Below are 1,027,662 nucleotides of genomic sequence, written 5' to 3'. Positions count from 1 at the left end.
GTTTATTTTTTAGTTAGGCCCGTCTTCTTCACTTCAAACTAATTTTCATTATGAGAAAATAATTGTTCTTTCACTAAAAAAGACATCGATACATCAAGCCTGTAGCTAGATCGCTCTTCAGCGCTCTTGTGTAGGTTCTCGTTAGAATATTAACCAATTAAACTCAAAAAAATATTCTGTAAATATGTTCTTGAAACAAATGGCGGAGTCTGTGGGTTGTAAGATTTCTGAAAAAATGTACAGTTTCAAAGTTACACTGCCTCAAAGATGTGTACGTAAATCTTAGAGCCGATTGACTTGTGCTTCTGATGTCATTCGCATTTTCAGTAGGTACTGATAAATATGCCCTAATCGGATCGTACTTTTTACAAAAACTATGTATTTATTTCATGAAGTTTAGCTCTCATCATCATCGTCATGATCAACCCATCGCCGACTCACAGACCATGGGTCTGGGAGCCGGCCGGTCTGTGGCCAACTACAGAGCATGGGTTTCCTCTCAGAATGAGAAGGGTATAGTCTAACACGCTGGCCAATGCGGATTGGCAGACTTCACACACCTTTGACAACATTATGGAGAACTCTCAGGCATGCAGGTTTCCTCACGATGTTTTCCTTCACCGTTAAAGCAAGTGGAAAGCCCGGGATCGAACCCTCGGCCGAACCCAGGAGGCGGACGTCCTAACCACTATATCACAGCTTCTCAATTAGCTTCATAATTAGCTCTAGATGGTGGAAAAGGGTTCTTACAAAGCTAAGTTTAATATATACTCGTTGAAGCGAGGATCCGAAGGCTGTGAGCTAGACATACGTGAATGGTATAGTTATGTGAAATAGAGTAGGTAAGAACGAAATAGAGCTACTTAAGTAGTTACGTAGTTAACACGCATAATTATATAGCACTGCATCGCTTAGCTCGCGCTGCGCATCTTACTCGCATAGCTACCTCGTGCAAAGCACATCTTACCCGTTCTGCTTTACGACTCAGCTTTGCTAGAAATCCACTTAGCTACCTCCCATCTGTAGTTTTGGCTAGTTACCACCGTGCGGCGTGCCGCCAAGCGATTAAGCGTTCCGGTACGATGCCATGTAGAAACCAAAGGAAGTATGGGTTTACTGAAAAACTGCCATACCCCTTCCAGGTTAGCCCGCTTCCATCTTAGACTGCATCGTCACTTACCACCACGTGAGTTTGCAGTCAAGGGCTAATTTGTATCTGAATAAAAATAAATAAAAAGTACCTACTGCAAACGTAACGTGCAAAGTAACCTTTAAGTAAAGCGTAGCTTAGCTTTCGGTCTGAACCCACATTGTTTTGCTCAAGCAGCTTTGAATTAGCTCGAAAAACCAATAGTCGTTTAATTGTTGGGGTGTCAAGGTGCTGGAAACGCTTTGCTTAGCTCGCATTACATAAGCTAACCTAAACTAAGTGTAGTTCGCGGTGTGGCTTGCACTTATAGGAGGCGCGTGAAAGGCGCTCGGCGTCAAATGGCGGACAGGTTAGCTTGGCCTTGAGGAGAAATGCCTGCGCCCGCGCCGCCGCGCCGCCCGGCGAAAGTGCTCACTGACCACCGCACCGCCACCGCCACTGTCTAAACCTGCCACACTGATATTTGACGTTTTTTTCTGTACGCCATAATTTATTAAGGTGACTTCTTACAATTTGTTTTTGGAGTCATATCCAAAATTCCTGACTTTAAATTCCAGTTCAAAATATTTTTATTAAATTAGACTTTTACAAGTACTTTTGCATCGTGAGCATCTACCTCTGGTTCGAAATTCCTTTCCTACTGAGAAGAACCAACAAGAAACTCGGCGGTTGCTCTTTTCAAAGATTTAATATACAATATTATGCCATGTATAAATGTAATTGAAGTCAATAAGACAAAATAGAAGACAATCTACTAAAACAAAGAATAGTTTTGAAAAAATACTTATGTAGGTACTTAATTTATATATTATTATCACTACCCATAACATTGTACATGCGAAAGTATGTTAGTTTGGTGGTTTGTCCTTCAATCACGCAGTAACAGACCTGATTTTTCACATGGATATAGCTGAAGCGTGGTCGTTCGTATTACCCTGGAAAATCATGAGTTCCCACGGTATTTTAAGAACCTTAATCTACGCGGACGAAGACATTTAGGACATTCGTTACAAAGAATTTTTCATTCTAGCAAGGAACATTATTTGCATTGTATTAGTGTAAAAAAGCATTATTTGCAACGTATTTTTATGCTAATATGAACGTTATGTTACACTAAAATAAAAGAAAAAAGAAAAATTAGAAGCTGTTTACAAGTAGGTACTCACATAAGATTGAAGAATAAATAAATAAAAAAAATACATTTGATTACAATGTATTTTTATTCTAATACACTACGTTACATAAAATATTTTTATAGGTAGGTACATTAGAAGCATTTTTTATTCGACCTTTTTAAATAACCCTAAACAGCCACATAAAACTTTAACTAACCGATATGAATAGAAAACGTGTGACAGTCATAAATAATAATAATTAATCTACCCAGCCCGTAGCCATGGCGAAAATGTCTAACTTTCTAATGACTGACTTGATTTCGAACATTCACCAATTTTGTGAAAAACCTTATTATGCACCAATGCCTAAAATATTACTAGAGCTCGTAACTTCGTCCCACGGGTGAAACTTGTTTTTATATCCTGCGGGAACTCTTTGATTTTCCGCGATAAAAAGTAGCGTCCGTCTTCGGGATCCAAGCGTAGCTCATAGCTATCTCTGTACTTGCCAAAATTTTTGAAAACGTTAGTCAGAAATCAAAAGATATACAGACAGACACAGTTTCGCATTATTAATATTATATTAGTAGCTATGGATAGCCAGGTTATTGCTATTTTTAAGTTCGTTCATAGGAAAATTCTTCGATAAGTAAGTGTAGGTCTAGGTATGTGTGAAGTTCTAGGTAGCTAGTTCATACTTGTTTTGGAATTTTATGATAAAACTAGCCGCGGCTAGCCCCACTCGCAATGCACTTATTCTAAGTTTTTCTCCGGTCGATCGGAGGCAGCAACTCGACGATTAGAAACCGGTTCCTGCGCCGTGCATGGGACGTTGCACTCTACAACTCCTTGCTAGCCTTACGCTGTTCACGGACGAGCCAATTTTATCCGTATTAAGTAAGCAGTATGTTAGAGTCTAGCCAACGAAAGTAGAAACTGGAAAAGTGCGGCAAATTCAAAAAATATCAGAATGGCAGCGCAGAAATTAGTATATCAGGTAAATAAGGAATTCTAAAGCATTTAAGTAAATCTAATAAATAAGTATATTTGATGATGGTGTATTGAATTAACAGTAGAGGTGGTTGTTCATTCGATGGAGTTTGATTTCAGGATTGACATATTCTTTAGACATAAACTAAAACTTAATAAGAATGGCCCAGAAATCAAACTGATTTGGAGTTTTAGGCCATGTTTTGGTCAACCAAAGTACTCAAGTCATTACTCAAGTAATGACGGTAGAGTTTTATTTGTTGGTAAATTTTGACTAAGGGGTTTGGATAGGGGCTCGAAATTGGGTACAACCAAAATGGTAAGTAGTAATTGTTTCTACTAACAGTATTGTACCTAAGAACTACGAGTTGTTTTATGGTCGGTCGGCTGATTGGCGCCAACCAAGTCGGGTCGTCTGTCAACAGCAATGTAGCTACACGTTTCTCCTCACATCCCATAGGATAACCTAAGCAACTTGAACGCAAACGCGCGCGTTAACACAACCCGTTTCTACAGTCTTACCAGTTAGGTTAAACACATTGACTACAGGAAAAATAGACGGAGCTATCATGATAACAGACGGACAGACAGACAACGAAGTAATCTTGTAAGGGTTTTCCCTTTTGGGGTGCGGAACCCTAATATTTTTTAGAAGAATAGCCAGTTAAGAGTTGTAGGATTTCCCTCATAGTTTTCCAATGAATAGACAATAGACTCTTAGACAATGCAATATTTAAGTCTTTCTGTCCGTTTATTTGGTACAAATTTTTCAATTGACTTTAGTCTAATTTCCGTTAGATCGTTGAAAAGACGCCCGGCTTTGGAATGATGGAAGTAAGGAGCTCTCTATTTAAGTATGAATGAAAATACCAAACTTCATTCAACAAACAAAATATGGAAAAGTAGCTGCAATTCAAACAGTTTCTTCGGACTGGCTTCTGGCGTCGTTAACCGTCCATATTATTTCTATAATCTAAGATTGTTTACCTTGGAAGTTTGTTAGAATTGAACTTAAAGGTGGTGGGTTTAAAAAAGAGTTTTGCGTGTATATTTTTTAAAGTATTCCCAGTAGAAGGCTTGGGTACGCGGTTAGCGATAAAATAGGTGGGTTTCATTGACATCGGTCTCGAAGTTCATGTTACTTAGACTGGATTAGGCCTGGCTAGGCTTTAACTAGTAATTCATACTTACATAGAAGCTTGGGACCATATATTAATATAAAGTACTCAAGTTTTTTTATCACATACAAGTTAGCTCTTGACTGCAATCTCACCTGGTGGTGGTAAGTGATGATGCCGTCTTAGATGGAAGCGGGCTAACCTGTTAGGGGTATGGTAGTTTTTATAAAATCTATACCCCTTTGTTTCCGCCATATCTTAGCAGATAATATAATATTTTGTTTCAATGTTCCATCTATTAGTTCTCACGGGGTTTTTGAAAACCTAAATCCACGCGGAAATCGCATTATCGATCTATCTAGACATTTTTTACCCAACTGCGGCAAAGCTAAAAGGAAGGGTTATGATTTTAGCAATCTATGTATGTATGTATGTTTGTATCCAGATTCTGTGTATTCCACCGTAGCGCCTAGACTACAGGGCCGATTTTGATGAATGAGGGGTCAACCGATTCGTCGTAAAGGTCCGAGTGACATAGGCTACATTTTATACGAAAAAAATTGACGTAACGGATGTTAAATGTACCTACTACAACATTAAAATATACCAAGTGACAGAAAAATAATTTTACTATACTTAATATTTAGAGCGTTTATTAAGACGATCGCAGTCGGGTTTCAGTTTTCAACTTTATCTTGTTCTAGTAATAAAATAGAAAAGATCATTATTCTAAACTGACCTAACCTAACCGACATCTGCTAAGCTAAACATAGAATGAAGTAGGTATTTTTTCCTAGTGTGCTCTTTAACACTGTTTCTATGCACGCCACGGTCGAGAGGCGAGGGTCATGAAAGGTCACTGAAGGCTGGAACGCTGACATTTGCGCTCCAAGTACCTAATTCGATTAATTGACGCCTGAACTTTACGAATCATTAACAGGGCTCTCTCCGTCACTCGTTTCATACAATCGTAGTTCCAATTTCATTTGAATATTAAGCAACCAAAGTCCATGAAATTTTGCAGACATATTCTAGAAACTAATATCTGTGTCTGTGATGTTTTAGATTTTTCTAAAAAATATGTAGTTTTAAAATTACAGGGGCTCAAAGATTTGTATGAAAATTTTTAAGAACGCGTAACTTTGAAACCGAATATTTTAACAGAAATCTGGAAAACCACAGACATAGATATTAGTTTCTTGAATATGTCTGCAAAATTTCATGGACTTTGGTTGCTTAATATTCAAATGAAATTGGAACAACGATTGTATGAAACGAGTAACGGAGAGAGCCCTCTTAGTGAAATACGTTAGACATCAATGTAAATGTAGCACATTTACCTAATATGCACCGTAAGTATTTTTTGTTAAACTTTAAAACTCTTTGTCAGCTATGCACGATATTGTTAAAAAAAACTTAAAGAGCCATTAATTAAATACGTTAGACATCAATGTAAATATGGCACAGTTACCTAATACTAGATGATGCCCGCGACTTCATCCATGTGCATTTAGGTTTTTAAAAATCCCGTTGGAACTCTATGATTTTCCGAAATAAAAATTTGCATATGTCAGTTTCCGGGATGAAAGTTACCTCTGTACCAAATCACATCACATCACACTAATATTATAAAGGCGAAAGTTTGTATGTGTGTGTGTGTGTGTGTGTGTGTGTGTGTGTGTGTGTGTGTGTGTGTGTGTGTGTGTGTGTGTGTGTGTGTGTGTATGTTTGTTACTTCTTCACGCAAAAACTACTGGACGGATTTGGCTGAAATTGGATTGGATTGAAATGGATTAGCACATAGGCTACTTTTTATCCCGGAAAATCAAAGAGTTCCCACGGGATTTCAAAAAACCTAAATCCACGCGGGCGAAGTCGCGGGCATCGGCTAGTTTCATATAAATAGGTTAAACGGATCGGTCTTTAAGAATCCCGTGTGAATTCTTTTATTTTTTGGGATAAAAAGTAGCCTATGTCCTTCCCCGGGATTTAAGCTAACTCTGTACCTTTCATCAAAATCGGTTAAACTGTTAGGCCGTGAAAAGCTAGTAGACAAACAGACAGACACATTTATGATATTGGTATAGCGTGTGGATTTATGTTTTTCAGATCCTGTAGGAATTATTCAAAATCCTTGCTTGGTTCGAGTCACAGTATATTTTTATAATGTACCTACTAGCTGATATTTAGTATTTATTTAACCGCTTTATAGCATTCCATCTGTATGTCTAAAATATGAAACACACGATTTTGATCTTTATTTTAACATAACAGAATGTATTTTCACGTACCTATATAAATTGGATTATTATCATGATACAAAGACATAATTGGATGAATAATATGTATTTTATTAAATTAAACGATGTATATTGCGTCAGTTACTCAGTTTATGGTGACAACGGCGGGCGGGGATAGGGCAAAAAATAAAACCAGCAAAAAACACAAGTTCAGTAAACCTGGATAGACTCCTTATTTGTAAACATTGGTAGCATCCATATTTAGGACGGTACCCAGTCAAAGATAAGCTAAACATAAGCGTTACTATATAGAATGAAGACCTCTTGGTCGTTAGATCAACAGTTAGGTACCTAGATTTAATATTATATTTTACGAGCTCAAAATTATTATCTAAGCAGCTTAAGTACGTAGTCTGAAATATTATACGAACTTTGAATATTAGAAAATTGTTTATGGTAAAGAATAAATTAAAACGATAAAACGAACAGACTTTTACTTAAAAGAAGGGAAAAGGACGCAAAGTTAAAAGAAAGTAATAAATAAATACGCATTCATAATAGAAAACCATGCCGAGGAGGGATATTACTTTCGGAATAGGATAATCGAGATAATCTTTTATAATTATGATAGTTAGGGTAAACCCAAATATTTATATCTGGATTCACGATCATAAGAGGGCTCTCTCCGTCACTCGTTTCATACAATCGTAGTTCCAATTTCATTTGAATATTAAGCAACCAAAGTCCATGAAATTTTGCAGACATATTCTAGAAACTAATATCTATGTCTGTGGTTTTCCAGATTTCTGTTAAAATATTCGGTTTCAAAGTTACGCGGTCTTAAAAATTTTCATACAAATCTTTGAGTCCCTGTAATTTTAAAACTACATATTTTTAGAAAAATCTAAAACACCACAGACACAGATATTAGTTTCTAGAATATGTCTGCAAAATTTCATGGACTTTGGTTGCTTAATATTCAAATGAAATTGGAACTACGATTGTATGAAACGAGTGACGGAGAGAGCCCTGTTAAGGATCGATTATAACACATACATAATTAATCAGCAGTTAATTTAATAGCGCTGGGTAAGTTAGCTACATTTGTAGATCTTCTTGGCATGGGAGTGGAGGCCCTGAAATCTTCGCTTTAAGAACAACATAGACTTTAATAATGCACTATTTCTGCACATCTTGTTCTCTCATCTTATGTTCCCTATCGCATCCGCAGCTAGTTTTTAGAGATCCTTACGCAACTAGTCCAACCAACCATTCTCGGTAAGCTAATTAAATAAATACAAGGGGCTGATCAACAAATCCTGAAAACCGGCAATGCGTTGACGGTTCCTCTGGTGCTGCAAATGTTCATGGGCAGTGGTGATCACTTAATACCTGGCGATTCACCTGTTCGTTTTCTCGCTATTTACATTTACAAAAAATAAAACGACTCAATTTTACAAAAGCTAAAAGTTGTGTAAAAAATTGTAAGCGAATATGTTTACACTAACCTTATTGGAACTACTTTAAAATTAAACAAAAATGTTTCTGTAAAAAGTCTACAAAATTAAATTTTTACATGTCCGTATTTTAAAGCAATGTATTTATATTTTGCACGGTATTCGATCTCGTATGAAATATAAAATATTGTAATATTTATGGTTAAACTTTATCTCAAAAGTATAATATCATCATTTGTAAATGAGAAATTACATCTGTATGTCTGTGTGTTATATTTTTGGCTTAAATCGCTGTCCGCTGAACCGATCGAAAAAATTTAAATTAGAATTTATAAAAGTGCAAGTCGTTTTGCTTGCTCTCCTCGATATGAAAGACATCATTGCAATCTTTTCCGGACTTTGCAAAGGTTTATTTATATAATTGAATATCTAATTGAAAAGAGCAACCGCCGAATTTCTGTCCTGTTCTTCTTTAAGTATCTCTAGGGAAGAACCGGTGACGATCTATAAGCTCGTAAAAGTTTATTTGAAAAAATATATTTCTATTTATTTTTGTAAATTCTCATGTTTATAGCTTTTGTTTTTATACTTAATGGGCTACGGTTATAGGATACTTTAACTGCGGACCAATAAAGTTCCGAGAGAAAATAAAAATTGTTCGTAAAGTCGCTGGCAATAGCGAATAAGCAAATAAGCGTAAAGTAAAGCGCAGAACCCTGCAAACCGCAGATAGATTAGAATTCTTATTAGGTTAAAGAACCCCGTAGGTGCATTTTTCTATTTGCGCCAACTGCCGACCGCGCGACCGGTTGTAACGAATCGTGTGAAAATCCCACTGCAAGACCACTTAACTTATGTCAGAACATTTTTACTCCATTACAAATGAAATAATGACTAAGTAATAAGTAATAATGACGCTTCAAAAATTTTATTATTTACGCTCCCTTTGCCGCAAATTAATAATACTTAATGAGCTTTTTAATTTGTTTTATTGTATAATAAATGTATACTAATACCTAAGTGAACTAGAATGAGATAGATTCCCGAAGCCCAAGCCCTCACCGATTGGATTTTTGACGTGACAACGTCTTATAATTCGATAGAGCCGGCTGCACGCACGAAAAAACATGACTCATGCGGCGTTACCGCGCTCTGAGGCGTTCCATGTAAGGCTTGAAGTGCAAGCGAGAGCGCGGAACGAGCGACAAAGAAGGACAATCGGCCTTTGTTGTCACGTTCAACTATCGTCAGTAAACCGACTTTACAGACAACCAATTTTTTTTACGGAGTGTTTGACGATCGCACTAAAATAAGTAACTACCTACATATTAAGTGACGTTTTCTCTAGCAGTCAAACAGAACGGACTTTTTCTCCTGATTGTTTGATCACGCGAAGAGACGGCGCTTGCCAGACCTTTGTTATTTTATAAAAGCTGAAAGTTTCTCTGCGTATTGTCCCCAACACAGGGAGGAACTTACAAAACCGATGTTTGAAAAAAGTTCAAACCCAAGATCAAACTGAAAACCTTTATCCAACGTAGCACTTATTGAAAATATTCACGTTTCTTGGTGCGAAAACTAATAAATGATTAGGTAGTTAAAAATAGGTAGCATTGTAAACTTTTTGACAGTCAGTTGTTGAATTTGTATAATATTTTCTTTTATTGTATGTACCTAATGGTGATAATAATAACTTCTTGTTTTTGAAAGTTATTGGACTTCCATCGGTTGGTAATAAAATAAAACAAAATCTTTCGTTTTAAATGGTTTATTACATCAAATGCATTGCATTGTGATCTTTGAAACAATAAATAGATTGGTGTGATATTATTATATTATTAATATGTATTGTATAGTTAGTTACCTTGTATAATATCGATTTAACTTAGCAGTTAAAACATTTATACCTTAAGTTTAATATTAAACATATACATAATTGAATGCTATAAGATCGTTGCTATTAAAGAAATATTAATTAATATTTCTGTTAAATATGTCAAACTTATTTTTTGTCAGGATTATAACAATACTTATACTTATTTTAGGGCAAATGTAAACATACAGTCATATTATGACTGTTCACATTTGCAATAAAACAATAATAATTGGTTAAAAACGGTCAATTTCTTTTAGGTGTTACTCAAGGTTGTATTTCATCCCCTAACTATTTTACATATACATCGATGAGAAAATAATAAAACACCTTGTTTGTGTTATTTGTTATTGTGTTATTTATAAATGTGACGTCCTGATGATATTTTATTTTAAGATAACAGTTGCAATTTACTATTATTTAGCAACAATTATGTATATGTTTGATATTTTACATAGTTTTTTGATATAGTAATCATCTTAAAACATTTATTCTGATATATTAATTGTAATATATTAAAGAATAAATAAAAATAGTTCGACCTATACTTTTCATCAAAAACACTTGTATAATAAGAAGTATTACGCTAAAAGGAATGAACAAGGCTTTAAAATCAAAATATAAAAATTAAATGAAAAAGTAAAACAAATAAAAAAGAATATCTTTGGTTAAATACTGGTATTAAGATTTCGTAAAGGAAAGAATAAAAATTGTACTTTACAGGTGACAAAAGAAAGTAGAAAATTAAATATAAGTACATACACAAATTATTAAGTTTTCATGTATGTAGACGTACAACAAAGTATAATTCCAAATTCAAATCGTTAGTGCACTTTTTACCGCGTCACTCATTATTTCAACCAATCATAATACAAAAACTTACACTTTTTTAAATAGCACCAATATTTAATATTAGCACACCGGATAAACGATGACACTGATGTTAATTAAAAATCATTTTAACAACTAGCAACACAGACTACGACGCAAAATAAAATGTCATTAGAAAAAAGCAAAATGCATTTGACATTTAATGCTACTATTCAGTTAGACATGTTAGTATACAGATATGATTTAATTACATTTCATTTATTTATGCACCCTATTTTAATCACACATACCTATAATAAAATATACAATATAGTTGATAATGTGAACAGATATGTTTTAAAGTATACGTTAACTTAATTATTTAACATGGTAACATTTTATTATGGAATCATAGATTAAAATAGAAGTATATTTTTATTATTATAGCAAGGTATTCTGGTGTCAGAAGACGAATTTCACTTAGGTATAAACAACTACAAAAAACGTCTGAAAATTTCTTTCTCTCGAATTTCCATGGACACGAATATATTTTTAGATGTAGGCCTTAGCTTTACACAAGAACTCATATTAACAATCAATACAGGTTAACGTATGTTAAAATTTACAAAACTACAACTTAACTAACAAAATTGTCGCCAACTACAATAATAATAATTATACAAACGTACCTAATTTTATTTGGTCTCATTTTAGTAACGGTCATTTTAACAGAAGATAAAACTATTTTACACTAAACATTAAAGAGATTCGAATAGATATCATGATATTTTTTTTTTTAATTGTCTATGACAGTGAGCAGGATTTTGAGATTATATTCCCTATAGACGTCAAAAAGTACAGTACGAAGTACGATATAACTTGAAGTTACTAAAGAACGAACTTAAATCGAATAACCAATGGCAACCGCTCTTTTTCGCCTCACTGCACTGACGCTTTTCCACATAGCCAATTTCAACAAGAGGTCTGAGATAATTTTACAATTTATTGCATACGCGCATAGATCATTTTCGATTACATTCATTGCAGTAATAATAAACAAAAGAGTTAGTCCAGAAGTGATAATTTTTGCGAATTATGCCGACGCAACTTCTAAGTTGACTCGTACTGTAAACTTAGTTTTAGTTTCCAGTTTGGGATCAGCTTGAGATTACAGATGATGTTCCACAGATTACACATACTCGTACCATTGGAGTGTATTGCATTATGAGCTGCCAAATTACGAATTTCCGCAATGTTTAAGGAGAAAAGACTCTCAGACTTCTGAGCAATGTAGCCAACACATTGGCCAGGCATTCAGCTCTCAGTGCCAATTGTCCTTCTAGTGTTGAGTTGGTGTCCTGGCCTTGTCCTTGGCCGCCTTTGGTGTTGTGTTCGTGGATAATATGCGCCATTTCAGCTCCTGCAAGGTCTTTGAACGCTGCGGTGACGTCATGAACTCGGAGGACTAAGTTTCTGGTTTGTAATGGTGCTGACGTGTGTCTCCCAAGTGCCTATAAAACAAAATTGTGATTTAAATCTTTGTAGAGATGGCGTGAGTTGCAGGGAGCCGTTGTCGGATACGGGCGCCTTCAAAGCCGCAAAAGCGCGGAGCTTTGTTAATCCATATAAATAAGAATTGATGAATCGATGATCCGACAAAGCAAATTTGACCCCACCCTTTGACCCAATATGGCACCCTACAAGCGGCATAAGACCAAGGTTTGAGGAAGTTCTTACAAGAGACCTATGTCTAGCAGTGGACATCAATCGGTTGACGGATGACGAGATATTTTGGGAAAATGAATGGTCAGGCGTGAAGCTACAATCATAACTAGGTTGCTTTAGGAAAGTTGTACCTTACAACTTTTCTGGTATCATTCAGAAGGAAGAACTTGCCTGAAGAAAGTAATTTTAACATTTGAACTTAATAGTGGACAGTCAACAGAAACGGAGCTATATAAGCTGTCAATTCTGGCAACGGATCTAGCTAATGAGGTGCCACGTTTGTTTCACCTTCTTACATTTAGGTCTTCGTTCCGGGAGCTTGACTTGGAAAAGAAGGTCCGGCAACATTACTAACCTGAAGAAGGTCCGCTAGTCGTCGCAGAGGTATCACGTAGTAACCTAGAGCAGCGGGGGCTGAAGGACTGGGAGCTGAAGCCGGGGATGCCCCGCGAGCACCAACTAACGTATGTGACAAACCCACTAGGGACACTGTGGGTTACTGACCTGAGCAAGGTCTGCGAGTCGTCGCAGAGGCGTCAGGCAGTCGGCTAGTGCAGCGGGTGCGGAAGGAGCGGGGGGCGCGGCCGGGGACGCCCCGAGAGCGCCCACCAGCGTGCGCGACGCACCCACTAGCGACACTGCACAGGATGTCAACTCGTTGCGAGCTCGCTACGGGACATCACAAGAAATCATTTTTTATTTTATTTAAATTTTATTTTTAATTCAATTTTATTTTATTCATTAACGTCTTAGGCCAATTTGTGAATCTTATGAGAAGTCAAGACTCCCGTGGGTTCGGAAAGTAGATTCTGTGAAGAAACTCAGCAATTACTCAAATTATTAGGTAAGAAAATAAAGGTTTGAAACGTTTAATCAACGTTTAATGAGAAAATTTGAAATGGCAAAGAATTTCAACCCGAAAAATCGAAGAGTCACGCTCAGTTACGAGTATCTAAAATCTGAATAGTTAATATTAGATATGGTTGAATTATTTTACTAGCGGATTTACGTCAATCCTCAATAGCCTTAAAGACTTGGTAAAAAGAACAGACATAAGGACTAAGCTATTAGTTTCTACAGAATCCGAAAGAACCTACTTGAAATTTGACTTCATCGATATCCTCGCCACCGCCGTGAGCATGTTGATGCGAACACTTTTGAGCAACTTGATGCAACCTCTGAAGCAACCCATCCACTGCTACCTCCGTCTTGCACAACAAATTCTCTATAGACACATGCCCATTATTCCCCGCTTGGAAATCGGGAAACTTGACCGTAGGAGGCGATGGAGGAGTCGGAATATCGTCAATCACGTCCTCCTTAAACCTTACATGGTTCTGAACCTTGCCAGTGGAACTAGCACTGTCCCTTCTTACAGCTTTCCTCTCAGATAATGGAGGACTGAACATACGCGGGTCACCTACTGGTGCTCCATTTAAAATATCAGGTCTGTTGCTGAAACGCCTGTTCATCTGAGGAGAACATAGCGACAGAGCTGTGGACATCTCTTTGTTTTTCAATATCGTATTCTTCGTCTCCGAATTTGACCGAACGTGTCGATTCTGCAACGTCATGGAACTGTAGTTTTGTGTGGACCTTATGCTTTGAGATTCGTCGTCGGTTAATCGGTTTTCATTTTCGAGATTCCTATACGTGCTGAGATTTCTTTGGAAGTGTGGTGAACCTATGCTGGCTAGTCTTTCAGTGGCACGCACTGGAGACGATTTTTGGGCATTTTTTATACGTAAAACTTCAATGCTCGGTACTGGAGGTAGTGGTGGTTTTTTTGGGGGTAGTAACAAAGGTGGAGGTGGTGAAAGGATTCTGTTCTCCGGTCGGGGTGGTAATTGAGGAGGGATTTGTGGGCCTTCGTTTAATTCACACACAACTTTATAGTTCAGTTTCCTATTATTCATGGTACCGAAATGATTAGTCGTGATTTCGACAGCACTCAATTCGTTATTTGGACATGTGAATGAATTCGATCTCGGTCGGGGAGCGGGAGTTGGTGGTGTTTTTGGGGGGCGTTCTGGCGGTTTACGAATTTCACTACTTTTTCTTCTAGGAGGGGGCCTTATCTCGCAAACATCAGGCATTGAATCAGAATTTTGTATTTGACCCTCGACTTTTTCAGTTTCAGTTTCACTATTCTCTTCACTCTTATTTTTATCTTTGCTGCAACAAGAAAACATACCCTTTCTTTCAACTGTCGGGTATTCTATTATGTGCGTAATTCCATTTGATTGTTTATCTCCCGTAATACTTTTTCTTTTACATTTCGGTGAATCGGACTTTGTTTGAGATTTGTTTTTATCTTTTAATAACAAACTATTTCTAGCATCACTTAAGCCTTTTGCATTGAACATGCTTCTAATTTCACTAACGCTAAGAACTCCTCTTGTTACATCACCGTTGGATGTTTTCACATCGTTACAAGAGTTCTGTTCATTTTTAGTTTCACACAATTCATCTTGATTTACGTATCTCGCTTGATCTCTATCTAACGTCGATGAGTTAGATCCCGGTGGCGGTGGAATGATATATGACATAATTTCTTCGGGAGTAAGCTCTATTGCTGGAGTTATTCTAACTGTAGGTGGCTGTATAGTAACATTGGCTATAAATTCTTCTAGTTCATTACTTTTTGGTATATTGTCTTGTTCCGTGTCCTTATCGTCAGCGAATGATGGTGGAACTATGGGTAAAATTTGAGGCACTTGTGTTGAACAGTCTAACTCATCAGGAGTTTGCGGTGGAGGTATTAACGTTAAATCTATAAGCTCGGCGTCGTTGTCTACTATACTTTCCTGATAAAAAAATGGAAATTCAGATGCGTTTTCTTCCCTATTACTTTTCTCTCTTAGTTGTTTTAAGTATTCTTTCAAATTAGATTCTTTAGCATCTAATGTAGCGTCTGGACTGTGCAAACCAAAACTAGTTCTGACTGCTTTATTAGAAGCTTTAGTTTGATGTTTTCTTATAGGACTACTTGTAGGAGTATATGAAGAATCATTATCACTTTCAGAATAAACAACATCATTATTTAGAGCTAATAAAGCATCAGTGAGTCCACAATTGTTAAGTATTGCACTAAGACCTTGTGATTGCCTTTTTGTGAGATCACTACCATTAAACTCTTTTTCAGTTTCAGCTGCAGTCAAACCACTCAAACCTTGATTAATCGTTTCAGTCAGAAGTAATAAGGAATCACTATGTTTTAATATCCCTGGCGCATCATCAGCGGCCGACATTCTACTATTAACAGATTCCGTATCACTCTCTAAATGATCTACGCAAGTCTCTTTACCAACTAATTCGTCTCTTAAAATACCATCATAACCAATATCATTGTAAAGATCACAATTTTCAGTCAGATATTGTTCGGAATTTTCTACTAGTTTTTGCATTTCTGCTACTCTTCTTAACACCTCTTCGTTTTTGGCTTCTACTAGACGAGGATTATTCACGTTTTCTAATAGTTCCATAGACAATACGCTTTGTAGATCAAAGCCCATACCATCGTCTAGATAACAAGTGTCATTTGGATCAAAAAGTCTGAAATCTTCAGTTCGTTTACATTTTTCGAAATGAATGTCGTGACCTAGAATGCTTGGTTTTGTTCCGTAGCCAACTAATGGGCTGGAGGTGTTGCTATGGTTACGATTGGCTATGCTAGTGTTCATGTTGGTGTCCAGGCTAGATTTGGTCTGGTCCGGTGTGGAATGATATGGAGGCGGCATACTGAAGATGGCGAAATGCTTTTTGCCGAGGATCATGGGGTCATCGTAATACAAGTAGCTCCATTTTGCCGGTACTACACTGTGCTGCGACAAGTAAGGTGGTGCTGAAAAAAATAATTTAAAATAACTTTATGTGTATATGGTTAAATTCAAGTGCTACTTAGGTTACGTCAAGACTCAACCACCGATTCGGATAGAAATTCACTGAGAACAGTAGATTTTATCAGATAAACATTTCTTTGAGATGACATTAACTGAAGAATGAATTTAATCCTAATCATAATAATCATTATCATATTCTTTATTTGCTGAGTACAGGTAAAAAAGGTGGTACAAAGAGCATACAATGAGAATGAAGATTTAAATGAAGATTATATAATATTATAATAAACTAAAGTAAGTATATTTTAACGTACCTATGTCTTCAGTCATAGGCTCTCTTTCTAGCTCAATATTCAACTCTCGGCCTGTGGCGAGCCTGTAATATCTGAAAACGAAAAAATAACCTATTAATAAACAATTGGCAAGCTGAAGTGGCGGTGGGCAGGCCTGTCGTAAAGGCGATGGCTGTTGGATCCGGAAAGCCCTTGAGTGGAGCAAGCGTAATGTGAGGACAGGGTGTGGTGGCGCTCTTTAGGGAAGGCCTATGTCCAACAGTGGATGTCCATGGGCTGGTGATGATGATCATGAAACAATTGTGTAGTGACACTCATTTACACAATGTTCAGCACTAGCCGACAATAGGCTGATAATTGTGATGACACAGTTAAAACCCCAAACAAACAGAAAGCGCAGCGTTGGAAGACTCACTGGAAGTGCACTGGTTAAAATGGACTCACCCAGCTATAACAAGAGGCATCTCCGTTGCATCCTTCTCTTCCATGAGCAACGCGAGAACTCGGTCCCTCTGCAGGAAGATAGCGACGTCCGCGCTTCCGGAACATTCGCTCTTCACGCGGACGCCTTCCACTTCTTCCAGAGAGGCGATGGATTGGGGCTGGAATAAAAAAAACACGATTTTTGTTTGGAGTACTGATTCTGTTGGAAAAAACAAGAAAAAAGAAAAGAGACTTGGGGTCGTCCTCATTTATGTCTTGCATAGACTTAAATGCTAAGTTAAACAAGTCGAATAATAAATAATTGAAGTAGGGCAATAGAGAAACTTTACCATTATAACGTTACAATTTTAACATTATAATTTTTGTTGACAGTGCTATAGAAAATGCACCTAAAAATGGTTAATCCCAGACGTATTCGCCATTATACCTACTTTAATATGATATGTACAATGACCTTCTGATATGTATATTATATTGTTATTTTTAAGGCTGTATTGTTGTTTAACTTTTGTGTGCGTGCGTGTGTGTGTTTGTGTGTTTTATACGATGGGACTGACAGTATCCTGATATTGAAGGAAGGAGATAGGAAAAAAATGCTGTATAGTTGTTTAACTTTCATTATTACTCATCCGTCTTTTGAAAGATTCCGTATCTTTTGCAACCTACAACATCTGGACAGGGCTTAGTTACCCGAAGTTGAAAGAGGCGGCTTTAAATAGAGAAGCTTTTCGGATGATGATCGCCAAACTTCGTTTCGAAGAAGGCACGCGATGATGATGATGAACATCTGGTCAGTACTCACCACAGAGTTATTTCTGCCCACGATTTGACTGAGTCCAAAGCGCGGTGAAACCAATAGAACACGTTCAGGTCGACTGCAGCTGAAGCACTTCGCGCCGTAACTTGGAAGACTACCCACTATGTCCAAGTAATGAAGTTTTGCCTGACAAAGAAATAAATTATTATCTCAGTCTGATTTGGGTTTCTGATGGCTTTTATGACTCCGTACCCAAAGGTTTCTATTACTAAGCTTCCGCTGTCTGTCTGTACATCCCTCCGTCTGTCTGCCAGCGGGTTATATCTCATGAACCGTACATAGAATGCTACGGCTATTCTCACGTATTAAGTCGATGCAAGCCTGACTAGTTTCGAACCCATCCGGGGTTACATCGACTAAATACGTGAGTCTAGCCGTTACATTCTATACATAAAATGGAATGGATGGGATGGAAATCACTCACGATAGGTTTAACATTAAAATAAGGTGTAGACAGTTAAAATTTTCACTGAGTGTATTCGCGCCATATCCATACTAATATTATAAATGCGAAAGTGTGTCTGTCTGTCTGTCTATCTGCTACCTTTTCACGGCCCAACAGTTTAACCGATTCTGACGAAATTTGGTACAGGGTTAGCTTATATTTCGGGGACAGACATAGGCTACTTTTCATCCCGGAAAATCATAAGTTCCCACGGGATTCCTAAAAACCCATCAGCTTAACCGATTTGTATGAAAGGTACCGAGGTAGCTTGCGTCCCTGTAATTGACATAGGCATTTTATCAAGGAAAATCAAACAGTTCCCACGGGATCTTTAAATACCTAAAGCCACGCGGCCGAAGTCGCGGGCATCCTCTAGTTTTTTTTTATATTTCATAGATTTATAGTAGTGCGGGTCTTCTCCGTTTGGTCGGAACGGCCAAGCGGGGGTACGGGCCTCGAGGCATGGCCTCCTTACCCGGGTGAGGCGCAGGGCAACATTGTACCCTGGTGGAGATCTTTTAGCCGGGATTTCACCGGCTAGGGCCCGCCATCTTGGCTTACGGCCCTAGTGGGCTTCTTTGTATATCCGGTGTTGTTAGTCCGGGATTGGTCATAGATCATAGATTTATTGATAGTGCAATGGGATCAAACCTGCAACTGCGTTAGATGTCGCTGACTGCCCGTCATCTGCGCGTTGAGCTTGAGGAAGTGCGCTACCAGACGCCGAAGCTCTTTGCGTTTCATACTCTCTAACAGGCTGCTTGGCACGAACCTCTCGAAGCCGAACTCTCGCCTGGAAATAAATAAAACACGTGTTATAAATTGCAGCTACTTTCCTGAAGTAAGTGAAGTTGAGAAGTGTTTTCTGGGTTCCACCTCTTAACCTGTAAGAATTCCCTCCGACGTTAGCAAATAATATCTTGAAACCAATAATTATCTTCTACCGTATCGTTTCTGTGGCGTGATTGGTGTTGATAGGGTACCTCCTACATCTACGTCTATGTAATGAAAACCAAAATAATGAAAAACACACGTCTCAAGTCTCAAGTGTCGACAGAATTATATTCTGTCGTCAATAAAGTGAAGTAACACCATGTTCCTTGTTATAAATACCTCTTTCTCTTTTTATTTTACCTTCATAAATCACTAGTAGAGTTTAAAAGAAAGAAAGAAAAATATTTGGATTGGTTTAGTAGGTATGATACAGAAAAGTTTCGTTCTCATTGTACCCTCCTGAAGTTATCTGCTTCATTGAAGTGGTCTGATATCTTGGCAGTTTTACATTATTCTCAACTCTATAGCAGCGCTACGTTTGTCAGTCAGCAACAAAATTGGTATATAATATTAGTTACTTACTCAACAGCTTTGACAGTAATCTTAGCAGGCGGCAGGTTATGCGCCAGCGCATGTTGATGTATGTGCAAGGCAGCGAGCCTCAGCGCCACGTCGGGTTGCAGCTCTGGCGCAAATCGATCCTGTGCCACGTCGTTACAGCATTGCATGTACAGATAATCCAACGCTGCGAGGTCTCGTTGAGCCAGTTCAGCCGCTGATGATGGCATGAAGACGACTCGGAATAGGCAACGCATTTTATGAGATCCTGGTCGTGCGGCGATCTGGAATTTAGGTGAAAGATCACTCAAAATTGTATTAATAACTAAGTTATCTCACTAATTGTATATGCTTACAGTTCACTTTGTTGTAGGTACTTAGGATTGTAGGTATTTAATAAAATGTAAATTTAATTGTACTTAGTTATTAATCTTTTGTGGAAATAAATTATTTGTGTAAAAAAAAATATTTGGATTTGTATTTGTATAAAGATATTAGTGATCATTAGATGGAAAACTTATTAGGTATTGTGCTTAGTTACAGCTCGCTCACTATAACTGTCCCCTGCCATCATGTTTAAACCCTTGCTTTGTTTGCTTCATTCCTTAGAACGTAAGGTTTATTATTGTGTGATTTGCAATAGTGCCAATATAACTTTAGGGAACAAGTTACAGTGGACGGTCTGTAACAAAACAAGAGACGTCACAAAACATAAGTACGTATACAACAGTATTGGCTGCACTTGATACGGCCATACTGATGATTTGGGGACAATTTAATTTTCACAGCAATGTCAATAAGTTTAGTACTTTAAAATTTATACTTAGCTATATGTAATAGAATAAGAAACAAAACCTTATCAATAGGTCGCGATAAGTTTATGTTACTTCGAGCAAAAAAAACTACAAAATTAATCTTACCCTTGCCAAAGATTCTTTCGGGTCTAACAAGGTAAGCTTGTTCCTCCTCAAACTTTTTACATGTTCGACCACCAAGCTGAAGTGTTCCTCCGCAGTGATGCACAGTTTGTCCTTGAGGCTGGTGACGACGTCTGCCACGGTGGTGGTGGCGTCGTACTTGAAGGACTTCGTCTGACCGTTCTCAAGAAATACTTTGAGGACATTCGCCATCGGTGGTAGACAGAGATCGCCGAGGGAGAATGCCGAGGGCTGAAATATAAAATAATACACATGAGTTAAGATCTCTGCGTGTAGGTATAATGTCTGTTTGTACAATCGAAATGCTCTAACAATCTATAGGCTCTAACACAATGGACCTATTTGAATGCAGTTTTTTTAACTTGAAAGCTCGTTTTGTTGCGATGGTTTACAGGCGGTTTAAAGTAATATGCTTGGCAGGGAAATTGTTACAGGAAGGTCAGGGCTCAGGCCTATTAAACATTGTTCTTGATTTTTATTAAGTACTTAAAATTACAATCTTCCTGCTTCATTAGAAAATAACAATGACTATATTTGTTCTTGCTTTTGTAATCATAATGATTACAAAATTAATCTTACCCTTGTCAAAGATTCTTTCGGGTCCAACAAGTCGAATGATTCTGTCAGAAGAGACTGAGTGGAGAGCATGGAAACTTACAGGGTACATCGGAGCCCCATTCAGCTGAACTGAGTCAGCGAACCTGACCCTGGGAGGCCTCGCCCTCAGTCTCGCTCGCTTGGCAGCGGACAAGAAGGCGGACCTCCTGGTCAGGTTGCCGCTCCGTGCCGGTTGACATACTCGCAGCGTGACCTTCTCTGAGCAAGCTCGCACTGCTGATATGACGTGCTCTCGCGCGGCTGTGCTGACGTCTTCACCGTTGACGCAGAGGATTTGATCGCCTGGTTCCAGCTGGAAGGTTTACAATTTTTTTATGGGTTAGTGAATAGGACCTTATGTAGTTACTTTAATAAATAAAGTAAATAATTAGAATAACATAGCTACTTAGTTGTTCCTTTTAAATATCATTCTCTCATTTATTTATTTTTCCCATTTTATCCTATTCTTAAACAATAAACAATAAAATACAACAGAACAACAGAAAAAATAACAGAAACACAGAAAAAATAACAGAAACACAGAAAAAAATAACAGAAACAACAGAAAAAATAACAGAAACAACAGAAAAAATAACAGAAACAACATAAAATAAAATAACATCAACAACAAAATCAATAAATAACAGAAACAAAAGAGAAATAAAATAACATAAACAACAAAAAACTAAAGTAACGGAAAAAAAACATTGAATAAAAATATGATAAAATGGATCCACTGGCAACAGGGTGGGTTGGACCCAAGCCGCCAGTGGTCAGGGCTCCAGAGTGAGGAACCTCCTCACAATGCGTGCCGTCTCAAGAACCACTGCCTTCTGTATCTTACCCTTGATCCAACAGTTAAGCGACAGTTTCTTAAGATGTTGGTCGAAACTGTTCGCAATAAGACCGTGGACTGATACAACTATCGATTATTAAATAGATTATTAGAATGCTGTAAATAATAAGTCTATTCACAATAACCAAAACTATGATTGAAAAATACAGCTGAAACAGAACTCTGTGGATACTTGGTGATACCAGTGCAAAGCTGAGGTAGAGTTGACAGTTGGTACAAATAAAGGAACTCACTTTCCCAACGCTCGGCGAGTTGTCCGTGACAAAGCGCACCAGCACAGGCTTCTCAGATCCAGCCACGAAGCCGAAGCCGAGTTCAGGGTCCCTCTCCAGCACCACGTCCCGCGGCGCGGGCGGGGACTCGCACGAGAAGCCTTCTGGAGCCACGTATGTCGTGGTTTTGTTGACATGGCTGGAAAGTAACAGTAGGCGATTTTAGTTTGGTTGAATTAGACAGTGCTCTGGTGCCACGTAAGTGTTTAATGTGTTGAAATGGCTGGAACAGGGGAGATTTTAGTATAGTCAGAGTGAATTAGAGTGAGGAAGCTTTCAAATTGATCCTCTATCGACATCTGTTAAACATTAGGTTAGGGGAGTCGTGAAATCCAAGATATCTAGTCGTTTCATAGCCTTTATATAGCCTCGACGTTTTGTTACGTAGTTATAACAGAAAGTCACTGTCAGTTGATTTATGAAAAAGGTAGACGTAGAGGTAGGTAGATTAGGTTAAAAAAATTAATTGGACATTTATTTTTTATATTTACAAGCTCGTCGTCGATATGGTAGCTAGAGCTTCATCTTTAAATTAATTGCTTGTATTTTTTAAACTGCTTATATTTGTGCATGTTTTGTTTGGTAAAACTTGCCTGGCGTACTTTGGAATTAATAACATCAAGCCGATATGGGAGAGGTTTTAGTCCTTGAGAGTCGAAGATCAGTCAGTTCCCTGAAGCAAATTGTAGGTGCATACTATGTACATAATTTGTCCTGTGAGAAATTAACAGTAGGTATAACCTATGTAACTTACTTGATATAATAAGGCTTCCCTCGGCTATCCAATGCCTGTTCCCAGCCATACGGCAGCTCTTCATCGCCGCTGTCACAGTCCCCGGAAGGCCAGCTCTCCACCGGGGGAAGCCAGCTGGCTGTCCGCGTGATGTGACTGGGAAGAGAGAGAAAAACTAATATTAATAAACGACATTAACTTTGTTTTTGTGCAAATGCAGCTGCTTTTCAGGTAAGTACTTAATTTACATTAACTGTAAACACTGAAAATATAGTGAATAAAGGTATATTCCTCGTCTTAGCCAAACGAAAACTTTTCAAATATATCTTAGGTAGAATTAAACTAGGATTTGCTAGATTTATCACCAAAAGACGTCATTTAACATTTCAAAAGAGGCTTGTTAAGCCTACATCAAGGCCTACATGAATAAAGCCTGATTTGCATTTGAATATTTAGCTTCAACGAGACGCATTGTCTATCGCACCTGCCGTGAAGCAGGGGTACTTTATATAATGACAAGTTTACACAGGTGTGGAAGAGATTGACCCAAAAAGCCGAGCAGATTTTCGGGGCTCTAACTTGAGTAGGGTTATCACAACATTACTCGGAATAGGCATTATATTTTCATGCTTTTCCTCGATCTCCCAGATTCAATTCTCAGTTTTCATATATAACAATTCATCATCATCATCATCATCAGGATGTGGACGTCCACTGTTGGACATAGGCCTTCCCTAAAGAGCGCCACCACACCCGGTCCTCAGCCTTCCTCATCCAGCCACTTCCCGCCAGCCGCTTTATATCGTCGGTCCATCGTGTTGGAGGGCGTCCTACACTACGCTTGTTTAAACGCGGTCTCCACTATATTATATAACAATTACTGGATTAGTATTACTAAGCACAGGTCTCCTTTCTAAATGAGAATTGTTGTTTAGGTAACGCTCCACGCTAAGTGTGGATTGGCAGATTTCACACACCTTTGGCTCTATCACACAATCTGAGGCCCTTTTATGACGCTATCATCGAATGTGAATTTTTTTATTTAGTTTGTTGTTTGGCAAGGCATTCTTTTCCTCATCTGGTGACAAAAAGGCTGGCTCATTTTTCGCGGAACGGATCAGCCTGGATGGCCAGCGCGGAAATGCAGCCAGTATTCTTGGCACCATTCCACGCGGGCATGATTTGTATAGTAATTAGATAAGGTTAGCTCTAAGTTCTATTTAATAAAAAAGACTTCTTCGTATTTCTAAATATTTTTAACCGATTTCAAAAAGGAGGAGATTCTCAATATGTCGGAATCTTAATTAATAATAATGACGATTTGATTCTCGGTTTACTCTCCGATAACCACGCAACGATACTAGGTACATACCTAGTTATATCTAGAACTTAACTTGTAAGTTTAGTTGTAGGTTTAAGATCAATCAAAGAGTTAAGGAAACGGTATAAAGTTAAGTACAGATTCCGATAGGATTATATTCACACACCCTTCCGAAGAAACCATAAAAGCCAATAACAAAATTTCCAACAAGCTTTTCCAGAATATTCCGCGTCCTTGAAAGGGTTTTTAATATTACACACATCTACTACCCTCGGGGACAACAGCACTAGTAAACGAATTTGCACTCTAAAAGTAGAAAAGCAAAGTTTGAATTCCATTGGAAAATATCGTGAAGATTTTCGCTATAATTCCACATCCTCTTCCAATATGGAAGCAATATGTCGGGAATGCAATGCGGTCTCCACCATTTATTACCATTTGGAGGTATTTCGTTAAAATGGATAAAGGTCCTTATTTAGTGACTAGTTCATCGGCCCGGCTTTGCACGGGCTAGCATACACGCACTACACACTGGTACGTGCACTTGGCTAGCGTGGTGGACTATGTCCAACACCTTCTCATTCCGAAAGGAGACCCGTGCTCAGTAGTGAGCCAGTGATGGGCATGATGATGATGACATACCTCAATTCGTAAGTGTAGATATGGAAAAATAATATAGTTAGAATAGAATAGAATTAAATTTATTCATTGGATCAACATACAGGTAATACAAAACACGCTTAAAATATAAAACTTAAAAAAAAAAAACTTAAAATAAAAAATATAAAACTTAAAAACTAACTTAACTTAAACATAGTGTTGTGGTACTACTATATGTTGTGCCAGTTAGTTTGAACTAAAGTTAGGAGAACAAGCAAGTAGGTAAGTAAACGGATTTGGAAGAATAGTAAAGTTAGTTGGAACTATAAAGTTATGAGAAAAAGTAATTAGATAGTAAACGGATTTGAAAAAACAATAAAGTTAGTTGGGACTAAAGTTAGGAGAAAAAGTAAGTGGGTAAGTAAACGGATTTGGAAAAATATTAACTTAGTTCGAACTAAAGTTAAAAAAAAAAGTAATAAGTACTACCTAAGTAGGAATTTAAGCTGACTAACTTATGCCTTAATATTTTGTGCCTAGATACAATTGTTGCGATGGTTTGTAGAAGTCCACACTATATCACAAGGGATGTCGTCTGCAGACTGTATTCCGTCCTAGTTCAGATTCAGAGCGATAAAATATGTCCTCTGGTTATGCTAATTCAATTGGCCGTGCGGTCAGGGTGGCCAGGTATTTGACTTTTACCGGACAGTTTGACCGGACCGGTCAAGTGGTCCCATGAAGACGCCTATATTATAGTTGTGTGCGACAGGTTGTGACATCTATACTAATATTATAAAAAGGAAACCTTTGTATTTTTGTATGTTTGTATTGAATAGGCTCAAAAACTACTGGACCGATTTCAAAATTTCTTTTACCATTACTTAGAGGGATTCTTCCGAATCCGTATAGGCTATTTTTTATCCCGGAAAATCAAAGAGTTCCCACGGGATTTTTAAAAAACCTTTATCCACGCGAACGAAGTCGCGGGCATCAGCTAGTATTTAATATGCTGCATCGTATTGTATGCAATCTCTACATAGTACCTATAAAACAAAGTCGCTTCCCGCCCTCTGTCCACTTGTAAGCTTAGATCTTTTAAACTACGCAACGGAGATTCAAGAGGAAGGGTTATATGCATGGTTTAAAATAATTTTGTGTTATTTGTTCAAATATGACGATATAATTGTTCAAGATGTCGGAAGAAATCAAGCGCATTCCGAGCCTTCATCGAAAATGCTGTCTTATTCTTTTGAAATGTAACATAGTAAATTATTAATCACTCCACTTTGACACCACAATTAGTATTCAATTAGTAGGTATTCGTTTTCGTAAAGAAACGATTCAAAGTGGCCGCCATACAAAACGCACGTACGCGTGTGCACACATTCGTATTTTTACCACTGGTATTTGATGGATTTTTACGAAAATGAATACGAATGAGTGCACAAACGCCCTTAGTAAGGACATAGCTCAGAGTCCGGATTTTGTATTTCAGGGCCTGGCAACCCTACGCACGGTGGCCGAACTTTAAAAGCCCTAATGAGATTTCCCAATCCAATTTATGTGAGACTCTGCTTTTCATTTTGAAATGACGTTTTGAATTTTCTCACTTTAAAAATCTACAAATCCACTTAATTATCTTCTTTTTAAAGTGGTGATAGACTAGGGGTTAAACTTCGGCCTTATATTCGATCCCGGGCACGCACCTCTAAAGTTCACACGCACGCACTGCACCCAATCCGAATCCGACAATCCGGTGTTTGACAACTAGTCAAATCAGTATCTTTTTATCAAACGTCAACACACGCGCTTAGTATGCGAGCTTCTATGAAATACTGGCATGTGACGTCACAATGATTTAACGTGCTTTTTTAGTTTAATCGATAATTTAAAATGGTAATTACACTTACAACTAACAAAGAACGTGGATTTTACGTATATTGGAAGACCCTCTATATAATAACCGTACCTACTTGGCCAGTGGCCTAAACCCTTCTGAAAGGAGACCAAAGGGCCGGCTATTAGATTGATGATGAACATCGAATTCTCCAAATTTTTCTAGCTGGGAATCGAACCCATGACCTTCCCAATCATAAGCCCACAGCTTACCACTGCACCATGAAGGTCAAAGCTTCAAACGATGCCATAAAGCTGTAGCGATCATCCAAGTTCCCGACGTGTATTGAATGTCTTCAGTTATTGCAGGGACTTACTGCCTTAGGCCGCGCTCGCAAAGCTGCCCTTTTACATTTATAACCATATTTAAAACATTTTATATATATAAAACTATTATTTCAAATTAATATTGCAACTGGCCCAATTGTTGAATTTAAAAAAAAAATGGTAGATATTTCTAAAGTCTACTACAGTCATGTGTATTTTTGCAGATTAAATTTTATATTTTGGCTTTTGGTTTCCGATTCAAAAAGGGTCAAAATGGCTTCTATATTTATAATACCTATTTTGATTTAGTTGACCCTATGTAAATATTTGCTTGTGCAGTCTATGGATATTTTGCTTGAAACAAAAAAATTGTTTATTTATTAGATGACTATCTGATGCCCGCAGCTTCGCCCGCATGGACTGGTCAGATCCCCTGCAGCATCAGGATTGAGGAATTGGAATCCAAATTTTGTATGAAACAATGTCGCAAAGTTCCTCTATCGATTAAAAAAGAAATGACGCAAATCGGTTCAGAAATTTCGGAGATTTCGGTGTACATAGGTACAAAAACACAACTCCCTTCTTGAAAGTCGGTTAAAAAAGTAGCCTATGTTACACCCTGGTCAATCCTCTACTTGTATGTGAAAATCCCGTTAAAATCGGTTCAGCCGTTCCGAAGATTAGCCTTTTCAAACAGACAGACAGACAGACAGACAGACAGACAGACAAAAATTTTAAAAACGTGTGATTCAGTTATGGTATCGTTCAAATAACCATATGACCTTAATATGTGGTAGTTATTTCGAAATTACAGACAGACACTCCAATTTTATTTATTAGTATAGATACCCGCGACTACGTATACGTGGATATAGGTTTTTTAATCCCTCGGAAGCTATTTGATTTTCCGGGATAAAAAGTAACCTATGTTAATACTTTTATCCCAAAAATCAAATAGCTGTCTTCATTCTAAATTTCAGCCAAATCTGTCCGCATGGACAAGCATGGACGAGTAAAACACACAGACATACATACATCGATAGTTACCACCCTACTGACAAAGTTGTACACCTGTATCTCCAAGTTATTTAGAATGCGCATCACTTACTACCATTCTATGCTACTAGCATTATACAACGATTTAGTTTATTAGGTAAAAAAAATTGAATGCTTCCATTATGCATATACCTTTAGTATTCCATGTTAGGGAATTGGATTAGGCGGGAAAGGCTGTAAGAAGGTATTACGGGCGGACGGACGGCAATGCGATTATTACATACAATCGACAAGATTATCGACGGTAGATTGTTTTATAAAAAGGTCCACGGTTCGATTCCCCGTTGGAGCAATTTGGGAAATCATATTTTCTAAATTGGCTCAGTTTTCCTCCTGAAAAAACAGGCCAGAGAGAAGGTTTTGCTGCCTAACTTTTGCGTTGTATGTGTAGACTAAATGATGCTCGCGGCTTTGTCCGCTTGCATTTAGGTTTTTTTGAATCCCAAATTAAAAAATTTAATTTTCCAAAATAAAAAGTAACATAGGTATCATCCATTTCCAGGATACAATTTATCTACGTATCAAACAGATCATGCGGCGAATTTATTCGCGTGGGTTTAGGTTTTTTTTAATCACATGGGAATTCTCTGATTTTCCGGTACAGGAAGTAGCTGATATCTGTCTTCGGTATGCAAGCTATCTCTGTGACAATTTTGGTCAGAATCAGTTAAAAGGATGAGTCGTGAAAAGGTCGCTACAACAGCCACCTTAGGTTGTATGACTTGAAAACGGGTGTTCTTCTGTTCACCCCGGACTTGAAAACACAATATACAAATTCGGTATACTAAGCCTTTATGTTTCTTTGTGACATTTTACTGGAATCGCTTGGTTGATTGGTAATTAGTCGCGGCCGAAGGCTTCTACTCGTACTAGACGAGAAAAAGAATACCCGACTCAGTTTGTTGTAGGCTCTTCTCAGACTTGGGCGCGTTTGGAACCCTCGTAGCTTTAGTTTTAATCACCACTATATCATTGTTTGACAATCAGAAATTGTAAAATAGTACCCAATTTGAATAAATGACTTTGACTTTGACTTAGATCAAAGAAAAATTAGTTTATTAAATTTCCTATAATTGGTCCTGATAGGAATCAACCCGGAACGTCCCATTTATAACACTAGCGCACCAGAACCTCCCGTTTATGAAAACGGCTCGCACCATTGCTCTTAAATAATAATAATAATGATAATAATTTTTATTTCAGGCAATATAAGTCACAAGACAACCCATAACAAACAAAAAGAAAAAACACAAAATAATAAACGGCATAATGTAGATATAGTAAAAACTCATCTAAATAAAGCTCTCTCTAAATTAAATCTCTGAAAGTATATTGCTGGCTCTTCTCAATAGAATTTTCTTTCCAAATCAGTGGTAGAGTCCTGATATAGCATAAATGGCATAAGTTTTCCTACACGAAGTTATACATACAAATTTGTCCTTGCCGTCATGTTGGCATCATTGCAGACTACACGATAATAAACCCTAAGCTCTAAAGAATAAAGCAAGCAAAGCAATGGTGCCAACTTCACAAGATAGTGAACGGTCTGTACCTATCGTTCTATTTCATTCCATTCTTTTTCTTTTCCATTTCATTTCAGAAGCCGCTTAAATGCTAACATTGTTTTGACAAAGGTCTGGACTTTTTGTTATTCCTAATTATAAAACTTATCAACAATTCCGAATTTCCTTGAAATAATGATAAATGGATGTGTCGGTCTGGCGAACAATAACAAGATTTTTGCGACGGAATATTTTAATCATTATTCAGAGTACCGAAATATTTTTCCACTTTTTCAGTTGGGTTAAAGGTTTTATTTTCATATCCTAATGTAGAGTCCAAAAGAAAATGGGGACCCATAACTTATCTTGAATTACGGCGTTCATTTTCTTTTGAACTTTTGTTCTTTTTAGTCAGATTGTTTATTTTTAAATAAAATAGATAAAATCTACTCTACATTTAAAAACGGGCCAAGTGCGAGTCCCACACCGAGGGTTCCCCGTACTCGGGTATTTTTTTACATTTTGCATGATAAATCAATAACTTTTAGATTGTACAGGTAAAGCCCTTTCATATGATGCCCTACTTGGTATAGTTATCTAACTTTGAAAATTGAAACACATTTTAATTTTTTTTTTGTATGATGTAACCATAAATTCTCTGTTTTCGTATTTTTCCTTTACTTGTGCTATAAGACCGACCTACCTAAAACATTTCATGATTCTAGGACAATGAGAAGTACCTTACAGGTTTTCTTTACAGACACGCCAGACGGATGGACGGACGGACGGACAGACGGACAAACAGACAGACAAACAACAAAGTAATCTTATAAAGGTTCCGTTATCCTTTCGAAGTACGGAACCTTAAAAAGTTGCCTTCTAAAATGAATATGTACCACCTCTTTAGTAAGATTCTATTTCAAGCACCTTTTCTTTTCCAGTGTACTTTCCCTCGCATTTCACAGAATTAAATCAAAACTCATTTCCAAAATCGATTCACGAACTCGTCACATTTCCTTGGAAAAGCCTTCTTTATTATTTTTCAAATCAAAACAGATCGTGTTAAGAGTAATGGGGTAAAGCTTCAAAACGATAGGTATATTGGGTCTTTTAAACAAATTGCAAATTTTCCACAGCCTGCAAATCCCTGCCTGCAAAGAGCAAATTTGCCCGCGACTTTGTCCGCGTTGATTTAGATTGTATTATTTGAAAATCCTGTGTAAACTATTTGTTATCCGTAATAATAAAACCGGTCAAGCACGATTCGGGTTCGCCCACGAAGAGTTCCGTATACATGGTTTTAATTATTTTTAGCGGCCATTTTGAAATTTCTTATTAATTGTTGTTATAGTAGCAATAAAAATACATAATCTGTGAAAATTCCAACTTTCTACGGAAGGGAAGGGCATAACAGATAACAATGTTATTCTGTTGCAGGTTTTTTTGTTTCGGTATTTATCTTTGGTAATCAGTCTTTGATAATAATCAATACGTATTAGGAACTGGTATTTAATAATTAAATTTAAAAAAAATTTAATATGCATAAAGACCGATCCCCCATCTTGCCCCCTGAGTAGGGTAGGATGGGATACTTTGAATGGGCTTGTGAGCAGATGGAGCTTTATGTTTATTGTGAGAATTTTACGAGTAGTAACAGGGTCCCTAAAAACCCTAAAAAGTACCCTAGTAATCCTAAAAAGTAACCTATTTCATTCTCCATCAATGCCATCACGTCAAAACGTGGCTCCGTTACGGTTACAGCAAAAAAACACTTTTGCATTTATAATATATACGAGTATAAGCCGGATTTGTATTTTGTAGAGCCTGTTGTGTTTTTAATTAAATCGCCCTTGATTATGGTAATTTGTTGGAAACTCAAATGTTTTCTTCTTTATGGAGCTTACATCCTTTGGCAAGCTTTTGCTTAGTCAAATATTGTCCACAGTATATTCTTTGGTAGCTTTTGCCCACGACTTCGTCCGTGTGAAGTTAGGTTTATAAAAATTCCGTGGGAGCTTTTTCAATATCCGGAATAAAAAGTATCCTATATCCGTCTCCGAGGTGCAAGTTATCCCTGTATGCACCAAATAAGTAGACGATACCCGCTTATCCACATGGATTATTATACCTACTTCATCCACATGGATTTATTTAACTCTTTAATTTTTCTTTAACTTCGTGAGCTTTTGGCTTCGCGCTTTACAAAAACACAGACGACACGACAGACAATAGACAGAGTACGACAGACAAGACTGCGTGGAATCGTGGTGCTCAGATTTCGTTATGGGCCTTATTTGACCCTTATGCATTATTAGATGACAGGCAGACAAACATACCTACCTAACATACCTGGAGACATTTTTCCTATTGATGTTAGGGGATTGTACAGAAAGCCTAGGTAAATTTTGAAATAAAAAATATTTTATACATTGCCTGAATGTTTTAGGTATTCTGTAGAATGCCAGGCTACACAGATTGAGGGCAACATATACAAGGAAACTAGGCATTGTATATTTCCGGTAACATCAAAAATGCGTAAAAACTAGCCCATATCCATTAGCAACGTGTGCGCGTAGCAATGACCCAAAAACCGTTTCCTACATTAAGGTAGTGTTTTCGTATTGTAGTCGTAGCAAAAGACTGGAAATGTAAGCTGCAGCTACAATGTATTGTGAATAGGCGCAAAATGTCCATTATTTATATTTTCATCCATTCTTACAGACTTTGTGAAAGTGACCTAAAAACTCCAGCCTAGGACAGTTGTCCAACCGCCGACGATTAGCGAGAAACGAGTTAAACTAAAAACTAGAATAATTAGGTGTAGTTCGTGACAGGTCGACATGGCAATCGGGGTATAAGGCGGGGAGACGCCTTATAATGCGCGGGCGCAGCGCTGAGCTGGGCGTCCCCCCGCCTTAAACCCCGATTGCTATGTTAACCTGTCGCGAACTATTATAGGTCGTGAAAGGACGAAATAAGCCTAAAATCAATTGGAACGAGTTGGCGAGCAACGAGTAGCAAATGAGTGATTGATATATTATTTTGACGATTCAAAAGCACTTGTAAAAGTTTACTTTAATATAAAGTTAAAAACTAAAACCCGACTGCGATCGTCTTAATGAACGCTGAAATATTAGAGGAAAATTGTTTTTCTGTCGCTTGGTATATTAAAATGCTGTTTTACATTTTTAACCCCCGACCCAAAAAGAGGGGTGTTATAAGTTTGACGTGTGTATCTGTGTATCTATGTGTCTGTGTATCTGTGTATCTGTCTGTGGCATCGTAGCGCCTAAACGAATGAACCGATTTTAATTTAGTTTTTTTTGTTTGAAAGGTGGCTTGATCGAGAGTGTTCTTAGCTATAATCCAAAAAAATTGGTTCAGCCGTTTAAGAGTTATCAGCTCTTTTCTAGTTTTCTTGTAGAAAAGAAGGTTAGATAACCGTTAGGTTCATAATATTATGTCAATTGACAAATGTCAAGCTGTCAAGATGGACGTTGCATAGATACATAATTATAATTATTTATTTGAAAATGATGTTTTGGAAAACTCGGATGCTCGGATCATCGATGTATACTTTGGATCGTAGGCGCGTAATAGTCCAAGAAAATCGGTTCAGCCGTTTGAAAGTTATCAGGTCTTTTCGGTCTTTTCTAGTTACTGTAACCTTCACTTGTCGGGGGTGTTATAAATTTTTAATTTACACTTGTTATATATTCATGAGCTCAGAATTTTCTCCTCTTTCATTTGACATCCCACTCGATAAAATAGCAAAAAAAATTTTTTCGGAGACCTCCACTTTTTTTGATGTAACATCCGTCAATTTTTTTCGTATAAAATACAGCCTATGTCACCTGAACCTTTACAACGAATCAATTGACACCTCAATCATCAAAATCAGCCCAATAGTTTAGGCACTACGGTGGAACACAAAGAATTTGGATACAAACATACATACACACATACATACATATATTATAGACTGCTAAAATCATAACACTTTTGGCTTTGCCGCAGTCGGATAAAAAATATATTCTATCTATTCTACAGTTTTGTCGCTGGGCTATCAGCAGTAGCGTGAGTATTATCTTAGAATTATTTAATACACAAATAATACCAATAATAAAGCTACCTGATGAGAAAAACATTTTGACTGTCGATCCAGAAACAGTTTTTTTCACAAGTTCCAGATATTCTAGATCTAGAGCTTTAATTAAAGTTTGCGTTGGCGTAGCAGTGACCTAAATCCCTGGGAATAAAGTTCACCCAGTCAGAGACAATAGTATAAAGTAATCCTAGGAGAGATAGGAACAATGCTGCTAATCCGCTATTGTTGCGACTGCGTGCTGCCTTGAAAGGGAGAGCTGCAGGTTATTTTAAAATCTTTTAGAGTTTCGCTACTTTTCCAAACTGCCTCTGCCAGGTTCGAAACTGCAAGACCCATTAGACCTGCTGGACATAGGTCTCTTGTGGGGACTTCCACACGCCAAGGTCTTCCGCCGCACGAATCCAGCGGCTCCCTACGAATCGTTTGATGTCATCTGTTCATTTAATGAGGGGGTCTTCCAACGCTACGCTGCGCAACAATGTCGCCCATCTTAGGAGCCCAACGTCTAATGGTTTTTTGAACTATGTGCACTGCCCATTGCCACTTCAGCGTTGCAACCTTTTGAGCTATGTCGGTTACTCTGAATCTCCTAACTTCTTATTTGATCTCGTAGAGAAACTCCAAGCATAGCTCTCTCCATCACCCGCTGAGTGACTATGCTTTCGTATGAGGCCCATAGATAGCTACGCTCATAATATTATGAGTCTATACAAGTCTTAGTAACAATGAATATACTACAGGTTTATTCTCTTTCCTATCGAGGTTTAGAAAGTTATTCAAAGTCAAAGTCAAAATCATTTATTCAAAGTAGGTACTATTGTGCTCCTTTTGATGGTCGAAATTGTTAAATTTGTAAAATACAGTGGTGATAATTAATTACGTAACTTAAAACTAAAGCTACGAGGGTTCCAATATTCCTATCAAGAAGTAACATAGAGCTTAGCAGTGGGTTTTATTGGAATTACATCTCGATTTAAACATTATCACGGAACCATGGGAATCAAATGGCAGTCGCACAGTAACTCAACAAGGGTAGGAAAGGATTCGGGATCGTTCCCCGGGGCGAGTTTAATTCGATCACCTGCTGAATTGTGGGTAGGTGCCCCGGGATACAGGACTGCTTTATGTGACATTTCTAACGCTTTATTATAGACATACTGATAATAATGTTTATAAGAAAGTTTTATTTGTTCACTACTAGCTGACACCCGTCCGCGTGGATTTGGGATTTTCAAAATCCCGTAGGAATTCATTGATTTTCCGGGATAAAATATAGCCTATGTGTTAATCCAGGGTATAATCTATCTCTATTCCGAATTTCAACCATATCCGTTCAGTAGTTTTTGCGTGAAAGAACAAACATACACACAAACATATACACAGACATACACACAAACTTACGCCTTTATCTATATCTATACTAATAAATAAAATTGGAGTGTCTGTCTGTAATTTCGAAATAACTACCTCATATTAAGCTCATATGGATATTTGAACGATACCATAACTGAATCACACGTTTTTAAAATTTTTGTCTGTCTGTCTGTCTGTCTGTCTGTCTGTCTGTCTGTTTGAAAAGGCTAATCTTTGGAACGGCTGAACCGATTTTGACGGGACTTTCACAGGCAAGTAGAGGATTGACCAGGGCGTAAAATAGGCTACTTTTTTAACCGACTTTTAAAAAGGGAGTTGTGTTTTTCTACCTATGTACACCGAAATCTCCGAGATTTCTGAACCGATTTGCGCCATTTCTTTTTTAATCGATAGAGGAACTTTGCGACATTGTTTCATAAAAAATTTGGAGTCCAACTCCTCAATCCTGATGCTGCAGGGGATCTGACCAATCCACGCGGGCGAAGCTGCGGGCATCAGCTAGTAGTAAATATAATTAATTATAATCGCCTAAGTCCTTCTTATTCTGAGAGGAGATCCATTCTCAGTAGTGGGCCAGCGGCGGGTTGAGATAATGATAATGAAATTAGAAAGATTATCATAAAAGTTTTAGTTAGGTATAATGTTTTCTGCGCAAAAGAACAGCAAAATTTTTATATTAATATTTTGATAGAAACTCTCTAAAGATCTGTCCAAAATTAATTTATTCGAGAAAATAAAATACAAATCAGTGTTTTAGGTAAATATTTTTCAACCCTTTTCCGATTGAAGTCTCCTTTTTCTAGGGTTCCGCACCCGGAGTGTGCTAACAGGATCCTATACTAAGCCTTCGCTGTCCGTTGTCTGTCTGGCTGTATACTGACAGATTGATGTCAGCGGGCTGTATCTCATGAACTGTAATAGTAGAGAGATGAAAGGGATTTGAATATTTTACTATGGAGCCTAGCCTGCCTTCTCTAAATATAAATAGTCCAACATTTTCTTTTTTTTTTTCAAAATCGCGGCCACATTATAAAACTTGTAAGTATTAATCAATACAATTTTACGAGTTTTATACATGGCCGCTGTTTTGGAAACAAATGAAAATAGCAATACGGTAGGCCAAATTCTTCAAATCCCTTTTCACAGAGTGTTTTGTTTTCTATTGCCGCTAAGTTTAACAACAAATAATAAAAGTTCAAACAATTTAAAAAGATATAATCTTGTACGTTTGTACGGAACTCAACGTGTGCGCATTCAACTCGCACTTGGCCGATTTTATTTAATTATGATTTGCAGCCATGATATCTGGGGACGCCTACGTTTTAATTAATTATCGTCTACGCTCGAACCAGTCATCCGATATTTATTTTTAACAAATTGATTACATGATTAATTAATTTTTTTTTAGCTAACAAAAAAGAGAAAATTGGATTCATTAATTGCAGGGGTTGCTGTGTAAAACGATTTAACACCCTAGTGGTTAAGACTTCGGTCTCCTATTCGGAAGTCCGGGGTTCGATTCCGGGCACGGATCTCTAATTAGGTAGTTACTTTAACGGTGAAGAAAAGTCGTCAGGGAACCCGCATGCTTGGGTCTCAAAGGTGTGTGTACTGTGAAGTCTGCCACTCCGCACTAGGCCAGCGTGGTGGACTAAGACCTAAACTCTTCTTATTCTGCTCGTAAACAATTACGTAACAATTATAATCCAACGGGCAGGGTTGGCATTGTTCTAAACAAATGTTCAAAACAGGAGCTTTAAAGATGTTTAAAATTTAAAAGAAAAAAAACATGAACATATTTTGATCCTGTTTTAAAAATAATGTTTTAACTGTTTTTTTCTAACCCTATCATCGCATTAATTACTTAATGATTATTGAAATTGCGACCTTTCGGATTCAACCGTTAAGTTACCGAGGTAGATGCTTTTGACGATTCAAAAGTACTTGTAAAAGTCTAATTGAATAAAAGTATTTTGATTTTTTTATTGAATTTTGAATGTTCCAAAGAGCTTTCATAAAAAAAGAGAGAGTTTCAACTAATTCCTTCAAATTATGTGAAAAACATTTGTTGAACATAAAAAATGCTGAAACGTTGTTTTCAGGGCGTGCTAATGGATTTCCGATGTCCTCCATTAGTGTAGTGAGTTTAACTCAGTCCGGACACTCGGTTTATCTGTTCTGATAGCTACTGGTAATTTTAAAAGAGCTCTGTAGGACATCGAGGAACCCTTATAGTTTCATCCAGTCTGCCTGTCCATCTATCCGTCAGTCAATCCAGTCCGTTTCCGTCCGTCCGCCCAATTCATCTATCCGTTGTCCGTCTGTCTGTCTATCCTTCTGTCAGTCCAGTCCGTCATCTGTCCAGCTGTCTGTGTTTCACAGCTATTCTAAAAATAAACTAAGTATAAGAGCTTTAAAGTTTAAAAGTACAGTTACAGCCTCAGACGCGAAGGGTTCCATACCATACTGCAAGAAATAACACTTTTTTGGTGGCCATATCAAATTTTTTATTATTTGTTCTTATATAGCGGCAATAGAAATACCTACACATTTTTTGAAAATTTCAATTCTCTACATACCTATTACGGTTCATGAGATACAGCCCGCAAAACTGACGGACGGACAGTGGGGTAGTAGGGTCCCGTTGGCACCCTTCGGATACGGAACCCTAAAAAAGTGAAAACAAGCAGATTCTGATTTATTCCAGAAATATTATGGTGCTTCAATAAAGAAGGAACATCTCTTTCAAAAATGTACTATCCAAAACGAATTAGTGCTAACTTTCTGTATCACATTCGTCCCCAACTCAGTAATTAGAGGCCGAACTTAATTACGTGGCCATCTCGAGGCCATGCCTCGGAAATTGAATATGAACCTAAACACCCAAGGGATACGCCATAAAGTCGCTTGACAGTGTATCATACACGTACGAGTATATTGTACACAAAGTTTAGTGGTCCGAATCTGTGTCAGATGAGGCCAGGGATACCATGTAACCAAAACATTAGGAAAGACACCTAAAAATGTGCAAGGATAGATTGAATTGTGTGTGTATGTGTGTGTAAGTGTATCCGTGTGTGTGGGTGAGTGTTGATGTATTTCTGTGAGGAATATGAGTGTGATAAACAACCAATGGAATCAATTCAATTTTATATCTTAAGCTTTGTTCATTAATTTTATTACTAAGCTCTTTTTTATGCCTCAAAAATAACTCCACTAAATTCAACGTCAATAATTAAGTTTAGTAAATTGGATGAACTGGGAGAACAACAGAGGCAAAATCATCCAGGAAAAGTGTAAATTAAAATTTATAGACCCCCGACAAGTGAAGGTAAATAGAAAAGCGCTGATAACTTTCAAACGGCTGAACCAATTTTTTTGGATTATAGCTAAGAGCTAAGAAATAGCGGTTCATTAGTTTAGGAGCTACGATGCCACAGATATACAGATACACACGTCAAACTTATAGCACCCCTTTTTTTGGGTCGAGGGTTAAAAAGCAATATGCTCCCACAGCAACAAAAACGCATAATATAATAAAATCTTTGGAAAAATCAGGAAAGAAAACTACTCTGTGAAAATGAGGATGAATGGCAAACTTAGTGTGAAATAAATACCGCTCCGGCAAGTGGTTTTATGGCAAAGGTTTCGGGCAAAATGATCTGCAGTTTTGTTGTTTCGCGGTAATGTGATACGCTTGGACGAGCTCTCCCTCTTTTCTGTTTTGATTTTATTTACTCTTTGTTTATCCACGCTTTTTCAATTTTTATATAATTTTGTTACTAGAATGTATGTCACTTTCTTTAATTTTCACTCCATAACAAGTATAAAGTCTTCAATTCGTCGATTCCCCAAAGCCTTGTCTAGCCTAAGTATAGCAGGGCAGTCGTGTTTTAAATTTTGTTTTAATTATTATTTACTAGAGGATGCCCGCGACTTCGTCCGCGTGGATTTAGGTTTTTAAAGATCCCGTGGGAACTGTTTGATTTTCCGGGATAAAAAGTAGCCTATGTCAATTACAGGGACGTAAGCTACCTCGGCACCAAATTTCATACAAATCGGTTAAGAGGATTTTTGGGAATCCCGTGGGAACTCTTTGACTTTCCGGGTTAAAAAGTAGCCTATGCCCGTCCCCGGGATATAAGCTAACCCTGTACCAAATTTCGTCAGAATCGGTTAAACTGTTGGGCCGTGAAAAGGTAGCAGACAGACAGACACACTTTCGCATTTATAATATTAGTATGGATGTATGAGGGACAATATTATTCGTATGAATATATCCGTATACAAGCTAGTGGTAGCATGCGACTGAGAGATGTATGTTTATTATTTCCGATTCGATTCCGATTCGAGGGAATTTCATACATGTTTGAAATTGCAACTAGTAGACCGATAGATGGAATTCATACATTGATTCATATTGCAGTGCCTTAGACGGGTCAATATACCTAATACGGAATAATTTCTAACTTAAAGTTTAAGGTTCTTTATGGTCAATGAATTCATATCAACCTAAATGCACCCTTTCTTTTATTAATTGAAAATGTTACGATAAAACTTAAAACTTTTGTTCTAATTAATGATTCCATTTTGTTCATAACATGATTAAAAAAACTGACAGCGAGCGCATTTTTAATATCTTACCCGACATGTTGACGACTTGCTAAACTTAAAGCTTCCAATTTACTCAAATCAAGTTGAAACTTCCGGCTGAACCAATCTCCTTCACATCAAAGTGTAGCAAGCAATAAAATCCAGATGAAACTGGCTCGAACCGCCTCGAACAAGCAAAAGCTAGTTCAAACTGGATTTGATGAAGTGGTGTGCTTCGCTTCAGCGTTTTTCAATTACATTTCAGGAACGAGCATGATTTGTATGCGCATATGCTTCCCACCGATATGCTCGTATGCTAATGCAATTGAAGATGGAACTAATAAAAACATTCCTGTATCGCTTGGACTAGTTAAGACTTTGGCCTCCTATTCTGGGGTTGGATCCCCCACCTCGAACATTTTGGAGTTACGTGCGCTTTAAGCAATTAATATACTTTAACAATGAAGGAAAACATGGTAAGGAAATCTGCATGTCTGAGAGATCTACATAATGCTTTGATGATGTACAAATGATGTATAAAGTTAAAGTTAATGATGTATAAAGTCTGTGGTGGAATATGATGAGCTAAACGTTTCTTATTCTGGGAGGAGGCCGTACTTAGCAGTGCATATTAGCATATTTTTATTCATCAGTTTGACAAATGCCAAACGACAAATGCATATATTTTTATTCATCAGTTTGGCAATTAAAAGGGCCGTTTTTTCAATCGGAAAATAACTTTTATCTGAGGAATTTTGACGTATTGACAGATTTCCTATACAAAAATTGTCAAACCCTTAAAATCTTGTATAAAAGTTATTTGACGATTGAAAACTATTTCTATCCTGTACGCTGAATTAGCTTTTGAGGCATGGCCAATCCCTAGTTTGTTTGATGTTTGTTTGCAAGTAAAACATAATAACTCAAGAACTACAAAAGATTTTTTCATGAAATTTGAGATTCTAAACATTCAAATAGATCTTAATAGATATGCGAAATTAAAAAAGTGTAGGTATAATAGTTTCTGAGTTATGGGGAGGTCAAAAGTAGCTTGAGATGGTTCGTGTAAAATAACACACTGGCCGTCTGTCGCCGTTCTTATAAGATTCTTATTTGAACTTGGCAACGACACACGACCGTGTGTCTTGATTTACAAAACAATTTTTTAAAAAGCTACTTTCGTGAATCTCAACCAAGCTTTGTGCTTGTGTCGACCTGCTGTAACAATGCATGTTGCAGCTTAATTCCATTTAGGAATGTGGAATAATTCCATGAAATGTGGAATATTAGGTCGCGGTGCATTTAGTGGAAGCGGAATTTTACTCCATACTATACAGCTCATGCTCCTATGACTTTGTGCCTTTGATGTGGCATGACAAAGAAAAAGGGCTGCTTTGGGGTTCTATTAGTAATTAGGTACATTTCTATTACCATTATCACCTCCATTGAACTAAATTAGTATACCTATAGCATGGCTATTTCTACACAAGTGTAAATTAAAAATGTACAACACCCCCGACAAGTGAAGTTTACAGTAACTAGAAAAGAGCTGATAACTTTCAAACGGCTGAACCGATTTTCTTAGATTATAGCTAAGAACACTGTCGATCAAGCCACCTTTCAAACAAAAATAACTAAATTAAAATCGGTTCATTAGTTTAGGAGCTACGATGCCACAGACAGATACACAGATACACACGTCAAACTTATAACACCCCTCTTTTTGGGTCGGGGGTTAAAAAGGAAAAGCTGACTGACTGACTCATCAACGCATAGCTCAAACTACTGGACGGATCGGTCTGGGCATACAAATAAAATTATTGTGATGATGTAGACATCCGCTAAGAAAGGATTTTTAAAAATTTAACCCCTAGGGGGGTAAAAGCGTCTTTGACCACTAGGCCACGGTTCACTTAATCTGTTCTGTCTTTTTTGGGCAGTCGTATAAAAAATCCAAAACATTTTAATTTATCTTACGATTAAATAGATGAAGAGAAAATACAATCATTTAGAAAAGTCTTAAGTTTCACAAGGGATTCGGATTTGTAATAAGAGTGCTTCTCCCCGGGAAACGTCTCAGATTGCCTCCTCAGTCCTCAGCACTCTTCGGAACAAGTTGAATGATAGAGGGAAAATTAAAGTTTGCTCAGAATCTAGTTCCGGTTGGTCTCATGTAAATTGGAGTAGATAATCTACTGCGATGAGAAATTGCAGAATTCTATTTTATGTCTTATTTTTACCCGACTACGGCAAAGCCGAAAGGAAGGGTTATGATTTTAGCAGTCTATGTATGTATGTATATAATTGTATGTATGTGTGTATGTATAGATGTGTGTGCGTATGTCTATTTGTATCCAGATTCTGTGTGTTCCACCGTAGCGGCTAAACTACTGGGCCGATTTTGTTGAATGAGGAGTCAATCGATTCGTTGTAAAGGTCCGGGGGACATAGGCTATATTTTATACGAAAAAAATCGGCCAGACGGATGTTACATCAAAAAAAAGTGAGTGTCTTAAAAAAAATTATAACCAAGGTTTTATATCGCTAGTTAGCTACCTCATAGTAATAGCACAGTTTTACGATGTTTAAACCTGTGGTAATAGTAAAATGATTATGGCGTTTAAGGAGGACGCGGGCAAACCTAGAATGGCCTTATAATAGGCTAATATACGCCAAGAACTCTAATTTTCCGGGATAAAGAGACCCTATGTCATTCTCCGGGATGCAAGTTGCTTTGTATCTTTCGTCAAAATTGCTTTAACGGATGGGCCGTAAAAATAAGCAGACAGACACACTTTCTCCAATAATTTTACTTAGAATGGATGGACATCATTACAGAACAGATTAAGGGTATGGGTTTAACAAGCGTAAATTAAAAATTTATAACACCCCCGACAAATGAAGGTTACAGTAACTAGAAAAGAGCTGATAACTTTCAAACGGCTGAACCGATTTTCTTGGATTATTGCTAAGAACACTCTCGATCAAGCCACCTTTCAAACAAAAAAAAAAACTAAATTAAAATCGGTTCATTAGTTTAGGAGCTACGATGCCACAGACAGATACCTACACAGATACACACGTCAAACTTATAACACCCCTCTTTTTGGGTCAGGGGTTAATAAAAACTGCTTCCATCTTAGACTGCATCGTTACTTACCACCAGGTGTAATCACAGTTGAATGCTAACTTTTGATTATTATTTTTTTAAATACCAATATTATATTGTACAAAACATTTATCTTCTAGGTACAACCTCCCGGCTCACGGGTCAAAGTGGTAAACTGGTGTAACCCAGTTAACTTCGGAGGTAGGAGATAAATAAACAGACACCGGCACCCCACAACGCTTGTGAATAAACATTTTGAAATTGCTATCGCTTTTCACTGAACAAGTATTGTGTCGACAAAGCCGTTTTCACAGTCTGAAAATGATACACTTCAATTGAATATGCGAATAAGTAAATTAAAGATAACCAAAATTCAATTACAATTAATGTAAAGCCCATTTTAGGGACTTTGTCTGTGTTAGTGTTGGCTGGCGGGCGTGCTCTGCCTTATTGGAGTTTTTTTTTTTTGTTAAAACTGACTGGAAAGCGCTCTAAGGGGGTGCCGTGCGTGTGTCGGCGAGCGCCGGCACAGACGGGGTCCATAATTGTATAGTTTAACTAACTTGTTAAAAATAACTACAAACTTGACATTGGCTAATCTTTGCAAAGCCAGACGAGAGAAAAAAAAAAGCCCATTTTATGTTAGGGGTGAAAAATACAAACCACAGAATATTAAATAGGTGCTAGATTTAGAATGATGTCCGCAACATCAACCACACGGATTTAGGTTTTTTGAATAATTCCGTGGGAGATCTTTGTTTTCCGGGACAGAAAGCAGTTTATGTCCTTTCCCGGGATGCAAGCTACTCGTACCTCTGTATCTTTGTCAAAATCGGCTTAACGAATGGGCTGTGAAACCAGCGGCTAAACGAATAGGCTGTGAAATCAGACAGATTTAATTTGCAAGGTTCGCCGTACTACGTCCGGGCTCACGGGGTGAAATGGTAAACTGGTATAACCCAGTTAATATCGTAGGTAAAGGATAAATATACAGACGACGGCACTCCACAATGTCGACGCCTGTCTTGTGAATAAACATTTTGGAATTGTTATCGCTTTTCATTATGTTGTGTCGACACCGTTTTCACAGTTTGTAATTTGATACACTTTAATTTAATGTGTGAATAAGTCAGTTAAGATAACCAAAATTTATTCAAGCACCAACCAAAATTTAGCTTTTAACACTTTTTTTGTCATGGCAGCCATTTTTACCCGACTACGGCAAAGCCGAAAGGAAGGGTTATGATTTTAGACTCTGTGAACAACTCTCTAACTACATATTACGATTATTCTACCTAATAATATGGTTCACAAGATACAGCCCGCTGACAGACAGACAGACAGACGACCGGACGGATAGCGGAGACTTACGTAATAGGGTACCGTTGGCACCCATGAGTACGGAACTGTCATGATTTTCCAAATAATAGTATGTTGTTATGATTTTAAAATTGAGGGTGTGTGATTTGGCTTAAATAATTTATTGTTTTGGTCAAATCACATACTTTTTTACAATTACTTGTAGCTTGGAGAGAATCTCATTGGACGGATTTTTAAAACGATCTCATTGGTCAATTCATTGTTTCGGTATTATTTTAATATTGAGGTTGTGATTTGACTAAATAATTTATTGTTTGAGTCAAATCAGATACTTTTTATAAAATTGCAGGAATCTCATTGGATAGAATTTTAAGAGGATCTCATTGGTCAATTCAGTATTTCGTTAGAATTAGAAAAATGAGAGTGTGTGATTTGACGTAAATAATTTGTTGTTTCAGTCAAATCACATACTTGTTTTGACAACTGCAGTGAATTTTAGAAAGAATCTCATTGGATGGAATTTTAAAAGGTTCCCATTGGTCAATTCAGTTTAAGTTCAGTCCAATCACAGACTCTTCTCAGTTCAGTAATTTAATGAATGGAAAATAGGATATTAAGGCCGGAGGCTGACTACTTTTAGTTAGTTCTTGTCGAGCATTCAAACAGAAAAATTGTGAAGAAGTGTATTCCTTAAGTAACAAACAAGCTGTATGTAAATCAAGTAATGTAATATATAATTAATATTGATTCAAGGAAGAAGTTTTATTATAGAACCCTAATAAGTGAAACAAACACAACACCTCGCTAATAAAATGGGTGACGTTAACTCGTGGGTAATGTGACAGGTACCACTACCCCGTGTTCCAAGTTACATGAGGACAGAGATTTGTTACAATGACATATTATAATGTATGACATATGTAATGTAAGTAATAAGTATACTGTGACCTGTTATTTGTAATGAAATAGGGAGAGAAAGAAATAGAAAAGTTGTATATCCAAACAAGCATTTACAAAGTGCTTTTGAATCACCATATATATATATACTAGCATCAGTGGTACCGCCGATGCGGTGCCGGTCTTTCAGGAATGTCCATCCGTCCGTCCGTCTGTCCGTCCGTCCGTCCCGTCTGTAAAGAAAACCTATAGGGTACTTCCCGTTGACCTAGAATCATGAAATTTGGCAGGTAGGTAGGTCTTATAGCACAAGTACAGGAATAAACCTGAAAACCGCGAATTTGCGGTTACATCATAAAAAAAATTAAAATGTGTTTCAATTTTCAAAGTAAGATAACTATACCAAGTGGGGTATCATATGAAAGGTCTTTACCTGTACATTCTAAAAAAGATTTTTATTTATTTTTAAGCATGATGGTTTTTGATTTATCGTGCAAAATGTGGGAAAAATACCCGAGTACGGAACCCTCGGTGAGCGAGTCTGACTCGCACTTGGCCGGTTTTTTTATTGATGTGTCCCCGGATCGAACCCTCGACTCCCCTAGAAGCCTGATGTCTTAAGCACGAAACTATCACCGTTTTAATTAGACTTTAATAATAACTAAGTTATTCCCGCTAGAGTATGTGACATGGGTGACGGGTCTCGGAGGGATCCAAAGCTCGCATGTCATCAAATTGACATTTAATTTCCGAGCTGACTGTACTGAGACATGTCGCTCGCGGGCCACGCGCTGAAATTGGCTTGTTTTTCTTTTATCTTTTATCTTTTGCATGGAACGTGTTATATTATCTTTATGCATAATATTAGGTACTTATATTAAATTTTAAAGATCCCAATGGAATTTCCCAAAATGTTTTCTTAGTAGGGAGTCGTTATAGAGAGAATCAGTATGACAAGATGGTCGTGTTTTGACTTACAATAATATTTTTTTTTCATGAATTCTAGGCATGACCCATCTTAGGCTGTATTAGGTATCACTTGTCAGCAGATCTGGTTGCGGATTGGAGTCCATACTTCAATTAAAAGAAAATAGTTTTTTTTCGTTCCATTTAGCCTTGGACTGCAATCTCACTTGGTGGCAAGTGATGATGCAGTCTATAATGGAAGAGACCTTCAATCTTTTGTAGTAGGTACCTACTTTGAAATTTGTTTTTTTTCATTTAACATATAAGTATTTACTAATAACTCAGAAGCACTAGTACACACATTTACAGCAATTATACACCAACTAAAAGTTGCAGTTTTCCACATATTAGGCAGTAGGCTTCAAACGAACTAATAAGTGAAGTATTTTAATATTTTGCAATGAATTTCGTTCATGCATACAACTTGACATAGTTTATTAACTTTGGCGCTGCGTTTGCGTTTTATTAAAATACTTTTCGTGATAAAAATGCTTTGACGAGCACAGCGAAATAATTTCAACCAAATACTTTTACGGCGTACCCACGTAGTTAGTTGTTATACACACGTACCTACTAATAATTAATTAATAATTAATTATTATTTATTTTAATCATAGGCCTCGCAAAAAGAATAGTAGAGTAGTACACTAGAGTGGAGTCATAGCTCACTCTTGTAGAGGAGATGCGAATCGAAGCTCTTTTTTACCACAGATCATAAAACTGCTCGATTGCGGTAGAATGACAGCTACAATGTCACGGTTGTAGTCATCTCTGATTGGTTGATGCTCGTTCACTATTGGCTACAATGTATTTGTTGCAACAAGAATACCATAAATTCAGCCAATCACAATGATTGCGATTATAATAATGATTAATGCAGTTTTCCTGCAATCGAGCAACAGATAGCTCAAAGAAAAAGTCAAATCATTTACATATTCTTAGAAATATACCATTGCACAATTGACAATCAAAAAGTGATTGTCAATTGTTGGATTCGTAAGATAATTATGATGATAATAATTAATTACGTAAACTTAAAACTTGCACGAGGATTGCAAACGCGCCCTCTTCTTACTAGCATCCTTTCACAAAACCACTTAAACTTATTCTATACTTTGAAAGACGTTTAATTAAATGTCTAATTACTTACCTCGTAACTTCGCAACTTCCTAATTTCTAATCTGTCAAGGTATTAATTATGGAAGATATTATTAATTTGTCACATAAATGATGTCTTCAATACTCCGAACTTTTTGTTAGGGTGCTGTTACACTGTCTAAACTGTTTGCGTAAAACGCGTGTAGCGATTGTACGTTACTAGAGCGAGAAAATAGTCGATAGCTAGTCGTTTCCTCACGGCGGGGCGGTGGAACAAGTCCCTAAATGGCAGATTTATCGCGCTTCGGTGTCAACTGTCACGTTTTAACTTCTGTTGAAATATAATATCGATTTTTTAACCCCCGACCCAAAAAGATGGGTGTTATAAGGTTTGACGTGTGTATCTGTGAATCTGTCTGTGGCATCGTAGCTCCTAGGGGGTGTTAAAATTTTTTAATTTACACTTGTGTTTAAAAAAAATGCTAGGGTCATTCGGGATGATGTAAGGATTCTTATGATACTATCCAAATGTGTTCAGGCATTTAGAAGTTATGGTGGAATAAAGAAGCTCACAAAAACTAATGTTTTTCATTGTTTTCACTTCTATTTTAGGCAGTCGTGTAAAGTCTGTTCACGAACATAGAGTCGCTACCTAACTTGTGTTCATTACTTAAATATTTTGTATTTTATACAATACAATAATCATACGAATAATATAGTATTCTATTTTATTCTTAGACTAGGAAACATTTATTTAACAAACATAGTAAAAATTAATCAAATAAAAGCAAAACAATAAGTGCGTTTGCAGGTGTAGCGACACTATGTTAGCGAACAGACTTTAAAGAAACGGTTATTTACAAGTGAATTAGCTCCTTTATTCTTTAATTCTGAGGAAAAATAATGTCTGTCAAGTATGCGGGGTGAATTGCGTAGTTGAGGCGATATCCATCACTGGCGCCGCTTCATCAGAACTTGGGTATTGAGTTGGTTTGATTAATGGATTGCCCGCTTTATAAATAACTCCCATCTCCTTGTAGGGTGCAAGTAAATTGGAGATCTATAAAGATATAAAATATATAACTATCGATTTATATTAAGGTACTTTTTATTAGGGTTCCGTAGTAATAGAAGGGACCTTTGTTTGATGAAATATTAAACTTGTTTGTTGGATTTAAATGATGGAGAGAGCGTTGTAGGTGACGTCTTTATTCAGTGGAGGCTTATGATCGACTCGTTAAACGAACTAACAGTAATTATAATAAAATCTTAGAAGCTATTGTCTTAAAGATATTTCTTAATCTAACCTAAATAATTTTGTATCACCTTTTGTTTACCACATATTACACTGAAGGGTATATATGCAATTAAATATCACTAGCTTTAACGGCGAAGAAAAACATCGTGAGGAAACCTGCATGCCTGGGAGTTCTCCATAATGCTCACAAAGATGTGTGATGTCTGCCAACCACACTTCAACCCGTTAAGCTATGTCGGATACTCTGGTTCTCCTATGGATCACGGATTTCACGTAGAGAAACGACAAGCATAGTTCTCTCCATCGCGCGCCTGTTGGGTGACTCTGAGCTTTCTTATACCATTTCTATTCCCTTAATTATAAATTCAGTGTCCACAAGCCCTACACGGCACTGAGGTGTGATGTATGGAGTGACTTAATGGCATCTTAAACCGTCTCTAGTCTCGCCAGCCACTTTAATAGCTCCCGCGTAACTTACCTACATCTTAACACCTCCGGGTATAATAAACCTTTGGGGTGAGTCAGTCGGGTTACTTACCTGAAAAAGATATAGTTTTTTATTAGATATTTTATTACTTACAGTTTTTAAGTTCTCTTAGTTGTTCAATTGTAGCGATCTACAGTTTCAGCATATACCTACTTAATAGAATAGTTTTTTTTTTAAATTCAAGTAAACTTTTACAAGTTCCTTGAAGTGAATCGTCAGAAGATCCTACGTGCGTACGAAGAAGTGCGGATTGGTACACTTCACCTTTGAGAATATTATGAACGACTCTAGGCATGCAAGTTTCCTCACGACGTTTTCCTTCGCCGTTGAAGTAAAAACGCACTTATAGGCACTTGTCCTTGTCATATTTCACAAGCGTTACTTATTACATATTTCTACCATAACAAAATCAGTGAAATACGCAAATACTATAAAAGACCTTTTATTCAAAAATATCGATTATAGGTACCAAACCACCATATTTTTTGCTAAAACTACATCTTGAAATCACCTTCGATTTCGTCTCGAAATGATACTTCCTTTGCGAAAAAGAAATCGACAAAATTTACACACCTATTAGGTAAAAGAAAATGCTATAATTTACACAATTGAATAAAGAAATCCCTTTCTACTTTCTGGCCCAAACTTTTTCCTCGTACCTTACTCGCAAAAGGTTTATTGAATTGAGTGAATTACCAAAACGCTGCAAGGTGCTGGGGTAATTTGAACCCTCGGTGAATTATAAACGATGGCCCCTAATTTTATTATTAACACCGGATGAGAGTCGGTAGATTAACTCCACTTCTTTTATTAGCTTTGAGCCTCAAATTTTCAAAGGAATTAAACTTTTGCGTAAAAATATTTACTGGATTTGATGGGAAAATATTTATGTTGGAGTCGATTATGATGTCTTTCTCTAAATTGAAATCTGTGTCTTGTTATTTTTAACCCCCGACCCAAAAAGAGGGGTGTTATAAGTTTGACGTGTGTATCTGTGAATCTGTCTGTGGCATCATAGCTCCTAAACTAATGAACCGGTTTTAATTTAGTTTTTTTTTTTTGTTTGAAAGGTGGCTTGATCGAGAGTGTTCTTAGCAATAATCCAAGAAAATCGGTTTGAAAGTAATCAGGTCTTTTCTAGTTACTGTAACCTTCACTTGTCGGGGGTGTTATAAATTTTTAATTTACACTTGTTAGTACTTCTTTTACAATCCATTATCATCACCCCTCAAAGACAGATGGACAGACGAACTAACATACAGATGGTTAGACTGACATACGTACAGGCAGACAAAGCCAAGAATGCGTTGCAGGTTGCAACTTGCAATCAAAGCACTGAAACTGGCACCATGAAGTTTAACAAAGGACTTTTTCAGTAGTCGCTTTAAATATAGAACTCGTATATTTTCAGAAACGGCAACAATTAAAACGAAACTGGCATCAAAGGAACATTCATTTAACAATAGGTTCAATGTGAATGGATATTCACTATTTTGATGCTGATTGCGATCGAAATTATAATGAATGCAATTTGCAGCGAGCGGAAAATGGCCGCTGAATAAGGCTGCAAGAAACAGAACGCGTGGCGGTGGAATATCCAAAGCGGTCTATAGAAGTTACAAAACCCGCTCTACATTAGCTCCATCGCAACAATAGAAATCCGTACTAAATTTATAAATGCATAATTGTGTCTGTCTGTCTGCTAGCTTTTCATGGTCCAACTGCTTAACCGATTTTGACGAAATTCAGAACAGATATTCGTAACTTGCATCCCGAGGATGGACAGACTAATTCGAGTCCTGGAAAATCATAAAGTTCTCACGGAATGTTCAAAAAACCTTAATCCACATAGATGACTTCGAGGGTATCATCTATTTGATACGGAAATAGATTGCATTGCGGAAATGGATTTAGGCTACTTTTGTCCCGGAAAATCGAAGACCTCCCACGGGGGTTTTAAAAACGTAAGCCCACTTGGACAAAGTTGCAAGTATCATTTAGTAACAAATAATTAATAATATATACACATTTATTTTGTGCTTCAGTCGATGACAATGTATAAATTAGTAGACAATTAAACTATTTTATGGACTAGTTCATCATTTGTCAACGGCGATAAACAGCCTCGTTTCTTCACTCATCAAAACGGCAATGACTCACTACTATTCTTTGAATTACCAGATCAAAATTTATGCGCTTAATATTACAGTCCGCACGGCTGTAAAAGAATACCGTGCAAACCGCAATCGGTTTATTTATTTGTTTATTTCTAGAGCCGCACTGAAGACGTTGACGACGCGCGTTTTATTTGTTCCAACCTTTAAATGGGCTGAATTGAGTTACCTCGCATCCGAGTGCAATACAGAAGGCGAATAATAATTGGTTTGCTTTTAACCATTCACAGAGCTGAGGGGAGCGTTGCAAAAGTTTAATTAACAGCGGTTCAGTAAAAGAGCTGATTTAATTACCTACTAATTGAAAACAGATACATGGTACCCATGGTACTTATTTATTAGGTTGTGTTTTGACAGAGCCTAAATCAAAGGCTTTTACAAATATAGAAACAAAGAAGCACGAGGGTGATAATACCTCCCTGAGGAGGGACGACGTCCCTAGCGCAGTTGTGAGCACCGTGGACTTTTAAATGGGAGGTACTGGATGGTCCTGGATTCGAAATTCTAAGTTGTCCTGGTGTAGTCTGGTTAGTTACCACCCTACCGATAAAGTCGGATCAACAAGCTTATTGCGTTCGCTTCAAAAAAAAGCATTTTACAGACGATTTCTACAGTAGAATTTTAAAAAGAATAAGACGTAATATTTTCCGCGTATTCACCTACACACGGAGTCACCTTTTTCAGCTACTAAATATAGAATTTTACATTTAAAAACTCCTAAACAAGTCTCTGAATAAAATTCACGCCACAAATTGACATAAACATATGCGCATACAAATCACACCCTCGCATTTGAAACTAAATTGAAAAAAGCTGTTCAAGCGCCTCAACAACTTGATTCAATCCGGTTCAAAGTGGCCTCTCGCCTGCTAAAAGCGGTTCTAACCAGTTATATCCGGATTAAGCGTACGAAAAAGATTTTAGAACGCGAAACTTTGGCGCGAAGTAGATTTGTTCTTTACTTGGGTAACAAATTTAGCAGTTTAGAAACTCGAAGGCTGTAGAAACTTTATTAACCAATGTGGAGACATTTACTAACTTACTAACTTGGAGATATAAATTATTGTAAGTAGACTTAATTACCTAGTAGTGTTTGAATAAGACTCTTCCTTTTCAAATATGAGACAGTTTTAACTTTTGAAGTAGATCCTACCTTTTAAAATTCTTTAAGAAATATTTTTCAGTTTTTTGGATTTTGTGGATTTTCATTATGAACGCGTGTAGCACCATGAAAATTTCATGGTGCTACACCATGAAACTACTACATGAAACTATATATGGATCGATAAACTGAACTTGATAAAATTTAAGAGTACCTACCTAGAGGTGAATATGGGCTAGGTACCATTGTCTATGCAAAAAATATCTTAGTTTCACTAGAAAAGAGAATTGACTCAATCGCGTGTAAAATAATCAATGATATTATCATAGATATGTGGTACATACCTACTCCCTAAACCAAATGGACAGATCTTAATATAATCCTTTCCAAAATGTTTTCACCGGAAATAGATTAATCACTTTTGTATTATAGAAACAGGTCTACATCTCCTGAGGATGCTCCGGTGTCGGGGCGAAACGCGCGTCGAGTGGTGTTGGAATTTGTGGTGCTGCGTACCATACAGATTTCGTTAGTTTGACGGATTATAGCTTTTTATCATCCTTGTATAATTATTTTTGGACCTGTTAATTTAGTTTAGAAATTGCGTTCAACCAATAAAGCACAATTTTTTTAAATCACTTATTTAATCTGTCAATATCTCAATACCCTGTAGTGCCTGTATTACGTACTCCTGATGAAAATGCAACAGAAAAATATGGAATCCCCGCAAACACTCGATCCTATCCGATTGGATCGGGCCCGTCGGTTGAAAGCCGTTTTAACCTGTTATATCTGGTTCAGTTAGCGTAAAAAGAATTTATTGAGTGCTAAACTTTAGCGCGCACTAAACTTTACAGAGGTAGGGTACTTTATATGGAGCTAAAGTTAGAAACTTGAACGACGAACGCGGCGTCGTTGAAATCTTAGGGTGGATTGCCATGGAGTGCAAAATCGCAAGCCATCAGCACAATCAACATTTGTTAACTCAGAATATGCTTTACAAATCTAACACGCATGGCATCACAATTGTGAAATGACTTTAATTTAGATGGTACGAATTTGTGTTGCCGTCTACAAGATGTGAAAGGACCCTAAAGGTCGTAGCTCATTATTTACACGACACCGTTCTCTCACAACACACGCACGGCTCCGCCTCAAATCGAATTGACAGCTAGTTGTTCACGCACCAACAGAGAAAGCTGGATGTCCACGCGATAACAGCTAGCAGTACGGCCGTCTCCATACTGCGCACATTACAACTTGCTTGAGTGGCCCGCACGCTGTAGATGGCCGCTCGCTTTAAGCGCGTGGTAAGCGAGACGTCAACCATCGAGAGGCTATGTTGCGGCAAGCTCGCTTGCTACGCTTTATTTGCAATTTTATTTTGTCACTGTAAAATGTATCTACGGAGTACGACTTCCAGACCCATATTTCAATGTTTATTCTTTTACCGTGCAGGAGCGGTGTCGTGTAAGTGAGCTACGACCATAAACATCAAAATCAAAATTCATTTATTTCATGTAGGACAATAAATCACCTAGTGTCTCTTAGTTTACGTCTTTGATATTACCAACTTACGGTTTGTTACCTTCTAGTTCAGTAAAAGATTAAATCCGTCTTTAGCTCTTTATACACCGTGAGAGACCTCCTTAATGCTTCAGCGCGTAGAGCTTTATAGTAACAACTTGTTGGTTAGGTTTCCTTTTCTAGGAAATTTACAATATTGAGCAAAATACATCAAAATAATATTATTATAAAGCTCTATGTCTATTAATTTTATAGAGTATATCAAATTTTATAGTTTTATATCAAAATATAGCCTCAAATATTCAAAACAAGTCGAAATGGAAAAATTAAAAAGATGACTGTGCTACCAAAAATGGAACTAAAAATTATAAAAAATTATATTTGAATTATGGCATCATACAGTTCCATATACAATTTTTAACCCCCGACCCAAAAAGAGGGGTGTTATAAGTTTGGCGTGTGTATCTGCCTGAGGCATCGTAGCTCTTAAACTAATGAACCGATTTGAATTAAGTTTGTTTTTGTTTGAAAGGTGGCTTGATCGAGAGTGTTCTTAGCTATAATCCAAGAAAATCGGTTCAGCCGTTTGAAAGTTATCAGCTCTTTTCTAGTTACTGTAACGTTCACTTGTCGGGGGTGTTATAAATTTTTAATTTACTCTTGTTTTCAAAAAATGTATAGGCAGTGTCATTTGGGATGATGTAAGGATTCTCGCTACACATTCAAGTCTGTTCAGACATTTAGAAGTTATGATGGACGATGGAATAAAGAAACTTACATACATGAACCCTGAAAACAACTTACAGCTACGGTATAGTAGGATTAGTAGGTATTTACTTATAAGCGTATTTTTGTCCTAAGAAATAATGTCTTAGGACAAAATTCACGCCGCTGGATCATTTCACTTGTGTACGTATATATGTACGTTATAAAAAATCTCCTTCATTTTGGTTCTATCTTGTAGTAATGTAGCAGAACAAACAAGTACATACATTATGTAAATGTAAAATAATAAATCACGCCTACTCTACTCTCACAATACGGATACCTACCTACTCGTAAGATCTGAGTAATGGTATAGCTTCACTATCGAAATTCGGCAAATGATTCGAGTTCGGGCATACGATAGTTTGGCAATCGGCAAATCAACTGGCCACACTATTCGGAATACGAAAAATGCTTTGTGTTAGCAAAGTTCTTATTCGTGACCTTATTTCATGTTATATGGCATAAGATGTCTTCTTCTTCTACTCCCTTCTATCATCCATCATCGTATCATCTACCTCTTTTATCAGTATATCACGCAATCCATCCACCTTTTTTTGGACGTCCTCTCCTCTTTTTTCTTCCACATGCATATTTAATATTCTTCTAGTGATATGTCTTTTTCCCTCCGCATTAGACGCGACATTCTGTGACAGCGAATAGCCCCTCCTGTGGTGTATTAAATTCTTTTGTCCCGGAAAAATTCCCGCGGGACTATTAAAAAGACTATATTCTCGCCAACCATTCGGGTTAGTGTGGAAATGCGGAATGATACAATTTTCACCGGCCACACAATTCGCAATACCTCCAGTCATTTGCCGATTTCCGATAGTGGAACCAAACCATAATAAATGGAGAAAATTCGGGAAATTCGTACATTCCGTAGCGATGTAGCGATTGTCAGGTGCGGACGGGGCAATAAATCACTTAGCGATCTTAGCGATTTGGTTTGACAGCATTATCAGTGTTAGAGAATAATTTACATGTATTATTATATTATGTTAATAAGGTAGAAAGAATATTAAATTATTAAACGCTTGGCGACACGGTTTTGCCGGTAGGGTGGTAACTAGCCACGCCCGAAGCCTCCCAGAAGACCAAAAAATTTTATGTGAATTTTTTTAAATTGAAAATATTATAATGAAACTTAAAGCTATAGCCTTATCTATTTACTGTACAAATTATGCCCGCGTGGAATGGTGCCAAGAATACTGGTTGTATTTCAATACAGCCAGGCTAATCCGTGGCGCAAAAAATAAGCCAGCCCTTCTGTCACCAGATGAGCCGTGACATGTAAAAATCTTGATTTATTATTTAAATTTCCTATCTAACAGGGAATCTAAAGAATAAATCAAGATCATTTTACACTCATTGTAAATGATAGGGCCTATTACTTAAAATGAGTGTAAACAGCAGTGAGAGGGGATGAATAATGTTTAGGTAGGTATACCGAAGTGAGCTGACCCCCTCTCCGAACGGCACTGACTTGGGCGGCTGATTAATTATTGTTTTACATTCAATCTTCTCCGTGGAACACTCAGGGGAAGTGGAAACTGTTTGCCCGGGACGATGTAAAACTCGCACTACTAAGGGTCACTGATAGAAATCCCTTTAGAGATAAATGCTTCCTAGCCCACTTTTACTCTCTCTTTCTCTTTCTTGTTACAACTTTCTGGTACAAATAAAAAAAAAAGTGTAGTAAGTATTGTCTGATTTTTTTTATTTTAAGCTTTTGCACAAGGAACAACAAGCAATCCGCCAAAACAGATAGATGTGTATGGTACATACAACGTGCAGCGTGCAATATGCACCGCCGACCCTTCTACTACTAAGGATGCAGGAAAAGCAAGCAATAGCATCAAAAACACCACACGAATCTTCCCGAACACATCAACCCATCACTGGCCTACTACTGAGTACGGGTCACCTCTCAGAACAGTGAATGGCCATGAATAATGTTAAGGTAGGTGTACCGAAGTGAGCTGCCCCCTGCCCAAACGACACTGACGGAGGCGGCTGATTTATTGTTTTACATTCAATCTTCTCCGGGGAACACTCGGGGTAAGTGAAAACTGTTGATTTTTTCCGGGACAATGTAAAAATTTATTTTTTATTTTTATTCAGACACAAGTTAGCCCTTGCCTGCAATCTCACCTGGTGGTAAGTGATGATGCAGTCTAAGATCGAGGGCTAGCCTGGAAGGGATAGACAGTTTTTAATAAAACCCTTTGGTTTCTACACGGCCGGTATCGTGCCGGAACGGTAAATCGCTTGGTGACACGGCTTCGCCGGTAGCGTGGTAACTAGCCACGGCCAAAGCCTCCCACCAGACAAAATATAGGTAAGTAAAGAACTTTTTAAATTTAAACCTTTGGGCAAAAGCTTTTGATTGAGTTCTCGATTTCTCAGTAGCATAGCTACTTAGACTTAGAACCATGTAGTATCTAGATAGGTAGATAGCTGTACATAATTTAATTGATTCAGATCATAAAAATAAGTTTCCAGAACTTCTAATATTCGTACTTACCTGCATACGATTCACTTACTTTTAGACCTAGATGTAAATAAGATTATGGGCCATTAACTTTTCACACAGACCACCTGACTTTTCAGAAGACTGGGCTGTATTCTGTTTGAAACCCTTATAGGTAAATTTTTTGATATTTTTCATGCTCAAAACACAAGTTTTTGGTTTTTGATTTGATTAGTAACAAGTGTAAATTAAAAATTTATAACACCCCCGACAAGTGAAGGTAACAGTAACTAGAAATAAGCTGAAAACTTTCAAACGGCTGAACCGATTTTCTTGGATTATAGCTAAGAACACTCTCGATCAAGACACCTTTCAAACAAAAAAAAACTAAATTAAAATCGGTTCATTCGTTTAGGCGCTACGATGCCACAGACAGATACACAGACACACAGATACACACGTCAAACTTATAACACCCCTCTTTTTGGGTCGGGGGCTAAAAAACAAAAAGAGGTATTGCAACTACTAATACTTACAGTTTCTTATTAAATGCTACTTTACTGATTTAAGATACTGTACTAACTGCAAATATTCGCAGTCAGTATCTCAATCGAAAGAAAGATAAGCAAAATGACATGTTAAAATTACCTACCGCAATACTATGTGATATGACCTTCCATAATTTCTGGTAAATTGCCCATTAAACCTTTGTTATACCATCGGTGCATGGCTATGGCATGGCATGCACTATGGCGCAATGCGGTCGGTATCGATTGCTGAGGCATGGCATGCGACGCCGGGGTGGAGGCACTAACTGCGCTCGGGCACGCGATATGCATTCTGTGTCGTGATATTGCTATTATTTGCCCGTTTATCTTGGCGATATATAATTATACAGGGTGTCCCTCGATAAAGTTCAACCCCTAAAGGGGGTAAAACTAGACCATAAATCATCATCATCATCATCAGCCTATGGATGTCCACTGCTGGTCACCACCACAGCCGGTCCTCAGCCTTCCTCATCCAGCCACTTCCCGCCAGCCGCTTTATTTCGTCGGTCCATCGTGCTGCAGGGCGTCCCACACTACGCTTGCATATACGCGGTCTCCACTCAAAGACTTTCCAGCCCCAACGGCTATCGCCTCTACGACAGGCATAAATAAACGACTAAAAATAGAAAAATAGAAGAAATAGAAAACGTTCACGAGACGCAACCCGCTGACAGACGGACGGACAGCTCGAAGGCTAAGGAATCCTGTTGGCACTCTTCGGGTACGAAGCCCTAAACACAAAAAGAAAGCTTTAAGCTCCTATGCGGGGTAAACTGCCTCAGACAGCCCTTGAGAAATTTATGTCCAATACTGTACCTAGTAGAAAACAGAAAACTAATATATAGCTTTTGAACGAAGTGTTGTTGAAGTAGACGCGGGAACCCTCAACAAATAAAAACACTAGTGCGGAAAACTGGCTGCCATCGAAGCGAGGATGAAAATGGAAATGCCCGTAAACAAACCGCTTCCATCTGACTTATTTGTTTCACTTTTTCATTCTCTTACTTTTTCTTTTCAGTATCTTTTTCTTGTTGGATGTCGCTTTTTATTGCCTGACTCATAATCTTAATTGTAAACAAGTTTATTTTGCCGATTTGTAAGCATTTTAACAGCTGTATCCGTGTTATAAATGTACAAAAATAAAATAAAATGACTACAGTTGCTGCAGCTACATTAAGGTTAACGTCAATGCCCAACAACGGCATAATTATCACGGTAATCAACGCGTTAAACTGAGTGGCCACATTTGAACGGTCTAATATCAATTAAATTGGGATTAAACTCGTCTAACGCCAAACGGCAATGTGAATGCCGTTGTGCGTTGATTATGGTTACATCTACGTTAAACGGGAAACGCCGTTGAGCATCGCGTTGTTGACCCTTAGTGTGGCCGGGGTTTCACAGAGAATAGTCTCATAGAGGTTTAAAGCCTCAATAGCTCAACGGTTGAGGAGCGGACTGAATTCCTAAAGGTCGGCGGTTCAACCCCCACCCGTTGCACTATTGTCGTACCCACTCCTAGCACAAGTTTTACGCTTAATTGGAGGGGAAAGAGGAGTATTAGTCATGATTAGCATGGCTAATATTCTTCTTATTTTTTAAATATTTTGAAACGCCGTTGAACATCGCGTTGTTGTTATTATTCTTCGAAATTCTGCAGGAAGAAAATTTCTCGTCTTTTGAAGTCGGCTAAAAATACCTAAAAAGCATACAAGAGAGAGAAGACTACAAGTTGGTGCCTACAATGTGTTAAGCTCAGACGCTTTAGTCCTTTGTTCGAGCTTCATAGAGACCTAGAAGTTGCAGAGCCTGTAATTAAGAGCGTGCGACATGTAATGTGAGGTAGGACTACGTAATACGTCTTTACATGTGTATAAGCCACCTACAGGCGATGTCTCGTTTTCAACTTATTTTAACAGTTTAAACTGTGGTTGTTCTGTACCTAGCTATCCTACTGTTATTATTGTCAATGTGTAGGTATATTGTGTGTTTATTTACCTAATGGTTTGTCTTTCAACCAACAACTAACCGCAACGTAGCAACGAATCAAGTGATTTTTGTATGGATAGGAACGACCTGAAAAGTGGCATAGGTTACTCTGAAGAGTTAAGTGAGAGTAGAGTAAGGGATAAATCCCGGGAAATCAAAAATTCCCACCGGTTTTTTTAATCTAAATCCACGTGGATCTCGCAGATCTCGAGAACTAAAACAGCAACGCAAAACAAAATGTTGATAGGAATTGGGATATTAGAAGATATTATAAACTCTTTCTTTTATGATGATAATTTTGTCAGAACCTACTCAAGACCTACTTATGGATGATTTTTGCTACACCGTGCCGGGTTGAGCCGAGCCACGTTCAAGCCACATCCGACGCGCAGACGATCCACGGATTGCAATTTTGTATGAAGAAAGGCAACACGGACGAGACTCGGCAGACTCGGGCACGGTACGGTCTGATGTGACCTCATACAATTTCCGATTTGTGTATCTCGGGCGTGACACGGTTCAAGCCCGGCACGGTCTAGCATAAATCATTCTTTAGTCGGGTCTAGAGCACAATATTATGTTGTTTTAGATTACTTTTACTTTAGGCAGAATGGTAATTGATCGATTCTGTTATTGTAGTTCGGGCAGAGGTTATTCTTTAGACGAGAACAATATAAATAAACAACAAAATAACAATCATGATGAACGAGCCAACAACAAAAGCAAGTAGGTGTTATTATAATTCCCTGGTTTTCATTAAAGATTTCTACACGTAAACCAGGTTGAAAATGAGTAAATACACATATTTTGTGATATTTAAAAAAGAAAAAGTAGCAGTTAATACGGCTTTCTATTCAGGGGGTCTGCGGTTCGATGCCGGTCAGGCATTTCGTAACTTTTCGGAGTAATTTACGGTTTTCGTTCGTTCCCAGACTTTAACCTTTAGTTATTTTGCGTTTTATATAAGTTTTTATTTCGATGTCAATTTTCAAATTTACCTGCGGGAAATCAAACCTGAAACGTCTCATTTTGCTCATGCAAAGTGCTTATCACTGCGCCAGGGAGGTCAAAAAAGGTTATTTCGTTCAATAGTGTAAGGTTATTTTTAAAAATTGATTTGAGTTGTCAAAAAATAATATTAAATTATTAGTTTACCTAATGCAGGTAGTTTGATAAAATCGATATTTGGCTCATTCGATGTCATACAATCTGTTGCTAGGAGGCCAACAAGATTGAACTTGCATAAATACGGGTGTTTCGAAGGTTTTAGTTCAGTCTCCTTCCGAGATTCGGGGCGATATCGCATATTTTCGGTATTTGGGTTGTGAACTGGATAATTAGATGTTGTGATAGCAATCACGCTCTAATTAAATTATTTATTTTGGCATTAGTTTGTTTAGATTAAAACTCTCGGATAACCTTGCACATTAAACCTGGTGTTTTTTGTGTTGGTAATGAGAGGACATTCCAATAATTCGATAAAAATATTTAAATAATACCTGCTTTTCTGAGTGACGCCAATAATTCAGAAGCGGGACGTGTCTCACGTTGTCTTAATTTCGCTTTGGTATCTTTTTGTAAACAACCCACATTTGATTAAAAATTTTATTGAGTTTGATTTGGTGATTAAAATTTTTAGTTTTTTTTTTAAGAATTTAGTCTTTTGTGAAGTGGAAAGTAATTTGCAATAAGTGGTTCAGATTTTGTATACATCGAATGAGAAGTTAGTCGTTTGGATTTATTGTTGACTTGATATTAAAACTGAGAGTTCGGCAGTTCAGGGGTAGGTTTTAATGATTTGACGGAGGGCAGGATAGCCCATGATTTGGATTTGACTTAGGGCAAGGAAGCCCGCGACTGACATGACAAGATTGATTAGAAACACGAGGACGTGTTAAATTCAGGACGGCCGAACTGTAAGGTTATTTTTAAAAATTGATTTGAGTTGTCAAAAATAATATAAAATTATTAATTTATCTAATGCAGGTAGTTTGATAAAATCGATATTTCGCTCATTCGATGTCATACAATCTGTTGCTAGGAGGCCAACAAGATTGAACTTGCATAAATACGGGTGTTTCGAAGGTTTTAGTTGAGTCTCCTTCTGAGATTCGGAGCGATATCGCATATTTTCGGTATTTGGATTGTGAACTGGATAATTAGATGTTGTGATAGCAATCACGCTCTAATTAAATTACTTATTTTGGCATTAGTTTGTTTAGATTAAATCTCTCAGATAACCTTACACATTGAACTTGTGTTTTTTTGTGTTGGTTTTGGAGAGGACATTCCAATAATTCGATAAAAATATTTAAATTATACCTGCTTTTCTGAGTGACGCCAATACTTCTAATAAACTTATGTGAGAAATGTTGAATCAACTTAAGGGCACACTTTTTACGCGCTTCTCCACACAAACGTATTACGCCTGTTATCCTATTCCTTGTTGTTGATCTACAACTAAGCCACGTATCGATTTATCTCTCTATTTTATCTATGCCCTAAAGCAATTAATATAGCAAAATTGTGTTTATTTTAAAAGTTATGGCCGTTTAAAATCACTATTTTGAGAAAGAGAAGGGGTTTAGCCGTAGTCTAACACGCTGGCCAAGTGGGGATTAGCAAAAACTTTATCTACTTTTGAGAACATTATGGAAACCTCCCAGTTTTCCTGTGATGTTTTCCTTCACCGTTAAAGCAAGTGATCGAACCCGCGACCCCTGAAGGCGGACGTCCTAACTCCTAACCACTAGGCTATCACAGCCTGTTCTGAATTCATAATAATAAGTAGGTGGGTAGTAATTAAGTAATCCTGTTCTCACAATGGTTCTCACTCTATTATTTTTATCTTCTCTATTACATGTAATAGGAATAAGAACTGAAGTGTAATATAACATTGTAGTGGCCCATTGGCGCTTCATTGTCGACCATTAAGATAAGTCGAGTGTTTAAGGAGACTGTTCACGAACATCTGCTTTGGCCGATTTTGTTCTCACGAAGTAGCAACTAGACTTCGTAAGGTATGCCTTTTTGACACGACTGTCTAAAAAAACCAGCCAGACTCTCGCGCGTATTTTTTTTTCTATATTTTGCACGATAAATCAAAAACTATTATGCATAAAAAGGTAAAGCCCTTTCATATAATACCCCACTTGGTATAGCTATCTTACTTTGAAAATTAAAAATATCTAATAAGTAATTATTTGTCCATGAACACATTTTAATTTTAAGAAAAACACAACTTCTCTATTTTTGAAAGTTTCTCTGTCTGTATGTCTGTCTGTCTGCTAGCTTTTCACAGCCCAACAGTTTAACCAATTTCGATGATATTTCGTACAGAGTTAGCTTTCCCGGGGAAGGACATAGGCTACTTTTTATCCCGGAAAATCGAAGAGTTCTTATGGGATTTTCAAAAGATAAATCCACGCGGACGAAGTCGTAGCCATCATCTTGTCTAGTAAATACCTACATATGTGTAGATAGAAGATGTGTCTTTATATGCTGACGCTCCTCACCACAGCTCTGCCAGCCACAGCAGTTAGCACATCTGCATAAACTTATAATGGCGGCGCGGAGTTTCGCGAGCGATTTGTTTCCAGTCATCTTTATGTAAATCACAGTATTAAAGTTTAAATTTAAAAGCGAACTTTGAAAACTTTCACCTGTAAAGTTTATACACCGTCTACAACACTTGTAGCTTCAGACTATTAATAAATTCTGAACTAAATGAAAACTACCTATCGATCGATACTAATAATAATAATTATTATTATCAAAAAAATCAAATTTTTGGGGTTCAGTACCTGAAAATTGCCAACGGGACCCTATTACTAAATCTTCGCTGTCCGTCCATCCAGCAGTCTTTTTTTTATTATTCAGATACAATTTAGCCCTTGACTGCAATCTCACCTGGTGGTAAGTGATGATGCGGTCTAAGATGGAAGCGGGCTAACTTAGTAGGAGTATGGCAATTTTCATCAAACCCATACTCGTTTGGTTTCTACACGCCATCGTACCGGAACGCTAACTGTGTCTGTCTGTCTGCGGGTTGTACCTATCTCGTGAACCGTAATAGACATAGAAGTGAAATTTTCACAGAATGTGTATTTCTATTTCTAGCGCCGCTATAAGAACAAATAACAAGTTTAAAATAGCCGCCATGAAAATTAAAAAAAAAAAAGGTCTTTTTAACCCCCGACCCAAAAAGAGGGGTATTATAAGTTTGACGTGTGTATCTGTGTATCTGTCTGTGGAATTGTAGCTCCTAAACTAATGAACCGAATGAATGAATGAATTTTAATTTAGTTTTTTTTTTGTTTGAAAGGTGGTTTGATCGAGAGTGTTCTTAGCTATAATCCAAGAAAATCGGTTCACGCGTTAGAAAGTTATCAGCTCTTTTCTAGTTACTGTAACCTTCACTTGTCGGGGGTGTTATAATTTTTTAATTTAAGTACACTTGTTCTTATAAGTACTGAACCCTTCGTAAGTGAGTCTGAATCGCACTTGGCCGATTTTTTTAAACTTCCATGAAGTCGCGACAAGTACATCTTAAATCCCGAGTAAATGTTCATACATGATACAAACCTAGATGATCACCTAGTCGTCTGTAAGTATCTAGATGGTACCTACCTAGGTATAAAAGACTCGTATGTCTTCTCTGGCTGTTCGCCAGGCACGGTCGGCGATATCGTCTAACTTATTCACTTTACGGTTTGCTTTGTACGCCAGGCTGCATTCATCTAAATATGTATTTACTTTTAAAATAGAGTATGAGTACGATAAGCTTAGAAAGAGCTTAGATTTGCTGAAAGAAGTCGCCGCGTACTGGATTATTTTATTAAGGTTAGGCAAGCATTATTTTTAACCCCCGACCCAAAACGAGGAGTGTTATAAGTTTGACGTGTGCATCTATGTATCTGTGTAATTTGTCTGTGGCATCGTAGCTCTTAAACTAATGAACCGATTTTAATTTAGTTTTTTTTGTTTGAAAGTTGGCTTGATGGAGAGTGTTCTTAGCTATAATCCAAGATAATCGGTTCAGCTCTTTTCTAGTTACTGTAACCTTCACTTGTCGGGGGTGTTATAAATTTTTAATTTACACTTGTAAACTTTTCAAATAGCATTAGTAAGTACCAGTAGGTACTAGGTAGGTACTTACAGAAATAAGCAGCTAGCTGACACGGACGGATTTGTCGCACGGTAAAGTTCATATTTTAGTTATTTTACCAGTATGGTAGGTAACCCTGAAAATAGCTATTCAGTTAAATGGACTGGGCGGTACTGGTGTTCCTTTTTAGGGCTCCGTACCTCAAAAAGAAAAAAGGATCCCTTATAGGATCACTTCGTTGTCCGTTTGTCTATCTGTCGGTAATCTATTCAACCATTTAGAAGTTATAGTGGAATATCGTAACTCACATAAGTACCTAAATATCTACGTACTGCCCTGAAAAATTACATTCCTTTACTGGGCAGTTCTGTTAAAAGTAGCAAAATCGTGTTGTACAAGCAACATGTTGAACAAGTAGCATATTGAACATTAAGGAGTGCTGGCAATAAAGTACCCAATGCCCGTACGTGTCTGGCTATCAGCCAGAGCTACCTTCGACCTCTGGCGTTGTGTTTGTGCCCGTTACATTTGCATTTGGTGTGTCGGCACTAACCATTAGGGTTCTGTTGGTTTTTGATTTTATGTGCTATTCGGAGATAAGGGATTTGTTTTATGTTATCTTTTTTGGACTACTAGCTGATACCCGCGACTTCGTTCGCGTGGATGTAGGTTTTTTAGAATTCCCGTGGGAACTCTTTGATTTTCCGGGATAAAAAGTAGTCTATGTGCTAATCCAGGGTATAATCTATCTCCATTCTAAATTACAGCCCAATCCGTCCAGTAGTTTTTGTGTGAAGGAGTAACAAACACACACACACACATACAAACTTTCTCCTTTATAATATTAGTGTGATTATTTTATTTACTTATATTTACTACCTAGTTTTTTTTAAATCCTCTTTGTTTTCATGTATCCTAATGTCCCTTTTCAGGACGCAAGCTATTTATAAGCCAAATAGATCATGCTTGCGTCTTCATCCACGCGGATTTCGATTTTTTTAGAATCCCATGGGAACTCCCCGATCTCCATCCCTGGGATGCAAACGATTGCTTTAGGAAACGTCAAAATCTGTTAAACAAATCGGCCGTGAAAAGCTAGCAGACATACAAACACACTTTCGCATTTATGTGGATTAAGCTTCTTGTTCCTTGGTCTTAGGAAGGAAATAATAGTCATGTTTAATATACTTAAGTATTTTTTATTCTGTCTTTATTTGCATTCATGTCTTACATCATAAAAAAATATTATAATATTACAACATGAAGCCCCGTCAGGATGTTGCAAAGTATAACATTAAAGCCACTGATTAAAGCTAATATTACAATTCTAGTGGTAACAATTTTGAAAATTATGTAACGTAAATAACAATTATGAATTAATTAAATGGTAATTAATTAAAAATAAAATGTCACATATACATAAATGTTATTTAAGATGTCAAATTATTATTTACTAATGCCCTATTATTATACGAGTATCAAACAGACCACAGTATTTCAGGCCATAGAATCACCCCGAAGCTACAAACTTCAGTTTTTAAACTAACCTTGTTACCCTCTAAACATGTCAACAAACAGTGACAAGAAAGATAAGCAGTGAACAAAGTAACTTGGCAATCTGCCAGACCACCAAGCAGTTTGCCAAGCATTCGCCAAGTTTCCTAATTAGTTTTTACTCATTTACCAACTTGGCACCAACGGCCTTGCATGCTCTTTGTGGATGCTTGACATAAGCCAAATAACAGCTTTTACAATGTAAGGGTCCATTCAGATCGACCGGCTCGAACAGCGATGTAAATGTAACACTAGATGGGGCTCTTCATATTAACAATAACAATATGCTGTTCCAACGACCATCAGGGTCTTCTCTCCTGCAAACGTAATCAACTTTAGATGCAAACGTTTGTAAAAATTCATAAGCCTCGATAGCTCAACGGTTGAGGAGCGGACTGAATTCCGAAAGGTCGGCGATTCAAATCCCACCCGTTGCACTATTGTCGTACCCACTCCTGGCACAAGCTTTACGTTTAATTGGAGGGGAAAAAGGAGTAGTAGCCATGATTAGCATGGCTAATATTAAAAAAAAAAATTAATTGCGCGATAACAGTAAATTATTATTTTTATTTATATACTAGAGGATGCCCGCGACTTCGTCCGCGTGGATTTAGGTTTTTAAAGATCCCGTGGGAACTGTTTGATTTTGCGGGATAAAATGCCTATGTCAATTACAGGGACGCAAGCTACCTCGGCACCAAATTTCATACAAATCGGTAAAGCGGATGTGTTTTAGGAATCCCGGGGGAACTCTTTGATTTTCCGGGATAAAAAGTAGCCTATGTCCGTCCCCGGGATATAAGCTTAGGTTTAGGTGAAAGGTGAAATATCGCGTGTGAAATTACTGTAATGAAAAATAATAATTTCACCGAAGTGCAAATGATTTAAGCATGCCAGTTACTTACAGTACACCAACGCGAACGAGGTAGTCACGCATTAGGTAATTTAATTGTAGCAACAGATCTCTGGTATAAATATCATCATCAATCTAGCTAGAACGGGACGTGGGACGGATTACCTCCATTACTGTAGGAGCAACTTCCACTTAAGATAAACTGCTACGATTCCCCCTAGCCCCTTTTATACCTATCCTCTTGGTCTTCAGTCTACACCGAGCGTTATACTAACTACAGATTAGTACATATAGCTATGTTAATATGTTCGGAGAGTGTGCCATGGTTCTATGTTTTTTTTTTAAATTCAGTATAGGCAAGCGCTTGAACACAATCACACCTGATGGAGAGAGATGACGTGGCCTAAGATGGGACGCGTTTACCTAGAAGATGCCTGTTCACTCTTGTTTTAAAGATGCCCGGATTGTAATTGACAAGAAACAGAGATCGCATGATTGATAATACATAGACTGTAAAATCTATCATGTTTCTCTGTCATCATGATCAACCCTGAGTCATCCTTACCGAGTATGGATCTCCTCTCAGAATGAGAGGTTTAGGCCATAGTCTATCACGCTGGCTAAATGTGGATTGGCAGACTTCACACACCTTTGAGAACATTATGGAGAACTCGTAGGCATGCAGATTTCCTCACGATATTTTCCTTCATCGTTAAAGCAAGTGATAGGTATTTAACGCACATAACTCCGAAAAATTAGAGGGGCGTGCCCGGAATCGAACCCAAGACCTTCCGAATGGAAAGGCGACGTTTTAACCACTAGGCTATTGCCGCTTTGATATCTAATATGCTTAACAGTAAAAAACAGTGGTTAATTTAACTTTAATCATACAATTATCTCGACTTAAGCTGGCAACACAAAGTTAAAACTAAACCAATTAGTTAGTATCGCGAACAGGACTCACAATTAGTTGGCAACCCTCCAGCCAGTGTTGCTGGATGGAAAAACTTTCAAACTGAACAAACTGGATAAGTAACTTGGCGGGATACAATTGGTAGTTTTGCTTGTTCAATTGTTTTGATCATTTACACCAGCTTATTTCCACGACTTTTTTAGGGTTACGTTTCTCTAGAGAAAAAACTGGTCAAGTGCGAGTCGGACACGCATACGAAGGGTTCCGTAATGTAACCACAGATTCACGGTTTTTGGATTTTTTCCTATAGTTGTGCTATTAGACCTACCTTTCTTCCAATCTTATATGTATATTAAAATCAATGTTTGTATGTTTGTGTTCTATAGGCGTTCTTGGTAGGTTGTTCTGAGGGCGCCCGAGATGGTTCCTGCATCAAAAAAACTATATATATGTATAAAAAAATCATGTTTGTTTACGGCATGCAACGCATGCCGGGTACAGCTAGTATTAAATAAACGTCAAATCAAACGTAATTAGCTGAAATTACAAAATTAATAGGTAGGCTTTTTACAAATATACGTTGCCGTAGCTTTAGTTACGTTAGCGTTTGTAAATAAATTAATTGATCAAAAGTCGTAATAATCCAATTACATGCGCCAAGAATTCAGGTGAAAATGCTAATGAAGGCTCGTACCGCAGCACAGCAGCAACCCTGTATGGTTAGGGTTGCCGAAATTCACAAATTTTCGTAGAAAAGTTTACCTATTTTATTTATTATTTAGTCGATTACAAGTTAGTCCTTGACTGCCATATCACCTGGTGATAAGTGATGATGTAATCTAAGATGGAAGCGGGCTAACTTGGAAAGGGGTATTGCATTGCAGTTTTTTTTACTAAGCCCATAGACGACCCCTTATCGATTGATACATGGCATCTTACCGTATTTTTATACTAATTTCGTCAAAAAGGTTAAATAGCAACAGAAGCAGTTGAAAAGTGCCACATAAACATACACACTTTGGTATGGAATAGGTAAATTTCAACATCGCATTATAATGATAATTTTACTTGATTAAAGTTGATTAATGATTAAAATTGATTCAATGATAAAAATGAAAATAATATGTTCATAATAGTTTTTCAAAGCTGTAGCAACCCTGTGCGGGTGCTAAAACTCGTCAAACTATAATTAATTAAATTTGCAGGCTCCTCGACTATGTCGGTCGGTCTTTGATAATAATATGATGTTATTGTAGGTACCTACTTCGTTTGGAGATATAACATGATATGGGTACCCAAAGTAATGATAAACTAACTTTTACCCGCCTATCTATGATGCCCAGACGGACGAACTGAATTCATAGAATAGGGCTATCTTATAAAGGTAGGCTATATACATATAGAAGACTAGGTTACCCGCCGTGGCTTCCCTCGAGTGGAATTTTTGAAAATCGGTGAGGAAGTGGGATTTCCAAAAATCTTGAAACACGTATGTCATATATTTATAACTAGAAGCCCAAATACCAATTCACACAGATATAACTCAAAAAATTACGGATTTTCACACTTGACTTGACTTACCCCGTATTTTATTTTCGCAATTAGGGGTTTCTGTGTTATTATACGCTAAAATACGGGGTAGCCATCTGGCAATCCTTGTCGCACCCGTGGCATAAAACAAGCTGTTCGCGCCGCCGCGGTGCGCCGCCAAATTCAATTAATCCGCACTCGTCACGAAAATTAGTTAGGGGGCTTAAAACTCGATTTGCTGGTTAAGGTACAAGAGGTAGCGATTTAATTAACTTTCCAATCCACTGGCGGAAAAATATAAGGTCGTAGAGATAGAAGTGTTAAAAAAGATAGCAGGTTGTTGTTGAACCTACGGGGGGGTAACATAGTCATCTTAGACTAAACCCCCACCAAAAAAAAAAAGAAAAAAAAATTCTTTGTACCTTCTGGCGCAGTTGGGTAAAAAAGACGTCTATTTGCATTACGTTCCAATTTAATTTACTTTGCTTCGAATGCTAGGAAAAAAAGAGATGTAATTATTTATGTATGTGTTAGCTAAAAATCGGCGACACGTTCGTTGGTCTGAAATTAAAGAACGGTACTTACTCTCTTCATTCTATTATTTAGTACTAGTTGATGCCTGCGACTTCGTTCGCGCGGATGTAAGATGATAAAAAGTCGCCTGTGATCTAATCCAGGGTATAATCTATCTCCATTCTAAATTTCAGGCAAATCCCTCCAGTATTTTTTGCGTGAAGGAGTAACAAACACACATACCTACATACACACAAACTTTTGCCTTTATCATATTAGTGTGACAAATATTTTAACTACTGGCTACAAATTAACTGTATGTATTTTGAGAGAGGCATGTATTGGAATATTTATTTATTTATTTCATTGCTGTCATGTACTAATAACTATATAACTTAAAGCTAAATAAGTATAGTTACATGACGCCCTGTCAGGGCATCGCAATTTACAATCATTAAATTATTATCTACGACAATTATAATCATTATAAATTAAGATTAATTTTAATGTTACATTATTATTAAATTATTAAATACCATAATATAAGTACCTATTGTATTTCAATGTACTTTTTTTCTATCCATGTTTCTTCAACCTTTTCAACGAGTGCGTATACTTTTTTCATGATTCTACACTACGTGACAATTACATTTAGTTCAGAGGTCGCCAATTTTCAGAAACGATTTTAGATTGCTTAGAACAGTAACAATTTCAGCTATTGAACATTTCCGCCTTTCTAAACCATCACCAAGAAAACTAGATTATTCATCCATTTCTTGTGATAAATTATTAAAATCGCTAAATCCTCTACCTTTCACCAACTAGAACTCAATAACTTCATCTGGATACACAGGGAATGTTTGCTGAAAATCTTTGACGGCTTAACACATTCACTTACAGGCTGAGGTAGCGACATACAAACTTCGTTACTTTACTCAACATATTATATAAACTGATTGAAACACTCATGCATGTAGAGTAAACAAAGGAAACTTTTCTTTTAGATCTTATGCCATTTCACGCCTGATTTCCGAAACTTAGATTTATGTTATTTCCGTTAACAGCCAACAACGTGTTTTTTAACGGCGTTTTCCATTAAACGTAGATGTAGCCAGTAGCCACGACCAACGTACAACGGCATTTAAATGCCGTTTGGCGTTAGACGATTTTAATCCCAATTTAATTGGCACTAAACCTAAGCGTTAACCGTTCAAGTATGGTCACTCAGTTAACGCGTTGTTTATCGCGATAGTTATGACGTTGTTGGGCATTGACGTTAACCTTAATGTGCATTACTTGACTTCGCCAAAATGGAAGAACGGACACTAGTGCGCTCTCCAGCGTTTTTCAGTGAATTCCACTCAAGTGACTTAGCTAGTAAATTCATAACAATATTTTAAAAGTATTAAATAGGTGGGTACCTATATAACATCAAATTAGAAAGAGAAATTCCACTGAAGCGAACAATCTTATTAATGTTAAAAGCCTTGAAACTTTGTTATGCTACTGAAATGTAGCGACATTTCTTTAAACTCGGGTTATTGGGGGGGGGGGGGGGGGGGGGAGAGGGGGAGATAGGGTCATGTTAGAAAGAAGGGGTGCTCGCTAAATACACAGGGCTGACCCCTCCATGGTGCTTTTACCAAAAGCTCAGTATTAGGCCTTGGCCAAAACGGTCTTCATTTTACCATCTCGTAGCAAGTGTTGATTTACATTAATTGCTAGCGGCAATAGTAATACATACTTACTCTATGAAAATTACCTACTTATTACATCCATGGCGCTCTTGCCAAAAGCGCAACATTCGGCCTAGGCCAAAACAAGCCTTCACTTTCATTATCATCATTATGATCAGACCATTGCCGGCTTATAACTGAGCAAGGGTCTCTCTCAGAATGAGAAGGATTAGATCATAGTCTACCACGTGAACAAGTGCCTTTGATTAATTGAAGAATCTAATGTTAGTGCGCGCTGCTTTACACAATAGGCTCGCGAGTCGCGACTGGCACCTTAAGTCACCGTATTGACAGGTCTAAACTAAATTAGGTTTTTCTGTCCTTTTCCTATTACATTGGTAAGAAGGGGATGCAAATGTTCTAAAGCTTGATTACCACCGAATCAGTACCAGTAGTCTTTTCAAAATAAATATATTTGAGCTTGCAGTTCTTTAGAGCCGTGTGTCTCGTTATCATTCGTGTGGTATCGGACTATTGGTCGGCCGGCTAATGAATACAAACCGCCCGTCTGTAGCGGCTGAGCCTATCTATGTCTAAATTCCAATATCTCTATCCAACTATTCCTGTAAATAGCTTTATCTAAGGCTTGTACGATTTAGGGAATGGATTGAAATGGTCCGTTCTATTGTCGTCTCTTAATCTAACACAAGTTATCGTTTCCTCGGAAGGAAGCAAAAAAGACAACATATTATTTTCTCTATATTATCGTCGTATTATTGAGTTGTAACCAATGGTTGTAACAAATAATAATGCTTGTACCTACTGAACTATGAGTACATAAAATGATTATTGTATGTATTGAATTAACGATTGGAAATGAAGGCTTTATTTATTTATATTAGTATCATCACTTCGTTATCTTTTGTGTCTGTCAAGAAACCTATAGGGTACTTCGCGTTAACCTAGAATCATGAAAGGCACAGGTAAAGGAATAAATCACATAAAGGTTCCATCACAAAAAAAAAACATTCATTTCATGAATAAATAATAATTAGTATTTTCAAATTTCAATGTAAGATAACTATACCAAGTGATGGTTATGATATTAAAACGTGTACATTCTAAAACAGATTTTTATGCATAAATAGTTTTTGATTTATCGAGCAAAATGTCGAAAAAAGTACCCGAGTGCGGAACCCTCGGTGCGCAAGTCTGACTCGCACTTGGCCGGTTTTTTTTATTCAAATAAACTTCTAGAAGTACTTGAGAAGATCGTCAAACGCACGGTCTACAACTGGTTCAGAATGCTTTTCCTGCCGAGAAGAACCAGCAAGAAACCAAAACTTAATAGGTACTCGAGGTGCAGCTGGGATGCAGCTGGTTTTCATTGTTTCAAATGATTATTTCTACTCTTCACGAGCAGTTTAGTGTTAGTGAAACATTATTTCGGCGCTGCGGTCGTGGTGCTAAGTTAAAATCAGCTCAGCCGACCACAGACCGCCGCTTATCTAAACAATTGCATTCAGTTCGCAGCCGAAACTATGTGCGAAAACAGCGTCTATGAAAGAACATTGAACTAGCATTTAGGGTTCCATTGCCTTTATCTGTTTGAGCTTTAGAGAATGGATTAGAGAAAATCACACTAATTTATAAAGACGAAAGTTTGTCTGTGAGTGTGTGTATGTTTGTTACACTTTCACGCAAAACCTACTGGACAGATTTGGGTATTTGGAATGGAGATAGATTATACCCTGGATTAACACATAGGTTATTTTTTTTATTCCTGAAATCAAAGAGTTTCCATTTGACAGTTTCCACAGCTAATGAAGATTATGCTTTTGGCACCTAAAATATTATTTTACCGTCAAAAATTTCTCAAATTCACGCTCTTTTATCATTGAAATAATCTTCGATGGTTCCATAACCCATAAAAGGACTATGACCCTCAGCAATTAGAAAAGCAAAAAGGCGATTAACAAATTGGCTCAAAGAGTAACTAGGTAACAGATAGGAATGTAGTTTTAAAATAGAAATTCAGTTCAACGGTTTTAACGGAAACTTTTGGCCTTTAGCCTTTTACTAAAAACAGTGCATGCTAACATTTACGTATCCAACTTTGTTGAACTGTTTCATTTTACCATTTATTTCACTAGGTAGTAACCTTTTATACAGCCACACACCCGATATTTTATCCTGTGTCGAAATCACAGATATTATGACTTTTTTAAGGTTCCGTACGTGAAAAGGAAAAAAGGAGCCCTGATAGGATCACTTCGATATCTGTCCGTCTGTCTGTCCCGTTGACCTAGAATCACGTTTGGTAGATAGGTATAGGTCTTATAGCACATGTAACGGGCAAAATCCGAAAACCGTAAATTTGCGATTACATCACAAAAAAAAAAAAAATATTAAATATTATTTTTCATATTTTTTTTACGGCCGTACGTACGTGATAATTCGTAGAATCACACACCGTGGGGAGCCAGTATAAAACGTAATATCCCCTTTACCATTCGTGGGTCCGACGGCGCTCGAGTTAGACGTGCCGTGTCGATTACTGTAGACGCCCACTATTTTACTTACAACCGGTCCGCTCGCGCGCGTGTGTGTGCGGGCGGCCAGCGCAGTCTATGTGGGGTGCACGCGATACCATACTCTAAGTCATATTTAGTATGGAGCGTTCTGCCGACTCCGCGGAGGAAAATACCGGTGAGAATATAAACGTAAGCACTGACGAACCAATGAATGCAACTAATGATGCTGAACAACCGACTCCTAATACTTCTTACGGAGCCAACTCGAAGAGGACGCGACAAGTAGATGAGGAAGAAATTTGGCATGAAGTAACCAGATCGCGTAAGCGTTATGCCCGTACTAATAATGGAGACGGAAGAATTCCTGAAGAGAAAATCGAGATTAGCGTCACATCTAAAGAGCCGTTACCTAAACAATTCGCTTTTGCTCATCTATTAACAACCTACAAGATTCCAAATATCCTCAGAGTGCGATATCTTAATGCCTATAAATTACATATCCAATTTCAGACGGAAGCAGATCTGCAAAAATTATTAGAATGCGAAAATATTAGAAATCGAGGTTGGAATTTTCAAAGAACTTTAGAAGTCGGAGTATCGTACGCCATACTTAGAAACGTAGAATTGGACTTAACAGAAAGCGATATTTTAGACAGCATCACAAGCACTGCAGAACTTATAGCAGTTAAGAGGCTCAATCGGAGAGGTGACGATGGTTTAGGATGGGTGGTAAGTGAAACCGTACGTCTATGTTTCAAAGGTTCATCTGTTCCTGCTTACGTCTATGTACACGGAGTGCGAACTAGAATAGATACCTACACTTTCCCAGTGACTCAATGTACAAACTGCTGGAAATATGGTCACCCCAAGAAAGTCTGCCCTAAAAAGAAGAGAGTTTGTCCTAAGTGCACTGAGAACCATGAAAATTGCGAAGCCACCAAATTTTATTGTGTGAACTGTAAAGGTAACCACATGTCCTTGAATAAAGAATGCCCTATATATGCCAAAGAAAAAAGAATCAGGGAAATCATGGCAGAATTTAACTGCACGTACAAAAGAGCCCTAACTATATATGTCCCGCCTTCCCCACCTCCCGAAGAACACTATTCTGAGCATACCACTCAAGAAGAAAAGGACATTCCCATGCAAGAAAATGCGGACACTGTACCTCCAAGAATGTCACGCTCTTACGCATCTGCAGCTGCTTCTCATCCAACTGGTAGTGGTAAAAGTAAATCCGGAAGCAAGGATGGACCGAAGAAATCTAGTAATAAAAAGCAGAAGCAGAAAGATGATGATATTAATTGGGACGAAGAGATGAACTACGGATCAGAAGCAGAATCAGCAGAAGAAAATACATCAATGAATATGAATTATAAAAGATCTACACGAAAAGAAACCGAACATTTTACAATCTACGAATTATTAAAGAGACTAAAGAATATCATTCTAAATACAAATAATACAACTTTTGAGAAAATTACCGAAATTACCATGATTATTTTTAAATGGATAACCAACATGTTTAGAAGCTATATTCCTGATATGAATTTTATAAAAAATATATTTAATAGTTTATGGACCAGAGACCAATAAAACAGAAGGTTAATATTATCCAATGGAATTGTCAAAGCTTAAAAAACAAGGCAATAACGTTAGAACAGTTGTTAACACTAGAAAAAGTACATATAGCGGCATTAAATGAAACATGGCTGGATCCTAATTCAGACTTAAGATTTAACGGGTACAACGTATTTCGAAGAGATAGAGATAATGGATATGGAGGAGTAGCGGTGATCACTCATCGTTCTATTAAAGCCGTAGTTCAAGAGATGACGAATCGCAATCCCGGTATCGAACTAATTCATGTCAAAATACTAAATTCTGAATATTTGGATAACATAGTTTCGATCTATTGTCCTCCCTCCGTCACTACTGATCAACAAGATTGGGATGAGCTTTTTTCTATGTTCACCAAAAAAACATTGTTACTAGGAGACTTCAATGGCCATCATTGCAGTTGGTCTTACAAGACAGATCCCAGAGGTAACCAAATCTTTGACTCTTTACTGAACTCCAATTTTGTTATATTAAATGATGGCCGGCCCACTCGGATTAAGTCAGTCAACGGTACACTCCAGCAGTCATCACCCGACATTACCATTGTGTCTTCTGACGTGGCAATTGATTATGATTGGACCACTTTAAATGAAACGTTAGGGAGCGACCATTTTATAATAAAGATATCGACTAGTGCAAATCACCAAACGTCGTTTATCAGAAAAAGGAATTTGAAGAAAGCTGATTGGGATTCATACCATAAAACTCTAGAAGAAAAATTTTCGAGCTATACACTGTCTGAGGATCTACAAGAGTCATACAATTCATTTGTTGGTGAGTTAAATAAAGCCGCAGATGAGTTTATCCCTTTTATCAAAATCAGCCAAGACCCGTGCTCCAAATTTATACCGAGACCTATTGGAATACCAGATTATCGAAGGCTGTAGCTGAACGTCGCTTGGCACTAGGAGTCTTCAGACGCAATCCCACTCCGGACAATTTGTCTATTCTTCAAGGAAAAATAAGTGAAGCGCAAAGAGTTAGCCGAATTGCTAAAAGTGAAGGGTGGCAAAAGTTTTGTTCATCGTTAAATGAAGTTACGTCTACTAGTGAAATGTGGATGCGTATAAAATGGATGAAGGGGCGCAAAGCTGAAAAACTGCATGTGGATAAAAATCGCTCATATAATTTATTACGTGATTTATGTCCAGATTATGTAATCGCTAAACAGCCAGAATTCAACTCTTGTAATTCACAGTTAGAATCGCCAATATCTTTACATGAGATGGAGCAGTGTATAAAGCTCTCTGATACGGCACCAGGATGTGATGACATATCGTTCTCCATGATCAAAAAAATGCCTAAAAATGGTAAGAACATTTTAGTTTCTCTATATAATTCATTTCTAGCGAAGGGTTTTGTTCCTATCCAGTGGAGAGACATCCGCATCTGCCCGATCCCTAAACCTGGTCGTGTTCCCAACTCTTCTCCGTCCCTCCGACCTATTGCCCTCATATCATGTCTATGCAAAATCTTTCATTCAATTATAAACAAGCGCCTGGAATGGTATTTCGAAAAGAATGATATGTTGTCACAAAATATGATAGGCTTCAGGAAGTGTCGATCTTGTTTAGACGGACTGTCACATTTGGTAACGAAAATTCAAACAGGTTTCTCTAATGGTCTTGTCACACTAGGTTGTTTTATTGATATCAACAATGCCTACAACAACATCGACATTAATGCCCTATTGTCTATTTTAGATAACCTCGGAGCAGGTTCAAAAATCTGTACATATTTGTGGAACTTTTTAAGAGAAAGACGTCTTAACATTCTTGCAGATAAGTCAGTAGTTTGTCGCAATACAGGTCGAGGTCTAGCTCAAGGAGATCCTCATTCTCCACTTCTGTTTAACGTAGCGACAATAAATATTTGTAAGAATTTTAACGACCGAATTTTCATATCCCAATATGCAGACGACTTTGCTTTGAGCGTGACTTGTAAAGATAGTAACAAAGCTGTGTTAGAATTACAACCTGCGCTAGATTCTGTGGCTAAGTTATTGGATGAGTTAGGTTTAGATATTTCTCCGTTCAAGAGCAAGATATGTTTATTTACTAGAAGTCGAAATGTTCCTAATAATATTATCCTTAAAATTAATAATACCAACTTACCTTTGGTGGGCAGTATCAAATACCTTGGGCTGTGGCTGGATCGTTCTTTGCGATGGGGGAAGCACATCAATGAGACAAATCAAAAAGTCTTAAAATTCCTTAATGTCTTTAAAGTTTTATCTGGTTCTGGCTGGGGCATACATCCCAAACTTCTCAGACGGTTATATTTGTCTTGTGGTAGGCACTTTAAAACGTGCGGTATTCGACCACCGTTGCTATGGCACCCAGCTACGGTTGCTAAGGCGCATAGCAACCGTAGTTCTTCCGAGCGCACGCGAACACATCCGAGAGGCGCACGGCAGCCCGTCGCCGCCCGCGCCCCTAGTTAGTCTAACTCGCGCCTACCTTTGACCTGTACGCGTCCCGCGATTGTCAGGGGCATTGTTTTTACATAATATAGTTTGTCTCGTGAATCCTAAATGTGTTTTCTTACAAAGAACCTGGTTACACTGGCGTCCCAACTAGTGGCCCGAGAAACTATATAGTAGTGTATGTACTTACTGTGTGGTCTGTGGTGACGTAATCGCGTCGTACTCGTAACCGGCATTTTTTGAAAATGCCTCGCGGTACACCGGCTGCTAGTGAGACTCGAAACGAAGGAATCGAGGAACGTATCGCGTCATTGTTGGCCTCTTTTGCGCACGCTCAAGCTGAAGCCAACAGAGAGTTGGTGGAGTCTTTTTTGGGCTCGCGCGCCAACCAGACGGATGTACCTACGTTCCCATCACCTACCCTGTCTGCGAATGTACAACCTGCCGGTAACTTTGCTAAGTGCCTAGCAAGGTTTAATGGAGCAGGATGTTCGGAGAACCCGGAGATCCTGGAGGCATTCATTGACTCGGTGAAGGTATTTAAGGAGTGCGTCAACATATCGGATGATCACGCACTGAAGGGGTTGCCGATGCTCCTTGAAGGAGAAGCAGCTCTGTGGTTCAGAGGCGTCAAATCGACGATTACGTCATGGGATGACGCAATTTCTAAACTTCGTGGAATGTATGGCGTTCCCCGGCCCCCGCATAAGATATTCCGAGAAATCTTCGCGGCAGAGCAAAGGGAAGAACGAGCAGAGGTTTTCATTGCCCGCTTACGCGCGAAATTCGCGAGATTGCCATATGCCGTGGACGAACGGATGCAACTTGACATGATTTATGGTCTTCTTCGTAGAAATATACGTGAACGCGTAGCGCGGGATAAATTTACTAGTGTCGATGAACTCTATGAAAAGGCTAGAATCGTAGAGGAATCCTTATCCGAAGTCGTACAAAGTATGCCTACAAAAACCGTTCTGCAAAGTGCTACGCATACGAATAACGTCGACGAAGCCGCGCGCGAAGCTAGTTTAACGCCGTCGCAGGGCGTGGCGCGCGGGAACTCGTGCGTGACGGTGCGCCCGACCGATCGACTCGGCGGGGCAAGCGGCGCAGGCGGCGGGAGTCGGGGCTCTGACGTCACCGCCAGGCCGCCGTCAACTTTTACACAAGGGCCTATGGACTCACGTACGGTAAACGTTACTACCAATACGAAAGGTAAATTGTTTTGTGTTTATTGTAAGCGTGGGGGTCACGGGGTCGATTCTTGTTTACGTTTAAAACATAAGAGTGAATCGGGGACTCCGGCTAATAATAACAATAGTCCGTTGTTGTGTTACAAGTGTAAACAAAGGGGTTTCATTCGATCGGACTGTGAGCGGTGTAACTCTTTTAGTTCGTGCGATGTTTACAGTGATAATCATGACAATGATCGTAATAATGATAAAACGTGCGATGTGTTTAGCCCTAAGGAAAATTTGTCTACTCTGCTTAGACCTAAGAAAATTTTTCCTACTCGTGGTCATAGATCAATAATGTCAAAGAATAACAAAATTTTATGTGACAACGAATGTTTGTCTCTCAGAGACAATGCGTCTGACAATGATTGCCTAACTAATAGTCATAGAGCAATAATGTCACAGAGTAAGGATAATATAGATTATCCTGCCTACGAAAATTTGTCTCTCAGAGACAATATTTCGGAAAATGTTTATGTAACTGATAGTGTGCAGTCGGACTTGGTAGCTGCGTCTACCATTTCAGCCTCGAGTGGGGAGGCGACGGGCAGCGGTGATCGTCCGATTCTCGATATTGTGATTAATGGTTGCCATGGTACCGGTCTGATTGACACAGCCGCAAAGCGTAGCATTGCTGGCTTTAGGCTTTACGATTGGTTGCGAAATACACATCACTCGTTCCGGAATAGTGAAATGACAGTAAGGCTCGCGGATGGGGTCGTGCGTACCCTTGAGGTCAAACTCGCGGACGTACAGGTTAAATTAGCCCAGACTGACGTAACGGTGCCTATTACGTTTATCGTTTTCACTCATTCGCGTACCAATGATACACTTCTAGGTATAGATTTCATACGTAAAGCGCGATTGGTAATTAACATAGATTCGAACAGCTGGTTCACGGCCGATCGTCCTCACGCGGTTTATCCGTTGCGGTGTGAGTCCTCGCGTAACTTCGTGGGATGTGCCTCCGCGAATGTGCTTAGAGTGGACGAGGGCCCTAAGCTGTCACCTGCTGAGCGTACTGAACTCGCATGCCTGATTGACCAGTACAACGACGTCTTCGAAGAAGGTAAGGGACCAACTCCGTTTGCTGAACATGCCATTGACACCGGTGACCACTCACCAGTTGCCGTGCCGCCCTATCGCCTCACTCCTGCCAAGAGAGCCGTCATGGAGAAGGAACTCGATAAGATGTTGAACGACGGAATTATTGAGGAGTGCGAGTCCGCGTGGGCTGCTCCGGCCCTATTAGTACCAAAGAAAGATGGTTCGTATAGGTTTTGCGTGGATTATCGTAAGTTAAATGCCATCACCAAAAGTGATTCCTATCCCTTACCTGTAATTGACGATCTACTACAGTATACTGGGAAAAGTTGCTTCATGAGTACCATCGACCTTCGGGCTGGGTACTGGCAAGTATGTGTTCGGAAGGAGGACCAAGATAAGACGGCTTTTGTCACTCCGTTCGGGGTTCATCGATTTAAGCGCATGCCGTTCGGGTTGCGGAACGCTCCCGCCACTTTTCAGCGGCTTCTTGACAGGTTCAAGTCTGGCGCTTCCCTTAAAGATGTCACTCTTCTGGGATACATTGATGACCTGATCGTGATCTCTGACAGCTTCACTAAGCATCTTCAGGATCTTCGTGCTGTCTTTGAGCGTCTTCGTGTCTTCAGCCTCCAAGCTAACCGCGACAAATGTGTATTCGCGCGGGAAAGCGTTAAGTACCTTGGACACGTTATTTCATCAGAAGGTATTGCGCCGGATCCAGATAAGGTACGTGCCATTCAAGATATGAACCAACCAACGTCGGTGAAGCATATCAAGAGCTTCTTACAGACTTGTTCGTGGTTCCGTAAGTTCGTTCCAGGGTTTGCAAAAATCGCACAACCACTAACGATGCTTACTAAGAAGGATCAAGCTTGGATTTGGGGAGAAGTCCAAGATCAGGCTTTCAAAGAACTTAAGCGGTTACTTACCTCCACTCCAATTCTTATCCAACCGGATTACAGCCAACCCTTCGTTCTGAGGACAGATGCTAGCAGCTACGCACTCGGCGCTGCTTTACTCCAGGGGGAGTCAGCTCACGAGGAACGTCCCATCGCATATGCCAGTCGCCTTCTCACGGCAGCTGAGCGCAACTACTCGACCACAGAGAGGGAAGCCCTTGCGGTGGTGTGGGCCTGCGAGAAGTTCCGGGGCTACATTGATGGACACCCGGTACGCGTTGGTAGCGATCACCAGCCGTTGAGGTGGCTTCTTACCCTTAAGTCACCCACAGGTAGGTTAGTTCGCTGGGCGATGCGGTTGCAAGCTTTTGATCTTCAAGTGGAGTATACACCCGGAAAGCTAAACGTCCTCGCTGATACGCTCAGCCGACCGCCTTGTGACGGACAGACGCGGGAGGCTTGCGATGTCTGCACGGTAATTGTAGAGACGCCTCATTGGAATGCAACGTCCGTACGAGAGTCTCAGTTAGCCGATCCGGAAGTGGCTAAAATCATTCAAGGATTGGAAGGTAAGGAAGAAGTTGCAATCAGCACCTAGACAGGAAAAGGATACCATATGTGCGGAGGAGTTCTGTACCGCTATACGGACGATGATACCGAAGAGCCCCAGCTCGTCGTGCCTGAGGATTTGAAGAAGCAGGTTATGGTGGAATGTCACGACTCTGCCACTTCGGGTCATGGAGGTATAGAAAGAACTCTCCATCGTATCTCCCAACGATTTTACTTCCCAGGTATGCGACGCTATGTGACCGAGTACCTTAAGACTTGCATAGAGTGTCAGCGTTATAAGCCTAGCAACCAGAAGCCAGCCGGCTTGTTGCAAACACCTGTGCCGTCTCAGCGGTTTGAGGTGTTAGCCGTGGATCTCTTCGGACCATTGCCCAAGGGGCCAAACGGTGAGAGATGGATACTAATCGTAGAGGATACAGCTAGTAGGTGGGTGGAGCTCTTCGCTCTCATGGATGCTACTGCCGAAGCTTGTGCTAAGGTGCTCATTGAAGAAGTGTTTCTCCGATTTGGCCTGCCGCGCAAGCTAATCTCAGACAATGGGGTCCAGTTTGTTGCGGATCTAATGCAGCAGGCCATGTTCGTCCTAGGAATTAAGCAGAGCCTAGTCCCACTTTACCATCCAGAAGCAAACCCGGTGGAACGAAAGAACCGGGATTTGAAAGGTCAGTTAGCCATCCTTGTAGGGAATGAGCATCGACAATGGGCTGAGGCTTTACCGTTCATTCGGTTCATTCGGTTCGCCTCCATATGTAAGTCCACTAAGCATACGCCGGCTTATCTCACTTTTGGCCGAGAGCTGCGGTCGCCAATCACCGCCCAAAGTGATCTTCGTGCGATAATTGAGGCCGAGAACTTCGTGCCGCAAATTACGCCCTACTTGCGGAAAATGGCCCAAACTTTGTGCTCGACGAAAGAGGCCATCGAGCGGGAACAGGATAGCAGCAAAGCGAGTAAGGACCAAACTCGACGACTCTCGGAGGACTATGTGCCAGGGGATCTGGTCCTCTTACGCAGTCATGTGCTGAGTGATGCCCGGAAAGGTGTCACCTCCAAGCTCGCTCCTAAACGTGATGGACCCTACGTCATAAGCAAGAAAATAAGTCCTACGACGTATCTACTGGCCCACTGTGGGAAAACTGAGGACGTACTGGGTAAGTACCACACCGTAGATCTGCGACGTTACCACGCGCGCGACGACGATCGGCCGGAACCACTCCGTCCCCGAAGACAACGGGGTAGACCGCGGAAATTTCCTGCCTAACCTTTTTTTTTTGTTGGTTTCACCTGTTGTGAGGGCACAAAAGGCCAGGTGAAAAGGGGGAGCCTGTGGTAGGCACTTTAAAACGTGCGGTATTCGACCACCGTTGCTATGGCACCCAGCTACGGTTGCTAAGGCGCATAGCAACCGTAGTTCTTCCGAGCGCACGCGAACACATCCGAGAGGCGCACGGCAGCCCGTCGCCGCCCGCGCCCCTAGTTAGTCTAACTCGCGCCTACCTTTGACATGTACGCGTCCCGCGATTGTCAGGGGCATTGTTTTTACATAATATAGTTTGTCTCGTGAATCCTAAATGTGTTTTCTTACAAAGAACCTGGTTACAGTCTATAATTCGAAGTAGACTAGACTACGGTAGCATCCTATATGATAATAGTTGTAAGTCGCACTTATATAAACTCGATAAAGTCCAGAACCAAGCTATGAGAGTGATAGGTGGGTTTATCAAAACAACTCCTATACATGTGATGGAATCCGAACTTTGTCTCCAACCACTACACATCCGTAGATACTATTTAGCTGGAAAATATTTGTTAAAAATCAAGTCATTTCAAGATAACCGTATTATACCACTATTGGAGGAATTCAATGTGTCCCATATTCATAGTCGATTCTGGCAACAAAAGAAAAAGCCCTTGCTTGTCCTGCTTTACGCCGATTTAAAAGACATACCATTACATTCAACACGGCATTTGGAAATGTTCTCTTTCGACACGTGGATTTCAAACATAGATCTTTCTAACAACATTAAATTTATGAAATTAGTATCTAAAGCTAAGCGACAGAACAACGTATTAGAATTAAAAGCAATCTGTACGGAGGTGATGAAGGAGTATGAGACATACTACAAAATTTTTACAGATGGGTCTAAAGATGAGAATGATCTGGGTGCTGCTGTTTTTGACCAACAATTAGGATATGGATTTAAATTTAAAATTAATGCTAAAATATCAATAATGAATGTAGAACTTTTCGCAATAGGTGAAGCTTTATCGTACGCAGAAACAATACCCAACAATAAGATCGTAATCTTCACAGATTCGAAAAGTTCGTTACAGCATCTGGCTCGGTGTACTTCGACATTTCGAGGAACACCGACAGCCTACAATATTATAAATTCATTATTGCAGCTTAATTCAAGATCAAAATCTATAGTCTTGCAATGGGTTCCATCACATGTAGGAATTGGTGGCAATGAAATGGCTGACCGACTCGCGAAAGAAGCATGTAGCGAAGGAATTGATGTGTCTTTGCTCCCTTTTTATTCTGACTGCATTTATCTAATTAAGAAGACCAGTCATGAATCTTGGAAAGAGTATTTCGATGAAAGATCAAAGGAGAAGGGTATATGGTATAAAACTATCCAGCCACAGCCACCTACTTTGTCGTGGATTGACAATAGTTCCTTAAATAGACAGGATATGACTCTCATGATGCGTCTTCGTTCGGGGCACATTCCATTGAATAAATTTGCATATCTAATGAAAAAAGTTAACTCGCCTAATTGTAGTGTTTGCAATATACCAGAAGATGTTGTCCATATTTCAATGGAATGTGCCCGAAATGAGGTACATAGAAGAAGACTTTTTAGATATACCGCCACCAATTCTGTCGGCTTTATTAATACTGCGTTGGCCTACCCGCTCTCGGCGGAGGCCATGCAATTGTTACGGTTGGTTAGGACTGGCATCGAGAAAAGACAACAATAATTACTTCTGTCTTTTCTCTCGATGCCAATCCTATTCCTTCTTTCATATATTGGAGCTATATAGAGAGGCATATTCGCCCAGCGAATAATCTCGTAAAATAAAGATTTAATAAAATAAAAAAAAATCCCCTTTAAACTTCTGTTGGCGACGCTCGTACAACACCGTCTTGTTCGCCAGCTCCTCGATTGATCTAAGGTTAAAATCCATAGAGCGCACTTTGACTTTGCTTAGACTTAAGCTTCAGTTAAAACGAGACAGTTTTATGCCAGCGGTATAACGCTGTCTCGTTTTAATTGTATCTTAAGTCTGAGCAAAGTTAAAGTGCGCTCTATAGATCTCATCCTAAGATCTGATAGCATCCTGTAAATATATGTAGGTGTGCGTCCCCTTTCCGAGCGCGCCAGAGCGCGTCCGAACGGATTTATTTAATTTTATACAACTAAACGGCTTTCTTACAATAAAATCAATATTTATAAACCAATCTGCAATATTAATATGATAACATAATTCATTTATCTACTGTAAGTGTGCTGATAAATCACTCATGATAGTTTAAACGTTTTACATTATATTATTTAGAGACTAGCCATTTCCCGCTACTTCGTTCGCGTGACCTGCGATGAAAACTATGGATGAAAACTTCATCCATATCCATACTAATATTATAAATGCGAAAATGTGTCTGTCTATATGTCTGTCTTTCTATCTGTTCGTCTGTCTGTCTGTCTGTCTGCTAGCTTTTCACGTCCCAACAGTTCAACCGATTTTGATGAAATTTGGTACAGAGGCAGCTTGAATCCCGGAAATTGACATAGGCTACTTAAAATCAAAGAGTTCCCATGGGATTATAAAAAAACCTGAATAAACGCGGACGAAGTCGCGGGCATCATCTAGTGGAGAATGAAGAACAATACAATATCACTGAAGGTTCAATTGTGAGGCCGGGATCTCACGAACATTTCTACATCCAGTTAAGTAATATTAAGACACGACTAAGTTCGCTCTCAACTCCTTGATTGCGGCAATTGTTCCCGAGAGTGGCGATTGTCTGCGGACCAAAGCTATCCCTACAAAGCGCTTAGCTATCCCATCCCAATGCCTGAACCTCTCAGCTTGAGCGGCTGGACAAAAACACAAAGGTCGGATCGATTACCTCTAGATTCAAGCGGGTGAAGTTACGGGCATTTAGTAGCTACTGATTTTTTGACTCACTAACTGACTGTATGATACCAATGTACAACTCAAGATGGGACTAGAAAGTTGAGATTTTAAGGTTCTCTCTCGTAGGTAGAATCGTAAAATACACTATGTACTTACTTTAGTTTTATTTTCATTTGCATGGCGACCATTTTGCAATTCGACATCTTGGTTTTTTATTATTTTAATAAAAATACTGCTTTTACGGTTCGTGAGATACGCCCGCTGACTGACAGACAGACGGACGGACAGGCACCCTTTGGGTAGGGAACCGTAAAAAGTCAGGTAGCTAGGGTATTCATAGTTTTGATACAACTAATATTATTTAACTACATAAAAGAAAGTGTACTAGGTTCTTCTGCATTCGTTCTTAGATACTAAAAGATATGCCATTTTGGAGCACAGCAAAACTCGGTTTAAATGCAAATTGTCGGTTAAAGTAGACGGTACTGATAAGATAACGCCTTTCAACGAACACCAGTCGGAACTGTCTGTTACTTGAAAACTAGACCACAGGAATACTTAGACACCTACGTAGTTACGTACCTATTAATACCTACTTTTTTATATACAAAAGGGGGTGGGGGTCCCCCCACCCCAATTGCCAACGTATATCGTCTACCCCTTTAGGGATTAAATACATTTTCAAAAACCTTTCTAAGCGGATGTCTATACATCATAACAGCTATCTGCATGCCAAATTTCATCTTATTCATCCAGTAGTTGAGCAGGCTATGTATGTTTGTATCTATTTCTATTCCACGTAATACCTAAGTATGAAGTGTCAACTGATTCGTTGTTTTATATTTAGATGAAGATGATTTAAATGATTAAATTTCACAATGTAATTAAGTAATGTTGATAAACAAAGGGAATATAACGTTGCGTCAGGCGGTTGCGTGGAACCGACCCACATCTTCCGTGTCAAGTAGGTGCCCATTGTCGGACGACACGACATACGCTTTATTTTTAAGGTGGATGCGACGGGTCTGCCTAGAAATTAGCAAGAAATTAGCTCTAGTATCGACTAATTAGGTTATAGTCGATACTAGAGCTAATTTCTTAAACTGGACCCTTTCAAGTAAAGATTTTTATATAAACCTGTGAGGATGATACTGCCATTGGCGCAATAAAATGCCATAAGCCTACGCTGTCGTATTAGTTAACATATGCGAAAAACCAAATTAAATTTGAATTTCGCGGGCAGACCCGTCGCTTGCCCCTTAACTCTATATACGCCTTTGCTGGGTTGATCGTTGATACCACTCGAATGGTTGATACTGTCTGACGATGTATGACGTGACTTCTAATACAATTCCAAAAAAAAGCATTTGAAAAATTACACTTTATACATTGACGAAAGTAAAAAGTAATTTTGTACACTTTTGTTGCCTGCCAAAGCCACGAATTTCAACGTCGCTGATCGTTCCTACCTGTGTCGGGGCCAATGCGTAGATAAACTTTCAGCTTTTATAAAATAACGAAGGTCTAGCCCTCACCGCTCTTAGTCCATAATGTTAATAAATAAACAAAGGGTTAGTGTAGCTGTTAGTGTTGCGTGGAACCGACCCACATCTTCCGTGTCAAGTAGGTGCCCATTGTCGGACGACACGACTTCTGCTTTATTTTTAACACAATACGCCTTTGCGGGCTTGATCGTTGACATTTACGATGGGCGCACGGTATCATATATTTTTGCGTCGTAGTTGTAGTGTATTCAACTTTGCATTCATTAAATTCACTAGCTTATGCCCGCAAGACCGTCAGCGTGGACTACACAAATTTGCAAACCCCTATTTTACCCCCTTAGAGGTTGAATTTTCAAAAATCCTTTCTTAGTGAATGTCTACGTCATAACAGTCAATTTATGCCAAACAACCCGACCCGTCCAGTAGTTTGAATTGTGTGTTAACACATTCGTGGACAGTACTGCCTGTGGGCGTCAATCGCGTCAAAAGTAATACGACAGTACGCCTGTTGACGTCGAAATTTTTACTCACATAAAAACAGTACGCTTGTAGACGTATTATTTTAGAGGCTTTCACAGGGAAGGGCAACATGTACTGTCACCGCAGACATTCTTTGGACTTTGTACTGTCACCACACAATATTTAAAAAAATGTTCAAAGAAGGTACCTACACACACACATTCCCATTTTTTTGGTTCCCTTCTTACACACACTACGCCCATAGCCGCCGTGTTTTCATACAAACTGTCCAGTACTGCGCAGTTGCGGGGCGCCGACAGGTCGCTATGTGTTTTCGCGCGCAATCATTATTGCAAAAGTAAGTATTGCTTGATTTCACCGTAATTTTGTTATTTTATAAATACTAAATACTATTATTAGTGTAGTTACATATCTAAATTATTTATTTATGAGGCTAAAGTATGTTTATAACGTGTTTTAGTTGAGCTAAACTCGAAACAAATAATTTTCAGATGGCATTTCGCGATTCATACGAAAAAGAGCAAAAGCGGCTCCAGGATCTATTTGATGCAGTGTCTTCTCCTGAATCATGTGAAGACCCCTTTGCTGATGATGGAGGCTTTGGATCTGACGTAGACTATGAACCATCGGGTGAAGGATGTTCGAGTTCCGAGGACGAAGCTCAGGCTTCACAAATTAGACAAGTAAGACGTAACAGAGCAAGAGTGTCCTCTGGTGACTCTAATTCCACCTCCTCTAGTGATACAGATGACTCTGAAGAACGTAACCAAAGGGATATAGTAACTTCTGACATCCGCGTAAGTCATGAACATACTCAACTATTACCATCTGATGTGCATGTAAATGAGAGTACTAATTTACCAAACCCTGATACTGCTACTTATAGTCAAAGGTCCTCCGATATAACTGAACCTCTTACAGAAGAATCGTGGTCTTCCACTATTGCTGATATACCAGATTTCAATTTTGATAGCTCTCAGTGTGGTATTACCGTAAATATTGATGGCATTAGCCAAGTTCTTGATTTTTTTCACCTTGTTTTTCCATCAAGCTATATAGAATACCTGGTAAACTGTACTAACAATTATGGAAAAACTTTATGCAACAGTAATAGGCCTCATACTAGACACAGCCGCAAAATTACGTATCGTGAAGTTACACCTGAAGAAATGTTGAAATTTCTCGGACTTACACTCCTCAAAGGTCTCATAAAATGTCCTAAACAACGACACGTATTTTCATTATCTGATCCACTTTATTATCATCCCATATTTAGCTTCGTGATGTCAGGACGGAGATATGAGCAAATTTTACGCTGTATTTACGTATCAGAATTGGATGCAAAGGGCGAAAATAAAATTGTAAAATTTATTGATATGATGACACTAAACTTTCGACAAGTATATAATGCTGATAAAGAACTTTCATTGGATGAATCGCTCCTTTTGTTTCGGGGTCGCTTGCACTTTCGTCAATATATCAAGTCTAAAAAAGCCCGCTATGGCATCAAGTTTTACGAACTGACCACTCACGATGGCTATGTGCTAAATATAAAAATGTACTCTGGTAAAGAAGCAATAGAAGAAAACACGAGTGAAACTGAATCTAAGACTGAAAAACTAGTTTTGAGATTAATGCGCCCCTATTTGCTACGTGGTCATCATATTTTTATGGATAATTTCTATAATTCAGTAAATTTATCAAGGAAATTACTCGATCTGAAAACCCATTCCACTGGAACCTTGCGTACAAATCGGAAAGGAAATCCTGCATATATTGTAAAGAAAAAGCTAAAGAAAGGTGAGCATGTATGGGCCAGGAAGGATAAAATTTACGTTTCAAATTGGAAAGATAAACGTCCAGTAGTGATGATTACCACGGCCCAACACCCTTTGATTGTTGAAGTAAGAAATAGATTTGGCAAGACAAGACCAAAACCTGCAGAAGTGGAGCTTTATAATAGAAATATGTCAGGTATAGACAGGTCCGATCAAATGATCTCATATTATTCGTGCCCTCGAAAAACCATCAGATGGTATAAAAAGGTATTCTTCCATATCCTGGATATTGCGGTGTGGAATGCTTACTTTCTTTTCAAAAAATATAGAAAAAACAATGCCCCCACATACAATTATATAAACTACCGAGAAGAATTGATTAAAGTGATGATTGGGATCAGTGGAAGAAATATTAAGCCAAAAGACATGATCAGTCAAAGGAGTATACATGATAACAGACGATTTCGCCCAAGTACGAGTACATTATCTACTCCGTCAGCCAATATTCCTGTTGCTGAAAATGTTACAACTGGCCATTGGCCTGAACAAATGTTATCTCGGCCTGGTACCTCGAAAAAGTTTGCCTTCCTTAAATGCAAAGTTTGCTCAAAAAATAACATTAGAAAGGAAACGAGCTATCGTTGTAAGGGATGTCCAGATAAGCCCCCACTGTGTCCATCATGTTTTGAGGCTTACCATGGTCATAATTAATATTGTACCCAATTAAAATATAAAGTTGATTATGATAAATGTAAATTTATCAGACTGATTATTAATTTTCTAATTACAATAATTATAAGACTGATTGTTATATTTTAATTGAGTTGATTTTTGAGAAGATTTAATTTAGTTTATAAATATCGTTTGTTTTTGTAATCAATACAGAAAAATAAATGTAACTGTGATTTTTCTTTGTATTTTTGAATAAAAATACCTGAAATTTACCGACAAACATTTTGTTTTATTAAATTACCTTCACACAAACATAGACGTCGAAAGGCGTATGTGTCACTATGCTTATTGTCCACGGCATAAAATATGACACTACGGATATTGGCGTTTACGCCTCAAGACGTACTGCCAACTATATACTGTATAAATATTAACTATGTGACAGTACGCCTTATGACGTTTACGTCTATATCCGTACTGTCATATCGTATGATAAAAAAAAGTTCAGTTATGACACTACGCCTATGGGCAATGTATGAAAAATAGTACTGTCTTAGTACCCACATCTTAAAGGAAAGTACTGTCCATGAACGTGTTAAGACATCACACTAATATTATAAAGGCGAAAGTTTGTATGTGTGTGTGTGTGTGTGTGTGTGTGTATGTTTGTTACTCCTTCACGTAAAAACTACGGGACGGATTTGACTGAAATTTGGAATGGAGATAGATATTATCCTGGATTAGCACATAGGCTACTTTTTATCCCGGAAAATCAAAGAGTTCCCACGGGATTTCGAAAAACCTAAATCCACGCGGGCGAAGTCGCGGGCATCGGCTAGTCAGTCATAAATCTCTGAATAGCACTCTCTAGCACTAATAAGTTAATAACGTTTATAAATTTATGTACCTAAATAATAGTATAATGAAAACGCGCACACCTACTTGTGTTGCGTTTTGATTTATTATCTACTTACTTGTAATTTATGCCTTTTGAGATTTTCTATAATCTACGGATATACAACTTCATATCAACAATTGTAGACTTGCCTACTAAAACTAAATGTTCCGTTACTCAGCAAAATCGGTCAAGTATGAGCCAAAATACCCACTGGAAGGGTGGGTGTCCGACCATCGTATAAGATTATGTACTTACTTTTTAATTCTTTTAATTATTTGTTGTTAGATATAAAGTTATGGTAGAATAACTCACATACATACATTAACCCATTGGCCCAAAAAGTAGTGTAATGTATCAACATTACACTACTTTTTGAGCCAATCGTGTAAAAAAACTATATATTATACAATATACATAATATATTGCATATTATATATTATAACATTATATGTACTAAGCTTTTTTCATAATTCCTTTCTATCTTTGCTGTACCTATTCTACTCCCTACAACCTCTCGCACTGCCAAGGGTCACTGGTAGAGATCTCTTATAGAGATAAGTGCTTCCCTGTCCACTTTTTCTTTCTTTTTATTTTTATTGTTACAACTTTCTGGTACAAATAAAAAATAAATGAATAAAATAAAACTCGAGTAATTTTTTTGAAAAAGCAACTGTTTCTAAGCATTTTTTTAAAAAACTTTTTCTGTGAACTCACCTGCCTAACTTTAACTTTTGAAAGGGACGAACAGAGCGATAATACGCCAAAGCGGTCACGACTCTCGATTGAATCGACAACTGAAAGTGAATATAAATCGCCGGTGGAAACTTTCTCAGAGCTCGTGAAACTACAATTTGGTTCGAGATGTTCGTGGATCCACTTGAAATTCGCGACGCGTCGCCAATTTACCCTTTTATCCTTTCGTACTTGAATGTTTCTCACGAAATACATTCTGGGAACGTCTGTATTTTGTAAGGAACATGCTCTCTTCAATTTTACGTTTCGACTGGAATTTCATCATCATCATCATCAGTCTGCGGACGTCCACAGCTGGACATAGGCCTTCCCTAAAGAACGCCACCACACTCAGCCTTCCTCATCCAGCCACTTCCCGCCAGCCGCTTTATATCGTCGGTTCATCATGCTGGATGGCGTCCCTACGCTTGTTTAAACTCGGTCTCCACTCAAGGACTTTCCGGCCATCGCCTCTACGACAGGTATGGCCTGCTCACTGCTACTTCAGCTTGCTAATAGTTTAGACTATGTCAGTGACCTTGGTTCTCCTGCGGATCTCCTCATTTCGGATCTTATCGACTGGAATTTAACAGAACGAAATCTTATGCAAAAATTCGTTACAATAAAATATAATATTCTGAACTAAAAAAAACCGGCCAAGTGAGAGTCAGACTCGCGCACAGAAACCCCGTATTCGGCTATTTTTTCCGACATTTTGCACGATAGATCAAAAACTATTATGCATAAAAATGAATAGACATCTGTTTTAGAATGTATAGGTAAAAAACTTTCATATGATACCCCACTTGGTATAGTTATCTTACTTTGAAAATTGAAACACATTTAAATTTTTTTGAATGATGTAACTGTAAATTCACGGTTTTCGGATTTATTCCTTTACTTGTGCTATAAGACCAACCTACCTGCCTTTTATGACTCTAGGTCAACGAGTAGTACCCTATAGGTTTCTTGACAGACACGACGAATGGACGGACAGACAGACAGACAACAAAGTAATCCTATAAGGATTCCGTTTTTCTTATTGAGGAACCAGATAAAATGATTAAATTACTGAGGTCATTGAGCACTGTACCATGAACATGAGTTATATACTAAAAAGTAATGCTCTCACAAATGTTTTTAATTACGCAATCGTCATAATAAACGTTTGTTTAGTTCCTGCACACGTGCCCGCGGACCGCTCTGCGCGCTGCACACCACACGCCGCGCTGGAGCCTTCACAAAGGACGCTTGTGATCGCGGCTTAGCGCTTCAGCCGGCGTAATGAAGGCGGCGTGATATACTCCAGGATATTACCACGGTATAGCAACCATACAGTAAGGCAACACCTTCAAAACACCTTATAATAAAATTCCACAGTCAATTTTAGACTTGCCTTTACAAAAGTTTAAAAAATCCATTAAAAGTATGCTCCTGGCAAAAGCATATTACACAATCGAAGATTATGTAAATGATAAAAAAACATGGATTTGACTCGCTCCAGCAATGCGCGGGGCTGCAATTGCTTGTATAGTATGGAATATTATAGTAAATTGAACAATTGAAAAGAGTAACCGCCGAGTTTCTTGCTGGTTCTTCTCGGTAGGAACGGCATTCCGAACCAGTGGTAAATTATTTGAAGCGTCATTGTCTACTCTGAGCTTTGATGCGATATCATAGATCATAGATGCATACCTCTTTTTTGTTGACATCCTTTTTTTTGTGATAAGATCTTTGCTCTATCACCAAAAGAAGTTTCTAGAATGTGAACTGAGAGCCTGCCATTTCGTGAGACTGTTATGAGAGTATGGTATTTGGTGCCTTACTATATGATTGTTAAACAGTGACATTACAAACAACAAAAGCGATTCATTTCGACGAAACGCTCCGGGTTTTTCTGTTTTTTATTTTTTTTGTGTGTGAAGTTTATGCAAATTGTTACGGCTTTTCTAAAATTTTCCATCATTTCGATGGCAACAGCGTTAATGTGTTTTTAATATACATTTTATTTGTACTATAACAAGATACCTATGTAAATAACTATGATAATAATTATAATGTTTATCAACGTTGAAGTGATAGAGAAGATAACCTAGAATCAAAAAATTGTAAGCGTTGGACCACTTCTTGGATGTATGACCTGGATGGATACTAAGCTCAAAATGCGTGTCAATCTTTTAATGATCTTTTGCTTATATGTCATTTTGACACTGTGTGCACTATCTAGTTTTGGGACGACGAATTTGGGTATATCGATACTACTAATTGGGTTGGACTACTATGAATATTGTACATTTTCAGATTCGAATGATAGCCATCTTACTATGTACACATATCCTCAGCTGATTAGGGGAAAATAGCCGGCAGATGACCACCTGGCCGAAAAAGAAGATCGTGGCTCAAGAATTTAGGTACGCCAAGCAATGTTACGGAAGAGTACCCGATCTCTTTTCAGGCGTCCCAGGTGCAGATAGCCCTATAGCACCTACCCAGTGGGTGTCCATGAGGATTTCCCCTGCTGTATAAGAAAAAAAAAAAAAAAAAAAAAAAACCTCCGGCATGAGACGGCACTTCAACAAGATAAAGTTGAAAACTAAAACCCGACTGCGATCGTTTTAATAAACGCTGAAATATTGTAGTGAAATTGGTTTTCCGTCACTTGGTATATTTACTATATTCGTTGTTGTACATTTATATTCATGAACTCAGAATTTTCTCCTCTTTCATTAGACATCCCACTCGATACAATAGCAAAAAAAAAAAAATTTAGAGACCTCCACTTCTTTTGATGTAACATCCGCTAGGTCAATTTTTTCGTATAAAATATAGCCTATGTCACCAGGACCTTTACAACGAATCAATTGACACCTCATTCATCTAAATCGGCCCAGTAGTTTAGGCGCTACGGTGGAACACACAGAATCTGGATACAAATATAGGTACATACATACAAATAGACTCCTAAAATCATAACCCTTCTTTTTGGCTTTGCCGCAGTCGGGTGAAAAGAAGAAGAATATACATTGTACAGTGTATAAATTAGTTTACATTTGTATTATTCTATCAGTCTACTACCACAATATAAAGTATCCTTACTCTGGTCTACGACATATCAGTTACCGTCCACATAAATTTAACACGAGACACTGAAGATCTTTGTCACGGAGTACGAGCGTGTGGAGTGCACCAATATATTCCTGTCACACAAACCGTGACGCGTGTCACGAGTCTCAAGTATATTCACGAGATACATCTATTCAGCGGTTTCTCGGTACAAAATATTACCTGCTTTACAGCTATAGTTGTGGTTTCATGGGCCTTTTACTTTCGAAAGTTCCCAAATTGAAAATTTAGGTGAATTTTATCACCCTTTTTAAAAGTTAAAGTTTTTTAACCGACTTCGAAAAAAGGAGGCGGTTCTCAATTCGTCGGAATCTTTTTTTTTAATTTTAAATCTGCAATGATTTAGTTTAGTACTTAAATGAATATGATTTTTCAGTTTGTATTTCACGATAACTGCTAGGCATTGCTGTCTTCCAAGAAAATGGTTTTGCAGTGCATATTTCCTGCAAGTTGGTTGACATCGTCCACCCAGTGATGGTTATCAGAGTCGCTTCTATTTTAGGCTGCATCATCACTTATCACCAGGTGAGATCGCAATCAAGGACTGACAAATAAAAACATAAAAATACATTTTTTCGGCTCCTTTTTCATGTATGGGAGGCTCCCCTGAAAAATAATTGAATTGAATTTCTAATTCAATATTTTGGTTTCGGGTCAGCGTTCTACAACCAAATACCAAAATTTCAGGTTTGTAACTAATTTCGACTACGAGCTAGAAACCTGTGACACGCAACCAGACAGACAGCAAAACACATTAATAGTGCGCCGTTTTTACCTTTTGGGGAAGGAACCCTAAAAATCTTCTAGCTGCAGGGAACTGTTTGTGATATATCACAAAAGTTCCGCATGAACGCAGGCAGCGGACAACCCCCCGGTCCCCGCTACAATCATTTACAGATTGACTCCAGGGCTGCCACCGCCATCAATAAATATTTAAAAAAGATTAGTTTTCAGTTTGACATTTAATTTTTTTTATAGTTTAGTAAGTTGACAATATAGAACATGCTGGAGGTGACAACTCGGTGGCACAGCAGCCCGAAGAATAGAACACCTGATATAATTAACAAAAAAACGAAAACGCGACTGCTCTGCCAAAAAACTAACTAAAATGTTAAAAAAAACATTCACATTTGAAAATTACGCCATACAGCTGCCATACTGAATTTGAAAAAAAATATTCTAGCCAGTGTCACTTGGAATTACGTACAATCCCATACATCCAAAGTTCAGATATTTAAAATGGAATAAAGAAACTCACATACATAAACCCTAGGAACAGTAAGTAAAGTCCTTTTTCGGACAGGTGTGTAATGGATGAATGAGTTATTAATCAGAAGGATACCAACCTACTTTTTATCCCGGAAAAACAAAGTTTCCACGGTATTAAAAAAAAATTAAATCCACGCGGAAGACATCGTGGGCATATAATCTTCTTATAGTATATAACTAGTAGCATATAAAAATCAATGTTTGTATGTTTGTGTTCCATAGGTGGCTAAACCGCTGATCAGATTGTTATGAAACTTTGGTAGGGTGTTCTGAGGGCGCCGGAGATGGTTCCTGCATCAAAAAAACTATATACCTATATATGAATTTAAAAAAAAACATGTTTGTTTACGGCATTGCAAAGCATGCCGGGTACAGGTAGTATTGAATAAAAAGCCTGCATAGTGGCAGCCCTACGAGTACGTTGGAAGTGACGGAAGCGTCACTGAAGTCGGCTTCATTAGATGATGGAATGGAGACAATGCTCGGAATCCGCTTATAAATTATCCGCAGATCGTCCTCGCTATGCTGCTGCAGTCATGAACTAATAATAATAATAAGCCAGCTGTCCGTCGGCGCTACGATCAAGTTACGATGCTCGGTTTTGCATCGCGCTATAAATGTGAAATAGAATATCTTTCTGTTATGTACATCGTTATGTTGATTTCGTTGTGTTCTTACAGCCTGACCATAAATACAAAAAACTTGCTCTAGGGCCGCCACTGGGACGCAAGCTACCTCGTTACCAAACGAATCGGTTAAGCAGACGGGTTTTTGAGAATCCCGTGGGAACTCTTTGATTTTCCGGGATAAAAAAATAGCCTATATCCGTCCCCGGGATATGAGCTAACCCTGTACCAAATGTCAGAATCGGTTAAACTTTTGGGGCGTGAAAAGGTAGCAGACAGACAGATAGACTTTCGCATTTATAAAATTAGTATGGATACTGTATTATTTTTAAGTGTTTTGTGAACATGCTGGTGTACCGTAAAAAAATAAATAAATACATATTCTGTATATCCTAACGTTCCTAACTGAACTAGTTGGCAAGGACAATAGTCAAATGGCAATTCGATCGAACTACCGACTTCCTTCCAAGCAAACACGATAAACGGCAACCCATTCCGCCTGCATTGCCCACTTCCTCTGGACACGCCTGTCGTGTATTGTTGCCGTGCCGGACAAAGGTCACTGACATTCGCCGCACCTATTGAAAGGTAATTACTGCCAACAAGTAGCCAATACAACGGTTAATTTACTGCGCTAATGGATATTGCCACTTGAACGTACAATAATATTACAATTACTACTCTGTCAAGCTAAGTTTGCACCTCGCATCGATTACGTCACACTGACGTTTAGGTACGGTATGCGAACCGTACTGACGCGACAAGACGACCGCGGGGAGGTGAGCGGGGAAGTGGGAGAGGCGCCCATTTATTCAAAGTAGGTACAATTGTACTTCTTTTGATGGTCGAAATTGTTCAATTTATACGATATAGTGGTGATAATTAATTACGTAACTTAAAACTAAAGCTCCGAGGATTCCAAACGCGTCCCAAGTCTGAGAAGAGCCCACAACAAACTCAGCCGGGTATTCTTTTTTTTTTTTGAGCGCGGCCGAGTTATAATTGAAAGTTTGCTTGTTATTCCTTCACACCACAAACACTGACCCGAAACTAACATAATACGACGTAGACTAATTTTTATACCGAAAAGTTGGAGAGGTTCTGCGGGAGTTTTAACTGATTTCTTTATTTTTTGATAAATAAATGGAATGGAAATTTTTCTAACATTTTCCATTCGATTTAAATACCAAAAATAAAATAAAACTTGTCTATTCTATTATTTAAGCATTACGAGCCAACGAGTCGTGGCTCTAATACACGATTTTTACGCTTCAGAAATAAAATTTTTACCGTCCATTAAATTGTGAAATGATACTTTTTATGTGCGAGGTGTAAACATTCCTATCAGCAACGATACGAAATTACATACAATATGGTTTTTATGGTCACCAAAAAACTCACAATAAAGATAAAAATAAATATACACACCAACGATTTAGACAATTCCTATCTTCAACACGTTTCAGTTCAGTTTGTGTGTGTGTGTGTGTGTGTGTGTGTGTGTGTGTGTGCGTTGTAATAGTTATTCTTTGCTAATATTGACAGTTTCATAAAACGTAATTTTTGTTTGAAATAGCCCTTTAGTTCCTCATTTAGTTCAAAGGTGACCACTTACTTGCAATAATAAAGTCTGCCATCCCTCCCAGTGTGGACCGTCCATCCTTCTTTTAGCTCCGTTTGTAGCCTCTCCAACGCGACCTCGTCCTCCAAAGCACCTTTTCCTTCGAACCTTGGACTCCCGCTTCCCATTCTGGGACTCCCACTCCCCATTCTAGGGCTCCCATACTTCGGACTGGCGCCCAACTTGGGACTGTTAGTGCCCAATCTGGGGCTATTTGAACTTGATGCTCCATCGCTTAGACTGGGGCTGCCGGTGAGTCGGGTGGTGAAGTTGGGGCTGATGTTGGGTCGGTTGGGGGTTAGCTTGGGGCTGGCTGTGCCGCTGGGACCGGGTGACGACGTCTGCTGAAGCAGCATCGCTTTCACGTCATTGTACCATTTTAGTTATCTGAAAAAAAGCAAATGTTTTTATGAGAAACTTGCTACTACCCGGCATGCAGTGGGACTCCCGTGCTACCTGTTGTATGATATTACATCTTCACCTAAGTGCCAACAACAACTGAACAAAGTGCAAATTCAATGGGATGAACGATGCGCAAACGCATAGGTAATGAACAAAGATACTATTTCGAACCGTTGGGATATGAAATCCCCTTCCCATCGGCATCAGTTTTCCCGTCCAATTTTAATATCAAGGCCAGAGAAAATATATGCATCTTCTAGACAAGCGCGCTTCATCTTAGGCTGCGTCATCACTTGCCAGCAGGTCTGATTGCAGTCAAGTGCTAGTCTGTAAATTAAAAACAAACCGTGCCGCTAAACTATGTATAATAAATAACTAAGTGAACCCTTGGCAAGTCAGGGGAGAACTGGTCATCGATTAAAAAATAAACTAAAATTGTTTTCATCAATATTTAAGTGGAAAGCACCCCCTTCCAAACTTCGAAATTAAAACAACAACGCCTACGCGACGTACAACCCTTGTGGGTTGTTGGCAATGCTTGTGGGTGTAGATTGTGTGGGTGTCAAACACCCAAAGAGAGGAGCTCAATATTATCATCGTCAAAATATCTCATTTCTCTACCGAATACTCAATAGAATTGAAAATCTTACGGACTAAGAGCCCGCGAGGGCCAGACCTTCGTTAATTTATAAAAGCTGAAAGTTTCTCTGCGTATTGTCCCCAACACAGGGAGGAACGATCTGTGACTATGAAGTTTGGATCATGGTGGCTTTGGCACATAGGGTGTGGCAGTGGGTTGCCACGATAATGTGTCTGGCCATGCATGACGTGATTTCTAATAATATTCCGAAGAAAATACAAAAAATTATAATTTGTACTTTGACGTAAGATTTTTTAAGACCTTTGTTAGCTCATATTATCTCCCAAAGCCACAATGATCATAGTTGCTGATCGTTCCTCCCTGTTGGGGACAATACGCAGAGAAAGTGCCAGTTTTTATTAAATAAAGAAAGTCTGGTACTCACAGGCTCTCTCTATTATCAAATTGTTAGATTATGCTTTTCAAGAAAAGGCAATCTTGCCGCACCCCTGAAACCTATTGTCTTGAAAATCAATGAGAGCCACAGTAGCTTCATTACTATCAAAGGCAGACTTTATTAAAAATAAAATATTTCCTATAAATTTTTAAATTTGCATGATAGCCGTTTTAAAATTTTATTACCTTTTGTGATGGACGCAATAGAAACACTTAAACACTTCGTGAAATATAAACTCTCTACCTGTTACAGTTCTAGAGATACTTCAGTTATGCGCTATAGCGCATACCTGAAGCGCAGGTATACCTGTATTAGGCATTATAATAGCAGTTTCATTTAGTACTTATGACTTATTTCATGTTAACAAAACTATATGTAACTTGCAATCCGATACAACAGAAAATGGAGGCAAATCGCACTCAATATTTAAAATGGCACATAGATTAAAGCCAACCACAAAAACTGGAACATGCTATCTTAATTGCTGGAAAAAACATGGCTCCCGTACCAACTGTAATCGCTGAAACGAGACTGAAAATATGGATGAAAATGGCTGCTATTTTGAGGTGACATTTTGTACGTGGCACCTTCACACTTCAAATCACAAACCATATCGCTTCAAATAAGCCTACTGAATGTTGTATATGTGTTGCGTAGGTTGTAGGTAAAGGAAGGAAAATCTGTCATAAGGATTTTCGTGGGGAAAATTTTCGAAAGGAAAATTCGTCATGGATACCACCCGCCACGCACAGTGGTTATGTCGGACTCCTACCGACTAAAAACCTCACGAAGTTCCATCCTACCGCTGACGATGGAGCACAAAGGACCGACAACACCTCGTTACTCCGTCAGCGGATGTCCACAGCAGCAGACCCAACACTGGGACACTATGTGCCCCCAAACACCGTTAGAGGAATGCCGGAACCACAGCACGCCAACCATCCCGAGGACCACACTGTGAACGACGGACCACCGTGTGTCCATCACCCACAGGTCGAGGGCTAGGCTTCGTGGGGAGGGCAATTCCCTTACCACGTTCCCCATCCTCAACATCTCCCTCGCCTATCCCAAAACTGGACAGGCGAGAAACCAGAGGGGGAAGTCAGTGATTGGGTGGGTGATGAAACACTCATCACCAACCACTCAACACAGCCACACCCTCCGCTCCTGGGGTGATGCCCCATGGGTGCGTCTACTGCGCCTTTTGCTCGGGACACTCATAGGGACGCGCAGACAACCCTCCTTCCTGCCAGGTGAATTAGCCATGGCCATTGGCCAACAATATCAAATGAAGAGAAATTGTTAACCATGTTACCAGGGTACACCGGCCGAAGCGCTGCTGCTACCCGCAACACTCAGGCACACGGGGAGGTTACCTGGCTGGTACCCCAGGTTGTATAGCCTGGCTACTTTTTACCCCGGAAAATCAAAGAATTTCCGTGGGATTTAAAAATCAATATCCATAACAAGAACAACAAGAAGACCGGTAACACAGAATAATGGATTATTCGTGTACTTTCATCCCAACTTTATTTACGTAATGGTAAAGTAAAGAAAAGAGACCTTTTGTGGCGACATTTACAAGGTATCTTGTGATGAAATCGGAGGTAGGGTGACCAACTTAAGACTTTTTTTTGTTTTATTTTTGTACGTAGACAAAAGTTAACCCTCGAATCATTTATTCCAACTGGGTACCATTGTACGTTTTGATTGTCAATTGTGAAATTTGTAAAATAATGATTTAGGTGATAATTAATTACGTTAACTTACAACTAAAGCCGCGAGGGTCCTAAACGTGCCCAGGTCTGAGAAGAGCCCAAAACAAAATCAGCTTCCTAGAAGATCGCGGTCTAATTTGAAATGGGTATGACAGTTTTATCATAGGATCTCCAACTCAATTCTACACGGCACCGCACTGGAACGCTAAATCAAAGCCGAAGTCTATCAGACCATGGGAGGCTATTCGCTAATCATTTTGTGAACCAAAAACGCGACCTGTAGAGGCATGCAGCCTCTTTTAAGACCGGCAGCTGCGAAGAAAGCAACACACTTTGCAGCTGTCACTTAGAGAACACAATTTGAATTCGGAACGATTCAAAATATCTTGCTGGCCTGGACGAACCCCGGGCAGCGCATTCAACGAATTCACTTCAGATCATCAAGACCGCAACACCTCGGTCTAGCATCAAGCTCCGGCCCTCGTTTTCCTACCACAGTTTTAATTATAACCAAGGCATATATTGTAAATAATAATTGTTCATGTAATACAACGTAATAATTGTAGCGGCATTTCATTTATCAGTTATCATACGCTGCACGGCTGCTACAGACCATCCTCGAAATCTTCGATATAAGGCTACCCTACTCGGAAGCCACGATGGATGGAAACGGTTCCCTACTAATTATCTGAAAGACAGCAAGATTGGTATTGATCTGTCTGTGTGCCATTCGAGCAGTCGTCGCAAAAGGCAACTTTGCCAGTTTACTGATAGATAGGTACTTCAAGAGACAAAGGTAACGAGCTAAAGGAAGTTAAAAGGTACTATGTAAATAAACGTGAAAACTTTGAAGAAAATATGATATATACACATAATACATATATCTATATAAACATATAATTATTATTATTATGTACCTACTAGTTATATTTCGTGAACAAATCGCAAAGACCTTCTTGAAAAACGCGTAAGCGATAGCACTTGAACTTTAAAATTCCGGTTTTGGCGTAACTCCGGAGCTTCAGAAGATTACAGCATCGTTTGTAAAACCGAAGTTACAGTCTTCATAAATTGTGCATATGAAATTAGGTAAAAGTTATCCAATTTTATCGCTGGAAAACAGAAAAAAAAAATAAAGAATTTAACTAATTAATTTTACCAGGTCGTAGCATAAAGTTTCCTATTCATTTTTGTAACCGATTTGTTTTATGTTTCATACTTACCAGACTTGAATATTCATTTGAGCGTGTTAGATTTTTGGTTACAGAGTGGGCTTAAATATTGATGACTAATAAAAGTTATCATCTATCTTTTAGTTAAACTTGTAGGTAGCTATGATTTTGTCAGGTAAAGCCTAAATATTAAATCATTTAACAGTTAAAATCAAGCAAAGCAACTATTGTATTATTTTGAAAAGTAAGAATCCTAGTCTGGTTTCTAAAATAGAATAAATTAATAACCTAACCTATACTTTCACTTCAATAGATAAAAGTAATTGATTATAAAAAGAGGGTAGGTAGTAAATACATAAGTAAAACAAACCAAGCTGAATAATAATAATTAATCGTTTATTCAAAGATCTTTCATATTTTAATCTTTATAGATCTATCTGTATTTTATTGTATTGTTCAGTATAGATCCATTTATTTAAAGATGACTCTACCGCCCGTTTCGCAAAGGTGTTTAGTCGTGTAGAAGAAAGGGCAAAGAAACTCCACGACACACGTCTTTTAAAAACCATTACTACATACAATAAATAGTACATATTTGTTAATTATACTAATTATAATAAAATATAAGAATACTTAACTTTGGTATAGCCTGCCGCCCTTGTTTGCTCTGAAGTGAAGGAATTCACCGTTTGAATTATAATACAAGACTGAAGTCTTTTCTATTTGAATTACAACCCAAGAATATGTTCACTGTTTTCATCACAATACAAGACTGTCCCCCTCTGTCGAGGTAGGGTACTTTTATAAACACTGTCATCGCAAACAAGGTGGAAGTCGGCAGTCACGTGATCTTAATATTTATTTGAAGGTTGGTACATGTACCAACTACCAACCTAACAGTATGTTGACAATATTTAATTAACATTAATAATATCACTAGTTACATTGTATTTACGGATTACATATTATTAATTTGACAACAATAATTAATGACATAATAAATGGAAGGTTTACATATTATTTCACACAATAACTTGACAACTATATATTACATCCGGCAGTATAATGTCGATCTTAGTATATTGACAGTATTTAATTTACAACTAATAATTAGTGACATGTATTGATAATTTGCATCATAATATTTTACATATTGTCTTATTCCTAAATACTATATTAAACTGCAGTAAATAATATACGATATGTTTTATAATATCATAACAGTGACTACATTGACACCGTATAGGAATAACGATTCCGTTGAAAACAATTCTATGAATATTTATTTGAGACTCAAAGTTTATAATTGGGTCAATTCATATAAACATAATATCTTATATATGACACGGCCATACTGACAAGTACTTCGCTCTCGAAGTACATAGGGGAAAGAAAGGAAAAGAAAAGAAAAATGCCTAGCTAAAAGCTAAAAAAAAAAAAAAATATATCTGTAAGCTACCAAAAAAAAAAATATCTGTAGGCTACAAAAAAAAAAATATCTGTAAGCTACAAAAAAAAAAATCTGTAAGCTAATAGCTAACCTATTAGTTAGAGATCCCCCTCTCAGTCCTCTCACCTGCTGTGCGTGAAGATCTAGACCGAGTGGGTCAGTAACTCAGCAGACTACTGCCTCCGGCCTTTATTGCAAAATACCTATTCCCGCTGAGTGGAACATAACGGTAGAGCAACAGGGCGGTCATCAGCAGCCTAAATAAACTACCTAACTATCTGCTCCCCATAAATATTATGGGCTTGTACCAGAAACAATTACTAGATCACAGTACTAGCATTTGTCAGGTTCAAGACGTCTAACATTATCAAACCAAAAACTTCTTTTAAAAAAAAAGAAATGTTAAGAGAAGTTAAGAATTAGTACTGATAATGATTAGTACAAGCAGAACTAACTAACACCTACCTAACAATCTGCCCCCCATAAAAATATGGGCTTGTACCAGAGACAATTACTAGATCACAGTACTAGCATTTGTCAAGTTCAAGACGTCTAACATTACCAGACTAAAAACTTCAAAAAAAAAATATTAATAGAAGTTAAGAATTAGTACTGACAATGATTAGTACAAGCAGAACTAACACCTACCTACCTAATGATCTGCCCCCCATAAAGATATGGGCTTGTACCAAAGACAATTACTAGATCACAGTACTAGTATTTGTCAAGTTCAAGACGTCTAACATTACCAGACTAAAAACCTCTTAAAAAAAAGTATTAATAGAAGTTAAGAATTAGTACTGGCAATGATTAGTACAAGCAGAACTAACACCTACCTACCTAACGATCTGCCCCCCATAAAGATATGGGCTTGTTCCAGAGACAAGTACTAGATCACAGTACTAGTATTTGTCAAGTTCAAGACGTCTAACATTACCAGACTAAAAACCTCTTAAAAAAAAGTATTAATAGAAGTTAAGAATTAGTACTGGCAATGATTAGTACAAGCAGAACTAACACCTACCTACCTAACGATCTGCCCCCCATAAAGATATGGGCTTGTACCAGAGACAAGTACTAGATCACAGTACTAGTATTTGTCAAGTTCAAGACGTCTAACATTACCAGACTAAAAACCTCTTAAAAAAAAGTATTAATAGAAGTTAAGAATTAGTACTGGCAATGATTAGTACAAGCAGAACTAACACCTACCTACCTAACGATCTGCCCCCCATAAAGATATGGGCTTGTACCAGAGACAAGTACTAGATCACAGTACTAGTATTTGTCAAGTTCAAGACGTCTAACATTACCAGACTAAAAACTTCTTAAAAAAAAGTATTAATAGAAGTTAAGAATTAGTACTGGTAATGATTAGTACAAGCAGAACTAACTAACCTAATTTTCTATATGTCCTTGTCTCATTTGGGATTATTAACCTTTTGACCGTTTGACCATTTGACACTAAAAGATTTTTTTTTTTTGTTTTTCTTCTTTCTGTCATTTAAAGTATAAATTATTAGCATATTATATCTCTTATTCGGCCATTCTGAAAAGTACTTCGCTCTCGAAGTACATAGGAAAATAGAACATTGTAGCCAGTGAAAGTAAATCAACTGCGGTAGCAAAATACTGACATGAAAAAAAAAAATATATATAATGGTGTCATTCGTAACAAAGTACCGACGTATATAAAATAGATTATATATAAATACGATTGTGTTATTCGTAACACAATTAATATTCAAAGATTCAATGTCAATGTTACTGCCATGAAAACTAAGATAGCTAGACGTCAGACCGAAATTGGATTATTATAGAATTTGTTTTATTTGTTGTTATAAAACATTGTGCCTATCTTTTGCTATGTGAATAAACATCGTCTTTATTTTATGTTATTGTATGTGATTTCTTCCTTCCTTCCTCTTTCAAAACAACTCGAGAAAACAAAAATTATAAAATGTTATAATGTAGTTGTTCCTAGAATAAAATGGATGTATTACTATTAGTAGGAAGACTTATTAAAATTAGGTATCTATATTCTATATACTTGATTGGTTTGCTAAATATAGAAACAGTAAGGATATTTTATTAGTAAGATTAAAAATCAAACTATATTTAAAGGAAATAATTTTTAAGCAAAGTTGTTTGAAAAGAGACAAATGAAAATACTCGAGTGACAAAAAAATACGTAAATTGTTTTAAGAGAGAAAAGAAAGTGAAGATAAAATAGTTCTTTTTTAATGCTTAGGTTATGTAAATCATAATTTAGAAAATACACACAGCCTTCAGACTTTTAGCTGAAGTAAATGGATATGATAATATTCTTGAAAGCAAATCTATTGTTTTGTTGTTATTTTTGCTTTGATAGAGTATTATAATTTTGTGATTATTTCACAAATACATTTTATATAAATCGCTCGGCCAATCTGACGCCTAACTAGATTTACCATTATCTAAATAAAATTATCTTAATCTAGATTTGTCTTATTAACTAAAATTATTGTAACCACCCTCACTAAAAAAAAATAAACACTAGAACTTAGCTGTAGCATTGAATTTCACCAATGGAGAAACGTTTTAACTAGCGGTGCCAAACTAGCATCAAGGCCACTGACGACAGGGTTGTCCATCGCTCTCTGGCTTTCGGATTACCAGCACCAAGTGCCGTTGACGACTGGCAGAAGCCTGTCGCTTCGAGGAGAGGCCGCATCCACGATTACTGAAAGCATTTGAAAAGTATTAGTATTAAGACAAGATCTTATCGAATCCCACTTCTGATGTTAGATTTCTGGTTACAGAGTGGGCTTAAATATTGATGACTAATAAAAGTTATCATCTATCTTTTAGTTAAACTTGTAGGTAGCTATGATTTTGTCAGGTAAAGCCTAAATATTAAATCATTTAACAGTTAAAATCAAGCAAAGCAACTATTGTATTATTTTGAAAAGTAAGAATCCTAGTCTGGTTTCTAAAATAGAATAAATTAATAACCTAACCTATACTTTCACTTCAATAGATAAAAGTAATTGATTATAAAAAGAGGGTAGGTAGTAAATACATAAGTAAAACAAACCAAGCTGAATAATAATAATTAATCGTTTATTCAAAGATCTTTCATATTTTAATCTTTATAGATCTATCTGTATTTTATTGTATTGTTCAGTATAGATCCATTTATTTAAAGATGACTCTACCGCCCGTTTCGCAAAGGTGTTTAGTCGTGTAGAAGAAAGGGCAAAGAAACTCCACGACACACGTCTTTTAAAAACCATTACTACATACAATAAATAGTACATATTTGTTAATTATACTAATTATAATAAAATATAAGAATACTTAACTTTGGTATAGCCTGCCGCCCTTGTTTGCTCTGAAGTGAAGGAATTCACCGTTTGAATTATAATACAAGACTGAAGTCTTTTCTATTTGAATTACAACCCAAGAATATGTTCACTGTTTTCATCACAATACAAGACTGTCCCCCTCTGTCGAGGTAGGGTACTTTTATAAACACTGTCATCGCAAACAAGGTGGAAGTCGGCAGTCACGTGATCTTAATATTTATTTGAAGGTTGATACATGTACCAACTACCAACCTAACAGTATGTTGACAATATTTAATTAACATTAATAATATCACTAGTTACATTGTATTTACGGATTACATATTATTAATTTGACAACAATAATTAATGACATAATAAATGGAAGGTTTACATATTATTTCACACAATAACTTGACAACTATATATTACATCCGGCAGTATAATGTCGATCTTAGTATATTGACAGTATTTAATTTACAACTAATAATTAGTGACATGTATTGATAATTTGCATCATAATATTTTACATATTGTCTTATTCCTAAATACTATATTAAACTGCAGTAAATAATATACGATATGTTTTATAATAGTAGTGTTGAATTGGGGATCCTGTATCAAAATCCATGGGGATTTTGGATCACTCTCGCTAACGCTCGTTCGCTACGCTCACCGTGATACAAAATCCCCATGAATTTTGATACAGGATCCCCAATGTAGGCTACTGTCCACAACAACACATTAAATAAATGGAGTATTCCTAAATCCAAGCAACAATTAATCACTATCAACAGTGAGACAAAATCCTCAATGACTAGTTATTGCGGATCCTATATCATACGCCCGCACCGCACAGTGGATGATATAATACGATGAGTTCGACGAGACTGCGGCATTCATAAGAAATGCGAACGAGCCCATATGCATGATAATTTTACGTCTAAAAGTTTGCTCTCGCATAGTTAACCATTTGATTTGTTGCGCTCAAATTATTTTTGTATATTGATCGTGTTTCTGCTTGATCCGGCATTGCTGTATTCATTAGTATGAATTTCGATCGATTGATTCGAGGCTTGCGCATACTTATAATAGGTTGGATAAAGGTAGACTCTTTAAATGTTTATAGCTCATCAGAAATATATTCGTATTACATTAACGATTGCTTTTCCACATATCGGACATAACATTTTATCCAACGATAAAGCACATTTAGTACACGTTATAGCATGACCACATGGTATATAACACGCAGCTACTTCTTCTACAAGACAAATTTTGCAGCAAAGTGTTTCTTTAATATTTTCAACACATAATATGTTTCTGTCTGCAAAAGAACTTATTATATTGTTATTTACAAATTGTTCAGATACTTTTGATGCACCACAAACATCTTTGCTATCACTTTGTAGGTATGTTTCACCCTTCACAAGTAAAACATAGGGACAGGACGGAAACCAGCGTGCGTGCTCCGACCATGGATGATCTTCGATGCCCCAGTCTTTGAGCCTGCCATCACAAAAGTAACAAATCACGCGATCACTATCTCCTGTATAAAAAAAACCAGCATCAGCCATTTCTTGAGGTTTTTGATTTAAATCTTGAGGCCAGGTATCAAAACTTCGCAATCTTGCGATTTGAGTTGCATAGCGAGGATATTTAGGATATATTAACTCCATTCTGATCTACAAACAATGAATTTTGGATAAAGATTTATTAGTAAAAATATATTATAGCAGATTTCTAGTAAGGTGTGCAAGCTTATCATACATTATTATTTATCGAAAATTAATTCTTTAATGATGAATTTAGACACATTTCCCGCTATTTAAATATATTTCGATTGTTATAAATACTTTGATAAATAGAGATTAATGGACGAAAAAAATACGTACAATGCGTACTAATATAATAAATTCACTGATGCCCCCACGACTTCATCTGCATGGATTTAGGTTTTTAAATCCTGCGGGAACTCTATGATTTTCCGAGATAAAAAGTTGTCTATATCTCTCCAGTTCTTTTACTATACCCACGAAAAATCATGTCGATTCGTTGCTCCGTTGCGACGTGATTGAAGGACGAACCAATAAACAAACAAACAGACACACTTTAGCATTTATAATAAGTATGATTAGTGATGCAAAAAGGCGTCTGTCTAAACTAAAGACTAACGGCTGAATCTTGCCGAAATTTGATACACAGACAATTCACATCTTGGAGACGGATCCAGGATATTTTTTGACGTCGAAAATTAAAGGATTTCCACTCAAGTTTTAAATCAAATTCGCAAGGAAGAAGATTGAAGCATCAAATAGGAGCAAATATTATTAGACCTTTCACAAATTTTATACCTACCTATGGAAAGTAGTAAAATGTATAACCTTTTAACATTTTAACTATCGCGAGTCCGACGCATACCATTCCTTTTACGGTTAGATCTCAATTCACTGCGTAACTATAAACAACAGCGTCTTCCATGCTTCAAAATCGAACACCTATAGCTGATGCGGCAATAATTTATACGTAAGACAGTGTTCATACGAATGTATAAATCTAGTCTGATTACTTTCGCAAATATAAGTTTTATGTTGTGATGATTTAGTGTTTAAAGTTACATGCGCAAATGTTTAAATCTAATTTATTTCAATCCATTTCGTTTATTATGAAAGAGGTTTTAGAATTCGAGCGTATAAATAGGTCGATCCTAAGCGTCACCATTCCTTTCTTTCCGAGTTTTGGATACGACGACAACAACAGTCGAAATAAAGTATGTAAGTATTTTTATTTTATATGTTTATTTTTGAATTAAGCAACTAGGTACCTATTGAATTTTTATTTGGAGTTTTCATGTTGATAGTTACTTAAATTGTTTTTCAGGGCCTCTTCATCTTTCATCAATCCATTTGACGAAGACGAAGACCCCATCGCTTTGGTGCAGCCCCCATCAACATCGAAGTCTCTTAAGAAGAAACGTGAGGTGAAGCGGAAGAAGACGATCAAGAAAAAGGAGGTGACTTCTTCTGCTCCGAAGAATCCGTTCGAATCGAGCGGATCGGAATCTGAACCCGAAACGTCTCCAAATACACCTACGAGTCCATCTGTTAAGCGGAGGAGGTTTATTACCGAATCTGAGGTGAGTTGTCTTATTTATATTTTATTGGATTAAAGCTTTTAAAAGACTTCCCAATAAGAATGTTGTTAGGCAATTGGTCTGTATATAAATTTATGAATATAGTTTGTTAAAGTTATTATTTTGTTAGGGATCATATCCGAAGGGTACCAGTGGGATCCTATTACTAAGCTACCGCTGTCCGCCCGGACGTCTGTCTGTCAGCGGGCTTTATCTCATGAACCATAATAGGTAGAGAGTTGAAATTATCGCAGATGATACTAAATTGAATATTTTTCAATTTCAGGATGAATCTACTAGCAAGCCAGTGCGCGCTGCGAAATTGAGAAGTTTTCTCAGTCGGCGCGTTGCGTCGGGGTATACATCCCAATCAGACCCATCGAAGAAAGGCAGCTACTACTTCGAGCTGCGCGTCTACAACTCTGAAGAAGTGGAGAAACTCGCGAACAATGAGCGTTGGAAGCATGCCATCTGCACACTAAAACTTGCAACTGATTTAAATTCGGTGGTATGGAAGTCCCTCACCAAATTAATTGATGATAGTAAGGCTGAACTAAAAAATATTCAGCCCATTTTATACCCTGCAAATGAAAATAATTTCTAAGATAAATTTTGTAAATTAAATTTTGTAAATCTTAGAAATTATTTTCATAAATAAATTCAAAAAATATTTCATCTGCAACATATTGTATATAATAAGTATGACAATTAAATTACTATCTTTATGTTTGTGCCTGTAAATATTTTTTAACGTGTTTTTTTTACAGAAATTACAAAGCCTAAACCATACAAAGCCTAGACCATACAAAGCCTAGATCATACAAAGCCTAGACCATACAAAACCTAGACCATACAAAGCCTAGACCATATGAAACTAGAAATATAAAAACTAGAACCATATGAAACTAGAACCATATAAAATTAAATTAACGTGTTTTTTTTACAGAAATTACAAAGCCTAAACCATACAAAGCCTAGACCATACAAAGCCTAGATCATACAAAGCCTAGACCATACAAAACCTAGACCATACAAAGCCTAGACCATATGAAACTAGAAACATAAAAACTAGAACCATATGAAACTAGAACCATATAAAATTAAATAAAAATGTCTAAATGTTCATATCGAAAGATTTGAAGTTGGGATATTAATAACGTGATACTTACAGCCCTTATACTCTTACTAAGTCTGCACATTGTCTGAAAATAACTAGATTACTTTATTTTAATACAGTCATCTCATAACTATCCAAAATTTAAAATCTAGAACTGAGAAACTAGAACCATACAAACTAGATACTTGACATGTTTGAATGTTGATATCGAAACATCGCATTACTTCCATTCTATTAATAACTGTTTACTGTTTATTAGCCAATAGCTTGATTTATTATTTAGCTGTATTTCCTTACCGATTTTTTATACGCAGAATATTAAAACCAGAACTGAGAAACTAGATACTAAATAGATAAACAAGATAAGCAATTCTATGAAATTGAAAATGTTTTTCTGCAAAGAGTGTAACCTTTATGTTAAAACATCTATATCGTCACATAACAGAACAAATACTCATAAATCTAATAGTTTATTTCAATCTAGATATGAGAATGTGCAAATTATAAAAACGGCTTTTAGAAACAGAATAGTCAGTTACAAAGTAAATCCGACCTCTACAACTTTAGTTCCAGAGAGTTTTTTTTCACAAATATTTAAAACCACACGCGAGATCATAAATATATCTCTAAAGAAACACACTGCCATTAAAGTAAATTTTGAGTTATTTGTTTCGTATATTTTACCAAAAAATTTTGAAAAGTCTATTAAATCTTTCAGTACTAAATATGGTATTATAGTCCAAAGTACTGATATTGATAATTTTTTATTACAATGTGCTCAAAAGTTAACTTGCAAATGCGCAGAATTCGAACAGTCAGAATCTGGTTGGACAATTGATTCTATCAGTCATTTGGAGATAAATATTAATAAATATAATCCTCTGAAAGGTGGATCATATTTGGCATTACCATCACATATAAGAAATACAAAATCATGTCTAAATATTCATAATTTCGATGATTGTTGCTTTTTATGGTGCATTGCTGCTAAAATGTATCCTACAAAACTTAATTCCAATAGAGTTTCATCATATCCTCATTATTCATTGCTTTTTGACATAAGAAATATGACATTTCCTCCGGGAATTGAAGATATTAAAACCTTTGAGAAGAACAATCCAACTATTAGTGTAAATGTTTATGGGTTAGAAGCCAATAATACAGTTACAGGTCCTTTGTATGTGACTTTAGCTCGAAAACTTACCCATGTTAATTTATTATATATTACTAAAAATGACAAAGCCCATTACTGTTTGATTAAAGACTTTGGCCGACTTGTGCGAAGGCAATTAACAAAACACAAGTCTAAAATATTTTTATGTGATGAATGTTTTTTATATTTCGCAAATGAACAAAAACTACACAATCACGATTGTGCTAAAAGACAAACTGTACTTCCAGAAGATGGTAGTAAGTTGCATTTTTCAAACTATGAGAGAACTCAAAGAATTCCTATCGTGATATATGGCGATTTTGAGAGCTTGCTTTGTAAATATTCAAACGAAAATAAATCTCTTTATACTGAAGATATACAAACACATGAACCATCTTGTTTCGCTTATTACATATGTTGCCATTCTAAACCTGAGCTTAATGACTTTGTAAGCTATCGCGGACCAAACTGTGGTAAAAAATTTGTTGAAAGCATTACGCGAGATGTAAAAAGATTGCACGGTATTTTAAATACAAATAATCCAATGTTTCCTCTTACTACCGAAGAGTTGACTTCATATAATGAAGCAAAAATTTGCTGCATCTGTAAAACAATGTTTAAAAAATATGATATAATAGTAAAGGATCATGACCATTTTACAGGTAAATACCGAGGCCCTGCTCACAACACTTGTAACATAAATGCAAAAAAATGTACGTTTATACCGATCATTTTTCATAACTTGAGTGGTTATGATTGCCACTTATTTATTAAAGAATTATCAGAAATTACCGGAAAAACGAGCTTGATACCAAAATCTAAAGAAAAATATATATCATTCACAAAATTTTTACCTATTGATAAAACAAATGCTGCTCAACTGAAGTTTATCGATTCATTTAATTTTTTGAGTTCGGGTTTGGATAAACTGGCAAAGAGTCTTCATCCGAATGATTTTCAGCATATGCGTGTATTTATTAAGGATGAACACTTATTAAATTTGGCCTGTAAAAAGGGTGTCTATTGTTATGATTATATGGATGCATGGGAGAAATATAATGAAACAAAGTTACCAAAACATTCGATTTTTTTTAATAAACTCACAGGTGAAAATATTTCCATTGAGGATTACGAACACGCTTTAAAAATATGGAAAACTTTTGGTATAAAAAACTTAGGAGAGTATACAGATTTATACTTACAATGCGATGTCTTATTACTATGCGACGTTTTTGAAAAGTTCAGAAATATGAGTTTAGACTATTATAATTTAGACCCCTGCTATTATGTATCATCTCCATCTTTAAGTTGGGACGCAATGTTGTTATATACTAAAGTTGAGCTTGATTTGATTTCTGATGTGGATATGTATCAGATGTTAGAAAAAGGTATTCGAGGTGGTTTAGCCCAGTGTTCATTGAGATATGCTGAAGCAAACAATAAATATTTACCATCCTACAATAAAAATGAGTCAAGTACGTACTTAATTTATTTAGACTGTGTCAACCTTTACGGTTTTGCTATGATGCAAAAAATGCCAATGCGTGACTTTAAATTTTTAAATGAAAATGAAATTAAAAATTTTGATGTAAGGAACATTTCTAAAAAAAGTCAGTGTGGATATATTCTCGAGGTAGATTTATGTTATCCGGATAATATTCATGATGCTCATTCAGACCTACCATTTGCTGCGGAAAAATATTCTCCTGCTCAAAATCAAAGCAAAAAATTGGTGGCAAATTTATATAATAAACATCGTTTTGTTATTCATTATATGCACTTGCAAGAATGCTTAAAGAATGGTTTATTGCTTTTAAAAATATACAGAGTGCTATCTTTTTATCAGGACAACTTTTTAGAGCCTTATATTTTTTTAAACACAAGTCTCAGACAAAATGCCAAGTCTGATTTTGAGAAAGACTTTTTTAAAAAGCAGAATAATTCTATTTTTGGAAAAACGATAGAAAACAAAAGGAAGCAGGTTGACGTAAAACTAGTAAACGTTTGGAGAGATACTACAAATAATACTAATAAATTGAATGGAGCGGAAAAATATATTAGTGCACCGCATTTTCACAGTTTATCAATTTTTTCTGAAAACTTAGTAGCTATTCAATTGAAAAAAACAAAAATTGTCTTAGATCGACCAATATATATTGGATTCACGATTCTTGAACTGTCGAAAACGCATTTGTATCATTTTCATTATTCGGTCATAAAAAGAATCTATGGAAATAATGTTCAGTTATGTTATACGGATACTGATAGTTTACTATATCTTGTAAAAACTGATGATTTTTATGAAGATATGAAAGATAACATTCATTATTTTGATACTAGCAATTTTGAAGATGATAATATTTTTAATATGCCGAAAGCTAATATGAAAATACCTGGATATTTTAAAGACGAAATGGGAGGAGAAATCATTTCTAAATTTGTTGGTTTACGCGCAAAATTATATTGTTTACTTTCTGAGAAAAAAACTATCAGTAATGCAAAGGGTATCACGAAGCCTGTGACAAAAAAATTAAACTTTGAGAAATATAAGAAAGCCTTATTTTGCAATGAAAATATAAGAGATGATATGTTTGTCATACGATCAAAAAATCATCAGGTTTTTACTCAGAAAATTAATAAATTAGTATTAAATAGTGATGATAATAAAAGGCAAATAATGGAAAATGATTTTAAAACTTTGCCTTGGGGGCATTACAGCACGATTCTTTAGTAAAAATATTATGCTAAGTACCTATGTATTTTACAAATTTTTATGTGTCTAATTTTAATATTAGTTTTAATGGTAATTTAGCATTTAATAAATTTGATTAAGTTTACCACAGTGTTTTATTTCAAATAAAATCACAACATATTTTATATTCCCTTTATTAATTCAACCAATTATTTACATTACTTCATAAACTTAGTACTTAACATAAGATTAACGTATTATAAAAACTTACTACTTAATGGAAAATATTCGGACTACAACTTACTTGCATGATATGAAAATATAAAATATACTTTATACTTTAATTAGAACTCATTTATGCTTTTTATTTTTACAATCGCAAAATAACAATAAAATAATATTAAATTTAACTATTCAGGCACACTTAGCTTTTGTATAATCCTATTAATTAAATCTTCTGTAGCATCCATCATATTGTCATAATTATCACTCACTATGTACTGTACACTCAAATTAGTCTTTGCACTGTTCTCCTGTTCTTTACTATCAATTTCAAGTATTTCAATTTTTATAATGTGGCTTCCCTTTGCTTTATTTTTCCGTATAACAAAAGATGAATCTGGAGCTGGTGAAATCACATGATCTATTTTTGGAAGCTTCTTTTTTAAAGACAATTTATTTTTCTTTTTTATGGTTTTCAAACTGGTGTTATTTTCAAGTGTTTCATTATTTTTTTGCTCACGTAAAGCTTTCAATCTATTCTCTTCTTCTCTTTCTAAAATAGCATCCAAGTCTTGAGCTCCATAAAATGGATTATTCATACTTGTGTTTCTTTCGTCATCCGTGAAATAAAAGTCCGACATGATGCTGTAACAAAATACAAAATTTTATAAATATAACAATAAAACAACATTTATAAAAATATCAATAAACAAATTCTAAAATAGAAAAGAATACAGTCAAAATATTATATAAGTAATTTTTTTCACTAACCAGAAGCGAGTGAGTTCCTTGCGTGAGAAGATCTGGGAATGAAAATTGTTTAGTAACAAATCTATGGAGTCAAGTTTTCAAAACAATTGTATATACTTGTATGACATTCGTCCGCATTATGCAATCTCTAGCGACATGTTAGAACCTGTTTAATATTAAGTTCTTACGAATTTCAATTTCATACTATTATCACAAGGTTTAAATTAAAATGTATACCTACATTTTAATATAATCATCGACAAATAATAGTGCGCTAGACAAGTGCGAAGTGAAACACGAATGTGATACCTACAAGCAATACCTTAAAATTTAAATCAACTAGCAATAATATGAAGTTATTTAATAAGTTGCATTTTTAAAATTATCATCAATCAGTAATATGAAGTTGATAAAACAGGCTGAATCATTAAAAATAAATTATATAGATGTTGAAACACCACCACCATGCTTTAGCCGACATAGTAAACTTCTACCAAACACAATTCGATGCATAATTTGCGGACCCTCCAACTGTGGGAAAACAAATATTATGATAAACTTATTATTGCACGAAAATGGACTTAAATTCCAAAATGTTTATATTTACTCAAAGTCCACTTTTCAATCTAAATATTGTTTCCTACAAAAAGTTTTTCAAAATACTCCAGATGTTAAATTTATTATGTTCAAAAATAGTGAAGAAGTTATTTCGCCAACTGAAGCCTTAAGAAATTCTATTTTCATTTTTGACGACGTGACTTGTGAAAATCAAGTTAATATTCGAAATTATTTTTCGATGGGCAGACACAAACAAATTGATTGCTTTTACTTGACCCAAACATATTCAAAAATTCCTAAGCAATTAATACGTGACAATGTTAACTTTTTAATTATTTTCAAGCAAGATGATATAAACTTAAAACATATATATAAGGAACATGTTAATTCTGATATGAGCTGGCATGTCTTTAAACAATTGTGTGCAAGTATTTGGAAAGATCCGTTTATGTTTTTATCAATCAACAAAGATTGCGAACTAAATAACGGTCGGTACAGAAAAACATTTGACATATTCGTGAAATTCGACTAACAATTTTACAATTATATACCACATACGAGACACAAATTTAGTCAGTCAAATGAGAGCACTGGTAAGAATACCTACCCATATTTAATTTAAAAATGGAAGCCGTTGTAAAGAAACAATTAATTAAATCAATTGAAACCATCAAAAAGAAAGCAAAACAAATGCGTGAAGAAGAAGATGATTTAGAACTAAAAAGGCGCAAACTTTTTAAATCCATAACGGATCCATTAGAATCCATAGTATTGCAAAAAAAAGAAAATAAAAACAATAGTCACCATGATTTACCAGATACATGTTCACCTTCAACTTCTGATAAAATTAAAAACATAGAAAATGATGATAAAAATTATGTAACACCAAAACCAATAACTTCTACCCAAAATTTTGAAGAAATCGAAGAATTCTATACTCCATCTCCAACGCCTGAAAAAAGCAATGAAATCTATAATTTGAATGTACCTTTTGGTGTACGTAATGAAAATAGTAATTTAATGATTGGAAATACAAAAGTAACATTTTCAGATGGTGATGCTCATAGCAAAAATATGATGGCTAAAATAGGAAATAGATCCTATGAAGTAACCCCAGGTTTGGCAGAATTATTATTTCAGAGTAAACCAGATGTAAAGATTGTATCTGATCAAGATAAATTAGTATATAAAGATATTTTATGCAATACTAGTGCACATAGGAGAGATTATAACCCTACGAATCAGATTAAAGGCGATAAAGGGACAAAATATACTAAAATTGTGAAACCTCTCTTTACTGATAGTGAATTAAAAGAAAAAAAACAAGGTGGTTTTATGCCAACTCTTAAAACTTTGAAAAAAAATACAGATTTCATATACTGGGATGATCCGAATGAGTTAGTAGATAGATTGAAAATTTTAATTGCTTCAAAAGATGCTGGCAACACTAGTCATGACAATGAGATTATATCAATAATTGAAGAACTTAAAGAAGCTGGTATAATAAAATAAGTATATAAAAATAAAACCTGGTTACATTTTTGCTTAGTTCTATAAACACTGTTGAACATGAATGTCAACAAGTTTGGTCATCATGTACACAAGAAACTGAAAATGGATAGCTCTGCCTTAGAAAATATCTTTGATGCTCAACATAAAATCATCAAACATGTTGGTACACCCATTGACCCAAACGACTGTGCTACTAAACTATATGTTGACAAATTCTTAGATGGGCTCTATATACGATTAAAAACAGTAGAGGAAACATTGTTGCAGTTAAAATCAGAAATAAATAGTCTAAAAAGGAATATAGAAGGTGTAAGTCGTAAATTCAAAAAATGAGCAAAGATAGTGTAGTAAATGAAATACATAAAAATGTTAGGAAAAATTTTCCTCGAAGACATGTTATACTTAAAGACATTGATGATGTATGGCAGGCCGATTTAGTTGATATGCAATCATTCTCAAAAGATAATTCACAATATAAATATATTTTAACAGTCATCGATGCTTTTTCAAAGTATGCATGGGCATATCCGCTTAAACTTAAAAATAAAGAAACTGTGACTGAAGCATTTAGTAAGTTACTAGAAAAAGGTCGTGTTCCCAAAAATCTACAAACTGATTTAGGAACAGAATTTTATAATAGTTGTTTCAAAAAATTATTACAAAAATACGGTATAAATCATTATTCCACTTATTCCACTAAAAAGGCGTCAATAGTAGAAAGATTTATAAGAACGTTGAAAACTAAAATGTACAAGCAATTTAGCTTGCAAGGGAATTACAAATGGAATGATGGAACCCTCGAGCACATCATGAAAAAATATAACTCCACATTTCACAGAACAATTGGTACAGCTCCAGATAAAGTTAATGAAAAGAATAAACAAAATATACTAAAAAGATACAGACTACTACAATTATCAGCACCATCGCAGAAACGTTCAAAATTCAAAATTGGAGATTATGTAAGAATAAGCAAATACAAAGGAACTTTTGACAAAGGATATACTCCCAACTGGTCAACTGAAATTTTTAATATAGCTCAAGTTCAAAACACTCATCCAATTACTTACCTTCTAAAAGATGCAAGACAGCGACCTATTTTAGGATCATTCTATACTGAAGAATTACAAAAAACAAAACATCCTGATATATATCTTATTGAAAAGGTTTTAAAAACAAAAGGAAATAAATTATATGTCAAATGGTTAGGTCTGCCGCCTAGTGAAAACAGTTGGATAGATAAACTAAATCTTTTATAAACACATTTTATGTTAACAACTTTCAGTCTCTTATTATCTACGATACTGAGCAGAGTTCTCTTTTATTAAAAATGGAGAAACAACCATCCAAGCGTAAAATGACTTTGAGAAGAAAATCTAACAATTTGAAAACAAGTAATTCTGGTGCTGGTTTTAAGAAAAGCTTTAAGGATATTGTATCTCGCGCGAAAAAACATATCCATAAATTGAAACCTAAATGCAAAAAAGCTGCAATCGAATTAGCTCTTGCTGCTGCTAAGGAATTAGCAGCGACATCTTCAGTTAATGTACCGCGTATAATACCCATACCAAAGACAGGTGGGGTTTTGCCACTAGTCCCCATATTTGCAGGATTGTCTGCCGCGGGCAGCTTAGCGGGTGGTACTGCTAGTATAGTGAAAGCAGTCAATGCTATTAATTTAATGAAAAAAAAATTTCAAGAACTAAAGAGACATAACGAGAAGATGGAAACATTGTGTATCGGAAAAGGATTATTTATAAAGCCCTATGGTAATGGTTTGGGAATATACACAGCAAAGGAAAAAAACTGATTCGGCGGCTACCTAATCGTGCTCTAAGTAACTTGGATATTCTAAAAATTTCAAAAAATATTCCTTATTTCAGAGGTGTATTTATGAGAAATGAACTTCCAAAATATCCTTTTAAAAAAGAGTGTGGTATCATCAACTTAGATAGCTCTGAAAATCCTGGAACTCATTGGGTAGCCTATGCAAAAATAAATAATTACATTGAATACTTTGATAGTTATGGTAATTTGAAACCGCCTAAAGAATTTGTAAAATATGTGGGAGCGAATATTAATTATAATTATGACAATTATCAAGGATCTAATTCTTATAACTGTGGCCATCTATGTATCAAATTTCTTATTAATTTTTGGAATAAAAATTGAAAATAAATAGATGATACAAAAATATGTAAGCTCATTTAACCATCATGTCTATTACACTCACGATCGTGGGTGAAAAATCTATTCTAGAATCATTTTACGCCCCTCCTCTTATTTTGGAAGACGAATATGAGTGTGGCTTAGTATATTTTTCTGCATTTAATTCAATTCCAAATGTAGACTATAATAATAATGTGTTTGAATATGGAGAAGAGAAAAAAAGAATTCTTATTCAACCAGGTGCTTACGATTTACAAGATTTGTATGAATACCTAAAAGAAAGAGTTGAAAATTGTGAATTACAAATAAAATCTAACATCAATACAATGACATGCTCTTTGTACTGTACTGAAACTATAAACTTTAATTCAGAAAATAGTATTGGACCTATGCTAGGTTTTTCTAACGAAAAACTAAAAGCAAATAAATGGCATGAATCTACAGAATCCGTTAACATTCTACCACTGTCTGTCATAAGGATCGAATGTGATCTTGTACAGAGTTCGTACACTAACGGTTCTCCTTCACATATTATTTATGAGTTTGTGCCAAACATTCCTCCAGGTCATAGATTTATAGAATCTCCAAGTAATGTGATATATTTTCCGGTCAAAAGAAAGATAATTTCATCAATAACAATAAAAATTTTGGATTTGGAAGGCAATAATATAAATTTTAAGGGCGAAACTATTGTTTTGTGTCTTCATTTGAAAAAGTCAAAATGATCGTATTTAACAAAAGTAATTATTATAAAGAGTATAACCCAACTATTAAGAAAGTTATTACCAAGGAAAGTGTAAAACAAAGAAGACGTGTTAGAGTATATAAAAAAATTCATCAGAGTAATAAACAATTTCTTAAAGCCCTCGGCTTCAAAGTATGAGCCTCCTTCAGATCAACGAATTACCTGAATTCGATAACTCTATCGAGAGTTATGAGGTTCATACATATAATCCATACAATAACAGTTTCAATGAAAATGATGAAATTCGGATACCTATTCACCAGCAAGATATTTACGTGTTACCATCAGCCAGTTCCATTTACATTGAAGGAAAAGTTTCGGTGACTCATAAAGATCAAGCTGGCAAAGTTCAAAAGAAAAGTGTTGACTTCAGTAATAATGCAATTGCATTTCTTTTTCAAGATATCCGATACGAAATGAATGGTGTTGAAATCGATCGTATTAGAAATGCTGGAATAACTACAACCATAAAATCTTTCATTTCAATGAATAGCGGTGACAGTAAAGCGGCTGCTGCTTGGGGTTGGAATATAGACGGATTTAAAAATCAAAATGGAAATTTTAATGCTTTGATACCCTTAAATAAGATTTTAGGTTTTGCTGAAGACTACAATAAAATAATAATAAACTGTAAACATGAACTCATACTTAACAGAGGTAGTACTAACATAAATAGTGTTGTCATGGGTAGCGATGATATTGTAGACATTGATATACAGAGAATCCAATGGTGAGTACCACATATTAAAGTATCAGATCAGCAAAGATTAATACTTTTAAGGAAATTAGAAAAAGATAATCCCGTACAAATAGCATTTAGAAATTGGGATTTGTATGAATATCCATTATTGCCAAAAACTACCAAACATTCATGGGCGTTAAAGACTGCTTCTCAATTAGAAAAACCTCGATATGTTATATTTGGTTTGCAAACTAATAGAAAAAACGTTAAAAACAGAGACAGCACAATATTCGATCATTGTACATTAACCAATGTCACATTATTCCTGAATTCCCACTATTATCCGTATGATGCTTTAAATCTCAAGTTTGAGGAAAATAAATACAGTATATTATACGACATGTACACCAAGTTTCGTCAGTCGTTTTACAACCTTCCTATTGATCCACTGCTTGATCTTCATACATTTAAAGAAATAGCGCCTTTATTTGTCATAGATTGTTCCAGACAAAATGAAAATTTAAAAACTGGTCCAGTTGATGTTCGTCTGGAAATAGAAACGTCTCAGGAAATTCCAAGCAATACCAGCGCTTACTGTTTAATCATAAACGATCGTCTTGTGGAGTATAGGCCGCTGAGTAACATTGTTCGAAAACTATCATGAAAATTATTGTGGACGTTCAAGGTTTTAAAAATGATCAAAATTACTTTCTGCCTAAAGAGATTGCTATAGTGTATAGTGATCGAGTTCAAGTTTTGTTAATAAAACCGCCATATCCCTATGAATGGCTAACAGACACAGAAAAGAAACAAGTTAAATGGATTGAAAAGAATAGAAAAATATTATGGAGCGAGGGAATCGCGCCTTACGAGACCTATAAATACCATCTAATAGATATTTTAAAAAATAATGATATTTATTGTAAAGGCCTTGAAAAGCAGTTATGGTTAAAAGATATATTAAGTAATCCTAACGTACATAATTTAGAAGATAAAGGATGTCCTCGTTTATTAACATTGTATGAGTTGTATAATTCACATTCTGACATATATAGTTGTGTTTATCATCCGACCATCTGTGCGCTGAAAAATGTAACTTGTTTAAAAAAGTGGTGTATGAATAATAAAGTTTTAGATGATTAAATATGCTTGTTTAACTTCCATATACCTGCTTCTTTTGTTTAATTTACTGATTATACTCGTATTGAAAACACAATATTTGGTGTAGGTTGTTATAGCCAAATAGTTGTTTTTCATGTTGTAAAAATATTACATTTGAAGAGTAATTTTAAAATTCAAGGTTTCTTAGTACCTATCTAGTTTTATCACCATATTTGCTCGTGCAAATAGAATGAATATTTCGTTCTTAAACCATGTGAATAGTTTGTTCAAAATACGGATAGTTGATTAATTTTTGCTTGGATTTAGCTACACTCCATTTATTTAATGTGTTGTTGAGGACAGTAGTTTAGAATTGGGGAATTCTGTATCAAAATTGGTGGCGATTTTGGATCACGGCGAGCGAAGCGAGCGAGCGTAGCGAGAGTGATCCAAAATCCCCACCAATTTTGATACAGAATCCCCAATTCAACACTACTTATAATATCATAACAGTGACTACATTGACACCGTATAGGAATAACGATTCCGTTGAAAACAATTCTATGAATATTTATTTGAGACTCAAAGTTTATAATTGGGTCAATTCATATAAACATAATATCTTATATATGACAAGCGCAATAAATATTCAAATTGAACACATTATTTAATCACATAATTTTTTTTTTATGAAGCTTCGAGATCCCGGAACTCCGGACTTGGAGCGATCAATACCCGACTCCGGAGCTGAAAAATAATTCGATTTTCATGCCCTAGTACGCGACCCGACTTGCCCGGCGCTTTTAGGTTTTTCACTCGGGTAACAAGGTCGTATGGACCGCATCTAGTGTGCCTCTCATTCATTTCAAAGGAAAACTAAAGTGTACGAGCTCACATCACTCAGGAGTTCAGGAGTAGGTATTCGAAAGCAAATGTAATGTTATGTCACGCTTATCGGAATAGCGCCGCCGCACGTTCGGCAAGGTTCCGCAATTTCCGGCAATTTTTCAAAGGATGTTCATTCACCCGTTCCAAGATTTATGCCTTCACTCGCATATCTTTATAAATAACTAATATAATAAATATCTATAATAATAATACGCGACTTCGTCCGCGTGGATTTAGGTTCTTAAAAATCCCGTGGCACCTCTGTGATTTTCCGAGATAAAAAGTAGTAGAACTATTTACAATAGAGATGGTGCTTACTAGGTCAAATTTTTTATAACTTTTTATATGACGTCATAATAACGCTTAGCAAGTGGAGCTTGTATAAAATACATAGATATGACGTCATAAATACCTATTTGACGTAATTAGACGTACTTTTTTAGTTAACTCGGTAATTTAAAATAGTTAGCAAACTTAAAACTAACAGCGGAGGTGGATTATACGAATTTTGAAAGAAATTTAGTAGGTAATTACTTATTTACTAAGTTTATTCATAGGCACCGTCCCAATCATACGTTATGTAATCTTAGCTAACTAATTCGCTAAAATTGAAACAATGACACAGTAGGCAGTAAGTAGAATTAGAATCAGCTTGCGTTACCAATCATTTGTCAGTGCTGAAAAGAGACGTATGATACAAATCCTTATAAGTAAGAGCAGTACACAGATTAGCTTAGCTTGACGTACAAGGAGGTTCCTGGTTGTTGAACTCTCTATTGTCTTATGGCGGGATTTTGGCGATGACTTGTATGGATGAAGCAATTAAAAAGTTACGAGTTTGACTACTCACAGTAACTACTTTATTCATCAATGCCGAAAAACTACCTTATCTGCTACGGAACCCTAAAAAAGTGTCACACTTCTCCTTTCTTAGGAATTAGGGCATTATCTGAGTGTCCATAACAGTGTATGCCTGAGAGTTTCCCATAATGTTCGCAGACTTGTATAGTCTGCCAAACGGCGCACTTAGCCAGCATAATGGACTGTAGCCTAAACCCAGTCTCATTTTAAAACCCCGTGCTCAGTAATGGGCCGGTGATAGAATAGAATAGATTTTTATTCAAATAGACTTTTACAAGTCTTTTGAATCGTCAAATAATTTACCACTGGTTCGGAATGCCGTTCCTACCGAGAAGAACCAGCAAGAAACTCGGCGGTTGCTCTTTTCAATTCTTCAATTTACAATAATATTCCATACTATACAAGCAATTGCAGCCCCGCGCATTGCTGGAGCGAGTCAAATCCATGGTTTTTTATCATTAACATATTCTTCAATTGGTGATGGGTTGAGATGATGTTGAAAGCTTTATGAAAAGGCCTAGAGAATTTGCTTTCAATCTATCGCAGACTATTGAGAGGTAGAATATGATAATGATTACTGTCCATTGCCATTGTATTAAAACCGCTTTTTTAAATTAAAAAATAGCGAGCAATCGCGCAGGCGGGTCACCTGATGTTAAGTGATTACCGCCGCCAATGAACCTTTGCAGCACCAGAGGTACCGCCGATGCGTTGCCGGCCTTTCAGGAATTTGTTGGTCCGCCTCTTGCATAACCCTATGTTGTAATCTAGTGGGAACACCGCCGATGGGAGTTGATTCCACAGTTAAGTATAGTAGCAAAAATATTATGTAAGTTTCTACCTACCCAGTATGATCCAGTACCATAGATTTTTTTCACGGAATGACGATAAAATAGTAAACAGAAACAGTTCGAGAGTCATAAAGAGTTGTCATGGTTCTTGCACAAATTTTGGGCAATTTATGCTACTGCGCAGGAAAATTAAACAAAATGAATCATCGTTACGTAGCTAGTTATTATAACCATAGGTTGGTACGTAATAGATTAAATAATTCCGCAGCCAGACACAAATTGTAATTGCGCCAGTTTTAGCCACTCGAGCGCGAGCGTGATCTGTGGAAGACTTATTTGCGTCAAAATTGCGCATAAAATCAACGGCCTCTCTGCCAGTGCACACACACGATTTTTTTATTCATCCCACAAAACTGACTACAATTGTAAAAATAGCAGGTAGTGTATGTGCAAAAATCTTGGTCGTCAATTGAGTCTACTGGATGTGGACGTTTGCCAGCATGTTTCCCTTTCTTTCTCTCTTTCTCTGTGCAAAATATTAAATATATATAAAAAATAGTTTTCTTGAGATAATAATTGTTAGATATTATACACGCTTTACAATATTCAACTGTACTTAAAAATCTAACAATGTGTTATGTGAAGTACAACAACTTAAGACCGTCATCCATATTGTAGCAAACTACGAGTAGCGCAGTCCTTGGTTTGTCCTTCAATTAGGCCGCAACGGAGCAAAAGATAGATGTGATTTTTTTGCATGCAGACCTTGGAGAATAACATAAGTTACTTTTCATCTCTATCCATTAGATAACTAGTAGATTTGTTGCCGGTATTTCCTACTGGAAAATACCAGGACAGGTAACAAATCCCAGGAATCCCGGGAAATTTTTAAAACCTAAATCTGGTAAGACATAAAGTTTATTCTACGCGACAGTCTTGTGTGTGCGCTACCCCGAATGTATATTTATTTATGCTAAATGCGATGAGTCAAATGTGCGTAGGCTAAGGTTAACAAGTATGTCGCGTGTTTACATGGAGTTGTATGTTGTATGTTGGTACTACATATATGTGTATAAGTACTATATAGCGCAACGTAGGGCGTACGGCGTGATTCGTGAGTGTACATATTACGAGTATGTGGCAGAGTTATTAAGAACTTTGAAGATTCAAAGGCGCAAAATACAGTGTCGCTTTCGACAAAGTGTAGCATCGAAACTCCTTTTGAAGTTATACTTTATTATCGACAAAAATACAGAAAAAAATATTAAAAATAATTCTATTTATTCTGACCCGCCCGCTAATCGTTAAGTTAAGATCTGGTGCTTATACCGATTTCTGATTTGATCACGTAGAGAAACTCCGAGCATAATTCTCTCTATCACCCGCTGAGCACCTAACCTTAGCTTTCTCAATATGAGGCTCAAGTTATAGCGACCATTCTTAGATCCATTGTCATCATGGCAACGAATGCTTTGAAGACGGAATTTTAGACCAGAAGACATCTCGAAGCTTTCTGAACGCTAACTAGCCGGGTTAGTTTCGGCGGCTAACTTCTTTCTCGAAATTAGACCTGCCTAGCTGGAGTGTGTACGATACATACTCGTCCACAGTTTAACTAACTTGTTAAAATAACTACAAACTTGACATTGGCTAATGTTTGTAAAGTCAGACGAGAGAGAAAAAAAAGCTCTCAACAATTACTGGATGGAAGGAACTCAGGAATTTGCACAAGAAGACAATAATGTTTATTTACTGCATCATGGGAGCTGATTCAGTAGGTGTAGATTGCGCCTAACATCCGTCAGCTAATTTACAAAAGTCGCCAAGATGACGACATAACTTCAGTGAAGTAATTTCACAAGCAGAGGCGTTTGGGCGAAAATTGACAAACTTGAAACATGACCGCTTTGTTGGGCGGGAATTTGGCAAGTCGGTAAAGACGGTTCGATTCTTGGAATAGTTTACAAAGTTTGTTCAAAATCCTTGCTTGTTCAATGTTGAGCAAATTCTTCGTTGCTAATTTTGTCGAAAAGCGCAGTTAACGCATTCAGCAAAAAATTTCAGACAAAAACTCATTTTGTCAACGCGCTAGACTCTGTGACACGCGGATAGACACAGACGGACAGACAGACACAGCAGAGTGACTTTTTTTCATTCTATTACAACTACACCAGTTAGCCCTTGACTGCGATCTCACCTGGTGGTAAGTGATGATGCAGTTAAGATGGAAGCGGGCTAACTTGGGAGGGGTATAACAGTTTTTATTACACCATACCTTTTATCGGTTTCTACACGGCATCGTACCGGATCTCTAAATCAGCTTTGGTAACTAGCCACTGCCGTAGCCTCCCAACAGACCAGACCTGAGACAATTTAGACATAATAAATTCCCAAATTGCCCCTACCCGGAATCTAACCCGGGACCTCACGTTTATAAGACTACAGCGCTCACCACTGCGCCAGAGAGGTCGTCGTAATTAAAAGAGATCATTTTGGCTCCGATTATTTCCCTTTAAGTACGAAACCCTAAAAACAGTTTTGCACGTCATTGGACAAAAATAATTACGGGCAGTTTGATACCTAGCCTATCTATTACAGCCTCGATAGCTCAACGGTTGAGGAGCGGACTGAATTCCGAAAGGTCGGCAGTTCAAACCCCACCCGTTGCACTATTGTCGTACCCACTCCTGGCACAAGCTTTACGCTTGATTGGAGGGGAAAGGGGAGTATTAGTCATGTAAGCATGGCTAATATTCTATATAAAAAAAACCTTCGTCCACTTCAGGTGTATCTATCGCATATAATTTTGAAAATACACTATTCCGACCCATATTATAAATGCAAAATTGTCTCAGTCTGTCTTGATTAAAATAAGCTTGCTGTTTAAATTTCACAAGTGATTTTGCAAAACCAGTCCCTCTACTCTTTTGTCGATAGATAGAAGTAGCTAAGTCATAAACACTAAATTTAAGTTGAGTGAACCGAACCGCTCAGACCACTTTCAGTTTTCTACTAGACCGGCTAGGATACTTTCTATTGTAAAATTACTTCTATACATAATATGTAATTATTACGTATTTATTACGTAATAGTTATATTTATTCTAGTTTTATTTTAGGTTAATTTTAACACTTTTTTACGATTATTACCACTTACCAGCCAACCAACCCGTCTTGTCAAGATTTTGAAAGCGAAGAAATTTATAACATTTTTGCATTATAGACTCTTAAATAGATCTATTATCTATCTTAAATAGAGCGGCAAAGATACGAGGTGGCAAAATAAAAATTCAGAAAGAGCACGTCGAAATCCATGTATAAAACCACCAATTTTCAAAACTCCCGGAAAACTTTCCATCTAAAACTACCAAATGACTGGACTATTGCATGCCGTAAGGCTAAATTTTGTTTTACTTATTATAAGCTTAGATTAAGACCAATGTATATAACCCAAATTTGCAATAAATTGATTGATTGATTGACTATATTATGGTAAATCTCAGATAGTATCTACGGTTCTCATTTCGTATTAAAAATATTAAAACCATTGTTATATTTATAAATAACTTAACAACTGTTTTGGCTGTAAAAACGACCGCGCACTCAGGATCGCATCATGTAAAATATGCTTTTATATCGCTCGTAAAATCCCTTATGATTTATGATATGACTTAATTTCGCCACATTTTATGCGAAAGCGGGGGATATCTCACAATCGAAGCGGCACTTCGTTTTATTACAATGGCTCTCGTCTCGGGTCATTTCTTTTTCCGCTCCTTAGGAGTACAATATGTATCTTCAGTTTGTCATATTATAATAGACTAGATGATGCCCGCGACTTCGTCCGCGTGGATTTAGGTTTTTAAAGATCCCGTGGGAACTGTTTGATTTTTCGGGATAAAATGCCTATGTCAATTATAGGGACGCAAGCTACCTCGGTACCTCATACAAATCGGCTAAGCGGATGGGTTTTTAGGAATCCAGTGGGAGCGACGATCAATCAAAATTCATAATAGATGACGCGAAGAAATTATCACGTCATCTTTTTAAAATCTTACCCTTCCATACATATAGACTACTAGAGGATGCCCGCGACTTCGTTGATTTTCCGGGATAAAAATAGCCTATGTACGTCCTCGGGATATAAGCTAACCCTGTCTCAAATTTCGTCAGAATCGGTCAAACTGCTGGGCCGTGAAAAGGTAGCAGACAGACAGACAGACACACTTTCGCACTTATAATATTAGTATGGATGATACCCGCAACTTCGTCCGCGTGGATTTAGATTTTTTTAAATCCCGTTTTCGTTGTAGATTTTCCAGTAATCGGTTTAGCGGTGGCGCGTCCACGCTTCTCCAATTAGCCAGTCGTTTGACCGTTTTGATTGACAAACCAATAGCGCGGCGACGTTGTAAATACTGTACAGTGAACCGATAAGTCTACACAATCGTGCTAGTTACTGATACTAGCACGATTGTGCAGACTTATTGGTCCCATCCAAAAGACCTTTCGTGAGTTTACCTGGTGTTTAGTTGATGGCCAATTCAATCCATACTTATATACTTATACTTATTTACTTATTACTTATTACTTATATACTTATATACTTATTATACTTATAATATTATAAATGCGAAAGTGTGTCTGTCTGTCTGTCCGTCTGTCTGTCTGTCTGTCTGTCTGCTACGCTTTCACGGTTCAACCACTGGACCGATTTTAGTGAAAGGTACAGACTTGGGATACATCACGGGGAAGGACATAGGCTACTTTTATCCCGAAAAATTGAAGAGTTCCTACGGGATTTAAAAAACCGAAATCCATGCGGGTGAAGCCGCGGGTTCAAAATATTTTTATTCAATTAAACTTTTACAAGTAGGCTTTTGAATCGTCAAGTGCATGTACCACTGGTTTGGAATACCTATCCTACCGAGAAGAACCAGCAAGAAACTCGACGGTTGCCCTTTACTTGCGGTATCAAGTTTTCAAGTTTAGTTCTGTTTATATTTCGCCTCAATCAACCTGTCCGCAACGGTTTTCGTTGTAGATTTGCCGGTAATCGGCTTAGCGGTGGCGCGTCCACGCTACTCCAATTAGCCAGTCGTTTGACCGCCGCGGTGAGGCTTCTCCTCTCGCCGGATTATGGCCTACGCGTGTAAGCGTGCAACCACCCACCCACGACTTAGCGGTGAGGTGAGCGGAGCGGCGAGCGACGAATAATATAATGAGCGTAATGGACACGGACAACTGGTGGACAAAGAGAGTAACGAGCTGGTCAGGCCCAAAAGGCACACGTGGTAGAGGAAGGCCGCATTATCGCTGGGACGATGACATAAAAAAAGTGGCGGGACCAAACTGCCAAAGCCAAAAGAGCAAAATGGATTTCTCTGGAGGAGGCCTTGACCTGAAAAGGGTTCTTTATAAAAATATTACCTACTAAATTTAAGCTACTTAAATATTAACTTTAATCACCTAGTATTTTAAGTTATAATTATGTAAAATTAGGGAAGAAATAAAAGGCTTTTTTATTTTTATTTATTTATTTATTAATGGGCACAAAATCTAAGCCCCATACTCATATTATAAATGCGAAAGTGTGTCTATCTGTCTGTCTATTAGCTTTTCTGTTTAACCTATTTTGATGAAAGATAGATACAGAGGCTTGCAACCTAGGCAAGCCAGTCAGCTATCGAATGGTGGGGTTAACATTTTCACCTCAACAAGTTTTTCAAGTTTAATTCTGTTAATATTTCTTGTTGATGAACCTGTCTGCATCGGTTTTTGTTGTATATTTGCCGGTAATCGGCAACAGCTAGGGCAACGCGAAAAAATGCGAATACAGTAGCGTTATATGCTTCATATAATTTATCAGTTATCTCTACCGCTCGTCCTGCCGCGCCTTTCTATAATAGCCTTAAGGTGCGTACGCACTAGAGAATTGAACTGCAGCTGTACTGCACGAGACTGCACTACGCGGCACATCGCGTCAGAATATTATTTCTATCATTTTGTATGAAGCATATCGCACTAGAGCGGCGCTGCACAGCGCTTCAGCGCCCGTTGCAGCGCGTCGAGGCTGGAGAGAATGTGGGCAGCGCGCCTGCCGCGACGCGCAGTGCCGCTGCAGTTCAGTTCGAGTGCGTTGGCGCCTTAAACTTAAACTACTGTTGTAGCGGAAAACTCTTGGGGTAGCCGTTAACCTTTTGGATAGGTCCTGATTCCGCAATTATTTATATGTATTTAAAATTATTTAGCTCTGCAGTGTAGGTAAAACACTATCATAAAAAATTATAAACCTGTGCAAACAGTTCGTGATCTCTCGGCTTACAAGCAATTTCATTATTCAGGTCGCGGACGGAAAATTAATAATTATATTTCATTATTGACTGTGTTGATTGTCTACAATGTGATTATAATTAAACTCGCACAATGGTGACTGGCCCGTGCGGTTGTTAGGCTTCGGTAGATATACTATAATATTATGTTTTCTCAATCATTCTAGTAGCAATTTCTTTAATAAGGAATTTTTTTTTAAAAAGAATATTAGCCATGCTAATCATGACTAATACTCCCATTTCCCCTCCAATTAAGCGTAAAGCTTGTGCCAGGAGTGGGTACGACAATAGTGTGGGGTGACAACGGGTGGGGTTTGAACCGGCGATCTTTCAGAATTCAGTCCGCTCCTCAACCGTTGAGCTATCGAGGCTCAAATTTTAAATTAGACGCACCATTTAGGCTAACAAGTCGTAGTGAAAAAAATCGGTTAAGTGCGATTTGGACTCGCATACGAAGGGTTCCGTACCATGGTACAAGATATACATACTTGATACTTTTTTTCATGGCTGCTATCAAAAATTTTTGTTCAAAGATCTTCCGAAACTCGGAAAATCCATGTCCGCTGGTAACCATTTAAAATTATCGATTTAACTAAAAAAAGTACTTTAAATTGCATCTAATGTGTATGACGTCACATCTATGTATTTCATACAAGCTCCCTTACTAAGCGAGCGTTTTGAGGTTTGTTAAAAAGTCGCTGATTTGACTAGTAGTCATCTTCCCTCTTAAAGTTAAAAAATCATTAGTTGAGAGCGACTTGTAATTAATAAGTATCTTCTTATCTCTACTATCCTCTTACAAGAGATTAGGGGAAGCGCTTTGTAGTACCTACAAATAACTCTACAGCCGGTAACTAATTTCCCTCAGGACCAAACTTCTCGAGATGGTGAATGCCCGTGCTAACACATAATGGCAAAGTTTTTGTCTTATAAATACTCTAAGAGCAAGTAGATAAATTTTCTATCACCATTAGTAAACAGTTTAAACATAAAGAAAATAATATAATAAAAAATGAAATTCCAGACCACATAAAAACAATAACTCATTCAAAAGTAGTCCTAAAATATAGCTTATAGCTTTTTTTAAAATCAGCAACTTTTTAAAAAAAGGTTAATTAATACAGCGCGCGTTTCTCTAGTAACTCAAAAATTGCCATTCTGCAATTTTGGCCATTCTGAAATTCCCCATCTTAGTTTTTATTATTTGTTAATGTGAAAATTTCGACTCTCTGCCTTAAACAATTCATGAGATACAGCCCGCTGAATAACAAACGAACGGACAACGGAGGCTTAGTAATAGAGTTCGTTTTCCAAAAAATTTTAAAAATCATTATGAACTAGATGATGATGCCCGCGACTTCGTCCGCGTGGATTTAAGTTTTTTGAAATCCCGTGAGAACTCTTTGATTTTCCGGAATAAAAAGTAGCCTATGTGCTAATCCTGGATATTATCTATCTCCATTCCAAATTTCACTCAAATCCGTCCAGCAGTTTTTACGTGAAGGAGTAACAAACATACACACGCACACACACACACACACACACACACATACAAACTTTCACCTTTATAATATTAGTGTGATAATATTGGAATACAAAATAAATAAATATGAATGTGAAAATTTTTCGTTTTGTTTTTTACATTTGGTTTTAAAATAAATGACTCCACCTCAGGTATTCAAAATGTGTTTCATAAACATTTCTAGATTTAAATGTGATTTTTAATTCCCTAATTTACTAAATCATTTTCTAGATTACCGAATTCGTGGAGCGAATATTTAACACGACGTTAAAGAACAGTTAAAGTTTGACGTTGCTAATTAAACTGGAGTGTACCTAATAAAATTTTACTGCGTCTAGGAGACGCGTGATAGGTCCTTGTCCGAAATACTTTAAGTTTTAATATGTTTATGAACTTGTTTATTTGGGGAGAGTCTGGGGTTCGATGTCGCAAAAGGTAAAGGTGAGTAACTACCTACCTACTTTTTTTTTTAAATCTCTTCTTAACTCTTACTTTTTGGAGTTATATGCGTTTGAAACAAATATCTAAAAGTATAGCTAAGTAGTGTCTAAAACAGCGTTTTGAGGCGTGATTATAAGGAATTGGAAAGTCTTACGTAAGGAAGGAGGGCAAGGAATAATCAGGACGGTGTCATTGTTACCTCCAGTTTCTAGGAAAGGAGGACGCTCTTTTGATATCTTGCGGTTTGAAAAATTATTGTTTGAAATGAAATTGTGTACAAGTCTGTAATTAGAATAATTCATAACATAACAAGTGTAAATTAAAAATTTATAACACCCCCAACCCCACAACAAGTGAAGGTTACAGTAACTAGAAGAAACTAAAACTAAAGAGCTGATAACTTTCAAACGGCTGAACCGATTAGCTAAGAACACTCTCGATCAAGTCACCTTTCAAACAAAAAAAAACTAAATTAAAATCGGTTCATTAGTTTAGGAGCTACGATGCCACAGACAGATACACAGATACACACGTCAAACTTATAACACCTCTATTTTTGGGTCGGGGGTTAAAAATGTCATTCAAGAAGGTCGGCTAAAACCGAAATCACGAAGTTCACGTAGTGAACCGAAGATGGGTTGATGATATAAATGTAACAAACGTGTCGATTATCACTTAAACTCCATCTGCCCCCTCTTAAACCCCCCCCCCCCCCCCCCCCCTTAGCCCAAAGTAACTATATACACAGCTATATAGCTAGCGTGACGTAACCACACCGAAGACGTGTCGCCTAAGTGACGAGTCGTTCGCTGGAAGCGAGGCTAATTACAAGGGGACAGGCCATTAGGAATGTCGTTACATGAATTAAACAATGAACTTAAGCGGCCAGCGACTTTTGTACTGACCTATTTAATCCCCATGGATACGGGCTAACCTGGAAGGGCTATATTGGCTGCTTTTATTAAACCCATATCCTTTGGGTTTTTGCGGAATCGTACTGGAACGTTAAATCGCTTAGCGGTACGGCTTTGCCGATAGGGTTGTAACTAGCCACGGCTGAAGTCTCCCAGTCCATCTGCTGTCTGTCTGTCAGCGGGCTGTATCTCATGAGCATGGGTAGAGTTGAAATTTTTAGTTATCCCGTATCCATCTTAGACTGCGTCATCACTTACCACCAGGTGAGATTGCAGTCAAGGGCTAACTTGTATCTGAATATAATAAAAAAACTCGGTCTTAAATACATAATTCTCTACCACAGTTTGTACCCAATCTAGAATCTAAAGAGCAATTTAAGTAGTTTACTTAGCTGAAAGTAAAAACGGAACAGCTGAACTTTCGAATTGAGAATTGCAGTTTTTACTAGGGTTGACACTAATACCTAGATATACCATTTCCTGAATTTTTCATAACAGTAGGTGTTCTTAAAGCCTCCTGCGAAAACTTATTATCTTATTAATGTCACAGCTAGCTAAGCTGATGTCTGCCTGGGTCTTGGTTTTTTAAAATCCCGTGGGTATTCATTGTTTTTCCGAGATAAAAAGTAACCTATGTCACTCTTTTCTCAGGTCTCTTGACAAAGGTTTCTATCTTTAGGTACCCATGCGAAAAAATCACGTCAATCCTTTGCAGGACTAACAAACAAACCAATAAACCAACAATCATTGTGAGGTATAGACCTGGAGAGTGGCATAGGGTACTCTTTATTCCGGAAAATCAAAAAGTGTCTACGGGATTTTTAAAAATCTAAATTGACGTGAAAATCCATCCATACAAATATTATACTTAAATGCGAAAGTGTGTTTGTCTGTCTGTCTGCTACCTTTTCACGGCCCAACAGTTTAACCGATTTTGACGAAATTTGGTACGGGTTAGCTTATATCCCGGGGACGGCTACTTTTTATCCCGGAAAATCAAAGAGTTCCCACGGGATTCCCAAAAACCCATCCGCTTAACCGATTTGTATGAAAGGTACCGAAGTAGCTTGCGTCCCTGTAGTCGACATAGGCAACTTTTTATCCCGGAAAAGCAGAGTTCCCACGGGATTTTTAAAAAGCCCAAATCCACGCGGACGAAGTCGCGGGCATCCTCTAGTAATAAATAAAAATAAAAAAGCAAAAATACTCTCAAAAGTCAAAACCAATCAGAACAGTCGTGACTTCACTATAGCAATGTGATAATCACTCCTTTCGTTCGGACTATTTTACCGACAGTATGTAATGTCAACCCTAGCTTAGCGATTTTAGCGAAGTTATTTCTAGAAACATATTTGTGAAAACAAACGTGGAGTGAGCTCTAGCTCTCTATGATTTCATTCCCAAGGCCCCTTCAGAAGAGGCCTTTGCCTTTGTGCCGTGGTTAAATAGGCTTTTACTAAGAGCAATGCCACCTTAGCAGGGAGAAGCTATATGTAGCGTTACCTATCACCTCTGCCAAAGTATATGACCACTGGGTCTTGAACCAAATGGTAAGTTTATTGGTTTGCGAAGTTCAGGAAGTTCTCGGCAACCTGGGCGGTCTAATCGGCTTCTGGAGCTAACTTGGATGGCTGGAGTGAAGACTTCGGCGGGGAAAGGCAATACACGCACAATAGACGGAAACGTTTAAGTGCCTAGGAAGAAGAACTAGATCACAACATGGGGTTATTCAAGGGGCGACCCAACAAATTCCTGAAAGGCCGGTAACGCATCGGCGCGGCGGCGGTTCCTCTGGTGCTGCAAATGTTCATAGGCGGCGGTAATCACTTAACATCAGGTGACCCGCCAGTTTGTTTGCTCGCTATCTTTTACAAAAAAAAAAGTAGAGACCAATAAGATACCTTCTCCACGTCTCCTCCTAGACGTGTGGCTAAACAGGCTTGCTTTGACACTCGCGCAGAGCCCGCGGCATCGAGGATTCCTAATGAAGTGGCTTCCTGTCTCGTATACGAGATATACGGGACTCATTCAACTTCTGCGACTTTTCCGGATGAGGATATTCAACTTTCCCCGGTTGGCTGAAGGCTTTATTTTATTGTCTTCGCTTGAGTGGAAACTTTGATTATTTTAAAGTAAGGTCTCACGGGTCTTGTATTATGAATGAGAAGGGTTTAAGCCATGAATTTGTTGTGGGCTCTTCTCAAATCTGGGCGCGTTTGGAACCCTTGTAGCTTTAGTTTTAAGTTTACGTAATTAATTATCACCACTATATCATCTTACAAAATCTAACAATTCTGACCATCAAAATGTGTACAATAGCATCTACTTTGAATAAATGATTTTGAATTTGAATTTTGAGCCCATCACGTTGTCCAAGTACGGATTGGCAGACTTTACAAACCTTTGAGAACATTACGGAGAACTCTCAGGCATGTCACGATATTTACCGTCACCCTTAAAGCATGGAAGTTGGAACGCACTAATTCAGAAAATTAGAAGTGCGTGCCCGGCATTGAACCCGGACTACGCATAGCAGCGCCGTTTTAACCACTAAACTATTCAAGAAACGCAATATTCTAAAATCTACATCATTCAAAAAGTTATTAATGATTTTAAGCTTATTTTGTAGTTGAACGACATTTTATATTATTTATCAATAGTTGCATGAGTCGTGGTCCCGTCGTAACCACGACTAATGCAACTGAGTCTAAATATCGTCAATTAAAAATCGGCAAAACAAATTAATCGTGGTATGTACCCGTTATTTATAATATACAAGTGTAAATTAAAAATTTATAACACCCCCGACAAGTGAAGGATACAGTAACTAGAAAAGAGCTGATAACTTTCAAACGGCTAAACCGATTTTCTTGGATTATAGCTAAGAACACTCTCGATCAAGCCACCTTTCAAACAAAAAAAAACTAAATTAAAATCGGTTCATTAGTTTAGGCGCTACGGTGCCACAGACAGATACACAGATACACAGACACACAAATACACAGATACACACGTCAAACTTATAACACCCCTCTTTTTGGGTCGGGGGTTAAAAATGTCATTCAAGAAGGTCGGCTAAAACCGAAATCAAATAAAACGTTCCGGGAATCATTAAAATCGGATTTGATTGCTAATGAAAATGAAACCGAAATGTCAAAGGCAGTACATTTTCCCCGGAATTCATTATCTTGGAGTTTATTGGTCTTGGACTCGCAGCAAACAATACGTCAGCTGCTTTCAGAACCAATAAAGAGCTGAGTAAGCTCTTGAAGAAAATTCTGTACAACTTCCGGATTTTCTTAATAATAATTAAGCCAACTTTTCAAAAAGCGATGAAAGCCTCTTGGTTGAGAGGTCGTTCTCCTATTCGAGGCGTCGGGTGGTCGATCCCGGGCACGATTAAAAAGTTCAATTCTACGTACATCGCCATGAATTTCATGATCAACCCATCGCACCGGCTCACTACTGAGCACGAGTCTCTTCTCAGAATGAGAAGGGTTTATTAGTCCACCATGCTGGCCAAGTGCGAATTGCCACACTTCACACGACTGAGAATTTTGATGGAGAACTCTCAGGCATTCAGGTTTTCTCACAATGTTTTCCTTCACAGCAAGTGATATTTTGCTTAAAACGCACGATACGAGTATACCTAACTCCGAAAAGTTAAAAGTGCGTGCGCGGGTCGAACCCCCAACCCCCGAACAGGGAGCCGACGTCTCAACCACTGGGCTATCACCGCTTTTTCCTCGTATTTGCAAAAAAATGTATATTGAAATTCCATGTACGCCAGCAAATGGCCAGTAATTTCGCACGCATTTTGTGGAGTGTATAATCTATGGAAAAAGGCGACCCTAAAAGGGTCCAAATCACTGATGTAGAAACGAGACAATATTACATCGGAACCAATGAAAAAAATTGTTCGAATGGCAAATTATTAAAACCAATCTTTTCTTCAATTTCGACATTCTTTCTTGAAGAATACATAAATTAAGTACTTAGCTAGAATTCGAATAATATTGGAGCAGAGAAACTTTTATACTATATCCCTTTTTTCACAATAACTTCTTCATGAAATAATTAGATTTACATCATTAGATAATTTGGCAAGTATGAATGAACAAAAGCACGTAATATACTCAGACTGACAAACACATATAATCCTATAGTCGGGTAAAGGATGATTTATGCTAGACCGCGCCGGGCCCAAGCCGTGCCGCATCCGAGACACACAGATCGGAAAATGTATGAGGTCACATAAGACCGTGCCATGTCCGAATCTTCCGAGCCTCGTCCGTGTTACGTTTCTTCATACAAAATTGCAATCCGTGGATCGTCGGCGCGTCGGACGTGCCTCGAACGTGGCACGGCTCATTCCCGGCACGGTCTAGCATAAATCATCCCTAAAAATATAGGTTTACTCAATCTAAACATGAACCCTGTACTCCAAATCTGTCAATTACGAGTGACAAAGGCTATTTATTATCCCCCGACGCTTGAAGGGAGGATGTAGAAGGGTGTACTGAATTATAATGGTAAACTACCCGCACCTTCGGGTTTAGGGAGAAATTAATAATCTTGTTGTTGGTTATCCGTTGAGCCAAGATGACAAATGCCTGGCATAGCACTGAATACTTAATGGATTTTGAAGCATTTTCCTATACCTATTAATAGAAATAACCTCAACTCCTAGGGACAAACTTTATTCCATCTTATAAGCGTCACTCAGAAAAGCAGGTATTATTTAAATAATTTTAACGAGTTATTGGAATGTCCTCCCAAAACCTACGCGAAGGAACACAGATCAACGCGTAGAGGTTATCCGAGAGTTTTAATCTAAAAAAAAAACTAATGGCAAAATATTTAATAATCGCTAAATTCAACTTTAGGCAAAGGCAAAGTCGTAAGTACAAAATGAGTAAGGTATATTATAATATAGACGTTATTTTGCGGTACGTAGTCCATGACACATAAAGAATAGCATGCTTTCTGCGACCATGGAGACCTCTTTTTACTTAGCAGTGGTCAATGTAAAGAGTAGAGACAGGCGGTTAATCTTCCAAATTTTCATCAAGGGTCCATTAATCTATGACAAGATAAACTCCTTAAAGCGACACCTATAAAGTTTTCGCTAATCCAACTTCCAACTAAGTTGTCGGGAAGGACGACATTCGGGTTCTAAGCCGGGATTAGATATTTAGGACGGGTCTTTCTGGGAACTTTACCTAATGGCTATTCTCGGCCATATCTTTCAAATTCGAGCTTTATTTTATTACTTTATTTAGTTTCATCTAATAGTAAAAAGCGGTGATAGTCGTGATAGCCCAATGGCAGTAGCGTGCAGATCATAGATGCGTAAAAGCAATGCTTACCCTTATTGAAATGGCACAATGCTCATTTTTGATCAATGGAATATGAAGAAAAAGATCGTGAGAAAACTACACGCCTGAGAGTTCCCATAATGTTCTCCAAGATATTTGAAGTCTACCAATCCGCACTTAGTCAACGCGAGCGGGTGATCTATGGCCTAAAACCCTAAAACTTTCTCATTTAAAAAGTAGACCCGTAAAAAAAGCAAATCTGCTCATTCTCGTCACACAGAGCAAGGGAATGTAAAAAAGCCATGTCAGCTGTCAAAAGTCTCCGACCATCATGTTGGAGGGAAAAATAAAGGACACACAAAAAACTGGTCAGCGACGGCGATGGGTTTGTGTCCTTCAGATTGATTTCTGGGTCAATTATTTTTTGCAATTTCGTCGTAGGTACCTAAGTTGCATTTTGCAATCACCTCCATTTGCACCTCCACTATTGGCAACTTGCAACATAGTAGTTGCAGTTTCCGCAACTCGAGGCGTGCGGTTTGGCCGCGGCTTTTCGCGCTCGCATTACCATAAACACAATGGCAAGCGATACGCCTCACCGACTCACTCGGCTCGCATTTCGCGAAGCCCGACAAACCACTAACTTTGCGATATGAATTACACAAACGGCACAAACTTTCGTGCTGTGTTGGTCTCTGGAGAACACTTCAGATACAGACTTCAGATTCTATATCTTAAGTACCAGTTTGTACATACAACGTTGACATTCTTCGAGTATCGTAGCATAAAGTGCACCGGATCTAGTTAGTTTTGTTCTACTTGTTGTTGACTGGTCGTTCAAACATTTTCATTCTATTCCATTCCATCAGAATGTATGCGTCCACTGCTGGACCTGGATAGCCCTTTCTAAGAGCGCGCCACCAAACACGGTCCTCCGCCTTCCTTAAGGTCTCGGCACACATATGGGATCGTCACCGTATCGCCTCGAGCCGTTCAGAATGATTTGTATTAAACTCCCTACTGCAACGCACACTAATCGGAATCATAACGTAATCGCCTCGCCTCGGAACAGGCTCCGAACTTGCAATTCCCGCGCTTACGGCTCATCGTCCCCGCGCTTACGGCTCATCGTCCCCGCGCTTACGGCTCATCGTCCCCGCGCTTACGTCTCTCTGTACCCGAGCTCACATCTCTTCGTTTTTTCTTGCTATTTTCTTTTTGCTCTTCATCAAGTGCTATGGCTATCATAGCCAACTCACGTGTTGTAAACCAAGACATAACCGTGCGCTACACTTAACGTTTGGATTCAAACTGATCTGGTGCCAACCAGGTCAGCCAGCGGGCGGCGAGGCGTAAGCGCGGTGTCGCCTAGCCGTAGCCGAGTTGACGTACAGGCGCTGCTGATACGCTTTCGTTACGTGCATACGGTAGGTTGACGCCTGGTTGACAGCGAGGCGAAAGGCGTTACGGTTACGATCCCTTTCCGATCCCATATGTGTGCCGAGACCTTAATCCACCCGATCCCCGCCTCCTTCTTCAGGTCATCGGTCCAGCGCGCTGGATATAAACATTTAAGTAAGTAAGTATGTTCAAAACGAAAAGTCCCAAGCTTCTTTTTTTTTCTGCCCAACCAACTTTCAAGCGAAAACTGTTGCGAAATAAAAATCGGTAGTATACTGAATGTAAGAAAATAACTTTTTTAAGACCTCTAAACCGCTGTTCTGTTTGGCGACCATTTTAAAAACGGACGGAAAAACGCGAACATTACTTCCGTCCCAAGAAAGATTATTATCTACTATCAAGTCGCGCCTAGAAAAGTTTTGGTTCAGTAAAAAAAGTAGGTACATATATTATGTTCGAAATCTTTCATCGTTGTTGAGATGACTGCAAGCTGGTACTAAGGGTACAGAGTTGGGGAGCTGATGAAGTTATTTGTCTGCAACTGCCAACTGTCGCACTTTAAGTTTAGTGTATGAGTTGTGGATATTGATGAAAAGGAATGCAAATATTAAGCTCGAAGCGTGAAATATTGGGAAGAACTAAGAAGGCACATCGGATGGCTGTCAAAAATACTTTTTGTTAGATATTGTGTGTGTTAGTGATCATTAGTATAATCTCTGACGATTTTTTTTGTTTTACGTTAGTCCGACTGAAGGGAAACAGAAAGATTTAAAAAACTATGTCCAGCAGTGGACGCATACAGGCTAATGGATTGCATTGGATTGGACTGTGAACTTTTTTTTTTAAGTAAAGATTGAGGCTGCCTGAGGCACATCGACCGTCCGTTGCGCCAAAATCCGCCAGATCCTTTTTTCTATGCACATGCAAACTGCGGAATCAACTCCCATTGGCGGTGTTAACAGGGGGTTATGCAAGGGGCGGACCAACAAATTCCTGAAAGGCCGGCAACGCATCGGGGCTATCTCTGATGCTGCTAATGTTCATGGGCGGCGGTAATCACTCAACATCAGGTGACCCGCCTGCTCGTTTGCTTGCTATTATAATAAAAAACCGGCCAAGTGCGAGTCAGATTCGCGCACTGAGGGTTCCGTACTCGGGTATTTTTTCCGACATTTTGTACGATAAATTAAAAATTATTATGCATAAAAATAAATAAAAATCTGTTTTGAAATGTATACGTAAAGCCCTTTCATATGATACCCCACTTGGTATAGTTATCTTACTTTGAAAATATAAACACATTTTAATTTTTTTTAATGATGTAACTTTAATGTTTACTTCTGCTTTAAGATCTACCTACCTGCCAAATTTCATGATTCTAGGTCAACGGGAAGTACCCTGTAGTTTTTCTTGACAGACACGACGGACGGACGGACGGACGGACAGATAGACAACAAAGTGATCCTATAAGGGTTCCGTTTTTCCATTTGAGGTATGGAACCCTAAAAATTGAGATTAGCAGATATAATAACAAAGTTGTAATTAACCACGTCCAACTTTCCCCGCAACCCTTGTTTTGTGTGATCATTCAGTCGGACTACGTCAGGACCACGACACCGGGTCACTGAGCCGTGAAATGGCAAACGAGCTTAGTGAAGAGTGAACTGTTTATGTACTTATCACTACCCATTATTATAAACATGAAAGTGTGTTTGTTTGTTTGTCCTTTAATCGCGTCGCATCGGAAAACGAATCGACGTGTTTTTTGCATAGGTATAGCTAAAGGCCTGAAAAGTATCAATAAAATCAAAGTGTTCCCGCGGGATTTTAAAAACCTAAATCCACGCGGACGAATTTGCGGGCATTAGCTTGTTATTTATGTACTAGAGCAAATTCTTTGCACATATACATAATTATCGTAGGTATGTTAATTTATTAATTAAATTAATAAATTAAGTTACATTGGTTAACACATTGGTATCATTACAAGTTACCTCGCTTACCTCTAAACAGAGAATTACCATTAAAAAATTTAACGGTCTTTTTTAACATTTCATAGTAAAGTACCCATGCCATTTACTAAGGTAGGTACCTACTTACTAAAACTTAGAATCAGAGCTGTAGCGAACCGTATGTATTCGTTACTGAGTAACGGGTGCGCCATCTAGTACCGAGTACCGAAACGTTACTCACAAATGCATCTCGTTACTCGCACTTTTCGTCGTATGGCCGTTCCTACACTGTTTCGGTTCACGCAAGTACCGTAGATACGTGTATTGAAATGTTTGTTAACCGTATGTTTTACGCGCAGACGCGCTCATTCGGTGAATTTAAAAACGTACGATTCTGTTATGGTATCGTTCAAATAACCATATGAGCTTAATAATGAGACAGTTATTTCGAAATTGTAGACAGACACTCTAATTTTATTTATTAGTATAGATATTTAACTTAAGCTCAAGCTCAAGGTATTTTTTTTTAATATTTTAGTAGATTCCGTCAACCGTCAACAGTTCACTTGTAGTTTTACACTTATTAAATCAAACTAAATCACACTAATATTATAAAGGCGAAAGTTTGTATGTGTGTGTGTGTGTGTGTGTGTGTATGTTTGTTACTCCTTCACGCAAAAACTACTGGACGGATTGGGTTGAAATTTAGAATGCAGATAGATTATACTCTGGATTAGCACATAGGCTACTTTTTATCCCGGAAAATCAAAGAGTTCAAGGGATTTCAAAAAACCTAAATTCACGCGGGCGAAGTCGCGGGCATCGGCTAGTTGAGAATAACTTAAACACACGTCTGGTTCAAAATACGGAAAAGTGAGAAAATGCACCTTATGCAGCTTTGTATGTAATGTAGACCTAAGTATGTTTTCTACAAATTACGAATGTTGCGATGCGGACGCCGCGACATCATACTGTCGTACGCAATACGACTCGATTCGTTCATCTTACGTGGTATAAAAAGTAACGAGTAACGATACGAAAGTAACGAGTACTAATTGTTATAGTAACGAATGCATACGGGTACGCTCGTTTTCGTTACTTTTACACCTCTACTTAGAATTCTATCATAGTAAGTATCATTCAGATTCAACAAGGTATCTCCACTTTACATAGAAATCGTTGGGTACGTACCTACTCTACGTCACTATATTCCTCATCATAATGTTATTTCTTAACACATAATATGAATGTTCCGGTATTCAAAACGTACCTACATTTTAACGAAACATTCATAAATGTCGATTCCAAGTCGAACCTTTTACTCAAATGTTTTGTCAAAGAGTATGTACCTATATCGGAAATGCTCCGCGCTTCTCATTTCGCGTTTCCTCTTGATTGCGCTCGGCTCATTGTCTGCGTCACTGTTGTTCAGCCTTTATTATCGAGAAACTTTTAACAGGAAATACGTCACACTCCCCAACCCTTTTCCTCTTATAAAAAGAGTAGAAAGAGACTTTCAAATTTCAAAGTAGAAAGGAAGCAAAAAAATTTTAACTACTAATACTTAGTACCTACAAGAAGAATTATTTTATGGTACGAGTACATCCTTAGTAGGTAGTTATTACTAGTAATATAATCGTAAAGTTTAAGCTAAACCAAAGTATGTACCTACGCTCTAATTGGCTAAAAAAAGACTCTAAACAACTAGATAGACTGTAGAAGGACTATTAATTTGCGAAGATGCTTTCAGGAGTATTTTAACCTCTCCAGTTCTTAAAAATTTCCATAAAACCCTTTAACTATCGTTTATCACTCGATAAAGTGCAGATCTTGCATCTTTCACCAAACACTCTAATCTTAAGCAGACGCTACGTTGACTGGAATTCTTTAAGCTTTATATTTCATATTTAGAATCCCAATAAATTCGTCTATGAATAGACACGCACTAATAGAGCATAGAGCATAAAATCCCCCATTCACGTCTGAATTTCTACGTCTTCGAACGACAACCGCGTTTCAAAAAAGGAACGTGACCTGATTACTGACGGAAGCTGTCAGTGTCTATGGTACCTAAAAGGTCACAGGTGTGCTGCACTTATGTATTGGAAACTCGACCTTATACTGAAATAGAAATAAGTTTCTTTGAGAAAATTTCCTCCTCTATTAGATACTAGCTGATGCCCGCAGCTTCGCCCGCGTGGATTTAGGGTCTGAAATCCCGTGGGAAAGTTGTCACAAAGTTCCTCTATCGATTAAAAAAAAAAATTACGCAAATCGGTTCAGAAATCTCGGAGATTTCGGTGTACATAGGAAGAAAAACACAACTCCCTTTTTGAAAGTCGGTTAAAAAAGTAGCCTATTTTACTCCCTGATCAATCCTCTACTTGTCTGTGAAAACCCCGTCAAAATCGGTCCAGCCGTTCCGAAGATTAGCCTTTTCAAACAGACAGACAGACAGACAGACAGACAGACAGACAGACAGACAGACAGACAGACAGACAGACAAAAATTTTAAAAACGTGTGATTCAGTGTTGGTATCGTTCAAATAACCATTTGAGCTTAATATGAGGTAGTTATTTCGAAATTACAGTCAGACACTCCAATTTTATTTATTAGTATAGATTTGCGAGAGTATTGTTCAACTTGAGGGCGCCACTGGCACCGCATCACTTCTGCAGAAGAAGTATTGTTTTCACAACAAAAACGCAAACAAATTGTTTAATGAGTTCACTGGTCACGTCTATAGGTAGGTACTAGTTCGTAATATTTTTATGGTTTATATACACTTTAATAATATCTCAAATTATATTTAAAAAAAACTTTTTATTTAAAAAAGTCAGGGCTTATAAAGTATGCTAGAACGTTAAAACCAGAATATGAGAATAAATACCTAAGTACGAACCTACTCTACCATATAATAGGTACTCCCTTTTTCTTATTAAAACTACTTAGACTTTTAAAATAATATGACCTTTGGGATCGAGAATGATTATTTTTATTAGAATATCAATCATCATAGAAAATCACAAAATTCTGCCAACTGCGGTTTTGTTAAGAAACCAACATTCTTATTTAATTGCTTAAAACGCACTCCGAAATATTAGAGATACGTACTCGGGCTGGAACCCTGGTCTCCATGAATAGGAATAGGAAGGTCCTAATCACAAGTTTTCACCGCTTTTTTATATTTTTTCTGAATTCTAAGACTAAGTTCTTCTCATTTTTCTTATAAAAGCTATCCTTCACCGCAATTCGTGTAGGCAACACTACCTAATGAATTATGTACGAGGAAATGTCTTCAGGGAAAACTCAGAGGGTCCCGCCTGGGACTTGAGTTCCACAGCCTTGACTGGGTGAATGCCTTACCTTGAAGATGCTAGAATGGCAACCCTGGACCAAAAAGCCCAGGGTTACACATTTAATGTAATTTGACCATAGACTTATTATATTAGTACTTTTTTACTTAAATCGATAATTTCAAATGGTTAGCAAACTTAAAACTAGCATCGAATGTGGCTTTTACGAATTTCGGAAGACACTTTATTTAATAACTAGCAGTACCCGGCAGGCGTTGCAATGCCACATAAAGTGTTCCGTTGTAAGTATATTTTATTTATTGAAGTGCTTTTTTTTTACATAATATTTTTGGTATTTCCGCCTGGTGCGTACATGAATAAGGAGTGTGCCGACGCATGAGCAAGCCACATAAAAGTTGTCCATGTGAGAAGCATGGATTTTCTAAACTTAGAGAGAATAAAATTTTTGACATAGGCATCATCACCATTAGCCACGAATACCAAAATACCTATGTCCAACAGTAGGTACGTGTATCGGTTGAGAGTTGAGACTCCTAACTAGGCCATCAACACGTCATAACATTGCCACACATTGCATACAACCTTGTATGAACCTAACAATAACCTGCGGTTAGATCGCACCATTTCCTTTCTACATCATTTATCATAGGCCTTCCATTGCATTTTAAGTTAAAAAACTAAAATCATGTAGAAAATTGTTAGCATAATACAATATGGTGATAGTTAAAGTGAAATAATCGGACCTTAAGGGGCATGAGACGGGCCTGCCCGCGAAATTCAAATTTAATTTGGTTTTTCGTAATTTGTAAACTAATACGACAACGTAGGCTTATGGTATTTTACTTGCGACAATGGCAGTATCATCCTCACAGGTTTATATAAAAATCTTTACTTGAAAGGGTCCAGTTTAAGAAATTAATTCTAGTATTAGTAATTAGTTTACAAATTGCGAAAAACCAAAATAAATTTGAATTTCGCGGGCAGGCCCGTCGCTTCCACCTTAAGAGCTTTCTAAATATATACTCTAGATATGATTTATATTTATTTACAGTCATAATTGCAGAACAACAACTTCACTTAGATGTAATATAATATTACATATAAGTGTGAACAGTGACATTTCAAAGTATAATATAATAAATATACAGTATAAACTCTATATAACGACACCGAAGGGACTGTGCATTTTATGGCGTTATAGAGAGTTGTCGTTAAATGGAGAGAAGAAACATCAGAATTAGAAAAAGAAAAAGTTTATTTATGTGCATAAAAAAGAATGTTATTTGAACGCTAGAAAGTTTGTGAGCAACTAAGAATATGATAAGGTATAGATAATCCATGACTCCTACTTATGAGTCATGGTCAACAACAGTGTACACGTACAAGCAATCCCAATTTGTAAACAAAAGAACAAATTTCTTAGAATGTTCGTATGCATGATGCCGACAGTCGAGTTTATTGCGGGCTAGGATAATAAAGCGACAATAGATCGTACACAGCTGCGCAGTTTTTACTAATTTTAGCAACTTAAAAGGTACTTTTTATTACTCAATTGTTGTCGTTATTGAGAGTGGGTGTAATGCTATGTAGAGTGAAACATGGTATGAAAGACAAGCTAAACCAACCGAAGCCAATTGATTTCGACGCTTAAGGGAGTTTGTCGTTAAATAGAGTGACGTTACATGGAGTTTACACTGTATTATATTATATTTCCGTAGTTTGAAGGCAACTTTACGCTATTAGGTACTATATTTACATCGAATGCGAGTCGCGAAAGCTCAAAACGCAACAAGGACGAAAAGTACAAAGGATGGTCCCAAACTCCGAAATAACGACAATCGATTGTTATATTGTGCGACGCGCCGGACGATATCAATATTTCAATAGCCAGGGTTAACCGTTTCATCAATTCACCTTTTCAATTTGGGACTGCTCGAATTCACAATACTTTAGCAATGAAAATGAAAAAATGAACTGCTCTAAATCACAATATTTTAGCAATGAAACTGAAAAAATCGAACTGCTTGAAATGACAATAGGTATTTAAGCAATGAAAATGGAAAAAGGGAGCCGCTTGAAATCGCAATATTATCTTAGCAATGAAAGTGGAAAAAACTTTTGCAGCAAACTTAGAAGTTGCTCTTTTCAAATCATAAAAGTTCTTATAATATTATCAATGTAACAATTCACTGCATCATCTTGATTCTTGTGTGTAACGAAAGCTCCGCCGGTCGTTTCTAGGCTTAATAAGTGTCTTTAAGGAATTCATACCCTCGTAACTTTAGTTTTAAGTTTACGTAATTAATATCACCGCTAAGTATATCCTCTTACAAACCTAACAATTCTGACTATCAAAAAGAGTACAATAGTACATATTTTTAACCCCCGACCCAAAAAGAGGGGTGTTATAAGTTTGACGTGTGTATCTGTGTATCTGTGTGTCTGTGTATCTGTGTGTCTGTGTATCTGTGTATCTGTGTAGCTGTGTATCTGTCTGTGGCATCGTAGCGCCTAAACGAATGAACCGATTTTAATTTAGTTTTTTTTGTTTGAAAGGTGGCTTGATCGAGAGTGTTCTTAGCTATAATCTAAAAAAATTGGTTCAGCCGTTTAAGAGTTATCAGCTCTTTTCTAGTTTTCTTGTAGAAAAGAAGGATAGATAACCGTTAGGTTCATAATATTATGTCAATAGACAAATGTCAAGCTGTCAAGATGGACGTTGCCTAAATACATAATTATTTATTTCAAAATGATGTTTTGGAAAACTCAGATACTTTGGATCGTCGGGGGTGTTATAAATTTTTAATTTACACTTGTGAATAAATGATTTGACTTTTATCTTTTGACATCAATTGTAATATCGATAAGTTCGACTCAATAAGTGTGTTTTTAACTGAAAAGCAAATACTCAGCCCCGAAAGGATTTCTGAATTTCACGACATAGCGGCGTTACCAGTTTAATGGTAGTTTAGAAATAATTCGATTTCATCAAATAACCATTGACTCTATGTACATTGGCATACATATACCACTTAGATGGATAAGTATCATTTACGTAGAGCACCATCATAAAATATACAAAAACATACATAAACGAACAATATTATAAATACAAGCATCATCATGTAAATATCATCAAATACTCATCGGCTCATACAACGATCTATGAAGTGATTTACAAAAGAGATTAAACTGTACATCGATAAAAACAATTCGCAAACTGTAAGAGATACCGTTGGCAAAAAAACCGATGCTCTAACAAGCTAAGCTAACTGCTGCTATTTGTTGCAATACGGTCATCTGTGGACTGTAACGGACGCAAATTATGTAAAAAACCTCGCGTGAGTTATGTAGGCTGATGTCGATATGTACCTAGTTCTTTGAGAGAACTGTGTACCTACTTTTCTTATTTGTAAGTATGTAGCTGTTGGTCAAGCTGTTGGTATGCTTATTTCGTTAGGCTGTGATGAAATTCTTGGATAGTAGTCAAATCAGTGACTTTTTATCAATCGTCAAAACGCTCGCTTAGGAAGGGAGCTTGTATGAAATCCACAGATGTGACGTCATAAACATTTGACATAATTTGTATCGTACTTTTGACATGATATTTGACAAATCGACGCGTGAGAACTCATTTTTTACGCATTATAGGTATTTTGTAGGCTGCCGATTGCAAAGCTTACCGTTTCCATGCAACCTTGTCTTAGTTAATGATTTTAAGCTTATTTTCGTGGTTTAGCGACATAATATATTATAACTTGTCTTAGTTTCATTCTAGTATATTACCTACCTAGTGAGAAATTTTTTAAACGGAAGTTCTACAGAAATAGAAGTATTACATTACATATTTGCCTAGATTAATTGACAAAATCGAGAGGCTAGGTTTGATTTTCGCTCGAGAGGTCGACGAAACTACGAAAAAGCAATTTTTATTTATGAGACTTTAGTGTTGATTTGCGCCCATACATTTATCAACGCACAGAAATACAATTTCGTCGGTCGCCGACGTCGTCCTTTCACCCTGATGGGAAATAACAAATCGCTGCTTGCTTTGAACGGGCGCCATGACAGTTTTCCGTTAGGGCTGCCGTGAAAAACATGTTTTCTATGAATAGCCGATTTTAGATGATTTAATGTGTTTTGACAGTTTCAGGGCTGCCCATCCATATTATGGTGTATATTTAGGTTATGGTAATAGTAGTGTTGAATTGGGGATCCTGTATCAAAATCCATGGGGATTTTGGATCACTCTCGCTAACGCTCGTTCGCTACGCTCACCGTGATACAAAATCCCCATGAATTTTGATACAGGATCCCCAATGTAGGCTACTGTCCACAACAACACATTAAATAAATGGAGTATTCCTAAATCCAAGCAACAATTAATCACTATCAACAGTGAGACAAAATCCTCAATGACTAGTTATTGCGGATCCTATATCATACGCCCGCACCGCACAGTGGATGATATAATACGATGAGTTCGACGAGACTGCGGCATTCATAAGAAATGCGAACGAGCCCATATGCATGATAATTTTACGTCTAAAAGTTTGCTCTCGCATAGTTAACCATTTGATTTGTTGCGCTCAAATTATTTTTGTATATTGATCGTGTTTCTGCTTGATCCGGCATTGCTGTATTCATTAGTATGAATTTCGATCGATTGATTCGAGGCTTGCGCATACTTATAATAGGTTGGATAAAGGTAGACTCTTTAAATGTTTATAGCTCATCAGAAATATATTCGTATTACATTAACGATTGCTTTTCCACATATCGGACATAACATTTTATCCAACGATAAAGCACATTTAGTACACGTTATAGCATGACCACATGGTATATAACACGCAGCTACTTCTTCTACAAGACAAATTTTGCAGCAAAGTGTTTCTTTAATATTTTCAACACATAATATGTTTCTGTCTGCAAAAGAACTTATTATATTGTTATTTACAAATTGTTCAGATACTTTTGATGCACCACAAACATCTTTGCTATCACTTTGTAGGTATGTTTCACCCTTCACAAGTAAAACATAGGGACAGGACGGAAACCAGCGTGCGTGCTCCGACCATGGATGATCTTCGATGCCCCAGTCTTTGAGCCTGCCATCACAAAAGTAACAAATCACGCGATCACTATCTCCTGTATAAAAAAAACCAGCATCAGCCATTTCTTGAGGTTTTTGATTTAAATCTTGAGGCCAGGTATCAAAACTTCGCAATCTTGCGATTTGAGTTGCATAGCGAGGATATTTAGGATATATTAACTCCATTCTGATCTACAAACAATGAATTTTGGATAAAGATTTATTAGTAAAAATATATTATAGCAGATTTCTAGTAAGGTGTGCAAGCTTATCATACATTATTATTTATCGAAAATTAATTCTTTAATGATGAATTTAGACACATTTCCCGCTATTTAAATATATTTCGATTGTTATAAATACTTTGATAAATAGAGATTAATGGACGAAAAAAATACGTACAATGCGTACTAATATAATAAATTCACTGATGCCCCCACGACTTCATCTGCATGGATTTAGGTTTTTAAATCCTGCGGGAACTCTATGATTTTCCGAGATAAAAAGTTGTCTATATCTCTCCAGTTCTTTTACTATACCCACGAAAAATCATGTCGATTCGTTGCTCCGTTGCGACGTGATTGAAGGACGAACCAATAAACAAACAAACAGACACACTTTAGCATTTATAATAAGTATGATTAGTGATGCAAAAAGGCGTCTGTCTAAACTAAAGACTAACGGCTGAATCTTGCCGAAATTTGATACACAGACAATTCACATCTTGGAGACGGATCCAGGATATTTTTTGACGTCGAAAATTAAAGGATTTCCACTCAAGTTTTAAATCAAATTCGCAAGGAAGAAGATTGAAGCATCAAATAGGAGCAAATATTATTAGACCTTTCACAAATTTTATACCTACCTATGGAAAGTAGTAAAATGTATAACCTTTTAACATTTTAACTATCGCGAGTCCGACGCATACCATTCCTTTTACGGTTAGATCTCAATTCACTGCGTAACTATAAACAACAGCGTCTTCCATGCTTCAAAATCGAACACCTATAGCTGATGCGGCAATAATTTATACGTAAGACAGTGTTCATACGAATGTATAAATCTAGTCTGATTACTTTCGCAAATATAAGTTTTATGTTGTGATGATTTAGTGTTTAAAGTTACATGCGCAAATGTTTAAATCTAATTTATTTCAATCCATTTCGTTTATTATGAAAGAGGTTTTAGAATTCGAGCGTATAAATAGGTCGATCCTAAGCGTCACCATTCCTTTCTTTCCGAGTTTTGGATACGACGACAACAACAGTCGAAATAAAGTATGTAAGTATTTTTATTTTATATGTTTATTTTTGAATTAAGCAACTAGGTACCTATTGAATTTTTATTTGGAGTTTTCATGTTGATAGTTACTTAAATTGTTTTTCAGGGCCTCTTCATCTTTCATCAATCCATTTGACGAAGACGAAGACCCCATCGCTTTGGTGCAGCCCCCATCAACATCGAAGTCTCTTAAGAAGAAACGTGAGGTGAAGCGGAAGAAGACGATCAAGAAAAAGGAGGTGACTTCTTCTGCTCCGAAGAATCCGTTCGAATCGAGCGGATCGGAATCTGAACCCGAAACGTCTCCAAATACACCTACGAGTCCATCTGTTAAGCGGAGGAGGTTTATTACCGAATCTGAGGTGAGTTGTCTTATTTATATTTTATTGGATTAAAGCTTTTAAAAGACTTCCCAATAAGAATGTTGTTAGGCAATTGGTCTGTATATAAATTTATGAATATAGTTTGTTAAAGTTATTATTTTGTTAGGGATCATATCCGAAGGGTACCAGTGGGATCCTATTACTAAGCTACCGCTGTCCGCCCGGACGTCTGTCTGTCAGCGGGCTTTATCTCATGAACCATAATAGGTAGAGAGTTGAAATTATCGCAGATGATACTAAATTGAATATTTTTCAATTTCAGGATGAATCTACTAGCAAGCCAGTGCGCGCTGCGAAATTGAGAAGTTTTCTCAGTCGGCGCGTTGCGTCGGGGTATACATCCCAATCAGACCCATCGAAGAAAGGCAGCTACTACTTCGAGCTGCGCGTCTACAACTCTGAAGAAGTGGAGAAACTCGCGAACAATGAGCGTTGGAAGCATGCCATCTGCACACTAAAACTTGCAACTGATTTAAATTCGGTGGTATGGAAGTCCCTCACCAAATTAATTGATGATAGTAAGGCTGAACTAAAAAATATTCAGCCCATTTTATACCCTGCAAATGAAAATAATTTCTAAGATAAATTTTGTAAATTAAATTTTGTAAATCTTAGAAATTATTTTCATAAATAAATTCAAAAAATATTTCATCTGCAACATATTGTATATAATAAGTATGACAATTAAATTACTATCTTTATGTTTGTGCCTGTAAATATTTTTTAACGTGTTTTTTTTACAGAAATTACAAAGCCTAAACCATACAAAGCCTAGACCATACAAAGCCTAGATCATACAAAGCCTAGACCATACAAAACCTAGACCATACAAAGCCTAGACCATATGAAACTAGAAATATAAAAACTAGAACCATATGAAACTAGAACCATATAAAATTAAATTAACGTGTTTTTTTTACAGAAATTACAAAGCCTAAACCATACAAAGCCTAGACCATACAAAGCCTAGATCATACAAAGCCTAGACCATACAAAGCCTAGACCATATGAAACTAGAAACATAAAAACTAGAACCATATGAAACTAGAACCATATAAAATTAAATAAAAATGTCTAAATGTTCATATCGAAAGATTTGAAGTTGGGATATTAATAACGTGATACTTACAGCCCTTATACTCTTACTAAGTCTGCACATTGTCTGAAAATAACTAGATTACTTTATTTTAATACAGTCATCTCATAACTATCCAAAATTTAAAATCTAGAACTGAGAAACTAGAACCATACAAACTAGATACTTGACATGTTTGAATGTTGATATCGAAACATCGCATTACTTCCATTCTATTAATAACTGTTTACTGTTTATTAGCCAATAGCTTGATTTATTATTTAGCTGTATTTCCTTACCGATTTTTTATACGCAGAATATTAAAACCAGAACTGAGAAACTAGATACTAAATAGATAAACAAGATAAGCAATTCTATGAAATTGAAAATGTTTTTCTGCAAAGAGTGTAACCTTTATGTTAAAACATCTATATCGTCACATAACAGAACAAATACTCATAAATCTAATAGTTTATTTCAATCTAGATATGAGAATGTGCAAATTATAAAAACGGCTTTTAGAAACAGAATAATCAGTTACAAAGTAAATCCGACCTCTACAACTTTAGTTCCAGAGAGTTTTTTTTCACAAATATTTAAAACCACACGCGAGATCATAAATATATCTCTAAAGAAACACACTGCCATTAAAGTAAATTTCGAGTTATTTGTTTCGTATATTTTACCAAAAAATTTTGAAAAGTCTATTAAATCTTTCAGTACTAAATATGGTATTATAGTCCAAAGTACTGATATTGATAATTTTTTATTACAATGTGCTCAAAAGTTAACTTGCAAATGCGCAGAATTCGAACAGTCAGAATCTGGTTGGACAATTGATTCTATCAGTCATTTGGAGATAAATATTAATAAATATAATCCTCTGAAAGGTGGATCATATTTGGCATTACCATCACATATAAGAAATACAAAATCATGTCTAAATATTCATAATTTCGATGATTGTTGCTTTTTATGGTGCATTGCTGCTAAAATGTATCCTACAAAACTTAATTCCAATAGAGTTTCATCATATCCTCATTATTCATTGCTTTTTGACATAAGAAATATGACATTTCCTCCGGGAATTGAAGATATTAAAACCTTTGAGAAGAACAATCCAACTATTAGTGTAAATGTTTATGGGTTAGAAGCCAATAATACAGTTACAGGTCCTTTGTATGTGACTTTAGCTCGAAAACTTACCCATGTTAATTTATTATATATTACTAAAAATGACAAAGCCCATTACTGTTTGATTAAAGACTTTGGCCGACTTGTGCGAAGGCAATTAACAAAACACAAGTCTAAAATATTTTTATGTGATGAATGTTTTTTATATTTCGCAAATGAACAAAAACTACACAATCACGATTGTGCTAAAAGACAAACTGTACTTCCAGAAGATGGTAGTAAGTTGCATTTTTCAAACTATGAGAGAACTCAAAGAATTCCTATCGTGATATATGGCGATTTTGAGAGCTTGCTTTGTAAATATTCAAACGAAAATAAATCTCTTTATACTGAAGATATACAAACACATGAACCATCTTGTTTCGCTTATTACATATGTTGCCATTCTAAACCTGAGCTTAATGACTTTGTAAGCTATCGCGGACCAAACTGTGGTAAAAAATTTGTTGAAAGCATTACGCGAGATGTAAAAAGATTGCACGGTATTTTAAATACAAATAATCCAATGTTTCCTCTTACTACCGAAGAGTTGACTTCATATAATGAAGCAAAAATTTGCTGCATCTGTAAAACAATGTTTAAAAAATATGATATAATAGTAAAGGATCATGACCATTTTACAGGTAAATACCGAGGCCCTGCTCACAACACTTGTAACATAAATGCAAAAAAATGTACGTTTATACCGATCATTTTTCATAACTTGAGTGGTTATGATTGCCACTTATTTATTAAAGAATTATCAGAAATTACCGGAAAAACGAGCTTGATACCAAAATCTAAAGAAAAATATATATCATTCACAAAATTTTTACCTATTGATAAAACAAATGCTGCTCAACTGAAGTTTATCGATTCATTTAATTTTTTGAGTTCGGGTTTGGATAAACTGGCAAAGAGTCTTCATCCGAATGATTTTCAGCATATGCGTGTATTTATTAAGGATGAACACTTATTAAATTTGGCCTGTAAAAAGGGTGTCTATTGTTATGATTATATGGATGCATGGGAGAAATATAATGAAACAAAGTTACCAAAACATTCGATTTTTTTTAATAAACTCACAGGTGAAAATATTTCCATTGAGGATTACGAACACGCTTTAAAAATATGGAAAACTTTTGGTATAAAAAACTTAGGAGAGTATACAGATTTATACTTACAATGCGATGTCTTATTACTATGCGACGTTTTTGAAAAGTTCAGAAATATGAGTTTAGACTATTATAATTTAGACCCCTGCTATTATGTATCATCTCCATCTTTAAGTTGGGACGCAATGTTGTTATATACTAAAGTTGAGCTTGATTTGATTTCTGATGTGGATATGTATCAGATGTTAGAAAAAGGTATTCGAGGTGGTTTAGCCCAGTGTTCATTGAGATATGCTGAAGCAAACAATAAATATTTACCATCCTACAATAAAAATGAGTCAAGTACGTACTTAATTTATTTAGACTGTGTCAACCTTTACGGTTTTGCTATGATGCAAAAAATGCCAATGCGTGACTTTAAATTTTTAAATGAAAATGAAATTAAAAATTTTGATGTAAGGAACATTTCTAAAAAAAGTCAGTGTGGATATATTCTCGAGGTAGATTTATGTTATCCGGATAATATTCATGATGCTCATTCAGACCTACCATTTGCTGCGGAAAAATATTCTCCTGCTCAAAATCAAAGCAAAAAATTGGTGGCAAATTTATATAATAAACATCGTTTTGTTATTCATTATATGCACTTGCAAGAATGCTTAAAGAATGGTTTATTGCTTTTAAAAATATACAGAGTGCTATCTTTTTATCAGGACAACTTTTTAGAGCCTTATATTTTTTTAAACACAAGTCTCAGACAAAATGCCAAGTCTGATTTTGAGAAAGACTTTTTTAAAAAGCAGAATAATTCTATTTTTGGAAAAACGATAGAAAACAAAAGGAAGCAGGTTGACGTAAAACTAGTAAACGTTTGGAGAGATACTACAAATAATACTAATAAATTGAATGGAGCGGAAAAATATATTAGTGCACCACATTTTCACAGTTTATCAATTTTTTCTGAAAACTTAGTAGCTATTCAATTGAAAAAAACAAAAATTGTCTTAGATCGACCAATATATATTGGATTCACGATTCTTGAACTGTCGAAAACGCATTTGTATCATTTTCATTATTCGGTCATAAAAAGAATCTATGGAAATAATGTTCAGTTATGTTATACGGATACTGATAGTTTACTATATCTTGTAAAAACTGATGATTTTTATGAAGATATGAAAGATAACATTCATTATTTTGATACTAGCAATTTTGAAGATGATAATATTTTTAATATGCCGAAAGCTAATATGAAAATACCTGGATATTTTAAAGACGAAATGGGAGGAGAAATCATTTCTAAATTTGTTGGTTTACGCGCAAAATTATATTGTTTACTTTCTGAGAAAAAAACTATCAGTAAAGCAAAGGGTATCACGAAGCCTGTGACAAAAAAATTAAACTTTGAGAAATATAAGAAAGCCTTATTTTGCAATGAAAATATAAGAGATGATATGTTTGTCATACGATCAAAAAATCATCAGGTTTTTACTCAGAAAATTAATAAATTAGTATTAAATAGTGATGATAATAAAAGGCAAATAATGGAAAATGATTTTAAAACTTTGCCTTGGGGGCATTACAGCACGATTCTTTAGTAAAAATATTATGCTAAGTACCTATGTATTTTACAAATTTTTATGTGTCTAATTTTAATATTAGTTTTAATGGTAATTTAGCATTTAATAAATTTGATTAAGTTTACCACAGTGTTTTATTTCAAATAAAATCACAACATATTTTATATTCCCTTTATTAATTCAACCAATTATTTACATTACTTCATAAACTTAGTACTTAACATAAGATTAACGTATTATAAAAACTTACTACTTAATGGAAAATATTCGGACTACAACTTACTTGCATGATATGAAAATATAAAATATACTTTATACTTTAATTAGAACTCATTTATGCTTTTTATTTTTACAATCGCAAAATAACAATAAAATAATATTAAATTTAACTATTCAGGCACACTTAGCTTTTGTATAATCCTATTAATTAAATCTTCTGTAGCATCCATCATATTGTCATAATTATCACTCACTATGTACTGTACACTCAAATTAGTCTTTGCACTGTTCTCCTGTTCTTTACTATCAATTTCAAGTATTTCAATTTTTATAATGTGGCTTCCCTTTGCTTTATTTTTCCGTATAACAAAAGATGAATCTGGAGCTGGTGAAATCACATGATCTATTTTTGGAAGCTTCTTTTTTAAAGACAATTTATTTTTCTTTTTTATGGTTTTCAAACTGGTGTTATTTTCAAGTGTTTCATTATTTTTTTGCTCACGTAAAGCTTTCAATCTATTCTCTTCTTCTCTTTCTAAAATAGCATCCAAGTCTTGAGCTCCATAAAATGGATTATTCATACTTGTGTTTCTTTCGTCATCCGTGAAATAAAAGTCCGACATGATGCTGTAACAAAATACAAAATTTTATAAATATAACAATAAAACAACATTTATAAAAATATCAATAAACAAATTCTAAAATAGAAAAGAATACAGTCAAAATATTATATAAGTAATTTTTTTCACTAACCAGAAGCGAGTGAGTTCCTTGCGTGAGAAGATCTGGGAATGAAAATTGTTTAGTAACAAATCTATGGAGTCAAGTTTTCAAAACAATTGTATATACTTGTATGACATTCGTCCGCATTATGCAATCTCTAGCGACATGTTAGAACCTGTTTAGTATTAAGTTCTTACGAATTTCAATTTCATACTATTATCACAAGGTTTAAATTAAAATGTATACCTACATTTTAATATAATCATCGACAAATAATAGTGCGCTAGACAAGTGCGAAGTGAAACACGAATGTGATACCTACAAGCAATACCTTAAAATTTAAATCAACTAGCAATAATATGAAGTTATTTAATAAGTTGCATTTTTAAAATTATCATCAATCAGTAATATGAAGTTGATAAAACAGGCTGAATCATTAAAAATAAATTATATAGATGTTGAAACACCACCACTATGCTTTAGCCGACATAGTAAACTTCTACCAAACATAATTCGATGCATAATTTGCGGACCCTCCAACTGTGGGAAAACAAATATTATGATAAACTTATTATTGCACGAAAATGGACTTAAATTCCAAAATGTTTATATTTACTCAAAGTCCACTTTTCAATCTAAATATTGTTTCCTACAAAAAGTTTTTCAAAATACTCCAGATGTTAAATTTATTATGTTCAAAAATAGTGAAGAAGTTATTTCGCCAACTGAAGCCTTAAGAAATTCTATTTTCATTTTTGACGACGTGACTTGTGAAAATCAAGTTAATATTCGAAATTATTTTTCGATGGGCAGACACAAACAAATTGATTGCTTTTACTTGACCCAAACATATTCAAAAATTCCTAAGCAATTAATACGTGACAATGTTAACTTTTTAATTATTTTCAAGCAAGATGATATAAACTTAAAACATATATATAAGGAACATGTTAATTCTGATATGAGCTGGCATGTCTTTAAACAATTGTGTGCAAGTATTTGGAAAGATCCGTTTATGTTTTTATCAATCAACAAAGATTGCGAACTAAATAACGGTCGGTACAGAAAAACATTTGACATATTCGTGAAATTCGACTAACAATTTTACAATTATATACCACATACGAGACACAAATTTAGTCAGTCAAATGAGAGCACTGGTAAGAATACCTACCCATATTTAATTTAAAAATGGAAGCCGTTGTAAAGAAACAATTAATTAAATCAATTGAAACCATCAAAAAGAAAGCAAAACAAATGCGTGAAGAAGAAGATGATTTAGAACTAAAAAGGCGCAAACTTTTTAAATCCATAACGGATCCATTAGAATCCATAGTATTGCAAAAAAAAGAAAATAAAAACAATAGTCACCATGATTTACCAGATACATGTTCACCTTCAACTTCTGATAAAATTAAAAACATAGAAAATGATGATAAAAATTATGTAACACCAAAACCAATAACTTCTACCCAAAATTTTGAAGAAATCGAAGAATTCTATACTCCATCTCCAACGCCTGAAAAAAGCAATGAAATCTATAATTTGAATGTACCTTTTGGTGTACGTAATGAAAATAGTAATTTAATGATTGGAAATACAAAAGTAACATTTTCAGATGGTGATGCTCATAGCAAAAATATGATGGCTAAAATAGGAAATAGATCCTATGAAGTAACCCCAGGTTTGGCAGAATTATTATTTCAGAGTAAACCAGATGTAAAGATTGTATCTGATCAAGATAAATTAGTATATAAAGATATTTTATGCAATACTAGTGCACATAGGAGAGATTATAACCCTACGAATCAGATTAAAGGCGATAAAGGGACAAAATATACTAAAATTGTGAAACCTCTCTTTACTGATAGTGAATTAAAAGAAAAAAAACAAGGTGGTTTTATGCCAACTCTTAAAACTTTGAAAAAAAATACAGATTTCATATACTGGGATGATCCGAATGAGTTAGTAGATAGATTGAAAATTTTAATTGCTTCAAAAGATGCTGGCAACACTAGTCATGACAATGAGATTATATCAATAATTGAAGAACTTAAAGAAGCTGGTATAATAAAATAAGTATATAAAAATAAAACCTGGTTACATTTTTGCTTAGTTCTATAAACACTGTTGAACATGAATGTCAACAAGTTTGGTCATCATGTACACAAGAAACTGAAAATGGATAGCTCTGCCTTAGAAAATATCTTTGATGCTCAACATAAAATCATCAAACATGTTGGTACACCCATTGACCCAAACGACTGTGCTACTAAACTATATGTTGACAAATTCTTAGATGGGCTCTATATACGATTAAAAACAGTAGAGGAAACATTGTTGCAGTTAAAATCAGAAATAAATAGTCTAAAAAGGAATATAGAAGGTGTAAGTCGTAAATTCAAAAAATGAGCAAAGATAGTGTAGTAAATGAAATACATAAAAATGTTAGGAAAAATTTTCCTCGAAGACATGTTATACTTAAAGACATTGATGATGTATGGCAGGCCGATTTAGTTGATATGCAATCATTCTCAAAAGATAATTCACAATATAAATATATTTTAACAGTCATCGATGCTTTTTCAAAGTATGCATGGGCATATCCGCTTAAACTTAAAAATAAAGAAACTGTGACTGAAGCATTTAGTAAGTTACTAGAAAAAGGTCGTGTTCCCAAAAATCTACAAACTGATTTAGGAACAGAATTTTATAATAGTTGTTTCAAAAAATTATTACAAAAATACGGTATAAATCATTATTCCACTTATTCCACTAAAAAGGCGTCAATAGTAGAAAGATTTATAAGAACGTTGAAAACTAAAATGTACAAGCAATTTAGCTTGCAAGGGAATTACAAATGGAATGATGGAACCCTCGAGCACATCATGAAAAAATATAACTCCACATTTCACAGAACAATTGGTACAGCTCCAGATAAAGTTAATGAAAAGAATAAACAAAATATACTAAAAAGATACAGACTACTACAATTATCAGCACCATCGCAGAAACGTTCAAAATTCAAAATTGGAGATTATGTAAGAATAAGCAAATACAAAGGAACTTTTGACAAAGGATATACTCCCAACTGGTCAACTGAAATTTTTAATATAGCTCAAGTTCAAAACACTCATCCAATTACTTACCTTCTAAAAGATGCAAGACAGCGACCTATTTTAGGATCATTCTATACTGAAGAATTACAAAAAACAAAACATCCTGATATATATCTTATTGAAAAGGTTTTAAAAACAAAAGGAAATAAATTATATGTCAAATGGTTAGGTCTGCCGCCTAGTGAAAACAGTTGGATAGATAAACTAAATCTTTTATAAACACATTTTATGTTAACAACTTTCAGTCTCTTATTATCTACGATACTGAGCAGAGTTCTCTTTTATTAAAAATGGAGAAACAACCATCCAAGCGTAAAATGACTTTGAGAAGAAAATCTAACAATTTGAAAACAAGTAATTCTGGTGCTGGTTTTAAGAAAAGCTTTAAGGATATTGTATCTCGCGCGAAAAAACATATCCATAAATTGAAACCTAAATGCAAAAAAGCTGCAATCGAATTAGCTCTTGCTGCTGCTAAGGAATTAGCAGCGACATCTTCAGTTAATGTACCGCGTATAATACCCATACCAAAGACAGGTGGGGTTTTGCCACTAGTCCCCATATTTGCAGGATTGTCTGCCGCGGGCAGCTTAGCGGGTGGTACTGCTAGTATAGTGAAAGCAGTCAATGCTATTAATTTAATGAAAAAAAAATTTCAAGAACTAAAGAGACATAACGAGAAGATGGAAACATTGTGTATCGGAAAAGGATTATTTATAAAGCCCTATGGTAATGGTTTGGGAATATACACAGCAAAGGAAAAAAACTGATTCGGCGGCTACCTAATCGTGCTCTAAGTAACTTGGATATTCTAAAAATTTCAAAAAATATTCCTTATTTCAGAGGTGTATTTATGAGAAATGAACTTCCAAAATATCCTTTTAAAAAAGAGTGTGGTATCATCAACTTAGATAGCTCTCAAAATCCTGGAACTCATTGGGTAGCCTATGCAAAAATAAATAATTACATTGAATACTTTGATAGTTATGGTAATTTGAAACCGCCTAAAGAATTTGTAAAATATGTGGGAGCGAATATTAATTATAATTATGACAATTATCAAGGATCTAATTCTTATAACTGTGGCCATCTATGTATCAAATTTCTTATTAATTTTTGGAATAAAAATTGAAAATAAATAGATGATACAAAAATATGTAAGCTCATTTAACCATCATGTCTATTACACTCACGATCGTGGGTGAAAAATCTATTCTAGAATCATTTTACGCCCCTCCTCTTATTTTGGAAGACGAATATGAGTGTGGCTTAGTATATTTTTCTGCATTTAATTCAATTCCAAATGTAGACTATAATAATAATGTGTTTGAATATGGAGAAGAGAAAAAAAGAATTCTTATTCAACCAGGTGCTTACGATTTACAAGATTTGTATGAATACCTAAAAGAAAGAGTTGAAAATTGTGAATTACAAATAAAATCTAACATCAATACAATGACATGCTCTTTGTACTGTACTGAAACTATAAACTTTAATTCAGAAAATAGTATTGGACCTATGCTAGGTTTTTCTAACGAAAAACTAAAAGCAAATAAATGGCATGAATCTACAGAATCCGTTAACATTCTACCACTGTCTGTCATAAGGATCGAATGTGATCTTGTACAGAGTTCGTACACTAACGGTTCTCCTTCACATATTATTTATGAGTTTGTGCCAAACATTCCTCCAGGTCATAGATTTATAGAATCTCCAAGTAATGTGATATATTTTCCGGTCAAAAGAAAGATAATTTCATCAATAACAATAAAAATTTTGGATTTGGAAGGCAATAATATAAATTTTAAGGGCGAAACTATTGTTTTGTGTCTTCATTTGAAAAAGTCAAAATGATCGTATTTAACAAAAGTAATTATTATAAAGAGTATAACCCAACTATTAAGAAAGTTATTACCAAGGAAAGTGTAAAACAAAGAAGACGTGTTAGAGTATATAAAAAAATTCATCAGAGTAATAAACAATTTCTTAAAGCCCTCGGCTTCAAAGTATGAGCCTCCTTCAGATCAACGAATTACCTGAATTCGATAACTCTATCGAGAGTTATGAGGTTCATACATATAATCCATACAATAACAGTTTCAATGAAAATGATGAAATTCGGATACCTATTCACCAGCAAGATATTTACGTGTTACCATCAGCCAGTTCCATTTACATTGAAGGAAAAGTTTCGGTGACTCATAAAGATCAAGCTGGCAAAGTTCAAAAGAAAAGTGTTGACTTCAGTAATAATGCAATTGCATTTCTTTTTCAAGATATCCGATACGAAATGAATGGTGTTGAAATCGATCGTATTAGAAATGCTGGAATAACTACAACCATAAAATCTTTCATTTCAATGAATAGCGGTGACAGTAAAGCGGCTGCTGCTTGGGGTTGGAATATAGACGGATTTAAAAATCAAAATGGAAATTTTAATGCTTTGATACCCTTAAATAAGATTTTAGGTTTTGCTGAAGACTACAATAAAATAATAATAAACTGTAAACATGAACTCATACTTAACAGAGGTAGTACTAACATAAATAGTGTTGTCATGGGTAGCGATGATATTGTAGACATTGATATACAGAGAATCCAATGGCGAGTACCACATATTAAAGTATCAGATCAGCAAAGATTAATACTTTTAAGGAAATTAGAAAAAGATAATCCCGTACAAATAGCATTTAGAAATTGGGATTTGTATGAATATCCATTATTGCCAAAAACTACCAAACATTCATGGGCGTTAAAGACTGCTTCTCAATTAGAAAAACCTCGATATGTTATATTTGGTTTGCAAACTAATAGAAAAAATGTTAAAAACAGAGACAGCACAATATTCGATCATTGTACATTAACCAATGTCACATTATTCCTGAATTCCCACTATTATCCGTATGATGCTTTAAATCTCAAGTTTGAGGAAAATAAATACAGTATATTATACGACATGTACACCAAGTTTCGTCAGTCGTTTTACAACCTTCCTATTGATCCACTGCTTGATCTTCATACATTTAAAGAAATAGCGCCTTTATTTGTCATAGATTGTTCCAGACAAAATGAAAATTTAAAAACTGGTCCAGTTGATGTTCGTCTGGAAATAGAAACGTCTCAGGAAATTCCAAGCAATACCAGCGCTTACTGTTTAATCATAAACGATCGTCTTGTGGAGTATAGGCCGCTGAGTAACATTGTTCGAAAACTATCATGAAAATTATTGTGGACGTTCAAGGTTTTAAAAATGATCAAAATTACTTTCTGCCTAAAGAGATTGCTATAGTGTATAGTGATCGAGTTCAAGTTTTGTTAATAAAACCACCATATCCCTATGAATGGCTAACAGACACAGAAAAGAAACAAGTTAAATGGATTGAAAAGAATAGAAAAATATTATGGAGCGAGGGAATCGTGCCTTACGAGACCTATAAATACCATCTAATAGATATTTTAAAAAATAATGATATTTATTGTAAAGGCCTTGAAAAGCAGTTATGGTTAAAAGATATATTAAGTAATCCTAACGTACATAATTTAGAAGATAAAGGATGTCCTCGTTTATTAACATTGTATGAGTTGTATAATTCACATTCTGACATATATAGTTGTGTTTATCATCCGACCATCTGTGCGCTGAAAAATGTAACTTGTTTAAAAAAGTGGTGTATGAATAATAAAGTTTTAGATGATTAAATATGCTTGTTTAATTTCCATATACCTGCTTCTTTTATTTAATTTACTGATTATACTCGTATTGAAAACACAATATTTGGTGTAGGTTGTTATAGCCAAATAGTTGTTTTTCATGTTGTAAAAATATTACATTTGAAGAGTAATTTTAAAATTCAAGGTTTCTTAGTACCTATCTAGTTTTATCAACATATTTGCTCGTGCAAATAGAATGAATATTTCGTTCTTAAACCATGTGAATAGTTTGTTCAAAATACGGATAGTTGATTAATTTTTGCTTGGATTTAGCTACACTCCATTTATTTAATGTGTTGTTGAGGACAGTAGTTTAGAATTGGGGAATTCTGTATCAAAATTGGTGGCGATTTTGGATCACGGCGAGCGAAGCGAGCGAGCGTAGCGAGAGTGATCCAAAATCCCCACCAATTTTGATACAGAATCCCCAATTCAACACTACTACTGGTAATATCTTCATTATGGTGTATGTCAAAGTCAAAGTCATTTATTTATTCAAATTGGTTAGATTAGTTAAATTGATTTTGAATCAACCTTACCCCTGAGAGTACACTATTCCCACCCCCCTCTCTTTCTCTGACTTTGTCGTACTCCTCATTGCTGACGGGCAACATAATTATCAACCCATCGCTGACTAGCTACTACTAAGACCAAAGTCCATCACGCTGACCAAGTGTCGATTGGCAGACTTTACACACCTTTGAGAACATTATGGAGAACTCTCAGGTATGCAGGTTTTCTTACGATGTCTTCCTACCTACCGTTAAAGCAAGTGATAAAGTGCAGAAGAGCAGAAACGCACGAAATTTTTTTTTAATAGTTACGAGGTGCGTGCCCGGAATTGAACTCCGAACCCGGACGTCTTAACCACTACCACCCACTAGGCTATAACCGCTCATAATACAGCTAAGTAAAATGGTGGACTTGTTGACAACCCTATGTTTTCCTCCCTATACGTTTTTCTGGTCGGGCTGATTTATAGCGTATACAGCCTCGCTATTGGCTACGCCTCAACGTTCCTGCTCTCTGCAGACCGCAACAGATGTTCACTGTACTCACTTCACTCGGTGCTTTAGTATCTACTTTATAGCCAACATACAGCTGTGTCGATACAAGGTCTTTAGGAAGCTTTCCAAAATATGTGCCGACTAGGTTGCTGGCTGCTGCATTTAGATTTTAGTTTGCATTTGGCTCCTGTTTCCTCGATACATGCTACAAATGTACCTAATCTATTTATAGAATGACTAGCGGCTCACCCCGGTTTCGTACGGGTAACTTATTACAATTTTCGTAGGGATCTCTAATTTTTTTTGAAAATAAAAAATAGCCTGTCTAGCGAAGCTCGTTTCATGCGTACTGTACTGTAAAGTAACTTTTAAAAACTAAATTAAAATCGGTTCACTCGTTTAGGCGCTACGAGGCCACAGACAGATACACAGATACACCGATACACAGATACACAGATACACAGATACACAGATACACAGATACACAGATACACAGATACACAGATACACAGATACACAGATACACAGATACACACGTCAAACTTATAACACCCCTCTTTTTGGGTCGGGGGTTAAAAATTGATTTGAATTGTCAACAATAATATAAAATTATTAATTTATCTAATGCAGGTAGTTTGATAAAATCGATATTTGGCTCATTCGATGTCATACAATCTGTTGCTAGGAGGCCAACAAGTTTGAACTTGCATAAATACGGGTGTTTTGATGGTTTTAGTTTAAGTAGTCTCCTTCTGAGATTCGGAGCGATATCGCATATTTTCGGTTTTTGGATTGTGAACTGGATAATTAGATGTTGTGATAGCAATCACGCTCTAATTAAATGATTTATTTTGGCATTAGTTTTTTTAGATTAAAACTCTCGGATAACCTGTACACATTGAACTTTTGTTTTTTGTGTTGGTTATGGGAGGACATTCCAATAATTCGATAAAAATATTTAAATAATACCTGCTTTTCTGAGTGACGCCAATAATACGCACTAGAACTATCTATCTGTTCGGTTACAGTTACAGTTCGCTTAATGAGTAAGGCTTTAGTATTCCTTGTTTTATTAGTACAGATTACGGAACCCCAAAAACTACAATGTTAACGCAATTAGTGAAACAAACGAGTGAAAACCTATTTCATTTTATCAGTTAAAAATGTGACAAAACACAGCTTCGGTAGGGCTTTTAACAGTCTATTTTTGTAGAGAGAGGCGGAGAGATAAAATTTTTACCGCTCCATATTTATAGCACACGGAAACTCGCCCTGTTATCATTTTTAGGCAACTTTTAATAGCTATTACTAGTTTCCTGAAATAGGTAGCTTACCTCTACTTCTGTATATGTATATTTTTTATTAATTATAAGCACACGCTTGACACCTGATGGTAAGTGATGATGTGGCCTAACATGGAAAACTTGTAAAAGATGCTTATTCACTCTTGTTTCAAAAATATCCGGATTATAATTGGTAGAAAACGCAAATCGCGGAAAAGTATTCCAAACCTTAGCCATGAGTTCGAGGAATGACGACGCAAATCGTGCAGATGGAATGTCGACGACATAAGGATGGAAACTCGCCCGACGTCTTGCGATTCGGACCATAAAACTACTATCCATTTTATAAATGCGAAAGTGTGTCTGTTTGTTGGTTTATTGGTTTGGTAATCATGTCGGAACGGAACAACGGATCAACGATTTTCATGGGTATAGTTAACGGTTTTGGGAGTGCGATAGGCTACTTTTTATCCCGGAAAATCAAAGAGTTCCCAGGGGATTTTTAAAATCCACGCTTAGAAGACTTTGGCCATAGTCTATCACGATGGCTAAGTCCAGATTGGCAGATTTCGCACACTTTTGAGAACATTGTGAACAACTCTTAGGCATACAGATTTTCTCAGGTGATTTTCTTTACCATTAAAACAGGTTCAAACGCATAGAGCAACGATTTGATTAGCGGATTTTAACTTACTCCCAAAACAATTAAAGAGTTCAAGCTCTAAAACATTTATTCCATTCACCAAGATTAGATAAGTGCTTTATATTATGCAAAGAAGACGAGTTAAGATGAATTGGGCTCGTCTCGTAATAGCCTGTTTCATAATAAAATTATCTCAGGCGTAATTTGAAATTTGAATTGCAAATGGCTGCAGCTATAACACGTTAAAATGAATTCCGAGCTCAACGCTGCTTTAATTTGATAACTTCGCAGATTCTAAGAGTTATGTAAGGGTTGAATAAGAAACTCTTAGACAAGTTGTAACTATTGATATATAGCTACCTAACTGTACGTGATACGTAGGAAAGATAGGTACCTACATACACTACTTACCTACTTAGATATTGACAAGGTTAAGGTCTGGTGAGGCTTTCCTTAAAAAAAAATTGAAAAAAAAAATTGTTCAATAATTGTTCAATTGGTTGATTGGTTAAAAAAATAACCATCCCATATCCTGAACGAACCCTTTTATTTTTCGTCATAAAAAGGACCTATACTAGCGGCACGCTATGATGGCCGGTTTGACACATTACAATAGTGATGTGGAATGTCAATTTATTCTCGAACAAAAAACAATTAAGTTTTGTTTTTGTACCTGATTAAATAGGTTTAATAAAACAAAAATGTATATGTTTATTTAATTTATTTGAACGAACTGAATATTTGAACGAAAATGAATATACATACTTTATATGCACACAAGAAACATATGAATACAAAAGATACCAAAAAAGGTGCCTTTTTGTTTTGCATTGAGCATTGACGCGAGTTTGCCGGAGGTAGTAGTTGTGCTAGCCAGCGATCCTATGTGACGATCGTATTAGATTCCATTTTTAAAAATTTATTGATATTTTTTTGCGATTTCAGAGGTTTGTCCACATAGTGAAAATTGTTCATATTCACAAGTACATTCACCCCTTAAATGGTGCAAACTGATTTTTCTACACTTGTATACATTTAAGAAATCAATTTAATAAATAAATTTTGAGTCCTAAACCTAAAACTACATTCGATAAAATTTATGAATCTCTGCACATCACTATCGTCAATAAAGTAATACAATTATTTCCTTCAAAGTCGTTATCAATTAATACGGAACTTCATGAGCGGACAAACGTCAAACCGGCCATCATAGCGTGCCGCTAGTTTAGGTACCTAATTAGGTATTAAAAAAAAATGTTTTTGTTTTTAATTTCGTTAAAATGTGTCTATGTTCAAACAGAAACATTAATTACAAAGCCAGGAGTTTTTGACGAAATTATATTTCATTTTGGTCCGGAAGTTGTAAAAAAGTTTCTCCCTCCATTCTGTAGTTGTTTGCGAAAGTTTCCGCTGTTATGTTGTATTGGATAATTTCAAATTCAGAACGCTGCGAACAAGCTAACTTGAACAGTAAAAAAAGTTTTCATTTCAAAATAAGTACCTACTTCATTTAAATTTTGTGAGTTTGCTTTGGTCTGGTGGGAGGCTTCGGCCGTGGCTATTTACCACCCTACTGGCAAAGCCGTGCCGCAAAGAGATTTAGCGTTCCGGTACGATGCCGTATAGAAAACGAAGGGGTATGGGTTTAATAAAAACTGCCATACCCCTTAACAAGTAAGCCCGCTTCCATCTTAGACTGCATCATCACTTACCACCAGGTGAGATTGCAGTCAAGGGCTAACTTGTATATCTGAATAAATAAATAGAAAAGAAGAGAAAGTCTTCATAACCTTCTTAGTCTCAATCCACTATCCTACCCCATAACTGAGCATGGGGAAGGGGTTAGGCCATAGTCCAGCCTGCTGGTCAAGTGTGGATTGACCGACTTTACAAACCTTTGAGAACATTATGGAGAACTCTGAGGCTTTCAGATTTCCTCACAATGTTTCGCTTCACCGTAACAACAGGTGGTATTTAAGTGCATTAAAGTTAAAGCATTCCTAGCCCCGATAAATTAAAGGTGCGTGCCAAGAATCGCATCTAGGTCCTCTCCGAGTGGAGACCGATGCGCGACATCTTACCTGCTACGCTATCACATCGCATTTTAGGGTTCCGTACTCGAACAGTGCCAACGGGACCCTATTACTGACTCCGCTGTCCGTCCGACGTTCATCTGTCTGTCAGCGGGCTATATCTCGTGAATCGTAATAGGTAGTGCGTTTAAAGCACAGAATTGTATTTCTATTGCCGCTATAACGACAAAGAATAAAAATTTCAAAATGGCCGCCATGAAAATTAAATAATATAAAAACTCTCATTACTAGTACGATGGTAAAGAACCCTTCGTGTGCGAATCCGACTCGCACTTGCCCAATTTTACCGAAGAAAAGGTAATCAAGTAGTTTCTCGCTGAAATGCGTAAGTGCACTATAGCGGCGCATACGACCTTGTTAGTTGTTACCGCCAGCGTCTAAAGCGCCGGGCAAAATCGCGTTCCTCAGGTGCCTACGCGTTTCTCTGATGAAGTTTCTGCGATTTAAGCAAACTATCAAAATCAACTATACCTAAGTACGTAACATAATACATATGAAGGTAATGTAAGTGAATGAAACAATACGTCTATAATTAATCTATTACGATGTACATGTAAGTTACAGCAGCTGTTACTTCATCGGAATTGAACTAAGTACAGCAATTATACACCTACTTCCTTATAAAACTTACTCGAAATAATTGGCCGCATTGGCCTTACTTATAATTAATTTCACTTACTTCTTGCTATCGTTTGTTTTTGCTCTACCTCACTTCACTCTACCCATTTTTAGAGTTCCGGTGCCGAATACTTGATGGTACCTACCTTTAAGTACAGAAGGTTAACTTCGCAAATATTCCCGTTCAAATAAATAGCGACTCTTGTCCTGACACAATAAAGAGCAATTATTCAGCTCCCACAGCGCTGCGGATCAATCTAAACTAATATTACAACAAATGTAAATTAAAAATTTATAACACCCCCGACAAGTGAAGGTTACAAGTAACTAGAAAAGAGCTGATAACTTTCAAACGGCTGAACCGATTTTCTTGGATTCTAGCTAAGAACACTCGATCAAGCTACCAAACAAAAAAAACTAAATTAAAATCGGTTCATTAGTTTAGGCGCTACAATGCCATAGACAGATACACATCAGATACACACGTCAACCTTATAACACCCCTCTTTTTGGGTCGGGGGTTAAAAAGGAAAGATTTGTTTGTTTTTTTTTTTAATCTTTAATCGATAAACTCGCAAAAACTATTGAACCGATTTTAAAAATTCTTTCACCTGAATAAAGCTACATTATCAACGAGTAGCAATATTTTATTTTCAAAAAATTAGAGATCCCTACGAAACCTGTAATATAATGTGAATTAAGTCGGGTAAAATCGCCTCATCCGAGAGTTTCCGTGGCTTGCGCTGCTTAAACGGTTAAAGTCTCATTAAATCAACGTATGGTGGAAAAGTTTCTCTTAAATATCGTGCGACCGGGAATTGTGCCCGGCCTAGTTATAAATTACAATTAAAGGTCTAGTAAAAAGTCTTGGCCGAGTCGCTATTCACAGTTCAATCGTCTTTGCGGAGTGGCCCTTCTTTACATGTAAGCTACTGTTAAGTATTCTATGCTGTAACATAGCTCACTGTACGGTGCATTCACAGTCAAAGGCAGGCCGGGAAATAATAAAAGAACCTACGCCTATTATATCACACATTAAAATTCCTATCACCCTATTTCGTAGAAGCGCGACAGTAAAAAGTCATTCCACGCCTCCGTCGAATTAGGGTTAGTGCATATGAAATTTGACGCTCCAACACAAATAAACAAAGGCACCGAATAATGAGACGAGCATAAAAATTCCTTATATCCGTTACAACTTCCTGAGAACGCAACATATGGGGTAACCCTACGATAACACGTTGAAATCCAAACTTCATTGTTAGGCTGTTAAAGTGCATTTTTGTCTGCGTTGTTTGGTGTTAATAACACTGTTCTCGCTCTCTGTAATGCTGCGTAAACATAAGAGGGGTTATCCATTACCCGACTAGCCGCCGGCGATTGCCGCTATCGTTTCAGTTGCGTCGTCTACACGGTCAGGATATTGGAAAGCTTTGAACTGTTTTGTTTGAAAATAGGCTCGTGCCTTGCCGGGTTTGTTTGTTGGTACAACAGTAACGGTACTCGCTTCGGCAGTACATATACTTAAATGGAGATGGACTGGACACATGCTTCGAGAGAAGTCAAAGAAATGGACCCAAGCCATAGCTTGGGTTCCCATTCTGTCATAACAGAATGGGAAGTTAGGGATGGCTCGAAGCGGAAAAAGGGAAGACAAAGAAAGCGGTGGGCCGATGATATAAAGAAGACGGCTGGGTCATTGTGGACGAGGCAAGCACGGGATAGACTCGTTTGGAAATGTCTGGAGGAGGCCTATGCGTCGGAGGACGCGCTGATTGCAAAATAACCAAAGTGCGAGACTTAAGTTAATTATTGTAAATTTATTCAGCAATAAAGGCTTTATTTATTTATTTATTTATTTATTTACAACAGTAACTACCTACCTTCGAGTGTACCAAGCGTATTGTCGTGCAGGGCAAATTGGAGAGTATTAGAGAGTCAGGAAGATCGATCAGGCGATGAATCGATCAAATTAAGACTGCTGTGGGCACTCCCTTGCAAGAGTGAAGACTGCTAGTCAGCAGGGAGAAACGGCAAATGCTCATGTGGTGAATAACTTCTTCGTGTGTTGGCCACGACGCTCTACCAAGAAGTTTCGAAGAAGAACTATCTACCTTAAAGCAAAATTGCTAGTAAATCTAACACTAGAAAAATAGTGTTGGGTTTGAAATATTAATCTAGCAAGTTTAGTCTATCCGTTTTTTCTCACTAACTCGCAAGGTCCATGTCTGTAAAGCGTATAGGAACATGGAAAGCACAAGTGTCAGCGCTGTATGCTCTTGTGTATACATACAGCATAAAGCCGAGCTGAAATTTTTTTTCGGGTAGTGTCACACTTGATCCAGTTTATTCCGGCGCTACTTCTTGCTTGAGGCTTGTTGATTTAATGCTCAAATGCAGGAAGCGACGGGATGACCAATTTTAATTATATAAACGTTTTTCATTCCTTTCTAAGTATCTTAGTGGCTTTCTTTCTACTTTCTGCAGCTTGTTCATAAACTGTTACGTGTTAATGCGATTTATGGTTCAGTGAACAGTCGCCTTAAGCGATTACGCGTGCGTGGCCTAAATTTAAATGGTGGCAAGACTTACTAGGATTTATATCAGTTTTCGGGCGCGGGTATTTTCAGCTTCTATAAACAATTAAGCGTTGCACATAATTGAAACAATAGCTATTACGGTTAACTGTGTTGGGAATAATAGAGTTTAAATAGTAACAACAAATAGATTAGACTAAAGGGTAAATCCATCTACTCTCTAACTTTATTATTGGATGATTCTGACGTGCTGACTACTGATGGATTGGATGAAGGTATTTAGTAGAAACATACATACTTCACTTTTGAGGATATATAGTAGGTACTCAGTAATCCAAACTTCTCATCATGATCAACCCATCATCGGCCCACTACTGATGACAGGTCTCCTCTCATAATGAGAAGAATTTAGACCACAGTCCACCACGTTAAGAGCGGATTTATGGCGAACTTGGGGAACTCTCAGGCTTTCAGGTTTCTTTAAAATATTTCCCTTTTCCAATAGAGCAAGTGATATTTAATTTCTTAAACTTCGGAAGGTTAGAGGTGCGTGTCCGGAATCGAATCCTCAGGGATTCAGGGATCCTATTTGGAGGGGGTCAGCCCCCCCAAATAGGAGGGTATCGTCTTTAGTCTTTACCACTAGACTTGCTCCGCTCTTTACTTAACTTCTGTTTAATTGAAAGGAAATTGCAAATTCCTACAGCAAACTCAGGTTCATATTGCATCAGTTAAGTAATACGAATTACGCAGAAGGTCTCCAGCTAAGTAACTTTGCCTCAATTTAGGTAGGTAACTTTATCAGAATGAGTGATCGAATTTTGGTGCCAATAATTTCGCTGTTCACCTTCCCTAGAAAGTCACGGTTATCTAACATCTGATCAAGACACATTACCGCAAAATATTTTATAAAGTAAAAAGTCAATACTGATCAAGTGTTTGTCAGAAGTCAGAACACTGCTAATAACTTTGACCAAAAACTGTCTAAGAAAAATGACTTTAAAAATATGCTTATTTAAAGATATATCACTAGTAAAATATTTTTGCACTCACTTTAACGAGTAAGTAGGAAAAAAATCATGTTTAAAATTAAAAGTGCTCAATCAAACATTTACAGCTCTTATATTTTAAAATGGCTGTAATGAATAACAGTAACACACAGACAGACGGACTGAACGGAACTATAAGGGTTCCTTTTTTCTACTAAGGAACCTAAAAAATGACGCAAACAACCGGTATTTAATATTATACATCCAGTCATACAGTATTAATTAAATCGATTTATACATGCATTTGAATGTCAAGGGATCGACGATACAACGACCTTTGCATAAAAGATAGGTTATAGGTAGGTAAGTATAGATCGATGAGTGGACTAGACAGGTGTGATGATTTAATAATACGGGTGTCATAACCGCTGTTTAGATCCTTTGTCACACAATGTACAGTCCACATAATATTCTATCTCTATTGTTGTGGCTACACACAGTGGCTACATTAATGTTAACGTCAATGCCCAGCAACGCCATAAAGGTGCCCACGCACTCGAACTGAACTGCGCGTCGCGTCAGCGCCTCGCATGATATTCTCTCCAGCCGCGACGCGCGTACCGCGTAGCGCGTCACTGCCGCGCGTTGCGGCTGGAGAGAATATCGTGAGGGGCGCTGCCGCGACGCGCAGTTCAGCTGCAGTTCAGTTCGAGTGCGTGGCCAACTTAATTATCGCGATAATCAACGGTTAAACTGAGCGGCCACCTTTGAACGGTTAACGTCTTATGCCAATTGAATTGGAATTAAAATCAGCTAACGCCAAACGGCATTGTGAATACCGTTGTAGGTTGATCGTGGCTACATCTACGTTTAACGGAAACGCCGTTGAACATCACGTTGTTGGCCGTTAATGTGGCCAGTCCGTTTCAATTCCGACACAGTTCGATACGATTAGATAGACAAGTACCTACCTAAAGTCCTAAGCAAACAAATATGTATACACCTAAGCAAACACACTGCATTTATAGTTTTACCCTTAGTGGCATTTTTAGGGTTCCGTGCCTCAAAAGGAAAAACGGAACCCTTATAGGATCACTTTGCTGTGTCTGTCTGTCAAGAAACCTATAGGATACTTCCCGTTGACCTAGAATCGTTAAAAGTAGGTAGGTAGGTCTTATAGCACAAGTACAGGAATAAATCTGAAAACCGCGAATTTGTGGTTACATCATTAAAAAAAAAATCAAATTAAAGTTTCAATTTTCAAAGTAAGACAACTATACCAAGTGGGGTATCATATGAAAGGGCTTTACCTGTACATTCTAAAACAGATTTTTATTTATTTTTATGTATAATAGTTTTTGATTTATCGTGTTGGAAAAAATACCCAAGTACAGAACCCTCAGTGCGCAAGTCTGACTCGCACTTGGCCGGTTTTTTTAATCCGGTCGTCTGTTTTTTTAATCCAGCCTAAACTTCTCATCTTTCAATTTAAATTTGATGCAAAAGCGGTATAGAATAAATGTAGGCCAAAAAAGTTGTAAGAACAAATCCATTGTTACAACATACTTAGTCCATTTTATTTGCAACGGAATATTCACACGCGTAATAACCATTTTCCCACCAATTTGCCCCGCTACTGACCCGTAGGTCGTTACATAGCCGTGGCGTTTATACTTTGCATAATAATTGTTCTTACTTTTTGATAAAAAATCAATTACAATAAAAGTAGGTATACCTATAACGTGGTTCATACTACCTACCTATGCTACTACCTAGGAGCCGAGCTGATTACTCCTCGTCACTCATTATAACCAAGCCTATAGTTATCACCAAAACCACTCGTATTTTCAGTTAAACCACTGTATACACTATGTTCATTGCCAATATAATTAAAATCACGATACTATTAACAGAGAAATAATGGACTGCAAAATACCTACATGACTATAAATTTTAAATGAAATCCACAAATTAGGTCCCAAATCCCAATGCAAACAAATAAGTAATTAAATACAGCGCTCACCAACATATTTATTGGCAATAAATAAATAAATAGGATATCCGTTCATAAAACATTTCGATAATTTTGATTACTTTAGTGTCGAAACCGGCGATAAGGCTGCGTTCATTCCAAGCCTTAAACAAACCTTAGGTCGTGGCTATGTGTCCAGTTTTTTAGAAGATATTAGCTATCATTATTAATATTAGGATAAAATATAAGTAGATCATAGAGATATTGATCCATGGTATAGATTTACACAAAGTATAATTGAGGGTCATCGTTATCATCATGATCAACCCATCGCCAGCGCACTACTGAGCACGGGTCTCGTCTCAGAATGAAAAGGATTTGGCCACAGTCCACCACGCTGTTCAAGAGCGGATTGGCATACACACTTTTGAAAACAGTATGGTAAATTGAGGGTACCTGAGTATTTTGACATAGCTCAAAGGATTAGCAAGCTGAAGTGGCAGTGGGCAGGTCATATCTGTCGTAGAACCGACGGCCGATGGAGTGGAGACCGCGTACCTGTAAGCGCAGTATGGGATGATCTCCAGCCCGCTGGACCGTTGACCTTAAGGTGGCCGGGAGCGGGTGGATGAGGAAGGTGGAGGACCGTGTTTGGTGGCGCGCTCTTGGAAAGGCCTATGTCCAGCAGTGGACGCATAGTGGACGAGTACTTTCTAATGTCAAAGGTTAGTTTTAACAAACTCATTAAACAGCGTCAAAGTTCACTTCCTTCATTACCGCGGCAGTTAGGCAAATCGTTAGAAACGAGTAACGCAGGAACATAACGTTTCCTAAACCAATTAACGGGACGTAAGCCAACGTAGAGTTATCAACACGATCTTGTCGTGGCCAAGTATTAAAGATGCAGTCTGTTACACCGAACTGTAATCTAACTGCCCTGTTTTTGAAGAGTAATGTTCTCAGAGTTCATGTATATTAATATATGTATTGGAACTGTGGATAGTGTCTATACACGGCCTAACGCTCTCTGACTTTTTCCAAAAGTTTGAACTTTGGGTGACTCTCTGGTTCTCTGACAATGGCGATAGGTACTATAAAATATGTGAGAAGTTAAATAAAAGTAACATAGATAGTCTAGATAGATGGCCTGTACTCTAAAAATCTGAGTTTATTCCACCATAACTTCTAAATGCGTGAATAGATTGTCAGAATCCTCAAATCATCCCGACAGTAATATGGCGTCATTTTCAAATGTAAGTCTTTTTAGTTCATTTTGTTTCTGTTTTTCTTTGTAAAGGTTCCTATAGTCAATTTTTTTCAACCTATTCCCGTTGCCTTACGAAGTTACGATTAAATAAAACACTCGATAGATTTTATCTTTCTTTGGTAGTAGTTGTGATTTGGTGTGATAGACGCCTCCCTAAACGGCTAACTGCCAGTGCCGGCGATATTATGGCCACTGAACGGAGGAAGGGCGATTTCTAATGTTATGGACTATTTCTTTAGCCATTGCCTAATTCGCGCAACAGATTAGTTCACACGTTGAATAATTTGCGTGCTTACTTATCGACACTATGTATTTTGCAACTACAAAAGAATTATCACACTAATATTATAAAGGAGAAAGTTTGTATGTGTGTGTGTGTGTGTGTGTGTGTGTATGTTTGTTACTCCTTCACGCAAAAACTACTGGACGGATTGGGCTGAAATTCAGAATGGAGATTGATTATACCCTGGATTAGCACATAGGCTACTTTTTATCCCGGAAAATAAAAGAGTTCCCACGGGAATTTTAAAAAACCTACATACACGCGAACGAAGTCGCGGGTATCAGCTAGTTTATTTCATAACTAGCCGATGCCCGCGACTTCGCCCGCGTGAATTTAGGTTTTTTGAAATCCCGTGGGAACTCTTTGATTTTCCGGGATAAAAAGTAGCCTATGTGCTAATCCAGGATATTATCTATCTCCATTCTGAATTTCAGCCACATCCGTCCAGTGGTTTTTGCGTGAAGGAGTAACAAACATACACACACACACACACACACACACACACATACAAACTTTCGCCTTTATAATAAGTATTAGTGTGATTCATCGAACTCCCAACTAGTGTTGCGATATCTGGATAGATATCTGCCATATTATCTACCTACTTAACATAAATTAGTTACGATTATATTATTTTGAACTCAATTTTTTTTAAATATGTAATTTTATTAGTGTTTAACCTACACTGAAAGTTAATCAAATGTTTTTACGCGATGGGCGCACAAAAAACCTAATACATAAATGTTTTATAATAGTAGAGAAGATAAAAAATATTAACGTATGAAGAAAAATTAAATACGCAATGTACGCAATATTTGTAGATAGCGACTATGATTTACGATATCCAAAAAGCCAGAACGCCTGGAAGCTGAAGTTGGCAAGCAATTAACAGGGCTCTCTCCGTCACTCGTTTCATACAATCGTAGTTCCAATTTCATTTGAATATTAAGCAACCAAAGTCCATGAAATTTTGCAGACATATTCTAGAAAACTAATATCTGTGTCTGTGGTGTTTTAGATTTTTCTAAAAATATGTAGTTTTAAAATTACAGGGGCTCAAAGATTTGTATGTAAACTTTTAAGACCGCGTAACTTTGTAACCGAATATTTTAACAGAAATCTGGAAAACCACAGACATAGATATTAGTTTCTAGAATATGTCTGCAAAATTTCATGGACTTTGGTTGCTTAATCACATCACACTTATATTATAAAGGCGAAAGTTTGTATGTGTGTGTGTGTGTGTGTGTGTGTATGTTTGTTACTCCTTCACGCAAAAACTACTGAACGGATTTGGCTGAAATTTGAAATGGAGATAGATAATATCCTGGATTAGCACATAGGCTACTTTTTATCCCGGAAAATCAAAGAGTTCCCACGGGATTTAAAAAAACTAAATCCACGCGGGCGAAGTCGCGGGAATCGGCTAGTATTTAAATGAAATTGGAACTACGTTTGTATGAAACGATTGACGGAGAGAGCCCTCTTAAGGCGATAAAAATATACCAATTTACTCATATCCTGAATCATCTTACGGAATTATTTACCTATTTATTTCATAAGACCTTTGAATTTGTGCTCGTACAGACCTACTTACTTCTGTCACTATTTATTTTGGATGTCGTACGACTATCGTGAGGATTGTTGTAAGGTAGGTAAAATTATGCAAACCAGGACAGCGTCGTACGACATCCAAAGTTGATAGTGATGTTGTGAGTGTATTATATATCCACTATTAAGGTAACTCCATGAGATTTGTCGAGCTTAGGCGCTCAGAGGAAATGCAAGTAGCATTCTTGGTACCATTCCACGCGGGCATGACTTGTATAATAATTAGATCGAGTCTGATTAAGATTTAGCTGGAGGTCTATGAAGGGCTTAATAATTATTATGGGACCATAGACCTATAATATGGGACGTAGACGTTTGGTTTGAGCCCGAGAAAAAGATTATGATTTCCTTTGCGAAGAAACTGAAATTTTACCAGAGAGAAGTTCCGTACCCGATGGGTGCTAAGCCAACCGGACCCAATTACTAAGTTTCCGCTGTCTGTCCGTCCGTCTTTCATCTATCAACGAGCTGTATCTCATTAACGGTAATAGATAGAGTTGAAATTTTCACAAGTGTATTTCTATTGCCGTTATAGCAAAAAATTAAAAATTACAAAATGGCCGCCATGAAAATCAAAAAAAAAAGTTTCATTTCTTGTAGGTACGAAGTTACGAAACCTACGAGTTGTGCGAGTGCGACTCGCCCTTGACCGCTTTTTTATAATTCGTAATGATTGACGACTAAACAGTTCTATTTTTTTTTTAATTAAGAATACCTACCTAAATGTTTTTTTTTTCTGTGTTGTGTTCCTTTACATGTGTCTTTGTGTGCAATAGTGTTCTATCTATCTATCTATCTAAGTCTGCAAGAGGCGATGAAATGATGAATGTCTGTGACCAAGGACACTGTTCACGACAGTTAGGGAACTTCAAACAAACCGTCGAGGCTTTGACGTCTCTGGCAGACGTCAAATGCTAGCACATTTGCCGCAGGTAGATCTATTTTTCTATAATTTCACGACATATCTCACTCCAGTTCACTCTACCAAGGAGGCAAAATAAAAACTTACACGATATGATAGGAATTAATCGCAGTGTCACGGGTCAAATGTGACTGGCTGACCCGTTGAGTCATCAATGGTAGGTTCATTACTTTTGACTGTTCAGAGCTTGTAAAAAGACTTGAATAGTCTTATAATTTTATTATGATTTGAAATGTTCGCTTAGAAGCATCTAAGATTTTGACGACCTCCCTGGCGCAGTGGTTGAGGTGTGGTCTTACAAGTGGGAGGTTCCAGGTTCGATTCCCGGCGGGGCAATTTGGGAATTCATCAATCAATTAGCCTGTTGCGTCCAATGTTGGACATAGACCTTCCCGAGAGCGCACCACCACGTACGATCCTCCGCCTTCCTCATCCACCCACTTCCCGCTATCCTCATAAGGTCGTCAGTCCAGCGGGTCGGAGGTCGTCCCACACTGCGCTTGCTGATACGCGGTCTTCACTCCAGAACACGTATACCCCAGCGGCCATCAGTTCTACGGCAGACGTAGCCTGCCCACTGCCACTTCAGTTGGCTAATTCGTTGAGCTATGTCGGTCACTCTGGTTCTCCTACGGATTTTCCCATTACGAATTTTGTCACTCAAAGAAATCCCCGACATAGCCCGCTCCATAGCACGTTGAGCGACTTTGAACTTACGACTTGAAATACCTGAAGGACCATTAAGAAACTCGGCAGATGCTCTTTTCAGATTCGATTTACAATATTATACCATGTATAAAGTAGGTGATTGCAGACCCACGCATTAAGATAATAGAATTAACAGAATTTGGATGATAATGTAGATTTTGCCTGTGGTAATGATTCGGCTTTCTATGGTAATGATACCGACAAGGCAAATAAAAAATAGATGAGAAGGTTGTACACTATGTACCTAGTAGTACCTACTACCTACTTATTTTATGTATTTATTTATGGACGCTCATACGAATTAACACTATCAAAGGATCTGCCAAAGTGTCGCCTGTAAGAAATTAATCTTGATCATCAATGATTGTTATTCATTGGACGTGGGTAGGTGTGGGGCTTAGAATATACCTTATCTAAGGTTAAGGATACGTAGGTTCCTAGTATTTTGTTTAAGAAAAATAGCGAGCAAACGAGCAGGTGGTTTATCTGATGTTAAGTGATTACCGCCGCCCATGAACATTTGCAACATCAGAGGAACTGCCGATATGGCTGCCCGGCCTTATGTTATAGATACGTTATTAATTAGGGAATTTTATGAACAAGACCCTAATATAATTGCCATTGACATACATAAATTAACAAAGGACATCAATAAAATAAACTTTCAATTGCAAATAATTAGTAGAAATTATTCCACCTCCCATAAAAGTCAAGGGAGAAATGATTGGTGGGCCTGATTCGAATTTCGAATCGACAGTAATGACGAACCTGACGAACATTATTTCGTTTATGGCGAGTTCAAATGGCGACGTTGAAAATCTTACACGTATTTCAATACCAATAGAATGTAATGCCTCTATGGCTATGTGGTTTACTTTTAAGGAATGCCACAAACGCTTAAGGAATAGCGATTGCGAAAGTCCAGTTACTGGCGACTGGCTAACGACTAGTGACCGTGTGTAACTCACTCGCAATTCGCCGAAACAGAAAAAGGCTTTATCGCCGTAAGCGAGTTAACATTCAGGAAAGTAAACACTAAGTAACAACGTACCTTTTACGAAGCGCACGCCTTCATAATCGAGTTATAATAAATCCATTCACAATACACGGATACAAAAACAAAACCCACTCAAGCACTGAACACAAAAATATAAATGAACAAAACGCGGCTACGTCGAGACATGAGGGACGTAAAACGTACACATTTTGAGCTGAGGTTTTTTGGGGTACAGTATAAAAACAACTTGCACAATATTTGAACAGATGGGGGATTTTATTTTCGTTCACGCGCGACGTAAAATCGTTTCGTGGTTACCACGCTACACTACGATTCACGAGGAAGGAATCACGGTACTGAATCATTTGTTTGGTACATCTATTCACCAGATTCTGTGTGTTGCCGTCTCTTTTTAGCTGTTCAATTCACCGCGAGACACCTAGTGTGGAACTGTTGAACGGATTGGAGGACCTCACCTCATATTTTCTCAGCCTCGGCCCCTAGCAAGCGACTACAGACGTTGCGTCAAGATGGCGTTGTACACTAATTTACGTGGAACTTTCCCAAAAGAACCACAAACCCACAATCACTCCAAAAAATACGAAGATTTTGGAAAACTCGAGCAGCCCTCAACAATAAAAAAAATCCTGTAAACAACCCTGAGACTCCGAATGGGACCTCCCAATAGAATTAATTGGCAACGGCAGGCCTACGCAAAAGTCAGACACATTAGATTTCTCAAGATTTCAAAGCTTGAAAATGTTTAAAATACACGCGCGATGTCCATAGAATTCAACTCAGGAATTCTCTGAAGGTCAACTTTCTTGATTATACGAATCACTCCCTTTTTGACACAATTAGGTATTTCTAAAGATTTTCAACGCTTGAAAGTGCTGAAAATGCATGCGCGGTGCCCATAGAACTTATCTCAGGAATTTTTTGACGATCAATTACTTTCTTGAAAGAATCATCCACTTTTTTGGTATATTAGGAATTTCTAAAGACTTTCAACGCTTGAAAATGCTGTCATTGCGTGAGCGATGTCCGTACATCATCTCAGTTTTTGAATTCAACTTTCTTGAACGAATCATCAACTTGTTGGTACATTAGAGATTTCTCAAGATTTTCAAAGCTTGAAAATGCTGTAAATGAATGCGCGATGTTAACAGAACCCAAAACTCCAAACGTGATTCTACAAATGACGCCATGTTTGGAAACAATCACGATTATTAATAAAATATTCAATCATGTTACATATCTAAAATAACAGCTAATGATTTTAAAAATAATCTTAAAATGGTTGATTTCCCGAGAAATGGAACAAAAATAAATAAAATAACGAAAGTAGATCAAAATAATTTTGGAATTTATTCACAAAAATATCGCGAATTTAATATTTAACTAGACTAACGTAATGATACTTTACATGATAATTCTGTATCAGTCAATTCTGAAACCACCCGCACGATGTTACTGTTGGTCAAAACGTTCGTCGGTTCATAGCCGGACAACATCCACGAATCTAGTACATCTGTACTCGGTAGTAACGTCCTAAGGGAATTTCTGATATAGATGTATGCCTGTGGAGAGTACTTATAAATACTTAGTGCGAAATTCTTTAGATCGTCTGTATGTCTTGTGGGCATAGCTAGAACCAATCCATTTGTGTCTTCTTTTATCTTATCTTGCAGAGATAATAAAATTCTCGTCCTTTTCTTACGCCTCTGCACTAGTAAATTCTTTTTTATATCTATTTGATCCTTTAGTCGAGCTAAGGTCCTTTTTTGACGTTTATTGATTCTCAAGCCGTTTCTCAATTTTACTTTTAAACCTATCGCTTGCCTTTGCATCACTTGGACTTCTGTAAATAATTTCAGCAATTCAAGATTTTCCTGTTCTTTAATTTTTTCCTGTTGTTTGATTTTTTCCTGTTCTTTAATTTTTTCCTGTTCTTTTATCTTTTCCTGTTCTTTAATTTTTTCAAGTTCTTTGATTTTTTCTTGTTCTTTGACTCTTTGCTGTTCTCTCATTTTATTTGATTGTTCAACTTTCTTGTCAATTGTGTAGGAAGTGCTTGGTTTCTCAGTTGCGTAATTGGGTGTGCCATTCGTTAAACGTCTAATATTAGGGACATCTTTCTGAACATAATTAGAAATATTTTGTTGTTGTTGTAGTTGATTTTGTTGTTGTTGTAGTTGATTTTGTTGTTGTTGTAGCTGATTTTGTTGTTGGTGTTGTAGTAGGTTTTGTTGTGGCTTTTGATGTTGATATTTATGTTGTTGCGGATAATTATTGTATTCATCACTAAAACTATCTTCATCAAGATGTTCCTCATGTAAATGTTCTTCATTTTCTACTCCATGTTTCATCTCATAATCTTCATCTTCTTCTTCATCATCATAATCCTCGTCATATTCATTGTCAAGTGATTCTTCATCAATATATTCTACCTACAAAAAAGGTTTTTAAGAGTATTAAGGATAGAGTTTTACAAAAGGGTAAGGGTAGAGTTTTACAAAAGGGTAAGGATGTATTCATTAATCATCATCACATTTTTATCTTACACATAAAAATGTTTGTCTATCTGTTTGTTCATTGCCTAAGTAACTTATAGTTATGATTTATTTGCAATTTAGAAGCTTTCATGAGCCTAAGGGACTTAGAGCTAAAGTACCTATTTGATATTAATTCCACATCAGTACTCCGCACATTCCTCAGAAAAAATGTCTTGAACTTGATGATGATGAACGTGTTGCTCGGTCCTGCTCTGTCTTAGAACAGCGAGGTTATCACGTACACTCGTATTTGCTACCCACTACTAATATTTCTCACAGGTTGGAGTTTGTGTCAAGATATTTTTTCCCCCCAAAAAAAGTGCCTAGTTATCCAAAACAAGTGTAGTTGATAGTTCTGCTTAACTTAAAGTTGTGGTACAAGTTTGTAATGAAATTAATATACATGTTGTAACATTTTCCTTTTTTAACAAGTTTTTATTGTGATTCCTCATTCTACTCATTGAGCTAGCAATCTACTTAAGTTATATAAAAATAGTACCTCTAAAACATGTTTAGGCAACTTCAAGGAAGGAACAGCCTTGCTATTGAGCACCACAGCGTTATGTGCATTACACTCAAAGCAGTCCACGGAAAAATGTTGAACACAAATGTAGGAATAGTCTGTGGGAGTCCAATTGTTCCTACCAGTGAGGTCTGTCCATATTTGTCTATAGCTAGGGTCCTCAGGAAACCTGAAAGTTTTTGTTGCTTTATTCTTTGCCCCTATCAAATATTATACAAGTAGCATCTTTCTATTGAGTTAAGGGTTTCCTCTCAGAATAAGAAGCCTGGTGGTTCAGACTCTTGTCTCCTATTCAGAGGATCTGGGGTTTGATCCTGGGCCTTACCTCAAATATTTCTGAATATTCGATTCTAATCAAAGTTATGTTTACAAGCAATAATTATATTTCACTGGCTTTAATGATGAAGGAAAATAGCACAAAAAAAATTGCATGCTTGAGAGTTCTCCATAGTGTCCTCACAGGTGTGTCAAGTGTGCCAATTTGCATTTGACCAACATGGTGGACTAGCCTAAGTCCTTCTCATTCTGAGAAGACATGCTCAGTATTGAGCTGTTGATGTTTTGATAATAATTAATTTAAGTATTTCTAAACAACACTATTTTAAAATTTTGTGCAATAAATATATCAAATTCTATAAAAAGAATACTGTCTTCAATACTCATATCATTCCTCAGGCCTTTAGTATATTCGTGAACAAATCACGTCAATCAGTTGCCTTGTTTGTGGCGTGATTGAAGGAGAAACCAACAAACACACTCACATTTATATATGAATAGTGTCAGTAGGGATGTTTACATACCTGAAGAATGAATCTGAATTGAAATTTTTAGATTCGTCGCATCCTAAAACCGCACAAGCTTTTGTTATCTCTGTATCCTCAGTGTTCTGTTTCACTTCTGGCGCCACCATGGCTAAAAAACAATAGTAAAATAACCTCCACAACACACGTAAAAATAGCAAAATATTAGGTAAGTTGTATACCGATAGGCGTCGATTTAGCTCGGATTTCTTCATTCTCCTTAATTTTAGCGAGTGCTTGGCTGAAACTCATGTTTTTCGTAACGAGACTACGGTGGCACGACACTTAACTAAATAACCAAGAGAACTTTCACTGCTGTAATTTTAACAAATGCCATAGCATGATTAATTTCAACGTCCACTTATTTAAATCTTGTGAATGTGATTACCTACCTATTTAATAGTTTTGAAAATAAACTCTACTAATAATGCAAAAGTAATGCCGCCAGACGCTAGGTTTTTGAAATGTCACTTGTCAATCCCCTTTTATTTTAGGTTACCTTTAATAACGCGAAACGCTAAATCTTCTAATTTAAAATAAATTAACGAATGCATCAATATAAATAATGTGTATATTTATTTAAACAATAATTTAACTTTGGTTTAAACCTTTTTTTTTACTAGAAATTGTAAAATAATTTCTGTATGGGAACCTGGGAACCACAGATAATAATAATGGCCAAAGAGTATGTAATAACTACGAATGGCTTTGATAAGGAGCTGGCAACCACAGATTGTGGCGCTGGCATAGTATAGTGCGTTTCACGGATAGTACCTATGGCGTTATGTTGGCTCCCCTGTCTGTTGGGTGGTCGTTGGCACCATATTGGCATGAGAAGACGCAGATTTTGTTTATTTTCATTTGATTTTCATTTCATTCATTCAGGAAAATCGAATGAAAATAAACAAAATCTGCGTATTCTTACGCAAATATCGTGCCAATGACTAGGACAGACAGGGGAGCCAACATAACGCTATAGGTACTATTTGATGAATACGCACTTTATAATTCTGTGGGGATTTCATCTGTGTTGGGTTGGTGTTAGCTGGCGGGCGGGCTCTGCCTTTTTGGAGTGTTTTTTTTTTTATTACAAATAACTACAAACTTGACATTGGCTAATCTTTGTAAAGCCAGACGAGAGAGAAAAAAAGTATTCTGTGAGTCATATATGTTATTCGTCTGTGGTCATCATTCTCAAATAATCTCATCCTTTCATCTCTTCTCTCATTCTATTAAATTTATTCAATACGCAAAACGCAAAATAAATTGACGAAATCTTTGTTTGTTCCTTATTGTATGTTAAGAAAATGGTTGACCCAATATTCGATTATCAATTTAGGCTTATCCTAATTGGAGATAGCACAGTGGGCAAAAGTTCCTTGCTAAAATACTTCACGGAAGGGAAATTCGCGGAGGTAAGTATTTACCTTTGTTATTGTTGTTGTATAACATGTTCTCAGAATATGAGACATAATTACGCATAAATTTTTTGGTTAATTACGTTTCTGCTACTTAGATTCTATATTTACTTCATTGCTGCCTTATAATGTAAGGCTGCCTATTTTGTTGTGTTCCATACTTGAAAGTAAGAAAGAACGGAGGTTTTGTTTTTATGAAATCAACTCGGTATTATTCCGTCTGTCTATTTTATTCAGAAACTAATATAGATGTAAAGGTGAAATATGAAACTTGTTTAGGTACGTAACTATGAACAAAAGTTCGAATATCGTCCGACCTAATACCTAATAGTTAAGACGTCGGTCTCCTATTTTGGGGGTCGGGGGTTCGATCCCGGGCATACACCTTATTTGTTCTTATCATCATAATCAACCCATCGCCAGCTCACTACAGAGCACTGGTCTCCTGTCAGAGTGAGAAGGGCTACCACACTGGCCAAATGCGGATTTGCAGACTTAACACACCTTCGAAAACATTATATGAAGAACTCTCAGGCATGCAGGTTTCCACTTGATGTTTTCCTTCACTGTTAAAACAAGTAATATTTAATTACTTAAAATGTTCATAACTCTAAAGCTCTTATAGGTGTGTGAAATGTGCCAATCCACACTTGTCCCTTGAGTGGTGGACTAAGGCTTAAGCCCTTATTCTGAGAAGATACACATGCTTAGTATTGATAATGGTGATGATGACGATTTTTCAGCTCTCCGATCCCACAGTGGGAGTTGATTTTTTCGCAAGGATCATTGAAGTACAAGATGGTACAAGAATTAAGCTTCAACTGTGGGACACAGCTGGGCAGGAGCGTTTTCGATCCATCACAAAATCCTACTACAGAAACTCAGTTGGGGCTCTTCTAGTGTACGATGTGTGTAATCGTTCAAGCTTTGAGCATATACCTCTTTGGATGATGGAGGCTAAGAGGCATATTGAGCCACACAGGCCAGTCTTTGCTCTAGTTGGATGTAAAGTGGATCTAGTTGGAACTGATAATAAGAACGGAGCCTGGAGGGAAGTCTCATGTGAGGAAGCGAGAATGTTTGCTGAGGAAAATGGTAATTACTTTACTTTTTTATCCATACTTATATGTATACATAATAATATTATACTTAAATATGAAAGAGTCTGTATGAGAAATAGTCTATGCCACTCTCCAGGTATTCAATTATTCCCATGCAAATACGTTGATCCCTTGCAAGGACAAACAAACGCTTTTGCATTTATAATAATATGAGAAGTGATATATTGTCTTTCCTTGCTGAATCATTTGCCTGTTGAGTTATTTCTATTATCAGCATGTAACAGAACTTATTACTTAGCTGTTACATCAAGGGCATGTAACATGTCTCATTAGAGATGATTAATTATTGAGTTATGGACACATTTATAGCAATTGACATTTAATTACATAATATTATGTAACAGGTTTTATTCATATTGTAAAATATAACACTTGGTTATTCAATATCAATGAAAGTTGTGAAGTAGTTAAAAAGAAAGTTTATTTTATAGAGTAAATGCCATATCTCTTGTATAGGCAGTGCTTGCATGTATGTATGAAGTGCATGACACTAACGTCTGGTGTGGTGGGATGCTTCAGTCATGACTAGAAATTACCCTACCGGCAAAGCCCTGCACCAAGCGATGGTCTGGTATGATGCCGTGTAGAAACAAAAGGGTTTGGTTTTAGTAAAAGCTGCCATACCCCTACCCAGCGTCCAGGTTAGGCTTCTTGCCTCTCTTCATTTTAGACTGCATCATCACTTCCACCAGGTGAAATTGCAGTCAAGGCCTAGTTTGTAAGTTGTATCTGAAACCTAAATATCTTACAGGTTTACACCATGTAGAAACCTCGGCGAAAACAGGCTCCAACGTTGAACAGGCATTTATCCTTGTCGCTCAAGAAGTGTACAACCGTATACAGACGGGTGAGTACAAAGTGGAAGACGGATGGGACGGAATCAAGACGGGTTTCAACCGTCCCAACGGTATGGACTTTAACCTGCTCGAGGCAGAAACTGTACAGTCTACCTGTTGTTAGACACAAATATTTATTATTGTTTTAGTTTTTGGTTTAAACCTGCTAATTTAAACTAATTTTTAACTGGAACAGACTTTTTTTTTCAGTAATCTAGACATCACAAAAAAGGGGGACACTTAGACTGAAATTGCACTATTCCAGGCAAGCGCGATCTATTTTAGATTGCACATCACTTGCCGCCACATCTGACTGCAGCCAAGAGCTAGACTGTAAATTAAAAAAAAACCTATAGGACATACTTTGCTCATGATTTACGCTGCCGCTGTGGGAAATTAAATTCTATTTATTTTAGTTAGCAGGTTTAGACTTGAAGCATATGAAATGTAAATATTGACGCATATATTATAATATAGAATTAACGTATAACATTACATAAGTATAACTTTATTAAATGTGTAGGTATACAATTTGCACAAGGTTTTTTTTGATGTTGACGCCATACTTATGATAGATTTTCACAATAAAAATATAAGAATTAATACACTCTGCGCATCAAACATAAATACGTAAAACGCAAAATAAATAACAGTTAATCTATCTGCAATTTGTCCATAAGTTATTAATTAAAATACCATACAATTTTTGAAAAATAATGTTGTTAAAATATATTATAGTTAAGGTCATAACTCATTAGAGCCACCCGGCACCCAACCTGCACCGCCTCTACTCGCGCGGTTAGTATTCTTTATATGGACATATGCTCACTTTTTTTTCGAGAGGAAAATTCGTCATGGATACCACCCGCCACGGGGGAGCACAGTGGTTATGTCGGACTCCTACCGACTAAAAACCACACGAAGTTCCATTCCACCGCTGACAACAGAGCACAAGGGACCGACGACACCTCGTTACTCTGCCATAGAATGTCCGCTTCCACAGACCCACCACTGGGAAACTACGTGCCCCCAAACACTGTTAGAGGTACACCAGAACCACAGCGCGTCAACCAACCCGAAGACCACAATGTGAACGACGGACCGCCCCGTGTCCGTGTCCATCATCCACAGGATGGCCATACGCTCACTACATCAACCACGCCACGTTCGGAGTTGATATAATGAGCGCATGTCCATAGAAATCCATGTTATAAAGAATACTAACCACGCGAGTCGAGGCGGTGCAGGGTGGCTCTAATGAGCTGAGACCTTTATTTAGCAAATTTTTATCTGTCAAAAATTGTCTCTTAGACAAATAACAACGTTGCTAGTAACTTATGGACAGATTGCAGATACATTAATTTTAATAATAAATGATTTCAGCCAGTAGTGTGCAGAGTTGACAAACTAGATCAGTCTATTTGAACTCAAGTTCAATTTAAACTAAACTTCAATACTGATAACGGATTTTTTTAATATTTTTTTTTTAGGCGTTTCTATTCCTTCTAACTATGAACTAGTATGAACTTAAAGTACCTAATGTCTAGGCATACTATGATACTATTAATGTAAAAAATTATATGCGTAGTAAATGTCAAACAAACTAAAAAATAAAAAATAGGGATCTCTGTTGATAGTTATGATTCTAAAGATATCTTGCGGACGATTTTTCAATCGCTAAGTAATGTTTAAGGGTGCCAGTCTACTTGAGCACTAGAGATGTGCTCAGTAGTTTCAGATTATTGAGGTGTAATTTTTGTGTCACCTATGTGTATTAGTTTACTGAACACGTCCTCGCTCCCCTCCCCTTCAATGGACATGTACCTTAAAGACTAAAGATGTTTTGTTGTGACAGTTTTTGTACTGATAAATCTACCATAATAAATAGTCAGTTTTTTACTTAGCGATCGAAAAATCAGCCCATGAACTTTTGCATTAAAAGTTATATAAGAATCAATATAGTTGAACACAAAACTAAACTAATCTTACAATGACCTGTGTCGTATCTATTTAGTTTTAGTTTTGTGTAACGCGTACCAATAAAGAAAACGGCCTAAAAGGCTAGAAACACCCAGAGCCGTCAAAAAGAATGACGTTAATCATTTGACTCACTTGCACAGTATACCTATGTATAGTGTATGAGCAAGACAAATGATTAGAGTCGCTTCGTTTCGATTCGTTTCTTTATTGGCACGCGTTTAAATACCAAATCTGATAAAGGTGGGAACGCATTTACATTCTAACAAACGTATTTTCTAAGAATAGAACTATAACAGCCATGCGAGTGTGCTGCCATCTTTATCATTTCAATAGTGCCAATAATTTTATCCAAATTCTGCCAGCAAAGCTTAGTTTTATTTATCTGTAAATAAATACGAAAATTATTCAATAATTTTAAAAAGTAATCTCCAATAAGCATAGACAAGACAGACCAAAGAGTTTAAAACAGATTCATTGTTATTTCACAGTTAAAAAACAGAATGTTCAAAATGTTTTAATAGTTTTATTTTAACTATTTTTTTATTAACAACTAGCTAATGTCCGGCATGCTTGCAATGCGACTTGCATGCCTTCGATTGTGCGTTGGTGGTACTATGTCAGTAAGTGCCGACAACAACTGTAAAAATTTTCAACTCAATTGGTTGAACGATGCGTGAACGCATAGGTAACGGACAGACAGACGGACAAACGTTAGTTTTATGTATAAGATAATACTAACAACTGACTAAAAAAACTACATACTTTGTAGTAAGTAGTAAATAATTTTGTACCTGCGTTAAAAGTAATGTAAAGAATCCCACTGATTTGAATTCAATATAAAGATGTAGCTAATAATATGTTACTACATGTTGTTTGGTTTGTGACTGCAACCCTCTATAACTTCATATAACAACAGACAATACTTTACAAGCCCCAGAAATATAACGGTTTTTTCTTACCTTCCGTTTTAGCACGCTGACGCTTTTCCACCAAGTATGCCTTAGCGTCACAGACCAAAAAAATGATCAAGTGCGAGCCGGACTCGCATACGAAGGGGAACCCTTGTACCATCATTGTACCATTATTTCTTGTACCATCGTACAAGAAATAAAACTTGATCCCACACCTAGCCGACCGTACAATCGTGCGAGCTAATGACGTACAGCGCCATCTATTTGTGGTTTAGTAATTATATTTGTTTGCACACGTTTTTTTAAATAATGTACTTATTACAAACTCAAGGTTTCTGGATTTTTTCCTTGTGCTATAAGACAACCTGCCAAGCATGATTCTAAGTCAATGGGAACCCTACAGGTTTTAACTCCCTTTTCTTGACAGACAGACAAAGGAGTGATCCTATTAGAGTTCCTGTTTGCTTTTGAGGTACGGAACCCTAAAAACGCTATTTCGTTCGCTGGCGCGGTTAGTATATGCTTAAATAAGGGGTGGATCAACTGAACAGTCGGCAACGCATTGGCGGTTCCTCTGATGCTGCAAATGTTTATGGGTGGTGGTAACTGGTAATCACTTAACATCAGGTGGCCCACTCGCTATTTATTGAAGAAACAAATTTCTTCATTACTACTATTTTTTCACAGCAAAGATATTTTTTTAAAACATATGTTGCAGTCATACTACCAATCACTGAATATGATAAATAAAATTAAATATGTAGTTTAAGTATAAGTAATACTTATTATTATTTATTTATGTGTTTTCTGCTTGTAATTTTACATTGTCCAATGCAAAAAAATATAATATATTACGAGTATTTATACATATTATGTATGTATGTATGAGCATAGTCATGGAATCAATAAAATGTTTTATTTAAACAATTATTGCTTTTGCTCAGTAGTTATGCCGTCCGTGAACTATAAAAAAACATAGTCGAATTGAGAACCTCCTCCTTTTTTTGAAGTCGGTTAAAAAATTAAGGCCCATGTTAAGAGGAGTTGATTCGTGTCAAACTCAATGAAATTTTGGAGACACAATTAATATCTGTGTGCATAATTTTCCAGATTACTATAAAAATTCGTAGTTATAATGTCACACGGGTTCAAAAATTTGTGTGTAACTTTGAAACTACACATTTTTACGGAAATAAATGGCAAACCACAAACATTTGTTTTTTAGAACATGTCTACAAAATTTCATTGTGTTTTCAAATGAGAACAAACTACGTTTGTATGCAGTGTGGTGGGGAGCGCGCTAGGGAAACTTTTCTTAAATAAATAGAAAAAATATAGCTCGTTTTGAAGGAATGTTATCTTTAGGCATTACTTTGGACCCTTTATAGTTAACGGGCGGTACATAAGGTCGCTCCAAACTACTAGCATGCTCTGAACATTGAACGAATGGATCCTAAGTCTAGGTACCTACCTATACAAGAAAAGACCTGACTCACTGATATACTCGTCAAAGCCCAGCCTAAACTATTGGACCTAGAAAGCTAATTGGACAGAAATTCCCTTTAAAATGCAGGTATAAGGCCGGTCTTTGAATTCCCAAAGGAGCGAAGTCGCCGGCGATCGTTAGTATATTACAAACTTTATCTATTCCTACTTACCTCGAGTTTCTCTCAATTTGAACGAATTTTCAGAACGGACTAGAAATTTGGCGCGATCTTACGTTATAACTTAAACTTTAAAGAATAAAATATAAGTACATTTATGATTAATTCAATGTCTTTATAATATTTTGTGTTTGTTGTATTGTGCTTTAATCATAATAATTTTGGTATTTAGGGCAGTGACTGTGTGAAACAATACCGTCCAGTTACGGGCAAAACGATTAATTTTAAGTGACTCTTAAACGGGCTATAAAATTGCTGTAAAACTTGCTGGCTGCAGTGCTACACAAATGTATTACTAAAGTTGTCATTATTTAATTGAGATATCGGTGCTAATCAGGAATTTTATATGCTTATAGAGCTCCGCAACAGCTTTTTTCTAATCGCTGAAGCCGAAATTAAACCTGTAAGTTTTACTCACGTAAATAGTTTACGTAATTAATTGACATTAAATTACTATTTAAGGTAAATGAGAGTTTACATTAATAATAATTGACGATATCGCGGCTATACAATTGCATCTAGACATTGCCGAAATTTCGAAAACCTAGCCCGTTTATGAGCTTGTTTAGACTTAAAATGTATGTAATCGTTTGGAAATATTTTAGTAGCTGTTGCCTTCAATATAATAATTTATTCGTCACTTTGCCCTTGAAGTCGAGGCCATACAAAAACGACGTTTCGATAACAAATCAAATACCTACTTTTAAAAGGCTAAGACTTTGTTTACATTTGTGTTTTTAGGGTTCCGTACCCGAATGGTACCAACGTTACCATATTACTAGGCCTCCGCCGTCCGTCCATCCGACTATCTATCGGCGAGCTGTATCTCATGAACCGTAATAGGTAAAGTTGAAATTTTCACAGAATGTGTATTTCTGCTGCCGCTCCAACCACAAATAACAATAATTTCAAAATGGTCGCCATGAAAATTTAAAAAAAAATGAGTGATTTCTTTTAAATCGAAATATTTTTTTATTCAATGAAACTTTTACTGGTACTTTTAAGTGCAATGGTACGGAACCTTGCGTATGCGAGTCTGACTCGCACTTAACCGATTTTTATTGTACAATTAGCAGTCATGTGCCTCGTATTCAAATCGAACTTTTTTTTGCACATACACTATATTTACAGTAGCCGACAAGAAATATTGTACGTCGACCTTTAGAAAGCTTTCGGCTTCGTAGAGCGTTGTCTCTGTCACTCATTCTTACATGACGTTTTGTCTCTTTCTAAAGCCCGATGTACAATATTTCCTGCCGGGTACTATACCTACCTGTCTGTATACTGTATCTGACCTATATTGTGAATATTGGAGAATTTTTATTCATTGTAAAATTATTTATTTCATACAAGTATCTTTCCATAGCGCTGTTACAAATGCTTGATAAATACATAAAATAAAGTTTTTTGTTAATATTATGTCGTTTTATTTTAGTTAGATAATAGCAAATTTTGCAGAAATACAAAAGCAATTTTTAACCAGCTCCCAAAAAAGGAGGATGTTCTTAATTTCAAAGAAACGCAGGTACCTACCTACACTGATTTCTGACCATTTATTTTTACCCAATAAAGGCAGTATGTTTTTCGCAATTTGTAAATTAATACGACAAAGTAGGCTTATAGCATTCTAATTCCGACAATGGCAGTATCATCTTCACAGGGTTACATAAAAATCTTTACTTGAAAGTGTTTAGTTTAAGAAATTAGCAAAATAATGAGTTTGATATGAGTCACTCACAAATTAGTCGATACTATAGCTAACTTCTTAAACTGGACCCTTTCAAGTAAAGATTTTTATATAAACCTGTGAGCATGATACTGCCATTGGCGCAATTAAAGTGTCAAGCCTATACGTTGTCGTATAAGTTAACAAATTGCGAAAAACCAATTTAAAAAAAAAAGAATATTAGCCATGTTAAATGACTAATATTCCCCTTTCCTCTCCAACTAAGCGTCAGGCTTGTGCTAGGAGTAGGTACGACAATTATGCAACGGGCAGGGTTTGAACCGTCGACCTTTCGGTTTTCAGTCCACTCCTTTACCGGTTGAGCTATTGAGGCAAAAATTAAATTTGAATTTCGCGGGCAGACCCGTCTCATGCCCTTTAATGGCGCAAGAATAAATGAAATAAAACACAGTGTATTAAAAATAAAATATAAGTTTATTTCGATTAAGATTAAACCGTGGGCTTATATACTTATTCCGCAATACAATTGTCGCCTAAGAGTAATTCTAGATCGGTCTTGTCCGGCACTAATTGTTCAATAATTTTACTTAAAGCCTCAATTTTCTTATTGCCTCTCCTCACTTTCTGGTCGAGACATCTTTGTTGTTGAATAATTTTACGTAAAGCCGCAATTCTCTTCTCGCCTCTGTTCACTTTTTGGTTGAGAGTTCTAATTTTTCTACTTTGTTTCAATAATTTATCTGTAAGTTGTTTGATTTTTTCCAAATTTCGCTGATCCTAAAATTATGTAATTACAAAATGGCTATAACTTTTGGAGTTAGACATATTTTAAGTAAACTGGGAAAGCGCTTTACTTAAATGGGACTGGTCAGCCCCCTCAATTATGTAAGAAAAACGCATCATGGTTATCGTAATCGCTAACAATTTCTGCCCCTTGATTGGCTGTGAAAAAAGGTAAACAGCGAATCAACCAATCAAAGGGCAGAATTCGCCATCGATAAGGATAACGATGAATAATGTTTTTCTTACACAAACGGGGGCCAGGTCACGTTTGCCATGTACAAGATGACTTATGGGCAAAATCTGCTACTTTCTGGAATTCCCAGGATCATCAACGCCAGCGTGGCCAAACAGATTAACCGATTTTGATGGAATTTGGTGCAGCTTACATCTCTGGAAAGGACATAGGCTACTTTGTATCCCGGAAAATTAAAGAGTTCCCATGGATTCCTTTAAAACCCATACATTTAACTGATTTATGTACAAAATTTGGTACAGAGGCAGTTTGCGTCCCAGAAATTGACATAGGCACCTTTTTATCCTGGGAAATTAAATAGCTCCCACGGGATGTAAAAAATCTAAATCCGCGCTGACGAAGTCGCGGGCATCATCTAGTAATATTATAAGTGTGATTATTACCTCTGCCCTTTTATTGACGGCATCTTGAGTGGCATCTGGGTTAATGTTCTGTGACGGTGCACCGACAATGCAATAATTATGCAATTCTTGAACATTGTCCTTTACAATTAAAATATACGCGGATGAATTAGCCGTTCGCGTCTGTAAATAAAATATAAATATTTTTATGCAATTAAACATTTACATGGCTGCTGGGGCAGACATGTTCTGGAGTGGAGACCGCGTATCAGCAAGCGCAGTGCGGGACGACCTCCAACCCGCTGGACTGACGAACTTAAGATAGCGGGAAGTGGGTGGATGAGGAAGACGGATTATCTTGTGTAGTGGCGCGCTCTTGGGAAGGCCTATGTCCAGCAGACAGGCTGATTTATTAAAACATTTACAAGTATCGGTGTTCTACAGGATATACTTATACTTATACTCAATAATTGTTATACTGTTAGCTTTAATTTAACAGAGTGTCAAATAAAATTGTAAACGGGATATTGTAAATGCAAACTAGGTACCCACGATACAGGATTACCTAGTGTGGGTACCACCAGACACAGGGAAATTATTGTACAAGACTATATTTTGTTAATAAAACATTTTTCATTTTCATTTTTTCATACTTCGGAGAGTGTGCCCAATAACCAGCTTCCTCCTTCACCTTTCGACCATCGTACTGCAAGGTATCGTCAAGGTCTGCATCTATATGTAGCTGAAATTCCAGTTTAAAAAGGGTCATCCGTTACAAAGTTTTTACAAAATTTTGTACAGAGATACCTCGCATCCCGGGGATGGGCTATTACAGATACGCTACTTTTGTCCTGGAAAATCAAGTTCCCACTGGATTTTTAAAAACCCAAATCCACGCATGCGAAGCTGCCGGTATCGTCTTGTATTATAACAAAGAATTAGGTACCTCTGAACAATCCTCATCTTCTGACATATTCTGTGAATGTGGCAATGTTTTGCCAAACTCATGCAATTCTTGGTCATTGTCCTTTTCACTTAAATACGATGTGGTAGATAAACTGGATCTCTGTAAAAGACATATGTATTATGTTTGTAAATATGTTTGCCATTTTAAGAGTGCCCTAGCCCCTAACCCCAAAGGTGCCAACGGGACCCGGGACCCTATTACTAAACCTAATTAATACTCCGCCCATCTGTCTGTCAGCAGACTGTACTATCTAGTGAACGTAATAGGTAGAGATTTAAAATTTTCACAGAATTTGTATTTCTATTGCCCCTATAACAAAAAATAATAAAACATTCAAAATGGCCACCATGCAAATTAAAAAGTCTTATTTCTTGTGTGATGGTAGGGAACTCTTGACCCGTTTTTATTTGATTGGTAGATTACACTAGCTGATACCCGCAACTTCGTCCGCGTGGATTTAAGTTTTTAAAATCCCATGGGAACTCATTGATTCTCCATGATGTTCTTTCAACTATATCTCTTACTAAACATCGTAATTCGTGAGCTAGCCTGCATGCCTGAGGTTCAATGAGAGTTTTCCATATATGTATTCTCAAAGGTGTGTGAAGTCTGTCAATAGGTATACAGGTTGATGATGTTTTAATAGATAAGTAACTACTTAATAGGAAAATATTTTCAAATCACTACTCATATTATAAATACGAAAGTATGACTCTTTGAATATTTATTGGTTTATCCTTCAATCACGCCACAACAGAGCAACAGATTATGGTTTTTTTTTTTGTACAGATAAATATCTGGAGAGTGATACAGGCTATTTTTTATCATGCAAAATAAAAAGATCCCACAGAATTTTTAAAACCTTAATCCATGCAAATGAAGTCACAGCATATGTTACTAATTAAGAATAAGACTTCGATATTATTTACCTCCAAACAAAGTGAAGGCACTATATTATCTCGCAGTCTCATTACATTAAGAGTTTTGTTCAATTCACTTTCCTTAAAATGTCTTGAACAAACAGAACGATATTTATGTCGAGGATTTATATTTTGCACACCTATAGCATTTATCCATTTTTTCCTTAACTCTAGATTTGTCGGAAACCTGGAGAATAGATATGGTATTAGAATAAGACACAGGCCATAATTAGATATTCAATGAACAGTGACACACAGCTTCTTGAATTTTCCGAGGGGATGATAGGTAGCAATGCATTAGTACGCATAGGTATTTTAACAATAGCCTCTCAATATAATCCTACTAATATTATAAATGTGAAAGCGTGGATGTTTGGATGTTTGTTACTCAATCACTCAAAAACTACTGGACGGATTTGGCTGAAATTTAAAATGGAGATAGATTATACCCTGGATTAACACATAGGTTAATTTTTATCCCGGAAAATCAAAGAGTTCCCACGAGAAAATAAACCGAAATCCATTCCAAAAGAAACCTAAATCCACGCGAACAAACTCGCGGGCATCATCTAGTGTTATAATAAGTATGTACATACATACCTTGCCATGATAAAATAATGAAAACATTGACGGAAAAACAAGAAACATAACTTTTCCAACAAAAAATAGTCACTAACCTATGAAAAGTCAATCCAATTCCAGACGGATATTCTGAAGAAGATCCACACTGTATAATGCTACACCTGGGCATGATAGAATTATAATCCTATAAAAACAATAGATCTGATAATAATATTTAAAGCATCATTGCGTTAATCATCGATAGTAGATTACTATGAAAGCAGAAAATCGGAACCAATCGGAACTAACGCCGCCATCTTGTAAAATGTCACTGGTGTTACTTACTCTGTGACCTGTGAGTGTTACGGCTCTGTGGTCACATCTCTATGATGGTCACACTCTTTGTGGTCACGCTTACCCTCTTCTTTGTGGTGTTGCTAAGTAAAAAATCTGAATTTCCCTGTTTTTTTTCTTCTTCATGATAATATTATTCTGATTACACGTATCAGATAATCATATGGTCTACAATTTTTGTTTGACATAATATTTTATGACAAAACTTACCGTTTAGCTGGAAAATGCAAAACACTCATTTTTATGACATTTGACTTTGAATTACAGATTATGTGCTAATTGTGGGATCGATGGGGACTTTTCACAGTTCATTCATATTGGTATTTCCAACATTCATACTCATACCAATATTTAGCTCTAGATGCGAATTATTGTACCCTTGAATGTCTATTTTGAAAGTACTGCTTATATTCTCATAGTGTACAATGAGCTAAGGAGAGATATCCAGGGCCGTAAAATAAATTAAAAAAAAACCCCCCAAATACATGACCATCATTACATACTCTTTGATATATACCACCAAAGAGTATGTACTATGTACTAATACCACAATACAACAAGTGCTGTTTTATTATAGTGTAAAATATTTGCAATTTAAAAAAGCTACAAAAGATATCAATGTAAATAGTTTATCTATAATAATTTTAATGTAATTCAATAGCTATATCACTATCAAAACAATGTCGTCTAGTAGATCCAAAACATCAATACTGGACAAACCCCTAAGCAAAGGCAAAGGGGAGGTATCTTTGGCCCTCTACGCCCTATTATTTTCAGAAATCGTCCAGTACTCCCAGAGCCGATCGCATTCTATCCATGAGCTACAAACTAAGTAAGTATTCACTTGTTTTACTAACCAATATGGCATCTTTCAAATCAATGAATTTGATTAGACTGCTTTCTTTTTCTTATTAGAACATGGTATTTTTGGTAATACTATAAATGCGAAAGTGTGTCTGTCTGCTAGCTTTTGACGGGTATGTACCTACTGAGATAGCTTGCATCAACAAGATAGGCCGCTTTCCGCAGTCCCGGAAAAACAAAAACTCCCACAGAATTTTAAAAAAGCATATATCCACATGGGAGAAGTTGGGGGGCATTATCTACTTGATAACCTTCTTTTGTCCTCGTAAATCCAGTTTCCCCAGGATTTTTAAAAATCTTAAAGAACTAGCAAGAACTTAGGGTTTACTCTTAAAAAGATTCGATTTACATTATTATGTCTGTGTATAAAAGTAATTGCAATCTAGCACATTGTGGAATGAACTGAAATTTAAATCCACACTCTTATCATTTACAATCCACTATAATGTCATCAATAAAACTGTCCAGCCACCTGTTGATACCAGCTATTGATTAATACAGGTTTTATGAGTAGCCATTATTTTCCAAAAAAAAAAAAAACAGATTACTAGGTAGGCCTAAATCTTCAAAGCCCTGTACAAATTAGTAAGTGTTGGTTTGCAGATTGTCAGAAATGGGCTACGATGTTGGAACAAGAATCCTGGATTTATATTTTGTAAGAGAAAGAAACAGCAAGAGAGAGATCAAACTACTCAACATGTTGCTCTTTGTCAAGTCTACTCTGTGGAAGGTAATATTACAATAGTAATTTTTCAACCTACAATCATAAAATTTTTCAGGTGCCAATGTTTTTAGGGTTCCATACCTCAAAAGGAACCCTTATAGGACTACTTTGTCTATGTCAGAAGAAACTGGTCAAGTGCGAGTCTGACTTGCCTAATACTATATCCCAAAGTATGGATGCTCCTTTGGCATCAGTCAAAATGTAATAGATGTGCTTACATATGATATTATTTTTTCATTGTTATATTCCAGGTTTTATTTGGCAAAGAAGCAGACAAATTGGAACATGCAAATGATGATGAAAGAACTTATTACATTATTGAAAAAGATGCTTTGGTTAGTATTTGAAGGGAAATTGAATGATGCGTAGTAATTTTCTCTTTTGCTTATGAAAAGTACAAAAGCAACAATGTATGAATGGTCATACTCATAACCTAATGATTAAAATGTTAGTTTTCTATTTTGCGTGATACCAAGCACCAACCTGCAATTTTCAGAGTTAAGTTCCTTTTGAGCAATTAAATAAACATTTAGTGATGAAGGAATCGTGAGGAATTTGTTTGCCTGAGAATTCTCAATGCTATTCTCAAAGATAAGTGAGAAAAGTCTGCCAATCAGCACTTAACTCACAGATTATAGATTAAACCCTTCTCATTCTAAAGTTGGAATCTGTAGAGCACACTTTGACTTTGCTTAGACTTAAGTTTCAGTTAAAACGAGACAGATTTATGCCAGCGGTATAACGCTGTCTCGTTTTAACAGTGTCTGAAGTCTGAGCAAAGTCAAAGTGTGCTCTATAGATTTCAACCTAGGAGGAGACCATTCTCAGCAATGAGCTAGAGAAGTCTTGAAATGATCATGATGATGATTTCTGTTTGCAGGTGAACAAATTCATAAGTGTGCCCAAAGACAAAGGATCTCTCAACTGTGCCTCATTCAATGCTGGCATTATAGAGGCTGTGCTGACAAATGGGGGATTTGTAAGTTTACCTTTTTGCTAAAAATGTGTAAATTATGCACTAATATTATAAAGGTGATAGTTTGTGTGTATGTTTGTTACTCCTTCACGCAGAAACTACTGGACGGATTTGGCTGAAATTTAGAATGGAGATAGATGATATCCTGGATTAGCACATAGGCTACTTTTTATCCCGGAAAACCAAAGAGTTCCCATGGGATTTCGAAAAACCTAAATCCACGCGGACGAAGTCGCGGGCATCGGCTAGTTCTTTCTGAATAAACCAAAATTGGGGGCTACAATTCGTTTTTGCTTACAACTTGATTTTTGTTTGAAATAGCCTGTCTATGTATACCATTTGGTTCAATGGATTATTATTTATTTTTCAGCCAGCAAAAGTGACAGCACACTGGCACAAAGGGACAACATACATGGTCAAGTTTGAAGACTTTGTCATAGCGAGAGATAAATGTTTAGATGATCGATAAATATTAAAACTAATATATAACTATACTTAATAAAAAGAAAAGTACTGACTTACTGACTGCCCCATCAATGCCCGTCCAAACCCTTGGACCTAAAAAGCTTTAAGTTTGCACAGAGGTTCCCTTTTCAATGTAGACAAGGGCTGGATTTTTAGAAACTCCCACAAAAGCGGGATACAATACTTTTCAATGTAGTTTCAATAGTAAGTATTTCTGAATTGTCTCTGGTCTGATAGGAGGCTTTGGCTGTGGCTAAGGAGGCTTTGGCCGTGGCTAGTTACCACGCTAACAACAAAGCAGTATCGCAGCAATTTAGTGTACTGGTTTGTTGCTGTGTATTGTAGAAACCGTTAAGAGGTGAGAGCTTAATAAAACTGCCATACCTCTTCATAGTTAGACTGCATCATCATTTAAAGATAAGTCTTTACTAGTAGGTACTTAAAAGTTGTTAACTATATTTTTGACATGTTCAGGTTGGTTTCTTTGGAAATTACTATTACTATGCAGTACGCACTATAGCTTATAGGTACAAGCCACATGAAACATGGTAACTAGTATCAGCTTATGCCCACTAAACTATAACAATTGAAAAAACTCCTTATTTAGCTTGATAGGCAGAGAATCAAACGTGGAGTTTGGGATATTAAGTCACTCTGCTGCTTCAGCTCAAGTATTAAGCTCTGTTTATAGCTTTAAAATATATTGATTATTGTAAAAAGTAATATACCTAAACAATAAAAATAATATTATACTTTAAAAGAGGATTGGTGTTTTATTTTTTTAACCTGATTTTTAAGTTGTCAACTACAACATGGATAGGTACCTACCCGGCTATAAGGTGGCTATATGGAACGCTTGCGTACGCGTAATAATCCTACTAATACTATAAATGCGAAAGTTTGTATGTATTTATGTTGGTTACTCTTTCATGCAAAAAGTACTGGGATTTGGCTGAAATTTAGAATGGAGATAGATTATACCCTGGATTAACACATAGACTACTCTTTATCCCGGAATATCAAAGAGTTCCCACGGGATTTTGAAAAACGTAAATCCACGCGGGCATCAGCTAGTAATCAGTAATTCATTTTAAGTGAAAAGTCAAAGTATGCTCTAAAGATCTCGACTTTGTCCAAGATCTCTGCTGTGTTTTACCTAAGAACAAGTGTTTCGTGACACATTCACTTTGTAATGAATAATAGTATATTTAACAATAATAATTTCTATGCCAATTTATTAATTCTATCACGATATCGGATACGCCCTTCTGCACAGTCTTCCAAAAATGTGGTTCTCTGTTTCCACACTGCATACCCATAGACCACCATCGGCACCACTATAGTCATGAAACCAAATAAAGCAGTCCTCGGAGTTGCCTTGAAGTATTCATATTGACAGGTCTTCATTGAAAGCCACCTTTGGAGCGCTGGATCAAACTGAAATCATCATTCTAAACAATAACCCATCATTGGATCTACTGAACTCAGGCTCTCAGAATGAGAATGCAATATGCTGGCCAAGTGGGGATTGGCAGACTCACACACCTTTGAGAACATTATGGAGAACTCAGAGATATGCAGGTGCAAATGATATTTAAATGCATAAAATACACATAACTCTGAAAGGTTAGAGGTGCTTGCAACTACAGTTGAACCTATTCTTGGCCAATGATTTATGCTAAGATATACTTACAACGTGACCAGCTTCTTTGGAATGCATACAAGGATCAGTTCTTAGTTTCAAAAACTCTTTTCTATATTTGGCTCGCCTTTCTATTTGAGCCAAAATTATTTTACATTCAGTCTCAGAAAATCCACATTTCTGCATTTTTCAATGTTTTTTACAAGACGCACTTATACAATTACTATCTTGACAAATCATTCTGAATTTGTGTCAATGAAATTGTCAATATTCAATAACTAATTATTTTTTTTTAGTTTCAAGACCCTTATACTGGCTGGTAAAGTTTGCCTAAGGACAGTCAAGAAGAAAAGCCGTTTGAAATAATAAAATTAAATATATTCAATAAGCCCATGATCTATACACTTGCTAAGCACTTTTCTATCATTTTTCAACTATACATTAATTAAGAAAGTTTGAAAAGCCTGTCCCGGTACGGTACTTCTCCTGCTCTGATCTTCTGTTCACGACCGTTTCTCTCGTGCCAAATAAAGTATCCGTAAGTTACCATGGGCACAATAATCGTGAAAAATCCGAATAGACTTGTTCTCCGATTAGGTTGGAATCGGTCGAATTGGGTGACTTTCATTGATATAAATTTCTGGTGGGCCGGGTCGAACTAGAACCAGATGAAATTACCATTTTAGTTCATAGTTTGTTATGTTAAAATAAAAATAATTACGTAATTTAACTCACGACATATCCAGCTTCGGCTGCATGTTTCCAAGGGTTTGTCCGTTGTTTAAGAAACTCGCGTCTCATTTCAGCCCGCCTTTCGGCCTGCTTTTGTATAAGTTTGAAATCGCCATCTGATATTCCATACTTTTCTGCCATTTTCCCTAATGTTTTTAAAATATTAAAATTGGGATTTGGGACCCAACTAACTACTACAAGGTCTTCGCAGGTTATTTTCTGTCAAAAAACATAAGTAGACAGCTGACACCAGTGTCAACCACAAGTGACATATGACCTCAGACAAAATACATTATAGACAAAATAATTGGGAAATAGAAATAGGGAAAAATTGGCAACCCTAAAAAGGAGTGAATGAGTATAGACAAAGCATAGACTACAGACTGAAAATAGTTTTATAAAAATATAAACGAATGAGAATAGACCATTGAACGAAACTCCATCTTCCGGACGCCATATTTGATCTTTTTGATTTCCCTTGTTGTCGTTGTCAGGTCGGCAAATTTTTTAAGCCGCAACCATGGGTCGTATGCACGCACCTGGGTAATTTTTATTATTATTCATTTGTGAAAAAATGATTTACAAAACATGCTAAAAGATACAGTTACTTATATAGAAGAAAATAATTGCTTTAGTGATAAGATAACCTATACAAAGTGAACGTCAACCACATGGCCTACTTGAATGGTGTGTTATTTTGTGTTTCAGTAAGGGTATTTCACAATCGGCGCTGCCATACCGCCGAAGTGTACCCACTTGGCTAAAATCAACCGCGGATGATGTCAAGGAACAGATTTTCAAACTCGGCAAGAAGGGCCTCACTCCTTCTCAGATTGGTAAGAAGTCCTTGTTTTGTCATACCTTAGCGTATATTTCTAGAAATAAGTTCTAATTAACACTTCCCATAGCTTCTTAAAGACTAATATTTCTTAATTATTATGCTAAACAAAGATTTACTAGTTTCAACTGAATGGTTCTGTTTGTCAAATAAATTGGCATTTGAACTCTAATAATACATAGTTATCCAGCTCTAGCACGGTAAACAGATCTTGCTAAATACCACCTACTTAGCAGAGTCTGTTTAGGGTTCCAAACTTATTTGGGTATACAACAGTTTTTACACTGATGTCTGTCTTCCAAAACATGCTATGGATAAACATAAGTCAACTTACTATAACATAGAAGTAAAATGCCACCTATCTATAACCCAGCGACATTTCTCAGTATTAAGGGGACCCCCTCTTTCATAGGGGTTTTCTTGGAATTATAATGCAGTAGACTGTTACAGTCATGTACAGTACATGGATTAGGATAACTTAATGACCAGTTTAATTTATTTCCAGGTGTCATGCTCAGGGATTCTCATGGAGTTGCCCAAGTCAGATTCGTCACAGGCAAAAAGATCCTCCGTATCATGAAAGCCATGGGCCTCGCTCCTGATCTACCAGAGGATCTGTACTACCTTATCAAGAAAGCTGTCGCCATGAGGAAGCACTTAGAAAGGAACAGGAAAGACAAGGACAGCAAATTCAGGCTCATTCTTGTAGAGTCCAGAATCCACAGATTGGCGCGCTATTACAAGACAAAGAGTGTACTCCCTCCTAACTGGAAATATGAGTCGAGCACTGCTTCCGCTTTAGTGGCTTAAGTTTAAATAAACTATGTAAACTCCATTACATTTTTTTTATTTATACACTTGGATATTTCCTTTTTAAATGAAGCTTCAACAATAGTCCAATTAATACATTTAATAGATCTTCATACTAAAAGTATTAATATCAAGAGTAAATAGGCATCTTCTAAGCAAGCACACTCCTGTTAGGCTGCATCATCACTTTCCAGCAGCCATTGATTATAGCTAAGAGCTAGTCTAAATTTTAAAAAATTGGAATAGTGCTTCCCATTTCCATAAGCATTTCTATTCCTATTCATGGAATACTAAACCTATTCAAATGCCAATAGGTGCAGTATTGCGCTTTCTGCTAACTTCACTTAGTAGCTATGCAAAGTAGATTCATTTGACAATTGAAATAGAAATTAAATTGATAGATTTTTTATTCAAATACCTAAGTGCCCTACTAAATAGGTAATACTTTGAATTTAAAAAAAAAAATTGTATTAACTGTTCTGCCTGTGCATGTCAAGGCAGAACAGTTAATAAACTAAAACTACATTTAGTTCAGTGTGATGATGATCCATGGGACTAGGAATCAGTTCAGTGGACACAGCCATGTTCCATTGTCCAGCAGAAAGATTTGTGTGCCAAGGGAATGAATATTGAGGTCCTTTTGTTTTGTGTTCTTTAATTCCTTTGATGGGTTCTATTGGTCATAATAAAAATATTTGCACTATTTCAAACTTTTAATAACTTATGCAGGAGTATTTACATTTGCATTGGTAACAATTAAAGAAAAAACAAGATTTAAAGATGTTCAGGTTTCCCGCAAACGTTACATTTACACATTAAATTATTACCTAATCCTTTAATAGCTTACATATTATGTACAATTCATATAAGTGATACATAGATTTGAAAGTGATTATATTACATAGATTGAACACTTTATTAAAAACTTCTAATATGCAATTATTTTAACTTAGACATATGGATTCCAATTACTACCATCCTCAGGATGCAAATTATTAGTAATCAATAATACAACGTCAACTATCCACCAAATGCCCAACCCTCCTAACGTTAATAGCTTCCCAACTGCTGTACCAGTTTGGCCCAAACAAAACCTATCCATGCCTAAGAAGCCTAACAAAATACTGTAAATAAGTGTTGTAGTAAAGTAGTGTCCAGAATAACGCACACAAGGAAAACCATCTCTAAGAAAGCTGCGACTGCCGTGGCATTCTATCCCATCCAGTGCTTTACATTGCACTTTAGTTCTTTCAACATCTTCGTACCTCACGCCTCCAAATTTTACGCAGCCGTGTTTCACCGCTTTTTTTGCCGTTTCGTTACCTTTGTGGTCTACAGGCTCGTCACAGTCTAAGAAGTCGAGAGGCAGGAAACTGCATTTGACTAGAGGCCCGAGTGGACGGTACGGCTCTTTTGAGTATGGATCACTTTCAGAGAAGCTTAGCGGTAGTAAAGCTAGTATTGCAGCTACTGTATGAAATGGACACATTTTTCGGTGCAGTTATGACTTCCTTTTAATGTATAAAGTTGTTGAACATGATTCTTCCTTTTTCTTAGACTTTTCGGTTTCAGAGACAAGGCTACCTCTAGCTGTCTTCTTCCGTCTCTTGTGTCCTTGTGATTGATTTGATTGTTTACTATATAAACAGTTATCCAATTCAAAAGGAATTTCCTTTCCAGTTCGTGTTAAAAAATTGGAAAAATTTCAGTTTTCGCATTTTTGTCTTAATTTGTCAAGATTTTGTCATTGTCATTGTGTAAACATGTCCATAACATGTCAATGTCAAAAATCAATAGCTGTAATGCGTATTCTTTAATCTGTGGCTGTGATCAAGTCAAATAATTTTTGGACGAACTTTTGCTCGAAGTTGAGCACGAAAACGAAATAACTAGTTAGAAGTTTTCGAATACCTACAGTAGAAATGGGATAGGTACATTGATAAAGTGACGACGGTTTCATAACTTTCTTCTTATTTTTTTCTTGTTTGGGGGTTCCTTGAAGTGCCAGACCAGTATGCACTTTCCCAGTATGGCCAGTGGGGCCGCAAGTCAAGTTGTAGGTAGTTAGCGGAGATTGGTCGGTAAAATAATAATTTTCCGAATCGTTTTTGAACGTTAATGACGAACTTCGTAGTGTGTTAGCGTTAGCTGGCGCGTGTGTTGTGCCTTTTTGGAGAGTTTTTTTTTTTGTTAAAAGTGGCCGGGGTTTTTGTATATCACTGGTGTTTTTTGGTGCTGGAACATGTTGCAACTGACTGAGAAGCGCTCTAAAGGGGCGCCGCGCGTATGTTGGCGAGCGCTGGCACAGACAGGGTCTATACTTGTACAGTGTAACTAACTTGTTACAAATAACTACAAACTTGACATTGGCTAATCTTTGTAAAGCCAGACGAGAGAGAGAAAAAAAAGTTGATGACTGACATATCATTTCTGTCACTGTCAAAGTCAAATTCAACCCACAGAAATGTATTTTTTTGGCTGGTCCTTGTAATCTTTTTGTGATGGTTTTCATTCTTCTTATACCCTAACGTTATGCCTAAAACCTAAAAATGGAAGTATTCAACAAGTTCTATTCTTCCGTTAGCAATACAGTGTCGCAATTATCCGGAGTTCTACCGGGAAACCCTGTGACCAGAGAATTCGAGGCGACACAGTATATTGCAAGCGCAGGCCCCGGTAAGTTGATTATGTTTTCATTGAGTATTGACTCATGGACCTATAGAAGTAGAATCTCATTGTGATATACACTTGCTGAATAAACCAATAGTTTCTTGATATCTTAAAGAAACTAATGGTTTAGACTCCAAATGGCTCTTATAAAATAGCTTTATTATTCATATTATTGAACACTGCACGCAAAAAAGAATAGGTATTAGGTAGGGACCTAAACAATAAAGCTTAACCTAGTACTTGTTGCGTGGAAAGCATTCTATTTGGTTCTAGAACTCTTAAACATGAAAATGTATTACTTAATAAAACATTCCAATTTACTTGTTTCTAGGTTTGTTATGGAAAGTATACAAAGGATATAAAAAGTCAACAAAACAAGAGGCTTCAATATTCGTTTTTGAGAAAAAGCAACTGGACAGATGGTCAAAGGGAGACAAAGATATTATGATAGACATTCTAAAACGGGGCATCATACAGCTGACAAAGTTAAAACATCCTCAAATATTAACTGTCCAACACAGTTTAGAAGAGAGTCGGGAAAGTTTGGCGTTTGCAACAGAACCTGTATTTGCAAGCTTAGCAAATGTCCTCGGTAACACTGAGAACATGCCTCAACCAATACCGAGCAGTTTAGTTAACTATAAACTATATGATGTTGAAATTAAATATGGGTTGATGCAAATTGCTGAAGGATTAGCGTTTCTACATAATGATGTGAAGCTTCTACATCATAATATATGTCCTGAGTCTATTGTTGTGAACCAGCAGGGCGCTTGGAAGATATTTGGCTTCGACTTCTGTATTGCAAATCAGAGTACAACAGGTTCAGCTCCGTTCTGGCCATTTAACGAGTACTGTCAGGCTATGCATGCGTTAACTCAGCCTGCGTTAGATTATTTGGCACCAGAATATGTTCTATCAGCTACCCATTCCCCTGCAAGTGACATCTATTCCCTTGGAATGGTTATTTATGCATTGCATAGTACAGGTATGTATGTTTATAGTTAAATAGCTTAAGTTCTAACACCACATACCTACCTAACTTATTTTTGGTGGTTTCATATTTCGAAGCCTAAAGAACCAAAAGACATGTTCTTTCGCCAGTCAGAAACAAGAAAATGTCCAATAGAAACTCTTAAAGAAAAAAAGTAACTGCACAGTGTGCATAAAACCACCCAAATTTCTGGAAATAGTAAATTACTAGCTGTGCCCGCGACTTCGTTCGCGTGGAATAGTGACTTTTCGCGCTTTATATAGCCACGGACGCTCAGGCGCGAGGCGCCGTGATTCTTTAAATTGACATAACTTTTTTATTTATGAACCGATTGACATGAAATAAACACTAAATCCTAAGTGAAGCTTACTACAATATATTAGTGAAAACCGTATCTAAATCGAATAAGCCGTTTCTGAGATTAGCGTGCACAAACACACAGACAAACAGACAAACAGACAAACAGACAAAAAAAAAATTAATTACAATTTCGGGTTCGGCATCGATATAATAACAACCCCTGCTTCTTTTTTTTTATATATTTCTATTGTACAGACACCACTTTTCTACAATTTTTATTATATGTATATAGATTAGCTCTCCTGTAAAGTTGCTAATTTTGATTTACGTGGTGTTAGAACTAAGCAAAGAATTGCTATTATCTCAGGCTGACCTCTCCCCTATAGAATGTCTAGTTGCAGCAAACCCTATATCTATCCAATTTAAACATTTTCCATAGTAACCTCTCAGGCAAGATTGCAGTCAAGGGCTAACTTGTCACAAACAAAAAAATGAGTTATGTCAACTCCCTCTCTCTTTCTTTGACTCTTTATTTCTCTTTACCTTTCAATCTTGATATCTACTTTGTCTCTCCCTTTTTCTCTGCTATATGTTACAGTAAATTTTTATTTTTTCACAGGTCACCAAACTCTAGGTAACATAGGCAATGATTACACAAAGTTCAAGAGGTTTGCCAATGAAATGAGGAACCTGCCTCCGTCCAGACTGCTGTGTGTCAACGATGGGCTGAGAGAATATGTGAAGCTTATGTTGAATGCCACACCTGAGTTGAGACCTGATCCACATCAGTTTTTAAAGGTAAACAACCAAATATTTACATTAGGGTTCCATATCTCAAGAAAAATAAAGGAACCTTTATATGGTCACTTTGTTGTCTGTCTGTCAAGTCTGTCAAATCACTTCATTGTCTGGTGGTAAGGAATCCAATATTATATATTATAGGGTGCTTCATTGACCTAAAGTCATGAAATTTGGCCGGCAGCCCTGTCTTAAAGCACAAGCAGAGGGAAAATCGTAATATCGTGAATTTGTGGTTACATCACAAAAAACAATTAAAAAGTGTTAAGTGTTTATGGTACAGACTACAAAACCCTTCTTCTACTAGTCTAACTTGCACTTGGCTGGTTTTTTCTATTAGTAAGAATTATTTATTTATTACATAGCAAAAAAGTCTAGGTTATTATTAAAATTTTGTTAATATATTCAAAATTAATTTATTTATTTATTTAATATAAAAAACTGGAGTCTCTTATGCTACGTCTGAAATTCTACCACTAGTTCGGAAAGAAGATTCTACTGAGAAAAGCCACCAAAAAACTTAGCAGTTACTCTACAATACATAAAAATTTACAATATTATCAATGTAACAACGTATTACACCATCTTATGGGCAACTGTGAACTCAGCCAGTTGCTATCACACAATTTTGTTACTGAGGAATCCATCAATTGTATAATAAGTGTGCTTTTTAATTTTTACATATTCATTTTAAGTTAAATATCACAAATTGTTATTCCTTTAATTTTTTAGATTCCATATTTTGAGGACATTGGTGTAAAAACACTGAATTATTTGGATTCACTGTTCCAATGGGACAACTTACAAAAATCACAGTTTTACAAGGGCCTGCCACAGATCATTCAAAAAATGCCACACAGAATATGCATCTATCGAATCCTACCGTGCCTCACTAAAGAGTTTGTAAATCCACCCATGGTACCATTTGTTCTACCAAACGTCCTGTTAATAGCTGAGAACTCTTCAAAAGAAGAATACGTAAAATATATACTACCGGTACTAAAACCTGTAATGTTAATCCAAGATCCAATACAAATATTATTAATTTTCATGCAAAAAATGGAGCTTTTATTAAAATTGACACCCGGAGACGAAGTCAAAACTGATATTCTGCCAATGTTATACCGAGCATTGGAGTCAGATGCCCAACAAATTCAGGAACTCTGTTTGTCAGTATTACCAACGTTTGCCTCACTAATAGATTACCCGGCCATGAAAAATGCGTTGTTACCGCGTATAAAGAAGCTATGCCTGAGTACAAACTATATTTCTGTGCGGGTTAACTGTTTGCTGTGCTTGGGCAAACTGTTGGAACATTTGGACAAATGGTTGGTGTTGGACGAGATAATTCCGTTTTTGCCGCAGATTCCTTCGAGGGAGCCCGCTGTGCTTATGGGCATTTTAGGTAGGTTTATTTTCACTATAAATTTTCGACTTATGGTAATTAGAGTGTGAATAAATTGAGCGAATTTTATTTATTTTTTAATTTATTCATTCATTCTATTATATTGGGTGAAATCACATAAAATAAAAATGTTAACCTTGATCTTCTAAAGAACATTTTGATACTGCAAAGCTAAAATTGTTTTCCTTATTTTTCATGGAGCCTTAGTTTCATTGTAAACTCAGTATCGTAATTTCAGGCATCTACAAGCTAACACTGAGTCACAAAAAGCTCGGCATAACTAAAGAAGTGATGGCAACAAAGGTTCTCCCATTCCTCATTCCCCTGTGCGTCGAAAATGGCCTCACGCTGAACCAATTCAATGCGCTCATATCGCTCGTGAAGCAAATGATATCCAAAGTGGAGGCGGAGCATAGGACCAAACTGGAGCAGCTCAACTCTATACAGAATGAGTCTAAGTGAGTATATTTGTCACTCTCCCATGCATGAGAACGGGTCCTGGTGAACCAGTTCAACATGCTCATATTGCTTTGAAGCAAATGATATCCAAAGTGGATTCTATACAGAATGAGTCCAAGTGAATCCTTTTTGTTTATTGTATTTACTAGCCCTTGGTTCTTCTTGTTTTTTTTTATTTATTTACTGGCTAGTGTCCGCGGCTTCGTACGCGTGGATTTACGTTTTTAAAATCCTGTGGGAACTGTTTGACTTCCCGGGATGAAATAGCCTATATCAGTCCAGGTCCCCTACTAAACCCATGAAAAAGATCATGCGATTGTGCTAGAAGTAGGTAAGACAATAGTGTTGCACTGCGGTATGGTTTAAACCGCCGACCTTTCGGATTTCAGTCTACTTCTATAACCGTTTAGCAATTGAGGCTGTCTGGAGATACAAAACCCTTGAATTAAATTTAATACAATATTCTGTTTCCAGAGTTATGGAGCATGCACTTACATCATCAGACAACCTGGTCTCAGCTCCAACTCCTCAGAACGACATCGATAAAATGTTTTCGGGCCTCGGAGTAGATCCTTTCTCATTTAACAACAAGCCGGAGAAAGTCGAGCAACCCACACCCGTTGTTGAGAGCGGGTCTTTGACCATGGAAGATAAACAGAGGTGAGACAAAACCGCAGTTAACGATACTTGTAAGAAAACCTCGAGGCTCCACCCACTTTAGCCGCTCTCAAATGTAGGCTATGAAACGGATATACCCTAAAAGCCTTTAATTACTAGATTTTCATTTCAAGCTTTTTAAGAAATAACAAATGACATTTCTCTTTCAGGATCGCCCAACAGCAAGAAACCGCTCGAAAACTATCACGACAACCCCCTCCAAAAGCTATCCCCACCCCTTCAATACAACCGCCACCCCAACCTAAACCTGTAGACTTAACAAACTCATTATTCCAAACCAATCTCAGCCAACTCACAACAAAAATATACCCAACGGCCAACGTCACACAACCAACGTCCAAGCCAATGCCCAACTATAATTTAAACTTAGGGAATTCCCCAGCATATCAAAGTCCAATGCCTTTTGACAATCAGTTAGCCTTACCACCAAATACAGGCTGGACTAATCCTCCAACTGGAAATTTTTCAAGTCCAAGCGGGAATTTCACAAGTCCAACCGGGAATTTTTCAAGCCCAAGTGGGAATTTCACAAGTCCAACGGGGAATTTTTCGAGTCCAAGTGGGAATTTCACAAGTCCAACGGGGAATTTTACGAGTCCAACAGGGAATTTCACGAGTCCAAGCGGGAATTTCAACAACAAATGGGCAAACAATCAAACCAACCAGACGAAAATGAAACAAGACTGGTCGGCTTTTGAATCTCTCTTACCTACACCGGGTGAAAGTAATAATAATAATGAAGTTAAAAAGCTAAACGACAGTGAAATGATGGACTTGTTAAGTTAAATTAACTTTAACATACAAATTATCGATATTTCTCTTTGTCAGTTTGAAAACTGGGACATAAAATATGCTGCAGAATTAAATCATTTCTAAAGGTATTGACACATTGCTGTGTTGAAGTGTCTTCTGGCATGGCGGAAGTTGATCGTAGTCAAAGCATATTTAATAGTACCTTTCAGGTACAGAAGGATGACTCCGCAGACGTAATAAATAATGACTGTTGTTACGACACAAAGCGCAATGCAGCTCGCACAGCGCGGGCGACCTAAACAAACGCCTCTGTATCATAAACGTATATCACGTAAACTCATCTTTACTGAGTGTCTCTTGTGAAATAAGACTTACGCGAGAACCGTCAAATTGGCGCACTGTCGTAGATTTTCTCAGGCCATGCGACCAAGTGAGCCCGGCCAGGGTCATACTTACGAGTATATGAAGTCTGTGATCTGTCGATCAGTGCAGACGGATTGCATTACAACACGCTACAACATTGTAATGTGTTAATAGAACAGTTTCAATCATTGCCAGTCTTAAAATAATTTGAATAAATTAAACAGTTTAATTATTATTGGATATTGGATAGAATCAGGCGTTACTTTGCGGAAGTTCATGTTTAGCAAGAAACAGTTAAAAATTATTTTGCTATAATCCGCCAACAGATAAAATCTGTATGGTCAAACATGCAGTTACAAGCTAAGCGCCGCTTACCTCCCCAACCAAACAATAAATTATTATCAATTACTGGACTTTGGTCGGAAGAGAAGAATGAAAACTAAGAATATGTTAGGGGAATGAACTATTTTTGAAATGTTTTTGGATCTTTGTAAACGGCGTTGGCCACAAAGTCCGATGGGATGGAACCAAAAATAAACATGGTGGATTCTGAAATTTGGATTTAACAATCAAATCTATTTTAATAAATTATACTTAATTAAAAAAATGGTCTTATCTAAAATATATTATCTCACTGTAACAGGAAAATCTGAAAGTCTTTTGCTTATTTTAATATTTTGATAGTTTAGTTTTCCATCATTAATTTTATTCTTAGACGTATAGTTCCATTCTGATAATAATCGTGTGTTAATACATCCCAACTATCATTTCATTGAGTAAATAACGATTTAAAAAATCATATTTATTTGCTTCTTTTTAGGGAGAAATATCTTTCTCCGGAATATGCTACGAATGTTATAGAATATCTCCTTACCATAATACTCTGGATTTTTCAATCGCCAAATAAATTAACTAGACATTTTAACGAATTTTTAATACAAAAACCATTTTTGAATAGAAATCTAAAAACTGTCAAAATCATGGTTAACATTGTTTTGAACATTTGCCTAACATAAGACTTTTTAATTTTCTTGACATGTTCTTAATTACAAAAAAAATTATTCCAACGAATTAAGAACCTCCTCCTTTTTGAAGTCGGTTAAAAACAGTTTTAAACATGCTTTTAATCCTGTTTTGAACAAAAATGTTTAATTAAAAAACTGGGTTTTTGCCAACCCTGGTCAAAATGATTCCTCATTTACGTAATATTGTTTGGTGATTGAATAATCAGCCCTAAACAAAAAAAATCTGTAGGTATGTAGGTATTGATAAGTATTAAGTTTTGTGCTTGAGTTGAGTGATATTTTGAATGTGCTATAGAAATATTCGAACTGATTTTTTAAAATTCGAACATTCCTATTAGAATTATTTATATTAAGAATATAATTTATGAGGGTATAGTGCTGCACTCTCCTATAGAAAAATCTTATTTATAAGTACATAGGAAATAAAAAACTTTTGTTTTCAGTTTTATTTAATAAATAAATATTTTTATTTATAAAAAATGCATTTTGTTACAGTTAATTTACAATCTATTTTATTAAATACCTTTTTACTTAAATAACAGTTAGTGAATTATGAATAGTCCTCAAAAATGCTTTGAGAAAATATTAATGTCCATTGGTCCAACAGTAAAATAGGTACCATAATATTACTATATTCTAATTCATTATTTGCTTATAACTTACTCAAATTTTTAATTTATTAATATTAATTGAATAAATAAATAATAATTTGTCAAAATAATTGTCTATTTTCCTATTTAGAATTAATCCTTTAAATAGAATAGAGCAAAATGTCTATTTTAAAAATGAAATGAATAAATGAATAACTATATTTTTTCTCTTAATTAAAATTAATACTTGACAAAATACAATAATTAATTAATAGCAATTAAATATACAAAAATCTTATAAAAAAGGTAAGTAATTACATACGTACATAATAAGCACATACATTAATAATTGTAAACTTAATTTTTCTTTGTTTTCTAGTTGCAAAACGTACCTAGGTATTTCGTTTTACTTAATTGGCACAACCTTTTTTATTTTATTTGGTTAACAATGGTAACTTTACAACAATTCTAATACTATCGCTTATCACTTATCGCTTACAACGTCCAGAAATAGTGTACAAACCATAGACATACGAATTGGTACAAACTAAGAAACTTGACCTATTAAAACACGAAATAGCACTTTTGGTAGGATGAACTGAAGGATACGTATTTTAAGAGTAACCGAAATAAGATACAGAAGTATTTAATAGTACCTATTTTCCAGTGTAGAAGAAGGCGTGGAACTCCGGAAAGCCGTTTAAATAAATAGTACATTAAGAGTTAAGACGCAATAAAGTACATAAAGTTATTGTCTGCTGGGAGGCTTCGGCTGTTGCTAGTTACCACCCTACGGGTAAAACCAAGCGGTTAAGCCTTCCGGTACGATGCCGTGTTGAAACCAAAGGGGTATGAATTTAATAACTGTCATACCACTTCCCATTAGCCCGCTTCCATCTTAGACTGCATCATCACTTAACACCAGGTGATATTGCAGTCAAGGGCTAGCTTGTATCTGAATAAAAAAATTAAAAAATTAGGGTAGTCTATCTTCGGCGTCTGAAAGATGCTACTAAGAACACGCAAGCGGTGGCAGACTGCAACAGACTGGCGATGAAGAAACACGTCTTATACTCGTAGTTGTAGGCCACCGACCACACCATAATAATGGTCGCCACTATCACATTGGCTGTGGTCATGGTCGCGGTGGTGTCGAATTCGTTGAGAGCATTGTACAGGGGTTGTTGTAACACGCTGGAGGCAGCGGTGGCGAAGCTCGCGATCATACACCATACTACCAGGACACTCTTGTTTGCTGACAGGGTAATGCCTGGAATGGAGAGAAAATTATAGGCACTTAATATAAATACGAAATTGTTTTTGCAACTCTATCATCGGCTTAGATTACAAGAAAACTATTGAAACAAAGAAACTCTTACCATAAAACCCAACAGCGCCGCAAACGCAGATCGTTGCGTACAGCTTGGATTTTTCGTTGATGTTCTTTGGCATAGCGATGCAGAGCATTATGAAGCAAAGGGCAGCCGCGTGGGATATCGCTGTTACTGACGCTACCTGAAATTTAAAACACGGAACCCTAAAAACAAGTCAAGTGCGAGCCGGACTCGCACCGAAGGGCTCCGTACCATCGTACTTACAAAACATTTTAACATTTTTATGTGCATTACTGCAAGTTAATGACAACCAGCGCCATCTATCTATATGTGATTTTTAGTAAATTATTTTTTTTGTGAACACGTTTCAATTTTTTTGTAATGTACCACAAATTCACGGTTTTTGGACTTTTTCCTTTACTTGTGCTATAAGACCTACCTACTTGCCCATGATTCCAGGGTAACGGGAAATCCTATAGGTTTTCTTGAAAGACATGACAGACGCACAGACACAGAAAATAAAGTGCTCCTATAAGGGTTCAGGTTTTCCTTTTGAGACGCATCCCCTAGCTAGGGTTGCCAAACAATCAATTTATTCGAGAAAGTCTCGATTTTATAATGACTTAGTCATTCCACTCCAATCGTCTCAGAAATCCATTGGATTTGAAAGATCGTATCCATTTATTTATTAATTGGATCATATAAAAAGAAAAGAAAGAGTAAAAATCGAGAGAATCAAAAGTTATTATACCTAGAGACATGAATTTGTATATAATAATTGACTTACCGACCAAATGTTCATAGTTGGATTGAGCTCCCACAACATCGCCGGAAACACGAGTCCAAGAACAAGTACAGAGAAAGTCGTGCAAAGATGCAACAACGTGTACAAATAGAAGTTCAAATCCACCAGCATATTCATCACAGTTATAAAGTTCTTCTTCATAGACGCTGTTCTTCTAGCCGTCCCAGGCGTCACATCTGGTGTAAATATCAAGTTATTTGACGGAGCATTTACTGTAGTTTCTCTGTACAACGGTTGGGGGTTTTGACCATCTCTATCAATATTTTCCAGCTCTCGATACCCGTTTATTCGACTGTAACTTGTTATATCCAGCGTCCCAAAGTCTGAGGAGAAACGATTCGGTCTGTCGAACGCGCTGAAATCTGATGAGAATCGATTAGGTGTGTCGGTGCTGAAATCAGACGAGAATCTAGCATGCGTGCTGTTCTCTCTGTCCTGTACTTCAGGATCGAGGATTTCTCTTGCACCTTTCTTCGATTTGAACACGACAACGTCGTTTTCTTCATCCTGAGTGGAAACATTCTCCGTCGCAGCCCTTGACGCTATGGGATCTGTCCTCTCCTCGATTGTTACAATTCTTTGCGTGTTCTGGTTAGAGAATATAACTTCGTCGTCATCTTCAACCGCTCGGATCATGTTGTAGGTGGATCTCAAAACTTTTTCTATGTAAATTGGGCGCGTATAAGCAGCCAAGAATATGCAGTTCTGCATCAATATAGCGGCGTATATCATCACGACTAGGTCGCTTGTGTAAACGGTGCACAAGTAGCCCACTACGAGGCAGGTCACAGCGTTGCCAAAAGATGGTGCCATGCGGACGAGTCTTTGGGCAAGCGTGAGGTTTTCTCTGAAGTAGTGGGTGATGATCACATCGGTTTGTTGACCAGTCAATGCGCAGCCGGCTCCTAAAATTAGTGACCATAAAATATAAGTATGTAGGTAGTTAGTAGAAACAGATACTCAATTACAAGGTGCTTTCGAATAGGTCCGGAATGCTCTTCCTACCGAGAAGAACCCTCTAACTTGCCTGTAGGTACGAATAGGTAAGGTATTGATTGATGAGAACTTTACAATACCACGTCAGGACACTCGAATGTAATGTCCTACGTAGTTACGCATATTTTCAAATGTAACGTGTATTGTCATAATTAAAAGTAGGTACTTAATTGAATTTGTCCTGAGTGTTACGATTCTTTTGTCATCAATCATCAACATCATATAAGGGATGAGCTAAAGAAGGGATAAGCTTGGACGAATTAAACATGCTTATAACTTCATAAAGCATGTGCTCTGGATATAGCTATATTGTGGCTATAGGTATAATTGGATAAAGATAGGTAATCTGGTATTAACTACTTGGAAAATAATGTTAACGGGGCGGGCCCAAAGGCAAGATTAAAACTGTACTATACCCTATTATCTACTCGTAGGTAGCTATATCGATATAAGCAAGTCTTTACAGCATGACGTAAATTGTAAACAAATTATCACACCTTTGTAAAAAAGTCATAAAATTGTATACAGTCACATTTAGCTAATTGCAGGAAGATTAAAAACAAGTAGGCACAGTAGACACCTATAATATTAATAATGTCTTGTTTATGTAGATTGTAGCTATACTGTACGGCGCCATAAACATATAAGTAAGTGACCTTCATCTACAATGCTACACAATGGGCTATTAAAAACAATTTTATACATAAAACTCGGTGATGACTGTGAAAAAAATACTAGGTAGGTACCTACTTAGTACCTGGGTATATAAAACTACCTAGGTACATCGGCTTCCAGGACTCCACGCTCCAGCCATTCCCTTTTCCATTTGGTTTACGAGCGACCCTTGGGAATCGGAGGAGAGAGACAGTGAGGATGTAGCCCTAGACTGGTTTAACCAAATGCAGATTTGCAGACTTCCCCCACCTTTGAGTGTTCTCAATATGTTACGGAGAACTCTCAGGCATGCAGGTTTCCTCACGATGTTTTCTGTCGGAGGAAAGAGAACCCTCGGATGTAGCCCGAGATTTTGGTTTGAACAGATAAAAATGTCTTCTACCTGTAATGCCTTTCGTACTGCATCTAAGAAAAATGGAGCAATAGTGAAGGAATTGATATCTCGAGGGATCCACGAGCGTCAAAACTGAGGAATCGACGCGAGAAGATATGACTTTAACAGGGGGCTTTGCACTCCCAAACCGAGCCCAAATAGCTTGCTTGGTACCTACAGTACCAATTTACCATCAACAGTTCCTAAATCACCACGGCTTGAATGGTTTACCCTGCATTTTTAGGGGTGAAGAGTTGGGGCTTGGAGTTCAATCATATGGTCATTGTAGGTATATCTATAATACCAATTTACCATCAATAGTTACTGAATCTCCACGGTTTTAGAGCGGCACTAATGCGTTCTTAAGACATCTCGTAGCCTATCAAAATATATTATTTTAAAAATTGTACATACCGGCAAAGATTCCAGCGAATATGCTCACTATGTGGTCATTACTGTACACGTTCGTCGAATAACTGGATAGCAGGACCCCAGCTACGGATAAGCAAAGTCCAGCCAAAGCGGTGAATCTTGGCATGTTGAATATTTTCGCCACGGCTCTACACCATGAGTCTAGTAATAGTCGTATCACAATCATAATAACAGGGACCAAAGCAATATCAACGTCCCAAATCCTGAGTTTTTCTCCTTCAGCATGGTCAGCCTCGCGTACAGACTTTAAAATCACTAAACCGTATAAAATCAACACTGTAGGCACTGTTGTATGGTATATCGAGGCTGATATCACTATCATCCAGCCGTAACCTCCATCTGGAGGGCTAGGTCCGATTTCTGGGTGTGAAGCCACAACACGATCCAAGTGTAAATCTTCCACTCTGTTCTCACTCCGTTCCCTTTGGCTGGTTCTATTTTGAGGGATCTCCATTGTTTCAAAGGATAAACAATAACTTCATGACTAAATTGAGGTGCTCAATAAGTTGTGCACTTGATACGGCGCTGTTATCTTATCATTATCAATTCTTTGTACCTAATCTAATGCTCTATTTTTTCGAATTCACCGCCACTTGCTCGATCACCATCTGTTACAAAACAAATAGGTATTATTTAGGTAGGTTATTTTAGGTAGGTATTTTAATTTACATTGTCTTATTCTCTTTATAATTATCTATAATTAATTCTATTAAATAACGTTGGTTATTTAAAAGTTATTTTCACAATCACATCAATTTCCGAACTGTTTATTTGCTTTATGCTACTAAATTAAGAAGACAACAGATTGCTTTGTGAGAACGAGAACGCAGCATACGGTAAAGAGTAAGAAAAAAAGAGACAACGAACTTTGAATTTTAATGGTACTCAATATTTCTTAGTAGGATAATTCAATATGAAATCGTTTGGACAACACCTGTAAACGACGCTCTAATTAGAAAAATCCCATAAATATCAATAATGCAACGATAATTTACGTTGTCTGGTGCTAAAACATCGAAGATCAATATCCTAGCATTGTGCCACTTGTAGCAAGACTTCTCTACGTGCGAAATGAATTAAATTAGTGGATGGAATTCCGTAAAGTGGACGCATTTTAATTGCTCTAATTTCGTGATGCGATTTCATGGTGGATTATTGCGGGTTTATAGAGTTAAAGTGCTAATGGATAGTACGCGGGTGTCCGTTTTGATTATACTATAGCTGAACCATGGAGACGGAGTCAGTTCGATCGGAAATAAGCAGCCGGTCGAGGCGTAGTTCCCGTCATAGGCAGCACACTCACCGAAGTACAAGGTATGTTTATTTAAACAAAGTTCTAATTTTAGTTTATACGTTTATATCAGTCAGCACTTATAAATTTACCCTAGGGTATTAGTAAAACCAGATAACTAATATTGAAAGTCGAAAGCTACTTGATATTATATGTACTGGTTTAACAACAAGGTTTCAAGATAGAACTAGATTTTCTTTAAATTTACCATTTTTTTCCATGTATTTGGTCTTAAAACTAAGTCAACGCACTTTGATAAGTAAGAATCTCATCCTTTAAAGGTCATTACTTTGAATTCCAGTCACATAGTAAAACTCAATGATGTAAACACTACTTGAATAAATATTAGGTCTTTTGATACCTAATTTACATTATAACATTTCTCACTTACCAAAACAATATTTAATCCCAATGCATATCACTTCACATTCTGTATAAACTAAACAACTGTGTAAACTTTAATATTTGAAATCACTGTAGAACCAAATTATCTTGAGTTAATTATCTTAAGTCAATGAAGATTGTACTTGTAAGTCAAGAGTGAATAGGCATCTTCTAGGCAAGTGCAGTCGCATCTTAGGCTGCCTCACTTACCAGCAGGTCTGATAGCAGCCAAGTGCTATAAAACCTACACATACTATGCTATAGAAAATTTCCTGACTAGAACTATAGAACTGTCTAGATTAAGAAAGATTTTTCAGAAATTCCTCTTAAGTAAAGTCCTACCTGCATAGTACCTTGGCTATTTTACAATAAATTCCTCTTGCTACCTTGTTATTAAGGTCACATTGGCTTAGGAGTAATTATGCACAGAATCACGAAAATGGATATTCAAACTGTTCATTAAAAAATTAATAATTACACAACAGTTTCAACACTTTACTGAACAAAATAAAATTTGTATCAACTCAATTAAGTTATCAGTCATTTGCACCTCAGAAATTTATGTTATCAAGGTTTTTTAATTGGAAAATAATGTACAGTTTCTAACGAATTCTCAAAAACTGTGTTAATCTATTGTCAGAGATATTCAAACATTTCATTTTTGACTAATAGGATAATGCTACAGCAGAAATAGCTGAGAATAAAGGCTGCTTTGGATATTCTGTTCATGAATATCCACTGTCAGCTAAGAGATTACATTAGCAGAATTCAAGATCTGCGTTTTATCTCTCACTGTTTCTATTGAAAATGTTTTTTTTTTCGGGGTTTCGGGGTTGGGAGAGGCCTATGAAAAAAATTGGAAGCAAAAATCATTTCAATATTTTTATATCAATTTTAAATTGAAATAATATTAAATAAAATAATCATCATCAGCTGCACTTGAATTGGGGGATCATATGTCATCTACCCCTCCCTTAAAGTAGAAATGCATTCCATCAAGTGTGAAGATGGTTAAAATGTGTACCTATAATAATTAATAAAAAAAACATTGAAACATTTTATCTGTGCTATCAATCTTAGTGTTGTCTCTCTCTCAATATCCACTCTACCATTTAACTAATTGTCTCTCTCTCAATATCCACTCTACCATTTAACTAATTGTCTCTCTCTCAATATCCACTCTACCATTTAACTAATTGTCTCTCTCTCAATATCCACTCTACCATTTAACTAAATCTCTTTGATGGTCACAAGTTGGAAGAGTCACGCTTGGTTGTTAAGATCACCTTGAATATAAAAATAAATTATTTAGCTGGTTACAATTTAACTGAAGTTGAACCGATTTATCAGTTCAGTTCTTATTCAAATGGTAACTACATAATATCTGATTTTTTTGATTATTCCTGGTTTTTATAAAAATGAAGTATCTACTTAGCTAAGTGGACATGTAAACTTCAATAATATAAATTGTATATTATTGCTTCATGAATTGGTTTACTTAGACTAGCATAGATTAATATAACTAACAAAATGGATGTAATATCTGGAATAAAGATTATTATTATTATTATTATTAATATAAGAGTCCTAATTTTTTTCAAGTTTTGAGATGTAATAGTGCTTTACTTCATATACTTTGGATTATGTATAGATAAACTATGTAATTTTATAAGCAAAAATTTTACTTACCTATAAAATAAATTAAGATTTTCTTTTATATTTCAGGAGTACAAAATCTCAAAGAAAAGACTGCGGCGACAACATGGCACCGTTCCAGACTAGTGTAAATATTAATCCAGAGATCGGTAGAGATGGCCAAGAGGTCATTGAAGTCCAAATCCTTCCTCAAGATGAGAACTGGGGGGAAAATACCACAGCTGTGACAGGAAACACTTCGGAAGGCTCCCAATCCATGGAGGATGTTAGCAACTGGCCCATGGAATCAGATAGTGGCTTAGGATTCGTTTGTTCACGATATTTTGGAACAACAATAGCTTTAGGGTTAACTTTTGTATCCTTCGTCAGTCCTTTAGCAATGGTTGTGTTACCTAAATTGGGATTTTTCCCCGGGCTATCAGATAATATCGCTTTACAGCCGAGTCAAAGAATACAACTTCTGTCTTGTACGGCAGAATGTAAAGGAATTTTGCTGTCTTTAGCTTTCAAATTAGTTTTATTGGCTATAGGGATTTGGGCTGTATTTTTGCGCCCAAGAAATGCAGTTTTACCTAGATTATTTGTGTTCAGAGCTATGATGCTAGTAATATTAGCGGTATGTTCGTTTTCGTATTGGCTGTTTTACTTTGTGCAAATAACTGAGGCGACAAAGGCTTTAGCAGTTGGGGAAGAAGCAATGGACTATACTTCATTAGTTTCATATGTATCTAGTTTTGCTGATACGTTGCTCTTCATACATTATGTGACAGTGGTTTTAATGGAAATAAGGCATTTAGAACCTGTGTATTATATCAAGATTGTGCGGAGTCCAGATGGGGAGAGCAGATCATACACTATAGGCCAATTGAGTATACAGAGAGCTGCAGTTTGGGTGTTACAGAGATATTATACCGAGTTCCCCATATACAATCCATACTTGGAAAAGATTCCCATATCAAAGTCACAGAGGAAAGCACAAGCCAGTATAAAGTTTTACGAAGTGGATTCCAATACAAATACACAGTCAGGACAAACAAGGTAAGATACATTTCGAATCTATTTAATCTTAATAAGTTATTTATTATTATTTTTTGTACGATTTCAAAAATGTGTAATAATCTATTATGCCGCCTGCCACAATGTGGGCAAAAATCTTGCTTGCAGTGCTTAATGTAATGTTCTAAATATAAGCAGTTTAAACAAAGACTTATTTTTGAGATTCCTTTTGCTTCTTCAAAATTTGAATGTTCAAACTCTTTAGAAGAATTTTAGGTTTTTGAAAATCCTGTGGAAACTATTTTTACGACCTATGCCATTCTCCAAAATTCTAACTAGATCCATTTAAAAAATCGCATTGATCAATTGCGGCGCAATTTGCCTTGGGCAAACCAACATACTCACGCTTTTTTCACTTTACTCTTTTCATATTAGAAGGTGTAGGTTGTTATAATAATTAGAGATAAAAGTAAGCTTTTATGAATTACTAGCTTCTGCCAGAAACTTCGTTCACGTGATATAATTTATATATAACCTATAGCACTCAGGGATAGTATAGTCATCTGCCAGAGACAGAATTTTCAAAATTGGATCATTACTTCTGAAGATTACTTCCCTACATCCAAACTTTATCTCTTTATAATATTAGAGACTATAGCGCCACTACCACCTATAAGATTACTGTGACTAATGGTATATCCACATATGCCGTCGGGTTTGTGCGGTTGGATGTGTTTATCCACCGTTATGAAATTAACGATTGCTGTAGATCAACGGCGGGATCTTGCACGGGCAGCGCGGGGCGGCGACGCGACTCAGGCTCGGCGCACAACGAGCGCTACTATGAGGAGGCAGAGCGGGAGCGTCGCGTGCGCAAGCGCCGCGCGAGACTACTCACTGCGGCCGAGGACGCCTTCGCGCACGTGCGCCGCGTGCGCCTCTCCGCCGCCAACGGTGAGTGGGTGCACAGCTTTATTTTATTTATATTTATAAAGAAGCTGCAAAGCATCCCATGTGCTGTGGCTGCGAGCTGGAAAGCCAGTTTCCCACTCACTCACAAAATGGTTTAATACCTGTGGCCATTGGGTCCGTTAACCTGGAGACTACCGTTGCTGCATCATTCCTTAAATTCTTGAAAAGCTGGCAATGCATTGGCAGTTCCTCTGGAATCGCAAATGTTCATGGGCGGCGGTTATTACTTAACATCAGATGACACGCCTGCTCGTTGACTATTTAAAAAAAATACCGGGGTTAATGCTTAATCTAGCCCCATCGCCTATAGGCTGGCTTCTTTCTCACGCTGATCGTAGGTCTGGACAGGTCAATTATCATCATGATCAACCCATCACCGGTACACTACCGAGCACGAGTCTCCTCTCGGTAGGAGAAGGGTTTAGACTTTAGGCCTGGTTTGAGAATCCCACAATTAACTCTGCCGGGTTATAACGCAGGATCTTATGTTCAGTTAAGCTAGCCACTATACAAACAAGTCTTTTCTTTTGTCCCCAGGCGGTGCTTTGGGTCCCCGAGAAGCAGCGCAGGCTGTGTTCCCGTCGCTGGCGCGCGCGTTGCAGAAGTACCTGCGCGCCACTAGGCAGCAACCTAGGCATTCTGCTGACTCTGTTAGTTTCACAAGCTTAAATAGCACATACCTTTATTTTGACCCTTTAATTCCGAGACCACAATAGGCAAAATACAAGGACCTTAGTCTTGAGAGAAGTTACTTCAGAAACTAGAAATCTACCACTCTGCAACTGTCAATAACTAGGATCTATTTAGGCACGATAACTTATTCACTGCGTACCGGTAAGCGCAGTGTGGGACGACCTGCAGCCCGCTGGACCGATGACCTGAAGAAGGTGGCGGGGAGCGGGTGGATGAGGAAGGCGGAGGGCCGTGTTTGGTGGCGCGCTATTTGAAAGGCCCATATCCAGCAGTGGACGCTGGCTGACTTTGGCTGATGGAATGGGGAAAAACATATTCACACTAGTATTCAATTGATTGTTCCAGGTATTAGCCCATCTAGCTAGATGTTTATCTCAAGACGCGTCACCGAGAGCATTCTTGGAACCGTTTTTGGTAGAAGGGCCAGTGCTGGCCGCTGAGCAGGAAGCCCGGCCTGTGCAGAGATGGTCCTTGATATCTGATGACCTGCTAGCCAGGCCGCTGGCGGACGGCGTGGAATTTCAATTGAGACAAGGTATGAGCCCTCCCCCCATGGTTTTAGTTTTGGGGTATTTATGCCATATTTTTTTGGCTGAGTCTACTTAGGTAAATTTGTTTTTGTGCATATGTCCATATGTTAGAGCCCCATAACTTTGGAATTAATGCCCATAATTACTTGACTAATGTTACTTTAGCAGTAACATTAGTCAAGTGTCAAATAGCAATAAAATTAATACACCTAAGAGTCAAAATCTTGTTCTCCCAGTCAATTTGGGAGAAAATTCCTTAATGGAATGGGGAATATGGTGCATGGGAGAGAGGGGAATCAATTATAGTGACTTATTATACTATCTATTTAAGTTTACGTAATTAATTATCACGATTATCTTGTGAATCCAACAATTGACGATCCAAAAATGAACAAATTTTTTTTATAAAAGTTTTGACTTTTTCAACACTTGTGTTACAGGTGACGTCTCCCTCATCTGCTCTATAAAGCAGTTGCCCAAATTCAGTCTCTCGGAAGAGGTGGTGGACCCAAAGAGCAACCGCTTCATTTTGCGACTCAACTCTGAGACCTCCGTCTGACAAGAGGAATACCCACTCCGGGATTCACACCGGCTGGTATGACATTTAGACTTTATTTAATTTGAGATGGTGCGCCTGATTAGATATGTGTGCACTGTGCAGTACTGGCCACTTTTATGGCCGATTCATACCAATTGCGTATGCAGCATGTACACGTGACACGTGCGTAGTGACACGCGTGAACCCGTAAACCTAACTGCACGCATTACGTCTACGTGAACGTGGCACGCAAGCGGTATGTCATGTTTCATGCAGTTCCATACATTACAATGCAATGGTACGCGCTACGTCTACGCTTACGCAGCCTGTGTGAACGAGCTCTAATACTTTAAAAGTTGTATTGCGAAAATTCGTTTGCACACGTTTCGTTTTCGTTTTTAAAAAATTTTGCGCATAGCCAACAACCAATAGCGGATGGACAGGCGCTATTATTTGGCTGAGATAATATTTTCTCATTCAAAAATAAGATTTCTACATCGGCGTAACTTGTAAAAGTGGTAATCTGTGGATATATGAGAACGTGTTTTAAATATAATAGAAATGTTTTTTTATTCGAATAAACATTTCATGTCAATCATGAACTGAATCTGGTTCGTTTTGACGCACAACAACAAAAACTTTGCCATACTTAAGGTTTCTTAAATTTTAGAGGCTTCTTAAATTTTAAGGATCTCTTAAATTTTAAGATGTTCCTAAGCTTTTTTTTACTATCATAGCGATTATTATTGGTGAAATTAAACGATTTTCCTTCACAGGTGGTTTCGCTAGTGTTTTTTCATAGAACGTGATGTATTTTGCATTTCGGTTTTTGGCGTTGTGTGTCTAAAAGAATCTATTCACTGTAGAGCGTGAAAGTGTGAAGCAGTATTTATTTATTGAATGAAAAAATTGTGGACGAATTCTAAGTGATGCGCTTTACATTAAGCTTATGTGTTCTTACAAGCCTTCCAAGAAATAAAATGCAGTGAAAAAATTGTACAATTTTTACTAGATTTAAACCTATTACATTTTTTTTAAGTAAGTGCTTACCTAAATAAGAATTATAAAAAGATACAATTAAAAATATGTCACACTAAGGATTATAGAAGGAACTATTACTTTAGGAAATATACTATAGTAAAGGAAAAAATACGCAGGAATGCTTTTCTTTGCTTTACTACAGTACTCACTGTTTTCCTCTAGTACCAGTAATTTCTCATTTTCGCAGATTCACTTTTTTTTTTAATTCAAGAAAATGAGAAACTACAACGCACGTCGTTGTTCGGCGAAAGTTGCGAGTTTTGAGTAATAGTCCGGTCAATAGACATTTGAAATAACAAAAATTCCCACAGAGCCAAATATTGGTGGAGAGCTGGGGATTACAAATAAAGAAAAATCCAAAAACCTCAAATTTTGACCTTTGACCCCGAATAACATTTGTAGCACAGATAGGATCGATGGGGATTTTTAACACTTTATTTGTAATGGTAAACCCCAGCTCTCCACCAATATTTGGCTCTGTGGGAATTTTTGTTATTTGTCCACTATTTTCATGGCTAAACTAGCTGACGCCCGCGACTTCGTCCGCGTGGATTTGAGTTTTTCGAAATCCCGTGGGAACTCTTTAGTTTTCCATAGAGCTACAAAGTAGCCTATGTGCTAATGTAGGATATTATCTATCTCCATTTCAGCCAGATCCGTCTAGTAGTTTTTGCGTGAAGGAGTAACAAACACACACACACACACACACACATACAAACTTTCGCCTTTATAATATTAGTGTGATTGACCGGACTATATTTTTTTTGACATTTAGCAATTTATTGTTGCTAGTCGGTCGCAACCTGTCAACCCATACTCTTGTTGACAACAACTATTGCACAGTAGTCGCTTATTTTACACAATGAAGAAGTTTCATGATGTTGTTAATATCATGTATTTTAACGCGATGGAATTAAAATCTACATCAAAATTAGTAATAAAATGTGAGCTAAATAAAATAAAATGTGCAATCATGGACAAAATTGAATCTCATTTGTATTATTCTGAGCCATTATGTTATAGTAAAAAGACTTAAATTATGCATTTATTTATCGTATTAATTGTAAATTTGTGTCATAATGTTTTGGAATGATTTTAGGTTAAATAAATACATATTATTAGTTGTAGGAAAGTGTTTCGCACAAATTGCATGAATAAAAAATATTTTAATAAAATTTATAACCTATATTTAAGTAAAAAGATAAAAACACAGACTAAAATAAAGATGGATTACAACTTTTATGTTATAGTCTGTGATCCAAAGTCATAACTAGTAAAATAAAGAGCAAACCCTTGCAAAAATTTAATGATCAAATGAGTTAATGACTCGAAAACTATGTTAGGTACTATGTACATCATTAATTATGTAGTAAGCTTTCTAACGAAATTCACCTTAAAGCAATGAAAACAGCTATTAAAAATTCCAGTGTGAAAACAGTGCTTTATATATGTTAATACTCGAAAAACAGTTATTGCATTTATAACTGTATAAATACAATGTTATTATAAGTAGTCTAAGAACCATATCATAGTTTAGAATAAATATTTATTTGATAGATAAAAACAGTTTTTAATACTGATAATTATAAAAATAGTCTGATATTTTATATGCTTTTCGTGAAAATTTTTAAAATTGTAAGAAATTTCAAGTTTTAGATGTGGTTTTACTACATTTATGCATATTGACTATTATATGAGTATAGATTATAGAAGTACATAGACAATATCTTTTTATGAATCAAAGACATACTATATAAAAGATATGTTTATTCTATAATTCATATAAAAATGTAAATTGCATATGTCTTGCATAATTGAATCCCCTTATTGAAGTTCTATCAAATTATTATGGTACTTTTTAATTTTGATAGTCATTAGGAATATATAATCAATACTTTGTAATCAGAAAATCATTTTCTACAATCTTATAATCTTCATACTTGTACAATCTACCAAACCAGTAAAATGAACAAAATACTCAGCTAATGTACCTACATGTTCTCTTTTAAACAAAAATCACAAAGATGCTGATAAATAAGAAAATTTGTAAATATTTTAAAAGCTTGAAAAGGTTGTGCTTTAAACATAAATTAATATACACAGCGTGTAATGTACTCGATGTATTTGTAGCTGAATTGACCAAAGATTGCTTCAATCTTATGCTTTTTGTAACATATCGTCTCAAAAATACATCACTTATTGTAAGGTTTTTACATTTATATTTGCCAGAGTGTGAGTAGATCGAAATTCAAATACCTTCAAATACCTATGCAGACAAAAGTTTATGATATTTTCATGTAACACAGTAGGTGGCGCTGTTTACAATTACATCACGATAACGAAGTTTTTAACATCGAGCGCTAGCCACTATGTAAAGCAGCATCCACACTAATATTATAGTATAAGCGCAAAGTCAACCATGACGATTAATAATAATAACAATTACTATTACTGCCGTACGTGCATTCCAGAAAGGCAAAAGAGCACTGTCTACTGAAGGAGGTTGGCGAATTTTGACCCAGCATTTTCAAAAACCGTTTAGATTCAGAAATCATTTAATTTTAATAATATTTTTCTGTGTAAGCCTGATACTTTTAGATTGGGATCAAAAATATAATTATTCACAAGTACACATTATAAATAACCGTTACATGGCAATACAAGTGAATATCTTTTTTCTACCAACTTTATTTAATAGACTTTGATGAAGTTTTTTGTTAGACTGGTATACTAGAACAAGCATGAGAAGTTTGGTTCGTGAACGTGGGCTTGAGGGACACGGTTCTGTTAGTTTGGGTCAGAAACTCTATGGAATTCGCCAATCTCCTTTAAAATTACACTTTCCAGTTTACAGTAATATCTTTATCCAGTTTAATTATAGATGAAAAATATACATGCAGTATAGACTGAAAGAAACATATTGTGTCCCGTTGCTCAAATCGCAGCCTTTGTAAAACGCTTGTGCCTGCTTTAGATTATAAGGACAGAGCCTTTAGTGCGACTTCAAAACTTTTGACTTAGTCAACAGTTTGACAGTAAATGTCAATATAATAGTGGGATAAAATACTAAACTTAACCCAATTTCTGGTTTTTGACACTTAGCAATTCTAGTTGCTGTGTGTCATTACAGTTTTGTATAAGATGATCTATGAGTTTCAGTTAAGATGAGACAGCGTTATTGCTGAGGTATAACGCTGTCTCGTTTTAACAGTGTCTAAAGTCTGAGCAAGTCAAGGTGCGCTCTATGAATCCCAGCCTAAGGCAAGCAATTTCTAAATGTAGTAAAAGTTGTAAAAATAAGTTCCCTGGTTTGTCAAAGCCATCTATGAATTAAGACTATTTTTTTTAATTTACACTCGAGGCTCTGTAGATTTCGAGTTTTAATACTTAAGTAGGATAAATAAAAGTCAAATGGAATAGTGAAATTGACGAGGTTAGAGAACGTTTTGTTTCGATAAAAGTTATTTAAAAGGTCATCCCCTCAAGTTAAGGGGGTGTACTGACATCAGAAAGGGTTATTACTAGACTCCGTAATGTTATCGCATTTACAGGCGACAAAACAATGAGTACGTCGGTGGAGCTACTTTGAATAAATGATTTTGACTTTGACTTTGGTGTTTTGTAATAAAAAAACCGGCCAAGTGCGTGTCGGATTCGCACAGAAAGGGTCCGTTATCCGTACGATCATACAAGGTATACCTAACCCTTTTATGTAAAACGGCCAGCTAATAACGGACTGCGCCATCTATATGTGATTTAGTAAATTCAATTTTTTGTTTGATATAACCACAAACTCCCAGTTTTTGGATTTTTCCTTAACTATATAGGCCTCTTAAAAAAGCTCAGTCAGTCAACGGGCGATAGATAGAGCTATGCTTGGAGTTTCTCTACATGATCAAATCAGAAATGAGGAGGTCCGTAGGAGAACCAGAGTAACCGACCTAACCCAGCGTTCTCAGAGTCTCGTTTTGACGTCTGTGACCGCGACAAGATAACGAAGTCTAGTTATTACACTTTAAGCCGGGTCCAGACGAGCGTAACGTGTAATGTAACACGAATTCTACGTGTGGACGGCACTACGAACATTGCATGCAACGCTCGCGCCGGCGCTCGGGCTGATCCATCGGCTGTCGGTTTTTTGCGCGAACACAAAGGCGCTCGCAGTGCTCGTTTAGACTTTAATAATAATAGATTCGCGTACACAATAATTAACTTTGAGTTCGTGTGCCGTTCACACTGTTGACGCTAAATTACAAGTAATCTTACTTTAAACGTTACACTCGTCTGGACCCGGCTTTAGAATTCAGGCTTCGTTAATCTGTGGAAATGCATAGACTAGAATAATTATTTATTTTAATAGAAAATACAATTGGACTGAATCTCGCATCTTGTATCTGGATGTTAACGAAGCACAAATATAATAGCTTGTTATACAATTCGCAGCACAATACCGAGATGTAATCGTTGTAAGCAGTTTGTACACTTTTTGTATTTTATAAATATATCAAGTGAATTTTATCTACATATTTTCTTTTTTTTACACCTCAACCTACTAAAGATGTAGTAGTATAGTAGTACGCGACAGGTCGAGATGACAATCGGGGTGGAGACGCCCCGCACGGGGTTAGCGCGGGTGACGTGCGGGGCGTCCCCCCAGCTACATACCCTGATTACCATCGACCTGTCGCGAACTATATGTGTGCTCGATTGTCAACTGTCGTATCAAAAGTACGATTTGGATTTTAGTCATTAATGTAAGGGTATACTGTACTTTTGACATGACAGTTGATACAGCAAATATGGCGGATACTCTTAAAAATGAAGGCATTATGTAGTTTGACTGAGACGGCTCATGCGCATTCCGGGAGGGTGACAGTAGCCGTGAAAATCAAGGAATTCAACGTCTTTGTCTCCCTCCCGCAACCCATTCTGTCCCACGAGCCGTCTCAGTGGAATGGTACACCTTTATCACCTATATATAATGCTTTCAATTTCTTTGATGGACATTTCGACTGGGCATTTCGTTTAGTGCAATATTTTTTGACAAAATATCTTTTTCTTTTCGATGGAACTTTTGTGGGCTGCCCACACTGGAGAACGGGACGGCGGAGGATTTTAAATTTATCAATTAAATTTAAAATTTATCCAATCGAAATAAGGTTCAATCTTGCTAAGGTGATTAACCTCGGAGCATCGCAGCGCAGTTTTCTCTGGAGCACCGTACATTGAAATATATACTTTATTTCGATTGGAATAAATATTAAATTCAATTGATACATTCAAAATCTTCTGCCATCCCATGCTTCAGTGTGCGCAGGCCAATATGCTGAGATCTATTTAGGGATTTAAACTTAAAAACATCGAAGTGATCTCATAATGGATCTCTCATAGTGCTGGCTTGAACTGGCAAAATAGAGTATCCAGCACCAGAGTACATATGGGCAAGGTCACACCTGGTTTGCGACCTCGGCATGAACATGTACACCCACACCGCAAGCGAAGTGAGCAGCAAGCAGAAGGTTATAACGGATATCGTCACGACAATATGGCGGCTGGGACTTTTAATCGCACATGTGAAGAATTTTTCGTCGAGATCGAATATCCGACTGTTGTACAGTTGCTTTGGTGTGTAGCATCTGCAAAAAAGATGGTCATATCTTAGTGACGTGTGGTAGTTGTGACAGCACTACAGACAATTAAAAACCGGCCAAGTGTGAGTCACTCGCGCGAGACTCGCGCACCGAGGGTTCCGTACTCGGGTATTTTTCCGACATTTTGCACGATAAATCAAAAACTATTATGCATAAAAATCTGTTTTAGAATGTACAAATAAAGCCCTTTCATATATCCCACTTGGTATAGTTATCTTACTTTGAATATTGGAACACATTTTTTTTGTAATGTACCTAACCACAAATTCACGGTTTTCGGATTTTTTTTCTTTACTTGTGCTATAAGACCTACCTACCTGCTACTAGATTCAACGGAAAGTACCCTATAGGTTTTCTTGAAAGACACGACAGACAAACAGACAACAAAGTGATCCTATAAGGGTTCCTTTATTCCTCTCAAGGTACGGAACGAAAAAGTAACGTTGGATACGCACCTCAAGTGATCATAATCATCAGGATGTATTTGCAGTTTCTTTATCCACTTCAGCTTGCAGTCGCAATGCCAGAAGTTGCCTTGTAAATCCAATCTTATCAGTTGCCCAAACGGCACCTTCAGTTGCTCGTCCAAGGAAGTTAGCCTGGATCCTTTGAGGGATAGAGTTTCCAGCACAAAATCATCTGCATCTTCAAGTACTTCCTTCCCAAATGCCGTTGCACTGAAGTTGACTAAATTGTTGTTTCTTTCCAATTCCAAATTTGTAAGAGAGTGTAACGACGCAAATACGTATTCAGGAATGCGTTTAATCGGCAAATTATTTAGTTTCAATACTTTTAATGCGACTAGATCAAGAAAATCTTCTTCGGATATCTCACTAATAGGATTGTCTGAGATATCCAGATGTTCTAAAGTAAACGGAAACTCGAAAGTCTCAGTTAAACTATTGTTAGAAATAATCAGTCTTTTCAAGTCAAATGCGTCTACGAAGAAATTTTCATGGACGACTTCCAAGTTGATTCCGCTCATAGATAAAGACTGTATTTTATTAGTCAATCCGTAACCGTTGCGGTTGAATAGATTATTGTGTTCAAGACTCGGTCCTAACTTGTTATTGTCTAAAACTATTTCTTTCAAGTCTCCCAAGTGATGGAAAGTTATTTTCTCGAAAGTAGCGAATTTATTGTTCGCTAAGTTTAGATATTCTAGCTTATTTATATGATCGAATGTTCCTTTGTGGATGACTTGGAGTTCATTGTCACTTAGGTCCAGCCTTTTTAGATTTGATAGACGAAAAGCGTCAGGATATATTTCTGTTATTTGATTGCTATTCAATAATAACTCTGATAATGTATCAGATTTAAGTACAAGTGAAAATCGTATCTTAGTCAAGTTGTTTCTTGATAAATTCAGAGTATGCGCTGTTTCTGGTAAAGCAAAGTTTTTCTTTAACAAATTAGGATCGTACGAGCAGTCCACGATTTCGCCGAAAACTTCGCGATCACCTTTGTTATTGTGGTGGCACACACAAAATTCACTGTCACATATCAAAGAACTTTCAACTTTAATACTACACACCATAAAGATGAGAATCGCACAAAGTATCCTCATTTTGTCGATGTCGTGATTCGTCAAGTGCCCGGTACATTATGATAGTATGTTGCTATTGTTATCACTTATCAGTAACGTCCGTTAGTATTTATCAGTGATACTGATACCTATTTGATTATTGTACTAGAATACATTTCACTCATGTTTACCTTACAAAAGTAGGTGATGCTTATCGTCCATTTTGTTCTATTTACGAAAAATCTTATCTATTATTGAACTTATTAAAGTCTGTTGAACTGCCTAATTAGTTATTAAAGGTACACCAATTTAGCACATTCAATTATTGTTTAAAACTAGAAGCATTCTTCGTTACTGCCAGCGATAAAAACACGTACTATAAAACTAATAAGTAGTAATGGCAGAGTCACATTTGTCAGTTCAAATTCGTTTTACAACGGACGAGTGCAAATCAACGATGTCAAATATGCCTGTCTTTGACCATATTCGTCAAAGGGTAGGCACATGTGTTGCAACCATGTTGCAAAGCAATCTATCGCGATGTTCGACCAATCGGAGCGCGTCTCAAATGCGCCACGACAGACCACTGTACACATCATCCAATGAAATGTAGGTATGATACGCCTTATGTTGCATCATAACACAGGTGTCTAAGTAGCTCGATTTATTTTGGTGTCTGAGAAGTCAACTGCGAAGAGAGTGCGCGCGGGTATGGAATAAGTAAGTAAATATAATGTAAATGCAATGGAAAACAGGGACGGAACACATAATCAGTGACCTAAAATACGATATTGCAATATTAGCGTGAGCAGTTTCCTTGGCTCCGCATTGCGAGGTCTATAAAAAAAGACCCCAGATTTTTCTGCCGTCAGACATTTATACCTTATACGCATAGATATGTATATAGGTACTTATTACAACGTGATTTGTGGCTAACTTCTCAGCTGTCAATAAGTTTGAATGGCCTACTTGAACCGAATTCTAAGTTACAGTGGACCCCTGTCTAATCCGGCACCCCCTGTAATTCGACAAGTTTATTTTATTATTGAACTAGCTGATGCCCGCGAATTCGTTAGCGTGGATGTAGGTTTTTTAAAAATCCCGTGGGAACACTTTAATTTTCCGGGATAAAAAGTAGCCTATGGGCTAATCCAGGGGATAATCTATCTCCATTCTTAATTTCAGCCCAATCCGTTCAGTAGTTTTTGCGTGAAGGAGTAACAAACATATACACATACACACAAACTTTACCCTTTATAATATTAGTGTGATGTGATGTGGTTTACTTTTGACATATAGAATATTATCTTTGGATCTTTAATTTGTCGGATTACAAGGTACTCTTTAATAAAAAACGCCGGACTATAGAGGGTCTTAGGCAGTACTCTATAATCCGACAAATTCGATAGTCCGACACTGCCCTGCAAAACGTTTGTCGGATTATCGGGGATCCACTATACTAAGTAAATAAGCGTTGGGTGTCCAAATTTTTGTCAATATTTTGTACTTATCTGGATACTGTCGACGAATAAATGTGAATCAGCCGTAACGCTACGTAATTCATAATTATACAAAGTCAAGGTACTTTTGTCTAACTGACCTTGTAAAATGACATCATCAAAACACCTTGTGAGATGACGTATAATATTGACTCACGGGCGAACTAACAGCTCTCGTAATACGAATAGCTGTAGGATGGAGTTTAACATGTCTGTTTAATTGTATATTTTTCTGTTATATGTTCCAAGCTATTATTATACAGTAGGTATTTTTGATAAATAAAACGCGTAGTTGAAACTGTTATGATAATTTATTGACGAATACATAATGGAAATTTACATTGTAAAATAATAAGTAATCGTTGATTAATAAATATCGTAATACATATCTAAAAACGCCCGCGCGTCGTCTGACTGTTCCCTTTGGTGCTGGGATCTTCGTGAGCCTAGACATCGAAAAATAATATGTTTTTAATTTGCCAAAGTTAAATCGTACCTATCGTAATTTTTTACACCAACCAAACCAATAAAAACCGGACTCGCATATGAAAGGTTCCGTACCATCGTACAGGATATTTTAACATTTTTACGTGTAACGCTGCAAGTTAATGACAACAGCGCCATCTATATGTATGTCATGCTAAATTTCATGATTCTAGGTCAACGGCAAGAACCCTGTAGGTTTTTTTGACACGACAGACAGACAGACAACAAAATTATAGCCTCGATAGCTCAACGGTTGAGGAGCGGATTGAATTCCGAAAGGTCAGTGGTTCAAACCCCACCCGTTGCACTATTGTCGTACCCACTCCTGGCACAGGCTTTACGCTTAATTGGAGGGGAAAGGCGAGTGTTAGTCATGATTAATGTGGCTAATATTCTTAAAAAAAAGTGATCCTATAAGGGTTCCGTTTTTCCTTTTGAGGTACGGAGCCCTAAAAAGGGTAAAATACCCTATTAGCAGTTACCTTGATAACGATGGAGGTCCTGGGCCCCGTGTGCCACAGCTCGCCGTGCTCGTCCACGAAGGCGGCCTCCACTGCCACCGTGTACAGGCCGGGGGCGGACACGCTAACTAGCTGCTGGGCGGAGAAGAAGTCCCGTAGCGGCGCTACGGTCTGCACGGCGGTCAGTGATGGCGGTATGTTTGTTAACTCCACCGTCTGGAAGAGATAAAACTATGAGTGTGAGGGAATAGAATATTCACCCAAAAGTTGAACATGGCTAGAGCATAATGCAATGATCAGGTAACTATGAGAGTGAAGGAATAGAAGACTGAGAAATCAAATATGAAAACAATCCAAATATAACCTAAATTTTAGAAATCGATATAATTTTAATTTGTCTACCTTTTCGTTGGTGCGCGGGTGAGGAGTTGCGGTGACAGTAATTTGGACACCTTTCACTTGACGCTTTGGCTTGCGTTTGCTGAAATAAAATATTAAAATGAATAAATATATTTTAAACTAGCTGTGCCCGCGACTTCGTTCGCGTGGAATAGTGACTTTTCGCGCTTTATATAGCCACGGACGCTCAGGCGCGAGGCGCCGTGATTCTTTAAATTGACATAACTTTTTTATTTATGAACCGATTGACATGAAATAAACACTAAATCCTAAGTGAAGCTTACTACAATATATTAGTGAAAACCGTAGCTAAATCGAATAAGCCGTTTCTGAGATTAGCGTGCACAAACACACAGACAAAAAAAAAATTAATTACAATTTCGGGTTCGGCATCGATATAATAACAACCCCTGCTACTTTTTTTTATATGTTTCCATTATACAGACACCACTTTTCTACAATTTTATTATATGTATAGATTATTGGCGCACATATTTGTGTGTAATATATTTTACGTTGGCTAGTGTTCTTTGATGTTGAACGCCGTGGCTGAAATTCTGTTGGGAGAAACATTACCTTTTACGGTGGCGGCAGTATGACCCCCTCAAGCTTCAGCGCTAGTCGATGAGTAGTAGCGTAGCGGCGTGGTCCGCGGGCGGAGGGTGCTGGGTGGCACTGAAAGATGCGGTCAATATGTTCCAACTGATAGCGCTCGTAGTACATTACCTCGAGCATAGAGACAGAGACGACGCTCTAAGAACCAGCTATCTCTTTCTAAAGTTCGATGCGCAATATTCACTCCTGGGTAACTGTACTTCCATAGACAGCGTTCTTAGACAACCTAATTCTAAGTTTTATGCAACCTGTAGTACATTACCTTTCTGGTGGCGGCAGTATGACACCCTCAAGCTTGAGCGCTAGTCGATGGGTGAGTGGTAGCGTGGCGGCGTGGTCCGCGGGCGGAGGGCGGTGGGCGGGGCTCAAGGACACGCGGCAAAGCGCGCCGCTGCATCCGCCACTGCACACGTCTCGCGGCCAACACGTGCCTACTGATAAGGCGCGTACAGCCGCTAGAACTGCTTCTGCGTGCTAAATGCAAAAAAAAAAACAACATTTCCTTATTTTACCCCTAAAGACAGCTATAAATTGTAGGGATGAAACTGATTTTTATTGTTTTACTTTGGTCAACAAGTAATATTAAACTGTCATTAAAAACTATACAGACACCATTTAAGAATTCGGTGAACACCGCTCGCCGGTTATTTCTATCTCTTTTTGGCTGAGGCAGGCGCGCGCGGGTTTAGATTATGAGATATTATTTATAATCAAAAGGTGAGCTAGGATGATAGAAATAAAAAGCCGGCCAAATGCGAGTCAGGCTCGCGTATTGAGGGTTTTGTACTACAATCGTATTTTTTGACATTTTTCACGATAAATCAAAAACTACTATGTATGTTATAAAAATAAATAAGTCTGTATTAGAATGTACAGGTAAAGTCCTTTCATATAATACCCTACTTGGCATAGTTATCTTACTTTGAAAATTTAAAATACTACCTATTTGATCATGAACACATTTTAACTTTTTTTCTGTGATATTATCACAAATTCACGGTTTTCTGATTTTTTCCCTTTACTTGTGCTATCTACCTACTTGCCCAATTTCATGATTCTATGTCAACAGTAAGTAACCTACAGGTTTTCTTGACAGGCAACGGACAGACAGACAGACAACAAAGTGATCCTATAAGGTTCCGTTTTTACTTTTGAGGTACGGCATTCTAAAAAATTAACGTACTCTATGCGTGATCCCCGGGCTCGTAGTAGGGTTGTCAAACAGCTTGACAGAGATCTTCGCGAGCGATATAGACGGCGCCAAGGCTATGGTCTCCTCTAGACTGGTCGCCTTTATGTCTTTGGTGACCAACTCTGGTCTCTCCTGCTGGCTGGAGGTTATCCTGTCCAAAAATTGGGCTAGCGAAGCGTATGTGTGTTGCGAACTGGTTGGTAGGTTAAGGTAAATAAAAAAATCAATTCTTTTCTACCATAAAGCACCATTAAACAATGGCAGCTACTATCATCTAGCCAGCGTGTACAAGTAATATTATTTTAGTTTTACTTTTCATTAATTATTTATTTTTGTAGAAACAAATTTCTCCAAAGGTATAACAAATGAATACCAACATATCGATATATTATTTTATAAGTACTTAAGGTTTGCATCTGAAATCAGGAAAGGTGTCTAATCTAAGGTGTGTATTAGCAAAAGGATACATGCTGAGCTGTCGCAGCGTGGAGGGGTCGGCGTGGAAGGCGGTGCGCGCGATGGCCGCGTAGCGCTGAGCCACGCCCGCCAGCGCGCGCGACGCACGCCGCAGCGCGCCCGCGCACGCGCCAGCCTTGGCCGCGGGGTCGCGCGCCGCCTGCACCGACACAAAAATGTTCCCTGATCCTCCTTGAGATGACCAATCAACATTGAGCTATGACTGCGCTGTGCCCTGCTGAGCTAACTTTCAGCTTTTTTTACCGACTTCAGAAAAGGAGGAGGTACCCTATTCAACTGTTTTTTTTCTTTTTTTGATACTTTGAACCGATTTTGATATTTTTTTTGTTTGGTGGGTCATACTTCCGAGGTGGTCCCATTTTAGTTTCGTGAAGATCTGACGAGTCGCGACGCGCGACTTACGACGATAATTGCAGGCAGGCCGAATGTTTTTTTGTTGAACAGTAGGCTGTGCCGATAATGTAAATAGCAACTCTAAGCATCGCTCGCCACAAGCTGATGTGTAACGCGGATAGCACGGCTCGCTCTATTGTGGCGAGCAGAACCTCCTGCTGTTGCTCCCCGCTGTTGCTGAACGAGGCCTTATATCTGCAAGTCACCTGTGCGTGCGCTAGCGCTATCGCGGGCGGGGGCTGCGTGCACAGCGCGCGCGCCGCGGCCGCAGTGCTGGCGAGCGCGGCGAGCGCCTGCGCGCGCGCGGCGGCCCACGCCGGCGCGAGGGGCGAGCACGCGGCGCAGCCACTGCACCCGCTCGAGCAACTGCCCCCGCTGCTCACCCCGCCGTCGCTGAACGACTCCCAGCCCGCGCTCGCTTCCTCCAAGCCCGATATACCTGACATTGATTGGTAACTAAAATAAACTTTTTATTAACATCTGTCGAATTTTAGGGTTCCGTACCTCAAAAGGGAAAAAAGAACTCTTATAGGATCACTTTGTTGTCTGTCTGTCTGTCCGTCCGTCCGTCGTGTCTGTCAAGAAAACCTATAGGGCACTTTCCGTTGACCTAGAACTATGGAATTTGGGAGTAAGATAGCTCTTATAACACAAGTAAAGAAAAAATTCAAAAACCGTTTTGTGGCTATATCACAAAAAACATACTAAATTACTATTCTAAAGCTTGTATGATAGTACGGAACCCTTCGTGTGCGAGTCTGAGTCGTACTTGGCCGGTTTTTTGAACTACGTGCACACTCATTACCAAGTCAGCTTCGCAAATCGCAACCCATTGGTCTATATTGGTTACTCAAGATTCGCATAGCCTAACAGATGGTATCAGACAAAGGACAAAGTTGTGGGACCACTTACCGTCTTCCAACAACTTGGAGTCCGCAGCGGCAGCTCTGTACAAAGCGGTGATCCAGCGCTGGGCGGACTCACTGGGAGCTTCTTCAGATAACCTTTTAAGGATATCTGCTGCTAGGCTGTGGTGCCCGTACCTGAATATTTTACGGTTGGAATTAATCTATTGAGTTTCTTGCTCGTTCTTCTCGGTAGGAAAGGCATTCCGAACCAGTGGTAGATGCTTTTGACGACTCAATAGTACTTGTAAAAGTTGTAAAAGAATAAAAATATTTTGAATTTTTTTTCAATTTTTTGTATAGGAATCTAAAAAATAAAAAAATAAAAATAGGAATCTAGGTATTTTATGTAAAGGAAAAGCTGACTGACTGATCTATCAACGCACAGCTCAAAGTACTGGATGGATCGGGCTGAAATTTGGCAGCAGATAACTATTGTGAGGTAAACATATTATACCAAGACAGGATTCTTGAAAATTCTGCCCTTGAGGGGGTAAAATAGGGAATAAGCTAGTAAATAATGATCAATCTATCTGTACGATTAACTTATACTAGAGCGATTCTAGTATAAGTTAATCGGCTAATCGGCTTTGGCGTAGTCGGGTAAAAAACAATAGATCTTGATTTTTGCATCATTAAAATAGTGTTGATTTTAAGCTGAACGCGTGTCGATATGGTCTAGAATTCCATTAATGACGTGAAAAATGTTACCTCAAGCAAGCTCTAGCAACTCGATATCTGGTCCATCCATCAGCACCCTGGATGGCGTCCTTGATCTTCAGCTCCCAGGACCTGTTGATTCTGCGCGTTAGAGCGGCACCGGCTCTCTCTTGCAGCAGTACTGTGCATATTAGCACTAGAGTGGTTCCGTCGTAGGACGGGTCTTTGCAGGCTTCCCTGAAAATATATACGGTCAAAGGCCGTAAGTCGTTTACCTTAATGGTCATATTCGCGTGGCACGGTTATGCACATGTGCTAGGAGTAGGTACGACAATAGTGCAACGGGCGGGGTTTGAACCGTCGACCTTTCGGTTTTCAGTCCACTCCTTTACCGGTTGAGCTATTGAGGCTCTTTTTTTATTCTTTTTCAATTTTTGATGCAATAGTTTCGCGGAATTGCTACTCGAATTCTGAGGCCGACCGCACAAACTTTAATGGGGACGATGACTACTAGTCAATCAGCGACTTTTTATCAAACGTCAAAACGCTTGCTTAGTAATGGAGCTTGTATGAAATACACTGATGTGACGTCATAAGCGTTTGTCGTAATTTCACATACTTTTTAGTTTTTAGGGATCCGTACCTCAAAAGGAAAAACGGGACGACGAACGAATAATACAACGAAGTGATCCTATAAGGATAGGATCTTCGTTGTATGTCGGTTTTATTTAAATCGATAATTTAAAATGGTTAGCAAACTTAAAACTGGCAGCAGACCAGCGGACTAGATTTTATTTTATATATTTATATATTTAATAGTTTCTTAGAAATAATTTACTTTTGACATAGTCATCATCCCAATTTCTTGGGTCTAAAAAAGGCCAAAAAAGTTTTTGATGCATAAGATTTTATGGCGGTTGTTTACTAATTTAGGATTGCTGATTTTGAATCCATCAACAGATTTTTCACATCAGCTCGAGTTTTAAAGAATCAGCTAGCATTTAAAAATTAATTAGAATTAGACTAATTCAAAAACAATAAAAAGACACATGCTTCAAGTTTTTTTTTTTTTAATTTGATAAATGAGATTGACTAGACCTTGCATGTTGCAGCGCTGGTAGTAAATGTGGCAACGCAGGGGCCCCCAAGGCTCCGAGCGCGGCCAGGGCCTCCAATAGCGCCACTTGGCGTTGTTCCCCGGCTCCTATTTGGGCCCCCACCACAGCCGCCGTGCGTTGTGCGTACAGATCCGGCTGGGCTGTACTGAGTTGTACCTGATGAAATTGGTTACTAAAAGTTTTTTTAACAGTCTAGAGCTGACTACAATTTCGTTCAAATTTTACCCAGTTGCCACTGGGTACATAAATTAAAAAAAACAAAATGGCCGATTTTTTTCGCGAGCCAAAAAAGGTGCAATACAAATCAGATTCGGGTTCTGGATAACTTTTGTATTTGTTTAATTTTTGACTACTTACCAAGCAGCGCAAAGCGATCCGCAACGGTTTGATATTGTTCTGACCGTTGGGTATACCGGTAGCGATCACCAACGACTCTAGTGCCAGCATCAAATCCGCGCCTTCCACTGGTAAACTCTCCTCATAACTGCAAATATACATTTACATATAACAGTACACTAATAGTACACACGACGTAGTACATTTCTGTTGCATAGAAGCAGGCCTTATGGAACTCCATAATATATAATCTTAGGGTTCTGTATCTGCAGAGAAAAAAGGTACCCTTGTAGGATCACATTGTTGTCCGTCTGTCAAGATGCATCGGAGTACTTCCCGTTGACCTATAATCATGAAACTTGGCAGGTAGCAATGTCTTATAGCAAAAGCAAAGGGGAAAAACCGGAAAAACGTGAATTTCAAACACATCACAAAAAAAGTATTATTTCTTGTACAGAGATACGGAACCCTGTGTGTGCGAGTCCGACTCGCACTAGACCGGTTTTTTTAAGCATCATAACCAGCACGATGGACTGAGGATATAAAGTGGCTGGCGGGAAGTAACTGTATGAGGAAGGCTGAGAACCGGGTGTGGTGGCGCTCTTTAGGTAAGGCCTATGTCCAACAGTGGACTTCCACAGGCTGATGATGAGTGTTACCAGTGAACCACAATCCTGGTGAGGACGTCAGCAGCAATGGCGGCTTGCTGCATGTCAACGCTCAGAGCTGCGTCGCTGCAGAACTGGCGCAACGCGCTGGGAGAGGTGCCGATGGGGCTGCCCGCCGACGCGCACACGGCAGGACAACGAACGAGGATCTGGAGTTAGAGCTTTATGTATCACTCATTTTTCAAACACCATAAAAAATCAGCTTAGTTTGAATTCGATGCATAACACAATTTTTAGATATATAGTTTGTTGACTTGGAATATAAAGTGTTTTGAATTATTATTGTACAAAGTCACCTTACCTTTAAGGGGCATGAGACCGGCTTGCCCGCGAAATTAAAATTTAATTTGGTTTTTCGCAATTTGTAAACCAATACGACAACGTAGGCTTATGGCATTCTGATTCCGACAGTGGCAGTATCATCCTCACAGGTTTATATAAAAATCTTTACTTGAAAAGGTCCAGTTTAAGAAATTAATTAAAGTATCGACTAATTTGTGAGAATGGTTTTTAAAATTTAAAAGAATTTAAAAAACTAAATCAGCGCAGACGAAGTCACGGGCATCAGCTGGCTTATTCATATTTTCGCAAGCATGTAATATTCACTCACCTGCATAACCTGCAAGCATAACATGGTATGTTCAGGATCCTTAGTAGCAGTGGCCGCGTATACTAAATCCCGAATGCACTCAGCGGGCCATAGCGCTGCGTGTTCTGCTAACTTCTTCAGCCCTAGTAAAGCGGAGCGGCGCACTACAGAGCGAGCGTCGTTCATTGCTATGCTTAGGAGGAGCTCCACCTTAAAAAAATACGTTTTTTTAAATGATATGATACAAAACTGCGATTTCTCCTAGTGGTAAGTGATAATGCAGACTGCATTATCACTTACCACATGATGGGAACAGGCTAACTTGGAATGGGTATGGCCAGTTTCATTAGACCTACAACCTCTGATTGGTTTCTATGTACAATCGTACTGGAACACTAAATCGCTTGGTAGCAGTTTGCTGGTAGGTGGTAACTAACTATGGCTGGAGCTCCAAGACAGACAGACTTAAGTGTATAGATTTTATACTTAAAATGGAAATCACTCATGATACTTTAAACATTAAAAAAGACACAAGGGTGTTTGACTTTATCAAATTAACCTCATTAAATAGAACTTAAACAATAATTTAAAGAACTCGAAGCACAAGTAATATAGGAATACGCATAAGTTGAAAGATAGTTGAAGTAGTCTAAGATTTAACTAGATAATTGGAACTGCATATTTTTTTGCATTGTTAATATTGCAACTAAAAATGGCGGCCTCCAGCTGTTCCGTTTGGCGGCCATGTTGGCTTACCTGATCAGGCACATGCACCACAGTGTCTGCAGCAATAGCAGTGAGGGCAGTGATGGCTGCCCGCACTGAGCTTGATGAAGGAAACCTCTCCAGCAGAGATCTTAGAAGTTTCAAAACTCCTTGGGCTCGAACAGCTAAGAGAAAGTTTAAAAAAATAGTAATAGTTAAGATAGAGTTAAAGAAAGACTGGTTTATTTTCCTGACCTAACAACCGAAATTAATAATCAATCTATCCATAATCTGTTGATAATTACTTATCTATGTGATTGTCAAAAAAGACCTTACAATTTTTGACAAATAACAACATTGCTAAGTAACCTATCAACAGACAACACAGATAGAATTAATTATTAATTTGGGCAGTCAATCTGATTCTTTTAAACTCTAGGTAAAGTCTGAGCAAAGACAAAGTATCCTCTATAGATCTGAGCCCAAGAACATGCAGCAAACAGTACCTCCCCCATGAACAGTCCTCAAGGCCCTCACAAGCTTGGCCCTCCGCTCAGCACCAGTGCTCTCACACTCCACCATATCTGACAGCTTATTACACATTGCCACTGCAAAGGAGCTGAAACAAAATAGACAGCATTTTTTAGTCATCATGACATCAAATATTATTTTTAAAAGCATGTAAGTAATGTGTTTCAAGTTTCTGAACCAGTTTAAGCTGTACATTGATTGTCTGTCATTTTTAGAAGTTTTTAATAATTTACATAATCTTCAATTGAGTAATATTTTTTCAGGAACATATGTTTTAATCTTATAGCAGACAGATATTCTGTTAAAAGCAGGATGAACTAGGTTTTGTCTAGATAATAACAAACTTAACTGCAGTTTACAATTACTGAAAACTAAAACTGTCAGAAATAATTTAATTTATCAAAAAGGAATTACGTTTAATGGCATGTGAATGTATATGTTAAAGGATCGGGGAGTCCACCGCAATATTAATTTTTAAGTTTATGTAATTAATTATCACCACTATATCATCTTTCAAATCTAAGGGCAAACAAAAGGTGTACAATAGTACCTATTTTGAATAAATGATTTTGATTTCGAGTATTTTTTAAATTTTATCCTCCTCAAGGAGTTTTCTCACAGGCCACTTTGCATTTAAATGCTCAGCAATGAGATATTGCAGAGAGAAAAACATACAAACATACTGAAAAGGTATATTAGAGGCATGAAGCATAACCCTAGCAGTTTCTCATGTCAAAGAGGTAGATGTATCATGTAGGCATCAATTAGGTGTAGTCTGGTTTTGTGTGCAAATTAATTAGCATCGATTAGGCTTATGCTTACTTAGAATGAGCAGCAAATCTAGTAGTGGCATATATTGCAGCATCCACCTCAACATTGTCATGGCTCTCCAACCCCCTTCTGATTGCATGATGCACGTTTTGCCGCTCAGGTATTATCCCAGCCACCGCACCAAGAGTCCTCAGCGCCAATGCCCTCGCCACAGGATCATTTGAATGTAGTACACTGAAAACCCTTCTAAGAAACTCGTCGACGTTTAAAATCTTGTCTAAATGCTTCTCACTCTGTTGGCACACGCGTAATACCCATAAACGTAAGAAATTATTACCCATACGAAACACATCGGCTAGTTTTAAAAATGATGAGTTTATTAGTATAGGAAATGGGTATTTTTCGAATAAACGAGGAAATCGCACTATGGCTTCGCATTGCTCTCCGACTTTTCCCGATCTGAGACCTAAAATAATAGATATTTTTAGAAAATATTGATCAAAAGGAAGAAGTTAAGGATTATAACCGAGGTTATATTTTCATACCTTTGTCCAATTCGGTTAAAGCGGAGTTCGCGTCCTGTTCTGGCTCCCCCGAGCTATCGTTGAATGTGTTCATTCTGATTCCAATCATTACAAAATTAAAAGAAAAATTGAAATATAAATTATTCGAATTTGTTGTCAACACTTCGCCGCTTCTCCAACTGTCACTTGACAAATCAGTGTTTCCACCTACGAGTTTGGGTTTACCCTAGTTTCTGAAGGAATTCACCCTACAAAAATCGACATAACCTCATTTAGAGCACATAAAAATTATTTCAGTTTAACTATTTTAATGACATCATTTTATGTTTGATATTATTGGACGATCCTAAATCTTAATACCTACCTAATTCGTTATATCGTACAATTAATGAATACCTAGCTAAATAGTTACATAACTAACAGCTAGGCATTTTTGCCCTATTGTGAGTTTATCCCTCTTGATAATTTAATAATAACAAAATCAAAAAAAAAAGTTTGTGTGCGTGTTCTAAAAAATAGAGTAAGAGCCCGAAGTTCGATTTAACCCCAAACTACCCTAATTCCCTGTCAACATAAGAAACGGCCTAAGCTCTACCCTGTATTAGTTGTTTCGCCCTAAAATAGGGTGAAATCCGTAAAAGTGGAAACACTGTGATAAATTGACATTGACAATGACATTTGAGAAAAATTGACATTTTGTTTGCACAATGGCGTTCGGCAAATTAAAGTTAAAACTTTATTGTTTTTAAAATAGATAATTAATATTCCACAAAAAGCAATCATAATAATTATTTTTATACGCAAAGTGATATTTAAATATATTCTAAATTGAAAAAAATATTATCTAATATTGGTATATTGTGTAACCGGAATGCCACCTAGTGTAAATATTGCAAAAGTTTTACAAATGAAGTTAAGGGATGGTAGACAATAGATGGAGTTATTAATCTTTTTTTAACAACTTTTCTGTTTTCCGTGTTTTCCCGAAAGTGAATTTTCCTCTGGGAATGGCAGCCCATAAGTTTTTAGGCATAAATGCGAATGTGACGACAACATAATATAATAAGCCTATCCTAAAAAGATCTGTACCTAAACCTAATGGTAGGAATCTAAGACTTTTTGATGTAGATACTTACCTAGGTCAGACCAACGACTCTGAAAAACAGTTTGTATGTAGGTAGGTCCTAGGTATATACTACCTATGCTGAACTCTTGCTGAACTCTGGAATGTGACGCATAATACTTAGGTATCTACAGTTCGTTAACCGAGGTAGTTACAGATTTGACTTAGTACCTACTAGTAGTTTATCTAATATCTACCTACCAGTTAACCTAACACTCAAACAGTGTGCTAACAGCACCCCGATAATGTTACAGCTCAGCCCGAGCCCTGAAATTAGCGCTAAAGTCAGTCTAAACTCTAATCTTACCTCACAGAGGTGCGTAGTTGCTGCCACGAGGCTGCCACCTGTCCCCTGTGTTATCCGAGCCTGAGCGAGGTGTAGGTAGGTACTGTAGGTAGGTAGTTAGGTACCTACTACCTCAGAACACATTTATAGTGCAGAGGTACTACTTATTGGATTTATTATCTGTAAGCTCTTAGCCTGTGCTCTTCTAAGTCACGTTCGACCTATTCGAAATTCGAATGCATGTATTGATTTTAAGTATAAACGTATTAAAACGAAAAACTTATTCTCTCAAATTAAAAAAAAAGCTTCGTCGTTAGACTACACATTACGGAAACCTAGGAAACCTGAACTTCAACATAATATCACTCGCTTTATCGATGAAGGAAGACGTCGTGAGGAAACCTGCAACCCTGAGAGTTCCCCATAATGTTGTCAAAGGTGTTTCAAGTTGGTCAACAATATCTACGCACTTAGCCCGCATGGAAGACTATGACCAAATCTTTTACATTCTAAGAGGATGCGCTCAGGTGGAAGATTGAGCTGATGATGATTATTATTTTATTAATAATACATAGGTACGTATTATTAATAATACATACGTATTATTAATAAAATAATAGGTAAAATAATAGGTAGGTAGGTACGGCATTCCGAAACAGTGGTAAATTATTTGACGATTCAAAAGCACTTGTAAAAGTTTTTCTGAATAAAAATCTATTCTATTCTATTCTTACCCAGTTAAGTAAGATACTATCTTAAAATCTACGTACGTACCTACGTATTATTGTTCGTGACAGGTCGAGATGGCAATATTCTAGTGAGGAGTGACATAACATAGTTACCAGGTAATCGATATCAATGACAACAGCAACAAAATGAGAGTAAAATGATTACCACCTTATTTTAAAGTAATAATATGTTGCTCATCACAATCAAAATCAAATAGGTAGGTAAACAGCGCGGGTGTGCGGGACGTCCCCCCTGCATGGCTCACTTTATACCCCGATTGCCATCTCGATCTGTCGCGAACTAGAAGGTCAGGTCAGATAGTTAGGATAGGAACGAACAGAAAAGATGACAAACTAAGTTTTAGGCATGTTAAAGGTAGGTACCGTACCTACGTAAATTTTTGATACATCAACCAACATAGGTTAATACTTAGGTATGCCTCCCATAAGTTGTATTTATGCCTGCAGTCATTAAGGTTAATTTCCCCTTAGTCAAAACGCGTGAGAAAAAATCTATCAAAAGTAGACCCCAAAAAACCACAACAATGATATTGTGCAAGATCAAAAAGGTTCTAATGAATTTGAGTCATTACCGAAAGTCGTTGGTTAATCTGTGCAAGATCTCACTCTGTGGTCCTTCCGGATTTGAACAAAGAATGTTGTGACATTTTTTTATTTATTTTTAATCCGCCATTGTAAAATAGGCGCAAAGTAATAGATGCCGGATATTCCTATCCTATCCTCTAGGTTGGAAGGGACTAACCCAGTTTTCTACAAAGGAACTTTCGCAGAACATTTTCTCTGATACAACTTTACTTTACCGTGAAATAAAACTTAATGCACCTTTATTTTTACACGTTTACGCCTGAAAATCGCATAGCTTCGAGTTTTCTCAGTGTTTTCTAAGTTTGTCAGCTATAGCTCCTGGTTTTGGCGACAATAGCTCATTCAGTTGAATGGTTGAGCGGATTATCCTCTATTGCCAACGTTTCTGCTTTCTTTGGCAAAGGATTATGGGCCTAATGAGGATAAGATATACATTTATGAGTCAGTAGTTATTTTTTGTTATTTGTTGTAAAATGTACTAGTTAGATTATACCTAGGTACTATAGTTGTATACAAAACTTCTGTAAAACTTCATTTTGTTGTTCAGTAATAAAGGGCTTTATTATTATTATTATATTATTATTAGTTATTTTTTTGGTCACTTTCTACGAGACACTGTTATCGTTTTGTCGATAAAAATATTCTGTGTGAGTAGATAACTGTGTTAGTTCTGTAACATGGTCTAAGAAAAGGTGCTTATTAAAACAAATATCAATCTAGTTGATATTTTGGGTTTTGTAGTAACTAACAACTTACCAATAAAAGTGGCATATACATATACGTACTAAGTAGGTATGTAGAGTAGGATTGGAAGGTAAGTGTTACCAAAAATGAAGTAAAATTTTTCGCATTTGAAAATCACGAGTCGCCATATTTACTTAATTCAAAATAAAATTTGTCACTCGAGATCCTAGGGATGGTGTAAGGATTCTAACGATATCCCATATCTAGGTAGTTAGGCACTTAAGCACTTAGGTACATCAAAATCTGTTCAGGCATTCAGAAGTTATGGAAGAATAAAGAAACTTGGCACTCAAACTCACCTAGGTAGGTAGGTAGGTACCTACCTACATACATCCTGTAAACATTAGATACCTAGGTATTTAATACCATCGATGCCTAATACTTACCTACTCTATTTCTGGACAGAGTTGTGTAAAAAATAGTTAACGATAGTAGGTACGGTCTATAAGATATTGTTATCAAAATAAGAGATCTTATAATGGTCTTAGATTAGACTTAGAAACGTGATACATTAAAGTAAATCATAGGCATTAGAAAAGAGCTGGAAAAGAGAAAGGTGAATGCAATTATGACCAGAGTGAAGACGAATCGTTATGTACGAAAAATACCTCTACGACCTATAATACTTATATAGTAGGTACATATATACTTATACATATTACATAATACATACACTACATACCTACCTATCACTATGCACACACTACATCTGTAAGTACCTAAGTAGGTACCTACTTACCTACTATTAGGTAGGTAGTATTCTGAGAGTTACGTACAAGACAATTTTTTTTTGCGCCTGCAAAGTGCTTGTTGCTTACAATTTGATGACCAGATAGTTACTGTTAAAATGTTGATAGATAAGAGATGAACTGAGATGTTAGAATGTTGATCTGATGAGGTTATATGAAACTTTTGTTTGAAATAGCTCTTTCAATGTACAGGGCAATTCGATGGAAACTTATGCCGCGATAGAACTGAAGTACCTAAAGGAAGAAATCCGAAATCCGTGAATTTACATCATAAAAAAAATTAAAATGTATTCATGATACGAAAGGGCTTTATTTGTACATTCTAAAATAGATTTTCATTTATTTTTATGCATAATAGTTATTAATTTATCGTGCATAATGTCGGAAATAATACCGGAGTACGGAGCCCTCGGTGCGCAAGTCTGACTCGCACTTGGCCGGGTTTTTTTACGTATGTAATGTAAATAATATATTAATGTAAATATAATAATGTAAATAATGTAAATAATATACATGTACTTACCCATAGACCTAGGTATAATACTCGCATGTACCATATTCTAGCAAAATAAACATTTTTGATTGATTGATTGACTGATCCGATTAATGATGTGCATAAAAATACATCATTACATTACAGCAAAACGATGTCCCTGTATTTGCTGACATTATACCTACGCGACATAATAGGAGAGATCATGGACTGGCCCGATTATGATGAGCTTCCAAGTGTCCTACAAATATTTGTTCACGGCTCCTAACGACGGTTTCTAAATAATCCTCGTTGAAGGCTGGTTGAAGGAGACGCTGTGAAAAAATGTTATGCCAGAATCGAACTGCAAGTATTGGGTTCCGTAGGTTTTAGTTTTATCTTATGCGCAATGATTGAAATAAATGAATTATGAAACTATTATTATGAACATTATTTTATTTATTTATTTTAAGCACAGAATATTAATTAAGATACAATATAGTTATCTAATTGCGAAAACTAACTAGTATACCTAACTTCCTATTAAGTAGGTACCTACTAGGAATCTTTGTCCAAATTACAAGATTAAGAAATGCGAAAATACCTAATTGTCTTGGAAAATGTAATAGGTGAGTAAGTATACCTACCTAGGTAGCGACGTTTTTTTTGCAGATTGTGACTTGAGGGTCATATCTACTTGAGTTTTATTTTATCTTTATTATTATTCCAATGGTTCGCTAATATTTTTTGCATAAAATAATAATTGAGTTCCTGTTGTACCTAACGCTACAAGTGAATACCTAGTGTAAACCTACGAATAATGTTATTATTATTCATAAGTGTGAACTGTGGATAGCGTCACCATCGCTTATTTTATTAGGTACATGCAGATGGTTTTCACTTTTCTCCAAACAGCACATAACTCTAAAATATCATTATTTTCGCACATAATGCAAGCGACAATGACACGGTCACAATGCCATTCAGCCTAATCCCCACACTATTTATACACGAATAATACGTGCACAGATAATAATATCCACACAGATAATATTATATTATCCACAGATAATGAATAGTGGCAACTTTTTTTAAAGCTTCTGGTGGTGTGGTGTTAAAATTAACGCTTGGTTTCCATTGATGCTGGTAGGTAAGTATATTTATATGGGACTTATTTGGAATAGAATAAATGTTTTATTTATGGTTTTATTGTTCCCTTTTTACAACGAATTTAAACGATATTTAAATGATAACTAATAATTTTATTTGGATCAAGACATGATAAATATTAAAATATCGTTGGCCTACAATAATTACGGTATAGTAAGTAGATAGGTAAATAATCAACTCTACAAATTGTTATTAGGTAATTATTACTTGCATAAAAACCGTGATAGGGAGATCAAGGGTTCGATTCCGGGCACGCACTTCTTTACTTTTCGGGGTTATGGATCTTTTAAGCAATTAAAAATCCTGTCTTTATAATGTTCTCAAAAGTGTATGAAATCTGCTAATCCGCACTGAGCAGACGGCAGACTATGTCCTAAACCCTTCTCATTCTGAGAGGAGACCCACAAGTACCTACTCGGCGTTGGCTTGCGACGTCAATGTGATGATGATGATGATAGTAACGCGGACGAAGTCGCGGACAACTGCTAGTTTACATATAATTATGTAGATAATTATAAGTAATTTCCAAGTAGGTATATAAGATACGGTTTGATTGTTCGGAGCAAATATAAGATGCCTCTGTACCTAGGTATACCTATGCTCTAGTCCTAAGATAAATAAGTATCTAAGTAGATGCAATAGGTGCCAAACTTTTAAAAAATTGCAAGCTCAATTCTTTCATTTAGACTGTGTTTTGAATTTCGAATAGTTACACTTATATCTACCATATATGACAAAAGATTATTTTACGATGTTTTGATTATTAACCACCTTTAGTTACTTACCACGAACCACTAAGGTGTGATCTTTGACGATATTACCTGTCCATTTCACTTTTTGCACAAAAAATTGAATTTTAACTTTACTGCTATCAAAATAAAGGTGACAAATATTTTTTGTAGGTATAAAATAACTTTGTTCAGGTGTTTAGGGATGAAGAGATGAAGATAATGCGTATTTAGAGGTGACAGAGCGTGCATTAACGCCTCGGCACGTTCACAAGATGCTCTATCTATATCTATGGCTGATCTATGGGTTCATTTGATCAGAAGTGTTTAGATAAACATCATTGACTATTCTTGTTATTTGTGGATCATCTTGAGAAAAAGCATTCTCAGGTAGCTATAAGTATATAAGAGAAAAGTACGTACAAACGTGTACTTATTGAGTCTATTTTGGTGTTATAACTAAATAGGTAAACACGTACCTACCTAAAATAAAAATTGTGTCTTACTAAGTATTAATATATTATATGAACTGCCGTGATAGCCTAGTGGTTAAGTCTAGGGGTTCGATCCCGGGCACGCAACTCGAAGTTATCGAATGGAAACCTGCATGCCAAAGGTGTGTGAAGTCTCCCTTAAGTGGAGCATCTAGCAGACTACGGCCCAAACCCTTCTCATTCTGAGAAAAGATCCTGCTCATGTAGTAAGTCGGTGATAGGTTGATCATGATGATAAATATGTGTCATCATCGTTATCGACGCTTCAGCTCTTTGAGGACCCGGGTGTGCTCAAAAAAATTCCTCCATCGTTCTAGCTTTTTCAGCTAATGTAGTTCTTCTATCTATCAGAGAAATAATTTTAGAATCGGATCATTAGTTCCGGAGATTAGGTGCATCCAAACTTACAAACTTTACCTCTTTTTAATATTAGTGTAATTTGGTAAGATTGTTGTCAAGCGCAAAACTATGCCGGTAAATTAATTAGTAATAGAAAATCGGTCAAGTGCGAGTCAGACTTGCACACGAAGGTTTCCGTACCATCGTATAAGAAATATATTACTTACACTTTACACTTTGTATTTTATTTTGTAATGTCAAATTCAATTTTTTTGGATTTTTCCCTTTACTTGTGCTATACTATAAGACATTGCTACCTGCTAAATGTCATGATTCTACTCGTAGGCCAACGGGAAGTACCTTATGTATAGATTTTATTTTCTTTGCGGGTCTTCTTGACAGACAGACAACGAAGTGATCCCATAAGGGTTCCTTTTATTTTCTGGAGATACTTACGGATCCTTAAAAAGATGATGTAAATAAATGAAAATACTCTAATAGCGAAGTAATTATTTCAGGCTGTCCGCTTGTAATGAATACGTTATCAGATCGCGTTTTAATGAACAAATGTAAAATGTGCGCGATAATATTATAACCTAGTCGCTCCGTTTCCCAAGGTGGATTTACCTACAATGGCTTAGTTGTAAAGAAATTATATTTATTATACTTACGAGAAGCGATGGTGAAGAAACGGTACTATGTAACAGAGAAATATTACTTGAATTTTGAAAATTATAAACACTTAGCGAGAAAATGAGCACGCGAATCACGTGAACATTGGAGGAACCAGAGAAACTTGTGGCTTTTCAAGGCTTTGTGGCCATCTCTTGAATAACCCTAACATGCTCAAATTCGTAGGTATATTATCTATAAATAATATACCTACTTAGTATAGTAGATATACCTAAGTATAGTTATATGAAAAACTTACTTTTTTAATAATATCAGGTCTGCACTTAATAAGGAAATAGGTATTACCTAGGTAGCTACTGCTTTTTATGGAATTGTTTTAATGAATTTTAATTCTAAATTACATTTCTATTTTACCGCCTTAATAGGGTGGAATTGCTGAAAAATTAAAATCCTTTAAACGGTACATTTACACCCGTAAGTTAAGTCTCTATGTAAAAAAGAAAGTTTGTATGTAGAAGAGGCAAAATTTTGTATTGGGATTTAGTAGTACTCGTAGTTACCTATTGTTGATAAACCACCCTTAGTCACTAATAGTACTTAATATCCAAACTAGAGGAAGTTTGCGGCTTCTTGAATTGTTGAACTCTTTGATTTTCCGGGATAAAAAGTAACCTATGTCCTTCTTCACGATGTATCCCAAGTCTGTACCAAATTTCATTAAAATCGGTTTAGGGGTTGGACCGTGAACACATAGCAGCCAGACAGCAGACTTTTGCAGTTATACTTAATATGTATGTATGTAGTATGGATTCTTAGATACTTAGGTAGGTAATATTTTCTTTCTGCACCACTGTTATTTTAAAGCAACGGATCTCGAAGAGTCGAAGTGTAACAAAATATTAATAATTCGAGTATAATGGTCAGAGCAGATTACATCTGGCGGTCACGCGGCGGTGGGCTCCTTACAAACACTAATGTAAATATTGTACTGTTACCTACCACGGCTGTTCAGTGAAAAACCTGCGCAGTCACGCTGTACAAATTGCTTTGGTAAAAAATTCAAATATAAATTACTCAGAATATTTAGATGATACCTACAACATGGCTAACGTTTGCCACCTAAACCATTTCCGGGATTAGATTTTCAGTAAATTACATACTTAGGTTACTTACCTATCTGTTTCATGTAGGTAATTTACCTATAATGAAGAAATGTTCAGATATAGGTTAAGTATACCTAAAGCCCTTAATTTTAACTTAACAGATAGGTAATTTGTTAATTACCACTAAGGCAGAAAGGGCCAAGAGGCGCAAATATGAAAATATAGAAAATAATTTCATATTTGTGCCTTTTGGAGTGGAGACCATGGGTTCGTGGGGCGAGGATGCCAGATCCTTTTTTAAGGACCTGTCATCCCGTCTCGTGGAGTCCACGGGTGACCGGAAATCTGGCAGTTACCTTGGTCAGCATATTAGTCTGGCCATTCAACGAGGTAACACAGCCAGCGTTCTGGGCACCCTGCCTCGTTACAGTGATTTGGATGATATTTTTGTTTTAGAATTTTTATATTTAAGTATTTTTAACATTTGTGAAAATCTGTATTTGTTAATTTTAATAATAATTTTAATTGGATGTTAAAGTCGTGATAGCCTAGTTGTTAAGACGTCCGTGTCCTATTTGGGAGGGTTGACGGTGAAGGAAAACATTCGTGAGGGAACCGGCAATGCCTGAAAGTTTTCCTAAATGTTCTCAAAGATGTGTGACGTCTGCCAATCCGAACTTGGCTCGCGTGGCGAACTATGGTCAAAAATCTTTCTCATTCAGACAGGAGACCCGTTCTCAGTAGTGAGCCGGCGATAGGTTGATTCTGCTGATGACGGCGATTAGTCCGTTTAGAGTTATGACGCACATCGCCAAAAATGATAAATGCCAAATAAAACTAGAGGTACGAAGAAAAGAAACAAAATAAGAACATTTTTTGCATGACGGACTGCTTGCTATTCAAGGGATGTAAAACGGAGAGGAGCGTACTATACGGAGCGCTGTCCACACATACGATGTTTGATTCTTATTTGAATACCAATCAAACACAATAAAAGTAAATACGCTCTACAAATTAACCATAAGTACTAAATGATGCCCGTAACTTCGGCCTGGAAACCACTATAACCTATTTCCATTTCTACTTTTTGGTCTTTAAAGAAAAATAAAACTTGACTTTATCATTCACAAATATTTTGAACAGCAGTCGTAACACGTAGCATATTCGCCTCCTGCCGAGTCACTATAGCCGTGTCGACGACACCAGTCCCCATTGTACCAGTAATTATGTAGCCATTTAACGAGCATGCATGTCACACACAATCGTAAAAATCTGTCTTCACTTTTTTAAATACGAATGAACAAAAATACCAATTATGAGCTTAGTTTATGTAGAGTTTTACAAAATCTCTGCATTTATCATTGACACATTTTGAACAGCCATATTCGCCTCCCCACCGTGTCACTATACTGTGCCAGTAATTATGTAGCCATTCAACGAGCATGCATGTCATTCACACTCGGAAAACCCTGACTTCACTTTTTTAAATACGAATATAATATGGGCTTAGTTTATGTAGAGTTGTACAAAATCTCTGCATTTCTCATTGATACATTTTGAACAGCACTCGCAGCCATATTCGCCTCCCCGTCGTGTCTCCATAGCCGTGTCGGCGACACTAGTCCCCATTGTGCCAGTAATTATGTGCCTAGCTATGTGGCATTCATGGGGGAGCACAATGCGCCTAATGCTCATGTGATATTCACTCATGTAGTGAGCCCCGACACGCCCTGGCGTCGCTTTCCGTTTTTTAGATGGAGATGAAAGTATGTGACCACAAAATTCACTCCTTAGCTGCTTCTAATACAGCTATAAAAAAATAAAGTTTTTCTATATTTTCTCTCTTTGTATAGTTCGCGACAGGTCGACATGGCAATCGGGATGGGGAAACCCCGCGCACCAGCACAGCCGCCACGCTAACCCGGTGCGGGTGAGTGCGGGTGACGTGTGGGGTGTCCCTCCGCCTCATACCCCGATTACCATCTTGAACTGTCGCGAACTATAAGTAATTAGGTACTTACTTATTTTAAAAATTAAGAAAATGTGGCTGCAAATCAAAATATTTTTATTTCATACTGTAGGTCAACTTGTAGCTCTTGGTAAGTCACGATTGAACACTCTACCACGACTGGTTCAGAAAGCAGATTAATCTTTTTTTTTTTTTTTAATTATAAAGACTAGCGCTTGGCTGCAATCAGACCTGCTAGCAAGTGATGATGCAGCCTAAGATGGAGCGCGCTTGCCTAGAAGTTGCCTATTCACTCTTGACTTGAAGGTACCCATATTATAGGTAGAAGGGAAAACTGTAGTCGGAAGGGCGTTCCATATCCTAGCGGTTCGAATTAGGAAAGAGGAAGCAAATCGTTTCGTACGTGTTCGAGGAATTTCGACTACGTACGGATGCAGACCTTGGCGATGCCTGGCAGTACGATGATAGAAAGGTGAAGGAGGAACCAGGTCAAAGAGTTCTTGTGCACATTCTCCGAAATATATCCTGTAGAATACCGATAGACTGGCAACTTTACGCCGATGTTCTAAACTTTGGAGTTTAGTAATCAAATCAAAATAGGTAACTCTGCTCGATAAAAAAAAACTATTCGTTTTATTTTTAAAGAAAACGAATATTAATTTAGATTTAAGTAGGTACTTACGTAAAAAATAACCAAAGCAATAAAGAAATCTACGATTTCAGTACTGATATCTACCTATGTAAATAAGGCCGCTTTTGCATGTCATTAGATCTTAGTTTGTTAGTGACTAGTGTTTTCCGATTTTGTGTGCAATAAAGACTTCTTTGTATCGACCTATACCTACCTAGTGAAGTGAACAGTGAAGTCTGATGACTAAGAAAATGTTTGAGATAAATAATAATTTTACATACACAAATTAAATCACATCGCCATCCCCCTTGTAACTTGATGAGGGACAAATTTTTTAACGAGTTAATTTAGTTAAGCAATGTAAACCGACGCCGGGTGCTGGTTGCGGGTTGTGTGACGCGGTTATTCCGCTCAATTACTGCCCGATAGCGGATCATTCCGGATCCGACCGGATCGGGTTACCGGCCACCGTGTGTCATTTAACTATTTCGTACTCAGTTTAACCTATTTACTCATAAAACTTGTAAAATACATAGATCACTTTCGACGACCTCCCTGGCGCAATAGTAAGCGCTGTGGGAGGTCCCGGGTTCGATTCCGGAAAGGGGATTACAATTTCTAAATCTCTGGTCTGGTCTGGTGAGAGGCTTCGGCCGTGGCTAGTTACCACCCTACCAGCAAAGCCGTGCCGCCAAGTGATTTAGCGTTCCGGTCGGTACGATGCCGTGTAGAAACCAATGGGGCATGGGTTTAATAAAAACTGCCATTTCTGCTTCCATCTTAGACTGCATCATCACTTACCACTAGATGAGATAGCAGTCAAGGACTAACTTGTATCCGAATTCCCTTCCAGGTTAGCCCGCTTCCATTTTAGATGAGATTGCAGTAAAGGGATTTAAAAAAATAGATAGTAAGCACATAGGTATTTTTTGGATGAGGAGCAAATTTCAACTCTCTACTTAGCTATAATTGTTCACGAGATATTACAGCCTGCTGATAGACAGACGGCCGGACGGGTGTACCGGAGGATATTTATTGTATTTAATAGGGTCCCGTCGGCGTCCTTCGGGTACAGAACCCTAAAAAGCAATAATTTGGTCTAGGATGGAGCGCTTGCCTAGAAGACCTAGGTCTAAGTAGGTCACCTATTATTTATTTGGTGCCTATGATTTGACTAGGTTTTTAACTAGACCAATTATTTAGTGGATCGTGGAAGATGATATTCCAAATACCTACTTAATAAAAAATGACCACATTTCAAAAAGCTTTTTGCAATGGTTGTCGTATTAAATTATCAGAAGAGTAAAGTCTAAAAATGAAGGTATCAGGTATCAAGAATAGGTCGACCTTCGAATCGCTTAGGATCAATATAATGACAGTAAATGTTCTCACAATAGTCGTATCGGATTGCAAGGAATACCTACCTACCCACCTACCTACTAATACATCGTTTGTTGGATACCATATTCCAAACATTTTATCCATACCATCCATACTTTCATACTAATAAATAGGAAATTGTGTTTGTCTGTCTGTCTGTCTGCTAACTTTTCATCAGCTCAACAGTTGAACCAATTTTGATGAAATTTGGTACAGACTTAGCTTACATCCCGGGAACGGACATAAGCTACTTTATCCCGGAAAATCAAAGAGTTTCCACGGGATTTCAAAAAACCTAAATCCACTAGGACGAAGCCGCGGGCATCCTGTAGTATTCTTTAGTAATTGTTAGGGACATACCTACGTCTATTGTGGTCAAATAAATGGAACGCAAGTTTCGCGTTACGAAATTTGAGTCGTAGGATTCAGGACCAGCGAATTTTTAGGATTCCATTGTCAACAAGGAACCCTTAGTTATACTTATAGTTTCGCCATGAGACGTCACTTATAACTACTTAATTTATGTTACTTATCGCACGAATGACATAGTATGTCGCAATTATGATCCAGCGGAAAAAATGTCAAAGAAGATAATAAATCCATGCTTCCATATAAATACTTAATATTATAAATGCGAAAGTGTATCTGTCTGTCTGCTACCTTTTCACGGCCCAACAGTGTAACCGATTCTGACGTTTGGTACAGGATTAGCTTATATCCCGGGGCCGGACATATGCTATTTTTTATCCCGGAAAATCAAAGAATTCCCGCGGGATTCCTAAAGATCCATCCACTTAACCCATTTTTATGAAATTTGGTACCGAAGTAGCTTGCGTCCCTGTAGTCGAAATCAACAACTATTTATCCCGGAAAATCAAACAGTTCCCACGGGATCCATAAAAATCTAAATCCACGCGGACGAAGTCGCGGGCATCCTCTAGTAGGTACCTAATCTATAACTCCAATAAATACATAGGTAGTGGTCTCATACTTATCCCATTTGTTATACCTGCTAGGATGTGATTTATCAAACATGCTGTATAGTGTATACCTATTACATTATGTTAGGTAGGCACATAGTTACATTAACATTAGTTATTGTAATGGTAGCAAGTCGGGAAGGGACTTGGTTATTGTGCAGTAGCGTCTCGCTGGGAGCCTGGGGGACGAGCAGTAATAAATCAAATTACGAAAATGACATCCGTTACGCAGTGCCATGGCCGTGCCCACTGCGCCCGTGCTTTGACGAGTACGTGCTCTGGACTGAGTGGCGTTGAATTTAAGGTGCGCTACACGGGTCTGCCCGCGAAATTCCAATTTAATTTCGTTTTTCGCAATTTGTAAACTAATACGAAAAAAAGGCTTATGGCATTCTAATAGCGCCAATGGCAGTATTATCTCCACAGGTTTATATAAAAATATTTACTTGAGAGTGTTCAGTTCAAGAAATTCAATCAATTCAATTCAATCTTTAAAAACCTAAATCCACGCGGACGAAGTCGCGGGCATCCTCTAGTACTTATACATATATTGGTAGAACAGATATTGTATTTGGATCCACGTGGTCAACTGGTCACAATGGGTGTATGGGATATAATCGCGGATAGAATGGATCGATCGGTCGCGGAGGCGTCGGTCTGTGCGGATAATCCGCTTACAGGAATCGTTGCGGACGTGCGCTAGACGAGGCGCAAGCTGCAGCATGTAGCGGATCAACACCTAAGTAGATCACACTATTACACTAATACCTATTATAGAGGCGTAAGTTTGTGTGTATGTATGTGTGTATGTTTCTTACTCCTTAACGAAAAAACTACTGAATGGATTTGGCTGTTTGGAACGGAGATAGATTATATCCGGCTTAGCACATAAGCTACTTTTTATCCCGGAAAATCAAAGACTTCCTACGGGATAAATAATACAAATAATAAATATTACAAGCTGTTGAAACTTTCATTTCGATCAAAATAACGAATTTAGGACTCAATTGTATTAGCACAGTCTTAGTTTTCTGAAAGTGATGTAAGTAGGTAATGGTGATAAGTAATTACTTACGTAAACTTGAAACTAAAGTGACAAGAGTTAAAACGCGCCCTGGCCTGAGAAGAAGCCCACAAAAAATTCACCGGGTATTTTTTAATTATCATAATATTTAAAATGCTGCCCAACGCTCATACCTTGTGCCACACTAAATCTCATGGATGTATTCTTTTGAGAAAGTGTCAATGCAGCCTTTTAAGTGTAACCTGACAATGATCTGCTCTCATCGCGAGGTGTTAGTGTGGTGTTAGCTCCGACACGCTGGTCGCCTGTCGGCCGGTGGGTCATTAGCTTTATGTTCGCTAAACGCTCCGGTGATCTCGTTTAAATTGTACTTACTTATTTTAGGAAGATAATCCATCTTTGTTGATGTTCGGGGAAGTTGTGTGATATTTTGTTATGATAAACTAAATGCTAGTAGGTAGATGGTTGTGATTATTATACTTGCTTGAATTTATCTCGCAATGTCGTTGATTTTTATTTTTATTCAGTGGGCAAAAAAAAAAAAAATTAGCATAGACTTCTAATTAGGTAGGTACTTACCTTAGGTACAACATTTTGTTTGTCGTTCCTTTTTTATATGCTAAGTAGATACAAAACTATTACATTTTTGCTTGTTTCTGGTCTCTAAGACCTTGATACCTACGTAACTAAGTACTTACTGTTAGAAAATTAATATGGGCGTATGTGTTGATGATTAGTTTCCACAGTGTTTTGAAAAAACACTACTTTGGCATTAGCTGGGGTGTTTTAACACTATGAGTGCATGGGGTCACGAAAATCCCATAGGTTTATGGTTTAATTCCGACCCTACGGCAAATATAAGCTTCGGGTAAACATAAACATTATTTTAGTAAACCGATGAGCTTAGTATGAAAGCTCCCACAAGCGATTAGCTCTGCCCGTGCTTTACCCCATGTATTCTATGAAATCTGTTGTATATTTAACGCTAATTTGAACCTTAATTTCATAGTAATAAATGCTACGTTTAGCATATGTACAAATTATTGTCAATATCGTATTTAATTTGCGCTCCGCAAAATACTGTTCGTTGTTCAAAGGACTTTATTTCAAACTAATAGTGATCAATTTTGTGAATTCTACTTTTGTTAAACTGTAAATTTAACTTTGTCAAAATGTTTTTCCCTAGAAAATTACAAGGCTTTATTTTCATTCACACAAGGTTGGGTTTCGTATATTTTACTGTAGAATGTGATACTAGTAAATCCCCTTGCATCGGCCAAAATCCATTATTTGATGATTAATTTGTAAAGTTTGTGATAATGGGATGGGTAGGTACTGGGAAGTAAACCGTACTTACTTTTTTAACCGACTTCAAAAAAAGGAGGAGGTTCTCAATTCGTCGGAATCTTTTTTTTTTTTAAATGTATGTTCACCGATTACTCAAAGACACTCCCTGAACCGATTTGGAATTTTTTTTTTGTTTGAAAGGGTATACTGTGCAGGTGGTCTCATAAAGATTTGGTGAAGATCTGATGAATATCTTCGGAGATGGAGAACTCCTCAATGGATAACAGCAAATTGCTCGCGATCACTGTAATAGCTTAGTAAACAGTAGGGTTTTAAACTGGGCATAGCATATTATAGTACAGTGGGGCCACTAAAAATTGTGAAATAAAAATTTTCAAAAGAAAATTTTTGTTGAGGAGTTTTTTTTTAATTTACAGAATAGCGTTTTGATGATCTGCTAACAAGTGACGATGCAGCCTAGGGATGGAGCCCGCCTGCCTAGAAGATCATAGTCTGAAAAAGTTAATTCCTACCTTCCAAGGTTTTGCGGTAGTTATTTCTGTACTATTCTCATACTTACTTATTTATAGTAAAAAACAGTTCCCACGGGTTTGGTTAAATATAAATTTACGAAGTCAAAGCCTCGATAGCTTAACGGTTGAGGAGAGGACTGAATTCCGAAAGGTCGGCGGTTCAAACCCCACCCGTTGCACTATTATCGTACTCCTGGGACAAGTTTTACGCTTAATTGGAGGGGAAAAGGGAGTATTAGTCATGATTAGCATGGCTAATATTCTTTTTAAAAAAAGCCGCGGGCATTATCTTGACTCTCAAATCCCTCTATAAGGTATACTCGTAAGTAGGTTGAGCCATTAGACCACAGTAGAACCACTTTTTCAGTCAGTATAGTAGGTATGAAACACTGCAGAATAGGCCTTGAAAAATATTAAGAAGATCTTATTATGAAGAAACTGTCGGATTATGTACCTAATATTATGGGTCAACTGAATTCTTGCATGTAGGTTTAAGCAGGGTTTCTTCTTTAACGTGCAACCCCTCTAAGAAATTATTTTCAGCAATTCCGCCCCTAAAGCGATAATTTCATTTTCAGTTTTGAAATGAATTCTATAAAAAATTATTGTTGTAGGTAGTACCTACGTAGTAAATAGTAGTTAAATACTTATCTAGTAGAATCTACACGAATGAAGTTGTCGCCTAATGCTAAAGCTTTAAGAGGGCTCTCTCCGTCACTCGCTTCATACAATCGTAGTTCCTATTTCATTTGAATATTAAGCAACCAAAGTCCATGAAATTTTGCAGACATATTCTAGAAACTAATATCTATGTCTGTGGTTTTCCAGATTTCTGTTAAAATATTCGGTTTCAAAGTTACGCGGTCTTAATATTTACATACAAATCTTTGAGCCCCTGTTATTTTAAAAAAAATCTAAAACACCACAGACACAGATAGGTATTAGTTTTTAGAATATGTCTGCAAAATTTCGTGGACTTTGGCTGCTTAATATTCAAATGAAATTGGAACTACGATTGTATGAAGCGAGTGACGGAGAGAGTCCTGTTAAATTGTAGGTAGGTAGTAGAGAGTTTAGCTAGAGTTACAGCAAGTCGAAAACAAAACAAAAATACTTATGAGAAAATCGCTGCACCTATATTTACATCATCCGAAACTTTTGCTGTATGTATCCTTTTCTGACTAATTGGGAGGGAAAGGGATGTAAAATAAGGGTGAAACACAGGGAATAGGGTGAGCAAATCCGGCTGTTGAGTGACAGTTGACAGCTGACGGGTAACCACAGTTATTGTAGCCAAATTGTAGCCCGGTGACGTATCGCAGCAGTTATTATCATGATCAACCCATAGCCGGCGCACTACTGAGAACGGCTCTCCTCACAGAATGTGAAGGGCCACCACAAGCCATAGTCTGCCAGTCTGATTGGAGAACTCCCTATCTCTAGCTGTGGACGTCTGATGATGATGATATTTAAATCTAGTTCTAGTATAAGTAAGTACCTACTTTATTTGTGATTTGTCCAGCACGATGAACCGATGATATAAAGAGGCTGGCGGGAAGTGGCTGGATGAGGAAGGCTGAGGACCGGGTGTGGTGGCGCTCTTTAGAGAAGGCCTATGTCCAACAGTGGACATCCACAGGCTGATGATTATGATGATGATGATAAAGTAATTTGTAAGTGATGCACGCGAATGATCTTCCCAATCCACAGCCGGTAGCATAAATTTAGCGAAAAATCATAGGTCTATGGCCGGTAGCATGTAAACTTCATTTTCTATGTTGTCGGGATTACGTGTTATTGAATGCTAATACCATCTACCGAGCAGGGTTCGTCTCTTGGCGTTGTACGCGGCTCCGTTGTTACCAACGACACGATTTTTGGGTCGGAGCTTGATGATAAATACCTACTTGGTTGCCTAGCAGAGATCGCTTCAAAGTGATGAGGCCGCCAAATTGTACTACTTACTTACCGTTTTCTCGTGTTATGTTTATTTTTATGATGGTGTACAATAAAGCTTCAATTCAATTTTCCGTTTAGTGTTTTTTTTATATCTGATTAGTTTACTGTTAATGTATTTCCATTTTTTGACAGTTAAAAAGCGTAAGATACGTACTTACCTATTGTTTGCATTAGATAAGTTTGTAAAATTGTTTTTTATTATAAAACTTAAAATTAGTCTTGTCAAAGTATTGTACAAATCATGCCTACGTGGAATGTTGCTAAGAATAATACCTATCACTATTATAAATACAATATTATAAGTGCGAAAGTGTGTTTGTTCGTTGGTTTATTGGTTTGTCGTTCAATCACGTCACAACGGAGCAACGAATCAACACGATTTTTCTATGGGTAGGAGCTAAAGATCTGGAGAGTGACATAGGCTACTTTTATCCTGGAAAATTCAAAAGTTCCCACGGGATTTTTAAAAACTTACAGCACTGTAAAATTCTTTTGGAAAATCGATCGTTTGATAGGGACTTTTTTACTCAAAGTTACGGGGGCCGCTTTGAGCACACCTCCCCTACGGCACGGCAAATGCCGTGTAATTCTAATTGCTGCAATGGAAACAGTGTCCCGGGATTAACTCGTTCCGCGTCAAATAACGCGTGGTTTATTTACCACTGTTAATGCATTTAGCTAATGCCAGGGAATAATTTTACCCCACACTGAATTTGCATATTGTAGGTATTTATTTTGTCCATGATTGTAGCTCATTAAAATAAGCAATGAGATTTTGTTGATAATAATATGACTCCTAAAGTTCATGAACTAATCCATTTACCTACTATGGGAAACCTATCTGTCTGTCTGCCATCTTTCCACTGCCTAACAGTTAAATACTTTTTTTTTCTCGTCTGGCTTTACAAAGATTAGCCAATGTCACGTTTGTAGTTGTAACAAGTTAGTTAAACTATTCAAGTATGGACCCCGTCTGTGCCGGCGCTCGCCGACATACGCACGGTACCCCTTTAGAGCGCTTTTCAGTCAGTTTTAATAAAAAAAACACTCCAAAAAGGCAGAGCACGCCCGCCAGCTAACACCAACACAGACGAAGCCCAGTTAAATACCTAGATTTTGACGAAATTTGTTACTTACAGAGATAGCTTGCACCCACGGGGTAAAATATAGGCCACTTAGTGCAATGCTGAAGTAATTGCATTGTTTTTGTTTGAGTGGTGATGCGAGGTAGTGGTGCGTACTGCTTGTTTGGTGGCTGACTTTTTCTGCATGTTTAGCAGTGGAAGGGCGAGCGGTGCATATTATCGCATGCTGCATGTTGCACCCTACAGATTTGTCTATTTAAGCGGGTTATAGCAAATTAAGCTTTTGGTGTTCTTGTATATCTACTTACGTAATATTTTTTGTTGAATTATACCTATGCATTGAACTCTCAGGCCGTTCAGTCAGAGTGACGGACAGACAAGACAGGCCATTAGCACGCTCACAATGGCGGCCCATATCATAAACGACTAGCAGTGGTCGCCCGACGCGCGTCGCCCACCGCAACCGCGCAGTTACCGCATGATTCATGTGCGCATGCGCAGCCGGGCACTGCCTCGTACCGGAGCAAAGACTTAGTAACACGGTAGACATACCTCTTCATCATGATCAACCCATTACTGTCTCACTAACTAAGTACCCACGGCTCTCCTCTTAGAATAAGAAGGCCACAGTCCACCATACTAGCCAAGTGCCTGTAGACTTCATATTTGAGAACATACCTCTTGATGTCCTCATAATTTGTAGATGGCCACTGTTGTCTTACTATAAAAGGTCTGCAGGTGTTCAATTCCCAGTAGAAGTAATTCTGAATTAAGTATTTGGTGAAGTCGGGGACTTTTCGGGCAACAAATTTGACCAGGTAGGTATTATAATATGACCTAGAACAGCCACATACTGATACACACCCATGTGCTTAACCTCAGGTTCACGTTTTTCGGATTTTTCCCTTTACTTGTGCTATAAGACCAACTTCACATAATATAGCCTAACTACCTAAGATAGTAAGTACCTACCTGCCGTCCATGATTCTAAGCTTGAAATCTATAGAGCGCACTCTGACTTTGCTTAGACAGATTTATGCCAACAGTAAGTATAACGCTGTTTCGTTTTGACAGTGTCTTAAGTCTGAGCAAAGTCAAAGTCTGCTGTATAGATCTCAGCCTTAATCAACGGAAAGTACCCCTATAAGTCTAGATTCTCTTGATGGGTCTTGACAGACAGACATACAGACAACGAAGTGATCCTATGAGGTACTTATTACCTATGTCTCAAAATCCTAAAAATGTTACTGATCAACTTCCACCAATCGTTTTCTTTTACAGCCATGTCTATTTGGTGGCAGTGCTATGGCAAAACTTAGTTGTGTCAGTTGTGTGGCGCGTCACATAAACCAATCACAGAGTGATATACGTGACGTAGCTGCTCTGAGGATTGCGACTCCAAGCACCTTTTGTAAATGAGCCTGCAGCCACGACTGTATAACTAGGTCCTACGAATGTACCTATAGTACGCGACAGCTCGAGATGGCAATAGGGGTATGAGGCGAAGGGACGCCACGCATACCTGCACGTCACCCGCGTCGGGCTTTTGCGGGAAATAGCCTTGGATTTGTTATTCGGTGACAGATTTACGCTCCAATACCTACCTAAACTCTACGTAATCAAATCAAAAATGAGGAGGTCCGTAGAAGAACCAGAGTAACCGACATAGCTCAACGGGTTGCGAAGCTGAAGTGGCAGTGGGCAGAGTATACCTATAAAATTCAAAATTCAAATTATTTTTATTCAATTAGACTTTTACAAGTTCTTTTGAATCGTCAAAAGCATCTACCACTGGTTCGGAATGCCTTTGCTACCGAGAAGAACCAGCAAGAAACTCGGCGGTTGCTCTTTTCAAAGATTTGATATACAATATTATGCCATGTATAAAAGCAATTGAAGTCCTGCGCAGTGCTGGAGCGAATTGCAGGTCAAATCCACGCTTTTTTATCATTTACATAATCTTCGATAGTATAATATGCTTTTCTCAGGAGCATATTTTTAATAGATTTTTTGAACCTGTGTAAAGGCAAGTCCAAAATTGGCTGAGGAATTTTGTTATAAAAGATTATACCCATTCCCACAAATGACTTTTGGACCTTCCTGAGGCGGAGCGTTCCTACGAAGTGAATCGCGTGGTTTTAAGTTATAAATTGCGCGTATTGCCCTTTTTTGTAATACAAAAATTCTCCCAATATCTGCCGCTCTACCCCATATTAAGATTCCATAAGAAGACAGACATATAGTTATTATATAGTTCGAAAAACCGATAGATCAAGGTGCTAGATTCTAAAATGACGACCTCGGTGACCTGACGGTGTAGTAGGTGGACTGGCGACATCGAATAGTAGCAGTAGTAAGTAGCAGCTGGGTTAAGGCAAGGCGTGTGGAACTTTCTACGAGAGATCTATGTCCAGTAGACGTTTATCGACTGACGACGATGGCCCACTATGAGACAGCTTTTTACCACATTTAAGAGGGCTCTCTCCGTCACTCGTTTCATACAATCGTAGTTTCAATTTCATTTGAATACTAGCAACCAAAGTCCATGAAATGCAGACATCTTCTAGAAACTAATATCTATGTCTGTGGTTTTCCAGATTTCTGTTAAAATATTCGGTTTCAAAGTTACGCGGTCTTAAAAATTTTCACACAAATCTTTGAGCCCCTGTAATTTTAAAACTACATATTTTTAGAAAAATCTAAAACACCACAGACACAGATATATTAGTTTCTAGAATATGTCTGCAAAATTTCATGGACTTTGGTTGCTTAATATTCAAATGAAATTGGAACTACGATATTATGAAACGAGTGACGGAGAGAGCCCTGTTAAAAGCCGATTTAGCAAAACCTCTTCCTAAATTTTTCAGTCAAAAATTCTTTCAAGAACGTTTGAGGCAAGACGCATTAGCACAGAGGTCATTTTTTGTACCTACTATCCATGACAGATACAGATGACATACACAAGTGTCATAGTTACCTTGTATATTGTGAGGCTCAGACGCATCTCGTAAACTTATCAACGAATGATATACACGCGACGTCTTGTGATGGCTGCGGTGACGAAAGCACCTTTTGTGCGCCTCTCGCCTAACCAAAGTACTTATCTACCAAGCTTCTAAAGTGTAACTTGGAATTTTTTTCAAGGAAAGCAAAGGAACTTTTTTCACAGACAGAATCCCAAACATCTTTCCAGGGAAGCCAGATCAGCATTGTCACTTACCATCGGGAATGATCATAGGTACTTACTTACACAGAATTCTTCATCTCAGATCAGAAAACTATTTAGGTAGAGACGCCGCTATGTGCGACCCTAAAATAGCTCGTACCTAATATTAACTCTTTTGTTCTTCATAAGAAAAAGCTGGTTTTCTTGTTCATAACAAGAATAAAGTTCTAGGTATTTCAGTCGAAAAAAACCTCCCAATAAATCGAGACACCAAATAACATGGCAATAGAACTACCTACCACACCGATACCACTCAGTTTAACAACGATAACCTTTTACAAATCATTCGCACTTACCTCGTCAAACATCCAGAGATATCTGAAGGCACTAAAACGCAACTCTTGACGTACGAGGCATTGTTCAAAGCGCCATAATGCGCGAGCGCACGTAAAATGACCCTACAACCTACCTACCTACCTACTATCTTGGGTTTAGAAACGCATTTGCAACAACTGTGGACAAAGCAGACGCATACGTATGCAGATTACTATGTTGCAACAGTAGCCTCAAAGATTTTACTTTCAAAATCACAAATGTAAAATGGCGTATTGTATTTGGGTTTGGGAGCTGGTGAACATTTTTTGCAAAGCTTTTAAACAAAGGAAACTTAATTATTTCTATGTTTTGGCAAATTGGCATATTATGTTTCCTATATTTTACGAAGTTAGTAAGTTTATATCACCATTATAATTATGTGACAGAGATTACAAGATCAGTTACAATATCGACCTATCTTTCTATAGTACCTAAGATCTCTTACGTTGCTAAGTAATCGTAGAACATCGATGTGTTAGCTTAGAATGCTTTAAAGATTTATTTCTTGTAATATATTTCTCCTAGTGAATGTTGACTGCTATGTCATAATAAAATATACCTGTCTTAAGCGTTATATTATTATCAACATGTAAGTGACTTTAAACTAGAAGAATAAAATTATGAAACAAACATGAAACCTTCATCCAGACTAGATAAGTCGCGAATCTAAAATTTGTAGTAGCCACGTTGAGTCCCTATGTAAAAAAACCCCGGATGGGTTCGAAGTGGTTCGAAAATAGTCGGGCTTACATCGACTTAATACGTGAGTACAGCCGTAACAACAAAATAGTTATAATGTAAATCACTCACGGTAGTTTAAACGTTAAAATAGCTACGGAAAATATACATAAGAATGCTTTATTTATTGAGGGTTTATTTAATTCACCGTAGGTTCCACCGTCATAGAGGAGCGTCGTAGATGTTCTACGAATATTGGGTTAGTGATGATTTAAAACTTTGGAACATTGCAAAGTAGTCCACCATCTCTCGGTCTACTGTGGTAGCTTCTGCCGGCTTTTATTTCGCTCGACTGTTAGATTTGAACTCTTCATTCTCGGAAATGAGGAAATCTGAATAGGCTTTTGTTTGGGCGAGGAACTGTGACAGGCGACAGTATTGGAAAGAACTGCGACACCGAAATACTGTGAACCGTGAAACTTTCTATTCTTAGGTTTACATTGTCTCTGGCGCATCAGTGGCTGGTGTGAACCATAACGCATAGCATCATAGATGATAATATTTTTGTATCCAATGGGGATGATGCCTAGGCCAAAAATAAATTATTTCTTAGTTATTATTAAATAGAGGTTCTTACAAAATTCCTAAAATCCACATACGCTGCTAGTTTTAATTTTGTTAACCATTTTAAATTATCGATTTAACTAAAAAAGTACGTCAAATGTTATGACGTCACATCTGTGTATTTCGTATAAGCTCCCTTACTAAGCGAGCGTTTTGACGTTTGATAAAAAGTCGCTGATTTGATTAGTAGTAGACTTGCAACGAATATTCGGTTACTATTCGGTATTCGGCCTATTCGGCTGCTTTTATTATATTCGGCCGAATACCGAATATCTACATATTATTCGGCCGAATACCGAATACTTAAATAATATATTTTGTCGTAGATGGTAAGGTTCTCATTTCTTTTATAATCATTTATTAAGTAGTCATTGGTACATAAAACAGGTACATAATTGAATCATTTTCTGTATTAAACAAGTTAAGAATTTTTCTATGCATTTGAATTATTTTCATAAATCAAAATTTAGAAGGGGAAGGTTATGGTGCAGAAAAACTAACTTTTCTGCATTTTTAGGAAGTAGTTTACTTCTTTTTTTCTCGTAGACCATCCCAACTTCAGAGCGATGAGAACATTAGAACAAAACAAAGGAGCGCGAGACAATCACGTCTGTACAAGTTTTTGGCGCTAAAATCCGGCCGAATACTTTTGCCTAATATTCGGCTATTCGGTCAGGGGCCTCGCCGAATATTCGGTATTCGGTATACTGCCGAATATACTATTCGTTGCAAGTCTAATTAGTAGTCATCATCCCTATTATATGGTACTTGGTGACTGCTAACCACGCTGTAGATTTTCAGATTTTTAGATCCTGGAAAATGTTTAAGATAACCTGAAACAGCTTTACACCGAACACCAAGGTACTGGAATTGGTTCACAAAGAGAGAGAACTCACGTCCACCATCACGCGAAGAAAGCTCGCTTTTTTGCACATTTACAGAGAGGAGGACAATTCTCATTCCCAAGATTAGTGTTGGAAGGGAGGTAAAAGAGTTAGTCTTACAGTTCTGTAGGTTCATAAATGCGGGTTACCTGGCAGAGATCACTCTAGTGATAAGGTCGCCCTTTGTTTAATTATGTGTATCATATATTCTGTCTTTGTATTTTTGTAACAATAAAGTTGTTTAAATAAATAAATAAAAGAGCTCAAGGTCGCCAAAGACGCAAATGGTTGGGCGATAAGTCTACCTAAGGGGGTGGACATGGCTTAGTTAACCGGAAGTTACCTAAAAGAGGCGGCTTTAAATAGAGAAGTTTTTCGGACGATATTCGCCAACCTTGGTTTCGAAGAAGGCACGCGATGATGATGATCATGAGATCCTGCAGTTTTGGAGTTGATGCCTTCCTCTGGCCGTGAGGGAGGATGAATGAATAAGTCAATATGACTCAAAAGTCACGCAATGTTTACTCATCTGAATACGAGGGCGAGGAGGGCACAGTCCAAATAACTTTGATGTCCGCGATGTCCTATTGAAACGCATTTAGCGTTATTTCATGTACGATTACATTTAAAACTGCGGTCTGAGTGCATGAGGTTTGCTCGCTTGTTCATCGCTTACATTTTCCACTAAACTGATTCATTCTCACTTTTTTCTCTGTTGTAATATGTTAATTTACCTATTGAGGTGCAACAAAACAGATCTTGGAAATGCGATTTTTAAATAGAGCGCATTTTCATTAGTCGTTTATTTTTATTTTATTTATTTTATAAGGCAACTACTTATAAAACAGTAAGCAACAAGAACAAAAATAGCTCTAGTAACTGCTAAATAGTTGGTATTAAGTACCTATTCATTAAGAACTGGCCAAGAAAAACATAAGTACCTAGGTATTTTCAGTTTCAAAAGTAATATTTTAGCATCATAACGCCTTATAATATATATTATCAGGTAAGTCAGGTGATAAATTAAAATCTTAATCTGGTAGATACTTACCTCTTTAGGATATTTTAAACAACAGGATGCCCACGACTTCGTCTGCGTGGATTTAAATTTTTGGAAATCCCGTAGAAACTCTGCCTGGGACTATCTGGGATAAAAGTAGCCTATCTGTTTCCGGGATGCAAGCTGTCTCTTTACCTTTGTTCAAAATCGGTTTAACGGATGGGCCGTACAAAGGTAACAAACAGACAGATACATTTTTGCTTTTCTAATGTTAGTAGGGATGCTATTACAATGAAATCTTATAGCTTCTACTCTAACCGCAACTCTAACCAGTTAGGTCGAATGGACCGTTCGGTCGCTAACTAACCGTGCTCGAAGGGTTACAGTCTGTCATCATTCGGGTTTCATTTTTGGTATTCTTGTTACCCAGTCGGGCGGCTGATAGCCTTTTGATTGCAGCAGGATAGGGTTACATCGCTGCGGGTTAACTTTAAATGGAGCTAGCTTAACTATTTTAGGATGTACCTACCTAGTAAGTTAATTGTAACTTACGCTTTTTCGCTAAAGCAGGCAATTTGATGCAAAAAAATCTACCTCCTCCAATTGTCTTTTGATCAAATTTCGACCACGGCAGCCGATTTCACCCTCCTTAATGACGTGATGGCACCTACCTATATACTTAGGTAAAATTGATCTTTTTACCTACCAAAAAGATAGCCCAACTAAGTACTTAACTAAGTCTAAGACATCAGGCGCGCTTAGGTCAGGTACTTAGATATACAAATCGATAAAAGATAGCTGTACCCATGCTGTACCTACCTATATCTGTAAAGTCTAAAGTCAATGTTATTTATTTTACTAAAATGCTTCCTTATGATAGAAAAAGATTGAAATGTATATTATGGGGTGAGGGCAATACCTATATAGGTACCTACCTAAATCCAGAATTAAATAAATTCCCACCAAAAATGACGATGACATAATTAAATTCAAATTCAATTCAAATTCAAAATATTTTTATTCAATTAGACTTTTACAAGTTCTTTTGAATCGTCAAAAGCATCTACCACTGGTTCGGAATGCCTTTCCTACCGAGAAGAACCAGCAAGAAACTCGGCGGTTGCTCTTTTCAAAGATTTGATATACAATATTATGCCATGTATAAAAGCAATTGAAGTCCTGCACATTGTTGGAGCGAATTGCATTAATACCTACCCTATGCCCAATGACGTGTTAACCTTTAGGAATGCTTGAATAGGTTATTCCACAGTCCAGACAGGTAGACTAGGTATTCATATTGTAATATCATCAACGCCAGGTTCAGTCATGGCTCATAGTAATTCTGAGCTGAGCCATTGTATTGTAGTAGCAGAACACCCGCAAAGGGCATTTGACTCTCGATGGCAGGCCTTCCGCCGTTACGCAGTGAGTTGTTATCACTCCAATTTGGTGTACAAGTCATAAGCAGGTAGCGGGTTCGAGATATATCACGTTTCATTTTTATGGTTCCGTACCTCAAAAGGAAAAATGAAACTCTTATAGGATCACTTTGTTGTCTGTCTGTCTGTCCGTCCGTACGTCCGACGTGTCTGTCAAGAAAACCTATAGGGTACCCGTTGACCTAGAATCATGAAATTTGGCAGGTAGGTAGGTCTTATAGCACAAGTAAAGGAATAAATTCGAAACCTGTGAATTTGAACATCGCAGAATTTTTTTTAAAATGTGTTTAATTTTCAATGTAAGATAACTATACCAAGTGGGGTATCAAATGAAAGTGCTTTATCTGTACATTCTAAAACAGATTTTTATTTATTTTTATGCCTAATACTTAGTTTTTGATTTATCATGCAAAATGTCAAAAAAATAGCTGAGTAAGGAACCCTCGGTGCGCGAGCCCGACTCGCATTTGACCGGCTTTTTTGTTATAGCCTCAAGAATGAGGCATTGTAGCAGAAAACCCGCAAAGGGCGTTTGACTCTCGATGGCAGGCCTTCCTTCGTTACGCGCTGGGTTGTTATCACTCAAATCTGGTGTACAAGTCATAAGCGGTAGCGAGTTTGAGACATTTTATGCCCAACATGTTTCATTTTATTTCTCATAGCTTACAGTTCTTTTCATACAAGCTCGAGTATGAGGTACTTATAGTAGTATGACCGTAGTAGACCGGCTTTTTTATTATAGCCTCAAGAATGAGGCATTGTAGCAGAAAACCCGCAAAAGGCATTTGAGTCTCGATGGCAGACCTTCCGCCGTTACGCGCTGGGTTGTTACTATTCCGATCAGGCGTACAAGTCATGAGCGGCAGCGGGTTCTCATTATGTTTCATTTTGTTTGTCATGGCTCTCAGTCCCTTTCATACGAACTCGAGTATGAGCCATTGTAGCAGAACACCCGCAAAAGGCATTTGACTCTCAGTAGTAGACCTTCCGTCGTTACGCGCTGGGTTGATGTCACTCTCCAAGTCATGAGAAATAGCGGGGTGTGAAACATAATTTTTGAATCTTTGTAGCTAACTGAAGAGAAGACTATTGCACTATTAAGCCAGTTAAACATTGTACTATAACACCATTTGCATATTATGGTACTTGCATCATCAAACCGTTCGACTATTCATTTAGGTATAAACGTAGATAATAAGTGAACAAAGGACCAGTTGTTTTAGATTCCAACGTGGCAGATAATTCCTCTTACGTATTTAATACATGTGTTTAATCACAAGAGTCCAGTTTTTATCTTACTTATCTTGATCCGGCGTCTGAAGCTTCCATTCAATTAATCCTAAGAGTTATGTACCTACATACTTGAGAGGTACGCTTTGGTTTCTCTCAGATGATTGCATATTTAGATTTAGTGGCAAATGTGTATGCTTATGGCTTACACCACACGCCAACCCCATACAATTCCCATGGGCTTTGTTCGCAGCAGTTTAGCGAAAGCAATTTGGTGTTTTACAGCCGCGCAGATATGAACCGCGATAGCTAAATGGACAAGCAGCCATTTCAACACCGACTGTGAATTTAACCCTCAATAGCTCAACGGTTATAGGAGCGGACTGAAATCCGAAAGGTCGGAGGTTCAAACCCCACCCGTTGCACTATTGTCGTACCTATTCCTAGCACAAGCTTAACGCTTAGTTGGAGGGGAAAGGGGAATCTTAGTCATGATTAAAATGACTAATATTCTTTTTTTTTTAAAGAAAAAAAAATTATACTTAGTTACGAGGATTCTTCCAGCTATATTGTACCGACTACCTACTGGTAAAGTTGTATTCTATTCTTAGGCCCGGTATCCATCTAAGCGGAGCGGAGAGGAGATATTGTGTACAGTCAACCAATCAGATTTGCAAAAGATGACGTGATAATTTTTTTCACGTCATCTATTTGAATCGTCGATATTAGAATAGAAAATAATAGAATAGAATGGAATATATTTTTATTCAAGTAAGCTTTTACAAGTGCTTTTTAATCGTCAAGATAGGTAATTTACCACTGATTCGGAATGTATGTCGTTCCTACCAAAAAGAACCAGCAAGAAACTCGGCGCTTGATCTTTTCAAGTGTTCAGTTTAGGTACAATAATATGCCATACTTACTATACAAGCATTTGCAGCCATTGCTGGAGCGTGTCAAATCCATGCTTTATGAATCCGATTGGTCGACTGAACGCATGTCCTTTTCTTTCTGCTTAGGTGGATACCGGGCCTTATAGGCGCAGCAACATACACCTATAGTTATATCTAAACTGAAATTAAACTAAAAATATTTTATTCAAAACCTGCCCACTGATAATAAAAACAAGTGTAAGTAAAAAAAAAATTTATAACACCCCCGTGACGTGAAGGTTACAGTAACTAGTAAATAGCTGATAACTTTCAAACGGCTGAACCGATTTTCTTGGATTATAGCTAATAACACTCTCGATCGGCCTTTCAAACAAAAAAAAAAACTAAATTAAAATCAGTTCTTTAGTTTAGGAGCTACGATGCCACAGACAGATACACAGATACATACGTCAAACTGCCCTCTTTTTGGGTCGGGGGTTAAAAATATTTTATTAAAACCTGATGATAAAAAAAACAGTCGAGCACGAGTCAGACTCGCACGGGAAGGGTTCAGTACCATCGTACAAGAAATAACAGTTTTTTTTTAATTAGATGATGGCCATTTTGAAATTTTTATTTTTTATATTCACGAGATAGGTAGACCCAGGCGGACTGGGTTAGCGCGGAGGTTGTGTGTGTGTGCGGGACGTCCCCACCCCGATTGCCATCTCGAACTGTAGCTTACCTACGTGTTACCTACCTAATAGATATTTTTTTTTAATTCAGATACAAGTTAACCCTTAACTGCAATCTCACCTAATGGTAAGTGATGATGCAGTATAAGATGGAAGCGGGCTAACCTGGAAGGGGTATGGCAGTTTTTATTAAATCCATAGTTACATGCATACTTAGTAAGTACTACGTAGCGTACTTACGTATTAGCTACTTTGGGTTCTAAGTAGGTACTTCATCGTACCGGAACGCTAAATCGCTTTGCCGGTAGGATGGTAAGTAACTAGCTACGGCCGATGCCTCCCACCAAACCAGACCAGAGATTATAGGTCAAATTCCTAACCCCTACCGGTAGGTACTAACGTACCTCTACCTAACATTAAAGTAACATATACCTACTTAGCTTCAAACTCGGAGTATCCAAGTAGCTAACAGTATAACTGCGTATCCCGGGTGTGATGTGATCGCATCCAACCTGTTCCCGGGGGGGGGGCGCGGGTCGATACGGGGGGTATCTTTGTTTGCCTCATATCACATCTTTGGGGAAGGCGCTGTACCTACTTACCAGGGATTCTATTTTCTATTTCTATGATTTATAAAAGGGATAGAGACACCCTTACCTTGGTAGGTAAGTAGTTAGGTAGGTATCCTACTTAGTATAGCGATATAGGTATACCTACCTACTTAGTTTTTTTTTTAAATACCTAGGTTTTAGCCATGCTAACTATGACGAATACTCGCCTTTCCCCTCCAATTAAGCGTCAAGCTTGTGCCAGGAGTGGGTGCGACAATAACGGTGCAACGGGTGGAGTTTGAACCGCCGACCTTTCGGAATTCAGTCCGCACCTCAACCGTTGAGCTATCGAGGCTTCAAAAGTTTCAAAAGGTCGCGATACACCTGTAGCAATGCTTTGCTGGCCCGTGTACCTTTGCCCACCATTCTGTCCTAGTGTGTTCTGTGTTAACCTAGTGTGGCCACTCAGTTTAACGCGTTGATTATCGCGGTAATTATGGCGTTGTTGGGCATTGACGTTAACTTCAATGTAGCCGCAACATTAGTGTCGTAAAAGTAAGGATAGCCTAGTGGCTAAGACGTCGATTCGTGGTGTCCGGGGTTGGATCTCGGGCCTCTAAGTTTTCGAAGTTTTAACATTTAAGTACTTACCTACTTAAGTAAATATGTAGGTAGGTAAGTAAAGCAATTTAATAAGTGAGTACCTAAGTAGCACTTGCTTTAACGGTGAAGAATATCCTCATGACCTGCATGCTTGAGACATGCACGCATGCATGCATGGCATGCATTGGCAGACTTTACACTAGGTAGGTAGATAAGGCAAAGCATCACCAAAGTAACGCATAGGTACCTACTTACCTACTTACAAACTCGTTATATCCAAGTAAGTACTTAGCTCATAGATAAGTAGGTACCCCTGCATCCCGGGTGTGATGTGATCGCATCCAGTCTTCTGTTCCCGGGAGGGTGGGGGTCGATACGGGGGAGATCTTTGCTTGCCTCATATTATCTATCGCACCTTAGGGGGAAGGGTTGTACCTACTTACCTACCAGGGATTCTATTTTGCTATTTCTATGATTTATTATTATAGTACCTACTTAGGTAAGTAGGAATGTATAATGTTATATGTAGGTATATTGTATAATGTTATTGTATGTTATAGTTGTGCCCACCTAATCTTCTAAAGTTTAGGTAGATACCTACTTCCCACGGTGCGTGATAATTACGCATGGCCGACGACCACGGAAACAAGGCTCGGGCGACGACGACGACGTGTTATAACGTATCACGGATGATACCTACTTAATCTTCCCCTGGTGATTCGGTACGGGCTGGTCCGCGTCCGTCAGAAATATCACGCACCGTAGGAAGCCGGTATTATGTTGCAGGGTTACTCGACCCACCTAAGTAAAGAGTTCTAACAAAAGCTGGTTTTCTTTAGGTATCTATATTAAAATAAGCTGTAACTTTTTCATTACAACTTTGCCACCCCCCATTTCTTCCCACCGACTCTCGGCCAAGTTTTAAATCTATTCAAACCTTATGAATTAATGATGATCGCGATTGTTTGCGTGTTCGCTGTTTTCTGTCTAACTAGATTTTGGTTTCAAACCGGTGCACGGTAAGTAGTAGAACCTTGACATATTAACGACCATATCTAAGTACCTCTACCTACCTAAGTTGCATAGGTAGGTACCTACGTACTTAAATGCGAAAGTGTGTCTGTCTGTCTGTCTATCTGCTAGCTATTCACGGCTCAACAGTTTAACCTGTTTTGATGAAAGGTGCAGCATTAGCGTCACGATCCAAAATCAATCCAAAACAATATCTTTGGTGTATTAAATATGCCCCTCGCATCTATCTGCCCCACTTACCCCTAGAATCCTACTTACCTAACAGTTATCAATTTCGCAGAAGTCAATTATAAAAGCATCATTTTTGTAATCCATTGGCTCAACAATCAACTGGAATCCTAAACTTTACAAAAAAACATTTGCACAACACTGACGTAATCTGTACTGTAGCCTGTAGTAGCTCACTCACCCCCAGCGAGGGGGGCTGCGACCCACCGGGGCGGGGGTGAGTTACACGGGGTGTGGTTTGCCGTTCAATAACTTAATACTGTGGAAAGGCTTTCACGGTGAAATCTCGCCGCTCGCTGTAGCACGAACGTGACGCCGTGAAACTTGATATAAAACTGAAAAAGTTAGTTTTATTTATATTGCTAAATGTAGTTAAGTACCTATATCTAGTCACATTTTTGGGGTTCCGTATTCGAAGGGTGCCAACGGGACCCTACAAAGCTTCCGCTGTCCGTCCGTCCGTGTGTCTGTCAGCAGGTGGCATCTCGTGAACTGTACCTAATAGGTAGAGAGTTCTACACAGAATGTGTACCTACCTACTTCTATTGCTGCTAGGTAGGCATAACCACAAATAATAAAAAAATTCAAATTGCCCACCATGAAAATTAAAAAGTGTTAGGTTGGTAGATACCTACCTTCCTCCTTCTTATTCTTATAACTACTAGAAACCCTAGGGAACCCATCCTGTGCGAGTCAAACCCGCACTTGGCCAATTTTTTAAAGCTATTTAGGTACCTACCTCTGTTATGACAGCAATTAGGTTACCTACTTACCTAGGCATTATATTCAATACCTTCCTGCAAGGTTATTTCCTGTGTACCTACCTACTCATTGCCTATTGCCTACTGAGATTACCTAATCAACAATTTTCAATTTAATTTTAGAATGTTGAGAATCTCTTAGGCCTACTTAGGTAGGTACCTACTTAGGAACTTACGTATAGTAAGTAAAGGTTAGGTAAGCAAAGATCTTGAAATCCTGAAAACATCTCCCGGGCGTTAGCCATATCACTAAGGGAGTTGGCTAACTACCTAACGGCTTATGCCATTTCGCTGCGACATAAATACTAGCTAGATAGGTAGATACCTACCTACTTACATCTCAAATATTATGAAATACCTAACTTACTTATCTTCCTAACTACATAGGTAGGTAGATAGATAAGTAGGCAATAGATACCTCAGTACTTATCTAGAGGCTTTGCTAGATGCATAATTAAGTACCACAGTAATGTAGCGCATTTCACCCATCAGCTGGACGTTCATTAAATAGGCGGGAATGCAAAGAGGATTAACCGATAAGTTTACAGATTTATCGATCGGTCGCACTCGCAAACAAAAGCGCGTAATCCACCCGCTGACTGATGCAGGCTATTAATTGCTGGCTCATAGGAACCTTTTACACTTTGTCGGTTTACAATATCTCACAAAATCAACAGAATTAGGTACCTATCCCATTTAGGTACGATAACACAGTGACAGGATGACACTTTACTTTTCAGTAGGTGGGGTAAATGAATCGACAGGGGGTAATTGTGATCATAGGGTAATTATGGAAATTTTCATTGACTCTACCAAAACACTTAGACTTAACGATTATGATTATACTGACGCGACCGAGGACTCGGCTTCACTTCAAAGTTACGGAGGTTATAAAATTGTAAGTAGACTACATTATGCAGTGAAGTAAAGAAAAATAATTACTGAAAGTGTTGCCAAAGTACCTAACTGCTCTTATCAAAAAGATATTCAGTCTCCGGTACCAAGTGTAAATGAGCCCTCAGGTCTGGCAGGCGTGCGGTGTGAGGTGCGGGGCGCGGGGCCGCGGTGTGCGTGACGGATCATGGCGGCGCGGGGGGGCCGCGCCCCGCCGCCCGTTAAACGCGCCCGCCGGATACGCGCCACGGCGCGGTTGAAAGCTATCCGGCCCCCGGGCGGGAGGCGCGCGCGATTGGCCGCCGCGCCGCGCTCCGCGTAACCGATAGCCAATAGTCGGCGTGGCCCTCCACGCCCCCCCCGGGCTCGGGGCGCGCGGCCGCGGCCGGCTCAAACGCCGCGCGACTCCGGCGCGCACACTCGCACCGATGCGCGGCTCCTGGGACGAGTCCACGACGGCGGCGCTGCACGCGCGCATCCTGGAGGCGCACCGCGGGCCCGCCGCGCCCGAGCGCGCTGCCGAGCCCGCCTCGCCGCCGCCGCTGTCGCTGGGCGCGCTGGAGCTGGCCGCGCCCACGCCGCTGCTGCCGTTGCCCACGCTGTCGTTCAGCGCTGCGCAGGTGGCCACGGTCTGCGAAACGTTGGAGGAGAGTGGCGACGTGGAGCGCCTGGCGCGCTTCCTGTGGTCGCTGCCCGTGGCGCACCCCAACGTGGCCGAGCTGGAGCGCTGCGAGGCCGTCTTGCGAGCGCGTGCCGTGGTCGCCTTCCACGCGGGCCGTCACCGCGAGCTGTATGCCATCTTGGAGCGGCACCGATTCCAACGCACCAGCCATGCCAAGCTGCAGGCGCTGTGGCTGGAAGCGCACTATCAAGAGGCGGAACGCTTGCGCGGCCGCCCGCTCGGCCCCGTCGACAAGTACCGAGTGCGCAAGAAGTTCCCTCTACCGAGAACCATCTGGGACGGCGAGCAAAAGACGCACTGTTTCAAGGAACGAACGCGATCCCTTCTCCGAGAGTGGTACCTCCAAGATCCTTACCCAAACCCGACGAAAAAGAGGGAATTGGCGGCGGCGACGGGCTTAACGCCGACGCAAGTCGGCAACTGGTTCAAGAACCGACGGCAAAGAGATCGAGCGGCCGCCGCCAAGAACCGCTCCGCCGTGTTGGGAAGAGGATTCGCATCCTCATCGACGTACGACGAGGATTCGGCTGACTCGGAGATCAACGTCGATGAAGAGTAGCCCTCGACAGACTGATAGTGTAAATACGGTGATAAATTGACACGGCGTTGTCCGTCGGACGACTCAGTGATCGCGATACAGACCAGTCTTCTGAGTAGATTCATGGCTTCGTGATGTGATGTTGAGGTATTGTAAATGTAAAGTTCACTGGGTATTGTTGTCGTTGAGTGTTGAGCAGTGCTCGAAGTGAGGGGCATCTTCACAGGTATGTACCGATTTAGTGAATTGCCTTTCGATTTGTAAGTAAATTGTAATCGATTCTGTTGCTCGTTAGATCCGCTGAGAGGTATGACAGGGTTGATTTTAGGTTTTATTTTCGGTGGCATGTCCTCGACCACCTTGAAGGGTCAGTATATAGATTATTTATTAAATGTACCGTTTTATTTATCTTAGTTAAGATTCTATTTTATGCCTTCCCGAAGCATTTACCGAAATTTTTATGCTACCAATTTTTCCTACGAAAGAATTTATTTATCATATCAAATCTTTAGTTGTAACCTGTAATATATTAGAACTTGTAGATAATTATGTTTGTGGTATAGAATTTTATATTAGAAGGTTTGTACCTGACGTAAAACTTCGGTTAGTTGCCAGTTTAGATTTAACCGTCGTTTTGGTTTTTTATTTATAGTGCCTATCGGGGGTTTAATTACTTATATCTGATACATTTGACAAAAAGTGAAAAGTTATCGAAGTGAAATTAGGGATTCAAACAATTATTTCAATGCTTCATCAGCAAACATCAAAAGAGCATATTGGAATCCAAAGCTGTTCACTAGTTGGAACATGGAAACATGAGATCCTCAGGGCTATTGTCCTGTCACGCTTAATTGACGCTGAAGTGAAGGGTCGTGCTATTACAAAGCATTCCTCACCTTTTTTTATTAATCATAGTTGCCATGCAAAAGTTTTAGTTCCTAATTCAATAAAAAATATAGAATAGCGCTCTAAAATCAATCTTTAACAATAGGTACCTATTTAGAGACAGATTTACTTACCTAAGTTATGTTTTGGCTTTACCCAGTTCTGATTTCCCTTTCTGATTTAAAATGACCCACGTCTTATTTGTAGACAAAATTATTGTTATTTAAAAAGTTTTTTGTTTGTTTGAGTTTTACGAAAGAATAGAAATCATCTACAAGAAACCCAAAACATAAAAATAAATATCAAAAGATAAAATCAAAACTTAGTACAAATACTTAATAGGGTTAGATTAATGTATTTATTGTTACTTCCTTATTTTTTTCTATAACTAGATTTAACAAAATGACAAACATTAAGGTATAACGTTTAAAAATTCTAATGAAATCTTGTAAAATTCGTCTCATCCGTCATTAAAAACCATGCACCTATTTACTATTTTACCTGTGGGGTAAATACGAAAACCACTTGGGGTAAAGAACGTTTTTGCAAATTTACGCCAATTGATTTTGGGTTTTATTGTGCATTTTTAATTTACGTAACCGATTTTTATTGAGGCAATTAATGTGAATAATAATAATTTTACCCTCGTCTTATTTTTCTATCTCTTTTATTGTAGAATACAAAAGAACAGAAACAGAATGGAATATTTTAGTAGTATCAACTCGTACAATTCATGACTTTACGCTTAGACCCTGCTTGGCACTATAAGTAAAAGTACGGACTGATATTGATTTTGCTATTTTATAATAGATCTTCCTATGAGTCACAAAAATGCTGTAATATACCTAGATATAAATGAAATTATTACATGAATTATAATTTTATTAGATACTTTTACTAAGGTTATGTAAGTAACGTAAAAAAATTAAAAGTGTTAACCGAATGTTAAACCACATTTTTTTCAATTAAGTACCAACCTACTTCCCAATATTTACCAAATATTACTTATTTCATTTTCTGCCGACTGGTAGGTAGGTACACCACAATAATTGGAGAATAACTAGCTATAGTTGTTTCAAATGGCCTTGATATCGCAAATAGAGCAAAACCCTTAGAATAATTCGAAGGTAAAACAATTGAATTTTAAATAACCAGTATTGATGGAACGTTTTCTTGCACATAGCTCCCATCTTACCTACTTATTAAAATGTTTGTGTCTGTGTTTCTGTGTCACGGTCATAGGTAGTGAGGGGGTTTCCAAAATTCGTTTTTGAATTTTAATCAATATTTAAAAAAAAATTGCTGGTTCGCGATTTGTTTGTTATTCACTTCTATCTTGATGTCAAATTGGAAAGAGAAAATTGACTGGAAACCTCATTAAAAATTCCCATAAAAGGAATATTTTTCTCATGAAGGAATTTGGTAAAAAAATTGGCTCTGATAATTTTGACACATTAATATATTCTATTTAGAAATTAGATATTGAAAAATTTTTGATTGATAAAAATAAACTGGGGACTCACTTATTGAAAAAAATGTAATTTTTCTGACCTGGTTTCTGGTCAATTCTCAAACGATTTTTCGAACATTTTCTCAAAGAGTCAAAATAAAAGTGTGCCAGGAGAACGATAATGTGCCATGCCAAATCAAAGGTCTTTGGAGGTGGATCAGTTTTGTTCTAAGGAGGCATAACTACCCAGTATAATATTGTAGTCTTTGGCATAACTTAAGCACCCACGGCGATTATATTTTAACGTTCGTTTTAACAACGTTGCTAAGTAGGTAATAGGTAGGTATGTACCTAGTACCTACTAACTTATCGACCAATTACAGATAGATTGAATAATATTGAAAACCAACGTACCTAGGAGGTACTTCTGAAATAGCTACTCGATGAGCATGAGCTATGTGAAAAAGCATACTTGAACATTAATCTATAAAAAATTACAATTAGGTATGCAATTTAATTTTGCTACTCAATTTTTGAGGTCTACGAATTTTAATGCTCGCTAGTGTACCTATTCGTCTTGATTGGAAAGAGGATACAGTAAGTTATGAGCTGTCGTGTCATAATTTTTTTGTATTCAAATATCTTATTGAGAAAAAAGTTACGTTGGGTTATGCGACGCAGGGTAAATGTGCGCATAGAACATTTTTTTCAATACAGATGATACTTATTTTTAATTTAATTTATTTATTGAAGTAACGTTCAATTTTTTGAACGTTTTCTTACAGTTTAGTTATGTGTTTTTCCATTGAAAATGATCAGCTGTTTTAGGCTGCCAAGTATTTGTTGTGAAAATTATTGTTTTACACACATCTTTTCCACTTTGTGTAGGTTAGGTATGTACCTATGAATTGATAGGTTTTGAAACCATCATCAAACGATATAAATCCACTGCTGGAGATTGGATTCATGCATGGGATTCCACATGCCACGCTCTTGTGCCCATCTACGTCTCGTTTGAGCCACATTGTATGTCTAGGCAAGTCCAGTAGAGTCGTCTATCCACCTAGTAGACGGTCTTGCAACGCTGTGCTTTCCCGTGGGAGGTCGTCATTTTAGCAATTTGGGACGCCAAAGTTTATCGGTTTTTCGAACTAGGTATGTGCCCTGCCCGTTGCCACATCAGCTTCGCAACCCGTTCAGCTATGTCGGTTACTTTTTTCTCCTACGCGTCATCTCTTTTACCCGACTACGGTGGTTTGTATCTGTGTCTTCGATCATAGCTACTAAACTACTGAGCCGATTTTGTTAAATGAGGTGTCAATCGATTCGTTATTATAGTCCAGGTGATACAGGCTCTTTTACTCTGTAGAGTCGATGTAGAGTAATTTTCCTTAATTGTCGTTATCACCTCTACAGTTGATAATGATAACATATAATTGCTACAACTAGGTACAACGATAGTTTGATTACCGTTAATCAATGGTTATTACATCCTCAAGCTTGTTTTTACTTAGGTAGTTAAGTAATAAGTTTTTGCATTGTAACTTACAATTATCTATTCAAATGACTTCCGATTGAATAGGTATATAGACCTAGGTACATAGACTATAATATAGATTACCTACTCATATTATGTAGCATACTAGCTGATGCCCGCGACTTCGTTCGCGTGGATGTGGGATTTTTAAAATTCCCGTGGGAACTCTTTGATTTTCCGGGATAAAAAGTAGCCTATGTGCTAATCCAGGGTATATAATCTATCTCCATTCTAAATTTCAGCCCAATCCGTCCAGTAGTTTTTGCGTAAAAGAGTAGGTAACAAACATACACACACACTCACACACACACATACAAACTTTCTCCTTTATAATATTAGTGTGATTCTTGTAAATTTAAATAGGGATGGTTATTCATATGGAAAGAAATTGGTTATTGTGAGTAAATCTTGAAAGACAGCAATATTTTAACATCGAGAACTTTTTTAGATCTGTTTGAGAAGCACATTTCATCCATTATTTTTAGTCAAAACTACTTTTGATCAACGTTGTTCATCAAAACTTTGAATATTTATTTCTTAACTTATCTAAATAATAGGTAGATATATTATGTTCTAGGTGTACCTACCTATTAGGCGTCAAAATAAACCCATTTTGGGTTGTCCTTTATAACGAACGTTCTTAGTTATCATACTCATGCGAATAATTATACTTGAGAGGCCTCTCTCCGTCACTCGTTTCATACAATCGTAGTTCCAATTTCATTTGAATACTAAGCAACCAAAGTCCATGAAATTTTGCAGACATATTCTAGAAACTAATATCTATGTCTGTGGTTTTCCAGATTTCTGTTAAAATATTCGGTTTCAAAGTTACGCGGTCTTAAGAATTTTCATACAAATCTTTGAGCCCCTGTAATTTTAAAACTTCATATTTTTAGAAAAATCTAAAACACCACAGACATATTAGTTTCTAGAATATGTCTGCAAAATTTCATGGACTTTGGTTGCTTAATATTCAAATGACATTGGAACTACGATTGTATGAAACGAGTGACGGAGAGAGCCCTGTTAACATTTAAATTGATTTATTTCAAATAATTTAGATTAAAATTCACTAACAGATATTTATATAGGAATGGATAAATCATTATTAAGTAAAAATAAAGTCATTATTAAGGCACATAATAAATGTTAAATTACAAATTACTTTTAATTACCTAGGTAGGTAGGATCTCGTCACTCATACCTATCACATGTCAAATTGATTCTTATCACGCCATTTGACGCTCCTGATAATAAGTAGGTAGGTACATATTATAAATACCTACTACTTATCAACAATGAACTAGGTATTCATACATGTAGGTACCTAGGTACCGACTACCTACTGTTGTCACACTAATATTATAAAGGAGAAAGTTTGTATGTGTGTGTGTGTGTGTCTGTGTGTGTGTATGTTTGTTACTCCTTCACGCAAAAACTACTGGACGGATTGGGCTGAAATTTAGAATGGAGATAGATTATACCCTGGATTAGCACATAGGCTACTTTTATCCCGGAAAATCAAAGAGTTCCCACGGGAATTTTAAAAAACCTACATCCACGCGAACGAAGTCGCGGGCATCAGCTAGTTAAGTATATTTATACCTATTCTGTTACAAAATTAACGTTAATTAATAGGCAATAGGCATACCTACCTATAAAACATATCTAAATTCGGACGAATCCCAAGGAGCATTAATTGTCTACATTCGATTTTAGCATTAATTAAGTTTTAAGACAATATAAATACTTAGGTATTTCTTAAATGAATAGAGCTTAGGTTGTCGATTACTTATGTTTTCAATTGATTTTTTTTTGTAATTTATCTTCAATAATAATAAATTAATAACTCTCCAGCATAAAGTGACCTGTCATTTTAGGTGACGTCCTTTAAAACACCCTAGTAAGCCAGCTTATGTAAATTGTTCATTATTTTTGTTTATAAGTGGGCCGTGACAATAAGTCGGATATAGGTACCTACTTATAGGAATGTGTGAATCGCGATAGTCATTACCAGAGGCATTAATTATTACATTACAAACGACTTGTAATTTCTAACCTACTTCGTATCTCGTCACTCATATCACATGTCAGATTGATTCTTATCACGCTACCTGATGCTATTGATAATTATCAGGAATGCGTAGATCTCGGTCATGGATTTATAATACTCATCTCGGTTTTAAAGAGTTTATTTTCTCAACAAAAAAAAAACCGGCCAAGTGCGAGTCAGACTCGCGCACGGAGGGTTCCGTACCCGAGTACGGATTAAACTCGGGTCAAAAACTAATATGCACAAAAATAAATAAAAATCTGTTTTAGAATGTACCTACTTGTAAAGCCCTTTCATATTATGACACCCCACTTGATATAGTTATCTTACTTTGAAAATTTAAACACTACAACAAATTTTTTTTTTTTGTGATGTAGGTAACCACGGTTTTCGGATTTTTTCCTTTACTTGTGCTAGAAGACCTACCTGCCAAATTTCATGATTCTAGGTCAACGGAAATACCCTGTAGGTTTTCTTGACAGACACGACAGACGGACAGACAAAGTGATCCTATAAGGGTTCCATTTTTCCTTTTGAGGTACGGAACGGAACCTTAACTTAACGTTTATAAGTGCGGAGAGAAGAAAGAAAGAAAGAAGGAAACTTATAAATCTTGTGGGAACTGGTTTTCTGAGACAAAAAGTAGCCTATGCCCATCTCCAGGATACCTATAAGCTTTTCATCAAAACCGATTGAACGGATGGGGCTTAAAAAGCTAGCAGACCGACGGATAGACACACTTTCAAAAAAATTGAGGTCTAAAACAGCGTCATGGATGACTTGGAGGGTTACTATGCTACCCTCCAAATGTGCTGCTTCAGGCCGGTTTTGTCCTGAGGTCTATCCCAAAAATTACCTACTTATACAAAAACTGTAACTGTATAATTACAATCATACTCGTATCTTATAGTTAAACAACAAACACTAATTATGTGTCAGTTCTTTTGTGAAAATACTACTAATAGGTACACTCACAAAAAAGTAAAGAGTTCTTACAATAAATACTTATAAAACCTAAATCCACGAGGACGAAGTCTTAGGCAAACTAGGCCATAATTAATTATAATAAATTACACTGTGTATAACTAGGTTAGTAAGTGCCTACCTATCTACTGTTACTAACATTATCTATATAAAATAATTGTAAAACAATTACTACATCGTAAATTGTAATAAACTAGGACAGATGTTAAATAATTTATCGATTAACAATAATTATAATCACAAGGCAAAATTTTATAGCTTAAGACGCGTTGTGACAATATAAAATATGCAATGTGACTTAAAAGTAAATATTTATACAAAATAAATGATGTCAATTTGAATAAAATTACTCTAACAATAATCATAACTAGCAATTGTTGAATTGTTTTTATTAAAAGAACGGTCTGATAATGTATTTTATTAGTTAAATAATTAATTAATCACCGTTATAATTTGTCAATCATTTTTAATTATCAAATAGTTACTTAGGGTCACGCACCTCCGTGGCAGATATTTATTTAGGTATAGTATGGGTACCTATTTCGAAACGTTTAGCGGGTAATTTCATTTAAATATTAACAATTGAATCTTTAATCAATTTAGGTAAATTAAACACATAATTCACTTAATTATAATTCAATTTGTTTTTATAACAAAAGGTTGCATATTTTCATATTCTTGTAGGTATTTTATCATTTGAAACAATTGGTTGATTGAAAAATTGCAGTTTAGTCTTTGAAAGGCAATTAAATAGCTATTAGGTAGTTATGGCTTCGTATTAGTTACCCAAAGTTAGACATACCTAGCTATTAGGTTCGAAATTAATTTTGTTTAAAAGTCCTTTTTAAAGGACATTTTAAGAGGCCGTATGCAAAATTAATCTCAATAATTTTTTTACAAATTGAAATACCCTGTTAACATTTTTGAAAACTAATGATCATTGTTGTTTGGTTAACATGAGTAAGTATTTACTTTTAGGTACTAATTTGCGTTTGTTTATCTGTTCGTTCGGTACAAATTTTGCAATCGATATTAGGTAAACTTCTCGGTGAGCTTAGAGATTTACAATTTTAAACACAGCTATGGAAGACAATAAAATATAAAACACTTTCTTGTCTGTCTGTTTGTTAGTTTGTCTGTTCAGTACAAATTTTACAATTGATTTTAAAATAGTTCATAGAGAAAGTAGAAGAATGCAATGACAAGAATAAAATCAGAAAAAAACAAAAAATTTATAATGAAATAAATTAAAAAAAACCAGTAATATACCTACCTTTTAAAAATTCATGAGTGGAGTGTGGAGTGGGTTTAAAAATCCATGCTTTCTATGTTTTTAAAATAATTATAGCTTACATTGTAGATACTTACTAGAACAGTCAACCTTTATTCCGAAAATTCTTTTTTATATAAATAATTTAAGTATATTTAATTGTAAATTGCGTAGGTATATACCTACGATGTCGCGGTTTTAATAGAAATCATAGTAATGTAAAATTTAATAGGAAATACTTATACACACATACACTTTATGTCAATGTATCTATTTGTCCAATATTTATTATAATATCTTTGGTGATCATTTTTAAATTTTACTCAATATCATAATATGTAAATTGTAAATATTATCGAATATTGTTTTCTCGTAGCTAAATACAGGTGTGGTTTATTATCAACTAGAGGATGCCCGCGACTTCATCCGCGTGGATTTAGGTTTTTGAAGATCCCGTGGGAACTGTTTGATATTCCGGGACACAAAATGCCTATGTGAATTACAGGGACGCAAATTACCTCGGTACCAAAATTCATACAAATCGGTTAAGCGGATGGGTTTTTAGGAATCTCGTGGGAACTCTTTGATTTTCTGGGATAAAAAGTATGCCTAATGTAAAGCCTATGCCCGTCCCCGAGATATAACCTAACCCTGTACAAAATTTCGTCAAAATCGGTTAAACTGTTGGGCCGTGAAAAGGTAGCAGACAGACAGACAGACACACTTTCGCATTTATAATATTAAAGTATGGATCAAACTAGCTTATGCCCGCAACTTTGTCCGCGGGAACTACACTTTCGAACCCCCATTTTATCCTCTTAGGCGTTGAATTTTTTAAAATCCTTTTTTAACGGATACGTCATAATAGCTATCTACATGCCTTTAAGCCCGATCTGTCCAGTAGTTAGAGCTGTGCATTGATAGATCAGTCAGTCAGTCAGTCAGTCAATCAATCAGCTTTTCCTTTTATATATTTAGATAGTATGTAGGTAGAACATCGATAAATAATTGTTTATCGAAGAGGTAGAGACGTATCGCGTAAGTAGGGTAGGTGTACCTACATGCCTGACATGCCTACATCATATTTATTATTATTTTACACCTTTCTTCCTACACATAAATAAAAACAGCTATTATTTATATGCCATTGTTCGGCCCACATCTATTTTTTTTTTAAATATACGATCATGACATAATTATTTGATTGACATCCATATTTCATATTAATACCTACCTACCTGCCATACCACACAGTACATTACCACCATACCATATCTACCATAATAGGTACATATATTCATGTTAATATAAATTTGAAAGTGTGTCTGTTTGCTATGTTTGTCGTCCATTTAACTGATTTTGGTGATATTTAGTCAGAAAATCAAAGGGCTTTAAAAATATACCTATCTAGTTATTAAAATTGGTTTTTTAGAGTTCCGTGCCTCAATAGGAAAAAAGAAATCCTTATTGGATCACTTTGTTGTCTGTCTGTCGTGCCTGTTAAAAAACCTATGGGGTACTTCCCGTTGACCTAGAATCATGAAATTTGGCAGGTAGGTAGGTACTAGGTACAAGTAAAGAGCTAAATCCGAAAACGGTGAATTTGTGGTTACGTCACAGAAAAAATAAAAAATATTATCATTGTACAATGGTACGGAACCCTTCGTTTGCGAGTCCAACTCGCACTTGACTGGTTTTATTTATGACAAAAAACGGAAAACAATTTTGAAAGTAGGGACGACAGTTATAAATATACAGAACTAATATTTTAAAACAAAATTTAGGTTTTGTGACTTACCCGTATATGGATTATGTAGGTAGTACCTTTAACTATTTTACATTAAATTACTTATATTATTTATCTACTATTAAAATATTACTGTTCAAATTTTTAAAATCACACTAATATTATAAAGGAGAAAGTTTGTATGTGTGTGTGTATGTTTGTTACTCCTTCACGCAAAAACTACTGGACGGATTGGGCTGAAACTTAGAATGGAGATAGATTATACCCTGGATTAGTACATAGGCTACTTTTTATCCCGGAAATTCAAAGTTCCCACGGGAATTTTGAAAAACCTACATCCACGCGAACGAAGTCGCGGGCATCAGCTAGTAGTTCAATAACCTTAAAAACACAGCAAATAACTTCATGCAATTAAAAATCTCTTTAGAAACATAGGTAGGTAACCGAACAAACTTGCGTGCTTCCATGTTCCTTTACGTTGAAAATAAAACAAAAAGATTACATTGGTTTACGGGAGGCGGCAGTCTTTAACAAACGAGTAATTGAATTAGAAGATGATTTGCAATTACATACTTTATGATAAAACCGCTTAGCTGGAAAATGCAAAAATCCCATTTTTGAGATTTTTCAAGTTTAATATACCTATTATATTTTTTTGTAAATGTGGGATCGATGGAGACTTTTCACAATTCATTTATATCATTTATAGTGTTCTTAACATACGTATCAATATTTAGCTCTATGCGAATTATTGTAACCTTGAATGTCTATTTGCCCGGACTATAATAGGTATATCCCGTAGTGCGGGCGGCTGTGTAGGTACCTACTTTGTTATAGTTTCGTATAAGTTAGCCAATAATTAGATATACCTACCTAGCTGTTAGGTTCTAAATTAATTTTGTTTTAAAAGTCCTTTTTGAAGGACATTTTAAGATGCTGTATGAAAATTTTACTATTTAAATTTTTAAATTAGTTCCTAATAACCTTAACAACACAGTAAATAACTTCATGCAATTAAAAATCTCACTATAGACATAGGTAACCGAATAAACTTGCGTGATTCCATGTTGCCTTACAGTTTACAATGAAAATAAAACAAAAAGATCACATTGGTTTACGGGAGGCGGCACTCTTTAACGAACGAATAATTTAATTAAAAGATGATTTGCAATTAAAAATAAACACTAATACGGAACCGAACGTGGATTAATTGAATTACTAATTAGTGAGTGAAGCCGAGATGTCGTCATTATTATGTACCTTTTAAGGGACGTGGGGAGAGTGGGAAAAGATGAAAAGTTATTTTTTAATTAAATCTTTTTTGTTATTGAGAATGTATTATATAGGTACCTAAGCAGTGTTGAGCTCACGTATAAATAATTTGTGTTTAAATAGCTCTATATTTAATTCTATCAATTTTATTCACTTTAGAGATTGTGTGCCAACAAAGCCAGAATTTAAGCAAGTGGAGAATTATTATTTGTAGAGTTATTTTTTTTTTGGTTTAAAAATATTTTATATAATATTACGCATTATTTTCCCGTAAAGTTTATTAAAATTTATTTAACAGTCAAGTCATCATACATCATTTTATTACACACGATCTAAAATCATGTACTAATTAGATACATTTTAAGTTTTTTTTCTTGTAAAACTGATAGTGACGTCAGCAGATTAATAATTATAAAATTAATAGGTAGGTACCTACCACTCACGAAACTTTAAACTTTTAGACGAAATTAATTATTTTTAATTTACATTTAACTTGCCTAATAATTTGCTGATCCTAGCAAATGCAAATCGCTCTAAATATGCAGTTGAAACGTTTTTGGTTTATTTTTAATTAGTTCCTTTTGAGTAAGACTATGATCGGAAACCAGAAAACCTTGTCGATTATAGGATAGGCAAATTGATTCCATGTGTACCTAACTAATCATCAAGGCTAAATGTAATCAAGTATATAAAATACTAACAAAAATTCGTGGATATTTTGGTTAGCCTTGGATAGTCGAGAGACTCTAAAAGGATAGGTAGGTAGGTATATTATAGGCGTTTTATGATTGACCATTTCTAATATTTATATTGCTTACAAGTGGGCCGGCAAAGCTATCTCCAACTTATTGGCAAGGAGTTCATTTTATTTGGTCTATAATATTTTGATTAGTCTAGTATAGAGTAGGTAGGTACTTAGTAGCGCACATTCAAAAAAAAAAAAAATTCTGGTATTGTGGCTTTACAAAAGTACTTATTTAGGAATATTACAGCATTTTGGTAATTATTATTTATAAATACAATATACAAATTATGGCATATGGCAACATGTTTAACATAAGTTTAATAGAAAATTTCATTGTCACTAAATTATGTTATAGCAAATTTCAGCCTTTTAATAAATTATATTTTGTGCATAATGAAAACGGATCTAGAATAATGTATAGACTAGGTTTAGACTCGAGAGAGACTTGTAAAAATGTATAATATTATATATAAATGATCGTAAATTGTAAATATGATACAGTACAGTCATTAAAGTAAAATTGTTAATAAAATTATATTCATAAACAGTTGCTTTGTATTATTTCAGTGAAATCCATCCTTTTCAAAGCCATAAATTAAAGTTCTGAGGCACCATGTCTCCACCATGTAGGCACAGTAAATATGCCTATATAGTCCGTACAAAATGAAAACCCACTCGTCACTTTAAGAAGGGTCTCTCCGTCACTCGCTTCATACAAACGTACTTAGTTCCAATTTCATTTGAATATTAAGCAACCAAAGTCCATGAAATTTTGCAGACATATTCTAGAAACTAATACCCTATCTCTGTCTGTGGTTTTTCAGATTTCTGTTAAAATATTCGGTTTCAAAGTTACGTTCTTAAAAATTTACATACAAATCTTTGAGCCCCTGTAATTTTAAAACTACATATTTTTAGAAAAATCTAAAACACCACAGACACAGATATTAGTTTCTAGAATATGTCTGCAAAATTTCATGGACTTTGGTTGCTTAATATTCAAATGAAATTGGAACTACGATTGGATAAAGCGAGTGACGGAGAGAGCCCTGTTAACTCTGTGACAATTGTCATCTGTTCATATCTGAAATAACGACTAAAATCGTACTTTTGTACACACATAAAGTTAAAATGGAGAGTGGGTTCTCATTTTATTCGCATAATTGAGAATTTCATTAAAATATAATACAGTAGAGACTCGATTAACCGGACTAATTGTTGTAAGGCATCCGGATAATCGAAAATCCAGATAATTGAATGTATGAAGAAAAGTGATGTTATTAAAAGAATAAAGATACATTTTCGTACCAACCTACTTACACACCTATTATTTTCTTTAATTATTAAAATATTGCAAGCTTAATCATCGTAGTTTAATATTTGGTAATTGTTATTTTTGGCGTCAAGTAAACAATTGGTCGGTTTGTAATCCGGATTATCGCGAATCCGTATGACTGAGGTCCGGATAATCGAGTCTCTACTGTATTTTTGTTTGTTATTAAATTCAGAATCTAATGTTTTTTTACTACGGTCTTGGGTGCAAGTCCTTTAAAAAAGTCAGTGAATTAATGGCATTATAATACAGATAAAAATAATGTTACGTATATTAAAAATGAGGTAATCTATGCATAATTAATTACCTGGTATACGGCCTCATTTGTTAGGCAAAGGAGCTTTGGTCAAAAAATGCGGTCCGGCGGTCTTCAAGTGACTTCGCTTATAAGGACACCCTTCGAGTACTCCTAAATGAATAATGAGTTCTCTGTAATTGAACGCTTAAGGAAATCAGTGGTCTGTCCACTTAATAACTCATCTTATAGCTACCTATCAAGTATCTGGTATATACAGAGTGTTATCTGGGAATATAGGTATTTATCTGGGAATGTTTTGATGATAGGAATTGCTATGGGAAGGTACCTATTCAGTTACAGCCAGGGATATGTTTATGATAATATAATTGATCTACTTATATTAGATACAATATAATAATTTTATTATTCCTTCTATTTCGATTAAACCTTAGGTAGGTACTTTAAATGTTCCTAGGTATATGTAGTATGTATTTATTGACTCTACCACTAATAAAGAATACTTTGATATAGGTACTTTTTATAAAGTTATAATGTTTTTTGTAGGTCGTTGTTGTCACAAAAAGTTTAAGTACTTAACAATTTTTTTAGACAATATTTTTATTGGACATCTAGTTTATCAGAAGGAACTCTTTTTAAAAAGTAAACACTCTGTAGATAGCAATACCTATTACGCTGGGTTCCGTGAGAAAACTTTCAAAAAAAACGATTTATCTAAGAAAATGGTATTTGATAGTTTTTATTTTAAGGAAGCTGTAAGTATTTGGTTTGTATATCTGCTGGAGTATGAAGAAATCTTGAGTCAAAAAGGGTTAAGGCTGGGACACACCAAGCGCGTATGCAGCAAGTAAGCGTAGACGTAGCGCGTACCATGACGTTGTAATGTATGGAACTGTATGAGATATGGCATACCGCTTGCGTGACGTGAACGTTCGCGTAGACGTAATGCGTGCTGTCATGTCTATGGATTCACGCGCGTCACTACGCGCGTGGTCACGTGTACGTGCTGCATACGCGTTCGGTGTGTCCCAGCTCTTAAAGGAAAAACGTCCTTTGTCATCAATTTTGTATGCAAGTTGTTATAAAGAATTGTCCTTTTTATAGGACAGTACCGTTAGGTGTCATAAAAGCATTCAGGTGAGATAGAAGTCGGGGACTAACTTGTATCTGAATAAAAAAAGGTCTAAATTTTATTTCATAGTAGCTTTATTGAAGCTCTCATTCAACGTGAACTTTAATTTAACAGTGAACTAAGGCAGAGCACAGTCTGGGCCATGTCTAGACTTATTTATTCTTACCTACTTCAGATCTCAGAAGAACAATTCTAGTTGGCGAAGAAGATGGAAGCAGAAAAAAATCAACATGGCGGCTGTACTGCGCCATTTTCAAATGTGAAAAAAAATTTCTTTAGTTGTATCTGTTCATAAAATATGTCACAATGTAAGACATAAGATAGCAGTGCAAATTGCAGTCGAGTTTTTTAAAAACTTTTTATTAAATTAGGTAGGTAGGTACATTTTTTTTTCTCGTCTGGCTTTACACTGATTAGCCAATGTCAAGTTTGTAGTTATTTACAAGTTAGGAAACTATGTTATGTGTAAGTATGGACTTCGTCTGTGCCGGCGCCCACCGACATACACGCGGCGCTCCTTTAGAGCGCTTCCCAGTCAGTTCCACCACCAATAAACACCAGCAGAACACAAAAACCGGCCACTTCTAACAAAAAAACACTCCAAAAAGTCACAACACGCGCGCCAGCAAACGCCACCACAGACGAAGTCCGGTAGGTACATTAGTATATTAGGTAAATAATTAGGTACTAATAAACCTGATTGTTTAACCTTCCTATAACATGTAGATTGTAGGTACGTAATCCTCGTATGTAAACGATCTAGTTAGCTCGGAATCTCGGTAGCAATGTAAATGTGCGGTGTAAATCCACTCTGGTCACTGATCTATGTAAATCGGTTAATTAGAACCGAGTTGTTACATGCGTAATTGTGTTTTTACGCACGCTCCATTACTTGTATGTCGATTTAAATTAAATTAATTAGGGATTTACTTGAACGTCTATATGCATAGGCATACCTGCCTACCTAGATAGATAGATAGATAGAAACTCTTTATTGCACACAAAAACACATGTAAAGGATAACAACACAGTAAGAAGAAAACAGAAAAAAAAACAATTGTATGCAAAGGCGGCCTTATTGCTTGGAGCAATCTCTACCAGGCAACCTACCTAGATATTTCAGATTTATTATTTTTCTTTTAAATAGCTTTTTATAAGTCGATTTTGTTAAATTGATATACATACCTACTAGTAACTTACTTAATTCATAACTTCATTTAGATTTTGCTTTATCCTTTATACTTTTCTTTCTTTTCTTTTCATTTTTGTACCTACGCGCATTTTTTATACCCGATTATTTGATTTTGTTCAAGAATTGTTTAATGGATGTGAACGTTTCTTTGGAGCCAGTTGTGGTTTGTGTGTGTTATGTGTGTGTTGCCTGTTATTTTACTTTAGTACTGTGTATTTCCATAATATAAAAAAATTAAAGTTCTAATCCTCAGGTCACAGTTCAGACGTAATCAATATTAATTAAAAAAATTGCTAACTACTTAATCGTGTAGGTATAAACAATAGACAATCAAATTATTTTTTATCCGTAGGCCTATTGACTTATCAGGTTCCCGCCGTCGCTGTCATACTTTTTGACAGCTCTTAACCGTTTCATTCTTGTTTCAAACTTTAAAAAACCTGCCAAGTGCGAGTCAGACTCGCGCACTGAGGGTTCCGTCCTCGGGTATTTTTTCCAACATTTTGCACATAAACTATTATGAATAAAAATAAATAAAAATATGTTTTAGAATGTACAGGTAAAGCCCTTTCATACGACAGCCCATTTGGTATAGTTATCTTACTTTGAAAATTAAAACACATTTCAATTTTTTTTTGTGATGTCACCACACATTCACGGTTTTCGGATTTATTCCTTTACTTGTGCTATGAGACCTAACTACCTGCCAAATATGATTCTAAATCAACGGGAAGTAGGTACACCCTATAGATTTTCTTGACAGACACGACGGACGGACAGACAGAAAGACAGACAACAAAGTTATTCTATGAGGGTTCCGTTTTTCCTTTTGAGGTACGGAACCCTAAAAAAAGTTCTGTTCGATCTCTTTTGTTTTTATTGGTTGACAAACTCTTTAGAGATACACGATTAAATCTGTTAGACAGTTTAAATGTGGTTCAAATGTTTATTTTTACGTGCTGACGCCTGTCTGTTCCGATAGGCGCCTTATAGATTTCTAATGAATGCTTATAAAAAGTGTCGAGTGAGTTTGGGAGTGCTTTTTTTTTGTTTGAACTTTGACGAGTGTAAATTGAGCTTTGTTTTACTCATCCATACTTAATATTATAAATGCGAAAGTGTGTCTGTCTGTCTGTCTATCTGTCTGTCTGTCTGTCTGTCTGTCTGCTACGTTTTCACGGCGCAATCACTGACCCGTTTTTAAGAAATTTGGTACGGACTTGGAATACATCCCGGGGAAGGACATAGGCTACTTTTTATCCCGGAAAATCAAAGAGTTCCTACGGGATTTAAAAAATCGATATCCACGCGGGCGAAGCCGCGGGCATCCTCTAGTAAGTAATACTTAAGAGTACATACGAATAATGGTAATAGGTATTCACCATCGACCGACTATAAATAACATGAAATATTATAGTAACAATTTTTTGACATTTAAATAAGTATGCCTACATCTTAATGTAAATACAAGTGTAAATTAATTTATAACACCCCCGACAAGTGAAGGTTAGGTACAGTAACTAGACAAGAGCTGATAACTTTCAAACGGCTGAACCGATTTTCTTGGATTATAGCTAAGAACACTCTCGATCAAGCCACCTTCCAAACAAAAAAAAAAAAAAAAAAACTAAATTCAAATCGGTTCTAAAATAATTATCGAGCTAAGCTAGGGATTTTTTAAGGATTTCTCAGAGCTATTCGATTTTATTAAATAAACCTATTTCAAATCAAAACGCTCCCCACTGTTTGATTTTTGCTAATTTGTATACCTACCAGAAGTGTCGTCGATTAAGTATCTAAGTATTATAATTTATAAGCTTTGCAAAAGTAAGTACTTTTAAAGGGACATAGTTATTTTGCTGAACCTGACTAAAATAATTATGTCCTTTTAAAAGGACATGGTGATTTGGTCAACCACCCTCCAGAATAAAAGGTTTTTTTAAGGTAGGTAAATTAGTTTCCGGGTTGCCCCGGGCTTGAGGCGGTATGTAATGATTAATTGCACTATTTTGTTGTAAGTATATATTTGGTAATCCATCATGTCAGCCCTAACACGCGAAAATGTTATCTAATGTTGTACAAATGCTTGCGTTTGTTTGTATGTTGATTGTTGCGTAACGTTGGGACCAATTAAATATTACTAAGTATGCCTACCTAATAATAGGAACCTACCCTTAAATAGAAAAATTTCAAAAATATAATAAAAACCGACTTCAATAACCACCAGCACTAAAAAGTAAAAAATAATTTAATTTCGACTAAGTATATTATGTATAAACGAGATAACAGGGCTCTTTCCGTCTCCATACAATCGTAGCCCCAATTTCATTTGAATATTAAGCAACCAAAGTCAAAGCAGACATATTCTAGAAACTAATATCTGTGCCTGTGGTGTTTTAGATTTTTCTAAAAATATGTAGTTTTAAAATTACTGGGGCTCAAAGATTTGTATGTGAAATTTTAAGACCGCGTAACTTTGAAACCGAATATTTTAACAGAAATCTGGAAAACCACAGGCATAGATATTAGTTCCTGGAACGTTTCTACAAAATTCTATTGAGCATGATTGGTGTTCCAATGAGAGACGAATTACGTTTGTATGGAGCGAGTGACGGAGAGACCCCTCTTAATGTAGTTTCATATAGTAACCTTTTTTGGAGCCGGTGCCAATTAGCCGCATGAACTGTCTACTTTTCATACTTACATTTACCTATTGTTTGTGACTCCACATTGGATTGCCATCGCAGTGTGGATTCCAGACTTCACACACCTTTGAGAACATTGTGGAGAACTTCCAAGCATGCAGGTTTCCTCAATATGTTTTCCTTCACCTAGCTATTGTCAATAAAAGCTAATAAGTAGGTATAATTCGGAAACTCAGCCATAGGTCACCTTTCTAATGACCCGTTCATTAGACTCCCAGAACAAACATACCAGTATAGCGTCACTAATTGAAACCCTATCCAAAAATTGTTCACGAATTATCCAAATTGGTCTGCAATTTCGTAACACTACCCTCGCAACCCGACGATCCCTGTCCCTTGAGAGTTGTTTTATTAACAGAAAAATACGTTTAGGAGCTACGATGCCACAGACAGATACATAGACGCACGTCAAACTTATAACACCCCTCTTTTTGGGCCGGGGGTTAAAAATGTTAGAAAATGTATGGCAGGCGGGGGCAATATTTAGCCAACTACTCAGGACTACTAGCTTGCCCCCGCCTGCCATTCATTTTCTAACATTTTATGTTTATGATATTGATACAGACACATTTGTCTAGTGGGAGGCTTCGGCCGTGGCTAGTTACCACCCTACCGGCAAAGCCGTGCTGCCAAACGATTTAGCATTCCGGTACGATGCCGCGTATAAACCAAAGGGTGTAATAAAACTGCCATACCCCTTCCAGGTTAGCCCGCATCCATCTTAGACTGCATCATCACTTACCACCAAGTGAGATCGCGGTCAAGGGCTAACTTGTATCTGAACAAAAAATCTACCACGGACAAGTCAGGACTAAAAGACAGTCCCTGGAGAATCGTCCTATCAACTGGAAAAACACGAACCTTCTCTAGATGTTTTGACGCTCTTTGACAAATAACGGTTAATTGAAAACGGACTTCGCGTGGTGCAAGTCATGAGCGAAATTAACTACCAAGTGGGGCGTATTGGAAAAGATGGAAGTTTAAGTTTGCCATGTTCAAATAGGAATTTCTTTATTAGGGTATTTGAAAGAAAGAAAAAAAGAAAAACTGTTTATTTTTTGAAAGCTGTGCCCACACATTACCAGTTATACCAACCTACGGGTTAGGTTATCCTGGCGAATCTCATACTCGAGCATTGAAGTCAAAAGACCTCAAGCAGAAGAAGCGCCACAGAACACAACAGAGCAGAACAGAGTATTTGCCCGCATGTAAAATATAGGATCTATTGATGGCACCCGTAATTAATATGAATTTTGGAAACTAACTATTTAAGTAGTCAGTAAAGGAAAATAAACTGCTAATAACAGATGACGGACATCGTTTGTGTTGGTGTTAGCTGGCGGGCGTACTCTGCCTTTTTGGAGTGTTCAGTGTTTTTTTTGTTAAAACTGACTGGAAAGCGCTCTAGGGAGGTGCCGTGCGTGTGTCGGCGAGCGCCGGCACAGACGGGGTCCATACTTGTAAAGTTTAACTAACTTGTTACAAATAACTACAAACTAGACATTGGCTAATCTTTGTAAAGCCAGACGAGAGACAAAAAAAAACAGATGACTTTCTGGAACTAGCACTGTTCGCACCATAGACCGACCCTTTGACATTGAGTGACATTTAAGTGTATGACAAAAACGAAAGTAGTGATTATATTCTCTGTGGTAAAAAAATTTCATGAGTCAGTGCGTAGAAGAAACAAAATTCAAGTTAACTAGGCTTGGGTATCTAATTAAATGTTCCAATTAAAAAGAAGTGTAAAAAACTACAAGTAAAGTTTATTGTTGAACAATAATTGTGTGTGTGAATTTGCGAAACTATCAACCCGAACAAGCACTTATGTTATCCAAAAACATTGGTCAAACGAAAGTTAATCATAGAAAATTAATTAAAAACGCTTGTCTTCTTCATTCGATGTATTTTTGTTTTAAACCACAACACACCGCGCAGGGGTGCATCAAGGGGTCTCTAGTGTTGCTTTTCATAACAAGTTTACTGAGCCGCCACCCCTGCGACACCTACGACTTCTGTTACTAAACGCCCTTACCGCTACCTCTCTAAATATTTTCATAACACAGGGCTTATTGGAATTAGCTTTCTTGGCTAATACTTACTTAAAGTTTGACTGTTTTATGTACCTACCTAGTACCTAGGTAATATGGGTTTAGTTAAAACTGTCGTACCCCATTCAGGTTAGCCCCCTTCCATTTTTTTTAAAGAATATGAGCCAAGTTTATCATATGAGTAATAATCCCTTTTCCCCTCCAATTAAGCGTAAAGTTGTGCTAGGAGTAGGTACGACAATAGTGCAACGGGTGGGATTTGAACCGGCGACCTTTCGGATTTCAGTCCGCGCCTTTAACCGTTGAGCCATCGAGGCTATAAACTGCATCATCTGTCTGCATCGCTTTAGATTGCTTCATCACTTACCACCAGGTGAGATTGTAGTCAAGGGCTAACTTGTATCTGAGTAAAAGAAACAAACATTTTTGTTTCGTTCTGACCTCATAATTTGTTTAAGCAAACAAAGTGGGGGGTCCATGCACCGTAAGGTCCTGTGGTCAGTAAGTAGACAGATAGAAGTCTTTATTGCACACAAAAACACATGTAAAGGAACACAACACAGAAAGAAGAAAACAGAAAAAACAATTGTGTGCAAAGGTGGCCTTATTGCTTAGAGCAATCTCTACCAGGCAACCTTTGCTGAAAGGAGAAGCTAATGTTGGATAGTAGGTAGGTAATATTCGAAGTTTACACTGACTAAGCTGACCCAACCTGCAATTTCGGTTGCATATTCAAGCTGGGTTAAGCCGGAAGATGACGCTTACGAATTCCTTTAAAAACCTACGCTTGGATAAAGAGGTTAGTATTAGGAGCTTAGGAATAGATAATAATAATCCCCAATGCAATTTTGGTCATTATAATTTTATTTTCTAAGGTTAAAAGAACTTATTTTAAAATTTACTTTTTACGTAAAACGTATATAGATAGTTACTTACTAAGTAACTACCTACCTGTTATTATTTTGTTTAAGTAGTTTGTTTTTGCCTGGAAAATATAAATAAAATAGGTAAGACCTAAAGATCCTTTATTTATACTTACTATTTTCGTTCAATCGTGAAAATGCATGGATGGATGCTAACCTACCTGTGCGACAAGAGTTGGGACACCATTAGTTCCGCATGCCTGCATGGACCACGGTGACGGTGTCAGCGATGAAGATGTGCAGGAACTTTCAGGAGATGATCTAGAACATCTCTCCCCCACGAAAAAGGACCCCGGATTGATTCGAAACTATTCGGGCTTAGATACTTCTACTGATAATATGAGTCTAGTCGGTTATTAGTATATTCATAATGGATATCACTCACGCTAGTTTAAACCCTAAAATCGGACCTAATGCCCTACCTAGGTAAGTATCTTCTTACCTGGTCACTCCGCAATAGCTTCCGAACTGTCAATCGTTGGAACCTATTTAATTTACCACTCCCGACAATGCGTGGAAATAGCATCAAAAGTGCAAGCCTATGCATTGTGATTATGCCCAAATCATCTTGGGGCGCCCTCCAAAGGTCTAATAACACGTAGCCGCCGGGTATGGGCCACTGGGTGAGCCCTTGCTCTACATCCTACATCCCTGTTTAATATTATATTATGAATGACATAACCGCCGAAGCAATTCATATTGTTATGGGAAAGCCAAGGGAAAGCAGTCTTCTTAGTCTCAGGTGTAGAAACTACAAAGTTTTTTAAAAGACTGTTCCAATCTAGCTAAACTTTAGTTTGACACAAGTGTAAATTAAAAAATTTATAACACTCCCGACAAGTGAAGGTTACACTAATAACTAGAAAAGAGCTGATGAATTTCAAACGGCTGAACCGATTTTCTTGGATTATAGCTAAGAACACTCTCGATCAAGCCACCTTTCAAAGAAAAAAAAACTAAATTAAAATCGGTTCATTAGCTTAGGAGCTACGATGCCGCAAACAGATACACAGATATAAAGATACACACGACAAACTTATAACACCCCTCTTATTGGGTTGGGGGTTAAAAACAGGTGGAAGAGGTATCTCTTATCGGTTTCGTACAGGAACGCTAAATCGCTTAGCGGCACGGCTGTGACGCTAGGGTGGTACCTAGTCATGGCCGTAACCTCCCACCAGACTGCATACTAACTTGACTTAAAGTAAGTATATCAAAGTAAGTCATCATCAACCCATCGTCGGCTAACTACAGAGCACGGGTCTGCTCTCAGAGTGAGAAGGGCTTGGCCATAGTCTACCACGCTGTCCAAGTGCGGCTTGGCCGACTTCACACACATTTGAGAACATTATGGAGAACTCTCAGGCACGCAGGTTTCCTCAGGTTTTCCTTCACAGTTAAAGCAAGTGATATTTAATTACTTATTACTTACTTTTTTTTAAATATTAACAAATGAAAATATTACAATAAAACTTAAAGCTAGCCTTATCTAATTACTATACAAATCATGCCCGCGTGGAATGGTGCCAAGAATACTGGCTGCATTTCCACGCTGGACAGCCAGGCTGATCCGTTGCGCAAAAAATGAGCCAGCCCTTCTGTCATCCGATGAGGCTATTAAACGCGGTGAAATGTTACTTGAAAAAATTAAAATTACTTAGGTACTTGAAACTCCGAAAAGTCGACTCCCCGACCTCTAATTAGGAGGCGGACTTCCTAACCACTAGGCTATCATTGCTTAGTTAGGTAGCCTTAGTACAGTGGACCCCCGGTAATCCGGCCCCTGTCTAATCCGGCACTCCCTGTAATCCGACATGTCTATTATTATTGAATTTACTAAATTTGACATACATAGTGAAGTATGATTTGTACTTCAGAGTATGTATGACATATGGAATCTTATCATTGGATTTGTAATTTGTCGGATCACAAGGTACTCTTTTGTAAAAAAATCCGGACTATATGGGGTCTTAGGCAGTACTCTATTCGATAGTCCGACAATGTCCTGCAAAACGTTTGTCGGATTACCGGGGGTCCATTGTATTAAAGTACTGTTTAGTATTGTAATATATTCCAAAACGATAAAACAATACGAGAATGTTATGAAAAGCGTCAAAAATGAGCATAACCCTCGTCGACATCACAGTAAAGTGATTTGGGGAGCCCTCACTCGCAACTCAATCATCTCGATTGAGTCTGCGAGGGAGGGACCGCAACCTTCCCAATCTTGCTTTATACGTTTCAATCTAAGATTATATGACTTTCAAAACACCAACATTAATTGACTCTTTTTTTATTAATCTAAATAGACTAAGTAATATTGTTTCTCTTCGGTACCGTGTAATGTTCAGTCTTATAACTCCAAGTTATTTAAAGGAGGACTTAAAACTTGGCTTTAACAGACCAGATAGAGTTTTATGGTCTCTTGGTTATAACAAATTAGATAGAGTTTTATGTTTTATGGTCAGCAGGGTACAATAGTACCCTATTAATTTTAAAGTATTTTGAATAAATGATTTTGACTTTGACTTTGGCAGGGAAACTCATTCTAGCGGCATCTACACATCGGACGAAATACTTCAGTAATTCCTTGACGGTCAAGGCTATCAGTTTATGGAACGAGCATAAAGAACTGCTGGCAACTAATATGGTAAGCTTTAAAAGAGTAAAATTTCTAATTGCTATATTGCTATTATGCATTTTAAAACAATTTTTTTTTGTCTGGGATTTCGGGGGGAGAGGGGGGGGGGGGTTTGAGACCCGAGAAATACGACTAAGTACTAAAATTCCAAACACTAATAGGTAAGACCACAGCGCTTACCACTACGTTAGGGAGGTCGTCAGAAGTTGTACCTATCTATGCGGAAGGATTTGGGAAGCCTAAATCTGACTAAGGGAAAGACGTTATGAGTAGGACCCTCAGCAATGAGGAATACGACTGTAAAAAAAGGAAGACTGTTCATATCTTATGAACATAATATATATGATATCTTATAACATCTTGACAGCAATATATCGCTATCAGACACTATAGTATTAATAAGTATATCGCTTTCAGAAAATACCGCCCGCCCTACCGACATATTATATCTATTGACTCCTCAAACACTCCAAGAGATAGTCTTTCTGTTTGCTTGTGACATATTTACTCCGACCCTGTTCAGGATTGATTATTTCTGGAGTTCGGGGGACCTAATTGCGAATAATAAAGGGCCTCTTTGCCTAACTATACCTACTTATATACCTACTCCTACTAACCTTCTTGCAGATACTGGTTTTTTTTTTGTGATCGATTTACTATGTCCTCTTATGTGATAGTCAGAGTCCTTGGTATTTCTCTACTTATAGCATTTATTTAATAAAATAAAATTGAAAATTTTTTAATTTATTTATTTTTACTTTATTATCTATCGAGATGCTATCGAGTTGGTTATTTTATTACCTATATTATTTTTTCTACTTTCGGTCGTGAATGTGGTCCATTTCTTATTGACAAGAGGTTCATATTATCACCACTGCTCCAGAGAGATAGTCAGAATAAAATAAAATCAGTTAAGTGCGAGTTGGATTAACACGCGAAGGGTCCCGTAGTACAAGAAATATTTTTTGTTTTTTTTTTTTAAATTTTCATTTCGGCAATTTTGTTTAGCATTAGTATCTATTTTTTGTTATAGCGGCAATAGAAATACCTACACATTCTGCGTGAATTTCAGGTGTCTTGGTATCTATGGTTCACGAAGTACAGCCCGCTGACAGACGGACGGACGGAAGGATTATGCGGAGACTTAAAAGTCTCTGTTAAAACGAGATAGCGTTATATCACTGACATAAATCTATCCCGTTTTAACCGAAACTTAAGTCTAAGCAAAGTCAACGTAGGTAAGTAGGTACGCTGTATAGATCTCGGCCTTAGTAATAGGGTCCCGTTGGCAACCTTGGGTACGGAACCCTAAAAATACCTTCCAAACGTTATCGTGACGCTCATGACATTCAATTTGTTCTACCTACTCGTACTCGTGAATAAATCCAATACGGGAAATAAGTTTGCGTGGCGGAATACAGAAGTCGTTAAAAGGTTAACTTATGTTGGCAAAAACTTTATCTTTTATCTTTATTGTCATGCCAGTAAACAGTGAATATAGCTTTAGAACATTCCTTGCCTTTTGTTGCACTAAACAATTTCCCTATTTTAATATGAAATAGCTGTAAAAAGTATAGCTCATTATGCATACTTTGCAAGTTGCAACGTTTCCACTGTTTCATCCGATTCGTCATCTATATAAAACACGTCAATTCATGTCTTTTGTAATATAATAATATATATTTTTTTTAATTTAGTCAAAATTCAACATAAATATTGAATTTTATCAAATTTGGTAGGTATATTATAATTACCTAAAATAAGCGTGAAGAATCTGTCTAAGTATATGTCGCAGCGAAATGGCATAACCGAGAGCTGGTCTTATCCCTCAGGGATATGACTAACTCCCGGGAGATGTGAAAACGACAACTCAAGTAGACCATTTCCTCTTCTCTTCCTTTCTTTCCTTTTTCATTTAAACATTAGCAATGCCATTGTTGCAAGTTCTTCAACGTCCATTCTGCATGACTGTACTAGAAACACCAGTTGGTCGGCTAGTCTCCCAGTCTACTTGCTTTATCTGACTTGCCCGTCGAATGAGTTACCCGGCAACTAGACGACCGTGTGTAATGGCTTTTACTGCCTCCATAATATTGGATCGGATAAGTAACGTGGAAACGCTCTCTAGCAAAATAAGTGTTTCATTGTTTGTTGGCTACAATTATTAAAAATATAATATAAGTTTTAGCAGTTTATCAGCAGGTAAACTGATATTATCTAATACATTTTTAATAAATGCCATGTTTGTACGTGATAATATCAAGATTAATTAGAATTAGTAATTCAGTAGCATGCATGGGGTCTTGAACAATGCGAGTATAAAAAATAGTACTAGGTACTCTCTGAATGTTCGGAAGCTTGGTCAACGGTATAATCCGTCCATTGTATAGTCCCGGGCGCTGGAACTTCGGACTCGCGTCGTGGGACCAGAGCCCCACTCCAGCCTCACGCACATAGCCTTCATAGGGTTGGCCGGCAACCCTAGGAAGATGGCAGCTTTTTTTTTATCCAGATATAAATTAGCCCTTGACTGCAATCTCATCTGGTGGTAAGAGATGATGCAGTCTAAGATAGAAGCGGGCTAACCTGGAAGAGGCATGGTATTTTTCATTACACCCATACCCCTTTGGTTTCTACACGGCATCGTACCGGAACGCTAAATCGCTTGGTGGCACGACTTTGCCGGTAGGATAGTAATTAGCCACGGCCGAAACCAGACCAGACCAGAAATTACAAAATTCTAAATCCTTGCCGGGAATCGAACCCGGGACCTCCCACAGCGCTTACCACTGCGAGGGAGGCTGGCAAAAGCTTGCTGTGGTACAAGTTGTCAAGCCTACATTGCAAGGTCCATAGGTCCCCTGGCCTCTTGATGGCCGGAACTTGATGAGCCTCTAATGGTGCCCGTGAACTTAGCAGAGCATATGCCAGCAGATCAAAAATAAAAAGGAGTTCCCTTCGCATGCAGAAGAGTTCTATAGTTCCTGATACTTTTTAAAGATAGTTCTGGCGTTTTTGCTAAAAAAATCGCAGTTGAAATAATGCTCTGCTAACTTCCGGTAGCAGATCATTTTCGAGCAAAGCGAAAAAAAAAGAGTTCTCTGTACGCACGTATCTCAGTTCTATAGTTCCTCATACTTTATAATGATAGTTCTGGCATATAAACCTAAAAAAAGTCAAATGAAAAAATCAATAAATTTTCAAATTTAGTCATCATAAGTAATTTAAAAAAATTCTAGCAGCTAGAACTCAAATCTCAGAACCTAGAACTCTACGATTTCTTATAGCTCATTAACTAAGCTATAAAATAAAGCTATTAATTAGCCCAGAACTCACAAAGAAGTCCCAGCAGAGCATAGAAGAATAGTTATAAACAATAAATTTTCAAACTTCACACCAAAAGTTGTTAAAAAATTTCCAGCTGCTAGAACTCTCATCTCAGGGGCTAGAACTCCTCGATTTATTATAGATTATTAATATAGCTATAAAATAAAGCTATAAACTAGCCCAGAACTCTCAAAAACGTGCCAGCAGAGCATACCAGAAGAGTCATGATACACTAATTTTCAAACTTATTATCATAAGCCATGAAAAAAAATCCAGCCGATAGAACTCTGATCTCAGAGGCTAGAACTCCTCGATTTCGTTAATATTATTGATAAAGCTATAAAAGAAAGCCATTAACTTGCCCAGAACTCTCAAAAAAGTGCCAGCAGAGCATACAAGAAGAGTCATAAACGATAAATTTTCAAACTTAAAAATCACAAGTTACTAAAAAAATTCCAGCTGCTAGAACTCTCATCTCAGGGGCTAGAACTCCTCGATTTCTTTAAGATTATTAACATACCTATTAAACAAAGCCATTAACTAGACAAGAACTCTCAAAAAAGTGCCAGCAGAGCATACAAGAAGAGTCATGATGCACTAATTTTCAAACTTATTATCATACGCCATGAAAAAAATTCCAGCTGCTAGAACTCTGATGTCAGAGGCTAGAACTCCTCGATTTCTTAAATATTATTGACAAAGCTATAAAACAAAGCCATTAACTAGACCAGAACTCTCAAAAAAGTGCCAGCAGAGCATACAAGAAGAGTCATAAACGATAAATTTTCAAACTTAAAAATCACAAGTTACTAAAAAATTTCCAGCTGCTAGAACTCTCATCTCAGGGGCTAGAACTCCTCGATTTCTTTAAGATTATTAACATACCTATTGAACAAAGCCATTAACTAGACCAGAACTCTCAAAAAAGTGCCAGCAGAGCATACAAGAACTGTCATAAACGATAAATTTTCAAACTTAAAAATCACAAGTTACTAAAAAATTTCCAGCTGCTAGAACTCTCATCTCAGGGGCTAGAACTCCTCGATTTCTTAAAGATTATTAACATACCTATTGAACAAAGCCATTAACTAGACCAGAACTCTCAAAAAAGTGCCAGCAGAGCATACAAGAAGAGTCATGATGCACTAATTTTCAAACTTATTATCATACGCCATGAAAAAAATTCCAGCTGCTAGAACTCTGATGTCAGAGGCTAGAACTCCTCGATTTCTTAAATGTTATTGACAAAGCTATAAAACGAAGCCATCAACTAAACCAGAACTCTCAAAAAAGTGCCAGCAGAGCATACAAGAAGAGTCATAAACGATAAATTTTCAAACTTAAAAATCACAAGTTACTAAAAAATTTCCAGCTGCTAGAACTCTCATCTCAGGGGCTAGAACTCCTCGATTTCTTTAAGATTATTAACATACCTATTGAACAAAGCCATTAACTAGACCAGAACTTTCAAAAAAGTGCCAGCAGAGCATACAAGAACTGTCATAAACGATAAATTTTCAAACTTAAAAATCACAAGTTACTAAAAAAATTCCAGCTGCTAGAACTCTCATCTCAGGGGCTAGAACTCCTCGATTTCTTAAAGATTATTAACATATCTATTGAACAAAGCCATTAACTAGACCAGAACTCTCAAAAAAGTGCCAGCAGAGCATACAAGAAGAGTCATGATGCACTAATTTTCAAACTTATTGTCATACGCCATGAAAAAAATTCCAGCTGCTAGAACTCTGATGTCAGAGGCTAGAACTCCTCGATTTCTTAAATGTTATTGATAAAACCATAAAACGAAGCCATCAACTAAACCAGAACTCTCAAAAAAGTGCCAGCAGAGCATACAAGAAGAGTCATGATGCACTAATTTTCAAACTTATTATCATACGCCATGAAAAAAATTCCAGCTGCTAGAACTCTGATGTCAGAGGCTAGAACTCCTCGATTTCTTAAATGTTATTGACAAAGCTATAAAACGAAGCCATCAACTAAACCAGAACTCTCAAAAAAGTGCCAGCAGAGCATACAAGAAGAGTCATAAACGATAAATTTTCAAACTTAAAAATCACAAGTTACTAAAAAATTTCCAGCTGCTAGAACTCTCATCTCAGGGGCTAGAACTCCTCGATTTCTTTAAGATTATTAACATACCTATTGAACAAAGCCATTAACTAGACCAGAACTTTCAAAAAAGTGCCAGCAGAGCATACAAGAACTGTCATAAACGATAAATTTTCAAACTTAAAAATCACAAGTTACTAAAAAAATTCCAGCTGCTAGAACTCTCATCTCAGGGGCTAGAACTCCTCGATTTCTTTAAGATTATTAACATACCTATTGAACAAAGCCATTAACTAGACCAGAACTCTCAAAAAAGTGCCAGCAGAGCATACAAGAACTGTCATAAACGATAAATTTTCAAACTTAAAAATCACAAGTTACTAAAAAATTTCCAGCTGCTAGAACTCTCATCTCAGGGGCTAGAACTCCTCGATTTCTTAAAGATTATTAACATACCTATTGAACAAAGCCATTAACTAGACCAGAACTCTCAAAAAAGTGCCAGCAGAGCATACAAGAAGAGTCATGATGCACTAATTTTCAAACTTATTATCATACGCCATGAAAAAAATTCCAGCTGCTAGAACTCTGATGTCAGAGGCTAGAACTCCTCGATTTCTTAAATGTTATTGACAAAGCTATAAAACGAAGCCATCAACTAAACCAGAACTCTCAAAAAAGTGCCAGCAGAGCATACAAGAAGAGTCATAAACGATAAATTTTCAAACTTAAAAATCACAAGTTACTAAAAAAATTCCAGCTGCTAGAACTCTCATCTCAGGGGCTAGAACTCCTCGATTTCTTTAAGATTATTAACATACCTATTGAACAAAGCCATTAACTAGACATGAACTTTCAAAAAAGTGCCAGCAGAGCATACAAGAACTGTCATAAACGATAAATTTTCAAACTTAAAAATCACAAGTTACTAAAAAAATTCCAGCTGCTAGAACTCTCATCTCAGGGGCTAGAACTCCTCGATTTCTTAAAGATTATTAACATATCTATTGAACAAAGCCATTAACTAGACCAGAACTCTCAAAAAAGTGCCAGCAGAGCATACAAGAAGAGTCATGATGCACTAATTTTCAAACTTATTGTCATACGCCATGAAAAAAATTCCAGCTGCTAGAACTCTGATGTCAGAGGCTAGAACTCCTCGATTTCTTAAATGTTATTGATAAAACCATAAAACGAAGCCATCAACTAAACCAGAACTCTCAAAAAAGTGCCAGCAGAGCATACAAGAAGAGTCATAAACGATAAATTTTCAAACTTAAAAATCACAAGTTACTAAAAAATTTCCAGCTGCTAGAACTCTCATCTCAGGGGCTAGAACTCCTCGATTTCTTTAAGATTATTAACATACCTATTGAACAAAGCCATTAACTAGACCAGAACTCTCAAAAAAGTGCCAGCAGAGCATACAAGAACTGTCATAAACGATAAATTTTCAAACTTAAAAATCACAAGTTACTAAAAAAATTCCAGCTGCTAGAACTCTCATCTCAGGGGCTAGAACTCCTCGATTTCTTTAAGATTATTAACATACCTATTGAACAAAGCCATTAACTAGACCAGAACTCTCAAAAAAGTGCCAGCAGAGCATACAAGAACTGTCATAAACGATAAATTTTCAAACTTAAAAATCACAAGTTACTAAAAAATTTCCAGCTGCTAGAACTCTCATCTCAGGGGCTAGAACTCCTCGATTTCTTAAAGATTATTAACATACCTATTAAACAAAGCCATTAACTAGAAAAGAACTCTCAAAAAAGTGCCAGCAGAGCATACAAGAAGAGTCATGATGCACTAATTTTCAAACTTATTATCATACGCGATGAAAAAAATTTCAGCTGCTAGAACTCTGATGTCAGAGGCTAGAACTCCTCGATTTCTTAAATATTATTGACAAAGCTATAAAACGAAGCCATCAACTAAACCAGAACTCTCAAAAAAGTGCCAGCAGAGCATACAAGAAGAGTCATAAACGATAAATTTTCAAACTTAAAAATCACAAGTTACTAAAAAATTTCCAGCTGCTAGACTCTTCTTGTATGCTCTGCTGGCACTTTTTTGAGAGTTCTGGTTTAGTTGATGGCTTCGTTTTATAGCTTTGTCAATAACATTTAAGAAATCGAGGAGTTCTAGCCTCTGACATCAGAGTTCTAGCAGCTGGAATTTTTTTCATGGCGTATGATAATAAGTTTGAAAATTAGTGCATCATGACTCTTCTTGTATGCTCTGCTGGCACTTTTTTGAGAGTTCTGGTCTAGTTAATGGCTTTGTTCAATAGGTATGTTAATAATCTTTAAGAAATCGAGGAGTTCTAGCCCCTGAGATGAGAGTTCTAGCAGCTGGAAATTTTTTAGTAACTTGTGATTTTTAAGTTTGAAAATTTATCGTTTATGACAGTTCTTGTATGCTCTGCTGGCACTTTTTTGAGAGTTCTGGTCTAGTTAATGGCTTTGTTCAATAGGTATGTTAATAATCTTAAAGAAATCGAGGAGTTCTAGCCCCTGAGATGAGAGTTCTAGCAGCTGGAATTTTTTTAGTAACTTGTGATTTTTAAGTTTGAAAATTTATCGTTTATGACAGTTCTTGTATGCTCTGCTGGCACTTTTTTGAAAGTTCTGGTCTAGTTAATGGCTTTGTTCAATAGGTATGTTAACAATCTTAAAGAAATCGAGGAGTTCTAGCCCCTGAGATGAGAGTTCTAGCAGCTGGAAATTTTTTAGTAACTTGTGATTTTTAAGTTTGAAAATTTATCGTTTATGACTCTTCTTGTATGCTCTGCTGGCACTTTTTTGAGAGTTCTGGTTTAGTTGATGGCTTCGTTTTATAGCTTTGTCAATAACATTTAAGAAATCGAGGAGTTCTAGCCTCTGACATCAGAGTTCTAGCAGCTGGAATTTTTTTCATGGCGTATGATAATAAGTTTGAAAATTAGTGCATCATGACTCTTCTTGTATGCTCTGCTGGCACTTTTTTGAGAGTTCTGGTCTAGTTAATGGCTTTGTTCAATAGGTATGTTAATAATCTTTAAGAAATCGAGGAGTTTTAGCCCCTGAGATGAGAGTTCTAGCAGCTGGAAATTTTTTAGTAACTTGTGATTTTTAAGTTTGAAAATTTATCGTTTATGACAGTTCTTGTATGCTCTGCTGGCACTTTTTTGAGAGTTCTGGTTTAGTTGATGGCTTCGTTTTATAGCTTTGTCAATAACATTTAAGAAATCGAGGAGTTCTAGCCTCTGACATCAGAGTTCTAGCAGCTGGAATTTTTTTCATGGCGTATGATAATAAGTTTGAAAATTAGTGCATCATGACTCTTCTTGTATGCTCTGCTGGCACTTTTTTGAGAGTTCTTGTCTAGTTAATGGCTTTGTTCAATAGGTATGTTAATAATCTTAAAGAAATCGAGGAGTTCTAGCCCCTGAGATGAGAGTTCTAGCAGCTGGAAATTTTTTAGTAACTTGTGATTTTTAAGTTTGAAAATTTATCGTTTATGACTCTTCTTGTATGCTCTGCTGGCACTTTTTTGAGAGTTCTGGTTTAGTTGATGGCTTCGTTTTATGGTTTTATCAATAACATTTAAGAAATCGAGGAGTTCTAGCCTCTGACATCAGAGTTCTAGCAGCTGGAATTTTTTTCATGGCGTATGACAATAAGTTTGAAAATTAGTGCATCATGACTCTTCTTGTATGCTCTGCTGGCACTTTTTTGAGAGTTCTGGTCTAGTTAATGGCTTTGTTCAATAGATATGTTAATAATCTTTAAGAAATCGAGGAGTTCTAGCCCCTGAGATGAGAGTTCTAGCAGCTGGAATTTTTTTAGTAACTTGTGATTTTTAAGTTTGAAAATTTATCGTTTATGACAGTTCTTGTATGCTCTGCTGGCACTTTTTTGAAAGTTCTGGTCTAGTTAATGGCTTTGTTCAATAGGTATGTTAATAATCTTAAAGAAATCGAGGAGTTCTAGCCCCTGAGATGAGAGTTCTAGCAGCTGGAAATTTTTTAGTAACTTGTGATTTTTAAGTTTGAAAATTTATCGTTTATGACTCTTCTTGTATGCTCTGCTGGTACTTTTTTGAGAGTTCTGGTTTAGTTGATGGCTTCGTTTTATAGCTTTGTCAATAACATTTAAGAAATCGAGGAGTTCTAGCCTCTGACATCAGAGTTCTAGCAGCTGGAATTTTTTTCATGGCGTATGATAATAAGTTTGAAAATTAGTGCGTCATGACTCTTCTTGTATGCTCTGCTGGCACTTTTTTGAGAGTTCTGGTCTAGTTAATGGCTTTGTTCAATAGGTATGTTAATAATCTTTAAGAAATCGAGGAGTTCTAGCCTCTGAGATGAGAGTTCTAGCAGCTGGAAATTTTTTAGTAACTTGTGATTTTTAAGTTTGAAAATTTATCGTTTATGACAGTTCTTGTATGCTCTGCTGGCACTTTTTTGAGAGTTCTGGTCTAGTTAATGGCTTTGTTCAATAGGTATGTTAATAATCTTAAAGAAATCGAGGAGTTCTAGCCCCTGAGATGAGAGTTCTAGCAGCTGGAAATTTTTTAGTAACTTGTGATTTTTAAGTTTGAAAATTTATCGTTTATGACTCTTCTTGTATGCTCTGCTGGCACTTTTTTGAGAGTTCTGGTCTAGTTAATGGCTTTGTTTTATAGCTTTGTCAATAATATTTAAGAAATCGAGGAGTTCTAGCCTCTGACATCAGAGTTCTAGCAGCTGGAATTTTTTTCATGGCGTATGATAATAAGTTTGAAAATTAGTGCATCATGACTCTTCTTGTATGCTCTGCTGGCACTTTTTTGAGAGTTCTTGTCTAGTTAATGGCTTTGTTTAATAGGTATGTTAATAATCTTAAAGAAATCGAGGAGTTCTAGCCCCTGAGATGAGAGTTCTAGCAGCTGGAATTTTTTTAGTAACTTGTGATTTTTAAGTTTGAAAATTTATCGTTTATGACTCTTCTTGTATGCTCTGCTGGCACTTTTTTGAGAGTTCTGGGCAAGTTAATGGCTTTCTTTTATAGCTTTATCAATAATATTAATGAAATCGAGGAGTTCTAGCCTCTGAGATCAGAGTTCTATCGGCTGGATTTTTTTTCATGGCTTATGATAATAAGTTTGAAAATTAGTGTATCATGACTCTTCTGGTATGCTCTGCTGGCACGTTTTTGAGAGTTCTGGGCTAGTTTATAGCTTTATTTTATAGCTATATTAATAATCTATAATAAATCGAGGAGTTCTAGCCCCTGAGATGAGAGTTCTAGCAGCTGGAAATTTTTTAACAACTTTTGGTGTGAAGTTTGAAAATTTATTGTTTATAACTATTCTTCTATGCTCTGCTGGGACTTCTTTGTGAGTTCTGGGCTAATTAATAGCTTTATTTTATAGCTTAGTTAATGAGCTATAAGAAATCGTAGAGTTCTAGGTTCTGAGATTTGAGTTCTAGCTGCTAGAATTTTTTTAAATTACTTATGATGACTAAATTTGAAAATTTATTGATTTTTTCATTTGACTTTTTTTAGGTTTATATGCCAGAACTATCATTATAAAGTATGAGGAACTATAGAACTGAGATACGTGCGTACAGAGAACTCTTTTTTTTTCGCTTTGCTCGAAAATGATCTGCTACCGGAAGTTAGCAGAGCATTATTTCAACTGCGATTTTTTTAGCAAAAACGCCAGAACTATCTTTAAAAAGTATCAGGAACTATAGAACTCTTCTGCATGCGAAGGGAACTCCTTTTTATTTTTGATCTGCTGGCATATGCTCTGCTAAGTTCACGGGCACCCTCTAATGGGCGTAGTACAAGACAGGCAGCGGAGCCTCTTAATATGCGCTGAGGATGGTATATGAGGTGATTTTTTTAATAAAGAATATTAGCCATGCTAATCATGACTAATAGTCCCCTTTCCCCTCCAATTAAGCGTAAAGCTTGTGCCAGGAATGAGTACCACAACAGTGCAACGGGTGGGGTTTGAACCGCCGACCTTTCGGAATGCAGTCCGCTCCTCAACCGTTGAGCTATCGAGGCTCTAAGAGGTTTTATTGAGTAGGAACCCCGTATAACCCGATCTCTTCCCAAAGAGATCGCGATGGTTTCCTATAGGTAGGTAGGTATTCAGTGTTTTCAATAGGTACTTAAGTTCCTAAGTTGGTAGTAGGTAGGTACTGTAGCAGATTGCAATTTATTTCCATACTCGAGAGCACATCTGCTTGAAATTAAGTAATTAGGTATTTTAATAAACTAATTTTTGTATTTTGTTCATATAAAATTGCATAATAAACCTGGTCCCGAGCGAAATTTTTAATTTATGTGCATTTTAACACGCGGCCGAAGCGATGTAACTTCATGTAAACTTGTAAAGGGTAATGCGGCTAATTATGAAACGTAGTTAAATCCATTAAAAACTTGTAAAAAAAACCGGTTGAATTTCACGCCTCGTTGGCCCAGTCCTGAATGTCTTATTAGGATCGAAAGGTGCTAGATTATATTTACAATTGACAGGTTTTTTAACCCCCGACCCAAAAAGAGGGGTGTTATAAGTTTGACGTGTGTATCTGTGTATCTGTGTGTCTGTGTATCTGTGTATCTGTGTATCTGTCTGTGGCATCGTAGCGCCTAAACGAATGAACCGATTTTAATTTAGTTTTTTTTGTTTGAAAGGTGGCTTGATCGAGAGTGTTCTTAGCTATAATCTAAAAAATTGGTTCAGCCGTTTAAGAGTTATGAGCTCTTTTCTAGTTTACTTGTAGAAAAGAAGGTTAGATAACCGTTAGGTTCATAATATTATGTCAATAGACAAATGTCAAGCTGTCAAGATGGACGTTGCCTAAATACATAATTATTTATTTGAAAATGATGTTTTGGAAAACTCAAATACTTGGGATCGTCGGGGGTGTTATAAATTTTTAATTTACACTTGTTCGAGTAGGAACCTACTATGCCTATAAGGAATTTAACTTCTAAATTGTCTCTGGTCTGTTAAGAGACTTCGGGTGTGGCTAGTTAAGCAAGCTTTGTAGAAACCAATCGGGGGTATGGGTTCAATGAAACTTTCATACCTCTTCCAAGTTACCCCAATTCCATCTTCATCACTTACCACCAGGTGAGATCATAGTCAAGGGCTATTAACCTCAATCGGAGTAAAAAAGTTTTCGTTTTTGGATTATAATGCAGTGGGTTTCCTTTCGTATAATGTTTTGCTTAAAAAATATTTATTTTGGTACTAAGGTACCGAACTGTGTTATCAATATGAGAAAATCTCTTAAAATATCTATGTAGGTAAGTTAGTGTGAGTAATCTTACAAACGGTTTTATTAACATTATCAATTGGTCATGTCATGTATAAAAAACGTAATAAATTGGTCATACAGTAGGTATATGTATAAAAAAAATGAAAACTCTGTCGATTCACTGTTATGTGTTACGTAGCTTGACATTTATTATAATTATACAAAAATATTATCGTTTCATCCATATATCCTGTCCCGGCTAGTATTAAGTCATAAGCAAGATGATAAAAACCTTATTAAATTCAATGAGGTCCAGGTTATAAGAGTCATGTTACACTTATCCGCATACGGTGCAATTCTTTTATCGGTGGCCGTCTGACCAGTAGGTACAATTCAACCGCCGCGCCTCGCGCCCGGTCGAGAGAGTTTTCTTACCTATCTGTAATCCCTCCATTAAAATGCCTAAGTATAGGTAGTCGTTTTGTTTTGTAAAAGTTCAAATTCAAAAGTACTTGTAAAAGTTTATTTGAATAAAAATATTTCTATTCTATTTTTCAATTTGGAAAAAGTTACCTCCAAGCACTAGGAAGCTGTTTTAATATCTAGTCTAGTAAATCTTAAGTTCGATGTTTTTAAGTTCAAGCAAACAAAGAATTTGCGGAGGAAAAGTTGAGTAGATATATGTATTATGCTCTAAGGATACGTTCTGGCTGAGCATTTATCTACAGTTACTCGATTGGACTTAAAAATACCATACGGTTTACGGTACGGTTAGAACATACGGAGAGACGTGCGATTAGGTACCTACTTGTATTATCCCTGCACATAGTAATATGTGTAATTTATCATTGGTTATCACGAGTTGGTTGCGAGTGGATGCGTCTGAAACCTGTAATGTAGTGGATTTCGTATTTGCTCTCACACGTAAGTTGCAATTACGCTGTAAGAGCAAATGCGGAGTTCACCACTCTCTATATAGGTTTTAAAAGTATCCACTCGCACGCGGCTTACGACAACCAATGCAAATGTGAGCGTACGCGGCGGGGCTTAGAAGCGGACGTGTGTGAAGAGACCCCGTGTCGACCTTTCCCGTGAATAATTTCGCTATTAAAAAGCATAAGTAGGTGGACAAAAAGCCTGCCGTACATTGTTCAGTATAATTCGCGCGGGTGGCGTTTTTGTCGCGGGTTCTCTTCTCGGTTGGCAACACATGGCACGTTGACGGTCGGCCTTACGGTCACTGTGCTTTGAACAGCTTACCTATATACAGGGTTTAACCAGAACGGTAGCAAAAAACTGCCCTTTCAAAAATCCTGTATTTTTTTAAAGTTTACAATAAAATATCTGACTGACGCTAGAGGTCAACGAACATTCCGTAAATAGGTCACTCGAAATCAATGCCGCATTGTAGATGGAGCATTGAGCCGAGTTTTGTACGCTCAATGCGGGTTTGAAAAATACTAAATCACTAAAACTGCAAGATAAGGCAAATGGCATTGGATTGTGCTAAGGGTAGTAAGTACTTATAATAATAACGCTAAGTTTTTGCTAACGTTCTGGTCACATCCTGTATAAGATGAGTAGGACACACAACCTAATCGAATGGTACTTACATGGTAATGGAGTAATCGTAAATAAAAAGTGACCTGGTCCACAGTTGATCGCGAGTCGCGCGCTTCGTTTCCGGCAGGAAGCAGCGCCGGCGCCGGAAATCCCCGAGATTGGACAAAAATTGACGAGCGCAGAGCATCATTCTGTTAGCCTTACCCGCTACCCACCTTTACCCTACCACCTACCTTTACCCTACTCTACCCCTCATGGCCCCGCTGTTACGTACCGTGTCACTGTTTTATCTACTAACCGATAATTGGGGCCATTTATCTAGGAAAGTTCTCTAGGTTTGATCCAGGTACGCATTTCTAACTTGTCGGATACCATTTGCTTTAACGGTGAAAGAAAACATTGTGAGGAGACCTGCATGCCAGGGATTCTTCGCAATGTTCTCAAAAGTGAAAACGAGCAATCTGCACTTGGCCAGCGTGGCAGTATGATCAACGCACGTAACTCCGAAAAAGTAAAAGGTAAAAGTAAAGTAAAAAGTAAAAGTAAGAGGTACCTATATGCCAGAGATCGAACCCCCGACCTGACGAACAGGAGGTGGACGGCTGTCACAGCTAAGTAGTTAGGTAGTAAGTAGATAAAAAAGTTTAAGAATAAGTTTTGTTAAACGCAGAAAAAATGTAGAACTTCTTGTCTAAATAAGAAATTAATTTACTTAGGGTCAAAATAATTGTAGTCTGAAAAACATAATGGTACAATAGTAGACCTCTATTAAATATCTACTAAGTAGTTCTGTATGAAATAATAATAGTGATCAAAAATTAATACGATAATGAGATACTTAACCATGATGTTTCCAAATGAAATACAAAAAATTCAAGGCAAGGCCTTCCTATAAGTAAGGTATCCATAAAATATTGCGTTGGTACATAACTTACCTTAACCTTCAAAACACACGAATAAGCAATTTTGTTAATGGTGTAGACTGTAGGCACTACCTAAGTATAACATACTTAACTTACCTACCACAGTAAATAGAAGATAAGTAGATAGTATAGATATACCTAGTTCGCGAAAGGTCGAGATGGCAATTGGAGTATGAGGCGGGGGGACGTCCCGCACACCGTATTCAGGGCGTCTCCACTCCGATTGCCATCTCGACCGGTCGCGTACTAAAGTATCAACAGCGTGTTTGATGAATCATATAGGTAAGTAACATGATGAAATGAGGTCACAGTGAATGACATAGGCTACTTTTTATTCTAGAAAAGCGAAGGTACCTATCCCACGGGATTAAAAAAAAACTAAATCCACGCGAACGAAGTCTCGGGCATCATCTAGTACTTATTTCAATAAATATAGCATGATAACTAATATGATAACCGTCAATTCCGCTCAACACGAGTGTTAAGAGAAATGGAATCAATATAGCGGCGGGCCTCCCCGAGTCCCCGGGCCCCCTGGGACGAGCCGGGCCCCTGTTATTGTTTCTGTGCCGCAAACTTGATAAGTGAAAAACTTTTACACCTCTCCGCTTTGTAAATTTTGAGTATCTAACGATTTCTGAAAGTTTCCTTGGCGTCCAGAGAAGATAGGTTTTGCTACAACTACTGCTGTGATTGACAAACATCTGGATGATTCTGTGCTCCATCAATCATTCATCACTCGTTATACACACGTCAAACTTATAACACCCCTCCTTTTGGGTGATAACACACATATAGTGATAATCTCTGTTTTCTGAGCAGTTACGAGCGATCAGCAGCAGTCATCAATGACAGCTTCAAGCAGTTGATGTTGACTGCTCGAGAAGCCCGCGTATTTTGATCACTGGCTAACTGTTTGAGCTGCCCGCGTACCTAAGGCCAGCCGTAACCTATTTCGTCAGTATTTTTAACTTAAACAATTATATGAACTTAAAAATTGAATACCAAGCAAAAGATCCCACGCTAACGAGACTCAACATACTTAAGGCCGAGACGGCTGATTGGTACAAAAAGGTGTCCATTATACAGAAGCATCAGAGTGTAGAGCCCGTCATTATGTTGTTGAGACGGAGACGCGGCCGCCATGGGCACAGGCGCCTACCACATTGCGGACGAATTGGATGGATACAAAAAAGTAAAAAAAAAACTAAATAACTAATGCCAAGTCTACCTATTTGGTGGTTTACTATAGGGGTGATAGCCTAGAGGTTAGGACGGAACCTATTCGGGAACTGGGAAGCCGGGGGTTCGGTCCCGGGTACGACCTCTCTCCATCTAACTTTTTGCAAAAAACCCGTGCCAGCAATGGATTGATAATAAAGAAAAATGTCAATGAAAATTTACGTTCTAGAAAAAAAATGTTTGTCTATGGTTTTTCAGATTTCTTTAAAAATGTGTCGTTTTAAAGTTGCATGGGTTCAAATATTTACTTTAGGTACATACTCGTTCGTACTTACCTACCTACAAACCAAATATCCTTAGTGAGTACCTAGGGTGCATAAAAGGAACCTAGTATCAAAATTTCAATTTTCGTGCGTTGATCAGTGATCAGATCAGTGCTTACGGATAAGCTATGTTGATTCCTAGTTCTATGAGTCGGTCAGTTAGTCAGTCAAGACAAGTGTTTTTTATGTATTTGTCTGAACATTCATAGTTAATGGCTTCGGGAATAATTCCAGTGTTTATCGGAAGTAGCAGTCCAATGTCTTAGCGCGTCCAACTCCAATGACTTTAACAATATTATATTGCATTGCAGCATTCGAATCGCATACTAGCGCGATTACTGATACATCGTAGGACACACTGCTTCACAGAACTGCCAACGTGTGTAGAGGTTCATTTTACAGAAATAATTCAATCAATCAGCCTGTTTGCGTCCACTGCTGGACATAGGCCTTCGCAAGAGCGCGCCACCACACACGATCCTCTGCCTTCCTCATCCACCCACTTCTCGCTATATTCTTAAGGTCGTCAGTCCAGCGGGTTGGAGGTCGTCCCACACTGGCTTGCTGATACGCGGTCTTCAATAGAGAAGATGAGATCCGGAAATAATTACTGTATGTAACATAAGTATATATTTTGTTTAAATATAAAATCATAACCTTTCCTTTTGGCTTTGCCGCCAGGTGGTGAGGGTGAAATTGCTTGCGGTAGCGTGCGGTAAGGTAAAATATAACTAAAGGAGGTTTCGCGAGCCTTCTCAATCGTCAACAGGTTTTAAACCGATTCAATAATTAGATTAAGGCAGTACCTAATATCTTTTCAACTGTATCTATTGTATTCTCCTATTAAGTTATTTAGGGTTTTAAGCAATAAAGTTTATTTCTTTCTGTAACGGTGAAGGATAACATCGTGATTAAAGATGTATACTTATTTTTTTTTCTCTTCTTCTGGCTTTATACACTTATTTTTTATAGTGAGAAAAATCAGTCATGGATACCCCAGGCCACGGGGGGCCACAGTGGACGTGTCACCGCAGTCAGCCGCAGCAGACTCACCACTGGGACACTATACTTGCTCTAAACACCGTTAGAAACATGCTGGAACCACAGCACGCCAACCAACCCGAGGACCACACTGTGAACGACGGACCGTCTCCCCGTCTCCATCATCCACAGGTCCTCCCGAGGGCTAGACTAGAGGCGGACTAAGTTATTTGAAAAAATATGATAGGTGTTCGTAGTAAAGCACAAAAACATAGCCCCAACCCTGGAATACCGTGGGAATTACTGAGCATCAGGATCGCAGTTCTCAGCCTCACATAATAAAACACGATGCCTGTCTATAGTATCGCTGATATTTTTCCTCCCTGACATTACTTATTCCAAATTTTTGGGCGCCGTGTGTGCCCGTGCGCACTGCACGCAGTAAACTGCCCGCGTATCATTAATCAACTGGGTTTTTTGTGTGTAAATGCGATTTTTATTGTCCGTGCGCGACTCGTGAGTCCATTTGTGTTAATGAGCCGCAAGGTGGCCTTTTGCTTAATTCAATGTCATTTCATAATAAATAACAGACTAAATAAAAAAGTGGACGGCAAAACGCAACTCTAACAAAAGAAACAGAGAATAATATAACTTTTCATTTTATAATCTGCCGATGGAGATGTCGAAACATCATCGATAGAAAACACGACCTTTTTCTCACTTGGTAAAAAAAGTTTACTTTACCGTTTAATTGTTGTTGTTATATTAAATAAATAAAGTCTCAAAAAGAAATCAACCGGAAACAAATACAATCTTGTACGATCCATAATATCTACTAGTATTTTAAATGTGCAAGTGTGTCTTTCTACAGCTATCTGTACTTATATCTATCACCTTTTCCACAGCTTCTCCGTTTAACAGATTTTTAAGATAGGTATTATAGGATAGATTATAAACTTTTTATCCTGAAAAGCATAGAATTTAAATAAAAATCAAAAGCCTGAATCCAAGCACCATCTTACAATATCCAGTAAATCACACTAATATTATAAAGGAGAAAGTTTGTATGTGCGCGTGTGTGTGTGTGTGTGTGTGCGCGCGTGTGTGTGTGTGTGTGTGTGTGTGTGTGTGTGTGTATGTTTGTTACTCCTTCACGCAAAAACTACTGGACGGATTGGGTTGAAATTTAGAATGGAGATACTCGTAGATTATACTCTGGATTAGCACATAGGCTACTTTTTATCCCGGAAAATCAAACAGTTCCCACGGGAATTTTAAAAAACCTACATCCACGCGAACAAAGTCGCGGGTATCAGCTAATAGAAGATAAAACCGAGTTTTTAAAAAAAACCTTCTTCTTTTTTAAATCGGTTAGTTATAGCACTTTTAGAACAGAAAGTAGGTATCTATTGCGATTTTCGCACTGTAATAATTACAATGTTTTTTTGCTAATCCTACTTCACTTTTTGAACCCAATTTTCTACGGAGCTTCGTCTATTTTTTATTTAGTCTGTGTTCATAATAAAGTTCGTAATGAGACTCCCTTCTGTTTTTGCTTCCCCTTCACAAAGATTCGTGGTGAAAAAGTGTGTGTGTGAAATTGTCAGATGCACTTTTGATTGGATGCCCACGGCTTGCAGTCTAGATATAGGTATCATCATCATCATCATCAGCCTGTGGACGTCTGGACATAGGCCTTCCCTAAAGAGCGCCACCACACCCGGTCCTCAGCCTTCCTCATCCAGCCACTTCCCGCCAGTCGCTTTATATCGTCGGTCCATCGTGCTGGAGGGCGTCCTACACTACGCTTGCTTATACGCGGTCTCCACTCAAGGACTTTCCGGCTCCAACGGCCATCGCCTCTACGACAGGCATGGCCTGCTCACTGCCACTTCAGCTTGCTAATAGTTTGGACTATGTCAGTGACCTTGGTTCTCCTGCGGATCTCCTCGTTTTGGATCTCATCCCTCAGGGATAAGACATAAGTATATACTTTAGTTTTCCTTAGTTTACTTAAAATGTATACAAGTAGCTTTTCGCTGAAATGAAATGCTGAAATACAACCTTGAACTCCAGAAGGTCTCAATCGCCGGACAAATGGCGTCGCTAACGCGTTTTTCCGAGACGGTGTCTGCCATTTTAAAGTATTAGTTTTGTAAGCTGATGGATCAGATTGATTGGTTTCACTAAGCCATAGTTTATGAAAAGCAGTGGTAGCCTAGTGATAAGACTTCAATAGGAATTCGGGAGGTCCAAGGTTTGATTTCGAGCATGCCTCTCTAACTTTTTGGATTAATGTAGGTACCTACTTACGATTTAATTTTAATTAAGTGTGGTGAATGAAAAACGTGAGAAAACGGTATTTACTTACAAATTGACACTAATTTTGACAGCTTCATAGATTTTGGCGCAGTAAATATTATGACAAAATTAACATATCGGAGTAACATTAACATAACAAAGTCGTCTTAACCGATTTTAATCCAAAATCCTTCAAATCTCAGCTCAGCCGAGCGTCCCATAAGCCTTAACATCTGGCAAATTCACACGCTATGTTAACTTTAAACTTTATTAAGCTTTATACCTACTAACTTAAGTACCAACTTGGAAAATTGCGTCGTCCTCAATTCGTCGATATATCCTTAAACTAGCTGATGCCCGCAGCTTCACCCGCGTGGATTGGTCAGATCCCCTGCAGCATCAGGATTGGGAGTTGGACTCCAAATTTTTTATGAAACAATGTCGCAAAGTTCCTTTATCGATTAAAAATGAAATGACGCAAATCGGTTCAGAAATCTCGGAGATTTCGGTGTAGGTACATAGGTAGAAAAACACAACTCCCTTTTTGAAAGTCGGTTAAAAAAGTAGCCTATGTTACTCCCTGGTCAATTCTCTACTTGTCTGTGAAAATCCCGTCAAAATCGGTTCAGCCTTTCCCAAGATTAGCCTTTTCAAACAAACAGACAGACAGACAGACAGACAAAAATTTTAAAAACGTGTGATTCAGTTATAGTATCGTTCAAATAACCATATGACCTTAATATGCGGTAGTTATTTCGAAATTACAGACAGACACTCCAATTTTATTTATATAGATAGATTCCTATAATTATTATTAAACTTTTACATTTACTATTATTGGCGTCACTCAGAAAAGCAGGTATTATTTAAATATTTTTATCGAATTATTGGAATGTCCTCTCATTACCAACACAAAAAACACAAGTTTAATGTGTAAGGTTATCCGAGAGTTTTAATCTAAAAAAACTGATGCCAAAATAAATAATTTAATTAGAGCGTGATTGCTATCACAACATCTAATTATCCAGTTCACAATACAAAAACCGAAAATATGCGATATCGCTCCGAATCTCGGAAGGAGACTAAACTAAAACCTTCGAAACACCCGTATTTATGCAAGTTCAATCTTGTTGGCCTCCTAGCAACAGATTGTATGACATCGAATGAGCGAAATATCGATTTTATCAAACTACCTGCATTAGATAAATTAATAATTTTATATTATTTTTGACAACTCAAATCAATTTTTAAAAATAACCTTACAGTTCGGCCGTCCTGAATTTAACACGTCCTCGTGTTTCTAATTAATCTTGTCATGTCAGTCGCGGGCTTCCTTGCCCTAAGTCAAATCCAAATCATGACAAAAAACACAAGTTTAATGTGTAAGGTTATCCGAGAGTTTTAATCTAAAAAAACTAATGCCAAAATAAATAATTTAATTAGAGCGTGATTGCTATCACAACATCTAATTATCCAGTTCACAATACAAAAACCGAAAATATGCGATATCGCTCCGAATCTCGGAAGGAGACTAAACTAAAACCTTCGAAACACCCGTATTTATGCAAGTTCAATCTTGTTGGCCTCCTAGCAACAGATTGTATGACATCGAATGAGCGAAATATCGATTTTATCAAACTACCTGCATTAGATAAATTAATAATTTTATATTATTTTTGACAACTCAAATCAATTTTTAAAAATAACCTTACACTTTTGAATCGCCAAATGCATCTACCACTGGTGCGGAATGCTTTTCCTACCGAGAAGAACCAGTAAGAAACTCGGCGGTTGCTCTTTATAAAGATTTGATATACCATTATGCCATGTATTTAAAACTAATGGAAGTCCCGCGCATTGCTGGGGCGAGCTGCAGGTCAACTCCTCGCTCTTTTATAATTTTCATAGTTTCTTTACGAAAAGTACATATTAAAAGTACTAGGGTATGACTTGTTTGAGTAGAATAAAACCCATAAAATATCATCATTACCATCATCCTCATGATAAGCAATCGCCGCCGGTCCACTATTGAGCACGTTCCTCCGGTCAGATGATGAGATGAGAAGGCCTTAGAAGACCATTCGCCACGCTTGCAAAGTGCGCATTAGCAGACTTCTCACCTTGAGAACATTATGGAGAACTCTCAGACATGAAGGTTTCCTCACGATGCATCCTTCACCATAAAAGAAAGTGATATTTAACTAGCCGATGCCCGCGACTTCGCCCGCGTGGATTTAGGTTTTTCGAAATCCTGTGAGAACTCTATGATTTTCCGGGATAAAAAGTAGCCTATGTGCTAATCCAGGATATTATCTATCTCCATTCCACGGCCAAATCCGTTTAGTAGTTTTTGCGTGAAGGAGTAACAAACATACACACAAACCTTGACCTTTATAATATTATCTAGTGTTTAAGGGTTTATAGTGTTTATAATATTAGTGTGAAGTGTGATGTGATAGTGTGATTACCATTCAGGTACCTAAGTACTTAGTTTAATTGTGAATGTAGGAATTAGCGGAAATAATTCCAGTTATTTTAGACTTGTGTCGTTTCACGGGTCAAGTGACGACAACTATTTATGTCCATAATTAATTAGGTACTTATAGCATTTTTGTCGCCATAATAATTAATAGGTATTCATAAAGGGGTTAGACTTAGACATATTAGGTTAAAGAATTTTCTGTAGGGGAAAAAGTATACACAATAATCAGCTTATCTCTAGTAAAGATCTAAAGTTATCTTGTCCTGATAAATTTTTTAAAAAGACAACTATATTGTAACTTGTAACATCATACATAAATAATACTTAATGAATGCTCATTATCATAATTAGCTACTGTCTGAACTAGCCATAGAATTCAGAATAGGTTAGTAGAAGTGGTAAAAGAGTGAAGTTGGGTTTAGAATCTTGCTGCTTCGATTGTGAGTTCTAAGGTCTGTAGGTTCTAGGAGGTCTAGGAACCCCTAATATCATACGAATTTCATTAAATAAAATAAAATTTCAAAATGGTAAATATTTTTTCATACTAATATCTAAGTAGTAAGAAAAAATCGGTCAAGTGCGAGTCGTACAAGTAATATAACTTTTTTTTAAATATTCATGGCGGCCATTTTGAAAGTTTTACCAAGTAAGTATTTACTTATTTGTTGTTATAGCGGCAATATAGTAATGCACATTGTGTGAAAATTTCAATTCTCTACTTTGGTATTACGGTTCACGAGATACAGCCGGCTGACAGACACACGGACGGACGGACGGTCGGATTATCGGTAATAGGGTCCCGTTTTGGCATCCTTCGGTTACGGAACCCTAAAAAAGGGACTTGTCTTAGATTGATACACAAACGTATAACCAAAAAAGGGTATACCTACCTACTTAGAAGCGACTTTCCAAAACAAACAAATCCTAATAATAAAATATCTTAATAAGGTATTTTTTGTGGTTGTCCAATCGGTTTCGATGGTGTCAGCGTGCGCCGACTATCGGCGGCGGTACAATTGTATTTGACCGATTGGAATCGACATCACCATTTGCTCAAAAAGAATCTTTCAAACTTCTTCCACACAAAATATAGGCAAAAAATATATACCTAATATAACTTTTTGGATTTCCATATTCGTTTTCCGTATTTAGAATATCTTAAAATTTGTTCTGAGATATTCTAAGTAGGTCTTTAACATGACCAACCTAACCGGCCCTCTACTGAGCATGGGTCTCCTCTCAGAATATAAGGGTCTAGGGCCTAGGCCATCACCTATAGGCCTGTATAGAAAGATATACCTACCATGGAGGATTTCAATTCAGAATCTCTTCCGTGCAAGCAGGGACTATCGTAAAACTGTGGCACTAGTTAGCGAGGTTGTTTATCGATCAGTTAAATGAATCACAATCGTCCGTCGGGCTCCGGGTGTAGACAGTGACGCTGCAGAACAGCGCGGCGCCGGCGCACCGGGGCCTCGGTGTCCGTCATTACATTACACTGCTTAGGACATGCCCTGTTCCCACCGACTCCGCGCATTCTCACCATTACCACGCTAAGTAGGGAAAGCGTGTCACATTCTATACATTCTGTCAACTGCTGGTGCCAGCCAGTTAAGTAGGCACAGCTTAATTAGACACCGACCACGGATCTCCTCTCAGAGTGAGAACTGAGAAGGGTGTAGGCCATAGTCTGCCACGCTGGCCCAAAGTGGATTGGCAGACTTCACACACCTTTGAGAACAGAACATGGAGAACTCTCAGGTATGCAGGTTTTCTCATGATGTTTTCCTTCACCATTAAAGCAAGTGATATTTAATTGTTTTAAAACGCGAGAAAGTGAGAGGTGCCCGGAATCGAACCTCCGACCTCCCGAAAAGAAGGCGGACGTCTTGACCACTAGGCTACCAGTGCTTTTTCTTATTTCAATTAAGAAACTATAATTTAATAAGATAATAATAGACGATGCATATACGAGTTCGTTTGCGTGGATTTAGTTCTTTTAAACCCCTAAAACCTAAATCCACGTGTATGAAGTCGTGAGCGTCATCTGTTTGGTACAGAATTAGCTTGTATCCGGGAGACGTCGTACTTTTTATCCCGGAAAATCAAAGATTTCCCACGCGATTTTTAAAAACCTTAATCCACGCGGATAAAGTTCGGGCATCAGCTAGTTCTGTTGCTAAGTTTTTGATATGATCAGTATTTACACTGGGCGTCATCGATGTCTGCCCTGCATGTCGGCGTCAGCGGGCATCTGACAGATACGTCCGATCGGAGAGCCTCGATAACCACTTAATGTGTCTTCCACTGACTACAAAAGTGTGCTGTCGTTAGACAAACATATTTTATGTAATACTTATGGATAAGTCAGCATTGAAGAGTTGGGACCCTGAGTTCAATGAGGTAATTTATGCTTGGTAGGCTATGATGACATTTCACCATCAGCAATTCCTAAATCTTCTGGGTTTAGAAGTGTTGACTCTGCAGCATCATCATTGAGGAGTTGGATATAGAAATTTTTATGGTAGGTGCCATTTCGCAAACTTGAGTAAAAAATTTGTAAGTCTCGAAGAATAATCTCATCTCATAAAAAAAAGAACTGAGTAGGGAAATTCGTTTTTTGGAAAATCGGTTAAAAAAAATTCTCTTTTGAGTTTTGACTCGTAAAACGTTTCTGCTAGGCAGGTACTTTTCTATAACTCTCGAGAAGACACTATGACTCATTGATAAACTTATGAATAGTAAAGTAAATATCAAACAAATCATTTCTAAGAAGTATCAATAAAAATGCCCACATCTCAAATCGTGATAGGTACCCAAGTCACACGGTCCAAATAAGACGTGTATCGAGTTCCGATTAAAGTGTATTAGGCAAGACCCAAATCAATCTGAGGTCACGCTGAGCCGTCCGCCCGAGATGCTATCTGTGGCGATTGTTTCAGCTGTTCCAGATCATACCACGTCTGATGGTGAAGATGTAACTTTATATTGATTGATGCTTGTTAAATTGACGGGGTTGCCTTGTTTCTCTTTATTGTTGGGCTAAATTTGGTTTATCAATCGACTGCCCAAAAAAGAAGTGTAATGTTTCAGGATGTACCTACCTAATTGTACCTATTAATAGAAATAAAATACTTTTATATACTTTAACAGGCTTTTATTTAAATGTCCCCATAATTATAATATACAATCGACTATCCGCCATTCTAAGCGGCACCAGAGAGTGTAGAGCCCGCCGAAACCATAGATAGACCCTTGGAGAAGGTCAGAGCGCTAGGCCACGCACAGACTATCAACAAATCCCACCTCACACTATGCATGTGAGTTTCTTTGCTCCACCATAACTTGTAAATGCCTGAACAGATTTGGACGTACTTACCTACCCACTTGGCATAACTTATTGGCATGTAAACTATTTTCTGCCCGCGACTTCATCCGCGTGGACTAAATAAATTTCAAACCCCTATTTAACCCCTATAGGGGTTATAACTTTCAAAAATCCTTTGTTAGCGAATGTCTACCTTATAATAATACCTAGTTATCTAGCCTCCATACCTGCCAAATTTTATAGACCGATCCGTCCAGTAGTTTGAGCTGTATGTTGATAGATCAGTCAGTCAGTCAGCTTTTCTTTTAAGTATAGCTTTTTAGATTTAAATTTTTAAAAGAGCAAACTTTGCCGAAAAATTAATAACTTTCATTGTAGATAGGTAGGTAATTTTTTATTTTTATGAGTTCTTTGGGAATCGTCTTGTAGAACCTTCTGTTTGTTACTACAAAGTAGGTAAACAACGCCAACAGCTGGAAACGTAGGTACCTACAACGTAGCAGGGCCAACAGGTGGATTTCTAACTTCACATATTTTGTACATTCCAACTCTATTACTCACTTCTAAGTATCATTATCATTCTTACACATCCGTATAAAAATGCTGAATCAATTTTGACCATATCCGCCAACAATTTCTCAGCTCCTCAATACCACAAAAATAATAATCGCATCAAACTTTTTGCTCGCACCTACTTAACGTTGTCAGGTAATAAATTGGTTCCCACTTTTTAAGGCGAATTCAATTTCAAATGACCTATTCCACTAGTTTTTACTCGATTAACATAAAGAGAGAGGTGCCGGTTTCTAGAGGCGGTAATATTCCGTAAAAACGGCGTTTACCTGACGAATCATGGAGAGTGCGTTTTGTCATTCAGAAAATTGGCGTTCAAGAAAAAAAATATCTTTTGTGTTTTACCCTGTCTGGCAATGAAGTATTCTTTTTGCTATCTATTGAGTCTTGATATGTTATATTATAACTTGCATTGTTATATTATTATAACTAACCCGTATATTTGCAATTAAAATATGCAAAGCTCACAAGAGAGCCAACCAACGATAACCGATGCCGCCAAGTAAGATAATTGGCGGCATCATACCATTGGATCGGGGAGTCGAGAAATTAGTGGTTCTCCAAAACCAACAGCATATTATAGCCATATTGGCGGATAGGCTGTTGACCTACCTAAAAATTTTATTTTTCTTTTAAAAATGAATAAGTATTTTTTTATGTAGATTAATTTGTAGCTTCCATGAAAATTCCAGACTCTACCATTGTGTCGGTGTTTAGTTTTCTAACGCTTTTGTATAATAAATAAATAAATAAATAAATAAAATAAAATCGTTTTATTGCAGGTTAGGGACCCATATAAACAGTAAAAAATACAAAATATAATATAAAAATTAAAATAGTTTAAAATGAAATAGTTAGTCATTTTACGTTAGGGATCTGGTGTACCCGTAGCCAGTGTTTATAGAACACATTGTCAGGGGACGCCTGAGCGACGACTTTAAGCATCTTATTTTTAGAATTGCGGACTGTTTCCCAGAAACCCGCAATTCTATTTCGTATAATGGCGTAGTAGTCCGGGACTCCAGCGTCGGCGAACATGCCCGACGCACTACAATACCTTGGCATTTTTAATAAAATGCGAAGGGCATCATTATACTGTACCCTGAGGATGTTAAAAGATCTTTTGGTGTAATTGATCCATAGTTGTGAAGTATAAAAACTCATACAATAAGCTTTAAACAATGTAACTTTAACATCCTCAGAGCACCGAGCAAATCGGCGAGCGAGCATGTTGCACCGTATTGCCAGTGACCTTCGCTCTCGTTCTATATCAAAATCGTCGCTCAGGGATCCCGTTAACATGTGTCCGAGATACCTGAACTGTTGCACAACCTGAACTGGTGTTCCATCTAACAAAACTGGTGGTATCCTCTCCGGGCCTTTACCAGCTCTAAAAATCAACATTTCTGATTTGCGTACATTGTATTTTAATCCATGTCTCAAGGCGTAACCTTCGCAGATCGATACTAATTTACGGAGACCGTTTATTGAGGGGCTAAGCAGCACCATGTCATCGGCGTAACTTAAGTTGTTAAAACAAACTCCGTCAATATGACAACCGATGCCAGTACCACTTAGCTCCTCAATCAGGTCATCAACGTATAGATTGAACAGGTCCGGAGAGGTTAAACCGCCCTGACGTACACCACACTCTAGTCTAAACTCACTAGAGGCTGTGTCGCCCCAACGCACAATGTTCGTTTGGTTCTCATACCAGTATCTCATCAGCCCGACAATACTGCTATGTACATTTGAGTCGCGCATTTTTCTCCATAATATATTATAATTAACAAGATCAAATGCGCGAGTCAGATCCAAGAAACACGCATACACCGATGTATCACGACTTTTATAGTAATTTACGACGTGCTTCAGAGACAGAATTGCCGAGTCTGTAGAGAGACCGGGACGAAAACCAAACTGAGCATCACTAATCTGTACATTCTTCATCAGTTCAGGCTGCAACAACCGCTCAAGTACCTTGCCGGCAATTGTCCCCAGCGAAATGGGCCTATAGTTAGCTATACTGGACATATCGCCCGTCTTGTTTTTTGGCACAGGAACCACTACCGTCTTTAACATATCTGCAGGAAGATAACCATGTTTAATGCACATATTAAATAGCGTTGACAAGGCCTCATACAATTTGTTTCCAGCGTATAACATGTGCTCAACACTCAGACCATCATGGCCTGGTGATTTACCACGTTTCATATCTTTAATCGTTCGGAATATATCAGTTGGACTAAAGTGTACTGTTTTAGGTGATGGTGACAAAGGCTGAGAGTGGAGCACATGTGCAACGTCTAATGGTTTCACGGAGAAATGTTTTGCAAACATGTTGGCTATCTCCCTGCTGTCCTGTACGTTACTGACACTCACTGGCCTACTTTCTTTTTTATTTAATGATTTAGTCGCTTTCCAAAACTGTGTAAAATTTTTGTCAGCTCTATGCGTCGCTAAAATGTCCATTTTTATAGCTTCCTCATTATTCTGGCACCATTTTAATTTCTTTTTAAATATAGCACGAGTCTTTGTCATGTCATTATATATTTCTCCACTACTGGGCTTACCACAGTCTATCCAAAACTTAAAACACAGTCTTGCAGTTTGATAATACTCTTTTACGTGATGATTCCAGCCAACTAGTTGTTTTTTATGGCGGAATTTGTGTACACCAGATCCCGAATATTTACTATTAATAGCTGCATATTTTAAAATACCAATAACATCATTGTAAAAATTATTAATAAAATCTAAAACATCGTTAGAACTATCTAAGTCGTTTGTATCACAGTGACTAGATTCGAGTAACTTATTAAAATTTTCAGTACATAAATTAGTATACATATTTATTTCATCTGCATTTCTCTGTCCCCATCTTATGTCTTTATGTAAGTTATCATTATTACACTCCTTATTATCTACTTTTTTAGTCATTAGCTTAATATCACAGTTAACAAATAGTGGGAAGTGGTCAGACCAACTAACACCATTATCCACACACACACACACAACTGTATTTTTTGCGGCAATAGTTGTCAGGCAATGATCCAACCACTTGGTCGTTCCATGGGACTCACTTAGGAAGGAAAACGTTCCAGAGTCTGCTCCTAATACATCTATATCTGCACAAACCCAAGTCTGTTCCTCACAGAATGACAGCATCTCTTTGCCGAATCTAGCTGAGGGGTGTGCATTGTAGTCACCAAGCATAAATACGGTCTCAATCCCACATTCTTCAATCACCGCACTCATCCTGCCAAGAATGTCCGTGAACTCTGGCAAATTATCTTCTATATCAACAGGCATATATACGTTGAAGAGTAATAAATGGCGATCCACAGAACTAATTTTGACCGCCGCCAACCTATCACTCTCACAATCCACTACGGTCACATTATCAAAAAGAGACTTACGCCACATGATAGTTAAACCTCCATAGGGACGTCCGCGCAATATCCCAGCTGAGGAGTCCACGGATGATTTCGAAAATGATGCGAAACTATCATCTATTTGATGTACAAAGTTGAGGTCGTGCTGGAGAAGCCACGTTTCCTGAAGAGCGATAATATCAGCGGTTTTACAAATTTTTCTTACGGCATCTATGGAACGCTTAATGCTTTTACAATTAAGCGAAGCCATACGGATTATGTTAGTTTGTAGATCATTAGACTGTACTGGCATTATCGATTGTATTTGGTGGCGTTCTTCGTGTATCGTTCTTTGTACCGTCTATATACCAACCCAGCAGGCCAAAACTTGCCATCCAAAAAGATGTCAAGTTTTCGGGTAGGTATCGTAACTTTAAAAGAGTTAAAGGATGTTTCGTTTCTCTGTTTGAGTTGCTCGACACTTATGCATTCCTCACCCATGTCAGCAATGTGCTCTAAAATATTATCCACAGAGACCGATTTCTGGGCACGAGAAATATATATGGAGCACTGGGTATCCGCTACTTGAATTTTACACTGCGTGTCTGAGGTTCCTCGCATATTTCTTAATTTGCGCGTCTTAAATTTATTCACTACAACCGTAAATGACGCATTTTTATCATCCGGCATTGTTTCGTTATAACTCGATGCAGGTCTCGCTATGACAGGCTCAGCGTCAGCTGATACGCTGGATTGACCCGAAGTTACACGAGCCATTCGTGCGCTATTTGCTTGGCGCGGTCGAGCCGTTTTGAATACGATGTCACGGTAGGTAGGCGTATGCGCCACTTCGGTGCAAGGCGTGTGTGTGCGTGCAGGCGGTGGTACTGCCACAAGCGGAAGCGATTTCGACGGTGATGTTGAACTTACTCTCTTATGAACGTTATTACGATAGTTTGGGGTAATCGAGCTCCGTGCTGTTGTCGCAAGAGTAGGTTCCTGTGCACTCACAAGTGATGGTGGGGTCAAAGGTATTAATGAAGAATTCCTCTTCTTAGGAGTCGTCATATTTAACTTTTGTATTTGTTCAACAACGGAGTTGCGTATCTCAGCAAGCTCCGCACTCATTTTCGTCTGAAATTCTGAGAGTTCGTTCTTCATACCCGTCATATCCTTCAAAAGTCGCGTGACATCAACGTGGTCAAATGAAACCGGTGGCAACCGATTGATGTCTTTGGCAACAAAATTAGGCTGCGCGTCGGGGTCCACTTCTTTTAGTAATCTAATAACGTCCTTGATATTGCGTTTTTTCTTGTCTTCTCCTTTGCGCTGCACATGTCTCACTTTATCACCGCACGAGTTATACAAAATACTTTTTCCAGCTTCAATTTCTGCGTCCGTAAAGTTGGTACTACAAATTTGGGTGATGCTTTGTTCATCTAGAATGTCCAATTTGTTCTGCACAAACGTAAGAAATTCATTAATTATGATAATTGCTTGGCCCGCCATATCTTCTGAGTTGGGCCAGCGTCTTAGATAACATTATGCATTGTGCACACAGTGAACTAAACTACAGTGCGCAGCGCAGCGCACGTCCACCCAACAACGCGATCGCAACCGCATAATAAGGTTGGGGCGTTTTATTTGTCGCCTGAAGTATGACGTCTGCGCCTCTACAGTCTTTAACTCAATGGTCATAAGCATCAGCGATTTATCTATCGCACCGCGAATATGGCAAAGGTAACTGGCATTATTTATGTGCAATAGTTGATATAATCGCTGTAATTTATAAGGTTTTCTAGCAAGAACAGTGAGGCACTGAAAAAGCCGTATCTCCATTTCTAGTGGAATAACTGTTTGAACGAAATCGGCGCCGCTCTAGGCCTTACTTGTTGGGAGATTAAAAAAAATATCTATGGTTTGGATTATGCGGCAGTGTTTTGTTTTTCTATTTCCTTGATATTGAGATTAACCGTTTTCTACCGTTGTGATTTATCAATTCCGTTCTCCTCGTTTGGATTACTTAATTGTAACTTTCAACAGCCCTATTTTGTATTTGTATTCTGTATATAGGTATGTAAGAGCCATGATAGTTATAGAGAGAGCCAGCGCGTGCCAAACCTTCGTTATTTTATAAAAGCTGAAAGTTTCTCTGCGTATTGTAACCAACACAGGAAGGAACGATTAGCGACTATGAGTTTTGGATCATGGTGGCTTTGGAAAAGGTTATGAAAGTGTAAAAAATCTTACATCAAAGTATAAAGTCTATTTTTTAAATATTGTCTTCTGAATAGTAGGTAAGTGTAAAAAATCACGTCATGCATTGTCAGCCACTTAGTGTAGTAGCAACCACCCTTAAAGTTTAAAAGTTTAAGTGTGAAGGAAATTCGGGCAAAAGTATGATTTAGACAGCAAATAGCGTAAAAATATCAGCCAGTAGGATAGGTAAGGAAAGATTATGATCTATGCATCAAACCCTGCAGGCAAATCACTTATTGATTTCTTCAATGTAAATACGCATAGTATTATAATTTGTATAGTAATTAGATAAGGCTAGCTTTAAGTTTTATTGTAATATTTTCAATAAAAAAAAAAAGATTAAAAAAAAAAAAAATACGCATAATATTTAAACATATTATTTTAAAATACATCCTGAGATAGATGTCGAAGATAAAATTGACTTTTCGAATTAAACCGAGGCAATCTAAAACTAAAGAAAAAAACAGTAACTTGATATAAGATTACAAAGATGCACAGGGCGTAAAAATGCCTAACCTACGTACATTTTTACAAAAATTTACATAAGTACTTACGTACCTATTTTCTTGTAGATATACTTCCATAATTTCTGTAGGTATACCTACCTACTGTCAAAGTCAATAGAGACTATAATAAATGGACAAACTCACTGATTGACATACTTACCTATTAAAGGTTTACAAAGTTTAAAGTAAAAAAGCTTTTTTAAAGTAAACAAAAAGTACCTACTGAAAAAATTGGAACTTATCTACTCATGAAACAAAATCTAAGAAAAAGAAAGAGGTGGCGTAATTACTGACATAGCCAGTAGCAAAATAACTACAGCTCAAACTACTGAACGGAACGGGCTGAAAGACTGCAGATAACTGTTAAATATGACGAAGACAAGGATTTTTTAATATTTTTCTTAATGACTGTCTACGTCATTAAAAGAACCTAAGTACTGTCAAAATTTGAAGTTTTTAACCGCAGTGCTTTAGGCTGTCAGAATGTCTTTTAAGATTTCTAATTGAACATTTAAGTAGGTAGGTTATAGGTACTATTACTAATACCTAATTTCTTTTTTCAACTACTTTTTATCGAACAACATGTAAGTACCTCTAGTAGGTATATCATGGTGGTTTTTGTAAGTATATCAACGGCTAACCTCCTTTAAAACATGTTTTTCAATTCCGTACGGCCGTGGGGCGATACCCCATAACAAATTATAAGACATCTCAATACAAGAGATCAAGACGTATCGAGTGAAACCGCCGGTCATCGCGCCTCAGACAAAAACCCGTATATCGATAACACAATCTAGGGATATTAAACATATAATACAAACAATGCTATGTTGATTGAAACGTCAGCAAATGACGGCCGATTGATTCCACTCCGGCGCATTGTAATTATTAACAGTGTAATGACGCCACGCTGCGATCTAGTTCGTTTTTCAAAAACAGATCACGCTGCGATGATTCGGTTGTTTTCGATTTTTAAATTTTAAAACACTGGGCCCTGTTCTAATATCGATTTCCATAGACAACAAGTTGTTTTTATAGGTATAAAAAGGTTAATGCTGGCTTAAAACTTTGATGATTATCTACTTAGGTACCTATACCTAGATGGAATAATTGCGAATCAGGATAAAATACACAATAGATAATAAGTAAATAATATAATCAATGAAATATCAGAAGAAATGTATACTATTAGGTATAGGGTAAATCCGGGATAGATGCCGCAGCTGGATAGTTGCCCCATTTTCTAAAAACCTAACTTCGCAAAATCGCAACACAGCGTTAATAGTCTAAACCGAGAGCGCGTGCGCCCCATGCTCAGTGCCCCGCAGACCATCGCACGGGATTGATGTGTTTAGCTCGTGCGTGCGATTATCTCCGCGACGAACACGACGAATGCTTCAAAGTTTCAAACGTAAGTATTTACTGTTACGTATCTTTTTTATGTAGTAATAAATTCTGTTTTATTTTTTTATATACATATATTGGTTAATTAACTATATATCTACTTATTAATAATTACCCTTTTGTATTTAGTTAATTCAAAAAATAAAAGGGCATCTATCCATAACAAAAAGGATAGTCGCCCCAATTTTTTGCAGTATAGATGCCCTTAGGGGCATCTATCCCCCATAATACTATACATTATATGATAGCATATTTTTAAAATTACTTTTTTTTTATTTTGATATAATTCTTATTGCGTTTTCATATAGATCTCTACTGATGGTTTGTAATGTTCTTTGGGGCTGTATACCATCATAGTGTTGAAAATATATTTCAAGTATTATGTTGTTTAATGAATGTGTATTTTTGTTTGTTTCTACTAATCACAGTTGAACCATGCCACGAAGATATAAAAGAAAGGAAGGAGTACGACCTCGAATAGTTTCTTGGACTACAGAGGCATTACAAAACGCTTTTGATGAAATGGACAAGAATATCATGGGGATAAACAAAATATCCCGACAATTCGGAATTCCGTCCAGAACATTACGGAGACGTTATGCTGCTAAAAACAAAACAAAATTAACATTGGGTTAGTAAGTACATATATGAATGTAAGCGGGCACTTAAAAAGTGTAGATCGGTATTTTTTTCCTACACTGAATGTGTTAAAATATAGGTAGATATAGGAAGATAACAAATATAATATAAATAATAGTAGTTTGTTCCGCTTCTACTAAATAGATAATTTATTGCAGCCTATCTATTTTCTAAACATTTTCTTTAATTTTCATTTTAATTGCTTTAGGAAAACATCCTATCTTCGGTTTTGAAAATGAGAAGAGGCTAGTAAAGCATATTTTGAAGCTTGGAGAAGCAGGATTTCCTCCAGACAGACGATCCATACGAATGCTAGCCTACCAATTTGCCGAAAAGCTGAAGTTAAAACATAAATTTGACCATGAAAGCCAAAGGGCTGGAAATGAATGGTGCAAAAGTTTTATTGAACGAAATCCAGAGCTGGCTATCAGACAAGCTGAGGGTTTATCTGTGGCTAGAGCTAAAGGTCTTAGTAGAGAAGAAGTGAATAATTTTTATGAACTTTTGGCCAAAGTCATGATAGATAATGGCCTTTCAGATAAACCGGAAAGAATATTTAATATGGACGAATCAGGTATTCAGTTGAACAATAAACCCGGAAAAGTTATCGCCAAGAAAGGCGCAAAGGTCGTTAATTCAGTCACATCTGCGGAGAAAGGTGAAACCATGACAATAATTGCCTGTTGCAATGCGATTGGTAATTTTCTTCCACCGGCAGTCATAATAAAAGGTGTGAATAAAAAGACAGAATTTGAAGATGGACTTCCACCGGGCTCAAAAGTTTATATGAATAAAAAGTCCGCATATATTAATACTGAGATTTTTTATAAATGGCTAACGGAACACTTCATTCCCCTCAAACCGCAGGGTAAAGTTCTACTTATTTTAGATGGACACTCATCACATTCAACTGCACCAGACATGCTACAAGCTGCAGCTGACAACGACATAATTTTATTATGTTTGCCTAGTCACACAACTTCAGTTCTGCAGCCTTTAGACAGATCGGTATTTGGACCTCTGAAAACATATTTCAACCATGAAACTAATCAGTTCATGCGCATGCATCCAAACAAAAAGATCAGCCGTTACAATGCTGGAGCGCTTATACGCAATGCTTGGCTTCGCGCTACTACACCTGCAAACGCTCTTGGTGGCTTTAGAGGTAGCGGAATTTATCCACTTGATCCGAATGCTTTACCAGATACAACATTTATAATATCAGATATTGGGTTGAGCAGACAAAATGCGGGCGAATCTCGTGGACCTGATGAAGGTGATCCTCAAACATCAAGAATCCTGCCTCAGACGTCTTCTTTGTCATATCATCATCCAGAGCTGGACAATACAAGTGAAACTGTGGAACTATGTGTGCCTGTCGAAGCTGAAAGGAGAGCACAAACACCCCTACCACAGACGTCTTCATCGACATGTTGTCAACTTAATCCCGTTAATGAAAGAGAAAATATTACTGGATTAGACCAAAATAAGACACCACCGAATTCGATACTGGCTTCAGTCCATAGGGAATCTCCGAGTATTTTGATTGATCCTGAAGTTTTAGAAGATATAAGCATTGTTGATATTGGTGACGATACAATTGAACAGTTTCTAGCTGGCATAGAAGAAAAGGAAACGCCTTCAAAAATTCTGGTCCAAGCATCGCCAATACCTCAAATACCCTTGACTATGGCTAAGAGGACCAAGCAATCAGCAGATATTCTAAATTCAAAAGAAAAAATAAAAGAAAAGAAGAATATGGCTGAGAAGAAGAATAAACGAGTTAAACCTAAATTAGACAAAAGTAATAAGACTGAGACTACCAAAGAAAAACGAAAATTTAAGAGTACAAATAAAAAAACTAAAGAAGGTAGTGATAAAGAAAATGATACAACAGATAGTGATAGTGAAGAAACACCCACAACAACATACTATAAAACTAGAGGGAAAAAAACTCAAGGTTTGCCTGTAAAGAAAACAAAGAGGGATAACCAAGAAAGCCCAAAAGATACAGACGATAACTATTATTGCATAGAATGCTTTGATAGCTATCAACACACGAAGTCAAAATCTGATTGGATTCGGTGCATATCGTGCCAGAAGTGGCTGCACGAAATTTGTACACTTTTTAGAAATTATTGCTCAAGATGTGGCAAACTGAAAGCCCTTTCTAATTCGACCTAAACTAAGGACAACATTTAATTATGTTGATTTTTTAATTTCGTTAAATTTTGAAAATTTTAGATATTAGCTTTTTATTAAGAATTTTAAATATTATTTTTAATATTACCTTGCTTGTCTGCTTACGCACATTAAAATTTAGATTTTTTTTCTTAAAAAAATGTTAATAAGTTTAATTATTTTTAAGGATACCATTATAAAAATTACCTAAATAGTACAAATAAAACATATCAAAACTATGTATTATACTTATTTCAATCTATAGGGCGTCTATCCTACATCACAGGCATCTATCCTCCTCAGTATTTTCATAGTGAGGCATCTATACATATGGGTAGGCATCTATCCTCAAAAAAATGAGTTTTCAAAAATTCAATTTATGCAGAATCTGTTATTGTTAAATCAACAAAAACGAGTCGTATTGCTAGTACAAAGATCAAACTTTTAATATTCATGGAAATTCTTTATGAAAAACGTACAGTTTGAAAATTAGAAAGCCTTTTCAAAAAGTGGGGCAACTATCCCGGTTTTACCCTAGAGAGGTAGGTAAAGTTGAAAGATTGGTTGTAGGAACTAATCTCTGGAAATACTGCACTAATTTTGAAATTTTTTTCACCAATAGAAAGCTGAATTAAACTCCAGAGTGACATAGGCTACTTAATTTCAGTTTAAAAAAAATAGAGATCCCTGCAAAAATTATAATAAGCTACTCGTGCGAAGCCTAACCCTTCATACGTGTGGATTTAACTACTTAGGTGTTTTAAAAATTCCGTGAGAACTCCGTGATAAAAGGAGTGGCCTGAATATTATGTCCGTCTCCGGGATGCAAGCTATCTTCGTACCAAATTTCTTTAAAATCGGTTAAACTGATGGGTTGTGAAAAGATAACAAGGAACATACAATACATGCAAACAGACTTTCACAATTTTATAATGATAAATATTCATCTTCATCATTATCAACCCCTAGACGGCCCACTATTTAACATGGGTTTCCTCTTCTAATGAGATGGGTTTAAGCCATAAAGAGCCATGATGGTCCAGTGCGGATTGGCGGACTGCACACACCTATGAGAACATTATACCTAGAGAACTTTCAGGTATGTAATTTTCCTGACGATGCCTTTCTTCGTAAGCAATTCAATTCAATTCACTTTATTGCTAACTTGCGTTTGTTTACAGATCATAAGCAAGTGATATTTAATTACTAGGTACCTAATTCCAAAAAAAGTTAGAACGTGCCCATTCCCGAGTAGACGGCCGAAGTCCACCACGACCACCGCTTCATTTCAATATTAGTATGGAAGTATTTATATCTATCTACTTATTAGTCTGAAATGTGACCCGTCTCATTTGTCAGTAATGCCTTGAGGAGAGCTGGATTATGTCTGTCTGTTTGTCATTTAGCCTTTGTGTGACAATCGACTTGGTAGTCGATACGAGTATTATAATGCTCCAGTTAAAGGATTATTTGACTGTCGTCTTTATTTTGAGAGGATTAAAAATCTATCACTATAACTATACCTACACAATAATAACAACACACTAAAAATACCTAATAATGACTCTGAAATGTTAGAGGTGTGTGCCCGGGATCGAATCCGGAATTTCCAGAATAGGGGGCATACATCGATGATAGCACAGCACTAGAGTGAACTAGAGTGAGGGAACTCTCGGTTTGATCCTTAATGGATGATATCTAGGTATACTTACTAATAATATTATAAACTAGAGGATGCCCGCGACTTCGTCCGCGTGGATTTAGATTTTTATAGATCCCGTCGGAACTGTTTGATTTTCCGGGATAAAAAGTTGCCTGTTTCAATTACAGGGACGCAAGATACTTCGGTACCAAATTTGATACAAATCGGTTAAGTGGATGAGTCCTTAGGAATCCCGCGGGAACTCTTTAATTTTCCGGGATAAAAAGTAGCCTATGTCCGTCCCCGGGATATAAGCTAACTATGTACCAAATTTCATTAAAATCGGTTCAGCGGTTGAGCCGTGAAAACGTAGCAGACAGACAGACAGACAGATAGACAGACAGACAGACACACTTTCGCATTTATAATATTAGTATGTTTCCGGGATAAAAAGTAGCCTATGTCCGTCCCCGGGATATAAGCTAACTATGTACCAAATTTCATTAAAATCGGTTCAGCGGTTGAGCCGTGAAAACGTAGCAGACAGACAGACAGACAGATAGACAGACAGACAGACACACTTTCGCATTTATAATATTAGTATGGATAAAGTTTGTAAGTTTGTTTTTAGGGGGTAATTTCTGGAACTACTGATCCGATTTTGAAAATTCTTTCATCATTAGAAAGCTACATTATTCCTGAGTGACATAGGCTAGATACTATTTACAAAAAAATTAGAGATCTCTACCAAAATTGTAATAAGCTACGCGTTCGAAGCCAGGGCGGGTCGCTAGTGTTAAATATTAAGATATGGGTGAGTAAGCTAAAGAAAAATAGGGTTACTTTAGTGCTCCCTAGCGTCAATTAATGTACTAACACTTGACGCTAGGTAGCCCTAATTTGATTTTGTTGTGAATTATGTTGTTTGAATTTACGTTACCAACGAAATTCTCAACATTCCTCTCAAAGAATACATTACAATGATTTTGTTTATACATCTTACATATTTCACTGTTGTAAAAAAACTTGTTTTCTCAAATGTCTATTGCAAGTTGCAAGTTCTCTTGTAATCGCTAGTCGCGACCAGATAGAGGCGAGCTATTTATCAAATACGTGTCTATATGTAAAAAATACAATGGTAATACAAAATGAAGTGGCCATATATTATTGTTAGTGACTTAATGTAAACGTGCTACTATTTGTTTTCGATCATCATAGGTGATATCACAAGCTCAAGATCACGAACGTGAAAAAGTACAAGATATTATAACCTATGTCCAACATTTTCAGGTGTAGAATGAAAAAGTAGATTTGAGTAACACTTTCGAAAAAATGTATAAGTTCCAATTGTTTTTTGAAAGTGTGATTATTTGTAAAGTTTTGAAATATTACAAATATGTGGTAATTTAATTTAATTTAATTTAATTTTGTTAGAAGTTCCCTAACTATTGGGTAGCACAATTACCTTGATAGGTACAAAACACAATTAATGTTCACAAAAGCTTTAATAGAAAATAGTAATTATCATCAACCATCAAGCTCAAATCAACCTACCGCAAAAGTAGGGCTGCTACAATTTTTTGCGCTCATAATATAAGTAAAACTACTCATAACTACTTAAATAATATAAAGTTGCACCTGACCCTTGGACAAAAAGTGCGACCGTTATGAATTACAATCTAATGAGCGCCTCGATTGTTGGAAAAAACGCACGTTTCAATTTTGACGTCGCCACATGTCTGCGGTGACTTGCGGATTCCTGCGGACGCGGTGGCCACGCAGCGGGGCTTGGGGCGGACTACTCCGAAGGTTCCCTATCGCACTCTCCAGTAATCTACACACAAACGTAGTGTGGTATAACGAATGGTTAGCAATCAAACTAAACAAAAAACCGGCCAAATGTGAGTTGGACTCGCGCACCGAGGGCTCCGTACTCGGGTATTTTTTTCGACATTTTGCACGATAAATCAAAAACTAAATAAATAAAAATCTGTTTTAGAATGTATAGGTACCCTTTCATATGATTTACCCCATTTGGTATAGTTATCTCACTTTGAAAATTGAAACACATTTTAATTTTTTTTTTAATTATGTAAACATAAATTCACGGTTTTCAGATTTATTCCTTTACTTGTGCTATATTAAGAGGTACCTACCTGCCAAATTTCATGATTCTAGGTCAACCGGAAGTATCTTATAGGTTTTCTTGACAGACACGACGGATGTATGGACGGACGGACAGACAGACAGACTTATAACAAAGTGATCTTATAAGGGTTCCGTTTTTCCTTTTGAGGTACGTACTACGGAACCCCGAAAAGAAAATTTTCAATTTAAATGAACGAATGATTTAATGTGCAATTTGAATTGAATTCCAATTATTAATTTTAGCTACCTACCTACTTATGTCAATTATATTGTAAGAAATTTTAATGTATCTATATTTTTTTGCCATACCCTTACAGGGTCTCATGTATGATGGCCATACCTGCACTTATACATGTGAAATGCAAAATAAAGAATATGAATATGAATTTATAAACGAACGAAAACAACTACTTACTTAGTAAAGATAGAAACGAATGAAAAATAAAAACGCACGAAGGAAAAAAAATGTCTAAATAGATGATTATTATCTATATTTTCAACTGGAAATATTCAAAAGTTAAACAAACCCTTTCCTTTTACGTAAAATGTAATAGGTATCTACTCGTATAATCGATTGGTATCTTATGAATTTTATTTGAAATATTCATACTAATCATTAATTAGTATAATCATTAATTACCACGAGTATTTTATAAAAACAGATTAATTGACGAGTGCGGAACTTGCATTGAAAATTCATACGAACTTAGCATTCATATTTAGCATATAGTTTTGTTAGTAACTAATTAATTGTTTATAAGGTTACATACATATTACATTGTATCTGGAATTTTTATCACACTAATATTATAAAGGCGAAAGTTTGTATGTGTGTGTGTGTGTGTGTGTGTGTGTGTATGTTTGTTACTCCTTCACGCAAAAACTACTGGACGGATTTGGCTGAAATTCGGAATGGAGATAGACAATATCCTGGATTAGCACATAGGCTACTTTTTATCCCGGAAAACCAAAGAGTTCCCACGGGATTTCGAAAAACCTAAATCCACGCGGACGAAGTCGCGGGCGTCAGCTAGTATCAAGTAAAGTTAAATATGGTTACCACATACATGGATGGATGGGCTATAAGCTAACATGGATTGATATAATATTTTTAGGGGATATTGTAAGAAGTGCTAGTGCTATGAAATGACACTTTAAAGGGAATAATGACGTAATTCATAAAAGCACCATTATTAATATCATCATGATATTTCCCATCGTCGGCTCAGTACTGAGCAAGGGTCTCCTCTTAGACTGAGAAGGGTTTAGTCCAATAATCTACCACTCTGGCCCAGTGCGGATTTGTAGACTTCACACGCCTTTGAGAACAATATGGAGAGCTCACAGGCATGCAAATTTCCTCACGATGTTTTCCTTCACCGTTTAAAGCAAGTTATAGGTAGATTCAATTGCTTAAAACGCACATAATTAACTCCTATTGGAAACGCAACGGTATACCTAACTAAAAAATTCGTGGCTAAGTATATTTTCTTTTACTTCAAAACACAACTGTTTAATAGGCATAATATTCCAATCTAGGAAATCTTATGATTCAGTCATTAATACAAAACCGACTCGTCATTGGGACCCATATAAAGGAAAACATCTTATTCCATTCAAAGAGCATAATCATAAGCATTTATCTCCTAAGTCCCATTATAAGTCCGCCATTTTCCTTTATAAAATCATCCTTTACAAGTATATTTATTGTTATTTGAAAAATAACCTTTTCAAGTGGGCTTCGGTTTGTAAAAAGATGATATAAAATTATAAAGGTCAGGTTCTTCTAATACGAATATTTCGTTAAAGAAATAGACAATATTTTCAGGTGTTCTTCACGTCTAACGAAGGCCAGCTGACAAAATGATTTTTATGTGAACTAGATTATACGCGCGACTTCTTTGGCATGGATATAGGTTTTAAAAAATCCCGCGGGACCTCTTTGATTTTCTGGAATAAAAGTAGCCCTATACGTTAACAGGGCTCTCTCCGTCACTCGCTTCATACAATCGTAGTTCCAATTTAATTTGAATATTAAGCAACCAAAGTCCATGAAATTTTGCAGACATATTCTAGAAACTAATCATTATTAGATATAGATCATAAGTAAATAGCTTTGTTTCTACTTAGGCTGAAATTCATAGAGCGCACTTTGACTTTGCTCAGACTTAAGATACTGTTAAAACGATACAGCGTTACCTATATAGCTGACATAAATCTGTCTCGTTTTAACAGTGTCTTAAGACTGAGAAAAGTCAAGGTGCGATCTATAGATTTCAGCCTTAGTCTGCGTAGTGAAACTGCACCCTAATTCAGCAGCAGCATCCTTAAGAAATGCACATGAATGTGTTTCATATCATTACGTACTCAAACCCTTTCTCGAAAACACTCAACGTACAATAGACGGTGGCCTTTAGTACAGCTTTTTGTTTTTTTGTCTTACTGTTTGTGGTTTTGAATGCGTTTCATTTGAAGAGCCTTGAGATATTGTAACGATGTTTGCAATATGATCATAATTATAAGGATTTTTTATATTTTATTTTGGTTAATGTTGTTGTTATTTAGGTAGGTACATATCTATTTATTGATCTAAGTAATGTACGAAATGTAATGAAATATAATGTAATGTAAGAATTTATACGGGGGCTCTAGAAGATCATATCCCGACGGTTTCTCCAGATCTTCGTCGTTAACATTGTCACCGTGGTCCAGGCCTTGGAACTAATGGTGGGGGTGTCCTGTCCCAAAGGCGTTGTTTTTGCTTTATAGGTAGGTACTTGTGCTATAGGTAAGACATCGCTACCTGCCCATGATTCTAGGACAACAGAAGCAACCTACAGGTTTGATTCCCTTGACGAGTCATGACAGACACGACAGACAGACGGACAGACAGCGAAGTGATTGTATAAGGGTTCCCTTTATATCTGGAGATACGGAACCCTAAAAAACTTAGTGCCTACATCCTCATCCTTCAAATCATTGCCACATTGCATCAGTCCATAATCCCGCGCTCAATTAAGCGGGGGCCTGACGTGTGTCACAACACACAGACAAATTAAAATAAATGACGCGCGCATCCCTCCGCTCACCCGAGTGTTGATATAGCCTGAGAGACCACCGTATGATGTCTCAGACTCACATCCACAGAAGAAGCCTTTATATTTTGTATAGCGAGTAAAGGACAAAAATTAAATCAAAAATATAATAAAAACCAACTTGAATAACCACAAACACTAAAAATTTAAAAATTAATTAGGTTTATTACCGAATATAATTATTACTAGCTGTGCCCGCGACTTCGTTCGCGTGGAATAGTGACTTTTCGCGCTTTATATAGCCACGGACGCTCACTCGCGAGGCGCCGTGATTCTTTAAATTGACATAACTTTTTTATTTATGAACCGAGTGACATGAAATAAACACTAAATCCTAAGTGAAGCTTACTACAATATATTAGTGAAAAACGTATCTAAATCGAATAAGCTGTTTCTGATATTAGCGTGCACAAACACACAGACAAACAGACAAACAGACAAAAAAAAATTAATTACCATTTCGGGTTCGGCATCGATATAATAACAACCCCTGCTACTTTTTTTTTATATATTTCCATTGTACAGACACCACTTTTCTACAATTTTATTATATGTATAGATAGATAGATTATGTAAGTATAGGTATATTATATTATGTCACAGCGAAATGGCATAAGCCGGGAGTTAACCAACTTCCCTTATGGCTAACGCCCGGGAGATGTTAAAACGACAACTCAGTTTGACTATTTCACTAAACAAATCTAGTGATATCATAAGAATACCGAGCTTCTGATGATATTAAGATAATATCACCCAAAAGTACCTAAAATATTTATGTTCTAATCTAACCTAACAAAACTTTAGATTTTGGTGCCCTTCTTCTTCCTCTGAGATTTTTCTTATAATGATCTGATTTATTCTTATATGTTCTTTGTATTAAATAGATTATTGTTGATAAGCCTCGTAGTAAAATCATATACTCGTCCATACCAAAACTCACAACTGTCTCTCGACCTATAACTTTTAGTGTTGTCAGTCTAAAAAATTAAAACCCGATTTGTAGGGCTGTCCCCGGCGCTGCGCATCTCAATCTGTCAATATAAACAACCGTGTTTATGTTTCAGCTCCCGTCCCCGGCCCTTAATTAGTTTGTCCGAAATGACAGTTTTAGCGCCACAGAGTAAAAAACATAGGCTCCAGTGTATCTCTGTTTGACAATCTTCCTGGCGCAGTGCCTTATGAAATCAGGACGGTTTTTTTTATAAAAATAGCGAACAAACTAGCAGGTGGAAGGAACAACTTTCCCAGCATAAAATATAGTTGGGGAGGTCCTGGGTTCGATTTTCAGTAGAAGTCTGGTCGGGTTTGATGTGAGACTTCAGCCGTTATGGTCAGTGGTACGGTTTGGGTTTAACTGATTCAACCATACCTACCAGAAAAGTATCAAGCGATTTAGTGTTCTATATAATATGCTATTTAACTACATTGCCATAGGTAGGTATGGGCTTAATAAAAATCGCCATCCCCCTTCCAGGTTAGCCCGCTTCCACCTTAGAATGCATCATCACTTACCACCAAGTGAGATTGCAGTCATGGGCTAACTTGTATCTCTGTCAAAATAATGATTTTAAAGTGCCCCCTCTGTCCATTCCGAGAGAACTTATAAAGGTGTTATAGCGAATGAAATCAGGCTAGTAAGTAGTATGTACTTAGTATCCAATGTAGCTGCGTAAGTAGAACACGGCTTGTAAACCACTGCAAGTATTTAGGCTGTGACACATAAATTGACGAATCTGAAAGATCACAATGCGATTTCCGCCACAACTAGTCTCATTCAAATCATTTCAACATGTATCTCATCTAATATTAAGACAGTAAAAATACCGCGCAAACATCAAAACCTAAAACCGTGGATTACTAAAGGGCTAATAAAATGTATAAGAAACAGAGACAATTTACATCAAAAGGCCAAAAGGAATCCTGACAATATGATCTTAAAAACCACTTACTTACGTTACCGCAATTTTTGCAACAACCTGCTGAAAAACCTAAAACGTGCATTTGAACGATCTGAACTAGAAAATTCAAAGAATAATAAAAGGGCAACCTGGGATACTATAAAGAAAATAACAAACCTACAGCGCCAAGTTTCTCCTCCACATGAACTGGTCTGTTCTAACAATCCTCAATCTTCAGTTGATAGTGTTAACAGTTTTTTCGTTAATATTGGTAAAAATCTTGCTACCCCTCTCTTAAGCATTCAATCTCAGTCAGATACTTACAACACAAATATTGCACCCCCGCCCTGTAACTCGATGGTACTTAATGAGACTGATGAAGCTGAAATTAACAATATTATTACGAGTCTTCGCAATAATTGCGCCAAGGGTTGGGATGGAATATCTGTTTCAATTTTAAAACAAACTCGTGACATTCTTGTTCCCATCTTTAAACATGTTTTTAACTTATGTATTATACAAGGTTCGTTTCCTTCTGTACTTAAGAAAGCTGTGGTACACCCGATCTATAAGAGTGGTAGCAGGGACCAAGTAACTAATTATCGGCCTATTTCAGTTTTAACTTCAATCTCTAAAATTTTTGAAAAGATCTTGAACAATCGTTTAATCTCGTACTTGAATAAATTAGATATCATCTCAGAACAACAATTTGGCTTTAGGCAAGGAAAATCAACAGAGGATGCCGTTATCGAGCTTACCAGTCATATTATCAAAAATATTGAATCAAAACAGAAAACAGTAGGCATCTTCCTTGACTTGTCTAAAGCATTTGACACCGTCTCTGTCTCTATTCTTATGGATCGGTTGGAAGCCATCGGAATCAGGGGTAACGTTTTTAACTTATTTAAAGATTACTTAACCAATCGCAGTCAATATGTTAAAATAGGCCCCCACTTAAGCAAGGAAGATAATATTGAATATGGTGTGCCTCAGGGCAGCGTGCTCGGCCCAACTTTGTTCCTGATATATATCAACAACTTATGCCAGTTGAATATTCCGCATACTAAAATCATATCTTATGCTGATGACACCGTACTACTGGTACAGGGTCAGAGTTGGGATCAGGTACGTAACCGTGCTGAATCGGCATTAAAGCATGTCATGAACTGGCTAAATACAAACCTACTGACATTAAATGTCCCTAAAACTAAACTTATTACTTTTGATACCACCATATACACTCAACCTGATTCCTTCTCCATTAAAGCTCATTCTTGTAAATTGCCTAATGAGAATTGCTCTTGTTTCTCAATACAAAGAACTACCGACATCAAATATTTAGGGTTAACAATAGAGAGTACTCTTAGCTGGAAAAAACATATAAACGTCTTGGTTAATCGTATCCGAAAGCTTATGTTTATTCTGAGGAAGCTGAGAACGGTCTGCGACCAAAAATTATTGAAAACTGTGTACTTTGCACTAGTGCAGTCCTTACTATCGTACTGCATCACAGTTTGGGGTGGCTCCAATAAAACTGATATGTTACGACTGGAGCGCGCCCAAAGAGGTATTCTTAAGGTTCTGGGTAGCAGACCGCGCAGGTATCCCACGTCGGCACTTTACCAAGAGTGGGACGTTTTGAATGTCCGGCAGCTCTTTATCTCCCAGGTTATTTTACGCAAACACTCAGAAACAAAAGCCCAATCCGAAGCAAATGTTAATATAATAAGACGCAAACCTAAGATATTCTCAATGTTGCCGAGGAGAACCGCACTTGCCGGAAGGCATTACCACTTCATCAGCCCCAAACTTTATAATAGAATAAATGACACACTTAATATATCTAAATACAACAAACCCAACTTAAAAAAAACGGTTAATGCTTGGTTAAAGAAACTTAGTTACTATGAAGTTGAGGACTTGATCGCCGAAGTGAAATCATAGCAAGTTGTCTTTTACACACCCGTCGTACCTACTATAATTTACATCATACATACAAATAATATCACACACACACACACACACACAGACACACACACACACACACACACAGACACAGACACACACACACACACTTGCACACTTCTGTTTTACATTACTATTCTACATAATTATTATTTTTAAAATCCAAATTTGTATAGTTAAGTTCTAATCGATGGATCCGAGGGAAGGCTGCGGTGCCCGTAACACAGGTTTTCCTAGTACGGGTGCTAAAGCACTCACAAAAAATCTTTATTTTACTTTATTTTACTTTATATTATTCACACTTTTTTTTTTCGAGGCCTACAGTTTCACATTATTCATTTAATTACCTATTATCATTTCAAGGACCTAAATAATCTTGCGATTGCCATAGGATTACTAGGTAATTGTATTATTATTATCAGTACCTAACTAAATATTTTTTACATTTATCAAAGTTTTTGTCCATACGTCGAAAATAGTAATCTTTAAAATCAGGTGGTTATGTAATAAGCATTTTGTTGTTATCATTTAATAGTGTCATACTTATTTTTAAAATGGATTTAAAATAAAAATTTATTATTATTATTAAAAATTTATTATTATTAATCAAAGTGACGTGTAATATAATTGCGCGCGACGTCGTCCACTTGAGACAATTCCTTCAATGGTATTGGTCCAACAGTGGTATGATTTGTTTGTATTGACATTAATTCATGTAACTTAACGAGAATCACGCGGGGAGCGAAGCTGGAGGAAGCTTACTGTAGTGTGAAGTGTCCTCTTAAGAGAGCCGGTCATGGAAGCGACAACTCGTTTGCGGGTGGAGCCTTAAATTCAAATTCAAATATTCAATTTCTTCTTTCGAATCGTCAAAAGCATCTACCACTGGTTCGGAATGCCTTTCCTACCGAGAAGAACCAGCAAGAAACTCGGCGGTTGCTCTTTTTAAACATTTGATATACAATATTATGCCATGTATAAAAGTAATTGAAGTCCCGCGCATTGCTGAAGCGAATTGCAGGTGGTCAAATCCACGCTCTTTTATCATTTACATAATCTTCAATTTTTAGATCTTCGAATAGATTTTTTGAACATTAACTTAAATAGTTCTGTTTCCACAGATGAAGGAAATAACGTTATCTGTGCATGTCACCCTTTGCCTCTCTCTAACAGCACTTCACCCCGAGAGAGGCCGGGTGAATAGATTTAGCTTGAGAAAACGGTAAAGTGAAAATTCAAATCGACGTTTGGAGTTATGCCTATTTTTCCTATAAGAAAACACTTTTTTACACAAACTAAAGACATTTGAAATTATTATAAAGTAAAGTGTGATAATACGTAGTTAATTTTTAGGGTTCCGTACCTCAAAACGAAAAACGGAACCCTTATAGGATCACTGTCTGGCTGTCTGTCTGTCAAGGGGTAGGTACTTTCCGTTAAAATGTGTTTCAATTTCCAAAATAAGATAACTACCAAGTGGGGTATCATAATATGAAAGGGCTTCACTTGTACATCCTAAAACAGATTTTTATTTAGTTTATGTATTTAATAGTTTTTGATTTATCGTACAAAATGTTGGAAAAAATACCCGAGTACGGACCCTCAGTGCGCGAGTCTGACTCGCACTTGGCGGGTTTTTATTGCTTGAATTTTCGAAATTATAGGTACCTACCCATACTATGTACCTACCTATAATTTCGAAAATTTATAGGTCGAGTCTCCGACCTTTTAAATAGGAGACCGAAGTCTTAACCACTAGTGCTAGGATATCATCGCTTAACATACTGAGTTTGAATAAAAATGAAAAACAGAGATATCCAAGAACATCTCATTAAAAAAAACCACTTCATTGCAAAAAAATCGCCCTCGCATTGGGCGGGCGGTTTCACTTTACGCGAGCACAGGCGATCGCAACTCAAGCCCGAGTCAAGTCGCGGCACCGATTTGCATTTTGCACACTTTTTTAGCTGTCTCGCATTATATGTGCTTCATTAGGTGTGTACACTTACGTGCAATTTTAGGGTACACTTTTCATATTTCATTTTTTTGTTACCTATTTAAATTAATGTTGTTGCAGAACTGATTGGCGTTGAGGCGACGTGTTCTGAAATGGAGATTCAATGGTGTTAGCAGGAAGTAGCTGGATGGAAAACTTATAGATGGAGTTGTGACGCCCTTTCTGAATTTGAACCTTTCCGAAAGCGCGACTTAATGAATTTAACACTTATATTTTAACACTTAATAAATATAATATATAATTTAACACTTAATAAAGGTGAAAAGTTTAGTCAAATATAATATTATGTAATCTTCTTCTTCTTATTTTTTTAAGGGCATTATCTAATCTTGCTTTAAAGCAATGAATATGTAGGTTAAGAAAGACAAATGTAGAAGAAGAGAACCTTGTTGCTAAGCTTAAAAGCATTCTATTTCTTTGTGACATTGCATTGTCATGCTTCATAAGCTATTTCTGGCCTTTGCATCAGATCACAAATAAGTTTATAGCTCTCTAAATACCTGGGTGCGTATTAGGATTTTCATTTATGAGTTATTTATGTTTTAACAATAGTCTAAAAAAAAACCATAGGTTTTGCCATTAAAATTTAAAAAAAAAGTCTGACTGAATTTCCACGTAAAAACTGTCAATATGTCAACTTAGGTACTTGGATGAATAAATACTCAGGATGGTATGCTCCGAAAAGTCAAATGAAGCAGGGGAACTGTCAGTTGATGAGTATGTGTGCGTTATGGAATGATACCATTCACATATGAAAATTTGCCTATTTTCCTATTTTTCCCTTTCACGATGATTATTAAAAAATGAGATCTCATTAGATTAGTCTTTATTATGATAGTTACAAATCGATGGATGTTCGATGCTAGAAAATAATAATTTATCGATTGCAACGTATTAAAATTTACCTACTCTGTTTTTACATAATTTTGATTAATTACAGTATAGGGCCTCTGGCCTTATTGAAAATCTCTGCTTAACAGGGTGCCCATCACCAAGTTTACTATATAATCGTATCCTGACAGTTAAAAATAAAAAAGTTAAAAAGTCAAATATAAAAACGCAATATATTCACTAAAAATATTTAATAATAATCCAAGTATGTACCAGTTAGCGATTTTATTTAGCGTATCTCGCAGGGTTAGTAGACTATTCACTACTTTTGGTGTTATACACCGGGCAAGTTTACATCCCTATATCGTAGATCTCTTACCAAATTACACAAAGCGGCTCTTGGGTAGCGGTTTTTTTTTTTCTCTAAGCCAAATTCAAAGTTATTTATTCAAAATGGGTTCATATTTTATTTGTCTTGTGTTTTCTGACATTTATGACCTTAAAAAATACCTAAATAAAGATAAATATTCTAGCTATCCGTATAGCGTCCCATCTTTGACCACATCACGCGTGACGAGTCCTCCGTTCGTCGCTAAGGTTGTTTTGGTGGGTGCCTACCAAAACAACCTATCATGGACTAACTATAACTAAATAATATTATTAATGTAGTAAGATTTTGATTACCTATTTATTTATTTCTTTATTGCACACACAAACATATACATTTACAAAAACATAGAAGACAACATGGTAAGTACGTTGGACAGATAAAAACGTATGTTTTTATCTGTCCAACGTACGTACACCAATTACGTAGGTACCTAGGTACTTCATGATAAATTTGGCATGCAGCTATTATGACGGAGACTGGTATATTAAATGTACTACAATTTAGTAATAAGTTTTGTTTTAGTTAAATTTCAATATCAATTTAAAATCTTTTAATTAACAAAACAGCCTTTTTCGCTTAGTTATATTATGATTGTCATCAAAAATAAAATATAAATTTGTCTAAATATAATGAAAAAAAAATTGCTCATTTTTAGGCAAAATTACCCCATTTATTTTCTGACAACCCTAGACTTCAATTTGAAGTTGTGTAATTTGCACAGCACGATTACGATACGATTTAAAATTAAATTATTTCATTGAAGTGTCAAACAAAAAAATATAATCACTACGTTGTGTCAAATGCGTATCGGAAGGTGTTAAGTGACCAGTTTCGTAGAATTTATGTTGAGTTTGTGTGCGTGACGTGTAATTACAGAAATTTGGTCGATAGTGGGTCGATAGTTGTGCTTCCTTCGTTTGTACGGCGGGGTCACCGGTTGCTTAGGTAGTTATCAGTTAAACTTTTTGGCAGTTACTTAGTCAATTTTGTTTGGTGTACGTCCAAAGGTGTTCAATTTATTTGCCCCGCATTGTACCCAAACTGTATCATGTATCAAGGTCAGGTGGTAGCGCTTAGTATCGCTTTCATTACGTTCCACCTCGCAAGGCATCTGGTCTGGACCTTTATGATATTGGGTAACTCAAAACTTAGGAGACGATAGCATTACCAGATTTTCAGTAGTGTAAAGGTGATATACGACCTCCATTGACTGTGTTGCAATTGGCTGGATGGACTTAATATTCGTATTTGGAACCAATTCAAAAGTCTGTTAGTAGTTTGGAAGGCGAGAGCTATTGAATCTCTTCTAGGCTTCAGTAGGCCTGAGGAGGTTCCTGCGGTAGTGGATCGGTGCGGGAGGGGTGTGATGTCGTGACGTAAGAGCTCACTGACGTCAACTTGTGACAACTGTCACCCTCCCGCACCGTTCCACTACCGATGGAAGCTCCTCTGCAGTTATACGCCATACCTACAAGTTATTTATTTATTTTATTTATTTAGTAATAGACTTAAAGAGAAACATTTTTCACCATTTTTTATAGACCAAAGCACTAGATAAAAAACAGACTGGTGTTTGGAATTTTGCAGCCCAAATAGACCGTAGTCTGTGCTAGGGCTGACAAAAAATAAAAAAAGATTAATTTATTTTATGATTTTACGATTTAAAAAAAAATTAAGCCTATATTTCCATTTCTTACAAACAAAAAAAAAAATTATGCAAATATGTTTTACTAGCTGATGCCCGCGATTTCGTTCGCGTGGACATAGGTTTTTTAAAAATCCCGTGGAAACTCATTGCTTTTCCGGGGTATCTCCATTTCAAATTTCATTCAAATCCATCCAGGTTTTGCGTGACAGAGTAACAAACATACACACACACACAGAAACTTTCGCCTTTATAATATTAGTGTGATTAGGAGTCACTTACAGGTACAGTCTCTACCAGTTTATAATAAATTGGCACTAAAAATTTTTAAACAAAATCGTTCTTGATCTTCACAATCTTACCCAACCAACCATTATACTCAGCCAACTGTGTAACCATTACATTACAATGCATGTCCAAAAAATATCAATTACATGTCTATTACAAAATTATGTGTAGATAAGTTGTAAGTAACTATTGTACTAAATCGCATACCTATCCGTATCGACACTTGATACTTTGCACGGTTTCTTTACTAATATTTAAGCAATAACAATAGAAAAACTTGAATTCTTACATATTAAGTTTGCCTTAAGGATTGAATCACGCTAGCAATCGACACAGTCTAAACACCACTAAAGACTCATCTGATTCATAAACAAGTGTAAATTAAAAATTTATAACACCCCCGACAAGTGAAGGTTACAGTAACTAGAAGAGAGCTGATAACTTTCAAACGGCTGAACCGATTTTCTTGGATTATAGCCTAAGAACACTCTCGATCAAGCCACTTTTCAAACAAAAAGAACTAAATTAAAATCGGTTCATTAGTTTAGGAGCTACGATGCCACAGACAGATACACGGATACGTCAAACGTATAACACCCCTCTTTTTGGGTCGGGGGTTAATAAACCAAGTTCTACCACGATTGAAAAGTTGTTCGTATGGTCAAGTCATAAGACACAGCCTGGCAGATTCTCCGCGTAACTCAATCCGGCGCGCGGCGGTTCGTCGGCGGGTTGAACGTGTAAGCAATATTATAATTGCGGCGAGCGATCCCGTTCACGCTAGACGGGAGCACAATACATCAGCACGGAGCAGGCTGCGCCAGCGGACCCGCCGGAGCGTCCTCCGAGCGCTGCCGAGCTCCACAGATTGGTTAATGAGCTGCAAAATTAGGGTACGGGTCCAAAGTCGGACTAGTATTATGTTATGGTGTCGTAATTCACAAGCGGTGGCGAGCAATTTCATAAGCAGCCTTGTTGGTACCTACCTACTTACTTGAGATAAAGGAGCCGACGGGAGCGAAGCTTTTTACGAATCCATACTTAATATTATAAGTGCGAGTCTGTCTGTCTGCTAGCTTTTCACGGTTCAAGAGTTTAACCAATTTTGATGAAGGTGCGGAGGTTGCTTATAATATATAGGCTACTTTTTATCCCGGAAAATTAAAGAGTTCCCACGGGATTTCCGTTAAACCGATTTATGCAGTACAAAGATAGCTTATGTCCCGGAAATTGACTTAGACAAATTTTTAAACGGGATTTATAAAAGCCTGAACCCAAGCGGACGAAGTCGCGGGCATCATCTAGGTAGTTGTAAATAAAATCTTGTCCTCTCGCATAATCACAATTATATACCTAAGCAACCATACGAACTGCTAAGGTTATGATGTAGGTACGTTTCATCGCTTCTTCGCCGTAAGCTTCGCGTGAAGTCTAACAAAAGGTGATAAAAACACTTGACTTTATTAAAAGCACCTCATTGGCTGGGCAGTTTCACTTCTGTCAAATATCCTCTTGTATCCAACATGAATGTCACAGTTTCGACTCTCGATAGCTTACTAATTAGGCCAGACGCTGTAAAACGTTCAAAACCGCGAAACGGCAAGCGCATTGTAGGCAGAAACTGCGTTTTTCGTACTTTCGGGTAACCCGATACGGCATTGTGGCTTTTTGTTCTTGCCCGGCGCTGCCAGCCGCCTCAATGAGCGCCGGGATTCATTCAATACTAATTTATTATTTACCAAGCTATTAACTTAATACCTTCACTTTCTACTCGGGTGTCTTTTTGTAAATTTTCAAACCGGTGGTGGTAGCGTCTTTTTAACCCCCGACCCAAAAAGAGGGGTGTTATAAGTTTGACGTGTGTATCTGTGTATCTGTGTGTCTGTGTATCTGTGTATCTGTCTGTGGCATCGTAGCGCCTAAACGAATGAACCGATTTTAATTTAGTTTTTTTGTTTGAAAGGTGGCTTGATCGAGAGTGTTCTTAGCTATAATCCAAAAAAATTGGTTCAGCCGTTTAAGAATTATCAGCTCTTTTCTAGTTTTCTTGTAGAAAAGAAGGTTAGATTACCGTTAGGTTCATAATATTATGTCAATTGACAAATGTCAAGCTGTCGAGATGGACGTTGCCTAGATACATAATTATTTATTTGAAAATGATGTTTTGGAAAACTCAGATACTTCGGATCGTAGGCGCGGAATAGTCCAATAAAATCGGTTCAGCCGTTTGAAAGTTATCAGGTCTTTTCTAGTTACTGTAACCTTCACTTTTCGGGGGTGTTATAAATTTTTAATTTACACCAAGATTTACACTTGTAAAAGTATAAACCTACCATTATTATTCATAGCTCTGACTGACACAGCTTACCATCCACCCACTTTCCTACCTTTTTAATAAGGTCGTCAGTTCAGCTAAATTGAAGTTGTCCCACACTGCGCTTGCTGGTACGCAGTAACCACTCCAGAAAACGTCTGCCCCATTCAAGTGGTGGTAGAGTCTTAGCTTTTGTAACTATTATATGGAGCACTCTCAGGCGTGCAGGTTTCCTCACGATGTTTTCCTTCACCGTTAAAGCAAGTGATATACATACCTACTTAGTTAAAACGCACCTCCTATATGGCCTCCGCTTGTGACGACTCGTGGGTGGGTCTCTAATCTCTATAGAGCATGTTCGCGAGAGTGTGGACCTGGCATTACGATATTGGAATCCAAAAATCATTTGGCGATTGAAAAATCTAATTCGACTGGCAATACCTATTACCTATCGGTTTGTTATGTGATATCTCAAATTTTTAACCCACGACCCAAAAAGAGGGGTGTTATAAGTTTGACGTGTATAGGTCTTTGTATCATTGTAGGCATTGTAGCTCCTAAACTAAAGAACCGATTTTAATTTAGTTTTTTTTTTGTTTGTTTTCAAAGTTTCGCTTGATCGAGAGTGTTCTTAGCTATAGGGTAAAACCGGGATAGTTGCCCCACTTTTTGAAAAGGCTTTCTAATTTTCAAACTGTACGTTTTTCATAAAGAATTTCCATGAATATTAAAAGTTTGATCTTTGTACTAGCAATACGACTCGTTTTTGTTGATTTAACAATAACAGATTCTGCATAAATTGAATTTTTGAAAACTCATTTTTTTGAGGATAGATGCCTACCCATATGTATAGATGCCTCACTATGAAAATACTGAGGAGGATAGATGCCTGTGATGTAGGATAGACGCCCTATAGATTGAAATAAGTATAATACATAGTTTTGATATGTTTTATTTGTACTATTTAGGTAATTTTTATAATGGTATCCTTAAAAATAATTAAACTTATTAACATTTTTTTAAGAAAAAAAATCTAAATTTTAATGTGCGTAAGCAGACAAGCAAGGTAATATTAAAAATAATATTTAAAATTCTTAATAAAAAGCTAATATCTAAAATTTTCAAAATTTAACGAAATTAAAAAATCAACATAATTAAATGTTGTCCTTAGTTTAGGTCGAATTAGAAAGGGCTTTCAGTTTGCCACATCTTGAGCAATAATTTCTAAAAAGTGTACAAATTTCGTGCAGCCACTTCTGGCACGATATGCACCGAATCCAATCAGATTTTGACTTCGTGTGTTGATAGCTATCAAAGCATTCTATGCAATAATAGTTATCGTCTGTATCTTTTGGGCTTTCTTGGTTATCCCTCTTTGTTTTCTTTACAGGCAAACCTTGAGTTTTTTTCCCTCTAGTTTTATAGTATGTTGTTGTGGGTGTTTCTTCACTATCACTATCTGTTGTATCATTTTCTTTATCACTACCTTCTTTAGTTTTTTTATTTGTACTCTTAAATTTTCGTTTTTCTTTGGTAGTCTCAGTCTTATTACTTTTGTCTAATTTAGGTTTAACTCGTTTATTCTTCTTCTCAGCCATATTCTTCTTTTCTTTTATTTTTTCTTTTGAATTTAGAATATCTGCTGATTGCTTGGTCCTCTTAGCCATAGTCAAGGGTATTTGAGGTATTGGCGATGCTTGGACCAGAATTTTTGAAGGCGTTTCCTTTTCTTCTATGCCAGCTAGAAACTGTTCAATTGTATCGTCACCAATATCAACAATGCTTATATCTTCTAAAACTTCAGGATCAATCAAAATACTCGGAGATTCCCTATGGACTGAAGCCAGTATCGAATTCGGTGGTGTCTTATTTTGGTCTAATCCAGTAATATTTTCTCTTTCATTAACGGGATTAAGTTGACAACATGTCGATGAAGACGTCTGTGGTAGGGGTGTTTGTGCTCTCCTTTCAGCTTCGACAGGCACACATAGTTCCACAGTTTCACTTGTATTGTCCAGCTCTGGATGATGATATGACAAAGAAGACGTCTGAGGCAGGATTCTTGATGTTTGAGGATCACCTTCATCAGGTCCACGAGATTCGCCCGCATTTTGTCTGCTCAACCCAATATCTGATATTATAAATGTTGTATCTGGTAAAGCATTCGGATCAAGTGGATAAATTCCGCTACCTCTAAAGCCACCAAGAGCGTTTGCAGGTGTAGTAGCGCGAAGCCAAGCATTGCGTATAAGCGCTCCAGCATTGTAACGGCTGATCTTTTTGTTTGGATGCATGCGCATGAACTGATTAGTTTCATGGTTGAAATATGTTTTCAGAGGTCCAAATACCGATCTGTCTAAAGGCTGCAGAACTGAAGTTGTGTGACTAGGCAAACATAATAAAATTATGTCGTTGTCAGCTGCAGCTTGTAGCATGTCTGGTGCAGTTGAATGTGATGAGTGTCCATCTAAAATAAGTAGAACTTTACCCTGCGGTTTGAGGGGAATGAAGTGTTCCGTTAGCCATTTATAAAAAATCTCAGTATTAATATATGCGGACTTTTTATTCATATAAACTTTTGAGCCCGGTGGAAGTCCATCTTCAAATTCTGTCTTTTTATTCACACCTTTTATTATGACTGCCGGTGGAAGAAAATTACCAATCGCATTGCAACAGGCAATTATTGTCATGGTTTCACCTTTCTCCGCAGATGTGACTGAATTAACGACCTTTGCGCCTTTCTTGGCGATAACTTTTCCGGGTTTATTGTTCAACTGAATACCTGATTCGTCCATATTAAATATTCTTTCCGGTTTATCTGAAAGGCCATTATCTATCATGACTTTGGCCAAAAGTTCATAAAAATTATTCACTTCTTCTCTACTAAGACCTTTAGCTCTAGCCACAGATAAACCCTCAGCTTGTCTGATAGCCAGCTCTGGATTTCGTTCAATAAAACTTTTGCACCATTCATTTCCAGCCCTTTGGCTTTCATGGTCAAATTTATGTTTTAACTTCAGCTTTTCGGCAAATTGGTAGGCTAGCATTCGTATGGATCGTCTGTCTGGAGGAAATCCTGCTTCTCCAAGCTTCAAAATATGCTTTACTAGCCTCTTCTCATTTTCAAAACCGAAGATAGGATGTTTTCCTAAAGCAATTAAAATGAAAATTAAAGAAAATGTTTAGAAAATAGATAGGCTGCAATAAATTATCTATTTAGTAGAAGCGGAACAAACTACTATTATTTATATTATATTTGTTATCTTCCTATATCTACCTATATTTTAACACATTCAGTGTAGGAAAAAAATACCGATCTACACTTTTTAAGTGCCCGCTTACATTCATATATGTACTTACTAACCCAATGTTAATTTTGTTTTGTTTTTAGCAGCATAACGTCTCCGTAATGTTCTGGACGGAATTCCGAATTGTCGGGATATTTTGTTTATCCCCATGATATTCTTGTCCATTTCATCAAAAGCGTTTTGTAATGCCTCTGTAGTCCAAGAAACTATTCGAGGTCGTACTCCTTCCTTTCTTTTATATCTTCGTGGCATGGTTCAACTGTGATTAGTAGAAACAAACAAAAATACACATTCATTAAACAACATAATACTTGAAATATATTTTCAACACTATGATGGTATACAGCCCCAAAGAACATTACAAACCATCAGTAGAGATCTATATGAAAACGCAATAAGAATTATATCAAAATAAAAAAAAAGTAATTTTAAAAATATGCTATCATATAATGTATAGTATTATGGGGGATAGATGCCCCTAAGGGCATCTATACTGCAAAAAATTGGGGCGACTATCCTTTTTGTTATGGATAGATGCCCTTTTATTTTTTGAATTAACTAAATACAAAAGGGTAATTATTAATAAGTAGATATATAGTTAATTAACCAATATATGTATATAAAAAAATAAAACAGAATTTATTACTACATAAAAAAGATACGTAACAGTAAATACTTACGTTTGAAACTTTGAAGCATTCGTCGTGTTCGTCGCGGAGATAATCGCACGCACGAGCTAAACACATCAATCCCGTGCGATGGTCTGCGGGGCACTGAGCATGGGGCGCACGCGCTCTCGGTTTAGACTATTAACGCTGTGTTGCGATTTTGCGAAGTTAGGTTTTTAGAAAATGGGGCAACTATCCAGCTGCGGCATCTATCCCGGATTTACCCTAATCCAAGAAAATCGGTTCAGCCGTTTGAAAGTTATCAGCTCTTTTCTAGTTACTGTAACCTTCACTTGTCGGGGGTGTTATAAATTTTTAGTTTACACTTGTAAAGTAGTTAGTTAGTTTAGGTATTAGATAAAGAATCACGTATTGCTGAATTCCGACTGCGATTCAACACCTATTTATTTGGAAGAGCCTTTATCTTGTATCAGAAAAATATGCTATCACAATAAAAAGTAAATCGAACTCCCGACCTCCGATAAGGAGGCGGGTGTCTTAACCATTAGGATATAACAGCCCACTGTACCATAGTTGAAACAAGTGTAAATTAAAAATGTATAACACCCCCGACAAGTGAAGGTTACAGTAACTCGAAAAGAGCTGATAACTTTCAAACAGCTTAACCGATTTTCTTGAATTATAGCTAAGAACACTCTCGATCAAGCCACCTTTCAAACCAAAAAAACTAAATTAAAATGGGTTCATTAGTTAAGGAACTACGATGCCACAAACAGATACACAGATGCACACATCAAACTTATAACAACCCTCTTTTTGGATCGGGGGTTAAAAATTGCAAACTGCAGTAACATAGCTGTCTCAGGTAGGTCTGTGTTCTGTAACCCGACACGGCCGATATCGGTCGCCCTGACCACCGCGATGCGGTTTAACCACTGCAGTAGTATTATTAATTAAACGGTTAATAAACGACACTTTTGTCGCTCAATTAACTGCACGTAACAAGATACTCTGAACTTTATTTTTTGTCTTTTGGGATATTAAATGCTTATTTTTTGTAACCCGCCCCACCACATCTACAAAAATTATACGATTAAATGCGAAAACATGTCTGTCTGTTACCTTTTCACGACTTTCATACACCTTTGAGACACATGGAAAACTCCCACGATGTTTTCCTTCACCGATGAATCAAGTGATATGTATTTGCTTCCAACGCATGCATGCGCACCTATCTACCTACTCATAGCTCCGAAAAGCTGGAGGTGCATGCCCAGGATCGAACCGCTGACCTTCGAAAAGGAAGCGGACATCTTAACCACTAGGCTTTCACCGCTTTTAATATATTTTAATTTTAATAGTAACACTATTCAATTTTCATATAATAATACCTATAATGTATATGATTTACAATTATTTTGGTATGATGTCATTGTATTTCAAGTTATTTTAATGAGCATTAGGTATGTAGGTGGGTATATTTTATAACAATAATTTAAAATATGTTATTATAGTATAGCATAAGTATAATAATTATTTAAATTAGGTAGTTAGGTAAATTCATTTATATAACTAAGTACCTGTACTAAGTTTGTAGAAATAACTTGGAGCGTTCTTCCATTCTCTACAAGAATTTGTAGATGTAATTATTATAATAGCTTGTAGCAAAAATTGAATTAGCAGGATGGTAAAAACTGGTGTAATAATTTTCTACTTATATAGCGCAACAAATAAGTAAATAGTCATAATTATTACGTTTAAAAATATAAACGACTAAAAGTGAGATATACCTGCCTACGTGTCAAACTTTTTTCGAATAAGTAATAGGTGTAAGTACTATGTAGGTACACACTTGATAATTTCTTTTTGTAACTTCGAGTAAAAAAAAACCGGCCAAGTGCGAGTCAGAGTCGCGCACAGAGGGTTCCGTATACTCGGGTATTTTTTCAGACATTTTGCACGATAAATCAAAAACCGTTAGGTATACATAAAAATAAATAAACATCTGTTTTACAATGTACAAGTACCCCAACTTTATCTTACTTTGAAAATTGAAAATACCAACTATTTGTTCGTAAACACAGTTTAATTGTTTTTGTGACATACCTACCCACAAATTCAAGGTTTCCGGTTTTTTCATTTTACTTGTGCTATAAGACATTGCTACCTGCCTTCTGGGTCTGCTTCTAGGTCAACAGAAAGTACCCTAGGTAATAGGTATAGGTTTTGATTCCCGGGTCTTGACAGCCACAACAGACAGATAGACAGACAGCAAAGTGATCCTATAAGGGTCCCTTTTTTCCATTTGAGGCAAGGAACCTTAAAAATGAGTTGGCTTGCTCACTTTCGTATCAGGTAAGATCGCGGTCTAAGGCTAACTTGTCATCAAATAAAAAATATAACTTTGTAATAGAAAAACCACATTGCAAGCATTAAACTGACAAATGCACGCGCATGCTTGTGTTATCTATGTAAGTAATTCTATGAGCTGTAATATAGTTAATTACTTTCATAGTTGTCCCATTTTTAAACGTAGGTGGAGCTGTCATCGCTTAATTGCGAAACTGGTTAATTAAAACTGCAGTTCTAGATCTAGTCGACGAATATTTTGAAAAAATTGTAAGTAGGTACTTAAGTATTGTGTATTAGCACAGGTATTAGCGCCTACCCATTGTGTAGGTTACTAACTTAGTACAGCATAGTTCCGTGGTCACTCGGTTCAGGATCCTGGCTGGCTGAAAATCAGCGCTATAATTATGTGTATCAAGGCATACAGCATAATGCTGACCTGGAACCTTTTTTCGGGTTATGGCACATAATTTAAGGTTGTTTTTGGCCTCCCAGTGGTAAGCGCATGTGGTCTTATTAGTGGGAGGTCCCGGGTTCGATTCCCGGCAGGGTTTGGAATTGTGTAATTTTTAAATTTCTGGTCTGGGTTTGAAATTTTATGATTTCTAAATTTCTGTTCTGGTCTGGTGGGAGGCTTCGGCCGTGGCTAGTTAACACTCTACCGACAAAGCCGTGCCGCCGAGCGATTTTGCGTTCCGGTACGATGCCGTGTAAAAACCAGAGGATGTAAGTACTTATGGGTTTAATGAAAACTGCTATACATCTTCTAGGTTAGCCCGCTTTCATCTTAGACTAAGTACATTATCACTTACCACCGTCCACCAGGTGAGATTGCAGTCAAGGAATAACTTGTATCTGAATAAAAAAAAACAAATCATAGTGATGATGTGATGAAGACTGAAGATGTGATGTGTGGCACAATTTAAGAAATAAACGTCTTTCTTTCATTCTTTCTGTAGGCTGATGATGATTATGATGTAAGTATACCTACAGAACAGTGTAGGAGTAAGGACAAACGATACATACGGCAGTTGATTGCATCAGTGCGGCCGACGAGTGAAACCCGAGCAGCCTGTGCGCCGCCGAATTTAAGACGTCCATTAATTAACTGGGGACAGTGGACACCCGCAGACATCAGTCCGGCCGCGCGGCCTCAGTTAACGACTATTCATGGACTATTCTCAAGGAGGAAGGCTCACAGAGTTATGAATAGACTAGTTGAGGCCCGCGTCTTCGTTATAGATATAGGAATCCATTGAATTTCCTGGCTGACAAAGTCGTGGGCTTAGTACCTATCTACCAATTACCTAAGTAAAATATAAATAAGTAGGTATTCTTCGTTATTCGTAGGTATCTAGGTGTTACTAAGGCCATCTAAATTAAGATTTTTTATACATTAGCTGTTAATGTTAATTAACTCGACCAGGAAAGATCAGATTACTGGTTTTAATAGAGCAAGCGGCTGCACGTCACAGCTGCACTTTACTCAGCCCAACATAAAGTGTTGAAGATTATCGCCATTTTGCGTGTAATCATTTTAACATAATCTTTTTCATGTATTAATACTAGCAGCCCGCCCCGACTTCGCCCGAGTTGAACAATATTTAGAGTTCCGCACGCAAAGTATGCCAACGGATCGGTCTACACAACTTTCTACATAACTCACCACTCTACGAAAATTCGCACTCTTCCAACAAAATATTAGCGCCCGCGACCAAACCCTTATTTTACTCCCGTAGGGGTTGAATTTTCAAAAATCCTTGCGTAGCGGATATCTACGTCATCATAGCTATCTGAAATTATGCATGCCAAATATATCAGCCCGATACGTCCAGTAGTTTGAGCTGTGCGTAGATGGATCAATCATTCAATCAGTCGGTCAATAAGCGTTTCCTTTTATTTATATTTAGATTTTTAAAATCTCGCGGAGTGTTTTCCGAAATTAAAAAAAAAAGATTCCGACGAATTGAGAACCTCCTCCTTTTTTTGAAGTCGGTTAAAAAGTAGCCTATTTCCATATCCGAGATGCAAGCTATATCTTTCGTCAAAATAGATGGACAGTGAAAAGGTAAACATATAAGTATAATAAACAATACTTAATAAATAGATAATAATAAATTGATGCCGGAAATACCTACTACTACAAGTGAGATCATCATGATAGCGACGATTACGGACATTAAAGCTTTAAACAAGCACAACGCGAAGCGGCAGTTACACGACCGGATTGTCTTATGGTTCAGTTCCACTTTTGGTAGCAGAAGGCCTAACCTAAAACAAATGGTTGGCGCGAATGTAGGTTTTATTAAAAATCATACGGGAACACATTGTTTTTCCGGAATATATCTTATACACTACAGGGAAGACTATTCGCTGTCACAGAATGTTGCGTCTGCTCATCGCCTTATCCCGAATAGTATGGCCAGTTGATTTGTTGAATGCTACCGCACCCGAACTCGAATAATTGTCGAATGCCAATGTGCCATAATGACCTACGTTGTAAACGTTTCCGTCGCGCGTTGTCTCTGCCCAGGCCTTAAAAAATTCATTAAAATATGCGTCACTACAATAATAGATACCACTAGGTACTAGTGGTATCTATTATTAAATCACACTGGTTTTTATACACCTAGTAATTTTCGAAATCCATTACGCCAGTACCTTTAACTACTTAGTTAACCTATAAGGTTAGGTATATCATAGGCCAGATCCAGCATCCGGTATTAGTGATGAGATCAGATATTTAGCACAAATACACTAAAATTATTATTATCTGCGTCATGCACCTATCAGCACTTTTTAACCGACTTAAAAAAGGGGGAGGTTCTCAATTTGTCGGAATCTTTTCATTTTTAAAACATCTAGACAGACAGTCGTCAAGTGACCTCCTTCCAATAATCACGTCATCAGTTAACACCCATTGTCGGCTCACTACTGAGAACAGGATTCTTCTCAGAAAGAGAAGTGTTGGCCATAGGCCTACTTGCCACTACGCTGGCAAAGTACCGATTGGGAGTTCACACACCTTTGAGAGTATACCTCCTCCTGCCTCTTGAAACACAGTTTTCACTTCATCAGGAGGCAGGGCCTCACACCAAAGTCTGTAAATAATGTTCTGCTAAGATAATAAATTGTTTATTATTTATTTATTTATTTATTTATTTATACTTAATGGAGAACTCTCAGACATGCAGGTTTCATTCAATGTCAAAGCAAGTGATAGGTACTTAATTGATGAGGATATTATGTTCAGTTTAGAGCAACGGATGATTTTTAGACCTTCGTACCAAAATGGTGCCAACGGGGCCCGTTATTACTAAGACTCCGCTGTATGATCGTCCGTGCGTCCATCCGTCCGTCTGCCTGTTTGTCCGTCCGTTCGTCTGTCTGTCTGTCTGTCAGCGGGCTGTAAGTATCTCGTGAACCATTATTATTAGAGACCTGATTTCACCCAATATATTGCCGCTATAACGACAAATACTAAAAATTTCTAAACTACCGCCATAGAAAGCAAAAAAAAGTGTTATTTCTTGTGCGATGGTACGGAGCCCTTCCTGTGCGAATCCGACTCGCACTTGACTGATTTTTAATTTTTTTTTTTTATAAAATGATGTTGATTCCTGAAGTGTCATCAGCCAGGACATCCATCCTCTGATTCAGTCAGTCGCACCGCAAGCGTGGCGAATGACACCACCGTGACCATAAACGTTTTTCCCAAACTTGTCATTAGCGTAAATGCCGGCACAAGCCATGAGAGATCGGCATTGGATCACTTGACGAAAGGCATATTTTCATATTTTCATTATTAGAAGAGAGACAGTAGGCCAACCGCGCCTTTGATCTCGTGTTAAATATTGGTACCTTCAACAGAAGAGTGAATAGTCTGGATACAAACATACGAGTACATACACACATACATACATACATACATACATACATACATAGACTGCTAAAATCATAACCATCCCTTTTGGCTTTTCCGTAGCCAGCAGTCGGGTTAAAAAAAAGTTAATGGCTTTCAGTTAGGCCTAGTGAGCACAGAATATAAGGGATATAGATTTTCATACAAATCTTCGAGCCCCTGTAATTTTACAACTACATATTTTTAGAAAAATCTAAAACACCACAGACACAGATATTAGTTTCTAGAATATGTATGCAAAATTTCATGGACTTTGGTTGCTTAATATTCAAATGAAATTGGAACTACGATTGTATGAAACGAGTGCCGGAGAGAGCCCTGCCGCTGGCGTAAATGTGTCTCGTGAAATTTAAGTCTAAGCAAAATCAAAGTGCGCTCTATATATTTCGGCCTAAGACAGGTAAGGTATGGAAAGACACTTTTTCATTTTTAGGGTTCCGTACCTCAAAAGGAAAAACAGGACCCTTATAGGATCACTTTGTTGTCTGTCTGGCCGTCGTGTCTGTCAAGAAACCTATAGAGTACTTCCCGTTGATCTAGAGTCATGAAATTTGGTAGGTAGGTAGGTCTTATAGCACAAGGACAGGAATAAATCTGAAAACCGCGAATTTGTAGTTACATCATTAAAAAAAAATTAAAATGTGTTTTGAATTTTCAAAGTAAGATAACGATAGCAAGTGGGGTATCATATGAAAGGGTTTTACCTGTACATTCTAAAACAGATTCTTTTTATGTATAAAGTTTTGAATTTATTGTACAAAATGTTGGAAAAAATACCCGAGTACGGAACTCTCAGTGCGCGAGTCTGACTCGCACTTGGCCGGTTTTTGTAATAGGTATAGTATGAATACTTCAGCTAAATCCTGTCCCTCGCACCACACAACACCTTGGAAACCCATCCAAAGTTTTTACAGCGAGCGTGTAACGAGACCGTGTATCAAATTTGATACATGTTGTCGACCGCAACATTCCCCCACATTCCTAAAGACACACAAATGGACCGGTCATAATTTTTATAGATGATATCAGATTTTCGACGGATCTGATTGATGTTGCGAACGGCTGATGGAAAATTTAACACAGACGTATTCGATTCGCCACACCGGACTTTTATTTTCAGTGTCTTTGATATTGAAGAGACGGATTTCTCTGTTTTTTATTTATTTTTAATGTTATTCCGTTCTTGATTAATTAACTGGTGGCTTTTGTTCCTTTTCAAGACTATTTTCGCCATCTTTTATTTTGATTGTTCATACACCAAATGAAAGTAACGAGTGCATTATATAGCGTTACTTTGGCTTATGTACATTGTTTTTAAAACGATTTCAACTTTTTGTTCCTTGTGTGTAATTCAGCAAAGTAACGCCTGCGTCTATTCAATATTTAGGCTGAGTTGATCTGAAATCAAGAGCGCACTTTTACGTTGCTCAAACATGACATAGCTACTGTTAAAAAGTAGACAGTGTTATATTATTATCGCTGGCAAACTTAAATCTAAGAAACAATGGGGCAACGTCAAAAAGTACTTTCGCTCTATAGATCGACAAACTAGCAATACGTAGACTCAAAAACGGCCAAGCGCGAGTAAGACTCGCGCACCGAGAGTTCCGTACTCGGCTATTTTTTCATCATTTTTCACGATAAATCGAAACTATTACGCATAAAAATAAATAAACACCTGTTTTAGAATAAAATCTTACTTTGGAAGTTGAAAATACTAATTTGTTCATGAACACATTTTTTTTTGTGATGTAACCACAAATTCACGTTTTCAGATTTGTCCCCTTATGTTTCCGGTTTCGGATTCGTACCTGCACATGATTCTAGGTCAACGGGAAGTACCCTAAAGGTTCTTTACAGTCACGACAGACAGGCAGAGAGACAGACAGAGAACGAAGTGATCCTTTATGGGTTAGTTTTTTCCTTTTGAGGTACGGAGCCCTAAAAAGGATTTAAACAAACAGAACCCACCAGTCTTACAACATGTAATTCAAATCTCAATTAACGTTCATCCACCGCACCAGCAGCGGCGTCTCAATGTAGATTCCAATCTTTTTGTCTTCACCAACGTCCGACTGACAACATCTCTGTCTCGCTCGCGACAACCAATTCCCGCAATCTAAATTGAAATCGGAAGTTCGTCTTCACATTTAGAATCGATATCATCTTATTCTCATATGGGTTAACTTAACGTATCAATTTTAACCCCTAATTACGAGCGGTCCGAGAGACCGCCTCGACGACACTAAGTGTTATTAATGTTCCAACATTCACCACCCCACGGCAAATTAAAGTTGCTATCACGCAGGTGTCAAAAGATACACCGGAGTCGGACAAAAAAGGTCATCAGGCATAAAACGTGTACGACCAATCGTGGACATAGATTAACTCCGCAGATATTATGTCACTTTGTTCCAGCTAAGTGATGCGTTACGTCCATATTTGTGCTGGATTAAAAATGTTTTAAACATTGTCGCAAAGTTGTGAATTATCACAACGGTTATGGTTGAAGAGTTAGAGTTATTACAGTAATTCATTAGTTGTTTCGTAATTGTAGTTGTAAATTCTTTGTTAGACATAATTGCATGATAAAAAAATACAAACTGTTTTACGAAGTAATTGAATTATTAAGTACTATTTCCTCAAAGTTCAAAGACTTACTTAACTTTATGAAATTACCTTTATGTAAACTATTTTGGGTTTGAAATTGATACGAATAGAACAACATCAGAGTAAACTAGATTGAGGAAACTCTCGGATTTGATTCTGAATCGACGTCTGTCAAATTTTAGGCTAGAATAAAGTAAAATCAAAGATACCCAATCGTTTCATAGCCTACCTAGCGTTAAATGTAGGTAACATTTGACGCCTGCCAGTGTAGGTGAAATCTCGACATTTTGTTACAAGCTTTCTAACTGTCATGAATTGCGACCATATTTAGAAAAAGGTCAGTTTGAGTTTGGAATCAAAACAATGTCGCATCTGAAAATTATGTTAGGTTATACATGCCCTCGACGCGTTAACGCGCGTTTTTATTATTATGACAATATTAAATCAGGGGGCGGGCGTCGGAGAGGAGAATGATTTATTGGCTCGCGGTTGTAACGTGCGACTCGGCACTTTGACTCACCCGTCATTGTACAAGTCAGGATTTGTCCTGACACCTCCTTGTGCGCAGTGATGAGCGCTGCGGTCCTGTTTGTCTGTTTGTCTGCTATATTTTTACGGTTTGTTTAACCAATTATGACGAAGTTTGGTACCTACAAGGATAGCTTGCACCCTAGCGAAGGATATATGCTACTTATCGTCACAAAAAATCAAAGGGTTTTCCACTGGACTTGTAAAACCTAAATCCACATGGAAGACGCTGCAGGCATCATCTACCTGATTGTAACAGAAATAGCATCCTGGAGACGGACATAGACTATTTTTTATCCAGGAAAATTTTAACCTACTCTAGCTTCCTTGCAACACTGCCCGAAGTCCTCGACCACCTGGGTGGCCTACTTCATTTCAGAGCGAGCTAAGTTGGCTGGATTGATCAATTGGGAAGCCGCACCAGGGGTTTCACCTCTAAACGGCCTAAGAACGCACGGCTACGGAAAAGAATCCCAGGAAGACAGTAGAAGAAAGATTCCGGAAAATCAAAGAGTTTAGACGGGATTTTTAACCGTTCTCACTGTCTATTTGTTTGTAGCTGCCAAACTAGAAAATCAACTCCCAGGCGAAGGCGGAAACTTGCACGATTTTTCGGTATAAGTCAGATATTTAGTCAGGACTTTCCAACTGTACACCTGGTCACCCTACTTTTAACGATAAAAAAGCGACGCTAATGGTTTAACTGGTGAGGTGATAGATATTAGAATTATTAAGTACTAGATGATAACCGCGACTTTACCCGCGTGGATTTAGTTTTATTTTAATCCCGTGGGAACTCTTTGATTTTCGGGGATAAAAGTAAGGGGTGACTCAAAATGGTTAATGCCCACTGATATATTTGTCTCTATCATTTGTATGGGATTACATAATAGAGAGAGCACTATAGTCGCCTTAGATTTTAGATCCTTCTTATGCCTTATGGCCTACCCCGTCACAGACTTGAACCACAGATCATTTCTCGTCGGCGTCGTTTGAAGTCGGCTCTTCAATGACCGCGGTGTGTTTCTTAGCTACATTACTCACACGGGACCTGTCCTCAATAATGTTTCATACTTATCGTCACCGGTCGAGCAAGCAGATGGACATTTCAATTTTTTACACAATAGCTTCATTTCAAAATGTTACATCTGCGTCGACAGTAAGAGCCTTAAATTAAAACGAGCAATTAGTGATTTACTTAACTCAAAGGGTGAAGCATAATTTATTAAAATTAAAATAGACTTCGTCTGTTCTCAGTTGTACCTAATTTCATTCCGTTCGCGTATTGGTTACTTTGGTTTATCTACGGGTCTCTTAATTTCTGATTTGGTCACGTACAGAAACTCCGAACTCTCTCCATTGCCCTTTGAATGACTCTGAGCTTACTTAGGAGCTTATAATATGTGGCAATGGATAGTGCAACTTATACATAACCAGTTGACAAAATAAAATTGATTTGATGAAATCCTAAATTTCTGATATCTTTTGTAATATCAGAAATTTCACGATCTCATCCAAAGGACCTAAAGCAGATTCATTAGCTCCATAATCCCAACGTCTTAACCCTTTTTTAACCACTAGTGATCTATCTGGGCTATCACCACTTTAGGTTGGTTACTTGGACGAATTTCTTCTAAGTATGTAGGTATATCTAATTAAACTTTAAGTAGGTAGACAGGGCATTTGTGTGAAAGATCAAAGAATGAGGTAATTGCAAAAAAAAATGATTAACCTCATAGCCTAGTGCTGACATTAACAAATTACCACAGAATTGTACAATATTTTTTCGCCACCACCGAAATGAATGGACACAATTATCTCGTGTTCATAATAGATTCATTTTTTCTATTCACAGGTTCTATTTTTCCGCTCCTTCGAATGAATTCGACGAGCAATCATAATACCCATCGGTCAATCACACGGACAAAGCGGCGGTCAGACGATTGTCAAATACACTCTTTCTTCTCACGGGCCTTTCTTTGCTATAATAAGCCTCCTACTGTTCTTACAACCCTCCCATCAATAAACTCCTTAAATCATGTTCATTACCAAGCGATTTTAATCCTTACTTCATTAATAATAACACATTAAATCGATTGAATGAATTTTGTATGTATCGGACATGGTATTGAGTTGAGAAATCTATATCTATTATAATTGATAGAATGTTATTAATACCATTGCTGTGAGTTCAAATTTCAACTTTAATGATATAACAGGAAGATTTAATTTATTTGGAGTGTTACTGGAGTTTAGTTGATGGTAAGTGTGAAACCTATGGGCACTGTCATATTATTTTGGAAGCTAAATCGAAATAATACGTCAGTGTCTTGTATTGTTTAGTAACACCCACTGTTTTTCTTACTAATTGGACGAGGAATCAAAGAGATGTAGCGAATTGTTGGGGAAATGTATTGGAACAACAATGAGTGTTGATTTCTATTGGTGCTACATCATTTGCTAATTGATAGAACTGATATTATAGTCACATAGAAGACGGCTAAGCATCATTCAAACGTGCGCGACCAAAGCGACGGCAAAGCGGGAACGTCAGGCGCGCGAAGCTCGTTTCCCACGTGCGCGTCCATATTTACCTGCACGGATAGATTCCCGTTGTGGAAACCCCGCATCGCGTCCCGTATCCCCCGTACTTGACGCGCGGGTGTGGCCCTAGCTTTAATAATTTATCTATCAGTTCAAAAACTGAAAGATATCGGTTCCAACTTCCAAGGTGCTTGAATGGCGACCTCGCACCGGAAAACGCAGCGTTGGAAATGAAATGAAATGAAATGAAATGATTCTTTATTTTGCGAAATGTGAGTAACAATGGTGGTAGGTATATTGACAGGTCCTTGGTCCTTCACGTTTTGCATTTGGCGTGCAAAATATATAGTTAGACTATTAATTACAATAAATAACCAATAAAAAATAAGAATATTAATTTAGATTGAAATGACCACGCGACCCATGACAGTGAGATATTACAGTTGGAAAACTCAAAACAAACGAATCGCAGGGAGCCGCTGGATTTAGGCGGCGCAAACCCATAGCGTGGAAGTCTCTACCAGAGACATAGGTATCTAATGTCCAGCAGTGAACGTCTATTGGTTGACGATAATAATTAAGTACTAAGGAATTCTACCTTATGCGTCCTTTGAAACGCACTTGACAAGTTTTTAATTACTATCCCATTTTTGGCGATTTCTTATGAAGCATTCAAAGTGTTTGAATATAAAGCCGCATTAACCCATATTATTTATCCTGTCCGCAAAAAATTGCCCCTCAGAAAGCTTAATGAACAATCATGGCGTATTTCAGTGTCACATTTCAGATGGTTTTGCACATTAGCTGGCATTATTCCCGTATTAGGTTTCATTCGTTCACATGAAACCGTTCATTCAGTGATGAACGGAGGCTTGGCATTGAGGGGACAAAGGATGGCAAGGTGGGTAAATAAAATAATTAGTACGAGTGTTGAGTCGTTTAGCGTTACCACAAATAATTGATATTACAGTGGTGTAGGATTCCTTAGGTTATGCGTGGTGCAAGTTAGAAGCACTAACTTTGGTTGTGCAAAGTAAACTGCATGCAATTATGTTCTGGCTCTCCACTCGTAGAAACAGTTCAGAGGAAGAAAATAACTTCTGTTTTTGATAAAGTAGCAAAATTTCTATTTTCACTCGATCTAAGGCGGAAAAACTTCTATTGTTACTAAATTAAGGTGGAAAAACTTCTGTTTTCATCAAATATTAGACGGGAAAACTTCTATTTTCATCAAATCTAAGGCGGAATAACTTCTATTTTCACTAAAGCCAAGGCGGACAAACTTCTATTTTCACTAAAGCCAAGGCGGAAAAACTTCTATTTTCACTAAATCTAAGGCGGAAAGACTTATATTTTCACCAAATCTAAGGCGGAAAAACTTCTATTTTCACCAAATCTAAGGCGGAAAGACTTATATTTTCACCAAATCTAAGGCGGAAAAACTTCTATTTTCACCAAATCTAAGGCGGGAAAACTTCTATTTTCACCAAATCTAAGGCGGAAAGACTTATATTTTCACCAAATCTAAAGCGGAAAAACTTCTATTTTCACTAAAGCCAAGGCGGAAAAACTTCTATTTTTACAAAATCTAACGAAATAACGTCCTTTTTTATTTTGTTCTAAATCGGAACAAACTTTTTCTTTCTTCATCGTTAGTAAAGGCGACCCCACCACTTAGACTAAGCGTATGATTACGTATTGTTGTGACGAATTAATTGAATTTTGAATACGCTTAGCGCTAACACGGCCGGCTATCAAATGTCACTCAGCGTCTTAAGAGCGGAAACGATCTGATCTTTCTTTTGCTCTGGACACAAGACATTGATGGATTGAAACGTTTTTAGGGACCCCTAATTTATTGGAGGTTCGAAAATACTTCCAATTAAGGTGACTCTCTGCAAGTTTTACTTACATTCAACTGTTTTCAAAACAATTTTGCTTTCACTATCTTTCGGTGTTCGCGGTAGTAGTCGGGTTTAAGTGTTGTTTAACTTTATCTTGTCATAATCTATTATGATTATATGAGTAGATACACCAGTGTACAGTATTAGTTTACGGAACCAATATAATCAAATCAAGCTGTAGCTTGGCACGTTTTTTCTAGTAATACGTATTAATGTGGTGTAAAGAGATTAGCGATTGTTAATGTCGGTGTACAATTTGTTGCGTGTAAGCAGGCGTGATTGTTGCTGGATTTTTATACCTACTGAGAATTGACCTTTAAATTTCATGTTTTAGGTAAGGAAAGTGTAAGGGATCTTAAAATTGTAGGTTTCTATTTATTTGTAGAGTCATTAGATTTCATTATAACTCCAGCCAGTGGAGCCAGCCAGCCTATCGTCTAATGGAGCCCATACAGTCTACAAAGGCGGTTGGCGGATAAAGCGCGCAATTAACGCGGTATAGCCATAGTCGCAGTAGATATAGCCAGCCTCACCTGGGTCGCGCCTCGATTAATCAAGCTTACGATTCTTGCCACTGACAGTTAATATCGCGACTCCGTGCCACAAGGCATAGACAGTGGCGTAGACTCTTCGCAATAGAATCTGCTTTCCGAACCGGTGGTAGAGGCTTGTAAAGTGAACACTTCTTTGGACGCGTACGATTTTGGGATGGATAACAATTGAAAACTTCAAAATGGCGTCACAGACTTGCTTGAGTGTTTATAGTGCAAGCGTGCCAATAGATGAAATAAACTAATAACTTAATTAGACCTTGAGTTCTACCCATTATTAAACCAAACCCAATTACTTATGTTAATTGATTTAATTATCTAAAAATTCTGATATTTTTTTTGAAAATTCAAAAAAAAACCACTGTTATTTCATAGTTTTAAGTTTTTATTTCTGTCGGCAGTCCTCTCCCAGTCCCACTGATTGTCAATTTTACTTTTGTTATACCTACGTAGGTACCTAATTCTATACACGTATTATAGAGGTCATACCGCTTTTAATAAGAAAGTTATGTTCTGGTTCCAGGTTAGCGGTGCCAGCACGCCATCATCATCATCACACAATCATCAAACATCACCAGCGCTCACTATGTGAAGCTAACTCAGATTGTGAAGGGTTTAGGCCACAGTAGCTAGGTACATCACGCCAGCCAAATGCGGATTAACACTGTTGAGAACATATCGGAGACCTCATGCCAGTTCACGATGTTTTCCTTCACATTTAATACAAGTGATTTTTAAGTGTGATTTAGGTGCTTAACTTTCGTAACTCCAATAAAGCCGCCTTTGCACCCTCGTGTATAGAATTTCCTGTGTTTTCTGCATAATATGTAGGTAAATATTTGTGTGTGCAATTAAGAATTATAAATAGAAATAAACAAATACTCCTTTGAAAATCGGTGTCAACCCTTAAAGTTCATAACTTATACCAAGTCAATGGCTATAAAGATGATTCGTCTCTTGAATCAATGTTGCAAGTGTGAATAGCTACCCAGGTGGCGTGATGATCTCGAATCATTGGCTGGAAGGTTTCAATAGGCACATTGACTGGCGTGTATAGAAGGTATGACTTTGTTGGGCCACTGATTGTGAAAGGACAAATCTCGAATGTACACGTTTGCGAAAGGAATGTAATCAGGTACTTACCTACTACTTACCTAGATGCCTACAAGCTCAGAATACACAATAATTTGTTTTTATTTTTATTCAGATACAAGTTAGCCCTTCACTGTCACCTCACCTAGTGGTAAGTGATGATGCATTCTAAGATGAAAGCGGGCTAACTTTTAAAGGGTGTGGCAGTTTTCATGAAACCCATTCTTACATCCTTTGGTTTTTACACGGCATCGCACAGGAACGCTAAATTGCTTGGCGGCACGACTTTGCCGGTAGAGTGGTAATTAGCCACGGCCGAAGCCTCCTATCGGACCAGAGCAGAAATTTAGTAATTACTCAAAAAATTTCAAACCCCTGTCGGGAATCGAGCCCGGGACCTCCCATTAATAAGACCTCGCGAATTAATTATAACAATTATTACATGAAGTTCTAATTACATGAAGTACTAAATCTAATTTCAAAAATAGATTCTAAATGACTCGTGAAATCGCCACTCAAAAACGCCACTGACCCGTAAAAATTACTAGGACCGAATGCACCACAACAACTGTCGAGAAATCGATTAATCGCCTGTGTTCACAGTTAATTCTATGACCCTTGCCCTCCCGTCTACCACGACACCTTTCCACCCCACATTAAAAAACAGAACTGCGTTTCTATCTCATTTTTTCCTATAGGAAATAAAAGAGAGAGAGACTTTAATCGTTTTTGTGTCGTGTTTCTCGAGTGTCGTGGTAGAGGGTGTCTTGGCACCCTCTATTTGGTTAGAGGGAGCAATTCTTGAAGCACTTCGTCACGGATTAGTGTTCGTATTGTCGGAAGTGACGTACATCTGATTGACCTCTAGTGGACATTGCAAACACAATAAGCGGTCGTGTTAGTGAGTTAATCGATGTTTGTATCGATTTCCACCGATTTTATTAGGTATATATATTTCGATATGATGGCATGGCTGCATACCTATCTCAAAACCCGTGAGAAAATACCCGTGCTCTATAGTGAACCGTTGCGACACCATAAAGAATTAAGAAAACGCACATGTTAAAAGAACAAGCAGTTTAGGTACCTACCTATTTGTACCTACCTAATACTATAAAGCACTAACATAAATGCAGACTAAGGGCGATTATGCACTGGATCCGATTATAATCCGTGGAAATACGTTCCGAAGTAGTCATAGAACTATTTGTATGGTAGCTTACGCACTAGCTCCGACTTCCGTCATCCGTAAGAATATCTCGGATGTGCATCGGATTCAAATCAGACATAATGTCAAACCAAACATACATAGTTATGTCAAAGATGATGAATAGCTTGGATTTGGATCAGAGATCGGATTAATGCGTAAGCAATATCCAAGTTCAGTCCGAGTTTTTACAGACTTGAATCGGATGAGTGCGTAACCACTCTAACTGCTAAAAGCTGTGTTAAAAGTATATCTACGTTTGTGTATAGTAGATGTATAGAATAGTAAATAGGTTGAGATAAGTAAGACGAGAACTTTTGTTAATATTCCCCTAAAACTATAAGTTCACGGCAAGATCCCCTAGTGTTTTAACGATTATCTAAGCTCTTCAACGCGTGTAAAGTGTTTTGAGGATAGGCTCTTGTACTATAATGAAGTGGAGCGTGTCACAGGGGACGGAGTGTGGGCTCTCTTTGTCTTAGCTCTCACAGTAATGGATGCCCTTTGCGAGCCATTGTTGCGCTTTTAGGCGGCGGACTTCAAGTGAAATGTAAATATTACCAGACTATAAACTGCCACCTTGCATCCCGTACTAATTTATCACAAAATAACAATATTATTATACACTAGCGACCCGATCCGGTTTCGCACGGGTACAATGTCACCCTAACTAATGTGGTGTCTAATAATAATCTAGTCCTTATTATAATACTAGCCGATGCCCGCGACTTCGCCCGCGTGGATTTAGGTTTTTCGAAATCCCGTGGGAACTCTTTGATTTTCCGGGGTAAAAAGTAGCCTATGTGCTAATCCAAGATACTATCTATCTCCATTCCGAATTTCAGCCAAATCCGTCCAGTGGTTTTAGCGTGAAGGAGAAACAAACATACACACACACACACACACACACACACACACACACACACACACACACACACACACATACAAACTTTCGTTTTATAATATTAGTGTGATTAGTAAGTATACCTAGATAATGGCACCAGCACTCATAACCCCGAAACTTCGAGTTCGAGTTTACTTGGCCAAAATTACGACACTATTATCAGTAGGTAGCGTCCAAGACATTGATGAAAACTGTCGCAGCCTTGACAATTTTTTAACCCCCGACCCAAAAAGAGGTGTGTTTCCTAAACTAATGAACCGATTTTAATTTACAATAGTTTTTTTTTTGTTTGAAAGGTGGCTTGATCGAAAGTGTTCTTAGCTATTATCCAAGAAAATCGGTTCAGCCGTTTGAAAGTTATCAGCTCTTTTCTAGTTACCTACAGTAACCTTCACTTGTCGGGGGTGTTATAAATTTTTAATTTACACTAATTGTGGATGCTGTTTTTTAGTTCTCAAAAGTAATGGACGCCCTTTGCGAGTCATTGTTGTGCTTTTACGCGGCAGAACACAACCCTATTCAAGTGAAATGTAAACACTGGCACCTTGCAAGCCGTTTACATGTAAATTTATCTACCTACCAGTAGTAAATAAAGTTTAACGCAATTACCAGACAATAGCAGGACAAGGTAATGACTCTATTTGGTTTTGATGTCATAAATTAGTTCGCGTTAGGAAAAGTGACTTTTTATTGGTGTTAAATAGGTACCTACTTGTTAAGACGATGAAATTATTCAAATCAGACTTTTGAAATAGTTTTGATATTTTTGTAGAAAGACAGGTTAGTCACATCTTCCTATAGGTTTTGGACTAGCGGGCTAAGGTACAAAGAAATCCGTATCTATCAGATACTCACCGATTTTCAAAAATTACACACGAGCAAAACCGGAGTGATCAGCTAATATGTATACCTAGTACCTACAATTTAGTAAAAGCTAGGTAAATTATTTAAAATCGGAAAACGGTTGATTTGTCATCAGTCATCACTCATAACATATTTATACTATCTTGAAATTCATTACAAAACACCTAAACCTCTGTTTAGGAGTCTCTAGCAGTGACTGATTACCGCTGGTTTCAGAGAATCAAATATTTACAGCGAGAAAATCCTCAAAGCAAATATTAAGACTAAGGCTCCATGCAAACGGACCACAGACCAAAGCTACCGGTGGCTGGCGACAAGCTGTTTACATGATTTTTAACAATTTTTCTATGGAACCGTCGCACATGTAGCGAATGGCGTCCACTTGTGACTCATAGACTTTGCTCAGACTTAAATTTCAATCAAAACGAGTCAGATTTATGTCAGCGATATAACACTGTCTCATTTTAACCATGTCTTAAGTCTGATCAAAGTCTAAGTTTGGCCTGTAGAGCTCAATGTGAGATTCATAGAGCATACTTTGACTTTGACTAAGCTCAGACTTAAGATTGAGTTAAAACGAGACAGATTTATGTGAAAGATATATACATCTGTCTCGTTTTAACACTGTCTTAAGTCTAAGCAAATAGTGAGGGTGCGCTCTGTAGATCTCACCCTTAGTCACTGTGTGGCCACCGACCACTAGTGGTAGCCACCACCCACTCGTGACAGCCACCGACCACCTACGTTTGCGTGGTACTAAACGACGTGGCGCGCGACATCGTGGCTGTAGTCGGTGGCCCGTTTGCGCGGAGCCTAAATATCGCATTAACTTTTCATACGCACCGTCCACTCGACCCTTCTTGATCCTTTTGGGATTCTTTGAAGAATTTTCTATTGTATTCCCATCTCTTTTACCCATATTTAATGTTTTGTGAGTGTGAAAGAGTGGACGACAGAAGCTAGCTATTTATGGAGGTGAAAATTGTATGCTTAGTTTGTCTGTTAGATAAAATTGAATATTCAAATAGGTGTTTCCGAAATCTCAGTTATCTTCGCTGTGATGGACGGGTACCTGATTATGTTATGTTTTTTGACGGTTTGCTATTCGCTTCTTGACGCGAAAATCGGTGGTAGAATCTCTACTTACGGGTTGAGTTTGATGATTCAATATACCTACATATAGTTAAATAAAAGTGGATATACTACGGTTGGTTGTACATGGACAGCGGTAATCACTTAACATCAGGTGACCCGCCTGCTCATTGCTTGCTATATTTATTTAAAAAAAAGGTATTTAAGTACGTGTGATCTGACTTGATGCAACGCAAATGTCGTCTGTCTTGGTAATCCTGGATCCCATCTGATATCTGCCAACGCCACGTGTGACTTTAATATGTCTAAAGGAATCTACGGAACCTTTTATACACAAGTCCGGCTCGCGCTTGACTGCTAAATAAATGTTAGTTCTGTTATAAGTATTGAGATGTTCGCGCCCCGCTGTGCGCCTGACGTATATTGAGACCGGACCGGACTCAAATAAATTGATTCGCCTCAGAATTTGTCCGGGGCGGACTTTGACGGACATATCGAGGGTCAGGCTTTCTTACGACTGGTACTTGAATTTAAAGTTATAATCAACCGATATAGGTACGTCCACCGCTGGACATAGGTACATAGGTCTCTTTTAGGGACTTGACACGACACGGCGCGGCGTGTGGCCTAGTCAATTGATTGTGATTGTTAAGCAACGTTGACCCAAGTCAGTAACTGGATGGATGACCGACTTTAGAAGTCCAAATTTGGCCTTTTTGTCTCGAAGAGCATGATAAGCCGTCGATCCCGGTCACAAACATCTGATAATAATAATTGTCAATAATTATTGACCTAAGAAAGTTGTATGCGGAAGGATCTGGGAAGTGGGAACTCACCGCATTATTATCCCAAGAGAGCTCCTACCATTATAGAATTAATGGAAAGGGGTTACGACCCTCAGTAATGAGGAATAACGACTATAGAGAGACACGACACGGTCTTGCGTCACCTGACTCCAGTGGCTCAGAGTACAAAAAAATATATGGGTATATTTTTTAATTTTTCCCTTAAACTAACTTTAATTTTTTAAGAAATAGGGGGCTTTCAAAGTGGAGTTTGAATTCAGAAGTTATAAGGCTCTGACAGACGGACAGACAAGTGCAATTTCACTCAAGTACCTCCTTCGTTCGGTCAAAAAATTTATTTGAATAACTATTTCTTCGTCGACTCTTTAGGCTATGATAAGTATACGTATAACAATGGGTAAGTGCAACATAATGACATTGTAGATAATTAATTGTATTGACTGTTCAATACAATAGAATATAAAAAGTCACAGATATGGGAATAACTTAATACTAAGTACCTTATAACTTCTAAGTAGTTCTAATTAATACATAATTACTAATATAATTACTGCACTTCCATGCATAACCAAGCGATGGCTCATTGCGTTTTTCGTAACGCAGAAATGATATTTATTAACAGAAAATTGAAGAAGTATTAAGCATTGCAATTGATATGTGCATTTGGTTAGCATTATTCACACAGCGCGAACCCTGCGATGTTCGACTTCTATGTCGGAGATATTTTTTATTTGTACACGGTTAGGGTTGGCACAATTTGGCGATATTACGTCGGTTGAACGATCTGTGATACTAATCGAGAGCCTCGATAGCTCAACGGTTGAGGAGGACTAGTATTCTTTTTTTTTTTAAAGAAAAGAAAAAAAAGAATGTAATCATATTAACACTAGCAAAAAAGAAGACAGGTACTGATGATTACTGATAAGATTGTACTTATCACGACGACTATTATTTGTAAAAGTTCGTAATGTATTGCTAATAAAACATCTCACTGATGCTAGAGGTCAATGAACGTTGCGTTGTTAGGATCAATATCGCGTCGTAGGTGCCCCACTGACTCCGAGTTTTGCATGCCATACATTACTGGTTTGAAAATTCTAAATTAATAAAATTACAAGTAAGAAGGCAAATGGTTATTGGTATAGTGTGTTTAGGTGATTTAATAATAGCGCTAAGTTTGGCTATTATATTAGAATTAGGTATACCCTGTAGAAATCATTCGTGAGAATAGTCGTCATTTGGGGGAAATTTAGGTCAATTAATACAAACTCTCCTAACTTTTTTAATCTACATAATATTCTGATGAGCTTTTCCGCTACGAAATTTTTGCCACATTTCCTTGGACTTAAAGAATATCATAGCAAAAACGTGGGATTTTAAAATTAAATTGAAATGGAATAAGGTTCATGCATACTTAATATTATAAATGCGAAAGTGTGTCTGTCGTTCTGTCTGCTACCGTTTCACGGCTCAACAGCTTAACCGATTCTGACGAAATTTGCTACAGAGTTAGCTTATATCCCGGGGACGGACATAGGTTACTTTTTATCCCGGAAAATCAAAGAGTTCCCACGGGATTCCTAAAGACCCATCCGCTCAACCGATTTGTATGAAATTTGGTACCGAGGTAGCTTGCGTCCATGTTATTAACATAGACAATTTTTATCCCGGAAACCCAAACAGTTTCCACATGATATTCAAAAACCTACATCCACGCGGACGAAGTCCGGGCATCCTCTAGTATTAATATAAGTACAAATAAGGTAGGTTGGTCGATACCTACTGATAGGGCTGACGTGCTGCAACTATAGATAAATACTTACCGAAAAATAACATTTAATATCAAACATTAATTGAGTGCACGGCAAGTGACAACCCTATGGTGATTCCGTTAGGATGTGGTCTGGAAAGAACATTAATTGGCAAGCAAAGATACTCTGCAAAAACCCTCGAGAAAGAGTTGAGCGTGTAAAGATTGTTCCGGACTATGCCATGATACATACTAGTTAAAGCCCGTGACTTCGCTCCCGTTTACATCTTGACAAAAAATGTTTTAAAGTCTAATATATCGTCGTCGTAGCTATGAACATCCACTGCTGAGGAGAATAATACCTTTTATTTTAAAAACAGAAAGTATATTTTCGGTTATGAATTCGAAGTGGCGAGAAGAAAGAAAGTATCACATAATTAATAATAAAAATGAGCTTTTCATTTACGTTAATTTTATAATTGAATGTGATAAAGCATAGTAGGTATGTCACTTTTATTTTGGACGAAAAATTGTTAAAAATGTAAGAAGTGCATATAAATATAGTTTTTATAACAATAAATAAGTAACAAATAAATATATCTACGTCTACTTTTTGCGTTTTCCATAAAATACTATATATTTTTTAAGTGTTTACATATTTTTATATATATTTATAATATATATTTTTATTTCTTAGTCTCAAAAATACTATATTTCACTGAAGAAATGTTGGCAACCCTAGTTTGCACCCCCAAAGGTGACCAGATATGCAAAATTCATTTAGGTGTTTACGTTACAGTCCGTGTTTGGGTCATACCAATTCAAATTACATGTAGGTACCCAACTTAATCGGTGTATATTATAAGTGTAGAAGTTTTAATTCCTAGATACTAGGAAGGAATACCTATTTGCCTCAGGTCCTACGTGTCTCGGACAAAAGCCCGTCCTGTTTTATCCCATCTAATTTGGTCCTTTATAAGTAGACTAATGAATTGCGCACGCGCACACAGTTATCTCGGCAACCCTTTGACATTAGGTGTAAGCCGCCTGGTAGTATTCGCTGGCCTAACGAACACTATCTGATAGCCGTTCCTAGTAAAACTAAGGCTTTACGGGCACCTACCTGGACTACACACGGCAGATTGGAATAAACAGCCAGATTTCATGTTTTAATCTTCAATCAAAAATTTGTGGAATGATTTTTTACATGCCTGTACCTATTAATGTTTTCAGGATTCATGCAGGTATGTGAGTTTCTTTATTCTACCATAACTTAATTAAGCGCGGTGCCTTTAACGGCCCGAGTCATAGCCCTAGCTCGAGTGAATTTAAATATAACTAAAGACCTGGCTCATGTTAACCAGTAAGACCAGAGCCCTAGCTCGTGTGAACTATACCTAGTGAGGCCACAGACCTAGCTTGAGTGAACTATAGTGAGGGCACAGACCTAGCTCGAGTGAACTATAGTGAGGGCACAGACCTAGCTCGAGTGAACTATAGTGAGGGCACAGACCTAGCTCGAGTGAACTATAGTGAGGGCACAGACCTAGCTCGAGTGAACTATAGTGAGGCCACAGACCTAGCTCGAGTGAACTATAGTGAGGGCACAGACCTAGCTCGAGTGAACTATAGTGAGGGCACAGACCTAGCTCGAGTGAACTATAGTGAGGGCACAGACCTAGCTCGAGTGAACTATAGTGAGGACACAGACCTAGCTCGAGTGAACTATAGTGAGGGCACAGACCTAGCTCGAGTGAACTATAGTGAGGGCACAGACCTAGCTCGAGTGAACTATAGTGAGGCCACAGACCTAGCTCGAGTGAACTATAGTGAGGGCACAGACCTAGCTCGAGTGAACTATAGTGAGGGCACAGACCTAGCTCGAGTGAACTATAGTGAGGGCACAGACCTAGCTCGAGAGAACTATAGTGAGGGCACAGACCTAGCTCGAGTGAACTATAGTGAGGGCACAGACCTAGCTCGAGTGAACTATAGTGAGGGCACAGACCTAGCTCGAGTGAACTATAGTGAGGGCACAGACCTAGCTCGAGTGAACTATAGTGAGGGCACAGACCTAGCTCGAGTGAACTATAGTGAGGGCACAGACCTAGCTCGAGTGAACTATAGTGAGGGCACAGACCTAGCTCGAGTGAACTATAGTGAGGGCACAGACCTAGCTCGAGTGAACTATAGTGAGGACACAGACCTAGCTCGAGTGAACTATAGTGAGGGCACAGACCTAGCTCGAGTGAACTATAGTGAGGGCACAGACCTAGCTCGAGTGAACTATAGTGAGGCCACAGACCTAGCTCGAGTGAACTATAGTGAGGGCACAGACCTAGCTCGAGTGAACTATAGTGAGGGCACAGACCTAGCTCGAGTGAACTATAGTGAGGGCACAGACCTAGCTCGAGAGAACTATAGTGAGGGCACAGACCTAGCTCGAGTGAACTATAGTGAGGGCACAGACCTAGCTCGAGTGAACTATAGTGAGGGCACAGACCTAGCTCGAGTGAACTATAGTGAGGGCACAGACCTAGCTCGAGTGAACTATAGTGAGGGCACAGACCTAGCTCGAGTGAACTATAGTGAGGGCACAGACCTAGCTCGAGTGAACTATAGTGAGGACACAGACCTAGCTCGAGTGAACTATAGTGAGGGCACAGACCTAGCTCGAGTGAACTATAGTGAGGGCACAGACCTAGCTCGAGTGAACTATAGTGAGGCCACAGACCTAGCTCGAGTGAACTTTAGTGAGGGCACAGACCTAGCTCGAGTGAACTATAGTGAGGGCACAGACCTAGCTCGAGTGAACTATAGTGAGGGCACAGACCTAGCTCGAGTGAACTATAGTGAGGGCACAGACCTAGCTCGAGTGAACTATAGTGAGGCCACAGACCTAGCTTGAGTGAACTATAGTGAGGCCACAGACCTAGCTTGAGTGAACTATAGTGAGGCCACAGACCTAGCTTGAGTGAACTATAGTGAGGGCACAGACCTAGCTCGAGTGAACTATAGTGAGGGCACAGACCTAGCTCGAGTGAACTATAGTGAGGGCACAGACCTAGCTCGAGTGAACTATAGTGAGGGCACAGACCTAGCTCGAGTGAACTATAGTGAGGGCACAGACCTAGCTCGAGTGAACTATAGTGAGGGCACAGACCTAGCTCGAGTGAACTATAGTGAGGGCACAGACCTAGCTCGAGTGAACTATAGTGAGGGCACAGACCTAGCTCGAGTGAACTATAGTGAGGGCACAGACCTAGCTCGAGTGAACTATAGTGAGGGCACAGACCTAGCTCGAGTGAACTATAGTGAGGCCACAGACCTAGCTTGAGTGAACTATAGTGAGGCCACAGACCTAGCTTGAGTGAACTATAGTGAGGGCACAGACCTAGCTTGAGTGAACTATAGTGAGGGCACAGACCTAGCTCGAGTGAACTATAGTGAGGCCACAGACCTAGCTTGAGTGAACTATAGTGAGGGCACAGACCTAGCTTGAGTGAACTATAGTGAGGGCACAGACCTAGCTCGAGTGAACTATAGTGAGGGCACAGACCTAGCTTGAGTGAACTATAGTGAGGGCACAGACCTAGCTCGAGTGAACTATAGTGAGGGCACAGACCTAGCTCGAGTGAACTATAGTGAGGCCACAGACCTAGCTCGAGTGAACTATAGTGAGGGCACAGACCTAGCTCGAGTGAACTATAGTGAGGCCACAGACCTAGCTTGAGTGAACTATAGTGAGGCCACAGACCTAGCTTGAGTGAACTATAGTGAGGGCACAGACCTAGCTCGAGTGAACTATAGTGAGGGCACAGACCTAGCTTGAGTGAACTATAGTGAGGGCACAGACCTAGCTCGAGTGAACTATAGTGAGGGCACAGACCTAGCTCGAGTGAACTATAGTGAGGCCACAGACCTAGCTCGAGTGAACTATAGTGAGGGCACAGACCTAGCTCGAGTGAACTATAGTGAGGCCACAGACCTAGCTTGAGTGAACTATAGTGAGGCCACAGACCTAGCTTGAGTGAACTATAGTGAGGGCACAGACCTAGCTCGAGTGAACTATAGTGAGGGCACAGACCTAGCTTGAGTGAACTATAGTGAGGGCACAGACCTAGCTCGAGTGAACTATAGTGAGGGCACAGACCTAGCTTGAGTGAACTATAGTGAGGGCACAGACCTAGCTCGAGTGAACTATAGTGAGGGCACAGACCTAGCTTGAGTGAACTATAGTGAGGGCACAGACCTAGCTCGAGTGAACTATAGTGAGGGCACAGACCTAGCTTGAGTGAACTATAGTGAGGGCACAGACCTAGCTCGAGTGAACTATAGTGAGGGCACAGACCTAGCTTGAGTGAACTATAGTGAGGCCACAGACCTAGCTTGAGTGAACTATAGTGAGGCCACAGACCTAGCTTGAGTGAACTATAGTGAGGCGCTCGTCGTCTCGTAGTGCAGTATGTCAGTCGGTGCAGAGCCTGCACGTAGCTAGTTAACAATTAACATTTGCCCATGCGATGATCTGGCGAGATGGTCGCGCTAATATGGCCGAAGCACTTAATTACGCGCGGTGCCTTTTACAGCGCGAGCTAGAGGCCTAACTCGTGTGCTGAGCATAACGGATTGCGCCTAGGACATGTTACTGCTTACCGGTTGAGCTTAGATGTTATGATTTAGCATGTATTTACCATCAAGTTAGGGTTCCATTTCTTCAGAGAAAAAAAAGAACCCTTACTGATCAAGTTAGGTTTCAAATTTCTTTTCTTTTTTTTTTTCAAAATGCATTTCCACTTTTACTATTTATTTAAAAAGGCAAATTAAAAAACCGTATTCGATTCAACGATTCGAGGTTTCATTTGTGGCGTCAAAGTACGCGACAGGTTGAGAAGGCAACCGGAGTTGGGACAATTATTTATACAAGCTTTTTATCTTACAACAAGTGTAAATTAAAAATTTATAACACCCCCGACAAGTGAAGATATTACAGTAACTAGAAAAGAGGCGACTTTCAAACGGCTGAACCGATTTTCTTGGACTATTCCGCGCCTACGATCCAAAGTAGGTATCTGAGTTTTCCAAAACATCATTTTCAAATAAATAATTATTTATGTATCTAGGCAACGTCCATCTTGACAGCTTGACATTTGTCAATTGACATAATGTTATAAACCTAACGGTTATCTAACCTTCTTTTCTACAAGAAAACTAGAAAAGAGCTGATAACTTTTAAACGGCTGAACCAATTTCTTTGGATTATAGCTAAGAACACTCTCGATCAAGCCACCTTTCAAACAAAAAAAAGTAAATTAAAATCGGTTCATTCGTTTAGGCGCTACCGTGCCACAGACAGATACACAGATACACACGTCAAACTTATAACACCCCTCTTTTTAGGTCGGGGGTTAAAAAATAATGAAATTTTGGGCCGTCTAAGTTGTCAGTTTGAGACCACTTTTGTGACGGGGTCTTTTTAAAAAAAAAACCAGTTAGGTTAGGAATATAAAATTTTGGCATAGTACCTATTAGGTATGTAGTAGCCAGGAGGTATTATATTATGCTGTATTTGAGCAACAAATACTGAAAACAACGATTTATAAAGTAATTTGTGACCAAAACTAAATAATTATGTGGAATCCTAAAAACGGGAGGCCCGACTCACACTTGGCCGGTTTTTTAAATACTTTTAATCTCTTGAATTCAAAATATTAATCCCAGATTCAGCACGATAGGTAATTACCTATTTGTCATCTATACTAATATTCTATACTAATAAATAAAATTGGAGTGTCTGTCTGTAATTTCGAAATAATTACCGCATATTAAGGTCATATGGTTATTTGTACGATACTATAACTGAATCACACGTTTTTAAAATTTTTGTCTGTCTGTCTGTCTGTCTGTCTGTCTGTCTGTCTGTTTGAAAAGGCTAATCTTGGGAACGGCTGAACCGATTTTGACGGGATTTTCACAGACAAGTAGAGAATTGACCAGGGAGTAACATAGGCTACTTTTTTAACCGACTTTCAAAAAGGGAGTTGTGTTTTTCTACCTATGTACACCGAAATCTCCGAGATTTCTGAACCGATTTGCGTCATTTCTTTTTTAATCGATAGAGGAACTTTGCGATATAGTTTCATAAAAAATTTGGAGTCCAACTCCTCAATCCTGATGCTGCAGGGGATCTGACCAATCCACGCGGGCGAAGCTGCGGGCATCAGCTAGTCTATACTAATAAATAAAATTGGAGTGTCTGTCTGTAATTTCGAAATAACTACCTCATATAAAGCTCATATGGTTATTTGAACGATACCATAACCGAATCACACGTTTTTAAAATTTTTGTCTGTCTGTCTGTCTGTCTGTTTGAAAAGGCTAATCTTCGGAACGGCTGAACCGATTTTGACGGGACTTTCACAGACAAGTAGAGGATTCATCAGGGTGTAACATAGGCTACTTTTTTAACCGACTTTCAAAAAAGGAGTTGTGTTTTTCTACCTATGTATACCAAAATCTCCGAGATTTCTGAACCGATTTGAGTATTTTTTTTTAATCGATAGAGAAACTTTGCGACATTGCCCTTTAAAAAATTTAGATTCCAACTCCTCAATCCTGATGCTGCAGGGGATCTGATCACCAAAGTGGATGGGATTTAGAAACTGTCGTCGGTTATAACTTGATATTGAAGGTATATTTACCAAGTAAAGACTTTGTCGCGCGGCGGTACGGATAGACTACTTTTGTCCTGGGAACTCAAAAGTTCCCACGGGATTTCTAAAAACCTAAATCCACGCGGGCGAAGCTGCGAGCATCAGCTAGTTAAGAAATAAACTGAAATAAACCTATCAATCGAATTTAGCACGATATGATAAATAAATAATTCATTTCTATTATTATTGTACGCTTTATTGAAGTAACTCACGTAAGAGACAGTGTATTCTCTAATGACTCGACCCATTGTTTAGATTGAGATAATAAATATTGTCAATCAACTGCCTTAGAGTCGTTTAAGACGTGCCACAGACCAAACCACACTACACCAAACCACAGTTCAGATAGTTTGTAACAAAACGTCGAGGCTTCAACGTCACTGGCAGGCGTCAAATGTTACTATATTTAACACTAGGTAGACTACGTTTAATGACTAGGTTTCTTTGATTTCACGTCACCCATAGCCTTATATTTGCCAGATCGACGATAGAATCAAACCGAGAGTTCTATCACTCTAGTTATTCTGCCACCACCACCATAAAGTATAATGATGTATATTGAAATCTCATTTTCATTCACTCCACACAACTCTAAATAAGGCTAGAAATGACTGACTGATGGAACCGCATATCGCTGACTTTGAGCAACGTACTCCTACGAAATGTATAAAAATTGGTTGTCTGTAAAGTCGGTTTACTGACGATAGTTGAACGTGACAACAAAGGCCGATTGTGCTTCTTTGTCACTCGTTCCGCGCTCTCGCTTGCACTTCAAGCCTTACATGGAACGCCTCAGAGCGAGGTAACGCCGCATGAGTCATGTTTTTTCGTGCGTGCAGCCGGCTCTATCGAATTATAAGACGTTTTCACGTCAAAAATTCTATGCAAATAAATCTACTTTTACAATAAGTGATGGGTCACTAACGGCCTAGCTAGCCTAACAGCGTGGTGATAATTTCAAGCTTCATTAACAATTCTTCAAAAACAATGGAAAGCTCATGTTAAAAAGAAACGCGAGGAGCTGGAACTACGTTATAAAAAAATGTATTGGCTGCTTGGAAGGCACTCAACACTCTCAATAGATAATAAACTTATGCTATACAAGCAAATTCTGATGCCTGTATGGACGTATGGTATACAACTCTGGGGGTGTACTAAATCGACCAATGTACAAGTAATACAAAGATTCCAGAACAAAGTACTCAGGAAAATAACAAATGCACCCTGGTATGTAAGAAATCACGATCTCCACAGGGACCTTAAGATAGAGTTCGTATACAAAGTCATCCAAAAGTTCGCAGAGGCTCACCAACATCGACTTCACCATCATGTTAATTTCGAGGCTGTGAAGCTTCTAGATAACTTGGACATAAAGAGAAGACTCAAACGAACCAAGCCGTTCGAACTAGTGTTAAAAAGTGCATAAATGCAGTGATTGTGTAATAGTGTTTGTGCTACTTTATTTTTATCTAGGTCACAATAACATAGTGGACTGTAAGCATATTAGAATAAACTAAGGACAGTTATTGGACTGAAATTAGATTTAGAAATTATTCATAAGTAGAAGTTTAAGCTAGAATAAAATTACTTATTAGCCCATAGGCTAGATCGTAGTAGGAATAAAGCTACCATTATATAATGGAGCTTTATGGTAAGAAAAAAAAAAAAAAAAAAAAAAAAAAAAAAAAAATTAACAATTCTGTCATTTTTGCCACTTTGGTGTGATTCTCATGTGGTCCATCTGACTAGACGCTTATTACCTAAATATGTCTTAAAAACTCTAGACGGTTAGGAATGCTTTAATTTGTTTATTTTTTGCTACTATTAAAATTATGATTATTCATTGCCTTTATGTCACAATAATTAAAAAATGTTAATTCCTCGAATTTGAATTAGGTAGTTAGTACTTACTTAGGAACAATTAATTAATGATTCACATGAGTAGGGGTGTCACTCGCACAAGTTTATTTCTCTGTTATTCTCTCTATCTTAGAATAACCACTATCGATTGTAAACTAATATTATATTCTTTATACGAGCGAGAAAAGCTTGCTTATTTGCTCGCTATTAGTATAATAAAAAAACGATAAAGCAGGTATATGGACCTGAATATTTATTTTATAATTCAAAGTGTTGTCTCACAGTTAAAATTATTTATTTATACATAAGTAAGCAGGTTCCTTTCTGACTTTGCAAGGTTTCATAAGCTAGGTAGGTATATAGAATACCTTATAAGAGCAATTTTGACCGGTATCTTTATTACTAGCTGAGAAAATATGTGACAGCCCTGAACCCAGGTCATTTTACCAATACTTAAAAGCCAGTGACATTTGATAACTACGAAACAATGCCTTATTAATAATTGTTTTACTAGCGTGTTTTTACCAATCGACTCACAAATCGATAGCTTCTACAATGTAATTACAATGTAACCTAATTGTTCATCCAAGCCCAACAGTAGCTACAAGGCGGGCAATATCACATTGATACATATCAACCAAAGATACACCGAAATAGGAGCAAAAACCGCTCAAGTGCTTTTTAAGGTACGTTTACGTAAGTATTTTTTTAATTCACGTGGTAGCCATTAATTTTTTTATGATTTGTTATTATACTACAGTCACATACTACAGTCTTTCTGTTTCAAACGTTTTTAGACCATGTTTACTTGATTGGATGATTTTAGCTTTTCGGTTGATACACCTAAACAAATATGGCCCTAAAGATATATGGATAGTTAAACTGTTGTCGTGCAAAATTGGAAATCAGTTGAAAACCTACGCAGTTTTCGAAGCATGACTTTGATGATGGCTCTCTGTGCCCGTTCTATTTCTATCATATGGTTAGAACAGACTGACAAAGAGCGGTAAGTATAAATATTAGTAAAGTGGCAAAGTCATTTGTGGGAATGAGTGTAATATTTTATAATAAAATTCCACAGTCAATATTAGACTTGCCTTTACAAAAGTTTAAAAAATCCATTAAAAGTATGCTCCTGGCAAAAGCATATTACACAATCGAAGATTATGTAAATGATAAAAAAGCATGGATTTGACTCGCTCCAGCAATGCGCGGGTCTGCAATTGCTTGTATAGTATAGAATATTATGTAAATTGAACAATTGAAAAGAGCAACCGCCGAGTTTCTTGCTGGTTCTTCTCGGTAGGAACGGCATTCCGAACCAGTGGTAAATTATTTGACGATTCAAAAGCACTTGTAAAAGTTTACTTGAATAAAAATCTATTCTATTCTATTCTATTCTATTGCATAACATCTAAGTATCTCGTTTAAGACAGATTAATGTGAGGAACATAGGTACAGCTGTCTTGTTTTAAATCTAAGTAAAGTTTGAACAAATTATAAGTACAGTACGCGGCGTACGCCGAATAAAGTGTAAATAAGCTGTATAGATTGCGTTGGTTACCTTGGTACGAGTAATACGTATCTTACTTTTCCTATACCTATGGTGTGTATTTTTTTTAAACTCCCACAATTAGTGCCCAATGTCTACTAATAACAATTAGACCATAGTAGAAAGGTCACGCTCCTAGGTTTACGTTACCAGGCTTGTCTTCTTGTCTAATCGACCTATGATTATTTAGTGGCGCCTTTGAAAAACCAAATTGCTTATACCTATAAATATGTCTGTCAAAAAAATGTGTACATGTAGTTTTTCAAGAACCTATTTTGTATTTTCAACGTCTTCTTATACATATTTGTAAATGTTAGTGTAGTTAGTATACGATTAGTATAACAAGCGATTGCATTGAGAAAGTAAACGGTTTCACGGTATGCCGGGTTGACATTTGGATGGGAAATTCCGAGGGAGGAGGATACCTATTTTGGAATCAATTACAATTCAATTGTATTTTGACGTCTCATAATGTCATCATAATCATCATCATTATCACCCGATAGGCGTCAGCTGGACGTAGGTCTTTGACTTGAATGTACTCCCACCCGCCATGGTCTTGCACTGCCTGAATCCAGCGACTTATATTTTGATGCCATCTAACGCTGTGTTTTCCGTTGTGAGATCGCCATTAGCACCTTGTGTCGGCACGGCTTTGCCAATAAGGTGGTAACTAGCCACGGCCGAATCCTTTGGAATTATAAAATTCCTAACCCCTGCCGGGAATCGAACCCGGAACCTCCCAGGGACTAATAAGACCACAACGCTTACAAAGACTCTCAAGCATACAGGTTACGTTAAAAGTTTACGTTACGATGTTTTTTTTCACCTTCAAGTACCTAATAAGTAACGCACATAACTCCGAAAAGTCAGTGCCTGCTCAAACCCCAAACCCTCCGGAGACCGACGACTTAACCACTAGGCTACCATCGCTTTTATATAGCTTATGTTTATCCAAGTTGTGTAGTATCTTATACCTTAACCCCTTTATCGAACGAGCAGCATGCGATAATATATCATGCGTGCGCGTAACAGCGGCGCCTGCGCACGCCAATTTATAGCGGCCGTAACGTTTAATTCGAACATAATTTAATTTGAACACGCCGCGCAACTTAATTATGATATCTCGGCTGCGCTCGCGCCGCGTCGTGTCCGCTCCGCGCTTGATTAATAATGTTATGGCTCTCTGGTATCGACACCTTTCATAATACGACCCTGTCTCTATTTATTCACTACTAGCTGATGCCCGCAGCTTCACCCGCGTGGATTGGTCAGATCCCCTGCAGCATCAGGATTGAGGAGTTGGACTCCAAATTTTTTATGAAACAATGTCGCAAAGTTCCTCTATCGATTAAAAAAGAAATGACGCAAATCGGTTCAGAAATCTCGGAGATTTCGGTGTACATAGGTAGAAAAACACAACTCCCTTTTTGAAAGTCGGTTAAAAAAGTAGCATATGTTACTCCCTGGTCAATTCTCTACTTGTCTGTGAAAATCCCGTCAAAATCGGTTCAGCCGTTCCGAAGATTACCCTTTTCAAACAGACAGACAGACAGACAGACAGACAGACAGACAGACAAAAATTTTAAAAACGTGTGATTCGGTGTTGGTATCGTTCAAATAACCATATGAGCTTAATATGAGGTAGTTATTTCGAAATTACAGACAGACACTCCAATTTTATTTATTAGTATAGATCACACTAGCTTCTATCTATAGACACGACACACCCATACCAAATACCAATATTATAAATGATTACTATTAGTACTTGAAAAGAGCAACCGCCGAGTTTCTTGCTGGTTCTTCTCGGTAGGAACGGCATTCCGAACCAGTGGTAGATTATTTTGACGATACTTGTAAAAGTTTAATTGAATAAAAACATTTTTAATTAAATTTAATTGAATTTAATGCGAATACCTAGTCTGGCAGTGTCACTTAGGTACTTGTCTCCAATTTTATGTTCGGTTCTTGTTTAAATATCTTCATCATCATGACCGAGCCATCATCGGCTCAATATTGAGCATGGGTGGTCTTATCTTAGAGTTTAGGCCACAGTCCGCCACGCTGGTCAAGTGCGGATTAACAGATTTCACTATTAAAACATTATGGAGAACTCTCAGGGATGCAGGCTCCTTCACCGTTAAACCATATTGATATTTAATTGCTTAATATTCAGATACAAGTTAGCCCTTGATTGCAATCTCACCTGGTGGTAAATGATGATGCAGTCTAAGATGGAAGCGGGCTAAGCTGGAAGGTAATTATGCCAGTTTTCAGTAAACCTCCTTTGGTTTCTACACGGCATCGTACCGGAACGCCAAATCGCTTGGCGGCACTGCTTTGCTGGTAGGGTGGTAGCTAGCCACGACCGAAGCCTCCCATCAGACAAAACGCACTAGTGGTGCGTGATCGAACCCCAAACCCTACGAACAGGAGACCAAGTCTAACCACTTGGCTAATTAAGTTGTTATTACTCTACCTGACTGCAGTGAGACATTAAGAGGCTGTTCCACAAATTACGTATCTCCAAATCTGTATAATTTCAAGTTTGCGGAACCCGTTACAATTACTTACAATTAAAAATCAGATATCCGCGGACCCGTATGAAATAACTCCATTCGAATCATTCGATACGTGATAAACATTATTTTGGGCATGAGTAATTATTTCTTGTGAATTGACCTACAATTATTGACCGAATCTGCTCAGTTGTTTTTATTGGCGGACCTATAAGGTAACCTGTCGGTCGATGACTTTACTGATGGTGACTTAATCGAATTTTACTGTTCATACATTTCAGGGTCATGATGATATGGTGTTTAACAGAGGACTCTCCTTTACTCTCTACTAGATGATGCCCGCGACTTCGTCCGCGTGGATTTAAGTTTTTTGAAATCCCGTGGGAACTCTTTAATTTTCCGGGATAAAAAGTAGCCTATGTGCTAATCCTGGATATTATCTATCTCCATTCCAAATTTCAGCCAAATCCGTCCAGTAGTTTGTGCGTGAAGGAATAACAAACATACACAAACACACACACACACACATTCAAACTTTCACCTTTATAATATTAGTGTGAAGAGTGTGATATGCAAGCGTAGTTTCATTCTCATTTGAATGGTTGAAAACTAAAACCAGACTGCGACGCTAAAATGTTATAGTAAAATTGTTTTTCTGTCGCTTGGTATATTTTAATGTTGAAGTACATTTATATTTATGAGCTCAGAATTTTCTCCTCTTTATTTGACATCCCACTCGATACAATAGCAAAAAAAAATTTTTCTTTCGGTTTAAGTTTGCAACTTTATCTTGTACTAGCGACCTGCCCCGGCTTCGCGCGGGTGGACACTACCACGAAAAATCCTATCTATTTTCCGGGATAAAATATAGCCTATACGGATTCGGAAGAATCCCTCTAAGTAATGGTAAAAGAAATTTTGAAATCGGTCCAGTAGTTTTTGAGCCTATTCAATACAAACATAAAAAAATACAAAAATACAAAGGTTTCCTCTTTATAATATTAAGTATAGATATATTGGTTTTAGATTATTTAATATGTCACCTGTTAGTGTTTATAAAATTAATTTAAGGCGAAGAGTGGTCGAGTACCGCCCGGGGGCGACACGTATACCGCTGGCAAAAGGCTTAATTATAAATTTTTCACGCAATGTATACTTAGTATCACTTCATAATACGGCGAAGACAAATTAACTTCACGATTTTGCACGCAAAGCTGTACTGTGCTGTAAATTGTACCTTATATTATTTTTGAAATATAAAATGAAATGTCTTGACTCGTTGGCTGACTCAGCAACGTCCAGCCACCGCCCAGGCCAAACTTTTGGACCTAGACAGCTGGCACAGAGGTTCGTTATAATCAGCGATATAAAATGTCTCTGGCTATAGTATATTCTTTGTATAGTTACACTGTACTCTACGGGGTTTCAATATTGATATTATATAATAATTATTATTATTCCCATTGTAATAATAATTGTGAATGAATCCATACTAATATTATTATAAATACGAGAGTGTGTCTGTCTGTCTGTCTGTTATAGCTTTTCACGGCCCGACAGTTTAATTGATCATCAAGAAACTCTTTTCATCAAGCTTTCGCTGGCCTTCAGTTCTTCATAATTATGGCTCGTTTTAGCCTACTAACTCTGCTGCATGTGGTAGGTGGGTCATTATGCTCCAGACCTTTTGATGCTCTACCTCAAAGTGTTTGCTATGTATGAAAATTACCTCGTAAATTCAATGAACTTCTGCAAGATTCGTAAATTACTAGAGAACAAGGACTAAAAAATCATTTATTTCCATATCAAGACGTTCGCAGATCGCAATCGAGAGCGCGTTCGCTTTAACCGCTCCGCAGCCACAATCCAGCTCTGCACATTAATTAATTAACAGGCCATTATCTCGCTTCTTATTATCTCTGGAGGATTTCGCGTCTTTTCTTAACACCGCTCATTGTTATCACTGATCATCGCAAAAAGTCGTATCGCGCCGACAAAAGCCGATACACCAACATTGCTGGCCAGGAATCTGAAGGAACCCGCGCTCATTAACGCTTCTCATGCGCAACTATCGACCTCAGCCCGAAACAGCACATCTCCAACACTACAAACATTCAAATCTAAACTTTCAATACTACCCTTTAAAGTTCATTAACAAACTTCGTAATGATCCTGTATAAAGTAAAGAAAAATGCTACATGATAATAGGATTGTAAAAGCAACCCAGTTACCTTTAGAAAAAGACCATACTCGGTGAATAGAAGAGACGAGATAAAAGACATTATGGTGACAATTTCAAGAAACCATCTCGAACTAAAGCGTCGTAGCGACATAAATGTGTGAAACAAAATTGAATCTAATTGAGGAAAAAATACAGTAGGAAATTGATTACATGTGCATGATAGATGAGGTGTTTTTAAATGGTTAAAAGGCAAACGATGTGCGATTAGTGTTTTTGCGTCGGCGGCGTAATTAGGGGCTATCGGCGGTGCGTATGAAGACATAAATAAAAGGAGCACGCCTGAATTAGCTGCTGCTGGGCCTGCCGGTACAGTAGACCTCATTGAAGGTGACAATATAGACCTTAAGATGAGTACAGTAAGAGCTACAGATTTTGGCAATTTGCTTGCGGGTACACGAAATTTCGATCGATCGCTCAGATATTTCTGTCTCCGGCGAACGTCGGAAAAAGTTAAAGTTTTCCCATTAAACTTTAAACAATGCAGATCTACTAGTACCTATGTCCTAGAGGGTTATAGAATGTGGGCAATGCCGCTATGGGCATGAAATATTGAAGTAAGTTGGTGAAATATTTTTTAAAGGTTAATCATCTATGAATTGCACAGAGTGGCTTGCAATTTAATGTTGCCTTGCCAATTATACTTATCTATACAAAAGTCTAGCATAAATAATGGAAAATTTAAGATTATATACAATTAAATTAACAACATCTTTACATACAAGGTAACTTAACAATAAGCAAACACAGATTACACAAATAATTTTGACGAAATGATTAAATTTCAATTAAGCACAATATTATGTGCAAACAAAAAGTATTTTACACAAACAATTTCAATATACGCAAAAGTTTGTTAATCAAAGTAATTCAAAAGAGAATGACTTCACCTTTCTTTCAATGTAATAAGCACTTGTACAGATAGTAATTTTGCAAATACCAAGATATTCTTAGCAACGAACGTTGTTATTATATCTAATGCTTAATTAAATCGATTAATATTGTATTTAGCAATGGCATAATTATCACACTAATATTATAAAGCCGAAAGTTTGTATGTGTGTGTATGTTTGTTACTCCTTCACGCAAAAATTACCAGACGGATTTGGCTGAAATTTGGAATGGAGATAGATAATATCCTGGATTAGCACATAGGCTACTTTTTATCCCGGAAAATCGAAGAGTTTCCACGGGATTTCGAAAAACCTAAATCCACGCGGGCGAAGCTGCGGGCATCGGCTAGTAATTAATACAACTGATATGAGTCCACTGAAGAGCATACTGTATCTCTTGTGGTTTTCACTACAAGTCCATTTTTCACTCTCCGTGGTCTTGATTTTTTTTTATTTAGGATCAGCTTAGCTGTTCAGCGCGGCAATGCTGCTCATAATATTATATTTGGCACCATTTCACGCAGGCTAGATTATAATTTATAAGTTTTATTGTAAACTTTCAATAAAATATTTCAAAGTAAGAAATTTTTTTCAGCAACCATTCACACGACATCTTTGTTGAGGGCCCGACGACCAATAAAATTTTTAACCAAACGAACTAAGAAAAGACTTTTCCTAATTAACCAGACCCAGCATCAAACAAACCCAGATTATTGCATCAGAGATCAAGGAGCTAAATCATGTTTGAATAGGCATAGGCGAATATTGGTAGATAGCCTTACAATGATTGCCTTAGCCTGGCTGGTCGGTACAAGGCGTAGTCCAAATAGAATTTCCCAAGTAGCGTATAATTTATCGCCTAGCGTTTGTTGTGCGACCGCGCACACTATCTGCATATCAGGGGGTGACCATTTTATTGACTGAAACTATTGACTTTTTTTTTTTTTTCAAAAAACCGATATCCAAAGTAACAAAACAATTTTTGTTTCCACGCGTAGGTACGAGTATGTATCTATCTATGTATTAGATTAGATTATATTTTATTAATTGCAAAATACCTAATTGTAACAGTGTCGTACTTATGTAACAAACAGTCGGGTATTTTTTTACGAATTTTCTTATTAACTAAGACTATTAGAGCTGCTTATTTCCAGGCTTTCTTGTCATTTAAATAATCCTTCACATTGTAAAAGTAGTAGTAGTTAGTGGGAAAGTCATTTGTGGGAATGAGTGTAATATTTTATAATAAAATTCCACAGTCAATTTTAGACTTGCCTTTACACAAGTTTAAAAATCTATTAAAAGTATGCTCTTGAAAAAAGCTTATTATACAATCGAAGATTATCTAAATGACAGAAAAGCTTGGATTTGACTCGCTCCAGCAATACACGGCGCTGCAATTGCTTGTATACAGTATGGCACATTATTGTAAATTGACTATGTACTTGAAAAGAGCAACCGCCGAGTTTCTTGCTGGTTCTTCTCGGTAGGAACGGCATTCCGAAACAGTGGTAGATTTTTTTGATTCAAAAGCACTTGTAAAAGTTTAATTGAATAAAAAACATTTTGAATTTGAATTTAGTGCGACAGTTAACTTGAAAATCCAAAAAGAAATTAATTTCATAGTTTTCAATTCAGTTCAACCACACTAACTACCAATTTTTGATTAAATGGATACTCAAAAATTTTTTCTTCTGTGCCTGGTCAAAAATGATTGCCACCCTGTGAGTACCCGTGCAATGACATGCAAATCGCGTGCCCACAGGATTTCAACCGAACTAGATGCGAGAGCTATGCACGGGCACCTACAGTTAGCCCTCACCATCACGTACCTATATCACGCCTATTGCACCGCGCTACTCGATGAATCCCTATTTTTTATACGATTTTCAGGGTTCCGTACGTCAAAATGTATCATGAGTCACTCAGCAGGCGATGGAGAGAGGCTTGAAATTTCTCTACATGATCAAATCCGAATGAAGAGATCCGTAGGAGAACCAGAGTACGGTTACTCTGGCTTATATAGCTCAAGGGTTGCGAAGTTGAAATGGCAATGGGCACTGGGTACGTAGTTCGAAAAATCGCTAGATTTTTGGGGTCCCAAGGTACTAGATGGCGATCACGTACTGATAAGTGTAGCATTGGAAGACCCCCACTAGGTGGGGAGAGGTATCAAACGAATCGCAGGAAGCCGCTGGAATCAGGCGGTTGACGGTGGCGTATCATCTATGTCCAGCTGTGGACATTTATTAGTTTGTAATGATCAAAATGAATGCCAACATTAATTGTTTCGTTTTCTCCTTTAGTCAAATGATTGTCACCCTGCGAGTCCCCGCGCAGCGACATGCAAATCGCGTGCCCACAGGATTTCAACCGAACTAGATTTATTGAGCGACGCACGGGCACCTACAGTTAGCGTTCACCATCACGTATACCGTCACGCCTATTGCACCGCGCTACTCGATTAATCTCTATTTTTTATACGTTTTATATAGGTTGCTAGATGATGCCTGTGACTTCATCCGCGTGGATTTACCTAGGTTTATTAAAAACCCTTTGGGAACTCTTTGAATGCCTGGGATAAAAAGTAGGATTCAACCGTCTTAAAAAGAAACTCAGTATAGTTACTCTTTTTAAAAAAAATGTTACAATATGTATACATGCAATAGGTACATAAACAATGTACCTATTTAACTATTGCACTACATTGTAGGCTCCAAAGCCGACGCAGAAATTCATCAATTGTATATTACGTCCGCACGTTGCGTTGCTCGCAACTTTGTCCACTTGGATTGAAAAAAAAAAATTAAAAATCTCGTGGGAACTCTTTGAATTTCCGAGATAAAAAGTAGTCTATATCTGTCCCGCGATTCGAGCTTTATCTGTACCTTTCGTCAGTTATACAGATGGGTCGTTAAAAGCTATCGGACAGACAGACAAACTTTCGCAGTTCTAATATTAGTATGGATCACTGGTTTTTTCGCTTTATACGAATTAGCTCGCCCGTAAATTCCTTACAATGCAAGAGACTCTGACTTACCTACACACTTTTTGCCCAATTCTAATTGCAATTCTGAAAACGGTGGTTTTCAGTGTAGTGGTTAAGACTTCGGCCTCCTAATCTGGGGGTGTGGGGTTCAATCTTGGGCACGCACCTTAATATTTCGGAGTAATTTGTGTTTAAATAAAATATTAAAGTTTTCAAAAGTGTGTGAAGTCTGCTAATCAGCAGTTCGTCCGGGCCTGTGGCCAAATCATTTCATTCTGAGAAGAGAGTGCTCTGGCAAACGGTTTATCATCATGATGATGCTCCCTTCGTAGAACCAAACTATAAAAACCTTGTTCCAATGTAGCATATTTTATTAGAACAATCAATTTTCCTAAATTCCCATATTTTTGACTCAAAAACTACTTACTTTTTTAAGTTTTTGAACTACTTAAAGAGGCCCCAAAGCACCAGAACGCCCCAAAGGATTCCCCAGAAGCCCACGAAGAGGCCTCATGGCCACAATAGCTCCCTCGTGGTCCTGCATACACCACATATTGCATGTATCTTTAGAATTAGCGTAGAGTAACTTTTTATCAGTAGATAGTTACCGCTAACAATGCGATGGTAATAACCACTAGTACTCTTCAAATAGAGTGCAAAGATACATAATAAATAGCTATTATGTATTCATGGCGTGTAGCAACGGAGCTGGTATCATGTGAAACTCGCCACCTTTGTAATTCAAGTAAGGTCTTGGTCGCGCTGTAAGCGTGAGCGTTTTGTACCATAACTAGAATTCGAAAACTTTATTTTAATTGTAAACCCGAAATTTCGGGATCTATCATAAATCCACACAGTATTATAAATGCCTGTCTGTATGTCTACTAGCTTTTTATAGCCTATCCGTCAAACCGATTAATATACCTATAGGTAGTGAATACGTTCATAAAATGCAAATATTGTGGCGTGAATAAAGATCAAATGAATAGGAAAATTATTTCACAATAAATAATAAGGATGGCCTCTTCCTTTTTCAATTGAAAATACATAATTAAGAAGAATAATTAAGATACATAAATATCATCTATCATCATCATCATCATCATCAGCCTATGGATGTCCACAGTTGGGCATAGGCCTTCCCTACAGCGTGCCACCATACCCGGTCCTCAGCCTTTCTCATCCAGCCACTTCCTGCCAGACGCTTTATATCATCTTTATATATATCTATAATATTATTGATTCATCAGAAATTACTTTATTATTAGGTAGGTACCTATGTCAGATTGAACAGATCTCGTGAACTGTGCCTATGTTGTTAAGCTCTACAAAACTTGATATCACGATTACAACTTGTGGTTCATTTATTTTTCTTATTTAATTGGTGAAACTGGAACCTAGATCAGTTTAATAAAACGCTTTCGTTTTGTCATAGACTTAATTTAATTGACACCACTTACATTTTTTCTTATCCCAACTAAAACTTAACACATCTGATTGATCTTCACTTAAGTAAGTAGACGCTGTAAATGTCAGTGAATTATGTAAATATGATAATTTCATATTTATTAGCCCAGCAATTTGCTTAGCTAAAGTACCTCACCTCGTCTGTTTTTAACCCCCGACCCAAAAAGAGGGGTGTTATAAGTTTGACGTGTGTATTTGTGTATCTGTCTGTAGCATCGTAGCTCCTAAACTAATGAACCGATTTTAATTTAGTTTTTTTGGTTTGAAAGGTGGCTTTATCGAGACTTTTCTTAGCTATAATCCAAGAAAATCGGTTCAGCCGTTTGAAAGTTATCAGCTCTTTTCTAGTTACTGTAACCTTCACTTGTCGGGGATGTTATAAATTTTTAATTTACACTTGTATACCAAATTGTCTTATTCCTATGATTTTTTATTTATTTGAGACGTCCCTATACCATTTTATTGTTATCATTATCGTCAACCGGTAGACGCTACTGGATACAGCTCTCTTGTAAGGTCTTCCGCACACCGCGGACTATGTGCTCTGCCCATTGCCACTTCAACTTCGCAACTCGTTAAGCTATCTCACTTTAGTTCTCCTATGGATCTCCTTTGATTTGATCACATAGACAAACTCAACATAGACTCCCCATCGCGCACTAAATGACTCTGGGCTTTCTTATTCTCTCAAATATAATATGTTAAAAATTTTATAATGATATCGAAGATCTTGGTCTTACCTAACCATGATATTATTCTTAGTATTTCTTATTGTTTCTGGCATTCTTATTTTAAACTAGCTGATACCCGCGACTTCGTTCGCGTGGATGTAGGTTTTTAAAATTCCCGTGGAAACTCTTTGATTTTCCGGGATAACAAGGAGGCTATGTGCTAATCCAGGGTATAATCTATCTCCATTCTAAATTTCAGCCCAATCCGTCCAGTAGTTTTTGCGTGAAGGAGTAACAAACATACACACACACACACACATACAAACTTTCTCCTTTATAATATTAGTGTGATTTTTGGGCGCTTCAGTGCTTCAAGCATGTGCATCATTTATTCGCGAGCAGCTTCATTGTTATGCTTGACGCCTCCACAGTAGCTAACCTTAGTACGAGATTCCACACCTCGATAGCGTTAATAGATTCAAAGTACCAAAACTATAACGGCACGCAATAACCAATAATTATTTAAAGTCGTTAATATATTCAGTAAGCCTACTACAGATTTTTATTTCGCAAAGTTTAGGCTGGAGGTATAAGATTTTGTAATTTAAAAACATTGATACAATTTAAAAAAATACTTTTAAGGCAAAGTAAAATAACCTTTAAAGCCTCGTTTTAAAGCTTCAAGTTTGTCCATATATCCAGCGTTCAAAGTGATAACTGAATGCATGACTTCTAATCTAGGATTTTTATGTTCATTTTACTCTCACGTTATTGTGTTTTGATGCTTGAATTCTATCAAAACTGTCGATAAGTGTAAAATCCAATACTAAATCTTTAGATGTACCTATGGAAGAACTCAATACCTACTTGAGATTATAATGTTTCGATACTGGAAATCCATTTACGTTGTCGAGAAGCGTCAACTCGTGCTAAGCCCACAGATTCGAAAAACGTCTCGCATTAGTACGGACGCAGCGACTTAGCATCTATTATTAATACTTAGTTATTAAATATGTACGTAATACGTACCTATTTCTTTTAAACCTTGCAATTATACTCGATATTCCTATTTTTTGTGTATCGATTGTTATTAAAACTTGTGTTTATCCAGTGAAGCGAGTCGGTACGCGGTGCGGTTACTAATTGCTCTTCATAATTTATCCATACCGCAATCAATACGGTTGCACTACCTATTTAACTGATTAGGCCTTCGATCAATAATGAGTAGGTACTAGAAGATGCCCGCGGCTTCGCCCGCATGGATTTCTTAAAATCCCGTAGGAACTCTTCGATTTTCCGGGATAAAAAGTAGCCTATGTGCTAATCCAGGATATTATCTATCTCCATTCCAAATTTCAGCCAAATCCATTCAGTAGTTATTGAAAGAGTAACAAACATACACACACACACACACACACACACACACACACACACACACACACACACACACACATACAAACTTTTGCCTTTATAATATTAGTGTGATAATGCATGCATTTGAGATCTCACTCTTTTAGCTCTCTGTCAAATGTCATATCAAAAGTACTATTTTAGTCCTTATTCTTATCAATTCTCAAAGGATTTAATGATATTCTTATAATACCTATTTTATCTTTTATAACAACTTCACTATTACGTATTGAAATCCTTATTGATATTACCAATCCTAGTAATTTAACTTCTGTACTTAAATGTAAAAGACGAAACACTTATGGAATCACCTCGGTTTTTGTATGTCCGTCTGTCTGTCACAGCTTTTTTATTCAGTAACTCTTAAAACTTCTTATCATTACTCTTTTTGTTTTGATTTTTTTCCATCCGAGAGAGTCGGTCATGTTAAGGCTCCAATACACAATAAGACAATGCGTTCGGCGAATGCTGGTCAATAGGCAATGTTAAAACGTTCTGTGCGCCAACATCCATGCTTATTACCAAAAGCTTTACACAGGTTGTAAGATTCACTCTTGTCACACCTTGTTTACGTTATGGTGTTCACTTTTATTTAGGTAGGAGCGTAATCATTTTATTTCAGCACCTATTATTGCTCCATTGACCGAAGTAAATACATAGGTATGTTAATAAACGAAAAAATACCTAATAAACGAAAAAAAATTGTCAGTTATTGAGGCCTGCCGATGGAAGTAAAAACTTAAAACTATGAAAAAATTAGGAGCTACTAGGCGGTACTTGAGCTACCCATAGCTTGCTTGTATCGATGTAGTGCCTACTTGACACTTCCATTAAATATTAAACCTAAATAGGTTGCGTTAAGGAAACAGTTTTAAAAGCTAATGAAATAAGCATGTCGGTGACGTGACCTTGGAGTTTCCCAAGCAACCAAAATCACCCAGCGCGCCTAAAGAACTTTTCATTTCAAAGTATATGGGCAACTTTAAATTTTAATTAGACGCCAATTAGCCGAGCATGTTGGGCCAATGTGTAGAAGGCTCTTTAAACATTTGTTGTCAGTTAGGTACAAGTCCATTAGGCATGGCTATGTAATTAATCGTTAAACACATAAACAAGTATCGTATCGACGTGTCGTGACGTAACGTCGCGTCTCAACTTTTCGTTTTAGAGTTGGATGAGGCGTGTTGTTCTCTAATTACATTTTGACAGATGAACCACGATAGAGTGATTAAGGATCGGTCGAATCGTCCGAGGGATGCAAGAGGTCTTTTGAGTTTATTATTAGTGACTATTACTAGAGCTGATACTTGCGACTTCTTCCGCGTGGATTTAGATATTTAAAATGCCAAGGAACTCTTTGATTTTCGGGATAAAAAGTAACCTATGTCACTCTCCAAGTCTATAACTATATTCACGCAAAAAACCACGCTGATTCGTAGTTCCGTTGCGGCGTGATTGAAGGACAAACCAACGAATACACTTTCGCATTTTTTATGGGTGCCTAGGTGATTGCCTATTTTTGCCAATTTAAATATCTCAGTATCGCCAAACCATCGCTGGCCCATTACTGAGCACGGGTCTCTTCTCAGAATGAGAAGGGCTTAGGTCATATACCACCATGCTGTCTAAGTGCGGATTGGCAGACTTTACACACCGCCGAGAACATTACGGAGTGCTAATAGATCTATGAATAGGTACCTATTTTGCTTTTTGTCGACAAAAATAGTGTTCTGAAGTGATGAACGCTCGCTTCCACGCGTCCGTAAGCAATTTGACCACGTCCTTAAATGTCTGTAGTTATTTTATTTGCATACTCCAACTATTAACTCCTTATTGCTTAGTTATTAAAAAGTAAGGAGTAAGAAGTAAGAACTGCTAATTACTACGTCAAGGACGCTACATAATTTTCTGTTCTTTCCACAATCATAATTACGCTTGCTTCCACGCGTCCGTAAGCGATTTGACCCCATCTTTAAATGGTATACATGGTCATTGTATACGTGACTGACATAGACCAAGAAATGGACAGCATAATGACTCCCCTTGTACGATAATTGCTATCTAATGCGATCAATTGGTCCACAATTATTACAGCAACGTTATCAATTAGGAAAAATGTTAGCTTAATAGATGAAAATTGTATATGTTCGGTTGTAAGTGGTTGCAGTAATTAGTCCTGGTAAGTAACCAAGACCAATTAAGTACTATTAAGTTCGGTTGTGGTTAAACCGCTAAACTTTGACTTGGTTAAAAGCCAACGGAGACTTGTGGATGATGGAGACGGGGCGGTTCATAGTTCACAGTGTGGTCCTCGGGTTAGTTGGCGTGCTGTGATTCTGGCATGCCTCTAACGGTGTTTGTGGGCACGTAGTGTCCCAGTGGTGGGTCTGCTGCGGCGGACATCCGCTGGCGGTGTACCGAGGCGTTGTTAGTCCCTTGTGCTCCGTCGTCAGCGGTGGGATGGAAGATCGTGTGGTTTTTAGTCGGTAGGAGTCCGACATAACCACTGTGCTCCCCCGTGGCCGGTGGTATCTATGACGAATTTTCCTCACGAAAAAAATTGTATGTCGGTTTCTCTGGTTCTCTTACGGATGTCTTCGTTTCTGATTTGATCACGTAAAGAAACTCCAACCATAGCTCTTTCCATTATCGCCAGCTGAGTGGCTCCGAGATTATAATGAGGCATATTGTTAAGTAGGTACTTACACAGATTAGGTATCTATACGTATCTACTATTTAAACTCTTTAGGTTTTAACGATTACACACAGTAAAAAACTAGAAAACCCAAGGAGCTCCCTTTTAGAGAGCAAATTGTGGTTGTTTATTGCCGTAAATGATTAGTGAGGTACCAGTACAATGTGTTTGTTCATTATGATTTTATCGCGCATGCATCGGGAAAGGCGCATAGCAAGTACCCTATTATGTCTTTTTGCATAGCCCCTGAGTTACTGCAGCGGCATTTTAGTGATGCTTATGAATGACTTATGCACACGCTGACTCCTTACATATTATCTTCTCATCTCTATATTTAGGTATAATTTGCATATAATTTGAATAAAAAGTTTAATAAAATCGTTCGTGTTTTTCTGGCAGCTTCCATGTTTTCAAAAGAAAGCTGTTGTCGAGATATAAGATGGATACCTATTCGGTTCTGTTCAGGCATATATTATTCAGGTACCACTTAGATGATGCCCGCGACTTGGATTTAGGGTTTGTGAAAATCCCGTAGAAACTCTTTAATTTTCCAGGACAAAAAATGAGCCTTCCCCAGGCTGCATGTTACCGCTGTGAAAATTTTCTTCTTAATCGGATAAAATGATGAACAGTGAAATCTGATATGAACAGACAAAAAGACAGATAGACAGATACCTAGGTACATTTATTATAATAGTATTATAATATGTACCTATTAAAATATGGTTTATTCCACTAAGTTCTGTTTCCTAATCTACTTATCTGTATGGTTTATTCGCTTGTTTTGTCGTTGTGATCGTAAATAAAGTATCTAGATAGGTACGTCTCGTTAATAGCGTAAAACCAAACACAATGCACTAATAAAATGGTACAAAAATAAACCGTAGTCGATCAACGCAACTAAAGATCCAATTAACGCAAAAAGTAGCATCCGAACATTCGATCGGCGGTACTCGCAAAGACGCTATGCCGGCTATGCTCCCGCGCGGCTGCGAACCCATCTTCCTCGCATTTAATTGCACTGTATCATCGCATACTGAAATACCCTTTAATTTTTTCCCGAGAGTCCCGTGTAATGACATAATCGGGGCCCCGGTTCAGCGTGCAGGTTTTTATGCGATAATTCCGATGCATTTTTGTTTTAATGCCATTATCCCAGCCGCCTGGATTACTTAGAAAACCGTGAACTGAATTTCATCGATACCTCTTGATAACCTAATAGTAACTACGCAAGAATTTTGGCGTTTTATTCAACTTTCCGTTTTTGTTCAAATTTCGAAATAGGAGTGGAAAATGTCTCTACATTTCTGTCATTTGTCGTCGTCATCAACCATAGACGTCTACTACTGGACATAGATCTTTTGTATTGACTTCCAAACGCCACGCGCTGACGCCTCAATAAAATTGATGTCGTCTGCATACGAAGTGGGAGTATTCCAACGTTGCACTCTCCAGTGCATTCTAGCTAGCACCTTGGGTCCCCAATATCAATCGGGTTTTCAAACTACGAGTATGTGCCCTGACCTCTGTCCATTGGCACTTTAGTTTCGGGTGCAGGTGTGCAGGGCATCCCCACCCCGATGGCCATCTCGGCCTGTCGCATACTATGTAGATAGCCTTAGCCGACGTCAATCATTTTGACCTACAATAAACTACTAGCTGCAGATTCCTAGAAAAACTATGCCAATCTTACTTCACAAGAAGGGAAAATTCTTGGAAAATCCAACACGGTTGACAGCCCTACGTCGACGCGGCTTTATAAAGGCTTATTTATCAAATCCAAATACAAATAGCCGTATAATAACACGTCTCAACTGTCGAGGATGAAAAATCAGGCGCAAAAACTCGTGAATAAATAGCGCCATGTTGCGCCGCCATTTTACTCGCGTATCGTAATTACAGCAAGATGGCCGCTTCATTGGTTGGCGGGTAAAAAGCTAAGAAGTGCTAATCGCTCCAGATTCGCCGCTACCGTGGCGCTGCTGAGTATAATTACTGGCTCGCATACTTGCTTAGGTACTTGCTGTTACACGTAATAAGCTTGATAGCGTGGGATAATTATTTTAAAGCCTACTACTTAAGCCTTCAGTGTGCCGGAAAATTTTCAGGATACTGTTATATAAGTTCTCATTGCTTTCAGTACTAAATTGCTTACTATTCTTGGTAACGTGCATAACTATTTTATACTTACGTATCATACTCCTACAGTAGATTAGAATTTCTGGTATTAGATTTAATTGAGGTTTCAGCAATAAAAGTCAAAGTCAAAGTCAAAATCATTTATTCAAAGTAGGTACAATTGTACTCCTTTTGATGGTCGAAATTGTTAAATATGTACGATATACTTAGTGGTGATAATTAATTAGGTAACTTAAAACTAAAGCTACGAGGGTTCCAAACGCGCCCAAGTCTGAGAAGAGCCCACAACAAACTCAGCCGGGTATTCTTTTTTTTTTCTATGTATGTTGGGTTAATCCGTTTGGTTTAAAAGCAGCATTAGCGAGTAGCGTGGATTGATCCCGGGAAATGTGGCTGTATTTTTACACCTAGATAATTATATGGCACAACAGTTTGCTTCAGGATTCAAATTCAAATTCAAAATATTTTTATTCAATTAGACTTTTACAAGTTCTTTTGAATCGTCAAAAGCATCTACCACTGGTGGATTCAGTAATGTTTATTATATTTCATAGTAACACAGATGCACCATCCTCCTTACTTCACTCCCCACTCACCCTCCTCCTCAGTCCTTCTCTCCCTCTTCAAGAATTTCTTATTCAGAAAACACAATTTTTTTGGCTCCACCAAGGAACTCGAATCCGGAGTCTGTTATAATGATCAGCATCATGAACGTTTTAAGTAAGTACCTATTACGTGATTTTTAATTGCTCAAAACACACATCAAACTACTTCAATCCAAAAACTTAGAAGTGCGTTCCTAGGATCGACGCCAATACCCCCCGACTAGAAGCCGACGATTTAACCACTAGGCTATCATATTACCTTTTATAATCTGGCCTGTTATGGTCTTTCACAACAAGGGCTATATATAGTTTGCAAGCCAGCATTTGCTAATGAACATATTTTGCTATCGGTGGTTCAATAAATAAGGCCCCGCCGGCGGCGCCTCCTCCCAAGGTCCCTTATTGCCTTCTTTGTGTCGAAATCGATACAACACCCTGCTTATTTATATTTTACTACGTCTGGAGAATAGTCTGGGGAATACGTAATAACGTCATCTATAGCTTAATGATAAGGATACTTGAGCATGGACAATGATAAGGACAGAATCTTCAGAATGTTGAAATTCTATAATAAATACGTAGTAGGTACCTAACTATTTTAACGTTTATAGGGTTCGAAGTGAGTATAGCCGTAACAAACTATACTTAAAACAACTAATAAGAGTAAAAAAAATACATTTTTGGGGTCTTTTTCTAATGTACTTACGAAAAAGTAGGTATTGAGTCTTGCTCATAAAAATACAAGTGTAAATTAAAAATTTATAACACTCCCGACAAGTGAAGGTTACAGTAACTAGAAAAAAGCTGATAACTTTCAAACGGCTGCACCGATTTTTTTGGATGATAGCTAAGAACACTCTCGATCAAGCCACCTTTCAAACAAAAAAAAGTAAATTAAAATCGGTTCATTCGTTTAGGCGCTACGATGCCACAGACAGATACACAGATACACACGTCAAACTTATAACACCCCTCTTTTTGGGTCAGGGGTTTAAAATATTGTAGCACAGCTGATAGTAGCCAAGACTTGTCATTAGAAACTAAACTTTTTGGAAGTCATACAAAATCGAACCGCTCTATTAGCACTATTATTTATTTTTTCTATGCTCTAATTACATATATAAAGCCATTATAAAAGATATTAGTGGATGATTCGTAATGAGTACTTTCTCGTAGCAATCTATCACCACTAAATATTAAGAGCTGTACAAAGCGGTGTCATAATTCTGGGTTCCGTGTGATTGGGCGGAGATATCTTTATTTTAATGGCCGGTAATTAACAGCACCGAGATGTTTTTATGGTAAGTGCCTTAAACTTTGACTTACATTTGTTTTGAACGTAATCAGTGTAATGACTTTATTAGTGGTCGTATTACGGAACTTGATTGCAATGAACTTGATTTTGACGGCCTCCCAGTGGGAAGCGTTGGCGTCTCACTAGTGGGAGAACCCGGGTTCGATTCCCGGCAAGGGTTTGGAATTTTATAATTTCATTTCTAAAGTGGCAATGGGCGGGCCAAATAGTTTGAAGACCCAATAAAGGTTGTGGTCCCAAGGATCTGGAATGGCGACCTCGTACTGGAAAGTTCAGTGCACTCTGGTGGTGGATCTTCAGATCTTCGGTGTGTTCTGGTGGATTTGTGTGGTGTTGCGTAGTGATACTTATGGCTTGCTTGGTGGCTGGCTTTTCCATCATACTTAGCAGTGGGAGGGCGGGTGGTGCATATCGTATGCTACATGTGCCATACAGATTTGCCTTTTTCAGCGGATTATAGCAAATTAAGCTTTTGATTCTTTGTAAATCGGTTGACGACGACGACGGTACGAAAAATACTGCCTTTTTCGTAGTAATTTCTATATAGAGTCGGTAGAATATGCTCGTTCTCATATGCTTATCTATTGAACTTTAAATGCTTTTTAATTTTTTCTATTTAACAGCTGTGTCGATGTTCTATAATAGCACCACCGCGTTACCCATTAGACGGCAATTAAGAGGGGTCTCTCCGTCACTCGCTTCATACAAACATAGTTCCAATTTCATTTGAATATTAAGTAACCAAAGTCCATGAAATTTTGCAGACATATTATTCTAAAAACTAATATCTGTGTCTGTGGTTTTCCAGATTTCTGTTAAAATATTCGGTTTCAAAGTTACGCGGTCTTAAAAATTTACAAATCTTTTTTAGAAAAATCTAAAACACCACAGACACAGATATTAGTTTCTAAAATATGTCTACAAAATTTCATGGACTTTGGTTGCTTAATATTCAAATGAAATTGGAACTACGATTGTATGAAGCGAGTGACGGAGAGAGCCCTGTTAAGGCTGGGACAAAGTCAACTGGCAATTATAGCCAATTAGCGTTACCTGTTAGCGTTACCTATTAGGCGTTACCTACTAGAACATTGAACGAAGGCTATCTCCTAATTGACTCGTCTCCTTAAACCGCTGGAACGTTACAAAGTACAGTCCATACTTCCATAATGGAAAGTTACAGCTTGTGACTACATTTATGGTCCAGTTATGGGGACAAAACCTTTTCAACTGACAATTTTTTAACGACCTCTCTGGCGCAGTGGTGCGCTGTGGTCTTAATAGTGGGAGGTCCCGGGCTCGATTCCCGGCAGGGGTTTGGAATTTTAGAATTTCTAAATTTCTGGTCTGGTCTAGTGAGAGGCTTCGGGAATGGGTAGTAGTGGTACCACCCTACCGACAAAACCGTGCCGCTAAGCGATTAAGCGTTTCGGTACGATGTAGAAACTAAAGGAGTATGGATTTAATGTACACTGCCATACCCCTTCCAGGTTAGCCCGCTTCCATCTTAAACTGCATCATCAGTTACCATCAGGTGAGATTGCAGTCAAAAGCTAACTAGTATCTGAATAAAAGAAACTCAAAGGGTTAAGATGATGACAGACTGTCCAACACGCTACCTCTCCTTTGTCACGCAGTCGAGTAAAATATCATATTTGGAACGCGTTTCCACCGTAGACGATTTGTCACTTTAGCAGACGACACGCATTACGTATTCAGAGCACGGAACAGTTTTTCAGCTGCAGCGCTAGTACAATCAATACGACAACTCTTTCTCGCGGCTTTTGTAACCCTTTTCGATGCAAAACCCGCGGGATGCGTTGTCGTACTTTTTTTAATCACATTTTTTTGTAGGGTTTCAGATAGACATCTGCAGACTGTGCCAGGAGTCTCTCGAGACTCCGATGCACATGGTCTGACTTTTGCCCCACTCTAATCCACCTAAGGAAACACATCGTATATCCAGAGAATGCAACTTCAATTCCAGTTAGAAAAGTGCTGCTGTATCGGGTGGCCACAGGTTTTGACGAAGAAATATGTGGAAGGGAGGGGATCACAATGGATCGAAGACGGTCGAAGTGATACAGAGTACCTATACAAGAACATGGATAGCCCCAAACAAGGCCCCAAAGCAGAAGTAGAAGAAGGATTTGGTCATAAAACGAACATGTTGCCCCTCTAGGATCTAAACCACATCAAAGGGTTTACAAAAATATATTTCTAAGTACGCCTTAGCCCTATGAATACTAATTTGTACAGCATTCTTGCCTTTCTCATGCTGGAAAGTCATGAATCTTTTCCATATTCCTGTGTTTAGAATATTCACATAGATTCACATAGTGTAAAAAACGCGACCAATCAGCTTCGTTCCGGACACATTCCAATAGAAGCCAAAGGAGTATGGATTTAATGAAAACTGCCATACCCCTTCCAGATAAGCCAGCTTCCATCTTATCATTCCATCATCACTTACCACCAGGTGAGATTGCAGCTAAGGGCAAACTTGTATCCGAATTAAAAAAAACACAGAAATTTTTGTGCTAAGGCTGTTGTAAGGGGTTGACAGAGACAATAAAAATGCAGCGATCGCGAGGAATTTAAGCGTCAAATGTCATTATGTTAGCACGCTGCATAAGTTTTTAAGCGAATCCAAAAATTAAATGGGACGACAGAAAAAGTTGGAAGCAATTTTTCGTGAACGATATGGGACGTAGGTACGTGGGTATGGGATGATAATATGATATAGATGCTAGATGCAACAAGTGAGCTAATTGTATCAAAGTCAAAGTCAAAATCATTTATTCAAAGTACTCAGGTACAAATTGTACTCCTTTTGATGGTCGAAATTGTTAAATTTGTACGATATAGTGGTGATAATTAATTAGGTAACTTAAAACTAAAGCTACGAGGGTTCCAAACGCGCCCAAGTCTGAGAAGAGCCCACAACAAACTATCTATAACTATCAGTTTTGACTACCTAGCGTGAACGGTGGCTGCATGATGAAAATTAAAATTAAAATGAAAACTTGTACGTGCGTGTTTCATGGGAGTCCTTTTTGATGGATGGACATGTGAGTTGTGACACACAGATAGACGGACAGAAGAATTGGACGAAACTATAGGAATTCCTGGGTTCACTACAGAACCCTAAAATGGAGATGTCATAAAGAGTATGTGTGCAAGATTTGAGGCGCAAAAGATTTGCCACTTTGGCAGACTACCAGCATTACGCATTCGGCGCACGAAACAGTTTTTCAGTTACAAAGGGGTCGACGGTGAATAAAATTCACCTATCGTGGCATATTTACGCATAAAATATCGATATGAAAACACTTTGATTTTATATACTTAGCTCCAAAAGAAATCCACACTAATTCAAACCTACTAATAATTATAATTATAAATACAAAAGTGTGTCCTATCTATCTGGTTCTGGTATGTCTGTCTGTTTGCTAGCTGTTCATGACCCAACAATTTAACCAATTTTGATGAAATTTTTATACCGGAAAATCAAAGTTCCCAAGCGATTCTTTAAAGACCCATCCGTTTAACCGATTTATAAGTTTGGTTATACCTAAATGAATCTTTTTTGCCTGGAAAATCAAGGTTTTCATACAGGATTATTGAAAAATCTAAATCCACGCGGAGGATGTCGCAGTTAACACTATTATAAATTGTAGGGTTAAAAAATATGATGTAGACATTATACCTGCACTGGTTAACTAAATACAAAGATACAAATCAATATTCAACCCAAATAAAAACGTTTATCCTCGTTCAACCCTCTGGCGCAACCCGTGGCCTTATTAACACCTTTGCGGGAGAAATTACAGGCCGATGTTCAAATGTATGGCATTTCCGAGTTAATTGCCGTCGGGTGTCTTACAGCCTTATTACGGCACACTGTGGTTAAATTGTCGATATCGATCATTCTGTCTTGTTCCTACTATGTCGGGTGTGGTAAAGTGTGTTGTTTGCCTGTTAAACCGTTTTTAAACTATTAATAATTGCATTTTAAACACAATTCCGTGTGAAAGATGGTGCATATATAGGTATTATATCTTGTAATAAAGATTGAGTGGTTTAGTTACGAATGTCTTTTAATGGTAATAGTTTACTAAGTAAGTAAGTGAATTTCACGCACGATGTCCAAAAAAGGAGTGTAATTAATTATCACCACTATATCGTACAAGTTTAACTATTTCGACCATCAAAAGGAGTACAATTGTACCTACTTTGAATAAATGATTTTGACTTGACTTGACCTAATGTTTTCAGGGTTCATGTACATACTTACCTATGTATTTAGTATTTACTTATGTGAGCTTTTCACAACGTCTAAGTGTCTCTAAAAATTTGGATACACTTATGGGGTATCGTTAGAATACATTAATTTATATCATTTCGAATGACACTGGCGACAATTTTTTTGAAAAATTCATTGAAAATCGACCAAAATGTTTCTGTCATTTATTTCTAAAATAATTTTAACTGCCTCATCGGTCGACATAAGGGCTGGCTCATGTTTAGCGCAACGGATCAGCCTGGCTGTCCAGCGCGGCAATGCAGCTAGTATTCTTGGCACCATTCCACGCGGGCATGATTTGTATAGTAATTAGATAAAGCTAGCTTTAAGTTTTATTGTAATATTTTATTTAAAAAAAAATAATGATCAGCCCATTTTCATTTTTCCGCACGGAACATTGTAGATGAGCCTACTTCTGAAGTAGGTAAGTGAGTATTAGGTCTTTTTTATCGATGAAAGTTTTGGATAAGCACAACAAAATTGGCGTTAAGATCAGTATAGCTTTAACGAAGCAATTTAACTGGTTTTAATATAAAAACAGTGTCAAAAATATTGGCAGGAAAACCGATAAGAGCCGATCCGATACCCGTATAGGTGGTTAACAGTGATATATCGAAGGCGGGTCGTTCGGGAAATAAATCCAGGTAGATTGATATCGAGCGTGTTCCTGCAGCGTCGGCTTTGTTTTATATCATACCATTTGGTAATTACGGGTTGAATCGCTAAACGAAATTTATTACGATTTAAATTTGTCAATAAAACACGTTTTTTTATCATTTACTAGCCGATGCCCGCGACTTCGCCCGCGTGGATTTAGGTTTTTTGAAATCCCGTGGGAACTCTTTGATTTTCCGGGATAAAAAGTAGCCTATGTGCTAATCCAGGATATTATCTATCTCCATTCCAAATTTCAGCCAAATCCGTTCTGTAGTTTTTGCGTGAAGGAGTAACAAACATATACACACACACACACACACACACACACACACACACACACACATACAAACTTTCGCCTTTATAATATTAGTGTGATTTTATAGCAGTGATAGCCTAGTGGTGAAAAGTGGTAACACGTGTAAATTAAAAATGTGAAAAATACCCCGACAAGTGAAGGTTACAGTAACTAGAAAAGAGCTGATAACTTTCAAACGGCTGAACCGATTTTCTTGGATTATAGCTAAGAACACCCTCGATCAAGCCTCCTTTCAACCAAAAAAAAAACAACTAAATTAAAATCGGTTCATTAGTTTAGGAGCTACGATGCCACAGACAGATACACAGATACACACGTCAAACTTATAACACCCCTCTTTTCGGGTCGGGGGTTAAAAAAGTCTTAGTCGGAGGTTCGATCCCGGGCACGCACCTATAATTTTTGGAGTTAGGTAGGTAAGAAGGTATGTGTTTGCTGGCGTGGTCACCGCTTTTAGTGCGATTTCATACAAACATCAAAGACCCTTGGTGCAATTCGAAAACAGCGTTTGTCGAAATTTTCCGAACGCCATGGGCTAATGTGTTCTGAAATATTAAATCTTTTGGTGATATTAAAATGATGGAAGGACGGCGTTGTAGGTGACGTGTTTAATTGGTGGAGGCTTATGGTCGACTCGTTAAACGAACTAACAGTAATTATAATAAAATCTTATAAGCTATTGTCTTAAAGATATTTCTTAATCTAACCTAAATAATTTTGTATCGCCTTTTGTTCAAATTCAACGCGTAAGCAACCTACATATTACATCTCCCCTGAAAATGTATCCCATTTACCCCTCTTCTTAATGAAAAAAAAAATGTTAGGTGCTACTCCGAATGAGAAGAAAAGCTGATACAATTACAAAATAAAATCTAACAATAATTTAAAAATAAAGTTACATAAGGAAACATTTTTTTTTTAACCGCAGTTTCTTGTTCTCAAGTACATCGATGGCTAAAGTGCAATTTATCTTATTCCTTATGTCGTATGGGCATACTCTCAATCTATCTTATAAACAGAAAAATCGTTATTGATTACAAGTCATGTCAAGGATTCGTGAACGTGAAAGTTCAGAAAAATCTCATCAGAGTAAAATAATCTTAAATTCTCAAAAAAAACTCAATATATCATCATCGTAGTACCTAGGTATTAGATATGTCTAAGATGTCGATTTCACTAATCGACCTAATTATCTCAAAATATTATTTTATTTTTCTTATCAAGTCGTCATCATAGGTATACAACTGTCGAATCAAAATAAATCTCTCATAGTCTTCATCTTCTTTCAAGTTACTTCATTAGATATCACATAATATAAATAAATACATAAACAAACGCGGCGCGTACTCTCCTAATTAATATTTAACATAACATGCTTTCAAGCATTATTCATAACTCTCATAATCTTCATCAAACTTATTTCTTTCAATAAGTACTTCAATAACATTCAACTTTTCATAAAGATTCTAGGTCTTTCACTAACACCAGCGCGGTAGATAATGATCAAGAGTCTAGACAAATATATAGTTGAATGAGGAGGTACAAAATATGCGCAAAATATCGCGTATTAATTAATAAATAAATAACAATCACCTTCCTACGTCAATGTGTTTCAATCCGAAGTAACGAGTTATTTGAATATTATTCAAAATATCAATTATTTTTATATCTAGCACTTCTACAGCCGAAGGGTGATCAAGCCTTTGGTTTGCAGAGTCCTAATTTGTCAAAGTCGGGTAAATCTCTAATCGTCACAACTAGCACGAAAATACACAAAACATCTGTGCTTCATTAGGATAGAAAACAAAATTCTTCTAATTTCATATTAATTTCCTTACACCTATGTAGGTACAAATTGCATCTCAAGCAAAACCTTTGTCTCATAAAACAATGCAATGATATTTGGGTACGCGCGTGTCGTTGACCGCGCGATGACACCGTAATAATTCAGTGAATTATTATGTAACTTCGATTTTAAATCTGAATATTTGCAAAATATTCATTATTTATTATAGTATTCTAACGTACGCACTATAATAAAAAATCTTACACATAAGTTGAACTTATTGATAGATAGTGGAGCAAGCATTACTTATCTTAAAAAAATTATTACCCTCCTATATTATTACGTATAAAATTAAATTATTTATTATCTAACCAAGAAAAAATTTTTACAGTACTATTTATTCTACCTATAATACCTAATGCCCATTACGAGAGATAAATTGCACTTACTTTAATTGTTAGCGATGCATTTATTATTCAATTTCGTGACCGCTATGAAGTCGCTGTCGCCGTGGTGTCGCCGTCGATAGGAGTGATTTCACTCATCAGGTCCGGAGGTCTGGAGTCCGCGCCTCTTCTTGCTTCTTGGTGGGCCGGGAAACCCCTGGACTCCTCGAACTGGGCCGGGAATACCCTGGACACCTCCTAGTTGTGGCCGGGATAACCCTGGACGCACGATGATGCTGGGCCGATGAATAAAGTTTTAAAATCTTCTGCCGATTGGGGGTTGATTTTACTGTCAATGCTTCTTTCATTCGTTCTTCTTGATTTTGTATTTGATGTGGATTTTTTTTTTATAATCTTCTCATTTTCATAAGCTTGGTCTTAACTCTTGATTCTTTTGGAAATAATGTGGTTATGCTGCTATCTGGTTATATTTTTCCTCCTTGATTACTTTCTTCTAGTTTTTTTTTCCATGATTATTTTCTTTTTTGATGTCCTTTTTTCTTTTTGTCTTTACAATCTTCATCGGTGCCCAGCCGGTGCGCGCGCTTAGTTTAGGCACGCACCGACTGGCAGGGTCGCCATGAAATATTAAAACTGTTGGTGGTATTAAAATGATGGAAGGACGGCGTTGTAGGTGACGTGTTTAATTGGTGGAGGCTTATGGTCGACTCGTTAAACGAACTAACAGTAATTATAATAAAATCTTATAAGCTATTGTCTTAAAGATATTTCTTAATCTAACCTAAATAATTTTGTATCGCCTTTTGTTCAAATTCAACGCGTAAGCAACCTACATATTACAGTTCAGGAGTTTTTAGATTTTTATCGTTATATCTTATTATGTCTATGGTCTGTGTATACCTGTGTCTACTCATAGATTATTATTGTTCAACCTAATTTGTATATTCATGTATTCATAATGAACTTTACAATTATTTGCAATTCTAAAAGTTAAGCCTATTTAGGTTGCCCACTTGTTCATGAAAATAAATGTCATAAAAAGTAGATATTACAATCAATTTGAATAATGAATTACAATTTTATTAATGTAAACAATAGCCTTTTTTAATTACAACAGCCAATAAAGACAATTTTATTGACAATAGGTACATAGCTACCTATAATAATAATTAGTTAAGGTTAAAGGTAGGTAATCCATACTTAATATTATAAATGCGAAAGTGTGTCTGTCTGTCTGTCTGTCTGTCTGCTACGTTTTCACGGCCTAACCGCTGAACCGATTTTAATGAAATTTGGTACAGACTTGGAATACATTCCGGGAAAGGACATAGGCTACTTTTTATCCCGAAAAATCAAAGAGTTCCCATGGAATCTAAAAAAATCGAAATCCACGCAGGCGAAGCCGCGGGCATCCCCTAGTTTATGATAAACTAGAGAATGCCCGCGACTTCGTCCGCATGGATTTAGGTTTTTAAAGATCCCGTGGAAACTATTTGATTTTCCGGGATGAAAAGTTGCCTATGTCAATTACAGGGACGCAAGCTACCTCGGTACCAAATTTTATACGAATTGATCAAGTGGATGAGTATTTAGGAATCCCGCGGGAACTGTTTGTTTTTCCGGGATAAAAAGTAGCCTATGTCCTTCCCCGGAATGTATCCTAAGTCTGTACAAAATTTTATTAAAATCGGTTCAGCGGTTGAGCCGTGAAAGCGTAGCAGACAGACAGACAAACAGACAGACACGCTTTCGCATTTATAATATTAGTATGGATAAAACCTACTGTGTTTAATCAATTAATATCTACTTATGCGTCCAAAATGATAAGCAGTGACAAAGAGAGACCATAATTTTATTGATTTCATTGTTCGCGATCAGTGTAGGTAATAGCTTATGAAACAGTAGGTTTGTAACAAGGCATAGCATATTTTAATACAGTGGGGCCACTAAAAATAGTAATTTTTTTTATTTATTTTTAACTGACTTTAATAACCACAAACGCGAAATACTAAAAAAATATTTAATTTATTATTGAATATATCATGTGTAGTTGTATAATAACATAATATTTTGGAGTCGGTGTATATGCCTACCTACATTGACTTAATTTCTTATTTTATAGTGTTTGAAGTTCTTGTATGAAGAACTGTAAATGCCGTTACAAAATATTGATAACTTAAAAGATAAATATGATTTAAATGTCGTGGTGATGAAAAAATGAAGAATGCTCGAACTATTAGTAATACAGTTCTTGCTGTGGAGACATAAATATCTTCGATAGCAATTATGCGTTTTTTAGGACCTTCCTAGCTCGTAAACATTGACTTAAAACACATTATCACTCATCTTGATCACATAATTAATTACAAAACTTCAATAAGGAATTAAGGAACTGTTTTTATTCCCTTTTCCTTAAGTGTACGTCATTCCTGCAACGGAATATTGAATACATTATAATTATTGTTTAAATAAGTAGTTAGTTTTTAACTACTACCTAAGTATTTTTTAACTTACGCACTGAACTGAACTTTCTAAAGGGGTGGTAATAAATACAAATTTTAACGGCCACAATATAACTACTGGGTGATATATAAAAGTATATACATATTAGTATAAATATCAGGCATCAGCACTTATAAAGCAAAAAATAAAATGAGTAAAAGTCATTCAAAACCAAAGGCTTCTTTTATCTTTTTCAAGAAAAAAGGAACTCTTAAATGATCACTTTGTTATCTATCTGTCTGTTCGTGTGTCTGTTTGTCGTGTCGGTCAAGAATAACCTATGGGGCGTTTCCCGTTGACCTAGAATCATAAAAGGCAGGTAGGTAAGTAGGTCTTATACCACAAGTAAAGGAAAAATCCGAGAACTGGGTTTTTTTTAAAAAGAATATTAGCCGTGTTAAATGACTAATATTCCCTTTTCCTCTCCAACTAAGCGTCAGGCTTGAGCTAGGAGTAGGTACGACAATAGTGCAACGGGCGGGGTTTGAACCGTCGACCTTTCGGTTTTCAGTCCACTCCTTTACCGGTTGAGCTATTGAAGCTCTGAATTTGTGGTTACAACACAAAAAAATACTAAATCACATATAGATGGCGCAGTCCGCCATTAACTTGCAGTGTTCTACATAAAAGTATTAGCTACCTATACCTTGTACGATCGTACGGAACTCTTTTTTTCCTTTTTTTATCAATAGAATAGTTGCACTTTTGTTAATTGACTTGAATACGCTAATTAATACAGCTAAGTTCGCAGTTTTCTTTTAAAAAAGGAACAAATAACTATTTTCTTAATTTCTTAGCGATCTAATTAATTAGCGATCTAATTAACTAAGTGTTAACAAAATATGAAAAACTTGTTAGGTACATTAATTACAACATGCTTCTTCCAACAGGTAAGTGTATAATTTTTTTAACCGCCGACCCAAAAAGAGAGGTGTTATAAGTTTGACGTGTGTATCTGTGTATCTGTCTGTGGCACTGCAGCTCTTAAACGAATGAACCGATTTTGATGTTGTTTTTTTTTTGAAAGGTGGCTTGATCTTAGCTAGGTATACGTAATCCGAGAAAATCTGTTCAGCCGTTTGAAGATTATCAGCTCTTTTCTAGTTTTCTTATTAGACCGGGTATACCTAACAATGCGACCAATACATACCTACATATTGGTGTCCAGCCAAATACTAATAAAGACAAATTCTAATAAGGCGACGCACTGGCATGGTAGTGGTAGAGCATACATTTTAAACTTTTTTTTAATTATTTAGGGCTGGCGCTTAACTGCAAGCGCACTACAAAATTTGTTTTTACTACTATAAAGCTCCATTATAGGTATTTTAATGGTAGCCTTATTGCTATCTAGTCTATGGGCTAATAAGTAAGCCTTGAGATTAATTTCTAAATATAATTTGCCGTCCAATAAATAGGTTACTGTTCTTAGTTTAATACGTACGTATGAAAAAAAAAATATGATACAGCCTAAGATGGAGCGCATCTGCCTAGAATGTGCCTTTATTGACTCTTCTTTTGAAGGTAAAATATTGTGCACCAAGATTCCACGACGGCTAAGCCTTCGCTCTTTTATAAAAGCTGAAAAATTCTCTGCCTATTCCCCAATATATTAAGTATGTCCCCAACACATGCAGGAACGGTCAACTAGTATGAAGATTAGATCATGGTGGCTTTGGGAGATAACAGATAACATATAAAATCTATTTTTTTTTCTTTGGAATAATATTAGAAATCACGTCCTGCATTGCCAGACACTTAGTATCGTGGCAACCCCGTACCAGACACCCTTAAACTTTAACAATTTATTAAACTTTAAGGGTGTCTAGCTGGGGGTTGCCAGAATAAGGATAAGTACCTACTTAGATCTTAAAATGCATAAGTAGGTATAACAAAAACTAATAAAACGGACATATTATGCATACAAATGATAATTTAGTCATAATTAAAAGTTAAGCTGCTTAGTAGGTAGGTACATATCCTAGGCTATTTCGGTCCAAATTATAATATTTTTTTATAAAATATTAATTCATCATGTAGAAACTTTCCCAATAAAAATTCTGCGTTAAAGTTCTTCCTTGTATCTACTTACTTAACATTTTTTTTTATTAACATTTTTAGAAAAATGATATTCTTTTTCTGTTAAAACGAAGTTACACATTTTTCTACTAATTAATAGAAACAATTACGCAAAAACCATAGTTTTTTTAGGGTTATAAGTCCATTATAAAATTATTGCTATCCAACATTTATTTGCATTCTTTTATAAAATATATTTTGCGAAATGCATGTAAAATGTTATGATAAATATTTGTATTGCATACCTAGCTAACATAGATTAAAATTGTCGTTTAAAAAATATAAAATATCGAAAATATAGACTTTCTGAGAATTACTGTGAAGTATTAATTTTATAGTCGATGCCATAAAAAGTAATGGCGAAACAATTACATAAAAAAATACGAAACTGTTATTTTATAATTTACTTTGTTGCATTTGGATCCTAGAAACTATAAAAAATGTAGTGTTGTGCGTTATATAACTTTTGAGAAATTAAATAGATATCACTTGAATAATCGTGAAGTAAAACCTCGTGAAAAAATTGTACCAATCCGTACTTGCCCAGCTAAACATCAGGTGTTCCGCCTGCTCGTTTGCTCGCTATTTATAAATAAAACAAGTGTAAATTAAAAATTTATAACACCCCCGACAAGTGAAGGTTACAGTAACTAAGAAAAGAGTTGATAATTTTCAAACGGCTGAACCGATTTTCTTGGATTATAACTTAGTTATACTCGAACTCTCTCGATCAAGCCACCTTTCAATTAAAAAAAAACGAAATTATAATCGATTCATTAGTTTAGGAGCTACGAAGCCACGGACAAATAAACACATACACAGATACACACGTCAAAAACACCCCTCTTTTTGGGTCGGGGGTTAAAAAAGATCACTAAGCAACCATCACAGATTTAAACTTTTACCTACCTAATTTAATTTGTCAAGTGCATAAATTATCACCAGGCATCAAATTGACGGACGTCGGTGTCGAAGGTCTCGGGGTCAACGATTAGCCCTTGGGTACACCACTTGCTCTTCATTTATTGAGAGCTCTTGGCACTTCCTGACGACGCCACTCGACACTTTTACTGATTAATTGCAGGACTGTTCAATTTAGGTATAAAAGAACCGGCGAAGTGCGAGTCAGACTCGCTCACCGAGTGTTCCGTAGGTACTCGGGTTCTTTTTCGACATTTTGCACAATAAATCAAAAACTATATTATGCACTAGAGGATGCCCGCGGCTTCGCCCGCCTGGATTTCGGTTTTTTAAATCCCGCAGGAACTCTTTGATTTTCCGGGATAAAAAGTAGCCTATGTCCTTCCCCGGGATGTAGCCCATGTCTGTATCAAATTTCATCAAAATCGGTTCAGCGGTTGGGCCGTGAAAACGTAGCAGACAGACAGACAGACAGACACACTTTCGCATTTATAATATTAGTATGGATAAAAAAACCCCCCTTTCATAATATGATATCCCACTTGGTATAAGACCTACTCTAGCTGCCTTTCATAATTCTAGGTGAATGGTTTGCCCTATAGGTTTTCTTGACAGATACGACGGACAGACGGACAGACAGACAGACAACAAAGTATTCCTAAAAGGGTTCCGTTTTTCCTTTTGAGGTACGGAACCCTAAAAAGTGATAGAAAGAAAACAGAACACACAGACCGTAGCGTTCTGCAGCCATGCTTATTGCTAACTTAAGTCCTAATTCCTTAACTGTAATTTTTTTTGTCAGTTGACACATTGAACAAATATTATGGCGAGTCCTATCTCATAATTTACACATTATAGTTAGGTAGTATCCTGTCCAGGTCCCGGGTATTCTTTGTGGCTATAACTTTGTAACGACTTTATAAAGCCACCCCAGGCGTCTCGGCGTCCCGCCACATTATATCTTGATTGAATCTCGGCCGAGGCAGAACGCAATTTTGATTGCGTGTCCCGCGTCTGCTTATTTTGTAGCCGGCATTGAATGGGGGATATGAGATGGAAACGGAAAATTTGCTTCGTTTTCCGCAAATGGATGCAAATGGAAAACAAAGACTCGATACCAAAATATATACTATACCGAGCCTTGAGTTATTACTTATTACTAGCCGATGCCCGCGTGGATTTAGGTTTTTCGAAATCCCGTGGGAACTCTTTAATTTTCCGGAATAAAAAGTAGCCTATGTGGTAATCCAGGATATTATCTATCTCCATTCCAAATTTCAGCCAAATCCGTCTACCTAGAGGTTTTTGCGTGAAGGAGTAACAAACATACACACACACACACACACACACACACACACACACACACACACACACACACACACACACACACACACACACACACACACACACACACATACATACACACATACTTTCGCCTTTATAATATTAGTGTGATGTGAAGTGTGATACTTAGTGAGATCGTGTTGCATTAGTTTAACTCCTCAAATCGTCGTTTGTTGGTACACTTGCAAGCGTCAATCAGATGAAAATTATTAATACAGAACCTGTGCAAAAGCGGCGTCCCATATATTATGTACCTCGAACTTTTCGGAGCTATGTTACGCCATTAAATATCACTTGCTATATATCATTGAAGGAAAACTTCATCTGTAAACCTATGTGTGAGTCCTGAGACTCCTGAGAGTTCTCCATAATGTTCGCAAACTTGGCACTTGGCCAGCGTGGCGAATTATGACCGAAACTGTTCTCATTCTGAGCAGACAAGCACTTAAGTACTCAGTAGTTTACCGGTGATGGGATGAGACGCTGATAATAAGTAAGGAGGAGAGTAAGCAGCAGATTTATTTTATAGTGCAAAATGTCGGAAAAAATATTCGAGTACGGAACCCTCTGTCGCATATCTCTGTAGGGGGGGAAGACTAACTACTGCGTCTTCAGATAGCGAAGCAAATCGCCCAGATTCTAGTTATTTATTATGAATCTATTATTGCAATCTGTTACTCTCACCTTCAATCCTGCCACTTGTAAGTGACCGATGTACCAGCCACTGGAAACCACTGTCCTTGACAGGCTAGTGTGCAACCGTGTCACCATCTGTAATATTTAATTTCAGCTATGATTCACACTGAATCCACTAAATGCCTTAAGCTTGTACAAGTAGAAAACACCAATGTTTGTACTGTCTACTTTATTGTCATAGATATAAGTTAATCACCATGAGAACAGGGGAGCGATCGTTTACATTGTTTCCATGCCTGGTGTTCGAACGCACGACAGGACGTTCGACCACCATCACGAATTTAAGGACTTAGCGTGTGTCAATAGCTACGGCAATCTACCCAACGGGATCATGCCGCTCTCGCCGTTCAGGGGGGCAACCTTCACAGCCTGAGAAAGTCCTACATTACCGGTAATGTGTCCAACGTCTTTTCGACCACCCCTGCGCCTGTGCGGCCTGGGAATTGGACAAGCCCTGCGTCTTTACGACCGGGAAACTCAAGCCCTGCGCCTGTGCGGCCGGGAAACTCATGATCAAGCTCGTATGGCACTGCAACAGAGCCGTGCTGTTCATCTGTCTCCTTATTACAACTAAGAGAAGCTCGCGGCATTAATAGGTAAACTTGAGGCACTTAGTGGATTCAGTGTGAATCATAGCTGAAATTAAATATTACAGATGGTGACACGGTTGCACACTAGCCTGTCAAGGACAGTGGTTTCCAGTGGCTGGTACATCGGTCACTTACAAGTGGCAGGATTGAAGGTGAGAGTAACAGATTGCAATAATAGATTCATAATAAATAACTAGAATCTGGGCGATTTGCTTCGCTATCTGAAGACGCAGTAGTTAGTCTTCCCCCCCTACAGAGATATGCGACATGGTGGAGATGCTGGGATTTGTTGCAAATCAAATATTTGCCAATTTTAAGAATTCAAAATATTCTTAATTCGTGTTTATTGAGAAATTGCAATTTGTTACTCTCAACGCCACGTATCATTCGCTAACGAAACTAAGATCGTCGAGTCTGTCTCATAGTAAAATGAGCTATTTGCTTATAAAATTGAGATTGGTTACGTAATAATATTATGATGGGAATATTTTACGCAGATAGTATGAATGCAGAATCATTTTAGTGTGATTTTTTAGATAAATGAAAGTTGATTGATTGAACGATTGATTGGTTGAACCGGACGTGGTAATTAGAAAATGGCGTCTAGGATTAAAAGTTAAAACATAGGTGATGGGTATATTATACTCTTTGTCTATGATATTATGGTTATGAATGCGTGATGTACGACAGACAGACACACTTTCACATTTATAATAACAATTAGTATGGATGGATAATAATTTATCTTAGTTGTTATTATTGGTGCATTTCATTAAGTTGTCTCACCTTGCTTTTGTCTGTAATTAGTAAATAAAATCTACGGGCTGTAATGTAAGGGACAGGCTATCGAAAAGTTCGTGAATATATAGTTATAGCGTCAACATTTTTTTAAATTTTATTTAAAAACAAATTGCGATAGATTGCACCGGTCATTTAATGTTGTATTGGTAGTAAAAAACCGGCCAAGTGCGAGTCAGACTCGCGCACCGAGGGTGTCGCGGAAACCGCGAATGTAAATATTGTATATAGCAACACCGATACTCTATGGTGAGTATGTCTTTGGTTTCCTTTAGTATAACAAAGAATGCAAGTTTCGACATGTCGGAGTATGATGGCCGCCGAACGCGCCAAAATATCTTAACTTCATATATTAGTTAATTGTTAGTGTGAATGATACGTGTTGGACTGTGTCACCGTGCTGCAACGCTAGTAACATTCGTTGGTGTGAATATATGTGAATGATGTGTGCTGGGCTGTGTCACCGGGCGGCAGCGCCAGGTCATCCATGCAGATGCATATCAGCTAAGTGCCTCAAGTTTACCTATTAATGCCGCGAGCTTCTCTTAGTTGTAATAAGGAGACAGATGAACAGCACGGCTCTGTTGCAGTGCCATACGAGCTTGATCATGAATTTCCCGGCCGCACAGGCGCAGGGCTTGAGTTTCCCGGTCGTAAAGACGCAGGGCTGGTCCAATTCCCAGGCCGCACAGGCGCAGGGGTGGTCGAAAAGACGTTCGACCACCATCACGAATTTAAGGACTTAGCGTGTGTCAATAGCTACGGCAATCTACCCAACGGGATCATGCCGCTCTCGCCGTTCAGGGGGGCAACCTTCACAGCCTGAGAAAGTCCTACATTACCGGTAATGTGTCCAACGTCTTTTCGACCACCCCTGCGCCTGTGCGGCCTGGGAATTGGACCAGCCCTGCGTCTTTACGACCGGGAAACTCAAGCCCTGCGCCTGTGCGGCCGGGAAATTCATGATCAAGCTCGTATGGCACTGCAACAGAGCCGTGCTGTTCATCTGTCTCCTTATTACAACTAAGAGAAGCTCGCGGCATTAATAGGTAAACTTGAGGCACTTAGCTGATATGCATCTGCATGGATGACCTGGCGCTGCCGCCCGGTGACACAGCCCAGCACACATCATTCACATATATTCACACCAACGAATGTTACTAGCGTTGCAGCACGGTGACACAGTCCAACACGTATCATTCACACTAACAATTAACTAATATATGAAGTTAAGATATTTTGGCGCGTTCGGCGGCCATCATACTCCGACATGTCGAAACTTGCATTCTTTGTTATACTAAAGGAAACCAAAGACATACTCACCATAGAGTATCGGTGTTGCTATATACAATATTTACATTCGCGGTTTCCGCGACACCCTCGGTGCGCGAGTCTGACTCGCACTTGGCCGGTTTTTTACTACCAATACAACATTAAATGACCGGTGCAATCTATCGCAATTTGTTTTTAAATAAAATTTAAAAAAATGTTGACGCTATAACTATATATTCACGAACTTTTCGATAGCCTGTCCCTTACATTACAGCCCGTAGATTTTATTTACTAATTACAGACAAAAGCAAGGTGAGACAACTTAATGAAATGCACCAATAATAACAACTAAGATAAATTATTATCCATCCATACTAATTGTTATTATAAATGTGAAAGTGTGTCTGTCTGTCGTACATCACGCATTCATAACCATAATATCATAGACAAAGAGTATAATATACCCATCACCTATGTTTTAACTTTTAATCCTAGACGCCATTTTCTAATTACCACGTCCGGTTCAACCAATCAATCGTTCAATCAATCAACTTTCATTTATCTAAAAAATCACACTAAAATGATTCTGCATTCATACTATCTGCGTAAAATATTCCCATCATAATATTATTACGTAACCAATCTCAATTTTATAAGCAAATAGCTCATTTTACTATGAGACAGACTCGACGATCTTAGTTTCGTTAGCGAATGATACGTGGCGTTGAGAGTAACAAATTGCAATTTCTCAATAAACACGAATTAAGAATATTTTGAATTCTTAAAATTGGCAAATATTTGATTTGCAACAAATCCCAGCATCTCCACCATGTCGCATATCTCTGTAGGGGGGGAAGACTAACTACTGCGTCTTCAGATAGCGAAGCAAATCGCCCAGATTCTAGTTATTTATTATGAATCTATTATTGCAATCTGTTACTCTCACCTTCAATCCTGCCACTTGTAAGTGACCGATGTACCAGCCACTGGAAACCACTGTCCTTGACAGGCTAGTGTGCAACCGTGTCACCATCTGTAATATTTAATTTCAGCTATGATTCACACTGAATCCACTAAGTGCCTCAAGTTTACCTATTAATGCCGCGAGCTTCTCTTAGTTGTAATAAGGAGACAGATGAACAGCACGGCTCTGTTGCAGTGCCATACGAGCTTGATCATGAGTTTCCCGGCCGCACAGGCGCAGGGCTTGAGTTTCCCGGTCGTAAAGACGCAGGGCTTGTCCAATTCCCAGGCCGCACAGGCGCAGGGGTGGTCGAAAAGACGTTGGACACATTACCGGTAATGTAGGACTTTCTCAGGCTGTGAAGGTTGCCCCCCTGAACGGCGAGAGCGGCATGATCCCGTTGGGTAGATTGCCGTAGCTATTGACACACGCTAAGTCCTTAAATTCGTGATGGTGGTCGAACGTCTTTTCGACCACCCCTGCGCCTGTGCGGCCTGGGAATTGGACCAGCCCTGCGTCTTTACGACCGGGAAACTCAAGCCCTGCGCCTGTGCGGCCGGGAAATTCATGATCAAGCTCGTATGGCACTGCAACAGAGCCGTGCTGTTCATCTGTCTCCTTATTACAACTAAGAGAAGCTCGCGGCATTAATAGGTAAACTTGAGGCACTTAGCTGATATGCATCTGCATGGATGACCTGGCGCTGCCGCCCGGTGACACAGCCCAGCACACATCATTCACATATATTCACACCAACGAATGTTACTAGCGTTGCAGCACGGTGACACAGTCCAACACGTATCATTCACACTAACAATTAACTAATATATGAAGTTAAGATATTTTGGCGCGTTCGGCGGCCATCATACTCCGACATGTCGAAACTTGCATTCTTTGTTATACTAAAGGAAACCAAAGACATACTCACCATAGAGTATCGGTGTTGCTATATACAATATTTACATTCGCGGTTTCCGCGACACCCTCGGTGCGCGAGTCTGACTCGCACTTGGCCGGTTTTTTACTACCAATACAACATTAAATGACCGGTGCAATCTATCGCAATTTGTTTTTAAATAAAATTTAAAAAAATGTTGACGCTATAACTATATATTCACGAACTTTTCGATAGCCTGTCCCTTACATTACAGCCCGTAGATTTTATTTACTAATTACAGACAAAAGCAAGGTGAGACAACTTAATGAAATGCACCAATAATAACAACTAAGATAAATTATTATCCATCCATACTAATTGTTATTATAAATGTGAAAGTGTGTCTGTCTGTCTGTCATGTCTACTGTCTTTTCACGGCCCAACAGTTTAACCGATTCTTGATGAAAGGTACAGGGTTAGCTTATATCCCGGGGATGGACATAGGCTATTTTTTATTCCGGAAAATCAAAGAGTTCCCACGGGATTCCCAAAAACCCATCCGTTTAACCGATTTGTATGAAAGGTAGTTGCGTCCCTGTAATTGACATAGGCAACTTTTTATCCCGAAAAATCAAACAGTTCTTACGGGATCTTTAAAAACATAAGTCGCGGGCATCCTCTAGTTGACGTATATAAATCATTTAACGTAAGGAATCCTAGACTAATCTCAGTACATTCCAGTACCCTTAGACGTAACAGAACACAATCCGATTAGGTACCCTGTAATTTACCCCCAAAAGCTCATTATTCCCGACCCAAATATCACGTGAACAGGTCCTTTGTGATCAGACGACCTCATGAACGTTTAAATTACACTCAGGCAAGCCTCAGGGTATCTATAAAGCCTGATTCATACAACTCGCGATGTCGCACTAACGTTGAGTTAAGGTTGACTTTGACTTTACTCAGATTTAAGACACTGTTAAAACGAGACAGCTCTACCGCTGGCATAAATCGGTCTCGTTTTAACTGAAACTTAAGTCTAAGCAAAGTCAAAGTGCGCTCTATAGATTTCAACCTAAGTGACAGTGCCTCTTGAGCCGGCTACTCTAGCATTTTAGCTAATTTACAAATGAATACGTCTTGAACAACTCAGTCGATCTGCGCAATCTCATATAATTTGTGAGTCTTTTTTACCTTCTTGTGTTTCATTATACTTAGTTTATACTGCATTTACCAAAAACTTGTTTGGGTAGGTAGGATAGGTACTAAATCGAAGAAAATTTTCTGTTTCATTAAATTTAAAGACGACATTTTGAAAATTGATAAGTATATGTGCCAAAATGCTAAAAACCTGCGTATCCAGAATCCAGACATACAAGCCTTCCAATCAGTGCCTTTGTGTCCCTAGAAAAACCAGTCAGTGCTTGCGCTGATGCGCGAAGTATATCTCATCATAGTTTAAGTTATTTGTCATACTAACACAATTATGGGTCTAATGGCCTGAAATAAAAGTTTATTTATTTATTTATATTTATATCTATTTACTTATCAATCAATCGGGCTGTTTGCGTCCACAGTTGGACATAGATCTTCCTTGCGTAACTACACACGGTCCCCGCCTTCCAAAAGTTTCATAAGCGGATTCATAATTCGATTTTCTTCATCCAACCATAGTCTGTTACAGTCTTAAGGTCGTTAGTCAATCGTGGAGCAGCATTCCTCTATGGTCTAGCAGTATCACCTCAGCAGCCGCGACTTCTTTGTCAAGAACGCACCACTTAGAAGAATTAGAGTTGTGAAGGACTCTCTATTTCCGGGATAAAAAGTAGCCTAAGTACTAATCCAGGGTATAATCTATCTCCATTCTAAATTTCAGCCCAATCCATCCAGTAGTTTTTGCGTGAAGGAGTAACAAACATATACACACACACACACATACAAACTCTCTCCTTTATAATATTAGTGTGATAGTGTGAAGTGTGATTTTAAACGTTGAAACGTTCGTAGCGAGTTGCTGCAGTCCACTCCTCCTCGTTTATGTCCAAGTCCTTATCCGAGCCTCAGGGCAGCAATTATACCCCAAAGCTTCTCTGTGTCGACTCCTTCCTGAAAACCAGAGATAACTCGATTTTTGACGAGCTCCATAGCTACTGATAACAAAGGCTGTGCGGTACAAGCTTATTAAATTTTGATTATGTCTTGGTTTACGTAATTTGATGGATATTAGACTGTTGTTTTAACTTTTACGCCATTATGATTGAAGAAGGTATAAAGGAGGAATAGGAACCAGGTCAAAATTTTCTTGGACGCATTCTCCGAAATATATCCTGTAGAGCTTACGAGTGAGAAAAATCGCAGGTGCTACGTCCATCACTGTCATTATGGAAATGAGTAGGACTCACGACCTTCAGCAATGAGGAATACGACGCAAGAAGAAACAATTTTTTCTTTTTATTCCGATAGGTACAAGTTAGCCCTTGACTGCAATCTCACCTGGTGGTAAGTGATGCAGTCTTAGATGGATAAGCAGGCTAATCTGGAACCTTTGGTTTCTACACGGTATCGTACTGGAACGCTAAATCGCTTGACGGTACGGCTTTGCCACCAGTTGACAGGTTGATAACTAGCCACGGTCGAAGCCTCCCACCAGATCAAACTAAAAATTTAGAAATAATGAAATTCCAAACCCCTGCCGGAAATCGAACTCAGGCCGCCATACAAGTCAAGTAAAATGTACGTTGTTTCGAGGGCAATTTTAATTTGGGATGTCTCTACCTAAAATGAAGCTAAGTTTTACGGAATTTTAAATTTGTGAACAACGTCGCGCGCCCAAAAGCGAGTACTTGGTAGGTACTAGGTAGGTGCTCATGTAACACACTAACGAGGTGCTCTCGACATAACAACGCCCTCCAATCGAAACGGTCATTAGTTTTAAAACGGGTCATAACGGTGTTATGTCATCCACCGTCACTGGTATCGTGCTATAGGTAAATCTAGGTAGATTCTAGATAGGTTTTATGTCCTGTACTCATTGCTGAATGTTTGTCATTGAGCTCTATCATCTTCATCGTCAGCAGTCCATCGCCCGCCCAATATTGAGTACGGGTCTCTTCTCAGTTCTCAGAAAGATAAAGGTTTGGCCATAGTCTACCACGTTGGCCAAGTGCAGATTGGCAGAGCTCATACACTTTTGAGAATGTTATGGAGAACTCTCAGGGTTGCAGATTTCCTTCTTATAGCAAATAATATTAATTGATTGAAACACACAATATAACTCTGAAAAGCTAGAAGTGCGTGGCTGGGATGGAACCCCAGACCCTCCGACTTGGGGAATTTATATAACAAGTGTAAATTAAAAATTTATAACACCCCCGACAAGTGAAGGTTACAGTAACTAGAAAAAAGCTGATAACTTTCAAACGGCTGAACCGATTTTTATGGATGATAGCTAAGAACACTCTCGATCAAGTCACCTTTCAAACAAAAAAACTAAATTAAACTCGGTTCGTTCGTTTAGGCGCTACGATGCCACAGACAGATACACAGATACAGAGATACACAGATACACACGTCAAACTTATAACAACCCTCTTTTTGGGTCGGGGGTTAAAAATGGACAAAAAGTAAGCGTTTAGCTGTTGGGTAGGTATATTGTTACAACAGAACAAATTCTTCTGAACGAACCGCTAAGGTGAGGAATGCCCTTCCAGCGTCCATGTTTTCCTGCCACGTTTAAACTAAATACGTTTAAAACAAGAATGAATAGGATCTTTTAGGTAAGCACGCTCAAGCTTAGGCTGCATCATCACTTGCCAGCAGATCTGTTTGCAGCTAGTTCTAGTCTATAAATAAATAAAACCCGGTTATATGTGCGAGTCAGACTTGCACACGAAGGATTTCGTACCAGCGTACAACATATTATACATAACACCTTTATCTTGAACTCTGCAAGTTAATAACTGTCTGCGCCATCTATATGTGATTTAGTGAATTAAATTTTTCGTGAACACATTTCAATTTTTTTTTGTATTCACGGTTTTCGGATTTATTCCTTTACTTGTGCTATAAGACCTACCTCCCTGATAAATTTTATGATTATTATGGTCAACGGGAATTCTATAGGTTTTCTTGACAGACACGACAGACGGACAGACGAACAGGCAGAGAGACAGACAGACAACAAAGTGATCCTATAAGGGTTCAGTTTTTCCTTTTGAGGTACGGAACCCTAAAAAGCGCAAGCCTATCACGAAAAAAATAAATAAGTAGGTAAGTACATTCTCAGTTATATTATGATTGTTACAAAGTTACTGGCGAAGCTGACACTAATATAAACTTGTGAAAAAACAAACAAAATCAGCCCAAGAAAAGTTAATGAGAGCTTGACATAATTCATTTGTCTCAAAATAAAATGCGCAAATGAACTCACTATTTCGAAAGTAAGGCACAAAGGCGGCTGCAGTGGCGCGGCAAACATTGTTAAGCTTCGCAGCCCGTCAAAAATACGACTAATTTTAATTGCTACGCTGATAGAGTCCTTCATTATCACGTTATTCCGGTTCCCGGCCCCCCTTGTATTGCTTATGCTGCATTGTGGACTTTTCCAATCATATTTTTATGTGTTTCCACTTCTTCATATTTTTAGCATTCCGGTACCTTCAAAGGAAAAAACGAACCCTTCAACAGGATTATTTCTGTTTGTCTGTCTGTCTGAACTCTGACAGGACTCTTTGTTCTCAGGAACGCGTGGAGTGGTAAGGACAATCAATATTGTTAAGCTGCGGAGCCGGTCAAAAATACGACTAATTTTAATTGCTACGCTATAGATTCCTTCATTATCACGTTATTCCGGTTCCCGGCCCCCCTTGTATTGCTTATGCTGCATTGTGGACTTTTCCAATCATATTTTTATGTGTTTCCACTTCTTCATATTTTTAGCATTCCGGTACCTTCAAAGGAAAAAACGAACCCTTCAACAGGATTATTTCTGTTTGTCTGTCTGTCTGAACTCTGACAGGACTCTTTTTTCTCAGGAACGCGTGGAGTGGTAAGGACAATCAATATTGTTAAGCTGCGGAGCCGGTCGAAAATACGACTAATTTTAATTGCTACGCTGATAGAATCCTTCATTATCACGTTATTCCGGTTCCCGGACCCCATTGTATTGCTTATGCTGCATTGTGGACTTTTCCAATCATATTTTTATGTTTTTCCACTTCTTCGTATTTTTAGCATTCCGGTACCTTCAAAGGGAAAAACGAACCCTTCAGCAGGATTATTTCTGTTTGTCTGTCTGTCTGAACTCTGACAGGACTCTTTGTTCTCAGGAACGCGTGGAGTGGTAAGGACAATCAATATTGTTAAGCTGCAGCCGGTCAAAAATACGACTAATTTTAATTGCTACGCTTTGCTACGCTGATAGAGTCCTTCATTATCACGTTATTCCGGTTCCCGGCCCCCCTTGTATTGCTTATGCTGCATTGTGGACTTTTCCAATCATATTTTTATGTGTTTCCACTTCTTCATATTTTTAGCATTCCGGTACCTTCAAAGGAAAAAACGAACCCTTCAACAGGATTATTTCTGTTTGTCTGTCTGTCTGAACTCTGACAGGACTCTTTTTTCTCAGGAACGCGTGGAGTGGTAAGGACAATCAATATTGTTAAGCTGCGGAGCCGGTCGAAAATACGACTAATTTTAATTGCTACGCTGATAGAATCCTTCATTATCACGTTATTCCGGTTCCCGGACCCCATTGTATTGCTTATGCTGCATTGTGGACTTTTCCAATCATATTTTTATGTTTTTCCACTTCTTCGTATTTTTAGCATTCCGGTACCTTCAAAGGGAAAAACGAACCCTTCAGCAGGATTATTTCTGTTTGTCTGTCTGTCTGAACTCTGACAGGACTCTTTGTTCTCAGGAACGCGTGGAGTGGTAAGGACAATCAATATTGTTAAGCTGCAGCCGGTCAAAAATACGACTAATTTTAATTGCTACGCTTTGCTACGCTGATAGAGTCCTTCATTATCACGTTATTCCGGTGCCCGGACCCCCTTGTATTGCTTATGCTGCATTGTGGACTTTTCCAATCATATTTTTATGTGTTTCCACTTCTTCGTATTTTTAGCATTCCGGTACCTTCAAAGGAAAAAACGAACCCTTCAGCAGGATTATTTCTGTTTGTCTGTCTGTCTGAACTCTGACAGGACTCTTTTTTCTCAGGAACGCGTGGAGTGGTAAGGACAATCAATATTGTTAAGCTGCGGAGCCGGTCAAAAATACGACTAATTTTAATTGCTACGCTTTGCTACCCTGATAGAGTCCTTCATTATCACGTTATTCCGGTTCCCGGACCCCCTTGTAGTGCTTATGCTGCTTTGTGGACTTTTCCAATCATATTTTTATAGCTTTTCTTCTTATTCGTCCATTTTAGAATTCCGTACCCAAATGGCCAACGGGACCCTATTACTAAACCTCCGCTGTCCGTCCATCTATCTATCCGTCTGTCTGTCAGCGGTCTGTATCTTGTGAACCGTAATAGGTAGACTTGAAATTTTCACAACATGTGTGATTTATGTTGCCGCTACAAATAATAAGTTTCAAAATGGCTGCCATGTCAAAAAAAATTAAAAAGTAAGTAAATAAGTACATAATGTTTTACGATAGTAGGGAACCCTTCGTGTGCGAGTTCGACTCGCACTTGACCAGTTTTTAGCTATTCTTTTAAGTAAAAATTACATTAAAAATAGACACCATACCCACAAAATCTCGCAACACGCGACTACTTTATGGTATCAATCAATGTGGTAAATCGAATCAAAAGCAATCCTCCAGACATAATATTGTTTCTGTTTGATTCCGACAGACAGAGGGTGATTTCTGTATGAGGTTTGGCAAGGCTCTAGTGGTTTTGTAGATACATCTAAGAAAAGTACTTAGGTATAGGAGGGTAGGTATACAAAATATTTCAGTCTTTCCTATAGAAAGTCGTTTTTGAAATTTTAAATTAAAAAAAAAAACCGGTTAAACAAAAAATACACAAAATACAAAAAATACTTAACACTTTATAAACGTTCAATATTTTCATGCCGGCCATTTTGGAATTTTTATTAATAGAAAAAAAGCACATTCTTTGAAAATTACAAATCTGTACTTCACAGTAATTCACAAGATACAGCCCGCTGATAGATAGACGGACGGAAGGACAGCGCAGGCTAAGTTATCTATAGGGTTCCGTTGGTACCCTTCGGACACGGAACCCTAAAAAGACACTCTTTGAAAGTCAATTCATAGTTTTCAGTCCTTAGATAAATAAATAAAAAAAATCAGTTTTCAATATATGTGTTACCAAAAGTTGCATAGAATATTACGTGTAACTTCGCTTTTCAATCTCCTAACGTTTTGTCATCCAAAATCGCATTTTTAACCCCCGACCCAAAAAGAGGATTGTTATAAGTTTTACGTGTGTATCTATGTATCTGTGTATCTGTCTGTGGCATCGTAGCTCCTAAACAAATGAACCGATTTTAATTTAGTTTTTTTTTGTTTGAAAGGTGGCTTGATCGAGAGTGTTCTTAGCTATAATCATTGGCTATAATCGAAGAAAATCGGTTCAGCCATTTGAAAGTTATCAGCTCTTTTCTAGTTTTATAGAGGTTTTTGTGTCGGGGGTTTTTAAATTTTGAGTTATACTACAGATTGTTCGATGAGTGCCCTTTAGAGAAACGCCCTCTTTACTGCGATAAAAACTAATAAATAGAATATGATTTAACCATAGATATGTGATTTAACACAAGAAACAAATCCCTGTCGGGTAACCGGACACCCGCTCCCAGAACAATTAGGCGCCTAGATGAGAATATAACAATATAACCCGATGTTTCACGCGTCATGCCTCGCCAGTCGCCGGAGTGCGGTGAATTATTAATATATAGAACAAATCCCGGATTACGAGGGCAAACCGGGAGGTAACATGATTTATGTTCATCTATTTGTACAATGGAGATAATAGATAGACTTATAAATACCCTTCTCATACCAAGCCAAGAGGAGAGCTGTGCTCAGTAGTGGGATGGGTTGCGTGCCCGGGATCGAACCCTGGACCCACAACAAAAAAACTTACAAATACTTAACCAGAATTTTAAAATAACGGTAGTTAGTAGGTAAGTAAGTAGTAGGTAATTACTAATTGGTTTTAATTTTAAACTTTGAATTGCCTACTTCATAATTTTGAGAACTTCAAAATAAAACCGTTAACAAGTGTAAATTAAAAATTTATAACACCCCCAACAAGTGAAGGTTACAGTAACTAGAAAAGAGCTGATAACTGTCAAACGGCTGTTAACCGATTTTCTTGGATTATAGCTAAGAACACTCTCGATTAAGCCGCCGTCCAAACAAAAAAAAACTAAATTAAAATCGGTTAATTAGATTAGGAGCCAGTTTTGGCTATAAAGCCATGCAGTTCCCTAGCTATTGAAGCGTCAAATGATAATGCAAATAGAGAAACTGTGTGAAAGAGGGTAAGACAAAAACTCAATTTGCCTGTTTTTATCAAAAACACCGATGGTTCCATTTAGATAGCATTCACGGTTAATTTGCATTGAACGATGCCATTTATCAGCTTTTATACGGCTTAAATCAAAATGAGTCAATAAATTCATAAATTTCCGATAAATGTGTAAAAACTCCGATACCTATAAAAGGTTATACCTACTTGCGACTTCGAGAACGACTAAAAAGTCGTACCGAATTGCAGCGTTGATTTTAAGTTGTCGTTAGTAATTTTATATTTGCATCATAAGTAACTCTTTTAAATTCAACTATCGATATTCAAAAAGTTACAGTGTAAGCAACTTTAAAAAAAATACTGACTTTGAATGAAGATAAGCTAACTCCTTTATAATTTTTTGAATTAATTAAAGAAGTAGGTACTTAAAACTAGGAATTAAGAATTATAAGATGATGTATGTGTAGTTATTTGAAGGAGGTGCAAACAAATACCTTACCCGCCACAAAAGTATTAAACACCCCCGACAAGTGAAGGTTACAGTAACTAGAGCTGATAACTTTCAAAAGGCTGGACTGATTTACTTGGATTCTAGCTAAGAACACTCTCGATCAAGCCACCTTTGAAACAAAAAAAACTGAATTAAAATCGGTTCATTAGTTTAGGAGCTACGATACCACAGACAGATACACAGATGCACACGTCAAACTTATAACACCCCTCTTTTTGGGTCGGGGGTTAAAAAGTAAAAAATAAGTTTCAAAAGAAGTCTTAAATCCGTTAACTGCTCGAAAATTTTGCAATCGATCCGATAAGTCTTATGTTTGTAACGACTCTACATTCTACATGTTACATAAAAAGTTAACTTGTCATCTTTTGTCATGTAGAAAGCTAAACTTGAAATATTGACCGTTGCGACTTAATTTTTTGCGATCACAGTTTTGTGCATGCAAGAAATCGCATACATGCACCTTTTCCATGTCATAATAACGCAACCGGCTTAAAACCAACTAGATATGGCATGTTAGTAAGCAATAGTACGTTACTTCATATTCTCTTATTATCATAATTGTTGCTATACAAATTGCGTTACTATTAACGATCTATAATTTCCACATATTATGTACCTACATTAACCTATCAACATGTGATAAAAAGGCCATCCTTTATGTAGAACTATGCATTTCAACGTGATCAGATCAGAAAATATGAGATCCGTAGAACCAGAGTAACTGACAGCTCAACGGATTGCAATGGGCAGGGCACATAGTTTAACAAGTGTAAATTAAAAATTTATAACCGTTTCTTGAATTATAGCTAAGAACACTCTCGATCAAGCCACCTTTCAAACAAAAAAAACTAAATTAAAATCGGTTCATTCGTTTAGGCGCTACGATGCCACAAACAGATACACAGATACACAGATACACAGATACACAGATACACAGATACACAGACACACAGATACACAGACACACAGATACACACGTCAAACTTATAACACCCCTCTTTTTGGGTCGGGGGTTAATAAAAAAAGAAATCCTCATTTTACAGTCCAGATCATTGCAATTAATTTATTTTCAATGGCCAACACGCGCACCGTACTTACTCTACATGATAAGTATGTACTCTACTTTCAGCTAAAACGAGCTAAAACTAAGACTAGTTCTATTTAAAAAACCTCAAAGTAATGCCGACATATTACTATAATACCTACTGGTGAGTAAAGTACCGGTACTTTACTTGCCCATACAAAATCTTCTCTTACAAAGTTACTCATACAAGAAATCTAAAAGGCATTTCAAAACTCCCTTTCGCAAGAAGCCAGCTGGCAGGAAAATTCACACATTGCAAATTACTTAACAGTTAACGCATTTAATTTCTAAGCACTAAATATAAAATAAGTTATTAAAAAAAGATTTTATAAAGAGCGTACTCTTTAAAAACGAAACTGCCGAGCACCCTCAATTAAAATGCGAAGTCAAAAACCCTGGAAGTAAAGGGACTAGAAAACAAAGCAAAAATCAAACTCACAAGTCAACCATTTCCCACCAAAGTGTTTGTAAGTAACCATTTTATAATTTAACACAACCCTTGACTAATCAAGGGGCCTGGAGAGGCCTGGAGGGGCCTCGGAGGCTTCAAAGACAAAGGGCCCCCATTAAAGTGTATTTTGTAAACAACAAAGATCAAGTTGAAGTCATTCCGTAGTATATTCATGTAACGTAGGAACGATTTTGTTTCAATTTCAAGTGTTCGTGGTTTTCACGTGGGAATTTTTTGGTTACAATAAAAATTGCTATCGTTTGTTTTGAATTTTGACCACATAAGTGGCGCAACGGTCTAAATAATTACATTAAATAAGGATTGAATAGGTCCAGGAATGTTATTGTGATATACCTACCTACCTAGTATATGGAATACCTAAGTACAAGTTATAAAGACCAATAGGTATTTAGATACTATACTTATATACTATAGATGACTTCGTCCGCGTGGATTTTGAACAGTCAAAAATTAAATTCCCCACAATAATTGGGATGATGCCTATGTCATAAATCAATTATTTCTTATAGAGGGTCTTTCAAAATTCTGAAAATCCACGTCCGCTGTTAGTATTAAGTTTACTGATTATATTAAACTATCGATTTATCTAGAAAAGTACGTCAAATTATGTCTAATGACGTCACATCTGTGAATTTCATACAAGCTCCCTTACTAAGCGAGCGTTTTCTTCTTTTCTCTCTTGTCTGGCTTTACAAAGATTAGCCAATGTCAAGTTTGTAGTTATTGGTAACAAGTTAGTTAAACTATACAAGTATGGACCCCGTCCGTGCCGGCGCTCGCCGACATACGCACGGCACCCCCTTTAGAGCGCTTTCCAGTCAGTTTTAACAAAAAAAAACACTCCTAAAAGGCAGAGCACGCCCGCCAGCTAACACCAACACAGACGAAGTCCAGCGAGCGTTTTGACGTTTGATAAAAAGTCACTGATTTGACTAGTAGTCATCAAATCATCCCTATTATAGTCACTGACCTTTGCTAGAAGAGGCCCATAACATAAGATAGATGTGATGTAGGTAGATGTCCTGCTCAATGCAATCCTGGGCATTTTGTGTTATAAAGATAAATGTATTAGGGACAAAAACTTTTATCGAATTCAAATTTGGAAATCGACGCATCAAATCTGGTAACTTTTTCCCGTATGATTTTAAAGTCAATAACATAAAGGGATTCCGTCGCCCCGCCAAGCGAGTCGCCTCCATAGTCTAAAAGAGTTCATTACTGCACCCTGCGTGCGAAGATCGGTTGAGGGGTTGTGTATGGGGGATGGTGTTATACAACGTGGACGGAAAGAATGAAAGAAAGAAACAGGGGGAAAAAGAAATAAAGAAAATAACAAGTGTAAATTAAAAATTTATAACACCCCCGACGATCCAAAGTATTTGAGTTTTCCAAAACATCATTTTCAAATAAATAATTATGTATTTAGGCAACGTCCATCTTGACAGCTTGACATTTGTCTATTGACATAATATTATGAACCTAACGGTTATCTAACCTTCTTTTCTACAAGAAAACTAGAAAAGAGCTGATAACTCTTAAGCGGCTGAACCAATTTTTTTAGATTATAGCTAAGAACACTCTCGATCAAGCCACCTTTTAAACAAAAAAAAACTAAATTAAAATCGGTTCATTCGTTTAGGCGCTACGATGCCACAGACAGATACACAGATACACAGATACACAGATACACAGACACTCAGATACACAGATACACACGTCAAACTTATAACACCCCTCTTTTTGGGTCGGGGGTTAAAAAGACAGAACAATGGATGGAGGTTCTATTTAATGATCTTTTGATGGCCGAAATAAAATATTTTTCTCTTTCTTTTATTGAATTTAAAGTTTCAAGTGATATCAAGATAAATATTGATAGGAAGGTGATAAGTAGTAAAAGAGTATTCAGTTGAGTTTTTTGTGGATCTCAAAACAGGATGCTTTGGGAACCCTCGTAGCTTTAGTTTTAAGTTGATGTAATTGATTATTTATTGGTTAAATTCAACAGCTGACAATAAGAAAGTGTATACCACCGAGCCCATTTTGTATAAAATATTTTGAGTGTGACGTTAAATGATTAGTCCTCTAGTAGCAATGGCATAACATCATCCAGTGTTGTTGGAGTGAGGAGTCTTGATCGTAGTCACCTTGTGTTAGCTCAATCACGTCGAGGGTGTACGTCACTCTATGACATGAATACAAACGATACTTTTTATAGTTTACCTACTTTACTGCTCCATTGATCACCACTTCTTTGCTTCAAAATCTACTTAGTGTATGTATGTTCATTTGGTTTGAAGCTACTAAACTACGTAACTATACCGTGCTCTACATATTATTATAACGATTAATGGGATGTAGCCCATTATCCATGGTGTGGGATGGGATGTATAGGATAGGTTGGGATCTAGGCAGCTAGGTATAAGCCCAGTAGGTACACCCCTACTGGGCTTATACCTAGCTGCCTAGATACCTAGCTACCAGATCCTGCTGTAGGGGAAAGTTAGAACCTACTGTAATGCTACGTAGTAGATGGTCTACGAGAAATATTTTACTTACTTAGATTACGAATACCTTCTTGGTAAGAACAGCATTTTAGGGAAGTTGTAGATACACTTGATTATTATTTGAAAGCAAATACTTAGTAAAAATTTATTTGAATTAAAAAATTATATTTAGTGTATGTGTGTAGTGAACTTCGTTTCTCTTTCTATTGCTATTTGAAACCGATATCTCAACAAACATCTAAAATCTAAAAACAAATCGATCAAAACTTGAAACGTTACAAAATCCATCAACAACTATTAACTTTCCGAACGTATCAAATCAAACAAAATCTACGCCATTACGTATTTAGAAAAAAAAAAGAACAAATTCTAAATGCATTTCCCGCCAGCCCGTGTTGCTATTCAAAATAGGAACGTATTACGCGTGAAAAGAACTGTCTCAAATTACTTTACATGTTCCATCTCTATCTGATACGTTGTAAGACGTAGTTTTGTCCCTGTCTGATGCTATACAAACTCTGATAAACAAATACAAAGGGCCTAATTGAGTAACTAGTAAAACGAACATCTCTGTCCCGTCCCTTCGCATATTAATACAAGGTTATTTTTACCATCAAAAAAATAGATTTTATTTAAATTTGAACCTTATTGTGTTGGAACAAAGATTGTATTTTTTGGTAGGGATGGTAAAATAAAGTTGCCGTTAACACAATTTCGGAGAGTCGCGCTCTCAAGTGGTAAGGGAGTTCAAGTCCGGGTAGGGAACTTAATTTGTCAACAATTTCAGATATTTGAATACGTTTCGCTGTTCAATGAGCTTCTGTCAGCTTAAATTGTTTTTCTTTCTTTTAAATAATTTGGCTTCCCGTCTTGTTAAAATATTTACGAAATTCCGATACGAATGTTGATACGGAATTTTTCGTTTTGTTACAATCAAGATCGAAAAGGAAAAATAAGCTGTTTCATCGAAGTTTCATCGTTTAATGTTTTGTTCATCGAAGGCACAAGCTAAGTAGGTATAAGTTTGTTGTACCTACCTGTGTAGGTTCATACAACGAACTTAGCTTATCTAGTTAGGGCATTGTGATTACCTAGTCTAGTTTATTAGAATAGAAGTAGATTAAGAGTATTAGATTAGTAGTATTAGAGTAAATTTTTATTAGAATAGAATATTATGCGATTTAGTAGGTAAATTAATTTTTTCTGTGAATTCATTTTTTTTGCGATATACTTAAGTAAGTAAATAAAAATAAAATCATTTTATTTCAGCATAAGACCTACCTACCTGCCATGATTCTAGGTCAACGGGAAGTACCCTATAGGTTTTCTTGACAGACAGACACGGACAGACAACAAAGTGGTTCTATAAGCGTGTCTTTTTTTCTTTTGAGGTACGGAACCCTAAAACTATTAATATGCATTACGCATTATGATAAATTGATAAAGGTGAGATCGCAATCCAGGGATAGGTATATTATGTTGCTAGCTGATAGCGACTTCGTTCGTGTTTTTTTTAAATCGCGCGGGAACCCTTTGATTTTCCGGGATAAAAACAAGCCTATATTACTCTCCAGGTCTTTAACAACCGATAAACATGTAAATTACGTTTATTCGTTGCTCTATTTCGACGTGATTGAAGGGCAAAACAACAAACCAAAAAACAAACACACTTTCGCATTTAAGTATAATATTAGTATGGATGGGTAGTGATAGTGATTGAATAAAAGAGAGTAGATATACCATTATTATAGGTTATAGGTTCTGTATTTACTAAGTTATTGGTACTGTCCGCTGGGCGGGGCGTGCGCGCGCGCAGATTGCCGTATCCTGCGCGCAATGAGGATGCGATCAGCTACATCGGCGACGACGGAAGCGCGCGCTGCCGTCCGCGTCGTGTCAATCTTTATTGCTGACCACCACTGCAGCTTATACGCAGGTTGTTACCTACATGATGTATAATGTGTACCCGTACCTACTACGGACCTACTTAGTAGGTAATTTTCTAGAATCTAGAGTCTAGACCGAAATTCGACAAAAGTAAGAGCCAATAATAGCGGTTAGAACTCCTATCAACTTCGGGAGGGAACCTGAATATCAGAGTTCTTCATAATATTCTCAAATCAAAGGTAAACACTAAACAGCTAGATAGGTATTAATTTAATTTTTCTATTCACTATTTTGAACACAAAATTAATGTATTTGCATGCCAGCTTGGTGTGATACAGCTGGACTATTTCTATAATTACACCTGTAAAACCTGTATCAGCAAATAAATAAATTGATTGATTGATTGGTATGTGAGTGAAGTCAACCCATCCGCTTAATACCTACCTAGTACCTACCTAGTGTTTTTTTCATGGATGATTTCATCCATAAGAGAAACTTTTCATCCAAAACAGAAACGATTTTTACATTTTTCGAGGACCCCCAAATCAAATTGTTTCTTACTGAGACCTAGTGCGCACCACGGTAAACCGTCCGGTTTTTTTTTTTTCGCAAAATCTGTGAACTGTACAACTAAGTACCTACGTAGAAGCGCGCGCACACCAGAATTTCGGTCTGCAAAGGATTTGGATTGATTTATATTCACCGATTTTAAAGCGCACCGCAACTCACCGCACCACAGTGCGCGCTCTGTCTTACTGAACATAATATCCGGTTGATTTGGGGTTTAATTAAACTAAAGACGATACCTCAAAGCTTGGATGTCCCTCTAGGCCTAAAGCTATTTCTACAGCTTACCCGTTGAACATATCGAAAACGTTCCACGTAACAGACTCTGGTCGATAGTTCCCTCATTAAACGCACAATAAAAACTCGCTACTCATCCCCGTTAAGACCTGTCACCGCTGAATACCACCACAATAGAGGCAAATACGACTCCAATAAAATAAACTAAATAAAATAAAATAATCGTCGAGCCGCGTCGGTAGCCGTCAATCCATTGTGCTGCCGTCATGCACCAAGGTGACCATCATACCCATTTTTCAAGCGACTTTCCTGCTTTTTCCATTTGATCAGCCTGTATGCGTAGACATAATATGCCTTTCCAAGAGCGCGCCACCATACACGGTCCTCCGCCTTCCTCATCTACCCGCTCCCCGCCACCTTCTTCAGGTCATCGGTCCAGCGGGCTGGAAGTCGTCCCACACTGCGCTTACCTTCACTCCACAACTCGTCTGCCTCATCGGTTCTACAGCTTACGAGCTTGGTGGCTATCATTCAGTGTTAGACCCTGAGTTACTGAATCACCCCGCAAAAGACTTGCACCGGTTGCTATTATATTACCTTGGAACCCCGATTTCTATCGATTGTTTAAACTGTACCCCGCCCGTTTGCCACTTACAAAGTTTCAATGCTGTACAGAAAGCTGTCTTGATGTAAGTACTGCATATCGATTAACCACGTGAACGTGGGTGCATCTATATGTCCTAGTTTACATAGAGAGTCTGGTGATACTACAAGTCCCACCACTAACTCCATACTAACGACCGAAATGTTTAGAAAACAATTTAAGAAGCTTCCGTTTACCATCAGTTTATTTACGCCATTGTGCCTAAGCGGATCGCTACCTAATTGTCGAGGAGGCGGACAGACAGACGGACAAACAGAATGGATGGGAAACGGTCGAGTTTCTTTTTTATACGTTCATCAAATAAACATTAATTTGGTAGGAGCGCGGTTGGAAGCTATTAGTATGAGTTGTTATTGGAACGGCTTACCTACTCAACTGTGAATATTAGTCTGCAGTTCAGGTACAGTCAAAGGCCGCAAGTCGTTAAGCACCTTAGTTATCATAATATTCGCGTATGCACATATTATGTTAGGTGTGTGTGACGTGTTTATAGAAAAAAGTCATATAATATGACAGGTTTTTGATGCAATAGTTTCGTGCTACTCGAACTCTGAGGCCAACCGTACCTAATCGTAAGAATCACCTTCAAATTACTAAGTAACTTATCATTTTATCATCATTATCAATCGATAGACGTCTACTGCTGAACACACAGACATCTCAGACACACCACGGTCTTGCGCCGCCTGAATCCAGCGGCTCTCTGCCACTCGTCTGACCCCTAATTGGGGGTCTTCTAATGCTACGATTTCCGGTGGGTGGTCGCCATTCTAGCTCCAAGCAACAACAGACACGGACGGGCAGAACCCAGAAAAAACGCTAAAAGTAAGCACTTCGTAGTATTCCTATCTAGCAATATGTACCTACACATTTTGTACGATAAATGCCAAGGATAAATGCTATTCATACATCCCAATGTATTTTAAGAGGGGTCTCTCCGTCACTCGCTCCATACAAACGTAGTTCCAATTTCGTTTGAATATTAAGCAACCAAAGTCCATGAAATTTTGCAGACATAGGTATTCTAGAAACTAATATTTATACCTGTGGTTTTCTAGATTTCCGTTAAAATATTCGGTTTCAAAGTTACGCAGTCTTAAAAATTCTCATACTTGAGCCCCTGTTTAAAACTGCATATTTTTAGAAAAATCTAAAACACCACTGGCACAATATTAGTTTCTAGAATATGTCTGCATTTCATGGACTTTGGTTGCTTAGTATTCAAATGAAATTGGGACTAATATTGTATAGAGTAAGTGACGGAGAGAGCCCTGTTAAAGATAGAGACAGACAACACGTATTCTCAAATTACAAACGAGATACATTTTACCCGTTTATTCTATTAGACTAATCCATAATAGCCGCTGAACGGTGCATTGATACTGTTACCCCGCGCCCCCGTTACCCCGCGCACGCCTGCCCCTGCTGGGGTTAATGTTAACAAGCTACAAAGTAGAGAGTCACGTGGCCCGTCATCAAGCGCCTTTGTGCAGCGACGTCGGGGCTTAGCCGGAGTGCGATCAAAATTTTCGAATTTCGCTAGCTAGCGAATTTAGCGGAATGAAGTCCTTGAAGAATAAAAAAAAACAAGGTTTTTTTCAGTTGAAATTTTTATTTAGTTACATTATACAGAATTAGGTATAATAACAATTGGCAATTCTATAAAATAAACTTAAATCTAAATTAAAACTTAAAAAAATATTATATTAAAAACAAGGTTAGTAGGTAATTTTCAATTATTCATGTTGTAAATTCTATGGATCAAAGCTACTTTTATTTTCGTGTTTAACTTAAGATTAATGTAGATGCAGAATTTTAAAAATGGTTTTATAATAATTTGAGTTATTTATAAGTTCTTACTGATTAAAAATAGAGCGAATACTTAATTTTTCTGACTTTAAATATACATAGAGTAAGACCTAATGATGGTAGAGAGGATATTTGGGACTTATGTTACAGATGCGTGTATCTGCAATAAATAAATTATGATTATGATTATGTACTAAATACATAATGTATGATATCGATACATAAATATTTACGCTTACAAATTTTACGCTTAGCCAAATAATCGTTACCAAAATTTTAATAAATTAGATAGTCATTAACAGTCTAAACAGCCTTATCCTTATTCATATTATAGCTGTAAAAGTGTGTCTGTCTGTATGTCTGCTAGCTTTTTACGGCCCAACTGTTTAATCGATTTTAATGAAATTTGATACAGAGGTAGCTTGCATACCGGAAATTTATATAGGCAACTTTTCATCCCGGAAAATCAAAGACTTCCCATAGGATTTTAAAAAAAACCTAAATCCACGCGGATGATGTCACGGGCATCATCTAGTCTTCTATCTACGGGCATCTAGTTAAGCGGATTACAGCAAAATTAGCTTGTTGTTTCATGCGAATGTGGATGACTTCCGCAAAGTAACGCCTGCTTCTATCCAAGTCTTTTTGCATTTATTCGCTAAGTGAAGCGAACCCCGGTAGCAGCCGCCCACGCCAGGGCGCGGGGTAATTGCCGAATTAGCGAGGCGCGCTGATCAAAGGATTCGATTTGTTGCTTTTTGATAATGTGATAAGTTTCGCGCACCATTAGATGGGGGAGCCCGGAGCTATGGCGGATAGCGAACTGTGAATATTTCTGTTGACTTTCTAAAAATTAGGCTGTTTCGTAATTTTTATCATAACACCCATACATACAAGTTGCAACCCACGAGACTTTCAATACAATAACTATAACAATTTTTTTTTGTGTTGACGTATTGATTAAGTTTGGAATAAGACCAGTGTAAATAACCCAAAGCAATAAATTGATTCATTGATTGATTGATTAAGTAGCTTAGTGCAGTAGCATACAGGTCATAGACGCATAGAAGCACCATTTACCTACCCTATTTGAAATAAACTCTGCCTGTAAAGTCTCTGGCATTATCTAGTTGGATTATTTATAAAGCACATCTTTTTCTATAGTATCTTGTGTGTCGATTTTAATGGTTTGCTTTCACACGAATTTCATTGCGATGTACTACTAAGAGTTGTATGACCATTGACCCGGTTGCGAAAGTGCATATCAGTTATATAAACAGCGTCGAGCAAAGTTAAAGTGCGGTCTATAGATCTTAGCCTAAATCCCCAACTGTTAGTCGAGTCGTATGGATCTGGAAATCCACCGAATTACTATCCCAAGCAACCCCCTACGATTATGTGATTAAAAAAGGAGTCATAACCTTCAGTGATAAAGAATAAGACACAGACAGATACGTACCTACATTAATTATATTAGGACAATAGTTTATTTGTCTTTATTAGTTTCACATCTTTGGTCTTTGCTCACGCCAATCAATATCACACTCGAATGAACTCGAATGTCGAGTTAGCTCTTGGTCGGAACGCGCAAGCTAATTGATGAACGCACCGGATACACCAAGTGTCACCGCCTGCCGAATGAATGCAGCCCCAAATGAGCATATAATGCGTGCGGTGATTGCTCAATAAACAAAACCCTTAAATAAAGCCCCATTGTGCAAAGGAAACGGAGCAAGGAAGCGCAGTATTGTATTTACCCCGCCGGGGTAATTGTGCGCAGTGTCAAAGCGCGCCGAATTGTATGAAGGTATTTTCTGCGAAAGATGATCTGCAAATTGGAAGGTGAAATTAGTAGGAATGTTTCTCGCTCTGGGGCTATTGATTGAAGGGTTATCGCGTTTCGAGTGCTGTGTGAAGGAAAGTGAATGGGACGCTTTCTGTTTTGTGCTATAGCCTATACCTACTTTAGAAACATACAGATTGATGAATGTGAAAGGGTAAGCGAATTATTTCTGGTGGTCGAACTTTGAATATTGCTTCGAGCATCGAGCCGTGATAGCCTAGTGGTTAAGAAGTCTGGCTCCTATTTGGGAGGTCGGACGTTCTGTCCTGGGCACGCACCACTATTTTTTCTGAGATTGAAATATAAGGCTAGAGCTTATAACGGTGTAGGAATAAGGAAATATGCCTAAGAGTTCTTCATAATGTTCACAAAAGTGTGTGCAGTCCATCCGCATTTGGCCAGCGTGGTAGACTATGGGCTATGGCTAAACCCTTCTTATTCTGAGAGGAGCCCCGTGCTCGGTACAAGCCTGAAATGGGTTGCTCATGATGATAAAACTAGAAAAAATACAATTGTTTTCTAGGAACTTAGCTTACAATTTTTCTTTGATAGTCATACTTCCAGCACGATGGACTGACGATATAAAGCGGCTAGCGGGAAGTGGCTAGATGAGGAAGGCTGAGCACTGGGTGTGGTGGCGCTTTTTAGGGAAGGCCTATGTCCAACTGTGGGCGTCTACAGGGTGGTGATGATGATGATGAGTCATATCTAACTGATATAAGTATGCTTTCATCTATGAACACTCGGTGTTTTATAAATTTTTCACACCTACCCTCAACCGTCAAAGCTGTTAGGTAATTGTAAATGGAACAAAATCGAACACGTAACAGATTCAAAGCGTAAATTAACTCAACAGGAGCTGAGTTTAAGGCGACGCGAGCACTTTGATCATTCGCGAGGTATTTCGCGTTCTAAAAGGATTTTTCCTTTGTCAGTGCTCGATTGCGCGATGATTGACACGCGATTCGAAACGCGGATTACGTTACCAAAGGCATTATACCCCTTAAATTATAAATTCAACGCGAAAACCAACCTTGTTCCTTTGTAATAAGGGGTACAGATTAGTGTAACGTTTATGCTCAGGTAGATTTTGATGTTTGTCGCGGCATAAAGTTACATTTTTCATAATGCCGTCAATTTATTGTAAGGTTAAGCGATTATAAACCTTACTAGAAGGAGATAAAGCAGTTTAAATGTTTCGTGAGGTGCAAGTTCAAGTTTGCATTGGTGTAATAAGTCCTCAGCTCGGGTAGTCTTTGGAAAATGAGTTTCCTAGCGTACGGGGGAGTAGTTGCAGGGCCATAACCTAATCGCAAAAGCGGCTACGTTGTAAAGTGCGTCAGACAACGAAAAAAATACCTATCTAAGCATAAAGAAATAACTAGCAGTCATGCACGTCAAAAAGCTTTACTTATGTACCATTTCCACTTATGATCCATGTATGTTATGTTCCACGATCCACTACTTTTCACTGATCCAAAACATCAGCATTCAGCATCAACATGGCCCAGTGTGAGTCAAACTCATACTCAACTCACTTACTCCATACAATCGTAGTTCCAATTTCATTTGAATACTAAGCAACCAAAATCCATGAAATTTTGCAGACATATTCTAGAAACTAATATCTGTGCCTGTGGTGTTTTATATTTTTCTAAAAATATGTAGTTTTAAAATTACAGGGGCTCAAATATTTGTATGTGAATTTTTAAGACCGCGTAACTTTGGAACCGAATATTTAAACAGAAATCTGGAAAACCACAGGCATAGATATTAGTTTCTAGAATATGTCTGCAAAATTTTATGGACTTTGGTTGCTTAATATTCAAATCAAATTGGAACTACGTTTGTATGGAGCGAGTGACGGAGAGACCCCTCTCAGCAGGAAATAAGGAATCGCTTATGCATCAAGCTCGTGGCCCCGGAGTAATTGTCGCGAATCGGCGCGTCAGATCTGAGCCGTCGGCGCCTTTTGATTGTTTTTCCGCGCTTCTGTTTTTGTCGCGAGTCGCGGCGAGCGGCGTAATCGCGCCATCGCGGCCGATATTAAAAGGTCACTCGAGTGATGAATGTCTTGTAATTTCAGGTGTAATGTACGATGGGAACGGATAACTTGCTGTGTTGCCGTTTTTATCCTCATGCAAAGGTAGAAACACCGGCTATATTATAATTCACCTGTGTGTGTATTAGGTATAAATCACCTACCTGTGTGTGAACAATTGAAAAGAGCAACCGCCGAGTTTCTTGCTGGTTCTTCTCGGTAGGAACGGCATTCCGAACCAGTGGTAAATTATTTGACGATTCAAAAGCACTTGTAAAAGTTTATTTGAATAAAAATCTATTCTATTCTATTCTATTCTATTAAGCTAATTTATTAGTAAGTACCTATTAAGTTATTATAGCCGGTTCGATCCCGGGCACGCATCTCTAGTTTTTCAAAGTTATATGCGATTTAAGCAATTAAATATCACTTATATACCAACCCTACTAGATGATGGCCGCGACTTCGTCCGCGTGGATTGAGCTTTTTGAAAAATCCCGTGGGAACTCTTTGCTTTTCCGGGATAAAACGTTGCCTATTTTAATTTCTGGGACGCAAGCTAACTCTGTACCAAGTTTCATATAAATTGGTTAAACGGGTGGGCTTTTAAGAATCTCGTGATAACTCTTTGATTTCTCAGTATAAAATGCCCATGTCCTTCCCCCGGGTGTAAGCTACTCTGTGCCCAAATTTCATCAAAATTGGTTAAACTGTTGGGCCGTGAAAAGCTAGCAGACAGACAGACAGACACACTTTCGCATTTATAATATTAACAAGTAAGTAGTATGGATTTCGGAGACTATAGGAAATAGATAGGGTTTGAAACAAGACGGGCTTACGTCGACTAACCAGGGAGTATAGCCGGGATCTGTATATCCTAATCCTACTAATTTTATAAATTTGAAAGTGTGGATGTTTGGATGTTTGTTACTCAATCACGCAAGAACTACTGACGGATTTGGCTGAAATTTGGAATGGAGATATACCCTGGATTAACACATAGACTTTTATCCCGGATAATCAAAGAGTTCCCGTGGGATTTCGAAAAATGTAAATCCACGCGGACGAAGTCGCGGGCATCAGCTAGTTTTTTATAAATGAGAAGCACACACGACCATGTGAGTAGGTTCGAGAGACGGGTGGCTGTCCGTGTGTTTATACTGAGATGTTTTTAAACAACTACTTATAACTACGGCTCACATTTCTATACTACGCCACTAACAGGGTTGACACTTCGAGAAAATTGTATGCCCCCTGATACAACTACTTATAAGTATAACATGAAATTTGTAGTGAAAATAATTGTATTTGCACCCTCGAAAGAGAATTTAAAAGGCGCTAGGGACTTTTACTACACGGCTACGGCAAAGCATAAAGTAAGGTATTATTTAGTAGTCTATGTATGTATGTTTGTATCTATATGTGTTTAACCATAGTGCCTAAACTACTGAACCGATTTTGATGAATGAGATGTCAATCGATTCGTTATTATGGTCCAGGTGAGATAGGCTACAATTTATAGGAACAAAATCAACGTGGCAGATGTTACATCCAAAAAAAATGGGTGGGTCTCTGAAATTTTTTCATTTCTCCCAGAGTTTCCTTCTCAATTCTATGCGTTTTTTTTGTATGTATGCACAATAAAAGCTAGAAATTGACGCGTGACGCTCGCCTCGCTTCAACGTAAGTGAAGAAGTATTTTTTTTACTTGGCTTTGGAAGTTGGTTATTTTTTAATAGTTTTTCAGGCGGTTAAATAAAGAACAGTTTGCCAACCCTACGGTCGCGAAGCATCCCTGTCAACGTGTCTTTAAAACTGAGCAAATATGAAAGAGCTCGGGTTTCGGGATCGATTTTAAAACAATATTCGTTTCCCGAGCGAGGCGCCTCCGAGCAAACAGCGGCCGGCACTAAACTCACAAACTATACCTACCTACTATACTTATCTACTTGCTTTGCCGAAAAAACTATACTTACTTACACTGGGACAAACAAAAATTACTGACAAAAACTTTGTTTGTCTATTCTACACTGATATACGAAATCCGAGATAAGTATGATAGAATAGACTAGCCGATGCCCGCGACTTCGCTCGCGTGGATTAAGGTTTTTTGAAATCCCGTGGGAACTCTTTGATTTTCCGGGATAAAAAGTAGCCTATGTGCTAATCCAGGATATTATCTATCTCCATTCCAAATTTCAGCCAAATCCGTCCAGTAGTTTTTGCGTGAAGGAGTAACAAACATACACACACACACACACACACACGCACACACACACACATACAAACTTTCGCCTTTATAATATTAAGTGTGAATAAGTGTGACTAGACTAGATCATCATCATCATCGCGTGCCTTCTTCGAAACGAAGTTTGGCAGTCATCATCTGAAAAGCTTCTCTATTAAAAGCCGTCTCTTTCAACTTCGGGTTAACTAAGCCCTGTCCACCTTTATATCGTCCAACCATTTGCGTCTTTGGCGACCTTGAGCTCTATTGCCTGCAATTCTGCCTTTCAACACTAATCTCGGGAATGAGAATTGTCCTCCTCTCTGTAAATGCCCAAAGAAAGCGAGCTTCCTTCGCATGATGGTGGACATGAATTCTCTCTCTTTGTGGACCAACTCCAGTACCTTGGTGTTCGGTGTAAAGACAAGATCAATATATTTTTATTCAAGTAAACTTTTACAAGTGCTTTTGAATCGTCAAAATAATTTACTAATGGTTCGGAATGCCGATAGTAATCCTCCTCCGCTTTTTACTCGACTGTGGCAAAACAAGAAGGAAGTGTTACGATTTTTTACCTAGTCTACCTATGTACCTATGAATGGTTGTATTTATGTATATTCCACCGTACTTAGCACCTAAAATACTGAGCCGATTTTGATGAATGACTTTATAATGTCATTAGTCGTTAGAATGGTCCGGGTGACATAGGCTACATCTTACGAATGCAATCAATATGGCGGATGTTAATTTGATTTACAAAAAAAAAATACTTACCTACGTTTTACAAGAATGTTTAGAAATACCATTTTCCTAGATGCAGGTATAATATCTTTGACATTTGTAGCTCCATGGGACATGGTGACGGTCAGGTAGCTATTCGTTTCTATTTGGTTCGAACTTCGAACGTAGGTACCTACCTACTTCAGAAATGGACGATGCCACTTCATCATGAAAGTTTTCTTCGTTTCTTCGGTACCTACTTGGTCATCACTTTGATGTTTTGAGGGTCACATTGTGTTCTGCTGATTAGTTTAATTTGGGCTATATTATGTCCGTTCTAATTAAATAATAAATAAATAAATAAAATAAACGAATAAACAAATACCAAATACCTAAATAAATAAGTACGAAATCTATTCGCATTTCTCTATCTAAGTATACATTTTAAAAGTCTTGTCCTAAGTGACTATGATCGATCTATCAACGAATAGCCTAAAGAAAGCCGCTAAGGACAGTTTGTCCCTTTTATGACGTAGGCACTCTTCTTGTTCTCTCTGGGCTGGTTTCCGCACTTAAAAGTTTCCGTCTGTTATGCGTGCGTTGCCCCTCCCCGCCGAAGTCTTCACTCCAGCCATCCAAGCTCGCTCCAGAAGCCGAGTAGACCGCCCAGGTTGCCGAGGGCTTCATGAAGGGAGGTTGGGGATCCCAAATGGCACTCCAGGCACGTCTAGGCATGACGGAGGCACTCATTAATAAAACTACTGGACGGATTGAGCTGAAATTAGTAATCCAGATAGCTGCACGAGTAAATATAATGACGTATACATCCGCTAAGAAATCATTTTTGAAAATTTAACCCTTAAGGGGGTAAAATAGAGGTTTGAAAGTGCAGTCCACTTCAAGCAAGTCGTGGTCATAAGCTAGTACGACTATAAAGAAGAACTATTAGTAAGCAACCGCAGGCAAAGACATTTTCCTACAAGGATAATTATTATCGATTAGAATCGCATTTCAATAATAGGGATGATGACTACTAGTCAAATCAGCGAATTTTTACCAAACGTAAAAACGCTCGCTTAGTAAGAAAGCTTGTATGCAGAAATGACGACATAAACATTTGATGTAATTTGACGTACTTTTTTAGTTAGATCGATTATTTAAAAATGGTAAGCAAACTTAAAACTAACAGTGGATGAGGATTTGACGAATTTCGGAAAACTCTCTATTTAACCATTACTAAAAAATAATTTATTTTGGACATAGTCATCATCCCCATTGAATAACACATGGATGAAGTTATCAGTTATCAACTTATCGCGCAAGGGATCTCGGGCTAGAAAACAAAAGAAACAAACTTTATTTATGGTTTCTATAATAGGTACCTAATGTGGAAATTATTTAAAACCGTCGACGTATATGAATCGACAATTAATTCAATGCATAAATATTGGAGACCCGTTGATGTCGGCGACTTCGTCCGCGTGGTTTTACATTTTTAAAAGTCCCATTTGATTTTCCGAAATAAAAAGTACCTACCTATTCCATGACCTTCTTTTTTTTTTCTCTCTCGTCTGGCTTTTACAATGATTAGCCAATGTCAAGTTTGTAGTTATTTGTAACAAGTTAGTTAAACTATACAAGTTTGGACCCCGTCTGTGCCGGCGCTCACCGACATACACACGGCACCCCCTTAGAGCGCTTTTCAGTCAGTTTTAACAAAAAAAAAACACTCCAAAAAGTCACAACACGCGCGCCAGCAAACGCCACCACAGACGAAGTCCCCCATGACCTTCTATATAGTTATGTCTTTGTAAGTCAAGTTAAGGTAACAGATAGACAGACAGGCAAACTATGTGGGTACCTATCTACTTACTTATTGTATTTTTTATATTTGGTTTTCGTTTTTAGAAATCCCGTGGGAGCTTTTTGGTTTGGCGGAATGAAAGCCTAAAAAGGATAAAAGATTAGGTAAGATATCCTATGTAGTGACTCCAGGGATCCATATCTTAAGCTACTTGCATTTCAAGATTGGTTCAGCTGTTGTACTGTAAAAAAATAACATGTAATTAAATAGATCATGAAGATAGACAGACACACTTTGGCCAGCAGCGCGCGGTTGAGCTTTGTAAAGGTAATAGACAGACATGCACACTTCTGTATTAAGTAGGTACCTCTATCTTCTACTATCTATATGGACAGGACATGAGGTACATATTTTCAATTGCAAATAAATTACAACTGACATTACAGTCTGTTTTTTTATATTCAACTAGCCGATGCCCGCGACTTCGTCCGCGTGGATTTAGGTTTTTCGAAATCCCGTGGGAACTCTTTGATTTTCCGGGATAAAAAGTAGCCTATGTGCTAATCCAGGGTATAATCTATCTGCATTCTAAATTTCAGCCCAATCCGTCCAGCAGTTTTTGCGTGAAGAAGTAACAAACATACACACACACACACACACACACACACATACAAACTTTCGCCTTTATAATATTAAGTGTGATAGATATTATTATCTATTATCTACTTGCCTATTTAGAGTAGGTACTACACTGTTATCGATAACATCATATTATCAATTCATATCAGAACGTTTACCATAATATGACAAGCATATAAAATTATAAATGCAATGATTTTGAATCTTTCTCCAATATAACTCGTTGCCGCTGAGTGTTCTGTTTGCTTCAGGCTTTATTACTAAAAGTACATAGGTTGTCAAATTCCGCGGTGACAAACCAGATTCCTCGCACGGCTTGACAGGTGCCGTCGGGTCACGTGACCCCGTCATTAACCCCCCCTGACCCTCGCTCCTCGCTCCTCAGTGTATAATTAAACCCTGCGACTACTCACGGGGCCAACTTGCCTATCCAACTTACACAACTGCTAGATAAGTAAGTACTTATAAGTACCCTTCTAAGTATAAATTGTTACAGCTATACCTACTTACCGGTCCTTTCATCATAGGGACTTAGCTCGTGGTCTCAACCACGACGCGTAGCGAGCTGAGACCCTATGAAAAAAGACCCCGGATGGGTTTGAAACTTGTCGGGCTTACATCGTCGTGAGTATAGCCGTAACAATTTATAATGGAAATCACTCACGATAGGTAATTTAAACTTATAAAATTAAATTCCTACCTTAGTACCTAAATGTAAATTAATGGTATTTACGTTCCCTACAATGGCGTATATTTCATTTAAACACCGCAGTACCCGTTGAACGTGAACAAAGAACGAGGACAACGGGGTGAATTTTCAATAATTTTATTCAATTACCGCTGTCCCCATTAAACGGGGACAGAGAACGGGGTAACGGATGTGTTAGTAATAATTTTATTAAATTACTGCTGTCCCCTTTAACGGGGACACGGCTTACGGGGACAACGGGATTACACCACTTGCACGACAGACACTAGACTCCAAAGTAGGTGGACACCATTAGCTAGCACTAATTTGTTACTTACAACTATGCATATAAATTACACTCTAAAGTTCTTACCACCGGCAGCTAGGATCCTACTCACTAAAAACTTAAGAAAAATTTAAATATTTCTCAAGGTTTTTTTATATACCTACCTAAACCTCCACTGAAACAAATCGCGGATAAAATATTATGTCATGCTGTTGCATTTCAAGGATCTACCTACAATCTATCTACTTTGCCTTGCCTTTTTTAGTCTTTCTGCTAATATTTTTTCGTGGTCACCTATTATACCTAAGTTAAGCGATAAGACCGCCTTTTGTCCCTACATTTTAAGTGTTCATTTTTGCAATTGTCATTAATTGTGTTTTATGGTGACAAAACACAAATAAATAATAAATATGTTTGTATGTATGTAGGCATACATCCAATTATTATCAAAATTCAAATGTCACGAATTGGATCGTAAGTCAGATTGGGAAGTTGGTCCCGTGTGTAGCGGATATTATTACCAGAGATGTCTTCATTCCACCACTTCCTTTTAATTAAATACAGATTAAGTTTTTGCGTCGCGAACTTGGCACATGATGATCATTTTCGTTTGAGGGTGGAACGTAATCATCATTGCACAGTTTGCGTTTGCGACCGTTATAAAATGATTATAAATGAATCGATCGGAGTTTTTATACGCATTTTTATATAGGTTACGTTTTTTAATTTATGATAGGTAGGTATTATAGGTCTAAAAGAAATTAACGCTATCCAAAGTATGTGTAATGATAAACTAGGATAAACATTTTTTATGATTATAAAGCTCTTAATCCGCACCACAGACCACTGAATTCAGAATAAGCACAGAAACAGATTAGAGCCGTGCAAATTGTCTAGTAAATTTTACAGTAAAACATCATTACATTTTAATTGACGAGGTAAGTACCCTAGGTATAGGTTTTCTTGACAGGCTCAACAGACGGACAGACCGACAGACCTGTAAGGGTTTCTTTTTTCCTTTTGAGGTACGGAACTCTAAAAAACAAAAGAAAATCTCTTATTTAGGAAAAAAAATTCTAGCAAAGATAGAAAAAACCGTACCTACCTAGTACCTACCTACCTACAGCTGATAAAATCGAAATAAAGGGACGAATCCTCCAACCTTCCTTATACGCTAGGTATGCTTACACCATGACATGAGTACCCTTCAAGCCTTAAATTATTAGCTTTCTCTATTATTATTTAAAACGGGTATTTGCGACGACGGGATGACTAAATATTTTTCTCCATTACAAGTTGAGCCTAAACAAACACTAAGACACTTCCTCCATCATGCAAAAACCGGCCAAGTGCGAGTCAGACTCGCGCACTGAAGGTTCCGTGCTCGGGTATTTTTCCCAACATTTTGCACGATAAATCAAAAACTATTATACCTACGTAAAAATAAATAAAAATCTGTTTAAGAATGTACAGGTAAAGCCCTTTCATACAATACCCCACTTGGTATAGTTTTCTTACTTCGAAAATTGAAACACATTTAAATTTTATTTAATGATGTCACCACAAATTCGCGGTTTTCAGATTTATTCCTGTACTTATGCTATAATACCTACCTACCTGCCAAATTTCATGATTCTAGGTCAACGGGAAGTACCTTATAGGTTTCTTGACACACACGACGGACGGACGGACGGACAGACAGACAACAAAGTGATCCTATAAGGGTTCCGTTTTTCCTTTTGAGGTACGGAACCCTAAAAACCATGCAAAAACCACTACAGTATAGCGTTACGGTATCCATTTAAATGTTATGAAAATTCCTCTTTCCCACAAGCAGGCGCCACCTTTTTATGCGCAGATGATATTACAATGTTGAAGAAGCTTTTTTTTTCATTCTTGGAACTCTAGGGGCTTTGGACTGACTAGACGAATACATCAACGAATATTCTGTAACTATTGTTGGGTGGTAGGTACTTAAAAAATTAAAATCCTCAGCCTTTTCTTCAGGGGTAGGTAGGTACAGGGGTTGAATCCCCGCGTGGATTTAGGTTCTTAAAGATCCCTTGGGAACTGTTTGATTTTCTGGGATAAAAAGTTGCCTATGTCAATTACAGGGTCGCAAGCTACCTTGGTACCAAATTTCATACAAATCGGTCAAGCGGATGGGTTTTTAGGAATCCCGTGGGAACTCTTTGATTTTCCGGGTTAAAAAGTATACAAGTATACGGCCTATGTCCGTCCCCGAGATGTAAGCTAACCCTGTACCAAATTTAGTCAGAATCGGTTAAACTGTTGGGCCGTAAAAAGGTAGCAGGCAGTCACAGACAAAGGTCATACGTACTTTCGCATTTATAATAGTAATATGGATTTAAGAGGCCAATACATTTTTTTTGAGGTTTTCTTGTCGGGGGTTTTTTAAAATTTTAATTTAATTTTTGTGTTATCTGTATTTGTACAGGAGCTGGGAGCTCGGGATGGTAACCACATATCGAATGTTTCAGCTATATTTACCGCGCAATGTGTTGACACCGCGCCTCAGTTCATTGCAGTGACAGTGACTTCAGACATGCGATCACCTCCCGACCTCGACGATTGAGTTTCACTTTACGCCTGGAACAAGTCAAACGAGCATGCTTCAGTTCTACCAATTTTATCAATTTATTTGCTGATACAGGTTTTACAGGTGTAATTATAGAATTAGTCCAGCTGTATCACGCCAAGCTGGCATGCAAATACATTAATTTTGTGGTCAAAATAGTGAATAGACAAATTAAATTAAAAGTAAAATTTTCACTTGTTTGAAATAAATGAACCTAGATATATACCGCGCTTTTGTTACGTCAGATAAACAAGGAACCAAAAGCTTAATTTGCTATAATCCGCCTAACCAAAGAAATATGTGTGGTGCAACATGCAGCATGCTACATGCACCGCCCGCCCTCCCACTGATAAACATACAGTAAAAGCCAGCCACCAAGCAAGCCATACGCACCACCACCACCACGCAGCACCACACAAATCCCAAAACCACTCGACGCACGTTTCGCCCCGACACCGGAGCATCCTCAGGATATGGAGACCTTAAAATGCCTAATTGGAAAGTCATTGTAAGGTTTAAATCTCTAAGCTTTTGGTTTCTTGTATATCATGGACTTCCGCAAAATAACGCCTGCTTCTATACTATACGTCAGATAAGAATACTGATTCGCGCTTCCACAAAATTGCGGATTGAATTAACCCGCTAGCTCTTGTAACTTGTAGCTGATGTTTCAGTGCGTTATAGTTTATGAAGTCCGCTCCAAATGGCAGCACGACGCCATAGCATCCCCTTTTATCACTTATCTACAGTTGGGAATATAATTCCTATTCACTGGAATTGTAACCGCTACCTCCTGTGGCTTGGAGCGGGTGTTTCAGCGCGTTATATCCTGACGAGCGCCAACTGGCAGCGCGGCGCCACAGCATCCGCTTTTATCATTCATCTACAGTTGGGAATATAATTCCTATTCACTGGAATTGTAACCGCTACCTCCTGTGGCTTGGAGCGGGTGTTTCAGCGCGTTATATCCTGACGAGCGCCAACTGGCAGCGCGGCGCCACAGCATCCGCTTTTATCATCCACCTACAGTCTGTAACATAATGCCTATTTAGTGTTATTTACTCTCACAAGACTCCATGCATGAAAATAATAATACAAGTCCATAAATAGATAGTATTTATAATCACTATATTAGTAAGATGTAAAAACGACTCTTTCTCTCTCTAGTGACTAGCTTATCCTGCTAAGATTATGAAGTCGAATAAGTTATTGGGTTTTTCAATAAACTCTCAGTGGCATGGCTGCTTGGTATTGGGAAGTTTTATACACTTGTATAAATAAACGGAATTATTCGTTGCATTCAAAAATCCTTCAGGTCGCCGCTTACATACCTAACTCACACTCTAATTAACAACATTCTTGCTCCATTGATACGTATAACTTCCTGCGTAGTTGGATATACTTAGTCTTCGTTGAAATTGGCTAAAGGTACTGTGGTCGAAATTGGGTTGGAGATAAGGTGAATAGTAGGCAGGTGGGTAAGTCAAAAATAAACTACCCAAACGTTCTAATAATTCTAAACTGTTAATAATAATTAATTATTAATTATCTTAAAAACCTACTAAATTCCTGATGTGGTACTTCCGTTAGCTACAAACCGATTGCGAATGTAAGATAGGTGTACCAAATATGGGTTTTAGAATAATAAGCAACTTGATAAAATACCAGGAAGTCTCCAGTAGGGAGGCTAGGGAGAGATAAAGTCTGAAATTTTCACGCGTTCTTGTGAAAAAGGGTCTTAACAGACAGATAGACAGACGGGCAATGAAGTATGCTGGACGATAAAATATAATCGGGCAGTTTAATACAGAGTTATGGCTAGTAGGTATAATTATTTAAATGGAAGTGTTTACATACCTATAACTGACCTCTACGACTCTTTTATAAAAGCGATACAATGATAAATTACGGCGACAACATAGTGGGTACGCGCCGTAAGGGTTCATTTTCCCCTTTTGGTGTACGGAACCTAAAAAACCGTTCAGTAAGTTGAAAATAACAACATTTCAATTAAATTACAGTAGAGTAGGTATTTAAACATCGATCATTAGTTAAAACAAACAACTAGCGACAAACAAATTAATTCTCGCCTAATTCAAACAGAAACACTACGTAATTGTCAAAATAATTGTTGATCATTGCGCAAATCTAAACCGTGCTGATTTTAACGAACGGGCGCCAAATTGCTGGAGCTCTGGTAATTCTAGCAAACAGAGAGACCTCAAACTGGTCATCTGGTGTACCAACCCTTCGCTGTTTGCGCGGGTCGCTCCGGCCCCAGATGAATTATTCATACACTGCGACGGCTAATTGTAATGAAATTTATGCCCCCTCCCCCGAACCCCCTGGAGTTAAGCTGGGCTTACATGTTCAAGTGAAATTATCATAAAATACAGCTTCTGAATTCAAAATTACAGTTAAGTGTCGTTTAGTAGGTAAAAAATGTAATTAATGTATTTTTGAATACTTTTCCATAAAATAAGCGCACTTTTAACCTAATATATCGTGAATATATATGCATCAATTAAATAAGTATAGGTAAGTATAATTACATAATAATGTGATTACACGGTTCACCTACCTACCTATGAATAAAACATATTCATTTGTGACAAAAATAAAATAATATTTGTGTATTTTGTATACAGAAGTTGAAAGCAATAGGTAAAAATTGATCTCCCGTTTGTTTAATTAGAAAATTATCTTCATCAAATTGATTTAGGTACCTATGTCTGGTTATCTGATAAACGTGACTCTTTCTCTCTCTAGGTCTTTAACTACTAAATATCTAATATCCACGCAAAAAAAATCACATTGATCCGTTGCTCAGTTACGGCGTGATTGAAGGACAAACCTCACCTCACCTTAAAAAGGTGTTCACCTTTTCACATTTAGGCTAAGTATTAGTAAGGATAATCATGTAATCAAAATCTTACGCAGAGCGTTAGACGCGAACGAGTCTTATTATTTTATTAGTTCACGCGCGATTTAATCACGATTGTTGGTTTTGGTAAGTTAATAAGCGGGAACGGGTTGCTTGGAGCCCTCGCAATTTGACACGGGCCTAAGAGGCACGCTGCATGCCGAGGGTTGACAGACGGTGTCGTTAAATATCGCCATATTCTTGTGTTAACATAATCTCATAAGCTTTTTGACGGATATGCTGTGATTGTGTGATCTCAGACTTGGGCGCGTTTGGAACCCTCGTAATTTTAGTTTTAAGCTTACGTAGGTAATTAGTTTTAAGTTTACGAACGTAATATTAATTATCACCACTAGGTAGGTATATCATCTTCTAAATCTAACAATTCAGACGATCAAAAGGCGTACAATAAGTACTTAACCTACCTTAATTTGTTTTGATTTTAAATATAGGTAGATATACATTCTATACTTTGCTGTGATTGTTTAAAACATCAAAATGAAGTCTATACTGCCTTGCTTATTTCACCCTCAACAGTTCTTCAATCCCAATGGAGTAGGAGTGCTGTCATCAGGGCTGAGGAGTTGGGACTTGGAATTCAGTTATGAAATCTTTGCTTGGCACTGTCATTATAATATCCATTCACCATCGATTGGCATTGATCTTAAAGTTGTGCCTATAGTAACTTTATTAAAGCTACTTAATATATCTACATACTAAGCGTTTTTACGTCAGGTAGGTAAGGCATTCAGCAGGCTGTCGATATTTTATAATATTATTCAAGTTTAATGAGTACCTTTGGGTAGTTGATGAGTCTAACAACTTTGCATGTGCGTTTTCGAAGAACGAAGACCCCCAATAAGAAAGGATAAGACTTTTAGATATTACACTGTAATAAATGGACATTCACACCACATTACTAAGTAGGTATCTACATAGGTAAGTAGAAGATGGGTACCTGAGAGAATTCACAAAAAACAAATTAGTACAAAATGAATAAATAAATCTACTTCGCAAAAATAACATAAAATGTGTAGGTAAATTACATAGCATCAACCTTTACCGGAAATTACTTAGTCTAAGTCAAATATTAGACGACAAAAAAATTCTTATCGGAGACATTTTGAATGCTCTAAACCCATCTCTCGGGAGATCGTAACAAAAGATACAGTTCAATAGGGGTGTCGTCAGTCCTTTTTTAATACAAATCCACAAACTTATTTTTGATGGCAAAAAGTATGACGCCTGGGGTATTTTCAACCTTCCACCTGCATGTTAAGGGTTGGAGTGGTTTCCTTTGAGTTTTGGGAAATATTATGTTGTTGGAAGTAATTTTGGGGAGAGTGGGGCGGTATCGACCGTTGTGTCCGTCTATTTAGTAATGACTTCCGGCATGTCAGGTGCGCCATATTTTTTTTCTTTTTTTTGTGGATTTGTTTAAGGTTGATGAAAATGTCTGATTGATAACGTTTTTCGTAATTTGGAATAACGACTTTGAGAGTATTGTTAACTTACCTATCTTATTGAAGTGAAGATGTTTAAGGTGGGAATGCAAATTTCGCTTTTTTAATGAGACAGCGTTGGCACTCGCTGCAAAATTGTATCTAATTCACTAGGGACTTTAATATTAAAGATATACTTATGTGTTTCGTTCGTTTGGCATTCAATCACGTCTAGGGAACAACATACCTACCCATCGATGTGATTTTTGCGTGGATACCTACCTATTAGGTTACCTTCCTAAAGATCCTTCCAAAAAAAAAAATGTTTTTCTTGTAGGTACCTAAGTAGCTATTTATTTATTTTATTATGGGTATACCAACCTACTAAGTAGTCAGACCGAAATACTTTGACTAAAACTTTTACACGTTTACTCTATGATAAAGTAGGTCCTACTTAGGTGAATTAAAAAGATAGTAGGTATTATTATTATCTACTAGGTGTGTTATTTTTACCTACCTACCTACTCGATTCCATAAATAATCTATTGAATTGAATTGAAGCTTTTTTTTAATTAAAAATATCACTCTATTTTCTATCTCTTTAATTCAGGTATCCAACAGGTAGGTACATTGTTGTAGGCGTTTAACCAAACATGTAGATACATAACAGGCAATCAAAAGTCCCAAAACACATAACAGCACATAAATTACCCAACTAACGCCAATTGAGTCCAATCGTATCAATTACACCATCCTGAACCTCAATTCTAACTCATATACCTCACACACAAGTTCCATTTTTCCTTGCACTAGAATAGAAGAACTAGGGGTATCATTTACAAAGGTGGGTAAATAAAGGAGGGATTTTAAGCTTTGTGCTTTGGTGTTAGGGTTTGGTTTTGCGTGGGCTGTGTTGAGAAGAAATGTGGTGTCAGTTACAGGATTGGCTCGTAGAACCCCGCCCGGTGCCATTACACCAACACCTACTCTTTACAGTTTACACCCACTGTATGCTTGTTCCCTATTGCTATCGTTTGATATTGATTATGTATCAAGACTAGCTTAGCCCGCGACTTCGTCCGCGTGGACTACACGAATTTTAAGCCCCTATTTTACCCCCTTAGAGCTTGAATTTTCATAAATCCTTTCTTAGCGGATGTCTACGCTATAGGTAATAGCTAGCTGCAATCTGCATGCCCGATCCGTCCAATAGTTTGAGTTGTGCGTTGATAGATAAGTCAGTCAGCTTTGACTTTTAGGTACCTACCTATACCTATACCTACCTGCCCAGGTACCTAACTATTTAGATACCTAAGTAGCTATACCTAATGACATATCAATTCCCGTTTCTTTTAGGTATTTGTGGTGCACAGTTTTTGTTACAAACTTGTGAAGCCAAAAGACTTGCAAGTTGCATCCAAGCCAAGGCCGTAAGAACGTAAGTAAGTAGCTACCTATACCTAAGTAGTTATAGGTACTTACATACTTAGGTAAATAATCCCTCTTCGGTACGGAACCTTACCAAATAAAAAAGAAGATAGAATTACCTATTTCATGTACCTAAGTACGATGATACGGAACCTTTCGTGTGCGAGTCCGACTCGTACTTGGTCGTTTTTTACCTAGTTTAGCTAAGTATTTAATTATTATGACTTATTTACACACATTTAATAAAAAAATATTGAAGGAGCGTATTATGGCCGAAAATGCCAATATTATTCTAACTCCTCTGTAATAATATGAAGAAGAATAAAAAAATGAATGATCGGTCAGTTAGTCGTGAGTAGGTACGTGGCTACTTAACTGGACAATATCCTATTGTCTGTGGTCACGTACGCCCTTTATCTGGCGGGCTTTTTACCGCGTTTTTAGAGGACGCCTGTCAAAGCACGCGGGATGCTGCGTGTTTTTACAACTGGACCGTCATGCGAAGAGATAAACGGGTTCACCTGATGCGTAGAGCGGCTATGGCAACATTTCTATGACAAGAAACGATAAGCTTAATAACTCCCCATGTTATAGGTAAATGCAAAAGTGTGTATTAACCTGTTTGTTGATTTGTCTTTCAATCATAGGAGCAACGGATCAACGTGATCTTTTACATGGGTAGGTATACCTAGTTGAACCTACAACTAAGCTAACACCCGGAGCGTGACATAGGTTACTTTTTACCTCGGAAAATCTCGTGGAAATCCACACGATTTTTAAGAACTTAGGTAAATCCACGCGGATGAGGTCGTGGGCATCAGTTATACCTACTTATTAGGTAGGATGTTACAATCCACCGAAAAAGACAAATATAGGTAAGTGTACTATACCTACCCATGGTACCTACTTACAACAACGTGCAGAATGCGATAATGCACCACGTAGTAATATTCCTAAGACGGCTACTATTCACTTTAGCTATAAGTTATCTAACATAATAAACTAAGTCCCTACCTATACTTAATATTATACCTAAATCCTAATGTAAGTAAGTACATAATATTTTAATTACATAATAGCCATATGACTTATTTTTCTCTGTTATCCTATCTATGCCAAATAAAACGTTCAAGCATCCTCACCGTCATCTGATTGCGTCGAGATGACGTGCTGAATATTTAATTGGGGTGCTCCTCAGCTCGCCTCTGATTATGCTTGTTTTTTTAGACACGTTATTGTATGATTTGGGATTATGACGAGACAATTTCATATTTTTATTATCTGCTTCATAATAATATTTTGGATGTTTGGTCATCTGGTCACTTAATACTCAAATTAAAACCTAATTATTTTGTTGCGGACAGTTAAATTAAAATACTTAGGTAGGTATACCTAAATTCATATTCAGGCTAATATTATGAATGCGAACTAACTCTCTGGTTTGGAATGCAGATTTTGTCAGTAGGTAAGTAGGTACTTACTACCTACTTAGGTTGCTATAAGTAGGTAACTCTGGTTCGAAATGCAGATTTTGACAGTAGGTTGCTTTTATGATGTAAGTACTTTCATACCCTTGGAAATACACATATAGATTTTAGTTTCTAGAAATCTACATCTACAAAATTTAATTACGTTTGATTGGTTAATATTCAAATGAGAGCCAAACTACGTTTGTATGGCGTTTGTATGGAAAGACTGCCGCCGTTAATACCGCTTTCAATTAAAACACGATAGTTAATTAGGCAAAACAGGCAGGTGCCAATCTTGGGAGTAGCTTCGTTAGACTCGTCGTCCGCCAAAACTGCAGACAATTAGACCCTCGAGTGGACTGCAAGCCTTAGTCTGAGGGTCCCTTTGAATGAAGTACCTACCTACCTTTTAGGTGGAAACACTAGGGTATTAATAGACCTGTTATAGGTACCTAGGTACAAGTTATGCCAGATTATGTAACATTTCATAAAACATATTTTAACAAATGTTTCATGAAATGTTATGTAAGTAATCTGGCATAAGTATATAGCTTGTAGCTAGTTATAATAATATGTATCTATTACTTACTTAAAAATATTTAAGTGCAAAAGTGTGTCTGTCTGTCTGTTATATTTTCACGGCCCATAATATTAAGTACAATTAGGGAATATAATTATGTATTAATTACAGCTACTAGGTATATTAGGTATGTAGTATCAGCACTAGGTATTTACCTAGGTACCTATGTACTTAGGTATAATTTTGCTAGGAACAATTTTTCGTAAATCGTAACACAAAAATGAAGTGAATGAATCGCAGAGAAGCTCCGGGCCGCAGTGCACTTCATTACGGGACGCAAATTGACTTCGTTAGCGACGAATAATAATCGCAACGCGCGTCGGGGAAAATGCTCATATATTTATTTTTTACTTTTCTTAAATTTTGTACATTATCTCTTTCTCTCTTTCTATGTCTCTTTCTTGTTAAAACTTTTGTGCGGAAAGCCAACATCGGGATGGCTGTGGTACTTACCTATCAATATCGTCGAATGCCTTGTTCGAAACGAAATTTGGCGATCATTCTCCGAAAAGCTTCTCTATCTAAAATCGTCTCTTTTAGCTTTGGGTAAGAAAGAGCGGTTACGCACTCATCCGATCGGAGTCCGTGAAAATACAGATAAAAAACTCGGACGGTAAGGCCATGCATGACGTGATTTCTAATACTATTCCGAAAAAAATATAAAAAAATTAGACTTTATACGTAAGTTTTTTTACACCTTTGATACCTGTTATCTCCCGAAGCCACCGTGATCCAAACTTTACTGATCGTTCCTTCCTATATCTACCTTCTATCTTCCTATGTTGGGGATTTTTATAAATAAAGAAGGTCTGGCACTCCCTGGCTCTCTATCTCTCTCTCTCTCTCTCTTTATAACGAATATCTATTCGTACCTAGATATCTACCTAGATACCTACCTATATTACTAGGTAGGTAGGTATCTAGGTAGATATGTAGGTACGAATACCTATATTACAAGGTAGGTAGTTGCAGGAGTATAATTCATTAGGCGCGGGGCAGAAATTGACTTCGTTAGCGCAGAATAACCAGCGAGAGAAATGCACTTAGGTAGCCTATCTATAAATGCCTAACTATAGATATAGTTTTTTGTTAGTTTTCTATTTTTAGTAGATGGATGGGTGTGTTTAATGAGTTATGAGACATAAAAAAATCTACGGTGTCAAAAGAAGGGATTAAGAAAGGATTAAGATTCGATGGAACCGTTTTTTTGACAGCCTCGCTGGCACTGTGGTGAGCACTGTGGTCGTAGGTATAAGACGGAGTTCCCGAGTTCGAATCTCGGCAGGGGGAATTTGGGATTTTATTATTTCTAAATTGTCTCTGATCTGGTCTGGTGTAATAGCTAACCGGCAAAGACGTACCTACCTACCTAAGTAAGTACTAACCGCCAAGTAATTTAGCGTTCTGGTATGACACCGCGTGAAAACCGATCAGAGGTAAGTTATAAGTAGGTACCTACCTACCTATGGGTTCAATGAAACTGCCAATACCTTTTCCAAGTTAGCCCCCTTCCTTAGACTGTATCATCACTTACCAAGTCTCCACCAGTTGAGATCAAAGCAGTAGGTAGTAGGTTTCAAAAGCTAGTGTGCCAACATTACATAATGTCATAGTCATCATAATATTAAAGAGTCGTGCCTAAGAACAATACGAGGGTTAGTATAGAATATTACAAGAACAATAGCTACTACAAAATTATATTGGCTACAATAACATAACTAGGTAGGTAGGTACTCCAAAAATGTTTTTCTTGTAAAGTAACCACTCATTGTAATTATTGTAACTGAATAACGCTCCTCAATAACAGTCACATGCAATCCACCCTAAAGTTGTACAAATTACAAAATGGCGTCGTATCACCCGCCATAATTGCTATAGACAATATTTTTTTTTTCATCGACAAAGGCATAAAGTTCAAAATCCTGCGAGACGCTTTCTTGTAATTTATTACAATTTCATTTTCACATAATAGCGTCGATACAAAAGAAGTACATAAGGCTGGGTGTAAAATAACATTTTAAATGAATCTTTTCGTAGGGGTGCGATAATAGGTATTGCGAGCTGTTCTCGCTTGACGCACCCTCTCAATGAAAATCAAAATGCTGGTTTGTAACAGTAGAAGTTATTGGACTTTTCGGTAAAATTGTTTTTTTTTGAACGGGCAGATAAGGCTTGAAATATCTGGAGAAAATAATACCGTGTAAGTATTCGCTGTAGATCATACCTACCTAAACCTCGACAAAATATGACACGCATGATAAAATTATGACAGCTAAGTATTTCAAAATAATCCTTACACACATACCTACAATACAGTAGGTTATTTGGTGTTAATTAGTGATCTATTTTATTGCATGCCGTGTGCTATCACACTTGAAGTCCACTCGGGAAAAAGGAAGAATGTAAATTGGATGGCATTATTAACTCTATTTATGATTTTAACTGACATTCCTTGTTTTTCCCGCGTGGTTCCTCGTGGTGATGTCAAGCTGCAATAAACACAAGTCAGTACTTAGCTGATTTCGCAGCATGGGTAGGTAGGTAACCACCGTACATTCATTTGCTGTCTCATCAAAATAATAGATAGGTACACCCCATGCACAGTGTGAATGTAGTCAGGTAAAGTATAAAGTAGGTAGTAGTGTATTTAAGTATTAGGTAGGCAGGTTCCTTTATAGGTAGAGGTACCCATCAGACACCATTAATAACAATGTCTGTTTATTTTCCTGTAGATACAAGCAAACCCATTAAACCCGTTCACGATTATCCTTCCTGCATACTCCAGCAAAGATAAGCAATAATAAATAAATCAGTCAAGCAAAACGAAAGTCAACAATGTGCGCTCATACGTCCTCTTCGCTCCATAGTAAACTTCCCGACAAGGGTTCGCGAGCACAACGAAGTTACACAGTCAAGTACGTAACGAGTGGCCTCTATAGTCTATTGTACCCTACGTGTAATGCAGTCAGACGGAGTAACGTGGTTACCGGCCGCCGGGCGCATGCTAATGCCGACTCCGAAAAAAAAAAGTAAAAAGTCAACTGTCCAGCGCATCCTGTCAACCGAGTCGAGTTGGCGGGCTTTTTTCATTTTTGGAACGTGCTCAGATTTTCTGTGGCGTGATTTTTGCAGATTTTAATTAACCCCCGACCCAAAAAGAGGGGTGTTATAAGTTTGACGTGTGTATCTATGTATCTGTGTGTCTGTGTATCTGTGTATCTGTCTGTGGCACCGTAGCGCCTAAAGTAATAAACCGATTTTAATTTAGTTTTTTTTGTTTGAAAGGTGGCTTGATCGAGAGTGTTCTTAGCTATAATCCAAGAAAATCGGTTCAGCCGTTTGAAAGTTATCAGCTCTTTTCTAGTTACTGTAACCTTCACTTGTCGGGGGTGTTATAAATTTTTAATTTACACTTGTTTTCGTTCTCGTCTTGGTTAGGTAAATTCTGGAATCCAATTTCTAACTTAATAGATGCCTATTAAAGGAAATAATTCATCTTAAAAATGCCTTTGGTTCATAGGTATAGTTCTGTAACTGATATCTGACGTTACATACACATCGAAGAACCTAGATAACTCGTTATCAGGAATCAATATAAATAAAATTAAAACAAAACAGCAAACAATAAAAAAAAGGATTTATAACTTTTTTCAGTTCAATTAAAAATATTTTTTTTTCTATACCTACACAATTAGTGCTTGATAACAAATGCCATAAAAGTAGAGTTATCAAAATAACGATCACTGTAATAGGGTATTTTACCCTTTTTTGAAAAATGTCTTAGTTTGATTCTTAAATGATCCGTGATAATAAACTAAGTAAGTACCAAATTCACAAAAATTTAATTCGATCGATAAGTGCAAAAAAAAGCATTTAAAGCGGTTAGAGCTTCATGCGTTTCTTGATTTGTAGAACAGATTAAAAAGGTATTAGGTATAGGTATATAATTTTATAAACTGAAAATTGCAATTACTTGCTAAGTACCTAATATCTTGTTTATACATTTTTAGATTTTTTTTCGCTGGGTGTAAAATACCTACCCTATTCGTTCGCCATAACCGTAGCTACCTATTCCATTGCAATGCAGCCAGGGGGTTTCACATTACAAAATGTTGGAACACGACACCGCATACCTGGCGCTTTATGTCGAATAATTTGATAAATATCTCCATTACGGTATGAAATTCAAAGCTTTTATGAGATTAACGAATGCTTTCAAATATGATTTGGTGTGACGCGTCAAAGCCGATGGAGGGCAGATGTGGGATTGTGGTGCAACAACCTAACATCCCACATATTTTTGGGTGCATTTTTACATGCCGGGTGTTTGAAAAATAGTTCAAATCTCAAATGCCCAAATGTAGAGCTTTTTAAACTTCTTGCACCATGCAGTGATAGAAAGATGAAGGGTAAAATACACTAGGATGGTATGGACACATAGTACAAGATTAATAGAGAGGATTAAATTAAAAAACCGGCCAAGTGCGAGTCAGACTCGCGCACTGAGGGTTCCGTATTCGGGTATTTTTCCAACTTTTTGCTCGATAAATCAAAAACTATCATACATAAAAATAATTAAAAATCTATTTTAGAATATACCTATACGTAAAGCCCTTTCATATGATACCCCACTTGGTATAGTTATCTCACTTTGAAACACATTCAATTTTTTTTAATGATGTAACCACAAATTCGCATTTTTCAGATTTATTCCTGTACTTGTGCTATAAGACCTACCTACCTGCCAAATTTCATAATTCTAGGTCAACGGGAAGTACCTATAGGTTTCTTGACAGGACACGACGGACGGACGGACAGACAGACAGACAGACAGACAGACAACAAAGTGATCCTATAAGGGTTCCGTTTTTCCTTTTGAGTTACGGAACCCTAAAAAATACCTATCTATATTGTAATGCGGAGAGAAGAAAATCATATTATTGGCGTCACTCAGAAAAGCAGGTATTATTTAAATATTTTTATCGAATTATCGGAATGTCCTCTCCAAAACCAACACAAAAAAAACACAAGTTTAATGTGTAAGGTTATCCGAGAGTTTTAATCTAAACAAACTAATGCCAAAATAAATAATTTAATTAGAGCGTGATTGCTATCACAACATCTAATTATCAGTTCACAACCCAAATACCGAAAATATGCGATATCGCTCCGAATCTCAGAAGGAGACTGAACTAAAACCTTCGAAACACCCGTATTTATGCAAGTTCAATCTTGTTGGCCACCTAGCAACAGATTGTAGGTATGACATCGAATGAGCCAAATATCGATTTTATCAAACTACCTGCATTAGGTAAATTAATAATTTTATATTATTTTTGACAACTCAAATCAACTTTTTAAAAATAACCTTACAATATCAATACAAGAGTGTTAAAATATGCACATTGCACATGGAAGGAAAAACCGGTCAAGTGCGAGTCGGACTCGCACACGAAAGGTTCCGTACCATCGTACATGCAAATCAATAACGGACTGAGCCATCTGTATGTGATTTATTTTTAGTGATATAACCACAAATGCACGGTTTTCGGATTTTTTCTTTTACTTGTGCTAAAAGACCTACCTACCTGCCAACATGATTCTAGGTCAACGAGAACTACCCTATAGGTTTTCTTGACAGTAACGACAGACGAACAGATGGACAGACAGACAGAAAACAAAGTGATCCTCGGGTTCTTTTTAAGGTACGGAAAAAGAGCCGAGTTTCAGACCAAAGAAAAGATAACTAGATAGATTGTGTGAAAGAGGATTTGCATGTAGAAAAAGATAGGTAAGTAATGGGTTGACGGATGACAGAAACAAGAAGGTAGATACCTACCTATAGAGGTACAGTACTATTTATGCATACATACGCCGTACTTACTTAGGTGCTATCATTAATCTGCAAGGGGACGCGGCAATTCGGATGCTGGGACACGTTCTCCCTCTCCGATGACACTTAGAGGGAAGAGGCTCTAGTGAGACACTCACTCTTACAATATGAACAACACTTACCTACACAATACGTCATTGTAAAGTGATTTTAAGTGTATAGACGCCGATTCAGTTGTCTGTCGTGTCTGTCAAGAAAACCTATAGGGTTCTTCCCGTTGATCTAGAATCATGAAATTTGGCAGGTAGGTAGGTCTTATAGCACAAGTAAAGGAAAAAATCTGCAACCGTGAATTTGTGGTTACTTCACGAAAAAAAAAATTAAAATGTGTGTTAAAATTTAAATTAAAATAAATATACCAAGTGGGGTATCATATGAAAGGGCTTTCCTGTTACATTCTAAAACAGATTTTTATTTATTTTTATGCTTAATAGTTTTTGATTTAACGTGCAAAATGTCGGAAAAATACCCGAGTACGGAACCCTTGGTGCGCGAGTCTAACTCGCACTTGGCCGGTTTTTGGTTATATTTCCTGCCATAACGCTCTTCTATCCTACAATAATATTATACCTAGTAAAATAATACTACTAAAACATTATACTCCCCGCCATTTACTTACCTATTTCCTGTGTACATTCTCACAAAACCAGTCATTCACAGTCGAATAAGTTACATGCATCTATTCGGCGTCTCGTGTCATCTTTATCGAAAAGTTTATAGACAAAATTTTTAGAACCTCGATAGCCCAACGGTTGAGGAGCGGACTGAATTCCGAAAGGTCGGCGGTTCAGACCCCACCCGTTACACTATTGTCGTACCCACTGCTAGCACAAGCTTTACTCTTATAATTGGAGGGGAAAGGGGAGTATTAGTCATGATTAGCATGGCTAATATTCATTAAAAAAAACCCAGGACCCCATAAACTCACGGCCCATCCCTAAGAAACACAACCATACAACTCTTTTAACTGAGCTTTTAACCATCTTTACGGTAAGCTCAGTTAAAAGAGTAATCTCAGCAGCACAGCAGCCCTTGTATTATTAATCATGTCACGACAGCGCGGGGCGGGCCGCTGTCGTGTCGTGTCGCCCCCGTCGCGACATTTACATGACAATCAGTCCCAGCCCTTATGTACCTAATAGCAGAATACATAACATAGTTTGTAGTCTTGATAGGTACTTGGCCGTAGCAATTTTTTGGGTTCCGTACATTAAAAGGAAAGCTGTTGTGTCTGTCAAGAAACCTACAAGGTACTTCCGTTGACATAGATTATTGAATCATGAAATTGGACTGGTAGGTAGGTCTTATAGCACACTTAAGGGGAAAAATCCGAAAACCGTGAATTTGTGGTAGGTAACATCATAAAAAAAAATTAAATGTACCTAAGTAGTTCCTTCAGCAAAAGCTGCATAGACATCAATAACTTAGGTAGGGTCACTCATTTCAATCTCAAAAACAAAAGTCTTTTATTCTGTGAGAAGTCCCGTTCTCAGTAGTGAGCCGGCGATGAGTTGAGATGAGAGAATGATGAGCATTCCAATATTCTTCTAAGTTCCATGCTTCTCCGGGTAGATATTAACCAATAATAATGATCTTTCCAGAAATTATCTAAATAAATTACATAGGTATCCTACTTAAGTGAAATTTCCTTGCCGTTGCTTGCAAAAATATTACACCAGTATTACATTACATTTTAAACTCCTATCGCCATCTATTGATACGAATTGGCAACAGCAATAATTCCATAGACCGTTCAACGGATAGAATAGAATTCCCATTAGAGCTCGTACATAAGTAGTCGTACGAATAAAGCTCGTCATGCTCTAGGCAATTTTTCACCACAACCACAATAGCCTTATTGCTTTTACATGGCCGTAGGCGTTTGACCGAGCATCCGAGCAGATTTAAACGTTAGTGACTGGACAGTTGGTCACTCGTTAGCCCATCGTTAGCCACCGTGACTTGCCCTTTCAGAGTTTGTCATTATGATCTTACGTCTTGAGTGCCCTGTCTCGCAACCTTAATTTGTTTTTAAAATCCTTGAGAGTAGGTGTCGGGAACCCCCCTAACTTCCACTTCATCTGCTTCGCCTTTTATTTCTCTTTATATGAACCATACTATTCGTCAGAAGTGAGAGGGGTTACCGAATTCGTACATATTATGGGAGTCACGCTCACCTTTATCTGTTTCTTTGTAGGTCGGCCGTTCACTGTCGACCCCCGTACGTCCTTTCTATTCCTTGCATCGTTCAGACTGTTCCAACTCGTCTCTCAGTGACCTGTAGGGTTACACAAACTATGATTTCACCGTAGGTGAAATCTCTAAGGCCTAGACCATGGGGCAATTCTCTATCTTGGTATCTATAGGTTAGGAATGTGTGCATCTCTCTCCCACCCAGCGATTGGGACCCTCCAATATAATATATTCTATTCACTGATTTAAAGGTTACTTCGGCTGGCTATGGTTCCTCGGAACCATAGCTGGTGACAGAATGCCCGGCTGACCTCGCGCTACTGAGCGAGTCTAACGCCCTCTCTGTCTACCTTGCTTGTACCGTCCTTCTCATAGCGCGTGCTGTATACTCTAGGCTTCCGGGTCCTGGGTGCATGGAGTGCCTGATCGCCCTCTCGCTACTGGGAGAGAGCAACCCTCCGCATGCCTCGCCTAGCCTGTCGTCTTTGCCGATACTCTAGGCTTCCGGGTCCTGGGTGCATGGAGTGCCCGATCGCCCTCTCGCTACTGGGAGAGAGCAACCCTCCGCATGCCTCGCCTAGCCTGTCGTCTTTGCCGATACTCTAGGCTTCCGGGTCCTGGGTGCATGGAGTGCCCGATCGCCCTCTCGCTACTGGGAGAGAGCAACCCTCCGCATACCTCGCCTAGCCTTTCGTCTTTGCCGATCGACGGTTTGACCTCTTTCATAATTTACTTTAACTCAGTCCCAATGGCTTGTGAAGAGAGGTACACACATATGTCCACTAACAAACTAACAATGGGTGCGCAACCATTACACGTGGGACATTTATTTCTATAGGTTAACCGGGAATATCTAACACATAGAAAATGGTCTAAATATGAAATAGCCTAGGTACTTAGCTTTGACTTCACCATCCACACGAACACTGGAACGGGTTTAATCCACGTGCTCGGTGCCTCGCCATTTCGAGCCGCAGCAACCATTTTGAGTAACTAGATGTAAATGAATGTACTTTTACAACTGTATCCTTCCGGTATACCATAGACAAATTAACTTCTCTGCCATAGACGAATGTTGCCATAATATTTACCTTTGTTCTGATTACTTCGCGAATGGGTAACTTCGCGACACTCCCGGCCGGAAAATAGATCAAAATAGGCATAATAAGTTGTTCGTCCACTCTTTAATCCTCTGTAGGGCTTTAGTGGCCACAACTCTCCTCACTCTACCCACTCTACCGTCTTCTTCCTTCTCCTCGTCTCTCGCTAGTATCCCGACTTCCTCTGAATCAATAACATCCCCAATAGATTCTCTACTTTCACTCTCTAAGGTTTCACACTCCATTGTCTCCTGAATGGGTTCGTCTATTTGCATCATAGGTGAGTTCTCTTCTTGAGCTATCCCCTCTGAGATAGTTATCTGTCTGTCGGTACTCTCTTCCAAAGGCTCGGCTAAAGTGGCAGAAGCAAGCTCACTCGAAGTATCATCTCTTATAAATCTTTCTTCCATGTCTTCCTCTGACTCTTGAACCTCTAGAGGGTACAGATGCGCTATTGACCGTGTGAAATTCTTATCTCCAACCTTTACTATGGCTACTCTACATAAACCATCACTTCCTTCTTTCAGTGAAACAATTTTTCCTACTCTCCAGGTTTCTCTATTTTTATTTTCTCCTTTTATTTGCACTATCTGTCCTATCGCCGGAGACTGTTTCGATGTGACACGTGGCTCTTTATGTGAGTGCTGATACCTTTCTCGGAGACTTAGTAAATATCTGTTAACAAACATATCTTTGAATTCTCTTACGATGATGAGACCCCTCTTCCAACTTTTTATAAGATCGACTTTAATCGTAGTACCTTTCTCTAGACAATCTTCGACAGTTCCTTCTATAGTGATACAACTTCCTAGTGTAAGAAAATCAGCTGGTTTTAGAATTATATCCAACTCTGAATCTACACATGTAAGCGGTCTTGAATTTATTACAGCTTCAATTTCCTTGACTACGGTAGTTAGTTGACTATCTGAAAGCATGTGCTTTGCTAGTGTACGCTTCATACAATTCTTAACTATCCCTATCAATCTTTCGTAAAATCCACCAAACCAAGGCTTCAACTGAGGTATGAACTTCCATTGAATTTTGTTGTCAATACAATATTGTTTCGAGAGAATCTCTGCTATAAGTTTGAAATGTGTCGCGTTGTCTGATGTAATGAGTTGAGGGACCTTTCTGGTTGCTATTGTCCTTCTCAACGCCAATAAACCTTCCTCCGCTGTAAGATCTTGCACTAATTCTAAATGAATAGCTCTCACCGCTAAACAAGTGAATAAACAGATCCATCTCTTTTGTCCACTCTTGACAAGAACAGGACCCATATAGTCTACCCCTACAAAGGTAAATGGTTCGCTGTAACCTACTCTTTCTACAGGAAGCGCTGGAGTAGGTGGTAACTTAAATGGACCCGCTCCATGTTTAATACACCTTGGACATTTCTTCAACATCCTCTGAATCTGAGATTTACCCTTTGGTATCCAATATGACTGTCTGATGAGACTAAGTGTATGATTCGCTCCTACATGATAATTATCATTGTGAACTTTCTTTATAAGGTTATTCGTAAAGTCACATTCCTTAGGTATCAATATAGGGTACCGTTTGTCAAACGATAGTTCTGCATTCTGAAGACGTCCTTTACACCGTAGTAATCCATCAACATCCTTAAATAACTTGAGATTACGACTTAAATCCGTTTCTTTCCCCGCAACTTCCTGAGTGAAGTATTCTGCTTGTAGCTTCTTTATTGTTTCCGTAATACAAAGCGATTCTTTGTAACTAGTTCTGCTATCTTCTTTGGCTCTAATACTTTCTCCTGAGAAGTTGTTTGGTAGCTCTAGATTACTATCCTTTTCTTTAGAGGTATTCGGCAGACCCTCCCGCGTCGAAAGAAAAAATGACTGTGACATGTATTTCACAGGCGTTTTCTGTTTGTCGGATTCTGATAAAAACTGTGGACCTGTAAGCCATCTTTCCTTGTCTTCGTTGGAACTCATCGGTCTGGTTGCAATATCTGCCGGATTCAACTCTGAAGGAACATACTTAATCATGAGCTCTTTATTACTCCTTATTTCCTCAACTCGTCTAGATACGAATGGTGGAAGCAATTTATCCGATTGGCACCATTCTATGACAATTTGACTATCAATCCATAATGTTTGATATCCTAATTTCATATTAAATGCTTTTAAAACCATCTTAATTAGTCTGCAACCAATTAAAGCTCCTAGCAATTCTAGCCGAGGAATTTTTAAATGTTGTTGATCCTTTATAGGGACTAATCGTGTTTTTCCTATGACAAAACTTGTCTTAGCACCATGTGTTATGTATACTACTGCAGCATACGCTTTGAGTGAAGCGTCTGTGAAACAATGCAAATGATATTCTTCGCTTTTTACATTTTTTATATAGCATCTAGGTATCGATATTCCTCTAATAGTCTCTAATTCTTTTCGGATTTCTGACCATTTATCTTGCATTTCTTTTGAAAACTTCGTATCCCATTTAACTTTAGTCTTCCAAAGTCCTTGTAGAAATAGCTTAGCTGATAAAACATGTGGTACTCCGAATCCACAAGGATCGTATATCGAAGCGATTACCTTCAATACTTCCCGTTTAGAATATGCTTCGGTGGTTAACGTGAACTTTACATGTAACGTATCATGTTTTAAATTCCAATCTAGGCCTAAAATTTTTACAACCTTTTCTTTAACACCATCGGGTATTCTATTCATAAATTGTTTCGAATTTGAACTCCAATCTCTAAGGTTCATTGAAATTTGTCCAAACGTATCCTTTGTGTCTTGATATATTTGGATAGCCTCGTCAAGTGTTTGAACCCCAGTTACTAAATTATCAACATAAATATCTTTAGCAATTAGTTGTAGCTGTTCATTTCCTTTAGAAAGATGATGTTTAATTGTTGCATTTAATAAGAACGGACTAGATATAATTCCGAAAGGAACTCTACAAAACCTTAGACAGATAATGTTATCTACATGTGGTGGTTTTTCGACATCTTTCAACCAAATAAATCTCGTTACGTCGCGATCCTTTTCATGTAATCCTATTTGAAGGAAAGCCTTCTCGACATCTGCTGATAAAGCAATGTTATGACTTCGAAATCTAATAAGTATACATGTTAAATCTTCTAACATCAATGGACCGCAATACAGACATTCGTTCAAACTTTTATTGCTTTTAATCTTCGATGAGGCATCATAGACAATCCTAATAGGTTTATTCTTCTGAGCAACGCAATGATGTGGTAGATAGTGTACTGGATGTTCTACACGGGTCTTGTCTAATACTTCTTCGACTATTCCTTTCGATATTTGTTCCTGTATAGCATCATTATAGGACTTTAGGGTTTCCTTATCTAACCGCTTGACTAAATTTACTAAACGACCATATGCTAATCCATAGTTAGGTGTTAGTGACGGTGGGTATTCGTTCCACGGCCAACTGACATGATATCTATTGTTAATTAATTTAGTAGTCTCGTTGAATTTATGAATAGCCTCTTCCTCTCGTGTAATTTTAGGTGAATCGGTTATGCCAATTGACTCTAGTTCCCACAAGAATGCTATACTTCCTTGATCTAAAGGCATGTCAGGTTTGTTAAATTTAAAATCTATCTCTGTTTGAAAATATGTGATAACTGACATGTGTTGTTCTTCTATATCTCTACGTGGACCCTGACCTGATAGTATCCATCCGAACTCAGAATCTACTAGGTATAAGTCTTCACTTATTCGTATTTTCTCTGAATGAAGAAACGAATAATAATAATCATTTCCAATAAGAATATCAACTTGATCTGTTAACGATCCGTCATCTGCAAGTTCTACCTTGTATCTCCAATTGTTAAGTTCTCCAGCATAGGGTACGCTTTGAGAAATCATAGGCACAATATTTGCATAAATGATCTTTCCTTTTTTAGATCTCGTCTCTAACTCTAGTTGAACTACTGGACTATTAAATTCTCGAGGACTTCTTGAACCAAAGGTATAGACAGACAAATTTTCATCCTTCTCTATTGATAAATTTAATTTTTTCGCAATGTTTTGGGTAATGTAAGATCTCTGAGAGCCTGAATCGAATAGTATACGACATCGTGTCTGTTTAGCCTTGTTCCTATCTCCTCGTGCCATCCCTACTGCTGTTTGAAGAACCGTATGTCATCTTCTGTCACCTCTGTTAGAGTGGTGGTTTCTATTTTAGATGGAAATTTCTGAGGACACAATGCTCTGTGATGTAGACCACGTTTTTTACAATAATAGCAAGAATTTTTATTGTTATAGCACTGCGCAATCCGATGATTTCTCAAGAGACAACCGTAACATCTGTCTCTTAACCGTGACTTTCGTTCCTTGGCTGTTTTATATTTATCACAAAGGTCGTTGTAGTGATCGCCTTTGCAAAACACGCATGATACCTTCATCCTCTTCGAGACAACTTCACCCTCTGTCGTATTACTTCCCTTTGATGTTGTATCTTCCCTCTGTTCTTTACGTTCTTCCCGTTGTGAAAACCGTCTCTTACGAAAACTTCGAGGTTCCCCCTTTGTCGCTGAAATCTCCGTTTTATTCATTCTGAAGTAATTATGTAAATCATCGTTTAATCTTGTCGAGAGGTTTTGCAATTTAGTCTTGATTACTTCTGCATTGTAGATTAAGTCATTGTGCAGAGAGCCGAGACTAAGAGCTTGATTCGAGAGAGTTTCTATTTGAGTGGCGAGAAGTTTCAGTCTTGTTAATAATAGTTCATCCATAATGAATATTCTGGAACAGATATTAAGATTGGCTTGTCTAATCATCCGTTCATATCTAGATCCTTATAGCACTTTTAATCTTTTACTATGTCATTACTTATGTCCGCCCAGCAGATACTCTTCCACTGAGTTACACCCCCCTTAACATACAAATCCAAACATCAAGGTATTCCTTGTTATGGATAAATAATAATTAAGTATAAATACCAACGTCAAAGTAATGAATAAATACCAATGTCAAAGATCAATTCTTATCTTAAAGAGTTTTAATAGAATTAAACTATCCTTTCATAACCTATTGTAATAGTATATGTAATATGCTATGATAATAATTGAAGTGTAAAAAAAATCATTTCAAATTTCATAATCCTTATACACATATCAACTTAAAGTTCAAATTCAAATTCAAAATAATTTTATTCAATTAGACTTTTACAAGTCAAATGAAACTTAATATTGTCTCAAGATATCAAAGGAATAAAATCTTCACTTGTCAATCTTTATGTGTATTCTCTCATCTTAATAAAGTATAATTACTTATCCATTTTCTCTCAAAAAGGGAATTGTATAAATGCACTCCATCTATTATGATTTACAAGTCATTTCAGTCAAATGAAACATAAAGGTTCATGTTTCATACACATTCAACTATCAAGTAAGATTACTTCCTCTATAATGTTTAAAATAAATTCAAAAGGATTTTCTCCTTAAGAATCTAACCTCACTCTTTACTAATTATCTAGGTACTCAACTATGTACTAGAATGATACAAGGATTCCTTTACTCAAGCTAAACAAGAACCTAGGTGTGAGTTTTGTTAAGTCAAGTTTCATCCCTTTCAAATATTAAATCTCAATACAGTAATTTAAAGATCCTTTTAATAAGGTGAATATGCAGAATCTAATAATTTTTTAGTTCAATAAGCCTATCACAAACCATAAGAAACTACATTTCTCTCCCATACCTACAATATCAAATTGTATTTCAAACTTAAATGATCTCTTTTATAAATGATAGGTACTATCTAACTAGCTAAATAAGTAGTACATACCTACTTATTGATTTGATAAAAAGAGTATTTGCACCTCTAATTAACTTTTTCTCGATAAATAACAAGACATTTAAGGTTTTTATAGTTAATATACGGCCTGTGCTTCTATCGTACTTACCACTTGCTTACTGTCATCAAAGTTAAATGATAATGATTGAACTTCTTTTGCAATTAATCACTTTGGGTAATTCGATTTCCAACTGAAAAGTAATTATGTACTTTATAATATCAAGTAATTTAGATAAACTTCGATCTATTCTCAAACACTTCTTATACATACATAGCTAGACGCCATTAACACTTTACTCATCTTTCCCCGTTACTTATCTAGTAAATACGCACTTACTTTGTTGAAAATTATTATTTCCATCCATTAATTGAATAAATCTGATATATATATATATTCAATAATTCGTTTCACATAAATTGTACTTTAAATTTTTATTGTTCAAGAAGTAGGTATACCGGAGGTAAGACACTAAGACACTTCTCTTTTACGCCATTTTGTATAATTTGTTATGTCACTATGTGCTGTGTTGTGTCATGTTGGTATCACCTGTTTGCTTGTTCTATGGTCTATCTACAACAAATTAAAGCGGGAAATTCAAACTTTCAACTAACAGCGTGCCCGTCGCGTCTCTGAAACCAATGTTGCCAACTTACCTGGACTAATTTCTTTCTCCTTTTTTGAATTTTAAGTTGGCTCTGCTCCCACACGACTTTCGTTGGCGCTCAGAATGACCTATACTGCCACCTATTAGTTGGAAGGTCAAGTTCTTACATTTTAACACCAATATAATATTTATACCGAATTGTACTTGTAATAAACAATCATAATCATCGCTCAACAGCGACATTACTGCACACTTAAATTTTCATTTCACTTACTAAATGAAAGAGTAGAAAGGACTTGATATACTATTAACTACTTTACTATCGCTTAGGCTGAGTGTGACTCCATACACTGAAAACTCTGGTTTCTCAGCCAGATCCCAGCACTTCTCCACCATGTCGGGAACCCCCCTAACTTCCACTTCATCTGCTTCGCCTTTTATTTCTCTTTATATGAACCATACTATTCGTCAGAAGTGAGAGGGGTTACCGAATTCGTACATATTATGGGAGTCACGCTCACCTTTATCTGTTTCTTTGTAGGTCGGCCGTTCACTGTCGACCCCCGTACGTCCTTTCTATTCCTTGCATCGTTCAGACTGTTCCAACTCGTCTCTCAGTGACCTGTAGGGTTACACAAACTATGATTTCACCGTAGGTGAAATCTCTAAGGCCTAGACCATGGGGCAATTCTCTATCTTGGTATCTATAGGTTAGGAATGTGTGCATCTCTCTCCCACCCAGCGATTGGGACCCTCCAATATATATTCTATTCACTGATTTAAAGGTTACTTCGGCTGGCTATGGTTCCTCGGAACCATAGCTGGTGACAGAATGCCCGGCTGACCTCGCGCTACTGAGCGAGTCTAACGCCCTCTCTGTCTACCTTGCTTGTACCGTCCTTCTCATAGCGCGTGCTGTATACTCTAGGCTTCCGGGTCCTGGGTGCATGGAGTGCCTGATCGCCCTCTCGCTACTGGGAGAGAGCAACCCTCCGCATGCCTCGCCTAGCCTGTCGTCTTTGCCGATACTCTAGGCTTCCGGGTCCTGGGTGCATGGAGTGCCCGATCGCCCTCTCGCTACTGGGAGAGAGCAACCCTCCGCATGCCTCGCCTAGCCTATCGTCTTTGCCGATACTCTAGGCTTCCGGGTCCTGGGTGCATGGAGTGCCCGATCGCCCTCTCGCTACTGGGAGAGAGCAACCCTCCGCATACCTCGCCTAGCCTTTCGTCTTTGCCGATCGACGGTTTGACCTCTTTCATAATTTACTTTAACTCAGTCCCAATGGCTTGTGAAGAGAGGTACACACATATGTCCACTAACAAACTAACAATGGGTGCGCAACCATTACACGTGGGACATTTATTTCTATAGGTTAACCGGGAATATCTAACACATAGAAAATGGTCTAAATATGAAATAGCCTAGGTACTTAGCTTTGACTTCACCATCCACACGAACACTGGAACGGGTTTAATCCACGTGCTCGGTGCCTCGCCATTTCGAGCCGCAGCAACCATTTTGAGTAACTAGATGTAAATGAATGTACTTTTACAACTGTATTTTTCCGGTATACCATAGACAAATTAACTTCTCTGCCATAGACGAATGTTGCCATAATATTTACCTTTGTTCTGATTACTTCGCGAATGGGTAACTTCGCGACAGTAGGCATCTTCTGTATTTATTATTACTTGTTTTTTTTTCTTTACGTCCCATACTTATTTAGTTAGGTACTTTTAGGGATTAGTATGGATTAAAATACCTAGGTAACTACTTGTGTTTTTTTCTCTCTCGTCTGGCTTTACAAAGATTAGCCAATGTCAAGTTTGTAGTTATTTGTAACAAGTTAGTTAAACTATACAAGTATGGACCCCGTTTGTGCTGCCGTTCACCGCCATACGCACGCACGGCACCCCCTTAGAGCGCTTTCCAGTCAGTTTTAACAAAAAAAAACACTCTAAAAAGGCAGAGCACGCCCGCTAGCTAACACCAACACAGACGAAGTCCTACCTACTTGTTATTTTAAGCGTTTGTATGGAGAAAAGCCTACTATCGTTTGCTCTTAATGTGGTGTCCGTGTGGTCAATTTAATAATATTTCAAAATAAACCGACAGTATTTTCAATGAAAGCTCTCAGTTGGCCTGATTAATTCTTCTGATATTTTGAATAATACCGTCATATTTCAAAAAATGTGATTATTTCAGTCAGACCGTTCCGGTGAAAGCCCACCGTTTACGATTAAAAAGACGAGAATCCAAGGTGTGACTTATTTGACTTTGACATTGACATACCGTCTCTGTGCTACAGTGTATCCACTATAAGGAATTTCGCCTATTGTAGGGTAAAACGACTGATATTAAGTACGGTTTAGGGCGTTCTTATGTTGACAGGGATTTAGGGTAATTTGTATATAATTTGTACCCAATTTGTTGACCCAAAAAAACGTGAAATGATATTGTTAAATAGAAATTAATTTGAAATACATAGTTAACTGTTATTTGCAACTAAATCAGGGTAATTCAAACAATTTTTATAAGAGATAGAGTTATCATTTAGGATGAATTTCTACAGAAACTAGGGTAACACCAAAATCGTAAGTGGAAACACTGCTATGCCGTGACTTTGACATTGACACACATCAACAATATGCCGTTTCGTTCGAACTTCGAAATATTGATAAAAACTGATAAGAATTAACCCGGGTTTAAAGTACTTACTTTATGCTTCGGAATTACTTGAGTGTTATTTCATCGAATACACTGAGTGCACGCATGGACTGAGACATTATTTTTATTTATTTGTTAAATATTGTTGAATTAAAATGGGTGTGCAGAGTGATAAAGTATTAGAAGCTGTGTCGGGTAGGGAAGCTGTGAAAATGGTGATAAAGTGTGCGTTTATCGGCTTATGGCAAATGATTATTCTCGCGGTGCGAAGGTTATGGAAAGGGCACCGGAGAAAACTCTCCAAAAACTGCCCACCGGTTGAACTTACAGTGGATTCGTCTATCGGCGTACATTGCTACATCAAAATAATGGTACGCCACGCCGGTAACTTATTAATTTGTTTCATAGAAATCTTGAATCCCTACTGCAGTTTCTGAGATTGGCGGGTACAGACAGACTCTGTAAAAGGACTGTTTTTATGTAGTTATATTTTTTTACTAAAATAAGTTCTCAATTTATTCTGCTTACAGAATATATTTATTGCTAAATACATTATTATTAATTAGTTATTACTTAATTGTAAATCGTAAGTAAGGATTATTTCTTTATAAATTAAAAAGGAAAGTCCTGATTTACACATTGACTGACTCATCAAGCCCCAGCCCAAACATTAGATATAAAAACTTAAGACGTAAAAACCTGAAACTTGGCAGTGTTTTCCTTTATAATTTAAATATGGAACAAGGCTGAATTTTTCAAAATTCCCACAGAAGTAAAGCTGCAGGCATTCACTAGTAATTAATAAATTCATTTGGATTAATATACTTCAACAATGAAAATTTATTTCTAGGGAGTCAAATACCACTATGTAGAAACAGGTCCTAAAAGCGGCAAGAAAGTTCTGATTCTCGGAGATGCACCAGACATGGGTGATCTCTGGGTTCCGAGATGGTCTGCAGTAGTGAGGAGACTTGCTGAAACTGGTCACCATGTTATCACCCTGGATCTGAGAGGAACTGGAGGGAGTGAAGGAGGTGGAAGGGCCGATCTGGCACCTCCGAGGGTTGTTAGGGAGTTGAGGGCTTTGCTGCTGGCCCTTGGGGCTTCTGAGACTAATCCAGCTGTGGTCATCGGCTTTGGCATTGGTGGTATGTTGACTTGGTGAGTGGATGGACCTAATCATTTAATGTTTAATAAAGGGAATCCTTTCTGCATCAATTCAAGGTCCAATTAAACCTTGTTCTGATAGATAATAATTAATAATCTATGTTATTTTTAGGGTTCCATAACTCAAAAAGAAAAAAGAAACCCTTATACATAGAATCACTTTGTTGCCTGTCTGTCTGTCCATCTGCCTTCCCATTGACCTAGAATCATGAAATTTGGCAGGTAGGTAGATCTTATAGCACAAGTAAAAGAAAAACCATAAAACTGTGAATTTGTGGTTACATCACAAAAAAAATATGCTCATGAACAAATAATTAGTATTTTCAAAGATAACTATACCAAGTAGGGTATCATATAAAAGGGCTTTACCTGTACATTCCAAAATAGATTTTTGTTTATTTTTATACATAAGAGCTTGACCAGTTTTTTTTTAAATATGTAGCCTAGTTCTTAATAAACAAATCTTTAATCATGTAGGTCATTGCACCATGATTATCTGTTTTACTCAATAATCGTCTCCAATTAGTTACAACATATTAGGTATCATTATAGTATTGTTATCAGTATAACTCCAAAGTTCTTGGCTCACATACTGACCATGCAATGAACACTTTTTATGTCATTGTCAGACAAAAAAAAAAATTATAGTACAAGAGAGTGAGGGACTTTTATTTTATTTAATTTAATTGGTATATATTTTTCATTTTATTTAATTGGTAATTAATATTTATTACTCCCTTGGCCACAAAGCATTGATGCAGGTGTTCTGGTTTACTGTAAGTATAGTGTTTGAATTAAGGAGCATGAGACAGGTCTGCCCGCGAAATTCAAATTTAATTTGGTTTTTCGCAATTTGTAAACTAAACTCACAAATTAGTTGATACTAGAGCTAATTTCTTAAACTGGACCCTTTCAAGAAAAGATTTTTATAGGCATAAACCTGTGAGGATGATACTGCCATTGGCGCAATTAAAGTGCCCTAAGCCTAATTTGTCGTATTAGTTTACAAATTGCGAAAACACAAATTAAATTTGAATTTCGCGGGCAGACCCGTCGCATCCACCTTAAACAGAAAGATAGACGTTTCAGTAGGTGGTTGTATTTGAATTGAAAAAAAAAACGCTACCTTTGTTTCTTTATAGGCACGAATTATAACACAAGTGTAAATTAAAAATTTATAACACCCCCGACAAGTGACCGTTACAGTAATTAGAAAAGAGCTGATAACTTTCAAACGGCTGAACCGATTTTCTTGGATTATAGCTAAGAACACTCTCGATCAAGCCACCTTTCAAACAAAAAAAAACTAAATTAAAATCGGTTCATTAGTTTAGTAAATATGTTGGCACAGACAGATACACACGTCAAACTTATAACACCCCTCTTTTTGGGTTGGGGGTTAATAATTATATAGATCTGTTTCATTGTTAGGTATCTAGTCCACTGCCACGGCTCGCTGGTGAGCAAATTCGCGGCGATTGCGGCGCCGCACCCTAACCTCTACTGGCAGCACCCCCCAGCCGCCTTCTGCCAGGGCTCCATACACTTCATACAGGTAAAACATTCGTATTCCAAAACCCCTAGCAGGTTTGTAAGTTTGCACCTCGCTGGAATGCGGCGCCTCTCCCACTTCCCCGCTCACCTCCCCGCGGTCGTCTTGTCGCGTCAGTACAGTACGGTTCTTATACCATACCTAAGTGTCAGTGTGACGTAATCGACGCGAGATGCAAACTGCAAATTTAGCTTGACCGAGTTAAGTAGTAGGTATAAAACAAGGACCCAACTAGAAGCAATGACGTTTGAAAAGTGCCACTGATTTGTAGGGTTCTATTATTGATATCTCCAGACAAAAATACCTTATAGGGTCACATCATGGTCTATCTGTCTGTCTGTGGTATCTGTAAAGATCCATAAAGAGAATCAAAACCTATAGAGACCTCATTGACCTAAAATTATGTTTGGCAGGCAGCAATGTCTTATAGCACAAGTATCTAAATGGAAAAATAATTGTTATTTCTCGTACGGAAGCCTTGTGTGCCAGTTTACACCTCGATAAAAAACGGCGAAGTCAAGTAGTCGGTAGTAACGCGTATCCGAAAAAAGGTTACTTCCAAGGCTGAGTTTGTTGTGGGCTCTTCTCAGACTTGGGCGCGTTTGGAACCCTCGTAGCTTTAGTTTTAAGTTACGTAATTAATTATCACCACTATATTGTACAAATTTAACAATTCCGACCATCGAAAGGAGTACAATTGTATCTACCTACTTTGAATAAATTACTTTGACTTTGAAAACTTCTTTAGCGCTCTAAAGAAGTTTTGCCCCAAGTAGTAGGATGGGCAATAAAAGGTAGGTATATTATCGTTGTTCCAGTGGCCCCATTTTCCGGAAAGTTGGTTAGCAGAGGGCGTACTGCAAGAAGGCACGCAGTGGGCGAGCTCTCGGGCCAGGGACTGGAGTGGGGCTCTCAACTATGTTAGAGGTGAATATCCTAAGGTTAAAATCTATAGAGCGCACTTTGACTTTGCTCAGACTTAAGATTGAGTTAAAACAAGACAGACTTATGTGAGGGATATACATCTGTCTCGTTTTAACTCTGTCTTAAGTCTGAGCAATGTCAAAGTGCGCTCTATAGTTCTCAGCCTAAGACTCGGGAAAGCCTAGTGGAAACAACCTGTAAAGACCACAGGGTTTTTATCACATCATCATATTTGGTAGGAAAAAAATCAAAGTCATTTTTTTTAAATTTTATTTATTAATATAGATAAATGCACATGAACTTATAACTTAAATCTCACCAAACTGCACGGTAGTTTGCTGGCGAGTTAGCGCTCATAAAAGGTTACACACAAGGTTTTTATATCATTAATTTTGACACCCAGGTGCGGCGTGGTACCGCATCCATCCGGAACATAAGGTCCAAGCGCGGGGCTTGCTGGTGGGGTCGCGGCACAGCGCAGCGCAGCTCGTGGCCAGCGCGCAGTTCTGCGCCAGCCCTGCGCTGCGCCTGGTCACCGCGCCCGGCCCCGGGGACAAAGAGCTGCCCGGGATGCTGCTGGACTTCTTTGTGGGTGAGTTGTTAGCTCATTTATACTATTTTTACTGCAAGCTAGATTTGTCCATAGATGAACATGTGTTGAATAGAATAGATTTTTAGAATAGAATAGATTTTTATTCAAATAAACTTTTACAAGTGCTTTTGAATCGTCAAATAATTTACCACAAAGAATCAAGGTTACCACACTTTGAAGTTTGAATTTTCAAACTAGACATTTGACCGATTTAGCATAAACTACCTACCTTACTTTTTCTTACTCCGCCCACGTGAATTTAGGTTTTGTTAATATCCCGTGGGGACTCTTTGTTTTTCCGGGATAAAAAGTTGCTGAAGTCAATTTCCGGGCGTAAGCTATCTCTGTACCAAATTTCATATAAATTGGTTAAACGGATTGGTCTTTAAGAATCTCGTAGGAACTCTTTGATTTTCGGGAGTCATAAATCGTATTTTTTTCGTCGTAGGTAAACAGAAGCCCCCGGAAGAGATATCGCGAGGGTTGGTGGGCAGGGTGCTGGGCGCGGTGGCGGACCGCGGCCGCGTGCTCACCCGCCTCGCCTTGCCGGCCAACGCGTAATGTTTCAACATCTACATTCTACAGGGTATATCCAAGGAACTTGTATGAAAATCGAAAACGCCTTACCCCTGTATACTGAAACGCTTTTTAAATTGAGGAGCTAGCGAACAAATCGGTGTATCGATGTAATTGGACGAAATATAATTTACCTACTGGAGCTGATGAAACTTGTTAGGGTTCAATATCGTAAAAGGAAAAGAAACCCTTATAATACTATAAGGGTTACACTTTGTTGTCTGTCTGTCTGTCGTGTCTGTCAAGAAAACCTATAGGATAGTTCCCATTGATCTAGAATCTTGAAAGGCAGGTGAGCAGATCTTATAGCACAAGTAGAGGAATAAATCTGAAAACCGTGAATTTGTAGTTACATCTACATTTCAGGCCTGGAGTGTAGTTGTACTATTACCATAAAGTACTAAAAGGAACTCTGCCCGTGAAGCGACATTACTGTTGTTCCTGCAAAAAGTGTTGCGTAGAAAAGTGAACCCTGAGGAACATCGGTATTGATAACTAGATCAGATGAGCAGCCGTCAACGATCACCCGAAATGACCAAATATTCAGTGGGTTCTAGAAAAAAGTATCCATTTTGATCAGAAGTATAATTACACAGTTTTGTTCGCCAGCTCTTCAACTATTTCATACAATAACTTATTATACCTATGTTCAATTATCGTTTTATCTCTTGTACTAATAAAAAGCGAAATACACACATTTACATTCCTATGTGCAGTGGACCCGCGGTAATCCGACAAACGTTTTGCAGGACATTGTCGAACTATCGAGTCGAGTCGAACTGTCGGATTATAGAGTACTGCCTGACCCCCTATAGTCCGGATTTTTTTACAAAAGAGTAATCCGACAAATTACAGATGCAATGATAAGATTCTATATGTTATACATACTCTGCAGTACAAATTATACTTTACTATATATGTCTTTAATAAATTCAATAATAATAGACATGTCGGATTACAGGGGGTACCGGATTTAGACAGGGGCCGGATTACCTAGGGTCCACTGTATTTAAATAAGAATTAAGTAGGTAGATTTAAGCTTCTGTCGGCGCCTTACAGATTGTAAAAGCAGACTGATTTCTTTAACTGTAAATAAAATGAGGGTAGGTAGGTAGATTGCATGATTGTAACTATTCTTGCCAGTGAAGCATTGTTGTATTAAAATAATAAAATTATATAAAATGTTGCCATATTATATTTTAAACATTAATATTATTTTCGTTGGGGGTTGCAAATTTTCGTTACATTTTTTAAATAAAATGATTGAAAAATTTCGCCGTCCCTTAGGGATATTAGGAATAGGTATATTTTATATTATAAATTAGGATAAGTTTAAATGTTATGTATCTACTTTTTATAATTATGTAACCTATGAATCATTTAATGTCAAACTATACGATATTATAGCAGACAAATAAATGAAATTATAATAATTTTGTAACAATATTTTCATTTGTACATTTAAGTTTTATAAACTTTTACTAAGCATGATAATCTTACTAATAAATCATTTTGAAAGACATTACCTATTTTTCTACAATTAAAAGTGCAATAATTAAAGTTAATGTCTAAATCTAAATGACAGGCGACACCATAATATATCACTAAGTGCCATTATATTGCATGACAATTATTGCAAAAATAGCACTTATCAGTGTACCCGGCGACATTTTATCGCACGCAAAGAATTGACCGTCCGACCTTTACACCGGCATGATTGGAAATCACCGAACGATTTATTGATTTAAAATGTCATTTGATCTTGTAAATACGTTAACAGGGCTCTCTCCGTCACTCGTTTCATACAATCGTAGTTCCAATTTCATTTGAATATTAAGCAACCAAAGTCCATGAAATTTTGCAGACATATTCTAGAAACTAATATCTGTGTCTGTGGTGTTTTAGATTTTTCTAAAAATATGTAGTTTTATAATTACAGGGACTCAAAGATTTGTATGAAAATTTTTAAGACCGCGTAACTTTGAAACCGAATATTTTAACAGAAATCTGGAAAACCACAGATATTAGTTTCTAGAATATGTCTGCAAAATTTCATGGACTTTGGTTGCTTAATATTCAAATGAAATTGGAACTACGATTGTATGAAACGAGTGACGGAGAGAGCCCTCTTAAGGTGCCTTTACTGGTTGTTTACACTGAAGCACACGTAACCTTTATCATCATGCGCATAAAAATGGTGATTGACCTGTGTCCTTTGATAATATTTTAACCTGTTACTAATTATAATTGTTTTGTATTTCATTTTTTAAGCTATTTCATAGTAGGTATACGTAATAATAATATTATGTTTGCACTGCTCAATTTTACTAGTGTCAAAAAAGCCAAAGATAAAATAAAAAAATATAATTTATATACTTAATATTTTTGTATGTTAAAAAGAAATAAATAAAACTACAATAACAAGTGCAAAATGCCCTTTTATTACGCAATATGCCCACAAAAAGCTAACCGTTTTATAAATTTTCACTATTTATTCATATAATATTATTATATTCACAGTCACAATAGATTTCCAAACTTTAAAAAAAAATGCTCTCAAGTCGAGCTAAAACAAACATCTCGCCACATATAAATTTTTTACTTATGTTGTTTGGTGTTTAGTATAAAATTACTAGAAAAAAAATTGGAGGAGTGATAGAATATCTATAAGAATATGTGGCGAGACTAATACATAAACGATACAACAATGTTTGGTACGAAAAAGTGCTTAGTCGACAACATAGGACCGCTTAAGTATTACGTAAGCATCAAATGGGAGGGGGCCTTATTCTTGATAGGTCTCATTCTGGAAATGACCTAATCGGGACAATTCCAGAAAATGCCCTTCATTAATTAAGCTTTTTTACATCAAAATTGGAAGTTATAAATAGAATCATTCAAACACAAAGCCATTTTACGAATATGTCCTAGAATAAGCCCGAAAAATGGATCGCACAATTTTTTTACTTTTCAATGTGCGGTTTTTACAACAGAATCGACTTTTGTTAGTCTTACCTACCTATTGCAATTTTAATATGTATTGTAATTTCTTCTATAACCAAACATTGTCGTACCGAAAAACAAATATTACAAGATTTGAATATCACATTTGTTAGAAAATATTAACAAAAAAAATATCTTATTCATACAACTAGGTATATACAAATGCTACAAAGGAAATAAGGCGGCCCAGAGAAGGAAATATGCTTTCAGAAATTCTAAGTTAACTTTACAATGCATACATTTTGAGAACTCACTCGCCATAATATTTGCTCTGTGTCAACTGTCATGTCAAAAGTACTTATTCACGCTTATAATATCTATATATACTAAAAAATAAAATTGGAGTGTCTGTCTGTAATTTCGAAATAACTACCACATATTAAGCTCATATGGTTATTTGAACGATACCATAGCTGAATCACACGTTTTTAAATTTTTGTCTGTCTGTCTGTCTGTTTGAACTGGCTAATCTTTGGAACGGCTGAACCGATTTTACCGGGATTTCTACAGACAAGTAGAGGATTGGCCAGGGAGTAACATAGGCTACTTTTTTAACCGACTTTAAAAATGGAGGAGTTGTGTTTTTCTACCTATGTAACGGGATTTTTAAAGGATCATCCGTTTAAATGTTTTTACATGGTATAGAAACACGTTGCATCCCGGGAACGGGCTATTAAATACTAAAATCGTACTTTTGACATGACAGTTAACACATAGCGCAATTTATGGCGCGTGAGTTCTCAAAATGTATGCGCTATATTTTATTGTTTACAAAAAATAAACAATCTAAGTACAACATTGGTTTAGTCAGTTTTTATTTCAACTTTACAACAATTTATTTTTCTCACTTTAACTGAAACTTAAGTCTTCGCTGAGTTGTTCAAAACAAATTTATTTTATTAGAACCATTTACAGAAACACTTTTTTTACATAATTTAAGTCTTAGGTGCTAGGTAAACATATAATTCCATTTACAGACAACTACAGGATAAATCGTGCGACAGATTCAAATTCAAAAATTTAAGTGAAGATTAAACTAATTTAATTACAAGAACTCTACGGAGTTTCGTTTTGTAATTACTGATTAAGTATATTACTTTGTTTAATATTGAATTTGTTTCGAACAACTCAGCGTTACACTATAGATTTCAGCCTTAAGGCCTCATTCATACGAGCGCATTTTTAACGTCCGTTAAAAAAGCGTTCAAATAGAACAAATGCATTCCCAAGTATCTGTTCACACGTCAACGCTTTTTTATCGCGCACTGTTGTATTTTCAGGTTTTAACGCAACGCTTTTTAAACGCTCGTGTGAATTAGGGCTAATTGTCAAAAGTCGCCTTTTTAAAATGGTTCTATATAACCTGTCGATTTAAAAGTCCTTAAATGTGTATAAAAATTTTAGAAAATTGCCAATCAATGGACTAGACATAAGGCAAATTGGGAATTCAATTGAATTCAAAATAAAAACTCGATAAAAACGAGTAGGTAAGTAATACTAGGAAATATTAATCATATGATATAATAATAATCAATTTGCAACACTCCGTTATATGTTTTGGCACATTCATGTTATTTCGTTACTTAGTCTAACAATATTTTGCATACAGAAGTTCAATCGACATGACTAAGCTGCCATCCAATCAAGCAAAATGCTACCATACACGCGAACCTATAAACGCGTCACGAAACTTGAAAATGCTGTAATTTGCACCACTAATTTATATAAGTACCATGAAAAAAATCTGTTTAGTCAGAATTCGATACTTAACACGTTTATAAAGTTAAAAAATAGATCCAGTGTCCTAAAATAGGACCTAGTGCTCTTTAGGGAAGGCCTATGTCCAACAGTGGACTAAAAACTATCACTCAGGCGATAATAGCCATTGACAATGTCAAAACTAAATTGACAGGGCTAAATATATTGCTATCCCTTTCATATTGCTCCCTGCAGAAAAGGATAGCACCAGATTTAAACCTGTCAACCTTCGTGCCTTCTTTATATACATGACAAAAGCCAATATCTGGGATTTGATTATTATTGAATTGAATTATTTATCAAGTTTAGTTATAAAAGGTTGTGTTACTCGTATGTGTTTAACAGAATTGGCCATATTAGCTGTTCAGCCTGCACCTGCAAAACTTGGGCAGCTATACGATCACCTTTTCAACTTACGTGACGCGTACTATTAGTCGTCGTACCTTGCCACTCTCTAAAATAAGCGTAACTCTGAATAAACCACAAAACTACTTAAAGAACATTTTCATGTCCAATTATTAAAAGGTAAAGGAAAAATACTCTAAAAATATTTACATTAAAAAGTACTTAGTATTCGAGATCAGAAATTTTTATTGTACAAGTCATATTTTTTTCCTAATTTTTAAACCAAATAAATATACATTACAACGGCTTTGTACAAAATATACGTAATCTTTTGTGTTTTCATACTTTTTCAATCTACAACTTTATTGGTCTGTGGTTTTACTAACCATATTGATTACAGATAGATTGAACATAGAAAGCGGACATTAATGACTAAGTATTTTTTGACATTGTTTTATGAACATAATGTCAAGAAAACTAATGACACTTAACCACTAAGGTCAATATCTCACTAGGACACCATGGCGGCGCCACCGTGGTGTCTTGAGCTACCAAACGAGAAACACCAGAGCGACACCGGATCGTTAGCGTTCAAAATGGACATCGAAGGACATTTGACAATGACATTACCAACCAAAAAAACATTTTACACTACTATTTTATACTACAATGAGAACAATCACCTCACATCACCAATGTATACTGGCAGCGCAATTGGTAGTTGAGTGAGTGAAATACAAAATAGCTCTATACATATTACTGGCTGCGCCGCTAGCGGGTGATCCCGGCCGCCGCCGCCAAGCAGACACCAGGTGAGGTACCCTCCATATACATGTACACATTTTGTTGGTAACGCGACTGGTTGCGCCGCCACTGGTGTCCTAGTGAGATAGTGCCCTAAGTTTTTGTATTCAGTCGTAAGAGGGTTTTTCTTTAATTATTCAGAGTGAGCCATGTAAATCAGACCCATTTTCAAAACTTACAAAGTAACTGTACACATAAATTACAACTTAAAATTAGAATTATACAAACTTATCTCTAGTTATTTCTTTTGGCTCTAAATATTTGCCTCTACGTAAATACAGATATATCAAAATGGCAGTTTTTAATTTTAAACAGAAACATCAGTTTTACACTTGTTCAAAACACAATTAGAAAAGTTATTATTATTATAATTATGTGTAACTATATAACTTATAGTAAGACGACATCACAAGAGGTTATTGCTACATAAAAATTATGTATAAGGATAGAAACATTTCTTTAGAACAAGAACAATTTCTACAAGAAAATATCTACATATATTTTACTACTTTAAAAACTGGGTACTCATTCCCTATGACTCTGCAATAGTATGACACTCATTACTGTAATTCTTGACATCAAACTGACAAACTATCTTCATTTGCAAATTTGACATCAAAAATACTGTAATACCAGAACAGAATACATACTTAATAAGGCTCACTCCAGAAAGACGTTTAAATAAATACTGCAGCCCAAAATTTACAAGCGCCTCTCTTTCCATCGCGTAAACTCTTCTCTCCTTCTCTATTTATTTAAACGTCATTGTGGAATGAGCCCTTCATACCTGAAAAATACCATTAAGTATTCTGTGATGATAGATAGATACCATGGCTGATTTTGTTGTATACAATCTCTATCCCTTTCATTATGCTTCATGTAGAAAAGGATAGCATTAGATTTAGATATCTGACAGTTAAGTGTAGTTTAGAGATTGTGTACAAGATAATTAGCCACACTGTTTCATCATAGAGAATCATGGAACTAGTTTCAAACAGTCGTTTCTCCTTTCACCTCCACGTCGGAAACTGCCTCGCTCACACAACTATCACTGTCTGGTTTCAGAGTCACATCACTATTCACAGTCACATCGAGACCGTGGTCTTTCCTCGCCGTCCTGTCTTTGTCCCTGCTCGTTATTTGCGTGTAAAGTTCGTCCAATTCACTCGCAAAAGACAGCGGACTGCTATCGCGGTTGACTTCAGGACAACTCAACGCTGGGGTTGGCACGTACTTACCCAACTTGGGGTTGTTTTTAACTGTTTTCCTCCATCCTGGATCGTAGTTCACGTATTGACTTTCTAGCGTTGAAACGTCTTCGTTACTAAAGCTTATTTCGTTCGGACACATGGAAGATGGTGATGGGGCATATAAACCGTGACTCCGTATGCTAACTTCGGACATTTGGTAGTTCGGGCAGTATATATCACTTTCGTTTTCGAAGCCTTGTTCGCTCGCATTGGTGCTGCACGTTTCGAAATCGTACGTAGTTTTCGCCATGAAAAAGGTTTCCTTATCATCATCGATTTTGTCTTCGGACCCTTGAATATCCCTGTCCGGGTTCTGGAGTAAGTTATCCATTTCGCCCAGATCTGTTTCCAAATGATGTGCAGCACTAGATTGGTTGACATCATCACTGTTCATGGTACACTCCTCTGATATATCCTGTAAAGATTTATCAATGGCGTCTTTGTTTTCATGGGCTTTATTAGGTTGTAAGTAATCGATGTACTGGCCGAAGCTTTCTGTGTCAGTAATTTCATTAGTCGAGCATAAGGCACTGTGGGTTTCTTGGAGCGACGTCATTTCTGAATGAGTATTCAACGTTTGATCTGAACAAGTGTGGGGCATCGCAATTTCCGAAGCTGAGCTGTATTCTAAACTGCATTGCTGTGATATCGTTCGCATTTCAGGGTGATCGCTTGCGTGGCTTTGCAAACACTCTTCGGAGACGCTGTTTCTCTGTCCATTGAGACTTTTCTGAACGTTAGCTTTAATTATTTGATGTTGGGGCACTTGTGTTTCTGGCACGTTCGTGTATATGTTCATAATTTGCGCTCTCCCAACTTTCGGGTCGTCATTTTTCGCCCACGATTTGCGATCAGTGGAATAGCTTTTGAAATTGTCTTTCGATTCGTCTTCCAGCAAATTGGGGTTAACAGTATTTCTCGATTCTTTTATGCCGTTATTGACTCTTTCGACGTGTTGATTAGTGTTATTGACTTTTGTACCCGCGTTTAGGAAACTAGCCACTCCATTATACGCTTCCTTGCTGGGTAGTGGTAAGGAAACGTGAGAATCGTCGTCACAGTCGCGCCTCAAAGGCAGTTCTAGGCAATTTCGTTTCATATGTTGCCTCTGCTTCTTGAAAAACTTCTTGGCAACATTCATTTGATTTGGATTGTAAAAGATTTCAGGCCCAACTGTTCCCGAATCTGGGTATGTCATCATGGAATTATTCGATCTATACTGTTGTCTATGTAAGACAACTAGATTTATGTTAGGGGTTTTTCCGTTCGTGTTTTTGAGGTCTTTAGGTAATGTTTGACCGTTAAGTTCCGCACCAGCTTTGTAGGTGCCGCTGTTGTTTGTTTTTGAATTGGTTCTGTTTGAACTTCTACTACCGGAGCCAGACCTGTTGTCGTTAGGTATTACATTATGTTGTGGGGATGTAGTTGTGTTTTGGTTTGTTGGCAGGTTTTGTTGGTTAGTGTCAAAAACGCTTCTATTCCTGCAACACTGTTTACTGGACTGTAGGTAACAATGCATCATAGACCATTGGGCCCTAACATCGCTTCTGGCGATTCCGTAGAAGAATAGAATGAAAGTCCCCAATACTGTTGCACACACTGCATATACTATACTACAAATATCTTCTTGATAAGGCAAATATGCTGGCAAAGGTCTATACACGGTGATCGCACCACACGACCAAACAGACACGTACAGACACAAAACAATGACTTGAGCTCGCAATTGAATTATTGGAGTATGTTCGATATCGTCTATTTCAGAATCTACCGTCGATTTCAAGCTCCGCCTTTCGGGCTCGGTCGCTTGATTCGGTTCCCACATTTCCAAATCAACGTTTTCTGTAGCTTGAGTTCCTTCAGACAGTTGAACGTTCATATTTCTTATCGTACATCGAATGAGTAAGAACAGAATGAGTATAAACATGAGTAAAATCGCTGCGGGAATGAACAGAGCACTTAAAGCTGGTGGTGTGCTTAAAAAGCACTGTGAGTAACCTGCATAATCCTTTAAATTAACTGCACCAGATATCCCGCATACTATCAGAGCTATGCCCCATCCTACTAAATACAACCCCAATATAGGTTTCTGGATAGGTACATCGGGTGGAATATCATCCTCAGGGGTCCTGACAGGATTGTGTGTCTTTGTCACCCATTTATACATATTGCTAGCGGATACACACATCCACAATAAGCAAGAAAGGGACAGATAGTGTATTGACAATCCCAGTATCTGACAGAGCTTTACGTCCTCAGTTTGATAGATTCCAAGCGTGTACATGAAACATAGCAATCCAATTGCAATCCATGAGTTGATGAGGGCATGTTTGGATTTTTTCGCCATTTGTATGGCTGGGTAGCACATGATATATGTCAGAGTAGCACAGCTAACACTGCCTATGAGTATGAGGGAGCCAACGTAAATGGCGGGATGAGAAACTTTGAACCTGGCTCCGTCTGTTCGGGCACCATATATGCCAGTTTCCACGTTCTGCAGAAGGCCGACATAGGCTAGCCTGGAGCAGCTCATTATTATCATTTCTGATACGACGTGCGATACTTTGCAATCTGGAATAACAAACATAGATAGATATAGATAAATAGATAGATTTTTGCTACAAAAAAAAAAAGAAAAGATAAGTGTGAAAACCAGCCCAGGGAGAAGTTGTAATTTTAGAAGTGTCAGCAAGCAGTTAGATAATAAAAAATATCAGGCCACAAGTTTTTTACTAATCCCTGCTAAAAAACAACTAGGTTATAGTTGTTAAGACGTCCGCCTCTTCGGGAGATAAGGGTTCGATGCCGGGCACGCACCTCTAATTTTTCCGAGTGTTCTGAGCACTTAAATATCACTTGCTTTAGCAGTGAAGGAAAACATCGTGAGTTCTCTATAATGTCCTCAAAGGTGTGTGAAGTCTGCCAATCTGCACTTGGCCAGTATGTTAGACTATGGACAAACCATCCTCTTTATGAGAGGAGTGGATCTGCAAAGGGTTGACGATGAATGATGATGATTCACAACTTTCGTGATAGACCTGCTGAACTGCGATCTTACCCGACACTTAAAAAAAGAAACTAGGTTTAAGTTAAGGTTAGATTTGGCTAATCTATGTAAAGCCAGAGGAAAAAAAGGTTAGATTAGAATTTTAATATAAATTGTACTTAGGATGTTGCAATGTAAATAGCAACAGGAAAAAAGTTAGTAAAAAATCTTACCTGAGGCATTGTCACTCCACCGCCTCGTGCGGGGGTCCCACGTTGCGGCTCGACCGTCGACCCCTCCTACAGAGCGACCCCTCACAGTCGCTATTATAGGCTCCAACAACTCACCGCGGAGAGATGCGTTAGCTGGAAAAAAAAAAAAAATTTGGAAAAAAGGAACCCTAATAAGATCACTTCGTTGTCTGTCTGTCGTATCTGCCAAGACAAGGGGAATCAAAACCCATAGGGTACTTCCCGTTAACCTACAATCGTGAAATATTCTTGTCCTCTCGGGACGTGAATTCGGAATATTCGTGTCCACGGGACGGCCCGTCATGCGGACGGCAGTGGAAACAGACGCGTAGACTCCCACAGCTGGAGTGTGGGACTGTAAAACACTCACCGAGCTGGAATCCAATGACCGGCGAAGTGATCTCCATTTTCTTGTCCTCTCGCTTGGTACTCCGTCCATAATAGTTCTTGGTCCTAAGTCCACGGTACAACCTGTCTTCCATAACGGGTAGCAGCGAGAACAGACGCGTAGACTCCCACAGCTGGACCTTGGGACTGTACAGAAGTAAAACACTCACCGAGTTGGAATCCAATGACCGGCGAAGTTATCTCCATATTCTTGTCCTCTCGCTTGGTACTCCGTCCGTAATAGTCCTTGGCCCTGTGCCCACGGGACGGCCCGTCTTCCAAGACGGGTAGCAATGGAAACAGTGACGCGTCATCATAAACTGCAACCACCAGGTCTTGAGGCTTGGACTGCAGCATTGTGCCATACTCTGTGTTGCTGTATAGAAGCGACTGTGGTATCTGAAATAATACAGTCTACTAGAAAGTTGTGATCATTTTTTTGGGTATTCTACCTCTTCTTTGTCTTTGGACCTTTAAAGTAACTCTGATCTATTTTTCTCATCGTATCGTATTTAAAACAGTCTCCAAATAAAAAAATGCAATTTTGAGGCCGCCATCTTTTATTGAGGCGTTTTAAAGTACCAAGTAGTTAGTGCCGTGCATCTATGGCTAAAACAACTAAAACTGGTTTTTATGCTCACATATCAGTATCTCTTCCGCTTGTAACTCCATTAGCCGAAATTCGGCTGCCGAGGCCAAAATTCGGCTGCTAAGGCCGAAATTCGACAAGAGCATACCTGCACGCTAGCGTGGATGAGAGCGTCAGTGACAGTGAGTAACGGCGCCACGGTGCGGTTGGTGGTGGAGCAGTGGAGCCGCGGCGCCTCGCCTCTGGTGGCGCTGTACCACACGCAGGTGACCCCGCTGAACCCTTCGCGCACCGGGAAACGCTCCACTGCCAAGTTTATCTACATACAGATAAACAAACAGACAAGAAAATGAGTTAATATTGCATTGTCGTTTGGTTTCAAGCTATGTTTAAAACTTGAATATTATTGTAAATTGAACAATTGAAAAGAGCAACCGCCGAGTTTCTTGCTGGTTCTTCTCGGTAGGAACGGCATTCCGAACCAGTGGTAAATTATTTGACGATTCAAAAGCACTTGTAAAAGTTTATTTGAATAAAAATCTATTCTATTCTATTCTTCCAGTCCCTAGCTTATCGGGAAGTTAATTTCCAAATTGATTCCAGCAACGAGCAGACAGAAAAACAGATTTTTGATGAATAGTTACAGGATGAACATCAAAAAGTGCCCATGGCAATGATTTGAGATGATAATGATAAACCACAATTAGGAAAACCTAAAGATTTAACTAAGAAAACGGTGTAATGATTTCAGTGTTCATAATGAATGTGAGTTTCTTTATTCCAGCATAACTTCAAATGCCTCGGATGTCTATGTCTTAGTAGCTATCTGCATGTCAAATTCCAGCCTGATCCCTCAATAGATCAGTCAGTCAGTCAGTAAGTCACCCAGCCAGCTTTACCTTTTATATATTGAGATTAAATAGATTAAAGCAAAATTGCAACTTTAAAAAAAAACGTATTTTCTTTCTTTCTATCTCAAACTAGTACGAAGGACTTCGTCTGTGGTGGCGTTTGCTGGCGCGCGTGTTGTGACTTTTTGTTGTGGTTTTTTTTTTTTTTTTTGTTAAAACTGACTGAAAAGCGCTCTAAGGGGGTGCCGTGCGTATGTCGGCGAGCGGCGGCACAGACGGGGTCCATACTTGTATAGTTTAGCTAACTTGTTACAAATAACAACAAACTTGACATTGGCTAATCATTGTAAAAGCCAGACGAGAGAGAATAAAAAAAAAACTAGTAGGAACCTTATGTGCCTCAACATTTCTAGTATACAAGGATATTTCCTCCGCAGCTTTGGCCAAATCTGTACATGATCCATATAACGTTTCAGCTTGAGTCATCACGGGGACTGATATGTTCATAGCCGAGCTGATCACGTCCAGGAGTTTTGAACCTAAAATACAGAATGGTCAAGTATAAGGCAACATGTTGGCTCGCAGATTTGCACACTTGTATGACACAGATAAATATGTAGCGGTTGCCACATTCGCAAGAAGATGTCGCTTCTAAAACTCAATGAATCAACAACGCTCGAAACACTAGATGGCAGCACGGGTAGCCTAATTGAAAACTCAAAATAAAACACGCAACTTTCAATCGCAATGACACAGTGTTTACCAGATTGCACTATATATAGGAGTTTCGACGCACAACCGTCGGCCCAGCTGGCGCTACCGAGCACAACACCGCTCGGTTGGGAAATTTTCCTATTGGTACGGTCGAGCACGCAGCCACACAACCTCCCGTACAAATATAACTCGGATCACCAATGGATGTTGGGGTTCCAAGATGGTGGAATAGGAACATGTAGAAAGCACAGCAAATCTCAATCTCCCACAAGGTGGACACTTAAATAAGTTACTAGAGGCAACAAATACAGGAAATTCCGAACTAGTGGTAGATGCTTTTGATGGTACAAAAGTACTTTTATTGAGACTTATATTATTGAAGTCTAATTGAATAAAAATATTTTGAACTAGCTGTGCCCGCGACTTCGTTCGCGTGGAATCAGCGCGCTTTATATAGCCACGGACGCTCAGGCGCGAGGCGTGTAGTACGTACTCTGTACGTTAAAAATGTTCGCCGTGATTCTTTAAATTGACATAACTTTTTTATTTATGAACCGATTGACATGAAATAAACACTAAATGTTAAGTGAAGCTTACTACAATATATTAGTGAAAACCGTATCTAAATCGAATAAGCCGTTTCTGATATTAGCGTGCACAAACACACAGACAAACAGACAAAAAAAAATAATTACAATTTCGGGTTCGGCATTGATATAATAACAACCCCTGCTACTTTTTTTTTATATATTTCCTTTGTACAGACACCACTTCTCTACAATTTTATTATATGTATATAGATTTTTAAATAACAGGAATCAACTCCCATCGGCAGTGTTCCCACTAGATTACAACATGGGGTTATTCAAGGGGCGGACCAACAAATTCCTGAAAGGCCGGCAACTCATCGGCGGTAACTCTGGTGCTGCAAATGTTCATGGACGGCGGTAATCACTTAACATGAGGTGTCCCGCTTTTTGCTTGGTATTTTTTATAAAAAAAAATAGTTCAAAAACTTACCTAAATTAGTCTCCTCTGATATATACTGCATATAATTCCTCACAGCCTGAGCTATGAACATGACGTCATCCGCATCAGATATTTCAGCCAAAGGATAAGTCTTTTCTCGTATCAACATAGCCAGCCTCTCTGTTGCGTTCAAAGCTGAATATTGCACCAAACTGACGTTCAGCAAGGCGAATTGCTGCAATAATTTAGTTATATTGCTGATATACGAGCATTGTGTAGTGTTCGCTTGGCTCCATGTAGCGTTAGCATTGCAGTGTCTATATGCAAAACCATCACCACTTCTACAAGGCACGGATGCAGTCCTATTTAGTAACAACTGAGGCCATGAATACAGTCCTTTGTTATCCACAGTATGGCCCGTCTCACAGTACTGAGTCTGATTCGTCAAAACCACTACCTGTACTGTATAATTATGCCTAATATGATTTTGATCATTGTACATACACGTCCAATTGCCCATATGGTAACTAGATATGTTCGCGAAAAACACCACACTCTCCGCTAAACCTTCCTCTTGCATGTCCGTATTTGTGATATTGACATCGCAAATTTCTAGCATCGGATGGTGCCATTTTAACTCATATTTTGCTATGACAGATGCGAAGGGAGCACTGCAGGTTAATTTTAACGAGTCTCCGGCAAACACAACTTGATCGTGGCTTGGTTTAACTATCAGAGTATTGGACGGCAGTACGCTTCCACAAACGGATAGGTCGAGAAATATTCGTAGTTTGCGCACAGTTTTGTTGGCCATGTTTTCAGGGAAGGCACATTTGGGGCTGCCAACCAGTTTGACGCTGGTATTCCTCGCCCAGTCTCCTACCCAGAGCAGTTCACAGTCACATATGAGGGGGTTGTCGGTTATGTCTCTGAAAAAATACAACAAGATAAAGTTGAAAACTAAAACCCGACTGCGATCGTCATAATAAACGCTAAAATATTATAGTAAAATTGTTTTTCTGTCGCTTGGTATATTTTAATGTTGTAGAATGTAGTGCATTTACATTTATGAACTCAAAATTTTTTCCTCTTTCATTTGACATCCCACTTGATACAAAAGCAAAAAAAAAATTTTTGGAGACCCCCACTTTTTTCATGTAATATCCCCAATTGGCAAATTTTTTTCGTATAAAATGTAGCCTATGTCACCCGGACCTTTACGACGAATCGATTGACACCTCATTCATCAAAATCGACCCAGTAGTTTAAGTAATCTCGATACAAATATACATACCCACATTAGACTGCTAAAATCATAACCCTTCCTTTTGGCTTTGCCGCAGTCGGATAAAAATAATGATAAATTGAAAGTTACATATGTCAAGACTGTTACTTGTTTCAGCCTCTGCGATCATACAAAGTATCAAAGTATCCTATTGCAATTTGCTAAGAGAATGTATAGTAAAGATGGATCAGGTGCTCCTAGTACCCCTACTTGAAGCAAATACCTACTTATAGTCCACTTTCACTAACAAATTAGAGCAAGAGGTTGGACCCTAGTCACATAATATATACCATGCTTCAGTGATATCCGACCACTCACTCTCAGCAGTTGAAGTGGGATAGCAACAAGTAGATATTTGTAGTTAAGTGGCATATTATTGTAAATTGAATACTTGAAAAGAGCAACCGCCGAGTTTCTTGCTGGTTCTTCTCGGTAGGAACGGCATTCCGAACCAGTGGTAGATTATTTTCTCGATTCAATAGCACTTGTAAAAGTTAAATTGAATACAAATATTTAAAAAAAAAAATTGAATTTGAGCAGCTGGATGAGGAAGGCTGAGGACTGAGTGTGGTGGCGTTCATGGGAAAAGTCTGTTCAACATGACAGGATGATGATAAAATGTACTCACAATTGCTTTAACCCCACAAGGTAGTCAAAAGTGCCCAAACTCAACACAGAAATATGGTTCTGGGATAAAATCAATCTCTCCAGGTTGACCAGACTCTTGAACATTTCCTTGTAAATGTTGCTGATTTGATTGTAGGACAGATCTAGTCTTTGTAGCGATGTCATGTTGTAAAATGCGTCGGATTCTATCAGTGATATTTGATTTCTGCTGAGGTCCCTGAAAAATTTTTTATTAGGGTTCTGTACCTCAAAGGAAAAAACCAGTCAAGTGCATGTCAGACTCGCGCACGAAAGGTTCCGTACGATCATACAAGATACACCTAACACTCTTACATACAACACTGCAAGTTAATGACAAACTGCGCCATCTATATGTGATTTAGTAAATAATTTTTTTTGTGAACAGATTTAAAGTTTTTTTGCTGATGTAACCAACGGTTTTCAAATTTTTATCCTTTACTTGGACTATAAGACCTTTCATGATTCTAGGTCAATGGAAGTATCATACAAGTTTTTCTTGACAGGAAGTGATCCCATAAGGGTTCCTTTTTTTCTTTTGAGGTTCAGAACTCTAAAAATTGTGGTCAACTCACAATTATTGCTGGCTTTATCAAATTAACACCATTCTAAAGTTACTCAATACTCATACTTGAGATAAAATCTAGATACCTAGATAAGATTAAACTTACAATTTTTGTAAATTTGGAAGATGGAGCTCTCTTGATAAAGTAGAAATAGCATTTCCAGACAGATTTCTGAAAAAAATTACATTTTGTTAGTATTATTAAAAGTAACTGTAATTTATTTTTTTTACTCTGAGTACCTCTAAATTTCGTTTCAATTATTGAGTACCAGATGATGCCCTCAAGTTTGTCCATGTGGGTTTAGGTTTATAAAAATCCTGTGAGAACTCTGATTTTCTAGGATAAAGAGTAGTCTATATCCGTTTCTTGTGTGCAAGTTATCTTTATACCAAGTAGACGAACAATGTCTTCAGCTTCATCCATGTGGATTTAGATTTTTCAAAATTTCTGTGTTAGATATTCTGGGACCAAAAGTAGCCTTTGTCCTTCCCCTGGATGCAAGCTAACTCTGTACCAAATTTTAACAAAATTGATTGAAGGCTGTGAAAAGCTAACAGTCAGACAGGCACACTTTCGGATTTATAATATAAGTATGAATTTACAAAGTAATAAATATTCATTACATGATTTGGAGGTTCCCGACTTCTATTTTAGTTTCATGAATTTCTTCAGTCATGAATTATTACTTTGAAACACAGAATTAAATAGAGATTTACAACTGTACCAACCATTGAATGCTCAAGAAATAAAATTAGTGCTTCCAATGCAACAGCCAATATGCGTATTTCAAATTATTCAAATTTTTGGATTATTGCTTAGGTTTAAGTTTTATTTTAGATTTTTTTTTATTGTCCATGAAAATAGATCTTAAGTATAAATATTTTGCAATCGTTATTTAAAACTTTATGTTCAAGTGTGTAAGGCTATAAGTTATTAAGGTTTATAATAAACTGAAGTTGTTTCTATTATGCAACTTTTTTATACATTTCATAGTAAGAAACATATGTATGTGTATGTGTGCAAACTGTTAAAATGTATATGTGTACAAACCAGGCCACTTGAGCTGTGTTATTTTGTTTATGAGCTCTGTTCTTTTCATAAGTTTACATTGAACACATTGTAATTTTAACAATAGCAAGAAAGTATGCATTGTGTTTTGTACCAGAATGTCTAAGAATCTAATAATACTTCTGTTTGTTTGAGTTCCTGCAGCCACATGAACAGTTAACAGCAGTATGACACCTGCTCTTCATAGATTGTTTATTGATTCAATGTTAATACCTCTCAGTAAGCTTTGCTTTAAAAGCTTTTTGCTAGTTTAACATGTTTATATGTTGTCATTCTGTTAAATTAGTAGGTAACTGATTTTTCAGCTACTTCCAATTTGTTCGATTGAGTTGACATTTTGCCGACACATGTGGTTCAATGACTAAAAAACAATTACTAAAATGTGTTAAACATTTTTTTTTAATTTATAGAAACAAGGAAGCAAATCGCTTTGTATGTGTATGAGGAATTTCAACTATGTACAAAAGGGAAAGTTTCCGTAGTGTTGTGACATCTTAGCTAGAAATATATTTTGATTCAATAACTATATTTTTAATATATTTCAGTGAATTATATCATGAAAAATCCATGACTACTGGGTTTGTCATAGGTATGTGTGTTTGAGATTTTCTCAAAAACTAATAAACCGATTTTGATGATTTTTTTACTTATAATATTCTAGAATAGTACCTTATGGAACTATAATGATTGTTTGATAGAAATAAACTTTTATTTAAGTACTTATTTTAGTAATGATGACTTACAAACTAACAACATCCATCCAAAGTTTGCTCAAGTCTATTTCCTTCAACTCTGTTATCTGAACTGGGGTTCCGCCGCAACTCATTTTCAGTAGTTCTTTTGGCTGAGACTCCAACACCCCATCGCCTGACCGATTCCCCTTGCATGAACATAACGATGGACAAAATCCTAACGCACCCTGCACTACCAAGAATAGTACAGCTAAACACAACTTCATTTTACCCATTTCACGTAAAAATACGATGGCACAAAGCCAAAATACGTAAATTAAATCACATCTTCGTAAATTCTTCACTACGTCAATGACACCAAGCGAAAATCACATTCGGTAGTACATTATAAATTATATTTGATTTGAATTAAATTAAAAACATTTCCTTTTTGGCGCACATTTAATTTTGTGTGAAGTGGAAAAATAAACAATAATCAACAACACAAGCGTTCATAATCCGACACCGACATTTTTGGTTAAAATTGACTGATTGATTGGATAATGGATTGAAGTTTGCACCATAAACGAGAGAACGTTGAACGAATGGTAAACCACGGAATAGGACGCATATGTTTCATTCGTCTGTATAAAGACGCCTTCACACTTTTTATTTTAAGCTCAATTTAATAAAAAGGCTGCCTACCTAGATTTGATGATTATAGTAAGTATATTATATTTTCTGTATGAATAGTGAAAATCTAAAAAAAGTTAGCTGCGAATAAAAAACGAAAAATCATTTGGAGTAATTCTGATCCAATTGGACAGATAGCGAGCCAAGTTGACATGCCCTATCCGATCGGTGTGTACACCACTGGCCACTGACTTACTCACTGTACCTATGCACTGTACTTATCTATTCCAAAGAGCTAGACTAGAGCCCAGACCTCAGACCATAGACCTGCTTTTTTTTATACTGTCGTTATAAAAAAAAAAGCAGAATTCAAAATTTCGTTGATTGTTCAAGTTCGTTAAATTTTGTTTGTTCTAAAGTTGGAAATGGTCGAAAAAAATTATATTTTAAAAGTTTTATCATGTTAAGCCCAAGACCTTCATGCGAAGTAGAGGCAAAACGCGATATACCATCCTTCATAGAGGCACGTCCACCTCTAATATTAAATCCTTTTATGCGGCCCAAGCTTACTAAAGGCAAGAAACTCTTTACCGACGAAATGGACATGGAGTATTCAGAATTCGAGGAACACGAAGAGCCGGAGTTAGTGCAAATATATGTGAGATTGAAGCCGTGTAAAGCTCCTAGCATAGAAGTCCACTCGGAGCGCTCTTTGATTACATCGTTGAACACGACAACCGCTGGCCACGGAAGACGAACGCAACATAATGTACCTAAAATGTATACGTTTTCACATATATTCGGACCAGATTCCCAACAAAAGGTAAGTCTCGCATAGCATATGAAGATCTACTCGCTTTTTGTCCATATTTTGACCCTTATTATATCCATGGGTATATATATAACATATTATATATATAACATAGGTCAGTTGAGTTTGTACTCAATGGATTTGTCTCAAATAGTTGGGAGACATAGTAATCAAGGTCTGATGTGGAGTAGGAAAGTCGTCTGATAAGTTCCACATGTTGGGGGCGATTTAAATTTTTATTTACATTTATTATTACTAGAGAGTTAATAGGTACCTAGTGTAATTTGGCAACCAACCTTAATCAATTATTATCATTCAAATCCCAATTATTACTTTCTGGGTAATGCTTGGTGGAAGATGCCTATAGTGATTTTGTTTTCATCTGTTTGAATTATACAAGTTCCAATAACAATGGTACAAAGTTTCACCTCTGTCAAGTCATGTACACAAACCTTAATTGTTTCCAGGAGATATTTGAACGCGTAGTTAAGGACAACCTGAAAAAGTTACCAGATGGCAACAGTTTTACACTCTTGACATATGGTGCTTCGGGCTCAGGGAAGACGTTTACCCTGATGGGCACTGTGAAAAGCCCTGGCTTAGTACCGAGATCCCTGGAGTATGTCTTCAAACTGGTTGAGGCTCAACAACATCCTCTATATAAACCTGACGAGAAAGGTGCCTACAAATTGACCAATGCTGAACAAGATTATGAACTAAAGGTAGGGATATACTTTTCTAGCTATCAAAAATTAACAGATAAACACAGTTGTCACATTTATCCAAAAGTGTTCATGTCTGTCTGTTTGTCATCCTAGAGATGGACTTTCCAGGATAAAAAAAACTATTGGTATGCTGTGATAGCCTCATTTTCAATTCAGCTCCTAATTGGAAGTTGGTGGTTCCAATGTGTTTTTTTTTTTTTTTTGTGAAATAAAACCTAATGGGGAAATCTGCATGCCTGAGGGTTCTCCATGTACTCAAAGGTGTGTAAAGTTTGCCAAATTATCACCCCAAAAATGAAGGCATTCGGTAGTGGAGTGGTCGCTTGACTACATTGTGATTGGCTAAGGCAGTGTGATATAGCAACATAGAATTAGAGTACTGATGAAATACTTTCAGGTAGTAAGACAACTGAGGAAGCTATCAGGCAATTTGCCAGAATATCGTGACAGATACCGGCGTATGAGTGCAGGCCTTGATGGGGACCTTACGAACAGTAACATAGACCTGGCTAGTAGAAGGAGTCATTATGTATGGGTGAGTTATATCTTACTATCGTCCAAAAACAGTTAGGTATTGGGTTTTTCTGTTAAGAAATTTAAACAAAATAAGTACTGGCAAAGTTTTTTTTAAATTAGGTTCATAAAATAAAACAATAGTTACATTTTTAAGTTTACTTCATTTCATTTCCACTGTGTATATGCAACTATTTTTTGCAGGTGTCATTCATAGAAATTTACAATGAAGCCGTCTATGATTTGCTCATGGGTGACAGAAGAAACGCCGCGAAGCTTGCCATTCGAGAAGACGCCAGTGGCAATGTTTATGTTAAGGTAAGAAAGAGCACTTTTGCTGATGTGTCTATATTAGAAGTGGTTTGAGTGTTCCAAATATTTGTCCAATCTATTCTTGAACTGGTTAGCAGAGCTTGACATAATCACATCCTTGGGCAATTTATTCCATATATGAACAACTCTGTCAGTCAGAAAGTGTTTTAATGGATTGGACGATGACAGTTGATATTTTAGCTTCCTATCATGTCCCCTTAGTCTAGTAAGTATTGCTTTTTCTCAGAAACATGCTCTCAAAATTTATAATAGTTATTTAGGTATTTTGTATGTTGCAATTAGATCACCTCTTCCTCACCTGCTTTTGAAGGTGCTGAGTCCAAGCTTTGCAAGTCTTTGTTCATAGGGAAGATTTTTAGTTCCCTAGGCGACTTAATGCCTATATATGTGATGTGTCATACCAAAATATACTATCTGCTTTCCGTCCAGGGCGCGATGCAAGCCTTCGTGCGGTCGTGCGACGAGGCGTACGACGTGCTGGTGGCGGGCAAGCTCAACCTGCAGGTGGCGGCCACCGGCATCCACGCGCAGTCCTCGCGCTCGCACTGCATATTTACCATCACCATGCTGACTGACACTGGTATGTATCTACGAGCTTTCCGTCTAGGGCGCGATGCAAGCCTTCGTGCCTATATGTGTAGAGAATAATTCTAAATTGCCCCTGCGTCTATGTGAGTAGCTTGTTATATATGTGGGGGAAAATTTCAAATTGCCCCTTCCTCCATGTGACTTAGAATGCTTCTGTGGCAACTGTGAATAGCCTGCTTAGCCGTCGACATTTGTCTGTTGTCTCAGAGAACGGAATGCGCAGCGCGTGCGTACGGCTTTGTGACTTGGCGGGATGCGAGCGCGCGGCGCGCACGCGCAACACGGGCGCGCGCATGCAGGAGTCGCGCGCCATCAACGCTTCGCTGCACGTGCTCGAGCGCTGTCTGCACACCCTGCGCCGCAAGCGTACCACCGCCGTGCTTGTGCCCTACCGGTGAGTTATCATGTAATGAAATGGTCCAATTCCCCAATATGGACCTTGGTCCACTCCCCCAGTATTAAACCTGGTCCAATCCCCTAATATGGACCTTAGTCCAATCCCTCCATATGGGCCTTGGTCCAAGCCCTCAATATGGACCCTGCTCCACACCCTCAATATGGAGACTGGTCCAATCCCTCAATATAGACTCTGGTCCAATCTTCAAAAATGTACCCTGGTCCAATCGTCCAATATGGACTCTGCTCTAATCCCCCAACCATATTGTAAGGATATTACATCCAGAGGTTCCGCATTCCCAGGGAGTCGAAGCTGACCCGTATCCTGGGCGCGGGTCTGTCGGGTACTCGCGGAGAGGCCGTCAGCATGGTGGTGACACTGAACCCTTCCGCGGAGTACGCCAATGAAAATAAACACGTGCTGCAACTGGCGGCCATCGCTAAGGACATACGTGAGTTTTTATTTACATGTATTTCATCATCATTATTATCATTATCAACTGGTAAACGTCCACTGCTGGACAAAGGTCTCTTGCAGGGAATCCCACACGCTACGGTCTTGCGCTGCCTGCTTCCAGCGGCACCCTGCGACTCGTTTGGTGTCTGTCCACCTAGGGTGCGTCTTCCATCGCTGCGCTTTCCGTTGTCGCCATTCTAGCATCTTGGGACCCCAACGACTATCGGTTTTCAAACTATGTGCCCTGCCCATTGTTCTACCTTTATGCCATTCGATTCTTTGCCAAATTAAATTGACCCTAACAGTTATCTTGTTTATAGTAGCTCTTCTGAAGTGACGAATTTGAGTTTCTCCTTTCTTTACTGTAGACTTTTCATCCAATTAGTTTAATTCTGATCTCACTTAATTCGGAGTTAGCTCATATTGCGAATGGTCCAATTTGCAGATTCGCAGACCATCTGGGACTAACTGAGAATTCCAAATCGTGAATGGTCCAATTCCCGGATAGTCCAATTTGCAGACCATCTGGCACCAACCATCATATTGGTCCAACTGAGAATTCCAAATGGCGGATGGTCCAATTCGCAAATACGCTGACCATCTGGGAATTGGACCATCCACCAATTGACCTAACCGAGAATTAGGTGAGAATTGGACCACTTGGATGAAATGTTTGCCTCCAATACAATGCATGCTATAATATTGTGTTTGTTGTATGGGCAGCCATCAGCGACACACTGGTGGAGTACCCCAGCTCTACAGAGAGTAGCAGCAGAGACACCACTATAATAGGATACACCAGCTTTGAGGTCATGCAGCTCCGAGCCGAGAATGAAAGGCTGCTGTTCGAGTTGAAACAGTAAGTGTTTTTGAATTAATAGTTATTTAATTATTTTTGGACCGCCTCCCTGGCGCAGTGGTAAGCGCTCTGGTCTTATTAATCGGAGGTCCCGGGTTCGAAAACGGAAGTCGGATCTAGAGCGTAAGCTACCACACAAATAGTTCTATGACTACTTCGGAACGTATTTTTACGGACTCTGATCGGAGTGCGTATCCGCCCTTAGACGTTAAGTTTTTATTTTAGAACTAGCTGACGACCGCGACTACGTCTTCGTGCGATTTGGGTTTTTCAAAATCCCACATGTAGGAACACTCTTTGATTATCCGGAGTAAAAAGTAGCTTATGTGTTATTCCAGGGTATATAATCTATCTCCATTCCGAATTTCAGCCAAATCTGTTCAGTAGTTATTGCGTGAAAGAGTAACAAACATACACACAAACTTATGTCTTTATAATATTAGTATAATAAATATTTTTGTCCTTATTTTAAAAAATTGGCCACTTGAGTGATGCCATTATTTTCGAGATCTGTCATCTATATGTAATATCCCATATCAATGCCGTTCTCTCCAGGGCGCAGGCTCGTAACAAGGAGCTCCGGGCGTGCATGGACGAGAAGCAGGCGGCGCACGACAAGATGCTGTGGGAAGTCCTGGACGAGACCAAAGCCATGTACAGGGACCACTACGAGGCTCAAATTAAGGCGCTGCAGGACAAGGTACAACAACAAAAACACACACACACAGACAGACACTCAACTCACAAAACATTTAAAAGGTTTTAGAATAGTATAGAAACATTTTTATTCAAATAAACTTTTACGAGTACTTTTGGATTGTCAAATGCATCTACCACTGGTCCGGAATACCTTTCCTACCGAGACAGTTTACACACATAACATACACACATACAGCAGCAAACACACAGTCCCAAACACCCACACAGACATACAACAATCAAAATGTTTACATGCACAACATCAAAAACACGCACAATTTGACATTTTACATTTTTGACATTGTGCGTGTGTAAAATGACAACAGAATCGTCGCCAATATCAAACCATGTATGTGTATTTGACAGATGGACGCTATGGAAGAAGAATATGAGTGCAGGTTGCGAGAGCTCAGCCTGGACAATCCTTCCCAGAGATACCGAGACCGGGTATGTATATCATTAATTTATTACCACTACAGTACTGCCACTTATATAAGTACACCAATATACATGCGCAGAAATCTCATTTTTGAATGGGTTGATTTGTTTCAGATTGCTGAACTAAAGAAAACCATCGCAATTCTAGAGGTATATAAATTTTGTATCTATAGTAGGCATATCTGTAATAGGCATAACGCATAACTGAGAAGGTTCCTGAGGTTGAAAATTCTATAAATTTTGGAAGCCCATAATTTGAAAACTACAAATACGATAATCTTGATATTTGAATATAACGTGTTTCTTGGGTCTTTCATTAACCGTCTTAAAAAAAACAGGTTACATATTCAACATGTGTGTATGTATATCCACGATTATATCGAAGACCAATGAACCGATTTTGATCGTTTTTTCACGTTGTATTTTTTATAGTGAGTTTGTACTTTCAGAAAGGTTTTGGTATAAAACACACCTTGCACTTTTACAGGGCGGGTAACCTGAACCCTCGTAGCTTTAGTTTTAAGTTTACGCAGAGCACGTAAAGCTATTGATCCTGCGCGTGATTCCGTTCGTGTCGGATTTCCGTCCCATCGGGCTATGAGATTGAGGGAATAGAGAGTGGACCCTTGTGCTTAAATATACCTCCCCTGCAGGACTTTCTATGGAGATAAGCGTGGCCAAAATCCGTTTAAAATGATTTTGTTTTAATTTCAGAAAAAAATATTTGATCAAGAAGAAGAATTAAAGTCCTCAAAAACATGCATGAATAATAACGACGCTGGTTAGTACACTAATGGCCAATATGAATAATCAATCCTATCTGCAATCTGTGGATAAGTTACTTAGCTGTAAGTTGCTTAGAAGGGGCATGTCATGACATGGGTCATTAACAATTAACAGTTTTCACCTGTGTATGCCCTAAGCATTCTTTAACATACTCTTCAGCACTGATTAATTTTTATTAAATTATATTTTATCAAAATATATGACAAATAAATGATTATTTATTTATTTAATAATTTCAGATAAAGCTGAAGAAGAATTTACAGAATCTAATAATGAAGACGAAGATATCATATCTCTAAACGATAGTGACAACGACTGCTTAATACCAACTCTTAACCAAAAAGAAATAAAACATGTGCAAAAGATACGCGAAAGTATAACCGAGGTTTTAAAGATTTGTAAACGCGCCTCTGGTATTAAGGAGTCCTATTCAGAAGAAAGTGATGTAGAAGACCCCAAAGTGAGCGATCACGATCATGACGCATATTTGACCAGTGAAAGTTTAAATACGAGTGACACAAGCGATATTGATAATGCAGGCTTTTCAACAGTTAAAAAAGCAAGTTCGCGTTTTAATGATGTCGTAGATGGTGTAAATAATGATGTTGCGACAGTAACTAATCAGGAAATAAAAACCCCAGAAAGAAACCGACAACATAGTCGCGAAACTTACTATGCCCCAAAATCTGTTGATGATATTGCATCTGCGACTAATCAGGAAAAAGAAATCCCGGAAAGAAACCGACAACATAGTCGCGAAACTTACTGTGTTCCAAAATCTGTTGACGATATTGCAACTGTGACTAATCAAGAAAAAGAAATCCCGGAAAGAAACCGACATCATGGTCGCGAAACTTACTGTGTTCCAAAATCTGTTGATGATATTGCATCTGCGACTAATCAGGAAAAAGAAATCCCGGAAAGAAACCGACAACATAGTCGCGAAACTTACTGTGTTCCAAAATCTGTTGACGATATTGCAACTGTGACTAATCAAGAAAAAGAAATCCCGGAAAGAAACCGACATCATGGTCGCGAAACTTACTGTGTTCCAAAATCTGTTGATGATATTGCATCTGCGACTAATCAGGAAAAAGAAATCCCGGAAAGAAACCGACAACATAGTCGCGAAACTTACTGTGTTCCAAAATCTGTTGATGATATTGCAACTGTGACTAATCAGGAAAAAGAAATCCCGGAAAGAAACCGACAGCATAGTCGCGAAACTTACTGTGTTCCTACACCTGTTAATGATATTGCGACTATGTCTAATCAGGAAAAAGAAATCCCTGAAAGAAACCGACAACTTAGTCGCGAAACTTACTGTGTTCCAAAGTCGGTTGATGATGTTGTGAAAGAAACTAATCAGGAAAACGAAAGTCTAGAAAGAAAGCGACAACTTAGTCGCGAAACTTACTGTGTTCTTACGCCTGTTAATGATGTTGTGACTATGTCTAATCAAGAAAAAGAAATCCCGGAAAGAAACCAACAGCATAGTCGCGAAACTTACTGTGTTCCAATGTCTGAAGTTCTCAATACTTCCAAAGATAAGCTTCATAATGAAATTCCAAAGTCACTAAAATATGATATCGTTAAAGACATAGATGTTTCTAAACCCAATGAAAGATTAAAAAAATCACTTAACAATATGGTCGATATAGTCAAAACAGTCGAACCAAAAAAACTGTCTCATGTTACATCCAAGATTCTAGGGTTAGTAAAGCAATTAGGGGAAGGCGATAGCTCTTTACTACAATTTGAACGCTTAGAAATGGAGTCGAGTGAAATTATTGATGATGATAAAAAAATAGTTATAGAAGAATTTTACAATATTAAACCTACTAAAGAAAACAGAATATTCTTTGGCGATGATTGTCTTGATAAAAATCCAGAAACTCCTGCAACTGTTGTTAAAGCGAAAGATAAAAAGGTCTTTGAAAATCCGAATGTAGAAAAAAGCAATCTTGATAAAAATTCAAAAACAACTATTGTTCCACCTGTAGAAAAAACCTATTTTTTTGGAGAAAGTATCACAAAACAAACTGACTGTGTAAAAAAAAATATTTCTTCAAGAGCTCAGAACTCTATATATATCTTTGAAGAATTCGATTCTCCTCAGGTTAATAAACTTGAAAATACCGAATCGAGAGCCACTTTGGGTTTAACCGCAACTTTAGATCAAATTGGACTAAATATTGATTCTGTCAATGTGATTGAATCAAATGATATTAAGAATACAAATAAAGCGGTAACGTCTCAAAACGAAGCTAAAGCTGCCAACATAATAAACAGTGATCTTAAAATGATGTCCATAGATAATGCAATAGAAAAAGAAACACTGAAAATAGAAATCATAACTGCTAATGAGAATAAATTGGACGATCACCCACTTGAAATATTGAACAGTGATGAATCACAGTCCCAAGCAAATTGTACCAAAACCAATAATACAACAGTAGAATTCGAAAACATATATAAAGACATATCAGCATCACGAGCCACTGAATTCGATCTACTAATTTCCCAAGAAAGTATTGAAGAAAACCAGAATAAAACGGAGAGTGTAGAATCCTTAGATTTAAAATATAACTTACGACACAAACCATATGCAGAAAAGGCTAAAACGGAAAGGAAACGAGGTAAAAAGAAAGTTGGGGCAGAAGAAATTCTCTTAGAAAGTGTATCTAAGTGTGAGAGTTCACCGAAACCAACAAGAAGGAATCTAAGATTGCGGAGGCAAAAGACTACAGAGGAGGCAACCGACTTAGAAGATATAGGGAGGAAAGGCAAATTAGAAGATATAGGGAATCTGCAAGTTCAATTCTCTGACGTGATTATGGGTTTGCCTGCGCCGCTTACAACCTCAAAAGATATACCGTCACCAGAAAAGCTCGAGAACGAAGAAAACTCTCCCCCCAAACAAGGCATACAGAGTTGTCCGGCGAAGAGGTAATTTATATTTTTTTACTAGCTGACGCCCGTGACTTCGTCCGTGTGGATATATTGTTGGGCCGTGAAAAGCTAGCAGACATACAGACAAACAGACACACTTTCGCATTTATAATATTAGTATGGATTAGGTGTTGTTCATTTAATTTGTTTTAGTTTTGTAGCCGGGGAGATGAATTGGGCAAATAATGTCTCCCCAGGTATGTTTTAATCAATAAAGAATAACTGTCTCGTTTTAATTTCAGTATAACCCGTAGCAGAAGAAAACTATTCACTCCGCGGGCCGAGCCGCTCGACGAGAGCTTAGGAGTTGCAGCGGACAGTGACGACAAAGTGCGCGTGCCCAGGCCCTCCTACCACCGCCCCAGGGCACGGCGCAAGCTTTGAGCTGGATACGCAGAAATACGTTTGCGCAGGAAAGCGCAATCTAACGCCGACTATAGTTGAGCCATTACAAACATGCTTGCTGAGTCATAAATCATTTTTATCGGACCTCTCGCTCGCACTTACATCCCTTATGGAACTGGAACCTGATGCTCTGGTGTTGTGTGTAATACTAAACAGACATTAGAGTGACATTAATAGGGCTCCGTTTTTACCCTTTGGGTATGGAACCCTAAAAAAAGATTTGTCGATACTCGATAGTCGATAACGGGTCATTATAAAGAACGAGGGAGAGGTTAAATAATCCAAAATCGCGCCCCAGCTATCTGCGTATGAACGGCATACCTTTATCGATGAGGACTTCTGCAGCATTCTCACTACCCTATGATAGTAATGATTTATGATTCAGTTTGCACGTTTATACTATAAAACCGAACTATAAACTCAACTATACTAACTATATACTATATATAACTATAAACTCAACTATAAAACAGAATGTCAGACCTTATTGCTTGACGTTAAGATGAGAACAACAGATACTCGTGCTTTCTCTGTAAATCTCGTTCATAATTTGCGCGTGCAAAACATGACGTGCATGTTGCAGGCAACAACCAATATCGGACGGACGCGCGCTATGATTGGCTAAGATATTCGCACCATTCAAAAAAGATTTCTGCGCAGGTACATCGACGTAACTTTAAAAAGTGGTAGTACTTATTAATCGTGTTTGTTTGATTTTAAGTCGTGTTCGTTTACTTTTTTAGTGCACTATTTGCACACGCGCAATTAATAAAATTAGTTTTGCGCGTGCATCCTTATCTCTGAAAAGTGACCTTCAAGTTCATAAAATTTGTTGTGCACAAATGCGCACATGCGCACAAAAAAGCAAAAAACACTAAAATACATCAAGAAAAAAAAACTGTAGTCACACACAGACAGAAAAAGTGGACACTTTGATTTTAGTGCTCAATTGCGGTTGAATGACGGCTATAATGTCACGATCGCAATCACCTCTGATTGGTTGACGCTCGCTCACTATTGGCTACAATGCATTGTTGCAACAAGAATGCCTTAAATTCAGCAAATCACAAGAATTGCTATTGTAATAAAATAATGAATGATATGCAGGTTATCTGGGATCCACCTGCAACTTGTCTTGTAATTATTCAACAAATTATATTATGAAAGTTTGATGAATACTTACACAGTGAGCATCTTTAGCTAATGGAAATGTTTATTTTGTACCAATTTTAATCTAAAGATGACATTAAAATATATTTAATCCCATAATAATTAATGACTTATATAATAATTATGTCTTAATATAATTTGCAATTCAAATAATGTGAATAAATACTTAAATAATTAAAATTATTGTTAAATTACCCTCTTTTATTTACATTTATTTGCCACCATAAAGGTCACTATGAAGTTACAAAGTGTAATAGCCTGACCCCGGCATCTGGTCAGTTCAATTTCATATTCGATTCGGTAAGTTATCGAACGATAATTTACCGAATCGAGTGTTCTGAATCGCCAGGCTGAAAGATAAAAACTTGCTCTGGGGGCGGCACCAGTATATGCCATGTATATGGTCTATAGTCACTAAGTATACAAAAGTCCGATTAAAAATTTAAGTCTTTCGCCGTTTTATATATTGTAAACTGTTTGTTGGAAACCATAGCGAAAAATCGTACGTCTATGTTGGAAACATACACTGGCATTGGAAACAATCAATGTTATATTAATGTTATATCAATGTTACCCTTTCGTACTATGTTGACACTTGACAATACCATTTTGACGTAATTGACACTTGGGAATATGACAATCCGTGTGTTATAAGCTGTGGTTTTATGCAATTTTTGCAAGCATTTTTGATTTGATTACAATACGACGTATTACAATATTAATTTTATCATCATTATTTGTATTCAAGTATTAGTTTAATAATGAGATTGTTAGTATTTTGCTAAGCAAATTGTACAGGAAAGGTTAAAATGGCGACTAACGTCAGAGCGTCAGTGTCGCAAATTCTTCGCAACAAAGATGAGACTTTGGAGGAAGATGATGAACCAAAAAAGAAGTCCCGAGAGGACTGGAGAAAAGCCAAGGAGTTGGAGGAGGCTCGGAAGGCCGGTACAGCGCCCGCTGCTGTCGATGAAACTGGTAAGCATCGTATATTTGTTATACAGTGTTCATCCATCAAGTGTTTGTAAATACCTACTAAATACTGATTTTTGTTTGGTGAGAAGCTTGCCTTCGTATGTGATCGGTAGAAAATTCGTTTACTACACAACAATTGTTTTTATTGACTTAATTTATAAAAGTCTTGCTAAAACTAAGTACCTATTTGTCTCTCAATAGCTGATAAATATCAATACCAAGTTGATGTATATTAACATTGTGTTGAATTATTATCAGGCTTTATGTATGTTTAAATAGTAATAACGTTGATCTATCCTGATTGTAGATTGATAATCTTGATTCGTTTGCACATTATTGTGCATTAAAGTAGATATAAGTACTCACTTACAATAGGAAAAACTAAAAAAAATAGCAGCCTATAAAGCTTTACTGCAACCAAACCCAGTAAATAACAAAAAAAAAAAACAAGAAGGAAAACAATCGTGCCAGCGTGCAAAGGCAGCCTTATCACTAAAGTGATCTTGTAATGGAAACCCGATTGTAAGACACTTGTATCATAATCTCTTACTTGTATTTTAATCTGTTTTTGTGTAATAACCTCTTGAGGTGCATGTACAAAAACAGGATAAAATATACTTACATAAATAAAGGTACAATAGTTGTTAAATGGTCTTGAAAAAATGATCAATGACCTAAATTCTGCAAGTCTCAAAATAGGCCTTGAGTTAAATAGTACAAAAACGAAAATCATGACCAACAGTGTAGAAAAACCTATATACGTTCGAGATACTCTATTAGAATATGTGCAAGACTATATATACCTTGGCAAACAAATTTCGTTTAAAAAGTCAAGACACCGAGATGAACTTGAAAGACGCTTAAAAATCACATGGAACAAATTCTGGGCCTATAAATACATACTCAAGTCAGATTTACCTCTCAATTTAAAAACAAAAATAATGGATTCATGTCTGCTACCTTGCCTTACTTATGCTAGCCAAACCTGGATATTCAACAAATATACAAAAAATAAAATCCAAACTGCTCAGAGGGCAATGGAACGGAGCATTCTTGGTCTGCGTAGAATACACAAAACTAAAAATGCAGCTATAAGAAAAAAAACGAAAGCTATTGATGCATTAAAACATGCCATGAAGTTAAAGTGGAATTGGGCTGGTCATGTTATTCGACTCACAGATAAAAGATGGACAAAGACTGTGACTGAATGGCGTGGCCCAGTTGGGAAACGAAAGAGAGGTAGACCTGTCGAAAGCTGGGAAAATGAAATCAAAAAAACGGGAGGCATTAACTGGAAAAAAAAGGCCCTAGACAGGAAGACCTGGAGAAATCTGGAGGAGGCCTTTACTCAATAAGAGGTTCTTAATATTAAAATGAAAATTATTATTTTTTTGTCAACCAATTCTTTGTTTAGATTAAGGATAAATAAAAGGCTTTTTATTTATTTATATATAGTTGTTAAATAATATATACAAAAGTTGTTTAATAATGTTATTATTCCAGGCAAGGACATAAATCCCCACATTCCACAGTACATATCCTCAGCGCCATGGTACTATGGCACAGCCGGCCCCACCTTGAAGCATCAGAGGCCACAGGAGGACAGAGAGGGGCAGTTCACTAAACTTGACTTGTACTACAATAAAGGAGTTACTGTAAGTACTCATCTAAGTCTACAATTAATCATTTTTTGCATCTAAAATTATTAACAGAGTTTGTAATATCAAACAAAACTACAATCAAAATATAAATAAGCACAATATTTTCTTCTCACTGATAGGTGGTTCTCACCCATTAAGTGTCTTGCTTACAAAGGTAAAGGACTGTTTTGTCTTTTTTAGGCAAGTTCAGCAACAAAGTATAGAAAGGGGGCCTGTGAAAACTGTGGTGCTATGACACACAAGAAAAAAGATTGTCTGGAAAGACCAAGAAAAGTAAGTATATTTGTGAACCTAGTGAACCCATTTTTACAACTACAATACTCGCCAACACTTCATAACAAGTGAATATATTCAATCAACAAAAAAGAGTTTTGAGCATTTTGCAGGTTTCACTTCTTTAGGTAGTAACTGATGGGTAACGCCTGCGACTTTGTCCATGTAGATTTAGGTTTTTAAAAATCTTTTGAACACTCTGGTTTTCTGGAATAAAAAGTAGCCTATGTCACTCTCCAGATTTTTAACTAATATAGTAATATAGTTATAGACATAGGCTACATAGACATGCAAAAAATCACGTTGATTGCTCCATTGAGACGTGATTGAAGGACCACCCAACAAATAAACACACTTTCGCATTTATAATATGGGTAGGTATTTTTTGCTAATAAATTCTGGAAACTCTTATCTTTCACACAGGCATAACTTTCAGCATGCATCAAGTATTTCTTTTAAAATAATTAAAAATGTTGTATATTTTAGATTGGGGCAAAGTTCACAAACGCAGGCATAGCTCCCGATGAGTTCAGTCAGCCTGACCTGAATTTGAGCTATGATGGCAAGCGTGACCGCTGGAATGGCTATGACCCTGCACAGCACAAGGCCATCATTGAGGAATATCAAAAAGTTGAGGAGGCCAAGAGGGAGTTGCGGGCAAAGAGATTAGAGCAAGGTATATCATCATGATCAGCCCATCGCTGGCCCACTACTGATCACCAGTCTCGTCTCAGAACATAAAGGGTTTAGGACACAGTCCTACACACTAGCCAAGTGCAGATTAGCAGACTTCGCACACCTTTGAGAACACTATGGAGAACTCTCAGGCATGGAGGTTTCCTCACAATGTTTTCCTTCACCGATAGAGCAAGTGATATAATTATAGCTTAAAACACACATAACTGAAAAGTTTGAGGTGCAGGCCCGGGACCGAACCCTCAACCTCCAGAATAGGAGGTGGACGTATAACCACTAGGCTATCACATCATCAGACTATCACTATCATCAGACACATTCACTTTCCTCATGTTATTAAAATCATCATTATTAAGTTGAACTAAGTTCATGTCATGAGACAATTTTATCATTTGTATATATGAAAGGAAAAGCTGACTGACTGATCTATGCACAGCTCAACCTACTGGGCTGATCGGGCTGAAATTTGGCATGCAGATAGCTATTATGACTTAGACATCTGCTAAGAAAGAATTTTTGAAAATTCTATCCCTAAATCCCTGTATATACGAATAAATATTGAATGTTTTAGATCCCACTGCAACAGAAGAAGACGAATTAGAAGGTGAGGATGAAGACAAATATGTGGACGAAGTGGACATGCCCGGTACTAAGGTATCATTTTTTTTATCGCCATATTTTTTAGGGTTCCATACCGGAAGGGTGCGAACGGGATCCCATTACTTAGCCTGCTAAGTATCAGCGGGCTATATCTCGTGAACCGTAACAGCTAGAGAGTTAAAATTTTCACAAAATGTTAATTTCTATTGCTGCTATGACAATAAATAGTTAATAGCTCGTCTACACAGGCTGCGTCAGCGTAGGCGTAGCGCGTACCATTGCGTTGTAATGTATGGAACTGTATGAAACATGGCACACCGCTTTCGTAAAGCGTGGACGTATGCGTAATCCGGTGTGTTAGGGGTTTACGCGCGTCACTACGCACGTGTCACGTTTACGCAATTGGTGTGAATCGGCCTTAAAATTTCAAAATGGCAAAAAAAATGTCATTTATTGAACAATGGACCCTTGGGTTACAGAACCCTTCCTGTGCGAGACCGGCTCATACTTGACCAATTTCTTAAGTTATAATGTCTCTTAATATTAATTTCTATTTTCTATGTATTTGGTTCACAGGTGGATTCCAAGCAGCGTATCACAGTGCGCAACCTGCGCATTCGCGAGGACACCGCCAAGTATCTGCGCAACCTCGACATCAACTCCGCGTATTACGACCCCAAGACGCGCTCCATGAGAGACAACCCTAACCCAGAGGCGGCTGAGTAAGTGCTCATTCTGTACACTGTGAAATTTAAGGTGTATGGGACAAGTCCTTACAGTATGTCTCCACCGAAAATTAGGTAACTACTTACCCCTTAAAAAAGGGAAAAATAATAACGTATAATAGGTAACTGATGTTAGTTTGACTATGGTTTGACATTTGCTATGTGTAGCGTAAAATAGCTAGTGATCTACTTTTCTTGTGGCTCAAGCTCGTTTTGGTGAACGCATAGTGTCGGCCGACCCTCAAGTGTTGTTCATGAATAGGTTTTCTGTACCCTGTGCGTTCGAGCGCACTATGAGACCTCATAGTAACGTTTGTGAATACGGGTTTTAGAGCAGTGGCTAAGTGAATCGCTTTAAAGGTTGAACCGCACTATAGCAGCCCGGCGTGGTGCGGCAGCGGAGTGTGCGATATATAGTGCTAATCTAGCCTTAGCAGGTAGTTTGTCTGGCGGGAGGCTTCCGCTGTGGCTAGTTTCCACCCTACCAACAAAACCGTGCCGCCAAGCGATTTAGCGTTCCGGCACGATGCCATGTAGAAACCAAAGGAGTCTGGGCTTAATAAAAACTACCATACCCCTTCCAGGTTAGCTCGCTTCCATCTTAAACTGCATCATCACTTACCACCAGGTGAGATATCAATCAAGGGCAAACTTGTGTCTGAATAAATAAAATATAAAAAAAATTGCAGAACTATCGAGTATCGACTACACTTGTTCGTTTTGGAGAACTAGGCACTTTTATTTTGATTAAAAAAAAATATCTTGACAAATTGAATCTGTGAGAAACAGTAATAGGAGGTGAATACGAGTGTCACGTAACCATCGGGCTGTTTTGAGACAGGAGAACAAACAGACGCGGCGGGGGCCTACTACTGGTTTGCAAATTTTTCCAAACAATAATTTCTCGATTCAATTCTTTTTTTTTTAATTTGAATCCTTATTCTGTTTTATCTTTGGTAGATCGGAATACGCTGGTGAGAACTTCGTCCGTTTCACAGGCGACACTCGGTCGCACGCCACGGCGCAAATGTTCGCGTGGGAAGCGCACTGCAAGGGCCTGGACGTGCACTTGCTGGCAGAGCCAACCAAGCTGCAGATGCTGCAGCGACAGTACGAGGAGAAGAAGGACCAGTTCAAGACTCAGGTACTTTCACCCACAACACTCGGCTGCACGGCGCAGTTCTTGCTGGGGACTTTGAAGACATTTTCATATTCAGCACCCTGAAAAATCTCAGAAAAAATTTACGTCGCCCATCTTAGGTGCAGTCTTGTCCCGTGCTGCAAGTGTTTGTATACATTTTGCTTTCTCTGTCACCTGCCTTATAAAGCGAAGATGTGTTTAGTAGACCAATCACATTATTGAGAGATTATGTGATAAAACTTGTACATTATGTAACAATCCGAATTGATCTGCTGAAAACATGCGACTAACGCAAGTAAAGATTAAATAAATGAACCTTCTAGCCAAGCACGCTCTACCTTAGGCTGCATCGTCACCTATTTGTATGATAGCAGTCACGCGTATGCCTATTTTGTTAAAAAATGTTTTTTTTCTTCTTTAAATCTGGCTTTACTCTGATTAGCCAATGTCAAGTTTGTAGATATTTTCAAGTTATTGAATTTATACAAGTATGGACTCCGTCTGCGCCGGCGCCCACCGACACACGCACGGTGCCTCCCTAGAGCGCTTCCCAGTCAGTTCCACCACCAAAAAACACCAACTAACACAAAAACCAGCCACTCTTAACAAAAAAAAAAACACTCCAGACAAGCACAGCACGCGCGCCAGCAACGCCATCACAGACGAAGTCCTAAAAAAATGTTTTACTTTATAACTTTTTTCCAGGTGAAACAATCAGTGCTGGACAAGTACGGGGGTGAAGAGCACTTGAGAGCCCCGCCGCGGGAGCTGCTGTTGGCGCAGAGCGAGGTGTTCGTGCAGTACAATCGCGACGGCAGCAGAGTGGGGGCAGCTGAGAAGCAGCTTGCCAAGTGAGTATCGTACGCAGTTCCAGGTGAAACAATCAGTGCTGGGCAATCAGTGAAGAACATTTGAGAACGCCGCCGCGGGAACTGCTACGTTCGTTCGGTACAATCGTGACGGCATTCGTGGCATCAAACTATTTCTTTGTAACCGAATAACAATTGATTAATCGAAAAACAATCGATTTTTCAGTTGCTACAAAGCGCGTGGGTCTGGGACGAATGAATCGAAAATCGAATGATTCAGATTTTCGTATTCGTTTCAGACTGTGTGCTCCCGCATTCGTAGACAGTACCGCGGCGTCTGACGTAAAACCAGACTGGTGTGTGACACAGCTGGCTGTGCTATGGGAATGCCTTCGAAAGGCTTACGTGCGAAAGGGACGTTTACAGCGCACTCTTGCGCATAAAACAGTTAAGAGAGACAGCTTGTCTTCGGGCTTGTCATAGACAACTAGCGCATGCTATGGAATAGCCTTACGTGATTTTCTCTTGGAGTGAAAGGGACGGGGCTACCCTTTTTTTACCACAATCAGGCTGTTTCGGATGCCGGTCCCGCCCTCTGTGAGCAATGCTATAAGTGCGTCCTTTTATTACAGGAGCAAATACGAAGAGGATGTCCTCATAAACAATCACACGTCAGTTTGGGGCTCCTACTGGCGAGATGGACAGTGGGGGTACAAATGCTGCCACTCTTTTATTAAGGTAAGCTTTAATTGAATCACTGTTGAAACGAGACAGCGTTATACCGCTGGCGTAAATCTGTCTCGTTTTAACTAATACTTTGGTCTAAGCAAAGTGCACTCTATAGATTTCAACCTCATTCTCATTTCTATCATTTCCTTCATTAGAAACAGAAAGTCAGAAAGTTTTTACTCAAATAAACTTTTACAAGTGCTTTTGAATCATCCAAAGAACCTGCCATTGCATGGTTCGGAAAACACTCCCAAAAACGAAGTAGCCGCCATATTGAATTTTTTTTCAAAAATTTATAGCCAGGGATGATGTAAATATTCTTACGTTACCCAATACATCCAAATCTAATAGAAATTATGGTGGGACAAAAACTCAGAAACATAGGAATGTAGGTAATGTTTTTTTTGGCAGTCATCATAAAAATCTAATCATTTTTATCGAGTATTTCTCAAAAATAAACAATTCTAGATTTCGTTTATTGGCCAGTATTTATAGTGAGCGAGACGGAATACATCTTCTCATGGCAACTCACGGCTATTTTAAATTTGGATGCATAGTATTATTTATGTTCTTCAGATGTCATACTGCGTGGGTGAAGCCGGGAAGTCAGTTATACTAGAGGTTCCCGAAGACAAAGCTCTACAAAAGCAAGACAAAAAGGATGGTGAGTTATCCACACACTTAATTTAGGGTGCGTTTCCAGTGACGCGGGGCTGGGAGGTATGGAGCAGAGAAGAGCAGTGAAAAGTGGCAGGTGTTACATTTGAAGCGGGGCGGGGCGGAGTGGAGCTGAGCAGAATAGGGCTGCATTGCTGCACCGTCCCGCTATCGTTCGCTTCGTGCCCTCCGCTCGGCACCATAGCCTGTTCGACTTCATTCTGTCTGTCTCGGGGCTGCGTGATCATATATTTTATGTGAAAGAGCCGACATTCAAATAAAATAGCTATTTCAGATTTATCTAAATTAATATTTGTTTTTAACAGATAAATCAATAAAATCCTCGTCATCATCGGATTCGAGCTCAGACAGCAGTTCTTCCGACTCGGAGCACGATAAACGGTCGAAAACAGAGAAGACAAGCAAGAAAAAGAAGAACAAGAAGCGGTCCAAGAAGAAGAAAAAGAAGGAATTGAAGAAGGGAAAGCGCGAGGAGGATAAACTCAAAAAGGTAATTCTTCTGTTGTTTTATTTAAAAACTTTTTTCAAGGAAATATTGGAAGTAAAATAGCAACACTGTTATTTGCTACAAGTTTATTTAAAAATTATTAGACTTAATTTAATTTTTAACTATTAGTTATAAAAAAAGGATAGAATTATTTTAAAACTAACTAACAAAAGGAAAATGGTATTTCAATAATTACATTTGTCTGAAGCTATACTGAATCATTCCTCTAAAATTAAATTCAAAAAATAAGGTTTGTAAGCTTATTTTTGATGATGTTGCTGGGATGCCTATTCACTGGTGACTATTTATTTATTTATTTAACCATCTATGACAAAAAATAACAGGATAGATAGGTTACAAGTGTAAATTAAAAATTTATAACACCCCCGACGATCCAAAGTATTTGAGTTTTCCAAAACATCATTTTCAAATAAATAATTATGTATGTAAGCAATGTCTATCTTGACAGCTTGACATTTCTTTATTGACATAATATTATGAACCTAACGGTTATCTAACCTTCTTTTCTACAAGAAAACTAGAAAAGAGGTGATAACTCTTAAACGGCTGAACCAATTTTTTTAGATTATAGCTAAGAACACTCTCGATCAAGCCACCTTTCAAACAAAAAAAACTAAATTAAAATCGGTTCATTCGTTTAGGCGCTACGATGCCACAGACAGATACACAGATACACAGATACACACGTCAAACTTATAACACCCCTCTTTTTGGGTCGGGGGTTAAAAAACAAAGGACTAGATTATATTTTTGAATTTCAACTTTATTATTATTCCAAACAGGCTCTAGAGATGGAGGAAAGAAAACAGAAGCACGCCGAGTACCTGCTCTCAGTAGATGAAAGGAAACGTCCATACAACAGTATGATACAAGTCAAAGAACCCACGGAGGAGGAAATGGAGGCCTACATGATGAAACGGCGCAGGGAAGAAGACCCTATGAGCCAGTTTATGTAGAATGAACAAATTAAAAACTTTATAGAAATGCTATCAGGCAAGATTTATGCTAACTTCACTCGTTGTTTTTCCAACATTAGTACCTTTTCTGATTGAAACTAAGGATAACCAGAGGTGTCAAACTGCAGCATTTGCATAGGGTAACCATATTTTTAAGTTAGGAATAAGTATTTATCGAATGTAAAATAGAAAAATAAACATATTATTTTATTGTTATGCTGTATTTTTTCGTTACCTCTGGCCTCTGGGCTACTAATACTTATCTGAATCCTACATTTTCTGAAACGTCTATTTGGTATAGCTATTTGAAGTTAAAAAAATTACAGTCAGCAGCGCAGTTACAAGCAACCGTTGCACACGGTTGTAGTCTGAGTATAATAAGTTCTAAAACCTGTACAGGCAAATTCAATTAACATATTCTACTAAAATGGTAGGTTTTTTAATGTTGCAATACTGAAATTGAAAACCGTCAACCTCCGAATTACTAATCTGTGGTCAAAGCAGATATTTTTCTATATAATTAGTTTAATTTACAATTTTAGAATCTTTCATAATTTACTTAGTTTATTACCTAAATAGTTAGCTAATCTATTTTTTTTGATTTCATACTGAATCTTGAATTTTATTACTTTCTTAAATGTACTGATGCTTATTGAACGCAGTCATAATAAATATTTGCTGATTGAACGCAACCTTAACATGGCCATTTTTCAAACCGAACGTCAAAATGTTGATTCATGTCAATTTGTCAAATTCATTTGCTTTGCTTTTTGATTAGTGAACCGTCTTTATTAAGTTTGTGATTGTTTGTTTTATAAAAGAGTTATGATGGCTGAGGACACAACAGCCGACGCGACAAGACGCTTAAATGTTAAGAAACAAACTCTAGACGACGCGTACGCGGCCCCGGCGAACTTCCTGGAGATCGACGTGGTGAACCCCGTAACGATGGGAGTCGGGAAGAAGCGCTACACCGATTACGAAGTTCGCATGAGGGTAAGTCGGGCAGGATGCAGTCAATGCCTTAAAGGGATAATTGGATTAATCGGTCACGCTACTTCGATGTTTGCGATGTGTACTGCGACTTTTTGTGGGCGGATCGTGTGCCAAATCGCGAGTCGTACCAACGTCGATGATAGCAAAACTGAACGATAAAAAAACTCGGGAATGAATTGCCCTATCTACTTTCAAGTAACGTTGTGATAACAACAAATACCAGGCCAAGTTGTCGGATTTTTCTCAGACCAGGGTGTGTTTGGAACCCTTGTAGGTTTAGTTTAAACATAAACAATTTATCATCATCATCACAAAAGCAGTACTTTTCGAAAAGTCATCACAGTTCTTGAATTCTATTAAAGTAAAGATTGGTTTAAATTTGACTACCGATTCCTGCTTCCAGACCAATTTGCCAGTGTTCAAAGTGAAAGAGTCCAGTGTAAGACGGCGGTACAGTGACTTTGAATGGCTCAGAAACGAATTGGAGAGAGATAGTAAGGTTAGTGCATTGATAGGGTCAATTTTTATACCATTATAAACATTAAACTTGTGAATATGACATTTAGATCATTGCAATCATTGTTATATTGACTACATTAGTATTGTTATAAGAAAAACAATACAATAATCTAATTGATGTTTGAGAAGAGTACCTAGCACATATAACTGTCACTGTACTTTACCCAAAAGCTTTTAAAAGTGGCTTATGCAAATGGCATTTAATTGCTGCTTGTACAAATTCTGCTCTGGAAAATGGCAGCAAAAATGAAATTTGAAAAAACACAGTGCAGTCCCTCTTTGTTCAATGTATAAAAGTAACAGTAAATCAGAAGTTATTCTGATCATCATTCTAGGCTCTGTCTTTTTTACATTCATAGATCACAACCCATGCTGTAATTAGCTAGAATATACCAGCGACTTCATATGCATAGGATTTTCCGGCATAAAAAGTTGGCCATGTTAATTTCCGGGATGCAAGCTACCTCTGTAGCAAATTTTGTATCAATCGGTTAAATCGAGGGGTCTTTTTATCCTAGAAAATCAAAAAGTTCCCATGGGATTTTTAAAAACCTAAATCCATACAGATGAAGTCCCATGCATCAGCTAGTTTAAAATAAAAATGATTTCCATTAATTTCAGATAGTAGTACCTCCCTTGCCCGGTAAAGCCTTAAAGAGACAACTACCATTTAGAGGCGATGATGGCATTTTTGAAGAAGAATTCATTGAAGACCGTAGAAAAGGTAAAATATGCAAAGTAATTCATTTTTAGGGTTCTGTACCTCAAACGCAAAAACGGAACCCTTATTGTCTGTCTATCTGTCTGTCTGTCCGTCCGTTTTTTCTTATAGACCAAAATCAGATCATAGCAATCAATATCAACATAAATTGGCTCCATTTTCCATCCAGGAGACATTTGCAAAAGTGAGCATAAAACTAGGTGTAGGTACTCTATTCCCTCACTCTCATAGTCAGCAATCAGGTATGAATGGATTGATACCTCTTAAAGTGATATTTTAAAGGCAACCTGAGCATATTAGAACAAAACTTTTAGAGCCATTGTCTCACTTACTGCCATCTCAATACCACTGCAGTATTGTATGTTGAATAAAAACATTTATTACTTAAATGCATGATACTGGTTTGTACTATATGCTTCATACAGGTCGACCTTGCATTACCATTTTATGAATAATCCAATTAAATGCGTTAATAATGCTAATAGATTTATGTTATAATGCTGTTTATAGTTTTATACTCTACCGGCGACCTGCCGGGCGATTCAGAACACTCGATTCGGTAAGTTACCGTTCGATAAAACGTACTTTCCATTGAAAAATACATCTTATCGAACGACAACTTACCAAATCGAGTGTTCTGAATCGCCCGGCTGGCCCGGCTTCACATTGGTTGCTTATTTAAATTTTCATTCTCTAATTTGTTTTGAAAATAAAATATAGCCTATGTCACTCAGAAATAATGTAGCTTTCTGCTGGTGAAAAATTTTCATAATCAGTTCAGTAGTTCTAGAGAATTCTTCCTACAAACATTCTTACAAATTTTAACTATTTACTAGTATAGATGTATAAAGAGTTTGTTAGGTAAATAGAATATTATTATCCATTATAATTGATTTTTAGGTTTACTTTTGAATAAAACTAAAGTGTGTCCGGGAAGTTTTTGAAATTTTTGATCTGTTTCTTCTTTCGCCGTTTCATTAACTTAGTTTTAAAAAATATTATTACTAACAAAAATTAATCTGCTGCCAATATTATATATTTATTAGTTCAAGGTTCATTAAACTAAAATTTTTGTTTGACTGTCCGATTTTGTTTAGCAAGAAGTTTGTGATTCATTGGTAGTTTTGCTTTTATAGTGACTCATGATAATGTCTACGTCATTTACTATCATTGTATGACGAATGGGGTTTTTAGGAGAAATATGTAAAATGGAAAGGATAAAGAGAATGAATTAAGTAAATTGACTACACTTATACTTATACTAGATGATCCCTGCGACTTTGTTCCCGTGGATATAGGTTTTTAATAATCCTGTGGGAACTCATTAATTTTCCGGGATGAAAAGTAGCCTATGTGTTAATCCAAGGTATAATCTATCTCCATTCCCAGCCAAATACGTCCAGTAGTTTTTGCGTGACAGAGTGACAAACATCCATACATTCGCATTTATAATATTAGTAGGATTATAAACTAGCTGATGCCCGCGACTTATTTCGCGTGGTTTAAGTTTTTCAAAAATCCCGTGGGAACTCTGATTTATTTAAATTAAAAGAAGCCATGTGAACCTGCACTCTCAAGTCTCAGGCCATTAACAATATCCATGCAAAGAATCATGTTGATCCGTTGCTCCGGTAGTGATTACTATCATAGATGATTATTATTATTTACTAGCTGTGCCCGCGACTTCGTTCGCGTGGAATAGTGACTTTTCGCGCTTTATATAGCCACGGACGCTCAGGCGCGAGGCGCCGTGATTCTTGAAATTGACATAACTTTTTTATTTATGAACCGATTGACATGAAATAAACACTAAATCCTAAGTGAAGCTTACTACAATATATTAGTGAAAACCGTATCTAAATCGAATACGCCGTTTCTGAGATTAGCGTGCACAAACACACAGACAAACAGACAAAAAAAAAATTACAATTCGGGTTCGGCATCGATATAATAACAACCCCTGCTACTTTTTTTTTATATATTTCCATTGTACAGACACCACTTTTCTACAATTTTATTATATGTATAGATAGACTTTGTTTTGTTTTTTTACGAAGTTACTTCATTGGTTGAAGTTGTTCAACCTTCAATAAACAAATTTTTGCGTCAATGATAAAGGTCTTTGCACTTTATCCTTTCATGATAACATGACTGATACAACTAGCAGGTAATGGCCTTGCAATATGAGGTCATATAAGTGCATAAAGCGGCGATAGTCTACTGGTTATGACGTTGGCGCCTATTCGGAGGGTTGGGGTTCGACTCTGGGCACGCACGGTCTTAGGAAATTAAATACCACTTGCTTTAACAGTGAAGGAAAACATTGTGCCTGAAATACTGCTGCATGCCTGAAAGTCCTCCATAATGCTCTAAAAGGTATGATCTAAACCCTCCTCATTCTGAGAGGAGACCCGTACTCAGAAGTGGGCCGGCGATGCCCATCGAGACACAAGTTTAATTCAAATCTTGCTGTATCCACAATTTTTGATATGCATTTAAAAATTATTTATTTTGATTTGTATGAACAATGCTATGTCATTATTCCCAGGACTGGAAGTGTTCATAAACAAGATCGCGGGTCACCCGCTGGCGCAGAACGAGCGCTGTCTGCACATGTTCCTGCAGGACCCCACCATCGACCGCAGCTACGTGCCCGGCAAGATACGCAACACTTAACCCCCTCACTCTCACACAACTAACTACTAACGAGGAACTCTAAAACGATTCACCACTCACCTCATTGCTAAGATGTTGAGCTTATTCCGTTTATCCACCCTAGGTTGCCAGTTTTAGCCACTCTAGGGTGTATATTTGGAAATGGGTATCCAAAGATCCACCCCGGATAAAAAACTGTTAACTGCAAAACAATAGTTTAACAGTTATCGCGAAAAACATGGAATTCAGAAAAACTAATGTTTCTAAAAAAGTTTATGTGTAGGAACTAAAAACTAATTAAAATCAAACTAAAAAGCTTTGATCCTAGATAATGTATTTTTTTTCCACATTTTTGGCAATAACTCAGAAACTAATTTTTGTAGTTAACTGTTTTTGAGATGGGTATGTGTCAGTAGGCATAAACAGTTGTAATGGGTATGGCCACCAATATTAGTTAAATCAAAATAATCTAGGAAAAATCGTAAACTTTAGTTTGTGGTTTTAGTTTTTATGTTCCATTTGCATAATAAAGATCAAAGTGCGATTTTGTACCGCCCGAAGTTTTATCAGAATGCGACGTGACGTCACAACGAGAGAATGACGTCATATTCTATGCTCGTTAAATCTTTATACGACTCAAAACAAATAACTAGTATAGTATAATATAGCTATAGATTTTTAAAGCAAAAAATTTGAAACCGTGAGAGTGCTCATGACGAGATCTACAGGTTTTTGACTTTGCTCAGACTTAAGTTTCAGTTAAAACGAGACAGACTTATGCTAGCGATATAACGTTGTCTCGTTTTAACAGTGTCTTAAGTTTCAATTCAGTCTTAAGTTTTCTTTATTGCGATTTTGGGTTAGTTTACAGATCTTAATATATATTGTTAGTGTTCTGCCAAATTCTACCTTACGGCATTCAATAATACAGTCATGTCTTGTTATTAAAATATTATTTCTACATATTTTAAGAAGTACTAAGTAATTCTAGTCTAAATGTTTTACATTTCTTATACCTTGTCAGTTATATATTCATTAATGGAGTAGTAACCTTTTTCTATTAAAAATTTCATTAATTTTGCTTTAAAGGAAGAAACCTCATTCGTGGCTATAATATCTTTTGGCAAGTGATTATAGAGTATTGGCCCAGTGAAGAAGAGGATTTTTGAGAAGAGAGAACTCTTACTATGTGGGTGGCGTATTTTCATGTGTCTTCTAATGTTATTGCAATGTTCGAACAGACTTGAGTTAGATTTAATAAAATTTATTGTCTCATAGATAATACTTGGCAATGTCAATAACTTGTATTTCTTAAAATATGGTTTACAACTATCTGCGTTGCTTAACTTAAATATTGCTCTTAAGCATTTCTTTTGCGCTTTAAAAGCTGTTTCTTTGTCTGTGGAATTGCCCCAAAATATAATACCATACCTCAGGACAGAGGCAACATAGCCATGATAAACTGTTAATAATGCAGAATGTCACTTTGAGTAAAGTCAAAGTCCGCTCTATAGATCTCAACCTCAGATTTATTGACGTCACAATGTTTCGCGGAAAAAAAAATGTTAACAAGCCTCACATCACAACAACAGTAAGTATGTGATCTAAACTCTTAAAATTTATTTTATTTTAGTTAAAATTCTGTGTTCTTCATTGGTATGGCGGCTGGCCCGTTCTTGTAATACAAGTTTATGCAATTTAAAAAAAACTAACTCATATAGTTTTTTTTCTTCTTCTGGCTTTACACAGATTAGCCAATGTCTGTTCTTATAGTACATATTACATATGTAACGTTTTTGAATAAATTTTTGTAATTAGAAGTTATAACCAACCCAGCGATACCGCCGCGCACTAATGTTAAGATCTATAGAGAGTACTTTGACTTTGCTCAGACTAAAGACATGTTTAAAGCCAGACAGTCTTGTTTTAACTGACACTTAAGTCTAAGCAAAGTTATGATACATTCTATAGATCTCAGCCTAAAACTAAAACGGTAAAATTAAGTTAGTAAAAAAAATTGCCAACAAAATCTTTCCATCTATAGGTGAGCGATTAATGTAAGAGAATCGTTTTAAAGTTCATACCAAATTAAATAAATTGCAGTAACTGGAAAACAAACAACTAAACGATGAAAAACAATATTTTTGAATAAAAAAAAACGAATCACAATTCGATAAACATTTTGCACTTCATTCCATGCAGATAGGAAAATTAATAAAAAAGGACAAAAAATATGTACCACCTGCCATAAAGTAAATAAATAGTCTATGGAACTACTTTGAGTAAAATGTGTTTTTAGAACAAATGTGCTATGAAATTTAGGCTGGAAACGTAAATATGACTAGAGACCCTATTGTTAATTTATTAAATTAAAGTTTAGCTAACTTGACACGAGTGTTGAGGGTAAATCCGTCACTGCGAGTGCCTATCCATTAAAGCATAGTGGAGCGGCGATGTGTTAATCAGACCAATTGGATTATAATGTTATACAATTGACACATCATCTTTGAATAATCTGGTTGATTACTTAACACGTCTCCGCTGTAGTGAACAGGCGCCCTTAGTATGGATGGTGCTGTCTATCAACACAATAATTATTGTAAAATGGCAAAAGGTCTTTGCAAAAAAATCGCGTGCGCGCTCTCTCGCTGCGCGTGATTCGAAAAATGTATTAAATTTATTTCTACTTGATACTTGCCATTGAATTGCATATTATTTGTGAAGTAGAAGTATTTGTGTTCATTAATTCAGGAGTTATGAGGCTGACGGACGAACAGACAAATGCTAATTAAACCGAGTAGACTTTGAGAATTCTCTTCGCTCGGTAAATTACACTAGGGGCTCGTGTCGTGTATAGTTTTATGTTTCTGCCATTATTAATTTGTTTGTTAAGAAATGACCAATGTAAACAAATATGACTGTTACTTTAATTTTAGAAATATACTTAAGACCGAGGTAAAACATTTATTTGATCAAATCAGAACATTAGATAGTAACCATCGATGTAAGAAAGCTGTCATCATCCCAAAAAACTTGTACAAAAACATATGTATGAAAGAGATTGATGTACTTCGATGATTAGGATGGATTTCCACCTAGTGGAATGGAGCAGAGATATGTATATTTGACCAATCAGGTTATTGTTAGATGACTTGATAATTAAACTATCACGTCATCTCTCAATAATCTAATTAGTTGGGAACACGACATCTCCATTCCACTCCGCTTCAATGGATAAGCGCCCTTACTACTACTGTTTACATCTTTAGCCATTTCTCAGCAAACAAATCTAATGTTTTAAAAGTAAGCAATATTATTAATCTGTTATCATTATTATAATAATATGATTGGTTCATTTATGAAAGTGATCATTATAAAACTTCGCCATTGTGGTTTTGTTGCATAAAATGACATGTTGTTAACGGTGTACTAATTTCGCAATTTAGGCATAATAATGATTATTGTATTTATGCCACAGTCTAAAGGAAAAAGGTAGATTGGTTTCGCCAATAAGTGAAACAAGACTGGAGAAGCTGATAAAAAAAACTCAGGACTGATTAGCCCGGTGGGTCCTTTTTCTTTTTGAAATAAAAAATGTAACCTTGAAAAGCACTGTCGCATATTTGACACCTCTTTCAAATTTAATACCATTAATTTAAAATGTATTTAGCCAATAATGGGGCATTTACATATTCGCAAAAGAGGGCGAGTGGTTAGTTACTGCGCAGTGCTGACTGCTGAGATTTTTTTTTTTTCTCGTCTGGCTTTTACAATGATTAGCCAATGTCAAGTTTGTAGTTATTTGTAACAAGTTAGCTAAACTATACAAGTATGGACCCCGTCTGTACCGGCGCCCGCCGACACACGCACGGCACCCCCTTAGAGCGCTTTCCAGTCTGTTTTAACAAAAAAAAACACTCCAAAAAGTCACAACACGCGCGCCAGCAAACGCCACCACAGACGAAGTCCACTGCTGAGATTATGCAACAAATGTGTCAATGACAGTAACGGTTACTGTCATCGACGTGCGATAGCGAATGTGTAAATGCAGGGTATAGATCGTTTCAACGTATAGTTCCTATGGCGTTATGTTGGCTCCCCTGTCTGTCCAAGTCATTGGCACCATATTTGCATAAGAAGACGCAGATTTTGTTTGTTTTCATTTGATTTTCCTTAATGATTGAAATGAAAATCAAATGAAAATAAACAAAATCTGCGTCTTCTCATGCCAATATGGTGCCAATGACCACCCAATGACTTAGACAGACAGGGGAGCCAACATAACGCCATAGGAACTACTCGTTGAAACGAGCTCTAAGAGTGCTGGTTTGGCTTTTATAACCAAGTTTGTTATGTCGAACTTCTTCCTTTATTCTGTGTAACTATTTATGCTTATACATATATAAATCTCATTGTTTTAATAAAACTTAAGTTTTAAAATTATATCGAGTGTATTTATTGTGTATTGATGTAATTAAATTAATTATTACTCAGTGGGTAGTGTAAAATGATTTACACTGACGGAAGTATCAAATAATAATTTAACGGTGATATTATACTTGGTATAATAAATTTAATTTATTTATAAAATAAATACTTAATGTAAATTTTAAATTAACGAAAAAATTAAAAATTGAACTGATAAAATCTTTTTGTATAGCAACATTGATTTTTGAATACCTTGCTGTATTGTTGAAGGTGACAGGATCTAAAATGTTGTCAATGTAATTTTCACAGTTGTTCCAAGTCTGTTGCTATGCTGTCAACAGCTCAACAGCTAGATTGAGACTGAGTAGGCCAGTTAAAACGAGATAGATTTATATCTCTACATAAGTCTGTCTCGTTTTAACCCGCTTTGAGTCTGAGCAAAGTCAAAGTGTGTTTGATACACCTCGACCTGAGTGTTGTTTGGAAGTCTATGTAATATTTTTGAATCTGTGTTTTTAAAATTCTACCAAGGATAATGTTGCCAACATGAAAAAAAGCGTTACGATGCAAACAACTGAAGTTGAAAATAAATCTATGATATAGATGTAAATTAGGTTTAGTTTTATTTTGTATGAAACCGGGATAAAGTTATTAGCTTTATGTGCAGAGTTTAATAAGAGATGAACTGATGACTTAGGCCGGTGTTACAATATCACTATCCAAGTAATGAATATTCCTAAATAAAAAATGTAAAATCTTAACTTTTGTGTTTATTTTCCCTTGTAAACCTTAATAGACTTACCACAAAAACAAAAGTATAATTGACGCCTAAGTATTGCTGGTTTTTAACCCCCCGACCCAAAAAGAGGGGTGTTATAAGTTTGACGTGTGTATCTGTCTGTGTCATCGTAGCTCCTAAACTAGTGAACCGATTTTAATTAAGTTTTTTTAACCGATTTCGAAAAAAGGAGGAGGTTCTCAATCTTTTCAAAACTAATTCTGACACATTAGTCGATACTAGAGCTAATTTCTTAAACTGGACCCTTTCAAGTAAAGATTTTTATATAAGCCTGTGAGGATGATACTGCCATTGTCACAACTGAAAATGCCATAAGCCTACGTTGTCGTATTAGTTTAAAAAATGCGAAAAACCAAATTAAATTTGAATTTCGCGGGCAGGCCCGTCGCTTCTTCGTTGGAAATTAAACTTACTTCTGCTACGCGGTGCAAAGTCACTAAACTCGCTTGATTTATGATATGAGTTCGTCGATACATCTACAATCTACATTATTCAGCCATCGCCCTAAGTGGAAAGATTTTTAATTAAAACTTACCAACCAAGTTACACTTAAAACCAAGTAGGTACGATCTTTTAGGTCTAGGTAGGTTCCCACATAATAATATTAAATGTTGCATTGTTTCGATATACGAAATCATCAATTTTGTTGAGATGCACAGCCAACAACAAAGTTTCTTACTGGTTCTTCTCGGTAGGAACGGCATTCCGAACCAGTGGTAGATTATTTTGACGATTCAAAAGCACTTGTAAAAGTTTAATTGAATAAAAATAATTTGAATTTGAACTGCAATCTCGTTCGGGTAACTTATCTACTAAAAAAATTCTTAGCCTATCGAAGGAAAAGCCAAGAAAAGATTATTTTTGAGTATTATACAATTTTATTTCTGAAAAATATTTAAACAATAATAATAATAGGCAAGCAAGTTATTTTAAGCAATTATGATTCGCTATCAAGTTTAATTACATTGCGAAGTCGCCCCGAGCTCTGAATAGAATTTTCTTGTCTCCACAATTTTTGTCCGCGCATTTCTATTTCTTCATGCCAAGCTTCTTGTGTTTTTCTGGAAAATACCAAATCATAAGTTTAAAAAAAAACTAGGAAACTAAGTCAATGAAAGTCAAAAAATATTGGAGGAGTCGATATATTGTCTTATTTAGTACAGTGACCAGGAGATAATTTTTAAGAGGACAGTCCCAACGTGCGTTAAATATTTATGCATGAACTTTCCAAGTGGGTTTCTAAATTTTTTGTAAAATATTAATTACTTACCACAATGATTTCATGTTAGGAGCCTTATTGAAAAAAAGTTGAAAAAGTGGCTAAAGGTTTGAGGTAAATGTTACCAATTCATTACAGACGCCTATTCTGTAATATTAAAAAAATTGTGCATGCTTCGCTCGCGTCAATGGCTGTGGCGTGTATTCCCTCGCACGCTCTTTTTAATAATAAAAATCATTAATCATCTTTATTTTAGATATTACATCCATTTTGTTAGTACAGTACAACCAAATTAATAATGCGCATAGAAATCTTCGTCACTGTTCGGCAACGGTCGTATGATACACATGATATTGACTCCTATTTGTTTACAACAAGGTGCAAAATGCAAGTGCATTGTTAAGGGCTCTTACGATTCAATGATTCGGAATACGACAATTAGCGAAGATCTGCATGCGCATTATTAATTTGGTTGTACTGTAATATTTGCTTTTAATTGCAATAGTAAGTAGGTTTATTGACTTAGGGTTTGCATTACCTGCAGTTGTCGATGAGCGGGCTGGTGTTGGGGAATACGTTCTGTAGCAGCAGCAGGCACGGCAGCACCACCACCGACAGGAACTGGATCTGCTCGGCCGGCTGGTTCACGCTGCGGCGCCGGTCCATCATGCTGAGTGGAGTATAGCCCATCGCACGCTCTTTGTCGCCCTAGCATAAAATAAAAAAAGGTGGAAAACACGCTGATAGCTTAGTGATTAAGTCGTCGGCCTCGTATTCGGAAGGCCGCGGGTTCGATACCAGCCTCACCTGGGACCTCTAACTTTTCGGAGTTATGTTAAGCAGTTATTTATATTATGTCTTGCTTTAACGGTGAGGAAGATTGTGACGAAAAATGCATGCCTGAGAGTTCTCCATAATGTTCTCAAAGGTGTGTGAGATCTGCCAATTCACACTTGGTCAGCGTGGTATCAGGTATGTTATAATATGGTAGCGTGGTGGTGGCGTTGGTCATGTGGAGGTATGACTAAAATATTCTCAATCTGAGACTAGACCCGTTCTCAGTGAGCCGTAAAAGAAAAAAATAGATAAGCGTTCCCAGGTTCTCCATCAGCGCGTTAAAACACTAAGACTTATCAAGTCACTGTGTTGTGGGATCTGTTTGAACCTTCCGATTTGGAGTGATCTCATTGTAGTGTTACAATAGGCATCAGATATGTTAATTGTTAGTACTTAGGTATACCTACGTACCTGATTATAGAACTCTTCGTAAATATTCACAGCTATAGCCTTGGATACGCCGAACGGCTTACAGCATCCAGATAGATCGCTGGTGGTCATCAAGATACCCTATACGAACAAAAAAAAAGCCAATCTCAAATTGCAAAACACGTTTACCAGCTGTCTAGAATTTTCTACAATTTTGCACTTTTTTAAAAAGCTAAAAGGACACAATCAATAGTAGATATTTTTGAAAATAATGATGATGTAGGTAGGTACATATGCAGGTAAGCACAGGTTAGCATTAATATACAATAGGTAGTAAAACTTACTTTTAACAGCCTGCGATGTGAACTGTCAGTCCAGTCAAAAGCACGTTCAGTTAAAACTGGTGTGAGTTGGGCTCTTATCTAAAATATAGAAAATATAAATTTTACAGTTAATGGTCGTTATAATATTACAAAAGCATAAATAAGACTTAAAAATTTGCAGCATCTATTTTATAGCATACTAGCCGATGCCCGCGGCTTCGCCCGTGTAGATTTAGGTTTTTCGAAATCCCGCGGGAACTCTTTGATTTTCCGGGGTAAAAAGTAGCCTATGTGCTAATCCAGGATATTATCAATCTCTATTCCAAATTTCAGCCAAATCCGTCCAGTAGTTTTTGCGTGAAGGAGTAACGAACATACACACACACACATACACACAAACTTTCGCCTTTATAATATTAGTGTGATTAAAATACCTGAAAATATACTGCAAGATCTGTGCAAAGAATATTGTATTTTATCTCCTGCAAAATGCGGTCGCGGTCAGAAATAGGAAGTTTGCTTAGTAGATGTTTGTCCTGAAATCAAATTATCGGATTTTTATTTTTTTACCACTGGATATTAAGGCAAGCTGAAACGGTAGTGGGCAAGTCATGCCTGTCGCAGAACTGATGGCTAATGGACCCAAAAGTGTTCTGGAGTGCATGGAGACCGCGTATCGGCACTTAAGAGCAGCATGGAAAGAGGCTACACGAGCTAGGGGGAAGACCCTGTGCAATGGTACGCTCTTGGAAACTTACTAAAATAATAATGTATAATGTAATCTTACATGGAAATAGGCTAGTGATGATTCAGGAGAAGACTAATTTCAGGATTAACAAAGACGAGAAAGGAACGTAAAATTACCTCAATGATTTTTTTTGCCAAGAAGTAATGATGATACTCTAACGTCGATGATTTGTACATCTGTGACAGAGGATGTTTGCTTAAAGACAGGAAGTTGTTGTTAAATCCGGGGTGGTCTAGATCATGGCATAGTCCTGCCAGCATCAACGCTGCTGTCTAGAAGATGGAGGAATCTTTGTTTTATTATGTAGAGTTATAAACATTGAAATCAGACTAACAAAAGTAATATCTGCAGTGTAAATGAGAAAATATACCTAATGATTTATGATAAACTGATTCTCACATCATGAAGTCTGATCTCCATAACGACGAAATACGAATGATAGATCGGTTTTGGCCTCCCTTTATAATACAATTGTCACCAACTCACCAACCTTTTTGGATTCTGGAAGGTTTGTCGAGTGACGCGCCAGAACACAAGTAAACATGTTACGTTTTTTTTAATTCACTATAGGCAAGCGCTTGACTACAATCACACCTGATGGAAAGTGATGATGTGGTGTATGTTACGTATCCTGAAAACTCAAGTTAATCACCTCAACGAAATCAAAATATCCACAATTATTGACCAGTATCAAATACATCGTGTGCGTAAAACAGAATGCGTGTTCAGCATTATGGTAGGGGTTATTTCTATAACACTGCAGGATAGTTAGTGTGAATTCTGCCACGTTGTGCCTCTCGAAATTTCTATCTGCGAACGTTTCCATGAACATGTAGCAGACAAGACCTGGCATGTCTTCTTTGCTGCCTTCGCTTATGTGGTAATCAAAGCTGTAAATGAACAAATTTCCAATTTTTATTCAGTCAATAAGTTGGTAATTTCCTGCAAAACTTATTAACTAACTAGCAACCCGCCCCGGTTGCTAGTTCCGGGATAAAATATAGCCTATACGGATTCGGAAGAATCCCTCTAAGAAATGGTAAAAGAAATTTTGAAATCGGTCCAGTAGTTTTTGAGCCTATTCAATACAAACATACAAAAATACAAAGGTTTCCTCTTTATAATATTAGTATAGATGTAAAAATAAAGTAATAGTAATAGATAAGTAGGTAATGTAAAGATAAAGTACCTTTTGAAATTATTTGGCGGTAGAAAAATTCCGTTTGTCTCCATGATTTCATCCATATCGTGCCGACACGGGGATAAGTGCAACGCCATTAGATCTTTGTAAACTTTATTAAGGTTTTCCTGAAATTGTATTTAAAATGGTAGTTATGTCTATAATGTCTGATATATAGCAAGATTAAAACCTCCGTCCCATTTTTGCCATGTTTTTTTGACTTAAATCTTCTAAAGAAACGGGACGTCTAGGAAGGTTAAAGATGTCTGTGAATGTGGTAAGTAGGTATTTGAAAAAGACCTTGTTTTTATTTATCTATAAATGTTCCTAAATTATTTTCAAGCGTCAATGAAGGAATTCGGCATTGAACATCCAATATTCGACAGTAAAAAAAACCATGAGTACGTACATGGTATATTTTATTCTGCTGCATATTGTAAAAGTGCACAATCAGCGAGCAGTAGCTGATAAAGACTTGGAATATGGTCTCGTCTTCAGAGTTGAAAGGCTGTGCGTTTGTCTTATTGGTTAGTTGGACGATACCTGTGACACAAACTGAGTTAGAAAAAAGTTTTAATATCGTCAAAATTGAAGACATTATAACTTTTTAACCCCCCACCCAAAAAGAGGGGTGTTATAAGTTTGACATGTGTATCTGTGTATCTGTCTGTGGCATCGTAGCTCCTAAACGAATGAATCAATTTTAATTAAGTTTTTTTTGTTTGAAAGGTGGCTTGATCGAGAGTGTTCTTAGCTATAATCCAGAAAATCGGTTCAACCGTTTCTTTTCTAGTTACTGTAACCTTCACTTGTCTGGGGTGTTATTATATGTTATTATATATTTAATTTACACTTGTTTTTTAAGTCGGTTAAAAACAGCGAGGTATTAGATATAACAGGACAAATATATGAAGACGCGATCGCTGTTTTCTCCTTCTTCAATTAAAAAAATAATTAAAGAGAAAATGTCTTTAAAAATAATATAAGATAAATATATGGTGATCCTAGAAATATGTATGCAAACGATCCGAAGGGTATTTGAAAAGAAAAACCGAGTAATAATGTATCTGAAAATTTGATAATATAGTCACCCTTCTAATGTTTACCATTCCATAGATTTAAAAAACGTTTTATTAGAAAAAGCATTTTTATTTTTTCCTCGTACAAACCCAAAATGGATAAAAATCTCACCGATTACTCCAGACTTGTCCACAATCGGCGCGGCCAGGCAGGATCTGACTACTGTACCCGTGGTTGGGTCTATCTCTTTGGGGAACCGAGGGTCTTTGTAAGCGTCGCGAACGTTTAGTGTTTCACCAGTCTTGGCGACCAGTTCTGCTGGTGTCGGCTCTTGGCTTAGGCTATTCAATAAAGATAAGGATTTTCGTTTAGTCGTAATTGTTTTCTGTCTTATTTAAGGCGAAACGAGTCTAACCGCGAAATTCAAATTTTTACATAAAAATCTTTACAAGAAAGTGTCAAATTTAATTTACAAAAAAAATTAATTTGAATTTCGCGGACAAACCCGTGTCATGCACCTTAAGGTTTTGTGCCCGAAAGGTGCCAACGAGATTCAGCTGCTTCCGCTTCTGCTATCCGTCCGTCTGTCTGTCTGTCTGTCAGCGGGCTGTAATCTCGTGAACCGACTTGAAATTTTCACAGAATGTGTATTCCTATTGGCACTATAACAACAAATAATAAAGAAGGTTCCGACGAATTTGAGAACCTCCTCCTTTTTTGAAGTCGGTTAAAATTTCAAAATGGCTGCCATGAAAATATTCAGTGGTGTTCCCAGTATTATTTTTTTTTAACCGACTTCCAAAAAAGGAGGAGGTTCTCAATTCGTCGGGATCTTTTTTTTTTTTTTTTTTTATATTTTATGTATGTTCCCCGATTACTCAAAGACCCCTGGACCGATTTGGAAATTTTTTTTTTGTTTGAAAGGGTATACTGTGCAGGTGGTCCCATATAAATTTGGTGAAGATCTGATGAATATCTTCGGAGATGGAGAACAGAACTCCTGAATGGATAAGAGCAAATTGCTCGCGATCACTGTAATAGCTTAGTAAACAGTAGGGTTTTAACTGGGCATAGCATATTATAGTACAGTGGGGCCACTAAAAATTGTGAAATAAAAAATTTTCAAAAGAAAAATAAAACCGACTTCAAAAACCAAAAACACTAAAAAGTAGAAAATAATTTTTGTTTAGCTACACATGTAATGTACCTAGGTATGAAGTCGGGCGAGCTTCACTCTTGGATTTCTAATTTTGTTTTAATATGCTCGCTCGACTTCATAGTTCATACCTAGGTACATTACATGTGTAGCTAAACAAAAATTATTTTCTACTTTTTAGTGTTTTTGGTTTTTGAAGTCGGTTTTATTTTTCTTTTGAATTTTTTTTATTAATTTACAGACTAGCGCTTGGCTGCAATCGGACCCGCTAGCAAGTGATGATGCAGCCTAAGATGTAGCGCGCTTGCCTAGAAGTTGCCTATTCACTCTTGATTTGAAGGTACCCATATTAAGATCAGATCAGATGATGCAGATCTCCGCAACACTTACTTGACCCTGATCTTCTTCTTGGGCATGGTGCACTTCTCGTTGGCCCAGCCGTCTTCCCACATGTCGGCCAGCACGTGCTCGCCCGTTGGCTCCTTGTCCAGGATATAGAAGCTGCTTCGCATCACACCAATGAACGACTTTACTACTGCCTGACAAAAGATTTAATTTAAATCGCCGTCTTCCATTCCCGACAGTGCCTATGGTTAGCCACCTATGGTGCAAGGTGTTCAGCGCACACGGTAAGTAGGTACATGGTACAGGTAGGAATGTGAGTGTGAGAGGATATCATGTGTCGAGTGCCGTTCTAGACACCTCTAAAGAGCATGCGTCGCTCAAGGCGACGCTCTGTTTAGTAGGTACTGATTTTAATTAACGACAAGTTGTGCTTTGTTATTCTTGATAACCCTTCCTTTCTAAAAATACTTTGACTTGTCCACCCCGCGGGCACAGAGGCGGGTCCACCGATAACATACCGCAAGCGAAGTAAGCGGGCTATTGCTTCCCAACATCATTTATAATTTCCACCATCTGCACCTGAATCATAGATTACTTTACTCCGTGACCTAAATTTCCGAGTAGGTACCCATCGGTGTAAGCATAACAGAGATTTTGCATTTGCGCGCCTATTTGAGGGCATCACGGTATTGATTGCACTCGGGCGCTACCTGGGATAAAACTATGATAAAACCGACCTGCTTGGAAGAGCAGTACTTAAACCTAGATGCCTTTTACAACGACAGCCTCCTATTTGCCACCATAAGAGAGAGATCCAGAGAAGTGGAGATTTCTCAAAACTCCACCGCTTCCAAAATATTAAAAGTAGGGCCTGGATAGTGAAGCCTCACCAGCATGTCGGTGAGCATGGTGTCGATGGAGGCCAGGTCGCAGAAGTAGTTCTGCAGCAGCGCGCGCAGCTCCCGGTTGAGATGGGCGGTGCGCTGCAGAGTGACGCGCGCCTGTGCCTGGTGCACGGCCGCTCCCGCCCAGCACGCCACGCTCACCACTGTGTACAGTGTGTTCTAGATAGTGCCTGGATAGTGAAGCCTCACCAGCATGTCGGTGAGCATGGTGTCGATGGAGGCCAGGTCGCAGAAGTAGTTCTGCAGCAGCGCGCGCAGCTCCCGGTTGAGATGGGCGGTGCGCTGCAGAGTGACGCGCGCCTGTGCCTGGTGCACGGCCGCTCCCGCCCAGCACGCCACGCTCACCACTGTGTACAGTGTGTTCTAGATAGTGCCTGGATAGTGAAGCCTCACCAGCATGTCGGTGAGCATGGTGTCGATGGAGGCCAGGTCGCAGAAGTAGTTCTGCAGCAGCGCGCGCAGCTCCCGGTTGAGATGGGCGGTGCGCTGCAGAGTGACGCGCGCCTGTGCCTGGTGCACGGCCGCTCCCGCCCAGCACGCCACGCTCACCACTGTGTACAGTGTGTTCTAGATAGTGCCTGGATAGTGAAGCCTCACCAGCATGTCGGTGAGCATGGTGTCGATGGAGGCCAGGTCGCAGAAGTAGTTCTGCAGCAGCGCGCGCAGCTCCCGGTTGAGATGGGCGGTGCGCTGCAGAGTGACGCGCGCCTGTGCCTGGTGCACGGCCGCTCCCGCCCAGCACGCCACGCTCACCACTGTGTACAGTGTGTTCTAGATAGTGCCTGGATAGTGAAGCCTCACCAGCATGTCGGTGAGCATGGTGTCGATGGAGGCCAGGTCGCAGAAGTAGTTCTGCAGCAGCGCGCGCAGCTCCCGGTTGAGATGGGCGGTGCGCTGCAGAGTGACGCGCGCCTGTGCCTGGTGCACGGCCGCTCCCGCCCAGCACGCCACGCTCACCACTGTGTACAGTGTGTTCTAGATAGTGCCTGGATAGTGAAGCCTCACCAGCATGTCGGTGAGCATGGTGTCGATGGAGGCCAGGTCGCAGAAGTAGTTCTGCAGCAGCGCGCGCAGCTCCCGGTTGAGATGGGCGGTGCGCTGCAGAGTGACGCGCGCCTGTGCCTGGTGCACGGCCGCTCCCGCCCAGCACGCCACGCTCACCACTGTGTACAGTGTGTTCTAGATAGTGCCTGGATAGTGAAGCCTCACCAGCATGTCGGTGAGCATGGTGTCGATGGAGGCCAGGTCGCAGAAGTAGTTCTGCAGCAGCGCGCGCAGCTCCCGGTTGAGATGGGCGGTGCGCTGCAGAGTGACGCGCGCCTGTGCCTGGTGCACGGCCGCTCCCGCCCAGCACGCCACGCTCACCACTGTGTACAGTGTGTTCTAGATAGTGCCTGGATAGTGAAGCCTCACCAGCATGTCGGTGAGCATGGTGTCGATGGAGGCCAGGTCGCAGAAGTAGTTCTGCAGCAGCGCGCGCAGCTCCCGGTTGAGATGGGCGGTGCGCTGCAGAGTGACGCGCGCCTGTGCCTGGTGCACGGCCGCTCCCGCCCAGCACGCCACGCTCACCACTGTGTACAGTGTGTTCTAGATAGTGCCTGGATAGTGAAGCCTCACCAGCATGTCGGTGAGCATGGTGTCGATGGAGGCCAGGTCGCAGAAGTAGTTCTGCAGCAGCGCGCGCAGCTCCCGGTTGAGATGGGCGGTGCGCTGCAGAGTGACGCGCGCCTGTGCCTGGTGCACGGCCGCTCCCGCCCAGCACGCCACGCTCACCACTGTGTACAGTGTGTTCTAGATAGTGCCTGGATAGTGAAGCCTCACCAGCATGTCGGTGAGCATGGTGTCGATGGAGGCCAGGTCGCAGAAGTAGTTCTGCAGCAGCGCGCGCAGCTCCCGGTTGAGATGGGCGGTGCGCTGCAGAGTGACGCGCGCCTGTGCCTGGTGCACGGCCGCTCCCGCCCAGCACGCCACGCTCACCACTGTGTACAGTGTGTTCTAGATAGTGCCTGGATAGTGAAGCCTCACCAGCATGTCGGTGAGCATGGTGTCGATGGAGGCCAGGTCGCAGAAGTAGTTCTGCAGCAGCGCGCGCAGCTCCCGGTTGAGATGGGCGGTGCGCTGCAGAGTGACGCGCGCCTGTGCCTGGTGCACGGCCGCTCCCGCCCAGCACGCCACGCTCACCACTGTGTACAGTGTGTTCTAGATAGTGCCTGGATAGTGAAGCCTCACCAGCATGTCGGTGAGCATGGTGTCGATGGAGGCCAGGTCGCAGAAGTAGTTCTGCAGCAGCGCGCGCAGCTCCCGGTTGAGATGGGCGGTGCGCTGCAGAGTGACGCGCGCCTGTGCCTGGTGCACGGCCGCTCCCGCCCAGCACGCCACGCTCACCACTGTGTACAGTGTGTTCTAGATAGTGCATGGATAGTGAAGCCTCACCAGCATGTCGGTGAGCATGGTGTCGATGGAGGCCAGGTCGCAGAAGTAGTTCTGCAGCAGCGCGCGCAGCTCCCGGTTGAGATGGGCGGTGCGCTGCAGAGTGACGCGCGCCTGTGCCTGGTGCACGGCCGCTCCCGCCCAGCACGCCACGCTCACCACTGTGTACAGTGTGTTCTAGATAGTGCCTGGATAGTGAAGCCTCACCAGCATGTCGGTGAGCATGGTGTCGATGGAGGCCAGGTCGCAGAAGTAGTTCTGCAGCAGCGCGCGCAGCTCCCGGTTGAGATGGGCGGTGCGCTGCAGAGTGACGCGCGCCTGTGCCTGGTGCACGGCCGCTCCCGCCCAGCACGCCACGCTCACCACTGTGTACAGTGTGTTCTAGATAGTGCCTGGATAGTGAAGCCTCACCAGCATGTCGGTGAGCATGGTGTCGATGGAGGCCAGGTCGCAGAAGTAGTTCTGCAGCAGCGCGCGCAGCTCCCGGTTGAGATGGGCGGTGCGCTGCAGAGTGACGCGCGCCTGTGCCTGGTGCACGGCCGCTCCCGCCCAGCACGCCACGCTCACCACTGTGTACAGTGTGTTCTAGATAGTGCCTGGATAGTGAAGCCTCACCAGCATGTCGGTGAGCATGGTGTCGATGGAGGCCAGGTCGCAGAAGTAGTTCTGCAGCAGCGCGCGCAGCTCCCGGTTGAGATGGGCGGTGCGCTGCAGAGTGACGCGCGCCTGTGCCTGGTGCACGGCCGCTCCCGCCCAGCACGCCACGCTCACCACTGTGTACAGTGTGTTCTAGATAGTGCCTGGATAGTGAAGCCTCACCAGCATGTCGGTGAGCATGGTGTCGATGGAGGCCAGGTCGCAGAAGTAGTTCTGCAGCAGCGCGCGCAGCTCCCGGTTGAGATGGGCGGTGCGCTGCAGAGTGACGCGCGCCTGTGCCTGGTGCACGGCCGCTCCCGCCCAGCACGCCACGCTCACCACTGTGTACAGTGTGTTCTAGATAGTGCCTGGATAGTGAAGCCTCACCAGCATGTCGGTGAGCATGGTGTCGATGGAGGCCAGGTCGCAGAAGTAGTTCTGCAGCAGCGCGCGCAGCTCCCGGTTGAGATGGGCGGTGCGCTGCAGAGTGACGCGCGCCTGTGCCTGGTGCACGGCCGCTCCCGCCCAGCACGCCACGCTCACCACTGTGTACAGTGTGTTCTAGATAGTGCCTGGATAGTGAAGCCTCACCAGCATGTCGGTGAGCATGGTGTCGATGGAGGCCAGGTCGCAGAAGTAGTTCTGCAGCAGCGCGCGCAGCTCCCGGTTGAGATGGGCGGTGCGCTGCAGAGTGACGCGCGCCTGTGCCTGGTGCACGGCCGCTCCCGCCCAGCACGCCACGCTCACCACTGTGTACAGTGTGTTCTAGATAGTGCCTGGATAGTGAAGCCTCACCAGCATGTCGGTGAGCATGGTGTCGATGGAGGCCAGGTCGCAGAAGTAGTTCTGCAGCAGCGCGCGCAGCTCCCGGTTGAGATGGGCGGTGCGCTGCAGAGTGACGCGCGCCTGTGCCTGGTGCACGGCCGCTCCCGCCCAGCACGCCACGCTCACCACTGTGTACAGTGTGTTCTAGATAGTGCCTGGATAGTGAAGCCTCACCAGCATGTCGGTGAGCATGGTGTCGATGGAGGCCAGGTCGCAGAAGTAGTTCTGCAGCAGCGCGCGCAGCTCCCGGTTGAGATGGGCGGTGCGCTGCAGAGTGACGCGCGCCTGTGCCTGGTGCACGGCCGCTCCCGCCCAGCACGCCACGCTCACCACTGTGTACAGTGTGTTCTAGATAGTGCCTGGATAGTGAAGCCTCACCAGCATGTCGGTGAGCATGGTGTCGATGGAGGCCAGGTCGCAGAAGTAGTTCTGCAGCAGCGCGCGCAGCTCCCGGTTGAGATGGGCGGTGCGCTGCAGAGTGACGCGCGCCTGTGCCTGGTGCACGGCCGCTCCCGCCCAGCACGCCACGCTCACCACTGTGTACAGTGTGTTCTAGAAATGGTACAAAATGAAATCAACTTGCCATTGACTGTTGACAACCATTAAATTCGTGAGCCTATCAACGAATACCTATGGTAAGTAGTTAAGGTCATCAGAAGGTCGACCTGCATCACACAAAAGGTAGGTATACGTTTTAGAATAGCGATAGACAGAGATAATTGCGTAGATAAAAAGTTTCAAACTGCTCAGATTGTCACAGAAGACAATCCACTGCATCCAATGCACCAAGTTGGTAGTCGCCCATTCGGCAGTCATCCCATACTTCTGCAGCACTCTGATACCCTTTTGTCAAACTTTAATTTGTAAAAGATAGATATGAAGCTGTTCCAATGTAACTTTATAAGTAGTACTTAGGTATCGTTTGAAAACACCTGATACTTACAGGTAGAGGTACCAACGTTTAGGTGATAGATAGGTACTTCCTCACATGATCATACGGCTCCGAGAAAGTCCTGTACAGTTCCAGCACAGCATAGCAGTCCCCGTCCGGCTTTACCACGGGCATGCACAGCGCGACCTTCGCGTCCAGCCACCGCAGACCCTCGGCGAAGCGCCTGTCGCGCCTCACGTCCGCTATCACCAAGTACTCTTTGGTCGCTGCTACATGCGCTGCTGCGATCTTATCTTCCTCTAGTTAGATAAAGAAATCATTGAATTTATTTTAAGAATATTAGCCATGCTAATTATGACTAATACTCCCCTTTCCCCTCCAATTAAGCGTAAAGCTTGTGCCAGGACTGGGTACGACAATTGTGCAACAGGTGGGGTTTAAACCACCAACCTTTCGGAACCTTAAAACAAGAGTGAATAGGCACCTTCTAGGTAAACGCGTCCCATCTTAGACCACATCATCACTTTCCATCAGGTGTGATTGTGGTCAAGCGCTTACCTATAGTGAATAAAAAAAAAAAAAAAATTCAGTCCGCTCCTCAACCGTTGAGCTATCGAGGCAAATCAATTAATCGGAGGATTAATTGATTTCCATCTGATGATGATTACCGTCTGAGTTACCGAGTTTTTGTATCGACTAGACTAAAGACAGTTCAAAGATTAATTTAACTAAGTAAGGTCGGCCTCACACCTGCAGCTTGAGCAGTTAATCAGTGATCAAAATGCACCGCTCGAGCAGTCATTGTCAACAGCTTAAAGCTACCTGATATTGATAACTGCTGCAGCAGTCGGTTTCAACTGCAACTTTAGACAGGCGATCAGAAGCGCGCGCGACACTGAAGTGGGTGCTGACGCAAGAGCAGTCGACTGCTCGAGAAGTCATTACCGTCAACTGTCAAGCCGAGTAAAACATTTTTTCTCCGGATAAACCCCGAAACCAATTCCTGGCTACGGCCTTGATAAGGGTATCAGCTATTCACTAACCAATCGGTATGTTGACTTCGTGTCTCTCAGGATTCACGGTATTTGGAGTCATGAGGACAATTTCGTTTTTCAACTGGTTCACTATATAAACGAAAACTCCTAGAAAAATCGGTTAGGTTTAAAATGATGAAATATTAATATTATTGCAGATAACTCCAGTCTCTTACTGTTAATTCGTTTTAAGCCCAATGATAAAATTGGCAGAGACTGTATAAAACTACCTACCTAATATAGATATACCTCTTCTATTTATATCGTATGCCCGCGACTTCATTCGCTTGGATGTAGGTTTTTAAAAATCCCATGGGAACTCTTTGATTTTCCGGGATAAAAAATAGCCTATGTGATAATCCAGGATATAATCTATCTCCATTTTCAGCCCAATTCATCCAGTAGTTTTTGCGTGAAGGAGTAACAAACATACACACACACACAGAATAAATCGGAAGGCAAACTAAGAGTTCGTACTTCGACATAATTGGTTATATTAAAGGTACAGACACACTATCGCATTTATAATATTAGTATGAATTACAGTACCTAAATAATTTACATAGGTACCTACCTACTTACTTAATTAAAATATTTCGGTCCTGAATACTTACCAGAACTGTTAGTAACCGTTTTCAAAACATTAGCAGTTTCATACAGCAACGCATCGAGGTCTACTGTGTCCTCTAAGAATACATTGAACCTATTGATATCCAAATAGGTCCCTTCTTTGACCTCGTCCTCTTTGAGACCTTTCCTCTCGATCTGAGCGTAGGGCGCGATCACACGCCGAGTCACTTTGTCTAGTTTATTCGAGGCCACCAAGAAATGGGACTGAGATTTGGGAACATTGCTTGGTTTCCTGTCAATATCACCTTGGTTTATGGTGTCTAATCTGCTCTTGATGGACTTGGCACTACGAGGCATGGGGTCGCTCATAATTTCTAGTTTTTGAAACTAACTTGCTTGAGTTTCCAGTTTTTGAAATCAACTCGCTTGAACTTAAGAGATGATTCCTATAGGATTTTAATGAGTTTTGGTATAATTAAACAACCTTGCGTCAGTATTTGATAAAGTTATTTGACACAACTAGACAATTTTGATTTGACATCATTAGCTATCTAGTTTTTATTCTTATTAGCTTGTTAAAAAGTATCTATTTACCCATTTATTTGCCAGCCTACTTGATTGATCGATTAAGTAATTATTTATTACTAGAGGATGCCCGCGACTTCGTCCGCGTAGATTTAGGTTTTTAAAGATCCCGTGGGAAAGTTAAACTACAGGGTACAAATATACCACATTGTATTCCAAATATACTTATATTACTTATTTTATTATGATCTTGGATACAATATTTTATTATTATGTAATAATTAACTAAAATTTCGATTTTTAGTACAAAAAAATTACATCTAATATTATTAACATTGAGACAGTAGGTAGTTACTTTAAAATTCAAAACTGATAATAAAAATAACAGCTTTCTTTTGAATACATAATAAGTTAACAAAAAAGTACAAGCAATTTTTAATAACAACATTGTATAATGACATTCATACATCAGATGATTGAAAATATATAATTATTGTAAACTAGATGATGCCTGCGATTCTGTCCGTGTGAATTTAGGTTTTTAAAATCCTGTGGGATTTGAGAACTCTTTTCCGGTGTAAAAAGTAGCCTATGCTCATCCCGAGGATGCAAGCTATGTCTGTACTAAGAGGCAAAGTCGGTTAAACAGATGGGCTGTGAAGACAAACTTAGACATTTACAATATTATGGATTAAAAACTGATTCAAGTCATGACATAAAACCATGCATACATATTTACAATACCCTAGCACAGTACTTTGATAGCAACTAATGTGATAATCGCAATCACTTCTATATGCCAAGCACTATGACAAGTGCCAAAATTTGACAGTTTACACTTTTACAGTGTCAAATTGCAAATGATTGCAATCATTTGTTTAGAGTTAGTACTTGGTTAGTATGAGTTAACATCTCACCAAATGATAATAGAATTCCAGCGTCAGACACAATAATTCAGAGTAAAATGGATTTAAAGAACCTTGATTTAAAGTCATTTCATCACAAAATATATTTGCATTGACTTTACTTTGAAAGCTAAAGAGGTATGTGCATAGAGATAGATGTGCTTTCAAATTAACTATAAGTTTGAGTGTCACTAAAATCGGTGCTATACTGTCACAGTATTACAGAAAGCAATTGACAGTACTAAAGAAAGCAAAAAACATTTTGACTAACTATATAATTAAAACTAGATGATGCCCGCCATCAGTCTACATGGAGTTACTTTTTTTTTAAACATCTTTGATTTTCCAAGATAAAAAGTAGTTTAAAAACCACAATGATCCATTACTGTGTTGCATCGCGATCCAAGAACAAACCAACAAACAATCACTTTCTTTATAAGTTGGATTCTGTTACAAACACTTATCCACTATTTGCTCAAAAGACATTTTTGGAGTGCAATAAAATCATAAGCATTGGTAGAACTTTTTGACAACCTCCCTGGCACAGTGGTGAGCACTCTGTTCGTATAAGAGGGAGGTCCCAGGTTCGATTCTTGACAGGGGCAATTTGGGAATTCATAATTTCTAAATTATCTCTGATCCAGTGTGGTTGGAGTCTACAACCGTAGCTAGTTACCACCCTACCAGCAAAGCAGTGCATAGAAGCTGATAAGGGGTATGGGTTTAATAAAAACCATACCCCTTTTTAAGTTAACCTGCTATTACCACTTACCACCAAGTGAGATCAAGGGCTAACTTTGAGTGAATAAAAAAAATTTAAATGACCAAGAATCCAGTGCTAGAGGGAGACTGGAGTTAGCTAAATAACAGTTCCTAGGATTCCATTATTTTTATGGCCAAGTTATAAGTTTTCTGTCCTTCTTGGGAGGTGGACTGTCCATAACTGGAGATACCTGAAACAAGAAAGTAACAGTTGAGTTGCACGGAAAACACTTTACATAATAATTATTAATGCATTTCTATAATAAATAACTAAACCTCAGTCCTAAAAATTCCATTGAAAATATATTGAATCAAAATATGCCAACTGTTAACAACCCACACCCTACTTCATGAGCCATTTTAGTCAAATGGTATCCCTACCTATAGTTATGGATTAAAACAAACAAAGTAATTTATAATTTGTAAATCAATAATTCAACTTACAGCATCAACAGACATCTTCCTCTTATTTACATTTATGTTGAAACTTGGATTCTTATTAATTTGTGCCTGATTGTCTAGTTTTATTCTCTTCATATGACATGACAACAGATCCGGCGGTGGCTTTAGTCTTTCACAAGGCGAGTGTATGGACTTCTTGCTCACGCTGTTATAGTTGAACGTGTTCAGCTTCACAACCGGCTCAGGACTCGAAGGCCGGACTTTGTTTAGAACTTTCCCTCTCCCAGAATCTCTGTACTTTCTCTGCCCGTACGGCAGACAGAACTGATGAAACAAGTCTAATAGCTCATCTCTCGCCATCCTGTGTAAGTGAGGAATACGTAAATGTCGCTGAAAACAAATATAATTATATAATAATAGAAACAAATTAGGCGAAATTGCGTGCTAAAAAACCTTAGGATACCTCTTGAATAATCTGCATTAACTGCTCATTTGTTAATAGCTCCGGATGCAGCAACATTTCACAAGGTATAGCCATTATTCTGTATCACATTACACACATTTTTAATTATAAATTGATGTGTTTTTTATAGATTTTTTGCAAAAAGGCGCCAGAGTGCCAGCCTACTCGACCAAAACAAGTTTGGCACAAGTTTGGCAGCTGACAACTAAAAATGGCTGATTGCTGTCAAAAAATAACAGACAACGAGAAAACCTGTTCCCAACAGACAAAAATTAATTATTTTATTTTAATCTGTTGGTAACAGTACTACAAACTGTCAATTTTTTGTAGTCTGGGAATATTACTATCGTACAGGCCTGTGCTTCCACTTTTCGAGATTTTGTTCTATTTTAGGGCGAAATGACCTGTGGAAATGACTGATGCAGGGTCCAGCACAGGACTTTTTATGTACGATGTTTTTACGATGAACGATAAAAAAAAGAGTAAGAGGTAAAGTCAAGTCTTATGCAAGTGAATGGCACGGGAACCTAAAAAGGGATACCCCCTGCCCGCATTTACCAAGGCAACTGATAGAGATTAGGCTCTCTATAGTTCTAAGTTCTAACGGAACTCAAAGGAGGTGCGTGAAGTCCGCGGTACCCCTGCCCCAAGGGCGCATGATACCGCCTACCACGCATCCTGCCCGCATTTACCTAGGCAATTACTGCTTACCATAGAATAGAATAGATTTTTATTCAAGTAGATTTTTACAAGTGCTTTTGAATGTTCAAAATAACTAATTGACCACTGTAAACTTGACAAAATAATTTATCCTATGATACGTTCAGGATCAGAGTTTCCACTTCCATACCCCTCTTTAATCCCTTTTGATGGCACCGGAAAGCGAAATACACATACACACAGCTAATATTTGAGAATTTCAACAAATACTCAAAAAAGCGAATTCCTATTTGAGAAATAAAGGTGAAATGAAAATCGTATGTGGGAACACCGATTTATGGGCCGACACCACAGACCACAGAACAATAGTACGACTACGACTGTCATTCCGTAGGCCCCGCAGGCTTCGATTGTTTGCTTCACTGTTTTCCAATATTTTATTTTGGACTCTTGACCGAATTTGTTGACTCGCTTTAGTTAAAATAATTTTGCGTTACCTCATCGGTGTTATTTTATGACGAGTGTTTTTGAATGGTTGCATTTTTAGTCGCTTTATTTTGTACCCCAAAAAAATAAACCTCGCAAAATTGTGAAAAAAGTTTAATACCTTCATGCTACTTAAATTACTCAATTACATAAAAAATAGTGTTCGTACTGTTGTAATTTGAGTGTGATAAAATAGCGCGCCAATGCACGACGTCGCCGGGAAAATATCGATGTGTAAAGTGGACGGGGAGCGTTTTATTCGGTGGGGCTATGTTGTTTCTCAGTGCCTTAGCGATAGGGATGATTACTGGCTTGCAGAATGTCACCACGGAGGTGCCGACGACGGACAGTGACGTAGAGTCGACCACCGACATGGGGCTTCCGGAGCCGACGAGGCCTTCCGTGGTTAACGACTTCGTGAACGTGACGATCCAGGAGCGCCCCTCGATGTGGGACCTATACTTGAACCACTGCCCCAAGTGGCGTCCTATCAACCATGTATTCTTCCAAGCGGCCAATGTGTTCTTCTTATTGTCATTCCTGGCTCCGCACACCCCCAGCGGGCTGATCTGGCTGCGGGTGGCGCTGATCCTGGGCTGCGCGTTCTCGGGGCTGTGGGCGTGGAGTATAGAGTGCTACTTGGATGCTGTGGTGTGGAACAGTGTGTTCATTGCTATAAACTTTGTGTACTTCTCTGTGCAGTTTTACTTGCTGCGTCCTATCAAGTTTCATAAGGATATTGAAGCGGTAAGATTGATAACTACTTAAACTATTTTTTTACTTTTATTCAATACTAGCTGTGCCCACGACTTCGTTCGCGTGGAATAGTGACTTTTCGCGCTTTATATAGCCACGGACGCTCAGGCGCGAGGCGCCGTGATTCTTTAAATTGACTTTTTTATTTATGAACCGATTGACATGAAATAAACACTAAATCCTAAGTGAAGCTTACTACAATATATTAGTGAAAACCGTATCTAAATCGAATAAGCCGTTTCTGAGATTAGCGTGCACAAACACACAGACAAACAGACAAACAGACAAACAGACAAAAAAAAATAATTACAATTTCGGGTTTGGCATCGATATAATAACAACCCCTGCTACTTTTTTTTTATATATTTCCATTGTACAGACACCACTTTTCTACAATTTTATTATATGTATAGACTACTTAGATGTAATGGACATTGTTCATGTGGATTTCGAGTTTAAAAATCCTGTGGGTACAGCAGCTACAACCTGATATTATTAAGTACAAGTTTCTGACTTCATTTTACTCTTGATAGGATCCTTTGAACTGTCAAGTATCTCTGTTGCTAGAAAACCAAATTAATTCATACTTTCGTAGACTTATATTTATTTTTTTGAAAATCCTGTGAGAACTCTAATTTTCTGGAACAAAAAGCAGCCATTAAAAGTCTATGTCCATCCTAGGTATGTTAGCTAACTCTGTACCAAATTCAGTAAAATCGGTTGTAAATAGATGGCTTGTGAAAAGGTAGCAGACAGATGGATAAACATTTCCATTTATAAATATTGGTATGGATAATATTTGTCTACAGTCTTAATAAAATATTATAGTGTATTTATTCTATGATGAATTGTGGTACATGTTTTACTAAAGCTTCATAAACTTAGTTATTTAATAAAATAATCTTAAAGTTATATTACTTAGGTACTTAATGCAGAGAGTTACATAAGTTACTATGGTTTTAATAGTCTGCTGTGATTTGATAATAAGTAATATGCAAAAGTATCACAAGTTATGCGCTAATTAATTTGTTATCATCACAGTTAAAAATATAGTTGATATCACAAATTCTTATTATTAACTGGTCTTATCTTAATACCTTGTTGCACTAATAAATACTTAACATATTTACTACCTAAACACAAGATACTTTATCACTTGTAGGATTTGCTAACATGAAAATATTATCTATCACACTTCACACTTATCTATACTAATAAATAAAATTGGAGTGTCTGTCTGTAATTTCGAAATAACTACCTCATATAAAGCTCATATGGTTATTTGAACGATACCATAACCGAATCACACGTTTTTAAAATTTTTGTCTGTCTGTCTGTCTGTCTGTCTGTTTGAAAAGGCTAATCTTCGGAACGGCAGAACCAATTTTGACGGGACTTTCACAGACAAGTAGAGGATTCATCAGGGTGTATGTAACATAGGCTACTTTTTTAACCGACTTTCAAAAAAGGAGTTGTGTTTTTCTACCTATGTATACCGAAATCTCCGAGATTTCTGAACTGATTTGAGTAATTTTTTTTTTAATCGATAGAGGAACTTTGCGACATTGTTTCATAAAAAATTTGGAGTCCAACTTCTCAATCCTGATGCTGCAGGGGATCTGACCAATCCACGCGGGCGAAGTTGCGGGCATCAGCTAGTAATATTATAAAGGAGAAAGCTTGTGTGTGTGTGTGTGTGTGTATGTTTGTTACTCCTTCACGCAAAAACTACTGGACGGATTGGGCTGAAATTTAGAATGGAAATAGATTATACCCTGGATTAGCACATAGGCTACTTTTTATCCCAGAAAATCAAAGAGTTCCCACGAGAATTTTAAAAACCTACATCCACGCCAACGAAGTCGCGGGTATCAGCTAGTATAATATAATATTGAGTGTTCTTAAATTATATAAACAGACAAGTCCCAAAAATGACATATTTTTCATTACCTATGCATAACTTTAATAACTAACTGCATCAGCTGAGTAGGTACATGCATTGTGTTTGTGGTTGCTCTTGCTAACCCTTGTTTGTTTTAGACATGTCAACTAAAACCTATGTTTGGGTAAAGATGTCATATTAGTCTTCGTAAACAAAATCCTCCCTTTCGTAAACAGATTGCAATAACTGGGGGTGCATCAATATTTGGCAGCAAACATTTGGCTCAGCAATGAATCATATTGGTTTCGAAAGTCGATAGACATGGAATGGGCATACGGTGCGCAATCGAGGCCTTCTATTGCAGTTTTTGGTCCAAGTCATAAGATAAGTTATCAAAAACCTGGGAGGTCTTGTCAAAAGCAATGCGGTATTTGCCTATGTCAAAAATAAATTATTTCTTAGGAATTATTAAATACAGGGTCCTTCAACAAAATGCGTAAGATCCATCCATCCTTTGTTAGTTTTAAGTGTAATAACCATTTTAAATTATCGATTAAACTAAAAAAGCACTTGAAATCATTGTGACGTCACATGCCAGTATTTCATAGAAGCTCACATATACTAAGCGCGTTGTGAAGTTTGATAAAAAGATGCTTATTTGACTAGTTATCAAAGATTTCACATTTTTCGGCCTCGGCGGCCAATGTCCATAGAGATTAGTTGGATTGCACAGGATTAATTATACCTAGTGCACAAATGTGTGCGCAAACACAGGTGCATTTTCTATTCCCTCATTCTCATAGCCCTATGGGACGTAATCCGACACGACCGAAGAGAGATTAGGCGCAAAACCGACGGCTTTACGAAAAGCCGAAGGCAGAGCAAAAACTGAACCGCGGCTTATATCTATCACTTGAACCCTCACTCCTTGCATGGAAGCCTATTGCCCAACTTGCATGACAAATATTGTTGCCGTATAACTAATTGTTTCTCTGAGCAACTCTCGCCTATTCGCTAATTGCTTTAGCAATCGCATGAATACGTAATAGTTATGTCGATTCAAAAGCGTTTCTGGAATAAGGCCCAACTAAATTGAATTTGCGTGATAATTTTTCTTCTTGTCTTCCGACAGCGATATAAGTGTCCCACTAGATGCGGCGCTTCATAGTAACAACATGTTTGAACCGAACACCGTTGTCCGCACTATATATGAAGAAACAAGTGTAAATTAAAAATTTATAACACCCCCGACAGGTGAAGGTTACAGTAACTAGAAAAGAGCTGATAACTTTCAAACGGCTGAACCGATTTTCTTGGATTATAGCTAAGAACACTCTCGATCAAGCCACCTTTCAAACAAAAAAACTAAATTAAAATCGGTTCATCAGTTTAGGCGCTACGATGCCACAGACAGATACACAGATACACAGACACACAGATACACAGAAACACACGTCAAACCTATAACACCCCTCTTTTTGGGTCGGGGGTTAAAAACCAGCTAAGTGCGAGTCAGACTCGCGCACCTAGGGTTCCATATTCGGTTTTTTTTAGCTTCATCAAAACAGTACCTAGTTACATCACCATTCACCAAGTTTGCTTTGGCCGTTCACGCTTTCTTTGGCCTTGCGGGTTCCAATCCAACGCCTGCCTGGGCACATAATCATATGGTTGGGTGTTCGACGCAGTGTAACTAATAATTGGAAACTTCCTACAATTTGAACACGATCGAACTTTTATTTTTATTTTGTCACTTATGGAATCAAGGTTTTTTTAAAGAATAATAGCCACGCTAATCATGACTAATACTCCCCTTTCCCCTCCAATTAAGCGTAAAGCTAGTGCCGGGAATGGGTACGACAAAAGTGCAACGGGTGGGGGTTGAACTGCCAACCTTTCGGAATTCAGTCCGCTCCTCAACCGTTGAGCTATCGAGGCTCTATCTTTCCTGTATGATAGTAAATCAATCCATTAAGTTGCGTAATGTGGTTACCGCACCTGCAGTGATCGGAGCCCGTTTACTGGTTAACATTGACACCTTAGTCACTCATTGTATTACTTACTGTACTCTTTTCTCGGTATAAATACCAATAAATCAATAGGTAAACAACATCTTACTAAGTTTCTTGTCGATAGATACATAGTTATTCTCTCGCTAGTATTTCTGTGCACCCTACCCATAACATATTCACTACCACAATAGATTTTTGACAAAGACCTGAATGAATTAATTTTTTATTTATTTTACTAACTTGTACGTAATCGAAAAAATTTCATTCATATTTTTTGGGAATTCTGTAAAATATTCCGTAAGGTAGTCACATTTATGGCAAAGTATTTTGCCATAAATATGTACCTATGTGACATAGGTACCTATTTACGGCAAAATACTTTACGTAAGGTAGGTACATTGCTATGTTCTTCAGGCTCTCCATATTAAGTATTTTCTTCCTAATTTGTGATCTATATTTAATAAAAGAAAAGTCTCTTCTTGGTTTGCAATTTGGTTAGTTACTCAACAATATTCAGCTTAGGGGTTCGGTATGAATTATGATCATCAAAAAAATTTAGTGAGTAATAAATTAAGTTTATAAGTGAGTAATAACTTATTGTCTAATCGGTTTAACTTAAAACCGTTTCTCATTTCGCTAAACTAGGTCGTGACCTGACCAATTGCTCCACCTCTAACTACTCTATAATGCATAGAATCGGCTCTGAACAAAATTTCACCCGCGCGTAAACCATTTACTGCAGGATATAAACTATATCTCGGTAAGGAAATGGCGAATCCGTTGGCGTGGCCTTTTATATTACAACTAGAGATTTTGCCTCCTCGTTTGCTCGCTATGATGAAAGAACAGCGTGGCCTTATGTTTTTTAAAAATTCTGTACAGTACAACCAAATTAATAATGCGCATGCAGATCTTCGCTAATTGTCGTATTCCGAATCATTGAATCGTAAGAGCCCTTAACAATGCACTTGCATTTTGCACCTTGTTATAAACAAATAGGAGTCAATATCATGTGTATCATACGACCGTTGCCGAACAGTGACGAAGATTTCTATGCGCATTATTAATTTGGTTGTACTGTAAGAACGCTTGGGATTCCCGGTACAAAAGGTTTCCTCTCTCATCGTCTACAGCAAATCGATTGCGACAATTGTGGTTATCATTTATATCACATTGCTGTTGGTTTTTATTAACCCCCGACCCAATAAGAGGGGTATTATAAGTTTGACGTGTGTATCTGTGTATCTGTCTGTGGCATCGTATCTCCTAAACTAATGAACCGATTTTAATTTAGTTTTTTTTTTGTTTGAAAGATGGCTTGATCGAGAGTGTTCTTAGCTATAATCGAAGAAAATCGGTGCAGCTGTTAGAAAGTTATCAGCTCTTTTCTAGTTACTGTAACCTTCACTTGTCGGGGGTGTTATAAATTTTTTATTCACATTTGGAAGTACTCTTGCCGCGATAATAGTGTATTTTAGCCAGTACTGAAAAAGTGTTAACTAACAGAGATGATTGCAATCGTCACACTGAATTCGATGCAAGCTAACTTTGCACCTTTCATCTCCTGTATTTGAAGTGCACCTGCTTACCTGGATTAGCTAACCACCATCAGGTCGGCTTTTTTGAAGTCGTTCGAAATATCCGAAAAAAAAACTGGTTTTATGCGTTTCACAAATTGTACTGAAGTTATGTAATGTGATCCAAGTTTCGTTTAAGAACATCGGTCATAAATAACGAAGTTCCAATATTTACGAACACATTCAGTTTTTCATGAAGATATAATTTCACGGTGGTAGGTTTTTTTTTAACATAAAAAGCACTCATGTAGCGAACGAGCTATTTATCAATAAAAACTACTTACGATACTTTTTTCACGACACCGTGAAATACAAATTCTCTCAATGACCAATCCCACCTTGGATTAACCGTTACTGTATAAAGAACACCTGTGATACTGGTTATTTAAGCTTTGAGTCAAGTTAAACTTGAAGTCCAGGTGTTCAGTGGAAAGGTGTTAAGTTATGCAGATTTAAGTGCACCAAAATCTGAGAGCAGAAACCGGTTTCGTTCGTCTTCGTCCATCTGTTTTAAAGATTCCTCCAGATATGATTGGCGTAAAAAATAATTTTTGTTTTCATCGCTTTGAAATAATTCTGCCAATATTTTTTGTAGATGTATTAATAATACCTAAGTATATTACTTATTTATATCTAGATTTTATACCTATATAGGTTTGTTTTTTTTAACTCCCGACCCAAAAAGAGGGGTGTTATAAGTTTGACGTGTGTAGTTGTATATCTGTCTGTGGCATCGTAGCTCCTAAACTAATGAACCGATTTTAATTTAGTTTTTTTTTGTTTGAAAGGTGGCTTGATCGAGAGTGTTCTTAGCTATGATCCAAGAAAATCGGTTCAGCCGTTTGGAAGTTATCAGGTCTTTTCTAGTTACTGTAACCTTCACTTGTCGGGTATGTTATAAATTTTTAATTTACACTTTTCTTAAATTGTAACCAAGTAGGTAATAACTTGGCATGCATTTCGTAACGATTCTTTATACTTTTTAGACGTCATGAAATACAGGTTACAAACTTTGTTACGATTTGGACATTATAAGGACCTGTATTTTATGGTTCTTTATGCTACAGCAATATGAGATGACCAACATTTACATAAAGCGTTGCCATAGCATTGCATAGATCCTTCGCGATTTTAGTAGTGCCTATTGATTCTAGTGAAAATCTCTTTCGCCCACTGAGTGACTCTGAGCTTTTTTATGAAGCCCAAGTTAGCGACATGGTCTAGGAACCATATTATGTCATCATTATCACTGGTATCATGCACTGTTTAAAGATTGTGATGTGTGGAAGACAACATTTTTGGATAAGAAAACCACTCGAAAGTTGAAGTCATAGGTAGTAGGCAATAAATAATTGAGGAATAAGATCCGAAATGAAGAGATCCGCAGGAGAACCAAGGTCACTGACATAGCCCAAACTAGCAACCTGAAGTGGCAATGGGCAGGCTATGTCTGTCGTACGGGCGATGGCTGTTGGAGCCGGAAAGTCCTTGAGTGGAGACCGCTTATAAGCAAGCGTAGTATGGGACGCCCTCCAGCATGATGGACTGACGATATAGAGCGGCTGGTGGGAAGTGGTTAGATGAAGAAGGCTGAGGACCGCGTGTGGTGGCGCTCTTTAAGGAAGGCCTATGTCCAACAGTGAATGTCCACAGGCTGATGATGATGATGAATAAATAAGGACCTTAGCGAAAACACTAAACGCACTAATTTGACAGGTGTTATCGACATCCTTATCAGTCATTAATCGTGAAATTAATCACCGTAATCGATTTTATTACAGACCTTCACGTAGGTATTATACTGATTGCTGATATTACTATCCCATGTTCGTAAATAAGGATATAGCGATAAATACGTTCGTAAAAGGTGTTTTGGATTTTATTGCCTTATACGTACGTGATGAGGCAGACTTATTGAACTTATTGGACTAGTTATAGGTAATGGGAATTTGGCGAATGTGACATCAGTCGTCAGCGTCACATACATTATAACTCGGTACTTAATTTTGTGGTAATTTAGTAACTACTAAGTTACTAATACCGTTATTTAGTAAGTAGTATAAGATCAGAGAAAAAATGCTATTTTTTTTACAAAGTTACCTATATTTTTTTAAATAAATTGTAGACTTTTGAATATTCGCCTTTTATTGGTTTGGTTGAACAGTTTGATCCCGAATTCTCATAATTTTTGTAATACAAGGGCAGAGTTCTCGAATGCCAGGCAGTATAATGCACTTATTGCACGCCACTAGGCTATAGCAGTACCCATAGTAGCAGGCATAATTTTGTCAACGACCTTATGCGAACGCGATATTGATCGAGTAAAACATAGTCCCCAAAGTCACTTTGAAATTCGAGATCCTTAACTCCCTTGATGGTACGAAACCTTGTCAATATCCAATTTGTTAACATGTAAATTGTAAACCCGTGCGAATATTCTTTGATCATATTGGTACAAGTGTAAATTAAAAATTTATAACACCCCCGACAAGTGAAGGTTACAGTAACTAGAAAAGAGCTGATAACTTTCAAACGGCTGAACCGATTTTCTTGGATTATAGCTAAGAACACTCTCAATCAAGCCACCTTTCAAACAAGAAAACTAAATTAAAATCGGTTCATTAGTTTAGGAGCTACGATGCCACAGACAGGTACACACATCAAACTTATTACACCCCTCTTTTTGGGTCGGGGGTTAAAAACAGCGCAATATGACCCGTCTTGTTATAAAGTAGATTGTCTCCACAATTGGTTCAATTTGTTTTAGTGCTAGTTGTTCTGGACCCCCACGCACTATTATCCAATCGAATCTAGACTGAACTGTTCCTTGATTAGACAACGTTCATCGGTCCTCCTACAAACCCCTCTTTTGTCTTTATTCGGGCCTATATACATCATGATTGACCATGATCACCATCATCGTCATCACCATTCAAAAATCGACGGTCTAGAAATGTGGTACTGGTGACGCCTCTTAGGAATAAACTGGATCGCACATCGTAAAGCGGCTGCAAGAACAGAACCTCAACTTTTTAACCCATGACAATGTCTCACAGAAAATTATGAGATCTTAGTTGGGGTGAGATTCCTATCAGAAAACTACAGAACTGAGAACAAAAAGGATTTTGGAAGTCATAAATAAACTGAGCTCCTAAGTCCTAAAGAATAAATGGTAAACCTTATCTGCATAAACAAAATAAAGTCAAGTTATTGCAGTAAGATTTTTTTGTATACCGTAGTGGCTATAATATTATTTTGGCAAACCTCCCGAAAGCATTCCAGTTCCAGACTTCATCAAGTCGCATCACGTTTCTCATACCGATTTATGACGTTTACGTAAAGTTTTCGTATAGTTTGCTCGGTCATATGGATATCGGGACAGTAGAATAAACATACTCTTAACATTAAACAAATGTAAAAATCTATCTTTGGACTGTGGTGTTGAATTGGTTATGTACTACATTTACTGATACATATACTGCATATTGAAGACATTGGTAGATTAGAAACGCTTACAAACATGTTTTCTATTCAATAGTGGGTGAATCGCTTGTGTAGAAATCCTTTGAAGCCATAATTCATAGTCTAATTTTCAACAAGTGTAAATAAAAAATTTATAACACCCCCGACAAGTGAAGGTTACAGTAACTAGAAAAGAGCTGATAACTTTCAAACGGCTGAACCGATTTTCTTGGATTATAGCTAAGAACACTCTCGATCAAGCCACCTTCCAAACAAAAAACTAAATTAAAATCGGTTCATTAGTTTAGGAGCTACGATACCACAGACAGTTACACAGATACACACTTCAAACTTATAACCTCCCTCTTTTTGGGTCGGGGGTTAAAAATTACAGATGCCGGAAATAGATTCGTCTTCTTTTGCTATTTCCTTTAATTTTGAATAGCGTAGTATTGATCAATATCTCATAAATCATTATGCCTTTTCGCCTTTCCTTGATATCTAGTTGGACAGACGACTTCAAGAAGACCTCAAAATAAGTAGATGAATAAGGTGAAAGACTGTTCTTGTTGTCCCATTCTCGAAAAGGCGTAAGTCCAGCTGAGGGATTGGATTAGATCAAACAATCAAAAAAAATTACACGTCTTTATTCTCTTTTTACATTTCTTTATATTTTACTAGGGGATGCCCGCGACTTCGTCCGCGTGGATTTAGATTTTTAAAGATCCCGTAGGAACTGTTTGATTTTCCGGGATTAAAAGTTGTATGTCAATTACAGGGACGCAAGCTACCTCTGTACTTTTCATACAAATCGGTTAAGCGGATGGGTTTTTAGGAATCCTGTGGGAACTCTTTAATTTTCCGGCATAAAAATTAGCCTATATCCGTCTCCGGACCAAAGCTAACCCTGTACCAAATTTCGTCAAAATCAGTTAAATTGTTGGGCCGGGAAAAGGTAGCAGACAGACAGACACACTTTCGCATTTATACGAGTAATATTAGTATGGAAGTATGGATATGGATTATCCTTCTGTTTCAATATGTGCTTCAATAGAAATTCTCTATTATGTCTTATTTCTCGTTTTTTATTCACTTGTGTCAGTTATAGTCAGTCATCATCGCAACAAAGGCAAGGGATTTTTATTGCTTTTATACTGTCCCTGTCTCAGAAGGTTCTGAAATGATACCTACTGTAATTTACGTCGCTCAAATTATAGCGTTGAAAGCAATCCCATGTTTTATGGTGTTTTTTACTGGTGCTTAATTTGGTTGCTTGTGTTGATGCTTCGTAATTTATGCCCATTTTTTAGGGTTCCATATCTCCAGAGAAAAAAGGAACCCTTATAGGATCACTTTGTCGTCTGTCTGCCAAGACCTATACACTGCGTTTTCTTTGATTTCACGTCAATTAACAGGGCTCTTTCCGTCAATCGTATCTCCATACAATCGTAGTTCCAATTTCATTTGAATACTAAGCAACCAAAGTTCATGAAATTTTGCAGACATATTCTAGAAACTAATATCTGTGCCTGTGGTGTTTTAGATTTTTCTAAAAATATTTAGTTTCAAAATTACAGGAGCTCAAAGATTTGTATGTGAATTTTTAAGACCGCGTAACTTTGAAACCGAATATTTTAACAGAAATCTGGAAAATCACCGATATAGATATTAGTTTCTAGAATATGTCTGCAAAATTTCATGCACTTTGGTTGCTTAATATTCAAATGAAATTGGAACTACGATTGTATGGAGCGAGTGACGGAGAGACCCCTCTTAAAGCCTATATTTGACATATCGTCGATTCAGGACCAAACTGAGAGTTCCTTCACTCGAGTTCGCTCTGGCAGCTCGGACAAAGATCATTGAGGGTCTTATAAGTTGTAAGTACACTATCGATTTGCGACATAATCCTCCATCGTCCACAGATGCTACGCCGAGAATTACATCACAATAATCAGAACATCGGATTGTGACGTCATTCAGGCGTTCTCGCTGCCCCACTAACCCCGGCCGTGTGGAGTGCGAACTACTCGGTCGTACATTTGATATAGGACCAAGATTAACATCTAAAATATCTATAATATGTTTCCATGACTAAATTTTGACGACAACAAAAATGTCTGCAAAATTTCAACTAAGGGTTGATTTTTCAATCGTCAAATAACTTTTATCTAAGGAATTGACAGATTCCCCATACAAAAACTGTTAAACCCCTTAAAATTCCTCAGATAAAAGTTATCTGACGATTGAAAAATCGGCCCTTAATCGAACAATAACAGTCGAAATAAATAATTGGAAGTAACCGAAACATCAGTTAACAATTTTGATAGAATGACAACATATCAACAAGTTAAACTAATCAAAAGCTTTATGCTAACTGACGTCATCATCATAAACATCACCTTCCCATCCCCGGCTCGGCAGACAGTAGTGAGCTGTCAGTATAGCACAGGACTCCTCTAAGAATGAGAAGGGCAAACCCTTCTTATACTTAGAGGAGTCCACCACGCTGACTAATTGCGGATTGGTAAACTTCACAGACTTTTTAAAATTTAAATTACGCCACCTGACGTAAATTTTGAAATTAAATTGTTTTTCTTTAACATTAAAAACAACGGAACCCCTGAAAACTTTATCTAATAAAATTACACTCGATTACACTCGACACAATAGCAATTAAAAAAAAAATTAACATCCGTCTGGCCGATTTTTTTCGTAAAAAAATATAACCTATGTCACCCGGGCCTTTACAACGAATCGATTGACACCTCATTCATCAAAATCGGCCCAGTAGTTTAGGCGCTAAGGTGGAACACACATAATCTGGATACAAACACTCCCACATACCCACATACATACATAGACTGCTAAAATCATAACCCTTCCTTTCGGCTTTGCCGTAGTCGGGTAAAAATATCATAATTAAGTAAGAAAGTAATTAATGTTACGCGGAATTATATCATAAATATCAGAGAATCGAGAGGTGTGACGTCAGATGGAGTTAAGACCGGGTTAGTAGGATAGTGGGCCACTGCTGGTTATGATGAATGGAGTGCGGACTTTACTCAATACTCTTACGCTTTAGACGTTTGCCAAGACTCAGTCGATAGAAACCTTAATGTGTTCAAAGAGCGAAATGGATGGATGAATTCTATCAATATGGGTGCTATAAGCCATTGAACTTATAATAACTACACCATAAGGTCTGATTTAGGATCACGCACAAACATCCAAAAATGACAAGAGTAGATAGAGTAGAGAGGGATTACTAGATGAAGTTCTTGCATCCGCAACAAAGAAACCGGCCAAGTGCGAGTCGGACTCACACAGAAAGGGTTCCATACCACTTTTTAGTATTTTTTGTGATTTAACCACAAAATATTTCTCGGATTTCCCTTTTACTTGTGCTATAAGACATTGCTACCTATAAATTTCATGATTCTAGGTCAACGGGACGTACCCTATAGGTTTTCTTGACAGACGGACAGACAGACAGACAACAAAGTGATCCTATAATAAGAGTTCCCTTTTTCCTTTTGAGGTACGGAACCCAGAAAAGAACAAACCAATTAGTTTCAACTTCAATGAACTAACGCCTAAGTTTGGAGATTATGCTAGGCAGACTGACAGCAGAACTCCTAGGTATTCTGGATACGGCTTATTACCTTCTTGCAGATAAGACCTAACTAGCTAGAACTTGGCTATTAGTTATGTAACTCTTATAACATAATTTATGTTCTTAAATCTTAGTACTTGCTCTTAAATCCTTTTTTCCACGCACATGCAAACTGTGGAATTTACTCCCATCAGCGGTGTGCCCACTAGACTACAACATGGGGCTATTCAAGGGGCGGACCAACAAATTCCTGAAAGGCGTGTGACGCATCAGCGGTATCTCAGGTGCTGCAAATGTTCATGGGCGGCGGTAATCACTTAGGATCAGGTGACACGCCTGCTCGTTTGCTTATATAAAAAGAAATGACCTTCTCAGGGCTCGCCAAGCGAATAATAACTATATGTACCTAATACATACTCTGGAATCTGGATACTTAGTATAATTACATATAATACACTGAGGCACTTAGGTTTCTTTCCAAAAACAACAGATTTCATAATATCGTATCGGATGTACGTGTACGTAAAATGTAAATTGACTCTCTGCATGAATTTTGCAAGGCATGCATCAGCATAACAGATATTGTTGTTTTAAGTTCTATAGAAACTTGCGGCTCGCAAGATATTACTTAAAATTTAGTAACAACAAATATTAAGGACTAGCTGATGTCTGCGACTTCGTCCGCGTGGATTTAAGTTTTCGAATATCCCGTGGAAACTTTTTGATTTTCCGGGATAAAAGTAGCCTATGTCACTCTCCAGGTCTTTAACTATACCCAATACCCATGCTTAATATCACGTCGATCCGTTGTTCCGTTGCGACGTAATTGAAGGACAAACCAACAAACCAATAGACTGTTAAAACCATGACCCTTTCTTTTGGCTTTGCCGTAGTTGGGTAAAAATATGTAAGTTTTTAATATTTAAAATATCTGGGTGTACAAAAATAATTAAATTAAAATGTGCTGACATTTTGCTGAACGCGACACGTGCCCATTACAAAGAGTGCTGCAGTGGATTGAGTTGAAAAAAAAAAAATAACAAGGGTGATTTTTTTTATGAACAACTTTTTTTTATATACCCAAAATCTGATCAATGTTTAACCCAATATAAACTACTAAATAGGTAGAGCTGTCCAACTTGGTACGTACCTTAATTTGAAATATCTTAGAAGCTCGATATTTTTCTCTTCTTCGCCTATTTTATCTATTTGTCTCTAGATAATGCCCGCGACTTTGACCGTGTAAGTTTCGATCTCTTAAGAATTCTGTGGGGACACTTATTTTTCACGATGTGAAGAAGTCGTCTATCCGTCTCCGAGATGCAAACTTACTGAGTACAAAACAGACGATTCCTATGACGTTTTTGGGCATGGAATAAGGTTTTGTGAGAACTCTTTGATTTTCCGGGATGAAAAATTGCTTATGCCCATCCTTGGGATGCAAGCTATCTTTGTAACAATTATCATCAAAATCGGTTAATTGGATGGGCGTGTGAACACAGACACACTTTTGAATTTATATTATTAGAATATTATATGATATGGATTAGATAAGAAGCAAATAAATTGTGAAATAAAATATGAAATAAAAAAAGTGTGAAAATTGGTAGTAAAAGTAGGTATATTACATATTTATTATCCCTGGCTAGTTGCATTTACAGCAAAAACCATAATCTACCTAACCATCGAGAAAAAGCATTTCTAGTTACCGGAGAGATAACTTATAAAGTTTATCTCATCAATAATGAACATAGAAACTTTGATACTTTAATCAATTTCTAGAAACTTTAAAGTAGATCGTCGATCTAAACTGGAGCACTTGTCTTGTCTAAAAGTTTCGCCTTTTTTGTAACTTATGATGGCATTTTATCGACGATAGTTTTTAGTGTAACTACTTTGTAAGATTTTCTAATATGTCCATTAACAACTAAGTAGGTAGTTTTATTCTTTAAAAAATAGTAAAGAGTTTAGAATTAGATACACGAAACTCATTTATTTAAAGTAGCTATTATTATTGAACTTCTGGCAATCCCGATAGTCGGATCAAATCCGCACCACTTCTTTTATAATCCGAACCGCTAGGATATGGAACACCCTTCCGGCATCAGTTTTCTCTTCCATCTATAATATTATGGGTACATTCAAGTCAAGAGTGAATAGGCAACTTCTTGGCAAACGCGCTCCATCTTAGACAGCATCATCACTTGCTAGCATGTCTGATTGCAGCCAAGCGCTAGTCTATATAATTAAAAAAAAATGAGAAGAGGTTAGCCATAGCCTACCACGCATTGGCAGACTTCACACACCTTAGAGTCTCTTTATGGAGAACATTATGAACACTATGCAGGATTTCTCACGATGGTTTCCTTCACTGTTAAAGCGAGTGATATTAAATAATAGCTTTAAAGGCTTAAAATGCATATTATTAGGTAAGTAACTCTCAAAAGTAGAGGTGTGTGCCCGAAACCAAATCCCAGACTCCCGTATTAGGACGCTGACTAGGCTATCACAATTTTGTTATTTTAGGGTAATTACTTACATTTAAATCAATTTCTTGCGGAACTAAAATTAGTAAGTATAGACCGTGAGTTAATCGAGCGTAGACGCGAACAAAAACTAGTTTTCAATAACCAATGCTGCGAAGCAAAAACAGTAATTTCTTCAGTTTTGCCACTCCCACGTCGTTACGTGGTCATACAGGCCGCATTCAATTTAAAACTATGGCAACAAGTGTAAATTAAAAATTTATAACACCCCCGACAAGTGAAGGTTACAGTAACTAGAAAAGAGCTGATAACTTTCAAACAGCTGAACCGATTTTCTTGGATTATAGCTAAAAACACTCTCGATCAAGCCACCTTTCAAACAAAAAAAAACTAAATTAAAATCGGTTCATTAGATTAGGAGCTACGATGCCAGAGACAAATACACAGATACACACGTCAAACTTATAACACACCTCTTTTTGGGTCGGGGTTAAAAACGTAAATTGACCATAACTAATCTCTATCCTAGTTGGAATTGTATTGTTAGATCACCTTTTTAGGGTTCCGTACTGAAGGGTGCCAACGGGACCTTATTACTAAGCCTCCGCTGTACATCCATCCGTCCGTCTGACAGCCGGCTGTATCTCGTGAACCTCAATCGGTAGAGAGTTGAAATTTTCACAGAATGTGTATTTCCATTGGCGCTATAACAAGAAATATATATATTTTTAATCCCCGACCCAAAAAGAGGGATGTTATAAGTTTGACGTGTGTATCTGTGTATCTGTCTATCTGTCTGTGACATCGTAGCGCCTAAACGAATGAACCGATTTTAATTTAGTTTTTTTTTGTTTAAAAGGTGGCTTGATCGAGATTGTTCTTAGCTATAATCCAAGAAAATCGGTTCAGCCGTTTGAAAGTTATCAGCTATTTTCTAGTTACTGTAACCTTCACTTGTCGGGGGTATTATAAATTTTTAATTTACACTTGTTCTTAATAAAAATGCCATGAAAGTTAAGAAAAAGCGTTTATGCTTGTACCATGGTATTGAACCCTTCGTCTGCGAGTCCGACTCGTAGGTACTAGACCGATTTTTTTGCTCCTTTTATTTTTACCTGGCGTGGAGGAATGCACGTCGTTTGACGAACTAGTCATGGCTTTTTTGCGTTCCGAAAATTGATTCTTCTCTGGAAAGCGTGGGCTATTCAATCACACTAATATTATAAAGGCGAAAGTTTGTATGTGTGTATGTGTATGTTTGTTACTCCTTCACGCAAAAACTACTGGACGGATTTGGCTGACATTCGGAATGGAGAAAGATAATATCCTGGATTAGCACATAGGCTACTTTTTATCCCGGAAAACCAAAGAGTTCCCACGGGATTTCGAAAAACCTAAATCCACGCGGACGAAGTCGCGGGCGTCAGCTAGTTGGTTCTATGTTCGTCAAATCGTTAGCAGTTAGTTAGTAAGTAATTATTGGGTTAAAATGAATTGGATAACAGCTTACAATAGTAGATGTAATAATCCTTATAATTTATCAGTTTTGTGTCATGTTATTGGTCTGGTAGGAAGCTTCGGCCGTGGCTAGTTACCACCCTACCGGCAAAGCCGTGCCGCCAAGCGATTTAGTATTCTGGTACACGATGCCTTGTAGAAACCGAAGGGGTATGGGTTGGATGAAAACAGCCATTCCTCTTCCAGGTTAGCCCGCTTCCATCTTAGACCCAATATGCTGAATTACCAGATCATTGGTGCTGGTGCTAGTATTTTTTTAAATACAAATTGAAACCGAGTCATCCTAAAATTAAGCATATTATATAACCGAATATATTTTATTTATTTACTAAACCATTCCATTAAGAGGGCTCTCTCCGTCACTTGCTTCTACTCGCTTCATACAATCGTAGTTCCTATTTCATTTGAATATTGAGCAACCAAAGTCCATGAAATTTTGCAGACATATTCTAGAAACTAATATCTATGTCTATGGTTTTCCAGATTTCTGTTAAAATATTCGGTTTCAAAGTTACGCGGTCTTAAAAATTTACATACAAATCTTTGAGCCCCTGTAATTTTAAAACTACATATTTTTAGAAAAATCTAAAACACCACAGACACAGATATTAGTTTCTACAATATGTCTGCAAAATTTCATGGACTTTGGTTGCTTAATATTCAAATGAAATTGGAACTACGATTGTATGAAGCGAGTGGAAGCAAGTGACGGAGAGAGCCCTGTTAAAGGTTTTTTGAAAGGTTTTTGATTAGTAAACGTAAATCCCTATCATCGATGGCTTTTCTACTACAATTCTTCTAGGTATACTTAAGAAATCTAGCTTTACTATTCACGTGCATATTGATTGATCATGAATTCCACACTGACACCGATATAAATCTAAAGTCTAAACAGTTTGTCACAGGAATTCCAGTTAATTGCCACTATAAAACCGTAAGCTGTATAGCTAATTATGGCATAACGAAGAAAATGGTTTGCATTCAATCGCCCACGGTAGCGGTACCTTCATAGTTTTCCCATTAGTCAATGTATTGTTCTATTGCCTAGGGTTACAGTTGCAGCTGTTTATTTATTGATTGATTTTGTAATAAGTAGGTAGCTACTTTTACGTGGTAGGATTCCGTGCTTCAAAAGGAAAAAAGATCCCACTTTTAGCATCACTTCGTTGTCTGTCTGTCTGTTCGTCTGTCCGTCTGTCGTGTCTGTCAAGAAAACCTATAGGCTACTTCCCGTTGACCTAGAATCATGAAATTTGGCAGGCAGGTAGGTCTTATAGCACTAAAAAAGAAAAAAATCGAAAACCGTGATTTCGTGGTAACATCACAAAAAAATTTTAAAATGTGGTCACGAACAAATAAATCAGTATTTTAAATTTTCGAAGTAAGATACCAAGTACCCTATCTTATACGAAAGAGCGTTACCTGTAGATTCTAAAACAGATTTTTATTTACTTTATGCATATTAGTTTTTATGACTGTAGTACGGAACCCTCGGTGCGCGAGTCTGACTCGCACTTGACCGGTTTTTTTTTACCGGAAAATCAAAGCATACCCACGGGATTTTTAGAAACCTAAATCCACGCGGACGAAGTCATCAGCTAGTATTTTATTGAAAGAAGATGAATAACGAATAGCATTAATAATATAATGAGCAGAAATGAATTAAATATTTACGCGTTTATTTTATAAAACATTAAAATAACACTAATGATAATAAAATATCTATACAGCATCAAGAATCTTTATTGAAGCAGAACCGCTTTACTCTTTCCATTTTATTTTTTTGCCCTCCTTTTAGTTTTACTAAGACGCTTGATGCGGAATTATAAATGAAAATCGCATTCCCCAAAGTTCATAGCATGACATTTAAAGGTGATTGATTTTTTAGGAACAGATTTATTTAATGTCAGGTTTCTAGAACCAGAGCTTCTAGCTTACACTAATTGAAAGCTTATTAGGTTGACTTGTTCGTATGTCATCATTCCGTTGAAATTGGTAAACTGTAACTGTTTTTAGGGTTCCGTACCTTAAAAGAAAAAAGGAACCCTTATAGGATCACTTTGTTGTCTGTCCGTCTGTCCGTCGTGTCTGTCAAGAAAACCCATAGGGTACTTCCGGTTGACCTAGGATCATGAAATTTGGCAGGAAGATAGGTCTCATAGCACAAGTTTAGGAAATAATCCGAAAACCGTGAATTTTTGGTTACAAAAAAAATTTTCTTTGTTTTCATGAGAACTTTTCAAAAAACATCATGATACGATGGCAAGAGTGATGAAAGAGATGGACGGTAGGAAATTTGTAGTTCATTAATTAGCAATACATAGCTAATAATAAATAATGCGTTGTTTTTTTAAAGTTGGCTTTTATATTTTAGACTCTACATAATCGGTATTCAGAAATTTCTTAACGAGTTTGTAAATGGCATCGAGAATTGATTCCATTCGAGTATTCGATTAAACGAGCCCCTTTTTGTCGATGGATAGATTAAACGCTATTCGAAAATTGATTGTAGTCTACAATTTGTAAGAAAACAGATTGACTGGTATTTAGCTTCGAGAAATGGATTCTAGGCTCTACCTACTGGTATGCAGTGATCAAAGATTTTAGACGAGTACGTCTAGGTTAAAGTAAATTTATATTAATTATTTCATTAGGTATATGTTAAACGAAGGCAGTATCGAAAGAAAGAAGCCTTTATTCGGGATACGAGTAATCCATACAAACATTATAAATACAAAAGTATGTCTCCCCGTCTGACTGTTACCTTTTCACTGGAATCCCCGATTTTGGTGAAAGGTATAGAGGTAGTTTGTCTCCCGGAGACGGACATAGGCTATTTTTTATCCAGAAAAATCAAAAAGTTCCCACATACCTACCTATAGTTTTTCTTAAATACTAAGTAATATTTAAAATCCAGATTTAAATCTGGTTCCAGAAAGATTTAAGACCGGCAGCATTTTAGCAGTGGTTTAAAATTTTGGTCATACCATTAGAATTCGGACATGTTATCTTTAAACGTTAACAAGAGTTATTGTCGTGTTCGGAAATGGTTATAGTGAAATATTACACTCATTGTATTGAAATATGGCTGTCTGTTCACGTGTCTAAGTGCTTCCTTATTTGGCGTAACAAGCGACAAGTGCTAAATATTCTTCGGAATCAATTTGAGAGCGATTTGGGTTGATCGCACTACATCAATCAGTGGGCGGAGTAAGATGGATGTTAGCAATAACCGTTGTCGGGGCTTGTCCATGTTGTATTGGGTAACATGTCAAATGTCAATGTCTCGTATCCTTAGTTTAATATTGTAAGGTTGTAGCAAGATAACAACTTTAGCCGTATCTGGTCTTATTTCTGGGCCTTAGAATTGGGATCATCATCATGACAAAAGTACCTAAATGTCGCAACTTAGATAAAAAGACAATATTCAATGCTACTACATATATCATTATCATCATCATCAGCCTGTGGACGTCCACTGCTGGACATAGGCCTTCCCTAAAGAGCGCCACCACACCCGGTCCTCAGCCCTCCTCATCCAGCCACTTCCCGCCAGCCGCTTTATATCGTCGGTCCCTCGTGCTGGAGATACTACATATATGCACTAATAATATTATGAACACATTCTAACTCGTATCCCATACTGAATTCTTATCATACCAAAGTTTATGAAAAAGATTTTTCTGAAATATCAACATTTGTACGTCCCAGCTTAATATCGCATGTGGTTCCTGGTAAACAAAGCCATTGTAAGAATGAATATTTTTCTCCATCTCCAACCTTCAGGGGAGTATATTACTTCAACCACAGATGCATACTAGTTATATGCGTCGATCCAAATGGTTATGGTCTAGTTTAGACTACAGGGTTCTGAGTTTAAAGTTCTGCATTCCGCGTTCACATTTTGACCTAATTTATGTCAAAGGTCAACTAATTTTGGTTAATTTTGAAATAGACATATGTATAGAATGCGACAAGTCGAGATGGCAATCGAGATATGAGGCGGGGAAACCCGGTGCGGGATAACGCGGGTTTCGTGCTGGTCGGGCTTACATAGACTAAATACGTGAGTTCATACTATACCATTTTAGAGCCATTTAAAAATTATACCCCCGGCAATACAGGGAACTGGTGCTGGAACTTGGGATCTCCCACTTATGAGACCACAGCTCTCACTATTGCGCCAGGAACTTGTAGAAATGTATGTAGAGATCGAAGCCATTGCATTGAGTAGGTTCAGTAAAAGCAGAAATGAGACTAGCCCGTTGGCAGTGGAATTGTCCTATAGCTTCAACGTAAACACTGAAGTGGCCTGCTCCAATTTTTCTGTTCGATGTTGCTTTCGTTTCGGACCGTACAATGGAGACGAACAATATGGCGAGCTCTTTGAAAAAAGCGATCCATTGTTTGAAGTTTTAAATTGCGGTGTTGTGCCGCCATTGCTGTCAAGATTTCGCTGAGGTGCGATAAACAGTTTTTTTTGGAATAACTACTAAATATATAAATAAATTGTTACTTTGTTGTTTTCTTTTGTGCGAAAGAAAAAAATATTTCATGATTCGCAGTTGTTTTATAATTTTTTGTACGAGTTCTTTACAAAAGCATTGTTTCTAGTTTCCTGATCAAAATCAATGGTGTTGAATGTCGATTTACCTAACTTGTAAAGATTATATTGTGAACAAGCCTGGTTATCTTTCTTGGCAACAACGCCAGAGGGTTGATTTAAAAATCAATTTAAGTTTGAGCATCTTTTGTTATTGTGGCTAAACGAAAAACAATTATTTACCTTAATACCTACTTATTCAAACCGCATTATCTTCGGCCTCTATTTAAATTTATCGATAAAGAAAACTAGGTGGATTGTGTCTGAAGAGTTGAAGACACGATTGTCCGATCTAGAAAATGATAATGTCTATCTGGACTGAAGCACGCTGGCTTGGATTGTATATTGTACGTAGTCTGCATTTGCCCCACTCTAGTGCATAAACGTAGCGTCCACCTAGCGAAACAAATCGTATACCCAAAGGATGCTTCTCCAATTCCAGTCAGAAAAGTGCTGCTGTATCTGGCGGCTACTGGTTTTGACAAGGAAATATGAAGTGGAGGCGATCACAATGAAGCGGAGACCTGTAACCCCTGTAAAGCCTCAATGCCGAAGAAGAAGATATTGTACGTAAAACAGTCGTGAAACTGGGGTAGTTGAAATGTGTGACTAAGCAACGATTTCTTGTACAAGATAGATTTTTCAAACAAAAATTTTGCGGTTTGCTACTCGTTTTTACTTTTAACTTGATGTCCAGTGACCTATTAATGTTGACAGCTTCATCGGTTTGTGTTTGAAACAGCTTTTCTATAGATATTAAATTACTTCAATGGCGGTAGGCGGAAACTAACTATGGGACATGTCCGTAAGTCGTGACAGATAATTTGCGCAGTTCAGTGTACATTTTACTATCCCTATAAGTCATAGTTGTCAGCCGCGTCCGATAAAATTTGTTTTCGCCTGACAATCTTCTCAAGATACTAGGACGATAACGGGATATCTGGGCATAGTGAATTAAAAAAATTAATTCACTATGCCCAATGCTAACTAAAATTTGCATGTTGTTGTTTTGGATTACTCTAGAATATTCCAATATTAATCATCACTCGAGATTCTTCGATAAAGCGAAAGATAGGTCAAGCTCGAACATCCTGGAAACGATCTACAGAATCGGAAATAAGCTCTCTAGCTATGACGTGAACCGATATGAACATACACTTGTTGGAGAATTCATATTCGGTCATGGCCCAGTTAGACGATTTATTGTCAGGTCACTTTGCTTTAATTTCTAATGTTATTTTAATCTTCAAGTCAAGAGTAAATAAGCATCTTCTAGGCAAGCACGCTCCACCCTAGGCTGTATCGTCACATGCCAGCCAAACCAGGTTTATAAATCAAAAAAAAATCTTATTGGGATAGCTGTTAAAAAATCTCAGTTGGCGGTGTTACAACTTACGAGGGGTGGCTGAAAAGTTCTGAGCCTAAGGCACTTGCATTCGTGCTAATTACTCATCCGGCGGGTCACTAGTTGAGCGACATCTACCCACTATATAAGAAAAGTTTCATGTCATTAGCTTCATTAAGCTTTGAGTAATTGAACCGTGAACATCAACATGTCTGAGTCATCGCTGCAGTTAACGAAATTGGAACATCGCGCCGTCATAAAATTCCTCGTAAAAAAGGGGAAAACAGCAAAAGAAATTTTTGAAGAAATGTCTAGTGTATACGGAGAATCTGGACCGTCGTCAGCCACGGTTAAACGATGGACACGCCTATTCCAACAAGGCCGAGAGACTCTGGAAGACGACCCCCGCTCGGGCCGGCCGAACACCGCAGTCACTGATGAAAACATCGAAAAAGTAAAAAAAATTGTACTGGACGATCGGCGAGTAAAATTGTGGCAGATAGCAGAAGAGCTGAGCATCAGTAAGGAACGAGTTGGAGACATTATGCATAATCATTTGCATATGAATAAAGTCAGTGCGCGTTGGGTGCCTAAAATGCTCACGCCACTGGACAAGCAGCGACGAGTTGAAACTTCCGAAGAATTTATAGACCTGTGCAAGGACAATTTGGAGGAAATTTGCACTCGTATTGTCACCGTTGATGAAACGTGGATCCGACAATACGACCCGGAGTCGAAACAAGAGTCAATGCAATGGATAGAGAAGGGGGAAAAGCCGCCGAAGAAGTTCAAGGTGGAAAAATCGGCTTCCAAACTCATGGCCACCATTTTTTGGGATTGCGAAGGAGTTTTACTCATAGATTACCTCCAAAAAAAAACTACGATGAATGCAGAGTATTATGCAGGGCTTTTGAAAAAAGTTCGCGAAGCCATTGTTGAAAAAAGAAGAGGCAAAATCAGCAAAGGAATTTTGTTTCTGCAAGACAATGCGCCGGTTCACACAGCGCGCATTGCGAGGCAAGCCTTGCGAGAAACTGGATTCGATGAAGTGAACCACCCTCCCTATAGTCCAGATCTGGCCCCTAGCGACTATTTTCTATTTAAAAATTTGAAAAAGGACCTTCGGGGACGAAGATTTGGAGATGATGAAGAGATGAAGGCGGCCGTAAATGAACATTTTCAAGCTAAAGACGCGGCTTATTTTTTTTCAGGGATACAAGCCCTCTATAAAAGATGTCAAAAGTGCATTGAAGTCCATGGGGACTATATTGAAAAATAAATTTTATTTAGATTTTTATCTAGACTTTTAATGCCCTAGGCTCAGAACTTTTCAGCCACCCCTCGTACACCCCAGCGAAGCTCCTCCGCCTGATCTCTCCAGTCCCATTCCATTAGACTAGAGAACTCTTACGTTTTCGTTAAGATTTGCTTTCGTGGGCAAAATTCGATCCGTATTTTATTATGAAGGGCGCAATTGGAAATTAATTTTCTCCACTTGTGAAGTACCTATAATTTTCTCCTCTTGTCCTTCGAAGTGGTAGTTATCTAGCTTCCCGCAGGCTCATGTAGGGCACAATATGTTTCACGGATGGCCTCGTTCAATAATTCACGCTAACTGTGCTCTGATTTGCAACGGGAGCCAAACTTTAATGCCGTACTGTCCACTGTGGTTTTTGATGCTACCGGCCGTAGCAGCTAATGTTAGGAGTTTTAATGAAGGTATTTTAAGCAAGCAAGAGTGATGATGAATAGATCCGTAGTAAAGCAGATAAAATTGTTTTTTTTTTGCAAGATTTTAGGTACAGAAGAGATGTTGAAGTTATTTCAAACGTTCCGCAATCTATCATATCGAATCGATGCTCCTCCATACAATGGGGAATGGGGATGTGTGTACAATGCAATTTTTTTACGCAATTTGTCTCAAAATAACGTTATTTAAACTAATTATTATCATCAACCAGTTCTTAAACTGATATCCCTTGAGAGTGTTCTTGTGCTTATTGTTATCCCGGACATATTATTATATAAATAAAATAAAATTAGTATTACTTATGAGGTTTAATTTTTCTAACTTTTGCCTGATCTTATTTGTGTCTATCTATCTACGTTATCAAGTGTGCTACAACCTAGGCCTTATCGCTCATCACTCATCATTACTTTCCAGCATGATTGTCGTCAAGCGCAAATCTATCTTAGACAGATTAAAAATCTTTATTCTTTGTGATATCACAAAAGCTTACTGATTGACTACAATCTGACCTCAAAGAAAGTAATTACGTACTGATTAAAGTAGGCGTTATTTTGCAGAATTCTATTATCTTGATATGATTGTACCTAATCATAGTGAAGATTGAAAGGTGACTTATTAAATTGGACTTGGAATATTTCATGTTACGTTATTAGTTATTACAATAACGTATTACAATTAAGTAATATACGTACACCGTAGTAGCCCATTTAAGAAATCGTTAGATTTCTTTGTAAATACCCTTTCATCACAAGAAAACACTCTGTCTTTGCAGTAATTAGTTAGGTATGCATCGTCTATGAACGCTTTATCCTGAAGAGCGTCAAGTCTATAATATGTTTACTTAATCTTAATGTCCGTAAAATACGTCTAAGGGCCGATTTTTCAATAGTCAAATAACTTTTATCTGAGGATTATATTTGAGATTTTGGCAGGTTTTATATTATAGGAAGTCTATCAAAACGTCAAATTTATTCCTCAAATGAAAGTTATTTAACGATTGAAAAATCGGCCCTCAATCATCACAAAATTGGTAAGTACCTATTTGCTTCTTAAAATAGCATAAAAAGTAAAACCAACACTTATGGGTCAACGAAATAATAAAATCGGCCCCATTGATATGACTTTTGAATATAAAGTTACAATTTGATGTCCGCAGTCTATGGATGTTTTACGGGGCGGGTTATTGATTGGCATGAGGCAAGGTGTTGCACCCAAACGCAATGCCCCAATATTGAAATTTGTTCGCCCTGCTTCGCTTCACCCCCTTGTTGTTTAGTTCACATTGATTTTATATGACTATTACGTCATGTCATACGAAAAACAAACCAGATTTATACCACCACCACCACCACCTAATGGTTTATTGTACTGTACTTTAATGAGATAGGTATATCCGAAGATTTTCAATCCTGTAGATTGGATGAGTGTAAGTTTGAAGTTAACCTTAACATTGCGTAAATCTGCCAAACTTACCAAATACCAAATACGATGTTTTCCCGATAATTTTCAGCCATAATTAAAACACTATTCTGAATTCCTGCATTCTTATGAATAAAATTATTATTTATTTATTTTATTTTCTTTCTTTCTTGTTATTTTTGTAATCATTACACCAATAGGATAACAATGTTCATTTGTACATATTTTACTTTTTTCATTAAGAGGGCTCTCTCCGTCACTCGTTTCATACAATCGTAGTTCCAATTTCATTTGAATACTAAGCAACCAAAGTCCATGAAATTTCGCAGACATATTCTAGAAACTAATATATATGTCTGTGGTTTTCCAGATTTCTGTTAAAATATTCAGTTTCAAAGTTACGCGGTCTTAAAAAATTTCATACAAATCTTTGAGCCCCTGTAATTTTAAAACTACATATTTTTAGAAAAATCTAAAACACCACAGACACAGATATTAGTTTCTAGAATATGTCTGGAAAATTTCATGGACTTTGGTTGCTTAATATTCAAATGAAATTGGAACTACGATTGTATGAAACGAGTGACGGAGAGAGCCCTGTTAACGTGTACGTATTTGTATGCATAGTAGGTAGTAGGTACGCAAAAGGTTGAAATCTCAATCGGGGAGGGAAGGCCCCGCCTACTACCCCGATCGCCATTTCAACCTGTCGCGAGCTATACTTTTATTCACACCGGCAACAGCAAGTCATGTCAGTTATTAGGTTTTGTTAATTTATTTCACGAACAATTTCAAGTCATGCGTTACCAGCTCCGCATATTCGCTTACCGTTTCAATAAGTGCCCCAAATGGTATTGAAGTCAAAGTCGTATGCTACCTTTCGTTTCTGTATCGAATTGTGTCTAAATAAAATTGACACTTGAATACCTGGAATGGAGAGATCCTTGGTTGTGTAAGTGAATTGTCTGACAACCTTGTCTCATATAAAATTCTTCTTGTTTCAATATTGTAATACGTAAGCAGTTACTTACCACTATACAAAGTTAAATAAAATAAAATAAAGTTAAATAAAAACCAGTCAAGCGCGAGTCGGACTCGCACACGAAGGGTTCCGTACCATCGTACAAGATTATGTACTTTTTAATTTACATGGCAGCCATTTTGAAATTTTTATTATTTGTTGTTAAAGCGGCAATAGTAAAGAGTCGAAATTTTCGTCGACGTTCACGAGATTTAATTAGACTTTATGTTTTTTTATGAATGTTTATATAACACCATGTAATCAATCTTTACAGACATAATAAGTACCTGTTTGACTTTTAATCTATACTAATTATTGATCGTTACTTTTTCAATTTACCGTGGAATGTCTTCTATCTTTGCTGGCCATGTAAAAAATATAACAATCAAGACAATGTTTCGCATGTTAATTTCTCACATATACGGCCAGGAACGCCCTACAACCTTGCCATGCTCGAAAATAAAAGACAATCAGGGACTGAAGAGTGAATATTGGAGATGGGCATTGTGGCATTACTGCTACTTTTGAATCATTTTCATTTTGTGAATTTTTCCCTTTACAATGATTTCACATGCGATTTTTCACGGAAAGTGATTTTTCGTTTTTCGCACTTACAATCGTTTGCTACATTAATTTAAGTTGTAATTATGATCAAGATCAATTGCGATGATATTTCGCAGGTTGACTTACATAGGATGTGAATTTTTGCACTTTCGATTGTCAGGTCAAAGATACGCTTTACGTGAAACAAGCAAACGATTATCTCCTACATTCATTGAACATCTAGTTCAATGAATGTAGAAGATAATCGTTTTCCTTTTCTTACATGCAGAGATTTGTGTGTTCTCGCTCGCACACTCTTTAGCTCGGGTAGGTAACCATACGCGGCTAAAATTTAAATAAAGCGGAATTAAAATATGTAGGTAATAATTTTCAAACTGCGAGATTTTGCTCCGTGAATTCACAGGCTACTTCAAGTATGTAAGATAGCAGGCTTATTACGTCATATGAAAAGGCTTTTCACATTATTTTTCATATGCTATCTGTGAAACGTCCATCTCTAGTGAATACCTACATATTACGGCTCGAATGCTGTTGAATATGCATCCATTAACTGGGCGTCGCGTCTCTTACCTTCGCTAATGTACCGTCATAATTTTCAAGGTGTTCTGATGTTCTCTAATCTTATAAGAGATGTATGTCATCCAGTAATCATTTGTTGTAAACATTCATTTTGTTCATCGTTTCTCCGTTGTTTTTAACCCCCGACCAAAAAAGAGGGGTGTTATAAGTTTGACGTGTGTATGTGTGTATCTGTGTATCTGTCTGTGGCATCGTAGCTCCTAAACTAATGGACCGATTTTAATTTAGTTTTTTTTTGTTTGAAAGGTGGCTTGATCGAGAGTGTTCTTAGCCATAATTCAAGAAAATCGGTTCAGCCGTTTGAAAGTTATCAGCTCTTTTCTAGTTATTACTGTAACCTTCACTTGTCGGGGGTGTTATAAATTTTTAATTTACACTTGTTGCTTGGTAATCATGTCTACTAACTAAATTATGACTTGCAACATCTTTTACATAATAGATATAGATATTAATTGGAGCAAGAAGTTATTTGTCTCGGCGTTTCTTACTTTCGCTAATGAGCCATCTTGTTTTTAACCCCCGACTCAAAAAGAGGGGTGTTATAAGTTTGACGTGTGTATCTGTGTATCTGTCTGTGGCATACCCACTCCTAGCACACGCTTAAAGCTTAGTTGGAGGGGAAAGGGGAGTATTAGTCATGATTAGCATGGCTAATATTCTTTATAAAAATAAACTTCATAGCATACCATACAAGAGAAGTAACTTAGAGACGTGTCAGCAATGTCAAGACGCCACGTTAATTAATGCATATTCATCGGCTCGTCTAGGTACTACATACCTATACCTAGGCATACTAATTAATCTTCAAATGTCCTTTATGCTTGAGATGAGGAAATACGAACATAGTAAGTGCAGAAATTAGAGAGTATCTTTAATTTGTTTTACCAAAAGGTTATTACCTGAAATTATACTCATGTAGATTTCGAGCTTTTGATCCTTACATGTTAGTATTTTAAATTAAGTGTGAATATGCATTTTTAACCCCCGACCCAAAAAGAGGGGTGTTATAAGTTTGACGTGTGTATCTGTGTATCTATGTATCTGTCTGTGGCATCGTAGCTCCTAAACTAATGAAATGATTTTAATTTAGTTTTTTTTTTTGAAAGGTGGCTTGATCGAGAGTGTTCTTAGCTATAATCCAAGAAAATCGGTTCAGCCGTTTGAAAGTTATCAGCTCTTTTCTAGTTACTGTAACCTTTACTTGTCGGGGGTGTTATAAATTTTTAATTTACACTTGTATTTTTATCATTACCTTGTTTATTATATCAATAAAATATTAAATAACTTTAGGCAGAAGTGTTAAATAAGCGTAATATAATTTTAAAGCATCTTTTTATTTTTGTGTAAAAATTTAAAGGTCAAAGTTTACCATCAAATGCGACACTCTGGTAATGTATTGTACGGTAGGTATAGATGCAGATATCTCTGGACAGGTTCCAAAATAGCTTGTCTTTGGCAAAATAAGGAAAGTTATTGTTATCCAATCATTCGTCAACAGTTTCCGGGGTGAAGCACTGCGACAAATTAAATCGAATCGAAATTACATCAGCCGATATAGTGATTACTCGTACCACACCAAGAAAGTTTTTAAGTTCAATCAAGGAAGCTCCATCCAGTAAAGAAGAAAAATTACGTCAATCCGTAGCTCTGTTGTTGCGTGATTGAAGGGCAAACCAACAAACAAACACACTTTCATATTTATAATTAACCCCCGACCCAAAAAGAGGGGTGTTATAAGTTTGACGTGTGTATCTCTGTATCTGTCTGTTGTATCGTGGCGCCTAGACTAATGAACCGATATTAATTTCGTTTTTTTTCGTTCCTTGCTGTTGGGGGTGTTATAAATTATTAATTTACACTTGTTGATTTTCTTTACCTTTTCCATTGTTCCAGGTGTACATAGCGCTGTTCAAGCCGCTGCGCGTGTCGCGCCGGCAGTTCCGACGCGTGCTCATGTGCATGAGGAACGTGAGGCATCTCAAGTGCCACGAGCTGTACGCGCATGAGAAGGTCACCAAAGTAGACAGCCTCTCGTTGGTGCTATCGGGCAAGTGAGTACTTTTTACCTCATTCTTATTTTATTACAGGTCGTAATAGTAGATTATTCAACATGGGAGTAATGTAATGTCTTACGTCACTGGCGCAAAGATAAATCCCAAGCGTAACGAGGGATTGTAGAGTAGCTCCCGAGCGTAGCGAGAGTGTTGCATCTAGAATCCTGAATGAAACGCGGGGTTTAGAGCCGCCCAAGAAAAATACAGCATTGATCCCAAGTTCAATAGTCTACTTTTCAAACCTCGCGAGACGATAAAATCAAAATCTTCATATACTTAAATAGGTACCTACCTTTTTTTTATTCAGATACAAGTTAGCCCTTGACTGCAATCTCATCTGGTCGTACCACCAGTAATGCTGATGATGCAGTCTTAAGATGGAAGCGGGCTAACCTGGAGTGGTATGGCAGTTTTAAACCCATACCACTTTGATTTCTACGCGGCATCGTACCGGAACGCTAAATCGCTGGCGGCACGACTTTGACGGTAGGGTAACCAGCCACGGCCGACGCCTCCCACCAGACCAAACCAGAAATTAAAAAAATATAAAATTATCATAATTTTGTTGAATGTTGCAAAAACAACGTAAACAACACAGGATATTGTTCAAAACATTGATGCCGAGTGCGCATGCATCGTGAAGAGGGATATAAAATTGTGAGATACGACTTACGAGTGCTCCACTTTCAACCCTTTTAATAACATCCTGTGGAACGTTCAACAGTAAAACATGGATGCTTTTGTTTATACAATGGGGCCATGGCAAAACTATCAGCTCTCTTCCATTAATGATGTGCTTGAGGGTCCTTTTGTTTTTAATAATGGCCCATTATTTCTCCTTTAAAAAAAAAAATTAAACTTTGATGCAACACGGCATGAGGGCTACGCAATCGCACTTATATTATAAGGGCGAAAGTTTAAGGAGGTAAGGATTTTAACGATACCCCATATATCCACATCTGTTCAGGCATTTAGAAGCTATGGTGGAATGAAGAAACTTACAGACATACTTAAACGAAACCTGAAAATATTACACTTTTTTGCGCAATCGTAGCATAGTGTGATATAGTGTAAATTCAACGTTTTTACTCTACATTTAATTTTACCTTACACGTTCTAGTTATTTAAGTACTCCTTATTTTTGTTTTTTCAGTCCTTTTAATATTAAGTTTTTCAAATCTTACTCAAAAATTCGTCGAAAACTTTCCAGATATCACTCTGATTTTGCGAAGGTTAACCTTTGGTTCGAAGAGAAAGGGTTGTGTAATACTCCAAATTTAATATCCGATTCCATTATATTTTGCTGATTCACTCAAGAAATGTGGAGTATTATTCTGATTTACACGAAACGGGAGAATTTCGTGATCTGAAAGATGCTTTAAAATTATATTACGCTTATTTAACACTTTTGCCGTAAAGTTATTTAATATTTTATTGAAATAATAAACAAGTTAATGATAAAAATACAAGTGTAAATTAAAAATTTATGACATCCCCGACAAGTAAAGGTTACAGTAACTAAAAAAGAGCTGATAACTTTCAAACGGCTGAACCGATTTTCTTGGATTATAGCTAAGAACACTCTCGATCAAGCCACCTTACAAACAAAAAAAAAACCAAATTAAAATCGATTCATTAGGATGCCACAGACAGATACACAGATACACACGTCAAACTTATAACACCCCTCTTTTTGGGTCGGGGGTTAAAAATCTGTAACTGTAACACAAAGAATTTCATTAGTATAATTAAATTCTGTACTGCAAGTTGTTATGTAGTTAGTTACTGATATGTATAACATTTAAATGGCATAGTAACTTGTTGCACAAATACTTTGCGTTCCAATTAACAGGGCTCTCTCCGTCACTCGCTTCATACAATCGTAGTTCCAATTTCATTTGAATATTAAGCTACCAAAGTCCATGAAATTTTGCAGACACATTCTAGAAACTAATATCTGTGTCTGTGGTTTTTTAGATTTTTCTAAAAGTATGTAGTTTTAAAATTAAAGGGGCTCAAAGATTTTTATGTAAATTTTTAAGACCGCGTAACTTTGATACCGAATATTTTAACAGAAAACTGGAAAACCACAGACATAGAAATTAGTTTCTAGAATATGTCTGCAAAATTTCATGGACTTTGGTTGCTTAATATTCAAATGAAATTGGAACTACGTTTGTATAAGGCGAGCGACGGAGAGACCCCTCTTAACTGTGCTCTTATAGAGCGTGGTTCGCAAGTGATTCACTTTTCTTGAAACGACATCTGCTGTAAGTGCCGTACTGCAAATAAACCCTTTCACATGGTAGATCGGCTTGTTCCCCATTCGACTTTGTGTACTATATTTTATTTTTCGTATAACGCGAGAGAACAGTAAAATTATGGGGAAAAGTCTATTTTTTAGTAGTTCAAATCAATAAGGATTTATTCCTTATTGATTTGAATTGACAAAGGTAACTGTTCTTATTTTAATTCTTACATAATATCCAATCTGCGCAGATTTACTTCATTTTGAACTATTTTTTCGACACAATAGTCAAAAATTATATTCCAAACTCATTTGGTTATTACACCCATCATCGATGGTTACACAACATTGAAGTAATCTATCCTAATGAGATGGCTTGTTTGATTTTAATAATTTCACATGGTTTTCATTATCTTTATAATTTAAATAAGTAGATACTATTCTAATTATATATTATTTTAACCGACAGAGATCTTAAGTTTGCTATTAACAGAAGCATTTCTAATATTGACGTTGAATCTCAAGCTTTTTTAAATAAAATATTGATGAATTAATGAAATTTACTTTGCACACAGTTCGTATTTTTTTTTTTGCTATTTTATCGAATGGGATATCAAATAAAAGAGAGGAAAAATTCTGAGTCCATAAATATAAATATAGTACAATGTTAAAATACACCTAGCGACAGAAAAACAATTTAATACTATATCGATCGCTATCTATCGGCAGTTCGCGGGTAGAAGTCGAGTTTTAGTGCTGTTTAGCTTTATCTTGTCATTTTTCAGGACGATGTACTTTCAGAATGAATCTTGAAACCTTCCGGTCGAGTAGAGAACCGACTCAGTACTCGATAAAGACAGCATCTAGCTATGATGTCATTGACTTGAGTGTGCAAATGTGTGCATAATTTTATTTGTTTGTTGGAGAATTAGTCGGTACATTCTTCCTGTGTGTGGACTGTGGTGCTTACTAAAGATGACGCCATTTTCAGTGTTCCGTTAAAAATAAAATAAAAATAGAAATAGTTTTATTTTCCTTGCAGCAAAAATACTTATCCTAATATATTTTTTTGATTTGTAATATATTTTAGTAACTAATTAATGCTAAAAAGTTCTTATAATATACTAGATAAATAGTTGGTAATTTCTTACCGTGAACTTTCAGTGGAGAAACTAAACTTTTCCACAATAATCTGTCTCTACCATCCAAACTTTCTCATGATACATCTCTCTCGGTTGGCTTTCATTGCTTTCATCTCCTAATAATGCTTATTGCGATCGTTTTTTGTTATTTCAGTTAAAAAACACTTGTGTATACCGAAATCGAAATGATAAATATTATTCATTATTATTTCGGTGTCTGTCCATCTGTTTATCTCGGCACGCAATATAAGCCGTTATGATTGATGCACACATTGAGCAAGTTCAAACATTGACTTCTTACAAATTCTCGTAATATGGTATTTGCCTATGTCAAAAATAAATTATGTGGTCACACAACATACTGTTTCATACTAATTTAACTAGTTTTAAGTTTCATTATAGTGATCAAATAAATATTTTCTTTCACTCCATATTCACTACATATTCCACGTATTAATGCACCTTACTCACAACCTGCAACGGGAAGCTGGAAGAAATCTCTGTTTTTTTCCTACTTAGCTTAATTTATCATAACTTTGTAAATACAATTTTGGTACATGAAAAATAAATATAATATATAAAAAAAATCAGTAGGTACTCCCTTGTAGCGATAGCTTCTAGAATAATACGCTACTTGGTATTTCTATTTACGTCGAAGAATACGAACGTTATAGATTAGTAGAAGGAACGGTGCTCTTTTTGTGTTTATACAACAGTACACGGAACATGTCTCTCTGTGCGTCTGTTTATGGGAGAATTTATTATCACAAAAACGTTACGTCACTAACTAGGCCCGTTACGGGAAAATCGGGAAGCAAGTCAATCGGCTCGTTAAAACGGTGCGTGGGACAATTTAAGGCAGGAATACACAATTGAATGTGTCGCGGTTCTGTCACAGTTCACTTCTAACAAAACCTCGAGGCTTCAACGTTACGGTACTGGCACGAGACGTTACTGGTTAGCTTCAAATGTTACCTATATTTGGCGCTAGGTATGAAACGACTATTTTTCCTTGATTTCACTTCACCCCCTAATATTTGACACATCGTCGCAAACCGAGAGTTCCACACTCTAGTTCTCTCTGGCTCTGTTACTCAATCTGTTCTGCGTCTGTCAACGGTATGTTTGATTTTGCAGTTTCGTTGAACATTTCGTGTGTTTTACTCACGTAAGCAGCTTACGTGATTAATTGACAGCAAACTAAGGTAAATGACATTTATAAGAGCATGACATTTGTTTTGTCGTAAGTTAATCGTGTAAGCTACTTACGTGAGTAAAACTTACAGGTGTAATTGCAGCCTAACAAAGGACCTATCTCAAGACCTAAAGCTGGCTCGTACGCAAGTATCCAATGCGTCATCTCGCTAAATGTATTTATTTTATTATTAAAGGATTTTGAGAAATACCAATAAGGATCGTTAAAAAAATCTTAAATCCGCCGTCGACGTCGAATAATATAACACTGCTAGTGGATTTTAATTAGCCACGTGTAATCACAGCTTTACATGAAGACGCATTAGTACGAGTTTTTGTGAATGAAGCCGGTCGAACCGTTGAAAGCAAAAGTTACTCGCCTTATTCGCGGCTCGTAGGCCTCGCGTTGCGTAACGAGAACCGGTAGTTATTACCGTAGTAGGACCTTGGTACATATTACGATCGAGTCCTTTTCGAATTCATTGAATTACCAGACTTTTTGGCAATTAAAACCCTGAGCAGACAAATGTGGATCAGCATCGCATAACGCACACGATGGACTGATGGCTAAACACCATAGAATATAATAGAATAGAATATATTTTTGCAAGTGTACAAAGTAAACTTTTAAAAGTCCTTTTGAATCGTCAAAATAATTTTAATTATCACATAGTGCATAGTACTAAGGAACTTGTGCCCTCCACGGACAATAGTCATTCGTCTGCGCAGAGCCTTAAATTTATCTAATCCAATACATCAGACTGCATGAATTACTCTGTCCTCTACTGTCATATAATGTCCTCTGCTTTCTCATCCACCCGCTTCCCACCTTTAGGTCCCTTCTTGAGGTCCAGCGAGTGGGAGGTCGTCTCATATGCACTTACCATAATAGTACGCAGTCAGAACAAATGTGTCCTAGACACGCTTGTTCCATAGGCCGTCGATTCTGTGACAGACATGATCTGCCCACTGTCATTTCAGCTTGCTAATCCATTGAGCTGTGCCGTTCACTTTTGTTCTTCTACAAACCTTGTTTTGGTGAAGGCCAGTAATAATTAAGTGTTAGCCGTAATAAAATCATGTTTGTTAGAAGATTTGCGTGATAGTGGTGATGGTATTGCTTGCTCGCTTTTTCTGCATGTTTAGTATTGGCAGGGCGGGCTGTGCATATCGCATGATGTACGTCGTACCATACAACAAATTAAGCTTGTTCCTTGTGTTCATGTAGTTTATAAAGAATCAGGATCCAGTAGAATAATATAAGTAATCTTATCTTTATAAGTAAGAAGCTAAAAAGGCTAAAAATGCTTGTAAGTCGACGTCACAGTCCGAGGCTGGAAGAGCTCTCTCATCACAAGGGGCCTTTGTAGCCGCTCTCAAGGTCTTAATGAAGATTGTACTACATTACCGACTCGAGACTAAAGACTAAAGCCTTGCTTAAAACTAGTCATATGAAAGCATATAATTACGAGTGTATTCAGTGTTAGTTAACATTTTACCGCCTAGCATTCCAACCTTAATTTGGATACCTGAGATTCGACCACACCTTTTCCTATTACGGATTTCCTAATGAAGTTTGTAATAATGCTTTTGATCTCCCTGATTGGACGCGGCGGCGGAACGAGTCTAGTCTAGAGTTGGAATTAAATTGATTTTTCAAAGTCCGGTAACGTCTTTGCTTCATTTCCAGGTCAATTTAAATTAGAGTTCGTTATAGCGGACTCAGCTTAGCTGTAAAGCTATCCTGTTGGGGTTATTTTAGTCCACCACGCTGGCCAAGTGCGGATCTGTAGATTTCTCAAACCTGCCTTTATAGAAAACCCTCAGTTCCTCACGATATTTTTCTTCACTGTTATTTCAAATAATGGTTGTCTTAATTGCTTAAAACGCACATAACTCCGAAAATAACTTTTCGACGCGTGCCCGGTATTGAACCCCAGACCGTCCGACTAGGAGGAGGCTATCACCACTGAAATGGTAAGTAGGTATAGTACGCGACAGGTCAAGATGGCAATCGGGGTACGTCACTCGCCCGGGTTATGGCGGGGGCTGTGCGGTGTGTCCCCACTCCGATTGCCATTGACTTGTAGCGTACTATAGGTACCTAGCCAACATTAATCTGGTAATTTTCACAAAAGGTTAATTAGTAGGAGCACGTAAAACGATCAGAGCCATGTCAGACTGAATCCTCCTAAATACGAGTTCGCTTACAAATGAGTAATTACTTCGCAAGGTTTAATGCCGTGGACAAGGATCTCTATAAGGGCAAACGGTATTTTAGCTAATGCCTTTGGGTCACCAAGGACAAAGTTTGTGTTATAATTTCCACAAATTCTTATAAACAAAACTAGCGACCCACCCCGGCTTTATTAATGTGATGTCACAATTCCATCATAAAAACAGCATTTTCTATGAAAACTCTCAGCCCGCTTGATTTCTTCCGATATCTTGAAAAATTCTGATCACACTCAAACAAATTAGCACAAAACAGTATTAAACTATACGTATAAACCTTCTTCTTGGGCTAGTCAAATGTAAATAGTCGTGTGAGGAATGTAGACTGGTTTGTGCAAATTAGTGGAAATCGAACCATAATATGGGTAAATTATATTTTTTCCGGTTTTGCGGTAACTGTGGATTTATCAGATTTCTTAATTTTATGAGCTATCTAGTCAATGAATGATTGATCGATTGTCTAACAAGTGACATGTGCCTCTTATTAGGGAGGTCGGGGTTCGATTCTGGGCACGCACCTTTAATTTTTCGGTTGTGTTTTTGAAGCGTATTATGTTTGAAGCAACTTTAACGGTGAAGGAAAACTCCTGAAGAAACCTGTACGCCTGAAAGTTCTCCAGTCCTCAAAGGTGTGTGAAGGGTGCCAATCCGCACTTGGCCAGCGTGGCAGACTATGGCCTAAACCCTTCTCATTCTTACAGGAGACCTATGCTCAGTAGTGGCACGTAGTGGGCTGGCGATGATGGGTTGATCGTGATGATGAATGGTATTCTTGCTGCAACAATACATTTTAACCAATAGGAAGTGAGTGTGAACCAATCATATGATTGCAATCGTCACACAAGTGCGGCAGGGCCATCGGTTCAATAGCTGGTGTTAAGTATACGCAATAAACAGCAAATGAGTTCGCGAATTAATGAAACCTTAAAAATACAACATGTATTGAAATACGATAGAAGCCTTTCCTATAATCGGCTTTAATCAGGCCCGATACGGCTTAGGTTGAAATCTATAGACGCACTTTGACTTTGCTTAAACGTAAGTTTCAATTAAATCGAGACAGATTTAAACCAGCGGTATAACGCTGTCTCGTTTTAACGGTGTCTTAAGTTTGAGCAAAATCAAAGTGCGCTCTATACATAGATCTCAGTCTTGGTGTTTTGGAAGGTTGCGGCGCTTAATGGGGTCAATTTTGTTATAATATTACTAGCCTATGCCAGTGACTTCGTTCGAGTAGACTAAATGAATTTCAAACCCCTTTTTTTGACCTCCTCACTCCTCAGGGGTTGAATTTTCAGCAATTCTTTCTTAGCGGATGTCTACGTCATAATAGCCAAACAGACCGATTCGTCCTGTAGTTTTTAGCTGTGTGTTGAAAGGAAACTCTTTTGGTAGAAAAAAAATTTGAATTACCTCCTCGTAGTGCGTATAAAAATACGTATTTAAAAAGAACTGTTTTTCCATAATTGCTAAATCGCTTGTTCGCGGCAATGTCTCGGAGTCAAGTATTCAATTTCTTATAATAGCGCTCAAGATGTAAACGTTTTAGGTTAAATGCCTTGGGATCCATTAAACTGTGACCTTTGCTATCAGGAGTACAATGGATGAGTAAAGGTTATGATAACGCGGCGCGGGGGTTAATGAGGCGAGGAGCCGTGTTATTTGATACCGCCCGGATTGAGGGCTTGTTGTTATTAGTTATTAGGTCATATGATGTGGGCTATAGCCTATAGCCCATTTTTCGTTGCTAATGGAAAAATGGATGATGTGAATATTGACTGAATAATAGAGGTCTTTCATTGTGTCTATGTATCTGTAAATAAAAATCGGTCAAATGGATTCGCAGCTCGTATACGAAGGATTCCGTACTTTTGTACGAGAAATATCACTTTTTTTTGTTCATCGAAACATTATCATTTGTTGTTATAGCGGTAATAGGAATACACATTCTGTGAAAATTTCAACTCTATCTATTAAGGTTCTCGAGAAACAGCCCGCTGACAGACAGACAGACAGACAGACAGACAGACAGACAGATAGACCGACAGACAGACAGACAGACAGTAAGACGGACAGCGGAGGTTTAGAGTAATAGAGTCCCGTCAGGTACGGAACTCTAAATAAAAGTAGATGGTGTGCAACGACCATTACGCTTTCTTTTGAAGGTCTATATTTTCTTTAAAATTAAAAGAAATGTTAAGCAATTTAAGACAATAGAAGTTAATTAAAGTTTACGTGTAAATTAAAAATAATACCTTCTTTTGAAATAGGTAAGCTGTATAAAGCAGAAAAAAAGCAAAATTAATATTTTACCCCAGTTTAGATGACCTTTCGGTTTGTCCTCCGCCCGTTTTAATTAACCCAGACTTAGCGCGAATTAAACTTTGTTTCAGTTGCTCGCCTCTTGTTTGTTCCATTGTGGAGTGCCCTACACCCCAGCACATACATAACACTAGCCGATGCCCGCGACTTCGCCCGCGTGGATTTAGGTTTTTCGAAATCCCGTGGGTACTCTTTGATTTTCCGGGATATAAAGTAGCCTATATGCTAATCCAGGATATTATCTATCTCCATTCTAAATTTCAGCCAAATCCGTCCAGTAGTTTTTGTGTGAAGCAGTAACAAACATATACACACACACACACACACATACAAACTTTCGCCTTTATAATATTAGTGTGATAGCCCGTAGAACCCCTTAAACGAAAACTCAGTGCTTTCTACTAACTCTCACATATTATACTGCTCACTTGCTCAGAGTTGGTCCCTGACTAACTCTCAATAGTCCAAGCTCAAAGCTTGCTAAAGAGTTATTGAACCCAGCATGCTTGGTTTAAAACAAGTAGATCGCGTAAGCGATTCTGCTATGCTTCCAAAACGCCAGAAGCCGACGTTGGCTTTGTGGCCCCTTGGGAAATGTGACTGGGCAGGTCATGTGTGTCGTATACCATATAGGTAAGTTGTGGGCAAAATCTGCTTCTTTATTGACTCCCCAGAATCAGACATCAGAATCATCAACGCCAGCGTTGATGATTCTGATGCCTTTGCCCAGGGGTAGGATAGTAGGTACGGGCTAATTTAGATTAGATTAGAATAGTCTGTCGAAAAGAGTACCACAACGGTACCTACTAAAGAAATTTTCACTCCAAAAACTAGGAGCACAATCATTAATTATAGATTTTTCTTTGTCTTTCCAGGCTCGTGGTGTCCCAGAATCAACGCGCGCTCCACATTGTGTTCCCACACCACTTCCTAGACTCGCCGGAGTGGTTCGGCGTTTCGACTGACGAATTTTTTCAGGTAAGTTCTCCCCCTCCCGTTAGTTATACAGACAGTCTCAAACGAGGGAACTGCTGAACATTCAAAGTGAAACAAGATCGTGTACTATAGTGAGTCTGGCGGGAGGCTTCGGCCGTGGCTAGTTACCACCCTACCGGTAAAGCCGTGCCACCAAGCGATTTGTAGAAATCAAAGGGATATAGGTTTAATAAAAACTGCCATACGCCTTCCAGGTTAGCCCGCTTCCTTCGTAGACTGCATCTTCACTTACCACCAGGTGAGATTGCAATCAAGGGCTAACTTGTATCTGAATTTTTTTTTTATTCTTACGGAGCGTGGTCTACGATCCTTGCAATAGACTTAGTGTATTCTGGCAAAGCGTGTGCCTATAATATAATGAATTTCAAAAAAACTATTCCAGGTGTCGATAATGGCGATGGAGGAGTCCAGAGTACTAGTGTGGCATCGCGACAAACTAAAGCTGTCGATAATGTCGGATGCCTTCTTGCAGGCAGTGTTCGACCACATATTGGGTCGCGATGTCGTTCACAAATTAATGCAGGTTAGTAGAATTGATATAATTACAGTGTGTTTTTTTAATGGGACAGTATGGAGAAAACTATAGGAGACACAGGGGATACAGTCTTAGGAATCTATAGATCTTTTTTTCTGGAATCAATTATTTTGACATTGTCAATTTTTTGGTCAAGCGTGAGTTGTCCATAAAATCAATGAAATTGAATTTTTTTTTAATGCCGATCGACTCTGTTTCATGTAAGGATCATGTAGTTGTATCGCAAAAAAATCGGGATAGCAGAAGTAGGTTAAAAAGTAAGTGTTTTTTCCAACGTCTATCGGGTGCCTTGCCATTGCCACTTCAGCTTCGCAACCCGTTGACCTATGTCGCTTAATCTGGTTCTCCTATGGATCTCCTTGTTCCTGATTTGATCACGTAAAGAAACTCCAAGCACAGCTCCCTCCAAAGTATGTATCGATCGACTCCTTATGAGACGCATAGTTATCTACAATGTCTCGCATCCATATGTCAATCGACCACCCAAAATATTTTGATTTTCTATTCTGGGTTGATTAGCCTTTCGCTTTCGTTATCTGGAAATAATAGTCAAATATTAATCATATTCAAAATTGTGTAATTGTTAATTATATAAATCGGTGTCGCAGCCCACATGGGAAACGCAATCGGCTTGCAATTCGTCGCGCGTGGATCGCGCGTTGGCTGCTCATGAAATGGACTACTATGTAACCTATTGTTCAATGGTTTCCATATTCATAGCCTTGGTATTCGTAATGTGTGTTATGTTTCGATATATTTTACTAGCTGATGCCCGCGGCTTCGTCCGCGTGGTTTTTGGTAGTTGGAACCGTTTGATTTTCCGCTATGTCACTTTCCATGAGAAAAATCACGTTGATCCGTTGCTCCAATTAAATAACACTTCCCATGAATGAATGAATATACTTTTATTGTACACTACAAAATGAATACAGAAAAAACACATACAAGGCAAAACAAAAATATAGGCAGGTACAATTTGGCGGCCTTATACCTACGCTACCTAGGGATCTTTTCCAGGTAACTATAGATAGATATTAGAAGTAGGTAACGCAAGTATATACTATTAAAATAAACTTGCTTCAACGGTGAAGGAAACTTGAATGCCTGAGAGTTCTCTATAATGTTATCAAAGGTGTGTGAAGTTTGTCAACTTGGAGTTGGACAGCGTGGTGGACTATGGCCAAACCCTTCTCATTCTGAAAGGAGATTCGTGCTCAGTAGTGGGCCAGCGATGGTTTGACGAATCGCAGATAGTCACTGCATACAGGCGATGCAAATCCGTGGCATGTGGAAGTTTCTACATGAGACCTATCTCCAGCAGTGGACGTCTGTCGTTTGATAATGATGGTGGTGAATATTGAATTCCAGGTGAGCGAAACGATGTCAGTGAGTAACGGGCACCTCCCCAACTGTTACGAAGAAGGTGAAGACAAGCCCATGCTGGTGGTGAAGAAGGCGGGCGACGGGCCCGGCATCACCGCGCTCCTCAACCGACAGTTGCAAGGTACCCAGCTTTTTCAAAGAACACCTTTTTTCATCATACCTATTCGAAAAACGAATATTTGCATTAGGGGATAGCGAGAACAAAATTCTAATATAACTATTCGAAAAACAAAAATTGGCATTAGGGGATAGCGAGAACGAAATTCTACTACTTATAGCTATTCGAATCGAATTATAGTCCGTTCATCTGTCTGTCTATATCTCGTGAACTGTAATATCTAGAGAGTTTAATTTTCACAGTATGTGTATTTCTATAGCAACAAATAATAAAAAATTCTAAAAGGCTGCCATGAAAATTATAACATAATTTTTTAGCCTCACGAAAAGATTTATCGTTCGGAATATGGAACGATATGCAGTCGGATTTATTGCTGTTCTGTTTCAGATATCGATATCGGAAACATCCGATATCCGTTAAACCTAAACCACCTGAATGAAATATTATATTTCGTTCGATAATAATCTATATCGGTATTCGATGTAATATTTCATACATTTAACGTGTGTGAGGTCATATTATTACTATGACTAGTATTAGCTTACGTAAAAAGTTACTTATTAGAAAAGTAATGGACTATGAGCCAGCGCGTGCCAGGCCTTCGTTATTTTATGAAAACGTTTTGTCCCCAACACAGGGAGGACCGACCAGCGATTGTGAGAAGTTTGGATCATGGTGACTTTGGAAGTTATCGGGTTTAAAAAATCTTACGTCAAAGTATAAAGTCTAATTTTTTTTTCTTCGGAATAGTATTAGAAATTACGTGCATTGCCAGACACTTATCTCCCAAAGCCACCATGAGCCAAACATTGTACTCGCTGATCGTTCCTTCCTGTGCTAGGGACAATACGCAGAGAGACTCAGCTTTTATACAACAACGAAGGTCTGGCACGCGCTGGCTCTCTCTCTATACTAGATGGGTTCTTAGGCTGAGATACATAGAGCATACGTTGACATTGCTCAGATTTAAGCTTGAAATCTAAAGAGCGCACTTTGACTTTACTCAGACTTACGTTTCAGTTAAAACGAGACAGATTTATGCCAGCGGTATAACGCTGTCTCGGTCTGAGCAAAGTGCTCTCTATAGATCTCGGCCTAAGATTTATATTATTGAATACACAGGCAAATCTGTCTTGTTTAAACAGTGTCTTAAGAGGGGTCTCTCCGTCACTCGCTCCATACAAACGTAGTTTGTCTCTCATTGGAATACTAACCAATCATACTCAATGGAATTTTGTAGAAACGTTCCGGGAACTAATATTTATGCCTGTGGTTTTCCAGATTTCCGTTTAAATATTCGGTTTCAAAGTTACGCAGTCTTAAAATTCACATACAAATCTTTGAGCTCCTGTAATTTTGAAACTACATATTTTTAGAAAAATCTAAAACACCACAGGCACAGATATTAGTTTCTAGAATATGTCTGCAAAATTTCACGGGCTTTGGTTGCTTAATATTTAAATGAAATTGGGACTACGATAATATGGAGTAAGTGACGGAGAGAGCTCTGTTAAGTCTGAGCTAAGTCAAAATGCGCTTTATATATTTAGATATGTCGTAGTTTATTGTAATTGCTTGTTAGTAGAAATATTTAAATTGCATGTTAAATGATATAATATTTTTAATATCCTTCTATTGATTTTTTTTAAATAAAAATAGATTAAAGATACTAAATCGCTTCTTAACATTTATTTATTGCATGGTTATTTCTGTTTTATTGTTAAAATACATAGAAATAATAAAAAAGGGCTTACTCTGGCAATAATAAAAGACGCTTTAAAGGTAAGATTTCTTGCATGAATTATAATAACTTTAGTAGATTTTAATGCGCATGCTATACAAACCATCGAAAATTTACAAAATCGGCGGTTTCTCTTATGTCAATAAACTAACTAATGCCCGCGACTTCGTGCGCATGGGATATAGGTTTTTAATTTTCCGGTATAAAAGTCGCCTATGCCACTCTCCTACTAACTATACCCATGCAAAAAATCACGTTGTTCCCTTGCTTCGTTGCGACGTGATTGAAAGACCAACTAACACACTTTCGAATTTATAACATGAGTAGCGACATCGCTAACATGCTGCCCCCGTAAACATTTGTTTTCTGATTCGCTGGTTTTAGTTTAGAAGTTGATTCGCCTTGTCCAACGTTCATTCAATCCTTAGTACGAGATTCCACATCTCGACAACGTTGATAGATTACAAGTATCGGAAATAAATTAATATCTGAGTAGATTGAACCTAAAAGTCGTTGTTACGAAGTTTGGCAGTCCGGGGTAGATATTGTATCTGAATTTTTAAAAAAGTTTGTTAAATAAGTACTACAGATTTTTATTTTATAAGGTTTCCGCTTGGGGTGCTTTTATGTGAGCACAAATATTTTAAAATTCTACACATATCGAGTTGGTTTCGCCACAGGTACTGTGTATCTTTTGGTTTGAGCTTGGTATAAGCATTAGTTTACGTGTGGATTGGAGTCGATACGTGTAGATAACTGAGAGTTTCCTCTCTCTAATTCACTCTGTTAGAGTATTTCGATGCTCGAATTCTATCAACGTTAGCGACATGTAGAATCTCGTACTAACCCTACTGTAAGCAACTGTAAAATGAGTTGTAATGTATGCTTGTTGTCGTAACGTATGTCGTAACGTGTGTCGTAACGTATGGTGCAGGAGAACACGCGCCGTTGCTGCGTCCGACGCCCTCCCACGCCTGCTGAGCGACGGAAAACCCCCCTTTTCCACCCCATTTACCCCCTTTTCACCGCCCTCATAATCATCCTATATACCCTATATTTATTTGGTATCAATTTAATTTTTCAAATTCACGGCTAATGTGATTGCACAAATTAGACACGACACTGTGACTAATTTTCTTGCACACAATCTCTAAACTAAAGTGTCAGGTGTAAATATATTGTTATTCCTTCTTCCTGCAGAAAAGGATAGCAAAAAAAGATTCCAACGAGTCGAGAACCTCGCCCTTTTTTTGAAGTCGGTTAACAATTTTATTAGACATGTCATTTAGTTTAAAGTTGTGTACAATAGACTAAGTCGCATTGTATTAAAAAAATTAGGCAATTTTTTTGTAGAAAAAATCAAAAATAAAAGACAAAAAAATTAATAAGAAGAAAGAACAAATTGGTAGTGAAAAATTTGCACTAATTCATTAGAGGGTTGTGAAATTTCATGCTTTAAGGGTTTTCGCGAATTTCGAAATTAGCAATTGCAATGGCCGCTTTAATGAATATAATGAATATAGTTTTTTATGAATATAGTTTTGAACTAAACTAATTTGATACTTTTCTAAAAACTTGTTAAGAACGTCAATTTTTTTTAACACCTTATTCCGTCCCCTTTCGTAACATTTGGATCACGAAGTAAAACTGTAAATATTGATTAATTTAGTTATGATATCTCCAAAATGTATCTGATAGCTTTAAGGGTTTTTTAAGTATTTGCTTTGCTCAATTTTACTCGTGATCTACCCCTCATTGTATTATTTTGTATTTTTGTGTTAAACATACATACATACATGTAATCTACATATTATATTATCTCAACAAAGTACTGTGTCATATTTTTATAATACACTTGATATTAGATAATACTTATTTGCCTATAATATCTCAGTATTTCTTTAATAAGTAGACTTCTAAAATATATTTTTATGATATTATTTCATAATAAAGTACAATTTTAGAATGTACTTGTCTTTGTACTGTAAAAAGTATTATTTTCACATAAGTATACAATGCTAAAGTAGTTTTTAGTATGATATAATTATGAAATAATGACCGAGACATAAATACAGGTTTGAGTTAGGATTTTTCTTTTGCTTGAACAAAAGAAAAATTCTGGTGTTATAACTGCATGCATATTATATTTTAGTTTCCTTAGTTGACTTAAAAGATAACCAGATCGCGAAACCTTTTCAGAGAAACGCGTAAGCGATGCTTTAAACCTTCGATGGCCTCCCTGGCGCATTGGTCTGATCAGTGGGAGGTCTCGGGTTCGAATCTCGGCCGGGGTTTGGAATTTTATAATTTCTAAATTTCTGGTCTGGTGGGAGCCTTCGGCCGTGGCTAGTTACCACCCTACCGGCAAAGCCGTGTCGCCAAGCGTTTTAGCGTTCCGGTACGATGCCGTGTAGAAAGTAGAATCCAAAGGAGTATGGGTTTAATGAAAACTGGTCCCAGGTTCCAGGTTAGCCCACTTCCATCTTAGACTGCATCATCACTTACCACCTGTGAAATTGCAGCTAAGGACTAACTTGTATCTGAGTTAAAAAAATCTGGAGTTAAATTTTTCACTTGTATCATGATTTCATTGGTAGTTTTCGGTAACAAAGTTGTATGGGCAGCATATAGTGCACGTCTTACGTATATCAGCGAGACGCATTTTGTTTACCTTTTAAGTCAGTCAAGGAAAAATAGATTACATCTATATGTCTAGTCTTATATGTGCTATTTCTCTCTACCTAGGGTTTAAGTATGTGTATTTTAATAAAATGGGTCGAGATAGACTGCTTGGCTTAGTCATTGTCTAAACTGTCCTGATTCCGGCAAACCAATACTAATCTAAAGACATACATATTTATTTTGCATCTCTTTCATTCTACTTAAAATAGAAAAGGACAACTTATTAGTCCTATACGTTTTAAGCACACATACATATTATATTAGGCTCGAAACACATTGCAGGAGTATAAATGCAACGCGGCGAGTATTTTTTTACATGTCGTGAAGTAATCTGAATTAATTCTTCACTTCATAAAGAAAATGTGAGAAACAAATTTAATAAAACAAAAACAAGTAAAATAAATTAATAAATTCGCGCCTATTTTTTCCATTTTGCTTCATACATTTTATACATTAACGGAACGCGTCGCTTCGCTTCGACTCTGCGGCAATGGACCTTGCATATAGAGGTATGAACTAAACTTTTGTCTATGCCATGCCATGTACATACATTTTGGTGTTGTTACATGTCTTGCTAAGAGACGAGCGTGTAATGGCGGCCGACAGCTTTACAACTAAGCTGGGGACATGTGAGTGCCTTACTAACTTGGCAGTCTGTCCTTTTCTAACTGAAGTGAGAAGAAAGAGATGCAATGAACTTAAGGGTGATTGTGTACTTGTCAAATCCGAATCCGAGAAAGTTTCTTACTTTTTATTTTTATTTTTTTTGGTCGACTGAATACATCTCCTCTCCGCTCTGCTTACATGGAAACCGGGCCTTACGATCGTAGATATATCCAAACTACTTATGTACTACTAAGCAAAATAAACAACTAAAGTTTGTTTTGCTGATCCCAAATCCCTCCCACGTCTCGTCTGTGAAACCGCAGGATTATGACGAGGTATGAAGTATATTTTGGAGAGTATTTTCAAAGATTCGGATTGGAATTGTGTGCAAGCGCCCTTAATTGGTTTGTGTGAATCAGGGCTAAATGTCGTTTTACTTGTGGTAATCATTGTAAATTGTAAATCGCCCAACTCACTTAGCGTATGTTAAATGGCGCACAGTTTTAGGTTTATCTTTATAGACAAGAAATTCAACTTGCTTTTTGTTTTATAAAAATATGAAAAAGAAAAAACAAAAAATGTTATCAAAAGACATTTTTGTTAAAAAAAAGCACGCGTGCACTTTAAGAAAATCCAATCAATAATGTGTTGTATCTCTGTGCCTTAATTACAAAATACATATTTGTGTGAGACAGAGACAGCAAAATATGTATGCATGTTAAGTGTGCGATAGAGAGGGACATTCATTGTACATGTGCGCATAGCATAAACTGTTTTTAATAATTTATTTCGCAAAGTAAAATGACTGAACAAGTTTGGTATATCTTGACCGTTCACCACAAGTACCACAATGCTTTAAAGATCTTGTTACCTTCACTTCAAATATAATAAAAATTAGGGTTAAGTAAGGTTTATATGAAGCTTTATAACATGAATAATAATAATTATTAATAAAATCCTTGAAGTCCTCATCCTTGATATTCCAATCCTTAAGCATGTTTGGACGACCGACGAATTCCAGGTAAATTTGACTTTATTTTTTTCAAAATTAAAAAAAAAACTTTTTTTGGATGATTGTGAAGTACTTAAAATATCACGAATCTTGTGCGCACATTTTCAACAAAAATTGCAAAAAAAAAACAATATTCAATACTTTTAATATTTTCACAAAAAGCAAGTTGAAAGTCAAGATGTCACAAACTCACGAAAACACATTTTATCTATCAATAATTTTTTTTCACTATTGCTTTTGATGTAAGACATCCATCACCTTTACCTGGTGGTAAAATCACTTCCTTTGTCATAAAATAGGTTTTTTTGTACATAATTCTTGTGTCATATGGTGCTTTTTGTGTTTTATGTCGTTACTCTTGTGCTTGAAAGATAACTCTTCCAAAAAGTCGTGTTTTTACATTAAAAGTATAAAAATTTACTTTTTTTATGTTAACGAAATTATTTCACTACGTTTTTTTTTAACCTTTTTATGTGAAATATTCCTTACCCTTTCCTTAAAAAAATGAAAACACTAAAGATTTTGTCGTAAACATAATTTAAAATACTACATTTTACGTACTATTTACTAAGATAAAATCATAAAATAAAATGAAACATATTTTATTACCTTTATAAATCTTTTTTTTTAATTTACATTTTTTTTCAGCCACAGACCCGAACGCCTGGCGCTTAGGACGCATCGACGAAACAGACCACGAAACGCCAGTTTGAGGGCAAGCACTGCATCTAACGGTGCGACCTAGAAGACGCGACCGCTAGTGCATACCAATACCTTACCCGGGACGTAAGTTCCGTTCGAACTGAAGCTATTTACTCGTGTTGAGGTAAATTAGACTTTATTTTTGGAGGACTAACGTTTGAAATCGATTGAGATTGAGTGGTTGACGACTATATTGTTTTATGAGAGCATCTAGCGTGCGGTCAAGAAGACGCGACCGCTAATGCATACAACACCTTACCCGGAACGCAAGTTCCTCTCGAACTGAAGCTATTTACTCGTGTTGAGGTAAATCAGACTTTATTTTTGGAAGAGTAACGTTTGAATTCGATTGAGATTGAGTGGTCGACTACGATGTTATTATTTTATGAGAGCATACTCGTATATATAGCGTGCGGTCAAGAAGACGCGACCGCTATAAGTGCATACCTTATCCGGGACGTAAGATCCGAACTGAAGCTATTTACACGTGTTGAGGTAAATTAGACTGTATTATTGGAGGCGTAACGTTTGAATTCGATTGAGCTTGAGTGGTTAACGTTTTTTTTTTTAGGAAACGTAAGGATCCATTGGCTAAGTTGTAGTAAAAGTACTTTTATTCGTTACGATTACAGTTCGATTCAATCCTTTTGGCGGTTGGGAAATGAGCTGAAAGAATGGAAATGGCATGTATAGTACCAAAGAATACTAAATATAACTACAAAAAGACACTAAACTCACTACCCCCGCCTATGCATAGTAGTATTTTGTAAAGCGTTGTCCTTGTCCCGCTCGGTTTACTTATAGCGCTGTCTGTGTCAATAGATAATTAAAACTGTTCGCTGGTATGCAGTGTCAGGGGTGGAAAAGACCGACGGAAAATATATCAGTGATCCAAAATTACGTCATTGGGAAGTGACTTGTTACTAACTTCTCAACTGCCAATAAGTCTGAATCTTTCTGTATGTTTGGTGAACTGATGAACTGATTATAATATAAGTAAAATAAAATGATTTCGCATCTCAAATTCTTATTCATTTTTTTTTCCATGGAATAAAAGGTACACTTTATTTTTGCTGTATCAAGCATAAAAATCTTAATTCCAAAATATATACCTATATTATTTTGATTGTTAACTTAGTCAATGGACGTGACATGAAGTACGTGATATAAATTAATAATAAGTAAATGTGTCTCATTTACAAGACCCTTGTTTTTCATGGAAGTCACCTATTTTGTTACTTACGGGGATACATTTATAGAAAAAATACATAATAATATAATATATTGTGTACTCATTAAAAATAATGCAAGGAATAATTAATCATAATATTGCTGTGTGGAGTTGACTTTGGACTCCGAACGAATAACAATAGAACTATAGAGTGCAACAAAATAATCGAACAACTTATCAGCTTGCTGCGTAAGCGTAGACGTAGCGCGTACCATTGTGTTGTAATGAATGGAACTCTATGAAAAATGGCACACCGCTTGCGTAATGCGTGGACGTATTGCGTAACCAGGCGTGTTAGGGGTTTACGCGCGTCACTACGTTGGTGTGAATCGGTCTTATATATTTATTTAACATTTATTTTTTAAATCCGCATAGCAAAGAGAATGGTAGTCCGTCAGTAAAACATACTATTATTTTTAAACCAACAAAACTTTGTTATATTTTTTCAAATTATTTACACTATAACGTTAAAACCCAAAAAAAAATCATTCTAGAGTCCAAAGTTAATTTCACTGAAGTTTACATTTTATGTGATTTGGACTGATATGTGGTGCTAGTAAAAGAGTGTATACAATATAATTTGATATCCACACTAAAATGTCAAAAAAGGCATGTTTTTCAATTGCTGAATACCAGTACCTACTATCACAATTTTTGTGTGCAGAAATATTTAAACACATTTTACTAGCAACACCTGATCAAGTCCGCCATAGACATTTTATTTATTTTCTAAACTATACTCCCAGTGAGATTTTTATGAACACTAATATAAATATGGACGGTCACAAAGGAACAAAATATATGAAGCATTATTTTGTGTATACGGTTTATGTAGATAGAAAAAAAAACTAATTGTCGATAATAATAATTATATGTACTTTCACATTCCTGTATTTTTTCGTACTGATACAGTTTTTTTTATTATTATAACTAAAAAGTTCAATAACCTAATATAAGTGTAAAATTTTCCTAAATCTAATCCCCTATATTTTTTTATAATTTAAAATATTAATTTCCTAACTGTATCGATACCACGAACAATTTTGTAAATCATACGAATAACAATTCAATATGGAAACTGTTTTATTAATTCAGGTTGTTGTGTCCTAATGAAGAGATTTGAAATAGTGTTTGAGTGTAATAAGAATTTTAGGGAATGAGTGTATAAGTTCAATTAAAAGATGTATGGAGTTATTACTAAGCGGTATTATCTAAGGGTTATTGCGGAATGCACTTGCAATCATAATTGCATAATATTAGGGATGATTGAGATTAACAAAAATACCTAAATTAATTAATACCTAAATTACGAAGTTGCAGTTTGGATTTTTTATTAGAATTAAAATTCGAAATAAAAGCTATACTGAGTGTAAGAGTGTTCTGCAATGTCCCCTGGTGTTGAGTATTTAAATGCCATTATAAAAACATAATTGCTACATTCCAAATTACACTTATCGATCATAAAGTTGCCTACATTCGGACGCACAAAAAATATTTAAACAAAAAAGACAATGATAAAAACACATAAATCTCAATAATTTTAACAATTATATCGGTACAATAAAAATACGATACAATACATAATAACTAGTAAGCAATTATAAGATATATAGATATCGATAAAATTATTTACAGTAAAGTCAGCGAAAAAATATGGTTTTAAAGAAATTATATTCCTACTCATTTTATCGATATATTATATTTTATTGAAAGTTTAAGAAAAATAATAGCTAAAGAGAAGTAAGTTTTTTCTGAATTTACTAAAAACTGAAATCATGCAGCATGATGACGAATTTTATAGGAAAATCATGAAAATAGTATCGATAGACAATCAATAATATATCTAATCGATAGTGTTGTTTTTGTTTCCGTTTGGTATAATTTTTCAAGTAAGTACATGGTTTTGTAATAAAGTACATAAATGACCAAAAAATGTACCTTTTGAACATAAAAATAATAATATACCTTACCTACAAGATGTTAATTATTATGCCAAGTTTTTTTAATGTAAATCTAGCATTCCTTTCATTATACTTAATTGATATTAAATTGATGTTCCTTTTTAGTGGCCTACATAATAATATTATTTGATTCGGAAAAGTTAATGTTGTTTTTATTTTGCTTATTTTTTTATTGTGATATTTTTTACTGTGTATTTTTTTTGACGTTTATGTTGATATTTTGTTGTAAATACATAGGTACAATGTGGATGAAAAAGAAATAAATGTATTTTACGAATTGAGATTGAGTCTTGACTCCTTTACTCCAAAAAATCGTTGATTTGACTAAAAATGTATAATAAATGCACTGCCATTGCAAAATAATTATGAATTATTGATTTGTCATAAAACATTATTAATAAGTATGTTACTATATTAATGCCTTAAGTGAGCATCAAAATAAGGATCTCGATGTAATTATTATTTTTGTAAAGTGGCAACATTAGACTAAAGTCTAAACGTAATACTATAAAATATCAAATAGGTGTGCGCTTGATATTTTTGCCCAAAAAAGTTAGTTTTAGGTCTTATTTTAGGTGTACTGGTTGACTGAGATAATTTGTGGGATAGGCTGATAGGAAAGTGACAGCGACGTTGAATTCCTTGATTTTGACGTCATCTGTCACTCACGCAAACCGCGCCCTGCCTCATGAGCCGTCTCAGTGAAACAGTATACCTATACTAAATGCTTGTGTTAATATTAATTTACAGGCAGCTGAAATTACTATTGAAAATTAGTCTTATGTTGCCAACTGTTCATTTACTAAAGTGTATTAATATTTGTTTTGTTGCCAGTATGCCAGTTTTACAGAATTAACCATTATTTATATTCGCGCGCCTATAGATATGCCAGTGTTCCTAGAAACTTAACGAAACCCTAGTTTGACGGCTAGTTGAGGGGTCTAAAAGCAAACCCGCCACTTTGCGTAGTTGACGTTTTTCCAATACTAACGAAAAACGCATATCTTTCTTTGCAGGCAAACTAATGAAGTCAAACGTCAATAGAGCTGTTGATGGCAGTAACATTATTTAAAATTTGACCTCATATCCACCCAAATAAGCTTTGTTTTCGTCAAATTTCTAAAATAAAACTTAAAAGAGGCGTTTTTGCATCTAAGTCGAAATTGTAGGCGGATTTGCAGCTCACTAAATATGAAAGGGGCGCTTTTGTATCTGACAAATTATTATGACATCATTATGCAAGATGTTACTAGCATGCTAATAAATATTGACAAAAATAAAAAAAGTGTAAAAGTAAGAAATTCAAGTATTTATTAAAAAAAAAAACAGAAACATTCTAATATTATAAACATTTTGTTGAAATAATAAAAAAGAGAATATAAAAATATATTAAACGCTTAATCCAATTTCTTCGGGATAATAATTACAAAGATCGTGATTTTCATTTTCCGTATCACCATCGAGAACATTTGCATTTTCAGTATCATCAGTATTTTTCGTTATGATATTTGTGTAAAAGTTTAGTTCATCGCCATACTGGGTTTCCCAATTTTCACCAAAATGGCTTTTTAATAAATTCTTTACATCTCCAATTTTGAGTGCACTCACTTTGACTTTTCCTGCTTCTACTAAAGGAACTGAAGCTTTGTACAAACTTTTATTTTTTTTAATGACAGACTTGTAGGCTCCTAGGTCAGTATTGTAATTAACTTCACCTTTTAACAAGCATCGTTGGGGGTTATTTTTAACTCTCTTCAGATAAAAACGTTTACAGGGCAGAAATTGGAAATGATATTCACCTGGCCGCTTAAGTGTATTCATTCCCAATTCTTTCCAATTAAAAACAGAACAATCCATACCGAGCTTTGTGACTTGCCCATATTTCTCATATTATTTTATACTATATATAGCTCGATTACCACTCACTGACTGACTGACTCATTGACATAATTGTTCTCCTAGAAAGAGACGGAAAATGATATAATGATGTAGGGGAGTTGTGTTTGGATTCGGGAACCCTCTGGGGAAAAATTATGACATTTCAGAAAAACAAGATGGCGGCCGATGTGATTTTTGCACCTCCGTTGTTTTCCAACCGATTTCATTGAATTTTGCAAACTTTGAAGAAAGTAGTAAACGGTTAATAGAAAATGTAGAAAAAATTGGAAAAACAAGATGGCGGCCGAGCCGCAGCGTTTTGAAAATTTTGATTTTTCGACCCCGAACCGCGGCGCCACAGATCCGAGACGGGGTAGTCGAGGATAATTATTTTTTCGTGTTTCGCCCACAATTATCCTGTATTTTGACAGAATGGGAGTGATTTTTAAAAATTCAAGATGGCGGCTGTCATGGCGGCCGTTATGTTAGAGGTATGAAAAAACGCAATTTTAAAAGTTAAATATCTCAAAGTTGGCAACATCGGAGCGATTCGGCTTCTATCAAGCGATTGTACGTATAGGCTCGAGGTATAGATTGGAGGAAAAAAATTACCCCATTTTTTGGGGAAATTTCAAGATTTTCGGGAAATTGTAAAAAATCGAAATACGGGCTTTTTGAAAAATCCGAGTATGAGCGATTACGTGTTTTGCTCGTACAAATGACATTTGGGTATTTTTGTTGCCGGAGACTGGCAACACTGGAATTTATCAAAGTAAAAGTGATTTTCGACACGGTCTTTTTCACGGTATCCCCTTTCGCGTGGGTGCGAGCGAGAGGAAAGATTGAAACGTCATCGGGAGCGGTATACCCTGTAGTTAATGGGAAAGTTGTACAACGATGTAATTTATTTCTGCAAAACGAGTTGGCGGCCATCTTGTATTTTTTTTAATTTTTCGAAATTTTGATCACGTTTTTGAGGCAGTTGGCAACATTTTGGAAAGTCAGAATGTATGAATCGATTGTGTATCTCGGCTGGCAGTATGGAGATATGCAACCGGTGTTGCCACTTTTGGGGAGATTTTCGAGATTTTCAACTAAGAAACTCCTGTAAAATTTTGTATGAAAATTTTTTTTTTCACTGATGGTGTCGTATAGAAAACAAAAAGTTAGTAAGCCAAAATTATGGAGAGAGCTGATGATTGAGGGTTTCGGAGACGGGTGGAGGGCCCGCTTAAGGTACTGAAGATAGGTGGGGGGTGCTCGAGCAAATGTCATTCACGACGTCATCCAATTGCCAAAAAGCTGAAAAAAAATTCAAAATAGCGAAGAAAAGATGGCCGCCATACAAATTTCGCCGGCGTCCAGCTCGGAGGGTATAAAAGATGGAGGTGCGGTTTCTTGACAAAAGAGGATCAGGATCCGAAGGTCTACTCGATGAATAGAAAAAAAATTCAAAATGGCGGAATTTATTTTCCCATACATTTTGTATGGCGAATATCGGATGTCTCATTCTCCTAGAAAGAGACGGAAAACGATACAATAATGTAGGGGAGATGTGTTCGGGTGGGGGAGGCGAGTAGGGAAAAATTATGACATTTCAGAAAAACAAGATGGCGACCGACGTGATTTTTGCAACTCTTTTGTTTTCCAACCGATTTCGTTGAAACTCGCAATCTTTGAAGAATGTAGTAAACGATTAATAGAAAAAGTGGAAAATTTTGGAAAAACAAGATGGCCGCCGTACAAATTTCGTCGCTGTCTATCTCGGAGGCTATAAAAGATGGAAGAGTGGTTTCTTGGCAAAAGATGATCAGGGTCCGAAGGTCTACTCAGTGGAACAAACTCTGCATGCTCGCGGACCACTTTAGTGGTCCGCGCACCCACGCACCCTACTTTATTAACCTCAACTACCCCGTTTTTTACAAAAAATGAAATGGATGTCGTTGTCAGGGTTTTCTAGGGTGCTGATTTTGATAACGACATTTATTTTGATATCCAAGATGGCGGACATGCATTTTTTAAGAAAAAAAATCGATATGGGTGTCGTTTTATTGTGTTTTCGCGGTTAATTTTGTATCTTAATAAATAAATTCGTTTTAATACTTGTCAACCCAACCACGTCACGCGAGCTGCTTTAGCAGCTCGCGCACCGAGCAAAAGCTAGTTATACTATATATAGCTCAATTACCACTGACTGACTCACTGACTCATTGACATAATTGTTCTCCTAGAAAGAGAAGGAAAATGATATAGTGATGTAGGGGAGATGTGTTTGGATTCGGGAACCCTCTGGGGAAAAATTATGACTTTTCGGAAAAACAAGATGGCGGCCGACGTGATTTTTGCAGCTCCGTTGTTTTCCAACCGATTTCGTTGAATTTTGCAATCTTTGAAGAAAGTAGTAAACGATTAATGGGAAATGTCGAAAAAGTTGAAAAAACAAGATGGCGGCCGAACCGTAGCGTTTTCAAAATTTTGATTTTTCGACCCCGAACCGCGGCGTCACAGATCCGAAACGGGAAATCGATAATAGTATTTTTTTTCTGGTTTCGTCTATGATTATCCTGAATTTTGACGGAATGGGAGTGGTTTTTAAAAATTCAAGATGGCGGCTGTCGTGGCGGCCATTATGTTAGAGGTACGAAAAAACGCAATTTTAAAAGTTAAATATCTCAAAGTTGGCAACATCGGAGCGATTCGGCTTCTATCAAGCGATTGTACGTGTAGGCTCGAGGTATAGATATGAGGAAAAAAATTACCCCATTTTTTGGGGAAATTTCAAGATTTTCGGGAAATTGAAAAAAAACGAAATACGGACTTTTTGCAAAATCCGAGTATGAGCGATTACGTGTTTTGCTCGTACAAATGACATTTGGGTATTTTTGTCGCCGAAGACTGGCAACACTGGAATTTATCAAAGAAAAAGTGATTTTCGACATTGTCTTTTTTCAGGGGCGATCGTTTCGCGTGGGTGCGAGCGACAGGAGAGATTGCAACGTCATCGGGAGCGGTATATCCTGTAGTTAATGGGAAAGTTGTAAAATTATCTAATTTGCTTCTGCAAAAAAAGTTGGTGGCCATTTTGTATTTTCTTCAAATTTTCCGAAATTTTGATCACGTTTTTGAGGCAGTTGGCAACATTTTGGAAAGTCGACATGTATCAATCGATTGTGTGACTCAACCAGCAGTATCGAAATGTGTAAACAGTGTTGCCACATTTGGGGAGATTTTCGAGATTCTCCCCAAAAACTCCTCCTGTAAAATTTTGTATGAAAAATTTTTTTTCACTGATGGTTTCGTATAGAAAACAAAAAAAAAATCGAGGAAAAATTTGGAAATAGCTGATGATCGAGGATGTCGGAGACGGGTGAAGGGTCCGCTCAAGGTATTGAAGATAGGTGGGGGGTGCTCGACCAAATGTCATTTATGACGTCATCCAATTGCCAAAAAGCTGAAAAAAAATTCAAAATGGCGAAGAAAAGATGGCCGCCATACAAATTTTGCCGGTGTCCAGCTCGGAGGGTATAAAAGATGAAAGTGTGGTTTCTTGGCAAAAGGTGATCAGGATCCGAAGGTCTACTCGATGAATAGAAAAAAAAATCAAAATGGCGGAATTTATTTTCCCATACATTTTGTATGGCGAATATTGAATGTCTCATTCTCCTAGAAAGAGACGGAAAACGATACGATAATGTAGGGGAGATGTGTTCGGGTGGGGGAGGCGAGTAGGGAGAAATTATGACATTTCAGAAAAACAAGATGGCGACCGCCGTGATTTTTGCAACTCTTTTGTTTTCCAACCGATTTCGTTGAAACTCGCAATCTTAGAAGAATGTAGTAAACGATTAATAGAAAAAGTGGAAAATTTTGGAAAAACAAGATGGCCGCCGTACAAATTTCGTCGGTGTCTATCTCGGAGGCTATAAAAGATGGAAGAGTGGTATCTTGGCAAGAGATGATCAGGGTCCGAAGGTCTACTCGGTGGAACAAACCCTGCATGCTCGCGGACCACTTTAGTGGTCCGCGCACCCACGCAACCTACTTTATTAACCTCAACTACCCCGTTTTTACAAAAAATGATATGGATGTCGTTTTCAGGGTTTTCCAGGGTGCTGATTTTGATAATGACATTCATTTTTAAATCCAAGATGGCGGATTTATATTTTCTACAAAAAATAGAAATGCCTGTCATTTTATGGGTTTTTTCGGGGTGAATTAATCGGGGTTAATAAATAAATTTAGTTTTATATAATAAAGTCTACCTTACCACGTCACGCGAGCTGCTTTAGCAGCTCGCGCACCGAGCAAAACACTAGTTATACTATATATAGCTCAATTACCACTGACTGACTGACTCATTGACATAATTGTTCTCCTAGAAAGAGACGGAAAATGATATAATGATGTAGGGGAGATGTGGTCGGATTCGGGAGTCCTCTGGGGAAAAATTATGACATTTCGGAAAAACAAGATGGCGGCCGACGTGATTTTTGCAGCTCCGTTGTTTTCCAACCGATTTCGTTGAATTTTGCAATATTTGAAGAAAATAGTAAACGATTAATAGGAAATGTCGAAAAAATTGAAAAAACAAGATGGCGGCCGAGCTGGAGCGTTTTCAAAATTTTCATTTTTCGATCCCTAACCGCGGCGCCACTGATCCGAAACGGAGAAGTCGAGGATAATTATTTTTTCGTGTTGCGCCCACGATTATCCTGTATTTTGACAAAACGGGAGTGGTTTTTAAAAATTCAAGATGGCGGCTGTCATGGCGGCCGTTAAGTTAGAGGTACCAAAAATCCCAATTTTAAAATTAAATTTTTTCCCAGTCGACGACGTCGGACCGTTTCGGTTTCTATGAAGCGGTTGTACGTATAGACTCGAGGTATATATCGGTGGGAAAAAATTACCCCATTTTTAGGGAAATTTCAAGATTTTTGCGAAATTGTAAAAAATCGAAATACGGACTTTTCGCAAAATCCGAGTATGAGCGATTATGTGTTTTGATTGTACAAATGACATTTGGGTATTTTTGTCGCCGGAGACTGGCAACACTGGAATTTATCAAAAAAAAAGTGATTTTCGACATTGTCTTTTTTCAGGGACGATCATTTCGCGTGGGTGCGAGCGAGAGGAGAGATTGAAACGTCATCGGGAGCGGTATATCCTGTAGTTAATAGGAAAGTTGTAAAATTATCTAATTTGCTTCTGCAAAAAGAGTTGGTGGCCATTTTGTATTTTCTTCAAATTTTCCGAAATTTTGATCACGTTTTTGAGGCAGTTGGCAACATTTTGGAAAGTCGACATGTATGAATCGATTGTGTGACTCAACCAGCAGTATCGAAATATGTAAACAGTGTTGCCACATTTGGGGAGATTTTCGAGATTTTCCCCAAAAACTACTCCTGTAAAATTTTGTATGAAATTTTTTTTTTCACTGATGGTTTCGTATAGAAAACAAAAAAAAAATCGAGGAAAAATTTGGAAATAGCTGATGATCGAGGATGTCGGAAACGGGTGAAGGGTCCGCTCAAGGTATTGAAGATAGGTGGGGGGTGCTCGACCAAATGTCATTCATGACATCATCCAATTGCCAAAAAGCTGAAAAAAAATTCAAAATGGCGAAGAAAAGATGGCCGCCATACAAATTTCGCCGGCGTCCAGCTCGGAGGGTATAAAAGATGGAGGTGTGGTTTCTTGGCAAAAGAGGATCAGGATCCAAAGGTCTACTCGATGAATAGAAAAAAATTCAAAATGGCGGAATTTATTTTCCCATACATTTTGTATGGCGAATATTGAATGTCTCATTCTCCTAGAAAGAGACGGAAAACGATACGATAATGTAGGGGAGATGTGTTCGGGTGGGGGAGGCGAGTAGGGAAAAATTATGACATTTCAGAAAAACAAGATGGCGACCGACGTGATTTTTGCAACTCTTTTGTTTTCCAACCGATTTCGTTGAAACTCGCAACCTATGAAGAAAGTAGTAAACGATTAATAAAAAAAGTGGAAAATTTTGGATAAACAAGATGGCCGCCGTACAAATTTCGTCGTTGTCTATCTCGGAGGCTATAAAAGATGGAAGAGTGGTTTCTTCGCAAAAGATGATCAGGGTCCGGAGGTCTACTCAATGAAACAAACTCTGCATGCTCGCGGACCACTTTAGTGGTCCGCGCACCCACGCACCCTACTTTATTAACCTCAACTACCCCGTTTTTATAAAAAATGATATGGATGTCGTTTTCAGAGTTTCCCAGGGTGCTGATTTTGATAACGACATTTATTTTGAAATCAAAGATGGCGGTCATGCATTTTTTAAGAAAAAAATCGATATGGGTGTCGTTTTATGGTGTTTTTGGGGTGAATTTTGAATCTTAATAAATAAATTTGTTTTAATACTTATCAACCTAACCACGTCACGCGAGCTGCTTTAGCAGCTCGCGCACCGAGCAAAACACTAGTTATACTATATATAGCTCAATTACCACTGACTGACTGACTCATTGACATAATTGTTCTCCTAGAAAGAGACGGAAAATGATATAATGATGTAGGGGAGATGTGGTCGGATTCGGGAGTCCTCTGGGGAAAAATTATGACATTTCGGAAAAACAAGATGGCGGCCGACGTGATTTTTGCAGCTCCGTTGTTTTCCAACCGATTTCGTTGAATTTTGCAATATTTGAAGAAAATAGTAAACGATTAATAGGAAATGTCGAAAAAATTGAAAAAACAAGATGGCGGCCGAGCTGGAGCGTTTTCAAAATTTTCATTTTTCGATCCCTAACCGCGGCGCCACTGATCCGAAACGGAGAAGTCGAGGATAATTATTTTTTCGTGTTGCGCCCACGATTATCCTGTATTTTGACAAAACGGGAGTGGTTTTTAAAAATTCAAGATGGCGGCTGTCATGGCGGCCGTTAAGTTAGAGGTACCAAAAATCCCAATTTTAAAATTAAATTTTTTCCCAGTCGACGACGTCGGACCGTTTCGGTTTCTATGAAGCGGTTGTACGTATAGACTCGAGGTATATATCGGTGGGAAAAAATTACCCCATTTTTAGGGAAATTTCAAGATTTTTGCGAAATTGTAAAAAATCGAAATACGGACTTTTCGCAAAATCCGAGTATGAGCGATTATGTGTTTTGATTGTACAAATGACATTTGGGTATTTTTGTCGCCGGAGACTGGCAACACTGGAATTTATCAAAAAAAAAGTGATTTTCGACATTGTCTTTTTTCAGGGACGATCATTTCGCGTGGGTGCGAGCGAGAGGAGAGATTGAAACGTCATCGGGAGCGGTATATCCTGTAGTTAATAGGAAAGTTGTAAAATTATCTAATTTGCTTCTGCAAAAAGAGTTGGTGGCCATTTTGTATTTTCTTCAAATTTTCCGAAATTTTGATCACGTTTTTGAGGCAGTTGGCAACATTTTGGAAAGTCGACATGTATGAATCGATTGTGTGACTCAACCAGCAGTATCGAAATATGTAAACAGTGTTGCCACATTTGGGGAGATTTTCGAGATTTTCCCCAAAAACTACTCCTGTAAAATTTTGTATGAAATTTTTTTTTTCACTGATGGTTTCGTATAGAAAACAAAAAAAAAATCGAGGAAAAATTTGGAAATAGCTGATGATCGAGGATGTCGGAAACGGGTGAAGGGTCCGCTCAAGGTATTGAAGATAGGTGGGGGGTGCTCGACCAAATGTCATTCATGACATCATCCAATTGCCAAAAAGCTGAAAAAAAATTCAAAATGGCGAAGAAAAGATGGCCGCCATACAAATTTCGCCGGCGTCCAGCTCGGAGGGTATAAAAGATGGAGGTGTGGTTTCTTGGCAAAAGAGGATCAGGATCCAAAGGTCTACTCGATGAATAGAAAAAAATTCAAAATGGCGGAATTTATTTTCCCATACATTTTGTATGGCGAATATTGAATGTCTCATTCTCCTAGAAAGAGACGGAAAACGATACGATAATGTAGGGGAGATGTGTTCGGGTGGGGGAGGCGAGTAGGGAAAAATTATGACATTTCAGAAAAACAAGATGGCGACCGACGTGATTTTTGCAACTCTTTTGTTTTCCAACCGATTTCGTTGAAACTCGCAACCTATGAAGAAAGTAGTAAACGATTAATAAAAAAAGTGGAAAATTTTGGATAAACAAGATGGCCGCCGTACAAATTTCGTCGTTGTCTATCTCGGAGGCTATAAAAGATGGAAGAGTGGTTTCTTCGCAAAAGATGATCAGGGTCCGGAGGTCTACTCAATGAAACAAACTCTGCATGCTCGCGGACCACTTTAGTGGTCCGCGCACCCACGCACCCTACTTTATTAACCTCAACTACCCCGTTTTTATAAAAAATGATATGGATGTCGTTTTCAGAGTTTCCCAGGGTGCTGATTTTGATAACGACATTTATTTTGAAATCAAAGATGGCGGTCATGCATTTTTTAAGAAAAAAATCGATATGGGTGTCGTTTTATGGTGTTTTTGGGGTGAATTTTGAATCTTAATAAATAAATTTGTTTTAATACTTATCAACCTAACCACGTCACGCGAGCTGCTTTAGCAGCTCGCGCACCGAGCAAAACACTAGTTATATTATACTATATATAGCTCAATTACCACTCACTGACTCACTCACTCATTGACATAATTGTTCTCCTAGAAGGAGACGGAAAATGATATAGTGATGTAAGGGAGTTGTGTTCGGTTTCGGGAACCCTCTGGGGAAAAATTATGACATTTCAGAAAAACAAGATGGCGGCCGGTGTGATTTTTGCAGCTCCTTTGTTTTTTAAGGGACTCCGTTCAAATTCGCAACTATTAAAGAATGTAGTAAACGGTTAACAAAAAATGTAGAAAAAATTGGAAAAACAAGATGGCGGCCGAGCCGTAGCGTTTTAAAATTTTTGATTTTTCGACCCCGAACCGCGGCGCCACAGATCCGAAACGGGGTAATCGAGGATAATTATTTTTTCTGGTTTCGCCCACGATTATCCTGTATTTTGACAGAACGGGAGTGGTTTTTAAAAATTCAAGATGGCGGCTGTCATGGAGGCCGTTTTGTTCGAGGTACGAAAAAACGCAATTTTAAAAGTTAAATATCTCAAAGTTGACAACATCGGAGCGATTCGGTTTCTATGAAGCGATTGTACGTATAGACTCGGGGTATAGATTGGAGGAAAAAAATTACCCCACTTTTAGGGAAATTTCAAGATTTTCGGGAAATTGTAAAAAATCGAAATACGCACTTTTAGCAAAATCCGAGTATGAGCGATTACGTGTTTTGCTCGTAAAAATGACATTTGGGTATTTTTGTCGCCGGAGACTGGCAACACTGGAATTTATCAAAGAAAAAGTGATTTTCGACACGGTCTTTTTCACGGTATCCCCTTTCGCGTGGGTGCGAGCGAGAGGAAAGATTGAAACGTCATCGGTAGCGGTATATCCTGTAGTTAATAGGAAAATTATGAAACCGTGTAAAATTTTTCTGTGAAACGAGTTGGCGGCCATTTTGTATTTTTTTTTATTTTTCGAAATTTTGACCACGTTTTTGAGGCAGTTGGCAACATTTTGGAAAGTCAATATGTATGAATCGATTGTGTATCTCGGCTGGCAGTATGGAAATATGCAACCGGTGTTGCCACTTTTGGGTAGATTTTCGAGATTTTCAACTAAGAAACTCCTGTAAAATTTTGTATGAAAAATTTTTTTTTCACTGATGGTGTCGTATAGAAAACAAAAAGTTAGTAAGCCAAAATTATGGAGAGAGCTGATGATTGAGGATATCGGAGACGGATGAAGGGCCCGCTTAAGGTATTGAAGATAGGTGGGGGGTGCTTGAGCAAATGTCATTCATGACGACATCCAATTGCCAAAAAGCTGAAAAAAAATTCAAAATGGCGAAGAAAAGATGGCCGCCATACAAATTTCGCCGGTGTCCAGCTCGGAGGGTATAAAAGATGGAAGTGTGGTTTCTTGGCAAAAGAGGATTAGGATCCGAAGGTCTACTCGATGAATAGAAAAAAAAAACAAAATGGCGGAATTTATTTTTTCATACATTTTGTATGACGAATATTGAATGCCTCATTCTCCTAGAAAGAGACAAGAAACGATACGATGATGTTCGGAAGATATGTTTGGGTGCGGGATGGAAGTCGGGAAAAATTATGACATTTCAGAAAAACAAGATGGCGGCCGACGTAATTTTTGCAACTCTTTTGTTTTCCAACCGATTTCGTTGAAACTCGCAATCTTTGAAGAATGTACTAAACGATTAATAGAAAAAGTGGAAAATTTTGGAAAAACAAGATGGCCGCCATACAAATTTCGTCGGTGTCCATCTCGGAAGGTATAAAAGATAGAAGAGTGGTTTCTTGGCAAAAGATGATCAGGATCGGAAGATCTACTCAGTGAAACAAACTCTGCATGCTCGCGGACCACTTTAGTGGTCCGCGCACCCACGCACCCTACTAAAATATTATCCTAATTTACAAAAAATAATATGGATATCGTTTTCAGGGTTTTCCAGGGTGCTGATTTTGATAATGACATTTATTTTGAAATCCAAGATGGCGGACTTACATTTTCTACAAAAAATAGAAATGCCTGTCATTTTATGGGGGTTTTCGGGGTGGATTATGTATCTTTATAGATCAATTTGGTTTCATATAATAAAGTTAACCTTACCACGTCACGTGAGCTGCTTTAGCAGCTCGCGCACCGAGCAAAACACTAGTTATACTATATATAGCTCGATTACCACTCACTGACTCATTGACATAATTGTTCTCCTAGAAGGAGACGGAAAATGATATAATGATGTAGGGGAGTTGTGTTTGGTTTCCAAAACCCTCTGGGGAAAAATTATGACATTTCGGAAAAACAAGATGGCGGCCGATGTGATTTTTGCAGCTCCTTTGTTTTTTAAGGGACTCCGTTCAAACTCGCAATTATCAAAGAATGTAGTAAACGGTTAAGAGAATATGTGAAAAAAATTGGAAAAACAAGATGGCGGCCGAGCCGTAGCGTTTTAAAATTTTTGATTTTTCGACCCCGAACCGCGGCGCCACAGATCCGATACGGAGTAATCGAGGATAATTATTTTTTTTTGTTTCGCCCATGATTATCCTGTATTTTGACAGAACGGGAGTGGTTTTTAAAAATTCAAGATGGCGACTGTCATGGCGGCCGTTTTATTCGAGGTACGAAAAAACGCAATTTTAAAAGTTAAATATCTCAAAGTTGGCAAAATCGGAGCGATTCGGCTTCTATCAAGCGATTATACGTATAGGCTCGAGGTATCGATTGGAGGAAAAAAATTACCCCATTTTTAGGGAAATTTCAAGATTTTCGGGAAATTGTAAAAAATCGAAATACGGACTTTTCGCAAAATTCGAGTATGAGCGATTATGTGTTATGCTTGTACAAATGACTTTTGGGTATTTTTGTTGCCGGAGACTGGCAACACTAGAATTTATCAAAGAAAAAGTGATTTTCGACATGGTCTTTTTCACGGTATCCCCTTTCGCGTGGGTGCGAGCAAGAGGAAAGATTGAAACGTCATCGGGAGCGGTATATTCTGTAGTTAATAGGAAAATTATAAAACCGTGTAAAATCTTTCTGTGAAACGAGTTGGCGGCCATTTTGTATTTTTTTTAATTTTTCGAAATTTTGATCACGTTTTTGAGGCAGTTGGCAACATTTTGGAAAGTCAGAATGTATGAATCGATTGTGTATCTCGGCTTGCAGTATGGAGATATGCAACCGGTGTTGCCACTTTTGGGGAGATTTTCGAGATTTTCAACTAGAAAACTCCTGTAAAATTTTGTATGAAAATTTTTTTTTTCACTGATGGTGTCAGATAGAAAACAAAAACTTAGTAAGCCAAAATTATGGAGAGAGCTGATGATTGAGGATATCGGAGACGGGTGAAGGGCCCGCTTAAGGTATTGAAGATAGGTGGAGGGTGCTCGAGCAAATGTCATTCATGACATCATCCAATTGCCAAAAAGCTGAAAAAAAATTCAAAATGACGAAGAAAAGATGGCCGCCATACAAATTTCGCCGGTGTCCAGCTCGGAGGGTATAAAAGATGGAAGTGTGGTTTCTTGGCAAGAGATGATCAGGGTCCGAAGGTCTACTCGATGAATAGAAAAAAAATTCAAAATGGCGGAATTTATTTTCCCATACATTTTGTATGGCGAATATTGAATGTCTCATTCTCCTAGAAAGAGACAGAAAACGATACATTGATGTAAGGGAGATATGTTTGGATGCGTGATATGAGTAGGGGAAAATTATGACATTTCAGAAAAACAAGATGGCGGCCTATATGATTTTTGCAACTCTTTTGTTTTCCAACCGATTTCGTTGAAACTCGCAATCTTTGAAGAGTGTTGTAAACGATTGATAGACAAATTGGAATAATTTGGAAAAACAAGATGGCCGCTGTACAAATTTCGTCGGTGTCTATCTCGGAGGCTATAAAAGATGGAAAAGTCGTTTCTTGGAAAAAGATGATCAGGATCAGAAGGTCTTCTCGGTGAAAGAATCTCTGCATGCTCGCGGACCACTTTAGTGGTCCGCGCACCCACGCACCCTACTTTATTAACCTCGACTACCCCGTATTTACAAAAAATGATATGGATATCGTTTTTAGAGTTTTCCAGGGTGCTGGTTTTGATAACGACATTCCTTTTCAAATCCAAGATGGCGAACATGCACTTTTAAGAAAAAATCTGATATGGGTGTCGTTTTATAGGTATTGCAGAGTGAATTGCGTATCTTAATAAATAAATTCTGTTTAATACAATATAGTAAAACCTAACCACGTCACGCGAGCTGCTTTAGCAGCTCGCGCACCGAGCGAAACACTAGTTATATTATACTATATATAGCTCGATTACCACTCACTCACTGACTGACTCATTGACATAATTGTTCTCCTAGAAAGAGACGGAAAATGATATAATGATGTAGGGGAATTGTGTTCGGATTCGGGAACCCTCTGGGGAAAAATTATGACATTTCAGAAAAACAAGATGGCGGCCGAGGAGATTTTTGCAGCTCCGTTGTTTTCCAACCGATTTCGTTGAATTTTGCAACCTTTGAAGAAAATAGTAAACGATTAATGGGCAATGTCGAAAAAATTGAAAAAACAAGATGGCGGCCGAGCTGGAGCGTTTTCAAAATTTTCATTTTTCGACCCCTAACCGCGGCGCCACAGATCCGAAACGGGAAATTGAAACTAATAATTTTTTTCTGGTTTCGTCTACGATTATCCTGAATTTTGACGGAATGAAAGTGGTTTTTAAAAATTCAAGATGGCGGCTGTCGTGGCGGCCGTTTTGTTCGAGGTACGAAAAAACGCAATTTTAAAAGTTAAATATCTCAAAGTTGGCAAGATCGGAGCGATTCGGCTTCTATGAAGCGGTTGTACGTATAGACTCTAGGTATAGATCGGTGGGAAAAAATTACCCCGTTTTTAGGGAAATTTCAAGATTTTCGGGAAATTGTAAAAAATCGAAATACGCACTTTTAGCAAAACTCAAGTATGAGCGATTACGTGTTTTGCTCGTACAAATGACATTTGGGTATTTTTGTCACCGGAGACTGGCAACACTGGAATTTATCAAAGTAAAAGTGATTTTCGACACGGTCTTTTTCACGGTATCCCCTTTCGTGTGGGTGCGAGCGAGAGGAAAGATTGAAACGTTATCGGGCGCGGTATATCCTGTAGTTAATAGGAAAATTATGAAACCGTGTAAAATCTTTCTGTGAAACGAGTTGGCGGCCATTTTGTATTTTTTTTTATTTTTTGAAATTTTGACCACGTTTTTGAGGCAGTTGGCAACATTTTGGAAAGTCAGTATGTATGAATCGATTGTGTATCTCGGCTTGCAGTATGGAGATATGCAACCGGTGCTGCCACTTTAGGGGAGATTTTCGAGATTTTCAACTAAGAAACTCCTGTAAAATTTTGTATGAAAAATTTTTTTTTCACTGATGGTGTCGTATAGAAAACAAAAAGTTAGTAAGCCAAAATTATGGAGAGGGCTGATGATTGAGGGTTTCGGAAACGGGTGAAGGGCCCGCTTAAGGTATTGAAGATAGGTGGGGGGTGCTCGAGCAAATGTCATTCATGACGTCATCCAATTGCCAAAAAGCTGGAAAAAAAATCAAAATGGCGAAGAAAAGATGGCCGCCATACAAATTTTGCCGGTGTCCAGCTCGGAGGGTATAAAAGATGGAAGTGTGGTTTCTTGGCAAGAGATGATCAGGGTCCAAAGGTCTACTCGATGAATAGAAAAAAAATTCAAAATGGCGGATTTTTTTTCCCCATAGGAAATGTATGGCGAATATTGAATGTCTCATTCTCCTAGAAAGAGACGGAAAACGATACGATAATGTAAGACAGATGTGATTGGCTGGTGGAAGCAAGTAGGGAAAAATTATGACATTTCAGAAAAACAAGATGGCGACCGACGTGATTTTTGCAACTCTTTTGTTTTCCAACCGATTTCGTTGAAACTCACAATCTTTGAAGAAAGTAGTAAACGATTGATAGAAAAAGTGGAATTTTTTGGAAAAACAAGATGGCCGCCGTACAAATTTCGTCGGTGTCTATCTCGGAGGCTATAAAAGATGGAAGAGTGGTTTCTTGGAAAAAGATGATCAGGATCCGAAGGTCTACTCGGTGAAACAAACTCTGCATGCTCGCGGACCACTTTAGTGGTCCGCGCACCCACGCACCATACTAAATTATTATCCTAATTTACAAAAAATAATATGGACATCGTATGGACATCGATTTCAGGGTTTTTCTGGGTGCTGATTTTGATAATGACATTTATTTTCAAATCCAAGATGGCGGACTTACATTTTCTACAAAAAATAGAAATGGCTGTCATTTTATGGGGTTTTTCGGGGTGAATTATGTATCTTAATAAATCAATTTGGTTTTATATAATAAAGTTTAGCTTACCACGTCACGTGAGCTGCTTTAGCAGCTCGCGCACCGAGCAAAAACTAGTTATACTATATATAGCTCAATTACCACTGACTGACTGACTCATTGACATAATTGTTCTCCTAGAAAGAGACGGAAAATGATATAATGATGTAGGGGAGATGTGGTTGGATTCGGGAGTCCTCTGGGGAAAAATTATGACATTTCGGAAAAACAAGATGGCGGCCGACGTGATTTTTGCAGCTCCGTTGTTTTCCAACCGATTTCGTTGAATTTTGCAATCTTTGAAGAAAATAGTAAACGATTAATGGGAAATGTCGAAAAAATTGAAAAAACAAGATGGCGGCCGAACCGTAGCGTTTTCAAAATTTTGATTTTTCGACCCCGAACCGCGGCGCCACAGATCCGAAACGGGGTAATCGAGGATAATTATTTTTTCTGGTTTCGCCCACGATTATCCTGTATTTTGACAGAACGGGAGTGGTTTTTAAAAATTCAAGATGGCCGCTGTCATGGCGGCCGTTTTGTTCGAGGTACGAAAAAACGCAATTTTAAAAGTTAAATATCTCAAAGTTGGCAACATCGGAGCGATTCGGCTTCTATGAAGCGGTTGTACGTATAGGCTCGAGGTATAGATCGGTGGGAAAAAATTACCCCATTTTTAGGGAAATTTCAAGATTTTCGGGAAATTGTAAAAAATCGAAATACGCACTTTTAGTAAAATCCGAGTATGAGTGATTACGTGTTTTGCTCGTACAAATGACATTTGGGTATTTTTGTCACCGGAGACTGGCAACACTGGAATTTATCAAAGTAAAAGTGATTTTCGACACGGTCTTTTTCACGGTATCCCCTTTCGCGTGGGTGCGAGCGAGAGGAAAGATTGAAACGTCATCGGGCGCGGTATATCCTGTAGTTAATAGGAAAATTATGAAACCGTGTAAAATCTTTCTGTGAAACGAGTTGGCGGCCATTTTGTATTTTTTTTAATTTTTCGAAATTTTGATCACGTTTTTGAGGCAGTTGGCAACATTTTGGAAAGTCAGTATGTATGAATCGATTGTCTATCTCGGCTGGCAGTATGGAGATATGCAACCGGTGTTGCCAGTTTTGGGGAGATTTTCGAGATTTTCAACTAAGAAACTCCTGTAAAATTTTGTATGAAAAATTTTTTTTTCACTGATGGTGTTATATAGAAAACAAAAACTTAGTAAGCCAAAATTATGGAGAAAGCTGATGATTGAGGATATCGGAGACGGGTGAAGGGTCCGCTCAAGGTATTGAAGATAGGTGGGGGGTGCTCGACCAAATGTCATTCATGACGTCATCCAATTGCCAAAAAGCTGAAAAAAAATTCAAAATGGCGAAGAAAAAATGGCCGCCATACAAATTTTGCCGGTCTCCAGCTCGGAGGGTATCAAAGATGGAAGTGTGGTTTCTTGGCAAAAGAGGATCAGGATCCGAAGGTCTACTCGATGAACAGAAAAAAAATTCAAAATGGCGGAATTTAATTTTCCATACATTTTGTATGGCGAATATTGAATGTCTCATTCTCCTAGAAAGAGACAGAAAACGATACATTGATGTATTGGAGATATGTTTGGATGCGCGATATGAGTAGGGGAAAATTATGACATTTCAAAAAAACAAGATGGCGGCCTATATGATTTTTGCAACTCTTTTGTTTTCCAACCGATTTCGTTGAAACTCGCAATTTTTGAAGAATGTAGTAAACGATTAATAGAAAAAGTGGAAAATTTTGGAAAAACAAGATGGCCGCCGTACAAAATTCGTCGGTGTCTATCTCGGAGGCTATAAAAGATGGAAGAGTGGTTTCTTGGCAAAAGATGATCAGAGTCCGAAGGTCTACTCGGTGGAACAAACGCTGCATGCTCGCGGACCACTTTAGTGGTCCGCGCACCCACGCACCCTACTAAATTATTATCCTAATTTACAAAAAATAATATGGATATCGTTTTCAGGGTTTCGAGGGTGTTGATTTTGATAACGACATTTATTTTCAAATCCAAGATGGCGGACTTACATTTTCTACAAAAAATAGAAATGCCTGTCATTTTATGGGGTTTTTCGGGGTGAATTATCTTAATAAATCAATTTGGTTTTATGTAATAAAAGTTAACCTTACCACGTCACGTGAGCTGCTTTAGCAGCTCGCGCACCGAGCAAAACACTAGTTATACTATATATAGCTCAATTACCACTGACTGACTCACTGACTCATTGACATAATTGTTCTCCTAGAAGGAGACGGAAAATGATATAATGATGTGGGGGAGTTGTGTTCGGTTTCGGGAACCCTCTGGGGAAAAATTATGACATTTCGGAAAAACAAGATGGCGGCCGACGTGATTTTTGCAGCTCCGTTGTTTTCCAACCGATTTTGTTGAATTTTGCAAACTTTGAAGAAAGGAGTAAATGGTTAACAGAAAATGTGGAAAAAATTGGAAAAACAAAATGGCGGCCGAGCCGTAGCGTTTTAAAATTTTTGATTTTTCGACCCCGAACCGCGGCGCCACAGATCCGAGACGGGGTAATCGAGGATAATTATTTTTTTGGTTTCGCCCACGATTATCCTGTATTTTGACAAAACGGGAGTGGTTTTTAAAAATTCAAGATGGCGGCTGTCATGGCGGCCGTTTTGTTCGAGGTACGAAAAAACGCAATTTTAAAAGTTAAATATCTCAAAGTTGGCAACATCGGAGCGATTCGGTTTTTATGAAGCGATTGTACGTATAGGCTCGAGGTATAGATTGGAGGAAAAAAATTACCCCATTTTTAGGGAAATTTCAAGATTTTCGGGAAATTGTAAAAAATCGAAATACGCACTTTTAGCAAAATCCGAGTATGAGCGATTACGTGTTTTGCTCGTGCAAATGACATTTAGGTATTTTTGTCGCCGGCGACTGGCAACACTAGAATTTATCAAAGCAAAAGTGATTTTCGACATGGTCTTTTTTAGGGGCGATCGGTTCGCCTGCGTGCGAGCGAGATGAGAGATTGAAACGTCATCGGGAGCGGTATATCCTGTAGTTAATAGGAAAATTATGAAACCGTATAAAATCTTTCTGTGAAACGAGTTGGCGGCCATTTTGTATTTTTTTTAATTTTTCGAAATTTTGATCGCGTTTTTGAGGCAGTTGGCAACATTTTGGAAAGTTAACATGTATGAATCGATTGTGTATCTCGGCTGGCAGTATGGAGATATGCAACCGGTGTTGCCACTTTTGGGGAGATTTTCGAGATTTTCAACTAAGAAACTCCTGTAAAATTTTGTATGAAAATTTTTTTTTTCACTGATGGTGTCGTATAGAAAACAAAAAGTTAGTAAGCCAAAATTATGGAGAGAGCTGATGATTGAGGGTTTCGGAGACGGGTGAAGGGTCCGCTCAAGGTATTGAAGATAGGTGGGGGGTGCTCGACCAAATGTCATTCATGACGTCATCCAATTGCCAAAAAGCTGAAAAAAAATTCAAAATGGCGAAGAAAAGATGGCCGCCATACAAATTTCGCTGGTGTCCAGCTCGGAAGGTATAAAAGATGGAAGTAAGGTTTCTTAGCAAGAGATGATCAGAATCCGAAGGTCTACTCGATGAATAGAAAAAAAATCCAAAATGGCGGAACTTTTTTTTCCATACATTTTATATGGCGAATATTGAATGCCTTATTCTCTTAGAAAGAGACAGAAAACGATACATTGATGTATGGGAGATGTGTTTGGATGGGGGAGGCGAGTAGGGGAAAATTATGACATTTCAGAAAAACAAGATGGCGGCCTATATGATTTTTGCAACTCTTTTGTTTTCCAACCGATTTCGTTGAAACTCGCAATCTTTGAAGAATGTAGTAAACGATTAATAGAAAAAGTGAAAAATTTTGGAAAAACAAGATGGCCGCCGTACAAATTTCGTCGGTGTCTATCTCGGAGGCTATAAAAGATGGAAGTGTGGTTTCTTGGCAAAAGATGATCAGGGTCCGAAGGTCTACTCGGTGGAACAAACTCTGCATGCTCGCGGACCACTTTAGTGGTCCGCGCACCCACGCACCCTACTTTATTAACCTCAACTACCCCGTTTTTACAAAAAATGATATGGATGTCGTTTTCAGAGTTTGCCAGGATGCTCATTTTGATAACGACATTTATTTTTAAATCCAAGATGGCGGACATGCATTTTTTAAGAAAAAAATTGATATGGGTGTCGTTTTATGGTGTTTTCGCGGTGAATTTTGTATCTTAATAACTCGATTCGGTTTAATACAATAAAGCTTAACATTACCACGTCACGCGAGCTGCTTTAGCAGCTCGCGCACCGAGCAAAACACTAGTTATACTATATATAGCTCAATTACCACTGACTGACTGACTCATTGACATAATTGTTCTCCTAGAAAGAGAAGGAAAATGATATAGTGATGTAAGGGAGTTGTGTTCGGGTGGGGGAGTCGACTGGGGAAAAATTATGACATTTCGGAAAAACAAGATGGCGGCCGAGGTGATTTTTGCAGCTCCGTTGTTTTTCAACCGATTTCGTTGAATTTTGCAAACTTTGAAGAATGTAGTAAACGGTTAACAGAAAATGTGGAAAAAATTGGAAAAACAAAATGGCGGCCGAGCCGTAGCGTTTTCAAAATTTTCATTTTTCGACCCCGAACCGCGGCGCCACAGATCCGAGACGGGGTAGTCGAGGATAATTATTTTTTCCTATTTCACCCACGATTATCCTGTATTTTGACAGAAAGGGAGTGGTTTTTAAAAATTCAAGATGGCGGCTGTCATGGCGGCCGTTTTGTTCGAGGTACGAAAAAACGCAAGTTTAAAATTCGAATATCTCAAAGTTGGCAACATCGGAGCGATTCGGCTTCTATGAAGCGGTTGTACGTATAGACTCGAGGTATAGATCGGTGGGAAAAAATTACCCCATTTTTGGGGAAATTTCAAGATTTTCGGGAAATTGTAAAAAATCGAAATACGCACTTTTAGCAAAATCCGAGTATGAGTGATTACGTGTTTTGCTTGTACAAATGACATTTGGGTATTTTTGTCACCGGAGACTGGCAACACTGGAATTTATCAAAGTAAAAGTGATTTTCGACACGGTCTTTTTCACGGTATCCCCTTTCGCGTGGGTGCGAGCGAGAGGAAAGATTGAAACGTCATCGGGCGCGGTATATCCTGTAGTTAATAGGAAAATTATGAAACCGTGTAAAATCTTTCTGTGAAACGAGTTGGCGGCCATTTTGTATTTTTTTTTATTTTTCGAAATTTTGACCACGTTTTTGAGGCAGTTGGCAACATTTTGGAAAGTCGACATATATCAATCGATTGTGTGACTCAACCAGCAGTATCGAAATATGTAAACAGTGTTGCCACATTTGGGGAGATTTTCGAGATTTTCCCCAAAAACTCCTCCTGTAAAATTTTGTATGAAATTATTTTTTTTCACTGATGGTTTCGTATAGAAAACAAAAAAAAAATCGAGGAAAAATTTGGAAATAGCTGATGATTGAGGATGTCGGAGACGGGTGAAGGGTCCGCTCAAGGTATTGAAGATAGGTGGGGGGTGCTCGACCAAATGTCATTTATGACATCATCCAATTGCCAAAAAGCTGAAAAAAAATTCAAAATGGCGAAGAAAAGATGGCCGCCATACAAATTTCGCCGGCGTCCAGCTCGGAGGGTATAAAAGATGGAGGTGTGGTTTCTTGGCAAAAGAGGATCAGGATCCAAAGGTCTACTCGATGAATAGAAAAAAAATTCAAAATGGCGGAATTTATTTTCCCATACATTTTGTATGGCGAATATTGAATGTCTCATTCTCCTAGAAAGAGACGGAAAACGATACGATAATGTAGGAGAGATGTGTTCGGGTGGGGGAGGCGAGTAGGGAAAAATTATGACATTTCAGAAAAACAAGATGGCGACCGACGTGATTTTTGCAACTCTTTTGTTTTCCAACCGATTTCGTTGTAACTCACAATCTTTGAAGAACGTAGTAAACGATTAATAGAAAAAGTGGAAAAATTTGGAAAAACAAGATGGCCGCCATACAAACTTCGTCGGTGTCTATCTCGGAAAGTATAAAAGATGGAAGAGTGGTTTCTTGGCAAAAGATGATCAGGATCCAAAGGTCTACTCGGTGGAACAAACTCTGCATGCTCGCGGACCACTTTAGTGGTCCGCGCACGCACGCACCCTACCTTATTAACCTCAACTACCCCGTTTTTACAAAAAATGATATGGATGTCGTTTTCAGGGTTTTCCAGGGTGCTGATTTTGATAACGACATTTATTTTGAAATCCAAGATGGCGGTCATGCATTTTTTAAGAAAAAAATCGATATGGGTGTCGTTTTATGGTGTTTTTGGGGTGAATTTTGAATCTTTATAAATAAATTCGTTTTAATACTTATCAACCTAACCACGTCACGCGAGCTGCTTTAGCAGCTCGCGCACCGAGCAAAACACTAGTTATACTATATATAGCTCGATTACCACTGACTCACTGACTCATTGACATAATTGTTCTCCTAGAAAGAGACGGAAAATGATATAATGATGTAGGGGAGATGTGTTCGGATGCGGGATTCGACTGGGGAAAAATTATGACATTTCGGAAAAACAAGATGGCGGCCGATGTGATTTTTGCAGCTCCGTTGTTTTCCAATCGATTTTGTTAAATTTTGCAAACTTTGTAGAAAGTAGTAAACGATTAATGGGAAATGCCGAAAAAATTGAAAAAACAAGATGGCGGCCGAGCCGTAGCGTTTTGAAAATTTTGATTTTTCGACCCCGAACCGCGGCGCCACAGGTCCAAGACGGGGTAGTCGAGGATAATTATTTTTTCCTATTTCGCCCACGATTATCCTGTATTTTGACAGAAAGGGAGTGGTTTTTAAAAATTCAAGATGGCGGCTGTCATGGCGGCCGTTTTGTTCGAGGTACGAAAAAACGCAATTTTAAAATTCGAATATCTCAAAGTTGTCAACATCGGAGCGATTCGGCTTCTATCAAGCGATTGTACGTATAGACTCGAGGTATAGATTGAAGGGAAAAAATTACCCCATTTTTTGGAGAAATTTCAAGATTTTCGGGAAATTGTAAAAAATCGAAATACGCACTTTTAGCAAAATTCGAGTATGAGCGATTACGTGTTTTGCTCGTGCAAATGACATTTAGGTATTTATGTCGCCGAGGACTGGCAACACTGGAATTTATCGAAGCAAAAGTGATTTTCGACATTGTCTTTTTTCAGGGACGATCATTTCGCGTGGGTGCGAGCGAGATGAGAGATTGAAACGTCATCGGGAGCGGTAAATCCTGTAGTTAATGGGAAAGCTGTACAACGATGTAATTTATTTCTGCAAAACGAGTTGGCGGCCATTTTGTATTTTTTTTAATTTTTCGAAATTTTGATCACGTTTTTGAGGCAGTTGGCAACATTGTGGAAAGTTAACATGTATGAATCGATTGTGTATCTCGGCTGGCAGTATCGAGATATGCAAACCGGTGTTGCCACTTTTGGGGAGATTTTCGAGATTTTCAACTAAGAAACTCCTGTAAAATTTTGTATGAAAATTTTTTTTTTCACTGATGGTGTCGTATAGAAAACAAAAAGTTAGTAAGCCAAAATTATGGAGAGAGCTGATGATTGAGGGTTTCGGAGACGGGTGGAGGGCCCGCTTAAGGTATTGAAGATAGGTGGGGGGTGCTCGAGCAAATGTCATTTGTGACGTCATCCAATTGCCAAATAGCTGGAAAAAAATTCAAAATGGCGAAGAAAAGATGGCCGCCATACAAATTTCGCCGGTGTCCAGCTCGGAGGGTATAAAAGATGGAGGTGTGGTTTCTTGGCAAGAGATGATCAGGGTCCGAAGGTCTACTCGATGAGTAGAAAAAAAATTCAAAATGGCGGAATTTATTTTTACATACATTTTGTATGGCGATTATGAATGTCTCATTCTCCTAGAAAGAGACGGAAAACGATACATTGATGTATCGGAGATATGTTCGGACGCGCGATATGCATAGGGAAAAATTATGACAATTCAGAAAAACAAGATGGCGACTGACGTGATTTTTGCAACACTTTTGTTTTCCAACCGATTTCGCTGAAACTCACAATCTTTGAAGAAAGTACCAAACGATTAATAGAAAAAGTGGAAAATTTTGGAAAAACAAGATGGCCGCCGTACAAATTTCGTCGGTGTCTATCTCGGAGGCTATAAAAGATGGAAGAGTGGTTTCTTGGCAAAAGATGATCAGGGTCCGAAGGTCTACTCGGTGAAACAAACTCTGCATGCTCGCGGACCACTTTAGTGGTCCGCGCACCCACGCACCCTACTAAATTATTATCCTAATTTACAAAAAAATAATATGGATATCGTTTTCAGGGTTTTCCAGGGTGCTGATTTTGATAATGACATTTATTTTCAAATCCAAGATGGCGGACTTACATTTTCTACAAAAAATAGAAATGCCTGTCATTTTATGGGGTTTTTCGGGGTGAATTATGTATCTTAATAAATCAATTTGGTTTTATATAATAAAGTTAACCTTACCACGTCACGTGAGCTGCTTTAGCAGCTCGCGCACCGAGCAAAAACTAGTATATCTATATAGGACTGTGGGTGTATTATCTGTTCCATGTTCTTTACTTCTTTTTCTATTAATCCAAATACCCTATCCGCGGGCAAAAATGAGTGCCCGGGCACTGGAAATATCAGCTCTATTGTTTTAAGGTTTCTGTGAGCTTCATTTACTAGCCAATATGAGAGCATGGCAATCATGGTACTATTTTTATTTTGAGAGCCACAGCCATCTCCCATTAATCTTAGAACTTTTTTGCCTTCCAAGTTACAATTTTTAAGAAAAAAATATAAAGCTGATGCAATTTCGTTAGACGATTTTCTGTGCGTGTTTTCAGTCCAACAATTTATGTAAACATTTTCTTTGGAAATGTTCTGAGTCTCGTTTCCTTTTACTATTGTAAAATTATAGATGTACAGTTGGCGACTATAGTATGCCGACTGATCAGGCACTTTCGGTAGCACCTGATTTTTTTGACAATCAAAACTAATGGTCAATCTGCTAGGATCGTACTCCTTCAAAAACCTGTGAAAGCATTTCGCCTTCAATTTATGCAGCCTTAGTTCACCTATTAAATGGGCCTTTTTTGTAGAGTCCTGTTCATGTTTGATTCTCTCTGTAAATGATAAACATTTCGAGCATACGTCTACCCTTGGGGTAACAAAGCCAATGTTGTAAGATCTATTAAATATATTTCTAAAGAAACATTGCCGAACTTTTAAGTGCTCGTCGCATTTTTGGTTGTACATTCGCCACATTTTACGAATATTGAGTTCCGATGGAACATATTTACGTACAGAGGTAGCCGAGCGACAGTAGTGGGACTCAATACATTTAAAAGATTCTATGAACTGCATAACTGCCGTTTTTTTACCCACATTTTTGATGGATGTTCGGTCTCCACCACGATTCTCCTGAGGAGGTTTGCCAGAAGTATAATAATTTTTAGCAATTGTACGGATTCTATGTTCCGTAATGCTTAATACTCTTTTAAATAATTTTTGACATACTTGCATTATTGTATAGGGTTTTTGGAACTGTCGAATGTAAAGTCTAGTGTGACATATCAATTCACCTCTCTTGCGCTCACCACGCTTCTTCCGGGATGGTACCTTTACCTTCATATATTTAAGTATAAAGTTGTCTTGAAAGTTTTTCTCTGGTTTAGAGTAAAAGGCCTCGCGAAACTTTCTGAGATCTTGGGATGTTAGTTTGGAGCAGTTCATTAACTTGCTCTTATGTGTACAAGAGATGGATAAATTTGGTAGATTCTTCGGCATATACCTAAAATCAAAACAATAACGAATGTTACAAGACAACATAATTGCTAGGACAAAAATCCTATGACTTCATATTTCAAAGACTGCGCTGATTTCCACCAAACAAAATAAACAATGTTATTTATTAATAAATCTAATTATTACTAAAAATTTACTAATTTGTCAAATTTTACATCTGATCTTATAAAAGAAGTAGATAGTGGCCAGCAGATCGATGCTATATATACAGACTTCAGCCACGCGTTCGACAAAGTTGACCACTCACTTCTCGTTGACAAGCTTTCTCAGTACGGTATCGGGATCCCCCTCATATATTGGTTTGAATCATACTTAAAGCAGAGATCCCAATCAGTCACTGTGAATGGTTACGAATCCATTAGTTACCTAGCTCAATCTGGTGTACCTCAAGGTTCCCATTTAGGGCCATTGCTGTTTCTGGCGTTTATTAATGACATTTCCGCTGAAGTGAAAAATTGTTCTTGTTCCCTGTTTGCAGATGACTTGAAAATTTATAAACCGATCAAGTCGCAAAATGATATAAAGTTAATACAAGACGATCTTAATAGAATCATTGAGTGGTGTCATGTCAATAGTATGACTCTTAATGCTAGCAAATGTTTTCATGTAAAATACACAAGAAAGAAAAAACCACTTGTCTCTAGTTACTCAATTGGTAATGTTGTGTTGCAAGAGTTACCTGAGATTAAAGACTTAGGAGTCACTATTGATAAAAAGTTAAATTTCAGATCACATGTGAACAATATTACTAATAAAGCCGCTCAGCTCTTGGGATTTTTAAAACGTAATACGAAGGGATTCTCAATTAAAACTAAAATTATTTTATATAATGCCTTAGTGAGAAGTTGTCTTGAATTTGCCAGTATTATTTGGAATCCAACTTATAATGTGCATTCTCAACGCATTGAAAGTATACAACGTGCCTTCACTCGCCACTTGGCTTTTCATGTCAGTGGCATCTCACACAGACAACCATATATTCAGCGACTGGCCAAGTTTAAAATGACATCTCTTCGAAGCAGGCGGGAAATACTTGACTTGTGCTTTCTATACAAATTATTACAAAATAAAATTAAATGTAGTAATCTCCTCAATCGGATATCCTTGTCTATTCCGCGTAGGAACACCCGTAGCTGTATATCCCCTAAAATCTTCTATATACCTTTCGTTAAATCACATCTCGGAAACCAAGCCCCAATTATACGTATGTGTGCTAAATATAATGAGCTATCTAAAACGATACCTGGCATCGACATATTCCATGACTCGGCTATTGCCTTCAAAAAAAAACTCACCGACCATATTTTATCCAAAGCTAACTGACTGTATTTTTTAGTACTTAACCTTTGTTTAACTTAGCTATAGTCATTTTATTTTTATTTCTTATAATGTAATTATGTTTCATATACCTTTTATTTAAGTACCTACTTGTATGTATCTATTATATCTGTTAAGTCTATTGTAATATAAAGTTTACTGGCGCTCTACAAAAATGTTGTGGGCGCTAGTTATTGATATACATATCGGTCATGTAATAGTTTGTAAGTTAGTATATATAAAATGTTAAATATGTATATTGTTAGCGTCCCTTAATAAATAAATAAAAAAAAAATAAATAAATAAATTACCAAACCAACCCACTCAAAAGAAAACAGCCAAGTGCGCGTCAGGTAGGGTTCTATAAAATAGTATTCAATTGATACAAATTAAATAAAAAATAATGAAAATATTAAGTAATAATATAATTGCAGTATGCAATAATATAATTACTTATAATATTATTGCCTATTTTTAGTTTTCTTGGATAAAATGACAAAATAAAAGAAGTCCTGTTAAAATCGACTTTCATATTTAACTAAAGTCTAAACACTATCGCATAAACACATCCCACCAAGGTCTCAAAATTGGTCTCAAAACACTATACGTAAACGCTTTGAAATCATTACCTTTCACGTTTTTTTATGTTGCGTTTCCAATGCGCAGGGTCCCTTATCCTTTTTCTGGCTCTATTTGGAGCCACTGGTGTGATGTTAACCTCCATAAGCACTCGAAAATTAATAAAAACTGGTTCTGGAAATCTAAGCGTGTTCACAGAAACTTGATCACGGCCGCCATGACAGTATGGCGCTATATTCGCATCTCATTGGCTCAATTCAACAGTGGCGCGTTTGCACCTGATATTAGTCTTCAAACAGGCGCTTTTGCATTTTACCGACGATTTTGACTGCAATTTAATACTGTTTAGAGGCGCTTATGGCCCAAAATGTTATTTCACATTTGTTTAGCCCGAACGTGTCTTTTCACGCATACAAATATTTGATTTTGTGAATTTTATGCAAAGAGGCGGTTTTGCTTTTAGACCCCTCAGTTACATTACGTTCGCAACTACTTGACATTTGTGATTGGCTCGCAGCCACTTCTGATTGGCCGACACTGTCTCACGATTGGCTAAAATGTACAGATGCAGTGTGAATGCTATAAATTCAACCAATCACAAACATTGTTAATGTAGCAATTTATAAGGACATCTTCCGTGCTGGTTTGCGAAATGTTGGATGAAATGCACTTAATACTTTTCCATCTAGATTGGAACATACTTGACTTACATGAAAGACAGTCAAGGTAAAACTTGGCCATTAATCGACCTGACCTCAAAACAAATATTATTGCTAATTGCTTGAAGTATGGATTAACACCAGGAGTGTTGGCAGCAATTCTCCGAAGCAAAGCGTTGGTGTTTATTGTATTGTACGAAATATCCGTATAATGCCGTCCTTTTCCACATACAACGTTGTGAAAAGGAAGGCACTATTCATAGATCTAGCTAGCAATTTAAGATATCGTACAATAGAATTGACAACATTATCTATGGTTTATTGCTGTTTCCATGATCTCGCTCTATCCACACGCTACCGTGCAATACCAGGAACCACCAGGGGCATTTGCCAAAAAAGACCATACATCTTTTTTATTAACTGATACTTATCAACAGATCATTATCTATTAACTTTTGAGATTTTGTATCTCGCTAACGTGGATAGAATTCGAGCGTCGAAACTCGAAACACTTAGGCATTAGAGTAAAATGCATCTACAAATAGAGTGTTCATTAAGTTATAGTCTGCATTAGGTTGCGTTTTTCTGTTCTATTTAGCGATGTGATTTATAAAAGTGGTAACTAGTACTGTATAATGCATTTTGAGAACTCACTCGCCATTTTGAATATGTGTCAACTGTCATGTCAAAAGTAGTAAGTACGGTTTGTATGGTTCAAGTTTAAATCAAACTTGTGACATGACACTTTTGACACAAGAGTTAAAATGGCGAATGAGATCTCAAAATATATTCGCTATTAACTGTTATCGCATGGTTGGGTGTAGGATACCTCTTTGGAATGCCTTACCGAATTGCCATTTGTGATGATGATGATGATGATGATGAGGGTGTGATGTAAATTATGAATGTGTGGATTATATCATTGTAGTACATGTTGAAATGAATAGAGATACAAAGTAAACAACAAATTGTGTATAAAATTGTTTTATTTCTGCCTATTTCCTATTATTGCAATAAACTGGGTAAACAACAATAAATATTGTAAATAGTAAAGTCGCTTTCCGTCTAACTTAAAGGCAGTTAAGTGAAAAAGTAATTTTTCAGTTACAGGTGAAAAATATGAGAAAAGGCGGAAACATAGTTAAAATACCACACAAATTACCCCTACTACACCAACTCAGAGCCTCAATAGTTTTTCTTAGGTCTAATAGGTCTTGACAGACAATCTATTATCCTATAATGGTTTCTTTTGTCTCTGGAGATACAAAACCCTAAAAAAGAACTATAAATAATAGTTTTTTTTTTTTTTGATATTTCTAGGCTATCTGCAATCAGTCATTTGCCGACTATAATCAGATTATATGAGTGCGTTGCGGGTTTGGAGAAGGTCACTCCATCAAGAGACTCTTCTCATAGGGCTATCCCTGGCTTTATTGTCCACAAGACAGTTCTTCTATTGTGGCTCGTTTTAGCCTATTTATTCTGCTGCATGTGGTAAGTGACACTGCCAGACTATTCGCATGGACTTCTAGCTTGGCTTTGTGTTTTTTAGCATTATTATTAATTTCTTCTTTGATTGTGGGCATTGCAAGATACTCATGTGTTTCACTTGTTTTAGTAAACCATGGAGCATTCAGTATTGTGCGAAAGACTGAGTTTTGATAGCGCTGTAGTATTTCTATGTTAGAATTGCTGGCTGTGCCCCACAACTCCAAGCCATATGTCCATACGGGTTTTAAAAAGCTCTTGTATATGAGTACTTTGTTATTAAGTGATAGTCGGGAGTGTCTGCCAAGTAACCACATTAGCGATCTCGTGCGTACACGCAGCTCTTCTCTCTTTTTTTTTATATGTGTTTGCCATGTTTGTCTTCTATCAAGATGCATACCAAGATATTTGGCTACATTACCATGTGGCAGAGTTTCGTTGTGTTGTCGAGTATAAATAATAGTAAAATTATAATAAACAGTCCTCGAAAAGTAAAAATAATAAATATCTAGGTAATTTTATACCTAACTGCCTTTAAGAGTAAGGCCCACAGATGGAGTGGAATGGTGTGGACGTGTGACTTCCATTTTTTATAAACTTAAAAGTCAGTTTATTTACTGACAATAATATGGTTGTAAATTATGAAAATGAATGAGCATTAGCCGCTAGTTGTCGCGCCGCGTCTCTACTCGCCAATCAGTCTGCACTTTACGACAAAATAAAGCAGAAAAGTAAAAATCACTCGTGCTTCAGTCTGGTAAGTATAAAGTTTTGATTAAAAATCTTATCTCTCAAGTCACAGTTTAACACTATTTCATAAATAAATATAATATTTAAACAAAACAAATATATATTCTCATGAGTCATCAAAGGTCATGCGACCAACGCCATGTTGCTTGATGTACCGTCTGTATTGCTTATATTTATTGTTCTCTGCAAGAGCTTTCTTGGTTTCTTCATCTTTGATCTCTTTCCACACTTCAAAGTTCTCTTTAATCCAAAGCTCTTCATCCAAAAACTCCTGCCTTTCCTTCTCTTCTAAAGCATCAAACTGATGCTGTCCGAGTTTCATGTACTTCCTTATCAAGTAAAGTTTCTCTTCAATGCCGTAGGGCTGTTTTAAAATAGTGAACTTCCACAACCATCTTAAATACCAGTAAATATAATAGCCCACTGTGTATGGAAATATGATCAACTGAATCCATAATATATCTTTAATCTCTGGTTTAGCATATGCACCTTTTATATCCATATTTTCCTCTATGACTCTCCTTATAATCATGTCTTGCTCTACTTTCAACTCTGCTTTACTTTTCTTACCTTTTTTAGTTTGAGATTCTTTAGTTTCCGCTTTGGCAATATCTAGTGCTCGGTTTCTGTACTTTGGGACCGTCATGAAATATTTAATAGCTGTATCGTACTTGGACCAGGCACTGTAGTACTGTATAATGGATATGATGGTTATAGTTACAGCTAAAACAATTCTTACGTCTACTTTAGGTGCCATACGGCGTCTGTAGTATCGGTAGTAATGGGCATAGTACTCCTGAGGGTTATCCAACATGTAGTCGTAGTCTGACCTTTCTTCTTCATCGCGAAGTATCTCGTACGCAGTCGCTATTTCCTTAAACTTTTCCTCTGCTTCCTTTTTCTTCTCCTCGCCTCGATGCAAATCCGGGTGGAACTTCTTTGCCAACTGCCTATAGTTCTTCGCGATCTCATTCTTAGTAGCCTCTCTCGTGACTCCCAAAACTTCGTAGCAGTTCGCTTTGCCGCAGTAAATACCTTCGAGCAAGTGATCGTGAGCGGACGCCGTAGATAAGTGATATACTAAACAAATCAATACAAAACCGATGTATAATCGCGGCATTGTTACTCTAATACATATTCTATTTTATTAAATGCAACATAATGTGACTAGTATGGAAATAATAATTTATTTTCGCAACTAAAGTTTTGCAAATTTACGGTACAGCTGGCCGTCACTGCTGACAACAGACAAACGAATGTCAACGTCATATCGACGTCAGCTAATTTATGCGTTCGGTTACTCATACCGTGAAATCCAAAATTATGAAACAATTTCACCGATTGATTTCTGATGTTATGCTTGCTGCTTTCTTACTCTAGTTAGTTAGATATAGTTACTCACAATTTTTTTTTATTTGAAGGACAACATTTAAGGTTATCATCATCATGATCAACCTATCGCCAGCTCACTATAGAGCACAGGTGAGCACAGGTATCCCCCCAGAATGAGCGCTAAGGGCTTGGGGCTTTGGCTTTAGTTTATCTCGCTGGCCAAGTGCGGATTGGCAGACTGAGATTATCAAATGTTGCGTTTTTAAGTAATAATTTATAAAAGTTATAAGTTAACTATAACTTAACGATAAGTTATAAAATAATCATGAATCAGATTCATGGTGCCTTTAGGTTTCATAATCTAGCCGAGACGCTAGTGGAAAACAATAAGCAGCACGCATCGCCATTCGCCAAACACCTGTGGAGGTGGCTCCGGGCTCGCCTGCCTATCGGAACGCTCCAAAGCGTAAGCAACGCAAGCATCAAGCTTGCTGTTTGCTTTTGTCACAACTCACAAGCGTCTGGGCTTCACACAAACTTGACATTGGCTAATCGGTGTAAAGCCAGACGAGGAAAAAAAAGTTTTTTTTTATGACCATAGACTTACAAATGTCAATGTCATAATCACATGTGAGCTCGCTGTCATCAGTCAAGTCGACAAAACAAAAACCACTGTGTTCATTGTTCAAAACAAACACAAAACGCAATCAACAAAATAATAAAACGTTGCAAAAGTTGATGATATTAAAGTGAATTTACTTAATAATTACTTAGGTAGTGTGAGTTATCTATTTGAAGTCAAAATGCTAAAAGACGATTTACAAAACTTCGAGCAGAATCTGTACAAATATTTAGTGGCAGAGGAGGAATGTACCATGGGTCTCTTAGTGAAGAAACACTCCAGTAACTTACAAACTAAAGGCGACTTCAGTTTTCTCAACGCTGCGAAACCGTGGCAAGAGTTTTTGTTCCCTGAACAAACAGAACGCTTGAATGAGACGCTGTTGAAATGCGTTAACAAAGATATTGCGGGATTGATAGACACGTCAAAAGATTGGCCAATACCGATAGTGAAAGCTGAAGAAGTAAAAGATCGAATACATTTATTCATAGACAGGCAAAAATCAATTCGTTTAGGGTTTCAAAACGCTACTAATAATATCGCAGTTCTGTTACAAAGAATAAGCATAGATACTCCAGTGATTAAAATCGACCCTTACTGCGAGAATTCAAATTCCTTAGCATTTTTAAGATTAAAGTGTTTAAAAGAGGTTTTAAAGAATTTATATCTCATCCATACCTATCCTAAAGAACAGAATTTAATAATTGTAGTCACATGGAGATCTGAGTGTGATCATTACCAACCATATAGTAATGTGCATTACATATTTTGTGGCCCAGTACTAAATAATCAGACTGGATTAAAAGAGAAAACAATTACAGCATCTGAATTTATAAAGTAAGTAAATCATTATGCATTCAAATTCCATATGCTTGATGAAAATCAGGAAATTGCTTCTTCTTTTCTTCAGCGTAGCATGTTCCATCTAGATGGAGCCTGCTTTCCTACATTTTGCCCAATCTCGAGCATTAATTGAATTAAAGCCTCAACAGTTCAATGGTTCAGGAAGCAAGCAGACTGAAATCCGAAAGTTTGGCGGTTTGAACCCCACCTGTTGTACTATTGTTGTATCTACTCTTAACACAAGCTTTATGCTTAGTTGAAGGTGATAGGGGGAATATAACTTAGTTTTGAATAACATGGGTTACATTTTTTTATAAAAAAAATTGGCTCTCAGGTCTGCACTTAAGAGGTCCAGCCAGAGCTTTTCCCTACAGCCTCGAGATTTAGCTCCAGGTTGCTGATGTTAAGACTTGAAAAGAATTATATGAACTTAAACTGAAAAACATAACATTGCCAAGCAGAAAGACGTACAGAAAATTTATTATTATAGTTAAAAATAATATTAAAAATCCTGTTTCAGACAAAGACAAGATGAGTTAACGTTAATTGCAAAACACCGATATGGTATAAGGGAGTCAATGGAGGATAAATGCAAGGAGTTCATAGCACACATGGGGCAGTCTGCCGTTACATTTGAGCTCTTGCAGACCAAGTGTGGTAGCCCTGTGAAAATTGCGTCTTGTTCTTCAGGAGGGCCCACTAAAGGTATGCATTTTTAGGGTTTCATATCTCCAGATAAAAAACCGAAAACCGAAACCGGTCAAGTGCGAGTCGGACTAGCATACGAAGGGTTCCGTTCCATCGTACAAGATATTTTAATATTTTTATGTGCAACTCAGCAAGTTAATGACAACAGCGCCATCTGTATGTGATGTAGTAAATTAAATTTTTCGCGATTTTTTTTTATTTTTTTGAGACATAACCACAAATGCTCTGTTTTTAGAATTTATTCCTTTATTTCCCATCAAGTGTGATTGTGGTCAAGCGCTTACCTATAGTGAATAAAAAAAAACTTGTGCTATAAAACCCACCTTCCTACCAAATTTCGTGATTCTAGGTCAATGGGAAGTACCCTATAGGTTTTCTTGACAGACAGACAGACAACAAAGTGATCTTGTAAAGGTTCCGATTTTCCTTTTGAGGTACGGAACCCTAAAAAAAGGAACCCTGTAGGATCACTTCTTTGTCTGTCTGCCTGTCAAGAACCGTCAAGGGATTCAAAGCTTAAAAGGTGCTTCCTGTTACATTGCAAAATAAATTAAAAATTGTTATTTCTTGTAGAATGGCACAGATCCCTTCGTGTGCAAGTCTGACTTGCACTTGACCGTTTTTTAGTTATCTTTAGACTTAATATGAGCACATAGTAAATGCCTTAGATACTTGCAAACAAACCAGCTTTACATCAGCATCAATTCTAAGATAGGTTCATACCAGAAAAAAACTTCTTTGTAAACAAGAGCTCTAATATGTATGGACTATAGATTCAATGTATATTTAGTAATGTTTTTCTCATTTGCAGGACCTGCATTCATTCTTTACAACTGTGCACGATTGGAAACTTTGATTCGTACGTTCAATGAGAAAGTTGTGGAAGGAATTTATCCACCACTCCCTAGTTTAGAGAATACTGACTTAACATTATTAACTGATAAGGTAAGTTAATATTAATGATATGTTATTATGATATAACATATTATTATATTAATTAGTAGATATAAGTTGAATATGTTAATAACATCCCCCAGAGAGAATTTCGCCCATGGTAATCTCAACTGAGACCAGCCAAGTATGTAAGAGATATTATTACAGTGCACAAGTGTGTGCTCAAATGCAGGTGCAGTCTCTATCCCTTCACTCTTATAGTGGGATAAAAATCCGACTGTAATTAATACTCAGAAATTATTACACAGTAATAATTAGCTTGTACAATAGGTATAGTATTATAGTACTATAAACACGACAGGTCGGGATGGCAATGGGGGTGGGACCCCGCTCTATATCGGTGTTGGATAGTGCGGGTGACATGCGGGTGTGCGGGGCGTCCCCCCGCCTCATACTCCGATTGCCATCTCGATCTGTCGCGTATTATACATAACACACAAAGAGTTTAATCTATACTAATAGTATTAATGCAAAAGTGTGTTCCTCTTTGCACGCTCCTTTTTCTACAACCGCACCGCCCGCCACCGCAAGCAATTTCACCCTCATCACCTGGGTGCCTGGTGCACTTCGACCGCCCGTTGTGCCAGATCCTTGTTTCCACACACATGCAAACTGTGAAATCAACTCCCATCGGCGGTGTTCCCACTAGATTACAACATGGGGTTATTCAAGGGGCGGACCTACAAATTCCTGAAAGGCCGGCAACATACGTTTGCAGACCAGACGTACATCAATACGTCTGGTGCTGCAAATGTTGAAAAAATCTTGTCTGTCTATTTTTGACGTAGTACTGAAATAGCTTGCATACCAGGGTAGGACAAGCTACTTTTTATCCCAGAAAATCATAGAGTTCCCACATTTTGACTCTCAAAATGACAAATATTCTTTAAAAAAAACCGAATCCAGTTACAAAGAGCATCATCTATTAACAATATAAACTATTATGGGTTTTTTTTGAATAATTGGATTTTAGTTTTGAACTTTATAGTGTTTGGATGGAAAAGAATCTGATATGTTTCACAGGATGAATGGTGCCTCATATTTACATACATAATGGGCCTCCCGTCGCTCCTCAAAGCCAGTTTCAACCTGAAAGAGGATCCGAGAGAATATGATGAAGGGATCTGTGTGTTCCGACCACACTTCATTTGTAACTTCCTGAGCAGTATGGTCAAAGCGTTCAGCCAATATTATAGGAGGGTGAGGATCTTAACGGTAAGCGTCCAGATCACTACATTTTTTTCTCTCTCTCTCGTCTGGCTTTACAAAGATTAGCCAATGTCAAGTTTGTAGTTATTTGTAACAAGTTAGTTAAACTATACAAGTATGGACTCCGTCTGTGCCGGCGCTCGCCGACATATTACGCACGGCACCCCCTTAGAGCGCTTTCCAGTCAGTTTTAACAAAAAAAAAACACTCCAAAAAGGCAGAGCTCGCCCGCCAGCTAACACCAACACAGACGAGGTCCCACTACATTATAGGGGGGTTGTCAATCTTTTTAGGGTTCCGTATCTCTAGAGGAAAAATAGAAACCCTTATAGCAGCTGTCGGCAACAGGCGGACCGTGGAATATCTTGGACCGCTGAATTTTTTTAACATTGACCGGTTTTTTAATACTGAGACTCACGTTATTATTTTGTAATATTTTTGCGACGCTCTTGTAAAGGAATAAACCTGCATGAATTTCTAATTATTTTCAAAGAAAACTCCAGAGAATAATATTACAACCGTAATATCTATTATCAAGAGGAAGAGGAAATATTATTCGTTAGAAAAAACAGTGAGTACCAGTAATGGGATGGCTGAAATTGCTTTTCTGAGCATAATTATTTCTCTTATTGTGTCTGAAGTTTTAAAATAACTACCCTCAATTCTTTTTAGGGTCCTGTACCCAAAGGGCGCCAACGATACCCTATTACTAATCCTCCGCTATCCGTCCGTCTGTCCGTTCGTCCGTCCGTCGGTCTGTCAGCGGGCTATATCTCGTGAACTATTATAGATAGTGTTAAAATTTTCACAGAATGTGTAATAATTGCCACTATAACAACAAATAATAAGTATGGCCACTTTGGTTTTTTTTTTTAAGTTAAAGACTAGCGCTTGCTGCAATCAGACCTGCTAGCAAGTGATGATGCAGCCTAAGATGGAACGCGCTTGCCTAGAAGTTGCCTATTCACTCTTGACTTGAAGGTACCTGTAGCAGCCATGCAGCGTATGATAGATAACTGATAAATAAAAATACCACTACATATTATCACTTGTATTACTTGGGCTGTATTTACAATATGTGCCTTGGTTACAATTAAAACTGTGGTAGAAAAACGAGGGCCGGAGCTTGATGCTAGACCGAGGCGTTTCGGTCTTGATGATCTGAAGTGAATTGGTTGAATGCGCTGCCCGGGGTTCGTCCAGGTCAGCAAGATATTTTGAATCGTTCCGAATTCAAATTGTGTTCTCTAAGTGACAGCTGCAAAAGTGTGTTGCTCTCTTCGCAGCTGCCGGTCTTAAAAGAGGCTGCATGCCTCTACATACCCATATTAAAAGTGGAAGGGAAAACTGACGCCGGAAGGGCGTTTCATATCGCTATGAAAATTAAAAAAAAAATGTGTTATTTCTTGTAATATGGTACGGACCCCTTCGTGTGCGAGTCCGACTCGCCCTTGGCTGGGTTTTTAATGATTTTCTTTGATGTAGAAGAATGCTTTATTTACATAGTTAGTTATTTTTACCTCTTACTGACAAAATAGGGTCTTGGACTGTTTTATGAAAAGTATCATATTGCCGACATTTACATATCCTATTATCCTATTGTTTAACTAAAATGCTGCCAAAAAAAAATCCCGCAGAATATACTCTATTTTTGTTATAAAATAGTTTTTTTTTGGTTTATCGCTTTGTAACGTCATTGATCGCCTTTACAGCGTGACGTTAATAGTTTATAAGGTTAAAAATAAAGAAAAATCATGATTTTCATTTAATTATTCTATTTAATAATGAATTCTAGCGCCATAAACTACGCTACTGCTATACAAACTACCGATATACTAACCGTCACATCATTTTATCACTACACACCAAGACCCTATTGGTTGGAAGTTGGAATTTCATGACTGCATGTCATAATACCTACTTTCTATTTCATATCATTCTGCTCATTATATAAATACATATTTTTTTCTATTAGCTCATGAAGGCTTTAAAACAATCCTTGAAAACTAGAATTATATGCGAAAGAAATCTTCGTAAAAATAATCGGGTCCTTAATTTTATAAATAGGGTGACCATCATTTTAAGTGTTAATAAAGGATAGTTTAAAACTGGGTTCCGTAAACCCCATTTTGTTGCACAAGTAAAATTATGGTGATTTTCTTACACAAATAACTAACGGATCTTGGTTCGATTCCCGGATGGGAATTAGCTCTAGGAATTAGAATTATTACTATGCATTTTTCAAAGCATTTTGGAATAAAACTGAATATGAAGTACTTTTTCTTTGGAAAATGTTATTAGTCGCGCCAAGTATTCACATAGGAATAAGAAATCCAATAAGAAATTAGTAATATCATTATGTACCTACTAACTTTAGTTTTCCTTTGTTAAAGGAACCTCGCAAGCACCTGCTACCAGTCATGTTCGCTCGGATTCACATGTTAATAATATTAAACGACACTTTAAAACTATGTTTAAGAATATTAAACATTAAAAGCGTTTCACAAATGTATGAAAGTTGTTTTTTTCCCTAATCCCATACCTCTATCGTGTTTTCGTAGATAAATGAATGATATAACTTATTTTGTCCGTTATCTAGAAATGACCTAAAGATAACTGATAACATGATATAACGATCACAACAATCACCTAGGTAAGTATGACATTGAATTTATTTATTATGTATTTAAGGGCATTGAAACTCTAATTTACGATAGTATTATTAGTTAATTAACATAAGCGCACCGTACTTAGTTTAATTATTATAAATAAATGAGTCATATCGCGTATTGCGAACCCTACACGAAGCGTATAGAAAAAAAAAATGTTTTGTTTGGAAACACAAAGTTCACGTGATTGACCCAGGTATCCCACTGTGGCACTGCTGGCTTGCTATTGGCCGGCCGAGCGCAGGCGAGTGCGGCCGACGGGGTACGAAGCGCGTTACACGGTCGCGCGTCCCGACTCGCCTAGTGTGTTTTTGACGTCGGTATATGCAGTCGTGAGCCTCGGAGCGGACTAAGATACTTTTATTTATAGTTTTTAATCGAATAAAGTCGTGTGACGTTCGTGAACACCTGTGTCAAACCGGGATTTTATAAATATGAGTATTGCTGACCTGATCCAAGCTGCTGAATACATCGAAAGGCGAGACAGAGGTAAATTGGGTTTTCTTTGTTTGAATTGTCAATCGGGTGCACTGCTCGCACACGTCAACATGGCTCCCGTTCTATTTTTGCGTTGCCATAATCAGCTGATTTTGACGGAATTGCAGTTTTTTTCGTTGCAGAATCGGAGCACGGATACGCGTCGAGTTTGCCGGCGTACGAGGAGTCCCGGGCTGGTGGAAGGCGGCCGAAGACGAAGAAATCGCAGGGCAGCAGGTGAGACCAGTGCCAGTGTAGTGAAAACTAGTTGAACAGTGAACAGTAGTGTTAAGTGTTGTGAAGTGCCGGACAATTACAAATTGTCTGTTTTCTGTTCCAGGACCACTCATAACGAGTTGGAAAAGAACAGGTGAGTCCTTGATTGTAAAACACTCTTACTCGTTTAATAAACGTAGATTTTTAATTCCCTTTCAAAGATTTTGGTGTCAACGTCTATGTATTTGAGCAGATAAGGTTAGCTTGGTTGAGCTAAAATGTACAACTTTCTAAGTGCTTCAAGTAAATATTCTAAAGAGAAATCCTAACTACAGTTAAGATTTACATCAAGTATCCCAAAACAGAAAAACATGTAAAACATCAAATATTAATGTTCAAGGTCAAGCTATTAGAAATTGTTTGTTAGTGCAAGAACTCACAAATATAACTGTCGTGATTTCTAAGCAAGCCAATTTGAACGATTCTAGAATAGGCAGCTATCATTGAATAGACGCCTTACCATCGCCAAGTGACCTTACCAATGCGCTGTGAGATTTCGAGCCTTTCCACTTTAATATTGAATTTACACATCTCGAACTGTGAAGTTGTTAAAGTTTCCAATTTGGGTTTAGCTACAAAAATAATAGAAATTGCTCTATTTCTCGACAACGCCTTTAAGCTATCACTGATAATAATCTTCATAATCTGGCTACGTACAAGAAATTTTACTTATCTACTCTTTTTATGTTTGGATCCAAGTATTATTTGCTTTGAAAATTGCTGACCGTTTTATGATACGTCTAACTTACATCTTAAAATGGCTGTACGAAAAATGAAAATATCCATTCCAAATTGTAATATTTCGTTCCATGCCTGACCGTGACTGACTGACGGACAACGCTTATGGATATAGATTTGTAATTTGGAGAAAATTCCTTGAATAATTTTGGGAAATTCATACGGACTTAAAAAAAAACATAATAACTTCGTCCACGTACCTATATATAATACGTGGACGAAGTCGCGGGAATAAGCTAGTATAATACAAAAGGTCTATTTGTGGTTCGCATGTAATAATCACAGCTTGCGTTGCCCGCTGGTTACCACAATGACCTTGACAAAGCCCCGTGTAACTCGTGTGAAGGGAAAGATTGTATTGCAGATCACATTCATACTAATATTGAAAACAATTCTCACATTAGAATGCTAGTTTGAGTATCGGTAACATATTCTATACCCAAAAAAATATAAACCCTGTTTGTTAAATTCTGTTAATAGCAAATTTTCATGTTTAATCTGTTCTACCAGATTCTCCAATAAAATCGCTATCAGCTTTCTCTACTTACCAGTAAGGCCTTACCCTTATCCTTGAGTTTATAGATTAATGTCGGAAAAATCAAGTGTCTTCCATACATCGTCTCTACCATCATAATAATTTCATAGTTTTTGTTCATTGGTGTGTGCGTCACGTTAAAACACTGCAAAAATTGAGATAAAACTTTCGTAGTTTGAAAATATGTGTTAGATTAAAACAAAATGCTCTAATTTTAACCAAAATCAGTCCTCTAAACCCGCTAAACATTTTGACTCAAATTTATGAATGATAAGAAGGCAAAAGTTTACAAAAAAATCAAAAAAGACTATTTTTTTAAAATACTTATTTTAAAACTTCTATCTTACTTTTAGTAGGTACCTAGTCCAATCAGTTACACAGTATGCGGCAATACGACACGCGTTGCCGACGACCTTGGCAAAGCTCTGCACTCGTGTAAAGGGCTCTGCAACTCGTGTAGGCTTGAAAGATTGGTTTTTCATACTTACATAAGGTCAGTCGGAAAGAGAGTTCTAACCATAAACGGGGTCATTAAATAAACAATTTTTACTGTGGCACCAAACCCTTATTTGTCAAAAAAACATCTTGTTAGTTGTTCTTTCACTTTGTTGAGGGATATTGATTTATATATCAGTTGGGTTTTTTCACGATTGAACCGTTTGTTCTGTATTGTAATGTAATTGTAACGATGAGTCTGGGGAACCTGTATTGGGTCAGTTCGTTGTAAAAGTTTTAGTTACCACAACCCATGTGGTAGGTATTGGATTCGTAACTATACGTTCTTGGCAAGTGAATGACGTCAAATTGACAGTTCGTGTATCATTATCGTCACGAAATGCATTTCGCATCTTGTGACGATTTCAAAGTCATGTCATAAACACAATCAGGGCTCACGTTTTCGTTGATTGGTCAATTAGCCATTTGTGACACGAAATCTAACAGCTATTGTATGAAGAAGAGGCGTTTTTACTGTCACAAAAGTATTTCGTATTTAGTCATTAGTAGAAGTAGGTAAATTCAAAGAAAAACCAGGGCAAAGGTATGGTAATACCGATGTTAGTACTAGCGTAAACAGATTCAGGTTTAACGTCATGTTCTCTGAGGTTTTGCAGAAAACTGATGTATAGTATACATGCCACCTTTTAATTAAGTTCATTTTCTCTGCCTTCTCTCGACCCTGGCTTTGAGTGATCTTTTTAGTAAAAAAATATTACTTTTTCTAGGTGTTTGTCGTGTTTCGAAGACGGTAGAGCGTGCGGGCTTTCGACGATGACCTTGGCAGAGCCTCGTGCGAAAGGAATGAATGCAGATCGTAATGATACTGATGACAGCTCGTTCTAACCCATTTGGCAATCTGTTAGGTTACGTCTCATGGCTACGTCATTGTGTGTAACGCTATATCGCCCTAAACCGCAAATTAGTTACGTTTTTCTTGATACTATGTTGTTTCAAGTTCCTAAAGATAAAATTTTATTGCAAACTAGGAATAAAACTTATCGAGAGATCGTGTTCGCAATACCACCATGTTGCAGAAAATGGTAAAGTCCACTGAGTTACTCAAATGTGTGCAAAGGAGAAAGCTTGAATATCTGGATTATATGATGCGCAACTCAAAATATGATCTGCTACAGCTGCACAGGGCAAGATAAAAGACAAACGTAGACCTGACCGTAGACGAACATCCTGGTTTAAGAACCTTCGCCAGTGGTTCAATATGGGTCTGAGGTCACAGCGGTGAACAAAATCCAGTTAGCCTTAATGATTGCCAACCTCCGATCGGAGATGGCACTAGAGGAAGAAGAAGGAATAAAACTTGAGATTCTAGAATACACACCCACTTATGTTAAATAGGAACCAAATGAAGGAGAATTAGTTATTAACAGTTATCATGAAATGATACGCACAATTATTGATGAAAATAATTCCGACTTAGTAGTAGATTCACTTGACGTTGAAAGCACTTTGTCGAATAAAAAGACTATTCTATTCTAAATTAAATAACGGATACAGATTGAAATAATTATTTTGATATAATTGATAACATAGTTAATTTTCAACATTATTGATATTTAATGGGATTTTAATTCGTACATTAGAACTAGAGATAGAATTCTCTCAAATGATAGTAAAGTTAACTTCAAGAGTTTAATTGGCATAGTCATTATATAATCCGGCTTATTTTAATAGCAGATCTACACTCAAACACTATGAGACGAGATGTTACCTCATCGTTTTACGTAACTCTGTAAAGTTACCACAGATGACGTAGCGCACTCCATGCGTTTAGGAAATTTTGCAATAAATGTCACACAGCTCAAATGTGTTATCTTGTAACTGCAGATTAAATGTTGCGAACCAGGACAAGAGGACGGAAACTCGGGGCATTTTTATTGAAAAATAGGGCCATAATGTAGTAATAGATCGCACAATAGTTAACATTATTGTATTTTACTATCATTTGTTCAATATATTGGAGAATTTTTTTAGCTGAGAAATAAGTTACTTTTGTTTTTCATTCAGGCATAAAAAAATTTCAACATTCTTGTATAAAAAATTACGATGATGTCGAAGATTGAACATCCGTTAAAGATGATTTTCACTTGTTACGAAGACCAAGAATCAGTAAAAAAAATGTGTCTTTGAAATCAAGTACCTGTTGTATCTCTATGAAAAACTTAACAACACTCTAACTGGCTGCACAAAATATAAAAGGACAAAAATTGCATTAATGAATATTTGAATGTTACATTAAACAGAGGCAAAGTGAACGATGAATAAGGACTCAGTCACCAGTGTGAGGTTGTATGGGTGAAACTTAACACAGAAGCCTTTAATAATACACTGCTTGTTTGTCGGCTATCGCTTTACGTTCTAAGTACTATGTAATGTGTATAAGTCATATGTGTAATTTTTTAACTATAAAACTATCCATTTAAACTTTAACCAATAAAGAATGTCTAAAATACTTATTTAAAAAAATCATCATAATTTATTAAAGACGAGTGCTTAAAACCCATACCTAAAAAATCAGGACATGTCCCGAGAAAAATCGAAATCGTGGTAACCGTAGTATAGAGACGAATTTGGTGGTATGCACGATAATGCACGTTATTTTGGTTAAGGTTACCTTGAGTATACATATTCATACCTATATCTTCTAATTTTAGTCATATTGTGTGCCTACTTTCTTTCTAGGTAAACGCGTCCCATCTTAGACCACATCATCACTTTCCATCAGGTGTGATTGTGGTCAAGCGCTTACTTATAGTGAATAAAAAAAAAAAAACTTTGATACCTAATGCACTCTACTCGTACCTATTTACGTTTTGAATATTTTTGTTTATTTTTTTGTCATACTTATATCACAATCTTTACACGTCCACTGTTGGACATGGGTACGGTACTAGAATTATAGAATGAGTACAAGAATCCTTCGATAAGATATGTATCTTTTCCAAGTGAAAACAGCCATTAGTTAAACATAGAAACATGGTATAGGCGTTACATAATACCCAATAGGTAGGTAATATATTCTTCAATTAGCTTACATTGTAGCATGTAAACAATACGCCGAGTCGCAATTTCAGTGAAAAGTAGCTAACAATGTTTGCCTACTGACTCACTGTAGGTATAACTAATGGAGTGTGGACTTGCACTATACCATATCCTCGGAAAGGATAGATAGATAGATAGATAGAAACACTTTATTGCACACAAAAACACATGTAAAGGATCACAACACAGACAGAAGAAAACAGAAAAAACAATTGTGTGCAAAGGCGGCCTTATTGCTTGGAGCAATCTCTACCAGGCAACCTTTGCTGAAAGGAGAAGTTCTAGGGTTGGATAGTACCAAGTCGCAAGGATTTTTTTTAAAAAGATAAAAGAAAAGATAAAAAAAAGGACTTAGTATAGCGCTCACTCTGTTACGTAATCCCATACAAATGATAGAGGCGAAAATCTCTGTGGGCGTTAACCATTTTGAGGCACCAACTAAGAATAAACATGTTTTCAAAAACATTCGAAACTCATAGACTATGTCCGTCTCCGGGATGTAAGCTAACTCTGTACCTTTCATCAAAATCGGTCAAACCGTTGGGTCGTGAAAAGATAGCAGACAGACACACAGACACACTTTCGGCAAATTGCGACGCTTACGCGTTCTCCGAGAGGGCTTCTGCGATTTGTTTATCTTTTAAGTAGACTTGCAACGAATAGTATATTCGGCAGTATACCGAATACCGAATATTCGGCGAGGCCCCTGACCGAATAGCCGAATATTCGGCAAAAGTATTCGGCCGGATTTTAGCGCCAAAAACTTGTACAGACGTGATTGTTTCGCGCTCCTTTGTTTTGTTCTAATGTACTCATCGCTCTGAAGTTAGGATGGTCTACGAGAAAAAAAGAAGTTAACTACTTCCTAAAAATGCAGAAAAGTTAGTCTTTCTGCACCATAACCTTCCCCTTCTAAATTTAGATTATGAAAATAATTCAAATGCATAGAAAAATTCTTAACTTGTTTAATACAGAAAATGATTAAATTATGTAACTGTTTTATGTACCAATGACTACTTAATAAATGATTATAAAAGAAATGAGAACCTTACCCTTCTAAATTTTGATTACCACAATAATTCAAAAACATAGAATCCTCTATTTTTCCAATTCAGAAGATGATTATGTACCTGTGTTATGCACCAATGATTACTTAAATGAATATAACAGAAATGAAAATATGAATATATACGTAATCAATCGATTTTAATTTTTCATTTTACCAATTATTTCTCTACGACAAAATATATTATTTAAGTATTCGGTATTCGGCCGAATAATATGTAGATATTCGGTATTCGGCCGAATATAATAAAAGCAGCCGAATAGGCCGAATACCGAATAGTAACCGAATATTCGTTGCAAGTCTACTTTTAAGCAAACCAAGGAAAACTTAAGTTTACCTTTATGTAACAGATGTTTTATTCAGTAACTATTTTTTATCCGTCCAATTAACATCGCGAGGAATTAACGCTACAAAGGCACTGTTGAAGGAAACGCGGATTTCGAAGACAATGGCCGTAATCAAGACGGGCACACCCCCCTCCCTCGCTTCACTGCACCCCCGCAACGCCCCGGAATTTATAAGCTTATGATAAACAAGTTCCAAACAATGCTAGTATAACCAGACACTGGGAGCTGGGTCGGACGAGATGACAGCTAAGGGTTCCGTCATAAACAAACTCCACCGCTGATACTGATATGCCAAAGATACACATTATACAGTTTTTAGATGTTACTCCTAACGGCGTTTGTGCACTCATTCGTATTCGTTTACGTCAAAAATTCCCTTAATTTAAGAGGGCTCTCTCCGTCACTCGCTTCATACAATCGTAGTTCCAATTTCATTTGAATATTAAGCAACCAAAGTCCATGAAATTTTGCAGACATATTCTAGAAACTAATATCTATGTCTGTGGTTTTCCAGATTTCTGTTAAAATATTCGGTTTCAAAGTTACGCGGTCTTAAAAATTTACATACAAATCTTTGAGCCCTTGTAATTTTAAAACTACATATTTTTAGAAAAATCTAAAACACCACAGACACAGATATTAGTTTCTAGAATATGTCTGCAAAATTTCATAGACTTTGGTTGCTTAATATTCAAATGAAATTGGACCTACGATTGTATGAAACGAGTGACGGAGAGAGCCCTGTTAAATTTAAAAAAAAAAAAAAAATTAGTCCCTAAAATATTTTTCCGGTATAAAAAACAGCCAACGTCTAGCCCCGATATAGCGGTCTGTGAAAAGTATATACAGAGAAACATTTAAACTTTCGCATACATTAAATTATAGTATGGATGACTCAATAAGTGCAGTAGTAGCGTTTATATCGACTATCGACTCGCCATTAGTACCTAAGTATACGATTCGTGTCACGAGTGTTGATATTATTGTTTACTCAATACTAGACAGCGCTATGTCAATCCGTAATTATGGCGTCTTATCATTGTTTTGTTTTAACTTTTATCGCGTGTGTTGCGTACGCGCACGTTAAATGCATAACCTTAGCTTTTGTATAACAACTTGCCCAGTATCACACTATCACACTAATATTATAAAGGCGAAAGTTTGTGTGTGTGTGTGTGTGTGTGTATATGTATGTATGTTTGTTACTCCTTTACGCAGAAACGACTAGACGGATTTAGCTGAAATTTGGAATGGAGATAGATAATATCCTGGATTAGCACATAGGCTACTTTTTATCTCGGTAAAACAAAGAGTTCCCACGGGATTTCGAAAAACCTAAACCCACGCGGGCGAAGTCGCGGGCATCGGCTAGTAATGCATAATTTTAGCTTTTGTATAATCACAATTAAAGTATCGACTAATTTATAAGAATAGTCGATACTTTGATTTATTTCTTAAACTGGACCTTTTCAAGTAATGATTTTTATATAAACCTGTGAGGATGATATTGCCATTGTCGCAAATAAATTAACCATAAGCCTACGTTGTCGTATTAGTTTACAAATTGCGAAAAACCAAATTAAATTTGAATTTCGCGGGCAGGCCGGGCTCATGACCCTTAATTAAAAAAATTTAATTGATTGGTTTAATTTAACTATTTGATTAAAAGTCTCAACTTTACCTACATAATCCATACTAAGTAGGTAATATTATGAATGTGAAAGAGTGTCTGTCTCTCTGTCTGTTTGTCTGTTACCTTTTCACCGCCCATCCGATCAAACGATTTCGAAGGGCACAGAAATAGCAAGCATCCCTGATGCTACGTTTCCCAAAGGCTACGTTTTGTCCCGGAAAATCAAAGAGTTGACACGGGATTTTCAAGAAAGCTAAATCCACTCGTATGAAGTCGCGGGCATCATCTAGTTTTACATAAAAAAGATTTGTTTATCTTTTAAATTCAAGGATAGGTAATTTTAGGGAGAATTACCTATGTCGGCATCCTGTTCTGTTTTTAAAAACTAACTTATAAGTAACTAACTCACTACTTATTTTCGTTTAGAAATTACATAAGATGTTTTTTCACTTATTAAAATAAAAATCATGGAATTTTCTTTTTTATTTACGAGTATAATATGTACCTACTTATAACAAATCTGTATATTTTTTATTTAAGTTAAGGGACTGCGTAATATGCAGTGTTAGGTATTTTTGAGTTATCTTCATTTATCGGTACGTTCTAAATACATACAAGTACCTACCCACTTATTATTGTTTAATCATTAAACAATAATAAGTAGGTAGGTACTTTGTTGAGTTCGAACTCATTAAACTTTAATGAGTTCGAACTCATTTGTCATTGTGTTCTCTATGCAAACCAACGCAAACGGAATAGTGGTGTCAAAAAATAATTTATCTATAATACATATTCAATATAAAAAAATATTCAGGATATTAGATTTTCAATAAACCCCATATTTAATACAAAATATAGTAATTTTTAAAGCAATACATTTTCTATTAGAATTGCTTTTAAATTTCACGAGGCGTTTGCCAAAGATAGACCTATACGATCTACGTCACACGATATCAATATGGTTGCGAATATCATACTCATTCGCGATAAAATTCAAAGGCGATTCTATCGCTACGCGTTAGTTTTTTATTCGTTTGGAATATTGCCCCTCGGTAGTTTTACTTATCAAATAGATTCTTTCGATTTTGCTATTCAATCAGGACAGTAGATTTATTTATTTGTGAACTTGGTTGTGGGTAATACTGAATGTAAATAATATCATATTTCGTTATCGGAGTTGATATTATCACAGATTAGGTCAGTTACTTCATATATTTCGCGCGTTTGTTATTATAGGTTAGGTACGTAAATTGTATTGGTCTTTTTGGAAATGTGTGTGTTTTTGTGGTCTCATGATGGAACCGGGTGGGCATAGTGATTATATCCAGGGTCTCATGATGGAACTGGGAGGTAGCCATAGGAACCGAGTGTCTGTTATAGCTCCGGCGTGCTTGGAGCTTGGGTTGTTGGATTTTTGTATTAGTTTTAGCCGTGATGAAGGCTAAAATAAAAGCTCGTTATTAAAACGATTTTTAAATAGGTAACTGGGTAAACTTATCTACTTTTTGTACCTTCTTGACATTTCTTTATCATTCCAATTGTTTTTAATTTTACATAAATAGGTAGGTAGATATAGATAGGTACCTAGGTATTTAGAGTAAAATTATTACCATATACTATATGTCTTTCGGGATTTCTTTATTGTCATGCTTTTTAGGGTTCCGTATCTGAACCTGAAGGGTGCTAACAAGGAATACAGAATCTTTTATTTATTTTTGTGAAGCTTGTAGGTACTTATTGAAGTAAAGATTTACAAGTGCCTTTGAAATTTGTATACTAGCACTATACTAGTACCAACGTACTAGTATAGTGTTAGGTACCTACTATTTTTATTACTTGAGTGTTATTGAAATGGAGACCCGTGCTCAGTAGTGCGCCGGCGATGAGTTCTCACTTCTTTTTGATGATTCTTATAAAAAAATTAATGAAAAGAAATAATTTAAGTATAAAAATACAAAATAAAAAAATAAAAATTATTTGTTTTTTTAAAGTGATATAATATATTTCTACAGAACCTCCTCCGACACCTCCCAGACGTCGCTTTTAAGGTGGTAATCTGTATAATGGTTCGCTAGGGGTGAAAGCAACAGAAAAACAGGTGCAAGCGATTCTCGACCTTATTGACGGTAACGAGAAAGTCGTTATTTTGTCATATTCTTGCTCAGTATCATTCATAGAGTGCTAATATGTGGTTTTCTGAAATATGTCAATAAGGTTGAAAATCGTTTGCATGCAAGTTTCTGCTTGCGGCTTTTTTTTTGATAGTTAATATATTTTAACGTAAAAAATATTCAATATTTTTCTGTAACAAACATTAATATTATGATATAGGAATCTAACCATATTTGACACCTCTAAAACGGAAGAGCGCTGCTGCATTTAGATATACAATTTTGAATCAGTCGTAACTCATAGTTCTGTATCTGTTGGTTTCAGGAAAAATGAACTTTGACATTAAACCTGCGCAGTGGATGATTAATCGATCTAAATAATATATTAAAGTGTACAAATTGGTGTGCAAGGGTATATTCGTTTCGCCGCACTACGTAAACGCAAATACCAGCGAATAAACGCAAGCAAAAATAATTACAATCTTTGTATTTTTCTAGTTTTAAGTTTAGTGGTTATTTTGTAGTATCAACATCAATTATATTTTTATTTTTTATTGTGATTTTATTGACCTGAATAAACTTTTATTTATTTATTTTATTTATTTCAACAACAATCATCGTTTGGAAATCTTCGGCCGGTAAAGAGACTATCATTTTAAGCAATCGCTCAAGCGAATGACGTCATCACATCATTGGGCACCCGAATTTTTGCGCGAAAAAACGACAAGGCCGCTTCCGAGCGCTCGCCGATGCGGTCCGTTCACTTGCGATTTCGACGCAAGTAGGCTACCCAAGCCGTCATTTTTATATACGGACTGTCCCCTTTGTCGCTAGGGTATTGGCAGATCAGTCGTGGTCGTCACTGTAGAGTTCTGGCACATAATCATCATCATTGTCAACCGATAGCCGGAAGTTGGAGCCGGAAAGTCCTTGAGTGGAGACCGCGTTGAAGCAAGCGTAGTGTGGGACGCCCTTCACGATATAAAGCGGCTGGCGGGAAGTGGCTGGATGAGGAAGGCTGAGGACCGGGTGTGGTGGCGCTCTTTAGGGAAGGCCTATGTCCAGCAGTGGACGTCCACAGGCTGATGATGATGATGATGATGTCAAACGATATACGTGATTCGTCCACAGCTGGACATAGATATCTTGTAAGGATTTCCACACGGTCTTGCGCCACCTGAATTATAATCTTACTTAAAATAATTATAGTTATTTAGAAATCTTCGGCCGGCAAAGATATACTATCATTTTACGCAATAGCTCAAGCGAATGCCGTCATCACTTCATCGGGCACTCGAATTTGTGCGCGAAAAAACGGTAAGGCCGCTTCCGAAACGATGCGGTCCGTTCACTTGCGATTTCGTCGCGAGTAGGCTTTCCAAGTCGTCATTTTTATATACGGACTGTCCCCTTTGTCGCTACGGTATTGCAGAGCAGTCGTGTCCACAGGCTGATGATGATGATGATGATGTCAACCGATATACGTGTTTCGTCCACAGCTGGACATAGATCTCTTGTAAGGACTTCCACATGGTCTTGCGCCACCTGAATTATAATCTATACATATAATAAAATTGTAGAAAAGTGGTGTCTGTACAATGGAAATATATAAAAAAAGTAGCAGGGGTTGTTATTATATCGATGCCGAACCCGAAATTGTAATTAAGTTTTTTTTTGTCTGTTTGTCTGTGTGTTTGTGCACGCTAATATCAGAAACGGCTTATTCGATTTAGATACGGTTTTCACTAATATATTGTAGTAAGCTTCACTTAACATTAAAGTGTTTATTTCATGTCAATCGGTTCGTAAATAAAAAAGTTATGTCAATTTAAAGAATCACGGCGCCTGAGCGTCCGTGGCTATATAAAGCGCGGGTCACTATTCCACGCGAACGAAGTCGCGGGCACAGCTAGTCTTACTTAAAATAGTTATAGTTATTTGGAAATTTTCGGCCGGCAAAGATACTATCATTTTACTTATAGCTCAAGCGAATGCCGTCATCACTTCATCGGGCACTCGAATTTGTGCGCGAAAAAACTGCAAGGCCGCTTCCGAAACGATGCGGTCCGTTCACTTGCGATTTCGTCGCGAGTAGGCTTTCCAAGTCGTCATTTTTATATACGGACTGTCCTCTTTGTCGCTGCGGTATTAGCAGAGCAGTCGTGGTCGTCGTGTTTGTGGTAGCACGCTTAAAATTAACTATATGTTTCTATTTTTTTTTTTGGTGGCTGCCTTCCTTGTGAGCTCAGTAAAACTGCACGTTTTTGTGGTACTTGCAGGTGTGATATCTTTTTTCTCCGGTGGTTAACTGCGTTTTGCCCTTAGTAAAATATTTTAAACTTATGATATTAAAAGCTTTCATTTCATGGGCAAGTAGTTTTTCTTGGATATGTCGGTCAATTTGACGCTTCATTCTTTATGTTTAAAATTAAAACGACCTTTAAAATTAAAATGAAACTAAATGGGATGCAAATTCTGTAACAAGGTAATTTTCCCAAGGGCTGTCTTCGGTCGTACGTTTTTCTCGAAATTGTCCTGGAAAGTCCGGTTATTTTGGTATTCCTAGTCACGAGTATCGATACAAGAAGCGATACCGGCGATCAGGCCGCCGGCTTTGCGCCAAAAGTCAAGGCAAACCGGTGCCTCTGTAGATAGCATCGCAAATTCACCATTTCGTAAACATTGCAGTGTTTCGATGTGCATTTTGGGTGCATCGATTAGCTAATTTTATTTATTGATATGGAACTATTGAATTAAATGTAAAATAGAACGGTTATCACGAACAAAAAATCAGTCAAGTGCGAGGCGGGCTCGCGCACCGAGGGTTCCGTACCTTGGAATAATACGTGTATATTCGCTTCGCACTCACGCTTTGTGACCTCTTCGAGTCTTAGATCAATTTTCGAAAGCAATTTCACCCTCACCATAGATAGATAGATAGATAGAAACTCTTTATTGCACACAAAAACACATATGAGGATAACAACACAGTAAGAAGAAAACAGAAAAAAACAATTGTGTGCAAAGGCGGCCTTATTGCTTGGAGCAATCTCTACCAGGCAACCTTTGCTGAAAGGAGAAGTTCTAGGAAGGAGGTTGGATAGTACCAAGTCGCAAGGATTTTTAAAAAAAAAAACCACCACCTGAGTGCTTGGAGTACTTCAACCATCTGTTGTGCCAGAACTTTTTTCTATGCACACGCCAACGTAGTAGAACCATGTCTCTTCGGCGGTGTCCCACCGCATTATAGTATCGTAGCTTTCTATGGCTTTGAGTTTGATTTGAAATCAAACACATCACTTAACATGGATTCTGGATATCGATGATGGAACGACTCTAATCTAAGGTTGTATCTAAGATTGCATCGTCATTTTTCATCAGGTGAGACCGCAGTCAAGCGCTACCTAACCTCACAAAAAAACTACTTTCGAGACACGCTCTGCTTATAGCAGTGCGTAAGTACATCACATCTAATGGCCGATATATTTGAGTACACGTCATCTGTCCACTTGGCAGTTATGTGGTTATGTGTATTTCTCACGCTACTCTGATTTATCGTAATATTGTGCTTTTATCACCTACTTAGAGGCGGTAGATAATTATGTGCAGCCATTTTGTAAGATGAAAATCTACTACAGGGAAGAATAGTCTTTATTGAAGTTAGAATAGTCTTTATTATATTAATACCTAGGAATCTTTCTAAACTCGGTCTTTTGCGGCAAGCTGACTAGGACTTCCAGTATCGTTTAAAAACTATACCTAAGAAAGGATAAAGTATACTTTTTAGTAAAGAAATCCTGCACGCGGACGAATTTCAGAGCATCAGCTTGATTACCCTAAATCATGCCTAAATGTTCATTTTAAAGGTCACGGAGCGACAAAAATACTAAACTATGATCAAAAGTCAAAAACAATTACGTAAGTATCTAGGTATTGTCATCAAACACATTCCATCCCAAAACATGCAATCCTTTTTCACTTTTTGCGAGCGTAGTCGAACTAAAGCCTATTACGTAATAAAAAACTCTGCCAACAAAGCTTGTATCGCAAAAACGCAAAGTTACAAAACTGAAAAGAGAAAAAAAAATTCGCTTTGACAAAAATATGATACATTTCACCAAGTTGTAATAAGTTAGAACAAGGTTAGAACATGGCCTCCGTAAGAGTTCTTTGTTAACTTATGAATCCGGGGATTCATGCAAGCTGTAAAGGTGGCGGCATACTTTTAACCCGCAACGGACCTCATAAACTGCGACATGTCCTATCTTCTCATCCACCAGCATGACACTAGTTACGAAGATTCGATCCGAATTGAATTTAACTTGTATCGTGTTAAAAGTATGACTCTTCCTTAATCATTATATACCTATTTAAAAAGTTTAATTTTAAGATTGAATAGGTACTAATATACTTATATATTCCTTTCTTCCTTTAATACTATCCAGCACTTCTCCTTTCAGCAAAGGTTGCCTGTTAGAGATTGCTCCAAGCAATAAGGCCGCCTTTGCACACAATTGTTTTTTTCTGTTTTCTTCTTTCTGTGTTGTGATCCTTTACATGTGTTTTTGTGTGCAATAAAGTGTTCTATCTATCTATCTAATATACCTAATAAAAAATTAAATCCATACTATATTTTTAATTTTTAATACTATAAATACGCTAGTGTGTATGTATGTCTGTCTGCCTGCTAGTTTTTCACTGTCCAACAGTGTAACCGATTTTGATGAAATTTAATATAGAGTTAGTTTACATCCCGGAGACGGACATTGGCAACTTTTTATCCCGGAAAATCAAAGAGTTTTGGAGAATCAAACATGGAAAATTAATACGCAAAATCGAAAAAGTAAAGAAAAACACACTCAACCTTTGCGCATATTGCTGCTGTAATAATAATCCGTAAAATAATGACAAGTCTGTGTAAAATGCAATGACGGAATGGCAAAAGAAGTCCAACTTAGCGAGACATCAGAACAGCGAAAGTTGCGGAGGGTACAATCAAGCAAAAAGTTTCGAGCGCCCATATTAAATTATATGAGCGCCTTGGCTCATCTCGTACAATACTATTTCTAGGAGTGATATTACAATGAGATCCCGGAGGCTATTCTAGATTTGCCTTTGCATATGTTTTAAAAACCACGAATTTACATATAAGCGTGATGTGGTCAAAACTCTTCTAATTTAGAGAGAATGCATTGGATGAAGAGTGTGAAAGATAAAATCCATCAATTTTGAAAGAATATTGCATCGAAATTTTTCTTACTGCTTGGTGCTTGCTCATTGTGAACAAAAAACCGGTAAAGCTCGAGTCGAACTCGCACGCGAGGTGTTCCGAATACCATTTTACAAGAAATATCGTACAAGAAATATCCAGCGCTTTATTATTTTTTTCTGATGTAACCATAAATACATGGTTTTCGGATTAATCCCTTTACTAATTGTGCTATAAGACATTGCTACCTATCAAGTCAACGGGTAGTACCTACTCAATAGGTTTTGATCCCTTGACGGTCTTAACAGACACTACAGACAGACAGAACTCTAAAAATGGCCTGATGTAGCATCAATATTGTAGCTACAACAGATTAGTATCGCCTCCATATTTGTCATAACGTTAAATCTCTCAATCCATTAAGAACCAGTATGTAGAGTTTGCCATATACAGGCATCGTGGCCAAGAAATGTGCATCTACAAAACCTGTCCTATGTACTTCAGGAATCATGTTCTTGTTATTTTTAACTCACGAGTTTGCGATTATACATGACTTTGAACACTACTAAATGGTTCGTATCTAGATTTTTTTTTAAACATTTAGTCATGTTTATCACGTGTAATATTCCCCTTTCCCCTCCAAATAAGTGTAAAGCTTGTGCTAGAAGTTGGTACGATAATATTGCAACGGGTGGGTGGATATTTCGGATTTCAGTTCTCTCCGTGGATAGATAGTGGACGTCTAGTTTATCGGTTGACGACGAAAACACGAGGCAAATACATCAGAAAAAAAACTGGCTAAGTGCGAGTCGGATTCGCGCACCGAGGGTTCCGTACTCGGGCATTTTTTTCGACATTTTGCACGATAAATCAAAAACTATTATGCATAAAAATAAATAAAAATCTGTTTAAGAATGTACACTGTACAGGTAAAGCCTTTTCATATGATACCCTACTCGGTATAATCATCTTTTTTGTTTTTTTTTTGTATTTATTGTGGAGCAATTTTTAATGATGTAACCACAAATTCGCGGTTTTCGGATTTATTCCTTTACTTGTGCCAAATAAGACCTATCTACCTGCCTTTCATGATTCTAGGTCAACGGGAAGTACCCTATAGGTTTTTTGACAAACAGGACGGACGAACGCACGGACGGACGGACAGACAGACAACAAAGTGATCCTATAAGGGTTCCGTTCCTTTTGAGGTACGGAACCCTAATTATAAAAGCTAAGAAATGAATATCCTTTGAAACCCATAAAATTATTAGATACAAAGTAAAGCGTAGGCAGTAGACCTACGTGGGCCGCGGGAGAGTCGATATCTATGGAGAGAAGCTTAAATGCCTCTCAAGTGCCGACATCTACTTGACTATTTAGTGTTTAGAGTTCATGTTATGACTGCTTGGCAGCTAAATACTTGTATGCGTGGGTGAGGGCATTTACTCAGAGGCTACTTGATCTGCAGCGGCTTCGTAGGACTTTACCACAGAGATGATTGCATCTTGGATACAGACATAGGATACTTTTTAGTTTTTATCCCAGCAAAATAAAGGAAAGAGGTCACTAGACTCTAGTGGCCTCTTCCTTTATTTTGTTAGTGACTAGAGCCTATAATAATAATGTTTCTGGCATGACGGTAACTTGGTAAGCTCGGCATGACAAATACGGGGCCCATAATCATCCTGTCTCGCAAAAAGTCTTGCTAACAAGAAAAATATACAAGACGTTTTGCTCCACGCAAGGAATGCGAATCACGGCATTTACTGGGAGTTTTATTAAACAGTTCAACACAGTTTCAAAGGGAACAAGCGTAGGCCTACCCAGACCCACCTACATTTACAATCTAAGTACGAGCGACCCGCTCCGGCTTCACACGAAGCAAAGTATATTCTACTAATGTGGTGTCATTATCTAAATAGGTACGAGTATATAAAAGGAAAGTTATCTGACTGACTGATCTATTAACGCACAGCCCAAACTATTGGACGGATCGAAAATATTTTTGGCATGCAGATTAGCTATTATGACGTAGACATCCGCTAAGAAAGGATTTTTGAAAATTGTGCCGTCCACGCGGATGAAGTCGCGGACGTATAAGAATACGAGATAATTTTCAATGAAAGCTCTCATTTGGCTCGATTTCTCCCGACTTTTTGAAAAATTATCGTCATATTTCAACAAATTATACCTATACGGATAAACCTTCCTCTTGAATCACTCTACCTAGTGATGAACATTAAAATGCATAGCTTATAGATCAAAGCGTACAGACTACAGAGGGATAGACGGCGGGAAGCGACTTTCAAATATATGTAGAGATTTCAAAAGTTTCACAAGTCGAGTTAAACAATAGGTTAATGTCCGGAATCGAAACCTGGACTTTCAAAATATAGTTTCGTCTGGGATTGGCTACGAACTAGTCACATATTAAGCAAAATATAGTTAAAGCTCCCTCTAGACGCTCCGTTTTACCCATAGACATACAATTTTCGCTTCGCTCAGTTTTACCTGAGAGCTTACCTGCACAAGCCGGGTTGCACAGTGAAGTGGACGGCAAAATGGTATCCCGCGCAGTTCAAAAACCTGCTAAAGATTGGACTGCGCAGTTCTCGGTCCTGCCTGTGCAGTTTTAACTGCGCAAGCAATACGGAGCGTGTAGCAGAAGCGTAAGGAAGATAAGTCAGCAAAACATAAGTACGTTGGTTATCAAACAAAGTAGGTTTATCTATGTAAACGACTAAACGTGCAGAGGGAAACGAGGCTACAAAACATAACCTACATGGTTTTAAGTGATGGAGTTATCTTGTTAGCGTTTTTATCATTCTGCTAATTATTGTCACAGTTTAGCAATCATACAGTCCATATTAGGTTTAACATGAACAACGGGTATGTACCACGATTAATACGATGATTTTGAGCATAGGTAAAAGAAAGAAAAAAGCTTTTCGTTCTTTTATCTATGACTAGAGGATGCCCGCGGCTTCGCCCGCGTGGATTTCGGTTATTTTAAAATCCTGTAGGAATTCTTTGATTTTCCGGGATAAAAAGTAGCCTATGTCCTTCCCCTGTAGGTACCCCAATTACCAAATTTCCACTGTACCAAATTTCATTAAAACCGGTGGTTGGGCCGTGAAAACGTAGCAGATAGACAGACAGACACACTTTCGCATTTATAATATTAGTATGGATTTTGAGTTTTCGACCCAGTTGCCATGAGTCGTCGAGTCACGACAGGACTGCATTGCTGCGAGAGATGAAGAAATATTATGTTCATTAATTATTGTGACAATTACTGTGGGTGTTTATTTTAATTTTATTACTTAGCTTTAAGTAATTAGCTTGAGCTTTTTTACGCATGCTGTGGTCGTTTTAGGTAGGTTTCAATCGTATATACCTATGTAATCTATTCTATGTAAACGAGAAAGTTTGTGTGCATGGATGGATGTATGGATGTTTGTTACTCTTTCACGCAAAAACTCCTGGTCGGATTTGGCTGAAAATTAGAAAGGAGATAGATTATACCCTGGATTAACACATAGGCTATGTTTTATCCCGTAAAATTAATTAGTTCCCACGGGATTTTAAATAAATCGAATGAAATCGCGGGCATTAGCTAGTCTCATATTATAAGTGAATTCCTTCCTTAACTGTACGATAGCTATACAGTCGTATAGTGCCAGTAGGGCGATGGGATGACGCGGCGAAGTCGTCGATAATTTAAGTACATTACAAGTTTGAGTGAATTGTAGCACTTAACGCCTATCCTTCGTCATTACTAAGTTAACGCTTGATAAGTTGACTCTACTCAGTCGTCCTGCGGTTTTGTCCACGTTACGATAGCCATACACGATCAAGTTTACTGGTCAAGTTTGCATGACATGCATGATGTAACTTTAAGCCACATGTATACATAGACCTTTATTTATTTATTTATTTATTTACTATAGTACCGCCCACAGAGTTACACATTTAGATTAAATACATGTTGTTCCTTAAATTCTAGGGCTCTTATGCAACTCCACTTACGGGCAGTCACAGCATGCATTAACATAAACATAAGTCGTACAGTAAAATATAAAAAATAATATAATAGCTAACCTAAGGACTATGAAAAAATACCTAAGTTATAAATTTTAAAAGACCTTGACGGTAAATTTGATCGTGTATGGCTAGCGTTAGCTAAACCATCACATCATCATCATCATTATCAGCCTGTGGACGTCCACAGTTGGACATAGACCTTCCCTAAAGAGCGCTACCTCACCCGGTCCTCAACCCTCCTCATCCAGTCACTTCCCGCCAGCCCCTTTAAATCGTCGGTCCATCGTGCTGGAGCGCATCCAAGACTACGCTTGCTTATAAGCGGTCTCAACTCAAGGACTTTCCGGCTCCAACGGCCTGCATCGCCTCTACGACAGGCATGGCCTGCCCACTGCCACTTCAGCTTGCTAATAGGGTGGTCTATGTCAGTGACCTTGGTTCTCCTGCGGATCTCCTCATTTCGGACTTATCCCTCAGGGAAACTCCTAACATAGCTCGCTGAGCAACTTTGAATTTGTGGACAAGGCCGTTTGTCAGTGTCCACGTTTCAGCACCATCGGTGAAGACGGGAAAGACACACTGGTTAAAGACTTTCGTTTTCAGGCACCGAGGATAAAATAGACTAATAGAGATATTATAGAGGAGGCAATAATAATAAACTCATTGACACGTAGGCTTAACGACAGCAGATTCTAATTCTATTACGATATATTAAATTCTGTGGTCAACTGATTTATCGTCATTGCTAACGCATAAATAAGTAGTTTGTTAAATTACTATAAGTGCACTTTGTAATACCTACATTCAAGTCATATTTATGTCGGTAATACATGCAAGGCTACGGTTCAAAGATTTCTGCTGGAATTAGGTGGATATTTTAATTTAATTATATGCTAATCTGCAATAACGGATTATGTTGCAAAATTTGAACGCACTTACTTTCCTATTTTGCCATACTATAGTGGTCACATAGATAGAAAAGTTTGATTTTATTCGAATACTAGCTGACGCCCGCGACTTCGTCCGCGTGGATTTAGGTTTTTCGAAATCCCGTGGGAACCCTTTGATTTTCCGGGATAAAAAGTAGCCTATGTGCTAATCTAGGATATTATCTATCTCCATTCCGAATTTCAGCCAAATCTGTCCAGTGGTTTTTGCGTGAAGGAGTAACAAACATACACACACACACACACACACACACACACACACACATACAAACTTTCGCCTTTATAATATTAGTGTGATCTTGATTAGATATTCGAATAAAATCAAACTAATATAATGAATATAATAATTACAAAGTGATTTTGAATCAGGTTCAGAATTCCCTTCCTGCCTAGATAACGGAATACTTTAAGCTCACACACAAATTCTATTAATTTGTTTTTTGTACTTTCTAGTTCGTAGTTTTAAGTTTGGTTGTAATTTTGTAGTCTTAAGATCCATTGTATTTTTTTCATTTTTTATTGTGTTAAATAAAATTTATTTATTCATTCATTCATTTACTTATGTAATCACCTACATGTCTGTCCATCTATCTAGCAGATTTATTTAGAATCTATGTAATTTAGAATAATTAAAAAAAAATACCGCTACATATACCTAGGCGATGTGTTCAATTTTCGTGAAAATGAGCGAAATTTTCGTGAGCATGAAAAGTAAAATTCAATAAAAAATATAGGAACCTACCTACGTAGGGTTCCTGAATATAGGACCTCTTTGAATTTGTTAGATATCTTATTATGAGTAGAGATTTTTTATTTATATCAACCATGGATCTAGGAATTAAAGATTCTTACGCACTTTCATTCTCTGTTAATAGTTCAATGCTCTGTTGTGTCTAGCTTTTATTTAAAAAATTTAATACGTTTCAAAATTTTTATTTTTATAATACTTTAATTAATATTTATAGCTACGTTTCTAAATTACACTTAGCAATATTGTTAAAAATTAAATCCCGCATCCATAAAAGTGAGATGAGCACGAATCTAATTTTAAACTTTCAAAGGTCCACTGGTGCTACTGATAAATAATAATCTACCACCATTAAACCAGTAAATCATTGTCCAAATTAAACTTACTTATCAAAAGCCTGGGTGGTAGCAAACATCTTGCATTATTACCATCCAAATTCACTCAGGAAACCAATTCGCTTCGTACAATTCTCTAGATTGTTACACAAAACAGGTGTTACGGAATTGGACGGACTAATTTAAATAAAATTTAAATAAAAAAATAAATTCTCTCTACTCTACCTTCTCCGTAATGAGGCACGTCCCACCGACAAATGTATTGGCTTCATAAATTAGATGGAAGAGACCCCGGCAAAACCAATTCCGTGAATGTAGTAAGTACAATAGGTAGGTATGTATTGGTTTTTGATCTATTACGGTCATTTGCATTCCGAATTCGCTGATCATCCTGTATTAGTGCGCTATTATTAGAAATCGCGTGTGCAAAATGTAATATACTTCTTAGGTACATTATTTTAGTAACAATTATGTATAAATACTTATACATAATATAATAGTAAAGTATGTAAATTAAAAATTTATAACACCCCTGACAAGTGAAGGTTTCAGTAATAACTAAGAAAGAGCTGATAACTTTCAAACGGCTGAACCGATTATCTTGGAATATAGCTAAGAACACTCCACGATCAAGCCACCTTTCAAACAAAAAAAAAACTAATTTAAAATCGGTTCATTAGTTCAGGAGCTACGATGCCACAGACAGATATACAGATACACAGATACACACGTCAAATTTATAACACCCCTCTTTTTGGGTCGGGGTTAAAAAAAACATATTATACAATTGAAGACTTAGGATTAAGGATTGGTCTCCGTAAGACTGAAGATTACGTAAATTTATTTATTTATGTATTTATTTATTTAAATCATAAAAGAGCGTGGATTTGACCTGCAATGATAATAATGATAAGATTTCATTTAATACTGTTGAAATCTGTGAAAACGGTTAATTTTGAAAGGACCATGTCATTGACTGGACGTGATAATGGTGTCTGGAACGGCGAAGCTGTGGCGAAGGTTTGACGAATGATGTCAATCAAAAACCGGTTAAGTGCGAGTCGGACTCTCACACAAGTGGTTCCGTACCATCGTACCTTTTTTTTTTTTTTATTCATTATAGGTAAGCGCTTGACCACAATCACACCTGATGGAAAGTGATGATGTGGTCTAAGATGGGACGCGTTTACCTAGAAGGTGCCTATTCACTCTTGTTTTAAAGATACCCGGATTGTAATTGGTAGGAAACACAGATCGCGGAAGAGTATTCCAAACCTTAGCCATGCGTATGAGGAATGAAGACGCAAAACGTTTTGTGCGTGTAGATGGAATGTCGACGACATAAGGATGGAAACTCGCCCGACGAAATACCTACATGAAATAACATTTTTTTATTGTGATGTAATCAGAAATTCACGGTTTTTGGATTTTCCCTTTACAAGTGCTATCTCTACCTGCCTTTAATGATTCTATAGGTTTCCCTATAGGTTTTGATTCCCTTGACGGGTCTTGACCGACGCGACAGACAGCAACGAAGTGATCTTATAGCGGATTTTTTTTCTTTAGAGATACCTACGGAACCCTAAAAAGTGCTCATTACGGCTTCCGGCACGGCACAAAGGCGCAAGTCCTTTCTCCCATTCCCCAAACTGTATCGACGATAGATTATTCGTCTGTTGCCTTGAATAGTTCTGATTTCCGGGAAAACCCCGTAAAAAAGCTGTAACACGAAGGAACTAATAAAATAGGATACACAAGTTATATTCCAAAATGAAACAGACATTATTTTTATCTATACACAATCGAAGATTATGTAAAGGATTAAAAAGCATGGATTTGACTCGCTCCGGCAATGCGAGGGCTGCAATTGCTTGTATAGTATGGAATATTATTGTAAATTGAAGAATTGAAAAGAGCAACCGCCGAGTTTCTTGCTTGTTCTTCTCGGTAGGAACGGCATTCCGAACCAGTGGTAAATTATTTGACGATCCAAAAGCACTTGTAAAAGTCTATTTGAATAAAAATCTATTATATTTTATTCTATTCTATTCTTATATTTTCTTTTCAGTAAAGCTCAAGGCTAATTTACAAAAAAATATTAAACAGCAAAATTGTTGTGAATAAAATTAGTTTTTTAGATTAAATCTCTTGACACCTCTACGCGTTGTGACCTGTGTTCCTCGTGCATGTTTTGGGAAGACATTCCAATTATTTGTTAAAATACTTCATATTCATACTCAATATTACCTACCTGTTTTTCTGATTGATGCTTATAATGTAGATATATAGAATAATAATATTTTTAATTCCATTCCATCAACCTGTATGCGTCCACTGCTGGACATAGGCCTTTCCAAGAGCGAGCCACCAAACACGGTCCTCCACCTTCCTCATCCACTCACTCCCCGCCACCTTCGTCATCGGTCCAGCGGGCAGGAGGTCTAATTAATTACTTTTTATAATTAGATACAGCCTCTCTTTGCTTCACCGAAGTAGGGTAAGAAGAGATGTTGTTGTAAATGTTGTAACTCCAAGATGTCATGCTAAAGGAAAAATGCACGGTCCAGTTTCACCCTTTGTAAGATATTCTTTAAGGACGAGCTAGATTGGGGTCAGCTGTATAATATTGCGTCACTTTTAAAGGACAGAAGGGGGTGGAGGGAGGGGGGGGGGGGATATACAAAGTGCTTCCATGTCATGTAGCACAGCTCGATAGGGGATGGTCAGATAAGATAGCATTTACAAGATAAAACATGGTTTACGTGTAGTTGTTTTACAAGTAACGTTTTGCGTTTAATCTTTATAGAGTTCCCGATTTTGTGGATAGATTTTAGAATAGAATAGAATTTTTGTTAGATCTTGTAGCTGTTTCAAGCAAGCGCCGAATGCGCGAGGGAGCAATGCAATGGAAATTAGGTACCAGAACGCTAAATCGCTTGGCGGCCCGGATTTCACGGTAGGGTGGTAACTAGTCATGGCCGAAGCCTCCCAACAGACGATTGACAAACAAAAAAATGTATTGACTACTAGCTGATACATGCGACTCCGTTCGCGTGGATATAGGTTTTTAAAAATCCCGTAGGAACTCTTTGATTTTCCGGGATAAAAAGTAGCCTGTGTGTCAATCCAGGGTATAATATATCTCCATTATAAAAAGCAAAATCCGTCCAGTAGTTTTTGCGTGAAAGAGTAACAAACATCCATACATACAAACTTTCGCCTTTACAATATAGTGTGATTTGTGTGAAGTGTGATGTGATCATAGATTAGTGTGATCATTGAATAGTACACTATACTTTCTCAATGGATTACTGAATCAGTACCTACTGCATTAGAAATGAAAATAAATACTCAATCAACCAATTGGAATCAGTAAGTGTGTACGTACGTGATCAAAGCATCGTAGCTATCGGCTATTTTATTTGACCTGCTGGAAAATATGACTCACTCAGTAATAGTAGGTTTTATTATAATATAAATACAATGTGACTTGTATTTTATCAGACTCGATGCAACTGTTTGTTTCGAACGTTTATTTTGTTGCTTTATTAACTAGCTTTTTTCGATGACTTCGTCCGCGGGGTTATAATTAAGGGGTTATTACTTAAGGGGCATGAGACGGGCCTGCCCAGGAAATTCAAATTTAATTTGGTTTTTCGCATTTTTTAAACTAATACGACAACGTAGGCTTATGATATTTTCAATTGCGACAATGGCAGTATCATCCTCACAGGTTTATACAAAAATCTTTACTTGAAAGGGTTCAGGTTAAGAAATTAGCTGTAGTATCGGCTAATTCTGACACATTAGTCGATACTAGAGCTAATTTCTTTATCCCGTCGCTTCCACCTTAAGCAATCGGGGATAACGTAGCTATCTATCCGTGAAAGAATTTTCAGAATCGTTTTATTAGCTCCGGCGATTACGTCCTACCCCATATATCCAAACTTACTCACTATACTACCTCTTTATAATATTAGTGTTATTTAAAAAATAAAAATAGCGAGCAAACGAGCAGGCGGGTCACCTGATGTTAAGTGATTTACGCCGCCCATGAACATTTGCAGTTTGCAGTTCCAGAGGAACCGTCAATGCTGTCAAGTCTGTTAGCTGTTCTATTACGTTTCTGTTATTCGGTGGACTCAAAAATTAAATAGCCACTAGCTCTCTGGAAGTTATGTCACAGTTGTTTGCAATGTAATAGCCAAAATCGTGTTCACGTAAACTGGTAAATAGTATGCGCCAATTGAACAGTTGTATCATAGGATCTGGGGGCTTGCCAAGTTCACCTGCAGCGGGCGGCGCGGCAGGTTGTATCGTAAACAACGCGGTAGGAGATCTGCCAAATTATCCGCTATAAAGATAAGATTTTATGAAAGTTAAACCCCTAGCCTCGTAATATGCAATTATAGTTATAGCTAATTAAAGAGCGTGTGAAATAAACTTCGAAAATAAACCAAAGCAGAAACCTGCTGATATTATATCAATGTATAAGCTTAGAAGTGCTGGGTCTAGTAGAAACTTGAGATTTTGTACGAAAGTTAAGAAAAGCTTTTCAGAAACCCCAAGTAAAGCCAAGGCATCTCTGCCTCGGTCGGCTGAAACTTAGCCAGTGTTTTTTAAGTATTGGCTAGCCCTGTAGTTATTATCTACAATCTATAAGGGCCGGCGCACATATGACGGAGCGCAGCGCAGAGCATGCCCGAAGTTTTCTAATCGCGTGACACATTACGCGAATTTGTACCAGAGAATGCGCGAGCACGCGCGGGACTGCGCGCGAGTATCTGCACGGATGCACAATTGATTTTAGATATTATTTCAATGACGACAATGTCGATAATATTTTGACTGTGAAAAATGTGCTCCGCCATATGTGTGCCGGCCCTAAATTATCCATAGGCGATGAAAGTACTAGGAGAGTAGATAGTTAGAGGAGGTACCTATGCACAGCCGAATAATGCTCAGTGAGTTTCGCGTAATGAATGCCGCGCACTCAATCATCAGGCCGCGGTAGGGTTGCTCCCGGATTTTCCGGTTCCTCCCGTTTCCCGAGCCCTTTAGGGTGTAGTTCGGTACGTGGTTTCCCTCAAAATGACTAAATGTATAATATTTATGTGGCAGACAAATTTCTGTGAAGTAGAAAACCTACATAACTATTTTCGAAGTAGTATAATACATTATGAAGGTCGCTTATACTTAGTTATAATATTATTTCGAACATCCTATGTAGGTATTCATCTCATATTCATCACAGAAAACCGAAGAGCTGACAGCTACCTCGGATAAAGAATTAGTCTAGCTATTCAAAGGGGGAACGCTGCCAGTATCTTCGGAACCTTGCCTAAAGGGACTCGTTTTAATAATATATTTTAGTTATATATTACATATATTTTTTAAAGTTTTTAGTTTCAGGTTCTTTGTTCTAGTATTACTATTTTGTTAATCAAAAAATAGATAAATTTCATTTCATTTCATTTTCGCTGTAGACCGCAATATTTTTTCAATTGTTACGTTTACAACGGAACGGCGTTGTAAAGTTTTCATCTCCTGAGAATGCGCCGGTGAATGAAACGTGCGTATGTGTTTTGGAGGATCTGTGTGGTGTCGTCTTGGTGACTAAGCTAGTCACGTTCCTGCATGTTTAGCAGTGTGCGGGCGGTGCATAGGTATCCCATGCTGCATGTTGCATTATACAGATTTGTCCGTTTCAGCGGATTATAGCAAAGTAACTTGTGGTTCTTACTTATATTATGGGCTTCCGCGAAGTAATGCCTGCTTCTACACATACAACCTGCAGTAAATTATATAAATTATAAATTGGATTTAAACTCTTCCCTGTAAAATATTTATTATAGGCTCAGTAAGAACAGCGATTGGTTTGTGTGATAGGAAAACGGCCTTAGCTTTAGAGATCACGTAATCGCAGTACATTCTGGAATTTATGTTTTCTATCCGTTTAATATTCCACTGGGTCGTGTTGTTCAAGGTAAATGCCCACAGAACAATAAAAAGGGTAATAGAAATGGCAACTGCCGTGTTTATTTAATAATGGTACAGCGCGGCGTTTGAGTAACTAAAAAAATATTCGAAAGAACACAAATCTCTTCCACCAAAACAACTTAAACTATTAGGTACATACTATGCCACCGTTTTTACAATAATCCGGACAGATGGTACACTGCACATAATATGCCCGGCGACAATCTCAGACTTCGTATCCATCAAAACGGAAATGAGCGAAGATGAATTTAACGGAGCTGCAATCAATCAGACTGTACAGAGATGACGTGAAAACATTTGTGTGTTGTTTTCAGTATGCCAATTTGCACAAACCTGTAAAGGTGGTTAAGTTTGATTTCCATCCCCGTCCTCATCTTGTCAACCGTATAAAAGTGACGTCAAAAAGTGACGGCATTACAAGTCACTAAATCAGATTAACGAGTTTGGTGCAAGTGGGCCTAACCTAAGTGCATCAAGAGACTCAATCCAGTTAACTCTGTAAGCGTTGGCTCTAACGAGTGACACTTCTATACCTATTTTGTGTTCTGTGTAAATATCCAATGTGTAACAAACGGTGAGGTCCGAACTATAAACAGGAAAAAACCGGCTCACGACTGAACCGATGTATCTCGCCAGAATTATGAACGGGTTGCTTGTTTATGGAAGCAGCCATTGCTTGGTATGAATACCTTGGATACACAGTTTCAAAGAAATGTAGAGCTCCAAAAATATTTATATGGAAACACGCTCATAGCAAGTTGAGTCAAGTTCTGAAACTCCCTTCAGAAATTCAACAGTATGTATTTATATTTTTAGTAAAGGTTGTTTGAAAAAACTATAATTAATTAACCATAATTATTTAGCTATACGACTGGCCCAAAAAAGGAGTAGGTATAAATGTTTTCAGCACAGAGTTCTAAATTCTAATCTCTATGGTTTTCAGAGGTCATGTATGTACGTATGTGAGTTACTTGATTCCATCATAACTTCAAATGTCAGAACAGATTCGGATGTACCATGTATCGTTAAAATCCTTCCATCATCCCGAGCAACACTGGCTACAATTTTTTTGAAAAAAAAAAAAAAATCTAGCGGCTGTATTACGTTAATAAATGAAAAATGTTTTTTCTTCTTCAATTAAGCAGGTATTTATTCATTATAAATGAAATGAGAGACATGAGACGGCAGTACAAACTGCAATCGGGTTTTAAAAATCTTTTAAAATTATTTGTTTATTTTCAACTGTCGTATTAGGTAAGTACTGATTTTATTGTGTATATTGTGTACATTTTAAGATCTCACTCGCCATTTTAGCTTTATGTGTCAACAGCTGTTATGTCAAAAATACGGTTCACCTTTAAATTATGGACTAAAATCCTACCTAGTCGTAAAAAATCATACACGCGATCTTTTTCGCGTATATCTTGGATTTGTATATCAATGGAATGGATTTAACTTATTGTGTTTGACTTGGGGTCTGTGTAACTTATGTAACTATAGTCGTAACTATAGCTGTCACATAAAATAAAGCTTTTTACTGATTATATTATAAGCTTAAGTCAGAAGCTCGTAAAATAAGAAAAAACTCTGAGTTTAATGTCGTTAATATTGTGGAAAGAATGGGTGCTGATTTAAATAAAACTATAAAATAAATTTTATTGGATCTATATATTATTGTGTTTTACTTAGGTATTATGTTTAGAATTCAGAGTCTATATCTCTTTATAATATTACTAAGGCATAGATTATAAATGCGAAAGTGTGTGTATGACTTAAAAAATCAGACAGACAGAAAATTTCGATCAAATTTTCGAAATCATGTTTTTTTTTTAAATTATACTGTAGACTAGCGCTTGGCTGCAATCAGACCTGCTAGCAAGTGATGATGCAGCCTAAGATGGAGCGCGCTTGCCTAGAAGTTGCCTATTCACTCTTGACTTGAAGGTTAATATTAGAAGTGGGAGGGAAAACTGTTCCATATCCTATGGTCCGTGAAAACACCATGATTTTTGAAATTTTGATCGAAATTTTCACCGTCGCTGCTGCAAAAGAGGCGGTGGCGCGCTATAGCCACCATGTTGTGGTTGGTGGCTAGTTTACGCCCAGCCTAACTCCTTAGTGAACCGTTTCTTAAGCCCAAATCGGACGGGTTGAACAAGTACTGTATGTATAGTTCGCGATAGGTCGAGATGGTAATCAGGATGAGGATGTCCCAGGAGTCCCGCTCACACGCACAGCACCCGCGCTAACCCGGCGCGGGTGACTTGCGGGTGTGCAGAAGGACCCTCCGGGTCATATTCCGATTGCCATCTCGACCTGTCGCGTACTGTAGATGGGCATTAGGTAGATACGTGGCAATTCATATATCATGCCCAGTTTACCGCAGTGACAATGGAAAAATATCTCTCCCCATGGTGCCGTTACCTTGAATTTATCATTTAATTCATTACGACTGTTTCTCGGTGGACGTCGTCTGTCGTCACACACGATAGCCAGTCAAATCCAGGCTTTAATTAATGAGTTTTCTGTACGTCATATTAAGTTTCATTGTTTCAATACGATAGGTAGGTGATGCCCGCTATTTCGTCCGCTTGGATTTAGGTTTTTTAAATCCCAAAGGAACTTAGATTTTCTGGGATAAAAAGTAGGCTTTACACGTACACGGGATACAAGCTATCGCTGTACTGAGTAGATGATGTCCGCAACTTCATCCACGTGGATTTAGGTTTTTCAAATTCCCGTGGAAGGATTTTGATTTTCCGGGACAAAAAAGAATCTATATCCGTACCAGTGATGTAATAAGCTAGGTAAGTATCTCTGTACGAAACTTCGTCAAAATTAATTAATAACTTTGATTGGCTGAGAGATTTTAGCGCCAGTCAAAAATAAAATTTCTGCCAAGTTACATCAGCGTGAACATAATGAAAGTAGTAATACTGTACTTACACCTGCTGTTATTTCGGAAAATCAGAGTTTCCACGGGATTCTAACTCCATGCGGAAGAAGCAAAGGTACAATACATGTCGTTAGGAAGAACTCAGGGATAAAATCGGGCAAAATTGACCTGGTATTGAAATGGAATCTATTCCAGTAAGTTATGGCGTAACCTTAGAGGCTCCGAGTTCAGAGCTGCACCGTACCTGCCTACAATAGGTACTTTTATAAGTAGCATCGGCAAAGTTCGTTTGCGCAGAAAAGCGCGACTGCAAACCGAATGTACAGATTGTACACCAATGAAATTACAAACCTTGTAATTCGCGCCTGCAAAACATGGTGCGTAGGCAACAACCAATAGCAGACAGACGCGCGCTATGATTGGCCGAGAGATATTAGCGCCATTCAAAAATAAGGTTTCTGCGCAAGTCCATCAGCGTAATTTATGAAAGTAGGTAGTAATACTGTACACCTGCTGGTATTCTAGAAAATCAGAGTTCCCGCGGGATCCTAAATCCGTTCGGTAGTCCGAATAGATTTAGAAGTCGCGGGCAAAATTATAAAGGTGAAGGGCAATAATGTCACCCAGTGGAATCTATTTCAGTAATTTATCGCGTAACCTTAGAGGCTCCGAGCAGAGCTGCAGCGTAGTCCGTGCCTGTCTACAAGGTTACACCTGCTGTAGGTATTACATAACCGAGTCGCTCACTGAACACGCCCTTGCCGAGGTCACAAAATTTTGGTTACCCACGATCTCTGTATAGAAATTTAAAAAAAAAATGAAGTTGTTTAAAGTTGAAAGAATATACAACAAGTACTTGTTACTTATTATATTTTGATTTTTACACACTAGGTTTTTATTAATATATTTTTTTTTAATGAAGTAAGTAATTTTTTTCAGTACTTAGTTACCACGTTTTTAAAACGGACTAAGGGTTGATTTTTCAATCGTTAAATAACTTTTATCTGAGTATAAAAGGTATTTGAAGGTTGAAAAATCGGCCCTAAAAAGTGTAAAATAATTATAGTTAGCTATGGGAATACTTGTAAGATTTAAAACGAAAACCGTGGGGGCGCACTCACACTCACAAATAATGGATTTTTATAAATTCAACTTTAAAAAAAATTATTAGGGGTATGAAAATTTACATGAAAGTTCGTAATTTTTTAATTTTTTTTATTATGGTATGAAAATTTACATGAAAGTCCGTAATTTTTCAAGTAACACATAAAAATTACATCCATGAAAACTGGAATTTGAGCTTTCGGTTAAAAATGAAGAAATAATAATAATAAAGAATTAGAAATAAGATACCTTCGTCCTTCATTTATAGATGTCTTTTTATTATTCTATTTTCTCTAAGTACACACTTTCAGGTCAATACCGACTAAGTAGGTTCTATCTACAATGTTAGTATCGATATAATCAAGATAATTCAAGCCCTACAGGCGTGAAGGTCTTTTATCGAGTAAGGTCGCTTCAACAAATACAAGTATTTGAGGAAAAACCGGTCAATACAGTTCTTTATTTATAAAAGTAAGTAAAAAACATAAAAAACGTTACAATATTGCATTGAAATGTTTTTTTATCAATGCAGATTTAAATGTTAAAAGAAATTCAGGTTTAAAACTAGTAGAAGGCGCATAGGTAAGTGAATAATATTGACTTTGAAAGTCTAGAATCTAGATACTCGTAGTGAATAGTACTCATCATCATAATTTCATTCATTCATTCATCTTAACCCATCTTTAGCCCACTACTGAGTGAAGGAATTGCGACAAGTAAGGATTGCTAGACTTAACACAGCTTGGAGAACATTAAAAAAAATTGCTAGCAAACGAGCTGGCAGGTCACCTGTTGTTAAGTGATTACCACCGCCCATGGATAAGAATAATAAAGAATAAGAAGAATGAACATACTTATTACAAAAATTTACTTAAAATATAAATTCCGAAAAAATAGTTGCCTATGTCATGTAACTCTCCATGCAAAAAATCAAGTCGATCCGTTGCTCCGTTGCGATGAGTGAGAGACAAACCAACAAACAAAACATACTTTCGAATCATTTATTACTAGACGATGTTAAACGGAAGGACCTTTAAGAATCCCGTGGGAACTCTTTGAAAAAGTAGCCTATGTCATTCGCCGGGATGTAAGCTAACTCTGTAAAAAATTTCGTCAAAATCGGTTAGACTGCTTGACAGTGAATTGCTAGCAGACTGACAGACAGATTTCGCATTTATAATATTAGTAGGGATTACAATATGGGTAGTAATGCCGGATGCGTGTAAAAACTAAAAAGTATTTGCAAAATTTCGACGCACCGACCCAGCTTCCGCTCGCAACGCTCCGCCGCCACACAATATCGCAGTACTCTACACAGATTACCACGAGCCAAGCAACTAGGTATACATAAGAAGTCTAATTACACCGAGCCAAGACGAAAGCCGTCGGCTCCGAGTAACAATTATAAATTCAGCAAAGTTGCACGGCACACTCGACGCGCCGTGCCTTTGAAAGCGGGCGACTATTTTGAAGCCTGAAGCCGGAGCTTGCATCGCTCAAGGGGCTCGCATTTTGCTCGACGCTTTTTATTTGTTCCCCGGACTTGCATTTAGGGTGTCGCGAGTGATGGAAATATCAGTGCTTATTACATCGTCAAAAAAGCCTCAAAATCTCAAGCGGACTAAAATCCGACAGGTCGACGATTCAAATCTCTACCGTTGCAAATTGCAAGTGTCGTTCGTGTCGTAAGATACCATAGTTAGACTTAACTGGTTTTACTGGTAGAGCCGGGGTAGTTAAGAGTCCACTGCCTATTCGGTCGGGGGTTAGATCCCGGGCGCGCACCTCTAACTTTTCGGAGCAATTAAATCACTTGGTTTAACGGTGAAGGAAAACTTTGTGAGGAAACCTACATGCCTCAGAGATCTCCATAATGTTCTCAAAGGTATGTGAAATCTGTCATTCTGCACTTGGCCAGCGCGGTGGAGTATGGCCCTTCTAATGTGCTATGTAGCAAGCTGATGATGAACTGATCATGATGATGATTATGATGACATAATATCATAATCTGTTCTATTACTGACATATTATTATACATAAGTATAAGAGAAAGAACGTGAGTGCTAAGTGCTTGACCTCAGTCGTGGACACGACCTTCGAATCGTTAACGTAACGCCACTGACATTACTGACCTTGAAGATAAGTAATCAAATCCACATTATAGATACAAGGTCTCTTGCAAGTGGTCGAGAACTGCCCCCTTAGCACGAAAGCTGTGATTATCGCATTGCTACAACCTGAGTTGTTGTGATTGCCTGAATTTATTTTTTAATACAGTTGCTCAAAAAGTGGCGTATTGCAGGGACGTATAGCGTTCGGGATGTGGGCTATTACATATTCGTGCTTTTTCTTTACCTTTCCCGCACTCGTGCTTTTTCTTTCCCAACTGTCAAAATATTAAAAAGAAAAACCAACCATAAAGTTTTTATTAAAAAAATTCATAGAAGTTTTTATGATTCATGCAAATACGTATTTCTAATAAGAAGCTACTAATTTGTTTCAATATCAGATTTAATGATTTGATTGAATGAGTTTGGTTAGGTTTCATTTCATTTCATCTCATTAAATTTCATTTTCATTTCATATCAATAAAAAACTTCTACTGAAGACTTGGCTGTATGGGCATAGTTCCCTTTGCCTACCAGAATGGGTGAAGAAAAAAAAAACTCTGCTTATATTCTACGGTTGGCGCCATTTTTCAGAAAATTTCTTTGCGAGTTTAGTTTTTGGTTGCCTAAAATGAGTAATTTCGACCCTAGTTTTTTTATATCTATTAACAATAAAGTTGTTTTAAATTAAATTAAATTAAGTTAGTTGAGTTTATTGTGTTTTTATTATTTTTAACCCCCGACCCAAAAAGAGGGGTGTTATAAGTTTGACGTGTGTATCTGTGTATCTGTGTATCTGTGTATCTGTGTATCTGTGTATCTGTGTATCTGTGTATCTGTGTATCTGTGTATCTGTCTGTGGCCTCGTAGCGCCTAAACGAATGAACCGATTTAAATTTAGTTTTTTTTGTTTGAAAGGTGGCTTGATCGAGAGTGTTCTTAGCTATAATCCAAAAAAATTGGCTCAGCCGTTTGGAAGTTATCAGCTCTTTTCTGGTTTTCTTATTACTTTTATCCCAGGACCACCAGAGGTTACGTATTTTCTGACACAGGAAATATGAACAATTGAGTAGTGTTAGTAAGTACTAAGAAAGCATGCCTAGCCTACGTGCTAGCTTGCTTAGACGGCCAATTTTCAGGTATCTGATAATCAAGGTACATAAAACCATTACTTACCTCACGTAAATTCTCCAAACTGATTTTTACGTATATTTTAGGCAATATCCTTAAAAATATGTCGCCAATACTCCCAGACAGTTCCCGCGTCGGCCGTATTGCTTTGCAGACGCTTTAAAGCTCCCAAAATAAGTAATTACTTAACTGCACGTAAATTCTGATGCTCCATTTTTATATATGTCCACCAGACAACTATTTTAAAAAACCTTTTACAAGAAGACAGACAGATCCAGAGGGCCAATCATCCCCTAAATTCAATTTTAATACCTCTGTGGGTTTGAGCGCAAGGGCATCATTATCTACGCGCATGAGACTGAGTAAGACATGTATTAGGATATATTGACTTCTCTCTCACTCTCTTATAGTTTACTTATGTCAATTAATTATTAATATTAAAAAAAATCAGCTAAAAATTAAAAAAAATTGGAGAATTTACGTGAGGTAAGTAATGTTTTTATGTACCTTGATTACTTGATACCTGAAAATTGGCCGTCTAAGCAAGCTAGCAGGTCTGTAGGCATGCGTTGTTAGTACATACTAACACTACTCAATCGTCCACATTTCGTTCGTCAGAAAATACGTGACGGCTGGTGGCCCTGGGATCTTTCACTATTGTAACAGAGGTTCATAATATTATGTCAATTGGCAAATGTCAAGCTGTCAAGATGGACGTTGCCTAGATACATAATTATTTATTTGAAAATAATGTTTTGGAAAACTCCGATACTTTGGATCGTAGGCGCGGAGTTTCTAATTTATAAAATATTATAATCACAGTTAAAGCGAGAAAACATCAATTCAATTATAATATCCAACAGTCAACCAAAGGCCACTAACAATCAACCCAAACCCAAACCATAGTCAAACAATTTTTAGGGTTCAGTAGGTATCTGTAGAAAAAAAAAGTAGCCTCGACTGTTGTAGTCGCGTAGGTGTGCATGGCACCATTAAATATCGTAGGAGGCGATGACTCTCCGCGCGGCTGAGGTTCCCGCATCATAGTCGCTTTGTCGCGCAGGTTTGGATGATGCATTAGGCGCACCTTCTTTTCATTTTATCTGCTTGAACTCAGCTTATTTACTTTGACAAAATACGTTTAAAATTCATCATCATCAGGATCAACCCATCGCCGGCTCACTACTGAGCACAAGTCTCCTCTCAGAATGAGAAGCTACCACACTGGCCAAGCACGTATTAGCACACCTCACGCACCTTTGAGGGAGCATTATGGCCAACTCTTAAGCATGCAGGTTTCCTGACGGTGTTTTCCTTCACCACTTCGTTGTCTGTCTGTGTGTCATCTTTCAAGAGAATCAAAACTTATAAATTGGGTACTTCCCGTTTACGTAGAATCATGAAAGGCAGGTAGCAATATCTTATAGCCCAAGCACTCTACTCCTGTGGCCCAAGTAAAGTGAAAAATCCGACAACTGAATTGTCATTACATAAAAAAAAACTTGTACGGAACTCTTCATGTGTGAGGCAGACTCGCACTTGACCGGTTTTTGAAAGTTATGTCAAATAAAAATTTGACATGCAATAACAAACAAAATGAAATACAAGCCACTTTACTCCTTATTTCATCGGGTGAAAGTCGATTTCAATTTAATCGTAGGTATATCTTGAAAAGCGAACTATTATACGACTACGTAAAATGGGTACATTTTTAAAGCAACGACATGTTAGAAACAGATATTTCGTTTTGGTCGTGTTAAACTATGTGAGTCATTCAGATAATTCTTGATTTAGTGATGTTCGGTCAAAAATATTTCATGGAACGTATAATTAACATAACATTGATGTTACTTTTGAAAAGATATTAGCTGCCTTATTGGATTTATATTATTATAGAAATTGGGTTTTAGAATGGCACAAATAAACGGTAATTTATGAATAAAAGTTTAAAAAGCGTGAAATAAAAATTAAATTAAAAATTTAAAAAACCCCCGACACATAAACCTCTAAAAAGTAAAAAAATAATAGGTAAGTATGTATGGGCCCTTTAAGAATAGTATAAATAGTAAAGTTTTTATCCAAGCGTTCGTTGCGTCGGGGGACCGCTAAAGACTATTCTTTCTACAACAGATGACTTTCATAGTTTACGATAGGTAGCGGTCCCCTGGCGCAACGAGCGCTTGGATAAAAACTTTACTATTTATACTATTCTTAAAGGGCCCATACATACTTACCTATTATTTTTTTACTTTTTAGAGGTTTATGTGTCGGGGGTTTTTTAAATTTTTAATTTAATTTTTATATTAAATTGCTTCATTTTTTCGCAACTGTATTAAAAATAGTCGTTCAGTACACGTGCGGAACCGTCATTGCAACTCGTTCCGACTGTCAACCCTCGCCTTCAGCTACGCCTCGGCTCGGGTAGACATTTGTCGGAACTCTTAGCAATGACAGCCTTTCCGCACTTGTAATGAAATATACTATTTCGTATAACTTTTGAAAAAAGAATAACTGCAATGTTTTGTGGATCATAATATACATATTATCTACTTTATTCCTTGATCATAATTAACTGAACTAACGTTAAAATTTTGCCCAAAAGAGTAATTTTTTCGAGTTTTCCTTAGGTCTTATTTTTGTCGAACAATCCTTCATCGAGTTCAGCTAACGGCGCTCTCTCTTGCAAAATTGCATAGAAGTGAAAAGGACGCACTATGATTGTGATTGGTCATTGGATGTAATAGCTACCAGCGTAGTTTAATAGCTTACAGTGTGATGATCACAATCACCTTTAACTATTAGCTGACTTCATTGAACTAAATTAGTACCTATGTAAGGGCTATTATTTCAAACAATAATCATGTTCATAATCAAACTTCAACACTACTTTAATATAGCTGCAATAGATCAGATCAGGCCCGATGATTTCCGACACTGTGGAGTGCGATCGACTCGCCTACGGATATAAAGTTATTTTTATGTGTGAAGTTGAACGTTTGCGCCTACGTAAATAACCACAGGTGCTTTAAACATTTTATGAAGCTATAAATAATACCACTGCTTACCCTAAAGCTGTGTACAGATGATGGAAAACTGACGCGCGTTTGTAACAAACAGCGGTAACGGGTATAAAGGACCCGTTACCGCTGTTTGTTACAAACGTTCGATTCGATTCGATTCAACGGCTTCGTTCGATTCACAAACGTCAAGATATACAGATCGTTTGAAAAATTTATCATGAAAGATGAGACAAAGGCAATGACTACAGAAAAGGAAATTAATTAATTGTTATGATGTAGAATGTAGGCCGAATTATGACAGCTTCAGACTACTTACCACCACTTACCACTGAAATCACGTATTTATGCATGCATAGGAAAAGGTTTAGTATGTCATGATATAAAACAATTTGTTTTCAAGCTAGAAAAAATTCAATTATATTCGACGAAAAAGGCGAAGATCTGTGCATGTATACTTACTCGTAGTTCTGTTGTCCTACTGTTTACGGATCGCAGGGATATATAAACGCGCGTTTCAAACATTTATTATGTGCTATGCCTTACATTTCTAGTACAATGTACGAGACCGTTATCTAACACGAAAGTGTTATCCAAAAATCGGTTTAGATTGAACTTGCGGCATTAAAACTTGGACTTTTATATAAAGTTCGTCTGTGCGTCACGGCATTTTAGTTATTGCTTTGGGTACTTATTAATGTTTTATTTAGACCTATTTTCGGGTGGTAAAATAAATAATGCATAACTCAATCGTACAAACTACCCTATAGTTATCATCTACAAGTTAATTATAAATTCTGTAAAATTTAGGTTTACTAGAATCAAATATTTGTAGCATGTTACTTTTAAGTATTTATTTTTATACGGCTGTGAATTGGAGTGGAATTCACCGACCTTTTAGAATGCTTCCCCTCCATTGAGCTATTATAAAAAAGAAATGCATGTAATCTGTACACGTTTTGGTGCTAAAAATGATTTTTTTTGGAACTGCGCCGGCAAAAGGTTCTGTCATAATATTATCTCGTAGTAAGTTTTATCGTAAACCTTTTTAAAATGTAAACAGGAATTCATATTAAAAATTAAGGTACAAATTTGTCGGAAATATTCCTCAATAAAAGTGGCCCGTCAAAGGAGCTGCATAGCTCGCAGCGAGTCAACCGTGAAACTATGGACAGCGCGTCAAAAATGCGTCCTGACTGTATATATTGTAGTGTTGAAACTGTTGAAACTCTGTAAAAGGATCGTCAAGGTGAACTCACACTTATCCGAACCGAACGAATCAAACGAGTCGAGCTCTCGGATAAGTGTGCGTTCACCTAAAAACGTAACTACATAGTAGATACCAATGACGTTCTAGTTAGTGTCTAAAAAATATGCCAAAAAAGACATAGAATGTCTATGTCTTTTTTGGCATATTTTTTAGACATCCAAGGGCGTTACGCACTCACCCAATCCAAGTCCGCCGTGAAAATACGTTCCGATTTTCCGAAGTAGTAGAACTATTTAGTATAGTAGCTTATGCACTAGCTTCGACTTCCATTATCCGACTTCTCTCCGTCATCCGTGAGAATATTTCGGATGTGCCTCGGATTCAAATCGGACATTGACGTAGAAATGTCAAAGATGACCACTGAATAGCTTGGATTTAAATCAGAGATCGGATAGTGCGTAAGCAAATCCGAATTCGGTCTTAGTTTTTATATCCGTATTTTCATGGATTCGGATCGGATGAGTGCGTAACGGGTCTAAGATGAAGACCTAAAAGTTAAAATCGCCGCATTTGGGTCACAGTCGTAGGTATACATATAGCTACTCTCGTGCGTTTTGTATCTTTTGTCTAACTCATGAGTGAGAAAAAATTTTATACGCCATGTAATATGAACGTAACATACCTGAACGTAAAATATACTCAAACTTATATCTGTGATAGCCTAGTGGTTAGAGCGTCCTCCTCCTAATCGTGCGGACCGGTTCGATCCCGGGCACGTACCACTAACTTTTCAGTTATGTGCGTTTTTAACAATTAAACATCACTTGCTTTAACGGTGAAGGAAAACATCGTGAGGAAACCTGCATGCTTGAGAGTTCTCCATGTTCTCAAAGGTGTGTGAAGTCTGCCAATCCGCATTGGGCCAGCGTGGCAGACTATGGCCTAAACCCTTCTCATTATGAGAGGAGACCCGTACTCAGTAGTGGGGCGGAAACGGGTTGATCATGATGAACTCATATCCGCGACTTTGTCCGCGTGGACTACGCAAATTTCTAACGCATATTTAGGTGTTGAATTTTCAAAAATCCTTTCTTAACGGATATCTTCGTCAGAATAAGTAGCTGCATTGCAGATTCTGCATGCCTCAGACATATCTGCCCAGTAGTTTGAGCTGTAGGTACGTTGACAGAGCAGTCAGTCAGTCAGTCACCTTTTCCTTTTATTAATTCAGATGAAAAAAATAGACTGAAAAATGATTTATCCTATTTTATTAGAAAAATAAATATAGTTTGCTTTAAAAAAGGTGGCAACCCTGAAAGTATCGTGTTCACACTGTAACACTAAGCATTATATCACTATTTCGGTGCTCCGTGCCAATTGGTGATAGCGAATCATTCTTTAAATAATTGGACGCGGTTGAGCTTTGCCCAGAATGTTTGCTGCCAATTTTGTAGCTACAATGTTCCAAGTTGCGACGTTTAGGAATTTGCACCGTGATTTAGAGTTACGTATGTAATTGAAATTCATGAAAGTTGTTTACGTGTTTCGGTTTATTTAGGGTTCTCTGTTACCAATCCTCCGCTATCCGTCCGTCCGTCTGTCCATCCGTCTGTCCGTCCGTCCATCTGTCTGTCAGTGGTCTATATCTCATGAACGGTAGGTAGAGCGTTGAAATTGTCACAGAGTATTGATTTCTATTGACGCTATAACAATAAATCATCAAAATTTCAAAATGGCCGCCCCGCAATTTAAAAAAAAAGCAATTTCTTCGCGTAAAGTGTTCTTCGTGTATGAGTCCGAATCGTTTTTAAATAATTTTTGATTGTGGTTGAGTTTTGCCCAGAATGTTTGCTGCCCATTTTGTAGAACTTACAATTTTCGAAGTTGCGATGTTTGCACCATGATTTAGAGTTTACGACCCTTATTGAAATTCATGAATGTTGTTTATGCCTTTTTGGTTTTTAACCCCCGACCCAAAAAGAGGGGTGTTATAAGTTTGACGTGTGTATCTGTGTATCTGTGTATCTGTGTATCTGTGTATCTGTGTATCTGTGTATCTGTGTATCTGTGTATCTGTGTATCTGTGTATCTGTGTATCTGTGTATCTGTCTGTGGCCTCGTAGCGCCTAAACGAATGAACCGATTTTAATTTAGTTTTTTTTGTTTGAAAGGTGGCTTGATCGAGAGTGTTCTTAGCTATAATCCAAAAAAATTGGTTCAGCCGTTTGGAAGTTATCAGCTCTTTTCTGGTTTTCTTATTACTTTTATCCCAGGACCACCAGAGGTTACGTATTTTCTGACACAGGAAATATGTACGATTGAGTAGTGTTAGTAAGTACTAAGAAAGCATGCCTAGCCTACGTGCTAGCTTGCTTAGACGGCCAATTTTCAGGTATCTGATAATCAAGGTACATAAAACCATTACTTACCTCACGTAAATTCTCCAAACTGATTTTTACGTATATTTTAGGCAATATCCTTAAAAATATGTCGCCAATACTCCCAGACACTTCCCGCGTCGGCCGTATTGCTTTGCAGACGCTTTAAAGCTCCCAAAATAAGTAATTACTTAACTGCACGTAAATTCTGATGCTCCATTTTTATATATGTCCACCAGACAACTATTTTAAAACCTTTTACAAGAAGACAGACCGATCCAGATCCAATCATCCCCTAAATTCAATTTTAATGCCTCCGTGGGTTTGAGCGCGAGGGTATCATTATCTACGCGCATGAGACTGAGTAAGACATGTATTAGGATATATTGACTTCTCTCTCACTCTCTTATAGTTTACTTATGTCAATTAATTATTAATATATAAAAAAATCAGCTAAAAATTAAAAAAATTGGAGAATTTACGTGAGGTAAGTAATGTTTTTATGTACCTTGATTACCTGATACCTGAAAATTGGCCGTCTAAGCAAGCTAGCAGGTCTGTAGGCATGCGTTCTTAGTACATACTAACACTACTCAATCGTCCACATTTCGTTCGTCAGAAAATACGTGACAGCTGGTGGCCCTGGGATCTTTCACTATTGTAACAGAGGTTCATAATATTATGTCAATTGGCAAATGTCAAGCTGTCAAGATGGACGTTGCTTAGATACATAATTATTTATTTGAAAATAATGTTTTGGAAAACTCCGATACTTTGGATCGTAGGCGCGGAGTTTCTAATTTATAAAATATTATAATCACAGTTAAACGAGAAAACATCAATTCAATTATAATATCCAACAGTCAACCAAAGGCCACGAACAATCAACCCAAACCCAAACCATAGTCAAACTATTTTTAGGGTTCAGTAGGTATCTGTAGAAAAAAAAAGATGTAGTCGCGTAGGTGTGCATGGCACCATTAAATATCGTAGGAGGCGATGACCCTCCGCGCGGCTGAGGTTCCCGCATCGTAGTCGCTTTGTCGCGCAGGTTTGGATGATGCATTAGGCGCACCTTCTTTATATTTTATCTGCTTGAACTCAGCTTATTTACTTTGACAAAATACGTTTAAAATTCATCATCATCAGGATCAACCCATCGCCGGCTCACTACTGAGCACAAGTCTCCTCTCAGAATGAGAAGCTACCACACTGGCCAAGCACGTATTGGCACACCTCACGCATCTTTGAGGGAGCATTATGGCCAACTCTTAAGCATGCAGGTTTCCTGACGATGTTTTCCTTCACCACTTCGTTGTCTGTCTGTGTGTCATCTTTCAAAACGAGTGAGAATCAAAACTTATAAATTGGGTACTTCCCGTTTACGTAGAATCATGAAAGGCAGGTAGCAATATCTTATAGCCCAAGCACTCTACTCCTGTGGCCCAAGTAAACAGAAAAATCCGACAACTGAATTGTCATTACATAAAAAAAAAACTTGTACGGATCTCTTCATGTGTGAGGCAGACTCGCACTTGACCGGTTTTTGAAAGTTATGTCAAATAAAAATTTGACATGCAATAACAAACAAAATGAAATACAAGCCACTTTTTTCCTTATTTCATCGGGTGAAAGTCGATTTCAATTTAATCGTAGGTATATCTTGAAAAGCGAACTATTATACGACTACGTAAAATGGGTACATTTTTAAAGCAACGACATGTTAGAAACAGATATTTGGTTTGGTCGTGTTAAACTATGTGAGTCATTCAGATAATTCTTGATTTAGTGATGTTCGGTCAAAAATATTTCATGGAACGTATAATTAACATAACATTGATGTTACTTTTTAAGAGATATTAGCTGCCTTATTGGATTTATATTATTATAGAAATTGGGTTTTAGAATGGCACAAATAAACGGTAATTTATGAATAAAGTTTAAAAAGCGTGAAATAAAAATTAAATTAAAAATTTAAAAAACCCCCGACACATAAACCTCTAAAAAGTAAAAAAATAATAGGTAAATATGTATGGGCCCTTTAAGAATAGTATAAATAGTAAAGTTTTATCCAAGCGTTCGTTGCGTCGGGGGACCGCTAAAGACTATTCTTTCTACAACAGATGACTTTCATAGTTTATCATAGGTAGCGGTCCCCTGGCGCAACGAGCGCTTGGATAAAACTTTACTATTTATACTATTCTTAAAGGGCCCATACATATTTACCTATTATTTTTTTACTTTTTAGAGGTTTATGTGTCGGGGGTTTTTTAAATTTTTAATTTAATTTTTATTTATCGTTGATTGATTTGGCTCTATCAGAATGTAATGAATTTAAATGGGTGAAGTTGAAAGGGGTATCCTCATATTGTTTATTACATGACTCCCAAAACTAGGTGTGTTTGACTTTCTTAATTCCACCATAACTTCTAAAGTCTGAACAGATTTTAATGTATCTTTGTAATCCTTCCAACATCCTGAACCTGGATTAACACAGGCTATAAATTTGAAAAAAAAAACAATGGCAAATGGCAGGACGTAGGCAGGCAGTCGTATTATTCTGGTTTAAGATTTTAACATTTTCCAAAAAATAATTGGCAACCAGTGGTGGCAGAAGTGAAAATACCTAACTATGGTTTATTTGGATTATCATTACCAATTTCCATTAGACTAATAAACCATTAGTATTATTTTAGTTTTAATATTGATGAGAGCCTCGATAGCTCAACGGGAGCGGACTGAATTCCGAAAGGTCGGTGGTTCAAACCCCACCCGTTGCACTATTGTCGTACCCACTCCTGGCACAAGCTTTACGCATAATTGGAGGGGAAAGGGGAGTATTAGTCATGATTAGCATGGCTAATAAAAAAAAAATATCGGCACTCCGAGTACCATTAACATTATTAGCATGTCGATGACGCGACCTTGAAGTTTTTAACCATCCCAAAATCGCCCAACGCGCTTATATGTAGATGTATTTATTCACTTCAAATATTTGAAAGGGAATAAGGTTGAGATCTAAAGAGCCCATTTGACTTTGCTTAGACCACCTTAGACTTAAGACACTGTTAAAACGAGACAGCGCTATATTGCTGACATAAAACTGTCTCGTTTTACAAACTCAAGTAGGTATGTTCTGCAGACCTCAGCCTAAGACCTAAGTTCAGGTCAAAGTCGTTTGGCAACTCGGTGAAACGGTAAGGCCCAAAAACAATCCACCTCAGTCCTCAGCAATTATTATTATTGCTTGCTGCCAAATAACATTATAATGGCTGACGCGCATTATTTGTCCATTACGACACAAACACGACAATACCATAGCTTTTATATATTTACCCTGTGTCCTTACAAGGGATTTTTAACCTTATCCCCATACAAAAGAGTCTATTTCGGCACGATGAAACGCCTTGTCGATAAAACTTAGATTATGGTTTATACATGACAAATTGTCACCTGTATATACCGAGGCGTATTCTATGACAAGCTGATGCCTGCGTCTTTGTCCGCGTGGATTTAGGTTTTTAAAAATCGCTTGGGAATTCAGATTTTCTGGGATAAAAACTTAATATATGATAAAGTTAGTTTATGTCACTCTCCAGGTTTTTGATAATGTCTTACAAAAAGACATCGATCCGTTGTTTAGTTTTTTATTAATAATTGTAGGCAAGTGCTTGTCCACAATCACACCTGATGGAAAGTGATAATGTGGCCTAAGATGGGACGCGTTTACCTAGAAGATGCCTATTCACTCTTGTTTTAAAGATACCCGGATTGTAATTGATAGGCAACACGGATCCTGGAAGAGTATTCCAAACCTCAGCCATGCGTATGAGGAATGATGCCATCATCATGGAACGTTGCGACGTTATTGAAGAACAAACCAACAAACAAACACAGTTTCGCATTTATAATATTGTTGAAGAGTAGTAAATGTGTGCGACAATAACGTATCGGAAAATTGTGAAATTATACTTGAAGTGGTTGAACGTTGAACTTCAATTGCTACGGTGACTATGCGATTGTGATTTTAGGGACGGTTCTAAAAATTCAAAATATTTTTTAACCCCCGACCCAAAAAGAGGGGTGTTATAAGTTTGACGTGTGTATCTGTGTATCTGTGTATCTGTGTATCTGTGTATCTGTGTATCTGTGTATCTGTGTATCTGTGTATCTGTGTATCTGTGTATCTGTCTGTGGCCTCGTAGCGCCTAAACGAATGAACCGATTTAAATTTAGTTTTTTTTGTTTGAAAGGTGGCTTGATCGAGAGTGTTCTTAGCTATAATCCAAAAAAATTGGCTCAGCCGTTTGGAAGTTATCAGCTCTTTTCTGGTTTTCTTATTACTTTTATCCCAGGACCACCAGAGGTTACGTATTTTCTGACACAGGAAATATGAACAATTGAGTAGTGTTAGTAAGTACTAAGAAAGCATGCCTAGCCTACGTGCTAGCTTGCTTAGACGGCCAATTTTCAGGTATCTGATAATCAAGGTACATAAAACCATTACTTACCTCACGTAAATTCTCCAAACTGATTTTTACGTATATTTTAGGCAATATCCTTAAAAATATGTCGCCAATACTCCCAGACAGTTCCCGCGTCGGCCGTATTGCTTTGCAGACGCTTTAAAGCTCCCAAAATAAGTAATTACTTAACTGCACGTAAATTCTGATGCTCCATTTTTATATATGTCCACCAGACAACTATTTTAAAAAACCTTTTACAAGAAGACAGACAGATCCAGAGGGCCAATCATCCCCTAAATTCAATTTTAATACCTCTGTGGGTTTGAGCGCAAGGGCATCATTATCTACGCGCATGAGACTGAGTAAGACATGTATTAGGATATATTGACTTCTCTCTCACTCTCTTATAGTTTACTTATGTCAATTAATTATTAATATTAAAAAAAATCAGCTAAAAATTAAAAAAAATTGGAGAATTTACGTGAGGTAAGTAATGTTTTTATGTACCTTGATTACTTGATACCTGAAAATTGGCCGTCTAAGCAAGCTAGCAGGTCTGTAGGCATGCGTTGTTAGTACATACTAACACTACTCAATCGTCCACATTTCGTTCGTCAGAAAATACGTGACGGCTGGTGGCCCTGGGATCTTTCACTATTGTAACAGAGGTTCATAATATTATGTCAATTGGCAAATGTCAAGCTGTCAAGATGGACGTTGCCTAGATACATAATTATTTATTTGAAAATAATGTTTTGGAAAACTCCGATACTTTGGATCGTAGGCGCGGAGTTTCTAATTTATAAAATATTATAATCACAGTTAAAGCGAGAAAACATCAATTCAATTATAATATCCAACAGTCAACCAAAGGCCACTAACAATCAACCCAAACCCAAACCATAGTCAAACAATTTTTAGGGTTCAGTAGGTATCTGTAGAAAAAAAAAGTAGCCTCGACTGTTGTAGTCGCGTAGGTGTGCATGGCACCATTAAATATCGTAGGAGGCGATGACTCTCCGCGCGGCTGAGGTTCCCGCATCATAGTCGCTTTGTCGCGCAGGTTTGGATGATGCATTAGGCGCACCTTCTTTTCATTTTATCTGCTTGAACTCAGCTTATTTACTTTGACAAAATACGTTTAAAATTCATCATCATCAGGATCAACCCATCGCCGGCTCACTACTGAGCACAAGTCTCCTCTCAGAATGAGAAGCTACCACACTGGCCAAGCACGTATTAGCACACCTCACGCACCTTTGAGGGAGCATTATGGCCAACTCTTAAGCATGCAGGTTTCCTGACGGTGTTTTCCTTCACCACTTCGTTGTCTGTCTGTGTGTCATCTTTCAAGAGAATCAAAACTTATAAATTGGGTACTTCCCGTTTACGTAGAATCATGAAAGGCAGGTAGCAATATCTTATAGCCCAAGCACTCTACTCCTGTGGCCCAAGTAAAGTGAAAAATCCGACAACTGAATTGTCATTACATAAAAAAAAACTTGTACGGAACTCTTCATGTGTGAGGCAGACTCGCACTTGACCGGTTTTTGAAAGTTATGTCAAATAAAAATTTGACATGCAATAACAAACAAAATGAAATACAAGCCACTTTACTCCTTATTTCATCGGGTGAAAGTCGATTTCAATTTAATCGTAGGTATATCTTGAAAAGCGAACTATTATACGACTACGTAAAATGGGTACATTTTTAAAGCAACGACATGTTAGAAACAGATATTTCGTTTTGGTCGTGTTAAACTATGTGAGTCATTCAGATAATTCTTGATTTAGTGATGTTCGGTCAAAAATATTTCATGGAACGTATAATTAACATAACATTGATGTTACTTTTGAAAAGATATTAGCTGCCTTATTGGATTTATATTATTATAGAAATTGGGTTTTAGAATGGCACAAATAAACGGTAATTTATGAATAAAAGTTTAAAAAGCGTGAAATAAAAATTAAATTAAAAATTTAAAAAACCCCCGACACATAAACCTCTAAAAAGTAAAAAAATAATAGGTAAGTATGTATGGGCCCTTTAAGAATAGTATAAATAGTAAAGTTTTTATCCAAGCGTTCGTTGCGTCGGGGGACCGCTAAAGACTATTCTTTCTACAACAGATGACTTTCATAGTTTACGATAGGTAGCGGTCCCCTGGCGCAACGAGCGCTTGGATAAAAACTTTACTATTTATACTATTCTTAAAGGGCCCATACATACTTACCTATTATTTTTTTACTTTTTAGAGGTTTATGTGTCGGGGGTTTTTTAAATTTTTAATTTAATTTTTATATTCCATTAAACTTTTACTAGTAATTTTGAATGCCTTTCCTACTGAACCTAGCTTTGTTGTAAGGTTTACATAGATAGATAGATAAATACTGGATAGATAGAAACATTTTTCATTCAAAATAAACTTTTATACTTAAGTACTTTTGCCTCGTCAAAACAATCAACGAATGTTTGTAACATGTATCGTGCACAAAAAAACGGTTAAGTTGTAGTATAGTTTTTGTAAAACAAGGACATCATCAGCTTTATTGCCTTAATTATCTACCTATTTGTTGCTGTCAAAACAAAAAAGGAAGAATAAAACAGATAGGTACAGAAAAGAATAGAATAATTAAGTTTAGTAACACGCGTAACATGAAAACTTAAAAATAATGTTTATTTGTTTGTCTGTCTGTTCGTTACCTAGATGCATTCACGCATCGTTCCACCGCTAAAGTTGAAGTACACTTATTGTTTGCACTTACGGGAATGTTTCTGACGTAGTATTTCAAAGTACAATAGGTACTTACTTAACTATTAGGTAGTTTTGTTACGGCCCCTTAATTGGTTTAGCGGATTATAGCAAATTAAGCTTGTTTGTTCCTTCAGTTCTTTGTATTATAATTTACAATACAAAATGCGTTCCGCCATGCATGATATCGCGTATTGTTAGTTTCAGCTATTAGAAACAATATATAACTAACAGAAACTGTTCTTCATTCTCTATTGTTAAATATTTAAAATTTTTGATTTGTTGGCAACCCTAACGTCAAATGACGTCACGTGCAATAAAGCGAAGGAATACAGCTCGGAGCTAAGTGACAAAAGATATTTTATAGGAGCGATTGTTCTAATAACATCGCGCGATATATTTGGAAATATTGACGCCATAAACGCTTTTATGCTTTGCATTCACGTACGACTTTAAAGCTAAAATCCTTTATTATCGTGCTTCCAAGCGATGTTGGTATAATATAGGAATCTTTTTAGGAATAAAACGTATGAGTATGCAATATTCTTTTTGTTATCAAAACAGTATAGGTACAAATATATTTGGTTTTTTTTAGTAACTGTAAAATTAATTTATTTGACGTCATCATAATCATTATCAACCGATTGACGTCCACTGCTGGACATAGGCCTCTTGTAGGGACTTCCTCACGCCACGATCTTTCACCGCCTGGATTCAGCGTATATTAGCCTACCTATTTGACATATGCTACTTTTTAACTCGGAAAATCAAAGAGTTCCCACAGGATTTTTAAAGACCTAAATCCACGCGGACGGACGGACTTGCGGGTATCAGTTTATACCACATGTAAAAACACAAGTGAAAAGTACCCAAAATATCCATCTTGATTAATTTATAAGTTTTATCTACAATGAGAATTCCAGACAACTCCACTACAAATAATACACACTTAGATCGTTTTCGTGCTAAGCACATCTTTTTATGGTTGGGTTACCAGTTGATGTCGTCATGTCATTATACCTCAAGTCATTGACTTTCCGTCAATTTTTGACGATCTCTGACGTAGCGGCTAATCGCACGACTATCAAGATAAAAGATAAATGCGTCGTGTTGGTCCAAAAATAGATATTGATTATTCTGGCATTTTGGCGTGCAAATGTTGAAAATCTACACAATTCTTATCCCAGAAAGTTGCCGAGTATCAAATGGAATTTTTAAAAATCTTAATCAACGCGGATAAAGTCGCTGGCATCATCTAGTTATCTACTTAGTTATAAATAATCATCTGGTTAGATTTTAATGAAGATTTTAAATGGTTAATTATAGACTAGAAACGATCTATTTGAATATAAAAATTAAATTAAAAATTTAAAAAACCCCCGACACATAAACCTCTAAAAAGTAAAAAAATAATAGGTAAATATGTATGGGCCCTTTAAGAATAGTATAAATAGTAAAGTTTTTATCCAAGCGCTCGTTGCGCCAGGGGACCGCTACCTATGATAAACTATGAAAGTCATCTGTTGTAGAAAGAATAGTCTTTAGCGGTCCCCCGACGCAACGAACGCTTGGATAAAAACTTTACTATTTATACTATTCTTAAAGGGCCCATACATATTTACCTATTATTTTTTTACTTTTTAGAGGTTTATGTGTCGGGGGTTTTTTAAATTTTTAATTTAATTTTTATTTCACGCTTTTTAAACTTTATTCATAAATTACCGTTTATTTGTGCCATTCTAAAACCCAATTTCTATAATAATATAAATCCAATAAGGCAGCTAATATCTCTTCAAAAGTAACATCAACGTTATGTTAATTATACGTTCCATGAAATATTTTTGATCGAACATCACTAAATCAAGAATTATCTGAATGACTCACATAGTTTAACACGACCAAAACGAAATATCTGTTTCTAACATGTCGTTGCTTTAAAAATGTACCCATTTTACGTAGTCGTATAATAGTTCGCTTTTCAAGATATACCTACGATTAAATTGAAATCGACTTTCACCCGATGAAATAAGGAATAAAGTGGCTTGTATTTCATTTTGTTTGTTATTGCATGTCAAATTTTTATTTGACATAACTTTCAAAAACCGGTCAAGTGCGAGTCTGCCTCACACATGAAGAGTTCCGTACAAGTTTTTTTTTATGTAATGACAATTCAGTTGTCGGATTTTTCTCTTTACTTGGGCCACAGGAATAGAGTGCTTGGGCTATAAGATATTGCTACCTGCCTTTCATGATTCTACGTAAACGGGAAGTACCCAATTTATAAGTTTTGATTCTCTTGAAAGATGACACACAGACAGACAACGAAGTGGTGAAGGAAAACACCGTCAGGAAACCTGCATGCTTGAGAGTTGGCCATAATGCTCCCTCAAAGGTGCGTGAGGTGTGCCAATACGTGCTTGGCCAGTGTGGTAGCTTCTCATTCTGAGAAGAGACTTGTGCTCAGTAGTGAGCCGGCGATGGGTTGATCCTGATGATGATGAATTTTAAACGTATCTTGTCAAAGTAAATAAGCTGATGACGTATGGAGCAGAAACGTGGACACTGACAGTTGGCCTCGTCCACAAACTAAAAGTCGCTCAGCGCGCTATGGAGCGAGCTATGTTGGGTATTACTCTCAGGGATAAAATCCGGAACGAGGAAATTCGCAGGAGAACAAAAGCGACCGACATAGCTCAAAGGATTAGCAAGCTGAAGTGGCAATGTGTTGTATAGAAGTGGGTATTATGAAAATAAATATAATAAAGTTCAGTTCCCATCATGTACTCGTTTGATTTACATCATGGTGGCATCGGTGAATGTAATTAAATAATAATTGCGCGTGTAGAACTGTGTAATGTACGTTAAGATAAGTTTTGGATGCAGTGTGCAGTGATAAGTAAATAATAAAAATGGAACACGCGAGGCCACCAGCGGAATTGTGCCTGGAAGGTGGGCCGGCGTGCCGTGCAACCGCGTGGCGAAAATGGCGGCAGCAGTTTTATGTATTTTTAAAAGCGGCCGGCGTTCACAAGGAATCTACGGATGTGCAGGCCAGCCTACTAGTAAACTTGATAGGATCGGAGGGTTATGATATTTATACGACGTTCAAATACACAAAAGAAGAAAATCGTGAAGATATTGATACATTGGTAAAAAAATTCAACGAACACTTTGGCACGAAACAAAACACAACTATGGTACGTTTCAAGTTCTTTACCCGAAATCAAGAATCTGGCGAGTCGATCGACGAATACGTGACGGCCTTGAAAATTTTATCAGAACATTGTGAATTCGAGCATTTAGAGTTCCCATCAAAAAAAAAAAAAAAAAAAAAAAAAAAAAAAAAAAAAAAAAAAATTAATTATACATGCATATTGTTTATATATTAGAATTAATCTAGCTGTAATGAATTGTACCTATTTAATTAATAAATAATCATTTTAAATATTTTAAATTCATGCGAGCCTTGACAGCCGCCGGTCTGCGTGCTGCTATTTTATTTTCATTATTTGGCATACTCTCATTATCATAGACCGTAAGGGTTTCCGCGGTAGTAGTAGCAGTAGGATGAGTATCCTGAGGTGTATTATGATTGTCGCCTTCTGCGTCACTCCACTTATCTTCCTCCGTTGCGCGAGTTTCAACTGGAGGCATGAGTAGTAAATGACGTCTATTTCGTCTGTAACGTCTCCCGGACACATTGTCCTTGACGAAGTACGAGCGCGGTTGAGGCGCTGCACTTTGTACTACGGCATGCTTCCGTTTGCCTTCATCAACCATAACTACACTCTGTCCCGGTACTAGTTCGGGCAAAACTCGCGAATGCTGATCGTAATAAGTTTTACTCTTAACCTGCTTACCTAAGATGCTTTGGTAATCCGCGGTGTTATCACGCTGGGGTCTAAGAGATCGCTCATGCGCTGGAAGCCTGGTATTTAATCTGCGCCCCATGAGCAGTTCAGCTGGAGAGCTTACTCCATCGCGTGGACATGCTCTAAAGTTCAGCAGTCCCAAGTGAAAGTCTGATCCCGAATTAGTTGCTTTAATTAACATATTTTTAATAGTTCGTACGCTTTTTTCACTTCGGCCGTTAGCTTGAGGATAGTTGGGTGACGTAGTGATATGAGAAAACCCCCATTTTGTTCGGAAATCGGCAAATTCCCTTGAGCAATACGCCGGGCCGTTGTCAGTGACCAATTGAACTGGAATGCCATGCCTGGCGAACTGATCCTTCATAGCTTGTATGACCGCCTTGCTTCCTATACTACTGAGCGAACTGACTTCTATAAAGTTTGAAAAATAATCTACGAGAATTAAAAAGTTTTTATTTCGATACTGAAAAATATCCGAACCTACCTTCGACCACGGAATATCTGGTATCTCGTGCGGTATCATGGGTCCTCGCGAGGGTCGCGGCGCGTGCTGCGCGCACGTCGCACACCGGCGCACCGCGCGCTCCACGTCGCGCGCCATGCCCGGCCAAAACATTACCAATCGAGCGCGCCGCTTGCACCGATCGATGCCCATGTGACCTTCATGAACACGGTTTATCATTTCTGTACGAAGGCTTCGGGGTATGTAAACTAAATTATCTTTTAAAATAATATTATCTATATATTCAAAACTTTCTCTGTATGACCATAAGTGCCGCACACATTCATCGGCATCATATTTATTTACTGGCCACCCATCTTTTATGTACTTGATAATAGTTTGGCATTCCTTATCCGACTCGACGCCTTTTTTAACTAATTTAATTTTTTCATCACTAAATCGGACGTTATTAATTACAAAACAGGAATGCGCCTCGACTTCAACCGAGACGTTACTGCTCATCAGCTCCGGCAGCGGAGCGCGCGACAGAGTGTCCGCAACGAACATATATTTCCCTGGCTTATATACCACTTTAAAGTTATAACCTTGAATTCGTAGCATCATGCGCTGCAAACGCGCAGGCACCGCGTCTAACGGTTTATTAAACAGGGCTTCTAAGGGCTTATGATCTGTTTCGACCGTGATGTCACCCCGGCCGTACAGATACTGATGAAATCGCTCTAGAGCAAATACAATGGCAAGCAACTCCTTTTCTATTTGCGCATACCTGGTTTGCGTGTCGGTGAGAGTGCAGGACGCGAATTCCACGGGGCGGCCCGCCTGCAGCAGCACCGCGCCCAGCGCGTGCGAGCTGGCGTCCACGGACAGCAGCACGGGCTCGCGCGGCGAGTACAGCGCCAGCACGGGCGCTGCGCATAACTTTCGCTTCAGTTCACGCACGGCGTTATCATGCGCCTCTTCCCAACGCCACACTACGTCTTTTTTCAATAAACTGCGCAGAGGTGACGCTAACTCTGAGTAATTCGTAATAAATTTGGACAAGTAGTTAACCATGCCTAAAAACCGTTCTAAGGCAGACCTATTTTGGGGCATAGGCATTTCTTCGATAGCCTTTAGCTTGCTTTTGTCGATTGACATGCCCTCCGAGCTAAACGTGTGCCCCAGATAACTCACTTCCTGAACGCTAAACTCACATTTTTCTCTATTAAATTTTATACCTACTTGCCTCGCCCTTTCTAATAAACATTTTAGTCTGTCATCGTGCTGCGCCTTAGTCGTACCCCATACGATGATATCATCCACGAACGAATCTACGCCCTCCAGATCTTCCAGGAGTTGCCGCACACGAGCGTGAAACACCTCCGAAGCGCAATTAATTCCGTAAGGTAAGCGTAAAAACTGATATCGTCCAAAAGGTGTTCCGAACGTGCATAGATCTGCGCTCTCATCATCAATCTGAATCATCCAGTAACCCGAACGAGCATCTAGCTTGCTGAAATATCGCGCACTCTGTAGCTTGGCGGCTATTTCCGTGAGTGTAGGCAGCGGGTAATGCGCGCGCCGCACCGCCCGGTTTAGCGGTCTCGGATCGAGACAAACACGTATACTACTACCATTTTTCTTGGCTACTACTACTATCGCGTTCACCCAATCGGTAGGATGCGATACTTTCCTTATAACACCCATATCTTCCATGCGCTTTAGTTCCACTTTTAACTTATCACGAACACCGATAGGTATTTTTCTGACGGGACAGACCGACGGTTGTACTCCTGAATCAATAATAATCTTGTACTCGCCTGGCAGTTTACCTAATCCTTTAAATAAATCAGCATATTTATCTATATTAATAGTGAACACACGTTTAACAATACCTAACTCCTCACAAGCATATTTACCTAATACACTCTCACAGTCATATTTACAAATGCAAAATTGAAGATTATATATGCTATTTTTATACATCCAAGAAATATAACACGATCCCAGTATAGGTATTTTAGAACCACAAAAGGATTGGGCCCGAACGTTATTTTGTTGTAAGGATGATAACTGAAAACCTAGTTGTTTATATTTTTCTAAAGATATAACGTTAAGATCCGATCCAGTATCGAGTTTGAATTTTTCCGTTTGAACACTATTAAATAATTGTAAAGTTTCATACCATCTGTTCCTGTCCTTACACGTTAAGTCACCGTCGATTGTCCAGATATCATACGATTCCTCATCCGTATCACTGTTTTCCACTATTTGGTACACATTCTTTCGTGAATTTAAAGCACAGACGTTTCGAAAATGCCCGATAGATCGACATAAAAAACAGATAGCCTCGCGCGCCGGGCAATAATAACCACCATCGCACTGAAATCCGCCACATTTTTTACAACGCCGCGACGCCACGTCCGTCGAGGAGCCGCGAGGAGGAGCGCGAGCCACAGCGCTCCGCGCGCCGCGGCCGCCGCGCGCCGGGACGCGCCCGCGCCGAGCCCACGGCGGCGGCGCCGCGCCGCCCGCGCCTGCGCGACCGCCTTTTTTTTTTTTTTTTGTTGACGCTGGGGAATGCATTTACGCATCCCCCCCGGAGGGAGGGTATGTGGGACTCGCCGGCCGAGAGGCGACCGGAATACCCACTAAACCCCAGCGGCGCTACTGCGCGTCGCCTGGCGACTGGGTCACGGGAACGGCCGAAGCAAACAACCGCGACCCAGCCAGCGACGTCTGCCAAGGCAGACCCTCCACCGGGGACCTGCTCGGTCCCCATCGACGCACCTCCGGGACGCACCAACGAAGTGCGTCCCCCGACCTTGGGACGCGCACGTCGCCCGCGTCCCATCCTCCGCTTCATCCACTGTGCCCTCTGCTAGTCAGAGGGACACGCGGAGAAACCTCCCCCCTGCCAGGTCATTAGCCATAGCCAACAATATCTCCGAAGAGAAATTATTAGCCATGTTACCGGGGCGCACCGGCCCGAACACTGCTCTTCCCCTCGGACGCATCCAAAAGGGACCAGCAGCATCCAGGCCCGCCTCGTATCACGTCCACTGACGTCGATGATGATGACGCACACGCCTCCTCAGCCTTCGCCTTGGTGCCTTCGATGTTCTGTTTCTCTTCAATCGACATCTCATTAGCCCGGCATATCTTAAGAGCACTTTGCAAAGTTAACTCTTCTGACCTCAAATCCCATTTTTTCCCATTCCCATTTTGATTTTTGATGGGCAGGCCATGTCTGTCGCAGAACCGACGGCCGTTGGGGCAGACGTGTTCTGGAGTGGAGACCGCGTACCGGTAAGCGCAGTGTGGGACGACCTCCAGCCCGCTGGACCGATGACCTGAAGAAGGTGGCGGGGAGCGGGTGGATGAGGAAGGCGGAGGACCGTGTTTGGTGGCGCGCTCTTGGAAAGGCCTATGTCCAGCAGTGGACGCTTACAGGCTGATGGATGGATGGAAGGATGAAATAAGCTGAGTTCAAGCAGATAAAATAAAAAGAAGGTGCGCCTAATGCATCATCCAAACCTGCGCGACAAAGCGACTACGATGCGGGAACCTCAGCCGCGCGGAGGGTCATCGCCTCCTACGATATTTAATGGTGCCATGCACACCTACGCGACTACAACAGTCGAGGCTACATCTTTTTTTTCTACAGATACCTACTGAACCCTAAAAATAGTTTGACTATGGTTTGGGTTTGGGTTGATTGTTCGTGGCCTTTGGTTGACTGTTGGATATTATAATTGAATTGATGTTTTCTCGTTTAACTGTGATTATAATATTTTATAAATTAGAAACTCCGCGCCTACGATCCAAAGTATCGGAGTTTTCCAAAACATTATTTTCAAATAAATAATTATGTATCTAGGCAACGTCCATCTTGACAACTAGACATTTGCCAATTGACATAATATTATGAACCTCTGTTACAATAGTGAAAGATCCCAGGGCCACCAGCCGTCACGTATTTTCTGACGAACGAAATGTGGACGATTGAGTAGTGTTACTATGTACTAAGAACGCATGCCTACAGACCTGCTAGCTTGCTTAGACGGCCAATTTTCAGGTATCAGGTAATCAAGGTACATAAAAACATTACTTACCTCACGTAAATTCTCCAATTTTTTTAATTTTTAGCAGATTTTTTTTAATATTAATAATTAATTGACATAAGTAAACTATAAGAGAGTGAGAGAGAAGTCAATATATCCTAATACATGTCTTACTCAGTCTCATGCGCGTAGATAATGATGCCCTCGCGCTCAAACCCACAGAGGCATTAAAATTGAATTTAGGGGATGATTGGCCCTCTGGATCGGTCTGTCTTCTTGTAAAAGGTTTTAAAATAGTTGTCTGGTGGACATATATAAAAATGGAGCATCAGAATTTACGTGCAGTTAAGTAATTACTTATTTTGGGAGCTTTAAAGCGTCTGCAAAGCAATACGGCCGACGCGGGAAGTGTCTGGGAGTATTGGCGACATATTTTTAAGGATATTCCCTAAAATATACGTAAAAATCAGTTTGGAGAATTTGCGTGAGGTAAGTAATGTTTTTATGTACCTTGATTATCAGATACCTGAAAATTGGCCGTCTAAGCAAGCTAGCACGTAGGCTAGGCATGCTTTCTTAGTACTTACTAACACTACTCAATCGTACATATTTCCTGTGTCAGAAAATACGTAACCTCTGGTGGTCCTGGGATAAAAGTAATAAGAAAACCAGAAAAGAGCTGATAACTTCCAAACGGCTGAACCAATTTTTTTGGATTATAGCTAAGAACACTCTCGATCAAGCCACCTTTCAAACAAAAAAAACTAAATTAAAATCGGTTCATTCGTTTAGGCGCTACGAGGCCACAGACAGATACACAGATACACAGATACACAGATACACAGATACACAGATACACAGATACACAGATACACACGTCAAACTTATAACACCCCTCTTTTTGGGTCGGGGGTTAAAAATAAGGTGATTTTTGTCATTTCTTAACTCTGATATAAGTCTTATTTCACTACCGTTGCCTAATCTAAAGAAAACACTGCGCTACACTTTTGCGCATAGAATCAGCCTGGCTGTTACGCGCAGAATTTCAGTCCTTATGTTTTGGCTCCCTTCAACGCAAATAAGTACTATGGGTACTTGAGGTATCACTTATGTACCTACCTATACCTAATTGAAATATTTTCAGATTTTGATGTTGGTATAATTCATGGTATAAATATTTTGTTGACACTTCACCCCCGGCTATCTCGAAAATATTTTCCCTACGGAAAACCTTTTTTCGGTTCGGAGCCTTTTTTTACGACTCTAGATTAGTAGTTAATACCTCAATAGAAGTTAGAATATAAATGTAGGTAAGTACATACAATTCACAGTGGGTACACTTTTAGTGCTTCGCTAAAAGACTTGTGCCTTTTAGTAGTAACAGAACACAGTAAAAGAAAGACAGTAAAAAATTTACTGCAAACAGTAAAGTTACACTACAACAATACGTAGGAACAAACACGTTACGTACAAGTCACAAGATGTACCATGTATTTTATTTTTCTCGGACAGTGTCCTAAACTAGAAAAACATCATATCAGAGACGTTTTTGTTTAGCGTTTCTGATACAAACCCCTAATTAAGATGTAGAACGTCTTTGCAGCGTCTGTGTTGTCCGTGTTATCCTTTAGAATATAATTTACCTAATGGGATAAATACATTGAGGCGGTCTTGTGATAACTTGACCTAGATATTATTTTCAATGTTAAAATAGCAATCTCAAGTGTCTTGTCAACCCAGAATTCAGATTAAAACTCCCAAGGTGCAATATCAATACCTCATACAAACCCATTTCATAAGATGTACAAATAACTCTCCTGCCCAGACAATGTTCTTTAATCAGGGCCGTCTGAAGGCTTTGATGGTGATTTTTTTTTAATGCGTCCAGGGTAATTAAGCCGGCACGATAGACTCTCGAGACCGAGGTGGTAATTAGCGGCTTATTTCCCAAGCAACGGAGGAAATGGAAACCGAGTGGGCGAAGATATTATTCTCAATGTTTTCGCAAATCTTAGCAACGGGAACTATTAAGGCTTAAAGAGCTTACTCATTACGATAACATTAAATCTCTGGTTTGCTTTGTTTTTGGACTATTTTTTGTGGTTATTAAATATGAAGATTCTCCTGGAATCTCTGCGAAGACAAACATACGAAAGGGTCAATTGCCTGACTGATATATTTACCGAATATCAATATACCTGCAGCTCAAAGCTTCATACGGCTGAGTTTTTTTATGTAAATTTATGTAAATATGCGATTTTGTATGTAAATTCTTTCTGATTATTTCATATTCTGTTCTGTAACTTAGTCTCTAAGAAAAGACACGAGAAATTGAAAACCAGAGTCCATGCGAGTAATCTTGCAGCTTGTTAGATTAAAAATATTTAGCCCTTTTTTGCGTATTATTATTTATATTCATTAATATTAATTACGAGTATTTTTTTGTACATTGCGATTTCTAAATATACATCAATGCAAAAAAAGATCTTTGATGTCATTATTAGTCGTCATGTTTCCTTTAATTTTTAATTTTTGATACAAAAAAAGGGAAAAAATAAGCACAATATATTAGGAATGAACAGATTTAGTTACAGCGTGGTCACCCCATCGACAAGTGCCGGCAGTTTGGTCCGGGGCGGGTCGTACAGTTCATTCTAACGGTACGCAGGTACGCACATATCTACCAGTTTGCGTTGCGTTGCGCACTACGCATTGGCACACTGGTACACCCTCGCGTACGCATGTCTGTTTTTTTTAAATTTATAGACAAGCGCTTGGCTGCAATCAGACCTGCTGGCAAGTGATGATGCAGTCTAAGATGGAGCGCGCATGTCTGTGTGTTTGTTAGCTTGTGTGAAATCAGTATTATGTAGGTACATGAAGAGAAACTGGCCTGACTTTAACTGACTTAGAAGAATAACAAGCTTAATTCGCTATAATATAAACATTAATTTGTATGGTAGGTAGGTACAACGTGCAGTAGGTATGCGTTATGCACCACGCGTCCTACTAAACATGTACAAAAAGGAAGCATCCAAGCAAGCAATATGCACCACCACCATACAACATCACCCAAATCTTTTAAAGTCTAAACTATACACTCAACAAATTTTTTTTCACTTCGGCAATGGGGCATCCGCAGATTAGGGAGCCTACTATAATGAACAATTCACAAAGACCAAAATTGCAACTGTATATATATTGAACTACTAGCCGATGCCCGCGACTTCGCCCGCGTGGATTTAGGTTTTCCGAAATCCCGTGGGAACTCTTTGATTTTCCGGAATAAAAGGTAGCCTATGTGCTAATCCAAGATATTATCTATCTCCATTTCAAATTTCAGTCAAATCCGTCTAGTAGTTTTTACGTGAAGGAGTAACAAACACACACACACACATAGACACAAACTTTCGCCTTTATAATATTAGTGTGATTATGTACTATGCTGTTGCAGCAGCACTGTGATATTTTGGCGCATTATAGCGAATTCAGCTTGTATGGATTGCAGTGATGTTACTTTGCAATTGGCATTGTGGAGTCTATAGTGCGCGACAATTGAGATGGCAACCCTGCACACCCGCACACGCCCGCGCTAACGTCCCTCGGGGCGTCCATTCCGCCTCATACTCCGATCGCCATCTCAACCTGTCACCTACTACTACAATTCTCAGGACATATAATATACTCGATATTATATCTCCTGAGGATACTTTTTTATTGCTGGATTTTCCTGCTTCTTTAGTACAGATTGGGGTTTTGGCGGATTTGCAGTTCCTTGTATATCATGGAATTCCGAAAAGTAACACCCGCTTCTACACAACATTTGTCCTTATTTAAACATTATACCTACCAGTTTTAAGTACCTAATAAAAAAAGTTTTCTTTCTTTCTTTCTTACTGTAATTTCCCTACCAGTGACTTGACATCAAAATGTATTAGCTTTCAAGTTAAATAAGCTTACCAAGGTATAGTTAGGTACTGGAGAGTGAAGTTGGACATTTCTAGTAACTTTCTCGCCTCGTGACTCTCGCCTTCCTAATTACCCTATTCAAACAATCGCTTGGAAAGCGTAAAAAAATTAACTCTTTCGACACGAAAGTCAATTTTGGCGAATTTGCATAAAGCCGAGCGGAGCTTTGACGTTTTCGATTTTTGCTTAATTAACGCTCGTTGGGGTTGGATTCGAGAGAATTAGGGTTGGTTCACATCGGTGCGGTGGGGTGGTTCCGGCGTTTTCTCGTATCAGAGGCTCCATACAGACAGAAAGGATGGGGAAATTCTCTCACCCTTTAACGGAGTTCGAAGTGGTTCGAATTTATATTTAGGGTTTCTAAAAAACGGCTAATGCCAAAAAGTAGTTTTTGTGCTATCGTCAAAAATTTACTAAAAATTCAACTCCTAAAGGGGGTAAAATAGGGGTTTGAACGCGGACAAAGTCACGGGCACATAAATTAGTATTGATTATAAAAACCATATCCATACTTCCATACTAATATTATAAATGTGAAAGTGTATCTGTCTGTCTGTCTGCTAGCTTTTCACGGCCCAACAGCTAAACCGATTTTGATTTTTGATACAGACTTAGGTAGAGTTCCCACGGGATTTTTCGAAATCTGAATCCACGCGGATGAAGTCGAGGGCATCATCTAGTAATAAATAATAAGCTTGAAATGCATAAATCGAGATCAGTTTCTCTAAGGTCGTCACTGTGATAGGAATCGTCCCCATTAGCTCTCCCCAACTAATCAGTCTCGACTGTTGCCGACTTCTTCATTTCCAATTGGAGAACTTTAGTCGCAAGCAATAAATTCGTGTCGTCTGCTCCGAAGCCTGATAGCCGAGTGATTTCAACTCTATTGAATCCATTATGTATGGCGAAGGCATTTTAGAAGATACGAGTCGGTGGTAAAAAATATTATAACCAAATTATTATAAAAACTTGAGTGATTTTGCAAAGTATTAGTATTTTCATAAGTCACTAGCCAGTCACAAAAGCTCACAAGTAACAACTAATAATTTTAGAGAAGTAGGCGTTACTTTGCGGAAGTCCATGATATACAAAGAATTAATCAAAAGCTTAATTTGCTATAATCCACTGTATACAGATTTGCCTTTTTCAGCTGATTATAGCAAATTAAACTTTTGATTCTTTGTACAACTAATCATCAGACCAGTAGAAAAGTCAAGAAATTAATAAATTCCAAATCCCTACCGGGAATCGAACTTGGGACCTCTCACTATTAACACCACATGCTTTCGACTGTGCCAGGAAGTTGGTAGGTAGTAAACATCGGTGTAACAAAGTTGTAACGGAGTTCGGACCGGGCACAAGCGCCGGGCATGCGACATACGTGCCTGAAAGATGGCCGAGACGTAGCCCATTTGAATAATAAGCAGCTCGCTCCGACAGATTAAACTTTGGCGTATGACATCCCGGCTGCCGCTCGCGTATAATTCAATAGTGGCAAACCCGTCCGTCGCGTCGTGATTCGGTGCACCGATTCACGTCCCTCTGAGCGCGCTGGCTATTTGCTCTAATGCTCGATTTACATTGGTCAAGGACAGTGGCGAGTAGCGAGCACTAGTACAGCGGCAAGTGGGGAAGATCTGGACAGTGCCGGTTTATACTACAGCGAGCCAAGTGGCTTTTTCTGACGAAATGACCCAGCAACATCAAAAAATTAAGTGCCGAACTGCACTGTTGTGGTCTCGGACTACTTTGCTTACAATATCAAAAACCGGCCAAGTTGCCGGTCACATACAATGTACTAAAGATTGTACTACGCCAAGTGGCGAGCTGTAGGGTACCGTGCGGGGGTCTGAGCCACATGAGTAGATGTGGTCTGAGCCGGCGCGCAAGGGGTGTACTAAGCACTTCCTACAAAAAATTGAAAACGATCTATTTGGATCTATTGGCAAGGCAGCTTACATGCCAAGTTGACTCGTTACGGTATTTATCTATTTCGCTCGGCTATCGCTCGCGTATCACACTAATATTATAAAGGCTAAAGTTTGTGTGTATGTGTGTCTAATTCAGTCTGTGTATAATTCAATAGTGGCATAATTCGTCGCTGTGATTCGGTGCACTGATTCACGTGCCTGAGCATGCTGTCGCGGCCGCTGGCTATTTGCTTTGCCAGACGGCGTCTTTGTCGCTCCGTGCATACGAATGCGACCATTGAAGGCGGAAATAATCACCCTATCTCCTTTATCGTGCTCATATTTAGCACGCATTCAGTTTATACAAAGGCACGTTCTCGTTGTTCTGCGTTTAAAAGGCCATTAAAATGTCACGGGCTTGATGTGGGTAAACTGAACGACGTCCCCCGGCCCCCGGGAGGCACGGCACGGCTAATTAATTATTTATACTTCTTACAAACGAGGCGTTCACGACCGTAACATCGGCTCGGATTTCGCGGTTCCGAGGAGACACTTATTATGCATTGATGAGACGGCTCCCGATTCCGCCGCGATGGCGAACCACGCTCACGTACGGGCCTACAAATATCCTTATTAATTCCGGGCTTACGACTCTAATTTCGGGGTAAGGAAGGGAAATGTCCTCGGATTGATAGACCGTTTCAATCGCTCTCTCTATTCAGCGGTCGTTTAGAATGCGCCTCGTCTCTTTCCCCGTTCGACAAGTCGGACGAGGGTCGGTCCGGCGCGTAATGGATGCCTGCGCGCCCAGCGCGGCGCCCACTCCACCGTTTCACTTTTCTCAATTTCGTTGACCCCATTAGCGGAGACGCGCTCCGTTTGCCTCCCTTCGGCGACCCTTACAGTGTCGCATTCATTGTCAATTAAACGCTTGGCGCTGCTGCGGAATACGGCTCGCTGAACCTTTGCGTCCGAATTGGAAATATCTGTGCGAGATTAATTCGCGCCCGGCTGAGTCCAGGCCGCTGCGGCAGGGACGGCAGTGTGTAACGTCTCTGAGACTAGACGCTGAGACCACTCGAGCGCTCCTCGAGCGAGCCTCTCGAAACGCAATCCGTTGCAGAGCCTCGAATTATCGTGTCAACGTCTAGACGGGACGAGAGTGACACGTTCTTATCGATTATGCAGTTAGAAGGAATTATGTAAGCGGGGTGACTCCCCGAGCACCCGAGGGACGGTAACCGAGCGGGGCTCGCTTCTTAATTACTCGTGACGCCACGGATATCTTTCCTCGACTGTTGCGAAGGGCGACGCGGCGCGATTATGCCCCCTGCGTCCACAGATTGCGTGCCAGCAGCGGAATGTTTCATGTAATGTGCGCCATGAAAACGTTATGATGTGAGGGTCCCACGATTAATTACGGCCAGTGTTCGTATGATTTTTAGTTGTATTCGTGCGGGCGTGGCCGTTTAATTAAACCCGGCGCTGAATTATTCAGGGAGATTTATTTCCAATTGTCATCGGCGCTCAAAAACATGTTCAAGGGTCGGGCATCGGTTGGAGTTTGCGTATCACGGTATAGATAGCGTTCGAACTTTTACGATCCGATTGGAACGTTTGGTCATTGGTGTACCTAATTAGTTTATAATAATTATCATCATCATCAATATCGACTTATAGATCACTGCTGGACATAGGTCTCTTGTAGGGACACACAACACACACCGCCTGAATTTAGCCGGTCTCTGCGATCGTTTGCGGTTTGATGTTGTCTATTCATCTGGTAAGGGTCTTCATCCAACGCTGCGATTTCCAGTGCGAGATCGACATTCTCGCACCTTGGTACCAACCAACCACCAACCAACGTGTATTAGTTTTTCGAACTATGCGCCTTGTCCATTGCTACCTTCAGCTTCGCAACTCGTTGAGCTATGTCGGTTAGTCTGGTTCACCTACGGATCTCCTCATTTCTGATTTGGTCAAAAAAGAGAACATCGTCCTCTGTGTAACTGAACTTTCTTATGAGGCCCATAGTTAGCGACCATGTCTCGGATGCATGTACCATCTCTGGCAACACGCACTGTTTGAAGACTTTGGTCTTCGAGCACTGAAGAATTTGTAATGTGTAGTTATAGTACTCGTATTGGTTGTTATTCGCTCCATCTCTCTCTCCTGTCGTTCCTTCATTACTGAAGATTGTGGTCCTGGCAAGATCCCAGCCTGGAATGGATCCGCTGTTTCCAATTCTTTCTGTTGGTGGCCATTTTAGCGATGGTGTAAAACTGGCCCAAATCGGACTCCTTCATTTGGTCAGACTATCTTATTGGTGAGCGGACCTCTCTCCATAATAATATGTAAAGTTGGGTATGGGATGTGACGCGGTCGATCGCCGTCGGACACGAAATTCATTTAGAGCCGAATACGAATTACAGGGAATGAATTTATATGGAAGCAATCAAAGTAAGGGGTTGCGCCGCTGGCTGCGGAGTTTGATTCAATTAGGTAGGTACCTTCCTACGTTTGAATAATGGTGTTCGTCAAATGCTCATTTTGTTTTTTGACGAGACAATCAAAACATTTGCATTTTCGGGACTTTCATTAAACAGTCCTATAGATAGCTCTGCTATGGTGCCGTTTCGACGCTTCCATAATTAATTCGTTTTGGGGTTACTTCTGACAACGGGTTGACTTTTGTTCAGGGATGATTAAGTGCCTATTAATTTTGGCTCGAGTGCGGAAATTTTCAAAATAATTAAAAAAGGATTCTTTTGAAAATATTGCTGTAATTATGACACTTATTTCGTCTCATTTTGAAGTGAAGACTTTTTTAGGCGCGTTGGGCGATTTTGGGATGGTTAAAAACCGATAGGCTAGGTAATATTAATAATAAATGTAGTAAAGATCACTTGTTTCATAAATAAACAATTTGTTTAACAATATTTTTTTACAAGCACAGTAAAAAATTAAAACATGCTATGTGCTAATTGTGCATAATTAACACCATTCAACACAGACGCTTGTGTCGTACGACATAGTATATTCCGACACGTGCGACATTGCACATTGACATACTAACATAGTGAGTCTCGAATCTCGATCCAACCTCTAGTGAGGTAGTAATATAATAAATATAAGTACATATGTATTTTCACGTAATTTTACGCAAATGAAAACCATTACCTACTGAAATACTGATGCTAGATTAATCTTCACACTAATATTTTAAAAGCTAAAGTTTAAGTAGGTATATGAATGTGTGTGTGTGTATGTTTGTGTCTCTTTAACCCAAAAACCACTGGACGGATTTGGCTGTTTGGAATGGAGATATCTTACACCCTGATTAACACATAGTTACTTTTTATCCCGGAAAATTAAATCCCCCGGAGTTAAAAGCCAGTATCCACGCAGATGAAGTTGCGGGTATCATCTGGTGTACAATAAACGTTTCACAATTTCGTCTAGGAGCATGCTGCAGACCTTATCGCTTCTCTTAGCCATTATCACGTCTACATCACACATGCACATCACACGCACACAATCAAATCACATGATGGAAAGATATCATCGCTTTCCACGAACCGCTGAGTCTACCACGTGGACACGACTTTAGTTATTTTTAACCCCCGACCAAAAAAGAGGGGTGTTATAAGTTTGACGTGTGTATCTGTGTATCTGTGTGTCTGTGTATCTGTGTATCTGTCTGTGGCATCGTAGCGCCTAAACGAATGAACCGATTTTAATTTAGTTTTTTTTGTTTGAAAGGTGGCTTGATCGAGAGTGTTCTTAGCTATAATCCAAAAAAATTGGTTCAGCCGTTTAAGAGTTATCAGCTCTTTTCTAGTTTTCTTGTAGAAAAGAAGGTTAGATAACCGTTAGGTTCTTAATATTAAGTCAATTGACAAATGTCAAGCTGTCAAGATGGACGTTGCCTAGATATACATTATTATTTATTTGAAAATGATGTTTTGGAAAATGTTTGGAAAACTCCAAGTTTTTGAAAGTTATCAGCTCTTTTCTAGTTACTGTAACCTTCACTGGTCGGGGGTGTTGAAAATTTTTAATTTACACTTGTAGAGTAAACATCTAGAGGAATATAGGTCTTATACAGAAGACTTAAAGATTAAAATAGTATGATACAGGTTGCTTATAAGGCAGCTTAAAAAAGTAATAGGTAAGCTAAAATGGGCACGAGATGAGATGATGCTTTTTATCTTACAGGAGGACGAGGAGGTTGTAAGCGCTTTAGGCCTATAATGTAACAAATGAAAATAATAATGAAAATAATAACTAACGATAAACTAAGAAATATGTCAATGGACTGACTCTTAGATATAAGTACTTTTATAAGTTTAGGTTAACATAATATTACTTATTAGCTTTACTCGTAGGCTAGATTGTAATTCTAATAAAGTACTGCTGAATAATGTAACAAAGCATTTGGATTTAGGGCTTGTAAATATTCCGTAGAAACTCTTCGATTTTCCCGGATTACGGGATGAGGTCTTTGCATGAAATTAAAGAAACCAAGGAATATACTACCACATACCTATCTACTACTCTCTAACGAGCGAAGGAAACCTAGACGTTTAGCGTCAAATGTAGGAACATTTGACGTTTTGACATCATACCTACTTGTTTTGCGATTACTGTATACCTACATAGCACAATAAATACAATAAGAAAAAAAGCCTTTGACTTCTTGCATTTTACAATAGTTGATGTATCTTTACTAATGTTGTTGATATTCGATTTGGTTTTATTAAGTAGATTAATTTGGTTTTTTTTTTTTGATCGATTAGATTTTGTTATTGTTAAACTTATAATTTAGTTCTTAGTACATAGTATAGCGTGGTTTAAATCCTAACAGTTAATTTGCTTACACAAAATTGTCTAAACACACGCTACATTTAACAGCGATATACCTAAAACAGCCAGCATGTAAGTAGGTATGTAACACAGTACAGTATGTTACACAACCGCCTGCTATTAGACTGCACGACGACCGGCGAAGGCCACGCATGCATCAGCATTACATTACATTCAAACTAACAATACACACATGCCACTGGCTACGTGCACGTAGTCAATACATCAGAAATCAACCTTATGCCTATCGAAATAAGACATATTGAAGTTTCAATAGCTCGAATTGGGAAGCGAGCTAATAAAATACGAAAGATCATGTTTTATTGCAAAGAAACAATAATGATGCAATAAACTCAGTGCTCGCGCCATCAAGACAAATCTAATGACGTGTCATTTATCAAAATCAGTTCGACCGTTCAGTAGTTATCCAGTTCACGATCCAAACACCGAAAATATGCAATAATAGTTCCGAATCTCAGAGGGAGACTTCACTAAAAACCTTCAAATTCACTCTTGTTGGCCTCCTAGCAACAGACCGTATGAGTATGGCATCGAATGAGCCAAATAACGATTTTATTGAACTAGCTTCACTAGATAAATTAATCATTTTAAATTATTTTTGACAACACAAATCAATTTTTAATATAACTTACAGTTCTTACATACTAACATGTGAAAATCATAACTGTCTTTGTGTTCTTCGTCGCAGTCGGGTAAAAGCAAAATAATTGCAAAAATAAAAACATTTTTTAAACGCTAAAAAGTTTAGAAATTGAGTGCACTTGCACTATTACATAAAAGGCATCTAAGTGACCTGAGGTTTATCATCGCTTATCGTTATCACCAAATCCAGTGTCGACGACCGATTATACCGAACAACAGCAGAGATATCCCACCTAATCATATCCTACCTAATAATAACACTGCATTATATGGTTAATCTTAGGCCATAGTGTAACTAATAAAAAAGTAGCCTATGTCATTCTCAATATCTTTAACCATATCCAATTATCCATGTAAAAAAAACACGTAAATCCGTTATTCCGTTGCGGCGTGATTGAAGGACTAACAACAAACATACACACTTTCGCATTTATAATATTATAGGTAACTAGTGATTATTAACAATCTTAGCCATTCACATGTTAAGGTCACCTAGTTAGCCTTAAAACCGTTGATCGTTCATATAATTTATCCTATCCGTGCCTTATACCAGTTAGAATTATAAGGCCTTGGTCATAGACAACACGATAGCGGCGACGTGACGATAGCGGAGAGCCAATGGCTACCTTCGCGCACAAGATCTTCAGCAGGCATAGTCCGTATCTGTGGTTATATATTATTTTAGTTGTACACTGCGTTACAGTGTTCGTACTATCCCTACCCAGATTTAAATAGTGCTGTCATCTCAGTTGGTACCTGAAGTTACCTATTCTGCAAAATAAAATAAAAGCAGAAACTAACTGACTGACATATCAAATCGACGTAAAGCATATATACCGCCGCAACTTTAAGTTTCTTTATAATATACAGATCCCTACTAAGAAAGGATTTTCAGATTTTTAACTAGAGTGACACCGAGTCGGGTCATCTAGTAACAAATTAGAAAGAAACTAAAGGAACAAAAAAATATTTACTAACATAATTAAATTAGGAATTAACTCATATTTTATTTTATTATTTTCTTTCTGAAGTTTATCTATCGCTTCCATGGCACGTCACTGCAGTCACGCGATTTGTACTACCAGGGCTTTAGTTCTAAGGGTTACCTTGTGCGGTTCGGTGACCTTAGGTTATTTAATACTTTAATCTTCACGCTGGAGCAATATTTTTTATTTTAGTGCCGGGGATTACAAAACAATGTACGGGTAATATCCAGGGAATAAAGCTTAGTTAATTAACTTTTAAATTACGTAAAGCAATTATTCGTAAAAGCTATAAGTAATATTATTTATGCATGAGTTTTGCGTGAATTAATGCAAAAACATTATAAAACCACAGATATTGCCAACTTCCAAGACTTTTCGAAGCACTTAGGAATTTTGGAACACAGGTTACATTGATACTGACTGGATACGAAAATTGGTATTTGTTCTTTTGGTTAAAAATGAAGCAAAATACGTGTTGCAGAAAGAAAGAAAAGAAGAAAAACTTTTATTTTTGAAAGCTGTGCCCACACATTACCAGTTATACCTACGGGTTCGGTTATCCCGGCGCCTTTTATAAACAGACCTCAAGCAGAAGCGCCGGAATACTTCAGGACTAAGGATTTTTGGAAATTCCACTCCCTCTCCGAGTTTCAAAAATTTCATTCGAGCAAAACCTGGGTGACTTAGCTAGTTTTGTTATAATATCCTACGGCTTGAGGCGACTGTAGAGAATGGAGATTTGTCTCTGCGATACCCTCCTATGGTATGGAGGCACGTTTTTATCTAAACGGACGCAATTGTAGGGGACGTGCGATCTCGACTATTATTGTCCACTCTGTCTGCTGTCACTGGCTTTTATTTGTTATTTTTTAACCCCCGACCCAAAAAGAGGGGTGTTATAAGTTTGACGTGTGTATTTGTGTATCTGTCTGTGGCATCGTAGCTCCTAAATTAATGAACCGATTTTAATTTAGTTTTTTTTTGTTCGAAAGGTGGCTTTCGAAAGCTGAAAATCCTTTCAGCATTTCACCCGAGGTGTAGGTCTACGTACGAACTAGAGGTCTAGAATACTAACCAATAAAACTCAATAAAATTTTGTAGACGCGTTTTAGACTTTCTAGATTTTGTGTCTAGGGTGTCTTTCTTTATTTTTTTGATGTTGTCAAAAATACCCCATGCGGTGTGCATGCATTTCTAAATTTCTGGTCTGGTCTGGTGGGAGTCTTCGGCCGTGGCTAGTTACCCACTCTACCGGCAAAGCCGTGCCGCCAAGCGCTTTAGCGTTCCGGTACGATGTGTGGATGCCGAAGGGTGTTATGGGTTTAATGAAAACTGCCATACCCCTTCCAGGTTAGCCCGCTTCCATCTTAGACTATACCATCACTTACCACCAGGTGAGATTGCAGTCAAGGGCTAACTTGTATCTGAATTTAAAAAAAAAATGGTCTAAGGGTGAAATTATTACCAACACTGCACGGTGCACCAAAGTATCGTTCTTTGCTCCGTCCGTGTGTTATAGTTTGCTCGATCGAGGGTAATTCTTGCGCGTGACGTACAAACTCATTACCTCACATTACGATCGTGAGGTGAATGCTCCGTCTATTGTAGTCTAGGAGCTGTTGATTAATTTGTTCAAGTTCTTTATACCTGTCCAAATATATTTAGCTATCATCATGGTCAACCCATCTTCGGCTCACTACTGAGCACGGGCTTCCTCTCAGGGGTTTAGCCAGTACGTAGGGTGCAGACTGCAGAGTTAGAAATACATTCCACGTTCACTATCATCTCTGCAACAGTTAGGATCCTCTATAGTCACAAAAGTGGGCTCTTCTCCGACTTGGGCGCGTTTGGAATCCTCGTAGCTTTAGTTTTAAGTTACGTAATTTATTATTACCACCACTATATAGTACAAATAAAACAATTCCGACCATCAAAAGGAGTACAATAGTAGGTAGTAGGTATCTACTTTGAATAAATGATTTTGAGTTTTGACTTTTGAAAGTAGTTGATGTAGAGCGACCTTAGAATACTTACCGCCAGCTCTCGGTGTATAAATACTGTAGTAATGTCTTGAATTCCTGCGCTAATCTTAATTTTAGTTGGTTCTATGAAATGTTGAGCACCATTTGCGTGTCATGAGATCTAGGTGCTTTTTAACTGATAAAGTTATATTTATGAGTATTTCGACCTCGCAATTCTAGGATGACATAATGTTCCACTTTTTTTCTATTAAAGGTTAAAGTGGATGACCTGTTCATTTTTTCAGGGTCATTAAGTATACAATATTTTTTTAACAAATAAAATAATTGTCATAAGTTATTTACATACAGAATAGTATATTAGTAGTATTAAAATTATTGGTAGATTATTTTGACGATTCAAAAGCACTTGTAAAAGTTTAATTGAATAAAAATAATTTGAATTTGAATTTGAAAAAACCGGTCAAGTGTGAGTCAGCCGAGCTCGCGAAGGGTTCCGTTATCCGTACCGTCATATAACAAGAAATAGCACGTTTTGTTTCCACACTTAGCCCAGCGTGCACTCGAGACCTCAGGGACCGCGGGTTATACGTAAAATAGATTTAATGAGGGCCAGCGCCGTCTATGATTTGATTTAGTAAACATATTATTTCGTCATAACACTTAATTTTTTTGTGATGTAACCACAAATTCACGGTTTTTGGAATTTATCCTTTACTTGTGCTGTAATATAAAACGTTGCTACCTATTCCTGGGGTAACGGGAAGTACCCTTTAGGTTTATATTCCCCTTGTCTTGACAGACACGACAGATAGACAGACAACGAAGTGATCCTATAAGGGTTTTTACCTTTTGAGGCATGGAACCCTAAAAATGTCATCTAGTTAAGAGTTATGAATATCGTTGGAGATGGTGTTCGCATTTGAAACGCATAGTAAATCCATTAATTTCGTTCGCACAAACGTTCCAATTAGCGTTTGGGACTCCACTCGTAAATAGGTTATTGAACTGCGCAATCGCGTAGGTATTCACTCGTCTCTATCTCTATGTCGTAACTTAGGGTTTTCAGATAATAATTATATAAGCACTAGAGGATGGCCGCGACTTCGTCGGCGTGGATTTAGGTTTTTAAAGATCCCGTGGGAACTGTTTGATTTTCCGGGATAAAAAGTTGCCTATGTCAATTACCTCAGTACCTTTCATACAAATCGGTTAAGCCGATGGGTCTTTAAGAATTCCGTTGGAACTCTTTGATTTTCCGGGATAAAAGTAGCCTATGTCTGTCCCCGGGATATAAGCTAACTCTATACCTTTCATCAGAATCGGTTAAACAGTTGGGCCGTGAAAAGGTAGCAGACAGACAGACAGACACACTTTCGCATTTATACATATCAATACATATTAGTATGGATGGATATGGATTCTGGATAGTATGGTTTTTTTTTATAAATAATATCTCATAATCCCCTTTCCCGTCCAAGCTTGTGCTTTTTCCACCATATAACCACTGTGCTCCCCGTGACCGGTGGTATCCATGACGGATTTTCCTCTGATGAAAAAAAAGGAGTAGGTAAGACAATAGTGCAACGGATTCGACGATATTTCAGATTTCAGTCCGCTCCTTAGCCGTTGAGCTATACTTACCTGAAAGAATTTCCCGTAAGACATGTCACAGAAGCGTCAGGCGGAATGGCACCTATCAACACATGCAAAGCACCTCACTTCGCAGCGAAACTCAGATGAGTTCGATACTCAGTGTATTCGCTGTTGCTTTTACGTTTTTGCTATTAATTTATACAAAGAAAAGGTTTTCTCGTTTGACTACAGAACCCTGAAAGAATTTCCTGTAAGACATGTCACAGAAGCATCAGGCGGAATGGCACCTATCAACACATGCAAAGCACCTCACTTCGCAGCGAAACTCAGATGAGTTCGATACTCAGTGTATTCGCTGTTGCTTTTACGTTTTTGCTATTAATTTATACAAAGAAAAGGTTTTCTCGTTTGACTACAGAACCCTGAAAGAATTTCCCGAAAAACATGTCACTGAAGCATCAGCCTGGAATGGCACCTATCAACACATGCAAAGCACCTCACTTCGCAGCGAAACTCAGATGAGTTCGATACTCAGTGTATTCGCTGTTGCTTTCACGATTCTACATTGCGGCCCTATTACGCGACAAACGGAGAAAACTGTCCCCACACGACTGTTGCGCTGCGGTGCCACTGACAGCGGAGAGAAAATATACAAGATAAAGTTGAAAACTAAAACCCGACTGCGATGGGAATAAACGCTGGGATGCGAATAAACGCTGAAATATTAGAGTAAAATTTTCTGTCGCTTGATATAATATTTTTGGAGACCTCTACTTTTTTGACATGACAACGTATTATAATTCGATAGAGCCGGCTGCACGCACGAAAAAACTTGACTCATGCGGCGTTACCTCGCTCTGAGGCGTTCCATGTAAGGCTTGAAGTGCAAGCGAGAGCGCGGAACGAACGACAAAGAAGCACAATCGGCCTTTTTTGTCACATTCAACTATCGTCAGTAAACCGACTTTACAGACAACCAATTTTTTTTGATGTAACACCCGTGAGGTCAATTTTTTTGTACAAAATATAGTCTATGCCATCCGGACCTTTAGGACTTGGTCAGCATTTCAAAGTTATTATATCTTGCCCGCGACTACACAAATTTAAAACCCCTATTTTACTCCCTTATGGATTGAATTAAAAACAATATTTTTTGAGCCGATGTCTACGTCATAATAGAAATTTGTGGCCCGATCCTTCCAGTAGTTTAGGCTGTGCGTTTATAAGTCAGTCAGTCAGTTTTCTTTTTTATATATTTACATAGGTTTGGATGAAAGGGATATCGTTAGAATCTTTTTATTGTTACGATTTTAGGAACGCAGTCGTATTTTTTTTTAATTATACAACTTGTTCAGCATTTCAAAATGATGTTATCTGTAATCTCTCGGAGTGCGACCACGCCCCTCGGCACAGAAGTGAGCGATTTCTATTCATGACGCGTGCACGCACCGAACGACCCATATTGCGTACGATACTTTCTAACAGTAACTGAGTTCGAGTGCTCCTACCGTGCGGTGAGGCAAATGGATTTGGGTCAAATTAATCTTGCTATCGATAGGTACGCTAATTGTATGAAGAAAGACGTCTTTTGTTTGTAAAATCTCGGGATAACAGGATCGTCGTCGACAATCGATATATCACATCGACATCGATCTGTTATGAATTAACCCCCGACCCAAAAAGAGGGGTGTTATAAGTTTGACGTGTGTATCTGTGTATTTGTCCGTGGCATCGTAGCTCCTAAACTAATAAAGCGATTTTAATTTAGTTTTTTTTCTTTGAAAGGTGGCTTGATCGAGAGTGTTCTTAGCTATAATCCAAGAAAATCGGTTCAGCCGTTTGAAAGTTATCAGCTCTTTTCTACTTACTGTAACCTTTACTTGTCGGAGGTGTTATAGATTTTTAATTTACACTTGTTTTAATGTGTTCTGTTATGTAGTAATTTGCGGCTTCAGCACAACTATTTTGCCGTTAGTCCGTTTAGCCTCAACGCCCAAAAAAGCCTTGGTCAAGGTTTTCAAGGCAGTGGTGGACCGTATCGGAGCCAAGTGGATCGCGTTGGAGTGGAAAGCACAAATATTTGTCCACGTTACACAAACATTGGCCTAGCCGATGTATCCCCGCCTTGTTTTGTCTAGTTAAGAGGGCTCTCTCCGTCACTCGTTTCATACCATTTCATACAATCGTAGTTTCAATTTCATTTGAATACTAAGCAACCAAAGTCCATGAAATTTTGCAGACATATTCTAGAAACTAATATCTATGTCTGTGGTTTTCCAGATTTCTGTTAAAATATTCGGTTTCAAAGTTACGCGGTCTTAAAATTTTCATACAAATCTTTGAGCCCCTGTAATTTTAAAACTACACATTTTTAGAAAAATCTAAAACACCACAGACACAGATATTAGATCCTAGAATATGTCTGCAAAATTTCATGGACTTTGGTTGCTTAGTATTCAAATGAAATTGGAACTACGATTGTATGAAATGGTATGAAACGAGTGACGGAGAGAGCCCTGTTAACTCTAAAACCAGTTAACTATCCGAAGTAATTATTCAATACTAGAGGATTCCCGCGGCTTCACCCGCGTGGAGTTCGTTTTTTTTGAATCCCGTGGGAACTCTTCAATTTTCCAGGATAAAAAGTAGCCTATGTCCTTCCCCGGGATGTATCCCAAGTCTGTACCTACTAAATTTAATTAAAATCGGTTCAGTGGTTGGCCTGTGAAAACGTAGCAGACAGACAGACAGACAGACAGACAGACAGACAGACAGACAGACAGACAGACAGACAGACAGACAGACAGACAGACAGACACACTTTCGCATTTATAATATTAGTATGGATTAAAATAAACAGCTAGTAGGTACTTATGTGCCGTGATAGTCTAGTGGTTATCACGTCGGCTTCCTAGTTGGTGGGGTCCAGGGATCGATTTCGGGCACGCACCTCTATTATTTCGGAGTTAGGTATGTGCCTTTTAAGCTCCAGTTACACGCTCCGTTTTACCTGAGAGCTTACCTGTTTACAAGCCAGTTTGCGCAGGTGGACGGCAAGACGGTAGGTATCCCACGCAGTTCCAAAAGCTGCTAAAGATTGGACAGCAAAGTTCTCGGTCTTGCCTGTGCCGTTTTAAATGCCCAGGCAAGATGAAACGTGTAGCCGGAGCGTTAAACAATCCAATATCATTTGCTTTAAAGTTGAATGAAAATTGAAAACATTGTGAGGGAACCTGCGTGCCTGAGAGGTTACCATAATGTTCTCAAAGATGTGTGAAGTCTGCCAATCCGCACTTGGCCAGCGTGATTAGACTATGGCCAACCCTTCTCAGTCTGAGACGAAACCCGTGCTCGGTAGTGAGGCGGCGACGGATGTTGAGGTACTTATGTAACTTACCGTTCCGGTACAATACCACGCCAGTACCTACTCGTAGGTACCACCGATGTGGTAGGAATAAAGGATTTTTGGGTAGGGCTATTATAATTTTAATCCATTCCAGATTGCATTATTGTCAAGGGAAATCGGTAAATCTGCCAGGGATAAAAAATCCAAAGCGAGTCACACAAAGGGTTCCGTAGCATCGTACAAGAAATAACACTTTTTTTTTTTAAATTTTTATGGCGGCAATTTTTGTATTTGTTGTTAATAGCGGCAATAGAAATACATATTCTGTGAAAATTTTCAAGTGCACCTTATTTACTGTTCACGAGATGCAGCCCGCTGAGAGATGGACAGCGGAGGCTTAGTAATAGGGTTAGGGTCCCATTGCATTGGCACCCTTTGGATACGGAACCCTAAGAATCGGATGACCTTTGACCCCACTTAATGTCTGCAAAAGCAAAATTCATGAAAGGGCTTATTGGTATTCCGTTTTTGCGTCCGTAATGGGCTCGGAAATCAATTAATCCGCCAGCATGGCGCCGCACGGTAATTAACGTTAAGATTCACTAACTAATTGCTACTATTAAATAAACGTAAATACGCAAATAATTGTTAAGTTACGTAATTTCGATACGTAGTAATAATAATACCGTTACGTATCTATTTATTTGTTTAACTCTATTTCGACACCAGCAGCAAGTTCACAAAGCGCTCAATTTAAAAAAAATTCATAGTCTTTTTCTGTGTGACACGCCACTGATAGGTATATACAACTTTAATTTTAGGACAAACTATATAATAAGAATGACCGATCACATAAGTACCTACATAATAATTTTAAGAAATGTAACTCCGTAGAAATAATGAAAACAAAAGGAGTAAGGACAATGTGTTAGTAGTTAGGTAGTATTAAACTTGCATAGATTTGGACAGCTAATTGTCTAAATGATTAGGGCGACAAACGGGACGGTTTTTATCATTATAATCAACTAAGTAACTCATGTCGTGTTTGTACTCGTGGACTTAGGTTTTTAAAAAAAATTCAAAAGAAAAATAAAACCGACTTCAAAAACCACAAACACTAAAAAGTAAAAAATAACTTTTATTTAGCTACACGTGTAATGTACCTAGGTATGAAGTCGAGCGAGCATATTAAAACAAAATTAGAAATTCAAGAGTGAAGCTCCCCCGACTTCATACCTAGGTACAACATTCAAACACACTTTCGCATTTAAGTATAATGATGAAAGACAAAATAATGTGTTTTTGTCTTTATGATCTTCAGAACTTTTCCATAAACTTAGCTTGCTCTAATAAGGTTTTATTATTTTGATGTCGAGTCCACCTTGATTCTTTGTCCAAGTCTACGAGCATGCTTCAAAATAGTCTATAGAAGTCGTTGATTTTAAATTTTAGCACTCTAAATGCCATAAAATAATAAAAATGTATAAATATCTTATAGGACCTCTGTCTGTGTTGGCGTCTGCTCGCGCGCGTTCTGTGCCTTTTTGGAGTGTTTTTTTTGTTGGAGGTGGCAGGTTTTCGTGTTATTGCTGGTGGAACTGACTGGGAGGCGTTCTGGAGGGGCGCCGCGCGTGTGTCGGCGGGCGCCGGCACGGACGAAGTCTATACTTATACATATAGTTTCCCTAACTTGTAAATTACTACAAACTTGAAATTGGCTAATCAATGTAAAGCCAGACGAGAGAGAAAAAAAAATCTAATAAAATCTGCCATAAGTAAATCATGCCATAGCTACGAAATCGTTAGTAGGCAGCCTTAGTCCTTTCAATTTATGGCAGCTGTTTATTATTGCATAATTATACATAACCTTCTGCAGGCCAATGACCCCCATTTAGAAAATACAACAGATCAATTTGGCTTAGAATTAGATTAACGGATGACATAAATCGTAATCTATTATGTATTGATTGAATTATTTATCATTGCAGGAATAAATCAATACATAATAATATCGGTTTCTGTTAATTTGTGATCTTTATTCTCATGGGTATAAGAGCGAAATTAAACACCTTGCCTAATAAGCAAGCTTTGTTATAAATATTGATGAGTTGTATTTATTGCATTTCCAATAATAATATATTTTAAATCACTATAATATTCGATAAATTGAAATTTTAGATTTATTAGATGAAGGTTTTCTTAAAATTAATTGAATAATGAACTGATTCTATTCAAATCTTTGAAAAATAATTTTAGGAATTGGTACTTAAATGGCGGCGGCGGCATCTCGGCGTGTAAATTGAAAGAAAAACCCGGTCAAGTACGAGTTGGCCTCGCACACCAAGGGTTCCGTATCATCGTACAAGATATACGTACCTATCTAACACTTTTATGCTAACATACACTGCAAGTTAACTTGATTCAGTAAATTAATTTTTTCGTGTACATATTTTTTTGTGATGTAACCACAATTTCCGGTTTTTGGATATTTTCCTTCACTTGTGCAGTGTTCTATAAAGCTTACCTAGTACCTACCTGCCGAATTTCATGATTGTAGGTCAACGGGACGTACCCTTTAGGTTTTCTTGACAGACACGATAGACGAACAGATAGACAGACAGCAAAGTGATCCTACAAGGGTTCCTTTTGAAACACAGAAAGCTAAAAAGAAAAATAAAAATTGCTTGAATGAAAACCTTTCTCTACTTAGGTACTTTTAAAATCGGTGGAAACTTTATGATTGACGTCTCAATAGAAATGATAATAAAATCGTTATCTAAAGTGCCTATTCTAAAGAGCATTTACTCAGGTCACCTTGGGTTTCGATTGCAATTATTATTATAGGTAGGTCTCATTCAGAGAGACGCGGGGCGTTGAGCGGCGCGTTGAGCGGAATGGTGCCTACTAGTTAGTACAGTAATTCACGACAGTTGGGAGCTTCTAAAAAGACGTCGAGGTGTCGACGTCACTGGCAGGTGTCAAATGGTGGTCAAATGTTATCAAATGTACATTTGGCGTAGGTAGCCCTATTATAGCCCTTTTTACTATGATTTTACGTCACCATAGCCCTAATTTTAATATATCGTCGATTCAAGATCAAACCGAGAATTCTCTCACTGTAGTTCACTCTGCACTAGTCAAATCAGCAAATTTTTTAAACGTCAAAACACGCTAGCTTAGTATGGGAGCTTGTATGAAATATATAGATGTGACGTCATAAGCATTTGACGCACTTTTTTGATTAAATCGATAATTTAAAATGGTTAGCTAACTTAGAACTAACAGTGGAAGTAAATTCTATGAATTTTGAAAGGCTCTCTATTTAATATTACTAAGAAATAATTTATTTATGCCATATTATACCTACTCTATCCCAATTTTTCAGAGTCCGGCGACAGCGTATAATATATGAGGCAAAGGATTTAAATTAAAAAATCTATAAGTAGGTACCTATTAGGTATATCTAGTAACTGTACTAGGTAATTCATACTTAATATTATAAATGCGAAAGTGTGTCTGTTTGTCTGCTACCTTTTCACGGCCAAACAGTTTAACCGATTTTGACGAAAGGTACAGAGTTAGCTTACATCCCGGGGACGGACATAGACTTTTTTCCGAAAAAGCAAAGAGTTCCAAAGTGATTAAAAAGAAAACCACGCGGACGGAGGGCATCATCTAGCTCGCAATAAACCGATAGATTACTTCAATAGCACTTTAAATTTTATTGTTGTTCGGTTTTGCATACTAAACCCCACCTAGATATGTCAACGCTGGTGGTGTCGCGCATTAAATATGCAAATAATATCGCACGGCGCGGCGGATGCGTACGCGATTTGGTAATAGCCGCTCGGGTTGTCGACCGCTGGTAAAGATCGGGGCAAACACGACGCATAGCGAAAACTTGTTCAACACGTCAACACTTCTGTAATGTGTGTGATTCATCGATTGTGTATTATTATTGGGTGCTTCGAAGTGAGGCGCGATGGCGGAAGTGTTGACACTCGAATCCCGTCAGTCAACGCTGGTAAAAAATATAGAGAAAATCGCGCTTGTCTAGAAGGTAGGTAGGTAGGTATTCTGTATTTTTCGATATTATTCAGTGTCTGGATGCGGATGCTCTCTACGCTTTCACTTTGATCGATCTGACTATAGAACAGGTATCATATCTACTAGTTTTTGGCTCTATTTTGAAAGTAGTCTAAGGCTGAGCACAGAGCGCATTTGACTTTGCTCAGACTTAAGACACTGTAAAAACGAGATAGCAATATACCGCTGGCATAAATGTGTCTCGTTTTAACTGAAACTTAAGTTTAAACAAATTCAAAGTGCGCTCTATAGATTTCAACACAAGAAAGTAGAAAGAAGCGTCTAGAAATCTAAAAGTCGCGCTGTTCCGGTTCCATGTCGCGTTTTGTTTGTCCCAGACTTTGTTAGCGTTGACCCGTTACTTTTTACGCTACTCTACATGGGTCTGAGCCGTCGGGAATCAGGAGTTAACACTGTGATGGTGCTGAGACCGTTAACACAGTGGTTTGTTAACTTATCACAAAAATGTTTTAGATCGTTAGGGACCCGAAGCGTAGATAAAAATATGACCGGTGGGAGCTTGCCATGGAACAAAAAACTCGACGACCTATTTTGGCTTCGTCTGTGCAGGCCTTAAGGAAAAAGGCTGGATATTCGAAATTCTCAAGAGACTGGCTACGTGGGTGGTCACTACTTTGTAAACTAAGTATTTTAAGGAGCTTATGTCCACAACTTTGTCTACGTGGACTAAGTTTTCAAACTCCTATTTAACCACCTTAGGGGTTGAATTTTCAAAAATCCTTTCAATTATACCTAGATTTTGACTATGGAATAAGTGAGCTCCCCGTGCAAAGCCGGGGCGGGCAACTAGTCTTTTTATATATTTAGATGAATAAATCGTATATTGTTGTGCGTATAGCAACAATTATGCGAATGATCTCGCACCGCGGACGTGCGATTTCATAATAGCCCCTCGGGTCGACGCCCGTTCAAACAATTCTATCGTAATTGTTTACTTTGACCCGTTACTTCAAACAAGCGTTAGTTGGGATGTCGACGATATTTTTAACCCCCCGACCCAAAAAGACGGGTGTTATAAGTTTGACGTGTGTATCTGTGTGTCTGTGTATCTGTGTATTTGCGTATCTGTGTATCTGTCTGTGACTTCGTAGCACCTAAACGAATGAACCGATTCTAATCTAGTTTTTTTAAAATAATAAATAAAAACCGACTTCAGTAGTTGTATGTTTTTTGTAGTTTTATACTTAATAATATTTTGTGGAGCCAATACCAATAAATAATTAAGCCACACGAACCATTAATTCTTCATATTGTTTTGGGCCTCAACATTGGCACCTCGTTGGCACCGATTCCAAAAAACATTATTATAGAACTAAACTCTTGTATACATAATATATTCGGAAATAAATTATATTATTTTTAATTTTAATACTGACGTCGATTTTCAATTTTTATTTAAAAAAAGTACATTTTTTAGTGGTCAAGTGTTAAAGTTAGGTAGTTAATGTTATACCTGGCTATTACTAAGCTACTGCACTGATTGCCAGCAATTTACTCTTATTTACATCATTAAAAAAAAAATGTGTTTCAATTTTCTAAATAAGGTAACTATACCAAGTGGGGTTATCATATGAAAGGGCTTTACTTGTACATCCTAAAACAGATTTTTATTAATTTTTATGTTTAATAGTTTTTGATTTATCGTGCAAAATGTTGGAAAAAATACCCGAGTATGGAACCCTCAGTGCGCGAGTCTGACTCGCACTTGGCCGGTTTTTTTTTTGAAGTCGGTTAAAAATGAAAGCTCTGTGGCTCTTGCGGATCGTCGATCACTTTGTATGGAATATGTGCAAATAATTTGACACACGCATATTACGTGTGTATGGAATGTATAACGCACGTGGGTCGACCGACGACGCGGCTCAAACAGTTCTATCATAATTGTTTACTTTAACCCGTTATTTCATACACGCGTTAATTACAATGTTAGGCGTTTTCTTATGATATACTAGTTGATGCCCGCGACTTTGTTTGTGGGGATGTAAGTTTTTAAAATAGTGTAAGAAATCTTTAACTTTTTGGGATAAAAGTAACCTATCCTAATCCTATAGTGTTTCTGCTACTTTTTTCTTATCTAGGTCACAAAAACATATAAAAATATAGTTAACAAAGATCTGTATATGCACATGTTTGTGTGTGCAATAAAGATTTGTAAATAAATATACATATAAAAACATAGTGACCTGTAAGTAAGTGTTAGAATAGACTAAGGACAGTTATTGCATTTGAACTTAGCGATTCGTTGAGTTATGTCCCTAATCCCTACGGGTTAGCCAGATTACTCCTAGAAACGAAAAGATCCGTGAGCTAACCATCTCCTAAGGATCTCTTCATTTCCAATTTGATCTCGAAGGAATACTCCAATCATAGCAAGCTCTCTCCATCGCCGTTGAGTGACCCTGAGCCTCAGGGTCATGACTTCTGCAGTTTATAATAAAAGATTCTCAATCATTTATTCATTCATCTACCTGCGCGCTTGCGAATATTTTTAGAGTTCAGTGACCGCTCAAACAATTCTACCGTAATTGTTTGAACGACGAAAAGTTTGTTTAAACAGTTGTTTGACAATACAGTTGATTTTAAATGATTACCTAGTAATATATTTTGTAGTTACTATGTACCTACTTCTTTCTTACTTCACTTCTCTCTTACTACTCACTTTTCGTTTAGTTGGTGGGGAATAAGGAAACTTGGTCTTGTCCAACAAAATTAATTATTTTCTCTTCAATTGTACCTAATTTAGATTGTAATTTAGGATACGACGGAGTTTTAAGTAATTAAATAGCACTAATTCCTTCAACAGAGAAGGAAAACATCGTGAGAACAACTGCATGCCTGAGAGTTCCCCACAATGCCAATGTTCTCAAACGTGTGTGATGTCTGCCAATCCACACTTAGCCAGCGTGGTAGAATATGGCCAAAACCCCTTCTCACTCTGAGAGGAGGCCCGTACTCTGTAGTATGCCGGCGATTGGTTGATCATGGTGCTGATGATGATGATGAATGTACGCGGATGAACACGCAGGTTTCACCTAATAAAAGTTAAAACTAGAAGAGAGGTTTGCATTGTACTGCAATGCCACGTGACTATATTTATTATCACATCGATTGCTGTACAAGTATTTAACATATCAAATGGCTCAAAACAAACTACACAAAATGATAAGCATTGTTCGAGCGGTCGTTGACCCCGCCGGCTATTATCAAAACGCGTGTACGTATGTCGTACATTATCTCATACTTATATTATGTATCATGGTGGTGTCATAAAGAGTGAAACAATATATTTTTAATGACTATGCCTGCGACTTCGTCCGCGTCTTCAGATTTTTAAATCCCGGTAAAATTTTTGGTTTCCTGGAATAAAATGTAAGCTTATTATATCTCTGTAGTGGATTTTGGTTCCTTGAAAATCCAATTCAATTCAAAATATTTCTATTCAATTAAACTTTTACAAGTGCTTTTGAATCGTCAAAATAATCTACCACTGGTTCGGAGTGCCGTTCCTACCGAGAAGAACCAGCAAGAAACTCGGCAATCTCCCGTGAGAACTCTTTGATTTTACGGGATAAAAGTAGCCTTTATGCATCCCTGGGATGCAAGCTACCCCTGACCCTTTCGTTAAAATCGGTTAAATGGCAGGGTCGTTAAAACCTAGCAGACAGACAGAGACACTTGTCATACCGATTTTTTTTTTGTCAAAAATTGTATGGTCTACTCTCTAAGTAACTTATCGACAGATATCATGGATAGATTGATTAATTATTAATATTAATTAGCCACATTTTTTTTCGGCTCTCGTTTTCCTGTTCAGAAGGCAGCTACTAGGTACCTTGAAAATTGTTTTTTTTTCATAATCACACTAATATTATAAAGACGAAAGTTTGTGTGTATATAATATGTATGTATGTGTGTGTATATGTTTGTTACTCTTTCAAGCAAAAAGTACTGGACTCAGGAATGGAGATAGATTAAACCCTGGATTAGCACACAGGCTAATTTTTATCCCGGAAAATCAATGCGTTCCCACGGGATTTTTAAAAACCTATATTAACGGGAATGAAGTCGCGGGCATTAGCTAGTATTCAGATAAAGAAATCTCAAAGTAACTAATAGAGTTTTCTCAGTTGCAATGCATAGTAGGTACAGGTAGTAGGTACACATCGCATGTGGTGTGCAAATCGTTCCAACCTCGATACGCGAAGCGTTGGAGCCACACCTTAGTGCCTGTGTACATAACTCCTTACGTAACATGCAATTACATCTGATTTGCTATGCGTGTGCGCCTCGATTATTGTTTTAGTTTTTATTCGGTACTTTATATGTCTAATTAACTACGTGCGACTTCGTGATTGAACTCGACAAATATGGAATCAGGAAAATATTATATAGGCATGTACTATATGATATATAGAACACATTACACAGGTATCTGACACTTTTACATTAGGGTCACTTTTAGGGGCAAATTAGAAAAAAAAAGTTTTGCAAACTGTAGGTATCTAGTATCTACCGTGTGGCACTATCAAAATATAAGGCTCGTTGAGAGTACTTGTGCTGCAAATGTTCATGGGCGGCGGTAATCACTTAACATCGGCTGACCCGCCTGCTCATTTACTCGCTATTTTTATTGAAAAAAAAAGATGTGTCTTGTCTATGTGTCTTATTCTTAGTAAGTATAAACATTTTCCAGCAAGCCTAGACATCGATAAACACTCGTATGTGTATTTATTTACTATTTACACAGAAAAAGGAGAAATTCTCCGTCGCCCGAAGGACCGCTCCGGGCGAAATCTGGCTCTGGCTTTTATTTGGGCACACCCGTTGATATACATAGAAGTTCCAGATAATCTCACTCGTATCCACAATCATTACTACGAGTATGAGCACTCACAGTACCCTCCGCACATTGTAGTTTCCACCAATCAGATTACTATGTCACGTCAATTTTCAATGATCTGATTGGTGGAATCCTCGCTGCGCGTTAGATTTGCGTACAGTCTGTGGTAGGTGTGATCAATCATGGGCCGCAGTGTGAACTATGACAGTGCATACTGCAGCGCTGATTTTTAGGAGGGACCCAAAGGCTAGTGCTGCAGTTAATGACAGTTATGAAACTTCAAACAAAACTTCGACGCTTCCCTACACTGGCAGGTGAATAGGACGAGATGTGATTGAGACAAGTTTTTGCGGATGGAATGGAGTGGAGATAGAAATAGAATGGAATGGAGTGGAATCCTACTAAATTAATAATTGTTATATCTTTATTAACCTGCATTTAAAGCAAATAAATGATTGATTGATTGATGGGGCGACTTGCTAACAAACCGTCAAATGTTAGCTATACATGAATATTTTGACGCTAAGTATCTTTGATATCACTCCTAGCCTAATATTTGTCAGATGTCGATTTCAGGATCGAACTGAGAGTTGCCTCACTCTAGTTCACTCTGCTAGTGCTACAGACAGGTGGCACAGTGTATTATTGTGTAGGTAAACTGTGATTATAACTTCAAATCTATGGTTTCTTATATCAATGGGCGTTGCAGAAATAAAGGGATTTCGAGTGAGGATTTATTTTCTTTGGCGGAGATCTACTTGATTGATCGGCATTGAAGTATCCATCATTCTGACAGGAGGTTTTTTAAGTTTTTCTAGTAAATTAACTTGTAGTATAGAGTAGCAAGAGGCTCGTGGGTCCTTTTGCTTCGAATTTGTAATATGTCAGATCATGTGCAAGATATATAGTTTTTTCTTGTTTTTTATATTTAGGCAGTTACTATCCTGATTTTGTTATAATTTAAATATGCCTCTTTAAAGCGGTTTCTCTTTCTACAACTACTAAATTTCAATTTTTTAAAAGTAGCTGTTACACACGGACTGATGGACAAACGGACTGAATAAACCTATAAAGGTTCTTTGTTTTCCTACGGGACCGCAAAAACGCATAGAAAAAATATAAATAGATAATATTATACTATCTATTTAAATACCTACTTAAATACCTATATATACCTATTATTATAAAATTATTATCATTCATGACTATACAAATTATGCAGCAAATTAATCAAATATGAATAATATGTAAACATTTCAATACATAATATTCACAAACGTGAGAATTAGCGAATGATTTACATGCTATTAGTGAGTAAAACTTTTCATAAAAACATGTTACCTAACCATGCAAAAAGGAATTTATAGTACTTTTCATAGTGCGTGTATATATTCACTATATTCATGCAATTGTATTAAGGTATGCGTTCACTAGTCCTGGCCTGGTCAAATGCTTGCACCCAAAAAATTTTGAAAAGCATTTTTCCATGGAAATAAATTAGAAAAAAGTACATTAGTTTTTATAAAATTTCTTTACGTATGATTTTAAGTTCTTCCGGATAGAACCGGAAGAACTTAAAATCATTTAGTAGTTAATTTCATTGGGATTATTTTTACTACTGTTAATCATTAATAGATAATTGCATAAACTAAAAAAAACAATAGCTAAGCACACCAGAAATTTGGTGGGGGATAAGAAACATATTATGTGCCAAAAATCAATTATTATTATTCCCGTAGGAACTATTATATTTTTTACTAAATGATTACCAGTTACGACTATAGTCAACATTGCTTAACAATCGCAATCGATTGATATGCGCTATCACGACGAGACCACACGTTCCGAAATTGTTTCTTTTTTTTTTAATTTACAGACTAGCGCTTGACTGCAATCAGACCTGCTGGCAAGACCAGTAGTCTAAGATAGAGTGCGCTTGCCTAGAAGCCTTTACTTTGTGCACCATCCCGCGCTTTGGTCACTAAAACTGTACACCAAAGGTTGCCTGTAAGAGATTGCCGTAGCAAAAACCGCCTTTGCACCACGTAGTGCCAATAGTTTCTTCTAATGTCTTCTGTATATGTATATTATGTTTGTGTGTGCAATAAAGTATCCCAAAAAAAAAATGCCTATTCACTATGCGTCTATAAAAGTTTGCAATACACACTACACAGGCTCTTACTACAATGCGATCCACACTCCGCGTGTCAGGCCGGTGGACGTTAACCTTTACGTTGCAAAAACGCCGCGATTTCTATTTTATACTCGTGTGAAACGGACGCACCGCTGCGTCTTTGAGCCAATTAACGCGAAACCCGGAGTTTTTGCTAGTCGTGGCGACGTGTCATTGTTATCGACTCTGCATTTATTTGTTTAATTGCTAAGAGCTTATCGGTATTATTTTTTTTATTGATGGGGGGGATGGGATTTATACCCACTAAAACCCCCATCCTCAGCGCATATTAAGAGGCTCTAGGAGCTCTTACGAATGTGCACCGGTGCCTCTCTTGCGTGACGCCCAGTGGGCCCATCCTGGAGGATGCACTTCTCTAGCCTCATGCACTATGCATGTCGGTACGATAGCTTGCGCCACAGCAAGCTGTCGTCCTTCCAGGGTTGCCAGCCATAGCTCCACTCCAGCCACTAGCGACCCGGTCCTATCACCCGGGACTACTGGATGGACCGATCAGGGCGTTGATCAGCGCAGCCCTGGTGTCTCCGCCTCCGAGAATCAAGGGATCAATATGGCTGCTACTCCCTCGCAACCCTCACCCTACAAGCCGTCTTAGCCGGTTCACTACTAAGCACGATTCTCCTCTCAAAATGACAAGAGTTCGGCCTTAGTCCAGCATGCTGGCTAAGTGTGGCTTTTGAGATTTCACACATCTTTGAGAACTTTATGGATAACTCTCAGGCATACAGGTTTCCTCACGATGTTTTCAGTCAACTGTTACAGCATTTTCATGTTAAGAAAATTGAAAAATATTTGTCGTTTACGTCTTTGATGATTTTAAAGGGTTCTAATAAATCTTTATTTATTGTTGCAGGTAAATTTTCCTTTGACGACTTGTCACTTACTCATGTCACATGGCAACAGGTAAGAGAAACAACACATGCATGATGTAAGTATTTACATGGTCACATGTGACGCGTCACGGCAGCGGCAAACATTCAATATTGACGCCATAATGCCTACCTAAAACGTAAACAACAGCTCCGATGCTTGTTATAGTAACAGCTATCATTGGATAACTATCGTCTTCCTAGAATGTACTAGTGGTTGTTTGTTATTCTAAAGGCCGATTCACACCAATTGCGTATGCAGCACATACACGTGAACCGTGCGTAGTGACGCGTGTGAACCCGTAGACATAACTGCACGCATTACGTCTACGTGAACGTTCACGCCACGCAAGCGGTATGCCATGTCTCATACAGTTCCATACATTACAACGCAATGGTACGCGCTACGTCTACGCTTACGCAGCCTGTGTGAACGAGCTGTTAATCTGTATTTAATAGAGTGGGTCTCCTTTTTAAGTAGTAGGTACCTACAGAATTTTCCTTTGTGTGGAGCCTCACAGGCGGCGCCTTTATCAACCTTTATTCCAGTCCTAGGGCTCGCGCGCCCCTTCTTCAGAAGGACATAGTAAAAACAGGTTCATTACTAATTTACTTACTGTATGCCAAAAATTAGCAGTCAATTTGGGACTGAAGTGAAAACTTAAAACTTTGAAATAACAGTTTTTTTATTTAGATTTTCAAATTGGCTGTAGTATCAAAAATTGTATGATTTTCTATAGAATCCTTTCCATAGACATTAAGCGCTGCTGTCTTTAATATAATTTTAAACGGAGTGCAATGGGCGCGCGCCTCAAGTGCCTGTTCTTCTTCTTCTTCTTCTTTCTGGGCCGGTTTCCGCACTTAAACGTTTCCGTCTATTTATCTATTAAGTGCCTGTTATATTATACCCGTCCCTAAGGTGTCTGTTTTAGGGTGGATAAATGGAATACGACTAAAAAATCCCAGCAAACAAAAGCAGGCAGTAATGAAATAGCGCTTTAACGTGTTATTTGATTAGAGCCGCCCGCTGTAACGTCGTTACGCGCAGCGTCGCGGCGCGGCATTATGTGATTGAGTTGGAGCCTTTCTGCTGCGCTTTGTTTAATTATCATCCGCACTTTGCTTATTGTCTCTTAGTGTAATCACAGCCTAGTAAAAAAACGCTGTTTTCGTGATGTTTTATCGATAGGTACCCATCTTATCTCACTACTATATAATTATATCTTATTACTAGCCAATGCCCGCGACTTCGGCCGCGTGGATTTAGGTTTTTCGAAATCCCGTAGGAACTCTTTAATTTTCCGGGATAAAAAGTAGCCTATGTGCTAATTCAGGATATTATATCTATCTACATTCCAAATTTCAGCCAAATCCGTCTAGTAGTTTTTGCGTGAAGGAGTAACAAACATACACACACACGCACACATACACACAAACTTTCGCCTTTATAATATTAAGTGTGATCTCACTACTATATCATTATAAATGCAAAATAATGTTGATTTGATGGTTTGTTAAGTTTTTCATTCAACCGCGCTCCAATGGAGCAATATAATATATCAACGTGATATTTTGCATGGTTATAGATAAAGACCTGCAAAGTTAATCTAAATCCACTCTGACAAAGTCGTGGGAAAAATTGATTGACAAAACAATGTACAGCGTACAACATGGTACAACACTTTTATAGAACCTTGGAACTTGTATGAGTAGAAAAATATCTGGAACAGTGCAGGCAATCAAAAGCAGGCAGTAATGGTCGCACAGTGTCGTGGGGTGACATTATGTGATTGAGTCTGAGCTGTTTTGCTGCGCTTTGTTTAATTAATTATTATTTATCATCCGCACTTTGTTTATTGTCTCTTAGTGTAATCATAACCCGGCGAGCACAACTGTGGAAAAAATCGCTGTTTTTGTGAAAGGTTATATTATATCCATTTCTATTCTACTAATGTATAGAGCGATAGTTGAGAAGTTAAGTCTTCTAATACGGGGGGTTTGGGGTTCGATTCTGTGCTTTGTGAAAAGTTAGAGGTTCGTGCCTGGGATCGAAACCGACCGACTAGATCTAGGACTAGGTCGACGTCTTAACCACTAGGCTATCACCGCCTAAGAGATAAGAGAGAGCTGGGTCCGAGCTGTGCGGATTGCAATTTTGTTTGAAGAAACGTAACATGAACGATGCTCGTAAGACTCGGACAGGCATGGTCTGAGGTGACCTCATATATTTACCGATCTCGGAGGCGGCAACCTCGGGCAAGGCACGGTCTAGCATAAATCATTCGTAAAGTGAAAGAAAGTTACTTACTTATTCCTTTCAATACACATATTACAATACATTTAATCCTTGGCCGCTTCTAGTGGCGCGGCGGAATGAAAACCTTATTGAAGTCGGCGGCTTAGCCTATTGTCGGGCTATTGAATAGCCGTGTGGGGCTGCATGTGACAGATATAGCTTATTGCTCAATCTCGAGAAAAATTTCCTTCAACGAACACAATTAGGTAGATAATATGGAGGTTCTTTAGAATGTGGTATCAATAGCTTATTAAATTATCGGCTTCGTATATAGGCTCGCTTCATTCAGGACCTTCTTCGCTTTTGGCGGCTTCGCGCTTTACAAAAGCAGTCTAGGGGCAAAGAGAACTTGAGAAGATTGCGTGGAGTAGGGGTGATTGGATTTCATTCTGGGCTACTTAGATATGAAAGTCATAGAGAGTCACTAAATGTTAGAGTGTTCGCATCTTTTTCTTCCCAATGTATGAAGAGAAGGACAGACAAACTTAACTAAAAAACTTTCAAACGTCGTGACTTTAGGTGTTTAAGTGTTTCTGTACTAATGTTGTGGTGTATTTGAATTTTGATGATCAGCAGCGAGTTACGAAATCGACGTATATCAGCTATAAATAAGCTACCATCTGAAACCATGAAAGTTAGATTTATACTTAGTAGGTATGTTTAATAAGTTTTCTAAGGACACCATATCCTAAAAATTTCTTTTAACTTTTGAAAGGTACATACTTCGATTGATTGAATAAATACCTAATATTATCATTTAAAAAAAAAAATTCTTTTTTCCATAATACAAAACGCTTTTTTTTTTAAAGATTACTGATTAGGATTTCATATTATAACTACAAAGAAATATGGATAGTTAGTTATTAAAGTTTCTACAGTTAAAATGTAAAAAAAATTGTATTTTTTTGAAAAATCGATAAATGCTGGATCCGCGATGGATCTAGCTGGATTTGCTTTGATCCATCAAAAATCCAGCTTGATTGAAAAAGCTGTTGGATTGCAATCCCTAATCTATACTACTGCGCGTGGTCTCTGATCAATTTTTAACCCCCGACCCAAAAAGAGGGGTGTTATAAGTTTGACGTGTGTATCTGTGTGTCTGTGTATCTGTGTATCTGTGTATCTGTCTGTGGCATCGTAGCGCCTAAACGAATGAACCGATTTTAATTTACTTTTTTTTGTTTGAAAGGTGGCTTGATCGAGAGTGTTCTTAACTATAATCCAAAAAAATTGGTTCAGCCGTTTAAAAGTTATCAGCTATTTTCTAGTTTTCTTGTAGAAAAGAAGGTTAGATAACCCTTAGGTTCATAATATTCAAGTGTCAATTGACAAATGTCAAGCCGTCAAGATGGACGTTGGCTAGATATACATAATTATTTATTTGAAAATGATTTGTCGGGGGTGTTGAAAATTTTTAATTAACACTTGTAAATCTGGTTTTTCAGCCAACATAGTTTAGACATTACGAGTACGTGTGACAGAATTAAACAATTTTGTACTTCGTAGTCGCATTCGACCGCGGTGTGTTGAAATCAGTCTGGCTAGCAACCATCATTTAGCCGGAAAGTAGCTTAACTGCTAGGTCATCGCGGCATATAACGGTACATAGACTTTATAATGCACTAGCTTAGTACCTAACTGCTGGTTGGTAGTGCGTACCTATTGTTAGTTTTTCCCACGTGTGTTGAATTGAAGTGTAGAATTGCAGTTAGCTAGTGTTTGCTTACTGCGCCATTTAACTTATAATTATAATGACAAAAGACTCAATAATTGTGGCAATATTAATTACCTATCTCTAGCATCTGAATTATTTTAGCGTTTAATCTATCGCGAGTGATTTCCATCAAAAGTAAAGGTTGTGTAAATTGACGGTCTTTACATTATGGAGAATTTACAGATTTTTTTCAGAGTACAGATTTTTGAGAATTTTCCTCCAGATGATTTTCCTTCGCCGTTAAAGAATGTGTTATATAATATAATTATATAATATAATAAATATAATATAATTAAAACAAGTTGCTTAAAACGACATATAACTTCAAAATTTACAGATAGAGGCCTGCATGAGATTCAAAATTTACAGATAGAGGCCTGTGATCGAACGCCCGACTATCCGAATACGAAACCGAAGTTTATAACCGCTAGGTTATCGCCGTTTTATTACAAACTCTAGACACTTTCTAGCTGTTATTATGAAGGAAAAATTGTCCCAAATAATATCCAAGAAACATCCGATGCTCGGTGACATTTTCCTCAAGATAATAATAAGTGGCATTCAACATCGCCGGCTAAAATTAAAAACGCCATCCGTGTGAAATGACCTTTTATCTCGCATTAAATCTATTGTGTGTGTTGTTTAATATAGGACAAGAGGATAAACATGGACGCTAGTTTGCTTGTGTTATACAGAAATGTATAAATCATTATAATATAATTTACTGGGCCGTTATAGCTTAGTGGTTAAGACGTCTGCCTCCTTGGAGGTTGACCAGGTTGTAGGTTCGATCCCGGGCACGCACCTCTAACTTTTCAGTCATTTGTGTTCCAAGCAATTAAAGATCACTTGTTTTAACGGTGAAGGAGACCTACATCGTGAGGAAACCTGCATGCCTGAGAGTTCTCAAAGGTACTGCACCTTCTTGAAGTCTGCCAATCCACACTTGAACATCGTTAGACCATCTACTCATGTGGTTAGACTATGGCCAAACCATTCTCATTCTGAGAGGAGACTCGGGCTCAGTAGTGAGCCGGCAATGGGTTCATAATGTTCATTACCACCAGGTGAGATTGCATTCAAGGGTTTTTATTTTATTTTAACTTTAACTTGTACCTTAATTTAAAAAAAAAACCACTTAGCCATCGGCGCTTGGAACCTTTTATTATTAGAGTCGCTTAATATAGGACAAGAGGATTATCACAAACGGCCTATTCGCTTAAGTGCCTCTTTAATAAAGAGTGTGGTCCCATTTAATTCAATTGTTTACTTTTAAGCTGTGTACACATCCGACGAACAAATACGAATTAAGGTCAGGCAATTGCAATCACTGTTACGCGTGAGTATGCTGTTACGCAAGAGTTAAATAAGGTATTTTTAATCAATAAATAACTAGCTAGTGCCCGTGACTTCATCCGCGTGGACTTCCATTCCATGGCAACTCATTGACTCTCCGAGAATTTAAAAAAAAGAAGTTAAACGGTTTTATTGTAAAAAAAACATAAGGATGCAGATAATTTACTTAAACCTAAAAAATAATTAGGTATTCACTGTATTTAGGTAATCTCTACAAAGCATTGATCAGACTACAAAAATTGTAGAGCGTACCGTAACCTGAGTAAATTAAAATTCGAATCGCATTATCCACAGATTACAAATAGATTGTTATAATTACTAATTTGGTAAAAAGGTATCGATTTTTCTTTTTGACATCACGATTTTTTATAGACATTTAATTGATTATATTCGACTATCGATTTAATCGGCAAAAAATATAGTGTAAAATAATGTTTATTTGTTTATTTCATAATGTACACTACCCTTAGAGGGAGTCCTAACTAATATGACTGTGTACTCTACGCCAATTTACTACCTTATTTACTACCTATTAAAAATTATTCTTCTCGCCGTTCTCGCCTTGCAACACCAGTGGATCCTTCTTTGGCGCCGTCACATTCAACACGCCGCCGCGGCCGTCCGAAGACACCCTCGACTCCACAATTTCAGGCGTACAGGACTTCTGGCAATGCATACCTCCCTAGTAAACTGACGAGAAATGTACCCATGCTGATCCTTCTCTTCATGTTATTGATATACGAGTACTTAAGAAGTATTTTTGCATTTGTTCCATGCTGTTTTGTTGTTACACGTTCGGGTTCGTTCGCTATGTCTGAACTGAGACTATTCGGCCTTAGTTTGTACTTGTAGCCTTGCGTATCTATTTGCCAGTTTAAAGCGATGGGACACAAGATTATAGCCCCATTTGTGTCTCTAGATGGCTCAAGATAATGTTATCGTGATGCTAATGCTCTACTTAAACGACGGTTTTTCTGGAAATTCAATGCCGATTTGAAAGAAAAGCGGATTTTCCTTTGTTCGCGCGGGGGTTTAATTATGAATTTTATATTTTAGGCGCAGTGTATTAGAGTCGGGGTGAGAGAAATGTATTTTAAATGTAGGTATGTAGATACGAGTGCCGTCTGTATGAACAGGAGAATTTAGGTAATGGGAGTGAAGACAAGTTTAGTTCAAAAAAAAATCTGATAGCTAGAATGGGGGAAATATGCTAAGTTTGTGAAATGAAAAACATATTTTATTTCATGTAGGATAACTTGTACCACTTATGACATACCACGACTGTATACTCTCGGAAAAATGTACTACATACTGGTTCGGTAAGCATTCTGAGAAGAAAAAAAAAAACCGTGAAAAGAGTCTTGAAATGTGGCGGTGATTAATAAACAGCCCCTAAGGTCACGGATTTTTTGTTTAGTACCAAAAACAGAGAAACATTAGCGATTACGTAGAGGCAAAGGGGAAGGCGTTATTTATCTTCGACGTAAAAATCCAGCCTAAAATCCTCCCCGGTATTATATAATCAGAAACGGCACAATTTCGGGCAGAAAAACGCCCTATTTCGCGATACATCGTCAGTTTTGGGGGTTTGATGAATGGTATCCTGCAAATAATTGTCCTTTAGGGCTCGGCGGTGGGGGTTGGGGGTCGGGGGTCGGGGGTCGGGAGGGGCGTGGTGGGTCATGACGTCGATCGGTCGACGCCCGGGAAAACAGCTGGTAGCTGTGCAGGGTGAATGAATCCTTGACACGTGCTCCGATATAAATGACCCGATTGTATAATCAAGTTTCGAGTGCTTATATTTTTTTCGAGTACTTACCAAATATTGGAATGTAAGTACTTTGTCCAGCTTTTGTGCGCGATTTTATTAACGTGGATTTAGCTTTTTATTTTAAATCCTGAAGAATAACACTGGTATTCATAGTCAAGATAGTTCATGATAATTTGAATTAATTTAAAGTGATTATTTTTGGACACCGTCAGCGGCAGTAGATTGTGTTCGAGTCTAACTATTGTACTAAGTATATCTGTTATTTACCCACAATTTGGCAAAATAAATATGATTTGATTTGCTTCTTTGGAGAACGATTCAAACAACATGTGTCATATTCAACCTTTATGCAATGCATTAAGGTAGTGTATGACTTATGCAGTCTGGATCGTCGTCAAAGAAGCCCTAATCTTGACTGAATTTTGGCGTGAGTCTTTTATAATTTTTGCCGGATAAAAAGTATCTTGTTTGCCCAACGGTTGAGTAGTTTGAGATCATTGAGATAAACAATTTAAATTCAAGGAAATATGGACATCAGACGTCAATTACATGCCATTTTTGTTGCCATGGGCGATATTTTAACAGGGCTCTCTCCGTCACTCGTTTCATACAATCGTAGTTCCAATTTCATTTGAATATTAAGCAACCGAAGTCCATGAAATTTTGCAGACATATTCTAGAAACTAATATCTGTGTCTGTGGTGTTTTAGATTTTCCTAAAAATATGTAGTTTTAAAATTACAGGGGCTCAAAGATTTGTATGAAAATTTTTAAGACCGCGTAACTTTGAAACCGAATATTTTAACAGAAATCTGGAAAACCACAGACATAGATATTAGTTTCTAAAATATGTCTGCAAAATTTCATGGACTTTGGTTGCTTAATATTCAAATGAAATTGGAACTACGATTGTATGAAACGAGTGACGGAGAGAGCCCTCTTAAGACTGAAACACACAGAGCTTGCGATGGAGCGTGAAGCGACGGCGTTTAGAGGCTCTATTGTCACGTTTCAAGTTAATGTCAACTAGGCCTAAATCTGTCATAAGTATCACTTAGTATGGGCAGGATATTACGGGATACGTCATATTTTGGGAGATACAGAGTACAGACAGAGTGAATGAAGGCAAGTATTTTTTGTATGTGTATGTACTTTATTTAATTCAGAGCCTCAATAGCTCAACCGGTAAAGGAGTGGACTGAAAACCGAAAGGTCGACGGTTCAAACCCCGCCCGTTGCACTATTGTCGTACTTACTCCTAGCACAAGGCTTACGTTTAGATGGAGGGGAAAAGGGAATATTATGTCATTTAACATGGCTAATATTCTTTAAAAAAAAAAAAAACGCAGTACCTACAGTACTGTTAATTTCAGTGGAATGCTGACCATAAACTTATCTTACAATTTCAACAATTGAAAATCAAAAAGTGTACAATGGTATCCAATTTGGATAAAATATTTGACTTTTACTTTGCATATCAGCATTACATACTGACATACTGACAACAAACAAACAATATTTTATATTATGTTTTATTAGTGATTGTAGCTTTGGGGCTCTTATGCACCTTGTAACACCCAGTAGGTAAACCCCTTATGTAATGTTTAAAATGTTACTCCAAAGCAAAAATTTGATTTGATCGTTCGTTAGCCATTCTATCAACATTGCAAAGTTTTCGGTCATGCATGGTCATACTAACCCATTACAACTTCTAAAAGCCTCCGTCGACTTATTGTTGCGTCGCACTGACGTCACGCGTTCTGTTTGCCTCTGCCCTTATTCAAGTTTTGTAAATAATGGATTCAATCGGGTCTAAAAATAAAACGGCCTACGGGCATCCGACTACGTTCCGAATTGAAAAACAGACTTGTTTGTCCAACCGTTTTTATAAAAAGTTTTAATTAAAATATTTCCTCTATATTTTGCTCACAAAACAAATAGTGGTTTTACATAGTGGAGATTTTTTCAGCTTTCATTTCATTTACAAGTGTATTTGAATATTTGCACGTATCGATGTTCGATTTTTTATTTGTTGGCTTTATTCAACTTATTTTTTTTTAGTAACTTTATAGTTTCATATGACTATTTTAATATCCTACTCCCTAGCTCCTAAACACCACTAAAATTTAGAGGTACGTGCCCGGAATCGAACACCGAATTCTCTGACTAGGAGTTTGACATCGCTTTTTGATAGAAATTACGAAGCAGAAAATCAGGGTTGAAATAAAACAGTTTAAAAAAAACAAAACATTTTTTGTATGAAACTGTTTGTATAACAAAAACAGGTTTTAAACATTTAACGCTTGCTTAAACCAATGTTAGTATAGTGGATAGGTAGTAGGTAGGTACTCGTACTGTCCGGGCACAGTAAACTTGAGCGGCTATAAAGTAATATTAAATACAAAACATTTTAAGGAATGCAATAATTGTTGAAAATATTAAATTGTTGAGTTTGGAATACCTTCTTAATTAATTAATAAATAATTTATCAACAAAGCCGATCACCCCCCAAGTTCTACAACCCTTCTTCGACTGGGTATAACAACTTACAACTTACGACTTACGTAATTATGACATAATTCAATTGAATTCACCAAGCAGTAAAGTTTAGAAGTGTTTTGTAAGGCGACGCAAAACTTTATGTTTGGAGCACCCCTTACTAAAGGCTAAAACAAACAGAAGGCGTAGTTGATTGTTTTTGACTGAATTTGGCCAGTATCGTTTGGCCTTTTTTCCTTAAATATCAAGAAATCTAAATATTACTTTTTTATTAACCAAGTCACATAGTCACTAAGTGACTAAGCTTCTAAATAGAGATATAAAAAAAACTTTTGCTTACAAAAAATTACAGCATACATTTTTTTATTTTACTACACCACTGCCTCAAAAAAGCAGCGTAATATTTTCAGGCTGCACCGAGGTATGTGAGTGTCTATATTACACCACGATTTATTAGCCGATGCCCGCGACTTCGCCCGCGTGGATTTAGGTTTTTCGAAATCCCGTGGGAACTTTTTGATTTTCCGGGATAAAAAGTAGCCCTTGTACTAATCCAGGATATTATCTATCTCCATTCCAAATTTCAGCCAAATCCATCCAGTAGTTTTTGCGTGAAGGAGTAACAAACATACACACTCACACACACATACACACAAACTTTCGCCTTTATAATATTATAGTGTGATGTGATTTGTGAAGTGTGATACTTCTAAATGCCGGAACAGATTTGAATGGATTTGGGTATTACTAGAATCTTTAGAAAATCCCGGGTGACGTCATCGTAGGTAGGACAAAATCGTCAAGCGAGGTGTATGTAGCTATTGCAAGTCCTTGGGCGCATCCCTACTCCCTTTGTGAGCATTCAGCATACCTATCACCCGTTCAGTCGCTTCCAGCATCGCTGTTCGCTCTGATAACAGCGGACAAAGCGTTCCCGACAGCCGAATGCCGACTCGGGACATGCTCACTCACCCTTGAGAGGGTCTATCGGCGTTTCCATTGAACTGGTTTAGGGTTGATGCTGTCTAAACATTTTCCGCAACCAATGAACCATGTATTTTAATAATAATATAATTAGAATACTTACCTACATCGTATTTGTAGGGTTCCGTTCCTCAAAAGGAAAAACGGAACCCTTATAGGATCGCTTTGCAGTTCTCTGTCTGTCTGTCTGTCCGTCTGTCGTGTCTGTCAAGAAAAGCTAAAGGGCACTTCCCGTTGACCTAGAATCATGGGCAGGTAGGTAGAGATATTATAGCATATGTAAAGGAAAAATCCGAAAACCTTCTTACTTGAACCTACCTTTAGCTTTTTTCACTTGGTATAGTTGTTACTAATTATTTATTTGTTCATGAACAAACATTTTTTTTTGTGCTGTAACCACAAATTCACGGTTTACGGATTTTTCCTTTACATAAATAAAGGCCTATAGCTGAATCTATAAGACCTACCTGCCAATTTTCATGATTCTAGGCTAATGGGAAGTACCCTAGGTTTTCTTGACAGACACGACAGACGGACAGACAGACAATGAAGTGACCCTATAAGGTTGCCTTTTTCTTTTTGAGGTACGGAACCCTAAAAAAGTATAAGTTTGAAAAGAGCACATCCAAATCTATAATTTTACCGATTTTTAAAACTCCTGGACCAGAAATTTCCCTCTTTAAACACCAAATGACTATACCTGCCTACCATAGAGATTACGTAAGGCATTAAGCAATGAGATTGGAATTACTCTCAGAGAGTCGTCGATTCGTCACTCGCGTTTTTATCCGGACATCCCTGACCTAGATTTTTTTAAATCTTAAACAGTTTTTTCTTGACTGCTATTATTAGACAGAATCTGTCGTCTGACAGTAAGTGATGATTTGATAAATGATGATGCAATTTAAAAATCCAGTTTACATGATTACCTATACGACGAATCTTTTTTTATTTGTTTTTTAAATTCAGATACAAGTTAACCCTTGACTGCAATTTCACCTGGTGATAAGTGATGATGCGGTCTAAGATGGAAGCGAGCTAACCTGGAAGGGGTATGTTTTTACTCCTCTGGTTTCTACTGGGCATCGTAACGGAACGCTTAAAAAAAATCGTTTTTTTGCAACACCGATTGCACAGAACACGAAGGCATTTTTTTGGAATAGGTACCTACCTAATACATTCAGACAATGTATGAAACATCTACATATTTCTACAGCACTCCATGATTTTCCGGGATAAAACTAGTCCATGTCCGTCTTCAGGATGCACATACATCCATATGGATGTAAGTTTTTTAGAAATCTCGTGGGAACTGTGGAAACTAAGAAGGAGATTATTAATTTAATGAATGAAATAAACTTTCTTTTTTATTATACTGTATTTATGTAGATCTGGGTTGATAAAAAATGAATGGTTTATTATCTAAATGCGCAAAACATAGATATTCAGAAAAAAAAACGAATGGAAACTAATTTATGAAATCGGTTAAAATAACAATCGATCGACCTTTGCCAAACCGAATAGGTATTTTCCAATATTTTTTTCTATACTTATGTAGATCTAAGTTGATAAGAAATGAATCGGATATTGTGTAAATACATACATAGATCTATACCGTTCAGAAAAAAAACCTAATGGAAACTAATTTATGAAATCGGTTAAAAAGCAATCGATTTCGCAAATGACCTTTGCCAAACCGAACAGGTATTTTCCAGTATATTTTTTTGAAATTCTCATGAAATCGCGCGCTACAGAAAACTAAAAAAATGAGTAGAGTTTTAGGCGGCCTTAGCGCATCGTTGTTGTCGGCTTTCGAGTGCCGTGAGATACGCGCGGTCGTCGACCCCGCGCACGCGCAGCGCCGCGCGTATATATAGCCGCGTGACGTCACTTGTTTATCACACTACGCAAGGTTACGCGAGATCGCCACGAGTGCGCCATGCCGGTTTGCGGGCTTCACGCTATGTATACCTGCTAAGCGCAGGCCGCCCGTGTAACGTTTCTGCGTTTTCTAATATATGTATATAAGTAGGCTAGCGGTAGATAAAGTCTATTTCTACATTTAAAAAAAAACTAATTTTCAGTACCTAACGCTTCTGCCGTTCCAAATTTTTTTATCTTTTTAATTTTTAGGGTGCCGTACTTCAAAATGAAAAACGGAACTCTTAAAGGATCACTTTCTTGTCTGTCTGTCTGTTTGTCCGTCTGTCCGTCTATCCGTATGTCGTGTATGTCAACAAAACCTATAGGGTACTTCCCGTTGACCTAGAGTCATGAAATTTGACAAGTAGGTAGGTAGGCATTATAGCACAAGTAAGGGAAAAAATCCGAAAACCGTGAATTTGTGGTTATATCACAAAAAATGTACTTAGTTAAAAAATAAATACTAATTAGTATATCTAATTTTGTGTGGGGTATCATATGAAAGGGCTTTACCTGTCCATTCTAAAACTAATTTTTATTCATTTTTATGCATAGTGGTTTTTGATTTATCGTGCAAAATGTCGGAAAAATTACGGAACCCAAGTACGGAATCCAAGTACGGAACCCTCGGTGCGCGAGTCTGACCCGCACTTGGCCGTTTTTTATCCGGGAAAATCATTTTACGAGTAGGTATATACCTGCTTAGTGCTTATCCTTTCTAAGTAGCCAAGTAGTCAGCAAAGGCCTTTGTCCTGAGTCGTTAATAGGCCAGTCCACGTTATCTCTAATCCTAATAGAGAAACACCGTTAACTGTCATAGACGTTCGCTAAACTGCTGACTTTACACGGCGCCGCGAGGTCATCGAACCCGCGGATCGTCCTTGTGACAAAATGGCGACATGGCTCTTTGGTTATTTTTTACCCAACTATGGCAAAGCCAAAAGGAAAGGTTATTATTTTAGCAGTCTATGTATGTATGTATGTATGAATGTGGGTATGTTTGTATCCAGATTCTGTGTGCTCCACTCCACCGTAGCGCCTAAACTACTGGGCCGATTTTGATGAGTGAGGTATCAATCGATTCGTCGTAATCGTCGTATATATATTTTGACGGGACTTTCACAGACAAGTAGAGGATTAACCAAGGAGTAACATATTAGGCTACTGTTTTAACCGACTTTAAAAATGGAGGAGTTGTGTTTTTCTACCTATGCACTGATATCTCCGATATTTCTGAACCGATTTGCGTATTTTTTTTAATCGATAGAGAAACATCGGGACATTGTTCCATAAAAAAATTGGATTCCAACTCAACAATCCTGATGCTGCAGGGGATCTGACCAATCCACGCGGGCGAAGCTACGGGCACCATCTAGTCTCACAATAAAAAAAATCAATCATCCGCTTGCTCTTACTCGTACAATGTAACGCAGTCACCTATTTTCGTCGACTTTCATCGTGTCACAGAGGTGAAGCTGAACGCTCTAAATATAAAAGTTTATTCGAAACTTGTATACTGTAAGCGTATCCACTCGTCACACAAATAAACTGTGACCTTCGCGCAGCTTAGGGCGGTCACGGATATAAACTACCACAGAATAACCTACCCAGTAGATTTCGTGGTTTAGCAGGACTCTCTCCGTCACTTACTCCATACAATCGTAGTCCCAATTTCATTTGAATATTAAGCAACCAAAGTCCATGAAATTTTGCAGACATATTCTAGAAACTAATTAATATCTGTGCTGTGTTTTAGATTTTTCTAAAAACATGCAGTTTTAAAATTACAGGGGCTCAAAGATTTGTATGTGAATTTTTAAGACCGCGTAACTTTGAAACCGAATATTTTAACAGAAATCTGGAAAACCACAGGCATAGTTTCTAGAATATGTCTGCAAAATTTCATGGACTTTGGTTGCTTAATATTCAAATGAAATTGGAACTACGTTTGTATGGAGCGAGTGACGGAGAGACACCTCTTAAGCTTATTTCGTGATTTAACGACATTTTATATTGTAGATAACTGGTACGTACCACGATTAATTTGGTGTTTTGACGATATTTCGACTCAGTTCCATGAGTCGTGACATTCCAGCTCCAGTGTCCATGAAAGCTCGAACTTTGTCTCTCATAGCACTGCAGTCCCGTCGACCACGACTCATGCAACCGAGTCAAAATATCGGCAGTTTCAGAAAGTTGTTGTTCTTCCCTGCTGGCTGCTAGATTGTGATTAAGAATAGTTTGTATCAACGAAATAAATCCAGTAAAATCGAAACTGTTACCAAAAAACCGGCCAAGTGCGAGTCGGACTCGCGCACTGAGGGTTCTGTACTCGGGTATTTTTCCAACATTTTGCACGATAAATCAAAAACTATTTATTATAAATAAAAATCTGTTTTAGAATGTACAGCTGTAAAGACATGTACAGACAGACAGACGGACGGACGGACGGACGGACGGACAGACAGACAGACAGACAGACAGACAACGAAGTGATCCTATAAGAGTTCTGTTTTTCCTTTTGAGGTACAGAACCCTAAAAAGGCTCAAAAGAAAAAAGCTCGGACTGAAGGAAAGAGGAAATATTGATTCTCTGTAAGTGCGTGTTAGGCATTGTATGAGGCGGGATGAAGGCCCTAAGACCTATCTATTGAGACGGATACTTTATTCAATCCGCTGCCCTACTTCGAGGAGGTCTTTATCTAAAACTTATTGGAACGTAAGAGTTTTTGTGACAGCAACTTTGTAGTATACTGCGAACAATTCAATTGGAAATAGTTACATTGTATTGGCCGATAGGTTTTCTATTCCGTTACGTCATTCCTGTGAAGATACCTATTTTCCTAGGGGTCTGTACCCGAAGAGTGTCAATAATGGGACCCTATTACTAAGCCTTTGCCGTCCGTCTTTCTGTCAGCGGGCTTGATATTTTTTTCTCATTTTTTGAGATAAAAAAAAAAATAATATTCGTAATCTACTCAACTCTAAACAATGATACCCCACATGCTAGGGTAATTTTTTTCGCGGCTCCTTTTTCATGTGTGTATTTTCAATTTTCATTCCCCTCAAAAATAATTTAATTGAATTCCTAATTCAATATTGGTTTTGGGTCAACGTTTTACGCCAAAACAGGTTTGTAACTCAATTCGTCTACGAGCTAGATGCCTGTGACACGCTGACAGACATACATACGGACAGACGGACAGACAGACAGATGGGCAGCAGAGTGACATTAATAGGGTTCCGTTTCTACCCTTTGGGTACGGAACCCTAAAAACTATGTAATCCCTCGCAAGCAAAACAAGAAGGATATGAAATACCGTTCTCCATTTATGAAAGCGCGGGTCATCAATTATTCGGCAGCAGCGTCTGATCCGTGAAACTTAAGTCGTTAGCTGGTCATTAGTTGCGGATTGCGACTGCCGAGTCGCAGTTTAGCTACCGTACAGTTAGGTAGACTTGGATTTGGCTGGCGGTCAAAGGAGACCAACCAACACCTGGAGGAGGTCAATTGAAGCAGACCTAAAAAAGTGGGACTCTCGTGGAACCATGTCAAGGTAGCAGCCAAAGATAGGGAGACGTGGAAAACAACTGCTGCAGCCTTTAATTCCACCAGGGAATAAAAAGACTCCAACAACTCCAACATCATCATCATCACAATTAGAAAGTACGTACAATTGTAACGAATATGCTTCGAGAATCATCAGCAGATGGAGAAAATGTTGTATTTTTTGCGCTCCAGATCATAGTTTAGCTAGCACACAGTTGGCCAAAGAATGAAGAGCAGCATAATTGCGGATTGCTACTACCGAGTCAATGTTTAGGCAGCATACAGTTAGGCAATGAGTGTAGAGCTACAGAGAAGCTGGTCATTGGCGACTGCCACTGGCATGCCATTTCTGGCTAACTTGCAGCGCCTGTACATTGCGGATTGTGGCTTAAGTCACAGTTTAGTACGCGTACAGTAGGACAGCTAAACTACGACAAAGAATGAACGTTAAGAAGCAATAAAAGAAACCCGGTCTTCCTTGCGGTTTCCAACTGCATATCATAGTTTGGCTAGCATAGGGTCAGTTGACCAACCAATGTAGGTAACATTTGACATCTGCTAGTGTATGTGAAGTCTCGACGTTTTGTTACAAGTTTCATAACTGTCGCGATCTATTGCCCAACTGTATGATAGCTAGACTGTGGCCGAGTGGCGAAAACCCATCGTCGACCCTCCAGGCAATCGATTTGTAACTATTTACATAGGATTTCTCATTACGCGATAATCCTGTTTCTGTCGAGAAAACATTCGACTAAAGTTAATCGATGAGGTATTTGCGCTAAGTAGATATATTTGTCTGTTGAGGAGGGCGTGGCCTTGTTAAGGCGCTGATTTGGGCATTATTGCTACTTTGAAATCATTTTCATGTCGTGAAATTATTTATCGCAGTGATTTCACAGGCTATTTTTCACGGAAAGTGATTTTTTGTCACATATCAACTGACAAACATCGACTGCTGAACATAGGTCTTTTGCAGGGACATCCACACGCCACAGGCTAGCGCCGCGCCGCCTGAATCCAGCGGCTCCCTGCGATTTGTTTGTATGCTCACCTAGTGGGGGTCTTCCAGCACGCTTTCTGGTGCGAGATTGGCAATCACCAATCTAGCAGTTTAGGACCTTTCTACAGTAAATTCAGTATCAAAAGATAGCGCTAACACAGTAAATAAATAAAGAGCACTGCTATTTCACAGGTGGTTTTTCACGGAAAATGAATTTTCGCACGTGATATGATAGTTACTCCCAAAATTCGCTTTCCGTGATGGGTAGCAAACAAATCTTGATGCTTTGTAATATGTAGAAGACGCAGGAAAAAGCTAGTATTAAAAAAGGAATAGATAGTTAATAATATTTTATTTCTACTTACAAACCAACCAAAATCCTGAATAGTCCATTATTACTAACTAGCTGATGCCCGCAGCTTCGCCCGCGTAGATTGGTCAGATCCCCTGCAGCATCAGGATTGAGGAGTTGGACTCCAAATTTTTTATGAAACAGTGTCGCGAAGTTCCTCTATCGATTAAAAAAGAAATGACGCAAATCGGTTCAGAAATCTCGGAGATTTCGGTGTACATAGGTAGAAAAACACAACTCCCTTTTTGAAAGTCGGTTAAAAAAGTAGCCTATGTTACTCCCTGGTCAATTCTCTACTTGTCTGTGAAAACCCCGTCAAAATCGGTCCAGCCATTCCAAAGATTAGCCTTTTCAAACAGACAGACAGACAGACAGACAGACAGACAGACAGACAGACAGACAGACAGACAAAAATTTTAAAAACGTGTGATTCAGTGTTGGTATCGTTCAAATAACCATATGAGCTTAATATGAGGTAGTTATTTCGAAATTACAGACAGACACTCCAATTTTATTTATTAGTATAGATGGGGAGGGCAGTAAGGAAGGAAGGAAGTAAAGAGAAAAGTTTGTTCGATTCAGGAGGTACTTATCATACAAACTAATTGACTCTTGGTCGCTGTCACGAACAAGAGGCGAAGTTTCATTATTTTTGTAATATAATTTACTTGGGATAACTTCAGGGTTACTACTTAGACTGGCAATCCAACTTAGTGTACTTTACGTCAGTAGCAAACTCTTTACCAGGGCTCTCTCCGTCACTTACTCCATACAATCGTAGTCCCAATTTCATTTGAATATTAAGCAACTGTTATAAGTAATCTATAGTCTATGTACGTCATCTGTCAATGTCACACATACCAAAAGAAATGTCTAGAATAATACAGTCGATACTTAAGTCTTATAACGTGTAACTACTAACTAGAATATGTAATACCTAATGGAATAAAGGATTAGTCAAAGCACCAACGTATTTTATTATATGGTGTCAGAAGTGGGATTACAAAGTTCATGAAATTTTGTAGACATATTCTAGAAACTAATATCTGTGCCTGTGGTGGTTTAGATTTTTCTAAAAATATTTACTTTTAAAATTACAGGGGCTCAAAGATTTGTATGAGAATTTTTAAGACCGCGTAACTTTGAAACCGAATACATATTTTAACGGAAATCTGGAAAACCACAGACATATATATTAGTTCCCGGAACGTTTCTACAAAATTCCATTGAGTATGATTGGTTAGTATTCCAATGAGAGACGAACTACGTTTGTATGGAGCGAGTGACGGAGAGACCTCTCTGAACTAAAGGCGGCGATACACCAACGAGTCACTGCATATTCTGCATCAAGTTATTGTTGGCCCACTACTGAGTCCTTTCATAATAAAAAGGTAGTCCACCATGCTGGCCAAGTGCGGGTTGGCACACTTTTTTAGGGTTCCGTACCTTAAAAGGAAAAAGGAACCATTTCCACATGTCGCACTCCTTCATCTAATCAGACCACTTCGTTGGCGACCAGAGCTGATTACAACCAAGCGCTAGTCTATAAATTAAAAAAGGAGGAGGAAACCTGCATCCTGATTCCAGAGAGTAATCCGTAATCCAGTCTGTTCTCAAAAAACTGACCACGTGCGAGTCAGACTCGCGCACTAAGGGTTCCATACTCGACTATTTTTCTTCGACATTTTGCACGCTAAATCAAAAACTATTATGCATAAAAATCCTTTAAGAGGGGTCTCTCCGTCACTCGCTCCATACAAACGTACTTAGTTCAAATTTCATTTGAATATTAAGCAACCAAAATCCATGAAATTTTGCAGACATATTTTAGAAACTAATATCTATGCCTGTGGTTTTCCAGATTTCTGTTAAAATATTCGGTTTCAAAGTTACGCGGTCTTAAAAATTTACATACAAATCTTTGAGCCCCTGTAATTTTAAAACTACATATTTTTAGAAAAATCTAAAACACCACAGACACAGTTATTAGTTTCTAGGATATGTCTGCAAAATATCATGGACTTTGGTTGCTTAATATTCAAATGAAATTGGAACTACGATTGTATGGAGTAAGTGACGGAGAAAGCCCTGTTAAGGATTCCTTTTTCCTTTTGAGGTACGGAACGTGAAAATGTCTACCAAGTACCTACCAACGGAACCCAGTGGAACCTGGTCTGTGAACCAAATAATCCTATAGCCGGTAGGATCTCGAGAGGAACACGATCTCCAGCAATGAAGGAACCGAAGAGGGAGAGAACGTTTGACAGTACGTCAACTGAACGAGTTTGTTTACTCAGCAATTATTTTCTGTAATCTATGATTATGCTCAAAAGGAAGGAAAACTTGAGGAGATTCAACGGAGATTCGTTTACATACTCCGCGATTGATATTCGGAATGGACCATTATTGTGTAATGGGGGCGCATGGGGACTAACGACACAAGTTCCTTGGAACTTGGTGTTTGTCACCAGTTGATTGAGTGCGATGTCGGGAACAGACATTTTATCATCGCATTTTTAGGATCACTTCGTTGTCTGTCTGTCTGTCTGTCCGTCCGTCTGTCGTGTCTGTCAAGAAAACCTATAGGTAGGGTACTTCCCGTTGACCTAGAATCATGATATTTGGCAGGTAGGTAGGTCTTATAGCAAAAGTAAAGCGAATAAATCCGAAAACCGTGAATTTTTAGTTACATGACAAAAAAAAAATGTGTTCATAAACAAATAATTATTATTTTCAATTTTCAAAGTAGTATCATCATCAAAGGGACCTGTACATTCTAAAACAGATTTTTATTTATTTTTATACATAATAGTTTTTGATTTATCGTGCAAAATGTCGCTAAAATACCCGAGTACGGAACCTTCAGTCTGCGAGTCTGACTCGCACTTGGCCGGCTTTATTGTTTCGATAGCAGTTTATCACTACCCATAATATAATTGCGAACTCGTGGACACTATGTAATTTAAAATATATGTATTAGTATGGATGATTATTATTTCATCGTTCAAAGGTTTAACGATTAGATATGCTTATTCCTAGATGTATAACAAACAGCCTGATGCCCGCGACTTCGTCCGCGTGGGTTCAGGTTTTTAAAACTCCTTGATTTTCCCGGATAAAAAGTGGCCTATGTCACTTCCAGGTCTTTAAACTATGCAAACAATCGATCCGTTGCTCCGCTGCGACGTGATTGAGAGACAAATCAACAACCCAATAAAATCGACGAACAAACACACTTTCACATTCATAAATAATATGGGTAGTGAATAGTGATAAGGTTACCTACATATGAAATTCACAAAATAATTATTAACATTGTAGCGTTGCAACTTGCAACTAATTGTTGGAACTGAATGGGTTTCATCACGCGCCGAGTGTGGCCCTAAAAATTTAATGCTCCCTAATTTCGGGCGCGATAAACTTATCGTGGAAACTGCTTCTGGCTCGAATGTGGTCGGAGTATCAAACGGTTACAATGTCTACGAATAGTTCTTTGTGTTTAGTCAATTATAGAGGGCCGTAAAAGGCCCTTTGTGTATCTATTTGAATTACTTTTGATGTTATTTAACTAGATTGTAGATCAAGAGCCTTGGACTAAATGATGATTAAATGAACTTAGTAGGCCTCTGAGTGATGTCGATCAAAATTATTCGAGAACTTCCTTCGACGCGATCAATATTGACGGCATTAAAAATATTACATTAATACTACAGACAGACAGACAGACAGACACACTTTCGCATTTATAATATTAGTATGGACAAACAGTTTCTACAATGCAATGATACAATCATGTTGATATCATTGTATGTGAATTTCATACTCAGACTATTTTCAGCATTCGAATCAGACATAAACACAGGTATGCATAATCTAGCTAGTTTCTGTCTAACTTCAAGAATTTTGATTACGGTCGTCTAATTTTTACGACCTGAAATAAGTGTCAAATTAGCGCGTAATTAAAGTCACTCAGTTTCAACAATAAATTCATTAGTTGCAAAGCTAAAATGCATTTTCATAGTTAATGTCGGTTAGATAGTGAATTTATTAGTACGTATCCGCCATTACAATTTGCCACTCGCGTGTCAGATTGAGATTTGAGAAGCCAAAAGATCTTCACAAGATTCTGTGAATCATCAGTTTTCACTGTTTATTTGTGATAATTCATTAGTTGTATAAGAAAGAGTGTCGTTCGTGTATTTATAGATTTTTTTTATCAAACTAGAAACGCTAATAATTTTTTATTAAGCATTGAAACATTGCAACCAGCTTCATATAGAATTGAGAATTTTGTTTTGTAAGCTATTCTGAATAGTATTTGGATTAAAAAGTTACATAGGTAGATACTATTTGCCGATCTTTGTTTACACAAAAATAAAAGTGGACATTAAATTTTTATTGCCAGGCACGACGGGATGAAAGCCATTCAGTTTGCGCAATTAGTTGCAACGTTACAATGTTACATGATTGCTACCTCTACCTATATTAAAATGTAAAGTTCGTTTGACTCTATGTATCTGGGTACAGATAGAGCTGATTCATAACCTCAAAGAAGGGACTCTATTAGGTGGGTACTTGTCCAAACTAAGAAAGTACTTAACAGGGCTCTCTCCGTCACTCGTTTCCACTCGTTTCATACAATCGTAGTTCCAATTTCATTTGAATATTAAGCAACCAAAGTCCATGAAATTTTGCAGACATATTCTAGAAACTAATATCTGTGTCTGTGGTGTTTTAGATTTTTCTAAAAATATGTAGTTTTAAAATTACAGGGGCTCAAAGATTTGTATGAAAATTTTTAAGACCGCGTAACTTTGAAACCGAATATTTTAACAGAAATCTGGAAAACCACAGACATAGATATTAGTTTCTAGAATATGTCTGCAAAATTTCATGGACTTTGGTTGCTTAATATTCAAATGAAATTGGAACTACGATTGTATGAAACGAGTGACGGACAGAGCCCTCTTAATATACTTATTAATAAATTGAATCAAAATATATTTCTAGCTAGGACCGGACGTCAACCAATATGGCGACACATTTTCAGAAAACAGCCAGTGTCATTCGGAATGATGAAAGGCTTCTAACACTATCCCATACATCCAAATCTGTTTGCAGGCATTTAGTAGTTATGGTGGAATATTTAACTCTCATACATACATAATATGATGAACCCTGAAAACATTGCACTCTTTTTTGGGCAGTCGTGTAAAATCACGTCAGTCTTGTTGCGTTGCTGCATGATTGAAGGACAAACCAACAAGCAAAAACTCTTTCGCACACAACAATATAATTTAAATGATTACTTTGCAACGTTTTACCAAACTTTTTTCCTAGTAGGAAACGTACGTTGCAAAGTTATCATTTAAATTATATTGTTGTTCAAGTCTGCCGTAATAATCTATTGAGTATTATAAATAAATCAATCTATTTGTTGCATTGCTACAATGTGCTACTATTGTACAGGAGTAAGGTGTGGAGATAAATTGGTTATTTATGAGCCAGCGGCAAGGTGTGCCAAGTTTAGGGAGCATTAAATATTTATTGCCATGGCGATGGTATAAAGATGATTGAGTTTTAACACTCAGTTGCAAATAAACTACTTTTATACAAATATTCACAAAACATTTTGGCTGGAATTTCCCTTATATAACCTGTGGAAGCCTAAGCTAATTATACTAAACGAGTTGAACTGAAAACTAGAAACGATTTAGCGGTCAACCAGAAGTGAGATGTGTAGTTAGTATAGTTATTGTTGATGTGCTACGGGCGAGTGTGCGAGCAGCGAGTGTGACGGGCGAGTAATCGCTCGTCATACATTTAATCCCTGCGCAAACCAAGAGGCCGTAGCTATTTTTGTCTTTGATAGCTCTTATCGCTGCGACAAGCTAGTGGAGAGAGACTTCTCGCCGATAGTGTGCATAGTCAGCGATCAACTATAATTAATACTTATATTCATTTCTTTTATTGACACAGAATTTTACAACAATGCAATGTACAACTACGTTTCATGGGCGGCAAAATAATCTATAGCAAGTCGCTTCATCGTCAATTGCCTAACAGTTAGGCATAGTTTTATAGTGTGTGTGAACGAGTTAGGCCCTAACTCGTTCACACACACTATAAAACTATGATCCTTACCAAGATTATAAATCTGAAAATGTGTCTATCTGTCTGACTGTTTTTTTTCACGGCCTATCCATCAAAGGCTTTATTAGGTATGATCCTAAATTTCTTAGCTTATATTTCTTTTAGTCCTTAATATACTTTTAGGAATTTTCAATGAAATAAGCCGAAATTGAACCGCTGCTCTTAAATTTTGAGAGAGCGTATCAAAACTCCCTCAAGTGTCGTCGTTGGCAAGTGTATCAGTGCGCCGGATGTTGCGATAATGCCTGGAAATAGCTTCTGTTACATAACGTCTGTTTACTTCCATTCATTTAATGAATAATAATGACTATACCCGACGTCTGCTACTACCTTATATAAAATATAATATCCTGTCTCTATGGCTACTACGCTAATTTTCAATCGGTTGAGTAGTTTTTGAGTTTATCCTACTTTTCTCTTATAATATTAGTTAATTTCATTGAGCAACAACGGTTCTCTGTGTTAATTCTCGTGTTAATTTTTCAAATCACTTCAAAATCTTTTGACTATTAATTTTACTAATCCGTACTTGGTCAGCGACTTGGTCTATGGACCCTTCTTATTTTCAGAGTAGTTAGACCTCTTCAATTTTCTATAGTAATTCGTGCTTATTTTTGCTAGCACTAGCTTATGTACCTACTGGTATAGCCCATAAATGGGGACTTAAAAGGTAGAAAGCAAATGGCGACCCGATGGCCGTTTAATATTTAATGCGCGTCGGGGAGTTGTTTAAGAGTGCATTTACGAAAAAAATCGTTAAGGGTGAACTTCACCCATGTATAATTGGTTCCGTAGATCTATTTTAAAGATCAACGTATAAAATGGTTTGATACTATACTTGCATAAGTATTTTGTAAGAAGTTATAGTAGTAGATAATATATTGCACAGATAGATCAAAACTGATTTAACTCAAAAAGTTTGCCTTTTATGATATTAATGATATTAGCTCAATTTCTGATCTGTATGGGAATAAGAGTTTAGTCCTTCAATCACATCGCAACATGGCAATAGATCGATGTGAATTTTCTCATCAGCATAGCTGTTAAGAGGGCTCTCTCCGTCACTCGTTTCATACAGTCGTAGTTCCATTTTCATTTGAATATTAAGCAACCAAAGTCCATGAAATTTTGCAGACATATTCTAGAAACTAATATCTATGTCTGTGGTTTTCCAGATTTCTGTTAAAATATTCGGTTTCAAAGTTACGCGGTCTTAAAAAATTTCATACAAATCTTTGAGCCCCTGTAATTTTAAAACTACATATTTTTAGAAAAATCTAAAACACCTCAGACACAGATATTAGTTTCTAGAATATGTCTGCAAAATTTCATGGACTTTGGTTGCTTAATATTCAAATGAAATTGGAACTACGATTGTATGAAACGAGTGACGGAGAGAGCCCTGTTAAAGACCTGTAAAATGACATAGGCTACTTTTTGTCGCGGAAAATCATAAAGTTCCTACGGGATTTTTAAACACCTAAATCCACGCGAACGAAGCCGCAGGCATCAGCTAGTAAAATCATGTTCTCAACTCAGTGTACTACGTGGTACTACTACCCACGGAACCCTAATAACACTGCATTTTACAAGCTGGTCGAATCGACCGGCTTGTTCTCGTGAGTGGGTGGGAGTGTGTACGGGTTATGCTCACAGGCGCGAATAGCATTGTAAACACATCGTAAGGGTCAGCGCAAACAGACGGTGACAGAGGGTTGTCTTTCTGATAACTACCTAAACTCAGCTTTATGTACTTTGACTTACCGTTGATATTGGTACTTATACAGAAAACAAGAAAAGGAGGACGCGCCGCGCTTTGTCTCGCCTGGGCATTTTTGATGTGCCTTATGATAAAATGAATAAAGTTTAATTTAAGTTGTTATTAAGAAATACGCCGCGCCTTACAACTTTTTGCATGTTGGGACTCCTATGGTCCTCTCGCTAAAAATTTGCTAACGCCAAAAAAGTACGCATTTTAGGTATCAAGGGTCCGCGTTTTGAAAGGGAAGAGTTGAGGTTAGAGTCCACCACGCTGGCCATAGTGCAGATTGGCAGACTTCACACAGCTTTGAGAACATTAATAATATAATAATAATAATAAAGCTTTAATTAATTCCATACAAAAAATAAATAAGGTAAATACAAGTTACTTTGATACCATAATTTAGAGAGCTTAAGTATAGTTTTGATTAGTGAGTTAGTTTATTATATTACAAATTAAAATTATGGTTAGTTTGTTAGTGCACATTATTTACATTGGTGGTGTGTGTCTTCAGTCTAGGTTCTTATATTGTATGGACCCCCTTTGGGTAAAAGCCTCCTCCAAGGAATTCCATCTTGCTCTATCTGTAGCTGAGGCTAGCCATCTACGACCTGCTACCGCCACTATTTCGTCTACCCATCTGGCATATGGCCTGCCTCTCGCTCTAGTACCTCTTGGACCCGACCATCTAACTGACCTTGTGGTCCATCTATCATCGTCCTAGTTTTTGAGAACATTATGAAGAACAAACTTATGAGGGATTGCACTACTTACGCGGGATGTTTGACTTTATTTGCCAGTAGATCAACGAAGCATTTGTAGAGGTGTGAACAAAGCGTGATTGTTATCGATCGCTCCTTGCCCTGCGGCGCCGCGTGAAGGGCTCCACCCAGTAGGTAACCGTGAGTATATGCCTACCAGTTTTCACGTGGCCGCGGTAAAAATAGACCCTTTTTTGGTGGTTTATAAGATTTTGTAACTTCTTAGATCCTACTAATATTATAAATGCGAAAGTTTGTATCTATGGATGGATGTATGGACTATGGATGTTTGTTACTCTTTCACGCAAAAACTACTAGACGGATTTGGCTGTTTGGAATGGAGATAGATTATACCCTGGATTAACACATAGGCTACTTTTATCTCGGAAAATCAATGAGCTCCCACGAGATTTTTTAAAAACCTAAATCAACGTGGACGAAGTCATGGGCATTAGCTAGTTAACAAAAAATTAAACTGTTATGTGTAAACCCCGTGGCAGTGCCCGTGGTGATGCTTTGTCCTTATAATTCAGGTAGGCACTATTTTCCTTTGTCTTTTCCGAATTCAAAACGTGCATACTCCACTGTCAGCTACTACTCCACTATCACGGCTCATTCTGCTTATCGCGCTTATTTATAAAAACAAACCCAAAAAAGTTGACACGAAACCTCTTACGTGCCGTATAAAAATGGACTCGTCCCACATACATTTGCTAAACGTGAGCCACACGTGACGCCATTTGAATGAGACGCGTGTATCAATCGTAGACAGACCGACCGCGTGTAGTGTAGCCATAATATATAAAGATTTCTACTCCGGTCCTGCAAAAAAAAAAAAATTGGCTGCCAGTGGCGAATGAGTTTTTACCCATCGCGAAATCGCCCACTGAACTATAGAAATTAATATAAACGCCTTAAAAATATCAAATAAAAAAATTCAGTGGCAGCTATTTACTGTTTTTGTAGCGACAATAGAAATACACATTCTGTGAATATTTCAACATTCTACCTATTCACGAGAGACAGACAGACGAACGGACGGACAGCGGAGTCATTTACGTAATTCCATACAAATGACACAGACAAAAACATAGTGGGCGAACCATTTTGATACACCAACCTATCACAAACATGTTTTCAAAAATCTTAAATAGAAAATGTTTTCAAAAAACATTCTAAATTCAATTCCAAAACATAGTTTCTTTTGTGATTGGTTGGTGACTCAAAATGGTTAACGTCCACTGTGTTTTTGGCTCTGTCATTTGTGTCAGAAAATAAAGAATAAAGAATTTTATTGTTCGTAAAAAATATAACTTACAACAAGCGCAAGCTATAAATTACGGTAATAGGTAATTGATAATTATTACATATTATTATTCTTTTAATATTAACAAAAATAATTACAAGTTCACATGAAAAAAAAATTATAACACAAAAATTATAACAAAAAGAATTATTTTTTGAAGAGAGATTCCTATATTAACTTCTCTACCTGGATAGAGTTACAGTTTTGTATTTCATGTCCCGTTTTAGCAGTGTCTAACATGGTGATCCCACACAAACTACCCTCACGTAACTTATAAAATATTTCTCTTTGTTTCAGGTAAGCGCCGCACGTCGGTCGAATCACGAAGCGTTTTCTTCCCTCTGGGTGTAAGTAATCTTTGCACACCCCGCATTAAAAGTCGGTGACGTGTAAGGTTAACCGTTTGATTGGAAATTAACAAGGAACCAAAAACTTAATTTGCTATAATCAGCTAAACCAGATAAATCTGTATGGAGCAACATGCAGCTTGCGATATGCACCGCCCGCCCTCCGACTGCTAAACATGCAGGAAAAGCCAGCCACCAAGCAAGCAATACGCACGACCACTACGCAGCACCACACAAATGGCAAAATCACGTTTTGCCCCGGCACCGGAGCATCCTCAGGAGACATAGACCTTACAATGGCCAATTGCAATGAAAAAATTGGTTGTCTGTAAAGTCGGTTTACTGACGATAGTTGAACGTGACAACAAAGGCCGATTGCGCTTCTTTGTCGTTCGTTCCGCGCTCTCGCTTGCACTTCAAGCCTTACATGGAACGCCTCAGAGCGAGGTAACGCCGCATGAGTCATGTTTTTTCGTGCGTGCAGCAGGCTCTATCGAATTATAAGACGTTGTCACGTCAAAGATTGCAAAAAAATTAACATGAGGGAAGCACTTGTCTCTATAAGAGATCTTTACCATTGGCAGTGCGAGAGGTTGTAAAGGGAGTAGAATGTTGTAGTCTACCAATCCGCATTTGGGCAGCGTGGTGGACATTGGTCTAAACCACTATCATTCTGAGAGGAGACCTGTGCTCAGTAGTGAGCCGGTGATGAGTTGATCATGATGATGATGGTGATAGTTTTTCAATGAGATCATATTGAGTTCTAGAGTGTAAAAACATTGATTAGAAGCCATAAAAAGACTAAAGAATAAAATATAGACCTACATCCTACATACAAGTACATGTAGAACTTATAAGGTCAGTTTATGCCGAGTCTATATTTCACGCAGCTCCCAAAAGTACGATCAAATACAATCTGAACAAGAATCAAAAATACATTACGGCAGGAAATTAAAACGACAAGAAAATAACTAGTGCAGCGAGTAGGAACGTGAATATTTTATTTATGAGTTTCCAGACACAGACTAAATGAAAAAGATAGACTGGGCCACCCGCAACAGTAAAACAGGTCCGGAGAAGTAGATCACTATCCATATTATTAGTGCGACTTACGTACGTTACGACGTACTTGTTTTGTGACTACTGTGCCTTATTTAGGAAGCATCTCTCGCATAAAGTTGGAGGGCACTAGGACGAGATTGGACAATCAATTTGGACGAAAAGAAATCTGTCTCTTTCCCGTCCACTCAGATTGACGCACAGACAGATAACATTAACTTGTTAAAAGTTAACGTTATGTTAACGTTATGTCTAAAGTTATGATCAGGTACTCGATTGCAATAGAATGACAGCTATAATGTCACGATCGCAATCACCTCTGATTGGTTGATGCTCGCTTGCCATTGGCTACAATGCATTGTTTTAACAAGAATACCATAAATTCAGCCAATCACAACAATTGAGATTGTAATAATGATTGATGCAACCGCAATCGACCACCCGAACTTGCTTCACTTTTGCCTTCGTTTGACAACGAGGGCTTTGTCTACGTTATTTCTTTAGTCCGTGGCCCCCGCGTGGCCGGGGCTTGGGGACGAGATCATAATTCATGGCCGCATTGGCGTGTTAAACATGTCATTTTGTTTTAATTTATACTTATACTAGCAAGCGTGTTTCTGTATAATGGGGTTTTGATTGTTTTTTAGATACTCCAAGCTTTTGTTTGAGACGCGAGTGGGATTTTAAAAGAGAGGATTTATTGGATAGTAGCCGATGCCCGCGACTTCGCCCGCGTGGATTTAGGTTTTTCGAAATCCCATAGGAACTCTTTAATTTTCCGGGATAAAAAGTAGCCTATGTGCTAATCCAGGATATTATCTATCTCCATTCCAAATTTCAGCCAAATCCGTCCAGTGGGTTTTGCGTGAAGGAGTAACAAACATACACACACACACATACACACACAATATTAGTGTGACTAGATACTAGTGACCCGCACGGGGTCCCTTATTACAATTTTCATAGGGATCTCTATTTTAAAAAAATGTATCTTAGATCACTCAGGAATAATGCAATTTTCTACTGGTGAAATTATTTTCAAAATCGGTTCAGTATTATTATATGTATTATATTTATTTATTTAAGAAAAATATTTAGACGGATAACCATAGTTCAGGTGTAATCATAAACTCGTGACTTGATTAGCTCCAGAGATAACCCTATACAAAAAAACTAACAAACTTTAGATCTTTTTAATATAAAATGGTTGGATATTATTATTATTTATTTATTATTTAATTAGAACAGCCATAACTGTTGTGGACTGTGTTTTGTGCATCATACATCGCGCTGGAGGACGCCCCATGCCTACGCTTAGTAGCTTACGCGATCTCCACTCAATTGAAAAATGACTACTTATTATTTTGTTCAAGAGGTAAACAAAACAAAAAGAATAGGAACGAAGAGAATGAACGCGTCGACACAAGTATCCTCGGCTAAAATATCAGAAATCATCCACTTTTACGCCTACCGCAAACGACCGCTTTATGTCTGACGCCGATATTCACACGACTGCCCAAAAAAGTGTAATGTTATCAAGGTTCATATTGTATGTCTATTTACTATGTGAATTTCTTTATTCCGCCATAACTTCTAAATGTCTTAACAGATTTGGATGTGTGGGGTATAGTTAGAATCTTTATTAATTTATACATAGACACATGACACACATGAGAAGCAGTGCAAACCGCAGACAGGCTTTTTAAAAACTTTTTAAATACTTGTTATCTAACAATAGCAGTATTTTACGCAGACTTAGATATCTCAATCTTAGCGCGTGCCCACTCGCGTTTTCTTCTATAATTATATCGAAAATTGGATTGGGTTCATGACAGATCATCTACTTTGTGTTTTATTTTTCTTCCATGTTCTCTTTTATTACTGATTTTATGCATTAGGTATACTTCGTTTGCATTACTTCGCGGTGCATAGTCTAGCTTAGGTAGGTACACAGTTTACCATATAATACAAGCTTGTTATTCCTTTATTTGTCCGATTGACGATTATCAGTAGTCTGCGATAGGCATAAGATATTGTATATTGAATTCTTACAGCATAATGGCGCTCCCACGCCAGTTCCGAGGGCTTCGAATATAAAGTACAATATTATAAAATATAATACCTCTTGAAAGCTCTGTATTGTATCCGCTTTATTAGACACTTCTCTCGCTATTTTAGTACATTCTTACAATGCCTGGATTCTAACTTGACTTTTTCTTTTGTAGGTTGATGGCTTTTATGTAAGAATTTTTGTTTAAATGGTAATTTGAAATAACTTATATGATTTATTTTAATGAAACAAACGAATAGATGTAGAAGTGCGAATTATTTCGAATTTAATTAGGTACTTGACAGGCCCAAAAAGGATTTCTGTTCTTTACGCAGACGACATAACGGCGTTGCCAGTTTATGGCGATCATATAGGTAAGTTCGTAAATATTTATTACAAAAAGTCATTAGACTTTCACCGCCTCGAAGTAATATTATGATAAATGATACAAAGTAATTCCTCAAGCCGTTTTAATATTCCAGCAGCTCCGAAGTTTGTTATCCGAGCAAACAAAACGCCGATATTCGGGTGTTTGGCTAGCCGCTACCGACTTGCGTAACCCCATCCATGTATTAGTTCAATCTCTCGTTATTAAACCCTTGAGCCGTATTTGATTAAACTGACGATTATGCCTAGAAAATTATTTAAGGGCGAGAGGAACTAATTCCTATAAAATAAACGGGGAAATCGCTTTCTTATTCCATAGAGAGCTCACCTTTGCTCATGGATATCCTAATCTTGTAAACTAGCTGATGCCCGTGACTTCGTCCGCGTGGATTTAGGTTTTTCCAAATCCCGTGGGAACTCTTTGATTTTCCGGGATAAAAAGTAGCCTATGTGCTAATCCAGGATATTATCTATCTCCATTCTGAATTTCAGCCAAATCGTTTTTGCGTGAAGAAGTAACAACTACTACAACTATTGAAACTAATAACCACTAGTTTCAACGGCATTCGTTGTTACAGTCTCAGTTGCCAACATAAATCCTCTCATTTCTGCTGCAGTGGAAGGTGGAACCGGCCATTAATATCCGCTACCTACTGATTTACGTCGTGAGACCCTCCGAAGATACCATATCTAAGAGATTTCCTCTTCAAGCCATCATTACCGAGACTATGGTGCCACTGGGAAGTAAAAGGACGCATCTAACCGCAACACACATCGAAGTAAAAAAATTAACATTTGAAATCTTTAAAAATATATTTTGTTATTTTATTGTTTGTTGTTTCTTTAATTTTATTTTTTGTTATTTCTGTTATTTTATTTTAGTAAACATTTTTTTTAATTATGATGATAATGAGATGATAAATAACTGAGAGAATAAGACGTATACCTATATTTATTACTAGCTGTGCCCGTGACTTCGTTCGCGTGGAATAGTGACTTTTCGGGCAGCATTCTTTAAATTGACATAACTTTTTTATTTATGAACCGATTGACATGAAATAAACACTAAATGTTAAGTGAAGCTTACTACAATATATTAGTGAAAACCGTATCTAAATCGAATAAGCGGTTTCTGATATTAGCGTGCACAAACACACAGACAAACAGACAAAAAAAAATTTACAATTTCGGGTTCGGCATCGATATAATAACAACCCCTGCTACTTTTTTTTTTATATATTTCCGTTGTACAGACACCACTTTTCTACAATTTTATTATATGTATAGATTTTATTTTAGTATTTTTTTTTTTAAATATGATAATAATGAGATGATAAATAACTGAGAGAATAAGTATACTTACCTATATTTATTACCTATTTCTTTATTTTCTAAATCTGTGGTGGTGTGTTTAAGAGCCGAGTTTCAGTATTGAACTTTATTTTGTTTGCCATAACGATTATTATTGCACCTGGAAGATGGGTTAGATTTTTAAACAATTTCTGCGTCTGTAGTGTTTTCGGGTTCAGTCGATTTACTTGTTTGTTTTTGGACGTCAAAATAAATTATTGTGATATTTTTTGCAAGGAAATTAGGATTTACTCAGTATTTCCTTTCGGTTCAGTTATTACAAATTGGTTAAAATAAATAATATTATTATTTTGGAAAGAGACATTAGCCGCTTAGAGAGATAAATTGATAGAGAACTGCAATATGTCTTTTTGTTACTACACTTGGGATATCCATAGATTTAGGTAAAGCGCATTTTATTGTAAGTAAATAAAAGTAGAGTTATGTATGCCTGTCAAAAATCATGAATGATGAATGCATGAGAAAATACATGATATTTTGTTTAAACAAATTTCCGAGATTACTTTGGTGCCTTTGTGAATTTAGACTCCCGTCGTCTTGCGAGTTCAACCGTGTTTACTTTAAAAATTGCAATATCTTGCAATGTGTTTACAAGATTGGGGCATTCAATCATCTTTCATCACTGTGCAACCTTCATCTTAGTCATAGAGTTGTCGTATCACTAGAGTAGCAATACACCGTTAAATTAACGAAACGTCCACACACTTCATTCCTCATACGCATGGCTAAGGTTTGGAATACTCTTCCGCGATCTGTGTTTCCTACCAATTACAATCCGGGTATCTTTAAAACAAGAGTGAATAGGCACCTTCTAGGTAAACGCGTCCCATCTTAGACCACATCATCACTTTCCATCAGGTGTGATTGTGGTCAAGCGCTTGCCTATAGTGAATAAAAAAAAAAAACACACGCACCTCTCACTTTTCGTGTTTACGATTTACGTGCGTTTTAACAGGATCGTCTAGTTGTAAATTTTTATACAAAAAGCGATAACGTTTTTCTCCCCAATTAGATATCTCTTGCTTTAACGGCGAAGGAAAACATCGTTAGGAAACCTATATAAGGCTAAGAGTTTTTCATAGTAGGTGTCAACTCAAAGGTGTCTGAAGTATTGTTGACAGACTTCACACCCATTTGAGTACATTATAGAGAACTCTCAAGCATAGAGGTGTATGGGACCAGCTAGGTGATTCGCTTACTCAGTGTCTAACACTGAATCATAGCCACCTAGCTCATTTGACATTGGTTGGTTTCACATTGCTGCTTCACTGGGTGATATCAAAATATTTTTGCGTTGAAAATTTGCAATGGATTAAAAATATATGTCAAATGAGCTCGGTGACTATCATTCAGTGTTAGACACTGATTTAGCGAATCACCTCGCTGCTCCATTTTCTAACTCAGTGACCTTATTCATCATTATTTTGAGCTTGTTTGCTGCATTTCCGCCAGATCGCCCGCCATCTTGGATTAAATTAAAAAACAAAATGAAAAGAGTTTTGTGACTCGAGCTTGTTTTTCGCGCAATGTATTTTTCCGGAAGGAAGAAAATAATTAATTTACCCTGAACGGAACATTGCACGGATGTTTTCGTATACGGTTTTTGCGAATTTTCATGCAGTTTTATTATTATAAACCTTTGTTTTCAGAAACAATCATTAGTACACGCTTGTACTTTGGTAAACACACATTAAAATTCGCGTTGTTAATTTTCTTTATTCATTCAAATATGTTCATAAATCTTTGGGATAGTGAAAAGTTTTAAATATCTGTCCACAATCATAGTACCTACTGAGTCGAGCCTATAAATTGACAGAACTAAAGGTACTGACGATAAGGACCACTTAATTTTAAGCACTTATTTTTGCCCTTGCCCTTGATTGTAATCTCACATGGTGGTAAGTAATCATTAAGATGGCTAAGAGAAAGTGGGCTAACTTGGAAGGGGTATGCCAGTTTTATTAAGCGACTAAGCCATACCTCTTATCGGTTTCGACCTGGCATCGTACTGGAACACTTGGCGGTACGGTACTGTTGCCTCCCACCAGATAATGTCTCATTTTAAACATCTAGTGATTCAAAGAACAAGTGTAAAATAAAAATTTATAGCACCCCCAACAAGTGAAGGTAACAGTAACTAGAAAAGAGCTGATAACTTTCAAACGACTGAACCGATTTTCTTGGATTATAGCTAAGAACACTCTCGATCAAGCCACCTTTCAAACAAAAACAAATAAATTAAAATCGGTTCATTAGTTTAGGAGCTACGATGCCACAGACAGATATACAGATACACAGATACACACGTCAAACTTATAACACCCCTCTTTTGGATCGGGGGTTAAAAATAAAACATAGACACTACGAAATAGAGTCTACTTATTTTACCGGTAGTTGACTATAAATCCAGTAAGCTCCTGTTACATTTTCACAGACATACGTGTTTGAAGTGCCTGAACCAATGCGGCGCTGTCATACTGGCTGTCATATCGCATCCCTCGCCAATTACTCAACAACCTACCCGAATATCCACTGCTCGACGAGATTTGAAACTCACTTTTTGTGTGATTTTTAAACCTCAATTTTTGCTATGTAAACTCCTTTTTTGGGCAGTTATTGGGTAGTCGTTCGTTGTTTGGACTGCCCAAAAAAGGAGTGTACCTACTTACAGTTCACACAGGCTGCGTACAGCGTATGCATAGACGTAGCGCGTACCATTACGTTGTAATGTATGGAACTGTATGAGACATGGCATACCGCTTGCGTGGCGTGAACGTTCGCGTAGACGTAATGCGTGCAGTAATATGTCTATGAATTCACGCGCGTCACTACGCACGTGTCACGTGTACGTGCGCGCGTGTGAATCGGCCTTAATGTGTTCAAGCTTCATGTGAGTTTGTTTATTCCACCATAACTTCTAAATGCCTGAGTCCTAAACAAGTTTGGATGAATGGGGTATCGTTAGAACTCTTAGATCATCCGTTTACCTTTCTACTGTACAGCATAGCATCGTCAAGATCTGCACCGGAACAGAGTCAAAATTACACGTATACGTTCGAAGCTACTTGTCTTCTCGTTTCTAATTAGAATCGCTATTATATGTAACGCTCTTCCTTCATCAGTTTTTCCCTCCATACAGAAAATAGGTACCTTCAAGTCAAGGGTACATAGACATCTTCTAGGCGAGCGCGCTCCATCTTAGGCTGCTTTGGCATCATCATTTGCCAGCAGGTCTGATTGCAGCCAAGCTTTAGTCTATAATTTAATAAATTAAAAATTTATAACACCCCCGACAAGTGAAGGTTACAGTAACTAGAAAAGAGCTGATAACTTTCAAACGGCTGAACGGATTTTCTTGGATTATAGCTAAGAACACTCTCGATCAAGCTACCTTTCAAACAAAAAAAATAGTTTAGGAGCTATGCTGATAGATACACACGTCAAACTTATAACACCCCTCTTTTTGGGTCGGGGGTTAAAAAAAGATAGGCTTGCGTTTAACTTCAATGGTGATTTAGAAGCTTTCATGAGGTCAATTTGGGAACGTGCTTGTCTATTTTAATGCGCCACATTTTCACAGACATAATTTGAAGTGTCTGAACCAATTCGCGTCTATCGTAGCGGCTGTCATATCGGATCGCCCGCCAATTACTCAACGACCTACCCCGCTTCCACCGCTCGACGAGTTTCGACACTCGCGAGAATTTATACACTGTTCAATCCATAACACTCGCGCTCCCTGGATATTTAACTGACAAGGTATCTGTCAATTAAATCCCAATTTCTGACTTCCTAAATTCACGATACCAGGTATACGACGTATAACTGAGTGGGTCCTTGCGGTGGTGTAGCGGTGCGGGAGGGTGTGATGACGTCACGTGAGAGTTTAGTGATTTGTTAACTTGTGACCTGTCTCCCCTCCCGCATCGCTTAACTTCCGCAGGAACCTACTCAGTTATCCATACTAATATTATAAATGCGAAAATCTGTCTGTCTGTCTACTACCTTTTCAGGGCCCAACAGTTTAACCGATTCTGACGGAATTTGGTACAGGGTTAGCTTATGTCCCGAGGACGGACATAGGCTACTTTTTATCCCGGAAAATCAAAGAGTTCCCACGGAATTCCTAAAAACCCATTCGCTTTACCGATTTGTATGAAATTTGGTACCGAGGTAGCTTGCGTCCCTGTAATTGACATAGGCATTTACCCCGGAAAATCAAACAATTCCCACGGGATCTTTAAAAACCTAAATCCACGTGGACGAAGTCGCGGGCATCCTCTAGTGAGCTATATACCTTTAGTTCAACAAATAAGCACTCTCTCGCATTTGATGCGTCTACGGTCTTCAAATGCGAACTTTTAAGATAATAATCGTTCCTGAATATTTAGTAATTACTTAGATCGACGAGGCGAACCTAAAGAGGCGACCTTTAGCACTTAAAGTGGGTATATAAGCAAAACATCGTTACCGGCAAGGGCTTAGGACAAAATTAATCAAAACTAATAATATCTGAACGCATTAGGGCACACACGGGCAAGTTTCAGCCGATCGCTTAATCAACATTAAAATATTTCGGGTCACCGTCCTTTCATTAGTAAGGGATGCTGTAAGGGATCATAACACTTTGAAGTTGAGTTTACTAACCGAACTTTAATGAGCAGTGAGGAAGAAAATCATTATGTGCACAAAACCGTGTGTCTACGGACTTTTTAGATCACGGGCTGGGACCGAAAGCGTCCTTAAAAAGGATGGCCTTTGTAATCTCTCTCAGTTCGTATTCCTCATTTCTGGGAGTCGTTACCTCTTTTCAACCATCCATCAACCATCTCCAATAGCTCTTTAGCTCTATTTGCGTCTAATGTTAAAAGATAACAAGTGCAATATAAAGTTATAACTCTTATGGGAATTATGGGATACCACGAGGTTTCAGTTCGGGGTGAACGACCAGTGGTATGGAAAGTTTAAAACGCAGACTATGCCACAAAGTATTATTTCAGTGATAGATAGCTGAAGGCTACGAGGTCGTCCAATAAATTTACGTAACAGGTAATAAAACCGTCATATCGGGTAATTCAGTTGACCTAGCGCCACTGGCGTTCATTATAACATCCATATCTGCTCGTATACCTACCTATGTAGTTTCTAGAAGATTGTATACAGTACTAGATCTTGAAGATCGATTTTACACATCTTTTAATCAAATGAAAAGTATTATTATCACACTTATAATATTATAAAGGCGAAAGTTTGAGTGTATGTGTGTGTATGTTTGTTACTCTTTCACGCAAGAACCACTGGACGGATTTGGCTGAAATTCGGAATGGAGATAGATAATATCCTAGATTAGCACATAGGCTACTTCCGGAAAATCAAAGAGTTCCCACGGGATTTCGAAAAACCTAAATCCACGCGGACGAAGTCGCGGGCGTCAGCTAGTAATTATTATACTAATATACGTCGTCGCTGGAATCATCTAGTCTCGTTATCTAAGGATAGCAAATTATGATGATCTCGGTCATGAGTGGTGTGTATCTAACGGCCCAACAACGGATGGTCTACACTGGCCTGTGTAAACTGCGACGTAACTACATAATATTTACTTTGTCATACTTGTTTTTGTTTCTAGGAGAGATTTCCCTTCCAATTTTATTAATATTTACTTTTAAGTTAAAAGTGGATGGGCAAGATTTGCTCTAAATTCCACAACAATCGTAAATATCCTTTACTTTTCGGTATAATTGAAGTACCAGCTGAAAACTTAGGACTTTACCCAATCATTAGTATTTTAATAAACGCTTTTCAATATTCATCATTGACTGCAGTCAATAACATTTCACGCAGTCCTAATTAAAATTTAAACACAGTGATTCACTCGGTTGGTATGTCTTTCCACTTTACATACAAATATATTTTGTTTGTAATTGAGTATTTATAGGTCCATGTTTTAATTACAAAACACATAACTTTTACCAGTTGATATAATCATAGCGTTTTGATTTCGTCTCTTAGGTTTCTACAGTTATTAATCATTATCACATGTAAGGGACCGACGCAACAGCTTAACAAAAGCTGGAGACCCATCCATTTACCGACTGAGTTCAAAGTTGATTAACCATTGCAATTGATTGATAGATAGGTCACACTTCCTTCAAGCAATCGTCTTTCAACTCTTTCAAAATCAATAGAGTGGTATGAGGAACACCAATTGTGCCGCAAACGTAGCCCCAGCACAAATAAGTAGGTATAAAGGTGCCCACGCACTTGAACTGCACTGCAGCGGAAATGCACGTCGCGTCAGCGCCCCGCACGATATTCTCTCCAGCCGCACCGCGCGGCAGTGACGCGCGTCACGGTTAATTTTACCGAGCTGAGAAGCCGGCACTGTTTCCAGCGGTTGTATAAGTCTCATTAGACACAATAAGCTGTAATTGTTGTTTTGCTGAGGCGCCGTCGAATTAGCCCTCATTCAAAAATAATAATATATAGAGACTAGACATACACTTCCTATGTTAGCCCGCTTCCATCTTAGACTGCATCATCACTTACCATCAGGTGATATCGCAGTCAAGGGCTAACTTGTATCAGAATTAAAATACATATATGCAACTAGGTTACATGTTCCTCAACCAATCGTCTTTCGACTCTTTCAAAGTCAATAGAGTGGTATAAAGAACATCAATGGTGCGACCCCGTCCAATTTATCGCAGACGTAGCCCCAGCGCAAATAAGTAGGTATAATTCACCGAGACTGTTTCCAGCGGTTGTATAAGACGTCTCATTAGACACAATAAGCTGTAATTGCTGTTTTTGCTGCGTCGTCGCCGTCGAATTAACTCTCATTCAAAAATAATAATATAGGACCGGCTAGATATCATTGAAAAGATTTTTATCGAATACATTAAGGATTTTCTACTGATATTTTTTAACTTCAAATCAATTAGAAGTTTTTTGAAAATAATGATTTATTTCCATCTTGAATTAAAACTGTTTCAATACACATATTATTATGCTGCTATTAATTACTATGACTGACTAGAATTGGTGCATCAGCATGCTGCTGTGTTAATCAAGTCAGAGGATCAGATCTTTCGATCTATATTTCTACTGGGTTTTTATTCTAAGATCAGGACTCTACCATCGGTTTGGAAAATAGCTTCTACTGAGAAGAGCTGCGACCAATAAATAAAAATATTAAAAGGTCGCGACCTAATAATAAATTAACATCCCAATCAACTTTTGATGTCGTCATTTATTTCGTAAATTGTTTTCGTACATATTCCAAATAATTAATCTACAATATTATTAACTTTGAATTGGATAATTTTGGCAATTTCCTCGCAATTTAGTACATTGCTTCTCAGAATTCTAAAGTGAGAGGCAATTGATTAATTACGATCCTGCTTCCCGTTTTGCCTTAGGGAAAGTATTACTTAAAATAAAAGTGAAAAAGCGTTGATTTATTTGTTTTAGCTATAAAATGCCAGTTAGACAATAAATTCATATTATCGTCGTATTTTTGGACTGGTGAGTTCACTGATAATAATAATGTAATCTACCGAAACCAGAAAGATAGATGGAAAGTATAAAATTTTGATTCATGTAAGCTAACTTGAAGCCTACACGACATAAAATTAAAGCTGTGCGTTGATTGATCCATGTCCAGCTGTGGGCATCTAGGTATCCGTTGATAATGATGATGATGATGTCGATAGATCAATCATTCAATCAGTCAGTCAATCAGGATTCAGGACAAGACCTTTTGTATACTTACTTATATTAATTTATCAATGTTGATCAATAGTTCCACGATTTTTGTAGTCATGATGAGGCATGAAACCTTTTACTAACAGACTTTGCAATCAAATATTCAAGTCTCCATGTACAAAAAATAAAGGCGCTAATATTATTATGAGTATTTGAGTAAAATTATGAATGTTGTTACAAATTATTGTCGGCATATCAAATAAAAAAAATATATACGAGTATATGTATATAAAAATAGATTTAACAAGTGAGGTTTAAACATGCTCATATACATATATCAAATAAATATCAGGGGGTTTTCTGGGAAAAAATAAATAAAATTAAAAGCTTTCTTCGCTCGCCCTAATACCGTTTCCGCACTTTGAAGGGTGTCCTTTACCGTTAATAATTTACAAAGTTCAATGGCCGATTGCGATTTTAAAGCCCCAGCCAGACAAAAAGCGAGACGAAAGCGATTGCGACAACTTATCGCCGGCTCATTTCAAAGCCCAGGTCTCCTGTTAGATTGAAAAGTGTAAATTCATCGTCGACCACGCTAGTCAAGTGCAGATAAAATTCATTCACCTACGAAAAAAAAACCAGTCAAGTGCAAGTCAGACTCCCGCACCGAGGGTTCCGTACCCGGGTATTTTTCCGACATTTTGCACGATACTAAAATCAAAAACTATAATGCATAAAAATAAATAAAAATCTGTTTCAGAATGTACAGGAAAAAGCCCTTCCATGTGATACCCCACTTGGTATAGTTATCTTACTTTGAAAATTGAAAATACTAATTTTATTTGTTAACTAGCTGATGCCCGCGACTTCGTTCGCGTGGATGTAGTTTTTTAAAAATCCCGTGGGAACTCTTTGATTTTCCGGGATAAAAAGTAGCCTATGTGCTAATCCAGAGTATAATCTATCTCCATTCTAAATTTCAGCCCAATCTGTCCAGTAGTTTTAGCGTGAAGGAGTAACAAACATACACACACACACACACACACACACATACAAACTTTCGCCTTTATAATATTAGTGTGAAGTGTGATGAACACATCTTAAATGTTTAGTTCTCATCATATCAATCTGTACAAATTTCTAAAAGCTGCTCTTGGCAAGTTTCCGTCACACGTCCTGTCCTTCCAGGACTTTATTAATTATACAGGCTTCTCTCCGACTCAGTTGGGAGACATTTTGAGAATTATTTATGGACATCTTTCCTAGATCCAAATGACAGCTAAGTGATTTGACGATGGGACGGCCGAGTTCACCCAAGAAAAAGTAACTTTTAAAAAGTTCATTCATTTTTTAACGACTCCATAAAAAGAGCTGTATCAATTTGTATATACTTGACTACATTTTTTCACGTTAATTTTATTTAAAGTAATTTTTTCGTAGGAACGGCATTCCGAATCAGTGGTAAATTATTTTGACGATTCAAAAGCACTTATCAAAGTTTATTTGAATAAAAATATATTCTATTCTATTCGCTTTTCATGTTCAGGAGGTCTCCTGAAGATGAAAACCTGTAGTACATGTAGTACCCAGTACCCACTTTATTTTTAGAATAGCTGTGACGCACATCAGGTGATCAGATGGCCTGGACGAAACTGTATGGTTTCTTTGTACTACTACGGAACACTAATATCTAGAAATTTTCTAATAAAAGGTATTTACACACATATAAGACCGGTATTGCCACAGACAAACGCAGACCGATAGATGGACTGACAAAAAGACAAGCTGACAGACTGACAGACAGACAGGCATGAATATCAAACTTCTAACACCCCATTTTTTCGTTTGGGGTTTTAATAAATAAGATCCCTTCACACGTCCATCATGTCACAGTTCACGACATATAGGGAGCTGATAACAAAACGTCTAAGCTTCGACGTCACTGGCAGGCGTCAAATGTTCCTACATTTGACGCTAGGTAGCCTATAATCGTCTATTTTTTTTTGATTTCACGTCACCCGTAGCCTGATATTTGACTATCGTCGATTCAGAGTCAGACTAAGAGTTCCCTCACTCTAGTTTACTCTGGTCTGGGTTGAATAAATAGGATTCCTTCACAAGTCCATCATATTCACAGAATAGAAGAATTCCCTGGCGCAGTGGTAAGCGCTGTGGTCTTATTAGTGGGAGGTCCCGGGTTCGATTCCCGGCAGGAGTTTGGAATTTTATAATTTCTTAATCTCTGGTCTGGTGGGAGGTTTCGGCCGTGGCTAGTTACCACCCTACCGGATTTAGCGTTCCGGTGCGATGCCGTGTAGAAACTAAAGGGGTATGGGTTTAATAAAAACTGCCATGCTCCTTCCAAGTTAGTCCGCTTCCATCTCAGACTGCATGATCACTTACCACCAGGTGAGATTGTAGTCAAGGGCTAACTTGTATAACAATAAAAAAAAGAGAGTCGATTCTTCACGGGAGTGCCAAAAAGTTGCGCCCTAAGAGAGCAATTTATATCCATCCATAGCCCATCCATGCCATTTTCATAATTTGGGGCAGTGATTCCCTTGAAATATCGTAGACATACTGTAAGTGGAATTATGTGAAGCGTGAACCGCCAAAGATTATTTATTATCTAAAAGATAGAGCGGCTATTTAAAACCGTGAGACTAATTCTGTTGTAAGCACACGATATACCTACTCGTATAAAGTAAAATTGACAAATCTAAATCTGATGCCAAATTTTTCCCTTATGAAAAGGATAGCAACACAATTTAGTAACAAGATTGTGTACCTACCTAAAAGTAACAGTTTCTAAAATTTTGATCATGCTTTAGTACGATCGTGCTTTATTGGGTAAAAATTTGAGGAAATCTCTGTCAAATATCAATAATAATTATTGGCTAAATTCGACTGATTCACAAGGATATTAATTAATTTTATTTAATGAAAATCTCACTAACCGACAAATCACTACTCATATTATTAATTGCGAAAGGGTTTGTCCTTCAATTAAACCGCAATGGAGCAAAAAATCGACTAGATTTTTTGCATGGAACCTAAAGAGTCACATAGGCTTTATCCCGAGAAATCAAAGAATTCCCATGGGATTTTTAAAAACCTAAATTATTCACGCGTACGAAGTCGTGGGCAACATCAAAGTGTTCCTATCTTCTAAGCTTTTACATTATATGCTCTACATACAGGATTCATATTATTATACTTAAGTGAGAAAGGCAGATGGGCACGTATTCTAATAAAAACTAGCACTCAGAGTTATTGCCGAAGGCGAGATGAAAATATTATGTTATTCAATAGAATCGGCTGCTTGCGGCGCCCGCTCTCGTTCACATGTAAAAGAGGTTTATTTTAATAAAAGGAAATGTCGTACAAAGTATAACATAAACATTGATGTTGGAGGAATCTACCTAACATAAATAAATAGGTATTGAATAGATTTAAAGTATACTGTACCTACCATCTTATAGTAGTTTGTATGCCCTCGACTTAGCAAGCGTGGAATCAATTTTAAAAAATCCTTTTATTAGAGAATCTACCATGGCTTTACGTTATAAAAAATCAGGTGATGGTATTTAGGTTTTAAAATTGGTAGGAATTCCATGGTTTTTTTCTAGATAAAAAGATTTTTTATGTAGGCATTTCAATACCAATTTAATGTGTGTGTGTGTTATTAAGAAGTACTTACCTAACATATTTTTCTTTAATTTCAGGTAGGATTTTCAACGTTACCCCTCTTTTAATTTCTTGAGGAAAATGGTAAGTTGTTTTACAATCATTTATTGTAAGGTTTTCTCGAAAGCGCCCCGCCACACAAGAGGTCCACAGCCGTTGTTTAATTATAATTTTTTTTCCTTCATTCATTCATTCATTTTATTTCATTTCAATAAAATGAAATTAAAATTGGTTGGTATCACATAATATTACTTGACCTTATGTGAACAAACCTTTATAATATTTTGCTAGGCCTATTTGCGGATGTTGGCGATTATACTGCAACTGGTATAACTACACAACCAACCGGTTATCCGAGTTCTGACCGTATTTGAACCTATGGTTAACGAATCCAGCTAAGAGCATCCGATTCCCTCCGAATTAACGCATCTTTGTATAAGACAGGCCCTTATAGATAAGAAAAGCGTCCATAAAACCAATCTGATCTACAAAATTAGATTAGTGATATTCTCTGATTGATATGATCAGCCAAATGCATGTTTATTTGGCGTATTTTTTAGAAAAAATATTATAATAAAATTCTAGATACGTAAAGTTCATAAAATTGTATTTTAATAAAAATAAAAAGATTCCGACGAATTGAAAACCCTTTTAGAAGTCGGTTAAACAGAAAGAAGACAAAATCGGCCAGCAACGCATCAGCGGTTCCTCTAGTGTTGCAAAATTTCTTGGGCGGCGGTAATCACTTGACATCAGGTGACCCGCCTGCTCGTTTGCTCACTATTTAAAAAACATACGCGTAACTTAGACTATATACTTAATTAGATATTAGTGGGGGGGAAGGGGGCTTAAAGCCATCAATGTTTAATATACCTATATAATATGAGCATATTTGTATAGGTATATTAAACATTGATGGCTTTAAGTAAATTAATCTGTGATATACAATTGTTACCGGCCGTTGACCCCGGACACGGGTCAAATGACTAATCATGTAAATGACCAGTGATGTAATGTCTAGTTGCTGTCACTATGGTTTTAACTTTTATCATCGTCATCATTGTCAACCAATAGCCGTCTCTACTGCTGGACATAGCTCCCTTGTAGGGACTTTCCACACTCCACAGTCTTGCACCGCGTCTGGACAAGCAGATTACTGCGATTACTTTAATCTCGTCTAATGGACCTTCTACCTCTCGTATGGATGGGGCTGCTTCTAAAAATTTCTTGACCAAAAACCCCAATTTCTTCTGAACCCTAAGAATTTTTTTTTTAACCCTAATTATTTTAATTAGGGTTTTCTATCAAGAAAAGGTATTGGTGATTTATGTGTAAAATATACAGGTTTTTTAAATAAAAATTCAAAATTAACGAGAATCAGCTCGCGGGAAAAGCTAAGTTTAACATATAAAATTATTAATTTTATTATTCTAGTCATACTTACAGGAACATTAAATTCAGGTAATGTAAAACTTTATTATCCTACCTTTTCCTTTTACCCATTATACGCCCTTGAGATGTTTTTTCCTAATTACAATTACATGTTAGCTGATAATTATAGTGTAAAAGATGATTATCACTTGCCATGTAATGTGTAATTAGCGTATAAACAAGTGGATGAATAGCAAATGAGCCTGCATCGCGCTATTGATAATAAGTATACGTTGATTGCTTGTACGGCTGGCTTGTGGATTAGAGGCGTTGTCTTTATACTTAAACGAATAAAGACTTTCAATTAAGAATCATAAGAAGAATAAGTAATAAATTTTTCATAAATTTTGGAATTCAATTTTGAGAATCACTTTTTTTTACATTACAATGACGCGCAAACCCTTCCATCGGGAGATAGGTGCCTTTCGTCCAGCAGTGGACTGTTAATAATTATAGGCTATTGATGACTACAACAACGTTCGATGTTGTATCATTAACTACAAAATGCGTAATGTAATGCTGGTTTTGAAGTACTCATAGATTTGGAGAGACATTTGAGATAATACATATGTAGTTCAAGTACTATTGTAGTCATCACATAACCACAGAATACTACGGCACAAACTATATACCTACTTTGTTTACCTGACTGACTTGGAATTCCAAGATTACCAAGTGCCGAGTCAGTCATGTGTAGCGTCCTAAACGTTAAACGTTGCACGCCCGATTCACCGATAGGAATCCTTTGCGACATTCATGGATCCTTTGCAGCCATAAATTCGTATTTACTGAGCCTTAAAATATTCTACTGTTGAAGAGAATTTTTAGATTGCATCAGATTTCTTTTTACAAGCTTTTATTTAACTTGTCGTGTGGTCAAATCATGCAACACTGAATTTTAAACCAGTTCCATCTAATTGAATTGTGGAACACATGAATGTAACTTCGATGACAATGTAATAAATTTCAAATTTCTTGCTGGTTCCTCTCGGTAGGAACGGCATTCCTAACTAGTGGTAGATTATTTTGACGATTCAAAAGCACTTGTAAAAAGTTTATTTGAATAAACATTTATTCTATTCTAATAATATCGTACCATGGAGACGTTCGCAATCATAATGGAGCTGGGTGGTCATAACTTTTCAACATTTCGTCGTATTTGGGCTCGTTCGATGCTTGCAGTAAGTATGGTAGTAAAAAGGTGAAGGGGATTTTAAAATTAACTTCAGAAATTGCCAGAGGAACCAAAAAATAACGCCCAAAGTATACCTGCATCCAATAACGGTCCAAAGCGTACAAGGATTAAAAAATATGTCCGCCGCTGTAACTTATTGCCACTGCAGTTAGGTTTCTTAATAATTCGACTTGACTAATGGTTTTTGGTGGAATTAAACTTGTGTACGTACAGCCCGCTTCTGGGTAAGTACAGTTTTAATACGTTCCGCGAATTTATGCAGGAACTAACGCGGTGGATCGTAAATTACATAGTTTTGAGAGCAAGGTAAAGTATCCAGTGGTTTTGGACCACAGCTGAACGAGTAGGTATGCTGTTGAGAAACGAGCGCGGGTATTTAGGTGGTATAATTAGGTACAACCACGATTTGGAAGGTTCTCTGATCTCGAATTTTGGCACCTGCATTTCCGAAACTAAGCGGAGTATAGCGATTGCTAAGAATGCAATGACAAGGCTAACGAATATCTGGACCGACCGAAGCACGACGAATAGACCAAATCATGTCTGGTGCATGCAATAGTATTTCCTATCTTTCTATAATCTCGTATCGAAACTTGGATTTATTCGCGCAAAAGAAAGACAGAGAATTGATGCGTTCGAAATGTGGTGCTGACTGTGGACTGCCAAACCCCCAAACGTAACGATTCTTCTGAAACTCCAGATTAAAACACGTCTTTCCATGATAATCCTTCAGTGTATCCTTAGTTACTTTGGACATATTATGTACAGCATAGTACATAAAGTTCGTTATTTACTAGCAAGCCGTCTCTCAAGTACGTAAACAAGCGATGTCTTTTCCCTCTAATAATAATTAGAAGGCATAACGTAATATCAACACGCATGAAACTCTATCTCGGTGGCAAATGGCGTAACAGAAACTTGCTAACTTCGCAGATGAGTTTTGAGTCGTAAATGTTACGGAAGCGCGGATTTATGATTAGGAGGGGGAATGGGGTGGTACGGAGGCTCCTTAACAATTCTAAGGGTTTGGGCAGATATAAAGCGTGACGGAAACGACAAGTGACGGCAGTAATATGGTAGGTAACCTGAAAGCGGTATGACAGTTTAATTAAATCGGTGTCATTGTACTGGAAATCTAGATTGCTTAGCAGCACGTATTTGCCGCGGCTAAGTAGGTATAACCAAAGCTGAAGTTTTTCACCAGCTTCTCAATAGAAATAGTTTTTTTTTTCAATTCAAATTTCAAATTTTAAACCCCTGTTTAACTCCTTTAGGGATTGAATTTCGAAAAATCCATTTTTAGCGGATGCCTACGTCATAATAGCTATCTGAATGCCTTTCAGCCTGATTATTACAGTAGTTTGAGCTGTGCGTTGATACACTCAGATTACACTCATACCCGAAAATGCCTTTCTATCTTGGGGCGGAGAGCAGGAGTCGCAACGCGTTAGGTCTATCCAGCCCTTTACACAATAACTGAGTCGTTTGTGCGGTCTTCTTATTTGTTTCTCATTTACGTGTTTATGTATCCGAGTCGGTACTTGCGGTGTCGTCAGTGAAATTGTTGGGGTTTGTTTGCGTTACAACATAGTACATACTTACCTACTTGCTTTGTAAGAGTGTTTCTTTAGTAACCGCTTAATTATATTCTAGTATTTCTCTCGCAATTTCAGGTTTCTCTGTTTTAGTTTTAAGCTCTTCTTTATTTCACATTTTTTCATTTGGGGAGGAGGAAAGCAAGAAAACGAATCAAAAACCTCTGTTTTACATTTAATCATAGTTTGACGTTAATTTTTGTGCATAACGATGGGGCTGACCTGAACAGGTTACCGACAAAGCTCCTCACAACATCAGATAGAAAACTTGACATCAGTCAGATTTTCAAGACCTATGTAGTCCTAGTTTTTCAGCTCCGGAGTCGAATTTTGATGCTCAGCCAGGTCTAGAGTTCCGGAGTTTCGAGGCTTCATTAAATAAATTGAATGTAATTAAACAATGCGTTTGATTTGAATATTTCTTGCTCTTAAATAAATGTCCAAGTCTGTTAAGCATTAAATAAAACAAATCAGTTAGAAACATGAAAAGGAAATATATAAATAATTCATATGTACAATTTATGAAGACTTTGTACTGAACCGTGTACTGTATATGTAATTGCTGAAAAACCTCGTCTTTCTTCTAAAAATATGAAAATCGAAACTCCGGCTATGTTCATGATAGCTCCGGTTTTCGAAATGAACCTGTAATCCTTCGAAGCTTAGTAACACCAAAACCGGAATTCCGGACCTCAAGACTCCTACTTCACCTATCGTTACCCACCTAAGCCACAAAACACAAATATTTTGCTAAGAATAAAGTTCTTTCATTATCGGTCCTTAGTCACGGATAAAATCATTTATTAGGATGTAATATAGCACGGAATAGCGATCGTCAGCTCCATATCAGCTGGTTATTTGCGCTGCGACGATTTGATTGGCCCATAAACATTTTATATCGACTGCCGATCTTCGGTTACGACGACTTGATTTGTTGTTACGTTGCAACCGGACATTGTGATTGGATCGATTGTAATTTGACAGTCGGAATCGCATGTAAAGTAGCTTGTTAGGGTTCCCTAGTAAAACAAGCAACTCTAGTTTTCCAGTTGGTCAAAATTTTTTAAACTAATTTCTAGTTAACCAAATATTAAAATTTGACACTATTACTGACTTCTGTGTATAGAGATTGATATACAGATTCTTTTCCAGCTTTCGTTTATAGACACTAACGACTGCCCGTGGTTCCGTTCGGCGAAATACAAGTACTTAATAAACAAATAGGTTAATAAATTCGTTTATTGAGCAAAACATAGATAGGTTTGGTTAAATCTGCATATTAAATGTACCTTATTTTATTATCTTATTCTAAAAGTAGATACATACGGAAAATTATCTGTCGTATGTTGTCTAAATCCGGCCTTATTTGCTGTCAAAATTTTATGAGAACCTCCAATGGCCTAACCATTGGAGGTTCCCCGAAGGAAGGCTGGGCTTTGAAGAGTGAGAACTTTTCCTTTTACATATTTCTACTAAGTATAACTTAACGAAGAATTCAGACCTCTAGACCGTTGCCTGTGGCTTCGATGCCTTACTGTATCTAAAACTTGCTTCCATACTTATCTATTCAAAACCGATCAATAAGCACGTAGGTAGATATTTCAAGCTTTTTCAATCCAAGTTACTAAGTAAGTAATACTAACCTAACCCGAAACTTAGCAAGTTAACGCACATTTTGCCAGTTCTTGATAACAAACTTTGATTTGTTGCCGGGTTTCCCTTAAACTTCTCGATTACGGGCATAATGAGAAGATTGAAAAGGAACCCCAACTACGAGGGTTATAACTTTAGCAGCGTATATAGTGTAGTACGCGACAGGTCGACATGACAATCGGGGTGGGGACATTCCCTCTGTTAAGAGGGCTCTCTCCGTCACTCGTTTCGTACAATCGTAGTTCCAATTTCATTTGAATATTAAGCAACCAAAGTCCATGAAATTTTGCAGACATATTCTAGAAACTAATATATCTATGTCTGTGGTTTTCCAGATTTCCGTTAAATTATGTATTCGGTTTCAAAGTTACGCGGTCTTAAAAAAATTCGTACAAATCTTTGAACCCCTGTAATTTTAAAACTACATATTTTTAGAAAAATCTAAAACACCACAGACACAGATATTAGTTTCTATAATATGTCTGCAAAATTTTATGGACTTTGGTTGCTTAATATTCAAATGAAATTGGAACTACGATTGTATGAAACGAGTGACGGAGAGAGCCCTGTTAATCTGGTGCGGAATAGCCGTAACCACCTACCTACACTTATAATGGAAATCACTCACGATAGTTTAAACGTGAATATATTTTTTTAAACTACACATTATAAGCGTGACAATTTATTATGGAATGCTGATTAAGTCGATTTTTATGCTACGAGTGTAATTACAAAATTAGCGGTTTATTAACTTTATCTTCATTCGTGTTATCTCTATTACAAACCTATAAAATGTATAGAGAGTCGAGAGAGTCGTGAACGCGACACCAGGTTGGGAGTAAAATGAGAATAAAAGGCTCCTTGGCTGACTGCTCGTAAAACCGCCTCTCTATATAGGCCGTAAAACGGTCCAAAACGTCGAGCTGTTATAGGCAAAGAGCTGGTTGCCTAATTTTGAGGTGTTTAGATTAAGTTTTTAGGGTTCCGTACCTCTAAAGGTCAAACGGAACCCTTGTAGGATCACTTTGTTGTCTGTCTGTCCGTCTGTCGTGTCTGTCAAGAAAACCTATAGGGTACTTCTATAAGATAACTATACCAAGTGGGGTATCATATGAAAGGGTTGTACCAGTACATTCTAAAACAGAATCATTTTAACAGAAAAAACTATTTCGTATAAAAATATATTTTATTTATTTTTATGCTAAATAGATGTGATTTAACATGCGAAATGTTGGAAAAAATACGTTCAAAATAGTACGGAACCCTCGGTGCGGGAGTCTGACTCGCATTTGGCCTGTTTTTTTTATATCTCTCACAATAAAATAACTTTGGCTTTGCTCAGACTTAAGACACTGTTAAAACGAGACAGCGTTATATTGCTGTCATAGATATGTCTCGTTTTAACTGAAACTTAATCTGAGCAAAGTCAAAGTGCTCTCTATAGATCTCAACCTTTTCAGCTACATTTTTACTAAACACACAGAAAATATATGTGATTAGGACATATCTTTTATGTTGTAAGTATGTCCAACTAGAATCGAACCCGCCCTTTTCAACGGGCCTCAGCTCGCGTCGCGGCAGCAAGGAGACTGTAAGCCACGCGGGCTGCAGCACGCAAGGCACGCTATGATGAACGCACACTTGAACTTGAGGTGGAGGTGGCTCCAGATCATCTCCCGACGGTTCTTGCAGGTCTTCGTCGCTGGCACCGTCACCATAGTCCAAGCATGTGGCACTAATGGTGTCTTGTACCACGGATGATGACTAGCATTCAGTTGTAATGTTTTAATAGGATTTGCAGTAATACAGAGTTAGATATTGGGTTATTTTACCTACTTCACGCACTGTTTCTAATGAAATACAACAACTTACTTCTAGTAGGTAAATTAAAAAACTTCTAGTTGTGATTCTCCTAGCTTAAAGATCACTGGCTCTTTGCCTATCAATAGACAACTAAAACGTTGTTCAGCTTGATCGATATCTATCCCGGAAACTCTCGTAAAACTGTATTGCTCGGTGTAATCATGATTTTTTACCAAATCCCATATATATTAATGAGATATTGGTATTTTATTGTCCCATGGACTTAGATTATGGGAAGTAATAGATGGTAAATGGAACGCCAAAATATTATACCGGACTAGAACATATTGTAGTAAGTCCAAATTCAAGCGTAACGTCGAAAAAACCCGCAATCACACATCATCATCACTATCATCCCAACCTATCGCCGGCCCACTACTGAGAACGGGTGTCTCAGATTGGCTGAGACCGCAGTCCACCACGCTGACAAAATGCGGATTGGCAGACTTCACACCTTTGAGAGCATTATGGAAAAGTTTCAGGCATGCAAGTTTCCTCAGGATGTTTGCTTCACCGTTAAAGCAAATAATGTTTAATTGCAAAAATTCTCAGGTCTCACTAACGTTTCGAAATGATAACGCTAATATTATTCGATTTGTTTATCGACCGGTTTCAATATTCTATCCATTCATAACTTGTCGATAAGTTACTTAGCAACGTTGTCCTTTGTCAAAAATTGTATCGTTTATTTTGACATGATTTTGACAAATAACGTTGTCAACCAATCTAAACTATTTCTTTTTTCAAATGTGAGTCACACACACATTAAGGCAATAATATGGGGTTTGGGAGCTGATGCACTCTCCATTCACTCATGTACATTTTTCCTTTAGTCTGTGCCCTCCCGGAAGATGCTAAAATTTTATCTCATCGGAATGTCTTTCACACTATTGTTGTATTTTATTGCAACGATTTTTATATTTTAACTTTTTTGTGTCGGTCGTACATTTTTACGCGAAAACTTTTTATTTCATTGGTTTTATGCTATAATAAATAATAATTACAGCTTTGTCTAAGATTTTATGGGATATCTATTACCTATTTATATCACGCGCGCAGTAGGAACCTACTGGAATTAAATGACTCAAAAATATTCCATGTCTTTCCTAAAGTGGGCTCTACACTCGCGGCGCGAACGGCCGCGAAAGCCCGCGACAACTGCGAATCACGAGTGTAGATGTTGTTCACGCAATCGCGTTCGCGCTTCTCGCCTTTTCCCGATCAGTGTCAGTTTTTGGTTCGCGACAAAGGGTTTCGGCCATAGTCACGAACAAGACTGTGATGATTTGCGAGTGTGGAGGGACACAGTTCACGTGTGGATCGCGGCATACATTCACGGCGTGAAATAACGGCGCGACGTCACGTGCGAGTGTAGAGTCGGCTTACGATAAATAATAAAGAATAACGTCAAATGAAATGAGAAGGGTTTTGACCATAGTCTACCCCGATAGTCAAGTGCGTATTGGCAGACTTCACACACACCTTTGAGAACATTATGGAGAACTCTCAGGTCTGAAGGTTTCCTCACGATGTTTTCCTTCACCGTCAAAGGAACCGCTAGGCTAGACTATCTTTTAAAGTGAATTTATACGTGCAGCAACGTTCTCAGTAGTCAGATGCGCTATTATTTCGAAAATGTCATTATCACACTAATCACACTAATATTATGAAGGCGAAAGTTTGTATGTGTGTGTGTGTGTGTGTGTATGTATGTTACTCCTTCACGCAAAAACTACTGGACGGATTTGGCTGAAATTCGGAATGGAGATAGATAATATCCTGGATTAGCATATAGGCTACTTTTTATCCCGGAAAACCAAAGAGTTCCCACGGAATTTCGAAAAACCTAAATCCACGCGGACGAAGTCGCGGGCGTTAGTTAGTTAATAATACATTTGTTATGATCTTCGAACTGCCTCAAATTTTCGTTTTTAGTGTGGTATGACTTTGTTAGTTTTTTTTATTTGTTCAAATACAAGTTAATACTCAAATACTCAAAAGTTTTCTTATTTAGGTATTTTTCGGGATCTTTTTTTGTAAACTGCTCTTGTCTGTAGGATGGTAACATAAATAAATACAAAATAATACAGCAATCATTGTAACGAACTTGTTTTATAATCGCATCGCATAGTAACGATCATCACGGTCAAACCACGACCTTGGTCCCCTGGGGACTGCCACAGAGTAGCTTTCGAATAGAGCTTACTCTAAACTCACTCCTAATTAATCGTTAATCCTAAACTATCAATTAGTGTTCCCCTGACCTTTCGACCATGGCAGCCTATTATAATGGAAAGGATCATCTACGCAGAAAATGTACTGCAAAAACTACGAGTATTAAGCAAACACGGGTGCATTCTCTATTCCCTCACTCTACCAACTATTACACTTTGAAATCACGCAGACATAAAAAGAAACGACGAAAACAACACGCACTGGTCCACATTATGTGCACAAAAATTATTATTGATTGTATGGCAAAAGTTTGTTAAGAAGTTTCGCTTCAAAAATGTAGGGGTGATTGGTCATATTTATTATACTTAAAGCTTAACTGTCAAATTAAAGTTTAAGCAAGTTAAGTAAGTAGTTAAGTAAGGCATTTAATTCACACTTTATACTGGAAGCATACTTATAACGCGCCGCATGGCTCGATGCCACGGGACGTGTATTAAGTAAAGTTTAGTTATTAAAGATCGTTATGATGTGCATAAAACGGCTAAGTAATGAATTACTTTAGTGCAACTGGGGATAAAAATGTGCGGCATCTGTGTGTTCATTATTCTACACAAGGGAGGGTCGCGGTGCGCGGGAGTGACTCGTCGAGGCGTGACGTGGACGCCAATGTCAAGGCCGTCTCTTGTACTATATATGCTGATCAGATCATTGTAAAGCCCCGACCATACAGATAACGATACCATCAATCTATGTATTATCAGGCTGGGGTCATATTGTGACCCGAAAACTATACCTACGGCGCACTTTCACGGCACTTAATTTCTTGAAAGGGAGAGAAAATACAAGAGATAGGATTTAACGCGATAGAAAGAGAGGGGTTTATGAAATTTGGGGCCGCAGCGCTGAGTGAGTTAAATTGCACTTCGTTACGTCGTCTTTTTTTTTTTAATTTACAGACTAGCGCTTGGCTGCAATCAGACCTACTAGCAAGTGATGACGCAGCCTAAGATAGAGCGCTTGCCTAGCAGTTGCCTATTCACTCTTGACTTGAAGGTACCCATATTGAAAGTGGAAGGGAAAACTGATCTTTGATTCTTTTTGGAGTGAGCCTTCTCTACCGAGGCCCGTACTCTGTAGTGAGCTGGCGATGGTTTGATTACGATGATGATGATATTCTTCATTAAAATAATTATCATCCCATAGGATCGTGTCAATGTCAGTGTCAAGGCCACACAAACATAGTGCTGATCTAAAATAGCTCGGCTTAATCTAGCGCGCTCCGTTTCGCTCGGTTGCTACAAGCTCTAACATCGTGAAAGTTTGCTCGTAAATAATGAACAGACTTTCAAAGCTTAGATACATACATTCCTAAGGTTGGTAGGACAGAATTCTAGCGCTGTTTTATTCATTTTATAATGGTTTTTGCCTACTATGCATTCAGGCAATGGCATATATCTAGTATGCTATGACAGGGTGTAATGTTACCTGTGCGTTCGCGCATTATTCTTCCCATTAAATTGAAACTTTTTATCATTGTTGTTGACACTTACGTACTTACATAAAAGATTTCTAGATCAATATTATCATCATAATATTATAATAGGTATGAGACGCGCGAGTGGCATTGCAATGCATGCCGAGTATAAAGCTAATTGAATTAAGAAACTAATCCATATTATGTACCTACTAATGATTTTCATTAAAATACTCAACTCGAGCGTGTCTACATCATTAATAATTCAATGGTCTAGGTACGTCAATGTCAAGGCCGCACGCACAAATAGTTCATCTGAAATACCTCGACTAAATCTAGCGCGCTCCGTTGCTACAATGACAAACTTCGTCAAAGTTTGCCCGTAAATAATGAACGGACTTTCGAAGTTTACCTAGGTCCGTACTCCATAGGTTCGGTCAGAATTATAGCTCTATTTCATTAACTAACCCCCGATCCATAAAGAGGGGTGTTAAAAGTTTGATGTGTATATCTGTGTATCTGTCGGTGGCATCATAGCTCCTAAACGAATGAACCGATTTTAATTTTGTTTTTTTTTTTTGGCTTGATCGTGAGTGCTCTTAGCTATAATCCAAGAAAATCGGTTCAGCCGTTTGAAAATTACTAGCTCTTTTCTAGTTACTGCAACCTTCACTTGTCGGTGGTGTTATAAATTTTTAATTTACACTTGTATTATACAGGTTTTTGTCTACTATTATGATATCGAATTATAACCAAACGTGATTTTACACCATGATTTTACGATCAATGTTATTATAACCCTGCATTTACACATTCACCATGTCGGCGCGGCGCAGAACTGACCGATGTTATCGACATGTTGTGCTTAATCTCGCCACTGCACGGTTGCAAGTTGCAAGACGACAACGAAGCTGACACTGGTAACTCGCGTTCCACTTGCCATCGCCCTTTTGCGAATGTGTGAATGCAGATCGTATTTATGCAAAGATTTAAATCATAAACGTATTAACGTACCATAGATTTATTGTATTTCTATGATTATCACAGTTTAAAGAGAGACAACCATACTATACTTACTCTGTTGTATTTTTTTATTTATAAGAAATCCTCTGATTTATATCAGTCTTTTTTCGCTTTTTTTTAAATTTTACGTTCTACTTTTATTATTTGTTTATTTTTACTATATTACACCTATAATTTTTAGCAAAGTTATACATATTTAGTTTTATAATAAACATAAAACTATCGATCTGTATTATTAAGTATAATATATTAAAAGTTATATCAATCTGGTTTCTATTTCTTGGATTTTTAGCAATTTTTGTGCAGAAGTCATGGCATTTTTGGTTTGAAATCAGTATCTCCAGCGTTTCTTTCTTTATCTTCGTTTCTGTTATCTGCTACAATGCCAAGCGTTCTTTCCTAGTAGTAAGTGTAACACCGATTCTGTAATATTATTATGTACTTGATTAAAATATTTAACTCATAGGGGCTTGTCAATGTCAAGGCCGCATGTAACAGCAGATCTGAAATATCTGGGCTAAATCTAGCGCGCACCGTTTCGTTCCGTTCACGTTGCTTGCTATAAATTCCAACTTCGTGAAAGTTTGCCCGTAAATAATGGTTGGACTTTCAAAGCTTGGGTACAGTACGTTATGTACTTGTTATCTATTTTATTTTTAACTTTGCATTTGAGTTTGAAATGTCTAAACAGCATTTGGCTGCTGTTTGGCAAATTGTAGAGTAGTCGTAAAATAAAATCTTATCATTCCGACTCCCCGCAGTCTTGTCTACATTACTTCTAGAGTCTAGAATGATTTTGCAAAGGTGTATTTGAACCAAACTCGATGAATTGTTGTCTCATGATCAACCCATTTTCCGCCCCACTACTGAGTACGGGTCTCCTCTCAAATGAGAAGGGTTTAGGCCATAGTCTGCCACGCTGGCCCAATGCGGATTGGCAGACTTCACACACCTTTGAAAACATGGAGAACTCTCAGGCATGCAGGTTTCCTCACAATGTGAATTTTTGTCTATATACTATTATTTATGTTGCCAGATTTTCCTAAAAATAACTATTTTTAAAGTTACACCAGGTTACAGATATTAGTTTCTTGAATATATCTGCAAAACTAGGTACCGACATTGAGTTTAATTGGTTGGTAATTAGTATTCAAATGATCGCCAAACTTCGTTTTATTGAAGCGCACTAGTCCACAGCTAATCCGAGATTTGAATTTCAACCCCTGGCACGCACGTCTTACTTATCAGAGTTACGATTACGAGAAAGAAAACTATACTAGGATAAAATGATACTTTGTTATTGTTTAACAATACAAATTTCTATTTTAATGGGTTATCAATTTCATTAAAATTCTATTTATCAATTTTAGTAGGTACTTTAAATCATACTTTGCACTTACTTGTGTTTACCACATAAACAAGTGTAAATAAAAAAATTATAACACCACCGACAAGTGAAGGTTACAGTAACTAGAAAAGAGCTGATAACTTTCAAACGGCTGAACCGATTTTCTTGAATTATAGCTAAGAACACTTGATTAAGCCACCTTTCAAACAAAAAAAACTAAATTAAAATCGGTTCATTAATTTAGGAGCTGCGATGCCACAGACAGATACACAGATACACACGTCAAACTTATAACACCCCTCTTTTTGGGTCGGGGGTTAAATTAGGTAGATAAGTAGACCGTACTCTTTTATTAATGCGGAGACCAAAATGTTACTTACTAATTAAACTTAATTCTTTCATTTTGTTGTTAATTTTAAATCGTCCTGCGTAGGTAACTTTTTTGAAGGTACTTCAGTTTTTTTTTTAACAATGTGCAGCTAAGAGTACTTTTTGTTACGAACCCCCTATTTTGAACAATAAAACAATGTAGGCTCATAATTTAGGTGCACGCTTAAGTTATGAGTACTAGATTTTAAAATTACCGTGATGAGATAAGTGGTAGTACTCCAGTATGCCGGATCCTATTATTACGGCATTGTTATTGTTATATATAAATACTTTAGTTTTTCTTAGCTTACCTAAAGGTAAAGTATAGCTATCGGCAATTAAATTGTCATGTCTGAATTAAGAGGGCTCACTCCGTCAGTCGTTTCATACAATCGTAGTTCCAATTTCATTTGAATATTAAGCAGCCAAAGTCCATGAAATTTTGCAGACATATTCTAGAAACTAATATCTGTGTCTGTGGTGTTTTAGATTTTTCTAAAAATATGTAGTTTTAAAATTACAGGGGCTCTAAGATTTGTATGTAAATTTTTAAGACCGCGTAACTTTGAAACCGAATATTTTAACAGAAATCTGGATAACCACAGACATAGATATTAGTTTCTAGAATATGTCTGCAAAATTTCATGGACTTTGGTTGCTTAATATTCAAATGAAATTGGAACTACGTTTGTATGAAGCGAGTGACGGAGAGACTCCTCTTAAGTTATGAGTACTAGATTTTAAATTACCGTGATGAGATAAGTGGTAGTACTCCAGTATGCCGGATCTTATTATTACGGCATTGCTATTGTTAAATATAAATACTTTAGTATTTCTTAGCTTACCTAAAGGTAAAGTATAGTTATCGGCAATTAAATTGTCACTCGCGAAGGTATTGTTCCACGCGATCGTGTACTGTCTACGGAAGTAGCACTCACAGTAATGCAGATGGCGAAGGCGAGGTGCGGTGCGGTGCGCGGTCTAGTGTGCTCCTCTCCTCTGCCCTCTGGCGCCTTAAAAAATTCTATTGCGACGTGTCTTGCGTTTACCCTTTTACACCATATTGGTGGATTTGATACATCTGTAGCTAAGCAACATAGCACTTCTCTGGTGGGAAGGCAGCCTTCGAATCTCGCATTGCCTTGCCTCAATAAGACTGACTACCCGCTCACCTCTCCACACAGCTACTAGCGATGATAATTATGATTTTTCTTCACAGCAATTTCACATGAGATTTTTAACTGAAAGTGATTTTTCATTTTTCGCACTTACGATCAGTTTTTAACTAGAAATTGTGATCAAGATTAATAACGCTGATATTTAACAGGTGATTTTTCATGGGAAGTGAATTTTCGCACTTATGATTTGCAAGTGCGAAAATTCACTTTTCGTGAAACGTAGTAAACGATTGTTTGCTACATTAATTTACGTAGATATTATGTTTCCCTTTCAAACACGCAGCGACGGAGTGTGTTTAGCTCGGGTCAATGACCGTGCGTGTTCAACAGTTAAACAATATAGCGGAGTTTAATTTAATAATTTTCATTGCTTAGTGAGTTTAAGTAAGGTAGCAAGTGTTACATATGAAAACTTTTCACATGATTTTTCGCATGCTACCTGTGGGAGAGTCCATCTCTAGTCGCTACCATAAACTACATACAGAAGACCCAACTCCTCAACCCTGGTGCTGTGAAGAATTGCATTCCTAAATCCTGGTGATTACTCGGGATTTTTAAAGGATCATCCGTTTAAATGTTTTTACGTGGCACAGAAACACGTTGCATCCCGGGGACTACTACGGATAGGCTACTTTTGTCCTGGGAAATCAAAAGTTCCCTCGGGATTTTTAGAAACTTAAATCTACGCGGGCGAAGCTGCGGGCATCAGCTACTTAGTTGTTAAATAAATACGATGCAAAGCGCAACGAATAAATACCAAGCAAGCATTTCATTGCTCTTTAGAACGGCAGCGAATGCGCTTGTTACAGCAAAACGGCGGAAATGCAAGCCGTTTATTTAATTTTTACCAAGTTTTCGTGAACATTTATTTTGCGTGCAAGTAATAGTGGCATTCCTTGTTTTTTGCTTGTTCAGGAGCATCGTTAGCGTTGTTGAACATTGATATGGCACTGAAATTGAAACTGGCTCCATTTTTGTAATTTCTAGGCAATACTTATAAAAACCCCCGACATAAAAACCTCTAAAAGGTAAAAAAAATATTAAGTAAGTACTTAAGTATGTATTAGGCGTTATGTTTAATCTAATTAGTAAAGTTTTTATATTAATTTTATAATATTAGTATAGATAGAGATAGTAGGTACTTTATAGGCTTCAATTAAAAACCAAACCACTTTGCCACCCCCTAGTTGTTAACTATAGTCAAAGCATGATATCACTGACATTATTATCGCCTCATCGCACTAGTGCTATAAACTCGATATTATAATACCCCCCATCACACTAAACACTAGTTTGTATTGTTTGTATCTATAATTAAAATGATATCCATCTCATATCATGTGCCAGAAGCGCTGGAAAAATTATACCTACTTAACTACCGCACGCTACTAACATGTAGTTACACTTAATGTAAACAAAGAAAACATAATACAGAATTTAATCCATACTAATATTATAAATGCGGAACTGTGTCTGTCTGTCTGTCGGCTCAACAGTTTAACCGATTTTGATGAAATTTGGTACAGTGTTAGCTTACACCCCGGGGAAGGACATAGGGTACTTTTATCCTGGGAAATCAAAGAGCTCCCACGGGATTCTTAAGAGCCCATCTGTTTAACCGATTTACGTATATGAAATTTTAATACAAAGGTAGCTTGCCTCCCAGAAATTGACAAAGTCAACTTTTTATCCCAGAAAAGCCAAATTTTCCCACGGGATTTCTTAAAACCCTCAATCCATGCGGACGAAGTCGCGGGCATCATCTAGTTATAGATAAACTAGCGACCGCCCGCGGTTTCGCTCGGAGAAAATATAAATCCTCTTTATTCCTTATTCCGTGGGGATTTCGAAAAATTCAACCTTTTTTCTTGTATTCATCATAAAGGGAACCTCTGGGCAAAATTTCAGGATTGGCAGACTTCACACACCTTTGAGAATATTGGAGAAATCTGAGGCATGCATATTTAATTATATGATAGTATTGCTATGTGCAGTGATAACCTTGTGGTTAACCGTTGGTCTTCTATTCCGGAGGTCGCAGGCTCTATTCCGGGCACGCACCTGTCACTTTTCGGAGTTATGTGATTTTTAAGCAATTAAATATCACTTGCTTTAACGGCAACGGTAAAGAATAACGAAACCTGTGCCTGAAAGATCTCCTCAATTCGAAATTCAAAATCCAAAATATTTTATTCAATCTGGGGGCATGGGAGTGCCTCTACCACTGGTTCGGAATGCCAAATTCAAAATTCAATGTTTTCAAAGGTGTGTGAAGTCTGCCAATTTGCACTGAGCCAGCGTGGCAGACTATGGCCTTAACCCTTCTCATTCTGAGAGTAGGTATTGCCCATGCTCAGTAATGAGTCAGCGATAGGTTGATGACGATGATGTATGTGGATAAAATATAACATAGTGCGTGGTCAGGCCTATATAAACTCTTAACCAAACAGTGCCAAGTACCTACTGATCTCTATTTCCAAGGCAATAAGAGCTATAATATTTAAGGCTGCTAGCACAATTGGCGCGCCGTTCTAGTTCACGTTTCAAAGACAATGCTTGGGTATAATGCATTTGCATAATTGTTGTAACGTTTCCACATTTTCCTTGTTTGGCCGTGGCTTTTTTTATTTTTAAAGTTCCACTACACATTGAGCCACTGCAGCGAGGGATTGTCAAAGTGAACCCAAATCATTATCATTATTATGATAATGGCATAATATGATTGTAAATTGAACATTTGAAAACTCAAAATTTAAAAAGCCCAGACACAAAAACCTCTATAAGAAAACTAGAAAAGAGCTGATTACTTTCAAATGGCTGAACCAATTTTCTACGATTATAACTAAGAACACTCTCGATCAAGCCACCTTTTAAACAAAAAAACTAAATTGAAATCGGTTCATTAGTCTAGGAGCTACAATGCCACAGACAGATACACAGATACACGTCAAATTTATAACACCCCTCTTTTTGGGTCGGGGGTTAAAAATAAATAAGTTTGAACATTGTTAGTTAAAAATAACACTTTTCCGAAGTAAGACGTCGTAGTCGCAAACAAGCATATTTAATTGCGACAGAAAAAGAAGTGCATAACATAACATTTCCATTGATACTAGAAATGTATGAGTGGTGATTCGATAGAGTTGACATTTTTGTAGAAATGTATGCAGGAATAAATTACAGCACACAATCGCAGCACGCTACAATGGGCAGGATTTGAATGAATCAAAATGCTCGACTAGGCTTGCGCCGACCAACTTAATTGCCTGATTTTTACATTCATTTATTTATACGGAATGTTTTTTGCATGTTTTTTTAAATTCAGATTACAAGTTAGCCCTTGACTGCATGACGCAGTCTAAGATGGAAGCTGGGTTACCTGGAAGGGGTATGGCAGTTTTCATTAAACCCATACTCCATTTTGAGCATATCAAAGAGATGCATTGTAATATTATATTGTATTATGTGTCGCTAGTAGATGGCATTAACAGTCGCTTCAGTACTGAATGTAGATCTATACTTATCACAAATGTCGTCATTGGCAGTAAGGGAAACCGTAGCTTAACGGTCAGAGCGTCGCGTCGGGTGCGAACCCAGAAGACGCAGGTTCGGTTCCTGCCGGTTCCGTAATTTTTGATATGTATTCAAAAATTTATTTAGAAATATCGGAGTATACAAGTAATTGCCTACATTCTCATTAGCTCCAAAAGGGATTTGAATGAATCAAAATGCGCGAGTAGGCTTGCTCCGATCAACTTACGAGTAACTGCCTGATTTTTACATTCATTTTTGTACTTATACGGAATGATTTTGCATTTCATGTAACCAATTTGAGCATATCAGAGTACAGTGATCGCAAAATAAGTATTCTAGAAGGAAAACTTTTAGAATCATGATATTGTCAGGAATGGTGATTCTGAAAAAAGTATAGGACAATTAAGGTAGATAATTTTATGATCTACAATTTTTTTCTAACCTATTTTATGGTAAAACTTACCGTTTAACAGGAAAATGCAAAATACCCATTTTTTTGAACCTTGAATATTTTTTTGCAAAATGTGAGATCGATGGGGACTTTTTACAGTTCATTTACATTGGTATTCCCAACATTCATACCAATTTTTAGCTCTTTGCGAATTATTGTATGCTTGAATGTCTATTTTGACCGGACTATAATGTAATATAATATCCCATAGTGAAAATTTAGCTTTATTCAGTGATCATGATACTTTACATTATGCAAAAATACAGTAGACTACGACTTCATTCAACATTCATATCGGCCGGACGCGAATCGATTACGTGCGTGCTTACACCTAATCGGCATGAGTGTCTACTTAGAAGCCTTAAAGGAGTGCGACTCGTATGTCGATTATTTAAATATCATTTCAGCGGCTAAGTATGCCTATTAATATGACTAATACGAGCATATGGACAGCGCAAAAAAATTAATCCATATTCATACTAATCTATATACTCGTATATACCTACTTAATTTTTTGTTGTTCCTTCACGCCCTAATTAAGCAACCAATCAACTTGATTTTTGGCCTAGAGATAGTTGAAAGGACGGAGAGCAACACAGGTGCTTTTAAGCTTTCTTACATAAGATTGTGTATTCAAATTAGAATAAGTTAGTTATGATTAAAAGAACTTTCAAAATATAATAACATAAATGAATGTGTTAGTGGTTGGTAACATAGACTACATATTACTTCGAATCAATGGTTGGTAAGATAGCAGGTACTATATAAATATATTATCTGTTTTGAGGCTCTCAAAGCTAGGGCGGATCATTAGTGAAAATCCCTTTAATTAAGCAAAAAAATATATTTTCCGATATTTCGCCGGAAATCACTAATAACTACGCGCAGTAACGAATTCCAATAGCCCCAGAGCCTGTGGTAAGTTTCGGGGAGGTGCTTGATAAATGATGGTCTAAATAATTCTAACTTGTGTTGTAGACGTAACATTAAGCAAAGTTGTGATTTTCACTTTAATACAGTCCTAAAATTACTGTACAAATTGTTGTGATTGGCTAAATGCACAATATCCTTGCTGCAACAGCACATTGTAGCCAATAACATGCAGCAAATAACAATAATTAGAAAGTGTCAGCCAATCAGAGGCAGTTTTGATCGTCATAATGTATCTGTCAAACTTTAGCGCAGCGGTAGGCCTCCTGGACATATCTTAAAGGCGTTTTAGGCAAGTGATGTTTTTCGAAATAAGTTTTTAAGTTTGTACTTTTAATATATGGTTTATTTATCTTCATTGAGCATAGACGTCGTCGATCCATTCAGTTCTTGGTAGATTGTAAAATGTATATAATTTATTTTCTTAATGTAAAAAAATATTTTGAGCAGTATTGGACTAGGTTTCTACACTTGAGTTACATAAAAAAGTCAAGTTTCAACTTCTATCAAGCACCTCGTCAGAAATTCTCACCAGCTCTTCGGTTAAAATTAACGAACTCGAGTAGGCAACATTGTAACGGCGAAAAAATTGAAAATATCGTATTATTTCAGCCGACTGGACAGAAATAATTGAGTGTGCTGAGTCGTAGGAAGGGTAAGGCTGCCAGGGTTATTTTCGAGATGAAAGACTTACTTACATTTAACATTAAGGGTCTGGACAGACAGACGGCGTTGTTCTATTTGCCATAAAAAAGGAAGTAATAGAAAAGTTTTTTTGTTGATATAAACTAAGTTTTAACTTAGATTAACTTCTAAATAGGTACTACTGTAAATTGTTCTTACACTTATTTCCCTAAGAATCACCATTCCTGAGATATCGCGATTCTAAAATTTAAATTACAAGACACACACACACAATCACAATAAAACTTTTAGAATCACATCTCAATAATGGTGATTCTTAGAGAAACCACCAGTAAAAGAAAATTTTTGTAGATAATTTTATGATCTACAATTTTAGTCTAACCTTTTTATAATAAAACTTACCGCTTAGCTGGAAAATGCGAAAACCCCATTTTTGTAAACTTTATCCTTGAATATATATTTTTTGGAAATGTAGGACTGATGGAAACTTTTCGTTTATATAATATGTAGGTGTTCCCAACATTCATACCAATTTTTAGCTCTATGCAAATTATAGTACTTATCCTTTAATTAATTAGGTTTTTAAGTGTCTGTATACTAACAAATTGAGCCATAGTAGCTTTAAATAAAAGGATTATTATTATTTAATGTCTTTTTTGATCTACTAACTAGGACTATACTAAACTAGTACTAAGACTACTAAGTAGGACTATAGTAAAATTTATATCCCATAGTGAAAAATGAGCTTAACCCTGAGAAACCCTTGACCTCTCGATCAGTAAGCAGACGTCTTAACCACTAAGCTATCACCGCAGTAAATAAAGGAGTTTAATTTAATACTGCAGTTCGTATTTCGCAACGTAACTGCTCGTTTCTCTGTAAACAGAAACCGAAGCCCAGTTTTATGATTTTCATTGGAAGCGCAAATTCATTTTTCCATTCCGATTCTATATTTACATGGCTTCGTGGAACGCGCTTCGAGGAAATTCTGCTACCGTGGACCGGATGCTCGTTGCTTATGTACTGTTGGTTCGCTGGATAGCATCTAAAGTATAGACAAGTGTAAATTAAAAATTTATAACACCCCCGACGATCCAAAGTATTTGAGTTTTCCAAAACATCATTTTCAAATAAATAATTATGTATTTAGGCAACGTCCATCTTGCCAGCTTGACATTTGTCTATTGACATAATATTATGAACCTAACGGTTATCTAACCTTCTTTTCTACAAGAAAACTAGAAAAGAGCTGATAACTCTTAAACGGCTGAACCAATTTTTTTAGATTATAGCTAAGAACACTCTCGATCAAGCCACCTTTCAAACAAAAAAAACTAAATTAAAATCTAAACTAAATTAAAAAAAATTAAAATCGTTTAGGCGCTACGATGCCACAGACAGATACACAGATACACAGATACACACGTCAAACTTATAACACCCCTCTTTTTGGGTCGGGAGTTAAAAATAATAACTGGATACTCAAGTAAAGATATAACAAAATACCTAAAACCAAACCCCAGTCCCGACGCTAAAGTCCTGTAAACCGGAAAATAAACTAAAATAGGCCAGCGTGGTAGACGATGGCCAAATTCTTCTCATTCTGAGAAAAGACCCGTACTCAGTAGTGAGCCGGCGATGAATCGATTATAATAATGATGATGAAACTCGATTAAATACATAACTCAAAAAAAAATTATCGAATCTAACTTATCACGAAATTCGGTGACGGTGTTTCACGAATTTCCAGAAATCTTGAAACACGTAAGTACTCGTACGCACTACTTCTTCATTGATGTGTAGTGTCTAATTAATTTAAGAGATATGAGGGAACAGCAAACTATCCATGAAATGGGATGTACGTTCAGGCAGTTCGCTAAACACAAAAGTTTCCCTAATAGAGGCTCCCTACATCCGCGTGGTTGCCCTTTCATTTCTCACATAGGTAATGTTACAGAGCATAATGCATGGCTCTCACTGCCCCGCCCTTCAATTACACCGGCGAATTTATTGTACCTTTTTGTTTTTGTGCTCACTAACAACGAGAATTTATTGAGTTCCTTATGCCTAACATCCACGGATCGAAACTATCAAGCGATCTTAAATATATACATTAAATTTTTATATCACTTTTTGCATTGAGCCCTAAATAGGTACAGTAGTTTTGGGTGTGGCACCATACTAAACCTTGGGATGGCTTAAATTTCCAAATTCTCTTATGGTCAAGCCATCCTGACGTTCACGGGTCCGTAACATTCTCAGGAGGTGTAGACCTTACAATGTTCAATTATAATAAATTAAGCTTTTGATTCCTTGTAATACAATATTATTTTGAGCTTGATGCTTAGAAACATAACGTTTAGTAACATTTTTGTAAAACAAAAGTAGTTTTCTTCTTATTTGGTAACAGCATTCTATTTTCGTTAGAACAGCATCTAGTGGTGATCTTAATCCGGTCGCGCGGAGCCAAGGCTATGTGACGTCATTGTTACACTCAGCTAGGGTTGACACTTGACTGCTAAACTTTGTTTGTCTGTAAGATAAAGCTTCTCGAAGTTATGTGAGTTTTAAGTAATCAAATATCACTTGCTTTAAGGGTGACAAAAAACATGTTTGACGTCTCCCATGGCACAGTGGCAAGCGCTGTGGTCTTATTAGTGTGAGGTCCTTATAATTTTTCCAAGTTAGCCCGCTTCCATCTTAGAGTGCATCATCACTTACCACCAGGTGATATTGCAGTCAAGAGCTAACTTGTATCTTCTATTTTCAAAGGTGTGTGAAGTCTGCCAATCTGCACTTGGCCAGCGTGATAGACTATGGCCAAAGACCCTGAAGAAGAAATCCTGTTCAGGAATGAACTGGCGATGGGTTGGTCATGAAAGCTTGGAATACCAGTAAGAAATATCTGGTACGTAAAAGTTCAGAAAAATATTGCTTAGTAATTTAGAAATGGGTAGGTATTTGCCTTTCAAAGATTAAAATTATTTAAAACTAGCTCCGCCTCGGAACTTCGTCTGCGTTCTAGGTCCAGGATCTAGGTTTTTTTTTCAAAATCCCGTGAGAACTCTTTAATTTTCCGGGATAAAAAGTTGCCAATGTCAGTATTCGGGATGCAAGCTACCTATGTATCAAATTTCATATACTTAAATTGGTTAAACAGATGGGCCTTTAAGAATCCCGAGGGTACTCTTTGATTTTCCGGGATAAAACGTAGCCTATGTCCTTTCCCGGGATGTAAGCTAACTCTATACCTTTCATCAAAATCGGGTAAACTGTTAAGCCGTGAAAAGTTAGCAGACAGACAGACACACTTTCGCTTTTATATTATTAATATGGAGGATATGGATGACTTTTTTTAGTATTTAAAATGATAAAACTGACTAAAATCTAAAGTATCAACCCTAGATCGAACGTCGCGTGGCTGCAACAACATAATGATTATGGAAGCATTGAATAAATCTCCATTATATTTTATCTATTGCTTTCTTGTGCATAAAGTCAAGGCCGCTCTGTCTCTATGAAATCATTCTTCTTTTCTAAACAATAGAGGCAACTCAATTCTTTATTAATAAAAAAAAAACAGGTAATACCTAATTAAAAAATAGAGTAACCAACATAGCCCAACGGGTTGCGAAGCTGAAGTGGCAATGGGCGGGCCAAACCTGTACTTACCTAGTTCGAAAAACCGATAGGAGTCGAGGTCCCAAGGTAGCTGAAATGGCCACCTCGCCCGCGACCCTTAAACAGATGTTATTCTTTCAGTGATTTAGAATAGAATTTGTCTAAAGTGTGTCGTGCCAACGAAAAGGCTCCAAACTCAGTAAATGTTTTAGGTCTGTACAAAATATAACCCCATTCGAGCCTGAACGAAGGAAGCCCTGGTCTTAGTTACTATAAAATATCATTTGTAGGTAAACGAAAAATAGACCAAGAAAAGTAAAACAAAGTTGAAGAAAAACTTTGTGTTATTTAATTACGAAAAATAAAATACTTAGTTGTTTTCAGGTAGGCTGCTTGCGTCATAATTCCTTCAAAAAGCATAAAGTTATGATAAAAATCGAAAATTCACCGTTTGAACTCACGTTCATTCATAAGAGAGTTCTAGTTTGTTAAATTTCAACTGCAATGTTTAATAGACCCTTTAATGTTTTGTTACTCTTCCCTCTACATTTTAATAAAGGAAACACATCCTTTTGATACATTTACCGTAACAAACACGTGAAAAAAAGCTGTTTAAAAGAATAAAGTTGTGTTTGCGAACTCAAAAACAAAAAGAAAATGAGTAGGAACAAAACAGGTAAAGGGTATATTTTCCTGCACGCTACGTTTTCGTTTTTCCTTTATGAGTTATGACTTCAAACAGTGTACAGCTCAAAGGCAAACTAGTTAAAAGAGATGTAAAAAAATGAATTTTTGCAAAAACATCACCTTATAACAATAATCCTTACATATCTCATGCATATTACACATTATTCATATATCTTTAACTTTGGTTAATTTTCCACAATTTGCACAAATTGTAATTCTTCTTAATTTTTACAAAATAGGTATACGGATAAGTGGTTAGCAAGTAAGTAAGTACATAGGAATTAAAGGAAGAAGTCAGTCTAGAAGACTAGATTTAGTAAATGTTAATTGGTCAATTTTCACGGTTAAAAATATACCAGCTTGATCCCTAGATACTTAATAAATAATAATAATACTGATAATTGAACTTAAAACTTATATACTTCTAAAAGACTTCTAACTTCGCCTAATCCTTCTATGAAATCGTGATTGAGCTAAAAACTGACAATCAAAATAATTGCTAATAAAAGTTTAAATAACCATTAAATAACTCATAAAATATTAAGAGGGCTCTCTCCGCCACTCGTTTCCACTCGTTTCATACAATCGTAGTTCCAGTTTCATTTGAATATTAAGCAACCAAAGTCCATGAAATTTTGCAGACATATTCTAAAAACTAATATCTATGTCTGTGGTTTTTCAGATTTCTGTTAAAATATTCGGTTTCATAGTTACGCGGTCTTAAAAAATTTCATACAAATCTTTGAGCCCCTGTAATTTTAAAACTACATATTTTTAGAAAAATCTAAAACACCACAGACACAGATATTAGTTTCTAGAATATGTCTGCAAAATTTCATGAACTTTGGTTGCTTAATATTCAAATGAAATTGGAACTACGATTGTATGAAACGAGTGGAAACGAGTGACGGAGAGAGCCCTGTTAACATTATAAAAGAAGACAATATTCACTGACCTCTAGTTTTGCCGTTGATAGCAGCAGTGAGCTTAATCTATGAGCGAACTAAGATCTAAGTGATGAAACATCAGTCAACATAGGGCCAACACGAAAATCATTTGTCAATTTTGATTCTCGGTACGCTTGGTGAGGTACTTTGCATCGGCACAAAAATAACTGTAATTTTTAACCCCCGACCCAAAAAGAGGGGTGTTATAAGTTTGACGTGTGTATCTGTGTATCTGTCTGTGGAAACGAATGAACCGATTTTAATTTACTTTTTTTTGTTTGATAGTTGGCTTGATCGAGAGTGTTCTTAGCTATAATCCAAAAAAATTGGTGCAGCCGTTTAAGAGTTATCAGCTCTTTTCTAGTTTTCTTGTAGAAAAGAAGGTTACATAACCGTTAGGTTCATAATATTATGTCAATTGACAAATGTCAAGCTGTCAAGATGGACGTTGCCTAGATACATAATTATTTATTTGAAAATGATGTTATGGAAAACTCAGATACGTTCTGAAACTCAGATCGTAGGCGCGGAATAGTCCAAGAAAATCGGTTCAGCCGTTTGAAAGTTATCAGGTCTTTTCGGTCTTTTCTAGTTACTGTAACCTTCACTTGTCGGGGGTGTTATAAATTTTTAATTTACACTTGTATAATATAGTGCATCTTCTCCACTATAGTCAAAGTCAAAATCATTTATACTTGTATATTATGTCCATTTCAGTGAACACTCATCACGCCTCAGTGTCAAGGTCACTTGTCACACATTCTAAGCTTACGTGACTCAAAGAGAAATAATAAATTAAAGTATTTTTAAATGTCACTCGTTTAGATGTCTGTAGCTGTAGTGGCCCTGACATTGACATTGAAAAAACGCTATTTATTTATCACACAACTCGATCAAATATCGACAAATAAATCGATAAATTAAAACATCAAAATTAATTAAGTAATCAATTGAAAGATTTTGTTTGAGATGTACAATAATTATAGTCAGTCAAATCATATTTTCAAATTGTTCACTTTCTGATTGTCAATTACAGCAAATAAAATTGCGAATTTGCAATACAATTGCATATCCAATGATGTAGTGGTGATAATGAATTAAGTACTTATGTCAACTTAAAACTAAAGTTACGCTATAAGAATATCAATTCTTTGTATTGACCTGATAAAAGCTTAATATAGATTAATCGTTGATTTTTAGTGATCTTGGAATGGGTAGGTACAATTTAGCTAAAAACAAATTATGCAATAATAATAATTCTTTGACCTTTAAAAATTTTTGCAAAGTCCATACTAATATTACAAATGCGATAGTATGTCTGTCTGTCTGTCTGCTACCTTTTCACGGCACAACAGTTTAACCGATTCTGACGAAAGGTACAGAGTTAACTTATATCCCGGGGATGAACATAGGCTACTTTTTATCCCGGAAGATCAAAGAGTTCCCACGGGATTCCTAAAGACTCATCCGCTTAACCGATTTGTATGAAAATTTGGTACCGAGGTAGCTTGCGTCCCTGTAATTAACATAGGCAGCTTTTTATTCCGGAAAATCAAACAGTTCCCATGGATCTTTAAAAACCTAAATCCACGCGAACGAAGTCGCGGGCATCCTCTAGTAGTTCATAATGTTAGCCTGAAAAATGTTATAGCGATAAAACATTAATACATAATATTATTTACTATATAAACTTGGATGTAAACGTAATATACCTAGTTATCCAATTGTATTAATTACATTTTCATATACACAAAGAATTTGTATTCAATTTTAAAAGTCACTCGTTTGCACAGATGTCCGTAGTGGCCTCGACATTGACATTGAGAAGCGACGCTACTATTATCACACAACTCGATTAATAAACACTTTTAATTAACATAATACTAATAAGATACCGAGTTTAAAATGAATCGAATTAATTGATACATAAGCGGATGAATTCGCTGCAGATTTAGATATCGATTTTTATATTAACTAGCTGGTGCCTGCGACTTCGCCCGCGTGGATCGCGTGGTTGATTGTATAGCCACTTGTTAAAAATAACAAGAAAAATCAGAATGTAATAAACAAAAACAATGAAACATATATTTTAATATATTCAGCGCTTGCAACAACATTTGATAAATTAACCAATTAGTCTGTAGTCAGAACGATACGTTATGCTACATAACACTCTTTCTATTTGCGTCTACGTAATTATTATTATCGTAAATGGATCCGCGCTCGTAATCGATCCGGTTCTAACGCTACTCAATTACGATCTTAAGATATGAGCGTGTTATGTTCAACAACTCGCCCGGTTATTTATAATCGCCATTCAACCGAGTTTCCACAGTAGTGGTGCGTGATTATTTTGATTGAGATTTGAAGGACATTTCAATGTTATGTAATTTGCGGTTTAGCCTGGTTTAGCTCAGATCTTTTTTAATCCTTACTAATATAATATGCGAAAGTGTGTCTGTCTGTCTATCTTTCACCTTTACACGACTCATCCGTTTAACTAATTTTAACGAAAATTAGCTTGCATCTCGCGGAACGGATATTAGGTAAGTACTTGTTATGCCGGAAAATTGAAGAGTTGCTCCGGGATTTTTGAACACTATCCGCGTAGTTAAATTTACGCGTCTATATATTTTTTTATACTTATTATATTTCTATATATTATACGTCTATATTTCAGAGTCGGATTATTAGTTCCGGAGATTATTACCCCCTACACACAAATTGAAGAACTAACTTTACCTCTTTATAATGTTAGAGACTGACTTCGTCCGAGTACATGAAGGTTTTTTTTAAATGTCGTGGTATTCCACGGGATTTTTAAAAAGTTCTATTGAACTAGAAGGAACTCTTTGATTTTGCGTGACAAAAGTAGCCTATTCCCATCCCTGGGATGCACAGCTGGGATGCAAGGATGGCAAACTACTTTCGTCAAAATCAGCTGTTAACGAACGGGCGGTGAAAATGTATAGCAGATAAAAAGACAGACAGACATACCTATTATTGGCGTCACTCAGAAAAGCAGGTATTATTTAAATATTTTTATCGAATTATTGGAATGTCCTCTCCAAAACCAACACAAAAAACACAAGTTCAATGTGTAAGGTTATCCGAGAGTTTTAATCTAAACAAACGAATGCCAAAATAAGTAATTTAATTAGAGCGTGATTGCTATCACAACATCTAATTATTCAGTTCACAACCCAAATACCGAAAATATGCGATATCGCTCCGAATCTCAGAAGGAGACTGAACTAAAACCTTCGAAACACCCGTATTTATGCAAGTTCAATCTTGTCGGCCTCCTAGCAACAGATTGTATGACATCGAATGAGCCAAATATCGATTTTATCAAACTACCTGCATTAGGTAAATTAATAATTTTATATTATTTTTGTTTTGTTGTTACTACGTATTTATAGTGTAGAAGTTATAGGTATAGTTTGCGACAGGTCTACATGATAATCGGGGTAGAGACCCGGTTTGGGACAGCGCGGATAACGTGCGTACGGGGCGTCTCTTCGTCTCATTGATTGCCATGTTAACCTGTCGCGAACTATATGTATCATGCATGTTGTATGAAAACTGTGGTTCAATGCAATAAAATAGGCACCGACATACGTGCATTCCACCACGTTCGCGGCCGCGCGCACCGTCCCTGTTTATTACGATAACCTGACCTTGTGTAACATTGCTAGTCTAGACTATTTAAAAGGCTTAGTCATTCCGAACAGCTGATGTTTATCGGAACCTTTCAACAATAAATATACCTACATACATACCGTACCTACTTATCTTATTATCACTAGTTTTAAAGTTATTGAAATGAGTCTGTTTGTTAACTATTATTTATTTACAGTTTAATTACACAACTGCCCAAGAAAAAGAGTGTTATATTTTGTGCATGTATGTAATGTTATGTGAGTTTCTTTACTACACCATAACTTCTAAATGTCTAAACAGCAGTGCGATTGTGTAAAACTTGATGATGAATATTGTATTCATTAGATAGCCATTTGATAGCGTATCTACGTACGATTTCAGTTGTCAAACGGCTAATTCGAATTGTGTATGGAGTCCATTTGGATCGTTATGATTACGTTACGTTACGAGATGATGAGTGAATGATTTGATTAACATTGGTTTTTGGGGATATAAATAGCTTATATCCATCTTCGGGATGCTAGTAATCTCTGTACCAAATCTTGAGAAAAATTGGTTAAAAAGATATACCGTAAAATGGTTAAAAGACAGACAGCCAAACAGGCACACTTTCGCATTTATAGTATTTGTATGGAATTATGGATATACTTAGCTATAATATGTGTACTTACATAATATTTTACTGCCAAGAATTTTCTTATTTCTTCAGTCAAGGAAAAGTTTATTCATTCAGAAAATACACCGCGCTTTATACTCTTTTTGCACGAGTAATGATGATTTGCACATTTTGAATAGATCCTGAGTCACATTGCATCATTGTTACTTGAGATTATCTGGAATTACGTTAGACGATGTGGGAGTTAGGGAAAACAAAGTAGGTATTAGGTGTAGGCCCTTATTTACGTTTTAATAATGACAATGTAGGGTCCTTAGAGGGGTCTCTCCGTCACTCGCTCCATACAAACGTAGTTCCAATTTCATTTGAAGATTAAGCAACCAAAGTCCATGAAATTTTGCAGACATATTCTAGAAACTAATATCTATGTCTGTGGTTTTCCAGATTTCTGTTAAAATATTCGGTTTCAAAGTTACGCGGTCTTAAAAATTTACATACAAATCTTTGAGCCCCTGTAATTTTAAAACTACATATTTTTAGAAAAATCTAAAACACCACAGACACAGATGTTAGTTTCTAGAATATGTCTGCAGAATTTGATGGACTTTGGTTGCTTGATATTCAAACAAAATTGGAACTACGATTGTATGAAGCGAGTGACGGAGAGAGCCCTGATAACATATTATCACTTCTAAATGCGAAAGTGTGTTTGTTTGTTGGTTTATTGGTTTATCATCAATTTTTTGCATGGGTTATAGTAAAGTTTAAGATCTGGAGAGTGACACAGGCTACTTTTATCCCGGAAAATCAAAAATTTCCCATAGGGTTTTCAATAACCCAAGTCCAATCCAGTTTTGCATATAATTTTGTAGGCGTTGATTAGGTACTCATTGTGGGAGGTCTTTGGTTTGATTCCCGGCCGAGTTAAACATCTTTTGAACGGGTAACGGGGAGATATATAACTGTTGAACTGAATTAGATTCTAGTATGGTCATGATTTCGCCCGTGGCTAGTTACCACCCTAGGGTTTAAGCTATGATCCACCACACTAAGCAAGTGTAGATTGGCAGACTTCACACACCTTTGAAAACGTTATGAAGAACTCTCAGGCATGTTTTCCTTCACCATCAAAGCAAGTGATATTAAACTGCTTAAAACGTACATAGCTCCGAAAGTTACTAGAGGTGCGTGCCCTCCTGAACTCCAGACCCCCCAAATAGGAGACCGACGTACTAACCACTAGGCTATCGTCGCTTTTACACCAGGTAAGTATTATAAATTATAATCATAACAAAAAGAAAACTTTAAAACAGAAAGCCCTTTACCCCACAAAGCGTGACGTAGGCTAATAAAAACCGCCCATAACTCATCTGCCTCCAAACTTAATCTCACCTTGGACAAAGCCCGGGTAATTTATACTGCCTTCATAATTCCGGTTCGAATTTATTACCGGTAAATTAATTTAGCGCTGGGCACATCTGCGATACGAAACACTCTATTCTGTTATTAATGAGGTGTGGTAGAAAAAGGGTTACCGTACCATATCTACCGAGTTTCTTGCTGGTTCTTCTCGGTAGGAAATGCATTACGAAATTCGAACCAGTAAACCGATAAACTTTATTTCTCACACAAACATATATATTATACACAAATTATTAGAAGAAACTGTACTATATGGTGCATAGGCGGCTTTATTGCTATAGCAGTCTCTTGTATTTATTATTATGTAGTAGATGATTCAAAAGTACCTACTTAGTTGTAAAAGTTTATTTGAATTTAAAAAAAAAAACTATTTTTATTTACTCTGGATTCTTCACTGTAGTCCTAGAAAATCTGCACTAGGTAATATTACGAGTATTAAAAGGTAAAGTTTGTAAGTTTGGATGTAGGAGATAATCGCGCGCCGGATCTGATTCTGAAATTTTTTTCACAAGTTAGCTTCATTATTTATTAGTTAGCCTGAGTGCTATAGGCTATAAATTACATAAAGCGGGCGAAATCGCGGGAAATAGCTTGTTAATTATCGATTAGAGCCTCGATAGCTCAACGGACTGAATTCTGAAAGGTCGGCGGTTCAAACCCCACCCGTTGACTATTATCGTACCCACTCCTGGCACAAGCTTTACGCTTAATTGGAGGGGAAAAGGGAGTAGTAGTAAGAGAATATTCTTTTTTATAATAAAAAATTATATACCTACCCATGCTACTGTAAAATTTACCAGTATAAACCTACCAAGTATGTTATAAACTCGATACTTTGTGATACGAGTAAAGTTTTGGACTTTTGTGAAGCTAATTCGCTCGGTAAATTCTAGGTTTTACCTCAGAGATCAGAGATACTTCAATAGAACACCAAGAATAATTATGAGGATTGGCAAATGACTATCCTATTAATTATACATATATTACGTTTCTTCCTGATTGTCTTGAACTACATATTAATACCCATCATGTTATTCCATTCAGTGATGTATCATGCTTCCACAAAAATACTAAAAGTCTATGCCAACTTTCATTACACACAATTGAACCAGCGGCCACCCCTTCAATAATAAGTTGTAAAAAAAATGCAAAAGGCAAAAGGCATCGTAATACAAACAGACGGACCGACGTCAGTGTAAGTATTCATTACATTAGACAGATGAAGTCGTAAAACTTATGTCTTGAAACAACTTACTAGAACTACTGAAGTTCTTGATAGGCTTAAAACGGACGGAGTTGTTCGAAAACGCCCAATGTGGCTGAAATCTTTGAATCATATAGAAAGCTGCTGTAAATTATGTGCAAGCATTTGTTTATCGTCTGGCATACATAATCTGTATATGTAAATCCATATATCGTAAAAATTGAGCGGCCATAAATAGAAGCGAAGAAATGGATGCATAACACTGGTCAGGTTTCAACATACGTGTACAAATAAGAAATATTTTCATATTATGTAGTGTTTGATGTTTGTTTTCTGAAATTATTTTAATGAATATTTTATATAATAACTGGTTTTAACTTCCAGCGGCGTTACAGTTTCAACGTTGAATTGTGACCTACAAAATTAAATCTTCTTAAATTAATGTAAAACCATACTATTTTGATTATGAACTTTTATCGTACTTGTGTGAAAGTTTGTCTATTGTCTATTAATTAATTAAAAAGGTAGGATCTTGATCAGAGGCACTCCACAATGTAATGTTAACCTTAATCACACTATCACACTAATAATATTATAAAAGAGAAAGTTTGTATGTATCTGTGTGTGTGTGTGTGTGTGTGTATGTTTGTTACTCCTTCACGCAAAAACTACTAGAGATAGATTATACCCTGGATTAGCACATAGGCTACTTTTTATCCCGGAAAATCAAAGAGTTCCCACGGGAATTTTAAAAAACCTACATCCACGCGAACGAAGTCGCGGGTATCAACTAGTAGACAATGTAACCAAAATTCCAATTGATTGTATAAGTGGGTACATGATACAGACCCAGAACAAGCGTTTCAAACGCTTACTCTGATTCAAGACTATTCGTCACTCTCCCCAATTCATCAGTCCATCACGTATTCTGAAACTGCCGCCCGCCATACTGCCTAATACCATCATTCCTATGTTGATATCGTTTACCAGATTGATTTATTCGGCGAGCCTTGTTTTTCCTCCATGGGGGTAATGTAAAATTATAATAAAATTTATGACGTAGTCCTACTATGATTTTATTAGCTGTAAACTAAGATTTGTCTTCTGTGAATTGAGTTTACGATTTTTTTATTGCTGACAATCGGCCGGGTCAATTGATGATCAGTGAAAATCTTTGCCTGTAAAATATCTGTGAATTATCTGAGTAGGTTAACTATATAATATTATATTATGTTACTCTAAAATATTATATCATGTAACTGTATGTATAGGTTAACTCTATAATATTATAATATGTATTATATTATGGCTTGAGTCATATAATTATATAAACCATCTTTTGTAATAATAGAGCTTTCAGTGGAAAAGTAAACATATTCAATATCCTTTAACCCTTCAAACTACCGAATTATTTCAACTGTTAATACAGTATTTACAGATAAGTATTTCGTAACTCGCGCATATGCGTCACTTTTGAGAAAAATGGCTATAAAAAAAATCTAGAGCACCATCATGGATCTGTAAACGGCATTGGCTTTCTAAATAATTTATCTTTATGAAAGTTGGATATAAAGAAGCCTTGATATCTATAATCGAAGACTACCTAAAATCAAAGTCCTAACCTACCTAAGTCAAAGATCGTGATTTTTGTGTGTAGTGCCATAAAAAGGTCACAGACATCTATACACTTTTGCATTTGTAGCATTAGTATGGATATACATTTAATTTAAGTTTAAGAATAACACTGGTAAACACATTTCTGGCCGTACAACATCAAAGTTATTATCTCAGAAACATGAATAGGTGAGCGCGAGAGCGAAATATGCATTTCGTAATAAACCTCACCGACACCCCGACAATTCTATTTGTGCCCCCAACAATAAACTTGAAAAGAATTTCATAATAGTAGACAGCGTCAGTCGCACCTGAAAAGGCGTTTTCCGCCGCGACTCCTGCATTTTTCCCTAAGCGAGACAACTAGGCGGCATTTTAAAATATTCGCAATACACATTGTGTCTTTGTATGTGGCGGTTACCTACTTTTCATTATTTTAGGGTCCCGTATCTTAAAATTAATAATTCAAAATTTAAAAAAAACCCCGATACAAAAGCCTCTATAAGAAAACTAGAAAAGAGCTGATAACTTTTAAACGGCTGAACCGATTTTCTTCGATTATAGCTAAGAACACTCTCGATCAAGGCACCTTTCAAACAAAAAAAAAATTAAATTAAAATCGGTTCATTCGTTTAGGAGCTACGATGCCACAGACACAGATACACATTCACACAGATACACGTCAAACTTATAACAACCCTTTTTTTGGGTCGGGGGTTAAAAAAGGATTCCTTATAGGATCGCCTCGTTGTCTGTCTATCGTGTCTTCATGAGCCTTCAAGAGAATCAGGGTACTTCCTAGTTCCTGTTGACGTAGAATCACGAAATATCAAATAATACAAGTCATTTATAAGACTTGTATTATTTGCTGTGCTATAAAATATTATAGCATAAGTAAAGGGAAAAATCCGAAAACCGTGAATTTCTTCTCGTAAAATGGTACGGAACCCTTTGTGTGAAAGTTCGACTCGCATTTAAATGGTTTTTTTTTTAATGAAAAAGCTAAATTTTTTCCATTTTCTGTTTTCAGCGAATCATTATACTGTATAGACTACTAAATGGACTTCGTCTGCGATGGCGTTTGCTGGCGCGCGTGCTGTGCTTGTTTGGAGTGTTTTTTTTTTTTTGTTAAGAATGGCTGGTTTTTGTGTTAGTTGGTGTTTTTTGGTGGTGGAACTGACTGGGAAGCGCTCTAAAGGGGCGCCGCGCGTATGTCGGCGGGCGCCGGCGCAGACGGAGTCCATTCTTGTATAAATTCAATAACTTGAAAATATCACAAACTTGACATGGGAGAGGAAAAAATAAAAAAAAGACTACTAAATTCTCCATGGTTGCTCCAAGTCGAGTATGGCGCATGCTGATCCAATCAACACATTTTTTTGACATTTCTCATTCTGAAAACGCGCATAGGCTACTTTCTATCCAAAGGCTATATAAATCAAAGAGTTCGACCGGGGTTTTTTTTTAGCCCAGGATTTAGTCCAAGCGGACGAAATCGTGGGCATCACCTAGTTCGATAGGTATCTTCTATTTGAGCACTTTTTACGCGAAAATATCTTTCTTATGTAAATCAATAGTGCACCCCCTTTATTCTTACGTCAAATTGTTATTCCATTTCCTAAAGTACTGCAAAATCGCGTCGCGTTCCGGATTGTGATGGATCATTCACTCGCCGACTAAGTGATCGTTCGTTCATTCCGTTCATTCGCTCATCCGGACGCTTAGGTTCGGCTTCCTCAAGCTTTTTATCATAAAAAGTCCTTCTTAATCTTAAAGGAGAAATTACTTGCAACTTATTTATAACTAGCTGATGCCCGCAGCTTCGCCCGCGTGGATTGGTCAGATCCCCTGCAGCATCAGGATTGAGGAGTTGGAATCCAAATTTTTTATGAAACAATGTCGCAAAGTTCCTCTATCGATTAAAAAAGAAATGACGCAAATCGGTTCGGAAATCTCGGAGATTTCGGTGTACATAGGTAGAAAACACAACTTCCTTTTTGAAAGTCGGTTAAAAAAGTAGCCTATGTTACTCCCTGGTCAATTCTCTACTTGTCTGTGAAAATCCCGTCAAAATCGGTTCAGCCGTTCCGAAGATTAGCCTTTTCAAACAGACAGACAGACAGACAGACAGACAGACAGACAGACCGACAGACCGACAGACAGACAGACAGACAGACAAAAATTTTAAAAACGTGTGATTCAGTGTTGGTATCGTTCAAATAACCATATGAGCTTAATATGAGGTAGTTATTTCGAAATTACAGACAGACACTCCAATTTTATTTATTAGTATAGATCCTGGGTAAAAAAATCCCTTGAATTTTAAGTTTGATTTCTGAACGCACCCGAAAAAAATTATTCATCTTGTACTTTTAAATCTAGCGTTTTCCTCTCTGTAGCGAAATACAGAGTTATGTATTTCGCTATATAGCACGACTGCAAAATTTACCTCGCTCGCTACGCTCAGGATTCCACAAACGAAGCGATCCTTCGCTGACTCGTAATTAAATACAAACTCTCGTGCCAAAATATACAACTTTGCAGCCTTGCATAACAAATAAGTATTCTCTTTTGAATTAAGTTAGAATATGAGGTAGGTTATACCTACCTACTCCGCAGTAGGTATATCAGCCACCCCTTGGCACACCCCTCGACAACAATATGAGAGGCACGTGAGTTTTGGCACTGTTCTCGTTGTAAATGGATTACTAATGTTTCCAGGTTTACTGCTATTTGTCTTGAATATGCGAAAATACTTGCAACTTTTTTTTTAATATTTTCTTTCACAAAATTCGTACGCCTGAAATTTCAATGTATGTTACAGTTTTTATGAATCTTTACATAATAATATCACTACCCATATTAAAAATGTGAAAGTGCGTTGCAATTCATTTTTCGTTGGTCATAAATGTCCGCCATATTAAGTTTTCTCTGAAATAGAAATAGAAAATAAAGCTTTTTTTTCATTCAAATTTACTTTTACAAGTGCTTTTGAAGCGTTCAAGTGAATCCACCACTGACACTGGGTTCGGAATGTTCTCCACCGCCGAGTTTCTTGCTGGTTCTTTTCGCTAAGAAGTTTTTCGGTAACTTCTTAGCGAAAAGAACTAGCAAGAAACTCGGCGCTTGCTCTTTTCCAATATTCAATTAACACACAAAACTTTCGTAATTCGATTCAGGTATGAAATGATGCATTAAGGGAGCAGTTTTTAATATGCGAGGTTTTCAATTGATTATAATATGATAGTTATTGAAAAACGTAGTTATTTTGTTAGTTTCTATTGAAGATTTTCTTCACGTGCGGTTTTGGGAAGCCGCGCGGTTGTTTATTGACCTATAAATACGTGCCTCGGGACGCCGCCGCGCCTCGCCCGGGGCTGAGGGACAAAATGCCCGTTTTCCGGGATAACACTAAACGCTAGCGCGAATTTTTACTGAAGCATTACGTGGACAAACGTGTTGCAGTTGTACGTTTTTTATTAGGTAGTAGATATTACGTCCCATTGAGACTCCAGCTTCATCACCCATTTGGCTGAAGTGGGATTTAATTAATTACAAACAATGTAATTATATCTTGATTATAAACAATTGTATGGGAAGGCACTGGCCCCTATAATACGGGCTGTCCTAGTTTAAGGGCCAGGAGTTCGCGAAACGCATGTACTTTATTTAATAAATAAATTTTCATTTTTATTTCATTTTCATTTTTCGTTATTGTATTTTTTTATTTTGACTTTTCAGATATTTTTTAAAATTTAATTCAATTCAAGTGATCACTGATTAGATGTAGTTTATTTACCTACATTATATTTTACGCATACTGTTTGCGGCAGTATATTATGTTACGGGTCTAACTATTATAGTAGGTACTGTCTATTATTTACCCACAATTTTGCAAAAAAATAAATTGATTTGATTAGGAACTCTGGACGTATTTTGATGCAATATGTGGCTACCCTACTATAGCTATTGTTTACTTATCACGCATTGTTTATCAACATCACCTACGTTGACAAAAAAATGTATTTTCGAAATTTCCTTTCTTCCGCATTGGGGATAAAGCAAGCGCGGCTGTTGACACAAGCATTACTTGAGCAAACGTGTCGCGGGGTTTTAGGGTTCCGTATCTGTAGAGAAAAAGGAACCCTTATAGCACTTCGTTGTCTGTCTGTCAGGGGAATCAAAACTATAGGGTACTTCCCGTATTCCACATCATTAACAACCAATAGAGGTCCACTGCTGGACATAGGTCTCTTGTAGAGACTTCCTCAGTCTATACGTCACAGTCTTCCGCCACCTTAATACAGTGGCTCCATGCAATTCGCCTGATTTCGTGCGTCCACCTAGTGGAGGGGGTTCGCAACGCTGCGCTTTCCAATAGGTACTATTCCAGTACCTTGGGATCCCAACGCTTATCGGTTATTCGAACCTATTCTTCTAGAATCATGAAGTTTGGCAGGTAGCTATGTCTTATTGGACAAGTAAAGGGTAAAGTCAGAAAACTATGAATTTTAAGGGTTATTTCTTGGTTATTTCTTATACGATGGTACGGAGTCCTTCGTGGGCGAGTCCGACTCGCACTTGACCGGATTTTTTATCTGTCCGTAACGCGAGAATACTTATCGCGGATTGGTGTCTGTAAATACTGAGGGTTCGAAATGTTTTGCGCTCTTCAAATAAATGGAATCGATATCTCTACATTGCGTTGATACCTTTTAATAAAAAATCGTGAGCGTCTAACTTCCACAGAAACAAACGCTTCAGCGGGCGTTCGTTCCAAAAAGGACGAGGTTCTCATTTCGACCCGTTTTCTTTTTGCAATTTTATACTTACCCCATATTAAACATTCGTTTAGGAGGTGCGCTTTATAAAAAAACAATACTGAAACAAATACAAGCGTACACATGTACCAAATTCAATAGAACAACCGAAAAACTTACACTGTATCAAATCCCACCACTCCGTTCCCCTCTGAGCGCAAACGTTAAATACATCGCCAATAATTCCCCCAACTTCCCCCGGCTTACTCCGACTTACCCCAACTTATCCCAACTTACTCGAGCTTGCTCCTAGTACAGACAGCGTTCAGACGCTTAAATCACGGCAACTTTGCCCCTGTCTAGAGTAAGCGATCATTCCAATTCAAGTCCTTAGGGTATTTCGGATCCTTTAAACTAAACTAATTTATTGAATAAGAAAAAGAAAACCTGCAAGCTGCATCTTGTTATACGAATACCCAAAAACGGAGTGTAAGTACCTACTTAATTAGGTAATGTTTTCATGGTACACCTAACTATGTATCTATAGTACGCGACAGGTTGAAATGGCAATCGGGGAGGGAACCCCGCACCCCCGACCAACCCCCGCGCAAATCCGATGCCGGCGGGTGACGTGCGGGTGTACGGGGCATCCCCCCGCCGCATACCCCGATTGCCATCTCAATCTGTCGCGGACTATATGGTTCTTTATTTCATCATATCTTCTAAACGCCAATACCTTAGGAAGTATGGAGTATCCTCAGAATCCTTACATCATAATTAAAATTAAAAAAAAAATCAATTAATGTGGTGGTTGTATGGCGCCATTTTCAAAAGTGAATAACTTTTTTGATTAATTTATTTGTTCATTTATAAACCCATGACAGACATGAGATAGCAGTGCAAACCGCAATCGGGTCGGAAACAGGCTTTTTCTAACCCCCGAGCCAAAAAAGGGGTGTTATAGTAAGTTTGACGTGTGTATCTGTGTATCTGTGTGGCATCGTAGCTCCTAAACAAATGAACCGATTTTAATTTTTTTTTTTTTTGTTTGAAAGGTGGCTTGATCGAGAGTGTTCTTAGCCATAATCCAAGAAAATCGATTCAGCCGTTTGAAAGTTATCAGCTCTTTTCTAGTTACTGTAACCTTCACTTGTCGGGGGTGTGTTATAAATTTTTAATTTACACTTGTTATTTAAAAGAAACTTACTTAAGTCTTTCTTTTATTTTACAGATTTTCTAGTACTATAACGGCCTCACAACAATAAAAAGAGTGCAATAATACATTAACTTTCAACGTTCTGTCCGCGGAAGGGAACGTGAACAGTCGGGGAAACGCAGAAAGCAATTAAAACACTGTTACAGTACAGGCTTGTTAGTTGCTTGTGTTGTAACTGCCTACATCCCCCTCCCTTCCAGCCTTCTCTATTAACAGGGCTCTCTCCGTCACTCGTTTCCACTCGTTTCATACAATCGTAGTTCCAATTTCATTTGAATATTAAGCAACCAAAGTCCATGAAATTTTGCAGACATATTCTAGAAACTAATATCTGTGTCTGTGGTGTTTTAGATTTTTCTAAAAATATGTAGTTTTAAAATTACAGGGGCTCAAAGATTTGTATGAAAACTTTTAAGACCGCGTAACTTTGAAACCGAATATTTTAACAGAAATCTGGAAAACCACAGACATAGATATTAGTTTCTAGAATATGTCTACAAAATTTCATGGACTTTGGTTGCTTAATATTCAAATGAAATTGGAACTACGATTGTATGAATGGAGTGACGGAGAGAGCCCTCTTAAGGGAGTTCTTTTAAATACCACTATGCACGACGTAAACCTACACAATCTACTTATTATTTGGATTTCTGTGATCTATACATACACTTAATTTAAAAAAAACCGGCCAAGTGCGAGTCAGACTCGCGCACTGAGGGTTCCATACTCGTGTATTTTTTGCATGATTAAATCAAAAACTACTATACATAAAAATAAATAAAAATCTGTTTTAGGATGTACAGGTAAAGCCCTTTCATATTAGGATACCCCACTTGGTATAGTTATCTTACTTTGAAAATTGTAACACATTTTAATTTTTTTTAAATGATTAACCACAAATTCGCGGTTTTCAGATTTATTCCTGTACCTGTGCTATAAGACCTACCTACCTGCCAAATTTCATGATTCTAGGTCAACGGGAAGTACCCTATAGGTTTCTTGACTTCTTGACAGACACGGCGGACGAACGGACGGACAGACAGACCAAACAGACAGACAGACAGATAGATAGACAGACAGACAGACAGAAAACAAAGTGATCCTATAGGGTTCTGTTTTTCCTTTTGAGGTGCGGAACGCTAAAAAGCAGTGGTCTACAGTTTAATTTCATCATCCTCATCATCAACTCATCTACCCGATTCACTACTGAGCACGAGCCTCCTCTCAGATTGAGAAGAGTTTGACATTCGATATCCAAGTGCGGATTGGCAAACTTTACACACCTTTGAGTACAATGGAAAACTATCAGGCATGCAGGTTACCTCGCGATGTTTTCCTTTACCGTTAAAGCAAGAGCTAGTTAAATGCTCAAACGGTTTTAATTTACCAATATATTTTTAAATCCTATCCTTTGTAACTTGATAGAGCAAATACAAGCTTCTACGGTAAATAAAACAATAGGTATCCGACCACTTATTCTAGCAATTGTGAATTAACTTTAAACAAGCCGTCTAGTTTCCAGGATGCCTGTGAACACAGCACTTGCAAGGGAAAAGCAATTAAAATGGTGTAACAGTAAAAGCTTGCTAGTTCGTTGTAAAGTAAATACATAATATTGCTGTGTTTATTCTAAATACCCGAAGTACGTGCACGACATCCAGTAATGGGGTAGTTTCAATATTGCATGAACATGTCTATTATGTATCCACTTATGGTGACTCGATTTTTTTGCATGGGTTATTAGATAAAGTGAGTAATACCTATTTTATTCTACAGAAAAGGCGTACAAAATAGTTTGTAAAGTATAAAGTGTCTAAGTAGGAGAACAATAAATCAGGATCTAATTAACAACCCCAAAAGGTGTAATAAATAGGTCAACGGGAAGTACCCTATAGGATCCTATAAGGGTTCCGTTTTTCCTTTTGAGGTACGGAACCCTAAAAATGGAACATAGCTCAACGCCTATCACCAGTTGGGGTTTCAATGTGCTAGAATGTTGATCTCGCACCGATTTTTAACGTTTATCAGGAATCAGGATGTATTGTTAGTAATAGGTACCTATAATAGTTAAATTAGTTTTACACTGTATAACTTCGAAGAATAACTAAAACCAACTTAAGTATTTAGGCTGTTCTAAGAGGAAGACCACTAAAGTGAATATTTCATGAGCATCGGTAAGGAAAGGCCATTAATACGTACTGTTTACAGTAATCAAAGTAGAACCCATTACACGCGCGTCGTTTAAACACAGCCGTTACTGAATATTTGATGCAAATCGTTTGGCACACGCGTGCGCTCGATATGACGTGACACGGTGTAAAGTGGCTTATACATCGGAGGCAGAACCGCTAGACTGACTGACTGACTGATTTATTAACGCACAAAATAAACCGCTGGAGTCAGAAGCTTGAATCCTTTCCTTTTATAATTTTTATGTTCAATAAAAAACATAAATACATACAACAAGATCGATTTGCTATGTTCACATTATGATATCGAGTGTTTGTACACTTTTTAATACACTAATCTAAAACACTCATGCTAAAATGGCATTGCAACTTTATGCCTCACTGCAGTCTAAACGCCGACAGTATGCGACGTCTGTTGCTTCGATGTTGCCTCTTTGGAGGAGGACCTAAAAAAATGATGCAAGTGATTTCGCGCATGCATCATTCATGCATGCATTCAGATGCATATTTTTAACCTCTGTAATCTTTAAGCACAAATTAGATTTGTAAACGTTGGAGGTCCAAGGTTCTATTTTCAAATAAATAATTGGTTCCTTAATTGTGAGAGCTGGAATCGATTTTCCTATAGACTCTGATTTCTCTGCACGGATTTACATGATTTCTTTTATTTCGAAAATGTTTCATTAAAAAATTTGGCTACCAGTTTCAATAGTAAATAGGTATATAGCGTTTAGCTGAGATGACTCGATCTCAACGTCGCTGGTCTGTCGCAACCAACCCCACGATGAGCATGGCGTGGCATAGGTCCTAAGTCAGGGTAGGCAATAGTTCCTCTTTTATGTCTCTATGGCCTGCACGCCGCCTGTAATATTGAAAAATGAGCATTGTGCTATTTCGCCTAGGGTAAGCAGCGCTTTTATGCTTCTATGATCTGCACGCAACTGCACGATTTCAGTACCTATACAATTTTGGAGTCTTAAATTATCAAATCTGTGGAGATATTTAACCACTTTTACCTATTGAATAAGGGCCTTTATGAAAATCTCTCACGTCATACAATACATGTATAGCAAAGTAACGTTTTTATTCATAAACCATTATCATTGTCACACAATGTAGTGTTTTTTAATTTTAATTAACATTGCTTGGCACTCGCGATGAATGATGTATGACGTCGCTTTGATGACACAGTTTAATATTGTGAGTAAGTATAACATTATCTAGGTAGGTCCATCACCTAGGTAAGTCCAATTTCGAGAAAGAGGTCAACCGCCAAATCCAAATCGGCTGGGCAGCCTTCCGGAAGCTTCTAGATGTCATCTTTTCCAAGACTTACTACTGAAAAGGGCAACCTAATGTCAACTAAAACCAAATGTACACCAATGAAATATAGACCATTGCTTGACGACTAGTCGCCCGGCGACTCAGTCGACGGCGATCGTGACAGTCAGTAATTTATATAGGAGTCATCCGGCGACTTGGCGCGTATTGTCCCTACGACTTCTATATACATACTAATAGCTCGTTTACACAGGCTGCGTAAGCGTTGCTTAAGCGTAGACGTAGCGCGTACCATTGCGTTGTAATGTATGGATCTGTATGAAACATGCATGCGTAACCCGGTGTGTTAGGGGTTACTACACACGTGTCACGTGTACGCAATTGATGTGAATCGGCCTTTAATTACTTATATAAATTCCTGATTGTCATGGTCGCTGTCGAGTGAATGTAGAGGTGCAGTGGACAGTAGTAGTACTGTACTTAGATGTAGAAACAGCATTAAGGCGTTATAGCCAAGTTACAGTGCCTGCCCAGGCTGGGCTGTAATACTGATGGGCTGTAACCCGCTCCGGGGAATTATCCGGCATGTTTATGCAAATGGTTTGGCAGAGGCTCGCGCGCCGGCCTGCAAATGTTATCTCGACTCGCCCTTTTATTCCGGACGTTTTAATTTCTTTTTAGCATAATTTTAAGCTTCTTAGGTGTCTACATCGTCTATCTAGATTCTGTTTATTTCTAGATATTTTTTATAGGTTAAGCTAGAGTTTCCTAGGAGAACGGTATAGAGACATAGCGGTAATAATAATTATTATGACGGTTAATCGGCGGACGTAAAAGACTGCGGTTACAACGGTGATGATAATATATTACGAAGTTGTACTTTAGTTGAAGGGGAAAGGGGGATATTAGTTATGACACGTCTTTGTCGGAAGCTTGGTAAATAATTCTAAAACAAGTATAAATGTATAAAGTATGATTTGTATAGTAATTAGATAAGGCTAGCTTTAAGTTTTATTGTAATATTTTCAATTAAAAAAATATTCAAAAAAAAAAAGTCATAAAAAAAAAGTATAAATTCCCAGATTTCTGAACTCAAAAATCTCGCTCAAAAGACATAAGCGCTCACAATTGCATTAGGGAGGATTGCATAATAATCCATAAAGTGGATATGGGCAAAAAATAGAAATAAGAAAAAGTAATGGCGCCCACATAAAAAATCAATCTATAAACATCAAGTCTTAAGCATGCATAATGCTTAGAGGCGCTTTGACGAAGATAAATATTGGCGTAAATGTCGGCTCTAGGAAGACTCACGCTGACTACGAGGTTTTACTTTGATGTTAGCACTAACAGAATGTATGCATTGACTCTGTTACTTTTTTATCCTTACATCTTTTTCAACCCTTGTGTTTAAGAGCGTAAATACTAAAATATTTTAATCACTAGCTGACTCACCTAGGTTTCGCTGGATTTTTAAATTCAGTAAAGGGGGAAATTTCCAAAAATCCTGAAACACGTATTATTATTCAATTTTAATCGAAAGCCCAAATAGTTTACTTATTTTTACGATATAACTAAAAAAACATTTGTACGTTCATAATGTAATCTTTCAACCCTCTATTTTTTAAACCATTCAGGCTGACAGTGTCTAGTCTCCTAGAATGTCTAGTATGCAAGTAGTACCCAGTATCCTGCTACGTCCAGACTCTAGTCCCACAATGGCCAGTGTTCTAAATCGTCCAGTATAAAAACCACTTATCAAATTGTCTGGTGTCTTAAAATGTCTACTGTCTATTGTCTGTGGAAAATCCAAAAATCGTGAAAGAGCCGAAAGCCTAAATACGAATTAATTTATTATTATTACGGATGTAACTTGAAAATGGCGGACTCTCACAAACTTTCATCTCCTACATAATTTTCCTTTTATATCCATACTAATATTATAAATGCGAAAGTATGTCTGTCTGTCTGTCTGTCTATCTGTCTGTCTGTCTGTCTGTCTGCTACCTTTTCACGGCCCAACAGCTTAACCGATTCTGACGAAATTTGGTACAGGGTTAGCTTATATCCCGGGGACGGACATAGGCTACTTTTTATCCAGGAAAATCAACGATTTCCCACGGGATTCCTAAAAACCCTTCCGCTTAACAGATTTGTATGAAATTTGGTACCGAGGTAGCTTGCGTCCCTGTTATTGACATAGGCAACTTTTTATCCCAGAAAATCAAACAGTTCCCACGGGATCTTTAAAAATCTAAATCCACGCGGACGAAGTCGCGGGCATCCTCTAGTAATCAATAAATAGACAAATAATTTAAAATTAGGTTACTATTATATTATTGGCTTCAGTATCGACACGATCGATGTATTTACAGTTAGGTACATTACATTCTCCCTACCACCCTTCGACGAAACATCAAAGCAAAGCTGACATGTCACAGGATGTTAGGACTTTGTAAGGATTCGAATGAGTTAACATAACATTTGTTGTTTATAAATAGGTAGTGTTAGGTAAAGTTTGTAAAAAAGTATATAGCAACCACTAACTACTAAAGTATTAACAATTTAAGCAAAATTAAATAGGACTTGCTTCAATAATGGCGAAGGAAATCATCGTGAAGAAATCTGCATGCCTGAGTTCGCATTAATGTTCTCAAAGGTGTGTGAACTGTGCCAATTCGCAATTGGTCAGCGTGGCGGACTATGGCCTAAACCTCTCTCATTATGACCGAAGATCTGTGCTCAGTAGTGCGCTGGCGATGGGCTGATCATGAAGTACCGAAGATCATAAGATCAAGAATTCGGGGCCCGGGGTTCAATCCTGGAGATACAACACTGACTTATCGGAGCTATGTGCGTTTCTAGAAATCCTGTGAAAACATATTTCTATTTTCTATGTTTCTATTTACTTATATAAAATTAAATTCGTTTGAATTTGACCCCTGCGTCAGTTTAAGTGATAGCATGGCTTCCAGCTCGTTAGCATTTTCGTAAATTTAATGTTATGTTTTTGTTTCAGGTATGATTCGCTTTCAAGAAATCAAAGGTACAAATAGTGAGTAAAAATAAAAATATTTCGTATAAAACTTGTAAGTTCAGCGCACATTGGCGCTAGGGCCGTAACGCAAAAGCCGCAAATAGACATTAATTATTATGTAGGCACCTATTTAATAGCAGGTATAGTATTTAATAGGAGGAAAATGCGCTATTGCAACTAGGGTAAACAGTGCTTTTATGTTTTTAACAGATAATGCCTGCAACTTCTTCTGTATGGATCCAGGTTTAGTAAAAATCCGTGAAATAAAATGAAATAATTCTTTATTTTGCGAAATGTGAGTAACAATGATGGTATATTGACAGGTCCTTGGTCCTTCACATTTTGCCGTGATTTTGACGTGGGTTTGGAAACTTTGATTTTACGAGATAAAAAGTAACCTAAGTATAAATCTCGTACCAAAAAGTTCGAATTCGGTTAAAAGGATGGGCCGTGAAAAGAAAACGGACAGAAAGACATACTTAGGCATTTGGTATGGATTATAACATTAGCATGGATGACCTGCAGGTCCTTAATGCATAATTCAAAATCTTCAAAAATTTGGGATAGGATATGTTTCCAGTTCACCGTCGAATCTCTTTTCAAGTTAGTTCGCTTCCATCTGAGAGCATTATGGTTTACCATGACATAGGTTAGACTGCAGTCGAGGACTAATTTGTCATCGCAAACCAAAAAAATCCTGGGCAATTAAATAAAATTCGTTTTGAGTGGCTCTTGAATCACTTGAGCCTCTTACAGCTCGTCTTGTAATATGCGATAACTTTAAAATGAAAAATAAAAGATTTCATAAGTTGCCGTGTCAACATTTTTATCCTTTCGTGTATTTAATTATTCGCCAGTCCTTTACAAACTTCGAGTTACTTTTATTTCACTTGGAATTAAATAGGCTTCGCAAATAAAGCGAATTCACGACGGACGGACAGCTAATTTCCACTGGCTAGGTATTTTATTTAAACCTTTTTTACTGCACTCCGTTGATATACGAAAGTCCAAGATATACCGTGAAAATGTTCGAAAAAATTATAAATGCGAAAGTATGTGTGGTTGTGTTAAGTTGTTACAGGCCACGGCTCACAGTGTCTAACGGTGCAGAGGTAGCACCTGTTAAGTTGCATATCAGATACGGATGTAGTATTTTTAACAAATAACAACGCTGTTAATTAACTTATCGACATAATACATGTAATGAAAGTTATTTAAATTATTTTTTATCGTGGCGCGATCAACAGGAGTGTTTTTGTTACTTAAGTGTTACTTAATATTATAACACGTTTATTAAAAATCAAATGCCATACGATTAAATGAAATTTAATGTACGACAATTTTTTGTTTAAAACAACGAAAAATATAAATTCATTTATTCAGTAAAATCAGTAAATTGCATGAAGAATACTGGTAGTTAGGCTTTCAGAAGTTACATAATATTCGAGGAAACTGCCTTTCTTTATTTTTTATATCAACACTGCACCCTTTTAAACAACTTGGCACTTGTACAAGTACTTGAATAACATGGTTACTGCAGGGCTTCGTAGGTCTTTGCCAAGTTACTGACCGGAATTTAACGTGGAAATCTTATTTTCGAAGTCTCAAGTTTGTTTTAGCCATAAATCTGTAAGACGATGACAGGTACTTTTCGTGTTAACTTCGTAATTTTTAATTCTTTTCGACGAGATGTTTACTATAAGGAACCCTTTTTGGCTCGCAGCCATTTGCATTAGGAACCCTTTTAGGTCATAACAATGTTGTGATGTTCGAAAATTTATTAAGTATTTTTGAAATTTTGATCCCTTGTGTAACAATTTCTCTATGACCATGAACACGCTTATCAAGTGTGTTAAAGTTAGTTGCTCAGTTAAATGTCGAACATCATGGAACTTCCATATAGAAGTATTAAAATAATTTTTAATATATTTACTAGATACAATAATATACTATGATGAATTCGTCCACGTGGATTAAGGGTTTTTAAAATCCTATCCCATCCCATCCCATCCCAGAACCCTTTGATCTTCCGAGACAAAAGTAGCCCATGTAAGCCCACGTTCCAACGCTGTAAGCTAACTCTGTAACTTACATCTAAATCGGTAAAACGGATAGGCCATGAAAAGGCAGATAGATAAATTATTTTAATAAAAAATTAAGTTAATGTTAAGTGATTACCGTCGCCCATGAAAATTCGCAGCACCAGAGGTACCGCCGATGCGTTGCTGGCCTTTCAGGAATTTGTTGAATAATCCCATGTTGTAATCTAGTGCAAAACATCATGTATTATAACAAAATATCACTAGAGATACCCTAACTTGCACCCCGGGGTCCGTCACTAACCAAACGTCAAAATCGATTAAACGATGTGGTCGATGGTAAAGGGATAAGGTCATGAAAATATAGACAAACAGTTACATAATGACGCAGAATAACAAAATGATTAGAATATTCGGATTAATTATTACCTACATTTTGCTGCGAAACATCATCACTAAGGATTATTTCAAATCCCTACAGTCTTCTAGTAAAGACATACAGTTATAAAGCACGACAGCAACATAATCTAACATGCCCCAACATCCGATCCATACGATTTATCTTAAACGACCCAGATTAATTCCCCGGGGGGTTAAGGGGGGCTGAGAGGGGTCGAGGGGGGTAATCCGCAGTCACGAAATGTAAAGTCATCGCTAATCCGCTAATAAGACTCTACGACACTACTTTGTTTCCTTCGTGTGAGAGATTAGGGACTATTTGTTTGTCATTCAGATTGCCAACGAGTATCTTAATAGGTATCTCAATGTTTACTATGTCAACATTATAATCAACCCATTGCCGGCTCACTACTGAGCATGGTCATGTCTGGTGGGAGGCTTCTGCCATGTCTAGTTACTACTCTACCGGCGAAGGCGTGCCGCCAAGCGATTTAGCGTCCCAGTGTGATACCATATAGAAACTAGAAACCCATAAGAGATATGAGTTTAATAAAACTGCTATATACCTTCTTAGTCGGCCCGCTTCTATCCTAGACTGCATCATCACTTTCCACCAGGTGAGATCGCAGTTAAGGGCTAGCTTGTAATGGTATTTAAAAAAAAACGGGTCTCTTCTCAGAAGAACTGAAAAGGTTTTGGCCATAGTCTACAACGCTAGCCTAGCGCAGATTAGCAGACTTCACACACCTTTGAGAACATTATGGAAAACTCTAGGCCCGCAGGTCTTTTTCACCATTAAAGCAAGTGATATTTAATTGCTTAAAATGCACATAACTCCGAATTGAACTTCGGATCTCCGGAATGGGAGCCCTAAGTCGTCAATAACTAAGCTAAATACAGGTATATCACTGGCTTTAACGGTAAAGGAAAACATCGTAAGGAAACCTGTATGCCTGAGTTCTCCATAATATTCTCAAAGATGTGTGAAGTCTAGCTAGTGAGTTGGTTAGCGTGGTAGGCTAGGTAGGTAGTGAGATGGTTATGTGGTGGTTAAACCCTTCTCATTCTGCGAAAAGACCCGTACTCAGTAGTGACCCGGCGTTGGGTGATACTGGCGATGAAATAAGTTTTAAAATAACTGATGTGTGCTGCCGAGGGCTATAACTTATTATGCTCGTAAAATAGGTACATTTTAGCGGTGTTGTATCAAAAGGCGAGATCTGGGGGACTCGCGTATAAATTGTAAAGGGACGGAAATAGCGGATGGTGAAATGGTTCGGATGTGATATATTACACAAATATGACTTCTCTGCTTCTTGTCGCGCGGTTTGGGGAGGAGCCTCATGTAAACTAAGATATTCTTATGATTTCAAGTGAAAAATGGATTTTTATAATTACATTTTGACATACTTATATGCTCATTCTTTATTCAGTGTCCAGAGGATGGATGGTGTACTTTTTTAACGCCCGACCCAAAAAGAGGGGTGTTATAAGTTTGACGTGTGTATCTGTGTATCTGTCTGTGGCATCGTAGCTCCTAAACTAATGAACCGATTTTAATTTAGTTTTGTTTTGTTTGAAAGGTGCCAGGTGGCTTGATCGAGAGTGTTCTTAGCTATAATCCAAAAAAATCGGTTCAGCCGTTTGAAAGTTATCAGCTCTTTTCTAGTTACTGTAACCTTCACTTGTCAGGGGTGTTATAAATTTTTAATTAACACTTGTGTAGGCAGTAAATATAGTTTGTAAGTTTTTTAAGATTTAAAGAAAAAAGGGAGAGTTTTGGCTTATCAAAAGTAATTGCGATCATTAACCTCATCATAAACTACCTAGTAGGTAACTCACAAAACTTTTGTAAAATGAATTAGGTAGGCAGTCCTTTTTGTCATACCTGGCTGAGAGAGCTCCCTCATACCTCTTTCTACGCGTTTCTCGTATTTTTATTTCATGATATAGATCCTATAAAGCGTTCATGCTTATAATAATTAATTAGTATCATTTATTACTAAGTGAGCATACTCTAGCTTTTATTTGGCGTTCATTCGTAGACCACTTTTTCACGAGAGCCGTATCAAAGTAACGAGTATGCATTGGAAAATACTTGCCAAAAATACTTTTATATCGTTACGAAATATCTAGGTATTCCAGCCGCACAAAGCGGCGGCAGATATACTATGTCGCCGCGCCCGCACGTGTCGCCGCCTACCGCAACACTAGCCTTTTGTTTTTATCCTTTATGCAGCTCTACGCGATTATGTAAGCCTAGTACTGCAGACCATTTATTCCATACATTTATTGATACAGTTTGCGTCACGAAAAAAACTTTGACTGTGCAGGTGATTTATCGATCTATTGAGTGGTTCGAAGAGCACGACGGAAGCTGGGATGTCTGTCCTGACGCGCGATTGGTTTGTCAATCAATTATTCGTTACAGTCGCGATAGAGAAACCATCGCCCGACATGTCATCGCTGACACAGGCCTTTGGTTTTTCAATCCTCTATTGAAGCGACACACGATTATGATAGCCTAGTACCTATTGTGAAAGGAGATAGACGCTCACCGCCATTTCTTCCTAAGAAAACTACTATTAGGTATGTTAATTAACTAGCTGATGCCCGCGACTTCGCTCGCGTGGATTTAGGTTTTTTAAAAATCCCGTGGGAACTCTTTGATTTCTGGGATAAAAAGTAGCCTTTGTGCTAATCCAGGGTATAATCTATCTCCATTCTAAATTTCAGCCCAATCCGTGCAGTAGTTTTTGCGTGAAGGAGTAACAAACATACACACACACACACATACACACAAACTTTCGCCTAATATTTGTAGTGTGATGAGGTCGTGACCCTCAACAGTGAGAAATAAGGCAGAAAGAGTCTGCAAGCAAATTATTCGATACGATAACTTCAGCATTGTATATAGCGTTCGTATATATGTATATCTGAAAGTCATGCCAAAAATACTTTGTATTGTAAAATATCTAGGTATTTCAGTCGCACAAAGCGCGGCAGATAAACCGTGTCGCCGCCCGCACGTGTCGCCGCCGACCGCAGCACTGGCCTTTTGTTTTTATCCTCGACGTGGAAACCTGGCACGCAATCTATTCGATATTCTGTTCCTTTTAGCCACACCGCTATTAACTAGATAGGAATATAATTGTTAACAAGTGTAAATTAAAAATTTATAACAGCCCCGACGATCCAAAGTATTTGAGTTTTCCAAAACATCATTTTCAAATAAATAATTATCTATGTATTTAGGCAACGTCCATCTTGACAGCTTGACATTTGTCTATTGACATAATATTATGAACCTAACGGTTATCTAACCTTCTTTTCTACAAGAAAACTAGAAAAGAGCTGATAACTCTTAAACGGCTGAACCAATTTTTTTAGATTATAGCTAAGAACACTCTCGATCAAGCCACCTTTCAAACAAAAAAAACTAAATTAAAATCGGTTCATTCGTTTAGGCGCTACGATGCCACAGACAGATACACAGATACACAGACACACAGATACACACGTCAAACTTATAACACCCCTCTTTTTGGGTCGGGGGTTAAAAACTGTGAATGAAGTGTCAGTGTTTTAAAACTCGTTCAAACAGGCTGCGTAAGCGTAGACGTAGCGCGTACCATTGTGTTGTATACCGCTTGCGTGGCGTGAACGTTCACGTAGACGTAATGCGTGCAGTTACGTCTATGGGTTCACGCGCGTCACTACGCACGTATCACGTGTACGTGCTGGATACGCAATTGATGTGAATCGGCCGTTAGAGTCGAAAATGTGTCAGAAAAAAGCTTAGGGAATGTGTTGAGGACCTGTCTCCGATTTGTAAACTTTAATACTAGGAGCTATTGAGTTTCCCATTACGTTCTCAGAGATCTGCAAATCCTCATTAGCCAGCGTGTGTGATTTAGGCCATAATCCACCTTTCTGGTTCAGAAAGAAGATCCGTGTTCAGTTTTGGCGGCTAAAAGAAGCAAGATTAAGGTGGATGCGACGGGTCAGCCCGCGAAATTCAAATTTTATTTGGTTTTTCGCAATTTGTAAACTAATACGACAAAGTAGACTTATGGCATTCTATTTGCGACAGTAACAGTATCATCCCCACCTATTTATATAAAAATCTTTACATGAAAGGGTCCAATTTAAGAAATTAGATCTAGTATCGACTGTAACTCACAAATTAGTCGATACTAGAGCTAACTTCTTAAACTGGAACTTATCAAGTAAAGATTTTTTTATAAACACGTGGAAATGATACTGCCATTGTCGCAACTAGACAGGGAGTCTAGCCCTCTAGTTAACAAAATAGTGCCTATCTACATTCGTATCAAAAACGACTATTTATTAGACTTGCAACGAATATTCGGTTACTATTCGGTATTCGGCCTATTCGGCTGCTTTTATTATATTCGGCTGAATGCCGAATATCTACATATTATTCGGCCGAATACCGAATACTTAAATAATAAATTTTGTCATAGAGAAATAATTGGTGAAATGAAAAATTAAAATCGATTGATTACGTATATATTCATATTTTCATTTCTGTTATAATCATTTAAGTAGTCATTGGTGCATAACAAAGGTACATAATCATCTTCTGAATTGGAAAAATGGAGGATTCTATGTATTTGAATAATTATTGTGGTAATCAAAATTTAGAAGGGTAAGGTTCTCATTTCTTTTATAATCATTTATTAAGTAGTCATTGGTACATAAAACAGGTACATAATTTAATCCAATTTAATAAAAAAATCGGCTATTCGGTCAGGGGCCTCGCCGAATATTCGGTATTCGGTATACTGCCGAATATACTATTCGTTGCAAGTCTACAGTATTTATGTTTTGAATTCACATAGAGTTGACTGCACGAATTTTTGATTTATTTCGATTTGACGAGTCTGTGTATTGTGGAGTAATAAAAAACAGTGAACTGCAGCCATTGGCCTATTTCCTGTTCAGTCCAGTCCAGTCCAGTCCGGTGCGATCACATCAAGCATTAGATTGACACGGGTGTCAGTGAACCCGGTGGCGATCGATCTGAAACCGATATTTCGCTTCATATGGACGAAACAATCACGGTTTTTACACTATACGTACGACCTTTTATAGTGGAACTAGAGGATGCCCGCGACTTCGTCCGCGTGGATTTAGATTTTTATAGATCTCGTGGGAACTGTTTGATTTTCCGGGATAAAAAGTTGCCTATTTCGATCACAGGGACGCAAGCTACTTCGGTACCAAATTTCATACAAATCGGTTAAGTGGATCGGTCTTTAGGAATCCCGCGGGAAATCTTTGATTTTCCGGGATACAAAGTAGCCTATGTCCGTCCCCTTGATATACGCTAACCCTGTACCAAACGTCAGAATCGGTTACAGTGTTGGACCGTGAAAAGGTAGACAGACATACAGACAGATAGACAGACATTAGTACGGATTAACAAGCAGCAATAACCATTCTATAGACTGTTAATATGTTGCCATATCTAGAAGCATGCTTGTAGGTGACGTTTTACCCAAAGGTTTGTAAACACCGCGCCAAAACCAGAACGCTACCAAAAACGAAGACAAGTTAAATAGTACTGATGATTACTGATAAGGTACCACATTAAAAAAAAACGCGATTTTTTTTCTAATGTTCACAATCTATTGCAAAAACTTCTAACTAACGCTAGAGGTCAACGAACATTACGTAAACAGGCCACGTCGTAGATGGGGCATTGACTCGAGTTTTGCACGCTTCATTGCGTCATTCATTGCGGGTTTGAAATATCTAAATCACTAAAACTACAAAATAAGGCAAATGGTTATTGGCATTGGATTATGTTTAGTTAGTATAATAATAACCCTAAGTTTTTGCTAGCGTTCTGGTTACACCTTATAATATATAGTTCGTGTCGTTTAACCGATTTTAACTTTTGGAACATAGACAGCCTACATCCCGGAGAAGAATTTACTTTTTGTTCCGGAAACGCGAACGAACTTAATGCCCACGGACGAAGTCGCAGGCATCAGCTAGTTAAAATAAAATAAAAACTTTCTGAAAATTGGACGTCAAACTGGGAATTCATGTCGTAATGTCGTATCGTCATCGTCCAGTGTAAAGCCAATGGCTGGACGTTGCTCACCGCGTTACGCGAGCCCGAATTTAAATCCACTCTAAATTTCGGATATTTACTACCGTCCAACTGCATACGAGTTTTTTATGCGGCACGGAAATTGGAATATTATTCATATTTACACTGAAAGAGCTTCTTTTCCGTTGTTACCGGCCGGGCCGCGTTTAGGCCGGGAGATGGTGAATGATTTGTTCAAATGGTTACTACCAGACTGACATTAGCAGTATTTTTAGGGGGTAATCTTTGGAACTACTGAGATTTTGAAAATTCTTTTACCAGTAGACTGCTACATTATTCTTGAGTAGTGTAGGATGTACCTATTTTGTTTTCAAAAAAATTAGAGATCCCTGCGAAGCTACCTGTGCGAAGCCGGGGCGGGTCACTAGTTTTTTCTACATTTCAGCGTTTATTAAGAAGAGTAGTCGGATTTTAGTTTTGAATCTTATCTCGTTTGAAAAATAATCGTAACCATTTAAAGTCGGTCTAGTAAGACGTGGACTAGTTTATCTATCTCTTTATATACTTAATCTATAAAGTTCATGAAATAAAATTAAACAGAAAAACTTAAATAGATGCCTACGAGTGGAAATGGATTTATATAAAAAAAAAAATAGAAATAGAATGGCCCGTTCCACTAAAATAACAAAATTTGTTCTGTATCTCAGACTATTGTCCTCAATCTGATTGAATATGCCGCCGGTGTTTTGTAGAAAAAGTGAATTCGCCATTTTTAGGACAATGTGTTTCAGCAACTTTCCGTTATTGCCATCGTTTGTTTATTCCTTTGTTTTTTTTTTTTTCAAAGATTGACATTTTACTTGGCCAAGAAATACTACCTCATACACCCATATTTCTGCAGATCCTTTCTCAGGTCGACGTTACAGAGATGACGTAACGTCACTTTTTAATAGCAACTGTTGAGTGTTTTGCCGGATCTTCTCACCGGAACGGTAAATCGCTTTGCGGCACGGCTTTGCTGGTAAGGTGGTAACTAGCCACGACCGAAGCCTCCCACCAGAGCAGACCAGAGAACATTAAGAAATTATAAAATTTCAAATTTCCCCTGATAAGAGCACAGTGCTCACCCCTGCGCCAGGGAGGTCGTCACGAACGAAGTCGCGGGTAACAGCAAGTATCCAACAAAAATGCAAGCGTACTAAATCCGTCCACTCACGCAGCACAAATGTTATTGACCCACTGAGATGAAACCTTCGTATTTTCGTAAGGCTGTATTGCAACATCGCGGCCCATTGTATATCATACAACTTTTTCAAAAACATACTGTATTAAACATTATGTGAGTATGAATTCGGTTAGCAACTAGCGACCGGTGCGTGATGTGAGAATATAACTAGTGATTGCAATATTACGACATCTTGCCTAGCCATATAATAAATAAGTAGATATAACTAAAGGGGTTTTCATTAAGAGAGTTCATACTTAACAAGTGTAAATTAAAAATTTATAACACCCCCGACGATCCAAAGTATTTGAGTTTTCCAAAACATCATTTTCAAATAAATAATTATGTATTTTGGCAACGTCCATCTTGACAGCTTGACATATTTTGTCTATTGACATAATATTATGAACCTAACGGTTATCTAACCTTCTTTTCTACAAGAAAACTAGAAAAGAGCTGATAACTCTTAAACGGCTGAACCAATTTTTTTAGATTATAGCTAAGAACACTCTCGATCAAGCCACCTTTCAAACAAAAAAAACTAAATTAAAATCGGTTCATTCGTTTAGGCGCTACGATGCCACAGACAGATACACAGATACACAGATACACAGACACACAGATACACAGATACACAGATACACAGATACACACGTCAAACTTATAACACCCCTCTTTTTGGGTCGGGGGTTAAAAATAAATAAAACAAACAACTAAAGTGATATTCATCATCATCAGCCTGCGGACGTCTGCCTGGACATAGGCCTTCCCTAAAGAGCGCCACCACACCCGGTCCTCAGCCTTCCTCATCCAGCCACTTCCCGCCAGCCGCTTTATATCGTCGGTCCATAGTGCTGGAGGGCGTCGCACACTACGCTTGCTTAAACTGTCTCCACTCAAGGACTAAAGTCATATTACCACAATCGTTTTTTTATTTTAATATCCGTTCGAGGGCATTTTGTGGAATATAATTTTGGGAAAATGGCCGCCATGGCTTTGCTGTGTGTCGTATCCTGGTAAACCAATTTCGGATGAAATCTTCGCGTAAGTGGAGCCGAATTTCATGAAGAACGCGAGTTATGTTGGCCTTGGGAGCCAATTCAGGGTAAACACAAGTTCTTTGAATATAGGTAGCAAGCAAACAAGCAGGCTTATCACCTGATGTCAAGTATGAACCCATGAACGTTTGCAGCAGAAGCGGAATATTTGAGGAGCGGCCCATGTTTATATCCAGTGGGAACACCGTCACCCGGTTCAGTTTAAAGCAGATTTTTTACACCAAACCAAATCAAATATTCCCAAGCGTTCTTGTTATTTACTAAGGCTTTTTACGCACAGGATCCTATCAGAATTCGGTCCGAAATTTCGAAGCCGAAAATTTTTGATACAAAGTAGCTGTAGGATATTTGAATGAGGGCTTGTGCACTGATTCTGAATTTCGCCGTGGTTCTATAACGACATTTAGATTTAGTGCACAACCTACGAGGTACCTACTTTGGATCGAGAATTCTCGGATGTAGATCGAATCCATGAGTGCGTAGTCTTACCTCTAACGCTTTCGTACCGACATTTCCTTATTTATAGACTTCTGAGATATAATTACCATCTTAGACCACATCATCACTTTCCATCAGGTGTGATTGTGGTCAAGCGCTTGCCTATAGTGAATAAAATAAAAAATCTAGTTCCCCTTGCAATTCCCGATTTGTATATTAGCTTATTCGACTCAAGTTAATTCTCATTTCACTTTCAAACAAATGGTCGGTTTTTGCAAGTCACGGCACTAAAATAACCCGCTATAGGGTTGGCCCCCCGATTATATCACCGCGAAATAGAAACTGTGACGTATCCAAGATGCTTTCGGGTTATTAATGATGCAAGGATGACGTCATTTTTACGTAAATATTACGTGTATTTCGTCCACGTCACACTTCAGGATATAGGAGGACGTTATGATTAATATGAGGCGATATGTGTGAAAAATGTATTTATTTCACGCATCAGTTGCGTAGAAATAAAGTCTGTATTATACAGCATAAAGGTGACGACAATGCTAGAAGCAGAATTTTAAGTTTTGCCTAAATAATATAGGTATAGCTTGTAGATTTTGTCCGTATGCACTTACATTACTAAGATACTTAAACGATTTCTCAATTAATCTAAACTAGCTGAGGCCCGCGACTACGTCCGCGTGGATTTAGGTTTATCGAAATCCCGTGGGATTTCTTTGATATTCCGGGATAAAAAGTAGCTTATGTGTTGATTCAGGATATTATCTATCTCCATTCCAAACTTCAGCCAAATCCGTCCTGTAGTTTTTGCGTTAAGGAGTAACAAACATACACATACACACACACATACACAAACTTTCGCCTTTATAATATTACTAGAGGATGCCCGCGGCTTCGCCCGCGTGGATTTCGGTTTTTTGAAATCCCGTGGGAACCCTTTGATTTTCCGGGATAAAAAGTAGCCTATGTGCTAATCCAGGATATTATCTATCTCCATTCTAAATTTCAGCCAAATTCGTCCAGTAGTTTTTGCGTGAAGGAGTAACAAACATACACACACACACACACACACACATACACACACACACACATACAAACTTTCGCCTTTATAATATTAGTGTGATAGTGTGATTAGTGTAAAGTGTGAAGGTTGATAAAAAGGGTCGTGAAGTGTTGTGTATACCCAACAGGAAGTGAATCTCTCGCTATTTTATTACTCACTAGCTGATACCCGCGACTTCGTTCGCGTGAATGTAGGTTTTTTAAAATTCCCGTGGGAACTCTTTGATTTTCAGGGATAAAAAGTAGCCTATGTGCTAATCCAGGGTATAATCTATCTGCATTCTAAATTTCAGCCCAATCCGTCCAGTAGTTTTTGCGTGAAGGAGTAACAAACATACACACACACATACAAACTTTCTCCTTTATAATATTAGTGTGATAGGCACCAATACGCGCTATCTGGTCAATAACCTATTTACTTAATCGATTATTTTTGAGTGTCCAGCCAATAAGATGCATGTTTTCTGCACTATATGACATTTAAATTCCCATCCGTCAAAACGTCTGCTGACAAGCTTCACTTCAAAATTCTGAATTTATAATTTAGTTGCCAACCCTGCCACCGTCTCTCAACTTCGGAGTGACTTTCAAAAAGCGGTCATAAAAACATAATAGGAAAGCCTTTCCCTGGTTTTTTCCAGTCAGCGTTCCCACGATCAGTCAAATTATAGGCACGGTAAGCCACAGGTAAGTATAAAAGAAATAATAGGGTTGTGCCATTAAAATTATGGTAAGAGTCAAAGAAGTAATTATGGAGTGGTTTTTGAGGCATTTTGTGTATAGGGTGAGGTTTTGGGTGCGGTCAGTGACTAGTGATGCGAAAAGAAAACATCTATTAATTTATTATTTTAAGTATGAATACCTATCATAATGTATGAAAGAAAAAACTGGCTAACTAACATAACTACAGCACAGTAGGTATAGATATAGTTTATATATCAATTGTCATTGTCTTTTTTTTAAAGAATATTATGAGTTATGACTAATATTCCACTGACTTTTCCAACTAAGCGTAAAGCGTGTGCTAGGAATAGGTATGACAATAATACAACGGGTGGGGTTTGAACCACCAACCTTTCGGAATTCAGTCCGCTCCTCAACTGTTGAGCTGTTGAGGTTCTTAAATAATAATTATATGTATACTTAATATAATTATATGTATAATAATAGCGCTACCGTTTGAGTGAATAACCCCTACCCACCAAAGTTTCCTCCCCTCTATAATTATTATACTACATCTCGAGCAATTACATCGTGATAATAAGAAGCCTGACTTGGGGGTGGTTTGAATTAGTTCTAAACTGTTTTGTAGAAAGTACCTATCATGTAAGTGGCTAGCCATCGAACAAAACGCTGCCACTTTATTGTTTTGCTAAAAGTGGGTAAACCCAAAACTTTGTATTGAATTATCGCCAAAAACAGAAGTCAAAAAAAAGATTACTACATGGGGTTATTCAAGGGGCGGACCAACAAATTCCTGAAAGGCCGGAAACGCATCGGCGCGCTGTGGTGCTGCAAATGTTCATGGGTGGTGGTAATCACTTAACACAAGTGGTAAATTATTTTGATAATTCAAAACCACTTGTTTGCTTGAATAAAAACAAATTCTATACTATTCTATTATATTCAAATAACCCGTCTGCTCGTTTGCTAAAATACATCTACTCTGTGAAAATTTCAAACCTCTACTTAAATTATTTTTAGGGAGTGTTCACATCCACACCCACCCAATCACGGTGATATAGTGCGTCCTTTTCACTTCTATAGAATTGTGCAAGAGAAAGCGCCTTATCAGCTCTACTAGCTCGTCTCCCTGAATAAACTATAGGCTACCACCGCTGTTTGATATATTTAAATAAATAAGTAGGTACTATTATTATTATTATTTGGTATTAAATACGTAAAATTGTCAAGTTTTTAGTTTTTCCCCAACCCACATTTTCGAAATTCCAACAACAAAATTATTATGGTCCCTCTTTAGAACTTGCTTATCGGAGTGGATATTTAAAATTACTATTGAGACCTTTTTTTTTGTAACGAAAACGTTTCTCGTCACTTTGTTTGCCTCCTTTGATGTAAAATTTTGTCCAATTATTATTTTCGGCACCTTCGAGAAATTCTTTATAAAAAATATCTTCTATACTTCTATGAAGTGGTTTGTAGACGGGCTCTATAAATTGCACATTGCTAACTATATCTTGCCCAAAAATACAAAACCAATGCTTTTTTAGGTCTCTTCACTAACTCATAATCCTCATTGGTGTTGTTCATGACTTCTTTTCAGTAATCACACAGATGATCATATAGATAACGGTAGGCATTTTCTTACCTAATAATATATTGCTCCATAGTTTTATTGTATATCCATATTTCCATAAAATTTTTAGAAAAATGTTCTTGTTTCTCGGTTTTAAATACAGTTATAACCATTAGGCTTCAGCTTCCTATTCGGGGATCCAGGATTCAATCGTGGGTAGCTTAATAGATACCTTTTACTTTTTTGAGATTTAAACAGTTAAGTATCACTTTGCTATAACGGTGAAGAAAAACATCGTGAGGAAATTTGCATGCCTGAAAATTCTTCTTAAAGTTCTGAAAGTTGTGTAAAGTCTTCTAATCTTCATTTGGGCAGCATGGTGGTCCATTGCCTAAACCCTTTTCATTCTGAGAGGAGAGCCGTGCTCAATAATCCGCCGGCGCGTAGCGATAGATTGAGATAGTGGTGAAGTTTTTAAAGAAATCGGCAGATAAATAATTGCATATTGCAGAAAAACTTGCCCGTTTGCTATCCCCTTAAGAAGTTCCACTTCCCCAGGTTTACGAAGTAGCGCACAGATGTCGCCCGATTTTAATTAGCCCCGTTTTATCTTCAGTATTAACTTTGTTAATTATGATTTTGGTACCCCCCTCCCCTACTTACATTAATAAACATCTCTTGTTATTAAAAAACTTTGATCAAAAGATTGTTTCGTTGGTAGTACTAGCACACTGCAATTACTTAGGTATACCTACCTGTCATAATACATATTGTAGATAGTTTAGTAAATAAAAGAGCAATCGACGAGTTTCTCACTGGTTCTCGTTGGTAGGGAGGGCATTCCAAACCAGATTGGTTATGTCATTTCAAAAGCTTTTGTAAAATTTTTTTTGAAGAAAAATTCTTTCTATTTCTATTAAGTACGCTTTCATGAGGTTTCAATCATGAGGTCCCGGGTTCAAGTCCAGGTAGGTAAACTTTAAATTTTTTTAAGCCATTTTGTAATTTTTATTCTTTTTGTTATAAATAGTGGCACTGGCAATAGAAAGATACATTCTGTGAAAATTTCAACTCTCTACCTATTATGGTTCACGGGATAGAGCCCGCTCACAGACAGACGAATGGACAATGGAGGTTTAGTAATGGTCCCGTTGGTCCTTAGGTTACGGAACCCTAAAAATTCGGGTTCGTTTCGAAGTATTCGTAGTACCTACGTATTGAGACATTTAAAGGCGCAAATACCTCCGAATATAGATTTCCATTGGACCTCTGTGGCCCACCCGGGAATCGTTGGCGGCGGATGTGGGAATTCCGCAAATTGTGTGTAGAAGAAACGTATCGCCAGACCCGTAGGGCTGTCGACAATCGGTTCGTAGGTAAATGCTAACAAAATTACAGCACTCACCGACAACAATGTTCGCCCTCCTGAGTTAGTGAATCAGCATGAAACAAAGAAGAATTAATAGGGACACCATCTAGGCAAGTGCGCACCAACGCCAACTTAGGCTGCAGAAGCACGTATACTAATTATCCATAACGTATTTTCTCTGGAAGTTCTCAATTCAGCCCGATCTTTGTGTGATTGCATAAGCCTAACCTACTTATTTAGTTATTTTTTCTAAAAAAAATCTAAGCAACCTCTTACTGATTAAAAGAATTCTATTGAACATTTTTTTTCGACTTTACTAATGGAATTAAATAGAAATATAACTTTTACAGGTGGGAATATACATAAGGGAATTCTTTGTTTTACTAGGGAATCCTAAATTGCTCTGCACCCAAAACAAGCGTTATAATGGCGCTTCTATTAGGTATTTGAGCATACGAACCGAGTAACTAGTGGCTGCGCTGCGCCGAGGTCGGACTTGAAGTTTTAATGTTTCTCTTTCTTTCAGCTTTAATATATAAAAGTCCTAAAAAGCAATACAAGTACCTCCCCTAAAGAAAAATAACCACATAATGCTTTGTTAAGTCTTGGAAAACAACTTATTTGATACAAGTTAACCGGCTCGCAGCCAAGTCCCGGTGGGAGAGATAAATTGTACAGACTCGGTCAACGGGATCACGCAGTCTTGTGCCAAAATTCACGACTTAGACTTTTGAAGCTTCGTCATACAAAGCAAACGTTTGCTACACATGCTAATGTATGAATAGCTAATCCTTCAGTGTCTGTCTGTCTTCTTCGTTGTCGTTACATTTTTGCCAAGAGTTCCACAAGGAGGCTTAGCGTCTCTGGCGTCATTCAGTGGGCGATGGAGAGGTATGTACGATGTCTAAGTGATCAAATCAATCAATGAAATAAGGAGACCCGTACAGAACCAGATTAACCAACAGAGTTCTAGGAGTCGCAAAGCTGAATGGCAATGGGTAGGATAGCACGAAGAACTCTCAAGCAACTGCAATGGTGATCGCCTACCAAAAAACATATGGGGAGTGGGGACTTAAGGTAGGTATATTTGTTGGACGGCTGAACTCAAACGAGTCGCTAGTAGCTGCTGGATTTGTGTTCAGCACAAGACCACAGAGTAGGGATGGTAAAATATGGTATTACCTACTAGAGGTTCGACGAAGCCATCTATTCTATTCATATCTATTATAGCCTCAATAGCTCAACGGTTAAAGGAGCGGACTGAAAACCGAAAGGTCGCCGATTCAAACCCCATCCGATGCACTATTGTCGTACCTACTCCTAGCACAAGCTTTAGGCTTAATTGGAGGGAAAAGGGGAATATTATTCAGCATAATAAACTTGACTAATATTCTAATGTAAAAAAAAAAAAATCTAGACAGAGAAATCGTGTGGTAAGGAGTGACCCGGGATCACCATGGTAATTCCGGGACGTTTAGCACGAGATCAAAGGCATCGAACTATTGTGTCTCCTTATACTGTGACGAGACTGTGTGCATTGAAAATAGAAGTTTATGCTAGAGATCGATGTTAATTGGACGCGTGCTTATCGGCTGAAATTACGACGTATAAAATTTTTTTTCTGCAAATCCAAATAAACGATAATATCAAAACTCAGACAGCAAAGTAACAACATTTCAATAATAATGATGATGACTGATTCCTAAATAAAAATTGTACGCAACACTCCCAAGTTGTATTTCGTCCTTGTTATGGATTTTATAATCAGTACAGATAAATCCTAAGTATCGATAACCCTAACACCACATTCCTCTTCCCTAGATACGGTTGATCACACAAGATCGCACGCAATATTGCAACAGACTATTTTAGCACCTCACTGAATGCAATACGTACTATTTTAGCATGCACAATTTCTATCAATTTTTGTGCAAGGAACGGTATGGTTGCAAAGACATGGAGCTATACGTTCAAAATTACTTCAAACCATTCTAGCACTTGTTGGTAATAGAATACAGGTTATTATCCCGTGTAGTATTAAAAAGCTAGTTTCAAGGTTGGTAGGTAGTATGTTACTTTGACTTTGAGATATACGGGAAGCGGTCGGGAGCTTGTTAGGATCCTTAAATGACTCATTTGTACCAAGTGACAAATATCTTGTGGACTTTTTTACCAGACTTTTATAAAAATGCTGTCTTATTTCCTTTTTGTTGGCGACAGATTAGCGGTTGGATGTGTTATTGTGATCTTTACAGTATTAACGTTACAGCATAGACGTATAATACTCGTTACAGTTAACGTTACAGTTAATTAACGGTTAGGGCCAGTATCCACCAGTTTTGTTTACCCGGTGAACCAGTGAGCAGTGACGCATGGTGAGGGGTGCTACTCGCCCGAAAAAAGTAGAATAAAGTGGGTCGACTCAACCAAATAATTTGCTACTCTACTCGACTAAATTTTTGGTGTTCAGATACATTAGTTACTAAATTGCTTGCTACTCGACTAAAATACTAATGTAGCCTGAACTAGGCTTTCCATAAACTGTTACTCTCCCGTAACCCGCCACACCTCACGAGCAGTCTCAGTGAAACCATTTTTTTAAAAATTCCGATACAAGTTAGCCCTTGACTGCAATCTCACTTGGTGGTAAATGATGATGCAGTTCAAGATGGAAGGGGGCTGCCTGGAAAGGGACACGGTCGGCATCGTACCGGAACGCTAAATCGCTTGGCGGCTCGCCTTTGCTGGTAGGGTGGTAACTAGCCACGGCCAAAGCCTCCCACCAGAGAAATACCTATAGCAGCCCAATAATTGTCTCACGATAGCGCACACACAAAGAGCCAGTGTGAAATACCACACAAAGTCTTCCCCTGTCCCTTCACACGACATTTTCGGGGGCATTAGAGCGTTACCCATAAAACTTTATTTATTGCCCTTAGTATGAATGCGCGCCCTTTTTAGGGACCCGTACCTCAAAAGGAAAAAGAAACCCTTATAGGAGTACTTCGTTGTCTGTCTGTAGGTCTGTCGTGTCTTTTAAGACAAGGGAATTAAAACCTAGGAGGGTATTTCCCGTTGACCTAGAATCATTGCCAGGCAGCACTGTATTATAGCACAAGTAAAGGAAAAATCCGAAAAACGTGAATTTGTGGTTACATCATTAAAAAAATTAAAATGTTGTTGTGGTGTCTTCTCGACAAACTAAAGTTTATCGGGGTACGGGCCTCGAGGCCGAGCCTCTTTGCCCGGCTGTGTCCTCATAGGTTCTTAAGCTACCTGGATTTCAGCCCTTTTCTAAAAATGGGCTGAGGCCGCGCCTGAATTCGACGTCGGCCTTGAGGCATCTGAATTCTTTCTGTTGGTTCTCTCTCTTGGTAGGTTTGGCGATTGAAGTGTCATATCCGGTGGGTGGGTTATCGTATCCGGTGGTTGGGGTGTCATGTCCGTCTTCGTCGCCACTGATGCCACGTGAAAATGTGTTCACGAATAAACATGTTTACTAAACTACACGTAGATGCCGCTGTCTATTATTAACTTGCACGAGGTCACGAGTGCACGGCGGGCTAGGTGTGGGATCAAAGAGTGTTATTACTTTTACGATGGTACGGAACCCTTTGTGTGCAAGTCCGACTAGCACTTGACCGGTTTTTATTATGTTAATTCCGCGTTGCGGTGAGCGGAGGCCTTAATTTACGACCCTGCGGCGACAGACGAGTTACAGACTAGTGTGAACAGCCGTTAGATGATTTCATCGGAGGCGGTTTACTGCGTTAGACTGCTTTTAAATGGTTCATACCAAACTCAGAGTCAAAGCATTTATTCAAAACTAACTCCTATGCAAGCTCGCTCCATCATCACTTGCCAGCAGGTTGCAGCCAAGCGCTAGTCTATTCTAAATAAAAAAAATTCAAAAGAAAAATAAAACCGACTTCAAAAACGACAAACACTAAAAAGTAAAAAATAACTTTTGTTTAGCTACACGTGTAATGCACCTAGGTATGAAGTCGAGCGAGCATATTAAAACAAAATTAGAAATCCAAGAGTGAAGCTCGCCCGACTTCATACCTAGGTGCATTACACGCGTAGCTAAACAAAAGTTATTTTTTACTTTTTAGTGTTTGTCGTTTTTGAAGTCGGTTTTATTTTTCTTTTGAAAATTTTTTATTTCACAATTTTTAGTGGCCCTACTGTACTATAATATGGTGTGCCCAATTAAAACCCTACTGTTTACTAAGCTATTACACTGATCGCGAGCAATTTGCTCCTATCCATTGAGGAGTTCTGTTCTCCATCTCCGAAGATATTCATCAGATCTTCACCAAATTTATATGGGACCACCTGCACAGTATACCCTTTCAAACAAAAAAAAAAATTTTCCAAATCGGTCCAGGGGTCTTTGAGTAATCGGGGAACATACATAAAAAAAAAAAAAAAAGATCCCGACGAATTGAGAACCTCCTCCTTTTTTGGAAGTCGGTTAAAAAAAGCTGATACCCGTGATTTCGTCCACGTGGATTTAGTTCTTAAAAATCATTTCTTGATTTTTCAAACTCTTTGATTTTCCGGGATGAAAGCAGCTTATGTCATTCTCTTAGTCAAGTCTTTAACTACATCAATGTAAAAAATTCCGTCGATCCGCTATACTCCGTTGCGGAGTGATTGCAGAACAAACCAACAAACAAACGCTCTCGCGTTTATAATATATTTATAATATGGTTAGTTAGGGTAGTGATTTAGATAAAATCTGCTAGTAGAAATACATATATATCGGCGCAGCGATAGATTAACTTCAGTTATTTTAAACTCTTAAAATTAATTACAATGTTTTAAAAGAATAGCGAACTATTTTAGTTAGGTTTTTCAAAAGCATGTCTTTCTTATTTGATTGTTTTAAACTAAAAATAGTTAAAGTTAAATTATAATTATTTAGTTAAGTTAAAATGATTAATTAGTTACCGTAAAATAGGTGCGCATTAATGTAAACATTTAATTGAAACAATTCTCGTAAAATTGATTATCTGATTCATCCCCTCTCGATTTTGCTATAAATACAAGTACTTGTTGCCGCGCGCCTCATTCCGGCTCGAGCAGCCGAACAGTGTACATCTCTTATTATAATTGTTACGCTGTCAATTTAAGTACAAAGTAATAAAGTGATTATTTTGAAGAAATTATAGTTTGAATACTGTTACTATGCAGGATAGTGATAATAATGATGAGAATGACGTCAGCAATGCTGACGTCATTATTTTTAAAAACACTTTGGTGTCGGCTCCGCCGTCATCAGAAGTGGGATCACATGCCACTTCCGCTCAACAACAGCCTGATGATACAACACGAGCAGAACTGCATCATGGATTGAATAGCACAGGCAATAGTGGAACTTTGTCGCAGCAAGAATTATCACAATCATCTTTGATCAACGCGTCAATGAATACCATACCACCACAATTAATGATGCAGATGATGCAAGTGATGCAGCAAATGTCGGAACGCCTAAGTACACCAGCGGAAACCAAAGTGCGTATTACCGACATTTATCTACCATCATTCGATCCCGACACTAATGTGGGAGTACGCGAGTGGTGTCAACACATCGACAAAGCCATTGAAACATACAATCTTAAAGATTTTGATATACGCATGAAGGTTGGCAGTCTTCTAAAAGGAAGAGCGAAAATGTGGGTTGATGATTGGATGGTTACCACAGCAACATGGGCCGAACTACGTAACAATCTAATCACAACATTTGAGCCAGAAAATCGTTATTCCAGAGACATAGTTCGGTTTAGAGAACATGTATACGACTCTTCAAAGGATATTTCAGAGTTCTTATCAAGAGCTTGGGTCTTATGGAGAAGAATTACCAAGGACAAACTATCAAATGAAGATGCAGTTGAAGCAGTGATTGGATGCGTGAATGACGAAAGACTTAGGATCGAGCTACTAAATACAAGAGCCACAACGGTGCCAGAACTGATATCCGTAGCATCATCAATAAGAACGATGAAGCGTTCTCATCCGAATCCAAATAATACTGGTGCAAATAAGAGACCACGTTTTTCGAATGCAACACCATCGACTTCGTCATGTCGTATCTGTAAAAGAACCAATCACACCACTAGTGAATGCTACTACGGACCAACTGAACAAAGAAACAAATCTAAAGCGGAAACCAACAACAAGGAAGTAACCTCAAACCAGAACAATAAAACAACCGTTTGTTCATTTTGCAAAATTCCAGGGCATAATTTTGAAACATGTTTTAAGCGAGACCGTGCATTAACATCAAGCGTAAACTACGTTGCTGGATCAAAACTAGCTCCGATTCAGGTGAAGATTGGAATGACAACTTTTCAGGCAATTTTTGATAGTGGCGCAGAGTGTTCACTAATACGAGAATCAGTAGCAGCTCAGTTACCAGGTAAAAGAATACAAACGGCAAATTACTTAAAAGGAATTGGACAATTTCCGGTACTTTCAATAGCTACATTGGTTACGATTGGGATAATTGACCATATCAATGTTGAACTCCAGTTTTACATAGTAGCAGACTATGAGATGTCTACTGATATCCTAGTAGGCATGAACTTAATAAACAATACGAACCTTACTATGATGATTACTTCGGACGGGACGAGATTAACACGTCAGCAGAATATCAATCATGTTCAAAATAAAAACCCAATCTTTGACAAGTTAGATTGTGACCTCACAAATGAAGAAGATATCATGAAATTACGCACGCTTCTGAACAAATATCAGCACCTATTTATCAGAGGATACCCAACAACTCGGGTCAAGACCGGTGAGTTAGAAATTCGCTTGAAGAATCCAGATAAATATGTAGAACGAAGACCATATAGACTAAGTCCAATTGAACGAGAAAAGGTACGTACAATTGTAAAAGATTTGATGGATCATGGCATTGTACGCGAAAGCAAGTCCCCATACTCCAGTCCCATCATCTTGGTAAAGAAGAAGAACGGTGACGATCGTATGTGCGTGGATTTCAGAGAGCTCAACTCTAATACTTTACGGGACCACTATCCACTGCCGTTAATATCGGACCAAATCGACCAATTGGCCAAGGGACAATTCTTCACAACCTTTGACATGGCCGCAGGTTTTCACCAAATACCGATTGCAGAGTCATCAATTGAAAAGACGGCTTTCGTCACACCAGATGGATTGTACGAGTATATGACTATGCCTTTTGGATTGAGCAACGCGTGTTCAGTCTATCAACGATGCATCAACAGAGCTCTGAGCTCGTTACTAGGGAATGCAGCTCAAGTTTATGTTGACGACGTATTAAGCAAATGCGAAGACATTACGGAAGGCCTATCAAACATTGAACGTATCCTCATAGCTTTACAGGATGCTGGTTTCTCCATAAACGCAGATAAATGCAGCTTTTTCAAACGTTCAATTGAATATTTGGGTAACGTGGTATCAAATGGACAGGTCCAACCAAGCCCACGGAAAGTAGATGCCCTAGTGAAGGCTCCAGTACCCACAACTCCCAAACAAGTCAGGCAGTTTTGTGGATTAGCGGGCTATTTTAGGAAATTTATTCCAGATTTCTCACGCATATTGGTACCATTATATGAGCTAACCAAACCAGGAGCTAAGTGGGAATGGAATGAACGACACGAGAAAGCAAGGGAGAAGATCATTCAGTGCTTAACATCAACTCCAGTACTTACATTGTTTCAAGAAGAAGCACCAATTCAATTATACACAGATGCAAGCAGCCTGGGATTCGGAGCAGTACTAGTACAAGTCATTGCAGGACGACAACATGCAGTTGCCTTCATGAGCATGAGGACTACTGAAACTGAAAGCCGATACCACTCTTATGAATTAGAGACCTTGGCAGTGGTCCGAGCAATAAAACACTTCCGGCAATATCTTTATGGACGCAAGTTTACAGTTATCACAGACTGTAATGCGCTAAAGGCGTCCAAACACAAAAAAGACTTGCTCCCTAGAATCCATCGCTGGTGGGCATTTTTACAAAACTATAATTTTGATGTTGAATATCGCAAGGGTCAACAGCTTCAACATGCGGACTTCTTCAGCAGGAACCCGGTAGAGTCCACAGTAAATATGATGACCAGAGATCTCGACTGGCTGAAAGTCGAACAACGACGCGATGAAACACTGCGAGCTATAATAGACGGTATGACTAATAACGATCCAAGAAATGGCTACGTACTAGAAAACAATGTTCTCAAGCGTGTTGTACAAGATCCAACTTGCGGACAAAAACTCTGCACAGTGGTTCCTAGGTCTTTTCAGTGGAGTTTAATAAACTCATTTCACACCGCATTAAAACACCCTGGTTGGGAGAAGACGTTGCAGAAAATCAAAGACAGTTACTGGTTTGACAAAATGAGCATGAATGTCCGAAAATTCGTCGATAACTGCGTGATTTGCAGAACATCCAAAGGAGCATCTGGTGCTGTACAAGTTCAAATGCACCCAATTCAGAAACCAACGGCGGCCTTTCAAGTTATACATATGGACATAACGGGTAAAATGGGAACATCCAACGAACAACAGTATGTAATTATCACCATAGATGCTTTTACAAAATACGTACTATTTTATTACGCGACTAACAAGAATCCACACAGTACGTTGGCGTCCCTGAAACGTACGGTTCACCTATTCGGCACTCCAGTCCAAATCATAGTTGACGGTGGAAGAGAATTCTTAGGTGAATTCAAGACCTACTGCGACCGAGTAGGAATAGACATTCATACTATAGCGCCAGGAGTCAGCCGAGCGAATGGACAAGTAGAACGCGTCGTCGCAACTCTTAAAAATACTCTTACTATGATCAAAAACTATGAAACGGAAGAATGGCACACAACGCTTGAAGAACTGCAGCTGGCTATAAACTGCACTCCCCATCGTGTGACAGGAGTGGCTCCACTTACCTTACTCACCCAGCGCAGGCATTGCGTCCCTCCAGAGCTACTCAGTCTCGTAAACATTGACGAGCAGGCTATTGATATGGAAGCACTCACTAGTCATGTGCAACAAAAGATGTTACAAAATGCAGAACAGGACAGGCAACGCTTCAATTCGAGAAAGGCTAGAATTCATCATTTCCAGCGTGGTGATTATGTACTCATTAAGAATAATCCTCGAAATCAAACTTCATTAGATCTTAAATTCAGCGAGCCATACGAGATAACAAGAATTTTGGACAACGATCGCTATCTAGTAAAAAAGGTGGTTGGTTCAGGGCGACCAAGAAAAGTCGCTCATGACCAACTTCGTCGGGCACCTCGACCTGGAGATCAGATAACCGTATCGGCGGAAAATGAACCTCCAGCATCAGCAGAAGAACCTACACCATCTACTTCACGAGTCAGCATGGTCGAGCAACAAACACAAGAAACAGCTGATTAAAGCGTATGTAGGTTTCATATTTTAATTATTACTTACTAAAACATCACCGCAACAATCACAGCATCAAAGTACACAAAGTACAACAATGATATGACAAAGTACCACAGAGTACGGCTGACAGAGTACCACAGTGTACGGCAATTATATGACAAAGTACCACAGAGTACGGCTGACAGAGTACCACAGTGTACGGCAATTATATGACAAAGTACCACAGAGTACGGCTGACAGAGTACCACAGAGTACGCAAACAATAAAGTACCACAGAGTACGCTAACAATAAAGTACCACAGAGTACGCAATAAAAAGTACCACAGTGTACAAATATAGTACCACAGTGTACAACATAGTACCACAGTGTACATCACAATACAAATTAAACAAAATATATCACTGCCATTATTTAGCAGAAAAATAAAAATAAAATAAAAAGGGGTACACAGATACCAATCTTAAAAGAAAAACATTTCTTTGTTTTAGGTAAACTTCGAGAATCATCGAGAGAAACGTCTTATACGCGGCTGGTGCAGAGCGCGCACCGCCGATCAGAACGGCCGTATCGGCGCAGCGATAGATTAACTTCAGTTATTTTAAACTCTTAAAATTAATTACAATGTTTTAAAAGAATAGCGAACTATTTTAGTTAGGTTTTTCAAAAGCATGTCTTTCTTATTTGATTGTTTTAAACTAAAAATAGTTAAAGTTAAATTATAATTATTTAGTTAAGTTAAAATGATTAATTAGTTACCGTAAAATAGGTGCGCATTAATGTAAACATTTAATTGAAACAATTCTCGTAAAATTGATTATCTGATTCATCCCCTCTCGATTTTGCTATAAATACAAGTACTTGTTGCCGCGCGCCTCATTCCGGCTCGAGCAGCCGAACAGTGTACATCTCTTATTATAATTGTTACGCTGTCAATTTAAGTACAAAGTAATAAAGTGATTATTTTGAAGAAATTATAGTTTGAATACTGTTACTATGCAGGATAGTGATAATAATGATGAGAATGACGTCAGCAATGCTGACGTCATTATTTTTAAAAACACTTTGGTGTCGGCTCCGCCGTCATATATAATAATAATAATTAATGGAGTAAATAGGTACAGGTCGCTTAGCTTTAGGCGATGTAGGCAGCATAGCCTGTCGAATTCAGGGAAATATAATAGGTATAAGCTGTCTTTGGTATCAAAGGAATACGCCCGCGGCAGAAGCGACTGTATATAAAGGCAAGGGGTATGAATTCACGATATAATGAAGTTGCTTGTGGCTGGATATATTACGTTACGACCATTGACGGCCTGAGAGTACAGTGGTGAACAGTGCGGTCTTTTAATCGAAAGAAAGAAAAGTAACTCATGCAGGCATAGTAATTTTATAGTGCAGTAGTACAAAAATCAAAGGTCGGGGGTTCGATCCCGAACAAGTACCTCTAACTTAACGGAGTTATCAAGTATAATATATCAATTGCTTTAACAGCGAAGGAGAACATCCTGCACGCCTAGGAGTTTTCGATAGTATTCTCAAAGGTATGTGAAGTCTGCCAATCCGCACTCGGCGCGCGTGGTGGATTAAGTCTTAAGGTGCCCACCCACACGAACTGAACTGCAGCTGAACTGCGTGTCGTGGCAGCGCCCCGCACGATATTCTCTCCAGCCGCAGTTCAGTTCGAGTGCGTGGGCACCTTTACCCTTCCCATTCTAAGAGTAATCAATGCTCAGTAGTGGCGATAGGATGAGATAATGAGAAAATGATGGCTGAGATTTAGAAATACTCTTCCGTGATCTGTGTTTCTACCAATTAGGTAAAATCCGGTATCTTTGAAAAACAATAGAGTGAATAGGAATCTTCTAGGTAAGCGCCCCTTGTCACTTTCCATCAGGTGTGATAGTGGTCAAACGTGTTTAATCTATCTCTTTTATACACTACCAAGCGTAAGTTAGGAGTATTCTTCACTTGCATTCAAACGTTAGAGGCTTACAGTATAATGAACTAGCCAATGCCCGCGACTTCGCCCGCGTGGAAATAGGTTTTTTGAAATCCCGTGGGAACTCTTTGATTTTCCGGGATAAAAAGTAGCCTATGTGCTAATCCAGGATATTATCTATCTTCATTCTAAATTTCAGCCAAATCCGTCCAGTAGTTTTTGCGTGAAGGAGTAACAAACATACACACACACACACACACACACACACACACACACACATACAAACTTTTGCCTTTATAATATTAGTGTGATTCTGACTAACTGGCACTTCCCTACAATAACACGAAATATAAGAAACGGAGCAGTAAAATGGTAATATCCAACATTTCCGCCAACTAATATAGGATTACCAGACGCAAAATTATCCTGATATAAATAGTAATTGGGATTCTTAGGAAAGGAAATGCCCTTCCGGTTTCAGTTTTCTTCTTCACTTTTAATATAAGTAGGTATCTTCCAGGCATCTTCTGGGCAAGCACGCTCCACCTTAGGCTGCATCATCACTTTCCAGCGGGTTTGATTCCAGCCAAGCGTTACTCCATAAATTAAAAAAAAATCTCGGTCAAAAAAGTGTATTTTTGATTACTATAATATACTCGTATAAATTTATTTATTAAGATCTGGTAACCCTAACCTGAGCGGGAAAATGGCAAGCTTACAAGTTTCAGATCAAATCAATCCGGGGAAGTGTTCTCGAGGCCCGGGATCCGGGATTATCGGGGAATTACCCCGGCGACGACGGCACATTACTAATTGCAGAGTGTTGCGTTGCTGCTGTAATAAGTAAGGACAACTAGAGCGCTGTTGACGCCATTTCAAAAATAAGAGATAGATGTAATAAGATGGGATAGATAGAAAATTTCATTGCACACAAAATATGAAAAAACCAAGACAAGCAAAGAAACTAGAAATAATGATTTTATACACCTTTGTTATCTGTTATCTACCAAACCCACGATGATCGAAACTCCATAGTCGCTGACCGTTCTTCCCTGTGTTGGGGATGTCAGTGCGGAGAGAAACATTCACCTTTTTTAGGGTTCCGTATTTTAAATAGCGAAGGTCTGGCCTTCACAGGATCTCTATCTATTATAAAGGTGGATATAGCACTCCTAATAAACACTCACTTAAAAAAAATATTACAACAAATCTTATAGTCTAGCCTTATCTAATTACTATACAAATCATCCCCGCGTGGAACGTTGCCAGGAATACTGGCTGCAATTCCGCGCTGGACAGCCAGGCTGATCCGTTGCGCAAAAAATGAGACAGCCTTTCATATTTCCGAGTAATTTGTTGCGAAAATTAGTTGCTTCGAAACGGTCGACAATCGCAAAATCTGCGTGTAAAAAAGAAGTGGTCAATGAGAAGACTACTATGTAATTAATTCAGTCCAATCACAAAAATTGCGATTGTAGCAATGTAATAATCACAGCTGCCCGGCTAGCATGGGCAGTAGATAAAAATTATATCCCCGATTATATCCGCTGATTTCTATCACATCAGTGGATATAATCGGGGGATATAATTTTTATCTACTGCCCATGCTAGCCGGGCTGGCGTGCTAGAGGGCTAGTTAAAAATTGTACCTACACAATCAATAAAAAACCAGACGCAACTTACACCATCGCAAAACACGTGAGCCCACTTTAAAATGCGCTCGGAAGTCCGCCATGGATCGAATAATTTATTTATTTAGTTCGCGTGCACATTCGCGACGGATTAAACTGCACGGTTGAGAGGGGGTATAAATGGTGGCAATTACCAATAATTCTTATTGGACTCTTTTATGCACAATGGTCAGCCATCAAAGCCTATCAATTTTTACATAACTCTAAGGGCGTTTGTCATAGACTTAACTATATATGGCGTTTGCATTATAAAAGTTCAGGCAAAATCGATTATTCGCTAAATAAAAATTGAAATTGAGTGTAAATAATGAAAAATTGAATCGAAAAAATATTGGTTTACGTCCTGAAGTAAAACCTTGTTAAATAGGTAAGTATTTTAAAATCCTTATAAGTATATCTAATGGTTTGTAAACGGTCGTTCGAAATAAGTCTGGCAACATTTATTGGTTAACTAATATAACTCTATAAATGGTTGATCTTGTCTGTGCCAGGCATGCCAGCCATCATGTCTTCGTATCTCTGGTTAACTTTGTTGTTGTGCTGTAAACTGTGTTAATATTTTTCATGCTCTTTCCGATTAAAAATAATTCAAAGGAGTCAGTATCTTTTATTATCAGATTCCAAACAATCTACATATTCAATTATAGGTAGATTTTTGGAATTGGATTGGTTTTTGGAAAAAGTACCGTTTAAGAAATAATGACCTCCAAAGCTTTTAGCAACTAGCATGGCTACAGTAGATAGCCTATCTTATGCACTATCAGTGGCGTGCATTAGGTCTGAAGCCAGGGTAAGCATTATTTAGGTAGGCACCTATTTATTGACTAATTAATAAACAATGAACGTTGAGTTAGTTTTCCTAAGGTAAGCAGCGCGTTTATGCCTCTATGGCGTGCACGCCACTGCTTATGCATATTTTGAGTTTTCTGACACTCACTGAACCAGTTTTTAACCGACCTCAAAAAAAGAGGAGGTTCTCAATTCGTCGGTTGTTTTTAGTCGCCATGCGGCCAATTGACGTAATATCAATCAGCGCATATCCGTCACATAATAACGTTGAAAAAGCTGTAGGTCTCGATGGCGAGGGATTTTATTAAATTCCGTGTTTGCGCCGAGGATTTGCGGGGCACGCGGGCACTGAACGCTCTGCACGCTTCAAACGTTAAATTTAGGACATTGAAGATGAATAACTTGAGTGTGAAGAATATCTTACGTTCAGAATAATTGCGCGCCATTGCATGGCAGATTATAGTTATAGTTGTTTTTTTTTTTAAGATTAATCAAGAAATAATCTCACTAATTAATAATGATTATTTCCATTTAAACAATTTACCCTTTCGCTAAGAGATAAAACTAAAACGTATAAGCATGTGGGAAGTTCTCAAAATCTAATCACATAATGGAAACCAAAAAATCATACAAACCACATTAAAAAAAAATAGTTTTTAAATGGTATCTTATCAGTAATCAAAAGTTAACGTTAACGTTAACGTTAACAAAAGCTAGCGTTCTGGTTATCCTGTATTTAAATCGTGTAACTTTTAGGGAATGTCCGGCTAAGGGAAGAGACATGGTGTCATGAGGGTTTAGTGTAACGAGTGTAATAAAATTGCAACTGTCGCCCGCCGCAATGGCGAATACGCCTGAATTCGGCCGCGGACGGGAATAGAATGTGAATTATTATACAAATTGAGAGGCGCATTTTTAGGGTTCTGTACCAAAATGGCAAAAACGAAGCCCTATTAATGTCACTCTGCTTTCTGTCTGCCTGTAACAGATCAACTAAATGAGTTATAAACCTGAAATTTTGGCATTTGGTCTAGAATGTTGACCCAAAATCAAATATTGAATTAGAAATTCAATTAAATTATTTTTCATGGGGGCTCTTAACACAATATGAAAAAGGAGCCGAAAAAATATTTTTTTTTTACCCTAGCATTTGGGGTACCATTGTTTAGAGCTCATTGAGTAGAGTACGAATACATTTTTTTTTATCTTAAAAAATTTGAAAATGGGGGGCCGTCAAAGTTGTCAGTTTTAGACCATTTTTGTGACGGGGGCTATCTCAAAAACTAAACTAGTTAGAAATATGAAATTTCGGTATATTATGTGCCTACCATATACTGTATTTACGCAAAAATGTACTGCATTTATTCTATGACAGACATAACCTGCCCATTGCAACTTCAGCTTGCTAATCCTTTGAGCTACATAATCGGTCGCTTTTGTTCTTTTGCGAATTTCCTCGTTCCGGAGACTTCCGTTCTGGGTTCCGGATTCTACTCTGGTGTAAACTTACGAACTGACGAATAAACTTAGTGTCTTCACGCAACTTCGTTCTTTGATTTGCTTCGTCCGAATCCCGATCCATCGACGGCGTGGTCCTTCCACATATATATTATACATAGGTATAATCCCTCTTATACGAGATGCGATCTCTCGGCAGATTCTGTCGCAGCCATAAAGCCTATTAGCGCGCTTAATGATACCGATACTCGTACGTTATCGCGTCTTATGAAACTATACTAGCCGACCCGCCCCGGCTTCTCTTAGGTAGAATTGATAACCTATAAATGCATTTAAATAAGGCATTAATATATATTAGGATAAAATTAATATATACAAGTGTAGCTCTATGGAATCATTACCGTCCGGGCCCAATATTATAATTTAATAATTTTATTAATCTGTATGAGTGTTCGGGGACGAATCCTATAGGTATATGGGTTATTTATATAGAGATCAGAAGCTCACATTACAAATCACACCAATGGCATACATACCGTAACTCGATTTTAGATGCGTACCTACCAACCAACTAATGCTCGGTCGACTAATGGGCCGTGGAATCATTACCGTCCGGGCCGAATTTTAATCTGTACGAGTATTCGGGGATGGGCCGTATACCGCCTCTTGGATGTATTCACGTAATGGACGCCATTAAACTGCCCTAAACGGGTATTGCTAACGATATGGAAACTATAGGTTATGGTATGACGTTTTGGTCCAAACAAACATGAAACCTATTATAATTTTTACACCAACGCGGCAAAGCGGGAATATTATGATCTAAGCAGTCTATGTATGTATGTATATGTATTGGATGTATGTTTGTACTTTATGTATGCTCCAATATTCTGGATAATCACGGAATTTGAAAACCCCGGAATCCACGCAGATGAAGTCACGAGCATCATTTAGATACAATCTACCTAAATATTATGTACTCGTACGTATAAAAAATAAAACCGCGTAATGGCCCTAAAATCTCAATGAATTATAATTTTCACAATAATTTATTACCGGATAGTAACCAGTCGGCTTAATGATCCGTACCGTCATTATGACTCCGGCCGAATTTTAATGTACGAGAGTACAGTGTGCTTAGTATGGGGTTTTACGTCTCACTAACGTTGATAGAATTCGAGCGTCGAAACAGAATAACGTTAGATTAGAATGGACCTGAAAATCCTAAAAATTCGCTGTCACAGTTCACGACATTTAGGAAAAATATTATTGTAACAAAATATCTAGGCTTCATTTACATACATTGATAGACGTCAAATTAATGTTACCTACAATTGGCGCAGAGCGGTTACGCACTCATCCGATCCTTGTCCGTGAAAATACGGATATGAAAAACTTGGACCGAACTCGGATAATCCGATCACTGATGCAAATCTAAGTATTCAGTGGACATCTTTGACATATCTACGTCATACGTCCGATTTGAAACCGGCACATCCGAGAAATTCTCACGGAGACGGAGAGAACTCGGGTGACGGAAGTCGGAGTTAATGCGTAAGCTATTATACAAATAGTTCTACGACTATTTCGGAACGTATTTTCACAAATTCGGATCGGTGCAGTGGTAGGCTATGAAACGACTAGGTATCTTTGATTTCACTTCACTCATCCTAGCCTAATCTTTGACAGATGCCGATTCAGGATCAATACCGAGAATTTTTCTCGAACTGTGACGTTATGAGATGTGAAATCTCATACTAAGCAGATCGGGCGGGTTCTAAGTGTATTCTGCTTAATGGATGCTAAACGGCCTTAAGGAGGCTTTGCTAACGATGGGAAAATAATAGCCTTAAGGGTACTAAAAACATTTTGATGCTACCACCTACTTATCACGGGAAAAACAACCGCACTCAAATCGATCTAACCGTTTAAGCGTTACTTTGCTACACACAGACATATAGACAGACAAAGCGGTCAATCTTACAACTTACTAGATAAATTACGCCCGTGACTTCGTTCGCGTGGATATAAAAATACCTCTCGGAATTCTTTGACTTTCCGAAATATCCGAAATAGAAACCTTCTATTCCGGAAAGTCAAAAAATTCTCAAGGTTTTTTTATTTCCACAACAACTGAGACAACGCTATACGAAACCGCTATCTCTTAAAATACCATACCGGCATTAGGTATACGCTACACAGATACCTAATACCGGTAAAATTAACTATACTTATACCGGTAATTATTCACCTATATCTATCTGATGATTTCGTGTACAAAGTAGGATCTTCGCTCGATGCGTATTTACTGTTAAGTAACGAATAACGATTAAGTAAAGACGTTTTCCTAGTGAAAACTTTGATAGCGCGATTGAGAATCTATGAAATATTAGATGGATAACATCAACATCATTTTGAGTTACGGGTTACTAAAATAAATGCGTCAGAGTAATTCAGTCCCAAAGGATTAGTGACTGTAAATAGAATGCCAAAAACTCATATTGTCGAGGGCACGGAATGAAGCATGAGTGGGACACACGGACAGACACACTCGACTGCACTTGAGGCTGAAACGCTCCTCGCTGTTTGATTGTTACGCTTGTGGGGTTAGTTTTGCGCCGTCGAGGGCACTCCGTTTCGTCGTTCAAATTGATACTGCCTACTGCGCTATTACTGTTTTTTTGCGCATCAAAAAATATGAGCTTTGGGACTTTAGTTTTGTAAACGAACTGGGTATGTGCGGTCAACCATAACCAGGGACATAGACTAGTATATGACCAGTGACCAAATCACCGTACCGTACAAAGTACCGGTATTTTTAACCCCCGACCAAAAAAGAGGGGTGTTATAAGTTTGACGTGTGTGTCTGTGTATCTGTGTATCTGTCTGTGGCATCGTAGCGCCTAAACGAATGAACCGATTTTAATTTAGTTTTTTTTGTTTGAAAGGTAGCTTGATCGAGAGTGTTCTTAGCTATAATCCAAAAAAATTGGTTCAGCCGTTTAAGAGTTATCAGCTCTTTTCTAGTTTTCTTGTAGAAAAGAAGGTTAGATAACCGTTAGGTTCATAATATTATGTCAATTGACAAATATCAAGCTGTCAAGATGGACGTTGCCTAAATACATAATTATTTATTTGAAAATGATGTTTTGGAAAACTCAGACACTTTAGATCGTAGGCGCGGAATAGTCCAAGAAAATCAGTTCAGCCGTTTGAAAGTTATCAGCTCTTTTCGGTCTTTTCTAGTTACTGAAACCTTCACTTGTCGGGGGTGTTATAAATTTTTAATTTACACTTGTATCGATAAAAATAACGATACCTATTAAGTATGACTTTACAACTTGTTACATCCGAAATGATAATATTCACTGCAAAATTTGTCAATTCCTATGAACAACGGCTTGCTTCATTATCACCTAAATATTGAATAGATGAAGTTGTTGTATAAAGTTATATGAGAAGTTATAAGTTGAACTTGAACCTAGTGTGTAGTTCTGTCTAAATAAAAAACACATGAATTATGTGTTTCCTCCAATGAAAATAAAGATGCTAACTAAATCAGACCTTCATGTAGGTTAGTTTAAAAAGTTAACTTCAGAGTTTAAATCGAACAAATTCTATTTATTTTCTTCATCGTCTTGCATAGGCGACATTCTACTAGCTCCTAGCATTCGATTCTATCTATAGACTAGCTGTGCCCGCGACTTCGTTCGCGTGGAATAGTGAGATTTCGGGCAGCATATTTTGAATTATGTTCGCCGTGATTCTTTAAATTGACATAACTTTTTTATTTATGAACCGATTGACATGAAATAAACACTAAATGTTAAGTGAAGCTTACTACAATATATTAGTGAAAACCGTACCTAAATCGAATAAGCCGTTTCTGATATTAGCGTGCACAAACACACAGACAAACAGACAAACAGACAAAAAAAAAATTAATTACAATTTCGGCTTCGGCATCGATATAATAACAACCCCTGCTACTTTTTTTATATATTTCCATTGTACAGACACCACTTTTCTACAATTTTATTATATGTATAGATAAACCAAATTTTCCAAACTATCATCCCACGGAACGAAAATAAGTTAGTAACACCTGCAAAAGTTTCCCTTGCATTTCCTTCCTCAAAATCCATTACAACACTCGATAATGATATCGATCTCTCAAACTTAACCTATCGATAGCGAACTTCACTAATTACGATTGTCCACCCCCTCGCTCGTATGGGGTGTAATGGGGTGCGAGAAGGACGGGTGGAGTGAATTTGGGTCGATTGCATCAAGTAATGCTCCTAGGAGTGGACATAGGTCATTATTTATTCACTAATTCACCGTTCATCGCCATAAAAGAGTAAAAAATTCGCTTTTAAAAGTGGTCTCTCAGTGCAAATATTATTAACAACGGATGAAGTTGCGGACATAAGCCCACGACTTTTTCGCGTAGCACACACACATACATAACATAAACACAAACAAACCCCTATTTTACCCCCGTATTGGTTGAATTTTTGAAAATCCTTTTTTAGCGAATGTCTATGTCTTAATAAGCGTGCCAAACAACCAGATCCTTCGGTTAGTTTCAGCTGTGTATTGATAGCTCAGTCAGTCAGTCACCTTTAACTATAATAATTTGATTAAGAATATTTGCTTAGAATAAAATAAATACTTTGAAGAAATACCAAGCCTTTGTCTGAAAATCAGCACTGCATAATAATTTTGCAGTATTAGTCTGAGGTAATAGGCTTTTCAGCTGAAATATCGTGTAGTTTGTAAACGACCATACTATCATTTTTATAGCCTGTAACGCCTTACATTTAGTTTTAATTTTGTTGTTTTAATTTTTTTTTCTGTTAAATTGTAGGCACCGGACCAATAGGTCAAGTACTTTATCGTTGAACATTGTTCATGTAGCACCTCCCTGTTGAAGGGAAGGCTTTTGGGTCGATGGTATCTCGTTTACGCTCCATTACCCCCGCGACTCGATGCGATTATACGAGTTAGGTAAATGGTGCGAACACTGAACATACATGTACATTGCTTGGTGGTCGTTAATGTGTTACCGCGTGACTTGTTTCCGGTGGGCAATGTATGTGGTACATTTTGAAGGTGCGGTGAGGTGTGGTTGTAAATTAATAAGGTTGGATTCGCGCGCATTTTCGACGCCATTTTCGATGTTTATTTATTTTTAACTCGATTTTAAAACTCGGAATATGAAAATGCTTAACATTTTATGTTGGAGTTTAATTAATAAATTAATGGTACCTAATACTTTTAAAGTTACTTAAAATACCTATCATAGCCCATAGAGTGTACACACTTCACAGCTTCCAGTAGATTATAAGAATGTGAAAAAATTGGCCAAGTGCGAGTCGGACTCGCACACGAAGAGTTCCGTACCATTGTTTAAGAAATAACACTTTTTAATTTTTTTAATTTTCATTGCGGTCATTTTGAAATTCCTATTTTCGTTGTTATAGCAGCAGTAGAAATACACATTCTGTGAAAATTTCAATTCTCTACCTATTACAGTTCACGAGATTCGGACGGACAGACGGACAGCAGTCTTAGTAATAGAAGTATTAATCGAAATTTTAGGACTCGACTACACCGCAATTCAGAAAAGTGTATGGTTATTTACTCTCAGTATACTACTGTAGGTACCTACTTAAATTAGTATCTTACTAATATTATAAATCCGTAATGTGTATCTATCTGTTTGTCGACTAACTTTTTACAGCATATGCGTTTAACCGATGATGGCGTACAGGGATAACTTGCATCCCGGGATAGCACGTAGGGTACTTCTTATCCCGGAAAATCTAAGAGTTCCCACGAGATTTTCAAAAAACTAAATCCACGAGGACAAAGTCAAAAAAATGACTGATTTCTGCGTGAACTTAAACGTAACGAAAATTATATCTCTCTCAGACAGGTTTATGACAGACTGACAGACAAAATGACAACTAAATTAACTGCCTTAAAAAGCCTTTTCATTTGATCGAACCAGTAAAACGATCCAGTTCTTACCTTTTGTTTCAAAATGTCCTCCTAAGCGTTTCTTGCGACGTACAAGTCGGTACATCTTCATGACATTAAATACAAAACAAAAGGAACTTAAGCGATTAATTCTAAGACTTTAACACAAAAGAAAGCAATTATTATTAAGCTCAGTCATTGTGTTGTACAAGCTTGGGTCAAACTACAAAAGTACAGACAGTACAAAAAGGTTTTATTGTTGTCATATTGTATTTAATTAAATTTTAAGGTATCAGACAATTTATTTGCTATTTTATGAAGTAGGTAACAAGCTTTGTTCTGAAAGCTTTTGAAGCTTAGTCTAGCAAAAAATAAAATTATTTACGAACAAACGAACGGGGCAGTAAAAGGCTCATTGGCTGGGCAGCTTACACGCTTAAATTTAGATCAGCGCGGCTGCAGCGCTACGGCCGCGCTACGTTGTAGATCCATATTTTGCAAAAAAGAATGGCTAATACGGCTCTCCTTATTGTATATTATTAGGGTTCTGTACCCGAAAGGTGCGAATGGGACCCTATTACTAGGACTCCGCTGTCCGTCCGTCTGTCCGTCAGTGGGCTGTATCTCGTGAACCGTAATAGGTAGACAGTTGAAAAAAGAATGTATATTTCTATTGCCGCTACAACAAAAAATAACAAGAATTTCAAAACGACCGCTCTGAAAATTTAAAAAAAAAAAATAAGGAGTTTTATTTCTTGTACGTCGGTACGGAACCCTTCGTGTGCGAGTCCGACTCGTACTTGACCGATTTAAATATTTTTTTTTGTTGACGCTACCGTACATTCACAATCATTGCACAAAAACCTCGAGCGAACATATTTCAAACTAAACTATAATCCGTTGAACAACACCGGAACATGGACGTGACTATTTGACGCTAATTAATATTAAGCGGCTCCATTCATTCTCTATTATGACTAATGTATTTAACTCTACTCATAGTCATACAAGTCGTTTGTAAAGACTCTATAGTTTAAGATGTTCTAAGGCTAAGGCTTAGCACGCACTACAATTAAACGCGAGAGGTTTAGGAATGGCTGAAGTTGCCAAACACGCACTGCGGCTGGCGTTTGCTTTAATTATATTTCAGTAACACCATGGATTACAAATTTTAAAAGTTTAAAATTAAAAAACAGAAAACCTAAACAAGTCCACGCCACAGGTACTGGGTACATCCACTAACAGCTCAAAGACATTTGAAAGGATATTTTTGCAAAATGTTCAACGCTGTGCGACAGCATCCTGATAAGTTTTTTATAAAAATCGAATGCGGCTAATCTGTTACTATGGAACATAAAAAAATCGCGCGTTTACAAACCGCGATCCAAATGTAGCAAGTTACGTTTAAAATTTAGAATCAGTAATTATTGAAAAAAAGTTGCTAACGCTTGTAAGATGCTTGTATAGAAACAATGTGTTACTTTTTTTTGCGGTTTCAGACTGGTAATTAAACGTGTGCGTTTTATTGCAGTGCGTGCTAAGCCTAAGACGGTTCAATCCGCTTATTTGAATGCATATAATTGTAGGAGGAATATTGAATGTACAGTCTATTTATTTCCTACGCATTAGACACTACATGTTTGAATGAAATCCGAGTATAATATAGAAAAGCTGTTTCAAACGAAAATAGTGTCCCAGAAATTTTCAAACTAAAAATGGCCCTGGTTTGCATGCTTGTAAAGATAAGTTGTTGAAATATGAGATGTTATAGATACCTTCTGTGAGAATATACCAAGAATAAAAAGTAAGTTAAGTACACAGATAAGTAATTGTTAGAAAGTAGTTTGTATAAGGTTTGTTTAAGTTTTTGTTCCTTGTTTGTTAAGTTTATTTTGTGTTGCGCTGTAGTTTTGTACCTACATACTTTAATAGTGCATGCCGAGTCCACATCGAGAAGACGCAATTGCGCGCATGTATCTTTGTCCATTTATCATCTTGTATTTTTTCTTACCAATTGTAGTCGGTTTTGTGGACTGAATAAAAAAAAAAAAAATATCGTGGAAAATAACTCCTTATAATAAAATCTGAGAACTCTTTGATTCTCCCGGATAAATAGTAGGTAGGTATTACCCATACAAAATAATCAAACAAGGTACTTACTTTCTGTCCCAAATGTCAAAATCGTTTCAAGCTTGAATTTAATCTGTGCTTTTAAAAGGTAGATCACAGAAAACCCCAATGCGTTTTTTGACCCTACCCGGAAATCGAACCCAGGGCATTGTCATCCTGGGCCAACGAGGCAGCTGATGAACATAAGTTGCACATGCACCATACAGTTGTAGAATGCAGTTCGCTTTGAAATTAACAGCCCTTCAGGATTATGAACACCAGTTATTTCAATTTGGAGTTAGCGTATGGTGTTACTGTTAGCGGTACTTTATTTATTTTAACATATTTTTTTTAAGTATTTTATTAAGCCATGACCAGTTAATTATTCACTACCAACATATTATAAATGCGAAAGTGTGTTTTTGTTGTTTTGTCCTTCAATTACGACTCAATGGGGCAACGGATTGACGGATCTATGGCTCCTGTTTATCCCCGAAAATTAAAGAGATCCCACGAGATTTTTAAAAATCTACTAAGTCTCGGAATCAGCTAGTTTCTCATAAAGATCACTTATAATTTGCAGTCTCAGATAGATTTGCATTTTGCGCCCTTAATAAAACTACTTATTTATTGCCTTTTCTCCATATTATTTTTAACCAGTGGAGTTCGAAATTCAGAGTTTTATTTTTTGATATCAAAATTGATCAAATGTCAACGACAAAATGTCAAATTAAAAATAAATACGTCAAATAGTTGTACAACTGTACAGTTATTCGATTCGTTGCGGCGTTAAAGTATTTGAAAGGAGAATGCTGTAACAAGGAACGCGTTCACACAACTCTGGACTCAAAACTTTGGAACGTCGCTATTGGGATCAAAACTTGATTTTACAATAATGGTCTTGACCCTAGTAGTATTGGCATTGTGTAAAGCCTAAGCTCTCAGAGAATCGTTTAGAATAACCGCACAATGCTCGTGAAGTTAGGGGCCTCTATAAACTTGCCGTTTCTACTGGATGACTGCCCGCTATTTCCAATATAACTTAGTTTAAGGAGCGATTGTGAGCGAATTAAGAAATTCTTTAAGTTCAGTTCAATTACAATGCCTATCTAAACCGCAACAATCCCTTCTCAGGCTATTTAACCAAATGGATTTCTGAAGAAAACGATATTTACCAAACCACATCATCTATACTTATAAATAAAATTGGAGTGTTTGTCTGTAATATTTAAATAAAAACAATACGATCAAACCGTCAAAATAATTCAATATTCGTATCCAATACTTACTTTATTTCTTAGTTACTTAGATAGTTTTCCAAAGATAGAAATACGTTCATATTCAGAAATAAAAAAGAAAAGTAACTTAGGACTTCAACTAACTAGGAAGGTGAACTTGAATAAAACTCCGTCGACCCTCATTATGTGAAATGTTTTAGTAACAAAAAGGAACCCTTGGTAAGAGCAGTAATACGTATGTAATAACTATAAAATAACCCTATTTAGTGCATTTTACGCAATTAAATATCACATGTTTTAACAGTGAAGGTAAACATTACGAGAAAAACTGCATATCTCAGAGTTTTCCATAACGTTTTAGGTATGTGAAGTCTGTTAATCCGCAGTTGGTCAGCGTGATGGACTACGGCCTAACCCCTTCTTATTCTGAGAGACCGTGCTCAGTACGAGCCGGTGATGTGATAATGATGAACTCTCTGCATCTCTATTGAAAAATCTTCATAACGCTAACATTGTAGCTCCAACCCGATGCCTCCATTAAACATTTTTGCGGCTTCGATGATCGGAATTCAGTTAGAAGTATTGGTAGCCGGCGAATAATGCTCGCTTCCTATGCAACTTCATTTAATGTTCCACCGACATACATTACTGGATGCGCCAATTTATGTTTTTTTTTTGTCTTTTTCAGGTAATTCGAGATACTTAATCAGTGATTTATCAGCTATTCGAAGAGTAAGCTTTTTACGGTTTCGTTACTCAAAAGGAAACAGGAACCCTTATAGAATAAAGATCACTTCGTTGTCTGTCTCTTTGTCTGTCTATCCGTCTGTCCGTTTGCTGTGTCTTTCAATAAAATCTGTAGGGTACTTCTAGTTGATCTAGAATGGTTAAATTTGGCAGGTAGGCAAGTCTTTTAGCACAAGTAAAGGAAAAAATCCGAAAACTGTGAATTTGTGGTTACATAAGAAAAAAAATTGAAATGTTAGTATTTTCACAATTTTCAAATTATGTATTCTAAATTAGATTTTTATTAATTTTTATGCATAATAGTTTTTGATTTATGGTGAAAAATGTCGAAAAAAACCGGCCATGCGCGAGTCAGACTCGCGCACCGAGGGTTCGGGTATTTTTCCGGCATTTCAACCACCCCAACCTTCCTCTACAAATAAACGGGCATAGACAAACCAAATCCTCAAAATGGCAATACAAACAAACAGTACGCTGATACATATTTCAGAGCATGTCTCGCCTGTTCGAGATAGTCTGCAGGCACGTGGGCAAATAGTCCGAACAGAGATCGTTTGCTTTGGCTTAGTTCTACTTATGTACCTATGCAGTAGGTACATAGGCGGAACGATACGTATGTACTAGAGATGTTACGGAGGTTCGATCCGATCCCAAAAGTTCGGAAACGATTGATTTTGCTCCTTCGATTCCGATTTGGTTTTTTAAAAATCTCGTGGGACGTCTTTGATTTTCCGGGATATAAAGTAGCCTATCTCCGTCGGATGTAAGCTAACTCTGTACCTTTCATCAAAATCGGTTAAACTGTTGGGCCGTGAAAAGCTAGCAGGCAGACAGACGGACACACTTTCGCATTTATAATATTAGTATTTCGATTATAAATACGAAAGTTTATCCGATTAAGACAAAATTTGGTACAAAGGTAAAGTATCCCAGGGAAGGACATATGTATAGGCTACTTTTTATCCCCAAAAATTTCTCACGGGATTCTTAAAAAACCTGAATCCACACGAACGAAGCAGGCAAGCAACCAATAAGCTACGCATTAATAATAATTAATTACTAGGATTTCAATGTCATAGAGAATCAGCGCCCTGTAGTTAATTTCTAACACGTTTTTGTCTCTTGAACCCCGTTGCCAGGCAATTTGAAACACAGCACGAATTGCGTAATTTTGCTCGAGAGATTATTACACCCTTACAGCGGGAAAGTGGGGAAATCGCTAAGCTGCCACGAGGAAAGGGTTAAGGGTGATGTGGTTCCGTATGAATTTAAAACATTGCAACCTTACGTAGGTACTTTGACAAGAATCCGTGTTTATTGTAGAGAAGTGCCTAGAAGTACCTACAATTGTATCATTACTCAGTTAATCATCATCATGATTACTCATTGTCAGCCCAGGCTCACTGAGCACAGGTCTCCGTTGAGAATGGGAAGGGTTTAGGACATAGTCCGCCGTACTGGCCAAGTGCGGTTTAGCAGACCAAACGTAACTCCGAAAAATTTGAGATGCGTGCCCGGGATCGAACTCCAAACCCCCCGAATAAATAAGGCCGACGTCTTTCCCTCTAGACTAGCACCACTCCTACCAAACTACAGTGTATAAAATCATATATGAATAATGAAGGAAAGAATATAATATGTATAATTATGAAGTGAAAACTTCTTTATTGAAAATATTACAATAAAACTTAAAGCTAGCCTTATCTAATTACTATACAAATCATGCCCGCGTGGAATGGTGCCAAGAATACTGGCTGCATTTCCGCGTTGGACAGCCAGGCTGATCCGTTGCGCAAAAAATGAGCCAGCCCTTTTGTCACCCGATAAGGCTATTAAACGCGGTGAAATGTCTCGTAAAAATTTCTTTGCACTAAGATTAATAATAATTGTATAATTATTATATTATTTTTAATTTTAGGTAGTCCTTATAGTCTCAATAGATAAACAAGTAGTTACTCCTAGCTTAGCTCCTCGCTGAAATACCTAAAGCTCCGACTACACGCTCCGTCTTACCTACCTGAGAGCTTACTTACCTGCACAAACCAGTTTGCGCAGTTAAGTGCGTGCGTGTGGCCGTCATGACGGTATCCCACGCAGTTCCAAAAGCTGCTAAAGAATGGACTGCGCAGTTCTCGGTCGCCAGAGCGTACCTACGCGTCTACGCGGCCCATGAAATCAAGATACGAATGAATACCTCCAGAAAGTCTAAAGCGCCGGACAAATCGCATCGCTTACGCGTTTCTCCGAGTAGTTTTCGCTGATATATTTTAAGAACACTAAAGTGTTGTATATATTTATTTACTTTTAGCAGTTTTCTTAATACACTACGGAACCTTACCCCCAAGAGTTGCAGCTATACTTGAAGCCGAACTGTACGGTGTAAAACACATTTAATGAGTGACTTTCGAGTGCCGGGGTGCATAACGAGTAACTAGCATTATGTTGAAGGTACTAGAACGTGTATCTTTATATACCTATAGCTCTATTTTACCTACTTTTGTTAAAAGAAGGGGGTAAAAAGGGTTGTGTTTGTGTGATCTACTTGATTTCCCGCTTTCCCGAGGGGTAAGAGACCAAGGGCAAATCGAGCGAAAAATTTACGTGCGGAAATATTGAAATTAAAAATCAGAATTGAAAAAAAGGAAAGAGTTCCCACGGGCTTAAGGCCGATTCACACCAAGCAACGTAACACACAACGTAAAGCACGTACACGTGACACGTGCCTAGTGACGCGCGTAAACCTCTAACACACCGGGTTACGCATACGTCCACGCTTTACGCAAGCGGTGTGCTATGTTTGATACGGTTCTATACATTACAACGCAATGGTACGCGCTACGTCTACGCTTACGCAGCCTGTGTGAACGAGCTTAATGCGCGCGGACGAAGTCGCAGGCATCGTCTCGTTAATAATAATAAATATTTGCCTCGCTGACATTTCTGTCATGCTCTTACGTCATAATCCGTCACTAATGAACTCGCAACGATATGATTATGTGAATGAAAGCCCCAGTTTCTATTATCGCTTAGAGCTGCTTCACAATCACGGTGGTTAACGCTCGATTAATTAATTAATATTAAAAATAATTTGTCATTCATTTGGCTTGATAAACATCCGTACTTATATTATAAATGCAAAAGTGTGTCCGTCTGCTAGATTTCAGAGCTCATCAGTTTAACCGATTTAAGCGAAATTTCTTACAGAGATAGACTGAATTCCAGGGACGCATATATTGAATTAATTTTACTTTGTAGGTTCGTTTTTTGACAGACCAGTCGTATATTTCATTTTTTAACCCCCGACCCAAAAAGAGGGGTGTTATAAGTTTGACGTGTGTATCTGTGTATCTGTGTGTCTGTGTATCTGTGTATCTGTCTGTGGCATCGTAGCGCCTAAACGAATGAACCGATTTTAATGTTCCTTTTTTTTTGTTTGAAAGGTGGCTTGATCGAGAGTGTTCTTAGCTTTAATCCAAAAAAATTGGTTCAGCCGTTTAAGAGTTATCAGCTCTTTTCTAGTTTTCTTGTAGAAAAGAAGGTTAGATAACCGTTAGGTTCATAATATTATCTCAATTGACAAATGTCAAGCTGTCAAGATGGAGGTTGCTTAGATACATAATTATTTATTTGAAAATGATGTTTTGGAAAACTCAGATACTTTGTCGGGGGTGTTATAAATTTTTAATTTACACTTGTTTAAATTACGACTTGGTTGAGTTTTGTAGAGGTTGTATAGAATAGAATTACATTCTAGCTATTTTAATGATGGATTCCTTTTACTACCTATGGAACTGACGGCTGCAGCAGTTATTTTCCATTACCCCTAATCTTTGGCTGCTGCTTTGACATTATTGCACTAGCTATTATACAGCAGGTAATCGAATGGCACGTGTATAATCTAAACGCAGCGTTACGCGCGTGTCATGTGAAAATGACTTAATAAATTTTCATTAGTGGTTGTCCGCTTACGTTGTAGTTTAACGCGTGCTCTAATGTTGTCGTAATGAAGTCGATTATGATGAAATAAACATTTTGACGGAGCGTTTTGGAAGCATTATTATCGCTTGATGGCTTTTAACGTAGTTTAGTAGATAATTTTCAGTAACCTCTACTAGTAGGTACCTAGCTTGTACGCTGGACTTGCGATTGCCGACCTGTTTTTGAAGAAGATTGATAATCGCCATTTTGACTCTGATATTAGCAGCAGTGAGCGCTACACCAATTTATAAGTAGTTGTTAGAGTTAGTTGGTAGAGTGGAATTTTCAAAAATCATTTCTTCACGGATGTCTACGTCATAATAGCTATCTACATGCCTTGCAGCTCGATTCGTCCAGTAGTTTGAGCTGGGCGTTGATAGATCAGGCAGTGAGTCAGTCATATTTATATATTTAGACTATTGCTGCCCTGTGGCATGCCGCAATGTCACACAATGCTCTGACGTAGGTAAATAAGCTTAAATCTTTTAATACTTAATCGTCCAGACTCTAGGTCATTTTAAAAATACTCTGCATCGACCATACCTAGAACTGTTGGTATCGCATGAGTATGCAAAACAGCGCTCAATCGCCCGTGCAAGCTGATTACGTTCGATTGATTCAGTGAGACGGAATTGTATGGCTTCTGATACATGAGCATCTAATTGACGAGCTAGTATTAAGTATATGCGCTGCACATATGAAAAAAGTCACTCTTTCTAAGTCACTAAGCGGACGATGGAGAAAGCTATGCTCCAAGGTCTGTATCCGTACTTAATTGAAATTCCTCGGACACGTGCGAAGCGATTTGCTTCCTCGTTTCTAATCCTAACCACTAGGATATGGAAGTTGGAACGCCCTTCCGACATCAGTTTTCCCCTCCTTTTTTAATATGGGTAGTTACCTTTTAGTCAAGAGTGAATAGGCATCTTCTAGGCAAGCGCGCTCCATCTTAGGCTGCATCATCACTTGCCACCAGGTCCCATTGTAGCCAAGCGCTAGTCGCTAGTACAAATTATCTCCCAAGTAAATTCCCATGATGCGTTGTACCTACTTATTTGTAAAATTTTACGATACAACATGGCGCCGCAAGGAGCTATGTCGCATAGTAAACATCGATTTATAATCGTAAAATATTGTGAAATGGCCCAAACTTAATGTAACGGAATAAACAAAAATCAGCAGCGCATAGGTGCATTTCCATTGCATTTTAATCATATTTTAATTCCGTTCTAAATAGGTGCAGCCTGAAAAGCCTCACACAAAAAGCTGAAACCTAGCCGTAATTAAAAACGACCGAATCAACGAAAGGCAACCTCGTTTCGCCAAAAAAGCTGCGAGAAATATTAAGGTGGCGTGATTTTTGGCTTTTTAAAAAAGGTCGCCATTAAAGGGTTGCTTGAAAATGTCGCTGATAAGGCGACTTCTCACGGTGTTTGGGAACACAAACTGTGTGAGAATTATTGTAACCCTCGTAGCTTTAGTTTTAATTTTACGTAATTAATTATCACCACTAGGTATATCATCTTACAAACCTAACAATTCTGACCATCAAAAGGTGTACAATACTACTTTGAAAAAATGATTTTGGGTTTGAGTTTGATTTTCCTTAAGATTCCCATAGTCCATTGGTACTAAACTAATTTTGACTTAGAGAAACTTAGCTATGGAACGGAAGCAACGAAGCAACGGAAATATAATTATAATTTTTTCGGTGGCGAATTGTTCGGTAAATGTGATCCGTCTGTTACCGCCTCCTTCGGGGTTTTACGCCTTTTCGGCGTTGTTTATGCATTACTTGCTTTAGTGGTGAAGGAAAACATCGTGAGGAAGCCTGCATACCTAAGAGTTCTTCATAATGCTCTCAAAAATTTGTGAAGACTGCCAATCCGTACTTGGCCAGCGTGGCGGACTATGGCCTAAACCCTTCTACTTCTGCGAGGCGACCCGCGTGCTCTGTAGTGACATGGCGATGGGTTGATCATGATAGATAGAAAGCAAAGATAGTTATTTGTTTTTGGTGTCCCAGACAAAAATCTGTGACACCACCCTAAATGGGTGTTCAGCCACAGTTCAGCTCAGCATAATGCATTGCATCTTCAGCACCAACACGCACAAAATGCTGATTTTTAGCTGTCACTCGGGTGATTTCCAAGCTACAACAGAATGATAGATTTCAGGAAGAGTAGTAAGGAAGTATGATGATGATTTCTCGTAAACCTTTTCCACATGCAGTGAACAGGCACCCTACAAGGCTGCTTATTCAAGGATACAGCTGCGACGCGTCGCGCGCCGCCAGCCTAAGTGATTAAAATCGCGATGTTGCCCCGAAACAAAGCCGGCGAAATGTCCCGATGAATTTAAATGGAACTGGGGATAAAAGGCGGCGGGTGCAATCGCCTTGTGGGGCCATGTCTACATCGGGGAAAAATCTACATTATAAAATGTAATGTACAGTTATTTCCCTATAGAACATTTCAGGGTTAAGTACCTAAAGAATGCCAACGGGGCTCTCCCTCCAACCAACCAACCTGCAACGCCTCCGCTGTCCGTCCATCTATCTGTCTGTCTGTTTGTCAGTGGGTCTTATCATGTTGTATTATACCGTAATAAGGGTAGAAAGTAGCCGACCGCACTTGACCAGTTTTTGATTTCTTTTGGCTCAATTAAAAAAATTATAAGCTGTCACTATTAGAATTCTAAACACCTTCTAACGATATTCCGTACATCCAAATCTGTTCAGGCACTTAGAAGATATAGTGAAACATACATACATACGTATGAACCCTAACACGTTACACTCCTTTTATTGGGCAGTGGTGTAAAAAGAGGCGCGCTTGTTGGTGCCCAAGTTACAAAAAATATAGTCGTTAAAACGTTAATTAAAAGTTCTAGTTTTCGGTTTCAACAAAAATATAGCGTCTATCGTAAGTCACCAATGTGCACTCGGCGTATCGGGGTCGCCCGCGTCGCTTTCATCGCGACCCTTTGACACGAGCTACATCGTTGCGAATCAGCTACAATGCCAATTTTGCGGATTTTTGACGCTGCAACGGAATAAGCTAACTTTTTGATGAAATAATGCCTCTGTAGGTATACAGGGCCGTGGGACGGGGTGTAAAATTATACGCCAACCAATTTCTTGATGGCATTGTCCCTGGGAACCATGAATCTGAATTTAACTATGAATAGACCACTCCTAATACCTACTTGAAGCAAATACCTATCTATTCATAGTTATCCCACTTTGACTGCCGAGCAAGTGCAAGAGATCGGACTCTATTGGGGTCCGACCTCTTACCTACTCTAATTTGTTAGTCGAAGTGGGATAGCGTGGGTACTAAGTATTTGCTTCAAGTACATATTAGGAGCGCCTAAAACTTTTTTATTACACATTCATACTGGGAACAGCACTAGGGGAGTGTTATAGAACTACTTATCCTAGATTACAGAGGCATCAAAACACTGTTTAGGTATGTCATAGTTGAAATAGTTCAATGCTTATTTTCCATTACGATTACATACGACGAGAATTCCTCATTTTTCATGTTATAGATATCTTTCAGTTAATGGCGCTTTCAGTTAAAAAATACGTGTTTCAGGGATTTAGGAAATTCCATCCCGTCGCAAAATTTTGAAAATTCCACACGAGAGAAGCCTGGGTGGGTCAGCTAGTCTCTGTACTTGTATATTTTTTGGACGTGTTATTTTCAGGAAGGTTCATTATTTCAGTCCCGAACGATGCCTGTAATTATGGCCGCGAAAATTACAAGGAAACTGACTTTTATAGCTTTTCATTTAGCCCCTACAGTTTGCGGTTGGCCGGTATTAATTAATTTAATTATGGACTTATATTGAACGTTTTATGGTAGGTGTCTTGATGGTGTCTTGTAAATTAACATATATAAAATCTACCTCAATCCAATCTAACTAGCTGATAATCGTCACTTCATACGCGCAGATTTAAATTTTTTAAATCCTGTGGGAACTCTTTGATTTTCTAGGATAACAAGTGTAAATTAAAAATGTATAACAACCCCGACAAGTGAAGGTTACAGTAACTAGAAAAGAGCTGATAACTTTCAAACGGCTGAACCGATTTTCTTGATTTATAGCTAAGAACACTCTCGATCAAGCCACCTTTCAAACAAAAAAACTAAATTAAAATCGGTTCATTAGTTTAGGAGCTACGATGCCACAAAGAGATACACAGATACACACGTCATTTTGGGTGGGGGGGTCACTCTTCATTCGTTGTTTATCTGTCTGTCATATGATCTGTTACTCCGTTCGACATGATTGAATGATAAATAACAATCAAACTCACTTTCGCTTTTATCATAGGTATAGTATAGGTAGTGAAGTTATGAGTAGTGACACTTGGTTGCAGTCAAATATTTTATTCTGTCATTTTTTGGTGCATAATAGTTATTTTTTGATAACCGCATCTCTTGCCAAAAAGTGAGCATTTCAAAATTTAACTTAACGGTCTTTGTGTAAGAGGACCCTAAGAACGAAATGAAATATTATTCATCAAAAGAGAAATACAAACAAACAAAGAAATAAAAGTAGGACCAATTGGTAAATATAATAATAATTAACAAATATTTATGGCGGCCTATCAAAGAATTCTACCCTCAAGCAATGGAAAAATATTTAATCTTTTTTTTCTGTACAAAATACGGAAGTAAGAAATACAAGCAAAGAAAAATTAAAATATATTATTTCGTATAAAAAATGAAATTATTAAATCAATCAATCAATCAATCAATCAATTTATTTATTTGCTGATACAGGTATTACAGGTGTAATTATAAAAATAGTCCAGCTGTATCACGCCAAGCTGGCATGCAAATACATTAATTCAAAATAGTGAATAGTCAAATTAAATTAAAAGTAAAATTTTCGTTTGTTTGAAATAAATGAGGTTATACAATAAAAGGAATTTACAATTCTGAATACTTAATATTAAAAAAAAAAAAAAAATATTACAAAAAAAAAAAACAAAAACAAAACAAAAACAAAACAACAAAAAAAAAACAACAAAAAAACAACAAAAGTTAAAGTATAAGTAATTATTATTTGGGTCTCAGAAGAAAGCTCAGAGTCACTTAGCGGGCGACGGAGAGACCTATATGCTTGGAGTTTCTCTACGTGATCAAATCAGAAATGGGATTCGTGGGAAAACCAGAGTAACTGACTGACGAGTAGCTTAACGGGTTTCGAAGATCAAGGGGCAATGGGTAGGGCACTTATTTCGTTAAACTTATGGACGTTGGGGGTCCCAAGATGCCAGAATGATTAGCTCGCACCGATAAGCGTAGCATTGCAAGACCTCCCAACTAGGTGGACAGACGACATCGAGGCGCAGGAAGCTGCTGGATTCAGGTGGCGCAAGACTGTGGCGAGTGGACGTCCTAACAAGAATCCTATGTCCAACAGTGGACGTTTATTGGTTGATAATAACGATGATGATGAAGAAAACACCCCTTTTTATAACACCCCTGACAAGTGAAGGTTACAGTAACTAGAAAAGTGCTGATAACTTTCAAACGGCTGAACCGATTTTCTTGGATTATAGCTAAGAACACTCGATCAAGCCACCTTTCAAACAAAAAAAAACTACCTAAATTAAAATCGGTTCATTTGTTTAGGAGCTACGATGCCACAGACAGATACACAGATACACACGTCAAAGTTATAACATCCCTCTTTTTGGGTCGGGGGTTAAAAAAGAAAAAGCAAATGTCAAGTTTAGGTACTTTCAAACTTTTATCGTCCCAGCCAATCCCGTAGACAGTTCATTACAATTTCAAAAAAAGAAATTCCTCGCCAAAAGATTTTGTTCCGAAAATCATTAGCACATTTTAGATTTATCTCTGAAGGCCGTTGGAGCAATTTGTTAAAACAAATTTAGTTCCCCGTCCGAGTTATCTTAATTAACGCTCAGCGTCCAAGGGATTCGACCGCCGCTCCCTCTGTCACACCGTTGTGTAACGGGTCACAAAAAAAAATGAATCTCATAATTATTTTTGACAAATTAGGATCCGTTCAGATAGACCAGCTCGGAGAGGGTATTTTTCACCCAGGTCAGCCTATCAGCAGCTAGAGCAAGAAAAAGTACACAAATAATAGAGCCTATTGCAGGCCGAGCACGAAAAGAGCAGTCAGTGATCGGTATTGGAAGCATTCGAGCTTCGAGCAGAATTCTTGTCGACAAAGAAACGAATAGTTAAAGTAAACCTTATTTCAGTGACCTAAAAATCAATTTTAAATACAATCACAAGGTTTTTGAAACATTTTGGCCTGTCTAATAGTCCGCCATTATTCTTTTTTTTTAATACTGACCACGCCTAAACCTGTATCAATCAATGGTGGTAAGACTGGTGTACTGATGCCGCCACTAGTGCAACTTTGATAACTTATATCTCGGAAACGTGTCACTTTGGAAGATTTTGTCTCATACAAAACTTTTGTATGGATTCCAGCTTTTGATTTATACAGGTTGTATGCGTGACCGCTATTAAAAAAAATTAAAATGGTGGATAATGTAAATAGGCCAGGTTCTTACTAAAGTACTATTCAAACCCCTGTGTTCTGCTCCACGCTGGTCTATCTGAACGGACCCTTAATTCTCAACCGCAGACACCCTGTCACGGACGGAACATGTTTGCTTATGAAATGAAATATGAACGTTGTTTTGAATATGATATTAAAATTCTTGGCACAATTCGGCCGTGTCTAATTCGCAGAGGTTAATTTTTGGAAGGCGACATTCCGCTAGTCAACTGAGATTATAAATCATGGGCGGCTGTGGAAACGATGATTAATAGGCAACTTATTTTTTTTTGAAGGAAAACTTTCAGAGCAATAGCGATGGTATTTTTTTTAGTAGAATCGTCACTGTATATGCTGCCAAACTATATACATAATACAATCAGGGTTGGACCGTCTAAAAGTTTTAGTTAAGTATTTTTTCCAATTCAATTAAATTGTGCAATTTAAATAGGTATCAAAGAGTACTTAATTCAATCATAATGAAGGATGTAAAAAAAATTATTTCTATTTTATTCTATTCTAGATATTTGACCCTACGGAACCTATTTAGGTGCCTACTGCTCTTGATTATCTTGTACTGTGTAATAGAAGGAATGGGAAGAATACGGCTGATCTTTTTCTTAAATATCTCTTTTGGGAGTTTTGTACGAGGCCGACATAATTCAATGTGTTCTACATCACCCGTGTGTATTGTACATATATTTTATTTTACCTATTACGTTCAAAGAATTATTGCAATTATACATATAGGAAAAGTCAGCCATCAAGCAAGCAATACGGGGAATTTGTGTGGTGGTGCGTATTGCTTGCTTGGTGGCTGGCTTTTCTTGCATGTTTAGCTGTGGAAGGGCTGGTTGCACCTTACAGATTATAGCAAATTAAGCTTTTGGTTCCTTGTATATCATGGACTTCCGCAAAGTAACGTCTGCTTTTATACAACATCCCAAAGATGTCAGCAGAACTCCATACCAGACCGTACTTGAGCCTGACATAGAGCGAGGCAATATATTGGTGTGAAGTACCGTTTCACCTTATTCAGGACTAGCTGATGCCCGCGACTTTATCAGCGTCGATTTAGGTTTTTAAAAATTCCATGGGAATTCTTTGATTTTCCAGGATAAAAAGTAGCCTATAACAGGTCTTTAACTATACCCATGCAAGACATCACTTCGATCCATAGCTCTGTTGCATCGTGATTGATTGCATACAATGTTTACTTTTAAATGATTTAACATAGTTGAGCATGATAGAAAAATTAATGTATTTATTGTAGTTATTAAGTTTATATGTTAAATCGCTAGTAAACCTTCAAATAAAAATAAAATAAAATAAAATTGAAGGACAACAAACAAACAACACACTTTCGCAAATACAGGATGTAACCAGGACGCTAGCAAAGACTTATTATTAATTTATTATTATACTGCCTAAACACAATCCAATGCCAATAACCTTAATAAATAAGTGGCCTTATTTGGTAGTTTTAGTGATTTAGTATTTTTCATACCCGCAATCTATAGCGTGCAAAATTCGAATCAATTCCGCACCTACGACGCGGCATTGACTCCTACTCCTACTTAAGCAACGACCGTTGACTTCTTGCGACAGTCAGATGTTTTATATGCAATAATAGTGAACTTCATAAAATACAGGATTTTTAAGTTATTTTTTCGCGTTTTTTTTTTGTGGTATCTTATCAGTAATCATCAGTACTGTCACCTGTCTTCGTTTTTGCTAGCGTTCTGGTTACACCCTGTATAATATGGGTAGGGCTTAGTATGGATACCAAGTTTGGTTTACCTGGTAAAGAAATTGTGTTAAATCATAAAATTTTGTACTTACATAACATCACGGTACAACGACGCCGCGTGCCGTGTACCGGAATCGAACAAGGGGGCGTAAAGGTCGTCCCGAAATAGCGTGCTCCTAAAATGATCAAAGCATTTACAAAATAGGACTAATGGCCCCAGTACACTTTAGCCTAATGCGTTGGGCAAGTCTCTACTTGCCCAACAATTTCCGCAATTCCGCAATTCCGCAATTGAAAGGAATGAAATATATTATATTTCATTCCTTTTTCCGCAATTCGCTTACAGCGCTTACACATTGGCCTCTGCCAATGTGTAAGCGCTGTAAGCGAATTGCGGAAAAATCCTTTGGAAAAGGAATGATATATAATATATTTCATGGCGTTTCCGATTTAAACAAAAAACTAGACAGGCAAATGGAACAATCCGAAAATCTAATCATTTTTCTATTTCGTGACGAATATTTAGATTAAAAGACCAAAAACAGTCCTTAACTCATCAGGACACTAATGCATGGCTGCCCAACCAGGTCATGCTAACAACCACAATATGTACAGTCAAAGGCCGTAAGTCGTTTAGCACCTTAATGATCATATTCGCGTGGCACGGTTATGCACATGCGTTAGGTGTGTGTGGCGTATTTATAGAAAAAGGTCATAAGTGCCAGGTTATTGGTCAAATAGTTTAGCGGAATTGCTACTCGAATTCTGAGGCCAACCGTACTTACATATACAGCTATAGGTATGTAGTTACTATTAGCGTACCTCACTTGGTTGCGCAACCAAACGGAAACCAGGTGAGGTACCCTCCATAGAGCTTTATACATTTTGTTGGTAGCACGACTGGGTGCGCCACCACTGGTGTACTATTAAGATTTTTTTTATTTTTATTCACTATAGGTAAGCGCTTGACCACAATCACACCTGATGGAAGGTGATGATGTGGTCTAAGATGGGACGCGTTTACCTCGAAGGTGCCTATTCACTCTTGTTTTAAAGATACCCGGATTGTAATTGGTAGGAAACACAGATATTAAGATAGTGCCTTACAAAAATCGCAATTTTTGAAAATATGGGGCCTGGAGCGAAGTCGCACAATTATTCTAGTCACGAAATAATGAAAACGCACCTGCACGTCTGCCCGTACATAAATATTAAACATAAACGACTATCCAAATCGATTAAAAAGCAATAAAGACACGAAAATCTAATAAATGGTGACTTTTGGAAACCATAAATATGGCATTATCACAAAGGTGCTACTGGATAGCGGCGGCCGTAATGTTACGCGTGAGCCGATTATGATAATCCATCTGATATATTATACTTTTACCAATAAAATGTATTTTATATTAAGCCTCGATAATTTGACATCATGAGCTTAACTCGGACGGTTACCGCAAAAGTGACCAACTCAAATTTAATTCAATATGGAGTTAATTATCCAGAGTCTAAATTCGGGTTTATTTTTTAACATAAAAACATTTTCCCGCAAAAATTACGCTATTTTTAACCGACTTCCAAAAAGGAGGTGGTTCTCAATTATTCAGCCCGTATTTTTTTAATGTTAAAAAATTTAAAAATATTAGTCGTTTACGCATTGTGACGTCATTGATCGCCTTCCGTACAGCGTGACTTTATCAATTACTTGTTTTAAAAATTTCGGGAAATCTTAAAGACTCTATTAAGTAAACTTAAAACTAAAGTTCTAAAGCGCTATGTTCTGAGAACAAGCCTACAACAAACTCAGTCGGGAATATTTTTATACTTAGAATATTCTTTTACCAAAATCCTCAGTACGATCGCATTGAAATCCATTTAGATGCTAATATAAGAGACCACGGCCCCTGAGTGGTCGTTAGGCAATTCGGTACGTGACTTCCCAGCTTCGATTCCCGCTCGAAACACTTGTTATCTGGAGTGCTTTCGAGTGGCAGCTACGTGTGGCAGAAGTTTGGTATTGAACTGTTTTCGGATTGTATAGGAATTGTGTAATCTTGCACGTAGGTGGTTCTTAGAATATGAGAATGCTTATTTGGAGAATGTTAATTAATTTTTGCGTTGGTTTTTATTACGTGAAATATATATCCATACTATCACTACTCATAAAACAAATGGGAAAATGTGTCTGTCTGTCTGTCCGCTAGCTTTACAGGGCCCATTTGTTTAACTGATTTTGATGAAATTAGGTACAGATTCAGTTTACATCCCAGGGACGGAATTTGCTCCAAAAAATCGAAGAATTCCCACGGGATTGTTAAAAAAAACCGAAATCCATGTCAACGATATTATAGGTATCATCTACTTGGTACAGAGATAGATAATGTCTTGTAGACGAACAAAGACTTTTATCTCGTATAGAATCGAAGAGTTCCCAAGGGACTTTAACCTTATTCCACATGGACGAAGTTGCGGGCATAAGCTAGTAATCAATAAACTTTCGACTACTAATGGTCTTCAATTCTCCATAAGTCGAGGTTAGTATACAATTGATATATTTCTTAATGACAAAGTTGCATGGAAGCTATCGGTTCTCATCTACTAGATGATTTGTTACATTGAAAAAGCTATTGCGTGCGTTTTTTAAAAATAGTAACTAGTGACTTATCGGCTCTTCTCAGAAAAATCTATTTTCCAAAGCCGATGGAATCTCGAAGTAGCGTTATTAGTAGGTTCTTATAAAGTTGGTCAATATGACAAAATATTTGATTTAGCGCGGCTAATTTGAATCACACTTCAGTATAATATTATAAAAGCGAAAGTGTGGGTGAACGTGTGTATGTATGTGCATATGTTTGTTACTCCTTCACGCAAAAACTATTGGACGGATTTGGCTGATATTTGGAATGGAGGTAGATATTATCCTGGATTAGCACATAGGCTACTTTTATCCCGGAAAATCAAAAAGTTCCCACGGGATTTCTAAATCCACGCGGACGAAGTCGCGGGCATCGGCTAGTTACTTATAAAAAACATCATTGTCATCTCCATCCACCTGACGGTACGAGTATCCGTTCAATATGAGAAGGGTTTAGGTTGGCTAAGTGTGGATTTGTAGACTATATACACACGTCACACACCTTTGAGAAAAGTACGAAGAACTACTCTCAGACATGCCGGTTTCATGAAAAAGAATATATCCGATTAAAATTAAATGTTTTTGTTATCTTTGTTTCAGGTACGTCTCCTGGTCGTGAATGTTGTCAACACAAGGTAGATATTTACAAAGAGATATGCTTGGAGTTTCTCTACGTGATCAAATCAGAAATGAGGAGATCCGTAGGAGAACCAGAGTAACTGACATAGCTCAACGGTTTGCGAAGCTGCGGTGGCAAGAGGCAGGGCACATAGTTCGGAAAACCGGTAGACGTTGGGGTCCCAAGGCGCTAGAACGGAGACCTCTCACCGAAAAGCCCCCCCACGAAAAGCGATGGAAGACCCCCACTAGGTGAACGGACGACATCAAACGAGTCGCATGGAAATCGCTACTAGAGACCTATGTCCAGCTGTGGATGTCTGTCGGTTGATGAGGATGATGGATGATGAAATGATGTGATAAAAACAAAGGAAAAAATAATATAACTAGCGAAGGTTATGACCAAAGCTTTTCATACAAACGAATTACATTTTACAGTTCATAAAATAACTTAATGAATGTAAAAGCCCAGAATGCAAAACTGTGCTCATAAACCTTATAAAAAAAATTAGTTTAAATCGCTTTCAAACTATTAAAATACTTATTGAAAATTTCCTCAAAAGCTTTTACTGTAAAATAACATTTTACGTCCAAAAGAGCTCACTTTAATAAACATGTCACACTGTAAAGGATCATAAAATATATCAAACACCTAAAAAAACGGTCAGATACGAGTCGGACTTGCACACGAAAGGTTCCGTTCCATCGTACAAGATAGGTATATCTTGTATAACAAACACTATGAAACATTTTGAATTTTTTACTATTTGTTGAGCAGTAATTTTTTTTTATTAATACCTAATATTTTTTGTTACAAAAATATCCACTCTGTGAAAATTTCAACTCTGTATCTACTTATAGTTTATGAGATACGGACCACCGACAAACAGACGGAGAGACGGACAGACAGACGGACAGAAGAAGCTTAGTAATAGGGACCCTTTTACTAAGCATTGAGTCAGGACCCATCGGATCCGGAACCCTAAAAGTTATATTATGACTTAAACTTCCCAGATAATAAACATTTCGTACCGCAAAATTAATTTATGACTTTAAAAAATCAAAATTATCACCAAGTTTAAATGAGAAACGGTTATATTTGGAAGGCATTAAAAATTTTCGCCGTATTAAATATGGTGTAAGTACGTTTATCACATTTCCGAGCATCACAAATTGTTCCGAGCGAGCGCGTTGAGAATAAATTTTAAGCGTCTGCGAGCGTCCAATTACAGTGCGGTGTGAGTGGCGGCCGTTATCTCTTGCCTTGACAAGAAATATGTCAATTTTTATACACTAGCGTAGTGTTTAACTTACAAGTTGTCTTACATGAAATATACAATCCCACCAAAAACATTTCATGTAAAAAGGTAGCCAAGACTCACAAGTTCATAATGTTTTCACTGTTAAAAAGTTATGAGATCTCTAGTAGAGCCAAGCCCCTAGCTGAGCTTAGATTTGTGCTGGCCATGGGACCTATCCCAAGTCCAAAGTAATATAGCTCTTAAATGTTCTTGACTGTATCAAATTTATAACAATAAATAACAAATCACTCTACTTACAAGCTCTGATTCTACAAACCCTACATCTTGGTAAAAAAGGACGGCTTGGCCGTTTAATGTTCGTAAAACTATTACATGACATAACATATTTTAAGGCCTTAAGGAATAGTTTGTTCGACAATTACTAATTTGTATTGTACTTCGTGATGGTCGCAGAAGCAATTCCGGGCTTAGATGTCATTTCAGATAAAAAATCCACGAACTGTAAACGGCCAAGCCGTAATTTTTTTACCAAGATATAGGGTTTGTAGAATCAGAGCTTGTAAGTAGAGTGATTTGTTATTTATTGTTATAAATTTGATACAGTCAAGAACATTTAAGAGCTATATTACTTTGGACTTGGGATAGGTCCCATGGCCAGCACAAATCTAAGCTCAGCTAGGGGCTTGGCTCTACTAGAGATCTCATAACTTTTTAACAGTGAAAACATTATGAACTTGTGAGTCTTGGCTACCTTTTTACATGAAATGTTTTTGGTGGGATTTCATTTCTTTTTGGCAGGTGCCCTAGATTTTTTTGGATCTATTTTTTGTAGGTACATCATTTTCATGGCCCTCTCTATCGTTACCTCTTTTTTTAAAAGCTTTTATTCAACTTGCAATGTACTCGTATGTAAATATGTTTGTTCGGGTGGAATCTTGCAACTCAATTTTGAAGCAGATATACCAAATTTCAGTCTTTTAGGACTTCACGAAACACAGATACTTGGTACGTTTGATAAATCTGCCACGGACATCTTATCCTGAAAACTTTAGAATTCGAGCAACAGATTTTACAGATATGCATCTCATATACGAGGGGATGAAGGGGGACCCGATTTCTTAATTTATCTGTTGTTCATAATTGTTGAAATTCCTACTTAATGCCAAATTTCAGTCTTCTAGAACTTCAGAAAGTACCCTAGAATTTGTGACTAGAGGTTTTGAATGTCGATAAATCTGAAACTATAAAAGCTAGACAATTGATACTCAGTGCGTTTAATAAGTCTGCCAAGGACATCTTATCCTGAAAATATCAGCATTCTAGCGACAGAATTTACAGATTTGCTTTTCTCATAAGAGGCGTAGAGGGGGGGAATTTCCAAAGTCTTAATTTTCCTGTAGTTTGTATGCAATTTCTAGTCTACATACCAAATTTCAGTCTTCTAGGACTTCGGGAAGTGCCCTAGAATTACAGACTAGAAGTTTACCTGTCAATAAATCTGAAACTATAAAAGCTAGACAATTGATACTCAGTACGTTTAATAAGTCTGCCAAGGACATCTTATCCTGAAAATATCAGCATTCTAGCGACAGAATTTACAGATTTGCTTTTCTCATAAGAGGCGTAGAGGGGGGGAATTTCCAAAGTCCTAATTTTCCTGTAGTTTGTATGCAATTTCTAGTCTACATACCAAATTTCAGTCTTCTAGGACTTCGGGAAGTACCTTAGAGGTTTTGAGTAGAGGTTTTGATGATCATCAGTGAGGGACGAAATCGGCGTATTTTAGGTATCAATAAATCTGTAACCATAAAAGCTAGATATTTGATATTTGGTATATTTGGTAAATTTGCTGAGGACACCTTATACTGAAAATTTCAGCTTTCTAGCGTCATCCAGACCGAAGTTATGACGGGTCGAAAATACGGCGAAACACTTCGAGAAAAAGGTACGTAGCGCCCCGGCCGCCGTTTGGCTCGTCTTGGCGGGGGCACTGCCGTGCCCCCTGATACTGTATAGGCTTAAGATAAAGCAACTTACGACCAACTACTGCCTAAGTGCCGCAGACCAGAGGGTCGCAGAGGCCGTGGAAAACCTAGAGGTCGGTGGGTTGATGGAGTGGAGATGGACATGAGAGTTCTGGAGGTTAGGAGCTGGAAGGAAGCAGCATCTGATCAGCCCCGACGGTGCTGTTTGCTTGACCAAGCCAAACCTGACCCAGGGCTGTAGTGCTTTGATGGCTCTTATCAGCCTTGGGCGCGTTTGGAACCCTCGTAGCTTTAGTTTTAAGTTTACGTAATTAATTATCACCGCTTTAATCATCCATCAAATCTAACAAATCGGCGTGGCTGAACTAGCGAATGATCTGGGTTGTAGCCTATACCAGGCGGCTCCTAGACATTCGCTGGTTCGGCTATACGAGGCACCCTTCATGCAACCGGGCGGGTCGGCGGGGTTGCGGATCGCCGGCGTCCTCCAGGACCCTGGACAAGAAGGACTGCTACGGTACCACTCCCAACACCGAGCAGTGTCCAAGTAACCCTTTCCCGTGTTCCCCCAGCCTACTCCTAAACCAAATGTCCTATCATAAAAGTCCCTCAATTAATCCTAAACTCCCGCACACTCCACACTCACTTACACACAGAGACACACACAAACACTACTCAGATAACACACAAACTTTTAAAAAACAAATGGCGGATCTTAAAACTAATTTCGGTCTCCTGGTGGGTAGCGGCTCAGTGCCCAAATCCCACCCTGGCACCCAGGCGACGTCTACCGACGGCGCCCAGGGCCCAGGCTGCCCCACCGTATCAGGAGGGGGCAAAGACCCGCAAACCATCGGTTCGACAATGAAAAAACAACGACCTCGGCTACTAACATGGACATGTCCTCCCTTGCCGAAGCGATCCCTGTGCCTGCCAGCGCAAGCACATGGACGCTTGTGGCCCCCAAGCAAAGACGGAAAAACAAGGGGAACAGGACAGACAGACGGACACGAAAACAAACGGACACACAGGCAGACGAACAGACGGACAAATTGAAAAACAGACCGACGGACGGTAGGGAAAACGGAGGCGGGAAGCGAAAGGAACCCGACTGCCCAAGCGCGGACGCCAGCCACTTGGCCGGAGGAAGCAAAGGTGGAAGCGAGGGACGACCCCCACTAAGTGGCGGCCGGCCTTCTGCGGACACTGGCGCAACCCCTGGCTGTTCCGCAGGCGAACAGGCGAGCGGGCAGGTATCGGCCCCCGATCGCAACCCTAATGCCTCGGGGAAGTCGAGCACCACCACTGTCGGGGCTGGGCAAACCGCAGTCGAGGACAGGGGGAACGATGGTGGTCACACTGACCCCGACGGGAACCCAATCCAGGCGCGGGGCGCAACGGGCCCTGGCGGTTCCAACACCGCTCGACCCCCAACTACAACAACAACAAAAACAACATCCAACAAACCAACAGATAAAACAGACGCAACAAAGACCTTGAACCCACCTAAAGCGAGGGCACGCCCGCGCTTTAGGAAGCGGAACAGGGGACAGACAAAAGACAGACAGGACCCCGGGACGTCATCGAGTCAGACGAACAAGAAAAGAGACAGACTTGACGACACGATTTCACCCAGGGGGGAACACAAACGCGCACGGACTGACGACAGACACACCCGAGATGCGAAGGGCTCCTATGCCACAGCAGCCCAATCGCATCTGAGCGTCGCTGTAACCACCACCCCCAGAGTTGACCTTACCCAAGATGAGGCGAATGCCATTCAGGCCCAGATACAGAAGGCGATTTTCGCGGCCTGTATCGAGCCTCTGGCACCAGGCCAAACCCGATACGCCCCGGCGTTTGAGGGTAAGGCCTTCCTCAGCGAGGGTGTACTAAAAATGTGGTGCCACGATGACCAAGCCTGTAACTGGCTCATAAACGTGGTGCCAAAACTAACATCACCCAGGAGCGGAACAGGGCTCACTGTGATAAAACAGACCGAAATCCCAGTCAGGGTTAGGTCGGGACTTTATGTCCCTGACTACGACGGGGAGATAGGCCAGCTACACCAGGTCCTATCTCACCAAAACCCATGGTACGGAGTGTCACAGTGGACCCTGTTCAGCTACCGTAGAACAACCAGCAGCCCTCCTGGGGTGTTCCTAATATTAGGAATCCCCAATGTAGAGCTGCCAACGATTCTGGCGCGCGGCAGGAAGGTCGCCTATTCCACGGGCTCCATCTACATCAGGTTCTTCACGAGTGAAGGACTGAGTGATGTACCGCCCGGGCATGACTCAGCGCCTGAAACTCGAGAGGAGCCTGATGCGGATCGGGACATGGATGTGGATGGACCAACCGGCCAGCTCCCAGTGACACCTGAGCCTTCCGTGAGTGCTGTCCTAGACAATATCGAGGAAGTGCTGGCGGACTCCCGGATCAATACGAAATCACGGGAGAGGAAGGCGACACACAACGCTCCAGACGCAACAGCCCCCGCCGAACAACCACCGGCGCAGAGGGCGACAAAATAAAAATCATCCAGACCAACCTCCAGCACAAACATCTCGCCACGGCCACGCTACGAAGGCAGCTGGAGGTTGAACCCGAGACCATCGCACTGATCCAGGAGCCGTGGGTCAGGGGTAAAACCATATGCGGTTTCGGAAGCTGCAATGGTAAGATCTTTTCACATTGCAATGACGAAGCACCAAGAACATGCATTTACATTCCGCGCTGCATTACAGCGTCACTACTAACACAATACTGTTCCAGAGATCTGACAGCAGTAAAAATAAAAAATGGAATACAACAGGGCGTGGGACTACCACCAAGACCAGTGGTCCTAGTCTCACTCTACATGCCCATAGAAGACCGAATACCAACAAAAGAACTGGTGGACCTCACAACACATTGTGAGGACAACGACATAGATCTAATTATCTCTGTCGATAGCAACGCACATCACAACCTGTGGGGATGCACAGCCAACAACAAAAGAGGTGAGAATCTCATGGACTTTCTACTAACAACCAACCTAACAATTACTAACAAGGGCACTGAACCGACTTTCGTGTCGAGTAGGTACCAAACCATAATCGATCTAACCTTAGCGTCAACCAGAGCTGCAGACCAAGTAACGAACTGGCATGTCAGCGACGAGCCTTCGCTCTCCGACCACAGGCGGATATGCTATGAGCTAGATCTGATGATAACCCAACACGCACCAAAGAGAAATCCAAGGAAAACTAACAGACTAAAATACAAAACCTTGCTAACGCATCAGATAGGTACAAACAAACCTAACGACATCGACGATATCGACAACATCGAACAAAACGTAAACAAACTAACGGAGTGCATTAAGACAAGTTATGAACAAGCTTGTCCTCTGAAGAAAATCAACACAAATCGACTGCCAAAAAACAGCTGGTGGGGCCCAGATCTGGAAAGAATGAGGAAAAACCTCAGACATCTTTTCAACAGAGCAAAAAACACCAGACAAGAACAAGATTGGGACAACTACAAGGAAGCCCAATACAAATACAACAAACGCGTCAGAGAAAAAGACAAAACCGCGTGGCAAAAGTTTTGTACAAGCATAGAGTCGAACGACACTGCAGCCCGCATACGTAAGATTCTAGCAGACGACAACACCCGCACACTCGGCTCGCTGAGGAAAGCTGACGGAACATACACGAAGGATGACAAAGAAATAAGCGAAACGCTCATTGAAACGCATTTCCCTGGCTGTAGAATAGTAGACTCAGCAGACTGGGAACACAACCTAGGACACCATCCCACAGATGAGGATTGGGATCTTGCTAACAACACAGTCACGCGAGATAGAATCAGCTGGGCTATTGACACCTTTCACCCTTTTAAATCAGGGGGGACCGACAAAATTTTCCCTGCACTTTTACAATGGGGAAAACTTCAACTGACACCATGGCTGGAAATAATATATAAGGCCTGTATAGCATACAAATATATCCCAACAGCCTGGAGAGAAGTAAAGGTAGTCTTTCTACCAAAACCTGGAAAGAGTGACTACACTTTACCAAAGTCCTTCAGGCCTATCAGCCTTACATCATTTCTACTAAAAACACTAGAGAGACTGGTTGATCGGTATCTCAGGGATGGAACCCTAAGACATGTACCCCTACACTCACACCAACATGCTTACAGCACTGGCAAGTCAACGGAAACCGCTCTGCATTCCGTTGTTGGCAAAATTGAACATGATCTAGAAAACAAACTATCAACACTGGGTGTCTTCATTGATATTGAAGGAGCTTTCGACAAGACAACCTTTAATAGCATAGACAGGGCCTTGGGACGATACGGGGCGCCAAGAACTATACGCAGCTGGATAAAAGCATTATTAGAACTAAGAATCATACAACTAGATATCAACGGAGTCACAAAAGGCATAGTAGCGAGAGGCTGCCCTCAAGGAGGTGTCCTATCACCAATCTTGTGGAACCTAGTAGTTGACGACTTGATAAACAAACTAAACACAAGCGGATTTTACACCATTGGTTATGCTGATGATCTCACCATCTTAATCAGTGGAAAACTAGAGAACACATTATATGAAGTCATGCAACGGGCATTGCGCGTAATCGAAAGATGGTGCAATGAAAATGAACTCACCGTAAATCCAAAGAAAACAGAGATGATTCTGTTTACCAACAAAAGGAAAATAGAGCTAACCAAACCACCAACTCTGTTCAACACAAGCCTCAAACTGTCAACTGAGGTAAAATACCTTGGTGTGACTCTGGACAGCAAGCTCAGCTGGAAAAGGCATACAGAAGATAAAATTAATAAATCGCTTACGATACTAAACCAATGTAAACGCATGCTGGGGAAAAAATGGGGGCTTAAACCAAAGATAATAAAGTGGTTATACCTAGCGGTAGTAAGAAGCTCATTAACATACGCCGCTTTGATATGGTGGCCGAGAACTCTTCTTACGACCGCCCAGCAAGAACTACAGAAATTTCAACGACAAGCATGCCTCGCCATTACAGGCTGCATGAGTACCACACCAACAACAGCACTTGAAATCATACTGGGGATCCCGCCCCTACACTTACAAATCAGAGAAGAAGCAACGCTCGCAGCCTTGAGACTGAAAACCTCAGGTCTATGGAAAGAACAGAACACAAGGCACACTAAAATTCTAGTGCAAAGCATAACCAAAGAACCACGCCTGGAGTGGAAATGTGACAGAACCAGGAAACAACACATACTGGACAAACCATACAAAATATATCCAGAGATAAACATAGATACGAAGTCAACACGGGATGCAATAGAAGTGTACACCGATGGATCCAAAACAAAAACTGGCACAGGAGCAGGGGCCTACTGCCAAGAACTAAACATGAAAATAAGTCACGCACTCGGTAAGGACAACTCTGTCTTCCAAGCAGAGTGTGTAGGCATTACAACCGCAGCCATAGCAATGGCAAATCGACAGGTAAAAAACTTTAAGATTAACATTAACTCAGATAGCCAAGCTGTTCTCAAAGCTTTGGCTAAATTCTGGACAACCTCCGAACTCATACAAGACTGCCATAAGGCTCTGGAAACACTCGCCATGTCGAATGATATCACCCTACGGTGGGTCAAAGGACATGATGGGGACCAGGGAAACGAGGCAGCGGACGCATTAGCACGCAAGGCCACGACGCTGAAGGTGACAGGGCCTCAGCCTATTGTACCCATACCCTTCAGTGAGTATAAAACTTGGTTGCATGAACTAACACTTAAGGAGCATTCCCAATTATGGGCAAACGCAACTGACTGCAGGCAAGCCAAAGAGGCTTTCCCTAACATAGATATACGACAAACTAACAAACTACTCCGCCTGGACAAAGGTAAACTTAGGAAGGTGGTGGGACTCATAACAGGGCATAGCCCACTAAACAAACACCTTTTCGTTATAGGTGTTACCGACAGTCCTCTGTGCAGGGCCTGCATGGAGGTCGATGAGACGCCGACACACGTGCTCCTGGAGTGCATGGTCGTGGCAGAACAACGAGAACGCCATTTGGGTTCCCCAACCTCACTCCATGAAGTCCTCGGCAACCTGGGCGGTCTACTTGGCTTCTGGAGCGAGCTTGGATGGCTGGAGTGAAGACTTCGGCGGGGAGGGGCAACGCACGCACAACAGACGGAAACGTTTAAGTGCGGAAACCAGCCCAGAGAGAAGAAGAAGAAGAAGATCTAACAAATCGGACAAACAAAAGGTGTACAATAGTACCTATTTTGAATAAATTATTTTGACCATGACTTTGATTTTGATGATGACGACTGCCTAAGTGGTTTTAAAAGAAACTAGACGTAGCTGTCAATTATTGCTATATCGGCCGAGACTTGCATAGTAGATACTTTTCACTCACTTGTGAGAAAACAATAAACGAATGAATAACACTTTTGAAACACATACAAATAAAAAAACAATGAACACTTTTGCCAAATAAATCTTTCGATGAACTAATGCGAGCGAGAGATTCTACATGAATTTCAGGAACAATTATCATTTATTTTGTTAATTTCTATTATAACATGCAGACCCCAAATTACCTTTTTTTATAACTAAATGGGCTTGCGCTTGACAACAATCATATCAAGCTAGAGATAATACAGCCTAAGGTGGAGCGCGCTGGCCCAGAAGGTGCAGTACCTACCTAGTAGTAATTAGTAAAAGTAATGGATGGATTAATTTAGCCCACTCTAGTTATACCTACATCTAGACTCTATGCTTTTTAAGTTTTTAGGGTAGAGTTTAAGGAACCCACCCCGAAAGTAAACTAAAACAAAAGCTAAAAATTCAGCCGTCTGGTCCAGCAAGAAAAAAGGTTAGTTAACACTACTTAATTATACTTCGCTTCGTCTTCGAGATTAGGATACTTGTAGTAGCACGAACCGTGTGGCCATTTCATACACTAAGTTGAGAAATACAAAAAACAAGATAAATACTTTTTTCGTAGGTACCATAGACTATACTTCTCATAGTGACAGCACTGATCGTCATTTTCATTCGCGTTCTAGTGCCTGGCCGTTCAACACGATATTCTTAAAAAGTCGTAGTGAATTTGAGTATTAATAATGCCTAAACGCAAAAATAAAAGTAGTGATGAGTATCTTCTGCGAAAAATAAAGAAACTGGAAAAAAGATACAAAAACGTGCTCGAACAATATCGGATTCATCTTCGGACAATTCTAATCCGCCATTGTCATTACAAGAAGGTAAGCTCATCGATTTGTAGGTATGAAAATACGGGAGAGCCAACGTCCATACCATGTTGAATACACCGGTTTTCGTCCGATCACCGAAGTTAAGCAACATCAGGCGCGGTCAATACTTGGATGGGTGACCACCTGGGAACACCGCGAGTAATATTATTATGTGTTGAGTACACTTCGATAGAGAGTGTTACCTTCACGTCAATATACATTGAGGATAGTTAAGACACATTTAGACTATTTCCTTTGTATTAATTACTACAAAAAAGTGATGAGTTTATCTCTTAAGGATAATACCTTCACATCAATATCGTTGAGCACAGGTTGTGAGCCTGTGTCTTCGTTACAAGCTTAATAATTGATTTAAAATAATTAACTGATTTGTAAACAATCAACCAAATATGTCAGAAGACGTGACCGTTATCATCGATAGCATACGAGGAATCAATCGTCCCCAGTGGATCTGGATCATCCAATTATGGGTATTATTTCCGATTTACCCTCAACATCAGCTGTAATATCAACTGAAACTTCGATTATTTTGGATAACAACTACTGGATACTGGATTTATTCGGTGAAACCCCTTCTAAAAATAAAAAATACAGTTCTCCAATACAAACTGAACTAGCTGTTTGTTGGGAATATATTGCGACCACGGGTCTGCCAAATCCTTCCTCCTTGAAAAATATTTTCCACCAGGAAACTGCCTCAAGATTGAATCTCCCCAATTAAACGCAGAAATAAAGGCTGCACTGTCTGAGGCGTTAGATAAAAAGGACAAAGGTATTGAAGTTAAACAGAACCAACAAGCAATTGCTATAACTTGTATAAGTCAAGCTTTGACAAAAATGTTTACAAATCAAAGTAAAGAGACTGACGTCATTAAACTTTTATTAGACGCAACCAAACTCTTATGTGACTCCCAATTTGTCGAGTCTATGTCTCGCCGAAGTTTTGTAACTGCTACTATTAAAAAAGAGATTAAGGATCATTTATACTCCACTGGAATTGACAGTTTTCTCTTTGGCGAAAAATTAGCCGATACACTAAAAGCAGCAAAAGTAATACATAAATCAGGAACAGAAATGAAGACTGTGTCGTCGCAACATAATCAATATCGGTGTTTAAACGGGAAAGCTCCGCTTCCGCTGGCGAGGCAGTCGGGAGCAGCAAGGAGGTCAGCGCCTGTAGCGCAACAGCCTCGCAAGTACCAAGCTCCGCCGCCGCCGCCACCGCCGGCCGCCGCCGCCGCCGCCGCCGCCGCCGCGGGGTCGAGTGCATCGGCCACCGCCGCGCCGCAGCGCTCGCGCGCGCGCACTCGGACACGCCGGTAGTCGAGGTACGACACAACGCTGGTAGACTAGCCGCTTTTTATGACAGATGGTGCCTCATTACTAATGACGCCGTCATTTTACCGTGGATTAAAAATGGTTATAAAATTCCTTTTTTCACAACCGCGAAACAGTAATTTACACCGTCCTCTAGAATTTTTTCTCAGGAAGAAATTAACGAATTTGAAAGTGTCATTAATGAATTGTTAAATTCCGGTGCAATATCTGAATGCATACCATGTAATATGCAATATATTTCAAGTATTTTTCTTGTACCTAAGCCGAATGGCAAAAAGCGGTTTATTCTAAATCTTAAATCACTTAATAAATTTATATCAACGAATCACTTTAAAATGGAGGACTTACGAACAAATTTAAAATTAATTTCGAAAAATTCATTCTTATGTACGCTAGATTTAAAGGATGCTTATTTTTTAATACCTATAAATGGAAAATTAAAAAAAAAAAAAAAATTACGTTTCATATGTAACAATAAAACATACGAATTTAACGTCCTCCCATTCGGATTGAACACAGCTCCTATAGTTTTTACAAAGTTAATGAAACCAGTAATATCCTTACTTCGGTTTTTGGGATATATTTCATTCATTTACTTGGATGATATATGTATAATTGCTGACACATTTCACGCTTGTCAACAGAATGTAACTCATACAATCGATATCTTGGAGTCATAGGTTAGGTTTCATAATTAACTATGAGAAAAGTTCGTTGATACCTAAAACTAGATGTAAATATTTAGGATTTATAATTGACACCAAAAATTTTCATATCGCTCTCACTAATGAAAAGAGGATGTTAATAAAACAAGAAATATTGAAATTTATAAAATTAAAGCGATGTACAATTCGACAGTTTGCTCGTTTAGCAGGCCACCTTACCTCATCTTGCCCCGCCGTTCAATATGGTTGGTTATACACCAAGAATATCGAACGATGTAAATATCTAGCTCTAGAAAAGACTGAGGACTATGACAGTCATATGACTATTCCTCAACATTTAGCAAAAGATTTTGAATGGTGGCTGACACATATTGTAAGGTCAGTTAATCCTATTAGAGATGATTCCTACTGCTTAGAAATCTTTTCCGATGCCAGTAAAACAGGATGGGGGGCAGCATGTGGTAAGGATAAAGCTAATGGTAAATGGAGTGAAGATGAGAAAAATATGCACATCAACTACTTAGAAATATTGGCAGCATATTTCGGTTTAAAGGTCTTCGCAAAGAGTCGAAATAATTGTCAGATACTTCTTCGCATCGACAATACAACTGCCAGTTCGTATGTAAACAAAATGGGTGGCGTGCGATTTCCTCATCTCACTGATATTAACAAGAAATTATGGGATTGGTGCGAGGACAAAACATTTTTGTCTATGCATCTTACATCTCTTCACAAGATAATGAAGTAGCGGACGCAGAATCGCGACGATTGCACCCCGATATCGAGTGGGAACTAACTGTCCATGCCTTCAGTAGAATTGTAGAACACTTTGGTAGACCAGCTATAGATTTATTTGCTACTAGGCTAAATAAGAAATGCGATGCATATAATTCTTGGCATGGAGACCCAGGAGCAATAGCAGTAAATTTCCTTTACGTTGAATTGGAAAAAACTAAATTTTTATGCTTTCCCATCAATATCCGTAATTTTGAAAATGATTCGTAAGATAATTTTAGATAAAGCTGAAGGCATAGTAGTTGTTCCCCTCTGGCCTACTTAACCGTGGTTCCCACTTAAAAAAAAAAAAAAAAAAAAAAAATGTAATGATATGTTAATACTTGGAACCAATACAGACGTGTTATTATCTGTTCCTAACAGCCAATTGCAACACAAAGTCACGCTAGTAGCCGCGAAGTTATCCGCACAGCGTTTTTTTTTTTCACGAAGAGGGGTTCCACAAAGTGCATTAGACATCATGAGTGCGTCAATATCAGACACTTCTGTTAAACAATGTGATGTTGTATTTAAAAAATGGTTAATTTTTTGTAACAATCACAATATTGATCCTTATGAAGCTGCAGTTACTCATGTAATTACTTTCTTAACTGAAATGTTTCATAAAGGAATTCAGCATAGTACTTTAAACAGTTATAGATCTGCTTTATCTTTAATTGTAAACACAAAGATAGGCACAGATGATAGGTTAACTAGATTGTTTAAGGGCTTCTACCGGCTACGCCCATCTTTACAAAAATATAATGTTACTTGGAATCCTTCAATTGTATTCAATTTTTTGGAAAGCTGGTACCCCAATGATGAGATTAGTATGGAAAAACTAACAAAAAAAATTGTAACATTACTAGATCTTGTAACGAAGTAAAATTAATATGCAGAATATTGAAATTAAAGCTGATGACAGAATTATTATAAAAATACCAGATTTGATTAAAACTTCACGCGCTGGCTCTTTTTCAACCCTCCTTAATTATAAGTACCTTTTTTCAAAAAAAAAAAAAAAAAAGCCAGAATATACCCGACAGAGGCCTTATTAGTGTATGTCAATTGGACAATTTCTGTAAGAAACAATGATCAACTGTTTATCAGATTAAAAAGTCCATATAAACCAGTTTGTTCACAATCAATCAGTCGTTGGATAAAGGAAGTTTTGAATAAAAGTGCAATATGCACTAATATATTTACAGCTAATATGTTTACAGCTTATTCAACGAGGCATGCCTCCACTTCTACTGCATATGAAAATACCATTAATATTGATTTAATACGCAAAACTGCGCGTTGGTCAGTTTTGTCATTCGCACGTTTTTTATCAAAGAGTTGAGGTAACTGATAATAGCAATGATTTTGCAATATCAATTTTAAATCTCGATTTTAAATCTCAATTCTTAATACATTTAAAATGCATTTTTATTTTCTTTGGAAATAATAATATGAGTTAATTTAATTCTTTGATTTACTCTTTATTGCTTAAGATTAAGCTGTTACGTTTTGTTATATTGATATAATTGATTAAATTGATTATATGAATATATCTATTATGATAATTTTTTTACAAATGTCATATCTCTAAAGATCTACAAGTATCCTAATCTCGAAGACGAAGCGAAGTATAATTGATGATTAAACGAACTTACCTTAAGTGAAGTTCTATCATAATTATACGAAGGCTTCGTCTGAAGAGATTAGCTCCCTCCCACCCTTTCTTTCCTTTCAGACACCCGTGTATGAATTAGTAAAAAAAAAAAAAAAAAAGAAGCTCTCTAAACTAAATGAAAATGACGATCAGTGCTGTCACTATGAGAAGTATAGTCTATGGTACCTACGAAAAAAGTATTTATCTTGTTTTTTGTATTTCTCAACTTAGTGTATGAAATGGCCACACGGTTCGTGCTACTACAAGTATCCTAATCTCTTCAGACGAAGCCTTCGTATAATTATGATAGAACTTCACTTAAGGTAAGTTCGTTTAATCATCAATTAGTTTTGTCAACAAAACTTGTTGAGTTTTTTATCCACCTCGTGCCAGAGACTAGTTTAATTAAAATTACTTACAGCTTTTACAAGAACTAGTAAAAGAAACCTCATTTTTGCTGTATTCACTATTGTAATGTGCTGACCTTTTTTCTTGCATTCAAAAGACATTATAAATGTAAGTCAAAGTAAAAGTTTTGTAGCCGTAAGCCTTGAGTAGGTCTGTAAATGGTTTAACGTTAACTAACCTCACAGACGTCGCGTCGTTGGCTTGAAAGTCTTTCTTGGGAAAAGCGCTTTTGTCCGTCGCGTAGTAATGAAATAAAGCTGGCTTTGGACGTTACGACAGAAAAAAAGCTTAAACTACGGCCACACTTGCATCACGAATGCGGGATGTGGACGCGAATCTATTCCTACAGTGCGAATCGTGAACCTCATATTTGTTAGGGCATTGTTGCTGTGTTGTGTTGCACACGTATGTCTCTCACTCTGTAGACGCGGCCAAATCGCGTTATAGTGACTTCGTAGTCGCTTTGGTCGCGCAGGTTTGGAAGATGCTTTAATGTTAGTCAAAGTAAAAATTTCTTAGCCGTAAGCCATGAGTATGCTTGTAAATGGTTGAACGTTAACTAACCTTAATTTAAAGCGAGAATTACAGGCGTTCGCGTTGGCTTGAAAGTCTTTGGTGTGAAAAGTTCTGTAGTCCGTCGCGTGGTAATGAAATAAAGCTGGATTTAGACATTACGAGAGAGAAAAAGAGGTTTAGAAAATTTTCTAGAGTAAAAAGTAGCCTAAATCTGTTTCCAGGATGCAAGCTCTTTCAACTTTCTATACGAATTAGATGATGTGCGAAACTTTATCTACGTGAATTTAGTTTTTTTGAAAAGGTTCAAGTTCGACTACTAGTACCTACATATACGCGCCATAAGCAAAAACATTGTTGGTAGTGCGGTTGTATACGACATTAACTCTGGAATTCATAGTCGAGATAGGGGCTTCTTTAGAGAACCATTTGAACGGCATGTGTCACATTCAACCTTAATGCATCGTATTAAGGTTGAATATGACACATGTAATCTGAATCGTCCCCTAAAGAAGCCCGCATCTTGCCTATGAATTTCAGTGTAAAACAACTAACTTCATGCCCTTTAACTGCTTCATAATTTTTACATTGAATTTCGAAATTAGATTTTCGAAATCTATCAACGTTGTCGAGCTGCGCAAAGTCATACTAAGGCTACTAAGGTATACTGATTGAATGCCACTCTCACCACCTCTCACTATTGGCTGAAATGTATTGTTGCAGCAAGAATTACTATAAATGCAACGAATCACAACAATTGCTATTGTAAGAATGTGATGATAACAACAATCTGGCGTACGTTTTTTATACAACACTATAAAAATACACAATACATGCCTATTCTATTGTATTTCACCGTACGGAAAAATATATTAAACTGTATTAAATGCAGCAAAATTAACGTCAAAATAAAATATGACTCACATTTTTACAAAAGAAAAAGGGGTTGGATTAAAAAATCATTGTATTTCATTCGACCAACATTCCGGCTTTCTCAACGCCATTAATATTCAAGCGGCAAGAATTTTAATCAAAATTTCATTTATATTAAAAGGAATATTATAAACGCGACGGAACCCCATTAAATGGCGCATAAATGACGTCAATGGCACTTTACTTGCATTCATCATTCATAATTCCACAAGGCACCAGTCAAAGCAAACATTTCTTGCCTTTTAAATATACCTATGTTACAGACAAAATTCTTATTTAATCATAACTATTTTTAACTGCAAAAACAGCAAAAAGTACTTTGGGCTAAACATGTTTCAAAAGTAGTTTTAACTCTTAACTGAAAAATATTGGTAAATAATGCTTTTGACAGAAAAAATACATGGGTTAATAACGATTTTAAATCTAAGCTCCCCGATTACACACATTCTTATCGGTGCGCGCTACAGGTTTTCAATATGAGCTGCGCCAGAAGATTCGCTACGTAGCAACTTCATTCACTTCACCTAGCTTGCTTCATTGAAGACCTCCTTCGCGAGTTTCTGACTTTGCGTTTACAAAACACTAGAAGTTATAGAAAAAAAAATCGTGTAAAGTCGAAGAGCTCCCATTTTGTGCTTGGCTACAATGACCTTATACTGAGTTTGCATTATTAGACCAGTCGATAATCTTATAAGCATTATTTTTATGAACTTATTAATGATACGTTAGTTATTATACCAGCGAAGAGTTTTAAACGCAATTTCTGTAAAAACTATGTACTTTTGACCATAATTTTGTATTTTGAGTTATTGGTTTTTGCAGCCAAAAATAGTGTTGACCGGGCAAAAGTTTTGACCGTAACATCTATAAATAGTTTAACGTTAACCATAAGCCGTTGTAAGGAATGTTCGTAATACCAGCTATAAAATTAAGCCAGCGGGTCTTTCTTCCGAGGAACTCTTTGTCGTCGTAATGAAATAAAACGGCGCATTAGACATTGCGAACTAAAGCGGGTTAGAAGAGAGAAAAATCTGCTTTAAAGTAGTAAAAAAACATTTAACTGTCTTCATACTTACAGTACTTACTGCCGTTACCATCTGAGGAGATTTAAAAAAAAATATTAAACGAGGTTTCATTCGAGGGCAGATGAACCAATTTTTTTTTTTTAAATTGTGTCGGACTCGCCTACGAAGGGTTCCGTAATGGTTCCGTACCATTGTACAAGAAATAGCACTTTTTAATTTATTTATTTTGAAAATTTTACTTACTATTTGTTATAGGTACTCGTAGCGGCAATAGAAATGAAGATTCAGTGATCTGTACCTACCTATTACGGTTCAAGAGATACAACCCGCTGACAGACTGATAGAAAGACAGACGGACTGACAGCGGAGGCTTACTATAATAGGGTTCCATTGGCACCTTTCGTGTGCGAAACGCTAACAAGAGGCATTCTAATGCCGGGCTTCGTCTAGTAGATCATACAAAGTAAAATATGAACTCTAGAATACCTAGAGTTGTTAACATGTTGTAAACAAAAATAATGGATGTTGTTATTTCAAGGAAAATTAATTGGAAAAACAACGCCGACCTTTTTCAAACATTAAAACTTTGTAGTACTTGGACACATAAATAAATTTTCAAAGCAAAGTATAATCATGAAGAAATATCTCACGAGCGACCAACTGTGGCGTGTTTTATACCGTTTTATACCATTTTATACCGTTTTATTGAAACAAATGCGCGTCCAGACTCTAAAAGACTAAAACTAGATACACAAGTACCATAAGTGACTTTAGTTTAAAGCCTTGGTCAGAGACAAAGCGTCGCGTGTCGCTGCAGTAGTTCCTAGCAATGTTGCCAACTTAGTGCTTTCAATACTAAATCTGGTGCAGTTTTTACGGTAGACTAATCCGACATCAATGGTTTTTTATATTAAAGCGCTTATAATTCGATTTTAGTAGGTACCTAGTTATACAGGGTGTTTTAAAGAGTATTTTATTTTTATTACAACATCGAATAATGAATATTGAACTTCCACTTTTAAAAAACATACTGTTAAGTGACAACACATACAACAAGTGATAAGTGACATAGTATATTGTACGGGTTGGCATCTTGTGAATTCTATTTATCCTGTCGTTGTCATTATCATGGAATATAGTTGATTTTAGTGGTTTATAATATGACAGCACTATGGATTATGCGATTTCAATGTAAGAATAGCAGAGACATCTAAATTCTGTTATTGCAAGATGAAAAAAAAAACCATATTGCTCCTTCAAATAAATATATCATTTAAGTATTTCATTCGTCTAGTTCAAACGGACCATAGAGTTTTATTGTGGTTGAAGTGAGAACTACATGCTGTATTGTTTAAAGTCTAACGTTGTGTTTGGCCAGGCCTTGTTGCTAGATCCCAAGTACCATAAGCGACTTTACCGTAATGTACGACAGGGAAAACCAGTTGGAACCAAAGTTATAATAAAACGGGTGTTAAGAATGGAGAGCAACAAAATATGGAGTCTGCATTACAGTTGGGAAACTAAATAAATACAAAATAAGAAGAACACTCTATTGTGGATCTTAACTATCGACTTACTATCTGACTTTGACTTTGACTAAGTACCAAACAGTACTTTAATTTACAAGGATTTTTATACATCGATTTTGTGTCTTATGTAGGTACAAAAATCATGTTTGGTTTTCGGTGCGTTCGGTAATCTGTTTACTTTGCTACGACTTTCAGCCGTCATATTTATCTAACTTTTTGAAACGTCTATGAATACAATGATACACAATATATGATGTGTATATATGGATGATACACAATATTATATGACGTGCAATATGTGATATAAAGTCTCACGTTGTGTTTGACCAGGCCTTGAAAAACTAGATCCCAAGTACCATAGCGACTTCGTAATGTACGACAGAGACAAACCAGTTGGAACCAAAGTTATAATACCAGCTATGTGGACGGCTGTAAAGAATGGAGTTTTACAACAAAATATGGAGTCTACAATACAGTTGGGAAACTAAATAAATCTATACATATAATAAAATTGTAGAAAAGTGGTGTCTGTACAATGGAAATATATAAAAAAAAGTAGCAGGGGTTGTTATTATATCGATGCCGAACCCGGAATTGTAATTTTTTTTTTGTCTGTTTGTCTGTGTGTTTGTGCACGCTAATATCAGAAACGGCTTATTCGATTTAGATACGGTTTTCACTAATATATTGTAGTAAGCTTCACTTAGGATTTAGTGTTTATTTCATGTCAATCGGTTCATAAATAAAAAAGTTATGTCAATTTAAAGAATCACGGCGAACATTTTTAACGTACGGAGTACGTACTACACGCCTCGCGCCTGAGCGTCCGTGGCTATATAAAGCGCGAAAAGTCACTATTCCACGCGAACGAAGTCGCGGGCACAGCTAGTACACAATATATGATGTGTATTATTTAAAGTCTCACGTTGTGTTTGACCAAGCCTTGAAAAGCTAGATCCCAAGTACCATAGTAGCGACTTTAGCGTAATGTACGACAGAGACAAACCAGGGCCCCAAGTCTACTATTGCAATTGTGTTTCAGTTGTCTATCAATGACATCTTAATTGTTACTTTTAGCAATTTTGGTAGTCTACTAATTCAATGGCGTCACAATTGTTTTCCGATGGCGTGCCACTGGCACTTCAATGACACAATTGTAAATAATTGGTAGTCCCGTACTTAATGACAAGTCAATGATCGAATTTAAGCGTAGTCTGCTAATAGTTTGACAGTTGCAATTGAATCGCCATTGAACTATCATTGATGCGCCATTGTGCTGTCATTGCTTTTAAGCCAGTGTTTGTTTGGTTTTACAAGGGTTTTTCATCATGTTTAGCAATAGTTTGGGTATTTAGTTGTAATTTTTTTTTTTTAGATGTTTGCTCAGAGCACATGCTTTGCATTACAGTCCAATCACCACAGGCAAGATTGTAAATGCATGTTATATTTTGCACAGTATTGCAAACAAGACCAACACACGTGCCTCCACTCATGCCTGTGGAAGCTCTTCGTCTGCAACAGGCATGTGATTTAATATTTGTTTATTCTTAAAAAAAAATACAAATTTCCACAAATATGTTTATTCATTTAACATAAAAAAGAGTAAAACATCCTTAATATAAGAGTAATATTATTATGAAATACACAACATTATTGTATATTTTAGGATGAAAACAATTCAAGGGCCGAGTTGGAAAGTGCTATTGAAGCACAGCATTCACAAAGCCATGGAGTCAACCAAGGTCTGCTTGAAGGTAGGGTGCTGCAGCAGGCTCTCATCAACAGGCTGTGGAGAAATACATGAAGTTAATAATAAATAATTGAAATAAATGATTTTGAATTTTGACTAGACTTTGATTAGATTTTTAAAGAAAAAATAATATTTCTTTCCTATAATCCGCATAACTGTTTAGCGATTATAGCGCCACATAGGAATATTAATTTTTCTTTAAATAACATGGAATTCCACAATGTAATGTCTGTTTCTATTCAATATTTGATTAGATTAATATTGGAAACTCCAAGCATAGTAATTGATAATAATTTGCTGATCTGACACCATTACCAGAGTATTTTCCATTTAATTTCTTTGAACAGACACTAAATTGTACCTTGAATGTAGTCATCAGATTCTGATCCTGATAGCTGTTTTGTGCGACATCTCTGAAAACAATAAACTACTGTTTATTCAATTTAATATAATGACTAAATTGTTTTTAAATATTAAATGAATAAAAAGGCAACCTTTTTCGAGGGGAATGCAACACTCGTTGCATCTCCTGCTCCTCCTGCTGTCCTGCTAAATACAGCAGCAAACTTTTCAATTGCTGCAGCCAGCCTAGCAGCAGCTTGGTTTGTTGCAGTCCCCAGTCTGACAATTGCTGCAGCCAAGTTCTCCGTCGCCTGGGCTTGAGCCAAAATGCGTCTGCATTTTGGCCTCGATATCTGCTCAAGCCTGGCCTGCGAACGCCGCTTAGCCAGGCTTTGCCCCGTCACTGGTGCGGTTGCAGTGACAGGAATGGCTCTCCAAATAGTCTAGCAGCGACGAAATCTGCTCCCCTACTACCATTTTCGCAGTCCCTTATAATATTCATACTTCACAGATTTAAATATTCTGTCTACCTAGGTAGGTATTCGCAAGTCGCCTCAAAAATCAAAAATCAAAATTCAAATTGCAGAACTATCAAATGACATTGACATTTAATGTCAATTCGACAGTTACAGATGAAATATAATTATTTTTGACATTTTATTTTTTAGATCGCACTTAAAATTTATCTTTTTGGCTTATTATGATCATTTTACTTAAGGCTTAATCTTTAAAACACAAATAGATAACATTTATAATCGAATCTAGCTTAAATAAACGTTTTTAATATGTATTATTTTTTTTGGACTCATTTTGGCAAACGCTTTTTGAGCAAATGGCAATACCAACTACAATGCAACTGCAATCCAATTACAAGACCATCGGTCGGCCATTGTGAATTTAGTAGACTACGAAATTATGAACCAATGGTAATTGAATTAAAATTGCATTGTAGTTCAATGACAAATCATGTAAAATAGCAGACTTGGGGCCCAGTTGGAACCAAAGCTATAATACCAGCTATGTGGACGGCTGTAAAGAATGGAGTTTTACAACAAAATATGGAGTCTACAATACAGTTGGGAAACTAAATAAATCTATACATATAATAAAATTGTAGAAAAGTGGTGTCTGTACACTGTACTGAATGGAAATATATAAAAAAAAGTAGCAGGGGTTGTTATTATATCGATGCCGAACCCGGAATTGTAATTTTTTTTTTTTGTCTGTTTGTCTGTTTGTCTGTGTGTTTGTGCACGCTAATATCAGAAACGGCTTATTCGATTTAGATACGGTTTTCACTAATATATTGTAGTAAACTTCACTTAGGATTTAGTGTTTATTTCATGTCAATCGGTTCATAAATAAAAAAGTTATGTCAATTTAAAGAATCACGGCGCCTCGCGCCTGAGCGTCCGTGGCTATATAAAGCGCGAAAAGTCACTATTCCACGCGAACGAAGTCGCGGGCACAGCTAGTACTAAATAAGAAAAACACTCTATTGTTGGTCTTAATTAAGTATTGGCTAAGTGTCAAGGCTTACAACACTCTAATGTAGGTACAAGGATTATTAAATATCTTTCCGTCTTGTGTATAAAATCGCGCTTGATGGTTTCCTTCCAAAAGAGTGTCTTCAGCCGCCATATTTACTCGTACCTACTTTTTACGAAACATCATTTAACGATTATATAATATACGTACATAAAAATAAACTTTACGCGCGGTTGAAGTTAATAACATTACATACATTATTTGAAATGGTTTTTGTTATAATAATTGTCATGTAGTAAGTAAATAAGAGTGCTTTTGCACGAATATCGCCTCTATAAAAGATGGCGGCCTCAAAAGAGTTGATCTGTTTGTCGGCCATTTTCAGCGGAACTAACGTATGAACGTTACTTCCGCCCGGAAAAAGGTTTGAGTAACTCTCAAGTTACATCTAAATAAATTTTACTTTATAAATACATAAATACAAGGAACCCTTGCCCTTGCCCTTATGTCATGACAAATACTTTGGAAGATATACCCATACCCACATAAGTTTATATACCATCCACTTACTCTTACATCAGTACACTTGCTACTTGCTATAGATATTGTAACTCGAACCAATTCAAGTTGAACAAGTGGTGGATCGCTCCCGGGGGAATTCGTCTCGTTCATTAAAACTCTCGCCAATTCATTAAACTCCGCGTACACACTCTTGATGGGTTAGACCTGGTGCACACTGCATAGTTAGTGCGATACGATCTTGTATCTTATCTAAGAAATCCACATACATGCTAATTTTTTTTAAAAGAATATTAGCTATTTTAATCATAAATAACATTCCCCTTTCCCCTCCAAAAGCGTAAAGCTTGTGCTAGGAGTGGGTACGACAATAGTACAACAGCTAGGGTTTGAACCGCCGACATTTCGGAATACAGTCCACTCCTATGACCGTTGAGCTATTGAGGCTTACTGTCTGTCAGCTAGCGTTTCATGGCCATGGCCCATCTGTCCGACTTTGATGAAATATTCTACCTACAGAGTCAGCTTACATGCCAGGCACATAGGCTACTTTTGCTCCTGGAAAATCAAAAAGTTCCCACGTGATTTTAAAAAACTAAGTCCACGTGAATGAAGTCTCGGGCATCTTCTATTTGGAACAGAGATAACTTGCATCCCGGATAGACGGAAACGTTTAAGTGCGGAAACCAGCCCAGAGAGAAGAAAGAAAGAAAGAAGAACTTGCATCCCGAATATGAATATAGACGAAGTCGCACGCACGTCAATTTTTGTCGTATCGAACCATGATAACTTATACTTAAGAATCAAATAAATAATAAGCAAACTTTATAAACCATGAGAATATTTGAGTAATATTTTTGTTTCTTGTCGGTTAAATTTCAAAAATAATTTAGAAGTTTCTACTTCAATAATTTGGAAAAAGTATTACTTTATGGTAATTAAAAGTAATAATATGTAATTTTACAGTAATAAAATACACGAACAGTTTAATTCTTTATCTATATGAGGTCGTACGACGCGTATTGGTTAAGATACCTAACGTAATAACTCTCTTGATGGCTCTACGAATGTTTTAAAGATTTAATGCCACACTTTGCGTTCAAGTTTTATAAGCACATACAAGGACATAAGGGAATACAGGTGTTCTTAATATTCCTCTTAAAGGACTTGTTGTTTTACATATTTACCCGACTACGGCAAAGCGAAAAGGAAGGCTTATGATTTTGGCGGTCTATGCACGTGTCTATGTTTGTATCCACAATTTGTGCCAGATTTAGTGTGTTCCACCATAGTACCTAAACTACTGACGAAAGCTATATCACGCGAACCAGAGTTGTGAGGGGGGTAAAAACAGCGCGAAATGTTTGGTGTAAATATACGTACTGCATTCTTAGTCCGGAACTGCCCTGACGCACTCGGTGCGTCTCGATACGATAAAAATGGACCTAATAGGTGTTACATAAAAAAAAGTAGGGGTCTTTAAAAAATATTTTTGCTACTGCATCGAATGGGATGTCAAATGAAAGAGGAGAAAATTCTGAGTTCATAAATATAAATGTACTACAACATTAAAATATACCAAGCGACAGAAAAACAATTTTTCTATAATATTTCAGCGTTTATTAAGACGTAGTCGCGTTTTAGTTTTCAACTTATCTTTTTATAAAATATATCTTCTTCCAGCCCTTATCCCATGCTACGTGGGGTTGGCACAACATGTCATCCTCTTCCACTCTCTTCTGTCAGTCATCAACGTATCATCTACCTACCACTTTTATACGCATATCCTCTTTCACGCAATCCATCCACCTTTTCTTTGGTCGTCCTCTTCTCTTTTTTCCTTTATATATATTATAATACAGTATATTATATTGGGTATTAAATAAAATTATTTGTGACTGCTGAGTTTCCAAATAACAAAATTTAAATTTGACGGTGACAAAGGAATGACACAAGTCGATAACGTAATGCTTTATGACAGTTCGCATTACACTTGATATTTGCGGGCAATTGTCTGGAACTCATCCTAATGGCATGAGCCTTTTTGCCACAGAGTACACAGGGCAACAAACTCAGTATACCCCTTATGACTATGAAAATAAAGGCTATATTAGAGTAAATGACAGGGTGTGTCGCCCACCGTACACATGCCAATCATAATTTTGTGAACCGTTATATAAATTGAAATTGGTATATAACGCGGCAAATTATTATTCAATCTTTGTCCCGTGTTCCAATAATAAAATTATGGGTTTTCGGATTTCATAAATCAAAAGGCTTTGAGTTGTCTATTATACTATTTTCTATTTGTCAGATTAGTTTGGTGTCGCACGAATCGCAATAACGATTCGATTCGATATTTGTTGACAGTTTGTGTTCAATTTTACTATTCGGTATGTTTGGAGGCTATGGTTATCGTTTTTTCGCTATTACCTAAATAAGTTACATCGTAATCGTAGCTTGGCTGATCCATTACTCGTTTTACCGTTTTCCACCGTTGAAACTTTGAAAGCAAAGAGTCAGTGTTCACGTCTGGAAATTCTAAAGAGGTAGAGAACTCGTTAGCACATACAAAACAACAGAAACAGCCATTTTCTCTAATTCGCAAGACCGTGCGTATTCCAGGAGGGATATTATTAATGACGCAAATTGGTATTTAACTTCATTCATTATAAAAGTTTGTTAACATGCGAAGTTGGGTGCGCAAAATGGAGCCCATTTAAACTCGCCATTAAATGAATCGACTAAGTTTTACACGGGCCGATTGTGATCTGCTAATCGGGATCTATCTAAACCCTAATTAGCCTGTTCTGTCCCACGACTGGGCAAATGTCTCCCTCCGATTTTTCCACAACTCTCTATTTTTAGGGTAGTATCTCCAGAGGAAAAAGGAAGCCTGATGGGATCACTTCGTTGTCTGTCTGTTTGTGTGTCTGTCTGTCTGTCTGTCGCATCGGCCTGCCACGCTGGCTGTGACGATTCTATGAAGTTCAGGCAGAAGCGAATTTTGCCCCGTCCCATTTAAGTAAAGTTAAGTAAACGTTAGTAAAGTAAAGTAAGTAATTAAAGTAAAGTACATTCAAATAGGTTCAAAATTATAGTGGAAAATTACACTCCTATTTTGCGTCGTGTAAAATTTATTAGGATTTACTGCACTTTATGGCGTTTCAATAGCACATAGATGAACTGAAGCTGCAGCTGTTGGATAAGGGCTGACCCAAATTATAATACAATTTAAATATTATATCATTCTAGCTTAGTTCGTAGTTCGTGGATGCTTTTAAACCAGTATAGTAATTTAGTGTACGTGCTTAGTGTACGGGAATCAGTGGGTAAATAATAATACCTTGGCGTTAAAATCAATACCGGCGGTCGAAGCCTGAGTGGTTTCTGTTTACGCTATGCGTAGATAAACACAAACGTTTAGATAAATGACACTTCACGGCTTGGCCTTTTAATAATAAATGAGTGTACTCAACCACCAATTTTGATTGATTTTTTATGTTATTTTTATAGTGAATTTTGAAGAATGGTTTAGCGTTTAGCGTTAACAGGGCTCTCTCCGTCACTCGTTTCCACTCGTTTCATACAATCGTAGTTCCAATTTCATTTGAATATTAAGCAACCAAAGTCCATGAAATTTTGCAGACATATTCTAGAAACTAATAGGTATCTGTGTCTGTGGTGTTTTAGATTTTTCTAAAAATATGTAGTTTTAAAATTACAGGGGCTCAAAGATTTGTATGTAAATTTTAAAGACCGCGTAACTTTGAAACCGAATATTTTAACAGAAATCTGGAAAACCACAGACATAGATTTTAGTTTCTAGAATATATCTGCAAAATTTCATGGACTTTGGTTGCTTAATATTCAAATGAAATTGGAACTACGATTGTATGAAACGAGTGACGGAGAGAGCCCTCTTAAACTTTCGTGAGTGATATTCATTGTATGACCTCTAAACGCACTTGTTTTGTCGGAGTTTTCCTAAGTAGTTTTAGGGTTTTTTTTATAAATAGAGAAAGAAAAGAAAGAAAAAACGTTTATTTTTGAAAGCTGTGCCACACATTACCAGTTATACCTACGGGTTAGGTTATCCCGGCGCCTCTAATACTTGAGTAGTAAAGTCAAAAGACCTCAAGTAGAAGAAACGCCGGAATAAACTTTGTCATGTGTGGCACAACCCGAAAAAAAAGGACCCAACTCAGCATAAATGCTATATGCCCATACACAAAACATACGGTGCTAATTTTCAGCCCGATAAAGGACTCCGGAGTTCGGACATTTCCAAAACTAATCGAGTAAACTCCTACAAACTAGTGAGTTTTGGCCCGTCATACAAAATCTATACTAATAAACAAAATTGGAGTGTCTGTCTGTAATTTCGAAATAACTACCTCATATTAAGCTCATATGATTATTTGAACGATACCATAACTGAATCACACGTTTTTAAAATTTTTGTCTGTCTGTCTGTCTGTTTGAAAAGGCTAATCTTCGCAACGGCTGAACCGATTTTGGCGGGATTTTCACAGACAAGTAGAGGATTGGCCAGGGAGTAACATAGGCTACTTTTTTAACCGACTTTCAAAAAGGGAGTTGTGTTTTTCTACTTATGTACACCGAAATCTCCGAGATTTCTGAACCGATTTGCGTAAATTTTTTTTAATCCCACGGGAAAGTTCCCACGGGATTTCAGACCCTAAATCCACGCGGGCGAAGCTGCGGGCATCAGCTAGTAGTATATATTTATGAATAAGTATTTAGTTAGTTAATGCCCTTGATTTCATTCCCGTAGATTTAAAGTCTGTGGAAATATTTTCAAATATTTATGACCAAGTTTTGCATGACTAGATCAGATAGAACTGTCGTCAACGCAGCCTTTCTATCTCTACGAGAATTTTTAAGTCTTAATTAAGCAAGGAAAAAGAAAAATTGTGAAAGAAACTCTCTTGTTAATTAAAGTTAACACTTTAAAGATCGGCGCCTTCTCCTCCCCCCGGAACCCTAATATTTCAATTTGTTCGACTCATACACTCAGGCACTGAAACCAAGAAGAACCAGCACCAGCAAGAAATAATAAAGCTTAGGAAAGTGAAAAAATCGGGCAAGTGTGAGTCAGACTCGCGCACCGAGGGTTCCTTACTCGGATTTTTTTTCCAACATATTGCACGATAAATCAAAAACGATTGTGCATAAAAATAAATAAACTTCGGTTTTAGAATGGACAGGTAAAGCCCTTTCATATGATACCCTACTTGGTATAGTTATGTATCTTTGAAAATTGAAACACATTTTAATTATTTTTTTGTGTGATGTACCTAACCACAAATTAACGGTTTTCGGATTTTTTTTTTACTTGTGCTTAAGATCTACCTACCTGCCAAATTTCGTGATTCTAGGTCAACGGGAAGTACCCTACAGGTTTTCTTGACAGACACGACAGACGGACGGACGGACAGACAGACAGACAACAAAGTGATCCTATAAGGTTTCCGTTTTTCCTTTTGAGGAACGGAACCGTAAAAACCGGGGAAGAAACTTCAGCGCGTCTTGTTAATTAAAGTTAATACTTCAAAGATAGGCACCGACCTATCTCCCGGTTTCCGCCACCGCCCCCCGGTAACCCTAATATTTCAATTTGTTTGACTCGTTGGCACTGAATCCAATTTCCTATGAAGTTAAATTAACGGAGCGGTCGGTGTTGACCTTTGAGAAGTTGAACTGTGGTAATTCGTTAGTTGGCGGAAAATTCAGTACGTCGGTGAACGGTATTGAGGGAAAAATCTATGCCACAGAGTAGAAATCGCAGTAGAGTTAAAGTTAAAAAAAATCGCAGTAGGTAATTGCCATAGCCAGTTGGTATTCATAAGTTTTAAATCAATGTGCATGGTACCTACGTATCGGAAGACTTTAAATTCTTTTTTGACGTGACAACGTCTTATAATTCGATAGAGCCGACTGCACGCACGAAAAAACATGACTCATGCGGCGTTACCTCGCTCTGAGGCGTTCCATGTAAGGCTTGAAGTGCAAGCGAGAGCGCGGAACGAGCGACAAAGAAGCACAATCGGCCTTTGTTGTCACGTTCAACTATCGCCAGTAAACCGACTTTACAGACAACCAATTTTTTTTTGTGATTTTATCTACATCCATACTAATATTATAAATGCAAAAGTGTATCTGTCTGTCTGTCTGTCTGCTACCTTTTCACGTCCCAACAGTTTAACCGATTCTGACGAAATTTGGTACAGGGTTAGCTTATTTCCCGGGGACGGACATAGGCTACTTTTTATCCCGGAAAATCATAGAGTTCCCACGGGATTCCCAAAAACCCACTCGCTTAACCAATTTGTATGAAATTTGGTACCGAGGTAGCTTGCGTCCCTGTAATTGACATTGAAAGCATTTTATCTCGGAAAATCAAACAGTTCCCACGGGATCTTTAAAAACCTAAATCTCATAATTATTAATATTATAACGAGGAAAAATGTATAAATATAACTAATAACTGATTAAACTCAAGAGATTAGTCAAAGTAAGCCCGACTAGTTTCAAGACCGTAGAGATCATTTTTCCCGTCGCGAGCAGAGGAGAAAAAGGACCCCGGACGGGTCACTCTAGATAGTTTAAATGAGTAGATTTGTTTGTTGTTGTTGTTGTAATCGATAAATTCTGAAACTACTGAACTGATTTTAGTAATTATTTCAACATTAGAGAAGTGATTGCCAGATTCCGGGTATGAAATTCTACATCTCACCTATATACTCATGCCTGAAACCTGCCAAAAATACATCCGCTTAACTATTTGGATGCTGTAATAAATCTGAGATCCATGTAAACTGCAATTCTGGTCCAATCAAATAAATAACTAGCGACAAACTATCTAGCTGTTCGTTATAATCTATGTCCCTCGCCAAAGGAAATGAGCTTTCCATATCCCTCCGTGTCCAAATCAATCTCTCTTCCAACGAAAAACGCATCGCAAACAGTCGCCGCCGGATATTGCATTACGCGGTGAAAACGCGTAATTACTCACGGAATTGGAACACCCTGTAGCATTTGCGCCGGAATTTGTGACTAAATCATTGGTAATACAGTTTTCGGCAAGCATGAAAGATATTTATTCCACACTAGATGATGCCCCGCGACTTCGCCTTTTATTGAATATTCAGGGATAAAGAATTGCCTATGTAACTTGCAACTAATTACATGCAAAAAAATCATCCGTTACTCCATTGGAGCGTGATTGAAGGACAACCCTATAAACAAACACACTTCCGCATTCATAAAATTAAAGTTTTTATTTTTGGATACATATATAAAATAGATCCGTACCATTTTATCAGTTATAAGAACCTATTCTACTGTTCTATTTATACTATGGTCATAAACTAGAATCAAAATATAGGTACTTATTTGCCCACCCAAATTAAAGTTAGTAAAGTAAAAGTAAATAAAAACTAAAGAGTTCTACGTTGCCTTCATAACGAGAAATACCTAAAGGAAAAGCATTTCAAACCTAAAATATAATAAGACATCTGAAAAGGTATGCCAGCTATAGAAAACTACTGACAATAAAACCAAGAATTTATTTAGAGAGAATAGTCGGGAAGCGAGCATCGAGCGAAGTTGCAGGGCTTTCGTAAAGTTACGCTAACTCCGGTGACTTACCTTTTACCACGTGCAAGTTTAAACTTAGTCTAGTCCGTTTGAAAACCTGCACAGTGTTACGCATACTCCAGACAAGACTGTCTTAAGACATCATTTGATTAAGATGTCCTTACAAGACGATTGAAAAAAAAGGTCATTTTGATTGAAATATTGACTAGACGCATCAAAAGAGTTGCAGAGAGTTGCTAGATTCAGTCGGTGCAAGACCGTGGCGTGTGGGAGTTTCTACAAGTGACCTACGTATGTACAGCAGTTGGCATATATTGGTTGATAATGATGATGATGAATCCACCAACTAATCCGTATTGAAATAGTATGAATTCCACATAACAGTAGCTATGATAGCCTTGTGGTTAAGACGTCGGTCTCTGGGGGGTCGGGAGTTAAATCCCTGGCACGCAACTTTTTGCATTTTAAGCACGCGAGTTTGTGCATTTTAAGCAATTAAGTAACTTGGTTTAACGATGAAGGAATACATTATGAGGAAACCAACAGGCCTGAGAGTTCCAAATAGTATTTTCAAAGGTGTGTGAAGTCTGCCAGTCCACATTTGACCCGCGTAGTAAGCTATGGCCAAACTCTTGTCCTTAGGTTTAAGGTCCTTAAGGGTTGGTCTCCGCTGCGCTGAGCTCCCCTGATTCTAAGAGGAAACCCCTTCTCAGAAGTGAACCGGCGGTGGTTTGATAATAATGACCTGGGCGCGTTTGGAACCTTCGTAGCTTTAGTTTTAAGCTTACGTAATTTTATCGCCTATACCATCTACAAATCTAACAATTCTGACCATCAAGAAGTACTTGAATACTACCTAGTTTGAATAAATGATTTGAGTTTGGAGTTTGATGACATAATTAACAAGTGTAAATTAAAAATTTATAACACCCCCGGCAAGTGAAGGTTACAGTAACTAGAAAATAGCTGATAACTTTCAAACGGCTGAACCGATTTTCTTGAATTATAGCTAAGAACACTCTCGATTAAGCCACCTTTCAAACAAAAAAACTAAATTGAAATCGGTTCATTCGTTTAGCTGCTACGATGCCACAGACAGATACACAGATACACACGTCAAACTTATAACACCCCTCTTTTTGGGTCGGGGGTTAAAAAAAGTCGCGTCGCATGTCTGAAGTACTTCCCAGTACGCTCGGAGTTTAAATTCAATCTAGCCTTAGAAATTTCTCCGTAAACAAGCAGGGTACTCTAGTTCTTAGAGAGTAAAGACAGAGGTAATGTGCCTGTAAGTAAACTTTACTGATGCCTTAAAGACTTCATTATGTTCCCTCTGTTCCCCGCTCTATGTTAGAAGAGATTTTTATACAAAGACGTATTTCCAGGAATTAGAATTCCTGGAAAAACGTCCTGGAAAAAATCGCGTGAAATCAGTTTTTTTTTTAATTTGATACAATTCCTCTTTCTTGTGGGTATTTGGTCTAAAAAAACGTTATGTAAAATCACCTAGCGTTTGTACTTTTGAAAAGATAATTTATATTAAGAAATATTTACATATGAATGTATACAGCAATGTCCGGATAATCTAATAGCTATAGCCTCAAGAAATAACTTTTCTAATTTCACTGAGTATTTAAATTATGATATCATTACTCACTTACTGTAAAGTATAAAATAGTATTCCTTTTCTATCATAAAATTACAATGGTTTACTATTTATTTAAGCTAGGCATTACTAAAAATCATAGAACTGAAACGAATCTTAAAACAAAATAACTTCATGCAAAACCGAGGGCAAGGCAGGTAAAAAGAAAATATAAACTATCATAAATACCACATAACTTTTAATAAAAAAACAAATGATAAATGGCCTTACAAAATGCAAGTACGTTTATGAATTGTCACCTAAAAGTAAACATGGGAATTGCTGCTATAAAATATTTGCAGCTATTTTGTGTCGTTGCTATTTCAAAATGGCGCAATATAGTGAATTTCTTAAAACGCGTCGTAAATAAACCGCTGCCTCGGTTCTAGTGTACGGAACCTGGCTGAAATGGTTTCTAGAGGTGTAAATTTTTGTAACACGTGGTCTAAGTTTTGAAATAAATAGCTTTTCTGTCAACTTATTGAGAAATCCAAACCATACATACAGCAGACAGATAGACATACTGTATTATGTCTATTTGTCTGTTACTTTTTAACAGACTTCAATGTGGTACCATTGTGGAGTCACAAACTGTAATATGAAGAGTAGCCTATTCGTGCGGCTAATAATAATTGGCACCGACTACAAAAAATGCTAATACAGAACTACATTAACTCTCGTTAACCCCCGACCCAAAAAGAGGGGTTTATAAGTTTGACGTGTGAATCTGTGTATCTATCTGTGGCATCGTAGCTCCTAAACTAATGAACCGATTTTAATTTAGTATTTTTTTGTTTGAAAGGTGGCTTAATCGAGTGTGTTCTTAGCCTATAATCCAAGAAAATCGGTTCAGCCGTTTGAAAGTTATCAGCTCTTTTCTAGTTACTGTAACCTTCACTTGTCGGGGGTGATATAAATTTTTAGTTGGTTGGTTATTAAAGTCGGTTTATTTGAACAGTGAATTTGTGGTTGCATCACAAAAAAAGTGTTATTTTTTGTACGGAACCCTTCATGTGTGAGTCCGACTGGCACTTGAATGGTTTTTATGTTTACACAGCGATTCATTGCACATTGCACTGTACGTTCAAACAAAACTGCCACAGGCTCGTGATATATTCGTTAATTATGCGCTACATTTACATTTAATGCTTTAAATAGTTGCGACGTGAAAAATGAGATTTTGACTACGGAACACTGGGAAATTATGTTAATTTCACATAATATTTAAATGTAACAGAACCTGATGCTCGTTAGCGTTCCGCACTCAAAAGTCTAAAACGGAACACGTCTTATGAAAGCACTTTGATATATCTGTCTGTTAATGTAAATACTAAAGCGATGCGATGAAGATAGTTCACCCGCTCTCATTCGACCAATCAGAATCATTTTATTTCGTCAAAAATTTCATTTAAATCCGTTTTCAAAATATTACATCAATGACTGCTAACAAATATTTTATACAGTTTTATAACTCTCCTGTTAAGTAGATTTTTTATTTGGGTTACGCACTGTTAGAATTTCACTGACGTTATAACGTCAATACGTGTATAAATTATATATAATTAAAACAAAATATCTCCCGAATCTGACTCATCAACGCCCAGTCGACAGCCTTGGACCTAGAAAGCTGAAATTTTCCACAGAGGTCCCTTTATAATGTAGACAAGGATTAAGGCTGGAATTTCCATAGTTCCCATGGGAGCCGGCGGTCGCTACTAAGAACCTGAGTAAACTAAAAAAACACAATCTAAGACATTATCATAATATGGGATACATGATGCAGGGTACTAAAATTTGAAATGGGGGAATTCACGAGTACCTAAAATCTAAGTATCCATCAGTTAGAAGCTTGAACTTTAATGTACGAGCGTGTATAATCTCGTAGCCTCGATCGTAGAACACGTAACGGTAGTTTTCGTAGAGCGTCTACGATCTTCGTAGTTTGTAGTCTACCGTAGTATCACGTAGCTTTATGCTACGATATTTTGTGAGAGATTACACGAACGCCTTCAGCACTATGACTATTATAATACATATATTGTAAGTTTTATAAATCTTTATAATATACAGAGTGCTGTTTTGGGAGCGGTCAGTGAGGTTAATCTTCTTAATAATATATAAAACACACAAAAAGTTTTTACCTAAGTTCGTTTTAGAATTTGAAACCATCCAACCGATGTGCCCCAAACCATGAGAAAGGCAATAATGCGAAGATATTTTTAAGGTAGCAGCGTACGCCGGGTATCCGCTAGTTAGAAATAAAAGGGGTTTGTAACAAAAACTTACTTTCGCACTTTTTCTCAAAGAAATCGTAAGTTATTTTATTGACGTAATAAAAGAGCGGGACGGCTTAGTAGTTAAGGTATTGGATTCCTATTTGGGGGGTTCGGACTTCAGAGACTGTCCAGAAAATGGAGTGCAAATATTCTTAAATTCTTTAACAAAAAACGTTTAAAAAAACATGGTATAAATTATGCATTCAACATTCAATGTAAGCCGATATTTCCCATACATTTTTGAGGTAACAGCTGACAGACAGACAAGTTGCTAGCAGCAATTCATATGCAAAATAGATACGTTTTCCATCACGTCGAGTCGACGTCGCTACTGAAGCGGCATTGAATATCCTGCGCTCGTGTATAATAATTCATTCATACACAGATTATACAGTGCATACTGTGTTTATATTAACAATTTATGCACGGCATGGGTTATATTTTTATACAGGGTGTAATTAGAACGCTAGAAAAAGCTTAGTGCTATTATTATACTACCTAAACACCAGTACCATACCAATTTGCCTTATACTTATAGTTTTAGTGATTTACGGTTTTTCTAACCCGCAATGTATAGCGTGCAAAACCCGCCTACGTCCCCGCCCGCCTACGTGCCCGCGGCACCTACTAAGCAACGTTTGTGGATCTCTAGCGTCAGTCAGATGTTTTATTTGCAATACATTGCGAACTTTAAACAATACCTACATGTTACAGTTAGTATCTACTAAATATACGTATTCCTTTGTGTGTATGCCAATAGTAGTAAAAATCGTAAATCCCTAAACCAGTCGTTTTCGTAACATTGTTAAGGTTCGTTATCACCATCAGTAACTTTTGTCCGAATTTTTACGAGCTACGCCCAGCGTTACCGGTTCGTGACAATAACAAATAAAATACATGCGCGTAGAATTAACGGTATTACCCCCCTTCCCCCCTTTTTGTTGTAAAAATAACTTTTGTCGGAAACTAAGGTAATAACTATAAGTATGTGTGTAGTTAAAAGTTATGTGTGATGTCTATAGCTTGGGTATCTGTTTTGGACCCCGATGGTGTAGGTGTTAAGACTGACATGATTAGAAATAATTAGAATCTCTCTTACTGTCTCGTATTTTCTAACTTCTTACTGACTTGACTCTAATTCCTTTATCACGTAATAGTAGGGGTTTCCTTGGAACAGTAATGTAATGAGCTCTAAGGTCCATACGACTTGACTAGATACTTGACCCACCACTCACTATTACTATTCCACTTGGCGCTGCCTCAATTGAAAATCTATTTACAATTGACATTCGACAGCCTTTTCAACCATGTAACTTGGACTTCAAATATACATATTTCAAAAGAAAATACTACGTTCGACGGGGAACTTCAATGGTTTTAGGAGGTCTCAAATAAACTATCCATCAGGCAATATTCGGCGCCACGGGAGCGCATCGCAACGTCACGTGCCGGCTGCAATTGCAATTAGCGATCTCATTCAGCGACTAACTACCAATAAAACGCCCGCACTGCTGAAATACGTTATTTGGAATTAAACTCCAGTGAATTATGTTGTGAAGCGTAGCTACCTACTCTTGATGTGAGTGAGTGTGTGCGGAGAGAAATTTCCTGACGGTCGTTCTGAATTTCTCGCTGCCTTTAATAATCGCGAACATACATGCATACATACATATACGGATAATTAACAATTAACCTTAACCTTAATTTTTGAAGTCGGTTAAAAATGAGAACATTGCCTTTCTCAATTTCTGTAGAAATTCTTCATCAATAAAACGCCTGAAATACGTTATTTGGAATTAAACTCCAGTAAATTATGTTGTGAGGCGTAGCTACCTACTCTTGATGTGTGTGAGTGTGTGCGGAGAGAAATTTCCTGGCGGTCGTTCTGATTTTCTCCTTCTAAAATCCGTTCCCTTTAATAAGCACAAACATCAGAGAAATCGGAGAAAATCAGAAAGTTCTCTTGCTGAGCTCTTTGGCTTACCTATTCCACCTATTCTCTTTCATAAGATTACTAGTGATTGCCCGCGGCTTCGTCTGCATGGACTTAGTATTTTAAAATCCTTTGGGAATTCCTTTATTTTCCGCGTATATCCGTGCATAAAGTCACGCTGATCCGTTTCTCCGGCGTAATTGAAGGGCAAATCAACAAACTAATAAACCAACAAGTAAACACACTTTTGAATTTATAATAATATGAGTAATGATAAAGATAAAATGGGACTAATTAGTACCCTGCATACCTGCAATCTGCATAGTAACTTTCATAAAAATTGCCCAACAGAATTTGGAGAATTTGGACGTGTGGGATTTATTTATAATATAAAACAACTATCAAATCATATCTTTCGATTTGAAGAATAAGAAAATTGTAATGGAATAGAAAAAAATATTCGAACAATCTTTTACTTCAACGTGTTATCGATTCAATCGACTGAATGTACTCTGGTTCGAACGAGGTGATTAAAGCTGATCAATAAAAAAAATTTGAACAGAGTCGCCCCTTCTCTCACTCGACTATGAAAATAAGCTTAAAATTCGCTGATAAAGACAATTTCAGTCGACTTAGTACAGGATTTTACATCTCACTGATGTTGGTAGAATTCGAGCGTCGAAATACTTTAACGTTAAACTGAAATGGACCTCACTGCCTTGTTCAATAGTTTATTGTCCATACATCTCCAGCCAGCGAATTTTGACTTTAAATCAATGACTTGTAGATCCATTTTACTTTACGTTTTTGTTTTTTGACCATCGATATAGAATAAGTATCTATGTTTCGACGCTTGATTGTAATATAGTTTCATATTATCATAGTGGAGTGCGCCCAATTAAGACTTCGCCCAATCGAATTTTTTACTTTAAATCAAATGACCTAAAGATCCATTTTACTTTGACGTTATTGTGTTTCGACCATCGATATAGAATCAGTGCCTAAATTTCGATGCTCAATTTCTATCAACGTTGATGAGATATATTTCATACTAAGCAAAATGAGCGAAGAATCAAGCTACCCAGTAGCGATCCTAATTACGGCGATTGCCAGTATTATCATAGTGGAGTGCGCCCAATTTACGTTTGACGACTTTTTTACGAGTTTTCCACTCGTACGTAATTTACGAGGGTCGTAAACCGCGGCTCTCTGATAACAATATACCTACTCAGTATTCCGAGGTACGAATGTGCCCTAAAACGTTTAAAATGCTTACCTGAGTTGACCCATTTAATGCTTCGGCAAACCTAAAGGACGCGTGTTATCATCATTACTATTTAATGTCATTGTAAATTGACTATCAACTACCTCGGTTTAGTGGTCAGATTGCTCAGGTGACCCACCAATTTTAGACTGAGGTATATTTAGTGCGATATAGTAAGGTAGTACTGAGGTATAATAGAGAATACTATCAATTTTCTCAGTCTACAGTTAAAACTAGACAGATTTTTGTCAGAAAGACTTTGCAATTGGGCATTGTAAGGTGAGGATGCTGTCGAGTGGTGTTGGGATTTGTGTGGTGCTGCGTGTGGCTTGCTTGGTGGCTGGCTTTTCCTGCATGTTTATCAGTGGGAGGGCAGGCGGTGCATGTGGCATGCTGCATGTTGCACCATACCGATTTCTTTGGTTAGGCGGATTATAGCAAATTAAGCCTTGTAATAAAGTTTAAGCTTCTTTATTACTTTTGAATTCATTCTGAATTTTGTGGTCTAGTACTTAATCAAAAAACCTGTGTTAAAAACTACATTCCCAAATGATAATATGTCAGTGAAAAATCCCATTAAGACGTGATCAGTGTTTTCTGCAGATCCGGCCCGGTCTCAGACGAAATAAAAAATAAGCAAGTAATTTTTCTCCGCGGCTAAGAGAAAAGAAAACCAGCTCGGCAATTTATCACTTTTTTGTACTTTTCCCGAAGAAACTCCTTCGGCTATTTCGGTTGGAACTTGGAAGCTAGCGGTTGTAACGTGGTTTCATCTGGCTGCTTCTATAAAAATTCTGTTAGAATAAAATAGTTTCTAAGGGCCAGCACAGACAGATGGAGTAAAGCGGAATCTAGCATTTTTGAAAAATATCTCAACTCGGATTTATGAATAGTACGCGATAAGTCGAGATGGCAATCGGGGTGGGGTCGCCCCGCACACCCGCACAGCCCCGGCGCTAACTCGGCGGGTGACGTGCGGTCCCCTCGCCTCATACTTCGATTGCCATCTCGACCTGTCGCGCACTATAGGTACTTTGACATATCGTTAGAATTTTTAGGATCTACCCGTATATTGAAAGCAAAACACGGAGTCATGCCATACATTGGCTTTGTTCGTATGCGTTGCGCCTAAGGATTTGTTTTGTATGAGTTTTGCTAAGCTCTTCTTCTTTGACGTAGTGCTTTCTCTCGCTTTGTTTTTTGGGCTATCCACTTTACGGTATAGCTCAGTACTTTGCCTAGTTTTGAACATACCATCAAAGGTGGGCTCCAGAAAAACTACCTTCATTATTCCAAGAAAACCTCTACCATTATATGATTAATGGAAAGAGGTCCCGACCCCCAGCAATGAGGAATACGACGTAAAGAGAGCAATAATGAATATATTATTTATGCTTTACTTTATAGGCAAGCTAAGCCATTAAAATCTTACGAAACACACTTTCAGGATATCGTTAATTCGTTGCGATGTTATTTCGGGAGCCAGAGGTAGGGGGAAAGAAAGAAATATTAATACCGGCAAAAACGAGCAAGAAAAGAACACGGGTAGGTGAAGCAGACGTAGTAAAAGCTCGCGTTTCCTACAAAAAATTGTATAAACAGAATAAAGTATGCCCGTTGCCCATTGTGTTTTTATAAAGGTGCTTCCAATTGTCTAAGAGCAAGAGGCAAGTTTTGATTAGATATAATAACCTTAAGTGCTTTTGGGACTTGATATCCAAGGTGTAAAAGTGCTGTTAGACAATGAACTACAGGCCCAAGCAATAACCAATAGCAATGAAACAATAGGTTTAATGTGTGGGACAAAAAAGGCCCAGCTCAGCATATACCTAGCTGTCTGCCTTACTCAAGAGCATACAGCGCTGATTGTTAGCTGATGAATGAGTAAAGAGAACACATTGGAAAGCATTTTCTTGATCCACGTAATTCTCACACATTCTTTCACATAGATCGAAGTTGGTTAGAAGCTAGAAGCACGAAAGAACACACAGATAGAGTCCCTCGAACGCTAAAGAGCAGCCAATCGGCTGCACTAAGCGCATTGGAAGCAGCGGCGTGCAGCTCATAGAGGCATAAAAGCCCTGCTTACCTTGATTCAAATAGTTCAATGCTCATTGTTCATCACGACCGCTGATAAATAGGCAACTACCTAACATATGCCTACCCTAGCTATAGAACCTGGGCACGCCACTGATTGAAAGCACCCTTAAAAGCATCCTCAAGCTGTCAAATATTAACAAAGAGAATTTCTTGATAAAAAAGAAAACGAATGTAAAATATATATGTAAGTATTTAAATTTTCTAAAAGTCACTTTTAAAATTTAAATACGATCATTTGCTCTGCTCTCTGCGCCGGTCTTTCTGATTAGACCCTAACGCCAACATTTTCGATCCGTTTCATTATTGGCACGAGTTATTACTTCGAGAAGACTAGTTGGTTCAGTGCCCCACCGTCTCCTCGGCTATTCTGCAAAGGTGCTTCTAACAAATTGAATTAATAAGTATATCGCTAATTGGTGGAATTAAATGAGTTCTTGTCGGAGTAGAATACGGCTTTTCACAATTAGAAAGAATTAAGTTATCCCGGGCATGCTAACATTTTGTTATTACAACATTCTGTTTGGGAATTTTCTTTTATAAATATCTTTGTTTATTACACGGATCTTTATTAGAGAGATTATTTTTTGGAGGGTACGAAAGTTGGGAACTTAATTAATATGTTTCAATATTATTGTTTTGAAGTCTCTAGATTTTTTTTATATAGGTATAGGAAATGCCTAACGCATACCCCTCTATCCAATCTCTATGCGAAAGTGTGTCTGTCTGTATGTCTGTCGCACTATTCGAAACGCAAGTCTATGTAGTAAAATAGGAATCCAAAACTTTCTAAGTCTATGTTTAAACCGCTGAGCTATCGAGACGAAACCATTTGAAATGCAAAAGCTAAATTTGCATAACCAGAACAAGTTGACAGATGGCAGCGCCAAGCTCTCTTTGGTATAATCGAGGTTATCTCTATAACTTGAGTACTTTGTATGTGTCTAGTATATCTAGACTTCTAGTATATCTAGACCTCTAGCGTCTAATTTATAGCCGTATGTATCTAGACCAGACTCGCTGAACTTACGACATTGTAAAATATTTTTGTTCTACTTTAATCTTGTAGATTTATTTTGGTGCAAGGAATTTTATTTTATTACTAGCTTACACCGCGACTTTGTCCGCGTGAACTAAACAAATTTCAAACCCCTAATTTTAGCCCCCTATGGGTTGTCATAAAAGCTATGTGCTATGTCATAAAATATGTCATAAAAGTATGTCTATGTCATAAAAGCTATCTGCATGCCTTTCAGCCCGATCCGTCCAGTACCTAGTTTGAGCTGTACGTTTATAGATCAGTCAGTAGTCAGTCATCAGTCAGTCAGCTTTTCCTTTTATTTGTATATTTAGATTCTACTCAATCATGTTCATATTGCCACTGCATTACTATTTAAACCCCTACCATTAATTGATAAATGGTAAAGGATCACGGAGAAAACTAAATAAAAAAAAAGAGGAATAGGTATGATCGAATTAATCCCTCAGAAAGTTAAACTGGTCCATTTTTTTTATTTCAAAAATTTTTCTAAAAATATAAAACAATAGTAATAATTGAGAATAAATGCCACTATTATAAATTAGTCCGTATCGAAGTAAGCCGTATCGCGCACCCTGTTCGCTAACTAAGCTTATTATCCTTACCACAGGTTCTCGAACGGTGTTTTCTCGTATCACAAAACTCACGATCTAAACGTACTTATCATTGGTGGTATATGATCGAAAGAGTTGACTGGATACAATATACGAAACATATACAATATACGAGAATATAGACAGTCCCGCTTCCATTGGTTTTACTAATTTCAAAACACAGAAACCTGGCACTAAAAAGCAGTGGTTTTGGGGAAGCACCGCTGTCTTTTATATAATAACTAGCTGATGCCCGTGACTTCGTTCGCGTGGATGTAGGTTTTTTAAAAATCCCGTGGCAACTCTTTGATTTTCCGGGATAAAAAGTAGCCTATGTGCTAATCCAGGATGTAATCTATCTACATTCTAAATTTCAGCCCAATCGTCCAGTAGTTTTTGCGTGAAGGAGTAACAAACATACACACACACACATACAGACTTTCGCCTTTATAATAATTTTGCTGGAAAAAGAGTATTATGATGTAATGTTTGGCTACTTATGAATACAGTAACATAGTATCACTACCCATACTTATTAAAAATGCGAACGTGTTTTGACTGTCAGTTTATTGGTTTATCGGTTTGTCCTTCAATCACGTTCACGATGCAGTGGAACAACGGGGTTTTTGCAAGTTTACAGTAATTAATGACCTGGAGAGTGACATAGGTTGGATATTGAGAAGTAAAATCTTATACTAAGGGTGCTGTGGTAGTGGTCACAGTCACAAATTGCGGCGGAGCGCATTTCGTTTGAGCCGAGCGCCTCGCAGTAACGAAATACCGTTTTAGTGGCCAAATTACTACTGACTACCCACCGGCGAACGTACGAGTAACATAATATTGTGCTTACACTGCACCTGCAAGAAATACGAATATTTTTAAGATAAAAAAGAAATGACGCAAATCGGTTCAGATATTTCGGAGATTTCGGTGCACATAGGTAGAAAAACACAACTCCCTTCTTGAAAGTCGGTTAAAAAGTAGCCTATGTTACACCCTGGTCAATCCTCTACTTGTATGTGAAAATCCCGTTAAAATCGGTTCAGCCGTTCCGAAGATTAGCGTTTTCAAACAGACAGACAGACAGACAGACAGACAAAAATTTTAAAAACGTGTGATTCAGTTATGGTATCTTATAAATAACCATATGACCTTAATATGTGGTAGTTATTTCGAAATTACAGACAGACACTCCAATTTTATTTATTAGTATAGATTACAATCCGGCCGGGCGATTCAGAACACTCGGTTCGGTAAGTTATCGTTCGATAAGACGTATTTTTCAATGAAGAGTACGTCTTATCAAACGGTAACTTACCGAATCGAGTGTTCTGAATCGCCCGGCGGGTATCTTTAAAACAAGAGTGAATAGGCACCTTCTAGGTAAACGCGTCACATCTTAGACCACATCATCACTTTACATCAGGTGTGATTGTGGTCAAGCGCTTGCCTATAGTGAATAAAAAAAAAAAGAAAAAAAAAGATGCTTATATAGGTGATCTTTATCCTAGCTAGCCCCATCATTACGCACTAAATTAACATCAAACTATGGTTAAATCTATAACTATTCTTATACAATTTGAAATCACTTACTAATATACCGACTTTAATTGCCGAAAGCTCAAAAGTTTGTTTACAAGTCGTAATTAAAAATCTAAAAATCAAAACACGGCTGTCCTGCCAAAAAACGAACTCAAAGTAAAAAAAAACATATTTAAAAAAGTTGCCAAACTATGCGATATTGAGTTTGTCTTTCGGGATATCCTATACATCCAAATATTTTCAGTCATATACCTATATAAATAAAGCCTGAAAACATTACACTCCTTTTTAGGATTCCGTACCTCAAAAAGAAAAACAAAACCCTTAGAGGATAACTTTGTTGTCTGTCTGTCTGTCTGTCCGTCCGTGCGTCCGTCCGTCCGTCGTGTCTGTCAAAAAAATATATGTCTATACCAAGTGGGGTATCATATGATAGGATTACTTTCTTACATTCTACAACAGATTTTTATTTATTTTTATGCACAATAGTTTTTGATTTATTGTGCAAAATGTCGGAAAAATTACCCGAGTACAGAACCCTCGGTGTGCGAATTTGACTCGCACTTGGTCGGTCTTTTTCTTTCTCTTCTAATCAGTGTTCTTGCTTGTTACAGAAGAGCGCACCTCAGAAGTTGTCTGGAGAAGCTAAAGGACATGGTTCCCCTCGGCCCCGAAGCGTCACGACACACCACATTAGGATTATTAACAAAAGCCAAAAGGTTTATAAAGGTAAGAGCGCATGTCATATTGTTATACGCATTTCAGCCCTAAGATCAGATATAGTAATACCAGAAAATCTTAAGAGAAGTAATCCTGGTACATTTCCCAGCGTTTTTCATACAAACTTAATTAATTATTTCTCATTTGAATATTATACAATCAAGTAGATGAGTTCTAGAAACTAACATCTGTGCTGGGCAGATTTCCGCAAAAATGTGTATAATACGTACAAAATGAGATGTACGCGCTATTTTAACTATGTGTCAACTGTCATTCGAACGATTCATCAAAGTGCGATTTTAGTCCTTATTTTAAAGGTGGTACTTTTGATATGACGGTTTACACATAGAGTTAAAATGGCGCGTGAGAACTCATTTTATCGCGGACTATAACTACACATTTTCTTATTGAAACTTCAAAGTTACATAATACATCTATATGTTTAGCCTTAATACCTGAACGGTTATAGGAGTGGACTGAATTCCGAAAGGTCGGCGGTTCAAACCCCAGCCGTTGCACTATTGTCGTACCTACTCCTAGCACAAGCTTTACGCTTAGTTGGAGGGGAAAGGGGAATGTAAGTCATGATTACAATGGCTAATATTCTTTAAAAAAATGTTTTGCCGGTGTACCTTTGAAACTACAACCTATCGTTCTGCTTTTGAGCCATTAGTTTATTAGGTACCAGAGTTTTACAGGAATTTTTATCAAAGTTACAGTGCAAATTATACTTGAAAGTTCATTACAAGTATGTGTCAATAATAGAAAGAGCTAAAGAGAGGTTAGTAGGGGGAGGGGGTGAGGGAAGGAAGTGGCGGCCCGGAAACGGCGCCGGCCGGAAGCGCAGGAACCCTTTGCCGCGCTTTGTTTGCCAAAGGTTCCCCGCTGCCTCATCTCGCTCCACGGCGGAACGACTTGTGAGAATTGTCCTTTTTTATCACTTTGAATGAAATATTTTATTTTTCAAAGTATTCCTTACCTATACCTACATCAGAAATCCACATACATCTGTTACGGCTGAGTTTGTTGAAGGCTCTTCTCAGACTTGGGCGCGTAGCTCCGTAGTAGTAGTAGCCTCGTAGCTTTAGTTTCAAGTTACGAAATTAATTATCACTACGAGGGCGGCACTGAAAATTTCGGGAATCAAGGAAGTGACACAACATTACTATTTAAAAATGTATTTATTGCTTTTCGAAGTATTCTCCGCGAAATTTGACACATTTTTCCATACGATGGAACCAATCATTGAAGCAACCATTCCATTCGGAAGTTGGGGTCTCCAAAATGGCCGTTTTGTAGGCGTCCACAGCTTCTTCATGTGACAAAAATCTCTGACCACGCAATGTATTCTTTATTTTAGGGAAAGTACAGAAATCATTAGGGCTTAGGTCGGGGCTGTACGGTGGATGGTCTAATAATTCTATGTTTTCTTGCTCTAAAAACTCTTTTGTTCTGTGCGCGGTGTGAGAACTCGCATTGTCGTGATGGAGGATGATGCAGCAGTTGCAGTTCTCTTTACGGAGTTCAGAAACGACCTGTGGCAAACAAATGCTAGCATACCATTCTGCATTAACCGTTCTTTGTCCCTCAAGAGGAATAGTCGCAACATGGCCGGTTTTGGAGACAAACGTGGCCACCATTTTTTTTGCCACACTTCGTGAACGAACAATTTTTGATGGCTTTAACTCATTTTCGAACACCCAAACTCGTGACTGGTTTTTTGTTTCGGGTTCGTACGCGTATATCCAGGATTCGTCACCTGATACGATGTTGTATACAGCATTTGAGGATCCTGCGTGGAATCTTGACATCGCTCGAACTGCGCGGACGTGTGCATTAATCTAAATAAACCTATTAAAAAAATATTTCGAAAATTCAGTTGACTTAATGCAACCAAAAGTGATATTTAAACTCTAATTAATTGTGAAGTGTTTTTGGCAAATCATTATCTTTATTACATACGACTAGTAAATACTGTGTGCAAAGTGCAATTCTTACGAAGCTCCCCTCACCCCCTCGGGTAAAGAGTACGATTGCGATTTTTTGACTCCCTCGCACTTACATCAGTCACATACGCTGCATCGCTGCATTTGACAAACTCGTTGTAAGGATGAGCACACAACAAACATCGCTTAGCGGAAACCTCACAAGCGGCAGCGCAGCAAGCGAAGCTGGAGGTTCTACGTCAAATTTATCAAACTGTGATGAAGAATATACACATACAGAAAGACGATCTAGAAAACGTAAAGAGCGGCCAATGGAATATGATTTCAAAAGGGACTTGGCTGATTTTCGCGATGAAATAACAAAATTTTTCCAAGACTTTGCGACCACCCAAAATGAAACACTATCGCATATACGCCAAGAGGTGACTGAGATCACGCATGAAATTAAATGTATCAAAAAGACGACCGAAAAATTAAACTCAAAATACGAATCACTACATCAAGAAATTGAAACTATAAAATCAGAAAATCAAGTGCTGCGGGATAGACTAAAGCAGTCGGAACAGAATAATTCTTCCGCTACAAATACCAATACGAGCGAAAAATCGCTCCCGCCTACTTACGAAGACCTTATGCTCGAACTGAAAGACCGCTGCGAGCGAGAGAAAAATGTCGTGCTGGTAGGTATAAGTGAAATATGCGACAAGAATTACGCCACCCGACGTAAGCATGATGACTGTGAAACATTTAAGGTAATTACCTCCCTATTTGAGCATTGCCCCAAACCGATCAAAACAATGCGGCTTGGAAAGTATAACCTGGGCAAAAATCGACCATTAAAAGTATGCTTTGAATCAACCGATGTACCTAAACAATTACTACGAAACAAATCTAAATTGACTAACAACATTCGATTATATGCTGATCAAACTCCATCTCAGAAGATATTTCTCCAACAACTCTCAGACGAGTTACAAAAACGCAAAAACAATGGAGAAACAGACCTTGTTATTAAATATATACAGGGAGTACCCAAAATTATAAAGTCAAAAAACGATTAAAACATACTGTTCATGTTTCGTTGGCTACATGTCCTATATCCACAGATAGCCATTATGTCACGCATCACCTAGTTCAGAAATATCAAGACCTACCTGCGAGCTCAAAGTCTTTAAAAATATTCTACGCCAATTTACGAAGTATCAGAAAGCCAGGTAAATTCGAAGAAATCCAATGTATACTTAAAGCAGTACCGAAGACACTTCATATCCTAATCTTTACCGAGACTTGGCTTACATCCGAACAAGACGCCCGTCTATACCAGCTACCAAATTACACACATATATATAACTATAGAAAAAGCAGTAAGGGTGGTGGCGTATCTATGTTTATTCATAACAGTATTAAATATGACATAACGGAGCAATTAACAGAAAATGGAAATCACTATTTATGGATATATTTAAACAAGTTTGCACTAAATATTGGCGGAGTCTATAAACCCGGTGAGTCCAACGTTAATAAATTTTTGGAAATATACTCAACTCAATTGGAAAAACGTAAAAGAACAATTGCTTTTGGTGATTTTAACTTGGACCTTTTAGGTACCAATAATAATACTGTGAATTACTTGAGAATGATAGAAGAAGCTGGATATGATATAATAAATAAAATAGACAAAGAATACTGTACACGTGAGACATCTACAACCCAGACTATCCTAGACCACGTATGTACTGACTTAAATAATAACAGATTCACACTTTCTATCATCGAATCATCTTTATCTGACCACAAGCAAATCTACATGGAATTATCAAAATGTAATACAGAAACACTTCAACGGGTTCAGTATACTGCCATGGATTACGAAGGACTACTAAAAAGCTGTACAGAAACTAAACCTATAATTGAAAACTACCACTACCTAGAAAATTATATAACAGAACAAGTAGCGCAAAATAAAATAACTAAAACCAAAATATTAAACTTACCACAGAAAGACTGGATTAATAAAAGCATTATCGATGGGATTAATAGACGTAATATCTACTGGAAAAGCTTGAAAAAAGACAGTGAAAATGAAGACTTATTGAAAAAATATAATTTAGAAAGAAAAAGAGTAAATGACATGATTAGGGATACTAAGAAAATCTACTATTATAATGAATTCAATAAGTGTAAAAATAAACCAAAAAAGATGTGGGACGTCATCAATACTTTATCTGTGACTAAGCTTAAGAACGCTACTACTCTGCCTAAACTCACCACAGCTACTGATACTGTAACAGATGGTTATAAGATTTGTCAGACTTTTAATGACTTTTTCTTGACAATAGGGACACAATTAGCAAATAACATACACTCAAAATACCATACAAGTTCAATACATAGCCTAATGTATAAAGATACCTATCAACACGATATAATTTTAAGCGAACTAAGGCCCTGCAATGTAAAGGAAGTAGTTAAAATCATTGACAATTTAAATAGTAATACGAGCACCGGTATTGATGGAATCAGCCCAAAAACTCTGAAATGTATTAAACATGTTATTGCCAAAGATCTTATGAATTGTATTAACAAATGTCTATTACATGGGGTGTTTCCTGATAGTCTTAAAGTTGCAAAAGTTAGTCCAATTCATAAGGCAGGATCAAAATCAGATCCAAGTAATTATAGACCCATATCAGTGCTCCCTGTGATGTCCAAAATTTTTGAAAAAATAATATATGACAGACTGAATGAGTACCTAAACGCGAAAAACTTTTTGATTGAACAGCAGTATGGCTTTAGATCCAAATCAAACACTCTTTCTGCAGCAATTGACGTAGTTACTAAAATAAAGACTAACATAGATCGAAAACATGTTTGTTTAGGTATATTTATAGATTTAAAAAAAGCTTTTGATACTGTCAGCCATGAAAAGCTATTACAAAAGTTAAGTAACATGGGAATCGCAGGGACAGCACTAGATATGTTCGTTTCTTACCTTACCAACCGTCAACAGATCGTACAAATTTCTAAATATAAAAGCGACTCCCAATTAGTGAAGTGTGGTATCCCACAGGGCTCAATTTTAGGACCATTGCTCTTTCTGATATACGTAAATAATATAGTAAACTTAAATTTATCAGGGCACTTATCACTCTATGCAGATGATACTTGTCTCTTCTATTTTGCACATTCTATCCACGAAGTTATAACACAAGCACAAAAGGATCTAGATATATTAAATGAATGGTTCCTTCATAATTTACTTACAATTAATACAACTAAAACATCTTACATGATTTTCAGTGCCAAAAATAAAAAAATACCTAATTACACACCACTTCAGATAAATAACAATATTTTAAACAGATCTAAAAAAGAAAAATATCTAGGCCTAATATTAGATGACAAACTTATATGGGACTCTCATATCGACCAAATTTGTTCGAAATTAGCATCACTCACCGGAGCATTACGTAAAGTCTCAAATTGTATCCCACACAAAATCCGAACAGTAATTTACAACGCCCTTGTTAAGTCACATTTGGAGTACTTGATAGAAATCTGGGGATCAGCTGCACAAACACACATTAACAAATTGCAAAGAACCCAAAATAAACTAATAAAGACACTATTTCATTATAATTACCTAACACCAACTAAAGACCTATACAGACAAACTAAACTGCTTAACATAAAACAATTATACACATACAACACATGCCTACTCATTAGAAAAATTACTACAAAAAATGTACATACAAATATAACATTTAAACAAAGATCTATTACCCATAATCTTAGAAATAAAAGCAAAATACACATTTGGCAACCACGAACAAAAACCTATGGGAGCAAAAATATTATGTGTGAGGGTGTACATATGTTTAATAATATACCTGATATAGTCAAACAGTCTAAAAATATTAGTCAGTTTAAGAATAGGTTAAAAATATATATAGTGGAAAATATTGTTTAAATAGAATCTGTAAATTAAATTATTACTCAAAATTGTATTAGTTAATAAGTCAGACTAAATTGTAGTAAATAAATAATTAGGTTGATACAGTTTTAATAATATAGTATAATATAAAAAAAGTGTAAATGCATGCGTCTGTGTAAGTACTGAAATGTATATTGTAATCTTAAGGGGACGGTATATTCCAGGTATAATTTCAAATCTAGAGATGGCGATACACATTGTATCGGCATCTCTCTTAGACGCCCCTGAACCGGTTGCGCATCGCCACAGTGTAGATTATTATTTTCACATCGCTCCTGCATTTAATCATTACGTCACCCCACTTCAGTGTTTACGATGGAGTAAAAAGTCAAGTTATGTATAAGTTTAAAATTCAAAGTTATAGTGATAAAAAATATTTATTATGAAATAATTAAAAATTTATTTAAAAAAATTAATCTGTAGGTATCATCAGAATCGATTACATTCGACTTCGCTGGGTTACTTTATTGTAATATATAACATTGCGTATCTATAAAAAATATGTGTACAAGTTAAATATTGTTTTATATACTACTAGAGGATCCCTGCGGCTTCGCCTGCGTTGATTTCGGTTTTTTTGAATCCCGTAGGAACTCTTCATTTTTCCGGGATAAAAAGTAGCCTATGTCCTTCTCCGGGATGTATCCCAAGTCTGTACCAAATTTCATTAAAATCGGTTCAGTGGTTGGGCCGTGAAAACGTAGCAGACAGACAGACACACTTTCGCATTTATAATATTAGTATGGATTTTAATGCACACTGTTGCCAAGTTACTATCATTAATTAGTAAACAGTCACTGATAAAAAAAAACAACAATATTATAATGTACTTTTATTGTTTTGTCAACAACGAGAAATAATGAATGAGATCTATTTACAATCATGCTAATAGGTGTCTTTTTCAACCTGTATGCTTATTATAGTAGGAGATTTAACATTTCACCAACTTTCATAGAATGAGATCACACACACACAGTAACATTAAATTAAAATGGGCCTAAACAACCTTGACTTAAGGTCCTAAATTCAATTACACCGATTTTAATTTCTGGTTCTGTCTGACTGGCTATACATGAATGGATTAATTTGAGCTATAAAACAAGGCGGTTAAGGTCTATTTTACGTTAACGTTCTCATTATAAACCCCTACCTGCCAGTTTTGGTCATTACTGTGGTGACCATTACATTTGGCCTTGAAAGAAGATACTTCACATGGATAAAAGATTATAGCATGGACAAGTCCAAGTTTCTGAAATTTTCACTTATTGATAATGATAATACTGTCATTCCTAATTACTTACATTTATAGGTAAATCTTATATTTTCTATATCTTATTGCTATTATAGATGCTGAGATTATAGAAATTACACTCAACTGAAATTCAATGAAAATATAGTTAGCACGGACATTACACAAGTAACTATTTATTGCATTTCACTAATTACCGAGATCGTAAAATCCTATTTTTTTCATATTATCAAAACGTTTACAGTAAAAAAATATCACACGCGCTAGGCGTGCAAAAACACCTGAAAGAGATTATATGCACCTGCAGCCATAACAGGATAACATTAAAATATATTTCGTGTTGTATAAAAAGCTGTTTTGTTTATAATCCTTGTTTTTGTTTATTCAATATGGTTACAGTCAAACCGGCCCGCTCGGAGCTAATAGCCATAAAAGTTAACTAATTAGGTGAAATATTCCAAAAAAGCATAAGTAGGTATGTACACATTCAATACGCTAACTTAACTGTTTACGTTAAGGTTCAAAGTCAAAGCGCTGGAGAAATGTTTTTATATGATACTGAACAAAGTCAAGACAGAGATTAAAATATTTTATAGCTTTTTTGTTATATTCAGATTCGGGCCATTGATTCAAATTTTAAATTTGTAGTAATTATTTTCTCTAATTCAGAAGCTGAGCTCTTTTTCTGGATGCCTATCATTAGGCATCCAGAAAAAGAGGTCATTACCTTTTCGCTAAAAGACAATTTTACGTTGACTGACATGAAAGCAAAGTGCCTAGTAAGCCAATAGACAATTCAGCTAGATGACATCAAAGCAGATTACCCAGTCAGCAGAGAGTCAACTTAGCTGTACGCCATAAAAACAGAATGCACAAGTAGCAAAACGTCTGGAATTGTGAATAGTTTGTATGATTAGAACACCTCATTAGCCAGACGTCAAATTACATAGTTGGATGACATAAACGCTGAATGAGATAGTATCTAAAACGTCTGGAAAAGTAAATAGTCTAAATGGTCTGTTGCTTGCTCCCTTTTTAATTTTTAACCAACTTCCAAAAAGAAGGTGGTTCTCAATTCAGCCTGTTTTTTTACCCCATTGCGGCAAAGCCTAAAGGAAGAGTTATGATTTTAGCAGTCTGTATATGTATGTGTGTGTGTTTGTATCCAGATTCTGTGTGTTCCACCGTAGCGCCGAAACTACTGGGCTGATTTTGATGAATGAGGTGTAAATCCGGGTAACATAGGCTACATTTTATACGAAAAAAATTGACCTAACGGATGTAATATGAAAAAAGTGGGGGTGAAAAGGTACTACCACTAACTAACAATTGTGCCAGGACTGGTCCTGATGGCATTTTGAAGTTTGAAAAGGTGCAGTTGGTTCTCTATATAACGTAGACCCGCACTAAGACAGGATTTTGAGAAATTTGATCTGTAAATTGACCAAATTATTATACAACAATACTACTTCTCACGAACCTATAAAAGCTACGAACAAACGATTTCAGTAGTTACATTTTATTACTGTTCTTACCTTTCGATTCAAAACAAGAAAAATTGATACACTGATTTGGCATTCCAAAACGAAGCAACTCTCGTCCTAATAACAATTTAATGTATACTTTAAGAATAACTGCATAAGGTAAGTTTTACAACGAATATTTTAACATCGATATTTTAATGTTAGTATACGTGAGTGAGAACACAAAAGCCACAAAGATCCTTTGTATTGACAAAGGCAAACACAATAGGATCTTTCATTTCTTGTAAATTGAACTAGTTTTATGAGAAAAAGTATTAAGTACGTATGAAATTTTGTTTTGCACATTTTCAACTTTTAAGCTGTGACAATAAGGTCTAAGTTGAAGGAATATTTAATAGTATGATTATTTTTTTGATCTATAAAACATTTATGACACTGCAATTTTTAGTCAAACTTATTATTGACTACTTAGTGACGTATATACATAAAAAAACCAGCCAAGTGCGAGTCAGACTCGCGCACCAAGTTTCCGTATCCGTACTCAGGTATTTTTCCGACATTTTGCAAGATAAATCAAAAACTATTATGCTTAAAAATAAATTAAAATCAGTTTTAGAATGTTCAGGTAAAACCCTTTTATATGATACCCCACTTGGTATAGTTATCTTACTTTGAAAATTGAAACACATTGTTTTTTAATGAACCCATAAATTCATGGTTTTTGCCAAATTTCATGATTCTAGGTCAACGGGAAGTACCCTATAGGTTTTCCTGACAGACACAACACACACGGACAAAACAGACTGACAGGCGGACAGATAGACAGACATACAGTTAGATAGACGGACAAACAGACAGCAAATTGATCCTATAAGCGTTCCGCTTTTCTTTTTGAGGTACGGAACCCTAATAAATGATATCATTGCATAGCAAGTGAAGAAACTAAAAATTATAACACCTTAGATAAACATCTCGGACTTGAAAGTGGATGTCATTTTCATAATAATCATGATCATCATCATCATCATTATGAGCCCGTGGATGTCCACTGTTGGACATGGGCCTTCCCTAAAGAGCGCCAGCCGCTTTATATCATCAGTCCATCGTGCTGGAGGACGTCCTACACTACGCTTGCTTATACGCGGTCTCCTCTCATCCTATTTTCATAATAATTAGTACTTTCCCCTAAAAACCTTTAAATTGATATCAATAAAGTTTTTTTTTCCATCTTATCTTCTAATACTTATGCATTTTACAAGTTTGGTTTTTGATCTTTGAGCTACCGGGATAGAGCACTCAGATTAATTAATTTTTATTTTCAAATTGTAAGTCCTGGTCTATAATGACCTAATATTAGCTTCACTACACTGCAATGTACTGTTTACTGCATTCTTTTTAAAATAATTACTTTTTTAATGTAATAAATGCACAATATAAACTTATCTTAAAATCTAGAAAAATCCTAAATAAAAATACTTTATAACATAGTACTGAATTTACTACTCTATGGCATTCTGTACAATTACAGTATGACAAAATGCTTATGAAACCCGAAACAGGTCCTGCCGCGCTGAGGCGACGGGTATGACTGACAAGATAACGTAATTACGGCCCATAAGACTCAACAATAGGGTCGAAAATTCTTTGTACTCGCTCTGTACGCGATTTGAACAGAATAAGCGAGGAAGCGTGAAATCAAATAATTTAGAATATAATTTGAAATATAGCACTTACTGTGAAATGATCGGACCGAATTATTTATTTGATTGTTTTACACCTATGGTGAAAGTTACGTCTTTAAGAGCTTTGTCATTAAAGAGAAAAACCCAAAAGTCTAAGGTTTTAGACCAAACTTCTGATTTTTTTTCTATCGAGGAAAGTTTGTCCAATCATGTTTTAATCGGACCAAATCCAAGGGGATATAATGAAAAATATTATATATTAATTTCAAATTTTTCGATCCATGCGTTCCTAACTTAATTCCATTTTAGTAAACTTTAGTATCGACGAAAACGGAGACCGCCGCGTTAATGTAAGTGAACAGTGTGTTCTTTTTGAGAATAAATTCTTTAAACCGAATCTTTCGAGAGTTCTGACGCACCAAGTAACGCGAGCCGCTTTTTGCTCTTCACAGAGCAAATGCGGTATCCATCGGGAAAACAACTTTTTTACACCTAATTGTTCATGCAAGATTATTTGTATTTGACTCATGCCAATGTCTAAAGTTGCCTGAATTTCGCGGTATGTCACATGTCGATGTTCCTCAATCAGCTTACGCACAGCATCAACGTTTTCTTGGGTGACTGCCGTTTTTGGACGACCTTGACGGGGATCATCACTGAGCTTGACACGTCCACGTTGAAACTCAGCAAACCAGCGATAAATTGTGGTTATAGATGGGGCTTCATCACCAAATGCAGAAATCATCCGGTCAACACACTATTTTTGTGTTAAACCACTTCGAAAGTCATAATAAATCATCTCTCTAGAATTTTCTCGAGTCAATACCATTTTCTCAACGACTAAACAAGTTTGACAAGACCTTGTGACAAGACCGAGAATCTTTTTTTAAATAAATAAATGGTATTCGATTTTTAAAACCAAGGAGTTTTCAATTAAAAAGATTTTAATATGACAGGGACAGTGGAAGTATTCCATTCCCGATACTTTTAGTGCAGCCTATGTAGTATATCGTATAAAAACAATTTCGACCATCAAAAGGAGTACAATTGTAACTACTTTGAATAAATGATTTTGACTTTGACTTTGAACGTTTCCCCCACGGCTATAGTAACTAACTGGGACTCTTCAAAAGAACAGTGGATTGGCATCTTTTAAGCAGACGCGCTCCACCTTAGGCTGCATCATCACGTACTATCAATTGGTTTGATTGCAGTCAAGCACATGCCTACATGCCTATGCCCAAAGTCGATGCGTGGGTGCATCTAGTTTTAACCGGGTACTACTAGCTGCGGCCGGCTAAAACTAGGTGTACTGTATTCATACTTTCATCGTTTCGTTGAAATGATTTTGATGGGTGCAGAGGTAGCTTACATCCCGGAGACGGACGAAGGATGCTTTATATCCCAGAAGATCAAAGAGTTCCCACGGGATTCTTAAAAGCCCATCCCTTTAACCAATTTATATGAAATTTAGTACAGCTCTAGGTAGCTTTCGTACCGGAAATAGACATAGGCAACTTTTCATCAGGAAAAAGAGTTCCCACGAGATTTTAAAACCTAAATCCACGCGGACGAAGTCTCGGGCATGATCCAGTAAATAATAAAAAGCTGCTGACAAAAGCAACACGATACGCTTTTACGCGCGGCGTAATAAACTTTATTAATATTCACACACAAGTCAAGTCATATGTAACTTTCCGGCCTTTTGGGTCATTTGTAACGCGTTCTGAGCCCAAAATATTAAGTTCCACAACATTCGGTCATAAAGTCCGAATATACTCATAGCTGTACGGAATACACCGGCAGAGGGCGTCCGTGCCATGAATGATGGCCGGACACAGGATACGACGGCATTCGTCACCGCTTTGTGTGTACGGACCGAGCGGCATCACGGCTGTATACCCAGCACTACTTGCAAACCCTGCACTCAATTACAACCCCTACTCCGAAAACTTTAAGATTAGAATTCCCGTACACGTATTTCCAGAAGGTTTCATACGAACCAAGCGGCATCACTGCTGTATACCCAGCAGACCTTGCAAACCCTGCATTCAATTACCGCTCCTATACCAAAAGCTTTAAGACTATAATACCTTACACGTATTTCCAGTAGACTTCAAGGGTGTACCTGAAACTCTCGTGGTTACCGTATGCTGCAAACCTTGTACTTAATTCCCATCCTTATTGTCAAAAACTGTAGGACTAGAATAGCTTGCCCATATTTTCAGCAGGCTTCAAAGGTGGGCCTGTACCTGAAAACTCTCGCAGTATTTACCTTTGTATGCTGTGTGTTTAGTATGAGATTTTACATCTCACCAACGTTAATAGAATTCGATATTCAAAACACTTTAGCGTGAATCTATGATAGAATAGTTACAACCAGATTGTTTCCGCCTCTGCGGTCACCCTTCAATGCAAAGCTCCCAATTCGGGGCCCATAGCAAAATGGGCGATTCGATGAGCTATGCAGTGGTTGGTCAGAACAGCCGTCCGAACCATGGGGTCTATCGCCCTTGTTTAAAAGCGACAACCTAGTACTCACCATATGCACGGCAACTTTCAATGTAGCTTGCCTGGCCTGTGTAAAGTGGTGCTGTCTTATGTAGTTAGTATGTATACCCAAATGAGCAGACCAGGCTCCGGATTCAGTCCATATCGTTGTGGAAGTCTGAACGCCTACGTCCCAAATCACAAATTCAAAATCAAACAGCACAGTTTGCATTCATTGATTCCGTACCGTGGATGTTTCAATCATTTGTAAATATTGTCCAATTACACTCGCGGACAGCGCTCCAAGCGGAAACCTTTCAAAACAAGATAGCTGGTTCTGAATTTTCCACTTTAATGATGGGCATCTAGGTCCATTTTACTGTGCTGTTGTTGTGTTTTGACGCTCGAATACGTTGGTGAGATGTAAAATCTCATACTAACCATACTGTATAGTTGGCGCGTCAAAGACTATATTTGCTCGTCCTCTGTGAGGTCGTATGAAAGGTAGGCAGGACATAGAGCGCTTTGGTGCAGGTTGTTTGTCGACTGCGTTATTATGGACCGCGATCTTTGTGTGCTTTAATTGCAAACAAAATATAAAAGGTAGGGTTAAATATTCACGAGGGTGTAAGTTACTTTGTGAATATGTTGTAGAGAAGATGTGGGATAGTGTGAATTCTCTTTGAAAGTTATTTAAAATGTTCTATATAATATAAAAGGAGAAATAGACTAACTGACATAATATTAATGTAAGTGCAGCTCAAATCGCTGGGTTTAGAAACCTATATGTAGATTTATTCTGTAACATAGATATCTTTACCTAGAAAAGATTTTCAGAACTCCCATTCGAGCAAACCTTGGTTGGGTAGCTAGTGTATGGTAATGTGCTAATATTATACAGAGGTGAGATTTGTACCTATGTCTGTGAGTTTGTATGTAGTGGCCATGTGGTAGCTAATCTCCATACTATATTGATCCGATTCAGAAAATCATTTTACTGATAGAATTAGCTACTTTATGCGCGAGTACATAAAGGCTTTATTTATTCATTTGTATAGTCTTATGGGCTATAAATTTTACCGTGCGAATGAAAAAAGCAAAAGCTAGTCTTAAAAATAAAAATAATATTTGTTTACTTAAATTATTTAATAAATTTGTTTATTCGTATTATATTCCTTCACGGATCGTTCATTCGATTCAATGGAATTTTTGTACAGTTGTTGTTAGTACTTGCGTGAAGAATTAGAGCATCGCCCGGTTACAATAGCTGGCGCACAAGTCGTAAATTTTATACAGGCAAATGCTTAAAAAGTTATAAATTTTAAAAATTATGCCCATTTGTGCAAATCTCTAAAACGTCTAAAATTTGAATTAATATCATAATCAATTCACAAAGAGGGGCTAGGTCTGAATAAGTTAACGCTAAGGCAGACCCTCCACCATAACTTGATCCGACAAGTTCACACAACTAAACGCTACCACAGTTCTAATCCTCTTTATACAAGTTGGTCAAACTTCGCCTAACTTAGCTTCAGTCGCCTTTGGACTTAGTATGAGTAAACACATTCCGTCAACGCTGATACATTTCGAGTGTCGAAATACTAAACTTCAGTGGAAACTTGATCTAAACTTCCTTGGTATCTGATTATCGTAGAGAGGGTAGTGCTCAGCACTTTATCTCAACTCAATCCATCGTCGCGCCGCGTCGGCCCACTATTAAGAACGGGTATCAGAATGAAAATGGTTTCGGCCTTAGTTCACCATGCTTTAAAGAGGAATTGCAACACACACTGGACAAAAAGTCGTAAATTTTAAAAATTATGGTCCTTCGTACAAATCTCCAAAACGGCTGCAACTTGAATAAGTTAATATCTTAATTGATTAACATAGAGGGCCTGAATAAGTTGACGCTAAGTTAACGCTAAGGCAGTCCCACCAACATAACTTAATCCGACAAGTTCACACAACTAAACGCTACCACAGTTCTAATCCTCTTTATACAAGTTGGTCACATTTGGCCTAACTTCGTCTCAGTCGCCTTTTGGTTTAGTATGAGTTCACACTTTTCAACAACGTTGATGAATTTCGAGCGTCGAAATAGTCCCGTATTACCCGAATACCGCAGTGTTTGACACTTCAGTTCAACCTATCGCCGGCCCACTCCTGAGCACGGGGCTCCTTTAAGAATGAGAAGGATTTTAAATCGAGTTGTGTTTCAATGAAAGCTTTCATTGTGCGTATTCCGAAAAGAATTATTAATTTACATTTATTTTAATAATCTTTAATTAAAGTATAAAATGTCTGTCTATTATGATGTTTTATGAGAGTCGAGAGTTTCGTTATAGAACTTTTTCTTTTTATGGTTGAAGTGGGTTGAAGTTCGTTCATCAACAGCCACTAAGACTTTGTTAAACTAAAAAACTATTTTTTTTTTAAAAGCTTAAGGTCTATTTTACATTACTGATGTTAAAATGTTTCAGTATTCGAAATCTATTAGCGGGATCGAGATGTACAATCTCGTACTAAGGGTATACTGTATACGGATGAGTACTGCATACGGCTAATTCCAACTTTTGTTTATTAGTCAGCGAATAGCGATTCCAAGATACCAATACTAGTTAGATAGAATATAGAGAATATGCATTAAGGTGGAAATACATTTACACAGATGAAACGAAATATTACATGATAAGAACGAATAAGAATTTTTCCTATCCTAGCTGTACCTAAATGCCATAAGTTGGCCTACATAAAGTTAATATTTCTGAATTTTTAGCCTGTATGCGTGAAAGTTTCCCATTTTACCATTTCGACATGCCCACTATAATGAATGTCTTCATAACCACCAAATAAAACGTGTAACTACAATGAAACATCGCACGGCGACATCTGATAAGCATATGCTCATTAGTTCCTAAATAATTAAGAGGGCTCTCTCCGTCACTCGTTTCATACAATCGTAGTTCCAATTTCATTTGAATATTAAGCAACCAAAGTCCATGAAATTTTGCAGACATATTCTAGAAACTAATATCTATGTCTGTGGTTTTCCAGATTTCTGTTAAAATATTCGGTTTCAAAGTTACGCGGTCTTAAAAATTTTCATACAAATCTTTGAGCCCCTGTAATTTTAAAACTACATATTTTTAGAAAAATCTAAAACACCACAGACAGAGATATTAGTTTCTAGAATATTTCTGCAAAATTTCATGGACTTTGGTTGCTTTATATTCAAATGAAATTGGAACTACAATTCTATGGAACGAGTGACGGAGAGAGCCCTGTTAAGCATTTTGCATCGCATGGCGCTGTGCGTCGTCATTAATCAAGCTGATTATAAATTATATTACGTGCAAAGTGAAATATGAATTATTAGGAGGCATTAGGTTAACAAGTAATTTAAAAAGTTTATTTCGTTATCTGTGCACATAATCCTCCTTTTGTGCTTACTGCTGTAGTCGGATAAAAATACTGACTTTTTAACTATAATCTAGACTTGCGCTTACCAAATAGAAGGTGATGATGCAGCCTAAGATGGAACGCGCCTGCCATCTTCATGGCACGCGCTTTACTCCTATTTCGTATTCATTCTTCTTTTGAAAGTCCTAAGATTGTAGCTGGGCAAGGTAGCAAGAAAATGGAACCTGGAAGGCCATTGAAAATAAATTATTTGGAGAGTGCACACTGCACAGGTATACATTTTATTAATTTTATTTAAGTATTAATTATTTTGATTAATAAATAATTCAAAGAGTCAGCAGTCTAAGAAAGAATTTGTACCATATAGACATTTTTTGACTTTCTGTCATATTATAAGATTTTTTATAACGCCTAAAAGTCCTAGCCATATAGTTATTGGGTACTTAACTAAAAGAAGTGAAATGAAAGAAAATAAAGAAAAACACACATCCTGGTAACGTCAGCAATAATATGACGTGGGAAGGGTACTGCCAGGTTATTTATATAAAAGGTTCTGTACAATATCCCTTGGTGAGCGTAGGTTCCGAGGTAATATAATTATATCTTTTTCCGAATATAATTTTGTTAATGTAAGAAAACACTTAGGTATTGTAAGCAAGCGCAGCGTTGAAAACCCCCCACTGGTTCGACAGACAACGTCAAAAGATTCGGAGGAAGCCGCTCCTGGATTCAGTTCGGGATCGTGGTGTATCGAAGTCTCTATAACTCGAGAGATCTATGTCCAACAGTGGACGTCTTGTTGATAATGATGATGGTTATAATGATGAGAGAAGTCGTGTTTCATCATCATCATCATCATCATCAGCCTGTGGACGTCCTCTGCTGGACATAGGCCTTCCCTAAAGAGCGCCACCACACCCGGTCCTCAGCCTTCCTCATCCAGCCACTTCCCGCCAGCCGCTTGATATCATCGGTCCATCGTGCTGGAGGGCGTCCCACACTACGTGTTTAATTAAATCTAATAATGTTTTTCAATGTAATATTATGTCTTAGTCTTATTAAGGTGCTTAGTAGATTAGCTTTCGGATTCTTCCCTCCTCAAACCTCCACCCCTTCCGTCTCCACCCCCCAGAGGTAGGTACCTACACGGTGAGGAAATAGTAAATCTTGCTTCTGCGGGAATTTATTAGCCGTTTGGGGTAAAGGGCTCAAGATTTATAATTATTTTTGTTAACCGCAAGCGCGCCCCGCTGCTTAACGATTACCTGGTTGGCTAAACAAAAATACCGCGGGTATCTAATGTTTATATTGTATTTGTACTGGGCATTGACCTACCTAATGTTATATTTTATTTTATATTACTTCAGAGGGGTCTCTCCGTCCCTCGCTCCATTCAAACGTAGTTCGTCTCTCATTGGAATCCGATTGCGACCGTCTTAATAAACGCTGAAAAGTTAGAGGTTGCGTGCCAGGAATCGAATTCCTGACCTCCTAAATAAGAAACGGACGTCTTAACCACAAGGCTATTACGGCTCAAAAGAATTACACGAGAATCATATAATATTGATGAAATAAAAATAGTTGTAGGTAAGCATACATAAATAGCCTCAGATTACAGTCCCAGTTGTTATGGCTCTTACGACATCATTCGTGATATTATATATTATATGAATGAGCATCATTTTCTTTCATAACTAGTCTAATTTATCAATAACAAGCCCCTATTACTGTATGAGGCAACTCACGCTGAAATAACTACCTCATTAGTGAAAATAATGTCAATCTTGGCATGTAGAGAAATGTACGCACCAATACATTCTCAATAATGTTATGGTGGAGTATTTTTTATGAGGGAACAATCTTTTTCTGCATATAATATTTTATTTGTTTTACTAACAACCGTTTTCTCTCTCTCTCGTCTGGCTTTACAAAGATTAGCCAATGTCAAGTTTGTAGTTATTTGTAACAAGTTAACTGTTAAACTATACAAGTATGGACCCCGTCTTTGTCGGCGTTCGCCCACACACGCACGGCACCCCCTTAGAGCGCTTTCCAGTCAGTTTTAAGAGAAAAAACACTCCATAAAGACAGAGCACGCCCGCCAGCTAACGCCAACACAGACGAAGTCCAACAACCGTTTTCGGATCTCTAAAATTAAAAAAAAAACCCTTCAAGTTCGTGTTGGACTCACACACGAAGGGTTCCGTACCATCGTACAAGATATATTTACGTACCTAAACAATTTTATGTAGAACACTGCAAGTTAATGTGATTTAGGGCCGATTTTTCAATCAACACAATAATTTTTATCTAAGGAATGAATTTGACTTATGACATACCTAAATATGAAATTCCTATAATTTTTTTACAATTTTTTTGTGAGGCACTTTACTTGTGCTATAACACCTACCTACCTGCCAAATTCCATGATTCTTTGTCAACGGGAAGTACCCTATAGGTTTTCTTCACAGACACGACAGACGGACAGACAGACAAAAAGTGATCCCATAAGGGTTCCTCTTTTCCTTTTCAGAAACGGAACCCTAAAAACGGCGAATGCTCAATGTTTTTAACCCCCGACCCAAAAAGAGTGGTGTTATAAGTTTGGCGTGTGTATCTGTCTGTAGCATCGTAGCTCCTAAGTCCTAAACTAATGAACCGAGATTAATTTAGTTTTTTTTTTGTTTGAAAGTTGGCTTAATCGAAAGTGTTCTTAGCTATATTCCAAGAAAATCGGTTCAGCCGTTTGAAAGTTATCAGCTCTTTTCTAGTTACTGTAACCTTCACTTGTCGGGGGTTATAAATTTTTAATTTACACTTGTGTTACAAGTGAATGCCCAGGGTTATAGAATAGAATAGAATAAAATTTATTCATTGAAACCGACACATAAACATAGTATTACAAATAATGACGCTTATATACAAAACTAAAAATAAAAAAAAATACAAATAAAAAATATAAAACCTAGAATATAAAATTTAAAATATAAAACTTAAAAACTAACTTAACTTAAAGAGTGTATTATGTATGTATTATGTGTCGTGCCAACGAAAGGGCCCGAACTCAGCTTGATGTTGTGGATACACAATGTACCCACAACGCTGGTATTCTGTTCATCTGTTCTGTTCTGTTATCAGCACCTTTACTCTATATGTACTTGTGTCCGATTCAAAACCCCGGCCTTCCCTTTTATTAATCACTCGTATAATTAACCTCTGGCGGCTCCGTGTAGCCAGACCTCCAGTAGACCTCTGCCGGCAGTAAATATCATCCGGCGTAATTAGAGGCCGGGGAAAGAATCACCTCGTTGGTTATCGCTGCTTGCCTACTCGCATTATTATAACGATAAATATAGCTGTATCTTCACTACATTATATTTTATAGTATAGTTATATCTTAGAGAAAGGCCCAACATAATACATTTAACAAGGCAGAGTTAAACAGCACTTAAACCCGACTGACTACCTACTGTGAACTTGTGTGTGTCTGTGTATGTGTCTTGTGTCTGTGTGTGTATGTGAACTTATTTTTGGAGACAGTTGTGGTGGGCGACCTATTGTTTTGTTTTAATACTGTGTGTCTCCATTAAAAATAAATAAATACTACCTGTGAACTGCTGATAGATATGGTAAAATTGTTTTTCTGTCACAATTCTGTGTTCATAAACATAAATATACTTAGTACAATGTTAAAATACACCTATTTTAACATTGTACTAAGTATATTTATGTTTATGAACACAGAATTTTATCCTCTTTCGTTTAATATCTCACTCGATACAATAGCAAAAAAAATTTCAATACTCCCACTTTTTTGGATGTCAATGGATCTGTCAAGGCGTTTTTTTTCGTGTAAAATGTAGCCTATGTCACCCGGACCATAATAACGAATTGATTGACATCTCATTCATCCAAATCGGCCCAGTAATTTAGGGGCTACGGTGGAACACCCAGAATCTGATACATACATATGTATATTCTCGTACGTACATAGATTGCTAAAATCAAACCCTTTCTTTTGGCTTTGCCGTAGTCGGGTAAGGACGTAATGTGGGGATGATAATTAATTAATGTGCAATTTAAGATAAGGCAATGGAGGAATTAGTGGTTATTCACAAACGTTCAAGAGTGGATTCTTCCAAACATGCATTCAAACGTGAAAATCTGTTCATCAGAAGTTCTCGTGAATAATAAACTCACATGCATTCAGGAACCCTGAAAACATTACACTCCTTTTTTGGGACAGTCGTGTATTGAATAGGAACCCTTAAAAACTTTTGTTCTGCATACAAATTGACAAGTTTTTGTATATTTCGAGACCATTTCTTGTCTGCTTAGTAACAAAGCCATGGCTAATTAACCTTCAGAGGTCCTCCTGGGGACAATTAGACCTGCGTCCGCTATAAACATCACCCGGACGCAATTAGACGCCGGGGTCATAACGACCTCGCATTGCTGAAAAGCGTTTTTGCTTTGGTTGAATCAGTTGGTTGGTATTGATTAGGTACTTGTTAAAATAAGTTGGCCTATCTGGATATATAGAGGCATTATAGTTTCAAGTTCTAGTGAACTTTTTGAAAAGTTGAATTGTCTAGCCTCAATATCTCAACCCTGTGTAACCCACTGTCGTTTTTTTAGTTTAAAAAAAATAGCGAACAAACGAGCAGGTGGATCGCCTGATGTTAAGTGGTTACTGGTTACCCATGAACATTTGAAGTACCAGAGGAACCGCCAATCCGTTGCAGGCCTTTCAGGAATTTGTTGGTCCACCCCTTGAATAACTCCATGTTGTAATCTAGTGGGAACACCGCCGATGGGAGTTGATACCACAGTTTGCATGTGCGTGGAAAAAAAGATCTGGCGGACCATCACGACTCATTTAGCTATGTCCGGCACTCTATCTCTTCTAGGGATGTACCCATTTCCAATTTGATCAAGTAGAGAAACTCTAAGCATAGCTCTCTCCATCGCCCACTGAGTGACTCTGATCCTTCTTAGGCCCATAGTTAGCGACCGTTGTCTCGGGTCCATTTGTCATCACTGGTTACTCGTTCGAAGACTTTGGCGAAAAGACATCTCAAAGCTTCCCGATTGCTGCACAGCCAAGATGAATTCAACTATGACAGTTTATAATGCCTATTCTTTATATATATATAAATTTTTTTTATATTTTTTTATTGAAAATATTACAATAAAACTTAAAGCTAGCCTTATCTAATTACTATACAAATCATGCCCGCGTGGAATGGTGCCAAGAATACTGGCTGCATTTCCGCGTTGGACAGCCAGGCTGATCCGTTGCGCAAAAAATGAGCCAGCCCTTCTGTCACCCGATGAGGCTATTAAACGCGGTGAAATGTCTCGTAAAAATTTCTTTGCACTAAGACTCCATGGCCCCAGGGTCTCCACGGCAAACGGAACAAAAATGTAACTCTCAATAAGAGAGGCATACTTGCGCCGCTTGCCGTTTTCAGCCATTTCTGCTGCGGCTCCCGGTCTTGATACTGTCTCCCTGATATGACACGGGGCCAATGTGTCAACGCACGTTGCGTCCCACATTAGCGCCCGTCCCCGTTCCCAGGGAACCAGCGTCAATCCATCAGGTCTCTTGCCATCATCCCGACTAATCCCTGCCGGCTCAATGAGCGCAGGAACGTCTATGGTGGCAAGAGCCCTTTTGATCGTGTCGTTAAGAGAGCTATGCCTAAATAGCCTACCAGCGCCCCTTTGGCAAGAGAGTCCGTGGATTCCAAATTTATCAACCTCTTTTCCACACGGACATCTGTGCTGATGGCACAGCGGTGTTCCCAATCTGAGACCTAGAGCCACACGAAAACTTTCATTATCTAAAAGGGTGCCGAGATTCTTGGATGGCAAGGCATGCCTTAATGTTTTGTTTCCATAACAAGTGTAAATTAAAAATTTATAACACCCCCGTCAAGTGAAGGTTACAGTAACTAGAAAAGAGCTGATAACTTTCAAACGGCTGAACCGATTTTCTTGGATTATAGCTAAGAACACTCTCGATCAAGCCACCTTTCAAACAAAAAAACTAAATTAAAATCGGTTCATTCGTTCAGGCGCTACGATGCCACAGACAGATACATAGATACACACGTCAAACTTTTAACACACCTCTTTTTGGATCGGGGGTTAAAAAATGACTCGTTATTCATAATGCCCAGGTATTATTTATAATGCCCAAATAAACCCTTTTCACGTCATTAATAAAAACGTTAAGTCTAAACTCAGAACAGTTTGGATTCCAAGCTCGCATAGAATTACTGAAAATGTCGCGTGCAACGCTGTGACATATTGAATTTCAGCTAAAACCGGCCGGACCGGGGGCCAGTTCCTCTCATGCTCTCATTAGTATAATGAACGTTGGCTGAAACGAACTGAAACTATAAACGGTGGAACACCAACGTTTATAACAGCAACTTTGTGTCATGTGCAAATATGATTTCATGTAAACTCGCAAACTAAAGTAGGTAAGTACCTACCTATCTCGATTTTATCAGAATTAATAAAAGTTCTAAAGCAAGGAACCAAAGCTTAATTTGCTATATAATTTTCAACTCTATTTTAAATAACTATAAAATATAGTTCAAAAGCCCCAATAGCCCAACGCTTAAAGGAGCGAACTGAAATCCGGAACCGAAAACCGAAACGATCATCATTTTGCACGATAAATCAAAAACCATCGTACATAAAAATAAATAAAAATCTGTTTTATAACGTATACGTAAAACCCTTTCATACGATACTCCACTTGGTATAGTTATCTTACTTTGAAAATTGAAACACATTTTAATTTTTCTTAATGATTTAACCCCGTATTCGCAGTTTCTAGATTTATTCCTGTACTAGTGCTATAAGACCTACCTACCTGCTAAATTTCATGGTTCTGGGTCAACGGGAAGTACCCTATAGGTTATCTTGACAGACACGACGAACGGACGGGCGGACGGATGGACGGACGGACGGACGGAAGGACAGACAGACAGACAACAAAGTGTATAAGGGTTCCGTTTTTCCTTTTAAGAACCCTAAAAACAGTCAAAATAGAAAGAAGAGTAATGCAGAGTATCGATGTCCACAGCCTCTAATTATACCGGGATGCTTCGCCAAAGGGCGGTTTGGAATTGGACCCCGGCGGCCGTTGCCGGAGGACTCATTATGGGGGTTATTAATAACGGGATCAATTCGACAGACCGTCCGTCAGACTGATCTGTGGGAAGGGTTAAATTTTTCTTTACAAGAAAATTTTACTGAAAATTTGTCCTTACCTACGAATTTAAAGCGAGTTGTAATACAGCAGGATTTGAATGTCAACACTAATTAGCCGCAAATTCGACTCCATTCTTGGAATATAGAATTTCAGTGGAAACTTCCCCATTGACAAACAAATTATATTAATACCTTTGAAATAAACACCCTTTGAAGACATCGGTTTATATTTGGCGCTTTGAAATCCAAATGTTACGTATTATGGTTGCTGGTAGGTCTATATACTATATAATTGAAATTGGTTTACTGGCTGACAATGTACTCGTATATATTATTTGAGTATGTGTATCGCTACCCATATTACACTCCGAATATTAAATTTTTTCTAGGTCAACGGGTAGTACCTTATAGTTTTCTTTACAGACACGACAGACAGACAAAAAAAGTGATTCTATAAGGGTTCCCATTTTTCCTTTTGAGGTACATACAGAACACTATAAAGACATGAATTATCATGATTTACCAACAAAATACAACATAGATATGATTTATAGCCATAAGGCTTTCAATACCCGTATTCAGCTAGTCCTTTGCTAAATTTTACAAACTGTTGAGCAACTTTTTGCGCTCCAATTTACTTATCTCACCCAACTCAGTCCAGTAATAAATCAACTTTTCCTGCGCAAAATTTATCTATCTCGCGCAATTCAGTTGATGTAATATTTAAGAAAAAGTAACTAAAGGTCAAAGGAAAATAGGTGAAAAGAATTTTCTGCCCGTTAGTTATAAATAGTTTTGGGAAGAAATAATTTTGCCAGTCGCTGTAGTTTTGTGAAAAGAACACAAACAAGAAATAGCTCTGAAATAATTGAATCATAAAACATCAGACGATATTTTGTTCAGTTATTTATTTAGTTTCGTTAGGATTGAATCAAATTGAGAACATTCGCAAGATGAACAAAGTCTCTTGCAAGAACTTTTAATAAGTCAAGTCAGGTCATGTGCGAGTCACTTGCACGCGAAGGGGTTCCGTACCATTGTTTAAGGTATAACACTAGGCTTTTTATTTCTTTTTAATTTGCATTGTGGCCATTTTTAAATTCACCGTCTTGATTTGTTACTTTTCGTTGTTATAGCGGTAATAGAAATACACACTGTAAAAATTTTAATTCTACCTATTACGGTTCATGAGATAAGTGGGTACAGACCACTGACAGAAAGACAGACGGGTGGACAGCGGAGGCTTAGTAATAGTTAATAATATAATCCCGTTGGCTTCCTTCGGGTACGTAACCCTAAAACTAACTTTTAATTAACTTATAACATAAGTATAAGCAAAAAGTCTATGATACCTACTAAGTACTATCCGTCTAAAATATTTACTTAACAAGTTAGTAGGTACCTACATACTTTTTTTAATAACTAAATGGGCTTGCGCTGACTGTTATCGCACTAAACAGCCTAAGGTGAAGCGCGCCTGCCCAGAAGGTGCCTATTCACTCTTCTTTTGAAGGTACCAATATTATAGCTATCGGGCAAAACAGAAGCCTGAAGAGCATTCCGTATTCTAGCAGTGAATATGACTTTTGAAATACTTATGAAAGTTTCTGAAGACGACTTTTCTTCAGGTCAGGTTGGCTCTCTTGAAAGGTTTTTCTTTTTCTTCAGGTCGGCAACCCTAACAATTTATTGCGTACGGTTTACGATGTGCGTTCGCCGATAACTATCGATGAAAATTTATGACGAGTCGAGGATAGATAATAAATTTTGGACCCACTTGTTAGACGCGCCGCGAATCGGTTTAGTATCGATACGCGTTATAACGGCGTTACTGAGGCTTGAAACGATAAAGATTAAACTATTAATAGGTTTTCGGGAAGTGTTTATGTTCGTTTTGGTGTTTGTTTCGAAATAAAGTTGTTCGACGTGCGAAAAGGTAAAGCCCACGGCATATGTGCTTAGTAGGTATGAGATTGTATACCAACGTTGATGGGATTCGAGCCTCCAAACATCAGAGCATCGACCTAAAGGTTCTTGATTGCCCGTTTGTGATTTAAGTACAAGAAACTACGCATCCTGGACATAAGCGAACTGGTATAATGTACTTTATCTAATGAAGCTTTGATTTCTGATGATATAAAGACCAAGAAAACGCTATACAAATAGGTAGTGCGTTCTGAAGAAATTACTTCTTATTATAGTGGCCTGTACAGTTTGTTTGTTTAAAATATGTACGTACTCCATTTTTTTTTTGCAAACGAGTATTTAAATGTACTAGCCATAGCGATGGCTTCGCACGCGTAAATTTATTTTAAGGACTCTATCGATTGGTAAAAGGTTGTATATATTAGAATACATACAGGACTTCTTGAGATATAACGCTATCAAACAGATAGACACTGATATGAAGCGAGTGCGTTGCGAAATTGATCCTAAATTTTATGCTGTGATCTTTTATGATAATGCGCTTAAAGTATTTTTTGATGATGATCCATAAAAATACAAAGTGTGTTTTTACTCCATACTTTAATCGTAAATCAGCTTAACGACGACTACAGCTATAACCTCAAATGCTTTTTAAAAACTTAAAATGTTATGATCTTATGGCATTGATATTATAAATATGTACCGGCAGAGAATTCGTCAAAAACGTATTTTGTCGAATTTTCTGGCGCAGTGCTGGGCGCTGTGGTCCCGGGTTCGATTCCTAGCTGGGGCAATTTGGGAATTCATAATTTCTAAGTTATCTCTGTTCTGGTCTGGTGGGAGGCTTCAGCCGTGGCAGGTTACCTCCATACCGGCAAAGCCGTGCCGCCAAGAGATTTAGCGTTCCAGTACGTTGCTGTGTAGGAACCGATCAGGGGTATGGGTTTCATGAAACTGACATACTTCTTCCAAGTTAGCCCGTTTCCATCTAATACTGCATCATCATCAGCTGCCTTATCATCAGGTGAGTCAAGGGCTAACTTGTATCAGAATAAAAAATTAAAAAAATACATATAAAAGAAGTGCAGTGCATTTTCGACAATATCATCATTAACACCCAATTTTCCAAACGAGTTTCAAGTTACAAATACTATTTAAATAAGTAAGTAATAAAATCAGAATTTTTGATAGTTTTCATATTAAAAATCTGTCAAAATGTCAATTTTATTTACCAGTAATTTATTGGGTGGCATCAGGAAGGTAATAAATTAAAATAGGTCGAAGAAATTGTTCTATCAAGAGAGAATAAAAAGTATTGAGCTGGCTATTCCTGGATTGCTCACCGGGGAATAATATAAAACAAACACTATCCATTGTCTGCGCTCCGTAAATTAATATCAACACAATGGCGATACCGTCATTAATATCCAGGGGAAATCGCCCTATCCATAGGGTGACCATACATTTACTGTAAAGCAGGATAATTCCTTGATTTACCCGTTTTAATAATAATAATAATAATAATAATAATCCTTTATTTGCATAATGTGTGTTACAAGATGTTGGTAATTATTACATAGTTCAAACACATTAGCCGTATCGGCTAATTATTCAAAGTTAAAGTCAAATAATATTAAATTTATTCGAAGTAGGTACTATTGTACAATTTGATTGACAATATATTTACTGTAAAGCAGGATAATTCCTTGATTTACCCATTTTATAATATATTCAAAGTTAAAGTCAAATAATAATTATTTTTTCAAAGTAGGTACTATTGTATAATTTGATTGACAATTGTAGGATTTGTAAGATGATGAATGAATCCTATCCTATTCTCCTATCCCTCCAAATTACGAGTGGCCTATTTACGGAACGTTCGTTGACCTCGAACATCAGTCAGATGTTTTTTTGCAATATTTTGTGAACTTTCGAAATGGTTTTGGTTTAAGCAGTAAATTTGTCATAAATACCAAACCATACCCGCCAAAGTTTATATGGCAATTGGAAAATTAGCCTTACGTAGAAGATTTATCTAATCCATAATATCCATACTAATATTATAAATGCGAAAGTGTGTCTGTCTGTCTTATACCTTTTCAGGGCCCAACAGTACGACTGATTCTAACGAAATTTGGTACAGAGTTAGCTTATATACCAGGGACGGACATAAGTTACTTTTTATCCCGAAAAATAAAACAGTTCCCACGGGATCTTTAAAAACCTAAATCCACGCGGATGAAGTCGCGGGCATCTTCTAGTAATTCATAAAGGATGGTAACCCTACACGCATTGCCGCTATCGTACAACTTGTGAATTGTAGCCATAACCGCTGCGCCGCTGAGAAATCGCAATTAAAGCCATTGTTATTATTGAAGATAAAGATACTCTAACACTGAGTGTTAATGTGGAAACAAGTGTGTGTTTGTTTGCTATAACTTATCATTCGTAAATATTATTTGTTTGTTGTAAGTATACAATAGTGTAATTCTGTATCGGTTAGAATGTTGTATTTTCAAGGTATCCAATTCACGTATTTGATACTTACTTGCAGGAAACCGTAGATTTTATTATTTCACTCCCTCAAGCCATTATTTTCGAAGTAGCCTATATCTATGTCACTCTCCCAGTCTTTAAAACTACCTATATCGGTGGGACGGTTTATAATATTAGTAGGGATTTTTTTCTCGTCTTTTTTCCACTTGCCTGTTTATTTCTCGTTATCCGTGAAGTGGCTATTCGTCAAAGTTTTAAGCAACGAATAATAGAATCTCGAGTGACGATAAAACAAGCAACTCCGCGAAGCCTCCGAATGTTGTTTTTTTAAGATTCGTTAGTAAGTTTTTTAATGCGAAAACTTTTTTATTACGCAACTTAAGGATGGGAAGTCGTGACTCGTGAGCTGCCCAGAAATGATTTTGCGGTTGATGGACGCCCAAAAAAGAATACGTCTATTTGTTGGGGAGACGCTATTTACGTTTTTTTTTTACTTTTATTACTTTCTCTCTGTTTCTCCTACTGCAAAGAAAACGAGAGAAAATATTTCGATTTACTCGGAGTAACCTCTACAAAAATTTATTTTAATGCTACTAAATAATAAAGTAATAAGTAAGTAAGGTGTATAATAATAAGTAGTAAAAATAATTTAAGCTTCGATAGCTCAACGGTTGAAGAGCGGACTGAATTCCGAAAGGTCAGCGGTTCAAACCCCACCCGTTGCACTATTGTCGTACCCACTCCTGGCACAAACTTTACGCTTAATTGGAGGCGAAAGGGGAGTGTTAGTCATGATTAGCATGGCTAATATTCTTTTAAAAAAAAAGAAAAATAATAATAAGTAGTAAAGTGTAATAAAGTATTGTAAAATATTGTTTTGTACAGCAGTGCAACGCGAAACGCACAGAACAGATTGTAGGACTAGTACACTTTTGCACATCTCAACCACGTTGATAGAAATATTAGGGATGTCGTTGGATTTCGGAACATTATAACATCAAAGTAATAGTCAAATTTTTAAGGCTTGAATTTGCATTTATATCACGTTTTTTGTGAAGACGAACCGTTGTAACAATTGGACTAATGTACCTGTATCCGCAATTAAAATTGAATTGAATTGATAGTAGGTCCATTTTACTCTGACTCTGTACCCAAGAATCCATGTTTTTGAGATGTGTATATTTATATTTATAACCTTACAGCTACGTCTACTCCGAGGCGCGTTACTCATATCGGATGCCCCTTGTTAGATGGGTTTGTGTTTTGGACCAGAAATTGGATTACGGCTCGATCATGTCTGATAACGGGTGTTTACTTTGGTTGTTTATTTTGCAGTATGCTGCGGGTACCCCCATTCCTGTCCACTAAAGACCACGTCGAGTCTCCTCTCCGAATGAGAAAGGCTTAGGCTAAAGTCCACCACGCTGGCCAAGTGCAGATTAGCAGACTTCACACATCTTTGAGAACATTATGGAGAACACTGAGGTTGACGCATGCAGGTTTCCTCACAAAACGTAACGTTTCCCTTCGCCGTTAAAGCAAGTGATTTCTAATTGCTTAAATCGCACTCCAAAAAGTTTGAGGTGCGTGCCCGGAATCGAATCCCCGACCTCCGGAATAGAAGGCCACCGTCTTAACCACAAGACTATCACCGCTCGAAACTATAGGTAGGAATAAATTAGTACATAGTAATTCAATGCGTCCCACATCTCTCTCAATAATAGATAGTCGGTAAACCGAAACCACGACATAGAATTTCCCGCTTGCCTGCTTATCTCCTTATTCGGTTCACGAAAATCATTTGCGACACTTTGCTCCGCTTCGCAAAGATTCAAAGGCTATTTGCATGCGCATTTCACACGACACAATGCAAGTGGCAAGCGGGATAAATTGCCAATAGGAATCACCGTCTCCTGCCCGTTCTCTTTGCGCCGATCGGATCTGACGCGACGCTGTGCAAATTGTACTGTTCCATTTTGGTGAATATACGATTCATGGAAATCTTGCGAACGATAGAGGTGTCTGGGTCCCTTTAGTTACAATAAAATCTACATTTTCAGAATTGTTTGCTGATTTTTTTTAATAGGAAGGACATTACGAACAAGTGGTATTAACTTGACTCTTTCGAAAGCGCTCTATAAAAGTTTATTTCTATAAAAAACTTTTCTTTTCTATTCTATTCTGCTCGGTTCCACTCCACTTGACTCTGCTCTAATCTTCTTTATTCTATTCTGTTTGATAACGGAATATAAGTGAATCATTTTAATGATACATAATGATTGATGAGCAACTATCATCTATCCTACACTAATATTTATCAGCATCTTTTTTTTTTATAATTTTTTCAAATATTTGAATCGTGTTAAACTTGACTAATATTCCCCTTTCCCTTCCAAATTAGGCGTAAAGATACTGCTAGGCCTAGGTACGATAATAGACAGGTGGTTTTGAATCATCAAGCTTTGTGATTTAAGTCCGTTTTATGACCGATGAGCAAGGGAAGTTTCACAAATCACTACAAAAAAAATCTTGTTTTCGCTCACTTGGTTGTGATAGGCAAAATACTTGCAACTTTTTCGAAAACATCCAGCCCCGCGCGGCTATTACGATCTTTATAGCGCCATAACTTGCCCCAACCTTATAATTCTACCGAATCCGCCTGCGTCAAAACAAAAATAAATCACCACGTCAATATTGGAGTGATGGAGGAAAAACATAAGAGTTGCTATACACAAAGTCGGCTCGCCCCCAGCTGGGCGATTGGCGTTATGTATGTAGACCGATGTTCAGTAAAAAGACCACTTGATTTTCCCGCACATAAACATACTCGGGTAACTATAATATTTTAGACCTTACAAAGCAACGTTGATAGAATTCGATTAAAATTCGAGCGTCGAAACACTTCAGTATTAAGGTAAAATGGATCTTAACAGCCTTGTTTTACGTTCAAGTTCGTTCATACATCTAAAGAAAACGCTGCAAGTGAAAGCCTTGTGAAGTTAAAATTGGTGGTACGGATTTTATTGACTTTAAATTAAGGGCTTTTAGGACCTTTTTACTCGGACGTTATTGTGTTTTGACTCTCGAATACAGTCAATGTTGGTGACGTAAAAGCACGAATCCAATGAATATGCGTTAATTCCTAAAAGCTGAACGAGATCGAATAAACCCGGGCTCATCACCCGATGACAGTTGAACCTACGAGCACAAGAAGTTATGTAGAGTATATTGTGATGTTGTACAATCAAAATGGCCGAATCGAATGTGCCGACTCGACTATGTGTATAGCAGCTGTTACGTGTTTTTTCCAGCACAGATTGCGAAATATTGTCTTTATACATCGGAGCTTACCGACGCCGTAATAAACCGGATTATTGCTATGAATATATCAAAATAACTTTATGAACAAAGAGATGAATTACTCATAAAAGCAATAATTTCGCTGACTCCTAAGATTTTTCGTTCAAGAAGGAAAAATTGGACCAAACTACGCGTAGGTACCTACATACAATCTGGAAGATGATAGGTAAAAATCTTAATCTAGGAACTCATTCATCAATGCGCAACCCAAACCCTTGGACCTAGAAAGCTGAAATTTAGCAAAGAGCGAGGACTAAGGCCAGATTTTTCAAATTCGCACGGAATTGGGATTAAGAAGATTTATGTTTTTACCGAGCGGAGCCGCGGGGTGTCACTAGTGAAATTATAACATAAACTAGTATAGATATTGGATAGAATCAGGCGTTACTTTGCGGAAGTTCATGTTTAGCAAGAAACGGTTAAAAATTATTTTGCTATAATCCGCCAACAGGATAAATCTGTATGGTCAAACATGCAGTTACAAGCTAAGCACCGCTTACCTCCCCAACCAAGCAATAAAGCCAAGTTCCCAAGCAAGCACTGCCACCACCATTCACATGCAACACCACACAAGACTTTTCCACTACTCTCGACGCACGTTTCGCCCCGACACCGGAGCATCCTCAGGAGATTTTGACTTTACAATGCTGTATTGTCAAGTGGTGTTGCATGTGAATGGTGGTGGCAGTGCTTGCTTGGGAACTTGGCTTTATTGCTTGGTTGGGGAGGTAAGCGGTGCTTAGCTTGTAACTGCATGTTTGACCATACAGATTTATCCTGTTGGCGGATTATAGCAAAATAATTTTTAACCGTTTCTTGCTAAACTAGTATAGAGTTTAAAAAATCCTTTTGTGATTCATTGACCTATGTCTGTTACTTTGTTTCGAATCTAGGACCTCTCAGTGGGTACTAGGTATCCAGATTTTCTAAAGTCTAAACAATAAGCTTTTCTAAATGCCACCTTCGTGATAATGCTAATTGGCGCCCAGTAGGAAGAGTATGAGATTTTATATCTCCCCAACGTTTATAGAATTCGAGCAACGGAACACTTTGACATCATATTAAAATTTACCCTAAGAACCCTGTTTTAAGATTAAAGTTCGTCCACTCATCTATAGTCAGTGCTCCAAGCGAAAACCTTGCGAAATAAAAATCAAGATTCTTTGAGTAAATTTCACCATCATCTGTTGCTCATCACCCGCCGGTCCACTACTAAGAACAGATTTCCTCTCATAATGAGAAGGGTTTAGGACATAATCCACCACGCTGGCCAAGTGTGATTCACTTCACACACCATTGAATTATGGAAAAATCTTAGGCGTGCAGGTTTCCCTACGATGTTTTCCTGAACCGTAAAAGCAAGTAACATTTTTAATTGCTTAAAATGCACATAGCTCCGAAAAGTTCGATCCCCGGACTCCCCGAATAAGAGGCCGACATCTTTACCACTAGGCTATCATTGTTTTTTGTCCTAATCCATGACTTTAAATTATGGTTACTTATTATCCCCATTTTATTCTGACGTTAATGTATTTCGTCGCTCGTATTCTCTCAACGTTCGCGATATGTAAAATCTCATACTAACCCTTTCAGTACATTGTATTGCGTGTTTCGGTCGTGGGATAATCGAAATAGCGATTATGAACTGTTTACATTAAGCCCCAATTAGCGTATCTAGTCTGGAACAGTAAATAATGGCGTTGGCAAATGGAATAACTACCTACGCTGTTATGCAACAGCGAATGGGGGTCCTAAACCGAGCTTGATAAATCATAGAAACTGACAAAATATGAGATAGGTAAGTAGTACAAAATACCAAAAGTTGTGTTTTGTATGCCTTTTCAATAAAATAAAATAAAATAGTAATAGGATATAATATGGGGAGTGTGCACAGGAACTATTCGATCTTGTCCCCCCTTCATCATTTTACCACCGAACCGCAAGACGTCGGGCGAGTTTCCATCCTTATGTCGTCGAGATTCCATCAACACGCACGAAACGTTTTGTTTCATCATTTCTCATACGCATGGCTAAGGTTTGGAATACTCTTCCGCAATCTGTGTTTCCTGTCAATTACAATCCGGGTATCTTTAAAATAAGAGTGAATAGGCATCTTCTAGGTAAACGCGTCCCATCATATGCCACATCATCACTTTCCATAAGGTGTGATTGTGGTCAAGCGCTTGCCAATAGTGAATTTAAAAAAAAGTTAGTGGCATAGATTCGTTGTCTCTGCAAACGTTCAGACGTTCCTTCGAGTTCACAGAAGTTTTTAGGAGTACGAGCGAGTTGCACTGCATCATCTCTACCCGCCTTGTTTCTCCAGCCTCAAATCCGTTGTGCGTGCGGTGCGACACCGCACGACGTCGCAACTCATCGGGCGGCATGGCACTAAGACAACGCACCGCATCGCTGCCACAACGCATCGTGTAGCTCCACTCTAAGGTTGAGATCTATGGAGCGCACTTTGACTTTGCTCAGACTTAAGACACTGTTAAAACGAGACAGCGTTATCCCACTGGCATAAATCTCTCTCGTTTTAACTGACACTTAAGTCTAAGCAAAGTTAAAGTGCGTTCCATAGATTTCAACTTGAACGACTTGCTATAGAGTAACTTCTGCGAATTATATTAGTGGACACTTATATATACATGTACACTAGTGGATACTTCTACTTGGTCTTAAAGTGCGTACATCCCTCCTTCCTCAGAATGTTTCGGAGCGACAAAGCACGCGATAAATCGCTAATGCGCCAGTCAATTTGATAGAATACGTAATAACTCGCGTCGAGGCAATTTCGTGGGACGCGCCCGTTGCGAGCCGACGAGTGAGGAAAAATAACGCCCATACGAGCTGAAGGCTGAAGGAAACATCCGTTGTTCCATAGATTTATTATATACGTAAGTACAATCTATTTTTCCTTAGTTGACTTAAAAGGTAAACTTAACTTAAAAGGTAAAGCTTCTCAATGAAATGCGTAATATATGCGGCTCATACGACCCTGTTACAGCGAACTGATATATTCGAACTGAGATACTTATTTCATGATAGGAGTGAAAATCCTAATACAATAGTTCAACGCGTCGCTTACGCGTTTCTTCGAGGTTTCTGTGATTTGTTTATCTTTTAAGTAAACTGGGGAAGACAGTATTCCTTTATCTTTTAAGTAAACTGGGGAGGACAGTACTCTCTACTTTTTAGTTATGTTATCACTTTACCGAGCGATATCGCCAAGAAGTTTAATGTTTCGATACGAATACCTTGTGTAAACTGACTAGTTAACCCGCCTCGCCCAGGCTTCGTTCTAGTGAAAGACAATAATATACATCAATCTCTGAACCCTTCAGCCATGATTAAAATATGCCAAAATAAGCGTAAAGTAACCCCACAAATCGATAGCGCATCAAGTGCAAAAAGTAATGCAATGGTCTGCCTACATCGCCAGAGGGGGAGTCGGGGTAAGCGGGTGCAGATATCCCCGATATCGCCGGGGTCCAGGGGGCAAGGGAGGTCCGAGAATGAAATATCCCCCCATAAATCTGCCAGGCCTCACCGCCACGGCCGATCGTCCTCTGTCTCTATTTTGTGCCACTCGGAAAATTATTTCGTGGCAGCCCTGAAAAAATAATGTGCCACATTTATCATCTAATGGTAGCGGATATTTACGTATATATCATATAAAAATAAGAGAGAAAATCACGTGGAATCACTGCCTGTGAATCAGGGTTGAGTGATAAGAAAAGATTTTATTTTGGCACGTTTTTATTAGGACTTTCAAAATCGATAGCAGTAGTAGGTATATGCCATCATGTAGCCCCTTATTCATGGCATTCAAATCGTTTTCTATTCGTAAAATTTATAGTTATTTCTAGACTTTCGAATAAAAGAAGTCTTTGACGGCAAAATTCATTTCACCCATTTCGCTATTTACCATTTCAAAATCACAGAGAGTTTTTAATGACCCCTATAATACTGATAATAATAATCTCTTCACAACATTGTACCTACAAAGACTCGAAATCACTGGTTTCCCGAAAATTACGCCCTACATATAAATTCACAAACTGAAATAGGTCTTAATAATATTAGATAGAACTAGTATATAGAAAGTTTTCGAAAAAACTCGACTGCTGTCTTTTTCAGCCTGAACATTAAAGCACATGAAATCCGCCATTTTGGTTTATTTTATTTTATGTAAGTACCCTGTAACTCTCGTGCCATCAGGACGACTCTAACAACGTATCATTTATCAAAATCGGCTGCGTCATTGAGTAGTTACGAGCGTGCATAACTGCATAGGAACGGCCATACATATAAGTCAAACACATAACCTTCCTTTTAGGTTTAGCCGCAGTCGGGTAAAAGACAATGGCAACCCTACTTATATTATTTCGAAGGTAACTGATATATAAAACGGGAACGAATTGATTCGTCCATTACGATTTACTAGGATAAGCTGTGGTTGTACAAAAAATATTCATTCAATATCTTTTATCTCCATTTTCGGAGTAGTTCTACTTTTCAGGTTCTCTCTACGTCGAATGAAGGTCGTATAAAATTACTTCCGAGAAAATAAAGTATTTTATTTTGGATCAATAGAAGGTGCCTCAATAGCTGATAGCTTAACAATCAAAGAAAGATCTCTTTAATATAAAAAGGCGTTTAATATAAAAGTTACTACCATATTATATTCTATTATTATTGCTCTATATAACTTTTAAAAGAAGTAACCTCAGCACGCCCCCAGCCCCTTAAATTTTGTACACATGTTCTTGAAACAATATCTATCTCGCTTGCCAAAAAATCCATTTCAAGCTATGTTGTTGCGCTGTTTGAACACTTATACATTTATATTTATTATTAAATTTTGGTCGTGCTGTAAATAAAACAAAGTCGCAACCATACTTTTTCCATCCGATTTTTAACCCCCGACCCAAAAAGAGGGGTGTTATAAGTTTGACGTATGTATCTGTGTATCTGTCTGTGGTATCGTAGCTCCTAAACTAATGAACCGATTTTAATTTAGTTTTTTTTTTTGTTTAAAAGGTGGCTTGATCGAGAGTGTTCTTAGCTATAATCCAAGAAAATCGGTTCAGCCGTTTGAAAGTTATAAGCTCTTTTCTAGTTACTGTAACCTTCACTTGTCGGGAGTGTTAGAAATTATTAATTTACACTTGTGAATTAATGTCTTTTTTATGCTAAGTCTACGTCATAATATTACCCAGCAACTAAGTACGTATCTTGTAACAACCGTAGCATATTTTATCTAAGAGTTTAGCGGACACTTCCGTAAGTAACGAAAACTTGCTTAAATCAAACGTGGTAGTGTCAGTCTGCTAATAAGTTAAGTTAAATCAAACAAAAGCTAGACTGCGAACTCCGCAAACTAAGTTACAATAAAATGCAAATTCGTGATGAATTTTAAACATTGTATCTGAATTCTTGAGACAAGATTGGTTATGGCTTAATTGGTTATTTCAAGTTTCTCAATCTGCGTAGGAATTGTTCGGAATTGAGTCTTTTTGAGGGTAATATTGGTTTAGTTGGTCTTCGTTAGCGGTTTAGTACTTTGAGTGTGGTTTTTTGTTCATGGTTCGATAATACAGTCAACTTTTTGCGGTAGTATATTTTTGAGCAAGCAATTCCAAGTTTTGCTCTCAGTAGAAAAATACCTCTGCCTACCTGTGTAAAAATTTGTCTACTTATAGTATAATAGATGAACACCACAACATTAGCCGCGTGGACTAAGGCTTTTTAAAAATTCTATGAGATGGGATTTTCCAGCATAAATAGTTCCTAACTTAATATATCCGTCAGCAGCAGTGGTTGCCCTTAAAAAGTAATAGGCGACAGACAGGCACATTTCCTCACAATATAAATTGTACTTCCTCACAATAAGTATGGATTATGTGTGCAGTGTGATGTATCACTGATGAAAAAACATTAAACCAATTTCGACTAAACTTTCGGGATTTGAACACCTATCAATAGTCCAAAGTTCAAATCAATCCTCTAAAACCCGAGATAGATACAGCCCTTTTTACTAAAGCAAATGTAAGCCAGCTAACGCTATTGGGTCTAAAGGCAGAATTGCGTTAACTTATAAAGTACCCTGTTTCTAACTTTTCACTTTCAGGTTGCATTGCTGGTTCAAACGGTTGACCTTTCCCTTTCAAATGTTTAAAGATTTTTAAAGAGAAACTAATTTACAACATTTTACCTTCACGTACTAAAACCACAGCAGGTTAAACCTTTCGCGTGAACATGTTTTAAAGAGTACTGAACATGTTTAAAATCCACGCTCAAACGTGCAAAAATTTATGTTTAAAAACCATTAAATGTTCGTCCATGTTATACAGGGTGGACTCAACTTAATAAACGCCGAGTAGCATTTTATTTAACATCGTGCTCGGATGAAAATTCGATGTTCGCCGATGCATCTATATGCAAAAATGTGAAAAACATCGTTGCGCCAATAACTCGAGAGCCAGTGGGACTTTTTGAGATATCAATTTTCTGAAGAATAATGAAAAACCTGAAACACAAATATGTTAGAACGAAGTTTGGTTAGGAGGTAATAATTAACCTCGTGGGGTGGCTAAAGCTCATCTTTAAACATTAGCAGTTAGGGGTTCAATTCGGGTACATTGAGCACTACGTAATAGGAAAGTAGTAGTATCTAGTAATATTAAATATTTACCCGACTAATTTAAAATCAATGGGCCCAAGCATGGCAAGTTGACTAAATGTGCAACACCAGAAGCCTCGCTTTATCGTCCCTTCATTCAGCTTCACCTACTCAGCCTCGTGTAGGTTTTGGCATACTTGGCAGTTCCACTTCCACCTAAACTTTAGAACCAGCCACAAATCGTCTGGGTAGTCTAGTTTACATAAAGTTCACGTTTAGTTTATTACCCACTCGGGCAACGCAAAGAACCACCATACCATCTGACAAATATTCAAACGCCTCCCAAAAATGTGCAACAGGCTCTCAGAGTACAATGTCCGATCAGCGATCCAGACACGCCGGGAAGCGGTTAAAATACATTTTTTTCCATGCGACCAGCCACCGTGACATGTGATGGGGGATTCATAATTTTATAACACCCTACTGTTGAGTTAGGCTTTAGACTTATAGCAACAGCAAAAGACTGCAGCCATATATAATATAATATATAATATCTTTATTTATTTAAGCAACAAAGGCCCACAATATTATGTTAGTAAACATCTTAACCCCAACTTAAGCCATAGTACCTACATTATTCCTTAAAGCAACTTTCAAGTTAATTTTTAACTATTTTACCTTTTTTTAATGTAACATTTTGATCACTGTATATTCAGTGCTAAACTCATATCCAAGCAAAACCGCCTAAAAATGTGCGAAAATTGTGTCCAAAGTTTTGAGTCCAAATTTTGATCACTGACACAATCTTGAACTCATTTCCGAACAAAACGGCCAAAATCAGTGTAAATTGAGGCAAAATATTGTGATTTCGATCAAAACTGTACAATTAGACAGTCTTTCATTTAGTTTTTTACTCATCCTGTTAAATTTAATTACATTTAAATGAGTTTGTTCAACAACTCCTCAATTGGTCTACCTAACTATAGACTTTTATTAGTTGCCGGAATGGTATTCGTAAGTATAGAAAATAAATAAATCCACATTATTTCTCCTGAAACTCAATTCAACTTGCGCATTGAATCATATTATTAACCATCGAACAGACGTAAAAAGCAAAAAAAAAACTGCAACAATACATAACTTTACACGGTATTTGAAACCGAAGAAAGCTAAAAAGCACAGAGGTTCCCTTTATAATGTAGACTAGGAATAATTCCCACATGATAGAGAATAAAAAGGATTTATATTTTCAGCAATAGAAACCGCGAGCGGAATAATATTGTCGAAAGCAAAGCGGTGATTGCCATTGCCATGCAATAACCCACATTATTTACCATCGAACAGACTTAAAACTGCACCATTACATAACTTTACACGGTATTTGAAACCGAAGTGTAATTAAACATGAAAATTGAATCCCGCACATAATCAATCCGGTTATTAAAGCCTGCCGTGCCCGCCTTTATGACTGCGCTCAAATCGAAACCGGAAATGTTCATTAAACTTTATAAGGGCTGCTTTAATATTACTGGAACGGGAATTTAATAAAAGTGGTTTTTATTTAACTTGAGCTCATTTTCAGTTCAATTATATTAATTAACTAGCTGATGCCCGCAGCTTCGCCCGCGTGGATTGGTCAAATCCCCTGCAGCATCAGGATTGAGGAGTTGGAATCCAAATTTTTTATAAAACAATGTCGCAAAGTTCCTCTATCGATTAAAAAAGAAACGACGCAAATCGGTTCAGAAATCTCGGAGATATCGGTGTACATAGGTAGAAACACACAACTCCCTTTTTGAAAGTCGGTTAAAAAAGTAGCCTATGTTACACCCTGGTCAATCCTCTACTTGTCTGTAAAAATCCCGTCAAAATCGGTTCAGCCGTTCCAAACATTAGCCTTTTCAAACAGACAGACCAATCTCTCCAATTCAATCCAAATTCAATCCAATTCCAATCCAATCTCCAATCTGCCAATTCGCACCTGGCCAGCGTGCACATATATACAGCCTATAAGCTATGAGGAAGGCTGAGAACCGGGTGTGGTGGCGCTCTGTAGGGAAGGCCTATATCCAACAGTGGAGTTCCACAGGCTGATGGTGATGATGATGATAAGCTATTCTCGTTCTTAGAGAAGAACCCAACAGTCGAAAGTCAAATCATTTATTCAAAGTAGATACTATTGTACTCTTTTTGATGGACAGAATTGTTAGATTTGTAAGATGATATACTTAGTAGTGATAAGTAATTAAATACATAAACTTAAAACTAAAGCTACGAGGGTTTCAAACGCGCCCAGGTCCCAGTAAGGTACCAGTGATGGGTTCAGATTCAGAGTTTAGATGATTATGTATCTGCACAAGTACATTCCACTTTCGGTAGCCTAGTTGTAACTGCAATTTCAATCCAGTAATAGCGAGAGCAATTTGGTCCCTAGTCATAACAAACATCATAGGCGCATCTGTATTGACCGACATCTCTCGCTACTATTACGTGTACATACATACATCGTTCATACATCTACTAAGGCCATACAGGTACCACTATATTCCATTTACATCAATATTACCACTATAGAACAATCAATCGCAAAACAGCAAAATATCAGCGAAGGTTTCGTTAGTAAAAACTTCCTCTAGTTTTTCTTATGCCTTCGATCATCATCAAAATTATATTACGGGTGTAATTTCTAATGTATTATTAATGAATAATTTTTGAGGCCTAGTTGAGGTTTAAATAACTTACTGGTTACAGAAGTGACATCCATTTTCATGTGAAAGATGGTTGATTCTAAGTTTTTTAAAGTTCCAGTTCTTTCGAGTATCGCGGTAACACGCAACCTTAATTTTTCACTAGTATAACGATAACACTAGTATAACCTTTTTTCTTGATTTTTCACTAATAAGTATAACGATTTTTATATCATTTCACGGTGCTAGCCACTAATTATTATTATTCTTATAAGCAAGAGTGAATAGTCATCTTCTAGGCAAGCACGCTCCAAACTAGACCTCAACATTGCTCTGTTTTTCAGGCATGATTGTCGTCAAGAGCTTGTCTATCTTATAATTAAAAAAAAAAAAAACAGTAAATAATTATGGGCTACTACCTAATACCTTTTTTTTTCTCTCGTCTGGCTTGATACTGATTAGCCAATGTCAAATTTGTAGTTATTTACAAGTTAGGAAAACTATGTGTATATCTGTGTGTATGACATACAAGTCTGTGCCGGCGCCCGCCGACATACACGCGGCGCCCCTCTAGAGCGCTTCTCAGTCAGTTCCTTGGTCAGTTCCACCACCAATAAACACCAGCAGAACACAAAAACCGGCCAACAAAAAAACACTCCAAAAAGTCACAACACGCACGCCAGCAAACGCCACCACAGACGATGGACCTACCTAATACCTACTAATAATTAATATGTTCTAACAACAAAACTAAGTCTTGTGTTTCTGTGAATAAGTAATTGTTTTTTGTCTATGGAAGTTTGTTTTCATGTTTGCTAAAAAAGACTAAAAGAAAATTAATGAAAAAACAATCCTCTTTCAAAAATAAACGATATTATTAATGCCAGCAAAATATCATCGCTCCTCCGAAAAGAAAATATGCCTCCAATATATTTTTAAGCACACTTACCGAACGATATAAACAAAGACGTTAATATAAAAGGTACACCAAAATAGCTACTGTGTAGGGCTTGAAAATCGGATTATTTTTCAGTTCCAGAGACGGGTTCGACACTCAGCGTTCCAAGTCCGGAGTTCCGGAGTTTTGAAGCTTCATTGAAAAACTAACTTTTGCCCTATTTCATATGTACAATTTATGAAGACTATGATTGTCTATGTAGCTGCTGAAAAACTCAATTGTCCTTAAAATTCGAAAATCCAAACTCCAGTTACATTCATGACAGCTCCGGTTTTACAAACAAACCTGTAATCTTTCGAAACTCCGTAGTTACACCAAAACCGGAGTTCCGGAGCTCAAGCCCTAGTAGGTACCTACTGTATTACAATTTATAATCTGCCTCCCGCTGTCTCGGCCGATCTCTTTCATGTTTTGTTTATGTATTAAATAAACGTAAAAATGTATATAAGTTCATTTTCTTAAAAGAATTCTCTTAAGAGTAAAGGAAAGGAAGCTTTGTACGAAAATTTGTACGAAATATTACCTATTACGTCTGAAAGGTAGTCGAATATGATTACCGTTTATTACATAGTTTCGACATACCCGTAGCATAAAGGTTAGCATACTATTATTATTAAAAATAATAGTATAATGTAAATATGTAATAGTATACATATTTTCACTCGCAACTTCGTCCTTGTAGAGAAGAATAGATTTTTGCACTTCGTTAATCAAGAAAGGAATGACAATAGGTAAGTTATGGGGTCAGAGACGTAATCAAAACCTAGCTACCTTTGACACAGTGAAAGGACTCTCGGTTCGATCCTGAATCAGCGATGTGTCATATATTAGGCTATGGTGATGTAAAATTAAAGAACAAGTGTAAATTAAAAATTTATAACACCCCCGACAAGTGAAGGCATCTTGACATCTTGACATAAATTTGTCAATTGACATAATATTAAGAACCTAACGGTTATCTAACCTTCTTTTCTACAAGAAAACTAGAAAAGAGCTGATAACTCTTAAACGGCTGAACCAATTTTTTTGAATTATAGCTAAGAACACTCTCGATCGAGCCACCTTTCAAACAAAAAAAGTAAATTAAAATCGGTTCATTCGTTTAGGCGCTACGATGCCACAGACAGATACACAGATACACACGTCAAACTTATAACACCCCTCTTTTTGGGTCGGGAGTTAAAAATAAGGCTACTTTAGGGCTACCTGCGTCAAATGTACCTACTAACATTTGGGTCGAAGCCTCGACGTTTTGTTAGAAGTTCCCTAACCGTCGTAATCATACCTACAACTTTTTTGGCGTGAATTGTTTTAATTTACATTAAAATATACATTTTTTTAATATTTTTCCTCCATCGCTTCCTCAACTTTGAGAATCAATCATGAATCCTTTGATACCTTTTATTTTTGTTTTTTTTTTTATTTTTTTTTATTTGACTAACCAACAACTTTTAAACATACAAATATTTACAAAAATATAATTATGTATGACTAAAAAGACACATCGTATACCTAAACGTTAATAAATGGCTAATACAGAAGATTTAGGTACAATGATATTTTTAAAAGATTAGCAGGTAGTACAGTAGGGTAAGATGCAATAATGAATAATAATTAAATTAATACTCCTTTCGCAGGGAGACAATGATGTTACGCCAAAACGTAAGCAGGTTGTCGTAGAATTAAAAAAAAGAGTCGTCGATCTTTGTGATGAAGATTTATCGACCTATGACATTGTTCCAGAGCCTGGAGGAACGGGAAAAGAGGCATTCGAGTCACAAAGAGCAGCTAGCGCGGGAACAGCGGTACCTCCGGCGGCGGCTGGCGCAGCTGAGGGCGAGTCGAGACACGCGGTCCCTCTCCGAGAGTTCCATGCCTCACGCGCACGCGACGAGGGCGGACTCCCTCTCCTCTCTAGAATCCTCCTCCGGCGTGTCCACGGCCGAGCGGTCGCCCTCATCCGTGTCTGAGAGCGGTGAGTGACATTACTTTACTCTACTACGACTACCTATAGTACTGTGATAGGACTTTTGATGACACAAATTTATCTAAAGGGTAGGCCTTAAAAATCTTTGCGGGCTGTATTAACCCTTATTTAAAGTTCAGTTGAATAACTAAGAAGTTCAGGCAAAGAACTCAACTTTGAACTACTTACTCAAGAAGTAGTATTGTGATAACAGTACCTAATCCAATTATCAAATCACGCATGGTTTATTGCAACTGAAGCGAGTAGAGAGGGAGTTGCATCGTCAAAAACTGCGAGCTCGCTTGAATTGAAGCTTCTATAAAACGTTCAACCAAGAAGAAAAACTGGTGGTAGCCTCTGAAGGTTTTCTTGTGATATAGTTAGTGATAGTGGTACCCAATCTAAGAGTGAAAGATTTTGCAAGAATATCGAAATTATTATTGCTTTCCGATAATAATTATTATCATTTGAGTAGGCTACATGAAAAAAAAAATTATACCCGTAGAATGTCGAATTCAAATTCAAATTCAGAATATTTTAATTCAATTAGACTTTTAGGAGTACCTTTGAATCGTCAAAAGCACTACCACTAGTTCGGAATGCATTTCCTACCGAGAAGAACCAGCAAGAAACTCGGATCGGTCGTGGCAACATGGCAACCGGGGTGGGGACGTACGGGTGTGCGGGGCGTCCCCCCGTCTCATACCCAGATTGCCATCTCAACCTGTCGCGTACTATGGAATTAGATATCTAAACACTTGACATTTTGTCTTCCAAAGGCAAGATAGCTTAGGCATAATCTAAGTAGGTATTCAATCTTGCGAGAAATCAAACACAATCGCAATCAAGCGACCTCATCTTGATCCTCTAAGATAAGGCATCAACCACAGACAATAGCTATAATTACTTGATGACAATCAACCTACATTGACTTGATGACGACCGTAATTCCCGTATCAACTGGCCAAATTCCATCTATTGTTTGGGACTTACTCTGAGGGATAATGGATTGGCTCTGGCTGCCGATTGTTTACTGTCTTCGCCAATCAAGGATAATAGACAGGAGACGGAACTATATGACTTATTTCTATCTCGGTGATGAATTTACTTTGTTGAGTGTCAACTCACAACGAAGTTAGGAGGATTCTAACAAACTTAGGTTTTCTTTTTTAGGGTTCCGTACGTCAAAAGGAAAAACGGAACCCTTATAGGATCACTTTGTTGTCTGTCTGTCTGTCTGTCTGTCTGTCTGTCTGTCCGTCTGTCCGTCCGTCCGTCCGTCCGTCCGTCGTGTCTGTCAAGAAACCTATAGGTATACTTCCCGTTGACCTAGAATCATGTCTGGCAGGTAGGTAGGTCTTTATAGCACAAGTACAGGAATAAATCTGAAAACCGCGAATTTGTGGTTACATCATTAAGAAAAAAAAATGTGTTTCAATTTTCAAAGTAAGATAACTATACCAAGTGGGGTATCATGTGAAAGGGCTTTACCTGTACATTCTAAAACAGATATTTATTTATTTTTATGTATAATCGTTTTTGATTTACTGTCCATAATGTTGGAAAAAATACCCGAGTGCGGAACCCTCAGTGCGCGAGTCTGACTCGCACATAACTTAACCCTTCCTTTTGGCTTTGCTGCAATCGGGCAAGAAATTAATTTGAAAAATTTTGATTTCGTGGCAATCTTGTTATCCTGCTACCAACTAGCTATATACCATCTGTGTAGGTGCATGTACTGTCAGTGTATTGTTTGCGCTGTGAATGGTGTCCGGGGCATAATGAATGGCCCCCAATTGTTCGTCGGCTTTGCGACGCGACGGTCGCTTCTGTGAGCTAATTGGATAATAGTTTCAGGCTTTCAGGGATTTTGAATTATAAGGTGCGATGCGTTATGCGTACCAAATATTACTACCTACTTAGTATTAGCTGATGGACTTCGTTGGCATGGATATGTTTTTAAAAATTACGTGGGAAATTTTTGACTTTCCGAGATAAAAAAATAGCGTATGTGTCCAGTAGTTTTTGCGTGGAAGAGTAACAAACATACACACATATATACACACATACATACAAGCAAACTTTCGCCTTTAGTGCGAACTGTGATATCAAGTATAATAATACTAATATTATAAATGCGAAAGTGTATCTGTCCATCTAAAGAAAGTTCTTTTCACGATCCAACAGATTAGCAGATTATGATGAAATTTGGTACCTACAGAGATAGTTTAGATCCCGGAAAATCAAAGAGTTCCCACGGGATTGTTAAAGGCCCATCCTTTTAACTGATTTATATGAAACTTGGTACAGATTTAGCTTGCATCCCGGAAATTGACAACTTTTTAACCCGGAAAATCAAATGATACCCACGGGTTTTTTAAAATCCTAAATAAACCTTGTACCAAATTTCGTCAAAACCTAAATCCGTGCAGACGATGTCACGGATGTCATTTAGTGTAGTCAAAAAATATCTGCACATTTATTTTATTGCTGTTATTCTATAAGCCTGCTCTTTATCCCAAATTGCATAAAATTGAGCGTAGCGTGCATATAAAGTGGCATCCTGCATAAAATTAAATGCTACACATTTTACCCAACGTAGCATCCTAAGCGAAATTTAATTCACCCGTCATGTAGCTTTAACAAATAATTTTCAAAACAAATATACCGCTTTTATTCCCGCATATTGCCTTCAACCCTCGGGAGGGTTTCAACTATCAAGCTACACGTGTAAGAGTAGACGTGAGATCGTGTAGTAAATAATAAAATCACTGCATACAATAAGTCTAAGTCTACAATAAGATCAGCTCGCTATAAACTGACTTAAATTGTACATTTTATTCAAGCTTCACCACCACCACACAATTAAATAATAAATATATTTACATGAGATTGATCTGGGGCTTATCAGATATAGTAAAACAAAGAGTGTTATCTCTGTATAGTAAGAACTCCGGTTGATATCATAAGTGCTTCATTTCAGACAATTAGAAAATGCAATCCAACAGACCAAAACATAAAGTTCATCACACTGTGATGCAAGTCGCAACGCAGAAGATGATAACACTTCACTTCACAAACTTTACAAAGTTTGAAGACATTACCCATTACTTTTATTGTAACTTCGTATGCACCTTATTAAAATTTACTAATAAAAATTGTTACAAATTTTTTGTTCTATTTGACATTAAAAGAAAATTTCCCGACCCAGTGGTCCGGTACTTTGGCAGAGGGGAATATTGCATATAGCTTCTTATCCCAGTGAGGAGGGTTACTCTTCGGTTCTTCCACTCACATGCAGACACGCGTCAACAGCAAGTAGGCAGCATTTGACGATCCTCCCTACAGACGCTTCACGGCGTTTTAAGTTATTGCTCCAGCGAAACGAATACTACATAAATTATACTATCTTTGTTCGTGAATACAGTCTCTTTGCTTATTTTTACCTTGCACTCTGTAGGAGTGACGTCTCACTCGTGTATCCCACTTCTGACACCTTGTTATATTTTGAAATCTGCAATAGACTGGAGTGCTTTGGATTATTTATTAGACTTTGAGGACAGACAATCGGGACAACAGAAGCAATGGACAACGAAGTGTACCGAATTGACGTATCTGAAACTGTCACTTGTACAGTATACTAATAAATTATTACTATGCAAAGAAGCGGCTCACTCCTCCTGCATTGTATAAAGAGTTGCGGATATTATGCTTCTTGCACACAGATTAAACAAGAGGTTATAAATAAATAATCTATGTAAAAACTTACTCTATTTAATGTGTCTGTGTGCTAGTTTTCAAATTAAATACCGTGTCACCGGTGTTAAATCTACAAAAATTGTATGGAAAGGAAGTCACATAATATTGCCAGGTGATTTTGACAGGTACAAGTGTGGATGACCACAGTTGTACCTGTCATAATCGGGTGGGCCAGGAAAGGGAACAGACAGACACACACTTTCGCATTTCATATAAGTATAGATGGATCTTGTACAAGGGTAAAAGATCCATGATCCAAAAGGGTAGAACTCGAACTAGGACTTGAACTACGGTTTTCTTTGAATTGCTTTGTCTTGTTTTCCAAGCCCTCAACAAGAAAAACTCGCAGAAGCCCTATTGTATTGTATTGAAACACCAACGTTCATCAAAAGTTGGTAACCGCTTGATCTTTGTGTTGAAAGAAAGTTTCTGTAACGCCGAAATTACATCACCGGAGTCTTTAAGAGAAGTAACCATATAGCGCCCTCCCACACGCTGTCCATATAAACGTAGTTTGTTTCTCACTTCTTTACCAATCTAATTCAATAGGGATATAAGGACTACTAGTCAAATGAGTGACTTTTTATCAAACGTCAAAACGCTCGCTTAGTAAGGGAGCTTGTATGAAATTCACAGATGTGACGTCATAGACATTTGACATAATTGGACGTACTTTTTTAATTAAATCGATAATCTAAAATAGTTAGCAAACTTAACATTAACATCGGACGTGGATTTTACGAATTTTGGAAGTCCCTCTATTTAATGACTTCTAATAAATAATTTATTTTAGACATAGGCATCATCCCAATTGTACATTATGTCGCAGCAAAATGGCTTTATGAGATATTATCAGGTGTTTCACTAGTCACTAAATTATGCTATACATATATGTATAAAAAATCACTAGATTTGTTTAGTGAAATAGTCAAAATGAGTTGACGTTTTACATCTCGCGGGAGTTAGCCATATCCCTGAGCGATATGGCCAACTCCAGGTTTTGCCATTTCGCTACAACATATACGATATATTTATTATATACGATGTAGGAGCTAATATCTGCGTCTGTGATTTGTCGGTTTTCCGTTGTGTAACTTTTACGTTTGTTTCGAGCTCGCTACCAATAAACTCCTCTTAAAACAATGAAACTACATAATCACATCACACTAATCACACTAATATTATAAAGGCGAAAGTTTGTATGTGTGTGTGTATGTTTGTTACTCCTTCACGCACAAACTATTGAACGGATTTGGCTGAAACTTGGAATGGAGGTAGATATTATCCTGGATTAGCACATAGGCTACTTTTTATCCCGGAAAATCAAAGAGTTCTCACTGGATTTTGGAAAACTTAAATCCACGCGGACGAAGTCGCGGGCATCAGCTAGTACGATATATTATATACGATGTAGGAGCTAATATCTGTGTCTGTGATTTGCCGGTTTTCCGTTGTGTATCTTTTACGTTTGTTTCGAGCTCACTACCAATAAACTCCTCTTAAAACAATGAGAAAAACTCATAGAAGCTCTAAAATAGTAGGTATTGTATTGAAACCCAAACGTTCATCAAAAGTTGGTAACCGCCTGATCTTTGTGTCGAAAGAAAGTTTCTGTAACGCCGAAATTACATCACTGGAACGGAGCCTTTAATCCAGCGGGTGGCGAGATCCATTGTTACAAAGGCTGTATTGTTGCCTTTTATTTATGCATTAAGTTTCGCAATTCAGCTGTCGGACGCACGGACAAACCGAAAAACTTCCTGCGCTCTTATATTGGATACTGTAAATAAGGTCCTATCCTATAGAGGGTATAAATAGTTGGGCGATAAACTGTTGAGATAAATTGCCGGACACGCGGGCGTTATAAAATTATCTCTGGCCTGTATTTGTGGGAGTTTTCTCTGCTTTTTTCGAAAATCATCGTCATCATCATTATCAACCCATCACCGGCCCACTACTGAGCACGGATCTCCTCTCAAGATAAAAAGCCTTTAGGCTATAGTCAGCCACGCTGACCAACGTGCGGATTGGCAGATTTCACACACTTTTGAGAAAATTATAAAAAATCTCAAGTATGCAGGTTTCCTCACCAGGTTTTCTTCACCGTGATATTTAGTTTCTTAAAACGTACTTACATAATTTTGAAAATGTAGAGGTGCGTTTCAGGAATCGATCCTTCGGTCTCTAGAATAGGAGGCGAACGTCTTAACCACTAAGCTATCACGGCTCGATAAGGCCCTATAGAGGGTATAAATAGTCGGCCGATAAACTGTTGAGATAAATTGCTGGACGCGCGGGCGTTATAAAATTATCTCTGGCCTGTATTTGTGGGATTTTTCCTGCTTTTTCTTCGAAAATAATGGACACTTATTATTTAATTCGTAAAAAGAGATTGCCTAGTAAGGAATTAACAATAATAATTCATCTTTTACTAGATAAATATTGCCATTTCAATAACAATTTTGCCATAATACAATTAATTTTAAAAATTGCTATTTAGAAACAAAAATTGACCTTATAATAAGATATAATAATATGTTCAAAAGGCTAAATCTGGAAAGCTGTGATATTATATTATTATACTTACTTATAATATACCTCTGAGAGTAATAGGTTGATCATCATGAAGTAGACCCAAAAAATGTTAAAAGGGAAGAGTATTCTCCTTTCCACAAAAATGAATCATAAAGGTGGGGTGACACTGTCTTTGTTTTTATGGATTCCCACCCGGCACTGTGGATGCGGGCGTAAAAAGAAATATTTGCATATCAATTGTATGGGGACGGTACTGTTTGATTTTGCTACTTGTTTTTATCGAAGAAATTTTTGCGCTTGCATACTGTGGTGACGTTTTGAGACCTGAAATTCATCTGAAAATTGTCTTTTAGATAAATATTCTTCTGAAAATCTCTTTTGTCTTTTAGATACATACCTATCTAGATGGGTAAGTACCTCCTTTGTTGCAAACAAGAACTAATATAGATGACTTAGAAATACGCATACAAAGGCGGCCTTATTGCTTGCAGAGCAATCTTCAGTAGGCTACATTTTCGCGAGTAAGTAGGTGTGTATTTATTACACCAGTTTAAATCACTTTCAATCGTGGGTATGTCAAAATTATTTTTATTAAGCTGAGGTTTTCTATACAGCTAGTACGTTTTTGAGTCACTCCACTCGGTAGGTATGCGTTGCGCTTTCTAGTTAAGTTAAGCAACCAACATTTACAAAATTAATTAAACGAGTAACCGAAGTACGGAATTTCATTTTCAATAATTATCCCACAAATAGAATACAGCCCGGTTATGAGCTAACTTCATTACGGAAAGTAATTACATTCCACGTGGCACACGCTAACCGTGTTACGGCCAAATCGTGCAAATAAACGGGTAGAAACGACCAAATCAATCGCTGCTAGGGTTGACACCTGATCGAAAACGATTGCTGAAATCTTTCAGATGTAGCTACTTAATAGGTATAATTTAGCTTTCTTGAGAGATAAACAAATCGCAGAAAAAGTGGAGAAACACGGAAACGTGCGCTTTGCCAGGCGCTTTAGACCTTCTGGAGTTAGAAAGAACCTTCTGAAGTAGGAATAGAATATTATTGTAAATTGAACAATTGAAAAGAGCAACCGCCGAGTTTCTTGCTGGTTCTTCTCGGTAGGAACGGCATTCCGAACCAGTGGTAAATTATTTGACGATTCAAAAGTACTTGTAAAAGTTTATTTGAATAAAAATCAATTCTATTCTATTCTATTCTTAGATTATTCCACAGAACAGGGGTGGCTCTTCCAACATCAATGGGGGTTTTCACTCGTATCATGAGTTTCATGGTGCTAACAAGGTCGTATGGACCGCGTGGCCGTGAAGGATAGCGCCTCTTACGCTTTTCAGCGAGAAACTACAATTGGTCTTTTAAGTAAACTAAGGAAAACTAAATTATACCTATTACTTACCTGTGTTTAGAAATTTACCATTTTTTATTTGTTTTGCTCCCCAAGCTGTTCTAGCTTTGCCCGGTTAGATTTAAGCTCTAGGCTTTCTCTACAATAGAGCCCCACTAAGAAAGGTTTTTAAGAATTATCACTCGAGCAAGAAAGAATGGACTAGATAGTTCTGTACTTTAAAAAAAGTTCGCACTCGCTACACTCGCGTTCTTCTTTATTGTTTACTTTTACTGTCAAATTGAAAGGCAAGATTTTACGAACCAAAACCCCCCCACATCGGGTCAATTTTTTTTCTCATTGGACCTGATAAAACACTCATATACTTGGTTTAAGACATTTATAATAATTGTTCCATAGAGATATATCAGTTCCCGGCTACGGCTTTACTTGTAACAAGTATAATGTAGCTACATAATAAACTCCACAACCTCTTTCACGTAGGTAACTAACTACATACACGTCTCAACTCGCAAGCAATCTGCTTGTGAATAAAAAACAAAGGAAGCATCTAATTTAGTATATTCCGCGTAAAAGGCCATAAAGGAAAATCGAGTTTTCCATTTTATGAACATAACTTACTATACACGAAAACCATTGATGTAAAAACACAAAGATATACATGCCTTTTTTATCTCTGGGAAATGCGTTTATGCATACAACTTGGTTATTAAAATGTACGTCACTCCTGAAACCACAAATTCAAATATTTTCTTGGATACAAGTTACCTATTACATTTAAAATGTAGGTATATATTTTTACAATTAATTTAAGTTGGTGCTTTTGAAGGTTACCGCTAGATTAAGATTTTATTTAGTGACTAGCTGATGCCCGCTGCTTCGCCCGCATTTTAGGTTTCTAAAAATCCGGTGGGAACTTTTGATTTCCCAAAAAAAGTAGCATGTCCGTAATAACCCGTCCGTTCAAATAGCCATATATTATGAGCTTAATATGAGGTAGTTATTTCGAAATTACAGACAGACACTTCAATTTTATTTATTAGTAGTGTAGAGTACAGTTTTTGTATATACTTGACGATTTAGTTGATGATGATGTGATAAATTTTAGCGAAAACAAATTATTTCAAGTAGTACCATATTCAGTTCCTAGGTATGCCTTATTTTTCCGTATATCAACGAAGAAAATATCACAAAATGATGCCACTGTCTACAGCAAACAAATGTATGTTTTACGATGCGTTAAAGGTTTTTATTGTAGGTATAAATCAGGAGTCGAAAGCGAGTCGCGAGGCGCCTCGGCCTTCCCAATTAACCTAAAAGCGTTGCCGCTGGCTGTTTTCGAAAGTCTTTAGCTTAAAAGCAAATTGTCTCAAGACAATGGAGGCTCTAGAACGAGTATTATTAGGTTTTAACTAGCGTAAAGTAAAATATCTTTTTCAGAAATTACTCATAAGTATTTTCGCATCATCATAATATTATATGTAACCTATAGCTATCCAGTATCCTTAAAGCATTTACATTTTAATTTATCGCAGGTATATTTCCTCTAAAAAGTTGTATTTGATTAGTAATCAAAATTAGCGGAAGTATCCAGAAAAATTTCTTTAGATTTTATTTCACCACTTTGTCGATGTGATTAATATGTATACCTATATATCCATGCCAAAACAGCTTTCCTAGTTCGGTCCAAGTTCAAGCCTCCGAGCTGTCCGAGTTCGGTCGGACGAACAGGCGGACATGGCGAAACTATAAGGGTTCCTTGTTGACTACTTTTTATCCCGGGAAATCAAAGAATTCTGGGGAATCAAAGGATTTTTCAAATTCTAAATCAACGCGGAATAACTAGATAACTAATAATAATAGAACTTTAGAGTTAAGAAGAAATTGTAAGGAATATAAATAAAGCTTTTATTATTAATATTATTATTATAAATCAACGCGGGTGACGAAACCTCGATAACTAAGCAAACTGTTTCCCACAGGAGTACCAGTAGGTATAAATCCTTGCCCTGCTTTTAACGATACACAGTGTTCATGAAAAGCATAAAGATTAACCCGCTTATATATTGCGGTGGGCGTTGATAAGCCTTCCGTGCTTCGCTGTTATCAGGGAAGTGGGGGGGATGGGAGGGGTGGGGGGTGTTCTAATTACTTCGCCACTATCAAAGTTTAATTAGCGTGAAGAGTTAGGTACGATGAAAGTGTCGGAGTGGCCAGTGAATCAAAGCCCTTTTTTGATGCACTCGTCAAAGTATTGGTGCTTGACGCTGCCCACAAGTCCCACGAGTCCCACGATTACGTTGGAATTTAAATTTTTAGACATCCCGTAGGAAATCTTTAATTGCCTATTTTTCGGCTTCCTAAAGATTTATAAATAACTATAATATTATGATGCCCGCGAAATCGATCTCGTGGATTTAGGGGTTTTTACAAAATCCGTGGAAACACTTTAATTTCCCAGTGTCCGTATTCAAGATATCTCTGTACAAAATTTTATCAAAATGCGGTTCGGCTATGAAAAAGTGACAGATAGACCGACACACTTTCGCATTTACAATCACATTTATAATAGCACAGTAAGTATATCCTTACTCTGTCATACTAGTACTAATTTCGATATCATAATAAATCCGCTAAACAATTATTAAGTTTCGTTCACTATTTATCTGTGGACATTATTTCCAGTAAGCTATTCAAAAAACTCAGACCCGCAGAAAGGTATCCGTACCATCATACAAGATATAACACTGTCTACTTTTTAAAAATTTTAAGCTGGTTTTAATATTTTTTATTTAATAACCCAGGGCGCCTGCATTTCATACCATGATGAGCAAGCACCATGCCACTTTGCATAATATCCATTTTAGGCGAAAAATTCCCGCTGACAAAAGCCGTAAACTGTGCATCTTCAAAAAAAAATGGAAATAAGGATCTAAAAAATTTATACCTTCCTTATTACTATGACGAAGTTATGTAAATAACAGACACTTTAAAATATCCTACCTAATACCATTACTGAGAAAAGAAAAACGTTGTATTGTATTCTTGAGGTCAAAAACAAAAAATACTAAGAAAATGTTGTGAAAATTCAGATTAAATAATTAAGGTTACTGACATCGATAGATAAGGTTATCATCATCATCATAATGATCAACCCATCGCCGGCTCACTACAGAGCACGAGTCTCCTCTCAGAGTAAGAAGGGCTTGGCCATAGACCACCATCTACCACGCTGGCCAAGTGTGGATTTGCAGATTTCACACACCTTTTTAGAATATTATGGAGAGAACATTATGGAGAACTTCAGGCATGCAGGCATCAATAGATAGGTATTAGATAGGAAATGGAAAGAAGCAGCGGGTAATCTCGCTAAAATCCGAATCTCATAAGACATTTGACGCGTGAAGAAATTCAATTCCGCTCAAATTGGAAGGCAAATTAGATTCTCTATGGGTTACCGTTACGATAACGAAGGATAGTGGAAAAATAAGAGAAAAAGGCAACGTGGAACTGAATACATTCGGTAATTTTCTTATGCTGATTTTATTTTGAGATTATCTATTTTTGTTTGGACTAAAATGGAAAAACACAGGGAGTACTCTACAACTTTAAACATAGGTAGGTATACTAGGTATAGTAGGTATGCGACAGGTCGAGATGGCAACCGAGGTGGGGACGCCCCGCACACTCGCACAGCCCCCGCGCTAACCCCGTGCGGGATAGCACGGGTGACGTACGGGTCCTCGAGCGGGATAGCACGGGTGCCGTACGGGTGTGCGGGGCGTCCGTCCCCCCGCCTCATGTCCTGATTGCCATCTCGACCTGTTGCGTACTATACCTATATTTCTGTTTTTATTCTTTACTTCAGGCACAGCAGGTTTCTAAACCTGGATTCTAAAAAAGGTCGAACGCGTTATCGATTTTAAATCAAAATCAATCTAACCCTTAGCTAGCTTTATGTACGTTGTATTGCATTATTTTACATTTAGGCGTTATTTTCTATCTCAACGACATTCTTTGAGCTATGGTATAGTGAGAAAGTATCCTCCCAGGCAGATAGGTCATTGTTTTTGCAGACTAATAAATCTTACGATCTGCCATTTGGCAAAAGTGTGCCAGAGGGCAGACGACACTTGGCCCATATAAATCTAACCGACGAGCTATCTGAGATACGAATGATGTAGGCTGTATTTCATATTACATGATTTGAATATAGGTATCAACTCAAATTCTGCAAAGAGTAAGTAAATAGTTAATTAAATTAATTATTTATCATTATGTATTTAAATCTACATCTACACTTCTACACTATTATATAAAGAGGAAAAGTTTGTTTGTAGGGGTAATCAATGTCTGGAATACCTACTGAACCGATTTTGAAAATTATTTCACCAGTAGAGTAGCTACATTATTCTTGAGTAACATAGGCTATATTGTATTTTCAAAAAAGTAAGAGGTCCCTACGAAAATTGTAAAAACCCGTGTGAAGCCGTGGCGGGTCGATACTGTTATTTTAAATAAGAGCCATTGATTGAACTAAATTTAGCGCTGAATTGAGCTATTTCAAACATACACGTTCTTTGAAGCACATAGGTACATCATTTTCATGTCCTTTGTAGCAGTCAAAATTAGTGTGAAAGGAAGAAAGAAAGAAATGCCTGCCTTGCCAAGTAAAGTTCCTAGTCCCCGACTCTTAGGATCTCCAAAACCAGTCATAAGGAAAAATTTTAATTGAGCTATTTCAGCTTAGAGCAAGCAGTGTTTTTGTGCCTCTATGCCACGCCACTGGTAACAATACACGCCACTGGTAACAATACACGCCACTGGTAACAATACACGCCACTGGTAACAATACACGCCACTGGTAACAATACACGCCACTGGTAACATTGGATATCAAATTGTAAGCAAAAACGAGTTCGCACCCTTCTTGTGTGTCAGTCAGTATTCTGGCAAAATTAATACTTGGGGTTTAGTATTGGTTCACAATATTAGACCATTTATTAGACTAAACTTACCAGTTAGTTTACTTTTGGTGTAAATTATAATTTTTCCACGTGTTTAATAGTTCAATAGTCTTTTCTTAAAAAGTTAACGAACTTATTAACTACACCAATAGTAAACGTTACCTTGGTTATAAGTTAAGGTGAATGACCAAAAACATATTAGTTGTACAAATAAAAATACAGAATATTTTAAACATAACTGTGGAAAAATATTTATTTGGAATTCGTTAGTAGTTAGCACATGATAATTAATCTCGACAATTAATTACAAGAAAAAAATCGCAGACAATCTTCACGATGATTCGTTAAAAGACAAAAAGCATCACGGTCTCTCACCTTGAGATGAAACTGTGTGCATTGACTGCCTCTGCCATAGTACTGGACCACCGGGTCTAAAAAATATGTGAAGGTGACTTTGAAGTGTGTGAAAATCTTTAATGTTGTTTACACTTCCGTCCTGGCATCCTAGCTAGAATTTATATTTTGTCAGAGTACGTTATATTTTGTCATATAATACGTAATAACTAGTACTTATGTTAATTTATGGATTGGTCGGAAGTCAACTTAGAACAACTTTTTACTTTTAGTATTAGCATATAAATATAAGTATTTATATGAAGCCAGAAGGTTCCCTATCAGGATTTAAAATTGACTGGTGATTTGATTCCCGCGCTTAGTTTTATTCACGCATTATTATAGTAGTAATATGAGTCCAACGAACCGATACGCCATCACGGTTCTCAATTTCTCCGTGTGTGTCATCTCTTAGGCGTGTTACTCGTTACTAGAAGAAGATAACATTGTTATTTATGACCACCTCGATTAATTATCACCAATACTAATGGCGGATAACAATTTGATTCACACCTAGATAATTTGCGCGAGGAAAAACATAATAAATAACGGAGTTTGGGAGATTAAGTGGAAGCGGGTGACACATAAACAGACAAGGGTCCCGGGATGTGACGTCACCAGGAAGCTCCTGGATTTATGGGACAGAGCCGTGAAAAATGTAAGGGTTCGATCGAGGGTATCCAAATCGACTAGCCCCGCATGGGTAGCTTATTACAATTTTCGTAGGGAACTCTAATTATTTTTGAAAATAAAATATAGTTTATGTCACTCAGGAATAATAGGTTTCTGCTGGGGAAAGAATTTTCAAAATCGGTTAAGTATTTTCAGAGATTACTCCCTACAAACAAACTTAAAAACTTTACCACCCTTTACAAAACCACCCTAAAACTGATAATTTCATACTTTATATTCAGCGCGACAATCCATTGCGTAGAAGTCCTAAATTATCGAGTTGAGATTTATTAGGTCTTCCCCGAGTCAGGTGCGTCGTGTCCCGTCGACTGCCGTGTAAGGGACTGTCCACATTCCATCCGCAAACCGTACACGGACCGTTTCCGTCATGAAACATATGGTATGATTCGGTAGCTATATGAGGCACCGAATTATACTTACTATAAAGTTAATGGAAATTTTAGAGACGTGTAATTGTTAACCTCTCGTTGAAAACGCAACGTCGGAAATTATCGAAACGGAAATTACGTCATCAAGCAATTCCTGAGGCATGATAGCTAAGTGGTTTAGACGTCCGCCTTTATACGGGAGGTCGAGGGTTCGATCCCGGGCATGGACTTCTAACTTTTCGAAGCTATGCGTCAATAACATTAAATGTTCTCAAAGGTGTGTAAAGTCTGCCACTACGCTTTTGGCCAGCGTGGTGCTTAGCTTTAATACTTCTCATTCTGAAAGGAGACCCGTGCTCAGTAGAGGCCTGGCGATGGATTGAGATGATGATAATGATTACGATGAATCGAGTAGGTACATTTCGCTAGAAAGTACTAGATTAAGTTTAGAGATTGTGTACAATAGAATTTTATTAGCCACACAGTGACGGAGAGAGCCCTGTTAAACAAATTATGGATTTACGATGAAATAAATTACATTATAAGTATAAATTGTTACGGTTATACTCACGTATTTAGTCGATATAAGCATGACTAGTTTATTTATTTAGTATTCAATTTAGTATGAGTATAGCCATAACAATTTATATCTATCTACATATAATGGAAATCACTCACGATGGCTTGAACGTTAAAATAAATTGCAGTTTTTTAATTAATTAAATAAATTACTAGCGAATTCTGCTTTCTTATGAGAATCCGGCAGTAAGCAGTTGCGTGTGGACAGTTCTTTAAATAAGTGTGCCATAAATAATTCACACTTGGTCGTAAATATTTTACATTCCGACTAAAAGGTAGACGCTGGCAGCATCACCAATTCAATTTGTTCGAGAGATTTAATTGGATAGAAAAACAATTGGATTTCCTATGAGCTAACTGGGGTAGTAAATTGGTAATGGTGACAGAATTCCAGCTGTAGGATGCTCGTATTTTATCTCGAAGACAGTTCAATATTGAGAACTTTAGTTCTATTCGTGCTTTTTGTAATAGTCTTGACTAGCGCGTTCTAGCTTGGGCGAGCAGAAATTATTTGTATTAAGAGCTTCGTAAATCAAATAGTAAAAAACCGGACAAGGGCGAGTCGGACTCGCACACGACGGTTCCGTACCATCGTAATTCTTTTTAAGTTTTTTAATTTGCATGACGGCCATGTTAGAATTCACCATCTTGGTTTGTTATTATTAATTATAACATAAAATTAAAACATACTCTGTGAAAATTTCAACCATCCACTTACCTATTATGGTCCATGACAAGCCCGCTTGACAGACAGATAGACGGACGGAGAATCGGGTATGGAACTCTAACAATATGGGAACGTTAGCTAAAAACTGTAGACGATTACAATTAGATGTATATGTATTGTATGCTTAAAAAAATCACATGGTTAAACTTGATGGTTAAATAATTAAGATTCGCTCACAACCTCCAAAAAAAACCCTTTGACTCTAGTATGTACTCATTCTTTACATATCTCTCGACTTCTAGGTCAAGGTCTATGCACCTTTGAGCAATGTCAAACATTTCGACACCAAAAATAACTACTCAAGTGCGGCACGTCAGAACAAAAAACACGTGTAAGTAAAGCAGCACGTGTAAGAACGAACTGTCTTACCACTAAAAAGATAAAGTTCAATACTAAAACCCACTCACTCCTCTTAATAAACGCTCACTCCTCTTAATAAACGCTGAAATATAGTAAAAAAACATGTTTTTGGTTTTTGTCGCTTGATATATTTTTATATTGAATTATTTGGAGATTTTTGGAGACCCTCACTTTTTTGCATGTAACTTCCGTAAGGTCGATTTTTTTTGGATAAAATCTACCCTATGTCACCCTGACCATAACAACAAAACGATTTACCTACACTTCATTCATCAAAATCGGCCGAGTAGTTTAGGCGCTACGGTGGCACACACAGAATCTGATACAAACCTACATACATAAATCATAACCCTTCTTTTTGGCTTTGGCGTAGTCGGGTAAAAAGAAGAATAATCAGGAATCAAGTCATTTTTGTGTGAATTTTTCTCTTGTTAAATAATGTGTTCCAAGTCAAACTACACATTACCTTGGTCTACAGACAAAATTAAATAGTGTGTCTTGTAGGAATGATGGTACGGAAACCTTCGTGTGTGACTCTGACTCGCACTTAACTGTTTTTTTATTTGAGGGGGCATGTATCGTGTACTATATAGTGTTTCTAAAAGCTCTTACCAGAAACTAAGCATACATTAATACAAGCAGATTTATTAATGTTGCTCTCAAGTTTCACTTTGCCTACTTCGCGAAGTAAACCGAAGATTAACAATCTCTATAAATTCTAAATGAACCCACATTTGCGTGAACGATTACATCTGTCTTAGATTGTTAATAAATAAATAAATAGACGCAAGTTTATTTCAAGTAACAAAGACTTACAAGGATTACTTACGCTATATAAAATCTATCTACTTAGTCTAAACTAAACTGAATAGACTATTTGGCTAATTTTTGGAAATCGTTTTAAATTACCCTATAATATATTACAATATAAAACCACACTACATTGAAATTTTTCGGAAGGTCCACTGTATTAAGAATAAAAATCAATGATAAAGTTTAAGTTTTGAAAACCACCTCAAAAAGTATTTTTTTTTAAAGAATATTTATAGGCACGTTGATTCCCACGAAGTAAACGTAATCTGCTAGGTCGAGTAAGTATGACAGTAAAAATAGTACAACGGGTGGGATTTGGACTGCCGACCTTTCCGATTTCAGTCCGCTGTTATAACCGTTGAGCTATTGAGGCTTCCCAAGTTTGTTTCTGGGATAGCACTCCATCACTTTTGACGTGACAACGTCTTATAATTCGATAGAGCCGGCTGCACGCACGAAAAAACATGACTCATGCGGCGTTACCTCGCTCTGAGGCGTTCCATGTAAGGCTTGAAGTGCAAGCGAGAGCGCGGAACGAGCGACAAAACAGCACAATCGGCCTTTGTTGTCACGTTCAACTATCGTCAGTAAACCGACTTTACAGACAACCAATTTTTTTAGTTTATTTCCTAGGCATGGCTATAGATAGTTATTTATGTAGAGACATATATCCCGGTAATGGGTGCCGCCTAGCACTCACCGAGGGGAATTAATAACCGTCAAACGAATCGTAGTCTTTATGCAATGGACACTGATTTATCACTCCACCGTGGACTTGTTCGTGCGTTACTGAGGGATCCATAACACGGGCGAATATGTTTATTTTGTTTATTCAAGGGTTTCCTATTATGTTGTGGCTATATTAAGGTTAACGTCAATGCCCAACAACGCCATAAATATCGCGATAGTCAAATGAGTGGTGACTCTTGAACGGTTAACGTCTAATGCCAATTGAACTGGGGTTAAAATCGTCTAATGAGATATGATTATAATATAATCTGATTTTCAACAACCTTTCATATTTGCTAAGAGTGCAGCAATTTAGTTAACTTGTATGGTTGAGGTTGCTCAGTAGTAAGTAACATTAAAGCCTGTTCGTATACGATTTTTGTAGATTTTAATTTCGGTGGATAACGCCAAACGGCATTGTGAATGCCGTTGTACGTTGATCGTGGCTGTTCAACGGCGTTTGCCGTTAAACGCCGTTGAACATCGCATTGTTGACCGTTAATGGCCGAAGGAGAAGATAAACTACGAGCATTTATAATTGTAAATTCTTATTTCTTTCACACTTCTAGACTTATTCCGATTATATTTCTGTGGTAGGCACTGAACTACCCGCCTGACTAATTATTACACAAACTGTGCCCAGCGTTGGATTGCGACGGCGACGCGCGCCAATTTCCTGTTATACATGTTAAATGGCCGCCAATCAACCCCTATTCCACCCACCCCCTATTCTCAGGGCTGCAATTCAATTGTCTACGTGTTCTCGTATCGACATTTGGCGTGATAACTCTCTAATTAGTTTGTGTAAACCGTAAAGAAAATCCGATTTTGTGATGGTTTATAATAAGTATAATTAGTATAACTATTTTTTTAATTTATTGATGGTGTTTTAACTTACCAATTAACCTAACCTGAATGAATCTGATATTTGGTATAATAACATATTTTGAGAAAATAACAAAAGTTCTTGATGACGCCACACTGATCTCAGCTCCGCTGTACATATTTTACACCCCCCCCCCCCCCCCTTTAAAAGTCATGTATAATAAAAATTATACAGACAGATACACAGATACACACGTCAAACTTATAACACCCCTCTTTTTGGGTCGGGGGGGTTACAAAGCTCACGGTCTGTCACTTAAAGCCTAAGTTATGCCTACTTATTAAAAATACTTTTTGGTTACCAAGTTAAAAATAAGTATAGGAAAATATAAAATCAAAGTCGAAAACAGAATACACATTGAATAAAATGAGATACATCCTTCCTTAGACGAGAGTTGGATCTAAAATAGATGGCAAAAGTGATTGAAGTGTATTCAAGCGAAAGCGAACAAATAGGTACTTTATTGAGAGTTACATTAGGTTTTATTCGATATATAAGAATAAAATATTAATGTATCGAGTTAGTTTTGTACAGGTAAAATGCCTTGAAGGAAATAGCTTTACTAAGAAATTCTTTGCTATACCTACTTAGTTGCTTTTTTAATAAGAATACTGGCAAGTATTTCGGTGCTCAGTATATCACAGTAATGTTATAAAGGCGGAAGTTTGTGTGTATGTGTGTTTGTTACTCCTTCGCGCAAAAACTACTTGACGGATTTGGCTGAAATTTTGAATGGAGATAGATAATATCCTGGATTAGCACATAGGCTACTTTTATCCCGGAAAATCAATGAGTTGAAATTCATGGGATTTTTCAAAAACCTATATCCACGCGAACGAAGTCATAGGCATCAGCAATTTTATTATTAAAAGAAGTCGAAACAAAATTGTCCTTCTCCCTATTCTTCGTTAAATGTTATTTTTTCTTGTAGACAGAGGCCATTTATGAATTTTTGGCTTTTAGGGCCTTCCATCCATACTTATTAATCAGACATTCCTATATTTCGACGCTCGAATTCTTGTAAAATCTCATACTAAGCAGACAGAAAATACAAGTGCGGTGACATTCAGAGAGGTCTCTCGTCACTCGCTCTATACAAACGTAGTTCCAATTTCATTTGAATATTAAGCAACCAAAGTCCATGAAATTTTGCAGACATATTCTAGAAACTAATATCTATGCATGTGCTTTTCCAGATTTCCGTTAAAATATTCGGTTTCAAAGTTACGCGGTCTTAAAAATTCACATACAAATCTTTGAGCCCCTGTAATTTTAAAACTACATATTTTTAGAAAAATCTCAAACCACACAGGCACAGATATTAGTTTCTAGAATATGTCTGGCATAGACTTTGGTTGCTTAATATTCAAATGAAATTGGGACTACGATTGTATGGAGTAAGTGACGGAGAGACCCCTCGATAGCACAGACCAGTGCTCGATAGTCAAACAGTGAAATAGCGCTGACCCATTTACCCCGTGGCCCGGAACCGGCGACACCCTGTCTTGTCCGAGATGCATAAATTTCATCTTGGGATGCAGCGTGCATGGCTTGATATTCAGTCGACGGTGAAAATTGTCTCCGTAATGCGATGAGTTCCGAACTGCTGTTTTGGTTGCATCTATAATTTACTTAGTAATTTCTATAACGATTAAAGATTTCTTGGCACCGCAATTTGGCAATTGGCTGTTTCCATTTTCAAACTATAAAACATGGTAACCCTGACCCTGGTCCGAATTTTACTTAGGCGATAACCTCGCCTTTTGTAATTTTTTACAAGTTACCACTTTTACTGCGATATCACTTAGTGGTACCTAAGTAGTCTTCTTAGACTACATCAAGTAATGATGAAGTCTTCTTAGACTTCATTACTTACCGGAACTTATCGAAACCGGGGTAAATTAAAGCAAAAAATAACGCAGATCCGTTGCTCTCGCATAATGATGGATAATGATGACTGAATTTAACAATTATTTTACTTAGGCGATAACTTCGCCTTTTTTAATTTTTTTACAAGTTACCCCTGTTACTGTGATATCACTTAGTGGTACCTAAGTAATGATGTAGTCTTCTTAGACTTCATTACTTACCGGAACTTATTGGAGCCGGGGTAAATTAAAGCAAAAAATCACGCAGGTCCGTTGCTCTCGCATAATGATGCATAATGATGACTGAATTTAATAATTATCACTCCGCCATGCCAATTTAAAACCACTGATTCAAATGTATATTTAAAATCACGCACCATTTAAAAATTAAAACTCGATGCCTATTTATAAGTGCTAGTAGTTCAATCATAAAACAGATATCTATCTCTGAAATCAAATTTCCATCCGAGCTTATCCGTGAACGCAACTTGTGTACACAAATATAACTCGTATGTAGTGTAAATATAGAGGTTATAATGGAATGAGAATGCTAACACGATATTTTACCGACAAGTGTGCGACGCGCCCGCTCACATGAAAAAAGTAAATATCATCTGCCTCGGAAATTGAAGGAATATGAAATGTGATTTCATAATAACATAATATTTTATACCACTGAAAATGTTTCAAAGCACGCTTTGTGGAAACGTGATAATAATATATTCTCAAAGGTGTCTGAAGTCTGCTAATCTACACTGAACCAGCATGGTAGCTGTGGCCTAAACATTCTGAGAGGCACTCGTACTCAGTAGTGGGCCGGCGATGGGTCAATCATGATGATAATAATAATATGAATTTAAAATGAGATTTTAAAAATACTTGTGCTTAGCTGCAATCACAAAAGATAGAGATATACGATACGTTACAAAGAAACCATACTACTTATTAATAAATGTAAACTTCCCAATTTCTCTACCCAGCCAGAATGAACTATGAGTTATGTTATGACCCAGGCAGGTTAGAACTATTGATGTAGGAGGAATAGCTGCGCAAAGGATCAGCCTGGCTGACCAACGTGGTAATGCAGCATTATTCTTGGCACCATCCCACGTGGACATGATTCGTACATTAATAAGATAAAGTTAACTTTAAGTTTTATTATATTTTTAGTGGTTCATAAATTAAAACAGCTCATTTGTACCTTAGAACTGTAAGTAGATAAGTACATTGAAAAATATTTATGTCTGTAACTCAGCTTCTACTTTTATTTGTATTTTACATTATTATGCTTTTCAAAATATAGATGAAAAATTAAAAGTCGGTCCTATACCTACGGACCAAACCGAACTACTTAATAAGCCCGTCAAATGGTAAACATACAGAAATTAGGGCTTCCGGGTTGTTCGGAACTTACTCACAGCGTATGTATTTACATCGACCGAATAATATGTTTCCGCCCACGGCCTACCAAAGTTTGTGGATCTAGAAAGTTGGAGCTAGTCACTGGATACACGTTTTGGGCTGGACGGCAGGGCATTGTGAAATTCAAACCCGAAAAATGGACCTCAAATTTCGTTATTGAATTGTGTTGTGGTACATTTTTTGTGGAAAGATCTATGTCCAGCTACGGGCACAGATTAATCAATGATGCTCGTTCTGAGTATTATTCCTCACTTTTGAGCATTAGCTGCGAGTGAATATTAGGCGTTTGACCTTCCACCTAGTAGAGTGTCAACCAACACTACGCCTTCCATTCGGAGGTCGCTATTCCAGCAGCTTGGGACCCCAACGCCTATATTGGTATTTTGAACTAAATGCCCTGCGTCGATCACTCTGATTCTCCTACGGATCTCCTCATTTCTGATTTGATCACTCCAAGCCTAACTCTCTTCATCGCCAGCTGAGCGGCTTTGAGCTCTCTTATGAAGCCTATAACTAGTTAGCGACCATGTTAGATCCAGAATATGTGATCAATGAATAAATCAAAAAGACCTAACTCCTGAAATATACCCACTCACTCTTGGAGTAAGTATAGTCTGCAACTTGTAAGTTTCCGTCGGAATGTGTCGCTATTGTCAATTTGTCTCAACTCCACTCAACTTGGCAACAAAGTGAAGTTCCTGTCTATTGCAATAAGTGTTTGCAATTTCTTCGTCCCTTCAACAATGGATGCGAATATGCATTTTTGAGATGCAATATTTCATTGCGACTGACTTCCTTCACAGTATTCCTATTTTTCTATAAAAGAACTACAGCGAGGTATCGTTTTCACAGAAAACTGTCTATTCTAGATAGAGAAAAGAAAGAAAAAAACTTTTATTTTTGGAAGCTGTGTTATGTTATCTCGGCGCCTCTAATACTTGAGCATTAAGTCAAAAGACCTCAAGCAGAAGAAACGCCGGAAAAAACTGTTTATTTAACTGTATATTTTTTCATCTGAATATTGAATCGTTTTTTATAAGACATACTACCGAAACGCTAAATCTATTAGTGGCAAGTCTTTGTCGGTAAGGTGGTATGGTTATAGGTGGTGGTCAAACCACCTGAGCGGAATTAAAAATTACGAATTCCCAAAAGTAACCCTGGACCTCTGCCTTCAGCGGTCACTGTCATAAACCATGTACTTAGTATACCTATCTAGGTTTTACTTATATATGTTACGGGCAACGTGATTAATTGGGCATTATTAATAAGGACCGGCCATTATTAATAATGCCCAAGAGCGATGGGCAAAGTGATTAATTTATCACTTTGACCGGCCATTATTAATAATTCCCGACGGCCCGTGGTCCATGTAATAAATCAGTGTTTGAGATAGCTTGAATTTATCACTTGGACCGGGCTGTATGAATAATTCCCTACTTGTAGCCGGGCAATGTGATAAATTGGACCGCGGCCGTTGGCAGGGGCGTGTACGTGCGGGGGGAGGGCCTTAGGTTAGGTTAGCTAAGGTTAGGTTAGGTTAGCTCCTCTTCCATTGGCAGAGGAAGCTCGAGTCACCCACTGCTGGTCATAAGATTATCGAAGCTATCCATCCCATCCTCGAGGATTGGACGAAGAGGAAGCATGGAGCACTCACGTTCCACCTTGTACAGGTTCTTACGGGGCACGGGTGCTTTGGAAGATACCTGTGTAGTGTCTCAGACACGGCACAACATACGCTGGCAGAGTGCCAGGCGTGGACGAAGCCTCACCAGTCACTGGTGGATATTATGGGGCAGGAGCTCACATTTCCCGCCGTGATTAAATCCATGGTGGACAGTGACAGAGCCTGGCAAGCGATGGTCTCCTTCAGCGAGGAAGTAATGACGCAGAAGGAGGCAGCGGAGCGGCTGAGAGAGGAAGCCGAAAGCTCTCATCCCATGCGCTGCAAGAGAATCGGGCGCAGGCGAGCTGCACACGACCGTCGCTTGCCCCCTTGAGTAGGGCCTCCGGGTAATAGACACGGGGAGTCTGTTACCCGCGGGAGAGTAGGTCCTCGAGTTGGAAGGCAAGCCCTTGTTTCCAGCGAGCCTTAAACGGTGTTGGGGCCCCTTTCAGTCCCAGAGCTGTGCCTGCCTTGGCGGGCACCGTTAGCCGGGTCGCAGTTCAAAACGCTCGTGTCCCTGTGTCCAGCAACAACGATTGAGACGGTAAGCCGTGGGGTTTTAGTCGTTAAGAGTCCGACATAACCACCTCGCCTCGCCGAGCACGGTGGTATCCATGAGGATTTTCCCACGTATAAAAAAAAAAGCTTAGGTTAGGTTAGGTTCTTTCATTTAATTAACAAAAACACTACAGTTCACCTATTTTATTACTTTGCCCAAGACAGGGTGGGCATTATTCATAATGGCCGGGAAAAGTGATTAATTATGCTGTTTTAATCACATTGCCCAATTGAGTCGGGCATTATTAATACAGACCGGCCCTTATTAATAGTGCCCGGACTTATCAAATTGCCCGTAACATATACATTCCCACATCCGATATATCCGGCTTTCATTTCATATATTTTTGTACCAGAAAATATCGTCTCACTGGATTTAATACGTTAATACACTTGAAGCGGTGCAGATCCTGCTTCCCCATTCAAATTCAGTTGAAAATAAATTTTTCCGGTGAAATGTAGTTTGAAAACTGTGAGGCAGCAAAGGTTTTTTTATACAAGTGGCTCCTCTATCGAATCGGAATATCTTTCTGTGGTCGGAATGCGGAAAATATTATTTTAGTTTTTTCAGCTTGCTTGTAAAGCCAAAGTATTCTCTATCGCCAATCACTAACTACCTCACTACATCCATACTTAATATTATAAATTCGAAAGTGAGTCTGTCTGTCTGCTATTTTTTCACGGCCCAACAGTTTAACCGATTCTGACGAATCATCATCTAGTCATCTAGTATATTATAAATGCGAAAATGTGTTTGTTTGTCCTTCATTTATGTCGCAACGGAGCAACAGATCGACGTAATTTTTTGCATGGGTATAGTAAAAGACCTGGAGAGTGACCTAGGCTATTTTTTATTCCAGTAAACAAAAAGTTCCCACGGGATTATTAAAAACCTAAATCTACCCGGACGAAGTCACGGGTATCAGGTGGTAATACCTATACCTATATCTAAATGTACAGCACTACGCAGACGTCCACTGCTGGATTTATCTCAGATCACCGCCATCTAGTGGTCCCCTGCGACTCGTGTTCACAGAATTTTTGCGAAATTTTCACAGAATGTGTATTTCTATTGCCGCTAAGTATAACAACAAAACAAATATTAATAATTTCATAATTTTCGCCATGAAAAATAAAAAAATTAAGTGTTATTTCTTGTACGATGGTACGGAACCCTTCCTGTGCGAGTCCCACTCGCACTTGACCGATTTTTTCTAACTAATTTAGGTATTTATTTCTTTCGTTTTCCTACAAGACTATTTTATTATAACACTAGCTGATGCCCGCGACTTCATTCGCGTGGATGTAGATTTTTTTAAAATCCCGTGGGAACTCTTAAATTTTCCGGGATAAAAAGTAGCCTATGTGCTAATCCAGGGTATAATCTATCTCCATTCTAAATTTCAGCCCAATCCGTCCAGTAGTTTTTGCTTGAAGGAGTAACAAACATACACACACACACACACACACACACATACAAACTTTCGCCTTTATAATATTAGTGTGATATATAGTGTGATGTGATATTCCATACTATTAGGATTAGGTACCTAATACAGATCTACTTCGCCTTTGGGATTAAGATATTGATCCAGTTCTCGGAACTCTGCAAGCGGATAACGTTGTATCTAGGCTAGATTTATGCACATAATCCTGACGTTTCGGCGAAATACTAGAACTTTTACACTGAATCGATACAGCTTTGAGGAGAGACGAGTTTCGTGGTATTCCCTCTTTATAGCGAAGTCTTTGTAGGAAATTCAATATCCGGACTTGATTTGTTTCAGTTTATAATACTTATTGTTACCTAATACTTTAACATATTATAAATTGAAACAAATATCGGGGTATGAGGTGGAGCGTCCCCCCGCCTCATACCCCGATGGCCATGTCAACCAGTCGCGCACTATAGGTAAGTATGATATGATAAGAACTACCTGTTATTCCAACAAAACCGCTACCATTTTATAATTAACTAGCTGATGCGTGGGTTTTTTAAAATTCCCGTGGGAACTCTTTGATTTTCCGGGATAAAAAGTAGCCTATGTGCTAATCCAGGGTATAATCTATCTCCATTCTAAATTTCAGCCCAATCCGTCCAGTAGTTTTTGCGTGAAGGAGTAACAAACATACACACACACACACACACATACAAACTTTCTCCTTTATAATATTAAGTGTGATTAGTGTGATGGAAGGGCTCGCGAGCTTCATTAATGAGAAAATATATAACAGAGATGAAATCAAACTCACATTTTCGTAACAAAATTTACGATAATAATATTAGATACGTAGGTATCTACAGAATGTTATAAGCTTTCATGAAAGATTTGCATATTATCATGTCGTATCGTATCTGCGTGGAATCGAATCATCTCTCGGGTTACACGGGGCACAGACGGTATACTCCTGGGGGATTCGGCTATCGATCCCATCAAGCTGAAGTGTAGGATAACGTCGTAGCCTAGATTTATGTAGATAATCTAGACCGAGCACTAAATATTTTATGTGAAAATACGATTCATCTTAGCTGGAAATTATTTTTTCATGCAAGGTATGAATTATTATTGTACCTACATAGAACATGAAAAAATTTAATGAATATAGGTACTATATAAAATATTTGCACGCCATTTCATGGCACATACTGATACTACATGAATAATTGTAATACCTTTGGTAACCTGCATTTAAAGCAAATAAACGATTGATTGATTGATACCTAATAGCGGTGCGGTACTTGGGAGCGCTGATCTAGCTTCGGGAAGTCAGGGATTCGATCCCGGGCACGCACCTTTAATTTATCGGAGTTACATGCGTTTAAAACAAAATATCGGATAAACGGGCAAATCAATTTATATTAGGGGCGCGCACACACGAGCAACTTTTGTGTTTTTGCAGAGACAAAAGTTGCTTGCGCATTTAAAATGCAGATTGACAGGATCTAAACCGAGCTTGTCTTTTCCACAGATATTTTTGTGAAAAAGATAGCACTGCTTTAAGTTTTGTGGCCTTCTCAAAAACTTAACATAGTGCTGCTTTAATAGACGTCTCAACTTCTTCGAATAATTAAAAATTTATTTTAACTTTTAAATTCTAATGACTCCTACTTTCAAACCTTTGTTTAACTATAAATAATTCCAGTAATATGTTACTCGTTAATAAATTTTAAGTAATCAAGGCTATTTTTCCTTTATTTTCAGATGAAGTGGATGTGATTGGCTACACGTCGAACCAAAGCGACAGTGAGTCGCTAGTGTCGGGGCACAGCGGCGACAGCGGGGTCGGCGTCGCACGCGGCCGGTCGCGGTACTGTAGCAAGCCTGCGCGCGCGCGGTATACTAGGGTCTAGGTGAGGAGGTATACTTGACACGTGGAACCAAACAGATAGTGAGTTACTAGTGTTAGGGCACTAGTATCTAGACTCTAGGTACAGACGGAGGACAAGTCACGAAACCAGGGCGACTGCTGAGTTAGTTTCCTGGCATATCAGTACAATTTGCTTTGTGAACCGGCAAAAGAGCCACATTGTCTATACTCTACATTAAATAAATAACTACCATTTTTTTAATAAGCATCTTGATTAGATTAAAGTGATCTACGAAACTTTCATGTAAACATTTCCTATCTCATTCCAGGTGGAAGGAGCGCGGCGCGCGACCATCTTCGTATAAAACAAAACAATCGTAGGACATTATGTTGGTACATGTACCGAGGCGCATGTTGTTGGCGAGTGACTCGCCCTGCGCCCGCGCCGCTCACAGTGACACTTACACACACACACACACACATACACACACTCCGCGACCATTACCGAGTACAAAATTGCCAAAAAAGCATTGTAAAAAATCAACGTTATTTTTCTCTTCTCTTTCAAATTACAAAATACAATTGGCATCGGGCTAAAAGAACTCTGACCACTATACCTGCGCAATGGACGATTAATTAACACAATCATTCATACTAGTATGTGAGTTGAAGTTAGAATCACGGACAACGAAATAGATCGTTTTCTTTGGGTGGTAGGTATGAACTACGAAATAACTGCAGGTCGGTCCAGAAAATTTGTATCAACCATTATTACACGACGCAACTGTTGTGATTGGCTGAATTTATAGTATTCTTGTTGCAATAAGGCATTGTGGCCAATAGTGAGCGAGCGTCAACCAATCAGCGGTGATTGCGATCGTCACACTGTTGCTGTCATTTTAAAATAATCGAGCCACCCAATCCCCATATCGTTGCACTATTTCTCCGTCAACCTTTCGCTTGTCGCACTGTAGGAACGTACAGTATTTATTCATGCGCAGACGCATCCCCAACTGACGTCCAGAGTTCTTTTTACCTAAAGCCAATTGTGTATTTAGATTCTTTTGGTGTTAAAAGTTGAAACTTATTAATTAATTTTTTAAGTGTTTTAAAAAGTAAACGCAAATCTCCAAAATTCACGCCATCATCACAAAGGGGCTATAAAAATTGTTTAAAAAAATAGTTTTCATACAAAAATTGATTTTTGCCCCGAATAATTTGAAAAAAAATTATCACATTTTTTATTCCATAAATATACATATTTATTACTTACTTACAGTATGTTTAAAGTTCGAAGATTATTATTATGTTTAAAATTTAAATTCCTTATTAGGTACTTATTGTTACTGATTTCACAAAAAAATGATAATAATAATTATTGTCGCTCCAATGCGAATGTTGTATAGATATCAATTTTATATTTTGTATATAATTTTTTCTTGTATAATTTAATCAAATAGTTTTAGATCTGTGCGTGTTGGGCGGTATATCTGACCGCTATTAAATTGTTACTTTAACGATTTTTGACTGGGTTATTTTAATCATGGCAACCCATCAAAATAAATAAGTTAATAACATCTAAAATTAACAAAAAAAAAATACTAAAATGTGCGGCTATGAGAATTTTTATGTAACAAATCGCATAGATCGCTTATTATTTTATTTTCTATAAACCTTATTTCATATTATTGTGTTTCTTTAAAAGATTTCGTAAACGCCATTCTAGACTACAATCTCAAAAGAGCCTAGCCCCAGAGCCAGTAAAATAAAGAAAAGAATAACATTTTTGAAGATGGCGTAAGCGATTTCCAAAGAGTAAGGAACATGCAGATGATACACACGGAACTTTGCGCGAAGTTTTAGAAAATGGGAATTAATGAGACAGAAAGTTCATATTGGCGGATACAATTACGCGGGGAAGTTCAACGTGTGTACATCTGTAATACTCGTATGTCCAACATTGCTAACTAACACCGTATTGTTAAGTATTAATATTCAATGTTTTATGATCTCACTTCATTTGTCACAGGCCACTGCGAGTAGTCAAGTCATATTTTAATTTTTCTAATTACCTAACTACCTACCGTGCTTTTGTACAATAAGCTTTAATCTTTGAACCAAGGCCAGTTCAGAATCTAACTTAATTTGTTGATTAAAAAGTAAACATCTCAAATGGCATTAACAAAGGTTTTAAGAAAGCTATAATTTTATTTAAAGACTTAAGTCTTAGTTTGCTTGGGTACGTACCAATTTTATATGACAGAAATTCAGATCGAAATTCACTCAAAATGAACATTTTAAAAGTTTCCTACCATTTTGAAGATTAAATTTCATATCAGACACAATTACTCGCATGGTTTCTTATTTATGTAGACGTTCACATACCAAAAATAATATTATATGGAATGGAAAGCTGGACAATACACTATGTTGATAAAAAACAAATGCTAGGATACAGTATGTGTCACCAAAGTTGAAAACGCAAAATGCTGTATGCTAGAAGTGATGCCTCTTGTACGCCACACGTCGTCGGTGTCTCGCTTTACATCTAGCCTCCATTGCGCTGGCTACCGCATTTAAAATGATGCATTAATTAATTATTTTTGGCTGACTTAAAAGGTAAAAAACGTCGATAAACTCTCTTTCTATTGCGTAATTCTTATCTCTTAGCCTCTCTCGTAAGAAATAGAGTTAGAGAGCCGCCTGCCGTAGGTATAATTCTCGGGTGAGTCCGGCCTGAAAGGAAAATAAATATAGTAACAACTGCTCACGACTGCGAAATTCCAACTTTGGTGACGATACCTGTAACGTCTAGAGAAGATTACACAATATATTTTTGTTATGACTATTGTATCTTATAATAATAAATTGTTAATTCATTTTATGATGCGTGACTGGTTTCATTGTATATTGTTTGAAAAATATTACTCAAAACGTATTTTTTTAATGGCCCTATGCTCGATTCCAATCTCAACTGCTTTGAACTTTGTTTCGTAACCCTGATTACGTAACTTTGATGGTCGGAATCGCGACAGATGCAATGATTTTTCTATTGCCTCACTAAAAGTCAAAAGTCAAAATCAAAAACATTTATTCAAAATGTTTTTTTGAATGACCTTTTGTTTGTCCGATTTGTTAGATTGGAAAGATGATTTATAGTGGTGATAACTAATTATGTAAACTTGAAACTAAGTTACGAGGGTTCCAAACGCGCCCAAGTCTGAGAAACTATTTGCATATACTCTCATGTTGACTAAATCAGACTGTTGTTGTTGAGAGTTGGGATGGGCTTCGAATTTCAATGTAAAACGACCATTAAAAATTAATAAACTCTATCAAATAATTATGATTGGAGTGGATTTTTATCGCGATAATATTAAACAAAATTCGCACCTCTGAGCCTTAAAATAGTAATGTGTCAATATTGGCTAGACTCGCGTAAGGACCCGGCGCGCTGGACCTATCGACAAGTTTGCTCCCCGTACCTCTGAGATCTAAATTCTCACCCTATTCTATATATTCGAAAGAATTGATTTAAGATTAACACCGTATTCACAATTATTACTATGATTTCTCACAGTGCGCTCGAACGCACAGTGTAGGTTCCACCAATCAGATGACTGTGTCAGGTCAATTTACGATGATCTGATTGGTGGCACCTACACTATGTGTTCGAGCGCACTGTGAGAGTTTTGAATACGGCCGTTTAGTAGTGTTACGAATTCAAGAAAATATTCATGAATTAATGCATTTTGTGATGACGACACCAGTGACCAACTCTTCAGTATAAAAGCTGTCAAGTCTAAGGTCATAGTGTATTTTAGTTGGCGAAATGGAAGAATTGTCACTGTAAAGATGTATTTTCACTAAAGTGGATTGGAGTTAAGGGGAGCAGAGACTTGTGTTTTCGACCAATCGGATTGTTGAGAGATGACGTGATCAAAGTTATTACGTCATCTAACAATAACCTGATTGGTCGATGAACACGCCCCGCTCTGCTTCAGTGACAATTAGTGCTGGATTGTGACGATTGCAATTGTAACCATCAAAAGTTACGTAATAACGGCACTGATGTTCTTTTTAAATTCACATTGTAATTATTGTTTTTAGGTATGGATGTTGTAATAAGTATAGTTATAAACGTATGATTATTGAAATGACAGTCTGATCTCTTAAGATAATGCGTTATCGGTTGCGGCTGAGCCGCGTGTGTCCGTCGGGCGCCTCTTACATTCTAAACCAAAATCTTAAAATATTACGTTTGAAATTCACGCCGAACTTATTTTTTTTAACTACCTTGCCTAACGGTTTTGACTTCTAGGCCTTTTGAACTTTTTAATTTGACTTCTTAATCGGTGTTGCCTCATTGAAAAATTTGACAACTTTGTGGTAATTCGATATTATTGTTTGTCCCGTTCCATTTTTTTTTTACGATAGCTTAGATTCGAAAATTAATATTTTGTTAAAAAAAATTGGTTGTCTGTCAATTCGGTTTACTGACGATAGTTGAACGTGACAACAAAGGCCGATTGTGCTTCTTTGTCGCTCGTTCCGCGCTCTCGCTTGCACTTGAAGCCTTACATGGAACGCCTCAGAGCGAGGTAACGCAGCATGAGTCATGTTTTTTCGTGCGTGCAGCCGGCTCTATCGAATTATAAGACGTCACGTCAATAATGATAGTAATATTTTGTATAGAATTTATGTAATATTAAATGGTTTTTGTATCAACGAGTAAATCTAGTCTTCGTGTGAATTGAATGGGTGCAGTACCTATTTTTCTATAATATTGGGGAGTTTTTACTAAATAAATGAAAAAGTTTTGGCGTGTTTTTAAACGTAATATTATAATTCGAGCCCGATGCTTTACGTCATCTTTTTGCAAGCTATGGCTTTTGTGAATCAACTCAGTGTTGCATTATTATTTTTAAAAATATGTTGGGCCAGTAAACCACCGTAATAATACGCGCGCATATACCGATTTGTGATTGGCATAAACAATATGTGCCTACTTAAGTACATGTGCCCTTAACAACAAACTTACCAGTTGATAACCGTATTGAGTGATAATGGTACGTTATACGTAGTAAGTTGTACTGTTATTAAGATTAAGATTCACCTTAAAAAACAATGGAAAAATTGCTGACCTTTTACCTGCGCAGTGGGTGACTAAGCATATTACGTGCGACGGCTGGGATGTCTATCCTGTCGTGCATTATGTTCTTCAATGTCGGACCCTTTCTCTATACTATTGATTAGTTACTAATTTTCTCCGAAAGCAGCTGAGCATAATATTTAAGTCAACATGAAGGATAGCGATTTTATAGCAAAGTTTGGTGCTACGGTGGCCGGTCACAAATCGATGGAATGCGTTTTGCACTGGAGTTGGATAATCGAATGCCCTAACTGCGTCCGTCATATCCTGCCTCGACTATGTCAATAAAAAGAATGTATATCATATATTTATTTGGAAAATTATTTAATGTTTCACAAATACTTTTTAATTTTTAATTTATTTATAGGCAGTGCTCTGTCAATTTTTTGTTCGAACTGTATCTACCAATGTTTCGCTTCACGCACGTACTCATAGACTCCGATACAGTTATACGGGGTGTTTTATTTATTTTGAACACAATGGGATAAGCTATAATCAATAGAAAACCACGAAAAATGTCTTCAGTGATCTCTTGTGGTTAAAAATTCCCCGTTAATGTTCTAAATAAATGACACCGATAAATCTCAACCCAAAGTGATCAACCTCCGCCATGTTTAGTTTCGCAACTGTTAATGATGGGTAGAAGCGGCGACGGGACGCTTTAAGAGTACAAATTCTGTATAAGCCCCTACTTGAATGTTAATTCTAAACGTTAATTTTAATCACGAAACAGGGAGAAGGTATCGTTAAGGCTGGGTATCTATTATGTTTGCGAACCTGTTTGACAGTACACTCCTGAACTGCTCACGTCACATTGCCTGTGAATACACATACCTAGTTCTACATGCATTATATATAGGTAGGTACATTGATAATTTGTTTTTGTTAAGGAGGGGAAATCTTATCATGCCTGACATCCGGTTAAAGACATCATATAAATACATAGCCCATGTAAGATTTGTTCTTTATTTAATTCAGTTGAGATGTCGTCATCTGTAAATATTGTTTTACTAGCGTGCTACTCGGTTGAAGCTTGGTGCACGACTGGCACGCCCTACCTACATTGTAAAGTCAGTGACGCCTGATTTGTGTTGTCTTTTTACCTCCTACCCTCACACACTATTTTCCTGATTTTTTGATCGCAGAAAGGTATCCATTATGAAGGAGCGCAGAGCACTATAAGTTCAAAAACACAGTCGATACCCAGCTGTCAGAGTTCTACGTAATAACGTATTACGGTATAATGTAAACGTAGTGTAAAAAGTAATTGAAAAGCGCGCGGGCGACGGTCGTAGCCTACGGTGCAGCTCTGCCTTTGGTGTTGTCTCTTCCTTAACTAAATTATCTGTATCCTATTGCTACAGTGAGTTTGATTTGCGATATCTTCCGACTACCCTCCTTTCTCGTAGAAATACAATGTAATACAGGTGTACCACTGTAACGATAGGGTATTAGAGATGGTGCGACGATGTATGCGCGCGCACCTCATTAGATAAGAAAAATGTTATTATAGCCGGAGTGCTGGTGGGAAATTTTGAGGGGTTACTTGATACAAGTGGCTATCTTTCATGATAGCAAACTAGGTGAGCCATCCAGTCCAGGGTGGATTTACGAAAGTTGACCTACTAGGTAATCCTTATTTGGGCATTTATTCACGCCTGTCATGTCGCGTCGTCGTAAAGTGCCTGATCATCTGAAAGTGCCTGACGTGAAAGATCAGAGGTACTTTAATTAGCTTCTAAAATCTATTAGCTTCAAACCAAATATCTTCTCAAAATTTCCCACCATCTCTTGGACCATTAGCAACAAATTGCAATAAACAGCCGTCCCCTGCCGCCGCTCCGCACCTAGCTCAACTTAGTCAGTGTAAATTATAAAATTAGTCCGGTATTGTAAAAAAAATATATCACTGATTGTAAATATTTGGAGCCAAAATTTTTATACAAATTCATAGATTATATTCTTGGACCAAGTTGGCTGGGGAGCGGCGGGAGAAGTCGGTAGACTGCGGTATGCCATAAATCTCTAGTGTTCATCAATTCTATGCTCCTAAGTGTCCATCTACTTTATGCTCCTAAGAAAAATAAAAACAGTACCTAAATTATCTCTTTTGTTTGGAGTATATACACATCACAAAATTTAAAACAATGTGCAGCTAAGCAAAGATTCTTATGTATAAACTCAACTGCTGCAAATTTATAAACGATAAAAGTGTTGTCATAAGATTTTAATTTATAAGGGTGAACATACTTTTAACGCACGACGCAAAAGTTAAATTCTACAAGTATGCTTGCATCATTATTTTCTATTCACCGCTAATTCAACGAGTGAACACATCCAATTCTTTACTTTCAATAATTTTAATGAAAAGAAATTACACGCAATTTCAGTGGCCTCAATATTATTCATTAAATCTGTTGGATTTCCTTGATTATGAAGTATAGATAAGTAGTTACCTACTTGTGATTAATCTTTTAAATCGTAACACAAAGTTATTTTAGTCCAAATATACAATCTTTTCATAAACAAGAAAATACAATGGTAGGTAGTTCAAATTTTTACAAAACTATCATGTCTAAATATAATCGAATAATTAACCGTAATCATAATCTTTTCGCAATATTTTCTGCGGAAAAGAACAGAGCTCTAGTTTTGGACTTTCCAATTTAGAGTTCTGTGTGCAGTAAATAAATAAGCACCATTGGCCTCAAAAGTTTGCGAATTTTTTCCCATATTAGCTATAGGGCCAAAATTTTTCGTTTTTTGCAATGGCAACCCGCAGTCAATCGTTGTCTGATCGTAGAGGCAAACATTAGGTTCTATATTGACTACTGCTGAGTGATTTGGCAGCATTATTCTATGTAATTGACGAAAAGCACACATATAATTTACTATATGTAAAAAAAGTTATAGAATTAATTTAATAAAATTATAAATAAAACTTTGCTGTGTATTATTTTAAAATTTTCAAACCCCAGAAATAATCTAAATATTCCATTCCATCAGCCTGTATGCGTCTACTGCTGGACATAGGCCTTCCCAAGAGCACGCCACCAAACACGATCCTCCGCCTTCCTCATCTACCCGCTCCTCGCCACCTTCTTCAGGTCATCGGTCAAGCGGGCTAGAGGTCGGTTGTCCCGTCACAAAATAATAATTAATATAATAATGATTACTTAATTATTATTTTGTGGTCGAAAAAATCGGCCCCGGCTGAAAAATGGCTGAAGTGCCATCTAGCAATTAAATTTACTAGAGCAAGTTAGTTGCAGTTACACCATGTAAACATTCGCAATAAGTCGATTTATGCAAGTTTTGTATACTAAAATTTACACGAACTGAATGCTAACTGCAAGTATAATTGCTAGTGGCACTTATCGTAATACAGATTACCTGATAGGAATAATAGTTGAATGATGTTGAACCGATTTTACTAAAAATTTTGAATCGGCTGAATCCCTTGACCGATTTTGGTGGAATTCGTCACAGATAGCTTCCATAACATATAGGTATAACAGATATAATATGTAGGTTACTTTACTATCACTGGGTTTCTAAACCTACCAAAATCTACGCGATGTCGGAGGCAACAGTCGGTAGCTATTCACTGAATCGGCCATTTCAAAAATCGCATAAGTTGAAAAATTCTAATTGAGTGACTAAAATGCGGTTTTGAAAATGGACCGATTCAACTATACTAATTATTTTGGGTAAACGAAACCAAAGTGTAATATCATTTTGATTTATTTCCATACATACACATTTCTTTACAATAAACTCATCGACCAGCGATGGCCAGCAAGAAAGACAACAAAAACAACATTATGTGGTTGGATCAAGTGAACATCATCATTCAAGTCCATTTTTAGAAGTACCCTCAATTTTTTAGGATTCATTAGGGTTTAACTTTCAACATGAAACGCAACGCAATTTGTACCCTCAGTATAAGATTTTACTTCTCACCAATTTTGATAACAACAAAACAAAGTAATGTCAAAGTAAAATGGACCTAAAGCTTCTTGATTTAAAGTCAAAAATTCAGTATCATTGATTTTAATTTCGCAACTATTCCGCTTGGAGCGCTGGCTGTAAATATATGTACAAACTTGACCATTAAAACAAAGTAGTTACGGGCCATTTTGTTTTAACGCTAAAGTGTTTCGACTCTCCAATACTTTTCTAGGTTAATCGATAATTTAAAATGGTTATGAAATAGGGGGTCTTAAATATACGACCCCCTATTTCTACTTCTAAGTAAAATGATGTTGATCAATTGATTTTAACCACTATTTTCATAATAAGTACTTTAGTTTTCCTTAGTTTGCTTAAAAGGTAAAGGTCCAAACGTCGTGCGCGACACTGCAGCAGCGCCTTGCTACATACAAACTCATTTTTTTTTAAAGTCAGATACAAGTTAGTCCATGACTGCAGTCTCACCTGGTGGCAAGTGATGATGCAGTCTAAGATTGATTCGGGCTAACCTGGACGGGGTTTGGCAGTTTTTATTAAACCCATACCCCTTTGGTTTCTACACGGCATCGTACCGGAATGCTTAATCGCTTGGCTTGACAGCTTTGTCGGTAGAGTGTTAACTAGCCACGGCCGAAGCCTCCCACCAGGCCAGACCAAAAATTTTGAAAAATATGATATATTTCTTTGCGATTTGTTTATCTTTTCAGCAAATTAAGGAACTTAAAGTAGGTTAAGTACACAATTATTATACATGATAAAGTTTTTTTTGGTACATACGTAATTAGTAATTACTTAGGGCCAGTTGCTTATGGCGGTTAAAGTTACATTACGGTTCCATTAAACTTAGAACATAAATAAAAACAAAATGGTTTGCACAAAGCTGTTTGTTAACCCTGGATCAAAATTTTTTTAACCTCAGCTGCAGGGTTGGAACTTTAACCACCTGTTATGCAACTGGTCCGTAGTCGAGGTCTTGTGAAATGTTGGTACTCGTACATAGTTACCATAGTCAGTTTATTTTCATATTACTTAATTATAATATAATAGGTTTATACGCATGTCGGCTCGTTAGAATTTAGACCAACAATTTTTTTTCATTATCATTTTTTTAAATCAAAGCTTGGTCCGACAACTTTATTTCATTTCATTCGTACAGGAAAATCAAATGAAAATAAACAAAATCTGCGTCTCCTTATGCAAATATGGTGCCAATGAGTTGGATAGACACGGGAGCCAACATAACGCCATAGGTACTATTCGATGAAACGCACTATACCGTTGTTATTTGTCAAAAATTGTATTGACAAATATAACAACGTTGCTGTAAGTTATCGACAGCTATTATAGATAAATTGATATTTAATTTCGACCGTAAATCAAACTAGAACGTTCCATCTTAGGCTGCATCATCACTTGCCAGCAAGTCTTATTGCAACCAAGCACTATAAAAATAAAAATAAAAACCGGCCAAGTGCGAGTCAGACTCGCGCACTGAGGGTTCCGTACTCGGGTATTTCTTCCAATATTTTACACGATAAATCAAAAACTATTATACATAAAAATAAATATGATTGATATGATATCACTTTCATATTATGATACCCCACTTGGTATAGTTATTTTATTCTGAAAATTGAATTTAATTTTTTTTAATGATGTAACCACAAATACGCGGTTCTTAGATTTATTCCTGTACTTGTGCTATAAGACCTACCTACCTACCAAATTTCATGATTCTAGGTCAACGGGAAGTACCCTATAGGTTTCTGGACTGACAGACAGACAGACAGACAGAAAACAAAGTGATCCTATAAGGGTTCCGTTTTTCCTTTTGAGGTACGGAACCCTAAAAAAGAGCAATAAAAAGCGTTTTTTTATGAGCGCCTATCTAGAGTACATACATCGATGGTGATATTATGGTAGTGCAACAACAAACAACATGGCGAATTGTGAGTTATTGCATATTATGTGCACGCGTTACAAGTTATTTCAATGGGCCCTACAATGCAATTTCACATAGATTCTTCAATATCGGGGCAAAAGCCCAAGGAACTTTTCAAGCGAAGAATCAAGTCATAATTTGGCACATTCAGCCAACATTGTCAGACCTCGACTGTACAGTACAATATGGAATGTAGAAAATGGCACACACCACAGGTTAACAATACATGTTTTAATTTTTATAATAAAATTAATAATTATTATAATTAGATATAATTATTTATGTAACTACCTATCCCAATGCGGAACTAAGTTGGAATTAAAATAGTTCAAAATGGTTCAAATAAAAAGCTTTAAAAAAAATAAGTTTAAAAAAAACCAAGAAAAAATTTAATACATATAGGTAATATACCACTCCAGTACTAACTACTTTGAACCGCAATCGTTTGAAAATTAACATTTGACATTTCACACGCTTAACATACGCTATAGGTAGGTATAGTGACCGAATTAAAAAAAAAAAATTGGCGGGATATTGCAAAGAACATTTTGCAAATAGGACATTTTAAGCTTTAAAAGACTTATTTTTAAATAAATTAGTATTAAGTACCTATGCGATTTGTATGACAAACTTTAATAACCGCTGGAACGCTATAAATTTTATCTACACGAAACTCGCCTGTGTAAATAATTCCCCTGTCTGAAACTAAGCCGCCAAAATTTAAGCAAACATAGTTCCGCCACCTTTTTCTTTTTTTACATTTTTTATATCTGTGAACCACTACGAAATAATTGTGCTTTTCTTATTAATTTTATACATATCCCTACATCGATCGCTCTATCACTAAAAATGAGTATTATTTATTTATTTAAATATCAACATATTATTTGATAATTTTAACATAAATCTTTAATCACATAATAATAATATTTTTGTCTGCGTCTCATTTATAAGCTCGCGTTAAAACCACATGGTCTATGGTCTGTGGTCATTCACTTACATTTTTTAATTTTTAAAATTAACTAACATAATTGGTAGAATTTATATTATTTTAAAATTAAGTAAAACAATTTGTTAGAATTTACATTATTATTTAGAACAATACTA

General features: G+C 37.6%; 31 protein-coding genes, 6 long non-coding RNA genes and 1 pseudogene across 51 annotated transcripts; 21 read left to right on the top strand and 17 right to left on the bottom strand.

Moving 5' to 3' along the window:
- Nucleotides 1-9,826: 9,826 nt before the first annotated feature.
- Nucleotides 9,827-184,274, bottom strand: LOC123870540. The gene is made up of 14 exons (XM_045913891.1): nt 183,944-184,274; nt 98,804-99,196; nt 23,069-23,203; nt 22,276-22,453; nt 21,248-21,499; nt 20,572-20,820; nt 19,676-19,935; nt 18,971-19,112; nt 17,860-18,000; nt 17,058-17,215; nt 16,635-16,705; nt 13,576-16,322; nt 12,983-13,147; nt 9,827-12,264 (listed from the first exon to the last, which is right to left on the bottom strand). The coding sequence occupies exons 2-14, from the start codon at nt 99,163-99,165 to the stop codon at nt 12,010-12,012; spliced, it is 5,115 nt and encodes a 1,704-aa protein (XP_045769847.1). The 5' UTR covers nt 99,166-99,196; nt 183,944-184,274; the 3' UTR covers nt 9,827-12,009.
- On the top strand, nt 88,054-91,134 carry LOC123870549 (piggyBac transposable element-derived protein 4-like). 2 transcript variants are annotated; one of them, XM_045913910.1, is made up of 2 exons: nt 88,054-88,977; nt 90,993-91,134. In XM_045913910.1, exons 1-2 carry the CDS (start codon nt 88,582-88,584, stop codon nt 91,077-91,079), a joined length of 483 nt encoding a protein of 160 aa, XP_045769866.1. In that variant the 5' UTR covers nt 88,054-88,581; the 3' UTR covers nt 91,080-91,134. The 2 variants fall into 2 exon arrangements, with proteins under 2 accessions (XP_045769866.1, XP_045769865.1); XM_045913909.1 differs by lacking the exon at nt 90,993-91,134 and having other exon boundaries at nt 88,054-88,427; nt 88,582-90,583.
- On the top strand, nt 117,202-139,897 carry LOC123870580. Its single transcript, XR_006797105.1, has 3 exons — nt 117,202-117,212; nt 134,426-134,431; nt 139,673-139,897. It is a non-coding gene; the product is annotated as an uncharacterized LOC123870580 (long non-coding RNA).
- Nucleotides 184,275-185,234: 960 nt separating the features above from the next.
- Nucleotides 185,235-188,433, bottom strand: LOC123870551 (golgin subfamily A member 6-like protein 22). 3 transcript variants are annotated; one of them, XM_045913913.1, is made up of 5 exons: nt 188,160-188,410; nt 187,950-188,082; nt 187,768-187,879; nt 186,944-187,136; nt 185,235-186,339 (listed from the first exon to the last, which is right to left on the bottom strand). In XM_045913913.1, the coding sequence occupies exons 2-5, from the start codon at nt 188,017-188,019 to the stop codon at nt 185,296-185,298; spliced, it is 1,419 nt and encodes a 472-aa protein (XP_045769869.1). In that variant the 5' UTR covers nt 188,020-188,082; nt 188,160-188,410; the 3' UTR covers nt 185,235-185,295. The 3 variants fall into 3 exon arrangements, with proteins under 3 accessions (XP_045769869.1, XP_045769870.1, XP_045769871.1); XM_045913914.1 differs by having other exon boundaries at nt 188,267-188,384; XM_045913915.1 differs by lacking the exon at nt 187,950-188,082 and having other exon boundaries at nt 188,267-188,433.
- Nucleotides 186,434-210,377, bottom strand: LOC123870567 (TM2 domain-containing protein CG11103). Its single transcript, XM_045913936.1, has 3 exons — nt 209,527-210,377; nt 189,856-189,860; nt 186,434-186,448 (listed from the first exon to the last, which is right to left on the bottom strand). The coding sequence occupies exon 1, from the start codon at nt 210,101-210,103 to the stop codon at nt 209,564-209,566; it is 540 nt and encodes a 179-aa protein (XP_045769892.1). The 5' UTR covers nt 210,104-210,377; the 3' UTR covers nt 186,434-186,448; nt 189,856-189,860; nt 209,527-209,563.
- LOC123870562 (ras-related protein Rab-39B) lies at nt 188,942-191,762 on the top strand. The gene is made up of 3 exons (XM_045913928.1): nt 188,942-189,182; nt 189,929-190,280; nt 191,058-191,762. Exons 1-3 carry the CDS (start codon nt 189,075-189,077, stop codon nt 191,264-191,266), a joined length of 669 nt encoding a protein of 222 aa, XP_045769884.1. The 5' UTR covers nt 188,942-189,074; the 3' UTR covers nt 191,267-191,762.
- On the bottom strand, nt 197,840-201,553 carry LOC123870561 (THAP domain-containing protein 1-like). 2 transcript variants are annotated; one of them, XM_045913926.1, is made up of 5 exons: nt 201,326-201,553; nt 200,658-200,835; nt 199,708-199,827; nt 198,804-198,944; nt 197,840-198,161 (listed from the first exon to the last, which is right to left on the bottom strand). In XM_045913926.1, the coding sequence occupies exons 1-5, from the start codon at nt 201,397-201,399 to the stop codon at nt 197,895-197,897; spliced, it is 780 nt and encodes a 259-aa protein (XP_045769882.1). In that variant the 5' UTR covers nt 201,400-201,553; the 3' UTR covers nt 197,840-197,894. The 2 variants fall into 2 exon arrangements, with proteins under 2 accessions (XP_045769882.1, XP_045769883.1); XM_045913927.1 differs by lacking the exon at nt 201,326-201,553 and adding an exon at nt 201,249-201,314.
- On the top strand, nt 202,096-205,499 carry LOC123870566 (trafficking protein particle complex subunit 5). Of its 2 annotated transcripts, XM_045913935.1 has the most exons (6): nt 202,096-202,395; nt 203,031-203,157; nt 203,403-203,486; nt 204,032-204,130; nt 204,498-204,625; nt 205,467-205,499. In XM_045913935.1, the coding sequence occupies exons 1-5, from the start codon at nt 202,244-202,246 to the stop codon at nt 204,594-204,596; spliced, it is 561 nt and encodes a 186-aa protein (XP_045769891.1). In that variant the 5' UTR covers nt 202,096-202,243; the 3' UTR covers nt 204,597-204,625; nt 205,467-205,499. The 2 variants fall into 2 exon arrangements, with proteins under 2 accessions (XP_045769891.1, XP_045769890.1); XM_045913934.1 differs by lacking the exon at nt 205,467-205,499 and having other exon boundaries at nt 204,498-205,355.
- Nucleotides 206,591-207,200, bottom strand: LOC123870571. Its single transcript, XM_045913939.1, has 2 exons — nt 206,970-207,200; nt 206,591-206,892 (listed from the first exon to the last, which is right to left on the bottom strand). Exons 1-2 carry the CDS (start codon nt 207,105-207,107, stop codon nt 206,680-206,682), a joined length of 351 nt encoding a protein of 116 aa, XP_045769895.1. The 5' UTR covers nt 207,108-207,200; the 3' UTR covers nt 206,591-206,679.
- On the top strand, nt 207,368-208,639 carry LOC123870570 (40S ribosomal protein S13). The gene is made up of 3 exons (XM_045913938.1): nt 207,368-207,509; nt 207,675-207,802; nt 208,310-208,639. The coding sequence occupies exons 1-3, from the start codon at nt 207,487-207,489 to the stop codon at nt 208,612-208,614; spliced, it is 456 nt and encodes a 151-aa protein (XP_045769894.1). The 5' UTR covers nt 207,368-207,486; the 3' UTR covers nt 208,615-208,639.
- A 674-nt stretch (nt 210,378-211,051) lies between the features above and the next one.
- Nucleotides 211,052-218,469, top strand: LOC123870546 (SCY1-like protein 2). 2 transcript variants are annotated; one of them, XR_006797093.1, is made up of 8 exons: nt 211,052-211,290; nt 211,616-212,272; nt 213,198-213,376; nt 214,109-214,781; nt 215,020-215,239; nt 215,715-215,900; nt 216,068-216,783; nt 218,234-218,469. XR_006797093.1 is itself a non-coding variant. In XM_045913902.1 (7 exons), the coding sequence occupies exons 1-7, from the start codon at nt 211,164-211,166 to the stop codon at nt 216,702-216,704; spliced, it is 2,679 nt and encodes an 892-aa protein (XP_045769858.1). In that variant the 5' UTR covers nt 211,052-211,163; the 3' UTR covers nt 216,705-217,263. The 2 variants fall into 2 exon arrangements, 1 of the variants encoding a protein (XP_045769858.1); XM_045913902.1 differs by lacking the exon at nt 218,234-218,469 and having other exon boundaries at nt 216,068-217,263.
- Nucleotides 218,470-219,105: 636 nt separating this feature from the next.
- LOC123869977 lies at nt 219,106-223,841 on the bottom strand. Its single transcript, XM_045913105.1, has 4 exons — nt 223,247-223,841; nt 220,771-221,693; nt 220,029-220,164; nt 219,106-219,919 (listed from the first exon to the last, which is right to left on the bottom strand). Exons 1-4 carry the CDS (start codon nt 223,716-223,718, stop codon nt 219,636-219,638), a joined length of 1,815 nt encoding a protein of 604 aa, XP_045769061.1. The 5' UTR covers nt 223,719-223,841; the 3' UTR covers nt 219,106-219,635.
- A 275-nt stretch (nt 223,842-224,116) lies between these two features.
- On the top strand, nt 224,117-230,709 carry LOC123869978 (vang-like protein 1). The gene is made up of 6 exons (XM_045913107.1): nt 224,117-224,578; nt 226,665-227,633; nt 228,361-228,545; nt 229,101-229,213; nt 229,602-229,791; nt 230,227-230,709. The coding sequence occupies exons 1-6, from the start codon at nt 224,493-224,495 to the stop codon at nt 230,343-230,345; spliced, it is 1,662 nt and encodes a 553-aa protein (XP_045769063.1). The 5' UTR covers nt 224,117-224,492; the 3' UTR covers nt 230,346-230,709.
- Nucleotides 230,710-232,140: 1,431 nt separating this feature from the next.
- On the bottom strand, nt 232,141-238,960 carry LOC123869979 (TLR4 interactor with leucine rich repeats-like). The gene is made up of 2 exons (XM_045913108.1): nt 237,472-238,960; nt 232,141-237,001 (listed from the first exon to the last, which is right to left on the bottom strand). Exons 1-2 carry the CDS (start codon nt 238,581-238,583, stop codon nt 236,737-236,739), a joined length of 1,377 nt encoding a protein of 458 aa, XP_045769064.1. The 5' UTR covers nt 238,584-238,960; the 3' UTR covers nt 232,141-236,736.
- A 1,372-nt stretch (nt 238,961-240,332) lies between these two features.
- On the bottom strand, nt 240,333-251,071 carry LOC123870112 (integrator complex subunit 7). The gene is made up of 17 exons (XM_045913279.1): nt 250,892-251,071; nt 250,398-250,812; nt 249,551-249,663; nt 249,096-249,229; nt 248,361-248,549; nt 247,742-247,899; nt 247,104-247,230; nt 246,727-246,902; nt 245,680-245,865; nt 244,976-245,106; nt 244,270-244,502; nt 243,661-243,809; nt 243,185-243,386; nt 242,264-242,475; nt 241,390-241,468; nt 241,009-241,203; nt 240,333-240,486 (listed from the first exon to the last, which is right to left on the bottom strand). Exons 1-17 carry the CDS (start codon nt 250,977-250,979, stop codon nt 240,430-240,432), a joined length of 2,844 nt encoding a protein of 947 aa, XP_045769235.1. The 5' UTR covers nt 250,980-251,071; the 3' UTR covers nt 240,333-240,429.
- A 35,270-nt stretch (nt 251,072-286,341) lies between these two features.
- LOC123870021 (homeobox protein SIX6-like) lies at nt 286,342-288,228 on the top strand. Its single transcript, XM_045913177.1, has one exon. It carries the CDS (start codon nt 286,357-286,359, stop codon nt 287,167-287,169), a length of 813 nt encoding a protein of 270 aa, XP_045769133.1. The 5' UTR covers nt 286,342-286,356; the 3' UTR covers nt 287,170-288,228.
- A 3,113-nt stretch (nt 288,229-291,341) lies between these two features.
- LOC123869983 lies at nt 291,342-306,976 on the top strand. Its single transcript, XR_006796984.1, has 3 exons — nt 291,342-291,358; nt 304,360-304,374; nt 306,906-306,976. It is a non-coding gene; the product is annotated as an uncharacterized LOC123869983 (long non-coding RNA).
- Nucleotides 306,977-309,415: 2,439 nt separating this feature from the next.
- On the top strand, nt 309,416-322,779 carry LOC123869992. Its single transcript, XR_006796985.1, has 3 exons — nt 309,416-309,428; nt 312,470-312,565; nt 322,770-322,779. It is a non-coding gene; the product is annotated as an uncharacterized LOC123869992 (long non-coding RNA).
- A 22,181-nt stretch (nt 322,780-344,960) lies between these two features.
- On the top strand, nt 344,961-348,524 carry LOC123869991. Its single transcript, XM_045913137.1, has 3 exons — nt 344,961-345,179; nt 345,601-345,803; nt 346,020-348,524. The coding sequence occupies exons 2-3, from the start codon at nt 345,608-345,610 to the stop codon at nt 347,993-347,995; spliced, it is 2,172 nt and encodes a 723-aa protein (XP_045769093.1). The 5' UTR covers nt 344,961-345,179; nt 345,601-345,607; the 3' UTR covers nt 347,996-348,524.
- Nucleotides 348,525-366,863: 18,339 nt separating this feature from the next.
- LOC123869990 lies at nt 366,864-371,667 on the bottom strand. Of its 2 annotated transcripts, none has more exons than XM_045913136.1 (3): nt 371,653-371,667; nt 369,591-369,913; nt 366,864-369,374 (listed from the first exon to the last, which is right to left on the bottom strand). In XM_045913136.1, the coding sequence occupies exons 2-3, from the start codon at nt 369,784-369,786 to the stop codon at nt 367,399-367,401; spliced, it is 2,172 nt and encodes a 723-aa protein (XP_045769092.1). In that variant the 5' UTR covers nt 369,787-369,913; nt 371,653-371,667; the 3' UTR covers nt 366,864-367,398. The 2 variants fall into 2 exon arrangements, with proteins under 2 accessions (XP_045769092.1, XP_045769091.1); XM_045913135.1 differs by lacking the exon at nt 371,653-371,667 and adding an exon at nt 370,215-370,424 and having other exon boundaries at nt 369,591-369,793.
- Nucleotides 371,668-428,755: 57,088 nt separating this feature from the next.
- LOC123870116 lies at nt 428,756-446,403 on the bottom strand. Its single transcript, XR_006797015.1, has 3 exons — nt 446,393-446,403; nt 431,554-431,561; nt 428,756-429,156 (listed from the first exon to the last, which is right to left on the bottom strand). It is a non-coding gene; the product is annotated as an uncharacterized LOC123870116 (long non-coding RNA).
- Nucleotides 446,404-488,258: 41,855 nt separating this feature from the next.
- On the bottom strand, nt 488,259-489,999 carry LOC123869982. The gene is made up of 2 exons (XM_045913112.1): nt 488,988-489,999; nt 488,259-488,889 (listed from the first exon to the last, which is right to left on the bottom strand). Exon 1 carries the CDS (start codon nt 489,953-489,955, stop codon nt 489,047-489,049), a length of 909 nt encoding a protein of 302 aa, XP_045769068.1. The 5' UTR covers nt 489,956-489,999; the 3' UTR covers nt 488,259-488,889; nt 488,988-489,046.
- Nucleotides 490,000-498,027: 8,028 nt separating this feature from the next.
- On the top strand, nt 498,028-504,302 carry LOC123869981 (epoxide hydrolase 4-like). The gene is made up of 6 exons (XM_045913111.1): nt 498,028-498,429; nt 498,909-499,219; nt 500,657-500,780; nt 501,596-501,704; nt 502,105-502,293; nt 502,742-504,302. The coding sequence occupies exons 1-6, from the start codon at nt 498,214-498,216 to the stop codon at nt 502,852-502,854; spliced, it is 1,062 nt and encodes a 353-aa protein (XP_045769067.1). The 5' UTR covers nt 498,028-498,213; the 3' UTR covers nt 502,855-504,302.
- A 4,876-nt stretch (nt 504,303-509,178) lies between these two features.
- Nucleotides 509,179-521,579, bottom strand: LOC123869980 (adhesion G protein-coupled receptor A3). Of its 2 annotated transcripts, XM_045913110.1 has the most exons (10): nt 521,084-521,579; nt 519,378-519,443; nt 518,690-518,905; nt 516,828-517,705; nt 515,484-515,632; nt 514,391-514,561; nt 513,824-514,052; nt 513,249-513,380; nt 509,741-512,600; nt 509,179-509,610 (listed from the first exon to the last, which is right to left on the bottom strand). In XM_045913110.1, the coding sequence occupies exons 1-9, from the start codon at nt 521,305-521,307 to the stop codon at nt 509,770-509,772; spliced, it is 4,896 nt and encodes a 1,631-aa protein (XP_045769066.1). In that variant the 5' UTR covers nt 521,308-521,579; the 3' UTR covers nt 509,179-509,610; nt 509,741-509,769. The 2 variants fall into 2 exon arrangements, with proteins under 2 accessions (XP_045769066.1, XP_045769065.1); XM_045913109.1 differs by having other exon boundaries at nt 509,179-512,600.
- A 434-nt stretch (nt 521,580-522,013) lies between these two features.
- On the top strand, nt 522,014-531,754 carry LOC123870421 (kinesin-like protein KIF20B). 2 transcript variants are annotated; one of them, XM_045913728.1, is made up of 15 exons: nt 522,014-522,467; nt 522,923-523,177; nt 523,578-523,715; nt 523,898-524,011; nt 524,456-524,606; nt 524,822-525,008; nt 525,314-525,462; nt 526,191-526,326; nt 526,882-527,026; nt 527,392-527,472; nt 527,578-527,613; nt 528,178-528,244; nt 528,489-528,905; nt 528,999-531,198; nt 531,444-531,754. In XM_045913728.1, exons 1-15 carry the CDS (start codon nt 522,105-522,107, stop codon nt 531,583-531,585), a joined length of 4,581 nt encoding a protein of 1,526 aa, XP_045769684.1. In that variant the 5' UTR covers nt 522,014-522,104; the 3' UTR covers nt 531,586-531,754. The 2 variants fall into 2 exon arrangements, with proteins under 2 accessions (XP_045769684.1, XP_045769683.1); XM_045913727.1 differs by having other exon boundaries at nt 528,489-531,198.
- On the bottom strand, nt 531,680-532,949 carry LOC123870427. The gene is made up of 2 exons (XR_006797073.1): nt 531,814-532,949; nt 531,680-531,754 (listed from the first exon to the last, which is right to left on the bottom strand). It is a non-coding gene; the product is annotated as an uncharacterized LOC123870427 (long non-coding RNA).
- Nucleotides 532,950-533,433: 484 nt separating this feature from the next.
- On the top strand, nt 533,434-546,464 carry LOC123870422 (pre-mRNA-splicing factor Slu7). 2 transcript variants are annotated; one of them, XM_045913730.1, is made up of 13 exons: nt 533,434-533,754; nt 535,255-535,406; nt 535,593-535,685; nt 536,172-536,361; nt 536,953-537,035; nt 537,558-537,703; nt 538,667-538,850; nt 539,553-539,698; nt 540,289-540,394; nt 540,962-541,049; nt 541,369-541,553; nt 542,354-542,529; nt 546,431-546,464. In XM_045913730.1, the coding sequence occupies exons 1-12, from the start codon at nt 533,586-533,588 to the stop codon at nt 542,525-542,527; spliced, it is 1,716 nt and encodes a 571-aa protein (XP_045769686.1). In that variant the 5' UTR covers nt 533,434-533,585; the 3' UTR covers nt 542,528-542,529; nt 546,431-546,464. The 2 variants fall into 2 exon arrangements, with proteins under 2 accessions (XP_045769686.1, XP_045769685.1); XM_045913729.1 differs by lacking the exon at nt 546,431-546,464 and having other exon boundaries at nt 542,354-542,743.
- LOC123870423 (sorting nexin-12) lies at nt 543,239-550,651 on the top strand. Its single transcript, XM_045913731.1, has 4 exons — nt 543,239-543,523; nt 543,927-544,022; nt 544,664-544,766; nt 547,312-550,651. The coding sequence occupies exons 1-4, from the start codon at nt 543,353-543,355 to the stop codon at nt 547,437-547,439; spliced, it is 498 nt and encodes a 165-aa protein (XP_045769687.1). The 5' UTR covers nt 543,239-543,352; the 3' UTR covers nt 547,440-550,651.
- Nucleotides 550,652-553,552: 2,901 nt separating this feature from the next.
- LOC123870425 (cAMP and cAMP-inhibited cGMP 3',5'-cyclic phosphodiesterase 10A-like) lies at nt 553,553-567,764 on the bottom strand. Its single transcript, XM_045913733.1, has 15 exons — nt 567,179-567,764; nt 566,574-566,672; nt 565,627-565,829; nt 565,017-565,190; nt 559,888-560,036; nt 558,513-558,682; nt 557,731-557,864; nt 557,331-557,449; nt 556,794-557,031; nt 556,258-556,413; nt 555,828-555,929; nt 555,415-555,492; nt 555,113-555,211; nt 554,403-554,572; nt 553,553-553,706 (listed from the first exon to the last, which is right to left on the bottom strand). The coding sequence occupies exons 1-15, from the start codon at nt 567,501-567,503 to the stop codon at nt 553,583-553,585; spliced, it is 2,340 nt and encodes a 779-aa protein (XP_045769689.1). The 5' UTR covers nt 567,504-567,764; the 3' UTR covers nt 553,553-553,582.
- Nucleotides 567,765-567,852: 88 nt separating this feature from the next.
- Nucleotides 567,853-570,375, bottom strand: LOC123870424 (ashwin-like). Its single transcript, XM_045913732.1, has 3 exons — nt 570,192-570,375; nt 569,771-570,118; nt 567,853-569,517 (listed from the first exon to the last, which is right to left on the bottom strand). Exons 1-3 carry the CDS (start codon nt 570,264-570,266, stop codon nt 569,455-569,457), a joined length of 486 nt encoding a protein of 161 aa, XP_045769688.1. The 5' UTR covers nt 570,267-570,375; the 3' UTR covers nt 567,853-569,454.
- An 845-nt stretch (nt 570,376-571,220) lies between these two features.
- On the top strand, nt 571,221-654,377 carry LOC123870159 (blood vessel epicardial substance-like). 2 transcript variants are annotated; one of them, XM_045913346.1, is made up of 7 exons: nt 571,221-572,084; nt 601,821-601,978; nt 611,998-612,100; nt 612,501-612,641; nt 614,022-614,157; nt 620,844-625,028; nt 653,216-654,377. In XM_045913346.1, exons 1-6 carry the CDS (start codon nt 571,608-571,610, stop codon nt 620,906-620,908), a joined length of 1,080 nt encoding a protein of 359 aa, XP_045769302.1. In that variant the 5' UTR covers nt 571,221-571,607; the 3' UTR covers nt 620,909-625,028; nt 653,216-654,377. The 2 variants fall into 2 exon arrangements, with proteins under 2 accessions (XP_045769302.1, XP_045769303.1); XM_045913347.1 differs by lacking the exons at nt 620,844-625,028; nt 653,216-654,377 and adding an exon at nt 616,830-617,806.
- On the bottom strand, nt 625,378-653,220 carry LOC123870154. Its single transcript, XM_045913340.1, has 4 exons — nt 652,794-653,220; nt 650,625-650,833; nt 649,570-650,165; nt 625,378-625,979 (listed from the first exon to the last, which is right to left on the bottom strand). Exons 1-4 carry the CDS (start codon nt 652,886-652,888, stop codon nt 625,479-625,481), a joined length of 1,401 nt encoding a protein of 466 aa, XP_045769296.1. The 5' UTR covers nt 652,889-653,220; the 3' UTR covers nt 625,378-625,478.
- A 588-nt stretch (nt 654,378-654,965) lies between the features above and the next one.
- Nucleotides 654,966-656,897, bottom strand: LOC123870160 (dnaJ homolog subfamily C member 25 homolog). Its single transcript, XM_045913348.1, has one exon. The coding sequence runs from the start codon at nt 656,758-656,760 to the stop codon at nt 655,747-655,749; it is 1,014 nt and encodes a 337-aa protein (XP_045769304.1). The 5' UTR covers nt 656,761-656,897; the 3' UTR covers nt 654,966-655,746.
- A 716-nt stretch (nt 656,898-657,613) lies between these two features.
- Nucleotides 657,614-663,881, top strand: LOC123870157 (DALR anticodon-binding domain-containing protein 3). The gene is made up of 5 exons (XM_045913345.1): nt 657,614-658,431; nt 658,958-659,142; nt 659,957-660,090; nt 661,123-661,314; nt 663,702-663,881. The coding sequence occupies exons 1-5, from the start codon at nt 657,776-657,778 to the stop codon at nt 663,840-663,842; spliced, it is 1,308 nt and encodes a 435-aa protein (XP_045769301.1). The 5' UTR covers nt 657,614-657,775; the 3' UTR covers nt 663,843-663,881.
- A 346-nt stretch (nt 663,882-664,227) lies between these two features.
- LOC123870163 (max dimerization protein 1-like) lies at nt 664,228-1,018,451 on the top strand. Of its 2 annotated transcripts, none has more exons than XM_045913356.1 (7): nt 664,228-664,466; nt 664,598-664,691; nt 664,795-664,824; nt 944,864-944,978; nt 988,266-988,497; nt 1,015,384-1,015,532; nt 1,015,819-1,018,451. In XM_045913356.1, the coding sequence occupies exons 1-6, from the start codon at nt 664,412-664,414 to the stop codon at nt 1,015,530-1,015,532; spliced, it is 675 nt and encodes a 224-aa protein (XP_045769312.1). In that variant the 5' UTR covers nt 664,228-664,411; the 3' UTR covers nt 1,015,819-1,018,451. The 2 variants fall into 2 exon arrangements, with proteins under 2 accessions (XP_045769312.1, XP_045769311.1); XM_045913355.1 differs by having other exon boundaries at nt 664,235-664,466; nt 664,583-664,691.
- Nucleotides 904,383-910,034, top strand: LOC123870156. 3 transcript variants are annotated; one of them, XM_045913344.1, is made up of 2 exons: nt 904,383-907,026; nt 910,007-910,034. In XM_045913344.1, exon 1 carries the CDS (start codon nt 904,918-904,920, stop codon nt 906,556-906,558), a length of 1,641 nt encoding a protein of 546 aa, XP_045769300.1. In that variant the 5' UTR covers nt 904,383-904,917; the 3' UTR covers nt 906,559-907,026; nt 910,007-910,034. The 3 variants fall into 3 exon arrangements, with proteins under 3 accessions (XP_045769300.1, XP_045769298.1, XP_045769299.1); XM_045913342.1 differs by having other exon boundaries at nt 909,982-910,023; XM_045913343.1 differs by lacking the exon at nt 910,007-910,034 and having other exon boundaries at nt 904,383-906,702; nt 906,800-907,586.
- LOC123870611 lies at nt 911,326-911,446 on the top strand (annotated as a pseudogene).
- LOC123870164 lies at nt 972,736-977,675 on the top strand. The gene is made up of 3 exons (XR_006797020.1): nt 972,736-972,913; nt 974,225-974,374; nt 977,568-977,675. It is a non-coding gene; the product is annotated as an uncharacterized LOC123870164 (long non-coding RNA).
- Nucleotides 1,018,452-1,027,662: the final 9,211 nt, after the last annotated feature.

This window comes from Maniola jurtina, chromosome 12 (assembly GCF_905333055.1).
Source record: "Maniola jurtina chromosome 12, ilManJurt1.1, whole genome shotgun sequence".
NCBI classification, from domain to species: Eukaryota; Metazoa; Arthropoda; class Insecta; order Lepidoptera; family Nymphalidae; genus Maniola; species Maniola jurtina.
This window is presented reverse-complemented; position numbering and strand designations above follow the sequence as displayed.

Excerpts from the sequence above, each read along its gene's own strand:
- LOC123869979 (XM_045913108.1), bottom strand. The coding sequence starts at position 238,583 with ATGAGGATACTTTGTGCGATTCTCATCTTTATGGTGTGTAGTATTAAA. Across the intron at positions 237,002-237,471 it reads GATGATTATGATCACTTGAG|ATGCTACACACCAAAGCAAC; the intron begins GTGCGTATCCAA and ends TCTTTTTTGCAG.
- LOC123870159 (XM_045913346.1), top strand. The coding sequence starts at position 571,608 with ATGTTGTTTCTCAGTGCCTTAGCGATAGGGATGATTACTGGCTTGCAG. Across the intron at positions 612,101-612,500 it reads CGACTGACGAATTTTTTCAG|GTGTCGATAATGGCGATGGA; the intron begins GTAAGTTCTCCC and ends AAACTATTCCAG. Across the intron at positions 614,158-620,843 it reads CCTCAACCGACAGTTGCAAG|CCACAGACCCGAACGCCTGG; the intron begins GTACCCAGCTTT and ends ATTTTTTTTCAG.
- LOC123870423 (XM_045913731.1), top strand. The coding sequence starts at position 543,353 with ATGATGGCTGAGGACACAACAGCCGACGCGACAAGACGCTTAAATGTT. Across the intron at positions 543,524-543,926 it reads ATTACGAAGTTCGCATGAGG|ACCAATTTGCCAGTGTTCAA; the intron begins GTAAGTCGGGCA and ends TCCTGCTTCCAG. Across the intron at positions 544,023-544,663 it reads AATTGGAGAGAGATAGTAAG|ATAGTAGTACCTCCCTTGCC; the intron begins GTTAGTGCATTG and ends CATTAATTTCAG.
- LOC123870163 (XM_045913355.1), top strand. The coding sequence starts at position 664,412 with ATGAGTATTGCTGACCTGATCCAAGCTGCTGAATACATCGAAAGGCGA. Across the intron at positions 664,467-664,582 it reads CATCGAAAGGCGAGACAGAG|TTTTTTTCGTTGCAGAATCG; the intron begins GTAAATTGGGTT and ends ACGGAATTGCAG. Across the intron at positions 988,498-1,015,383 it reads CTCATCCGTGTCTGAGAGCG|ATGAAGTGGATGTGATTGGC; the intron begins GTGAGTGACATT and ends CTTTATTTTCAG.
- LOC123869977 (XM_045913105.1), bottom strand. The coding sequence starts at position 223,718 with ATGGAGATCCCTCAAAATAGAACCAGCCAAAGGGAACGGAGTGAGAAC. Across the intron at positions 221,694-223,246 it reads ATTCGCTGGAATCTTTGCCG|GAGCCGGCTGCGCATTGACT; the intron begins GTATGTACAATT and ends CACTAATTTTAG. Across the intron at positions 220,165-220,770 it reads CAACTATGAACATTTGGTCG|GTAGCGTCAGTAACAGCGAT; the intron begins GTAAGTCAATTA and ends TTTAAATTTCAG.
- LOC123870021 (XM_045913177.1), top strand. The coding sequence starts at position 286,357 with ATGCGCGGCTCCTGGGACGAGTCCACGACGGCGGCGCTGCACGCGCGC.
- LOC123870571 (XM_045913939.1), bottom strand. The coding sequence starts at position 207,107 with ATGGCAGAAAAGTATGGAATATCAGATGGCGATTTCAAACTTATACAA. Across the intron at positions 206,893-206,969 it reads CAGCCGAAGCTGGATATGTC|TTCGACCCGGCCCACCAGAA; the intron begins GTGAGTTAAATT and ends ATCTGGTTCTAG.
- LOC123870422 (XM_045913730.1), top strand. The coding sequence starts at position 533,586 with ATGGCGACTAACGTCAGAGCGTCAGTGTCGCAAATTCTTCGCAACAAA. Across the intron at positions 539,699-540,288 it reads GCTGAGAAGCAGCTTGCCAA|GAGCAAATACGAAGAGGATG; the intron begins GTGAGTATCGTA and ends CTTTTATTACAG. Across the intron at positions 541,050-541,368 it reads AAAGCAAGACAAAAAGGATG|ATAAATCAATAAAATCCTCG; the intron begins GTGAGTTATCCA and ends TGTTTTTAACAG.
- LOC123870570 (XM_045913938.1), top strand. The coding sequence starts at position 207,487 with ATGGGTCGTATGCACGCACCTGG. Across the intron at positions 207,510-207,674 it reads GGTCGTATGCACGCACCTGG|TAAGGGTATTTCACAATCGG; the intron begins GTAATTTTTATT and ends TTTGTGTTTCAG. Across the intron at positions 207,803-208,309 it reads CCTCACTCCTTCTCAGATTG|GTGTCATGCTCAGGGATTCT; the intron begins GTAAGAAGTCCT and ends ATTTATTTCCAG.
- LOC123869982 (XM_045913112.1), bottom strand. The coding sequence starts at position 489,955 with ATGAAGCGTACACTAGCAAAGCACATGCTTTCAGATAGTCAACTAACT.
- LOC123870424 (XM_045913732.1), bottom strand. The coding sequence starts at position 570,266 with ATGGCTATACCTTGTGAAATGTTGCTGCATCCGGAGCTATTAACAAAT. Across the intron at positions 570,119-570,191 it reads TAATGCAGATTATTCAAGAG|CGACATTTACGTATTCCTCA; the intron begins GTATCCTAAGGT and ends ATTTGTTTTCAG. Across the intron at positions 569,518-569,770 it reads GGAAGATGTCTGTTGATGCT|GTATCTCCAGTTATGGACAG; the intron begins GTAAGTTGAATT and ends TTCTTGTTTCAG.
- LOC123870567 (XM_045913936.1), bottom strand. The coding sequence starts at position 210,103 with ATGTGTCCATTTCATACAGTAGCTGCAATACTAGCTTTACTACCGCTA.
- LOC123869978 (XM_045913107.1), top strand. The coding sequence starts at position 224,493 with ATGGAGACGGAGTCAGTTCGATCGGAAATAAGCAGCCGGTCGAGGCGT. Across the intron at positions 228,546-229,100 it reads GCGCCTCTCCGCCGCCAACG|GCGGTGCTTTGGGTCCCCGA; the intron begins GTGAGTGGGTGC and ends TTTTGTCCCCAG. Across the intron at positions 229,792-230,226 it reads GGAATTTCAATTGAGACAAG|GTGACGTCTCCCTCATCTGC; the intron begins GTATGAGCCCTC and ends CTTGTGTTACAG.
- LOC123870546 (XM_045913902.1), top strand. The coding sequence starts at position 211,164 with ATGGAAGTATTCAACAAGTTCTATTCTTCCGTTAGCAATACAGTGTCG. Across the intron at positions 213,377-214,108 it reads ATCCACATCAGTTTTTAAAG|ATTCCATATTTTGAGGACAT; the intron begins GTAAACAACCAA and ends TTAATTTTTTAG. Across the intron at positions 214,782-215,019 it reads TGTGCTTATGGGCATTTTAG|GCATCTACAAGCTAACACTG; the intron begins GTAGGTTTATTT and ends TCGTAATTTCAG.
- LOC123870562 (XM_045913928.1), top strand. The coding sequence starts at position 189,075 with ATGGTTGACCCAATATTCGATTATCAATTTAGGCTTATCCTAATTGGA. Across the intron at positions 189,183-189,928 it reads CGGAAGGGAAATTCGCGGAG|CTCTCCGATCCCACAGTGGG; the intron begins GTAAGTATTTAC and ends ACGATTTTTCAG. Across the intron at positions 190,281-191,057 it reads AATGTTTGCTGAGGAAAATG|GTTTACACCATGTAGAAACC; the intron begins GTAATTACTTTA and ends AATATCTTACAG.
- LOC123870157 (XM_045913345.1), top strand. The coding sequence starts at position 657,776 with ATGCTAAAAGACGATTTACAAAACTTCGAGCAGAATCTGTACAAATAT. Across the intron at positions 659,143-659,956 it reads TTCAGGAGGGCCCACTAAAG|GACCTGCATTCATTCTTTAC; the intron begins GTATGCATTTTT and ends TCTCATTTGCAG. Across the intron at positions 660,091-661,122 it reads TAACATTATTAACTGATAAG|GATGAATGGTGCCTCATATT; the intron begins GTAAGTTAATAT and ends TATGTTTCACAG.
- LOC123870549 (XM_045913909.1), top strand. The coding sequence starts at position 88,582 with ATGGCATTTCGCGATTCATACGAAAAAGAGCAAAAGCGGCTCCAGGAT.
- LOC123869990 (XM_045913136.1), bottom strand. The coding sequence starts at position 369,786 with ATGCCACGAAGATATAAAAGAAAGGAAGGAGTACGACCTCGAATAGTT. Across the intron at positions 369,375-369,590 it reads CAAAACAAAATTAACATTGG|GAAAACATCCTATCTTCGGT; the intron begins GTTAGTAAGTAC and ends TAATTGCTTTAG.
- LOC123870156 (XM_045913344.1), top strand. The coding sequence starts at position 904,918 with ATGGACATGTCCTCCCTTGCCGAAGCGATCCCTGTGCCTGCCAGCGCA.
- LOC123869991 (XM_045913137.1), top strand. The coding sequence starts at position 345,608 with ATGCCACGAAGATATAAAAGAAAGGAAGGAGTACGACCTCGAATAGTT. Across the intron at positions 345,804-346,019 it reads CAAAACAAAATTAACATTGG|GAAAACATCCTATCTTCGGT; the intron begins GTTAGTAAGTAC and ends TAATTGCTTTAG.
- LOC123870425 (XM_045913733.1), bottom strand. The coding sequence starts at position 567,503 with ATGAGCGACCCCATGCCTCGTAGTGCCAAGTCCATCAAGAGCAGATTA. Across the intron at positions 555,930-556,257 it reads TGGCAAAAAAAATCATTGAG|GACAAACATCTACTAAGCAA; the intron begins GTAATTTTACGT and ends ATTTGATTTCAG. Across the intron at positions 555,493-555,827 it reads ATCTTGCAGTATATTTTCAG|ATAAGAGCCCAACTCACACC; the intron begins GTATTTTAATCA and ends TCTATATTTTAG.
- LOC123869981 (XM_045913111.1), top strand. The coding sequence starts at position 498,214 with ATGGGTGTGCAGAGTGATAAAGTATTAGAAGCTGTGTCGGGTAGGGAA. Across the intron at positions 500,781-501,595 it reads GCTCCATACACTTCATACAG|TGGCCCCATTTTCCGGAAAG; the intron begins GTAAAACATTCG and ends TCGTTGTTCCAG. Across the intron at positions 501,705-502,104 it reads GGCTCTCAACTATGTTAGAG|GTGCGGCGTGGTACCGCATC; the intron begins GTGAATATCCTA and ends TTTGACACCCAG.
- LOC123869980 (XM_045913109.1), bottom strand. The coding sequence starts at position 521,307 with ATGGGTAAAATGAAGTTGTGTTTAGCTGTACTATTCTTGGTAGTGCAG. Across the intron at positions 517,706-518,689 it reads CTTGTGGGGTTAAAGCAATT|AGACATAACCGACAACCCCC; the intron begins GTGAGTACATTT and ends GTATTTTTTCAG. Across the intron at positions 513,381-513,823 it reads GGTCATTGGATTCCAACTCG|CTAACGCATCTCTCCGCGGT; the intron begins GTGAGTGTTTTA and ends TTTTTTTTCCAG.
- LOC123870160 (XM_045913348.1), bottom strand. The coding sequence starts at position 656,760 with ATGCCGCGATTATACATCGGTTTTGTATTGATTTGTTTAGTATATCAC.
- LOC123870561 (XM_045913926.1), bottom strand. The coding sequence starts at position 201,399 with ATGCCCAGGTGTAGCATTATACAGTGTGGATCTTCTTCAGAATATCCG. Across the intron at positions 200,836-201,325 it reads ATTGGATTGACTTTTCATAG|GTTTCCGACAAATCTAGAGT; the intron begins GTTAGTGACTAT and ends TCTATTCTCCAG. Across the intron at positions 198,945-199,707 it reads AAGATGAGGATTGTTCAGAG|ACGCGAACGGCTAATTCATC; the intron begins GTACCTAATTCT and ends TTTTATTTACAG.
- LOC123870551 (XM_045913913.1), bottom strand. The coding sequence starts at position 188,019 with ATGAGTTTCAGCCAAGCACTCGCTAAAATTAAGGAGAATGAAGAAATC. Across the intron at positions 187,137-187,767 it reads AATTCAGATTCATTCTTCAG|GTTTCCTGAGGACCCTAGCT; the intron begins GTATGTAAACAT and ends AAAAACTTTCAG. Across the intron at positions 186,340-186,943 it reads TGCCTAAACATGTTTTAGAG|GTAGAATATATTGATGAAGA; the intron begins GTACTATTTTTA and ends CCTTTTTTGTAG.
- LOC123870540 (XM_045913891.1), bottom strand. The coding sequence starts at position 99,165 with ATGCTGCTTCAGCAGACGTCGTCACCCGGTCCCAGCGGCACAGCCAGC. Across the intron at positions 22,454-23,068 it reads GGGAAGCCTTATTATATCAA|CCATGTCAACAAAACCACGA; the intron begins GTAAGTTACATA and ends GTTACTTTCCAG. Across the intron at positions 12,265-12,982 it reads GACTCGCAGACCTTGCTCAG|GCACTTGGGAGACACACGTC; the intron begins GTCAGTAACCCA and ends TTTGTTTTATAG.
- LOC123870566 (XM_045913935.1), top strand. The coding sequence starts at position 202,244 with ATGTCGTCTAGTAGATCCAAAACATCAATACTGGACAAACCCCTAAGC. Across the intron at positions 203,158-203,402 it reads TCAAGTCTACTCTGTGGAAG|GTTTTATTTGGCAAAGAAGC; the intron begins GTAATATTACAA and ends GTTATATTCCAG. Across the intron at positions 203,487-204,031 it reads TTATTGAAAAAGATGCTTTG|GTGAACAAATTCATAAGTGT; the intron begins GTTAGTATTTGA and ends TTCTGTTTGCAG.
- LOC123870154 (XM_045913340.1), bottom strand. The coding sequence starts at position 652,888 with ATGGAGGTTAACATCACACCAGTGGCTCCAAATAGAGCCAGAAAAAGG. Across the intron at positions 650,834-652,793 it reads AACATAAAAAAACGTGAAAG|GTATATGCCGAAGAATCTAC; the intron begins GTAATGATTTCA and ends TTTTGATTTTAG. Across the intron at positions 650,166-650,624 it reads GCGTGGTGAGCGCAAGAGAG|AGAGAATCAAACATGAACAG; the intron begins GTGAATTGATAT and ends TATCATTTACAG.
- LOC123870421 (XM_045913727.1), top strand. The coding sequence starts at position 522,105 with ATGTTAAGCCCAAGACCTTCATGCGAAGTAGAGGCAAAACGCGATATA. Across the intron at positions 525,463-526,190 it reads GGCCATCGCTAAGGACATAC|CCATCAGCGACACACTGGTG; the intron begins GTGAGTTTTTAT and ends TTGTATGGGCAG. Across the intron at positions 526,327-526,881 it reads CTGCTGTTCGAGTTGAAACA|GGCGCAGGCTCGTAACAAGG; the intron begins GTAAGTGTTTTT and ends CGTTCTCTCCAG.
- LOC123870112 (XM_045913279.1), bottom strand. The coding sequence starts at position 250,979 with ATGATTGGAATCAGAATGAACACATTCAACGATAGCTCGGGGGAGCCA. Across the intron at positions 245,866-246,726 it reads CCAGCGCTGCAACATGCAAG|GGAAGCCTGCAAAGACCCGT; the intron begins GTCTAGTCAATC and ends ATATATTTTCAG. Across the intron at positions 242,476-243,184 it reads GCCCGGGGATCACGCATAGA|CACGCAGAAGCAGTTCTAGC; the intron begins GTACGTTAATTT and ends TTTTGCATTTAG.